This window comes from Cataglyphis hispanica, chromosome 13 (genome assembly GCF_021464435.1).
Source record: "Cataglyphis hispanica isolate Lineage 1 chromosome 13, ULB_Chis1_1.0, whole genome shotgun sequence".
Lineage (NCBI taxonomy): Eukaryota > Metazoa > Arthropoda > Insecta > Hymenoptera > Formicidae > Cataglyphis > Cataglyphis hispanica.
Genome location: NC_065966.1, coordinates 3,692,916 through 4,672,605, shown reverse-complemented (window position 1 = coordinate 4,672,605; position 979,690 = coordinate 3,692,916). Strand labels below are relative to the sequence as shown.

Sequence of the window (979,690 nt, the reverse complement as noted above, 5' to 3'; positions counted from 1 at the left end):
GCTCCATTTTCATTCAAATGGATATTTTTTTACTTACAATAAAGATATAATAGGAACAATCTATGCTTTCTATGTTTTCAGCCTCGTAAGACATGGCATACTTACCATCCTTGCTGATAAGTGAGATCTTGAACAAAGCTAAAATATAGATAAAGACATTCAAAATTTATAAATATAGCAAGTAGAATTTATAAAAAGAAAATATCAAATCTTTAAATTTACCGAGCCAACGATCTTTGTAATAACGAAAAAACTGCGAATTAATACAAAGATGATCTCTCTTAAACTATAAGATTTATAAACGTGTATGTTTCCACGTATCAAAAATATCACTTTAGAAATCAAAGATAAAGAAGCGAAAACTAGGACTTTTAAAGATAGAGTCTTACACGTTCGAAGATCTCTATAATACAGAAATGATAAAAATCGTGAAAACTTTTCGGATTTCACGATTGACAATATATCAAAAATCAAAATTGCAAGTAACAGCAAGTCAATCGAGGTTTTCAAGATGAGTCGGAGGAAGCAGAGGGAGAGAGTGGCAGTACCGCATTTGAGGAAAGAACACTAAGAGCTAACACTTTGCAGTCGGGGACGACGAGGCGAGTGGTTGCACGTGACGGGACAATATCGCTCGCGTCCTTGCCTCTTGTGCCTCGCCTCAAGACGTGTACACAGTAGGTAAGAGACTATGCTGTTTTACACGTCGTTCCAAGCTACTCGTCCCACTCATCATCCCCCAACGACCGAAAGAGAAGCTGGTCCTCTCCATCTTCGCTATCACAGCAACTCCGATGCGACCCTCCAACGGCTCCCTTCTATCGTCCTCTCGACACGTCGTCCTCCCTCTTTTTTTTCCCGCGATATCACCGGTAATTTTCGTAAGCGGACAGCATGATCGCGTTATGCGATTGAAATTGGTGATTAGATGTGGATTTATTAATCTATGGAAGGATGAACTCGTATACTTTAAAATTTATTGATTATAATAATTGATGAGAAAAGAATGTCTCAAGAATCTGTTCAGAGAAAGACTCTGCTTTTTCATCTGAAATAAAATCTTATACGACTTTCATATATTTGATAATACATATATATATATATATATATATATATATATATATATGTATGTATGTATGTATGTATGTATGTACACGAGATTATGTATTGCTTATATCTAAAGGCGATGGAAACGCGTGCCCGAAGTATCAATATATGCATCGTAATTGCTTTCGCGAGGAGCCGAAAGCTGTGTCAGGAAGAGGCGCTCCGAAGAAGGGTGATAGAAGGGGGTGGTTTCGGGGGTTGTCCGCGGATGGACCAAGCAACGAGACGAGACGGGCAAGCTGTCCGCGTGACTAACCCGTCGCTACAGCTGGTCGCGTATTATCGATTCGCGAAAATTTCTCTTCACTCATGGTCATGCGCAACTTCCATTCCCACCTTGAGAATACAGGTCGCGCACGCAACGTGGCCATCGACAAGATGCGACGGCGCGCCGGTCTTCACGTGTATATGTATGTGTGTGCTGTGTACATGTACATACACAACGTGTCAGAGCTGCACGGAAAAAGGGAGGCTCGACATCGGTGCGTGCGCAGGGTGTCCCGAGGCGGAAAACGCGCTGCTTCTCTCTCTCTCTCTCTGTCAGGGGTGTACTCCCCGGGGGTGGCGGCACCTTCCGTCAAATGGTTTGAGAGAGTCAAAGTTTTAAGCATATTAACACCAAAATACACTCGCTCGGAGACGAGCAACATGTTCACCGATGATTCCAACTGGGATTTGGAAGAGCTTCTTCGCGCATGTATGTGATCTTGTTATGAATAATTTATGATTTTGTTGATATGATTGTTGTTCTGTACTTTCTTGATGTACTCGAGAGACTTGTCCGTATAATAAATAATAAATATGATAATAATGAGGTAAAATAATTTTTAGAGACAAAACATGATAATAGAGAAAATGTTATTTAAATACATGACGATATCCTTTGTCAATTTCTTAATACAGCACGAAAGAGTGAATTTAATGCTGTTTCGAAAGTTGCCTTAGAGTTTTGCTTGCTGAGTGTAGAAAGGATTTTTCTTAAATGCACGTTTGATATTGATTTATTATTTATTTTTATCTGCTAAAGTTGCTGTCTCTCTCTTTCCGAAGAATTCCAAGAATGAAAAAGTTGCCTTAGAGTTTTCACTCTTTTTCTCATTTAAATGATGATTTTATAATATGTTTGTATACTAATAACTAAAATTTTTTAATCTAATAATTAACAGCTAATAATTGTTTAAGATTATTTTTTTTGAGCCATAAAATGTTATAAGATTTTGTTAAAGTCACATTTAATAATTAATTTAGAAAAATGTCATAAAAGATAAAGATCATTATAGATATTCACATAAGATTTCAAATTCTCAGTTGACGGCGTGGAGGTTTTCCTCCTAATCATTCAATTGCTAACCAAATTTAATCAGCTCAGAAATCAGAAATGCTATTAAATATTGATATTATTAGGCAGGATTATTATGGATTAGAGATAATAAGAGACGGCACTGCGAGCGCGTACGGGATTTCGTTTAAATCCTGACTCGTGCAACATATCAGCATAGCACTTCTCCCGTTTTCTCTTTCTATCTCTTTCCTTCTCTCAGCTGGTCCGGATTTTAAATAGCCGGATAGAGCAGCTGTTTTCGCAAAAGAATATGCACGTAAAGACAATTTTTCCGTATGCGTGGATCTGATTTCGCTTTTTTTTTAATGATACAAGAAATATTGTAAATGCAAGTCTAGACTCGAAAGAGTTTTAATATCTTTTTTTATTTATTCCGCTATACGCACTTGTAAATTGAAATAATTTATTTATATAAATAAATTAATAAAAGTAAGTGCATGTTCTCTCTCTATTCATTGTAGGAAAGATCGGGTTAACTAATATAACCAATGTTTGCAGAAAGTTGCCTCAATATGTGATGAAAAGGATACTTATCATTTTACGCTTGCAATAACAAGAAAGTTAATAAAGTCGTTAAATTATCGAGAATTGCAAAGAGCTCTACATGAAACTTTAACCATATTATTAACAGGAATATTTTGTGTCTTGATGTATTATTATTATAATACTTTTATTATTATTTTATTATTATACTTATTATTATACTTTTATTATTATATTTTTTTTTCAGAATTGGCCATTTTATATTACGATAAAAATGATTCTAAATAGAGATATATGCGTAGATATGTAAAAAATCAATTATTATCCTTGATCGATCTTTATACATAATAGCCTCTATTATTTTTTGTAATTCCATAGCAATTAAATATCGCAAATTTTTGCGAGCCGCGATACTTGATGAAATTATGTTAAGAGGATCGCCATTTCGACGATGCTTCTTCGTGGATAAGCGTTATCGCGTGCGCCTCCGTAAGAATTCTATAGTCTAAGGAGAAGCATTCTCCAGAGCGTAAAGAGGTAGTCCATATCGTTCGAGGATGCCGCGAAGAAAGGTGGTGCATTCTACCGGTCGTCGTAATCGGAAGTCGAGTCGAGACGAATGCAAAGTCAGTCCCAGGTTGCGCGCGGTCCGATCTCTTGTTCACTCTCTCTCTCTCTCGCTCTTTCTCTCACCCACCCTCTCGGATTCGGCTCGGCCTCTCGACCTCGTCGACGCCGATCGAAGTCGAAGCGCATATAACGCGCGGCGCGGCCGTGGCCGCCGCCGCCGATATATTCGGGTCGCTCGAATCTCGGAACGAGCACAAATCCATACTGCGCCGCGCGCACCAGAGAGTCGAGGATCGTACTTGGGCCGGTTTCTCTCCTCTTTTTTTTCGGCGAACACCGCGTTCGTCGGCACTGGGAGGGCGGATCGGCCAGTTGGCAGCGAGCAGGGGAAGGTAACGAAAGAGATGAGGAAAAGGAAGGGATGAGGGGGTAACTACGGAGAAGAAGACAGAGGCTGGCGAAGAATCCTCCGCGGGGGCTGGATTCGGATGTTAGAGGAAGGAGAGGGTAGAAAAGTTGGAAGGCGATCTCGTGTGTAGTGCCGTATGCGCCGAGGGTAGGTTGGAGGGGGAAAACACAGGGAAAGGAGCGAAAGGGGTTAGCGCGATTCTTAGGGTATGAGGGAGAGAGAAATCGGAGAAAGAGAGAAAGGACAAGGGGATGAAGAAAGATAGGAAAAAGGCGAGTGAAAGGGGGTGAGCGAGGAGAGTAACGCCGAGTGGACGGAGGGGATGACGAAGGGTACAGGATGTGAAGGGGAAGAGTCGCATGGAGAAGGGGGTTGGAAGCGCTCGAAGCCGCCGTCCCCGGATGGGGAGCGGCGCAAGAACGAAGATGGCGACCTATGCTCGATGACGTCCATCGTCGTCGTGGTCGTCGTAGTAGTCGTCGTCGTCATTGAAATACGCAAACGAGAAATGTAAAATTCTGAATGCCAGATGATGTTGCGACGATGATCACGATGACGGGAGACTTCATTGTTCAAGCGTATCCTGTTGGTACTCCTCTTTTGGAATCGCGTTATGAAAAGGGAGAGGGGCGGGATGCAAGGACGAGAACGCAGGTGGCGCAATTTTCGCGAGGAGAAAGAATCCGCCCTGCAAATCTCTTCCCGCGGGGGTGAGAGTGATAGGGCGAGGGAAAGAGAGATGGATAAAAGGGGTTGATGGAAAGGGAGAAGATGCTGAGCGCGTGCACGAGAGAGAAAGGGATATTAGGAGCAGACAAACAAGTGAGAGAGAGACGTGGGCAGAGAACGGGATGCAGGGTGGAGGATGGAAATAGTGGGTACCAAGAGAGGATGATCAGGGGAGGGTGATGAAAGAAGGGAGACGGACGATGCGTGGTGCGCGCGCGCGAGACACGGTGAGATGCGGGAAAGAGAGAGATAGAGCGAGGGTGCTCTCCCCCGAAGTTTTACGACGAGTCTCTCCAAGAGGGATCCTCGTCCGTGTAGTACGGGAGCTAGCCGATAACGAGCTGGCGCGCAGTGCCTGATGTCGGCGCGGGTCGCGCTTCTCGCGGTGTTTCTTCTTTCCTCTTCTTCTTCGTAACGTCGTCGTATCGATACGTGCGCGCGCGCGCGCTCGATCGCAAAGCAAGCAAGCAAGAGTGGTGTGTTGTACATGTTGTGTGTGTGTGCTCTACTAGTAGCCTGGTGCGCTCACCCGCTGTGCTCCCTGTCGTCCCTTCTTCCATCGCCGGGCCCGTCTCGACGTACGACTGTTGTCGTCGTCGTAGCTACTGTCGCTGTCGCCGCTGCCGCCGCCGTTGTCATCGCCGTTGCCGTCCTTTAGAACCGATATATAGGGGATATAGGGGATAGGATAGAGGGTGAAAAAGAGAAAGAGCGCTTGCTATTATCTCGGGGGAGGGGTAACATCCGGATACATCGGATCCGTGTCGCCGCGCAATCCGACGCGGGTCCTATCCTCCCCCGTTCGGGGGGGCGCGAACAGAGTGGATTCGCCGTAACCCTCTCGAAGCTTTCGTTCGTGTCGCGCGAACAACATCCCCTCCTTTCACCCTCATTCCCCCCTTCCCTCATCCACCCGCGATCGACGCACTCGATACCCGCGCGATCGTGCCCGACGATCGTCGAGCGCCTCTTACATACCAAGTGCACGATAATAAATCATTGACGTCAAAGAGCAGCGCGAGAGGATTCTGATACTGCGAGAGTTTGCGCGCGACGAGACGAATATATCAATTATCAATACAAATCGGTAATCTCGTCGCTGATCGCGGGGCCGAGAGGAACATGCTTGCGCGTGCATAAATGGAACATTGTCTTATCCTTATCGCGTGCGCGTGCTAGGCTGTCGCACGTGTGACCCCTAATGATCATAGATGCGTTGAGGAAAAATAAAAAGAGATAGAAAAAGAAAAGGAGGGAAAATCAGGGAATATCTTTTTGCGAACTATTACAAGGAGAACGGAATCAAGGTGGAAAAAATATCAACGCGCAGGATAAATCTTCGTAGTGTTCACCGAGAATATTGGACTTATTCGACAAGTGGATGTGTTCTCATTAATTCACCGACCCATCATCGTTGCTACATTGCAAGCATCATTTACTCTACTACGATCATCCGTCCGGAGCATTATTTTCTGGTGGCTCGTGCCGCCGTTTATCGCCGAGCGACGAGAGTGGAATCGTCGGGCGCGCCGCGACAAGGCTGCACACACGGAGGTGACAATGCGCCGATGCGACGACGGTGGTGCCAGCATCAGCATCAGCATCAGCAGTACCAGTAGCAGGGTTCCGAGTATCACGGAGTGACCTCCAGCGCGTACATCCAGCGTCGCGAACGTCTCGTCGACCCTCGCTACGATGACGATGACGACGTCCTCTTAACAATGCCCCTTCCTATGCCTCATCTTCGGTCGCGAGATATCCGCTAGTGTCAACCGATTGTCGTCTTCGCCGTGATATCATCGTCTTCTTTCTGCGTGCGATCTTCGGTTCGCGTGCGGGTTTCATCATTTTGTAGCAGTTAGTTAATCGGTCATCCCGTTCTCTCGGGTGTGTAGGCAAGCGCGAGAGAGAGTGGCGGTGGCGGTGGTGGTACGAGTGATGAAACGCCATAACCTCACTATTTCTCCCTCCCTCGTCCAGCACCACCGAAGAATCATCGAGACATCATCGCCGTGACCAAAGCTCGCCGTGTGTTCATTTATCATTGTCATGTTCCCAACTCGGTTCGAGTGAGCGCGGATCTTAATTCGCTTCTCCGTGGCTGACGTTCGCGTCGGGTTGTTGGATCGGTTGTTATCGACGCGTAGTGCCCCGGGATATGTCAATGAAGTCTCGGGTGCGGCGATTCGACAGACTACCGCCCTTCTTTGTGTCATCGCCGTCGTTGTCGTCGTCGTCGTCGTCGTCGTCGTCGTCATCGCCGTCGTCGTCGTCGTCGTCGTCGTCGTCGTCGTCGTCGTCGTCATCGTGGTGGTGCGTGCTGTCGTGCCGCCACCGGCCGTGATCATCGGCAACGACAAGCAGCAGCAGGGGGTGCTAGGAGAAGGAAGAAGAGGAGGAGGAGGAGGGTACGTAGCCGGGCGTTCAGGATGCAGCATGAACCTCGGTGCCCCGCACTGGGAGCTCGCGAGCCTCGGCAGGGGGACTACGACGACGACGAAGCGGGTGTTGTTCAGGTGCTTTCGCATCAGGTCGTCCTCGATACACGCAACGTCGTCGCGCGCGTCGAGAGCTGCCGCCGCCGCCGGCGTCGTCGCGCTCACTCGGAAGTGGCGCACAACACCTGGCACAGCGTGGACAGCAGCAACAGGGGGAGGAGAGACCGCGAGGCCGGCGAGCGACACGAGGTGGTGGTGCAGGAGAAGGTGCAGGTGGCGCGGCAGGAAGAAGAGGCGGAAGCGGAGGTGGTGGACTACGATTACTACGGGCGCGTTGCGTTGCCGTTGCTGCTGTCGCCGTCGAGGGAACACCTCGCGGCGGCGGCCGGTGTCGTCGTCGTCGCCGCCGCAACCACCGCAGCAGCCGCGACTATCGCTGTCTCGGTCGGCCGTGGTACGTTGGTCCAGGGGAACTTCTAAGGGCCCCGCCAACCCGGACCGCTCAGGCAGGTACCTGGGCAACTGGTCCGGGATACGCACGAGCGGGGCTGACATCATCGAACAGCGGGAATACCTCGGTGAACGGACGCTCGCCGACAAAGGCACGAGGACGCGAGTTTCCGTGGCGCGAATTCGTTCACTGTCACAGAGACGAGAAACGCAAAGGGCAAAAGAAACGGCGAGAGAAAAAACGAAGCGTCTTTCCGATCGGAGAGACGTCGAGACTCGATTACCCGTCCAGGAAGGTGTCGACGCGTGCCGCTGCGCGGTGGAGAAGAAAAACGACAAGGATTTGGCGCGAATTATCGAGTGGCGTAAAGATATCTCTTCCAAGATATCTCCGCGGAATCACTCGGAAACGAAATCGTCTCGGAATCGGTCACGCTGCACGAGAGAATCGTGTTTCAGCGGAAGTAACGGTAGCATCAGCGTCGCAGGCCGCGTCGCGAGCGGCGTCCCGGAAGCACGAGGAATCGAGAATCGGGGAACGGAGAGCGTGCCGAGAGGCGGGCCTCAGCCTTGGTGGCAGCGATGCGGGGCCTCCTGCAGCAGCCCGGCCGCAATACGGATCATCCACGCCGCGAGTCCACCGCGAGCCCGCGTCACCACCATCATCATCGTCGTCGTCGTCGGCTGGCGTGCGCGACATCGACAAGCAGGAGTCGGCAGCGACAAGATCGGTCATTGGTGGAGAAAGGCGAAGCACGTTGCACGCCGAGGTGCGTCGACGGGGAGGAGCGCGACGACAGGACGTCGGGGACGTTATTAACGTCCCCGATCATCTTCTCGCGCCCATGCGGCTCGATCCGTTTGGACTCACGGGACCACCCACGTCGAAAAAACGGAGAAGAGAGAAGAGGAGAGAGGAAAAGAAGGAGCAGCAGCAGCAATTGTGGTCATCGTCGTCGTCGTCATCGGCCTCGTTCGTCGAGTGCATACGGTTCGTTCGCGCCGCGTCGACTAGATCGTTTTCCGGATCGATTCGCGATCACGTTAAGGCCCGACACCACGACGGGCCCGATAACGAAGAAGCCGGAACTGCCACTGCCTTTCGCGTCCCTCGTGATTCCGCTTCGCGCGGCGTGGTGCGCGCACGCGCGCGCGATTGCCACGAGGATCACGAGGACGAGAATGATTACGACGGCGACGCCGACCTCGGCGTCGTCCTTGCCGGCGCGCCGCCCGCGCGAACGCGCATTCTCTGTGTCGATCGTCCGTCGCCGCAACGACGGGCCCCGCGTTTCGCTCGAGGAGCAAGAGGAAGGGCACGGAGGAGACGGGAGAGAGGAGCGATCCCCGAGAAAAGGTCCGACGTGGCTGCCTCGGTTGTTCCTTTCGTCGACGTGCTTGCTTACACTGCCTATAGCGATGACAGAGACGACGATGACGACGACTACGGTGACGACGAGGGACGAGCGCGTTACAAGCGAAAGAGGATTCACGATGGACCCAAAGAAGACCATGACAAGCATACCGAAAATGGAAACGACGACGCACGTGTTAGTGTTCCGGGTAACGAACATGAACGTAGAGACGCGAAAGAAAACGCGTCTCGCGAGGACTACATCCGCGCCGAGGTGGATGCAATTAATTGTGGTGTGTCTAAGAGTGATCATCAGTGGGCATTGTCATCTTCATCGATGGCCGAGAGAAAGGATCGTTGTTGCGAACGCATTGATAATTACGATTGCGAGCACCCGACAGTGGACGAGGAGTTTGACAGGCAAGAACGAAGAAAGGGAGAAGAACAGAGACGTAGCGATAACACTGCCTGGTTCCAAAAGCCAATTACTAGAAGGAGAGGAGGAGGAACAGGGGAGAAGCCGCATACACGCAGAAGTTATTACAGGCTGCTGCTATTTATGCTATATCTTCTGGCATGGCCCCTGCTGTGCTCGACCAGTCCCTCGGGTCACTTTACCTCGACCTTCACGCAGAATCCGACCCTCGCGCACATCAAGAATCCCGCGCAGCGAGGGAACGTCTCGCCGCCAGATGCATTGTATTCGTCGTCGACAGTCATCATGCAACACCAGCAACCGCAACAATACGTTCAGAATAGCGATTATAATACCGATAACGAGCGTCATCGTCATCACCAACAGCAGCAGCAACAGAGGAAAGAAAAGCGAGAGGATTCGGATCGAGAAGTGGAGCCTCAGTCATGGTTTCCCGACAGAACAATGTACACCTGGGACGTGAACCAGTTGAATCCTTGGCTGTCGGCCTGCGATCTGGCGGGACCAGCGCCGGCCGATCTTCAGGGTAGCTGCGGTCCACCGGAAGTGCCCAAGTATTGTCCGATGCCGTGCGAGAATGAAAACGAGATGATCGACAGAGCGGGAATCAACAGCGCGAGGACGACGACGACGACGAGAATGGGGGTCGAGGAGAAAAAGAAGGAGGAGGGCGTACGGACTGCCCGGGAACAGTGCCTTTTATATCTCGAGGAGTCGCACAAGGGGAAGATCTGTGGGGACGATTCTGGTCGGAGTAGTACGCCAAATTTTTTGAGAAGGGATCGATATCGGTTCATGAGCAGGCTGCGTCTGCGGCATTGCTGTGAGCAAACGGTGGTCAACGCCCTGGCGCCGGGCAAGGACAGCCCGCTCGAGGACGTGCTAAATGGCGGTCAGAAATGCGTCGATGTCCTGGACAAGTTGTTGATCGTCGATGCCCTGGCCGCGAGGCTGCATTGCGAGTTCGAGGAGGTACTGGCGCGCTACGATTGCGCCCAGCCGTACTCCGTCATCCACAACTGCACCCATTGCAAGGTAAGAGGTTCAATTTCTATATCTTTCGTAATATAGGAAAGCTCTTATTGTTTACTATTATTATATATATATTCGAGCGTGATTCACTCGCACTCGTTGCTTTGTCAATTTGAAAGATATTGCTCGCTGCTTTAAATGAAAATAAAACGATATATATAGCATAAAATTCAATATTTTTATTTCTTGATAAATTTAAATAAAGTATTCTTCACATATCTTGATAATTGAAAAATATATTAATTTCGTAAATGATCTGAGAATTTATATTAAATTTATTTGTAACACATTTAAGTAAATCTTGGCATTATTTTTATTTAATTTTTTTTAACGAAAAGCACTATATATTGTAATATATATTACAAAAAGGTATAAATAATTTGCAATGTGTGTTATGGTATTATAAAAATCTATGCCTGTTTTTTAATTTGGAAAATCAACAGGAAAAAAATACAATTAGGAAAGGATAGGAATAATAATTAAGATATTAATCTTTTTCGCGATTTTTGGCGATTTGATAAATATATAAAATTCATCATTGTTTTCGTTGTAATCATGAAACTAATCTAACATCCCATTGTAATCTGCATTAATACACAGTATCTTTATGTAGAAATTTCTGTAAATATATTCCAAATCTATGTCATTTCTCTCTCTCTAAAATTTTGCTTGAATACATTGCGCCAATTTATAGTAGTGCTTCGCTGAAATTTATAATGTTCCGAAATTGTTTCTATGCTTAGCTGAAGAAAGGGCTCGTACGCAATTATTCGTGGAACAATTAAGCGATTAAGGTGCGCGTAAAATCGCTCGTTGATTGGAACGCGAAAGAGTTTCGCGCATCGCAACGCAGCCTTCGGCGCGGGCGAAGTTGTTGGAAATTCTCATGAATTCTCGTTACCGAGAGTTTCATGCTTGCCGCTAGTATAGGATATAGAGAATTTACTCTCTGCATCTCTCCACAAGCCGGATTTCTTGTCGGCTTCGAGGGAACGAGAGAGAGAAAATGAGAGAGAGAGAGAGAGAGAGAGGGAGCTGAATTATTCGCCGTTTAGCGAGCGTGTAAATTATGCGAAGCGTGTTACGTATTATAATATGTAAGATGCAGATTACAATAATATTATATAGAAAATACGTTCTTCGAGTCTCGGGGTTCGAATACCCAAGGAAGATTCCTCAGACTCCTTGGGTATCGGGAGCTTCCGCTGCGCGAACATCTCTAAACGCGTATATATAGATCTTTCTCTTTTCCTTCCTATATCTTTAGACGCATAAATTCCGAAATACGCCAAGTCGCGCAGTTTTAACTCTTGGATGTCTATAACCGTAACTAACCACTAGTAGTCGACTATGTTTGGAGGAGACACCCTCGTGTCTTCATATAGACAAATCCGAGAGGTACAAGATAGGGAAGATTCAAGATATAGCTTCTCTCCTTAGGTTCTTCTGTGTATGTAGATAACGGCGATATATAATAATCCGCGGGCGGTCAATTGCAGCGAGACGAATTATTCGATTCGCGTGTTGGCTATCGACGTCCTGGTGTTTACGACAGACGCGACTAATTGATGGACAGAATGGTAAATCGTGTATATGTCTTGGAAAGTGAGCATTTTGTCGTCATCGTCGAATGAGTTAACGAACGCAAATGTTTCTTTCTCTCGTTTGACAGATAACGCCGATGCATAAATTGTCGCTTAGTGATCGAGATCCGGCTCTCATTCAACGATCGTTAAAACTAATGCTAGGACCGCGACAATACGTCTGTCTTTCTTCGCTTTGTTTCGCATTATCGTCGTCCTCGTCGTCGCCGATGGATGGTAAGAGAGCACGGTAAAGTTTGCACGCGACAATTCACAATGAGCGATATTATGTCTCCGCGACGCGAAAATTATGTCCCCGGTGACGATGCATCGGCAAGCCTTGTTCCTCTTGTTTCCGTATCATCGAATTTGTACCGCGCGCGATGTCAATCGTGAAAAAAAGATACTAATGGATAAAATTACGCAAGAATAAATTGTCTGCGTTATTTTTTTCGAGATCGATTATTCGCTAGGTATTTTGTACGATTTATTAGCTACATAAATTTATCCTTTTACATTCCAATATCATTTTTTTTTTCCACGAAAATATATCAAAAGCGCTTCCGGTTCTGGTAAATCAATCCACGTTCGTTTAATTTAGTTCGTTTGTTACGTGAGATCGAGACGCGGATTGATTTCCTCGTCGGTTTCGAGAGGTTACCGCATTGCTATTGGCAAACTACAACGCGACGTGTGTGGAATGCATCCTATAGCGAATGAATCCCCTTACAATCGTCATTAATGAGCGTTTCCACCGGTAAAGTAATGCCCTTAAAAGCAAGATTTAATTTATCGTCGGCGCTCCTTGTTGCCTTGTCCCGTTTCCTCTTTTCCGAGAGCGAGATGATCTTATTTCCTGCGAGCGGCGCTTTCGAGTAAATTTGTCCAAATTTACCTGCTGACGTTTCTACAAAACACAGCACGGCTAACGAGGAGAATTCCATCTCGTTGATTGTTTATTGTTTTATTTTTAACGTGAATAAAGAAAACATCTGCTACAACCGCGGGAATTACATTGTACTTTGCTATACAGGGTGCCGTAAAATTGGCAGAAAATAGATACGATTATTCCTCACGAAATATGTAGTCCATTTTTTCGGACAATGTTATATTTCATATTTTTTTTTTAATTTTATCTTTTAGCCTTAAATTTATTATCTTTTGTTATTCGTGTTCTATACAAGACCTTCTATAATTTTACATAATCATAATAGTGTTTTAATTTTATACATGTATATTCTGTAGAAATTAAAATCGAAAATTATATAATATGATAATATTTAAATCATAATAATTTCTGAATTATAAATGTAATTAAAATTGATTTATGAATTAATATCGAATATAACTCAAATATTCAAACCAATAATATGTATAATCTGTTATCTACTATTTTACAGCATAAGTGATATTGTTTTTTCTGCTCATTGTCAATTGATTACGTCTTTTGTAATTTTTTATCGTAAGATGCTAGCTATAGTAATCAGTTGATATTAATTAATAATAGTTTTTACTTCTATTTAGACACATTTATTATTACTATTTAATTATTTTTTTTTTAAATAAAAATCTAAATATACTTTTTAGGAAATTTTATTCTATCTTCGAAATTTTCATATTAATATTTCCGACTCTCATTAATTTTTAAATATGTTATTAATATATTATATGATTACAAAACACTCTCTATATATTTTATATAATTAATATATAAATAATATTATACATCTACATAATATCGAGAAATTTTTTTTACTTTATTTTTTATATTTTTTTTGTAATAAATTATTGCGCACATATATACAAAATGTGTTAACATATAAATTTTTCTCTCATCTTTTTTTGACAGTAAATTAGTCTCATAGACGAGCAAAGATAATAAAAACAGCCATTTGTTATGTTCTTTTTTTAAAAATGAAATAAATTCAAAATTATTTGAGTGAATAAATTACAACTCAATAATTATTTATAATAAAAATCCATCGATTTCAATTTAAAAATGCGAGGAGTAGAATATATTCAACATTTCTGCTGATCTGCCGATGCTTATCTTATAACGTTAATATAACGCAAGATATTACTGTGTCTCTTAATATTATTACATATTTCATTAAAATGGCGATGGTGGCAAAATATCAACATATTGAGGTATGTTGGCGCGCGCCGAAGTATAAGCATACCGAGGAATGCGCGCGGCCTTGGTATTGTTGTTTTGACGGCGTGACGTAGGTGCGTGTTTTTTGACCCGGTGTAGGATACACGGTCGCGTTCTATTATCATTCGTAATCGAGTCGGTGACAATGCCGGTAGGTCGGCAGAGATCGGCAAGCTACGACGTTTTACGCTTCTTTGCATTATCTTTCGAAACGCGATTATATTCCGGAACAAGTAGAGATTATCAGTGCGTGTGCGTGATATTAATCGACTCTCTCGAGATTATTGATACGACTCGTAAGCGCACTGAGAGGGTAGCTATTTATCGAAGCACGATTATTTCGCTCGGCTAATACGTTTCATATAGAAATTGAAATAACAAACTGGAAACTTTTATATTTTTGTTTTGTTCTACAGCGTTTATTGATGGTAATTATCTTTTTAATGACGTTCTTGGATTCGGATATATCGCGCTCTTGAAATTTTTCGTCAATTTAAATCTAATTTGTTTGCCAACGTCAACGTATGAAAACGCGAAGTACACGGATCGCCGCACCGAATGATTTAAGTAATGAATAGTAACGCGATATATCGGTTTTGTTAATAGTGCGCAAATTTCGCGGGATTTGCGCGTTGAAAATCAATTACGCGTGAAATACTGTATTTTAATTATATATTTTTGGACGATCCATCGCGTCTTAATTGGCCATTAACTCGATTCGTGGAGCGGTTTCCGAATGAATTTGTCGATTTTTCCGATTTATTCGATCAGTGATAAAACGTAGTAGATGTGAAACGAAGTCGACTTTGAGGGCGGACGTCGCGACGCATTTATTAATAAATATAATGATTAACTTCGCATTTCGTTAATTACGTAGCACAAATTTGGCTAAAATTTGTATATCAATATATATTTGTTGAAATTTGGATTTATTCCATTGAAATCTATTGGCAAAACGACGGCGGATTATATTCTGTGAATAATTATCTCTAATTCCAACTCGTATATTTATTTGCATATATCATAATACGAAATAGTAAAACTATTTCAAAACGCCAGCTATATATTAGCAATATCAATTTTTAAATGATGTGTGAATTTGGCCGAACGATTTTCGTAGCTTCGTATTCATAGCTTCGCTCTTTTCTGCTGTTTTTATAATATAATAAAGTTATTGAGAGTGTCATTCTGATGATTAATGCGCGCAATTGTAATTAATCGTCTTTTCGCGAGTGCGAATCACGTGAATGTCATGAAGAACGAACAAGAGTGGAGGAGGAGGCCCCGGGGAGGCATCAGGCAACGGCGGAGCAACGTAAGGTAAGCAAAATTTATAATTTATTTAATTTATTAATTGTTATATATAAAATTATATGCTGGTTTATTACTTACTTGTCTATATATGTATATATGTTTTTTTATTAAATTAAACATTTATTTAAACGCAATAATTATTCTCTACAATGTTAAATAAATCAAACATTTTTCTTTAATTTGGATATTTGTATTTTACAGATTAATAATGCATTTTTTGCTACAACTCCGCTGCTGCGCATCGTGCTGGTGAGTACTAGAAACTAGATTATTTTTTTTTTTTAATGTGGAGGTAATGGATTTGTGAAAATTATATTTTATGTACATTCATACGCATATGTATGAGATGTATGATTATACATTAGATAACGAATAATAAAAATATAAATGAAAAAATAAAATTATTTTCTAATAATTAGTGACATAAAAATTTTAATGCCCTTTTCTTATTTCCCTAAAAATAAATTTAAAATTTTGTTTTAAATTTTATTTTAGTTTTTGATAGCTTATTCATTCATATTTCTTTTAATAACTTTCTATCCTTATATTGATAATATTAAATTACTTAAAAAAAATAATTGATTTGACAAAATCTGTCCGATAAATATTTCACCGCGGAACAGAGAAGATTTTTTCTATATAAATTATTTCAAAGTTAATAAATTATATCAATTATACATATTTAATATACTTGAATAATAGAAAAATATTGAAATAATAGAAGTTACGTATAGGTTTTACTAACAATCAATATTATGAAAAATTAATTTTAAGTGATTATTGAGAGACAATTTATTCAGGATTTAAATTGCCGTGAATTTATCATCGCGCTTTAAAGAAAATAATTTTGAGAAAATAGTTCATTATCAAAATTTGATAAAAGAAAGAGGGAAAAAAATTGTATCACACACTATTATATGCTGAATTTATTTCGAAAAACAGAGAAGAACAGAAAAAGGAAAAATTTCTCTATATAATTTGTAATATGTAAAATATGTATAAATCGTATGTCATATCTTACCGATCATATTTTTATCTTGATTTTGCTATATATATTTATTTTTTTTTTTTAGTACGAATAATAAAGATCCCGCGTTAAAATTAATATCATTAACGCGCTCGTTCATTAATCACATCGCGTTCAATTCTATGCACATGGAAAAATGATAAAATTGTTTACAGACGATTGTACTTTCGTATATTATACTCGGAAAAGTGCTCGCACGATAGCATTAATAAAGCTCATCTCTCATACGCTCTCGCTTCTCTCTCCCCGTTTCTCTTCTACCCTCTTTCATCCTCATTCTCGTTTTGTAGGGACTATTGGCGGTATATAGTAGAGATTCGTAGTAGTATCCTTCCCTCGAGCAGAAATCCTATTATGACCTGATTCTACCCGCGCTGCCATCTTAAAAGATGAAAAAATTATGATATAAAAGCGGTATGGTATTGGCATCGCGGAAAGAGGATATTACATGTGGCTTACGCGCCGAGTACGGTGGTCATATTTATCACTTATTGAATCGATGGGGTGACCAGAAATACCCTTATAATCCTGTCGTCCGGTATGTGTAGGCTACTGTCAATTCGTAAAAGATTACCAACCTCGACAATTTCAGTTAGTATTTTAATATCATTTGATAGAACGATATATATTTCAATCAATTTTCTCTCCCTTTTCTGGAGCATACATACATATATCTTAAATTGAATTATTTTTTCTATTTAGGTTTTTAGACTTTTATAATAAATTAAATTTCACGGACAAGCTTACCATGCTCGTAATCGTGCAAAATTATTTTGCAAAAATATGAGAATTTCTATGAGACGCGAAATGCGATTTTTATTAGAAAAGCTTTCGCGTAGATAAATAAATACCGCACTTCCCCGAGATACAGACAAAGTCCATTCGAGATAAGTTTATGCGCGTATTAAGTAACCAAAGTTTCTGTCGGCAGCATACTCTAAATGCATATAAACGTTCAATTTTTACGTCGCGTCGTGAAGTTTCGACGAGCTGATTTAAGTACTTTTATTGTTTCGCGCGCGACAGGTTCGCGACTGTATGATCGTCGGGGTGAAAGATTTTATTGTGACAAAGTTCAATTATGAGGCAGGTTTAATTGCGAGAAAGGCATCTTTTTTATCAACACTTACGATAATTTTAATCCCCTTGCTTTTAACATCAGCAAAAAACTTGAGCTACATTTTACAAGTGATTTTTATCTCGTAACCGAAATAGCGGCAGAAATATTACTCGCGAAGAAGATAGTTATATTGTCTACATTTTTATTAATTAAACAATACGCGTTGTATTTCCGAAAATTTCCGGGACATGCGTCCTGATGAGTACACGCAGATCAGATTCGTGGTCCAGATAATTCTGCGAGAGGCTTTTTCGACTAAGTTAAAATACGATTGCATGATTGCGAGTGGAAAAGGTCAAGCGCGTGTCCGCCCAATTCTGTACACGCACACGTATGTGCATTTTTAAAGTAATCCGCCGTATCCGAGAACGTGATATATGGACCGGGGCATTCTTAGACTATCTTGAGAAGTAGGAGAATGACGGCTAAATCTCCGTGCACAATCCTCCCTCCTTCCATCAGCGGAATGTAAAAATACACGAGGATTCTGCAATCAAATCCCAAGTGGGAAAATAATGGTTGCGAATCGATTTTCGCCGAGTTTATTTCTAAATCTATTTTAGTGTCTCTTGTCTTCCCGCATTAGCCGTTAAATCCTGGCCTCAAAAGGGCCACGCAGGAGCCTTAAAATGAATCGTATAGTTATAAATCGTATAGCGAAATTTTAAATTAGAATATCGCTAATTTTGTTGTACATAAATATTATCGAATTAATAGAGAATATAACGAGATTTAACGAAAGAGATTAATGCTTATCACGTGCGCGATAGCATTTTACAATTAATTTGAGCTACATTAACAATTTATGATCAACACATACATTATCATATTTGCCCGTTCTCAATTTAACATCGAAAACAAGCAAGTTTTTTCTTGCTCACAGATTTTTGTATCGACTAATCGCGAATTTTCTAACACGTGAATATTGACGTATTGTTTATGGATATTGCGATAACACGAATGGCACGTTGTCTGTGTCGGATACATTGAAACGTGGAAATTGGCCAGGAACTTTGATGGAGCTGTTTGCATGACGATTTTAGCGCACTAAGATCGCACTTTATGTTTTTGCGACGTTTTTTTTTTTCCCATCAAAGACCTCGTATGAAAAGATTTTTTCGCAATATTGCGCAGCTATTTTCGCACGATCTATTTTTATTCGGTTTAATTGACTATATAATTTGACGAGAGCGTCACGGTATTTCGCGCGTATTAATGGAATTCCTAATATATTATTGATTTTTTTTTTCTCAGTTATCGATCGCAGTGAAATGACTCTCTTTTTTTCTTTGTTACGGTAGCAACTGATAACAATTTCTATGTATAATTGATTAGAACAATATAAAACAGTAAACAATGAAAACCGATAATATTTTTTTATAGGAGAGATTAAACGTTACGTACATAGTTGAATAACGTTGCACGTATCGTATAAATCATATAGCTTAGAGTAGCATTGAAATTAATTTTTTTTTTATGTAATATTTTTTAAAATATATATTACATGCTTTAGATTATATATTTGTATAGATATGTTTACAAAATTAATTATTATTTATATAATAATTATTTATTATTTTATAAATTTCAAATATACAAGGTGTTTCAAGTCAGATTAGAGAAACTTCAGGATCTTATAGGAAATTGAATTTGGAACAAAAAAGTTCCTATAAACATAGATCCGGAAACGCTTCGTAAAATAGTTATAACTAATAAACGTCAAAAAATCATATTTATTTGATAATTTTTAAAAATAATCTTTAATTTATTTGAAAAAAAGTAATGAAATAAATCTGATAGGTAATTAAATAACAAACTAAATTACATCATTTTCATTTATGTAATTCTGATAAGGCGTTCAAAAGAAAATAAGCTTAAAACAACGAAAAAAAAAAACAGTGAAAACTGTGAAACTGTGAAAACAAACTTTCGAACGTCTTTATGTAAACACTACATACATTTATAGCGTTTGTAGCTCACATTGGCACTTTTGTTTACATTTCTAACATGAACATTCAGAATCGGAATTGTTCAAAATGATGTCCCTGTTATTAGTTATAACTTTTTAACGAAGCGTTTCCGGATCTATGTTTAGGAACTTTTTTGTTCCAAACATTTTTTCTAAGATGCTGAAGTTTCTCTAACCCGACCTGAAACACTTTGTATAATTTGTTAGTTTATTGGATTATTAATATTTTTATACATTTAGGCTGCCAAATTTTCACTTCAACGGTTATCAGCACAGTCGAAAAGAGAAAATTTCAATTTTTTTTTAGTAGAATACTTTCTTAAACCATGCAATGTGCGATAGTTTGTTCCATATCAAAGGCTCGCTTTTGGAGTTTTACTATAGTTGCAAACTACTTCGTTATAACGTCGAGATTATAGCTCGCCGCATTCATATAATTTTCTCGAAATGCCTCTTCTCGCGCGGCTTATCGCTTTCATTTCATCGCGATTCATTATTATTGTCGTGAAAATTCAGATTTTCAACATTTTCTCTTGAAAGCTTTCTTATTTTTTTCTCTCTCTCTCTTTTGACGTGGATAAAAAACGCTTTTGCAATTTCTGCGACAGCGAATACGCTTGTTGATTGTTCGGATTATAAGTTTGCTCAGTTTACTATCCTATTCAAAAGATAGACAAAAGTTGCCGGTTTATTTAATGAAGCTCGTTGCCGCCCGTACATAGCTTTCGGCTGTTTCAAGAAGAAGAGCGAAAAAAGGTAGGAAAAAGCGCGATCTTAACGGGACTTTTAGTTAGAAGAGACTGGGAAGTCTCGGAATAAAACCTCGCGAATACATACAAATCTCTTTTTCTCTTTTCCTCTCGCGCAGAGTTACATCTTTTTTTCAAAAGCTCGCTCTGATTTTGTAGAGAATTTATCACTCATCGCGGATTATTTTTGCAATATAGGACGACTGCGGTAAAATGTGTCACCGCAAGTGCAAAATTTTCTACAAATAGTACAATGCTTTAAATGAAAAAAATAATAATAAAAAATAGGAAAGAAATTTGAAAATGACTATTTTCTTACGTGGTTGTACATAAAAGTTTTAAACTATTTTAAAAGGAATTATTACTTTGGTACATTTTTTGTAAGAGTACTCAATAATTATACTGCACAATATAATTGATATCGTGATGTATCCAGTAGACTGTGTAAGTGGATCGACAGACAAGTTAGGCCGCGGTGTCCTTAATTGAGATCATCTTATCGCAAATAATTGCATCTATCTTCGGTATTGATCCGACAACGCAGTCTGATACCCGTCGAAAGGACAGATGTATCTTTCGTAGATACCATTAATGTCGAGGCTCCTCTCTTGTAACTGTCATGCAAATAGTAGAACAGATGCGTTGCAATCGTCTCATCGGTAATCGATTGTTGCATCTGTGTCTGCAGTTTGATAAGCTTTAATCAAGTAGCATGCAAAATGTTCTCTCAAATGGCCTTGTACAGTTACGAGTAGATAAATGTTTGATAATTTTCGATTGAATTATTAAATAATTCTTGATGACAGGCATAAACTATTAGACTAATAAGATAAAAATGTATACAAATAAATTGAAATTATTATTATCTTATTAATAGTTAATAATTTATTTTAAATTTAATCATCATTAATTATATATAAATTTGATTTTGGAATAGCTATTATGATCATTTTAGCAATAATAATAAATAACATTATTTTTTATTACTACAATGTTACTAAAATTTCATGTACACAAATAAATAATAAAAAACTCATAACTTTATACATTCTTTTTCTTCGTGCGCCATCCACGTGGAACGAAAATTCTCGACCTTGCGATGCTTTCGATAATCATGATGATATTAGATCAAGCAGTAAACACAATTCATTGAATTTATCGTACAATTTGTCTCTCTCTCTCTCTTTCTGGCTGCATCGCGATAGTTATCAACCTTTCTTTTCATGGCACATGATGGTCGCATCCGCTAAATTAATTTTACCAGGCTCGTGCGTCGGACGTCGTAATTTTTATGGCGGTGTATCGATTAAGTTAATTCAGCTATAACGGAGGGCCGGGTATAATTCAGACGTCGTACGAACAGAAAGGAGTTTTATCACGATCGGCGGAGCGTAAGTATAATATGAGACAAGCCATGTACGAGACGTGATTTCTTCCGAGCTCTATCAAAATAATTCGCCTTATTAAAAAACTTGCTCTCATCGATAACGATGACAATTTACTTGAAATGTACTGCTACTTTTTTTGGATTACATTTGTTTGATTTTAATTTATCGTTTTACATAGAATATAACAAATAACGTACATTCTATTCTCGTTTTAACAAACTTAATAATAATAACGAATTATATCTAAGATTCAAATTTGATTTTATTGCAGTTAAAATATTTTAGAAACTGAAAAAGATATTGTTATTATAGGAGAAATAATTACATATATCTTTTGCACGATCTTACATTTTAAAGGGAAACGATGTCGCGTATTGATTGCCAGTTTGGACACACGAAAAGGAAATATAAATATATTTATAGGCTATTCGCGAGCTAATTGCGACATATATCGCTAAGAGATCAAAGCAAGAGAGAGTTCGTCAACCTCTCATCTAATCAACGATAGGCGCGCGAGCGATTGTTTGTTAGTCGGGATTCTCGCCTGATTGCCCGATCTAGTTAGAGACACAGAGCGGACGAAGGATGTCTCTCGGTTAAATCGTGGGATGCGCCTTCATTTGCGGATGCAACGTTGTTACGAGCGGCCGACCGCGCATCAGGAGGAGACCCGGAATCTCTTCAATCTCGGGAGAATTACGCGAGATTCTCGACTAACGCCGCTTTAACCCGGCTGTTTATGAGCATCCACTCTTCCCTCGTATCCTCTCGCTCCACTTTTCCGTCCATGACGATTCAAAGCATGCGAGATAATTCGTTTCGTTAGCCCGAGAGCTTATAAAAATTCTTTTTTTGCCTTTTTCTTTTAAGCTACAACGTAAATCTCGTTGTGATATTTAATAAGGCCGGCGAGCGAGCGATAGATAATCTATACAGGAGATTAAGGCTTGACGTTAATTTTGAGCGATATAAAATATATATCGAGTATATGTTTATATATGAAATGGGAAGCCTCTTAGTTTGAAAAGAAAATCTTATTTAATATAAAATTTATAGCACATAAATATTGTATATAACACGAGTATATATAGTATATAGATTGCAGCCAATTAAAATGAGTGATAATTACAACAATTTATGTCTTGATATATTTTTGAAAATGATGATTATAAATATATATTATTATTATATTATTATTATACGTGTAAAGTCTATATAAAAAGCGTCTTTTACCGCGATTTATTATATAAATTGACTCTTGAAACACGGAAATGCGCGAGGAACATTTCGATTAACAGCTCTACTCAGATTCTATCAATGTTCTGTTCGGCGATAATCTGGGATTAATGATATAAACAGACCATTCGAGAATCATAAAGGCGACGTTAATCTCGCGAGCCGCCGCTAAGTCAATGTAGTACGGCGAGCTAAATTCTGGTTAACCGCGTGACGGATTAAGATCCAGATCGTAGACTTGACGACGAGGATGACAGCGGCGAGGATGTCGTGGTCGAGCGAGAAGCGCGAATTTACAAGCGATTTTGTTCGTTCCAAAAACCGCATCGTGTCCTCTCTAATATCGAGGAGGGTGGCAAGGGTTGAGGGAAGGAGGGAAAAGCGGTAATGGACTCGAGTGTAAAATAATTGAATCCAGAAGCTGGGCGCGCGAAATGCTAACGCGTCATCCTAAATTACCGCGTTAATTTACCCACAGTTACATAATTCTTTTCTCACCACCGAGTATATTGTGAATTTTATTCCATCATATATTTATTTAAAGAAACACACGATTTTTGGAAATTTAAACAAAATTATATGTCTGTGTGCGTCTATGTAGGAGAGAGAAGTACAATAACTTTTATATAAAATAAATTTAAACATTTTTTTTTGCGGACACGTGATTACAAATTTTTCCAATGCCATTCTATCTGTCAATTGTATTTTACAATTATTTTCGATTTCGATTGTGCACGAGTTCTTCGACGAAATTGAACGCGTATCGACGACGTATATTTCCGACGTATTGGACGTCGTTATCAGGTCGCAGTTATCCAGCGCTTTATCGGCGAGACTTTTCCCACGTTTCCCACGATGCATCCCACATGCAGTCAAATAGAGGTTTACGGGATGGGATTTTATTTTAACATCGCGTACGCGCGCGAGACTTTGACTAACGGGATTTCGTCACGGGATAACGCGTTATCATTTACGGCGTCGTCGTTACTACCGATTTTTCTCAATATGATTGAACATGTGCCACCCGATCGGATTTCCGCGTCGAAAAGACATTAAGCGAGCGTATATTACGATCGTCTGATGGTAATATATGATTTTTATGGGATTCGCGATATCTCGAATGCGACGTCTGTTCTTTAATATCTCGGTAAAGTCAGTCAATAATGGAACTATGATCGCTGATATCGAAGATCTTGGAATGAATATACTCTCGTTATTAATTTTATCACAGTGAAACGGATGAGATAAATCCTTGAATTTTTCGTGGATGAATATTTTTCTTCAGTTATGATAAAATTGTTAAAACGAATGAATTTAAAAAAATTATCCAGGATATCTCTATATCTTTTGGCCTTCCATGGAATATTTTGGGAAGAATCTCTCTCTCTAAAACCAATTTTCAACAAAACAGAAAACAGATTTCGCATTCGAACAATGAATCCGATCGCAATCGCGATTTTCAGCGGCAATTTCGTGGTCTCTTTGATCGCGAGATCGCTTTCTGCAGTGTAAATCGCCATTTCAGCGGAATAAATCCGCGAGCGAAAGTTTTCCGCGCGCCGGCGGAAGTTCTCTCGTGCGGAAATTGCCGCCGCGCCATTTACGTACGGAAATCGATTCATGGCAGGATAAACCGCGATAAAGGATCCCCATCTTTTCTTTTTTTTGGGATTTCGTCCTGTCGCGGAAAATATATATTTTTAATTTCACGGACTCTAATTTAGTTGTTTCAGAAAAACTGTATCCATGGTGCGACAAACTTTTGACTTTGAATACAATAAATCTCTTGTCGTTGATAACTGAATAATTGAGAAAAAGACGTTGGGATACAGATACCATCAATTTATACGAATTGTCTATAATGTAATTGAGAGGAAAACTGTCGCGAGTTTAAAGTGATATAACTGATATATTTTCGGATCAAAAAATGACATCGATATGAGAGCGTAAAAAATGTACGAGGTACACGATTCGTATTGTAACGTGGCGAATGATACCATTTATCTCGACCAGCTGACGATCGCAGCTATTGTAGGTGTCATCGGATATTGACGTTTTTAACAATTTTGCGTGGTATAAAAACTTTATACATTCAGAAGAGACACAGTTTTGCTGAGCAATATTACAATTTTTGAAAGATTGCTATATATATATATATATTTTTTGAGTTTAACAATATATTTATAGCTAGAACTTCTTCTTTTATAAAAATAAAGTAATATTTTACGTATTAAAGTAACATATATCTAGCTATCTTTAATTGATGGCAATATCTTTTTACTCGACTCTCTGACAAGTTTGACAATCACAATGTTTTTCCGAACAAGGCTTCGATTATCGAGGATAACGTTCAATTTACGCTGCACTTTTCTCTTTTACTTCGTACATTCGTTTCTATCCGTTAGCCATTCATAGTTCATTTGCGCGTCATCGGGAAAAAATGAAGTGAAAAAAGATGACGGCTCGAAACGATGGGACGATCGATCGCGAATCTCGACACGCGTCGATTATTATTATGATTACATATTATCTCGATGATTATCGCCGCGTACATCCCTTTGCGCTGGCCCATGCACGTATACCAGTTATGAGAACCATCGTTGCGTAATTGCAGCTTCGGTCTGTCCCATGCAGGCGGTCACTACTTTTTTTTCTTTCGCGCGCGCAGCAATCGCATATGTGTGTATCGCTTAACATTTTATTGTTCGATATAGTAACCGTGGAATTTCTCCGTCCGTTCTTTCTTTCTTTGCGATTTATAAATGTAGATTGCCTGTTTGGTTGCGATACGCAAGTGAACGCATTTTTATTACTTGCAGAGCTAAGTCCAAACGTTTTATTTTGATTCCTGAAAATTTTTTTCTCCTCTATATAACGTTTAAAAAAAATATAAGTCTAAATATAAGTCTTACATTTTACATAAAAAATTTTCAAATTCATAGATTCCTAATCCATAGATATATCAACAAATTTGTAATTTTTTAATTCAAATTACGAATTTTTTTAAGTGTATAAACATTTTTAATTCATCTCTTTTAGTATTTGGATCTTCTAAGATATATCGATCTTTTAAAATATATCGATATTCTTTGAGCTCTGTAAACCGACAGATCTGTGTATCGAGATAATTATGGATTGTATTCACGTATTGTTTATTCGTATATAGCTCCATAGATGTATAAATTATCTATGGTTCGCGGATTTTCGGATTCTCGAATCTCATTCATCACGCTTTGCACTCATTCAACGATTTTTCGCCCCTCTTTCTCGCGGCGGAAACTGCCACGTTTTCAGCGACGATGACGAGGGTGCTCTCGTTGAAAAATGCGGAAAATGCGCGTTACATATCTCGGAGCGAGCGGAGCCGTATTATTCATTCGAATATGTCACAGGAATTGATATTGTCATCATTTTGCATACCGTCGAATTACCATCGAGAACGATGCGTATGGAGAGTTGCAGCCTGTCGTATGCAGATACCAACCACTTCTCTTTCGCGTATATATGTGCGCGTTATGGGTAATGATGGTTTCACACGTTTATGTATGTATATGCATACATGCAAACATGCAAATGCCACACACTCTCTCTCTCTCTCTCTCTCTCTCTCTCTCTCTCCTCCGTCGTATAAGCTTGTATAACGATTCAATGTCAGGTGTAGTCGGTTTTAATCGCGGATATCGTCATTATTCAGCTCGCAACAAACGTCTCTCTTTACGGATAATAAATTAGCAGCGATGCAAAGCTTTATCCGAACGACAACACGATAATCCTGAAATCATTCTGCGATTTCAGCAAATATCGATCAACAACTATATAACACATAGACGTAATTAATTAAAATATCATTTTTGTGAAACAAGTTTTTATCATTACATTAGATTTATCTTTTCTCTTCTTACGAAGCGGATTGTATTCGAGAATATATTGTTGCTATGTGGAAATTTCTATTTTCGGTTTGATGACAATATGAAGATCGCGAGTTGAAAGCTCACGCACACATAAAAGCCGCGCTGTAAATTCTTGTCGTCGCAAATCCGGGCGAAATTCACTTCTCGTGCGAGATTACACGTGTCGCAATGTGCAAAAGAAAAAGCCTTTCGGAAGATATAATAATCATCGGCGTCGTCTGACGCCGTTAGTTTCAGGATTTGATGCATGTGTAGTAGGTATCGCCGATGCATATGTATATGCAGTTGCGGTCTGTCGCCCGCAGACGACGAGCCACTCCTCATCCTCGTGTACAGTCGTGTATGTGCGCACGTATTTATGCGCGCGCGCTTGTCGAGAGTGTCGACGTCGCCCATTCCTCATCCGGGCTGATCCCCCCTCGAGGAGGAAGAGGACACTTCAGATATTTGGCAACGAGCCGCGGCCACGGATGTGACCCCGGTGTGTCGTCGTTATTACCTCGATAAACCCGATGTTCTCTCAGGGCCGACTCGTGAGCACGGCATCATAGCACGTGTTGTCACATCGTAAATACAGATCTGTATCCGAGAGAGGAGTGAAAAGACGGGTACGCGAGAACTAACTTCCTCTAGGAAAGATCCGCGCGAGCGTCGAGAATCGCGTTTGGAAGGAATTACAATTCGATGAAATATCGCGTCGAATATTAATTATTTTATTAAATCGCGTGTGTACTCGTTGAAAGATACACAAAAAAATTATTAAATATAAAATAAATATACACCAATTTTCCCGTATCTTTTTATTAAAAAGGATTAAAGTTCGACAAAAGCTCCGAATTATTTATTGAAACGCTTAATCTCTCCTCGACGCTGTTATCGCTGTTATTAATGTTCTCCGAGAGTGTCCCATATAAAGTTCATTCACGAAACGCGTTTGACGGTATATCCTCGTTGCCGCCTCGTTGTATTCCGCCGATGTGATCCTCTTCCTCTTCCTCCTCGTTGCTTCAAGTTTCCCCGGGAGATATCATGCATGCAATCAATTAGTCATCTTTAATGCGGTTCCGCTTAGAGTTAAGTAGTTCTTTATTAAGTGCACCTCGTACAAAGTCGTCTCTTTATTATTTTTTTTTTTCGCATTTCTTCTCTTTTATTTATACCGCGAAATCTCTCGCACGGATCTTTCGATCATGCACATCCGGTACGATAATAAAAACAGACGGATTGCGCACTATCGAACACGCGACAGAAGTAATGTGGTTTAATATCATGCTTTTTATCTCGTCGTCTTTAGATTTATGGGCCGAGGAGTGGTGTGTAATCGTTACATTTATAGCGATGGGGAAATGCATTTCGATAAGAACACGTGTGGCTTTCGCCCTTGAAAAGCGCAATCGCAAATAAAAACACTTTTGTTTCCGAGAGAAAAGTGAGTCTTTTATTGCCGATATAATTTAATTAACAATTCGCAAATAATGTATTTTCTTGAATTCACAGAATTTTTTTACTTAAAAATCCCCTCACCAAAATTATTGCTCTACTTTATTTCACGTTCTTATCTTTCCGTTGATTTTTGTCCGTGTCATTTATTTTCCATTTTTCGCCTCTACTTAGGTCCAATTATTAAATTCCATGAATGTGTCCCATCTTGTAATTTCATTCACGAATCTATCTAGGTCCCGTGGAGTCAAAGAGGAGCCAGGTGTCCCGCGCGGGGCTTTACAAAAAGCCGCAATTTATACCGTGCATTTAGGAAACGGTCTTTCAGCGGATCGGAATGACAGCCGCTCGTTGGCGATATTAATGCGTAATTAGCGCGCCATTTGTCAATCGTCTCGTCGTCGCGGAAAGCGCGACAACGTCGGCCGGCTGTAAATTGTTCGCCGATCTGGCGTTTTCCTGTCGATGCCAATTGCGAAACGCGAACGTACGCGATAAGCATAACGTCAAAAGTCGTCGGGATGATGCTTTCTGAATGATTTACTTTGCAAATATCGAAAGGAATCGGTATCCACAAGTTTCGTACAGTTGGAGATCGGGTAGCTTTGTTCTAAATTTGGTACAGCCGATTTAACCGTTCGATTATATAAGTATTTTTACATAGATTTATGATTAGAAGATAAAAAAAAACAAGATATATAACAAACTTTATCACGAAAAAGGTCAAGATTATCTATCTGGCATGCAGGATATTGAGAAATTGTTGGAATAAGTTAAAAATTTGATGTCATATAAATTTCAATTTTAATTTTTAAATATAATGAGTACGACACTAGAATCACGACATCTTGCATTTATATTTGAGCATTGTTATCATGGCTGTGCAAAGAAATATTATGATACTATCTTTGCTAATAGAGAGAAAGAGAGAGAATATATCTCAGAAATAATCAACTTTGCGATTTGATTTTTCAATTTAGATTTTTAATTATTGACTAGTAGTCGATCAATTCTTTATTTTTTTTTATCACACAACGAGAAAAATATTTTTTTCTATTCTATGAATTATATATATTATTATTTCTATAATAGTTTTTTGTACAATAATCAGAATAGGCCGAATTTATGCCGGTTGCGAGAAATCGTAAGTCTTGTTAGCGATGTCACTAGTTCTTTTCTCTTCTCTCGAATACGAATCTCTCGTAAATCTCACTTTACTCTGCGGTCCCATCGTGCTCTGTCTTGCCGCTACCCTTGGCACATCTCCGCGCTTCGACGCTCATAAATCAAGGATGAGTCGAGGGTAAAGTTAATAGGGACAAAGTTTGACACGAATCCAACTCGACTGTAACCAGAACGAAAGTTGCAACGAAAACGGCAAGGGACTCTCGCGAAAGCGTATCCCGCGCGCATATCGCGAACGCGATTGATAAGCTTTTGTCGGTGAATTTACTCGAAAAACGTAGAATGTCAAGAATTGACGAATTGATTGATTTTTCACGGCACACACCAAGATTTATGCGATTTCTGTCGAGAAAATAAGAAATTGCCACGCCGACAAATAATGAAATCGTTATATAAAAAATAAAAGAAACGGAATAACATAAAATATAATTAGAGAAAAATCAAATAAATAAAGATAAAATTAAAAATACAAAAAGATGATATAAGTAAAGAGAGAAGAGACTTTTTTATTTTGATCACTACATCAGATATAAGTATTGTGTACGTTTAAATCTTTTCCTTAATTTCTCTTCCGAGAAGATTCCGCAACAAAGCGAGGCATCAATTTTGGTCAATTTTTTTCCGTTTAAAAATGGATTGCCGATCAAAATTAATTGACAATTGAATCGATGGGAATTTAGACGGTGGCATTTCTTCTGCGCGCAACTGAAACCTCGATATCGAGTGCGATAAAGTGAGCGTCATAAAACGTGTCGTCGACAAAATACGGTCGAGGGACGGTATAAAAAAAAAAAAATCTATATACGGAAAACAAATTGTCCCGCTCCGATACATCAGTGGCACGTACGCTTCGAAGTGGAGCGGGCCGAACCTCGGGAAGATCAATCGAAAAACGGCCATCGATTACACCGGCTTTCGTAATTTCCGAGCTTTCTTCCGGAGTTCCTCCCCTACGGTCCCTCCCCAAATATCTCTTCGAGAGAATCGGCACGGGGGACACATCCTCTACCTTTACACTCTTCTGAAATTGATGGATATTGGCTTTTGTCATTTGAACGAAACGGAGAACGATCATCATTACGATTGTGACCAATAAACTCCTTACATCATTGACACATTTATAAAATATATTCTTTGCGTATGATAAGATTCCTTGATTTTTTTTTTTTTTTTTTCTATATTTAACAGATCTATTTTTAAGATTCTATCTTTAATATAATGAAATATTGTCGATTTGTGGGTAAATAAACAAAACATCATTATTATTAGATAATCTCAAGCGATGTTTGAACAGAATCTTAATTTAGAAATTTTATATCATTGAATTATTCAATTGTCAAAAACAATTGGGAAGGCACATCGCGTACAATCGAAATATCGTTAGAGTCCCGAAAGAGATGGGAGATAGATTTCCGGCGGGGCGTGCGCAGGGCGATTTGTACGGGATCCCATTAATGGATCGATTCTGTAAATTACCGCGTTTCCGTTGGGATCTCATAATGCAGATCGAATTAAGCGCCCGGCGACGAGATAGAGAGCGGGCTTGCGATCATGGATCGGTTAATGGAATTGGACGAAATTCCGGGATACGATGTCGAGCACACGACTTTGGACGGACCTATTTACTTGGCGCCAATGTTACAGAGATAAAGAGAGAGAGAGAGAGAGAGAGAGAGAGAGGGGGGGGGAGAAGGGAGGAGAGAAGGGGGATAAAGGAGAAGGCGGTGTCCTTATCGGTCCTAAGGTAAGCAAGACATTAAGGCGTTTCCCTTCGGCCCCTGTATATCCGACGAAGGGGAGGACGAGGGAGAGTATCGATCCTCGTGGAAGACAAGGAGAGGACAACGTCGTTTCTAGAGCCCGGGAGAGGAAACCACGGGAAGGAAGAGCTTGCGATCGAACCTGTTACCACACCGTGTTCGTAATGAAATTATATGATTTCGGTTTAATTTGGCAGGCGAGCAAATCGAGGCAATCAGCCACACGGGCTGATCATCTACGCATAGTTCCACATAAAACGCTCTGTTATATATAATTATATAAAAAGCGCCGTAACGATTTATGTTTTTTCGACAAATTGGAAATTATTTTCGGAAACCTTATGTTATCGCTTTTTGGCTTAAATAGAATCTCCATCCAAAATCGAGGGGAAAGTAGATTATTATACGAAGAATATATATATATATATATATATATATATATATATATATATATATATGTATATATATATATATCATGCGCCGTTGTCTCTCTCATTGACGTATTTTATATGTGTATCTTTTCGACATGATTCCATTGATGATTTTGAAAGAGATGAATTTTATGTTGATGTCTGTTTTGCGCCGATAATAATAATTCTGATATCACAGGCGGATTCCATTCGCCTGTAAAGCGTTGTACAGTTTTTCGCGCGACAAATATATTTAGCATACGTGAAAAAGAAAGAAGAGTATACGCGCCTAAGAACGATCTTTTTCCTTCGGAAAATCTTAAAAATTGCCAAGGATGATTTTAACGATACTGAATTTGGAAAGCAAATCGATGAGTGTATCTAATTATGAATTAAATATACTTTGAGTCTAATATGTGATGTACATATACTGCGAGCTTTTCGGAAAAAAATTAGTGCTAATCAAGTCAAATATACTTAAGAACTACAGCTGCTATTTACTCTGCGATGATTTACGATTTCATGAATTGTTGATTTTTTCATTTAGGTAATAAGAATCTTTTAGCAAAAGAGATTTATTTGATTTACGCATACATTTATTTTATATCTTAAATATCGTAAATATATCGTAAACAACAAAATGTGCTGTTACAAAAAATGACCAATAACAACAACGCTATTGCTACTATCTTCGTGTAAATTGTATAATTTTAAACTTATAACTATAAACTTTTTCCTCAATATTTTATATCCTACGTGACCGAAGTATGTCTACGCTTTACGTGTCTGCCTTATTTGGATCACAGTTCGCGTGCATCAATGCTCGAATGTCGCAGCGGCAACCCCTATACCATGCCACCCGAAATGCTCTAATAGAGACGAATTAATTAACGAGATTGATGTCGAAGAGAGTGAGTGAGTGAGAGAGAGAGAGAGGGGGGGGGGAAGAGGGGGAGAGAGAGAGAGAGAGAGAAAGAGAGAGGACCGCAATGAGAACGGGAGCTATCCCAGGTACCGGGCTGTCGCGATATCCTACCAAAAATAGGCACCGTTATTTCGAGAGGGGTCGCGCGAAAGGAGGGGGGTGGACGAGAGACAGGGAGGGGGCGGCTGGATGCTGGTGGCGGATTGAAAGGACGATGGAATTGGGGTGGCCGGGGTAGAGTGGCGGCAGGGTGAAATAGGTTGGGATGGTGGGTGGGGGGGTTGGTTGGGGAGGCGACGTGGGGGTCGGTCGGGTAGGATGCAAGGTGCAATCAATAGCGAGATTGCCCTCGCTCGGTCGCTACTCGACGCCAATATAGAAGCGTTATAGTCTACATATACATACACATGTAGAGCCGTTACGATTGCAAATCTACGCGAGTAATGCTACACGCGCGAGTGAAACACAGCCTCTTCTTTCTCTCCCCAAGGAGGGTGGGAGGGAGGGAGGGAGAGAGGAGCAGCAGCAGTTGGTAGGATGACGAGACGGTTACGACCACGGGCTTATAAACTGCACTATCGCGTGCATAAGGCGTTCTGAAAAGTTTCCAGCTTCCGCGACGTGAATCGGCGGGATGATAACTGGAGCGCGGGTATCTCTGAACTCTCGATCGCAGCTCTTTCTCTCTCTCTCTCTCTCTCTTTGCTTTTTTCAGAGACGGAGAGCTGGTAGATTTTTATGTGCCGTTTCTTTCGATCTCAATATCGCGCCGCTTGAGATCTCCGCGTATTTTACTCTCTCAATTCGGTGTTATGGCGATAGTTCTGCGGAATATATAGACTACAAGGTGTCTCATATAGATATTATCATATTGCTTGTCAAAAAATAAACATCTGTTTGTCAAAATTTTTGAAAATATTAGCCTCATAATAATATTCGCATTAAATAATATTTTCCGTTTATCTGCCGCGCATTTTAAGTCTGATTTTTAATTGTACCATAAGATCATAATTTTCGATCCTTGATTCGAATCGCTTTCTCTCTCTCTCTCTCTCTCTCTCTCTCTCTTTTATAAGGGTGCTCCATTATCCATGTCACCGATCCGATGTACGCTAACCGCCGATCGAGTATGCTTCCGTATGTTTACATGCGTTTATGCGCGCTTGTGTACGCGTGCGGTTAACGCGAATACCTGTCTACCTGGGGAAACGCACGAGGTGTCGAGATACCATGAATACTTCATCCTCGTATTAGCGATATACCGTCGCTTTCCCCGCTTTAAGCCGCCGAGTATATTATCAGGATCGTTTATCTCAGGGTGATCAAAGTACATACGTTTTCTTTGTCTTACACAAGATTTAATCGAGAAAAATCGAGAAAAGAATGATTCTTGTCAAGAGGGTTTAAATAAAAAATCAGAAATTATAAAAAGATTTCAACATAGCCTTGGATAATCAAATATAGTATCAGTCGCATCTTTTTAAGGAATGCCAGTTGCAATAAATTTTATCTTGGTTGCTATTAATTCTTCTGATAATACGCAAGTACTAATTACTCGAAAAAAAAATATTTTAAAAGATATTTGCCAAACACACAGTTACAACGAGAGATTCACAGTTACAACTTGTTCTGCATGTCGAAAATAATAACATGCTTCGATAATTTTTATTTTGGCAAAGAATCCAAGGCTATAAGAGAATTGGGATAACTCGGGAATTTATTATCGAACTTCTGCCAAATCGGAGCGATTTATTCTTTTTGCATTCGCTTGTACGCGGAATTTTTCAGACTACGTCAAGAAATCAAATTGGATAATGTGTTGAATAAAGTCATTAACGTTAAGAGTCGCATATTCGCGCGAGATTACGATTTCTAAATTCGAATCGAAATAGCTTAAACAGATTCAAAGAGGAATAATAATTAAAACGATAATTAACTGTCGGCGCATTTAGATCACCACTTTGGTCGATTATGCGTATATCTAAACACACTGTATCTTATTTGAGATCGATTTGTAAACCGGATATAGCCGGCCGTGTTTCGCAAGCGGCTCTATTTAAAATAGATACGTATTTAGATTGACTTGATTTTGCACATGCAAACAGTGCGAAATCTCTTCCTCGTTATAGTCACTATGCCGTTTTTATATCGGTACAAGTTTTTCGCTTGATTTTTCAATTAGTTTTTGGTCGAATCCATATAAATTGTTCTAGAATTACAACCTATTTAATTTTTTTATACATCAAAATAAATAATTCTCTTAATCAAGAAATTATTATTATTAATAATTTATATTGCATGACATAATGGCTACTATTTTAAATTATTTAACTTATTTGTAATTAAAAGAAAGTTAAAAAAACGATAATTATAAACTGACTGAAAAGATAGAGCAATCGTTCTGTATCGTTTATCATATTCATCAAAGCAAGTGCAACTGTTTTTAAATTGAAACAATTCAATACATACATATACAATATGTTGATTCGATATATGTTTGCAAATCTTGCGAACAAATTAAAGCTCGCGGACAAAAAGCTTGTTAGATGTCAGACAGAAATTAATGGCGCTTCATTTACGAACGATTGAATATTCATTATGTATAATAAAAAGAAGGGTTCATCTTTCTCTCTCAAGAATCAGAAACATTCCATTCAATTATTCATAAGCGTGACCGTAATTCGCACAATTATGCAACATTTTTAGCGGGAGGTCTGAAAAAGTCTCGCATTTGTAACGGTAGTTAGGGGAAAAAGTAGTGCAGCAAATAAAAAAAAAAAAGAAAGCGGGAGCTCTAAAACTAAAGACGTGCTCGACGTCGAGCTCGACTGATTGCAGCTGCAACGCCGTAAGGCGATGCACGCAGTTGCAAGCTCGAACGTGTCGGGCAGGCTATTCGAAACTTGAGACAAGTGGAAAAAGTTGCCGCCTTGCACGCGGCGAGAAAGTGAGGGAAACAAGCGTCGAACGAAAAAAACTAGCAATAATCTTTTTTTTTTTTCCGTCAACCTTTTGTTTTCACGCTGGAACGCGAGGTATGGATTTTCTAACCAGTGCCTCTTTACATTTGCATGTGTTGCGTACGTCCAAGTATCATATAGTCCGCAAATTGTTTAGTCATTTTTCGTCATTAATAGCACGATACAATCCCGGATAAACATATCTAGTAAAATATTCTCTGTTGAATTTTACAAGACTATTTTCCTTCGGCGATATTTGCATTGAAAAGACAATTTTTAACATTAATTATCTTGATGAGACATTAATATTTAAATAAAAATCTTAATAATTTGAAGTCAACGTAAAGAAGATAGCAAATCAATTTGCAAGTCAAATAGCAATGGCGTAATCTACGAGATTTGAAAAGCGATTGTCGGATTTTCCAACGCGTTTGTCATAGAAAATCGACGGTGTGCTGCGAGCTTCCGTTTCTCTTCTATCTCGTTATGTCGTTAAATTATTGGCCACCCTAGAGGAAAGGGAATGAATGAGAAGTAGAATGAATAGGAAGAATCTCTTTTCGTCAAAGACGCCAGATAGGACGGGAGGCCGAAAGAGTTTGGACCAGAAGCAGAGCGAGCTCCTCTGCTCCTGATATTGATCCGTATTCCATTCGCGCGGAACTAGTCCTCTCTCCAAAGCAGCTTTTCTCCTACTCTCTCTCTCTCTCTCTCTCTCTCTCTCTCTCTCTCTCTGTTTCTTGCTCTGTCTTCCCATAGGCTTTTCCTCACTCATCCCGGCCTTTATCTCAAGCTTCTTCTTTCTTATTCTCTTTCTCTTTTTCCCCTCTTTCTTCTCTCTCGAGGAGTAGCAATCTCTCCTTGAGCCTAGGAAAGGAGACAACTAACGCGATGCTCCCGTTTTGCTGTTATCCTCTTGCGTCCTAGAGGAAAGTAAGAGAGCGTAGAAAGTTGGCCTCTGGTGGCTATGGGCTCGCATAGAAACGAGGCGAGGGCGCGAGAAAGAAAAGATCGAAAAGAGAGATGCGAATCTGTGTAAGACAAGCGGAAAAAGTTTTTGTTGCGCGCAGCATCAGCGTCTCACGCCCGTTTGAAAAAAATAATCTTTTCAATCAGCTACTCTTTTTCATCTTTTCTTTTTCGTTTATATGTGCGTTTTATGTGTCTTCCCTTAATAAATTTAATATTGTTCTATTACGAATATATTGTATGGATACGTAAAAAAAAAAAATCGTTTCCCTAAGAGATCGCTTCGTAAAAGTACCCGCAGCTCCCTAAGAGTTCCGTCATTTATCGAGAGCGCGATTGCTGTCGGCTTTGTGGAAAGCAATCGTGGTCGACGGCATATTGGCCGTTTGTCACCTCTTCCCGCTATTAACTCCGAGGTAAAAAAAAAAAAGCGTTCGCGCGCTCTGTGGAAGCTGCGGTTTTATAAGCGCCTCGTGTACAGAGGAGAATCATTGTGGCATTCTCCTTTTGCTTTCTTTCTTTCTTTATCTTTTTTTTTTCTCTCTCTCTGTGACAATCCCTCTGTCTGGCACGAAGCCAGGGGTGCATCACGCAATTTCTTTTTTTTTTTTTCTTTATCACCAACGAGTAATCCGCGCCAAGAGATTTTTACGATCACACGAGAGAAAGTAAACTTTTAGCTACAGTAAAAGTAGACGAGTCATCGCGCCAGAGTCATCGTTGTATCGGGTAAAGTCAGAATTTTCAAGGTAAATTTCCCAACGCATTATTTCGACGGTCGTTGTCTCTTTTAGTTGACATCTTCTAAACACACAAGCGTGAGTGTGTAAATAATATGCTACAATATAATCTGATATAAGCGAAAAAAAGAGAGACGCGCGCGATATATTCTAAATTTTGTTTAAGTGCTAAACTGAATTCCCACAAAAAAAAAAAAAACAAGATTTATATTTGATTTTTCTAAGGTTATATTATATTATAAATAATTGTAAAATATATGAATACATACGTGCTGTGCAAAAAATATTATATAAAATATCACACTTTTATAAATAATATATAAGTCGCTCATAAAACTCAAGCTCAAAAATTTCTGGGGTCTTAATCCAGAGAGAAAAGTTTGGCAAGATTACTGTCAAGATTTGTTGGAACACTCTGTATGAAAACGCGATACGCTGAAAACTCCGTCTGTGTAATCCGCGTGCGGGAAATATTCTTTCCGCAATGAACAAGCGACAAGTCTCGAAATTACTCCGTCAGGAATCCGACGATTCGAAATGTCGTCGCTGCGAGAGCGTCGTCGCGAACGCGCTAATTCAATCATTCCGACGACGTCGACGGGGCGTTTTCGCCTCGTCTCTCGACCGGCTGAGACCGTACGTGTCGTAGCTACTTAGCTTAATTCACTCGTCTACGGGGAAGAAAAAAAATCTGTCGAAGGAGAGAAGAAACGTCTGTGACCGTAATTCCGACATAGAGCCAGCTCGCTGTTCCGCGCACGAGCGTAAAAACAATGTCGGCGCGTTCGGTGTGTTGCGGGTGTGCAGGAGAATTTCGTCGATCAATACAGTATAAGACGAAATGAAGTATGGACGGAGGAAAACTTTTAATGCGATATATATCTATATGGCGCGCCTTTTTTGATGCCTTTGAAATTTCTTCTTTGCAATCCCGATCATCGACTCGAACTCTGATAAAATGATTCGTCACGCTATTTTTCCTTCGAATAGATCATGATGTATTTATATAGTTACATATTTTTATGAAGATATTCATTTTTAATTATATTATATATTTTAACATATATTTTGTTTAATGAAAGTAATATTAATATAAAGATAGAACATAATCAAAAAAAGTTTTTGCTTTTCGGATAATTTTATCGAGTTCCTTTGCAAATAACAGTTCGTTCTTCTTATTTATGGAGGGATAAGATGCAATTACGATAGAGCGACATCGTCGAGTTGCTTTTTTGGGGGGAAATACTTTTGCAGGAGATTGAGAAAATGATCGTTGAGCGATGAAAGGGAGGACAGCTCCGCCGCTGAGGAAACGAATGGTAAAGGCAAAGGCGGACGCAAGGTCCTGATCGACGACTGGACGTGGTTGGAATTTGAAATTTACAGCGAATAACGAATCTGACATCGCGTCTCAACGTTTCGATACCCGAGACTTGACGCAAAGTCACGACAGCAATATCAATCAAACGTCCATTGTCCAGCGTCGTCTACATTCGATTTTCCGACACGCATAATAATATGAAATAGTATTAGAGAGATAGATAGGGACAGACGATTTTTATATAGAGCGAATTCTTAATGATTATCTACAAGATTAAAAAAAATATATTGCCAATGATTTAGTCAATATGTCTTAGATTAAGCAAAATAATAGCCATTATAAAAAAATGATAAATTAATTATTCTGGCAGTCTAACTGTAAAAGAGAAGAAGCAAGAGAAAAAAAAACAAATAATAATAAAATATTACGGTGAAATTAATTAAATTAAATTTATTTTTGACATCCCGTATATGTCGCTCATATTGGCATGTAAATTGTCTTTGGTTAAATAGAGATATTACGGGAGGGGAAACGCGCGGATATGTGCAAGTTCCGAAATAATTGAATATCATCTGAGAAGCTCCGTAAGTTTCCGCGAGTTGAACAAGTTTGTCATGAAGGGAAATCACGGTTCACCCAAGTGCGGCAAGCACTCGCAAGAAAACGACGACAGTGGTTGGAAGCCATTGGAAAGTCATCAGAGCCATCGTGGAAAACTTGCCGAAAGATTTACATCTCTATAGAAATCTCGTTGAGACACGGTGTAGTGATTTTCGTACTTTTTTTTTTGTAGCAGCTGACTTTAAAAATCAATTTGCGTATTAACATGTAATGTCCATTATAAAATAACTATATATTATCCATTATTAATTTTATTTTATTTTAAATACGACACATTTTTGCAAAGAATTAGATAATTTTTCGCTTTTTAAGAAAGAAATAATATTTATAACTCAAAGAATGTGATTGATAAAAAAAAAAAAAAATGAACTATAAAATTTGATGCAGTAGATTTGCGATAATAAAATTGCACTTGACACATGTTAAATCGAGAAACGTGCCCAAAGGTCGATGTGAATCAGAGGACCTTGCACTTCTTCACCCGTTCAGGAACATCTGTGTTGCTCGATAAGCGTTATCGCGGCACCTCGCGATGAGAGAACAAAAGAGGCTGTTTGTGAGAATGACTGCCGTGAGAAACGTTGCGGCGAATCGTTACGGAAATTAAGGACGCATTTGTATGTGAATGCGCTTGCATTGTCATTGCAACGTCTCGTATAAGTGTGAATCGTTTATGCGCCGGAAATAGCTGCGAGAAATTTGAAACATTAGCTTAAAAAAGAAATAGACAAACGAATAAAAGATACCGTCAAATGAGATGTACAAAATTAATATCGAAAAGTAATAAAAAATGAAATTATTTTTTTTAAATTTTTATTATAATAGCAGTAAACATTAAATTCATTTTTCAGTATTTGTTACGAAAAATTTTAGAATCATTTATTAGAAATATGGTTATTTACTTTATTTATTAAAAATATTAAAATCATTTATTAAAAGTATGATTACGGTTTATTAGAAGTTACAATTACAAAGTCAGTTAAAATTTTTCCTTTATGTTAATACAGCGTTTCTTATCAATTACCAATATCCTTGTTTGGAATATTAATCACGAGTTTCATAGTTCACGATGTCAGTTGGGGAACAAAACAATATCGGAACTCGTACTTGTCACCCGACTGACGCTTCGTCACTTTTTATCGCTCCTCGAATTGCACGCGGTCAGATCCAGTAGTATAACTCGACGTCTTGCGAGACAGGCGGCGTTTGTGACGCGGCGGACGTGCTTGTTGTTTGCCGGCTCCTACGACAGTTACGGGGGTGTAGGGGAAAAATGTCTTGGGAGCAGTGAACGAATCTTATACGGCTTTTCATCCTTATACGGCGTTACGTGTTGCAATAAAAATTAGAAACTTTCGTCCCCGAGTCGCGCAGGACGTCGCGCGAAAAATTCTCTCGGCCGAGAAATAACGTCTATTTCTACTTCGATCTGATACTCCGCGAGAATATCTTCGGTAGCAGTTGCTGTCCCGTGGGAATAGTATGAACAACTCTGGAATCGATTCGCGCCGACTTCGAAGATTGCGGCGACTAGCTGCCGCAATCTGTCCGCAAGAGCATTGAACACATCGTCACGATTGCGTGTACCAGATTAATTGTTCAAAGCGAAAAATATAACGCGCAAGATATCTACTTATTTTTTATTCAATCTTATATACGGATTTCAGCAGAATTTTTACTTTTAATCTCGTTTACAAAGATAAATCGAAAATCGAATTAGGAAAGGTTGCGAAGAAAGATTACGTTCGAAAAAAAATTTCGGCTCACGAAATATAAATTTAAAATTTCAAAGTCAAAGAATATAGGGAAATAAAGAAGGAGGGAGGAGGATGCATGGAGAATATCTGGTATATATTTCGTGGAATATAATAGAAGTAATTTTTTATATAAGAGGGAGTGCAGGTATATACGATATATATCGTGTGTCTATGCGGCGAGACAAAATTGCGGTGTAAAATTGCGATACATCGTGGACGACGGTCTATCGATACAGCATCCGACGCGAAAGGATGGTCTTTCTTGAAGCTGACACTGATACGTTTTCCAGCGGACGGAAGGAGACATGCTGAGGTCGGCTAGGGTCGCTTGTTTCGTGTCTATCACTTCTTCTATATATAGATATACAAGCTGGCGTACTTTTATTGATAGGGCCTTACATGTCTGATACCTTGCTCCGGCAAATTTTAATTTCTTACAACATGCCGTTGCAATTTTGCAACGATATTTGTCCGTTATTATTTTTTTTTAAATTTACTGAGTTGTTGCCTAGATATATATATTTAATGCAGAAGGGAATAATCCTTACATTATACCAAAAATTTTTATTTTTTTGATTTATAATTTAAAATATTGCTATATACAATTTATATATTTATTAACAATAATGATTGTCATTAAAATTAAAAAAAATATATACTTATCTCTACGTAGTTTATTTAAAATATTATAGCATAAATATTATTAATATTACAAATTTTAATATTATTAATATAACATCCTAAATATCTATATATGCGGAGCGATTATTTTATAATTCCATTATTTTCAACGATGTTATCGCGATAAAATAATGAGATCAGATAAGGATTTGATATTTGGCAGGCACTAAAATGCTTGGTTGCCGTGCCACTAACTCTAGCTAGAGATGTAAAATGCACGTAGGTTCAAGTTGCTGCTCACGTTCGCGCGATCACATTCCAGACGGTGATAATGCGGAGAATTCGCGAGTGAATCGCTGATACTAACTTAATATCCTTTTGGCGACGAGCCAAGAATCGCTGGTGTCCCGTTGATCATCCTGCCTGAACAGCGCTGTACACTCATTCGCGTCGACATGTCGGCCAAGTTAAACGTTTCGGCGTACATACACACGGGCACACGCACGTGGCATTTTCTCTTTGCCGACACTTCCGCCTACAAATTCCCGGTCGATCGATTCTCCCCCCTCCGGCTTGTGTATTTACACACACAATGGGCGACCAGAGCCGGGCACACGCATCATTCCGCCCCTGTTATACGTTGCGTTGAACGATTTACATGTCACGAGTTGGATTTTAAACGATGCCCGATGGGACAAAGGGCCCCTCGAGCCTCGTCCGAAGGTGTCAAAACGTATCTCGGAGCCGATTTGACTTGGTTTTCTTGGCGCTTTATTTTTTCTCTCGGAGGGATTAAGTGCGGATAAACCGCAAATAAAGAGAAAGAGGGAGAAATAATTTATTTAAACTATTTTACTGGTTTAACGACATCCGGGGATAGCGTGTGAGACTATAAAACCGCTTTTAACGAAGGGAAAATGAATATGCCTTTTGGGAATGAAAGAGATATGTACTGTGTTTATAGTGGCTAAAAGTTATTGCTTATAAATTTTAACGGAACGGTAATTATACTGCGAATTAATAACGCGCGTTGATTTCTCTTATCATCTACGTAGTCTCATTTTAACGAATATTGTCGCTTCGCTAAATTGACACGGCTATGTCCTATCGAGAAACGATAAGGAAATTTGTATATTTTAATTTTTCAGGAAAGAAACCATGTAATTATTCAATACGTAAATATATATATATATAATGTTTGTATAATATTCAACTTGAACGTGACATTTTGCGGAATATCGAACAGTTAATTTCGCCCGGCGTTAATAGAAGCAAGACAGTGGGAATCTTTGAAACGCCGCGCCGGTCACGTTGCGCGTCACACAAAGTCGCCCCTCCCGCGCGACTTGGTCGCTACGCAATTTTCCCATTATAAAGGGTTAATTACGTGCGGAACGAAACGCGACACAAAGGATCCGTGTTCGTTACGTGGACATCGCCGCCGGGTATATTATAAACGCACCGCGTTGCCTCTCGCTTCGATTGTGCGCGCACTTTTTAGGGAACGGTGCCCTCTTAAATTCGTCTAATGTAACTCATGTAGCGTTATTATTACGTTAACTTGCGTATATATATATATATATATATATATACACGCTTCTTCTTTCGATTATCGATTCTTTACGTGAGAGAGAGAGAGACTAATAGTCACCCTTCCTTATCATTGTTGCCGCCAACATGACGGCGAGTAAGCCACCCCTGTTGTAAGCTACTTCGCTTGTCGCGCCGGCGGCGACAGAACAACCGCCGGTTATTTCGAAGAGTCCTTTGCTCTTCTCTCTTTCGCCGCGAATTTTATTCCACGTGTGCGATTGTAAAAAAAAGTACGTATTTTATTCGCCGTCGTATTATTAAAAATAAATAAATTTCAAGGCGCTAAAATTTTTTGCGCGATTCCTTTTCAACAATGTGGAAATTTTCGTAAAATAAAATTTCTCTCTATATTACGATGTATATAAATCTCTACGAACGGGGGAATGTTATGTATGCATGTAATATTTACGTATTAATGTCAAAAATATTTATTTCAAAAAACTATAATTTTTTCTCTCGATAAAGAGAAGAGATAAATCTACACATTTTACAGATCAAATATTTTATATTTAGTGTCGAGTCAAATATTTCGATTATGCAAACTGCTTTACGAGCACAGCGAACGTACATTTCAATCTTTAGATCTTTTAAATCATCGAATGAGCGTCAAAGGAGTGTTTCCGATTCAATGCTGATCTTACCTCTCTGGTAAATCATAAGCGAATGATATATCGCGCGTTTCTCCTCGCATTTTCGCGAGGAGTATAAGTCCCATGGGTGTCCTTCGTGGAAGAGCTGCAAGCCACTCGACTAGACGCTCGTTTTGAGATACAAGAAGCTCATGACAATCCTTTAACTCTCCCGCGAGTCACATCCTCTCGCGTTCGTCTTCTGTCAGCCAAACAAATATTTTTCGTCTCTTCCTGTAATCGGTGCAATTTTTATTTTACAATCGGTTATTCGCTTCGATGTTTTATTATTTAGCTTCTCTGCCCTTCTATGATTAATTGCAATTTCAAGAAAAAAAGATCGAAAAGACGCCTACTCAATTCGACTTCATTTGCGAAAGTAACTTCGCTAAGCTTTTTGTTCGCCGAAATTGCGTAATTAGCATGAGTGCGTCTCGATTGTACTCTTCTGCCTGGAATTATCGAGCCGCGCTAATTGGACTCCATCGATATTAGCGCGTTAACAGGCGGTCGCAAAATTTCATTTAATTGGGATGAACGACAATGGTGAGAAAGACGCGAATTTAATACAGGAAAATAGACGTCGAGATGGCGTCTTATAAGAACGAAAAAGTCTCGGCGCTCTCGCGTTTATTATGTCCTGGCAATCAACGTTGACAGACACTTTATTCCGTCGTTTCCTCGCTTGCTTCTCACTTTTTTTTTTTGTGCATATTTTTCGCAAATTTCTCCAATTATCTGGGATTCACGCTGACGACGCAATTGTACGAGATTCCTAATTGTAATTTGTCAGGCATCCTAAATATGAAGATTTATATGAACAAAAGTGCAACGTATATAAAATATATGTTCCATAAGAGTAATTTATTATCAGTAATTTATTATCCTATGTAGACACGCTATCCGCTATATAAACGCAGGTAGTGGCTATATAAACGCAGCTATCATGAATAATTTGACACTCCTGCCAATTCACGGATCGTTTAACGTTACCCTAACGTCAATTTCATACGTCTTTCAAGCATATTGACATATATAAAGAGCTGTTATACATACATACTCTGTATATATTGCACATATATGTTCTCAATCTTTTTTTATACTATTTATCTTTTGCATTTTTTACTTGATTTCTTAATTTGTATAAAAACTGTATTATTAAAACTATATTAATAAAATTGCATTAAAAAGTTATATATTTTTATGTTAACACATAAATTAAATTTGTATATAAAATGGGAAAGAAAAAATTTTTAATCATGATTATTTGCATATGAGGGACATAAAAAATTTATACAAATATGTGTCCTATTAAATATATTTGATGTATTTTGTAAAGTGTGTTACAGCTGAATTATAATTTTATACTTTAATAATATGTAGCTGTTTCCTTTTAAAGAGTGCTCGAAATGATGCGATCGAATGCTATTTTTGATTTGAATGCAAACTTGCAATCGCATTATAGAGTTTCTCAATCTTTCAAAATTATATTTACTCATTGAGCCAGTATTGAAATATCTCAATATATAGGAATAGAAATTTTCGCAAATAGAAACTTTTGAAAGTTTGACAAACTCTACTGCAGGTTTGCATTCAGGCTATTTCAAATATTTTCTAAAGGTAAACAGCTGCACATTACTGAAGTATATAATTAACTATAACTCGAAAACAAGATTAAATATGTGTATATATGTTTAAACTGTATTTGTCCTCCGTTTACCGTTGAAATAAATCCCACATATTACGAAACATCCTGTATAAGTGAATATTTGTGTTAATTTAAGTTTAAACGCTTTAATTTTCTATTCTATTTTATTTTTTATTTATTTATTATTACATTACTATATTATATTATATTTTATTTATTATTATTCTTTGATTATTACTCTCTTCGGACAGTTTATAAAAATAAATTTCCACGTTTTAGTCCGTTTTCGTTCCGCATAATTACAAATATAAGTATGTAATGCAAAGTGCGAATTTATCATCTCGAAAGAGACGACTTATTTTTCCGCGGAATATCTTCTCGTCTTTGCGATGATACGGACGGGGGAGTCCTGATTTATGTATAAAGAGCGAGTGAGAGTTGCAGCGGTGAAAAATCCGTCCGGCATTTTGTGAAGGACGTGTATAGCTTCGTCGAATAAATGGAGAAGATATATCAAGTTCGAACATTGATCCCGTTCGCCGACGATGATGAAATTCGTTACGGTTCAATTTCAACGTAGCGAGCGAGCGTGAGCGTTTACAAGCGGATACGCGGGCTCGCTTGTAATACAGCGCGATCACTGCGCAAACGAGGTCAAACCAGGTTACCAGAAATCTCTCCAAGTTTTGCCGCGATATACAACACGTAAACGCGCTTTACTCTCTCCATTTTTTCTTTTTCACGTTGTCTTGCTCTTTTTTTTTTTTTTAAGAAACTGTAAAATCGTTCCTGTTGCTATTTTTTTTTTCGGAACGATGTATGTAATCGTATATTCCCCATGATAACAACAAGAAGACCGTTTATATTTGTAACCCTTTGAGGTATCGGCTTTTGAACTTTTGACGTTTGAACGCCGCGCGGACGTCACAAAGCATCGATTTTGTCTCGAATCACTGCGTATAAATAGTTTTATAGCTGGCCGTCGATTCTTCGCGAGATCAGTTTTTAGTTTACGGACCGCGTAGTGAAATTGTCACGCTTTATCTGCATTGATTAAATGATAGTTTATCGGTTAAAAAAATTTGCAAGGAGGTAGAAATACAATGTAATTTTTTCCTCTACTTTTCTGATATATTTAATATATTTAAATTAATATAATTAAATATAACACATACACATTCTTTTCTTCATATTATTTAAAAAAGTTTATATGCCTAACGTCTCTTTCTCTCTACATAAAAGACATAATAACAAAATTTCCCTAGCTAACAACACGTGTTTAAAAGACGTCTTGAAGACGTAAGAAGTCTTCAAGACATTTTTAAAATGATTCTCTGGGTTTATTTGCAATATACTTAAGATATTACAAGAAAAATATTTTTTTATGTAGTAATATTTTTATTAAATACATGGAAGAATGGTGGGAATAATTATTTATTTGTCAGAATTTTATTTCACATTATCTTTTTGCACACATATACATGGATACATGAAATTTAACATATGTAATATTTATCAATATTTGTTGCGTTTAATAGAACGATAACCGCAGTAGATTCGCACATGTACGTTTACGATAAACGCGCCAATTAGCGTGGGACATCCCGCGAACGAACAGCAGAACAATAATTACCGTCACCTCAATGCGTTATTTTGATAATTATGAATCTTTTAATAATACCGATACAATATCATTTTAATTCAATTCAACTCGGCCGAGAGAATGTATTGTAAATGTACTCTCGGCCATGTACATACATGTGTGTAAATATTTCATTCGATTTAAATTAATTACTCGCGTTTCGTTTTACTGCGCCCGCGGTGTCGATGAGCTAAATTTGATAACTCCTTTTTTTTTATTCTGCGTATCCCGAACATCTGCTTCCAGCGCAGTTTATCGAGATACACTTCCTGTAACACACAATTGCGTATTTTATTATTAGATACGTTAATCTTTAAAATGTCATGTTACATATTATAGAAGTTTTTAGCAAGAAAGGAGGAAAGAGAACATTTTATGTACGCTTTGCATACACAAAGAGAAAAATATAAACGCCTCGAGAAATGCGGGCATCTAAGGATTTTTAGAACTTAGAATTTTGACGTTTGAAATCACTATAATGTTGGCCTAATAGTACACTCAGCTGACACACTTTTATTAAGATCGTAACCCATCAACTTCAATTTTTGCCCATCGTAACTTTAGTACAACGGAATGTTTTCAGCTCATCGCTTCACTCCATGCTATTCGCTTCATTCGATGTGAAGCTTTGATCCGCTGGAAATTTGTTCGCGGTCCGCGTTTATTACGCTCGACACACGAGCTCGATAGTGGCGGTCGCGGCTTTTACAGTCGTGGTGTATCAATTCATTTGGCATGACCAGGCGTTGCATCTAATAGCCGCCTGCCGATGCAGATAGCGTATCAGCCTCGAAAGAGAGAGAGGAGGAAGGAGAAAGAATACGTAGAAGGGATGAATGCATTTTATGGTAATTAATCGGGAAACATCATGCATATTGATGAATTTCGATTTTAGAGGGAAAGGGGGACAGAGAGTACGCGATATGACTGGATCGAAATCCGATCTGCCCGCGCGTTTGTCCGAGGTTTCACGCAAACTGTTGCGTTGCGCGCGTATACGCCATTCGGTTGGAAAACGCGAGCAATCTCCTCTGCAGTCGCCAAATATATCGGCGATTCTGCTTTCAAGATATTTCGCATCGAAGATGATTTCTTATAATATATTTCGTATAATATATTTTTTTTTATATAAGAGATTATTTGGTATTTTTTTTTTAAATATTTTTTAGATAATATTTATTATTAATTTTTCTAAAGATACTTGTTTTTTGTAGAACATGGTAATATCAATTTGTATCTTATGTACAACACGCTTTGTGTATTTTTACGACACGATACGCGGAGAAAATAATTTTTATTTTACATGAAAAATCATGCTGGAGGGAAATTCTTTCACATTTAAATTTGACACAATGCGTGACGTTTAAATCGCACAAAAGTTTGCGTTCTTAAATCCGACGACAGCGTTTGACAAGCGTTCCCCGAAGCGAAAAGCTTGGGACCATCATTCATCGCACGCCATTCATCCATACATCCTAATCCCCGTGTAGATATTCGCCCAACGGGGGTGTCGAGGGCGGTTACATCGGCGTTAGCCGCTGGTAGTGACATCCTCTTTCCCTTTGCCTGCGCCGCGGACATATTTGCATTTTCAATTCGTTCGTCGTCTCGTCTCGTCGACATCGCGGTCCGCGCCGCTTTGAACCTGCACGTTCTAGTCAGAAATTATTCCCTTCGCGACACGACCGTTTATCATCTCTTTTGGCGGAATAGCTTGTCTACATTTCGGTTCATCCCAGTATAATATCCCGATTTTTTTACTCACACTTTCTTCTTCTCGATGAAATAAAAATTATTTTTTGCACACATGTGTGTGTGTGTGTGTGTGGTAAATGTAATCTTTTTTTGTTTTTTATAAAAAAAATATATGCAGTAGAGCTCAAATGATAATGATACTGAGATAATTCGTATTCCTGCGTATCTTGTGCGCGAAAATATCCTACATCCTCGAGTAGGATTTTATAAAAGTTCAGCTGGCTTTAGTAGGACCGTTTGTCAGTGTGTTATTGCAGTCGCAGGTGTAAGAGGCGGCGAGCTGTAAAGCTTCAAGTCCCAAGTTTGGTGCAATCAAAATGAGCTCGGTATTCGGCCGCCAAGTTGGCTCGCAATATCCAATAATCGATGTAATACCTTGTCGGGACGCGAAAACCGGAATTTCCCGCTGAAGCCTATTATACGGTCGAAAATACAGATAATGTAATTATACGGCTTTGCCGGAAACGACGCCGGGGATTTCGACGCCGTAGGCTGAGAAAGACCGCCTCGTACACAGAGTGCTCGCCTGTATATAAAATATATTAAGAAAATAAAAATAAAAATCAGCATTCTACAAAGATTAGCAATAATTCGTATTTTTCATTGGTTCGATTTTTGTTGAAATATATATTAATAATTTATAAACTACATTTTTTTAAAATTATGAATTATATATTTTACGCCAAATTTTAGTTGATCATAAATCTTTTGAGATTAATTTTATTTAATATACACGAAGCATTTCACACATCTTAAATTTTTTTTCTGACATTAATTAACGTAAAATTTCTATGTAAGATAACATCATTAGTCCTATTCACACGTGATGTTTGCATGAGCAAAAAAAATTACTCCGTTCTATTCTCGCGAACAAACTGAAAGTACACATATTGTTCCTTGCTCGTTTAATTTCCGGCGCATGATTTTTCATCGCGCGTTCGTCATTTTTAACTCGCTAAAGAGGATAGGAAAAACTGCGGCGCGACCAGAAAGTAAAGAAAAAAGTTTTTTTTACGGTCATTGTTCCGTGGACTTGACTCGTTATGAGATCTCATTAGCATTGTCTCGAGAATCGCGCTATGAAAATACTCCGTCGAAGAAATCGATAATCCTTTTAATTGACAACTTTTTATTTGTGTGCGGGCACGTGTTTATAATTAATTTAATGATGATCAAGCGTTATTAAAAGGCAATGCTAGAAAGCTATTCCCTTTTAATTAACGCGAATTGTTCAGTTAAATTAGAGCGAGGAAACGTCTTCGTGAAAATATAAAGTTTAGACTGATTTATCTTAGTGGAATATAATGATATATATGTACATTGCTTATTATATTATTCAGAGTGAAAAGAGGGAACTTTCATTGCATAACAAGTAGTAGCTCGAATTTTCGAATTTTCATATTTGCATAATATTGGATAACTAATATTAATGTAACAACTCGCGCTGTCTCCGTAATGTTTATATTATACACCGTGAAGACGACATCTTAATTTCTTAATTCTATCTCTCACGTTATTTTAATTATAATTTTTTCAATCAGGATAATTTTATCTACGCTAATTTTATAGAAGAAATTTATACACATGAATTAACAATTTAGAATGTAATTTAAGGGATTAGAATCTCCAAATTATTTCCGAATTATTAAGGTACGAGTCGTTTGTTCGGCGGAAACGATGTGAATTCCTGATGCAAGGCGCGTTAAAAGGGCGACGAAGCGTAAAAGGCTCCTCTTTGTCTCGCGTGCCCACTCCGCTTTGTGTGTACATAAAAGTGACACTTGCCAGCGACCATCTTCCAGGCAATTGTCTTGCCAACAACCGCGGTGGCTCTATCGAGCTGCAAGTGAGCTGTCACACGTCGGCCTGCGTTTCGCGTCACTCCGCAAAGCGAAAAGGGCTCTCTCTTCTTTAAATCGCGCCACGACCTCACGATCTTTTTTCTCGTGCAGACTGTGTTTAAAGAGATAAAAAGAGAGGAAGGAATTCATTATGCTCTTTCTCTTTCTTTATCTGAAGAAAATTTCTTAGAGTTAGATGAGAGGATAAGAAGCTAACAGAGAGATTAATTTAACTTATACGTCTCTTACTTTAATTATATTTCAACGTTAATTAATAAGATAACGAAAAAAACTCTGGCTAGAATTATTTCAACTTGTTTTCTTATTTTAATCTAATATTTGATGATATTTTATGGATTTAATACTTTGCAGAAATTATGAGGAGATGAACGAGTCGAGTTTAATTTGATTTTTTTTTTTTTTATCGTTTACTGGTTTCAATTTCGCCTGGTCGGACCGTAGCGTCAAATTTCCGGGCAGTGACTTCGATTTTTCAGTAACGGTCGAATTGTGAGCGGCGCGAATATTAAAACCGTTCGGTATTGAATCCCTAAACCCTTTCGCTTTTCCGCATTTTTTCGGCCATCTCTTCCCCTTTTCTCGAACGAATTATTGCATGCACGGTCACATTGCATTCCGGCCACGACATAAGCGTAAGCGGACACACAGAACACCGGAAGTAATGGCGGATCTGCGAGATGAAATGTTTTTCCGTTAATATACCCTGGCGTTGCGGAAAATATTTGCCGACCTAAAATTCGAGCTCATCATTTGGAGCGCAAGTAATTGGCGACTGGTGGCAGCGATATTAGAATTTCGATGCTTGCAAGTTCGTCCTACTCTGTTGTGGATTTATTATACATCATACAGTTCAGAAAGTTTGGACATTGATGAGAGATCATCACTCGGGCATACAATCTCCGATTCCCCGATATAGATTCTTGACCTTAATTTTAACAATAAATTTTGTAAAAAATTCGAGTTAGCAGCTTCTATCATTATTAACGTTGTCACTAATTCTAGTAGAGTCATAAAATTGGAATTCCAAAATCCTAACAAAAACAGAAAGGTAAAAATATATTTAAATAAATTAATTAATTGATTGTATATTTTGCGAAATATTGAAATAAGCGTAAAATTCAAAATATAAATTTACAGTTAAACAAATTTAATCAGACGCGTCCTTGTTTATTTACTCATGTGTATGAGATAAGTAGGCACGCCGGTGATAAGTAATCGGATGGACAGAGAATATTCATTCGTTTATTTTCGATAAAATAACACGATCGCATCGATCCACTGAGCGTAATTTACGGGCTGTCGAATCGCTATCGCGCACGCGACGCTTGACTCTCGACTCTCGACTCGTGATAAGGGTATATTGGGTAGATATTAGCGGGCCGTGTACACATATGCAATTAGCGTGATACGCCGCTCGAGCCACGCCAATATGCTTGTTAGTAATTATACGTCGCGCTGCGCGAACGATCCTGGGAGGCTTCTGAGCGCGTCACGCATAAATTTAACGTCCCGGAGAGAGGCCGCGCGCTCCCTTCGTAAGGAGGAGATGTGAATTAAAAGCAAAAAAAAAAAAAAGAGAGAGAGAGAGAGAGAGAGAGAGAGAGAGAGAGAGAGAGGAAACAACGACGCCGGTGGCCGGCAAATGAGTGACTCGAAGCGGTGTGGAATTTAATCCAATTATACCACCAGTATTTGGATGGTCTTTTTTTCCCCTCGTCGCGGATCGAGTTCCCGGATTAATTGTGCAATTTTTTTTTTCTTTCTCTCTCTCTCCCTTCTTTATCTTTTTCTCATTCCCGTGCAGTTCGTTAAAATCGTTACTGTGGAATGCTTTTTACGAGAAAGTAGTTGGAGCTATTGTTTATTAAACCGGTTTAGCCTACGAGAGTGTCATTTGTTGTATTCAGCCTTGAAATAAATTGGAATTACTGTTCATGATATTATCAGTTGCTTGTACAAACGTTAGGAAAAATAAATATAGATAAATTTATAGACAAATAATTTATGTATATCTGGTAACATAAAAAAGAAATCTCTCTTATGTAAAAGTTTTATATATTTGATAAAACTCTCATTAAAAGATATAAGGTTCCAACTTAAACGTGTATTTTTTGTTTCTGAAACAAACTAGCAGTTAATTATAAACGTTCTATCTCGTGTTAAGATTCACCCCCTTGCGTAACGAGCGCGAAACGAGCTTTAAAAGAAATCTTATGATTCTTTGAGGTAAAAATCTGGCGTCTTGAATTTTTCATAATTTCCACGGCGAACATTACTTTCGTAAATTAAAAATAAAGTAAAATCTGACAAAAGATTCGCGAGCACGGAATAAAATAAACGGGCTTTCCACTTTCGTTCCGGTGATCAACCATCCGTGCTCGGTCAGAGGTTTCGCACGATACAAGCGGATTTCCCCTTCGAGTCGATGGTTGCCGGGCTCCATTATCTCGTTCGTAAATCACTACGTAATGAGTCCAACTTTCCGCGAGCGACAAAGCTGCCTTCAGAGTCGGCCAGGAGGGATGGAAAAAAAGAGGAGCAAGGGAAAACAAGAGTTGCGACGATGGTCGGATTTTGCTGGTGGTGAGGGGAGAGGAGGGGGGGGGGGGATGGAAGGCACGCGAGCGCATATAATAATAGTTTTACCCAGTTGCGTCCTGCGACTGGGAGATTTCAAGGGAGGATTGCAGCGAGAGACAAAGAGAGGTAAGAGGAAGAGAGAAATAAAAGAAGAAAACAGATGCCTCCGGGGAAGGACGTTGACGACGACGATGACTACGAAGGGAAGGGTGAGTCGGAAGGGATGGTGGCGAGCAAGCGCGTGGATTTTGGGTTGGCGGGAAAGAAAGAGGAGGAAAGGGGGATAAATATAGGCCAGGTAACTGGGTCACCCTGACTGAGGGCATTGCTTTTGCCGCGCGACCACCCCCTTTTCCATCCGGTCACCCCCTCGTACCGCATTACAACCCCCCTTGGTATCCCGATCCGATGCGTCGACCACGACGACGCGTCCCTCTGCTCGCAGCTTCGACAGGCGATCAGGCACCGTTCTCTTATTTACATTACGTCACGTTGTGCATCACGCTGCCTCGCCTCTCGTGGATGGGTTCCTTTCTTCCGTGCATAGTTAAGGGTTTCTCCTCTCTCTGATGCTTGCGCTCTCTGACTTTTCCTTTCTCATGCCTGCCGATCCCTCCTCGAGGTCTCGTTTACCCTTTACAAGCTCTCCGTATATTCCGGAACGTATCTATCGATGACGATGATTATTCTTAAAGAGTGGATAATGACCTGTCTTTAAAAATAGCGATTTGATCGCAATTCTTGTAAAGGAAAAAAACTGCGACAATCAATTTGAGAAATCCGTTTTCTGAACGTACATCGTGTTTTAAGGAACTCATATAATAATTCTCGAATGGAATGTATTTTTAACTGCGAGATTTTTCTTGAGTTAGAGAGAATATGACTTATAACCCGTTTCTCAGAAATTCACAAAGCGAGATAGAATGCGGAGGAAAGAAAAATGGAAGACAGCGGAGGGTCCCCGTTTTTGGGATCTCTCGAGAAAAGATGTTGAAAAAGGACTAATAAGAGCCATTTTTTCACTGTTTTTTTTGCCTTGCATGTGTATTTTCCACACGCGACACGCTTCTTTTCAACATTTGTGTGCACACCGCGAAATAATTTTATGCAGCAAACGTGCGTTTGCAACAATGACTACATCGCCGAATTGAAAATTCAACACACTTTATTTATATGCGTACAAAAGCGATGATAAAACACGGACGAAAAAGTCGCATTTATTTCGCGAAATATGTTAATAACGTAGCGTAAAAGTGACACTGCTCTATAATTACGGCCCACGTTGCGTGATTTTCCAGGAAAGTCAACGAAACTGCAGCAATCATTTTTTTCTCCCCTTCTTTGTGTATGATTTTCCATTCTTTTATTTAATCTTTTTGGTCGCGATTAAGGCCGTTAAACAGCTGTTTTAATTTTTAATCTCGCTTGAGAGCAAACGGGTCGTTATCGATTAGACAAGACCACACGGTCCGCCGTCAGATTACGCGATAACGATTGGTCCTGACTGCGGGGGATGACCGGGGGAGGAGGGAACACTCGCTCGACCTTTCTTTTACTGGGGCGCTGGGATTTTCCCGCGTCGATTGCGTTGTCATTTCGTTACCCATTGTGTCGGAGGCCTTTCGCAGGGAATTTCTTTTTGTTCGAAAGTTCATCCTCTTTTGCTCTGTGACACTCGAAATCACGAATTTCGGTCTCCAATACTTTCGCAATTCATCTTTCGAATTTTTTAGAAATGTACATAAAGCATACAGAAATAAAAAAATTTTAGAAATTTATTTGATGTCAAAAAATGTTGCACGTGATGATGAAATGTATGATTACAATTTTTAATCGACGGAATTAATGATCTTTAATGCGTGTATTAAATTAATTAAAAGATGAAACTTTTAATTATTCTTGCTGTTTAATTCGCTGTTTCAAAGTTATTTAATTGTAATGTAACACAATCACAATGATAGTTCGCGAATACGTTTTAATGCAGCCTACGATATGTCAGTAAACATCCCATTTCTCTTGTCAAATGCCAGTTTAAAAATAGATAAAATTCGATAAATGAAATAAATTTAACGCTAATAGATTTACAGAAAATTAAGCAGTAATAGTCCAATATTTTTGTAATTATTATTGAACAATACTTGAAAAGAATGGAGAGAGAGAGAGAGAGAGAGAGAGAGAGAGAGAGAGAGAGAGAGAGAGAGAGAGAGAGAGAGAGAGAGAGAGAGAGAGAGAAAATCAAACAACGCGAAACGTACGTCGGACAAAGAAAGAGAGATCAGGATTAAAGGGTGCGGGGAGATGAGTGGGTTAAAGAGAGGAGGGAGAAGTATTGCATCTGCCTGGTTCGTACCAACGTTGGATAGTCGAAGGGTAGAAGAGAGAATTGGGTCAGCCGGCTTGGAGGACACTTCAGGTGTAGGTACCTATCTTCCTGCCTAGTGGGGCCATCTTGTCATATTCTCTCTCTTTCTCTTTCCTCCCTCCTTTTCTGTTCATTCGAGAGGAGCTGCAGCGTCGAAGGTAAAACCTATGACAAACTATCGGCCGCATTAAAGTGGAGAGCAGAATGAAGGAGACGTATGTTCGTTGCGGCAATCGCACTCTCCATCCGCGCGAGAACCAATCATGTGGAAGATTTCAAGATATCTTTTGTGTTTGCCGTTTGGAAAGGAGAAAAACCAGAGGGAAGAACCATCTTACGCTGCATATATGAAAGATCGTTGTGAATATATGTAAATTTTCTTTAAAAGAGATACTATCACAAAATGATGACATTGCTAGAATATACGATATTATCTTTATGCTATTTTTTTTTGTGGCTATTGAATATTGAGAATATAGGTGTTAATACATTTCAGAATATTGGAACTTTTATTATAATTTATGTAATTTATATAATTTATATATTATTGTTGAATAACATTCATTTTCTCATCCTCTCGTTCTCGTATCCTTTCGCGTATCCTCTATTATGTCGTTTGTCCATTTCCGCATCTATCATCCCCGATTATTCCCCCCGCTGTCTTACCAACCCTCTTGATCATCCCCGCTGTCACATCGTGTCATTACCGACAAATATTCTAGCAGCAATATGACAGAAGGGTCGGAAATGAATCTCCGCTATATACCGCGAAAATATTTCTTGTTTAACTATTGCGAAGGGGTCGATCATTTTAACCAATCTGGAGATATGTCTTCGATATCATCTTTGTAAAAAAAAAAAAGCAAAAAAACGGATCGATCCTTTTTGATGCAATCTCGATGAAAAAAATCTCCGCACAAATTGGAGATTATTCGCAGACTAAGAGCTACGACGCATTTTTAATTTAAATTGCAAGATATCTAATAAATATAAAAAAATTGAATACCAAAAAATTTCAAAGATACACCGTCCGAATTTCAATCTAATTAATTAATTCCAATTTAGTTGTGATAAAATATTCGTGTTATTTATATTTCTTGCAACACGTAGAATATCTTTAAATTTACGGCGAATCGAGAATTCGCGCTCATTATTCGCTACAGCCGAAGAATTGCATCTCGAACGCATTTTCACCGAAGCATACATACAATGTACTCGATAAGTCCAATGTGTGCATCGTCCCGTTGAATATCTCTCAAGAACAGCCATCAATGTTCTTTGTTATGTCGACTGTTCGGGCGATGCTTTCGAGTTTTCAATTGATTTTTCTCGATCGAATCTTCAACAATACGCTCGCAAACGATATCGTTGCATAATTGGATCCGCGTTGCTCTCGCGAAATATCACGGGAATATCCGTTTACGGACGGGAGGTACATAATACTCGATTAGCGCACGATTTTAACATACATTTTTTAAGTATTCTTCGCTGCTTTCAGAAGCGCAAACCTTTGAATATCTCACTCTTACATTAAATGCGTTTTAAGTGATACCTCCAATGAGATAAATTCCGTATAATCCGGAAATGAAGTAAAGTGAAATATTAAAAAAATTGAATTACTTATTATACTAGCTTTCAAAATCGTGCAGAAGACATCTTCTCTCTCAATATATATAATGCTTTGATAATCGTTAATTATTTATTGTAATCATTATTTGTAAATGTGTTTTAAAGGATGTTTGCGACGAAGAGAATTAAAATTCCATATCTAATGCAACGAGGAAGCGAAATAAAATATTTAAAACGTTAGATATATATATTTGGACATATTATTTATATAAGTCAGTTCTCAAAATGCCTGAGAGACATTCCTTTGGGAAGGGGCGAGGATGGGGGAGAAACATAGATGGAACGAGCTTTAAGCCTATACTAAGGTTATTGTATTTATATATAAATCTGAATCTGTGTGTATGTATGTGACCCGGAACATTGCTTATTCTTACTACAATACAACTTCGTTTCTGTCTCGGTGGAGTTCACAATGCGAAACGTTTTCCCAGCAGAGAGGAGCGACGTTCCAACAGCCTCTCGCGATGCTTTTGACATCTACTCTCTTTTTTTTTTTTTTTCTCGAGCGCGCTACAATTTAATAAACCTCTCTCGAGAAGCGGCGCAAAAGGGTCCGAGTCTATCTACCGGATGTTTCGAGCGACGATATCTCTATCTCCGCGCATAATCTTCTCATTTATTTGCGCTTGCCGTAGTAGGGAAAAAGTAATTGCGCCAATTAATGGTGCGCTATTAGGCTCGTTTTTGGCGGGTAAAGGGCTCATCCGATGATTAATTGTTTACGGCTCGTTGAAAATCAGAAGATCCCGATAAATACGGATACGGATGATTAAATTCGCGCCAACGATATATTTTATCGTGGTTTAACTTTTCTCTGCCTGGTATGCAGATCCATTCGATACAGGATATTTCTCTCTCTTTTTTTTACATATATATCCCTCGAATTGGAAAATATAAAGAAAGACTTTAGAAATGGATAGCTTTGCAAGACAAGCATATTATGTAAAGAGAGATTTTTTTTTCAAAGCTATTTTTTTTCGCTATTTTTGAAGCTAGAAGGCTATTAATTGAGATACTTGTTTCTTACTCAATTAAACAATTATACATGGATTTAATTTTTGATTAGCATCCACTTCCGAATGCCTATTTGCATCTTCGAATCTCCAGAGTAGTTAAATTGCTTTACATTTAACGATGCTGGGAATTGCGGCTTGTAAGACATCCGGTAGATATTAGGGACGATCCGATGAGAAAAGATGACGTGGAATTGATATGTAATTATAATATACTTTTGAAAGGATGCAACTATTGTGTTTTAAAGATGGCTCCATGTAGGTCAGACACTGACCTGCCTTATTGCCTTATTCGACCTTACCGGATTGACCCCGGAGATTTCTTGATATTTGACAAGTAGTGTTTGAAAAGCCTGAGACGCTCGTAAACCGCTTGTCTGTCCCGCAGGAAACGGCTAATTTAGACGGATAGATCAGCATCGACGTCTTGTTCCCTCTCTTTCCCTTGTCTTTCGCCGTCAGCTTTTAAAAACGGATCTGACCTATATATCCGTGTCTGATCGGGAACGACGCGATGGAATTATCTTTGCACTGATTTTTATTCAAGCAGCACGATCCTCAAGTCTCGCCGCGACATTACATTTTCGATGAAGCTCGCGATTTTTATCTCGATACTTATGTGCTTAAAAAATATTCTTAAATTTGATTATAATAGATAGTTATTCTTCACGTATAATTCTTTTTAATAAATTTTAATAAATAATTTTTAATTTAAGTTTAATAAATAATTTTTAATTTAATTTTAATTTAATTAATAATTAATATATAAAATTTTGCTTTGCACGTAAAAATTTACATAGGAACAGCTACAAATTTAAAATTAACTCATACATGACGTTTATTAATTACACAACATTTTATAATTATAATATATAAGAAGTCAGGAATATATAAGAAATGTATTAATTAATATTTTAGTTTTGCTATTGCCAGTTTGATAAAAATTTACATTTGATTATAAAAAAAATGTTACAGTATATATATTTATTAAATAATAAGAATAAAGTTGATTCAACTTTTGGCTTCTTTTTTTCTCGTGAGATTTCATTAATAACTAATTTAAATATACATGGCGAAAAACTGTAGGAAATTTTGCTAATCAAGACACGACGATTTTGATTGCAGGAGGCGTATAGGAAATGGGTGTGCAGCTCCCTGGTGCCTTACTTTGCTCACGGGGGACCGATGGACGCGGAAACCCCGGGGGGCAGCCGGACCGGCACCAGACTAAGGCCCTGCCGATCCTTCTGCCAGTCCGTGGAGCAACGTTGCCCCTACTTACTTCCGGGCGATCGTGCCCCCGCGTACCCCACGCAATACGCCGGCGAACCCACCTTTCTTTGCGGAGGTAAAGGAAAAAAAGGAAAAGGAAAGAAAACAAAGCTAATTGAAAAGAAAAGAACACAATCGTTGTCGCGAAGTTATCGTGTTTAATTCAATTTAATTCAGTTCTCTTTCCTTTGACGAATCGTCTTCTTGAAGAAAGGGTAAAACTATTCGTTGGCACCCTACTTGCTTCGCACATATTTGCAAAGTGACGCGAGACGCACTTATCAATATCCGTTATGTCGAGTCAGTTCTGTCTTTTCGTTCGCGCGATTACGTTAATTTTACTTAATTAAGGAATATAAATTTGCATGATGCTGCGCATAAATAACCGCCGCGCCTGGTGAAAGCTCCGCAAAACAATGCGAGGCTGAAGGAATTTATACGCGTTTGCGCCCATTTAAATTGTTATTGTCGCACACTTTAATGTGATCAATGATATTTCAAGCTTGCGTAATTTCCCATAAATAACGGCTAATATATGAATTTTTTCCATCTTTATTCACTCCTTCGCGCTCGTGTCTCTGTCTGACATTTCTCTGTCTAGCATGACGCGCTTCACTGTCAATCTCGTTGATTCGGTAATCTCGATTCTTTGCGGATTCAAAATATGATAAATAAAGAAAGATATTTAAAATACATCTTTTTACAAATTAACAATATTATTTAGATATATATATACATGTAATAACATGATAATTATTAATTATTATTGAAGAAGAAAGATACGCGTGTAATGCAACAATTTACGGGCATGTCTTCCTTTCTGCAAGGGAAATTGATCGTGTAATTTTATACGATGTCGGAAGAATTCCCTTTCTATTTATATCGTCGTGTGGAGCGTAAAGGGTTGATATTGCTAAGCACACGGGCTATGTTCGTATATCTCGCCATCGTCTCTTTTTTTTTTTTCTTCTCATCGCGGGTATCGTAAACGGCGGAGGAGCGCCGCGTCACTTTTGGGTATAAACCGCGTTAAATGGGACGCGTGTCGCGCGGTTATTGGAAGACCGGACGCTTTATCGAGCATTCCTTTTGTCCCTTTACACCTGCTCGCCCACCAGCACTCCAAGATCGTCCGATGTAATCCCGACTCGAACGCAATTCAACTCTTCACTACTCGCTCTCGCATTTCCGTAATGAAATCTCGGAAAAATCTTTCTTCCTCTCGTCATTTATGCCATCTCTTCGCAACTCGACGGATTTAGAACGCGGAATTTAAGGTGGTATAAATGCCTAGCCGCGAGAGAAGTAATTATAAATATGAAAAAGTGTATACTTTAAAAGGAAAAGGGAAATGTGAAAGTACAAAATGAAACAGAATAGAGAATGAATAAAGTTTGGTCCATTAAATATTTTTTTTTTTTCGTTAAATATTTGCAATCGTATTGGATTTAATTTATTTAAATATAATAAATTAATAATTTAATGATATTTCTAAGGATTAATAATTTATTTTAATAGTATATTTTTGTAAGGATTGTGTGTCAATTGAATGCTAATGAAAACTGTTCTTGAAAATTTTGCTCTTCAATTAATTAATATTAAATTTGTCTTTACAGAAAATCTAATGAATTAAATTAGTAATTACGTGCTGACTAATTTGTCTTTAATCAACTAGACTCGAATTTTCTTATTTCAAGAAAGACTTTGCATTGCAAGTAATCTAATGCACTGACATACAGAGAAACCGTTGAACTTTACGGAAGTGCATCTATTATGCGAAAGAATTTACGATCTTTTGATTTCACGATGCAAACCCTTTTCCCTTGAAAGAAAGTATCGAGAAATGAATACAATTTTCGAAGCTTTATGAATTTTCTCCGAAAAACGGTACGCTTTGCTCTTTGTTTTCCCTTATTCCGTCAAATTTTTTTTGATCAAAAAGCGACGATCGTCCACGTTTGACTATCCATGCACGAGATCGTTGGAAAACGCAATGATTTCAGATCCGAACATCCCCGAGACCGGCGAGCAGGCCGCGAGGGCGTTGCACAACAGCAATGACAGCGAATGCTGTTTCCACATGTGCGCCGAGGACGCACCAATATCGGGTATCTGTGCCAATTGTGAAGAACCGTGGAAACATGGCAGGTTGAACGACCCCTCGACAGCTCCCCAGTGCGACACTGCCGCCCCTCAGTCTGGTCCTACCGGTAAGTTCGATGAGTCTCATCTTGACGATTAAAATTAATGTTTGATAAAAAATTTGACATAATAAAGGATCTTAATAAAGCAAAATTTTTGTTTCGAGAAAAATAAAATTTGAGATGCTTTATAACGTTTTTATTTTATTTATACAAACCGTGGAAATATTTAAATTCACGAATATATTTTTCATTAAAAATTTGCGCGAAAAAAATCTTTTTTTTTTTTTTGTATAATATAATTAGAACGCTGTTGTAAACTTGACATCTGAGAAGATTGGAGAACGCGAGTTTTTCTTCTATTTTTAATTGATCCTTGGGTTGATCCATCGTCTTAATTGGCGATCGATATTTTTCTGGCCGCAGGTCAGCAGTATCCGGGCTCGCAAGCGGGCCAACCGGAAGCGGCCACGGATCGCGAGCCCGGCGACGACGGCCAGGAAACAAGCACCGCATCTTCCTCGTCCAGCACCCCGGCATCTTTATCGACCACCACCACCGACAAACAGGAGACGTTGTTTTGTGGCAGCGGCCGCATCGGCTCGATACCAAGCGCGTCCTCGCCCGGTCGATCAAGCCCGTCGATCGTCCTCCAGCTCTTCTGGCTTTGCTCGGTCTTAATTTCCCTCCCCGCGAACGCGCTGCAATACAATCTCGCGACCTCCTGGAGCCCCTTCGGCTTTTTTCGGTTGATCGGTTCCGGCCTGCCGGGCGCGTTCCTCCTGAGAAGGACACTCAACGATCTTCGCGCTTCCGCTTTCGATCCACGCTCGACCGGAATCTACCGACACGCCGTCGTGCGGTGCCTCCTGTTCATCCTCTGGATGCCCAGGCGGGCGGTGACGAAATGCCGTCGTCGCGGATGGTGGTGGTGGAGGTCCTGGAGGAGATCCAGCAGCCGGCACTTTCGCTGGAAATTTCCTCGTCGCGCCGGCGGCGTCGCGTCCTGGCGATCGGTCCCGCGCGATGCGTCGACTTCGTCGATCCTCGTGCTGTTCCTCAAGTTTGCGTGGAAGTGTCGGTGTCGCGATTGGTGGTGGTTGTGGCGCCGGTGGCGGAAGTGCGGGTCGACGGATGGACAAGACGTGGGACTCGTTCGGAGAAAACGTTCTACGACGATTCACGGGACGCGTCGTCGAGGACACCGGCGGCGAGGAAGCGATCCCGACGGAGTTTTCGGGACGGACGTCGCGTGTTCGGCCAAAGCGACGTCCAGGAAGGACCCGCCATAGAGAGGCGAAGTTCGCTTTCCTGGATACGCAGGATCGTACGGGTTTTTTTCTATTTTCGGCATCTCCGTGAGAGTCTTCCCTCGCGGAATATGCCAGTACTCGAGAAGTACACAGGGTCGATCGAAGCGAGATTCGATCGAGAACAGACCGATGTAAACGGAACGTCGCGTCGAACGCAACGCAAAAAGATACGAAGGATTAGAGGATGTTTTTTAAAGATGCACGGGTAGAAAGAACACCAACACCGCGAGGAGTATAGCGAGAGGGCGAAAAGGAGGATCAAGCGGAGGAGCGCGGGACAATTCGGTTCCGCAGATTGGAGCAAAAGGGGGAGCAAAGGGAGAACAACATAGAACAACAACAACATCAACTATAAAAATAACAAGAACAACCGAGAATGAAGGAAACGTAACGTCTAGCGCTAATAATAATGATAATAATACAATAATAATGAATAAAACAAAATAAAATAATAAATAATGAATAATAATAGTTAATAATAATGATAATGATGAAATAATATAATGAAGATTAAATAATGAAGTATAAACGATATAAATATATAAATATATTATATATAAAGAGAAAAACGATTGAAAAGAGTAACGTTAAAGTAAACGATAGAATAATAACGATACGATTATTATTACACATTAAATTACGTTACACACAGAGTGCAAGAATGAGCGTGAGAATGTGAGAAAGAGGGAGAGAGAGAGAGAGAGAGTGAGAGAAAAAGGGAGAACAAGAGAGAGTGAGAAAGAGAGAGTGAAAGAGGATGACAAAAAGAGAAGAGAGAAAAGATGACAGATGTAAAAATTGACAAAGATAGACATACAGGTACACAAAATAACACATATACATATACAGAGGAGCATAAGTCGTTAAATTTTAACGAGGTAGCATTAAAAAGAAAAAAAAAACTGTAGGTAGATAGTTTCTTCGCGGCGAAAGAATGGTCGAGGGAGGTTTTTCGAACGCGCTAAGTAGGAGGCTGACGTATTCTTCTATAGTCGGTGTGAAGGGCCTGCTCGAGGAAGGGGGGAGTAAAAATGCGTGGCACGGGATGATAAATAAGCACGGCGTTATCGAGATATAATATGTGTTCGTTTAGACATTACCGTAAATAATAATCATAAATATAAAACATAGAGAATTCTAATGAGAGAATTGAGAGTCGATGTGGAGAGGGTGTATACGAGTGAGTGTGTGCGAATGACAGGAGAAGAAAGGGAGAGAGAGAGAGAGAGAGAGAGAGAGAGAGAGAGAGAGAGAGAGAGAATGATGAAAGAAAAAAACGTGAGGATGAGAACATGTTGGACGACGCGTTTCACGAGAGTCACGTGGGTGATTTACCGAGATGGAAATCGAGATTCGGGAGGGAGGAAGAATTTTTAGAATTTCGAATTTTTTCTCTTCGTCGTGTCGGGTGAGCGCGAAAACGCGAGATTCCGAGATAATCCCTTGGCTCACATTCCGCATTACGATCACGGACGCGACACGATGCGTTCGATTATCGAGATCGACCATGTGGAAGGCAAGTGTCGTGGTCGGTCGCGTTGAAATCACGTTGGTGGATTTCGTTTCGAGCCGGTGAAAGTGTCAGGACTTCGAGTCTTTCTAGGCTTGCCATGATTGTTAAGCGTCATCCTGCCTCGGTTCTTTCCTTCGGATTTTACGCGACTAGTTCATTAAGTTTCGAGTTTGTATCGATTTGCGCTTTTTCCCTTTACCTGTTACGCTCCTTTCTCCATTTCATTCTATTCATTTTTCCGTTATTGGTTTTCTCTGATTTTCGCATCCTTTTTTTTTTTTATTATTGGGGAAATCTTTTTGTGGAAGATTGCGCGCGCTTTCATTCGTAGCTTCGGAGATCTTTTGCAATGGTATATCTTGTGCAGATAAAAGATCGAAGTCGATTGCGAGTCGATTTTGGGATAGAGACAATAAGAATTTTAATTACATTAGTGGAAATTCTAAATAAATGCGAAATGAAAGTCAGGAGTGCGAAGGTTTAGCTACTTTTTAGCAATATACGAAAGAATAAAATCCTACGAATCCTCCATCAAACGGAAGATGCGAACAAAGAAGCGCGGGGAAATAAAAGTACGCGGAGTTAAAGCTATGCAAACAAAGGAAAAAGGCATCGCAGAGATACGACAGATGAATCGACAAAAGAACGACGCGCGAATAACGGCAGGGTATATTAACCAAAGGAAATTTTGAATCTCAAGGGGAGCGGTTCTCGTTTTGTGTAATAAAAGACTTGGTATAACCGAATTTTCCGAAAACAGGAAAAAAAAAACAACGCACGCACACACATACACACACACATACATATACAGATTCGTGCGCGCGACCACTATCATCGATAAAAAAATAAAAAGCAGGGCAAGAGAGAATGTCCTCGATCATGTAAAATAAACCGCGGAGCAAGAAGAAGGTGTTTTTTGATCACGTGAAATAAGAACAAAGTCTTCGATCACGTCAAGTTTAATGCAGAAGTAGAAGAGGAAACGAAGAGGGATGAAGACGGCAGGGAGTAATATATAGGAGGAAGAGAAGATCACACGATACGCACAAATTCGCCCACCGCCTAAAGAAATCGTGCTGTTACTTGTTTGTGTTGTTTCTCGTTGTTGAACCGAGTGATGCCACGCGAGGGTGGAACACTGACAGAAAAGAGAAAAAAAAAAGACAGCCTCTTATAAGAAATGTATCTAATATATAATATCTATCTGCCATCGCACACATACACGGAAGAAAAGCGGGGTGCGGCGGTTCGATTTAGCGGCTCGTCGTAGTCCCGATCTCTTAGAAAGACACACGCACACACACACACACAAACACACGTCCACACGAACAGACTGTTCACGCGCAAGTCATTCCCGTTAGCGCGATTGCATTGCGCGAAAGGCGACGGTGAAGGAAAATCGTATCTTGCGCGAAATCGTACACCTGTTCCAGTCGGTGCGACCAGGTGATTCGACTCGAGAAATAACGTCGCGACGCCGACGCCTCTTTCTGGTACGACAAGAGGGAGGCAACCACCTCGGCTCGCTTCTTTCCCTCTTTTTTTCTCTGTTGGATTTTTCGTCGTATTTCCTCTCTCTCTTCTTTGATCGTAATTTTGCGGAGATCAGCGAAAATTGGTCGAGTTTCTTTTAATTTCACGCTGAAAAATGTGTGATCTAATATACATTAAAAAATATGCTTATGTAAATATATCTGCTACATTTGTATAATTATAAATAAATTATATTAGATGTAGCGCTATAAAATTATTATCAGAATTAATTATAGCATATTTTATCAGACGTGTCATGTCTGTTATTTTCTTAAGAATTTCATTTCGAAGTCAAAATTGAAAAGCTTCTCGTTGCGATTGTTGTTTAATACCACTCGGGTTGAGAAGTTGAACGAAAAGTTTAACTTTGAGATGAACGAACGGACGTTTCGCAATCTCGCGTTAATAATTAATACCGGCGAAATTGTCCGACGCAGATGTAAACGCGGCCTAATTACGCCGAAGGGGGCGAAGCTCCGGAGAGCATAATTTTGCAATCAAGTTCGATGGATGCGAAAGGAACGCCGCGAGGGTCGAGGGGAGTGGAGGAGGGGAAAGAAAAACGGGCGCCCCCGTGCTGAGTCAGAAGTGCGCGCGAGTCGCGCTTTGATTAATCGTCGCCGAATCCGTTTATAATCTGTTACGCCGCGTCGCGGAGAGACGTCCATTATCGGTCCAAAACAACGCCCGCTCGCGCGGCGATCTTAATTCGCCGAATAATTGGACGAAAGACATTGGAGTCGAGTCCGACTAACGAGATGAGAAAATCGAATCCTTAGCCCTAAACTTGGCAATTGCGAGATGCATCCTCCCTTGTTTACTCGACTCGAGCAATTTCTAACTTTTGAAATTATTTTCTCGGAACTCGCGGAATCTTCTTGGCCTATTATAATTTCTTTATATACTCTCTTGTATGTATAATATATATTATAATTCTAAGATCATATTAAATTATATTAAATTTATTATTAATATTCTCTTTTATGATACATCATATGCAAATCTATTTTTTTTTAGCCAAATTTAAAAAACAATTACTCAAAACTTTTAATTTCTATTATCTCAAAAAAAAAAAAAAATGGAAAATCTAAATTGCAATTTGGAAATTCCGGGAACATAGCTGCGGCATCGGTATGTGTTTTATGCGCATCTATATTCATATAGACGTAAGTGCATCACGCGAGCGCGGGGGAAGAGAAGTTGTGGCAGGGTGAGTTACGATCGTCCATCTCGATCGACCGTTCGCTATTTACTCGGTCTAGCGGGAACGCTAAAGTGTTCTCGCTGGAATCTATCGCCGAGAAATTGTGAATAGATAACGCGCGTTGTGTAGGAGAAAAATATACATAGCGCGAATATAATTGAAAAATAAATGGATGCCTCGCGCAAATAAAGAAAATTGGAGACAATTTTTGCGAAAAAAATTGACAAACATAATTTAGTTATATGTGTCAAGCTTAGATTTTTTTTTTTGATAAAGCCTTCTTGTTTCAAAAAGGCTTTACAGTAGTACTTTATAGCAAAAATTGAAAAATGAAAAAACATTCTTTCCATTTCCTTGACATTAATCGTGATAGAAATTTCTCGAGTTAAGAAGCGCGTTTCGTCTAATCGATTACAATGTCTGACATCTGCGTGATAAGAACCGGGAAGGGAAACACGAGAAGAAAAAGCGACAATACACGAGAGGGTAAATAGCAAATAGAGGAAGGGCAGAGTCATCACTGCAGAAATATAAAAGGAAGAAGAGAGAGAGCGGTAGAGACAGGGGAATTAGCAGAGAAAGAGAAAAGGGAAAACGACCGTCGTCATCATTGTAATTGCAGAAAATCATGCAAAAGAATAGGGTGTGTTCGTTGCACATCACAGAGCAAAGAAACAAAGAGAGAGAGAGAGAGAGAGAGAGAGAACGAGAATGAGAAAAAAGAGAGAGACGTTTGGCTTCGCGCGTGTGTTAATTGTATTGTTAAACATTATCTAATATATGATTGTTACCAATTTACACTTATAAGATAGGAACATGAACATTACAGAGAGATTTAATCATAGAGCATCATCATCGAGAAAAAAAGAAAAAGAGGATATATAAATAATATAAATACAAGAAAAAATTAGGTATACTATGTATACATATATTACATATGCATATATATATATATATATATATATATATATATATATATATTTATATATGCATATATATAAAAATAGCATATGTAAGGACAAGCAGTTTCGAAGAACAAGATAGATAGAGAAATAGAAAGACGAGGAGAGACAGAGGGAAAGTTGTATATCGATCACGGATGATCGAGAGTTTTCCTTATCCTCGCAAGTTTCCCTTACCTTCGATTCTCTTTCGCGCGTGATTGCATGTAAATATATTATGTATTTACGCCTGTGATGGATATACGCGATTGTGTATGTGTGTGTATGCGTGTTATGTAAATTAAAAGAAGCGTGTTGCCGAGATGCAACGAGCGCGTATGCGTGCATATGTATATGCGCTGATGAACGAAATGGACGAAAAGAAAATTAGAGAACATTGCGCCTGTATGTGCGGGAATGCGAGGAGAACGATGCGGCCAGAAATCGACCAGAAAGTCCCCCGATTTACTCTGCGATCGTTCCGTTTCGTGTGTGAAAATCTCTCTCTCGTGATACATCGAGAGAAGTCGAGGAAATTACGTTTTGTAATTTTTACGATGGCACATTCGTTCCAGAATTCTTGACAAGTAACGGTGCCACGGTAGTCGAGGGTTAAATGGACAAGTTCCGAGAGCGGTCAGGGAAGATCGAGCACCTGGCAGCTCGTAGAAATTTACACAGTCTCTTCCTTTCCTATTTATCTCTGTCTCCGATCCTCTTCACGGACGGTTAGAGAAACACGTCGCTCGCGCGTCAATTTACCAATATATATATATATATATATATATATATATATATATATATATATATATATATATGTGGGAAATTCGCTCTTCTCTCTTTCTTTCTCATATCATCTGTCCCTTTTTCTTTTTACCCTACACTTCTTTCTCGCTTATGTTTTTCTAAATTCCATCGGCAAGAAGAACGTCGATCGCGCATCATTTTATACCTACACAGGTTCCTCTCTTCTACAATTTCTGTTATCTCGCTTTTATCCCTCGCTCTCGATCAACAGATCCATTTAAGGACATCGAGAAGCGTAGGAGGGAACGACGGCCTGCGGTCAGCTTTTGCAGCCGGGAATGCCGGTCGAACTGACAATTCTCGTTGCGCTGCAAAACCGCGTTGCATCGCCGTTCGCAGCTGGGGGTTAACGGCATTATAATGGATAAGATAATTTAGTATCAGATAATTCGACGCAGAGAGAGAGAGAGAGAGAGAGAAAGACAAGACTACCGTGGCCGAGCATGTTAGGTTTCCTTCTTTATCTCCCGTTTCCTCGATATTCTTGCACGGAACAATCCGCAATTTCCAGCAGCTCCTTTTACCGTCCGCGTTTTCATCAGTCACTTAATATAATTCAGACCTGAATGACCTGCGTTTGAGGTCTCTAAAGTCGAGGGCTGCTGCCTTCTAAACGAGCTCTTTTTTTTTATCATTCGGCCCGCTTTAAAACTTGAAAAGAGAAATTGAGTTATCTTCTAAATCAAGTAATTGAACGCTTCTCCCCGTCTTTGTTTCGATATTATTAACCGCGACTCGGGTCACGTTCATGGTACGAGCGTAAATGACGGTGCTGCCTCGACGGTCCTTAATTAATGGCAATTAACTGACTGCTAATGACACGGGGGAGTGATCGAAAAACGGAACGTCGTTGCTGCAAAAAGCGTGAAATATAGTATACGTGTTAAGTTTAAAAAAGAGATGCGCCTACCGTGTACGTGTGTATCTCGCGCGTGTATATAGAGTGCCTTATCTCGAGAGCTTCAACGTTGCGTTTATCATCAAAAGTCTTAACGCGCCTCGAACACGAGAGGCTTCTGAGTGAATATAATTTAAAGCTTACACGTGTCTGATGTTTAAGAGGAAAATAATGTATCGCTAAAAGTCTTCATCTAGAGAAAAAGAAAAAAATAGTAGATCGTATTCTTCAAAGCCGAAATCACAATCTCCTTCTTACTATCCTCTTTATATATTTCTGATACATCTCAAGATGTGTGCAACCCCGGAACTTGAGACACGGCACTATGTGTATACACATACACACATACACACCCTATATATAGAATATATTTTACATATATTATATATATGTATATGTACATATAGAGAGTGACGTGTAGGAGTACTTAAATGAGTCTTAAAAGGCCCTCGTAAGCACATGCGATTTAAGTAGAGCGAGAGGGAGAGGAGAAGCGGGTATGAAAGAGTGTATTACGTGAGAGAAAAAGATGATGGGTCCTCGAAGATCGTGTGAGGGGACGAGCCCCCCGATCGATACGGCGACACGTGGGCGGGAGAAGATTGTGCACAAGCGGATCGATGCTAATTAGTTTATTAATTATTTACTTGCGCGCGCGGAGCTTGCCGATGGCGCCAGATTAATCATCGGTCTTGCCGTCGCGGAAATTCACCGGGATTCCCTCTTATCGGTCCATTCGCGCGTGTAACGCAATTATTTACTTTGTCATACTATTAACATGCTAAACATTATTGATCGCACGATTCGTCTCGCGAGAATTTACTAGACGTTCCATTGACTTCAATCCGCGAGCGAGTCGCAGGATGAAGAGAAACACGAGACACATCGATATCTGCTTCTATGACAATTGCAACCTTATTAAAGCGAAAAGGTAATCTGTCTTAATCTGTTTCTTTTCGAAATACTCTCATACGAGAGCCGATATGGGAGTTTGCAAAATTCATTCCGCTTTAAAGCATGACGTAAGACATATTCGTGGAAAAATAATTGTGGGAAAAATAATTCTGTATATATCGCGAGAGACAGGATATTACATGGAATGCAACTTTATGTAAAAAGGAATAAATTCTTCTAACGTGAGTTTATCTCGCATTGCTAACTTAAATGAGCATTAATACCTCGCTTGTATTTCACAGATATCGATATGTCCTCAGATGAGTTTAGTGCCATCGAGAGCGACGCGTTTATCCATGAGAACTTTTGATTTTCATCCTAATTTGCGATCAGTATGGCAATATATCTCTTTATTATCGCTTTCTTACGTTGTCGATTGTCTCGGTCGATTTTCTCTTCACGTCGACGCGTCTAGAAGAAACTATCCGCGGATCGTTCACTTCTCGTCTTACGGAATTCACCTCTAAGAAATGATAAGCAATGTTTTTGGACCAGTCGATTAAAAAAAAAAGAAAAAAAAAAGAAAAAAAAAGTAGATAAAAATATATCTCGTGGGAGCGGAAGTAGCGACTCGATATATGCAAATATAGTACGGTTTTCCGCGCACGGTGAAAAATTTGCGACGAGGGAAAATCGAGATAGAGAAGAAGAAGGAGCGCAGGGGTATAAGAAAAGAGATCGAGAGGAAGAAGAACGAACGCAGACGGCGGAGGTGTGAGAAACTCGTTCCGCAGTCTTCTGCGTCGTTGGTTATGCGACAAGGAACGCGCCGACTATATTTACAGAATGCAGATTAAAGTCTTGTCTCGCGACATGCAACCGGACGAGCTCTCGTACTTTGTACACTTCGAGAGTATATGAGAGATACATAAAATACGTCAGGATCCCCGTCGATATTTCTTTGAGTAATCGTATCGCGGATAACGGAATCCTCATTATCTTATAGCTATACATGATCTATATAAATGATTGATACGAGATAGAAAAAAAAATAAATGAATTAGAGGAGCAACAAGCCGTTTCTTTAAACGACAATGCAGACACTTTGGATAGAATTCGTCAGGTAATTGTACTCTCGCATTGCGATTCTCCAACGTATTTCGCAATTAAAAAGCTGATATTAATTTTGTTCAATTTTATTTAATTATAAATATTTTTTTTTACGAGATGCATCACGCGAAATAGAAAATACCACAATGTGAGGCAACCACTCAACAAACTCCGGGCTCGAATCTATTTGTATTCCGATTCTCGCGCCGTGCTAACAATTAATATCCCCCCATTGTTCTCTCGCGAGCCTCTTTTCATCGAATACATCCTAATGCGCGCGATTCCTACAACTCGGCTCTTGAAATTTTAATTACGTCCAGCTATTATTCCGGCAGTCCGCTGCCACGATAAAAGCGTCGAAATATCGCGTATAAACCGTCTTTTCTCTCTCTTAGTCTCTTCTCGTTTACATTGCCTTGCCTGAACGTCGATTTGACTCTTTACGACGACGGTACGAGAGTGCGAGTCTTTATGGCGAGTCTTTATCTTATGGTACCGTCCGCGAATAGCACTATCTTACAAATATACAGTTTTTATGTAGGAGGAATCAAGCGCGGGTTTGAATTGAGCCGAAGACGTTTCGAAAAAATGAAATATGAATATAACGAGAAGCGAACGCGTTGTATATTCATAACAAGCAGGCAGCGAAGTTAATATAAACATAAATATTGTCGCATTGCGTAGTAAATATTGACGTGAAATATCGTCACGTTTTTTTCTAGACTGAAAAAGAGAGAGAAAGAGCTTTAGAAGCTTATTTCTCGATTTTATCGGAGAAACGGTTATATAAAATCCGCCGAAATCATTTATATATATATATTTTTTTTTCTTCAATTAATCTGCATAGTAAAAATGCAGCACTACGCTGAAATAAGAACAAAGTATCCATTATCCGCAAACTTCTTTAAATTATTCGGGTGCGCGAAGAATTTGCCATGGGCGCGACGTCAAAGTTTCTCGATGATCCTCCCTGCGTGTTTGGGAGTTCTTTCTAAAAATTAACGCCTTTATCTTTTTCTCTTATCTTCTTTAATTGCCTCGTAGCAATAATTACGGCGATGACGAAGATACAATTCGTGGAAAGCCGCGCCCGCAATTCGCGTTTTATAATCTTTTTCTTTTTTCTTTTTTTTTCCTCTTTGCTTTTCTGTTTATTCTGTTCTATTTATTTTGGCTATTCTATCAATTTTTTTTTTAATTATCCTCACGCTCTCTTAACTCGATACATGCAGTTAATTTTTTCTCATATTTATAATATTTTTTTGTAATATTTCTGACTAATTTTATCTTGTCCTTTACTTTTATTTTCCTTAATGAATTTTTTGTAGAATATAAAAAAAATTTTTCCTCTTATCGTTATTTAAGGCTTGGAATTTTATATTTATTTTTTTTAAATTTCAAATTATATAAATCTAATTTTTCTAGGGCAGAAAATGAATTACTATTTCGCTCGCCTTTTTCCTCCATGCTTACAATGTTCTTAATTTTTTAATTTCTCATAAATTCCCAGTTCTCGGTTTATCGCGAAAAATTTATCTCGCATAAACATGCATCGACAAACGCAGGTAGAAATGGTCATGAGCTCGTGCGTGTCGCGTGTTTGTGGTTTTAAAAAGCATTGCTCTTATTAAGGCGTGTCATTACCACGGAAATTTTCCGATAAAAGATTAGCGGGACATTTCATTGTTCTGTAAAGTAAAATATGGCGATATGAGATGAGATCGTCAGAGAGGAAATACTCGGTTCTTTATATACACGGTGTGCATATTTGCTAATAGGCGCGTCTCGCGCGAACCGGACAGTATTTCTCGTTGATATTTCCGGCTCGATTTCTCCTTGATTAAAATGTCAAGATATCAAGAATCGAGAGCCGCGTGTCTCGTCTTGAATTATACTGATATCGCGCTGTTGCATTATTCTCGCGCCCGACAGAGCTTATTTCTTATTTCTCGCCCATAAAGACACTCGGTCTCCTTCGCGTGCAATCTATTCGCATCCGCATTCGTTTCACTTTGAGATCGCCGAGGACGTCTACGTGTTATTGCACCTCGTTTGCGTTCGCTCTCGGCGATTATCCTGTTGAAAGCCTCTGTAAAAAAATCGCGTGCTTTTTTTTAAAAATCTTTGCTTTTTTATCATCGAGTATTGTCGAATGTATCGTAAACACGATTGATTCCAGCTCCATGGTCGAATGTAAAACTCGCGTCGTCGGGACGATCGCGCTATTTGTTCCGAGTGAATTCAAACGGCGCGACGCTAAAACCGCAGATTTTATCGACTAACGGCGTGAAACTTTAATGAATTGCCGGATCGATAGAGACGAAAATAGTCATGATGTCGAAGACGCGTAAGAGGAAGCGCGCAAATAAAGGTAGACCGTTTTAATAAAGTTGTTGTGACGAGAGAAGATAAAAGAAGATAGTAATGACGCGAGAGAAAGACACAGCGTTGTTAGATAATATCTATAGGCAATATTCGGTTAACGCTTATCAAAATACAAACGAATAATGCATCTTTGAAACTATTAAATATGAGCGCGATAATTGGCGAGTAATGAAAGGAAGAAAATGCAAGACGATCGCTTTAGAGGACTAGAGGTGCGAGGAAATTTGAGTCGGAGAGGCGAGGGAACGAAAAGAAGATACATTTTTCGGCGCCCGGAGGTTAAACGCTCTCGACATCTCCCGGAGACGGAGCCTGAAAAAAAACTCCTCGACCCCTGCGTCCGTCGAATCTACCATTTTTTCACCATCACCCTCCCCGCTCCCCTCCGGCATCCCCGAATTTTGCCCCTCTCGCACCTCCGTGCGTGCCTCGAAAATATCCCCCTGGCACCAGTCGAGTCGCCGAGTCTCAGATTGCTCTCTTTCATTCTTTCAGCCTGCTTCGGGTTCGCGGGGGGTGGACGGGAAAGGGGGTGCGTTTTACGACGCGTCACGTGCGAAACAAGCGAGCGAGCGAACCCTCTCGATGCGAATCATTCGCCGGGCGTTAAAATAATAACGGCAATAAATCCCTGGCTGGAAGGGAAGATTGTACGGAAGGGAAGAACGTATCGCGAGCAATGTGACGGGAGGGCGAAAAGGTAGTCGAGAGACGGCGAAGGAGAAGGCGGTGGCGGCTTAAGGGTGGCGGAGAGAACGCGGAGAAACGGCGGCGGCGACTGCGGAGAGAGGAGCGGGCTCGGCGAGGGTGAAAGAGTGGTGGAAGGTGGGTCGGAGGAACCAGGGTCGGGGAACCGGTCGGGTTTCGGTCGTGACGGGCTCCCTCTCGGGGGGTGCGAGAACGAGAGAGAGAGAGAGAGAGAGAGAGAGAGAGAGAGAGAGAGAGAGAGAGAGAGAGAGAGAGAGAGGGTTAGAGACTACGTATTGATCTCATACACACACACACACACACACACACATACACACAAGTCATCCGATACACAGCGTCCGCATAAAACAGGCCACCGACGCCGACGTCGTCCTCGACGACGCCGACGTCCATGTCTTTGTGGCCCCTCACTTTTGGCGGTTCCTACGACTTCGAACAGAGCTACGGGAGAGACAGAGATAGGCGAAGATGCGGGAAAGGGGAAAGGGGGGGGGGCAAAGTTTTCACCTCCCAATTGGTCAGCATCGGACCTCTTGAATCAATAAATTTGATTTAACTCTTAACTGCTCTTAACTGCTCTTAACTGTTTTTACGCTGACGATTCTGCGATCTTGCAAGCATCCCTTCCTCGCCTTTCTTTTACGCGCTCGTTCTTTCTCTAATAAATTCTTTCAGTATATTGCGAGGAAATTCGTATTTTTCTATGAGAGCTCGAGAAATTCGTATACAGATCCTTGTATCATTCAGGACGATTTTTTTAATGACAATTATAGATTGGTGTATGTAATGGATTGATATTGCCAATTAAGGATTAAATTTTAAATCTGAAATAATCAGAGAGTGATTACGAATTAATAATCATTATTCGCGTCAGGAGAGAATTTTAATCAATGTACGTATCACTATCTTCTCGTTAAATTAATCGACAGACTAATAGGTTTATTTGATTCCCATTAAATAGCGCGCTTTAAGCTGCTAAAAATTATTATAACTAATTAGACATTTCTCAGCAATCCTCACGTCTTCTCATCAATTTAGATAATTTTTTATAAACCTTTCACTCATTCCGTCCCCTGTTTTCTTCATTTTAGCTACAGTCGTCTTTGCTTTCGTAACTCCGTTATTCCGCGATATTACCGCGGCCGACCCAGTTGCGAAGGCTCGCAAAATGGAAGGTTGGCGAGAAAAAGGACCGGGAGGGAGGTAAAAGGGCAACAGAGCGGTCATCACCGTGTGGAATTTCGACGGAAACCGCAAAATTGCTTTAACGCGCGAAGAAGACGAAGACGAAGAAGAACAAACGAAACGTTTCGTAATTTCAAAGGCACCGGTAATTTCAGATTAAACGCCCGTATCCCCGCTTTACGTCTGCGACGAGGATGTGCGGAGGCGAGCGATGAAAAGGAGAGAGGTGGGCGGGAGGGGGAGGGGGGAGAGGGGAAAGAAGGGGGAAGGTTAACACCGGGGTGCCGCGAATATGAGCGCGCGTGGGGTTGAGTCGAGCGACCTGAAATTCAATTTCACGCACCGCGGCTTTCGTGACTGCCGTCGTCGGCGATGCACCGTCGTCTGCGGTCTTCCTCCGAAATTCTTCTCGGATGAACATTCCCGTGCGCGAGGATCCAAGTCGACAAGATCCCCCAAATTGGCAATGAAAGACACCGACGACGTCGCCGTAAATCGAGCCGTAAAATCGCGCGTCAATGATATTATAATTTTTCGAAATATAAATATCGTAATCTCTCTAAAAACAAATCTCTTGCTCTATTTCTAGTTTGTCCCGAGGTAAATAAGGATAATTATTATCATCGTAATAATTATTTTCACTCTTCTCTGTCTCTGAATCTTCACACGCACATACATTTAGGAGAGAAAAAATTTAAAAAATTTGAATTTTTTTTCGGCTCTTTCTTTTAACTAATTGGACGCAGTTATAAAAAGCGAGATTTTAATAAATGTCATGTGATTTCCATTTTATTAAAAAGTCTCATTCGGAGAAAAGAATATTTTAATTTTTGTGCGAGCGCTTCTTCGTGTAAAAATGATGATATATTTCGTTGAAATGAAATATTTATATTAAGAAGCTTCAATTCCGATTCTGAGAGCAATTTCATGTTCGAGGCAAAGTTTTGCGGCGCGAGTTTCCGTGTATCGAGGACGTCGGTAATGCAAATTCAACAGCAGCTTCATTGTCATCTTCAAATGGTTCATAATAGTCCGATTAATAATAGACTCTTATCTGACCAAGTCAGTCAAAAGCTGCGATAGCGCGTTATTAATCGCCAATTAATTTGTCAAAGCTCTAATTCTGCATAAAAATAAAATTTTAACTTTTCGTCTCTTCATTTTTATATTTCTTATGATTCGTATGGTTACTACATATTTTTTACAATAATTATTTTGAGAAAATTAATTCTTCGCTTCCAATATTCTCTTTTTCAAAAATCAACGAGAAGATTCGCGTTTCTCGGTCAAATTGACTTAATAGTCATTAAGATACAGAAGCGTTTTCGCTCTGTCGGACAGACTTCGATGACGAGCGAATCTCTCGTTTCGAGGGTGAAAACGAGAGGAGACACACTCGGTAAATACTCGTTGCGAGATAATAACAGCGCTATCTACGGATTTCGTAATACTCCTCGTTATTGCGAGAGGCGGCGCCCCGGCCTTATTATCCCGCTATTAAATAATATATCGCTATTAGATGTAATTACATATAATTACATAATAATCCTAACATCGTTCTCGCGATGCAATGGACAGCGCGGGATATATTCTCGCTCGAAGCAACTTATAATTTTTTTTTATACATGTGACTCGAAATATATAAAGATAAGACGCACAAAATTATCACTATATGTGAACAAAAATCAGGTTCGCGTATTCGATGAAGTGACCGTCTGATTCGCGTTATTTATCGCGATGATTAAGAGGAACAGACAAGCGTATTCGATGATAAATGAGAAACAAAAAAAAATAGAGGAATGTAATTGTCTGAAGCTTATTTGGAAGCCACATTTGTGGATGATTAATTGATAGAGAGAAATTCCCGTTAATTATTAGTTTCAGTAAATCTCCCCCGTCGAATTTTTATTACATCATTGCCGAGACTTTTTAATCTGATACGCTGTTTTTACGCTCAACTTCTTGCTAGCGATCTACTTCATTAATCATCGGATCTTTATTCATCTTTCTTTTATCAATCAGACAGAGATTACGTTCGACCGGCATAATGATCGTGAATCCTGCACTGAAATCTTTCGTTTTGGCGATATAATCATTTATCGTCTGTCTCTTTAAACTCTTAAAATCGACTCGCAATCATCAATAATGTGACCTCAACGTGAATATCGTGAGAAGATTGGAAAAATTGAATCAATTGAAATTTTGGGATGAACATTAGAAAGAACTTCGATACAAATTCTTTACGACGATTCTCCGAATAGCAGTATATGTGTATTCGTTCACCGACAAATCCGAGAAGAAGTCACGTTTATGCGCGAATTGAATTTTCCAACATCTATCGGAAGATCGTCGATCTACAAGCTCGTTGTCGAATGTATGTGCATGCCTGTGAATACGAAAGGATGAATGGAAAGATGTGAAAAATAGGAGCGAATGAGACAGAGAGAGAGAGAGAGAGAGAGAGAGAGAGAAAGGAAAAAAAGAGCCACTGCCTTAGCGACAGCAGGATCCGATACTAGCAACAAGGCCTTAGAAAGTAACAAACCAGAAACATAATTAGAATTAAGTAAGTCTGTTGTTGTTAACAAAAAGAAAAAAAAAAGAGATAGAGAGGAAGACGAGAAAGAGGAGGAGAAGGAAGAGGAGCGGGGAGAAAAGAAACGGTATTTAGTAATGAACCAGGCGGACAAAAATGTTGACGTATTGTAAAACTAATTAGCCGTTGTATTTAAGCGCGTAAAAAAAAACACGTATATATAATATGTATTATACCTTAACCCCTCATGTGTGCCCATTACAAGTAGGCCTCTTAAAACGTAGTTTAACGTAGTGTATTACATGCTTGTCGCAAAACTAGGTATGACTATGAGTAATATGCGAGCGAGAGAAAGAGAATGTGCGAGAGAAAGAGAAGAGGGAGAAAGACAGAGTGTGCGAAGAGAAGAGAGGACGAATTTTCGAAAGAAAATCGAGGACATAAATTAAAGGAGCGTCGAAGCGTTCGGAGAAACGACAACGCGCTTGGTCTTCCACATACAATTTATATTTTCTCCTTTTAATCTTTATTTATTGTTACTGTCATTTACTGGCTCTCTCAGTGTTAAATTTCCTGCTTCCTCGAGAGCATATTTTATTTTTGCGCTCATCATCAGTCTCGATTAATTGGCGCGATTACGGCTGTCAGGCGGCTAATACGATCTCGAGCAGAATGATTAAATTTGCAAGAAAAAAAAAAAATCAAATTTCTATTTCCATTTTGATGTAATATATAAACGCGGAAGCTGAATATCCGCAATGGTGCGATGAGCAAATTTTGTGCAGGCTTATACTGCGAATTTGCAAACGACTGTATTGTGTGAGCATAGTCGGTGGCGTAGTATAGTTGATTGTACTACTGTAATGAGAACGAAGTATATTCGATTACAAAAACACGGTTGAGGTCTCATTTAATAGCGCGAAACTCCAGCGCTGGAAATTCATTCCGACCGAGGGTCGGATGGCCGATTCTTAAAACAGGAATTGAATTCAACGCTTCGCACTTTTCGCGTAAATGGACTGACTTTTGCAAATGCCAAAGTGATTGCGATTTTTTTTTTATCCTCATGCCTCGTGCGTTTCATCGCAAAGTCAATTAAAGAGTATGTTGCGATTCGTTTATATTTGTTTTGCGTTTCTCGAATGTTTCGGTTATATCATCGGTGAATGACGAACTATACAGCGCGTTAAAAAATTCTTTAGGCATTTCGTTTGAACGAAACGGCTTGTCACAAATGCAGGATAACGCGCGATCAAAGTTGACTAATTTTATAATTGCGGAAAATATGTTTGCAGCTGTGTCGACGCTATTCAACACTATTATCCGTATAAAATTATAGACTCTGCGTTTCGCGACTTTATTGATAATTAATTGTGAGATGCAATAATCGCGCTTGATTGTTGAAACAGAATGAAAAAATTGTCGGGGAATCGAGTTTTGTAAACAGTCGCGATCGCGAGATCGGAATTGTTTATGCCGCTACATTTACTGACACAGATGATCGCTAATTAACCGCGTTATGGATTCGATCGAATTATCCACCAATCTCGCGTGCGTGGTCTGCTTGCGACAGATGCGCGTGCTGCGGACGCGTATACGCACGTGGGAGGACACGCGTGGCGATCACGTGCGCGCGTGACAGAACCGCTTTCCTCCATAAAATTCACCGACGAGAGATTGCGTGTCGTCGGTGAAAAAAGGAATGCAAAGAATTTTTATCAGAATATATAATTACCTTAAAAAAAGCTCGAAAATAAAAATTGAACAAAATTTTTGGCCAAACTCAAATATTTCTTTCGACAAAATATATGGCTAAAAATTTATCTCATATATAACATTATGATATCAAACGCATTTGAAAATATTACTGATTGAAACAGCCATTATTACTAATTGATTCTTTCAGTGAAATTTCATTGATTTGCAGTGCTACATTTATAACTATTCATTGCCTTTCATTGATAATACATTGGTTTCATTTCAGAAAGTAGAGATACAGAAATTTATATAATTCACAATCACACCGAATAAATCAATAATAGTGAGATTCGCTTTAAAATCATCAAGCCAGGAGAATCGAAGCTCGTTATTCAGATATCGGAAGACGATTTCTCAACGAGCACAATTGGCAGTCGACATTGTTCGCTCTGTGAGTTCGTTTCTCATAGAGAACGGCGCGGATCGTATCTGTTTAATTTATCCGATGAACCGAGTATTAAAGCCCGAGTAATAATACAATAAGCGACCGCCGCCGTGACTCGCGGTAAAAGCGCCACTCGCTCGTTCGGAAGCGAAGACGTTGGATGTTCAGAGCTCGTCTGAATGAATAGCTCGACGACGTCGGCGAGGAAGTTACGTTCTCATAGTTGTGTTATTAAAGTAAGCTCCCCGGACTTGCCGCGCGTTTCTCCCCCGTTCTCTTCCTGTATCTCCCCGAATTAATCCCGTTGCTTCGGAACGGCTCGAGGTCTCACAACTTGCTACGGTTTGTAAAATCGATAATATCAGCCACGATACGTTTTCGCGCTCCCTCCGCGCCTCGTACACGCTTACGTAATTGATACGCGCTTAATGATAAGACGACTAGATCTATCTACGTTGGAAGTGAAAGTTTAGTCGAAGAAATAGCAAGTTGCTTTAAATTTGTATAACAATAAATTTGCAAAACATTTAATATTCGATTTTCTTTTTGTGGAAATCAGTCTTTTATTTATTTAAATGAATAATATTAGTCTTATATTTTTTATAAGAGAGAAGACTGCCCTCTTAAAATTATTTGTAAAAATAATTTTATGGCAGACACACAAGCACGTATATTTTTGCAGTTTGTACATAAAATCATATGGACATTTTGGTAAATAAAATTAATTGTTCTTCCGATAAATTAGAAAGGGGAAAGATTCTTTGGAGATTGACAGAACTCCGGCAAAGTTACCGGGAGTAGAATAACTTCGCGTTTCCGAGGCAGAGTTCGGAGAATTTTGAATCGATCAAACGAGGCGAGATTTGTGGTCTGGCTGTGGAAATGGCGTGGGAAGGGTGAGAAAATTCCAAGGTTCGATCGGCCATCCTTCTAGACGTCACTCCTCCCGATTGGTTTATTTATTGAGAAGAAACTTGGCTACGACTCTCTGATCCATCGAAAAGTATATCGGCCTAAGGAAAGAAAATTGGGAGAGTTATTTCTCGTTTATTCATTAATATTAAATTAACCGCCACTTCCTCGCAGTTCGCGACAAATCAAAATCGGCAACTTGTTCCCGGTGGGATTGAACGCAGGTTAACGATGTCACGGAGAATGTCCTCGAACAATATCGAAAATGAGAGAATCGCGCGTCCGCTTTTTCTCGTATTTTTTTTCACAATGATCCTTTACTGTTCTTCCCCGCGTTTTGCTTTTAAACGCAATCTCAATTACATAAGAGAGGTTGAGAGAAGGGCAGCTGGGATTCGGTGGGACTCTTCCCAGATTGGATAGGATTTTCAGGAAAGCGAAAGCTTCCAGTGAGCTTTGTAACATTTCCTCTTCATTTGTCATTTTTTGCGCGTAATGCTTCTTCTTTTTTATTTATCCACGTTAATTCGTCAGATTGCGAAAGTGCATTTTAAGAAGATTACGTTAAACAGCAAAGTGCGCAATGAATCGCACGTGTCTCGTGTAATATAGCTCTCGGAAAATCGGACTATGAAGAAAAAAAAAAAAAAAAAGATGTCTTTTGATCCCCAGTCTGCATTGAGATAATATTGACGGAGATAAAAGGCACTTTGCACTCCGTTTGGCGCAAGATCAAGAGAGCCCACGGCTCTCTTTGAAAAGTTAAAACACCGGTGACACGCTCTCTTGACGTTGTCCATGTTCAACCAGTAGATATAGACCGATATTTCGCCTTCAGCGACTCCAAAGTGAGTAAGTTTAAGAGACGCTCGATTTTTTAAACGATGTACTTTCATAAGTGTCAACATAAACAGTTGAATACTAAAATAAGATAAAATTTAAGAAATTCCAACTTGATTTAAAAAAAAAATATTCCAGCTTTTTTTTTTCGTCTGTAACAAATATTTTCGATTATGTGTGAAGTGGAATATTTTGACTTGCATCTTGTCACACACATACGTACACACATCGAGAGCCTTGTTCCGTGTGCTCAGCGAGGAACACGGCGATTTTCCACGGAAGGAGCGATAAGGCTGTTGCGGAAACGGCCGTGGCACTTCGCCACGGCCGTTGAATCTGGCCGGAAGTCACATTAACGGCGGGTAAATGAGGCGTATACGTGGAGCACACGGACGATCGGTCTCTGGCCTATAACGAGCCAATTCGCTCGTGGCTCCTTTCAGACACTAAGCGAGATTATCGCCGCGATTTCACGGCTACGGGATTTCTCTCCAGAAGAATTCCATAATGGTTGAATCACGGTATCAGACATTTTAAAACCCCGGATCTCCGTATAATCCGATTTGTTAGCATCGGATACCAAGCCAATGATACCTCATTCGATCAACACTTAATCGCTACAGGGATCGCTTTAAATAATTAATGGTTTCGCGAAACGATAACGTCGCGATAAAAGATGCGAGCGATTCATTTCGAAAATGTTATGGCGAAATTTCTTTTTATCTTTGCGGATAAATATTCGACTGATTTGTTAACGATCAGATATGTTCTCGCGGATTGAATAATTAATTGTCGTTTTAAGCATCTGACAGCTGCAAATGTTGACGCGGAAAATCGATGAACGCTTATCCTGCATCTCGTTGCGGAATATCCCGATTTCATAAATGTCTCTCGATCGAAATATTAAATATTAAATGCGCAATTCTGTAATGCACTGAAATAATAACGCGATTGATAATTAAAATTAGCAAAACGCATAGCCAACGAAATAATTAATTATCGATTATTTCTGTATTAAATGGCGATTATCGCGTGATGTTATTTAAAAAAGAAGCTATTGTGAAAATATTTCTTTTGTCCCTTTCTCTCTCTCTCTCTCTCTCTCTCTCTCTGTCGCTTTGACCGCATTTAATACAGAAATTACAGGATAATTTTGATCACAACTTTCTCTATATTTTTTCCATAATAAATATGTAGATTTACGATAGATTTACAGAGGACGCTTCGTAGCTCTCTAGATCTTGACATTAACATATTTTTCGTGGAAAATTCTGAGGAAAAACGAGAGGAGAAACGAATCGGACCTCTTGCATTTTATGCTCTTCTTCTCCTTCTCCGATCTTCGATTTGCGGATCATTGAATCGATCGCATGCGATCGTACTCAAAGTCCCTTACAAATTGCCTGTCGTGAAGAATCCGCGTGACACGTGGCGATGACACGTGCGACATGATAGGTGAGAGAGAGAGAGAGAGAGAGAGAGAGAGAGAGAAAGCGCGAAATATTACAGGTAGTTTCAAATGTAGAAATGCGAAAATGCGCGACGGCACCTGTAATCGTGAATTGAGGACGAAGAATTTGTAGTGAGTCGTCGTCGTCATCGTCCTTTTTAACATGCGTCCTGATCGCGTAAGATATTGTTAGTCGAGCCGGCGATCGTCGACGATCGAGAGAAAGATATTTCTCTTCGGCCCTCGTCCGGATTCGCACGACGCTTCTCAAAAATCGTTCGCGTAATTGAAGACGAAGAGGATTCGCTTACGCGACGATAATCAACGCGTACGATCCGTAAAAAAAAAAAGTAGTGTGGTAGTTGGCGATAAAAATGTGGAAATTAGTAGCCGATTAGCCGGTTAGCCGGTATAGTTATCACTAATTATTAATCTCGAGTAAAAGAGAGAGAGAGAGAGAGAGAGAGAGAGAGAGAGAGAGAGAGAGAGAGAGAGAGAGAGAGAATATGAATTGTAGAAAGGATTGTACGCGAATGACAGCCACGCCAATCCGGGCGAGGGTTTCGTCCTAAATCGATGCATTCTAAATGAGGGGTCGCGTTTCGCAGTTGGCCTGCACTTTTGCCCCGATCTCCCGCGATTATTCATATCGCGGCGAGCAACATCGGTTTTCCCGGTGCGCGATCGTCGACGCTCCGACGTATAGTTTGTTGTAATAACGAAGAAAAAATTTAATTAGCGGATGTGTGCAGAGTTATGTGCGCGTACGTTTGTCCAATACCAGAAGAAAGAGAGAGAGAGAGAGAGAGAGAGAGAGAGAGAGAGAGAGAGAGAGAGAAAGAGATGTGTTGCATTTACCTTTCTCTCAATTGAATCTCGATGTCCACAATCGCCAATGATCCTTGAGCTATCAAATTCGTGGAGTCTGGAACTTTCATTGAACTCTCGAACCTTCAGAACCTTCTTGAATCTTTCGATTCTCGCGTTCTTGAATGCTTGGAGTCCAAATTTAATGCCAAGATTGGATCCTTTAAATCTTTGGATTCTAAAGTCTCGAGACACTTGGAAATTATACTTATTGTATCGATCGAATATCTCTTCTCTAGAATCTTGGGTTTTCCCGAAGAAGAGAGATTCATGGATGCCTCGATCTGACAAAATTTCAATTCTTCTTGAATCTGTGTATCGCGATTTTAGAATCCAAGGATCTACACTATTGGATGCTCTTAACTTTCTATTTCTTATCCTTAAATTCTAGATCTCGCGCGACCGTAATTTTACTCGCTAGAGAATATCGACGGTTCGGTTTGCACGAATTTGATTTCGCAAGGCATGGTTTTACGCCGCAATCGCGGTGATTACGGATCGAATTTTGCGAGGCGAGAACGAGCATGACCCTTGCCCTCGCGAGACGGGCAAGCGTCCAAAAGTTCGTGGTGTATTGTACGCGCTGGTATTTTTTTTCGGTGTTCCACGGCCATAGATTGTGTAAAATTAGAGAGACGAATAATAAAAAAGAAAAAAAAAAGATGAGGAGCCGCACAGCCGGTTTTTGTGCCGGTATACATAGAGATATTTACGTAAGCAAGGAGAAAAAAAGAGGCGTCGTTATAAAATAAAATGTATAGATAAAATAATTTTGGGAGCGCGACGCGAATGCCGAGTGATGACGAGGATGTTACTACTACTTGTATGAGACGAATAATAACACACGATTAATTATTATTAACGATTACAATTAAATATTGTCCTGATTATTATTAGAGAAGTGTGGAGATTTATTACTGCGACCACGAAGCTCGCAAAGAAGAAAAAAAAAAAAACTTTGATCTTTTATCGCAAGGGGGGGAGAGGACACACAACCAAATATATAAGCGTTTGTAAGGCACACATGAAAAAAAAACACAAACAAAAATAAGTTAATGAGAGAAAGATCGCGCGAAAGGAAGAGAGAAAGAGTGCGAGAAAGAGAGCGAACGAGAAAAAGAGAAAACGCGAGTGTAAATGCGTGAAAAAAAAAGAAAGAATTAAAAGAGTGCGTGTGAGAGAGATATTAGTTCCGTTTTTGAGTGTTGAGAATGTTCATTTGTAATTGTTTAAATCTAATGAGAAATGTACTGTAAAACTATAAGTACTATAGGCACTAAAAATATATCATTTGTTGACATGAAAAAATAAAAAAAAAACCGACTGTGTGAGTTCTATCCGCGCGCGTGGCGTATTGCGTATTTGCATTTTATTATATACGCGCGTAATTGCAATTGCAACGCATATTGCGTGCGAGTGCAAATTCTGTTTTTCTCTTTTTTTTTCTCTTTTCTCTCTCTCTCTCTCTCTTTCTATATACATACATACATATATATATATATACACGATACGAAGCCGCGGTTTATAAAATGATGAGATAGTGTTAGTGTTTTCCGCTGTTATGGGAGTGTACACACCATCGCGTGAGACGAGATCGCACATCTCAATTAAGCGTATGTCGAACGACGAGCTTCAGTTTAGCATTAAGCCACGCGGACATAGTGATATATACATATATATATATATATATATATATATATATATATATATATATATATATATATACAATATAGGCGACAAACATATTATCGATTTTTTGTAGCAAAAACAAGGGAGAAAGAGACGGATCTCCGTTATGCATCAGAGGTCTCCGATGATGATAAAGTACCATTAAATCGCAAATATGATAGAAGACCATTAAATGTTCGTCTTGTCAAGTTGATCGAAGTTTATTCCAGCGCTCGTGACTAACGTGGCGATCTACTTTTTCTTATTTTTCGTCGTTTACTCAAGAAACAAAGAGAGAGAGAGAGAGAGAGAGAGAGAGAGAGAGAGAGAGAGAGACAGAGTTATTCAGTTATCGAGTTGCATCGGGAATACGCCGCACTTAGGGAAATGATGCCTTGGAGATCCGCGGAGAGGAAGGTAAGTGACATTTCGATGAGACATTTACATGGAAAGTATCTTTTATACAACGTATGGGCACTCGATATTTATAGCCATCATTCGCAACCATAAAAAGTCGAAATGGCACGGTTGTTGATCAATAATATATTGCGCAAGAGGGATATGGTTGTATGGTTACACATAGCAAAATGCAAGAAGTTTTATCTAAAAAAGTATTTTAAATCTGCTCGGTGTTGAAATATTCATTTCTTTTTTTCTATTGATATCAAAAAAAAAAATAATGCAGTGTCCTTTCTCAGATATTTGCGCTTCATGAGATGTGTCTTGATCTTATAATTATTAAAAATTATCGCTCGGAATACAATCAAAAAGTATAATTATAAAAATTAATATATTTCATTTATATATTAGACATGTGTATAATTTTTATAAATATTAAATTCTCATTAAATTTATATGCATTATTACATTAAATTATAGGCGATGTTGAGATGAGAACAAGTTAAAATAGAAAAGTCATTAAATTAAAATAAAATGTAATTAACTTGTCTGCTCGGGGCTAATTAAGGGTTTATCAAACAAATACAAATATGATTGGAAGGTTCTTTGACGCATTTAGTAAAATCCACAAGAAAGACAGCGTCAACGTTATCACATAACACATTAACGTATTTATTAAATTATTATTATCAGCTATCGCTATTGCTGCTGCTGTTGTTGCTGCTGCTGTTGCGCGGAATTACTAATAGTTTCCATTTTCTCCTCGTTCCCCCGATTCGGTGAGTCCTGCTTCCTTTTTTCCTCGTCAGCATCCTTCGTCGGCGGCGCCAGCAATGCGTTCAGCAAGCCTTGTATTATCAATATTATTAATGTAACTTTACATGAAATACTTTATTACGCAAAGTATGTTACAGCTCAATTAATTATTATTTAATTATTGAAGTCAGTTTACTCACCGATCTTTTCTCCTTTGAATGAAGCTCCTAACAAAAAGAAATCTCGATTAAAATCATCACAGAAGTTCGATCCGAGATTTTCGTTAGAAAAAATTTGCGTTCGAAAATTTGATTGGCTACAAATCAACTACTTGCAAAAAAAAAAAAATTCGATTGATGTGAGATGACCTTTTTCCTTATCACTTTATCAGAAAAAGAACTATAGCTTCGTGCGCAGAGAATCGTCGATCCTTACTCACCGTTATCGCGGTACTTATTCAGCTGCTGATACACCTGCTTCATCCGCTCGATGTTGATGCGCGAGGTCTTGTTGTGATTCACCATCGGCAGAGAGTATTCCTTGCCGATGATACATTTGGCAGCGTGTTGTATGCTGAGCGGCGCGTTCCACGGTTCGTGGATGTACCGGGTCGGAAAGTTCTTCAGCACCGGCAGATAGCGTCTGATAGTGCAACAGTATAAGTAGAATTGATTTTATCGAGGGTGCTCTTCGTATTCTCGTAAAATATCAAATAACGTTATTTCGTAAAAGCATTAATAATCTGATAATCGGACATTGTCGTGGCCGATGATTTGCTACGATTAAGCTTTAATGGAACTAAGCTATTTAATGTTGCATTTATTTTGCGACTAAATTCTATTTCTCGCACGGATTCGCGCTCGATGCGTTAGAAATTAAGATCAATCAAGATTAAATTTTCCATTAGTCCGGCCATCGCGTGAACGTTAATAATCACTATTATCATATACATACACGATTGTTAGCGTAACACATTATTTTTTAACAAGAAATAAAAGAGATACATAAATGCGCTCGTTGAGATTTTTTTGAAATTAACAGTCGCTTTTTATAAAAAAAAAAAAAGTTAGAAAATATTTTAGAATCTTAATCGCGATTTATCACCTGATATAATCGCCATTCGGATCCGCCTTTCTGCCGAATCGCACGGGACAATAGCAGTGGAAAAATTGTTGAAAAAACGAGCTGCATGACAGCCACATCCACATGCCGGCGTTGACAGACCAATCGGCGTCCAAGAGCAGCTCATCAAACACCTTAAATTAAATCAAATAAGAATAATTAAAGTGAAATAATTAAAGTGTAAAGAATAATTAAAGTGAAATAATCAAACTCGGGATTATATTAGCGGATGCATTTCACGGATGTATTTTTGAGAAAAGAATCTCGCAACAATGTTTGAAGAAGAAGATTATATTAATAACAAGAGCAAACGGATAAAATGAACGCCGCGCGAGGCGATCGAAATGCCAGGCACACCGCGATATTTTACCTTCATTCCTTCCTCCCATGAGATCCAAAGGTCGCCCCTGGTCAAGAAGCAGGCAACCGCATGTCTGGCCAGATGATGTATCCAGCCCTCCTCGCGCAGTTGAGTCATGATCGCGTCGATCCACGGAAATCCCGTCTGACCCTGGCGTGAAAAAAAAAAATTTACTTTGGTACTCATTAAAGTCTTTGAAATCGTGCGTGGCAATTTTTTTCTTTTCGAATACGAAAGTCTATGAAAAGTCTACGTTAATACAAGCTGACATATTTTTTATGAATTATTTTAAAGATTTTTTACTTGATCGCGTTGAGAGAAAATTCATTATTCACGTTGCCCGAGAAAAATCGTGACGGAGTGGAGTCCACTCGCGTAGATGACTCGCGCAGTTTTCGTCCGTGATTATGTTCAGAATTCACTCACGTTCGCCCACTTTGCGAGCGCCTCGACGTTCTTGTCCCACGGTATCTGCACGCAAATTGGGTTACCCTGCATGCGGTCGAAATTAGGGTTCTTTGTCGCGGCGCAATAAAAGAACTCGCGCCAAAGCAACTGTCCGTGCAACGACAGTGGTGGCACAGCCTTCTTTATCTGAAACAGTATCAGTTGATAGGAAATTTTAAGGACTCATTCGCTTCTCAACGTAAAAGCTGAAATACGTAATGTCATTCAGATAAGAGCGACATCCTCGTTTTAAGAATGAGAAGGCGGAAATCAATAAAAAAATTTCCATTAACATGTAACATTAGTTAAGAAACTTTCGTAAAAATAAAAATCCCGCCTTGTAATTAATGCGCTTTCAAAGTTCCATTTAATTATTACCGAGGAGAGAGAGAAGCGAGGATCCTCGTGCCGGAAAAAAAAACTACCCCGATGCGCTCGATATCGCATATTGATGCATCGCTAGCGTGTTATCGACGAGTTATAGCGATCGGATTGCGGTCGTTTTGTACCTTTTTGTACAGATCAGTGAGCTGGTAGTAAAAGAGCCGCGTGCTGAGACACCCGAATCGCAGATAAGGCGAGAGCCCGGTTTGACTCGGCAATAAAGACTGCGGTGTCATTTTCGGCCTGCCGAAACTCGCCACCCACGCTTTCCTCTCGAGATGACGCTCGAGCCGTGCCAGGGCCTCGCTCTCGCCGCCGACCCATACGGGGGGTAGAAGACCTTCCGTGTCAAACCCTGTAATCACGGAGGAACAATCAGGGGGCATAAAAAAATAAGATATTGAGTTAGGGATAAAAATGACTAACGAGCCTATCACTAAAATTCGAGTCGTGGATATCTAAAACATACAATGTTAAGACAAAAATCTTATTTTTATTTGTTGAAGAATTGCAGGAAAAAGAATTGAGAGCCTTCGGGATATGCGTTGACATTTGATAAAAATGAGAGAGAAAAGAAGCGAAATGAGAGAGAACAACGAGCAACATTTAAAAGTAAGGATAATGCCGGAGGAGAACTTCAAGACGTTGGTGACATTTAATAATAAAAACAATAGTTAATAATCGATCGAATTTTCTTTCGCATCGCGGAATGAGTCGCAAAAAATAGTGCGAAACATCGATTGTAATAGGCGCTATTGGGGCGGAATGAATTCACGAGATAATACCTGATTGCTCCCTATACACGGCGCGCATTAATATTGTAGCGGCTAATCTGCCGCGAGTGAATTTTCCATGACAAGTACGATAAACTCGTGTTAATCCGTATAGCTGCCAAGCTTGGAATATCGAAAGCACATTACTGCCTAATTACAGCCGAAACTACGGTCGATTATTTTGATTAATTTGACATCTCTTTCGCGCTTCTAATTTTAATTTTAATTTAATTTTAAATTTTAGAGCAACGATATTCAAGATACTTGAGTTATAACTGATTTTATATCAATTTGAAACCAATCAATTTTTCAAAATAATTTTTAAGGATGTTAAAGAAGAGCCATAGTTAAAATTGTGACATTTCGAGGCTGTCTTCACGATTCGTAATTAACGATGAATTATAATTTCAATGATTTATAATATTATTGAACGAGATAAATTAATTTTGGAATAAGACTTTAACCTTAATACTTTTCGGACATATAGATTTTTTCTAACCGAGTTCCTCGAGGGTGGGCACGCCATAATGGTCATCGTGGTCGTCCTTAAGAGGAGTATAGGCACTACCGATGCAAGCGGCAGTTACCGTTGGTACTGGCGGTTCCGGTGGGTCCATGCCAGCGACGATGTTTTGAAATTGATGATAGGTCAACGGCGGTTTTCCATTATTTCTCTCTATGATCCTGAAACGCGCGACGGAGAGGGAAGCTTCAGTGGCAAAGTAACTTGAGGACAAAACATATATAATCCTCTAGTGGACATATGTATATGCTAAAAGGTTTCTCTTTCGATTTAGATTTCAGAAACGTTTCTTCTCTCTTCTCACATAAACGTCTTGTTAAATAATATCAATGGGAAAAAGGGTTGCAGGATATAATTCTTACAATTTTTAAATTAGATTTTAATTAAAATTTTTGATTGTGCTGAACGCGTTTTAATTAAACACAAATTTCTCTTATTTACTAACATTAATTAAATAATTTATTAATAATTCATCGCTAAATTGATCGGTATGGACAGATATTTTCGGACTCACTCGTCTAATTTGTAGAGAGTGTGCGAGACTTTCTGAACCACCGAGATACCAAGCTCTTTACAGAGTGCCGAGATATTGTGATCTCGCACGCGGCCGAATGGCTCCGGATCCTCCTCGAAGGTCAGATCTGTCGTGCCCCATTCCTTGAAGAGTTTGGGAAGCGCATCGGCTGGTTGGCCACGGATCACGAATAGACGGGAATTTAGCTTCCTTAAGGAACAGTCTAGATCCTCCAGACATTGCAGTAGGAACCTGCATCGCACGACAAAAGATTGACGTGCTTAAATGCGGATAATGCAATCGCTATCTGCTGATAGCCCTAATTTTATGAAAAGGAGATAGTGTTGTAATTTACATAACAAATTTTTGATAAATTATTTTTTTATTAATTTCAAGAAAAGAATATCAAAAAACTCGCTGAAATAAAGGCGTAAAATAATATTTTATAAAATGTCCGCGCGATGTTTAAGATTTGACTTTACATAGTAATCGAGATGTCATAAAAGCGTAACGTAAACGTGTCTCGTCGTTGTTGATTTATTTTTGCCCCACTAATGTCCCCTGAGTCAACCGTGATTCAGTAGGATTATCGACAGCATCTAACCGTACGATCGCTTAGGAAACGGTTACATAACGCTTAATCAACATGACAAATGATGGACTATGAGAGAGTAGTGCTTAAACGTTCGTCGCAGTAATGCAACGAGATTGTACGATGCAACGAAGATCTACTGCGCCGTTTGTGTTGAACACAACCTCGGCTGTCGCCATTACCGATGAATTAAACAGCCGTCATTCTCGACCGTCGTAACATTATATCCATTTAAATCCAAAGAAGCCGAATATAAAAAAAAAAATTCGGATCGTGTATCATCGCTATGTCATTCGCGTGACGTCATTATATTTAATGTTCCAATATCTAATTTTTTTTAGCATCGATTCGTAACGAGATAAAAGAGATTGAAATCGAGAATAAGGCTTGAAACCGAGAATAAATTTACATAGAAAGATTTTTATCTACTGTGTGTGTTTCGCAAGATGATATGCGCTTGATGTACGATCATATTTTCTCTCTCTTGCGAAAGCTATTGTATCGATCTCGCTCGACTCGGCGAAATATATTGGCGGTCGCTCACCTCCATTTATTGATACCGACGTTGGTGCTTCCGGCGAACCAGGGGTCCAGTACGAAGACGCACCGGAAAGTGGACGCCCCCGCCAGACCTTCCCTCAATGAAGGGTTGTCGTGTAGCCGGAGTCCCCTACGAAACCAATGAACCGTATGCTTCCTACCGTCGCCCAAGACACCCGATGTCACCCCCTGGCCCATTTCGTTGTTAGTACTTCCTGTCATTTTTTCTCAGCACACCCTTCGAGAAATGAACTTTCTTAATTAATTTATTCAACGCAATGCAAAAATTCCATTTGCGATGGATTATTGAGGTAAAATGACGGGATGTTTGTACAGGATGTTTTAGGTATCGCATATACAAATTTTTCTCATTCGCGGTCGAATTTCCCTCTTGCGATAATTTTTTTTTTAAACTCAATATTTTTCAATTATTTAAAATTCTCTTAAAAATGGTCCTATTCGATATTAACTGCAATGCTATAAATTTCTTTTAGAATTAATGATATCTCTTAAATTTGATCAGCCATTTATTTAGTACAATTTTTCTGTCTCAATAAGCTTTTATCACATATAAAAAAAATTTTTCAAAGATGTGTCCCTCTCTTTAGGGAACTTGAAATTTAAAAAAACGAATTCGGCTCTTTTGGTTACAAGATTTCTTTTCGATTATATGGCAGATCAGGGCGAAAAGCGCATATCTTGAATTCCCTCGCGCTATCATCATCTCGAGAAGAGTCTGACGCGACGTGTACTTTCTCGAAACCCAAAGGAAAGTACGACGCGGCGCGAATCAATCCCCGTGGGAGCCCTTACAACTGTATCTTCAATCGTTTTCTTTCGTCCGTAACGTGCGTTAAAGGGTCTGTCTTCCCTTTCGCTTGTGAGCCAAAAAAATAAGAGTCGGCTCGACCTTGCGGTCGAGAGCTTCCTGCTCGCGTCTGACGCGCGTCGTGCGGAAAATTCGATTTTCTCAGATGTCGCCGGATATACTTCTCTGTACGACACCCTCCAAGAGGCGACGTCTTGATTGACCTATACTGATTTGACATTTCGCCGTCCGCGGGGACGAGAACGATTGTTAGCGCTTTGAAAAGATTATTTTCATTCTCTTGATCTGTATCGGAGAATTTTCTATACTTGCTGGTCGATTTTTGCGTCACTATAATTGAAATACAGAGAATTTCCAATTATCATATTTAAAATTTTTCTTTTAGTTGTAGTGATTTTTTTTTTTTCAGATTAAAAGTTATTGACTTTTCGAATAATCGACAATAAATAAATTTCCTCTCGACAAATGAAAGAACGCAAACTTATTTTAATAATGATATGATTGATTAGGAATTTTTTTATCACTCATGAATTTTGATAATTTTCCAACAAATCGTTGACACATTATATTTTTGTACTCACAGTTTTGCATCCTACGCGCTATCGCGAAACTATCACAACAATGTGATTTTGTCGCAGCGCGATGATTCATGCGATGCCGCGAACTTTATTGTTGGCGAAATTAGCATATTCATTGTACACGAGCGCGTTACTTCGAGATTAAAATTTACTTAAGTCATGTAAAATTTGTTTTTTCGACAAATCTAGCTTTTTTCAATTACGCGTTGACCGCGAAAAATAACGGGAAACAAAGAAATTTATAAAGAAAATCACTGATTTGGGAAATCAAACGCTCAGTTTCACGGAAATGAATTCCTTTCGATCTATTTGGCTTTTGTGGAGACATAAAATGTTACATTTTGCCAATTGCATTTGCGCAGATTCTCTTTATCTTTCTCCAAATAAAGTCGATTTATTATTACACATATAAAGATTATTACATATATAAAAGATTATTCTTTCGCAAGACAAATGTAAACAGCTGTTGCTGTCTCGAGAAAAATCTCTGACTGCGCGGTCGCCGTATCTCGCGAGATCGTACGAAATCTCAGACGGGACCGCCTCCCCGCGGTACACGGTGGTCGCGGTTGATTTCCCTGGCAACCGAAGAGATAGAATGACACGGGTGCATTAATTTTATCCTGCGGGCACGTTTATATCCGTTGTGCCAGTAGCGTAACTAACGGACCAATATGAATAGAAATGTGCTCTCCATAAATGAAAGATGTTAACTTTATGTCTAGTGGTCTTGTGTCTCTCTCTCTCTCTCTCTCTTCATTTTTAGAAAAAAATAATTTATATAGAAAAGATTTTAATATATTTTTTTTCGTTATTAATTGTTAATTATTATTAATGACAGCACGTGTACAGAGGAAGAGAGAGACAAAGAGTTAAAGATAAAACAATTTATTATTACGGGGCAAACGCCGTCAGCGGAGCAAGATAATCAAGATCGATCCTTTGAAGTTTCCCCGTTGACGGGGGACGGGGAGGGGTGGGGAAAAGGGGTGACCTGAATGTTACGTTGGTTACGTTACTGCGCTGCATCCCATTGCGAGCTCCGCGTGAGTCTCTCTCGTTTTGCAGCAACGGCAGGGAAACCGCTCGAGAGATTAGCCCTCAGACGTACGAGGGCTATCTTTTGGCGCGTTATTCATGAGCCGGGGGGATCAACGCGCATTTTGCAGTAATTTATTGCGGAATTCATTCCGCCTGTGATACACACACACACACACACACATCTATACGGCGTATGTAGACCGCAAAAGGATTCGTACACGGTATGCGCATGTACGTATATCGACGTGCATCAATAGTATTTTAGGTTGGTGTCTTTAACAAATTACGGGCAGAGAAGGGCAGAAACTGAATTGAATTTACGTGAATTTTTCATTCGCTCTTGTAAAGCAAGCTTGCCGGAAAATAGCGACTGTACGCGTTTGAAAGCTTGATAACAAAATGTGACTCGTCTGTCTCGTTTCGTCTGTATCTACTGGATGACTGAAATGCAAGCCAGAACGATTCATTAGTAATTTATGGATTATTTTACGGACCGATTTGTTATGAACAATTTGACTTTTACCTCCTTATCACCGATTATCGAAATACATATCGACGTCCCGACTCGTCCATCTTAACTCTTCTTAAAGTCCGATATTGTATCATGACTACACGTTTCATCACGGGGCAATATAATCGAAATTTATCGTTCCTTGATGGAATTATCTTCTTGTTCTTCCGCCAACTTGCCCTGAGAAACTTCTAGCAATAAAACCGATACGCGATCATCGCTTGTCGCTTCGATCGTGTTTGCAGATGGTACGATCGCCGGGGGTCGCAATAGTTTCTCGACAAAATTCATTTTCGACGAGAAGCTACGCAGAAGAGAAACTTTGATCCCGATAAATGATTAGAATGTAGGAGATTCGTTTCACGACTGCGTCGTAGTCGATTAGCTTCAATTTTCCGAGAAGCAAGCGATTCTGGCCAAAAGTGCACACCGCGCTTTAGATATTTGTGTACGTTTCAATAAAATGAATTCAGGCACATAGAATTTTAAGAGAGAATAATCTTGGAATATATTCCGCTGCAAGGATAAATTTTATTGTGCCATTGCGTTGCGTTAATTATTCCAGACTCGGCGAGAATAACACAAAGATGTATCTTTTTATGATATTCTTGATGACTAAAACACGAAAACACATTTTGGCATTAAACATGCAGCTTTTTAGAGCCGAAAAAATTGAGTTTAACATCGCGACTTAATGATTGCGGATATGAGCAAGAGAAATAAAAAAACTGATAAATTCGTATAAATAAGGAAAAAGATAAGGAAGAACGCACGACATTAGGTCTGTCGTGATGCAAATGCGCTGACATAATCGTCCTTTCCTCGGTCTAATCTAAAGTATGATGTAAGCGGAACATACACGATAACATTGATAAAACAGCATCTGCAGTTTCCTTCTTGCTGACCGCAGCAGAAGATTTTGTACAGAAATTCGAGAGGACCGGATATGGACGCAATCTAGCCGCTGCAATGGCTGAGAGCATTTTACTTAAAAATATGGATTATTTTCAATTTTTGATATATTTTTCTAGAGTTCTAGAGTTCCTATTAAATGTGCCAGAAAAAGTTTGATCAAATGATATTTAAAAGTTTTGTGTGCCAAAGATATTTATTGAAGTATTTTTATTGTACGAAAATCAATAATAAATTTTTTATTTTATAATCGAGGTTAAATTTATAATCATAATATTTTTTAATAAATATTTCGAAGCATTTAAAAAAAATGTCAGATTTGTGAAAAACAAATTTTCATTTAATGGAAACTTGAAAGACCACTCGGAAATGCAATAGATTATTGGTTATTCTTTCTCAACCTGGATATATAAAACAATGAAAACATAATAGAGCGTTAGTGTTGCATAAGATCGTCATCGTCGAAGATATTTAATTATAGCAGCGATTAGCGTCGTATGTATGCAAATGTATCTGTCTCTAAACTACACAACAACTATGGATTAAATGCAATTCATAGCTTATTATTAGTCACTTCCTGGATATTCTTTCGGCGGAAAAAAAAGTTTTATCCCCAAATAAGCGCAAAGGATTTAAATATAGTCAGAATTTTTTGTACTATTTGTTACGTAAATTTTATCAACCACCTGTAGCGTCCTTTTCACGCTGTCACGTAATAAATAATTTTTTGTAAATGAACGCAAAATTTTACAATTCCTTTAGCCCCCTATTTATTTTAACGCGTCGCTTGTTGTCCTTTTTTATTTTTCCATTGATCTCGATTGATCATTCATTCTCCGCTGTCGATTATATTATATTCATGTTTTATTTCAACGAACAAAATCAGATTTTGACACGTGCGTTTTGCGAACGCGAAAACGTATTCTGCGAGTATTCGCGCTCATAAATTCGCTTATCTATTCAAAGATATAGATCGTTGGGTTCGCACGTTCGCAATAATGTCGTTCGTCGACATCGCTGGGAAGATGTTCGTCGAGTTATCGGATACGATGCTGAGAGAGGAAACTCGACACGACCGTCGTTTCTAGAGCTAAACTATCGTATCGTACTTTGATGGATCAGCGAGTTTAACCGCAACGACATGGCAGTGACTAAATATGCGTTCCGCATTTCGTTTCCCGTGACAAAACGCCGCTGGCGTATCACGACGAATTTCGGCAAATCTCTGTAAGTGTTAATTTATAAGGGTCGAGAGTGCCGGGGTCAAGTTGGGAACATTCATTCCGTCCGAAAGTATCCACTCGTCGAATAGACGAGTCAGTAAGTTAACCCTTGGGGAGACAGTCGAGCACCTGTTTCTGATTTCAAATCAATTCGCCGTGTGCGATAAATGTGCAGGAAGGAAGGAAGAGGGTGGATCTATAAAACAAAGTTTCCGCAATATCGATAAAATTAATCATTCTGAAATTAGTAAGTAATCGAGAATCTTCGTTAAATTCTTAATGACATTTCCGTGTGATACCTAGCGATGCAGATATTAATTTCGCGAATGACCATTAATGAATTACACGTGTACATTATATTCAACGGTCATTCTGTCAACGCTTTGCGGATTGACTAGTTCATCTTATTTGATTGTATCTTTAAACTGAAATTAAAGTATTTTTGAACATATATTGGTTGATATTAATTTTAAAATTGCAAATAAAAAATTTATAAAATTTTTTAAACTTTGGCTCTTAATTTTTTGCAGATAAAAAATTTTTTAATTTCAAACAATTAATACTCTTGGAAATCAAATTTAAAATTTGCTCTGTTTTATTTTGTTCAGAACCAGATTAAAATACAAACATAATATATATACACGTGTAAATATATGTACGTAGAAGACCTTTAAATTATGTTACGCGGAAAGGAAGGTCTTCACACAAAGTTTTTGATCGTTCAAATGCGGATTTCAAATCTATCGTGCTATATCGCATCGCGTGCATTACTTTCTCTCTTACTTTGATCGAAGTTGGTGAAAGCGTACTGGATTAGAAAGAGATCAGCTGACGTTGCAGTCCGTTGCAATAATCTGGAATCGCTGCGGAAAAAGCTCTCTTTCTCAGCCGGCAAAGTGCGGACAGCGAGTTCGCTGCAAAGCGTGCATTTTTTCCAGTTTAATTATCGCGCAAAGTCTCTCGCAATCAATTCCCGAATTAAGAATATATTGGAGAAATCGATCGAAGAATTAAATTGACGATGATACACATACGACATCAGCTGAGACCATCGTATTGATAACGCACATCATCGCGGTTCCAGATTACCGAATTGAAAATTCACTGCGTAGTTTTGCGAGATTTTAGTCTTCGATTCAACGACACTTCGTCGATCGCCAAAAAAGTCTCGATTGAATTAAATTAAACTAAATCAACGACGACAATTCACGACACTCGCTAATCTTTATGTCGATGAGCCATGTCTTAATCAATATCGCCAAATGCTCCTTGTGTCACTTAGAATCAAGGCACTAATTCTTTTAATTATAAAAATAACACAATGGAACGTTAACACTTCGCGTGCATAAGAGTTTCACTGGCACGCTCACGAATCACGCGACGTAGATCGCGATTTCCCGAAGCATCGTATAATGACACATAACTCATAATCGATCGTTCCACTGGCATGCGCGATTCCACCGATTTTGCATCTATTTTTTTTTTTAATTTCACGGCAACTACGAGAACAATTCCACCGATTTCGCATCTATCTTTTTTCTTTCTTCTTTTTTTTTTTTTAATTTCACGGCAACTACGAGAACGGACGAGGAACGGGCGCGAGGAAAAACCGCACTGCACCGTGCTAACAGTCGATCGCATATGTCGAACGCACTAGTCGAAGGAGGCAGATGGACGAGGGGGCAGCGTGCAGAGGCATGCAGAGGAGATCGAGCCACGCCGAGTGCAACGTGACCGTCGTATTCGCGCGAGTCACGTGGTACCGCGGTCACGTTGCAGCCGCCGTGGCTGTCGAGAGTGCAATCTCTCGCTCTCCTCGAGCGCTTTCCCCTATCCTATCTGTCCGAGGTCGTCGTTCGTTTTCTACTTTTCACTTTGCGTTCTTCTATTCAGAATTCTCGGAGATATATATTCGGGGGGTCTCTTTAAAGTGTTTCCCTTTCCGCCCCCTCGCTCTTTTATTCCCGCACGTACGGGAAAATAATTTAGAAACTATAAATTCTCTCTTTCTTTTTGGACGAATTTTTGAAAGATTTAATATTTTTTAATAGATCTCTTGTTCAGTAGATTTTTGACATTATAAAAACATTCACGAATTATTAATTTATTGATTATATTACTTATATAACAGCAGGATGCTAATAGGATATAATAGGATAGCAGATAAAATAGTCCAAACGTTACGCATTTCTTTGTCACGCACTTAATCTGCTCAACAAATAATTTATATATTTTGCGTAACTATTTTATATTTCGATTTAAAGCACCGTAGAACGTTATTGATTTGCAAAACCTCGCTTGCGTAACGAATTTGTGTTTGCCTTATTAAAATAGGCTTCGTATATTGAATGAGGCATGAATTTAACTATTCATAGCGCGACTCATCGATCCGGCAATTTATTGCACGATACATATGAAAATTTGCCATTCTGTTCTCTCTTGATTAAAGACGTAACAATAACGGTATACGCTTCTCTAAATTAATTATAATTAAAAAAAATAATAAAGTAATAAAAGTAAATAAAAGAATAATAGAAGTCTAAAAATATTCTGGATACTGTACCCTGTTATTGTTGTGTATCTTGAGTTAATTAAATCGTTAGTTCTGTATTTCTGTGTCTAATCAAAAATGTATATCATCAAGTGTATATTTAATCAAAAATATGTAAAAATAAAAAATTGTTCCGCGAGTCCAAATATGTACGCATCATTTTTCAATTATTCCATAGTTAAAAAATTTTCACTTATATTGATAAATATAAAGATAAAAGACATCATTATGATACGTGTACATTGAAATGTTACATATTAATTTTAAAGAAAACTATATTTAAAATATATATCTAAATATATAATTATATATCTTTAATAATATTATATATAAGTATACATCTTTTTTTTTCCTCTAAAAAACTGTATATCCACAAAAAATTTATTGATTCGCACAAGCTTTTCATTTTTGCATAATAAATTTTTCAAAATATATCCGCAATTAGTAATAGATTGATTACATGCGTAAAATAAAATTCAATGGCAATAAAAAGTGGCATATAACATGAATCAATGTGTCTGCTATTATATATATATATATATATATATATATATATATATATATATATGTATGTATATATATGTATATATTGTATTTTAGAAATAAATACGAAATGTCATTTCAAAGTAAACAAGTTAAGTAAGTCTCAAAATGGTCACATCACACAGATAAGATAATGATGAGCCCCGCGATGTAATCGCTCATTCGATAATCAGTGGGCGTGGAGGAACATAATCAAGTTACGAGAACAATAATAGACTCACGCAATTATTTTCAGAGTCTGCATAATCTCGCGCAAGATACCAGACACAATGAAGTTCATGGAAAAATAAGGTGGGACGGAAAGTATATATTAGTTTGCTATTTCGCGACGATGACGCAACGAGAGTTAGCGAGCTGTCGCAATTGTTGCTCTCGCCAGTGATTATGAGCAAGTTACATACTTTTCTGTTTCTTTTGGGCGATCCTATTTCATAACTTTTTTATTTCTTCATCGGTGGAATAGATAATGAAATTATCATTGCTACTAGATACGAATCAGACATGGATACAGAAGTCTTCTTCTTCTGTTTCTTTTTCTGATTTTATAATTACATGAAGATAAAGCCTCACATTATCAAAAGTTGCGAGATAATCCTTTCTAAAAAAATGTCATTTTTATAAGAAATATACGAGAAAAATATATCTCATTTATTTGGATTCATAAATTATCTCTATTATCAAAAATATATTTGATACCAAATCTATTTGTCATAAGTTTTATGTTTGAAGAAAGCGAGATAATATAATATTTTACTCTCACAAAAATTGAAATTTTAATGGGAAGTATTAATAACAAAAATAAGTATTGAATTTAAGAAAATATAATACCGCATAGTTGCCTCGAATATTGCGTAACTTGCAGAATGTCCGTATGCTTAATTTCAGTATTATGGATAGACAAAGATTCTCTTCATTGTTGCAACGCTATTGTTATAACTCGCTACGACTCATTGCATAAGAAAGGATTTACCTCAATGATATCCTTGACCGAATTATCATGCATAACAATTTTTTATCGTATACAAGACAAGCGAAAATTATATACATATATATAATCATAATTTTCGCAGAAACTCGAGTCAAATATGCTTTTAATTTTTTTCAAAGATAATATTAATGTAAAAAACCCTTTTCCGTTTTTTCACACTGTAATGAAAGATTATTAAATCTCTTGCTATCTTATAAGAAATTTTAATTTAAAAAAAGAAACACTATTAATAAATATATCCTATTTATAAACTTTTATTGCACTTATGTAAAGTTTTTTTAATTATTTAACGATTACTTTAGAAGATATGATAAGTCGTAATCGGTAATACTTTTCACTTTTTTTACAGAAGCGGAAGATCTTTCGGCATATCTTAAGTAGATACAAGAGAGAGGAAGAGAGATAACTCTTAGAGTAATTACAGTCCTCTATTTATTTGTTTTCACATATAAAACGTATCAAGAAGAACGGATGGTGCGATCGCGATTTCGCGAAAGCTGCCCGTTTCTCTTGTTACATCTTTTATCGCGAAACAATATATGTGTGGCATAATATAAAAATGACTCTTCCTAAAAATCCATAATGAGTATCTCCGTTTCGTTCGGAGTTATAGAATACGCTTGCTTTAATCTCTCGATGCTCTCTACTTATTTGTTATCAATACATAATAATATTCGACACTATCCTGTAGAAGTCGCTCTCTATAACTAAATATCTTTTCTATACATTCTCTATGCTTTAATTCCATATATAAATTCCATGCGCCTCTTTTTTACATTATATATTCTCGTTAGATTAGTTTATAATATAGTCCTGCGATTCTGTAACGATATCCACCGGCGTTACTACACCTCCTTCTCGCAATCATTCATATATGTATTATACACGTTAATTATTAAACATATTCATGCAAAATACGCTGTGCATATTTATAATTAAAATTTACATAGAGAAGAAAGAAATAATTGAGAGACTGTTTCTGGACAAGCAGAGAATAACGAACGTTTCGTGTACATTTTCTTTTTAACAACGAATACACATATTCCAATTAAATAAACTCACGAATAGAAAAGAATATATGGAAGGATGATGAGAGCGATAAAAATGCATCCTCTCACCGCAATCGTTTTATGCGTTCCCTTTGTTGCTCCCGGTTTATTCCGCGCTAACGAGGAAACTTTCGGAAGCCTCTTCGAGTTTCGCAAGCTCCGCGCGGATTTGTCATAGAGCAGCACGAAATAAAAGACCATTATCTCTTTTATTTTTTTTTTAACTGCTCTAGAAAAAAAAATATCCGCTAATTAAAACCATTTTGCTTTCGAGGTCTAAGATAATTAAAGAGATATCGAATAGCTTCCTCCTATCATCTGCGCTTGTTGTGTTGTCATCTTTACATAAAAATACTTATTATGATTTAAAAATCACGTTTAGCAAAAAATCTCTCTTTCATCGCGATAATTAAATAAAATTGTAAAAGATTTTGTCTAAATCGAATCATAATGTGTATAACAAATATTTTCGATTAATTTCGTTAGGAGAATTTTATAGAAATAATTTTGCAAATAAACATGTTCGTCGATGGAGAAAAACGAGACGCGCCCTCGAATATATGCATTAAATCACGGTTGTCGGAAGTAGTCACTCTTACGAGTGCAGGCTTTGCCGTTAAAATTATCATTAAAATTAAGAATGATTTTCGGATGTTGAATGCTGCTTATCACAAATAGTAGGAGGGCGAAAAAACGAGGATCCGCGAATTTATTATTCGATATATCAGCCAATGATTAAAAAAAAGTACATATGTATATATACTTAATATACACACATACAGTATAAATATATATAGTCATCAGGGCGATAATACGTATGGGCAAGAGAGAATTTTAGCCTATTGAAAACGGAACTCCGTTGAAGGAACTATATTTCTCGATAATTCTGCATCTGTCGACTCCTGACGCAAAATCCGTCCGCGAGCGAGATTTGCATAAATCTCTTAATATAACACTTAATATATAACAATTTATTCGATAATTGCGGTGATAATCAAGGCCGTCGAAACTAACAGTAGACAATTGCGATATCAAGCGCATCTTATCAAACATATATAATTCCTCTTTTAACGTTATACACAATTATATTCCGCTAGAATCTGCCTTTCTCGATGATGATATCGATATACAAATGTCATGTAACTAATGTTATACATTAATAAGAATAGTTTGCGTGAACGTTGGGTAAAAATAATTGAAATTGATTTAATTTCTCTCGTCCCCTTCGTTCTATAAAGAAAGAAATGTTGATTCAGTTGGACTTTAATTTATGTATCCACAGGAACGATAAATATAGGAATATATAAATATGTATTATCTCGTGATAAAGCAATTTCAATAGAAAGTTTTCATTATAAACCGCGTAATGATAAAAGCTAGCGCTCTATTTGCCTTCAATCGAGCGGTATACTTCGCGACGATTGTCATTCCATGATTTTGCCGGTTATTTTCTGCTAAAAACGAAGAAAATTACCAAGGAGCCAGATATCATCATATAATCGAACTTTCAAGAAAACAAGTTAATTAACTTGCTATATATCTATAATAATTATTATGGACTGTTGTAATGAATAGCGACTTAAGCCTAAATGGACAAGCTCTCTTAAAAAATAATTATAATCACTGTATAAAATTATACTTTCTCAATCTCATGCACATATCTCATCATCGTCGAAATTACGGACGTGCATTCCTCATTCTTCTCGCTCTCGTCACCAAATTTAACAATGTCTCGTTCACATATTGTCATTCTTCGTTTTGATTGTAATGTGTGGTATTTCATTTCGTCAAGAGAACTAATAAAAATATGTACGAGGCGCGTCCCAGAAGTTTCTGTGAATTTAATCTTAAAAGAATTCTTTTTCACAGAAGTATCCTATCGAACAAAACTTGTTAAAATTTTGATTAATTATTCCAGGAACGTATTGTATGTAAGTATTGTATAAGTCGCATTTTTTCTATTGTTATTTTAAAAACGTGCACGATTGATACATTAGGAACGAAAACGGCACGTAGACGCGTATTAACGTTCCATAGAGTGGACACCAAAAAACGACAATGTAACAATTTAAAGATTTATATTTATACGCTGCGCATTTATACTCTCGCATTGTTATCCAGGTACGCATTCGACATGACGCAAACGATCTCTCATTAAAAATACGTAAGACACTATACAAAGTCGCAAAAAGTTTTAATCGAACTCCATTTTCCTTTATATATGGCTTATAGGAACATCCAGCATGTGCGAAGGATTTTTGTGCGCGTATCAAGTTCGATTATCGCGCACTCGTCTCATCTTCTTGCGTGTCGGTCGCGATTTTCACGCGTTTCGATGGCCTGCCGCGTTTCCTCTTAACTACGGTACTCACGGCACAATCGACAGCTGATTTTCGTTTGACGTTCCTTTTGAAGACAGTCCCAGTCGCGTCAGTCTCGATGCTTCTCTCGTTCTCGGTAGTCTTCCTCGTACGTCTAGGACGCCCCGCTATTCGCTCCATCTCGTCGAACTGCGCCTGCAAGCGACGCGCCAATTCAAAATCCTCTTTCTCTTGCAGCAGCAATCGCTCGATCCGTTGCTGTTCCTCAATTGCTTCTTTGTCTGAGGGCAGCTCCTTGACGCAAGTTCCGACAACGTGGTTGCTCTCCGGAACGCACTCCTCCGTCTCGTCGGAAGACTCTGGTGGCGAGTCGTAGTTAAACCTACTGTTATTCTTGTTGCGCACTACGTTCGATAAGTGATCGCTCGACTTGGAGACCTTCGTCAAGTTTCGCGTAGACTTCCTCAAATTCACTTTACTCGCGTCTGAAGAAAACTCGATCCTCTCTAGATCCTCCGTATTACTCTGAGAAATCCTGCTGATTTTCCTTCGCTTCGTTCTCCTTGACCCAGTATGTTCGACTTCCGCGCTTTCTTCGATCGTCGAGAACAAAACGTGATTCGTCGCGGGACTCTCATCTCTCCTCTCAGATAATGTTTTCTTCTTCATTGTTGCTTTGCTTTTTTTAGATGTATTGGATTCAATTTCTCGTCTTGTTTCTTTTTCTATGTTTTCTTTCCTTCTTTTAATCCGCTCCGCTATATTTTCGACCGCTACATCATCGCGATCGCTGTCTTGCTCGTCGTTTTGCGGACTTACTTTGCCGAATGAATCCATCGGATCGTCCTCTTCCTCGTCTATCACATTCAAACTGAGTTCAGCTGCTCTCTTATTACTCCGCAGATTTCTATACCCCTTAGATTTCACTATCATACCATTTCTCACGCGCGTTCTCCAAGATTTACGAGTTTTTTTCGCGTCTGATTCGTCCAAGTTTTTGCTCGTTTTAAGGCCATTAATTATTTTGTTTGCATTTTTCGTATAATTTTTGTTGCTGTCGAATGACGATTCGGGCACAAAATCAAGTCGACGGATGACATCGTTTGTTTGAGGTTTTGTCATCGACTTATTTGAAATCATTTGAGAATGGTCGAGGGATGTCGATGGTTGCTGATCGATCAGCGTCTTCGTATCCTCTAGATTGTGCGGCGCTTGCTTTTCTTTTGCGTCCTGTTTTATTCTACCTGTAATAGAATTATTAAATGGTTAAATTAAAAAACCTATATTTATATATTCTAATTAAAAAACCTATATTTGTATATTGTGTCTTAATGAAGTAATTATTCAGCATAAATAACGTTTTACGCGTATAATGACTAATTTACCTCTAAAAGCGCTCCAAGAGCATCCAATTATACGTTTCATGTGCGTCGGTGATGGAGGTTTTGGCACTGCATTAGACGCTTTCTTTAAAACGGGGATCACTCTAATCAATTTTGGATCTATCTGTTTTCCATCTGAGAGCAAAACAAGATATTTTCTATATAAACATTTATCACATAAAAATATATAGATATTACATTAGTTCTCTCTTTCTTTCTCGTATAGATATATACCTGAAGAAACTTTTAATTTCGTTCTCGGAACCGTCTTGATCGGTTTGAAATGATGAATCTCCTGATTTATACTATCATGACTGCCCGAACTCTCGGCACTCCCTATTCTTTCATCATCATCAGCCAATGTCATACACACTTCTATCCCTAAACTCTTCTTTTTGCTGTTCACCACATCGCTTGGTATGCGCAACTCTTCTTTAGTCTCCGTCATATAAGCTTTGGATGTGGAACAGCCGGGATCCATGGAATAATTCGAAGTACAAGGTTGTGTGAATTTGGATACTGTTTTATGTTTTAACGTCTTTGTAACAGCATTGTACACAGGTATTTGTTTCTGACAACAATATTTAAGTGAAACTTTATGCATACTGGATGCATCTGTCTCATTAGAGCCATATATATTGGAACATATTGTCTCAATTTTAGATAGCAGTGTCGTATTCGTTTGTCTCGGCTTTGTGCTGTCGCTGACAGATTCGGCAAGACTCATCTGCCTGCCTTCTAAGTGTGCAGCTTCAGTTTGTGGCATTTCGACATTATTTACAAGCATAGTCTTAGTGTTAAACCTAGATGCATCAAGAACATAATTTGATACCGATGCGTTTAAACACTGATTATAACACTTTGTAGCTTCCTTGTGCTTCTTCACAACCTGCTGTTTTGCCAAGGTCTTAGCTAGCAATTGATCCTGTGCCAATTGAGCCAACAATAGCTGTTGCTCCTCTACCCGAATTTTCTGTATCAATGCTTCACTAGCTATCTGTTCAGCTTGTCTCTGACGACGCATTTCTTCCTCGGCCATTTGAAGTTGCGCCTCATATTCCCTATGTATCTCTCCAGCTGCGCTGAGTATTCTTTTTGTTGTATAATCTGTGTTAAAAGATATAAATACTCTTCCTTAATAACTTGTAAGAAAATCATCCTATTTGAAAAGCGCCATGTATTTTGCAATTATAATCACTTTATATTCAAATAACAAATAAGTAAAGAATAATTATAATCGTAAACGCTCTTATTAATGTTTTTATTAAACAAAATAAAGTTTAAAAAGGTTAAAAAAAATGACATTGCGCACAGACTGAGAATAATAAATAATAAAGCCAAAGGCTTAATCGAGAGCTTACATAATCCGTACGAATCATCTCAAAGAAGAATATATAGTATCCATAGAAAATACAAGCGAAACTTATCGCCGCTGCGACGATAGGTTATGTCATATTTGTTTATTGCTGTGACGCGCGCGTGTGTGTGTGTGTGTATAAGCGTGTGCGTCACTCACCAGCGTCCAAGCTGAGATCCCCCTCCTCACCATTATGCTTGTTCTCGATCTCCTTCGGGAACTTGGCTCTAATGAGCTCCCAGAGACCATGGTTCACCAAGGTCTCCGACTTGGTCGCGTTACGCAGCCACGAACCCACCCGGACCCGACACAGGGGACAGCTCAGACTGTTGTGCTCGAATGTACCCTTCAGACAGCGTAGACAGAGGTTATGTGTGCACGGCAGCGTCACTGGTTCGATTAATATCCCACGGCACACCGGGCACATAAGATCGCGTAGATGCACATCCGCGGTGGACCGCGACGACAGATCCAACAACTTGGACGTACGCTTCAAATACATCTTTCCATATCTTCTCCGCGATTACGGCTACTGCACTGGGAACTACACCGTCGTCACCGTCGTGACAACGATTTCGTCTTTGTGTGTGTGTATCAGTGTGTATGCGCGATTCCGGATTTCGCCGTTCCGCATGTCGCGAAACGCGTGGATCCGGACTGGTAAAATAGAGAGAGAGAGAGAAAAAAAGTGTCTGCATTCTTTCTCTTTTATGAAAAAAATAGTTATTGCATTTACATAAAGAATTAAAATTGGAAAATTTTGAATGATTTTTTGGATTAAATGAAATTTATATAAAATTTAATATTCATATAAAAACTTTACATTAAATTTTTCTTAGAAATATCACAAATTATATTAAATTTTTAATTAAATAAATAATATAATTATTATTATTATGTAACAAGATAATATAAATTCCAAAATATTAACTATATATTTTAACTAAATGCATTTTAAGGTATACACATGAATGGAAAAGTGTTTTTCTACATTTTTTTCTTTTCTGTTTTGTATAGTAATTTAAAAAAAATATAATCTTTTATCATGCAATATTAAAATAATAATAAGATTATTTGTCTTTATTAATATATATATATATATATATATATATATATATATATATATATATATTAAAAAATAGTCATAAAACTTGTATTTAAATGTAACAATATAATTCCATAATAGGATATGTATATTTCTATGACATGATTCTTATAAGACTTATGGTCCAGAAATTATTTCATACAACATTTCTATGTGTATTTTTTTCTTATAACTTATCACTAGTATAATAAATTTACTTCTATTCGATTATTTGCACGTTCTAGTTTAGAAATAATCCAGTACAACAGTAAGACCTATCCAAGTTTATCATCTAGATGGAGCTCAGGATTTGTTTTAACTTTTTTATTTCTTCTTTGTCTCATTCAGAAAGATGGAAAAGAAAATGAAACTCGAATCTAAAAACTTGGACAGGTCTATTCTAATCGATTAACTCTAAACTTATCAAAAAAGCAATGCACAAAGAAAATCTATCAAGAATTTTAAATAACAAAGATGAAATTGTAAAAATTTATCTTAATTAGTTTATAAATAGTACGCATTGATGTACTTAGAAAATACATAAACATGCAATGCGCATAAAAAGATAGTATACCAAAATATACATCAAGATTCTATGATTTTATGTGAATGTAACATTTATTCGTAATTCGTTTAAAAATGAAAACATTGTAAAGAAACTATTTGCGAGTAAAAAGAAAAAATATCCGCCTATCATAATATCACGCACACTTAATCTCTTTTAAATATTTAAAATTCACGTTTATATATTTATCGAGTACAAAGCCTAGTATCTCTACACTCTGCACGACATAATTTTAAATCGATAGCACTACGGAAGCTTCATTTCTGTATTACAAGAAACGATTGCATTTTTGTACATCATAGTCGAATATTTTGACATATTCATGACATACAAATGAATCAAATCTAATCAGCCTTGTCAGTGATACCTCGTTAATCCGCCTATTTTGCTTTGGCTGAAGGACGATTTCTTAGATTTTTCTTCGTCGCCTGATCTACCTCCGGAAGATCGTCATCTTCGGATAAAGCGGATTTCTTGCCTGTAAATGTACGCATGTTTTAATTCTAAAAATAAATTTTGACACTCCACATAGATAAAATTAATAATAAAGTATAAAATAACAATAAAGATTTAAATAAAATTAAATTTAAATAAAATGAAATCGTCCTCACCTTCTCGTTTTCTCAGCTTTTGTTTCGGCTTGGCTTTAACGACGACGGGCGCAGCATTCTCGCGCGCGCGCTTAACTTGCTTCGCGATGAAGTGATACAGAAGGTAAGCTTGGAAGAGCGAAATAATAGATACCGCCGAGAATTGTACGCCTGGAGTATTGAAATTGCCGGTGTCATAATCAAAATTGAACTCCTGCTTTCTCAAACCGTACAGAAATACAACAACCGTAAGCACGATGGTCGTAACGCGCGCGAACGCATACGTTGAATTAGCGACGAGGAATGATACTGTAAACATCATATAAATATATTCAGAGTTCTTGGTATAAACACAACAACTCAACTGTTGGCAAAGTTAACTTACATTTCGTTCTTTTCTCCTTTTGGCTAATAAAATGAACCAATCTGGCTCCATGTAACAAGGCATCTGCCATATAATGGAGAGTCAACAAGATTACTGCTAATTGTTGGAAGCTGCAGAAAATAAATATTTATTATAAACTGGGAAAAAATTTGAGAAGAAAGTATTTACAAGATATTATTATAATAATTACTTAAAGAAATAAGCCGCAGATGTATAGAATAATCCAATGGTTGCATGGAGAATGCGTTGCGGGATATCCTCTTTCTTGACTCGTTGAAAGTAGAGTTCGGGATAACAGTGTAACCAATAGGCAAGCTGGCCAATAAAGAATAATTTCAAGGAGAAAGACATTGGCGCTGGATATTCTTCCCACAGTGCCCATATATTCAAAAGCATATTTTCCCTAAAAAAAAAAAAACATTATACTTTTAATATATTTGTCTGAAAAATTATTCAAAATTAAAAATTATAAAATATAAAGATTTTTCTTTATAATTAAAATCTGTATTACCTGATGATGATATCAATGGCCCATAATGCAGATAATGTATAAAACACTATCAATTGGCCCGACTCATTAAATTTAGAGAGTTTGACTTTACTGAGATGGAGACGTTTGGATATTTTCTGCGAACAAAAATAAATTTTTTCAATAACAAACTTTAATATATTTTTAAAGTCAGTATATTTCATATTCGACAGGTATCTTATTATTACTTACATCAAATATATATTCCTGAAGCACTGCATGCATTATAATAGTTATCAAGAAGTAAAAGAATACTGCACAGGCATCTTTCCATCCTGTAGTATACTTTATTACTGCTGTTGGATCTTCAGTGGTATTAGTGACATTATGATGAATAGCAATAAACATATATGCCCATGGCGAAGTTACCTGAAAGAAAATAATACTTGATAAATTTGAAGTAACAAAAATAATAGGGAGAAACGCACAGCTGTAAGAATAAAACATATTTTACTGATAATTTATTTTCCCAAGAGAAATAATATAGAGACTTCAAAGTAATTTTGTCTAATAGCATAATACAGTTATTAATATAATATTAGATAATCTTTATATATATAAATATGTCATAATTTATATCTTTTTTATAATGATATTTAATGAATGATAAATTAGAATACTATTTAAGAGCACAAAATGTCTTCACAAATCTTATAAACAAGTATATGTCAAAGTATCTAGCAGTCCCAATTAACATCACAATCTAACATATGGTCATCCTACTTCTCAAACTTGCTGAATTTTGTCTAATATAATGCAAGATACAGAGAGACAAAGCTTGAATGTGAACGATTCATGCAAATACAGTTTTCCAAATCGTTTCATTCGAGCAAATCGGAGTAGCCAAGTAAACGTCCGAAGAAAATTGACAGATCAGAAACCGACCTGCACCATCAGACCGATCACGAAGACCATAGCCACGCAGGAAACGATGTCTGCATGGTTTTGTATGACAAACTCATGGCTCAGTATCGGTGGATTCTTGTTAGAGCTCTTGCGTCCCTTTACCGCGACCATCTTGGCCCAGACGAGCGTATGTTCACTGCACGGCGAATGCGGCACGACAAAACAGTCCTCGGTGGCTTCGCCGCGGAAACCGGGCCACGCAACGCCACGCCACGCCGCTTCACCGTGGAAACGTCACGCGCGCGGCGGCCAACACGCTGAGCAATGTGGCGCTCGTTTCTCTAACCTGTTGGCACCGCGCGAGTCACATTGTCGATCGTATGATCAGGATATATCCGAGGAAATTTATTCCTAGCCATTGCGCAAAAACGCGGAAATTGTATTTATTTCGACAAAATATATTGGAGTTGCAAAGACGAGACGGATAGATTTGTGGGAAAAAGGCAGGAATTATGATTACGATCTGGACACTCGCTTGACTTCTAGTGCGATGCACTACCCAGCGTACCTCGCGCGAATTCAAAGTGAAAGAAAATTTTGCGTGTACAATGATGGATTATCTCAATAGTTGCACAACATATTATTAGAATGTTATATGCGTGTGTGTATGTGTGCGTTATATAAAATATTACAAAATTTAGTTTTTATAAATAATAATAGATAAAAATAATTAAAAAATTGCGATATCTTTTGCAATATTGGTTTGAGCATAAAAATGTTAAAAGTTTCTTTTATATCGTGATGTGCTATCCAGATCGCTAACGCGACAAGGATAGAAAAATAATTTCATATAATTAATAATTAATTCTCTCTCTCTTTCTCTCTCTCCCTCTCTTTCTCTCCCCCTCCCACTCTGTCTCTTTCTCTCTAACAATTATTTCTTTAAAAATATTTAAAATTAAATTTATTTTGTCCAAAGCTTTATCGTTCGATTTTTCGATGATTTAAATATGATTCAAATTGAGAATGCGCAATAAAATAGTCGAAACGCAGATCCGAACAATTAACGATAAGATCTGTGATATATTAATCGTTAATTTAATAATTGATCTATAATTTAAAATTCCTAATCTACAGTCATGGTGCACAAATATCTAGATGTGCGAGTACGTTTCAAATATTTTCAATTTTGTGTAAGAAAACATGCAGGAGAAAAAACATGACCACAATGTATATACACACATTATATATATATAGAAAGAAATTATAATATATATAAATTGTATATAACATCCAATTAATATAGTATCTGAAATATTATATATATATACAGTTATGTAACAGCTAGGGAATTATGTTTCGCGTAATCGTGCGAAATTAGCCGCGGTCACGTGACTGAATTTCGAACCAAACCATTACTTGAAGTCGTGCGTCGCTGGTGTGCAGTCGAATCGCTCTGTCTTTTGATGTCTTTTTAATCCGTCCCGGACAAATTTCGTATCTGGACGAACGTGGAGGATGTCGATTTTAGTGACAGGTAATTATCTCAGCATTAATCGGCTTATGTGATCTCGCAATTAACTGCATTTAACCGCGTATCTCGATATGCGTGATCGATGCATTCCACATTCCGTCGAAGCAACGGCAACGGATTTCTAATATGCAGATATTTCGCGATGTACGTCAGTCCGATGAGCCGTGTCATTCGAGTTATTGAGAAGCATCGAGAAGCATCGAAAAGCATTGAAAGATTTCGTCGCCGCGGCGGATTGATATAACATCGCGCTTTGTCGGACGCGCCGATATTTGCGCGTCAAATATCGGCGCGTCCGCCATGCGTCATTTCGAATTTTTGCGCAGTGTCGCGCGCGATAAGTGTCAGGAATGCCGAGTGTATCTACGTTGATAATGTAATAATTGAATAATTTAATTTTCCAACATCGCATATAAAATTTAAGGTTCATTTAAAAAATATAATTTACCAGAGTTTAATTGGAAAACTATTTTTTGCGTAAATTAATTAAATTAATTATTTCTATTTTATATCAAATTTTTCTATTTCTAAAAGATATTTCTCTTTTTAAATTTGAGATTTTTTATAATTGCGGTATATTAAATAATATATGTGTTAAATAATATTGATATGTGTACACAATACTGTGTAATATTTTAATTTAAAAGAAGAAGAATTTAAATTACTATTGCTGCGACATGTTCGGCATCAATCTTTAAATATGCTATACATGTAATTTATAAACGCGAATGTTTAAAATAACAATAAAACTTAATTAACTTACGAAAGAGACATATATCAAGAATAATAGAAAATATTATATATTTCGTACATTTACAGAAAAATTAAGTATATAAATATTCTTAATAAACGGACTACAATACACTAGCGCGATTCACTTACTAAACTCAATTGGATCAATCTAATAGCATTTTTCCACATTGCAAATCTGTTACAACAAATTACATATATTTGCAACAAAATATTACTTTTAATCTTACAACGTTTTCTAACATGGAAGAATAATAAAAATAACTTCTGTGTTATATTCATTTCTCTATAGTAACAATATATTATGCGTATGTATTTTATATATATTTTTAAAAATGTATATAAATAGTTTTCTTTTCTTTTTACTATTAAAGATAATTAAGGATTATCACAATCAGTTTGGAAATCTTTTATATCTTATTAATATTTTAAAAGACAAATATTTATAAACTGTACGGGACGCATATTTCATCATAAATTTAATTTTCCTAAATTTTTCATTCGAGATCTATTACAATATTTCTAATACATTACTAAGTTCGTGGGTAATTCAATTTTATATTAATTTAAATCAATATAAAAGAAATTTTTCTCAAAAAAAGCTAAAACAACAGAAACTTTGTCGTTAAGATGTAAAAGTATGATCTTTTGTCATATGCTCATTATTTGTTAACACGCACTCGTCGCACCATAGGAACGTCATATACCAAATTGAAGAAAGCATTTGCTATATGAGCGAATGCTCTTGCCCACGCATTGATTTTATAATTAATTTCTTTTAACAACGGCAGCGCGTTTTCTATTGAAGGAGGTTTCTCCCTAAAAAATAAATATATGTTATAAAAAATAAAAGCACGACTTAAAAAATTTCGAATTAATTTAATTTTTTAAATTTATATAACAAATAAAATTTTATCTATTTTTTTAAAATATAACTAATATAAATAATACTAAAAATTGTTTTGTGTTAATATAAATAAATACTAAATAAATAAAAAAAAATTATATCAAAATGCATCCTTTTTAAATAAATATTAATATACGATTATAAAAGATTTATATAATATAAGTCATTTACCTGTCGCTTTCCAATTGCTTTTTCGTTTGATTGGTATAAGTATACATGTAGCACGCCGGATAGGAACTCGTAGTCTTTACACGATGAAATATTCCTGTTTTTACGGGAATCGATTTTTCTTTCGGCACAATAATTGTATTGACTAATTCTTCCTCACTATAAATTACTTCGCCTTCTAACACAGTCAGGGAAACGTTTGCAAAATCGATGGATATATAATTTTCCAAGTACATTCCCGGAAAATCGGCTACGAATAACACATCCGTATAATTCGACCAGGTGTATACGTGCTGCTGAATTTCCTCCAGTTTATATCTGACAATCATAAAGAAAATAATTATAATTTTTATTGACTTTTCTAGTTAAACAATAATTATTAATTTCATAATTAATTATTTATTAATAATTTTACAATTATTATTCTCTCTAAAATTAATTATCTTTTGCGATATGTTGGTGTTTGCGCGAAAATACATTATAATTAATTTTTTTAACTACTATAAAAATAAACATACCGATACGAATTATATCGCGTGAGTAATGGCATCAGGAATGAAACAGGTTTAAGAGGATGCCAATCGACCGTTAACATATCGACGTTTGGGTCAAATATTCTCTGTTGAAATCTACCGTTTAAGGAACACCAGACGTCCATATAAATGCTTAAATTCGTGGACAGTCTCATCCATTTTTCTTTATCCTCAAAACGGTAACGAGTACTCAATGTTTCCTCTCTTCGACGCATCAGATTATCCTAAAATTATATACAAAAGAAAAATATATTTAACAGTATTTTATTAATAAAATAAGTAGAACGTTTCATAAAAAAAAAAAAAACGGGATTCAAGAAAGTCGAAGATAATAGTTGAAAATATTAAATAATATTACAGATATTTATTACGACGCGTCAATACCTTTAAACATTGCGAATATTGAATCGCCATGTCCCCGTGTCTCACCCATCTATTTCCTTGAACCCATGCTTCAGGATCTAAATATCGAATCTCGTTATTTGCGTTATCGTGCACTTTGATCACAACTAGCATAGTATCCCAAGCATGGATCATCATATCCCAAGAATAACCGTACAAACCAGGCACCCAATTGTTGTAACCCTAAAATATAAAATATTTAACATAGTCGTTAAAATATAAAAATTTATTTAAAAATTTAGAAAAAAATGCAATACGAATTATTTTGTTTTGCGAAACTGATTCAATTATATAAAATATAATTTGAAAAAATTATATTTATTTTTTAAATTATCGTTATTTTTAAATAATGTCAATATAATAATATTGATATTAATAATTTTAATACCTTTGATATAAAATGCGAGTACGGCAAAAAAAACTGCAGCGCAATATGGCACAATAATAAAGACACCACAAACTTTTGTTTTCTTGTCGCTTTTCGTGATTGTTGACATCCCTGAAGTCTTTTAAGAATACTTGTTGCTTCCTTTTCATCCGACTCAATCAAATTTTTAGATAAATGTATATCGTTATCTTTTTTATCTACTTTCTTAGATTTTGATTTAATTAAATAAGTTTCATCTATTTCATTTTTCGTTTTTTTTTCTGAAAGAAAAAATATCTTAGATCTTATATTAAAATATGATTCTGAAAAAGATGATTATTTACCTTTATGCATCGTTTCATTATGTAAAATTTCATTCGAAGGCAACGCGGAACAATCGGAACTTAGAGATTCTTTTATTTGATTATCAGTCTCTTTCACGCTATCTGCGTCGATTAAATTTACATCAGTCACTAAGATCTCTCGTTTCCAGCTAAAGTAAAGTTCTAATCTACGCGGCCAATCCGCGCTACAAAATAACGACATTGTCGCTAGGCACACATACGGGAACATCCCTGGAAAAAATTTTTTTTTTTTGTATTTTATATAAGTAAAGCCAACAATGTCAGAAAAAGCTTTGATTATTCTAATCACATTTTATTAATATCTTATCAAGTATAAAAATAGTGATAGTTACCTATGCTGAATAGCCTCGAGTTCATTACGTGAAAAGCAGTGCAGAATATCATGGCCGGTATTCGTGTTTTTTCGAACAGCATCCAGAATCCAACAGACAGATCAAAGATAAAAGTGAACCAGTGGACGATTAAAAAGTCAATCTGTTCGGTTGTCAAAACTATTCTGAAAAAAATTGTTTTCTTTTCATCTAGACATATGTATATCTGTTAGTCAAAAAATAATCCCTTTATTTCTTATACGCTGTTCTTCTTGTTTGTTACAATGTTCGATATATTTTTTGATTGTGTATGTCACTCACTTGAACGGATGAAACACCCAGTGTCTGGACAGATTTGTCATAGCGTAACCTTCGAGCCATTCCCTGCCAGACTTTTTCAAGCCGGCCAAGAAGTAAAGAGCAAAAAATTGAAATTTTAGGATGAAGTAATTCCAGTATGGCACAAAATTATCGTTTCGTTTCGCGTTACTTGCATCAAATGCGCTACGAGGTATTAATACATTAATTTCCGATTAATTAATTCGTGATTAATATACGAAGATTAAAGAGATTCGACTTACAAATACTTGTTCGCTTCCGTTCCCCAGAACAAGGTCGCTACAATGCCGTAGAGATAAGTATGATTGTTCCAATAGTTTTTGTCCAACAGAAAGATATACCAGTAGGGCAACACAAAGCAAGCGCATGCGATTTTAAAGTGCAAACCGAGCGCGATTCCGAAGGCACCTATCCACATCACTGTGTATATTATTATCATCCATGGAAGCGACGGCGCTTTCATACCGTGGATCAATGGGAAATGACAGTCCCATGGATCGCCCCATTTTATGTCGATGTCTGCCAATCCTCTCTCCTCAACAATGTCTATTACCATGCATAATCCTGGCAAAAAATGTCATTAAATTTTCAGAATATAAAATAAACCAAAAAAGTTGAGATTTTTAATAAGATAATTTAATAAATTATTGTTATTACTTTTACATGTCGGATGATTTCATTTTTAGCGTTTAAAACTTGTTCAAATTTGATTATTCCAAATTATTAAATTAAAAACATTAATAATAAAATGCATTTTATGCAGGCAGTATATATAATCATGGTCATGTTTCTATTGGTTCGTATCTTATTAATCCTCATAACTGCTTTAATAGATTTAATTCCTACAATTCAAATTCTTCGCTTCATTTATAAAGTGTTGTAGTGAGATTAATAATATATTATTAATGTAATAAAATATAAATTATATCATGATTATAATTAAAATCGAGTAGTCCATTAATCATTATTTTTCAATTTTTTAATTATCATAATTATGGAGCTTTGGATAAAAGAAATATTTCATGAAAAATATTTCTTTTATCCAAAGCTCCATAATTATGATAATTAAAAAATTGAAAAATAATGATTAATGGACTACTCGATTTTAATTATAATCTACAATTTTGCAATATACATATGAAAAAAGCAAGAATGTAAGAAAAATATTTTACAGAATTTTGTCCTGCTTTTTATATAATTTATGATTTTTTTTTAGTCTATAAAATTAGAAAGAAGTTAGAAAGACAACAGGAGATAATTTTATTATTTTTGATATGTAAACTTACCAAACAAAGCTCTTGCCACTCCCAAACTAGATGGATCAGTCGGACGATAGAGGAATTGTGTGAACTTTTCAAAACTCGACGCATTGTTTGTTTCGAAATCGAATAGTCTCTCGAAGTTATTATTGAACGATTGTTTCAATGATGACCAACGTCCAGACAAGTAATTTGTAAAATTTTCTACGTACAGTCCATCGTTTGGCGATGTAGACGTCTTTCTCGTTGACTCGTCCTTCTTCCTCCACATACCACTTTCAATTCTGCAAGAAAATAATGTTTATTTAATTTTTAAGTAATCTCATCCTTATAATCTTATCTCAGAGAGTGTGTCTAAAAATTTCATAAATACAATAAAAAATTTAGAAATTCTACTTTTTTCTTACTATAATTTTCGTGAGACATATTATTTATAAAACGGAAAATCACTCTGTTTAATAGAACGTTTATTAATCAGCAAAAATAGTTTGCTATTTTCATAACTTGACATACTTCACAGCTTTATATATTATAGCAACATATGTAGAGGGAATTTTGGAGTTTTTTAATTTCGCAAATGATAGCGTGCAGAATTAAATTCCTTAGAGAGCAAGGCTTACTCAAGTAACAAATTTTTCTATGTTTAGTAAAACTTCTATTGTCATACAAACTCAAGGGTAAAGATCTTTGAACAAATCGATTTCTTCAGACAAAATCAAATGACTATATTTTTTAAAGCAAATTTTAAATATAATTTATTTGTTGCATAATAAATTTTTTAAATATAAAAAACAATTTTTATAATAAAAATTGTAATTTTCTCTATTTTATTTTTTGAGTTTTTTCTGCCAATTGCCAATTTACATATATTTTTTGGTATAACTATTTTAGTATGAAGCTGCTTTTTACGTTTTATGTCATTTAAAACTAATTAAAATTTTATAATATATTGTACGTGTAATAAATTACTATAAAATGTTTATATTTATTTTTTGTCATTTAAATAATTAAACATTCATGATTAAACGGCGTTCAAATATAATGGAGATTCTCTTGTACTTACTTATGTTAATCTACTACGGGAAATCACTCGTAATGTATGGTAATTGAACGAGTTGTTAACATTGCCAATGAGTAAATTGCATTTTTCAAAGTAAATTTACAGAATATTAAGTTTATTCGGCGTGTAAAGTAAAAGAATTGATTTTGTAGATAAAAATGCTTTGCGCACAATTATATAATTTATGAATATATTAACGCGGAGATTCACAAAGAATATATGTAAGTGAGACAAACAAAATTCTTAAAATTATATATTAATTGAGAACTTAAAAATGCAACCGATAACACAACTTATAATTACAATATATTCAAAAATATTATACTAGTTGTCAGCTCGTAATATATATAATTAATTAATATTAAAAAATTTGAATTTAACATAACATAAACATAACATAAAATTTAATACACACATTACGTTTAAATGCCGCGACACAGTTATGTTTTTAGATAACTTTGCGAACTACGAAGATAATTAAAATAAATCGCGATCTAATTGTCACATGATAGAATCTTTTACGCATGCAGAATAAATATTGCACATCTTGTCACGTGTTTCTCGCAAAAAGGTCGGCGCAATTTTAAATGCATAAAGATCTTTTAGTAAATAGAAAAGATCGAGTGCAAATCGCGTACCTGGTTAGTTTTCTTCGCGAACGGAGACGATACTGTAGGATGAGACACAGTCAACGAAGTCGGAAGACAAGATCTTTTTGCCTCTGATAGCGCCGTGTGGAGGACCGGACGGCTTCTGTCTGGAGTCTGGAACAGCTGGAGAAGGAAGAGGAGCACTTTGCGCCGGCTGTTTCAAAGCTTCAGAGTAGGAATACCGTCGCCAAGCAACGTGGCACGGATTATTGACCCGCGCCCGCGCAATAATTATATTTCACAGCATTTCTTTATCTTGCGTGCACTAGACTTTCGCCGATAGATATTATCGATCTCTTTTATTAATAGCGAAATCTCCGATCGGGAAATAACAGGGGTTGTCACATAATTATTATGTATAATAATAAAATTAAGCGCAACAGAAACGAGGCATCTTATATATTAAATGAGGATCACAAACACATAACAGATTATTTCCAATCATAATTTAAATTTTTATCTTTACATTTATAAATGCTATTTTAGTGACATGCACTAATATATTGTATAATAATTGATGAATAATTTAATTATTTTATTAATAAAATTAATAGAAAAAAGAAATTAAATAAAAAAAATTGAAATAAAAGCTAATACGATTGTTTTAAAATATTTATTAGCATTTAAAAAAAAAGTGATTTTTAAAAAATATTTTTGAACTAATGTAAAATATTTAATAAAGATTGAATCGATTGAATTACAGCATATATATGTTTATTATACTGTCTTCTATATATAACGTATATGATTCACGAGAACTCGTTTGCGGCGTCTAGATTACGCTCGCATGAGTTATATTTGGTTATATTACTTTATGTGTTATCTACTCCCAGCTCTTAAATGAGTATTATTGTTTCGCTAAATGAAATTGCATCATTGAATCGCTTTTTCTAATTCAAATTTGAAACATTCTTTATTAAAACAATTAACAAATAAATATCCTTCTTTTAATCTTTTTAGGAAGCTATTATTTCTAGAAAACTTATAAATATTAAATTATTTTAAATAAATTTGAGATAAAAACTAAAAGAGACATTAAGATTAATGTATTTCTTTTTTCTTCGCGATAAAAATACTCGGATCACAATTCAAGATAATTTTATCGTACAGATTTTCTCGCGAGATTAGTAATACATGATCGTCTATTATCATTAGCCAGCGATCACTGTTAAACTGCATTTCACGTCGTGCACAAGCAGAATTACAACTCGATTATTGGAACTCGGAATGTTTGCAATACTCATAAATTTACGATAATAATTTTGGAGTTGAGGAAAGGCAGCGAAAACAAACATCTCCTCTGTGAAGATGCTATCTATAAGAAGCTGTGTCAGAGTGCACAGACTCTCCGTTAAGAAGACATCTTCTGCTCGTGTCATGCGTGCTCAGATACGACGAATGTTATCTCTGCCCGTCAATTTGCTTTATATCACAGAACCTGGATTCTTAACTTAGCGATAAATGCTGCATACAACTCGGATTTAATGTTTGTCTGCAATATAAATATGACAATTGAAAATTTTGAACGTTAAATTCGAGATCCAAACTTTTTTTCCAAGTTGTTTTTTTTTTTTTTATTTAGCTTTATAATTACAGATTATATTTGATGAATGTTGGGAAATTTTGAGATGTCTATTGTAACTTTTCACATTATTTTTTGTTTTGAAATATTTAATTGCATCGTATTCTGTTTGCGAAACTCTAAGCGCAGCATTAAACACGATATGCTGTAATAAAATTTGCATATTGCACGCGATAACAATAAATATATCGTAAATAATGGCGTTGTCACACAATGCCCGAGATTATTTAATCGCACTGGCCGTACTCGTTGAATCAACACCGGGAGTCTTTTCGATCTCGCAGCTGGGGCGTTTTAATGAATGGACGTCGTTTCGCGTGCTGCATATATATGCATATATCCCCAACGGCCGTTTTAGGGCTGTAAAACAAAAGACTGATTTATTTCAGCACGCCCCTCAATCTGTCTCCGTGGACCACTTTTGATTAGTGCTGCCTCTTCAAGTTTCGACCTTTCAAAACCGCCAACGTCGTCTCGTGACGGATTTCGTTCTTCCTAAGTCATTTGTGTGAATGCACTTCAGGATCATATATTTTGTTCTATTATTTTTATATTAATATATTAAAATATAATTTTATCAATATGAACAATATTTTTATTAATATAAACAAATAATTAATAAAATAATTTATATATATATATATATATATATATATATATATATATAATAAATTTATACTTCATGTAAAAGTTATTATAATAAAAAATAAACTACTCTAAATAAAAATAAAAAATTTTAGAGAGTTTTGTTATATAATTATATTATATATTATTTTATTATAATAATATTTTGCAATCAGATAAAATAATAAGTAAGAGAATTATAGTATGACAAAAATTGATTATAGTCGGCTATTCAAAGCCAACATGTATCTCATTGACGCCTATCAAGTTTAATCAACTTTACGATGCTGTTAACTCCGCTAACTGCAAGCCGCTCAAAGGCGATAGATTATGTCGCAAGTGTATCTGTTTAAAAGAAGACGGTAATATATTTAACTCTTTTTTTTTCCACGTTTCAAAATAATTTTGTGTAATTCATTAAATAAGTTTTAATTTTGTGATATATAATCTTTGTTGATCTCGCTTATATATTTATCCGTAAATTTCTGCTTACTCGCAAATTTTTATTCATACACGAATAAGAGAAGTGCATTCTCGCAAATATTTTGCGCTCGCTTTCATTTTCAGGCGACGAATAGAGTATGGTGTTTTCGGCATGAGCGAGGAAATTAATAATACGATATTTGTTTATTCCGGCACGGGCCACCCCGATTATTTGCCGAGCGTATTTAGTTTGGAATTCGAGTCGGTCGCACCTGGAATCGAACGAAGGAGAGAGAAAAACCGAGACGAAGAGAGGAGCCGTGATCGAAGGCGCGTATTTGCTCAGCTATTTATCACGGTTTATTATTTCTCATTGTCGGCGAGAGTCGGGGCATTGTTGACGTACAAGAGAAGGGCCAAGGCGAATCTCTAAAACCGTGTCCGATCGAATTTGCATAGAGAATGCGGAGCGCACGCGCGCGGTGCATCCGATTACAGGCCCTATTAATTGCGGTCTCTCATTGTTCTCGCCAGGCCCGATTTGCCTGTTTCTCGAATTACCGACTGTATATTTTTTCAGGAGGGTTCAATCGATCTCCAAAGTGTAATACGAGATATTTATTTTATATATATATAATAATAAATATGCGTAGTAATTAACTTTATTATTGATTGAATTTTTCATACATGAAAATATTTTTACATTTGTATTTAAATTTGTAAAAGCCTTTGTGTGTATAAATTTTAATACTTGTAAAGTTAAGATAAGAATGTATGATTAGATTTAGTATATAAAAGAAATTTGATAACGCTATTTATAGTAACAGAGTTTTTAAAATATACACGGTATTTTCTAAAAAATTAAATAATATCAAAAGATCAAAATTATTTGCACATTTCACAATTTTTATTCCTGAAAAAGATTATGTGACGCTTATTTATTATTCTGCACTTCGAATCACGGACTCTCGTCGTGTAACAACATCAAGAGATGGTTGCAAAGGATGGTTGCGGGGAGGGGAGTTAGATGGAGTGGGCAAAAAATCGGGCATAAAATTAACAGTATACAGCCTGCAGAATGCAGTTTGTTGCTTGGCAGTAATATTTCACGAAGGTCTCCCCTGCGGGGCAGAGTGGATTCGTTCTCCAGGGGAGAGCGCAACAATAGAACCCTTTACCGAGCCCCCGGTGCCTAGAGCCAGCATCCATACATCATCATTCATACAGGAAAAAAAGCCGGGGGCACCTTTGCAAAGCGCGAAGGCTGGGGGGGACCGCGAAACTTTCGGGGTACCGAAAATTTCGCATCAAGTATTTCTCGTACGTATCGAGAGATCATGTCGCGTCTTGCCGGAAAGTGGTTTTCAGTTCAGGAACAGATTAGAGATTAAAATCGTTCCCTGTCATAGCTCGAAAGCAATTGAAATACTAATTTTAAATACTCAAGAATAAGATAAATTTTAAATTATGTTTTAACTTAACATAATCTGAATATATATATATATATATATATATATATATATATATATATATATTAAAATTAAAATTTTAAGTGTTATAGAGATATTTAAACATATAAATGATATTCAGATAAAATTTGTAGTTCTTAAATTGATCATTTGTCGCAAGTATTTTCTCGCATGCATTTCTGACTTCGTTACGTCAGTTTTTTATATTAAATTATGTGGCGAATATAATGTTTTGACACGCAGAAGGGATGCATCGTTTTTTTTTCCAAAAAAATCGCGGCGTCACTTTTGTGGTCACTGCGTTTTCAGAAATCAAACTTTACCCTTTCGCGAGACACGCCTTCTGAAAAAGGGGTCATTCTCGTAAACAATGACGGGCAAAAATTGTCAGGGCTATTCAAAAAACATACGAATTCGCGATCTAGAGAAAAGGGAAATCTTGATCATTGAAGAAAGATGCGCGATCAGTTTAACTCGAGCTAATCGATCACGCGAGAAATGGGCGAATCGTCGAGTTCATCGCCTTGGCGTGAAGTGAAAACTAAAAGGAGGAACAAGATACGAACGTAATCCGCTTTTCGAAACGAGGCAACCCCTTCGCAGACGACGACCCATCGGTCATGTCACAGCACGGGTGACTGATTGTAAAACCATAGAGTAACCCACAAAGGGTTGCAATGCTGAGTGAGCAAGAGAGAGAGGGCAGATTGCAGAAGGGAGAGGGTTTTAAAATTGCGTCTCGTAATCGACGTGTAATCCTCTACAACCGTGACAGTCCGAACATAATGCGCACAACGAGAGATGACCAGTTTGTTTTCTCTGGTAGATTATAGGTAAGCCGCTCTAAATGGTCGCATTCTATTTTTTTAACTCTTCCAAGAAAAAATATGATAATCGATATAAAAAATATCATAAAAGAAAATTTTTTTAGCTCTCGAGAGAAGGAATTAATATAAATGCTGTCGCTAAGCATAACGATATTTTAATTCTTTTTTTTTTTTAATTGAACTAATTTTCAATACTTTTTGTATTGTTAAGTCTCAAAAAATTTTGCTAAATATTTAATTAAATGATATAAAATTTTATCTCACGTCGCATTGTCATCAGTTTATTAAACGTTGTTTCTTTTTTATACATTGTCATGAATATATTATCTTGTTTATATCTAAGCGCTATTTACGCTTAGGCAGGTAAACACTTGATCAATATTCCGTTCGATTAGCATGACTTAAAGCAGTCTTCCAGAAATGTGATCACACTTCCTTCACGCTTCGGTCGTCGCAGCTGCCGCGTAGTCACAAACAGTACTCGTTTATTTTTTTCTACTAAAAATCGTAACAGTGTACAGGACGAGGTGTTTTGTCGTCGAAGGGTGTTTTCGCACCCAAGTTATCCTTTTTTTATTCAAAATCATAGCAAGTCAATAGCAAGTCTGTCATGCTTTCATAATCCATCAAATACATCTGATATTTATAAAAAAGCAGACATATGATGTGCAAATATATAATTCCCCATAAAAATTTTGAAAATAAAAAACACAAGGTAAATTTGAGATTCAAAAAATTGTCTTGATAATATATATAATTTTATTAATTAAATATTTTTTTAATTAAACAAAATACGGTGATGGTAAAAAAAAATCAAAAAGTATTATGAGGGATTAAAATTTATTTCGCTCCGACGCCGTTCGGATGACATACGCGTTGTTTATGCTCGCTCGTTAATTCGCTCGGACAACGTGTGCGACATGCGAACGAATTAGAATCTGATTAGCATTCGTCTTCGAACAGGCAGTTCATAATCGTCGGAGCGGGAGGATTGACGTGCTCGCATTATCGCGTACGAGGGATTTCCATTCTAGGCGCGCGTTCGTCCGGAAGGACGTTTTTAGGGCTCCGAAACTGCGGGGGTTACAGGTACCCCAGTTAGGAGACACCGTCTCGCTCCACGGACCGATTGTCACATAGGGGTTGACACGGAAAGTGGGGTTTTTCCCCTGCCTCGCTGAACCTTGTTTTCAGGAAAAATGTAGCGATTTTTATCGGTACTCCGTTTCTCCGCGGGGATCGGATCCTTTGGGAATCTATGTTTTCCTTTGACCCGACGACTTATGACGAAGGGGATGTAGAAGGGAAATAAAAAGAATGAGCTCATGGCCTGTGTTCGCGGTAAATAGATTTTAATTAAAACTTAATGTATTTTGTGCAAAATATTCAGAATAAAAATATTAAATTATAAATTACGGATATTGTAACTATTTATTAAAATTAATATGAATAAAAGTTTAACGTGTGAGAAAGAGAAAGAGAAAACGTTAAGATTATTTATAATAAAAGTTATCTCACGATTCACATTTGTTCGATCTGTTTCGATCTATTTCGACATACTTAAGCCCCTATTTCGGCTGCCGTAGTTTATCTTATAGCACGATATGGCGATAGAAGAGCAATGGCGCGTGCGGCCTTTTTTCTAGACGATATTATTTCATGGTAACTGTTTTACTTGTTCGCGGACCGAGCCACTTCGTTTTCAAGTGGTCGACCGACATCTGCGCGATGTTCACTATGCAATACATGTGTCCGTTTTTTTATAGACTCATTCGTGAAAAGATCGGTTTGAATGTTACAATGTGTAATGTGATGATTTTCTGTCGATCTTTTTTTTTTAATCGATAATTCTTCCACGTCTCACGAATTGATTGGCATCCCAGATATAATATAGTTTCGACTACTAATATATTTTGTAAAAGAAATAAAGCATAATATTTTTTTTTAATAGAAAAATTAAATTTAATTTAATATTAAGTTTTTAATTTGGAAAATATATGTGTCAAAAAATTATTTAGAAAAGATGCAAAAGATGAGAGAAGAGATATATCTTATTTTTGAAATCTATAAAGTTTGAAAGTCATATTTTTGAGTATAATATGTGTTTATAAATGACTCGGGCAATACTTTGCGGTAATATTGTAGCTATTATTAATAAAGCGAATAATTCCTGCGTTATTTGGCCCATATTTTTGGCTCTGAGTTCCTAAAGAGATAATGATCGCTCCTAGGAGGGCGACCGGTAATATAATACACGAAGAGAATCCCTCGGGATATAAAAGAGGAGATGGATTCTCGCGAACTACGCAAAGGGACAAAGACTCTCCCTTCATCGAGTATTCCCCAGAAACGAGTCCTGTCTCCCGAATCCGGTTCGACCGTCTCGGATTTTGCGATGCGATGAGTTGGTAAATCCTATTTTTATTGTAATCAATGACACGTCGAAAACTCAACGATAGTCTTCTCGTAACTCATTAAAGCAAAAGAAAATGTCGAACAAATTACTTTATGAAGGGCTAAAAGGCTGAAAACTTATCTCTTTTTTGCTTCTATAAAAATTTAAAATATTAAGAGATAAAGAGTTAAAATAAATATAATTATAAAAAACGATGTATATTGCTATATAATATCATGCTTATGTATGTAATTATATAAAATATTAATAAAATATTAATATAAAATATAATAAAATTATAAAAAATATTAATAAAATATGCAAATAATTTTCTCTCGATATTTATCGTTCAATTATCGATGAATCTCGATAAATCAGAGAAATTAAAGCTGGCAACGCGAATCCGTTAATATGAAAGATGGCCGCGTATCTTTTCTAACGACGCTCCGGCAAATATAAATGAAACAATGGGGTGATAGTACACGAATACAAACATGTTGGTAATGGTCGATGGTAAAACCGGGAACCAAGACGGGAGATTACGATCTGCTGGCCATTGTGCGTTTACGGTGCGTGGCGCGCAGGAGAGGTGGCTGGCGTTAACGTCAAAAGGCGTTACTCGCTCGAATTGGCTCACCTGGCGGCCACGGAAGGTATCTGATCGAAGGTACATCTCGACCTCGACGAGATCCGCAGTAGATTCTAATGTGATCACTTTGTCTCATCCCCTTTGAAACACGCATCGCCGGTGGGCGCCTTTCACATCCGCTAACGGAAATCGAATTTGCCGACCTCTAACTCTTAACCCGCATTTTTTCGGACGCAACCGGATCCCCCGAATTTTTTATCTTTACGGATAAATAGAAAATAATATAGAATTAATTTTATTACAGTATTGTAATATTAATTATTTTCTATATTTATAAAAAAAAGGAAAAAACGCGCGTAATTTATTACAATTGTAGAGATTCTCTCTTTTAGGGTGTAATTTTTGTTTTAATTTTTTTTATATCTCATGATATCGAGCGATGTAGATTCGATCGGCTTTTCTCTTTGAAGAGTCGCCGGACGTTTTATGTGTTTCATCATCGATTGAATACCATGAGTTCATTTGTATTCGTACGAAAAGAGAGAGAGAGAGAGAGAGAGAGAGAGAGAGAAAAGAGAGTCGTTATCTGAATCAGATTTAAGTGCGGGTGCCTATGATCATCCGCATGGGGGCCAAGGGGAGCTTTTGTGAGAAGACTAAGCACAAAACGATTGAAGCCTCATAGTTACGGCTAACGACAATGATGTTACGTCCCCGTATCACCTAGAATCGTTTTTTGTGTATTCTTTATATATTGTAATGCTTTTTGTTCCTCGTTTCATTTAGCTTCTGCTTACGCGAAATCATTGAGATCTATTTAAGTCGATCCAATAATGCTTCTACATATTAAATAACACAATTATTAATTCAAACTCTCTCTCTCTCTCTCTCTCTCTCTCTCTATTACTTTTCCCAATTTTACATGACACTCAAATGTTTTTATTAAAATTAATCAAAATAATTGTAGATAATTTTTATTGTATATTTTATCTTTTATCGAACATACATATTTTTGTTTAATTTTTAATTTTTGTAATTTAATTAATTGCGAATGTTTGCAGAGACTTGAAGCAAAAATTTTCTCTCCAATTTCTTTTCATACACGTATTTGTTGTTGTACTCGCCTAAATGACTGTGTAAATTTGCTTCAATAGATCGCGCGCGCTTTAATTGAACTCTTCTGCAAACTGCTACGGGCGCATCACGTGCTTCAAACATTTACGATGTGACAGACTGGTCCAATATCCTGCGGCTATTGCTGCCATGATACTATTCTATACAATTCGTTCAATTCATTCTATTGTACTTTATTTTTTTTTTTAAGTCTTAGGGCTTTTTTAAATCATCTATCTATTAATTTTGGAAATTTTAATTCATATTCCTTTACTCTCTTTCTTATTATTTTAAGTGTCTAAAATCCTTTCTAGAAGAAGATATATTTTTTTAACGCAAGCGTTAAAGTAATATTAAATTAAATCTGCAAGTAATTAATTATCCTTAAAGATATTCTGTTTAAATGCGCGTTGCATCTTATTTCGATTATTCCCATGCTAATTCCTCTAATCGACGCGCAAAGTGTCACAAATAACGAATTTGCCAGGCGAACGGGCAACACGTGGCGGCGCACGTGCGCGCAACCACGGTGCGAAACCGCCGAGATTAGCCGGGAATCTCTCGTTTGATTATGATATCTCAATTATGATCACTTTTACACGCTGCTCGTTTGGCACGTGTCGCGCCTGATCGCTGTCAGATTCGGGATCGGTGATACCGACACGTGGCGAAGGCGTTCGTTCACTCCTCCTCGTAGTCTTCATTCACATACAGAACGAGTCGCACGTGACCGTCGGCTGTCGTTCGGGTTAAATCCAAGATATCCGTTTAAAGAGAGAAGATCGATGGCGGACGCGATGACCCGACACGTGGATGATAACGGTGGGAAAAAACGAGAAAGGCGTGAAGAAGCGACGATTAATTGTGCCCATCGTTTATTCGAATATTCTCATCACCTCGTAGATCTGTATTTCTAATCAAATTAAAACAAATAATTTCAAATATGTTTAATCTTTTAATTTAACATTGCATTTTTTAATAATTATCATTTTTATTTAAAAAAAGTTATTTATTCTTATGTTTATAATTATAATAATAATATATAATAATTATAATAAATAATTATTTAGTTTTATAAATTGAGAGATATAGTTTTATACACATCTCTTTTAAATAAAAAGTATTTTTTGGTATCCTTTCATCAACATATGGATCATTGTTCGACGATCTAAGTGCTAAAATAACACCTGTTCTTTATATAATAATAATAATACAATATTTCATTGAAATGCTATTCTTTATTTCTTTTTTGATCGTTCTTTTTTTAAGCCACTCATGTCGCCACGTGACACTTTACAACAGATGAGCGGATTATTATTTTATCGCTGTCCCATTTTTTTATCGAGACACCCGTTATCTGCGAGCAATTCTTGGTAGGCTTGACACGCACTTTGTAGACAAATATACGCATAAGGATACGTCGTAACGACTCCGGTGCCGCGCACGTGGCTGACACGTGTCGCGTGCGATAGTTCGCAGCGCGTAGGTAAAGTGTGGCATGATTCCAGCCAATTGGCCGGAAAGGATTACCACAGGACAGTGTGCGTGTGGTTTGTCAAATTATTGCGTCAGATTTTTATCATTAGAAGAATATTCTTTATAATATAATGATATACAAATATTGATAACTGATACGAGTCGTGAACAATTTTAATATTATATCACATATATTAAATTTGATTTAAAAATAGTGTCCATATTTTTTATCTTTTCTTAATTTTATAAAAATAAAAATTATAAAGATATTGTATATATATATATATATATATATTTATTTTTTTTTTTTTTTAAGACAATAGTATCTCTTAATTATATAGATTAAAAAAAATAAAAAATGATTGAGGTAGATGTGTGTGCTAAAAATATATAAATTAATAAAATATGATAAATAAAAGATGATATTATATATATATATATATATATATATATATATATATATATATATAATATCATATTTTTTTATTGTTTGCTATCACTTTCTAAATTCTAAAGTAACTTTAAATCTTGACATTTCTCCAAAATAACTGTGGAATCATAAAGATATATGTCTAGTAATAAAAATGACCTAGTTTTTCCAGAGCCGAATAGGCAAGCGGGATGAAAATCTCGTTAAATGGCTTAATTACCTTGAAATTACACGTTCGGTGGTTCACAAAGGTGGCGAGCACCCCCGTACACCACATTCTAATCGATTCGCCATGGTCGTCGCGACTTCGATTTTCCTGCGCTGCTCTTCCCCCTCGTTTCGAACCGCCGTGGAAAATACATAACTTAGTCCTTGGTGTGGCAAATCCGTCTGCCTACTGCAAGCGCAGTTGTCCCACGCAAGCTTTTTTTCATATTCCGGAAGCGAGGCGCGATAAAAAAAATGAAATGTCGACCGTAATACCGATTTGTTTCTCGTCAGTCGCTTCCGGAATGAACACATATGTCGGAAGACGATCTAATAGGGAAACGTACATTTCTTTTTTACAAGAGTTTCTATAAAACAGATTGCTTTTTCTTGATAGATAATATCTTTTATGTGTGAAAGTGCGAAATTATGTATAAAGTTTGACGATTTTAATTCGATGAAACTACTTGCAGATGTGTTTTCCTGTAGTTCAAAATTTTTTATTTTAATATTATATTTCGTTTTTTCTTTTCCTTTCTTTAATGAATCTAATAAATTTAATGATGAATGACTCAATATTTCACAATAAATATCGAAGCTTTTTTTAAATCGATTTAGAAATCCTCCTAAGTAATCCTCCTAAGTAAACGGATTCCTTAAGCAAAGTGGCAGGTATATCCATTTCAATTTTTTTTGCTTAATCCTTTTAGATCGCACGATGACATAACGGGAACTTTCTATATCTATATTTTCCTTTCTTCATATTTTTCTTTGATAATTTACGGTTATCCGGATACGCTATCGATATCTAATATATTCCCACGAGGGGCGCACGACCGGAAAGAAAAATTAGGAAAAATCCACCCTCTAGGTCCTCCTCTTCTCATGCTCGATCTGGCGGATCGGCTACGTTCCAAGGATCAAAAGGACCCAGCTGAATCGATATTTCCAAAAGTTGGGTAAATCGAGAGTGTACATCGCGCCCGTCCAAGGATCTCTTTCGTCGAAAAGGGGAGAAATTGAAGACTCAAGAGCGCGAAAATCCTTTCTCGGTGGCTCGCCTCAGATCTTCGCCGCGAAGTGGTGGATTTCAAAGGACCGCGTCTCGGTCGGCTTCTTACGAAAGGACCGTGAAATAGAGCGCACGCTTCACCGGGGTTTCGGGGTGGCCCCGAAAGACGGTGGTCAGGAGCGCCCGTTTCATGAGGACGTTCGGTACGCGTGAGAAAGCCCTTTCGCGTGAAAGAAGAGATATATTCATAAGGTGTGTAATTTTTTTGATGTAGGAATAACTATGTTAAAGCGCAGATGGAAGAACGTAATCTTCTAAAATCTATTCTCTCTCTTTACTTAAGAAAGTTCTCGATAAAAAATGCATTTATCCCCGCAAATAGCTTTTGCTTTCTAAATATTTACACAAAGAAGCTTACTTTTTTTTTTGACAAGTTATAAATATATTAATATATACATTTTTAAAAAACATGTTTATATTTTAAAAGACCAATTGTTATAATCATTTAATATTGATTATCTAGTTTTTAATTGATGTAATATTATTATTTTTTTTTAATGTGTACTAATTATATAAGATTTGTATCTTGCATTAGAGAGAGTCTATAGAGATAGAAATGATGGCAGTGAACAGAATCGTGCAAGCGAGTAAAAGCTTTTTTGTGGATCCTTCAGTCGAGATGGACGATGTAATTAACTTCTTGCTCGTCCGTTGGACGAACGCGGATGAAATTTAAACTCTTTGACAGATGATTCAATAGACGAATGGACAACCGGACAAACCGGTGGACGATTGTCCATCTTCTCCTGTTACACGTACTTCAATGGAAATAATTAAAAAGTTAAAATGCTCGTAAGGCTTTCCCTTGGAGTACTATACGTTTTTTTTATAACTCGTCATCAAGTTTCATTATTAAATATTAAAGAAAAAATTAGCAACATTTTTACATTGCTATCTATAAATTTAAAAATCCTGAAAATAACTAAAGAGATATAATAGTGATAATAAAGTTATGATAAAATATTAATAGCGAAACGACAATCCATCATCACGCAAAAATTAATAGCGTACAACTAGATTTTCGTTATCGGCCATATTATGATCGCTTTTAACTCGCCGCTTGCTCGTAACAGACAGTTCCGGTGCACGGTGTGATTGTTATGAAATAATAATGTACTGGGTGACGCGCGTTGACTAGAGCGAGAAGGGGTGAGGTACGTTGCTGGGGTTGAACGATCGCAATCAAAGCTCGAGCCGGTGTATACCGAGAGAAGGACACGTCACTTCTACGTTTCCGGCGGTGCTCAATATCCGTGATAAGATGAATTTAAAGTGGACAATAATTAAATTTATATATATTTTTAATTTTTTAATTTTTATAATTTATATATGATTTATAATTAATAAGTGATGATTAAAAGCCTCGTGCCGGGAATCTCGAACATATATTGTATACGTTACATTAAAAAAAAAAAAAATACACAATCTTCAAATAACTTCTTCAGGACTAAATAAAAAAAAAATTTTCAATATTACAATATATTAATTGAATTTTTTCTAACGTAGTTATCAAGCCTGAGTGATAGTTTTCAAATAAAATCGCGCAATTAAATCGAAAATGTTCGCACCGACAAATTTAACTGATCGCTGTCGACCTCGTTAGGAGTTCCCTCGAAGATCGCCCACGCGGAGAACGAAATTTCGCCTTCTCATCCCGCCTGCATAACTCATCGCATGAAGTGCGCGAAGTGCATCAAAGTATAAGAACCACTGCCATTCGTACGTACGACACCAAAATAAGGACAGATGGCTCGTTCGATCCCTTTGCTGGTGATGGTGAACGCGCGCTAGTTGTGACGGTGTTGCTGATCGCTCACACATTAGCGTTGCCGTATACAGGGTGCTCGAAAATTCACCGGGTGTAACCCGGAAGCGCGATCGACGAGAGGAAAGCTCTGAAAAATTTTGTTTAGCCAAACGAGATCTTCAACTCACAGATCCTTGGATCTATAGAGACTTTTCACAGATCTTCCCTTCCAGATGTGCGTATTCTTATTTTTAACAAACGATCTTACGCTCTCATAGAGATCCTCTATTACTAACGTTTTTACTTGATATTTTCCTGCATCTACAAGTTTTCTTGAATCTCCTCGTTCTTTCCATCGCGCGGATTCGCGAAACGCGTATCATAAAGATCTCTTCGCCGACGAAAAATATTCTTTTCTTGTGTTATTAATTTTTTAAGCACCCCGTATACGCCACTTCGTGTGGGCGATGACGACGCACACACACGCGCGCTAAACAATAGTTAAATCAGAACGTAGGGCGACCAGGGGCGCTGTGGGTGTTTAATGAGCTGCCAGCGAGTGACTGAAGGGGGATGACGAGAGGGGTCCGCAGGGGTAGTGCCTGAATTCGGGATTTCGGAGTACCCGGCGCGACGGAGGGAGATCCGCACGGGGCACCACTTGACTGCTTACGGGACCGGCAGCCGTGTAAAGTGTAGGAATAACATTGAATATTTATAAAAGAATCCGCGCACGCAATACGCTTCCGTCAGACTTCAACTTCGGAAAAAGTTGACAACGACTTGTCATGCGTCATTTGATTAAGCTTGACAAGAGACATTAATACATAATTCAATAAATATAAAATAATCAGTATTATATTAATTATCTGTCTAAAAATAAAGAATAAAGTATATCGAATTTTTTATTAAAATTTTTCTATCCTGACAATTTTTTTAAAAGTATTTATATAGCTTTATATATGTTGGAGTATTAAGACTATTTTTTTATACGTCATTTCATTATGTCGGTCAGATTTTATGCTCAACTGACCGTCGATACTTAATGATTGCTCTATTCAAAAAAGCAACGTTTCCGTGAAAGAAGATTGTTCGTGAAGACACTTTCGTGAAAATAGCTTCTTCCCATTGAATTTCTTTCGTGAAAGAGCGTATGATATTAAATTACTAATTTTGTAACGGTAGTTAATGATTTCAAAACAAAGAGCTTTCTTACTATATTAAATTACTTTTAACAGACGATTTAAACAGTTACGAAAAATTGCTTGTTCAGTGATTCAATAATTCCGGCCAAAAGGAAACTCTATATCCATTATTTGTACAGGTAAATTTTTGGAAGGCGAACTCCAGATCAGACATAACGCTTAGGTAACCGCTACAGAAATGATGGGATCGATTTATATAAAATATATATAATGTTTATTTAAACATTTACAATTAATATAATAAGATAATATATTAAAAATAGATTTGATAATTATAAAAAAAATATATAAATTTATATCACATGTATGTATGTTATATTACTTTGAAAAATTTGAATTAAAATAAAAATATAAACGTCAGATAAGCATTAATTATTTATTGCTATTTTCAATTGTGCGCAATTATTTGATTAATATTGACATTTCAAATTAATAATGGAACATATAATGATTAAGTCAAGCGCAAACAGAGCAAATATACGTTTGCTTCAATGAGTCTACTAAGCCCTATTTTAGTAGGGTTTAAATGGACTGTCTTTTTTCAAACCCCTTCGACTCGAATAAAACTGAGGCAGATACGAGACGAGAGATCAAACATACTTTCAGCGCGTGTGTAATCCTGCATAATCTCGGCCCTACCAGTCTAATAAAATACGCACTCGGTGCATCGTGCGCGTCTCACAACGGAGGCAAATCAATGATTTGTACGATGGGGCTTTGGCACGCGGACTTAATCCCGGTTTTACATGTGATTAAAGTGCGGGACGTAAGTGTCAAGGCGGTTGATGCCATTACGAAAATGCATCGCTCGCATTAAATCCGAGCAATACTGTAAACAGCCAAATAATTCGAGATTTAATTTTATCGCGATATTTTTTATTTTAGCAACTGTCTATTCTTTTTCGCTTATTTTAGTTGAGAAAAAAATAGATTTACGTAATGAAAAAAATTTGTATACTTATTGAGTAGATATTGTATTGATTTAGATAAACTTGAGTTTGTCTTTATTATATATTAAGATTTTTTGTTTAAAATTTTGAAAACTATTCACACTAATTCGTTGAACGCCCACAGAAATCAATGTCATCATTGTGACAGATACGATTCGTCGCCGATATATGTTATAATGTCGAGGTTTATGGGTGGTAATCGGACTTGCGATCTGCGATCGATTCCTCGCGATCGAGAGCATTGCCGTTAAATCTAAAGCAGCAAACCCACGTCACTCCGGGATGAATGCCTGGCTGGGTCGGGCATTCTTCAAGTAAATTATAGTCTTGAATGGGTGGCGCGGCGGGGGGTTGGTTGGCACGCGCACCACTGGGGTACACCTGCCCCCCGTAGACATCTGTCCCCCTATGCGTCCAGAGCGCTGGAGTCAAACTACGGGGTACGTATGCGTATACGTACATGAATACGTTTGCTGTCTACGTGTACGTACGTGGCAATTCTCGTCAAGTCTCTGTCATCAACTAGACGGTTTTACGAAACCGTCAATTTTCGCGACACCAATAATTATAGGATCGCGACATAACGGCTGCTGAATTGTGAGTTATTCTCCATGCTCGTTTATTATGCAAATATAAAATTATATTTTGAATTATAAATATATTCAAATTTCAAAATTCGGAGAGCTTTATTATATTTTAGTTTTATTTTTGTTTTTATTTTTATTTTTATTTTTATTTTATTTTTATTTTTATTTTATTTTTATTTTTATTTTTATTTTTATTTTTATTTAATCCAAGCAAATATTCTCTTTAGAAGTATAATAAAATTTACTCTAAATTCATGTAATTAATAAATAATTCATAAGTCTTTTAATCGCTATTAATTTTTCTACTTAAGTAGAAATATTAATAGTATTATCTATAATCTTAATAACATCAATGCATAAATGCACAATATAATTTGTGCACGTCTCATTCTTCTGCAGATTTATCCGGCGAGGTATCATGCGAGGGTGTGCGCATTAATCCGCGGTCCATTCTAATTAATTTCATGAATCTCGGCACTGAGGGGAGGAGAGGAAAACACCGATCGGCCGCAACTCAAATAAGGCTTTCCATATTTTAGCGTGGACGAGTCATCGCGAATAGAGAAATCGTGGCGAGTTCTATGGTGTATCGGGGTTGGTTGGACGCGGTAGCGTAACCGTATTGTTCGTGGTTTACCACAAAGGCCTGCAAATGCCAACTTGCAATGAAAAGCCGTCTACCCTGCATCTAAACAGATGCGGAGATAGAGAGAAACATGATGCTTACCGAATTTTCCGTTAGCATACATCTAGACGTGTTTTACGAATAAATTTCAATTTAATTGATATAATAAAACTTTAATATTACTAATTAAATAATTTATTAATTTATTGATTAAAAAAAAATAAAAAAATTAAACATATTACTTTATTCTTTGCAAAATATTAAGACTGTCTCTATATTTTTGAATGATCGCGCTTATCGTCTACGACGGCGACATGAAATTTGTTAATCAAGGATAACGTGATTACTGATTCGTGAAGCGAATTAGACTTCCAGCAAGAGAACAAGTCGCGCTCGAAGAATTCTGGTCTGCCAAGGCCACGGCCATTAATCTTCGATTAAGTGCTCAACGATCGGTCAAGGTAATTTCACGAGTTTTCCTGAATTAGGAAAGACCGTCTCACCCTCCTGATGACCGTGCCCCCGATCCCGCCGTTCCCCTCGTGGCCGTGTCGGTCCCTCTCTCTACGGGGGGAATTACCGTCTCTCTGTCAGCCACCAGTATGTCACCGTACAGACCAGCGCGCCGGTACAATGAGGGCCGACTGCGGCGATCGATATGCGCACTCGACGGAAACGACCCGACGAGAGGTCGATCGAAGCAAAATCACTGTCTGTGATGCGCAAAAAAAATTGTACGTTCAAGAAATAATGAGAAGTCATTAAGCGCTTTATTTATGAACCCCGTTTCTATAGATTGTCATATTTTTTAAAAGGGAAAAATATCTTTTCCACGGAACGCGAAGTAAATAATCAATATTACATTGCTTTGCAATTAGAAATCAAACATTCTTTTTAATAATCGGATAATTGACTAAAATGTTATGATCATTATCGATAAAATAGTGGAAAAGATAAGAAATATGGAAAGAGAGAGAAATGCGTTTCATTCAGGCTTTAAAGAAAAAAATTAATTTCAAAGAAATGCATAGATAAAATTTCTGAACGCTATTGAAAACATTCTGCGATAAAAACGAGTGATAGAACTTTGTTGCGTCCGTTTACGCGTTATTATCTTTTTTTTTTACTACGTGGACGTAGTTACGGGGTGTAAGCCCTTAGCAAAAACTGATTGAATCCCCCAAAATCCAACACCTTTATAGATGCTGGCCGTCTGTCGCGCGCTGTGCACACATTGATATATCGTCCGCATAATGGCGCCATTGAGGCATTACTATTATTGGCGAGATTTGGGGAAACGATCGAGCGTACTAACGGATTCGTCGCAGCTTGCACGCTGTTTGCAAATAGATCTTGTATAGGAAATTATTGTTCACACAGTAGTCTTGATGGATCGATGCGTCTGAATTAACGATTTGTTAAATCATCTAAATTTGCGAATTTATTTCTAAAAATATTAATTTCTAAAATAAAATTGGCACAAGATAAACAATATTTAATTTTTTAATAAAATATTCTTTAACTAAAAGAATGATTAAAATTATCTCATTGTAATCACATCTCGGATTTACCTTAATAAGTAAATTCAAATTATAAAGAGTTATTATATTAAAATGGAGGAGCAAAAATAGACAATAAAAATCAAATAAAATAAATTTAATATGTGATATATTTTTAATTGAATATTATTTTCGCAATAATTATATAACCGTGGATCAATATTATCGCGAACGGGTGAAGAGAATGTATCTCGGAAGTGGAGTAAAATTTCCTCGAGGACCAGACAGAAAAATATTATCCTTCCATTTTGGACGCTCCGAACTGCTGTTTTGACAGATCCTCTCTCGCTCACTCTCCGTTTGATCGAGCGATCGAACTTTCCTATTTATTTTGCTAACACTTGGCCCTGATGTTATAACGAGGGGGTATCCACTTGCTCTCGTTATGCAAATCATATTCTTTGTCAAAATGCTTTTGCATAATAACAAGCGATTGTTCCTCGAGTGAGTTTTTCACGGAAAATTGTTATGAATAAATTTTCTCATCGCGTAGATATTTGAGAAAAGTTTACGTCAACGCGAGTTTAATTCTGAATTATTTATTTTTATATATTAAAATATAATGGTAAAAAAATGTTTTATTAATTATTATTAATTTTTATTATTAATATTTATGTATCAAATTATTATTATGCAGATTTGCTTAAAAAACTTCATATTGCCTTTAAGATTTCATGGCTGTCGCTAATCTTTAATTTTTGTCGCGATATTTGCGTATATAATTCATTAATCATTATGCATTTATAATCTTCGTAGTAAAACACATGATAATTGACGTTATACCATAATTGAAATCTAAAATTTGCATAAGAAATTTTTGACGAGAGAATAAAGAACGATTTGAGGACGACTGGAAAATTGATTATTTAACACTTACGTCGATTGGTCGTTTAGCAGTCATGTTTTATATGTAATCCCTCGGATTATATGGGTAGATGTAACTTCAGGCACGATTTGTGATACATCTGTCCTGAGGTGGCTTCAGTGCAGGACGCGTGTCCTGAGGTGGCCTCAATGCAGGACGCGTGTCCTGGCACGTGCTCGTCCATTCCATTCCTGTAAAGTGGATCAAAGCATTTCGTTGGAAGAATATAGCCAATAAAATATGGCTTCTAATCTAACTCTTGGATGTGTTTTTGATAAAATTCATAATATAATATTAAAATATCAATCATTAAAAATGTATTATAATATAAGTAACATATATTGTATAAATATGTATAAAATAAAAGTTATATAATAAAAGACGGCTAGATAGGCAAAATATGCTTTTATTGATAATTATGTACAATATATTTTCTTCCCATCGGCAATTCCGTATTACGATAAGAGCACTGGCGGACGTTATATATATATTGCTAGTTAACTTAAGTTTAATTTAAGATGCGTTAAACAAAAAATGAGATCGAGCGTTCGAGATCAGCTAAAAATATTGATGACTAGAATAAAAGGAACGCAAATAAGTACGGTATCTTAAAAATGTAAAAAAGTCCATCAATTATTAATTACATGTAATTAATTTTCAATGGTAAATCAGATATTCTTTCCGCACTGAACATTAGATTAAATTACTTCTAACATATTTATAAAATTAAAAAAAATGTACTTTATACAAGATAGCGTTGTACATCTCGATTATTTCCATTTTTTTTTTGATTGATGTACAAAAAAATACACTTATTGAAGATTAAAAGTAGAACTAAAAGAACTCCAACCACTGTAAGCATCGTAAACGCGATGCACGAGATATATTTCTCGAATAAAATACTCTCTTATAAAGTAGATAACGATATAATCATAGCACTGTCTTTTCTTTTTACATTCACGTTAGTTCTTTGGAAAAAAAAAAAAAAACACTCTTTAGCCATTCTTCAGATGCAATGATATTCAATTTTTTTCTTTAATCTCTAATTCTTCAGTAAAGTTATTCAAGAAATATCTGTCTTTTTATTTTTTTAAATATTGTAACACTGATTACGACGTAGATGAAAAAGCTAAACTGATTCATGAATAAAGATAAAGCAACGTTGAAGAAATCGGCTGTCTGAGCTATCAAATTAAACGTTGTGTACACTCCGTCGACATATCTAAAGACACTGATACATATTATTGTGATGAGGCATGTGATGATGAGGCGGCGGCAGTGGCAGCTGATGCTGAGGACGATGAACCTGGTACATCCTCTGATCGTAACAGGGCTGGTACTGCATCGGCGGACTTACGCTCTGATCGCTGTAGCAGTCGTACTCCTGCCATTCCGGTGCGACAAATCGCTCCTGAGGCGAGTACGGGAAGCCCGTGGTATGCTGGGGCCCGAGTCTCTTCTGGGCTGCCACCGCGCAGCTTCCGGTCGACGAGGTGATCATGTTGCCGTTCTCGCTGATGCTGACGGTGACGTTGCCGACGTTGACCGTGATCTCGCCACCCTCGGAATTGCCAAGGGTTTGCGACAGCGCCCAGATGTAATTGTGCGCGAAACGGAGCGTTTCTATCTTTGTCAATTTCGTGTCTTCGGGAAACGTCGGCAGGGCCATTCTCAGGCGTTCCAAAGCGTCATTTAAAGTGTGCATCCTGTGACGTTCGCGGTCGTTCGCCTTTATCCGCCGGTTTCTCTTCAGTCTCAGCACCTGTTCACGAAACGAAAACGGGATTTAATTAGTTTCAAAGAAGAGGTCAATTAAGAAAATAGATAAATATTTTAAGAAAATAGATAAATAAAATAAAGGCTTTAGAAAAGTAAGTAATAACATAAAGATCGTATAGAAACAAAATTGAAAGATATCTTGATTTTCTCAATTTTTTAAGAATCTCTCAGACATTAAAATTTTTATATCGCGCAAGAAAATTTTGGAGAAATTGTGTTGAGATAAAAATAAATTATAATTTATAATAAACTCATGAATATATATACCTGCGTGGGACTTTTGCAACGAGTGTTTCGCGTTTTTTTGCGCTTCTCTTCTTTAGTCGGAGGAAAGAGAGTGTCGGTTGGTACTTCATGTTTCGGTGATTCGAAACTCACGTCAAAACCGGAATCGGAGGAGCTCGAGAGTTCGTCGAAACCTCCCTCGCTACAGAAGGAGTACTCCGACGACATAGCCCCGACTTTAGCTTGCTGCAACGCGAAACGATCAAGTACATTTAATTCTAATTCTTTTATACGAATCAAAGTTCTGTTATTATATGATTATATACATATATTAAAAAGACCAATAGAATCTCCTTCTGTTTTACGATTATTAAATAAAATTACTTTACTTTACTACAATATTGACAAACATATTTTTACATTCTTTTATTAAATTTTATCCAAAAAATTATGCAAAAAGAATAGACTTTAACATACCATAATTCAATAACTTTAGACTCTAAATTTCGTCAAATATCTTGAACGTACCTTTAAACAATTCGGAGACAAAATAAAGTTCCCGAAATGGCACACAACACAAAGTAGAAGAACTGCACTTTTTTAAATGACAAGAAGAAACTTTATACGATTAATAAAAGTTCGTATCACGAGAGCGATTGATCGAAACGGGAAACGAGAAAATAAGAATTCACCGACGAACGGACTAGGCGGGGTACAATTTGGTACTGTGCATGTGGCAAGGGGCTCTTAGAACATATATACCGTCCCGGGGGTATTTCGCCCCCTCCACGCGAGCCCAGGGCCACCGTAAGGCTCTATGGGGCACCGAGTAGGTTCACCCCATAATCATCATAGAGGGGTACCTCTAGCGCTCTCCCCGCTCCTCTTCGTGTATGCATTAGACGCGTGCCATGGCGATGTAGCTGCCTTGTTAGAAGATTAGAGGTTTTTAGGACGATTACACCGCTTTCGGATTATCGTGTACAAGCAGCCCCCAAATTTACAATCAATTCTTGAATACGTTTTTACTGCAATTGCGTCGAAAAATTATATGTGCAATATCTAAGAAGAATCGAAGTTTTATAATAAAAATTTTGTTAATAAAAAGTCTTGAGTTTGAAATTCCTTTTTCTTATTAAATTTCTAAGAGATATAAATCATGTTTTTCTTATCTTTGAAAATTATTCACGAGCAAAAATCTTTTATAAAAATTAAAATTCCGTTTAACACGTATTTTTTTCTTACCAGTGTTGCAAAGAAAATATTAAATTAATATTGTTAATAATACATTATTATACTTTCTCTAAAGCTTTCTTGTGTACCGTCTACCTTTAAAGTACAACGGGTAAATCACATGCAGGCGTTTATCATCTTGCAAAATAAAAGAGAGCGTATAGTTATATTTGAATAAAAAATAATTTTTTTTATAAATAAATTATAATTTTTTTGTATATTAATAAATCACATATATAAACGTTTCAATATTTAATAGTTTCAATACTGCATTATTATTTGTAGAAGAAATATAATATGAAAAAAATTATAAAATAATATGCAATTACTTTTTTTACTTACAATTTATAATATTTTTTCGTAGTCATTTAACGATCGCGCACAATCTACGGCTGAAAATAAGTTGCAGATAATCTAATAAAATCAACGATGACCATATGTCGCACTTGCTAATCAGTTGATAATACACATCGCTATAGAAACCAACCATATTAAACCAACATAAATTAGAAAAAAAAATTTAACGAATAATATACGAGTAAAAATGTAGGAATCAATTTTTTATTGCAATCAATTCATTGTTTTATAAATTAGTCATTTTTTTCTTTATTTTAATTCAAATCTGTACATAATAAGTTATATAAGAATCGTAAAAATATAAGAATTCTAAAAAGAATTCTAAAAAAAAATATATTTTCATTACCATTATTTTATCAAAATTGTAAAATAAAAATCAGTTAAAAATATAATATAAAAAAAATTTTGATTGTGCAAATTTGCTAATCAATTAATTATTATTGTGCTGTAACGCAAAAGAAAATGTAAGATGTCCAACAAAATAAAGCTATCAGAATGTATCTTGTATACTTAACAGCACGACACGAAATATCAGTTTGTAAAGAGATCAGTGATATAAAGATAGGAGCACTAATCAACGATTTGTGCGGTGTATTAGTGTCCATCACAAGTCACAAAGTCATCAGTTTTTGATACGTGAAATTTTGGAATAATTTCAGATAACCCACATTTTTATATTACGTCTGTAAACGCCAGACAGGTATTGGTTTTCTATCGTGAATAAGATCGGCGCCTATATTGGGAACGAAAAATATCAAGAGCACGTGTTAGATGTTCGCACGGGGATTTGATTATCGAAGGATATTCATATATTCCGAGTGCACTGTCAATAATTTCTTTAACCGAAACAGATTTGTTCTGTTCGCCTTCCGGTGATGATTGCTTGAATCTTCGACTTCTGACATTCGCAGAAATCGCGTGCGAATAGAAGCAGTCGTCGCATATGTCATTGGGGGACTATTGTAAATATTTCTTGTCTATTTGCACAATTCACGAAAAATAGAAAATAGGACAAGAAAAATTCGAGATAGCAGAAACATAAGAGATAAACACCATCTAAATACTTTTTTCATTAGAATTATATTAACAGAGTTTTAAGATGTGTAGTTAAAGTGCAAATACAATACATATGTACCAAAATCTCTATACTTATTTTTCAATTAGAACAAACATATAATAATAAAATAATTAAATATACATTAAAAGTCTAGAATTCTCTTGCCTATTATATCGTTATCATTAGCTGATAATGCTTATCTTTTTTTTTTTTTTTTAAATAAGCAGTACTAAGCTATTAGACTGCTAAATTAATTCATAATATTGACTGATTATATTGTCAAATAAATCTTTGTTACACGAATGATGATGATTGCAAGATATATTTTCAGCATTAATTATCCTGAAATTATTTTCTCAGATACTTCGTTGTAATCTGCTAACGAGGAATATGTAAATTATGTGATTACTTTCATCGTGAGCCACCGGTTTTTGCGCTAAATTTCTCTTATACCGTAAACGCAAGGTGGAACGTTTAATGGGAAGAGATTACGGCACCGTTCGATCAATTTGCAACGCTCCTATGCAGCAATTTTCCGGACGTATCGTGCGAGTGTTTACGAGCATTGCATCTTGTATAGGTATAGATGACTGGCACAGACCCACCCTCAATGTATCTCACGATATTACGCTGGAACGCGTTCTTCCGAAGGCATTACAACGGTTAAATGTGCCACTATTTATATGCTATTTATATAAGAAAGAGATATGCTATTCTTTTTCTACTTTTTTATAAACTTGAAAATAAATAAAAGAACGTTGTAAATTATTAATATAGGCAAAAACAATTATATAACAATAAATAAAATAAAGCTACTCGATATTATGATAATTATTAAGATATTTAGTAGAAATTTGTATGTACATATATAAGAAAGAGCGATGGCGATTACAAAAATTTATTTCTGAGAGATATTTATTTCTGGCTGTCTTTATTTCCGGCATGAAACCGTGTAAAATGTAAAAGTTTGAGATTGTTACGACGAGATAAATAGCGCCGCAGAAAAACGCTTTACGTAATTTTTCCATGCATTGAAAACTGAAGGCAAATGGGATTTAACTGCGACAAGATTATACCATGAGAGCTTGAATAAAATCACTTTCTCTTATTGTTAGCAAAACTATGCTACTATATTTGACATTAAATGGCTTTGAATGCTCCCGTGGAGCCTATAATGAGGTGAGAAAAGAAATTAAACGACTGATTGTTGGATATATTTACAGGATAATGTTTGCTGATAGCTCGTTATAAATGATTTCCTCTATTGATGATTTTAATGACTCGGATTTATTACTTGGAAGAAATTAGTTTTTTTTTTATAATTTCACGCCATAGTCAAATTTTCAAGCGTGAATGCAAAGCGATTCTCTGTCACGCTTTCTTACAGTGGTCATTATATATTTCATGTGTCGTTCTTCACGATCGCCATTACTATCTTTTGAAAATATATCAACCTAACAGAATAATTTCAAAAGCTCCAAAAGAATCGCGTGCTCTAAAGTCTAAAGTAATGCTGTTTTATTCTTCTTTAACGGATGCAAATTTTAATTAAGAAAAAGTTTAATAAAATTTAGAGATTTTATAATATAAAATATTAATCATGTAATATTTTATAATATACCGATATATACAGATATTTTATAATTAAAAATATCTTGTAGATTAAATATAATTTTCATGTGGGTTTAGATATAAAAAAAAAATTATCACTCAAAAAAAATACGATCTGTCTGATATTCATGATATTTTCTAATATATATTTTTTGCAATACTATTCGCACATCTTTTAAAGAAAAGAAAGAGAGAAAGAACCCTAACCCTTTTCACACTTTGAAAATTCGTAGCGCGATAAAAGGTCGCCGTGAAATCGATACCGTCGCAGACACATGTTCGATCGGCCGGCGGAAATATTGGAAATTACACGAAAGATTTGTCCCAGAGGCGTGCAGAATCGAAAATCAAATAAAAAAGGGGCGTGTAGGTACAACGATCGCGTTCGTTGGTAGAACGAAACCGTCAAACCCGTAAAAGGGTTCGGTTGCGATAAAGGCGATTCGCTCTGATTGGATAATTTATTGACGAAGGGCAATCAATGAAAATGCGCCAACTGGTTTTCAAGGTATCCGTGAAATATTTCTACAAACTAGGGAAGAAACTTTCCGCGAAATTATTTTTATCCCTTTTTAGCTTTAGAAACAATATATTTTTTTTTAATTTAAAAAAGAATTTATCTTCAAATTTTTTTAAATTATAATTTAGAGTAAGCAATTTTTCCATTAAATGAAAAAAATATTCATATTTCTAATTTATTTTATATTAATACGATAATACAATTAGTGATGATATTTATAATATCAGATCAGTTACTATAGCGTAAAACAATTAGCATTTAAAATTAAATTATGATGCGAAGAAAATTAACGAGCAAATTTATTACAGCACTCATGATACTTCATAAATAAACAGAAAGCAGTTACGTGCAAACTACACGAATGCTTTATTCGAAACTACTTCCGGAAAGTAGATTTATGTATTTTGCAAAAATGATTAATTATTGTCGAGTTGTGTCAACTATATTTCATTAAAGTACCGAAATTTATCAAATAGTTATTTAGATAATTTATTTCAAAGATATAATCAGCTGAGTCATTAGCTCCATAAAAAAATTTTCCTGAAAAATGTTAGTGCTAGAATATAAAATAATTCAAAAAATCTACATTCTATGTAGGCGAAAAGTCGCATCTGAAATATATATCTTACGCATTACGGAATTATTTCATTTCTTTCGTCGAGTTGTTCAATTATTCACGCGTAGACCGAGTGAAAACGAATGCTCATTAAGCCACTTTCCGTTTTTCCTCGAAAGTGTTGCATCAATTCGACGAGGGAGGCCGGTTGACCGCACGAAACAGCGCAATCCTCCGCGCAATTGGCTCGCGATCGCGATAATTGCGCGAGGATAATCGCCTCACAGTCATGCCTCAAAAGGTCTCGTGATGTGAGCGGCGCGGGTACGCGTGAGAAGTGGGTTATCTAACTGACAACACCCCGCGTGCCTCATGTAGATCACGGGAGTTTTCCCATAGTCGTAACAGGATGCTCTCGTAACGAGCATCTATGAGCTGAGACAAAAAGAGAGAGAGAGAGAGAGAGAGACAATTGCATCAAGAGATGATGCTTGCGGACTCAATCTTTTCCATGCAGCTCATGATTTTACTATCGCGTGTAGTTTATTATCAACAAACGCTCTTGCGAATACGAGTTACGTGATTTCTGCAGACACGAGAGATTCGCTATCACGATCGAGGATTTAAAAGATGGAAATCATAAACGCCTTATTTTATTTTATTTTTTTTTTCGTTCTTTCTTGGTACATATTTCTCTAATTACATTTAATTATAAGTATAAGAATATAATTAGAATTGGATAATGTTTAAATAGTATACATGATAATTCAAAATTAATAAGCTATGTCAGACAATAATATTATAGCAATTAATTAATAAATTTATTAATCTAATATTCTAATATTTTTATTCTTATTTTTTTAATTGATCATGTTGTTTATTAAAATCTTATCAATTGCGTAATTCAATTCTAGAAAATCTGCATGGACCAAAAACTGATATGACTATCCGTTCACCAATATTGCTACGAATAAAGTAAAATGCGCGCGGGCACGATTGGAGGCCCAGAATCCGGTTCGGCCTGCTCTCCGACAGCTTGGATAGGTCTTGATCTAGTAAGTTAGTCCGGTCGTGTATATCGAGAGGAAAACAATCTCTGTCCGACTTTGGACGTCGGGATAGCTGATACTCTATCGTGGAAAGGTGGAGTCGCGCGTTCGCCGCGCGGCCTTTGCTAACTGTACAAATCCCCTTCTCGCTCCCGTAGCGAGGTCCTCCTCTTACCTGGTTGATTTTCTACCTTTCTCTCGGTTCCTCTCTCGTCATTCTTATTTCCCGCAATCGTGCCACGATTCACGGATACCCCTTTTCCGCGTCCTTTTTATCCCCACCGGCTATCAAAGAGCGAGAGAGAAAGGAGAAATGGGCGAGAGAACGGAGAGAGATGAAGGCACGCCGAGCCTTCGGCATTTTAACGTTGCTCTTTTATAGCCCGTACATCTTAAACGCTTTCGAGAGACCTTTTCAACCATCTCTCTGATGAGATGGACAAGAACGAGGAACTCGCGAGAGAGACTGCGGTGCAGATTGCGATATCGCGTCGAGTCGTGACTTTCAAAACGCCATTTAATTGCCAATGTGTTTATATTACATAAATCAATATATAATTTATGTTAATTAATATGTAATTTATGTTAATTGAAATAAATATGTTAATGCAATTAAATACTATAAAAATACTATATTGTTCTTTTAATAGCTTTAATTTTAAACGGCAATGTTTTGTTAATTGACTATTATAATTAAAATACTTTTAAAAGCTTAAAAGAGATAAAGAGAGATTTCTAAAGGAGATAAATGAATAATTTTTATAAAAGTAAACGCTTCATTGAATAAAAAAATGTTACTTTCTCTCTTATAAAGTTTTCTCTTTAAAGTACAATTATTGACTCATTTATTTTTTTCATTGCAACATTGTTTGTATGATGAAGACAGAATTATTTTTTTTTCTCGATATAGGTAAATTTGATTCGGGAATGACTTTTCTCTGATGGTATATTTGGAGATTAATTGAGAGAGCTATGACGAAAGGTTACAGCGTTTTCGAGATTGCTTCAAATGTCAAGAAAACTGATGATGCAATTCCATTCTCATGAACGACTCGCTTCTCATTATAGCCTCATTACAACTTTTATTATGCCTCATTATTGTCAAATTATATGTCAATTAAACAATTTACTACAATTGACTACAAACAGCAACAAAAAAATATCCAATAGCTAATCCAACCTGTTTGTTCATTGAAGATTAAGATAGAATTCATTTTGCATTATTAAAAATATTTGCAAGAAAAATTTAACATTAAAATATTTATCTCATAGAAAATTTCTCTTTTATGTATAAATATATATATATATATATATATATATATATATATATATATTTATATAAATCTATAGAAATATATTTAAAAAATAAAATCCATGTCACACAGAGAAGAGAAAGCTGAAATATCTCTGATTCTAATTCTATAATCGTGAAAATGTGATCCCTTAAAGATCTTTCGCGCAACCCTTTCACCGGCGGTTGAAGGTTAAATCAAACGAATTGGGAGGGTCATTCGACACCCCAGTAACGGAAGAGAAAAAAAAGCTTCGTCCCTCGGATTGTCGTCGTCCTCGAGCGGGTTTTACCGAGTACAGACTATAGACTCTCCTTACTCTGTGGCGCACGGCTCCTCTCTCTCCATACCTTCTACTCCCGTGGTGGAGGCCGCATACCTTCTTAGGATGCAGTGTAGACCTGTCCATTGGCTGGCAGACACCGGTCGGTTTTCTTTTCGGTTCAAGACGACGCCGATGTCCGATGAGACTGAGAGGGTAGAGAGACACGCTCGCGCCAGCTAGTCCTTTTAGTTATCCGTCCGCAGGTGCGTCATGAGGATTCGACGCGGTTTCGCCGATACGTTTAAGTGAACATATACGTAGAGCAGTGCTCAGGAATATAGCACGTGCGGTGTCGTGACACGATGAGGTGATAAACTGTGTGTTGTGCCAGTGCGCGCGATCTCGGAAGGGATTTTGGAAGGTAAGTTAATGAAGAAGCTCATGGGAATAGAATCTTTCGATTCGTTGTCCTCAATGAGCAGATGCTAATTGCCCCTAAAACGTTGACCCAGGTATTTACTTTTGGCTTGAAGAGTCTGTTCAAATAATGAAGCCTGCGTTGACTATGACGGAATAGCGCGCGTTTTTACAGTGTAGGTGTCAAAGAATGTTAAATGTCAATGTCAAATAATCGTTCGTTCACCCTAAAACAATATAAAAATTGTTGAGCTGGATTTATCATTTTTTAAAAAATTTTTATTGTCTTTACTATAATATGTCAAAAAAAAAGAATGTTTATTGCTTCTTTTAAGTTATCAAAATGATTTCTATATGATTTCCCATTCTTTTTTTTAAGTTTATTAGTCACGTTCTGGATAATTACTATTTTTATTTGAATATCAGAGATTATTTTACAAATTTATTGCATAATAAAAAAGATGATATACGGAAAAAGAAGGAATTAATATCGGGCACTAGGTTTGAATACGATGTAAATCGATGTTCATGCAAATCGAGGAATCGAGGTCGTCGATTGAGGATATCTTTTCATTCCAACGACGTTTTCTTGGTGCAACGGTATCACCGTTTTTGCTGGATATCCGTAGAACGGTGATACTACGACCAGATTAGAAGCTGTCAGGAATTATCAAGTTTTCACAGAATTGTGTTTAATAAAACGATAACTCCAATCAATAGATTAAAAAGGTTATCTTTTTATGTAATATTGTATCCATCATGCATCAAAATAACGCATAATGCATTAATTTAGTGATTATTGTATAGTTTTGTGTTAGCAAATTAGTTTGCGCTATGTTTAAATTTTTAAAACTTGATGGATGTATTGCTAAAATTTTTAATATATTGAAGGAGACAATTTAAAAAAAAAAGTTTGTCGCACACACACGTAAAATCTCGTCGAAATCCTGTCTTCTTTTTCGCCATTCCACGAGGAAACCAGTTCTAACCAGCGGAGTTTGCGGCCTACTAAATCTTGATTTCAAGGGACCAATATCAAGTTTATAAAAAGCTGCGTAGACATGGATTTTTTAACGGCAATTTCTTTGCATGACTTGCAATTACAAAATAAATAATTTCCGGGAACTATTAAATTATAAAAAATTATAAAATTAATATTAAAAAAAAATAAGCAATATTTCATTTCCGCAAGTAATCACATACTTTATTAACGAGAGAGTTTTTATTTCTTGATGTGGATTAATATTTTTCTGTAATTTTTGGAATTTTTTTTAAATAAATCAAAAGCTGTAATTTATGCTAAGTAAAAGCCTTGAATGTTTAAAGAACTAAAAATATTTATAATAATATCTCTTGCTGAGAAGCATACTTGATGAAAGTGAAGACCTATAAGAAGGTACACGCGTGCACGCAGCAGGATATTCCTTTTCTTCGTCATTCATCCTGACATCACCTGGTCACGCGGTGTCAAGATTCCAAGTGCGTAACGTAACGGAGACCAGAGGAAGAGGGGTGTAACGGTTTTTTTCTTCCTCTCTCATTCTTTACCTCTGCCTCTCTTTGTCTCACCTGCTACGTGTCCTATTTTTTCTCTCTTTGTTTCTCTCTTCCTTGTTTCTTTAAAATGGGTCTATTTAAATTTTATTACTTGCGTAATTTTGATTATAATTCCTATGTTATTGTTCGTATGTTTATGTGAACGAGAAACATAGAATGAATCAGATCCATTTTGTGACTTGCAAAAAATCATATAATTTATAATTGTAAATTAAAATAATTAATAATTGCAATATACATAAAATTGCACATATTTTTCTAAAAAAAACATCTTATTAAAAAAATTATTTATATTATCAAGAAAAAGAAAAATATTATACATAAAAAGATATTTATTCTACTAAAAGATATGTGCATTTTTTAATTTGTCAGACAGATCTGCTAAAACTATTTCAAAGAAATGATTAATACATTACACTTGCCATTCGTGGAAGTCTGCTTCTTGTAGAACGCTTATTAAAATACCTCCAGAAATTTCTCTGTGCTGAATAATCAACTTACAAGATTAACATTAATAAAATGATTACTAATATTTTCAAGAAATATAAATTCTTCTGAAAAAAGTATAAATAAAAATAAAGACATATGAATAATTGTAAATGTATGACAAGTTTGTTTGTCATAAAATTATAATTATAATATTATAAAAAGGCACAATTAAATGTAGGATAATTACGATATTATATTACGGCAGTTTTTTGCAAGCATTCATTTTTAAATACTTTGTAATATGCAAATCGCACATTGGTTTCTACTTCGCTGCACCTTGCTACTTGCGGTCGCAAAGCCATCATTCAATCTTTCGGTATCATTTTATACTTGACTGGCACTAACGGTCATTTCTGTTTAAGGTTCTCGACGTGTCGTAATTCGCGATGTATATTCGCGCTCTTATCACCGTCACGGAGTTTTCACACCTCTCAGCTTTACGAATTACTCCAAATACGATGTCGGAGAAACCGACGTTTGCTTTGAACTAATGCATAAAATCTCATTAACGTTGCATGTCATTCAAAGTCGCGATTACGCAATCTCGTGATCCTAAATTATAGAGGGACATAAGAAGTCTTGTTCGTTTGATAGATAAGTTCTACTTCATCGTTAATCTACATGAATTATTTTTTGCATTCAGCAATTAAAATCAATTGTCTTAGTATAGGAATCTCGATTATAGAATATGCTAATATCTGATTTCTACTTTCGTTACACGAGCTAACTACTATTACCTGATTTTCAATTTTATTCAACTTAAACCAGAGATTGCAATCTATCTAAGCACGACATGAAGCAACAATGAAAGCTAAATGCAATATGTTTTTACCAACATTATGACATCATTGAATAAATTATAAAAAGAAAATATATATTAAAAAAATTTTCAATCTAAAAAAGTATCCCGTCATTTATAATAATTATCGAATTTAAAATAATTGTCGAATTTAAAATTCATATTAACATCCGCGGGTTTCTAGAAGTCATACATATACACGTAATCATCGACACTACCGTATTCGTTTAAAGCTACTACTTTGTTCTATTATGAACTCGCTTCTGCACGTTGCTTCGTAACTTTTTTTTGCTGCGGAAGGTTGCTTTTTGCAACACGCGGTTCTTCTCGACCGGGGTATAAATAGGGATTTGCGAAGGAAGAGAGCCAAGTGCCGGCAACCGTAAATTTCCTTCATTTGGCTCGATTGATAATTACTTCTTCTGGAGACGATCCCTGACGGCGGCTGCGGCCGGCTGAACGCGGAAGTCGAGGTTTACTCTTGCACGCACGAAGGCGTCGAGGAAATGCAGAGCCATTACCCCACGTTGTATGTCATTGTTGCTCTTGCCAGCGTCATTTCTTCCTGGTGCCTAATGACATCGTGACGAGTCTTATCTGCCTACGCGATATTAATGATAAAACGCGTCTCGCTCCGATGTTGTTTCTTCGCGGATGCTGCGTGGAAGTATTAATTAAAAAGAAAGAGTATAATTATTATAATCAAGAAGAGCGGGCTTGCTTTATTAATATTAATATTAATCCTAAATTTGCAAATTTAGTTAATAATTTATTATGTGTATTATTTTTAAACATTTAGAATTTTTATTTGTGTAAGAAATTATTATAAGAACGTAATAATTTGTGTTATTACATTTTTATATTTCTTAAAGTTAAAGCTTTTATATTCTCTATAGACAATTTTCCTTCATAAAATAATATGCAAAAATAATTTTCTACGCGTTTTTTGGCTCTTCAACCAGATTTCTTTGAAAAATAAAAAACTGTGCTTTCCACCATACGACATAAATCTATTCAACTCGGTTTAATTACATCGTCGTCGAGTCGTTTTCATATATAGACCGGGAACACGACGGCTTCTGTGAATTTCTAAAATAGAATCTGATTTCTAACAGCGTTTCACCTCGTACGTGAAAAACGCATTCTGACGCGTTACATCGGCTGGGTTGCAATTGCAAAGATTGTCGGAAGTACATACCGGTCGCGGTTCGCCTGCACGCTGGACTTTTCTCTCTCGCAGAGCGACTAAAAGGAACGTAATAAATAGTCGCATTTAAATTGAGGCTGAAACACCTTTGGAACTTACATCCTACTCACGCGATTATCATTTCCGATCCGTATACACTCGTCTGTATGCACATGTTGTAACTTTTCGAGTAATAGTTCGACGAACCTCGATGATTTCATGGTATTTCCAATAAATTCTGCTCGGTTGGCATTTTATTATTTTAATTAAGATAGACATTGCGCTTTATATTTTATTTTTCTTATTTAAATAAGATAAAAAATAAAATAAAAATATGATTTTCTTGACATTTCGATTTATATTCGAATAGTTAATTTAAATTCGATATCTATTTTATAATTTTCCTATAATTTTTTATGTCCATTTAAAAAAAAAATTTAATTATTTTTGATTAATTTAAATTGATTTACTCTACTTGCAAATTGTTATTTTCATTATCATATCATAATTGTTAACTCTTCGATAAAGCACGAGTCGTTTGCAGGTGACGATGTGGACGATTTTGCTGTTATTAATCTCCACGTGGTCTTCGTCATGGAGTCAGGTGATAAACAGGGCGCCCCATTTCGTTCAAGGTGGGGACATGGCCAGACTGGCTGTGTCAGAAGGCACACCGCCTGGTGCTCCCGTTTATACTCTTCAGGGAGAGGATCCTGAAGAATCTAAATTGCATTACTCGATCAGCGGCGAGTATTTTACCGTGAACAGAGAAACCGGTGTCGTGATCCTGAGGAAAGCCTTGGATAGGGAAGCGCAAGATCTCATCGAAGTCATTATTAGTATAACAGGTAGAATGATATATATATATATATATATATATATATATATATATATATATGTAATTTGTTATATAATAATTGCCATTTTTATATATGCATTTCTTTTTCTTTCCGCGATTTTTCTATCAATATAAATAATCTTATAAAGCAAAGAAATTAATAAGATTTCAGGATCTTTTATCTCTTTTATCTATCTTGTTTTTCTATCTTGTTTTATCTATCTGTTTGTTTAAATATATATATATATATATATAATTAAAATTTCTTTAATATTAATTACATATTTAAATTATTAAAACGTGATTATTTATTTTATTGATCTGAAACAAGAGAGAAAATTAATTAAATTTAGATTTCGATCAATTTAGATTTAAATTAGGAGTAACTTGCCCTTTTTAGACGAAGGTGTCGCTGGATCGGAACCTAATACGGTGTCACTTCGTCGCGAAATAGCGGTGCTCGACGAAAACGATAATCCACCGGTGTATCATGACCGTCCGTACGCGGCCAGAGTGCCGGAAAGCGCGCACGTGGGTGGCCTGTTACTTCCTTCGAATACGATCATCATCACGGATCGAGACGGCGGTACCAATGCCGATGTTCACGTGAAGTGCGTCGCAGCATCGCGCGACGACGATGTCTGCGAGGTCTTCAATGTTTCTACAGAGAAGGTATAATTAATTTTTACGAGAGAATGTAAAAAATAAACTAAGCAAATTGCTAAGAAAATTAAATTATTTTAATAAAATTAAAGATAATTATACATACATATATTTAAATTTATATTTGTCATTTATATTTTATTTCTAAATAAATATTTTATTTTAAAGAGAAAAATTAATCGAATGTACCGGTGTATCGAGTACTATTTCAATGGCTTCTTTCAGCTCGCGGAGGGAAAATACGACGTGCAGATCACGCTAGCAAAACCGTTAGATTATGAGAGGAGGAACTCGTACTTGATTAATCTACTGGCTGTCGACGGAGCTAGCGATCCATCGAAAAGATTGCAGGCTAGAGCGACCGTTGCCGTTGACGTTCTCGACGTTCAGGTAAGTAGGTCTCGATCGTCACTGAAATAGCTAATACATAATTGGTCCTACATTGGATAATAACGTCGTTTGCAATAAAATTAGAAGAGAATCATCAACTAGTTATTCAATTTCTGCCTGTCAGCACGAATGCTGTCAAGTGGAGATTTAGGTCACACTTCGCGACTAACGTTTACAGCTTATTCGCGTTAAAGTAACACGTCTCTCAATTTTATTTCTGTGTCACAATCTTTGCACTATTGGATATATTTAATGTTTCAATCTTATTGACCTGCTTTTTATTAATTCCTAAATTAAAAAAAAATATGCTAAATTTGATTTATGGATATAAAAAATAATTATAAATAAAGTTTAATAAGTCAATTAATAATAGTACAAAATAAAACTTCAATTATTTCAACGATTATGATTTTATGTCAATTTCCAACGATATAATAATGATACTAAGTTGACAGGTGCTGTCAGATTTATAAAAACAAAATTTTCTCTTTGAAGCGTTATTATTATTCTTACTTACGACAAAATTTGTTGCGCAGGATCAGCCACCCGTTTTCCTGAATGCGCCTTATAGCGCGGCGCTTCCGGAGAACACCCCAGCTAGTCACACGGTTCTGATAGTGCGAGCTCGCGACGGCGACACGGGTCAATCTAGGAATTTGCTGTTGACGTTGGAAGACGACAATGCGGGTCACTTCAATCTCGAAATGTCCCGCGACGGTGATGTAACCGTTGGCAAGCTGGTAACGACCAACGTGACTCTCGATCGCGAGAATCCAAAGATCTTGCAGAACGGCGGCATTTACACCTTCCAAATCAGAGCCACCGAGCTAATCAACAATGAGGTACCAGCTGACACAGCGACGTCGATTGTCACCATCGTCGTCACGGACGTGGACGATCTCGTGCCTGTTTTCAATGAGGATTACTTCAGCATCAAGATCTCCGAGGACACCGAAAAAGACACTCCTCTACCAGGTCATTAAGTTGCCTGAAAATAGTGTTGGTCTAATTAATTATTTAACGTCAAATGCTTGAAAAGAATTGTCAATCCTTTTATGATATTTTTTCATTATTAATTTGTTACTTTTTTCATTTATTGTTTATAAGACAAAAAGATTTAATCAAAATAAGATTTGAGATCTTTATCATCTTTCTTCCTTCCTTCTTCGATTCAAGAAGATCTTTTGTTTGACAACATCATGATTAAGCAGGTCTGAATATGATCGTGAGCGATGGCGACGTGGGCGACAATGCAAAGTATTTCCTGGCGTTGCGAGATGTACCGAGGTATACTGGAATCAGCAAAGCATTCACTGTCAGTCCCGAAGAGGCTCAGGGTCGAGTACCGGTAGTAATCAAGGCTAAGGACGTCAATGTTCTCGACTACGATGTTGACGACCCCACAAAAAGGGAACTCGAGTTTGATGTTGTTGCGACTGTAGCGAGCGAAGTGGTTAGCATTTTGATTGTGATTTTTACAATTAAACTTTTCTATATAAGATAAAATATATACTTAATAAATTAATAATTAATATGAAAAGGTTATTAAAAAATAATTTTTAAATAAATATTATTTTTCCATTTTAACTGAAAATAATTAAAACAATATTATTTTGCAAAATTGTATAAAAAATATCTCGCCGATCATTTTGTTGAATACGGTTTTTACAATACGCTTTATGCTTTAGGTGGCAACTTCCAGAGTGCACATCCAGCTCTTAGACGCCAACGATCACAGCCCCGAGTTCTCTCAATCAGTCTACAAACTGTTAGTCTCGGAAGACGCGGAACCAGGCACTCATTTCGGTGATGTTTACGCGAAGGATTACGACAGCGGTTCCTTCGGCGAGTTAACATACACCCTGCGGGGTTTCGGCACGGACAAGTTCAGGACCGATCCACAGATGGGTGGGATATTTGTGACGAAAAAATTGGATTACGAGACACAAAAGTCCTATTCTTTGACGATGGAGGCGAAGGATGGCGGCGGTCGAGTATCCGCCGTCAATATTCTCATCGAGCTCGACGATGTTAACGACAACAAGCCAAAGTTCGAGCAGGCGGAGTATTCCAGAACAGTTCGCGAGGGTGCTACTAGTTTCGACCCGCAAATGTTTGTCCGAGCGACCGACGTCGACGGGCCGATGCAGGGCAACGGAAGAGTCCTGTACTCGATCAGCCGGCATAATAGTATGACAGACGAAGTCTTCCAGGTTCGTTATCAAAGTGTCTTTTCTCTGAAATCGATTTACAAATTTATAAATTTATTTTACAGTTTGAGTATTTAATAATAAAATTCTTTAAAATTTATTTAATTTTTTTTTCTTAAATGTTTATATTTTTTTTGACAATTTACAGATTAATTCAGACACGGGTGAAGTGACTATATCGAAACCGGTTCGTTCCGGTGACACCGAAAGGGGCATTTACGAATTAATAATACAAGCGACGGATGTCGGAGCACCGCCGTTGCATTCCGAGGCAAAGTTATTCGTTCGCGTTGGTGTTCCTGGCAACCAGAAACCCATTTTCCGAGGAAACTACAAGTCGAACCTACCAGGTCCCAGTACTTATCGAGCGAGGCTCTTGGAAAACGCGTCTCCTGGAACGGAAGTCATTCGGGTAGTCGCGAATGATCCCGATGGAAGAGACAACCTGTTGCAATATTACATCGCGTCCGGTTCTAAAGATAACTTTGTCATCGATTCTAGGTACGACATAAATTTAATTGGATAATCCAAGTATTACATAATGCTTATTCAATTTTCTTTTCCGCGCTTTTTCCGCTATCTTTTTCGCAAGATTCGAGAAAATACAATGAGATAAAGATCCATATTAGTAGCTAATAAAATTTTTACTTGCTACAGTTCTGGCATTATAACTGTGTCACCTGACGCTCGTTTGGATTTGGAAGCCGGTGGTGAAAAATATGAGGTCATTGTATACGCCGTTGATTCCGGTACACCTGTCAAGGAAACTGCCACTACTACTGTGACAGTAAACATCATAGATGTGAATAATAAACCACCGACGTTCAACGAATCGACGTATCTTGTTTACGTTTCAGAACGTGCAAGTATTGGTAAGTTATTAATATAATTAATGTTTATTAAACTTTTATTATTATTTATTTATTAAATAATAGCCGTTATAAATATCTAAGGCCTCATTAAAATTGAAACTGGAGATCTTGAAACATTCTGTACTTAATTATTAGAGTATATAAGAGTTTTTAAAAATAGGAATAGATTACACATTAATTTAATTTAAAATTCTGACATTTTACATATTTATTGCTTATGTTTACTTTCTTGTTTTATATAAAAAAAAAATATTTATATATAGGTGATCCCGTGCTAAAAATGATGGCTACTGATCCCGACACGGACGCAAATTTAAAATATTCTCTAGTGGAACCGATAAGGGCTGTTGATAAAACCGGCGTGGCCTTGAAGAGCACAATTTCTTATGATTACAAAACGGCATTTCGTATAAATTCCACTACCGGTTTAATAACCGTTAATCATATGTTAGATTATCAAGTGGCTGCCGTTGTGATTTTAACGGTGCAGGCGCGGGATCTAAACGCCGTCGTTAATAAAGACGAACAAGATGCAAAGGTGGAAGTAACCATCTACATTCAAGCTTATAGCGACGACAATCCGACCTTCACGAATCCTGGATGGTCGCCGAATAATCCGACAATAAAGATCACAGTTCCGGAGGAACAACCTCTAGGCACGACACTATTAATGTTATCAGCGAAAGAGCCAATGACCGGATACCCAGTTCAGAGATTCGAATTGGTAAGAGAGGACGATGACGAAGGTTACGTTAATGTGGGCGTTCAGAGTGGCAATGTTGTACTGAGCAAGAGGCTGGATTACGAAGCATTAAACCAGAAGGTGAGAAAGATTATAATTAAAATAATATTAATTATTTTACTAAATAAAGAAATTATAAAAAAGCGAGAAACTTTTTGTGATAAAAAATTCTGAAAATTGAAATAAATTACCAATAATTAAGATTAAAATTTTGATCTTGTTTCTAGTCTATTCGCTTCAAAGTACGAGCACTCGCTAGAGACTACGATATAACGCGAAAGATGTCGGAGGCCAATGTGATCGTCGAGATTCACGATACTAATGACAACAGTCCAGTTTTCGGTCAGAAGGATTATAAAATTTCTGTATTGGAATCGGTGAAGCCTTCAAAAATTGTGCTGAATGTAAAAGCGATGGATTTAGATAGCTCTAATACTGAACAGGAAATTCAAAGAGGATACGGGGAAGTCAGATATTCTTTGACAGGTGAAAATGCCAATCTTTTCGAGGTGGATCCCATAACGGGTAATATCCAGGTAAAAATCTTTAATAATTATTTAATTTAACTTCTATAACATAAAATATCAAAAAAAGTAAAATCTGAAAATATCCGAAAGGTATTCATTAAAAAATATTTTAATTTAAAAATTAGCACCTAAGATTTTTTTAAGAAAAAAATTAAAACATATTTAGAAGGCGTTTTAATTTGTTAGATATCTTTTAAATGAATTGTATTACGCGTTACTGAAATAACAAACAAAAAAGAAAAATAATTTATAGATCGCCGTGAACACGACTCTCGACAGAGAGAGACAATCGGTACTGCGTTTTTACGTCGTGGCATCGGACATGCCGCAAGGAGGAGCCGAGCAACGAAGTAGTCGAGCCTTGGTAACAATCGATGTTCTTGATGTAAATGATAACGCTCCTAGTTTCGAACAGGAATCATATACCGCGGTGATACCGGAAAATGCACCGGTGAAAATCAGCGTAGTGAACATCACGGCTACCGATCCGGATGAAGGCGAAGGCGGCATGATTTATTTCGAAATTATCGACGAAGGTGAAGCCAATGGTAAGATTAAATAAAAATACGCGCGATATTAATTTTAAAAAATATCTTCCAAAATATGTAAACAGATAAAATATATATGATTAGAAAAAACTATTTGAATAGTTTTTTCCTAATCATATATATTTTAATTAAGAGAAACACTTTTGTTATACAATGTAAAAAAATTAATCGTAAAATAATATCTTTCTGTGTATAAGAAATATTAAATACAATATATTAATATCTCTTATAAATTAAAAAAAAAAATACAAAGCAAGGTTTTTATAATTTGAAGAGAGATAAGACAGCTTTGGAATAATTCAAAATATTCATTGTGAATAATGTTGGTTATTTTCCAGGATTATTCAAGATAAATCACACGACTGGCGAGATTTATTCGGCGCGAGCATTGACAGGCAAAGGAAGGACCGAACCGTATAATATGCGAGTGCGAGCGCAGGATGGCGGAGATCCGGCTCTGTATTCGGACGTGAATCTCATTCTGTACATCGGTGACGTAGTGAGCAACGACGGCGTGCCGCTGTTTATCCGACCAACGTTAGAAGAGATAGCCTACATCGCGGAAAACTCCACGATTGGCAGTCCGGTTTTCCAAGTGGTGGCGTCCGATCCCGACGATCCCAATCTACCGAACGGCAGAATCACCTTCCGCTTTTTGGAAGACGGTAATTTCGGCAAAGACTCGAGCGCCTTTAAAATCAACAGCGATACCGGGCTCATCAGCACGCGGAAGCTGCTCGATCGAGAGACCAAAGACAGTTACACGCTTATCCTGGTCGCTCAAGATCTCGGCGAGCCACCGCAGCAGGCGACCAGAGTGCTTCAGGTGATCGTGAATGACATCGACGATCATAAGCCGCACTTCAAACGCAATCTTGATAGTCCGCCGATTGAGTTAAGCGTTCCAGAAGAGATGCCGGTGGGTACCAAGGTTGGCGTGATCGACGCGATCGATGAAGATATCGGTGAAAACGGAATGATCGATTACGAGATTGTATACGGGAACGAGGCAAGACTCTTTGTAGTGGAACGACTGGAGAATAACTCCGCCGTTATCAAATCGAACGGTCGTCTCGATCGAGAAACCGCTGAGTTTCATCTATTAACTGTCAAATGTTTCAAGTACTCTTCCAAAAAATTGGACGTAGTGCCGAAACCGTACAACAGACAGGATCCTTCGGAGAGACAGTTTATTATCAAAGTACTAGATGTCGATGATAATAAACCGCGTTTCAAGAAAGACAACGTGACCTTGGGAGTTCGCTTGAATGTGCCCATCGACACGAGTCTAATTACTCTGGAAGCCTACGACGCTGATTCCGGTGCATTGCCCGTCAATTATAACATGAGCAAGGTCTCCTTCACGTCTCTGGTCGATCCCGCCATGTCGCAAAAAGAGATTCCGTCGCAGTTATCCTTGAACCCGCGCACCGGCGAACTCAGGACGACGGGATCTATGGCGGGATACGCAGACGGCTTCATGGAGATGATCGTGTCAGCCAACAACTCGGTGACGCCAAAACGCGAGACCAACATCACCGTGCGAATCTTTCTGCTGCGCGACCGCGACATGTTGAAGTTCGTGTTCTCGAAGCCACCGGTCGAGGTCAGGAAAACGCTCGAGGACTTCGAAAGAGCGGTCCAGCAAGCTCTTTCGCTACCTATCAGCGTCAACGTCTACGATACGCAATTTTATTCGAAAGACGACAACTCCTTAGACTTCTCGTCGACCAGCTCGTGCTTCCAGATGGTCGGCAAGGAGTCTTACGACCTGGACGAGATGCGAACATTGCTGACCGATCCAAAGAACCAAGAATTAAAGAAGGTATACAAGGCTTATCACGTGGAGAAGGTACAGCATTGCGCCGCTATAGTGGCACGAGCTGATGCTTCCATGACTCAGATATGGGTCCTGGCAATCGCTGTCCTCGTCGGAATTGCGACCATAATCTCCAGCTGCACATTGTGCTGCATGCATTCAAAGTAAGTATTAGCGATAAAAAAATTTAAAATTATTAATAATAAAATTCATATATAATCACAGCAAGTCTCTAAATTAAAACTAAAATTTATTTATTTTTTGACAAAATTTATTTATTTTTAATGCATTTTGCTTTATAACTAATTTATTAATTTTTGATAAATTTAATTTTTATAATATTGCAATAATATGTTAACACTATATATATATATATATATATATATATATATATATATATATATATATATGTATTGGCAGTGTAATATTTATAACATAGAGAAGCTATATAAGATTTAAAAAAAAAAATTTATATTAAGCAATAATTTATCTTTATTTCTTTATTACTTAATATTCTCTGACATCTCAGAATAATTTATCGTCGGTTGAAATATAGTACTTGGTAAACACGTTAAGGTCGCCTACACACCATATTTTGTTACACACTTTAACGCAGTTTAGAAAGGAGGTCGCGGAACGAAAATGTCGCAATTCATGTTTCTCTTTCAGGTATAAGCGGCAAGTAAAACACGCACGTTTGCGCGATCAGCCGCGACCGCCTCTCAGTTACGTGTCTTCCGGGCCTGCCATGGTCAGTGCTGGGTCTCACACGACTTTGGGCCAGGGTACCATGGTCACGCTGGGCCCACACGAGGGCCCGTATGAATGGGGCGCCGACACAACGCTTTATCACCCGAGCACACTGGGTTCGAGAACATGAGAGATTCGGAGAAATTTAAATTACATCGACTTTTTTCTTAGGCAAAATTTTTTAAATTGTTTATTAATTTAAATTTTTTTTTCATTTTTTAAAATTATCCGTTAATAAATTTATTAATTAAACAATCAAGTTTTATATGCAAGAAACTAAATACATGTAATAGAAAATTATTTCATAATTAAGTCAACAATCAAAATTTTCATTTGTCGAGAAACATTAATTAGGGTACGCTTATTAAAATATCAAAAAAAAGGAAAATGTAAAATTTGAAATTATAGTAAAAAGTAAGTCAAAAGTTAAATGTGAAATTATTGCTAAGAAAAAATTGATTAAAAATGTTCTTAAAAGAGGTGGTTTTTAAATTTTTTTGTGATACAACGTGTATATAATCATAGTAGCTTTTGGAGATGATGATGATGAAAGATAAACTGTTAAAACAATATATAAATTATAAATTATATAAATTATAAATTTAAAATTAGTTGGGCAAACTGTTGAACAAGCAAATAAATTGATGGTGCTATATTTATAATGTAAAAAGTGAATGCGACTCAAGATGCATGTAACAAAGTATATAATTTGTAAAATGTGACAATGTTATTTTTATAAGTAATTTTAAGTAAAACTACTAACCCCGCGAGATTGTATATTTCATACTCAAGCGTCATACTTGTGGTGTTAAAAAACCGCGAGCATTCTCTCTCTGTTGTAATATAATATCATATTTAAGGTAAAATAAAATTGTACATTTTATCATATTTATAATTGACAATATATGCATTTTCAAATTTTTATAATTTAATTTTAATATTTTTCTGATCTTTAATGATTGATAAAAGAATACTTATCTATTTATACATATCTACAGTTATGACAAATAATATATAAATATGTCACACTTTTTTTTCAATCACATTTTTAATATATCGATCTTTTAAAATAAACATATATGTCAGATTAATTATGTTAAATCAATTAAAACTTCTTGAAGATTTGCCATAATGCAATTCACGTGCAAAATATCTTTTTAAATTATTTCGTATTACGACTAAAATTTTTCTGTTGTTTTGGCAATTTTGTACTCATAAACGTAAATCATATGTTTAGCATTGCAAGATCTATGAAGTAATCTTCTGTAAGCAACGAATATCTCTTAATCGTTCTTGCTAAAAATTATTAGAGATTTGATCTCGGAATGCCTTTAACGAAAATGTCAAGGCAAAGAAGCAGGTCAGATTCGAGCGGATTATAAACAGGATATTAAAATTTTTGTCCGGTTACGTGACAAGTACATTGACGTCATATTTTTCTCCGTAATGTTCAATAAAATAGGGACGAATTCTTGTTTCTATAATTAATGAACGTCTGTCACAATTTTATTGAATTATTATTGAATCTAGTCAAAATTTTCATTTTGACTTATAAGTGCTTGCTTGTAAATAGCTTCATTACAAGTTTATAATTTTTTGTCCTTTCTGGCGTCTGTGAAATATTCTCTAAATTAATAATATAGAACATATAACGTTCACGCAATGTTTTAAAATAAATATCGATAAAAATAATTAAGATTAAAAATTACAGTACAGAAATATTTCATCAAACAAGATACAAGAACAATTGCATTAAACATAAAAATTGTGAAACATTAAAATTCTTTGGTGGTATCTTTTGAAAAATCGATGCTTTTGTCCTCATTGACTCTCGAGCTGTCAATCACCGTTTCATTATCGCAATTCGCAAAATTCTTTTCCGTACTCATTATCATTTTCTGTGCATTTATTTCATATTTCTCCGTGCTGGCATAGTCCTCATCTAGACTTAATTTATGATTGGAAAACACAGTAGTATCCCCAACAATAGTATCATCGCTATCCAGATCTGAATAGATTTCTGAATCGTTATTTAACGCAAAATCTCCATTCTTTTCACGCTTATCATCTAGATTTATTTCGTGGTATCGCGTGATCGGCGTACTAGTCGTTTCTGAGTTTTGATTCTCCTCGAATTTCGATTCCTCGATCGCGGAATGATCGGTCAAATGTTTGGCAATCGATTCTAAAGGAGACATTATTTTCTTCGCGAATTGTTGTCGCTCCTGAGTTCCCATCAATTCCGATCGATGAATGATCTCGTGTCTAAAAATTAAATTCGCAATAATCGTGTATCTTTTTTTTTTCAATTTTTATGAGCTAAATATAGAAAATACACAAAGCGATTATTAATTTATAACTATCAATGATACAAGACAAATTAAAAATATCTATTTTACAAAGCAAACTCAATTGACAAGCGAGAATAAAATCGAAAAAAAATTAAATCGTTAAGAACGTATACCTGTTGAGCTTACTCTTCTTTCGAGGATACAGATTCAGATGAAATATCATCTGCTGCTTTTCTTCTTCCTCCGATAAAGTCGTAGGGCTGGGTATAGCTATGAGAGGAATCGGTTGCGGGGATGATACGTGAAATTTCGGCACACGATTATACTGAAGGGGTCTCCTAGAATCATAATCGTCCATAGATTCTTGCGGTCTTGTCCACGATGTCTTCTTATTCTGCTCCATGATATCAGTGATGGGATAAATGTCGAGCATCACACTAAACGGCTTTGGTTTTCGGCTCTTCGCGAAAGAGTTTGACGCGTAAGAACCGAGACTTTCGTACTGTGGTTCCGTCATGATCGGTTTATTGTAACTGAACATGGGTCGAGAGTATAAAGAATCGTAGTAAGGACTGTAACGATGTACTCCGATCGGTGAGAATCTAAAAGAGAATTATTCGATTATAATATACGTTCGATAAATAGACTTTTTATATTAATTAATAATTAATCTAATAATTTTTTATTTTTTAGAAAATGTATTTATAAATTTATATAATAAATATATAATGATATTATATATTTATATAATATTTTAGTTATATGTATCATAATTTTTTTTTTATATTGTAGACCAAAAGATAAGTTTAACGATTAATATCTAATAATTTTAACCATCTCTCTTTTCGCACATTTTAATTTTAAACACAATTACAAACCTCACGTTAGATGTGGCTAAGAGATTAACATCTGCCGGATGTTTCGGTTTGTACTGATAAAATGGATCATTATGGTGCTGCGATTTAATCGAATAAGATGACATCTCTTCACTTGATTTATCGTTATTGGACATCATTTCGCTCATGGTAGGCATCAGATCGTATTTTTTCGGATTCACATACACGCCAGTAAATTTGATGCCGCGATTCGGTAGCTCGGCGTTGTTTGTCAGGTACTTGATGATGTCCTGTATGTTCCTGGACGAGTGCGGGTATCGGTATTGCGTCAACTGCGGATATTTCGGACGTTTGAATGATGTCGGATGTGGCGTCTTGAATTCCCAGTGAAACGGTATCGGTCGAGTGTCCTCCGTGTTCATGTCCTCATCCAAATCTGGATGTTTATATCTAACGAAATGATAAGGAGCCATCATCTCATTCTAATCGAAAAAGATTATCTGAGATGTAAAATCCCGCGATACTATTAAGTTCCTTTTACACACCGTGATGAAATACAAACGTGATGTAAATTGATTTGGCATTATTAATTATGCATTAACTATGCAGTTTGGAAGAAGTGATTTATCACGCGCAATTACGTAATGTTACCTAATGTAGAAAGTATTCCTCGCGGGGAGATGAGAGAGAATGTCGATAGCATATCAAAGATCATCATTTTCGATAATATTGATGAAAGAAGAGATACGTCAATGAACGTATGCATGAGATGTATGTTAATTTTTCAAATGTCATAACATTGCATCAAATTGGCATTCATAATTTAAATCAGAAATACCTTTGGCTCTTTTGATATTTTTGTTTCTTTTGATAAATGATGATTGGAGAAATTGAATGTGCTATTTAAGATAATCAGCTGCCGATCATGTAATATGTGGTTTACCTTTGTCTCACTCGATAAACGATCGCATGATTGTCGAACAATTGTTTGGCCTCGGCTTCCTCGTTTTCCCTGGTATCTTCGACAGACTTCAGCACTCTCTTCCGGTGTTTAAAGTTATGCAGATTCTGCGCTCTCATCTCCGGCCCGCCCATAGTCTCGTCCATCATTACATCACTCGTCGCATTTTGCATGAAATCATCATACCTCTCATCATCCGAACGATCTTGCATATAAAGGGCGTTCGTTTGACGAGCCATAGCTTCGGACAGGCTCGTGGAATTCGCAGACTTTTTCATAAGATTAGGTGACTTTTTCAGAGCATTCTGTAGTATATATATATGCTTCGTTTCCTGATTGATTTTACTGTTTGATGTGGCGGACGTAAAATCGTACATAAATATCGCCACCTATAGTGGTATTAAAAATAATTTAAGCTGAATTACTTGTACGTAACACTTGATAATAAATAGCAAACTTAGCAAAAAAATTTTTAAATACGGTATTTAATAGATAATAAGGATGTTAACAAAATCAAAATTGTGGCTTTTTTATTATATTGAAAAAATATTATAAAGAAGATTGAGTAAACATTTTATAAATTTTCTATGATATTTTAATGCACCAGGAATTGACATTGTGCTACTTTCTAATGAGAATGCCATACAATGCCAACTCTTATTAATGAAGGCACGATATCCAGCTCGATCTAATCGAGGAAAATGAGGGAGCGCAAATAGCGATGAATCGAGAGATTGCGAGTAATAGATAGATTAATAGATTCGCGAGCGATGTTTGTCGAGCTTGTGAAGCAATAAATAGTAATTAACCGTCTTCCAAAATAGCGGATACTACTTTTAATCCGTACGCGAAACACGGTTAACGCTCTATATGCGAAGCACACAGAAATTCTTGTTCGCTTGGCTCGCCATGCATGTAAGGGATACTCAAAGATTTGCGGTGAAATTATAATTCTATACACGCCTCCGACATTAATCACCGGAGAAAACGTGCGAAATGTAATTATGTCTATTGTTTCTGACGCGTGTGGAAGAAACCAACAAAAAACTCCACTCCGTTTAATTATCATGTCTCTCTGAGATGTCTGTCTCTGAGATCTCTGTCTCGGTTACAACGAAATCGTGCGAAATAGAATGCAACATTTTGAAGACATTTTGCCGTGCAAGGTCATTGTTCGTGCACAATAGAATGTGTAAGAAAACGTTTGATCATCAGACGTACATAAAAATAAATAATGTTAGGTATTACATTATTTATTTAACTAAAATGTATTTTTTTTTATTCTTAATTTTGAAAGTCTAATGAGACTTTAGTAAATTATTTATAATACTGTCTCAATAGTTCTTCATCATGTAGAATCATTGTCATTAATTTGTCATGATTGTGATACATCTCATGTTCATGTTATGAGGAATAAAAAATATTCATTATTAAAATATGTAAGAAGATATCTAGTTAAACGTTCGTCATTTTAAGATTATTTGTTGTGAGATTATTATGACGTTTATATATAATTATTGACAGAATTGACTATTAAAAATTTAAACTTGTATAACATATAATTATATAATAAAATTAATACAATTATATAAATTAGATATTTAAAATAATGTTAATTTTATTTTTATTATATTTCTTTTTATTATAAATAGAAAAAATAACCACAATAAAATTATAGAATTGTTAAAAGAGAATAAACTATTAATAAATTATGCGTTCTCTATTTTTCTCAAATATTTGCAATCAGATTTATTATACAAACTAAATTAAGTAACTTAATTCTTGATAATATTAATTAATGATACATTTTAAAATATAAATAAATAATATTAGCATTTATATTAATAATTTTATTTTTAATTTACATCTTTCTTGTGTTCCCTTTAAAATATTAATTTTAACAATAAAATAAATGATATTAATTAATGATATTTGTAATTCGGTTTTCTCGATCACTCACCAGTATTACTGTTACCACTATCATAACTCCAATCGCAAATTTCCTTGCGATCAGGCCGTAACGATTCCTGTTGTACCGATCACTGCGATCAGAATAGAGCCCTAGCTCGGACGTACTTATGGCGGATCTCCTACTGGTTTCAAGCATCGCCTTCTGAGAAGTCTGGCGACTGGTGTCCTTTACGATTACACATTGACGATATTGGGTATCCTTAACTAAGCCAGCTTACCGTTGACATGCTCGACGAGCTTCGCTGAGATCCGTCGATTCGTTTCACTTTGTTATTGTCATCGGATATAATCGCGAATGATCGATGAGCGTTCTTTGGCAATGATTATTTTGACAAAGAAAAAGAAAAAGATTTACTCTTAGGTTGATGATAGTCTATTTATGGAGCACGTAAGGAGTTGCTGTCTCGGTGTGTCCCACACAACTAACGATCGTGCATTTCTCGGTTCGCAGTTTTCATTAGATTCCATCAGCAGCGTGAAGATTTCCTTTGTTCGTGGGGGAGGCTTGTTACAGTAAGTAAAAGGCAGGTGGTTATGGGCTACTTATTTCGAAGCCAGACTCGAGTACTAAGACATGGCACGACACGTGGGGAAAATCTCTCACCGTTCCGCTGCTTGACCCGCTAATTCTTCGCTTCTAAAACTCTAGTTTCATTCGCTCATACGTCAAAGCAACACTACGATTTCTTGTTCGTAATGTGCACTTTGTCACATCAAGTGCCTACACACATATCAAGATTAATAGAAAGCTGTTTGAAGAAAGGGATGTGAGATAACATGTGGAATTATTACAGAGCCGGTTATAGAGAAATCTACTGTTAACTATTGTAAGCTATACAAATAAAAATTAATACTCTTTCTTTATAGCTCTGACTTATCAAAATATTATTTCTTGTAAAGAATATAAGAACTTAAATGTGTGTGTTTGCTATATATTTAGAATAAATATATTTTTCTTAATTAATAAGATATGTTTTAAAAATTACTTACAGAATATTTTATATATGATTTTTTAAATAACAATTTATTTTCAATTTAAAAAACAAAATATAATTGCATTATTAAAAAAAAATATGTTTACTGTTATGAGGAACTGCTTCTAATTATGAAGTGCGAATAGTTTCCACTAATTAGCGCAGTTAAATCAATCCTGTATATAAACACGTTTTAATATATTAGATGCTTCACTGAATTTAATAATAAAAATGTATTAAGATGTATAATTACTAGAAATACTTTCGATTCCAACGTATGAATATATATATATATATAAGTATATATTAGCTTGATGCAATTAGTATGCAATGCTTATAATAAATAATAATATAAATATAACAAACTTAGCAAATATATTTGGACATATATTATATACTAAAGAATATTATTTATAAAAAGTAAAAAATACATTATAAAATATATATATATATATATATATATATATATATATATATATATATATTACTTATTATTTTGAAATAAAACTTTTTGGTTGTATTAGTTTTCATTATTTATTGAAAGAATATTTCGATACTTGAATTATCGATATAGCTTTATATGCATTTTATTCTTTTATATAATATACTGTAAAATTTTAAATATCTTTTATTTAAGGCAGGAAAATATTAATGGCATTTTTATAAAACCTTTTATTCTTTTTCATATTCATCACACACATATAAAAAGATGCACGCTGATCGGCTAAATCTTTGTCTAAAAAAAATCAATATAAGTAAAACAATCGATATAAAAAAGACAATATTTTACTATCCGGTGGCGACTCAACGTCACTATTAAATAGTAATAAACCATTAAATTTATAATTTTGTTATTAATATTAGCTTAATAGTAATATTACCATCAAATATTTTTCTTTTAAATTCATAGATTTCACTGATCAATAATGCACGTTAAATCACTCGCGTTATCAGCTTTCATCGTTTGCGGGTTTCAAAGGCAGGTCCTTTCGGGGGTAAGTATTCGTAACCTATGAAAGGTCTGGGCGGTGTGGGTGGCGGCAGCGTTGGTGGTGGAGCAATTGTTCCATCAATTGTCCTCGGGGGTGGCGTTCTGGGTGTAGTTTCATAAATGACCGGAGGGTACGGCGGCGGCGTAATAGTCACTGGGATGATTGGCGGTTGCGGTGGTGGAAGATACGTTCGTTCTTGCGGAGGCAGAGTCGTCGGCCTAGAGGTAGTTGTAGTTGTAGTTGGCTTACTAGTGGTGGAAGTGGTAGTAGATTGTGTAGTAGTAATCCTAGTAGGCGGTGGATAAGTAGTACTCGGTGTGGAAATTCTCCTTGTTGTTGTAGATGGACTATATCTGGTAGTCGAAGTTGTGGTTGTACTTATGATTTGAGTTGTGAGAGGCTTTGGGGTAGTAACACTTGGTGGAAGATAAGTAAATGACTGTGTAACCGGAGTATATTTCGAAGTGATAATTTGAGTTGTGCTGATGGGTCGCCGAGTAGTCGGTCGTGTAACTATAGGCAGTCGAGTGGTTGATCGTGTTGTAATTATAGGAGCTCGAGTAGTCAGCCGCGTTGTAATTATAGGTTGTCGAGTAGTCAATCGCGTTGTGACTATAGGTAATCGGGTAGTTACTCGGGTAGTCGGTTGGGTTACTATATGTGGTTTGAAAGTTGGTAATGTTACAATTGAAGATGATTGATTAGTTTGTTCTGGCGGCAGATAATAAGGTGGTCTAGTTGGAGGTGATGGTGGTACATAGGGTGGTCTAGTTGGAGATGGTGGTGGTACATAGGGTGGTCTAGTTGGAGGTGGTGGTACATAGGGTGGCCTAGTTGGAGGTGATGGTGGAGGTGGTGGTACATAGGGTGGCCTAGTTGGAGGTGGTGGTACATAGGGTGGCCTAGTTGGAGGTGATGGTGGAGGTGGTGGTACATAGGGTGGCCTAGTTGGAGGTGATGGTGAGGTGGTGGTACATAGGGTGGCCTAGTTGGAGGTGATGGTGGAGGTGGTGGTACATAGGGTGGCCTAGTTGGAGGTGGTGGTACATAGGGTGGCCTAGTTGGAGGTGATGGCGGAAGTGGTGGTACATAGGGTGGCCTAGTTGGAGGTGATGGTGGTACATAAGGTGGCCTAGTTGGAGGTGATGGCGGAGGTGGTGGTACATAGGGTGGCCTAGTTGGAGGTGATGGTGGTACATAAGGTGGCCTAGTTGGAGGTGATGGAGGAAGTGGTGGTACATAGGGTGGCCTAGTTGGAGGTGATGGTGGTACATAGGGTGGTCTGGTTGAAGATGGTGGTAGTGGTGGTCGTGTATAGGCTGGACTAGTTACAGATGGTAGTGGTGTATAGGGTGATCTAGTTGTAGATGGTGGTGGTACATAAGGTGGTCTGGTTGGAGGTGATGTTGGTAGAGTGAGTTTAATATCTGGAGTTGAATAAATATATGACTTTTGTGTTGTTGTTCCATAAGTATATATGTCTGGCTTTTTTGTTGTAGTCGATATTTGAATTTTTGGGGTTGAATAAGTATATGGCTTTCGTGTTGTCGTTGTAAAAGTGTAAATGTCTGGCTTTCTTGTTGTTGTCGATATTTGAATTTTTGGGGTTGAATAAGTATATGGTTTTTGTGTTGTCGTTGTATAAGTGTATATATCTGGCTTTCTTGTTGTAGTCGATATTTGAATTTTCGGAGTTGAATAAGTATATGGTTTTTGTGTTGTCGTTGTATAAGTGTATATATCGGGCTTTCTTGTTGTAGTCGATATTTGAATTTTCGGGGTTGAATAAGTATATGGCTTTTGTGTTGTATAAGTATATATATCCGGCTTTCTTGTTGATGTCGTAGTCGATATTCTAGTATCTGGGGTTACATAAGTATATCCGCCCGGTTTTTTTGTTGTAGTCGGTATTTTATTACTCGGAGTTGGATAAACATATTCATCTGTTTTTTTTGTTGTAGTGGATATTTGAATTTTCGGAGTTGAATAAGTATATGGTTTTTGTGTTGTCGTTGCATAAGTATATATATCCGGCTTTGTTGACGTTGTAGTTGATATTTTAATACTAGGAGTTGAATAGACATATCCATCCGGTTTTCTTGTTGAAGTTGTAGTTGATATTTTATTACTTGGAACTGGATAAAAATATCCATCCGATTCTTTTGGGGTTGAATAAGTATATCCCGTGAATGGTTGATTTTCTACATCCCTTGATGTTCTGTCAATAGAATTATAATTTACCAATATATATACAATAAAAAATTACTATTTATTATTACACAATTTGATTGATTGGGAATCATAATGTTTTCATCAATAAATTTAATCACATTGATGGCATTTAATAAGTATTCAAATTTTAAAATGCTAGATCGCACTTACAAAGGTGGTAGAAAATTCTGGTACGTATTCGAGTTAGACTCAATGGCACGTTTGCTTCTCTCACGATTTGCATTTGCATCACACGTAGTGAGCACGGCCACGATAACGGCCGCCCAAAGCAGCTTCCACTGTAACATAACTTTTATTATAACCTACTAAAAAAAATTCCAATTTATATTAGGATATAAAATATTCTCTTTATTTTACACGTTATTTTTTTCATTATATTTTACATCGTGTTTATAAAATCAGTGTTTAATATTATAATGATAAACATTATTAAAAATATTTTTTGCATTGAAGTTTTCTGGATAATTTTTAAGAAGAAACGTGTTAATATCATCGATTAAAATAATAAAATTTTTTTCTGTTTTTAATAGTTATCAGTAATAATTATCAGTTGAGTCATTCGCGTACAATCGTAATACATTAAAGATCATCTCCGTGGGATAATCTCACGCCTCACCCACGATAGTCTTACATAATGCATCTCTGCCATAAGGTATACAATTTATACAATATACTATCTATACATTATCTATTTACGTCGTGTATTATTTGGCGATAATTATGATAGATTCACGTAAAATGTAAAGTATCATTAGCAATTAATGTTTGATAATGCATAAATAGTGCTACTTATTATAATTTTATGCTTTAGGTTAATGAATAAATAAATTAAAAATTTATATTTGTTTTTAGTGGATTCGCGATTTGATTATTTGCTTAAAAATGATTAATGATAATTATTTATAGACATCAATATAAGCGAATTGTAATTATGTAAAAGGATTCTTATGAACAACTTTCTTGCAAAGCTTCTTGAAACTGCAAAACAACATTTTGTGAAAAATGACACCATGGTTTGCACAATATAATCCTCCCTTGTTGAATGCCAGAAGTTGCCTTTGACGGAATTTATGACAGGATTTATTTGCAAATCATTTATCACAACACATGAGTAATCGACATATGCTTGCAACTGTAGAATGTTCAAAAGATTACAAGAAAGAGAAAAAGAGCCATTTCTCAAGATACTTGTCAAAAAATCATTTAAATTTAAAATGAAACGCAGTAGAATATAAAAAAGTTAATTTCAAAATCTTGTTATATGAGTATCGCGCATATCACGTTAATTTATCGCGAACAATTATCTCGCTGCACTGATAAGTAGAGCATAATCAGAGCATAATAACTACAAACACTTGCTATTATGTATGGTATCCTGTTTATCCAGTAATGCCAAGAAACTAAAGATCCATGCGAATTAAATAAACAATCGATCATCCTTACGAAGTATCCCTAGACGTTTCATTTACATTTGGAGAAAGCGAGAGACCGCGAGAGATGCTGGCCGATAAGCGAGATGGACCTCGTTGGCCTTTTTCTCATTGGATCAACTGATGAATCGTGCAAGGTGCAAAATGCCTCTTGCGTAACGCAATCGAGCGTTGAAATTTCTAATCACGCGATTGTCGCTAATGGACAGGCGGAAGAGAGCCGACAAAGATTCAATCAAATCGCGAGGTAATCGCCAAAGATATAAAATTTCTTTTGTGTAGACCATCTCAAGAAAATTGCACACATATATAATTAAATAAAGAAATTCCATGAAAAATGTTGCAAACGCCGTTTTAGTGAAAGCAAATTTTATTATTATAATTGAAGATAATAAAGTATAACTAGGAACTTTCTATGTAATTCTAGAGTTTGTATCAGAAAAAGAAAATGTCAATTAATATAATACTACATAAAATATGTAATAAAATATTTTGTTGAGTTAGACTTATTAAATAGTATATACAATAATTTATAAATAATAATTAAATAATTTATAAATTATAATATAAAATATAATTAATATAAAGTAATTTCTATAAAACTTGGACATAATAAAAATCTTATAATATTTTTGCGATGCATTCAAATCTTGTCAAGGAGAATTGCATCTATAATTATTATCAGAGATAAGTGGATCTTAGAATATTAGTGCCGAATTTATTCAAATCCATATAATCTTTCCTATTAAAAATAAATGTCAAGGATTTCTCACAAAAAGTTGTCAATAGCTAAAGAGATTCGACGAATATTATCGAGATTTAATACGACGTTCACACACGAGATATGATAGTTCTAGGGTGATTTTGATAGCTTGAACATTTAGTTAGCAATTACATTACATGTTTTGTAAGCGATTCGTATTAGTATCTCTTATTAATAACCGCGTTACTCATACTTACATTGATTGAATATTAATTGTAAAAAGTAGAGAGGATTAAGAAGGATTAAACAAAGTTAACGACCATCTCGTAATTACACACACATGGCCACTTGTAACAGACGGTTTACAAAGTTGTATATCATTAGTATTCGTCTATCATGACATAAGTTATGAAAGTAGGTAACGCAGCAAATATGTGTGTATATGTGTATAGTAAAATAATAAAATAATAAAATATTTGAAAATAATTAATAAATTATCTTTTACAATTATTAGAAAAATCTTACAAAAATCAGGCAAAAAACAAATTAAAGCATGGATGATGACAAATGTGATTAAAATTTTACTTTGTTTCTTTTTCATTTAAAAAAAAAAAATTTATTTATTGTTACGTGATATTTTCATCATATTATATATTTTAGCAGAAGAAGATTATAAACTGTATATAAATGCATATAATGCAATACACGAGTACATTTATATAAACATATATTTTTATTTTGCAACATGACATAATGAACATACGGAGCAATGTGCGGTTCGGCAAGCATTTCGTAACATGCGATCCTCCACGCAGCGCATCCTTGACAGAAAAGAAACAGATGCCATAATTCGTGACATTCACATCAGTCGCGTACGAACCACGCCGTATTCGATGAACGTTAATCGTAGAGAAAGCAATTTGTCTGGTTCGGCTTAACGCGGTGGACGTTCTTAGCGAAACAGTCTTAATTGGCGTGGAGCGCGCGCGGGTTTTAATAGGTAAGCGTGCGACCAAGTCAACTGTATAAGGTGTAAATATAGTTTCTTGCATAACGCCCGCGAAGGCATCAACATGGATTACATCTTTGTTCACTAATAAAGTACGCGGCTAAGATCTTTGCACTTTCCAATTATCTCAGCCAACAAATATTTTGATCGGTTAGAGCGTAATCTTTGTCGATTATGTCATTATATTCCGAGAGTTAAAGCCACTCTACTAAATGATATGTTACAGCAAAATAAAAAATTTAAATTAACTTTATATAATATTATAAAACATAGAGTTTATAGTATATGTGTAAATTATTATATACTTCTTTTGAAATTGTCATTACTTTTTGAATTTAGGAAAATGAGGTCTACTCTAAATACTGATGACTCACATTTATTCAATTTAATTTAGCTCCACAAATTTGCAAAGAATTTTATTAATTACAACATTTCATCAAATCATATGATGCTGGCTTTTTAATTATCAACACATCTCATAATCCGTTAACAATAATAGAAGCTTTTAGAGTCCTTGCGTTTCAAATTCTTATCATTCAATTAATGCGGCAAGGAATAAAATAATATTTTGGATCAGCTGTCATCTATATAATACATTACAATAGTCATCTTTAAAAAAGAGAAACCTCTGTAGCAAAAATCGCTGGTGCTGTTTTGTCTGTGACTAGTATATACTTTCTATCGACGAAGTCACGTCTCTATCATCAAAGAATAATGCCTTTGACATGAGAAAGACTAAAGAGCAGTTGTCAACGGCCGACAAAAGTCTCGACCATGTTTTATACGGCGTTTTCGCTGTTTAACATGACAGAGGTTCTTTTTCGAGCCGAGTCGTACATGCGAACGGAAAACTCAAGCCTTTGCTTTTCAACCCTACGACATTTCACGATCCATTCAATCGATCGCGTGTTACATAGTAAGAAAGCTGCAGCTAACATGTTCATTTGCCGCATACATGTCATAAAAAGTGTCACTTTCCCCCTCGTATTAACCAGCATGTAAGCAATTATAAGCAATTCTTATTGCTGGATCTTTCGATAGCATTGCAGCAAAAATTTCGAATTGATGTAAAATAAAAAAGATTTAAATTTAATATATAAGAAGTCGTAACATCTCTATAAATTTTTTAATTAAATTAGAATTCAATCAAAATTAAATGCAAAGCTTGAAATATCATCAATCACATAGATATGATAAGATTTACTTAAAAGGATGTGATGTTATTTTTCAAGAATTTTTGAATTTATTAATTATTTTCTTAATTATTCTCTTGCTGTGCTGATACTGTTCCTATATCTTAAGTTATTTAAAATATTCTTTTAATTAATAATCTAGGCAACAGTAAGTAAGAACATGGTGGCAAGTTTGTATTTTATGAACTAGGATGTAGAATGTGGCGTGTATAATTAAAAAGAATTCGTCGCGAGACCGAATACTGTTGCCGAAAGGTAGAAGTTCGCGTCCCCGCCACGCTATAATCGTATTACGTAAACGAGAGCCGATGCGGTTGACCTCGGCAAGATCGGTCCCGTCTTGTCGCGGGGAGAAAAGCACGGGTGCAGGTGGGAGAAGAAAAAGGACAGCCAGGTATTTATCATTATTACGAAAGGACGGGAGACTCATCTTGAAATTTACTGACCAATTTGGCCCCGTAGCCGGCGTGCCATTGCGTAATCAAAATACCACGACGGGCGGCATCGTTGGCTGGTTAGCTGGCTGATTCGATTGATTGACACGAATACGGGAGATGAAGACGGTATTCGGCAAATGTAAATGACCGGCGTTCCGCGCATTTATGTTCGGTATTATATCTATACATGCAAGTGTGAATCACACCTTAGTCATATCGTGGGAATCTTAATCTCTTGTGTTTGAGTTCTATTGGCAAAGACGAGCGTTTTGATATTGATAGATAGCGATCGAATTGCGCTTCTTATTGATGGGTTCTGAGATATCTTGTATCGCTTTCTATATCGCGCAATACTACTTTGCATTTCTTTCGTAAGAGTAAGGGTCGTGTAGTTTGTTTTTAATTAAAAATACTATGTCACACGAATTTTGATAGCGAGTTTAAATATCTTCTTTTTAATTTAAGCCAAGATATAGTTAAAAATTATATCATCTAAATGATATTTTTGATATTACATTCATAAGGGTTTAAATTTCACAACATTTCGCATTATAAAAAAATCATAATAGAATAGAAATCATAATCAGTCAAAAAATAAGCTACACGTGCTCCGCAAGATGTTAATATCACTTTCATGGATGGAATTGTATACAGGTGAAGGCACTAAACTGAACATTAAGTTGAGTGAACAAGCAACAGTAGCAGAAAGCGAGAAATTGAAAGTTGCTTGCCACAGTGTGCACATCAATAGTCGCTATTGACCTTTGCCTGGCTTTTCCGACTGTCTTCCTGCCAAACGGTTGCACAATGTCCATAATCTTTTTACTTGAACGCGTATTTTGTTAGAGATAAAAGAATTTTGTATGAAAGAAATTAACGCTAAAAGAATCACGAATGCGATTTCAGTAAACATGTGGATGCTTTAAAAGTTGCAATAATTTCGAGAAAGATCAAACTTCTTCAATAGCGTTACCACTTAATTTAAAAGATCATTTCAATGATAATGTCGTGAAATTATCACCTGTTTTTCTGACAACCGTATACTAACGAAGATTTCTTTTGCATTGATACATGACATTTTACGTGAATTTATTCGACGAAACATTATATAATCGCGTTTATTTTCAGACGATCGTTGAAGTGAGAAATGTCCCAGTGACATCAAAAATTCTCCCGTTCCTTATTTGGCGAACTATTCAATATAATGTCAATTTCTATGTAAAACGCAACTCAGCGCTATCGAGAAATAATCTGATGATATAATAAAATTGTAAATTGGTTATGCATCAATTTTGAAATTATTCATGGTCAGATTTTAAGAATTTAATTAATTTTTATAATTATGAATCGCTAATTTGTTTACGTATATGCAGTTTAAATTTATATTGATTGCAATAAATATGTAAGATTATATCGATATTATCATTTTATAATATTAGTAATGTTATGATAAATATATTGTTGGCATTATAAAAATAACATTATATAAAAATAACACATATTTATATTATAATAAAAAAATACTGCATTTTATATATAATATTAATGTAAAATAAGTAAGCATTAATTATCAATTTTGTCATATTATTTAAATTCTCTCTACTGACCATGTGTGAGCATTGACGTCATTATAATATACTTAAACAATTTTTATTTTGAAAGAGAACAAGAAAAATAAATTTGCAGAATTAAATCAATTTCATAATTTTATATTAATCATGATATATTAGTCCTAAAAGATCGAATGCAAATCGTTTTACAGTAGTAAACATGACAATTGAACAGAGAGCTTCTACATAATAAGACGAATCATTAACCGCGATCAATTAATCATCCTGTCGCGGAACACTAATTTAAAAATTTAAAAAATTCACGAAGGATCGTGGCCCTTGTGATTTGTTTGCGTAATATAGCGTACATACATGCTTTGGTAATAATTACGACATTTTTGCTGGTCGTTAACGACGCACAGTCATTGACATTCAACCCGAACAAATGCTACGCGGCGAGTAAATCGGCGAAAGTTCTACGATTATAGTGCAAATCGTGTAATTAAGTGCTAATCAAATAATGCATTCAATAATATAATAATTTAATCATTTTAAGTATATTTTGATGTATTATATTTAATAGATATAATGTGTAACAAAATTGAAAAAAAAGTATCATAATTGATACAACTTTACAATCATTGTTTTGGTATTTCTTTATAATTGTAATTTTAATCGTTTATATTTTAGTATATATTTTTTCTAATATATCTTAAAATGTCTGTAATATTATAAAAAAGCGAAAGATATATTTATTCTTAATTTTATTACATTTATAATAAAAAATTGATAATACATGTATAATCATTGGGGAAGAAAAAGTAGCAATCCTAATATTTTTGGTAAAGTGAAAGCTTTCCAAGTAAGGTTCTTTCATTTATGCAGTTAATGATTGAGAGAATATGCATTTTCATTATTCCCTGCATTAAATGCTAATGAGCGTCGCCAGAATAAACGTGCAAGTTCTTGCATGGCATATAAAATTGTGCCAATGACGTAAAGATGTAAATAATCACTATTATGTATTTATGCCTCATTTGTATTATAGTTTCTATATGCAAATCTCATCTATATGCGATCGTAATATTATTTTATCGTCGAATCTGTCAGATCGTTTTATCGCGGAAGTAATTTTCGAAAATAAGCCTGTCATTATAAAAATGACATGAATGCAATATAACAATTTGTATTTTAACAAAATGTGTTTTGTATTGTAAAGAGATGCACATACTAATGTACATACTAAGTGACAACATTAATTAATTATACAAATAAGGCAAATTCTAATTACGCGCTTATCTTCAATACCTCTCTACACAATCGATTTAGGTAAGAATCTCGATTACATGTTTTGTTGATGCAAAACTATTGCATAATAATTTTGCTACTGTTCGATAATTACTTGTTAAATATCCAAGTTATATTTAATTAGGAAGAAATATATTACGCAAAGGTGTTAATTAGCTAATGATTTCGTTCTTCATAGAAAGTCATGCTGCATAACAACAAAATTTATTAACAACAATATTGCAGAATATATATAAAAATATTACAGAACTTTATTTCAATAACGGATTCTTTTATTGAATTCCTTAATATTTTTTTTGAAAATGCGTAAAATAATAATTACAGTATTAGCATTATGATACGCGTTAGTATTATGCTTTAATCGGCTATAGAAAAACATAAAAGTGTTCTCTGAGTACTCACATCAAAGAAGTGAGAGTTATTAAATTAAATTTAAATGTCAATATTGTAAAAGATTATTGTTGTATATTTCAAATTTGTCTAATTTGCATAAGGCATATTAAACCGCGAATAAGTGAGGATCTTATCCCGTAACTCGCTTTATCTGAAGCCGAACAGAGAGAGAAGGCGCGGCGTTATATTACGTCATGCGATTCTTTTAATGGAAGCTTCTAATGGTACATGAACCAGACAGTTTGGTGCATAATTTTTAAAGGAAAAAATTATGCGATTAACCTTTGCTGGTCGAAAAAAACTTTATTACATGATGTGGGGAGCGTTCCCATTTTAATTCAAGCATTAAGCAAGAATAGACATTAATTCGATAGGTAGAATTCGTAGAAATATGACGATTACATAATAAATTGCTAATAAGTAATCTTTTACACCTGTGATATTGTGTCTGCATCATTGATGCAAGATCGCTTTGAAATTAATTTACAAACTAGCTAACATTAAAGAATATATTTTACAGAAAAGGAGATGGATTTCAAAAGTATTTTTATAGGATAATTTTAACGCTTGCAAGGCAAAGAGAGGAGATGATAGACAGAAATAATTTCCATAGAAATAAATATGAAAAATTTGTGGAATCAGTGTTCTTTAAAAATTCATTATGCACTTAGTAAATTTGATATGTAACTTATTAATCAAAGATGCTATTTTATTTAAAAACATATAATCAAAATTGTACTTAAAAAACAAATTTATAAAATAAAAAAAAATCCTTCAAAAATTTCTTTCTCTAAATTTAATTTTTGCAAATAATTTTTTAATTTAATTTATAATTTAATAAGCAATTTAAGAATTTTTAATAAATATTTAAATTCCCAAAATTCCCCAAAAATTTGTAATTTACTAACATTTAATTTGCGGAGAAACAATAATAATATTTTGTCATTTAACTTTTAATTTTTCTCTTAAATTCTAAAATTTAATTGTCTGATTATTGTATTCTTCTTCCACTTAGACATAAAGGATAATTTTGTTAACCAAATATTTTTTTGTGATAAGAATAATTTTCTGGTGTAATAAGGCAATTTTGAAAAAATTTGTTAGGTGAGAAAAATTTCAAGTTAATAGATAATAATAACCCTTGACATTTGCAACTGCTGGAAAAGCAAGGTTTTTCGTCATTAATTCCCGAGAGAAGAACGTACATGTAAATTTATATATAAATACTAAATGATTTACTGAGAAAAGCAATATTTTGTAAAAAAAAAAAAAGTGCAAACTTCAAGAGACGAAAATAAAAGGCATGATAATATCCGAGCATTGTCGCGAGAATGTACGAAATAAATTATCACCGATGCATTGCCACCATTGCATCCGCTGCGCTCGATACTTTCTACTGCAAATTCTTTGCGCTATCACAGTACAACGGAATCGCGAGCTTAAAAGACACGTCTCATAAAAAATTTACAATGAAACTGTAAAGCGGAAGTATTTAAGAAATTTTTTCTTACGAAAATTAAGTAAGTTTAATATTAAAAATTAATAATATTTTTGAGACAAAATTTTGGATTAAATTTTAGCAAGTAAAGATATATAAGAAAACTTTATCTTGAAAATTTTAAATTTATAATTTAATTAATATATACATTAAAGAAAGCTTATTTATAATTTTTAATGTTTATATTTTATCAGAAATCTACAAATTTTATAAAACAATGTATAATGCAAATAATATATAATGACAAATACAAATCAAGAATATTATTATATAATTTATCTCTAAATTTATACATTTCCAACATTTCTTTTATTGTAAAATCAAAATCAATAATTTTTATCATTTTTCTAATTACAACAATACATGCAAAATTATCATTGTTTTTATTCTTTTGTTTTTAATCTTTGCATTTTCATTTGCAATATCAATTGCACATATATCTTTTGCATGAGAAAAAAAAACACGGACGCATAAGAATGTATAAAAATCTCAGAATATCGTAAAAGATCAATGAAGGTTACAAAGTTTAATATTCAATTTTAGATTATGAATAAATAATTCTCCACAAGTTCACTTTATCTCACTTTTCGACGGAAAGAGGATTCACAAATCTTTCAAGTTCACCGCCCAACCCCCTTATAATTGTCCTCTATTTTCTTTTATGTCACTTTACGTTCACGATTCGTAATGCACTGCTACTTACCATGATTCTAGCCGTGCTAATCACCGGAAGATTTTAAAAAAAATGGACACTTCAAAACGAATACATGCTTTACTCGAGAGAGCGTCGTGAGAGATGACTTCTTCGTCTGCGAGCAACCAAGAGCATTTATAGGATTTACCTGATCGGCTGGTGGGGAGGAACGTGCGGGTACAGGATTATTGCCAGCGCGAGATGTCCGCGGGAAGATGCTGTAATTCTGTTTCTTTCACGCATATGCACAGGTGGGGTTTGGAAAGGGGCGTTGGAAAGGAAAGGTAGAGGGAGATGAAAAGCCAGAGGAAGACAGAAATGAGCATAAAGAGAAAGAAAGAGAAAAAGAGAGAGAGAGAGAAAGTGAGATTAAACGTCTCGTGAGAAGGACGAAGCTATTCGCGATACTCTAATCCGGGATCCGACCGGATGCTAGACACTGAAAGGTGATAGGGATTCCGTCCCTGATCCCGGTGCGCGGCTGGCAAAGTGACCCAAAGATAATTTGTTCGTGAGACTCAAGGATACGCGAGCAATTGAAATAGAGAAATGTCGATATTGTCGCGTCCGAGTCGCAGAGGATGATGCACACGAGTTTCTCGCAAGCGTCAAAGTAACGCGGGTTCGGTAACGGCGTGATAAATAGCGTCTAGTTAAAACGAACTTTACGACAACGCCGTTATTCTAGTAGAATATGTAAAATGTGGTCGCGAGTGTCTTAAGAATTTATGTATCTTTTATGTAAGATTTATATTAATGTATATAAAGAGTCAAAGTTCAAAGAGTCTAACAATCTGATCAGTGGTCATAATAATATGTAATACAATATCGTATAGTAATTCAATCTTTTTAGTATATAATTTTATTAAAAAAATTACTATGCTACTAGATTTTTTCTATTGTTTAATTTAAAATTTAAAATTTGACATGCGACCCACAAATTCTCGGTCGTGAATATATACAATTAAAGATTATGAATGAATTTGCATTTAATTACATGATAACGCGTAATCTCTGATATAATATTTGCCAACCGCATTTTTTCTGTATATTTTGTATAAAAAAAAAAAAAAAAAACAAGAAACTTGTTCAATAAAATAAATTTGAGGAACGCACAGGTGGCAAAATATCAAAGACATTAAGTCTTATTTTATATTCAGATTTTGCTATTTAAGAAACGAAAGAGTATATATGTATAATTGATAATTACTATTCGATAGTTGATGCAAGGATAAACTTCGCGGTTGTGTTATATAACAGTTTTCCGCATGTTTTTAAGTGTTTCAAGACTAATTTCCGCATGTTTTTAAGTGTTTCAAGACTAATTTAAAGTATTTCAAAATAATGATAAAAATATCATTGAGTTTACGCACTCGTAAACAATTGATGGTTTAAAAGAGTTTAACATATCTCGTTATGACAAATGTCACTTATTATTCTACCATATGTACGATTGTCATGCGCTTTTATCGATCCTGTCAGTGTAAACGTAATACAGATTTCGGCAAATCCCATTGAATTTAATGATCGTCAATTTAAAAAGAGAAGATAATCCTGAAATGTGTATGTACTTATGACTTCTAATATTATTGACATTTGAATATTATGCAAAAGTATTAGACTGCGCGTGATGTAAGACTAAATCGATTTACTAATCGACCGCTGGGTCGATGAAAATTGTTAATAAAATTTTTATAGTCTTCTAATAATGGTCTTCTCTTTTCATAATCATGAAAATGTAAGAATCATAATTGTTTCTATAATCGTCGACTAAAAATTATTTAATACGTTTAGTTTGCGAACACAATACCACATATATTTTATATATGTATATATATTTTGTATATAATTTTTTCCGTCATTTCTCTCTGTACTTTTTTAATGTAATAAAGTTAGATAAATGAGATAAAATGCATGTATAACAGCAATGTAATAAAATTTTGTTAATGCAGAAGATTCTATTATATTTTGTCTCTCTTCATTAATATAATCTTTCTGATATTTTCTTTTCTTTTTTTTTTTCGCTTTATTCGATATTACGATTGTATCTGGAGATAGACGATGTGCGTTTTACGTGACGGCGATTTTTCACTTATGCGAGAAAAAATTGACAAATTCTTTATATTTTTATTGCGCAAGAAAGAGAGACTTAATGTCTTTTCTTCGGTCTTATAAACTTGCCGGGTCCGAGATGCTTAGACACAATGATACTCGATACGGGTCATCGCAAACATTTCGCTGATTTGCATTGCACGTGACTCTGCACCGACTACTGTAGGGTCCAATAAAAGTTTAGTGTCAGTGACGCAAGTACTTAGCGTAAATAACTGCTGCTTGCTAACTGTTGAACGAATAATAATCATGTAAAGAAGTCTTCAATTCTCGCGTATCTCGGGTGTCTTCAAGATAGAAATCAACTGCAATATTTCCAAAAATTAAAGATTACTGAATTGTTAAATATGATCTGTAATATATCTGTAATTTTTTGTGAAAAGAATCAACTCTTAAAACGTGTTAAACATATTAGATAAACTTCTTAGGAAATATACTTGGTATGCTTCATAAGTGTTTGTGAAATCGACTTCAGATACTTTAATAAAAGGAGAGAGGAGAAGAGAGAAAAAATATCCGATAAAGTTGAATTGAATGATTTAGTAACACTTATTAAATATTTGATTATTCATCGCATATTCATTTGATGACAGATGTCAAATATTTAATATTTATATATATATATATATATAATGTTACTAAATTATTAAATTAATTCTTTCAATTATGAACAAAATTCGTTTATACAATAGTTAAATCAATTGAATATTTAATAATTACGCGTGTTATTAAATAATGGTAATAATTAACAAATTCAATTGAAATCCACAACTTAAGTTGATAAATATTGTTAATCAGTTTTTCAGTATATGATATACATATCTAAGCAATATCTAAAACTCACAAAATTTTATATCACGTTAAAGATATCGGCCGTACATAAATTATATTTTCTTTTATTATTTTCTGATTTATAAATGGTGATTTAATTAAAAATGAACAACAAAGTTTTGAGTATTTCGACGACACAGTTAACACAAAATGTTAAATTCTTAATTATGTAGGAATGTAATTATTTTGGCCATGAAATATATATCTCTAAATTTTGTGTTGCATCTTCTTCCTTTTCTGAATCAATATAATTTATAACGTTTGCAACATCGATATATTCCTCGCGATAAAAAACAGATAGACTTTCCGTATCGCCAGATTTATCACCAGGATATTCCTTTCAAAAAAAAAGTGTTGCATCGAATATCGTAAAACATTTTTGACTTTTAATGTGTTTTTCAAGATTTTTGTTAAATAAAAACGCAATCATGTTAAAAATAAAGCAAAATATCAAAATAAATATTTTACCATATCTAAAGTATCAAGCATATCAGACAAATATGAAAAATTACAAAGTCTAATAAATTTTTAATGTAAACATATAAATAATCGGGATTAAAAAGGATCGTGCATTCTTTACCCGAAATTTCCCCGATCGCTAATTAATTATTTACGCATCATGACTTCAGAATCACGGATATTGCATATAAAAAGAAAGAGATTCTATTTCTGGATTTTCCTAAATTAAAAAAATGCACTGCTTGTTAATGACAATCACAATTTACTAATCAAAAAATGTCTTGATAAAGTATTTTGGAAACAATTCACCGCGCAGAAATGCAATTCTTCCTTTCGTTCTCATCGTATTTAGACGTTTTAGACGTATAATCATACAAAGGTCAAAATCATGTTTCACGTGACCTTAAATCGCCGCTGCCGGCTATCGTCAGGCCTAACTGAAACGATCTTCCTGATTAATACTTGTATATCGACATTTTTATATTCTTATCGATCTGACCGCAAACGGTAGATAACTCCCATGGCATTGTAATTACTCATGAATGAAGTTCGCTTCTCAGTGATATTAACCTTTCACTTAGTATTTGATTTTCCACTGAATGAAAGAACTCGGTACAATCGCAGAAAAGGTCATGACTGCTGCCCGCGTGAGCTTCGTCACTTTTATCGGGTGAATTATCAAAGAGACACCATCGATGAAAAAAATCGCACTGTACTATTTATTTAAAAAGAATATATTTTAGGATATATGCTGTAAATAAATATCTGTTTTTATAAAAATTTATTATATTTTTTAAGTAATCTTGATTTTTAGGCAACACGGGATTTTCTTGCGCAATCGGAATAAGCTTTTTTAATTACTATTGTCTGGTATAGCAAATGCAAGAAAAATTTACGATATGTCTCACATAGCGATAGACCGATCTTTTACAACTCATTATCATCGATTAACTTAGCTTGCGCTTCTAGACTACCGACTCTATTAAGGTCAACTATGGCAAGATCATGATTATTATATTGATCAACATGTGATTCTTGTCTTATTATTCGTTTTATAATAATAAGATTTAAATAATTCATACGAAAGATTACGTATGAATTATTTAAATTTTCATACACATATAAACGTATATTTGTGTAATGCTAAACTCTCTTTCATAATTTCATTTTTATAACAAAAAAATATATATATTTTTTAATAAAATATATATTTTTACTTGCATTTTATTTAAATTTTTAGATAATTTCTAAAAAGAATTTTTAATATAAATTTATTAAAAAGGTATCTAATATAAATTTTGATTAAAAAATATTTTATTTATAAACATCCATCTTTAGTCTCAAAATTTATTTTTTATTATGCGTGTGTTTTTTTACAAATCTACATTTCTTTACATTAAAATTAATTGCGGTGACCTCGATCTTTAGCATTAGAGTAACTAGTAACTTTAGTTCTCAACTTGCCTATGAACTATAGATTTTGTCAAATGATTTTATAGTCAGTTCAAAAATAAAGATTTTATAATTTTCTATGAATTTAGATACAAATTTAATTCTTATTAAGATATTTGCGATAAATGTTAACGTCTCGCATCTTAATCGAATATTATATTCTTAATTTTCACGAATCTGAAGACGCTTAAATTTTGAAACAACCAAATTATATGTATGCATATATATATAAATCTTTAGTTGTATAAATAAATAATAAATTTTTGCTCTATTAAAATTAAATTATATTAAAAAGAATAAGAATTAAAACGCTATAATTAAAATGTACTAATAATAATAATAATGTATATATATATATATATATATATATATATATATATATATATATATAATAATGTATGTATATATATTTAAAAATTATCATGCATATTTGTTTTTAAATTGTTTTAAATTTTACCTTCCACATTCCTGAATTCATAAAAAATTTGGAATTTCCAAAGGACAACCAGTTCGTTATCAATGCATTTTTTTGATGTGACGAAAAAATATGGCCTTCAACTATTTATATATCTGTATAATGAATTAATTAATTTTTTCAAGCTATGTGTGACGTCAGATTTTTATATTTTAGTTTTATTGTCTATCTAAAATATTTCTCTCTAAAATTTTATTTTTTTTAGTTCCTATTATTATGTACTTTATGTATATATGAGGTAGAATAATTTAATTATATACTAATTAAAATGTTAAATAAATAATGCTTCGATATATTGACAAAAAGAACAAAAACTTTCATTCTATCAAAATAATTCTAATGCACCCTCAACTTTTTTTTTATGACAAAAAAATTGCTAATTTGGTGGCAAAAATGCTTAAATGTTAATGGAAACTATGTAGATAAATGACTTGAGTCCTTGAGTGCTAAAAATATTTGGACTATCATTAATTATGTTGCCTATTTCAGAATATTGTATATATCACTACGATGCATTCCTTGCTGAACCTTTTTTTTCTAATTCATTTGAAATGTCCAAAAAATAGCATTTTATTGTTATTAGATTTTAGATATACTCAATTTGTCATTGAAAAATTATGTTTAAAAATTATAATGCATTAAAAATTTATGCCTATTTGTTACCTCTCTCTCTCTCTCTCTCTCTCTCTCTCCTTCTTTCTTTCTCTTTCTGTCTCTATTTATTCCTTCTAAATTTTATTTTTTTATTTAAGGAATATATGTATATGAATTCTTTCGATATATAATATTTGTATATTAAAGTTTAAATATATAGTCTTGATTTCCAGACTATATCACTCTGTCAAAAAATACATTTTATGTTAAAACAAGAAACTATAAAAAAAAAAAATAGTATTTTCACAAAAAAATTTTATTTTTTTCCGTGTTTGAACTCAGCGTTACCATTGGCCATCAAATAATATTTCTGTTATTAATAAATATTAATATCATTAATATTTAAGATTTGCACATTTTATTAATTGACAATGCTCATCAAATCATTTGCGTTATCAGGTCTCATCGTTTGCGGGTTTCGAAGACGGGTAGATATTCCTTGGGGGGTAGGTATTCGTAACCCCGTATCAACACAGGGTGCGTCGTGCTGCGCGGTGTGGTTGGTGTTGGTCCTGGTTTCTGATACGATTTAAATGGCCTGTAGGTAGTACTTAGTTTAATCGGTTCGTACTTGACTGATGGATATGGTATGAGCGTCGGCCTCACTGGTTCTCTTGTAGGTGCCGGTGGTGGAAGATATGTTCGCTTATACGGGGGCAGATAGGTCGGCTTAAGGGTAGTTGTAGTTGTTGTGGATGGTGTAGTTGTGGTGGTGGTTGTAGTCGATGGTGTAGTAGTAGTGGTGGTTGTAGTCGTCGATGGCGTAGTTGTAGTGGTTGTAGTCGTCGATGGTGTAGTCCTTGGCGGTAAATAAGAGTTTCCTGGCGTAAACCTAATAATAAAAGGTGTTGTTGTACTTACGATTCAAGTGGCAATCTCCTTGAATGATGATACTTAAGAAGCTAAATAAGTAAATTAATAACAGCGTTTCGAAGAGATAAATCATATTGTGACAATAAATAATCGATTGCATTGTCAATATAGATGATTAAATGATCGATCGGATTATCGTGATAATAGATGAATGGGACGCGATAATAGATGATTTTTACTTGATTATAGAGTGTATAAAATTTAAATATATTTAAATATTTAAATATTTAAATTTAAATATTTTAATATATAATTAAAATTATAAAATGTGCATAAAATATTCGCGAAAAAGGAAAATAGAATATAATGCTGCTGTTTAATAATTGTAATTAATAATGTAATATTTTTAAAATATATCCATACGGCTTTTTTGTTGTAGTTGTTGTAGTTGACGTTGGAGTCAATATTGTAACATTCGGAATTGCATAAACATATCCAATCGGTTTTGGGGTTGTATATTCGTATCCCGGAAAATTCGACTCAATCACTATGGCATCTTCTTGGCCTTTTCTGTTAACGAAATTATGGCTTACTAATACATAATGGTTGATAAAAAAAAATTATTATTTATTATTATTATAAATTAATCACAATTAGAAATAAAGATGTTTTTAAAAATAAATTTCATTAGACTGATAATATTATACAAAAGTATTCAAGTTTTAAGATGCTTGAACACACTTACAAAGAAGAATGAATCGGTGGCAATAAGTTCGGAATTTGATAATTATTCTTTATAGCACGTTTGTTTTTCTCATGATTTGCATTTGCATATGTGGTGAGCACGGCCACTAGAATGGCCACCCACAGCAATTTCCACTGTAACATAATTTTTATTATAATCAATCGAATAATTTATTGTGTTTTCACGCTACACATTTTTTTTTTAATTTTTAATTTATATTTATTATTTTATATTTTACTTAAATTTAATCATTGGAATGTGTAGAAATATGACGGTTATATAAATCTCTAATGAGTGATCTTTTCCGATTGTGGTAGTGTTTGCGTCATTGATGCAAGATTATTTTGAAATTAATTTACGAAACAGTCAACATCGTAAAATAAGTTTTACGCAAAAGGAGATTGATGATATTATTTTATTTGCATAAAATGATTTTGACATTCGTAAAAAATGGGATAAAAGACAAATTATTTTTACAAAAATAAAGGTAAATAAATTGGCAAATCAATTACGGAGAGATGCCGTTCTTTTTAAAAATTTTATTGTTGTACAAAAAAGATACCTCGTATTGCAAATTTTATCCGTTATCACAACAAAATTCTGAGCTTAAAATGTCCAATAAAAAAATAAACATAACAAAAGCGGCAGTATATTTATAAAACTTTTTATGGATCTTTTTATAAAAATTAATGAAATATTTAAAATAAAATATCAAAAATATTAAATATTAAATATTAAAAAGCAAAAAAATATTAAAACCTTATTTTATCTTTAAAAAATTTTAAATTATAGTTTAATTAATAAAAAAAATTTAAAATATTTATAAAAAAAAAATTGTGCCAATTAAGATTTTTGCAAAATAAAAATCAAAGATATTACTTTATCTTCATTTTGTTTAATTTTTCTTGGCAAACTTCTATAACACATTTATGATTGACATTATTCTTTTCACGCAATTGTCGTTGATTTTTATTACTTTCCAATTATTTATTAATTATTATATCGTCATTTTTCTTTTTAATTTCTGCATTAATTGCGGCAATATATTTTGCACAAGAAATATCTCTAAAAATCTCAGATCATCGATATAAAAAATCGACGAACGATAAAAAATAAATTTGTACAAGTTCCATATCTCGATTTTCAAATAGATTCTTTACAAGATCACTTATTTCACTCTTCAAGCACTTTCTCCTCATAGTAAAAGAACTCTTTCTTTTAGGTTTATCATCCATCCCCATGATTGTCCGTATCTATTTTTTCTCATGTCACTTTAAGTCCACGCATTGCTACTTACCATGTTTCTTTTGTCGCGAAAATTAGCAAAGAAAAAAATTAAAATAAACGGACACTTTAAAACGAGAATACACACCTCATTCAGGAACGCATCCCGAGAGGTAACTTCTTCATCTACGGATTATCCAGAGTATTTATAGGATCTTTTAACTTTAGTGGGGAGAACATTTGATAGTGACGATTATTGCCAAGAGCGGGAGATCCACGGGAGGATGCTAATAATTCTTCTTCTACATGTACATAAGTTAAGATTGCGAGAAAGAGAAATATAGAGAAAGAGTGAGAGAGTAAGAGTAAGCATTCCGTGAGATAGAATTCACGATAGTCCGATTAAACCAACCGAAGATGGATGCTAAATAGTGACAGTCGAAGGACTCCGTATTTGTCCCTGATCGTGGAGCGCCGTTGACAAATATTCGAAGACGAAAATTTCGCGACATTCAAGAATTCATACGTGATTTAAAAAGAGAATTTTGATTGCGTCGCTAGATGGTGCATATCAATTTTTTGTATTAAAAAAAAACAAATCCTAGATTAATGGTAGCATAATAAATAATGTGTTAATAATCTTACATTAATAATGTCATTCTGGTAGAATATTTTATAATTAAGAAAGTTAAAAAATATTTATAAGATTTATGCTATCGAGTTTGCAATATTATAATAATATCACAATAATATCACATTCATTTTCTTGACTAACTTTGTTGCAACATATAATTATGCAAGATTTTCTTTATATTGTCTGAAATATTATTTAAACTTTAATGTAAGAATTGCCGTTTCCTCTCTTTCTCTCTCTTTCTCTTCCTACTTAATAAATGATTTGATGAATAATTTTGATAATAATTTAATGCATGTAATTAATAATCAATAAATAATAAATAAATCAAACTTTATCAAGTGTCACATAATAACATAATCTATTACAATATTTTGCAACTACATTTTATTTCTGTTTTATACAAACTTGCATTGCAATTCGCAAAAAAAATTGATACATGCATATTAAAATGCCAAAGACAGACCTAGTTTTATAATTAACAAGTAGACTTAGACGTCGATAATTACTATATGATAATAAACTTTTCAATTACGTCGTACTCTCATCAAGTTTTACAAATGTAATTATACTATATAATAATACATCTGTATTAAAAATGTGCGTAGTTGTATTAAGCGAAATTAATTATTAAGTAAACTATTAAAATATTATGTTTATTTTTACTATTCTTAAAATATTAATTAAACAAATATATATGTATATATTATACAACTTAAAAAGCAGACAAAATATAAATATGATCGCGCATCTTCTCACAAGTGGAAAAATCTAATATAAAATTTTTTTCTCTCTTCTAAAAAATATTTTATTTATTGACATACGTTAGATATTTTCAAGGTTTATTTATACATCATATATTATACATTATATATTAGCTACATTTTTATATTAAAGTTAGCTGCGGTAACCTCGGTTTTTGAATTAGAAAAATTTACTTTTTACTCGTCCATGAACTATAGATTTTTTGGTGTCCATAGATTTTACGAGTTTCTAAGAATTTGAATACAGATTTGACTCTCATTAAGCCATATAAATGTTAACGTCTCGCATCTTGATCGAAAGTAATTCTCACGAACTTGAAAAACGCGCTAAACATTCGAGGATGCCAATAAAAAAAATGTATGTGCATACATACAAATACATATATATATATATATATATATATATATATATATATATATATATATATATATAATATAAATATAATATAAATATAAATATGCATAAATTATTTAAGATGCATTGACAATGTATTATACATTCATATATGTATTATATATGTATTTAAGTCATGCATTTGCATTGTTAGAATATTATTCTTCACATTCTTGTAGTCATTGGAATTCGGAAATTTCGAAGGACACAGTCAGTTCATTACCAATGCATTTTTGTTGGCATGACCAAAGATATGAGAGAAGACATTTAACTATTTATAGCCAAGTAATGAATTAATTAAATTTTTAATAAGATGTCAAATATTTGTGTCTTTACCCACCTAAAGAATGTCTAAAATTTTATTTTTATATCTTTTCGCTCGCATTAAGGTGCCAATACTATTGAAAAGATAATTATAATAGAATAAATCTCCGCGTTTTAAAAATCACAATTTTTTCATATGTCGTGTAAAGAGATAATCTCATACAATCAAGTTCCGACAAAGGTAAATTTTTCGGTTTTTTTTTAAATTCTGCGTAGCACCCTAAAAGAAACTTTTAACATTTTTATAATCCAATCAATATTGCAAGAAATAATTCGATTTTTCATTATATTTTGAAAAAACTGACAGCATACCTATCATCGGGATTGTATGAACATGAAAGTATTAATTAATGCTGTTAATGATGAAGACTTTTTTTAAAAATAAAAGGGTATGATCAAAATTATGGAAAAATTATAATAGAATAAACTTCTGTTTCTCAGAAATCGATTTTTTGTATCTCGTATTATATATCAAAATATTTTTAGGTCTTGAGGGAGGGATGAAAATAATTTGGAGTCCTTTTTCTCTATTCTTTTGCTTCTTTTATTTAAAAATATTCATATAATAAATGTATAATAATTAACGGTATCTCTTTTAGTCTGACTCTTTCCCTTTGACCTGTCCGGCATGAATGACTCTACTAGTAATTATTAACGTTTTCAAGAAGCAGATCGCTTTGAGCAATTAAATCCAATTTGCCACGAATATGTTTGACCAAAAATAAATTTTGTGTGAGAACATTTGATTAATATAAATATATATAATATATTAATAATAATATAAATAAATATATAATATTATAATTATTTATAGATATAATTTATAGATATAATTATAATTTATAGATACAGTTTAATAATTGATGCTACCAGTATCTAATATTCTCAATATAAGAAACTTGTAAAACTTTTATTACTTTATTATTACGATATACATTTGATAAAGATTCAAATAAATCGAAAATAAAAATGCTAAAAACTTATTTAGTGTTTGAATTACTTTTTTTGAATATTACAAATTATTAGATAACATTCACATTTGAATTTAAAATTATATAACTTATATAATACTGATTACATAATTTTGAAGAAGATAAAATTTTTAATTTACAAAGAATAAAATGTTAATATAATTTACAATATAAAATGTTAAATATCAAAGCCAATACATATTTTACATATAACAAAATACAATTTAAATGTATTTTATATATTTAAAGTACATTTTTACAGTTTTCAGAATTAAATTAAATTAAATTAAATTTTTGCCTATAATTTTTTTCATAATTGATTTGTCCAACTCTTCAATATTTTAATAGTCTTTTTTAGTATTTTTAAAATTTTGTAGTATTTTTTAAACTTTTTTAGAAATCTTAAGGAATTATATATGTTTAAAAAGTTAAATGACCATCTAAGTTAAGATAGTTCTAATAGTCCTAATAAAATAATCCTAACAATTCTATTTTTACTGGCTAAGCCAGCGAGAATCTGGGATCATAGAAATTTCCGAGAATTTCCTTATCTCGTGCTCGCGTGCCCTAATCGCGTACCCTACTCGCGTGTCCTACTCGCGTGCCCTACTCGCGTGCCCTACTCGCGTGCCCTACTCGCGTATCCTACTCGCATATCCTATTCGCGTGCCCTAGATATGAATAGAATACATCGTATGTTGCTTCGCCGTTGGGCCAGTTGGACCTACCTTTCGTTGATCCTGGCCATATATTCTGGCTACATCTAGCCAGATATGTAGCATCCATCTCTATCAGAGATCAATGAAGGAAAGAAATTCCTTCCGTTGCCGGCTAATTATTATCGCCGGGTACATGAGCGTAATTTCACGCTCGTTTATGGTCGTGAAACATTACGACCGTTTGTCATGCGTCGTTTTAATATAACTTCACTTTATCTAACATAATGCCAAGTTATCAGTCACTATTATTTGACTGAGAAATTCTTATAATAATATAATATTATTTATATATAATATTATATAATTTATATTAAAATAAAATTAATAAGACATTTATATTTTATATAATTTAATAGATTGATAATTTGGCTTTATATCAATTAAAGCAAAGCTTAATTGATATGATAATGTAGATGAATGGGCTATACAAAATTAGTATCAAATCAGCGCAATATAAAAATAAATTTTAACTATTTCATATAATTAATAAGATTACTAGCGCCTTTTTCATTAAATAAATAAAATAAAATTTATCAATTAAGAAAATATTTTACATTTTTTCTAAATTTTTACTTTAATTTATAATTTAAATTATACCTTATACGTTTTAATGCATATTAAAAAAATCTATTAAAAGTTATTTAATTTAATATATTCTAGCCCATCCATTTTGAGGCAGCGGATCTATTTACAATCTACATTTGCATCAATTAAAGCAAAGCTTACAATATCTACGAATCCGTTACCTCAAAGTATAATAAAATTCATTGCTCACCGGCACTGATGCGCAACAGCGGAGTTGTTAGGCTTGAGGCTACGTTGTCTGTAACAAACAAATATAATATCCACATTATAGCAGCGTCCAAAAATATAATTAATATTTCGTGCAGAAAATTTTATATCTGATGCATACAATACTGAGAAGCTTTATATAAGAGCGGAACAATTTTAAAAAGATTTTTTCCCACGTAAAAACTTTTATAGAATTTATGTAAAGGTTTTCTTTTTAATTTTTTTCTCGTTTAATTTCTTCATAAGAAATCAAATTAATGCGCGTACACGATTTTTAACAACTGATATAATAAATATAAATATAGAAATAATAAATACTCACCCTTGGGTTGCTCCGCCGGTGCAAGATGCCTCTCCTAGGCCTCCTCCTCCTCCTCCTCTCAGATTTATACACGCGATACTTTAAACGGCACTCCCGCACTTTCGAATTTCGGCACGATCGAATCTCGTTTCACACGAGAATCATACTACGAGTCGACAAGTCGGGAATTCACCGTTTACTCCGAGCAAAAGTTAAGCGAGCAAAGGAAGAAGACGAAATCGATTGATGGAATCGACGCTCAATTCTTGTCTGCGCTTGTCCTCATCGAGAGCCGACTCGAACTTCATTAGGAACGATCACGTACGAACCACCAAGTTTCTATCATACAGACTGAAACTGGCTTATCATAAGGCTGAGAGACGGGTCGAGAATGAAGATACCCATGTCCTAAGTGCTCACAATTTAGATCACTTAGAAAATAAGAGATCAGCTTCTCTAGCGAGCGAAAATCGAACCTAATAAAGCACAGCCAACTGTCCTCAATGCGATACAGTACAGCTGGTAGACGGTACAAGATAAGGGAACGACGATTCAAAAATCTATTCAAGCCGAACCATTCGTCGAAGCAGAGCGTGCCCCCAACAGCCAATTCTCAAACCGAAGTTCAAGATTAACCGCGCGATCATCGCATCTATACTACGCACGATCATACATTGCTACGCGGCCGGCATTCACTTCAGCTGCGATACTGAGGCGTTTTAACGTTGCTCTTCCATTAATATATTAAATTTATTAATACATAAATATTTATACAATATATATAACATTAATATAGTATTAAAGTTACCTAATATCATATAAAATTAATTATATTAATAGGGTATTAATATATTACTGATTGCAACGCTGAGAGACATCCCATTTAGCCGGCAACGAAGTACGATCCTCGAATCGTGAAAACGGGATAGAAGTTCAATGCGACGACGCGAGAACGCGACTACACGACCCATCATTGCTCGTACGACACGATGATAGCAACGAAGCAACGCACTAATGTCCTAACGTGCATGCCACATATGAGCTATTGTGCGACTCGTGGCAATGCTGTGTTGATACGCGACGCGACGCGAAAACTGTCCGCGGCACGATGACAGCACCAACGCCGCGATAAGCCGTCCGCGGCACGATGACAGCACCAACGATACGACGAGCCATCCGCGGCGCGATGACAGCGACGACGGTATATATATATATATATATATATATATATATATATATATATCATATTATTAAATTATATACGTATAGCATGAGATTATATTGAGAATAATAAATGTAGATAAAAATCATTAATTCTAATCTTTAATTTTTTAATAATCATATCGAATTTTGCTCTATTAGTGACGATCGCGTTTGGAGGAAGAATTCGACAAAATATGAAGCGTTTCAAAGCACTACCGCATTGTTTAAGTGTCGTCGTGCGAATGATAACAAGGCCGTAAGATGTAAACAATAACGCGCTCACGTCACCAAGGCCGAACATCAGTTATTATTATTGACGAAATACGTTGCCGAAATATTTCACGTACTCTTATGTATATATATATACGCGGAATATAAAATTACATAAATATTTTAAATTATAGATTAATTATTTATTAATCGATATATATGTATCACAAAGTCTTTCGTTAAGTTAATTATTCAATCCTGCGATTCGATTATTTAATTGCATGTTCTCAATCCGAATCATATTTAGATCGTTGAAAAGTCGAACGATAAAGCACCGGACAAAATATATATTTAACTTTAAATATTAAAGAAATAATTATTGTTTAAGGAAAATAACAACGAAACAATAATTTATTATATTTTGGATTTTTATCACTACATTTTTTATTAGATTAAAGAAATAAGTTACACAAAATACACGCTTCAAAATTATATTGTCGCAATTAATTACGTATGCTATAACGTATGTAAGATAATTAATTATTAATTATATTAATCATACCAAATTATTTTCCGACTTGACGCGATCGCATTTGGAAAAGTAATTTAACGGAGCGTTTTACACCAGACGACTTTCCTACTCGAATGTCGCCGCGCGAATGATAGAAGAATCAAGGCACGTAAACAATAATACTCTGATGTTTACGCTGCCAAGGCCGAATACCATGTTATCGATAATTCGATAATTATTTGCAATATTTTTAACTTAAAATATCATTAAAAAAATAATAAATGCTCGTGAAGTTTGCAACAAAACAATTTATAATGATTAATAATTAAAATTAATTTTTGTTATTTCGATTCTTATTTAATTAAATAAAGAAATCACGCAGGACACACATTTTTATCGAAACTTATAGCCACGATATAATTATGTTGATTATATAATAAATTATTTTCCGATATTTGTCGCAATCGCGTTTAATATAGAAATTCGATCCTCGCACACTGTTATTCTTGTTTGAGTGTCGCCGTGGGAATAATAACAGGTAGAAAAGGAATTTGATGAAGTGTCCCGCCATCTTACCCCACTACTATTCAAAGGTCGCCGAGCAAATAATAACAAGGCCGTAATACGTAAACAACATAGCTCGTTATATGTCATCAAGATTGAACACTATATTACTTAACAATTCGCTGCCAAAATATTTTATGTACTTTTATACACATTCAAGCAAATTTTATAAGTATTTTTAGTTATAAAATAATCATTTGTTAAATTATATTATACAGATTGATTATATTGCAATGCTTTTTGTTATGCTAATTACACGATCCTTCCATTTGATTATTTTATTGAACATTTTTAATACGAATTGTATTTATTTAGATTACCGAAAACTTGAAAACTTCTAAAATATCATTAGAGAAATAATGAATGTCTGTAAGGCTTGCAACAAAATAATATTTCATAAATTTGATTCTTGTAATTTTGATTCTTGATTAAATAAAGAAATTACGCAAAGTACGCGCCTCTTCTTTTTCTACTCTTAAATAATTTATTTAATTTAATTCTAATTCTTAAGTTTTTTCTTGTCTTGTTATTCACGTATTTATAATCTCACATTTAATTATTGAATTAATAAAATATTAAATATAAATTATTGACAAAGTCACAGTATGAATTTCTCTTAATTTACACCATAAATATTTTCTAATATTCCACAATGATTCACGTAAAACAAATTATGCAACAAAGCTTGCGATTTGTATTTTCCAAAAAATAACAGATACTGAAACATGTAGCCGCGGACGTCATGAAGCATTTTATGTCACGCAATCAGTTTTTGTCACAACTGTCGTAACTGTGATAATTCTTAAAGGAAGACGGGAAAGAGGAAAAAGAAAAGAAGACAAGTTGCTTGTAGAAAGTGACAGTAGACCTATAATAAAAGATAGACAAAGAGTTCTTTATATTGTACGTATCCTAAAATTAAGAGTCAAGGAAGAGTCACGATTTCAAATAAAAATTGCGTAGGTGAATGCGTATTCTTTCTTTTTGAGTACACTCAAAACAATTCATGATCAATCACACTTGTCATGCTTTGCATAATCGTTAGACATATATTTGTTTCTTTTTTTTTTTGAGGTTGACGAAGAAATTATTACTTTCCGCATTTTTCAAAGCAAAACAAAGAATAATTGAATTAAATTTTTATCAATTATTGAATGCATATTGAATAATTTATTAATTAATAATTTATTTTATCAACAGCATTAAAATAGTTATTATAATAATAATTAATTTTATTAACTATTTGTAATCATCATTATTGACAATAAAATTACATTCAATTTTCAGTAATGCACAATTTATTTTCTTTATATATTCACATTTTATAATAAAATTATATTTATGACAAGTACCTTATATAATATGTTATATGTGCGATTTTATAATTTCTTTAAAAGAAGCTTTGTACTTTTTCAATATTTTTTTCGCAGACGTATTAATATCTTGTATTAGTCTTGGCGTTCAATCAGACTTAGCGTTAAAAATATATAATAGAGAAAAAGCGACATAGATTTTTTCTGAACTAAACTCATTCTTCGGATGATGTTCCAGAGAATCCAGAAGAAAGTAATTTTATGTCCACCTTAATAATAGCCATAGTGACCGTAATGCCCGTAGCCGAACGGATATCCTAAATAACAATAAAAAAATATTTCAACATTTTTGTGTGAACGATTTCTTTATGGCAAATGTGCGTGTACATGTGCGTGTTTTGAACATAAACGATTTCTTTGTCACGAATGCACGTATAAGTTATTTTGTACAGTTTGCGTGATGTAAACTTGTGTAATAAAAAATTGTTGCACTGTTTCATACAAAACCTGAATAATATTGCATTGCTACACACAAGTCATTTATTTGTCCTACCACCAGCAGTATTATAAATTAAGTAAACTGCATACTGTTGTAAATAAATTATTACATATCTTTTACTATAAATTATTTAAAATAAATAAAAAATTATTATATTAAAAATATTATATTAAATTATTACAAAAAACAAAATACTAAGAATTAGAAACAATATAAAATAATTAATGAAAAGTATATATATATATATATAATTTGATAAAAAAATAACGATTCTGCGATGCAATTGCGATGATGTAAATTGTTGTATTGTAAATTGTATAGATTTTACCATAAATCATACCGTATCCATAATGACCATATCCATGTCCGTACCCATGGCCATAACCATGGCCATAGCCATGGCCATAGCCGTAGAATGGATATCTGTAACCGTATGCATACGGATACAAGCCATATCCGTAGCCTAAATATCCTGGTTTTGCAACTACCACACCGATTGCAACGGCCAATAGTAGAACAATATACTGCAATAGCAAAACAAGTAAAAAATCGGTTTATTAAGTAAATTTTAAAAAATTAATTTATGTATAACGCTTAAGTAATAGTCTAACAAATATTTTAACACCACAAGTAAAAAATAAAATATAGGTAATATGCTTATTTTTTATCTTCAATTAGATCAATACAAAAATATTAAATATTAATATTTATAAAAATATAAAGTTTAATTATGAAAATAAAATTATATTATAAAATATTCACATTATAATATAAACTTTAGTGTAAAATATTTCTCAATTAACAAAAGAGAGATTCGTGCCAGAATGAGTTAAGTGGAACCTATTTAATCTAAATGAATCTTGAATCAAATTTTCTTGCACTTACAATCTTCAGGCAAGCCATTCTTTCTCGCGGTTGCAAGTATAGTCCAGCTGAGACGTCTTGTTAACAATAGCACTTATTTTTTTCTCATCTGTTGTCGCCGAACACCACTGTCCATCGTTTCTGCGACATGAGTTCTTTTATAACAAAGGCGGAGTCCCTTCGCGAGGCAGTGGATCCCCCACGAACGGTACACTTTTCCGGACTTCGCATTGGCCTCCGCCCGTTGTGCTAATAGGAAACATTCATTGTTACCCTGAGATTATGCGAGTTGCGACTTTGCATTATGAAACAACAATGTGCAGTAACGCACGTGTGACGAAGTCACGTGAGTCCCCGCCCGATAAAACGCCTTGACATCCAAATTTCTTTCCCGACGCGATTGCTCGCGTGTGTCCGTAACCCTTTCATTAACGACAAAGAGAATCATACATTGCAATTGTCAATTATGATACTTAATGTTACTGCTGTAATCATTAATTGCTTATCGTCGACAGTAATGCCAGGGTCCGCCCAGAGTGCGTCTCAGCAGTAGACCGGAGTCTTACGGAAAAGAAAACGCTCTTCTCGAATATCGTAACCGAAATAGAAAGAAAGATGACACAGATACTGGGGAATCGCGATTGCGCAAACGAAGATTCTGTTACAAAATGTACAGTTGATGAAATTATGTTAATCGTGTTGATGTACTGCGCCCGTGCGCTTGACATATGCGTGTTCAATTTGCCAATTTCGTAATGACATTCTTAGTCCCCGTAATTTGCAAAAAAAAAAAAAAAATAATGAGTTAGAAAATTAGAAAAATTGAGATACGAAATCTTTGATTAAATACATTAAAAATGGATGTCGAGACAAAAATCGTGTTATTCGTAATTCTTTAAAGATAAGATGTATTTAAAATATAAGATGCTGTCAAATTATAATTATTTCTTAATCGTTGCGGGACATACCGACGAGACATACAAGCCAAATTTACCAATCAAACATAGAATTAATTAATTTGATAGAGTGTTCAATTCTTTCCATGGTCCTGCGGCGAATATTCCGGTTTGTTTTTATCAAATTTAATAGATACATTCTACGCTATTAATTACGTTTCAACATATATGTAAAGTATGGCTCGCATAATCCATAATAGAATTAACAGAAAATATATATTGTAGTATATATATTTTCTAGAATCATATTTTGTACAGAAAGTTATCTATAAATACTTTTAATATATATTCTCAAGGTTATTGATATTTTATATGTAGAGTGACAAGAGAAAATTACGAAATATTATATATATTAAAAGTTTTAAATATATATAATTTTTAAAACTTATTTTTTCCATCGATTTATTTAATTGATAACGTACAATATTTCTATTTTTTTATTTTTTATTTCTATTATATGTAACTTGCAAAAATATAATACTAACATAGTAACGATTATATTTTAATTGATTGAAATATCATTGATATATATTTCACAATTGCTTCTATTTTCATCTGTATATCTTTTTGTTTCCTTTACCTTCACAGTCGATTATATCCACATTTTCCATTAAATTGACTTATTTCCGCTACCAGTAAACGAGATCGAATCTACAATCGATATTTATATAATCAAGCGAAGAATTTTTTTGCCTGTTACATAAATTGATATGCATTTACCTTGAATTATGTGTCATAATAATTTATTTTATCATTTTTTAATCTCTTTTTATGGAGATCTTGAGAAACATTTTTGAAAAATTTTTTATTTAATAATTAATTTTCAAATAATTATTGTATAAAAATAATATATTAAAATAAAAATGCAATTTAAAATTATAGGATTTCTTCTGTCATATTTATTTTTATATAAATTAAATATTTTACAATATTTAAAATTTGTTAACAGCTTTCTTTCGAGAAAACAAATGCAAATAATTGTCTCTGCATATTAAATATTTTTAACTTTGCGTATCTTACATAATCGCGTCTTGTATTGTCATTGACGATACACAGTAAACTCAATGCGTATGCAGAATTGTTATGGAGGCCACGAAAATTACTGGACCATACACGCCCCATGCAATATTGTCGAGATAAAGAAGTAATTACATAGATAAAGGTCAGCAATAATCATGTGAATATTTTCTATATCATAATCGTGGGAAAACACCGTAATGAAAACTGATGATAAATATAAACGTGCGTGTCGCGTAGCGTGTCCGTATAATTAGTGCGCCCGTTAATTATCGACTTCTCTCTCCTACAACCAAATCATCTTTACAAAGCCGCAACAATAGCGAATGAAAGTCATAATATTTTTCTATCTGTGCCAATTTTAACGAGAGAGATATACGACAACAAGAAGTATATAAATCATACTTACCTGACAGAAGAGGAATAAAATATATAAAATAAAGACAAATTAAAAAATATATTTTTCTCAATTTATAACACTCCCAATCCTCTTTCTTTCTCATTTTCCTTTACGTTTTTAAGTTAAAAAGACGAGAAGTTTCCGCTTACAGTTAAAATTATATAATTTATATCTGTCTTTTAATTTATTATATTTTTTATTTATAAGCAATGTATTTTGTGACCAAGTTATCCTAACAAAAAAGAATAATAGTTCTTAATTTTTTATATATTATTTATATAATTTATATTATAATTTCTTTATATATTTTCCATTACAATATAATTTTATTTTGCTTCCGTTTATTAAGTTCAACGTTTTCCAGAGATTTACACCTTCGTGCTCTCAAAATTAAACAGGCTAATCTGTTTTAGCCCGTTCTGTTCTAATGTCTTGTATCGATTTGAGCTGGAAGCCGGCGCTATCTCTTCCTGATGATTGAATGCTGCAATGATCCGTTCGGGATTTTCATCTTCCGCAAGCTCTCCGGCTGGCGCTTCCGTTGACTCGTCGGATTCGCCAGAGTCGGAGGGTTTGCCCTTTGGTGGCAGATACTTCTTACCGTGGAAGATGTAAGGATGATGGAATGGAAAGCCAATCGGATAAGGACCGGCATATATGGGATAGCCAACGTGGCCAACCCCGACAGGCCCGCCCTTGAACACTCCGTGGAAGTGGTCGTAGGGCAACAGGTTGAAGGGGGACGGAAGGCCGTGAAGATGAAAAGCTCCCAGGAGCGGCTTGAACAAAGGAGGTCCATAAGGATGCGGGTAGCCATTTCTTGTCGAATTATTTTGATCGCCATTCTCGGCTGGTTCTTCGGTTTGTCTGTTATTATTATTCTTATTATTATTCTTATTATTATTATTATTATTATTACCATTGTTGTGGCCATTGTAGCCGTAATGAGGAGGCCCGTAGAAGTCGGGACCGTCGTAATAAGGCCCATAATGTTTGTTCCGCCCGTTATCGGAAGAATTATTTCCGTTTCTACCATAGGGCCCGTGAAAAGGACCGTGGTTACCGTATCCCCCGTAAGGAAACGGAGAATAGGGATGATAATCGTGGTTGCCGAAACTGTAGGGCTGACCGTAACCTCGGTGATCAGTTCCGTTGTTTTCCTCCGAGCTCGCCTCATCCGATGATGGTTCACCATATGGATGATGATGATGATGATGTCCATGAAAGTGTCCATAGGGCCCGGGCCCGAATCCGTGGAAGCCTGCGTAGGACTTAGCCAGGAAAGGTCCGTGGCCGAAAGCTGCTTTGTCAAAACCGGCAGCGTGATAAGACGAGTATAGATTGGTGGATGATTCTTCGATGTTGCCGAGCGATGGTTCGATATTTCCGGTATCAACAGGTTTTTGAGTCACTTCGAGATTGTCGTTCGCTGAGAGATCATACGGTCTGTAAAAATTCGGTCGCTCTTGACGCGGATAGGGCCCATCCCGTAGAGATCCTTCGAGTGATTCGTTCGTTTCGGAGTTTTCTTGGAGTCCTTCGGGAGAGTCCTCGTAGAGATTGTTGTAGGAATAAGACTGTGGTCCATAATACGCAGGTGCGTTTGACGTTTTGTCAATTATGTTATCCAGAATGGAAGGCCTGTCAAAATTATCGTTGTTTAAGCTGGTGGGTGACGTCAGACTGGATTTAAAAGACGATCTGTTGGTGCGGAATTGTATATCGCCCAATATCGCCGGCGACAATACAGAGGCTACATTCTTAGCGAAATTCGCTAGTATATCTGGGTCTGCATTGAAAAGAGAGCGATTAGTGAATAAAAATTGTGACAGAAATTGAAAAAAAAAAACATGAAGAATATATTTTCATATTTTCCGCCTTTCTTTAATCATTTTGAATATTCTTTGCAAAGGAATTTAACAGGAAGCACTTTTTATAAATTATAATGATCGGTAGTCATTATATTTGTGTTTCTTTACTCGAGTTTTGATATATGTACATAATGTTTATAAAAACACATATTTTTTTAAATAAATCTTGAAAAAGAATTATGCTTACTGACTGCGCTCCTTGCTGCTCTACCGCTGTTTATCGCGCACCAAAGTGCGATGCAATGCATCAGTATCTGTAACAAAAGAAAATATAGCATCCAAAGGAATTCTTAAACAATTGTTAAATTAATAAATTAATAAATATTTTAATAAAAATTTTTAATCTTTGCTTATAAGATGCACTTTCAGATATTTATCTCCTTTTCAATATCAATAAATATGACAATATATATATGTATCTTAAATATAAAATTAATGTTATAAAAATTATTGAAATAATATATATAATATTATTAAAACATGAAATATTGAAATAAAAAAAATAATTTTTAACTGTACACAGAAGCGTCCGATGACAGAGACTTTATGCAAAAGAACTTACGAACTGCGTAACGCATGATGACACGAGTAGCGTGACCGGTACGATTCCCTACAGCATTATGTTTTATTCGTTATTGCATAAAGGATGTATGCGTATAAATCCGACGATCAACGCATTGTTCCAGCAATGGGTGCAGCGGTTGTGTAAAATCTCAGCGAAAAGAAGTGCCGCACATATACAACCGCGCAAAATATCAGTCCTGGACACGCTTATTATCGTGACACATCATGCAGAACTCGATTCTTATAATAATAGAATCAAACCGGTATATGTGACGGTTACATCGATCGTATTTTCGCGAGGTATTGCGGAAATGCTGTTCACTACACATACGGAGCTTCTGATGAAGTGACTTTATGCAGGAATAACTTTGCCATATAATAAAGAGAAACTTTTCTCTAGTTGAAACTCCGAAAAAGCAATTCATGAATCTTAATTGCAACATTTTTTTTTAATTTCTATATACGTTTATAAAATTTCTTTAAAGAAAAAAAAAGAAACTGAACAACGGAACTTGTAATTGAAAATTTTTTTCTGATTTATGTAAGACTCTAAGAAAAGCCATATCGTTATGCATTTATATTATGTATGAATGTTTACTGCCTGTATTATCCTATACTTTATAAAATACAGTTATCAAGGGACAATTTGAAGACGCTTTTTAATGTGGGTATCTACGTAAAAGTGAATGCAACTTCCGACATACTATAATAGTAATATAAAAATATCAAATTTACTAAAGTACTCATTTATACTTTCTAATGTGCAAGTTATATTCTTTCTTAAGGTACTCTTTCTTTATATATTTCTGTAGAATTTAAAAAATGGAAATTTCAACAGATTAATAAAACATCTAAATCTATATAATCTATTTACAAAAGATAGAGAGAACTTAAAAATATAGAAAAAAGTTAGTAATATGTTTTTGCAATAAAATAATTACGCACATATGAAATAGAATGTTAGAAATTTGACAAAACGTAATTAATGAGCAATGTAAAAATAATTTGTCTGACTAAAACAGAATTAAATCCTTATTTATATATTATTATTTATATATTTATAATGTACATATTTATTCATAAAATCGATTTCCACGAATTTGTACACGCATATTACCATTTCTTTAGATAATCATGAACAATTTCCATGATCTGATATTAAACTAACGTTTCTATTTTTTATATTTTTCATATAAAATTATACATTGTAATAATACGTTTGATTATTAATTTTTTCTGTACAATTTATTTTTAAGTTTAGTATATTCATTTATCAGTTTCTTAAATTTGATCAAGACGAGAAGTCAGATTGCAAAACGTGCACGAACTACTAAGCTTAATGTGAAAGATGAAATTGCAGTTTTTTTCGCATTTTAAATAAGAAATCTGCATATTAGCTTACTCTTTTTATCTATGACCTAAATAAATTTACATACATGCAAATAAATTATTTTTGCATTGCTTACACGCAATAAATTATTTTTGACAGTGTTATGTGTGAACGATAAAGTTTGATTTGTAACTGCATTATTTTGCAACGATTAAAAATAAACACTACAAATTATACACTACAATATTAGAGATGAGTAATATCGAGAGAATAAAATAATAATATTTTATAATAAGATAATAATATATTCGCTATATTATGAATTGAATTGCAAAACGATCGTTTATCAAATCACGCTGATATTAACTTCCTCAATTTATAATTATATGTAAATAATTTAATCAAAAGATCGATGTGTATCTACATTTGGGAATTCTCGCAACACGTAGCAACACCGAAGCAAGGACTCGCGTATTCGGATAATGTAATAAAAGAATAATGTAAATCGTAAAATAAATATTCTGTAATTTGTAACACTTCACACATATCTATTCGAAAAAATCTGCCATTTACGATTTAACGCGTTACCGCGATCATAAATACGACGATTTTGTTACTTGTTCCCTGTACAACGAACGATTTTTACATGCGAGGATACTCACGTGCAACGCGTGATGCATCGTGCGTGCGGCTCGTGACTACTAAAAGACAGACGTCTTGTCCGATGTCATTTATACTTTCTCTCCTTAAATGTCTTTATACTCAATCATCAAGGGTGTCTTTACCCTTCATGCAAATATCAGAAATAAATTACAAAATTTTTTTTCTTTTTTTTTCTTGATAATCTGAATTGAAAAAGCTATAAATTTTATTAATTTTATAAGTAAATAATGTATTTACAGTTTTTTGACATTTATAATATAATTTATCGGTTACTTATCTTTAAAATTTACGGCTAATTAAGTTAATAATAATAATAATATAACATTTCAAAGACAAGTGTATATTTTCGTATTTTAGCACGTATAAATCTTATTATTATCTTATAATATTATAAATAATATGGCAATAAAAATGGTAGCATATAAATTTAAAATGATGTATATATACATAAAATATATGTCGCAATGAGTTTCATCTGCAACTAAAAAACTTAAAAAAATATATATTCTTAAATAATGAGTATTATTACAATAACGAATAATTTATCCGTCAAGTATATTAATAATAGTCCCTCGTAGATATTATTAAATCAGTAAAAAAAATTTTATTTTATAGTTATAATTGCGCTAATGGATAGTGTTGTAAGAATACAAGTTTATGACGGTAACCTTGAATGGTTCGACATGCGTTCTTCATTAAAAAAAATCGTGGCGAGAAGACGGAAGCTCGATCATCTGATTTATCTGTATGTATGTCCCATCGCGAGGTCGTTCCGAGATAGTTCCGGTGGACTAATAGCCAATTTGACTAATTGTGCCGACAATTCCGGGAGCGATGACTCCGGGAAGATTGTAGATTTGTACGGGGCGAGGTGAAATTCCCAGCAGCCGTGTAGCTCGGAGATTCGGCGTGATAATTATCGGCCGCTTGGTGTTACTCAAAATGTCCAATTGTCTGGCTTGAAACTGAGTGTTAAGCTGCCCGTATCCCGGATATTTCGCGAGCATGCCACTTACACTTCCGTATGGAATCCCACCTGTTGAATGATGTAATCGATACTCATTACATTAAATGACTTATTACTATCGCAGTTATAATGATGGTAAATAAAAAAAATTGCACAATGTAATTCTTTCATTTGCGCAAGTAATTTTTTTCATGCCCTGTTCTTTTCTTCTTTTGCATTCGTTTTATAATAATATTTATTTTTTATTTATTTATTATATTGTTATATTTATACACTTTGATTAAATATATGTTATAAATAATTAATCTTACAATTAAAATTTTAAAACTGTTATTATAATATAATTGTTACTATTAAATGCATATTTTATTTTCAAATCGTAATTTTGAATATATGTATAATGATATTGTAAATTAATTTGACATTACCAAATGCTTTAATTATAAATTATAAATCTTTACTGATTGCAAATCAAAGCTTCAAATTATAAATTTTTTAAACAGATCACCATTAAAAAAAAAAATTTTCATGTAAAGCTATCGTAATTCATAATTCAAAAAATTCTCAGAAATATGTAATTTATTCAATCTCAATCTGAAAAATGATTTACTTAGCTGAACTAATTTTGATGCAAATCAGATAAATAAATATATGTAAATTTCTGCTACAATTCGAAGAACAACGCGCAAAATGCCAATTATTATGTCATTCTAAAACAGCATATATTTTTAATAAATAACTAAGTAAATAAATTTACATAATTATTTAAATTATTTTATGTGTAACTGTATATCCAATATGTGTATACATTCTGCTCATTTTCTCAGGTGAAAGGTAAGACAGTTTAGTTACAAATGATTTGGTGCTGCTTTCTGTTGGGGTCTAATCAAAATTAAATTCAACAGCACAGAAATATATTTTACTTAATTTCATATGAGAAATTAAAGAAACATATTTAACAATATAATTATTAAAATACAAATTGTAAATGTCTCTAATAATTTATTTCCATTCTTTAGAGATGTTATCAATTTTAAAATATGTATAAATAATTTAATATATACGAATTATCTGAATATAGAATAATAATTTTTACAAATATAAAATTATAATGAAATAAATTTAATATTGATTAAACATTTTTATCTGCATACTTCTCTTAGATTTATTATAAAATCGGAAGTAGAAGCCTGACTTACCGTATGCCAATCCATTCTCCATTTCTACCATCCCTGCGCTATCCGGTACTGCTATCGATGATTTTATTAACGCTGCGAATCCAAATAGTAGGGTAATCTATGATGAGAAATACATAAGAATTTGATTGACTTTAACGATATCTTGATGCACTTTCATATGATAAATAATATAATAAATAATATAACAATCTTTGAGTTAACATTATTAATTTTTATGAAATAATTCGCATAAAATAAACCTACAGTAGATAAAATTAAATACATTTTTTATTAAATAAACTATATAATAAAAAAATCTGCTCACTTTTTTCACAGTAAATTATTTAATGAGAATTCACCGTATTCCACTCTTCTGTTATGCAATAATATAACTTTTGCAATAAAACATTGTTTACTTAATTTCTCGTTAATTAAAGATGTATCATTTACGTCATCGAGTATTTTAATAAGCGATTAACACGTTCACGCCGGCGCGGGCCACCGGTGGCCCGCACTAAACTGTCTCATCGGGCGGCGCGGGCCACCGGTGACCCGCACTAAACTGTCTCATCGGGCGGCGCGGGCCACCGGTGACCCGCACTAAACTGTCTCATCGGGCGGCGCGGGCCACCGGCGGTACGCATTCGATTGTGTTCTGAATTATTAGACTATTAGACCCTGAGAATTAAAATAATGAAAATTTAACGTTTATTCATTAAAAACATTTATTTTTAATAATAATTATAATCAATAATGTATCAGAAACATAAGTTTTGTTCAATAACATAAACATAATAATACAGTATTATACAAAAAATTCAAATACGGTTAAAATAACATAAAATCTAATATTGTTTTATTTATAACTTCATTATTTATTGTTTTTTGTGTAATTTGTTAAAACATTTCAAGCAAAGTACTGGCTGTCCCTCACAAAGCCCACAATACGTCTTAACTCTTTTAGTATTGTTAGTTGCACAAGCTCTGCCCTTTTTATTGGACATATTTTTATAGCATTCCTTGCAGCGTTTACGGGCGTCTCTTGCCGATGAAACTTGCACAATAAGATCTCACTGTACTGCAGAGCAACAAACAACGCGTATGCAGGTCTGAACAGGCAATAATCACGCGCCGCCAGATGAAGCGCGATATTAATTTGAGCGCCGCCTCATAGCAAAACAAATTAAAATCGGCCCCGGCGTGAACGTGTTAATAAACGAGATTGGTGTCACGTAGGCGTTCGACTTCGAATCCAGTTACATTAGTAATTTAAACAATCAAAAAAAAAAAAAAGATGTAATATACAGAAAGCGTGCTTTACATGCTAGTTTTTCGCATGTTTTAACGTGATAAATCCGCGGATAAATAATTGTTTAATGCTAGATTTTATATAACAAATAAAATAATACTGAATACGTTTAATTTGTTATCGAGAACATTACTAAATCTGAGATGTTATCATTACATACAATTATCAGAACCCTTTTGCTCATCTAGAACTAAGTACTCTCCCGAAATTACTAAATTTTGTTTCCGATTACAAATCATTTTTTCAACATTTTTCACGTACCTTAGCAGGAAACATATTGCCGTTTCTAGCAAGACACGACACGAGCTGAACACAAAGAGTGCAAAAGCAAAGATCGAATTATGTTGCGTGCTCTGGAATAGCACGCGTATTAACGTTGACCAAGCACAGACTCAGTGTTCCCTTTCGATCGCTTGCGTTTTATTCGTTCGTCTAGGATTTTATCAGAGCGCGCGCGCAAGAATATTATATCATCTTGGGACACCTTAACCTTGGGAGTTACCTCTCACATGCAGTGACTCTTATCCTGCACTCCAAGGACCGATTTTCTCGACGGGGCACCGATTTCTCTTTGTGCTCCGTTTGATTTGAACGAGGCTGATGCGATGAGTCCTCGCCAAATGACAACAATGTCTTTTTAAATTAAGATGCACTGAACTAATAAATTAAAACGTAAATTACTATCAATAACGCTCGCATTTTATTCGTGAGAGTTATTATCAATTTAATTAGCGGAGAATTGATACAATGACGGGTAGAGAAATAAATGGAATTAAGATGAGTAAGACGAATTATTGTTATTTTGAAAATTATAGAGACAAAATAGAATAAAAAAAAAAATATGTTTCATGGCAATTACATCAAGAAAGTTTTTACAAATATATGCGTATCATCTATTATTTAAATAACATCAAAGTAAAATTAATCGCGTCTAATTAGTCATGTGTGCATCACAAATTAATTTTATTTTTTTTCACACGAGGACGCTTGTTGTCATTGATTATTTAATGTAATGTTATTATTACAAAGCACAATGTATTTTTATAAAATAAACACATCTCTCTATGTTTAACAAGAAAAATTCTTAGAAAGGTATTTTACAGACGGAAGATTGCATCGCTATAACAATATAATTTGAATTAATTTAATAATTAACATTATCGATGATCTGTAAGAGAAGCATCTTGAGAAATATGCATTATATAAAAGAATCGAATAGTGTTATTTAATTCTACGTTCCTTTATACAGATTGCGTGGGGAATGATTTATGTCAAGGAACGTTATTTTTCTCGTCCTTAGAATTGTATTTGCATACAAGTTGGAATATAATCAGGAGATTCTCCTTTACAAATTTTTATTGATCACATAAATATTTAGATTAATACTGTTATCTATCATTGTCTGTATAATTGTCGCAACTCGGCCGTGAAAGAAAGAAGCGAAAAGAAGAAACACGAGCTAGAAATCTTGAACTACATTCGCGCGCGCATGTATGTAATTTATTTGACAACGACAGATTACTCATGATGGATATATATTCGTAATGCCTTTTTGAGCAGCTGATACCTCTTTTCTGTGGTCATCAATGAGACGCACGATCGATTCGCGCGCACCTTTCCTTTCCGGTATGGTATTCCATTATTGTAATGCGAGACAAAGTTTTCTTTCTCTTTGTACGCTTGGTTATAACTAATCACTTGCACACGTGATCAAGATAAAAATGGATCATTTAAGCGCCTCGGGTAATTTTACATGGTCGATGTGGCTTTCAGAGTACAGGATGTCTTGAGAGAAAATGCTGCATATATTATAAAATATTAATAACAGAAATCTATGTGAAAAAAAAAACAGTTTCTGGTTTGGAAAAAATATCTCACTATATTATCTCACTTCTTTGAAAATAATTTTTTAGATATATTAAGGGCGATTTATTCTTTTATAAATTGAAATCAAAAGATAGAAAAAAAATTATTAATTAATTCAATATATGATGATATACGATATCAAAATATCTTAATTTTTAATTTTTTTGCAAAGAAAGATGCAGAAAAGTAAAAATAAAGAGTAATGACCATTATTTTGTTCGACACATCTTATATACGCATGATCACATAATGAGGTAAATTGTATGCGATGAGATTTTGTTGCATCACAGATAATTGCTCTGCGTTTCTCTCATTAATTGCAATTCAATGCAAATGAATAGAGCAATTATTAGTAAATTGTTTATTAAAAAGCACAAAAAAATTATCGCACTTGTTTAACGAAAATTAGATCAAGGCTATCCACTCTTCAAAAACGAGCCGCGATTATGTAACAAGATCAATAATCTCGCAAATCACAATGATTGTTATGATAATATCTGCTGACCAAAATATTGCAGTTACAGAAGAGAGAGCGTTAAAAGATTATTAATTTAATGAAAATTGTGATTATATATTTAATTATTAATTATTAAATTATTAATTATTAAATAATAATTATAATTAAAAATAACTGATACAATTCGATTAAAAGTGTTTGTAACGAGAGAAAGCGCTTTTAAAAATTAGTTTTTAATAAAAGATATTAATAAGATATTAGTAAAAATATTATGCAAGATTTTTTCATTAAGATAAATTATAATATTTGAATATATAAAATAAATTATTGTATTTTTAAATTAAATTACACATTTTATACGTTAGTCGTTTTACAGAACAATTATTGCAAGCCATTAAGAGAAAATAAATCCCGTTAAATAATTTGCTTTCTCTTCTGCATAGAATATTACGTATTATAATCAATTACAGTTTAACAAAACAAAGTATTGTAACAAAATTGCAATATTCACGCTTATATCATCGAATAATTCCGTGAGAATGATTTCAGCGCCAAGATAAATCCAAGGTTTTATTTCGAAAGCGGATGAATTGTATCGCCAATCAGACTAAAAAAAAAATGGCAATTGTCGGTGCACTATGAATCGAATGAGCGAATAGAAAATTTTTCTTATCCCAAATGGCAGAAAATATAATTTCTCCAATGTTTCACACGATTTCTTAGTCTTGCCAACAAAAGAACTATACGACGATTTATGCAATCCTTCTGTAACGTTTGTTTATAACTAAGTAAGGTATTCTGTACTATATACATTGTAATTATATACTGATCCGAAAAAACTATTACAACACCTTCGTCTGAACTGAATTTAATCATCCATATCTAAAATGCGCTTTCTCTAGAGAATAGTGATTAATTAGTTTTAAAATTTACCATAGAATTTATCACAATCATAGTTATTAAAATATTTTGCGGTGAATGTAATGTATATGTAATTATTGCAAAAATTAAACATATTATATATATTAAAATAAAATTTTTTATTTTTTTATAAAAATTCTTTTGCGAAAATTTATAATAAATTCTGTTTTCTTAATAAATAATCAAAGCTTTGAAATAAATTTCAGACAATTTCTAATTTTTAAAAAATCTGATCAAGTTTACTTATATGTTATTGAATGAAATAAAAAAAGATAAAATTGATTATAAGTTTTAAATGTAAATAAATTTTGTATAATTATCTAAAACTATTTTAAGATTAGCTTCACATGTCACTATTTATTATATTTTATAATAAAATAAAATTAAAAATGTCTTTTTGTAAATTGCTTAGCTGTAGTTATTTACGTTCTACATAATAATATAGCCTGTGTTCCGGATCTTTTATAAACTTGGCTGGTAATAAGGATCTGTCTTCCGTGTCTTTTTCCCCTTTTTCCGTCTCATTGCCATGTTGCTCTTTCCATTCCTCATTTATTCTACTTGATTCATTCTCATCGGCTTGATTTCTTATTCGATTAAATGGAATATTTTGCAATAGATTGCTTACTGCGTAGGCCTAAAATCATAAAATTTAAATACGAATGAGTCATGTTATGATAAATGAATCTAAATTGTCTTGTAATGTGATGACAAACTTACCTCTGTCGACCAAAAGCTACCATTATCACTATGGTTTTTATCATTAATTCCATCGTAAATATTATAATCATTTATCTTTTCAGCTTCATCCTTCCTTATCTCAGAACTTTTGACAGAATCTTTATTATTGACGGAAGATTTTTCTGGTATTGCCGAACTTTTGATCTCATCTGTATTAACTATTTTAATACCATAATCTCTTTCCTCAGCTTTTTCTTCTATCAACTTTTCTTTATCATTTGAATTCTTATTATTATCTTTTCGTTTATTAATATTCTTTCTGCGTTTCGATTTGGTTTTTAATTTTTCCTTCGGTTCTTTTTGAGCGAATGTCACGTTTGCGGGATAAAAGCTCTCTGCTTCGTTCGGATAAGTGATCTTCGTGACGATTTTTTCTTTCGAAACTTTCGATCGATGTTCGACCGTTCGCGTTTTCGGAGTTGAAGTTTCAGCTTCGAGATTGTCAGTTTCTATCGTTTTAACCGTATTGCTCTTTTTGAAAGAATCCGACGTATTTGTCTTTGTAGACTCGTCTGCCTTGGAATATTTCCTTCGAACGGGTGTGAAAACTGACTTACTCGTGTCAAGGTCAACGCTCGGCGAAGGCGAAACTGACGCTTGATGTTTTAATGCCTGAGATTTTCTGCGTCGTTTTTTGACAGGTTCAAAAATAGGCTCGGCAGATGTGTTATTGAACGAAATCGTAGAATTATTCTTCGAGATTCTTTGTCGATTTTTCTTATGTGATTCAGTCGCAAAAGAAGGTTCTTTTGTGCTGTTGAACAACTGACTCGATGTCTTTGACTCTAAGTCGCCTACGTTACTTTTATTCAGCTTCTGATATTCCATCATTGAATTTTCTTCCTCTTCTTTACTAATGATCTCTGGGCTTTTTAATTTTTTCGAATCAAAGGACGAGTTATTCGATGTGTTCTTCTCTACTTGAGAGATTTTTCTTCGTCTACTTTTTTTTCTTGGCGGCTGCGTGATGTCTTCCGGTACGAGCATTCCTCTGGATGGTAATGATTTCCGTGCGGGTAAAGGAGAGCTGTCTACGCTTTTTTTCAAGGATTTCTCTTTGAATTTTTCATCTTCATCTTCCTCCAAAATTTTTTTAATGGACCGACTAATCTCTTTCGCGTTAAGGGATGGTTCTACTCTGTCACTGGAACTATATTTGCTGCTGAATTTCGCAAATGGCAATCTCTCGGTGGTAGATTCTTCGCTATCGTCGATATATTTGCGTGAAATATCGCGTCTACGCGTGTTCACGCGAGTCTTGGAGGGAACATCGTATCTCTCCCAAGGATAAATGGGTCTATCGTATCTCATAGATTCTTCTTCGTCTTCGTCGCCAAAAATCAACTCTCTAAGCCTATCCGCTTGTTTCCGTTTCCTTCGTCGCTCCCTTGCCAGTCTCTCTCTCTTTTCCCAAGGATATTCGTATCTGTCAAAGTTCTGTAACCACTTGCGCCTGTCTTTCTTATCTTTATCGGCGTGCCAAGGAAACACGTAATCATCATTCCTTTCCTCGCTCTCCTCTTCGGAATCATCTTCCTCACTTTTCTTTTTAAATTTTGACTTGTATCTTGAAAATGGAAATGGACGATAAAACGATTCTTTCTCGAAGTCTTTGTTATCCTTTTCTTTTTCAGCCGATGATGGTCGTTTCTTATACGAGAAAAATGTCTGATCCTTGTCAGAAGCTTCTTCTTCTTTCGAAGAAAGTTCCTTTGAATCGTCGTCTCGCACAAACGATTCCATCTTCATCGGCGTTTCGACTTGCTCTTCAATTTTCTCGGAGGAATCATCATCCCATGTATTCGCCACATTTTTTGGATAATCAATCTCTTCGTCTTCCTTTTTGTCGTTGTCTTCTAACTCATGATTTATGTCTGCATGATATTTGCTCGATAACGTCGTCGCTTCCTCGGAGAATGTTTCTGCATATCCTGGTGGATCAGATGCCAAGTATTTTTGTAGGTCGAGGACTTCCTTCGAGTTCGAAGAACTCGTCGATCTCTTCGTAGTTGTGGAACCATGCTCCTCAATGTCTTCGCGGACTTGATACGTGTTTGTCGTATTTTCTGTTTCATCCTCGACATTCTCCGCAGATTCAACATCGACGCTCTCTTTTCGCTCTGGATATTTATCGTTTCTGTAGATTATTTGATGCATAACAGATTCTTCTGCACGATACACTTCGGTCGTGCTACTTTCCCCACTTTCTGTTGGTATCGAAGTTATATTTTCAATTCCAAATGTGCTCTCGGTCGAATTCATTATCGTAGAATTGTTTCGCCAATCGTTGTCCAGCTTCTTCTTTCTTTTGGAATAATTATACCGAGGCTCTTTTCGCCTGCTGTCTTCATCCACCGTTTTTGAATTCGTTGTAAACTTACCGTATCTACCCACGTCCCATTTAGGTTTCGAGTATTTGACTCGATCTTTGATTGTGTAAATGATTTTGTGAGAAGGTTCGCTCGTCTCGTTATTCGCTGAGTTTCTTCGTCTCTTCTTATCGTCGATTTTCATATTCGTCAAATTTTGACCTTGTGTGTTAATTTGTCTACTCTCCTCGATATCCAAATCCATTTCAAGCATCAAGTTTGTTTTATTCATCGCTTCTTCTATCGATTTTACGACGGTATCATTTCCGACATTAATTTTTGCAGGTTTCATAGTTGTAGTCTTTTCATTTTTATTAATAGTACTTTCAGAGGAATTTTTTGCGTTATCATTCGTCGTGCTGCGCTTATTTATCTTAATGGTATGACGATGAGCGATAATACGAGGAACGTTCGAAGATCTCAGAAACACTCTTCTCTTATTCGGTGGTCTGTACTTTCTATAATTCGTTTTTCGCGGAGCTGAATACTTCGGAGGTGGCACTAGTCCTTTGATCTCCGACGATTTCGTGTTGCTCGTGACATCTGTAACGTCATCAATGTCAATATCATCAATGTCATCCAACGACGTACTGTTTTCCTCCGAAGAAGAATTCGGCAAAACGTTCGTAATCTTTAACGTTTTCTTACTATCGGCAGTCGCCAAGTTCTGTATAGTCGATGGCAAGGTGGTTATCTCGTAGACCTGATAAGCGTTCGCCATGTTTCTGATATTGCCCATCACATCCTCATATACCTGGTTTTGATAAGACGGAGTCTGATATGTTTTTAGCGACTGCGTAATGACGCTTTTGGACGTTTTTGGCTTCAATTTTCGATTCTTCGATCCGTGTACCGAATTAGGCGGCCTCGAGCCTCGCACGGTATGCAGATACGCGTTCCTGCCTCTTCCGGTTTGTGGGTCGTGCTTATAATTGATGTGTATCGACTCATGCGTCTCGTATGGTCGATTTCGCCACTGACGATCGCTGTATTCCGGCTTCTTCGAGACACGATGCACGATGTTCTCTTCGTTGTCTTTAGGTAGCACCATGATCCTCGAAGCAAATTTTGCTGGGTCCAATTCCGACGGCAGAGTCGGCTCTTCGATCAGCTCCTCGGCGAATAGCGGATTGTCGAGAGGATTCTCGTCGAAGTACTTAGCCTTGAAGCAGTCCAGCTTGTCTCCCAGACCACGAAGACGCGGTAGATTCTCTCGTGGACCTCGTTCGGGATCTGGCTCCTCTTTCTCGGGCAGCACTTCATCCACGTTAGATTCCACCTCGTCGCACTTCCTGTAAGCATTTCGAGAATCGTAGAATTCCATCCCGCGCGAGGTCTTTCTCGGTATTGTTCTGGGATCTACGACGTATTTCAAGGCGGACGTACTCGGCACGTCTTTGTTTTTGTAAAATGGATATTTCTTCGAATCTATAACGACTTCCGTTGTTGTGGAAGGTTCCACGAAACTGTCTTCAGCGAGCTCTTCGATGTAATCAAAGCTGGGAACTTCAGCTTCGATTTTTCCTTGCTCTTCGATCTTTGGCGAATTTTCATTGTTATCATTAAAACGCGCGGCGATTTCTTCATCGATAATCTTGCTATTAATTTTAGGAGATTCATTCAGCAGTTCTTCATGATTTTTTGTGTTTCTTCTTAATCGCGTTTTAACCAGTAAAAAATTTCTCTCTTTATTTCTCTTTTTTGTCGATCTCTCGATATTTAAATTATTTTCATATCCATCTCTTTTTATTGATTGAGTCAATATTGGATCTTTTTCATTTGACAAATTATGAATTATTTTCGCATCTTTAACGTTCTCGTTTTCATTATTAGCGATAGTAGTCTTTTTGTCTATTAAAGTCATGAATGTTCCGTTTTTGTTGTATCTCGATCTCGTGGGGGATGTTAGTCTCGTCGTATCTGGAACATCAATTATCGGCACGTCGATTATTCTACGATTCGCCGATTTTCCTTTCGATCTATCAATTATTCTATTGAATGTATCTTTATCTCGTTGCTCCGATTTATTGTCATTGGTCACACCATTGCTTGCCGTCGCTTTCACATCAACGATCGTATCGTTGCGAAACTCGGATCTCTTTCTCCTGGATCGTGTTCTCCAGCTCGCTTTGGAGACTAGCGGGAAATATTTGAACGCATCATCACGCTTTTGCTGCGGTTTACCGCCGGCGTGAGAAAGATAATTGTCATTCTGCCAATCGTTATGGTAATTGGCATAAATGCTCGTCAACGACAACGGCGGTGGCAACAGCTTCGTGGCTGGAAGCGGATTATTGCGATAGACCAGATGCACCGGTTGAAGGTATGCGAAAGGCTGAACGTTGGAACGCAATGGTAATTCAATCGGTCGAGAAGGAAATTGATCTTCTTGTAATAAGCTTCTCCAGTTAGTCTTCCGAGGCGTTTCACTTTCGAACACGCTTGAATGATGATCTATAACTGGAGGACGTTCGCTCGGAAAAATCGAATAAGTAGCCTGAAGTGTTGGCGGTCTCATCAGGGTAAGATCTTCTGGGAAAACGATCTTCTTTTTCGGAAGAGATTGAGTCTTTTGCTTACTTTTAATATAATTTAACATCTTGTTATACTTTGCATTTAACTCGTTTTGGATCTTCTTGTTCTCGTCTTCTTTCTTGGAGATGGATGATGGTAGAACTTGTTGATAAGGCGTTGAATGAACAATGGTTTTGATGGGTTTCTTCTCCAACTTTGGTCTTACCGCCACCTTATATTTGATCTTGTTTTTGGACACGAGAATCTTACTGTCATCGAGAACAGATCCGAGAAATGGATTCTCATGATAATCAGCTGTTTGAGAATAAGCTTCTTGAGTGATGTTGAGCGACATGACAGCCGGAGTGCTGCTGGATATTGTACTGTCAAGAAGATTTGTTGGAGATGAATGTTCCGTGTCTTCAGGATTCAACGACGGCAAGGATTGAAGCAGAAGGGGCTGCACACTGGTGTATGTCGCGACTGTGGATACCACGTTATTAACATAGTCGATATCATCTCTCTTCGTCATTAAAAGATACGAATCATGACTGTCGATGTTCGTCAGTGCAACAGGTGTCCGCTCTTCCGGTCGCGGATTCATGGTCGTCGAATTCGAAAAGAACACGGATGACTCGGTGGTCGATGGACCTTGTATTGCTTTAAAGTAGTTCCAGAAGAGCTGACTATAACTGATCGTCGTCGGTTGATCAGCAACTTGAAACGAAGTCGTCGCGGTCGGAGCGACGTAACGCAGGGTCGTTTGGTCGACGGAATACGCTCGCGAATTCAAGGGATTTGTTACAAAACCGTAGGAATTTGCGAGTATTTTACTATCATTTAAATGTGTTTTGTCAGATGGAACCGCGGTTGTCTCGTGAGTCTCACGATACAGATCCTTCTTCTTTTTTCGTTTTAGCCTGGATGATTGTTTCATTTCTTTATTTATAATATTGTCTTTTTTGTTCCACAACTTATATTTTTTCTCTTTTATCTTGTCAGTCTTATTCTCTTCATCTTCTAAATCATTTTCATCATGAGAATCTTTTGATTCCACATCATCAACTTCAATGTCATTGCGAAGCTTTGATTCCTGCTCGTCTTGATAGTTTTTCGAGCTTCTCTCGGTCTCTTCAACATCCTCTTCGATGTCTTTCTCCAGCTTCCGAATGCCATTCTCAGCAGCAAGTTTAGAATCTATTTCCGATCCCTCCCAAATGTTTCTATCATATTCTGTCAGATTATTTTCGTCATTCGAGACCTTTCCGTTCTCCTTAAAATCATCCTGATAATCCTCCTCATACTCCTTGAATTCATTAGGCACTAGGCTCCTATTCTTTTTCTTCTTTTTATTGCTCGAGGAATTAAGTTTATTATTCTTACGATCGTGAAGCTTACGCGCAAATCCTTCGTGAAAATCGGCATCCCGGATATGCCCCGCATGATCGTACGCTGAATCCTCGTATCCCTCTTCGGTGTAGACAGTGTTGATCTTCGAATTGGTAACGATCTCCCTCAATCGAGAAGCGTTTTGCTTCTCTTCGTCGGTTTTCGCGCTTTTAATCGCCTCTCGCTGAGGCAATCTCTTCACGGTATGAATTCCACGAACTTGAGCGTGCAGCTTCGTCGGCACAAAGTCCAAGGGAATATTTTTTTCCGGTGGCGGCTTCGCCCAGACACCCGGAGCGACATATTTGGGTCGAGTGGACACGTTTCTCGCCTCTTCGTGTTCCGAATACGGTATCGCGTAGTCTGGAGATTCCTTAGAATCATCGATTTTTTCGCTATATTCTTCTTGACGACGAGACGATCCCGCGTATCGATTCAAAGTATTCGTTTCTGCGGACTCGAGTATTTCTTTTGTTTGAATACTTGTTGAAACCGGTAAATCGGTTGTAAAATCTTGATAAATGGATGTTGTGGTATTCAAAGACTGTAACGATATATTATCGGTGAATCGACCATTGTCGATAGATTCGATCGTGGTGTAAAGATTCTGACTCGATGACACGGAATGGATGCTGACGGTTGTTAAAAGAATAGCGATGATTAGATTACAAACTTTCCGTTCTTGCTCCATTTTTCTTGATTGTTCTTCGCTTCATAGCATTATGAGAAAATATCACTCGATATGCGGCTAAAACCCAATAAATAGTTAAAGTTTTACTTGTATACACTCGAATTATTTTATTTACACCTATTAAACGGAATATTAATATTGGAATATTAAATATTGATATTTGAATACATATCACAAATTTATCGCAAACTTAATAGATTTTATATATTAATTATAATTAATTATTAATTTATAATCGATCGAAAATAGCAGGGATTAAATATTAAATTTATTGGATGCTTCTAATAAAACAATATAAATTTTTCACACTTTAAAAGAAGAAGACACTATTACGTTACTCAATTTCCGGAATCGCGTATTTCCAAAATAACAGATAACGTTTATAAATTTATATTGGTCGCGCGACAAAAGAGAGAAATTCACGATAAGTCGAATCACCTACGTGATTTCTAATCATCTTCGATCGATGTCCTTCGTCAAACTAACCGGTGATACGGCCGTGTGGTCTAATTTATATTTTCTAGCCATCTGAAAGACGAGGTAAGGGAGAAAAACGCTGAAACGTCTAGAGACCCCTGCTCCGCCAAGCGTGCAGATTCGATCGTTCAACGATTCTATCACTCTCGATTGGATTCGTTCGTCGGGCCGTTTCACCCACGACGCCTCTCTTCACCGGCTTGAATATTAGAAAAAAAACTTCGACATACGGTACCCTAATTACGTCGCGCTCGTATCCTTAATTGCGATGCGAGCCTCGTAAAAGACGCGCGGATGGAGGAGTGTGTCATTAATTAGACGAGATGCGCCGTTATATGGGCGCAAAGCAGAGAGAACGCTTAACGAGAGAGGGATACGTATGAGAAGGATACGAGAGATCCAACATGGAAATATCTAGCAAGGCGAGTGCAAAGCGTAGCGCGATTTATTTCGTTCAGTCAGGTGAATCGTTCGTTTCGCCAGCTGCGCTCCCACATCTTTCCGCGTTGATTCGCGAAGCGTATCGCTCGAGATCCAAGACTTTCTTCGCTCTGACGAATCCACCGAGAGGACTATCATAAAACAGAATTTCCATTTCCAGAGCAGCCTAAATAGATATGTAAATTTTTTTAAATATATAAAAATCCTGCTACTCTATACTTAATAAAGATGAAATAAGGTATCGAATTATTTGACACTAGAAAGTAAACTTTTTCTCATCATTTTTGTGGTAATTAGTTTACTTTCTTATTATATTTTATATTTTAAATATAACTCTTCCAAAAAATATATATTAATGTTACTTTTTTTACTAAATACGGAGATTTTCTCAATTGTTATAGCATTGCATTTCATTTTCAAACCGCTTATATTACGTTAATTGTAAATAAAAATTGTGCACATTGTTCAAAATATAATTTAGAATATATATAAGAAAAATAATAAATTTTTTTAATATAAAAAATTATGCAATATGATAAGATATAAGAACAAATAATTTATTTTATATGAATTTCAATTGCTGGTAATGGACTAGTAAAAATTGAACTGCAATAAGACAAACTCGACTCTTTCGTGTTTCTACTTTGTGTAAACTTAATGCGTATCTTCGAACAACGTGTTTGCAAAACATACAATTGTGAGAAGAGATTTAGCTTTCTCCATTTTCCCCGGTGCAAAGATAGTTTGACTACATTTCCTCTTAGTTTTGCATAAAATAAAAATCCCAATCTCTACAAATTGTTGCGAATCATTGGTCACTCACCCTTGCACGAAAAAAATCTGCACAGGAAGGAAGAAGTTTTTGACTTCCAAAACGTGAAACTGCATTCACAGATCGCTGATCGTAATAAGTTGCGGCAAGTAAATTGTGACCATGCATATTTTACGGTATCAACGATTGGCATTGCTTGTATTACGAATAAAATTTCGAACGCTTTCTCTTGCCGGCTATAGTGAAGTGCAGTATAATTGAATCAAGCCTACGTCAAACAATAAAGTGGACGTTGAGACAGAAAAACAATCTAAGAATACTTTATTGGTGATATAAAAAAAAAAACGAACATCATAAACCTTAAATATAATTTATAAATAATTCGTAGAAATAACGACTAATAAATATCAGGTCGAAACGAATTTGTTCAAGGAAAAAAAATTTTTTTCATTGCATCTGACCATTGTGGCCATTATATTCCACCAATCAAAAATTTACGAACATAACACGTCCTTTACTCTAATTCTTTTTTTTTTTCTTACTATATAAGGAATCGTTCGCGAAGATACGTCGTAAAAATTTATCATTGCCTATTAAACGATTTAACGATAAAAAGAAACTAATTAAAGATACAATATCTATTTAAATTTGTATACTAAGTACCCTATAAAATAAAGTCTGTTTATAGTCAAAATTTTTTACGCGACATTTTATACTTTAAATATTTATCTAACTGTGTTTCAAACTTTTTTATATTTCTCTTATTGATTTAAATTTTCTAAATTCAGAATAATCTCAAAGGTACATACAATAGTTATACCTATGGATATCCCATATTTCAGAGAGCATAATATATTCCTCTAACAAATAATACTCTCTCACGATCGCGTAGAGATTAACGTAAGAAACACGAACGTCGCGAAATACGTGATTTGGAATCTTCATTAAAGTAGGATGTCAGGTACTCCGAAGGAAGAACGCTAGGATCTAAGATATCATCGGCTTCCACGCGCTATTGTCGCTATGAATTGTCGCTGGCTGGACGGTGAGTTGCGGCTCCGCGGATTGCAGCATGGAAGCTTCCGGCTTAAAAAAGTCTATGATAGGGTGATAATTATAATTGATTCTCCTATGCGGCTCGTGATATTCTTCGTCGAAGCCTCCGTTCTGCAACCTCGACGTGGCATCTACGTCCTGATCGTACGGTTGACTGTATCTACATAAAGAAAGATTTATTGTAATATTTGCTTTACGTGAAAAATTCTAATATTTAATAATCTCGAGCAAAGCTATTTATTTGTGTGTAATTTTAATAAGACAAGACTGTATTGCTTAATCTTAGAATAAATTACTATAATATTAACTAACCAATTGTATATTCTGGAAGCTTGATCGATTTCAAGTATTTAATTAAGTAACTACTTAATTAAATAAATTTTGATATTATATTCACGTAGGAAGACGTTTAATAAATTAACTATACATATATAAAAGAAAGAAATATATTAATTTAAATTCTTATAATTAATTTTTCTATCAATTTAGATATCATCTGGCAAATTAATAAAAAAATAAAGAACACATGTACATAATTTTTTATTATAATAATAAATTGATAAATTATAGAAACGCTGCGTTACTTACCGGTTGATAGCCGAACTGTTACGGGAAGATTCCGTGTAATCTTCGTGAGAGGTGGACTCTCGCCTGAAAGGCGGCCTATTGGGTCGATTGGGTCTGATCTTAGTCAGCGGACCTTTGTAACCCGGTGCTCGCGTGTTGGGCGCGTGCTGCTGCGGTAATTTATCGTATGGCCTCGGGATCGACGCTGGTTTTTTCGATCTGTTTCTGTTCGGAATAGTGAAGGTGGGTCTGCTCGTCACGCTCACCTCTAGCACCGGCTTCTTATTGCTGGAGACTGAAAAAAAAAATCAATCGCGTTCACCGACGAGATCGTTCGACGGATGGACGATGACGAATAATTTCGAAATACAAGTACCGTGATTGGAGTCGTAATTAGAGGTGGAAGTATATTTAGTGATGTGATTAAGATTGTTCTGAAAATCGTCCTTGGGATCGTTAACCGTCACGAAGTCCGCACCCGGGAACATCTCCTTGGTGTTTGTTGGAGGATCCGTCTGATGCGGCGGAAAGATCTCAGAGTAGCCGTGTACGTGGCAGCTGCAGCAAGTCGGAACTTTGAATATATCCATGTGCAATCCTAATTTCTGATCCCAAGTCAATAATCTGTGATAGTTGTAAATTTGTACGCAGGAAGACCGGTAGTTTTCGGAGATGAACGAGCAACTCGAATGTGGATTACTGTGATAAGAGATATTAAATATTACTAAAATTTAATTACTTAAGTATTACTTAGTATTTAAAAATAGGAAAACTCATAATTTGAAAAATAAAATATCATTAAAAAGTATTATATATATATATATATATATATATATATATATATATATATATATATTAATAATATACATTTATCGTTGTTAAGAAAAAATGTTAATACTTCAACATTTTATTATTTTTAAGCTTTCTTTTTATTGTAAGTCATGTTCTGCACAAGCCAGAGTCTTATAACTGGCAGATATTTCATTATTCTGATCAGATATACTTCATTTAACTGCTTAATGAAATCATTACGTAAATTGATAATTAATGCCCAAATAAATTACCTTTCTTTCCTTAATACGTAACGTTGTCATACTTACGAGCACTTTTCCAGTCGTATCGTCTGGGTGTGTTCGCCTGTATTTATTATATACTTCCAGACTCCGGAAGCAGCTCTCGCCAATTGGGGGCGAGCATATTTGACAGTCGACGGGCAGGTGAAACCCTCCTCCACGTTGTCAAAGGGATTGTCGGATCTTCTGAAGCCAAAAATAAATAATAAAAAAAAACTCCATCACACAAATTATGAAAGAAAAAGATAGATGTAATGTAATTAAATATTTTTTTTCAATTCATTTTATTTACAAATACAAATTTATTAAAATATAAAATGCGCAGAAATATAACTTTATGTTACTTTAAAAGAGAGAAGAGAACAGATATGTTTTTATCGTTTACCTTTTAATCTCATTGCTCTCGTATCTATTCTCGTATTTATTCTCCAAAGATAAAGGACTCGGTAATTTTTCCTCCGCGCTTCCGTATTCTTGCGCCTTATAGTCGGTCAACAATGCCGCTACCATTTCTTTATTAGATCTCAAACTCCTCATAATCGCCTCGCTAGAAAGTTAAGGCAGTTATTAACAGTTTCTCGCGGAAACAAACAGTAGTTACATTTTCTCCAATGAAGAAAAATTTTTTACACATATTTACTTTTTATTCGAAAAGCTGAGAATGATGGACTCCAAAGATTTATGAAGCTTAGGAAAATTTAACAGAAACAAAATAGTATTGTAAATAAATGTATCCCTTATAAAAAAATTAATTATTGCAAGTTATTTATATTTGCAAAAGGAACGATATATATAATATCAAAAAAAAAAAAATTAAAAAATAATTATTGACAAAACTGTTTATATTGATTTTGCTTTCTAAATTCTACTAATTTAATTTTGCTCGATCGTTTATTTATCTCTAAAATTTGGTCATCTTTATTTTAATCATCTTGAGAAAGAGATACGCGGAAAGTGAAAACTCCGCGGGCTCGCCAATTAAGACGACCCGAGAGATTTTAATCTCGCCCGTATGCAAATTGCCGCGTAACAATGTTCATCATTAATTCAATGCCGAAACGAAAGTTCGGGGCAGACTCACTGCGGATAATCGTTCGCCTCGAGACACACCGTCTTCGTGAAGAAAGTGCATTCGTTTTCCGTGGGCCTTCTCTTCGGATCGTTCGGACGTTTAGACGGCCGTATGATGGGCGGCCTTGGTTGACCTGGAAATCGAATGAATCTGTCTCGACTGATGCATAATTTTATTCGCGATTTATGATTATCGTTGATCGTGGCGGAAAACTGACCTGCGTAAACGTTCCTTCTGTTCGGTCTCGCTGGCCGCAATGGTGTAATGTACACGGGTCGTCGTCGCTCTTGCGGTCTTATTAAGCGCAATTCTTGAGCCTGTAATTTGAAAGAATTTAGAAAAATTCTCAAAAAAAATATTGCTTTCACAAAAACTTAGTATATCGTTTTTACTCCGATTCAGGAAACTTCCTTGTAATTCGTGAAGTAAGATCTCCCTTTTTTAAAGTTAAAGCAGAAGAAATATTGTCTAGAATTTTAATTATATTCATTAATTGTAATCATGTGTACGCGATTATACGCGAAATTTATAATTACCGTTTAATGTGTGCGAATTTTTATTATATTCTTTGTAATTATCAGCATTCACAAGTATTGTCTGTACGCACTGACCTTAATGATCGTTTACTTATACTTAAGAAGAACATTGTTTAAACACATCAAGTGTAGTATTTTATATCCTGCATTAATTATATGTTTTATTAGCGATTCAAAATTTATCCATAACAGCTTCTTATATAGCCTATCGTTGTCAAGTCCACTTACGTCAAAACGTTGCCGCTTATCTATGCGTCCACGTGAGATAAATCTATATCCGCCTATATCCGTTCAAGTCGCTCGCTAATTAATGTCCGGAATGGAAAGTCGTTCTCTCTCGAGCGATATATCTGATACGGCGTATAGTAGCTGCGACGCCATTCACGAGATTCACGAGATGGTCCTTGGTCGAAGCGTCGCAATAAAATATGTCGAACGCGTGTGAAAGTATTCGCATAAAAGGTACCGTTTAAAATGCCGGCGCTACAAGTGAAACCGTACGATGTTATTTGTTCTAGATCCGAAAAGGCTATAATCTTAACGGCGGTCCATTTTTTGCGATGCAATTTTTAAAATAATAATTGCAAATAAGAATGACAGATGCATCGAATCTCTATAGTAAATATAATTAACGATTTTTCTATTAAATTTATGTGACCGATGCAAATGTGGATATTAACTTTAGAAATCGCCGTATAGATCTGGAATATTTATTACAGGTTTCATGTATAAAATTCAATCTTTACAAGCGTCCTTTGAGAAACTCGTATCTCTGCCAGGGAAAACACACATATATATTATAATTAACCGATGAGATAAATCTCGTTGAAATTTACGATGAGTAGACACGTCAAACTCGACTTTCTACCGTTCGCTCACCTGTGGTAGAAAAAAAGTCGGGACGCGAGATAGATCATTTATGCGCCAACGTGTGCCGCATAAATTTGCGTTACTTTTTACTTGCACATTTCAACTCACCTCCGGTAAAGCTTCGGGCATCTCGTCCTCTTCCTCCTCGTTGCTCTCGTCAGAATCCGAATCGTCGGATATGATCTTCGCTATATCCATGCTGATCGGTAGCATCAGTTCTCTGCTCGCGTTTTCTCGTCGATTTCCATCGCCTAGGAGGGATCGTGCCTCCTCGAGTGGCGGAAACCTCGTGTCGTTATTGGATATTTTCGTGGAAATTATCGTCGCCATTGCCAATTTTTGCGGCGAAGACATGCTACGCATTATCGGTATTACTTCGCCAATTTGTTCGCGCTTTTCTGGTATCTTCATCGCCTATAGAAAAAATCAAATATAATTTTCTTACAATTAATGAGGATACATATTCCAGAAATAACATATTTTTTTTTTTTAATTGACATGGATAATTTAATGTATAAATAGTGTTATATTTAAACTAATATTTATCTCTGTAAACAACATAATTATTTATTTGTGTATATGTCTATTCACTCCGTTTTAAATAAATCACATTTCGCGAGAAAAAAAAGAAGTAACATCAATGTCTAAACATTAGGTATCAATTGACTAGAAATGTATAGTTAATTCGAAAGTTTATCGAATCGATTGCAAATATGTTTACTCACGGATGCCACTACTTCTCGTACTTTGCTTGTTCTGTTTTTGCCGTTCTCGTCGACCAGCTTCAGTATCGTCGATATCTTCTCCTGAGCTTTCTCGTCATCCTTGATGTCGATATTGTCAGCATTTTTCTCGGCATAGATCGGGGACAGTAGCACGACTGTCTAGAGAATGAGACAAACAATCGTAAATGTCGCGGATTGTGATACATAATTTTTATATTTGTTGTAAATATCATAGATAAGCGAATCGAATGTCGTTAAGCATTAGCACAGCGTAATAGAATTAGATGATGCGTTACATCATCAATTGTCTAATCAATTACTAGAAATTGAAAATTAAGAATTTAATTAATTACTTGGTTCAGATTAACCGATTAAACAGAATTAATTAATTAATTAATTAATTAATTAATAAAACGTGTCATATCTTTAAATATTGCCAACAAGCTGTAATTAACTGTCAGCAAAGATTTGCTTGATGCAAGATATGCAGGATGTAGATGGACAAATTTTCATAATGTGAATTAATAATATGTTAATCAACTTTCGATACCGCTAATTAGTGGACGTCGCGCGTGAGATTTAAGGCAATGCGAGTGAAAACGGCGCGTGCGGTTGAGCGAAGGGACAATAAAATGCAACTTCCGCGGAGTAACAATCGTAACGAGCGTGCAACGCCACTGCACATAGTTGAGAATAAATCGCAAGGAAGCGTAAATTACGTTACACGCATCTCCTCTTGCTTGCCGGCGTGGACTCGATTATCGCGTAAGAGATCTTCCTTTACGAGGAGGAAACTCGTCTGGAGAAACGTCGGCATTTATGTTCGTTGCACCGGAAATGGAATGACTGTAATGCGACTTTACAGGGATCCGTGTTGCAAGTTTATGCAATCGTTAAAAAAAAAACAGATCCTTAAAATCGCGTTGCAAAATCATTATACGGATTTAATCTCGATGTATGCACGATATTTCACTTAATAACTTAAATATATAATTTATGTATGTATGATTTTGCAGAGAAAGACTTGAAATTAGTGAAAGTAAATAGCCGTAAGTTTTTTTAATTACTCTTGATAGTCAACAACCTGTAATTGAACTTGATAAGCGTTCTTCGATTTAATTATTTTAATTAAGCAAAGTAATTATTATGAGTGATGTATAATCATATTGAAAGCCAGTCTTCAACGTGAAAAATTAAATTTATGTTCATGAATTTAATGAATGGAGCTAACATATTATACTTATCGCTACTTATGTTTCATTAATGTTAGTAGATCTCAATATCCTTATAATTAATATTTATGAATTTTTTTATATGCTTCAATTTTTTATAAAATGAACCGTTTCAGCAGAAATACGAAATCTAAACTATTTCTTATAAATCCTCTAATAAAAGCAGTTAGTTTTGTTAAAAAAAAATCAAGTTCAAAACAGCAAATGCATGCATGCACGCATATGAGAGTGCATTGACCACAACGCATCACATGCAGCTTCAATTCTAATAAAGATAAATTATCAATTATTAAAAATATATATTTTTTTTTAATTTCACGCAACAAAGATTGCTCGAACTTATATTCTTATAAACAAACTTATAAAAATTATAATTAAATATTACAATAAGAAACAAGAAGGAAATACAAGCTTGGAGCAATCAAAAATAAAATCGATAATAATCTCTTAAGCTTTATTAAAAAAAAATTGACATATTTTTTGTGTTTATTAATTAAAAAAAGAAGATAACTGATTATAAAAATATAAATATAAAAATGCATTTTTGCAACATACGTGGCTTAATTTGTTTGTAGGGTTAAAGTCCTAAATTATTCGCATTTTTTCGATTGACATAACGACCCAATAATCATCGAGCTGAGCAGACAATTTCGCTGGTATTCAACGGATTCTTTAATAGACTGAACGAAATCGCATGACTAGCATTCGGGCATTTCGTGATGAATATTTCGGGTCGAGTACTTCGCGTTGAGAAAAAAAGAGTCTTTCGCGAATTCCCGCGCGAGAGTGAACTCGATATTCCAGCACGTGTACGGGACATTTATTACTTTTCCTCATTCCAGCGGATCAAGGTCGCAGTAAAGATTGTTCCACTTTGAACCTCGCAAATTGATGCAGGAAACATTATATGAAAACTGAGGGAATTGGAAATTCCGCCTACTTATCTCCAAAATTAGAAGAAACTTTTTATACGAGAAAATATTCTTTAAAAAATTAATTATTGAATAAAATCATTTACTACAGAAATAAATAATAGTTAAAATTCCCCCTTCAATGACTGGCGCGAGAATCACGCCATGTGGTTTTTTCTATCATCTTTTTTTTTTCCAATATTTTTAGGCGATAAAAGATAAGAGCGTAAAAAGCGTAAGAGTTTTACAGGAAAATTGACTTAACAGGAAAATAAAAAGTTAAAGGCAATTAGAAATATCTGCTATTTTTAATCAATTGCAAAACAAATCGAACTAATTATCGCCGAAAGAAAGATTATTCTTACCAGCAACACCCAACATGACCGTCTTATTCTCATCCTAACAAATCACTAAAACTCATCAACAGCTCCAATATCAATCGAACTATCACGGATCCCACTGTCACTACCACTGCAACTGTCTATCAATTTTTTGACACTATTATAAAAAACAATATCACTAAAATGATGATTTTCGCTTAAAGCGGAACAATTATCTTTCAACTCACGAACGTCACGTATTCGCGAAGGGTTGTGTTCGAAGCTTCCTCGAAAGATCTTTATTCCGGAGAAACCTCTCGATGCCGATGCTTGTTCGCCAAATCCACCAACAGACGATCTGCTGTTCGAACTGGCGCGAAACCTCAGGTGTTGGTAGGAGACGAGAAAAGCCTCCCCACGTGGTCCACGTGGGGATAATATAGAAACGCAGTCTCCCTCTCGTGCAGCCGTGACCGAGAAAACCGGATTGCCGTCAGGTTGGTGGATAAGCGTGTCGTACCGGAGAGAAGGAAGAAGTCGGCCACAAGTCGAGCTCCTTCTCTTCGTTCGACTCTCCGCAAGAGAGTCACGTCTTTACTCTCGGTCAACAAACTACACGCAGCATCGCACGCTTGTATTGCGGTATACAAGGTGCTCGAAGTTCATCATACTTTTTTTCGTGGTCTCAGTTATATTCTTGCGTCAATTTAAATATGTTTTCTAGAAAATATTAAAATTTGTGTTTTTAAATTTTTTATTTAAGTATTGATTATAAGAAAATTGGAAGCTGTAAAAAAATACTGCGTTTTATTTAAATTAATTAAGAGTCTCGTAGACAAAAGAAAATGAGAGAAACAATACATCTTTTATATTGCAGTTGTATTAATGTCGGGTTAACAGATGATATATCAATACGCAATTCTTTCTACGATTCCGGATCTAGTACTTTCGATGTGACACTCTATTGTGCCGAGAAAGTTTTTCCTCGCTATTGATCATCGTGATCTTTTTTCTCGCGTGCGTAAAACAGGTGACTCTACAGAATGTCTTCGACAATCTCTCATGTAATGATAGAAAGCCGAGATTTTTCCCCTTAAATATCGAACAATCTTTTCTTTCTCAACAAAAATAATGAACACATGTTCAAAATAAATATATAGTTAGAAAATTTATTGGAATATTTAATAAAAAATAATTACTTTAGAAACATAAATACTTTTATTATTCGGAGGCTATTGTCATGCATGATTCAATTTGAGATTTACGGGAAAACGCGTTTTTATCATAATAAAATATTACAGTTGACCAGCCGCAATTTAAATATTTGCATCGTTTTTATCGAGGAAAAAAATTAACCGACATGTGCGGTATCGACGAGTTATTTTCTCTATGATTGCCACATTATGTTTCTTACTTTCAATAACGCGATTAACAGTATAGGATTGTTTAGAGAAAGTCACCCAATTTCTTACGAAGTATTCTCCATATAATGGCACATTGATCATTGTACTCGATCAATCTCGACATAATTCATAGTAACAGCTTATAAAAATGATTTTCAGAAAATATATGTACGGCATGCGTGCGTAATACGTACATACGTATATATATATAATATGTGTGTGTGTGACTGAACGTGTACTAATTTAAGAATTACGTTAACTATACCGTTTGCCAAATTGGACAGCTCGGCAATTTAGAATTTTGAATTAACTTCTTAAAAATGTAGTTCAAGCGGTTTGAAAATGTCAAATATAAAATCAAGACGATCTTATTTAATATGTATAATTCATAAGAAAACTGTCAAGTAATTTAATTCAAAATTTCAAATCTTTATCATTTAAAGAGAAATATTGGTTACTAAAAATAAAAATAAAATAAAAATAAAAATAAAAATAAAAATAAAAATAAAAATAAAAATAAAAATAAAAATAAAAAAATAAAAATAAAAATAAAAATAAATTAGCTCTTCTAAAGAGTATCTTAAAAAAAGAATGCATTGCATAATATCACATACCTTTACTACACTAGAAACACCATGTAATTTCAGACTGCAATCGTAAACTTTCTCACCTTAGATTAATTCACCTGAGATTGCTTGGAAAGTATATTAAGCACAATAATATCTATGTAATATTTGTACAAAAATAACGGGGAAAGTGTTATTTTGCATATATAATGCTCATTTTGAAACATCAAAAGTGCGATAAAAACGCGCTAAGATATAGACACGAGACGCTTAAGAACACTTTCTCACGTTAATTAAATTTCGTATTCGTTATGATATTGTCGCGCTTAGAATAATATGAATTTCTTAATTCCCTCATTTTTGCGAAATCGCTTATACGCTTTGAAGAGAGAACTTAAAAATATATTACACGCATCTCTTTAATTAATGCGTGTCATTTAAGAGTCATTTACGATGCGCCTTTCTCTTTTACAAATCAACATTAACCAAAATTAATATATAATTTCTTGACATTATAGATATAATTCTCTTGTCTATTACAAATATTCTATATTTTTTGTAGCTTTGTAATTCACGTATTATATGCACATATCATGAACATTGTTTCGTCGCTTGGGAACGGGGATTCCTAAAAATCACGACGCACTTCTACTTTTGTTCGCGGCGAGTAATTCAGCGTTGAAATAACGGTAATTAACGTATACGACCTAAGACCTTTTGCGTCAGTGACTTTCTTTTTTCTTTTCACAAAAGTAAAGTACGCTGTATTCAAAATATACCGTAACTTTGCTCCACTTGAAATTTATTTCTTATCTTCTCTTCCGTCAAAGAGGGTATCCCGTTTCTAATATAACAGCTGCTTGAAGATGACAGAAGGGACGAAAGCGATGTTTTCCGCGTTACGCACGAATGGCGCGTTTTCGTTTCAATACTTAACTGTCTTCGATAGTGTTAGCGATACGCTAACACTATCTGCGCGATGTGTCACAATGAAGAAAATGTTGATTTGATATGCGGCCGAATTGTTTCGCAGAGAGGTCGCGAGTAAAACGCGCTGCCAATTCTGATATTAAGAATTACCATCAACCTACTTTCGTGAGAGGATGAGTATATCACGAAGTAAAGGACATTCGCGCTTTGGAAAATGAGGTCTTAGAGAGTGTCTTATAGTCAATCCTGAATAATGAAAATTGGAGATCGCTGTTGTGTTGTAACAATTAAACAGCTACACTTTCTCGAGAGAATTGAATTAATCAGATAAAAGAATGGTGATTAAATTTTTGTAAGATAAAATGCGATCTAGAAAGGAATCATATGGTTGACAATAAAATATTTTAAAACCTCAAAACACAAGATAAATCTCGTAATAATATAAATATCAAGTTAAATTTTTTCCGGCGTTTATTATAATACTATTTTAGAGTTCATTAAAAAGCATTCGTCTAAGTCTATGCCTTTGATAGCTTTGTCACTTTAGAAGGCGATTGATAGACAGCTGATTGATGTACGCCGCGAATCTCGTGTCGATTTGTAAATTCGCATTAAATCGCGAATTATATGAATCGGCAATGTCACCATCTACGAGCAGGATAAACGCTTTATATCATAAGAAATCGTAAGAAGAACGTAGTTACTATATAAGCCGAACATAGAAAGAGCAAATATTAAAATAAGATAGAATATTTATGAAAAAATTTCCATATCCTGATAATATAACTTAGAGAGAAATAGATATTATTTTTTTTTAAATTATTTGCACAGATTTATCTTGCTATAAATATCTAAAAAAAATAATTATTGCTTATTTACATATCTTTCATCTTTCTCCAATGAATATTGCCATTTATGCAGCAGAGATCAATGATTATCTAAACCACTCTCGCAACACTGGTCCCATTTTAAAAACAGGTTTATTCTTATTTTTCGTCGCTTCGATGAGAATCTTTTCAGAAGATGATTATCTCGTTCTTCCCTTTCCGGATTCACATTAGAAATAACTGACAGATAAAACCGGCTAAAATAGACAAGTCAGAAAATGTAGGTCGCACATCCTCGCGTTTATAAATTCATGAATTAGAACGAGTCGAGTAAATACTTATCATATTCTAGAAGTAATCATCTTAAATTTAGACAAAAATTGTTAGTAATAAAATATTAAAATATTATATAATCTAATTATATATTATATTTTTTGTAGAGAAGGATTTAATCGCACTGTCCTTTAATTTTTTAAACCTTTAAGATATTTCTTTACATAATATTTTTGGAAATTTAATATAAAATAAACTAAAGTGGAACAGATAAATGTGCTCATCTCCGTAATTTAATCTCGTACTCTGAATCTTTCAATATTCTAATGACTTGTAGTGAAAAAGGAGGAAATTATGAATCAGCACGCATAGAGGAAATAGCCATACTGCGTATGGCTTTCTTGACGCTCGATTTCTAAAAGGCTATGATGAGATAGACAGCTTTGAGTAAAAAAAAGAAATAAAAAAAATAAGATAAGAGAGTGGAGGATGTTGGGCGGCGTTATGAATGAAAGTGGAACGCGGGTTGTTCTCTTGGATCTTCTTTTGATCGCGCTTCGATTCTTAACTTCTGCAGATTAGAAAGGAGCGCACACACGAGGATTATTATTACTATGAAGCTCCGAGAAGATTCTGCGGCGAAAGTCTTTCGCTAAAGATAGCCGAACGTTGGCATTTCTATCGCCACCGCATGCATACATCGTGACCTTTATGAAATTAAACGTAATCACTGTGAAATGATTTATTATCACTCGAGATATAATTGTAAAAAATCAAGGATCAGAGATCAAAAATAAAGAAAGTTAGTATAAACGAAATACAAGTTTTTAATTAAGATGAATAATAGTGTAAGAAGTAGCAAAATAAATATAATTGTAAGAAAATCTAAATAAAAATGTAAAATGTGAAATAAAATACTTTAAATTGTTATAATTATTTCGTTTTGATACAAGACTCTCACTTTTCTTTTAAACTTCCGTTAAGTGATTAATGCAGAATTTCTCAATCTTCTTAAAATCATCATCATGTCATGTATAAAACACGAAAGAAAAATCTTATATGATTGTAATTTATATTTATTGCTATAATTCTAAAAGATCGATAGTTTTAATCACGTCGATCAATGCAAACTTCGTCTAATTGTACCTTTTAAAAGCAATTAGTTTCGCCATTTAGTAAACATCATCATAGGCTGATATTGATCGTAGAAATATATAAAAGTATCATCCAGAAAGGTGAGTGAGCTTTTGATCTCCCTTCCTTGATGTATAAGAAAGTGCAATGTGAAATTATTAGATTTTTTATTTTATTTTTATTTTTATTTGTTATTTATTTTATTCTTATTTATATATTTTATTGTATCATAATGTTTGTGTATGAATCCTTGTTTTTTTGCTATTGAAAATTTAGAGTTTGTACAAATTATATCTTTGGTTTAATGACTTAATTTTTCTATAAGTATATTGTAATAAAATAATAGACTTTCTATAAATAAATAAATTTGTCATCAATCGCTTTTTATGTTTTTCTCTTCTCTTTCTCTTCTCTCTCTTGATTGTATATTTTTATTTAATTATATTTTTTAATTTTTTGTTTCTTCTTGTTTAACACGTAAATAAAAATTTATTATGAAAATGCTATAAGATTTTTCAAAAAATGTCAAATTTGATTGAAGTTTAATATCGCATAAATAATGCGCGTCTTTGTCGCTACGTCAATATAAGGGAACTCGCCCTAAACAAGTCTGAGACGTTTTACGGTCATTCCGAGATTTCAGGAATGCGATCCAATTTACGGTAACGATCTGCAGTCTGGAATATACGCCGCACTCATTTTATGTCACAAGCTCCAAAGAGCAAAGACAACTGCATGGATAAGTGCGTTCACCATATGCTTTATCATGGAATACTGATGAACGTAAGTTGATATTTATAATTTCGAGGCATGCAATTTCGAGACTTGAGACGTTAGCTAATTACAATGTAAAATTTTCTTATTGTTGTTAAAATCCTGTTATATGCAATCTGTATTGTAATCGCATTTATATAAATATAATTAATAACGTGATTAATTACGTGCAAATACAAAAATGCTTCGAAAATGTGTATTATTCAAAATTTAAATTCTCGATTAATTCTATTAAACCGCCTTCTTAATTACTATCCCGATTAATATCCCGATCAAAAATTTAATTCCTTTGACCTTACCTCCCAAATGTGCAGTGGCATCTGTAAATCTCCATCGTCTTTTAGCTCGCGGACTTTGACAAAACACGACGGACGTATTTGCATACCGCGCCTTTATCTCGTCCGTCGTACATATAAATCCATATTCCCGTTACAATAAATCTGCGCCTGTCGCGGACACGCGATTTCATAAATCACGAGGACCAAAAGCAACTGCACAAAGCCTTCTAATTAAAAGAGAAAGAAGTACTTTTCTTGTGCGTCCGACTGTAACCGAAGATGATTTTGAGAGAAAATCCTGAACTAAAATTCTTTTCTTTATCCCAATGTTTTCCGAATTCGATATCTAAGTATAAAACTAAGTATATAACACTTTTCTTGAGAGTTCTTGAATTATTTATGATATAAAATTTAAAGATCACAAATCTCTTATATTGAAATAATTAACTTACGTATGCGCGATTTTGCCGTATTTTACGCCGTCATTTTTTGCAAATTTTCAAGGCTATTTATTTTAAACATTTTACAAAGGAAGGGATAGTCAGAAGATATATGCATACATGATGATTTATATCATGCCTTTGTCACGTTTTAAAAGACGAGCATCTTTACGTTATTATACGCTAAACTTCTATACAAATTTGATTTAATCAATGAAATATGTACGTGATTGAAATTTTCTCACAACGTTTACTGACAAAAGTTCTTAATACAATCGAGTCTACATACAGTGTTGTTGGTCGCAATCATTTTTTCGTGAGAGTTACGCTTGAAATACAATATACTCGAAAATGGTCTCGATAGTCTCGAGTAATAACGACAAGCGTTTCAAAAAGTAGAAACGACGTCATAGAAAAGAGACAGAAAAATAAAAATAGCTAATAAAATAATCAACTGACAGTGTTGGGGCTTTAATCGATTCTCTAAAGCGGCTGCAACATATTTTACAATATATCGCTGGTATAGTAATTTTTTGAGCGAATTCGCACCATTCATCGAAGCGGAGAATAAAAATAATGGCGTGCGATATAATCAATAACCAATCGCCGCCCCAGAACGCGTCGCGAAAGACTAGAATGATTAAGAATAAACGCGTCGGGCGCGATTGGAAACATAAGATATATATACCTTTAACAACGATTAATAGTGATAATTACTGTTACAGTGTTACAACGATATGTTGCGGTTCGACATCCTTTTTGATTTCCGGCAAATATATAATGCTTGTATTTATATATCTATGTAATACATATATATATATATATATATATATATATATATATATATATATATATATATAGCGCGAGGAATACAATATATACAAATGTTACGACGCAGAATTGAATCTTGTGTTTTCAATATGTAACGAGGAGAATTAAGTTTTTCTGTAAATTACATTTTTCTATTTCTATAAATGATCATGATTCGGAATAACAAATAATTATCAAGGCAGACATATATAAAAATAATATCCGCTATTATTTTACAAACAACATTCGAATTCTTTTCTCTATGATAGATAAGATTGGAAAATAATTTATATTGAATATTACGTAATAAAGCACCCTCTCCTTCAAAGTGTGAGTACATGTGTACACTGATTATTTCAATAGAACATGCTTTATAAATAAAATTAAGAAGACGCAAATATATTGAAGAATTGACAAATGGTGCGTCGTATAACTAATTAAGAATACTATTTACGCAATACTATACTAAATGAAATACTTACACACCTTGCGGTCTTTATAAACTCCCGTTACGCTTTAATATGTTAATTATGATTTTTTTTTATTTTCGTCATTTATCACAGCATCACGCATGTTACAGTTTTTGCGTTCTGCATCCTATTTGTGCTTCAGCCAGAGGAAAGTAGCATCGTTAATTATACGTGTACTTTAACGTTTCATAGAAGCATTTAACGAGAAAGATACATTTCTAAATACATAATATACCGTGCGTCGCACCATGACACTTTATAATTGCACAGCGACATCGAGACTCGTGCAATATACTGGACGAATTTAGAAATTTATGGACGGAATGCCATTCTTACGCGTATGTCGATGAATCATTCAATTTATAACTGATATTTTTCTCTCTATCGTTCCTCAACTAGCAATTTGAAAATTTCTTCTAAATGTATTTCAATTATTTCATGCACCTAATCATACGAATATATCTCGTACAAAATTTCGATTTTAGAAGTCAGAAATAAGACATTTCAGATTTCTTAGAATTTAGTTAATCTAACGTAGCCGACTTTTTCGCCTCCTTTCTTTCTCTCTTTCTCTTCCTCTCTCAGTCAGTGCATTCGGAAGCAAAACTCTCGAGGTCTACGTAGTGCCCGTTCATGTTGTCCTCCAGCAGCTGAGCGAGATCCCTGCGTAAAGTTTGGAATTCCGGCCTGCGGTCAGGATCGGCGTGCCAACATCGGGATATCACCCTGAAGAGCTCGCTTCGACAGTGCGAAGGCCTCTCCAGACGATAACCGTTGTGCACGTTCCGCATGACTTCCCGCGCCGTCATATCCGGGTACGGTGTTGAACCTGAAGAGAGAGCGCAAGATGGTGTGATCATTACGATGGGATATCAACATGATAGATCGCGCTAGGAAGTTACCATATCGGTTCATCGATTAAGCGCACATGTTTTAACAAGATACAAACTGTCCGTATATAGTGACATTGTTGTGCGCGTCAAATTTTTGATTACCATATCAATAGAAAAACGCGCTATAAAAATGTGTAACAATATTTTATATCTTATTTTATATCTTGGTGCGCGGCATACGCGCTTCTTAATATATTAATTTATATTAAAGAAAATATTTTATATTAAAGAAAATTAATAAAATAAATGTATGTAATTTAATAAATGTGTGTATATAATAAAATGAGTGTATATTTAATAAATAAAAAGACAATAATATAATAATTAAAAATGCATCGACTGTTGTTTTTAACATTACCTGTTTTGCAATATTTTTATGTTATTAGTATAAACATGTCTACGAACATGTATCTTTATTTTCATATCAAATAACAGTGAAATAACAAATGGATGTCAATAATATTTATTCCAGCAACAAGCTACCATATTCAGATACCACAAACAGACTACCTACCTAGAGTGACGATTTCCCACATCAGAATCCCAAAACTCCAGACATCGGTCTTCGTCGTAAAGAGAGAATAGATCAACGATTCGGGGGCCATCCAGCGAATCGGCAAGGCGTTCCTCCCGTGCCTAGTCTCGATTACCTCGCCGTCCTCGTTGGCAAACCTTGACATGCCGAAGTCGGCGATTTTGCACAGTTTGTTGTGATCCACGAGGACATTTCGAGCAGCGAGGTCACGATGGATGATCTGCGCACAGAAAATACAAAGTCATCGATAAACAATCGGCGCTCGAGAGATGCGTGTTCCATTGCGGGATTGCTTAAGATCTAATGAGAAATTACAGTGTGCTATATTACGAGTACTTGGATACGACATGTCGTTGAAGAAAAACTTAGCCTTGAATCCGAGCTCATGCGCGACAAGACGAGATTCGACGCAGTGAAACGATGTGTGCTTGCAAATATTATTTTATCGACGCAAGCCAGGTACTTGGACCTAATAAATCTAGCAATGTCAATCCGTCGATGTACATATATGCAAATACTACTGGAAAATAAGTAAGGATTTCTGAAAAGAATAAACACAAATATATATAAATTTCGTTGACAGATGGTCACGTGCGCGTAATGACAGCTGCGAGGAACATCTGCGTCTGCTTAGTCGTCAAATATAAGAAACAATTCAAATGCAAAATCGTTCAGGTACTTTGTAATTTAATCGTCAATTATAATATTTATGCATTTTGTGCCATGATTATGCATAGTCATGATTATTATTAATTATATATTAATTAACCATTATCTCTCCCGTGCACTTTTTTAGCCAAACAAATTTTTCGCTAAACAGCAAGACCATGAAGAAAGCCATGAAGAAAAAAGATCTAAATAATAATTATTATACGCAACAACTGAATGATGCAAATGCGATGTTACGAAACATCGAGCCGCATCAGCTGCGCCTGCCGTATTCAATTTGAATGCAGAGGCGCATCCAGAATGCATCCACGCACATCCGCAGCTGGTACGCGCACTATCATTTAGCCAGCGCATCTGTGTAATTGTCTATTAAAACCCGAGAGGCTAATTTTTGTTTTCTAGAAGTTATATACAACGGAAACTGGTAATTCAACATATAATCGAGCGTTTACGAGAGAAGTTTTGGTTCGTCTAATTGCCGTTAATCGTCAGGTATATTTTACTTAGAATTTTAAAATACGTGTTTTGCGCAGATTCCGTGCAAAATTTTCCTCTTCCTTTTTGTCATGTAAAAACCAACAAACTCTACAAAAGAATTTTGAGACAAACAAATATTTATTTCATTGTTCACGCGTTCAGATCTCAATTTAACTTATTTAATTTTATTTTAATATTTTAATTCTTTTTTAAGTCCACTCTAAATTCTCGACAAAATAAAGCAGATCGTGTAAAAAATAGATTGTTGAAATGTATCCTTGAGAGCCTTTTATTGCTCTCGAGTCGGATGAAGAAACTGAACAAATATTTCCAAACTCGTTCTTCATGAGAGATAAAACTCAATCTTTGCCTAGTGACACAAATCTCCAACCGGGAACGATCCTTCAACAAACGTCACGCTGGAAGTTTTACGACTGTGCGAAAATGTTTGAGATTAAACATCATTAACCGGTTATTTGTCAAACAGTCGATGCTCTCCATGATCTTCCACAGAAAATTAGATATCCTTGAAAAATCTCTACTCTCTTGTAAATTAAAAAAAAAAATCATGCTACGTTTTTTATATATAGATAAGAGATATAAAGAAAAATTTCAATTTCTCTCGCAAATCAAAATAGCCATTTGCTTCATAAAAATTGCGCTAAAGGTATTCTATTAAATTCCTCGAATCGCTAATATGTCATTATTCATCGTAAATGTATCGTGCATAATTATTTCTTCCGCTTCTCCTTTAATAGTAAGGAAGAAATAATAAGATTGTGCGCCGAGACGATCCAATTGCCGAGATGCTATAACTGTACATTATTACGTGCATCAATTCTTGCGATCGCATCAGTGCAACTGCAACTTCACTAATCACATTTCGATGTTCTATGCTCTTAACTGCGCAAAAATTATTCACCATAAATCACAAATGCGAATAAGATTATTAGTAATTGACCATAAAAGTTGCCAAGTATAAATAGCGATAGCATGTAGCGATCTCGTGATTTATGAAATTAACGTTCGTAATTTAAGAAATTACGGTACATTTTTTTTCTTAGAGGAAGCCTTGAATTATGAAAATATAAATATGAATGACGAAATTAATAATACGTAAACAAGTTCTGAACAAGGCATTTAATTACGACAATATTATTAAATGTATTAAAAATATATTTTATATGCATTAAATTAAAAAATAAAATCAAACTCGTTAAATTTTCCCGAATACATCAAAACTCAGATATTCAATATCTTCTCGTAAAGTAAATCTATCCGTAAATATATAGCCAAACTTATTCTTCGACGAGCATTAAGGTGATGTCGGAAAAATTAATCGGTCGCCCGACATCGCTTTTACGGCGGGCTCGTTAATCGCGTGGAGATTAACGAGGGGGCCCTCCATCTAAACACTTTAAACAACCGCAGTGCATCGATCCTCGAAGTGTCGCGCCAAAATTTATCGCGATTCCTTTCTCTTCGTGTTCAACAATCTCAGTCCCAATCCCGACCCGTCCTTTCGGTGGTATGTATCGAAGCGCACTCATGTCACCGAAAAGAAAGAAAGCAAGTGAATCGCGAGGATCGCCAAACGATCGTCAGCTCGGTCTTGAAGCAACTTTTTCTCCTGCATCAGGAGACAATTAGTTGCCTCGAGAATCTGGAGGTTCTTTGATCCATAAATAAGCCGTGCGTAATAAAGAAAAATTAATTAGCACCTCATTGACGATCCCGCGAGATTGAGGGTCGATGTAGTCATCAAGGACTGTTAGAATATAATCGGTGTAATAATTCGAGATTTTATTATTTTTGTATAATACGTTGTACGGTAAAGAAAATTTTTTTCTCCTCGAAATTTTTTTCTCCTCGATAGACGATAATTAGTTATGCCAAGATCTTGCGGATTTTTAGCTTATATGTAAACGTGTCGACTGTGCATAATGAAGAAAAAATAATTAATTATATTATGTCCTATCGATCTTGAATTATCGAGGGAAACAACATAACATCATCAAGGTCTATTACTGGTTCATCGGTGTGATAATCGATAAAACAGCATATTTTACGCTTAATTTATTCTTGTGTGACATCATTTTTACTAACAAAAAATGTCTTACAAAATTATTTATTAATTTTCTGAGAAATTAATTTATTAAGTTTCTTCTTACAAAAAAAATCAAACAATAAAAAAGCATAAAAAGAAAATATACGTAGAATTGTGCTTATGTTGAAAGCATCAATATCAAGCCGAGACTCCATTTATTTTATCGGGACTAAATATCGAGATTTATTACGACTCTTTCTTTCCGTGTTTGATTGAATTTTTTCTCGATAGCGTATTGTGCGTACAAGTCGATAAGAAACCAGAAAAAAAAAACAATATTATCTATTCCATGTAAACACATAAATGTGGGAAATAAGCTACCTCTATCCATAAATATGACATATAAATGTTACAATTTATCAGCAGTTCTCAGGACATTTACTTTGTAATTTCTCTTTGGAGAAACACAAAAAAATCAGTTACATAAACTTTAATGTTTATGGCAACTACCCTGAACATATAAAAAAAATTCAGTACCTTCTTTGACGCGAGATATTCCATGCCTCTAGCCACGCAATATCCGAAAACCGTGAGATCTCTGGATGTCAAGGCTGCTGAATCCTCGCTAAAGTTGTAAAAATACTGTCTCGTGCGGTGATCACGCAGATACGCGAGCAGTTTGCCGTACATGACGTACTCCAGTATGAGATAATGAGGCTCTGTAATCAGAAAGAAATCACGCGTTGTGTTTTTTATATTTATTCGTGGAATGACGCATTGGAGTTCCTGCGTTTCGAGTAAAGTAAACTCTCAATCAGCGAAGGATAAATCTCTCTCTACGTCATATAACTCGTTTCTAAAGAATATAAATCTTATTCATCACGCAACCTAGGGATTGAAATGAGGAATGCGAGCTTTAAAAAAGTAATGAGTACATGGATTGGCGTTTGAATGACATTGTATCTTGTATATATTATTGTTCATTTAAATAAAATTCCGAAATTTATATAAGAGAAGCATCATTTAAATTAGATTATATTTATATAGAATTTATTTAATTATAGAAATTAAATTTATACATGAGACATCAAATATAAATCAAGCAGCACATAAGTGATTACAAAACTGTATGGCGAGTTTGCGAAAAAAAATATTCAGCGTTCGAAGTAATTCAAATGATTTACTTGAAAGAATTCTCGCCCGAGTAATGTCAACTTGATTGTAACTTATGGATCCACTTTTGTCGGTGTATCGCCATTGCAACAACTCGTATTAGGTCAACATCGCTACCCTCTAATAATTCTTGTTCACCAAGAGGTACACGCTTCTCATGCCTGGATTAATTTCAGATGTTAATATGTTTTTCAGTATGAATTAAACATGACATAATGTTTGTAGTGCCGGTTTCGCATGCGTGTAAGTCGTGCGTTATTAACCGTTTATTAGTAATTTAATTTTGTAATATTATAGTGAAATAGCTATATCATATTATCACGTTATACTAAGTTCGCTAATATCAAATAATGCTGATGTAATAACTATTAATTATATCCGACGAAGAAGATCGCTTAGTCGCATCTGGTATTTCTGCACAAGATAATAATTTGTTCAAAAAAACAAAAAAATAATTATATATAAGATTACTATTAAAAAATTTTACAGAGTTTCTTACTGCGATTTTACGTTCATATTTGTGATCAATTTATAATAATTATCGTCTTTTAATAAAAAATATTATTTTTAATATTTATTATGCAATTTAAATGTTAATTTAGAAAATTAAAATTGAAAATAAAATTAAAAGATAATCGTATATGAAACAAAATAATTATTTCCTGAGAAAAAGTGTTCGAATATCCATTTTCTTCATTGACGTGTAATAAAAATCAAGAGTTCATTGTAATGTGCATGCATTAAATTCGTGTCAATTCTACACTAATTTTTTCATGCAAAAATCGCGGATCCACGCCTATGTCGATCGATATGGCACGCGTGTGATACAATAGCCGTGACGAATGCAAAGCAATACGAGTACGCGACGGTGATACGCGGGTTGGTATCGTTCTCGCTTTTATGTAAATCATATTTCGCGCATACAATAACGGTAGAAATGCGCAGAATGACATGCCAAACGGCGATAAAATCAAGAAGAAAATAAGACTATGCTTATATATTCGCCTGATGCTTTGGAAGGACGAAGAACGAGAATTGAGATGTCCTTTCGGATTAGAATCTTTTTTTCATCTTATGTACATCGTACGTAAATCATCTCGAGAAAGAGAGATGGCGGATTGTAAATAAAATTACAACGCGGTGGTATTGAAAGATCTTCATTTTAAATCGGATTTTAGAACTATAAGAGAATTATATAGAAACAATTAATTTTATCAAATTGTTAGGGCAACTTTGTTCGCTGAATAAGAGGCAGGATCAAGAATCCATTGAATAAGACGCGAAATATCGTCATAAAACGAAAAACGCTTAAGCTTGCAGAACGTTATCTGCATGAAAAATTTATGCCAAAAAAAATATCCCGCTCCCGAGCTCGCAGATTTTAAAGAATGCCGCTCCTTAATGTCGCTTCTATTTCATATGCTCGTACATTGCCTCATCTGTGAAAGCAGATAAATAAGCCGAAACTTTGTTAAGACAAAGAAAAAAAAACCAAGAATGGCCAATAAGAGAAAGCTATTATTTTTATTAGACGCGAATCATTTTTATTATGCCAACAGAGAACTTTTTTTACGAAAAAAAACAATTCATCAACGTAATTTCGCATTATTTAATGCATATAAAAAATGTTATTAATTAAATATTTATATTTTTCTACGAAATATAAGATTGCTTTTTAATACGTCAAAAATATAAAAATTTGTCAAATTTTAATTAGCGGTTCTCCAGCCACTAATAATTCTCTTAGTGGTCGAACTAACTGTTGAACGTGAGTTTTATTATCGTCCAAACGGCGGTCGTAAAATAATCAAAAGACTGGCTTTCTGACTTTGACGAACGTCACCGGGAAGAAATTCGAACATGACCGCAAACGATAACAGCAGTGGGGCCGAAATTTAAATGTCGTAAATTTTATGCGGTGGCCCGTCTCGTGTGGGCCGCCAAGAACTTTTCGCGTTCTATTGTGTGAAAGCAGAGCCGTGGAGGTGGAGAAGACCCTTTAAGAGGCCCACTCCTTGAGATGCGTCAGCGACGCCCGAAAGTTGCAAACACACCTCGAAAGATCTCGATTCGTCGCCGCAATCTTTATTGATGAATTTTAATCCTTATCGAAATTTTTTACTCCGTATAAATTAAAAAATTATTAGAAAAAGAAGCTTTTTTGTATATAATCTTCTGCTAAAAAAATATTTATTAAAACACAAAATAATTAAATTCTCAACAATACGTTTCTATTACTAATAGAAATAAAAGCATACATAATGATGCAATGTTACTTTATTAATCGAAATAAAGGATAATATGATCAAAAATTTAAATGAGAGTAGATCATGCAATCTCGATCGCAATAGTCGCTCGCTTTTTTATTTAGTCTCTTTTGATCCACGAATGGAACAATTGTTTCGCGGGGATACCGACTTAATAATAAACGTATTATACCGCGAAGAAGCGCGTCGCTGGGATGCGTATGGAAATTTATACGAAAGATGCGAACGACGATATCGAGCAGCGTGAAAGGAAAGATGTATAATGGCTCTGTCCCGTTTGTAGTCCGTCCCGACGCATGCGAGATTGTCCGAGCAAATTTTTGATGTCTCTACCATAAATTTGTTTGTAACGAGAAAATCGTACGAAATCAATTTCATCGATCTACGACGACGTATTTTTTATATTCATTGATATTCACAAACTTGGAAAATTAAAAAAGAATATATTATATATACAAAAGAGAAAGAAAGTTATTTTACAAAACTTAAAAAAAAAATTATATTATTAGCTTAAAAAAATTTAAATATTATATTATAATCAAAAAATAAAATTATTCTTTCTAAGTAAAAATATGGAATTAAATATAATGTTCGATAAAACTTTCAACATAGTTTAAATATAATATAAATTATTTCCTGTGCACAAAATGTTGTACCCTTCTTATATTATTATTAAAAGTTCTAAAAAAAAAACGTGATAAATTCCTTCTCGCATTTTTTCATGATCCTTAAAAGAGTAATTTTATTGATGCAATTATGCGCACGAAAATTACTTGCCAATTCGTTGCGCATTTGCTTTCAATAATGAAGGCGCGGTGCATCAAGAACCCTCGATCCTACGTTATGAAGCAGAATGCAGCAGTTTTTAATCAATCACGGTACGATGAAACAACAGGACCGTACGTCGATCGTACTTTTCTTTGCAAAATGATACAATCACGGATATTTTTACACAAGCTTATGCGCAACAAAAGGCAACTGTCATGTCATCAACAGAAAAATTAATTCCAAGAAAAGAACGTAAATTTATTTATCCACTTCTCGCACCTATGTGTATAAAGATTTTGATTCAGACAATTCTGATTTTTAATGTCAAAGACTTAGCAAGATGATTGCAAGAAAGATATATGAATTGTTTACGCGATTGTTTAATTCGTAGCTGTCAAGCTTGTGGAAGTTAACTATTACAGGGTAAATAATGGCTACACCAAAACGAATAAATCTTCCTGCGCCAAACAAAACATTCCCACGTAATTATCGCAAGAACTGTCTAATTCATCGTCTAAGCAAATAATCACAGTCAAGATAAACATTTTTATGCTTATAGTTTAATCGCGAAAACTGTGTTCTTACGTAACCATTTAAAATATATAAACAAATTATTCAACAATAAGACGCACAAAAGACATTTCGTCGATATAAATTACTAGTTTTTGACGTAAACAAGTGATTTAAAGAAGTGATAAAATTTTTTAAGAGATATTTACGATTTAGGCATGTAATAAAATATTACACCGAATGGAATCACGCGTATTTCGGACGAGAAGGTGATCAAAAATTATCGTTCCATTTCGATAGGAACGTTAACTACTGTGCGGAATGTTCGCGAAAATCTGAATAACTTATCCACATGAATTTCGATTAAAGCGCAAAAGACTAGGAGCATCACGAAACGCGTATCGCAACATCTCGATTGGAAGAGTCGCATTCGAACGCGGTTCTCCTCTCTCGTCTCGGACGGGGGCTTGATTACTTAATTACCATACACCGACGATCCGCGTATTCAGCGTCGAGAGAAGTGCCGGCAGTTAAAACGCCATCAGTTTTTATAAAGTTTACGCAGCCAAGGCTTCGGAGCGCGCGATAACCAAGGTCGAAGATAAGTGACGGTAATGAGGAGGATTCACCGAACAGCTGCAGGTGCAGCACCGATTACGCGCTGCCGATGCAAATCGAAATAAAGACGCTTGCGGATCTATTACCGCGACAAATCGCCGATTCGTGTCGCCCCCCGTCTGTTGTATCCAAAATTCTATATGATATATACATCTTTGCTTGTTGATTATACCGTAGGACGTAGGGGACTTCCTCCTCCCCACACACACACACACATTCATAATCAATAAAATCAAAGCAAAAATAATTTAATTAAAATATATAATATATTTTAATTAATAATGCGTACGCGTTTGATATATTTATTATTAAACTCACCCTCCTCGGTGCAGCAGCCCAAAAGTGTTACGACGTTCGGATGACTGCCTAATTGTTTCATAATTTCAAGTTCTCGATCCAAGTCTTCCTTCTCGCGATCAGAAGCACCTTCCTTGATGGTTTTCACCGCTACTAGTCGAGTCGTGCCCTGATGACCTGTCAAGTCATCAGCCTCGGCTTTCCACACCTAATATGTCAATATACACAGAGACATACACACACATATAATTACGTACACGTATGTATTTACAAACTAAAAAAATTTTTGTTTTGCTTTGAGAAATTATATCTAATTTAAAGTTAATTATTTTATAATGTTTTTACACCGCATATATTTAATTTAAATCCTTTAGCGATCAAAATAGTATGGGCTAATGTAATTTATCATAAATAAATTGGATATATTATTCCAAATGTGTGCGATATAATATTTATAATTGAAAAGTCAAAAAATATATAATCATCACGAAAACAGTACCAATCATCCGTCTTTTTATCGTTAATTCATTAGGAAAAAAAATCTACCATAACAAATTATATGTTCCCGAGTTTTTCCTCTGTTTCGTATAATAATTCGATTACACTGACATTACGCCACCTGTCTATTATCATGTCTCCCTAATGCAACGTAAAATCACATACGTCAAACGTTGCTATTACAAATAAACGCGAATTTCTTCTAACAGACGAACAAATAAAATCACTTCATAGGATAAATGCCGAAGGAAGAAGCTGCTAAACTTATCTCTGAGATTATATTGCCGCGTGAATCTACCTCAGATATTTCATAGGCTCCATCCGACAGTCACAAATTACAGGGTCATTTTTCATTTCATTGTTTATTTTCACGCCGGAATGTGCCGCAGAAAATAATATCACCTCACCTGACCGAAGTTTCCTTGTCCGAGAACTGTCTGTAACCTAAGCTTATCTCTAGGAAACTCCCATCTGGATTCTTGAGACGGCGGAGGCGGCGATTTCTCAGCTTCGTGACACTGCGCAAAGAATCGCGCGCAAAACGAGCATTAAACTGCAGTTTAAAATTGTTCAGAAATAGCTGCTAATTGATATGCACGAGAGCGAACATCCGACACGTCATTGGAAATTAACGTCTCGCGCCTATCATTGTCGTATTTCTTCTATGTCAGAGAAATAGACTGTCAGAATTTTCCACTGATATATTTCTACGCATAGTCATTCCTACACGCGAAATGTAAAAATTAAATCTATTATATGATATGCAAATATAACACATACAAATTATATAAAAAAATAAAAAAATAATACAATTAGATTAAAAGAATAAAAAATTAATAATTAAAATGTAATAAAATTAGATTAAAACCTCAGATTAAGGCAGAGACACAATTATAATTAAATAACGTAAATAAAATAATATCTAAGCATTGATATGTAAAAAATTATGTATGCCAATTTTTTAGACGATTTGTCAAACGAATCATTTTGCAGATAATTAAATGCGTCAGACAGGTTATTACACAAAGTAATCGCTGTCGTATTAAATATGCATGGATTAATTTCTCACCAAGTGCTGTATCCTCGGCAGCTTCGTGATCGCTTTCTCAATGGAGGTCTTGAAGTCGCCGTTTTCGAGATTAAGAGCGTCCTTCCTGCAGCTTATCTCCGATGACGTGTCCGACTCTTCGAGCACCTGCATAAGCAAATCAACGTCAGTGCACGCAGCAACACATGCCGTATGTAACGCGCCGCTAGCACGCGCGCGCGTGTTATTACGCACGAGATGGGGAGAGCCCGCTCGAATCGGTCATCACTCCCGTTTAATTAGGAATCGCAATGCCGCATAGCAATGAAGATCGGCCAGAAAGATCAAGGCGCCCCGAGTGTATTTTCTCAAGTAATATTACTGCAATAAAATTAGATGTATCTATTACGACTCTACGCGAAAATACTGATGTTGACTTTTTTTATGACGCCGATAAGATACATACAAAAACGATACAAATATAACCGCGTCTATCTACTATAATAAAGCTTTCGAGTCAACTATAATAATGTTGAAATATTTGCTAACTAAAAATAGGCACGGAAAGTATTTTATGTTATAGTATTTTATTATATAATATCATTTATTATATTAATATTTGTCTATAATATCTTCCTTTTAATTTATAGAAAAACAAAAAAAATATATAATTCATGTTCAATAATAATTAAAGTTATTAAAATTAGCCATACCTTTATAATAAAGTTATGTTCGACATTTCTTAAATTATAATATATCTTGTATTATTTTTTTTATAATTTTTTAATTCAATAAAAATAAAGCTCTTATATAATATTCAAAAAATCTTGAATCTATGTTCCTTTAATCGATATTAAATTAAAGAATCTGTTTTAATAGTTGGATAAATAACAATTCATTCAAAATTAAAAATTAAAATTGTTAATTGAAATCAAATATGTTGTCAAATTATTATTATCGACTTCGTAATATTATTCCTCGACATCGCTCGAGAATTATTGAAAGCGAGTGTTTGATTGTACAAGCTCGCTTTATTACCAAAAAACACAATTACCTCGTGCACGAAAAGACATTCAATGCGAATGAAATAAAACTCCGTATTATTTTTACTGCTAGATTTGCGCGAAGTATTATCTTGTATAAGTTGTTTCGAAGAAAGTCACTTACCAGAAAAGTTCGATCATATTATACGAGAATAATCAAGAAAACGGATCGGTTTGTTTGTCTACAATAAATTTTTCAATTTCGCGAAACATAGAACGCTCAAGTATGTTTTAGCATCAGACGAGTTTCAAAGCGGTCCTATTTATTTGTTCCTTGTACTCGTTCCTCGTCTCCCTTCTTTCGTTTACACGCTCCTTTTTTTATCGTCCATACAAGCCTTTGTATCGCCATTCAGATTTATTTCCATGACTGTCAGATTAAATTTAAATTTATGTTCACGTTATTATTTCGAACGTGAAAGCATTTCGCTTATGTCATTTCCGGATATTTTGCGTTATCCTTTTTGCTGTTAATTTTGATACTAACAAATGTTTTGTACTACATGCTATTCATTGAATAAAAAAAAAATTAAATGTCTGTAATTAAAAAATATATTAATAAATTATATATGTAAAAACACGATTCTTTAAAATTCTATGATAAAGAAAAGATAGGATTAGCTTTAAAAGATATGGATTCGTAAAATATCTTCGTGGAAGTGTATTATCGCGATGTAATCACTAATAATTACATTACACAAAGATTCTCATTTTCCGACGCGAAAGATTTTCGACCTTCGATACAATCTTCTTGTCGGCTACCCGCGGAAAATTCCATGCAAAAATAATCATTAAAGACAATGGAGCCGAACAATTTTTGCATTATCTAACGGCGCATTCATTTTCTCATTACTATAACGTGCCACGCTCCATCCGATGATTCCTCGCACGAAGACATCACAGGGATCCTCAAGATTTCTGCATACAATGAACTTGCAGTAATTGCTTGATGGGGGAAAAGGGGAGATCGCATTTTGTGAATCATCGCGGAGCTAGCCTTCGCGAAGGAATTACTCGATGACCGCGTTTGATATTCATTCGGGGCGAAGTCACGGTCGTGAAATTTTTCTGCGAGAAAATTACATTAAATCTATGAAGTCATAAAAATATCTATACCTGTACTTATTATCCTGAAAAATCTCGTCTTGCGTTTTCTCCGATTGATTTCGATAGTTCGTTTTTTTTATTAAAATAGTGCGACCGATTGAGACGATACTCTCTAATTGTGGACTTATCGCAGCGCATTCCGGATCAATTAATAATAACTAATGAACATAACTAATGACGTTTCAGCTATAACGACGATATTGTCGCATTGATCATCAAAACTTTAACTTTAATCCCGCGAGATAATAAAATATAATATGCAATGATAATCGAGACTGTATCGTATAATAGTACATAAGTATCACTATTATATTAATGACAAATTTTATGTCTGCGTAAAACAATTAAAAACGTTTCATTCGTCGATTATTCGATAATAAATTTCTAATTGCATTATATTAAAATAGAATATTATGCGTTATTTTTTCCAAAGAGATTAGATAATTTTTCTTTTTCTGACTTGTATATTTATCTCATCGGAAAGTTGTAATTTTATTTTTAATAAAAGCATTTTAATTTGTTTTTTTTTTTAATTTCGGGGAAAATCGTTATTCTCGTTATATCTTTTACTTACATATTAGAGATATATTGTTACATTAAATATCATAAAAAAATATAAAACTAAAATATCGAGTTTAAAGTTTAAATAGAATTAGGTATTAATGTCTCTATATATGTCAGAAAGTTTGAGCGCAAAAAGCTCTTCATTATAAATTAATAAACTGGTCATTAAAATTAAGAGAACAAGATTTCTACAACAGTTTATAAACATCTGATAATTACGTATTATTATTTTCACAATATTTTTCAGTCGAAATATCATATCTGTGATAAATTTGTCAATTTTCAAAATTTCTTTCCTTCAAGTGTCCCGCTAAATTCATATTCTTAACAATCACTGTTTTCGAAATATTACGATTAACAACGGAATCAGATCGCGCTCACGATTTCTCGATCACCGTGACGACTTCACCAGCGAACAGAAAGACGGAGATATCTAGACAGCGGTAATCTGCGCCGGACTTTCCAATCTAAACACGCGCTCAAACGACCTCAAAACCTCGAAATCACTTACCTTACGATTCCTAAGTATCAGTCTTCTGAGAATGAGCCCGAAACCGACGGCGATAGGAAAGACGACGAGGGTGGCCAGGATATAGCTGACCACGGCAACCGTCTCTTGAGTGGCGATCGCGTTGCCATCGTGCCGCTTCGATATCACGTCACTGATGTTCATCGGCTCCCGCGGGTTCACCGAGATCGGTCCACCGACTTCGAAGAACGTCTTGTTGAGCTCAGCGGGATGGTATATCGTGCCGTTGTATTCCGGCAGGATCGAGTGATGATAGGTGGGCCTGTACCTCGTCCTGTTGACCGCGAAGGAAGAGCCTCTAGACGTCACTGAAGGAACGGTAGTGTCCTGGGAGCCGCGATTCTCCTCGTGTTTATCTTTCCGGGAGCCCGTCGTACTTGCGGTAGGCTCTCTCAATTTCGGAACTGAAATGGTGGTCGAAGTACTTCCACTGATTTCCGTCGTGCTAGTGACAGTTGTAGTCGACGGACTCGTCTTCTCTATCGTTGTAGTCGTCGTCGTCCTCGCAGGATTCTTTTCGTCTTGCGGTTTAAGATCCACCGGAAGTACCACTCGCGTCCGTTCCGTACCGCGAACAAATCCGTCCACAGATCTGCTGCCGTTAAAAATGTCCGACGTGTTGTATAGATGCATGATCGGCAACACATCGTCCTTGTCCTTCGATTTGTCCGATAGATTACGCGCACGGACCTCCGGCGATCTCTCGCCTGACACGCGTTTTCCGTTGTCTGCGGGCGTCGACGACGTAGATAAGACCTCCGATTTTTTGCTTGGAGCATCGTCCACGGAACGAGTGTCATTCCGAATCGGCGAAACCATTGTCGTCGTCGATGTCGTCGCGTCTTTGGCCCGATATCTCTTCTGAATCTCCGAGGGGTCCAGATTACTCGCTTCCGGTGCCTTCGTTCCGGCGTCCAAAGCTTTCGGATCCACCGTGGTCCTCTCCCCTTCCGCTAATATCCTAGGCGTGACCGGGAAAATCGGTGCTGCCGGCGTCGTAGTTGTCGTCGTCGTCGTCGTCGTCGTTGTCGTCATCATCGTCGTCGTTTTCGCGATCGTTTCACCGATTCGCTCGGTCACTATCACGGTCGTCGCGACAACACTATCCGTCGTTACGTTCGCGTCACTGTCGCTGCTCTTGTTCGACATCACGACACTCTGATAGTCTTCACTCCCGATACTGTCTTCGTCGTTCACACTCGGCGTACTAACGACATCCCCAGCAAGAACATCAGATTTATCCGCTTCTGTCATCGCGATCGCGTCGACAAAAACGGACGGATCGGTCGCGTTCATCGTCTCATCGGTTGCGCTCGAATTTCGACTTAAATTGCCCATGACCGTGGCCTTTGGCGAGCTTCCGTCAACTGATACTTTGTTTACCTCGCCGGTGACACGCGTGATTTTTCGAGAAGAACCCAGCACCTCATCATTCGAATCGTTGCCGTGGCTCGTAATCGTTTCGTTCAGCGAGCCCACTGTTTCGTGTACCGTTAAGTCTTCTGTAGTACTTTTAATTTTCTCTTGATTACTGGAGTTTATCCTGCTATCATTTCTTGTAGGAGACAAGCCTTTTTCAGAAGCTGATATCCTACGACCCTTGCTCGTTACCAGGGATGAAGATTCTTCATTAACGGTCGATCTCTGATTTAACACCGCGCTCGCGCTCTTCCTCAAGAATCTTCGGTCGTTAGCACCCTCTTGCTCGCTAATGCGTGACTTGACCTGGTTCCATCTGACCGGTCCCCTACTCCCGGTGTCGAGTGACTTTATGGATCTCGTTGTCGAGATAACGCTATCGTTCGCAGCTGGATGCGGCGAGGACCAGATCGCTCGTTGACTGGACGCGCGTTGCTGCTGTTGCGGGATGACTTTCCTCGGTCGTTCCCCCACCAAACCATCGACAACAACACTGGGCGACGATTCAACAGCTGCGGCTGGCTCGATGGTCGCGCCGGTACTGAGTCCCACCGGCGTTCGCGCCAGTTCTATACTGGCAGCGCCGACACGAGGAAGCAGAAGAGGAGAAGACGGCGGCAGCGGCGGCGGCGGTTGCTGCTGCTGAGACGGTCCATCGCTCGTTATCTCGGCACCGCTACCAGGACGACCGGTGGCACCATCATCTTCCTCTTCCCCTCCTCCTCCTCCACGCCTCTCCTCACCGTTTAACCCGGGCCCGGTGTAGTTGCGCAACAATCGCGTCACATTCGTTATCGTGTAAGCGTACACGTGTTGCTGCTGCGGCTGCTGCCGACTCGAGTCGGCGACGATGACAGATGCGGACGGCTCCGTCGTCGACGATATCGAGGTCGTCGATGGCGTCGATTTCGAAGCGGTATCGTCATTGACCGACACGCGATCCGCGAGGACCGGTTGCGGTTTAACGGTATTTCGCTGGGCCCGCTCGCTCTCGATCGCGAAACTCGTGAGACCGAAGCTGTCATCCGGCACCACGATTCGCAGCGTCGACGATTCCATTCTTAGCGACGATGCCTCGATATTGTTGATGTCGCGAGATCTCGAATTCGTTCTCGTCAGCGACGGAGAAATTACTTTCTCGACGATATTCGTCAGTTTGTCCTCCGATTTCACGGCGCTTGTCGTTTCCATGTGTGCTTCGACGACTTTCTTCTCGTCGTCGTCCTTTGCGAAATCGTTCGTCGTTTTCTCGAGACTCGCGGGGATGACGCCGTTCGCTACCGTGACAGTTTCGTTCGAAAATTTCACATTGATTTCACTCTCCGCGACGCTCGCTTCGACGTCGTCATGACGTTGCCGCGGTATCTGGGTCGTCGTGCTCGCCTTGGCCACGTGGGTAGCGCCGTTTCCTCTCTCTCGCGGGACCCGAGCACCCGTATTAATGGACGGATCGCCACGGCGGAGCTTATCGTCCACCGTATTCATCTCGCTCCTCATATCCGATCCACTGTCTACCGGGCTCGACTCATTGCTCGAGATGACGTTGGACACAACATCCGCCGTGGGCCTCGGCTTCCGATAGTACAAGCCACTACCAGGATTCCTAAACATGTTCTTGATCCGTGAAACCTGATTTTTCTCAACCGTCCGACGTTCTAACGCGATATTCATCTCGTCGTTCATGATCTCCTCGATCGGCGCGGCTATCGTCGCGCTATATCTCTTCGAGGAGTATCTACGGCGAGATGAGATCGGTACCGTGGATGTCGTTTCTACAGAATTGTTGTTACTGTTGCTGGTGACGTTTTGCGCGTCCGGTTGAAGTTTCTGCCCAAAGTACAAGAACTGCGACATATCTTCCATCGGGATGTTACTCTCCACCGGCCGGAAGTGTTTGTACAGCGAGTCCGGCATTGATACAATATTCTTTTTACGCGTATCCGCGTCTCCTGATTTTTGATTAGTGGACATAGTCGACGTCGTAGCGATCGAAGACGATGTTGAAGAGGCGCTCTCGTACTTCTCGGTCGTCGACGTGGCCGGAGTTTCGCTCTTTGTCATCTTTGGCGTCTGCTGTTCGACTTCAAGTTCCATCGAATCGAGATCGATCGTGGAAGCAATTTTTTTCTCGCTGTTTTTCCTCGATGATTGCGGAGTCTTCTCATCCACTGACGCTTCGGTTTGCGCGCTAGTAACGTAAACGTTATGCTTGGTCTCCTGGCTTTCGAGAATATCCGGAGGATCTTTCGAGGTGGTATTGGGTCGCAGTGTACGATTTAAAAAAATCCGAGATGACTCATGTGAGCGTTGATTCAAGATCTGTCGCCTCCTGGCAGTCAGAATACTACGTAGCGCCTGCTCGCGTTTAGCTTTCGACGATAACAACTCCGCGTGTAAAGATGCGCGCCCTTGACGATAATCTGCAACCGATGCGTCTGTAAACAAAGAAAAAAATCGCTGTCTGATATCTAATAGTTGCCGGATTAGATAGAAAATAAATATGTAAAAATAAAATAAAAAGATTAAAAGTGTTATAAATTATAATTGTATATTAAAAAATTTTAAACTGACTTCTCTTGCTTAAAATTAAGAATTCTCTTCAGAGCTAAAAATAAAGCTGATCTTCGTGTACGTTATTTACAATAATTATACTCCTTTATTACGCCACGGCATGTATTATCACACCGAAGAAATATACATCTTAACGAAGTGTAAATAACACGCGGTTTCTAAATGCTAATTGATCGCAATGTGGAACAATAACACGGTGCGTAACAGAGGCGATTATAGTTCCTGTTCGTTTCGGTTCGGTTTCAACGCGACGGAGAGGAAAATTTTCCGCGATTAATATGAGAATCATCGTACGTCAGAATACTCCTCCGGTGAAAACCGGAAGAGCATCGACCGTCTAACGCCCACGCGTTAGACAACGACCAATGTAATTAAGTTCTCAATTATATTCGCCGCGTGTGTGCGAAACGAAAGAAATTCTCGTGGAAAAGAGTTCTTCGACTAACGGTAGTTCTCAGGATCGCGGATGACCGAGTGGGTTTCGGGATACGAGAGATTTCGTACCGTTACCTTTCTGTCCACCGATAATCAACCGTAACCGCGATCGAAAAACGATCCAAATTCGCGGATTTGTATGCAAATTCACTCAAAAAGATTTAAATATCGTGCTAATATTATATCAATCTTAATTATATAATCACAAGATTACAGAATTAGAAGATTTAATGTTAATTTGTTTAATTTTTAATATCAAAATTTCTAGTAATTAATTTTCCAAAAAAATCCATTAATCTTCATAAAAAATCTGAATAAATAAAAAATGTTAATGTATACAGTTATTAGAATATTCTTATTTCTTTTAGCTCTGAACGAACTCTTCTCTCATTCCCTATACTTGTACTCGAATGTTCCCCCTCGCGATTTTCCCATAGTACAATAATGCCCGCCGACAAGCCCCTATCGTGCAGATAATGGGCACTGCTCGATTCGCTTCGCTTCAGAAATTCGTTCGTATTGCAAATTACCGAAGAACGCGCACTATATAATCTCTGCTTACAAGCATGTTCCGCTGAAGGATCATTAAGAGCTCGTCTGCAAGGATCGTAAAGAGGATATGGGCTGTGCGTCATGAATTTATTCTCTTATTGTCCGATCCCCGACAAAAAAAAAAAAATCAAGATCGTTTATAGCTGCAACAAGTTGAATTTAAAAAGACATAAGAGTCCGATCTGTCGATCCAGGGATCGTTAAAGGGATCGATACGCTTTATTGCACGACGGCGAGAATTTCCAAGTGATTCTAATGCTCCATGAAAAGGCCTCGTGAATTCAAGGCTTAACGTGATATACGGATGGATAAAAAACACGAGTCTCACCTAACGCGCGAAAATTTATTCAATGTTAGAAAGTCTCTTATATGGCTTCAAAATTATGAACTTAAAGCTGATTCTGTGAATACAAAGTTTTCTACAAGGATTTACGAATATTTGTGACTATGGGTCCTTAGTATAGAATCAGATATGGTGTCTTGTGATAATATAATAGAAAAATTTTAAAGAAGATACTTTATGCTGAAAACTAATGGGACATTTTTAATAAACAAGCATCGCTCGAAAGGCATTCTTATCGCGTAGACGTATTCGCGTATCTTGTCATCATATATACGACAATCCAAGCTGTTGCTCAGACTCCAAAACCAATTCAACATCTTAGAGGTGCATTTCAACGAAGCAAATATTCCGGATGTGTAAATCGCGTCGTAGAACCCGCTCTACAAGTGGAAACCCGTTTATAAATATGCTCGAATGTCCCGACAACCCGAGTTTTGAATAATGCAGTCTACCTCAATCTAATCTTAACCGAAATCGCGGGAATTGTCGTCTAACTTTGAGCGGAATTTTTTCAAGGAGCCGCAAAATAGAGAATGTAAAAAAAAAAATAAAAGAGAAGGGAAAAAAGAATAATATGAAAAAACGGCTCACATTGTCATTGCTGCGCAGTAATTATCTCGGCCTTAATTTTTAATCAGCAAACAAATAGAAAAAGTATAAAAAAATATAATTATATGTTAGTATATCGACTTAAATTATTGAACACTAGAGATCGTCTCGGCCTCTCTATTGTCTCGGAATTAAAATGGACGATGACCGCAAAAATATTGCGTTGTAAAAGCGAGAGAAAGACGGACAGGACGCGAGTCCGCGATTATCGTCGCGAACGTGACCGCGTCGTAATATTTTATGTGGACACGTGTACGAGAGAGGAAGGTCAGTGCTGTTTCTGCTCTTGTTCCGCGCGGTTTCTCGGCCCCGTGTCTTGACGGCTGGCTGGCTGGCTGGCTGGCCGAGTGAACTACAATGCGGACGACGCGTGAGATGACTCCGAGATGTGTCACACACGCGGCTGGCCCGCAAGAACGGCTCCAGATTCGACGTGAGATGCGTGGATCCGGATCCCCGCGCGTGCCGTCACACTGTCCCACTTTCGGTACAGTTCGGCTATATTTGTTTCCTTTTTTATTGCCCATTTTATGATCGTCACGATGCGATTTTATTAGCTTCTACATAATGTATCTCACGCCGACGCGATAGCCTTTGTTTGGAAAAGAGAATTGTTGCGTATGCGACTCTATAAAGTTATCAAGTGTTCGCGATAATATTCGTGTCAAAACTCTTTGATTGCGCGAGCGATAAAATAACAGTAATTGCGTAGCGATTGTGATATTTTTTACAAACATGACTTTATTTTGCTTCCATTAATATTAATATTACCTTTTAGAACGATTAATTTTTTATAATTGAAATGCATCGTAATGTGCTGTACAGATTATTTCAATTTCTATTCGAGAAAACTATTTCAAGTCCAAATTTATTAAAAAATCGCGCTTCGCAGAAATGTTTATTATTATACTTTTCGCTTATTAGGTCTCTTGATTGACAAAAATTACCGTTACGCGCCCTGGACGTGTAATAAAGATGACAATTCAGATTTTAATAAGCGCAAAGATGAGAATACCCTGCGATGGAAATTAAATTTCCGGGTTTAGTCTTGTTAACAGACGTTAGAAAGTAAAGTGACAGTTGCTTATAATGACAATCTGTATGGCAAATATATGTCTCTATCACCAGCGTTATTACGTAACATTAAATGCGTTTCTAAGATACTCAACAACAGCGCAACTCGTCGCTTCCAAAACAATAATGTCGTTTAGCTAAGTGTAAATGCATGTAAATAAATATTTCATATATGTAGTCACCTTTATACATACACACATATATATATGCGTAATGCGATTCAAAGTAACTGCGTTTGTTCAGACACGTTAGAATCATCTTCGATAATTTTCCACAAATAATTATTTTTATATTCAATTTTAAGACACAATCTTTTTTCAAATGTGTTGTATCCAATACAAAAATTAATCTGAATTAATAAAACTATCGTATGCGTGCAATCTGATTACGCTTTTAAAAAATATACATTCACCTTATATACATATTCAAAAACTCTAAGGAGAGTCCTATATATTTTTGTCCCAGATTTTAATTATATTGTTTATATTTCTTCAAAAATATTAAAAAATACTTCTTAAGAAGCTTTTAACGTTTTTTTTTTCTTACATTTATCTCTCGGTGAACAAAGAACTCGTTTTAATGTTGTATTATTCCTCTTCGAGAAACGCGATTCTCCAATGCTCTCTGAGCCTTTACAATTTATATGTCCTGTTTCGAGGGGGTCGCTTTGCTGATCGGATTTTTAGAGTCTCACTAGTCCCTCGTGTCGAAGATAACCCTCCGGCTTGCTTCATATTATCTGCGAATATTATCTGCGGCTTTATTCACGGAGCCTTGGCTCCGGCAATGATCTCGATGTCACGAGAACTCGCGCAATGGCTCAATATTACGCTGCACCTGAGGGAGTATTTAGTCCCTCTCGGATTATATAAAAAAAAAAAGTCACGATCGGTTTTAGTGCCGCAATGTACTAATCAATCACGCTAATAAACAATAATGTAGTTAAAACTAACTTCTCAACTATCATGATTAAATTGTAATTGTATAATATAAAATTTAAATAATGTAAATTAAATTTAAATCAAAAGAGAGAGAGAGAGAGAGAGAGAGAAAGAAAAAAATAATTTAATTCTTATTATCTTAATATAAATAATATAAATAATTATTCATTTATTGTTACTTTTAAATAATTCGCAATAAAAATTATGGTTATAAATCGAACAGATGCAAAAGTCTATTTTTATATGCCTTATATTGCGCGATCTGATTAAAATGTGTCTAATTGAAAAACTCAATTGTGGCGAGATGTGCAAGGCATGTGGGGCATCGACATGTTTGTAAAAGCGTTACAGGAAACAGCAGTTACAAAAGTATCTCACGTAATACTAGCTTAATCTATGCTAGAATAATCTGCAACGAGCGTAACAGTATGCACGCTACCGATCTGCAAATCAGGAGAACTACAGCTGGGCAGAATGAAAGCGGAAATGAAAGTCAAAGAACTCATAAGATCCATCTTAATAAACATAGAATCCATAAACGATAGTGTGTACGTCCTCGTGAAATAAGATTTCTCTAAACTTATTTTTTTACTCTAAAAAATACTGCTTTTAGTATTTTAATACTTGATTTCTTTTCCTAACTTTATAAATAATATATATATATATATAAAAATATATTTTCTAATTATTATATAAAATATTATTATAAAAATGTATAATTATTTTAAGATAATAAAAAAATTAAATATATATTTTAGTTAGTGGCAGAAACATTTTATTTTATTTTTAAATTATTTAATTATTATTTTATTAAATTGTAATATGTGAGTGAAGGCAAATACTCTTGACAAATTTTCGTATATGTCAGACTTTGCCAGATATCTGGCGAAAAGGGATATATTTTTATGATAGGAAATTTCAATCGAAAAATTATGAATGAATTCTCAAATCGAATGCATGAAGTAGCTCGGAGTAAACACACTATACTGTTCGTAGTAGTCGCGCCATTCATCATAAACGATCGAGACATTCCTTCCTCAATCGCGCTCAATCTTACGTAACTGCTTTATGGCATCGCCTATCGTTCCGGCAATTTGACGCAATCAAGACTTGCGGGTTTAATGAATTCGCGGTAACAATCCGGAAAAAGCGCTGCGGTCTGTAAGCGGTCGGTCGGATCGCGTCTAAGATAGAAGCGGGAAGTTAAGCGATCGCGATCCCGCGTGCGTGTGTGTTCTCTTGTTGGATCGAGGAGAGCACGACTCGACAAAAAGGATCGTTTTCCACCTACGCTTCCGCTACCACGCGACGACAAATCCCCTTAATCCGGCGTGATCAATGATGTACACGGGGGCCGAGAGCGTCTTCCTGCATGCTTCGCATGCAGCTGCAAATTGCGACTCGTTGCACCCTCGCAACGGGTTATGAGGGCGATAGCGAGCAAGACGACAATTAGTCACCGCTCGGCAGGAGCCTCTCTCGTCCTCACAATGAATTGCCGATGCCTTGGCACTCTTGCGAATTGAAATTTATCTTCGAGCGGGCGAGGGCGGCGCAAATTGGTAGCGGTAACGAGTTTCATTTCCTCGCGATAACGCAAAATATTATACCATTTATTTTGGGCGAGCAATAATTTAAAAATTCAATATATTTTATAAGCGTGTCGTATATATTAAATATATCACAATAAGAAATATATGTGAAAGATAAATTAAAAATAATTACCGTTTAATAATTTTGTCTCTCAGATTAAATAATAAAGTTCTCCATAATCTCGCGATGTAATGAATGATAATAAAAAAATCTTTGAAGAATAAATAAAATAAGGAGAAATAAATATATGTTGATGAATATGTGCAGGAGATATTTTCCGCATCTTCCCTTTTATCTCTCAGTTACAATGTTTGTGCATATATTATTTTATATAAGGAGAAGTCGTTCATTTCTCTTCGGTATATACGTATTACTCGCACGAGAACCGAGAATGTAATATAACTGATTACGGGTTCACGACGTGGAACGTCGAACTCACTCGAACGCAGCAAGGTCCCATTATTTAAAGCTAGTCAGATATCATCTGTGGGGAGAGTCGTCTTTCGATCCGTGAAGAGGCGTACACAGTCACGGGGTGAACACAATACTTGCTCCTTCGATGCAAGACCGAAATAATTTTATCGACCGTCCCGTCTCGATCATCTGTCTCGGACATTTGTCTTGCTCCTAGCGACAATGCTTGTAATGATAATAATTACAAATTGTCGGTTTTGATCGACATAATGGACTGTTCATTAAATCTCCGACAACACGCGTAATGGATGTCGCGGCTATCTACGGTCCGAAATACGCTCGCTCATTCACCGCGAATTAAATGAGACGGAATCGGCACGAGAAAAACAATCGGTATAATCTATGACATTTGTCTGACGTATACCGTTTAGGCTATCTCTCTCATTATAACGATAATTATCTCTTGTAGATTTATTGACGTCATTACTGCAAATGACACTTCTCGTCCATTACAGTAATTACTGTGCCCATCGAGTATGAATAATTAAATAATAACGCCATTTTTCAAGAATCGATAATTACGCGATTCTAAAGAAGTTGCACAATAATGATGAAATTAACGAACATTGAACAGCCACATCCGGATCGAAATATATTGTTAGTTTTTAATGATCGTCCCCCGTGGGCTTGAACAAAGTGTCGATCTCGCGGCGATCGATAGCCTTTTAATGCGTCAATTAGCGAGCGAGAGAGAAGCAGCGGCTTTAATTTCTACGCGAACGTTCTTGTCTTTTTTTTTTTTTCAGGGCTCAATAACCTCTGGTCGTGAACCGTCCGAAACAGCGACTGAGAACGGCTGATTCATAGATTAATTTGATCGACGAGCCAACACAGCGATCGCGCAAAATTACCATCTGCGTCGCAAAACACGTGCTGGGCAGCTGCCTGTCAGTTCTTGCCTTCGTGGTCTCGTCTTACCGTAAGAAGGCAGACCCGTCTTGCTTGTTCTATGAAGAAGCCTAGCGAGATAGATGTGTGTTTGTGATAATACATTTTTTTTTTCCTTGATCCGTATCTCTTTTTTCCGCTCAATCTTTTCAATATTCACGTTGATTGATCATCAATTGAAATAATTTACCGCAATATCTGGATTAAAAGAATTTGTTTCTCCAGTGCCACAAATATTTTCAAATACATAAAATGCTATCATATTTAAGTTTCGCAATTAGTAAAAAAATAAACGCAATGGACAATGCTTCTATATATATTATAAGGAAAAAGTAAAGCAACGAGAGGAAAACTGTTGCATCCATTTATGCAACATGAATTTAAGACGCGATGATTCAATGCATTTTCTGCTGCGAGTTTCTGCAAAGTACAGAGATACGTGCGCGACTGTATGCGAGTCATTTGCCTCGTATTCGTCTTTCGTGAAGCGTACATCCGTTTCCGTCGACGATCCGCGACGGCACGGAGGACACTCCGGTCACTGAGCACGTATAGTCCCGCGGTAATTATGTAACGGATCATCATCTCGTCGATGATCATCGACCGCTCTTGGAATGTTTGACACGCACTCATTAAAAATTTATGTATATTCCGTCATCAAAAAAAAAAACGTATATAAACACTATAATTCTTGCAAGTTTTTCTTTCTTCAGGTATGCGAGTTTACACAGAGTGATGTAATTAATTCTAATTAACAGCTACGTCATTACACTCGAGCAAACAAAGCATTCAACTTGTGTTGAAAGATTGAAGCAGAATTTAAATACCGCTTATATTATAGATTACACATTTGATCGATCGTGAATACTTCCGAGTGTTACGTCAGATGGATCTTAACTCATAGTTAAAAGTCCACAGAAATCGCTTACGCAAACTGTGTAAAGAGAAACTTAGAAAAATAAATATTGTAACATTCGTATATCACATATCATAAATATTGAAACTAATACAAGTATTTTTATTGCACTCAATATGTTTTTAAATTCAGGTAGAAACAAATTTTGGGCAAAATAACAATTTTTTTTAACTGCATCTTCAGATATTAAAAATAATATAAACATTTCTACTTCTTTTTCTAATAAATATATCAGTATTATTCAGTACAATTATTATACTTCTTTAATTCAATGGTAATTTTCGATTATTCTATAATTGTATTAAAAAATGCTATATATATATACATAATATTTAAGCTATCGATGATCAAATTAATACTGCGATATGAAAAAATGAAAGCAAGAAATTGGCAAAATTCAAAGATGAAGAAAGCCAGAAACGCGCCGTTTCTTGGACTACGATCTCTGGTCCCGTTCGAGGGTCATGGTCACATCTCCGGTCTTTCGTTTCGTAAATCATTCTCGGCGCGAATATACACGAGCTATTGATCCAGGTAGCCACTCACACACATACATCGCGATTACGCGTACATCGAAGATAGTATCTGAGAGCGCGGCTGGTCGGTTACATAATGGTTGCCGTTGATGTTCCATTAAATCGTACGCGAATCCAGACACAAGTGCACTTTCGGAATCGCGATTACGAGAGTGCAAAGATTGCATACGAGACGAAATAATAAATCAAGCTTCCAAAACGAATTTGTGTCGCGATATCATTTAAATTTAATTAAATTATTAACAAATTCGAAAGTTTACGTAATTTTGCGCCAAACGATTTTCGCGAAATCTATGAGATCAATAGACGAAGATATATTTTTTTGCCCAATATTCTCGCAGGAATGATCGCGATGATGACATAAGAATTACAACGATTATGCTTGAGGAATGTTCCGGTATCAAACTCGCGCGTACGATTACGTGACGCTATCGTGCATCGAGTCGTTACATAAGACTTCCAGGGACGTACAATGGAGCTTCTCCATGTTCCATTAAATCGTATGCAGATCTCGGGACAACAATGGAACGCGGACGGTCGGATCGACATGCTAAAAAGTAGCCAGCCGCATCCCGATCGCTTCCTGGATCGAAATGCGATCGCGCGATGTGATGGGAAAAGAGGAATTAGCATGGCTTTGTACATGCGATGATATCGATCGTCCTGAGCATGTGAATATTAAAAACACTGAATATTCAAAGTATGTTTTTATCTGATATGACTTATATTATTTATCTGATAATGAAGTTGAATGTGAAAATTAGAATTATTACATCAGACGACTTATATGCAAACATTTTTTTTATAGAATAAATATTATTTCAAAAATAAGAAATAAAAGTACGAATCAGTTTTCATTAGAAAATGACTGCGCTTTTACTTTCATTATTTTTTAATTGCCGCGTGAAAACAAGCGAGGAGGTAAAGAACTTTCACAAATAATTGATTTGCCACTTTTCAGTTATGGTTCTTCTCTGGTTTTACACGTTCGTCATCCAACCCAATAGAATAGTATGCTTGTTACAGCTGTAAAATGAGATGGCTATAAAATATTGTCTACCACACAGCTTTGCGCGCCTTATGTGTTTTGCCTCGGCTCGATACTGACTCACAATGCTTAACGAATCGCTCGCGCGTGTAAGTAGCCGCGAATAATCCGCGCCGGCTTCGCGTGAAAAATTCGCGCGATAACGTACGAGCGCCCGAGGGCGCGGATGATTGAATATAAATCATATAAATTGCGACTATCCGGAATTAATATACACGGTCGTGATTTAAGTTCGTGTTGCATCTCTCTATCTAATTTCTCTCTCTCTCTCTCTCTCTCTCTCTCTCTTCCTCGCGGTCCCGTAATTGACGCGTTATTTCCGCATCCACCGTCCAACGCCGAGGCGAAAATTCATCTTCGCCGCTCGCAATTTATTCCGTGAGGATCTCAGTCGAGAGGAACATCTTCGATCCCACACCGTTCCCTCCCCTTCACCCGCGCGATCACGATCAAGATCGTTGACTTCGTTCCCGCGAATGTAAAACGACCCTTAAACGTCGACGCCCCGCTAAGATATCTTCCGTCCGGATATCACGCGGACACGGAGAAAAGCGCACGCTATTATCATAGTCGTGCATCAGCGGGACATCACGATTCACTGTATCGGCCTTACTCGTCCGGGGACAGGCATTCTTTTCTGCTGCTTACGTGAAGAGTTATAATAAACGATTTTGTGATAAGATGTGTCAATGTGCAATTTAGATTTTATTTATAGATTTTATTTATAGATAATTAACTTGAGATAGCAACATGATTATTTTATTGTGATGCAATAAAATAATAATTAAATAGTAATATAAAAAAAAACAATTGTAAATTTAAGGATGTAGTAAGTGTACGCAGTAAAATAAAGAAATGTTTATAAAAAATAATTAATATAAATTGCTATGTAATGCTTAGTAAATATAGTTAATATGTAAAATAATTGATAAGTCAATATCGTTGTAAATTAAGAAATAGAAAAGAGCCTTGACTGCAATTAATTTTCGCGCGCGAATGGGTAGGAAGATAATTTCCTTGAAACGCGAATGACATAAAGTAACATTTATGCGCAGATTAACGTTGGGATGTTGAGATGCGTTTCGAAATCGCATAAAGAGCGATTGCATGCATTTGACATGCAGCGAGCTCTAAATCATCTTCAGATGCTACGAAATCAGCTACTGTAAATCCATAAAGAAATTAAAATTCGAAAAAATTGCTCTCGTTCCTACTATATTTAATTCTATAAATAAATTAAATTAATATAAACGAAAATTCCCAAAGCGCGTAAGTGATCATTATATATCATGTAGCGTATTTAAATTATTAATACTATTAATATATACTATTTTTTTTTTATAATGTTGTTCCAATGAACGGTAGTGTTTTGCTTACATATTGCTGTTTTGCATACTCGAGTGATCCTCAACAAATACACGATGAGCGCGATCGACGGTATCGAGAAATAGCGCGGCATCGGCCTAGAGGGAAAGGAAGAATTATTTTGTACGCGGCATGTATACACACACATACGAATCGGTTATGCTAAAACACGCGCGTTCAAGGCTATCCACCAAGATCACGGTCGCGTCGTCCCGTACCGGACAATCGTCATCAGTCATCGAACGATTCTCCGGCATACGTATGTAACGTACGAAGAGTAATGGCGATAAAAAAACGGCGATACTGTACGCTTGCGATCCTTGCCGAACATACATCACTCGATAGCAGATTCGAAAGTAACGAAGGCTATATCTTATTCGCCGCGTCTCATTTACGGATGTCTCATGCTTGACCCCTTATGTCAACGCTACAATCGCAATGTTATGTTCCTTCAAATGTTTATCAGATATAAAATCATAAAAAATCTATGTATATCGTAACTATTTAATGCAATAAAATCATGTATATACATTTTCTTAGAGATCATCTTGTTGTTGTCAATTATTATTGTAAATATTATAAATATGTTAATTCAATTTGGAAAAAAAACACTGCGTATTGAAGTTCATTGCCGTTTACATCGCGCACCTAGTATCCCATTTATGGATTGAAGCAGGAATCACGAGAGAAAAAAGTGCATCTAAACCGCCTTTCAGGCACATATAAGCCAAAGAATGCACGGATATTCGAGATTCTTAATAACTATTCTAGAAATACGACACTTTTTTATTGACTGTTATGTTATTGATGTCACGCACGAGCAGACTAGCTGTCTGTAAGTATCCGAATTGATTAATGAATCATCGTCTTGTAGTCATCATTACGTAATAATACTTTCAAATATGAATATAAAAGTCGCTATTAAAATCTTTTTTCTTTATATAGAGATGTACATACATAAATAAATAATACACAATAATGCTATTATATTTCAGATAAATTAAATTTGATTTTATATATATATATATATATATGTATGTATATATCTGTATCTGTATAATTAATATCGAAATAAATAAAATTTAATTCAATTTATTTTAATTTAATTTATCTGAAATTAAATCTTGAACACTTCAATGGCAACATAATATGACTTACGAAAAGCTGCTGCGCGCAACGAATTAATTCAGAACGACTAGATCGATCGCACGGGAGATAAGTAATGACGGCTTATATCCGAGACAACTCTCGAAATAGAGATCGGGACGACGCGATACTTTCGCGAGAGATCCTTCGCAGGGTATTACCCGTTGCCTAAGCTCCAGAGGCAGAGGTTCTTTTGTATGCGTAATTCGGCCATGCAAATTGTAACCCGACTCCTGCGAGCGCTTATCGGAGGAAATTCATCGCGATCCTTTCGCAGGATGTCATCTCGGAGCGGCTCGACGTCGAGGGACTACGGCCGATAATCAGCGCCGAAGGCGATCTACGCCGTCACTCTCGCCGATGCAACAACAAGCTCCTGCTTGGACGTTGAACCTCGATTGCGCGGAGAAAGGTCGGCACTTTGCGTGTGATGTTGCGCGCTAACGAACTCCCAACTCGTTATTTCGACGTTCCCGCTTGTTAGTCGAACGAGCGCCCAGAAATAGCGTCAGGCGAATTTTTCGGAATCACTCTCGATCAATCATCTCGACATAATCGATCGGACAGAGATTCAGCAGACATCGCCCCGCAAGAATTAGAAAAACGAGCTTCTGGCTATTTAAAATAGTGCTATAAAAATATGTATACGTATAAAATTGTATTTTATTTTATATAAACATTTTTTTCTTTATATTTCAATATTACGAATATATCGAAGTTTATTTTAATATAGAATTAACAGTAAAGATATCTTTCAAATAAATATATATATATATATATATATATATATATATATATATATCCTTCTCAAACTAAAACAATTTATTATAATTGTACCGTTGATTAATTAATATTAATATAGTATATTAATTAAATGCTAATGAGGAATAAATTATATATGATAATTTTATATAATATAAAATATTGATTTAAAATTATATCGAATAATGATGTGCAGGCATATATTTATTCGTCACCCATCGCTTATTAAATCGTCAAACCGTTGGCAAAGGGACGGCATTGGTACCGCTACCTCGGTTGACCCCCGTGGAGCGGTGCCGCGCGACCTATCCCTTTAGTCGACCGATCGCAAACAGATCGTGCACACGCCGATAATTTACACGGCGATCGTCTTCCGGCAGGCAATGCCGCGGCTAATGAGCCCATGTGTCCCGACGCGCGCGTTACATAAAGGCGCGCGTGGATGATGCGCTCCGAGAGAGAACGATATACAAAGAATGTATATATGCGGGATGCATCGGTCTGGATCTTCAAAGTCACGACTCAAGACGAAGAGCAGCGCTCCCGCAAAGAGCAACGTGCCGATCGCGCAGTCTCAAATATGTCGATTAAATTGCGAGCGTGTGTAACGATGCTACCCTGTAGATTTATTGACGTTGTCGTTAACGACATCACAATCTATGAAAAGTCGTCTCGTTTCATAATAAGATCGACGCGAATCGTTCACTGTGTTTAAGTCTACGCGAAATCAACAATAAAAATAATTTGAAAAAGGTGGTGTAATTTGTTATTTTGACACATTGTACCGATTTTTAATATATATTAAATAAAGTAAGAAAAAAATTTATTATCTGACTTAATCTCTTGACGTTTGATTTCATCTTACCTTATATTGACTAATATATAATCGGAATGTTTTCGGTAAAGTTTAGTAAAGATGAAGAGGTATTATTTAGGCATAAATAATGTATTTGCGCAAGAGTAATCGAAACTCGCGAGAAAGAGCCATAGAAAGAGTAAGCTTAGAGAAAAAGGCCTTGAGGGACCTGAAAGGATCCATTGATGAATTCTGAAAGGCTCAAGGATCACCGCGTCGGACTATTTCAAGCGAGTATTAATACACGCAAATTTTTATTCCCGCCCTTCAGCTCTCCTCGCGTGAGACAAAGCCCTGCGAGAGGATAAGTATCGTTACATGTGCCAAGCCACGGGGATGGTCATAATGTAAGCATTGAACCGACGCGGCCGCGCTACGCCTCAACCGTCCATTGTATTCCGCGGTTGGAGTCGCACAGGTTCAGGCAGCCTTGAGGCACCGAACCTCCCAGCGCGACAAGATGATGCATTGTTACAATGCAGAGGCCTGTGCCTGAGTTGGCCCCTCGGGGTCATGCAGAAAATCGCGAAGGTTAAAAGGTATCAACGTGAAGGTATCTATGCGCACGGTGGCTTTCCGTAAAACACCGTGCTTGCTTTCAAATGAAACAAATCAGGTCCAAATTGGGTTTAAATCTAAAGAAACTCGAGATTAATTTATTACAGCAAAAACTGTAGAAACGATGCAATAAATGCGATAAAAAAGATTTTAAATATTTATTTACTATAATAGCATTATTATATAAGAGAAATATTAAAGAGACGAAGAAAGAAAGAGGAAGAGAGAAATTTTTCTATGTAAAATAAAATTCAATTTTTCTGTTATGTATAAAATAAAGAAAATAATACTTTTTTGTGATTTCGTATTTTTTTAGAATGATATTCATTTTTATGTGACATAGAGAAATTTTCGAATGCAATGTCGAGGCTACACTCCTTCATATAATGCTTATTTATTATCTATTCCCAGCCAGTTTTCGAGACTCGACCGAATTAGCCTGGAGAGGAATTTGACGTGCGAGTATAAATATATTATGGCCGAGGAGAGAAGAGTCAAGATTGGCCCCGATACTCTACCAAGGGCATTCTAAAATGATTCTACTGGTCTAGACATGCAGCCTCCAAATAAAAAAAAATGTTAATCGTCTAGGAAGGGACTATATAGGAAGTAACTTTTTTAAATTACCTGCCCGCGATGATATAATTCCAAGGGATCGTGTCTTCCTCCCTTTTCTTCCTTTTCTTTTCGGATCATCCCAAAAAAAACATGTCTCTCCGGGATGATCCGAGTGTTACATAACAATGACGCGAGCTTAGTCCTTTAGATTTCGGTATAATTAAGTATAATGCCTTTAGAGTATCTAGCGTTCTTTTCACTTTAATCGATCTTGAAATTAAAATTGTTTAAATATTATGACTGCTCAGATTACGCGCGCGTTATTTTATCTGTGTAAATAAAAAATAAAATTAAAGATGATTATATATATACTATCTCTTAATGTCATTCCTTCTTTCGATCGTTGGATTCTTAGATCCATTTAAAATCGATTTAAGAAAAATTTAATTGACAAAACTAGATCCAGCGACGAAGCTCGCGAATATCGATCTACCGCCGCCGGATTCGAACGCAATAATGGATATCGATAATGTCGGAGGAGACGTCGCTGTCCGCACGCATTCCGGCAGCCAGTTATAAATCACTGATCCGTATCTCGTTAGAGAGGGGTCCCCTTAACCAAATGGATGTTACTGTCGATTTGAATTACTACCCTCGACCGGCGAGAGTCATCGCCAACGAGAAACTCCAAACCGTTCAAACTCCTATGTAAACTCTACCGCCCACATTTTACATTCTCCTCTCGCCGGCCACCGGTGCTCTCCTCCGGTTGTGGTGATCAAACAGATCCTACACGTCTTCCTCGAGTAGTCTTAGAAGACATCTTAGAGGCGGTCTTGGTGTGACGGCAGCCAAAGAAAGATATCGGCATTAGAAGAAGAAAGTGAGAGAGAAATATCTCTCCATTTTTAGAGACATAAAGCTAACAGCACTTTCACAAGAGGGTCGTATTATTCAATGATTCTAAAATCGAGCTGTGAGAAAAGAGACGGCTTTTAAAAGTTCGTTGACCCTATTATGGATATATGATAATGCGTGTTAATAATTATGCATGATATGCGTATATTTCAACTGATACACGATATCGGTAAATAAGCAAAACCCGTTTCTGTATTTTGACTCTTCTCTATAAGATAGAGAACATTTAATATATTAAAGACGTAGTACTCTCTCTCTCTCTCTTTCTCTCTCTGAGAATTTCGACTTCAATTTTATAATATAATAAATTTGAAATTTTTTCCTTCCTTGGAAAAAATCTTACACACTCTCATTTGTCACATTTAATATTCAATATTTTTTATTATAACTCGTCTATCTTTTTCACGTAAATATTATTAGCTATAGAAATCTCCAATCAAGTGTTTTCAATTTTATTATAATCGATATTATTATTTTATATCCAGTGAGATTTAAACTATATTTACAGCAAGTAAAGATAATTGTCTAAATTTTTAACACACGAATTGCAGCGACAGGCAAAACGTATGAAATGCATTTTCATCCTCGACTCACGCCGTCTCGCACCTGACTCGCGCACGTGACAGAGACAGGCACACGTGAGAACGCTCGCGCCGCACGAGAGAGATCCCGCGTCCAGATGCGTATGCGTACGTACGCGCGAACGGCAAAGTACCCGAATAAAACGTTCGACACATTTACAAATGAGCCGGAGCGAGAGGCGAGGATTATTTTGAAGGCAATAAATAACGAAGATAAATAATCGTTGTCACGCCGGACTGCAAAAATTCACGCGTGCACCAGGGGTGAGGATGAATATTAGTCACCGTGACAGAGACGCGCCAAGTTAAATGCCTGCGATTATCGTCATTATCCGTCGAGATAATTACACGCGTATATACGAATGTATATACAGATTCGAATTACACGTTTGGCTCGAGATTACATATATTTCCCTGTAACTACTCGCGTGTAACACGCATTAGGTCTTTCGATATTCATCGCATCGACAAATACAATTTCTCTTATTTGGCCCACACATGATTGGCTTTCAAGTAAAAAAAAAAAAGAGATACAATCTGTTTACAAATGAAGAATACGAAATAAATTAAAGACTTCGTACTATCAATCAGAATCTTTGGAATTTTTGTTCCAATATCGCCATCTCAAGGCGAGATATTCGCGAATATTAATTATCATTATCAGTCCGAGCGGGAGCCGCGTCTGTTGCATTAGCAATAATACAAGGAGCGAGTCCTGAATAAACAATTGCGCGCGCGGCGCGGTATCTCGCGTCTGGGATCGAACGTGAATATCCTCGTGTATCGTTCACGACCGACATCTTCCTCCCGTACACGGCCGGGCAAGTGCAAGCTCTCTCCGGGGTGAATGCACGGCGGCGCCCGTTGCGCAACCGCCGATATATTAAATCGATCGGCGTATATATCGATAGAATCCGCCGCGCTTAACGGCGCGAGTGCATGGACCGAGCACATTGTTGGTATTCCAGACGCGAGGCAGAACACGCTCGCACCTCCGGTGCATCGTCCATAGGAATGCCATTCTGGATGGGAATAAATTTCGATCGCTTCTGCACGACCTTGCGTATATTTTTATTTGGGAAAACAGTAAAAATGTATCGCAATCGGAAATTCGATAAATATTAATATAAGATATAAATATTCGCGCGATAATGAAATATTTATGAGAGAAATTTCAGAATTTTCAAATACTAATAAAAATAAAAATGGGAAATGTCTGCGAGATAAATCAAATAGCTCGCGATATTTTAACGAGAGAGATGTGCATAGATTGTCCGCAAGAAGAAATCTCTGCCGATCGTGTCCTGCCTACGCTTCAGCGATTCAGCATTGTGCAGCATCGCGTGATATTAACCGCGATATATACGGGAGGCGACAAAGGAACCACGAGAGTGCAGCGGGCGGTGCATCGCACGGGACGAATGAATGATTCAGAGTCGGGCGATTCGAGACAGCCCGCGATGCCATGCCACTGCTTAATGCAGAAACGCGTTGCGTACGGTTGCATAAATAACAGCGCGATCGCACGTGTTCCTGTCTTCTCCATACACATAACTTGAAATGATATGACACGATATGATACTTTTTTTCGTTGCCTTGTCTTTGTAACGCGTGCTATATCATAAATATAATACGAGAAAAAAAATTTCTCGACACTTCGGTGATTTTATATGTATAACAGAATTATTCTAATATAATATCCGAAAAAATGCATCATAAAGTTGGAGATGAGTATGAATCTACTGATAGCCGCATTTTTTTTTTATTTGTTTTATGTTTGCTAAATTAAGTATTAATCTTATCAAAGATACATTCTTCTTTTGTTGAAAGAATGCAATATCATCGAATCATCAACAAGTTTTTTAAATATATATAAAAAATTAAATTGAGAGCACTATTTCCTGTAAAGTTTTATACGAGAGAATAACATCGCGTTAAACTTGACGCAAACATCGAGAATCAAGAAACAAGCGCAGCATGTATTTCTCTCGTATCGTAGCAATACCGGTTTCCGGTGTTGCTGGAAAACAGCAATAAACTTTCAACAGAGGGAAATCAACGGTTTCAGAATGTATCGCAGTCCTCCCATGGAGGAAGCCTGAACGAGGAAAAAGTCAGGTCGCTTGATATACCGGCAGTTCCGCCTGCTGGAATCGCAAGACGGTGCAAACTGGAAAGGAACGAAAGAGAAGAGAATCGCAGGAAAAAGAGAGAAAAAGAACGAGACATAGAAAATACTAAACGAAGAAATACTGGTGCTGAGTACGCCGTTCTTCTCTTCAGGAGCGGATCATCATCTTTCGAAGCATGAACCTAATCGCTTTTAAGCTCAATAAAAAATTAGCAAGAAAATGTTAATAAAAAATGAAGAATATATCTTGAATTTTTTCAATTTACAAGTTTTTTAAACTAAATATCTTTTAAAATTAAAATAATTTTTATTTTCGTATTTTGATCTCCATTTAAAATTTTTTTTTCATCCATATCTTCTTAGATTTTTTTCTATTCCTTAGAAATCTGCTGGAAAAATATAGTTAAATTTCTAGATTTTATTAATTTCGGGCACGGATTCAGATCCGCTCCTGCGTTTCTCTCACTCTCTCTAGCCTCTTCGGTACTCACATCAGAGAGGTGGCCTCTCCCGCTACGATTATAGCGCTCGAGGAATCATAGACGAACGTGCAATGACTGCACTCGCTTCGTGAGTTGAAGTCGGCAAAGCACGTCGGAGATTACACAAGTCGTCCCGGCTTCGTTTACTCCTTAACGGCTACTTCTAAGGCGGCTTCTAAGACTGAACAGAATTTTAACATAATCGATATCTACAGCTAAGATGTACCGCTGATTTCCGTACGCGTATTTAAATAAGAAAAGAGATATATATGTTGTTGTATCTGAATTAAGATGATATTGTTTTATTTTAATTTAAAACGCAAATTTTGCATGTATTTAAAGTAGGATTTATTCTTGAATAGTTGGGAGATCTTTCATAGATCCTTAAAAAATTATATCTCTCCTAAGCGTGATCATAGAATCATCGAGATCTGTATCTCGAACTAGAAAGTATTCGCACGTATACAAGGACGGTGCGGTGTCACAAATTGTTCGTCGATTTTATCGAAGCAGAACAAGAGAACTCGGACGTTCATTTTATCGTATCGAAGTAGAGTGATCTTGGAAGAGAGGAAAGCACGATGGTGCGCAACGAGATTCCCTTCATCAAAGAGAGACACATCTCGAGTTTCGTCTTGTACAAGGGAGAAACCTTGCTTGCGCGCGCGATTATCCTCGCACGGATAATCGATTGTACCGTTTTATCGCGAGCACGCTGTGTTCCGGACAATGAAACGAGTCCCAGCCATTCAAGAGTAAAGTCTCCGCGCGATGTACCCAATCACCTGGGAACACTCCCTTTGAAATTGCTTCTTGCGAAAGAAATCGCGAAAAACAGAATCAGATGTCCTTCTGACGTGCGATTCTTCAATGTAATTAGTAGTAGACCTAATAAGGGGAAGATATGACACAAAATCTAGTGATAGTAAATTATCAAAATAGTGACAGTTAAAAGATTTATAAGACCGATTTATTTTAATTATTCTTTACTATCTAATTTTTTTCGTAAATTTTTGTCAATAGTTAACATTTTTTTTAATTTATAATAAATTTTATAATTTATTATAAATAAAATCAGAATAATATATTTATATTTATAATTATATCTCAACAAAAATAAAATTTCTTTGCAACCGATTGGCATTCTCTCAGCTCGGTTAAAGACCTGAGCGACGTAACCTAGCCTAACGTAGAGCCCTTCCTATACCTTATTACGTGCCGCGACACATTGACGCATATCGATATATGTGCGTGCACGCACATATGGTATACATATATGTACATATATATATATATATATATATATATATATATATATATATATATATATACATCCGTAGCGACAGACGAGGAAGAGCACGAATGGTCATTTTGTTATATAACTCGCGAGAAAAGAGCCTCCTTTGCTAGAAGCAAGAAAAAGACTGAGACAATGCCGCATTGCGGCTTCGATCGTATAAGGACTGTTTCTAGGATGCAACGACCCTTCGCCCATAGGTTCTTTGTTCTCGTCCCGAGTTACGAATAATGACGAAAGACGAAAGTTGTGCTCCCGCTCTCCACGAGATAGATTCTAGCTCCTTCTCTTGTTGTCACCTGTTGGACTTATTAACATAATATGTAATAATAATATATTACAAAGAATATATAATATACTTTAAATTTTAAAATAAAATAGAATATTTTATAAAATTTTAAAATAAAATAGAATAAGATAGAATTTTATATGTTTAACTAAAAATTTTTATTTCGTTTAAAATAGCTTGTCACGTACAAAAAAAAAAGAAAAAAAAATATTGATGATGGCGACTAATTAAAAAATTTCATTAAAAAATCATCCAAATTCTTCTTCGCCAAAAATCCTGCTCGAAGGATTTCTCGCATCACCGAAACGAAAAGGGAGATTTATCCTCGTGAAACAAACAAGAAATTGCGGGATGAATTTGCGAACATGGGGAAAGTGAAGAGAAAAGTGATCTTTTGCGAAGGAGTGAAGGATACAAGCATGGTAATCGAATAGATATCCCAAAGGCTACCCATATCGTCCTGGTATCCGAGCTGACCATTGTCAGCCATTTTTCCCTTTTGGGCAAACTATTCCACGGAGCCCGGAAAAGGCATTCCAAGAAAGGGCAGCTCGCATTCCACACAAAGGAAAAAACGATGAAATAAAGAATCTAAAATTCGATAATTGTACAATATTTTCCAAGCTGCTGTCATTTTGTAAAAAAAACGAAAATTTGAGAAATGATATTTTTATAAACTTTATTGCATTTTTTTTAATTATTTTAATTCCCCGGATTTAAATTAGATATAATTTATTTTATATAAGAATTATCTGTCTCATCTCGTTAACCGTAATAGATTCGAAAAAATAATGCAATAGCTTAATGTCAAATCTTTCCGAAGAATCGATATCTATGTCATCGTCGCGATTCGTTATTCACGCAGACATGAATAGCCTTGGGATAAACGTCGCAGGTCCTTGCACCGCGTGATGCATAATACTAGTCGGCTGGAACTGAATCACGCGTAGAAAATGTCAGAAAAAAAAGTTCGTCAAGGATTACCCGTTCTGAATCATCCCCGCCAATGCATTGTACGTCAATCTTCCTATCTCTCTCTCTCTCTCTCTCTCTCTCTCTCTCTCTCTCTCTCTCTCTCTCTCTCTCTCTCTCTCTCTCTCTCTCTCTCTCTCTCTTTCTTTGCGGTAACCACCCTTTGGCCGACCAAGATGATAAATGGGCGTGATTCTCAAATGCACTTACGCGAAGCGAAAGAGTAACCGTCAACGCCCGATACTTTATTTCTGTCGATACGTGCTTTTTATTTAAAACGAGTTTCTGCACTTTACAACGCATGCATTTTCGATAACAATCCTAAAAGCTCATTGGAAGATAAATGTTTCTAGTAAATCAAGAAATTGATTTCTTATACATGTACATCGTGCATTATACATTTTTGTTAAAAAATATATTTCAACAAAATTATAATGTATAGTAGATTATGTATATATTAATAAAGTTGAAAATATATCAAATGACAGAAATAAAAAATTGCAAATATTATGTGAGAGGACAAATTAAAAAAGACACATGGATTTTTGTGATTGCAGAAAATATAGATCACATTCTTCTAGAATATTGCACCTTTATCCTATTATATAACGCTCATATTTATGTTTAACGAGGGGACTCGATCAGTATAAAAAAACAAGTATCAGAAGTAAGTACGCGTATCTGCCTCGCCGTCGTTGCGTACGAGGGAGCCGTGCGTATATGCAGCTCGTTTTTACTAAAGCCCCCACCTTTTCCTCGCGAATGCCCTTCGGCCTTCGGCGCACCGCGAATCTGCATGCGGTAATGACTTCCTGTCGTAAAACGGCAAATAATAAAAGTGAACGGCCGAGTTACGAGACGAAGACGCGTGTGTAGAGGGAAGTAGATATAGGTATAGGTAGATGCACATGCTGTAACAAGAAGTTCGTTCCTGAACGAAATGCACAACGTTCGATGCATCTTTTAACACAACGCAGTTGCGGCGATGCATCGTGTAGTTTGCTTCGAAAAGTCGAAGATAATTGTCTAATGTATATGTATATGAAACGAAATGATGTGGTCGTTTAAAAAAAAAATAATAATAAATCAAAGTAAAGATAGATAAAATTTAATGATAATCTTTAATATCTTTAATTTTTAATGATAATAATCATATTTGATCCTTTTTATAAACATTATTAAATAAAAATAATATTTAATCATCATATATAATTAAATAATAATTAAATAAAAATAATATACTTTGAAAGATTTAATCATCGAGCGACCGTCAACGTCGCGTGTCGATAATTAAATTCGATTTTTCCGCAGCAACGTAACTCACCGTCTGTCAACGGTGCTACCTGTGGAGGGAGCACTTATCTAGAGTAGCTCGGTATGACTTGATGACTTTCCGCACCGCATGACGTATTCGCATTAATGCACTCGAACTGCGTCTCGCTGCGAGATACCTCTGATTGAGAGAGTGCGGAAAATAATAAGCGCCCGCGAATAATAAGAACCATTCAACAAATTTCCCATAATTCGATATTGCCTTAATATCGACGTTTAATCGTGCGTATACGCGCGCGCGTGTATCTCCATCCATAGGTCATAACAATCACACGCGCCGCTATAAAATACGCTTCGAGCTACATATCTTGCGTAATGCTTTCCACTAGTCGATTTCGTAGATTTTAATAAAGATCCTCGCGATTTTAATAAAGATTTCGATTGTCGACATCTTGTTCCTCAAATTGTAAATCAAAGTAAAGTTTCTGCAATTTGTCTCTTTTTCTAATAATAAAAACAGCATTTATTTAAATGCTACCGGCGAAGATTGTTACATTGTTTACATACTTCTACTCACGTAAGCGCAATTATGTAAATTACATCTTCAGACTATCGCGATATGTAAAATACACGCGTAAGTAATAACGTCAATGCATGATGAGATACATCAGATGTTTATAAAAATTGAAAAGTTAAAAAATAATATATTTTTTTTACTAACTTCTTTGACTGATGTATTAATATGAAATAATTTTCTTTTTTTCACTACCTCTCCTTGATTTTTTACAAACTTGATTGTATTGTTCAATATTCAGAAGTCAATCCTTATAATAAAAAAAATGCAGCCATATTCATTTAGTTTCTTTTATAATTAATATGTATCTCCTCGCAATAATTAATGCAGTTCTTTTGACGTAAGAAGTAAGAAAAAAACTTCATCGAGATTTTTCCAATCAACTGTATTCAGTCATTCCACACTCACGATCTTTCCTTAGGTTTTTCCGACGACTTTGTACCGTCGTACTTCCGCGACCCTCCTCCCCCACCCTCTAACAAGCTTATAATTTTCTTTCCGCGTGAGATTTCCCACTCGTCCCACGCCAATCATTTCTTTTACGTTTTTCCTCTTTTCCATGTTCATTATTTTTTTCATTATCGATAAAAATGTGGCAAATTAAGGAAAAATAGAAATTTTCCACTTTTCAGACAAAGTCTGCGCCGTTCGCTTGTGAAACTCTCTTCCTGAGAAAATGCTTTGTTACGACGAGGGATAATAATGGGCACCGTCCTATCTCTCATCCTCGAAAGAAAACGCATGGATATAAATCTGCGAGATAAATTACAGGTTTTAAGTTGTACGATGAAGTCTAGCATGCGGATAATTTGTTTGGAAAATCGCTCGGAAAATGACGCGAGCTTCCCTGCACGCGCGGTTCAGGATTCTCTCTCTTTTTCTCTTTCTCTCTTACGAGAGCTCCTCAGCGGGTAGCCTACGTTGACGGATGATGAGTTATGTCTCTCTGGAAAAATCAACGAGCTACTAATTATCGCGGCTAGTGAACCGTGCCTACCGCTCGGCGCGGGCATTTTTTTAGCGCCCCGACGCTATGTATACCTTGGCCTTCGTTGACCGTTCAAGGCTGCGCCGCAAGACGATGCACTCGAGTGCATAGTTAGACGTAGCGTCACGAGCACGTGTAATATGATTGACGCGGGAAATGTTTTTTCTCGTTTAAAATTAGTTCCTCGCATAAAACGTATGTCAATATTCTTCAGAGAACAGCGATATTTTCGTAATAAATAACTTGAATGATCACATTGAGAAATCAGCTGACAATGAAATATTACTCTTCAATTTATGGACTTATATCGGGAATTTAAATGCCAATGACAATTATATTAATTGGGATAATTAGGATAATTAAGTGAAAATTGCGCTTTCAAAATCATTCTATTTCATCTGATAATTTATCTCTTCGTAAATCTTTATGTGTCTTCAAGGCACAAAGGAAATTGCGTCCTGCATCGTAAAGGAGCTTCAAGTGAGAAGTTTCAGAAGTGTGTATATTAATTCTCGGTTAAATCACGTTTCGCCATGGATCGCATATCACTCATTGAGAACCCGGCAGCCGGGTTAATATCTACCGTACGGCTCGGTTTCTGTAAAAAACTAAACGTTTACGACGATGCGCATACATCCGCGTATATTCCGAGACACGTTGCAAGTGTAATCGCGCGATGCATCCCGTGACGCTTCGTAGGGAACAAATACGAGACCTGCCTTCGAAGACAATGTTTTTCTCCGAATTCTAAGTTCGCTTGAAAGATGAGCAAGCTTCGTCACAGAGTAATAATGACAAAGATCGCCTCGCGCATATACAAATTGCAATACGACTTCTCAATCAAGGAGCTTTAAAATATATTCTTTTATCTCTTTTCTGCTTATTTTAATATTCAAAAATATAAATAATTCGCTGTATTATAAAATAATTAGACAAACAAGAATTTCGCGATCAAATCCTCTTTGCCTATAATTTCTATCTCCAATTCCGGATAAATTTCGCGTTATTTTAAAGCACGACTGCATTAAAAAAAAACACCTATACTCTTATATTATTCTCAGAGGATCAGCAGTTACGAGAGCGAAGGATTCCTGTTCGAGCTGTGAAATTGCTACTTTATGTTGCGAATAAAAGCTGTCGCGCGGAAAATCGGCAGATTTGTAATCGATACGGCGTATTCGGGGCGCTCGTATCTCGCTGTCGAAAGGGCCCCATCTCTCAGCTTCATGTATATTTAAATGACACTTCGTGAGGCGGAATCACACCTGCGATGATTCGACGCTTGTCATCAGGCGCGACGTGCCAGCCATTCGCTATCCCTGACGCGATCATCGTCGTCATAGTATGCTGCAACCGGCCGAAATAATGACATGATATTTATGTCCGAGTGATCGCGAGAGGGATCCAGAATCCGCGGGCCCTTCATCAGTATTCCGCGCGTGCAGCTTCTTCCCATAGCCGACGATTCTAACGGCGTTCACACGCGCATGAAATCGCGAAGCCGAATCGATTCCGCGAAGGGAGGAGATAATTTCATCATTGAAAGCGTGATGTCTGTTTCAAAGAAAAGACGCGATTGATTTCCGATTCGTTATTATCGAAGGATAATATCATTCTTAATTAAAATTTGCACTCTCATCCCTCTCCTTAAAAATATATATCCGTCTCTTTTTCCCCTCAACATTGTTCCAGATTTTCTGCCCATTACGATCCTCGAATAAGCTTGATATTTGTGAAGGCAAAGACCACCGCTATCCGATCATATAATAATAATCGCAGATATACGTCTGACGGGAGATGCTGGCGAGCATTCTTCAGCCAGTTAAGCGTTACTGCGGTCGGCGGACACGTCTTCAAATGTCGCGGATTCCCGCGGCGTCTCCTTCTCTATGCCTCCTCTCGTCAGGATATGTTGCCATATGTTGCCGCAAAGAAGGTTAACGACACTCCTGGCATTGACTTCTGACGCTGCTGCGCGGTCGCTCGGACGCACGACACGCGGCCAGATCTTTCAAGCTTTTTGCTCGGCGGCGACTGCCTCCTGGAAATTGCGTCCATTCGCGAACACAAACGGCCGCGCGGCTCGGTTGATCCTCCGTGACTGATCTAAGAAACGCGGCAATGAACGTTTCTTTTTCGTGCAAGCGAAAAAAAAGTGCGACTAGGAACGGACTAATCTCTTTAGACGCTTCGAAGTGCCTCAGTAGCAAAAAGATATTAATCTCAAAACAAGAAATCTAATTACTTTCTCAAAAATAGTATTCTCCATAATACTCTATGTAATAATGTTAAAATACAAATTTTTAATTTTAAATTCAAAGAAAAATAAAATTTGACTTAATTATTTTTAAAACTTTACGATGTTCCATTCAATTCTGATTATTCTTTACTTGAATAATACGGGACACGAACAATATTAGAAAGCGGAAAACAGAAGAATTCTTTAAATGAAAAGTACTTGATGATGAAGAAGAGGCAGAAGAAGACGACGAAGAAGAAGAGTCCGACTCAAGGAGAACGAGAAGAAGAATGATCCAAGGAGAACAGCGCCGGAGAGAATGACTCGCGAGGAACGACGACGAGCGTCTTAGGGACGCAGAAGAGAGGATGACTAGCGCGGAATAACGAACCAAGAAGAGTACGACCCCCCGAGGGGAACCGACGACACTGCTCGTCTTTTGCCGTTCGAAGAAGCGTCAGGTGACGAGGTATAACGTCGACCTGACCGCTGCTCCAAAGGGTGACAAGAAAAGCGGCGAACGCGTTTATTTTAATTGAAGCCTCTGTGCTTGGGGAGGCGAAAAGGCAGAGAATTCGCAAGGACGCTCTTCTTCTTCTTCCTCCTTCTTCTCCTCCTCTTCTTCTTCTTCTTCTTCATCCCGGTTGGATAATTTAAGGATTCACTGCAAGTGCGATGCCTGAGATGAATGACTTTCCCTCGTCATCATCGTCGCCAAACGCCGAGTTAATGCATCGCGTTAAAAGTATTATGGGAAGATTCGACGAATTTTTTTTTTCCAGATTTATGGCTGCTTTCGTCAAATTTTTCGAGATCAACAAATATTTGTTAAATAATATTAAAAAAAAGCGATGATTTCTATCTTCTCTGACCTGGTTATATATTTACGAGCCATTATTGTTTTAAAAAATTATTTCAATTTCAAGATATCATCAATCATCTAATGAAAGATTGAGAATCGTACTGTTAAAGTTCTATAAATAAATTGACATAACATAATTGATACACCTTTAAATATATCCAAATTTAAATGAAGTTCATAAATATCATGCTAAAAAAGGAGCATGTTGCTCTTAATATCATCGCAAGATTGTTTCGAGATATAACAACTGCATGATCGATTAATCTTTTTCAGCGACAGAATTTGCATGTACATATCGGAGGCGTGAAATCGCAAAACAGAAGTGCGATCTTTTTCGAGCAAGTATTCAATCTTCACGCATGTCTACAACGGAATGAAAGACATTTAAGTAAATTATTGCTGAAAATGACCAGAGTTATTACTGTTAGAGCGAAACTTTGATAATAAGAGCGCTACGAGTCGTTAACGAGAAACGCACGCGCACATTTCATTTTAATTGGAGCCAAGTGCAGCGCGCGCGCGCGCGCGCAAGGACGTGCAGTTTCTTCGCTGGCAAAGAATAACTTTAAGGATTCAGTGTGTGTGACGGATAATCCTCGACATCCCTGAGTGAAAAGGCGCCAAGTAGCCTGAACAGTATCGCGCAGCAATCCGCATATTTCTTTCATCCTTTCATTCATCTTTTATCCTTATATAATTAGTAACAACATTAATATATCTTTTTTCTAATTAAATAATTTCTTTTTTTTGTAAGTCAAAACAATAATTATGTCATTGACATATCTGCGCATATCACGGATATATTTCTGTATTTTATTATTGAATAAAAAATCGCATGACATATAATTAAATTTTATTATAATATATTTTAAGAGATTCTTTCTTCGCTCTCTGATGATAATTTAAGTATTTTTGCACAGATAATTTATTAATGATATCTAAACGCGCTTATAAAGGATCGATTAAATCAAGCGATGAACCTGCACCTGTCCTTTTGACGGCGGCGCAGTCTCTCGCGCTCTCATAAAACGCATCCATTAATGCAGCCGGCGCTCATCGCGTCGCGACTAGAATGGCATCCTGCCCGGCAGAAGCGGCTATTAAAGTGATTACTGGTGGCAATTATTATGGGGTTGAATTTACATTTATTCATCGCGTTCCTGGCAGGACGGGATGTTCATGTATAGTAGCTAGAATCCAAGATGTTTTTACGGGGCTATTACATATAAGGTTTCCTCGATGTTTCTTTAAAAGGATTAGACATTTCTTTACAGCTGTAAACTGATAAGAAAAACTTAACTTTGCTTTAACGTTTGACATCAAAGTAGGTTCACATAAAAAAAATCCTTGCTAATAGACGATTGATCTCCGGATAAACCCAGATACCGCGAGATTGATCAAATCTCGTCGTGATCGATACAATAGCCAATGCTGTCAAATTACCGTATACACGATAGTAACTGCGAAATTAAACGACTATTATTATCTGCGAACGAGCGTGAATAATATCCGTGAGAAGCGGCGGATATCCAAGTATTCCAAGATATCCATCGCAATCGATGAGTAACCAGCAGCCGCGGCTAAATCTATCAATTGATTTGTATTCAATTATCTTAATACTAGCAATATTTATCAGCAAGCTTATATCATTTTAACATTACCTTTATTATTAATTTTTTTTCAATTATTTATTTTCAAAGTAAAGTCACACTCAATTTCCTCTTTAGTTTCAAGAGTCACATAATTAATATTTTAAAAATATAAAAATTTAGTTGAATTAATAAATAATTAATAAACATATAAATCTGTTGCCTATAAATGGTTTGATGCTATATCCTAGTAAATATTCTATACTTTTTTCATTATTCGTCAATGTATAAAATTTTAAAGAGCGATTCAATTGAAAAGAAATACACACACACACACAAATCGTTGTTTACTCATTCCAAGTTCACCATCCTCTTATCATCGATTTTGCCGCTACTTGAGTAAAGTGCTTTGCTGGTCACACGAATAAATTATGAGAAACACAAGAAAACGGTTAAATTAAGAGATTCCGATCACGCGAAAATCGATGCATGGCCTTCGGTCGGTTCGTTAAACCGGCAAGCACTGCGGGATGAAACGCGGTAGACTGCACCGGCCTGTCACCGGTCGTTGCATCTAAAAGTGCATCGCGCTCGTCCATCATCGGCGACGTAATGCGGGTTACGATAAACAGTGAAAGTCTAATGGGCCGTTCTTACATCGCAACAAAAACACACATATTACTTGCGTCACTTTTAACTTAAGCATAAACTGTTTCAACAGCAGCCTGCATTTTGCAATTTTTTTCTACACGAATAATTCTTTATATGTAATAAAATATGAACATTTAAGAGTAATTATTGTATGTCAAATAAATAATGCTTGGTTTTTAATCGTTGCTGTAAAAACTTTTATAGTTTTATATACATATATTAAATATGATTATAAATTTAATATTGTAGCTTCTAATATTTTAAGTTCTAAAAAAAAATTCCATATATAAAAATTTATATTCTTTCTAAGAAATTTATCTTAAAATTCCATTGCTTTAATCACTTTCATCAATCACTATTAATTTTATATTCATATTAATATCATGAAGTTTTTTTTTTGCTTGAAATTCTACCTTTTGTGAAAAAATCAAAAATTTTATTGATTTTATTTTGCAGAGCAAAAAAAATATTGTAAAATATCTGTATCGCGCTTCGCATATGCATGTCACGCATATCGTTTATGCAAATTTACTTTGACGAATGCCGCCATGCGACATTCCTCCCGGAAGAAGAAAGTTTCCGGCGCTTTCGATACATGAAACGGTTGCATGTAACTCGCTATCAAATGCAGATGCGACAGCGCAATGCGCGATAGCTGCAATCTGGTGAAAGCCGCGAAGGAGTTTAATGGTCAGAGAAATCGCGTGTCATACTGGCGTAATCTCACGAGTGTCGCGCTAGAATAACACCCGGAGAAATTAATACGACATAATAAAATAATCGTTAATATAATCGTACTTCTATCTAGAACGCAATTATCCTTCGTTGCGTAATTTTACGATCGCAATTGATACTTGAACTTTGTACTGGTTTCGATAAAGTCTTGAATTTTTCTGCGGCATTTTAATTTGATGAGTAACATTTTTTCAATAATGTTTATAAATTGGCCTTGCATCCCGCTTGTCTATAATAGAAGATCTAAGAGTCTAATACTCGTTTATCGAGATTGTGAGAGAGGATCGTTGTTAGAATAATCCATCATCATCGAAGATGATAGCGCGATTTCCCAAGCGATCGTTACTCTTCGCGAGACCAAAAGGGGCGTCGTCGACGAAAATCCTTCGTCATTAGGGATCGCCTCCAACGATTAAAGGAAGAGGATAATGTCTACCCTCGCAATAACGGGAAACGAGCCACCTCCTTTTGCGACACTCCAAGTCGCACGAAACGCTTAATTATGAACACTCGACGCTTAGGCAGTCTGTTGCCTAATGAAATAATGAGATAATTCGGTTACGAATGACGTCGACAACCACGAGATTCTGTCGCAACTAGATGCAAGGCCAACGCGTCGCATTTTCACCTGCGACTTGTCGCGGTAAAAAAAAAAATCAGTCGTCGAAATGCGACTGGTGTTTATAACAATGTCCACTAACGTTGCTTGATTAAAGAGCGATTAATCGCAATCGAGATGTCATCGACGAGCTCTTCAAAATTCGTATAATGCGGATACGTGAAGAATGAACAAAGAAGAAAAATATATCGCGATGTCCAATGTCGCAATGTCATTGCCATAATTTTAGCATTCTAAAAATTTTGTTTTAATTTTACGTTAAAAAAATTTAAATTTCCTATATATCTAAATACAATAGATAAATATATTTATCTCGAAATACGATCAGAAATAGTGTTGCAATGTGCCTTTTGCACGTACAAAAAATGTGTATATATCATAAAATTCGTAATGACATTAATAAATGAAAGTACCCCTCTTTCTTTTGACATCCAAAGAATTAATTCCGATTCAGTTAATCGAAAGAACGATCAAAGAACCAAGAGAAGTTAATAAAACCAAAAAGAGACGAGAGCAATTATGCATAATAAGATGCAGAAAGGATCAATTAATCCGCCCGATTTATATCAAATTTTTAAAAGAAACTTGCTTTTGCAATAGGAATAAAAGTATATATTAATGCTACGTCACCTTTTAAAAGATTTTATCGCCTTTTAAAAGATTTTATCTCTAATAAAACAAAAGTTGTGTTAAAAACATTCAAAAATCAAAATCTAATTAATAAAATTTGAATTAAGAAAAATATTAATAATAATAGAGACGAGGAACCACAATTCTTTTATTTTTGACACGATCTGATTATTACGCAGTCCACGCGTATTTAATTTTTTATAATTCATAAAATAATATTTTCTGTAAAGCCTAGTAAAGTTCATAATTCCTTGTCTGAAAACTAAGCATGCTTCAATAATTATTTATCTATCTATTGTAACAAAAATCAAGACGATTAAACTCGTTAATGGGCAGTAGATTTGAATGTTTCGAGGTGCGCGAGAAATGCTAAACGCATCATACCATATTTCCGGCGATCCTCGATCTTCTCACGCTTCCGACGTCGTTTTGCGCCGCGCGCGGCAACATTTGTGGTCAACGTACCTGTAAAAAAAAAAAAAGAGACTTTAATTAGAGCGAGGCGTTTCACAGGCATAATCGCACGTATCGTCGTCGTCGAGCGATCTACATCTTCGCGAAAAAAAATCGTGTTAGTGTGTTAAGGACAATGATTTCGCGGCTAGCCGAACGCAAGCGGCGTGTCCTTACGTAGGATCGACCGAGCAAGTACTGACCGCCGGATGAAGTCGCTACTTAACGTTACGCGGAAAATGCGCGTCGTGAATTTATGATGCCGTGGCACGCTCGCTCACAAGCCATTACGCCAGTCTGACGTTCCTCTTATTATCGGGAGGGAAAGAGGGAAGAGGGGAGGGGAGGGGAGGGGCAATCTGACTGGGGTGATAACGCGCTCCTCAATCTGGATTCCATATTTTTTTCTTTTACGTTCGCCGACCCGATGTGAAGCAACCCGTGCGTCTTTTTGGAGCGAACTTTAATAGCCATTGCGGTTCTCGCGGTCGCTTTTGCTCGCCGCCTGCATAATGCATGCATTATCTAATGCGTCGCCTCGTTGCTCATGGTATATTCTTTGTCCGGCCAGGAAATTGTGTCGTGTAATTGGATCGATTATATGGAAAGGAGCATGATGGTTACGGTAATCGAATTTTTGATCGATCTTCTATCGAGATTGATATGCTTTGAAATTTTCGCGTATAAAAACTAAGGAATATGTAATATAAATGTTAATGTAGTATAAAATAATTTAAATCTTTTAACTAATTAATTTATCTAATATAGTTTATGTAAAAAGTTGGTGTAATTATTTTTTTTTCGATACAATATATTCAAGTTGGAAAATTGTTTTTAATAAAGAAAATCTTAATGTGCGCAAAATGCACCATTTATAATTCTCGAGTGCGTTTCTTCTTGGGAAAGCGCCCACGGCGGTTGCGAGAAACCCTTCGTCCATCGCTGATGATACATTCGCGTGAGCAACGCATAGAATACCAGGTGCATCGTCAGCATCCTGGCGCATCACTTACTAATCATGCAAATTCCAGTGATGCCGATGCCGTCAATGTCGGATCGTACCTTAGAGAAACCTGCGTCGAACGCGCAGATTACATGTACGTTCCCAGGGAGAATTAAGGATTCTTTTCGGAAACTTAGTCCTTAAAACTTTTATTATTTTCATATAATAACACAGTGAGAAAAGTTTGAAAAAGTCTATCAAAAAATGCAAATTTTTGTTAGCAATTTAATTATCGAACAAAACAGTAATCATTTAATCGAATAAATTTTAATACGGAAAGTCATGAATTATAAATCTCTTTATAAGCATTACATACTTGATCTGAAAAAAAAATCTAAAATCAAACATTTCTTTGTTCATTTCACTGTAAAATTTACGGCTCTTTTTGCCTGCACGATTCGATCACGTTTACCTAATTTCTACATAAATGCATTAATTCCGTGATGCAAGACATTTAGGAATATGTGTGCATCGAGCGATGGCACGAAGTGCATTCTGCAATGTAGCTATACGCACACGTCCGGGATGCAACAGGTTCACCGTTCTTACATATACATGTATGCGACCGGCAAGTGCATTCACGTGCGTGCCACTGCATGGAATTCTCTCTCTCTCTCTCTCTCTCCTATTTTCTCCCTTCACGCTTTGCTCATCATTACATTTTCTTCTCTCGCGATCCCAAGAACTAGTTGTCATATCGATGTTTCGCGCGCTACCGTATTTTTTGTGAGACTGACAGTACGCGTCCCAGCGGGAGCAGGTTCAAGATTCAAGCTCGGACGGGAAAAAAATCGCAGACTATTCTCCTCGTTTATTGCACGGATCGTCGACTGACAGACAGGAACGCTGGGAGAACCTGATTTCTAACATATACACGCAATGAAAGACGCGAAGGAATATATCCACGTGCGAAAACGTACTCACAACAGCACGAAAAATTTTTCATAAAATGTAGAAAATAGTATAAAAACAAACATCTTTCTATATAGTTTTATTTATATTTATAACGCGAGATTATAATAGAAATAATTAGACAAATCTAATTAAAATTCCACATTTTATGAACATTACAAGCTGGAAATTAATTATGACTGATTAACAAAGTCACTTTATATAACACTTAAATTATACGCCTATCAATTTCTTTTACAATTAGTTTTAGAGTCGTGTGTAAAACACACAAAAAAAAATTGTAATACGTTTATTCTAACACCAACATTTAATTAAATCTGGTCTTAGTACTACGCTGAGATTTTTCGCATTCTTTATCGGTAATTAAGCGTGAAAGTAAATTCACGACCGTGAGAAATAATTATATAAAAGTCGCAATGGTTTTTATTATTGTTTTTAAGAAAAATAATTTTAACCTTAACAACAATTTAAAGAGATAAATAAATTTTTCTATTTAAATTTTAAACAATATTTTTCACTTTTTAAATACAAGACAATAATCATCTCCTGTTTTAAAATGCGCAAAAATTTCGTGAAAAAAAAGAATTACATCAAACTGTCGTCTTTAGCTCATCAATTCTGCACATTTATCTTGACAAAACTAAAAGTGTTTACGAATTCGGCGAATGATTGATTTCTAGGAAGTTCTCGTGATAAGAAATCGGACTTTCCAAACGATGTTTTACTCGCTTTGTTCGCGCTCTTGTCCACATGATAAATGCAATGCGATATCTGAATATAAAATACTTTCCTTGAAAGCATCAAGTGGCAGATCCGCGATTAAACGAAGAACCGACTTTCACGCTAATGACAATGGCGCTGTTTTCCATCGAATCGATATGCCGTTGTTTTGCACGTCATCGAGAGACATGTTCGCACGAGATTGAATTCGCATGTACCTGAAACTAATAGGCCGATAAACGCATCGTCTGAGAGATCGCAGGATTGCAATTTTCTCTTTTCCGCCAACGGAATAATAATCTAGTGCTTCTCATTCCTCTCGTTTTCCTCGCAACGCGAGGAATAATGCCAGGAAAGGCGCGGCACTTTTGTCGCCGGATAATAACCACCGTGCATCCTTTACGCAACATTTGCGTAACACCATCGTAATAGTCGTCCGGTAACACTCGGTTGTTACGATAAATGTGGAAATTAAATGTGCAAAGCAGTGTAAAGGAATGTAATTAATGTACAGAATTTTTATTTACTCCGAATAAAAGTTAATTAAAAGTAAATAGAAAATTGTACATATATTTATACATAATAATATTTTTCTTATCAAACTTAAAGCAAAGCGAATATTTATTATTTCATTCCATATATAAATTTAGAATTACAATATTTTTTTTCATATTTAGTTTACTCTTTAAACAATCCCGTGCCATTAATTTATTAGAAGAACTTTACAAGGATATATATTAACACGCACGTCCATTGAAGTGTGGCTCGAAAGTGCGAGCAAGAAATGTCGCTCCAATCAAGCAAACTCATTTCACGGTTCTCACCTAACCGTTACCGGTCCATGCGTCCTTTGAGGTCCTCGACCACCCAGGGACAACCGGGTATAAATGCGAAAAATTCAACGCATGAAACCACGAGATAACAATTACGCGCTGTTACGTAAATCTGTCGAGAGTGTTTATTGTTTCTTGTTTCGCACGGCAATGTTGTTGTCCTTACGTAAGGACAACACTCTTCCCGAAGCTTAACGGCATCATCAAAACATTATAACATCTAATATTTTTGCGTATCTAAATATTCCAAAAAAATTAATTTTTCTTTCAAATCTAAATCGCGATATAAATCCACTGGAATATTATATGCTAATTAAATACATATATATATATATATATATATATATATATATATATATAATTAATAAAAAAATAAATATAATTAAGTATTAATATATAATTGAATATATATAATTAAGAAAAAAAAATATAATTGATTACAAGAGAAAATGATTCACGACTAATTAAGCCGAATAATTAAAAGTTCTATATTACATATTCGAATATTACATGCTACTACACAAACAAAAGACTTTCCAGTGCATGTTAAATTAACTTAATTAAGCGTTGCTGAATCATTGTATCCAGCACGAATAATAGCATACTTATTTCAGACGATTAATTATAATGACAGAATTGAACAAACTTGTAATGTATCTCGGGAGACAGATTTCCCTTCGACAGATTGTCTCGTAATAATAATCCTAAAGACAATTATACATTACAACATCGAGGAATGAGTCTACATCGCATAATTTCATAATTAATGAATAAATGTTTCATAGTTTCTCGCTTTGCATTCTAATGACAAATTTCGAATAATCTCAAGAACTCAAAAATTGTACCTCTTCATTAAATATACTTTCTGCTCAATAATTCTAATAATTTTTTATTCAACTATTTGATAATATTGTTTAATTGAAATTACAATTATGATAAATTTAATATAATAATCATACACACACACACACATCTCGCGAGCTGTCAGAAGGGGCTCCGGTTCTCCCCTCCGCTCCCCGTTCACTAGCAGACAATCCAGCATCCGACAAACCCCCAATTACATTTTGATGCGCCGGGATTTAAAGGTTAAAGGTCGGCGCGGCTCGCAATAAGCGGAATCTGAAACAATTTTCAAGTGCGCGGGCTCCCATCTCGTGGCAGCATCTCAGACAGTGTTGAGAACGAGCGGACATGATCTGCGGCCGTGCAACGATTTATGATACATAGCAAGATTATTGATACATCGATCTCCGTCAAATGAGAATCGATGATATTTTATCAGGAGGCGGAATACATCGTTCAATTTGATATCCAAATATTTGTTGAGTAATCAAGTATAATCGTAGAAATAATTAGTATCTTATAATTTTGCGCTTTTAAATATAATTTTAATATTTATGGATTAAGATTGCCATTCAACTTTTTTGCATGAATTGATTGATAAATTGATTGACATTTTGCTCTAGTAGTGGTTACGAAATAATTTTAAAAAATATCATTATAGCCTGAGAAAGTAATTTATTATATTAATGCTGTTGAAAGTAATTATTATAGTGATGCGGTTTTGTTCCTATCGATGGTAAGGCTAAAGAAGAGAGATTCTTCTGAAAATTGTTTATCCGTGCATTTCTCGAAAGTCAATTACAGTATGAGTTATCTTGGTGCGTAATTAACGTATGAATGATACGAGGTTTGTCATGTATTTTATCTCGGAAATTATGCGCCACGCGATTGAGCGTGCCATCCGCGAATAATTAACGCTCCGCGTTTCAATTACCGGCGAACAAATTTTTTTCTCTTCCCGGCTAATAGTCAAAGGTGAAGAGGTAAAGGGCAGGGGGGAAGAGAGCGGACCGGTCGACACTGATTTTTCCGCGAGTCAATTATCATGGTAATCGACAGCCGTCTGAAAAGTGGCACGAGGTTGCTGACTTCGTCTCGCGCGACGAGAGACGAGAAACAACACAAGGAGTGCTAAATGCATGCATTTGCACCTAACAAAATGAATCGTGACAATTTCGTGGCAATTCAAAAATTAGCTTATTGTTAAAAAAAAAAAAAAAAAACTTGTGCATTATTTTAAGAAACACTTTGCCTTAATTAAATCTTAGTTTGAAACGCAGTAATTTCTATTTCTCTCGTTATTTTTGAGAATAAGATTTTGTCATCATTTTGCATTGCGCGTTCGACAAATGTTTAAATTTCAAAAAAATTGCGATCTTTAACAATTCCCTTAATTGTTTTAAATTCGCGTCGATAAAGAACATAATTAATAATAAAAACATAACTAATAATCCATATGTATTTTTTACTATACGTTAGCCCTCGAGATGCATCTCTGCTTTATTCTATATTATTACAAAAACAATGCACCCAATGCAACGACACGAAACGCTCGATATATCGTTAGAAACAGCAGCTGAGATAATCGAGAGTTTGAATCACGAAGCTTTCCTTCGCCGAATGCAAAGCAATGGGGCTTTCCTTAAAATTCCCCCCCGAATAAATAACGACTCGATCTAATCAATACGATTTGTTTCACGGTTGCTTCTGTATAAACGATAAGGGAGCTCTGAACCGATGAGCAAGCGTCTGTCTCTCTTTCTTTCTCTTTCTCTGGTCGCTGCATTACAACGAGTTTCTCCTCTGCTTCCTTTCTTCTTGCAGTCTTAATTAATTTCACACTTTGCCCTCAGCAATACTTTACTTACTATATGTTAATGTCGCTACTACAAATGCGGATCTAAATAATTTATACGTCCTATCGTTCATTGATATCATTTCAATTTCATTAGCGGATTACTTACTTTTTTCAATTTTATGTGTTACGATAATATAAAATATAATTCATCAAATTTCAGCTTATTATGTAACGGCGTATCAATTAAGCCCTGCCATGTTATCGAGTCGATTATTATCAAAATTAGTGTTTATTTCCTTGAAGGCGACGCTTTTTGTGAGCTCGTATGTTTCGCGGGACCATCGATGATCGCGAGAACGCGGGTCCCTTTTTATGTGTACGAATGGGCGAATCGGCCCGAATAATCGGCTTAAAACGGCCCTCGAGAAATCTTGCCGAACAGGATTCGAAAAAACGAGGAGGAACTACCACCGGGAAGAGTCGGAGCAGCCAGGAACCGTTATGCGACTCAGGTCAACCGGGCATCTACACCACACACACACACACACACACACAACATATATAACCATGTGAGATTGCAGTCGCAGCCAGTAGCTGCATCGTAAAACTGCATTTTTCGCGACGCGCAACGCCGTGGTCATTACGTGTTGCTATAAATGTGATAGAAAATCTTAGAAATATGTACATATTTAAGAAAAATTTCCTACAATCTTTACCGTAATAAGTAGAATTTATGTCGCAGAGATTTTAATATTGATAAAAAATACAAATTAAATAAATTAAATAGCGATAATCATATACATATATTTCTGTTGAAAATAATATTCCTCTTTTTACTGAGTTTCTATAAATTATATATATAAAATGCATTATCATATATATTTTTAGCAATCAAATAAATTTATTTAAAAATATATATGTTTAACAATATATTTGACGAAAGAGAGTTGCCATTAGATCTTAATTACCTCGTTCGATTATCGCAATCTGTGAATATTGTAATCAGCTTTAAAACCAATCGTCGTACTCGATGATTATAGCAATTTGCGTGCATGTAAATTTATTAGGTGCGTATACCTCGCTCGCATACATACATAAGCGGTATTCGATCACGTGGAGCGATCTTCAAACGCGAGTTATGCCTCGCGCGTACGCGCACGAGATGCACAATGTTGTTACGAAGATAGATAAGTCCTGTCGGACGCGTGCATGTTGCGTGTGTAAGTTCCGTGGCAGGATTAACTATGCGAGAGCCGATAGGCTTGTCCAAATTAAACGAATGCAATTATTTTGAACATCGAACATTTAATAGGCATGCAAATATTCATATTTACATAATTATATAGCATGTTACATAATTATGGCATAATCACGAAAAAAACTTGCCAAAAATTTTCGAAAAAAACAGCATGTGATAAACAGCACATATTTCATACAAGATTAATCAAAAATAATATCCTGTATAATTATTATTATATCAAAAAGCATTTATCAACTATTTGATCGTTAAAAAAAATATTATTTTAAACATTATAGAGTATATTTAATTAAATATAAATACTAAAGTACTTTATATAAACTTATATTCTAAAGTAATTCTAAACTTACGTATAATAAGGATTTATTTACTGAAAAATTTTTTTTTCATTGCATTTTTCTCGCAGGAACTTGATTTAATTTTTATCCCTGTGTCAATGACTATAAACCTGGCTCATAATGTTGTGGATGCATATATTATGCATTGACAGTCATCGCGCAAGAATTTCTGTTGCGGAAGAGCGTTTTAACGTATGAGAATATTGCACGCTGCAAATAATGTGTGCGCGAAGTTTATGGGCGCAATTAAAACCTAGAGTTATAATTTGATGCTAATAATTAATGGCGATCCTCTATCCTACAGCCGGTTCTACGACTATCGCGGCAAATATTGCTCCTACAACAAACGGCATGTTTTCCGTTTAAATCGAATTTATTGAACGAATTGTCAGACAGGATCTAAATTTTTGACGTAAAAATTAAAAATTAACGTGTTCTTCCGTATGCGTTAGCGGTGGATTCTTTTATTTAAGAGTGTATTAATTTAAAAGAATTACAACTGCGACTTTTTTTATTTTATTTAATATTAACACAATGTGCTAATAATAAATGATAACAGCAACAACATAAATATGCGAAGTATCTAAGGTAGAATCGCACGTTGTTCAAGTCCCTTTTCGTTATATAAGACGAGTGAGCTGGATGGATACGAGGTATGAACCGCGTAGATAAGCAACGTATATTACGCCTACAAAGTTGCGCGCAACTATTGTAATGCATAAGAAATGCATGTCGAGTGTAACTGATACGCGCCACTTGCGGCGATATTGGTCGACGTTTTTCACTGCACGTGCTGCAATAATATACTTGTCAAGCCATAACAGTAAATGTTTCTAGCAAGTCTGAATCTTTTATGATTAGTTTGTTTTATGTACGTTTACACACATTTTATATTATATACATCACATAACATGATATATAAATTTAGATTATATATATATATATATATATATATATATATATATATATATATATGATAATTTAACATCTATAAAAAATATTGATACATATAATTTATATTGTATAAAATACTTGATATATAGAAATTTATTATAAATTAAAAAAAAAATAGAAATAAATTTTTATACTCGAATATGTATTGACTTGCTTTGTGAAAGAAAAATTTCAACATCGAATTTTCTACTGCGTTTCGAAGGAAACACGTGCAAAAACCGCAGCTAGGGCGTGGGTTTTTTTTCGACACGCATTTTCTAGATATCGGCTTACACTTCTGCCGGGGGGTGCGATCATGCGTAACGATTTCTGGATCGTTGATCGTACTACGCCGTGGGCACATGGACGATGCAAAATTGCAGCTACACAGCGGGCGGCGGCCGCTACAACCGATTAGCATAATGCGGCAGAAATGTTGCGGCCGAATGTTATTGCGCGCGGACAGAACGGAAAAGTCGCTATCACTTTATCTCGCTTAGAGCGTCTTTCGCTTTTCTTTCATCTTCTTTCTTTTTTTCTGTCTCGCGACCTCGAAATGCTTGTTCACCGCGCAATTTTTTTACCGCACGACTATGGAACTTATTGCGGAGATATCGTTCTTGTCTCGGTGGCGGTATTTAAATCGTCGATCTTTCAACGCCACGGATATAAATTTATGTTTGTGCGCACTCATATACACATGTTGAACATACGTGTATGGTGCACAGTGTCAAGAGCACCTTTCGTGCGACGAGGCGATGCTCAGCAATGTTGCACGCGATAATATTGCGCAGCTGCGCACTTCACCTTTCCACATTTCTTGCACTTCACCCACGCGTAATAAGTACGTCGATTAATAGCGGGATTGTTACGCCATTAGTTTCGTAACTTTTATAAGCAGTATATATAATACTCTTCAATCATTACTTCATCGCGCGATGATCAAGTTATAAATATAAACGATCAAATTATATCACGAGCGAAGCTTGTATGGGAAGTGCTTCGATTCAATTAAATATATTAGTCTGAAGAATTCTTTCTGTATAAAACATAAATAAATGGAAACATTTATAAGACACAATTAATTATAAAAATATTTGCAATAATTCCTATATAAAAAAGGTCAAAGTTTCTATATCTGATTTTTATATCCTCTTATTTTACTTAAAAAATAAATACGTAATAATTTTCCATTACATTTTCAATTTAAACCATAAGTGAGATTACGTATGACTATTATCGTTATATATTTAGGGAGATAGAAACAATCAAGCATATGTCAGAAACAATTTCCATCTCTCTTTGATCGTATGTACTTCGTAAATTGAAAGCATCAATTATGGCATTATTACACATGATTGCGCACAAATTTCACGTCTATCAAAGCGCAAGCAAAAGCGGCGGCATGTAAGTTCGTGCACGTTTCCAGAATTGCATCGCCGCACCAAGTACATCCGCGTACGTGCAATATCGTAACGCACCAGCATGTCGCCTGTGACATTAACGTCCGTAATAATGAAAAGATTACCGTCATTTTACGGGATTACATATATATAAAGAGTACATTCTATATTATTTTCCAATTTAAATTCCTTTTTTGGCGATAACTTTATTGTAGTCAAATGCATGTAATGATGTTTATAAACATTAACTCTACAAATTTACGTTGAAAAATTAAAATAAGTAAAGTTTTAATTAAAAATGCAGACAACAAATTAAAAAAAGCAGAAATGCAGCATACATTTTTGAAATTAGAATTATTATAATTTTACGAACACCAAGAGTTTTCGAGGTTACACATTCATGGACATATAACGCACGTGACGGTAAAATAAGAATATGCTAGTAGGTAAGTAAGACTATATTAATAATAGGTAACCATAACTTATGCAAAATCTGCTTATCTCACGGCAAATATCAAGGAATAATTAACATCTTGCAAACTGTGAATAAATCAACATTGATTATTATCGACCTTTATTTATATCGTCAGTTATAATTTCCTGCATCAAATTTTTATACTTGTCTTGAAAAGCAAAGTGCATATTTTTCCAGGAATGCACTCACCTTGTACGCGTCCCCGGAGGTCAGATATTATCATAAAAACGATCTTGGATTATTGATACTGCAAAGTATATATTCTTCTATAATATTTAAAGCATGTAAATCTTGTCCATCAGTCTTAATTTAATAATCAAAAAAATGCATAAAAAACAGCCATTATATTAATCATCATATTAATATTTAAATACATGTTAGATCATTCAAATATTTTTATATAATATTTAACAATTATTTAATATTTAAAGAGTATTCAATAAAAATATATCAAGCATACTAAGGAACGTTATTTCACCCGTTATTTCTTGAAATATCTGATATTATTCAAAATTTTTCTTGATACAATAATATTGAAAATAACCATCGCGCAAACCATCATCTCAATACCAATGATATCAAGATAATTTAGCAATAAAATTGTGCGGTCAAATCACATTCGTATGATATAAAAGTGCACAGTTTCTCCGGCGACCGCGAAAAGCCAAGACGCGATTTCATTTGCCCCTGAACGCGCATTGTTACGCGCAATCATGCGCGACGATCAAGAACGTGGATCGATCATTCCTTGAGAAAATCGGTGTCAAACGATCCGTTACAACTTACAAGCGTTCAATAATTTTTTCCTAAAAATATTCAATACAACATTTTAATAGCATAGCTTTTGCACTATCAAAAATTACTTTTTATTATCACGTTATATTCACACACAGTAAAGACAATATTCGATCTGACACATAATTCTTTGATTTCATCAGATCTTTTATTAGGATAGACTATTTATAAAAATTATTAAAATTATGAACTTTTCTCTATCTCTTTCTCATGTGAAATCCATCCTTGCTAAGGAATCGTCTCTTCGCCAGTAATAAATATGTATACATATCTAATATAATTCACGAAAATACTATCCCGTAATGCTCTTCGAAACTGCATGTGCACTTACTAAACGCGCTTCTATGGTCCTATACGTCCGCCATTTATTGGCGTTCAATAATCGTAAAACGCGACGAAAATGGGCGACATGCGAGACACGAACACGAAGAGAACAACAGAACTACCTCACCGTGTAACCGACCACCGACCTTACGATGTTCCTCGGATTTCGCGGAGCTTATGGCGAGCATCGTCCTCGGACTTGGTTCGGACGTACAACTCATTATCAAGTATTGCGCGCTCCCTTCGAACTTTTTATCTCTGTTAAGTTTTATGTTTAAGTCATTAATTAATTATTTTAATTTAAAGCCAACTCTCTTAAAGAACTCAAAACTCTCTGAATAAAAAACAAGAGCTCGTTATCCAATCAAAAGCTTAATTAAGATGGATATTTAGATTTTCAAATATTTATTAGTACATTCTTGTCAAAAAAATCTCGTATTGTTTGAGAGATAAAAAATATTCTGAATAACATGTGTTTATGTCAAATCAATTTACCGCAAAGTTTTTTTTATTTTAAGACTCTTAGTATAAATGTGCATACCTTGATTTCACGATAAAATGGTGCAGCACGATACTGCACCAAACGCGAGCGATTATCGTAACGCATTTCGTTGCACGCAGTAAATACGCATATATATGACAACGATAAAAATTCATAGCATCTCGTTCGAATAACGATCGTATACAGTAATTCAGTGATACATCCGCATTTGTGTTCGGGATTGCCGACGCAACTGCAAACGCATTCTCGAGGTGGTGTATTCGATGCACATATGCACGCGCTTTCAGGGCGGCCATAAATTCGCGATTGTTTTCGAACAATATTTTAAACCTTTGAACCTGTAAAACGTCAAAAAAAAATACGTCGACATTAATTTTTCATTAATTATAAGAAAGCTTTAAGTTTATTAAGAAAGATGAAAGCGAAAAAAATTATTAATTATTCTGATTATTTAGGGAAATATTGTTTTTATTTCAAGACCAAAAATTGAAAAAAAAAAAAACGAAAGATAGCCCTATTTTAAAGATAAGAAATGGCCACATTACGTTTCTCGTTTCTTCACTTAAATAAGTGAATCATTAAAGTGGTGAAAAAATGGGATGGTTGCATAATGACATATCTTACGTGGCGTGCTTGTAGAAAGCCCTTAACTGCCATTAATATATCATACCTGGACCGTCATTTGTCTGCCTAAATTACATTTTCGGCACTTACATCCTCTTAAAGGTTAAACCATCCGGCTAAAATAAAATACGCCACATTGGAACATAAATCGCGTCGTGTTAGGCTCTTAATGGCAACGATTGGTAAGATTACTTCTCCGCCCGCGTGATACGTGGGTGTGGAAAGGTGAAAAAAAAAGAAGGAACGCGGAGGATCGATAACGAAGCGCATGTACCTTCCCGAATCTTTGGACCTCCCTTACCTTCGCATCCTTCAAAAAGATTCGTCTTCCAGCGTTTTTTAAAAATGAACCCTTCATTAAATATAATTGTACACTCTTTAGCTCATATAATCTTCACTTTAAAAAATTATCGGTTTGAAATAAATAGAACGCGAGATTTGGATTTTCAATAATTTAGAATACGTCAAAACACAGTATTATAAAAGTTTTCTTTTCTCTACATGTGTATCTTCTTTAAAAAAAATCTATTTTATATCTTCAGGATTTTTATATCTGAATATTTCTATTTTCTTTTTTTTTTTTTTAAATTATTTCAAAGTAAAGGAAAGATCAAAGGGATATCAATCATCAAGTTTGTTAAACAAACTATTCAATCATAAATCTATATAAATTTTCAAATTCAATCACTCTTTATATTATTCCTTCGACCTTATTTCAATTTTATTGTGTTCACGATGATTAATGAGAAGCATAATACGCGCGTCTAAAAAAGCACAAGCCATTAATCAATAATAATGGATGTCACCAGTCTGTGAATCTTTTCATTCAATTGCCGATTCTGAGCGATACTTGTACTTTGAGAAGATACATAGTTTGATACGTCTCTCTTTAAATCTCATCGTAACGAAAAAAAAAAAAAACCGTAAGCAATACAGATGTGTTTATAAAGCTAGCGAAATCTCTCTCCGTTTAAGGCGAGAAATATTGTAAAGATTGCTATTGTGATCGTGCAAGCTACATTGCAAAGTTGAGAACTAACAAATGTCTACCGCAGACCGTCCGACAGTACCCTCGACGCAGATAAATGCGTATGAATGGCTTCGATCTATTCGCGTTGTAGCGCTCACGCTGACGTAAATTTGACAGATATTGTTATCGAAGATATTGGAAAGCGTGCGAGATTGCCGTAAGCTATCTCTAGAATGCAAAAAGTTCTTTAAACTCATACAGAAAAGAAACCTACTCTATTATTTTCATTTCAATAAAAATTCTCCTTCTTTTCTCCAAATAACATGTTAATAAATATTAATGTGATAATAAATATTAATTAATAATAATTTTGAATTATGTATCATTATTAATTATCCAAGATATCCTTTATCAAAAATCAAAGTAACGTCTATGTAATAATAATTTAGTTCAAAAAATTCACTCAACGTTTCGCAAGCAACAAAGAATGATAGTCTATGTTCCGTAATCTTTCGTTTCATTCATAATTTAAACAAGATTGACATCGAAACAAGCTACCGTCGAGCTCCCGCCGAGAACGTCACCATAAATTCCGCGCGCTGGTGAAACCACGCGGATCCAAAGGCTTTCCAGAGCCGTCGGCACGCCCCGGAGAAAAGGGTCCGACGATGTCTGTGCGATGCCGATGCATCCATCGCCGGGCGCGCTGCGTTCGCGGGGCCGGGGGCGCGCGCTTAATCACCGGGGGTCTCGCGCGGGCTGGGCTCGTTGTTGAAATTAATAAGCGCCAAATAAACGAACCCGCCCGAGACAAATGGCGGCGCATTGTGCACGGACGAGTGCATTCGCGGCCGGTTTATTTATTTCGCCGCACAAGGAGGGGAGGAAAGAGACAAGAGGGAGGGAGAAAACGCGGGCCCCTTGAGGCCGAACACGGCCTCGGCGTGATTAAGGAGATGAACGGATACCGCGGTGGAGATTTTTTTCCACTCCATTTTTTTCGGGATGTACCATCCGATCCATTCGCTCCGTTTCGCTCATCTGCGCGGCGTATACAAGGTGTTTCCCCGATCATAATTTGAAAATGTCATCCTTGTAACATTGTTACAAAAAAATATCTCCGGTCGATTATCTGATTCACGGTTATAATAATTTTTTATTAGCCAATAATTATTCAAGCAATAATCGCGAATTATTCTCAAAATCGTATTACTTATTAATATAATTATTCAACTAATTATTAGAGTATTTTGAATTAACGAGAAATATCGGAAATAAGAATAAAATTAAACAAAATATAAGATAATTATTTAGATAGACATCATTTTATTCACGCAACATTCTGTCATTCGAATAAATCTTATTTCGATAAAAGATTTATTCGGTAGAAGAAAGATATGATGACACCCTGTATAAATACGAAGAAGACCAGTGGCCTCTCTTCCGACGTCCGTGAGATGGGTAATGGACGATACGAACAAAAAGCCGCGCATGCTATAAATCAAGTATTGAGAGAGCTAGAGAGATTGCAGTCAGTCAGATGAGAACGAGTACTTCACGTCTGATTGACTTTGCAGCTGATCGTCGTTCAACACTGTTAACTCGCTATACGAAGAACTTAACCGAGAGATTTTTCAATTGCTCTTATTTTTATCGAAAAGAGAATATTTATGAATCCATCCTCGATGGAAGATGAAAAAAAAAAACATAACAATATACAAATTTACGGCAAACAAAAAGATCAAGACTTTATTTTCTAGTTATTTTCTAATAGTCGCGGAAAATCACATAAATCAACGAAAAAAATCGTAAATATTTTAAATTAATTGACTGAAAAAAAAATGTTGATAAAAAAATATAAAATATTTTAACGTACAATTTTCATCGATTGATTATTAAAAATCTGAAAAGTACCAAAAAAAAAAAATTTCTTCATTGTTTAGCCTCTCCAATTAATATATGTAAAAATTCGACTTGTGTTTCTTTGTGAACAAGATTTAATGATATCATTTAAAATAAGAAAATAACAGCCCGACATATTAAACAGAATTTATTGCCTCACTTAATTTATCAAATCGTCTCCCATTTCACGATGTCAATAATCATCGCTCACCACGACCGAAGCAAGTATCACCGGATGCCGATTGCGATCGCGTACGTCCAAGTCGGTTACAAATTTTTCTGCGGATATAAATTTTAATCGCATCATTAATGATCTTAATGCGAGTTACGCCAAACGACATGAAGAAAACCGGTGGCTCCCGCGAACAACGACGGAGCAATCTCTTTCTCCAGAGAGAGAGAGAGAGAGAGAGAGAGAGAGAGTCTTCCTCTCGCGGCGTTATTTTTTGCTCTCATTTGGCCAACATGTAGCGTCCGGTATGCGCGCCGTGTTATACATCGGAATCACTCAACGACGGCAATTTCGCCGGCTCGTTGCAAAAGCCGTCGTTGCAACGGCAGTGAAACGACCGGTTATAAATCACGCCGAGAGTTAGGATCACGCAGAGCGCGCATTAATCCGATATCGTCGCTCGACGAATCCGAAACGTCTAGTAATCACGTTACTCTGAAGAAAAAATCGAAAAAATGCGTGTTGATTAAGCTCCTGGTCATAGTAAATAAAATTTATGCAGTTCCGTTATGTAATCTCTTTCCTTCGAATATGGTTTCTAATTTAATCTAATACGATATTATCGCGAAGAAAATGTTATGTCGTAATAAGTACATATCTAATATTATATTTAATAAATTGTGAAAGAATGACGCCGGTAGTATAAAATTTCTACTCTACTTATTTCTTTATCTTCTTTTTTTATCTTTGTTGAGAATATTATATTTAAAATAATAAAATTAAAAAGAAAAAAAAATATATACCCATCATAAAATATGTAAAGTTTAATACTTTGCTATCTATTGCACGTTTTCATTTTTCGCACAGTTTCTCTCATACCCTCATTTAGAAACGCTGTTCTACATTATGCACCACTAATTGAAAAAAAAAAAAAAAAATTATTCAGGGCACGCTGCAAAAACAAGTTAGGGCGTTCCTAATCACCGCGCACGAATTAGCCGCTAATTAATTCGCTCGGCCTTCGCGACTGGTTAGCAGTTAGATCGTCCGCGTTACGAAAGCACGAGAACTAGATCGCCGGCTCTCTCGAAGGAGGCTTTACCATTCATTGTCATCGATGACAAGTTACGTGATGCATAATGGGAGGTCGCCAGCAATTATCTTAATAATAGTCTTGTCATACTTAGTAAATCCAAGGAACATTCGTGTTGAAGCGCATTTAACTGGCAAAGAGCGCAATAAATTGAATAAGCCGAATTAATAAAATGTTAAATTAAATTACAGTTTAATTATGTTTGGTCATCTCCTATTCGATAAAAAAATTTTCATAAAAATGATAATTATTTTTCGCGTATCACAAAAATTAATTCTTCATTCAATGGCATTTGCAGCTGTTACATCAAGTCTTCGTGATGTAAGAAACTTCGAAATTAACTTCCATGTAACGTTATCGCGCAATACTTGCACTTATCACACCGATATGTGTACACGTAGGTATTGCAACGCTCATTGAATTACTCGTGTTTGAATTACATTGAATAAGCGGGCTCACCTACTTCTCGCAACTCTTTCTCTCTACCCGTTTCTCTCTCATTGCCGATCGTCTGTCGATTTATACGCGTTCCTAATGGGATCGCTTCTCGACGCGTCGAGCTCTATCGGCAGGTTGGATCGCGCTCTATCTCGCCGGTGTAACCAAGTCGAGTCGATTTCCGTCCGGCGATTGTAGGCAATTAGAAGCCTCTTGGTGGATAATGGTGCACGATAATGAGTCTCCGCTCGGTAATTCCGGGATCGGAAATACTGATTTTAGGTGAACAGATAGAAAGAAAGAAGAACGAGAAGGAAGACTAAGATTCGATTAAGTTTTTACGTTTATCAATAGAAATTTCACATATTTCTGAATCCGGACAATACGATTAAATATGTTCGAAAGAAAATATTATTTTTAATTATTAAAAGTTTTTAATTAAAAAATTATTAATTATTAAAAGAATGCTGAATTTATTCGTTGGCTAATTTTGATGATTTTTACTCAACATTCTGAATTTAAACTATTTATTTTATCGAGATAAACGGAAATAGAAGCTCGTGAGCTTGTGAGCAAAAAATTACAACGAGCGAAAAGAATCTAGTTTGAAGTTCGAGATAATAATCGAGATTCGGTTTTTTAAATTCAACTGGTTAGAGGAGTCGTAGATCTTCCGCTAGTACATCTACGCTCCATTAGAAGCACATAAACCCGTCGGAAAAGAGGAAGAATCAACCGTCTCGGGCGGCATAAAAGGCAAGCGGTAAAATCGAAACATGGAGCGATTTCATGTGCGGTACCTAACCGCGATTTTTTGTTTCCCCTGCAAGGGAAGAAGCAGGATCCTCGTTCCAACAGACGCGAGTGTCTTCGTGATTCACGTGATGCCGCACGTTGTTGCGGCCTGCAATTTTCGCATGCAAGTTTGCGGTATAAAAGCAGTTTGGGAGCAAAGTTGGTTTCAATAGGTTTCGAGTTTCTCGGAGCGTAGGGGGAATAATAATCTTTCCCCTTTTAATATATAATAAACAATGTAAAAGTAGAGGGAAGCAAATGCAAAAGATTTTCTTTTATTAAAAATTTCAGCGCCATTTTTTTATATGTAATAATTTCGAAATATTCCCAAATTATGATCCTCAAATTATAATCTTACAAATGCCATAGTAATTTCATTCATTATACTTTCACAGTATGGAGTTTCACTAAACCGGGTTAAGAATGTCACGTAGTGAACACGGTTGCGTATTCATAAATAACATTTCGTAAACCGGGTCAATCGCAACAGAATCGCACGTCAAACTCCAAACGCAACGTGTCGCTCGCTAAGCACTGTTTCATGTTAGATTTCGCGCACCGCTGAGAAATGTCAGACAAGAATTTGACATGCATTAAATAACCAGGAAGCTGGGAGCAAATGGATTGTCAGATCAATATTCTGAAAATAAGTCGAGAGAAATCCTCATGACATTAATTCTTCGCGCATCAAATACGTTTTCGTTTTTAATCCGTATTTTTTTCTCGTTCTATAAAAAATTATTCAAAGATAATGAATAAAATATAGCTCATTAAGAAACATATGTTTGATTGGCTATGAAGACTGGACATTCCACAAACGTATTACTATCCTTAACGAAACAACCCCTCGTACGTGGACTCTTATTATCACTCAAGGGATAAACCGGCGTTTAATTTTGTAATCGCACGTCATTCTTTCCCGTAGAAACCTCGGCGCGCGCGATAATTGCGCGAATTTATCTCGCGGAATGAGATTCGTTCGTTCATTTACAAATTTCTTCGGGAAAATCGATGTCGCGTTGACGCGAGCCGAAGGCTGATTATTTCCAAGGATGCGTCGGTTGATACGCCGCGTTCTTTCGTATCTCTTTTTTGTGTCTCTCTTTGCTTGGCTTGCGCTAAGTCTCCATGGTCCCGGAGAGGCCTTCGATCCAACCTCTCGACACCGGGAGAGGCGGTACAAAAGACTATAAAAAAGAACGACTCCGAAGAAGATTCACCGCGCGCGTGCGGCGCCGTCTCTCCCTTTGATTCGATAATAATTATTGGCCTTGTGGCGAAAAAAAAGAGACCCCCAGGAATACTAATCAGCGAAACAATGCAACCGAGAACGGCAGTCGCGTACTCCTTCTTGTCTCTCTTCTTCTTCAATGTTCGTCAATAGCGTATTATCGGGAATTTCTCCTGGCGAGAAGATATGCGCACGGCTCATTGCAGAAGATTCTTAAAAGAAATTCGCGTCGCTTTTGTGGCGAAATGACGAGGGAGAAAATAATTGTGCGTGTGGAAAATACGTGTTCTCTAGAGAGACGTAAATGCAAAATTGACGCCGCATTTGGTAAATGAGTATACTTGTAACAAGAAATGCAATTACGCCATCGTAGATTTTTCCTTCAATGACGCCTTCGAGGCCGACAAAATTATAAACAGCGCGATAATATTCGTGCAATAATTTCACGTTTATTATAATGTAGAAACAAAAATCTCGCGTTGCCAGCACTAGTGACATTTATATTCGCGTACGAATATGAATCATGACAGATGTAAAAATCTTATAGAAATCTTATTGAGGCTACTAATGTCATATCGTCGTGATAATTAACTTGGTGTCGCGTAAAAATGTGAATCGCGTTCTTAAACAAATGAGAAAACGCATTACTATCACCGCAATATCGTTACGCTGACATGACACTTCATGTCACGTGCGACGTAATTTGTAAAGAGCTGCAAAAATCCGCCAACGATCTGGCCTTTTACGAAAAGAGCATTCCTTATCAGTAAAATAGACATTAATTTTAAGATAATTGCGAATGTCAGCGAATCTCGATCCTTCTCGTCCGCTCGCTCGTTAACCCGATTACGGTAAATCATAATTAGTGTGCTCCTTCGATTATATTATCCCGCCATCTTCGTAAACGTTAACTAGTCTTAGAATATGGGAATGTATTTACGTTTGCAATGCTAAAGGAATTAGATCAGCCGGATTAAGCGCGTCATTTGCTTCTCGGCGCAAATTATTGTACCGAGAGATTTTTAAAATTGACAATTACGAGATGACGTTTTCACTTCACGGCCTTTTTTTCACCGTGAGGAATTCTCAGACGATTCGCCATATCGTCACGTAAATTTTAATTAGCGTCCGCTATTTGCGATATTTTTGATGAGCGTGTAATCTCGACGCACTGACACGATATTACGCGTTACGAGAGTATACTCTTAAATAAACGCGAGATATTCTCTTTCGCGCGTCTTTAAAGTCACCATTATCACGCACGAGATGTGATAGAGTATCAAGGTTGCGAATAAAGATCAACTTAATTGCAACGCTGCAATTGCATGACTACGTCACGCTGCAGTTTTCGCGTCAAAGAAAACGATATATCAAATTTGAATGACCTGCCTGGTGTTGCAATTTCTAAGAGGTAACATACTAAACTACTGATAATATTAAAGGCATGAAAATAATGAAAGGAAAGGTAACAAAAATACACACACATTTAAGATTGGAAAGAAACAATAACTTCATGTTTTAACACGAAGACTGAAGGATAGAGGACTAGTAATAAAGTTTTGATATCGGCGAGCGACATCGGTAAAGGTGTTATTAAGAGCCGAACTAAGGGAGCGCAAACGTGCATACAAGGTGTTGCAAAAGGCGCAATGCGACCACTGATGATTTTATCGAAGGAACAAGGGAACCTGTTAGAAGAAGTATTATTGCGATGAACCGCTATATCTTATATGCATGATCGCAAATAAAATTCAACAACTCTCTATTATACAAGCTCCTAACCTTTCCTTCTCTCTCTCTCTCTCTCTCTCTCTCTCTCTTTCTCTTTTCCCATTCACCGCTTGTCAATTTATATTTATGATTTTTTCCATAGCAGATCCGATTTTCTTTTTCGGCGGGTGTTTCTCTTAAAACCGCATCTTGATCGAATTCGCGAGCGTATTTAAAAAAAAATGAGTCTATCGGCAAACACATAAATCGCCCGTCTCCGTTTCGCTTCTACGAAAACAATTACGAGAGCGACGAGAGCATGTCGGTTCCTTCGAAGGATGCGCGAGACAATAAGTGCTTAGCATAATATCGACGTTGAGGAAGGACGTCTAGCCCGCCCACGTGTTTATCGACAATCATTATTCATAGTCGGCGACTAGACATAAATTCGTATTTTGCATTGCTATAATTCTGCATTTACAATGCCCGGTGACAGTTACCTCATCACTAAACGTTATCCTAATTTAAATATCTACGATACATAAGGATAATCTGTTGTAAGGAATAATTTATACGGTGTGATTTAAACGATATATGATGCAACTAAATCTTTTCGTACTCTCAAGAGTGTGTGTGTGTGTGTGTGTCATGAAATTAATAGAAATTTCAAAATCAAAATAAGAATAAAAATTTTTTAAAGAACTCACGATAAACGTTTCGTGAATTAAATAAAGATTCTTTCTTCTTTTTATTTATTTTTTTTTATATTTATATTTCTATTATTATCACTCTACAATGACACTTAATTATGTAATTACCTCTAATTATTATCACTATTTCAGCGAGAGAAAATCTCGACTATCCTCGCTCGACTATCCTTTGTTTTTTTTTTTCGTGCGAGGACAAAATTGCTAAAATTTATAACGCATAAGAGGCCACCAACGTTGATTTATCCGTCTCTGCTTTGTAAGTCGCAAGGATTTCTCTCATGCTCGCGCTAATTAATCGTTGCGCCGCGGGGACGCGAATTAATGCGCGGAGACATATTTATGAAGACGTCGGGGAATTATTTGATCACCGAGATGCGCCGATAAGGAGACGAACAAACGGACCCGATCGAGGGCGTGGGAGGCGGCGGATGAAGAAACGGTCGAGAGATCGCGAGTTCGTGTCGATATGATTTGTTGCTCGCCTCCCGCCCGATCGGCTGATGCCAGCACTGAACAAAAGCCGAACCTACACTTTCTAGCCCCGAGTATAATACGCGCGTATGCGGTGGATGAAGAAGGGCTCGTCTAAGCACAGCCGCTTAGTAATCCTCGTGGAATAGCCCCGTCGTTCGTCTAGCCGGCGGTTATCTGCGATTTCTACACGAGCGAAATTGATTGTCCTTCCGAGAGATAACAACGAGAAAAGTGTACGGATGAAAATGAAAGAGGCAGAATCCCTGATTGAAATATAATATGTTACTTGGAAACACACACGCATACGATCATCCATTTAGATATCGAAGATTATTCATTATTTATTGCTCGCATGGAATGAAGGTAATCAATATAATGATAACATCTACTCTAGGAAGATTATCACATAATTAACACCGGCAGAAAAATCTTAAAAAATAATATTTTTATACGAGCTTATTGTATACTTTTTTTTTAAGCAAGTTCGCCCATTTTCATTCCGTCGAAAAAAGCAGTACCGCCAGAACAAGATTCCGCGCCTCATTAAAAATGACGGACAGATTCATCAAGCCACGTCTAAGCAAACGTGGCTCGGAGTACCGTAAACATCGGCGAAATTGATAAAAGCAGGTTTTAGTGGTGAATCCGCCGCTCTTCTCTCTGGACGTCGTTTTATAACTCGCGAACAGCATGTACAGTTACTTGGCCTGACTGTTTCTCTCGCTGCGAGTGTGTATATCAACGCACACGCGAATGTCCACCGATTTATACACATTTATACGCATCTGAACGCCCGCCAGCCGCTTCGTATCGCTGATTGTACTGACTTCTACAAAGCATTCGGGTTTTAACGCCTTAACAGAAGCGCGAATAGTGAAGTAAATTTATGTGATCCAAATAGAATTCTCTTTCAATGGAAATTCTCTGTCGTTCAGGAATTAAATATACAATTCAAAGGAAAAATTTGTATAATTTTTTTTATAATTTCAATATATTTTAATGATATTATATTAAATTAAAAATATAAAATAATTAAAATTGATTTTTCCTTTTCTTTAATATAACTTAAAATTTTATAATATTTTATAATAAATTATATAAAATTAATTTATTGAAAGAAGAGAGAAATAAGCATATACTTCGAATTATGTAGTTTCAAAAATTCATCTACGATACTATCGTAATTATTCCTCTCTAACGCGAGATGCAATAGTCAGCTGTTATCTTCGATAACTATCTTCTGCTGCTCGCACTTTGTACGCAACTTCAATTTGTATCTTCAATAGTCATTTCCATCATAATCTATCTATCTATCATCAATGTACAATTATCTCGACTTAGCCTTGATCCATTATAATTTCGTGATTTATACAATAATATAAGTGTATAACACATCCGATAATTTTTAAAATTATTTTTCCTAACAAATAAAATCCGCACATAAAATACATTTATTCCGCAATTTAGAATTCATTTTGCTCAAAGAATTATCTCTTTATTTATATCGCATTTTTACGATCAATCAACTTACATAGAAACCAACATAGGAACCAACAATCGCAAAGTTTAATCACTTTGTTGCATGCTTTTTCGTGGGCGAGACGCGCACGAGGATGCGCGAGGAGAGCCCTGGACCCTTCTCGCGATACACAATTACCAGGACAAGATGCGAGACGATGTGGGCGTCAATACAGCTTCGAGCCGCGCGCGATTGTCGATAATGCTTTCACTCACTCGAAATTTGTCAATATCCCTCACGCAATATACGCAATATCGCATTTAATTCCCTCGCCACGGGCGATTAGAGCTGTAACCAGAATACACCTGCAACGCGCGATGCAGATAAAAGAGAGAAGATATTGTCATCGATTAATCTCTCTCTCTCTCTTCTTTACGAAGCATTAATCATTTAAAGTCTGTGTTCTGTTAAAAAATGAGAATTTTATGATTTTGACAACTATGCGAGAAAGACTTTTACCCTGAATTTATAAAGTTCTGTCTATAATTATAATGCAAATATGTGAAAATATTTTAGAAAATACAGGTCAAAATATAATGGAAAATACATAATACAAAGAACGATAAAATTACAACCGATCATCAATGGTCTTTCACATTTTACGAGTTTCGTCACCTCTTTCGCATAATTAGTTGTTATTCGCGCCTGCAATTACCGTGACATTCCGCCGTGACATTGCGATACATATCGTATACTAACGATATAGACGCACTAACGACATCGCGGCGCCGATAATCGACCGAGTGTCAGTTAATTAGTTTGACGGCGGGCAAATTCGTGGGCGACGCGTATTTGCCCGCGCGAAAATACAAGCCGAAGAGAAAGGTACACGCGACGTTTCTGACGAACCGTTTGCCCCGCGGGGGAATCGAAAATATATTTCTCGCCAAACACTACACGAGCAGCCGATAAAATATGAGAGCTGGCGCAGCGGGAAAAGGAAACGGACGGACTCTCCTCCTCTACGTATACCTTCCGACTAAAACTTATAATGCTTGTAAACTACCCGAATGAACATTCGCGGTGCGCACGCGAGGGTAGGAAACATGCACTTTACAATAATAGTAAAAATAACGGCGACGCAGCATGCGAACTTCTTGCATGCAAATGGATTGCGGGAAAGGCCGGTGGTGCATCTCACGAATGGTGTGTGGTGTATCTCGCTCTTCTTGGGACTGTTTGCAGCAACGCGCAATATATATGACTCACGGTGGCCGCGAATGTACTTCACGGGAAGCTACCTAACTCTATAGTAATGCCCCTCGAGCTAATACCCGCGAGTTCCTCTCTCTCACGCGAACAGGGACATCAATGATACCGCGTCTTCTCGTCCATATTATCGTATATTCCGTGAAAATTCAGATTTCAAGTAATAATAAGAGCGATAAGAGCGGAAGAGAGGGTGATTAGCAGAATAATGGATATAATGAAAAAGTGAATAAAATATTATTTTAAAAAATTGATAAAAAAATTTGTATAAAAAATTTATATATAAAAAAGATTGTAGTCTAAAATATTATTAAAAATAAATAAATTTTTAAATATATTTTTTCGTTTATTTATGTCTATTATGGTTTTTCTCTAATAAGCGCGTTCGATATTTCACGCAAGGATGTTGATGCCATCACCGACGACGATTCCACGTCTCGCACCATGGAGAACAATTGCGACGGTTACGGCTGTTTACGCGCCGATAAAAGAAATAATCGTAGCGTAATGACATAATCATCGTTGCGCAAGTAGAAAATCACGAGAAGCGACAAAGAGCGTCGACGATAGCCTGTCGCCGCATCGGGAGAGAACCGGGGGCGAAACTTTATGCGCGATATGCTAGATAATCATCGTCCGGCGATAATTATCGCGACTTATTGTATCCCCGCGAGTGCATTAAGGAGCGCTCTTGCGAAAGGATAAAAACGTCGTCCGAGAAAACGGCCGGACGTTATTAGCGGCGAATTAATCTCGCGGCCAACTATTAGGGTTCACGCTGCGCGTAATCATAAGAATCGATTTAAGAATCGCCGGTCGGAGTGTTGCGAGCATGCGATATATCGAGTTGTTTACGAAGAATGTCGGATCGGCCTAAGAAGGGATATCCCTCGGCTTCCTTGAGAGCAGCGGGCAAATATCCGCTCGATATTTTATAGATAGGATCCTAAAGTATGCGCGTTGCGTAAATAACGCCACGAGTACGCGTGCGTTCGCCGCGTACGAGATGCTTTTCTATCGCCACCGTATGCCGTCGAATATTTTATGCACCGATACGAGACAGTCTCGACACGAGGATACTCGCGTTCTATACAGAAACGTACGAAGTCATGTGAATCGAAAGATCAAGAAATTAAAAAATATAATTCATATAATAGCAAATAATAAAGTGTTGCTTTATATAAATATTTTAAAGCGTTGTGAAATTAAACGGATAATGCAACGGGAGAGAAATATATTTTTTTCTTCGGTATTATTTCTTGATCCTTTTTTAGAAGACGCGACTGAATCATTTTAAGCAATATTTTATACCACGTAATTACTTGTAAGAGTAGCAATTATCGTTGCGTGTTTCTTGCAAAATTTCTGCGTGCAAAACAACGCCATTGAAGATGTTTAAGTTCGTATGAAATTAACATCGCGCAACCTTCCGTGCGTCAGCGAAAATCCTTTCACGCAGTGAATTAAAGCGTGCACAGTTTACGTGCGAGGGTGAAAAAAAAAGAATTCAATAAAGTAATATCGCGCACGGATTCGCGAGAAACCTCGCGAATGAAGAGAAGAAGAAAATAAACGACAATAAATATAATCGAAAAAAATCTCATTATGGAACATTGATGATCCTACGCGCGTAATTGCCACCTTTGCTCCGCGCGTTACATCGATGCCAGTAAAGTTCGATCCGTTCGATATTTTACGATCGTTCGCCCCTAGAACGAGGCGCGCGGAAAAGCGATGAAAAATCCTTGGAATTCGCAAACGAGCGTAATCGAGCCACCGTTTCGCGCCGGTTCCTCCGTAAAGGATCGCGAAGATTCCTTTAACGGCCTGCGACACCTGTCCGAGTACCCTAATGGGAAAAATTCGCGACGACGGCAAGTCAAAGTCTTGTTAAGGATGCTTCTAGCGAAGATCACCAATTAACAAGTCGCGACTTTAACGATTATCGCAACTAAGACGCTTCATTATCAAACAACAATTTTAAAAATTATATAAAATCTTCGCTAAAGAACCCGCTTTGAAAAGAAAGAGTCACGCTCTTCGTCATTAACGCGTTATGAAAAATGCGAATGTGATATTTGCAAATAAAGAGTCAAGGCTGAGCAAATTATCGCGAAATTATCGTCCCTGACGGACATCAATTAATTTTAATTCTTTATAATTTTTTTGCACGTTTTAATGGAAATGTGCTGCATTAATATCGCGATTTGCTATGAGACGCTTGCTTTAGCAGTATTTTCACCGGAAAAACAACGGGATTTACGTTGGCCGTTTCTCGGAGACTTAATCGGGAAAGAAAAACAAGCGAGGAATTTTCAAGATTCACGAGACGTCTCTACTATGCGATCGTTGGCCATCACCTGCGCGCGAACCTGTGCACCTGAGCACTTGCAGTATGCGTTTACTGCTTCTAATAAAATTTACTATCTTATGGAGCTCTCTTCCTTGATTATAACTAACGCATTAAATTTATATTCTCAGAATAAAATATATCTCTTATTATTAAATATTTTATATACATGATCTAGTATTATATTTTACTAATATATTAAATCATATATATAAAATATTTAATAATAAGAAATAATATTTTGAAATAATATTAGGCAAAAATCTATATTAAAATCTATCACAATTTACATTATAAATCTGTATTGCAGACACTCTTTTAAAAAATTTATATTTTCATAACATTAATTAAATTAAATGTATTACATCCTAAAATTAAAAATATTCTTTTTCCTAATTTTTTTCTATGTTTTCTTTCGCATTGAGAAAATAGGTATGAATGGGATCGTAAACTCCACGGACTCATGCGAGGATTCTATGCTATATCTAATCTCGCTACGGTAGCTATGAGTTTCGATTGCCGGCGAATTGTCGAGGTAACGATTTTACAACCTTGCACCCGATCCGGAACTTCCGGATGCAAGCTGCATCCCAGTCCGGACTTTCACCGCGCCTCGAAAGATCCCGCATGGTCCACAACCTGCTTCAACGACACGGATATAAAGTCTCGTGACGGCAATTTTATTCGCGGCCGCAGTATCTCCTTTTGTCGGAGAAAATTATTATTCCTTGTTTAATCATGATCTCATTAATTATGACATTTTAATTTATTTTAATTTTAATTTTAATTTTAATTCTGATTTTAATTTTAATTATACCTAAAATATTTTATTAAGAAGAAATTGTTTCGGAAAAAGTAAATATAATCATAACTCCAAACTCTAATAATTTTTTATAATCAATAAAAAGTATATAATTATTATAACCATTATGACAGAATATTTAAGAATTATTTAAGTGGACATATATTTATGATTCGTTAACCAAATAAAACATGATATAAATTGATTGTCCGTTAATAACAACTTCGGGAGAAAAATTACTCGGGAGAAAAAAAACAAGGGGAAAGAGGATAATTGATGTGTAGATTTCGCTTTTCCCTAGCGTGCGAGACCTTTCTTCCCTCCCTGTAAATATCGCCATGGGAACCGTTAGGTGAAAGGGAATCGTAAGCACGCGCTCATGTCGGAGCGAAGCGAAGAAACGCCGCTTTTGCGAGCGGTCATGCCTGCCGCGGAGGATTGTCTCTCGCAATTCACCTAGGTAGGTAGGTAGGTAGGTAGATAGGTAGGTGGGTATATAACACACCTTCGTTAGAAACCAACGGCCATAATTTATGACGGGCGTTCGCGCCGTTCGTCGAAATCGCTAGATCGGCGTAAGGAAAATCCTCAACGTCCTTTCCGATCTCCTTTCCCCTTTTAAGCGACTCTCGCGAATCTCGATTCCATGCTCGGACTAAGAGTGCCGCAATAATCGTGACACTTAAAGCTGAAAGTAAAACGCGTAACGCACAGAAAAAAGACGCGCACGATTCGATAATTTATTACGGGCGACGACTCGTCGCAATAGACCATTCGATTACACGGGATACGCATTAATCATTTGTGCATCGTGTGTAACCCACATATGTGTATATTGTATTTGCCTGCAACGACACACACGCTCATTGATAAAGGCAGGTTGCGTTGTTACGACATCAACGCGGCGTGTTCATAACGTCGACATGTTGCCGCGTGTCTAGCGACTGGATAATAGCAGTTACATCGATCAAACGCTATTCATGAACGCGTAGTATGAATATTTATACGGCATTTTAGTATCCCGATGTTATTACTATTTTTGTTTTTCACAACATTTCTTGGCATTATTATTTAAATTAACAATTCGGTATAACTTTATAATTTCTTGAGAGTGTCAAACATATATTTGTCTAAATCTTCAATTAAAATCCACGTGAGAGATGATTCGAATAAAAGTACAATCGGTAAACAAAATTTCTCTGACATGTTATACGATTTTTGCAGCGAGAAATAATTTGAATATATGTACATGGGTACATTGGGACTCGACCCAATAACGAGAGGCCCGGGAGAGAAAAAATAATGACGCGACAGAGAAAAGAAATAAGAGAGAAAGAGAGAGAAAGAGAGAGAGAGAGAGAGAGAGAGAGAAGAGAAAAAGCTGCCGATACAGGATCGTTGCTCACCCAGCACGTCCGAGAAAGGCGAAAGGAATTTATGTATACGTCGCCCCCTCCCTCCCACTGCAATGATCATTCACCACGCCGGCAACAATAATTAATCCCAATAGCGATATTTAATAACTTTAATTGATATGGCCCACCGTGCGCGCGCGGCCTCACATGCACGCGACATACGAGCGGTCTGCAAAAGTGTTCCGGATAATGGAAACGAGGCGAAGCGACAGTTTCGCTCGAGATATATACGAGCTTACTCTCTGGGAATAATTAGAGCTCAATCATTTTGTGCAAAAAGTGATATCGTAAAGGAATAAGAACCGAGTCTTCGTTCTTATTTAACGGGTCATTAAAACTTAACGCAATCGTTCGACCATAAAATTTTTGTTGATAGATGCGTAATGTAGTAAAATAAAATGTAAAAAATAAATTAATTAAAACTTAAAATAAACTATGAAGGGAAAGCTACGATTTATTTCTTCGCGATGGCATTTAATTAGTGCACGATTTTCTTATTCTGACTGGCAACTACGAGACGTGAGATATTTTAACTACATTCTCTATCAACGTCATATCGAGATCCGATCCATTAGAAAGCAATTATAAGATATATTCCACGTTAACTTATCGGACATTGGATGGCAGAAACGTGACTCATCATTGCATCGTAAACGAGTAACGTCTCGTGCATTAAGCAGTTTTTCGCTACGCGAAAGCTTATTTTGCATTATTTTGACCGCGATAAAACAGGAGGGTTTGCGTATCAGAAAAAGGAAGAAGACCGTCGATTTTCAAGGGACGCAAACTGCCGAGACGAGATGAACCATAATAATTGCAGGCAAAAATCTCGACGCCAAAGTGAAACCTTATTTATCGTCACTAAATTTCGCGGCACGACAGCGCGCGATATATCACGCCTCGCATTAACACATACACATGTAATTGTTGTTTAACGCATATATGGACGGTAACAGGGACAACTTTATTATACACAGGCTAAATAGAGTTCTGCCATATCTCACTCAAATACAATCTGAGTAAAACTATATTTATACAATTTTCCATCTCATTTTTTGCCCGCAATATTACTTAAATAAGTTAAATATATATTTACTCGTTCTCTTTAAAGAATTTTTAACATAAATCTAAAAAAATAGTTAAGCAAAAAATTTTTTTAACTACTTCTTAAAGACCTAATTTTATCAAATTTCAAAATTGATTAAATCGCATGTACATTTAATACTGCCTTATTAATTTGCTAAATTTCATCTATGTATGGCATACAGATATCCTTAGACAGTTGTGCGTGAAATTTGCATACCTAGAGTCCATAAAAGAGCGATCGCAGTTACAATCGAGAAAACAAGTCGTCATGTCCGATTAAAAGGATGGAAATCGAGGTGCGGTTAGTATACTATGAAAATCCGGCGTTGGAATTCGCACTGGCGAAATGAATTGCGTGCACGCCTCTCGCAATCATTCACACGGCACCTTATTAAGCAAGACCGACTCGCTATCATAAACAATATTTTCTAGAACGACGGTTCTCCAATTGCGATTAAAACTTAATCATTTTTCCAAGGACAGTCATTAAACCGCAATTTTTTTTCTATATAATGATATGTAAAAAAAAAAAAAAACAGTAGAAAAGTTTTTACGCTTTTTTGTAATTAATTTAAACAATAATTAAAAAATAAATAATGATTAATTCTTGATGTACATGCATATATTTTAATGGGGAAAATATTCGCGAGAAAATTTCAGATTCGCGTGATTGAGTTCCTTAATGTCGAGTTGCATTAGCAGTGTTATCTAATAATGCGAACTAATTGTACGTTCTTATCTACCATCGAATGCAAACGACGATTCGACGGCATGTTAGTTTTTCGTTAAATCTCAGTATTGTGCCAAATACTACGTAACGTAGCATAAGAACTTTCTCACGTGCATTTTCACGCCGCGACACTAACAAAAAGCGACAGATCTTCTCTTGCCAAATAACTTGCCATGCGGAATTTCAATTATCATTGCTATCATTGCGTGGGAAAGGATTTTCTTTTTCCGAGGCGCGATATAATTCGCGTGATTCTACGATAATAAAGTTTTTATTCAAATAAATCGTATAATCCGCGTTGTCTATCGGACTATAATTATAGTATTTGTGCTATAATTTCATCTTGACATACACTGTACTTTCGCGTAAATTATAGTATATGTGAATTCTAAATTATATAGTTTCCCAAATTGCCATTTTTCCAAGTCAAAAGATCAATTTCTACTGGATCTAGATTTTCCATCAAAGAAATAAATAACAATCTATTTTATTTTTAATTATTTCCATCGTACAATATTTATGCTCTCTATTGTTCACATACATTATGAATACTTTCTTTTAATCGTCTAATATTTTTATTTTTTGAAAGCAAAGCGTATGAATGTGAAAAATGTAATAATTTATCATAATTGTATAAAAATGCCATTTTAAAAAATGGAGGACATTATACCCGCATGAAGAAATCTCGGAACATTCTCTCGAAAGGTGTTGAATGTAATAGGATTATCACAGAGCTAATCGTGCAACTTATGTAACTGCATTTGCGCGTAAATACCTGTGGCAAGAGATCTCGCACGATCTCGATTATCGTCAACGATCTTCTCAGCCTTCTTCGCGAAAGTATAGAATGTCGAATATATCACGCAATCGTCTAGATAGATATATTTTTTCTGAATTTCTTTACAAGAATTTTAATAAATAAAATAATTCACACCCAGAAATATTTTCAACTCATTAGAATAATTATAAATACATTTACCACATATTTTAAATCTTGCGAAAAGTATTATGTTCGTAAAATTATATATTACTTTTAAAAATTATATAATATTTTTAAAAATATGTGATAAATATAATAATTATCTCATCTTTTAAAAATTAAAAATTCTACTCAACTTTTCAATTGTTGAATGAATTAATGAAATTAAATGTTGCCGTTGTGACAGTCATATATAAAGGACTTCCGTTAATTTATTTAACGTCGAGCACTCTTGGCACACAAAAATCGCCGGTTCTGTAGCGCTTCGGTAATTCGCCTCTTACACTCGAACCATACATCTTTCTCACCTCTCGGGCGGAAGTTATAATTTTCTAGAAAGAGAAACGTATATAGGAGAGAACCCGGTTCTTTAAACGGTTCGTTCACACATTGAGTATTCCTCGCGTTGGAATTTCCTCGCTCCGGCACCACCAAACGTAAATTGCTTCGGACTAACCGCACTGCCCGGTTACGGCGGAGCTTACGTAAGGAATCGTGGTAGCCGATGGTAGAGAGAAGTCCGAAAGAAAGAATTGCAAGGAAGCAAAGAAAAGGAAATACAAAAAGAGAGAGACAGAGAGAAAGAGGGAAGCTCTCGATGCTCGACGAGAATTACACAAAGTTCTCGCGAAACAATGGCGATGGCGAAGATCTACGAACCTGGTCAACACGACTGAATTATCGGCATGTTTAAGCTCTCGGAAATAGCATTAGTCTACAGCAACACACATACACAGCGTTCTCTGCGAGAACGCATTCACGCGGCTCATTGGCGAGAACCAAGCGACCGATTACCTCATCGAAAGAATTCCTATCGCAATAACAATCACAATGATGAGTAAACTGCCACATCTGACAATTCGAATATAAGCGCTATATTGCGAATCGGATAATCATCCTGAGCGCGCCCTGACACGCATAGATATACGCGAATCCGAGGATAATGCACGTAGATAGCTCAAGGGATTCGCGAGATTAGTTTCGTAGAGACTAACGCGTTTAACGTGTCGGCTATTGTGACGATACATGTCATCGGGGTCATCGCGCATTTCATGTAGCGATGAAAATCTCGGAGAAGACTCATTACTAGGAGTTATTTATGCGATTTAAGAGATATGTGATTTATGAATAGATTGCTCGCTTCTTGTATCTAATCGGTTTTTTTCCCTCTGCACGAAATTACGCGGTGATTCAAAGAAAGCGAACTATCATCGCGTCATCGATAACAGTGGCGAGCCATAGTGCGATTCGTATCGAGGATGATTGAAAATTGTGAATGATTAGGCGATGATTACTGGTCGATCGATATCCGCGCAGATAATGTTTGTCTCACGATCGGGAAAGGCGGAAGTAACGGGAACATCTTCGCGATGGTCACCGCGATAATTTTGAGATATGGTCCGATCCGTCGAAATTAATGATATCCGCTGCCTTGTTTGTGCGATTCATCCATGTTATTACAGAATACATTATACTCCGGGTTGTCGAACTCGAAAATCGTAAAAGTTTTAATGACCATCGTAGGAAGAACCGCTACCTACGAGCTAGACTTATACTATCCTTTATAATCCGCTAAAAACAGTAGTGTCTGTAGATAAATGCGATCGTAAGAAAATGTAAAAGCTTTCATAAAAAAAGAATACAGCGCTTATATTGCGAATTTAAATTATAAATATAATGTAAAGAAAATGTGAAAGTTTTTTAATCATTGGTCATTAAATGAAATCATTTGTATTTCCAAAATGTGTTGAAAATCAATTAAGAAATTTAAATCCTCGAGAGCTATATTAATAAAATAATAATAAAATAAGTAAATAAAAAATAAGCGATTCTAAAGTTATTCCAATTTATTCGAACAGCTGATAAAATAGCCTCTATCATGAATTCTCGATTTAATAACGATGAATTAATTTCCTTGCCAAATCATAACATTCATCGCTTTCTTCGATCTTCCATCGACTTTGCGTGTGTCGATTACAGAAGTCCGATCGAACGGACGGATTATTCGTATTCCTTCGCACGGGAATCCTTTCCGCGTGGCTTCCCGGCGAAACAAAATACCACACGTGCTCGCGATCGATGGGGATTCGTACCGGTGAAATCGAGATAGCCGTGAGGGCGGTCTAATCTCGGCGCATCTATCAGCCACCTCGTGACCTCTCGGCGATTCATCTGTGCCGTGTCGAACGTGCCTACACCTTCTAATACGCCTCAGCCTGAGCGACTCTCTCGGCTCGTATCTTCCATGTGCCATTCTCCTCCTGCCGGGCATCGCCCGTTCGCGTCGCCGGGCTTTCATTATTCCGCGAGAGCCCCGTCGACGAGAGGAAAGGCGTGTGGGTGGACGAAGAGGGAAATCGGCGATCGAACCACCGTGAGAAGATGCTTTCGACGCATCTCGGCTACCATGATTCCTCGGAGCCCTCAGGGCCCTCACGCTCGGCGGACGCGACTATACAACGAGAATAAGCGCACGCCAAAGTCTCGGAATATCCTCCTCTCTTGACGTAGAACGCCCCGGGCGCGGTACGCTAATAGCGCGGAGAAACCGTGCGGAATGCGCGCGATTTTCGCTCGGCGAGCGAAAACGCCACGGGTCGTCGAGGATCGTACCGGGAATTTGCCCGTCTCTTTGGTAAAAGTATCGGGTGAAATGGAGATCGTCGAGAAAGTGTGATCTTAAACGGTATCTTGGTATCCCGATTTTATTCTATATCGTTTTCTTCGCCAGTTTGCGAAGAAAACGATATAGAATAAAATCGGATAGAAATAAAATTGCAGAAAAATTGTAACATACAATCATTTCAATAAATTTTATCTCTTTAGAAATCCGCGACAGACTTTTGTATGTATTTATATATTATATATTAGAATTTTCCACAAGTCGCAAAAAAAGTTAGCAATGTGTTTTAGAAAGATATATGACTGATAATTTAAAAAAAAAAAGAGATATCTGTTTAATGATCTATAATTTCTGTCGAAATTTAATGAAGAGACTTTCAATCGCGCTTTCCATAAACTTGATACCGACGGATTCCGAAACAATATTTCTGTCGTGATATCGTACATACGCATTCCGTTACCCTTTTATGAACGCAACGCGATGTAGCGGAAAGCATGAATCTTTACGACGCGCAGCTGCACTTTTCCGCGCATCGACGCTTTTGCGGTGTTTCAACCAGTGGGAATCCAACTCGTCCTCGTGGCAAGAATAGAGAAAATGGAGGATAAAAGAATCGAACAACGCGTAATTCACGTAGCGATGTGCCTTTGCAGTTCGTTCTACGAAGATTTCATGGCGATTCGTAACGATGCCCATAAAGGTTGACACGCTTGGAAGAAGCTACGCTCTCCTCTCTTTCTCCCTCTCTTTCTTCCGCGAGACAATCGCCAAAAAATGAGATGCGAGCAAAAGATCTCGTGATTTACGATATCGACGATCTCGATGCAAGAGATCGGAATCACGTGTACGTTATCAATGAACACTACAGGTTAAATTTACAACGAAGGAATTATTATCCTGATCTATCGAGTGGATCTGATTCAATTTGCATTATGCACTCAAAATATAGCTAACTCTCCAAATGTACGAACATTTGATTTTTCACGATTCTCAAACCGCGCGATTTATTCGGTTATTTACTCGGAAACTGGTTATTGCTGAAAGCTACTTATATAAGAAATTGCAGAATCTATGACTGCATGCAAAAAAATTCTTCGCTTTTGTACGAGTAATGGCTCGTAATATTCAATGAACCATTACAATCTTTTAGACGGCGCTGTTGTGAATAATTGAAAAGTCCGACCGTTTCACGGTAATAAAGAGATTATCGGATAAGAAAAAACGAGCGTAGAAACTTGTGGTATACGCTATACTGTGACTAATTTAAGATGGACCATATCGAAGGTTTTAAAATTATCCGATCGAGACGCGTTAAATTTTCGCAATGGAAGATCGTAACTTGTTACTCATGTAAAAAATGCATTTTCTTCTTACAGATAATTAGAAATGATAAAAATGTAATTTTTTTATGACAAACAACATTGATATCACTGCAATAAAAATAGAATTGATAACTTCTACTTTTGTAATAAAGCTATGTTCGATGAAATATAAATGTTCACAGAGATAATAAAAAACAAATCTAGGTCGACAAACTCTAATCAACCGACACTGTCTTAGGCGTCTTATCAGTTATGCTGATCATTATTTACATTATCACGAAACAAACGTCATAAATGGTAAACTCACGCGACTACTTAATAGCGATACGCTCGCCGGATGCGTGAGTCGCTCGCTTTTTCGCAACCTGGCGTGAGAGAAGGCCATAACTCACGCTAGGCGAATATCAGCTGGAGTTCGGGAAGGATGGGTGGGGTGGGAAGGGATCCTCGTGCGAGTATCGATGGATCTACAGAGATAATTCTTAATACCGTGTTAATTATCCGAGCCGAGGCCTAAGCAATTTCAACTCCCTGATGTATACTTTATGGAAACGTATCGCGCGAACCATAACGACGATCGAGCTCTAAATCGAACTCGGGTACTCGGTGGGAAAGATGAAAGGAGAATCAAAGGGAGCAGCGGCGAATTTCGATAGTCATTAATCGTAAATCATGCTTTCTTATATCGAATAGATACGATCGGCAAACTGCACATTCCTTCGTGCTCGTAGCTTTAAACAAACCGGATTGAGCAATATGCCAAAGATGTGAGAAAAAATAAAAATTTTCACAACACAAAATTCGAAAATTTACGGCAAATTGATGCAATTGATTTCTGATTTTCTTATTCACATTATTTTAATATATAGGAAATTCGCGTTTACTCAAAATTAAAAATTATTATTTCCACACCAAACAAGATTTTCAACAAGGCAAAGATAGATTCGAATGAAAAAAATATATGCAATAATGAAAACGATTGTATAATGAATCTCATTTTCTATTTAGGCACTCGTGATTGCTCAGGTTCGTAATTCTTCTGAATTATTTGCGAAGAATGATTTTTGATCGACGCACCGTTCGATTGGCATCGATTCGTCGGGCACGAATCTTATTAAAGTATCAACTTACTCCGGCGAATACGGAACGAATACGCGTATAATAAGAAAACGAGCGTAAATGGCCTATTGCGATTGATATCCCGATGATGCAAATCGAACAGCTTTACAGTTACATCGGAATTTGCGGTGAGAGCACTCGCGAAGATCGAAGGCGAGGATGTTTCGATTTTTTGCATTCGGCGAAACCTCCATTATGAGCGTACGAAATACAAAAGCGAACAATATATGCGAAAAATATTTCCCTTTTTATGATACAATCATGTATTTTTTTTTTATTAGTATGTAAGAGTTAATGTTAAAAATAGGGCATGTGTTTAATTAATACATATTTTAAATCAATCAAGAAATTTAATATGTACACCAACGCACTCAGCATTCGATAAAGTTTAAGCGGATTATTGAATTGCAATTATACCTACTAAGAAACACTTGATTTACAAAAAAAATGACAATTTATTTCTAGCTTTTCCCTTTAACACGATTGCAGTTATTACAGCGCGAAATCAGCGGAATCTGTACGATTGTGCGACGATGACCGTTAAATTTGCCCGACGATACCAAAGAACCTATAATTCGCAATTAAAGCCTACCGCCAATTGGCACACTCGTCCCGTTATTACGTTATTACGATCAGATAATCCGAGCGTAACGCTGTATTCGAGCAGGTGGGCGTTTCAAGGCCGCCACATAATTTCTGATGCACCAAGCGATGCACTCGATGATACATTTTCACTTTCGTTCAAGTTCGAAATCGCAAAGAATAATCCGAAATGCTTGATAAGCGTGCTATCACTTTCGAGGCTATCGGTTACTTTCATATGTCAATCAATGCATGCGTTATCTGGAAAGTAGTTGCAACTACTTGTTGCAACGTCACGCATCGCTTCGTAATTACACGCTCTATCAATGTTCGAAAAAAAAAAAAATACGATTTGTATACGAAGCAATCGACAAACTAGAAAGCAAATTGTGAAAACTCTGTTGGCCTGTCAATCAATAATTTTCTATTGTTTCATAAATGTATTTATATAGTATAATTTTATATTCACATTTAAAAATAAAAAAGTTAAGAGAGTTTTAATTTATTATTTTAATAATAATATTTAATATTATAATAATATTAAAAAATTTCAGTATATTCAAAATTCTATATTAATATTAAAAAAAAGTTAAAAAATTTAAATATATTTTTTTTAATTTTCATATATTTTATCAAAAAAATTAAATTAAATAAAAAGTTTTCTAAAACTTTTCTTATTTAATGCTAATTCTTCTTTTCTTAATAATGTAAAATTTGTATAATGGAAAAAAGTTTATAAAAATAATATTATGGCATAATGACAACGAAATCTTTTAACAATATGTTTATATCAAAGTAGATTAGCCAGATAACCGAAACGGATGCGTTCGTCATGGCCGGTTAAGAAATGAGAGATGCGGTTTGCCTTTTGGTCATAAAGATCCCCGGCGTCATTTATTTTGCGTGCGGTGCACTTGTCGAGGAATCTCTATCAGTATATATGGTGAACAGTATGCACAATCGCCGCGCCTTTTCTCCAGAGAGCTCCAAGTATCCCATAATTATAAGCCCGATCGCGCAAAAATGCCCGTAGATTTACGGGTATCGTCCCGCGCACGTGTCTATAAATAATGGAGATGCGAGAATATTCGGCGATAAACATTTTTCGGTATCACTCGCCGCGCCGCAGGCCGCGATTGTCCTTCGAGAATGCAATCTCTATATCTCTATATAGGATGTCCTACGTTTTCCAGACTTCACTTTGCTTACGAAATCTTCAATTCTGAGTTAGCTTCTTTCAAAATCATCCGAGGATCGTTAATTATTAAATCATATACTATTACAAATCTAAAAGATCTCACAAATTTAGTTTTAGAAAGACAGAATAAAAAAAATTGATAAAAATATTTATTTTTTATTTAATTTCAAATTAATTATATTTGAATTAATTCAATTTTAACAAGAAAAATATGGAAGAAAATAGGACATAATTGATTCTTCATTGAGAAAAAAATCAATTAAATTATTCGAGGAATCCGTAGACAAAGAGACGTGCAACAAATCTAGAACACCCCATATATATATATCGGGGAATAGTTTAAAAAAGCGTGCACTGTGCCTTACGCTGCGAGGAATTCGAGCGTCGTTTATCAAGCGTCGTACGCTTATCAACACGAAGTACCTTTTCTCGCCCCTTTTCGCCTGCACCTAACCTACAATTATATTCTCATACCCGTGGAAAAATCCCCATATTCTTGCTCGCGCGCTATATAAATAATACGCTTGGAAATATCGGCCTTTTCGAGGTCACGCGCCCGCAAGGCAATATAGAAAGAAATTTCAATATATGTAGTTCCGATCGACGAATAGCTAATATATTGTATATATATTTCAGAGTTAAATATTTGCGCTAATTTGTCTTATTTTTAGAATATTCATTTAAGAAATAATGGATCTATAAGATTTATTATTTATATAATTCCTACATTGCACTCTTAATGACATGATAATGTAAAATGAATTATGCTCGCAAATAAACAAGCAATTAATTTCACGTAATAATAAATATAATACATTAAATTAAGTTATTAATTACTCACTTCATGGTTGCTTAGCCATCGCCCGATGCCTTCCTCTTACTCCTCTTACTCCTCTTTTCTTGTCCATCGCTTCATGGTACTCACAAAATTTCTCTCGCGAAAACACGATTAATTAAACACGATTGCGTACAAGCTAACAACAAACTACGGTCGCGCGACACTTGGTATGGTACTCTTAACGTTATCATACACGACTGTGCTATGACGAAATGAAACTATGACACGCTCACGTATACGTGCGCAGATATTATGGTGGCATGTAGAGGAGTTTACGTCGTAAGCTATTACCTGCTCGCTAGATTGTCGCCGTACGACTGACACAAGGCCGCGGAATGTAAACAACAATATGGTAACATGGCAAGAGCGTCAAGGACATACGGCAATTATTTTGTTGTTAAGATATCAAAACTACGAAATATTCAATACAAAATAAAGATAAAATGCTCGCTAAATAGTCCGTCCTATTTAAATTTCTAAATAATCATTAATATATAATTAATGTATCACGGATTTCTCTTTTCCCATTATTTTAATTACTCGATCCCATCACACGTGTATTAAATGTGTGTGATGATTAATTTCTGTTGTCACAAAATATTTAATTTATTATAAAATAATTACACGTGTCAAAAATATGTATTCTATGTAATATGTATCTCTTGCGTAGTAAATTAATTTCGACAAATAAGCTACTTGTTGACCGGTTTTTTTTCTGAAATGTATTAATAAATTTCTGGCGACTTAACGTGCAGAGAAATTATTATCTTGCATAATTTATGTAAAATTTTCATATAATTTTTTATTAATTTATATAATTAATTCATTATAATTAATTGTATGAGTAATTTTACATCATTCTTGTTCCGAGATAACATCGGATATTTCCATACAATTTTATTATAAAAATTATATTTATATAGAAATTATATAGTATTTACGTAAAGTATGATGATCGATCATTTATTTATCACGTCACGTATCATACGCTTTACATTCTTTCAAATATTCCCTTCGATTATCCTTTCAAATGGTAATGTCCAAATTTAATTACGATTCGAGAACGGCGCCCTGCCGTTTCGCGTGCACAACGTGCACATTTCAGATCGGCTTGATTGATAATTAAAATACCAGACAGTTTCTTGCGGAACGGCCGACAATGGCTGCTGCTCTGCGAATCATAATTACATCAGATCGACCGCCGCGGTATGATAATAGTCCTTGCGATTTCGCACACCGGGATTGCCGTCAATTGATCGATCGATCGATCGCGACCCGCCGAGATTGATCGGGCATCGAACTGATCGGACGCTTATGTAAACGCCGGATGGGCTCGTTTTGCAAGCGATTTCGAAAAGATTCTCTCTAATTAGGAGACTTGCAACAAGAGACGCTTCTTGAATATCAGAACGATGATGTGTCTGGTAAAAATACGATAATAAGTGCAGCGCAATTGAAGCGCGCACGCATAGCGCTTGCATCCCATAGCACTAATTAAACGGTTGGCTTCGATCTCAAGAGGCTTTTACGTCCTTCTGATAATTCAACAAAAACTCGTCTAAGAAATCCATGAAAAACTTGCATCTCAGATTTTATGGACGGAGGTGATTAGAGCAGCGACGGCTCCATCGAATGTTAATTGAGAAAAACAGCAATAAGGTCGGCTGAGACTACCACTCGCGCATTAACGTGGAATTATACGGCGATAAGAATGCTTAATGCTATGGGGTTAAACTGGTTAAAGATAAGACGGAGATATGAGCTGCAATCATCTGATTTTTTCCTCAAATAATCAAGGCAAATATTTCTCAAATACTAAAGGTCTCAATTCCTCGTTTTCGTCTTCAATTTTCGCTTAATGCAATATCAATTATTATATTCTTATTATAAAATTATAAGCAAAAATAAGATTGCGATAAGTTCATAAAATCTTTTGCACACAGCAACATGTCTTTAAAAAATATATTATAATTAGTTCTTCTTTTTAAAATTTTAAAATATTAAGAAATTTATTTTTAAATTATATATATATATTTTTTAAAAAGATATTTAAAAATTGTTACGTGTATTTAACTCTGTATAATTATAATTATATTCGCACAGTAGCATTAAGGTTTTGTCTAATGTGTTCAGCAGCTTAAAAAAAAATATGGAATTTATGAGAGACAGCCTTATTTGACAATGCGATAAAAAAAAATTAAAACCAGTCTTACTACGAAGTAATTCGAATTATTCGCGTTCGTCTTAATCTTCATCTGAGAATATAAATCTTACGATTTATAATCGCAAGTGCATTCCCAAGCGTTCTCATTAACACTGCGCTTAGGCGACTTGTAGGAGCGATCAAAATGAACGATCAAATCGTATATATCGATATATCGTGCGCGACGGAATCGGGAAAGGAGCGCTCTAAAAGGTTTTTACGGCGACTTGTAAAGTTCAATAGCATAGTCGGAGCAAGCAAGGTTCGCTGCCATTTATTTTATAGACGTGCTCCACTTGCTAAGCGACCGCGAGGGAGAGGTTGATCGATCCGTTCACCGACGAAGACGAGGAAAGATCGAAAGACTGATGGAGACAGAAAGGATGATCAAGATACAGAGTGAGAGATATCAAAATTATGACACTGTACTTTATAATAGTTTTTGCGTGCCACCGTGCGCAAAAAAATTGTTTATTCTACCGAATGCAACGTGCCCTATTTACGACAAGTTTACGCAGTAGTATACCTCACTTCGAAGGTATGAATTGACGTGGGTTTGCAATTTGGATTCTGGGTCGCCGAGAACGAGAGTACCGTTTCTCGAGAACGACTTTCGCGACTATTCGCTTATCGGATACTTCCCGTAATGGCGAGAGCATGAATTGCAAAACGATGAAAAGATATTCCGCACGTGACGACAGCTCGAAAGAAAACGTGTATCTCGTATAAATTGCTAATTTGAAAAATAATCTATAATATTTGGAAGATATATAGATAAATAATAGATTAATAAAAAAGATCGAGTCTATCAAATACAATTGTTTGTATATCCTTCAATTACATTCAGTTGGAAAACATGGTATTTCCTAGTACTTTGATTGTAAGAAAAATGCTGAATACAATGATGAATTCGCTTAATACAAAAGTAACGAGTTAAAGAGAAGAAATGTGCAGCAGAAAGTTCTCAAGGCGCATTTCAATTCGTCGTTGCATAATCCAATAATGATCGGAGAGAAGCACAATCATAGTAAAATAAGTATAATAGAAATCGTAAACAGCGCGCGGCAAACACATTAGAAAGAGAAAGAGAAAAAGAGAGAGAGAGAGAGAGAGAGAGAGAGAGAGAGAGAGAAAAGAGCGGAAAAAAGAATGAAATAATATAGTACAAATACGCGCGCATACACACAAATGAGAATTTCGCACAATCGTAAATGAACACCCGCATCGATTCGTATCGCGATTCGCCTAAGTCGTAACACACGCCCCCGCTAAGTAAGCGATTTACTGGAGAGCGTGAAACGCCTTTAATTTACACATAACACGTAATACGCGCATTTATGACATATACATATAACAAGCGTGAGAAAATTGCTCGCGATTACGCGACGCGCTGACAGGATTCGATTAAATATGATAAATAATGATAATGCGTGAATATTGTTTCCTCCGCCGATATTCGGTCGGTATGTCAACATGCAAACCTTGCCCCCCTTTTCCTTCAATAATTGATACTTTCTCGTTAGCGTCAAAGAGACACCTTTTGACCCTTATTGAGGCCGCCGCGTCATCCTCCGGTCGTGGGACCATTTGATGTCATTTAAACGCTCTCACCAGCCGTAGATCGCCTTAGGAAACAGCTTCTAATTTCAATTATCGTAATAATACTGTGGTCATTATGCACCATCTCGCGCGGTTACAGTTGACTATCTTACGACACAACATAATAAATGGAAACCGATTATCTGCGAGAACGGAGGCCATCTCTTTTCACGTGCGTACTGTAGATATTGATTTCAGTATTATATTCGAGAATAATATTCTTTAATCTTTAACAAAGAATTTAATTAACTTAAGAACGAATCTAAAGTGTGATTAAAAGATACAAAAGTCTCAGTGCAAAAAATTGAGATCATCGTATATAAATACTTTAAAGAGGACTCAAGTATATCAGTGACTTTAAGTTTTAATTATACTTGGCAAAAATAGAAAAATTTAATTTTCAAATATCTGGTTGATGAAAGGAATGACTCTAATTATATTTAACGATTATGCACAATGCGAAATATACAACGTAATTGCCTAGTCGCAATTGGCAATTCGGGCAAGACATATTAATTTCAAATACCGCCTTCATTACCAGCAACCAGTACCTACTCTCGTATCAGCTAACAAGATGTCCCAAGGTTAAGTACGCCGTTTATCATTCGCGACAGGATTAATTATCTCGTTCGGATATTCAAAAACGATATCCTAGCGATGAGGTAACGATCGGTCGGTTAGCGTGTCTTCCACAAGACAAATAAATAAGTAATAATACGCGAGATTTTTTTCTATTATACGCACGCAAAACGCATGCATAATGCATTGGGTTACGATCGTTAACATATTGATTGCATAAGCTAAATATAACAACTCGTTTAGTAAAATTAATTCTTGCATCTGTCGACTTAATTTTCGCGAATATACTATAATAAGTATACTATAAGAAAATGCGAAGGTGAGATTCATGAAGTTAAAGTACCACGTGTTCGATAAACTAACTTGTCTTAAATAAAAATTTTTACATGTTGTAACAGCAAGATAATTAAAAAGTAAAATGCCTTTTCTCAAAATTTATGTCAATAAAAAAAAATTTTCCATGCCAATCATTTTATGTATTTTTTGAGAAACTTTAATTCGCGCACGTTTTATTATCATAAAATAATTTTGAAACATTTCATCTATAAATCGTATCTATAAAACGTGCAAATAAAGATGTCGAAGGTATCCCAAGAACTGAATTAATTTCTTAATAAAGCTACGCGGAAGAAATTCCAGGCTAAACATAAAACGAAACGAGAGATATCGTCGAAATAAACAAGATCACAAATCGAATATAGAAATGGCTTCGCGTTTAGCGGCAACATTGGAATCGGGCCGCGAATCTAAGCGGAAAATGCCTTTACGATTCTACACGGCGCCGAATAGGTCGAAAAGGTCTCTTATTAAAGTCCCACAAAATGACCGGAATAGTCTTTGAGCCCCGAGAGCCGCTGTCAGCTTATTGTATGCTGCGCGAGCACATGCTGCTATCCGTTTATTAGCCTCCCATCAAGATAACAAGACTCTCTCCTTTTCCCCCTTTTTTCATCCTCCAGAGATTCCAAGCTCACGAGTGAGGATGCTGTGAGAGACAAAACCCTTCATTATAATCATGTCCGTAATTAGCTTTATACGACGAAAAATGTATCTCTTTTCGTTCATTGCCTGACAATTAGTTTTTATATAGTATTATTATCCCGTCAAAATCCAAAAAGATATATTTAAAAAAAACAGTTGATACGTTCAGGTAATCTTTATATAATATTTAATTTCAAACTGTGAAAGAGAAAGAGAGAGAGAGAGAGAGAGAGAGAGAGAGAGAAGCTTAATAACGTGATATTTAAAATATCTATTAAGTTATCTATTAATTCGACTTTAACTCTTCATTACACTTCATTCGCGCATTGTTACTAAAGATTTACGCACCTTCGAGACGATAAAATATCCCGTGCCGCAATTTCTTGGTACTTAAATCGATTCGCCACCTTACGAATGGCCGTATGTGTATTTTATATATATATATATATATATATATATATATATATATATATATATATGTACACGATGCACATGGAGGATTAACATGTTTCCTATATAATGCCGCGCAACCCTGACCGAAGACATCGTCCTTCGTGCTCGTTTAAGTCGACACTGACGTCGTTATCCGCCGTGATATGCGCTTCAAGACTCACTCGATTCGGCTAAGGTATTTCAATATGATGGATAATGATGCATTACAATCATATGACATTCATTGATGATCGAGAGAGCGCAGTCGATGTTCTCGACGCATGGGATTAGCAATAGGAATAGAAGTCAAAGGTGCCAACGAGGTTTCAAGATCAACTAAGCGATCTCGAGATTGTCATACAATAAAAAATATAAAATCGATTTGATAAAATTAATAATGTCAAATTAAATTAAAACCAAAAAAAAAATTAATTAATTAATTAAACAAGCGTTTAATTTTTTGAAACAAATAATATATACTCGTATGTCTTATTATATTTTATAATGACTGTGTATCTCTCTCTCTCTTCCTTCTAAAAAAAAATTATATATTCGAAATCTCTCTACAATATATTGCAATATATTAAATATTAAATAAATCCAAACAAAATGACATGAAAATTTTAACGAATGCACGACTGCACGTAATACGTATATAAATGCAATATTTTTGCTAACAATACATCTCATAAACACTCTTAAATACATCTCTTAACACGATGCGTTTTCGTCTTACGTGATTGCGATCGCGTGCGTCGCAAGCATGAACAACAGCATTAACATACTGAATAATCAATAGGAATGCCAACGTGAGCGACGCTATTAAGATTTCCATCAACCTACCGTGAAAATCACGCCGTTATTAAACGAGGAAACATTTTCACCTCACGCGCGCACGATATCTGCGTTTATCTTCCACGACAATATAATCGCATACGCATAAACGATTTTCCGAGCTGCATATTGCAGTGGTATGCGACGTATTGCGGTATTATATTGTTGTTACGTCGACGTGCACAGTTAATAGGAATAACGCGTGACTAACGCGTCTCGTAAAGTACGGGCTAGCAGGTGAGCGTATATACGGATCTCGTTACATAATGCAATCGGCCGCGGATACACGCGTGCACGCGTGTTGCAACTGCCTGCACCACGCACTGCGTAAAGATCGTTGCATGATCCATAATTCGTGACATTTGTAATTCTCTAATTTTAATGCGCGCGGTTCGTGTAAAAAATATTTTGTATTATTTTAATTTATTTATTTATCTTTTCTTTATCTTTATTTTATTATGTCTTATAACATTAAAAAATATTTTCTATTTTTTTTATGAAAAATTCTTATAGATATAAACATAACTATTTAATTTCTAATTTTTATGTGAAATTCTCAGCTGATATAAAACGCAGATTTTTTATCCACAATATTTTGTTTCTAAAATTAACGATAAAATTTAGTCATAGCGTTTTTAGTAAGTTTCAAATTAATAAAACAAATTTAAAGTATATATACATATACATACGACGTTAACATTCAACCAGTGTGAAAAAATGCGTTTCGCCATCAGCCACATTTCATCTTCTCCGAGTCGGCTGCGAAAAATGAGCGCGCGCAATCTCGTAAAGTTTAATAAATAAGCTGCTATCTGCACACGCATCTCTCGAACTTTTCCACTGGGCTTTTCGCGACGCGCGGCCGCGGCGTCATTTTTCACGACTCCTACGCGCCCCATTGCCTACATATCGAATTATCTTTTAATCGGTATGCCGAGGATGCGTGCGTATATATAATTTCGCAAAATGTCTTTCTCGGTATTATGTTATTTTTTTATTTGTTTATTCTTCTCAAACACCGCATTTTCTGCTCGCACATATAAGTTATTACTGGTGGAATGTAAGTTATCGAAAATTTTGAAAAATCTATATACATATACATATATACATATATATATATATATATATATATATATTTTTTCTGTATATAAGATCCATATATGTATATAAAAGTGAAATCTCATACAAATTAGGAGTGAATTTATAATATAATTAAATTTATATCCATTCTCGCGGAAAAAATTTCGACAAGCAATATAATTATATCGCTCGATAAATAAAAAACTAGTATAAATTTTTTATAAATTTTAAATCAGATCAAACTATAATTTATTATTTATCGATAATACAAGTTTGATTTCTCGCGATCGAAGGATCTCGGCTCATCGCGAATGCATCTCGTATCGCACCTTCCACGATGCACACAATGCCATTTTCGGAGCGACAAACATACAAACGAAGAAATAAGCAATTGTGTTACCGTTCAACGAGTCGCATAGTCGCAGCCTTGCGCCTTTATACGGTTAGACGAAGAGAACTAGATCGAAGAGAGATGAAGTTAACGTGCTACGAATTGAGAGTAAATCATGGCCTCGTTCGCGCCTAGAGGCAAATTCCGATCGCGGTATTCCGGTCGCCGCGTAGGCATACAAGTTTGGAAACGACACAATTATCGCCACCTGGGGTCCGCGTTACGCTACAGTTACGTTACTTTCCGTGTCGATACCAGAATAACGATCAAAGATCGATTTTCCGTCTCGCTCTCTCCCGAAGAACGATGCCTATGAATTAGAATGCAAGTTTTTTTTTCTCCTTTCTATATCAAATATTTTTCGTAACGGCATATTTTATTTTGTTCTTGGATTAAAAAATACTTTTAATATACATATATGCTAGTATCGATGATATTTGATATCAAATAAGAATCGTTATTTCTTAACGGAACGAAGCATGTTTTATATTCTGGAGTTGTCGATTCTGTCATTGGCCACGTGCTGTAACCTGATTGCGGCAACACGTGCGAGAGTGAGATTACAAATGTGCATTTAATCAAAACTGAAATCGAACGCACACATTGATGTGTAGGTATCGTTGATTATTGAAGCGAGGTCGCCTCAATCGATGTTACAATTCCCCGCTTCTCCTCTCGTAAGCGATGCTACTCATTAATGTCGATATTATGCATAATAATGTTCACGATTAACGATTCTCGTGATCTGCTTTACAAGATCGAGAACGATCGACAAGAATTGCAGTGGAAAAAGTTTTCTCTTCGAAAATGATTTGCGTTAAGAATCAATATTTTTTCAAAGTCTACTAAATAAAAATCCAAACAATAGTTGTGTTGAAACCTTCTATATAAAAGAAAATTTCGAATCAATGAAAAAGTTTTTAAAATTTTTTTAAAACTTGCCATAAAAATTTTTATTTTTATAGATTGTTTATAATCTTCAAACTTATATTTTCTATAAATTTTCTAAATATTTTATCGAAGCGTATAAAGTATATTTTTTATGCTATCGAGATATATAAATTTATTAAGATTTGTCAAATATAAATTTCACATCTATTGCTATTATTAATATATATAAATATATAATATATATAAATTATATATAATATATATAAATTAATCAAATTTTTCCCAAATAAAAATATGTAATCGCTTGAAGCAATCGGCAATTTTGCAATTTTTCCACAATTCTCATTCGACTGCAATTTTGTATTTTTTTTAAAAAACTTTTCAACATATCTCGTATTTTTTCAGCATACCTCGTGAATTCTTTTTAAAATGCAACTTCCAGCATTCGCAACGAATGTGAAATGCAATTCCTGCGATCGAGCGTAAATCTTGCCGCAAAGGATTAAACACGATACCAGTGCGCTTCGAGTTGCACTCGTAGCTTCGGGCGAATCGTCGTCGTGGGGAATCAACGTAGCGAGAGTCCTTCTTACCTGCAACAGAAAACATTTTCCCATTAGACCACATCCTCCCATCCATAATTTGCATCTCGCGTCCTCCTCCATCTCGGCCTGTTTCCCAAGGCTCCCCGTCCCGCCGATTGCATAACATAACAGAGCGAGAGCGCGCGGGTAAAGGATTTGCTTGAATAGCGCGTATGTGAAACGCAGCCGATCGTCGAGATTGTTGTGAGATTCCATAACTTAAAATTTTTTGAATAATAGTAGTTTTATTTTTTTCATTTCAAAATAAATGTTTCTTAAATATCTAAGTTTCTAAAACACTTAGAAAATTTAATTTTTTTGGAAACAAAAAAATCTCTCTTGTCATAAAGTTGAAATCCTTCTTTCGAGTACAGAATTTTTTTGAGGACTGAAAAGAAGAGAGAGAGAGAAAATATTTTATATTTGATTCCATTATCTACGTTCTAACAACAACGGCTTTGTGTAAATCCTTATCCTCCGAGCCTGCGGCAGAAAGATGAATGCACGCCTGTAAAGTATTTAGTTACGGAAACGCCGGCCAACATTCTTGGCAAATTAATTCGCCACCTCGCGCCAAGATAATGGACGATGAGTTTCGCGCTTCTCCCGCAGAGACTCTTGTGTGTTACGTCGGACATTGTGCAAAATTGTGTTGCGCGTCGCTTGTTAAACGCCGCGGGATAACCGCAGCGCGAATGGAACGAGAGAAACAAGCCGCACGAAAATACATATCCTTTTCCAGGATTCTTTCTCGTAAATTAGCCTCTATTTCGGCTACTTCGCTTTGAGACATCGACGAAAAGACGCGTTAAAACGACGATTTGCAAATCGTCTACTATTTCCTAGAGAAAAAATCTCGTGCATAAATCTTTTCCGGAAAGGATAAAGTACTGCGTAGACGGAAGTGGAAAAGATAATGCGCGTTACACGTTTGCATAAAATCAGTAAATGTCGGCAAACAACATACAAAGTGATTTATATAATGGATAGGCTATTAAGCATACATCTATAATATATAAATATATATCATGCTCTGCGACGAATCCTGAGAAAAGAGGTTCTTTGAGACGATCCTCTCCGAGAACAAGGCCTTGGCTCAATCAAGGCCTTACCACGCAATAAACTGTAGAGAATTCGATAGACGTGCGACCCACCCAACTTTTCAGAAAGTATTTTCGCCCCGTGTTGCAGAGGATCATCTGAGGTCAGCTGATCAATCGTGTCTGTATCCAGGGATCAACCGTGTTTCGTGTAGGTGTTTAAAAATATGATCGAAGGCGTGGTTAGAACAATGGGATGCTGTCGATTAACATGATAAAACGACGATACATGCGCAACAAACCGTGTAAAAAATCATACATTATAAGATTGTTTTAAATATATAAAAAATGATAAAATTAATCGCATCCTTTTCTGAATACATATATCATTATTATAATGTACATTTTAAATCAGGCAATGTGTCAAGCAAATTTAACTTATTAAAATGAGAAAATACACAAGAAATACTCATTTAATCTAATAATTAAATTAATATAAAAATTAAAAATAATTAAATTAATAGTAGAAAAAATAAAAATTAATAATTAAATTAATATCTGTATGGAAAAAGCTTTTCCTCTTCTACTTTATAATTTTTCCTTTTACAAAACAGAGATTTCTGGTATTTTCAAGGAGAAGTTCTTGCAGAATAATCTTAACCAAAGCTGCGTCGCTGGAAATAATCATTAGCGATACCGTAATAACCATTCTAGGACTCTAATACAGGAACATGGCCGGGCAATCCTAGAATGACTATTACTGCACTCACGAGAGGAATGCGATGTGCTTGTCTAGACAATTCCGAATGGCTATAGCTCCTTAAACTGCCACATACGCACGTCGGCGTTTTACGAGCAACTAAGCCTGTCAGAATACTGACATTTATGACGACCGGTATCATCTTCATGTTCATTGTTCCAACCACGCCTTCTCGGATCGGCGAAAAAATATATTTTGCTGCGGCAAATATGTCGATCAATCAAATTGCGAATATAATTTCAACGATGCGATCCATTAAATCAGGCGAAAAGAGTCGAAATTATCAAATAGACAGCCTTTAAAAAAAAAACTAACTTTACGAAATATCATGAAATACGATCATCTAAAATCGACGTATCGTAATATCTATTTGATAAAAAAGATGGCTTTTTTGTGATTTTTTTTTCTTTGTACAAATGAATTATTTTGATATGGATTAATGAGTTAAACTCATTCAAACCTCAACTCGCCGGGTCAATCATCGCAAAACCTGATAAATTGAGTTATTACAAATACTATTTCTAATTCGTTACGCCATATGATTGGCACGTTTAATAATGACACAGATGTCTTAATTTAGATTTTTTTATCTCACATATCATTATGATGAGGACTATTAGTTATATCTTGCCGGAAGGAAAAGATCAAACATGCGTGAAATGCATGGCTTTGCGCAAAACGTCGATCTGCAAAAAATCCGCGCGGCTCGGGCAGCTCATTGTTAATCTACCCGCTCGAGTGCGTAGATACGAGTGAGATCATTCACGCTAATAAATCAAGAGACGATAGAACGAGAGTGCACCACGCACAAGCTCCCGTTCTGCGGCACGAGTCAACCACGTTCATGACACAGTTTCATTATTCAAGTCAATCAATGATCTAAGCCGGACAGAAACGAGAGCAGTGAAACTTCGATTATTCAGCATTTTAATTCAAGACTTGAAATAATTAATGCAAAAAAAAAACTCGATGCTTCTTGGGATATGTAATTAAATATAATGACCAAAAAAATAAAATAAATAAAATTCAAGAAAATTAAAATAAAAAAACTACTGTAAAATATACAAACTTTTCGGATATGTAAAATAAAGCACACGGTATATTAAAACTTGTCTGTAATCAACAATACAAAATGTAAAAGTGAAATAATAAAATTAAAAAAAAGCATTTGCCATCATTTATCCATTCAACGCATCAATCTAGATCGTGCGCAGCAGAATTGATGCGCCGCGCAAACATCCTCGCGCCGTTTCATTAAACACTAAGGCACGTAGCAGCGCGACATATCGAGGACTTCCATCAAAACTCCGACGATGCACACGCGATCTCTGGATGTTTTATATCCTTCAACACGACGGACGGTTCTCCGGGCGCGGATGCGCGTGCGACAGGTTATCGCGATTTCGTGACGTGACGACGATGAAGAGCCGATACGGCAAGGATGCAACAGAATTGAGGAACCTTCTTTCCCGCCCCTCACCCGAAGAAGACGACGGTAGCGAGGCCGGCCGTGGATAAGATTGTTTTTCAATTCGTCGTAATGTCGGCGACACACTTACGAGACATTGGCCTCCACCAATCGGTCCGCGTGTGTAAACACGAGGAATATCTTCATTTGCGTGTTTGTGGGCGGCAAGCGAGAGCGAGAAAGCAAGCAGTCGCCAACGATCCAGAGAGCAACGAACTATACGGCGCACATGCAATCGGAATAAGTAAGGCAGCCTCGAATCCCTATGTAGGTAACCCGGTCCCAGAAACCCGTTTCGCCCTTCCGCGGATCCTTCCGCAGTCCTTTAAACGTACCAGGAAGTAAACGAGCAATATATTATCACTGATAATGAGATTCTCTCTCTCGCTCTTTCTTTTTCCCCCCTTTTTTTTTTTTCAAGCGGTTCAAAATGACTTGTGATGCCTCTGATTCCACGAACAAAATTAAGATAAATTAAGATTAAGATAAATTTCGAGATAAAGTTTGTAATTTTGATCCTCGAGCGTATATAGTAAGCACTTTCGGCGTTTTGGAAGATGAAGAGAAAGCAAGAAATAATGCGAATACGTGTCCGTGACGAAGAAAAGGAAAATGAGGTCGAATGACCGACATTTCGAATAACAGCGTTTTTTTGTTGACTGACTACGTTAATATGCACAGCTTCTATAAACGTTTAGCAAAAACGGTAATTTATGAAATAAAAACGCAGTCATACGTGACAAAACATTGTCTCTTGATAACTTAATAAATATTATAAAATTAAAAAGCTTGCAAAGAAAGATTAAAATTTAATCGACAGAAACTGCATATAAAGTAGCTTGTGTAATGTTTTTATAAACCAATTCACATTATTCTTTATCATAAATGAATCAATATTTCGTACATTCGACGTACATGATTACAATTGTTTTTCGTGCTGACTAACGTGACAAAAATCTATGCGGTAAGAGAAAGTTAAAATATGCTTGTCAAACATTGCATGCGCGATGTTATTCTGAGGGATTTCCTTATGCGCCGGTTCTTACATAAAACACGTTAACGCTTCTGGGAAGCGCCTTGACGAAGAAAGCTTCAGACGTAAGACTATGTATAAGAAACAATGCTGATTAATCTGACGGTAAGCAGATATTTAAAGTGCGTCGGGCTAAAACGAGCCGATCGAAGACCAAGGAAGTACGTGACTAAAATAAATTTTGTTGACTCTTCCACCCGTTCATCCGCTTTAAAAAAAAAAAAAATGTTAATTACTAAAACATTATTTTTTTCTATTAATTTTTAATTCTCAAATAAAAGAGCTTTTAATTTTACATGATAAGGGATAGTGTTGTAAATAAAATTTTATTCTGATTATTAAAAATCAAGATCTCCAAAGCAAAGACATTTCCCTACATTTTTCCATTTTTGTACACGTTGCATAACGCCTTCACGCTTCGTAGATAATCAAAAGAAGGCTACACAAATTATCACGTCCAAATTATCGTTGTGCCAACTCACATTTTATCAGGCGTATTAACATTAACAAAAAACGTCCTCCTCGTTGAATCTTTAGTTCGTGTAACCATGACAAAGCACCGACGTTTATTCATTGCTAGCTGGCATCTAATGTTAAAGAGGCTCGCACGGTGAAGAGGTCGAAATATCCTCATTGTGTAGTCATTTGTAAGAAATAGATACGAAGACCACGGAGTAATCGATTCTATGCGGATAAACGCACCGACCCGAGAGTTCGTTTTTTCGACACACGATCAAGTTCTAAATGGAAGCTTGTAAGACGCGTAGACGACAGGTGCGATAACAGATACAACATAGCTTGTATAGAAACGGTCCTGTTGCGCTTGTGTGCACGCTTATTCATCTTATGAAAGATTGCTCCTATGACGTAAGAGAACATGTTTGTCTAAAGAAGGCATTGAAGAGAGATTAAGTTTATCCTTTTTAAAATTAAATTAATGATTGCACTCATCTCGCATTATTCTTTTGTTAGTCGATGTATAATTCTTGTGATTCTCTATATCAATTAACTCAGTAATTAAATTAGATATTAAATATTAAATTTATAAGCCTTTTCTATTAGGTCTTTAAAGTTTTAATGTTTTAACAATTAAACGTTTAATGTTTTGTTTTATGTTTTATGTTTTATGTTTTATGTTTTGTTTTATGATTTATGATTTATGTTTTGTTTTTTTTTTATTTTATGTTTCATGATTTATGTTTTAACTTTAAAGTGTATAAATTTTTAGGTATAAATTTTATATTTTAGAATTTTTAAAGTTTAAAGTTTAAAATATAAAGAACGAGTTGAAGAAAAGCTGTCACATTTTCGTTAAAAAGATATTGCAGCAACAACAAGATTACGTTAAATATTTGCATGGTACACCCGGTATATTAAAAGGTTCTAGCGTTCCGTTGTCGTCCGTGGCCATTTTTCGGCATACTTCATCTACATACGGACGTTAATGTCCCGTTCGCGAAATAAATCCCGGCGTGTTACGACCTCGCGCGATTTTTTTCTTTGTGCCTCGCGACGCTCTAAGGAACCTTGGTTTTATAACTGCCTTTTCAGGGAATCGGCCCTCTCGAAGGGCACCTATCCGATCGCGCCACCGAAAGAATTATGTGAAGAACACAAGCTGCGCAAACCGATGAAGATGTGGCGAACCGCGCGCCGAAGAACTCTCGCATCTTTCAACTTTATGATTTATTACATCGAATTTTTTAAATGAGGTGCTATCTCTTCCCGTTCGCCAACTCATATCCATTTTTGGTAATATAAAAATTCGAAAAGAGGCAAATCGAAAAATTCGAAAGAGATAAATCCTGATTGCGCATTTGCTCGACCAATCTTTATTTGCAAAATTAAAAATTTTTGGTAATATAAAAATTCAAAAAAATAAAATCCTGACTACATATTTGCTCGACCAATTTTTACCTGCAAAATTAAAAACGCCAAAAAGACGATTCAATGTATAATATATATATTTTTTTAAAGTATACAAATTATTTCTCGACTCTATATCCAGCAATTGGAGAAAATAATTGGCGACAAAATAATTGCAATACAAAGAGATAACGCCGAAATAATTTCACGTCGCGAATGCAAAACAAGAGAGGCATTTATGAAGAAATGCGATTATTTTGTCGATGATTGAAGATTGTAGATCATCGATTCTCGGCGCCGCACGTTTGCGTCTGTAATCCTCGCTTAAGGCAAAACAGATGATGCTGCTCTATTAACCAAATTTATAGACACCGCGGATAGAATCGGGAGATGCACCTCTTGAAAAAAATAATAGTTCCAGTAGAGCCAGATATGAATACGTCGAAGGGAATTTCGATGCATAGGGACGATAAGGTGAAAGGAAAAAGGAAGAAAGACGCAGGGAACAAGACAGAACGAAAGAGAGAACTTGCATCGGAGCGCTTCTAGGAAGGGTCGTGCTGGCGCATCTTCATTATCCAACTCGAACGAGCCCTACGGGCATTCCGTTGCAACTACGCTTGGACCTGATCAATTAGCGTACACAAGCTTCGTGATCTTGTGAGCCGAAACGAGCAAAGGCTGCAGATGCACGTGCCGCGATGCTTTCTGCTTATGAAAGTAAGACAAGAGCATGTCGTCGTCGCGGGTCGTCTCCTTTTTCCGAACGCCGCAGAACAAGATTCATGGAAATTTATTCATTTATATTGTATATCTGATAATTTTAGAACATCGCATAGACTTAACTGTAAATGATACTTCTAGAAATATAATTAGATTTCTATTTTTTTTTTTCACAGACTAGAATAAAAATATTTTATTTATAGATTCTTGTCATGTTAAAAAAGTTATATTATATTAATTTATTAAAAAAAAAGATGTATTTTATTTGAAGTTTTTTCATATAAAAATTTTATTTCTTTATTCCTTTAATTATTTAACTTTTGTTAATTATGTTAATATTATTAAATATATTGCGGGAAAATAAAATCGTCGATAGGAAAATCCGCGCGATTACCGATTTATATTTATAGGCCACAATTTAATGAAGTGAATCAGGATTCTTTGAAGTATTATATGAAGTATACATACTTCACCCACACGGACGACACGTATTGTAATGCGAATCATGCACCGCACCGCACGCTGGTGACAAGAGGCAGTCATAAAGAACGTCCTCGTGCCACATACTTCAAAGAGAAAACGTATTTTCATTTGCGATAATCTCTGCGGCGAGACACGCAAAGGTTCATTATTAACGAGATTCTGTATTCTTTAATAAATAAATACGAAGCTCATTCAATTCCTAAAATTCTCGCCCCGGAGTAACGAGTTTTATTACTTAATCAGGTATCCTGTTGATAAGAAGAACATGGTTAAGAACATGAAAACAGAAACGTACAAATACTCACATCCGTGGAAGATATCACGACGCGTTATCTAATCAATTCGAGCTAAAAAAAAAAAAAATTCTCGTGACGCATCGGTTGGCACTTTTCTCTCATCAACAACTAAAACTACGTTTGTGAAAGTTCCAACGTACCATCAAACGTACACGTCACTGTCACGAGAATATAATTCGACTATCAATGAGCCCGGCTAGTTTCTCGATGCCTCGCGGGGTCATTCACACGTCACGGAGAATAATTATACGTATATCCACGAAGGATGCGTTAAATACTAGGATAAGCGCAATACCTGAGAGGGAAATAAGTTTGTCTAAATTATTATTTCTTATAAATAACATGGATTAAAATTAAATAAATTTATGATCATATACATACATTGAATAAAGAATAAAATCTTAATATAATTTCGTGACAGGATTCAATTTAATTTTCCAGCAAAGAGTGAGGATGAAGATGATGTTTCATATTCAGCGTCTTCTATCCGCGTTATTTCTTAATCAGTTTAGTCGCGCGGTTTTTATGCCACTCACGTGATTTTAATTATTTTCACGGTGTGCAGGGGGTCAACGAGTGATCCGATCGCGCGTGCAAGAAAGGCAACCTCGTTGTTCGGCCGTTTCTGCCTGTTCACGGTCACGTTTCTCGTCTCAGCTCACGCACGCCCTATTCGCCCGATAATTTTATGGTGCGCGCGATTCTGCAGCCTGTAGACAAATAACAGAGCCCAACCGCGTCGTGCGAGCCTCGGATCAACCGCGAGAGATGTACTCGCGGGGATTTCATCGTAGGAGGAGCAGGACGAGGGCAGCTCGCGATAGAGATGCTTTCGTTCCATCTCATCCTCCTCCTCCTTCTTCTTTTCTTTCTTCCGACGCATAACACAACACAGCCGCTGCAAAATGCTCTCTCAGCCGCCTTCCTGCCATTGTACCCGGCCACGTTACCAGATGTCGGATTCGCAATACTTTGCAAGCGCAACGCGTGTCATGTTGCATAAAGCGACGTTACTCAAAGGCGCATCGGCTTCGATCGAGCCTCGTAGTTAACACTCAAATTTAAAATGCCCGACTGTTACATAGAATATTATTAATAAAAAAAAGCTTTAATAGCGCGTTTCGTTGAAGTAAAAGAAATATATAAAATATATTAAAGAGTCGAATCACGCGCGTGTATTATTATTATCGGGGTAGATAAGAGATAATACTATTTTAACTTTTAATATTTTCAGCTGTTATTTAGATCGAGATCTAAAAATCGATTAAGATGATTGTAGAGATACAAGCTTTAATAGAGTTTCGATGAGAATGCATAGATTTCCGCTCTAACTATCGATAACGTCGTAATTTAGTCGTGACTTTCTCTCTCATAACATATGTCACGCATTATTTGCGTCGCTCCAGGATCGAGGTAGACCGTTATAGAAAAAAATCAACGCGGTTCGATCAACGGGTTAACGATTCCATTGAACGATAAAGGATTCGATCGTATGTTTGGCGAGAAACAGATACACAGGATTTCTTCGTCCGGCACGCGCAAACACGCGAGTGATAGTGAAGAACGGTGCGGCGCCGCAGCCATTGTTTAGTTACGTGCAGCATTGCACCGCTAAGCGGTTTCACAATCAAGCGTGTGGAATCATGACGACATTATATTCATAAGACCGCAGCGGCTCGCACGAAAGTGCACGCGTATTCCCATGGAAAAACATCGCAGAGAAAGAAAAGCATCGCGTATTAGGACACGTGGCTAATTATTGCTCGTTCGAGCCTTTAATCAACTTCGATCAAAATATACGAAGATAATTTAAAAAATACTTTGAGGTCTCTCTAGATTGAGAGAGAATGTTAGCGAAGAATTGCTTATTAAATTTGCACCTTTCACGTCCATAACTACATTACATTGCGAAAGAAAATGAATAGAAATATGAATAGAGTAATAACTTTAAAGTTTTTATGCAAGTGATTTAGTAAATAAGTAACATTTAATTCTATTCAATCGTATTGTGAATCGAAATTAAAAATTTAAAAATATTTAATGTTTCATTGAAGGAAACACTTTTGTTTAAGATATCTAAAGAGAAAATTCTATAATTGAGCAACTTTCAATTATATCAAAAATATAAAAGAAATCGAATTATACGAAAAACATGTTTCTTAAGAAATATTTATATGTGTCGTAAATTAATTTAAATAAATATAAAAATCAAATGTTTAAATCCGTTGAATGTAAACGAGAATGTAAGCTGTCACTTGCTTAATTACGGAAATACCTTTATAGCGATTGCCTAGAATTCTGAAAGAAAGGAATGACTCATAGGTTTGCACTTTAATTTCACAGAAGACCATTTAATTTTACTTCATGAATTCAAATGAAATAAAAATGAAATCGTAAATTACAAGAAAAGTGTTCAGTCTTAATTTCCGTTCGACGACGAATATTAAGACGCTAATCTCGTTTCTGCGAGTGATTCTCGTGCTTAACAACCGATCATTACTCAAAGAGAAAACAAAACAGAATTAAAAAGAGAAAATGGATAATAAAATTTCGGAAGATTAACCGGGTTTATGATCCCTAAATGACCGGGACGTGCGCTTTCCCAGAATCATTCGCTTCACGCTGCTTGATTTTAATAAAACAAAAAAATGGATTAAAAGAACGAATAAAACGCAAATTCTGCTTTTATATCATATAGACTAAGAATTCGCTGCATTTGATGCAGCTCGATCAATGTCTGCAGATTTTTACTGCTTTTTGCTCGTCATAATTGCGTAAGCTTAAGTGCACTTTCATCGTGTGTCGATTTTCTACGAAATTTATATATACCTTAACAAAGGATTTTTCGAAAAAGGATGAGGCGGCTTTGTACGGCAATAGATGTATCGATGAGCACGCGATGTCGTCCAACAGCATGTAATACTCGCATCGCGCTTATCTATCGGGACGACAAAGCGCACTTACGAGAAAGACCACCTATGCTTTACAATCTAAGGTCCCTCTCGTTAATCCACCGTCGCCCGAGGTCGATCAGATCGTGCCTTACGGTACCGAGGTCAATGCACGCATATCGTCGAGGCGTGTCGAAGTCTGGTCGAAGAAGACGCGATGAAACAATCGGTAAGAATCGTTAAATCATGTGCGGAAATATTAAAAATATTGTGCTTTAACGAATTAAGATAATATCAATAATTTAATTTTAATTTTGTGCTTAATTGCTATAAAAATATTATCCGATAATCTATGTTTTTTCTAAAATATTGTCCAAAAAATCTATCGCATGTTATCTTTCTAGATGTCTCAAAATTAAAATTAAAATTAAAATTTTCAATTTTAAAATATCATTAACTTATATAAAAAAAAAAAACATTGCTAGCATTGACAGTTCATACCGCTAAGACGCGCCGAATTTTAAAGCCATCGCCATATGATATCTGTCAAACGGAACCTCTCGCGTACTTATCTTGATTACGAGTCTAAGTGTCGTATCCCGCAGTTCTGACGCGTATTTCATAGCGCGCGATAAGAAGGTCCGTAGTAGAAATAGACCACCTTTGCGCGACGGTACCGAGACCTCTTGTTACGCGGTCCGACGCCGCAGGACGATCTGATGCCAGGTCCAACTTCCTGCGCACTGAGACATCCTCTTTTTCTCTCTCAACTTCCCTCCTTCTTCTATGCTTCTCCTTCGATCTCCTTCCTGACACTTTTGCGAGGACTTAGCTTCTCGCCTCGTCTTTCTACTTCTACTATCTCCATTCTTCTCGCGGTTACATCCGCGCTGCATCGCGCGGTGATCTCGTGTTTCATATTTATATTCTCATCTGCATATTACGAGCGGGGTGTGCCTTAGAAGTGGCGGGGCTTGCTATCTTCGCGCTGTTCCCGGACGCTTCGGTTGGAATGTGCTGGATTAAATTGCCAACGGCGATGGTCGCATACCTGTCGTCCGTCTAAAGTCTGTGTTTTCTCTTGCATTGTGACAGCGAGCTTTCAAAGCCCGAAACGAAAGCGAGAAACCATCCCGAAATGATGAGAACATATGTAAATGTGTCGACTCCGCTGGTATGCGAATTTGATAAAGCGGAACGAAAAAGGTTTCTTTTACGAAGAATATCCTTGTCAAATGTCGAGCACTAATAATACTCTTGGCATGCTAAGCTTAGAGGTCGGCATTTATTAATGTTTTGTTATTATTGTTTTTCTACCGTATGTTTATATTTCATGCCTTACATTTGTATATTAGTTATTTCCACATGTGGATTTTTATTTTTATTTATTTTGCAAAAAAAGATATTTTATCGTTTTATTTTGAATTAGCTTATAACATTATCAACCTATATGTCATATTAATATCTTATGCTGTATTACGTGGCTTTTATGTTTAAAATTTGGCATTTATATAAAAATATTTTCAATACAACACGAAGTAATTCTTTACACGAACATTACAGAAAATTAAGTTAGATCCGTATATCAAGTATACGTCCATATACCTATTTTGTGAAAATCTTATTTAGTGGCGGTCGAATAAAGGCGTGTGTTACCGGACGGATTACGTATTCGTTTGTAGCTCTCGCGTGGCGATCATTATCTTAAATGAACTCCGCGTCCCGGTGATTCCGACTGTAGGCGTGCATTAAAATTAACCCGTTTACCATTGCCATCGTGAAATGGCGTGTGGCGTTTCCAATTAATGAAGACTAAAGAGAGACGTTCTTGTGTTGCCGTCGCGCAACTCGATAGACACCTCGAGCTAGAAAGGAAATGCACACAGAGTCGAGAATCTGCGCTCTGCCTGATTTAACGCAAACTCGCGTGTAATTACATATCGCGATTTATCGCGACGATTGCAACCGCATCTCCGCTGCCTTTATCCGGACAATTCATTTTCCAAACGCAAACAGATAACGGAATTATTTTCTTCTCGCATTTTTTTTTGAAGAATAAAAAGACATTAAGACAGAACTTTTTACACAATTAAAAAATTATTTTAAACGAAAATTTGAATTAAAAGTTAATAAAAAAATTCAAGTTAGATTGAAAATTAATTGCAAGATAAAAGAAGAAGTATTTAATAGGGAAAGAGAAAGCCACACCGAATAAGGATCAGACTTCAGAAAATCGAATATAGATGTAGATATTTCAAAGATTTTGTAATATCGGCGATTAAGAATTCTAAGAATTGCGCAGGGCAAAAACCTTTCATACTTTTGTAATCTCAATGAAAATCCAATTTTCTACGCAACAAATACATCCAAGTTATGTTTCGCGCGGGAAACAGCTGCATTTCTCGACATACGCGGCTTCCGCGCTTACGAAAACACTATGCAAAAACGTCGATCGAATTCTGCCGCTGACGCAACGCGCCATTTCAAGAGGCAAGATTGCTTTCGGAAGAATTATAAGAATATCACGGCGAGCATTGCGTAGACCGCAAATTATTTTTCCGACGAACTCGTTGAGCCAGAATGAAACGTTAACTCCTCCCGAGCGGCCGATCTATAGGAGTAGTGTTACTTAAAAAACACGTGCTTTGTGCATATATAAATTGCCGCAAAAATTCTCACCGCTGAAAAGAGTCTCCGCAACGAGCTACAAGTTGGCCAGTGACTCGATCTGCGGAAAAGGAATCGCGGTTCGCCAACGTACATATGTTGCTTCTGCTCGTAACTTTAGCCTTAGTCGGCAACACGCGAGAGTTGCGATCGTTGACAATGTCCTCGTTCATCGGTTTTAATCTATCTAATCTATCTAAAGTTTCATCCTTGCAATACTAGAATTAGAAATTGTAATGTGTCGTTGTAGTCGTTTAATTACATATATTTTCTATGTTTTAAAATTTTGCATTTAGATATTTTATTATGTTAAAATTGTGATCATTTTCCAGTGTGTTTTAAAATGCTCCTATAAAATCAAATACGCTAAGAGAATAGTTTATTTTAATATGTGCGTTGCACTGCATTAAAAATAAATTATTTTATAATTTTTTTAAGATTGTTTCGAAGATTCTACAACATACTCTATAATTAAATTTCACTTATTTTAGAAAATAATCACCTCAAAAATTAGTCAGCATTTAAAAATGTGTCTTCCTTTCCCCGCCCGAATAAAAATGCAACGTGAATGTACTTGCGGTCGTATATTGCAATATAATCACCCTGCAAGTGAGAGATCGAGAGAAAGGAATCAAATTGTTGTCCCAATGCAATTTGAGAATCATTCCATTTCCCCGTGTATATTGTCGCCGGTAAAAATGTTCTCTTATTATTCCCGAAACAGCTATAATTACGCAGGAAATTCTCGAAGGAAGAGATCAAGAGAGGCTGATTGTCTCGCGGATTTATCTATAATACGCTGCTGTGATCTATCGAAAGTAAACGTGTCCTTTCTCTTCGGAAATTAAAAGAATAAAACAGACTTTGCTTTGTATAGCCGGGATTCCTCTGTTTTAAGAATTTCAAATATACATTATTTTATATTATAGTATCAAATATACATTTAATTATATTAAAGCGATAAAAAAACTGCTCTCTTTTTATTTGCGAATAAGAATCAGATTAATCGCTCGAAATTGATCCACTCGCTCGTGCTCAACGAAACAATTCGTGACTTCTTTCCCGATACTTTCATCGAGAGACCGATGGATTCACTATTCATTAATTACTCGAAATTAACGGGCAAGCTTGAGAGATAGCATCGAGCCAATCTTCTAGAATTGCCCTCGTCTCTTGAAAGTGGCACCTCTCGAACTTTAATAAACGAGAGATCGGCTCGTCTTGATATCCACGAAAGTGCCGGTTGCAGCCATGAAGAAAAGATGTAAGAAAAGAGGGAATAAAAAAAAAGTGCAAAAAAGTTTAGGAGAATGTGAAACCCCCTTAATTCTCTTAACCGGTGAAGGGACGATGAAATCGCCCGCAGATTTAAATACTTGTTCTTCGATAGTAAAGCTAGATATACATATACAACGAAAATTAGGGATAAAGTTAAAATTATTTATTAATTATAAGATTGATTGTGCGTTGCAAATTTTTGAATACTCGTTTTAATCATATATTAAATTGTATTTTCCTTCCATTCTTTCATTCAACTTAAGAAAAAAATGTTCAAACTCTAAAAATATTTTATCTCCAACGTTAAAAATAATACATATTTAATTTAAAAAATAGTGATACAGATAATGCGCGCAATTTTTTTATTCAAAGATGTATTAATTTGAAAAAATGGCAGGTAAAATAATTGCCCCTACCTGGATGTTAAACAGACCCCCTTACTACTGGTACCAACACTCCATCGGCTTATTCATACGTATGTGTATCGCGGAGCTTCGCGAAGAGCGAGCCAAGACGCGCGTGTTTATCAAGGCGCACTTCTTTGCCGGCCAAGAACAAGCATACAAGTGTCCCGGCGTGCAGCTAACGACGGTATCATTAATATAACTTTGCCCGAGCTTAGGACATACGCAACCGCGTACGCAAGTCGCGCTGCAACGGCAGAGTGATGCATAGCACGATGCGAGTCTCTTCCCGAGAGTATTCACAATGCACCCCGGCGGATGGGGACATTAATCCTTTGCCTTTGCTTTAACGTCCGCTTTCTACAAGGGCGGTAGGCGGTAGCGACGCGAACTGCCTTCGGGAGTCCTCGCGCTGGAAGGATTCCTCTCGTCGTAAGAGGATACTCGGCAGGACGGCCCGTTGCCGGACGAACATGGCTCAAAAGAGCTGCTATTACTCACAGAGAGGTCCTCATTAAGTTCACGGGCTTGCACCATATAAGTATTTGATTTCATCGCCGGATATAATCCGTCTGAGTGTTTCTAACTCTTCAAGATACAGTTAATTACGCTGCAAAAATACGCGTTAACGACGCGGCGCTAAAAACAAAAAGTCGATAATTTCAAAGTGCAAAATAATTTTTTCTTAACATATCTGTAGTTTTTTAAAGCTATAAAAAAATTAAATAAAATTAATTTTGTATTTTTTATTATATATTTTTAACAATAAAAGTATTTTTTAAAAAATAATCATTCGCAATAATTACTCAAGAAGTAATATCTCCTTAAAAATCAATTATATGATGCATGACGCTAAAAATTGGACAGGCATTATATTAAAAAGACCGTATTGATCGTAATCTCACATTTAGCCTCCTTCACAAATTCATGTATCGCCTCACAAATCAAAGTAGACTGTGTTATTCGCGAAGACGAGATATTATTTTAAATTTAAATCGATGGATTACAACGCTCCGAAATTATCCGATTATGTCCGAATATTTATTTCGTCCATGAGTGAATTAATCCTCAATAATGAAACGCGAATAGCTACATTCAAGGGGGAAAAGACACTCGACACCGGAATTTAGAAAAGAGAGTCACTTGTGAGATATAAACTTTGTCAATCTATCGGGACGACGTCGAGCGTGAAATGGGGAGTTGCATCTTCTTCCGAAGATGCACTTAAAAGAAATTTTGACAGCGTCCGTCGTTCGACTCGAATGTTACATGCAAAAAACAAGTAGTTCAATCGAGAGCGGTCCCTTTTAGAAGACACTTTAGAAAACACGCAAAAAAAAATAATAAAAAAATGCAGTCTAATCGATGTCAAGCTCTGACGTCAGTTCCTGCTTTCGCCGGATTTCATCCTTCGTTTCTCTCAAGTGTCGCATAAGCTCTAAGAGATTTGCATGGAGTTCCTCGGCACCATTAGCATTCGAACGCGATGTTTTAAGATTGATTCTTTATTCTCTTCACTAGAAATTGTATATCATAAGAAGGCTTTTGCGCTCTAAAAACATCGCAGAATTTAATCGCACGTGCGCACTGTTATATATTCGAAAACTCATTTATCATATAGAAAATTATAATTGCAAATAATATTTTCTCTGCCTTTAAAAAATCTCTTTCTCTCAAATTTTATTCATATAATTATATGTATATCTAAATAAAAATTTAAAAAAAAAAAACCCAAAAATTAATGAAAACTAACTTATTATTTGATATCAAACACTTGAATAAACGCAAATAATAAATAAACATTTTTTTCAATGTTACCTCTGCATTGCTTATTACGAGAACGTTACTAACTATCCGTAAGACTGTTCAAAGGAAGAGCAGAGGACTATGACCCTCTATTAGCGGCCAAGACACGCGGGAAGGCGGTTATCTACTGCATCTAACCCAGGATGATCGAGTTCATTGTTGGGCCTAACCCTCGATAGAGTCTTTGTCCTTCTCTACTCCTCGCGTCCCGCCACGCTCGCGGCTATTGTTCGAAGGCACGATAATTAGCGGACCTTGGGATAACGTGCTAGCGATTCGTGTCTTATACTGAACCGCGAAATGTTCAAGAACTTCATATGCGAGATTAGCGAGATTCTACCTTCGATCGGTTGAATATAAATCGAACAATGCATTTGCGAAAGATTGGTCAATGCCGAAGATGTGCATTAAATCGAAATTTTTCTCTTATCCTTATGGCAAATTTAGCAATTCATTAGTTCATAACATTAACACAATTTATTACGTTATTTAAAATAGTATAATACAATAAACTGAGTATAAATAAAGCATAAAATCTTAAGCTTTATTTATTCAATTATATTGGCTTAAATTATAATTATAACATTAATTATAATATTAATTCTAATAAAATCCCATTAAATAATATAAATTATAACTAAGTTTTACAGACCGAACATTCGGAAAAGTAACAATATTTTTTATAAAATACTTCATATAAAAAAATTAAAATTTTTGTCTCAAATTTCACGATTGACAGTAAATATAATTTTTTTTATCGGTAATATAATAATTTCAGATCACGCACACAATAATATACAAAAATGTCAAAAATAATCCAATTCGAAAGAATAATTCAGAGAAGACTAATAGAGAAATGGAGCCGTTTACCTTTCAAAGGTTACGATTATATCTTAGGAGACGGAAGGCTAACCTGAAAGAAATTAACCTGACAGGAGGAAGTATGCCTAAGCGCGAAACGTGACCACCCAAAGCAATCCCGGGACAGCGCAAAAGCTTCTGCATGATCGAGAACGCGGCGGTTACCAACGAACGTCTATTGTATACCATAGATTACATGCGCGCTCACGCATGTACATATCCCGAAACGAAGCGCATCTTCATAATAATTCGTTTCTCGGAAGAGACGAGCAACTTTGCAATTAGACCCTACCTTGAAGCCGGACGATACCCAGTTTGGTAATTTGCCGGCAGTATCACGCCGACACAAAGTCATCACACGCGCACGAGCAGTGTAATTACGAAAATTGCCAAAATTTCCTGGAGGAACCATTATCGCGTCAACGTAAAAAAAAAAAGGGAATTTCACGTGTAGACTTTAATACATTAGCGATCGATTACGAAATATAATGTCGTAAAACACCATTTAAAAATCATCGATTTCCATCTTAATCATCGTCGCAGGAGAGAAATTGATTTAGCAACTATGAGAATTCCGCGAAAATATCACAAATTAAACACGAGAGAAATATTACTTGTTAAAGATAATCTCAATATACAGAATGTTGCAGTTTAAATTACAAGATCGTTCATCAAAGAGAAATCTTAAGCTACAAAAAATATATAAAAAAAAAAATAAAAAATAAAACTATTTAAAATAAGAATTAATTCAATCGTGGTAAGAAATATGTACTTTTACCTACGTCATGTTCTTCGCGATTGATTTTGTAATTTAAGATGAAACACTCTGTATCAAGTGGAGAACCAGCGACGCGGCTGGTCCAAATAAAGTTCGAGCTGTCAAGGAAATTATAGAGGCCCAACTTCAACGCCAGTTTTTCACATTGATTAATTCACAAAATTTGTTTACTCGTCCGAATCGCTCGCCGTTCGTACCGAAAATAAATGGCGAACGATAATGACGGGTCTTTGCATATGTGCGGGCGATGCCGCGTTGCGCGATTTATTACAATGTCCCGTGGCAAGTGCATCATCGCCGGTGGGGCAACACGCAATACTCTTGATTGGTTAATCGAAATGGCGCCGCATCCTTTCGCGAGGGCACAAAGAAAGCGCGACTGTACACGTCACTGGTCATTAATCAACCCCAGGAAGGCGATATCCTGAGCATATCGCTGATTGCCGCGCGGATAAGCTTATCCTCTCCGCTCTAAGAAGAAAAGCGAAGAAAAGCCTTAATAGACAAGCGATTTTGATGAACTCTCATGAAAAGCTATCGGAGAACGTTATTTGCCATAATTACATGTAATATGTTCTAAAAAAAATCATCAACTTTCCTGTATATGCATACTTGTAAATAATATAACAATTTTTTATAATTATAACTATACAAGTATTATTGCAAAAACATATAATATAAAATTATATTTTTTATGAAAATTTATATTAAGTTCTGTTTTTCTAATCTAATTTTTTTATCCAGTATGCTATTAATTTGAAGTAATTTATTAATAATTATATTAATTTAAAATATAATCTTGAATTAATTTTATTTCTAGTCAAAAAGAAAAGTTTAAAAAAAAACTTGATGCTCGTTGATGAATGTCTGTAACGGTTTCGCATAGTTGTGGAAATCAGAAAAACGAATCGCGTCTGAGTTAACGGACTTCGTTGCACGCCATTCGATTTTCACAAGCGACTCGGCGAAAGGATGAATTCCTATCGTACACGGTGAGCTTAGAATGCCTCGCAACGCATTCTATTAGTGCAACGAATACAAATCGCACCGTGCGCCTTCGTAATCGCCTATGCAACGTATAAGTGCTCTTTAGTATTGGCGCACATGTCGTCGAATATTTCTCAGCTCATTAATGAATGAAACGTAAAAGCCACAAAGAGTGAGCCAATAAGAGCTCGCGGAAGTACTTGCTTTGTCTATTATTGTTTCACTTGCCTAATAGAATATCCCGAGCTAACAGATCATCATTATGTGCATGCGCGTTAATTTACATAGTTACATTTTACATTGCACGTACGATACTATCGAGTAATTTAACACGAGCAAGATAACATGCAAATCATTATTCCATGAATACATATTGTAAATGCATACAAAAAAACAAGTGATTTTTTCGCGAAAGATCTTATGGGTGACAACTCTTAAATTAATTCTCACGCTACAGAAAATATTACGATTAATTAATTATTATATCAAAGATTCTTCTATGTTCGCGTTATTATTAACTCTACTATTAATAATAATTAAATAGAATCGAAATTGAGAGAATGAGAAGAATCTTTTCTATATATTTCTACATAATAAGAAATCTAATATTTCTCTTTTTCTCTTTTGTAAGAGAAAAAATCTCATCTCTGTGCTCACTATAATTATAATTATAATAGACGAGAGCTTATTTCTTTCCCACGACGAATACCGATTACACGATACAAGGATCACAGTAGATTCGTTACTGACGCTAATGGGTTCTTTATTATTAATAATTTTCATCCCGGGCTCTCTCGCTCCCACGAGACGGGCTTGCGCGCTCATCTGGGGATCGCGATAAAGCGTATGTACAAGCGTACCGCGCACTGAATCAGATTGAATTGTTTCTGGATCATTAATTGCCGCTTTGATATAAGTGCGTATATTAGTAACGAGAGGGGTCAGGGAAATTATTATTGCATCACCGCTCGCGCAACACTCGCAGGAATACCAACGTGACGATCGAGTTTGACATCGATCAAATTGTTGAATTAAATATTTGAATCTCGAACGCGCTTTTAAAACCGGCTTCGCGACGATCAAATCGCGTTTTGCCTGAAACAATCGCAAAAGAAAAAAGACATTTAACTTTAATTTATATTAAATAATATTTATAATGTACATTAAATAAAATTTAATAAAATTATATTAAATAAAATTAAATAACATTATTTATAAAATAAAATTTTTACTTGCAACAGATTGAAGAATTTGCAAAATTGTCGATACATTCATTATTTATCTTATTAAAAAAAATCTCAAGTAAAAATAATCAAATGGGCAGGAAACCAATGAAGTGCATCGACAGGATGCACTCGAGTTTAACATTTTCTCTGAATAAAATGTGACGTGTCGCGACTGACGTGCCTCGCTGATTAAGCAAACGTGATGTCATCCAGTCTCCACCGATTGCTATCGGGGCAAGAAAATCATGATACTGTAATGAAAACTACAATTTTCCGTATAATGTACACTGTTCGTATTATAACTATTAAATGTCAAGAAAATTATTAATCTTCCTTTCCTCCAATCTACGTGTCGATATTTACTATACCTGCTTATTTCAATCGTTTATTGCATCTTCTGCAGAGCTACCGATTTACGAGTTACATGAAAGTTAAACTATTTTTTATCCCAGCAATGGGGTTGAATTGTTGCAAAACTAGGCTTTCTCTCGATAAGACCGGCTACTGACTACAGATTACAGAAATCACCTCTTTAATCTGAGAAGGATATTGTTACGAGCCCCGTGACTAGATAAACAGCTGGTCTTATCGCTTATCGCAGCCTATTTGTTAAGAATAATGGCAAGAGAAAGAGGAAGAAAGCGTGAGAGAGAGGCGATCCGTATATCATTCCCAACCGTAAAAATTTGACAAATGGAAGCACTGAGAAAAAAATTAATCATGACGTGAGTTAATCTCAGGACTTATCAGATGGACGAAGATGAATCAAAATTCAACGACGAATTTACGGTTCACGGAATTGATTCTGTATGAAAAATATATATTCTACAACTAGAAATATATATATATATGGTGTAAAATAAATAAATGAATTGATCCGTTTATTTGATAAAATATTCTATTAAATTAAAAATATTTATTATACAATTATATTTATTTTCATAAATCCTTTAATTCTTTTATGCAAAAATTTTTCTGTAACAAATTATAATTATTTTTTATTTATATCCCTCATAGACGTATATTTATATTCGCTATTATTTCAAAAATATTTACTGATTTTTCTCACGAAACAAGTGTAAACTATTAGATGAGTAAGGACTTGTATACCGTGAGGCGAAATGTATGTATAGAGACACGTCCTCGCTCTCATTTTTCTCGCATTTGCATAATTTGCATATCTCAAGCAATTTTGTTAGGTAATCCGCGGAGGTGGATGCGTTATCACAGCCAGTTTAGAACAAAAGTTTACTGACGCCACGCGTTCGCTTGAACAAGCGAAAAATTTCGCCGTTATCGCGATGCAGAGAGGCGGAGGGAGTCGCGTTGCTGGAAAGAGCGGGTTTCTCGAAACGGGGACAACGACACAATGGATCACGGGGAGGCACGCTTTCGGCTGCATTGTGAACGACGATGAAAGCAGTTTTGCCGGATATGGGTGCCGCTTCCCTTTCCCATCCGGGACGCGTTTCCAAAGACGAGGTCACTAGAAGTCGGCGACGCGTGTGAGAAGTCGTTCTTTTGCGAAATAAAAAGCGATTAATCCTAATAACTTTCTCCCTTCACCTCAATTATTTTTTTCTCCTACGGTAAAATTATCAAAAAAGATTTTAAACACGTGTATCCAAAATCTATGTAATAATTATCGTAATATAATAGTGATTAATGTAATTAATTATATTAATCTGTATTGAATTATTATTTATTACATTTATATATATGTTGATGAAAAGTCTTGTAAAACGATTCAGTACTTATACTATCATTGCAGATCACGTCAGCAGCGAATAATCAAAGTTTAATTTCGAGAAAGCATTTCCGTGAAAATCAATTAACCTATCATTACATTGTAATAACATCCGCATTTAGACGATTCCGACAAATAGATGATTATCAAAAATATCGACAATCATCAATTTTATTATCCGTAACGGACTAAATTATATAATCGACAAATATATTCAGCAAGTACACATTACACGCAATGCATAAAAAGCACCTCGGACCTTGGACCATCTGTAATTCAAACCAGTCTGAAAATTGTTTACCGGATATGGATACCGGATACGATGGGCGCGACTTCCCGTTCATGCAATTCGTCAAAATCAAAAATTTTCGGTCTCAATGCGCGGTAGGTATCGTCGCACAATTTAATAAAAAAAATTCAAAAGACGTTTATCGCTGAACAAAACGGAATAATAGCGGTCTCGTAGAAACGGCGGACACGAGGACGAGACAGAATGTAAAAGGTAACGCGAGAAATTACAGAAGTCTCCATAGTTTTCGACTCGCCGTCGCAATTACATCGGACCCCGCGCATCGTTCGGCTCAATATGAGTAATAAGTCGGTAATATCACGGGTAATGAGCACTCTTGGTTTAACAAGCTACCCCGACTGTCTCGCAAGACATCGCAATTTGTATCTATTTCGCCTCACCTCCTGGAGCGCGAGAGCGATTAGAGTAAATCCATTTGTCCCGCACGTATGCATTGATTGCCCATCGCGGCGTAAATTATTGCCATACGTTTTATTTACAATTCTACGCTCACGTGTCACGAAAGCTCGGGTGAATAATACTGACGATGATTCGCGTGATAAGTAAATGGAGGTCGGATTCTCTCCGCAGCGAAATTTTGCATTTAAAAATACGCCAAGGCGCGAACAAAGTTTATGATTTCGCGCGCGAAATCAACGTGAGAATATTCGTAGAATCGCTCGTAAGTTATGATAGTTGATTAGGTTGGATATTTGATCGTAGAACAAATTCTTCACAAGTATTAAAGACGCACGGTACAAGTGACGAAAGCGATTGTTGGTAAAGGAAATCAAGCCGTAATGAATAAATTATATCGCGTTTAATAAAAATTAAATGCGGAGTATTACAAAATCTCCGATATTAATTCTAAAGAATTGCTCTTTAATCTATTCGTGCATAGAATCTATTAAAATAAACATTAATTATTAAAATTAAAATTAACTCAAATACCTTTTAGCTTAAAATCATAATATCGATATAAATTGAGATACATCGCTTTCATATATTTTTATGCAATTAAATTATAGATATCATTGCAAGTTTGCGATATTTGTCAAGCCATCATTCATATCGCAAGAAATGCCGGATGTTTTTCAAGGGATATTACAGAGAATAGAAGATATAATATTGATACAAGAAGACTTAGAACCAGTTTGCGCGATTGTGTGTACATGCTTGCATGCAGAATATCCGGTAAGGTGCTATTCATAATATTCCATCACCTGGAAATGCCTCATCTATTCCCGTCTTCCCTCGGGCGTCTCCATTATCCTTAATTATCCGTACCTAGCGACCGTGCAACAAAAGTCTGAGAATACCGAGTGTTGCTTTTCCGAGCTCTTCTCCCGTTCTCTCTCTCTCTCTCTCAAGCTCTCAAGCATGTTAACGTTAGTTCTCTAATCGCCGATAAATCCTAAGGCGAGAGCCGGACACGCTCGTTCCTTACTGCTTATCGATTTTCTAACTCGCGACGTGGCAATCCTAGTCGTATTTCCGTCGCCATAATTACAATTCTCTCCTCCCGGACATGTAATTAGAAGGTTTTCTCCTCTGGTACAATACAATCTCGTAAAGTCGCGGGTAACTCCAATATATTTAGTTTATTGTATTCTTCCGCGTATACTTCGAGTCGTTCAGAAAATATATGCATGATTAGATGCGCGCGATAAGTATCTTTGGTACTGCATGTTCTCCACTCGCGAAAATTTAACTACTAAACCTATTATACTCTATCTTTAAATTATCATGTATTAATCTTTATGATGTTACTTTTGCAATATTGTATTATTTAAAATTAATAACGCACGATAATTGCTAAAGTGACGGTCATTACACAGCCAGCAAATGATTACTTCAATAAATAATCACTTTAATTTATAACCATATAATAGTTACAAACTTTCTTTCTCTCCGTGATAGTATCAAGTCTATTATCAAGTTTCAAACGCTCTAGAAATATCTATTATTTCTCACAATATAATTTTATTACAATTACGAAGAAAAAGGCGCAGTAGTAGCCCTTCACGTCGGGTCATTCACCGGTGCACTTAGGTATCGTATCGCGCGCTTTTCCTCTCAACCACGGCATGCAGCATCGTGCGTCCCGAGCGAGTTACCATTAGTTTTCCGAAGGCCAATAAATCTAAATGCGGGATCAAGTAAGGGCGAGAGTGCGGCGGCCGTACGTACGTACGTACGTACGTTCGTTCCTTCGTTCGTTCGCTCGCGGCAGTTCCTTATTCTCCACGGCGCGATATCTCTCTCTTTCCTCCTCCCTTCCGCTCTCTCGCACCGTAACGAGCTCCCATGTACCAACACGTCGCTTATTTTCTAGGAGCGGCCATCCGTTTCCACCGCGCGGCCACGAGCCGCGCCGCGAATTACAGCGCGAAACCGAGCGCGATGTGTCCGGCCGCGTAAGACAAGGCCCGACATCGCTCGCCGGTCAAAGGTGGAGCGAGCATACACAGTGCACGTTGCACTGTGTTTACTTGTAACACCGCATCAAATTTTTGCTCAGCGGATTTTTGTATAAACGCAAAATTCTTCTTTTAATAACTCGTTGTAGAGAGATATATAGTCACAATTTTGCGGCCTCGCGCCACATACCAAAAATTTTCTACATTAGATGTTAAACTCGTATGCATCTAATTATATAAAATTCTTCTCAGAAATTGCAATGAGTTTAAGAAAAAATTAAATGACTCTATAATTTCTTCTCCTCCCATTTACTTCCATTTTATTATTTAAAAATCCTGAAAATAATTAGAACCTTCCGTAGCTTTCCGTTTTAATTTGTGCATGGATTTATTCCTGAACACATTATAGATAAAATTTGCTGACGGATTGATAGATTTGTACCGAAGGCTTAACATAAACTGCATGAATACGAATGTCTCGCGAAAGAAATGACTTTTGTCCATTGAGTCGCGTGCACCAGCTGATTTACTGGAGCTCTCGATGTGTAGAATGTAGCACGAGAATATTATCGTGAAAGTTAATGCGTGACACGTGTGTTAACATGTGTTAACGTGTATTATAGTGAGGCGATAGGTTATAATACGCGGTAGCTGATAATAATTAACGAGAGAAGGAAGGAGAACGTGTAATTGCCGTCTTCCTTGCCCGACCGAAAACTTTCACGTAAATTCCGATTAAAGAGATCTCTCTACGTAACAGATACTCGTAAAAAAAAAATCCCGACTTGCTTTTTATTGATCCCTATATATCTCCGATTATTGCTCTAATAATTGCAACTAACACTTTAGCACAAAAGAATTACTCGAGTCGTTAATACTATGCTTACGAAAAGAAGAAATGCATAAAAATATGATATAAATACATACTTCCGATATACATTTCCTTAATTTTTTATACTTGAATTTCTGAAGCAATATATATAATTTCATCCGTTAGACATTCATGTAATATTCTAATCTCGAATTACACGTAAGGCGGTATCTTCCCTTCGTCCTCCGGCACCGTGAGTCTCGAGTAAAGGAAAAAATTACCCTGATGATGGCGAAGTCACGCGCGAAGGGCCGATCGGCCAGCGGAAAAGATGACAACATCCGGTGGCGAGACACAGATAAGAGAACGGAACGAGAAAGGGGATAACGATACCGCTTCACCGGGCACCACCACCAACGTCGTAGCTATCAGTACGACGGATGCGCATAGCCCTCCGGTATTACCATATTCACGAGGCTTCCATCTCGAAGTCAATGTCACGGTCTGGCGATGAGGCCCGGGGGAGGGCGCCTGGGTTCCCGGAGGGGACCTTGAAGGATGTCAGTGTCAGGGTCCGCGGTCAGGCCGCGGGCGACAACGAAACCAGTTCGCATTCACGTGGGACACATGGCCGGCTACGGCCCCCGTATGTTTTGAAACAATATTAATGGTCGCGGAACGTATTAAACAGGCTGACTGGAGAGTCGGAGATCGGCGAACCTGCGATTCCAGGCGCGCTTGAACCTGCTACCGTGAAATACCCGCAATCGACGCATGCTAATGGGCGCGATCGTTATGATAAATTTCGTGACATCGGAATATACTAAAAATTGATGATACTGTACTACGATGCTGTAAGAAATTGTTTAACATTCTTTAAAATTAAAAATAAAATTTTATATGGTAAAATATTTCCTTCTTAGCTTTGTCAAGTTTCTTGCCTAAGATTTATCACGCGTGTAATGCGAAAGGATATATTAAATTTTTTATTAATTTGAATATAAATATAGTATTAAAATTCCATACGTATTTATTCTTTTGTGTATAGCTTCTGAGAGATTATTGTAGATATAATAGGTGAAAGGCGAGATCCCACGTTTGGGTGGGCCAGATTCGAATACCGACGCCTTTAGATCTTCCTAGGTGATATATGTGTCACATGCTTGATAATACTTAACACATTCAATGTCACATCATAGATCTTATAGGCGCAACTAAAACTGTAGATTTTATATATTCGATATTATGCACATATATTAATATTAGTATTAATATAAAACATTATGATTATATTAATTAATTAAACTTTTTATCCAGATATATATTTAATCAAATTTTTTCGCTCTTTAATACTTTGAAATATAATATATAATATAAACCATCTATTCTAAATATCGTTCTTTATTTCCGCGCTAATGATCGAAAGACAACGAAGACGAAGTGGCAGGAGGGACAAAGGCACAAAGGTGCGGTACATTGAAAAATGAGATAATGGCGCGATATAGCAACGTCATACGCACGCGAGAGCGATGCTAATCGCCATCGGGCGTGTTAACCGTCGTCGACCTCTCGCGCGAACGACATCGCGAGGAACGAGCCTGTCGGCCTGTCCGCGGCGCAGATAAGACGAGCCAAGTGGCCTGCAGCCACCAAAGTGCGAGCGAGCGCAATCTCTCAAAGTTAAATCGACCTTGGTACGAAATTGCCGGGAGAATATCCGCGGTAATCGTGGCAGGAGGGATCGGACAGACGATAATCGTGCAGGGAATAAAACGCTATCACATGTCACGTCTACAATTTTAGAGACGATCTCGTACAGTTCCGAGAAGAATGTACATTTTATTTTATTTTATTTTATTTTTACGACAAAGAGAGAAAGAAGATCCGCTGATAAGCATCCCCGTTCAATTTTTTGATATGCATTTTTTTTTGTAGACCATATAAAAATTATCTTAAATATTTCTCGAAAATCTTGTGTAGATAAAAGAGAGTGCTTCTCGCAATATTTTTGGTAACTTCATAATTATAGTAAAAAAATGTTTAAAAAATGAAAAAGATTTTATTTGTGATAATTTCTAATCGAAATAATAGAACGCATACAATTCAAAATGATTTTGATGCCTAGGGGTTCGTATATTTGTAAAAATAAAATATATAAAGATTTCTTTTTTCTTTACTCTGCCAAGTTTCATCAAGCTCAAAGAGAGAAAGTATTCTGCGCGCGTATTCTCTTTCTGAGCTCGTTATGAATGAAGAGTCTTCTAGACATCGGATACATTGAGAATCCGGTTTGTCTGTTCAAACAGATACATAAATACGCTCGAAATGGGGTTCGGTGGACAACACTTTCGTACAAAAGATATTCGTAATGATTTTCTTCAAAGACGGGAATGCAAATTGAGGATTACACTGACGCCACACGCGGAGAACAAGGCTTAGTTAAAGTACATATCGATTCGTCCTTGCATGATTTGATCGCGTCTAGCAGAAGTCGCTTGTCTCTCTCTCTGCTCTTAATAACAAAAAATATTCCTAAATATCGGACAAGTTTGAATCCAAGGTTAAGATATTCATTATCGCGATGCTCCGTATTATTAATATAAACTTGAATCTGATTTAAATTCACAAAAATCATTTAAATATTCTGACAGTTTCGCTTTGCGTCATTATTAATTTACATTATGCATCACATACCGGTCTTCAATGCGAAACATATGTTTACCTCTTTAATGTAGGCAAATATAATGCATCGCATAAATCGCAAGAAACTAAAATAATGCAATCGGACGTAAATAAGGTCGAGACAAATAAATCATTAAGACACCTCGCGACAACAACAATGTGCATTCCCAGAATCGGTGCGTCTACAGAAAATAGATACCCGATTAAATCACGCATAATCGAAAATAGTACTCGATAAGCAATTGAAATCCCTGAAGAAATCAACAATCTAAGCCGCTTAATTAGCGACGCTCGTGCTTCGTCGATGTGCGGAGATCGCTAATAGAAAACCACCAAGGGCTTTCACTTGTGTCGTCTTTTGCCGCGTATCAACCCGAGTTCTATGCGGGTCGTGCGTGAGCATGTATACCGCACGCACTGTATGCGGTGATTCTTTATTTTTCTACCCGCACGATGCACAATATACTTATATATTGTTAGCGACTACTCTCAAACTCGAAGGCTATTAAACATGAAACACTGCATAGGTCTCGTCTCGAAATTTCCTTTCACATGCCTTCGAAATGAGAAACGGTATCTCGCGTGTCATTCGACGAAAAGTGGAAGCTCCCTTGAGGACTTGATTACCAATGCTGTAACAGCTGACGTGTTATTTTTTTGCAAAAACTTGAATTAAGACTATTTATCTTGAGAAATTGACATATATAAATTTTTGAAGAATATTCTCTCTCTAAATATTTAATGAATCTATTATATTGTTTAATCAAATAAAAATTTGGAGACTGCCCTGTCACTTACTTGAAAGCGAGGCTATTATTTATCTCAAACTGTGGATTAGTTTAACTTTTAACTTGTCACAAGTCGTTGAAAGAGCTTCGTTATAAAAATTGAATTTAGCGAAACTTTGCGAAACACTTAAACTCGTCAGATTTCCCTCTTAAGATACGTCATTGCAACGCGTTCGTCGACTCCGCGTATGCGTTTCTCACACGCACGTCGAGCGAGCGAAAAGCGTCCACCAAGTGCATCCTACTTTCGCCGAGCTCTCGTGTGTCGCTCCTACGTACTTACGTACAACTTTTGCGTGGGATATCAACGTCATGCGAGTTGTAAAAGCGACTCACCATGAGATACACGCCTCTCCGAACGGAGCTTCGGAGAAGAGATTCGCGTTTAGCTATTCAGAATCTGGCGAAGATTGAAACATTCCAATTTGAATATCTTGAATGGCCAATATAGTTGGAAATGACTATATTTGTGCGTCATGCCACACACAAAAGCATTCATCCGTGACTCGAATATTCAGCGATATTTAATAAAAATAATATGCAAAAATGCAAAGGTAATTAAATTACTGTAAACTTATGGAAAGAGATTTTGTACTTGTGATAAGTACGCCGAATGTTTTAATAAAATAGATGAAATTTCAAGAATAAAGCAATTATTTATGCACGTCACCTATCAAAACAGATACCAAAATTTAACAATATCATTATTTGATGAATGCATTTTAGAAGAATAATGAATTTGTTATCACAACTAATTTATTAACAAGTTAATTTCTGTCTGACAACTTAGTGATGATTTTCAACTTCTCGATTCATAAAAATGAAACAGATAACATCGCAGCGTCGGAAATCTCGCGTTTCATCATCGTGATTAAGATTCTTTAGGTAAATATACAATGTGTTTCGTAAGATTTACATTAAACTTGAAAAATTAATTTTTCCAAAAAATTGAATTTGTTCTCTTTTTCGTAAAAATTGTATATAAAATGTTATTTAAAATTATAAATTAAAAATTACAAATTATAAATTGCAAAAATCCTATTTTTTTAATCAAGAATCATAATTTATAAATTGCAAAAATCCTATTTTTTAATCAAAAAATTTCACAAACTTTACTTAAAAATTTAATTAATAAATATCAGAAGTCGCATATTAAAAATTCGTAGCTTCTAATCTGAACCTATAAAATATTTTCGCATTTAACAAAATTATTTCGCATCAAAATTCATTAAAAAATATAATCGTGAAGCTTCACGCGTATCTTACGAAACACCACGTATATCGGGTAGTAATGTACGCGAGATATACCCAGCGTGAGATCTTGCTGTAGACTTTCACGCGCGCGGAGATGCACGCGCTGAGAAAAAGATGCGCCGCTCGGTCTCGCTGTGGAAAAAAAGAAGCGGCCGCAATATCAGCGTCCAAAATCTTCCCCGCGCGTTTGTTTACCTGTCGTTAGCCCGAGAGAAGAGGGTAAGGCAAGAGATCGAAGGCGCACGCTTGGCGGTTCTCTCGGCGGCCGAGAAAGGGAACGCCCACGCTCGGACTCGATTATCAATTGCGAGATTAGAGGCAGCCGATGCGTTTTACGATCTCCACGACGCTATCTACGATTGTCGCCAAGTGCAACTGCGGAATCGCGATTTCCAGGAAAGCGTGTCTTTAAGGAGCAAAAAACTTTTTGCATATATCTACCGCATATATATATATATATATACCGAGTCGTATTTATTAGAATGAGAATATCTTAATTATGTGCTAATCTATTAAATTATCTCGCTTTCCTTCCGCGATTTAATTTCTTTTTTTTTTTCTAGCATAGATATCGAGCTTCTCGAATTCAAGTTTCTATAAATTCCGGATTATATAGCGTTTCATACGCTCGGGCGATAATTCCGGAAGCTATGGTTCTGTGCACTCAAGCAATAAAACGTTCCTATCGAAGAATGTATCGTTATCTAGTAGATAATGACGGAAAGAAAACCTCATCCCCGTCTTAGTGTCTGAAATCTGTGTAAGGCGATAATAGACGGTAATCCCGATGGAAGAAGCACTCGGTTTCTCGGACCCCGCCTTAAGCGCGAATTCCTGTTTCGCAAACTAACACAAGCCGAAGGCGATGCAATTTCGCGAACCACAAGAATCACGGGCGACAGACTGCGGTAGCCCTGAATTCTGCTTCAATGTTAGGATGTTAGAAAAAGATGTATTCGATTCTAGATTTAGATGCAAGGCTCGCGAAAGCGCCAAATTAAAAGCAAGTTTAGAAAAAAGGGTGTCTTAATCAAAAGATTTTTATAATAAATTATTTTTAACAAAGCAGAATTTCGTGTAATATTTTTAAACAATATTAATTAAATAAAATTATATAAATATTTTTTACTATTGTACACGTGATAAAAATTGAATCGCTGGAGATAAGTGCTAGGATGCTGTTTTACTTAAATTAATCTCCGGACTGCACTGGATGCATGAGGTAGAGAGCGAGAGAGGTATCTCCCTTCGTCTTCTCCGGTTTCTTTTTACGACTCGCGAGAGTACACCGAGTTGAAAATCTCCGAGAAACTTGAAGGTAGCGCGCAACTGGCTCGCCAATTCTGTAGAAGCACGGACTTGGCTTTACTCATTAAGACTAGATTCCTGCACGGAGCACGCCGGCAAAACTAGATCTCAAGGCGGGATAGCCGCGATTCTCTCCCGTCGAGTCCTGCAAGGGCGAGGGGAAACGACGGTATCATCGTCTTGAGAGTTGTGCGCGGAATCGAGTTTCTTCCCGCAAAAAGAAGCGGAGGCACGCGAGTTCCGTGAGCGACCTCGATTGCTATGACGCGGAAAAACGGCTCGACTCGCGAAGGAAACCTATCCGCTCGTGTCGATCGAGAGATTTATGGCGCGATGATGTCGGCGAATGCCTCGGGGATCATAGAAATTTAATCCGAGCCACTTTAATTCCAACAGAAACAAAAAGTGGCTACAATATACGCAATTATTTATATTTTTTAATGAATTACACGCTATAATTTTCATTCGTATTTTATAAATTTACTTATAGTCTAAATCTAATTTTATTTGTTTGATTAGAAATTAATAACTAGGCGCAATCTCCTTCAATATCAAAATAAAAAAAAATTTTTAATGAATAATAATTAGATTATTTCTTATTCTAAAAATGGAAATTATATAACTCGGTCCTGTCAGAATTAAAATTTCTAGGAGAAATTATTTATTTCATGTCAATAACAACCTAATAAAAAATGAGTAGTTTAACGTAAATGAGGACAATGACTTAAATGTTAATAGCGCATACAATGTTTAGCACTAGAGATAATAATTGCTGACATGGATGACTAGTAAATCTGATACATCATTTCAATATGCTTTCACCAAGACTGATGGTAACGCATTTATATCTCATTTAACGATGTATTTACGCTGCTACTTTTCAAAATTTTACCCGTGTATCTATACGTATAATGCATTGAATTAACGCCGCAAAAATCAGAAATTAATGTAATTATATTATATTAGTATAATTATATTTGCTTTTATTATTTACAATTTCCGGATACAGAAATAAAAAACTAATCTCAATGAGAAAAATATAAAATCGATATATTTTAAAACCTAAGTTGCAAATTCTTATGCAGCAGAGAGTTCAGGATTATTTACTATTCCCAAGTCGCGCTACAATCCCGCCTCGACTATTCCACCATAAGAAGCAAGAAAGACGATGGGTTCTGCCTATTTGAATTAAATTCTGTTTGCGTGCACGATCGGCAAAAAGTCACGAACATCGGTGAAAAGCAACTCGGCGCCGCAAAACATCCAAGTTGCATCCCGCGGTGGCAAAGCAAACCACGACAACCTAGATAATGGCGGTCGAAGGGTAAAACTGAAGGGTACCCTTCGAACAGAGAATAAAATCGGGCCCACCGAGCGCGCTCGGCTTCGTCGCACACTTGCGTTTGTATCTTTCGGATTCACTCAACTAGATCACCGTGGCAGGATATCTCGGATCGTACAAATAAAAGTCCTAAGAAATTGTCCTAAGAAATTGTTGAAACAATATTGTCCAAGTTAAAATTGAGAGATTTTTCGCGTGACGACAGAAATTACACGCCGTCGTAAACGACCTGGATTATTGCACCGAATGACTAGATTTCCATAGAAAAAGTTGTACTACGATATCGAGCCCAGGTGATACTTTAGCTCGTAAAAATATGTGATAGTAAGATAATATTATAGAAATCGACGAGCAAGAGAGTCTAATAAATTAAACATTAATTGTCTCAATAAATTCTACTCTACCTGTCATTTAATTCAAATTTTAAATCTGCTTACTACAGGTTGAGAAATTTATACAAACTTGTCTTCGAACTTTGTAATTTCGCGAAAATCAACAAACATAAATAAATTCTAACAATTGAAAAAGATTATCGGAAAGCAGCATAAATGCATTAAAATAAAGTTTACGAATTGGCTTATAATTTTAAAAAAATGTTTAGCAAAATTAATTACACTTTCCGTTTATTTACGTGATTTTGATAAATTCTTATCGATATATCGTAATATATTGATTTCTTGTAATGATGGGGCTGCGAGATACGTCGGACGAGTACAATGATAAATAACGGATCTGCACAATAGCTAGGTAGCTTAATCGTGTTTCCTATCGCAAGTGAAAGGACACGCAAGGAAAAGCGAGACACGACGGACGTCGTGTTATTGGGAAATAATGGCTATGCTGCAATTTCGCAGAAAGTTCCACCAGTTATTATATATGTGAGATCCAGAGCCACTAATTTATGTCGTTTCATTAACTCGACAGTAAATACGCCTATAAATGAATTTATGAAAGCGAGAAACAATTATGCGTCAAGAACGGAGACGCTATAAATGCTGTCGCACTCAATATTTATTTCGCCTAAAGAATTGTTAATATTTTTAAATATCTATTTTTTAAACCTTTGTTTTTTACACACATTAGTATAAATTTTATACAAGTGTAAGAGAACATTTAAATGGCGCGCGGAAAAGAGCAAAAAAGTGCAAACATTCTTAGTAGAATATTATTTTAATCTAATCACAAATGTGAATTCAGAGATGTGCCACGAGATAAGAGCTGGTATGCAATCCACATTCGTGGATTCAAGCGGAATATCTTAATTTCCATAGTTTCCGGAGCACATGCTGACTTAAGCTAATTTTAAGATCATTAAAAATACTTGTCTTCATGCTATCTATAATGCACCTGCAAAGAGCCGGATGGCAACCTGTTCCCGCTAATAAAGTTATATTTCTCCCTCTAACTTCTGCGATAAGACTCGATAGTTGATATTCCAGCAAGAAATGCAAATGCTGCTGATTTCTATGTAGCATATCAATATATCGTCAACAGGAAAATCTTTTATATTTTTCGCTTATCTTGATGAAATTATAATCAACGCTGTTCCAAAGAAGAAAAAAATATTGCTGATAAAAATTAAATCTGTTAATCAATATTTACGCCGATGAGAGAAAAGAGCAAATTATTTTCAATAAAAAAAAAAATAAAGATATAGCCAATATGCAAAACTATAAAATATATTGACTCTATCTTTTTCTACCTTTTTATTTTGTTTTCAAAGTTGAATTAGAAAATTCACTTTTTTTTTGGAATGCTTCGATGTTAGAAATGCATGAGAAAATAAATTTATCTCATCGTAGATTTATCAGATATTATTCCACGATAGGGATATTCACGTCGCAATCGATTAAATGGCCGATGTCTCGTGTATTTTATCGCACATGCGTTAAAAACGTGCCAATTTGCAATCATGTCTGACATATATTAATGTACTCAACATTCCCCCGCCTCCTCATCGTCGGCGCGACGCATATTAATTGCGTGTCTCGAAGGTCGTAGTTTTAATTGCGAAGATGCAAGTCGGGCAAAGAAGATGATCATCGTCGGCATCTAAATGCGATCGTCTACGAGTTTTAATGAGTGGCCGAAGCTATCGACTAAGAGTACGGTCTTAATTACCTACGAAAAATTACGATCGTTGGATTACAAAGCTTCTTATCGGGACGCATCATCTCAATTCAAGGGTTCGCTTTCCTAACTGAAGGGCTCGGTTTTATGAAACATCAAAAGACTTTAGATATTCTCTAAACTTCTTTCTGAAGTCGAAGGAAAATAGAGCCATAATATATTTCAAAAAATACGAGTGTTTAATTAAAAGTCTTTAGATACCGCTTTTAGAGATCGTAAAAATATTTTAGAGATCTTTACTTTATTGAATTGGCCTACTCTATATCGTTTTCATCCATAACGGCATTCCGCAGGACCCGTTGCGCTTGATTCGCACTACGTGGGTCGGGACAGCTTTCTCTGATCTCGAAACCAGGCCATTCTTCTTCTTCTTCTCGACTTTCGATGGAACCAGTCGAGGAAGGTTCGTACTACTTCTCATGGATTAACGGCACGCAGCACGAGTTTTGATATGAGGCAAAAGACTCGGATTTAGTGCAAAACAAGAGCCGTTAGATTTACGCATTTAACATGCAAAATGTAATCCGTGATTCAAAACCAGCGTGATCACGATGACTTGATGAGTTATAAATACTCCGCAATTTTTAACACGCGTTTCCAATTATTATAAAATTAATTTAATTACTTAAAAAAAATCCATATCATTAAATTGCATTGTAGAAGGATATAAACCACAATATAAAATGGTTGATATACAAGAGCATAAACTCACATTGAGTCGATCTCGGATCTGGTAAGAGGAATCTTTTCGCGCGAACTACTTTAAATGCAGAGCGTGCTTTCATTCGGATGTAAGACGGCGCATATCTCGGTTATGTCACGTCGCCGCAAGTGGGACATGTCTTTTTTTATTTTAACGCTTAGTCGAAACATGCGTTGCACATGTATTCGTACATGATATACATCATTCTTTCTCTTTAAACTTGAATATTTTTTTTAGAAGAAATTTTGATGAAAAATATATCTATTCGTTATAAAAAATTTATTTTTAACGGTCAAAAATATATTTGAAAAAAATCTTGCAATTAAAAAAAATTTATAATTAAAAAAAGATTCGCAATATTCCAAAATTCTTAAAATATTTCTAGTCACGTAAAAACAATTTTTTTCTGTTAAATCAAAAAGAGAAAAAAAAAAGAGACTTAATACTGAGAATAGATTAATGCCGAACTTTTATCTCGAAACAATTACAATTTTTATGTTTGAAATTTCTGAACACGTCACACATGACTATGTCAAAAATTTTCTTGCAAGTCGCGGTGTCACGATTCGTTTATAATGGCGTTCTGAGGGTCGTAGGTCGCAAACGAAATGAGATAATGAGGATGAGATTACAGGGCAAGAAAGTATAAAGATGATTGGCGTTACATGAGACACGATGTTATCAGATTTGCACTTGAATAAAATGTAGCGTGACAAGGTCGAGAATTTCAAAATCGAGAGTCAAGTCGACGAGATATTTGAAATAGATATTTTTTTTTATTTTAATTCTTTTGTTATTAAAAAAAGAAAAAGATAAAACTTTAATTCCTAGATTATTTTATCGATCAAATGTCTAGATTGAGGAAAGGTCAATACATCTTCTTCTTTATACCGTTTATTTTCCTAGATGTGATAACTAGCAGTTCATTAAAGAGTTATTTCGTTCTAACAAGTCAAACATGTTTATGTATGTAACGGGCCAATCGGTTATTCGATGATGACACAACAAAGATTAATTGATTACCGCGATAGAGATGAGAGCTCTCGATGCGTTCTCAGTAATGCCCTTTCTCTGTCCCAACTCCCAACTGCCTCTCTCTGTTTGGTTACCCAGCCTTATCTCCGGAGATCCCGCACCGTCGGCATTATTACTGTACAAACGGACGATCATCTACAGGCATGCATCGGCTCGAATTACAATGTGATAGACGTAACCCGTGACCCAAAAGTTTAACGAGAAAACTCTGAGAGAAAAAAGAAACGTGCGTTTTAGATGTTAATTGTCTTCTCGTTGTACTTTGTAAATTGGATTCGATTATCGATTTTCAGATATGATACAGATCGACAAAATACATACACTCTACACTCAGGTATATCTCTTAAAGATCATTACGTTATTTAAATATTATTAAACTAACAATAAATTATTAAAATAAAAATTAATTTTTCGCAGATAGAAAAAACAAATGGAGATGGCGAACAGCATTTTTTATTTGAAAATCGACGTAAATATCTTGATGATATTTAAAAAATATTATTTTATCTCTTTCTTCTATATTATTTATTTTCTAAAAATTATTTCTTAAGTATATATTTTCAAGAATATTCTTTTTAATCTTGCAATAAGAATAATTGGTAATTATTATTTACTTGAGAAGACGCGTATTTAAAAAATACGTTATATAAGTTATTATTATCTGTATAAATAATAATGAGAATGAGATGAAACGAGATGAAATTAATGAGATTAGAAAGAATTAATATTTTGAAGAATAATCCTTTTCAACGCTTTTCAATTACTTCCCACAGTCGAGTAATTAACGATCATTACACAGTTTATAATTATGTAAATAACTAACGTCCTCGAAATACTAAGTATCTGCATACAAATTGCTATCTACGACAATTTAAATTATGCGCTTTTATATCTCCATCGGGGTCTCGTTTTAATCTCCGACGAAAAGAATCTATCGCGAATCTTTTTCGCACGCGATTCAACTACAACCGAGTAATAGGACTCCGTTTCTATTTTACCGCAACATTCGTATGTAATGTAATAGTTGATAATGTACTTAATGTATCAAGTATTTGATACAGGTTTACGGTACGCCTATACAAATAAAACAAAACTACGTATATTAAGAATCAGTCGTCGGTATTTTTGCAATTTATGCTTGCACCACAAATCGTGAGATAATAAAAATATATAAAGTAATATTAATCCTTGTTTATTCGAAACGGTTGTTAATACTATCTAATTAGACGGTATTAGAACTGATTTGAATCGCGATATCGTATCTCGTTTGCGCATCTCCACGGAGAAATCACTTTATGAGACACCTCATAAAACGTGAATAATTGTTTTCAGCTTCAAGCAAGAAAAAATTAGTTTTCCGCTACTTGATTAACACTAAGAATGCATAGATGGAATTTTAACATTAAAATAAATTATGTGCGTGCTGCTATTACGTCGCATCTATTGTCTGAGAGTTTAATTAATAGAACAATTATTGTAAATTTTTCTATCACGAAACGATACATTGACTAGCTTCATTGAGCTGCGAATGGCGCGCCTGATTGTAATCCCGCAGTAATTTCTGCGCGCGAACAATGCGACAGCGCACACGTGGGTTACGATGGGTTGATGAAAGATGAGGCCCAGAAGAAGAAACAGTAATTTCGGGCTCCCCATGTCGTCTGCGCGCCGTTACATCGCCATTTCGCGTTCTGCCGAGCCGCGCTATAAATCAAAAGCAGGGCGCAGCCCTGAAACACACCTTCCATCCATCCGTCTGCCATCCATACGTCCGCGCAAAGATAAATCCAATTTAAGTTCTAATTATCGCCAACTATGCCAGTCCGAATAACGCATAACGAGGATCAAGCGGAAGAAAGAGAAAGAGAAATAGAGAGAAGAAGAGAAAAGAAGAAGAGAAATGTAATAAATACATACAAATTGTAAGAAATTAAATAAAATATGACATATAGATTTAAATATGTATTTATACAAATTAATATTTGTTCTATAAATATTCATAAATCTCTCGATAAATTTTTTCTGTTGTATATAAAAAATATTTTTTCTAAAAATAAAGACTTGTATATAAATTCTATTTTTCTCTACATTAAATATGCAAATAATTTCTTGTCATCGCGCTTTAAAATCAGTAGTTTTTTAAGTCTGCATCGTGACATGAAATTTCATATGTGTGTGTGTGTGTGTGTCCGTCTGCGTTTTCGCCCGCTTAGACCACACGTCGTGACCCGACTAAATGCATACAAAGCAGCGCAGGAAGTCGGCAGATGAGTTGTGCAACGCGAATGGAAGGATAAAGCGATTTCCCACGAGACGACTCTCGGCAGAGGAGACTCACAGAGGCTGTCCCAGAGCATTCGTCGAACCCTCTTACCAAGAGAAGTAAGAGCTACGTACATATACGTGTATACGGTAACGCGCGCGCGCGTAGACGATCAATCTCGAGAACGTAGCGCAAGAAGTGGTGGAACCAGGCTGCACTCTTCAAAGAGCTTGCTAGACTAGTCTAACGAGATGTTATCCTCTCCTCTCCTAGCATTTTCCACTGTCTTCCTCTTACGACTCTCTACGATCTGATCGCTGCTCACCACCCGACTAGAGAATCTTTCTCCGTCTCTCTTCCTCTCCTCTCTGCTCTACTCTTCCTTGTTCTTTCCTGCTTTACCTTTTTCAAGCCTTCCTTCCTTCCTTCGTGAGAGGCCAGGAACATGCTCTAGATCCCGCTGGCTCGATATCTCGGACCAGCGCGGACAAGAACTCGCGCGAATAAAGAGGAAACCGATACTGGAAGCCGAAGCGCGTTTAATGAATGCAATCAAATGGGACGCCCACGAAATGATCGCCACGAATCCGATTCAACGATGGACAATATCCGGTAGGCAGTGAGATCAGATCACATTGACGGAGACCGTGAATCGTACACGGAACAGCCCGATAAATCATCTTGAAGAATGAATGCCGATATCGCGGTTGTTCTTTTATCTCTTTCTCGACACAGCTGACGCTCGCAAGCGAGATCATCGACTCTCTCGAGTTATCGCGTTAAATATTGATACATCGAGTATTCGTAAAAGAAGCATCTTGGTAATTTGAATCGGAATGGAGGGAAGACGAAATGAAAATTTTTCGACTCGCTATGATCGATGGCATTATTGCAATGAGTAAGCGTAATTAATTATACTTTCAAAGCGATACTTCATTCGTGACACGTCAATGTTTCAAGGTGCGCCTATTTTTCCGCCTACTTTAAGCGAGCCGCAATCGCCAGTCGACAGGCCGGTAAGAAGAGACCCTTTGTCTCCTCTGCGTCCACGAGACGTTAACCGCACACAACTCGTCCGTCCGTAGAACCGCTTAATAATTCTCGCTTTATGACTGCCGAGCTGCATCCTAGATGCCCCCGCGCGCCCCAATCCCGCTCGAATAAACTGGCTTTTCACGTCGGGGGACAATTCCATCTCGCGCGGCCGCGCTCGTACAACATGCATCATATCGTAGGGAAGTGTTGTAACACACACTAAAGGTAATTGTACAACACTCGCGCAAAGCGCAAAATCGCTCGTTTCGGAGCGTGCACGTTTCTGCGGGACTGACCGATGCAATATACTGTCGTGCATAACTGCGGCCACGATTATGTGCGGTGGAAAGATTCAGCACGAAGAAACGCTTTGTACATCCTTCGGTGCGACCAGCGTGCGCTAACCTTTCCGTTCAAAGAGAGAAAGAAGAAGAGAGAGAAAGAGACAGAACAATCGGCCGTTCACGCCATTAAAATATCAACCGCGACATTATCGCGAAAGCCGGTCCACTGCACCACGTCGTTCGCGATTTGCAGTCTCATTGCTCATACCGCTGCAAGTTTAACCTTTCTAAAGTTATACCGTAATGCTTTTTTAAGTATATTAAGATAACTGATAGAGTTTTCTCCTCTCCAAAGAATCTTAAAATTCATGATAAAAAAAAAAGTTAAATTTATGTTAAATTTTTGTTAGAATTTCGTTGAAATTTTTAAAAGGAAATATTAAAATAAAAATTAAAAATTTAACTAAAAATTAATATTAAAAAATATTAAGAATAATATTTTGTTAAATTTTTTGTAAGGCAAAGTAAACTCCGATTTTTAAGACACCTCGCAGAAGGGCAGATCTGGAACACGTGTACGTATATTTGCATGTTCGCTTCGAAAGGAAACGGAGAGATCAACTCGAGGAAGAAATGAGATAGAGAAATGGTCCAGAAGATCCTAAAGGAGTGGCATGCGTGACGGCGCGCGTGGGTGGTTCGACGCATAATTACGTAAGGGGCTATTAAACGGGAAATCGTTAATGGCTATTTAATGGGGGTGCTGGCCTCGTGTCGTTGCACGCTGCACGTGTGGTCGACCGTGATCGGCTTCGTTCAAACACCTTGACGATTTCTTATTTTAAAAACCGACGCGGAGCTACACGAAGCAAAATAATTTATGCAGTAAAAAATTAATATTTTATATAATGCTGTCAAGAAATATATACAATTTTCAGACTTTTATTAATTATTTTAATTATTTTATTACGTAAGAATGTAAAACGATTCTTATAAAAAATGTTTTTAACACAACAACATATATAATATAATATAATAATGATATAAGATAGCAACTATATATATTCCACTTTCATTCTAATTAAGAAATATATTCGCCTGATCAAACATTTATCATGCCTTCTATTTAAGATAACATTTCCATCGTCCATCGAGAACCGAAGCAACCACACGTGCGTGCATGCGTAGCGAAAAAAGGTAAGATGACGAGATGCACGCACGCGGTTGCGAAGCGAAGCGCACGTTATCTGAAACGAACGGACGTTACAAGACCGTGAGAGAGCGGTGCGTAGCGATCGGTTTAGATGAGTCCGCGAGCTTTTTGCTCGTCTGGCTGCGGATCCGGTTGATGGATGGTCCGCGTGGTCGTAATATAGTCGGCATGCGAATCGGTTCGATGATTCCCTAGCCCTCGATCTCCCCCCTCGAATTCGCGCATACACGCATCGGCGACCTCCCCGATCGCGAAATAACAGCTGATAAAAAAATTAAGATCATTTTTTTCGCCTTATCAAATTTCTTCCACATGCGTATCTTTTACTTTCTCTTCATTTCTAATCGCGTTGATTTATTCATATTACTGTAGAGAAAAAATTTTTAATTTACGAGAGAGAAAAGAAATCTACTTATTATTATCTTTTAATTTTATGAGTGAAATTTTCCAGTTTTTCAAAAGAGCAATAGCTTTGAAAAATATTTCGCAAATTCGTCGGTTTGCGGTGAAAGTGTAAAAAGATGCTTTCGCGATAAGAGTTAGTTTCTATTTCAAGTTTAAGTTCGATTCACGCTCGAAATCATTTTTTCAGCCAAGTTTTCTGTTTCTCAGAAAATTACTAATCGATATTCCGATTATACGAGGATACGACCAAAACAATTTTTTTGCTAAACGATTTGTTATTTTTTTTATTCTTGTATATTGTTCACGTGTAATATAATTTTTATAATATAACGTCAAATATTTTGTCAAAATCACAAAGTGAAGAATACGAGAATGTTTTGATGCGAAAATATGACAGATAGATAGATTGATGAATATAAATAAGTTTTATTTCCATCTGACATAACTAAGATTCGCGCGCAAAATATTTATATGATGTGAAACAAAGTATGAAGAATTTAAATGGCAATTATATAAGAACAAAATTATACAAAAAGTAATGCATCTATATAAATTAATAAAAACTGCTAATAAAATTAAATAACATTAAAAAATTCGAGAAAATCCGGTGCGTTGAATTTTTAGTTACAGCTTTCTCCTTCCTAAAGGAAGTATCAATGCGCAGTCGTCAACTTAAATTTGACGATAAATATTAGAAAGTAGACAACCGACGTTTCAGGTAATTTCAAGTACGCGATTTATAACATCATTATGGAATAGCATCATATGTCTAGCAGATTGCATGATGGGAAAAAAAGAATGCACACTGATAATTGCCTATCTGCTATTCATTTTGTCTGACAGTTTCATCAGTATTCCGTCAAGATGGACGTAGAAAGAACGATAATTTCTCGCTCGCAGCCGTATCACAGAGAATTGCGATCGCGAATAATATTTCCTGGCGCATCCATGATGCACTCTAAACTTTCCCTTTCGCGCGATTCTACAGAACTATCGATCGAAAGAGGATCAGGAAATTCTTCGACCTATGGTACAGCAAAAAGTTCGCGAAAAAGCTTTCACCTGGGCAATAAAACGTCCATCGAAATGATCTCTAATTATCTCCCGATGTAATCGACGTGATTATCGGTATCATCAATATCACCAATACAATCATCTCGCTCGATAACGAAAAATACAGAGAAAAATACTATTGAAAAGATTTTAATATTTCATGTTCATTGCAAAAAGGATCCATTTTTATACTGGATGTTTGATATTCGAAATCTACAATATTCATATAAAAAATATAGATTCCAAAGAAAGGAAAAAAAAATAATTCTCTTTATCATAAACATAATTACTTCTAATTTAAATGATATGCAATTGTTATTTCCTAATATTGGGATTGTATAAATCAATTCGTATTAATAATATATAAAAGCTCAGATCTTAATTTATAATTGTAGTACTAATAATAAGTTTACTCGCGTTTCCAACTGTTTTAGAGTTCCTCTACGGATAGGCATTTTATTCTTTTTTAAAGATGATTAAAAAATCACGCACACAGCTGGCTGATAAAGCCAGGGCGCGATGCGTCGAGATAATCTCGGGCAAAATAACACGTTACAAGCTCGACGAGAGCCCTAAACCAACCGCATTACAGGTACTATCGCGTGAATCCGCGCGGCGCGATCGGCCAGGATTTTACACGATGAATCCCCCTCCGTCCAAAGCTATTTCTCGCCGTTGTCCAACGGCGTAATGACGGATAATGACATAGAGCCGCGAAACAAGACACATGCATACATAGAGGAAGAAAGAGAGAGAAGCGGCTAACTCCTATAATATAAAATAGCGGGAGCGCCGCGTTCATTCACCGCTCGCTCGTTCGCTTCACCTGTCCATGCTGCGTCGTGTTACATATGCGAAACACATTGCATCGTATCTCTATGAGCTCTTAGAACAGCGCGTTCTCGTTAGCCGATATCGTCATACGCGTGCTATCATACGTCGAAATAAATATAATGGAAAAATATTATTAAAATTGTTAATTGTAAATATTTTTTTTAAATATTGCAGACTATAATTCGCGAACTGTTTGATTCTTGATAAAAAAATTTTGTTAGCAATGAAAGAAATTCTACAATATTATACAGCTTACTGTATATGATAAAAATAATTACTATTATTTTTAAACAAATAAAAAAAAAATATATATATATAACGTATTAATGGACTATTCTAATAGTTAATAACTTGTGTAATTATATATATTTATAATTAATATTATATCATCACAGAGTATAACCGTTAGATCGCTAAATAAACGAAATTAATATATATAATAAGATAATCTCCGTTAACATGTAGCTGATATAAATTTTATAATATTGGGACCCAAAATAGATAAGAGACTTTTTCATAAAAAGATTCGCGGATCCTTATTCGAAATCCTAGCAAAAACCTCCGCTTTAAAGAGCCGACTTGAAATTGTAGAAAGAGAGAGAAAGAAAAAGAAAGAAGAGTACTATTTCCATCTCCCTCTTTCTCCCTCTCCAATCCGTAACTATTTAACGTGCTGCGGGTTACATTCACCTGCATGGTTGATTGCCAACCGATAATTACCCCACTATACTCCACGCATTCTTTTTTAATTAGTGCGTACGCTCGTCCCTATTACATTTGTCATGCAGAAGCCTCGCTTACGATTCTAATGAAAATAATTGAAGGGTTATATGAATAACGGTCTGTTCATCATTCTTCTCAGAACAAGTGTTTTTCTCGATTTTTTTCTCTCTTTATAAATTATACGCATAAACTAATCATGCAATTATTTAAAAAATATTAAGAGAAGTATCTATATTATTTTCTATAATATATTATTAAAATATTATAATCGCTCTTTATTGTCGATTTCACAGAAGAAAAAAAATATAAACAAAGACTGCACAAAGAGCTCACTAAAAGCTTTGATTAAAAACCAAAAACTGATTTTTTTTTTTTAAAAAAAAGTTAAAATTAATCTAATTGGGATTCCAAAAGTAATAAATAAATATATGATTTATTCAAAGTTGCAACAAAATTTCACTGTGTGTTGACAAACATACCGAAGAATTTTCGCACCTCGAAACGTCAATTAGTCTCCCAGCAACAAGTTCGTTGTTGAAAAAAAAAAAAACAATGCAAAAAAATATCCCCCTCTTTACTAGAGCGGGAGCAAATCCAGTTCCGTTTGAGAGTTCGATGTCTCGGCGAACACGCGATTTTCCCTTCCCGCTAATATCCTTTTAAACGCCGAATGCGAGAATGCGTTTTTTTTATTGCCACCGGTTACGCGCCATTGTACCGCCGATGGAATGCCGCCGACACTTTTGACGGCGTGCGAAGTAACGAGCGTTATTTAGAGGCCCGGTTGAAATTGAGTGTGTCTAAAAAAACACGCGTTCCAGGTAGCGGCGGACGTCGCGAACAAACGGAAGAATTGCGAGACGGTATAATTATCGCGGCGAGAGAGATGACGCATTACAAAAGCGTTGATAAACGGCGGGCCGCGATCTTTTTCCCTGCTAATGGCCGCGACGTCGAAATCCCGCGATTACGACGAGAGAGAATAAGGCCTTATTCACCATTCGCATGATCGAAACAATCGTTTCCGCGGTCGGCGATAAGTATCTGAAAGATTGGCGCGAGCGATTTAGACTGCTCTGTAGTTTGGATATTAACGGATTTCAAATCCTACTATATAATCCTTACTAATTTCGTTCGCTTAAAATAAAAAGACAGCTCTTACTTTCGCTTAATTATCCATTCAGAGGATTAAAACTTTCAGATCTTTCACGAAAATCACAAAACAGATTTGATCTCGCAATTGTAACGTGATTTACAATCGTGAATGATGTCGGTCTCATGGATTTCTTTTGTAACAGTCTTGCTAATTGTCTCTTCAATTTGTTTTTACTTTATCGTCGTAAAAGTAAAAAATATAAAGATAAAATATAGATAATAACTCATACTAGAAAGTTTTACTGCGGCAAAATTTCATCTCGAGACTACATGAGATCCTGCAGCAGATTTAAGTAAATTTGAACATTCGTTCTAAAAAACGCAATCATAAAAAGCTGTTATTTGCCGTTTGCGTAATCGAAACAACAGTATTCTCGACTGCCACGTGTTTCACGTCGGAATTTGCTTCATTTCTTTGGCATTACCTCGTAATAACTGACTGAAAGCGCATAAATCTTGACTTGGCAAAAATAAATTATCGATATTACACAGAGTTATAGCTGCAAAATTCTTTGCATATAAGTCGAAAAAAACAAACAACCTTATTAAATTGATTTACTTTATAATAACAATTATACAGAAAGTAGCAACAAGAATAAATTAAGATAAATTTAATAATAAATTAAGATAAATGCAAATTCTCTTTATTCTTGCTCTATATTTATATTGGTCAAGAAATTCTATACCGAACAAGTACAATGCATTACGATACATTTCGACGCTAAATAATAAAGAGAAGGTAGAAAAAGAGGAAGCGCGCGAGAATTTCCTTCCATAAAATCTACTGACAGTTGACTCGCTTGCTGAGGAGACTTTTTCGGCTCTCGAGCGGTAGTAAAGAGATTTTAATTATTCATTGTTCTGGTATAATAATAGGAGTGAAATGACCGCGCGTCGCTAAAAGAGAAGAAAACGCTTGCATGGAACGCACGAGCAAAGGATCCTAAGCAAGTTAATGTCTCTAATTATAACCGGTTATAAAATTACACCCTTCGCACCGGGTAGAGGAATGACCGAACGCGTTCTGGTCGGTTCATAAATTTTCTCTAAAAACGAAGAGAGAAACGGAGAAGGGAGAGAGAACCAGCATCGTCGCCGACAGAATTTCAAGTACATTTTGCATCGAGCGCGAACACATTATCAGTCTTTAAATCTCTCCAGAGCGAATCGCCTAACGTAAATCAAGTCGCGAATTTTCGTCGCGGTTCCTCCTCGAAACGTACGTCCTTGAAAAATGTTGCGCGAATACCGAGCGTCAGCAGTAAACATTGCGCAAATTACGAAAGAGGCAGCGCTGACACGGACTTGAAAGAAAAGTAAGCCTTATATCTCTGAGCGTAATATAATTTTGCAATGTTGCTGCAAATTGCGGTAAAAGTAGGTTTAAAAAATGTTTACTGGTAAATTGTATAGTTAAAGAAATCTTAATTTTTTTTTGTCTCGGATTATATCTAGTCTAATACGAAGCTTTAATTGTGTGTTTTATTATTTTTGATATTAAATGTCTTACTTATTAATTCTATATAATATAATTTTTAATCAAAATTTATTTTCTTTCTAAAAATTGGTTTATTTTTATCACAATTTAATCAGTCGTGTAAATTTATTTTTTACGTTTAAGAAATTAACATTATGAATAAGTTCCTTTCATTATTATTTTTTCACATGTGATATTTTCGAAAATGACTTAATGCAAAATCGTAAAGGGTAAATAAATATTATAAATTGGTACATAATTTCGCGGCCATAGGATGGATCGAACAAACTGTCGAGAGAGCAATTTAATCTTAATTAAATCTCCCACGGTTATCTAACGTTGCGTGTACGCTGAGTATCCTGAATCTTCTTAGAAAATTGCATCCTATTGCAATCTATTCTTCGCGGCGATCCTGGCAAGGCACGCGAGTAAATACTGCCGCGCTAGTCCTGATAAGGCTCGCATCGACTGTATCTCATAATATAAATCCTGTTATCGAAAGCCGTGAAAGAAAACTACGCGTTGCACTTGCAGCTCGAAATGTAACATTTTCTATCCGCGATAAATTAAATTCTCGCATTTATATAATCATCTCGTGATACTTTGTACGCATTATTAATTAAACTTTATAAAATCTATAAGTCTTTATTGATTTTCTAATAAAATTATCCTTGAAAAGGATTTTAAAATAAAAAGCAAGAAGTATATATATATATGATAAGATTAAATAAATATATAATATATGAAATGTTGCATCCCACAATTTTTAATTATTCTAAAGTATAATAAAAGGATTTTAATTATATAAATTAAATATATATACTTTTATTTAAAAAAAGAGCAATCACGGAGCAATCACGGAGCACAAATTAAATTTAAATTTCGCGAACGAACAGAATCGGGTTGCACACAATTAGTATGGCGTGATCCATTAGGTTTTACCTCTTACGAATTGTAAATAACACTAAACTATGCAGTTGTTAAATAAACGCCAGCGAACGGTTATCCGTAGGCCATGTTCACACGACGTTCCTCCTCTTCACAACAACCTCGACACGTACATACTATTCGCATCAAGGTTGGAAGAGGGATTTTACATAGTGCCCGATGCCAGAAACGTTTTCCACGCGCATCCCTCCAGTGCATGCATATGCATTCGCCGTACTTACGCATTGTCGCACGTTGAAGAACGATCTGCCATCGATTCGCGGAAAGTTATTCGCTGTCGACGATCTTTCGGGAATACTAAATTTTTCCTCTATTTCACTTATTTCAATGTTTAAACAAAATAATTCAAGTATATACAAAAAAATCAATCGTAATCTAATAATTTAATGTAAAAAATCATTCATTAAAAATATTTTTAAATTTATTAAACGATCTATTGCGAAAATATTTCCATCATCATGCACATGTATTTGAAAATAATGAACATTTAAATCATTGTCAGTGAAACTTGGTCGTAGAGATTAATCAGATTATTATTAATGCATCGTGCATTGAAGTCAATGAGTTATAAAGAAGTTGATCTTTCTCACCATCTCAGTTGCTTTCTCTTTAATAAATATCAATCGCGTCTAAAAAGCTGTAACGCGTGCGAAAATGTCTAAACCGTCATTTGTCGTTTCAGGGAGTCGCAGTCCATTAATTCCAAGTGACAGCCTCGATATTTTCCTAACGCCGCGGCGCGTCAAAGCGTGCTAAAACGTCATTGACGATGATCTAACGCGAAACGCAATCATCGCGGAAAAAAGTCCGGCATGCAGGCCGTGTCAAAATTTATTTGTTGCACTTATATCACGTTCGGCTGTGCCAATAGAAAGCGCGATCGCGCGAATAATTTGTACTCACAAAGGAGACCCTCAGGGTGAGAGGATTCATCAAGCTTTGCCGTCGACACGCGCCTGCGACGACGTGCTTCCGCCTTTCTAAGTGCATGCAAATTAATCGATTTGAGATCGGGGCGACAGATGCGACTCGACAATGAGCGCCGCGCATTCTTAAACGCCATGGGAAACCGATCCGACTCTATTATCGGACTGAATTTAATTGTGACACTGTACACGCATCGCGAACGCGGAATGAATCATAGGTAAGTTTTGAAAACTATGCGGCGATACGAGTGAAATCAGTTAATTATTATTTAATTCGAATAGTAAGATTAAAAGTAAAGAATGCCCGAAAGCATTCATCAATAAATTTGTATGAAAAGATAATGGAAATACATATATAAAAAAGTGAAATATTAAAAATGAATTTTTTTTCAATGCATATATACAACGACATAATATCACATAATTGAATATTGTAATATAACTAAGCAGAAAATCAATATAACAAATCTTCGATATCTTTTATGAAAGTACGCTCTATACATATATATATATATATATATATTGATAATCATCATAAGTATGAGCCATTTTTAATGTAAATATAATTATTTTTAACATAAATAAATAGAATTAAGAGGCTCGTTCTTTTGGAAATATTTGACGAATTTTGCAATCTTTGCAATTTACAGAGAATTCTATGGAGTATTTTGCCACGATGCGATGGAAGATGAGCGAGCGTACTTTCACAGAAGCAAGCGAGTGCAAAGGTCGTTCTTCATCGGCAAAGCCGAGACGAGCAACAAAGTTCAGGCATTCACCGTCATTGCAATAATCGCCATAGAGTGTGGTCCTCATGCGAGAATGAAAGGGAGAAAAGTCGATAGATAAGGATATAATGACGGTGAAATGTCTTGGCTATGCTCCTCTCCCTTTTCTATATTATTCCCCCCTCTATATTATTATATTCTTATATAGAAGCATTTTTTTATAAAACGTATGCTATAAAAAAGATATAACTAACTATACTACGCATTGTTGAAGAACGATCCGCCGTCGACTCGCGGAAAATTATTCGCTCTCGGTGATCTTTCAGGAGTATCAAATTTTCCTTCTATTTCAGTTATTTCAATTTTTAACAAAATAACTCAAGTATATATAAGAAGATCTATAACCGTAATCTAATAGTTTAATGAGAAAAATCACTAGAGATAATATTCTTACGATTATATTTTCATTACTTTGATAAAAAAATAAAATAATAAATAAATATATCATTCTTCTATACAAATATAATATTGTTTTATTATCAATTTAATATTTAAATGGTTTACCATTGTATATTTAATTTAATTACTTTGCATAGTTTGAATATGTTTTACTTTTTTATTGTTTCTTCTACATTTAATATCATAAATAAATTTTTATTTAATTTATTAATGTTCGAATTATTAGACACATCAAATTTAATTAAATCTAATATAATATTGGTGTATTAAATTATTATGTGAGTAAAGTGATTAAAAGATTATAAATACATAAACGCTCACAAAATTAAATTAAGAATCAATTATACGTAATAAAGAACTGTCTTTGTGTTTTTATTCTTCTTTTGATATCGTAATTTAAATTAAAATATTATTTTTTCATAGAAATAATTGAAGTTTAATAAAATGTTTTGATCAACCGAAAGCGAATTAAAAAAACAAAATAAAATATCAAAACTCATCGACTAACCTGTATCAAGACGCGGCCGCTCGTTGGACACCGAAAGGGATTCCAGGTCGTCCTCCAAGGTCGCGTCATCCTCGGCGCGCACCAACACCACTAGCACCGCGGAAGTCAGTAGCAACGACGTCAGTAGCACTGTCCTCACCGATGTCCATCCGATGAGCGTCATTTTTCAAAACAAACACTTTTCCGCACTCGAGCCCGGTCGTCGCGCCGCGGTCACCGCCGTGCCGTGTCGCGATCACATTTTTTTTTCGATTCGCGAGTCCGATATATCCAATTACACTACGCGCGTGTACTTTATCCGAAAAACTCGCGACTGGATGCGAACGCACTCCCGGACGAAATGACTTCGAAACGATGACGATTTCGAAATGCGAACGTCGATGTCGTTCGGCGTCGGTGCTCCATGTGAACTTCGCCGCCGGTCGGATGATCGCGAACGCGTTATTTGTAATCGGCACTGTTGTATTTCGAACGCGCGAACGACAGTGGCAAGGGCAGGAAAGATTGACGGGAAGGGAAGGGAATTGCCGTCGCCGTCAGCCGGTAGCCCGTGCTACTTGTTTTGTGAGAAGTGTGCACCCACCGCACCAGTCCATGCCGCACTGCTACGCCGCCGTCAGGTGTTTGAAGCCAGCCGCCGTCGCGCGATCAAATCGCGACATCTTTCGGACGCTCGCTGAAGTAACCACGCGCACGGTCGACTGTCACGTGAACCGTGCACTCACTACGCTCACCTCCTACTCTCTCGCGCCGCGCGACACGCGATCCTCCATCACTGCGATTCATTCATGGAGACACACGCTTTTCACTCGGCTCCCCGCTCCCTCTTCCCGCTCCCCACTCATACATGCGTCTGCGCCTCGTCGTCTGATCATCACATACCGATACATCGCACGTGTTATTGTTTTGGTTTCAATATATGACGCGTGAATGACTTTGAAATATATACGAAGAGTTAGACGGAAATAAAATAAATAAATCTAAAGATATTTATGAGATCTCGATATATACGGGATGAAAGAGTAATTTTATTTCCAGTACAATCTTTAGTCATGACGTATTATAGCTATATGACGATCGTAATCATATTCGCATTTAACATATAATAGATAAAAAATTATAATTCAAGAAAAGACCAGAGACAAATTAAAAAAATAATTTATATTCTATATTAATTGAGACAATAGATTTAAAAACTTTGCTTTAGAGTCGATTCGAGACTTGCTTCAGAAATCAGGCCACGTTATATCTCGATCGATACGACTTGAAATGTGAGGCTCTAAAAAATCCACCATATTGCAAACTGCTGCCAATTTCATTTCATTAATATTTTAATATTTTCATAATATTTATATAAATAATAGTAAAAATAGAACACATTATGTATAGATCATAACGCGCACGTTATATTATTAGATAATCGAATAATTAAAAATTGAAAACTAATTTTGAGTCTTAATCAATATGTTGAAAGCGTGAGACTTTACCTTTTCGCGTTTCTTCGATGCGGCGGCGAACGGGATTCGCAACAACTTCGATGCATCTCTCTCAAGAAACTTGCAAACATGTACCTGCCTAGTATTTAATTAAGCCCTGTTATTTGAGAAAAAGAGCCGTTGATGCAGGAAGCGCGACGAGTTTGGATTACGCGAGCGATTCGTACTTCAAACTCCGTTACGTGGGACAACGTAATGACGTAGGTATGGGATATGGGTCGATCGGCGCTCTCTCCATCGACTTGAAGGGTGGTGCTCTAAAAAAATGCGGGACCGCCATATTGCAAGCTGCTGCCAATTTCGCTTTATTATTAATATTTTAATATTTTCATATTTGTATGAATAATAATATAAAGATAGCATATTATATGGTAGAGCATTGCACGCATTTAGATGAGCCAAATAATTAAAAATTAAAAACTAGTTCTGAATTTTAATCAATGTGTTGAAAACATGAGAATTTATCTTTTTGCCTCTCTTCGACGCTATGGCGAACGGGATTCGCAGCAACTTCGATGCATCTCTCTCGGCGCGGGAGACTTGCAAGCATGTACCTGTCTGGTATTTAATTAAGCCTGATCGTTCGGGACAAAAAAGCCGTTGGTGCAGGAAGCGCGATGGGTTTGGATTACGCGAGCAGCGAACCGTACTTCGAACTCCGTTACGCGGGACAACGTAATGACGTAGGTACGGATCGATCTCGATACAACTTGAAGTATAATGTTTTAAAAAAGGCGGGATAGTCATGTTACAGGCTGCTGCCAATTTCGCTTTGCTACTAATTTTTAAATATTTTCACAATTCACCGTTGGCGATAATATATTGCTTTACTCCAAAAAAGTCAGAGATAACTGAAAATAAATGAGATAAAATGTTTTTATACAGTTCTATGATAATAAAATACACGTCTCTCTCCCATAGGATTCTCCAAGTATACCGTGGACTGTACAAACCTGAAAAATTCTCGACACGCATCATAAATGTAATGAACGGACCGGTATATCTCGTCCGTCTTATCGGCTTCCCTTTCTTCCTCTTCCCTTCTCGTTCTCCCTGCCTTCGTCCTCTCCGTCGACCGCGAACGGACAAGTAGTGGCCTGCGGTTTTTCATCCCGAGGAAGAAACGCGCGGTCGATGCACCTGAAATCGCGGATCGATCGACTATGCGCGTGATATTTGTCGCGAATCGTCCTCATTCGAATTATGGTGAATTCGCAACGAAGGTCCTTAATCTTTGGTGATTTTTGTGCGGATTTGTCATTATGCAGGAACATATTTTTTAACCAGGATTTACGTACTAGATTGATTTATAAATCTTGACTAAATTATTTCTCTTGCCTTCGTTTCAAAATAAATTATTAATATTATTATTGTCTGTTATAATGTTAAAAAATGATAGATACGAATATAATAGAAAAAAAGAATGATATGTGTTATTAAGAAATAAAGGAAATATATATGTAAATAATAAATAGATATAATATAATATAAAAAAATGATATTGAGAAATAAAAGAATGTATTTTAATTTACTTCTAATTGATGGAAAATTTAATTTTTTATACTTGACCAAATACTTAGAAAAATATTTATTCATCTTTTATCAGCCTTTGGAAAATATTTTTGAATAATATCTGACACACATCTGCGCAGTAAAATTCTTTTATTTTTAATTTATATCAACGCAGATAGCATTATTATTATACACAATTATCTATTTCTATATAAATAAATGCGTATAAATATAATAATAAATTCTATATAATAAATGCAATTTTCCTATTTTTATTTTATTTGGTTATAGAAATGGCTTGTAAAAACGCTAGCCGCCTTCTTCTATTTTCGACATCTTTAATAAGATACCGCGCTATCGAGAATCAGCGACATTGATCTGATAGCTTAGAATGGCTATCGTTAGAATGGCGATCTCTTAATTCCGTCGTGAATGTTTTCGTAATTTATGCAAAGCCTTTCGAAAAGAGTACATCGTGTGATCGTCGAATACTCGTAAATATATTCGGCGGCATGTTTCACGCCACGCCAGCCCGAAGAAAACAACATCGTCTATGTTACGCATCTCCTTCTGCTTCGTCGGCTGATCTGTGACAACGTAGAACTCGTACATATTCAAGATATCGCATGAGAGAATCTGCCGTAATATCTAAACGCATGTACGATACGCACACGAGTGAGACTCCCGCAGCTAAGGGACACGCAAATACTCGTAAATTACGACTAGAGTTCTTTATCCGCGTTTATTGTTAGTTGAGTATTCTTTCAGAATGTCAGTTCGATTAAATTCGAGCGGCCCGAAAACTCTCAATTATTTGAAGTTGATCGGATAGTCCTGATTGATACGATTTTGTTGCAAAAAATAAAAAATTTGTTTTGCGTTTGTTTTAAAATAGTTTTACAAACACAGTTTGTTTAGATTGCCTGTGTATTTGATTCTCCTTTCTACTCTGACTTCCTTTCTTTTTTTCAAACACGATACCGAAGAATGGATTCTCACGAAAGCTGGTTTTACTGGTTTTTTAATTAGATTCAGAGACAATTATCTCGTTGGCATGAGGATTTGACACTTTCATTGATTGTCATCACCGCATTACTTTCATGATTACAGATTCGCTTGCCGATTCGGAGATTAGAAATCCTGAAAGAAAATCTATCGTCAGAACGTGATGTTAATGATCATACATAAAAAATCAATTGATGAGTAAACGAATATCAAAATCGCAGAACAATTTCTTTTTGCGCTTCCTATCCTTTCTCTTATTGTGATATATGAAACGAACCGTCAATGATCATCCGGTGGAAGTACGGTCAACGAAGGAAGCACCGCATTTCCGTCGCCGATTCGCCTTCCACGAATAAATGAAAGGGCATTAGCGGCTCTCACATATTACCGGTTACCGCGTTTTCTCGTCCGAAGAGGACGAAATTTATTGCATCAAATTGGTTACAAAATATGCCATAAGTCTCCCTCAATTTACGACCATACCGGCGATGCAAGTCCTCTGTACATGGGGTGTTTCAAATTCACCATCTTCTCCTCCAACTAAAAAATATATTAGAAGTAATAGCGCATGATTAATAATATCAGACATCGATAACTGCACAATTATAAGCGCAGCTAAAACTTAAAATAAGAACTAATAAAATATTGTTTCTTGATTTCAAATATGAAATAAATATATTACATCTATCAAATATATTACATATTTTTCAATTAATTTTAATTATGCGTGTAAATAAAAAATTTAAGATTGTATAAAAAAGAAATTTCAAAAAAGATTACTGCAATTGTTAAGATTGTCGCAAAGGATAAATATATTTCGTATTCATCCAGAGAGGGAAGGACACCTGGACCACTCTGTAGATACGCACGGAATATACGAGGGCGCATCGAGACGCATCTAAATATTCATATGCGATGCATCATGCGTTGTGTGCTGCGCAGCATGCAGAGATACGAAAATTTAACGCAACAAACATTTATTCCCACGACGGGTGGAGGCTTAATTAAAAATCGAGTTTGCTGGAATACCGCGGAGAGGTGGAATAAATTTAAAATACATGAGCCATTAATTAGAGCGCTATCTCCGCAACAAGTATTTTCGTGTTTTGCATTTAAGATCAAAATGAGCCCTTTGAGAAAGGAATCATGGAAAATATCATTATGCATCATGTGGTCGAATCTAAAACATAAAGAAATCTAAAAAATATAGAATTCTCTTGCTTGATTATATTTTGATAAAGTTATATAATTATTCGAAAGTCTTTATATAAATGAAGGAAAAAAATGTTAGATGTTCTGGCAAACAAATTCCACGTCGGTGTTAACACATCTATCCATAGAAATTGCTGAACTTCTATGGCTGAAAGAAATGCATACGCAATGTGCGTTTTACAACACGATCGAGATCAGACGTTGGAAAAAGACCATTTCTTGGGGTTCCACAGCCGAGTTTTATAATGGCATCCTCGAGTATTCTCCGCACGCAATATCTCAGCGGTACGATCTGGCGTATATTGTGCGTGCGTAGAAAAGTTCTCTTAAGCGTGCACGGCATTGTTTCACTCGCCTCGCCTGATTTTATGTACGCGAAAAACTATGATTTATGCAGCAGCGCGTTTAGAATGCCACATTTTTAAGGGTCGCCAGAAGTCAAAGCTTGCTCATTTCAATGTTTATATACTGACAGAGTAACATATTTATATACAGACAATGTAACATTTTTTTAAAGTTTTTTACATATGTTCGTATTTGAAATTTAATTTCAGAGAAAAGATGAAAATATTCTCTGTGTGTTAATAAAAAATTATGTATCTATAAGTAAGCGTATTATAATAAACTAATATATATATAATATGTGTAATATATGTATATACTGTATGTAAAGAGAGATATTATTTCGAATAAAAAATAAGTGACGACCTTTACTATTATTTAATCCGACCAAACGAGCGTTTTGCAGCAGAGGAAGTCTTCAATTACTTGAGGATCTTTGTCGAACTCGTAATTTCCTGTGACTTGAAAATGTGATTCCGCAAGGCCACATCGATATTTAGCAATGATATTACCAAAGACCGTCCTCTCCATGGTCCTCAGAATCGTAAAAAAATATCGGTTACCTGTTCATGTTATCAATTATAGTGCTTAATTATGGTTATTTTTTCTCGCCGTCGTGCGCAAAACGTCTTCCTGTATTGCATTCATTCGATGCGCAATTCCCTCTAATGCAATTTAATAAAAGTGTAACATATAGCAAACTTATAATTCCACGTTCCACATATTGTTGGCAATCTTTCAAAATCTAGCATCAATCCTTTTCGTATTCTTTTGTAATGCGATATTACGCATAGCAATCAAAGAGAGTAAATTCGTATAAAAGAAAAGATTATCTATCTTTTACGCAGCTAAAAATGATCAAATGGATACTATTTTCAATTATATTAATGGTTTTTAATATATTTTTTTAATATATTATATTATCTAAAAGATAAATATTGCATATAATTAGGTTCGTTATCATATAAAAATATTTGTTATATATATTCATTCATATTATATATAAAATCAAAAATAAAATAATATTGCAAAAAAACTCTTATCTTTTAAAGTTTAAAGAAAGAAAAAAAATTATAATTGTAATATTATAAATGTAATGTTATAATATAAATGTAATGTTATAAATGTAATATTTTTATAATTTTTTAATAAAAAAAAATAAAAGGCATTTATCTGAAAATAAAAACAGCGCTGAATAATATTGCTTATAAAAAATTTAACAAAATTATTTTTTATGTAGAATTATGTTTAATTAAATAGAAATAGAAAATAAATTAAATTGTTACCTTAATTAATTTGCCAATTCGATACAAATGCACTTAAGCAATACGCTGCATAAAGCCCAACAAAAATACCTGCCACGATCTCACGCAAAATAGATATTGCAAATGTTACCAATGCCTAGTGAATGTTGAGAAACACTATTTAATTCTTAATAATATCCTTAGCAATAATTGCTTTGGTCACGAAGAAGAAAGTATTGTTTCCAATAAATCGTTGCATTCATTGAATCGGTTAATCTTTTTGCCTGGATGTCATTCCGCAATTGCGCTTCTACACAAAGTGCTTGATACTCGAGCATTAAATAACGACGACAGGAAGCTTAAATGGAGCAGTTATTATAAAATACAGCAGTTTAATAAAATAACTTTAATAATTTAAGCACGTTTTCTCTGTAAATAATTCGTCATAACATACACAAAATAAATTAATTTTATAATAAAATAAACTTAGAAAAAATACAACTTCATAAAAAACATAATATATTTATACTCTCTTTGTTCAATTATTTAAATAATAATCAATCAGTTTAAATTAATAATCAGTTCAATGCACAGACTATATTACAGTATATGGCAATGGCAAGCGAAACACCCAGTAGGTACGTAAGTTTTCATAAATGGATGTGGTGGCTGCGCTGGGTCCAAGTTCAAAGAGTCTTCGCTTTCATCACTTAACTCTCCAATACTGAACGTATCTGTAAGATCTTGTTTGTGCTTTGAGGGATCCTTCGATTTCGCAGGAAAGAGAGTCAGTTCATCCTCACTATAATCGTACATATTCAAATAAAATGCATTAATTAAATTTTATTACATGTTCTTCACATGTTTAGAAAAACAATTTTTAAATATAATAATTGTATCAATGTCATCTGATAATTCTTTGTGTACATAATTATTTAATACCTTTCACTTTCACTATGCCAGTATTCAACTAGAGGAAGATGCTCTTTATTCTTATGTGGTATAGGCAATCTTTGGATTGATATCAATCCAGCAGAACTGGTACTACTTGTATTTTCATTGTCATATTTTGGAAGCTTTATGTAATCTGAGTTGCGTTGAATTCGTTTTGCCTGTTCAATGCGTGTCTCTGCAGAAAAAAACATTACTTATGTAAATATGTATATAATTACAAAACAACAAAAATTATACAAATTGCATTAATTATACAAGCACTCTTGCAATAAAATATGTAAGGCTAGAAGACTGTTTCAGTACCAAGTTTTTTTTGCAACTGTTTGGTTGTATTCCGCTGAGAAGCTTGTGTGTGATTGCTGCTGCAACTGCTATCACTGCCCTATAAAAAATTAAAACATTCTTGCACCACTAAATGTTTTGTTTCGCACATATCATTATTTACATATAATATCATATATTCCATATGATGTAAAACTAATAACGTTCATCAGTCAATATGTTTATCGAGATGAACATTTACCAAAAAGAGTCTTTCATCTTCCACATGATTAACAGCTTTAGGATCACTATCAATACCGCTATCTTCCATTCTTTAAGGCATTTATAAAGAAAATTAGCTTCTTAACTCATCTAAAATAGAGAAAAACATTATTAATTTTGCCTTTCCACTAATCAAACATGAAAGGATTATGTAAAAATTGATACAGTTGATACAGAATATGTAGACATGTATTGCAACTAATAACTCTTATAATTATAATAAATCTTGATATTTAAATATCAATGTGTGTAGAGGTTGTGTAAATGTGTCAGTACTCATCCACTCAAAATTTCATATATATTACTTTAGAATTTACAAAATCTAATAATATATATTTGTTGTTATGAGAATTGAATAAAACAATATGTTTTATGTATTTCAACCAATGATATCTGCACGATTCTATACAATAATTGCCCTGCAACTTGTTGGAATGCTCACATTATCATGGTATAGTCCATTATTGATTTTCTCTGTGCCAAATATCCACAAAAAGATATAACCGTGTTTGTCTCGACGGTATAAAGAAAAAGTAATGACAACAATTAAAATATCATGTCCTAAAGATTATGTAAATTTTAAATATTTTATACATTCTCACAAGTTTACAAAACATATGATTTTCACATATATTTATTTCGTTATATAAAAAAATAAAAATATTAAATAAACTGTAAAATAACTGTAAATTTATTCATACTTTTAATAAAATATTATATTTAAACATATATTAAAATGTGGAAATACATTGCTTCAAACTAATATCATGTATCATACACATTCTACAGATTGACATTTGACATCAATCAACCGTATCCAAGGAAACCGTAACAGACTTTTCAGTATTGCATGATACGTAGACAAAGGATATTTGGAGTTTTTATCTATTATACTCTTTATACATTATCATATTATATTTTTAAAAATCATTGAAGAATAATATTGTTGATCTATAAAATAGATTTGATCAAATTATTGTGCACATTGCAGGATTAAGCTTTTACTTTCTCTTACCACTAAATAGTAAGTTATACTGCACAGATATCAGAGAGAGAATACACATATTACATATAATATGTCCTTAATAACAGCATATATTGGATATAATATCTCCTTAATAACAGTACATGAAGGAGTTATTTAATATCAGCTGATTATTTGCTTAAACTGTTGCACAATTACATTGATATAACTTTACAACATACAAAGGAAACAATGGCACCAACAATACCAAAAAAGATATCCCCCAAACTGATGGAGATAAGTAAAGAAGTACATATCTTTTGTCATCATGACAATATTATAATATAATAAAATAATAAAAAATAAATAAAATAATAAGAAATAAATCTTGTATCTTATAAGAATAAGATCATATATATATATATATATATATATATATATATATATATGTATATATATGTATATATATATATAATGTATATATGTATATATATATATATATATATATATATATATGTATATATATATATATATATATATAATGTATATATATATATATATATAAATTTTATGTATATAATTTTTACAGTTTAAAAAATAATATATACATTATATATATATATATATATATATATATATATATATATAGAGAGAGAGAGAGAGAGAGAGAGAGAGAATTATATCTAAAAAATCACATTTGATAATTTTGCAGCCTGTAACTTTAGGAAAAAATATGCATATATCACGACAAGACTTGGGTGCTGGTGATATGGACTGGATGCGAGGAAAGGTTTTGCTAAAACCAGATGATCAATTGCAATTAACAGAAGCAGTATGTTTAATTTCTTTTTTGATCTCTTAAATATTATCAAATATTTCTATATCTGTATATAATATAGGAATTACAAGAGGAAATTGCCAAAGTATTAACTATACACAATACAAGAGTACCAGACTCCTTAGTCGAATGGTCATGGAAATTGGGTGAATTTGTAAGATTACCTCCTCCACCGCATTTATTAACTCTACTAAATATAACTGGCACTATACTACACAAAGACTCTGAAGAGGCCAAAGTGCAATTGGCAGGAGGAATTATTGGTAATGCCCTTCGTTTAATGATGTAATAATCAATGCACTAAATAAAATAATCTCATTATATAGCTGATCATCAAGAGGAGGCAGCAGACGAGAAATTGAAACCTGATGAAGCTGAAGAAGAAGCAGAATATAAAGAAGAGGAAGAAGGTAGACACAGGAAAGATATCAATTATGTATAGTTATTTAATAAATTATGTATAATTCTTGTGTATTTTTTAAATATATATATATATATATATATATATATATATATATATATATATATATATATTACACAAGAACAGCAGAGGAAGTGGATAAACCCGTAGAAGCGGTAGTCGAAACTGAACGCGAAATAGAAGCTGAGCCAGAACCTGAGGAAGATGAAATAGAAAAAGCAAAACCTAAGAAAATACCTAATCAATTCAATTTCTGTGAGAGGGCAGCATTGACATATGATAATCCTATGAGGGTATATACACTGTATCTCCTATTTGTATGAAATAGCAATGTGGATATTATAAACTCTGTTTCTTTCTGAAAAGCAAAAGTACTGAAAATAATATGTACAGAATAAAATCAAATATTTTTTACAGGATACAAGCACACAAACGATACCTCCACCTACTGCAACCTTCAATATTAGTGTCTTTCAGTGGACTATTTTTGACGAGTATCAGGTACAAGTACCTTCTGTCCTGATTAGAGATCATTTTATATTCGGTAGAACATACAATATATTTTTATATTATGCTACTTTCTATTAAATAAATATGTAATTAACGAAGAAAGTAACATTATTTTTATCTGAAACATATAAATAGAAATATTATTTACAAATTTTGATATTTTTATTATTGTTGATAGGAAGACTATGCTCAACAACAACGTGAGAAAGAAAAGGAGAAAAAAGCGCCAATAACTCAATTAAAAAAGGAGGATATAAAGAAGAAAGCACAAATGGAATCTTTAGCAATGACAAACAGAATGCTACAAGCAGCAAAAACATTGGAACGAATGGTGAATCAAAACATTTTCGACGATGTATCTCAAGGTAGGCGCTCTTTTGCAATTTCAATAAAACTTTGTATATCTCGAGTACACATTATTTTTTTCTATTCAATTATTATTTAGATTACAGATATTGGGACGATCCAAGCGATGAATTCAAAGAGGGCGAAGGCTCTTTATTACCTTTGTGGAAATTTTCTTATGAAAAAACTAAGAAACACGATGTCACGGACATATGCTTCAACAGCAGATATTACGATCTCTTTGCAGTCGCTTTTGGAACACGTTAGTAGAATACGTTATCGGTATTCGTGTTTTCCTCGCAATGTTTATAAACTGTAAATGAAAATTTATATATTACAGTGTCATTTAATAGTTCGATAACAAATGGCACAGTATGCTTATTCAGCTTGAAGAATCCATCATATCCAGAATGGATCTGTCCAACAGAAACTCCTGTGATGTGCCTAGATTTCAATGCCCAACATCCATATCTTTTAGTTATCGGTGTGTAATATAATATCATGTATTAAACATTTATTTTATCCGTCACATGTATTTATTAAATGATATAAATGATGATTTTACTAAAAGTATTTTTTCAAAGAGATATTTGAATTAAATAAAATTTGCAATCTGCAAGTTTCCACAAAGACTTTTGTAATATTATTGTAACACTGTATTGCTATATATATGCTAACATTAATTAATTAATAACATTAAGGTACTATGGACGGAGCGGTAGCGGTTTATAACATAATGTTACCACCGTCTATGCCACAGTATAAAAGCAACGACGTTGTGCAAAAACATGGAGGGTTAGTATGGGAGGTCTGTTGAATCTTTTAACTCCAACATTTCGACATACAATTCAGAAATATTTCCGTAAAAATTAGAAAAGAAATTCTAATTAGAAAAGAAATTATACTGACTATATATAGATTCGTTGGGCGCCCGATACAGAAGAGGGAAATCTAGCGTTCTTCAGCGTCAGTATCGACGGCAAAATAAATCACTGGGTGTTAAATCAGAACAATCTCGGTCTCAATACCGTTATAACGTTGTTTCTGGACCGACCGCCTATTCCGGGACCGGATGGCACATTGATTACACTCAAAGGTAATGGCAAATAATAATAAAAGACAAGTAGAAATTTCTTTAAACGTGATGATTATATGACCTTTGAATTCAGGATGCGGAACGTGCATTGCATTTCATCCTGCCGATCAGAATGTTTTTCTGGTAGGCACAGAAGAGGGTACCATGTACAAGTGCAATACGGCGTACAGCAGTATTTACATGAGGACGTATCACGAGGCGCACACTATGCCGGTATATCGAATAGTCTTCAACAAGTTCAATTCCAGTATCTTTGCCAGTTGTTCGGGCGATTGGCGAATCAAAATCTGGGAAGATGAAAGACCGTAAATTAAATCTTCAATGTCCGCATATAAATTTAATTATGACGATATATTACATTACATAATGTTTATGTATGTATATAAATAGGGAACCTTTATTCATGTTTGATCTGGGTGTTCCAATTGGTGACGTTCAATGGGCTCCGTACAGCTCAACAGTGCTCGCTTGTGTATCAAACGATGGCAAAGTTACAGTGTTCGATTTAAATGTTAACAAGTACAGACCAATCTGCAGTCAGCAGATTGTCAGTAAACGAAGAAACAAATTAACCCGATTAGCTTTTAATAACGCGTTGCCGTTTATAATAGTCGGCGATGATAAGTAAGTGATTCTTTTCATATTATCTGTTTAAATTAATTTTTTTATTTAATAGATATATATCTTATATGATTTGTAATGTTTATTTATATTTAATATCTAATTTTATACAGAGGTACTGTGAATACACTAAAACTATCCCCAAATTTACGGATAAAAGTAAAACCAACAAAGAAGCAATTACATTTGTCACAAACAGAGTTAGAATCGATGAAATTGGAAAAGTTGCTCAGTTTTGTACGAGAGCCTCCAGTTTTGATTCCACCTAAAGATGTAAGAATAGTCAGCTAAAACTGATACATCAAATATGAAACAGATTATAACTTTTTGTAAACAACAGTACTTTATTAATATTTGCTATAACAGATGGATATATATATATATATATATATATATATATATATATATACATACATACATACATACATATATATATATATATATATATATATATATATATTATATTTTTACAAATAAATTGGCACTAATTATGCAATAGATGTCAAATAGTTCTACAAAGTAATTTATGTACTTGAATTTATATATACTGCTTGAAAATATCATTATATAATAATACAACAATTCCCAGTAGCCACTACTTAATATGATAAAACTAAATAAATTGATTTAAATTAATCCAATTAAAATATGTTATTTACATAATTTTCCAAATGTAAAACAACGCAATTTTTATTCTTGAAACTTCTCCTTATTTTCTCTTAAAATTACGAGTTTTAATTGAGCAGAACTGGAACAATCAAATTTCTACAATATATAAATATTTACGAAATATTTCTAATCTTGTAGAACTGTTCAATATATATTATTTTAAAAAATGCTTTTTCCCATACCAAATAAAATATTTTTAAAATATTATGAAATTTTAAATCTGTTTTTAAAATCGTTAATATTAAATATTTATAAATCTCTCTAATATGGACTATATTAGTATCTACTAATGAATCAATAGTAAATCTAGTTCAAAGTTAGTATTCTTAATGGAAGTGTATCGAAAAATCTCAACATCTATATCGATCAGATTTAATAAAAAATACTAAGTTTATTTGGCACAATATTAACAGTTCAATTCATGCAAGAAGAAAGTTTGTGAATTTCACTATTCTAAGCTGAATTATTCAGAGATGTTTAGATAAAATTTGATAACAATTATTTGTCATTATTCCTTATTGAAGTAGGGTTCGAATAAGGCAAATAGAAATGCATTTACGAGTCATTCCTTTAGAAGAGAGACATTGCACGAATGTCGAATTACAATCTTCAGATCTTAATATCTTCATGCATAAATAATTCCTAGTATCATTAGATACATGCATAATCGGTATAATTATCAATTCGATAGCAACAATAAATGCGACTTAGCCGCAACAAGTACCAATTTCTTAATCAAATGAGACAACAAATATTGCCATAGACTCCCGCTAATAATTCGCACAATTATTCAAAATCGAATTAATTAAAAACAAATTTACCTGGTAATTCTGGATTCTCTATCACACCTTTGTAATATTTAAGCTCTAAAAAGTCCCTAATGTTATTTGGGCATGGCACTTGTCTACCGACGAACTCGATACTCGACATCGGATGGAGAAAGTGTTCCGGAAAGTCCCGATTCTTCAGGAACCATGCATCCTTCGTCATGGATCCGTTGCGCGCGTAGAATGGCAGCAGGTTCACGTGCAAACGATTAACTCTGGAGTATTGTACCTTGAAGAACTCGCCCTCCGTCGCCTTCTCCCAGATAAAACCGTCATCATCAACAACCGGTTTATTCTTAGCTCTGACCAGCCACGGCGATCTCGCCAAATCGTCGCGGTTCAGTCCAATTTGTACTTCGTGATCCCATGGCAAAATATCGCCGTGTCTCATTCCTCCCAATAACGATTGACCCTCCAACCAGAATCGTATGCCAACTTCCTCCAATTTATCAATAACGTGATGGGCAACTTTTCTCAGTCCAGCCAAACAACAAGGTGGCGTATATCGATGCAGATAGAGATACGATGGTATGCCATTTATCACCGAACCAAAGCACCTCGCAGTTTCCCGTGAACAACCATACCATTCCACAGAACCGGAAGCTCTTGTGATTTTCTTTATTCCCAATTTCTCAAACATCAATCGCTCCCGCGTACGATGCAATTGCTGCATCTTAGATTGTGCTTGTTGATTTCTATATAATGGTTTTCCCTCGTTGAATTGATAGCTTTTCAATATATGTATCTAATAACACAAATCACATCATCATAAGCATTTGTTCAGTGAACACAAATGCTAAAATAAAATAATAGGGTTTTTCCTAGTAAAAAATATAAAAAAAAAATATTAATAATTTTCCATGTTTTTAAAAGAAAATACACAATGTATGAAAAATACTTACCACATAAATAAAATAGTTTTAAACACAAATTTGTGTACTAATAATCACTGACACAAGAACACAAGACAAAATGTTCATGAAATATATATTATAGATATAAATGTTTGCATTTCAATTTTGATTGCATAAATCCAATTAGATTTAAGTAATCATGAAACTATGACACATATGGATAAATCAATAAATTTGTCATAAAATAAATAAAGCAAAAAACAATAAATAATTTTTTTAAATTAATAAAAATGGATTGCAAACCTTTACACCAATAGCTGCCATCTGGATGTACAAGGCATCGGTGAAGGGTAGCAGAAATGGATCCGATAATCTCCTTAAAATTTTTGTTTCCAGCACAGTTACATGCTTGCCCGTTACACTATCACATTCTGTCCCTGTAATCCGCGTTATCCTCAAGCTCCATTCTTTCACTCTTAAATCTAATTCAAGACAATGCAAGGCAATCTTTCCTACTGGTACAGTAACTACTCCTAAATTTGACACTTGCGAGACAGTCTCCTGTAAAATATGCATTAAAAAAAATAATGAGTTGTATTCTTTCTTTTAAAATATTTCTTTGTGTATCGTAATAAATGTATATTTATGATAGTACCTGCATGATTTGCTTGGTCGACAATCTTGTTGCATCAGGCATAAATAGGACAAACTTGGTGCGTATGTAAAAGAGTGGATTTCTCTCGTCAAAAGACTTATTGAACTCGGGCCGTAAACTAATCAACTTGACATTCTTCATACTCTCGTTAGCGAAGTCTAGCTCCAACGGCGGATACGGCACTTCATCGCATACTATCAGGACGGGTATCTCCGGGAAGGAATTCAAAACTGACTCCACCATGGATGCTACATCGTTTTCGAAACTCTCAAATTGTCTGATGACAATAGTGACTAGACGGGCCAAGCGTCGATGAAGTTTCTGCGGGGTTTCGTTGGTCCCGACATTCGGTGTTAATAGGCCCAGAGTGTTTTGTGCCGCGAACAAGCGCCATATCCTATGCCAGACGATGATGTTACCCAACAACGCAAGCACCAGGACCGCCCTGACGAATCTGAGCCGCATTATTATTACGGCACGCAATGCAATATCATCTTATGTCATCGATGAGAACAAATATCTACATCACTCCGGTGTCAAGTTTCGGCGAACGTTTGACAGTTTGAGTTATTTTTGCCATGCTGAGACAATTCTCAATTGAACTTATGCAAAGGTCATTTCGTTTGATCCAATAAAATCTCGCGCGGTTACGAGGTTAACAAGCTTTTAAATGAAGCTTTATTTCTCGGTGTAGGTGAACGCCTATGAAGCGTTCCGATCGATTTTAAAGGTTAGGTATGCTAGCTTGGTTAGTCCGATTAAATTTAATTTGTCTTTTTTTCCATCGTGTACGCTGTAACATAACGTGTAACATACATTAACAAAATTTTTCAACGGATATTCATCTTTAAGCATATAATACTATTTAATTTGAGATACAAAAATTTGCAAAAATAGTATTTAAAAAATTTTGCAAAATTACCAAAGTGCTTACTGATCATTCGAAGATTTTTTTTAAATTAAAAATGCTATTTGACTGTAATTGTAGAAGAATATACATTCGTTGACTAAATGCATCATGTGATCTCATACTGAAAATTAGCATAATTGCGCTTCGTTAAAAAAAACAATCCTTGACCTCTTTTCTTTGCGCATTTAATACCAGCATTTGAATAAGCTTACGTTTAGTGATTTTACATATCAAATGTCGTACAATGTCGTACACCATAGACATAGTACAATGTAAAAATATAGACTGTGTAAATCGATTAGATCGAATTAAGACAAAAGGAACTAAGATTTCTTTGTCTTGATTGGTCAATTCAATGCTGCTCTATCCCACGAATAATATTTTCGAACGCACCTTAAATGGGCACTTTAAATTTTCTAGGAACAACTTTCAGAATTCCTAGCAGATCGCGATTGCCAGACCTGATCACTGCCGTCATTTCGCGTCAAACGTCAAACGTCAAATTCTAGCGGTGCGTCGCTTTTTCGCGCGTTTGCTCGTTGGCGAAAGTAATACACTTGACGAGCATGCCACTTCACCGGTACACGCACGCAATCCTGTGTAGGATCCCGTTGTCGCTGCGCACGCGAGGCGAGGTGACATTAGACGAAGCTAGGACGCAACACATGGCCCTGGCGCAACTCCTGCGTGAGCTCGATGTTGACGTCGTCGAGATGCCGCCTGATGAAAACTCGCCGCTCTGCGTTTTCGTCGAGGATATCGCTGTCGTCTGTAACGGCATCGCCTTGATCGCTCGGCCGAGCGAACCATCGCGTCTGAAAGAAGTATATATTTTATCATTTAGATCCTTTATTATATATTATATATATATATATATATATATATATATATATATATATATATATGTATATATATGTATATGTATATAAGATTTTCGAATTGGAACCCCATTGATAATTGAAGCATTAATAACTATGAATATCGAAAAAAATAAGTGAAATATATTGTGTTGTTAATAATAATGATGTTAATAATGATAATCATATATTTTGAATTAAAGTTGAATTAATTATTGTTTCTGTCTGAATTGTAATTATTTTTCAGCTTGATATCATCAGAGCTGTTTTGAAGAAAGAATTAGAAATACCACTTATAGAAATAAGTGATAAGAATGCTCGCTTAGATGGAGGAGATGTTCTTTTCACTGGTAAATTCTTAATCTCTTTATCTTAAATATATGACTAAATACTTATACTTGACTTGTAAATATTGAAAGTATTTTAAAGTTTTTTTATTTGCTAATGTATAAATAAGTGTTTTATTATAGGTAGAGAATTTTTTGTTGGGCTTTCTCATTTTACAAATGAAGCGGGAGCACGAGCAGTTGCTGCAGCATTTCCAGAATATCCATGTGTACCCATTAAGGTCAGTAATACAATTCTGTAAAGCTTACAAATTAATACATGTACATTACATTATTTTAGACATTTGAAGATTACTAATATTTTATATATTTTATTTATAATTTTACATAAAACAGTTACAAGTTTTTCCCATAATTTTCTAAACTGCATGTATCATTATATCATTAGATTGTCTTGAACAATCAATGTTAGAGTCGTGTATATAATGTATGTATCACTTTCTATGATAAAAACGTGTAAGTATAAAAGATTTACAAGTAAAATATCTTTTGTGAAAAGATATTTTATTTGTAAATCTTTTATATTTTTATTTTTTCATGCAGTATTAATTTATAAGATTCATCAAATCTACATTTGATATTATTTCATAATATAATTTCTGTTTCCATTTTTGAAAGCATTTATATCTTGTATCTTCATTACATTATACATATATGTGTATATGTGGAATCATTTCATGATTATTATAAACTGTTTTAAAAATTAAAAATTAGAAAGTATTGAAACACAGTTATTATATTTACTAATCAACTTTTTCTTTCCTTATCTTTCAGTATTAGATTTATTGTTAAAGTAGATTTCACTTAGAATGAAACATCCTGTATTAACAATATATATAGATGCATGTTCTAATAGTAACAATAATTTTATGTGTCTTTTTATAGCATATTATGTTTTGTTTTTATACAACGTATAACAATATGCTTTTTAGACTGCTTTGAATCTCAATATAGAAAATATCATATTCACTCACCTATTTTTCTAATGTTCATTTAAGGTGGGTGATGGTGGTGAAGAGGTGATAGTGGAGAGTCTTACTTCAGCTCCTCTTCAGGTTTGGGTGCACTAAACTGTGACTTTTAATATTTTATTAATTATAAAAAAGAAAAAGAAAAAAGTGGATAACTTCACAAACTATAAATGCAAACATGCACTTATTTTTAAAAAAAACATTCTTTTTATATGAAATTATTTCAAAGTTTTATAAATTGCTTTAGGAATAAGACAGGTTACACAGATTCTAGCTTAGCACTTGAGCTGTGCACTTGAACGATATTGCAAACTTATTCACTCACCTTAGCATGTATACAATTTCATTTAACTTTAAATGAAATATTTAAGGACATTTTTCATTTTATTTCTACATCGTTGTATAAATGTTATATAATTGAGTATAAGTGTATGCAATTTTTAGATTATAACATTTGCATTTCTTATTACATAAAACACTGCATAATTTGCGGATACATTAAGAGTCATTTATACTACAATAATGCATTAAGAAAATTATGTCACATATAAAATATTTAGAGTTTAATAAAAAATTGCATAAAAAAAAAATTAATTCATAAAATAGTTTATAGTTTATAAAACTGAATATAATAATAATTTTCAATTTATTCAGATGATATTGACAATGCTTAAGATTATGTAATATATGAAATATGATAAAATTACACATTTATTATGCAGTACATTGCAGTACCTTAATGGTTATCTTCCATCATAATTTTTGAGATAGTAACTTACTGGTGATCTTTTGCTTAGGTGGCTGAATCCAAACGATTGAAATCGCTGGTTACAATGGCTGGTCCAGATGTTATATGTGTAGGAGCTGGAAAGGAATCTCAAGAAGTTCTCAAGGTAAATTTTTATATTAATATAATAAGTTAATAAATCATTTTACACAAAGGATATTGTCCCAAAACTTTTAAATTCATATAATAAATATACTCTTTCTACACATTTGGAACAAAATCCTTTCTGAAACTAATGATTCAATGTATAAAAAAATTACGATGCTTATCTCTTTTAATTCATAATATAGAGAATCGAACGGGAGGCAACATACAGTTACCAAACGTTGACTGTGCCCGAGGACGCAGCCGCTAATGTGCTTTACGTGAACGGCACGCTCATTCATCGATCGGAAGACGAGATCCCGCAATCGAGTAAGGTCTTCGCTGAGAAAGTAGAGTTCCCGACTAGATCGCTGCGTTTGTCTGAATTGGCAAAGGTTAGTTCCGGATTGTCCTCCTGTTGTTTATTAGTGCGCAGACCGCGACATATTCGTAGCATTTAAACGGAAAAATAAAATGAGATTGCGCGGTTTCTAATCGCAAGTTACACACATCGCCAGTGATATACGTATATGCGAAATGTAATACCAAATTCTCTTTTCTTGTCGAGTCAAAACACGATGCAATGCATGACATATAATGACGATACGTCATCCCAACATTCTGATAAGTATTTTTTAACTAATTTAAAGAGTTATTGTATCATTTTTAGTATTTCTTATCAGAGAAAAAGAAGTAATATTTGAAGAGATTAATATATATACACACATATATATATATATATATATATACATAATTTTTATATATTTAGAGTAGAAATGTAATATATTCAGATTTTATATTAAGTTATATTTTATATCTATGCTTTTTACAAAAAACTCTACACTTGCCATTTATTTAAATTTTTTGTTTTTTTATACACATTTTTTTTTCTCTAAGTGCAGCTATAGATCTTTTCTTCAATGATTTTCTAAGTATTTTTTACTCTATTTTATTGTTTGTTTCGTGCAGCTTTTTTTTCTGATATCCTAAAAAGTATGCTATAATACATTTATATCTCATAGTCCTTGATATTAATACAAGTATGGCACATACTATAATATGGCACAAATCCAATTTTATATATAGAAGTGGAGAAGTTGGAATATTGATTCTTATTATAACACAGAATTAAATCGAAATTAATGATAGATCATTTATAATATGAAAAATTTATATAATTAGAAAGGATATCGTAAATTATCAGTATTCTGACTCCTGCAACACATCTACAACTAGTCTGAAACGTGTTCACATTAAAACATTCAAATAAATATATATATATATATATCTATCACCTAATAATATATCGCAAAGTTATCGATATGTAAAAACATGATAATTGTTACAGTGGAATCATATTTATCAAAGTTACATAATTAAAAGTTTAAGCACAAAAATCGATATATGAAATTTCTGTTTAAAATTTAATACACATTTGAGACACTACGCAATATACTTGAACTATTCTTAAATCGCGATATCACCGATATTATCGTAATAGTTAAAAAAATATGAAATGTTTGCTATGACAAGTTATAGTATTTTGTACCCAATAATACGAGATTAGGTGATCTTATAAGTGCTTTTACAATTTGTGTATGCATTCATTCTGTGTTTAAAGGAAATAAACATCGGCATTTATTTTTTATATTATTTATCATGATAGAATATATAGTTTTAAAATATTATCAAGATTATAAAACAACACATATAAAAATAGGTAAATCTTTTAATCCAGTCAATTGTATGGTATTTACAGAATCTATTATAATTTGTATTCTGTATTATATATAAAGATTGTCAAAGATCTATAAGTTCACATATATTATACATAGGGATATAAAAGTTTTTACAAAAATTATTTGAGTTTTCTGAATATATAGAATATAGACTATAATAAAATGCAATTTTTTAAAATTACTAATAAATTATCAGTTACAAAACATGTTCCCCTTAAAAACTTTTTTAAAAAATACTCATATTTCAGAAATTTAAGTTATTTAAGATAAGGCGCACATAGAAAGATTGCATGACAATTAAATAATATTACAAATTATATTTGTCACATTTTTATCATCTTTTAGTTTGACTATTTATAAAGCATAAATCTCTTTACAATCAGACTTTATCGAAATTTTTTGGAAATAAAAAAAATATCCCAATAATTTAAAAATGTGACGTTTATATCTATGAGAGATTATTTATGATAGGCACATATTTTGCAATAGTAGTTCATTTGCATTTTCTCACAATAATGATAAAAGCAATAATAAACTAAAGCATGTATCATTAGCATTATGTATGTATCACTTTCAATTTCTGCGATAATCAAATCAATTTTCTCTCATATGATACAGATGATTAAGTCTTTTTTTTCGCTTATAATACTGCGATTGTCACCAGTTGCGAAATCGTATTTTTACATGTAAATCTTTCGTCAATTATTATGAGTAAAATGTTAAAACTGATGTGTGGTTACCCCGTACTAATAAGAATGGTGGCATATCACGCGTCAGTGTCTCTAGCCATGCCATGTAAAGAGGCGCTGATACAGCACCTTTCCTAGGCATTGGAAGTGTCCTACACAAATACAATACAAATATTAATTAAAACCTATCCACGTATAACAAAGTATGCAATATAAATACTCACATAACGACTAAGTTTGCTTCCATGGAATTTTCAAATAATAATTCACGCAAACGTAGATGTCTATTAGTTTTTTCTTTCATTGCCATAAGTTCCGAATCTTTAATAACATCTGAAACGAAAAGATTGTGGTTAATATATAGCCAGTATTTATAGAATTGTTATTTATAGAATGAACTCATAAAGAAAGAAACGACTCAATACCGTCATCCGAATTTTTCGAATCAGTTGATTCTTGAAAGCTAGCTATTAATGAATCGAAGAATGTTTTTGTACTGGTTTGTGCAGGTTTTGAAATATCTGGTATGACCTTCAATGCGGAATAGTCTATCCGAAATTTTGATAGGAGACTCGCCATGCTGCGAAAAAAATGGATATTAATTATCGAAAATATTATTTCCGTCAAAACTATCGTTGAAAAAAATACTTACTTTCTTTGCTCATATTCCAATTCAGAATTTTTATTGGCAAGCGCAAATACCCTTAATTTACTATTAGACCAATTACGCCTCGTGCTAATAATGTAGGGCAAGAGAAGCGTCAAGCCACCGTCATCGTATAGCCACCACACGTCGATAGTACCCTTCTTATGCTTCCGTTGGAACTTCGTTACTACATTAAGTATATTCGTGATTGGCATTATATTTGATCGATTTTCGCGCTGCTCCTCGGAGGACGGATTGGGATATTCGTTAATCGTTTTTGAACGTCTTGGCGTAGGACTACCAGGAATTGATATATCAGATACACTACTAGCTGCAATAATTATCATTTAATTATCATTTCTTAAAAAAAAAGGAAAACTATTAAAAAGATAAAATATGTAATTTTTTAAGAACCTTGGCTAAGCTGTGAGAAACTTTGATTGCCTGGTATCGATGTAGGCAATGTGAGTCTCTTTTGCTCCTCGATATCTCCGACCACGCTACAATCTAAACCTTCCTGAAGCCGAAGAAGCGCTACTGCTATGTGCATATCCAGAGCTTTACTGTAAAATACAAACAGAGAAAATAAGAATGTAACATAGTATATACTTTGTCGGAGGACTAGGAAAAAAAAGATTATCAAAACTAGAGCTTCTACGAAATTAGATTGATTAAGATATGACAGAAGACGAAAACACAGCGACTTACTGCATAATGTTGAAATACATATTCAATTTATCTTGAGAACAGGTGGCCCAATCTTGCTTATAGCCCATTAGCAAAATATTAGGCCTCATTTTCCCGAGTCCGGCAGCTTGCAGAAGCGAGGTAGCACCATCTTGGAAACTCGCGCCATCCACTAAAGAATAAAACGCCTTGATTTTGTTCGCTCTGAGCCAGGAAGAACAATTCTGCACCATACTGTTGCGTGTCTTGTATGATATGGGTGTCTAAAGCACACGAACATAAATTTATGACACACGTTCTATCGCTTGGATAATTTAAATCAAATAGAAGCCAACGATGGATACCTCGACAATATGGCCACAAATAAATAAACTCTGATGTTTAGTGATATGATGAGCGAAATCGACGAGCGAAGCTCTCATGTTTGGCGCGCCAGTGAGAACCAAGAGTTGTGGTCTATAATTTTTCACATGTTCCTCCACTCGATCCAATTGTTGCACAGCGGTCAACGCATTGTTGTAAGTCTGGGCTTGTGTGGTTGAGCCCCAATTTACATCTGTAATATATATTCGTTGAGAAAAACGTACGTCACACAATAAAAAAAAATTATACAATCTTTTTTATTTTTTAATCAACACTAAAGTAAAAATAAATTTCTATTGAAATTACCAGGCTTTCTATATGAAACTATTAAATATAGTGCTAAAACTACACATAATGTTATTAAAGCCGTCCACCATGAGATCAGGAACATCACAGAAACGCAAAGAATAGCGCCAGCAAGACTAAGCCACATGTTGTAATACTAGAAAATAAAAAAAATTATTATCAAATAGAAATAACGCGAAAAGATACAAATTATATAAAAATAAAATAACATCGCGGAAGAATATACATTTTTGATATTATACCTTGAAAGTTGGCCGCCATCCGATCGGCTTAGCAAGAGAAGCGTGAAAAGTACTGAAATTAATGAGAGTATAAGCAGCCAAAAAGAAGTTTGAGATAAGCGGCGCAATCATGTTCAATTCACCTGAAAAGAATTACACATATTTTTGAAACAAATCTCTCATTCTTAAATTATAGAATTTTTTTAAATTATAGGATCATTTACCGATCAAGATGAAACCGACAGCAATGATAAAAGTGAGTAAATAACCGCGAATCGGTTCTTTGTCTTTTTCTCCACTAAACCACGCAATTCCCGGATACAGCTTATCCAGACAAAGCGCTTGGAATACTTTCGGTGCTGAGACTAGCGATGCTAAGGCACTTGAAATTGTAGCCGCGAAGCAACCGGCATAGATGATAGGGCCGAAAACGGAAACTAGTTGAATCACCTGTAATACATCAGTTATTTAAATTTTTACATTCAATTTTATTTTTCGGTAATTGATAATTGCTATTCATAAATTTTTAAATATCAATAATAAATTCTTAATTTAACTAATATCTTAATAAATAACTTTCATACTTTGATGTAATTAAGATCTTCAAAGAATTAATTTCATTCGAATTTCATTAATAATTATTGTATAAACACCTCGAAACTGTTATGAGTGCCGTAACTGCATCCTCCTGTACAGTTAAAAGCCGTTTGGTATTTACTCCAAGTGCGATTAACATACTCAATTGTAGTATTTTCGATCGCAGTGCTATTGTTTGCGCCGAGTATTGACAGCGCCGAAAAAGAATTATACGTCGACCATAAATCAGTAACATTGCCGGATGCATCTCGCATAACGGTACTCCCAACCATGATCGCCATCATTAAGTATGATAGCGATGTCAATATGATCGCTAGTAGAGTGCCTTTTGGTATCGCCGTTTGCGGATCCTGTCGAATACAAAATAAAATTCCGAAGTTACGTGGAAGTTTCGCGTCACGTGTAAGATTCTCGTTGATTTCTGCGATTAATTGCGACGATAAAGAAATACAGCGCAAGTTTCTTCATCGCTCTTTTCTTCAAGAATAATCAAATAGACAATAATCACATCGAGAATTGATGATATTTGAATATCTTACATATTGATGATAGAATTAAGTTACCTTTAAGTCACCAGATATATTTGCACCTGCCAGGATACCTGTTGCTGCTGGGAAGAAAATGGCTAAGACTGAAAAAAAATTATGTTTCACGCCTTCGTTGTCTCTATAATCCGGATATAAATTCTCCTTAAATAGTTCGGCTGCAAATCACAAATAAAAATTTTAAATGGATATTCTTATAATCTCATGCTTGATATTATGATTATGAGGCATATATAAAAACATCGAGGGAAAGTACTATAAGGAATATTAATGGGATGTTACCGTTATATCCGATGAATCCTTTAGCTCTTTCTTCTTCGCTTTTGGGACCGACGAACGTGCCGATCATAAAATCACCGATAGCCAAAAGGAGGATTACTAGCAAGAATACTTGTGCCTTTGCTTCCCATTCCAAACCGATTATCACGATTATTAGAAGTATAACTATTGTTATACAGCCTGAAAATATATATATTATATATACATACATACATACATACATATATATATATATATATATATATATATATATATATATATATACGCGAATGTTATTTGCATCGTGCTTGATATGATTATGATTAAAAACAGGATAATTAAAATATAAATTCTATGTCAAACTTTTAAAGCGCGCTTACAAACCTATAATCCTAATATCTGTGGTTGCACAGTCAACTATACAGAGGCCGTAGGAATCAAGACAATCCACTAAACTCTCACAAAATCCGACCACATACATGGAACAAGCGACAGCATTCGCCAAAGAAAATATGAGACCTATGGAGCCTCCAAATTCGGGTCCTAATGATCTGGAAATCATGTAGTATGTTCCACCTAAAAAAAAAAAAAACAATAAAAAGTGATGTGCAAGCTCCGATCAATCATGCTTAATTATCGTCGTATCGATCCATAATAATTTATTGAAACAGTACATATGTGCAAACAATTATGAAAGTATTAATTAGCTCGGAAGATATTATATTATCGATCGTATAAAGGAATTGATAAGAGGATGATCATCGGCTTTAATAATCTTTCATTTTTCTTATACATTCTTGGAAAACTTATATTCAAGAGTCCGATTTTGTTGATATATGAATAGTAAAATATTATAGAAATATAAAAAAAATATAATTTAGTAAAATGATATTTTTATATGTATCATTTCTTTTGCGCGTAATTATTACGATATGAAATGATATCGCAATAATAAATTGATTTAATTGTCTCAGTTCAGAATTAATTATAATAAAATTATAAACATCTTATTAGTTTATTTTCTTTCTATTTTCTATATCCTCGATATTTGTATTGTATATTGCATTACCTCCTTTGATGAGACCGTTCGTGCTGATTGCTGACATCGACAAGGATGTGATTGTCGTGACTACTGTCGTCGTGAGAATCAATAAAATACCTTGACCTGGAATGACACAGGCGATGTTAAAATTTCAAGAATTCAATTAATCGAAGAATAATTCGACGACGGAGCACCCACCTATTCCGGTCTGCGCTATGACCCAGGAGAGTCGCAGGAAAAGCATTACTCCCCAGATGTTGAGAAGACATCGCATAAGCACTCCTTGAATCCATCCAAATTTCACTCCGGTCGCGGATTTTATTTGCGGAACAGTTAATGTGTGCGATCCTGGGCCCTGAAATAATCGTTTCGATAAGCTAACTCGTTGAGGAACAATTTCATTCCAAAAATCGTTAAAAAATTGTAGCAAGGTGATAAGATTGGCGCTTCGAAAGAAATGTAGTAATTTTTACACTAAAAAAAGATTATAGTAAATATGAATTATTATTTTTTTTTTTATAGATAATTATTTATTTCGAAACATAAATATTCATACATTTTCTTATCATAATATATAATTTCATGAATAGTATATAGAATTTTACAGTAATATTGTATATGACTCCGTGATATGTATATCCTTCATTCAATTTAACTTTAATTTTTATTTAATTGTAATTCAATTTTCATATTTAAATCTCAATTACATTTTTATTTAATTCTTTTTCCCCGATTTTCTTTAATTTCATTTTCATTTAATTTCAAGAAAATGACATTTACTGCATTCTTGTACGACGCCGTGTCTGCAATTAGTTGCATTCTGTATTCCTGCATCGTCAGCAGCTTACAGATTATCACACGTGTGCATCACAAGGACGTGTAACTATGCGAGATTTTAACTTGAGATGAAAACAAAAAGAGAGAAGGCAAGAGAGAGATTGATGGAATCTCTTCAGGAAGTCTCGACATTTTCTCAAAATGCCGCAATCTCGTATGCCATCGAGAATTGACTGTTCTTTCATGCAAATCGCGTAATCGCGCCCATAAAGATTATGGACACGGTCTCGTAATTACGCGAGAAATTATGCTCCACCGTGTCGTCGGGATGTCTTCATCAATCCGATGGGTAATTGACGTACGGAGAGGCTTCAAGGTCAGCGCTCTGAACGGATCAAAACGATTTCTCGCAGATGACAAGACGGCGACGTTTAGATATCACCTAATGGACCGCGCGCGTTTACGCGATCTCGCGCGTCATCCGTCATCTCGCGATTAGCAAGATTAATATGATCGCGTATTGAGATTTAGAGATGATTATCGAAGGCATTAAAGATGATTCTGGAGATCTCTATAGGAAGGGTCGCCGCCACTCGGCCAATGAAGTCTTAACGATTTACGTAACCAAGTCTCACATCCGCTATGACACCACCCGAGGAACTTTTTGCTAATCATATACGTGAGCGACGATCGTTTGATAAAAAAAAAAGGAAACATTCTAATATAATAATGTTTGAAAAATATGAATTTTTAAGTCTGTATATATTTTCTCGAAAAATATTGTCTTATGACAATATTTGAGGGATATTGACATATCACAATGATTAATTATTTCCGGATGACTTTGTTGAAATATTTATGGAAGTGTTTAAAAAGAAAGAACAATTGAATCGAAGCTTTTAAAATGTCAATGCGAGCAAATTGAAATAAATGCAACCAAGAAATATTTAAGTATAATTTACATCAGGAGATGAGTAATTATTTAATAACGATAATTAAATGTTTGATCAATTGTTTTCAATTTGATTTTGATTGGATTGTAAGCCTTCTCGAACATTTTATCTCTTTCAGACGATTATTTCATCCTGCGATTTTTCCTTACATATTTGAATATTATACTTTACTTTATATTTTACTTTATGTCTGAATTCTAATGCAAAACTTCTTTTGCAAAATTATCCTTGCACATTTTCTCAAAAATAATTTCGTGATAATTTGTTTTCTGTATTCAATGCGCTAAATCTTATAATTTTTTATTATAATATGATGAATCCTTTCTTTAATTAGACTCTATATATTACGTTATAAAGTTAACAAATAATCAATAATATACGATCTTTTTTCCTTCTATAAAAAAATCTTATAAAAAAAATAAAAAGAAATATGATACTGAATCAAACTTTTCGCACTTATATATGTATGTACAAACGCGCATATCATACAAGGAGCGTAAAATGGGTTACGACGTGTGATATAAGAAAGAATAAAGACCTTCTATATAAATAAATTTCCTTTCACATATTCTCTCTCATATGTGTTCGTATCCTTCACTACGAATAAATACAAATAATACACGCCTATCTTTCAGGGACCCGTGATTTATTCGGGGCACGCGTTTTACTGACCGCATTGATACCGTCATATTGTGCAATTGAAACAGTCGTTCGCAAAATCATGTAGGTTGCAGGCAAGTAACAGAAAAAACTAGGTATACTTTTTTCGACACGATAACGTAATTATTATATATTTATATTCTTATTTTAATTCTATATTTTTGCATACAAGATTCCTACAAGATTCCTTACGTGTGTAACAAATATCCAAAAATAAGAATAATATAATTATTTTTTTTATATTATTTTGTATTAAAGAAATCTCTCATGCGTGAATGGAAAACATATGTGCGCTTTCTTTCTATTTTGGAAATGAGGATTCTGTCTCCATGTCCTTCATGTAATTAATTCAGATCGGTAATCGATCGCGATCATGCATGCGAAACGTAATCATTGAAACTTTTAATGTTCGCTTATTCATCAACATAATTATATGCGCAAATCCGGAAACTAATGAAGAGTATCGCGGGATTCGATTAGATATTTTTTTTACGACACGCACAATCAATATGCATATCACGATATCGTATTAAGAACTATATTAAGAATCAATCTCTCTGTGCAAATAGCGATGAATGATATTCAAATAAAGGCAAAACTATTATATTGTATTTTTTTATGTCAAATGTGGAATATAATAATCGATATCGATCAAAGCGAGACAATAGAAACAGGGCGAATTATAAAAATCATAATTTGCAACTCATAATTTCAAACTCTTCATTTGATTTAATTTACATCAGATCAAAGAATCGTTCCTTTATGCAAATGCTCGCAAATAAACTTTTTTTCGGATCTGTTAAATTCATTCCATTACTTCTGAAAGCAATCAATATTTGAGATCGATGTAATAATCTACTTGACGTATGATTGACTTTTTTATTTATATTGCACAGCTTATAATGTAAAAAAAGAGAGACTCATTAATTAAAGTCTATTAACGGCATCAACGTGACCCCAAAAAAGTAGCGTCATATGATGATATCACATGTAAGAGAAATATCAATTATCAACAATTTAGTTACGATTGTAGAACTTGTGACGTATATTCAATTTGCTTAATTATCACAATATCTATCAACGTAGCACGGGACCATGTGAATGGATCCATGTGATCTCCCAAGTGTCACATTTCTGGAAGAGGATTGATTTCTCGGATAAGAACTATGAACTCCCGTCTTAACGACGCGTATAAGCTGATGAGATCCTTCTGGGGGTATTTGTCATCATTTCAAACGACGGACTTTAATTGCCCGCGTGAACGTGAGGGTCTTCACTTTGACCCAACAGTTACCGCGGCAGGTCGCGTGATTTCATATCATATGAGTATATATTGCGTATAATCCTTCTCTAAAAAAAATTTCTTCGTTCGCATTAATGAAGCATGACTAACGGCGCAACATCTGTTGCATAGATAATTCGGTTTAACGCGTTGAACGCTTTCTGTATCTCGCATTATGTCACAAGTGTATTATGATATGTACAACTTATCTTTCTTATCTATTATTTACATTGTAGTATATTCGAAATTTCTCTTTGCTCTTTTCCAATTACATTATATATTTTTATTACAATATATATTTTTTATTCATTATTCTTACCATGATAATTACACAACCAGAATTTTTAATATTTTTCAAATATAATTAAAATATATTTTTTGTTAAAAAAAAAATGTTTAGATCTTCCATAGAATTTGAGATATTTTGTAATATGTCAGTTTTGCACTGTTAATGTTTTGATTGATTTCGTAACTTATTTATACGAAGCGTCTCGATATCTATACAGGATGCGCGTGAATGGTTAACGTGACGCTTTTTTTAAATTTATTTAAATGTATATGAATTCTTTCTCTCCGTGACCCGATCGTGTCATTCCTTCACGTGTAAGCGGCCACCGCCCCGGCTGTACAATTTTATCCCCTTCTCTTTAGCCGTGAGAGGGAGTCTCTTTTCATACGAGCTATCTAAATTCTCTTATGATGTATCATATAAAATTTACAAAGTTTTAGAACAAGTACTTTTTCGTCGCTTTTCTATCCGATTAAAATTTTCGCATCGAGCCATCTCGTTTTCTATGAATCGTGCAAAATTACATTCTTGCAAAAGTGTATTTTAACTATCTTAAGAGATAAGAAAAGAGATAAAAATATAGTTTTTTGTATATATGTGTGCAGCCGAACTAGTAGAAGTATGAATATTTATAAATGTCAAGTAGAGTTTCATTAGTCTTTTTCGATTTTTGCAAGAAGAGAGTTTTAGTTGCTGAGCAAACAAAAATTTTTACGAATGTATTGCACAATGAAAACGAAATCGAGCATTACAGAAAAACTCGACGAAACCTTCGCATCTGAAGTATATCCAAGGACATCCACGTCTGGATAATGCATATATAAATGCTTATAAAAAAAAATCTCAAGCGTAATAATAACTGATTAAAAAAAATAATTATATACGTAATTTATTAAAATAAATTTATTTAAATTTAGTTATCATTGGCCAATTAATGCAATATCAGTGTGTTATGTCTGTACTTAAAACAATATTATTAAAAATACAAACATGAGCGCAAAATTAATCATTGCAAATATTTAACGTCACGTTGCACCAGTGTTACGCCGTTTGATAACGGTACCACATTATGTCGTAAAGTTGTGTCGCCGTGAACGGATTGTCACATAAGGCAATAAAAATTCCAACGGTTCTGTATTTACACTCTCACGGCATCGTGTTTGCAACTCCCTTGTTGTGAACGAAAAGATAGATATGTATAAGCCGAAAAGTTTTCCTCTACCAGCTTGTGAACGAGGGCGACGTCACCGCAAGACAAAACCTCGGCGCCAAGTTTACGTTCAAGCGCGGGTTAATTGCACAATTAACAATCTCGTAATCGTGCCATGATTTATGAGTCGTTCGCGCGAGCGTAATTAATACCGTATGCCGCATTGGAAATGCTGGAAAAAGAAGAGGCTCGTGCTGCATTATTTATATGTTATATACGTTATGATCAAAAAAAAAAAGGAAACGAAAAATATGTATCAGTGAATCACGAAGAAAGAAAGTTTCATGGTATAATTTTAATCACGATCATAAATAAAAAAATGAAATTATTTTATACGAAGAAGGAAAAAGGCAATCAAGAGCTAGCCAATTAAAATTATTTTATTTGAAGAAGTTATATATTTGAGCAATTAATAAAAATATATATACATATGTTTATTTTATATTTAATTTTTTTTTATTTCTCTTTCGAATTTAAATAACTTTACAATAAAGCGGATTAAGTTTTCTGAAAAAAAATCACATGTAAAGAATTTGTGTGAAAAATTCTTTGCTGCTATTAGTATTGCTACGCTTTTCTGAATCATTTTTTTAGAGCACGTGTCTATTCCAGAAACTTTCACGGCATGTACTAGATTACAGCCCGCACATACGGGATCGGTTAATTTTAGATACTAATTCTACCAGACAAAAAAAAAGAGAGAACGAGACTGGACAGATAATGAATGAAAAATTCGAAAAGTCGGTGAATGTCAGCATACGCGCAATGTGTCTGACACGTGTAAGAGTACATATCATGTAGTATCATTAAGGATACATCCGGCGTATATTGATAAATTTACATTTATCTGATACTTATATACATATACATATATGTATATACATACATTTGCCTTTTATACGTGTCATTTTTCTAAACTTATGGTTTTCTTATATTTCTTGTTTCGTAATTGTGAACGATCCTTCCAAGAAATTCATTATGCAATTCGATACCTACATCTCTATCATTGTGAATTTTATTTCTCGCATTATGAAATATTTATATCTAAAAAAATATCGAATTTACACGAATTAATAACCGAACAAAGATAGATGTGGTATATCGTCTGCGGATTTTCCTCATAATGTGTTCTTTATTAATATAGAGTTTGAGTTTATCGCTTCATTATAATATAATCACGTAAAATATTAATATTTCACATCACATATGTAAACTTTGTTACGATATGCTTGGATTATCATATAAAATATTTTATCAGAGAATTACGAGACGGTATAAATAAAATTCTCCGATGTCGTTATCATCTTACGCTGTCTTATATGACACTCGCAAATTTTTTTCTTCTTCTTCTTCGTGTAGAAATAAACTTAATCTATCGTAAGTTCAATTTTAACCACTAGCACTATTTCATTATATAGTATTTAAACTACGTATTTTTCCCCTTTCAATTTTAGAAAAAATGATAAGTCTAATTTTAAATTTCCAAATGCAATCGCGCAGAATTATTTTAATAAAATTGAAAAATTATATTTGTGAGTTATGAATTTAACGTAGCTAAAAAATATATTAATTTTATCTCAAATTTTATTTTAACCAAAGACTTTCGCCAAGCATATTCAAACATATTTTATTAACTATGATGGAAAGTTGTTTAACTCGCGGACGATATCGCCTTCAGAGAAGTCATAAAAAGCTTACCTTGTTGAGAAGAGTGGGATTGTGCAACTCGTCCAACGAAGGCCTGTGAGCCGCCTGGATGCTCATGATGTTCCTGTAATTGTCTAGTCTGGGCAAGGCCTCCCTGGTCATGTGCCTGAGGGATTTCTTGGTCTCTTGCTCGCCAAGGAGACTGGCCCGACCTTCGAGACTATCGACCCGATTCACGTGAAATCTGGTTCTCCTCATAGGATTTAGCTCCATTGTCTCCGAATCGGTATCACCACCATTTATTCCGTTTTCGTGTGCCATATTAATTTCGTCTTCTTAACGTGTTTTTGTACTGCTTCCTTTCCTTCTGATGTGATTGAAAAATGCACTGCGATTCAATGGTTCGAATGATCGTACGTACAATGCCGTTCAAACAGCAATCTAATTTCTCTGCGGTTTCCTCTTCGGGAATTTATTGATTCGTCAAGGCGGTTGCTCGATAACACCGGTCGTGATCACCTGTCGACAATCGTTATTTCAATGTTACATTTAACCCTTCCTTTTTTTAGATTTTTCTAAATCTAGACACATTTTCTAACAAAATAATTTTAAAAAATATTTAAAATACATTTTACTTTACTTTAAAAATATACATCATATACTAGCTCTTTTTTTAGCATTTTTATATTACTTAAAAAACATTCTAAATTTTATGGTTTTTGTATTCTTATAACTTTGAAACAATTACTTTACAGTATGTATTTTAAATATTAATTAAATATTCATTAATTGAAAATATTCTATCTATTAATTATAAAATAATATAGTTGTATATCATGTTCATATATTGTTGTAAATTAATATGTCAAGTTTGTTTCCAGATGTAATTGCAAAGATTAAAATGAAAATTAAAAATAGAACGCTATGCCACTTCTGCTAAAGATTAAAGCTGGCAATTTATTCGATTTGACGTAATGTTTTGATTAGACTTAATCAAATATCCTTTGTAAACTCACGGAATGTTTATATCTTTGTTATTTATATTATGTCTATAATTGCGCATCTATGTTTGAAAATCAACCGAAATATCTTGGTATGAGAAATAATGAAAACATGGAGATTTCGACAATGATAACGAATGAGGAATTTCTGACAAGATATTGAATTATCAATTTTAGTCCCGATAATTGAACGTAAAAATCAATTAAAAAATCACAATAATAATATTATCAATTCTTTAACAATATATATATTTTAAATAATAATTAATTTATTATTGATGGAAATTTTTTTTTTTTTAAACTCGTTTAAGGTTCGAGACGTAAAGTCTCAAAGGTGAAAAGCCACAAAGCGGACCTCTTCGCGTTGACCTTGTCCACTTCACGACAATTAAATAACAAGCATCGTGTGGGTGTGCCAATTATAAAATTACTCTCGCCATTTAACATCGCAAACTCTACACGATTATTTCTGGTCCCTAGTGGGTTAATGCACGAGTTTATCTAATTACCGCAAACCGCGCCTTTTAACGTTTTCCGTATCCGTGACACATCGCCTCTTATTTCCACGTGGAAACACGCGCGTGACAGCGATTTCCGGCCCTCAGTTGAGTTGGAGTTAGAATTTTATCGAATCATTGTTACTATAATTACGACAAATTACTGTAAGTCAGTAATTTGTCGTCACAGCAAAAGGATCTACGGTTTATGCACTCTCTGCGTAAACACGGAATGTTATTACTAAACGATATATATAAATTATTTTGAGCGAATCCTGATAGATCTTCATTCTTGAAGCAATAATTATGATTCTTGAAGCATTGTTAATTATGCTATTATTAGTCATTTTTTTGTGGCAGTTTTAGCAACTTTTCTATATCTTATATATTTATATCTTCTATATCTTTTCAAAATAATATGTATACTATATTCGCGATTTCTTATTATTCGCTATAAATTTCAGCGCTACGAAATTTGCTGAAGATATCGATTAACGTAATACAAACGATAATATACCACATGTGTCAATCGGTGATTATGCACGAGTGTATCTAATTAATTCGACAGACTGCCGATGTAACACCTCAATTTAAATCGCTTAAATTTCAAAAAAAACTGACGCGATGTCAATGTAATCTCTTTCATCATGACGACCGCGTGATTATTCGCATCGCGCTAGCGATGAATGCCAATATGTTAATTAGCAGCTAAACAAACGGTATGGTTTTTAAAACGTACATATGCAAGATCGAAGTGTTTGCTTTCGTCGATGGCGCCTCTTTATTGGCGACCGCCGTGTTGAACAAGCGGATGCGGAATATTGCTGGGAGAGGCTTTTTTAAGACTATCGCGGCGCCCGCAAGACGCAAGCGACGAGATAAATCGTCGACAGTTAGGCGATTTATTCGGCGTATTGCATCAATTGTAACATTGCGATGCACCGTGCAAAGATGAACTTCGATGAGGATGAAGAGAAAAACGCGAATCTATAATTTATATCTAACTATCTGAGACCGATACGAAAAATGAAAACTGAAATTTTGTGACTGAAACTGAGTCCGAAAAAAATTAATAATTTTTCTCTCTTTTGGAAAATAAATTCTTATATTGGATATCGAAGGAATGCGTTCGAAGAATCATTGAAAAAAAAAAAATAATCCAATCTTTTTCTAATACAGTACATAACTTAAAATGTCGTTCAATTGATTTTAGTTTCTATTAATCTTTAATTTCTATATTACAGCTTCAAAGTAAAACATGATATGCAAAAATAAAATGGTCTTATAAAAAATTTCAGACACGGATGATCATCCAAAAACGAATTAACGAATTAAAAAAATAATTCTCTCGCGAAACGCAGACCTGACAAAATTATATCAGCGTATTCTCACGATCCCGAACAATCAACGATAAAATATGCCAATCACCGTCGTAATAACCGTCCGAATACATTATGAAACGCATCCGTGATTTTCAAATAACGACGTGATTTCAAATCATCGCCATCGTCTTAAAATTGATAATGCGCCAAGAATATCTAATACCTTCAGATTTTTTAGTAACGAGTTAATCAGAAAGACGTTCAGCAATATAAGTTTCATAGATAATTTGGCAATATCCTGGAAAAGATTTAATCGAACAAACATATGTCGTTAATTTTTAAAAAAGAATTAAGTAATTAATAATATATAATCGTATTGCTTCTGACATTATTTTCCTAATCTTATAATTAGTTTAGTATACTTTCCTAACCGAAAAAATATTATTTAATAATATACGTTGATAATCGTTTATCGTCGAATTCTTCTGGTAGATGTGTGTGAAAAATTTTAAATACAAATATGCTAAAGAGTAGTTTAAACCAGTTTACATTTGGTTTCAAATCCATACTTAATTGATGGGAATCTTTATTAAACCGTTTGGAATCATACACTCTCGTTTTGAATTCGTCATCGCACCCGTTACGAATTTGAATAAACCGGTTTGAAACGAGCTCAAACTGAACGCGTCTATATTATACAATGTTAAGCCATATAAAATATATCGACTTCTCTGAACTGGAATTTTAAGATAATATTCATAGAGACGTGATGATTTTCTGAGAATTGCTTTTTACCTAAATTGTAAAGAGCAATTCTCAGAAAAAGATCTATAAAATAAAGTGCATCAATTTGCAATTATTCGATAATTTTATGTTAATCACATTAGCATAATTTAACCAATCGCTATTTAGACAATTTGTACACAAATTTTTAGCATATCTTGCGATAATACTAATTTTATATCTTTCTCAAGAAAGATGATAACGTAACGCACGCTGTACTATCCTATTCTTAGCCATGACCTGCAAATAAAGTAATCATTTATAGTGCAATTGAAATTATAAACTTTCATGCAACTTGAATACAATCTCTCGATAACAGCTACGTAGCTCATCATTAGATGCACGTCTATCTGCACTTTTTTTACGAAAAAAAAAGATGTTTACTCATTGCGATCAGCGAAGCGTTGCGAACGTCATCCGGGAGACTTGACCGTCATCAAAATCAAGGGAGACATTTTTATTGACCAATTTATTTCTATCTGCCTTTTATATGGTCTGCCATAAAATACGTTCGACAATATTGCGATTTATTAATTATATTATATACAGACTATAATCTATTAATGTTAAAACACAAGGTGTAGAATATTTTAATTTTTAATACAAGAAATTATTACATCGTAAAATCATTAAGCATTGTACGCTATAAATTTTCAAAATAATTTGAAAAGGAAATAATATTTTTAAATATATAGTAAAAATTGCTTTATTTATTATAATTTAATGTGATTGAGTGTCTAAATCGAGTATGCAAAATCAACATGCAATTTTATTGATAAAAGCTAATCTCGAGATTTAACTGCACCGGTGATATATAATCGGCTTCGGAAATTCTTAAGACTTGAAGGAAATACCAAGATTATTTTCTGGGAGAAGAGAGAGATAGAAAGAGGAAAAAAATATAAACGTTCTCTAAGGAACTCGAGGGAATCATCCGTTCTATTCGCGGATGCCGCTTTTTACGCTTCCTTCCTTCGCATCAGCTGATCGAGTTCCTATCGTAAAATATCTATATGAAATTTATGTGTGCATATTTAAAATATTCTGGAATAATTTTAATAATTTAAAAATGTCCTTTTATTATAATCGAAATTAACTTGCATAAATTTCTATTTAAAAATTCTATGTAAAATTTATCTTCTATGATCCTTCTCTTTTAAATTTATGCTAACATATAGTAAAAAAAAGTTGTGACAAATTTTAGTAATCTGTTAAGATCATGACTAATCGATTAGTAATAACGCATCGTATTTCCATAAATAAATATAATGAAGAAAATGTACGCCGAACATGAATTACGCTGAAGGTGGTAATAAAACATCATAAAACATAAATTTGCCATTGGCAGTCAATTCATTGTCAGAGTAGTCATATTTAGTTCGTGCGATGCTAATCCGAGGATGCGTATAGGTATATGGGCATGAAAGATGACGTGTCATTAAGATGAAACTGTATAGCAATCTATCGATCCGAGTTTATCCTCACCATTCGTTTCGCCGAATCTTAAATGTTGCCTCTACAATAAAAGATAGTATACTAAAGAATAAGAAAGATCCTAGAATACTAAAGAATAAGAAAGATCCTATTCTACGTAGTAATTTTACCTTTCGCTCGGCTCAGGCAATTCCGCCTTATAAAAGAAGGTCGAATGCATATTTTATTTCATCAAGCGATTTGACAAGCTTTCGTTTTGCTCCTCAGATTTGGCCTTTTTACTCGAAGGTCATATTTGAAATGACTTTGCTCTTTCTTTATCATTTTTTTTTTTTATTTTTTAATTTGTTCTGAAGGCGCGAAGCGCCGATTGAAATTTACGAAGACAGTTTCGTGGAACAAGACAATAGATCTCTTCTGTAACATCAGAATAATCTACGGGAAAAACAATCAGAGAGAATATCGTTTCTCGGAATTGTTGAATCTGCTTAAAAAAAGCGAATTAGCACCTCTACTGCATCAATATCTTATTTCATTTTATCTCGGAATATCTTATATTTTACTCTTTTACATTTCTTCTCAATATATTCTAAATGGAAATTGATGATGATAAGATAAAATATACAGTGCAAAAAGGCTCTCCTCGTTGAGAGAAAGAAAAGACATTGATATTTTTCTTAAAATCGTGTCAAATAAAAATCGAAAGAGGCAAGATGTTAGAGACGAAGAATCACTGTGCGAAATCATCTCACGGAACGGAGAATGCAAAAGAGAGGACGAATGAACCTTTAAAAACTGTCGGCTTAGCAACGCCGACCGATCGCGAACGGTGCCGCGGCCTTTATTGCGAATGCGAACATTTCCATGCAGGGCCGGTGCAAGGCTGAAATCCATCGGTATTTTTTTTTTATTTTTCGTCAGATAACACGCGGGCAATAATTTAAAAAAATATATACCCGAGAGAGCATTTTTTTCAGTCGTTTAAAATTCGATACAAGATACTTTCTTTTGTTAAGAGAACTTTTACATTGCAAATTATGTCATTTATTAGCACCATTATTCTATTAATTTCAAAAAAGATGGAATGAATATGTATACATATGTAAGCGATGATTTTTTGCACGTCTAGAAACTGATAAGAAATGATAAACCTAATCATGGAACAAATTATCTACCGCGATTAAGAGAAAAATGGAAAATTGATTAAAATGTAAAGCGAGAACTACAGAAATTTGTCGTATGTGAAAGACGTCCGTAAGATGCTTTTAAACCCGTCCCTGCTCTCGCACGCGACCGGCTCGTTTGGCCGCAGACAACGCGCCCACCCCGGCGAAGTCGAGGAGACCGCATTCTCGAAGCCGCTGTCGAAGACCGGTCGTCGTTCTCGTCCTCTTCGTCGTCCGCGAACTTGATGATTCTCGCGCGAAAATTCGTGAAGAGAAAGAACAAAGAAAACAACTCTGATACTCCTGTCGCATGTTTATAAAATAAGAACCGGAGGTTGAACATTGGACGTTAAACAAGCGGTGGAAAAAAAACTCACGTGCTTTTGACTGTCGACCTTTTCGTTCGTTAAACTCACGTCCTGTAAGCGCGTAAAAAATCCAAATGAGATTAAAGTCTTGATTTTCCCATAACCTCTCGCACCATAGATCTGTCTCGCTGTCGCACGTGTTGTACTTTATTCTGGCAACGAATCTTGAAAGACCCAACTTCTTAATAGAACCATTATCGCGTCGAAATGATAAGAAACACGAACTGACAAATTCTTTTTCACGAATTTTTTCTGTTCCTCTAGTGATAGACACGTGTTGAGTGTATCTTTGTACGTCAAACGTCGCGAACACGTGCTACTGGTATCGCGTACTATGACTGCGAGATTGAAGCACGCTTCGGAATAGCACGTCTAAACCGCACGAAATCCCGATTCCTACTGACGACTGACGACCGTTGCACAAATCCCCTTTTACTTACGCGACGCGTCTCGCACACGCTCGACCCGCTTCGAAATGTGAGCGCGCGTGGACCGGCAACCGGCATACGCACCAACGCAACGCAGTGTTGTATCATCTATATGTTGCACCCCTTGCAATTGAAATTGTTTCATTCCTTCCCTTTTTTTAATACGAAAATAGATCTTGCCTTGAAAATTGATTTATGCCATCTAGATATAATAACTTAATACTAAATAGATTTATATAATTGACACGTTGACAAACGTATAATACGAAATCATGATACGAGCCTCTTAAGGCAAACTGATCATTCCACTTTTTGTAAATTTTATTTTTCCTTGACACCAATATTAAATCTTATTAAAGTTTATATAAAAGGCTTATATATAAATAAAATTAAAGAGCTATTGTATAAAATATGTGACTAGAATAGAGGAAAGAAAATAGGAAAGAAAAAGAAGGAAATTCTAAGACATTCAGATTTTTCTTTTAAAATTATCGATTATTCGTTAAAATGCATCGTAGAATATTTTAATTTAAAAAAAAATTAATATTATATATTTTTTGCTAGAGAAGGAATTGTTCTACACATTTTTAACTGCAAATATCGTCTCAATTATATTGAATGTACTTATTGAATATTATATATATTTTCTTCAAAAATATGTTCATTCACAAATAATTTTTCTAACAAATCCTTCTTTATGTTTATGTAAAATTTACTTCAATCGCCGATAAAAATTAATTAAATTCGTTTTCTATAATTAAACTATATAAATCCTATAGAGGTAACTACGATTATTTTATGAATATTATTAATTTACAAATAATTATTACTAATAGCTCTTAAAGATTAAAATTATATGTTCTTCTATATCTAACTATTCTTAAATCTTGTGTAAACAATCAGATAAATCTTAATCTAAAGCCTCTTAAAGACACTTAAGACTTTAAAGACACTCGAACGATGATACATGAATGATACTTGCATATCCACGCGCAATTATATCGCGACTCATTTGATTTCGCATTAATGCATACATCACTGCTAACATGCGTGACGCATTTATTCTGAGAATTTTTGGCACATACTGAAATGTCATTTCACATGGCTTATACATGTGTTGAAAATCTTCTATTACAAATTCTGTCTTATATTCCACACATTTCCTTTTTAAATAAAATTTATATATATATATATATATATATATATATATATATATATATATATATAATATACAGAAACGGGGAATATATTGACATTCTACAAAATTAGTTAATATTTTAAAAAATTATCGCGACATTATTATTAGAAATCTTATTAAATTGTGTGTGTGGGTTTTATACGTCGATTATTTTTCAAATCATTATGTTAAACTTCCACTAAATTTCTTATTACACACGCGTCTTTGTATGTTATGTAAAACTGGTTCGTATATAGGCGCATTAAAAAGAATTGAAAGAGATAAGATAGCAATAGTGATTAGAATTTAAAACTATGGCATATATGACATAGGTCACTTATATTATAACTGCATATTAGCACGTATAATATAGGAGAAAAAAATTTGTAAAAATCAATATTTTGTTTAAACAAAACAAGATATAAAATTATCAAAAATATAATTGATACATAATATTAACATAGAGTTTACAATTTTATTTAATATGATAAATAATATTGATCTTTCCACATATTATAAATTTTTTTTACAAAAAATGTTGAGTACATTGTATTTAGATCTGAAAAATTAAAATAACCTTTAAACAAACTTTTGAAAGATAAAAGTTTCATAGACTCACCTATATCAACGAAATCAGTAGATAATGAATGATATATATACAATCTCATAAAAAAATTATATAAAAGACAAAGCTTTCCTCAAGCAATAATTTTCATATTTGCATACGTGTTTTGACACTTTATATATATATATATATATATATATATATATATATATATATATATATATATATACACAGTTTAATTGATTCACACTATATGAATAACAAGGAGTATTGCAGATATCTATAATGAGATATCTAAGTATTTTAAGACACTTTCTATTTATACAAAGTGTAATCACTTACATGTTCCATCTCATTGTTGTTGTTGCCCATTAATTATCATTGAAACCGCTAAATACGAGTTCAATCGCCGCTTGCACATCACCGTTGGTAAACTGTAATGCCTGAATGTTTACCGTATCATCTTGGAGACCCATCTCGTGCATTTGCGCCAACTGCCGCTGCAAGTCGGTGACCGGCGGTGAAAATGACATCGGTGGCAAAGGAGCCACCGGAGATGCGGTTGTCTGCTGCGAATTTGGATTGGTCGCGATCGCGGCTTGTCTCATCGCTTCCATAAACATTTGAGATGTAATCACGCCAGTACTCTGATTGCCAGTCAGGGATTGATTGACGATACCGGATGTGGAGGATAGCGGATTGTCTGGCCGTTGTGATGTCTGCGAATTGGCGGCCGCTGATATATTGGGGAAGCGCAAGTTGTTGTCGTTTACAGGATGCGTAGCGAAAAAGTGTGCGATGTCACGTGCCATTTCCTCTTCGAGGCTCATGTTATCCACGCTGTAAGAACGAGCGGTCGTAGGTTGCAAACTGGATACCGAACTGCTGGAGGAGCCGCTGGAGGCTGTGTTTTGTGCTTCCTCGTGCACAGCAGCTGCGATATTCTGCGCCGCCTCGATCAATACCGGATGCAACTGTGCGATTCTGATGTATGAAAAAAATTTGAGTCCATCGCGTAAATTTTACGTTAATAAAATATGAGGTAATATTTTTCTATTAATATAACAATTTTTGCATAAAATCGTCGAATATGTTAACTGATGCAAATTAAAATCATATATCTAATTACCTTTTGACAGTATCAACATCTGTGAAATGTGCCATTAAATCTGGATCCTGTAGCATAGCTATAGCGACAGAATCTTCATGCAATCCAGGAGAGGAAGATATAATATTGTCTATCACCTCCGGTCTTTTACTTAAACGCTGAAATATATAAAAATGTTTACATATAGTTTCTGTATATTTGATGAATATATAAAGAATGATTCTTTGATATGATTTATGTTCATGATTCAATTTATAAAGAAATGAAAAGCATAACTAAACAGATAAAAGGTAGTACAAAATTAATTTAAATAATACTTACATGCAGAGCGCTTCTAAATGTAGGCATCTCATTGAAAGACTTAAATGCTGATGCTAATTGTAAGATAGAGTCTTCTGATATATATCTAATTGGCGCTGCTGATTCTGGTTCCTTCTTCTTCAGTGCATGCACCATCGATCCATTTTTCAATCCTATAGATTCTACTGTTGCATCATCTTCAAGTATAAGTCCACAATAAATAAATTCTGAAGAAAAAGGAAGAGAAAGAGAAATAAGTATTACTATTATTTAATATTAGATTTATATTAACCAAACATTTACATAAAAAATTCTATCTTCAAGTTCATTAGAAATTCTTATCAGAAAAAAAAAACATAAAACAAGATTCTGTCATTTTTTTTCTAAAATCTTTTAATTACTTTATACATAGAATAATTTTAAGAGATATATCTTAAATATAATAGATCCAAAAAACTTGTCATGTTGAAGAGTCAAGATTGTACGAACGACAAAGATTATAAATATTCTATGACAAAGACCAATCTTCAAATATTACAAAATCATTTTACCTAATGAATTCTTAGACAAATTCCATCTTCCCGCGGCTTCTCGCTTCAGTTCCTCCACTTTCGTTTTCAGATTTATGCCACTTAGTGTGATCGGCATAATCATCTCTGAATTTATTTGTATTCTAAATAATAATTCTATGGTCATCATAATTAAATGAATTCTGATTTACAATATGTGGCTATACTCGATTATGTACTCGATCGTTTTTTATATATGCTACGATTTCTTTAATATTTTATTTAACAATTTTTTAGTTGAATTGCGTAATCATCCGCTGGATTTTCTTCTTGTTCAACGTTTTCTCGTTCGATCTTAACAAATCAACATACGAAAGTGCAAATTCACGTGCGCGCAAGTTTATTGACAGCCACGATGAGTCATAGATCAAATATCGAATAAAGTTGTGAGTACTACTTCAAATTTTTCGAATGATTTCCTAGGAAATTTCGCAATGTTGGGTTACTTGTCTTTTCTTCTCTAGCAAGGGAATTAAGGGAAATAGCAGGGAATTTCTTACGAAATGGTTGGAAGACATGACGTAAATAAACGAGAGGAAAAAAATCAGATACAAGCTTATTCGAGATTTTCTGTTATTTCATATGACGTATATAAATGCAAAAATACTTTTGAGATAATATAGGACTTATAACATCAAGAATTTCATCAATTTTTATTGATAACGCGTTCGAAAACGCAATATGTGACAAGACTGACGGCGGTTGTCATGTTACTTATACACGTATACACCATCCAATATCGCATCGGACTGCTATGCTATGCGAGATCAACGTTATGACCGGCGTGATTTCTGACAGCTGACAGCGAAATAATACAGAATAATATTCCGACGATGCCAGGCGACGCGCCATCCTGACTCTCGCAAACTGCAGGTTGAATTCGAGCAGAGATGCAAGGAATTTGCGAGAATATTCGCACGGCGATCGAACACGGACGTACTGATATTATCAGATCGCTCTTGGACGCGTGTATGTATCACAAACGTATCGATGTCGAAGTGTTTACGATGCGAATAGATCGCACGAAAGTTCCGTTGTATTGGTGTTTGGATTATCGATCTTTCTATTATTTTTCGCTGTTTACATCATCGACCTTTCTGTTACAGGTGATAATGGTAATGCAACAGAAGGCATCACAAAAGATAAGATATTAAATCAACCGGTTTTGGAAGAAGGAACTTTTCTATCATATGCTTCAAAGGTTTGTAATATATTTCACCAGTTTTTTTTTTTAATTTTCCAATTAAATTATATTTTTTTTATTCTTAGACCAATCAAGCAGACATTGTACGAACACTTTTAAATTGTGGTGCTGATCCAGCTGTACAGAATGCAAACGGACATAATGCAATGGATGTTGCTTCAAGTGATGCAATACGACGTATTTATATAGAGGAATTATTAAGGGCAACAGCTGCTTCTGAGTATGTAAATACTTATTACAATTAATTTGTTAATTTGAAAATGTTTTTTTTTCTCTTAAATAAAAGATATAGTTCTCTACATTAATTAGAACATCAAATAGCCATGTATTTTTTTTATAGGGTAGATAGAGTGGTGCAATTGCTAGATGCTGGATTAGATGTTAATTCATGGGACTCGCAAGGTAGTAAGAACACACCGTTACATTGGGCAGCATGTTATGGAAATAAAGAAATTATCACGTGTTTGCTTGGTAATATACAATTAATCAGATACGATAGCTCTGTGGCTCAATAACGTTTTTTATTATATTAGCATTTTTATATAGATAAAGGAGCAGATGTAAATGCCGAGAATGGTTGTGGCGCGACACCGTTACATGACGCGGTGAATCGCGGCGATGTTGCTATCTGTCAAGAACTATTACAGGCTGGTGCAAATCCTCATATACGAGCTACTAAAGGGTATGCAGAGAAGATTAATCATATGAATATGTCTTTTTCATATATTTGCAAAGGAAATGTTTTTTCAGAACGTTTACGGGGAAAACGCCGTATGACCTTTCCAGGAAGAAGCAATCTCTACATTGTTTCTTTCAGAGATTTATATCAAATTTTTTGAACGAAAACGAAACGATTCACAGTCCTACATCATTCACAGAGACAAACTTTTGCCAAAAAAGTCTCTCGAGCAATATGAGCCAACTGTCAGTCGAATCTAACAAGTCTTCGGATCCAGTGTACGATGTGCCTTCGCGTGACACGGGCACAGATAGTCCTAGCAAATCTAACGCCGATAAAGGAAGCATATATAACTTGTTGTGGCCGCAGCCAAAAGCTGTGATTGAACTGAAAAACTTTACGGCTCCATTTATCGCCGGAAAGGAGCTTTTTATATCGATAATACAAGTAAGAAAAGATATATACATTTCTTTTTTTCGAAATTTCAATCTTCTCAATCTTTATTTTATTGGAATATTCTGCAATTTTATTTTATATTTAATTTCTTATTGCGCGTACAATTTATTTCCTAGGGAAGTGAGTCTGTACATAAAATATTAGATGTGTGGGAAGTCAGTAGAACTCATTTACTCGAACTGGGTCACGATGTAAAGATTGGCGAGGTGCAACCTAGTTGTGGCAAACTGCTCAACGACAATACAATAGAATGCATTGTGAATAACAATCTATTTAATATTACGGACAGCTATCAATTGCATATTACACAAAATTTCATTAAAGTGAGCGCCGGAAGTTTAGTGGGGCTGCATTACGCGGTCTGCACATTTGTGCAGATTCTACGCCTGAGTAAGAATCGGAATAGGTCGGAGCTGTGCGAAATAGAGCCAGTCTTTATAAAAGACGAGCCGAGATTCACACACCGCGGTATACTGTTGGACATCTCGCCCAGAGGACGTATACCGACCCTAGAATACCTTCTGCACATTATTGATCTACTGTCGTCGTTCAAAATCTCACATTTGCACCTCTATTCCAGACTTATACCGAATTGTGACTGGCAATTCTGTTACTCCAAGTCTGAGATGGTAACGCTGGATAGATACTGCAGGTACATATTTGTTAAAAAAATCATAAGATTATTCTCAAATAGATCCTAATCTTTTATGTAAACTTAATTATTGGAATTATTATTATTTTTTCTTTTAATTTTATGAATCTATGTTTAATAATTCTTCTCTATAACTATCTTCTATATATTTTCAATTATTGTCTATTGTGTCATTATTTTTCTAAATATTTATTTTTTAACTCTTAACAATTTTTTGCACAGCGATTACATAAAAATTAAAATTAAAATTATGTATGATAATTGAACCCACATTAATTTTCACATAATTTCTCAGGGATCGACATTTAGATATAGTGCCCACGTTGGATGTCGATTCTAACGTCGGCCAACACCACTTGACACAGATGTGGCCTATCTTTCAAGAATTACTTGCGGTATTTCCCAGTTTGAGTTACGTTCACGTCGGACCGCGATTAGCGAGCTTATTAGTGCAAGCTGACAATTTCGACTTGAACGCGTCTGTTAACGATACGATCGAAACGGATATGTCGGAAGTATTCAAGTCCTATTCGTGCCTTCAAGAACTCTGGCATATTCTTAATTTAAGCGCGAACACAACTCTACTATTATGCTCCAATGGCCTACATTCTAAACCCGAATTCCACAATATTCCCACTAATATTATACTCGTTGAATACGGATTTCAGGTAATAATAAATTTCCTTTCGTGATTTTCAATTTTAGATTAGCAGCAACATTTATAAAACTTATGTGACATTTACTAAATATTTGTGTTACAGGCTGATTATGATTTCTCCGAATGGACAGAAGCGTTCAGAGTAGCAGGCGGTAATGTTTTACCAAGTTCTGGCACGGCTAGTTACAATAGTTTAGCGGGATGTCCGGCATCAACATATGCTAACACGAGGAATGCGATAAAAACTTCTCTAGAGCAGAATTCGATCGGTATCGTTGTCGCACATTGGTCTGGTAGTCATCATCTTACGCCGCATCCTTTCGCATGGATCGGCTATTTAGTGGCGGCTGGTTTAGCTTGGAACCCAATGACGGAAATAGATTTGGGTCCTGATGATAATTACGACATGCCTGAATTATCTTCATCAATTAGGTAACAATCGCCATAAAAGTTGTAATTATACATCATTATCAAATACATTATCGCTGATTGTGTTTAATAAAATAATTATGTCACTTTACAGGGAAAAATGTATCACGAATTTATTAGACATACACGTGTTTCAAGACTCGGAGTTTAAAATCGGTAGCGCAATATTGGAATTAGGACGTTTAGACACCTTGGTATTAACATTAAGCAAAAATCAAGCAATTAAAGATCTGCAACAAATACCAGATAATCGCGGTTCCACATTATATAGATTATTAACTGATCCAGATAATGTGAACCTAGAATATCTCTCAACCGATCTATTCGCTGTAAGTAGCTCGTTTAAATAAATGTTAATATTTTAAGAATGAATAACATGAGATAAAATAATTGCGAGCAAATTACTGTTTACAGAAAATGACAAAGCAAATTAAACGAATATCCCATTCCCTGTACGAGGCGAACTTGTCCTCCAAATTCGCATCAATGGAAATACAGGAATTGCAACTGACCTCAGATTTGATGCTAACGGCCTGCAAGATCGGCAGAACTTTGATTGGAGTCGGTGTAAATCCGAATAGTAACATGGGGCTTGCAGTCATCAATCTAGGAGTATCTAATTTACCGCCTACTTTTAGAACTGATATAGCAAACAAGATGTTGGCTCATATAGAGCAATACAAAGGCTCTTGGCTGCAAAGACATTTGCCACAAGGCCTTCAGAGCTCTTTGCTGGTTTTAACTAGTGCACTGCATAGATTTGTGCCAGAGACGTAAACTTTTTCTTTTTCTAAGAACATAATATTTTTTATTTGCATCGAGCATTTTAAAGAATACAAATATTTGTTTTTAGAGCAATTTTCGTTTAAAATGTTAATCAATAAAAGATGCAATGTAAAAATATACACATGGTAAATGAAACATTTTAAGATAAACTCGAAAATTGATTACATTGTACAAGAGCAATATGTATTTGAACCTTTATGTATTATCATAGTATTGTACTTTCATTATGTAATTGTTTCCTGATATCTGATTCGTTATATTTATTGTTTGAAGAAAATAATAGTTTTTTGTTAAGAAAGCAATTCTATTTGTCAAAAAAATTTCAAAAAAGTTTTTATTTTAATAAATATACATTTAATAATTTTAATAATAATCTTGTAAGAGCCATGGTTAATATAATTAAAACGGCAAATTATTATATATTTGATGGCTATATCATTTATTTCCACATGGACATATGTGCAAATGCGAAGTTTGAATTATTTTGCAATGAGATATATTTTTTATAATACTAACACATTTGATACAATTATAATATATCTTATAAGAAATATATATATACATATAACTCATGCAATAAATAATATTAATTCATAATAGTTAATTATTTTTTAGAAGAGAGAAAACTTTTCCTATCATTAATATATATACATATATATACATATATATATATATATATGTATATGTATGTATGTATGTAGATGTATGTGTGTGTGTATATATACAGTTATATATTGATAGTATTTAATTAAAATTAATTTGAGTTTAAATCACTTTCTCTTAACTTTTATGTATTGCACATATTGTAATTCTTTAATTTTTTGTCTCAGCCTAAATATATTTTCATAACTGTTACTTTATATTAATTAGAAATTGCTTTAATATTGTATAGAAAAATAGCAGGGAAATTTATACAAGCATTTTAGTACAATTTGCAAATTTGCTAGTGAATCTTGAATATATGGAACAACAAATTTCATATTTTTTCCATCTCTTTTTCTTTCTTTGTTAAGAAAGATTATACAATGATATTTTTATACTTCTAAACAGGGAATTTATGATACATATTTTATTTTAAATTCTTAACAAGTAAATTTTTTAATATAAAATTTATATACATAACATTATTAATTATGTTCATTTGACAATACAATATCATTATTTATAAGATTATTTCTCTTTTTATCGTTCCATCCACCCATTTCTAAGTCCTGCTTATAAAACATTTCTCTTTCAAGCGCTTGTAATCTATAAAATTCATTGATCTCAAACTGATATTTGGGTGCTGTTATGCCAAAGAAGTTGGCTAGACATTCACCGACATAATCGCAACCATCTAACATTTTTGAACTGATCCATGTGGTTTGATGCCATGCCCATGGTAACCAATTCATATTTTTCTACAAAAAATATGTGTATAATATATTATTTTATATTTTTGTTGTAAAACCAATTTTACTTTGTGTAAAATTTTTATATAATTACAGTATCTATCTGTGACATAATTTTACTATTTTCTGGCATGTCAACTTCATCTTCCGACGAATATTCCTCCATTACACCATCCGAAAACTGCAGTACTCTTTTTGGTTTCTTGCTTAATTTATGTATGCACTGCACGTTAATATATTTATTAAAATAAAAATTTAAAGTCTATTATAGTTGTATTTATATAATTCTCTTATAAAAAAGATCAATTATAAAATTCAATTCTAAGAAATGGTAATATATTTCAAATTAATATTTAAAATAAAATCCTTAAATATTTTGCTTCATACAGAAAATACGGAAATATTCAACATTATTAAGACAACTGTATAAACTTTCTATTGTTATCTTATTTCATTACTGTTCCTATGCAAATCAATATAATATCTCATATATGTATCTATACAGATTATGATAAAAACCTATTTCTGATATCTAAAGCCTTTCTGTTAATCCTTAAAACTTTTCCTATCTGACATTAATCATACCAAAGCTTGAAAAGAGAAATGGAAGCTAGGTTAAGCGACATACAACAATGACTTATCAATGAACCGCATATACCTGCGTTTCGATATCTGAATTCTCTTGCAAGATAACGTCGCTCAAATCGCAGGCATCATCCTTTTCTGATGTCATCGTCGTATCTTGCGATTGTATCTTATAATAAACAAAACTTTTCGACCTGCGTCGCGCCTTGACAATTCTTGATAGCACATCGAGTAAACTTTCTCTCTCCCTTTGTTTACTACCATGAGTCATATGCAACGAATGACGTCGAAAAATAGTGAACGCTCGTGATCGAAATCCCATTGGTAGTTTTTTTGTTATGTCGATCGATGATATTCTCATTATAATATGTTTTGCAATGCACCCTGTTGTACATTCAAAAATGTTATTCTGCGATCGACTTTTACAAATCTTTTTTTCTTTTTAATAATTCATCCATGGCTGCATCGTGCATGCGCAGCTGCATATGGTATGCATTGCTATGAACAAAGTTAAAAATCTATTAAAAAAAGTAACGTTTACTTTATAATCATATGTGATTATTAATAAAGAAAATTGATTATTAAAAAAGAAATTGCCATTTAACTCTTAATAGAAAAATTGTTGTTATTAATATAATCATCCTTTTGTAACTCTTGTCTTTTAGTATAAAAACATCCAATTTTGCATCTGACATAAAACAAAATAAGTAAAAATATATAATATATATAAATTTAAATATAAGAAAGAAGAAAAGTTGTGTGTGTGTGGAAGAAATATATGAAGCTAATATAATGAAGCTGATAAATCAAAAGATTCCAATATAAAATAACATTTATCATATGACGTTTCCATGTAAAATCGATATTTCACGTCATTTTTATTCCATAGCATAGCTGCATTCGTATCTCGCAGAATGTCACAGAATTTCGATTGGATGCGGTCGAAAGAATTTTTGAACGTTTAATTGACCAATCGGGATAAAAAAATCTTTGGTTCTTTTTGTTCTGATTGGTCAATTAAACGTTACTTTACCCCTGGGTAAAGAATTTTCGAACACGTCCATTGATGGATATAATAGAGCGAAGGAATTCTCGATTCTCGAGCCCTTCGAGAAATTGAATTCGACTCGATCACTCGACGTCGAATGGCGACATGACGGACGGTGGACGGTAGGTAACAGAAGCTTGAACTTCTGATTGCATATCTCACCGAGTCTAAACGGAACGTACTCTAGACTAGGATGAGCCGTAGCTCTTGCAGATCTTGAGGTGCGGCGGCTTCCCCGGAAGTCGATCGTGGAATCGAACGCAGCCTCTTCAAGTACCTTGTAGATCACGGCAGAACGTGAACGACGGCGCGATTGTGCGTTAATTATGTGAGTGCGGTATCGAGAGGTTTCTCCGAGCGATAAAGTGTGCGGGGACATCTTTTATCGTGTCATGTTCTATCACGAGTACGAGAAACGGCTGGTGAAGCCGGTGGTAGTCGGCGATGGCTCGTCGCCGACGACGGGTACGACGCTGTTACCCAGTCCTGTCGCCACCTATTCACCCATCTATTTTTCACCTACGAAGACGTCGGCCTGCAACAACAGCTATGATCGTTTCATACCCACTCGTTCAGGTAACAACTGGCAGACTACGTTCTCCATGATTAGCGAGAACGGCCGAGGCGGCCTAGTGGCAAAGAAGACACGGGAGAACGGTGAGGGCAGTCGCGATGGAATCGCGTACTCTTGCCTGCTCAAGAACGAGTTACTAGGAGCGAGCATAGAAGATGTCAAAGGCCAATGCGAGGAGCGCAGAGTGCTATCGCCGTTGGTGACCAAGAATCTCTTCAAGTATACCACACCCACGAAGGATCGGACGCTATTGGATCAGAGTTCGCCTTACTCTCTGTCGCCTCTTAGTGCTAAAAGTCAGAAGCTACTGAGGTCACCTAGGAAAGCAACCAGGAAGATTTCGAGAATACCTTTCAAGGTACTGGATGCTCCAGAATTACAGGACGACTTTTATCTCAATCTGGTCGATTGGTCCTCTCAAAATGTTCTCAGTGTTGGTCTAGGAAGCTGTGTATATCTATGGTCAGCGTGCACCAGTCAGGTGACGAGACTGTGTGATCTATCTAGCGATGGCAACAGTGTTACCTCCGTCGCCTGGAACGAGCGAGGCAATTTGGTGGCGGTAGGTACACATATGGGCTACATACAAGTGTGGGATGTAGCGGTGAATAAGCAGGTGAGCAAGCTGCAGGGTCACAGTGCTCGAGTTGGAGCTTTAGCGTGGAACGGAGAGGTTCTTTCGTCCGGTAGCAGGGATCGGTTGATACTGCAGAGGGACGTCAGGACTCCGTGCGTTGTTGGCGAACGACGACTCGGTGCTCATCGACAGGAGGTGTGCGGTCTTAAATGGTCACCGGACAATCAATACCTAGCGTCTGGTGGCAATGACAACCGGCTCTACGTGTGGAATCTTCACTCCTTGTCACCCATTCAGACGTACACCGAACACTTGGCAGCGGTTAAAGCGATCGCCTGGTCGCCCCATCATCATGGTCTGTTGGCGTCCGGCGGTGGCACCGCAGATCGTTGCATCCGCTTCTGGAACACGTTGACCGGTCAGCCGATGCAGTGCGTCGACACTGGCTCGCAGGTCTGCAACTTGGCATGGAGTAAGCACAGCTCCGAGCTGGTCAGCACGCACGGTTACTCGCAGAATCAGATCCTCGTGTGGAAGTATCCGAGTCTCACACAAGTGGCTAAACTCACCGGTCACTCGTACCGAGTGCTATATCTGGCGATGTCGCCGGACGGTGAGGCGATCGTCACCGGTGCGGGCGACGAGACTTTACGTTTCTGGAATGTCTTTAGTAAAGCGCGCAGTCAGAAGGAGAACAAATCCGTGTTGAATCTATTCACGAGCATCCGGTAAATTGTAGTCGGACGATGACCATCGTAACGAAGTATTGCCAATTGACGTCGTCTTATGTATTTTGTACATATACATACATAACATATATACATAACATACACGCACACATGAATAAATATGTAATATTCTCTATAAAAGAATTATATACATATATATATCTAGGAATATATATATAATGACGTTAATATTAGACAGAGGATAAAGAGAGATTGGAGAGACCTATATAAAAATAAGAATTACGCGGTGTTCCCAACGTATAAGATAAGTTTGCGGATTCTTCGTGCAGCTTACAATATGCGTTGAATACTTGTGTGCAATACCCGTCGTTATTCTCCGGTAGAGGATGTATAAATTGTATGCCTTCACAAAGAAAAAAAAAATGTATCCATTCCGGAGATTATCGTTACGAGACGCTTCATATTTTTTATGCACTTTATATACACTTATTTTTATACTATCGCTACATTATAGAATTGTGAATATATTTGTGCACAGAGCATCCTGGAAAGTGTAATTTTAATTAGGACAAATCTGATGTCGATTTTTTTTGTTAACCGGATTAAAATATTTTAAAATTGTAAGAATATTTTATAATTGAGCTCTCTCTTACTATTTAATATAACAAAGTAATTTTTTTATTTTTGTTATTCTAACTCTGATTTTATATATTATTTTATTTAGAGAGAGATATACTCAAATTTTGATTTTGTTTTTTTGCTTAACGAGGCAGTTAATCACAATCAGGAAACTTTCTTTAATAAAAATCGATTTCAAATTCGTCATCAAATTTAATCAAGTCATTCTAGGACACTCTGTTTAAGTTTGGGTATATTCTATATGTCCTAAAAAAGATGGATCCAAACTACAATGAACTATGAATAGAAATGTGTGCTGTTTTCTCGCACTATTCGGACACGTAATTAAAAATTAAAATAATGAATTATTTTATTTACTAAAGAGAATGAGATAAGATATATAAGACCGTAGATATCATTTCTATTATATATAAAATCGTATACGAAAATAGATTATACATAGGAGAAACATTGTAAATTGTAAGTTGTCATTATCTATGTAAAAATGTACCTGAATGTGTATAAGGGGCATAATATTTCGTGAAATTTATAATATATATTACAATAAGACAAAAAAAAGAGGTAAAAGAAGAGAAATCAACTTGCGCGCTATTAATATAATACGAATCAAAGTCCACTAGTCAAATCTTTTTCGGACTCGATATAAATTTATTGATATATTTTCTTTAAATAATTATTTACAGATGAAATTCCCTTTTATACGCGCAACATCATTCTCTAAGTTATAAGATTATTTTTTTTCCAAAATCAACACATGTTTAAACATATCAAAGTGTATTAAATCTTTTCATTTATATATATTTTCAAATAGCAATATTTTATCTATCAATCAATTCTTATTGTAATTACACATATCTGATAGAAATGATATTGTTTGCGGTCTTAGCAAATGTGAGAATTATTTAAATGTTTGATAAAGAAGCATTTTGTGTTTCAAAAAGATATACTTTCTTTTTGTGCAAAATGTGTGAACTCTAGTATGTATTGATGTCCAGACATGGAAATTTATTAAATCTATGATGTATTATTATAAATGCAGTTGTGCATGCATCAAGATCTAATAAATAAAAAAAAAATCAGATATTTATAGAAAATGTATAGAAAAGATATATAAAGTAGAATATATATTGCTTTCGGCAAATTATATGCATAAATATCTATTATTGTACAATATTGGTTTCTGATTCATTGAGTGCAATGTGTTCTTATAGAAAACATTTTATCATTTCTTATTCTGCAAGTCACAGAAATGCAATCGTGCTAATTATGCTAATCGTGCTATAAAAATATTTCTTACATTTATAGGCTTATATTCTAATGCAAGATATTTAGCTGGTTAGAGAGTTTTGTAAATCTATCATTAATTCTTAATGACACAGTTACAAGCGAAATCTATCGTATATATAATAATCACACTTGTGTACAATCTAATTATAATTCTTTTCAGAAAAATATAAAATTGCGAAATAAAGTATATATATACAATTAATATATATACAAAACATAATTATACTTTCAAAGTTATTGCGTAACTATTGTATAATTGCTTGCAAGTCAGATAAATAAATGTTAGAATAAAGTATTCAATAGACTTTCATAGATATATTTGAATATAAGATATATTTGAATATAGGATAAAATAAAGTGATTCTGTTATAAAAACCTTTTAGTCTAATGAAAAGTGAGCATGTGAAAAATTAAAATTATATGATAATTAAATATAAATAGAAATATATATTATATTAAACAAAACAGCTAATCTTAGAATTTCAAGCTAATTTAATTTTATAGTTATAAACTTTGCATATTTTATCATTCATTTACAAAAAATTATCTATTTTAAATTTTCTAAGAAGAATGTATATAAAAATTATATTTATATGCATTAATGTATTTATTAAAATTATATAATATTTTACATAAAACAATTTTTTAATATATATGGGAAATACATATATAGATCAAGTCTATTATTCTGCTTGAATTTTATTTCATTTATTATTTTACAAAGCAACTGTCAAGAAAAATATTAAAAATTTTTTTTTAAGTAAGCAGGTTGAACAAATATTTTATTCATCTTCCAACTTTTTCTTTTTGTCTTTCTTCCTTTTCTTCTTTTTTTGTCCTGTAAGTAGAAATTTATATCATACGTTTTTATTTAATATTATTAATATGTATTATGATTTGCAGATTAATATGCATTATGATTTTTTGTATAATTTATACAAATCAGAGCTAGTTTGTCATAAGTTGCGTAAGTAAAAGAATTTTATGTTAGCATGTGTTTCATTATAAATGCAAAAATATGTATTGAAAATCTATTTTGAAAAAACTGCAAAAAATGCAGTTATTGTTATCTATTAATGGAAAATTTTTAAAAATGTTAAATATTTTTGAAAACTTTACAATTGTTTTTAGTAAAATCATATTTAAATCATCTAGTAGCAAAATTAGAATATTTAACAGAAAAATATTATATACATGTATCTAAAATACGATTATTCAATTCTCATTTTACCAAATTTTTGCGCTTACCTTCATTATTTTCAGAAGGTTCAACTTTGATTGAAATGTCTGTTTCTATAGTTTCTTCAGTTTTTATAGGTGCTGCTTCTACTGTTTCGACTGATTTCTGCATCTTTTTCTTCTTCTTTTTCTTTGATACATTTAATGTATCCGCTTCAATTTGTACTTCTTGTATACCAGAAGATTCACCTACATCTTCTGTTTTGATCTGTTTGGAATCTGTACTATGTTTTTTCTTTTTTTTCGGTGGACTATGAAGCTCTTCATCATCTTCCAGTTCAAATTCTGCACTAGGTTTTTTCTTTTTTTTCGATGACGCATCCATTTCCGTTTTTATTTCTACCTCTTTTTGCATATTAGAGGCTTCTTCTGTTTCTTCTGTTATGGACTCTAAACTATTTTTCTTTTTCTTCTTTTTCTTGGGTTCTTCTTCGCTCTCCTTTGTATCAATCTCTTCAATCAATGGCCTCTTATTCGGTAGAGTCGAATCGACGGATGCTGAGTACTGCATATATTCATTTTTGCTGTGATACTTCTCAAACTTTGCCTTCGCTTTAGCAGTGCCGCTGATTCGGCGTATATTACCAGCCTCGAGTTGTTTTAATCGTGCCTCTAGATTTGCTTTGTGTTGTGCGCCGAGATCATTCCAATATTCATTTTGGTCATTAGGGTTTACTGTTAGAAATGCATCGAATCTGGTTGCTAAGGCAGCTTTCGCAGCTAACATTCTAGATATTTTGCCTTTATTCTTATTTGACGATTGTCCGACGAGTTGTGAATGATAAATCAAGCCATATTTAGGAGTATTTTTTTTCGATTTGAGTGCACGGAATAGCGCTTTCTCCGCACCGAGAATCTGCAAAGTGGACGCCGGATGTTTGGCGAGACTCGTCAAAGAGCCGGCTTTCGATATTAGACGTGCGCCGACCAGTTCGCCGACGAGAATAGACAGGTTCGGCGCCAACGCATTCATCCTGGCAGTCAGATAGTCACTCAAACTGGCTCGATACTGGTGGAGTTCAATTATCTCTTTGCATAAGTATTGCATATGTTCGGCGTCGTATTCTGAAATCTCTGAGCCCATCGAGGTCTCTGCAGCTTTTTTCACCTCCTTTTCAATCTCTTCTGGTAGGATATCCGACAAATCAGTCGAGATGGCGTTCTCCCGTTGGCCAATGGTCCGCATTGTTTGCACATACAACATGTTGTCAGTTACAATTTTGCCCAGCTCGGGAAAATGCCAACCGTACCATTCGCGTGCTCGCATTATATAATTATTAAGTTCCTTGTCCAGATCGTCGAGCAAGCATACTGCCTGTATTACCATAGTGTCGATCTTATCAGGTGAAAACTTTAGTTTGTACCTGGAAAGACTGTGTGCTAAGCCCAATGCCATGGCCGACATTTCCCTCCTGGTTACTCCAGTGATCAAACTGTCCATCTGATTTCTGATACATCTCATCAACTCTTGTATTGCTGTATTACTGACGCAAGACAATTGTAGTTTGTCCCTAATAACACAGCCCAGTTTTGCATCGGAAACTGCCAATTGTTCATGGACTTCAGTGCAGCTGAATTTTAGCGTTTTCTTTAGAGACTTAGATAATTTACTTTCCACAAGCGCTGTTGTAGCAGCTAGCGCTTCAGTAGTATCTTCAAATTTGTGAAAGTGTTTTAATTTTATTCTGTAAAATGTAAAAAATGAAGACATTTAAATTAAGACATCCAGCAAAGTAATTATTTTGTCAAAAAAGTTGATAAATAGTTACATTTTACTGGCATCTTCAGGAGTTTCAAAGTCTTTATAAAGATTTTCTGATTCGGTGAGTTTATTTTCATCCAGCAGCTATAACAGAAATAGTGAATTAAAAACTTTATGAAACATCAAATAATTTTGCCACAAAGTACATATACAATCAAACTCAAAAGAAATGTTAGTATGAGCCATATATACATATAATACTAATATATTATAATCTAAGTTAAATATTTATTTATACAAGAATACATGAAAGCATTTTTGACTCTGCTTTATCTTCTTCAAGTAAATTTATATATGTTTATAACTTCAAATAAAAACAACTTAAAGCAAGATTGTCAAAAGATTTCATGTATTTTTCGTAGGAGATTCGCATTTAACGCGTGCTATTTGGTTTGTTCTATTTTTAATTAATGGAATTTTGAAAAATCTATAAGGCGTGAGTAACGGTAACAAATTACCTTTATAAAATATCTACAACTATTAAAACCGATCAAATAAACCGGTTAAATTAAGCGATTTTATAAAATAATTTCCCAAGAGAATTTCCTAGAGATCTATAGAGAATATCCAGGATTGAAAAGTAAAACAGTGAAACATGACTGCCACGTGCATTGTTTAGGTTAGAAGCGCGTTCACGCTTTTTAACAAAGATGATTTACCTTGAAGATCGCGTACCCCGCCGGGGTCTCGAATAGCACCAACATGATCGTTATTGTGACTCGTTTTTTTTTTTATACAATTAACGATCTAATCGACTTTAATTAAATCATTTAATTAAATCAATTCTAATTCTAATTGATAGATTTCCATTTTCCACTCAGGCGGGATGAAGACACGAGAGAAAAATCTTCCTGGCTTGAACTTCGAATTAGAAATGAATGGAGAATGGAAACTATGGAAAGATGAACTGATGAGCCTTTAAGGCCATTGCACATTAAAAAATTTTAGTCGTAATCTTAAAGCCGTAAGTAAATCAACCAATCACAGATTTATTATATTTTAAAATGTTTGATTGTGATTGGTCAATTTTCTTACGGCCTTATGATTACGACTAAAATTTTTAACGTGCAATGGCCTTTATAGATATAAAATACATAGACGGAAGTGTTCCGAAGTTCCTTTTTTCGCGCATGCGCAACACATGTAATGTTAGTTAGTCTGTCTATGTCTGTCTGCCTATTGACCATTCGCTTGATTGACCAATCAATACGAAAAAAGAAAAAAAGATATACTTGCCTCTCTAAGTTATCTTTATTAAACATGGTACAAGCCTAACTGGTGTTAAAGAGATTTAAAGCAGTTGCTTTTTAAAAGGTAATTATGTAATTTGAATAAATACTTATCACGTTTATATATATGATAATAAATACTTTTTCGTAATGTAATATTACGATATATTTTTTTATTTTTGATATATTTCTGCTGATTTGCAAAATCAACAGTGTTGCAAAAATTAACCTCTGTATTATAAAGAAAAAACATATGTAATTAAAAATAAAATATAATCATTGAAAATTGTACATACTATGAAGTATTAAATTATCATTAGAATTTTTTATTAGTAAACACATGATATCAATCATGTTTAGCATAATCCTTATTAATCAAATAAAAGAAAGAACTTAATAAATAGTCAATAATTCTTTATAGTATTTATAATATATATAAAATGAGATATGGACACATATTTTCTGCAGATGGGAGGTCACAAGGGCCAACCGTATCAAATACCGAGTCCCGATGTTTATAAAATAGAGGATGTACCAGAATTAAAACGTGTTCAAGAAGAGTTAGCCAAGAGGGGTCTGAAGGATCCTTGGTTGAGAAATCATGTGTGGCGCTACCAAAGTACTCAATCACCATTTATGCGTGGTCTAGTATGTTTAACTAGAGGTTGGAAACTTGGTGTACCAGCATTTCTGATAACCATAGCTGTTGAACAATATTTGGGGATTGACTACTCAGGTCATGGACATCATCATGATGATGGTCATCATTAATATTCAGTTTCTATATTAATGTGATATGGAATAGTAGAAATATCATTGTAAAGGTATGTTAGAGCTATGCAAATAAATCGTGAAAATAATATTAAACATGTGCTAGCTGATATTTGTTTGAATAAGCAATATTGTTTATATAATCTTTATGATTACATTAAGAATCTTTTATCTAGTAATGATTTGTTGCACAAATTTCTCTTAACATTACATCTGATAACTATCAGGAATAGTTGCGATACAAGAACTGTCGTTATACAGGCAAAACTGTAAGAATTATACATTGCCAAAAAGAAGGCAAATACAGTAATCTCGAATGTTGCCAGTAGCCATTCGTTTCCATAAAGTATCACTTTGTTGAAAGAATAATTGTTATCTGCAATAAAATTATCTTTGAAAATAATAATTATATTTATTTTTTTATTATCAGGAACTGTGATAATTTGTATTACCAATATAGAAAACGGATTTATCTTTGGCATTCACGAAAAGAATGTCACATAGTTTCTCTAGTATATGTTGTTCTTTGATTATATAATCCTCATTTTTCGAATAATGATCAAGAAATTGCATTAGGAATAATCTTACTTTTGACCTCGTTTCCGATAATTCTTTCCAACTTTTAGAAGGTGAATTACTTCCTTTTAAAGTTCCTATGCTTCCCTGTGAAAAAATTTTAATATGTATTAAATGTATACTAATTATTTGCAAACTGCATAACGTTCTTGCTTTAAAAATATAACGACATAAAAATTTTTAAATCGTTAATTTTGTTATATCTTTTTTTTTTTGTAATAGTACATTGTATAACGATTTCGTACATTATCCTTTTGTTTCATGAGTTGATCGTACAAAGATTTAAATGACTGGGTCAACGATATTATAAAAGTCTGATCGGTTGTACCCGGTACCAGACCTCTGTGTGCACACAAGTTATCTTCCTCCTTTTTTAGATTGCTTATCAGAGTAGGAAGATCAGTGTCCGCGTATCCATGTACTGATCTATCATAAAGTAATAAATATTTATTATATCTTTCATCATGTTTCATTTTGCAAAACGTCATTTTCTTTAAATTACCTTCCATGGATGTAAAAACCGTAATAATTGTGCGCCAAGACGAACACGCTAATGTTTGCGACCGAACATAGATCTACAAACTTTTGCAGTCTGTTTTTGATATATCTTTCGTAAAACGTAACGCGGATTAACCATTGTGCGAAATATGCGAATGCGTACACAAATGTGCAAATGGCATATTGTAAGATAAAATTATTGTCCGCTTCGGAAGATTTATTCACGACGGTCAACTCCGGTACCGCCAGCATCCACGATTCCAAGTCGAATATCTAAAATAATACATGAATACATCAATCCTCGAATCTTTTATATGACAAATGTTGTTTTACGTTTATATTTCAGACCTGTAAAATACACAGGGTATAAATCGATTGCAACGCCACATTTATTTTTCTTCTGGTTTGCAATTTGCACCATTCGTTCGCGACGAAATATGTTCTCCAAACGCTGATCGGAAAATTATGTAAATAACTGTGCTCGGTTGTCTCCTGCAAGGGAGATCGCGCGAATGAGCAGACGGAAGAGAAATCCGGTGTGTATTTCTCAATCGAAGAAGACTTGGATATCTTATTCGGGCTTGTGTTTTTGTTCGTTTTATGCGATCTTCTCTTTCGCTTGGACGCGATTATATCTGACGTTATTCTCAAGGATTTGTCTTCGTTCCTCGGAAATCTGTTAGAGTACAATTTCCGTAAAGAGGTATGCGGAGAATCATACTTTGATTCATTGTGTATTGTTCTCGGTTGCTCCCAATCGATGAAAAATATGCTTAAACCCCAATGTTGATAAACAAATCCCATCATTTCTATAATCTAAGTTTAAAAAAAAATCGCGGATTAATATTATAAAAATATTATTATAAACATTTTATTAAACTCTTTATTTCTATGCATATGTAGAATAGCAGAATGTTATTTTCTTTATCAATTTCACATATATAAAGTATCGCGTTACTTACTTTAAAACTGAACGCTATAGTAATGTATGTTTGGATTTTTTTCTCACTATCTTCATCGGGGAGTAGAATATACGGTACAGTTTGGCCTTTATAAAAGACAAATAGATACACGCACACGCTGATACATACGAAAGTAATCATATTTCCAATCGCGCCCATAGCGTAGATCAAGAACCATAATAAAACTGCTATACTGAGATTGCCATTATAATTCCACTTATAATAATTCCACGCTCTGATACTGGAAAATATCAAAGCTATTCCTGTCAGCACTCCAACAGCTATCTAAAAATATATATATATATATATATATATATATATATATATATTTTTAATATGAAAAGGGAGAACAAGATATAAAACAATGCATGTAATATTTCTGTAACAGCTGTAATTTTTTTATACCTCAACATTATAGTCTATATCGTTATCTTTTAATATAAATGTAACTTTGTAATCTATTGTAACATCGAAGTTGTTGAGGAGATCTCGATGTGTTAACTCATCATATTCCACGATCAAAAAAGGCGCAAAGATTTTGCCATGGTCTTTTTCATTTTGAACGTTCACTCTGAAAATAGAATTTTTGTTATTTTTTGATTGTTTGTAGAAAGCATTTTCTGTAAAAATCACTTACAAAATAGTCAGAGATTTCATGTATCGAAGCACGGAAAGCTCTGACGCTTTCGTGAATCTACTGTTCATAAATATTGGTACAGCTTTGAAACCGCTTACATTGTCGACTAAAAAAAACTTTCGCACCAACTGCTGGCGTAAAACTTCCTTAATATTCTGCAAATATAAAACCTTTGATTATTATAATAATTACATATACCTACTCGTATAATGTAATGCACATAATGTTACCTGATCCGCCGATTTAACGGTCACAGGCAATGCATGTATAAAAGATTTATTGTCCTCTCTAAATATCAAATAAGGAGACAGAAATTCTATTTGTGCGTTTAATAATTCAGCAGCGGTGGTCTTGCATTTCTTCTTGAAATTTACACCAAATCTCACGTTTCTCAAAAATTGACACGGCAGAGTCGGCCTGCCCATAGATAAGAATTCGCCATTCAACGCAAATCTTGCAATTGCGAAATCCAGGATACTGCTCTACAAATGTACAATAAAATTCAAGATATATATACATCGTAAAATATATGCACATATTCTTTGCACATATCCTACATTATCTCCTTTTCTGAGGCTGTATCTCTCGGATATTTTCGTGTTGTTCATTATGGCTATAGTGTTCTGTTTACTATAAAACAACCATACAGGCGCCATAGGTGTATGCATAAAAAATATGCAAGCTATACCGTCACTGTAAAGAGTCAAGGCGCATATATTTGACAAGTGTTCACATGCCCTTTTATCCTTTTTCTTACAAAAAAAAAAAATTATTAATATTAAATATTATAAAATTATATATATTATTATTGTAAATATAATATTTTAATTATGTTCAATATAATCATTATTATCATTTTAATATTTTTAAAAAAGACTTTGAATCTCTTATATATGGTGTATATCGTGTACCTTGCAGAGGTGCACTGCTATTTGCAATTCGCGTCTTAAATAGTAACTATCTACGCTTTCACTTCGAAATTTCATCAAGTATGTGCTTCGGATATCTGGCCAGTCAGCGACGTCATCCTTATGTAGACAATAATTTCGTAATCTCACGTGTGTTGCGCTTGGACATACGCAATTAATGTGACCGTTATATTCGCGGCTGTCGCACGGCAAACATTTGGAACAGTCGGGAGATGGATACGTACCTTTGACGCATGTTACACAAAGTACAGTATCCAGCAGCACGCCGTTAATATTTCTGTCCACTGCAAATAATAGGAGAAAAAGTATAAAATTCATTTGATAGGTGAATAAATAATAATATAGCAATTAGAAAAAACGTTAAAATTGTTAAAATTACATTTTATTTGATTCGAAGAACAGTTGCATGTTGCATTTGCACGCAGAATGCAGTCTCCCCCATCGGTGATCACGGTCATGTTAGGACCGCAGGTGGTGCAAAGAGGGTTGCCGTTCTCTCTCTCGAAACCGATCGTTTTGCTGGACTTGTCGCACACACATCGCAAGCCTAATAGAAAAAAAAACGCGCGTGGAAATTAAATGATAAATATATAATAACCACGAGAAAATTAATGAACTTACGATTCGCGGCTGGTTCGAGATTCTTGCCGGGGTCGCATCGCGAGCAGGATAAGGAAACAGTATCGAAATACTCGTCGTACTTACACGAACTCGGTTCCCAGTACTCGAGTACCTCATTATTCGCATTGAAAGCATTCGCGAACGTCGAGAAAACGATCGCAAATAACGTCAGATGACGATTAAGGCTACTACGTTGGGTGAAATTCATATTTGTTTGCCATGTGGTCACCATGCCGACGTATCGGTCACCCGTTATGCGTCGGTTCCCTACCGGGGAACTCTTCAGCTACACGGCCGCAAATCCGAATTACTACCAGGAGAATAGAGGTAAGTAGGGAGAGCCGCAGAGAGAGAGAGAGAGAGAGAGTGGGAAATAATTTGAACGTCTCAACGGAGATGTGGGAGTCGCGCCGCTACTTTCGAGGAAACAACATCCTGAGGGATAACACCGTGACGATCGTTTTAGGTAAGGGCGTCCCGATTTTCGCGCCGCGATTTTCGCCTCGAGGAAAAGAAATCCGTTATCAATCGTCGATCGCGTACGAATGTACGCGATGTATCATGTGCACAGATTGCTGATAGTGCGCGACACAGATCCCATTGCGAAGATCTGTCGCAAATATCTGCACGTATTACAGTGTATTGCATCGATAAAACACATATTAGGACGATTTTTCTATGTGGATCTTCTCTCTCTTTTACATATTTTTATCTCGTATTATTAAAAATTAGTGTAAATTTTTGAAATTAAAATATAATTTTTTTTGAAAATGATTTTTTTGTGAGGCAATTTTACATATGATTTAATTTATTGAATATAAATTATATTTTAGATAGAGAACAGAGTTCTCTCTTACACAATCATGATGCAATGATCTATGACTCGCATAGTGAACGAACTTAACAGCATTTATTATATGCCATTGTTTGCGTTCTTAATCAGCTGGCATCGTTAATAGAGTGCTAAAAGACATCATCTATCATAATTAAGATTATAATCATGTGATTAGGATGCTCTGCAATTATATATATTTAATCGCGTACATGTATATAAAAAACTTGCTCTTTTCTTTAATAATCGATTAAACAAAATATATGTAATTCTCGCGTAAATATAATCAAGTTAATCAACTTTTAATTACTATTTTGCAAATCTCATTAACATTTCCTACTTTTTTAAAATATTAAAATGCATTTTTTTCATAATTTTAAAATGCTCGTGTGTTTTCTCGTGTATAAACGATATATTTATAATTCCACAGAATATAACTAATTTAATAATTAATTCAAATAATAATAATAAATTAAAAACACGATATTATTATTATGCGTGTGACTAGTATTAACACTAATAATATAAAATTTAAGACATCAATAATTAAATTAAAAGTAACATTCTTTTTAAAAGTGTAGTGTTTTATTATCGAAACTATATATGCCGATTATACGCAGGGATTATTTGGTAATCGATATCACCGTTTTTAAGTGCCGTCTGTAGTAGCTAAATTTGGCAGACTTACGCAACGAGACAGAACTAACGCGGTCTGACACCATGAATGCCTTTTCTACTGGTTAAAAATTCGATTTTGTATAATCTTTCGCAAAACGTGTATAAAAAAATTTATATAAATATTAGGGAATTATTAACACACACATACACATTGTAAAATAATTAATACAATAATAAACATATCTTTTATATGTGTACAGTATTATATTAATAATTCTTTATTAGTTAATTGCCATTATTTAATTTGTAGATTATTAATTAAGATATTTACGCACTCATATACACTCATTTTCGTATAACAATAATATTATTAAATTAATAACATAAAATATTTATTACAAAATGTTACACATGTTTACAGTATTCTTTGTTTCTCGCAGCTTTAAATTAATATTGGGTTTATAATATATTTTTTATTAAAAATTATTTTTGAGACTATTAAATTCTTATTGCATTAAATTTTTAATGCAGTCTTCTGTTTCTCTATGAGATATATATTTACGGACATTCGATACCTTACGCAAATTGATACAAGAAGGCGGCGCAATCGGTGACGATATATTTAAGTCTACTGGTCTAAGCGAAAATTCAAAAATTATAAAAATAATTGGAGATCTAGCGGTTGCTGAGTCAGAATTTAAAACAGTTGGCATTATATCCGCCGTGATAACTCATAACCGCATTTGCGTGTCCGACCTGTCGTTGATCCGTTTCACTGCCGTCGACGCTTTCTACACGGTATCGCATAAAACAAGTTTTATTGTTAGTGAATCCCGGGATAATTCATCGCTCGCTCCCACTAATAGCGCGAGCTAAATATTTCATGTATTGTCGTAGTTGTAATAGCGTCGTAATTTTATTATTACTATTTGCATGATCGTAATTTTTAATTGAAAATGCCAAGAGTCTTTAATAAACTGCAACAAACTAAGTTATTCAATGTGATTTCACAAATTAAAAAATATTAATTATATATATTATATTACTTAAATATAACAAAGTAAGTATCTCGATATATTAATTTAATATAAAAAATTATTTAGTTTTGCACATTTTTTTATATTGAGTTATATACCTAAATATTGTAACTAAATTTGATTTGAGTTTTAATGAAGCCTAAGAATTTACTATCAATTTGTTCTCATGGTTTAATTGATTTGTTTTTATTTATATATCTATGCATATATTGTCGTTTGCAATACTAATCGCGCATTTTATTTATATTTATTTAATTTTATTATCATTATACTTATTATTTTTAATCTTATTTTTAAATCAACGATAAATTTTTTTCTTGAATATATAGATGTTACTTTTACATACTACGTGATTTCTGAATGATCGTACGACTTGGAATGTTTAAACACATCGCGTATAATAAGATACCGAGGATATATGAACGAACGATTGAATAATGAGCCGATATGTACTAAATCATAGCTGCTAACGTACGGATGCCAGATCACACGTACAAGCCAATTAAGCCGAGCTAACAATCTAATTGAAAGAAGCCGGCTATAGTTTGTCATCTTTTGGCACGTGCAATTCGACAGAAAAACATATTCCACCGAGGAAGAATATATCAGCGCAGATATCATTTTCACTATTTATTCCAAGCTGCGAATTTATTTTTGACGTATCGCGCGAGACGTAATGTTTATTTCGAACGATCGTTATTATTGGATATATTTGTGTCGATGATCCGTGATATTCATGACTTAGCAATAATACGCATCCCCTTGTGTTATCATTTGTCAAAAGAGTTTCATCATCGTCGCATTTTTATCATGTCACGTTATGAAGATGCTAAACTAAAAAGTTGAAAATTTTTGCGGATTGATTCTAATAAAACTAGCCAGCATTCAATGTAAAAATCATGTAAATTTTATACTTATAGTTAGATAATGTTTTCATTCATTAAACTTGGATCTTTTTCTGAAATCTACGAATTAATCTTAATTAATTATAACTAAGAACTTGACATTAAATATCTTTGTTTAGCATAATTGTTTTTTTAAGATTGCAAAAATTTTAAGCTCTTTGCTCAAGCGAGTAGAAAAATGTGCACTATTAATTTATTTACCGTTAAATCTAAGAAATTCTCTGCTTAATATAGTTCCTCGATAATTTAAGTCAACAAAAATAAATCGACCGACTCATTAGCCTACATTCGCGATAATGTATTTCTTGCTCCAATAAGGCTGCAACCACACGATTTAAAAATAATTTTGAAACAAAAACTCTGAGCGGAAGTGGTTAAGAAACATAAATCTTCAATTGAAAACTTAGAACATGACGTTATTGTATCTGTTTTAATTAAAAATCGACTTAATCAAAAACAACTGTAAATAGCTCGTGGATTTTGCGTCTGAACTGTAATTTCAGAAATAGAGCTAAATGCAATAATCACACTTTGAGTCATCATGTCTGTAATTTTTTTTTTACCGCGAACACAGACACAAAAGTCGGCCCTGAAGAAGAAAAGAGTGGGCGCTCAGGGATTCGCGCCTCGTATTCAGGGAGGCTGTGTTAGCCCGGGCCTCATGTACGCCGTGCCAGTTCAGTTCACGGGCACCAAATTAGACACGGGCTATTTTCGATCGGCGGTACAGTCGCTCGCTCCAGTTTGCCGACGATGACGAGTTAAATCATTAGGAGAGAATTCACCAAACTTTTGTTACACGCGGTATAGACCGCGTCTCTTGGAAGCCACGTGGAGAACGACGAGAGGAAAAAGAGGTTCTCGAGTCCTCACGTGTCTTACTCTAGTGCAGTTTGATTTTCAGTATTATTTACTTCCACGTGGGTGTGGAATAAGTGAAACATTCGTTCATATGTTAGAATTACAAGTTTTATATTAATAATAATTCTATCATAAAAAATCTCAATGTCAAGTCGATATTAAATCAACAGATTATATGTATCATTGTATATATAAAGTTTATATGACTAAATATAATGTTTGCATATGTGACATAATAAAAAATCATTTGATACATAATTAATTATAGTATTTTATAAATAATTGGTTTAGAAAAAATAAGTAAAAAATATTTTATAAAAATATTTGATAAAAATACGATAAAGCATATAAAAAAATATTAATTTATATATTTTTATAGAGTATTGAATACTATTTTGTTGGACAAAAACAAAAAAACACATATACATATCATTTTTCTTGTAAAAACAATCTGCACCTTACATTCTTAATATAACTTCTAATAATATAATTTCATTATATAGTAATTAAAAATAATAAAATAAAATTTAACGTGTTAATTTTTTATCGTCGACGATTATTACATGCAATTATTTCATATTATTTCTTTTCTGTTTGCTATAAGATATGATTTAGCTTTAAAAAATTATTAACTGGAATTCAAATTGTTTTGAAGACATCATATATATTCTTCCCCCTTCCTCCTATATCTTATTCCCTTTCCCCCCATAAATTCATATACAAAAAAGATCACAGTGCAGCGTGTATCTAATTTGCAGATAACAGACAGACAGCCTAATCGAGATGTCGAGGCCAATCCTTAGCAGGCCGCGCACGTTCATCTACGGCAGCAACTATGACAAGGGCGAGTCCTATTACAAGCCCATGGTCGACCATCTAGACCGGAAGTATAGCGCGCGGCCGTTGTTCCCGGAGCCGAGAAACTCTCTAGCCGACGAGATCGCGGCGCGCCGTAGCGACATCGGTAACCTGTTCAGTCGTTTTCCGAAGTGGTTTTAAAGGAGTGTTGCAAAAAAGACTCGCCAGATCCTCCTCGAGAGATTGTCGATGAGGCTCGCGCTAAATAGATATTCGCTATGCAAATCAAATACTTGAGAGAAAAACTCTTATCCCTTCCTCCCCTCCTGCCCTCTCTCGTTCCGACTTCCACGACTCGCATGATCGATCTACTTTGCGGCGAGGTATTGTCAATTGTGATTACTCTCCTCGATCATCCTCGATCAATTTTTTGATCAGAGGAATCGTGATGCAGAGCTTGAAATTAGGATGTGAATAGAGAATCGTTGCCCAGGATGTTATCATTAAATGAGATCTATATTAATAAAAAGAGATACAATATAGAAAAAAAAATTATTTTATCGAATTTTCCCAGATAAATATCCAAAGAGAGAGCAAAGTATTTATCATCATTTAATCCTAGCAGAATTTTGTTTAAATTTGTGTAACATATATTTATTATATATTCACAACACAATACATTAAAAATAAAATAAAAAAACTGAATCCAATATGGATCAAGCATTATTTCTGCATTAATAACTAATCTATTAGAGATTAGAAGAAAATTATAGATAAATTAAAATAGATTATGAAGAAAAATTATAGCGAGAGATATAATTTAATAAAATAAATAATTAGATATTTCTTAGATGCAGTCTCTTCTTGAGTATTATTAAGATTAAAACTTGCTGTCCTGGTAATCAGCGAACGAGGTTTTCACATTCTAACGATTTGACTAAATTTTGATGTCATCCTTTTGCGTGCATCAATCTTTATTGTCTTGCCTGCTGTCTATAGTTAGTCTTTTGATCTTGATGTATCATCTTGTTTGAATAAACGTTTTGTTTCCTAAATACACGTGTCTTTGCGCGAAAAATTTTAATGTGATTATTGTACATACGTTTCGCTTGCTGCGACGATCGTCTACAAGATCAACTGGCTGCAATGCGCCAGCTTCTCGAGAATCGAATCGCGATTCAGATTCTGACATCGTGATCTTCGCCGTTAATTTACACGCATGCATATAATTACATATACTTATGTCTCACATCAACACAGACACAATGAGGCGATTTATGAAAGACATTTCACGTGTCCTCTTTAGAGTAATACATCTGCAATAAAATTGGCAGTTATCGTTCAATTATCGATGAATAAATTTATGTCTCTACATAGCTGTACAGGCTCTACATGTCTCTACAAAAATCAGTAATCATGAATTATCAGTTGCGAGAAATAGCAGACTTCCTGAGTCTCGATTTTAAAAGATGTTCCAGAAAAAATGAAAAAGAATATATCAGTATTTTATTATCAAAAATAAATTGTCTTTTCCTTTAATCAAAATTAATTCGTGATTGATTTGTACTTTTTTTTTATTTTGCATTAAAAATTGTTTAAAAATTAAAAATATCAAAAGAAATTCTTCTATATATCTAAAAAATTATTATAATTAATATTATTTAAAGATAGCAAGATAAAAGATCTAAGTATTTGATAATTTTACAAAATTTAAATAATTAAACGATATCTCTAATTTTTCTGCCGAGAGAAAACGCGGATATAATGTTACTTGCCACGACTATTTATTTATTTGGGACACCCTCTATGTTCCTAATAGTCACAAATGTATAACGCGGAGGATGAGGATGAGTGTTGTGCTTGACGTTAGGACAACTTAGTTTATTAGCATAGTCAGGCACACATTAATGGGATTTTGTAGATGTGCCAGATTGTTAATGCGATGCGCATCCGAATTTATTTTTGATCAAACGACGCTAAAAATACGTGCAACCCGCGGTATAAAATTTACTTGGCCAAAGACGAATCGTTGTAAGCAGAGAAGTATTGCAATATAATTGATACAAAGACGGTGCTGGTTTCTTATGAAATTTCACGAATCAATAATTTCACAGATAATAGTAATGTAATTTCAATTTTATACAATATCTGCGTACTTTTTAAAATTAAATAGGTAAAATTATTTTCTAGTGCATAATTTTTTTATTACACATAGTATATGATAACATATAGATTTCCTTTTTCTTATATATATTTTAAATATATATTTTTTACATATTTTATATAATTTAAAACATAGTAATTTGTCTTTTTAGTAATTTTTATGTCACTGCAAATTTTTATTACGATTAACGCATTTTCGTTGTTGTTGCATCTAATGTCAAGTAATATTTTTATTAGAGTTCTAAGTTGAATTATAACCAGTGCTGGAAATAAAATCTTTAATTTTGCAGAAGAAGAAAATTGAATTAAGTCACACGATTTATATCTCGATATTTATCTATTCTATATAAAAAATGTGAAACATTTATTAATAATATTTTAAATAAAGACATTTCAAATGAAATATTGTTTTATCTACACCTTCCCTCAGTACCATCACTGGTTATAATTCATTATATCTTAAGAGCACATATATAAAAAAAAATAAATTTTATAATATATCTTGATGATACATAGAGACATATTTATTAATATATTTTTAGATTGCGCAATTTATAGCTGACTCGATTGAATTGCAATCTTGCGAGATTTTCCATCTTTTCCTCCTCTATCTATCATTATCTCTTATCGACTTTCACCATTTTCCATCTGAAATCGTTGACGCTATTTCGATCGTTTGATATTGCTTCACGGCGACATGCTCATCATCGCTCATCGTCCATCATCGCTCATTATCGCCCATCTCCACTCGCACAAGTCAACGCTCTTTTCTGATATCGGTTTTTGCAGGCACGCGTGACCTCTCCGGTCCTCGCACCGGTTCCCTCGGCCGCGACCCCGACCTCGATCTCGACCCCCGTAACCGAGCCTCCCAACTACCATCCTTGACCGACCCTCTACTAGCCCCCGATGATGAGGCCACCGTCTACGACAGCCGTGGACAGCGTATACCGGCGCGACATAGGATGGGCGACGATTTCGTGGACGAAATCTCGGCAACGACCCGCCGTTTTCGAGCTCGATTGGCGGCGATGAACGTCGAAGATGAGCTCGAGGCCTCGACCAGCGCGAATCAAGCTAGAAGAAGCGCCAGCGATCTTCTGGAGAACGCGATAACCGCAAGAAAGGGCATCAAATCGGCAATCGAGGATGCCGAAAGCAGTTTTAAAAAGCGCTCGAAGCTTTTCGACGAGATCGATCGCGCCGACGAGGGTAAGCCTGCATTCGCCAGGTGGACTAAGCTGATCAACGAGGACGACGATTTAATACCGGCCAGCGCAGCTGCCAGCCGAGCCAAGCAGACGAAGGCGCGTCTCCACGATCTCCAGTCAGAGATGGAGGAGATCGCCGATAGACAAGCCAAGAGAGAACGCAGAGCGGCGGCTCTCAGAGCGTTGGTCAACGAAACAGTGTCCGATACCGATGCCGTTCAACAGTCGATGTCGAGTGTCAGTAAGAAGATATCAGTACGCAGTGCCGAAAAGGCAGAAAAGCACGTCAGTTTCTAGACGAGGAGAAATTTGCGATCTATTTTAGTTTTCACGACGGTGTTTTACAGGTGTACAGATATATTGTATCCTGAAGATTTCCGTTTTGTGATCCGTGGAAGAGAGAAAAATTTTAATATAAAGTTGGTCACAGTTACTGTGCGTAGAGATCGCTAATTTTTTGGAAAATGTAACTGAAACAAAAGCAATTTTTTTCGATCTATTATATGTTCTCATTTTAATCTAAAATATGCAAGAATACAATTTTAGTGTTTCTTAAATTGTTCTTTAAATAACTATCAAACGTGTAAATCATACGTGTCAAATAAAATTTTTAAATTATTTGATTATTATAATATGCACATATATATTGCATATAATATTCTTAACTTAATTGAATTTTTTGACTATCTCATTTGTAATGCAATATTACGATTGCAACTTGATTTGTTATAAAACATACACATTATTGTATACTTTAATATACAATTTTATAAAATTTTTCCAATATATATGCCACTAAACAACGATTGCATTTGCGTTCTTGGCAATGACATGGAATTACAATGTCGTTAATTTGTTCGTGAAAGAAACGTACGACAACTATATTAATGATATTTAATCGACACTAATGTATTTTGGCGCTTATATTTCCATGATATATATATATGTACGTTCGTTTCATGTAGCTCTATAATTATAAATGTATTAATATGCGAGGCACATCTTTTGGAAATATATTTAATCTGTAATTTTTTTATTCAATTAAATAATTTTATAATTTAAAGTAAAAAATGTATATGAGATTTTAATCATCACAAATTAAATTGATTTTTCTTCACTATTACGGAAATTATTTTTTTAATTATAATTGAGATTTGCTAGTTTTATTTTTATTAAAATTACTTTATTCTAAATTATGATTTTAAAATTGATAAATGAAATAGTTGATATTGCGTCAACTATTTCTCAAGATTTAATATGTATATATTTTTGGGCGATATCCCTCGCATCGTGATAATTTTTTGCTTTTCTGCTCCTCGATCTGTGATTCGAGAGAGCTTAAGTGTTGATTGTTCCTAATGAAAGAGAAATACATTTTAGAAAATCTGGAAAAAAATATTGTCATATATAATATTAAATATACTTAATATAAACATAATAATCGTACTGTCATAACTGCTCCGAAACATTGTCGTTTTCAGAGAATTTTTTTTTCTTTTATTATTTGGGAAGCATTCACTCTGTGTAATAATGCAAATTTTTAAATATTCAGTTTTCAAAAGAAGCGCGACATAATCTACACTAACTTTTCAGATTCAATATATACATATATGTACACTTCATCTTTCTTATTTATGAATAAATTTCGTTTGAAAATCTTTTTCAAAAAGCATTAGTATATACCTATAACTGAATGACACGTGTGTGTATTACAAATTTTTCCATGTATTTCCTTTGTACATTGTGTATCTTGTTGTTTACCTTTCTTTTCCGCATGTAGACCTTTCACTAGCTGCATAGAAACTGCAGGTAAGAATTTATTTTATGAAACAGGTAAAATTGATAAATATAATTCTTGAAAATTATATAACGATAAATTAATATGAATCCATTTAACTTTATTAAAATTTCCATATATCGTAGTATATAACTGTGTATATGTATGTAATACTCCAAGTACTAATTTTATTCATATAAATGATGATTATTATAAATAAATCATATATTTATTATTTATTTTTAAATTAATGATTTGCAATAAAAAACAGGAGATTAGTATTAATACCTTAACACAAGTCCACTACCATTTTAGGTTCTCGTAATCTATCAGGAAATCGTGATGATTTTTACGATGAACTGGACTTTCTAGTCGACGGATATGGTCGACCTATTCAAGAAGATCCTTATGAGAATGATTTCGTGATGAGTCATCGACGTTTTAAGGAACGCGCAGCAGCCGCATTCGAGGAAGATATGGCGGAATTGAGACGCAAGAAAAGGGATATGCAGGTTGAATTAAACGAAATAATATATGAATAATTTGCAATTAACAATTAAATTTAAAAAGTGGCTGCAGTGTATAATTGTATTTCTATACAATTATACATCAACCAATGAAATATAAATATATATACTTTACTTTATGAGGATTTTTAATATATCTGGAGAACTTACTTTCTTACAGGATCGCATCTTTGACGTGATCGATCTAAACGCTGAGATCGAAAAGGCCAAGAACACGCTGGAGGCAGCCGATATAATGTTTCAGCGACACGCGACGAAATTCAATAATCAAGATAACGATGAACAAGAGATGTCACTGACCCAAAAGCTTGACAAAACGCGCAAGATCGCCAATATGGAGCTGGTACCGGAACAACCTAAGAAGACTTTCCTGATGAAGTGGCCCAAAATACCGGTTGAGGAACCAGAAGCTGGCCAAAAAGGCAGACAGCGCAGGATCAACTCGCTAATTGATACCAGCGAAATTGGCAATCCACTGGAAACTCTCGTGATGCAGCCGATGAAACGGAAATTGTTAAAGAGAAAGAAAAGTGTTTCGTTTTAAGAGCTAAGTGTGCTCTTTATTAAGTATTATATATGTCTAAAATTTATCAAAAAAGATTTTAGAGGAAAGTTTTTTTTGGAATTTGAAGCATTTTTTTCAACATATATATTAGATATACTGAAATATTAATATAAATATATTATAGATACATCCTGATAAAAGTTTTAAAATATAACAGAGAAGATAATGTACATTTTTTGTTGCGACAAAAATTTGTCATATTGTCAAAACAATATTCTGTAAAAACAATTTGTTATAATCCTTGATAGACCCACAAATATTTAATATTAAATATATTTGCTAAATATAAAACTATGAGAAGAAATATTTGGGGATTTTAATTTTAATTCTAATGATAAGTGAAAAATACAAACGTCCTACGTGATTTTATCTAGAAACTTCAGCTAGAAGAAATAAAATTGATTACATCAAATATCAGCTAAATAGAAAGATACAATATATTTTTTTTAATTACAATACATTACTGTCAATATTATTTTATAGAAAGCATCTAATAAAAATTGTGGAATCGCAAAAATACGATATATAATAAAAGCAATTATATTAATGTATATATCCAATTCAATTATAAGACATATATTAAAACAAAAATATTAATAAATAGATGCTTCCTTTGATAGATATATATGTATGAATATGTTTAAATGATTTCTTGATTACTTTTTTCGCTTTTAATAGAGTAGGAAATAAATTTCCTTACAAGATCTTCTGATATTTAAGGCTATAATAAGCGCGAGTATGATAACTATAATGTCTAGACGTGAGTTCCATATTTGTGATGTACTTCATATCAGCCGAACGTTTGAAGCTCTTATCTTTATTTTTCTGATCGTACGTTCTCAGGGTTCTTTCTGCCCATTCCTGGGCCCTAGGTGGCTCGCGAAATATGCCCTTCTGCCTTTGATTTAGGTAGTCGATCACGTCGTCATAATAATTCTTCCTATTAAATAAAGAAGATCGTTCCAAGAGGGAAAGATCGAGTATTAAAAATTAATTAATCGATCGTCAATGCAATTTAAAAATTTTACAAGTTTAATCTTTGGTATATGTGACAATTATATATATGTATATAAATATTTTTTATAATTTTTAAAATTATAAATCTTTTTTTAAGCAAAGTTTTACTTAAACTATTTAATTTTACCAAGTAACAAAAAATTTTCTTTGCAAAAAATCACGTTTCTAATTTAATTTATTAATCTTTGTTTTGATATTAAGGGATGATCGGCTCACCTATAATCATAAAGATAGGCATAGTTAAGGAACAATGGTCGAACCCAATGATGATTGTAATGGGGTGGTTCAATCTTTTCCAATTTTAGAACCGGCTTCTCAGGAGCGGCTCCTTCAGCTGGCGCACCTTCCGCTGCACCTTCGACAGCTGCATCGGGAGCGGTTTCTTCCAAATCCCATGGCGCAGGTTCGTCGTCCCACATGATAATTTCGACAAATTCACTTCAATATCGAGATGCCCCTGCAAATATTAGTAAACGAGAGACTAAACTTGTTAAATAAGTAAAATTAATCATCCTCAAATTATTATAATCTCTCAATTGACTTAATAAATAATCAAAAATCACTTCTTTGATAATCTTTTTCTGGTTCTTTATAACAATTACGTTTTAAATTTTAATTTGTTTCAGATTTGTTAAATATTTATAATGATGTTTTTTATTTTCTATTTATTGTCATTTGAAAGTAAAAATCTGATCAAATGATTCGATCAATTCATTTTTCAATAGGATATATTTATAGTCGATTGTGGATATATATGTGTGTAAAGAAATAGGTCATCGTAAGATACAAACAAACCGTTTGGCTAAAGTATCAATTGTTATTTATGGCGAAACTAAATGTCGTACCGATCTTCGAATTGCGCTCAAACATCTTGAGTAATACCAAACATTTTGAAGTAATACGCATAAGTCACTCTCTCTCTTTTTCTCAATTATAATTCTCTTTTATCATAAACAAATTAGATAAAATAATGATAATTTACAAAATATAAATTCTATATAAAATATAAATATCTAGTTGTCATTAAGACACTTTATAATATCTCCTACGTGAATCAAAATCTTAATTCTTTAGAAGAGAGAAAAGACAAACTTTATAGCAAAAATATGATTGATACGAAAGATCCAATAATTTTTTCTACAGAAGGTTTCTTTTATAGTCAAAGTATATGTGCGTGTGTCAAAAGTAGGAAAATCTTAAAGTGAATGATTTAAAAATGATCGCACAAAAAGTTCCGTAAAAATAACGACGAAAGGTAATCTCACTGTATAAAAACTATTATTCACTTTGGGTTTTCTTCACGATACAGTCGAGGATTTTCCGAGAGGATTTTCTTGGGATACTGGGGATATGGGTTCTTGCGATATACTTGCTTTTCGATGGACTCGCACGTACTGCAAAAAAGTCACCCTTCTGCGCGCCACGGGCTCGCCGTTCTCGTGGGCCTAACGTTGTTTCGCTTTTATTTTAGCACCTCGAAATCTTTTGCGCCCCCTTTCGTACCTTCGAAAATGCGTATCCCTATTTCGTCAGAGGGGGGGTAATTTGGCACGCGATCCGCAACAATCATTGGCGTGCCGCTCCTTCTTCTCCACGTGTTCATACGCACATTTGTGTCGACAATTAGCCCGCGATTAGCCTGCGTTTCGTCCTTGCGTAACTTCATGGACACGTTGACATTGAAAAGTCAATAGTTAATTCCTTGGCTAGAAAAACTGATGTAGACGTTAAAATCAAGGACGAAATAGTTATAATTTTCTTTAATAAGTGAATTTAAATTTTCTTTAATAAGTGAATTTAAATTTTCTGTGTTTAAGTATTGGATATTGTTGGTGATTATTTTTTGACACGTTATAATTTCAAATAACTTTTTTCATTTTATAGGACTTTTTATATAGTGAAAAAATATGAAAAATATATCTAATATTATCTATAAAAATAAATATTGGAATTTAGCATTAAAATAAAATAAATGTCAAAATAAATTACACATACAATATAATTTAATTAATATCTTTCATAATTTAAAATTTCTTATTCTCGTTTTCGTTTTCTTATGTTCTTAATAATTTGTATAATAATATCATAAAATTTTTATGCATGCAATATATGTATAAGATACTTTATTGCTTGACACACGGGAACAATTATTACTATTTATAGATCAATTGCTGTGGTCTAACTTTAAAGATTTGTGTATATGAAATGATTTCGCAACAATATCATTGACATCGTACCCTGGTTTAGTTACTATTTATGTGTAATAAATAAAATTAATTGGCTTGTAACAGTTAAAATTTGCTATCAATTTGGTATCATATCAATCGATTGCTATAAAATGTATTTAGTATCTGCATATAAAAAATAAAAATGATAAATTTAATACAAATTTATTATTGATAGTAATTTTTTAATATTACACACATAGATTATTTAATTATTAGCCTTAATATAAACATTTAAATTTAGCTGACTTAATCGATTAATCATTTCACTTGAAAAGAATTAATAAATGTAGCTTTAAAATTAAATTTTTTAAGAATAATAAAGTTAATTTTAGTTTCATACCAGTAAGATGAAAATTACATATATAATTTATTATTTTTTCTTTTAAATTTTTATTTTTTTAAGACAAATTTGCATTATATGATAAATCAATAAGATAGATCACTCAAGATCTTAATTTTTCAATATCATTTGAGAAAAATGATACTAGTACAATAGAAGAAAGAGTACGGACAGTGTCAAAACGAGATAAGTGCATGAAAAAGAATCGCGCGTCTGCTTAAAGCAGATGTGTCCAGATTGATCGAACGCACGTGCAATCGTGTAGCAGTGTGCCTACTTAAAGTAGATATGCTCTTCATTGAGCGCGCGCGCGCGGATATCGTATAACCGCGTATGCTCTGCTTAAAGCAGACATGCTCTTCATTAAGCGCGCACGCGCAATATCGTATAGTCTAGCGTCTAGCGCACGTGCTTGCTTAAAGCAGATAATACGCTATTCATGTAGTACAGATATGCACCGAACGATGATTTTACCGGTAGTGCTGAAAAGCGAATGTGACTAAATAGTTTCAATTCTCAAAAGAGGATGGAGTTGTTGTACACTCTTGAGGGATTTAATCATGGTCGCTCTCAGGCTTCTCCTGGTAGCACGCGTGGTTGCAATTTTAACCTTAAAATATTATACCACAAATATTAAACTAATAATTTGCACGTGAAGCGTAATACGAAATACATATTCGAAATCAGCATGTCAGTATGTTTTCATCAGTAACAATGCTTCAACGGGCCCTGCTCGATAAAACAATATACAGTTTGTCCCGCTTGTTATCCTTAAGCCGGGTTAATAAATTTTCTGATTCCGTTTCTGCGAAAAAAGATGATAGCTCGTCTAATACGGACAAATCGCAAAATAAATCTACGAGCGACATCGAGATTCCCACGGGTGAGGAGAATGTTGCTTGTCTTTTGAAAGAAGCTGCCACTTATAGTGATGCTAAAGACACAAGTTGGGCGACGAGTCCTTATCCCGCCGATGCTCCAACCTCTATTGAGGAAGAAAAAGTCGTACAACCAAAAATTGATCCTTTGGATACTTCCATTGTGCTTTTTCCTGGACAAGGAACTATCAAAGTTGGCACAGTACAGAAGTACTTGCGTTTTCCGCAAGCAAGAGAGCTGTTTGAAATAGCCAATGAGATTCTGGACTTTGATCTACTGAAGCTATGTCTGAATGGTCCCCAGGAGAAGTTGAATCAGACACGCTTCAATCAGCCAGCCACAGTATTAACTTCTTTGGCTGCATTAGAGCAACTCCGCGAGGAGAGACCTAGAGTGTTTGAAACTTGTGTAGCAACTGCAGGTTACAGCTTAGGAGAACTGACTGCTCTGATTTTCTCAGGTGCTTTAAGCTTCGAGGATGGTATCAGACTGGTCTCTGTCAGGGGTAATGCTATGCAATATGCCTCTGAGAAAACATCACAGGGAATGCTATCGGTCTATTGTAAAGCAGATGCTAAATTATCAGAGGCATGCAAAAATGCTCAAAAGTGGGCATTAGATAACGGTGTAGAGACACCAGTTTGCCAGTAAGAATTATTATATGCATTTATAAATTATACTTCTATTCCATTATGGAAATTATATATACGTACTTGAGTTATTACAAATCTTAATGTATATTTAAAATTTGTAGTAATTTATAAACAGTTGATAACTATAACATTATTATATTCATTATTATTATATTGTATTGATGTTATATTACAGAGTGGCAATATATTTGTATACACAATCAAAGATATTGGCTGGAAATATTAAAGCCCTGGAATATATAGAAAAGAATGCTGACAAATATAAACTTAGTAAGTTAACCAGGCTGCCTGTATCGGGTGCATTTCACACAAAACTGATGGAACCTGCGCTCAAGTCCTTCGGCAAGATGCTCTACACAGTGCAATTTGATAATCCTAGGTGTCAAGTTTATTCAAATTACAAAGCACATCCTTATAGCAATCCAAAGATGATTAAGAATTATTTGTTGAAACAAATTGTATCACCTGTAAAATGGGAACAGTGTATGCAATTACTGTATAACAGACCTCCGGGAACAGCTTTCCCACGAACGTTTGATGTAGGATCGGGAGGAAGAATGGCAACGATTTTAAAGCTAATTAACGCAAAGGCGCACGATCACTGCATATCCGTCTAAGTTCTTTTCTGATTATAATATAAGAAAAACCATCAGTACGCATTATTATTTTGTATATACTTCGCGAACTTTATTCTAGTATCATTTCAATTGCTTTTTACATGTAAGAAATAAAAGAGAAATTAGAATTTTATATGTATATATATATATATATATATATATATATATATAAATTTTACATTGTTTAAATATATAATTTGACGAAAATCTCAACAAACATTTTTTCCCATTATTCTCATATAGATCCTATTATTTTATATTAAAAAATTTATAGTAAATTTTTAATTTTATTTTAATTAATAAAGAAGGAATATTTCTCTTAATAATATAATTATAATATTTTATATCATTTTTATAGAGTACTATTTATGCAAATATATAAAAAGAATGGATAATTTATGAAAAATAAATAGCTTATTTTTGAGATGATGCGTGGTTTACTGCCATCTATGACGAGAAAACGTTCAAATTTATTCGGCTCCTCCATTTAAATTCATTGATCAAAAGTGCCGGGTGCGGGCAACGAGTGTCTGTAATTAATATTACACTAGCCTTATCATGAAGCTAGTGAGGTATGTAAAACACATCAAAAAATGCGAAATTAAAGAAAATCTTATAAGAGAATTAAATTACTCAAGCACATAATGATTTATCTGTGAAAAACACAAGTTTTTCTGTACAACATAACCTAAACACATCCAACACTTTCGTGCAAAAACATTATCAAAGAATTAATGTTTTTGTGCTTTTTTCAGATTTTTGATGAAACTCAGTCACGAGACTGTGACAATAGAACTGAAAAATGGAACTCAAGTCACCGGTACAATTACAGGTACGTCAATAAAGAATTTGTTATTATTGCTTTGAATATTATGTTAGATTAGGACTTATAAGATTAATGTGTAATAATTTAATCTATAATTATGAAACTTTAATACATATGAAGTAGGATTATTGTTATTAGAAAAGTTTATTAATCGTAAATTAAATTTTATTCTATTGCAGGTGTAGATGTGGCAATGAACACGCATTTAAAAACAGTGAAAATGACGATAAAGAACCGCGATCCGATACAATTGGAAACTTTAAGTCTGCGAGGAAATAATATTAGGTATTATATTCTGCCGGATTCTCTTCCCTTGGAAACATTGCTGATTGACGACACACCGAAAGCTAAGGCTAAGAAGAAAGAAGCTGCAAGAGGTATATAAAATATATATGTACCGAGCATAAAACATTAATTAACAAGTATAACTTTATATATTATCTGATGTATTTGTTAAGAGATTTTTTACAACCGTAAACATTTTCTCAATTTTTTTTAAGTTATTAATTATTTTTACTTGTACTTGCAGGTGCGGCACGTGGTAGAGGACGTGGCGCTAGGGGTGGTAGAGGTGGCAGAGGTGGCCGAGGTAGAGGGAGAGGCAGACGATAATAATTTAAAATATATCCTTCACAAGATTACACACAATCACATTTTGTATCTTAAGAAGAGAAAACCAAATTTTTCTACTTTAAGGTATATTGCAGTCATTATCCACCTAATTTTATAAAAAAAAGATGTATCTATAAAAAAATTATCCATTGATGTAGATAAATTGATGCTAAATTTCAAGATATAATGTGAATATTTATTTACTCACAGATTTAAGTATAATATACATTGACACAGGCATTCCAATATCTTATTCGATTTTAGAAAGTATATATTCAAAATGAATATATGAAAAAATGATGACAATATGAAAAAATGACGATAATATGGAAAAATGTATAAAACTGGTTTCTTCTTCAAACAATAAAATCGAACTTCTATTACTTACTGTAAAAATTAAGTTAGTTTTCAATCATGATTTATTTAATATAATTCCAATCTCTATTAATTTGTGTTAATCCAATATACTGTAACAATAAATAGCATTAATTGTGCAAGTTTTCATGAAAAAAGTAAAATCACAAATTATGGTCATGATTATACATGACATAAAATCACGATGGTACAAATTACACTTATTTCATATTGAGATTGTTAATGACGATAGCGTTACAATCTACTTGATTAAACTAGATAATAAAAATTTTTCTGTACGAATTAAGTATTATGAAGACTTTCTGAATAAAAAATATTGATAAAAACAATCAATGTTCCATTAATTATTGCATTTAAAAGCGATTGTACATTATAGTAAACTGGTTTAAGAGATCGCTTTTGTTACCCGCGTGACGAACTTCAACGTAAACTTGTGCTTAACCATTTCTGTCAATATTAACGTGAGGCGAAATCACGACAATTCATGACAATGTAACCCATACCTCGTGATGATCCATCCAACAAAATGTTCGCGTATGATTATGTGGAGGTCATCAAAAAAACTGATCATCGATTGCGTACAATTTGTCATTAGATGTGGTCGCAATAACCACGATATCGAAGACTTGGATGATATACCAGATTACGATGTCCAGGATGTTCCTAGTAATGTAGCGTTATAAGCGTAATACAGTAGTCTTTGCGCTGCGGTTTCGAGAAATGCATTCTCCTAAATCGTAATTTGACAGTAGCAAAAAAGGAGGTCATTGTACCGCGTAGTAAAAGGAGATTGACAGCGCAAAGTGATCATTTAATTAATTTTTTATATATAATTTAAAAGAATATACATACACAAAATTACTTTTGTAGACATAATTTGAAAAAATATAATCATAGAATAAGAATATAATCCTAGAATATTTTGAGAGATAAATTACTGTGTCAAGACATTGCCGAGCTATACTTATCATAGTGCACAACGTTCTAAAATGTATCGTGACATTACGAAATGAGGTTTCGCGGTCGATTATTTCTTTTAAACAATACGAACCATCATTGACCGACTTTGCTCGTTCTCGGTTCCGCGGCGCAATCCGGGGCGGAATCGATCGATATCACAACCCCTTGGCATAGCTTAAAGTTAAACCGAGATATAGATCATTTAAACAGATAGTTCAACGTCCTCACAGTTCATTTCCAGCCGCGAACGTTTGGGCTACCGTGGCAACCGTGGCACAACGATCTCCAGCATCGACCGGATGCACCGGGCACGAGGAGGACTTCGCCGCCGGAAGTGGTTACCAAAATGTTGCGAGCCCTAGAGGAAATGGGCGAGCCAGTGGGACCGTTGGCGGTTGAGAAAATGCGCGGGGATGCGGCCAAGCCCCTGAAATAAACAGTCGCTGCATCTAGGAACGACGAGGACGAGTCCTTGAGCCGTGTAGCTTCAGCGACATCGGGTCTATTGAACCTGGATTCTCTAGAATTCATTAATACTTTGGACTTCTCGTATTTGTGGATTCTCGATAGAAGTGAACGATTTATCTATGTAAAATATTCGACGTTTCGTTTTATAATCTTACTTTTCCTCTTTTTCCTTATTGGGATATTTAAGTTACGTCCTAGTTGTGTAATAATTGTGTTTGCATATAGAAATAAACTGACGTACGATGCTTGAAAGATCCAGAAATTTGTAGTTTGGAATTATTAAAAATAATTGACTAAATTTTTAATATACGTGCTTTGCGTATGGTTATATTATATTGCCGAATTTTTACTTTATCGGAAAATATATTAGCGATAAAAACTATAAAACAATAAAATCTCGTTTTGCGAAAAAACGGTCCAATTTCCGAGTTGAATTTTTATTTTTTTTTTTTTTTTCAATTCTTGATTGACCATTGACCATATACGATAGCAATGGTTTTATTTTTCAGATTTCTCAAATTTCATTGAAAAATTCGGACCATGTAATTTATTTAGAGAAAGGTTAAATAAGAATATATGTATGTATTCGATATACACTCCCGGTTATATATTTATAATTTATTGACCGATACAAATGAATGTAATTAAATTAATAGCGAACAAAATGGCAGTAGACGATATTTCTTTTAGTTAATTGAATGTGTATTAAAATGCACTAGTACACTCACAAACTTATACATAAATTTAGCTAACAAGAAACAATATGGAAAAATAAAATATACATATAATAATTTATTTTAAAAGATTTTCGATATCTGAAATATAAAAAGAAATAGTTTAATAAAAATGTTTAAACATTTATAGAATAATAATAAAGAAAATAGCATCCAGTTAAATTTTGAGAGCAAAAAAGAGATTTTAATTTTCAATAAGAAATATATCGTCTCGTTCACTATACAAGTACATTATTCGAAGATGCTGCGTATTACGCAGTATCATTTTACGTAAATTTTAAGTACGACAGCCTTTAATGAACAATGCATGCAATAATCAAGTTTGATTATGCATTGTTTAAAAAAGTCCCTTTACAAAAATCCGATGACACCGCAAGCAACGCGGGCACCCGCTGACCCGGTCTTGAGACTCTCCTCGGTACCGCCGCGACCGAGATCGTCGGGTTTCTCGTGGATCACCAGAGCTCTACCGATCGCCCCACGAACACCCACTAGGCTCAAGTAGTGATCTATGCCATTGATATGCGCCACTCCATCCTGTCCGACCTCGATATTACCGAGATCGCCGACGTGACGCAATGGATCGCTCGGTGCTCCGTGATTCACCTGAAACGTATGGCTCTTCGTTTACCGTAATGAAATGGAGAGAGTTATAATACGTTATCGCGGCGAGAAAATCGCGACGACTTAATCTGCGTAGTGCGAGGCTATTAATTTTGCGCTAATCGCGTTGCATTTGCATCTTGAAGTCTTCGATGCAAGGACGAGATAATTTAATTTTTTTTTTTTTTTTTTCAAGTATTTGAGAAAATTTATATCGGTAAATTTTATATCCTCGACATTTTCAAATTAATTTCTCTTCTTAAGAAAGTAGGTCAGCCATTCTCATGCAACCCTTCGTTTACAAATGCAAATCTCATCCTGTTACCGCATATTGCTGTAAAAGCGGTAACTGAGGAAGAAAATAATCCGAATGAATTTTTCATGATGCTACGCTGGAAATATTTCGCACAATTTGCAAAATTTAAAAGCGCACAATTAAAATTGAGATACTGTTACCATGTACGGATTGAAATGCGGTCCGGCCGAATTGCAACCCTTCGTCAGATCTCCTTTCTCGTGCACGTGAAATCCGTGCAAGCCCGGATTTAATCCCGTGATTGTGCCCGTGACCTTGACCCCTTCCGGATGCTGTTCTAACATTAGAATCCCTCGGGGTCCATTTACTGGCGTACCATCCTCACTGAGAGCTTTCAGCTCCACCACGGCCTTCAGACCGATTGCCTTCAGACACATTTTAAAGAAGCATCGCATTTATTTTGCACATCGTTTTGATATATAAAGTCAATATAAATATATCTCGATTTTATTAACTGGAATTATATTTAGACATGCAATATCAAAGACAGAGATAGATAAGGAATATAACAAAATTTATAAACGTTTCTATACGGAGTATATAAGTTTTTTCAAATATTTCTTTGTCGATCTCAACGATTCGATTTTTTGATCAATCTCAAGAGCCATCGAGAATCCATGGACTCGCAAGTTAGCGGAACAAAAAAAAATCTACGCAACAGGATCTACGGAAGCAATTTGTTACAGCTCGATTAATCCATGAATGCAGCGAGCGAAGTTTTCCTGCAGGAACACGTAGAGCGGAAATTGATAATAACACGTCCGCGTATCGAGTGATATACTATAAAGTACTCGCATCAACTTCCCGTCTAATTTAATCTATCTCCTGAATCGCATTAGTCGCGCCGCGACTTCGCCTCGCGCGACTTCCATGGACGCGTTTTTATTAATTTTTTTGTTTCTTTTTGGACGAAGTTGTACGGTTCATGGGTGAAGCAATTACTGTGCGCAGCTACAGGGTATAATCTACACGATGAAACGGCTAGTAGAAACTACGCGCAAGGTCGGACCGAAGGGAATCGCCGTGCGACTTTGTTAGAATTGCACGAACGGTCGCAGTGAAAGCATCGACGGGGCAATCCGCGTTACTCGACGTCCTCGACGCGATGTTTAAATAACTTAATGGCTAATTATGGAAATTTCCGTGTATTAATGCGCTATGTAATTAATGACTAATAATAGAAGGCGCGCGCGAGATGGATATGTATGGATCGATGAATTGTATCGCCACGTTCGTCTCGGTGTCCTAGAGAAGTCACGCGCGTAGAAATGTTTACATTACAGGTACACGAAGAGAGTAAATAGATAAGATAATTACACGATGATAAGTACACGAAAAGAATAATGTAGAATAGTTTAAAACAATGTATCGACTTGGCAAGATTGAAAGAAATCATGTATTTTTTTATCAATTAATATTCACAAAGGTGTCTATAAAAATAATACAATGATAGAATGTGCATAATCTTGTTTGATTTCGAATTGATCGTTTGCATTTTTTTTTATCATTAATTTGTGAGTAAAATAAAAATACATATACATCTGATAGCATATATATCTAGTTGTAAATAGTATATAAATGATGCAACTCTGTGATACAAATGTCTGCATGTTATAGATATTAATAATAAATTAGATATAATTTTGATATCTTGCAAGTAATGTTCAATTACTACTTCAATGACATTCGAAGAGATGATGCTTGTAACGGTTATTATATCATTAACACGCAAGGCTATAAGTGTGACGCGATATCGATTACTGAAATAACAATAAATAGTAATACTACACAAAAAATTGTATACATACTGAATCTAAAATAAAATTTAGAATTAAAAATCGATAATTTATATTAATATCGATAAGCAGGAAAATACGAAACAATTTAAGCATATAACTTTGCTAAAAAGGAAGAAGTGAAAGGATGAGAATTGAACATTTTCGTTGAAATCTGACGAGATTACATAATTCATTTCAGGTCATGAAAAGATTCGCGTGAGACTCGGAATGATGTAAGGTGAAAAGATGGATCGGCAATTATCCGATTGCAATCAAGAACTTTAATGTATGATTAAGACTCTAGAGATTGATTGCCTAAGACTTTCTTTTAAAAGTAAAAAAATAAAAACTACAAATATATAAATTTTTTTATAGCTTTATAATAGCATTGTCCTCCCAAAGACATTACAATTATATTTTTTCATTGTAATTTTCTATATATAGATACAAATTATATCTATTATAGATTCATAAAATTTCGATGATAAAAAAAATAACGATTAAAATATCGAATTCTTCTATATTTTCAATAATTATATAAAAATAGTAAATTCATATAATTAAATATAAAATACATCATCGGAAACGATATCGATTTTCAGTAATTAATATCGGAATATCAAGTGATTGAATAATAACAAAAAATAAATAAATACGTACAAAATAATACGGTTCCATGTAAACCTCGTAAAGATCGCTTCTGGTCCCAGGATCACCGGGTAGACTTCTGATGAATAATGTTCTGTCGTTCATCGAGACCATCATCCTGTCGTACGGTCCAGCCTTCGCGATCGCAATCATACCGATCACTATCGACAGCCGCCACATCTCGCGAGCTTAGGATAGCGTGTCGAACGAATTAGCAGCGATTTGGTCCTTGTAAGGAATTCTCCAAGTCGATCGGAGGATAAAGCGGGTCTGAGGATAGAACTCGATGGCGTCTTCGAGACTTGCCGCAGTTTCTCCTTCTCTCTTACCTGCTGCGCTATCTCCTCCTCCTCCTCCTGCTCCTTCTCCTCTTCTTCGTTGACTAGATCGCAACGAGATCTGACAGCTTGAGATTCATGCACTTTCCGCGATAACGATCTTCGCGCCGTACTGATCAGGGAGCTGCCTCGAGACCACCGCTTTTCAAAGACTGCCCTCCTCGGAGGAGAAGAAGAGGAAGAAGAAGAAGTGGTAGAAGCCACCGGTTCGATTCTCCCGTGGCGTGTATTTATGCGTTACGTCATCGGCGAGTCACGAGGTAGATTGGCTCTTGAGTAGCAAGCTCAAGAGACAAGCCGAAACACCGGGGGGTCTCGATCGCGAAAACAAGTGGTATCGAATTCAACGAGACACTATCTCGCGGAATGCCAACTGCCACCAAAGCCGCGGATGCGAAATATACGTACTGGTTTGTGTTCACCTTCTTCTTCAACGCCTCAGACCGGTGCATCGATTGGACGTGCGTGCACTTCCATGCACGTGGCAAGAGACCAGCTGGGTGAAAGCGAGATGTACCCGCGGGCGCCTACACTATGGACTGACGGGTCGCTTAAATGCCGTTGATACTGCCGTAGATTAATCTGGCCAGTCATTTACGTGAGCGTTAAAAACTGCGAAAACCAGGACGCGCAATTTTCGCGGTTATCCAACCGGAATAGTGATGGTTGTTGCGCGAATTGCTCGCTGTCATGGAGGATGGTAATTGACCTGAATGATACGTTATTTTTGAAGAGGATGTAAGTTACAGAATATTATTAATAACTGTGAAAATAAATTATCGTGTTAATTCTATTAATATTTCATACGCTATGATTTATGCTAAATCTTTCCCTAAAAATAAGAAGCTTTATTTATACTCAAAAGAACGTAATAATTATATTATCTCATAAGAATGTCAAAATAAATGTAAATACAGCAAATAATCACTTAATCGTAGATTCTTTTTAATTATACACTTTTAATCTTGAGTAAATACACACTCGAGCAAAGGAATAAAAATTTAAAGTTTATATAAAATAAAAATTACTCAAGATATCTTATACGATTCTGTGTGTGAAAAAACAAAAATGCTATCAGTGGTAATACGGAACTACGAAAAAAATGTCAATAATGCTCGATTTAAATATCAAAAGGCTAATAAAATTAATCTCATCAAAATTCATCATGAATATTAAACAGTTCTTTTTCGTTAGCGTTGATATTGGCAAATTTTACTGAATTGTTTGATGGATTGTAAGACACGTTCAAATTTTCATTTTCCCCAAGGATTCTAAACACAGTATATATGAGTTTTATCTGCATAATCACGGTAATTCACATACGCGAACGTGAACGAAAACCGGACATTGAAGATCGCAATGATTTATTGACCGCGCTAACGATTCACGTGAAGTGTCCTTTAATTCTGACGATGCCATAATTCGATGTCATTCTCGGGAATACGCGATGCAATGTATTGGATTTTTCATTGCATTAAAATGACGATTTACGATTACGCGCGACTATAAAATTCTCTCATGGAAAACAATGAGTAATAGCTCGGTGAGAGAGAGAGAGAGAGAGAGAGAGAGAGAGAGAGAGAGAGAGAATGAGGCACAGGCTGTAGAATCCCCCCAGTATCTGAGTGTAGATAGGTAGGTCAAGCACGGCTGGATAATACCACTTCAAGGTGGTTGTACTAGTTTGACAGTCTCGAGAGTACAATTCTAAACGAGAATGAGAAAGTTTCGAATATATTACCTGGCGAAATTCGACTTATAGACGAACGGCCTTAGCACCTGTCAATAGAGTGCGAATACCAAGAAATCCGTGATTAATTCGGAAGAAGATGATGCTATTATAGATATTTAACCGATACTTAACCAGTAATGCTAATGGAATTTGTTTTGCACCTTGGTGCTAATGGATGAAAAATGATGTCTGCAAGGTTATTCGAATATTTCCAGTTTGATACATTTGCTATGTATGTAGTTAATCTGTAGTTAATCTTACCATTAGTAAAGCGGTTACTAAGCAATATATCGTTAATATATAAAGTGCATTTTATCTGAAAATAATATAAATAAAAGAAACTTGATAAAAAATAATATAAATAATATAAATAAAAGAAATTTGATATAAAAATATGACTTTAATATTATACTTAAGAATATGATTATAATGAAAAATTAAGAAATAAATATATTAAAAATATAAGTCTATATTTTTGATGATAAATCTCGAGATAGATTCTACCTATATGTAAATTATGGGATGCAAATTTTTCTATAACGCGAGAAATTAATGCAATCGCTCATAATTGTGTCACGATTGGATCAAATTGGCACAAATATAGATTTCTCTCATGTTAGATTTATTGATAATAATAGGTAATCATAATTTTTTTCCCTCTATGGAAGATGTAATAGAGTCTCTCTTTACGATGAGAGATGATACTTATCTCTGTTTAAATCACATAGCGTAAACATCTGAAATTTATCTTCAGAAATATTCGCTACAATCTCGATGTGCTTTTCGAAGCTGAAGACTTGCATCTCGGAACGTTCAAGAAATTCTTTATCTTGCAGCAAAAAGAAGTGTTCCTTTACTTAGACAGGGTCAAGGAGACTAACCGCTGAGATGCGTCGTAATTCCATCGTTTCACGACAAAGAGAAATGTCTACGCCATTGCCACTTTACCATGCGTAGCCGTAGCATAGTATCGTGTATATGTGTGTGTGTGTGTTTGTGTCAATGAAAGCAGTCAACAGTTTACATTTTGTATTGATCGACAGGAATTTTTACGCAAGAGAACCTTGTCAATCATCGCATTAGTTATTGGCGGTGTTTTATTATCTTCGTCATTTGAATCGATCGAACTGTCCGATTTAATTCTTTTGAAGCGCTGAATCCATATCCGCCGAGAAAAAATCTCTTGTTTTTTTATATATGAATTGATTTTTTATGATTATAAATATTTCAAAAATTTTTTAACATTAGCATTCAATAAAAAAATTATTAAAAAAATTACGTAATCAAAAAATACCATAGAAATATATAGAATTGAAACATTTTTTGAATTCTTTTCGTGATAGGAAAATGATGAATTGTTATCTGAATATATAAAGTATTATCTTTTTATCAATTTACAATTTACGAAATTTATTTTTGTGGTAAAATTACTTTTTCTTTAATTCTAGTTTTTAAGTGGAATCTAGGCGAAGTATTATAGAGCGACGTCATTCGATCGGAATATAGCTTGGGTATAAACTGATGCACAAGGCTTATGAAACCTTGATACATAACTAAGAAGAGGGGAGATAAGAGACACACGATATACGCGTAGGTATGTGCAATACGAACGGTCCGCAATTGTCTAAGGAAGGCAAGTGTCGCAGGTGTTTTCCATAGGTTTCAGTTTCTTCTAACTAGTGTTACCGTCGACGTGTACGTTTGTTATACTTTTTTCTGTTTGTGTCGTTTCTAGCTCCTTAATAATTTATCATTGACGCATCTAATATAAAAAAATTTTCAACTGTATGTTTATCGCGTCAAGTACTACTTATTCGCTTAGCAATTAAAATCTGCAACACTTTCCTATGTCAGAAAGATAATGAAAAATCCCAAACGTTAGTCTCTTGATTCAAGAAAAGAAATTTTTTTTCTCAAGATATTGAAAAAAAAAAACAATTTAATTATAGACTTATCTCACGTAATGCGTGATTAAAATGTAACTTTTATAATCGGTTTCTTATTAAAATTCACACTTGTTTTTCTTTTCATTCTTGTCGCGCGAGAGAAGTAACAGATAAGAATAAGAACCTTGAATACTATTACCGAGAAGGATATTTCCATTTCGTTTGCGGCTGTGTCGTCAAAAAGATAACGCGCAACACATTTACTTACTGTGCTGTCGTTTTCTAGGCAGTTTGTCAGATCACGGTTGGAAGATATCCGCGAAACATTTTTCGTGAGTGGCATCGTCGTTGCTAGTGAAGATCGTGGATCCATCAGAATCCTAAGAGGGGATCCTCGGGTTCGACGACCGATCAGGTATACGCAGGGCCGGCACACCTTTGAAAAAAAAAAAGAATAATTGACATAAAGTCGCGTAATCTCGATAAAGGTTGTAGCAGCGAGAGAGCGGTTCTCCTCTCTCATCTCTTTCCCTTTCTCTTTTTCGAGCTCGATTCTTCATATTTCCTCATCGTAAAACGCAGTCAATGCTCAACAGTTTCAACTGCGCGGTCCACGTGAGTGTGCATCAATAACGTGTGTCGCAGAGTGAGGCAATATTGAGTAAAAAGTAGTGTCACGCTTGCAGTTCGTGGTAGACGAGTCTTAATTACGTGAAAAATATAGCAGAATCTTCGTAAGGTAAGAAAAAAATATTTTTTCGAAATTCAAAATGTATAGTCTGTGTAAGTGTAAATTAGAAAAAAAAAACTTAAAAAAAAGAGAGATGATTGACTACTCCAATAAGTATATCAGAGAGAAAAAATAATAATGCTAAATTAATTATGATTATATTGATTAATTAATTCTTTAAATTTTAAATATTTTTTGTACCTAAAATCTGTTTAATATTTTAATACAAAAAATATATTTTTTTAAACAAACATTAACATCTGACTCATTCGTAAAAAGTTTGATTAACATTCTTTCTATCTAATAATTCATATAATTAAGCTAATCAGAAAAACGTTTTATTCCATAATGCTGTAGAATTTTTCACAAGCAATCGAACGAGATCAGTTACTTTTGGAGCATACAAAAAGCGTCTGATAATTTTTCCAAACACTTATTTTTCTGCGGATAAAGAAATATCAAGAATGTTAAGACCGAATGAGCATTAATGCATCGTTATGCAGTCACTCTTATTGCATTCACATTAACATGTGCATTTTCATAAATACATTGTCTCGATTTGTTGCGATCAAATAAAATATTTCAATTATATGTCTTCAGATTCTTCGCATGAATTTTTGTAATATTGAAACATAATATTGAAACAGTTGCATACAAACAGCATTTAACAACCATCTGTTTTTAATTTTCATGATAATTAGACTTATGACGTAAGATAAGAATAAATATGCAGATAAGACACAGCATCGAGTGAAATTTAGCATAGTTGAATCTTAATTAAATAATTAAATAATTAAATAAACATGCAAATTTCCGTTCTAATATTTTTATCTTCTTATATTATTATACGTTTTTTCCTGTTTTTATTTTACAACAATAAATTTAACCATTTATTCAAATTTCTCTAATTTTATTTCATATCGATATTGATATATATTTTTTGTCAGATAATTTAATATATTTTATTTAAATAATATTTGAATGTTCCCCGCAAAATTCCGCATAAAATCTCTTTGTAGCATTGTTTATTAACTTGTGAAATTTCTCAATATATTTCTTATTCAATTATCTATGCATATTTGATTTACAAGAGGTAAGTTGTGAGTCATAGAATGAAGCGCATGTGCAAAGGGACGGCGATTATCTTGGTGACTTATTTATTATGTGAAACGCTCATTGTTAAATGGCATTGGACATAACGTGTTATACTGATCGTTCAAAATGATAAAAAACACTTCGTGTATTTTAATGAAGTTACGTATGCCCGATTTAATATTTTTCGAAACACGTGTTGAACACAATCTTTTTCTTTAAGAAATAATAATAAAATATTTTGTCAAGTTGCGATATAAATGTCGTGTCATGACATGTCTTTTGTTTGCATTTTTATACATCTTTTTGATAATTTTGAAAAAGTGTTCGATAACTTAAATATATTTATAATATAAAATAAAATCTATGGAATTGGCTGGCAAAAAATTATTCGTTCTACGAATATAAAAATTGCGTTGCAATTTTTTTTTCCTTAAAAATATTTCAAACATATTTTCGATCATATTTTCACGATTCCAAACTCGCTGGAGGTTAAAGTATAGCTGTTCGGAATACTGTTTCGGGGGCGCATGAAATTAAATGAGGCATCGCAATACTTGGGCAAAGAATTCTTCTCGTCATTCGTGAAATAAAAATCCTATCATAATCTTCGCGCGCGTGTCGAGTGTGATTCGTTTCTCCTCTTTTCTTCTTATTTTTTGATCTACAGCTTGTCTAACGCCGTACCTGTGAGCGACAGTTACATTAACATTCGACGCCAACGTCATTTTACAGTAGCGTGCTTTTTTATTTTGTGGCATATCACGTCACGCGCAATCGAAGAGCATATCCTTATATTCGCTCTTCCAAGATTAAACTGGTTGTAATTGTTGAACGATTACGTGTGAATATGCACGTGCATAATTTCCCATCAATTTTGCCAGACATTATATCACATCAATCATAATGCTCCGGGGATAAGTGTCCCATAATAGCGCAAAGATCGGAGCAGATCTTTTAAACTTTTCGAGATTATATAAAATCGAAAAGCATATATTTTTTCCCTGTCAAAAATTATTGGATATATAATTTAGATATATATTTATCGTACTCGCATATATGAATTAGTGATATTTTCGTTCTCTTATCACTCAGTTTCATATTCAAATCTAAGTAGAGCAATATTTCCCAACTTTTACTTTACAGGAAGCATTGTTAATTTCCCATCTATGTATATATATAAGCAGGAAACAATAATTACAAAGTTGCAATTGTGCGAAACGTTACTGCGTAGTCTAGCTGCCAATCAGAGCTCTGCAAATGCAATATCCGGTTTCCTTTATAAAGAGAATCTAAGCACACAAAGGACACTTCAATCCGAAGTATAATTATCCCCACTTCGCCAGGATGCACTATAAACGTCCATCAATCTTGTTCGATTCACTCGAAAATATATCACGATCGCTCGGCTTTTTGTCGATGCGATAACAGCAAAATTTGTGACGATCACCGAAGCATGCTGATCGATCATTCTTCAATAATTCGGATTTTATATAGGAATATAATTTAAGATTCAATTGTGATAAAATTCTGACTGTGAGAAATGACTTTTAAAAACTATGATGGAACAAAATTAAAAGAAAAAAATTATAATTAAAATTTTTCTAACGTCTCTGTTGCACTTTTTCATTTCTTGTAATGTCAATTATTTTATAAAATTCAATTTATATCTTTAAAAATAAAAATATCACCTTATGACGAAATAAATGTTTACATTTTTCTCATTATAAAGGATGTAAACTCCATGCAAATATGCATTTGTGTTTGTGTGATTATGTATATTCGTATATTTATAAAATTGTATAAGACAAGAAATCTCTCATCTATAAGTTTCACATGATTAGGATATTATATTGAAAAATTCATAGAACGCGAGACGGAAAAATCTTAAAAAATAATAACATCGATAAAAATAGAAGCAGCTCAATATTACATGATAATAGTACATCGTGCGATTAATCGCGATAGGAAAGATATTACGCCGAAGAGAGTTGTATCAGTTATAATAGATTTCGTGAAGAAAAAAAAAAAAGACATGAGACGGCGAATTATTTCTGATAACAAACTCGTGAATCATACGTTCATTTTTAACGCGATAATTATGCGATAACTAACGTTAGTCTATGTTATCGCTTACGTACATTTTTGCAGTTTCACTGAATTATGAAACGAAACATTAATCAATAAATTATGTAAATTAAGCCTCGAATTCTAAAACACTTTTATAGTGTTGCTACTATAATTGATAATTCGCGGATATATTTTCTTCGTTTTATGAATGAGGTCGACACATTGCCGAGTCCAAGTCCATCGATCTAATGCGCGAAAAGATTTAAAGTTGGCTGTTTCTTCGCGAGCGTTAATATATCGCTAACAATGCTAATCTCGCGTTTACGACGTCGATAAGTTCGTGTACATTCGTCGGCGACATACTTACTGCAGGTGATTACTTCAACGGATTCGTTGAGCAGTCGTTCGTGAATATCTAATATCCTTCACTATTATCCTATTAATTTAAATGGCACATTTGTGCCGCGTGTGGCACATTGCTGCCTTCCTTGTAATAGTCAGCTTCAATCAAAAGTGAGCTTGTAACACTCAAGTCAGTAAATACATTCAAATCTACGTCATGCGATTTTGCGCGATCTTTAATTAAAGCAATCATCTTCACGAATTTATACATAAAGTTTTACATATCTATTTTTATTATAAAATATAAATTATACTATAAATATACTCTGATGGCCATGGTTTTAGAAATATTTTAAAAATTTGCAATATCTCCGTATCATTTTTCAATTCTGACAACGTGTTAGCATAAACATACATTATGCAATATTAAAATTGCAATACATAAATTGCTATGTTTAAGAAAGCATACTATGTTTGAGAAAATCAATCTTTATTTTTTCAATAAGGATATAAGATAATAAAAAATAATGTTACACATTCTATTAAGGTTAAGTCATTGTGCGTTTAAATTAAATTAAGATTAATGTGCTAATCGCCGAAAGCGATAATAGAGTTGTCATTTTTTGAATTTACTTACATTATAAAACCATTAAAAAACCTTAGAAACACGTTAAATTATTTTAAAATAGTGATAGTTTTACGTGTTTTTAAAAGTTATTATTATATTCTTTAATATATTTTAAATTATTATGTGAATCCCACATATTTGTGATCGTACGGAAAGAGACGACGTGCGAGATTGGTTGAAAGATTCGGAATCTTCCGTCATCTTCAATGATCGTCCGGTGGAGCATAATCGTTTACGAGATACTTCGTGGCTGATTTGTCTGTGAGTTGCGGGTGGGAGATCAACATTGAGATCCCGTGCCAATATAAGAGGAACATGAATCCAGCAACTGCAGTCAGTCAGTCAGTCAATCAGTCAGACAATCAGTCAGTCAGTTTGTTAATCGGTCATTCAGTGTTCGGTAAAATCGTGTCCGCGCCCGGTAGGTCTCCTTTCACTTTTCGTGTGCATGCTCCTTTCGCCGATCAGTCGCCGATCTTTTATCGCGAAATTCCGTATCTGCCACGTTAAATGATTCGTTATACAATGCGATTTATCTAGTCGTGGCGTATCATCACGTAAGATATTTTTCTTTTTTTTTTTTTCTTTGTCACAGATCGCTATTTTATCTTCATCTAGTTTTATTTTTGAGTTTTTTTCTTATCGAGAAATCTTCAAAGTTTCATAACTTCATATGTTGTTGAATAAATTATTTAGAATTGCTTGGTATTATTCGTTTTCTTCAAACAAATTCAGAAAATTTGAAAATTCGTATAGATATATATTTAATTTTTAAAGACAGAGAGAAACAAATTGTAGTTATATATTATTATATTCAAATATAATAATATATATAATATAAATATAATAATAATATCGCGCGCGATAATGATATGAATCGATATTTGCATTGCGTAAAACAGACTTGATACACATATACATATATAAATAAAGTATAAAAAATGAATAAATAATCACCAATATTGGTGTATAAAGGATTTTTCAGAAAAAAATTACGATTTGCTATAGAAAAAAAATCTTGTTATAGAAAAAAAATCTAGTTACTAAATATAATACATTGTTGTGTCGGAAAATGCAATGGAAAACTACATTGGAAAGCCGGCTTGTACATTACACAGGAATAGGAATGCTCTACGAGCATGATACATTAATCCATAATGTCGATGTACTATACACTATCATATCATGGCATAGATACGCTAATGTTAAATTCAATAATTACGTGGTCAATTGCGCAGTTTATTGGGGTTTAACGTTAGAAATAACTCTCAAATTGAAGATTGCATTAGCTTTCCACAGTAACACTTTTAATTGTAAATCATGCAATTAATTACGAAAAAATACGATTATATAAACATCCATATTATTTCTTGCAAAACATTATCCCTTCACATTAATAATATAGAAATTGTACCGCGTAGAAGAATTGAATTATGCTTTACTTAAGAAATTCTTTGAAAAGTGAATTTATTGAATTAATATAGTATAATATATATGTGATATATATTATCTCTAACTTTTGTGTGTTTCAATCGTATATTATATATACAAGTCTGTTTCAACATCATCTAAATACTTTGTAAATTTTTTTCAAGTCAGTGCTGAGAAATATGGGAACGTAATAAGACATATAATAGAACGTATAATAAGACATTCTCCTGATTAATCTAGAGATAATATGGGGGGGATAATCAATGAATATGTTCGAGTAATGTACGTAATGTATGTAAAGTCGTTTCCGAGGTGGGAATGAAAATATGCTGTTGTGCTACGTGCTTGTCAGGTGTCCGCGAAACACGACATCAATTCGCGCCGCGCTTATACATTAAAACGCATGAATAAAGTTGATCGATGAAGTCGCGCAGGTGTTGTGGATGAACCCTTTGGCGTGGATCGATATTTCCCGGGAGCTATTTCATTCGCAAGCTCTTTGTTCGTGTGTTTGCCGTGTTTAAATCGATGCTTCTACTCACCTTTTACAGTATCTGGTCCGCGTAGAAAAATTCCGCAATGTTTTACTTTTGAAATGATTCGCGAGTCCGCTATTTCCTGGATCGTAAACTTCTCAACAATCCTTCGCACGTATTCTGCAAAGCGCCGACAAACTGTAACAATAATAAAATAATATATATGATAATAATAATATATAATAATAATAATATAATTATATAGCAGTAATTTTAAAGCAACTAAAAAAGAGAAATATATTTAAAAAAATTTATATAATAAACTCTGAGATATATCTATATAAATCGATAATAAATTGCTTACAAAGAATATCACAATATTATATATTAATAATATCCAGAAATTGACTCTTCAAGAAATGTACTTGCAGTAACGAAATGAGATAATAAAAGAGGCAAGTACGACGATAAGAGAATCCAGAGTGTCTGTAATATATAAGATGCGAGCAAGATAATAGTAATATGAATATTTATATCGACATAAAGTATATCAAGACTGATAAGAATCTTTTCAATACATATACTTTCGCATTTTATAAAAGCGAGATAAGAAGAGAACGCACAAATTGGCAGCAATTTGGAATGCTTGGAATTTTATAACGTTAATTAGAATTATATTGAAAGCAAGTTAAGGAAAAAGTCTTTATGTATTACAAGTATGCAAAAAAAAAAAAAAAAAAAATTATGAAAATAATAATATATTGAGCAAGACGTAATAAACTTAATAACAAGTTGAAACATCAAAATATTCAACTCTATTTTTATCTCAACATGATATCATTCGTTGTCACTGTTTTATATAAAATTACATAATCCTACTAATTAATTGTAAAAAAATTTTCATGTGCGCCATAGCTTGTTACATAATTCGAAGGTCATCTGACAACTGACGAATGACCAACAATAAGAGATTATAAATCTAATAGAATAAAGGAAAATATAAACGACACGATATATGATTGACTGATTGTAATATCATTCGATAATATAAAGTGATATGAAAGTGACTTTTTCTTTCCCGTTGATATAATATCAAATTTTTATCTACGCGTATTTTTTTTGTACGAACTATATAAATGACCGTTTACGAATCGTGCTTCAAAAACTGCGTCACGAGAATATATCGATTAATTCTTTTCCGGTCGAGTTTACCTCCCGACGAGCAACGTATAACAAAGTCATTGATTCAACGTTAATAGATTCGTCTGATCTAGATGCGCACTGATTAAATTACACTTGTACACGTGAGGCACGTGCAAATCGATCTAGATCCAGATCTAGAAATTCCTAATCGTTTTTTAATAGACAAACGCGGTAAAATCTTTCGGAATAAACTTAATTTAGAATCAATTACTATCCAACTGCAATTTTCGATCAAAATATTATTCGAATTTCTCGTATCTTCTATCACAAAAAAATGAAATTATATAATAAAATATTTTATTTGTTATCAAAATTACACTTGCCATAGGAATTTAAAAGTGTAAAATTATTTCTCACAGTACACATTTTTATATTCTCTGACAAAAGAAAAAATTATTTGCTTGAAAGCAATAAATGATTATTATGGCAGCGAGTAATCGTGATTATTACGTACACAGCAATCACATTCGAAAAAATACAGAAAATTATTATAAATATAGTTTTACACATGACGTGGTTTAGTTTTTTGTCATTCTATTTACAGTTCACACGATGAGTCGAATGGTCGCATTATTACTATTGGCAGCTGTAACTGTCGTTACAGCCGAGGTATGTCAATCCAAATATTATGCATACTAATCCATTCCCCCGATAATGAATAAATCATCAATCGATTTTTCAATATGACATAATGCATGACAAATTATTATTGCAACAATCATTGATTGTAATACATGACATTCCATAAATTGGAATAGTCATGAATTTTGTCCCCGATAATACACAAATGTCAGAGAAGAGATAATGTAGTTAATCAATTTTTTAGAAGAACAGAAACTAGGAAATAATTAACTTTATCTTTTTCGCTTCGATAGTACTTTTTGTTATTCTTAACTCTTAAAAGGAAAGGAAATTAAAAATCCATGAAATTGACACGCAATTAACTTCCTATTGAGAGAAACTTCGCTCACGATTTGGACGAAGTCTTTTGCTGTTCTTCGAAAAAAAACGTTAGGGATTGCCGTTGATAATCGTACTGATCGCATCGAATCGGCTCGATTAGGAGATGGTGGCGGTCGTTCGCCTAACTCCGCACGACGTTAAGGGAAAAAATGTCACGGGTAACTTGAAGATCGTTCAGTCCATTCCGAATGGGCCCGTGACCATTACGGGCACGATCTATGGTCTTACCGAGGGGCTTCATGGCTTTCACGTACATGAGAAGGGAGATCTGAGCGACGGTTGCACATCCGCCGGAGCGCACTTCAATCCTGAGAATGTGAGCTCTCGATCAACTTGCCTTTTAATCTTTCTATATAATAATTAATCTCATTACTGTATTTCTTCATATAAAAAAATTTTCTTTTTTCACATAAAATAGTTGTCACAATTGTTTCTATCTTATACTAAAAATTCAATGATTCAATATGTTTCTTTAATAATCTCATTGATTATGTTCTTCAAAATATGCTCACATTATTAATTCATTAGACGACTCACGGTGGACCGGATGACACTGTGAGACATGTCGGCGATTTGGGAAATGTCCAAGCCAATTCTGAGGGAGAAGCAATGGTAAATATCACTGACAAGATTATTTCATTGAGCGGACCGAACAATATCCTAGGACGAGCCATAGTTGTTCATTCTGGCGAGGACGATCTTGGCAAGGGTAACCATACTCTCTCCTCGACAACTGGAAATGCCGGAGACCGTTGGGCCTGTGGTGTCGTCGGTGTCCAGTAGGTTATCCCTTCATTCTTTTCCCATTTTCTCTCTATTTTTTAAGCAATTTCTTCGTTTTTATATTTTCAGAGTATAAAATTTATATCTCTTTTTGTAACATAGATGTCATTTATAATTAATAATTATAAGTAGTAAGTTTTAAATTTTCAGTGAAATAATGGAATTGAGTTCTTTTAGTTTCATTACTTTAATGCTTATTTATCACTAAACATTCATTGCAAATTTGCTATGTAAGTGCTATAATAGATCGATAGAAAATTACAGAAAATTACAGCAATAATATATCTTCGTTTAATGTTTTTCTAATTTTTTGTCTATATACATACAGTTTTTTGTTTATCGTTCATTATATTTTGTGTATAATATTAATGTTATAATATAACTAATAATATTTAATATTATTATCAAATTATGACATTAATACTATTTATGAAAATTCAATGTTGCTCGTATTTTTGCACAAAGATTGCCACGCCTCATTGTATTCTACACATTACAGAAAAATCTGAAATACTTCGAAGGGAAATGTCAGCGGTCAATGGGACGAGAGAGAAGGATCGATATTCATCGCTCCGTAGATCTGATTAGAATTGAACCGATATTGTTGAAACGTTGCTCATTTATAAGATGCTTCTTCTATAAAATACTATGTCTTATGTATGTGTCCTATGTGTTTTTTGTAAGAAGAAACATGTCGTTTGTCTAATAAATTGAATCGTAGAGTTAGTATAGGAGCGACGTTTTATGCGATAGAAATCTAATGTAATTCTCTCCCTTGACTGTGTTACTGTACGACGTCTGTCCGCCTTTTATATGTAAACTTGATGATACTTTAACACATAGTGTGTATTGTTTTGTCCTTCTATGTATATTCCCCGGTGCATCTCTCCCTCTCTGTTTCACATCTGTGCTGTCTCTTTGTTTGTCCGATAGCTTTTCTGTGATGATGTCGTAAGAAAGTATATAACATTTTAAAGAGAAAAAGGATATATTGTAATGTCAGAATACTACCTCTATAACTTATTTCATGGTCACGTACATTTAGATCCAAACGATACGCGCATTATATGTGTAAATTAAGAGAGAAGCCGGTTAATCTGCTTTTTTTTTTTTTTTTGTTTGGGTTGTATTTTAACGCTAATAAAGCAGTATAGTGATAATACTTTGATAATTTACGAGCTTCCTCAATGAGATAATATACAAATAAAGTTTAAGGTTGATATATCCCCGCTATTATTTCTCTAGCAATATTATTCAAAAATAACGTCAAAAAGTTATATCACATCACATTAATTGCAAAAGTTGTTAATGTGTTATCGATGTGATAAGAATTGTTAAAAAGAAATATTAAAAGAGAATATATTTTCCAAAAAATATAATAAATTGAAAAATATTTTAACAAGTTTTCTTGCACGTCACAGTGTTTACATTAAGAGAGAAGCACACTGTGTCTTATTTGTATCAATAATATTTGTTCCGCATTTCATACATTTCTCTTCTTATTTATTATTGACCGTGTATTCGTTATTCGAGCAATAAACACAAATACACACGCGCATTAATGTTTTCGAAAATATTTGCAATATTTATCCACTTATGACTAATGCAGTATACTCGCGTTACAATTTGTTTGCAATTCATATTTACAATGTGTTAAAATATATAACGCATTAGAGCGCAATTGAATAAATAGAAATCTTACGTATCACTATGCATTAATATGCATCAATATGCATTACCAATGTTTTTACGTAATTAGACTCGCGGCAAGCGAGTATAATACAGTTTGCGGCGCAAAATGTTATTTCATTGTCGATTTCCGGAAATCTCAATGCATACAAATGCGTAATAAGATGCGCAATTCAGTCAAGAATGTAATTATCGATCTCTTCAATATTACTGCTTTCAGATCGCCGACAGGCAGTTGGAATTCCAGTTCATTTACCACGCCAAATATATCGACTCTTTTGATATTCTTCCTCGTTGTGGCTTATCAACATTTCAAGTTCTAATTATCCCGCGGAAGCTCGAAATCATTTCTTATACGAGGATAAATAAATCAGCTAGAATTGTGTGCGCGTGCAACTCAAAGGGAACAGCATGAGTTCTATGATCATCGATTATTCGTCAATATATATCAGCAGTGAAGAATAACAAAATTTTTTAACGACAAGCGAGATGTGTGTATGTTACTGAGTAAGATGTTATTTTGATTGTTGTCGTAACGTAAACGTGATTTAAAAGCACTAGCCGATTATATTATAAATCTCATTGTGATAAATCGGCGAGAAATGCAACGCAGTAATTGCATTTACTATGTACCTGCGAATTACTTACACTGCTCAAGTTAATGCATCGAAGAATATTTTGTCATATTTAAATCAATTAAATAATGAATTTTTTTATATTTGTATTTAATATTATGCAATTTCAACATTATCTAGAAACATTTAATTTGCGCATTCGCGCACCTTACATTGAGCAAAAAAATGACTTTTACTTGAAACTATATGCGCAAAATATTTATATATTGTAATTTGCAATATTTTTATCTACTTAATTAATTTACGAAAGATGTGCAATATAATTTAGCAATATATATAAGTGTTACTTATCATAGGATAGCCAGTTTCGTTAGCGGCATTATTCATATACTTAAATACAGTATAATATTACACTCTTCATATTTGTTATTCGTAATGTGTACTTTTGCAAGCTGCAAACTTTCTTCTCTATACATCTCTTTTAGCTGAGTCTCATTATTGTTAATATTACTTGTTAATAAGAAAGAAATTTGCTAAAATAAAATTCTTAATTGATGTAAATGTTATCTTATTTTCTATTATTAGTGCTTCTATCTAACACATATGTACAAGCTTAATTATTATAAAATTATTCATTAGTATATTAATGTAGTTGAAAAAATACCCTTATTAATATTAACGTATAAATGTGATGAATTATACAAAGGGTAGACTGGAAAAAAATGTTTGTGGCGGTGAACTTTAAATCGTGGCGTGTTATGATTATGCATATACTGATATGTATTACGTAGGTATAAGGTACAGCTACCTGAGGAATGAAACAATTATATTTATCGCGCTCTCATTAACCCATATACGTGTTCACAGCACGAAAGGGTGGATTTACCTGCGAATTTCGTCTGCATGCGAAACAAGCCGCTAAAACTTTTCCAGAAGTTTCTCGAAAGAAAGCTACTGCTACTGTATTGTAGAGAGCCTATTACGGGCATCGAATCACGAAAACAAAAACGTGCTCGCAAATCGCTAATGACCCACTTTGTATTGTATACATACAAGCGGACATATAGATAATGTGACATTATTGAACCGCCGAGAGTGATGATCGCGTTTAACGCGATGTGCTGCTCATAATCTGCCTGATCTCCGATAAAATTGTAGTAGTTACGTTCGCATCCATGCATCGGGCTGTCGCTTCGCCGCAATACAGTGCATAGTAATGCGTTTACAGTTAATTAAAGTGCCCGTTGAAACAGCATTCTGTCATTTTACAAATTGATAAAATAACATGTGTGTCTATATCGTGTGTCAGTTATTATGTTAAAACTGATATTGCCAAAAAATTGTATTACTAAATAGAACAAATATTAAAACGGAGTTAAATAAATGTGAACAAAATTAATTTATTCATAAATTAATAAATTCTGTGTATAAATTATAAGAAAAAAATAATATTGCATAATTCTATTTTTTTAGCATTTTATTATCTCTGTTTTAATATATTATTTCAGACTAATAAACACAGCAACATATTGATTTTGAGTTATTTCCTCGCATGCGAATTGATCAATATTTTTATTGCTTCATCTACGAAAATATGTAATTATTATTAATCTAAACATTTCAAATGACATATCATGTCAAGACTTAAAAAAACTTATAGAAAAAGCATCACATTTAAACTCTTTAAATGTATGAAGAATCAACAGGAATCAATCAACATTTAACGTCTCACCGACATGCGATATGTAATCAACGAAAGAATTTTCGTGATTTCGCACGTTGATGTCCTTCGGATCGATGACTTGGACTAAGCGCAAGTCAAAGAGGACATCGAACCCAAAGCCGGGGGGGGATTCACTTGGCAAAGTGTGCTTTTACGTTGGCAAATACCGGGTGCCCTCTTTTCTTTTTTTTTTCTCCTTTTCCCCGGAGAGAACCAGGGTTGGCCCGGGTTAGAGGTGAGTAAGGTGACCATGGTTACCATCGGTGACCACTAATAATATCTTCTGCCCGGGATCGCCAACCAATGATAGGCTGCTAACGCGACAGTCGCGGCAGGACCTCGTGCAACGCCCTGAACGACCAATGAGGCCGTTTGCATGTCATACTGGTGGCCTCGAGGCCGAGGATTTCGATCGAAGCCCTTCGTCGCCTAGACTCATACTAAGGGACATCACCTAGATCGCTCCCACTAACTGTACGACCGTCGCACGGAACACAAGTCGGTCGATTATGCGTCTGGTCTTTTGAACCCCGCGAAGTGTCGTGAGGTCCAAATTAGAGTAATAAGGTCGAGATAATAAGATCAATTTTCTCGCGAAACAAATTGCTACCATGGAGTCCTGCGGGATGAATATTATCAAATACATCCTCTTCATCTTTAATCTGGTCTTCGCGGTGAGTAGAACGTGACGGCAAGAGCAATCTTTTTAAGAATAATCTCGATAGCAAATGTTATTTCAAAATGATTTAAGAAGCATCTTCTTTTTATTTCTTTATGCTAATTTTTATGTGAGGTTTTGAGGATTTATCCAATTTTTATTGATTTTTGGGTAATACATCATACACAAGATACCTTTAGATATCTGTCTTGCGTAAAAAGATTCGATGATTTGTGATATATGTTTCTTAAGACGTGTAATAGTTTTTTCGAGGATTGTGTTTCAATTAATGTAGAGAATATAATTTCGTTCATTCCTTGCTTAAATATTATAAATTATAACAAATATCATTTTTAGAAAACAATTTCAGTAAGAGATACTTATATAAAAACATATATATTTTTCATTTTTTAAATTTCTGAAAAAGAATGGGACTTTCAGAGACAAAGAAAAATGCGCACAATTGTTAAAATCAATTTTTCCAGATATCCGGTATAGGTATCATCGCGGCCGGTGCGTGTGTGTTAGCGGATGTTGGTGAATTCAATCACTTTGTAGAAGGAAGAATAATGGCACCGCCTATAGTACTCATAGTTGCGGGAGCCATCGTTTTCATTATAGCTTTTCTAGGATGTTATGGAGCGATTAAGGAGCATTACCATATGTTAATCGCCGTAAGTTAAAAAGTCAATTATACCACATAAAATAGAGCTCAAAGAGACTTTATCTACATTAAATAATTATTGAAATAATAAAATTTTAAAATAATTTAAAAATGTAAAAATTTGTTTCATAAAAGCTATTTATGTCTGTAGTGTCTACATAATATGAAAAAAAATTAATTCTAATCATAAATTCTACGACTTTCTTTCATTCGATTTTGAAGATCGAAAAATTTACACACATGCCTATCTTTATCTGTATTTTATATATCTTTAAATTTGATTCAAATACTTTTTGCAAGAAAGCAAAAAAATATTGTTAAATAATATTTTTAATGTAATAAAAAAAATTAAGTAAATAAACGTAATGTCAAATATAATTTATAGTTTGCGGCAGCGCTATTAATAATTTTCGTGATCGAGCTCGCGGTGGGAATAGCGGCGGCAGTGTTTAAAAACGATTTCAGCATGGCAATGAAAGACACCCTGAAGGAATCGATGAAGAATTATTCGGAAGCTGACAGGATGGCCTGGGACAACATACATAAAAAGGTCAGTACACTGAATCTGGAACGCAGCGCGTTAATGGATTTGTCAATACAAAGGCGAGATGATAGAATCAATATACTTTCTGTGTCATGGAGAAAACAATGATAAACCGGCAACTCCCATAATGATGGGATAGGTTACTTGAAACGATCATCGCGTGCAAATAGGCAGCGAAAAATTAAAGTCATTTTGTTATTGCGAATGTAATCACTAATGTATTCACAATGTGCTCTACTTTGTAGCTTTGCTACATTAATAGTATTTTAAATTACTTTTTACTTTTAAATTACTATTTTTTTTGGTATTCCTGTAACTCAAATATCTTTTCTTTACTTCGGGGACGAAAATAAAAATATGCAATATACAGTACACTATAAAAATAATTAATTATCAATTAAATTATATTAAATTATTTTTTAAATAATTATTTAATTAAATTCCCATTAATTTGTCAATCCTGCCTGGTTATACGATAGCTGGAATGTTGCGGCGTGGATGGTCCTAATGATTGGAGCCCGGCTAATGGATTTACGTCAGGTTTTCCGTCCTCTTGTTGCAAGCAAGACATGAATATGATTTGTCAGATTAATAATGAAGCATTGGTGTATCAGGAGGGTTGCTTTAACAAGCTGGAAATGCGAGTCCACAAGGGCGCTACGGTTTTGATTGGCGTTGGTATCGGAATAGCTTTTGTGGAGGCAAGTAAATTTTTTGTTTTACTTATTGCATAAGATATATTAATTAAATATGTCAAGCCGATACCGTATCAGCATTTTGTCGCTCTTATTAAAATCAAACTAAACAAGTTTTAAGTAAGAACGCAATAAAAAAAGATAAATAAATATCTGGATCTTTTGGCGCAAAAATGATATATATTTTTGAAAAACATTATTCAATTAAAGAATTATATACTAATATTTACTATAATTAAAATAAAAAATGTGTTCATAATTAGCAACAATTATATTTTAAATCTTGATATAAAAATACATTTTTTTTCAGATCGCCGGTATCATCCTTGCCTGTTGTCTCGCGGCAATCATAAAAAGGGAAACCGATCATAAATGAAACGAGGTGTATTAATTTCATTTTATATCGCGTCAAGCAACCGCAAAATCTGCTATCTCATCGAATTAAAAGTTTCAATAGTAATAAAAAATTTACATTTAATTTTGATCTCATATCGATGATAAATCAAGAGATCGACACATTCTTCATAAAACTAAGTATTATGAATTTCATTTATAATATAATATAATATCGCGCATTGTGACTTTCCGCCCGTTCTTTGCGCTCATCTCTTACAATTAGCAGCACAATAATGAATCGAAACCTCAGACTTTACTCAATATATTTATTACATTTTGTAACTATGCCGTGCTTCTGCTTTTATATACGCAATAAATATTCGTTCCCGAGAAAACTAGAGAGATATATTTCTAGAATAGATAGAGACATTATATACATATATTCTCTTTTAAATTTACATATATAAAAAAAATGCTTTTAATTGAAAGTTATATCGCTAATTATTAGTTTATAATTATAATATATTTTATAACAAATGCCACAATATAGAATAATTGTGGATCTATTTGGTGTGCTGTTAATATTTGTCATATATTATATATTAAATATTGTATCATTATATATATATATATTATATAGACTGATATTTTGCTTATTAAAGAATCAATCTTTTGCGTGATTTTATAAATGTGTGCCTAATACAAATGTAGATTGTATAAGGGTGTGTTTTTTTATGTGCTATTTATATCTGTATATTCCTACAATGTATATATTCCTACTATTTTGTTTTTAAGTATATTTAGCAAAATAATTTTTGTATATTGTTTTATTTTCCTATCTATAATAATAATAATTACAGATATTTTAATTTGACATATTTATTGCTTAATTTATTATATTTTATATTTTTTACATAAATTGCAAGGTAGTGATTTTCTGCACAAATAAATTATCTCTTATGTATGTATATGTCATGTAGATTATATATAAAAGTTTTATATTACAGACATTCTGATACATTTACATGGTATTAACTTACTAAACTTCTTAAATTTTCTAAGTTAATCCTAGCTAAACTCAAAATAATGAGATAATAGAATATATCATTTTCAAATAAAAGAGATTGATATTAAAAAAAATCACGCACGTGATACAATATAAAATTTTCATTAAAAAATTAAATTGGTGGAACAATTTAATAAGATTGATTATTTTAAGACTATATATATATATATATATATATATATATATATATATATATGTATATATATATGTGTGTGTGTGTGTATGTGTGTGTAGTGTGTGTAGTGTGTAGTATGTAATGTGTAGTAAGAATGCTTCGAAATTTTTATTAAACGTAAAGAATTTTGTAGGATTATGTGTAGATAAAAGCCAAAATATTTAATACATAATTATGATTTGGAAGAATATATTAACAAAAAAAGATCCTCCCCGGCGGGGAATCGAACCCCGGTCTCCCGCGTGACAGGCGGGGATACTGACCACTATACTACCGAGGATCTTGACATAGAGGTAGCTTATCAAATATTATAAATGACAATCAAATTTCAAAGCACTTAATTATAAAAAAATACAGATTTTAAATATAGATTTTATATGTAATAATTATATTATTATTTGTTTAAATATATCTACAATGTATCATACAAAATATCTCCGATAAATTTTTGTATTATCGATAAAGTCGGGATTACTAATACCAGTCACTGATTCAATGTTCACAGTTATAGTATTAATCTAATTTCATTCAAAATCGTAATATATTAATATTTATTAATTTAGATAATTTGGATAAAAACGGCAATTTAAATAAATTATTATAGATATCCAGCATTCATGTCTTAATAATAAATAATATTAGATATAATTATGATTGGGGTATAATATCCATATGATTATGCTTGTCGTAGAGACATAAACTATAATAATCCGGCTAATAACACAACCCATTTCATAAAAATAAATTATAATTTTTGATATTTTATAATATTTTTGTATAAAATATAAAAGAAAGTATTTTATAATATAAACGTTAGAAATTGAAATTGGTTTTTAATAACAATGTTGTAACAAAATGTTATATAATAAAACATTAATATTATAACTCATAAAATTTATTATTACATTATTATTATTATATGTTGATATTTTGTGATAATATTCTACTAAAAATAACGATTTGTATAGTTAACATATTATATTTTAGGAAAATATAGTACTGTTTTTTGATAATTAAAATAAATTTTTGAATGTATTCTTCCATATATGTAAAGATGATTTGTTGAATCGAATAAAATTAAAGCATCTCATGAATACGCAAATGTTTCGATCAATTAATTTTGCCAATATGCAATTTTAACGTTGGTCAATTTGGATGGTTGTAAATCGTGCATGCAGAGAGTGACAGAATGCATTCGAAATTATAAACGCAATGTGTTGCATATAATATTGCGTCAGAAGATGATTTAACGAGCCTACAGCGAATACCGATTTATAGCAATTTCGGACAATCGATTACTATTAATACAATCAAACAAGAAACCATTGACATTTATTCTCTAATAATGATCGAATAAATATAAAAAATTTTATAATTTAAATTGTAATATCTAATTTATATTATTATATCTCAAATAATATAAAAAATAATAAATATGATATAAAAAATTATATTTAAATATAAAATAAGAGAGTAAAATAAAAAGAGAAATATATTAAAAATATATTACTTAGTATCAAAATATCTGAATTCTCAAAAATACATAAACTAGAAGAAACATAAAAATCTAATACACATATGTATAAAATTTGAAAAATAAATCTCGTTTATTTTTTATATATACATGTGTGGATTACAGTTGCCCTCTGTATAACATGAAGCAAAGTTATATAATTTATCGACAGCAAGTACAAATAATATGTAAATAAATGTCTGAAATGATTTTATAACTCGTATATACAAAAATGATTACAAACTCATATATAATAATATTTTTATAAAGTTTTTAGTATTAAGTAATGCAATAATTTGAAAATAAAAACTATATATAGATGTGTGCTAGTATTCACCGTCACTATGATGAACCTAAGTCATCAAGGTTCCGTGGTGTAGCGGTTATCACGTCTGCTTTACACGCAGAAGGTCGCCAGTTCGATCCCGGCCGGAACCACTTACTTTTTTGCAATTAATATTAATGTAAAATTTATTGTTAAAGCTACACAATCACCGATAGATGTAGACTCCATAAATGTCGTTGCGTATGTTTTTTGATATGTTAAAATACGTGACATTTACAAAACCTACAGTTAATAGTAGCCGTGTACCGAATAGCGATCTTAATGATGTTGATTAACAAATATAAAAGTTAGAAAGCAAAGACAATAGAAAAAAAGACAAAAAATGTATTTATTTTTTTGTCTTAAAATATAAAAACAAGAGATTGAGATACTATAATTTTTGCATATGTGCAATTCTTTTTTATGGGCGCGTTTAATTAAAATATAATATCTCTTTAAGAATTATAATTTATTAATAAAATATATAGAAATTAGTTTTTATAATAAAGTCTTTATAAAAAAGTCATTATAAGAGAGAGCTGTAAGCAGAAATCTTCTTAATTTTTTGTCTTATATTCTTTTGTTTTAAAAATCAAAAGGAAGAAAGATCAAAGGAAATTTTTTTTAAGCTTGACAAGATAAGAATCGCTGTAATATTGCGGTATTGGACGTCATCTCCGACAAAGGCTTGGATTATTATGACCCTCATTTAACTCGTATAAGATTGTATCAACGTGATACTTATGTTCACGCAAAAAAGAGAGCAATACATACATAGCTAATGATTAATTATTATTTCATCAGTAAGTATGTATACATTAAGTGTTACCGTATGTTTCAGATTAAATGTTATATAATTTGCAAAAAAAAAAAAAAAATCAAATTGTAATTCATATATTTTATAAATGAACGAAAAGTTCACAATTATTATGTCACGATTTTCTGTTTTAACGCACGCATAAAAGTTTCGACAATTTGGGTTTAAAAAAATTATTCACAAGATAATTTCATCATGTGAAACATTTATGCAAATCTGCAACTATTTTGTATATCTGTTCTTGTGAAAATTTCAATGAGAAAAAATTTGCTCGACTCACACACTTGGGTCTTCGATTATTTGAAATGCGAAATTTTGGTCCGTATGCGCGGAACGAAAAAGACAATTCGCGGGACTTTAAACGCATCGATATTATCGCGCTCGCTATATCTCGTCGTCAAGAAACAAGACACTGAAAGACGCCCAGAATGAAAAAACCGGACCTGCTCTGGTTGCAATGGCAAAGAAACAGTTGGCTGAGCGCAGGTGGAAGACCAGATGGTACGGGTCCAGGGAGATAGTGAATGAAAGACCAGAATGTTTTCTTTTTCTCTCTCTATCTCTTTCTCTCTCGGAGTTGAATATAAAGAATGTGACAAGATGAATGCAAGTGCATGAGCTGAATATCAATTTACGGTTTCCTGTCGCGGTCTGCAATGCCACCGATTGACCCTTTTCCCGCGACATTAAACTATGCAAATATGATTGATTGAGACATATAAGTTGAATTAAGATTCATTCAATATGATCTAATTTTAAATTTATTATAACATTTTAGTATAAAAATATAATACTGAAATAGCAATTTTTTTTCAAACGCGCGTCAAAATATTTAGATATAAATAAAATTTTTAATTTTATGTCAAATAAAATGACTGTTTATTAAGAAGATAGAGAAAAAGAATTTTTCTCTATGTAAAAGTTTTCAAAAATATCAACTTCTTTCTAATTGGATTCTCATATCAGTGAAAAAAAAATTTATTAGAAACGACAATCTCAGAAGATAAAAATTTATTTTAATTTGGATTGAATCTATTTGTGATCTACGTAAGAGATCCCGCTGTGTTTAACTTAAAAGTTTTATTATCTGAGAGCAACTCTCGTAGAAGTCTCTGATGAGCACAAATAGGGCATGAAACTTTCAATAGCTGCTCACTTGAAAGTTTTGCTCTTTGAAAGTCTCTTTCAATAATAAAGCGATCGAGTATGAACATCGTCTTACAGATAAGATTAGTTATTCTTTAATATATAGAATACCAAAGTGACATTATATAACAGTATTAATAACAGTTCAGAAAAAAATAACAATTTTATTTAAAAAAATTAAAAAAAATAAGAAAAAGGAAAAAATAAATTTTTTGTATTAAATTTTACTTGAAAATAAATAAAACGTATCACGTGTATGTGTACACAGAAAATCAAAATCTATAATTGTAATTTTATACATATCAAGATATCTTGTGTTTTTTATCTAAAAATATATATTAAATTTTTCAAGTCAAAAGAATACACACGTTTAAATCAGGTGATTATTTTCTTTTCCAAATATTATTAGTTTTCTCGAAAAATTATTGAACTTCGATATTATACACATTGTATATTTGAAAGCTAAGAAACGCGCGCGGAACGATTAATAATTATGATTTTGCGATATTATTTCGAGGCCACAGATGGGCTGTGAGAAACGATAACGCGCGGCGTGATCGTTCAGAATAAGTAGATGCTCGCTCATGAATAAAACGCAATTAGTGATATACCACCCGCGTTGAGCGATCAGTTTCAATGACGGGTTCACAACCGAGCACTCGATACCTTCGATTTTTTCCACCCTTACCACTCGCACATGTCCTGCGGGGATTACCTGTTCGAAGAACCGTGAAATCTCGAGAAACCAGTCCTACTACAACGTTAACATTGTCGGCGACGTTCACCTGCAGCTTCTTTCATTCGGTTCATCATTCATGACGATTAAACTTGACCCCGAATTCTTTGATCTTGCCCCGATGAGAAATGATCTTCTCTCTTTTCCCGTGATTTTTCGTAATGCGTGTTCACGATAAAAAATTTGTTCCACAATGTATGCATAATATTAAAAATAATACAGTAATCAATTAAATTCCTTACGATAAAATTCATGTCTTGCTAAATTTACACGAAAATTTATCTTTTATCTCACATTATATATATATATATATATATATATATATATATATATATATATATATAAAAGTTCTCACAAAATTATTTTAATTATTAAACTCCTTTCTGTAGAAAATTGTATATATCCGTCTTAAGTTTATTATATTAAATTTCGTATTAAAATCCCACAAAAATTTATAAATTCCAAATTAAAACTAATATAGATTTAAGGGCTAAACTTTTCCAATATTTTCAATAAAAATTTCCTTTTTTAGGTAACCTTTCAGGTCACAAAACTCATCTGATCAATGAGCAAAAGTAAAATAATAAATAATACAAGTTTTTTTTTTATTTTTAATATTCTTTTCTCTTCAAAATATCTTTTATGTCAGAGATAGTACTCAAAAAGGCAATATTTCTTCTTGGCAACATTCTCGAAAGAGAATTTTAACTCTTTCGTTTGACGGAGGATGCGGAACGGAAGGAGCGGAGAAGAAGTGAAAGAGGAAAAGACGTTGGCAAAGAGATGCATCCGCAGGCGGAGCTGCATCTTACCGGCGCAGCGAACGAGAGAAAAATCGATTGCATCCGCGCCGAGAACCCGCTCAGCTGTGCGCGGCCGCTTGGGAATTTGGCCGTGTCCCGAGAATGCGAATCCGGAACGATATTGAAACAATTGGCACAAACGATTAACCGTCCCGACGTCGATTACATTTCCGGATACAAATTTAGACACACATAAACTAAATCTCATTTGAATTTAAAAATACGCTCTCATTCGCGGCGAAATATCTCGGAAAACTTGTCACGTACCTTCATGCATACATATTTGCATTAAGAAACGACTGCATTCTCTCACTGTCGTCGAAATTGGACTAGTTATCATATCGAAGCAAAACTTTGAAACATTTATTTTTAATTAAACGTTTTTCATTGCAATTATTCTAAATATGCTTTTAATAAAAAAAGGAAAAAAATAGAATTTTTTGTTATATAATATATGATTATTACTCTAATATTATAGCTTATCTTTTATGATAATAATCCATTATATTTTATGATTAATAATCCATTTATAAAAATTTGCACACGAATAGATATTCAAGATTAAATGCGGGGCACGCTTCCCTACACATTTCTACCTGGTTATTGCAGTAGTTAAATTGTACTGTATACATTAAATATATATTTACTTTAGCCCAGCATTTGCGCACGGTTTCACTGCTCTGTTTCGAATGAATGCTGTGAAGAGGTAAAACACATGGATTTGCATAGGCACGTATGTAAGCATGTGCATATGCATGGCGTAGACAGATGTTAAATGTCCGGCACAAACGCCGCCAATGCAACGCGGTGCGCATCTAAATTAATTTTGCTCTCCATGATAAATGCTTGCTATAAGTATATATAATAAGTTGCTATCCGACAAATTGCACGCACAGAATCATCCTCAAAGAAGCGGCAACTCGCAATTACGCGCACTCTCATTGAACCACGTCAATCTCGTAGATATTTCAAGGAAATCTTTTTATAGCCGGTTCAACATATCGTAATTGCATGTGCATACAAGGTTCCGCTATATAATTTATCCATAATTAATAATAATATGATCGTATTAACTGTATAAATCACACTTTGTGATTCAAAAGAGAAATATTTATCATTGGGCATTGTACTCTACTATCTTTTCTAAGATTAATTCAGTGATCAATTCAGTGGCATATCTTTTATGCGGTTTCGTGAAGGAGCTTTGACCAGATAATTCTGATTAATACAAACATGACATACATTAGTTATCTTATCTTATCGCAAGTCGTTTTTCGCGATGTTATTCAATTATATTATAGCATGAGAGAAAATCGTTGCATACTTTTATGAAATTTCCATACACTACCAAATATAATTATATAAATATATCATAAACAAACAGAAAGACCTGTATGCATTTTATACCGTTATCGCATAACGACGCGCCTAATTCTATTTATTGATAAAATTTCATAACAATATGATAATGTTTAAAATAATGATTGCTTAAAATAATAATTCCTCAAGGAAGTAATTATTTCCGTCAAGTTGCCGATTGATTATTTGTGTTAGAAATTTATATTTTTTTGCTATTTAAATGTATAACTTTTTTAAAGAGCTATAATCTTTTCTATCAATAAAGTCATTATATCTGCTTTAAAACCGCGACATTTAAATACAATAATTGTAAAAATATTTTGCAATAAAATAAACTTTCTTAAGCATTCTTTAAATAATAAAATTTATTATATATATATATATATATATATATATATATATATATATATATATATATAATATATATTTTTTAATGCATCAATAAAAATCTTTTGCAATAAAATAAATTCCTTAAAATTCCTTAAAATAATAATCTTTTAAGCAAATAATTATTTTCATTTATATATATTTTATGCAAATTTAATGTACAACTTTTTTAAGAGTCACATAACTGGTGAAGTAACTATCTTTGCAACATTTTAAAACCGCGATATTTAAATGCATCAAAAACCATTTGCGATAAGATAACGTAGCTGAAGCATCTTACCTTGCGACTTCCAAAAAAATGTGCCGTTGCATCTCGGAAGCGTTCGGTGTCGATGTTTCAACCTGAATCCATGTCCATGTTCAGGATCGTGTTTTGCATCGTCATGCATCAGGTAGATTAACACAGAATTTCCTATAAATGCATAAATGATGCATTAGAGCTCTCTATACTTGTATACTAGGGTTTATTTATGTTTTAGTAATTAGTATTTTTATATATATTACTAGGCATTATTGCTCGGACTCTTCGTATCTAGATATATTCGTATTTCATGACTGTCCGTTAGATAATAATATTAAAAAAAAATTATAATTTTTTTATATTAATAATATATTTTAATATCTTAAATGAGTTATTTTATTTTTGAATCTTGTGTCTGTATGTGTGTGTGTGTCTTTCGTGTATATCGAGCATCTTATAAATGATCTTAACTTTGTCGGAATTCTGAATTACGATGCAATATCGACATAATTACTAATTTATGAGAATTAATTTGCGCGATGGATTTTCAGTAATAGGATAATAATGAAAAAGAAAAAAAAAAAGAAAAAGGGAAAGACAGAAAGATTTTCTGTTACATCTGTGAAAATATATATCGATAAGCTTTTAAAGTACTTTATAACACGAATATTCATATCTAAGCAATTGTATTGTACACGCGAAAGTCTAAAAATATTTACTAGTTAATAAGTACATACTTCTTTCCATTGCGTGTCATTATCTAATAGTTCGTAAACTTCCATACCATTGAACTCGAGAACTACGCGGTAATCAAAACAAATGTTGCAAGTTAATAACTTGCAATAAAACAAAAATGCGTAACCGAGCATCACTGGATTCACTTGCCGAAGTATTTCTCGAAATTCGTTTGCCTCGCGAAAGTGCAACTGCCTAGGACGAGCAGTGCAGGCAACTTACAATTAGCTGTTCGGTGTTGTTCGAAAATTGACATAATGCGGTCGATCGAAAATGCCTAGTGATTTTAGATATCACGAATGCTAATCCATTTTTAATAATTCATAATATATGTCGCGTATTTCGATATTTGTAAAAAAACATGAGTAATAATTATATTATTACCCGCATACCTACGATAATATAAAAATAGAAACGCAGAATCCAGTGAATCCTTAAATATCGCGTGCAATGCTATAATCGATTTCAAACTTGAGTTGTATATACGCTTACTAATTTATGAGAATTAACTTGCAGTTTTTTGGTAATATTCAAGAAGAAAAAGATAAAGGAAAGAGAGAGAGAGAGAGAGAGAGAGAGAGAGAGAGAGAAAGATTTACTTTTCTGTTATATTTTTGGCGAAAATATATGCATAAGAAAGCATCGACAATGTTTCAAAGTGTTTTATAACACAAGTGTTCGTATTTAGCAATTATATTTTCTACATGCAAAAATCTAAAAATTTAGTAGTTTATTACAAGTATATAGTTTACGTACTTTTTGCCTTCACTCAATGTTAATCTAATTGCTCGTAAACTTCCACATCATTGAACTCGAGGCACGCGTTAGCCAAAACAAATATCGGGCAAGACAATACGGCTTCAAAACATCAACAAAAATGCGTAACCGGGTATCACTTACCGAAGTATTTCTCGGAATTTGCTCGGTTCGCGAAGGCGCAGCTGCCTAGGACGCGCAGTGGGGGCAACTTAGCCGGCCGGTAGCGGGGAAGAGCTCGCGGTGCGCGCGACGAAGAGAGGGGATAGCGGGATACGCATGTCTCTGTCTCTCGCTACGGAGCAGCTCAGTCAGTCCGAGTTCGGCGCGCAACTGGTACGTACGTCGCGTCGTTCTGTGCGTGCGCGCGAGCGCGAGTTTCAACACATCTCTCCGCCGATGCGTTCTCCATTCGATATAACAACATATCGTATTGGCGTCGCACCGTTCCTCCGTTTTCCGTTGTCCGTTCGTCCGTACATCGCGCGGAATCGCGGTCACCGGGTCGAATTTCGAGAACCGGGTCTCGTCGCGCGGCGGGACACGTCCGTCCCGTGCCCGCAACGGAGGTAACGAGATGCGTAGGAAGCCGCCAGCATCAGGATCGTCGATTGCGTCGCGCATCCCGTGAGGTTCGTGAAACCGGAAGCTGTCCTTGGAATCGGAACCGGCGAAATGAGGTGAGTAATCCGATCGATATTCTCTTCGTCCGCCATGTCCGTTGCGCGCTCTAATTTTTCCAAGCGATTTCGAAAATCACCTGACTTGACGTCATTGACGAGACGGGAGCGAAAAGGGCGAATCGCGTCGGATTTCAAGCGATTCGGAGCGCGCGAATATCCGCGGATATCTTCTTCCGAATGTGAGGAAGGCGAACGTCGATGTTCTAGTTTCGAACTTTCCGCACGCGATTATTGATCGTCCCGTGATCCTGGGAGCCGTCGTTCTCCGAGATGGGAGCGCGATTTTGAATTGACAATTCGATTTTTTTCAATTGCGGACGACCGATTAGTTATCATTAGAAATTTCATCATGGCATCGTTATTTTTCGCACTTATTAACGAGCGCAAAGCGCGAGCTTTATTATTGTCGATTGATATGTGCTGGAATATGAAAGAGATTACTACGAAATATAATTTTCGCTGATTAACATGCGATATTAATTATTCCGACATAAATCAAGCGTCAAATTGTGCTGTTGCTTCGCAGCATTTCTACGATTATATTCGAGATGAAGCTCGTGCTACTTGAACATAGATGCAATCGCGCAGTTAATACGTGTTAACGAACAAGCGGAGCTACCGTTTAATATGCACGCATCGTACATGCTTCGAAGTATATAACGCGAATATTCAAGCGATACATTGTTCGAAATGATAAAGTGCATAAGAGGAGCAAGTGAAACACTATAATTACGAAGACATCTTTTTCGATATAAGCAGGTGCGTTGCAATATTCGTGAATATTTGCATAGTTAATTGGTAGCCATTTTGAATATTGATTTATTTGAATACGTTAGCAGTCTAATATTATATGATAATGATATAGTATCTAATTTTTACATACAATATGCAATTGTTTAAAAATATATTTTAATGAATTATTAATTATGTAAAATTATACATATATTTAGTGAGTTTTAATATTAATAAATTGTTTAAAATAGATTTTCCAAATAAAATATTGCTTTTAAATAATGAATGAATATTTCAGATTTTTCTTTCGGTTAAAAAACATAGAAAGCTTATTCTAAAAATATCTTTTTATAAATTCATGAAATCATTAAAGAAAAATTAACTCTGATTTGATCGTTGTCTAATAATTATTGATGAATTAATTTACCGAGCTAAAAATAAACATGATTTGCATATTGCTTCTATTAGAAATTTGTAAAATATTTATATAAAATATATTTTAATTATTTTTATTATTAACAAAATATGTTCTTTATAAAGATGTTGATATCAATTTTTAAATAATTTCATATTTAATCTGTTTCTACAATTAAATACGAATAATTGAGATACATTGTCCGCGTATAAGTGTATTTTGCTACAAAGGCGGTTAAAATTATAACAATATTCAGCGATAGCTATTAATGTTACCGTGATTCTCTTTTAATTTCTCATCTCTCGGCAAAATGATTATAATCATGTCATTCGTGTTCGTGCATCATGAAGGTACGCTGTAATATTCATTGTCAATATAATTTACATGTTTATAATTTACATGTGCACGCACACAACTATTAAAATATTGACCGATTTATTCATTTATACGTTATACGCGGCCACGGTTAGGTCGAAAATAACCTTTGAGCATGGATTATGCAATTTTACGGCAATTGGATGTTCAGCCGCATTGATCGTGATTGCTTTGCAACCAATAATCTCAGAAAGCAGATTAAGGCCATTCTAATACAAGCCTAAACATCATTTCCTATCCCGCCATTCCCGAGAATCGGAAATCAATGATTACATTGCTTTCGTATTTGCAAAACACACGATTACGTTCGTTTAATTTTCGTCGGGAGAATTAAAATTTCATTTTCTATCTATAACCGATATTGATCGATCGAATGTTAATATATTTGACAATGGACATCGTAATGTTTGACATCGTAAAATTTGAGTGAATGCAGATATATTTGTCTACATTCTGCAGAAATTTAATATCATATAATTTTGTTAAATGTCATTCTTTTTTAAAATTTTATTTGAGAGATAATCTTTCGACGATCTAACGATAAAAAATTTCGAGGTAATTAAGAAGCTACTTAATTAAAATTTAATTAAATTCTTTTGAAGAATGTAGCATGCAATTAAGGCACTTCATTAAATACAGTTTCTTTTAGCATTTATTAAAATATTTACTTATTGTATGCATGGAATTTTCTGCATAATAAGATAATAGCATTTTTTTACAATTTACATAAGGTAAATGAACTAATAGAGCTAACAACTTAAAATAAGAACATCGCTGTTATTCTCCGTTCAGAAAAAAGCACGATGCAGTTTTTTATCATAAAAGCGAGACCAATTTTCCTCGGTAGCCAACAAAAGGCGCACGTTCCCTTAAAACGCCCCTGTCGATTAATTATCGTCTTAATTAGAGGGACGTGATTTATTATTCGTTCTTTAATCAACGAATTCCTCATGAAACGCGAGAATTTTTGATTTTATTTATCGGCGTTTAATTAAAGCAACGATTTAAAATGACTTTTGATAAAAGCGCTTTGTACGTGCGATTTTGAGCAAGCGTTCGAGATATCGACCAAGTCTGTGCCTCCCGACGACGATGATGACGTGACGCTCTCTCGAAGGGCGATAAATTATTCCGCGACCCCGGAAGCAGGATAAACATTTGTCGAGCGGCGTGCTTTATTATTTATGCGATCTTTTGTGAATGGTAAATAGAATCTTCGCGATCGTGTTGCATTACGTACATGAATTTACAGTCGTGTCGCATAAAATGACGCAACACGGCGCTGCAGCGCGATGAGAAAAAAAGAAATGGATTGTCGTTTGTGTAAAGTTTAATGTAAACTGTATATTTAACGGTTGTATGCGGAATTGTTGTTACTTGTTAGCAAACTTCCGCCAACGGAATAATACATAAAGTATCGGAATTTATTTTCTGCGCGCGAGAAACAATATTGTTCCTTATTTACATATACGTCCTACGTAATATCATTTTAAATTGAAAAATTTTTTTTTTTTTATATTTTGACGATTTTATATTTTGAGTTTACGCATGATAAATTTTATAAGAATTTAATTAATGGACATTTTTATAGTTTTTTAAAGCACTGATTGAGACACACACATATACATTCTGTATGAGTCTTAAAATATTTAAATTTTTCAAGAATGTGCTTGCAACATTTCACATAAGTCTTTTTTAATAATTTCTTAAAAAAACATCTGTATAATAAATAAAACAATTCCTCTCCCAATATAGATTTTATTATATATATGTAAATTTTTTCTCTGATAAATTTGTTAGCCGATTTTATAAAAAACTATATTAGAACAATTTTTAATTTAGTTATTTAAAATATTTAACGCGTTAAAATTAGAAAATTATAATTAATTATAACACAGTTTTCTTTTTTTGAAAAAGACTTGCTATTAATAATATATTTTAATTATTTCGTACATTTCAATTCTGCATTAATTTTAGGTGTCATTGCTATTGTTCTGTTTTCAGGTGTCCGGTAAATAAGGACGCTCAATAACGATGATAAAAAGTTGAAAATCGCGGAGAGCGATTTGTATTGTGATCGAAAGTGATTTCGCGAAGAGATTAAACGACGACCTATTTAACGAGTATCTATTTAACCGATAAACGCCGATTGTCGCGGAATCGATCAAACTTGGCGACGTAATAAACCAGAGAGCGCGCAAAAAAAAGAACTTTTTCGTCCGGGAGAGATCATGGTGTGACTCGTGTGCGATCGACATAGAGATCTCCCGGGAGATCGACGCGAGATTATCCGGTGATAGTGATTCGGTAGTGATCGGTTGTGGTACTGGTGCTTGATACGTAGCTGCAAGTCGGAGATCCGTTAGCGCTTGAGCCTCATCCTCATCGGTTTACTCATGCTGGGAGTGCTGAAGCGGCGCTGGAAGCCATCGAAAAGGTAAATAAATACAATTACGGCCTGTCGCCGATTTATTATATCACGTTGTATCGAACAGGTTTGTGAACAAATTCTCTATTTACATCGAGTAATTAAAAGAGACCTTGATTTTGACAAATATATTTATAAGAAATGTTGCATGTGAGTGTAACACAATATTGATTCGTTGATTATAATATATATCAAAAAGATACACCGAATTCAGATGTACATAATTAATGCAAGTTTTACAAATATTCTCTAAATGTTCAACGATTGCACGACTTTTTTGATTATTTGATTTAAATGAAAAATTTGATCAGATGATAAACCTGTTCTTTTTTATGTACATTTTTTTCTTATTTTAACTTTTTAATTATTGGTAATTACATATTAATATTGATAATTGAATTACGCTTTCTCTCTCTCTCTCTCTCTCTCTCTGTATTAGATTATTAAAAATAAAAATATATTTTTTAACGAGCGAGAGAGAAGAAAGAGACTGGAAAATAAGAAACAATATTTGAGATTGAGAATATATACAGACTTTTACAAAGAAAGATTAATAATTTTTCTCTCATAATCAGAAATTCTTTCGACCTGAAGAATCGCGAAGTAAATTCGATATTTAATTTCTCTTGGAGTTTTCCTTAATTAATATATTAAAGAATTAATGTAAAAATCCAGCAGCATTCTTATGTAAAGCGTTATTTAGCGGATCTATTTTTCATATAGTCGATACAATTTATTTAAAAAACAAAAAGCATTTACTTTACTTGCAAGAAATTTTTTTATTTCTTTTGTGTATACCTCTAACGGTAGTTAATCAGGAAGGTAATATATTAAAAGATGATAGTGCGGAAAATTGCATTAGTCCAGATGGCTAAGCTAGTACACGATACTAGTACACTTCTACTTGAAATAATTTATTCATTTTTCAGAGATAGGAATTAATGGATCAATTTTAAAATCGATGTTGATTATTTTTTAATCATTGTTTGACTCTTAAACGTGTTGACGCTTTGTATGTCGCGATTCAATGAAAATGAGATAAACTGTGATAGTATTTCACAATTCGCACATAGATTTGTTCGCTTGTTAAAGCGTAGAGTGTACTCGATATTATTTTTAACGCACCTTTTAATGACATCCCTTTAACGATGATTCGAAATGCCAGTATAACCATTAATCATTTCCCATTTTATCGTAATTAAAAATATCTCCACATGGATGCTCCATGCCAAAGTTTTATTTTTGCATAATATTGCGAGCATATATATTTTTTGCAATATTATTTTTTATTTAATTTATTTATGTTATAATTTGTGAATTTAAATATGCAATATGATTTTTTTTTGATCTAGCCGATATATGAGCCTCTTGGAAGCTAAATTGATCAATTCAACCGTTTGTATTGTTTAATTTTAATACGTTAATTAAGGCGCTCTAGTACTAAAATTAAAAAATTTACAAAAAGCAGCTGATCAGTTTGATTTCTGAGAGACTCATATAGGATAGTGTTATTCTTTTTCTGCGATATTAAATGTGTGACTAGAATATAGAAGATATTAATACGCCTTGACATTTAAACGAGATAATTTATTAGTTTCCCATTTTCTCTTATGATATGATATATACATATACACTTGTCGAGACAATTCAAAATACATAACCGTGACGCGTAGAATTGCTCGTCGACATCGCCACAAGACGAGTGAATCAAACGGCTGTTGCAGGCCATATCGACAATGCTTCAACATTGCAATTGACATTGCAATTCCGCAACCACCAGAGTTTAAATCGCTTCTCGGGGGATTAATATGTCATGTAGCATCTTAAAAAAAAAGCAATAACCGCAATTAACGCGCATCCTTATTTATACATGATAAATTATGCTAACGGTTGATGTCACCGCGCATATGCATGCTCGAGTAACATTATTGACAGTTGGATAAATAATTCCGTGCGAGGGACGAAATGACGCGACGCACGCCGCGGCACATGTGATTACGTATCGCCGCGTATTGCATAGCTTAGCATAATGAGTCTCGTCGAGGCCAATTCGTAGGAATTATTACAACACCTGCTGCGCGCCGGGCCCTTAATTAATGCCGGTCTGAGGTCCCCGTCGCGCGGAGCGAGACGTCAACGTGGAAAAAGCGGTAATACCGGAGGCGCCGCGATAACGCGGAGAGCAACACGAGAAACTGTGTATGACACGTTGGATATAAATTTTCTCATGAACATCGCACGCAGCTCGCGATTAAGACTTCCATCTCTCGCTCGCGAGTTATTGATGATATTTCCGTGGATTATAATCGCATCCGTTAATTGATAACCCAGAGCAGATACATCACGGCTTTATTAAACGCCGTTGCAATCTCCGTGGAAGTTATTTACGCGATGGATAGATAGAATATCTATGTTTTATTTTCTTTACATCGTTGTAACATATTTTTAATACTCTTTTTCGGAAATCATATCAAATCGGTAATAAAATAATCCAATTCTACTTATTAGAAACAGTGAAATGTTAGAAATATCGTCAAAAAGAATTAAACATATTAGTTAAAAATTATATTTTAATAAAAATATGATATGTATGAAATAGCAAAATATAATAGGACTTACATGATAGAAAATTTTATTTTATTTTTTTATAAATATAACAATTAGAACATATAACGAAAAATAAAACTGTATTTGTAACGATAAACAAAAATTTTTATGAAAACGATTTTATTTTTCTTATTATATTATTATCAAGATTTCACATAAAATCGGACATCGAAGTTTCGCGTTCTAAGAATGACATTTTATATTTCTAATCCAAACTAATACTCGTACCTCGCACAAATATATCCAACATATATACGCGAAATCATTATCGAGCCGCCATGCTCCGAGCGCCGAGATAGAGTAGAAACATGCCGGGAAAACAGCGGGTAGCCGGAAATTTATGGCACCGAGCGGGATTAGTTACACGAAGTGCGCTTTTCAAGGCAGCTTTTCTGAAGCTCGACGGCAATTAATTCGCGCGCGGTTTCGAGTCCACGTCGGCACGCAGGAATTTACGCGCATGACATTCGCGCACAGAGAGAGGAAGTTATACGCGGCGGCGGTGGCGAGCTAATTTTAGAAGTATCACCGCGACCGATCTTTTCTTTGCGAGAGCATAACCGCTTAACTGCTAGAATCTACCAAGCGCTTGTGATCTTGTCCTTTCGTATTCCGCGTAAAGAGAATTGCGGAGGAATGCATTTCACAACTTATTGCGGTATCATTTGAACATGCAATGTATTGCTACGTGGTATTAGGATGTTTCTAAAGTAATCGATGCACTCGAGTTGAAACGTTTGTCGGAAATAGTCGCTAATTAACATTTACATATTGCGTATAATGTTGAAAGGTTATATACATATAATCAAGAAATATATACGAGAAATATGTTATATATATTTTTTAAGTTGCAAATTATTTCTATAAGGATTTTTATAGCATTATGCATGGAAAGTTCACATTTTTTTTTTATATTATTAAAAAGCTTAAAATCTTTTTCTTTCTTTTTTTCTTTTTTGAAATGCATTTTTAAAAATATTTTTTTAGAATCTAAATATTTTTATAAAGTTTTTCGCGTAGTGGAAAATATATACCAATTTCCTGAAAAAATACAGCTCTGAAATTTTAGAGAGAACTTCTGTGAAACATTTTGTATAAATATTATTTACAATGTAAATATATCGTGGCGCAGACTAAAAATTGATACTGTAAATTGCATTGGATATGTTGATAACACCGATTAGCGAGCCAGAGTTAAATGCAATTTCTACAAACAGGCTTTTTATCGTCGAATTGTGGGGAATGCGTGGAAAATAGAAGGCAAGGCGTAGAAAGTTCTGAGTACTAATGAAATTACATACGTTTGTTGGATGCTCGGGGGCCCATTAGCACTTAAGATTTTACCAGAGTAGTCACGGGTTAAATCGAGACTGCTTTAAACACGAAACCAATGCTCGAATAGGCAGTAGACGAAGTGGAAAACTCCGTGTTTTCAAGTGATTTAACTCTTTGCAGTTCCATGTCGAGGTGTGCTTGATACATCCTGGTTCATTCGTACCGATATTTTTTTGCAACATATATTTGAAACTAGAGCTTTCTATTTTTGACGTACTTGAACTTTGATGCTATAAACAGACAAAAATGATTTATATATTTATGCTGACAATGCTAATTCGCAAATTGATATAAAGTTAATTAGTATCTCGAGAGAGTTCAATTAATTGAGATTTTATTAGTCTTTTAATCTCTGTTGAAATGAATAATCATTGTTTTGCATAATATAATTTTTAATCTTTTATAAAGCAGATGACAAGTGAAATTATAAAAAACAGGATACTAAATATCGAATAATTTTTCGAAATGTCCTTCGATTATAAAGGATTGAAAAGCTTTACCTTTTTTCCGTTCTTGTTTTGAAACCGCGTTCCATGCGTCCCGAGTTTGACACGTGTTTATACAGTGAGACACCGATGTTCGTTCGGGCCATCGCTCGTGAAAGTCGTGCTATGCATATGTTTCGAGCTGCGTTTTGTTTTCGAACCACGTATGCATCCCAATGCACTGCAATTTATCAAGCACGTGTGTTAACTGAACGCTGCCATCAGGGTTTATTAAAAAATTTTTATGCATTCTACGTGAATAGTTACGCTGTTAAATTTTGTTTACTTTAATATCGAAATTTCCTTAATATAGATTCGAAAACGTGCACATTGTAAAAATAATTTAAAGATATTTTTCTTGTAATTCAGGATAGCTCAATATTCATGAAAATTTTTTACATTGTATTTTTTTATTTGTAAAAATTATAAATTTATTTTCAAAACTATATTAATGACATTATTACATTATTTGTATTTTGCTTAACATAATCGCGAACGCATGTGTGTCTATAAATTGAAATAGTAGTCTTGTATAAAATAATTATTTTTATAAATAATTATTTCTATAAATTAATTCTTTTGGAAATGACAAGTTATGTCATCAAGGAAGTATATTAGCATTTTTGGAGAGGGCAATGACAGGACCAGTTGGTGACCAGTAGGGTCAATGCGCTTCCTGATGCTGGAAACAGGTGGAGTGGCATTTTTTCAAAGGATGATGGTGATTTTTTTGTAAAATGCATCTGCTGAGAGACGTTGTACAACATTTTAATATATTTTCGATAATATTACATGTGAGTTACGAAGAAATAAAGAAAGTTGAATTGGTTGCTTTTTATTAATCTTTAATGTTTTTTTAATAATGATTAACTATGTATATTTAAAAAATGCAGGCGCAAGAAGTATCTTACTGTTAAATTGGAGAATTAATTTTACTTTATTATATTTTAATAATAAGTTTTGATCAATATATGAGTTATCAGAATTTGTTTAATCCATCTAGAGATTTCAAATTTAATAGAAATTGTGCCATAAATTGTATCAAATTGACCCGCATACTGGCTATGGCAATCAGTGTATAAGTAACATTAATCAAATCAATAATTAATACACTTAAATCAATAGTTATGTAATTAAATTTCTATCAATATTCCGAATGTATGCATTGATTTACGTTCTTCAGAGCGGCATGAAATTAGTAATTACGTTTGAAAATGAACGATGTATAAGTGTACATTTTAAAATCATTTGCGAAATGCTAACTTCGCGTCATAATTGATCATCGGGCGATCAAAGGTCTTATGCGAACTTTATGAAATATCATGTTCCGTATGCTTGAATTGCTATCGTTATTCGCGCAATAATTGCTCTGTAAGAACGGAACAGTTTGATGCCAAAAACTATTAAATCTGTCTAGTTCTAGAAAAAATAATAAGAAGAAATGTAAGCAGAAAACGTAATTACATGAAAATAAATCTTTCTAAAATGTTTAATTTTACTTAAATTTTAATAATTATGAATTTATTTTAATGAAATTTTAATTCTATTTAAATATGAATAAGTCCAAAGATATTTATATTCTTTATGTCTTTCCGATTTTTGTAATATTTGGATATTATTATGAAAAAGAACGTTTATTAATACAATTTTAATCTATTTTATAATAACAAAACGTCAGTATTTAATTTTTTCGTGTCAGAATATAATACATTTTAATTTTAATTTTTCTCGGGTTCGCGATATTTTTTTCTGACAGCGAGTCTTCTCAATTAGTATCCCGAACGAAAATTAAACGATGATCGCGGCACCACGAACCAACAGCACGAGGACGACGAAAATCGCAGAGCTGACCGACTACGAGAATAGTTTTTGGCGTGCGATAGAGGGTGGATATATAGGTTGCGGAAAATGTAAATCATGCGGGACATGCAGGAGATGCGCCACAAGCGTGCGATGTCTCAACGAGACACGAGCACACATTTCTCCATCTCATCGTCGCTCTTGCTCGTCGGAAGTTTCTAGAGACATGTAATATGCTCGCGATGACACGGCCATAGTAAACGAATTTGGCGGCGTAAACGCTCTTTACGTCTGCGAAACATGCCCGGTTATTAACACAAATGTCGCGTTACGAGCAAAACACAAAATTAGTCTGTAAAACACTCATTTTCATAATCGTTGAGCGGACAAGAAATTTCTTAAAATTATTTTTGTCATTCTAATTATAATAGTAATCCATCTATATAAATTTCATAAGTGCAAATAAAACTTTTTAATGCTTAGAATTAAATGAAGATCTATTTAATGAAATGGACTAGAAATTTTTATCTATCAGAAATTATTTTTTTAGATCATTATTTTATTCGAATAAATTTTAACACATATTTTCTTTCTCTTTTCTTCGACGCGATTTCATAGTATTAACACGTAGAATCCGGTATTTCTTTTTAAAAATACACGAGGTAGAGCGACACTCTGTTGAATTCGTCAAGATCATCGGAATTAAATGGAGCGTCACCGCCCGAATTGGAATTCGCGACTCGCGCGGATAAAGCGTGGGTGTTATGCATCGACTAATTCGCTAATTGGAGGGCGCAGGGACGTGAAGCGAATTGGACTAATACAGAGTAAACGGTGCCTATAAATACCGGCATCGCGCGAGTCGCGCACCACCATCTTCTTCGACGGCTTTCCGGGGGTCCGGGCCGCGTTCTCCGCGTTAATGTATGTGGTGTTCCGGAATTTATAGCGCCGATTATACCGACGGCTAATGAATACACGAGCGTCCGGCACGTTTAGAACTTTTTGATTGAACCATGAATCCGTGAGCATGCCGGCGGATTTACGAGCTCGTCGTCCCTGTACGAGATGCACTCTATCCCATCAATTTGTTAACGCCAGCTCGAGCCGGTAGCCCTTATATCAGATGGACGATCATATCTCCGTGAAACATTTTATTTTCTACAAAAATTAGATAAAAACTTTTGATTACATATTTGGAATTTAATATGTTTGTTTCGTTAATATCTTTGTAAGTTGTATATTATACAACTTTTACAAAAAAGTGAAGGAGTAAATATTCAATGTCTCAAATTTGTTGCGTGACTGTAACAACGATGATGATGACTCATACTTTGACGATGGTAACACGCGATGCTTTTATCGTAAATTCTCGTTGCAAGTAATAATTTTTGCACTGTTAAAAACCGATGACTAATATTTCGTAATCGTTATTCGAATCTATTTGAGGTAAAAAAGGGGACATTTTTCCAGCGGAAACGCGAATTGTTTTCGCTCGGAAACCGTTTCCGTGTTCTCGCTCGAAGGCTCGGAGATTAACGGGGGCGATATGTTTGAACGTGCCACCGTGTATATAACGGTTCGAGGGGGGACTCGAAGGCAGAACGCGGCAGAAACCCGCTATGTACATACTCACCCTCGAGATAATACCGGGTGGCGCGCACGCGGGCGCGCTCCTATAAAAAGTTTTTTAACGACCTTTCTAAATGCATTCGGTGCCTCGTCGCGACTGTCATCATGCGACAAGAGCATCCATTAGACCGGCCTTACGCGTTCCGTCGTGTCGAAGTGCGACAAAGGCGGCTCGATACGCCAAGAGTGTTCTTTAATAACTAATTTTTTTCAACACAGTCATCGTTTTCCTTATCAGTAGATAATTAAAATGAGATCATTACTTGCATTAATTATTGTATATAGTTTACAATTCTATTAACGTAGAACCGTAAATATGCCTTCAGCTTATAATTTTTCTTTAAATTAATCACAAAAAAAAATAATTTATTAATTAGATTAAAACAACTTCTCTTATTTTATTTTTTTTTTTTAAACGTGTTTTTTCAATTGTATCGTAAATATGTAATAGCTTGATAAATTAAGATCGTAGGATAATTAATTATTTTTTGGCATGACAAGATAAATGAGGATACAGTAGGATGTATGAGATATTAGAAATAGCTAGTGTGATGAAATAGTTAAATACGGAGCCATATATTTGACTCCGACGTAACAGTTCTATAATCACCTTTCTTCGCTCTCTATACAAAATTAGTGTCCGATTCAACGACGCAGGTAAAATCGAGTGTTCTTTCGTCGCGTCGGGTAGATGAAAGGTCGAGGCTTTTCTCGCACGCCTGTTGAAAAAGGTAATGACTTGTTTCGAGCTGAGATCGATGATTGCGACATGGCAGAGTGGGAAAGAGAGAAGGCTCTGCGACACGCTGCTCATTCTCAAACTCTCGCCATTCAGAGACAAGCAAGAAATGTCGCAATCCATTACGCGCGGTTCATTCATGAAAATGTGGCCGGCGCACCTTCTGCGTTTCGACCATCCTTCCAGCGACATAAATGGAAATGATTCCGAAGAAACTGATTTTTGTTGGGAAAGATTTATTTATATGTTGCATTTTTTAAAATTATTTTTTAAAGCTTTAATTATATTATCGATATTTTTTTGAAAATGAAAGACACAATCAATCAAGTTCGATTAATCGAAATAAATTATTTGATTTTTGAACTTTCAGATTTATCTCGTAAAAGAAAATAAAAGATTCGGAAAATAAAAGTTTGGAATAGATTTCCGCATAAACTGACAGAGTTTCGTATTTAGTCACGATTTATTTGGTCGGCTGTAAATGAAATAGTCATATGTGAGAAAATTTCTTATCTGACGAGAATATGAGGATCTGATATGTTAGAACGCGAGCAGCTCGTGCGAAATTTCGCGGACGATTCTATTTACGGTTCACGCGCATTATCGACTAAACAAAGGCGTCTCAGGCGTCTGTTCCCATTGACCTTTCGACTCGATCCGCGATAGCAAATCCGCGTGCCGGCAGCAGAGGGAAAAAGGTGAAAAGACCAGGCATATAAGTTCATCTGCGTCTAAAGACGGCACACAATCGCGTTGTCGCGAATATTTAAATCTAACTGTCTGTATTCGTGCGCGACGCGAGAATGCAAATTCTGTCGGACGATTTTAATCGAGCACGATACGACGTTGATCGCCCTTTTGCATGCGAGCACATACGCGCGAGATAAGTATTTAAATTTTTGCGTATTTGAATATGTAGAGGGGGGAAATTTGATCGGAATCGAAGAATCCGTTATGAAGAACGTTATTACTTATGATTTATTTGCGATATTTGACATTAAAAAATTGAAATAGATATTGTGTATATATATATATATATATATATATATATATATATATATATATATATGAGTTATATTAAAATATATTAATTCCTGGAATTAAAATGATTTTATTCTCGATTTTAATATAAAATTTGATTATTTCATTATATATATATATATATATATATATATATATATATATTTTAGATTTGCAGTTTAGATTTAAACTTTGCTTTTTAGTATGATTTATGGAAATAATAGTTTCATTTCACAGAAATGTCTATATTTTTAGATTGGATATTTTTTCTGATTTATTACACAATGCGAGTGTTGATTGATTATAATGTTAAAATGTTATTGAGCTATACTCATCTTGGATTTAAGCCATCAAGATTTTTGAATGTCATTGCGCTGTATTTCATTGTAGACGTCATAAATTTACGTCAAAATATTTTGCAATGTACTTATAATTATTTTGAAAATAATTCTCTAGATTGATTTTATTAATATCAAAGATAAATTAAATACAAAATATGCAAAATAATATTTTATGATATATTAAATGCGATAGTTAAATAATTATTTAAAACTCAATGAACTAATAAACTAATAAACTACTATTGAAAAAGGAAACTCTCGTAGCTCGTGCAAAAATTTGTTACGCGTTTCTTCGTGTTTTCCGCTACTTTCCAGGTCAGCAGACATCTCTTCCGTTTTCTTGCATAAGCTCATAAACATGTTTTCTTTCGTTCGTCGGAGTAATTGCACGTCTCGCTGAAGTATTCAGCAGACACCCGGACGTCGTGATCATTTCTTTCTAGCGTGAGTACGCCGGGGGATGTTCCCCGGAAAACGCATGGCAGAACAGTATATGCACGCCTGGCTGCATCTGCATGCCCGCTCATTTCCACTGTCCGTGTTTTTCCCGCGGCGGAACTAACAACCCCTAAATGACTCGTTCGAGCCTTCTACAGCAGTGTTTCTCGATTTAAGAGGAAAAGATTTACAATTTTTATACGATCCAATTTTATTTTAATTGTATATTTCCTGTATTTTTTTCTCACAAGGAAGTATAAAGAATTTTTACGCAATATTTTATTTATCTGATTCTGCAATATCTGTTCTTTACCTTCTACTTCTATCGTCTAATTAGATTTTATTTAAAAAATTTATGTATTATTTATTACAAAATTATTTTTATTTTATAAAAAATTTAAATAAAATTATGTTACACGATCAAAATTAATTTGTGATATTAATATTAATGTTCGTATGTATTTGTAGTTTTTTTCCTAAATGAAAAATAGGAAGAACGCTTGATGAAAAATGTATTTGAGAAACACTGCTTTACAGCATTGTACGAAACCCTCGCCTGAGGGTGCCGCGAAATTACATGTTGCGCCAGAAAATTGAGCCGAACGCGGGGAGACGACTTAGACCGGCAGACTATCCACGGTTTGTTATAACGCGCGATAATATGTCGCGATTTTATAATCGCGACATACAATATCAACGAACTGTTCTTTGACGATCTGTTCTTTGAGCTTCGCAATGCGTGAGAATTCAACCCGCTCGTGTAACACGAGCTTAACTTCGCTCATTTGCAACATAAAGTAACTCGTTCATGCGAGACGATTGTTTGCGCAATAAATATCCCGGGGCAATTTTTGAGAATGGTCTTTTATGGGGATTGAGTCCCCTATGTTTTTTAAACGATGCAATGTAATTGGATGAACATGATATATGCATAATAAAATGTTGCGATAATAGAGTGATATCATTTTTGGAAAGTTGGACAAACATGATAGGAAAATATTATATAGAAAAAATATTTATTATTTTAATTAAGGATGGGAGGGAGGTTTGAAAAATTGTTAAGATATTTTTCTTGCGATGAAAAGAAGATACAAAAGGTTTGATATAAATCTGAATTATGAATATAGTTCCGGGATATATGATTATATTTCATTACAACTTTCACTTTTTATTTTCTTTTCCACGATTTTCTTTGCTTATGCGATTTGATAGGAATATAGCGCATTACATTGCAGCATTATTTAAAGTTTCGTGTCGTTTAGGATTACATGGACGCAATGTGTTTTGTGAAACAACGACTCGTATTTCCGCTCAAAGATACGTCTGGTTCTCAGGTTGTCTCCCATCGAACTCAAGTGGTATTTTAAAGCCCATTCTGCCGGAAGTGGTCGGATACCGAAACCACTTCCGAGTGCCGGTGACAATCGCTTCTCTGAGAGCAAGTCTCTCCCCTGCATTTTAAGAGCAGTCTACCGATGAAAATTGAACGCGGGAAGCTGTAGGGACGCGATATCGATTTCTTTTTATTGAGCTCATCTAACGATAAGCTTATTTTAATATGGGAAAAATTTCACGCTTTTAGCAGTTTATACATTTGTACAATAATTTAGTAATTTACAATTGTATTTATATTCTCTTTTTATATTATATTAAATCAAAATATTAAAGATGAAGATTAATAGATTAAAATATCTATAAATATCTATAAAAAGCAAGATTATTTTAAATGATTTCAAATTAATAATACTCGGATACAGAAATTTAGCAATAAAATATACATTACGAATGTTTATCTATAGAATATTTATCATATTAGTATAAAAGCTATAAATATAAATTAACTTATACTATCTTTAATTGCAAAAATTTCAGAAGTTAAGATTCTTGTTCTTTTTCATAGCTGATTCTAATTGATTGTAAAATAAAAATTTCTCAATTGTTGCCAATAAATATTTTGTAATTAACGCAGATGTCTTTTTCTCCCTTTGCGATATTAATGCAATATATTTTCGCGGATATTACCTGACGCATATGCCATATCGATTGTGTCGTCAGTATTTCGTGTCTCTGCGTGAGCTTTGATCCGATTATGCGAATCGAAGTATAGAAGTCAAGACTACTAACTCAGGTCTTCTTAAACGCTGATTAGCGCCGTATGCAAACTTTCCGGTGCCGATCAGGTACATCACTATTATCCATGGAACCACCATGCAACACATCCTGAGGGGTTATAGGACGGTACTTTATGAATGACGCGATAAATCTCGTGTGTTATAGCGGGGTGTTGTACGTGTGCCGGCATTAAATGCACGCTTAATGCTCAAAGCGATTTATTACGAGGTTATTATGCCGCATTGACCCGTTCTTCTCATCGCGGTACAATAACCATTTCATAGGAGGGGAAAAACAATCGACCGGCGGCGTGCTTTCCCTCTTCGCGGAGAAGGAACTTTCCCGAGATTGTTATCTCGTGGATGTTCGTCGGCGTAGCCTTCGGTGATTCTGCTCGAGATTCTATTCGAATAACGATTGCCAGATTTTAATATAAATTGAAATAATTGACAACTTGTTGCGAGAGAAATGGATTCTTGTATAGATAGATTATACAAACGAATGTAAATTATTTATCACTTTTTTATAAATAAATTTTTGGAAAAAAACTCTTTAAAAGTTTTAATTGAGATATTTATAGACTTCTTTAGATGCGGAAGCTTTAATTAAGTAAAGTTTTCAGAGATTTAATATAATCTGAATTATATATATTTGAAAGATGTATTCCGCGTTTTTTTTTGGATAAGGGAAAGAAATGAAAAGTCACAAGAACACAGCGTAATAATAAACAGTCACGATTTGCTGGGCGAATAATTTATGTGAGACCTTTTCGCGAGAAGAAGTGAACGAGTTTCTTTTGGTGAAAATAACCTTGGCATTTCGCCGCACGGTACAGAAAAGAATATATTTCTTTTAATTTTCTTTTTTTAATCTTGTACGCTTAAAAGTAATAAAAATATCGAATATAATAAACAATACATTAACTTTTTCAGTATTTATGTGCTATAATTAATCATGCATGATTATTTAATAAAATATACAGGGTTTCGTGTATTATGGATTTTTAAAATATCGATATGCAAGTTTGTTTTATTTTATTCGATAATAAAATTATAAATTTTATAACAGTATTGGAAATATATTTACAAAAGAAATATTCATCTTTCTTTGATTTTTTTCGCTTGTTTCTATTTAATACCAAAAAAATTAAATAAAATATTTAGATATGTAGTTAAATGAAATTGTAAATAAATGAACAAAAGGATAATTTTATAACAATTTTCTCTTCGATAATTGGAGCGGTGAAAGCAGTGTATGTATACAACGAGAGTCAATGCAATTTAACTATTTGTTACGTGATTAATTCATTTTGTCGTTAATTAATCCATGAATTGCGTCGGATAAAAGGAAAGATCGTAAATCTCAATCGCGCCGGTTAATGACCTAGATCGATACGTTTTGCCAGCATCAAACGTTTCATTACATAATAATATCGCGAGTGAGATTTCTATTCGCGAACTTGATTGTATCGATATTGTTCTTAAATGACAGTTTTTATAAACGTTTTCAACAGAATAGACGCTTCCAGATTTGACACATTCGATTATCTTTAAATGCTCCGGCTATCTATCAACCCCATTTTTATCGCTGACAGTTTCTCGAAGACTATTACGCGCTCTCTCTTATGAGGCACAATATGTATTGTGTATGTCGTGAGATGAAAACTCATGGCCATTTTCAGAGATGCATCCCAAAGCGAAAGAGATGGAGGAAGCAGTTATTTGACTTGTAATATTTTTTATCTGTAAACATCGCGAAATTTTTCAGTTTGATGGATCACGTTAAAGCGAAGAAGCTCTCAGATCGGAGCTTGTAAGAAAGAGCACGTTCTTCGCCAATTTTGTTCTGTGAAATATGGTTGCTGCATTATTGATTCCTAAGGACTTTGTTCGTACATGTAGAAAATTGCATGTCATATAAAATTTTCTATCTTCGAAAAATTACATGACATAGAAAATTTTTTATATTCAATCTTTTGATCATGTAATGGCGTTGATCGTTTTTATCGCAAGATACTCTCTTTTTGGAATGATATAAATTTTATATTTTGTTGTCAAAAAACATTTTCTTTTTTTTACATTTATTTATTTACGTATGTATATTATTTATTAAATTTATAAAACAAGATTTTAGAAATAGAACTTATAAAATTTTTAACATTTGTTTAATTTGTGTCGAATGCAAAATGGAATTAAATGTTATTTATTTGACAGTTCTTTGATATGTTATTATATTTGATTATATTAAAATTTGTTAATTCATGCGTAATTATGTCGCGCAGTGTGAAAAATTTAAAAATTAGAATCGAAGCAAGAGATCGTGTTATACAGTAATTTATATTAAAATTCTGCGCTATTATGATGTCACGCCATGCGTTTGTGGCCTAAAAATATTATTTGTAAAAATTTTATTTGTAGAATTTTATTATTTTCACAATCTTGTGTCTCATTCCCATTGACCCATTATATTAAAACTCAAATTAATACGTTTATTTATATCGATGACCTAAAAATTACAGTTTTTCGAAAACTGTGAACTGTCAATATCAATATTATATCATTGTCATCGTTATGATCATTTCAGAGAATGTCTAACCGGTACTCCAAATCGGATCAATGAATCTCGATCTAATAAATTCGGTTGCTCGCGTAAATTTGAGTTGGTTTGGTACTCAAATTCGTGCTCTGAATTATTCGAGCGCGAGGGTAATATCATAAATGGAGATTGGACTCTTTTGTCGGAACAGCATTGTCGTGCGTCAATGGCTCTCCTCACGAGGAAGATGCGAAAGCGGATTGATTCGGACGGCGAGCTCTTTCTCTCTCTCTTTCTTTCTCGGCAAAAGAGGAAGCGAAATAGTTTGTCGTTCTCGCGTATTTGCCATTTTCCAAGCAAGTAAAAGAGCGAGCGAGAGGTCGCCGAACTCACCCGCCATACACGATGAGCGTGCAAACCGTGTTCTCGCCTCGACACGCTGGATAAACACTCTTGTACCTATCGGGCTGCGTTCGTACAGGGTGTCCCAATAGTCGCGCACTTTCTCTCATGCGTAGATGCGCGATGCGACCAATATAACATCCTTTCATAATATGAAGAAGTGATAAGATATTCGGACTGTCAATAAAACCGAAGTGCTTTACTTTACTTTAAGAATTAAAAAGTGCCTGTGCATTTCTGATGTGATGACAAACAGATTTTACAGCTTTTTTATGATAAAAATAAATTGTATTATACTTTTCTAATAAATATTATTACTCTGATATAATAAATCCGATCTAATCACATCTAACCTACGAGTAGATCTCTCTACTTTTTTATAATTTTATTTTAAAAAGTATTTATATCATGACATTTGTGATAAATAATAATAAAATTTAAAAAATCAAGCGAGAAAGTGATATTTAATAATAATAATATATATAATGATATATCAAAATATAAATTCGCTGAAAAATTATAATTGGAAAAAAAGCGTTACACTTCTTCATGTCACTCTGTATATCGAATAAATAAATGATTTCTCCTCGTGTCTTGTACCTCTTCGGTGACTTTTCTAAGCGGTCTATTATTGACATAACATCATCGAGTCGTGAAAAATTGACACAATAAGGGACATCTCGAAGGGCATGTTGTGAAACTCTGAATCTGTAAAAATTCATATTTTATTTTCGCGTCAAGCAACATTGAATTCGATTTAGGATATTTTATATTTTTATCTCTGCGAATAATTTAATTAGTTTAATAATAATTTATGCATTTTTCGAATAAAAAAATTAATACCTACTTATGTATTACGGCTATATATTATTCGAAAAATTGTGTATCATATGCTTAAAGTTCTCGATAAATTTCAACGTTATAGCAGTCGGTTATAATATATAAATATGCTAAAGTAAATTTAAGCTTTTAATAAAACGCGATTCCGTATTTCTCTTATGAAAATCTGTGTAAACATAAAAGCGGAATGTTCTGTAAATTTCGCAAAAAGTAGATGTTTATTTTTGAAAGAAGCTGCTTTAATTATAATATTCATTCTAATGATAGTAGTTAAATAAATTTCAAAAGGTAATTTAAAATTATAGGATATAATAATAAAGTAATAAGGTATAATCTATTTTTTAATATGTTTCATAGAATTGAAAGAAAGTTCACATATAAATGAGTTATTTTGGATCACGATATCATATTTTTCACGTTTCTTAAGAGATCGAATTTATTAAAAGAGATGCAAAAATATTATTAGACGTATCTTTCTTAAATATTGATGTGAATTAATTCGCACTTTTATTTAAAAATAATTGTGCACGTGTACTTTTATTTCTCTTTCAACGTACGCGTTTTGTTTTTTTAATTATTTTTTTTTTAACTCGATATACATATACATTTGTATAGCGACTACAAACTAGATTTTTGTTAAGATAAAATTTAATTGCAAGTAATTAACATATTGAAGAGAACACAATTCTGCTATTCTTAAATTGTACCTTTAAAATCAATTTTATTGTAGCTATAACTGAGTTTTCTTTCTAACTAAAGCGTAACTTGGTAATTGTTTTCATGGATTAATTAGTTTTATGAATTTTATTGGAGCATACAAAGGGATCTTATCCTTTCATGGTTTTACACGAGAAGAAGAAAATTTATTTAAAGTACCAATTTTTTTATTGATTTATCTAACAAAATAATATAACAACTATAAAATTTAGAATAAATTTTAAATTGATTAAACAATGTCAAGTAAAAATGGAATTTAAATAGAGAGATATCACTTGTACGGTATATTTTCTGAAAAATAAATTCAAGTTTTTTAATTATACATTTATACTTGTCTTGAGACTTCGTATGCGATCTCTTGAGAAAACTGGTGCACATAGTCGGTGCTTGGAATTTTCCAGAGCCCGCGCACGTTCGCGGGACTACCCGTGACCGAGTCTGAATGTCGCCGGGTGGAGGTTTATTGATTGGGCTAACTCTCGGGTGCCCCACCCGTCGCACCGTCGCCCGCGAATATAGTTCAGCTGCTCGCCCTCGACATTACTGACCTACTACCACATAGCGGCCCTTACCGAAGAGCTTACGGTGTTGCTCTCGTAGCGGGATTTCGTGTGGGGAAATTGAGAGTCATCGGTCGTTATCGGATCTTTTGCCGAGCAACTGCTCGAAATTAAGTTTAAATTCGAGTTCTCTGTTCGCGAGAGCTAATTAGCAATTCAAAAACTACAGTTGATTTATTTCAGTTTCTTCCTTAACTGGAAATGAATTATTTTCAGATAAAGCAAGAAAAATTACAGAACGGAATAATGTAGTCGTAGGGCAGGCACTCCTTGGAACTCTCTCTAAACGTTGATTATTAATTTGCTACTGATTATTTTTATTTTTTAATTAAAAAAAGAAGGATAGAATAGAGAATTTTTAATATACGAAATTAATTGTAATAAAATATAGATAGATAATATTTTTAAAGATATTGAAATTATTTTAGCATTATAAAAAATGCATTATAAAAAATACAATTGATATAAATCTGTTTAACTTAATCGTATGAAAAATACAATATAACACATTGTCGGTGTAAAATTTGCAGTATACACTTAGGTCTATATGCATATATTTCTTGAACTATATGAGAACGGATTATATTCACCTATAATTTCTCTTAATTAATTACTCGGTGCGCGAAATAATACAGCTGTATTATAGATTATGAAAGAGAATACACTTTAAGCATTACGTAAGCGATAGATACGTCTTCCATAATCTACGCTTTTAGGCTTATCAGGTGGTGTAATACATGCTTGTGTCGTAAATTAATGATAATGAAGACCGAAAGCGTGTAGACGCGCGAGTTTTGTCAGGTGTGCGAGCACATTTAGGCCATAATAAAATAATTCAGTATTACGAGACGGGCCTCTCGTAAGACTCGCGCGTTTACCTGTCATTCCCGCTATATTTTAAGCGAAACTATTTGCGCATAGCCTAACGATCGTTTATCACACTTTAAATAGCCAATATGTTACGATTATTTATATTTCTGTCAGATTCTTCTCTCTTCGCGCGCAACCACACAACTGCATTTATTATAATAATGAATACATATGTATTCCTCTCTCGCGAGAGAACTTCGTGCAGCACGTAATGGAGAGTCCAGTAATAATATCCAACATTCGTGCGTGAAATTCTAACGTTTCCATCTAGTCTAATTATACTTAGATACAACATCGTAAATATCTAGCAAATATTGTATTAAATAATTATATTATTTCAATGTTGTATTACCTTCATATTTTTTTTTCTATTACATCTGAACGGGTAGAAATGGAAGTATTTATCTCACAGTTCTTTTTATTTTTATAGAACGTTAATATAAGTTTATTTTACAAATATTTTTACACGCAAATGTTCTACATAAGAAAATATGGACAATCTCGAATGGAACTCTGTATATGCAGATGTGATGGCTGTCAAATAAGAAAAGATTCCATATTAATTACTCTTCCAGATCTCTCTCTATCGGTTGAATTTTTTAAAATTATCATATTTCTCCCTCATAGCGTTAGTTTTTCAGTCGACACGATGATTTCAAGACCTCGAGAGAAACCGAGAATCTCGAGGGAATGCAATAGAGGACCCTTTGTTCGTTTCTTATACACGATAGTCTTCGCGACAGTCTTCGTGTTTTACTCGTTGTTCGATAATCTCGACCTCGCGGCAATAACAATACGCGTTCGTAATCACATCGCGCTCGTTTGATGATGCATTATTTCACAGGCCGCTAATTATCCGCACGATGCACACACTGTTATGGGTCACTCGGGCAATGATCTATCGTTCGCCGTTAATTACGATAATCCTTTTCGAGTGCGTTGACCTCCCTTGACATTGCTGAATGCGCAAGCCCGGAGAGATTCTCTCTCTCTCTTAGAAGGAAGAATTTAATTTGATTAGCTAACTTCTTGACAAACATATTGCATTTAATTAGCGCTGTTATGTACGCAGACACGATTATTGATTTAATAATTATTTAATAAAATTATATTACTTAGTGAATTTTCATGAAAGAATTGAAATTAATTTTTTAGATTCAAAGAATTATTATTTTAAGTTACACATATTTTTTTTGTAAAGTATAAGGTTTTAAGTTTCTATTGCTTTTAAAATGCAACTGTTATATATCTTTTTTTAGTTCTTTTTGATTAAATTCCGTAGCTTTAAATATCTTAGATACTTTGCTTACTTTGCATACTTTATTTAGTTAAATCAAGCTTTCGTATATTGATCATTCATATACGAACATTGACGTAATGGCGCGCAAATATTTGATAGGCACGCATCGAGCCGATGAAATATTCGAGCAATAAAATACACGTGCTCTCTTCCGCAAAGTAATTGAGCTGTCAGAAAACGCTGGAAGGTGATTTTCGGGTTGTTGGGTGATATTTCCTACTCTGCAATATGCTGAGTTTCAAGGATTGCCTGGAGCGATCCTCGTTCTACGCTTTAACGAAAGGATCGTTGAAAATTCAGAGCGCCGTATGTGAACTTGTATCATGAAAGAGCGAATCCGAGGGCTGGTGGGCTATACTGGTGCATTTTACAAAGCAATTATTTTCCGCAAATGCCAGATAGCAACCCCGACTTGCGTCATTCGGTGTAATTTAAACTGACTGCCCCAAAGCGCAAACGCAATTGATTTTGCGAAATGCAGTTAGAGAATATTCGTCAATTTATTTTACGTTTGCGCTACAGATAATTAGTGATAAATGAACGAAAATTAATTTATCGTATCAATTAAATAAATCCAGATATGATTTTTTAAATATAATTTTATTATAAAGCCGAAAATGTATTACTTCTTTATTTAATATTTTGATATTTTCACAGGAAGAAACTTGATGATCAGAAATTGGTAATTCGGAATATTTTGATTCTCATGAACCTAAATATTCTACACTCGGGAATCATATAGAATTACTATTTAATTTGATTAAATAGTAATACGAAATACCTAATCAAACATTTATTCATGAATTTCTATCAGGTCTGTTAGATAATTATGAGAAATTGTGCAACCGCGCATATCAGATAATTTCTATTATATGCGAGAGTAATCATATCTTTCTCACATTATTAAATTTAATTCAATGTTACTATTTAATATATAATAATTAATTGATTTATCTCTTATATTAATTTGCTCCCAATTACTAATTACTTTATTGATTGATTTCACATTTTTGTAATCGCGTTTAATGAGAGCATCCTTGCAATCATATCGAACGAGAGAGACCTTGGACGCGCACATATTATAAAAGTGTCCTTCTATAATAAAAGCATGACGCTCGTGTCATTTATTGCTGCTCAATGAGTTTATACGTATATATACATATATTCGCATACATTTACTTTATACTTGACAATCTCAGCTCTCGAATAGGAATCACAAGTTGCGTTCATTGCGTTGAATTTCTCAGGAACATTTTTCAGAATTTATAAGACGTATTCAATTTACTTATAAATTGTCTTCGAAGCAACAAGACATTTTATCCGATTTTGGGATTCTCTCTTGCCTCCTCTTCTTTTCATTGCAAGTTATTAAATGCTTTCTCTCCCGATGGCACGACGTCCGCGTTCTATCCTTTTGAAATAATTTTATTACGCTCGTAAAAGCATCGTCGGGCGGAGAATAATTGGCACACAAGTAGCTTCTCTTCGGCTTTACGATAAAATTAGAGTCATCTCTTCTTGTATCTTAAGAGCGAAGACACGGATTAATTTTCGCAAAGTTATTATTAAAAATGTAATGCTGAATATAATGATGCGAGTTATCTTGCAAAACTCTATCTTATCAGCATAATAACACTAAATGTCACATATAACGTTCGATGTAGCTCTCTTCAGTAACGGATGAGAGATTTTCCGAGACTCTTAAACAAATTAATTAATTACGCTAATGCACTCGGTAAACTGTAAGCAAAGTCCTGTTTTAGTGGCATTGTTTAATTAAATTAACGTACCTGTCATTAAAATGTCGACAAAAGGCGTGTAACGTTTTTTAAAGCTATTTGTCAGTAGTAAACTCATATTCCGTATTAAAGTTAATGTCATTTCCTCTTAATTGGAGACCGTAATTTGTAAAAAAATTCACCTTAAAACCTCGATACGTTTATTAAATAATCGCTAATGCAGACAAGACAGTTACTCAGCTACTTGTTTTATTAACGCAAAATAATAAAATTAAAATATCGGGTATTAAATATAGAACGATAAATATTAGATTAAAATAGATAAAATATTCTTCTTCTTGACATTCTAAAGTTGGATTTAGATCTGTCAAAATTTTGATATATCAGGACATTTCAAACACACCTTAGGACATTTGCACTGACATTTGTACACTCAAAGAGTTAAATAAACGTCGTGACGAAGATAAGCTCGCACTCTCACGAGTCCTCGGCGGTTCTTCGCAGCAATACTTTCAGCGTGGTTGACGTTTACACGACATAACATTACATAATTCACACTACCCCGGGGACCACTTCCGTCATTCCCACGCGTTCTCGTCCTTCATAATACAGTGAAATCGATGATTAAACTGCACGGCTGTCTGGCCGCTTTTAAAACTGTGCTTAAAAGTGAACGGTCCAGAGGCGCGAGTACGAGCGACCTAAAAAAAAATGATGATAATAGCAGGAGAACCCACTTAACGTGTCGCATTAGTCTTTGATTTCGTGCGAACGTATCGTATTATATTTTATCACCTTGTCGTATCGCGCATAACGTTTCATGCACTCTGTTTCTTTTCTTCTATCAGACACTTAAATTAATAATTATAAATTAAATTATAATTTATTAATATTAATATAAAGAATAAATTCAATTATTAATTCGCAGTTTTTTAAGAATATAAATACGTGTAGATGATACTATTGAACATTTATATATTTACAATTGATCAATGTGAATTATTAGACACTGTTATTTTTCATGAACAAAGACGTATGTGATTAATGATAAAAAAAACGAGTGGAAACGTTTGCTTGATAATTCTCGCGATTAATCAAGGTTTACCCTGTTTGAGTAATGCACTACTTCCTCGTTAATATTGGCGCGGAGATAATTCAACGTGCGTCTTCGATTTGCTCATCTAGTCGCACGTACGCGCAAATCCGGCTTTCTTCGAAAGCTCCATTAAGCTCCGCGCAGCTCTAAAATCACGATTCCAGATTGAGAAAGTGCGGCACGAATGATTGCAACACGGTAAAGAGATTGAAAAGAGAGAAAGGGAGAATATCAATCGTGCGACTAAAACTGAATCTGCACGGTTCATTTGGAATGATTATTCCGGATGAATCATGCGAGGAAAAGTGAATGCGTAAATATTGTTTTTGCAGAAAAAGATGTGTAGTTATTTTTCTACTTTCATTCATAATAGATGGATCATTTTGAATGAAATGTGTTTTATTTTAAATGACTGATAAAAGAAGGTGTTCTATAGTGAGGAGAATGTTTGCATAGAAATGATTTATACATCTACTTTGATTACTATACGGCTTGTGGCAGTGGAATGAAAGCTCATATGTTCGATGCATTCACTTCGGATGATTCATTGATGGTCGACTGTATAAATTGGCCTTAAGCTTGGAGGCGTCGATCGAACCCGGCAATCTCGCCAATTGCACATTCGAAGAAACGAAGGCGATTCCGCATGTAGGCTGATAAATATCATCCACGCGAGCACTCTCTCATTGCGCAATCCAAATAATCATCATTATTATCGGCATCGTCCTCGTTGCACGGTGGTACAACATAAGTGTAATGCCAATTATTTTCTCTTTATGATCGATAATCGTTGGAGAAGTTATTGACTGTCTAATAATTGTCACGCCGATACTTGTAATTAATCAAGAACAAAAATAGGAAAGAGAAAATCTGAAACTACATACATAAATCAGATTTTCATGATATTTACATAAAAATACGATAAAACTGATAAAAATAATAATTTTGTAACGAGAATAATAATATGCAATATAAAATTACAAAACAATTTTTTATTGATTTATGAAGAATAAAATAAATGCACATAAAATGCGAGAGGTTTTTTATGTGAAAAGATAACAGAACATAGTATATAGTTTCGTATAAATATTTAAAAATTAAATAAATTTGTTTAAAAAAAAGAAGTGCAAACATATATCAAAAATTTTGCCCCTAATTATCAATACAAGAAAAAAGAATTTATATATACATATATATATATATATATAAATTTTTTTTCTGCAAGCGCCCAAAAAATTTTGCAAAAATTTCCGTGGTGGCGAGGTTTTCGCGGTCGGAAATCGATGCAATTTGCAGACTCGATACATGTACCCCGGGAGAGCATCCGTCATCAAACCACAGCGTGTACAATGAAATGCAATACCGATGTTTGCGCATTGTCGAAGGGACGGAAAGTTCGGCTGACTTTCCAATCACGTCTCTGGGTTTTATTGAATTTCTCGATGCGATACGCCAATCACTGTTATGAAATAGAAAACGAGAGAAGTGTCTCGACTTGCGTAACGTCTCGCCGTTGATGAACCGAGATACATCTCGGCGTTCTGACATTACGTAAGAAAAATGTGGATGTGGAAGAGAATCTCTTGTCATGTAGACCAACGTTAAATGCGACAGAAAATATAATGTATGATTTCTGATATATAATAACGAATAAAAGATTTTTTTGAGCAAAGAAATTACGAAATCGAAAATTGATCAATACTTGAAAAAAAAAAAAAAAAATTAAGATCAGTCTTTTCTCAAATATATTAATATTTTCCTTTATGTCAAAGAAAGCTAGATTTTTTGTTTTTCGGAATTGGACAAATGCTTTTTTGCCAGTGGCATCTGATGAATAATGGGCTACGCGTATCACATCCGACTTGGAACAACTGGAGAGTCGCGCGCGCGCGGTAACGAGACCGACGAGCAAATTGGCAAAGCGCAGCGATCGGTATCTGCAATCTCGCCGATTGCACTCGGAGCGGAATTGAAATGCAATGTCGTTCTCTGCGCGGCAGAGCCGTGTACTCGCTGAAAATCACGATGAATCGTCCATGTCGTCGCATACTCATGAATTTTTCAAAATTCCTCACTAGCTTTCATTTAACTATTGATGAATTTTTCAATCACGAGAGATATATTATTGTAAACGTTTATCATTCAATTTTTCGACGTTTATTCGCATCGCTATCGTTCGATTAGTTGATAGATTTCTTCAAAATTCACTCGTGTTCATATCTCGGTTCAGTGCTATTAATTTCTCAAAATTTACATACGACAGGAATTGTTTTGCATAATAACATCTGAATGAATGCAACGATACAAAAGCAGTTGATAGAAATAAAAAATGAATTTTAGACAAGTATCGCATCTGTTCACCGTTATTCTTTCATGACGCGATAGCCTCATTTATTTCGCGTAGAATCGGTTTTCGCGATGACGGCGTTTCGCGATGAAAAATGAGTATCCGCACGAGACGAGAACCGATCGAAACAGCCGCCGCCATGCCGTCGAGAAATCGGAAGCGATGAATCAATGACAGTCGCCGTACTCGGGTGGTCGATCTCTTTTCGTGCCACCTGGAACGCGGCTCGTCAATTTACGATCGGTTTGATTAAGACTTGGATAATGTTGGCGATGCTCGTGAAGGGGAAGAAGGAAAGGAAGGGAGAGGGACGACCTTTTGTGTTTCCTTGCCAACACGTGACGCCGGCACGCATTTATAATCGCGGCTGTTCTTTCAAAAGCATCGCCATTAATCCTGCGCCTATCTGATATATCGGAATTTCTGAAACAATATTGGCGATCCGGATAAATGGCCGTAACGGCGGTGCACCTTCGCGCAATATTAAGGTTACATAAATCACTATTGCCTAAGCGGCGATACAGTGTACTGCGCGAACCGTGTGCACCGGCATAATTTTGCCGATGATCGATCGTCTTCCTGTTTCACTTATTTTTGAAAATGCCGTTCCCAAGGAAGCGGGTGGTCGATGATTTATGGAGCTATTTAGAATTTTTACGTCAACAGCTTTCGGCAAATTGGTCACAAGATCTAGCAGCTTAGATCTAACTATGCAATGGAAAATTAACGTGGAAACAGCCTTTTGCGACAAGAAATATACATTTTGGATAATAATAAGAAAGTTAAAAATAAAAAAAATGTCTATATTATAAATATAAACATAAAGTTTGTGATAATGCAAATAACAAAATTAAGAAAAGTTTGTCTTACGAAAATTTAATTTATTAAAATATTTAATATTTAAACTAAAATTATTATAAATTTTAATTCTCTTGAAATCAAATGTCTCTTGGTCTGTGATTTTTATCGTATTGACCTTTTGCATCTTGCATAATCATCACGTTGAGCATATAACTTTTTCCAAGAAAAGAAATTCTATCTTATGCTCGTACAATGATGCAAACGTTTCTAATCGTGAGTATATCGACACTCGACCGGGCATTCGTCGACATCTGCACAATGACGTCTCGTGGTTTCCTGGTCGGTCGTGGCTGAACATATGCTGAACGCGACTACCAAGGCGAAACCGAGGTTGGGCGAGGTGAACGAGGAGAGATGAAGCGAAAGATGCTGAAGAGGAAGGCGAAGAAGAGAGAAACCGAACGAGCTGTTGGACTGCACAGACTGGTTGGCGTCCTCTCGTCTCCTTCGTGAACCGCATTTCAATCGGACCTTGTGTTAAAGCAACCCGCGCGTATACATTCTTTGACCTTCGCTGATGCAGCGATAGATCGCTGCGTGCACATGCAATGCCGTAATCAGGGGAAGTGGAAATAAAAATAATTATACGAAATATTCACATTAAAAATATTACAAATGTATTATATATAATTTATTCATAATATTATATTACACAAAATGTGACGAAATCAAATATCGTAAAGTAATGCATGATTTAATACTTAAATTAAAATAGCTTAAAAATTTCCAGACTTTATTTTTTAAAAGCTTTCATCATACATTTATCTTTATCAAAGTATCAATAAGAAACTATACTTCGTTTGGGGCATTGGAATATTTTTGACGAATTTCTTTCAAAGAATATTCGAATTTCTGAATTTGAATAATAACCTACCGCGGCGTTTTTCCAATTATATAAAAAAATCGAGATACTGCGGTGAAAGATTTATGTTCCTTACGCCACTGGATGCAATGTAAAAGGAAGTCAGGTAAATGTGAATCGATGGCGAGTCCTATTGAAAGCAGAAGCTCCGTCGAGTAAGAACGGGCAGAACGTGTTCTTTTACGTCATTCCGGAGTCAACGCACTGCTTTTTCCGACAATGTGACAGCGAAGCACCTGCGTGCACACACGCGGTGGAAGAATGACGAAATGAATTACCGATCGTCACAGTCGTGTGCGCGTAATTATTTTAATTACATGCTTGCGATAATTATCGCAGCGATAATTATGATATGCTTGTTACAATGGCACACAGGCAAAAACTTTCCGGAAACTAATTAATGAGAATCGGTTACGCAAATAATTAGTCCGCAAAAGTACAGAGAGTATTTTGAAATTAGTAATGTGAAATTATTAATGCTTTTACTCAGCATTACCAGTTTATCGTTATTTTTTATTTAATATTTAACGAGATGTCTGGCTAAAATATTTATGCTAAGAAATTATCGAAGCGCCGAAACATTGCCAATAAAATTTAATATTTTTGGGCGATTAGAATATAATATTCTTTATATTGTAAAGTCTCATTATATAACAATTACAAAACAAAAACAGCAATATACACATAATATCTACGATTTGTATAGAGGTATATTATTACAGTAGCATATTTTTATTAGTGAAAATTTATTGGCCTCTGATTAATGTGGGAATAAAATAGTATACGCAATTTAATATGCCGGGCAACCACCATTTATTAATACGCGGCTGGAGTAGTGCGTAACTACTTGATAATTGCTGTCAGAAGTTCGCACGGCATAACCTGTCTCCTTTCTCCGCAGTTTATACCAGGACAGAACAAAATTAATTGGGTTAGGGAATCGGCTGAGCGCTAATGCCGCGATAATTAACGGGATATTACGAAAATTATAAATAAATGTCGTCGCTCGAATGATTCATAGCGCGTGAGCGCCAAGTTAAATACAATATCCGCCGATGAAAATAATTCGACGTGATAAAAATATGGAAACGAGATATTTTATCGTCGCCGCAACCTTTTCTCCATGTGTAATACAATTCGCAAGCGTGCGTGAATTGCTAGTAATTTTTGAACGTTATTGTTCCTTCGATTATGCGCTCGCGTAAAGTATGTCACTTTCCTCAAGTGATTTAAAGATTCTAGAGAAAGCTATTATATTCGCCACCTTAAAACTACTTTCGGAAACTATAAAATAATTCCATATTAGCGATCTTTATATCTATGGAGTCGTTTCAGCATTTCTCTTCATAGTAGTAATACAATTTACACATAAACCAATCTCAAATAATATGACGGGCGATAAAAGCTTTTTATATTTTTAATTATACTTTATACATCTATTTTGCTTACAACGCATGATACACACAAAATCCCTAATATAAATATAAATAACGATTATGGCATCTAGATGTAAGTATTAAAGATCGTTGAATTTTTTTTTTTGCGTTATCTGAAATTTATATAATCCAAGCATAGAATTATGAGAAAGCAGCAGGCGCAGGTGTTACGTGGAGAAAATTCACAAGTATTATGAAAGCAGTAAACTATATCGTTAAAACTCGTAATATATTTTATCAAGCGAAAAATACATTATTTTGTGTTGTTTACAAAACGCGAGCGACAATTTACTTAGACAATCGCGCGATGAATCGTATCTCGATTACGGATATTCGCAACAGGTGGACAATTTTGGCAAATTTTTGCTTGTCGCGCGCGAAAAAGGAGGCAGATGACACGCATGCAATTTTATAAGCAGAATTTCGAAGCACCGGCGAAACACGATGTGTTTCGTCGCCGTGTGGCATGTAGATAAGGATCGTATTACCATCGGGGGGAGCCTTTGTGAACGCAGCACGTTAATATGCCTATCTCCGTATGCTCTTATTCGGTATACACAAGCAGGTGTGCACATTCGCATTCTGCAGTTGCACCGGTTCCGTGGCACGTACTCGACTCATCGCTATTACGAAACGACCATGTAACGATGCAATTTTCACTGAGAAAGACTATGACGTAGATTGACAGTTAAAAATATTCACATCTCATTTTTTTATACGATTTAAATGCCAAGTCTTTTTTTTACATCTTGCCCGAGTTTTTTGACGTAAAAATATATTTCTTTCCCTTAATTTAAAATGTTTTACGCATGAAAAATTAACTGTTTAATGATTGTTTTTATGTGTATTGTTTATTACATATTTTTTTTTTTCACCATTTATATATATACAATTTTACTTAAAGCACGTGCAGCGTAATTTAAAATCACGGCTATCTTTCGGCAGCTAATTTGCCGTAATAAAGTGAAAATTCTTTGCGTGAATTAACGTGACGTTTTTGGCGAGAAACGAGAGGTCTTTGCTTGAATCATTGCGGGTCCAGTTAACGCTAATTGAACCATATTACGGCATAGTCTGTTCGTTCGTCGTGTGTGGGCTGTATAGACCTTCGACGGGACCACTCCTTCACCTTTGCTTTTGAACAAAATTACCTCGCGTCGATTCTGCACGCGCTCAAGGTCAATGCATTCTCCGCTCGACAAGGTTCTTCCTATATGAGTCTCATGAATGTTGAGATAACCACGCGTGAAATATTTTGTATCCTGTCAATTTAGTTCTACGCCTAACTCATTTACATCCTGATTACAATCACGACTCGTTTGAGAAACGTTTTGTAATATCTGCGATTTATATGATATTATATGATAGAGTATTAAACATATTTTATTACAAATTTATTATACACGTTTTTAATTATATTTTTTTATAAACTTTTATAAAAATATAAGTATTGTATATGTGTACAATGACTTTCCTTTTTATTTATTAAGCTGTTTTTGAAAGTAAATTGGTATACACATAAGAATATACAATCTTAGAATTAATAAAAAAAATTATGCAATATTTAAAAAAAAAATTCAATCATCTCTCTCTTTCATACTAAACAATTTGTTTCAAATAAGTTTATATGTTTATTAATGTACATTATTTATTTATGTTTTCAGGTAAATGATTGCAGGCGACGCTCTTGTAATTTTATGTTATCTTATGTCCACCATCGAAACTTGCGCAGTGAGTAACAACAAATTATTCTATATCATTTATACGAGCAATATTAATTTTGATTCGTTATTAGCTTATTAACGCCGTCATATATGTGCGTCAATTTTAATAATTGATTAATAATGAGATTTAGATTTTGTTGAGATTCTAAATTTTAATTAGATTCCATTTATTGAAATTTACAACTTGTGATGAATCTAAATTATCAATTGATCAAACCCGACTGGCTACTTGATGAAAAAAATATACATTTTTATTTTTATCATCATTCTGCCACTATCTATTCACGTCACGCACAGTAAATATCCATGCATGCAGAACAGCCGGATCGCCGTTAGTGGGTTAAAAAAAAAAAACCAAAAAAAAAAAACGGCGGTTCGCGAAAACCAGTAGCACGCGAGCGAGCAGCGCGTTGCATTACGAATGGATCGAGATTAATCGCTTCGCGCGCCTTTCGGTTAATCGGCCGGTGGTGTTGCTGCACTTGCACGCATTGCGATTCGGCGTTCTCTGAGTCACGAGAGCGAACTGTGTTAGAAAATGGAGCGCGACTTCCGAGTAAACGACATGTTGGTCCTCCCCCTCTCGCCTTTCTCTCTTCTGCATTCCACGGTCTACGTTTTCGTATTAGCAATTAGCGGCGCGCGTCGGAAGCGTAACGGGTGGCGCGGAACTACCGCACTTAGTGCTCGACCGATGACGCGAAGTATCCTTCATTGTATGCAACCGTTCAGGGTACGAAGTGTCTTCACGGCAATATATCTCATTTGAGAAGAAATTTATCGAGTTATTAATATAAAGATATAAAATCTTTATTATTACGATATTAGCAGTCTTCAATTTGGCTTTTACTCTTCAAGGTAGAAATATGTGACATTGTATACACACACACACACACACGCAGACATATATATGCATATAAGTTTTCAGCATTAATAGAAATTTGAAACATAAGCGAGTGTATATACGGTGCTGTTTTTAAACCGGATGGTTTATTATACGCGAGGGATTGGGCGTGATTTTTTGCGCCACAGGATGGTGCTCGTGTCGAGGAGGGGACTCGAGAACGATAAGAAAAAAGGGCGGCAGGGGAGAAAGAGCGGCGAACGAGAGAGAAGTCGTTCTCTCAAGTATTTATACATCCTCGCGTTCGCGGCTGCGGGAGACAGGCGCTTTTCCTAGTAGACCCGGAATAGATGCAGAAGAGAGAAGGAGACACGCAACACGAGGGAAGACGAGAGAGAAAGAGGTAAGAATGCTCGTGTTTCGGCGGCCCTTCGACCACCGCATTGTTAATTACAATTTGTTTTCTTTTCGCTCGCCAAACGTGCGAGCACCTGTGCCTATATCGGCGTTCCTGGAAAAGTCACCATGGAAATTGCCGACAGTCCCTTTAACGACGATTGTCGTTTATTCTCGCTACGTGTGTTGCGGCTTACGAACTTGTTCGCGGAAACTTTGTCCAAACGCGGATTCTAAATACTGATTCCCCTTCAGTAACGTTCGAAGTTAAACTGGATCGAACTTTGTGGTTCTCTTACGAGCTGAAATTGTGGCTTTCAATTAGATAGCTTTTATGTAACGGATAAAAGCTCTTTTCTTAAATTAAAGAATATTAAAGATAATTAAAAAACGAGTTTTCTAAAGTTTTCTTAATAATAAAATATTACAATATATATATATTATGTGATAGAAATAATTTATAAAATAATAATATATAAACTTTGATGCATTTAACAAAGCAGTCTTGAATATAAATATGAAATATAAAAGAATGTATGAATGTAAATTAAAATGTTAATAGATTATATCGACAGTCGTCTCTCGCTTAAAATAACAAGGGAGAATAATAAGAAGAATAATAGCAATACTTTTTAACGGAGATGGTTTATCCGCTCGGTCGAAAAAAGAGCTTGGAAAAAAAAAAGCTAAATATCCAATTCCCACAGAAACAGAATCACGAGAGAGAAAGACCGTATTCAGTTTCGTACGAATAATTATCTTATCTGCACGCGTATCGCATTATACTGCAATCTGGCGCGTGCATTATTTGTTTGCAAAGTTAGCGCACAGAAGGTAATCCGATTACTTAATTGCACCGGTGAGCTTCTCTGTGCAAATTTAATTGTGGACGTAATGACGTTTCGTTGCTCCGTATCAAACGGTTTTACATATCAATAGATTTCCTCGACAATACGCATAAACACATATACACAGAGAGAGAGTAAGGTAATAAAAACTACATGAACAGAAACTAATCTGTTTATTGCATTTGTGTTCGACATTGCGATAATAATAATTCGCGTATTATTAGCGACAAAATTATATACTCGTTACAATTTGCATTCGTGTATTCAATGTATATAATTTATCGCGAGTGCGCTTATTTTCAATCTCGTATTACGCGCAATCGATTATAATAAACGTTGAAATATAATGATTGACAAATTTAAAGAATCAACTATGCCTTTTATTAATATTTGCATGAATATTTTCTTTTTAATATTGCCGAGGGTTCCAGAAGACTTTTCAAAAATCAGCCAAACATTTTTTTTTTATCGCTAGACTTTTCGTGTAAAAATCTTCATTATCCGCGATGCAAAATTAAACTCGGTACAATTCCTCTATTCGTGAAATCGAAACGGGAGGGCGTCCTATTTTTTGTGATCGCGGTAGCAATTAACTAATTACCGGACGACATCTCGACACATCGGCGCGATTGTAAGGTCCAATTTTCTCTGATTACAAAAGGGCACCGAGCAAGAACGTTGCTTTGTTTTCCACGTTGGCTTAGCCCGGGAGAGAGACACGTATACCATCTACGGATCAATAAACTGCAGGAAAACGGAGTATACTCCCTCGTATGAAAAACACGGAGCATGCTCGAGCCAAGATTTCTCGGCTGAATCGAAGAATCGTTAATTGTAAAGAAGCTAATCTCCTACATTAACGTACATAACAAATAGACATAGAAAAGATGAAATTTATAATTGAATATTTTTATAATTTAAAATATTTACATATATTTTCAGTTATAATAGTGTAGGTAATGCTAATATAACAATTTTAAGAATACGTTTCATTTAATCATATCTTGTTTCCATTAATTTTATTAATTGCAATAATTTAACTGATTGTGAGAACACATCATCAGATATATCTTATATTTCCGGTCCGAAGACACATATTTAGGACAGAATTAACATTTGTCAACCACCTTTTCTGCTCTGATCTTTAAAGAAAGATTCTCGTTGAAATAATTCAACACACTAGTTTTTTCGGCAACGTGAAACTTGAAACATTCTACATTTCATTCTACGAACGGAATAAATCTCTACCTAGCCGTTTCTTTTTCCCCTTGCAAGAATAGAGGCGCCTTCTCTCTTTCTCGGGAGGCCGGATAAGAGAGTTAAGGAGAGACGGTCCGAGAGTCGCGGGAACGTTGAATGATAGAGAGAGCGTGGCGGCGAGCCGAGTGGAACCGAGCGGAATGAACGGACTGGTGAACGCGCCTTCCTCACCGCGTCTCGGGATCGCGAAGAGAGGAGTAAAGAGAGTAGTTACCGAACGGATGAGTCACTCACTGCCGCGATTGCTGCCGATACTCGGCGGCGTGTAACCGGCTGGCAGCAGACCGCGATAGGTCGGCGCACCTTGCCTCTCGTTCCTCTTCGTTTCCGAAGAGGCTTCCCCCGTTTGCTTTAACTCTAAACTTGACAAACCTAAGTTAAATTTATGTCGTGCTGAAAGATTGAGATTACGAAAGTCGAGATTCGAAATTTAAGTTGATACATCAATTGTTTTTGATTTTTTTTTTTTTTTTTTGTTTTTCATTGCAGGCATACCACTTGTATTAATTTTATTGATCGCATAACTTTCAAATGTATTTTTATCTATGGAATATTGAATTTTACTCGATGATTATCTCGACCGAGCTTTCTTATGTTTTGGTTCAAGATCGAGTTTTCGCTTTGCTAGTCGTGAAGTTTGAGCGAAGGTTCGGACAAAAGACGCAACGCGTCACTGAGAATGCAGCGGAGGGTAAAATTGGATCTACGTTCGTGGAAGAATGATTCGCGTCATTGATTATGAATTCGATGGGAATTCGCGCTCTGAGAAAGACTGAAAAAGGAGAAAAATCCTACATTTATCTCCGTTTACCGAAACATACATATAATAATTTCTTTTTCAAATATTTTCCCGACGAATCGTAAATTATATATATATTCATCAAGAATAATTTTTCGTTATTGAAATGTATGTTATGTAAATAAATATCGCGAGAGAAAATTAATTTCCTGAATAATATTCCATTAATTTTCAGAAATAATATTCCATTAAATTCAAAAGTTTATTATTCGTAAAACTTATTTGAAATACTTATGAATTTTTTATAAATTCTCTGTTTTATTCTTGCCAGAAGCCTTTGCATTAATTATTCATCTTGAAAAGTACTGAGGAAAATGCAGTGGCTTAAAAATTAACAAGAGACGCGATGCAGTTCGCTACTGAAATATATCTTTGAACAAAATGAAATACAGAGCTTTCTGGTCTTATAATGATTAGAAAAATCACCGAGATGATTAGTGAAGGCATTTGCAAGGAAGAGAGAAAGATCTCTCCATATATTTCAAAGGGGCGTTTTCGCGCACTTTGTCGGTTTTAATATACCGACCTGTCTGTTTCTTCCGGCCGCGTCGCGCATCTTCATCTCTCTTGAATTCCTCGTCATCGCGCGTGTCACGAGTTCAAACGCCACCAGGCGTTATTACGAGGCCTATATACCTCTCCGACGACCTCAATTGCGCGAGGTTTTATTGCAAATGCAGCGCGAGGTTTTTCTACGAAAAGTCTGACGACAAAGTTTGCGTAATTATTTTCACCTAAAATATATCTGAGAAAGAATTCTTAAAATTTTTCATTCAATTCTTTATTATTTATTTCTCCCAATTTATTATATTTATATACGGTTATTATAACATTCTCTAGTTATAATTTTGAAAACATTTCTTTTTATCAATATTATACATCTAAAAAAAATTATAACTATATTTTCTAAGATATTAATATGTAATGACATATCATACGTCTTTTTCCATATAAATATTTTATTCTTAATCATATTGTCTTCCTCGAGACTGTAGAAAAGATGCGCATAAATATCGGCGTTATGTTATCAATGGAGCGTCGCTCTTGTCACTTAAGTGAGGGAATGCATGATTATTTTTAAAACTAGGTAGGAGGCAGGATTCACTCTAGAGCGATGATCTTGCGCATAGCCTGGTCTATGGTTAGAAGTGACGAAGAGTCTCTCATTCGGCTCTCTCCGACGTTATTTTCATCTGCACTTGTTTTTCAACGCGCGTTTTTCTCTTCTACTGTAGAATTTCCTGACGAGAAACTCACGCGGCTCGCTCGATCGGCGTTCCTGAGGAGATTGCTCTACGTTCTCGATCGTATTCGTGCGATGAATAAATCATTCTACAGATCTCGACTTTAATAAAAAAAAAAGAGAAAATCGTCTTTTCTTATATTTTCACTTCTTCATTATATCTTTTTGATCTATGACATTCTATGATACGTGGATTATGGCGACAACAGAAATATGAGCTCGGGATATAAATGTATTACGTAAACTCTCTAGGATAGGATATAATAAATAGAGATAATATCACGTTATTCTTAAAGATATCCGCGAGATACTGGTATGACGTAAAGAACTCTCGGGTTAGCTTTGTCGCGGATAAAAGCGGCGCAATTTGTGCTAGTGAAACGGAATGACATTAATCATAGGGGGTCTCGTATTAAAGTCTTCATTTAGTCCCACATCTCGGGCGGCGGCACTAAACGAAGATGTTTTTTGTCGCTTAGTGCGTGGGCTCGACTGGATTTCATACTACGTAGTAAGCGCGTAGCACTTTTGTGTGCATGCGTGCGTGCGTGCGTGCGTGCGTCCGTCCGTTCGTTGCCTGCGTAATCGCACGCAAATAAGCAGTAATTCTCCGACTCGATCCAGGAGCGGCTTGAGAGAAATGTCGGTGCGATGCGCGCGAAGATATTTATAGTCCTCAAGTGTATGCATTTTACACCGTCATATTGAATAATGACCAGGTAAAATTCCTTTATAACGATGTACAAGTCCACAGACGCGACATTCATATTCCATTGGGACAGAAATAAGCGATAAAATATTAACATGATTTTAATTTAAATCTCCAAGAAAATATTTTGCGCTTTTATTGAATATCCGGAAGAAGATTCGATCATTTGACTAGACTGAAGTATAAATGCATTCCGACGAGAGAAATTTATATTACAACGCTTTTCCAGGATTTTAATCTGATGTTGAGATGGATAATAAGCCAGTCTGACGGCTGGTGTATTTCCGGCGATATCGTGCTCACAGTTGGTTACTTTTTTTTTTTCCACGTGGCATTAATCGCTTCCGTCGGGATATCGATTATCGGAATCGACGCGACGTATCGTGAAATATAACGAGAGGGATCTGGGGGGAAGCCTTCACACACGAGACACATCGAGATACACTCGCGTTTCGTTACACCGCGTGTCTTTGCGATTTAACTTCTTGCGCGATAAGATCTCAAGAGATTCGAGCGGATCGATACTGTGACAAAGATCTGACCCGATTTCCGCGATTTCGCATTGTATTATGTATGTCGACCCTCCGCTTCCGCCTTTGCTCCTCGAGTCTTTTCCCCTTCTCCCTTGGGAGTATTGTCGACGAAGTGAATTAGCATTTTATCAGGAAATACGTAGCTCGTCCTTGCACATTACCGTAGTTCCTGCCTGCAACTGTCCGAACCGTTCAAGCTGATATCCTAATCAGCGGGTGAGATTAGCCGCGTCGGACGAATTAATCAAAAGCTTATCGGTTCTAATTCCGTGGAGCGAACGTGAGATTGAAATGCATACCTCGATAGATCTTTTATAAAGGAAATGAGATACCTCTATCTTTCTTTGTATTTGAAAATTTTCGTGTTCTGCGCGCTTTATTATATTAAGAGATTGATCACAAGCTATATATAAACTCGGGCTTCTCTGTTATATTATATACTATATCTGATAAAATTCTATCACAGATATCCGATGATTTATATCTGAGGAAGTCTAGTTCAGTTTCTAGTTTATCATAGATAAAGATAAAATCATAATCTTGTAGAGTCGATATTGTTATGAAAGGAAATTGATTTTTGTAATTTTATTGTCTGTACCAGAGTTATATTGAAAATAAAATAAACTAGAAAAATATAAATGAAGAGCATATAAATGTACTTGTAAGGAGAAGAGTAAATTCGATTCTCATATGATTTCTACTTGAGCATTACATTTAACTAGAAAGAAAATTCGCATTTCTCGAGCTCCGATGATCTCTCTTCGATATCACGATTGTATTTGAAGATGCCAATTATATCGGCTTTAAGTGCGCAATATCTCGAATATACCTATCTCTTGTCTTACAAGATAACATTTTTTAATTCAGTCTTCATCGATGTGGTCTAAGACGATATATATAGCTACAATTCGAGGCATTGTCTTTTTTAATAGTATGAAAAAAAAATGTTGCAAAATCTTTTGCTTATAATATATATCTTTATATAATAACTATTCTTATTAAAATAAAAATCTCATTTATCAATAATTACATTAAATATATACGTGAAATTATGAAATAGCTTTATAATGTTAAGAAGCTGATTTTAATTATACGTTAAGCAAGATCGTTAAATGTTCGCTTTGCTTAGATCGAACATAAAAGAACGTCGCGAATTTGTAAGAATCTGCATATAATTCGCATTAAAAGGACAGATGTACGGCCGCATGGCGCAGCTCGTGTGCACTTAACGTCGATTAAATCGACGTTTATTATAAACGCCGGTGTCTAATAAGCGACCGTATGTGCTCATTAACGATCTTAAAGCATGAGGAATATCGAGCAAGGGAGAACGCGATATCGAGGAGGCGATTTTCGTTCCGCTATCGGGGCGCGTCTTATCGTAAAAATTGATCGGCCGCGGAATTAATTTTTTAACGACGTCGTAATATACGATCAGCGTTGCGCAACGATCTCTCTTGTCTTACATCCACAACTCTTGCTCGCATATAGACGAATCCTCCGTCTCTCTCTCTCTCTCTCTCTCTTCCTCTTTTATCCGAATAATGCATGAATAGTGCGTCTCTATTTTTCTCTGTGACATTTCTCTTTTATGTGTGAAACACTTGAATCTCGAGGCGGCGCAAAAGATCGAGGTGTAGGTGTTATTATGTAGATCGCGTTACCTCCGGTATAGAAATTACGTAAGTTTTTATGCAGCTAGCTGCACTAATGAGAACCTGTTCTCCGAACGCACGTATCACGGTTATATGGCTCTGTAATAGAATCGGAAGATATCATTCCCCTCCTCCCTCCCCCTCTTCCTCCCCTTCGATGATGATCTCAGCTCGCAATGCGAGCGACGCGTTTCTGTTAATTCATCCGAGTTCTCATCTCCGATAATGACTTTCACGTCTACGCGTTCGCTATTGCCCTTTGTGCAGCGGAGCTCGCTCGAAATTGCGCATTTTTCATTAAGTCTGCGGTTTCATCCCTTTGGCTTGTCTCTCCCCTCCTCCTCCCCGCCCTCCTCCCCTCGAACGAACGGTGCGCGAAATGACGTCGGGATGTACGGTTCAATCGTCGATACGTGACGCCGTCGGATTTTCCGCGGTTACGCGATAATAAGTATTCAATTTTCGCCCGCGGACGACGACGGAACACGACGGAGAGGGGAAGGAGGGGGGGGGGGATCATAGCGCTTTATGGATGCGACGTACGTTATTACCGCGGGGCTTAATTGCTTTTCGCAGAGATAACATTAGCGCGCTAATTTCCCTTTGCGGTGCGCAAAGCGACTCTCGAGATAAACTTGTCCTCCTCCCCTCCCTCCTCCTGTTTACCTACGTTCATTAGACTCTCTCGTCTACACTTTATATTATCTCTATCTCTTCCTCCCGCGGTACGTTGCATCTGAATGACGCCCGATCTAATAGGCGGTTCGCATTACACGGCCTAACTATTCTTCTCCGTGATATTTCAGCGGGTGGTAAGGATATTAATACCCGAAAGTATAATATAATCCGATCAGCCCAGAAACACTTGAGACGTCGAACAAATAAATTGATACAACAATTATGACAATAAGCTGGGTTTATAATTAATCCCGCTAATGGCGATGATTTGTATTAATATGTGAATGCTTGATATTAAAAGCTGTAGAATAGATCGAAATTTTGAATATTGAATTTTGAATATTAAATTTTGAATATTATATATTTTAATTATTATTATTAATCATATTTTAAAATAAATACATTAAATATTTAGTCTATGAATAATTTATTGCTCGTATCTCTCTTCCCGTTTATCATTTTGAACATTTTATCAATTTTGCTTCGTTTTGTCGCTACTGAAGTACGTTTTGCTTCTTAAATATTTTGCGCGCGTAGATGATATCGTATATTCATATTGTCACTTAAATTATATAGCTTTATCCTAATTATACGCGCAGCCTTCCGCAGGAAACATCTGCATAAATCAGTAGTACGTAGTAGAAAGCGAGCACGCGAAACGGTTTCGGTGCAAGTCGTGCGCGAACCCTTTGGAGATCTTCCCCTCCCATTATCTCGCTCCCCTCTCTCTCTCTCTCTCTCTCTCGCACCGCACCCGCAACACGTCCTGTCTTCGGGCGTCGCTTCCGCGCACATAATGCAACCCCGTGGATGCGCCTGGGCTAATGCAAATTAAGCCGCGCATGCATATTAACTACATGTTGTTCGCGGCGTGGCGGATGCGTCGTGCGATATAATCTAGCTGTATGTAACACACATTTGCGAGTCCGCAGCTACGACTACGGCTAAATTATTCGCGGACCCGTCCATGGAGAGAACGGTACTTCAGGATTACGACGCGGTCGTACCCTGTAGTTTTAATGCAACTAACGAGGGGAGCCGAGGCGTCGCGTCGCGTTGTTGGACCGAACGGACGATTACTCGCCTCCTACTGATCCTTGTTTCTATTAAGAGAATTGCAGGGAGGGAGAGGGAGAAATAACAACACGATGATTAAGGATATTTAATTAATCCTCTCGAATGCGAATGCCAACTGCGATGATTTATATATTTTTAACATACTAACTCTTGCGGTCGTACTTGCGCGTTGCGTTTTGAAGCAGCTAACGAGTTCAAGCGTCTTGAGGTTTATAGAGACAGTTATAAATCATGACAGGTAGCTCGAGTGAAAAATCAGTGTCGGCAACTTCTTTTTTCTTTAATATTTTTTTTTCTTTTTTATTATTCTCTAAATCTTTCTTTGAACCGTGTAATCATCATGTAATTTTGGGTAATGTAAAAATTTATGCTTTTAAAGCTCAAAGGGAAATAATGGAACGCGGTCTCTGTGTGTAATAATAAAGTATCTTAATTCATGCCGTGTCTCTTGTTCGTTTCTATAAAAAGAACTGCAGAAGAACGGTAATTCGGCCTCTGACATTTCCGACTTCGTCTCGTATCATTGTATACATACAATACTAGTCGTAGGATTTAGCGATTAGGCAGAATGCAACGGGTTCGCAGATTCCTATCGTCTCTGCAACGCGACAAATGGCAGAAGGCTCGATGCCAAACGCGCTCGATACTCGCTTGGCGCGGATGAAAACGTGTCTTTGGGATATAACCGTCTCGCATCGCGCAAGTTGGCGCAATTAATAGCGGCGTATACTAACTCGCGGTGACGCCTGTCATTTACGCGCCGTAATTCTTGATACATCTGGGAATTTCCTGATTCAGGGCACGTCCCCGTTACGTGTCTCGCGAGTTAATTGTCGGGCGTGCGACACTTTACGTTGCGAGTAATGACAACTTTTGCAACTCTGGGAAGATGGAAAATATTTTAGATTTCTAAGAAATTCATCCCAGAAATTCTCTAGATATATCTTTTTAGTTAAAATAGTCATTGATTCTATTAATAGTTATAATTGATTATATTTTTATTCATTATTTAGAATTTTACAATATAGTTTATGATATTATAGAGTTTTTCTAGAAATTTTATTTTTATCTATATTCAAATAAATTTTATTGAAAATTTTGATTTCGTCGAGAGATTTCATTTATTAAAAAAATATTCAATACTAATTATATTGTGAAAAGTAATAAAAGATACTTTTGTCGCAATCGAAATTAATATCGAAGATTAAAGCACATTAAATCAATCTAATCGGTGATTTAATCGCTTACGGAACGTAATCTCTCCTATCATCATATTTATACAAACAGGATCAATGCTCGCAGCTTAGCGATCTCATATATCAAGCGATACGAATGGGATCGGAAATTACCTTTATAATCGGGCGACTTGTCAAATTAGCATCTCAGCTAACGATCAAGCGGAGTCTAACAAACGGCGGCAACGAAAGCTCGGTAAGAATTCACCACGGGACACCGCAACCAACCATCAGATATCAGCCGACCGTGTTACGAGATGGCGTAACGCTATCTCCACGATCAAAGAACGAGTCTGTAGCGAGCGGCTGATCCTGTCGGTGCGCGGTAGTATAGCCATGGTCAAGGAAATTGTAACTGTGTATGTACGTGTACGCTACCTGCTAAATTTCATCCACCGACCGATAAGAACCTTGGTGCACTGGGGTTTCCACGAATCGCACTTGTACCACGTGAACGTGACTCAGGCGTGTTTTTTCGAACGTCATATCATCGGATATGCGATAGCTTTGATTGCGAAAGCGAAAACATCGGGCGCACATAGTTAGCTGGCTAGGTCACACTGCAAGCGTTGCACCGGAAATTCCCTTACAATTATCAGCGTCGCGTTCGCGATTCTATATAGGAAGGGCGTGTTTGACAAGTATGACACTTGATTCTGTTTCGAGGGACTGACGTTAAAATGAAAGAATAAGTTTTAAGAATAAGATTACGTGACCGGCTCTCTTTAGAGCGGATGTTTTTTAACCTTTAAGATGAAGTAAAATTGAGCGTGACGACAGGAAATGTGTCATCGTTCTCTACCGCACGCGAGTGCGGTAACACGCGACGATTTGACGTTTCTCGAGAAGAAAGGAAGAAACACGCGTGTCTTTCGTAGATCCGACTGTCAATCGCGCGCGTGTTCCCCGAGATCGATACTGTTTCCGCTTCAATTTCGTCGTTCCTGTCACCTTTCTGGCCCCTTTAAACAAGGCGTATTTCTTCGGATCACGTTTTACGACCGTTGCGGGAGATCCCGTTTGTAAATCTTACGAGCGATTCTTATAAATTTCTTTCCCGTCTTGGCGTGCGGATGTCGATGGACGTCGTCGTTTCTCATTCGTCTCTCCCGCCCATCCGGACGAAGACGTAAATATTTTCGGGATGCCGGGGCACGCGAAGCACATCCCGACTGTGTAAAGCATACGACGGAGTCAAGGACGCGCGATGCAACCGGAGTGCGCATCTAAAAGAGTACGCGTCTGGTCGTGCATCAGAATCCTTGTATTCGTATACAGATCTTTTTCGTGGCGCGGTTCAAACTGGGGTCAGCAACGCAACAAGACCACACGCGTGTCTGAAAAAAAGACCTCCATTCGCGAATCTCAGAAGAAGTTTACATACTGCATTCCGCGCGAGATATCCGTACAAAATCTCCTTCGATTCTCTCTTACGCCAGATCGATATCGAGAGATAATATCGTCTATTGTCGTAACGGGAGCATAAAGCATCGCTCTGGTAAGATGCTTAACACATGAGCGCGTTTTATTGTTCGACGAATGGGGCGATATGGGACGCCCGGAAGTTTCGTGAGGGATACGCGGGAGGTCGCGTGATCATTTCGAAAGTTGTTTTATGTAGGTGCGGCGTTATATATATAGGCTCGTGCCTTTATTGCCTCTTTAATTAAGTAGAGATGTCAAGGATCGTGCGCGCTTTCTTTTTATCGCCTCAGGAGAGATTCTTGTGTGACGGTTACATGGTACTATCGATGTTATATGTTTGATTAAATCTTGTATTCCGCCAATGTTTCTGTCGCAATGAACTTATTATTGTTGGGAACTTTACCGCGAATCTGTTTTATATTTTAAGAATCGAAGAAACTATACTCGGGATATTTATTACAGATATGTTTGCGCAATCAATTCAATGTAAAACAATACTACTTGTTTACTTGTATTGAAATTTGCGTGAAATTCACGCATCACGGGCATTCCAATATTTTCATGTCACAATAAAACGTGGCGAATCGATTTCCGCGGTGGGTATCTCGTGGAATATTCCGTACATACCGCGGCATACACTCGGTAGGAGAATATGTACGTCGTTTAAATGGCGTGTGATAAATCTGTCGGAGTACATTCGCTCGAGAGAGAGAAGGGAGAATGGTAAGAAAGGATTTACAGTGTCCTCGCGAAGGTTTAACCAAGTGTCGGCGGACCTTCGCCCCTCGCAGCGCATTCAATCTCGCTCGTCGTTAATGCAAATATCATTTATGGTCGATCGTCAACAACGCTTGCGTGCGAAATGTTAAACATGCGTTTTTATAATCGCATAATACTCGATGCAACACCCGATATACAATACAGGATGTAGGATTTGCGTCACGGAGAAGAGGTCAGAAAATATTTCTTGGCTAATTTGAAGAGCTGTTTTCTTTGCGAATATTAAAGATAATCTCATAAGATATATATATATATATATATATATATAATTTGATGTATAAAATTAAAATAAAATAATATAATAATAATAATTAATAATAATAATATTAATATATTAAAATAATATAATATATAAAACAAAGTGCAGTGAGTTGTATATTTTTTGTATAAGTTTAGAAAGATATTTTTCAAGTTTTTTGCGGATGTGATAAGAGATAAGGCAGGAGTAAAAAAAATTGGCATCTTTTTTTTTATCCGCTATATTATTGCTCATACGCTACTTTCATCGACGGAAATTAATATGCGGAAAAATCATGTCCTCAATTCGCCTTGCGACATTGCTACATCACACAGGCAATCTCTCGTGCATTTATCGCTCGGCTTATGCGCATAATGAGATAACGTAAGAGGAGCGAACGTTATTGATTGACAAAGGAGGAAAACGTCTGAAATCTGAGGAGAAGCGGACGCTCGTCGACGGCATTATTAACGCAAAAAGAATGATTGCGTTACAAAGAGAGTCACGAAATTAGATCCGACGAAATCGTTCGATGCTAGATTTTTATCTCGAGCGTCATCGTTGATCTCTTTATCTCCCGCTACCTCAAGATTAGATGTATACTTGTGAGAATTTTGTTATCGAAAAATCTGGGACGGTAAAACTCGAGTGTGCTATGCGGGCATCGATCGAATGGAAATAAGCGCTTTAAATCTTAATCTCAACCATAAAACGGATAAAAAACGCCTGTGTAAAGATCTGATATATAATCATAGTGAAATATTTTATGTGTGTGTGTATGTGAATCAAAATATTACATATTATATAATTATTTACTACGCGATATAATATATACGAGACAGTATACAATTTTGTTATTCATATAAAATAAGAACAGATTGAATGACTAATCATTGGTGCATATCCATTTTATTAGAGTTACTTTCTAAGAATAAAGGTCGTAGACTCGCGTAATCTGTTGAGAGATCTACGATGGGATGATCTCGCATATAGATCCCAGCGCGATCTTTATCTCGCGTTTCGTCCGAAAGGGTAAATTCCTCGTTTTTTTCTTCGAAAAAAATATGAGACCCGCTCACTCTTGCTGCAGGACAAAGCCGTCAAAAGTCGAGCAAGAGGAAGACGCGCGATCGTATCGGTCGAATTTATTCCAATTTCTTTACGCCTCGCTGGGAATGATCACCGTTCCCATGTTAACCTGCTCTCGTTGCATCTCTCGTTTCATCTACTTACAGAAAAAAAGGGACGATAATCGCGTCTTTCTCACATTCCACTCGTTCGTCACGACAAATGCCATAAAACGCAAAGAAAGAACAGATATTTTTACGGATAAAAAAAAATTCTAGAATTATACGAGGGGATTTCGAATATATATCGGAAATTAAGTACGTGATCTCTATGTAAAAATAGAATAACATAAAAAATATATACAATAATAAAAAAAATATGAAAAATTATATTAAGATTGTTTTTCAATAAATTTTATTTAAATTTTAATTGAGAATTTAATTATTTATTTATTTAATGTTACGATGCAGAGAACAGCTGATCCGAGTTAATATTTCTTCAGAAAAAAATTCGAAACGGAACCATAATCTCACGGGAGGCTTTTTTTACGAGAAAAAAAAACACCTTTCGAAAAAATCCCTGTAACAGGTATCCCAAGAAACACACGCGTATCGGACAGTTGTAAGGATCTTTTTGACAAACGTGCATTTCGTAACGAAAGGTTGAAATTCGAAAGAAAGAGAATTCGGGGGGTGTCTACGGGGAGTACAAAATAAATTGCCGGCCCAAACTAATCCGGCATTTGAATCGGCATGGATCGTCGCTGCGCGTATTGCACTAACGAGCAAACACACGCACACGGACACGTATCGTGGCAAGGTGAGATCAGATGCTAATCCCGCTAATCCCATTAGGGAACAAAGTCCGAAACCAGTTTACTGAAAGAGGGACAGGTCGAAAAGCTGTAGACAGCGCAGGAGATATTTCTCAGCGCGTCCGTCCGGCTTGCCATAGATGAGGAATTGAGATAGCAGGCCGTAGCTCTCGGGAAAGCCTAGAGCGCACGGGCTGTTCCCGAACCGTAAATTTATTCCACCGATAAAATACCGTAAATATTGTGCCAAGAATCACGACACAGCACAATTATCGCGCGCCGCTGCAACGTCGACGAAATCGAACTGTGAAATTGCCTGCTGCAATTAGAAAGTTTTGAAAAAAGTATTAAATACTAGAAGCACTTCATCAAATAGATTATTTCATCAAGTTGTAGTTTTGAACTTTATTTTTTAACTTGAAATGGAAAAATATCCAACGATCTAAAATCTTTGACATCGCTTTCACAATATATTCGCTTTATTATTATCTACATTGACTATATTATTTTATAGCAATTCTCTCATTATTTATAAAAATGCGATTTACTTGCGAAAATTAGCATAATGTAAGAGGTAATGCAAAAGCGAAAGTTTAGATGGGAAGAAAACAGACGACTCTGTTCCAAAGTAATTCTGTAGATTATCAAGATTAATTATCATTAATTATATATATTTGTCACTCTCCCAAGTAATTTCAAAGCATTAAAACGGCGAAATCTATGGAATTTCTCTTTTTACGGTTTTATATTTTTCCGCGAATACATTTTCCTTTATAAAAATTTACGCTCTCTAGTGTTTGTGTGAAATCTATACTTTTGCGTTATTCTATTTTAAACTGCATGTAAGCACGTTTGATAAATTAAATATGCATTAAAATAAATAATATTTTTAACGCGTTTCTTTTGAGCATAGAAAAAATTCAGGTTGTATAATATGTATTTTGCATTGTATTTGCGTAACCTCAGTTATTCGAGATACCTTGGTCTTTCATGGTACACAAAAAATGAATCGTGGCATACGTAATAAGAAAAGAAATAAATCATTTACACGCGTGCGCGATTCTCCGCAGGCGAGTCTCGTATAGCGAAGGGGTGAACGTCCGCCCGATGTGGGTAACGGGTCAGGATTTTCCGCGAATCTTTCGTAATAAGTTCCCTGGAAGAAATACCACGGCGAGAGTCCCGAGCTCTCTCCGGTGCACTACCAAAGGAAAACCGGTAGTCGTAATTCCAGTATATCCAGCGAGCATCACACAGCGGCCGAGCCTTAACGTCTAGACGCGCTCGAGAATACGACTTCTTGCTCGGAGCTAAAAGTCCGACAAGAGCGAGAGAACAATGGCAATGAAAGAACCGCGATGACAGTTTACGTGCATTTTACGAGCCAGGCTAATTAATCGAACGGTATGTAAGACGGAAATGCATGCGATTTACGAGTGTAATGGGATGTGAAAAATATCGACTATTATAAATCGCTCTTGTTTTTTTGATCGCGCACGTGAATTAAAAGAGATGAATACTTTTAAATTTATACGAATGAAAGATATGTTTGATACACGAAATTTATGACATTTAGTATGGCATTGTATTAATTATATATAATTATATATACTATCTTTTATTTTATTTCTATTATTTTTATTTATTATTTATTATTTTTAATTTATCATTATGTGCTAAAATGCATAATATATATATATTTTTTTTGTTAAGAATTCAAGATTATTAGTCATAAAGTGTTATAAAAATACGATATATATTTATATCATCGCGAGAATATAATCGGCATTTTTTTTTTTTTTTTGTTTGAAAATATTACGAACAGTAGACGCTTAATTAATATGGTTTGTAATAGGTTCGCCGCGAAACAATTTTATTCGTCGTCTATTTTCCTAGGCCTCCAGCGGTAGAAAGTTTATTTAATGGTACGTCGTCGGTCATTAGGCATAAATTGGTCTTACGATTAACGTTTCCTTCTTATTAAATAGTAAACGAAGCAGGTTCGCGCGAGCATGATTTGCTCGCCAGATAAGATTTTATTCGCTTTTAGTCGCTACTAACAATAAGCATAGGAATAATTTCGAAGCGTGATTTATTCTTCGATACATACACAACACGTGAGTTTCTACGTGAGTGTATAATCGGCAAAATTATTTCGTAGTTATATATTGCGAGAGAAAAAATAGTCCATATAAAAATTTCAAAAGCAAATTCCTAAAGTGCATTATAGGACGTGACATCTTATAGAGTCGGGTAGAAATCATCGGAAATTTTGATTTTTTTTTTTTCTCGATAAATCACGTCGCGATACCCGACGGGGTTATGACTTTCCCATAATTCATTTTCACAGTTATCGGTTTGCGTCCCCGGAGACGTATCTAGCATTAAGCTACCGGTGAGTTTCATCATTTTTTCGACTATGGGTTACGCGGCTTAGCGGGACAGTGCTTTTTCTCACCAGGAAACTTTTATACCGTCGTAATTATTTACATGACAGCCGTATAGAGAGAGGATCTCTGACTGCGGTAAGCGGTGGCAGGTAGAGGCAGGAAGTATAAATCACGATGAGGAATGGACGACATATTCAATAACCTCGCAATAAAGTGGGACGAAACTTTATTAGGAGACGCGTATATGGCGCGGTGAAAGAGGACGGGGGCGGGGAGGAGGTGGTAGAATCATGAATTTTGTCCCTTTCGGTACTGTGTCGTCCTCTATAAATCGTCAGATTAATATCGCCCGTGTGGGAATCGAGAGAGATCGGCTCGGCTGTGAAAATCGCGTGATTTAGGAAATCGGATACGATTTCCCAGAATTACGATCGCAATATTCGCATGAGAGAGCGCGCGCGAGATAGTCTGCCGATGCTTCCGTATAGTCACGAATCAAACGTGAAACTGTCATTCGAAGAGAAAGAATAATGGACGATTTATATACGTTTATCTTCTATATTTTTGAAATAAAAAAATTGCGATAATAAGAACTTTGCAACTCAATCACATGATATTCTGAAGTAATGATATCGACGATATTTTTATGGGACATAAATAGATGTTTCAGAAAATCACCGAGCTCAATTTTTACGATGCATTCTTTGATCAATTTGAAAGGAATATCCCTTAAGAATAGAGATTGATATCAAAAAAAATTTGATTTCAAATTATGGTATCCCCGCTAATTTTTCATTCGATCGCAACTCGACTGCGCGCGTACGTGTATGTATTGTGACGCTTCGTCCTTGGACGCGATGTTGTTGCTTGACAAACAAGGTAAGGTACGACGTCTCGGTCCCCCGATAGTTACACTTCGATCCCTTCGGAACGGCAATCATCGTCGAGGTCGAGACTCGCGAGACGATGGAGACTCGTGCACTTGGCTCACGCTGCATTATTCCCGAGTGCAATCGTGGGAGAGTTTCCGGGCGGCGAGAGAGCGGCGATTTGTCCGCCTGTCAGGCGGGAGGAAACACGCCGTGTCTCGAAAAGGGAGGAACACCCGAGAGAAGTTACTCGGGGGTAATAACCGGCTGAATTGCCTCGGACCGAACGAGCAAGCAGGCAACCGGAGGCGGATCTGGTGTCACGTCACGTTCCCGTATATCCCGCGCCGGGATGGATGCATCGCGTGTCTTCTGGACCACTCTATTTCGCGCGAGGGCAAACTTGTCGAAGGCGAGCGGCGGTTTCCTCTCGATATATCGGTTGGATTTTCGCTCTTCTTACCGAGCTTGTACAAACGGCTATCTTGACAAAAACTTGATAAAAATTGATAAACTTTGATTAGTTTAGAAAAATTTCTTATTTGGTAAAAGTTAGAATATATTTATCTTAATTCTGTTTCTTAAACTTTAAATATGATAATCTAATCTAAAATCAATATTCGATTTAACTTTTTCGATTTACTCTATCTTATTATATGACGACTTTGTTGAGAATATTTCAAAATTAAAAAAGAAAGTGCGTTTATAATATAGGAAGATCTCAAATTTCATGCACATCTAAAAAAATATGAAAAAATATATCGTAAAATATATCATATATATGAATAAAATATTATATCGATAGGATATTATGACAGGAAAAAGATCGAGTGCCGCAGGCACTTAATAATAACCACACGCGTGCCGATAATCTTTGTACCACATGCACACATACAACACACACACAAAAGCGTATTGGCATCGACCGCGAAACGGTGTTTTAAAGGGAAAAGCAGTTTAGTTGCTTTGAACGCGTGCTGTCGGCGGAAAATCGCGCGAATTCCGCGACGGTCGCCGAATTAGCCTAATCGTCGGTCCTCTTTGATTTCAATTCGTTTGCGCGGTTGCATCCTGAATGAGCCATTAGCGCCGAGGCACGTGCGCTTCACAGACAGTATGACGCTTTTGCCGCTATCGTCGTTGCCGGCCTGCGATGTGTGAGCTTTGGCGATCTCCCGAAATAACTCTCATCCCCCATACATGCAGAATGCACTTCTCGGCAGGTGCAGTCTCGCGGTGATGCGCTCACGCAATCGAAATGCGCTCGCGCATTTTCGCGGAAAACACGCCCGGTGTTCAAAGCTGTTTTTCCGCATGTTTTGCTTCTAATTATGCCAACTATTAAATTTGATGAGATTCTCAAAGAGTGAACGTCGTGTTGTATTAAAAATATGCGAGAAAAGAAAATTTTATGAAAATTTAATCGATTTTTCGATATAAGTATTTTTATGCGAGACAAGGATATATATAATTTATTAATTTAGATGTATGTTTGAGCGCCCCGTTAACGTGAAATAATTCATTACTTCTTCAAATGGAAAATAGAAACGTATTTTCTAGCATACATTGCCAAGTTTAATTATGTCGTATGTACGTGAATGTTTATTGGTATCGCGAAGTATGAATGTCGTAGTTGCATTTGTGAATTAATCCGGAAATTCGAAAGAGGAAGGAGGTTTCGACGAATGCTCGGATCACTTCGCGATAAATAAGGAGATCCGACAGTCGAGACGACGCGACGCATCGCCTCGCGAATCAAGACACTACGCAGCTGCATAAAATTCAGTTTGCGTGCCAAGAAGATAAATTTAAGACGCGTTAAATTTTAGCTGTATCAAAGTATGGAATCTTATTTTTTGTTTAGCATATCGGGGAGTAAAACATGAGATTAACAATAACATGAAATATTAATTTTTTAATTTTTTTCCGCCTATTTAAGTATACTCTATAGTCTTAATTAACTCCCAGCAATTATTATACATGTATATATTATATTTATTAATTAATTATTATGACTTATAACTTATGATTTTTAAGATAGAATTTTCATCTATTATTAATTACTTACTTATTTCATTTAAAATATTGTACAAGGGTTACGCGACACCTTATAAATTTGGTATGTATATTTTATATATATATATATATATATATATATATATATATATATTGCCAAGAAGCTTTTTCTATATTCTGCTTTTCCTATAATTTTTATAAATTTAATATAAGAATTGCTTTTTATTATTTCTATCATCTTTTCAATTATATCGACCTTTGATGAAGTGAATTTTAATTAACAATAAGTAACAAAGATAATCGAAAAGAGCTATTTGTATTATTTTCTAAATGTTTATTTTTCTCAATAAATTCGCGGCAATTTATATATATATATAATATCAATGAATTAAATTATCAAAAATTATCACAAATATAATTTCATACAATTACATTGTGATCACTTATATATGAAACTTTTATTATCGATACGGAGAGAAAAGAGAGAATATTTGATGTATATTTATTTTATATGTTAAATATTTTGTCAAGGACTCTCTCTCCCTCTCTCTCTTCATAATCAGCGCTAGCAGTATGCGGCGACGTAAACACGCGCTATTGTTGACACGCGGCCGCTTTGTTGTCAGTCGCACGGCGAGGCTGGAAGGACTAGCAGCGGTACGAAACGCTCGTCGTAGTATACGCATACGTTTCGTGATCGTACAAATTATAGAGAGACATCAAATGCGATCGAGTAATTGAAGTAATAAAAAAGTGTGACATATCGATTCCTTATTAATACATACGTGTACTTTTATATAAAGATATATTTTATATACATATGATATTCTGTATATACGAAATCTACGCGTTTAGAGTACATTACGGATACAATACAGAACTTTGTTGGCATATTTTTGGACATTTTAATAATTAAGATTCGCGTGATATCATTAAAACAAAGTTGTCATTTCGAATTTCCATTACTAACAAAACACATGGCATATATACATATATGTATATAGAACAAGTCGAAACGACAACGCGACATGTTTTTTAATAAATATAATAATAATTAACTTAGCATTTTGTTAATTGCGTTGAAAAAATTTGTTTATCTATATTTTGTTTGTACATCGGTGATTAGTTAAAACACGTGTTTTGCAAAATTTATTCGATCGAAATTTATCACGCGAGCAATAACTTCGTGTCATCGTTCTTTTTCGTCGCAATATAATCAAGTGCATATCGCGTACGGTTATCATCGGGAAAGCAATTTGCAGTGCGATCGTCGTGTCCTGTTGATGATAGTGCGCGCGCGATCGTAATTAACGTGTCTCCGTGAATGAGAATCGTGTGAGTATCGTGTAAAGGAGCAGCAAAGGACGAAGACAAGAAAGGAGGAGGAGATCTGAAAAGACATCTGTCAACGGCGGAATAACCGTCGGGTGAGTAATTTACAAGTGATTGTTAGATGGTAATTTATTCACGAATATTAAATTGTAAATGTGAATTCATCAGCGCAAAAAAAAAAACATTAAGAAAATAATACACTATCAAAGTATTCGATAATAAAGAAGTGGTAGAAATAACGTATGTATGTAATCGTACACAATAAATTTGTTCTTTTTAGTTGAAATAGAAGGAAATAAAATTTAATATATCTTTAAAAGTTGGAGGAAAGGAGAGAAAAAACGAACAAAGTGCAAGAAGTTTAGCTGAAAAGAATAAATCTAATGTTGAATTCTTATTTGAATGTTGACTTTCTCTCATATGTTGAATATTTGTTCCATATTGTATTTATTTTAAAATATATAGGACGAAGTGTGTGAAAAGTGATATATGTATATGTAATATATGCGTATAAATTAATAATATTTAAAACACACACTTAAATTAAATTTTCGTTGGTTTGAATATTCCGATATCTCTCTTTTAATGATGGTAGCAGCGTGGAATATTTCAATCGAATCGAAATATTTCGTCGATATTTCAATTTCGTAAACGTATTAATTTTTTGTCGGCTAAAGTCTCGTTTAATAGAATCGCTTCTGTCGCAATGACGAAAAATATCGAAGGGCTTCTTGGAATAAAGGGAGAGTGGCCACGGGGAATGACCGGTTTCACAATAGTGTCGTAACAAAACTAACAATGGCCAACAATACCGCGTCGTCGAGCACGTATTCTAGTTCGCAGAGGGTCCTCTTACTCGAATTAGGGTGACAATTCCTTTCAGCTGGGGTCGAGAACGTACAATGAACTCTCGTGTAATTCATCATCCTGATAATATTAAAATTGATCTCATAGTAAATTTAATAATCCTGCTTGCTATTATGTCAGAGAGATATACGTGTAAAACCGTGATAGCGGACAAAAGTTCTTACATATTGCGTAAGATTTAAATTTTTTGAAAGGATTTTTAAAAGCAAAAATTAGAAAAAATTACAAAATATAAATCTCATTAATTTAGGAATTTTTTGTGCGCGCGAGAAGAAAGGAGATATGTCACGCACATTTTGTTATTTTACGCATACGTACATAATCACTTATGCTAATTAAATTTTAATTAAGTTTAACGTAAGTTTAAAGTAAAGCTTAAATTTTCATGACAATATTATGACAATATATATAGCTTTTAAGTAACAAGTTTTTTAATTCTGTCTAATGATCACTTTCAAAGTTTGCGATATTGTGCATTTTGATTATTCGAGACATTTTCACAATGTGAATCATCGATATATTGTTCGTTATCATCTTGAATCATGACACAATGCGTCGTGCATATATGATGCATCATATGATGCCAGACATTCGTAGTGTTTGCTCCCGCAAACAATGAAGAAACGTTTGACGTTAATATGATGTGCTAGCAAAAGACTAGTCTTGCAAAAGGCAAGTCAGAGAGTCCGATAAAACGCGTCGGCCGTCATGTCATATTCAATCAATCAAATACCCTTTCTATATGAAATTTTTTACTGATTTATATATCGATTTTGCTTGAATAAAAATATAGTAAATTTTTCTGAAATATTTCTACGCGTTAATTTGCATTATAAAAGATTTCGAGAAAAAGATTCTGATAAACTAATACAGGAATATTATTTATGTGTACGTAAGATAAATATCTCTTTTCTATATCGCAAATCTGTATTTACGCACATATATTCTGCTATTAAATCGAACATAGCGGCTCGCGGTCCAGACATCGAGTGTCTCTAAAGTGGTTTGTACGTACTGCGGTGACTCAGCCGTGGAATGTTGCACGCGCGCCCTGCCTTGATTGTCTATCAGACCTTACAGTCTCTGGCATTCTATAAATAATACGACACACGTACGCGTCGTTTATGAAGAAAGGTGTCGACGCAGCGGTAACGAAATGACCGTTAATTAATGCCGATCGTGATCCGGAGTCGCGTCACGCGATGCCCTTTCGTCTTCGCGGAGTTATCGAAAAATCAAGAGTGAAATGTGCATCTTATTTGGACGGACTTTACTTACTTACGAGACATCATCAATTTTGGGATACCCCAAATCTTAATATTTTTATTTTTTTAATAATATAGGAGAATAAACATGAAAAATTGAACGAAACATATTAAGTCGTTAAAATATCTATCACTAAATTATTTTTTTAAATTATTTTTTGGCAAGTTTATGATAGAAATTTATATTTAGTCTGTATTTTTTTTTGTATTTTTGTGCAAGCTTTTAATTTTTTCCTTTTTCTCAATATTCACCAACTTTCTGAAATATTACTTAAATTAATAATGTCTCTTAGTGATTGATTAATTATTTTTATGAAAACTCTGTTCATATAATTTCGTATATTTTAATAATTTTTGTATTTTTTTAAATACAAATTTTTATAATTTGATAAGTTTTTCTTTGTGTTTTTTTCTCTCTTCTATAGAAATAATAATCAAAAATATATGTTTCTTTTCTTAAAGTCATGTTTGTGTTGAAATTATATGTTATTCACTCTTTTAAAGAAGTGAACTTTATGAACTTGATCCTAAATTGGCCATCGACGATTGCGCGTTCTGATCGCGTGCTTCACCTGTACATTTTAACGTTTGCTTTTATTGTTCTAGAATTGTAATAATATCTTATAAGGTACATCGGGAGAGAGGGATAATTGTTCTTTATTCATGGTCTGAACCGGAATGAGCTTATTGCTTATCGAATGTATGGATCGAGTTATCGAATATACGAAGTATAACGGTTGAATCGAAAGTTGCTTAACTGCTTTAAGAGTTTAAAGCTTTTTTCGGAGTTATATCACCATATATAGCACGTGCATAATTCTTTTCAATGGTGTTTGCGCGTCTTGCTTTCTCTCTACCAAGTATGTTTCTTTCAATTCATAATTATTTTAAATTTCTCCGACAAACATCGTGTTTGGTGTGTAAACTGTGTATTTTTTTTCTTAATATTTGATTTTAAATATCTTTAATCAGCCTGGAAATTGTCTAAAATTAAAGTTTGAATTATTTAAATTTTGAACAGCAATTTTTGTGTGTAAAAAATAAAAAAAAAATACCATTCCGTTATGACGTGCTCTGTAGCAACGACTGATCCAATAGTGCATGCACAACTATAAATTCGCGCCGCTTATTCATTTGATCTCTTAAAGGCACAGTCGTAAAATAAATGTCTCTCTCGTACAAAAGCTCGAAAGCTCATACGATTCAGACGGCGACGTCTCGCATTTGTTCGTTTTTAGTGTCGCACATTGATCGAGCGCGAATTTGGATGCGAGATTCGATTCCGCGACTACTTGGATTACTTTAGTCTCCTATCGTCTTTACATAGTTTGCCAAACGTGATCTTTTACGATCAATTTGGATCCCGTCGCAGTCGAAGCGTTTCGGTATCGACCTCCTAAAATTGAGATAAAACCGAAATCGCTTTCGCATCGGTAATATAACGTATGCTCTGCATTAAAAAATTATTTGTGCGATTACGGGCAATTTTCTCCAGCAGTTTAAGATCCAAAATATTTGGTTTTAGATTTTGCTGGATCAATATCTTCGGAAAATTTTAGAATCGTCATAAAATTTTCGAGTGAATATTGCAACTGTTTTAACATTCTGTTTACATATTTGAGCGATATTTCTATTTAATATTATGCGAATAAAAAAATAAGTGGAAGAAGTGATTAGTTTTTGAAAATTTTTTTGTCAATGATCATCGAGAATAGATGAATTAATCGTGGATGCAAGACGCTTCGTATATCCCCGGAGATGGGATGACGTAGATGCGGTCGCATAAACCCGCGCATACGGTCATCGTTCGGCGACGATTTAAATGCAATGGGAGGTCGCATCGATAAAAGAGGAGCGAGTCGTGACGTTGCACGAGAAGTCGCACAGGACGCGATACCCACGCAATGCTTTTCATGTTTATTATGTCGAGAGAAAGAGAGAGAGAAATCTCATTCATGCTTCGAATGGCTTGCTTGGCTGGTGATTTCGTTCGAAATTGTCGATCTAGCGCAATCGTCTCGCTGTGAGTATGGAACAAATAAACGGATATGATAGTTTGATTTGTTGTTTTCGAACATCAACTATATACACGCTCGAAAAACATATTTTTCCTCGGATGGATACTTATGGCTATAATAAAAGTTTCAAGAAAACTTTTATACAGTAATAACGTGATGATATCTTGTTTTTTATTTATTTTTCTAATTTTATTTTTTTAATTTTATTTTTCTGTTTTATTTTTCTAATTAAATTAAAATCATAGGAATATAAAATTATAAAACTGATTATGGGTTTTTAAATAATATTTTTTTACAAATTCATGTTATATATTAATCCATATCTTAATCCATGTTACACTTTATAAAAACAATTAATTAATGCAAAGAACATAATAAGAATATTAGTTGAACCTTTTCTCCCAATGGCCACTTGAATACGATAAGCCTAAGATTTGAGATCCACTCGTCTACATAACTTCCTTTTGCGCGCTCGCACCATTACTGAATAATCTCATTCCAACGACCATTTCGGTCAAATGGTGCCGGAGAGCGACAACGGTGTGCTCTTTTTCGGAATAGCAGCCGCACCCTAAAAATCGAGTGCCCCTTTTCTGCATCGAAATAGTGAGGATGATCCGTCGAGATATCTACGGTCGCCATAAAATTTGGGTTAAACGTGATTCGATTTAAATAAAAATCTACGGTAAAAAAAATCTTTTAATGCAACATTCCGTCATAGTTTTATTCGTATCTGTTTATCGTAAATCGTAAAATTTTCGGATAACTTGTAATGGACAAATTAAGAAGAAATATAAATTATCAAGGTATCCTTGAATATCTTTTTGCTCATTAATATCGCAAGCACCAAATTTATGTTTCCATAAAAATTATTTTGTATTCGAAAAAGAAATCAAATTAAGAATATTTTTATTCAAACTTAATTTATTTGAATCTTTTAAAAAAGCAAATCTTTTAACTCTTTAAATTTTTATTGACCTTTGTATATATAAAAGAGCACAGAGAGTTTGAGCGATACGATACTCGCCATTTATTCACAATCTCCCGTAAACGCACGATCATGACAGCCTATCTGTCATCGCGTTCTCTCTTTCTGTCATCACGATCGAGCGATATATTGGACCGGCAAGGTCTTGTCCTTTGCATCGAAATTGACGCGGATAAGCCGATACGCGCGGAGGAGTAAAGAGTAAATTATCCATTGACGGCGAAGGTGGTAGAGGGGGAGAGGGGTGGTCTTCCTCGTCCGGTCATTTATTCCGAATGAGGCCCTAAAGGCACTCCCGAAACGAGTTTCGGTCTCCTTTCTCCACGCTCAAAGTCGAAAGGAGTGCCGATATCGGGGGCTCTTCTTTTCCGTTCTCTTGCTTGATCGGATCCGGTTAAAGCCAAACGATCATCGTTGCTCTCTGTCATTAACTGTCACTAACATTGATCTTAACAATATTAGAACTTTCTTTAGAGATGTAAATTTTAATTATTTCGTGCCTCCTGTAAAATGTCGCATGATTTTATATTAAATTTTATTTTCTAATAAAATTTTTTAATAATATCGCTAAATTTTCGTTATATATGTTAAATGATAATTACGATCAATAAGAGTAAAGGCGCGTATGACAGTTCGTAATAATTAAATGTTTTTTCACGCATGTTAAGCGCATAGTAAATTTTCAGATTTATCTTGAAGAGAATTTTATTATGCTAGAATATAAAGACGTATCAAAATTTTGTGATAAACCATCATGATATACCCGACTGCTTTTGTTCGCGCGGACGCTTTGTTGCGTGTGCGAAATTGCGTTCGCCGGTTTGATTGTTCTTTCTTTTATTTACTCCACGTCGATCCGGTATCTACGGCTCATAAAGCGACACGTCGAGTGCGAAAGCGATGGACGATTGCCTGACGCGTGATGGAGCTGTGTTTAATGATCCGTGCGCAGTTTAAGATCGCTATTGATTTCGAGCTTCGGTTGGTCCGATAAAATTAAAGGCTCTCTCGTAATAAATTGCATTTCCAAATGTATCGCTATGTGTCAATCGAGAAATAAATCGCGTATATATATATATGTACATGTGTTAAAAAATTAGCACATTATATTACGTACGATGACGCATAAGATATTATTATGCCGAGATTGAAATGCTCATTGAATCTGAATGAGTGCCGTTAATTATGATAATTTTTTCGACAAATGGATTTTTGAAGAGACCTTTTTTTTAACAAGCGTTTTTTCGTGAGTAAAATTCTGCTTATATCGTTTTCAAAATAAATCAAACGGCATTAGAATTTGAAGTAAAAACGTTTCTGGGTGGTTGCAATTAAACAAAATCAGCAAGTAGAAAAATCAGACTCAGAAATAACAATCTACTTCTCGCTTGTATTAATCATTTTCTATCGTATGTATATAAATAATTTGCTTTTAGCGTAAGAATAATAAAGCTTAAAGAATAAAAAACATTTTTCTTATGGAAATGTTTTTGATAAAATTTTTCGAGCACGTAAATTAAATTCTTCTTTATCACCGTCTCGGAAACGTAAAAAATCACATTTTCATTATCGCGAATGAAGAACATTGCAGATGAATGAAGAATAAGGATAAAAAAAAAATGTTTCACTAAAGAGATTATTTGCTTGCGAGCTATTTGATTCTACACGATGAAGCAGCACCATGTATATAAACCGCATCGGAGTTATTAGTTTCTTGCCGGGCCACCACAAATTCTGCATATTACGCGGAACGGCCGGTGTTTTTGCGCGAGTCGCTCGCGGGTGCGATTAACGCTTTTTCACGGCGACGCCGGGTCCAAGTTACAGCGAGCAGTCGCGACTGCAATTTCGCGGTGACGCGTAAATCGAGCCGTTTTCCCGGGTTTCTCGAGGGTAAGATTGAACAATTTAAGGAACGCGCGAACGTTCATATCGTCGACCGCGAAGGTGATGTAAATCCTCATCCTGCGCTTTCCTCTTAATGCCGGTTATGTCGTCGACTTGCGGGCAGATGCACATCGTGAGCGCATCGTGAATGCGTGCGTGCATTCATATACAAGGTTTACGGAGACCATGACTAATTAGATAGATTAGAAGAAAGCAGATTAAATGGAAGTTTCTTTTTAATATATAATTGAAATAATTTTTAGACTTTCTCTTTAGATTTACTTCTTTGTGATTTTTGTAGTTTTGCATTGTGTGCAAGTTTTGAAAAATATGAAAATGAAAATTATAACACGCGAGAAATGTTTAAAGTCGCGCGAAATCGTTTTTTAATAATGGAGTATTGCTGTTTGTAAGGGCGACAATTTAGTCTGCAAGCGATACAGATCTTATTTTGCACTCCAGTTTCAAAGTAACGAACTCACGTTATCATTCATCGCGAATAACGTGGGGATATCGCGGTCCAATCGCAACCCATTCTGCGACGATGCATTTTTTAAATATTGCATCTGAAAATTGATGGACCGCTTTTATAGCGCAACGCGCGCTACGTTTTTACAGCGTGTTTACGATGTCCTCGCGCGGAATCGGCCGAGATAAAAATAATCTACTCAAGAACTGTCGTAAAAACAGCGTGCTCAATCTCGTCTGATCAAAGTGTCGATATTGTACTCTATCCTGTCGGTCTCTCGCCGTCATAATGCGGCGCCAGTCCTCCAGGAGCAGCCACCATTAATCCCCGATCTGAGACGGTCTACTATAGTATTTCACGAGCTAAGTACGCGATTGCGCAAGGCATTGACATAACTGCTGATAACAACGCTGACTCAGAGATTGACGTCTGAAAGCACGGGCGATGGAGAGCGCGACCGACCTTAATTAAAATGAATGCTTTTATCGAACCAGTTTCGCTACGTATCTCGTAATCTGTCGTCGCCTTAATTTACGATCGATCTGTCTGGAAAAATTTTTCTCATGCCGAAGTCATACATCGTGTATAAAGTCTATGGAAAAAATGAAAAAAAAAAGTGTTGAATACGATTTCGAACGATTTCCATATACAATATTGAGAGACAGACGTTCATTTATCCTACCATATTCCTAGGAAAGATGAGATTTACGGATAATATTACACGTGCAATTTTTATTATCGAATATTCGATGCTTTTACGTCATGGCAAGATTCTTATGCATGCTTGTTATTTTTAAATGTGATAATTAACTTTCACCTATGCACTCTCTTTCGCAATTAGATTATGCTAGCTAATTTCTATACATTCGTATAACTTCTAGAAACATCGACTTGATCATATTTTCGTTTTACGTTATTGACATATTTCTTAATTACTTTTTCTGTTATTGAGAAATTATATTCGCGGGATAGACAGCATAATTACATAATCTTAACAGAATAATAAGTTCTTGTATTCAATATAATAATGTTTTTACAAAGTGGAGAAACTGAAAGGGACACGAGAGAATAAAGCTAACGATCAAACGGATTTTAGATTGTAATTAAACTCTTAATTGTTCTTTAATGAAAACGTTCTTTCCACACGGTCGTCGGATTTTCGCGTGATCGACCGTGTCCGATGTTTCCCTCGTCGAGCAGCGCGTTAATCGACCGTATTACAATTACACGAAACAGTTTTTCTTTTCGAAGGCATGGGTCGCAGCTGATGCAGCTCGTGATATCGAATTTGCGCACGCGGCTAACATATCGAATCGCACGAGGCACGCGATGCTTTGGCGATGCCCTTTGATCAGGACCCTTTGGTCCTGATTTGCACGCCCAAGGAATGTCATTTGCAGGAAACCGATCTCTTGACCCATGATATACAATGTCCCATAATATGCAATCTAAGATCTTTGATTTTTACTTTAGATAATTAATTATATTTCATTTCGAGAAAATAAAAATTCCTTTATTCACGATCAAAATTTGAGCGTTTTTTTGCGTTTTTACATTCGACGTATCAGTGTTTTTTTTTAGATTCTTTAATGCAAGATTATTTTTCTGGAAAGTAATTTTAACAGCCGTTTCTCTAAAAGCAATAAGAAATGCGGAGACAGAAATGAATTTGTATTTAGTAGGAAAAACTTGAGAAACTGCGGTACCGCACACTGCACGTATATTCGTAAGGCGCTTATATGAAGTTACGACGGAGCGGCGAATAAACTTGCGGATGCACCGATCGCGGTATAATAAAGTAAGAAGCTTCCTGCGTGTGCAGGCGAAAGCGTCAGAGTCGCGGATAACCGCTAAGTTCTAAACGAACGGTTTAGTGGGTGGCGCGTGACTGGTGTATAAATCGCTGTGTCTACATCACGATTATTGCTTTACATGACACGAACCGCATTTTGTACAGCGTCACATTGCGATACATTGCGCTCGATTTTACATCTTGATTATCGGGAAGATCTGTTTAGGCGTTTGAATATTGCAAGATAAATGTTTAAAAGTTTGTATTTTAAAATTAAAGTTTATATCTTCAATAGTTTTCATAAATTTTTAATCGTCCAAATCGTGCTGATTCGAATGTCTTATTTAATTTGCAATGTCTCGATTTTATGTATTCATTGAATCTGTATTATACGGGCTGAGAATTTTCACAATTTCAGTATTTCCTTGCCTCGTGGGAAAGTATCAGCTTCCTCTATCGCGGTTTTGTTCGCGCATATTCTTGCTTTCCACCCCTAAAGAGGGGAACATGGTTCCCACTGTTTGGAAACCGCTACCGTAACAGAGAGTAAACATATGCAAAAGCAACATCCTGACTTTTTATTTGCATAGTATACTAGTCACGGAATAAATACATTTACATATTATGATGAACAGAGATATCAAAATCCTTGCTCGTTAAACATGAAATTTAAAATCGCATTTTAATCTTCGGAAAAGATTAAAATTCCACTCTCTGTTTCACAGAGATAATTAAAAGTTTAATATTGTAAAGCAAGATGAAATTCACGAAATAAAGCTGGACCGAAGTAATCTCTCCCACGAGGTGGTAAGCTTCCTTTACATATGCTCTTGTGCTCGTTATTAAAGCTAAAAAATGATTGGCCTCGATTACTCGCGTTATTATTCGTCGCGAGTTCAGCAACGGCATATTAATCCCGCGAATGAACATTCGTACCTAATAGCTCGTTTCGTGCGCGCATGGAATTGCCGTCGCGTGCGATTTCGGGCGAGTAGTAAGAAGGAAAGGTTTACAGAATTAACGGAGCTCGCTACTGCCCGCCCCGCCTGTCCCGCTCTACTCTCATGAATCGTAATTACTAATTAGACACGGACCGGCGAGCTTGCGGCAACGGTGGCGCAAACGGCAAATCCGTCGGGACATTGCTCGTCGAATGAAGTTACGCGAGAGCATCTCCGCGGAAATTCCATCCTCTGTTCGATATCGAAACAGAGAGAAAGAGAGATGTAGATATATATATATATATATATATATATATATATATATATATGAGAGAGAGAGAGAGAGAGAGAGAGAGAGAGTATATATTCTTATTATCTATCTCGCGTTTCCCGTCTCGGAATCTTCCTCGAAAATGATAACGAGCCCGACATCCGTCCCGCGTTAATGCAAACTACGTGCAATCCAGTAATTGAGGGGTAAATCGAGAGTACTTGTTATATGCTCCGAGTAATATTTAGACATAAAATATTCATCTCACGGGTAACAGAGAAATATTTCACAGAAAGTAAAAATTGGATAATGATAAATTTAAAAAATTAAAAATTAAAAATACTAATTTTATGATATGAGAGAGTTTTTTAATTTTACGAGGCCGTAATTTTTCGGATACCGATTTTTAATGTTTGAGATATGCATGATAATTAAATATATGAAAGCATCATTTATGATATTCGTCACATTGATACACGGAGAAGCAAATATAAAAATTAAAAGTTATATTTAATATAGTATATTATTTCAAGTATATAACCGTCATCCGTTGTATTGGTATATTGCAATCGTTAATTTGTGTTGAACACATGTAAGAAAATAGTTTAATACGCTCCGGAGAGATTCTGGGAGGATTGTACATAATCGAGGTTTATAATCCGTCCCGCGAGAGGAGATCGTTATGAGGCGTTAATGGCATCGCGAAGTTTCGTCCAAATAATCTCGCGATAAAGTTTATGTTTAGTCTATAGTTATTACACTATCTCGAAATCCCGCGATTAAAGTTAGGATTCAACGTTGGGCCAATAAACTGACAAAATTAATCATATATGCGCTCAATTAAACATACATATTGCGCGGCAGCTTGCGTGGTTAAAATATAGTCGTAATGAATCCAGTAACAATTGCCGGATATGAAATTAATATCGCGCCACAAACACATTACGAGATAATCGCGCATTGCATGCGTTATACATTCGCTGTATTGTTATCGCAATTATCTCTATTCTACGTTCTTCTGCAAAGAGCTCGAGTAAGAGTAAAATCGCGGTGCGGAACGTCAAACTACATTGCCGTCCCTTATAACGCCGGGGATTATCCTCGCAACGGGTGAGGCTCGAGGGGCACTCACGAGAGCGTAGTTTTGCTTAATTTGGCGAGTCGCCGTGGATTATCTTGATAACAATACTCGCGCGATTTTGACGCACGTGGGGCAAAAGAAAAACGACGGTGGTCGTCATCGTTGTCATCATCATCGCTTATCCGCGAGCGGCAGTTAGCAGGGGGAAAGAGAAAAAGAGAGAGAGAGAGAGAGAGAGAAGACGAGAAGAAGAAAGAGAACGGGGGAAGAAGGAGCAGGTTGGCCGTCTCTCTGTAATTTGTAACGTCGGCCATTCGAGCATGTAACTCTGTAATGACGAGTAACGACCGCGCCGATTGCGTGGCGCAGCTGCACGAAGCGCTCAGGCTAGTCCGCGCTTGGGTACCTCAGGGCGATCAGGTATGCGTATGTATACCCGCGCGATTGTTTGTCGGGAGGGAAGGACGAGAGGGTGCCCTTGATCCTGACTATCCTCGGATTATTCTCGGGAAAGAAATCTGACGTCGCGGCCTCTCTGAAACTGTAGCTAGATGGATGGCTCTCGATGGGGAAATTTATTCTCGTAGGCTGTTAAATTCCCCTGTGAATAATTAGGAAAATATATTGGAGTGGAGTGGTCATTATTAGATAATTAGTAGCAATAACGTGACGATGATTTTCTTTTTTTTTTTTTTTTAATTCGTTTGGCGGTTATAACGCAGCGCTTTGATCGCTCGAAATTTAGCGAGTGATTTGGATAAAAAATTTAAGTGAAAGAGCGAATCAAGCCATTAGCGAAAAATCGGGGATGTTCGGTGAGTGTCATATAACTGAATGAGTGCTCGAAATGCTCGAATTCGTTATATTAAGTGTTGCATTATTTTCATCTGCCGATTGTGCCACGTTTTCCTTGTGTAATATCTTATAATGGACGGATATTACATGCGGTTGACACACTATTGTATTACGATCGTAACACTTAATGGAGATAATGAGATGCGCTGGGACTCGTTACATAATCCAATCGCGTTTAGGCTCAGCTGCAGTTACATTAACAAATTTCGACTGAAGCGATGCTCTTTTTTCCTCCTCCCTCCATCTTCTCTCTCTAGGTAGAAATCATCTCTATAATCCGATTTATAATATACAGAGAGAAAATTCAATTAATCAACCTACAGCCTGCTCTCCTCTTTAATGTACTATAATAGTATTAACGGCGCTAAATTGAATTTTCCTTCGCATCGTCATCGCTAAAATCATGATCCCGAGAGTATTATTAATCTGCTGTCAATGCTATCATGCCATCAAAATTAATACAGAATAGATTTTCTTTTATATATATATATATATATATAATGTTATATTACATACATTTATATACAATTAAAAGAAAGTATATAAATTATAAATTGGAGAATATATTTATATATGCCTCATAAAGATATGCGAAAATATGATATAAATAATTATATCTATATATCTTAATCAACAAAAGCAAAACTTTTATGACCAGATTGAGAGAGATGCTTTTTAGCCGAGTGAAAAATACGACTTAGGACATCATATTCCCTATCTTTTTGTTGCCTCAGAATATATAGTCTATTTTCAACATGAGCATCATTGACTATAGTACCAATGGTCTCTATAACCATTGAGGACACCGGCTCATTGTACTAAAACTAGTCCGCCTGGTCAACCAAAGTGTCATTGGTGGGGACCGACCACACGGTACGCTTGACTAACATGAACACCAAGAGCATACTCGCGGGCATTTTTTCAGTTTGAAAGGCTTATCGAGTCGCATACGACGAACGCGACCAGTTTTTGAAGCACGTATAAGTGCCTTGTTTTTTTTTTTCAGTTCGAATATTCTCCTTCGATCGTCGTTCGCGTCGTCGGCGCGACTCGGATAAATATTCAAACGGAGCAGTTGGCCCGGTGCGTGCGTGGGAGATCACCCACGCGGCTCTCACGCATTCGTAATGTCTAGTGGACGTACGTATACGCGACTTTTGTATCTGCGTGCGCACGGGCATAAGCGCGATCGAATAGCGAGCGTGGAAAATTGTACTCGATAAATTCGCCCCCGGCCTGGGCGATCGGTACGGCCGTGTTGTTGTTGCAACGGACTGCTCGTCGAATATTTTTCTCCGCGAACGACGGCGAGGGAAGATCCGGAACAAGCTACGTTCTCGTGTACCACGGAAATATTTGACGGCGTGCGTAAAAATCCGAATCGTCACCATCCCACGTTCGATAAATCCGCGCGCTGTTCTGTCAATTTTCTTTTTTCTTTTCAGACGCGTATTGAGTCTCTCTCTTTCTCTTTCTGCCTCGTAATCTTCTATCGGTGAATTTATTGCTATCCGGAGAATAGAGTGGCGCGGAAGTGAGGCTGTTTCCGCCGAATTTAAGTTTTTCATGGAGAGAATGATTTTTTTTAAAGATGATATATAAAAGATGTGTGTATATATAAGTTTCGATATATTCTAATTTTTTTGTTTTTAAAAGTATTAAATCTCTCTCTCGAATATGTAAATAATTATGAATTCTGATATAAATTATATGTGACAGGAAGAAAGCATACTTGTTTGATAATAAATGCTACTTAACATCATGGAGAAATAATAATTTAATAAAATCAATGAAAAGTTTTGTTTTATGAAATTATTTCCTTAAAAAATTGAAAAAAACTTTTAACCATATTTCCCATAGATAATTTTTTTTTCTTCAGAATAAAAAGAGATTGGACAAAAAACTATTATTAAACGATATAAATGATAGTTTATAAAAATATAATAAAAATAATTTCGCTTTTTATTTATTTTATTACGCTCAGCAAGCGAGGGCATGAAAACGAAATGACAAAAATCAAAACGTAATAAAGATCGGTGCGCGAATTTAATCTCATCTCATGCTAATGTCATAGTGCTCCGGGATGCAAAAGTTATAATTATCTCCAGTGGCAAAAAAAAAAATTCAACTCGTAGTCCGCGGGAGAGCTATCGGGAGAGTTTGTCGCGTGAATTGGCACGTGCACACCGGCCGGGCATACACGATAATAGCTTCGTACATTATGCATAGCTTTCCGGATAGCATATGCGGGGCGTACACGCGCTTAGAGCGATGAGGAGGGGACCGTCGGTTTAGCGTTATCGGAAGACCGCGAGAATGGCTGGAATATTGCCCCGTCACGGAAGCTGTTCGCAGTTACAAATCTGATTTTCATTACCGACGAGATGAGAACTCACCGCGCATAAATCTTATGCTATAATCGACCGCGAAACTATGAATAGCTGCAACGCAGTGCCTATGCATTTGCCTCATGAACAGCCTGCGTTTATGCGATTACTTATTCCATTACGGGACGCATGGAAGAAATATTTGTTTGTTTTACTTGGACCCTGAAATTTGACAGAATAATGGCCGCAATAAATGTCTTATTATAGGATCTTGTTAATGAAAATAAAGTCATAAAACGATGCTCTTTTTCTCTCTTTTCTCTCTTTATGAAACTGAATGATTGAAATAGATCTTCAAAACACTTATAAAATGCAAAACGTAAAGCTAGAAATTGGCAATCTGTGTAAAATGATTATTTGAACAATTATATTGTTCGTCGAGAGTGATTTTTTTTCAACAACATACACATATTTCATTACAACGAGTAATAGCGGTGCACGTGCACAATTACGACCTACCTGTCATGCGTTACACTTTTGCGCTTAATTGCGGGGTCACACTTAATTATGGCTCAAGAGACGATTAACCCGATTGCTAACGTCGTTCCTGCCGTACGATGTAACGCCTTGGAATTCACTGCTTGCCGAGTGCACGCGGCTTAATTCGGTGCACGCGGTTTCGTTAGATCTTGTGGAGAAAACGCAGAGAGGAAGAAAAAAGAGAGAGAGAGAGGGAGAGAGAGTTCTCGAAGAGAGGGTGAATTTATAACTGGCCTGGATAGAGGAGCCGCCGTGAGAGGCGGACTCTGTCAACGACGCAATGACTCACGGACTTGAGCCAAGTCGACTCGCAATCCTATCGGCTTCGCTTAGAATTATAGCTGGTTATACCGAGCACTCACATATGATTCAGCTGGTAATTACGTTTCGCGATGCGCGTCCCAGCTCCGAAATAGATTTTCCGGAACGCGGAGGAACGCGCTGCGCTCTCATCTGCTGATGGTGCGTCTTGAGCGCACGGTGAAATCTTGGAAAAATCTCATCAACGTTGAATGAGAAAAACGAAGAAAAGAAAAAGTATCGATATTTTGAGATGAGAGAAAAATTTACACACTTCTAAAATTAATTCAGATATGTCGATATCGCGTTTTAATTCATTTACACAATGCGCTACATGTCGCGCCACGTCAACTTATCATTGTCATTTTTAACATAAATTAACTTCGCAAAAGCACCGGTGATTATCGATAATCATTCGTTGATGTATGATTCTTCGAAATGCGCGGCCGCCAGTGCCGCTCTAACGGATGTCTACGTCTCGAGACCTGTTTGACCTCCCATAGTTCATTCACGACGAAGCCGGTTGCGCAATTTCCGTACGATGCGGAAGACGACGATGCGAACTAAATCCATTCGCGCTGTCCAATACATCATGTAAACTCGCGGCGTTTAAATATAGTACGGATAAATTGATAAGTGTTGAATATAATGTGGGAAATAACGCATATATTAAAATATAATAACTTAATTAAAAATAAAATATATCAAATATAATAATAATAATAATAAACAATATTAATAAAATTATTAAAAAATATATTTACATCATAAATATATAATTAAAATATGAAGAATATGAGTAATATTTTTTTTTTTGTTTAATCGCGCCATAGATATAAAACAGACTAATTATTTTTTCAAGTAATTTATAATTGTAAAAATGTTATAACAAGTGGAAAAATTTCGATCACTTTTGATTGAGACACTCACGTTTTTCGATCACGAGAGTTTGAAATTAGCACGACGATAGGTTCCGAGAGAATATCCATGATGCAGTTTCAATATTTTATTCAAACATTCCGCCCTCGAGTCTCTTGATTAGTCACGTCATTCATCCAGAGCGCGTACTAAAACTGTCGATTCATCCGATCTGATCGGAGTCGCGCTTATCAAGGTAAAATTGAAAGTCACGAAAAAGAAAGAAGGACGGGGTGAGTTACAGTAAGATGATTCGCCTGCCCTTCATTTCGCACCCCACCCCACGCAACGGACGAGAGGTGTTATTCGTGAACGGCACATCCGGTCGGAAATCGTTTGGAGATTGGACAGAGTAATTTTTAGTAGAGTATTTTTTCAAACGTACCGCTTCCCTTCGCGCGAGTCATATTATGTGACTTGTCATCGCTGCCCTTTTTTTTCTCTTCCTCCCTTCCGAAGCTCGTTAAGATCGGAGACTGATGTGTCTCCGTGGCCTTTGCTTTTCCGTGCCCTGTCTGTTGACTCGGTTGTCCAGCATGATGGCAAGGAACGTAGGAATTTGAGTGCAACAAGTTAAGATAAGTGGGCTGTTAAAATAAACGTTGCATATATGCATGTTACAAATATTATAAAATTATTATTTTTATTATTATGTGGAAAGTTTTAATCATTTTATTTAAATATTTATCACATTACTTGTATTTATAATATATTTTAATTATTTAAATATTGGATTATAAAAATTAAATTATTGTTCTAAAAAATACCTTGATTTAAGATGTAATATTCTTTAAAAAATATTTCAAAGTTTTTATTAATTCTAATCTCTTAATACATCTGTTTTTTTTCTTTTACATATTATAAATTAAAATTTTATATATTATAATTGTAACACAAATTTCTTATTAAATATCTATATTTTTTATTATGAAAGAGAGAGAGAGAATATTTGTTCTCCAAAATATTTTTGATTCTTGTTCGATTCAAAATATATGTATATGCGACATCTCCATTTCGATTTTTCTACATTTATTTCTTTACCTGGAGATCGAGTTGACCGCGAGAAATAAATATTATGCACCTGCATTGGCACGTTATTGTTCCCACCGACAGAGAATTTCGTTCTCACGAAACGGCCCATTCCCCTCGGCTTCCTCGGTCTCGTCGTCTTGGTGTAGCAGCGAGACTTTTGACCCAGAACGAGAAGGAACAGCCGAGCACGAGGAAGCGATAAATATAACGTTGTTTCAGCGGCGCGTGAAGTGTCCGCGGTGCGGGCGTCGTACACGATCAGAAATAGTGGCAGAGTTGTGCATTGCAGGTGTGCATTCTGTGAGCGAGATACGCCTGTTTACGCGGCTTCGCCTCATTTTCTCGTTGCGTTCGTATTGCCGAGGCGATGCAAATTTTCGCGCCGAGACCACGTGTTATTTTGAGCCATTAAATCTAAGCGATATACAATCAACGCGGTCAGTCATTTTTAATTTTCAAAGTATAATTAATATAATCGAGAAACACAGAGGCAGAAAAAGAGTAAATTTTGATTCGAAATTCGCACAGAAAGCTTTGTAAAAATTGCAAAAAGCAATTGAATTGCATGAATAAATTTAATATGCATATTATTAAATTTTTATAATGAGTACTATGATACAGGTGAAAAATTTTCTCGCATAACCGTTATACAAGTTATATAATTATATCAGAGTTGTGTAATTATATTAAATGTTATAATTTAATTTAATGATCTTTTTTCCCATTTTCTCTCTAACTGTTTTTTTTTACAAGTACAGGTTAATTATACATATGTACATACATACATACACGTACGCACACATAATTCATTGTAAGTTATGTAATTGTAAGCTATAAATTGGATGAGAATTTAAAGTGTCGCAATTTAACTTAATCGAAATTTTAATCGAAATATAAAATTTGAAAGCACTCTCTCTTTTCCTCACCAAACACAAAGAGCTTTCTATCTCAATCTCTTTCGGAGATATTTTACCTTTCAAAAAAAAAGGCTTGCCCGAACTCATCTGTATAACTTGGCGCACTATAATTTCCATAATTCGCGCGTTTCCCTGAATCGCAGGTGTCGCGCCTCGCTTGTCGATTTTATCGAGGCATCGAAGGCGATGAAAAAGGGAGTTTCGTTGAGCGGATAAGAGTGGGAAGGGGAAAGAGGGAAAGGGGATAGGGTAGGGAACAGTGAATATTGTTCCCTTTATAACGGAGAGCGAAAATCGTAGGATGTTTTTTAACATTTCGCGTTTTATCGCGCGATCCGCGCTCGCAAAGCATCTCCTTCCCTCGAAACGCGGATTCGCACAAAATGTGCATTAAGGGCGCTGTCTCCCCTTTCCTGCCTCACTGTTCTGTACTCACGGTCGTCTATCCCGGTTCCTCGGTTGATAAACCTACGAATATCACACGCACTGAGAGGGGAGATGCGGATTTTAATAAACGAAATGGAAGTGCTCTTGGTAAAGATCGTTCCTCGAGTTTACACATTTTTTTTATTAAAGCCAAGTATATAGACTTGAAAGTATCACTTTCACGTACTTATCACGAGACGATGTTGGCTATAATAATCGTTTAACGATTGCTCATGGCGCGCAGGAATTATTAAGCATACCCTAATTTTCATAACATCATCGAATTAGAAAATATTTAATCGAGAATATTTATATATATATAATATTTAACAGAGAAATGAATTTATCTCTTATATTTTATATTGAATGCAGAATTAATATATTAAAAATAAATGTGCAATGATAGATTTAATCTAAAAACAAAATTGATGTGTTGAATAAAGCTCACTCGATAACTTTTGCATATTAAAAAATTCCACATATTATTGAGGAAAAAGGAAGATCTATATATTTTTTATTTTAATATTAAAATTAAATATTTTTAACGAAACACTCATGGAGAGAGCTGATGCTTTTTCATGTCAATCCGCGTGAATCATCGCACGGAATAATGTACGCACATTCGAGGATTAAAAAGGGGGAAGTACGTTTTTTTTTTTACATTTTTTTTTTTAACATTCGTCGTCTGCGCCAGAGGTCAAAAGATTCTCGCTCATATAAGCCGATCATTTCATTTTTCGCGACTGGCTGAATGAGATGTCGTCGTCGCCGACGAGGTATTCCGTCAGCCTTCTATGAAATATTTCGAAGCCGTTAAGATCGCGTCTCATGGGAGACGCGATCGTGGGGTTGTCGTATGGGATTTCATGGGGTGCACACAGTCCCTGAATGCGAAACCCCGTTCGACGGCCATTCGACATTCCGGCTTACGGCTCTCATTCATAAGTTATCGCGTACAAATGGACGGCGAAAGGACAAAATCCGATTTTTCCGAATGCGGGAATTTAATAATTCCCGAGGTTTTACACGAGATGTGGCAAATTGCGGCGATGCCTGAGGCATGTCTGCGCCATGTTGTCTCTCGTTAAAATCTTTTGATATACACAATAGTTTGATAATTCACGGGCTCGAAAAAGTAAAAGTAAAGTTCTTGTCATGTATAAATGAGCAATTTTACGATGACGTTTTATAAAAAAATATTTTTTTACACCATGCTAATATTTGACGATAATTTTTGGATAAAGTCTTCTCTATCTAAAAATATTAATTGCATTGAGAAGTTCACCGTTTTATTACAATTTTTTCGACATTATGAACAGTTTGCTTAGAATTTGAGACAAATGTCATTTTTACATATACATAGATATATCATTAGTCCTCGAGACGCTCTTTGACAAGAAGTCTGATGAAATCAGAGCAACGGAGAAACTTTAATGACGTTTTCTTGCTTTCAAATTAACAATATACTTCTTTCGCAAAGACATGAGAGACACACGGTAACGTAATTCACGTGCTGAGAAGTATCGCGAATCCTTCCGGCGTTCTCGTTAGTGCACGAGCTGCACGAGCTGCAGCATCTCGACATGCTATATTCCTCTCTCTTTATGTCTCTGTCTCTCTCTCTCTCTCTCTCTCTCTCTCTTCTACGCAGAGAGAAATATAGTGTTACATCGCAAAGACGAAAGAGACCTGACGCCCGCTAATGCACGTGCACATCCGACACCGGCATCGTTCGAGGAATATTCGCGCGACGAGTGTACCGTTACCGGGCTGCGGACACTCCGCTGTACCTCGGTTATCGGGGATTACGTTGCGCGAAGGAGTGCGCTACGATTTCTTCAGTAAATCGCCGTCACCTTGTCACTCGAATCTCCACAGACATCGAAAATTTACGATCGACCCCTGCGCTCCTAAAACCGAGTCGCGATAAAGAATCGTTTCCTTAATTTCTCGACAGTAATTATTGCTTAAACGAGACTTGATTATCTCTTAAATTATTTTTCTTTGTAGAAATATATTTCATTATATCTTGTTATATGTGCAAGAGAAAAAACAGGTTCTTTATTTAAAAGATATTTAATTTTTTTTTAAAAGAGAAAGAAGTAGGATTTTAAATTGTACAGTTTATTTTATAATATATATATATATATATATATATATATATATATATATATATATATATCAAATGAGCAGGTTAAGCAACTCGTTTTGATATAATTATGAATCGCGTTGGGCAGGTTTTTCGCGACGACTATGCGATACCGTCATTACGCAGCCAACATTTTTGCCGACGATAATCTTATTTTTCCGTCAACTCTTCAAAGGCGTCCGCTTCTTCCGTCGTTTTTACTCCCGTTGTAGAATGTCAGGCACGACGAGCGCGAAATAACTCGCTCTCGGTCGTCGCGTTTCCCGACGGTCGGAAGACGTTACGTTGCAATTTTTACGACACGCACGTAAAGGCGATTCCCGCTCGACAAATTAGGTTTCTCGAGCACACGAGGAACGTTTTCATGCTCGATGACGATGTGGACCAAGTGTCGAGTTGTATTTTAATCCATAAGGCGCGAATCCGAGACTGCTCGATCCTACGCTAATTTTCGGAGCATTCCTCCCTCTCTTTTTCTCCGTCCTTTTTTATTTTACGACTTAACGATCTAGCAATTGTGCGAAGTTATAAAAGAGCAAAGTGCGACGCTGAAAAAGAGGATAAACGGCGTGGCTAAGTGCCGTTGCACGTTTCGCGCAGAGTTGCCTCTCAGATGCATTCGCGCGGCTTTTATTGCGAGAGGAAAGGTCGAGAAACATTTGTGAAGAGATTTTTTAAATGTCTGATTTTTTCTTGCAATGAGTAACGCATTAACGCAATGCACTCTCTCGTACGAAAACAGCATTTTTTCCCGCTATCGTATGCTGTATTTCATGTTGTTGGATCTTTTATACAAAAATATTTTTGAAGCGAAACTTTAGATGCTGTTACATTTTGTAAATACGACTAGCTCTCTTTCCCCTTCTTTCTTTCAAGAAAAGAATAAGATATAAAAAAAACTTCTTCCTGTTTTTGCTCCGAGTTGATAAAATGGATCCGGAAAATAGTCACGATCTTAAGATACTGAAAATATATATAAAAGAGAGAGAGAGAGAGAGAGAGAGAGAGGAGGGGAGAAAGAGTCCAAAAATAAGACAAGATGATTTAAATATTGAACCGCAAACTATTACTTATCTGATGCGCGGCGGGAAAGAAAATTAATTGCGCCGGACTTGCATTATTTTCTTTTGCTCAGTCTTGTTGAAAGAAAAGAGGATTCCATCGAACATCAACAAATCGGTAAATCACGGTCGACGCACTTTTAGATAGCCTGCCAACGTGTACCAACGGGTGCAACGATCACCGCAGAAGCGCGGTCGAGATCTGGCGTTGGACACAGAAATACCGTGGCGGTGCATGATTCTAAGTGCTCCGTAATAGACTTTTGGGAAACAGGCGCTTTTAGAATTTCAGCGAGGGTGATTCACTCGCTCCTCTTCCCTCTTCTTCTTTCCCCTCTCTGTCATTCCGCGTGAGAATGCGAGGAAGAAGAGGGTCAGCGAGATTTCGCCGCGCTCCCATATGGACGCAGCTGTCGCGCGACGGATATGCGTGCGTTCAATCTCTATACCGGGTGTAACCTACGATCGAAGCGATCGTATGAATCTTATATTAAAAAGGTCGATGTAAATAGTACGACTCTTTTGATTTGATTAAAAATCTCCTCTTGTTTTTTTATAATTTTACCGTGCTCGTATATGAACTCTTGGAAGAAATTATTTCCGCGAATTTGTGTGTTGATACTCGACACCCGGTATCGCGACATCTCACACATCGGGACTTCCTGGTTCCCAGAGCGTTATGCATACACGCATTCGCCGGCGGGCGTAAACACGCATGCACGCAAGAGAGCTCGGCCGCGCTATTGGCGCATCCCCGTCGTCGTTTCGTTCGCGCGCCGTGAAAGATCAAAGTCATCCGTGCTAGATATTTCATCGCGGGCGTCTGAGCGGCTGCCAAGAGCTCCAAATGCGGCGGTCCGAGAGGGTTTGCGAACGGAAGTGAGAGACTGCGGAAAGAGCGAAAACATCGTCGTCGGACGCGGATCGAGGTTGCAGGGTGACGAGGATCACGCTATGCGAGTAGTTTCCTGCGAGAAATCCGCCGCATTTTTTTTATTACAACTAAATTAATGCATAAAATAGAGAACCTCGACATTTTTAACTTTATAGGGAATAAAATTTTAGAGAATATGAGAATTTTGCTCTCATATTTTTTTAATATTTTTTTACTTTTTTTTTCCTAAAAAAGTGCGCAGAGCAATTCTGTCTGCGTATTTAAATTTTATTCGCATTTGATATCTAATTTTATTCGTCGCAGTTGCAGCATATTTAGCGTTTCGTAATATATTTTTTTCGATATCGAGTTATTATTCCATCGAATTTTGCGATTATGAATTATTCGTCTGACTCTGGCCAGTTTGTCAAGTGTTGGACGCCAGAATTACCGGTCGATATCAAACGATTGGGTTTGATGAAATATGAATATTGAAGTCGTAATGCACAAACGAAATTATTGCAGCTTTTACACAACGCGCGGAATGACATTTTCCGAGCCTCGAGCCTTTTCATCGCGAACGTTCCTCGCGATACTCTCTAAAGGCGCAGTTTCTCGGATTTGCGGATGAAAGTGCATCTCGATCGTGACTCCCGCATCTCGGGGCGAAATTTATGCGCCAGTCTCTCTAATGATTCTCTCTCTCTAATCGTTTATCGGGCGCCATAAATTCACGCGCGAATGTTAAATCGGGGCTCGTTTGCTTTCAATCGCAAAGTCGTGATTACGTTGTAGATCGAAATGGAAAGTGCAAGAAATATGGATGGTGTTTCTCTGAGCGGTTATTAAGGGATAGTCGAGATTTCTAATCTGTAAGCATCGATTAATTAATGATCTATTATGATCTTTTTATAATCATGTTGGAAACGTATGGAAAAATACACATAAAAAATTTAAATTTGTTTTAGACAAGCTTTTCTGTCTTTAGGTTTTTGAATAATAATCATTATATAATAATTAAGGATATGTTCAACTATCTTGTAATTATATTTACATTATCACATTTATTCAACTTTGATTTTTTGTCAATCAATCTTAGAGGACATTGAACCATGATGGACACAAGATAAACTTAGGTAAACCATTGATTTCCTATTGTTAATTTAACTAATGATAATTCCGTTTACTTTTCAGGGCTTCCAGCGGCCGCGGACCCGACTCACCCCTCAGCTCGGATCTGGCGCTTGACAAGCCTCGTCCCATACCATCCCCCCGGTAAGTCAATTGATATTTTAACACAATTATGTAATACGTTAATTGATATAAAATTTGTAGTAAAGTAATTTAAAAAAGCAATTACGATATTGCTATATATTTATGAGAATAACACAATTGATTTAAACATATTTATAACATATTAATTATTCTTATGTTTAATTTTAAAATGTCGCCAGTAGATAAATTAATAGACGAGTGTTTATACGACCAAACTGGCAATTTATTGTTTGATTATTCTATCATAACGTTTCGATCATATGATTTTGGTCCTTATCAAATGAACTAAAATAACAATATTACAAATAATGATAGTCACGTTACAAAAGTAAAAAGTAGAAAGAGAAAAATCGAAATGTCAAACTGACATTGTGTCAACCACTATGTTTGGGATACTGAGAACGACTAAACGACCTTTATTAATTTATCGTATATGTTGTTTAAATTCTCTGTGTCTGTTTGAGAGTTAATAGTGTTGTCAAATTTTTTAATAAAAAACATTTCAGCTATTTCTCTCTTTCTTACATCCCAAACATAGTGGTTGACACAATGTCAGTTTGACATTTCGATTTTTCTCTTTCTACTTTTTAACTATAACGCAGGTACATAATTCCGTTTATTTCATTTGTAACGTGACTATCATTATTTATAATATTGTTATTTTAGTTCACTTGATAAGGACCAAAACCATATGGTCGATACATTTCTATTTATTTTTGATCGATTACGTTAATATAAATATTTGTTTTTTCTTAAAAAAAAATCGCGATTGACTGCATTGGTGCTTTTTTAAATTTGTAAATTATAAAAGATACGATATTTATTTTGACATAAGGACATATTGAATGTTCTCTCGTCTTTTTTTTTTTTTCAAACTTGACAGTTTTACTGTTAAATGTTGATATACTTCCATGTCTTTATTGATTCTGCATTTTTGTCGCCTCGCGATGAAAGCTGCACGGAGAAAAAGAGACGGGCATAGATTTGCATAGATATTTACGCATTTGCATACGCGTCGCGCAAAGAGTCTTAAGGCTAGGTGGATTTAAAAGGTTTGTGAGAGAATAAGCGTCGAAAGTAGAACGGTTCCTATTCTGTAATCTTATCACGCAACGTCACGCTCCTTGAGATTATTGACATTGATACGTAAATGCATCTGTCCATGCAATATCATTCATCGCGTCTGCACACTTGAACGCCGTGCAATGCTAACATTACGAAGAGAATCGTGCAAGGAATAATGCTTTTGTCAGTGCACTTAAAGTCGGTCATTCTCTTCCGCTTGCAAAATAAGACTCGGTCGTGCTAGAATGCACGCGTGTCGATGTGGAGCTATTGTTCACTATTGGTACGAATTAATTGCGAATAATTAAATATAAAGTATTTTTATTCACATTAAAAAAAGTTATATCGAATATTGAACATTTGTTATATTGCAATATATATATAGAATAATATATTTATAATATTAATATTTATATATGTCATATATAAATCAAATATGTGTAATTTTTAAAATAAGATATTATAATATCAATAATTAAATATTACAATTAAATATACAATAATAATACTCTACAACATTATCTCCAATTTAATATTGTAATATTACATATTTAATAATACAGTATTAAATTAAAAATAATATTTGAAACGAAATATTAGAAAATAAATTTGATGAATTAAATCTGAAGTTGAAGTTTTGAAGAAATCAAACAATCGATAAAAATTTAACTTTGAATAATGTTTGATATCTTTTAAATAAATAAAATAAATTATAAATTAATATATTTTATATATAAAAACAAGAAAAATTTGCACTGTCTTTAAAAGATGGATGATTATCTGGAGCACCATCTGCTGTTATCGAAGCGTTCTTCAATCGAGCCTTTATCCTCTGTTGCAGACAAATCCACCCCTTATACGGGGAAAAGGCCGGGCTTTTGGGTTACTGCGACACGGTCGGTAATACGGAGAATTTTCCACCAGCCCCCAATATCGTCGTGGAGGGTGGTAGAATCGAGTTTGTGCGCCCTTCGCAAGATGGCACGACGACACCCCGGAGAAACACCATGTCCAGAGCTTCGCAGACCTTCAACGAGCAACCAGAGGAGAAGTCCGATCCCGCCAAGGTAAGAAACGACCATTGAAAATATATATTTTTGCTACTTTTTATTACCTAGTAATGATTCTTTGACAGAGAGAGAAATAGAGTCAATCGTAATAAAATTTAATTTATAATAATAATAATATAATATTATCTAAAAGTATTTCTATACTGCATCTAAATTATTGGAGTGTAACTTTGTTACTTTCATAATTTTCTTATTAATTATATGCGATTTTAAGACTTTGTCTTTCATGGAGCGAAGATCGAAAGCTTCTATAGGAACGAAAAGTTTTCGGACCCTAATCACGAGCGTCGAGTGGGGAGTATCGTAATGAGATTTGTCAGCGATGATTTTCGCGTCCTGACAAATCAGATCTGTCCGGTCTGGAAATTCCTTTCTCGCATCCAATCTCGTTGTTCGATCTCGTGTCATTCAAACGCTTACCGTTCGCGGAGATTCGCGGCTAACCCTTTATACCCTTCATGTTGTATTCATTCGACGTAATTGATTTTCTCGATAGGGGAAAGGGCGACCGTAGGATTTCCATAGTAAATTGGATCGCGCTTTCTCTCTCACTTTCGTCGTTAGAGCGAAAAGAAGAGGATATTATTGGTCGCATGCGCGAATACGGCGATTACTTGGAAATTAACGATGTTGCGTAATGTTGACGTCGACGACGACGGCAAATCTAATGAGTTAATGAAATTTATTCGACCCTCCGCTCGGGCGCGAAGGGCGATTTTATAAGGGATCGCGTCAGGCATTCAACTCCTTTGCGTCACGTGCAATTGCATTTGCATGCGTTTAATCGAGCTTCTTTTCAATCAAGAACGTTTACGCGGCTGCGATGATTTATTCGCGGCAATTGAATTCGAACTGAAATGAAGGACTAAATTTTACCGAATAAACTTCTCGATTGGCTGCACAGAAAAAGTAGCGCCGGTACTCTTATCAATTTTTTTAATTTGTGTCATGAATGATATAACCTGGATTAATTTATACGCCGAATTTTAAATGATTGCGAATCAGTGAAATGAATTTTACTTGCGGGCGCATTAAACAAATTGGCGCAGAGTTAACTTGCGCCGTATTTTATTGCATATAAAGTTTCGTTCTCTCTGATTCAATCGCTGCGAAATGCAATTTTGCGTCCGGAATGAACGTATCCCAAAAAAGTCACTACATGTAACAATTTTATTCGCAATTCAATTTGTTCAACTTGTATAACTTTTCAACAAAGTTTTGATGGAATGTAAATATTGCAAACTCATCAGATGATCAGACTCGTTCTGATTGAGTTTAGGTTAAATTAAATGTTTAACAATTCTCTGATACACATTTCGCATTAACGATTGAAATTTAAAGCTGAGTGGTAGCTAGAAAATTTTATGCTCTTTTTTTTTGCCATGAAAGTATCTTACACATCTCGCGATAACATCGGATAAGCCTTAAGAAAATCGCTTCGATTAATGATCTTGCCGGATAACCTAAGTCGGGTCGGTCACGTATAGTTGTAATAGCTTTTATCTTGAGATATTTTATGCTTTTTTTAAGATAAGAACATTGATCTATAGTTATTTAAAAAATCTAGATATATCTTGATTTACTTTAGGATAGTCACAGTTTTTATCGTGATCATGTTTCTACATTAATTTCATTCAGTAAAAAATTTAATTTATTTTTAATCTAATTTTATTCTGTATTTAATATAATCTCATTTTTTAATTTTAATTTATTCATATCTTAACTTAATTAATATCGTATTATATTTATATTTTAATGAGATTCATTAACAGTGGCTAACCACCGTATCAGGTATAATTTAATTGAGACTAAATAATTAAATATCTTTTTATTTCATATAAAATTTTGAACACATTTATAAAGATATTTTTAGAAATTTCTCTCCTTTTTCGATAGATCTTTACTTAAAATTACATTACTTCGTGATCAGTGCAAGAATGCAAAAAATTCAACGTTCGATTAATGTCACGAGACATGTAGCCTCGTGATATGAAGAGCCTTTGCTCTCATTTTGCTCACCTCATATTAATTATTGCTTTAAACGTCTGCGGAACTCGTTTCGTCAATTTTATATCGCGTTAATAATAACGGGGCGACTCGTAATGTTTTCCGACAGGCGCACAAAGGCAGACGCATTATTCATTCGGATAGCCGTGGAGGATTTCCGACAATGCCGACGGCCTTGAAGAAGCGCTTGTCTCGAAAGAAGTTGTAGAAGCGATCAGTTATATTACGTCCGTTTCACGTTTCCGACTATGAGCGCAACCAGAAAGTTATAGTTCGCTAACTTTTTCCTCGGTCACATCGATCTCGCCGCGCGAATTCTTTTCACTCTTGAGGGATTGATTTCGCTGAATTATCGATAAGTGTTTTCCACCAGATTTATTTGTATTATCAAGCTCGTAAAGGCACTTTATAAACCACAAAATTTATAATATAATATTTTACTTTCTTTCGATTATACTTCTTTCACCCTAAATCGACACATTGACCTTTCTCACAACAGAGAAAAATTAATTAGATTAACGATGATATCTACCCTTGAAATGCAGCGATTTAATTATTTAAATTTATGCGAACGTGGCTTCAAATTGAATTTCGAATATACGGATTTGCGAGGCGTCTCGTTACCTTTTGCCATATTATCATTGCGAGCAAAAATGTTAGCTTTCAATTTGCATCATAATAACGTTTGAAACAGGTTCGAATAATGAGCGAGGCATCATCCGGTAAAGGGATAGAAAAATCGCGACTTTGGTTGCGCGAGCGGGGCTCAGCACCGGGAGGTTCGCGTACTCAAGTTAATATGCTAATTGCTACATTCAAAGAGCGGAACTAATTGAATTAAACGATGCAAAAAGTTTTCGAAATTAGCATGAATTAGCGAAGCCGCGCTAGCCTCTTATTGTGATGGATAGCCATTCAGAACGCGTCTCTGCCGCGCCCGGAAGTTATTTCGCCGTTAAAAAAAAATGATTGCTTTCCTTCACCTTTGCTATTTGTAAGAACAGCATCGTGTATTTTTTTCTATGCTTTAAATCCGAATATCAAGGTTTTTTTTTTTTTTTACTCGGAGAGAATAAAGAGTTTCAGATTGAAACCATCTTTAAAGAATGAATTTTATTACTGAGATAAATTAAGCTGCTTACTTTGACACATGAACAATTCTTTTAGTCCCTTAAAATATAAATGTCATTCAATCGGCTTATCTTTTCTTCACGCATTCTTTCCCTTGTCGAGTATACTCGAGAATTTCTCGTCGTCGCGCGCGAATCGACGAGAGATTCAGCGACGTTTCGTCGACGTTTCTTCGATATAGCTAAATATGACGCTCGTGACAAGCAGTACGATGGATAAGACGGATAAAAGCGTATATCCTCCCTTCTCCCTCTCGTATTTTATTTCGGTACACAATACAAATAGTAGTACGCGGGATCGGCGCGAAAAAAGCCGCTAGAGACGCGTCCGTATTCGGTTCTCTCAGTAAGGATGACGGCGGGATTGGCAGGTCGGATCGACTCGACGCGGCGTCCCGTGAAACGAGAGGGACACCACGGGACGGTGAAGCGTCGTATCGTGTCGTGTCGGTACACGCGTTCTCTCCCTCTCGAATACGCTCGCGATTTTCCATGATGTCGTGACGGACAGTCCTATATTGTATATCCGTGGACGCGTGCTTTGAACGACAGCGGTGATAGTATATGTAGGCGAGAGAGAGAGAGAGAGAGAGAGACGACGTCGGCTCTCGTTTCGAGCCGACGAGCTCGTCGAATAAAGGCCGGAATTTCGGCTGACGAGCACCGGTCGTAACTACTGGGCAGAAACGCAACTACCGTGCGTTCGCAAACTATGTGAGCTACAAGGGAATTGTATCTCTTTTCTTCAGTGAAGAGATTGAGGAAGAAATTACAAGAAAAAGAAAGAAGGATGTTTCGGATTTCTTACAATTTTATTTTTAATATTATTGAAATGATCGAGAAGATGTCTTTATAAAAGATATCTCTTACCAAAAACAGAAAATAGAAAAAAGACACGATTATAAAATAATATTGTGTCCCTTACATATAGTCGTTTTATGCAAAATTTGACGATTAAAATTTTCCTCTTCCAACACATTCGAGTGACACAAGATAACAGATCGTAATTCAGTCTTCACAAAGATGTATCTCGCGTATGCGGTAGGCTTTGTGTAAAAGATGATTTCGCGAAAATTGTAGCTGCAATATTCCTCGCTGCAACTGCAGTACGCGCGTTCACGCGAATGCACGCGTGGCATAGTCGGCTTTATCACACTGCGGGCAGTTGCTATTGTTTCGTTTGCCGCGTCGCGCGATCATCGTTGCAAAAATATGACGCCCGCCGCCGTCGTTTTGTCGCTATACGGTCGCCCATGACATGCCGAGGGGATGGATTAGTCCTTCGACACACTCGGGGTTTCATAACGCGTCGAGGGAGCCGCGTTTCCAGTCTGCTAATATTGCGTTAAAAATTTCAGAGGGTTAAAATGTTTGGTGTGTTTTTTATAATAATTGAATTAGTTAAAAAAAAATATATATAGCATTTATATGGATCATATATTAGATCAGAATTAGATTCGAATAAAAATAATCGTAATTTGTTATATTAAAATAAATATAATTCCATATAATCTCCGATTGTCTCGCGATTCGTATATTATCGTAAAACATTTCCGGACCGACACAAATCTCGTGGCAATTCCGCATCGTTTTCATGGATCATAAATATTGCACAATCACATGGCGCATTAGTCATAATACTACTCTTACGCGTGACGTCTTCAAAAAACGGAAGCATGCTCGACCGTGTAATGCATCATTAATATCTCTTTGCAGAAATCGCGGTCTTACGCAATTACAGTGCACGAACGCAATTAGAAATCTCTGCAAATCATACGATTTGTTATGTACGCGTGCTTCAAGGATTTGTGCATAATTAATTTATAAGTGGGCATTTAAGTGGCGCCCTGGTGCGCCGCGTAATTAAACATACATATGCTTGTCATATGGAAGTCTTGAAATACTTTCTGCAATCATTTTCAAAAAAAAAAAAAACATGAGTCGAGTTAGTAGTTTACAAAAATAAAAAGATATTTGAGAAAGAGAGAGACAGAGAGATAGGTTTCGTTGAAATTGGAAATATTGATGACTATCAGACTTGGCGACACTAATAGTGCCATATGTCATTTTTATGATAAAGCGATTGCTGGAACGTTTTGGAGAATAAAAAGCTTCTCTACATATTCGCTCTCTCTCTCTCTCTCTCTCTCTCTCTCTCTCTCTCTCTCTCTGTAAAATCACGTTATTAGATTAGATAAAATCTTAAATCCCTTTTACTAAACACCCAAGATATATCACTGTCACTACGCTATGATAGATGATACCGCATTAAAGTAATATATGTATAATCTATACGCTTTTAATTAATTATGCAAGATATCATCCCATGTTCCTAAAAAATCTTGAAACAATTTTCATTTATATGTTGATAAATTTAGAAGCGACTTTTACATATAAATTTTACATATAATGAAAAACTTATTATTTGCAGCGCGAAAATATTTTCTTTTCTAGCATTATCTTGGCAGTTTGTTTAAAAGAAAAGTTTTGTAATCTGCTCATCGCAATCATGGATTTCATTTCTCGGTAAATTTTCAATCATTTGTAAGCGTCAAAGATTATTGATATCTCATCCCTACGAAAGGCGGAGGCTTGATTTTTATATCTTTAGAGAGGAAGCCAGAAAATTTCCAGACATCTCATACACGCGACGAATCGGTTTGAATTGCCGTCATGTTTCACACGGGGGAGAACGAATTAATTATTACAGAAATTAGCGAATGGATAGGATGGAGAGGGAGAGACTTGGCGATGAGAGGTAAATCTTATCTCGGCTCGGTTTCCAATTAACGCGCGGCCGAAAATTTTCGATTAATCAAAGTACGGTAAAGTATACGCGAGGCGTATTTTTTCGCGCTCCCTCGCTAAGGCCATTGTTCCCCTTAATTAGTACGCGTTGCATAATTGCCGAGAGTTTATTCACGACTAATTATAAAGCCCTAATTAGCCGAGCCGCTAGACGTACTCTCATTGACGGCGAACGGTGTGTAATCGCGCGACGATTCTCCGGTGTTAACATGGGTACGGTATCGCGATAATATCAAAGGCCAAACCGACACCTCGTTTTTCCTTAACGATAAATTTGATTCGATTCGAAAATACGTACGAGTAGAAATTTGTTCAAGGATGTTTGAGGTGAAGCGAGTTTTCAAAAATGCTGCCAATATGAAGATAAAATTTGTAATAATTAATTAATTAATTAAAGTTCTGGCTTTATTTTTAATAATTCTTAGTTTTTAATAATTTTAACTTAATAGTTTTGATAATGATTTATATTATGAAGAATTAAAATAAAGCCAGCATTCTCAATCATTTATGAGTTTGTATGAAATGTCACATATACACCAACTTTACACACACTATTCCGTCTCATTTGTTCGAATAAAAATATGGCTGTATCAACTTGTTTGGTAGCTTGGTAGATTGAATCAATTTGTAACGAGCTGAGAAGTGTCATCCGAATGCTGAAGGACGGCGGCGCGCGCTGAAATATCAGCTTTAAAACGGACATTTACACGATACGCGTATGTGCCGTGCGCGAACTCGCCATCATCGTTGTCGTCGTCTTTGTCGCCGTCTTTGTCGCGATGTCCCGTCGTAATACATGTTATGCCTATATTTATAATCCTTTAACCACCTGCCGGATCCGCGACGAGAGAACGTCAAAGCGTTCCGCGTCGATGAATCCGAAAATTCCTCTTCACGAGAGGATAATTTGTGCGCCGCTCACGCCGTTACTCTCGCGCGTAATGTTCATTAAATGCGACTCCGCTAGTATCAGCGTGCTTATCTAATTAGCGATGCAGTTAGCAATTTTGTATCGCTGCGCAGAATGCCCCAACTACTAGGGGGAAAAGAGTTAACGATGCCCGACGCCAAGCTAGTTCAGTGAAGCAACCGGCCCTTACAACGTGAACTATAATTAACCTAAGCGGTAGGAGCGCTGGTTTTAGAAATGAACAACTTTGTCGATCTGGAAAGATTATTATCAGGATTATTATCGGAGCTATCAGGATTAACATCTTTCTGCTTTTTATTCATGATTATTTTCTCAACAATTATTTTCCAAGCCGTTAATTATTCGAAAAGAAATAATATACTTTATATACGCGTGTATTTTATTAAAATAAAATATGAAATTATCACAAAATTACAATTTGCTTCCACGAATAATTGTACCATTGTTATCACTGTATTGAAGTAAAATGTGGAAACTCAATATGAATTGAATCTAGTTGATCTTCCCGAATGAATAGAGTCGTCTCATGTCATGTCGGCGATTGGGAAATTTTTTTCAGACAGCGATTTTAATTATGATGATGTAACGCGATGCGAATCGGAGAAGGCGTTGCTTGAATTTCCATTGCGATCAGAAATCACAGTGCAAAGTAATGAGTAGAGAACCGTACGAGATAATCAGACCGTTTATGAAAGCGTGGAAAACATATTCCGAGGAACGAATTTAATTACCCATTGTATAACGGGAAAGCTAAAAATAGCATTGCACGTTGGCATAAATTTTTCACACAGGATCTATTCCACGATACTGTTTTGTGTATCACGTGTAGATTTCATAACATTATTATATCGCGAATATTTTGCAATTAAATTAAATGCGATATGGTCTGTTTAGTAATTCGGAGCCAAAATATCTTTTTAATCGAATCTGTTTTCATGATCAGAACAGCGGAGGAAGAGAGAGAGAGGAACATTATCCCCGTTCGAGTCGATTATTTCTATTTGAACGTTAATGACACTACAGCGTGTGTATAATGTTATTATCAGATTTAGTAAACAAGGCGTCACACGCGCAGACGTCGCTGATACCGGGGATTTTGCAATTAAATCGCGGACGCAAACGTAATCGGCGACGGACGGTCGTTGGATCGATTAAAAACAACAGCGCGGAGAATTATCTTCAATTATTTTGGCCCGGTCAAAATAACAGCGTTACGCGAACGCGTCGCGTCGAATTTTATAGATGGAATTGCATCGATACAATTGCACATTCATCACTGCACATTCGAGCGTCTCCAATTTCAATGCATTTCCTGTCTAGGATTTACCGTGTGTGGCTTAATACGCTAATTAATAATCGCTGTTTTTACTCACACCCTAGATACGGAATAACAAATGTCGATATTATACACCGGAAATATCGGTAGTTTATCATACATACAATACCGGTAATCGGTATTCTTAATTAAGAATACAGAGAACCGCGGCAATGGTGACTCGACAATAATAATAATATATAATGCGTCTATAATTAATGTAAAAATATATGCGAGGTGTTTTAAAATTTTTTTTTCTCTATAACTCTTTTCCGGATTGTATTTCTAATTATTAAATAACCAATACAAAAGGTTTTAATAACTAAAAGCCCGGATGCAGCGATTATATTGATGAAACTTGTAATCTCAGGGGTGCATGAACGTCCGACTGACGAAACGCCATTTATCATACTTAGTGCAACGGCTTACGATCCGGGCTAATATCCCGTGAAAAGCAGCCGCTCGAATGAAAGTTCGAAAATTAATTGCGGTTGAAAGGACGAGCTTCATAGGCGGAAATCGGTTACGGAAATAGATTAGATAGAAACCGAAATGATGTAATTATTCTGTTATTATTATGCACTCTTCATAAATATAATATACGTCATGAAAAAAATAATATTTTTTATTTATTTTTCACGTTAAGATGCATTTCGTAAAATAATTTGACATTACGATATTCTTAAGAATTATATTATTATTCGATACTTTGATTATTAATTATAATAATATAAATATCATAGAGTAATCAATTGCGATATAAATCAATATACACATAGCGTTGTTTAATAAAAATTTATATTACATTTTTATAAAAAAGGTCATAAATTAACATTTACCTTTGTATAAAAAAATAAAAAAGTGGTCATATATATGAGATATATTTTCTTCGTCTCTCTTTAATTTGATATAGAGTTACATTAAATATACTTCATATCTTACGAAGGATATTAACAGTTTCGCTCAGTACACGATACACTTTACGGCAGCATACGTGCGAATGGCGGTTGTTAATTAGCCACCATCTCGTTTCCTGGAAACCGGTATCACGTAGATAGCCGATCGCGCGGATGAAGAGCGGAGGGTGCCGTTGCGGGATCGATACGGCCCTGGGGAGGGGGGCGGCGAGCCAAGACGTATATAGCCGATTGTGAGAGAGCAACTGCCTCGGGTCGTACAGGTGGTCGGCTAATAATAGCTTATACATATATACATACGTGTATCAGCGAACTCTAGTACGGCTAGACTGACGTCGTGTCTCTACGGAACGCGCGAGCGAGATTTCGCTCGGCGAATGTTAATGCACGCAGTTAACGCGAACAGCCCGTAGAAATTTCCATTATCTATTAATGGCGTCATTAGTTAATCAGTCCGGAAAGTGCTATCGTGCCTAGAGAAGCCGCTGTGAGCGGAATAGAGATATAATTCACGAGCAGAGTAAAAACATGAATTCTTTCACGCTTATCATCTCGCAATGGACGAAAATTTTAGATATAAATATAAAAAACTCGACAATATTTATTACTGTCGCTTTGACAACTGTGACCGGATAAATTAAAATTTATTTATTAAATTTTACTGAATCTCTCGTTAGTCATTCTAATTCGATTTTTTATAGATATTTCTTTTTTTTTTCCAAGATTTTTTAATTTTCTTTTTTGGGTCATAAAAAAAGGAAAAATTTGAGTTTATTAATAAATTTCTTGTACCGAAAAACGAAATAAAAAAAATACACGAAGATAAATAGCCATGCTGATCAATTTTTGACCGCCCTTTTCGCAATTACTGGACGGAATGCGTTTCGAGCACTTTGGTGCCCACTCGAATATAACGACCGGTATATAGTTTGGCAGCAACAGACGTAATTACTCGACCCTTTGAGGTTTCGGACCCCTTGCCGAAGAGGCCGATATTAGTAGGATCGTAAACCCGAATTGAAGCCCCGCGTATAGCCCTCGCGCTCTCTTCGGTCCTTGTACGTTATTCGTATAACCGATGCAAACGGGGCTGCGTTTTCGGCTGTTTGTCAAAAATTCCCGTCGGGAAACTCTGTAGCCGCTATTAACGCAACCGGGGCGTCACGGTATAGTATCGCGTGTCGCTGCAAAATTTCCGAGCGTGAGATTCACGGAAAACGCCGGCCGCTCGTGACACGACCTATCAGCGGTATTACACGATAATTGCGATTATTACGGTGGTTTGTATTGTTAGTCGTTGACCCCAAACTCCATAATTACGGAAACAAGTGCTTGGCGTAACCGCGTCGGTAGAAATAAAGCGGTACTGATCCGCGGGGATAATTTACAGGAAGTTTCTCAATGTATAATAGATGAGATATCCTGAGAATTATTCATTGAATATTTTACGCGATGGAATATTAATGAAGAAATAAAAAAAAAAATTTTTAATTGATGCAAAGTAAATAGAAAGTTTAATTTAATACGGGAGAGACTTTTAACACACTTTGATATTTTTAAATATTTTATTAAGAGAGAGATTTGGTTATTTCTCTTCTTCTCTCTTTCTTTCTCTCTGAAAAATTAATTTATATGGATTATTTATATTTTTTTATGCTTTTTTGCTTTTTAATTATTTTATATGCTCGTTTTCTATTAACTCACAATCATAAAAGTTTATAAAGCATGAAATTTCTCGAAGCATATGACATAAAGTCTACCTAATCTAGTTCATTAGTTGCCTTTCGGAATGTCCATTCAGTTAATCACAAGTGCTTTCTTGAAACGCGAAAATAGCTTTGAAAGTCGTCTCTTCAAATGGCAAGACAGGTGATGCAGGAAAGTAGCATAAGTCCTCCTTTTTCACGGGCAATCAGTGGAAGACTGGTTTTCAGGCGCGTGACATGTGTATACATAGTGTCTAAGAGTAAACGTGGCACTATTAATTTATCAATTTTATCAATATTTTCCTTTCAAGAAAAATTGTGATTATGAATACCTAACATACTTTTCACTTTTTCATCAACTTAATGTCAAACATCAATCTGCTGTTACACACATGGAAATTAAAATACACTTATAAGTAAACAAAAACAAGTTTTTGTTATATATAATAGCTGAGAAATTTAATTAATATAAATTGTTTTTAGTAATTTCATCAATTATTAACATTTTGAGAATTTTGTTGGGAAATAATCGGTTTTTTTTTTTAAATTAATCGAAGAGTCCGCGAGTGAAAGCAATGCCGTTAAGTGCCGCGATACTCGTTAAGTGCAGGAAGCACTGGGAACCTGTTGCAGGCCGCACTTAACACCTATTTTCAATGGAGTTCTCGAATTACCGCATGCCGATCGTAATCGATTGTGCGCTCGACTCGCGAGTCTCGCGATTGATCATTCGATCGATTCGCGAAACGAACGACCTCGCGTTATAAAATGACCATTATCCGCGATTAGTCATAGTCGTAGAAGTACGCCCATTATTTTATTGCAATCGTTGAAACTATGCGAGATAATCATCACTTAAATTAACTTTGTTAGTAGCCCGACGCGCTATTAAACGTGAATGTGAAATTTAGTAAAAATTTATTTCGGCATAAATGTTGAATAAAAAAAATATAAATTGACGTAACAACGATACGTCATTCATATCACCAGACTTTGAAATTAATTATCTTAAAATATAAATGGATTTTATTCATTTATTTCTTCAAACATTGTAATGTATAATATATTAAAATTAACGAAATAACATCCCGGAATTCAATGTCACATGATAATTTTAACCGAACGAAAGCGTGACATCTCATTTTGCGCGATATAATTGAAATATGTAAAGCAACACGCGGCTCACGCGCGAAAGAGACGGGAACGGCAGAGCGAGATATGTATGTTCCGCCGTATTCAGGTCCCGCTGAATCGTCCACATCTGCCGGACAATATTTCCTCGTTAGGTGTCTCCCCGGTGACGTGTAAAAAGCAGCAGATATCCGCTGGTTATACTATAGGGCGTCCTGCAATCCTTTAGGATGTTTAGCAGGGTGAGGGCGCGCGGCGTAATTATTGTTAATTAACATTTATGGGGACACGTACAGGCTTTTTAGTATCTCTCGGTGATAGACGGACGAGCCGCCATCGCGATCCATCGCGAAGCCGCCAGCTCTATCTGTTAACGATAAAAAGCAGCTATAAATGATGTAAAGTCTGCGTTGCTACTTTACGTTTTTTGATATTTTTTATTCGCCGATTAATGCAAATATACATAATTAATCATGTATATCGAGACAGCGGGGCTAATTATATGCATCGTCTGCTAGAAGATATAACCATCAAGCTCGAATAAAATTACCGTCTCAAAGATAAACACCATGAAACGTTTGAAGTAGCTTCGGTAGCTGCAAAAATCACGGTACCGTAGTAAAGTATAAGCATCGACAAGTATACGCCTTGGGGAAGCGATCTTAATTACCGGCCTCTCGCTTTATCACGATCCGTTATCTCGCGACTTGCTACTACTTCCATAGCACTACGATTTTGTTGAAAACAAGCCCTATCGCGGCTTGTTTTTGAGAAGAGCAACTCGCTCTTCTCGTAAACAACGCGCCGTCTCTTTGATCTTTCTCTCTCTCCTCCGTCGTTTCGCTTAAAACCAAACGGAGATAATCTCAATCGAGGTGTGTAGTCGACGGAGAACAATAGTCCCGGCTTGTTCGCGCGGTGACGACCTCCATCCTTCTTTACAGAGAGATCAAAGATCGGCCTCAGCCTCATACCTAGTGGATGTTTTTTGCCGGGAAGGGGAGAACGGGGGGATGGAAAAACCTTTTCTACCGACAAGAGAGCCATGGCGCTTTCTTTTAACCGGGCCATCGAATTTCCATAAATCTACCCTCGCACGCAGTCCCTTTAACACCCCGTTTCCAATCCTCGTTGTTCTCCTGATGGAGGAGCGTCGAATTGGCGAGGAAAGATTTAAGTTAATACGCGACGACACGATCCAGGCTAGACTCTCCCTCCTTGTGCGAAAGAAAGACATCGATCCCGTCTGACGCGTCGTGCGTCGAAGCTAGAATATTCATTTCACAGTTGTTTAAGCTGTCAAATTAATTTAATATCTGATATGAATCTTGATTGAATGAAATATAAAAAAATAGGGTGTAGGGTGGAGAACCAGCGTAAAATAAAAAATATTTATTTTACTTTTTAAATCATATTTTTACAATTACTATTTATAATTGTTACATTTTTTATTTTTAATATTTTTCCATTAATATATCGGATCTCATTAGACGTTATAAAGTTTTTTCCAAGGATTTCAAATTTTGATCTTACTTTAATTTTACATCGTAATTATCGAAGATAGAAAGGGCTAATTGCTGCGGAATCGCGTTGATCTCTCATTGCCATGACAAGCAATCAAACGTCGATATTGATACGATCGCCTTTGATCTCCGATCGATGCTTTTAAAAATTTCGCTTCACTCAAACGGCAGCAGTATTACCGATATCTTGTAAAGGGCTTTGGACGGGCAGACAGGAAGGCATCGATCCCGTCTGTCGGGTGCATCGTACACTAGGAATCCCGATGCCTCGACTTTCTCGTCCCCGCCATCGTTTCACTCCCCTTGCTCTTCCACCCCTTGTCGCTCGCGTTCTCTTCGACGTCTCATCGTTTGCGCTGCAAACCAGAGGGGATTTACATCCCGACGCCCTCTGCCAGAATTCATTAGCCCGTTCCCCATGTGGCGTACTACTAAAAAAGATGGCAAAGAGATTTTAATTGGCTACTTGAGCCATGGCGATGGGTGTCGCGACGTCGAAAGCGCAACTGCGTTGCGAAAAATTGCTCGGCGATGTGTTATTATATATGTGTTATTTTCTTTAACTCTGTAAGACAATGCTTTCGCGCTTGATAATAATTTGATTCTTGTATAATAAGGAGAAAGTTATTTTAGACAAAATTTTATTTATTTTTTTATATTTAACTATTTTTTTCGTTAAAATTATAATCATTTCGTCTTTGAAAAGATTACATATCTTATAATGTAATATTTATTTTACGTATTATATTATGTTTTGTGAAAAGGAATGGCACCTCTCGTGCAGAGAATTATGTCAAAATTCTATTTTCTGTCGAAATTTATTTTGACCACATCGTCTTTAATTAGAAATTAAATTTCCCTGCTTTAGACTTTTTATAAAAATGACGAGAGGTACACTATCTTATCATCTACCCGTATTACGATCGAAGCGAAAGTTAAACGTCAAGGTATCGAGCGGAGAGCGGGAAGGGATGGAAAATGCAGTCGCAGCAGCGATGCAGCGGTTGGCATTTTGCAACGCGTCGTCGTCGTCGGAGTATTTTGTGTATCGTGAGAGAGAAAGAAAGAGAGAGAGAGAGAGAGGAATGTTATCAGACGCCGTCGACGACAACGATGATGATGTCATGCCTTGTCTCTCCTCCGTGCGTCTCCCTCCCCTCATCCTTATTCCCGTCATCCTCGTCACCCTCTCTGGACTTTCGACCGCAGTCACCCCCGCTGTCTTCCGTCGCAGCCCAGTCACGCGCGACCACCGAGATAAGGTTCGCCATCATCGTCGACGACAAGGTCGAACAATGCCGCACGCCCCGCGTCACGAAAAGCGAGAGAACAGAAGAGAAAGGGGACAAGATTCCATCCCGGGATAAGGTTGCCACGTGATGCGTCGTGCTAATAGTGCATTTCGAGCTTCCCGTCTTCCCTCGCGATTAGAACATGATTTCCACTTCGGTGATTCTGCTGATTCAGACGTTTCCCTTTGATTGAGAAAGAGTATTCAGTGTAATAGTGGTTTATTTTTTCTTACTTTTCTAAAATCTCGATAAAATTAATGTTAAAGTTGAAACAATGTTATTATAATGTTATTAAAACAATGTTATATGCTATTGTTGCATCGAATCCTTTAATTATAAAACTATACGAAATTTCCACGCAATGAATCAATTTGATAAAATGGAATATTTATAGATCGCACGAAAATTCTAGGATTTATATTTTAAAAGAAATTTGTCGATTTTTTTAAATTAAAAATTCGAAGAGAGCATATATAAATGTCAAAGATTTTAAAATCCAAAAAATTTTGATATGAAAAATTCAAAACTGTCAAATTCTCTTACAAAACAATTCAAGATATATATGAGTTGTCAAACTTATTGTCATCATACTACCATAACATTTGAACACTCGATGACTTTAGCAGGAAATTTATTAGGTTTTCTGAATCCCTGAATCTCTTGTTGAATTGCCGTAACCTCGGTGACAGTTTGTAGAATGCGAAGGATGATCCATACGTAGATTAAGCAAGTGTAGACGAAAAATTATGAAATATCCAAGGGTTCACGTTCACGAACCGAGATTACGACCGACAAAAAGAGGTACCTAGGGATAAGAGCTCTCTTCGGAGGGAAATTCGTGCTCTCGACATTGTAATCCCTCCGATTCCATTAAGGATACCGCACTCTCGTCGGTTTCGACGGCGCTTTTCTTCTCCCTCGGCGCGGTATCGAAATATAGCGCGATTTGTCAGGGCGACAGTAACTCTTTTTTTTTTTCGAAGGCTTTCAACATGTCGCAGCTTTTGTCCTTTGAGTCCTCCGGGACTCTTTCCAGAACCTGCATACCTGCCAAATCGTTCTAATAATTCACAGCTTGGCGTTTCGAAAGTTCTATTATTCACTTAAGAATAATTTTCATGAAATATACATGTGCCTTGATATGTTTCTATATATTTTTAAACAATTTTTCCTAATCTTATTATGCAATAATATTGTCATCGTATATATTGATTCGCAGGATGTTTATTATGAGATGATTACTTTCTACACAATTTTTTTTTTATTATAATTTATTATATTTTAGCTGCATTAACTTGGCAGATATTACTTTTTTAAATTATCATCGCGATATTTATGTATCTTCTTTAATATACATGATATTAATATCTGCTTTTCTTTTTATGTTTCAGGTATGTGACAACATCAAGTACTTGTTTTTATGAATGCTGTAATACGTGAGTAAAAATATGCAAATATTTTTTAACATAAATATCTTCACAAATTATTAATATTAAAATAGAAGCAACATAATTTTTCTGCGAAATTGTAACGCCGAGTTTCAAAAAAAAAAAAATATTTTTATTTCCAAGTGAATAATAATTTGTTTTTTTTTTATATAATCGAGATTGTATGTTTTATTTATGTATATGTAGATACGCAATATGTGTTTTATTGAAAAATTTAACTGTCCCATGTCATGTTTGACGCAAGAATGTCAACAGTAATTTACATTTCTGATGAACCAGCAATCAGGAAATTCTGCGTTACAGTTTCTCATTGTTGCAAATTTCGACAAGCGAAGTGCTGCAGTTTACAGTGTCTAGACTGAACTATCGATTTCCGTTAATACCGATCGTCCGAATACATAGAGACGGCTTGAGGCGATTGACGCATTTGCATCTACATCGGTTGCTAGATAAAAAAAAAATTTCGATTAAAAAGTATCGCTACATAAACTACGATTTTATGGGATAATATGTCTTAATACCTAGAGTATATAAATTTAATCTTACGCTCTTTTGAATTATAATACAATTATATAATATTAGCATTTTTAATAATTTTTTAACATTTCTATAATAATACTATAAAATGACATATAATAATAATAATAATAATAATAATTGAATTTTACAAATGCAATAATATTACCATTAATTTACGCTCAAAGTTTCATGAATGGTAGCAATATACAAGCCTGTATAAAAAAGAGGGTGCGATTTATTTGACGCAATCGAGAGGATACTGCAACATAACAATCGTTGCCGCAATTCGATATCGCATTAACAACCGTTGCGTCTAAAGGGGCCTTTATTCGGACACGTGGACGACGTGACGGGGACCATCCACCGCACGCCGGTCGACGCGATAAATTCGCGTCGTCGATCGTCGACAGTTTGCGTACTCGGAATCGCCGATAACGCTCGGCCGCGGCGTGATTGACATACCGGGTAGAGAGCAGGTGGAGCGACGGGCCGGCGGATAAGTTATCGATTTCGCTCTCGATTGTATTGTATGATACAACTTCTCCCCTACATCGGACGGTTTTGTATCGCTCTCTCTCTCTCTCTCTCCTCCTCTTTTCCCTTACGAACCCCCCCTTACACCCCTAGACGTCTCGCTCCTCTACATTATCGAAACCGCGTTCGCCATAACGTTGCTACCACGGCGGGTATTTTCCTAATGAATTTCCTGGCGACGATTGGCAGTCCACCGCGGCAGATGGCATGCGTCGATTATACCGCAGGAGAGAGAGAAAAAACACCAGCGCGAAATTAGCTTTGGCCTCCCCGAAGGGAATGTCGAACAATCTGCAGCGGCATTTTAATTCGCGACCGTGATTTTTTATCGTAACTGCGCGCGCAGGTGGAACTCGTTAATTAAAGGATGTAGTAATTGCTAGTACGCGCGCGTCTAGGTGTAAAAAGTGCTGACATCATTTTTGATATCCGCAAAATATGCGATGGACAATTTTAATTTTGCACGTCTCAAAAGAATTATCGATTATTAAATTTCTTTCTTCGCAATTTTTAAAATTATATGACGAGTTTTCTGCTGAATTATTTAAGCAGTTTCTTTACTTTTAAAGAAATGAAGATGTTAAGCTATGCGTGTTAAATTAATCAGTAATTAAAATTAGGTTAATTGGGAGAATTTTTTGTACAGACTCCAAAATTAGTCTAGTTTAACAACTTTTATTGATATAAGATACGGTGACCCATAATCCTAATTTCTTAGAAAGCGTGAAGATTACTCGAAAACTTACAAAAATAATTCGATCTCAAGCCGCGCGGATTTGCATCGTTGACGAGCGAGCGCGTTAGACCATTATAGAAGATTAATCGTGTCTAGGAGATTAATCAAGAATTATTCTTCGATTAGGCAACGCTCGTCCTGTTAATCTTGGCATGAAAATGCGCTACTGGCGTGCCGTGCAATAATCAGTTCGATTGAAACAGTCGAGAGATTAATGACTGTCTCGATGGACGAGCGAGCTACCGACGGCAATAACTTCGACAGAATATTTCAGTCGATTTTTATGAACGAATTATTGAAATCGATATAATTTTTATGAATTCAATATTTCACGCTGTAGATACGGAGAACGATTTTACCAGAGTCCTTTAAATATATTTCAATACTTTATTATATTTATCTAACAATTAGTGATGTGATATAAAATACACAGTATTTTATTTGCATTTATTTCACTTATATGTTTCCATAATTAATTTAAAACACAAAATTCTTTTGTTGCGAAAAAAGAGATCCGGAGGAATGTGTACGGCTCGAGACGCACAAAGTTATCCCGATTTCGTATTTTTATCTGCTCTGTCTCCTCTCATGCATATATTCATTTAATTCATCGAAAGCGAATTAAACGAATTCGCGTGTCTGTGGAGCAAATTTGCGGATCCATATCGGCGATTCGTTGCCGCGCACGCGTCATTTGTCACTGTTAGCTCGCTGCCCGCTTCATTATCTCGCTAAACCTGGCCCGTCGAATCTCGGACGGACGGAATGAAGGATCATCGTCGCGGAGCGAGTTTGCCCGGAACTGACAACGAGACGGAGCGACGTCTGAAATACAGTACTCACCCTCGCAAACGAGCGGATTTCGTGATCGCGCGCGATGGCTCAACGATCTCGTATACATTGAAACACTCATTTCGTCAGAATAATGAAAGTAACTTCCGTCAGCGTTGCGAAGGAGTTAGACGGAGGAAAAAGCGGAGCGAAATACATTCTTATCGCGATGAATTATATTTAGACATTTTTGTTTTAAAATCGATTGCTTCGAAATTTTCTTACTGACAACCAGAATGATAAGTACAGGATTTAATAAAGTTATCTCATTATATTTTCTAATATTTTTTTTATGTGCACAAGCAGAGAAAAATTCATTTGTTTTTTTTTTTTTATTTAAAATTATTTAAGAGAGCTATGAGAGAGATTTCATTTATCTCTACGGTAGCCCTCCTATAAATCAATATACTTGGCTATCGCAGTTTAATACGCACAGTTTATACTATAGTTAGTAGCAATACCTTTCCCGAAGAGAGCTGTATGGTATTTTGTGTGAACTCACGGAAGAGCCGTTAAGGCAACATTAAAGCGACATTTCGAAGACTGCGAGATTGCCCGCAGTTTCCAAGACCGCATCCTCTCTCTCTCTCTCTCTCTCTCTCTCTCTCTCTCTCTCTCTTCTCCTCGATCTCTCTTGCCCGCGATACGCGCGTAATATCGATTCTCCTAGGCAATCATTAAGGGACTTTACGACGCCGTAAAGTTCCAGATACTATTCGCCAACTGACCTTTTCTAAATGGGCAACGCTTATTCGCCTAGCTACCCTCTTCGATGAGACAGATGAGTACTTCATAATATTAAAAAAATCTGCGTCGAAGTATAGTTGCAAAATTTCTATTTTTTTATCTTTATCAGTTTATCTTGTATCTGTATCAGCTTATAAATACTATTCCTCTTCTGGAATATTGCAGTATTTTTAAAGAAAAAGTTTCTTCGTATCTTTGCGTTTATCTTCACTCACTAATATTATTTATTTTATTATTTTTGATTTATTAAAATATTACTGTGTATTAAGGAATCAGTAACTTTCACGTGTGTCGCACTATTGATTAGAAAATTTTGTCTTCAAACGCAATATCTCATTTTCATATCATAATTTATCAAATTGTACATATAGGCTGATAATACACCTATCATGGTTATCGAACCATGTTTGTTTTAACCCTTAGCTTTGCCTTCTCGGAGGGTTTGAGAGGGTTTCCTTTGTACTCCCTTAGGAAACTGGAGGATTAATTATTTCATTGTTTGCTCAAGGACTTGATACATTATTAGTAGTCTATTTGCATAACTTAGTCGTGATTCAACATTTCACTTTTATCATTATCATCTCTTCAATCTAGGAATTCATATTCGATAATTTCGAGATAACAAGAAAATATATTTTTTAAATAAATAACTTGTTATCTAATGTTCATCAAATAAAAGTTTACTTTATTACACGATTTAGTCAATTTACGAATCGGAAGTTTCACTATTAGAAGTCATCTTTTTTCGAACGCAATCAGCTTTACGTGTTAACTTCGTTCCGTGATCTTCACACTCCGCGTGAAATCTCGTTTCGCACGTTTGACGAAACGAGGCCGTCATTTAATTACGCAGTTACTGATTGCGCCGGTCATTGTCGTTTTCTCTCTCTCTCTCGAGAAAGTTTCGGTTTCCTCCTTCCGTCTCTTTTATGTATTTTCAGCGATCCCGCGTTAATGAGAATTGGAAGCGAGAAAACTCGTCCCGTCGCGCATCGCGGCGTTAAAGTAACTAACGAGGCCCGAGTCGCGCCACGCACAAAGGACATTATATTCGCCGATGAATTCCAGCGGATCGGACCCACGAATCCCAATACGGGGTAGCTTTCCCTTCGTCACAAGGTCCCGTGTCTACACCGCCTTTCGCCCTCCTGTCTATCGCCCCTACCTTCTTCACTCTTTCCCTCTATCGTGCCGCTCGTGTGTACCTTGCAGTATTTCACTCGGCCAATTTAAACTGGTTATTTCACCGGCGACACACCGGCACCTGGTACCACGGGTATGCCAAAAACCAGCTGCGCCGAATCGTCGGGATACGACGTGTCGGCGATGCACACGGATTACGGGTTTTTTTTTTCGCGGGGATCCTTAATGACACCGGTGACGGCTGGATGATGCATCGCGTGATGTATGTAAGCGCGTGCACATCGCAAAATTTCATGATTGAGAGCGCGGCGAATCGCGATCGCGATAGCGCTGATTGCGATATCAAAAGATTTATCTCTTTTTGTCTCGACGTAAGGGATCGTTAATTATTTTTAACGATTTTGTAATTGTTAGACTTTTTGTCACATTGTACGCAGTTAGCTTTGGATTCCGTATATTAAGATGAAACGATAACGATAAGAATCACCGAGAAAAAAGTTTTAGTGTAGAATTTGTATGGAAAAAAAATTATGTCTTTTTATTAATTTTTGCTTTATTTAGCTCTTCAAATTTTATGTCAAGGAAATGAGGATCATTAAATAGGACTCTTGCGAACGAATTATGTATATGTTCCCTTAGCAATCCCCCGTAAATTGTCAGAAACGACGTCGTCGCGCTTCGTTTACACTCGAGTCGCACTCTCGACTCTTTTCCGATCTCTTGAACAAAGCCCTCGCGAGGATTTATCGAGGCGGAAAAGTGACTTGGCCGGTACGATGCGCGATTAACGCGGCTTGCGAACACTCGCGAAAAAGGCGGAAATGAGCGTCGGCCTATTCAGAGCGCCTCGCTCGTAACGCGAAAATAAATAATGATCTCTTCTCATGCGACGCAACGAGGAACACCGATCGCCGCGATACCGGATGCTTTATGACGTTACGTGCAATTGCGAAATCGGCGACGGAGTACGCGAACGTTCATGCAATCAAAAGGAAAAAAAAAAACAAGAAGTGGAGTGGGCGAATCTCAAACAGTAAAATATAATAATTCGCAGATAAAACTCTCTTTGCAATTTATTTCTTTTAGCAAACTTTCTCGAATTGCTAAATAATATACATAATAACGAATACATCGTGTGATGACAAAAAAATCATGTGTTTTAACAAATATGTGTTTTCGACAAAAAAAAAAAAAATATGAAGATACACCAAAAATAATTTTATTCTTTCAATATTTCAATGATTTATTCCATCACATGATAATTTTGATATTATTAATTTATATTATATCATAATTTATATTAATCATTTGACTAGTGAAAATTTTTACTTTAACAGTAGAAAAATTTCATGCATTTATTGTTAATGCATTAATATACACTAAGGCAGCATTAACAAACAGTGAAAAAAGTTTGCGTGTAATAATACATTCGTCAAATTCGATCCTGCTACGGGCAACGAACGGTTTTTCAACAATGCGGAAAAGGGCGGAAGAAGATACTTTCTTCCACCCGCATTTTGGGGCGGACAACATTACAGGGGTTTAGGAGTATAATGGCCGACCAGCCCTTCGTTCTGCTTGTGGCAGGATGCGTAAATAATGACCGGCGTACCGCACAGGAGCACATCCTTGCGTCATGATTTATTGAGTCGTAAAAAATCGCGTGGCTACCTCTTGATATTTCGCCGGGTCTCGAAATCGAAACATTTTCCTTATTAATAATGTCATGTACAAGCAATAGTTTCAGGACAAATTGAGGCTTCATACATTTTCTGAAATATATATTAAAGAAAAAAGCTCTAATTTTTAATTATTTTTCTCATGAAAATTATTTATAACTATGTATTTTTGTCTACAAATTTTTGTATTATTTAATGACTTTTGATGATATTTTTTAAGCGCTAAAAAAGTTTAAAAAATTTTTTTGATTGTTAAAAAATTCTTATGCAAAAGAGAAAAAGTTATATTTGTATTTTCTTGTCATCCTAATATAAAAGAAATAATAGAAAATAATAATAAAACAACAGTTTCATTAAATTGCAAAATATACAAAAATTTGCTGCGCGTTGTTAGTTTTATCTACATACTTAACTTATCGCACCGTGTCAAAAACAGAAAGAGAAGAATGAATGATGCTTAAATTTCGCTTGACAGGACCGTCGCCTTATTCCACAGTAGATGCTCCTTGCGATTAAGCTCGTACACGATCAGGATCCCAAGAGGTTCTCGTTACGCGGTTATAAGACGCCGTTTTACGGAAAGCTCGTCGGAATGGCGGCGAAGATGAGAGGATTTCGTTAAGTCCTTTGCGCACGAGATAGGTCGGTTATCCTTTTCACTCCGGCCTTTATTCTTTCAGTCAGGCTTGGCGTAGAAGCGATTCCGCCACGTGCTTCTTCCGAAAGAGCTTCTCCGCGTTTTTGTCTGCCATTTGCGGAGAAGAAAGTTAATCTGCGATTATATCAGAGACTCGCAAAAGCATGCCGAATAGAAGAAAGAGAAGTAATTATAGAGAACGTGAAATGGGGTCATTGTATATATACCTTTCTCATTTTAGAATATTTATTTATTTCGATAAGAATAGATTAATTAAATTAATAATAATATATAAAGGAAAAAATATATATAAATATGATAAAAAATATATTTTATACAAATATAGAAAATATTTAATTTGATGAAGCATCTAAAAATATCTATCTATGCGTATATAATTTATAATTTAATACCGCATAATTGTAAAAAGAATAATTTAAAAAAAGAAAGCATCCCGAGGAAGGTTTTTCGATACATTCCGCATCCAGTTTCTTGTCGCGCGCGAAACTTTCTTGCTGATTTTTATAGGACCTCGATTTCAGGCGTCAATTAAACAGCGGGCGGTCCCGTCGTAAGCTTCCTTTCATACGATCTCCGGCATCGCTCGTATTTCAGCCATAATTTTCGACAATATACGCTATCGAGTGTCACAATATTGCCATGTTATATTATGGAAAAGTTGATTTATAATCTTCATTTATGTTCAATAATAAATTAACATATAAATAAATCATTATGTTTCTATTGCGAGTGTTTAGGTATTTATATTTTAGTAATAATTCAAAATTATATATAATATGTATATATTATCGATGTGACGTTTTTCACTCAAAATTAGCTCCATAATCGGCCAAGTGTTTCCACCAGGGATTGCATGCGCGTACATATTAATGACGTAATAATTCGTATACGCGGCGGCAAATCTCGACGGCGGTGGCGGCTGATTCGGGAACGAGGCAATTAATCGCGCCGCCGTGGCGCAGTTGTATCGCGACGTGCTCGATCGAGCAATTAATTAACTGTTTAATTTAGATCCTATCGGCGGAGATCGTTCCGTTTGGCCGGCAGCCTTTCGATCGCCTTCTTTATCTTCCCGATGCCGAGAGAATTATCCTCGTGAAGAGAAAGAGAGAGAGAGAGAGAGAGAGAAGGGGAACGAAATGAAAAAGGCAAGCAAAGGAAGGAAGAGGAGAGATCGAGAGAAAACGGTCTGCTCTCTTCGTTCGTCTTCCTCTTTGTTTCGATATCTTCCCTTTTTCTTTTGTCTCCTTCCCTCCTTTCTTTCTTGCTCTCTGTCTCTCTGTCGACAGAATGTTAATTACCGCTCGCATGAGTCTCGTACTCTTGCGGTTCAACTTCTCTCAAAAATCCTCTCCTCCCCCCTATTTACGGCGCCTTCGTGGCTGCTCATTTTTTCAGCGACAAGTTTAATTATGCCCGCCGGGCACTCTGTTTATTCCCCTCCTCTCCCGGTTTCTTTGAGATGAGCATAACGGCGTCACGACGATCTTCGATCTTTTCCCCGATGGTGATCGCGCCGTTATTACACGAGAACGCACCCAACTTCAATTCAATATAATGTTTCTGAAGTAAAACTTTGAGACTATCTCATTAAATTCAATATTAAATAAAATTCCATTTAAGGATCATTTAAAAGGAACGGATTGGAGTTTTGCGTGACTTAAAAATTTTTAATACGTTTTTAAATGTTGCTTTTTTGCAAATTTGCTTTATTGGAATTAAAAATTTCTTCTTTTGACACAAGATTATTTTAGTCCGGAATATTCCGATGGTCAGTAAAGTAAATACTGAACTGAATTGAAAGGATGCAAAATGTGTGCTCCTTATTTCATAATTACTCGATAGATTACGGCATGTTGCGTGCGACTTGCGATCCTCGGCTCGAGTAGCCATTTCAGGATCGCACGACAGAAATCGAGGCGATCCATTGTGCGCGTAATGACGCTCGGACGAAGCTTTAATTGAAGCTGATTCCATGTAATTGCGGAACGGGCTCTCTCGGCTCTCAATATCGCCGATACCATATCGATCGAACGACATTCTCATTTTTTTCGGTAGCCACCGGATACTCTGTTTTATGACGGATTATAAGAAAACGGGATGAGAGAAACATTTTCTCTATCTATATATTCGCAATCTATGAATAGAATAAAATGAAAATTATATTTTATATATTTAAAAGAATACATGATATAAAAAATGAGGACTGAATTATTTCGATTATTTCAGAAATGATAATTATATTTAATTTATAATTGCAGTAATTATTGGAAAGATGCGTCTATAAACTTCAGGATTAAACATATCTAGAAATATGATAGACATTGATGATAACAGAACATAGGTTCGCGTTCACCCTTCTCAATACTCTATCTATTCGAGCATCAAAGCTTTCATGGTTAAGACACATGGCGTAATCGATCACCTAATGATTGTGCGATTGACACTGCAAGGTCATCAAACAGAACCACGACGGAGGGAATCTCGGTTTCACCCTCGATTAATCGACACATTCGTCTCCAAAGATTTGATCTGCCGTGGTCATTGACGCGTGATCGACTTCGCCGCCATCTGATTCATCAATCATCGCGAGTTTTCGTTTAAGAAATTATTCGTGATAAAATTGTGGAAAAGTCATCATCGCATAAATTTTTTCTCCATTTGCACTGTGATAATATGAGAATTAGAGTTATTTAATTATAAAGTTTTAAATTAAATTAATAATAATTTAGATAGTAAACGCGAATTTATTAAATTTGGAAAAACATTTTTTCAATATTCCGTATGAATTGAAGGAATTTCAGTTCTGCGATTAATAGAATTTCACGATGGAGTAAAATCGAAAACTTTTTCATTGCGTACAAAGATAATGAAAGATTTCTCGCGAATTAAATTCACATTTAAGTTCTATTCTTTTTTTTTTTCCCTCTCTCGCAATTCGTCGAGCAGAGAATTTTCTTACACCCTCCTCGAGAAGCACTTTTCTCCCTCGGGATTGACCCGCGTCGGCGATTACTAACTCGCGACAAGTCCGAAGCGATTCGTCCAATGATTCGCCCGCATTTTCGCAAATCCCAAACGATCTTTCATCGAGTGACCGCCGAGATTTAACTCCGACTATTAGGACGTGCACCGGTAAATGCTGCCATTATTTCTGAGTCGTTCTTAGGTCGTAGAACTTTTGTTCTCCGCCATTGATTCCGCTTCTTGCCACTCGAGATAGAGAGAATGAGAAGGAGCGAGAGAATTCCATCTCGTCGCCGGAATGAGATGCTATAGCAACGCGATAAGCGACGATGATTCCTGTTCGTGCGGTAAGATATAATTCCTCCCGATCACGTAAAGCATCCTTTATTTGCTTGCTCCGCTCTCACGGAAAAGTAAGGAGATTAATTACGAGCTCGCGATATGACATGTGGAGATGAATGAAGTGCGCGATCTTCTCAATCTGTTCATTAGTGGATGTGAGGAATTTCATTGATGTGAAGAATTTATTAATACAGAGATAAATATGTTAAAGTACGAAAATTTGAAAAAGTATATTATTGCCCATACATTAACAGTAATTAATTGTTATTGCCTTTATATATAAAAAAATTAACAATAAATTAATAAATTTTACTTAACTATAAATTAAATACGTAAATCTTATTTAGCTATTTATAGCAAATATATATATATATGTATAATATTAGAGGGAGAATACACATACAGAGCAAACAATTTAAAATGCCAGTCTTAATTAAAATTCTAGCATTCTCGCTTATCTAAATTTCTTAAAAGAGAGAAAAAGAGAGAGAAGGCAATATTTCATTATACCTTCTTCTAGTCATTTTACACTCTATCTACTGAGTATGACTACAATTTAAATCCATTAACTGCTCGCGTAAACACATACTTCATCGCGAAGTCGTGCAGGAAACTGACGCGCACATCGATCCGATCTTAAACATCAACGTCCATCATTCCGCATAAATCCTCGACGAACAGATTCTACGCAATCGATAATTCGCTAATAACATCCGGGAATCTTTATTGCCATCTCGTCTCGTTTCTACTAAATATAACCGGGACGTCGGAATTCCGTGCTAAGCTCATGAGAAATTTCTCTCTGATAACCATAAATCGGGCGCCCTGTCAGGCCGGTACAAGTATGCGGCCGCTGGTAGGACGGGTTAATATTGGCGAGCAAGCAACGGCAGTATGACTCCTCGGATATTCAGGAACGAGAACGATCTCGCAGGGCGAGAGCCGGAAAACTGAGAACCGTCTCTTACTTAGACGAGGAATGATTATCGTAAATAAGACACGCGGGCTATCTGGTTCGTGGGTGTGTTCCAGTAGCGGATTTTTCCAGATCTCGATTGACAAACTAATCCGTTTTTAATTTTAATTTGGAAAAAAGAATCTCGGCTGATTATCTTTTTATTTGAGATACGTATTCTTAAATCTCTCTCTCTCTTTCTTTCTCTTTTAAAAATATGTCTTATATATTTTTTTATCGTCTCGTGCCAGATACTGGCGTGAAAATTTTTGAAAAAGAGGTGAATCTCACATGGCACGAATGCAGACGCATCGAACGAGCGATAAAAACGCAAAATAAATCGGGCTGTTTGTCGTATATATTTTAATGCATCGAAATGCATACGCGTTCTGAAAACGCACTCGGAATTTTGCGGTTGCGCACCGTCCTCGATAATGCGGTCGCGATCGATGTCCAGCGGGATGTTGATGCTAACCAAGCCTAACGATTTTCGTCACATTACGCAAACGAGCGGGTTTGCAGTCATCACCCGGTGCGCGATAATTAAAAGCACAGCGGTGCATCCGCAGAAAAACGAGCGATGGAATTATCCAGCCGCGGAATCATCTCGAAATTTTAGAAATCGAATTTATTATATTTAAATCTGTATTTTTAAATCGTAGACTAATTAATCAATATTAATTTTGAAATCATGCGTTCGAAGTCCAATTAAATTCTATTATCTTAATTTTAATTATTATGAGAACTAAAGAGAGGGAGAATCTTAGTAACATTTTGTATCACTGTGAATCGATTAAAAGATTATCGATGGCGACTTTCACTGCCGGCAAAAACGAGCATAAATCTCCACTCCAAACACCATTACCGATCATTTCAGATTCTTCTCTCGCGCCGAAGATATTTCTCTCGGCTTCTGCCTATCTTATAACTCGCGAAATAACCGCGAGCTATTTAACGCCGTTACCTTTTATGGGAAACAATTAAGCGCGATATATCTCATGAGCCGCCGACTTGCATATGTTCGGGTAAATATCGTACATATACGCAATATACGCGTGTATGCGTCCGCGAGATTTTCAACGAGCCAAGTCATTAATCGCGTTATGGGCGCCGCCAAAGCCAAGGTCATTGCCACCTGGCAAGGTGGCTGTGCAACGTCCTTCTTGTCTTTCCTTTCTTCCACCCTTTGTTCTTCTCCTCGTACTTAAACCTTCTGGTCGCGATGACATTTAATCCCGAGAACGTGCAAGGCCCTCGATTGCCGGCCCTTTTAATCCTGCGATTATTCGCGAAAGGGAACAATAGGTTAAAACAACTCTTTATTAATCATCAAATATTTTATCTTTTTTTTTTTTTTTATTTTTAAGTAGCTGCGTTTGTAACTTCCATAGTCCCTGTAAATGCGTATAAAAATTCAACCGTAAAAATTCATATTGAAGATAAAAAATTCTATTGTGAATTATGAAATTTTGCTATACGTATAGAGTGACACTTTGTAATTTATATACGACAAATAACTTAAGCAACTCATCGCCAACTATAACACTCAATGCAAGAATCCTATAATCGCGCTATCTATTCATCTATCTATCTACCTGCGTCTCATCTCGTCGGACGTGCACGAGTACGCGGATATAACCGCAGACTGAAGGAATGCCTAATGAGCCAGACATCTCACGTGAGAGCAATCATTTCCATAGGGACCGCTTATAAGGACTGCCGCCGCGCCGGGCGGGGGACGGTCGCGCGGAGAGAAAATGGGTGAGAAGAGGGTGGGGGGGGGAGGGGGATAGAAAGAGCGGGTGGATAGAAAGAGAATCGTAATTCAGAGAGACGAGCGGAAGTTCTCGCGCGTGATCCAGCCTGAGAGACCCGAGATTCGAATGTAAAGCGGGCCGAATGGGCGGCGATCAAGCCGCCGCCGAATTAACTTCGTCTCGCTAAATCCTTGGCGAAAGCCGTGTGCTGCGTTTGTGCATGTGTGCGTATGCGTCTGTGTGTTTGCATGCCCATCCACAGCCAGCGTTCTCCGCCTGCCACGCGAACGATAATGTCCGGCATAAACGTGGAATTTTAGATTTCGTCCATAATACCGTCTGGCGAATGCACCGCTCTCTCTCTCTCGCCGATATTTATTTATAATATTTGCGGGAAGAGGAATTGTGTATTATTTAGATTGTACAATTGTTTGATATAAAACGGTTAAATTCACAGTGGAAATATAAATGATACTACCCTTGTAGTAATTACTTCTGCAGTTTAATTATTGATTAAATCGTTTACCAAGTTTATTCAATGGAAATAACAATTTAATAACATTTATTAAATTCAAACAATAATTTTTTCAATGAGGGTGTAGCAAATACTATTTTGTGTGGTTTAAAAAGATTTATATATATATATATTTCTTGACTACGTGGTTGAATCAGAAGTGTGCTTTGCGTTTGTCCGGTGAATTCAGAAAACGAGTTGGTACCGATATACTCTATCGATGTCTACCACGCGATAAGATCTCAACGTGAACAGTTATTTTAATGATTACATTGCGAACCTTTGGAAGATATCGCCGAATTTAGCGTTAGAAAATTTTAAGCCATTTTTGTATCATTTTTTTTTGCTACAGAAATTTACGAGAAATAATATTTTTCTTCGGACAGAGAAAATTTTCTCAGAATATTCGTGATGAATAATTCAAAATAACAATACACTTGAATCAGCTCTTGAAACATTTCAAGAAAGGATAAGAATAAAAATTTGAAACATTTTTTATTATGTAGCGCATATATAAAAGTATATTCTTGAAGTAACGTTATCATATACATAATATATTCTCGACCTCAATCTTCCCGACGATTCTTTCAACCGGTCGAATCAAAGTATGTCGCGATTTGTAATTGACATAACGCGTGTTGTGCAATTTCAACTTTTATCGGAAGGGATGTTCTGCAAAGTTTTACGGACGAAATCTTTACGAGTCGTTCCGGTTAACTTAATCGATTACCGGCAAACTATATCGCCGCCAATCTACCATTGATCGATCGACTGATCGCTAAAGGCGTACCGCCTCAGGATGCGACGGTTGTTGGGTTGGGCACCGGAAATCTTTGTTGGAGAAAGGGCTTGTTCGGAAATCGTAGGAGTGGATCATTCTCGCGCATCATTCGCTTCTTCGAAATATTTTCAATTACGCTTCTCGATCGCGTGATGATGCAGGATTATAGATGACAAAGATTTCGTGTACACTCCAAATAAAATTATTCTAACTTTGGAATCTAATTTATCTTCTTAATCTGAAGGCGTATTCTCGCGGAGATATTTCTTTGTCCGCGATCACATAAACAGCTCGATGTTGAGCGTGGTATGCAAACGACGGGACTTATTAAAGCGCGACGACAGGCATCGTCGAGCGCGCTTTATCTCGCGTCTCTCCTTAATTTGCGTTGCTGTTGCGGTTGCACTTGTGCGCCCGTCTCCAATACCTGCTTGCATCTCGAGAGAGTTGGCGCGGCCGGCGGCTTACGTCAAATACCATTTTGGCACTCGAATCAATTGAGCGGCGAGAAAAAGCGGCGCGCGGAGCGCAAACAGCCTCCGGCGGTTTCGCTTTCGTTGCTGGCGTTGGCGTTGTTGGTGGTTGCCGTATTTGCCGGCGGCATCAATTTGCACGACGCGGTTGCATGCATTGCCAATTACAAACCGCGACGTACTTCGACTTGACCGATCGATCGGTCGAGAGAATCGTCGAGAGGAGCGAGGTCGAGAATAATTTTCGAGAAGGGGAGAAGGAGGGAGAGAACTCTCTTAGTCGAGTACCACCGAGTGATGCATATTCACGAGCAGTTCGCGGAACCTCTTCTTGCACCTCTTATGCACCGAGAATCGACTCGCAAAATATTCCGATAAACTTGTAATAAAGGGAGATTCTCTTCAAATGAATGAAACATGCGAATCTTTGATACTGAAAATTTCATGATTATTCCGGAGCAACCGTGCGATCAAAAAAGAGCAAGAAATATTTGGAAAAAGTTGTGTTAATGCTGAAATATTAATTTGATAATAAACACCAATACTGATAAATAATATCCTGGACGAGAGATTATTTTTGCGCGTTATCTTCTAGACGTCCAAGAAAATCGCCGAATTATTCCAACGCCGAAGTATTCGAAATGCGAACGATACTCTGCGAACTTGCGACGAGGTCTGCATTGGCGTCCAGAAGATATTCCCAGGCTGCCTCCGGTAATCTCTTAATAACCGATCGTGGTACTCGACGGTCTATTATCCGTTCGTTAGGCCGAGTCCAAGTTTCGCATCTCTTCGAGACGAGATATCCGGATCGCCGCGAGCCGGTTAAGCGAGCGAACGAGGAGACTGTCGGGGCAATTACGAAGCGCGGGGCTTCGTTACATCGAGATGAAGAGATCATCGAAGACCGCGGCGAGGGATGTTGTGTACCGAGGTCAAGAACAGAATCGAATCCTCGAAGAAGTCTCGAATAGATTGGCAAGAATGCTTCGAGCCATAACCTGTCGTGAAAATGAAACACGAAACTTGAAGCATCGCGCGAATGGGAGGAAAAATGACGAGGAGAAAAACAGGAAGAGAAAGGGGAGAAGAAAAGGCGAGAAAGGAAAAAGGAGAGAAAAGTAAGAAGATACGAGAGGATGGATACATGAATGGACTGGGCAGTCAACATTCAAGAGATTGAGAGATAATAGAGAATAGCGTGTTCCTGTTTAGCGCCGAGAAGGCTTCAGCTTAAGAGGATTCGCGTTTTATGCAAACTAGGGAATTACGTCCTTTACGTTTGTCTGGATGATATCTAAATGAAGTTGCTATCACGTAAAACAAGTAATATAAATTGTATGAGAAACGAATAAGAGTTTCTTATACCGAACGTAGATGAAGATATTTTCATTCAGTAAACATTTCCGTCAAGCATTTTTCGATCTATTATTTTTTGATATATTTGCTTCGGAAAAGAAAGAGGGAATTTTTATAATATGTGCCTCCACGGCTTTGCCTGCATAGATTTACATATACGAAAGAATAGTTTCCTTTATCCGTAAAGACTTGCAGGTTCATAAGACGATGTTATCGTTAGCTATTTGTTTGCTTTTTCCCCTGCAGTTCGATTATCGATAATTTACGCGTCGCGTGGAGCAAATAGTCGTCCTGGCATAGGATAGAAAAACATCCACCCACCGAAATAACGCTCGCAGCCGGACATTATCGTTGTAGACCGTTATCCTCAGCCTGGTCTTTTTGCTCCTCCTCCTCCTCCTCTTCTCATTTCCCTGGTTTACTCTCGTCTCTATCTACTCCTTCTTTATCTTTTTCACGTGGTAGAGACCACCGTAGCGTAATTTCACGTTCGATCGGCCCTCAAGGATAAAAAGGGAGCAACGAGACCTACACGCATAGATCGTGGAACATGCTTCCCTCTCCAAGTTTTCTCGAGGAAAAGCAGGATGGTACGAAACATTCATTGGCGAGATGGCTTAGCACGCGAATCGTTTTCTTACCTTCTCCGACAAAAGCAAAGCGAATAGAAACGGCTGTTGGGCATTTTGAGAAGCAAACGCTGCCTTTTATTCCGTTTGATTCTCGTTAAAACGGAAAAATATATCCCGTGATAAGATCTACACATTTTAAGTTTGTATTTAAATTAAGCTCGAATTTTTAAAAATGCTAGAAATGTGAGGAATTTAAAAAATCGAAGAAACTGATAAATCTAAGAAATTTATAATTATCCATTTAAATATTCTTATATATTAGTAGTCAAAAATGTTTACATTTACATAAATATAATAATAAAAAAAGACTTATTAAGGCATTTATTACAATAATAGAAAAATAAGAAATTTCTTTAGAATCTATATATAATAGGAAAATAATAGGAAAGTAAACAAAAATAAAAAAATGTTTATGTCGAATGACCACAGACCACTCGTTATAAAATAATTAACCATTTGAATTCTGTACTGGAGATAGAAAGGCATGACGTTTGCGCGAATGGACCGATAATGAGAGATTCTCTCGTTCCTCTTATGCGAGAGCGGCGTATGATTTACCTTCTCTCGTGCGGCCACACACTCGATTATCAACGAACAATCCTATCGCGGCGGCTCGCGCGTGATTCATCGCGCTTGGTAGCAAGCCACAGGTCATCGGCTTGTGAGATTTCCCTAGCCGGTGGTCGAGGGTCGATTATATCGTTTTGCCGATACACCGCACTCCTAAGAGCATAAATAGCCATCGATTCCAGTTCATACGTTGCTATGAATGTGCCTTCTTAATATTCGTAAATTATTATACGAGGGCATTTTTCGTGCGTTTAATGTTATCCTCCAGCCCGGCTTTCCGAAATCTTTTCGAACGATAATGTTCTCGGTATTTCATACATAGGAATATACTTTTTTGCATAGCAGAAACGATAAACTATGATTTATCATAAATTTTTTACTTTTAATGTTGGATGCGATTTAACTTTTATATTAAATTCTTTTATAAGGAGGAATAAAATATATAAAAAAATAAATATATAAAATAAATAATAAATAATAAAATATATAAAAATATAACTCGCCGACATTAATTTTATTAATATAACTAAAAAATAGGAGAAAATTCGAGAAATTGAAAAGGCAGCAGCTAAAGATCTCAGCAGCAAACATTTTCACTAGCGCGGAAAATTCTGAGCGTGCGCAAGTCAGCCCATCCAATATTCCGTGTACGTAAAGATTCAGCTATAATAAATGCAATTCGACTAGAAATCGACTGCTTTGGTCGCGCGCGTGTCAGTCGATGCGAAAAATAACGTCGTGGAACGCGGACGCACAAAGAAAGGAGGGGGAGGTACGGAGTAGGAAATTTGCTTCGCAGACAGGCTCGATCGGGAGAGGGACTTAAAACGAGGTTCTTTGTCTAGAGAGAGACTGGAGTGAGTCTCGGATACTTTATAAACATAGGCTTTACCGAGCCCGCGGGATTACCGGCTTTACCAATTTTCAAGCCGAACGGTAAGTTGCAAGACAAACACGCTAGAAAAACAGATGTGGTTTTGCCGCAAGTGACTGCGTCCGTTTAAATCCTTACGTCAAATAGCTAAAAAGTACTTTCTAATGTCGCCCTCTGGCCAGAATGTCGCGTTTAATATACTTATCGTTGTAGCCAAAATTTAATAAAAGTTTATGAAAAAGTTCATTATAAGAGTTAATATTTATATTTTTTTTAATTAATAATTTTTTTTCACATTTTATTAAATCCTCGAAGTGATTAAAATCATAATAAACACGCCTATAATGAAGCTCCTTTTTACTCTTACACAAAATATTTTATTAAATTAAAAATCTTTTCTTTTACTTATTAAAGATTTGCTGGAACAGGAGATAGAAATATATTATTTTATCCAATCGTGCGATGTCATGTGCGAACGAAGTTTTGTCGTTACAAAAAGAGTCCACGAGACTACCGTGATACGAGATCGCGGCGAAATTTCTCGTTTTCGCGCCGACCGCCGTAAATTTCGCGAACAACGTCGATACGATAAGGACGAAAAACGTGCGAGCGGGGGGTCCTGGCCAGTGCCGAGCCCCGGGAGCCACGAAGGGATTCATCATGAAGCGCGATGCTGCTACAGCGAACCCATAGGAGCAGCGAGCAAGCCGAATCGATCTGTTAGCCGATAATTGAAATTCTCCTTGCGCGGGCTTTCATTTTCCATCCGGGGTTGGATGCCCTTTGTGTGCGCCCCGCATCGAGGCTAAATCGCATCGATAAGCTGGCGGCGCAAGGTCGCTGCCCTTACTAGCCTAACATCGTCGTGTAATCAATCCTTTGTCTACTCCCGCCGTGCATCGACATTTGGCTTGGCATGCGTATCTTTAGACGTGCATCGACCTGCATACGATCTATAGGCATAACCGTGTATCGCCGTGTATCTCCGATAGAAAAGGAAGTTGCGAGAGAGAGAGAGAGAGAGAGAGAGAAAATTATATTATATTACAGTTATACATTTTAAGGGAAGAGATTTGTATATATTTAAGGAATATCTATCTTTTTGTTCTTTCTTGTTTATTTTGAGAAAAACATTAATAGCGCTAGATCGAAAGAGAGAATGATAACAAATGGAAGGAACAAACTAGAAGGTAATAGAGTTCGTAGAGTGATGCCAGACTGCAATTATCTGTAATTGTGAACGGATTAATCTGATTAAATGGTTCACGATGGTATCCTCGTCTTGTCGGGTAATAGATTAGAACAACTATATATACGATCTACACCAATGAATCGTGCGTGTGCTGCGTAATTTCATTTCCTTTTTACCAGAGACTTATCTAATTTTATCTTCGAGAGACAGCAATAATCCTTTATACTTCAAATCAATTTCAAGAAAATATAATTGGATATTTGCAGTACGAAGGACTTTTAGGAAAATATGATTGGATGATACAGTCGCTTACGTCAAAAATCCATTTTCTTACATAAATTTTATTCAATTTTTAATGACTCAAAGACACCTACAAAGAAGTTAATTTTTTTTTTTTTTTTGGTGACAAAATAAAATACATATTTTTATGCATTGAAAAATATTCGGTAGATTTTTACGATGTTAATCTTCGAGTCTCTGTAATCTTTCCATCGTATTCATCATTTTGACAGATAAGAAAATGATGCTCGAAACGATCGTACGATCGACGGCAGCGTGCGTATTTATCGGCAGCAATATAAATAGCGCGACACGCGTGCATGCATGCAAGTAGGTGCATCACCCATCTGCGTGCAGGACGCACGTGTACCGAGAGTGTTTCACCTCCCGCTGTGCGTGGCCGCTCATTGTGCTCGCGGTTATCATGTCGTTGCAATTAATCGAGCCTGATTGCGAGACGGCGATACCATCAGTGGTGGTTCACCATCCGACTTGTTATCGCGTAGCTACGTCCGTGTAGAAATTAGAAAGAGCAACGCATAATCGCGCTAATTTCTCGATGCGGCTTATTCCGGTCGCGTTGCTTTTATAGAAGCTACGAGAGAGAAAATTACCTCGCCGGAAATTCATTAGCGGTCTCTTGATTTAAAAAATTTCACGCCGCTTCAGAGCATTGCGAACGGTCTAGATATAAAGGTGGAATGATAGTTAAACTTTTAATTTTATTCTTTAATAACAGGTTAAGAATCTCGATTCTATCTTGTTAACAATTACCTTAATTAAATATTAATTAAATGAGAATTAATACAATGCGTTCTCTAGATTTTTTCAGCTTCAACGTATAATTTAATTATAAGTTTTCTCTTTTCTTGTATATGATATTTAATTTATTTTACAAACACCTCATGATTCCCTCAAAAGTTACTTTACAGGTATATTTACGCACGTAAATTTACAGGTATATTAATTGCGCTATTTTAATCTAAAGCGAGCATGCTTGCCGACAAGGACGCTAAAGACCGGATTCTTACTTATACGCACTTCTGTCTAAAACCGCACACGCGTACCTCGTAATACGATACGCCGCTATATCATCGCTAACGAACGGTCGCATAAATTCTCCTCTCTTCCCGTGTCCAAAAGCATCCCGAAGCGTCGAGAATATTTGCGCAACGCGAGAGGCGCGAATCGCGCTCTTACAGATGCAAATGTAATTCGATTTACAAACGCATCTGATTATTTATGACGTACCCTCTCGTAGAGCTCGAACGGATCCCGCATTCGATATTACCATAATAAGTGTAGGAATTTAATCGCGCGCTTTCTCATCTTAAATTACACGTAATATGCAGGAAAAATAAATTTTCCTACGCAATCTTACGAATCGAAGATCTATCGGCCTGCATTGAATTCCATCCAAGTGTATCGTATATAAGATGCTATGGAAGTACATTCCCAAATAGCGCGTGTTCCTCGTTCGTTTAGGATCACCGGTGATCTATTCGCACCTGTTAAGGTATGATATCTCGCGCCTTCTCGGAAAGCAGGAAGGATCCGAGATGCCCGCGCATTAATCGCGTTATCTACTTATCCGCCTATCTTTCTCTCTCTCTCTCTCTCTCTCTCTCTCTCTCTCTCTCCTTTCCCTTCCCGTTCGTCTCTCTGTCTTTCGCTTTCACGGCTCAACGACGACGGTAATTCACTTTGCACCCGCCACCTTGAAGAGGCATCGACGACCCTTTCGCAGCCGCTCGAGCACTTTCACGAGCGCAGGAACCATTATCCGGACCGACCGTTCCGTTTTAAACATAAGCCAGAACACTGAATCGTGCGCGCCGTTAACCCTTGCGAGCGCCGGCAAATCTGGTGTTCGTCTTGTATAAGTAACGCTACAATAAGAAGAAAAATAATTTCGTTTTTCATTGGTGTACTGCGATAAATAATATCGATATAAAATCGATATAAAAATATATTAAAACGTAATTTTAATATATTTTTAGAGAGCGTATTATATTTATAAATTTTATATTATATATTTTATTATCGGACAATATTATCCTTATAGAAAAAAAATGAAATGTTGCAAATTTTAGAAAAAATATTTGAAGTTTTGACAAGAGCAATCATAATTAATAAAATGCTCTTATTCGGGAAGAGATTCTCGATTTACACAAATTTTTTTCTTTTAATCTTCTAAATTATTTTTAGGAAAATCCAATTATCGTAACAGCCGATTAAGAAAAAAATCGTGCGAGACTGTAACCGCTTCAAGATAAGCGGCGCAAAACATCGCGCGGTTTCTGAACGAGCGGTGAATTTACGAGTCGCCGTTTAGTCGCGAGATTGTAGAAGCGGTTAATGTTATTAGTTTGTTTTTCTACTGCAGGTGGTCACACGTTTTGCGCTGGATATCTTTACGAGTAATAATGAGTCAGCCGGAGAGAAATTTCGCGCGCGAAAACTCGCCGTAATTTATTTCTCGAAATACTTTTCGCGTTCGCACTATGTTTCCGCTACGAATAGTTGCACCCAAATGGTAGATCGAATCGTGAAACACAGAATTTCGCTCTGCTAATATATGTATAAAATGCTATTTTATCTTCCTGCGTCCCATAAACTGTCAACCTGAGTCTCGCGAAACACAGAAATTCTCTTACAACATTCTATCATGTATGTAAAATACGCTACTGTTTTATTTTTCCATATCTCGTAAATTATTACTTCTATTTTCTTACGTTTCGCAATGTTAATTCGAAAAATCAACTGCGTCGAATAACTTGAGTTGAAATTATGAATAATTTTTAAATTTCACATATATTTTTATTTTTACATTTTGTGTGTTTTGTATAATTATTATTTCTCAATAAATATGTACATATAAATTATATGGAAGAATGAAATTCAAAAGCTTTGAATCAAATTTGTCATAGTAATTTCGCTTAGAGATCTCGGAAACTCATTAGAGCTCTGCAGAAGCTTATCATGAACGGACGTAATTATTATTCTCCCCTTTAACAGAACGATAAACGAGCTATGACGTGAAACATGCGTGAGCAGCGTCGTAGCTGCCGTCCCGCAAAAATTAGATTGCATGTTCGACGAAAAGACGAATATAGATGCGAGCCTTTTCGCAAAACGACTTCGTAACGACTTCGAGGCCTCGTTTCGCGCTCCTGATTCGCGCGGGCTAATAAAATCAGCTGAGCCGCTCCGCGCAACGACAACGTCGACGACGACGATTAACACGAGGATAATTGAGAACAACGCTTTTAAACGAAGTTGTCGTCCCGAGAGGCGCGCGTTCACGCGATTACGCGACTGCCTGGGGTCGTTTCTCCCGAATCGTTCCTTCTCCCTCTCTTTCAGCGCACAGAGAAACAGGTGGAAAGGGTTACTTTACCCTGGACTCCCTCTAATTATTTTGTTTCCGTAACTGTGGCGACAAATGACGAGGGCCACCGGGTATGTAGGGTCGCGGGATAGTCGGCAGGCTCGTGTCTTAATTCAACAATTCGTAGGTAAAGCTCTCTTTCTTGAAAACGATTTTGACTCCCCTCGTATTTCTTACATATATATGTATATATATATACACTCTTTAGTTATAAATAGGTTGGCTGAGCGGAGTAATATCGTTGTAGATGAAGAGACTGAGAAAACCAGTTCATTAATAAGAAGCAAATAAACTCTCTTGGTTGTTTATTGTATAATTTAAATTATTTGCAAGAATTCACGCGTTTAAAGTTTAATTTCGCGATATCAGCGGTGTGAATGATTCCCTCCTCGATGGCGAGACGGATGGATAGGTGATATGAACACCGTGTACAAAGGCACGAAGGCCTTTAAAAGTCCGTGGAGAGAGCAGCGAGACTACCCGCGGAGAAAAATCGCAGTAACTTTTGACGGCGTGTAGCGCATCGAAAGGCGCGAGACGCGTTTCGCGACGCGAAAAAACGAACGAGATGGAGAAAAAGAGAATGCCGTAAACAGGAACGCAAATGGCGTTCTGACATACGTCGCGGCTTGAAGCTCTTTTTATCAAAAAACGTACGGTGTCGGGATCACTTTATGATTCGCGACAGGTTCATAAAATCTTCTCGGCCCTTACGTCAGAGCCGCATCGAAACGGGGTTCGGCTCTTTATAATTTACCACGAGGCCCATTCTAAGCGAATATAATGTAATTTTAATTACTTTTGTTTATTTCCATTTTCTAAAATACTTTATAAGTTCATGTCGAATGGTACGAAAGAATCAGTGCTTAGTCAGAGAAATTTTTTGTTAAATGTTATAAGAAAAGAAAGAAATATGATACGAGAGAGAGTTTTTATTTCTCTTAATTTATTAACTAAAATATGTGTAAAAATAAATTTTTCAGTGATCGTATTTAATTTTTCCTTATGTTAGCAACATATATCTTTTGATAAGAACTCTAATAACACAATAATTATCTAAATACACATGTTGGAATTAAAACGTGATTCCGGAACATCATATTTTATTTTCTGATCAGCAGCTGATTGTTTCGGCCGAATAAATTCGAGATAAAGCGGCTCGTTTCGCATAATTCAGCCGCGAAGAAATCACGCCATAATCCAGCGACGCAATCATCGCGCTTGATGTCGACGTGTATCAGTCCGTGATGTGACGAGGGGAAAATCGCGCGGAATGACTTCTTCTTTATCTCCTCTTCTCCCTTTTCAAGATGCGCACCTGAGCCGAGATGTCACCGAATATGCGGCGAGGCGGTTTTTAACGAATAGACCACCACGAGAGAAAGACAAGCGTGACCGATTATTACGGTTGTTTAAAAAACGCGAGAACGAGACGAAAAGATTAAAAAAAAAAAAAAAACCGCTCGAGAAAACTCGTAATAATTCTCTAACTCGGAAGAGATTCTCCCGTTATTTTTAAGAAAATTTGAGAATGAATTAATTTTCAGTTTTAGAGTAAGTATTTGCGACTTTTTATTTAATTATTTAATTATTTTCTTGAAATATGTTAGCGTTAATATCATATTTTACGACCAATTTGAAATCAATATTTGCTTTTACTAGAAAAACGTCGGAGTAATTTGATGGAATAATTACATATTTTGATACTTGTTAAATAATATGTACAATAATTGACACGATAATTATTATGAAGAATAATTAACACAATCAACGCAATCGAGGGTGCAACCGTTAATTATTTGCGGTTGATGATGTTTAGATTTCTAATTATTAATACCGCCTTTTGACGTTGATTGGTATCAAAATAATTGCGATATAATTTAATTGCGTGCACGACGTAATCGATTAGTATCGCGAGCGAAGGTGAAGAACATACAGCGGCTCTACGCTTTGCGGATTAATTTATGAGCCTCGGAATCGATGAGAGGCGGCCGCAATCTCACGACTCCCACGTGAGAGCGATGTCGCGAGTGCTAATCTGCGGAAGATGCAATAGACGAACGAGGCGTTGGGGGTTTCTTGAAGGCAAAGACCTAGGGAAGGTATAGTGGATTAGCAGTCTCTACATATGACTTGGCCAAACAAGAGATCGGATATATGCATATTATATTCGATTTTTGCATTAACGTAGAAAAGACGCGTTATAATATTTATTTTATTTAGCTATAATATTTTTTAAATAATAATTGTGCGTGGATAACATATTCGGATTTTTTTAGAAAAGTTTTTGGTTAATATTAATTATTTTTTTCTTGACGTTTTGAAGATATGCATAGTTTCATCTCTGACATTTATTATATATTTTTATGAATAGTCATAATTTTTATGAAATATAAATATCTTATGAAATATATTAACATTTAAAAAAAAAATAAATAGTATTGTTTTATATACACATTTTGTTTTTATTGTGAAAGTATTTTGCCGGAATATTAAGATCCGATTAAAAAGATAAATATCACAAAATTTGATGGTCGCAAAAAAGACTACGTCGCCAGTTGTCCTGCTATTTTTTATGGTATTATTATATATAATTATGGTAATATCTCGGTGTGTTATTAAAACAATTTTAATCAAGGTAAACTTTTCACAATGTGCCTCGTCGATGTCGCCCGCATGCTCATCTCTTTGTTCCACCGAAAGACAAAGGGTTCGACGTTTAAAATTATCTTGTCCTGCCTTTATTCTATTACGAGCGAGAGACATATGTTACGAGCTTTTGAATATTAAGAGATATTTTCTTTTGTGCAGAATGTGCTATGTGAAATTTGTAGAAAGTAAAATAATATAAAAGTTAGGAAAGAAAATATTAAAAAAGAATTGCAGATAGTCGAATATAACGTATTTGTATTTTTTGTGATATTAGGATTTTACAAATTTCTGTCAGACTTCTTTCAGATCGTTTTCGAGATCATTGTCTTTCGGAGAAAGCGAGAAGTACCTTTTCACGGGTTTTCTCATTCGCGTTTCATCCTTGATCGAAAATGCCGTTCTTACTCTCCTTCCCCAATCTCTTGTTCTCTTTATCAACGCCTTTCCTTACACCGAGCTCCTTTCAAGACAACCTTCGACCTATCCTCTTGACATCATCTCGAGTCTTTTCGTACTCTTGGCTGCTGGTCTCTTCACGGCGGCTTTAGACTTTCATCGAATTATCTTTGGTAATTATTTAAGATACTCGAATCCAAAGCGGGCTCTCCCTTTTAACGGGCAGCAAAAATCCATGTGACGTGCTGTTATGAGTGCTGTACTTTCCAAGGCCCTTTAAGACTTGAAAGGGCACGAGATTTAATCAAGCGCGTATTAAGTTTAAATTGCCGCCATTACGAAGCTTCTCTGAGTAAAATCGATGAAATAAAGCAAAGCATTATTGTGGAAATTATATTATTTTATTATTAAATTAAAATTTATAAAGCGATCTGTATTTAATATCCTCTTTTGATAAAAAATCAAAAATTTAACCAATTTTAAAATCTTATTGCATTTTATTAGAGTTCTGGATTTTGAAATTTACCTGAAAATTTTGTCTCACGATAAATTAGTTGCTCAACGATGTTGTCAACAAGTTATTCAAAGCTCGCCGCGAGGGAGCCGCATAAATTGCGTCGTGATCCTTTAGACTATCGATTAGAGCTGAGAGAGAAAGAGAGAGAGAGAGAGAGAGCTGTGTTACGATGTCCGCTGTGTCCGGTCGTGATTTTGCCGAACAACGATGTTTAAAATTAATGTACCGTAACAGATTCCGGCGACGTGCTCGCACTGAATGGACATTCACGAATTTCCCTTTACGACTATTGGGTCGAGCCTGGGCGGAGAAGTGGAGGAAGGGATTAAAGACGACTCTAACAATTTACGGGAGATGTAATTTGCGAATTCAATTCGCGCCTCTCTCATACGACCATTGTCGCACGTGGCAGCGGACCGGATGACGACGCTGATTTATGCGTCGATAAATCGTCTTAGGATTGAACGAATATTGCTGTGTTTCGTCGTGCGTGTTAAAGCGTCTGTCTTTGCGCGGAATCTCGAAGTTTGAACTGTCATTTGGAAAAAATCATGGAAACTATCGCGTTCTATCAACAAAATGTATAAAAATACCGTGGATCAAAGTTACTTGACAAAAAAAAAACATTTTGTCAAATAACTTTGGATCAGAGTAGATGTTTCTTATAGATTTTTAATGACTGAAAAATTATTGATTTTTCTTAAAATTCAAAATAACTTTAACACCTGACGTAATGGAGCAATTTGGACAGCGTTGTTTTTTGTGGCGGAAAATCTATAAAAAGATATCTACTCTAATTAGTTACTTTACAAAATTTTTTTTTATTGGCCTATGTTATTATTCGTGAAATGATTTTGAATGAGATAAAATTTATGAGTACAATTAATAATAACTGTACTCTTGATAATCTTCCAAGTAAATTTTATATCAATTCAATTAATGACTTAAAAATATGAAAAAATCAGAAAGACGCTGTTTAAATAATGCGCTTTTCAATTTTCATCTTGTCTAAAGCTCGTGATCGCCATTAGTGACGGTGCATCTCGCGACAGTCATGACACAAGAGTACGCAGTCACGCTTTGCTTATTCGTCCCACGCGTTGCAATATCCAACACGGATACGCGATATTGCGATCAATGCCATTGGCTTATCTGGAATAAGATCCGAGTGTCGGGGAGGACGTGTGAGAATCTCGGCCGCGAGATCGATTACAGTATGTCCATGCTCGTTCTGTTTGAGCGAGAGAAACCGCTTTATCATTCGCGCGACAGCATCGCGAGAGGAATATGCACACATGTACAACCATGCGTCGCGGGAATATTTAATTTTATCCACGGGATTAATTTCTCGCCGGGTGGATATTTTTTTTCCTCTCCGTTACTACGAGGGCAAATGCCGTCGCGAATGGGATTTAAATAAAAAAGCAATTTTCCATGTGCCGCGTGATTATTTTCCTCCTATTCATTTCACGAGTACAGAATGATTTATTTAAATATATCTTCGTAAAGGTAAAACAAGAATCAATTTGTTATTAAATGGAAAAGTGAGACTGCACACACAATTCGCACGCAATAACTACCATATATATAATTTTTCATCTATTATCCATTATACCATAATTTTTTGTTAAAATGATTCGAGGAATATTATTGAACCACGATTGCTTACGTTTATTATATCCCTATATTTTTTGCTTTTTTATATATAGAATAATTATAAATTTCTTAAAGTTTAATCTGCGGGAATATAAATTTGGATTTACCCTTATCAAATCTTTCCGGTTATTTGCGTTTCATTTTCGCTTAAATCGCGTTCATGCACAACCGTAAAAAAATATTGCCGCGCACGACTATATTTTTGGCACCTAATCTGCGTATAAACAGCCGCGGTGGCCGACTTATCTCTCCCGCGACACGAAATATATATATATGCCCACTTAAGAAGGATTAAGGATTTCCTTTTCGAGAACGATAACGCGACTTGCCAGAATCTGGATGCAGTCAAGTGCAAACAGACATGCTCGCTCAAGCGATTAGTAGCGTTAGATAACTGTCATTGTTTTTTTCGTTTATATCGTTTTTTCACTTTATGATGTTTGATAAGATAATAATTATTACTTTTAAATTTAATAATTGGTTAATCTTTTTTTTTATAGAAATAGATTAATTTCATAATTTTAATAACCGATTTCAGCAGATTTATATGATTTTAATATTCTTTCAAAAATACCGTTAATATATGTTAAGTGCCAGCGAAAGCCGGCAGATTAAAGGGCTAATAAATCTTTAATTTCACAAATTAGAAAAATAATCGCCGCGCTCCTGAGATTCTCTTCCGCTTTCGAGCAATAATCGTGGAATCCTTGCGAGCAAAAATCTCGCTCGTCCCGTCTTGGATAAATATATCGGCTGATTGAGGAATGTACACTCATTTCTTATTCGTTCGCTTCGTCCCATCCCCTGTTTTTCACCCCGTCGGGCTTTCGGGGATTTAAGGGTATTTCTTATTTCAAATACCGCGCATACCGTCGTGTCGGGATCTCCTCGTTCATCGAACGACGATCTCTCGCATTTCATAGCCTCGTAAGATTCCTCTCACAACCGTATACAGATTATTGGGACGTAGTTGAATTATCATCTTTCACCCTTGTTCACAGGAATCGCTCATAGCGATTTATTCCGTGCCACTGAGTATATTATATTCGATTGATACACGGAAAATGATTAATAAGATTTATTTGTAAAAAATTATTATATAATATAATTATTTATACAATTATTATGTTTTATAATTATTATGATAAGAATTTATTTATTTTTTCGATTTTATTATAAACTTTAATATCTACAAAACTTTTTCGGGGAATCGAAAAAAAGGAACAGAATTACATACTGCAAGTCGAACGACATCGATTCGATATTATATATATTGATTGTCAGAGTTCTTTTTCCCCCTCTCTCTCTCTCTCACTTTTTTTTTACATTACGATCTTTCATCAATAGCACCTGTACGGCTTTGTTCCTCGACGACAGACGGGCCCTTCGTTTCTATTAGCCACCCTTCGAGCTCTCTCGAAGCCACCCTTTCCCTTCTACGTTTCTCGTTCACGAGTAAGCTTGAGCACCCATCCCTCTTCTTCTGCCGTCCCTGAAGCGACCTCGCACCCCTTTATCCAGCCCCCCATTGTTCTTCGTCCTCCGACGCCGCGGCAGCAGTTGCATCTTAAAGGTGCACCATCCATCGAATTTCGCCAACATCTAACTTCCTTTTTACGTGACGCGCAACGACTGCCAGGACGCGGACTACAGAAAACGGCGAGATAGCTCGAGGGGTTGAGCGAGAGATCAATGTCCTCGATAAAACGTCGTCTTCGCAGCTAACTTTTCGTAGTCGTTTCTCGGTTCACTCAAGGGAGACGGGAATTACGTCCGCATTTCGCATTAATTCTTTTTCTGGAATTTTATTTCGAGATGCGGAATCCTTGTTATTAAACATATTTTATTGTTAATATTATCAATATTTTTTTATAAAAAATATAATAAAATTTAAATAAGAAAATGATTAATAGAAAATTATTGCGAAAAATACATAATATTTTATTACAAATATGAAATATTAAAATTTCATTGTGTAAAAAAAATATGAAATTGTCGATATCTTGTTTCGGACAAGCAAACGAAATAATTGATTTTTGCCGGATTGAATAATATTTTTCTTAAATTAAAACTGATATCGATCATTCTGAATATATATAATATGAAAATGTACTTTATAAATAATAGTCGATGACTTGCAATAATCTCAGACAGACGAAAAAAAAATAAATAAATTCCGATAACGTTTCCCATACATCGATCATACGACGTTATTTGATTAATTCATCGGGTTTCACTCGAAAGAAAACGCGTTTTCTCTCTTTAACTTGCAAGTAGCACGCGTTTTAATTGCGTTCCACGACACGAATGAATGAACCGAGTCGCGATTTCGGCAAAAAATCACTCGCGACGCAACGAACTGGATGCGCGATTTGGAGGAGATAGCGCGGAGATTTCTTTTATCTTTCTCGTTCATAAAAGATGTCTTCATCTCTCATTCTTCGAGTACGACAATATGAGAATCCGATGATACGGCGAGAGAAATCTTCCTCAGCCACGTGGAAACGGAATTCGACGGCGCGATATCATAATATAGGGACCGTAAATTAAAATGTCTCCGTTCAACGAAGGTATAAAAGCACATCGGAAGGGAAGAAGGCCTTTCCTCCTCGCTGCTCTCTTTCCCTCCCGATGTCCTAATCTTTAGTGCCTCTGCTTCTTTTACTACTCCCCTCGCCCCTCATCATCCCTTTCGCTCTCATCTTTCGGAGGGAATCAATTCTCTCGAGCGCGCTTTCGAAATACTCCCGCAACTTCTTTATAAAGGCCGCGGTAAGGGGCCGAAAACGGGCACAAACGCAGCAAGCTTATACACGTGGAGTTGATGGCGTGATAGAGCGACGACTAGAGAGATCCAATCCCGAGGGAATTTGGCGTTACCGGAAATTCCGTCTGATCCATTTACGATGCGATAAATTCGCGAATGTGAACTAAATTATACGCAAATTAACTGAAACGAATATCTCGGTAGTTAAAATCCCAACGAAATATGGGACCTATTTTTTTCTTTGTTTAAAACAAAATTGTAATTTTATATTACGTACAGTGATATAAATTTATTTAGAGAAAGAGGGAGAATATTTAGACTTATGACGAGCTATGTTTAGGCAAAATATGAAAACGCAAATCTTTAAAACATAGGGAGAAAAGAATTTGATCCAAATAGTTCGTATCGTTAGACGATTAATCTATTTTCCTCGCGACCCAGATTAAATCCCAACGATGCGATTTCTCGATCGGCATTCGCTCTCGCGCGTTATTGTTGCCCGATAAATATGTAGACGTGCAATCGTGCGGAGTGGCCGTTAAAACGACGATGCGGGGCGCACGGCAGAGCTCCACGGGACAAGTTCGTAAATATCTGAAATGAAATCTAGACGCGCGCGAGTAAATAAAGATAACAATGTGTCGATAAAGCTTATATACCGCACAGAAAGGAAACGTCATAAGACTTTCGTCTATAAATTCTGTTACTCTATTACTCCTGTATAGAGTATATGCCATCCGCACGCCACGGTAATAAAATGCGATATAATGCATTCTCGAAGCGATTTCTATGGTGAGAATGTAGTCGATATCTCGTCTACTACAGGTTGTCTCAGAATATGCGAGAAGCAACGACAATTGCTTGAATGAATTATCAACTGAAGCATGGAACAATGTGATGAGAAATAAAGTATGGAAAGTACTTTTGGAAAAGACCAAAATTTAGAGTTTGTAGATTTTTCTGTAATTTATATAATACGTTGATTTTTATTATGATTTTAATTTTTCATAGATATAATATAATATTATTAAAAATTTTGAATTTTTACTTTTGTGTTGGAAATATTAATTGATCACTATTTATTATTGTGTATGTCTATTTATTTTTTAGAATATAAAAGAAGAATGCAAAAGCACACTAGTTACATTCAGAATGAATAATAATAAGCATTTTACATATTTTAAGATAATACTCGTATTAAATAGATAAAAGTAACCATAATTCTCGAAATGCGCATTCATCTTTGATTTAATTATTTTTGACGTTAGTTATGTAATCATATCTTGAAACTTGTGATTTTGTCGCGGCCTATAGAGAAGCCGGCAAACGGCGTGTATTTTTCTATCGACGCCGGTCGTCGCCGTCGCGGCGCCGATGATTTACATGGCGATAAACTAACGCCTTGGTACGGCGGCCAAAAAAAACGCGTTTGATTTATCCGCGCACTTTCGCGAAGTACTGGACTTTTGCCAGCCCGGAAGGTCCATCTCGCCGGAAATCACGATCATAATTCAGTGTTCATCCTGCGAAAGAGGGAGGGAGAAAGGTACATCCGTACCGTAAAAACTCGGAAGAAAGTCCGTCTTGTCTGAATTTACAAAAAGGACGCGCGTTCTCGCAAAATCGATTCGCACTTAATATATGTATATAATTTCTTTCCCCCAAATGTTGCCTCGAAGATTTTTGCGACTTTTTGCACTCAATATGTAGTTTAATTCTTTTAATCTTAATGTCAATTAATCTCTCAAATTTTTATTCTTTTATTCGCAATTCACATTCCGGTGATTAAATTCGAGTCGATTGACACTCGAGAATAAATTGATTTACAATTGAATGTCTTTTTATTTACTTTCGACGGTGAAAATCAAGGCGCAGTTAATGGTGGAAATTAAGGTCGGGACGATTTTTCCGTTCACGTTTTTGCTCGCTTGAAAAGGAGGCCGCAAGACACAGAACGCTGCCGCTTTCGTTCAGGAGTCAGTCGGGTGGTCTGATTACACGTCGGTGAGGCAGAGCAATACCTTAACCCTCCCGTGTCAGGATCCACCCTTTCCCCGGGATGCTCGGGAGACGGAGGGGTGGGGGGGGGAAGGAGGGGGAAACGGGCGTTTGCAATTTAACGGAATCTCTGCATATAGAGTGGATTCATCGCGGGTCCGCACTTTAAATGACGTCCCGGAAGTCCCCGTGCTAATTCTACGGGTCCTCGGACGTGTATACCGCCGGTGTGCTCTCTCGACCCTCTATACCGTCGGGTCCGCGCCCTAATGCAGGGCAGAACTGATTATGCAACGTCGGCGCTCGTTATAATTGCGGTCCACGACTAGGGAGAGAGATAAGAGCGTTTTACTAAACGGCCGTGGAACACTTGCGTGCAACATCGTTTGTCAAGCCATTGATATTTATTCCCGCCGTGTATATATAATATATCGCGAATTAAATATATTTATTATTCCGACGAGCGGGCGAATAATGTTTGCAACGCGATATCGACACGTGATATCAGTTACAGCTTGCTGATATTATCTCTCGGCTTTTGTGTTTTGTCGTACAAATAATTTAATATAATTAAATCGTTTTTGCCGAGTGAGCAAATAATAACAATGATACAGATATTTGAGAAATATAATATTCTACGGTATTTATTTCAAACACATATAATATCATTTAAATATAAATCATTTGACATTTAAATTATTTTACTACGACGTGCAAAGTTTATGGAGGCGAGCAATGTTATGGTTTACGAGAGATTGATTTTATGGAGGAATCTCTCATTGAATTTCATTTGCATTATTATTCTATTCTTTTAATAGTTTATAATTGATAGCCCTGTGTATAATCTTTTATTCCGAATTCTCATCAATTCACTTCACATCGCTAGTATCATATTTAAAATGTCATATCGTTTAATCCTGTTTAATCAATATCAGTACACGTTTCATAAATTTGCTTATCATTTGTAACGACTCGGCAGAAAATTTTTAATTTAAATAAATAAACATTCGTACTTCAGTTTCATGTGTAGAGAAATATCGCATACCGATCTAGCAACCTGCAACATTTTCCTTCGATACAAAGAATGACTATGGGTCACGAAAGTCTTTACACCTTTCCACCACGCAGTTTTGTAATTATTCGCGACGTGATATATTCTACAATAGACTATATATAATCTACTTGATGATTTTCTTTTTTCATTATTAATTATGCTGAATTTTTTCATCAATAATAGAAAAATGTAAAATTATATAGTATATGTTATTTATTTATTTTTTTTTAATTACGATATTATATTTATTTCATATAGATATAATATGACGTAATATAATATTGCATATATGCTTGTGTGTTTTATTCTTTACAAAAATATTTTCAAAAATAATAATTTTTGACTTAAAATTATAGCGTGTATATAAAAAAAAATTTTTGAATATACATTTGGAATTCTATCGCCGAAGAGAGATTTTTTATAAAAAGATAATTCGCGTACGCGAGATACAAATGTATAACCATTTTCGGAAGTGCAGCCGGGACGAGAATAATTCCCGATAATTCGCTCTGCGCGAACGCTCTCGCGCGTTACTGCGGATGGATTTAAAAGTAAGTAAGGGCGCTCGCGGAAACGCGCTGTCTGTTCTTGTGTGCGGGATACGAGAGCCGCTGGTGGCAAACAATGAACGCGCGTTGTGTGGTGTGGCCGAGGGATCGAGAAGGGTGAATTGCGACTACGTGCCCCCGCATACGAATCCGTTTACGGATGTACGGGACGAAATTGAGTGGGGGGGAGGGGGAGGGGGGAAAGAGGGGACGGGCACCCTCGACGCCGCGTCGGCGTCTCTTTGAATCTAATAGATCGCGCCCAATACTTATGGTCAAATCGCGATCAACAGCCCCCGGAGACTAGGCAAGGTTCATTACCATTCCGTCCCGGCGCCGGGGCTTCTCTCCAATAACCATTGTTGATAATCAGAAATGCCTCGCGAAGATTGTAAATCAATTCGAAGGACGGCTGCCATGACATTGCCAAGCAAATTGTTCGGTTCTGTGTGCTCGCTTGGAGTAAGTTCCAATTCGATATTGGTATAAAAAAAAATTAATATCTCATTAATTAAAGTCTTCAAAATATTAATCTAAATTTTGAATATTTTTCAAATAGTAATATTAATTATTTTTTGTTGACACAAGTAATAAATAAATAATATTCTTTTATTTGAATGATTAATTTTTATTTGTAAATTAAATTCAAATCTTAAGTGCGTTTTATTTTGTAGAGAGTATGATCGAGATTATATTATTTCTAAATTAAATTATTTAAATTAAAGTGAAACTTGTCGCTGGTTTTATCTTGTGGCTACTTTGGGATTATTTAAGAATATCGATGTCTTTCTCGGCGAACCGCAAGCAGACAAGAATCGACCGGACCGACAAGGTTTCTCGCTTTCAGGAATCCGATTCTCCGACGTGCATCGGCGCGGTAATCTTCAAATATACGAGAGGAGAGTGTGATATCTCTCTCTCCTTAAAGTTTAAGCTCCTGTTAAGGCAGCTTAAAACTCAGGTAACGGGAATTCAGCCGAGAATATCCCGTTGAATGTTACGGACGGATTTCGGAATTGCATCGCTCGAGACGAGAAGTTAATTGGAAATCAGTGTAATGGCATTTTCGGTCGACATATGAGTTGCATACGAAATTTTGCATTCGAGTTTTTTTCCGAGTACAAATATAATCCCAAAATTTAGATACCAACTGCAATTAATCTTGCGCTACTTATGTATGCAACGTATGGAAAATTTGTCCGCACACAATGATAAATGCATAAACATGCGTAATTCTGTCACCCCTTGCCGTTTCACATTTCACATTTTGTGCATAATTCTTTGTCGTCTGTTACAGGAAAGCTTGGAGGAGCGAGTGCAAGAACTGGAACAAGCGTTGCTGGCGGAACGTATCGCGGCTCAACGAGATCGAGCGACGATCACAAAGTTGCAGCGGCAAATTAACAAGGTATGTCGTCTCTTCAAAACCATAAACTCGTCTCTCAGTGAAAGCGAAAAATTGAGATAAAAATAAGTGACTTAATTGAAGTAAAAGTATTAATGTTTATCTCACTCTTTGAGATTTCGAAAGAAAAAAGTTATTTCTAGCATGATTAAAATTAAATTGATCACATGAGAAATTTATAATACAATGATCGAATACGCGACTATTACGATTTTAAACTCACAATATTAAATTATTGAATTTTAATAATGAAATTTGAGAAATTTGAATAGAACAGAAAAATAAATATATATAAATAGATATCCCCAAAAAAATTATTTTCCGAAAAAGATTTACATATCGCATTTAAAGTTGTTATATAAATTTTTATTTTATCCTGCCACTGTTTACATCGAGAGGAGACTTAAAGTGGCGGTAAGATACTTTAATATCGGTTCGAAACCGCGCGCAGTAGCAGCAGCCAACTCGATCAAACTTCGGAACTTAATTCTATCCGTTCGATCGGTCCAAGCATCTGAAAACTATGGTCTCCGTCTTGCACGGAGTCGCCGATCCGTTAACTTGCACCCGCTCTCTCCGGAACGAGATTGCAATTGCGAGGACGGCGGTTCAAGTGGTGTGGTGTAGTCTCGATCTGGTCGAGACTTGCACGCGCGGCTGACTGCGCCAGGATGCGGTGGCATTCGGCGCCGCGTTCGCCGTATCAGATAACGGCGACCCTCGTAAACCAGACCCCGCAGACTGCAGAAATACCCTGGGTCCCTCCGAGATAGGGAGCGAGTGCGAGAGAGCGTCCCTCGCCGTAATCACGTTTCTCTCCTTTCGCGCAGTTTATTCGCGTTATGTCACTTCCAGGGAGAACGTCTTAACGCCCGGCGCCCCGTATAATCGCCGCCGACTGATTTATTCCGTTGCCATTGATAATCTCACGACGCCCGGATCGTTTGATACGTTATTGCCGATCGGCAGCGCTGATTATAAATGCGAAATTATCATCCGGAAGGGTATATTGCGATTTAATTATCAATGACGTTATGGTGATCAGATTAATTTGTTTAAATTCTAATATAGTATAGTCTTGTTAATAACGGTGGCGATAATTAATTAACATAATTTTATATTTTTATAAAATGACGTAACTAATTGCAATAATGTTATATGATTTTGTTTTATGTTTAGAATTTTTAAAATGCTGATTTTTAATTTTATTAAATTTATTAAATATAAAAATCTCTATCGTATAAATGAGGCATAAAAAAATCTTTTTATGTGTGTGTAGCAGGATCTTTTTTAAATTGAAACTTCTCAAAGTCAGATATAATTTTATGCTAAAAGGATCACTATGTAACGCGTATAACGTACGATATTGTAAAACGAATAATAAAATTTATACATTTGCATTACGTTAAATGAAGAAATTCTGCGTTTTTATACAACATTTCACATTACGTGATATTTCATTATTGCGTACAAACGAGACATATGTACTTATACCACATTTCATTTCCCGTCGCGCAATTTCCAGCGTAAAGCATTCGCGATTACCTCGACGTTTCCATCGAGATGAAAAGATTGCACGCATGTATACCGAGCGGCGTAATAATTCCGAACTCGTTTCGCATTTTAATCCATTTTACCTTTCCCGGTTGAATCGACGACAGAGAGAGAGAGAGAAAAGAGAAGGAGAGCATCCCGAAATGCTTGTTGTCGTAAGACGGACCTTCCGGATAGAATGAGGATGACGTGCGGTGTGCTTTTGACGTGCCCTTTTCCGCGCCCCTTTTGCAAGTCTATAAAATATCACGACAAAAACAAGCACGGACGAAGGCGGTGGCGGCGGTATCCCTCTCGGATCGGCGTAATCTCGCGTGATTTACGCGTTTTTCACGAATGAATTTTCGCGGGTCCGAATTATTTATCGCGCCTATCCGCAATCGTAAGATGAAGTTGAAAGACTGCATCGTCGATTTTCCTCAAATCATCCTCGCTGCTGTTGCAAGATCACGAACGACTACGCACGTATAACAATGCGATCGAGAAGGACGTTAGTACTTCTTGTGGCCCGTTATGTTCCTTTGTGTTGCTTTGATATATGACGAGCAATGGACTTGATAAATGTCGCGCATATATGTATATGAGATTGCACATAATTACATATAATAATATACATATTGCGCTTTTATAAACTGCATTTAAACATTAATATTTATACCAACGGTATTGGAATATTGGGAAAAGAATTGTTAATACTAAGAGGAATAATTAAATAAGTAACAACAATTATTTTCTAAATCCTCTTCTTTCATAGCAGGAAAAATATTTTCGCGATGCGGGATGATTAGAATCGTGGGAACCAGCATGTCGGAGGGCAGATAAAATTAATTATGTTGCGCGGAAGAGCGAATACGTCCTTTTTTTTTCTCGAGACGCAAGCTAATTATTCACCGGACAAGCGTATAAGTAATTGTAGCAGGATATACTACAAATCCACCGAGTATTTTTCTAGTCACGAACGTTGTCGGTATATAAGTCGCAATAAATCTCAGCTGCGCTGTGTGGATTGGATCTTTATCTAATTTCTGTCGAAATTAAGTCGCGCGACAATCCAAGAATTAAGAAAACTAGCCGGTGATCTTGCAAGATGAAATGCATTTGAATCGAGGGCCGGTCGAGCTACTTGCCTTCTTATCTCGTCTTTGTTAACTTCATTTATTCTGGCATCTTTCTAGGCGTGTAATTTAGATGCAGTTTCTGATAGTTGCCGATCTCATTAATCTTACGTGTACGCCGCCGCCGCCGTTAGTTTATATTTACCGAAGATATAATTATTTCACCTTGCATAGACTGCATATGGGAAATAATTATAATTTAAATAATACGCAGCGTTAAAATATGCATATAATATAGATATATTTAATGATGAATAGATGAAAGATCGAAATAATATCTCCTTCGACAAAGGTAAAAATTAATTACACGTTTTAATAATCGAATGTACAATAGTATTAATATTAATAATATATACAATAAAAAACAAATTACTTGAGAAAAAAAGTAAAAATGTAAAAAAAAAAGTTACGATTTTAAAAAATTGTATGAAAGACAAAAATACATATATTAATCTCAAAATTATAAAACATTTTACATGATACGCGCGTAAACTGAAATAATAATATAATTTATTAAAAGGCACCTCTCTTTCTCTTATACTCGACATACGTCTGCGGAATTATTGGATCATCTGTCATTTTGTCGTGAAGGAGATATTGTATTTACAAAAGTCCCGGGAGGAAAATCTAATATACTCCGGAAAATGTGCCCGCGATAGACACGAGGTGGAATCGGGTGGATTGGTGTGAGGGAAAGAAGGGAAAAGGGGGAAGAAGGGGGATAAAGAGGTTCCACGTGGTTCGATGGTGAGACGCGCGGACCCCCAACCCCCCTCGAGTAAATTACATTCCCGGCAAGCCGTATCGGATTATCCTCGCGCCTCGGCGAGGATTCGTCCAGACCGTAGGAACTTCGCCATATCGCTGTTCTCGCGCGTCGAGGATACGAAACTTTAAAATCTCAGGAAGAGGAAGGGAGAAAAGGGCGGAAGAGCTCCCCGGGTTTGGCGCATTTCATCGTCGGATTATACCAGGAGTGAGTTATTCTCGTGCCAATCCTACGACCATTCTTCGTAGAACCGATAGAATTGCAACGCGAGTCGCAATAGAGACGCGGTGGAGATGGCCTCTTCTTTTTTTTTTGCACGCGCGAACTTTATACGGAGGTGTTATCGATCGAAGGCGACGGATGGCGGTCGTATATGCCACAAGTCAAACGATATGAGAAAAATAATCGCGCGTTCAAATGCTCGCGCTTCTTTTTTCGAATTTATTTTTATGAATGACATTTAATATCAATTGTAGATTTTCCGTACGTTTCTACGTCGAAAAATCATTTTTTAATTACAATTAGTTTATTAATATGCATCGTAAACTACAGAGGATGAATACTTGAATTATTATAGAGATATTAAATTATATGAGAGATATATATATACTATATATATAAAGCTACGAGAGAAGCATTTTTCGCATTTTCGGCGGAGTGTGCAAAATTTTTTGCTCATCCGCCGACGACGTCATCACGATGGCTCGCTAAAGGGCGATAATTCGCGCGTTCTACCGCGACAAAAAGCAGGAATTAGTCCTCCCTCGAGAGACTGCCGTCGTTAAGACCGCACTTATTGCGATGTAATAAGCATCGTTTTTCCCGTCCCGACACTGGACGGAATTACTTCTGCGCGGTGCGGCTCGTTTTTCATTATTCAAAAGTAAGATGAAACTGCGATCCGCTGCGTGCTTCTGGCGCGCCTTTTTCTCGCCGACTCATCGCTCGAACAAGGAACAAAGGATATTTCTGGGGGATGGATTAATGATGCGTGAAAGCGAATTTAAATGAGATGACGATGCCTAATCCGTAATATGAGTAGATGCAGCTTCACAAGCAGAAAACGCAACGGTGCACCATCTCTCGAATGCGTTGCACCGAGAATTTTCTTCGATCGTAATAATAATCGTTCCGCAAAAATATCTCATTCGCTCGTTATCGCACTCGAGATGATTGCTGACTGCATTTTCATTTGTCCGCACATTGCGCCGCGCTCGACGATGCATTTTTATATCTCTTAGATATTTCCGATATTTCTGACTACGATTATAAGGGAATTGCAACGCGATATTGAAAAGACAACAATTGTTAATATAAATATATATAGACGAGCGTTTATACGACCAAACTGGCAATTTATTGTTTGATTGTTCTATCACGATGTTTCGACCATATGGTTTTGGTCCTTATCAAGTGAACTAAAATAACAATATTATAAATAATGATAGTCACGTTACAAATGAAATAAACGGAATTATGTACCTGCGTTATAGTTAAAAAGTAGAAAGAGAAAAATCGAAATGTCAAACTGACATTGTGTCAACCACTATGTTTGGGATGTAAGAAAGAGAGAAATAGCTGAAATGTTTTTTATTAAAAGATTTGACAACACTATTAACTCTCAAACAGACACAGAGAATTTAAACAACATATACGATAGATTAATAAAGGTCGTTTAGTCGTTCTCAGTATCCCAAACATAGTGGTTGACACAATGTCAGTTTGACATTTCGATTTTTCTCTTTCTACTTTTTACTTTTGTAACGTGACTATCATTATTTATAATATTGTTATTTTAGTTCACTTGATAAGGACCAAAACCATATGATCGAAACGTCTTGATAAAACAATCAAACAATAAATTGCCAATTTGGTCGTATAAACACTCGTCTATTAATTTATCTACTGGCGACATTTTAAAATTAAACATAAGAATAAATATAAATATGTTTAAATATTTTTAACTCTTTATTTGAGAAAATGATTTTGTCATCTAATAACAATTATCATTTTGAAAAGTCTATTTAATTATTGGAAAGTTAATAGAAAAGTTGAAATTGGATTTCAACTTTCTTAACATATATATCTTTATTAAAGTAGGTTTATTTTAATACGTTACTTAAATTAAATTGCCACGTGCGTAGAGAATATAATGATAGAAAATTAGTTACTTATTAAATCACTTTCTAAAAATATGTTTAAGCATGTTTCGGTCGTTTGGTAGGATATATTTCTAAGATTCTTCGTTAACGCAAAGATTTAATCAAAAGGAGTTTTGATTACATGTCGCAATCTTCTCGCATGTGCGAGTTTCATCTCTCTGCATAAATAACGTTCCTATGAACTACGGACATAATCAGTATTAGTTAGCTGCGCCATTAGGCGAATTAATGACGCGCGCGCGCCTCGCGCTCTTCGCTATCATAACGGGAGACTTAGAGGTTCATGTTTATCTTGGCAATAGCCGTTTACTCGATCATGAAAAGCCTCTAATCACTGCTTTCCTCCTTGATCAGTGAACACCGGTGCCGTTTATGCATCGAGATTGCAAATTATTATCACAATTAACGAGCGAACCTCGGATCCGAATGTAATTGATATTACTCCGTTAGCGTTAAACCAATGAAACATTACCTTCGTTTAGAACATCAATTTGAATTGCATTCATATTCTCGAAATGTGATTTGCTTGCGATAAGCACAGAAATTTACGTAAAGTTGTTTATAACGTATTGATGATCATACAAATTATAGTTATATAATAATTATAATATAAATTATATATATATATTTATTAATTATAATATATATTTATTATTTTTCGATTTTCTATCTCTAAAAATTTATTATTCTCGCTATTATTATTATTGATCTTGTTTCTCTCTCCGCGACGCATTATTCGGGATTCAGAATTTTAAATGCTCTCTTATAGATCGCGAGCTTCGTACAAATATCGTGAAAAAGCCGCGCGCATTCGCGGATTTAGGGGCGCGATGAAAGGAATGCTTGTAAACGATCCTGTCTCGACGTCGTCGTCGTCGTCGACGACAACGGTGGGAAAGGAACGCGCGATGCACTTCGCATAGGAAATCCGATCCCTGGACGCCGCGGCATGCAAAACAGCACAATAAGCAGGCAATAACAGAGGATCTTTTATTCCGGCATGACAGCGCACTGACTGCGTGTCTCCTCTCGTTGTTCCGAAAGAGACTCGGAAGGAGAAGTGAGAGGAGTTTAAAAGTTATTTTGCATACCAACGTATTCTAGTTTTACTTCCCAAAGTTCCATTGCATTTTCTTGTACGATTATATTCCAGTTATAAAGAGAAGAAAAATGTGTCTTGAAGCGGAAAATATTACGTGATCACAATATTATTTTATTACTGGCTAATGACATTCAAATCGAAAAAAAAAATAATAGAGGAATATTTAAACTGTCAAATTTAAATTCTTTCCGATTGTTTTTCTCGCGCTATCAATAAATCCAATTACATTCCTCTATCTTATCGAATAAATTACGCAAATCCAACGATGCCGCTACGTTAAGCGATTCTTCTTTTCGAGAAAAATTCGCCGTAACTTTGGATTTACTCGCGGCTGAATGAACTCTTTCGGTTACCCCCCCCGGATACTCTTAAATATCGATATGCTCGACGAAGCATCGAGTTCTGCAGTCGGGAAACGGTCCCGAAACTTCCTGCCGTTTGCGGGGATGCGCGTTCTGTTAACTTAACCAGCCAGAACGAGCGGAACGTAACCGGAGGAGGGGTGAGTTTTAAGAGCCGGCGTCGCCCCGGCCGACTTATGCGCTGGCTCTACTACTTGCTCAATATCTGGCGCCGAGTAAACGAACGGTTGCTTCCTCCGGCCGCGCCGAGTCCGGGAGTGCCAGGAATCCGCATGAAGGGTCGAACAAGAATATTATTACGTTTCCGTTACGACGCCCTTGTTTGGACAGGCCTGCTCCCGACCGGATCCGGATCTCGGAACGTTCACGTTTCAGTATTAACAAATAATGCGAGTATAGCCGGATTTATATTATATAGCAACATATCCTTCGATTCCGTTGAAACCGCCAATCTTGCGGTGTTAGAGAACTGACTGAGATAAAAATTGACGGCACGTGTACATTGTAGTTTTAGACTTTGATATCAAAAGTAATAAAATTGCAAGAGCAGCGCTATATGAAATAGAAACACGCAATATCTCTTAGTCGTTTTCTAATATTATTAGTAATTTTATAATAAAGTATTGAGAAAAATTTTATTAATTTTTTCCCGGAGTTGAAAATGTTTCGAGATCGCAGTAATTGAAACTAAATTCCTCGGGATCGTTAAAATTGAAAGCGAATTGTTCGAAATTGCTAAAGGCGAAACTTTTTCGACATTATTGAAACTGATATTGATTGAAGCGGTGCGTAGGCAGTGCGAAAGCGAGTACCTCTTTTTTTTCCCCCTCCCCCCTGCCGTCAAACTTTGATATAGTGGATATCGGTGGAACAAAGTTTCCATTGCGGTGTAATTTCATTGAATACTCGCTCGCGGTGTCTGCGCCACTACATGGCAACCCGATGCAACGAAGTTTTGACAGCGCTGACTCAATTTTAAGCTCCGATGCAATTCGATGCAATGACGCAACAATCGTTTTTTGTAGATACAAAAGATTTTTGATTGATGAAACTTTAAATTTCTCTCTCTCTCTCTTTCCTATATACTAATCCCATACGGATTACATTTATTTTTTAATGTATATTAATATTAATAATTTAATTACAACATATATATATATATACATATATATATATATATATATATATATATATATATATATATATTTAAGAGAAAACATACGCGTGCAAATCAATTTCTTGATTATATATTAAATTTATGTATTAAATATTAAATATTAAATATACATTATTTTTATATTAAATATTATGGCACATTATATATTCAGTTTTAATTAATAGATCTTTTGCGACAAGTGTTATGTGTCTGCGATACAAGATATTGAAATTTTACGATCTACATTTCGCTGTTTTTCGTAATTTTCCAAATTAACTTTCCACACGAGTGTGAAATAACTTGCACTCCATATCTCGACTGGGACTGAAATCATTGTGACGCTCCGAGGCGTAAAACGCGTATCTAAGGGCGCACGCATGATTCCTTTAAGTGCGACATCACTATCGCGGCTCCGGCCTGTCGAAGATCCGCGACGTAAACATGGTAGAGAAGTGGGTCGAACGAACATAGTCACGTTATCCGGGAAGACCAGATCGCTTTTAAAGCGACTTTACGACCCGCACTGGAAATTTGGCTCTTCGATGGTCCTTTTACGGGACGACATCCTGGCGAGATGAACTCTCAGGCGATACAGCGAGAGATAGTGAGAATCCTCGCATAAGAGATAAGCCACATATATAACCGTTTATGCGCCGTAAGATCTTTTCCGTATGTACGGTATATGTTATCTCCCTTTCCTTCTCTTTAACTCGATTTTTTTATCCTCGGCAAAATTAGAATATATTATTTCAAAAAAGTTCACTATCTACTTTATATGATTTTACTTTATATGTAGTTTCTTATTTTTATATAAAAATCCGAATTACTAAATTTTCGAGGACCAAGTGGTATTGCTTAATGCTTTTATCTCTTCTCTTCGACGATATTTACTTCCTTTCCCGTTCGCGAGTTGCCTAGAGCGTTAGACGTTAAAAGTCTGGTTTGTTGAAAAAAGAAAAAAGCTTCCTTAACTTTGCGTGAAAAATCGAGAAAGAAAACTGAAGGCAACATTTTTCACACGGCTAGAAGTATCTTTCTTAGAAGTAAAAGTGCTTCGTCGCGAAAGCTTCTCGCGCTCAGTCAGAGGTAGATGTACGTGTTTCTCGAACTTTGAGGCATTTATTTAATCTCGGAGCGAAAAGAATCCCGCCGCTAGATACACGAGCAAGTACAGCGGGATAGATAGTCGGATAAATAGACAAGCATAGCGGCTTACTTACTTTAATCGAATTTTAGATCGCGCTTTCGCTCGCGATTTTCCCAAACTTCGAGAAAAATACATCGAGATGAAATCTCCCTCGCTCGCAATTTTATTAACTTAATAGCGCACCATATTTCCTCGCAATTTTTATTCTCGTAACGAGATTTTTGCGGTACACTTTCCCCCTTTTACCCTTCTTCGTACCCACCCCTTTAGGCACTCGTTGGTGATGTTAGGGGTTAATAAACGGGAAATTAATTCTCGAGGTTATACGAGTTTCGCGATTCAGGACCGTGGCTGTGTCGCAGCCAGATATAAATCTAATTAATCCCCGACCTTACGTCTCTCGTTACGGTCGAGGAGAGGATGTCGGATAAGCGGCGACTCGGTGCGCGGAATAAGCGCGTTATTACGACACGTCGTTACGTTTGGCGACGAGTATCGCTTGACGGTGCGACAACAAAGAGGCCCCCGTACGGTGCAGACCGATGGGGCCCCGTGTACTGGCGTGTGCGGGCGTGTGGATGTCGACCCTCGGCGAAAGAGCCGGAGATAAACTTAATTGAATGGGGCGCGGTCGCCAACACGAACTGCCGTTTCGTCGTTCTCGTCGTCGTCCGCATTTCTCGTCCTAGAATAGCACCGTTTCTCCTTTGCGTTAGCCTGCGTGACATACCGTCCGGCGATCAAGGCCACTAAATACCTCGGATCACGTATGTCATTACGCGAAGGCGGCGTAGGGAAACAGCCGCCGGGTCTAATAACGAGACTGCGAATTTTCATTAGACGTGCTAATGAACGAAAGGATTATATTTGCATTTTGACGGAGAAAGGAATTAAGAGAATGTTTAATCATGGAATTTAAGATTACCATGTGCGAGAGGCGAGAATACATTTTTTCGCAGAATTTCAAAAAATTAGCAATGATTCGTGTGTAAATTATATGATTCGAAAAACAAACGTAGAATTTTGATCGATTAATATTGCCGTCGTATTTTTGTAATTAGGATGTTACCAGATTAGAATGATAACATTTTTTAAACATATGAATAAATTAAAGGAAAACGTGAATAATTGTAACATGAATAATATATTAAATGTCTTATTATAAAAATTGCACAAGCATATAAACAATTTTTGTTTAAAAAAATATCCTTATAGAAATTGAAGATAAATTGTTCTTAAACATATCTACGGTTAATAATTTAAAGTGAAAAATGACGAATATCGAAATCTGAAAAATAAATTTCTAGTGAAAGATATGATTTGGTCCATTAAAAAAGATATCGAGAATGTCAAGTTTCAACTGCGATTCGACGAGAACTTGTCTACTTATTCGCCATAAATACGGCGCCATGTCGACGATTGCAAAAAAGCACGAGAAAAGTTGAAAGATGAATAGCGGGGAAAAATGGCCAAATACGCAAGGAAGCGTGAAATGTGCGAAAAACGCTTTTAGTTAGTTGATGCGCGCTCGATAAAGTTCGGCGGAGAATAACATACCGGGAATTTGTTGCTCTAACCCGCAACGAAATACGCAAGAAATTATGATGTAAGCAATATAAATTTAAAAACAAATATAATTTCTATATATAATTTTTTTTGCATTTTTTTTTATATTTTTATACGTAAATTTATTTTATATAAATTATATGCTGTACAAAAAAAATGATATAATTTTTAATTTAAAATGATACAAGTTGCATTAGCAACAAACATTAGCGTTTGAAATTTTCTGACACTCAAATATGCATTTAAATAAATAAATAAATTGAAAGCTTTCATAATTCGAGACACGATTAATTATTAATATTCATAAATGATGTAATTCAAAATTGTATACCTAATCAAGTCGCTTACATTCTTCGATTTTTTTTTTTTGTTCTGTTGTACCAATCATTCCTATCATCGAATTGATATTGCCACAATATCGCGCGCCAGTTTGGCTCGACTCGATAATATTGGCCGACTGATAGTTCGTAAAATAACTATACGAAGCAAAATGCTTCGGATAGAGCATGTACTCGATGGCGAATCAGTAGGTGAAGGATGACTGTGCGAATCGTAACAATAAGCGCACGAAAATGTATCGGGATTCGCGCGCGAAGATTGTCAATGCGGGTGTATATGGCCGCATGGCGCCGTCGCGACGGGCATTTCCATCCCGTGAGAGGAGAAACGAAGGGAGGACGACACATCGATATTAACCCGTAGCCTTCGGCGGTGGCAAAAACGAGGCTTCTCGTTTAAAGCCGCGAATGCACCGTCTCTCGATAAAACGAAAGGCGAAACACGTGTTTGTCGACGGCGCACAATAGTCGGCGACTACGAGGATCTTAACGCGCGTATCACGTCCAATATAGCTTCCATCTGGATGTAGCTTTTTGTCGAATAAAAGAGAAAGAATAACAGAAATGGAAAGGAAATCAGACAGCGCGAAAGTACATATTACTTTTATTTCTGTATAGCTGTCTCCGGATATAGTTCTTTTATAATTTATAACTATTTCAATCATTTTAAAATAATATTAGCTTTTTAAAATAATATGAGCTTTTCGCGCACTTTGCGCACGTTTATATGCAATGCATATTTTTTTATATATTTCGAATGAAAATATATAAATGTCAAGATATTTTTTTTCTCACTTAAAATATATTTTTTTAAATCTTTGAAAGAATTTGCGCAATAAAAATAAATTTAGGTCCGCCATTTGTGCCATTATGATTCGGCAATTTCTAGCATTTCCCCCCGAAAAGTTACGGGAATAATTTCGTGGCACATTTGCGCGTTACCATGACAGCCGTCAATTATCCGGCTGCATAATGACGCGAGCGGACAATAATGAGCAACGAGCCGCTCCTACGGCGTTGACGTATCGTTGACATTTGCATACTGCCGCAATTTATCTCGGACGTCGCCGTAAAGTGAATCTTAGAATTGCCATGCCGCCAAATCCCGCTTCCACGCGGCGGCGAGAGAGAAAGGGACAGATCCTCATCAGTCATTCATTCCCGCGGGAATCACCCCCGTTCAGCCGGAGAGAAGGAGCTTTCCACGGGAAAGCCTCTTCTCTCGCGAGACGCGGGCACGATTATCGATTAAGCATCTTACTCGGACGAGTCTGCCAACAGCCTGTCGAGAAAACTTTGTCAGATCGCTGAAGATCTGTCGAGCGAAGAAAATTATCGAAAGATAGTGACGAAAATGATGATACAGAGATAATCTTATAAATTCTTCTTATAAAATCTTCAAAATATTTCAACGATAAATTCTATTATAAAAATTAATAATAATTTAATTTTTTAATAGATATAAAATAAACAAATTTAGTATTCTAATATTTTTTATTACTCTCTGGTTTTTTTTATGAATCTTTTTTATTTTTTTTTAAATTCTAATAAAATAAATTAATCATATGTGACAAATATAATGATACTACATATATTATTAATACTACTTTGATTAGCTTTTTCAACTAAAATTTATACATTCCTGTATGAAAATTGCATTCTGAAAATTTTAGGATTTTCAATTCTTGATGGCTTTCTTTTGAAGAGAAATACACCAAATTGCTCAAAGAATCTTATAGATGAAACGAAGTGCGAACAACCGGAAGCATGAAAGAACATAATAACGACAAGCAACATTCGTTTCGCGAATTCCTTTGATCCATGACAGATTCACGAATGCAGAAATCTCCAAAGAAAACGAAGCGAATCTGAAGAAATATTTCCACCGACGAATTCTCAAAGGAATCGAACCAAGGGCTCGTGTTTTTAATTCGACGTTCGTAGGATGCCTTCGTTATATTTTTCCTTCTCTTCGATGACGACGACGATCGCTTCCATCGAAGTTTCTCGGAAATTTTCATCGGGACGAGGGTCGGTCCGAACAGAGTCGAAAAAGCTTCCGAACAAACGCTTTCTCCGGGTCGTTACTTTCTCCGAATAGGGCACGACCAGAGGAAGGTCGCAGCCCCGGATCGCGGACCGGAATAAACGAAAGGACAATCCCGCGCGTACACGCCGCAGGACTCCCGCTTAATCGCGCTAATATCCTTTGTTTCCCATTTCGCAACTTCTTATTCGTCTCCCTTTCCTCCGCGGAAAAGCACACCGACCGTGAAGGGAAATGCTACGAGGGGAAAAGGATGCAAGGGGTGGATTAAAATTTCGCGCTACGATAATTCTCGCGGAACTTTCACCCTCGCCTTTCATTCTCGAAGCAGTCTCCAAGCCAAACTCTCTTTTCCTCCGCATACGCATTCAACCCTTAAATATCCGAGTCTTCATATTGCAAAATGTTATATGATAGTCAATGAAACGACGGACGCAAATCCGAAAGATATAAAAGAGATAATGGTAAAATATAAACGTTATAAGATCCTTCAAGAAGAAGTAGAAAGGAAAATTTTGAATATTTATCTTTTTTTTCTTTTCTATTTGAAAAGTCAAAGAAGAATATATCGTACATGAATTTTAAATTTATGTCAAAAAAAACTTATAAAACAAAATGATTCATGAAGTTAATTGTGTATGTTCCATAAATTTTACACATTTTGCAAATGCGAGAAACCTTACACAAGTTAGAGAGAAGATGCGCGCAGTTTTCTTCGCAGAATGCAAATCGCTGCTATCGCACGATTTTCGGTAAAATACTTTTTAATAAAAGAGACCTCAAAGGGAGGCTGTCATGGCGGCGCCGATTTCGCCGCATCTTCCATGGAAAAACTTAAAATTTATAGTCGAGTTCTTTCTCTCTCTCTCTTTCTTTCCTCGAAAAAAAAAAGAGAAGAAAGGCGATTTCCGCTTGCATAATATTCAATTACGCTGTCGGCCTTCTGGAAATCGTAATTGCTTTCGAAACTACTCGGACTACTGGCGCTTTACTCGTCGGGACGCGCCAGAATATACTAAAGGTCCCGAAGGAAGAAAGTGATCTCGCTGGCTCTTCCCGGGAGCTACTTCATCGCTCCTTCGTCGTTTCAAAATCTCGCGAAAGTTATAATGAAGAGATTTTTGCGTCGAGCGTTACCGGCGCCGCGAGCGTTTAATTAACATCGTGTTTGCACCTGAAAAGCCAAGTGCGCGCATTTACCTACGGCCTATGGTAATTATTAATGTCAATCTTGATCAGAATCAACGATCCGGTAAATAATCGCGGCGAATCGCTTTAGCTTCAGACTTATATTGAAAATTAATTACAGTGCGATACACGTGAAAATTGTGGATACATTAGATATCTTTCAACGAATACACAAAACGCAGAATTTAGGGATGGAAATTTTTTTGCAATTATCTTTTTACCAGTGGTTTTTAATAGACATAAAAATTTTGTAAAAACTAAGAATATACGCGCGCAAAAATATAAAATGCCGAAATAAAATTATATATTATATATATTACCTTTACGTTATTTTTATCAATATTTTTTGCTACTATTAGATCGCAAACTTTGTAAATTATTATCTCAAAGAGTCAGAGCGGATAAAGCTTCGTCTCGGATCAGAGGAAAACGCCACGTGTTTCGAAGACGATCGGGGCGAAAGGAAACTTAAGCGGGAACCTGGCGCGCAACTTGTTAGCAATTCCCTTCTCCGGCGAAATGTATTTCTATGGAAGTTAGACAAGCGTCGTTTACCCGTCGGCGCACAAGGGAGGGATGATGGCGAGACAGACGGGAAATTCCGTTTCCGAGGAGAAAAGCCACGTAACGTAGAACATAGACGCAGAATAAATTAACGCCGTTACAGTTTCGTCGAAAGGTATTCGTGACGTATTATGTGCCAGTACATTGATCTTTAAACGTGACCAGCAGATTTGACGTTTCGAAAAAATTTACAAAAATATTTCCAAAGTTTGTACGATTAAAAATAAATTTAAATTTGCATACAAAATTCTAAAGTAAATTGAAAATCAAATGGGGAATTTTTATTATTAATGAAGAACTCTCGTAAAAAATAATCGCGTAAGTCGAGTAAGAGATGCAGCTGGGAAAAATTATCGCGAAAGCGCAAGTATAAAAGAAAGATGAAGGAAGATAGGTCGACGGAGAACCAAGTTTGACGTCGAGGAGACGACGTCGACGCTGAGTGCGATGACGGCGAGTGTGGCGGAAAAGGTTAAAGGAAGAAGGAGGAGGACTACGGGAGGGTGGGCCCGACCGCTTCTCTCGAACAAAGTTGAGGGCTGCGAGTGATGATGACTAATGTACGTGCGAGCAATTTACATCCCACTTTCCTCCTGTATCCAGAGCCCACCCGTTTCAAGGCGATTCTCCTTCGTCCCGTAAGTTCTCGTCAGCGTATCATCGACCTTCCTTCTTCACCCTACACTCCCCACTCGCCCTTCTCAAAACCCTGAACTTCGAAGTACTGAACGGCGACGTAATCCTCGTGTCGAGACTGTCTGCGGGAAAGCACACCGTGCAACCATTCAAGTCGACGTTTTGGCAAATTGCTTCTGTTTTTATCATGTGGGAATATTGCCGCGGCCGACAACCGGCAAGGAAATATACACGGATGACCGAGACGACTTTCGCGGGATTAGATCGTTACGGGTTCTTTTAGTCTAATACCGTTTGCTGTAAAACCTCGCGTAAGAAACGTATTTGACTGCTCTCGTATAATTTTTACCAAAACTACCCTAGCTACGCTAGGAATAATAATATATTTTTATTTCCGGATCTCAAAGTAATAGAAAATATATTTGCTAACATTAATATTAGATATATAACGTAGAAATGAGATATAATTAAAAATTGAAAAAATAAATATCAGCTCTTTCTCTCTCTTTTTCTTTAGTAAAAGCATTAGAGACAACAAATAAAAAATATATCCTATTAAAGTCTTTCCCCAAGATAACTTTTATATATAATAAATTAAAGCTTATAATTTTTAGAGCGCAGCAAGATATATTTATAAAATTAACAACTAATGTAATCAATTATTACATTATTTTCTTAAACATTACTTCTCTCGTGACTAATTTTATATATCGATGGCATGGTAATAAAAAAAAAGTTATTCCTCTTTTTCATTATACGCTACATGCAGATATGACATTGTATGCAATGTGTCGCTGTGAAAGGTTCCCCGCGCCGCTTTAATTCACGCGGTTGCACATCACAGGGTTTGCGGTCACTTTCAGCTGCGTGTGTGCATTGTGTCTCGCGAACAAAAGTGCAAACGACGTCGACATGCGGACGGCTGTTCGGAATATCTCTCCGGCGCGGAATATCTTTGCGCGTCCCGTTAATCGAGTTCCCGTTGCGAATTTGTGTCTCAAAGGAAGCCTAACGATGTTACTCGGGTCCCGAAAAACGTTGACGTAAAAGCCGGCGATTAGTTATGCAGATTCGTATCACACGCGCCGTTAGCATCGATTCATCGACGAGCGCTATAGAGTAATCGCCGAGACAACAAAGGACCTCCTTGCCTCTCGTGTAACGCTATCAAAACGCAGCGTGTATATAAGGGTGGTCCTCTTTCTCCTTCTCTCTCTCTCTCTCTCTCTCTCTCTCTCTCTCTCACGCGCGTACGCGATTTACATTCTAATCGAGCAGTGCTCGCACATGCGGATTCTACGGTCTTCGTGCTGTTTGTATTCTAATGTCTCTCATAAATTATATCGTAGTCGCGACAATAGCGAATCATAAATAATCATTACATATTAATATAATAATTAAAAATATATTTATTATACACAAATGGAAAATTAAGAAAAATTACGAAAAATAATAAAATATTATTTAATATCATGACGTTAAAAAAATAATTTATTTGAAAATTTAAATTTTTCATAATATTTTATATCTCAATATAAATTATTGACAACTATATCTTGAGAAAAATGTCATTACTTTTTATTTCGACAATTTCCAAATGAGATCTTTTAAATTAATGTAATATTAGGTTCTCTACAATAAGATTTAAAATCATCGCGTATTAAAAGGATAGAATAAATATAAATCCTTTTCCAATTTTGAGAACATATGTACTCGGTAAGATCATCCCCGTCTTCATTTCCTTGATGTAAAAGAATATAATATCGAGTTACAAGATACGATAACGACTCTGTCTCGAAATCGCGGAGGACTGCACGACAATCAATAATCGGTCTCGAGAGTGGAAATCCGATACGACTCGAAACTATTCCTTTCGCGAGCTAGCGTTCGCACTCTTCCGAATCGGTCGCGAAACATTGATCAACGCGATTCCGAGGTATAATGCGAATCCGAGGGCGACGATACATCAATACGCCGAGACAAAAAAAAAAAAGAGACGAGAGAGAGCGGGAGAGAGCCCTCGGGGGCGGACGAAGTAAATTCGAAGGCGTCAGGGATGAATGATAGAGGATGAGAGCCGGAGGGTGCGCGAAGGACCGAGGAGTGAAAGGGTGAGGAGAAGGGAAAATTCTCTCTCTACCCTCCGGATCTTACGGCGCCGCGATGCGTCGCGTCGCGACGCGACGTCGCAAACAACCTGGGCGGTACAGTGTCGTCGCGAGACGCGTACGGTGACATCGATCATTAATGTCAGGAAAAACAATCGCGAACGAGACTATCGGAATTTTGAATCTCCCTTTGACTACAAGGAGTTTTATTTCGGAGAAATTTATTATACTGGGTGTCTCGGAATCGATGTAAAATAGTTCGAAAATTACGTCGCTAAAAAATCGCTAGTACTGAAATATTTATTAACTATATATTTGTCACAGATTCTCTGTAAATACAATCTTTTTCAAAGACTTTAGATTTTTTTTATAAAAGACAGACCTGTAGATTTTCATAAAAAAAATACTGATTTGATAAAAAAATCTATAACACATGTAAATAAATTAAGTATTGATAACTTTTGATTCAATAAATTTGATGTTTGCTCTTTTTGAATTTACGTTTCCTGTTATTTATATAAATTAATGTACGAAGAAAGCTCTGAATTTATTTAATCCAAAAGCAGAGAATTTACTGTTTGCGAGGAAATGTTTTTTGACCGCGTACACGCGTGTGACATTTTTGTACAATTTTTCTAGCAAAATTTTCTTATTTTTATAGCGCATGTATTTTTTTTCCAGGAGAGAAATGGCTTTTAAAAAACGCAAGCAGTTGTTTTATTTTCGTTTTTAAATCCCCGGCTTTGTGCCGTGCACAAAGCCGGTTTCATTGTTCCCGCGGGGGCTATCCTTCCGAATCACTCGCTAAGGCTAATTCACGTCGGAAGGTAATCTCTGTTTACGGTGCGCGATTAATCTCCTATCGCTCACGCATATTTATTACAGCGACACGGCGTGCTGTTCGCGCGCGCGCGCATGTGTTTGTGCACGGGATACCCCGCACGGATGCCCGACACGCGGTTGCGGCCGCGAGATAGAATATGATCGGAAGGGTGGAAAAACACAGTGGCCGCGGTATTTTGCAGAAGGGTTGAATCATGCGGGGGCGGAGAGTATGGATGCATAGGCTTGGCCACCGCACACACCCCGTGTTTCATAAATTGCGGCTCAACTCGCGCGTAGGGGAAACCGGGATGCTCCCCCATTCTTTACAATAACCCGGGTGAAAATTTGTGACGGATTCTTCACGAAAGGGAATGCGTTCAATACTTAATTAAAATCTATGTATTTAGAACCATTTAGTAAATTACAGATGAGGAATATTTTATGTATTTGGAATTTTTTATTTAATATCCACCAGAGACATCAGAGTGTGCTTTATAGTATCGTGGTGTATCTAATAAATATATTTGGATATAAAATATTTTTGATTTGTTACGTAGGCAAATAGTGGAAATTATATAGAAAAATAATTTGGGTGTGCGCTAAAAATATTTTGATCGAGTAAAATATTTTGGAAAAAGTCCGGTTAATATTTGACTTGTCCACATATTTAAATAGACAAAATTAATGGATAAGAACATATATATATATATATATATATATATATATATATATATATTGATAAAATAAAAATAAAATTGATTTAAAAATATTTTTTGATCGAGATGGAAAAAGAGAGTTTTGTAAGACTTTGCTCGAGATTTCCCGACATGACTCTCTCACGTCAATAAGCGAGTAACGTGTTACCCGGTATATTCGACAATGTCCGCACAAAGCCCTTTAATGGATTTCTACTATTTCACTTGTAGCGGCCGGACTGATATTTAGCATGGGCCACGCGTATCCGATAATCGGGTGAAATTCATGCTCGTTGAATACTGTACAGACTACGGTGTCGGTTTCAGCTATAATTCCTCGTTACGAAGCGCGGTCGTCAGCTCATAACGGTGGAGAGACGAGATAGGGCGAGGGAGAAAGAGAAAGAACACGCCGACATCCCTCGCCATTCTACTTTCAAATACCGCGAGAAACTTGCCAGCTGCGCGAATTTTATTCCGCTCGACTCGCGTCTTTTATAAAACGCAACGAGTGCTCATAAATTTTCATCGATATAGAGCTTCAGCGTTTAACGCGCCTGTTTTTCATATTTATCAAACTCATCACATGATACATGCAATTAATTATCTCGTCCAGTATTTGTAATCTCAAGTTTATGAATAATTCGGATTATAATTTTTTTTTTTTATAAATTTTACCAAGTTTTTTAAGGTACTTAACAAACACATGTTACTGTCATTGAAATTAATCTGAAAAAAGTAAAATTAATTTAATATAAAAATAATGGGAAAAATTTAAATGAAATATAAATATTGTAGATTATTTTTTATTACATCTTTAAATTCCTTAATTTTCTACATAGATATTTTTGTTATTAAGTTATTTATTAATTTAGGTGTTTTTTTTTTTTTTTGGAACAAACTGCTTTATAGAATTAAATATGAAGATTTTTTATCAATTTATTTTGCAACAAAAATTTATATTAAGTTAAATTAAATTAAATTATGAAAGTTGCAAAATCACGCTGAAACAAGATAGAAAAAAACTGACAATTCGGCGAAACGATTTCGAAGTGCAGACGATGTTCGGTCTCTCCCTCATATTAGTGCCCACAATTTTGCTCCCGTTGCAGTTGCAATTGCGCTATTGTATCTGTCCGATCCGTTCTTCGAGCCGAATGGCAATCTATTAATCACGGTTGCAGTACGCAAGGGCAAATCGTTATTGGCCATTGGTAGTAGCCGGTCCCAGATCAAAGGACGCTGTTGCGCAGCGAGCGAGGTCGACTGGGCGATACGTGAGCGCTTCACGTCTCGGCGACTCCTCCGGGCGACGATTAGCCGCGGATCGTCATGCGTTCATTACCGGAGATCTCGTCCCGTACGCACGAGTAACGCGCTTGTCCGTTACAGAGCCAACGCGCGATGGAGCGCGCACGCAATTTGCCCGAACTTCACGTGCGGATCTGTCATCCACATATAGGGTGTCACTGAAATCCTCGGAGGAACAAGGAAAACGTGTTTTACGACACGTCAGTTTTGTACGTGGCGATAGTTTTCTTGAATCGATCTTTGAGACTGAGAGCATAAATAAATGGCAAAACCAAATGTATTTTCTGTATTTAATTTCAAGCAGAATTATTAAAAATTTTTTATTTGATCAATGTAAATATGTAAGCGAGTGCTGTTGACGTTCGGATAATTGCGACAAATGAGAATTAACGGCGAAACATCCGTTGATTCTCACTAAGATATTAAGTAGGAGCGAGTTACATAGCTCGGCAAACAAAAGCCCCGCAAGATAGTAAATCTTGTACCCTAGTAACCCATTCTGATCGCGCCAATGAGACTAGAGACCTGAACAATGACTAATGACTGAACCAGATTAGGGCAAGGTTGCGCGATATGTTTGCGGTTTACGACAAGACCAGCTGATCGCTACACAACTTTGCACTCCGACTCGTGGCCGTCATTTCGACAATGGACCATCTTGCATAATGAAATGACTATTTGCAAGATAATTTCTTGTTCCCTCTAGCACTATACGCTCTTTGCAAGAGACATTAAAGGGACAAGAAGTTACGCGGGGGTCGTGGAATTAAACTATTATTTCTGGTTAAGAGGAAGACAAGAATATATAAAATATTCACTTGCATTTGCATTTCAATGAAATGATGTATCATTTAGACGTCATAATTTCACATATATAATAATAATAATAATTCTTCTAAATAATAATTCTAAATCTAACTTTTAAGTTATATTTCATTTCTTCATCTTTTATCCATTAAAATTTGATTGAAATGTCACCGAAAAGATAGTTTGATATTTACAGACACAAGGAATATTTTTTAATATATACTTTTCGAAAAATATTTAAAAATATATAGATATTTACAAATTAAATTTCTAAATAAATTTGAGTGCATATAAATTTTTGCCATATTATTACTATGTAAAATTATTTTCTCTATTTTTTATGTTCATATAATAATTAAATTTATAACAATTCGGTGTATCTTGCCATCGCGTGATACGATCCTCGGTCATGTCGCTCCGATTCGAGGGCGTGAGAGTGCAACTCTAATTATGATTTAAACAATCCTGATGCGCCGTCGAATCGCAGAATTCCGGGGAATAAATGCCCATCCTGCTCTTGCCCTTCCCTCTAATGTCCGGATTGCCATAATGACGCGCGTTATACCTCGAGATTTCAAGCAAAGCCGCGCAATATCTCCGCCACACTCGGCCCCACGATATTCCGGCTATCTCTCCGGGGCCGCACCCCGCGTTGCCCCCATCCTCCCTCTCCCCCCAGGGGCTTTATATTACGCGATGGAAAGGTTTTTATCGGAGGGCCGCACTCCGCGCCTCTCGGTCCCTTTAATTAATGGCGAAACGCACGCTCGCAAAAATGCGCGCCGTTTCCGCCCGGTGAATTAATCGACGAGAGAGAGAGAAAGAGAAAGAGAAATTCTCGCGTGGGTTAGAAACAAAGGACAAAAGGGTCGCTCTGGCCTCACTGACCCACCGAAGGACACGAATCCCGTATCCACGATTGATCATTACTCTTCCACAGTAGGTGTCAACCAGCGCGATAAAATCAAAACGAGACTGAGAGATTAGGCGCGATTATGCTTTACGTGTTGGCAGCTGACGCGAAACGCCACGTGAACATTATTATTCCAGGAAGAAATAAGAAGGAGGCCTTGATATGCAAATTATGTAGGTCTGGTATAAAAAAAATCAATATTTAAAAAAAGAACGCGCTAAAGGCTGATGAATATTTAAAACATTTTTAAAAAGTAAAAACAGAGCTTAACAAGTTCTTTCAATTAATTGAAATAATGACGAATAATAATTGTGTTTTAAATAAGTGTGAATATAAATATTAAAAATTCCTATATTAATAACCAACTCGATTCCAATGGCTTCTCCCGAGTTTAGTTAGTTGTTAGTTAGCTTGATTACAAGTTTGTTAATTATCGCGACTTCTCCTGCCGTTCGCTTAAGTATAATGCGAGAAAGGTAACGGAAAGCTCTTCAACGTTATCATCACGTGCCATTCTTGTTCATATTCCGGTAGACGCTGAAAAGCTCGCGTCGAGCGTGTAAAAGCACTCGACGAAGAGTACTTCATGCGGAATATCAAATCAAGATTCCGCCTCCTTCGTCTCCCCTTTCTTCCTCTCCTTCTCCTTCTCCTCCTCCTGCCATTCCTACCGTTCATCTTCTGCTAAACTCCGTATCTTCGCTCCGTACTCCGTTTCCGCGAGACGTGAAAGCCCCCGACGTCTTTGACATCGAAATACATACCGCGGCGTGCTTGATATTTGACACGCAAACTTACTAAGCTTTATACGGCTTTGCCAAAAATCAAACTTAATAAACCTTATACGGCTTTGCGAAAAATCAACACGAGATGATATTACAAATTAAACATTAATTTTCAAATCTCTATCTTTCATACATCATTCGACTCAAATATTGCTGAAATTAGATTCAAATCATTGTCGAGGAAAAAATACTTTACTCTTTAGTTAATTACGTGATAAATGATATAATATATATTAATAGACCCAATACTATATTTTATAAAAAAATGTAAAATGTTTTTGAATTATCATGAAGTAACGTGTATAATTTAAGAGCTGCGAATATTCCACTCTTAAAAAAGACATGTTAAATCGATACACGGTATTGTTGCTTCTTTTCCGCGAAAAGCTGATTATCTCGACATTTCTTAATTAAATTCTTAACTTTTACTTTTATTCTTTTTACGCTCTTATCGATATTGCAGGAGGTATCTTGATTTTTTGTATGACATTTTGCGAAAACCCGATAGTATACTTATTATGATCATATGAACGTGAAAGAACTTTTAATTATTAATTATATTAATCGTATCAAACTATTTTCCGACTTGTCGCGATCGTGTTTAGAAGAGGAATGTAACGGAGCGTCTCGCCCGACAACTTTCCTATTCGAGCCGCGCGAATGATAACAGAGTCAAGACACGTAAACAATGGCACGTTAATGTCAACGCCGCCAAGGCCAAATACCACGTTGATAAATCGTCGAAATATTTTGCGTATTATGACATATATTTGTGTGAGTATGTGTGTGTGTGTGTGTGTATGTGTGTGTATGTGTGTGTATGTATGTGTGTGTGTGTGTGTATAATATTAAATGTTATATATGTATACAAGTATTTTAAATATAAATTTTTAATATTTTAAAAGTCAATTTATTTAAAAAAAATTTTTTTTCGTAAGAATTCTGATAAGCATCCTACAAGATATAAAAGAAACTCTGAATTTTTATGCTCAAGCTAATGCTGCAAGAAATATCGTGATTTTGTTATTATTTTTATCAATTATTTACAAAAACTAAATGACGCCTTTTATAATATTTTATACAACAGACATTTGCAATATTCTAATAATATGCGCAGCTTTCATTGAAATTTTTACTTTTAAAAAGGTATATTCATACAAGCAAAAATAGATATTAGTAAGTATTGTTACGTCGACTTTTCGATTATTAATTTTCTCTGTAATTGATTTGTTAAAAGTTTGTAATATGTTATTCAGACGATAATATCATTTTAATAAGTAATATATATATATATATATATATGATAGGATCTTTCCAATTAAATGCTATTCGTGGAATATTGTTTATTCTGCATATGGTGAATGCCATTTAATTATCAGAAATCGGCGTGATACTATTGCAGCCTTCGTCGGGCGCATCGCGATTTCCCGAATCGACGATAAATCCGTTATCCAACTCGAATCGTTATTAAACGGCGGTTATGGCCGATACGGTCCATCGATTTTTTCCGGGAAACAAATAAAGCCACTCGTGTCCAGTCCTCCCCCACCCGACCCCCGCGGGAGAGGCAAATTATTCAAAGGGCCTCTGCCGCTCTCCTCTCCCGCGAGCGCCATAATGCGAGTGCCCGCCGCTTGTATACGGGGTTGTATGCGGAGAGGGGTTTTGCGTCAGACGGTACCATAAGCACACTACTGCATATGGGTATCGGAAATGCGCGTAGATCACGCAGGATTATTCGGACACCCTCGGTGATCCCTAAGCTCTGTTGGATGCATGCTAATTGCCATGAGGGCACACATCCATGTACGTCGCGTGCATATATAGGGTGTCCCAGTCGTAATTTTAATTGCCGATCTCCCTTGCGTCTTTTAGAATCGATTTTGTCTACATTAGAAAAAAAATATCGAGATATTGATGATATATTATTTGTAAACGATTTAAAATAACGAGCTGTTTGGAAAGTTCTTAACTGAGAAATTCTTGCATTGTATAATAAAATGCTATTTTTTATTTAAATTCAAATAGGTGCTTTGGTTGTTCGAAGTTTTATTTCGACATTTAATGCCGAGATGGTTTATGTATACACTGAATATTAAAAGAATTTTAACAAGTAGTGAGCTGCTTCAAAATTTTTCCAAAGAAATCCCGATTTTAAATTTGCCTAAGAATACACGCAAACTTAATTAAATATTTATATTCTTGAAAATTAAGTATGTTGATTTTGAAACACCGTATACACATGTGTATATATATTCTTGCATCTATGTATAAGGATGACATGGTCGGCATACATGAATGTGTGTGTGTGTGTAAAAAGGAAAGGGCGGTTAATAGGGGATGGCACCCCTATACACATCCTTTCGAGAGCAGCACGAAAATAGTGTAGTCCATAAACAGACACGCAACAAGGAAGGCGATACGGTCAGGCAAAGGATCACAGGCAGGATTAATCTTGTAGATCACTTTCTCTAAGGGTGCAAGTTTTTCCAATTTCAGTTTCTCACATTTCAGTGAAAATGTTTCTTGAAAAATATCTCGTGCACTGAGAAAAAAAAGTTGTCGATTTGACTAAATGTGTTCAACTGATTACTTATTATTTCTTTAATTGAAATATTTAAATATTTCAATTAAATACGACATATTAAATTTAACAAATTTGACCTATTTGACTTAAATACTTAAATTTTTCAATTAAAAAAATAATAATCAGTTGAACACATTTAGTGAAATCAACAACTTTTTTTTCTCAGTGTGTGAAAATAACTTTATGGAGGATTAAATTTTTGTCGCGTTCTTTTTTTTCGTGTCAGATATTCGTTAAAAATTACAGAACTAATTAAAAATTAATATAAACTAATTTAGAAATTTTAATATAAATTAATAGAATTAATTAAAACTATCTTCACGGACGATTCAGTCAACGAGAAAAATACATCGATTACTCCACACATTATTAATATAATCCCCTTTGTGTATCGTATCATTTCTACGCATTAAAGAAATAATCTCTCATGTTTATGTATGTCGGGGGTTCTCTCGCATCCTTTTAATGCGCGCTATGAATTTTTTTTCAAAGCGCACCAGGCGACGGCGGTCGAATATTTTTCGCATTACGTTAAAAATGAAAGTACGGTCCTCGAAGGCGGACCTTGCCGCGGATAAATCACCACGTGGGGTCGACTCGGTCGTGGAGGAAGGCGGCGGAAACAGCAGACAGGGAACGGGGACGGGCGTCTCGCGTAAAATCAGCTTAAGGGAATTTTCAGACGTCGAATTCCCGCAACGCGCCAAAGTTCTGAAAGAGAAGCCTTCTTCGCCGTCTCTCCGCCATACTCGCGCCGACCCTAATCACTTTTAAAACGCCGTAAAGCGGATTAGCCGTAAGGAATATTACGGGCCAATCGAAGTTATGAATTCATTAGGCGGGGACGCATGGAGGTAAAACGAGATTACCAAGTCATGATCGAAGTTGCGGCTAGCTGTAATCGTTCTAATTCCTTATAATGTCGTTCTAATCGCGATCTTTATTGCCTGATACAATTGATGCTTGAAATTTGCATAAGTAAAATTGTCGCGAACACTTAAAGCGCAATTTAAATATTTAACGATCATTTCGTGCGTTAAAATAATTTGAAATACTTATAAAAGAATGTATGATAAAAAGAGATTATGTTTTTATAATTCTCGAAATATCAAAGTCAAAATCGAAATTAAACATCACCTTCTCTTATGTACCTTATTTTTAGCGTGGCCGGTCTTGTCGTAATTATAGAGTCAATCAAACTTAAACCGATGCTTGCTGTGGACCCGGCCGTAACCGTAGCTCGTATGGAACAGGACGCGGGGGTGCGATTTAATTAATTAGGGAAAGTTGCTCGACGACAAAGGGGGTTAGTCCTCGTCGGAAGCTTGTATCGCGCTATCGATTTTTTTATTACTACTTTTGTGCACCTGTTCCTACTGATTTCTACAGTTTCGCAAAAAAATATGTTTCGAAAAATTAAGACGTTCAATATATTCTAGATTTATCTACTTTTTGTTCTTTTTTGCACAAACATTCCAAAAGAATGCATAAGAAAATTTTTTTCTAACATATATTTATAAAAAAATTAAAAAAAAAATTATTTATAAAAGAAAAATCATTCTATGATTTTATAGATTTTGAGGAAGAAAAGTAAACGTTTAAATATATAACTTTGATTTCTAAACCAGAATGCAGCATTAGATCGTTCAATTTCCGCAATATTTCATATAAAACGTCCGAATTAATAGCCATCGTGACTCGCTATCGTGAGACTTCACATTTTCGCTCGTCCATTCCGCCTTGAGTTTCCGCGAGTCATTCTGTAAAGTGTATTAACAGGTTGCCAATATCGCGAAGGGTCGTAATCGATAAAAGGGGTCGACGCGGTTGGCGGTCGACATTGTGAGGCGAACAATTTAATATGCCGGGACGAGATCCTCTCCGTAGCGTAGGCAGATCCTTAGGCGACGACGACCCCTCCCGTCGGCATACCTTATCTGTCTTCTGGCAGTCACAAAGCCGAGATCTCTCCCGTTTATTGGAAAGCTCTGCCATCGACTAACCTTAGGCGCGCGGGATAAAAGGAGAACCCCGCGAGCTCTCTCGCGGTATTATCGATACCGTCGCACCGCCAGAGACCTACCAGTATGTCGTCTGAATGTTGATGCTTCCCGGGGCAATTTGGGAGAAGTCTGGAATTTGCATGACATTCCGTTTTGAGCGATCGCTCCGAACGAGGATTTCTCTCGACGACCTGAATAATTGAGGAAACTTCCCCCGAAAAAGGAATATATAAAAGGAGAAGAATGGATGTCAGATTTACGAGATATAATGCTGCGATGCGAAAGGAATGCTTTGAAAAATAAGAAGGGACAGAGCGAGAAAGAGAGAGCTACTACATTAATCTATAACATGTAACATTTAATATAACGATTTTAATATATGAATATATTTTTATTATTTATATTTCAATGTCATTATATATTTTTTGCTGCATATGTATATATTATTTTTATATGTATATAGCATTTTTATTATTTTATTATTTATAGTATTTCAATATCATTATCAATATTTTTCGCTGCATATATTTACTGCTTTTATATGTATATAGTATGCTATTTTTTTTTTTTTAAAGAAAATGGATGTGAGATGCACACGCGCATATCTCTATAGTTTCTCCATCTCTAATTTTTGCATTATTTTCTAAGATTTTCACGGTTTTCGCGAGGCTATAAAAATCTCACTTTCCGACTATTTCGTCCACGTTCTACGTCCTCGTCAACCGACCGCGCGCTCAACGCGAGAATTTTGCAAACCAAACACGTCCAACTCGGCATGACGACGATGCGACTCAGCGTGCAAACGTGCAACCGGAAGTTCTCGTCGGCCGCACGCGGCCACACGTACGCGCGCGTATATGAAGGTTGTAAAGCGGGGTACACGGGTTGTGGGCATGCGCAAAATCGTGCTCACGAGGGTTGCAAATAGTGAGTCAGAGTCGACGAAGGGATCGAGGAGGGAGGCAGGAAGATCGCGCCGCCGCCAGCCCCGCCACACCGGCCGGTTAATCGACAACGGCGACGGGTTCGTCAGTCGGTCGGAAAGCGTCGTGGCGCGACGTGGCTCTTCGTGGCTTCTCTTCACAACGACGACGACGACGATTACGACGTGGATAGGTCGCTGTTGGCCGGTGTACTCGACGACGAACACGAGGATGCAAGTCGGCGCCGCGCGTTTCGGATGACAAAGGCGAAGGAGACGGAAGGAATATGTCCGGTGGCGAAGTGCGGAGCGGCAGTTGACGGAGATGAGAAGGTCGAGAGAAAGTGACAGGCACTTTTGAGAACGACGGTTGAGAATGTCCTTTGGTTCGCGGAGATGACCGACCGCTTGGCTCGACGTCGACGCTGAAGAGAGTGCGTGACGGTGTAGTTTAAAAACGTCTCTCCCTAAGCGGAGAATTTTAATCGACGGGAAGCGTTGCCTTAGTCCTGCGGGGACGCGGGCCACAAAATCCTCTACCTCGAAAATCCGTGATATATCTTTTGTACGTATCTTCTAAGGGTTGCTTCTCTCAAGAGACCTAGATGTAAACGCGATCTATTGGATTAGCTTTTGCAAGCTTGAGGGAATCGGCTTGAGTGATTGAGCAAGCTTAGGCTTAACAAGGCAAGTCAACTTGATGCAACGAAACAGGCAACAAGCTTAAGCAAGCGTAGGAAAACTCACTCGAGAATATTTTTAATCGCAGAAGGTTTTATTCTGTGGGAAGTTTTTCAATTTTCCCGCGAGTTTAAGATACTATTAAAACACAGCTGCGACGATTTATTAAACAGCTGCGACAATATCGCTTTAAGGGGTAGCTCAGATAGATTGTCGAACAGTTCGCATTGTCGTCCGACGTGTCGGAGTCGGCGAAGGAAGACGCGGGGGTGGCGGAGGCGAGGGAAGGCGGTGGTACGTTTGTCGTAGTCGATGGTAGTCGTGCCGGTCGAGAGAGCAGCTGCGGTGGCAATAATCGTAATACTAACGGCAACTGTAGTAGTGGTAGTACAAGCAGCGACAGTGGTGTTTGCGTCAGTGGTAGTGACATCGACATAGGTGCTGGTGGTGGTAGTGGTAGTGGTGTTGCCGGTGGAGGACTGTCGTGCAGGGGTGGCTCGTTGCGACTCGCAATAAAGAGACCGGTGGAGGGCCCGGTGAGTAGCAGCGACAGCAGGGTGGCCGCGCGAGTGCACCCGAGTTGGGGAACGGGCGCGAGAGGGGTGGGCCCCTCTGCAGCCTCAAGACGGGGGGGATGTCCCGCGGTCGACGACGTGCCCGGTCGCAACGTCGCCGTCGGCGCCACGACGCGCAATCGTTTGCCGATGGGCACCAATCTCACTAAGCAGAGCAGGGTGAGTTTTTCTCCTCGGGGATCGGCACGGGCGGACGGCTTTTGAAATGAGTCTTTTCGTCGACGCGTGCACCGTGAGATGCAATCTACGGGGGGAGACTAATGTTGCCTTCCGAGGGATTGTAGAAAAGATTTTTAAGATATGACATATAATTTTTGAATGAATAAAGAATTAAGCCTTATTAGTTTTTATATTTTTGGATTATCTTTATTATTCTTTGATATTCCTTAAAGTGATTAATTTTTTCGGAATATATATGCAGCAAAAAATATATATTTTATATGAAAAAATTATTTAAAAATTTATTAAATAATAAATATGAATATATATAATATATCCATATATAAATATGATTAATAAAAATATTTTATGTTAAATCTTAATATAATTATTAAAAGAAAATAAACGTATAATGTTTAATTTCCGATATCTATAACAAACATAATACATATCGATAATAAAATAACTATAATAAAAGAAAATATTTATAAATTGCAGAAACATTTAAAAATTGCAATTTGAATAGAAACGATATGTGTTAGAGGCTGAATGAATGGTACTGTGATAAACACGTGGTTGCGAAAAAAAGTAAACGAGAATATTCTCGGGTCATTAAAACGCTCGCAGGTATCTACCCGTAGATATCTGCGCTCATGAGAGACAGCCATTCACAGGGATCTTTCGGCCACCGATGAATGAAGCATTCACGCATTCGTACCAGCACTGGAAGCGCACTTTCATCCACATTCGTGACCTTTGCAATTTTGTCGATTGGTAGCCACAAATCATCAAAGTCTCGAATTCGCGAATGTTATTACAATTATTGATATAAAATAAAAATATCCACGAGCTTTCTTAATTAACATACTGATACAAACAGATGGAAAATTTTTATAAAGGAAAATTGAAGAATTTAAAAGCCTTATAAATAGATAGAACTCGATAATCTAATTAGATGGGCAATAAATAGGCAATCTAATTATTACAAGAATTTATCACGATACTATCAGTTTATTATTCTTTAAACTGACTTTAATAATATTTCGCTAAGATAAAATAAATATCGAAAGCAAATTGCAAAACAAATTGATTTCGACAGTATTTGCGCCACACGAGCGTTTCATTTTGAAATAAAACGGATTTCGGCTAAATGCAAGAAAAAAGAATCACGATTCACATTCTACGATATGTATACGCAATTGGCTATGCAATCTCTGCGACGTACGTTTAGCATATTAGGTAACTGTCAAAATTTCCCAGTACGTATCGGATAACAAATGTCCATACATCTGTTTATTCGTGTCGTTCAATATATCGAGCGAATGTGAGCTTTTATTCAAACGCTTTATTGATGTGCGTAGCGCATTATTATTGCGCGATATAAAACATCGGTGTTACGGGCACTGATAACGACCAGCTCCACGTGAGAGGCTCCGGTGTCGTTGCTCCCGAAACGTGCTCGTTATCAATAAAACTGCTAACGTTAAATCACAGCGATAGCGGCGCTAAAAATCAAGTTAAATCAATTTTTTATTATACATTCAAAAACTCGATTTGATGCTGAAACGCGAGATTTTTTTTTTATTTCGACTGATACAAATTTATAATATATCGTGCTGAAAGTGAAAAAAGAATTATATCACGAATAACTGTTATTTTTAGCATTTTATTTTTATTTCTCCCGCGATAAAATTTGTTTGTCATATAAACCGCAATCTTTTAACTAAAACGAAATTTTAATAACGCGCACGCGAGATACTTCGTATTTTGGTCTGGAAAGAAATTATTTTATCGTTTACAATCGTATATTATTACTTTCAGAGCGACGGAAAAATCAATAGTAAAATGCAGAGAATTTTATTGCAAGGAAATTTCTAACAGTCGTAAACAGACTCTGCGGTAAAACCGTTGCGGGTGAATAACGACTGCTACGACTACTGTCTTGAACGAACGAGAACGCGAGGGATGTCTTATTGTATACTGCGCTTTCTTCCCCCCTCTCTCCTCTCCTCTCCTCTCTCCCTCCCCATTCTCACGATCCTTCTGCGTTATTCCCTCGTAACTTCTCGCGGGCGAAGGAGAACCGTGCGATTCTCGGCGATATCCGGAGGTGCGAAAGCAAGCCGGCCTGAAAGATTTATCGCCGTACTCGCGGAGAGCATCGAGGATCACAGACACGTGACCTAGCTATCAATCCGGCGGAGAAGCGAAAGATGGTACACTCTCCTCTGGCAGTGACTCGTCTCTTCATACTTCCGTCTTTATTCTTCTCTCTTTCTCTCTCTCTCGACACTTCGCTGTTCGTCGAAAAGCGATGGATCGACGAATCACACGAGCCCGGAGAATTATTTCACTCGCGATGAATTATTAACGTGCGCTTTCCGCGATCGGACGGTCTCCCATGGAGAATTCTGCCGCTCATTAATAATTTGCCGGTCTTCGATGATGCAGGTCTCCCTTCGGCGCGTTGATTAGGCGACTTCCTCGCGCATCTTTCTGCAACCTTCCGCACGTGCCCCGAATGAAACTGCGGGCACACGTGCGCACCGTTTCATGATGGAAGAAGGGAAGGAAGAGAGGAGGAGGGGGATTATTCGAACGCGGGTACATTTCTCCGTGGGGTGTCTTTGAGGATTAGATCAGCTTTCTCGCACGAAACTCGATTCGGTATATCCGATGAAACCGAGAGCTTGTTATCACATGGAATACAATAAAGTCGTTATAAATTTTAGTAAATTGCGTCGATTGTTATTACAATAAGATCAAATTATAACGCCTTTAATAATTAGCCTTATAATGTATATTAATTGAATAATAATCATAATAGATAAATAATATATTTACGTATTTCTATAAAAAAATAATCTTTCAATTTTTATTTTCGATCATATATTAGACAAATTCATCTCAACTCTTTTCGATATTCTACAAATACAAAAGTTTCTCCCTTTTTGATTTCACGATAACGGAAGGAATATTTGTCATAAAGTCACGGCTTTCTCTTCTCGTAGAATTCGATAAAAAAGTCACTAGTGATCGCGATTCGTGCCGTAAAATCTTCGCGATTTTTCCGAGACGACCGAAATCGCACTCACTCCAAGTGGAAGTAACCTCACGAATACATTTTCGATAGAAGACAGTCTCGAGGAGGGAGAGAGAATTTCGTCGAGGAAACCCCCCCTAGGAAAGAGCGTTCGTTAGGATTTAAGGTTGCCATAAATCCGCTCTGGCCATTTCTTAAACCCTTCGGTGCGCGCGAGTGGCGGCCAGTCTGGCTTTTACCAGATTGTATTCCTCGATATCTTCCCTTTGTACCCCACATCCTCGAATTCACTCGCGTCCTTTCTTTGGCGGACTTTCCCCTGATCGCAACGGTATCCGCCAACATCGGCAGAATTTTTACGAACTCGATTGTAAATGCGGCGGACCGCGAAAAATCGACTTTTGAAACATCATATGTGCAAATATAAAGAGCGAGATGGTGAACGTCATATAATTACGAAAATTTTGGGTAAAGTTACAGAGACATTGTATTGTGCTTTACAATTTTTTTTAATATGCATTATCTAATATGTAATAATCTATTGATTTTCTATTCTCTCAAGAGTTCTTTTTATAAAAAAAAAAATTAATTGGAATTAAAACGTTATCAATATAAACGGTATATTACATTGAGAATAAGAAAACGGCATTTTGGCATTTTTATTAATAACAATTAATGACAATATTATATTGATAATTGATTAAAATTAGATTAAAAATTATCTTTTTTAAAATTGCTTAAAAAATTATAAAAATATTTTTGTTGATATTATTATTTCGCTCTCCTTTAATTTCCGCAGTTATTCCCAACTCGTCCAGACGTTTATCCGCTTATCCTCTAATAAGTCTTAGGAGACTCGTGTCCCCAGAATCCACATAAATCTGACCGTTCATTCGTCTTTCTCCCAAAGCCGTTCGCTGCTATTGCAAATCTGAGAGCATTATTATCTCGCGCCGCATCCGAAACTTCGTCCTTCCCAGCTTCCTCCAGCCAGGGACAAACGACAATTTACGGCCGGACCCCGAGATAGCCGCGGTTACCGGCGGGTTAAATCGCGTGAAATACTGCTTTCGGCACATTGGTCCGGCACAATTATTGATGGCACTTGGTGAGAGCGCGCGCACGGATAGAGGAGTCCGGGCGGACCCCACAGCCATCGCCACGCGATCCGGAAGGGCGCAATCAATGTAGCGTGCGGTGCTTCGATTTAAATTCATGAATAATTCCCTCCCGCGCACTGTCTGCCTGCCGGTGCGACGCGACGCGGCGATCCGAAGATCGACGAGTTTTTCGGCCGTCGTCGTCTCGCGCGTTTTCTCTCGGTCTACTTGCGGCCATCGATCCATCGGATTCCGCGAGGATCGAGTTGTCGGTAAATTTCGCCAAGTTCAGATTACCAGATTTGGGCGTTATTCTAGAAAGAATTGCGTGAACTCACTGTTCCCATTTGAATAATTTATTCGCGGACGACGGTTACTCGTTATTTACGTCATTAATCTATTCAATTAGTTATTTATAAATTGATAATGATATCAGTTATTTATTTTAATTGCTAATGATGTTAGTTATTTATAAATTAATAATGATAAAATTATACACAAGTGATATCTTTCTAATTTATTTTGTATAATGAACAGTCGCTATTCGAATAATTTATTTTTCAGTACATTTTAATAAAATAAAAAATAATTCTACACTTGTCATTTATATGTGAAATCGTATTTATAATTTTGATATAGAAAAAAATGATTTTTTTATTTTCATATTTGTGGAATATACCTGTATTTTTTCTATATCACCGAAAATTTGACTCGTTGAAATTCGGTTTCAATCTGCTGCGAAAAGTTCCGCTGATTGTCCGCCAACAATTTCGATCGCTTTCCACCGCGATCGGGGGAAAATGAAAAGCGAACCAACGATCCAACAGTGATTTATTAATCACGCCGCTCGTCGCACGTTACCACGAATAAATTATGACGAGTGCGCGCTGATTAATTACAAGTCAATTAACGTCCATCCTGCCCCTGCATCGGCGAAACGAATAACACGACAACGCACTGGCGTGTCCATCGTGCGACACTACGAACACTTTATTAAATCCGCCATTAATTAATCACACTCGTGCCGACGATACCTTTTCACGACGCGCAATTGCTCGTATCGACGTCATTATTGCCGATTCATTATTTACGACATTATCGCAACGATGCCCTTTTTTCTTCTTTTTTTGTTTTTTTTTTTCGTGCCCGACGCACGTCGCTGAATTTTGCATCGCCGTCGTTCCATCGTCGCGTTAATTACCAATTCCCCTTCCTCTTTCCATTCAGCCCTCACCCTTTTATTATTTTTTTTCGTCTACCTGTCCGCCATTAATAAATGTCAACGTTTGGATTGTCGCAGAGGGAGGCCACGCAACGAGATGTGGAACGAGAACGCCGGCAACGAATGGAGGCCGAAGCTCGGGTACGCGAAGCTACGGCTGAAGCTGAAAGAACACGCTCGAGAGTTCATCATCTTCAGAGAGAGCTGGCCAGGTGAGAGATTTCAAAGTCTAGCGCTTTCCAAAAAGAAATACGATAGAGAAGTGCGAACATTGTTAAAGCAAAAATCTCGTTAAATAATTTCGCTTTAGAAAATTATTCTTTTTTTATCTAGAAAAGTTGATCATCTAATCTAATAATATTTGTACTTTTTAATTATAATATCTTGCATTTTTTAGATTATATTCTGGTGGCTAAATTTTCGAGCAAATATTTGTTTTATAACATAGATACATTTCTTTCTTTCTTTCTTCAGTAAAAAAAATGTAATATAAATTTCAAATTTAGAAGATATAATAAATTAAATAAATGCAATAAATAAAATCACATAAATAATTTAAAATATAATTTTTTTATTTTAAAGATGCCTTAGCCATTTTCTGGATGTAAATAAAAGTTTTTTATTTAGACATTCCCGATTTTTAACGCAAACAGGAAGCGAAAAGGGACTGAATTAACAGTGATTATGAAACTTTGACCAACAATTCGAGGTCTTCGTGTAATACGACGTGAAATCGATTTCCTTCCATTTTTTCGCGTTTTCTCCATAATCGTAGTATCAGGAAAATCGCTTATTTCATCGGATGCCGCGCAGAGGACGGTACTTTATTTCCTTCGTGCAGACCGCGCGCGCGATACATAAATATAAAAGTACCGATGTAACGTATAAATAATGAGACCGCGCGCGTTTCCCACGCAATAACCAGCGGATCCAATGGTAAGTCTTCGATATTGGCTCTCGTCCAGCAACATACTGCAACCCACCCTAAATGATAAAACCTCCCTTTGCCTTCTCTTCGTCCCTCTCTTCTCCCGCTCCGATTTATTATTGCGAATATCGAACACCGTCGCGAGATATCACGCGATAAAAAATTCGATAGCATTGGTTAATTAAATCGTTTTCCTGTTTGGGAAAGAGAAGAAAATAATGTTTGATGCTAAAAATTGTATCAATGATATGAAAATATATTACTACCTCTGTTTTGTATTTTGAAGATATAGTTTCAGATTTTTCAGAAAGAGAGAAACTTTTTTTCTTTCTCTCTCTATGTTCGTCGGTCTTATTCTGTTAGTTATTTTAATAAATGCGTAAATGCTAATACAATTCAAGAGAGATAAGTTTGGATATGAAATAAAATATTGCAGATATTTTTAGAAATTATTTTAAATTTTTATATATAATATATATATATATATATATATATATATATATATATATTATCTATATATATTTTATTCATGTTTATAATATAAACATAATTTACATTAAAACATCTCTAGTATCGTTTTGTGTGTATGTTCAGTATTTTTCCAAATATACTTTTATTAATCGACTTTTTACTTATACGATAATCGATTTTGCGGTATCATTCTGGAGAAATGTTATTAGCGAACTTAAATGGATTTCTTTATCGATACTATATACGCGGATTATTTGACCAATTATTCGGTAGATTAGCGCAGTTGTTCCCGAAGGAGAGCTCTCGTATATATTATTTCTGTCAAAACCAGCGATACGTCTCGCCAAGTCCACGCTCGGAGAGCTTTTCAAACGCGGTCCTTTGATTCGGAACCATCGAGTAGACAGAAAAAAAAAAGAAAAATCTTCTGACATTTTTTCCCAGGGATCAATAACATGCCGTAGAAATTAAAGCGGCGACCCGACGACCGGACTTATCGCTCTCGACTGGCAATAGAAATCGCAGACCATGTACCATCCCAATGTAGGATATGGTAAAATAACATACGCGGTGGTTCGGAGTCGAATGATTGAACCAAAATAATCGATAGTGCTTTCGTTCAAAACGATATTGTCGTTGAAAAATTAATGGCTCGCATACAGTCATATCAATTTTGATAGATTCTTGTATGAAATATTTTTTGAGACTCTATTACTTGCCCTTGATATCTTTTTTTCCCAGAATTTTAGGATCTTTTTCCGCAAACTGTCAGACAAAAAAAAATAAACTTCAGGATTAAATGTAGGATCAATGAGTGGAGTAAATGTAAAATTATCGTGACACACGAAATTTTCGTAGGTCTTGGCGTGATCTATACGGATTCTTATTCGTTCTATAGACGCGGTTCCCGGAAAGAATGGCCCGTCCAACCGTCATACACCACGTAACACGCATGAATGATGCGTGTACAGCAAATTGATATCTCTGTTTTACAGCGTGCAACGTGACATGATGCATTACAACCAGCCGGATACGTCGGCGTGACGGTACTTTCCGTCGCCGTGAATGAATAATGACGTGTGTATTCATCTCGGCCCTTATCCCTGTGTCCCTTACATCATTCCTCGCGCCCTCTTATGCTTATTCGCGATTTTTAATTCCGACGACAAATTAAAAGTTGCGACGCTGTCGAATTTCAATCTTTCGGAGACGCGAACGTGTCTCACATTTAAACTCGCGATACTATTTTCATTTCTGCTGTATGTGTTGAAAATATATAAAATGACAAAATTTTTAAGTATAATAAAGTGAATAAGAGTATTAATTCTATGTAAATTTGTTATTATATTAATCAACATATGTTAAGTCTAATATAATTTCATATAAATTCTGAACATATATCATGTGATTGCTTTTATAAATTATAAGTTTAAGCTATTTCCTTTTTAAATAAATATAATCTGTTAAAATCATCCTTGCGTTAACAAAAGCTTCTATTAAAAATTATTGATAGTGATAAATATAAGCACGATACATTCTCCCGGAACAGCAAATCTTCTGTGTATACACTTTTACCGTTTTTTCCCCATCGTCGACATAAATCAGGACTCGAGTGTTCGCTCTAAAGTAGTTCGTCGAAAATATTTCATGATAACAGCGCGGTTTTATAAAGGACCGACCGGGCCTTAGACGATACTTAAAATTCCAAGTTTCGGGGACTGTGCGCTCACCGTCCGCACAATTAAACGTGATCTTTTGTTCCCACGGCAGTGGAATCTAGTCGCGTGATCGCGAGGCGAATTAAAAATGCGGCCCTCGTACTCGAGGCGGCTTTTTTACGAGCGAGGCCTCCGCGTGAGAGAGAAAACGCGCGGCATTATTTTTACGCGGCCAGACACGAAATTGAATTTTCCAAGCCCTTTCGCTGGCGCGCCACTTGTAGAGAGGGTCCTATTAACCACATGTAGAAACAATGCAACCTAAATAGCTGTACGAGCAGGCGCTGGAAAAAGAGAATGTGGAAGGTAAGAGGATTTCGCTTCTCAGAAATTCCTCTCGCATAGAGACATTTCGAAAATACATTTATTGATCGGCATAAATAATCCAAGCATTTAATGAAACAATTTATATATCGAGTAAATGATAAATTCAGCAATAATTAAATATCAAATCTATATTGATTGGGTATTAAAAAAATTAACAAAATTCTAAAGTTATTACTAAAAATACTAATTAAACAAATTTGTGTGAAAAAATTTAGAAATAAATTTTATAGTGTATTCTTTAATTACAATAATGATCGAATATCGATTAAAAATTTATGATTACAATGTAATGGATACGAAGCCCAACTATGAAAGCCATTGTATTCGCGATGCGCGTTAGTTATTTCGCGCGAATGCGAATGCAAACCGAGCGTTTTCGAAACGTTTCGCCGGAAATTAATCTCGCACAATCGGGTCGCCGAATCCATTCTACCGGCGTCGATGAGATCGTTACAGAGTAATTTTGAGGCACGTACCCCGTGTACATGAATACGAACGTGGCAGTACGAGCGTTAATTCACGACCGATGAAGTTTCGACGTGTCGTGACGGCGTATTAAACAGACAGACGGCGGGTCCCTTGCGTGTCGACGCAGAATCGTGTCCCAGCAGGACGCGCGTATAAAGCTAGCGGGCGTAACAATTTCCATATGATAATGACACCGACGACGCACAAACGACCACGCATCGCGATAACACGCCGTGCGACTCAACGGTGCGTTTGCGCCAATATCTGTTTGTTCTGGCAAGTCTAAGTTTGCTAAGCTCACGCGTGCGTGTGCGTCGAGACGTGCGTGTCGCTATCACTCACGCGACTATCGACGTGTAAACAGTAATCATAATAAGCGCGACTGAAAATCTAACGTCACCCTAACATCACAGATTTCTTCTCGGAAATGGCGAACATAAACTTTATGTGTGAAACTTTGGCTCTTTTTAAATAGAGATATTCTAAATAAATTGTCGTAATAAATTGAGAATAAATTAAGAAATTCATACTAAATTAAATAAAGAAGATGGAAAGACATCAAATGTAAATTTAAATCAAATAAGCAAGCATGCATATATAATTAAATAAATATATAACAAAATAAAAAAAAAAAACATAAATTGTAACAGTATCTTCAGAACAAATCAATCTACTTAGATCTTCTTGAATGGCTACGTACGAAATTAACCAGCGTTTTTTTGTATGCAATTCGAACGCGGTACCTCGGAATCATCGTAATCGAATTTGCCGAGCAACAGTTGTAAATCATGAGGACCGGCTTGCTCGTGCCATGTGTTCCGAGCGAAAACAGAGAGAAGTAGAAAAGCGGACAAGAGAGGGAGAGGTCGAGGGAACAGCGTTGCTTGGGGGAGCTACACCCTCTGCTTTAAGGGTGCAGCAATTGCGAGCGTTACTTCGACGATCGATCGCGCTCTCTCGTACTTCACCTAACTTAAAAAATGTAAAAACGACAAATGGCGAAATACATTCGGTATTGTTTATAAAACTTTCTGAGCAAGTGTTTTAAAAATATTTAACGTAATTAATTTATAATAATGATAACGTTATTAATTAATTAATAAGGATTATAATAACTGTGATAATCAGAAAGAAAGTTTAGAGTATTGACAACTGATAATTTTATAATTTTACCGAGTAATTAGAAAATATTTTTTAATATAGTTTCTTCAAGAATATACATTTTTAAATTTTGACAGTGATAAAAATCCACGATAATATATTTCACTTTATAAATATTTGTACAGATGTGATCAAGTTTATTTTTAATTTAGTAAAACATAGATATCTGAGTTCTAGTCAAGATAATAATCACGTTAGAATACATATCGAAGATTTTAAATAAGTGAAATATATTATAGCAATCCTTATAAATTCTTTATATTTAGCCATCCAATTAGTGAGCGAAAGACAATTTTCCAACGCCAGTTGTGAATTTATCCTTATTAAATGTCAACGCGGAGCACAATCGAATTGAAACTCTCTCGCATAACTGACTCGAAAGTTACTTCGCCAAGGACATAAGCAAGGATATCTGTCCTGTGGGGATCCCCGATGGGAAGACGGAGGGTGTTGCCAGGCGCTGCGTCAACCTCTCGCTCGGTCTCCCTTCAAAAGCTTAAATCGGCTTCATATCTCAGCCGCTCCCTCGCATCTCTAATCAGATCATTAACCTCGCGGTGTGCATGAGGAGGTTTGCTACACAAAAATTTTGATCTTTCGATTTACTTCTTCGTGAATAATGCGCCAAAAGAAGAGCGGGTTTGTTACCAAGGAAATGAGAATATTGGATAAAAGATACAAAATGTATTCGGGAATAAAAAGTAATAAGGTTTAAGTTTTGAATTTCACGATTAACAAAAATTTTAATTCAGAAAAAGCAATCGATTTTTTTTATGAGTGACTAAGCTTTTTTTTTTTTTTTAAAAAAAAGAGAAAAACAAAAGATAAATATACTTAATCCACAATTTTTAATATTTTATTTGTTCGAAAAGAAATTGTAGATTTATAGAGAAGAATGTGGCATTTATAATTATAATTTAATTTTTATATAGTAAAAAGCAAGATAAAAATAGAGTCCGAAAGGAAAAAAGAAAGATACTTCTTTCGCGCGAGTTTATCTCGCAAGAGGAAAATCCTTCTCGTCGAAAGTGAAGCTCTTCGGGACCAAAGCGAGGTCGGCGAGAGAGCAAATAAATTTCCCGACAGTACAATAGAAAGCTACCGAGGAGGCTACCAGAATGGTCTCAATGGCTCATTCAATTAGGATCTTTTCAACAGGGATTAAAACCCGGGAGCTTTCTCATGTAGACGCATCTGATTTGTTGTTGCAGGATGGAGGAGTCGTCGCGGAGCTTGCTGCAACAAAAGCACCGGGCCGAACAGCTGAAGCAGGAGAAAACGGCACTCACACTTTCCTACGAGGTAAATAAAATTGTCTCTCGTCTAAAATCCTCTCTCATGTGGAAGTTAAATAATTTGCTATCTCTTCGATTGTTTAACTATTCTTTATTTGTAATTTTTATCATATATTTATTATCATCATAAGAAAAATTAAGAATTTTATTAAGCGTTATTATTTATCAGTATAAGAAAAATTAAGAATTTTATTGTAACGTTTAATCTATGATTATTGATTAAATATGAATGCATCGCAATTTATGAAACGTATGATTTAGACTTTTTTATAAACTTGATCTGTAATGCGATGCTGCATCGAACTTATCTCCGGGATATCATCCCGTCTTTGTCAATTAAATAACGTGACATTACACGCGAGACAAACGATGTATGATAATCGCTGTTGATACTCAATCAGACGACAATCGTGTATTTAGGGAAGCGCGTATGTTTTCGTGGGAGTTCGGTTCACGGTGGAAGCCGTGGTATGTCGCGCGCGATGACAGTTCCGTAAAAGGTTTCCCCTTATCCAATAATACTATTCTCCTTCACGGCAACGTGCCCTTATTGTATTTCACCGCATGAGCACTCGGTCTGGATTGTCCCAGGCATTGTTACAAACGCGAATTTAGCTCGGTTCTCATTATTAAACGTCAAGTAGCATACCCTGTCGCGGCAGCTTTTGTTCTCGTTTCGCGCACATCGCTTCGTCGTATTATAAGGGTCGAGTGGTCTAATTTCTCTATCTCAGCCGCTTTTGTCAAAGATTTATATAATTCTTTTTTCCTTTTGTTGAAAAAAAGTTTGTTTCATTATGTTTCCTTTTCGAAAGAATAATTAAGTTCTAAATGTGCGATTTTTAAGAAAAATTCAAGCAAAATGAAAAATATAATTGTCTAAAATAAATTATTTTATGAATATACATCTTTATACCTTCAATATCTAAATTTATAAATTGCTATATTTAAAATTAAAATATATTTTTCCAAACTTGTATAAATTCCATTTACATTATATATTCTCTTGTCAAATTTATTATTATAATTATCAATATGACAATTTTATAAAAAATGTACATCTTCCTGATAAATAATATCTAAAGGACATTTCTCTCTCTTTTTCTAGTATTTTTTTTATATTCTTATCAATATTAAGGCAACTTCCTTAGATTGATCAAACTTAAGAATTAATATGGTAATCGCTGCAATATACACGATTCGCGAAACAGAACTATTCTAGAATCGATGCCGCTATTCCAAGAAAAATAAAATCGATCAAACAAATGCGAAAAAACTTTCCGCGCACTCTCGCTTTTCGTTTCCGCAATTTGCGAGTCTCGTAAAGCTCTCACGGGCAATGATTTTCGGCGTAAAACGCGTATGCGAAGGCATAGGCAATAAAGGGAGGGAACAGTAAACGCGGACGTTTATACTGCCGATCCTTACGGCACGCGCGCTATCTCGTTCACGGACGGTTTGCCCCTAAAAGAGTCGTACCGTACCGAGGGTATTCTCTCTCAACGCCTCTCTCCCCCGCTTCCGTGATAACAGCAGTAGCAGTAAGGGAAACGAGCAAGAGAGAAAAAGGAGAAAAGAGAGAGAGAGAGAGAATATCGCCGTTCCCCACGAAATAACGTTTAATATCGATCGTCACTCGATCCCTGGGTTTAATGTCGACCCGCCACCGCCTGTCAATGACAAGCCGCGCAATCCCTACGGGAAGCGATGTATAACGTTATGTCTGAATGTACGAGTGTACGTACTTCTATCGTTGCACGCGAATCAGTGACAATCTGCAAAAAATAGCCGAGTCGAATCGACTGACAGGTGAAATCCAATAATGGAGACGCTGAGAATTGGGAAATTAATTTATGAATGCAGAGAAAAATTGAGGAAACAATTAATCGTCAATTATAACATCCAGTATGAAGATTGTATAAAATATTGCAATAAAGTTAAATATTATAAACAAATTTCTTTCTCTCTTTATAAATTTAAAGAAATCTGTTGAGGAGGAAATTTAATCTTCATTAATGAAGTCCAAATCAGTTGATTTTTCATCGCACAAAAAAATAGATTCAAAATTAACTCATTTTCCGGATTTTAGATTATTTCATCAAATAGAACGTACATGAGAATTTCGAGACATTCTGTATCGAGAAGTAACGCACGTCGACGAAAATTTGCAGAGGGCAGACGGTCTGCATTTTTACTCCCCCTTAGGTCGGAGAACGACAGAAAATCGTTGATTTCCTCGGTGCGACGCGGAGGTGTGTTAGCGAGGGCCGACTGTTATAAATCAGACACACGCACCCTCTATTAGCACCCCTGTCCCCGACAGAGGTCTCCGCAGCCCTAATTTAACGTTAAACGCCTTTCTGCTAATAACGGCCGGTTATTATTACCGCGCTCGAGAATCGCGAACGGTTGGTCGTCATCGTCGTCGTCGTCATCGTCGTCATCGGTAAACAATGTACTTGATCATTTGTCGAAACTTTTCCGCGAGACTTGTTTCCGCCGTTTAAAAACTCAAGTCCTGATTCGAGACAAAAAGTAATAAGAGAAGCGAACGATCACGAGCCGCACCGAACGTAATTACTTCCATTCGAGGGTGGAAGGAGACTTGGTGTGTAGAGGCAGTGACGGGTTAAAGTTTTTAGAAGTCCCAGGTGCAAACTAAAACTCCTTATCTCTGATGATACTAAAAGTTGTTAAACATTAAAGGCATCTTAAAAAGAGCGTATGAGCAATAATAGTGTTTCAAAAAAAAAAAAAGATTTTTAAAAATATTCCACAAAATATAGCAGCATTTTTCAAGAATAAAGTTGAAAACTCATATATTTCAAATGCCGATAAGGCCGATAAGTTAAAAAATATTTATAAAATATAATTTTTAATAATTAATTAAATTAAAAGAAAAAATAAAAAGCCGAATTCCAAAATGCACTTAACGCATTTGAAGTTGTTATTATTCACGTGTACTTTCACGAACGGATAATTTAAGAAGCAAATGGCAATCGTCACGAATGCCATGGCATAATTACATCCATTTAAGAATAGAAGTAAGAAGATACACTCGCAAATGTCCCAGGTATTTTAAGAATGGATAATTTAAGAACGGGTTCCCCGCGTTCTGTAATGAGACCGTTTGCCGAGATAATTGCGGAAACAGCCGTTTTACTCTGAACGAAGTATTTAAATCTCCGCGATCCGACCGGTCAATTTTTCTTCCTTACAGTGACCGAGTTAAAAACACGAACACGATCTTTAACACCCAGGAGCCAAGGAGCGACCACGACAAGTGAGTCACTCAGGCTTGATAGGATCGGAACAATCCATTAGCGCTTAATTTTAACGACTGTCGGGAATTGAGCTCTAACGCGTGCTATAACGCGTGGGATATTTATGGAGCACTTCTGGCCTTCGTTGGCTCGCAATTTTTTACTTTCACGCCGAGATTATGATCGTGAATGTGCTTTAAATAGGATAGAACTGCCGAATGTACACTTAAAGTGTGTTCACCGAATAATATAATTGATGTCTTAAATTCATATAGATCAAGAAATCTATAAAATCTTGTTTTAAAAATTAAAACATCCGGATGACGAATTTAAAATCACCTTTTATATTATATAATTTTGATATCTATAATAAAATGCAATATATAGAAAATAATTGTAATATAAGTTTGAAAAAATGTATTTTTATAAGCCAATCTCTAAACTTTATTTTTATGTTTTTTTTCTCGATAATTTAACTTAATATTTATTTTAGCAAAATACCCAAAACTTTATCATTAAAATGTTTAATATTTCAAGGTAAAACTTTATGTATATTTCATGTTCTAAAAGTACGAACAAGAATAACAATTATTATATTCAATATTAATTAATTAAACAATAATCACGATGATGTTGTATTAATGAACTTAATAATAACAATATTTTAATAAAATCCCCACATTACATATTAATATACTGTTATATTGTGTTAATAAAATGTTAACTGCAGAACATAATCCTCTCACTGTTATAATAAATTCCACGTTATACTAATCATTGTAGATATTATTATTACATTGCGTTAGTAAAGTATATTTTTAGTTATAATTATCCTACGTTGTAACCTTTCGTATAATTGGAGATACCGATCGGATACGAGTACAATAATAATTTTCGCGTGTCGCACGCTTGCTTTGCAGGCACGCGTGCACCAGTACCAGGCGCAGATATCGAAGCTACAGCTAGAGAACGAGTCGATGCGAGGTCAGCTGCGCGGTCTCGAGGCAGCATGCGCCGGTGAAGTGCATGCCGCGCTCGTGGCACGTCTGGCGACCCTGGAGACGGAACACGCGGCCCTGGCGCGGGACGCCGACGCCCAGCGTCGGCAATACGAGCGGTGCCTGGACGACGTCGCCAACCAGGTGGTCCGCGCTCTCCTATCCCAAAAGGTTCATCGCTTTGCTCACGTTACCACATCTCCTCTCTCTCTTTTTCTCTCTTTCTGTTTTCATCCTTTCCGAATAGCCCGCATTCGCTACTACGTAAAGACACGTGCTTATGAAGATTATTACACATACATGGGATGCGGAAGAAATATGTCTTTAAATTTTGAGATTGTCTAGAAAATTTTGAAGAGAAATTTCTGTAAATATGAATTCGGAAAGACTTTTCTTTTGCATTTTTGTTGAAAAAATACGACTTTAAATTTTGATTTTCACAGAAGAGAGAAAAGAATTTTTTTACTTTCAATTCCATATTTTACTTAAATGAACTTTGACGTCTAATTAACTTTTTGTAGTTTTTTAGCATGTTATAATATTTAATTTCTTATTTGTAGAAAAACGCGCTAATATCGTTCGAAAATATTAATTTTTTGACTCAGATAATAGTGGCAAAAAATAATGCTTCATTAATATTGTATGTTATTTAAAAAAAAATTAATAATTTTAAAAAAGTACATAGTTGATATATATCTTTACAAGTATAGTAAGCATTTTTGATACAAATTTATTAAATTAAATGATTGATATGTTTATTAATATTAAAACACATATTTAAATTTTACTATAATATACGGAGACTAACTAGTCTGCTATGTTACTTCCTTTTATTTAAATTGATTAAGCATATATTTATTTTTATCAGTTTCACTTAAGAATACCGTCTTAAAAGGATTAATCTGCCGCTAACATGCTTCTCCTTACCTGCTAATATGCTTCTTGAACGATATTGCCAACAAATGTATCTGATAAGAATGCTAACGGTAAGTTGATTATCTTTTCAGGGTCTCAGGGAGGAAATAGGCGCATTGCAAAGACGTATACGAGAGCTTGAGGCTCAGAATCGAGCATTGTCGGGACTCCTGGCGCAGGCTGCCAGTCCTGGAAGTCCCACCGAACTGATCCAAGGAATTCTTGAGGCCGGTCCGGCCGCGCTAGTGGCCGCTTTGGGCCTGGATCCTTCTTGGGTACCTCTGTCGAGGCCGCGTTCCCTCAACTTACAGATACCCGTGATGGCGGCTACTAAGTGCCGACGGAACAGACCTCTTGGTATTAATCTTTCATTATGATTAACATTTTATATCGTAAAAAGTTAAGTGTATTTAAGATAGATATCATTTAAACTTTAGATAGATCGTTTTGAAAATTTTGTTTATCAATTTATTGATGGATTGAATGTAATCTATATATATCAAAAAATGAAATTTAATGTTTGCAAATAAAAATTAAATAAAATTGCAATTGCAAATTTCATAAAAATCCTCTGTCAATCCAGCTTTATATTTTCTTTTGTGATTTCGTTTTTCGATTCAATATATTTTTCAGAATAAATTGCACTTTGCAATCGTGGGTACTTTATATTCTATAAATTGTAGATCACATTATTACAAATGTCACATATTCCTAATTCATACGCATCCAAATTGTTATGTAAGAAATTGAGAAATTAAATAAATCTATCCATAGTGGACTCTTTATTTTAATAATTTCTCTCTCCTCAAGTTTCTCGCTCTTGAAATATCGATATTCTACTATGCTTTAGATGATGTTGAACATCAATAATGAAATACAATGCAACGCGATAAGATAAAATCGCGACATGCCTATTCGGAATTCTCTAAATTTTGGGGACTACTTGACCGAAACGTTCGCAGCGCAAAAACCCTCGGAGGAGGAGGGCAGCGAGAGTCCGGAGAGCGGTAATCGCGACGAGGGTTACTCAACCATGTCGAGCGATGTTCAGGGCGAGGGCACGCGTCAGGAACCGTCCGCGCGAGGTCTCGAGGATCTGAAGGAGGCCACCGACGAGACTGAGGCCGATGTATCGCCGGATGCACGTCTCGTCGCCCTCGACGCTGGCGATCCGGACGTTCTCTTCCTACCTCTGAATCTCACGGTGGGCATCAATCCGCGCCACAGTTATCCGCCGACCAAGGATCTGCTGCCATATCAGCACGTGATGCGCAGCTTCTCCGACAGCCACCTCTGCCTCAAGCTCACCACTACCGCGAATTTCACGCCATATAAGCTACCCAGTCCCATGGGCTCGTCCTCCCTTCTACTGGTGGAGGAGGAGGGCTGGGACGCCGAGTACGTTCAACAGTGGCTCAGGTTTGTTCGCGTATAATTGCTAGATTATGGTTTGATTAAGAAAATGATGGGATTAAATAGAGAATATAAATCTCCTTTGATATAAATTTTCAGTTCTTTTTAGTGTTATTCGATTATAATGCAACTATATTGCTTCATGTGTCATTGATAAGTTTAGCATATTAATAAAAAAATCGCAAAAATATTTCGAAGATACATGCAAATTATTTTCAGGTATTTATTTATAAAATTTACGTTTTATATATATATATATATATATATATATATATATATATATATATATAATACGTATATTTTACGAAACCAATCCAGTAGAAAGAAATCGTATTCTCTTTTCTGGAGTCGGTAGATTATAGACACTCGAGTGAAACTAATTAGATCTCTACGCGGATTTCAGGCTCGATGACAGTAGAAGCGCGCAACAGCATCGGGACCTACTCGAATTGGAGTACGACAGAGCGGAGCTGGAAGATTGGAGCTTCTCCCTGTCCACGGAGGACCTCGCACAAAATGAATCTGCAATGTGGAAGGAGCAACCGGCTGCTACAAATACGCCCGCTCTGCCGGCAATCAAGGAGCATAATCTCCTGGAATTGGAGGAGGACGCGAATGAGTGCCTGTGGAACGGTGCAAGCTATCTCGCCGATAGAACCGGAGGAGAATTGGTACGTTTATCGATTGCACGCTATATCAATAGAGAGTAGTGTGACGCGTTCGCTCAGTTACCAAAATAATATTATTTATGCGGAAATTTTAGTTCACCAGAATTTAATTAATTATATAAATAATAATATAAATGTACATACATTGTTTCACAAATTAAATGTTTATTATTATAATTTTTACAACTAATATTTAATTTTGAAAATATTTTCTCAATTATTAATTGAATAATTATTTTTATTTGCTTATTATTTTTCACATTTTTAAATTTTGAAATTGTAAGGTGGTTTTTTTTTTGGAAAAAATAATTATAGTATAACAAAATATTTTGATTTGAATTATAATTATAAAATTTATTTGATGTTAAGTTTTTTTCGAGATATACTCTTTGCAAATAAAAAAAAAACTTAAATGATAATTTTTTATTTCCCATCCTAGGTCGCGCTTTTAATGGACGCGAGAGCGACCGGACCCTGGCCATATGCTTCGAGTCCTGGTGCATCCTGGAGCAGCGAGGAAGGGGTCTTGGAAAATTCGAGCAAGCGTTCATCAGCGGCACTGTCCGGCTGCAGCGACGATCCCGATACTCCATCAATTGGCACCGATTTTACCAGAGACTTTTATCGGCTAGTAAAGTTCGAGAGCACCAAGAGCTTGGCTAGCACATCGTCCAGGAGTGGCAGACCGCCGCCGGATAGAGAACAAGCACTTCAAAGCGTCCTGTCCTTTATTGCCGAGCAACAGATGTACCTCGCGGAATTACCGAACAATCCCGTGGAACCGCATAACATTATGTCTCACTCGGCCGAAGGTAGGTTGATTAGTAATATAACTAGTCGTATCTACTATTAAATTTTAAAACCGCATTATTTATTTCCCACCCAAATTATTATCGATATAATTATAATAAGAAAAGATTTAAAAAATTAAAAAATATTTTTTAACAAAGCGATAAAAGATTGCGAAATGTGTGAAAAATATTTAAAGACATTTTGAACAGTAGTTACAGAAGTGGGCACTAACAAAAGTGATTCCGCGGGAGAGGCAATGGTCACGGAAATGGAAGGATCGTGCGTTCAAGAAAGTAGAGATAATACCGGAAAAGCTATCGAAACGAGCAGCAACGATGAGCTACTCGATCAGATACAGGTACCACCATTAGCACCTGAGGAAAGGATTGTAAGTGCCGTCTCGTGTAATGGCGGCATCTCGTATACAACGGTAGCGCCGTCGGAATTGGGAGCCGTTCCCGAGGAAGATGAAGAGATCGCGACTTCCTCTACGCCCAGTACGGTTGTAAGTTCTTCAAATACGCGAGTTTACGAAAAAAAAATTTTCAAAAAATAATTTGTGCAATTATTTATATTTTTTTCTCCTGTTGAAATAATTTATTCGCCTATACGAAAAATTTGCTTAAATCTTGCTGGTATTTATTTTGATTATTTTAATATATATATATATATATATTATTTTATTATATTATTTTAATATGTTGTCAATATAATATTTAATAATGCTGTGATAATATCAGATTAATATTAATTTATATTTCTGTATTTATAAATAAAATCAGTATTTTACTTTCTAGTAAAATGCCCTGCTGCAACGATTGTATAATGTTCGCACAGGTAAGCCCGGCACGAGCAACTCTTTTCGTGGAGGGTAGGGATCGAACATTGAGTTTTCACGAGCGCGCCACGTCCAAAGACGTTATAGACGAACTGAATCGCATGATTCGTAAGGGCGAGGATCACACTACCACTATCACTAACAATGAATCGCAGGTAGTGCTAGAGAAACTGGATCTCGCTTGCTGCTGTCCAACAGGATGGGTTCACGTTGAACGCGATATTGACTTCACCGACCCTAAAGTAAGTTACTCGTCGAAATATGAAATTCTTTTTCATAAATAAATTTCAAACAAGATAACTATATATATAATAATGCATTCGATAAAATAACCATTTGTTCTAATATTGTGCCAATTTATGGATATAAAAATTCACATTATTGTTCACTAGAAACTATCTATTTAATGAAATAATAATTTTTGAATTAAAACAAAAGATTTTAGAATAAATTGCTTCACGCTTTATTATTGCCATGTTTTTTCACATGAAAACGCAATTATACTTCCGTTTAGGCCAGAGCCAATCTCTTAGATGTGATGTTAGCAAGCAGCGAAAGTTCCTCGGCGACATCAAGCAGTGGTTCGGCGGGCAGTGATTCGGGGGATGAACCACCTGATTACCGCCACTTGCATAGATTACATCGATACCGACGACAAAAGAAAGGTATTTGTCCCTGGGTGGTATCTATTCTTAAGTAAACACTTTTATCGTGCCGTTTCCGCACATCACCATTCACTACCTTTTCGCAAAACTCATAATTTTTAACCTTACACGATTTTTATCAATGTCTATGTCTATATAACGCTTTCTATCAATAATCATTCTCATTTACGCTTTTCTCTTGAAATTTTCAAGAAATTTACGAATCGTAAGCGAGCTGAAAGTTTGAAATTAAAGTATTATTCAATTAACAAAAATCTAGCGTATATATTATCTATATACATATAGAATATCTAAGTCATCATTTTATACGCAATTCAATTTGATGGATAAGATAAAAATTGCTATATTGATTTTACATCAAACAGATTTTAGTTTCCATGTATAAGAGCTAATATTTTAATTCTTAATAAATTTCGCATTATTCTTATATTCTTACATGTTCTAAACTTTATTCGAAAAAAAAACTATTTTATCATTATTAAATTCCAAAAAAAGTCATGATAAATTAGATATTCTGATATGTATAGTCATATATTGTTAAAAAAAAAACAAGTTTAATATGACTTTAGAAAATTCTATGGGTGGTGTGTGAATAGCGCTTGCTTTCCTAAGCTTAAGATGGCAATACGTCTACACTATTACACCATCTCATCACAATTGACACACATTCGAAACTGACGTCGCACCGTCACACATCGTGTCATGCACTCATTCTGAGGCTTTATTCTTGTCTTATTCGACTAACAATCAACACGGTACAATCACAGTACAATTCACGCTCGCGCCTAGTAGCCCTTTCGCTGTACATAGCCTTTTCCATATTTTCTGTTCAGATGGTAGCTCCTACGCGGTGTGCTTTGATTGTCACAAGAAAAGCTACGTAGTTCGGCTTAGTGACGATCAATTTCTATAAAAGCGACATGACCAATTGGAAGGAATACATTGCCGCGCCGGGGAGCCTATTTCGGCCTGAACTGAACCAGAGTGTACGCCCACAACGGACTTATATGATTGATTTATATAGAATTATTAACCAGAAAATGTTCCTGGCATAGTGCCTTCACGCAATTCCAACTCTCTTCATCTCGCTTACGTATATTTGCGTGACCTATTTGGCACATACATTACCGTCCAAAAGTCTTGTGGACAAAATACAAGGTATTAAGTATAAAAGACTATTGATTATATATATATATATATATATAAATATATATATATATAATATATATATATATATATATATATATATATATATATATATATATATAGAATCAAATAAAGAGACATATAAATCAAATGACATAGAAGATTATTGTGTGTAATCAAATGTAGTGCAATTATTTAAATGTACTAGTTTTATGGATAATCAAAGAGAGATGTGTATATCTTTCTAGAAAAGTGCAAATATAATACTATTTAAAAAATATCCAAAGACTTTTAGACGAGAATGAAAGTTAGTGTGCAAATGTCTTTCCAAAGTAAAAAAATGCGTGTACAGAGCAACGGCGCAATATATAAGATAGATATAAACATTATGTGTACTCTGTATTATAAAATGGAACAGTTTATCACACGTGGAATTGCGTCAGGGTAAATCGAGAATATTTACTTTCTCTCTCATTGTATTGCGAGCGAATCGATTTTCAAATCTTATTGGCATGTGCAAGACCGTTTCAGCAATTTCATCTTCCTTTCTGACCGCTTTATTTCATTTATACGCCTGCCTATATTTCATGATTAATTTCACCGCATTGACGATCATGTTTAATTTAGCAGCGTGTGATTAATCTATTCTATTTGGATGGATTCTTTTTTCCTGACTTTGTAACACATAACATGTTTCATTACATATATGCGATTTTAATTAATTTATCATTTTCGAGCGAATCATAATCATATCATAAAGTAAATTGGACAAATAGCGTGCAACAATTTAACACAAAAAATTTGTCATAAATTAATTACATACAAAATTTGGAACTTTAATTCTCCAAATTGATTTTTTTATAAATATAAAAAATATGTACATAATTGTTATATTTTAGTTTTTATTGATTATTGGACAAAGATATTAATTGCCACGTTTCAACTTGTATTAAAAAATTTGTGACAATTTAAAGCTTAGAATTAAAATAAAAAGAAATTTTTAGAAATATTTTCATGACTTTTGTCTATTATAATATATCGTACGCGCACACGATTTGTTCGATTTACATCATCCATTCGGTCGTGCACCCGCCAAATGCCTAAATTTCGAATAAAAAAAGTCCACGGAAGAAAGAGGTGTAACCGGTGCGGTGAAGCGACGGTGGAAAGCGGAGAAACGATAGGCGATATATGCGAACGAATAGAGGAGACGTGAAAAAGAAAGAAGGAAGGAAAAAAAGGGAGAAAGGGTGAGAGAGAGAGAAAGAGAGAGAGAGAAAGACGTGAATACGTGAGAGTGCTAAGCCGAGCTACTCTGTGTCTGCTAGAGCCGGTATAGAGAGAAGAGAGAAAGAGAAAGAGCGCAAAATCGAGTCGATCGAGTGAAGTCTGAGAGCAGCTGTGTGCCCTTGGTTTCTTCAGCGTCGGCGGCCCAGGCGCACCGCGTCCTCCGATTGCCGTCTACCTGGGGCTCGTCGCGGCCATCGATCATCGGTCGCGGTGACGACTTCTTCGTACGTTATGGGGACAAGGAACGCGAGGCGGTGGCCTCTTTCGACTTCCTCGACGAGTTCGTTGCAGCAACGATGGCGGCCTCCTCCTCCTTGCTCGGTTCGGATGGCAGCCCCCTCGACTTGGATGATGACCTGGCGCCGTGTGTCGACCTCAACAGTGACATCATGAAGCTTTCACCACTTTAGGAATGAAATACCGGGCCGAGAGCGCGCGCAAGTCTTTCCCAAGTAAATAAATTAGGCCAAGTGTCTTTTGGATACCGGAAAATCTAGTTTTTAATTTTTTCTTTGACGAAATTTTTTTTTATTTCAAATGTTTAAATTCTCTATTTTTATTTTTAACATATGTATAGAAATGAGAAAACTATAATTTCAAATTACATTTTTTCAAAATTTGAAAAAGAATATTGCACGGTAAAGGCTCGCGAATCTACTAAATGCAGCATCATTGTTTGCTTCATGATCATGCCAATTATAACGAATCAAAATGACGAGCTACTTGATGGTGGTTTGATCCTATTTAATGCAGTGAAAGATAAAACAATAAGTAACTATTTGCCACCGATGTTATAATATATTCTTTCATCATCGACGAAGATCGATTATTTTGAAATATTAGGCCAATATCGTTCATCACGCTATTCGTTTACGATGAATAAGAAATATTATTCTATAATGTTTTCGACACCGCGCGTTTCGAGTCTTGAAATTTCGTATAATTGTGTGAATTTTCTCCTATCACATGAAATAATTGGAAAACTTAAAAACGTCGCGTGTCAAGATAAATTAACGATTTAAGACAAATATTTATCTTGTCTTTTTTTTCTGCGAGCTTCCTCTTATTCGAGATACAAATAACCCACTATAGTACAGTCGAATGTAAAACAGAAAAGTGAGAAATCAATGAGAGTAAGTAATTTAACAATAAGCTAGATCCAAGATGGATTCAGGTTCCTAACTAGATTCAGGCTGATCCTTGATTGGAATCCAGTCTGCAAATCGAGTTAAATAGGACAACATCTCTATTATCACTATCTCTAATATCCGATTTCAGTATGCAGTCAAAATACATAAATTTTGTGTTATATTCGCGCTGTGCTTTGGTGCGCTAAATAAAAAGGATCTACTAATGGGTATGTGCGGATAAATATTAGTCAAAGACTTAGCGATAAGGATATGTAAGTTGTAGTCGACCTGTGACATTAAAATAGCATATACGGCGAGCACAAATCGCCACGATTGGAAGGCCCTCGAAAAAATGAACGCACACTAGCGTCATAGATATAGCTGCAATCTTTTTACAAATATTTCGGATACTGTATATCACGATTGTTACAAAGAACAGGATCTTTCTACTAACTTAAAAAAAGATTAAACAACAAAATTCTTTTATAAATATTGGATTCGTCAGGAAATATATTATGCATAATAGTTGAATTTCTTCTCGCAACGAATTAAGACGTATCATAATGAATTAATACGTATCATAATAAAACAAAGATTCAATGTTTGAAAATGAAGATTTTTTTGTAAATGAGAATTTAACAATTCGATAAACTCCGCGAACTTAATATTTATGAAAAAAAAACTATGGAGAAATTATTTAAATGGCTCTAAACTGTCAGAGATCTTGATTGTGATTGAAAGAAACGTCGTTTCCATCGAGGATGGTGCATTTTAAACGACACAAGCTGTCATTGAATCATTGTGATGACTTCCGGGGAAATATATGTCACAGCGCGGTCACCTTCCAAAGTGAGCTTAGAGAGTGTAGACTAAGAGGTAGTTGTATCGATTTTCTATGAATTGTTAGATATTTTATACTCCTTTACTCCCTCCTCCTACCTTCCCGTCAATCGTCGAATGAGCGTCGAAAGATTCGCGAAGATCGTTATACGATAATTCGATCTATGCGCGACGAACTATTTTCTTCTGTCCTTAGAGATATAAGAACGTAAACGAGCCTGTAAATTTCGCTTCCAAACTTTGTAATATAGTAGATTGTGAGAAAGAGCGAAAGAGAGATAGAAAAAGGTAATCTTGCGTAGAGAAAAAAAATTGACAAAATAACGCGATTATTTTGTCGGGCGGACGAAAGGGGCACTTCGGTGTAATTTGTACGAAAATTGTCACTCCGAGGCGATTTTTGAGTAATGTTTGGTCGAATTATAGACATAATATCATTAGTGTATACGTAACTTTAAGATAATGATAGAGATCAAGATTATTTTACATGTAGTTGTATACCTGTATGACAAGAGTATGAGGATCAATATTTAAGATGGAGAGGAGGCTGCATGGACGTTGAAAGTTGTCCTATATATACTCGCGTTGCTACTGTTCTAGTCAAGCAAGTGAGATCATCAATTAATCTTAACAATCTTGTCAATACATTAATTAATCTTAACAATTTTATCAATACACTACATTGTATAGTGTATTGATAAAAATGTATCTCCTCGTTCATGAACAAACATTGAGATATAAAAAGATATTTGAATAATTTGAAATAAAATTTAACCCATAGACGATCTCATCTGAACTCTGTAATACATTTCATCTTCTTTCAGATAATATTTTGCAAATCTTTAAAAAAATAACTTAGGGGCTATAATATTTAAATTAATCCTTGTAATACATTAATAATACCTTATACAATCATGATCATATATACATATATTACTGTTATTTATTAAATAAAAATAAAAATACGAATCTATTAAATGATGAAAATTTCATTGACAAATATATGAAAAAGAATGTATTTTCTAATGTATGCCAATTAATCAGTGCTAATTAACGGCTATCTTAATACGCAAGATTACTTCCGTTAAAATACGCTGTTGCTATGTTAATTTAAATCAAAAAAAAAATATCGTAATTTATTTTAGTCATTATATTTTAATATTAATAAAATGCAAAACTGGTTGTAGAAAAGAAAAATTTAATTTCTAAGGAAACAACTTTCGTCCTGCAGCCTGAAAATAATAGACTAACGACATAGCTTTAAGATGTTTGTAAGTTTTACCTGGGGACCGTACGGCCCCATCTTTATTCCCGGTCGCAGTAGCAGCAAAGTCAAATGATAATCGCGAAATGGAGATAGACTTTTGCTGAACGACATGATGTACATAGTATGTATTATAGCTCAAAACGCAGATGTAAGCAATCCTCTCTTGAACTTAATAAATAATGACAATATATGAACGTAAAAAAACTGGTCATTTGAATTGTTGTCATTTATATTTATTTATTGATGTGCAAAATTGAACATGCAGTTTTATTGCGCAGCAATAGTAATTGCATGTACATTATATATCAAAAACGACGAAAAAAATTAATCAAAACCACGATATGCACAAAACAACAGTTCAATATTATGTAAAGATTTTAATTTCAATTCAATATAGCGAAATTGTTATTATCATCAAAAGATAATATTCAATTGACGTTGATTAAAAATAAAGAGCTTTGAGCTTTTAAAAAAGAATATATTCCCAGGAAAAATATTCTTTCTATATGATAATGCAAAAATAATAATCAAAGTAATTTAAAACTCTAAAATTAAAATAATTAGTCGAAGAATTAAAAATATGATTATGCGATTAAATATAGCACAGTTATTTGGTCTATATAATACTGATTGATTTAATCTCAAAACGTTGAATTAATTTTTGATATAAATTTGGGCGTGTCGATTTTAAATTCGTATGATAAATTAACTTGTACGCGTGCGAGATAAGGAAATTCAAAAAGTTGACCTTGACTTGCAAATTAAAAAAGGTAACAAAATTTCGGCCGTTTACGCGGCAAATGTTCCCGCCAAAAAAAAAAAAGCGCGGGAATACTAACATCGATATTACGACACTGTTGCATTGCATATCGATTTTTTCGAATACTCACCGTGAGATGATAATAAATGCTAAATAACATTTATTAGCAATAGTAACAGAAAAATGAGTACAAAAAAGACACATTGATTTTATTTTTCGCATTTCTCAATCATTAGTTCTAAATTTGATAGTCGTAAAAACGAGGAATTATTCACGCGTAAATCGTGGATCGTATTTAATGAACTATCTAATGACGCGATATCGAATTGAATTGAATTTAACGCGATAACGATTGACAAAGCGATTCAATGACTCGTAAATGTAAAAAATTATATCCGATATATCAATTTCTTAATGTAACAGCATTTGTCGTTAAAAGGAGATATGGATATGGCGTCGTTATTGCAGACGCGGAGAGATTTATTCATTTATTAATAGGTAAAAATTAAAGGAAAGGATTTACTTGATTACTGTTATTTTGCATCCCATCCTGATTCTTGATTCGGTAGTTCAGTGGACATGAGAAGAAACACACACACAGTGTTTGCTTGAAAAATAAATCACACGGCCACTTTGTTCACGATATGTGATGCGATGGACGGTTCGAGTTTAACTGACTTCAAATTCAAGGGGGCGTCTCGGTTCCAAGGGCGCCACTCACAAGTATGAAGATAGCCGAGGGAGCAGGCAGACAACATAGAAGTGAGAAAAATGATCGAAGGATGCCATTTTAGATGAGGAGAATTCACCTAAAATGAAAAAGGATAACATAATTGGCTATTCAATATTGTCATCACTTTTTTGATTTGAATAAAAATCGTGTTCGGGATATCTAGCAGTATGTTGTCATCCTTATTCATCGCATATTAGCAGTTAATTTCGGAACACAATCAAAATGAGATACTTCAACTTAAAGTTGTACAAGCAACATATATGTGTATATATATACAAAGATATGTATTTTAAAACCAAATACTTAATACGCTGCTTTTTTGAATGTAAAAATATAAACGATATAAAAAACAAAGCCCTAATAATCATAAATATGTACTTCAGAGCATTATTCTCATATTTGTCAAAAACTCGCACAAATACATTTTCTCATTCAGTTACTTTTAAATGCTTAAATTCTAAATAAAATTGAAAATTATGAAAAAAATATCAGTAGAGATTTTTAATACGTGAAAGTACGCTAAATCAAACTATTTTTTGCTGATGTAAAAAAGAAAAATCAATCGCGTGAGTCCTTATCCTTTTTCTATGTTTATTTAATTAATGTACAAAACTGGGCACATAGTTTGACTCGCAATAAAAGTGATAGTAATCGCTGGTACGTTTATATATTATATCGAAAACGGCGAAATATATAATCGAATATAATACGCGTTATGTAATAATTTGACGATGTAAGATAATCTATATCTATGAGAATTTTACAACTTCATTTGAACAATTATTTCTATAGTATGCCCAGCTTTTATATGCGATTTATCGTCGCGCCTATTGATAAAATATTTATACAAATGTCCCTTCATTTGTTTATTTGTTTGTTAAGCACGGCGATGGGATTTCTTAAAGTAGTTTTTATTACAAGAGAAAAATACATATAGATTTATATAGATAATAGCCATACTGTGTGCTGTACAAACAAAGTGAATTTTATGTAAAAACATATATGAAAACTCCGTGTTTTAATAGCGGTTAATCTTTTCTTACAGGTACAATCTTGTAATCTATTATGAAAAAATCTTTATAACGTTAACTTTGTAAAATACTATCGCTCTTCCGTAATAAGTATACCAAGTATTTTGTTCGAACTCGAACTAATTATTCGGAACGATATATGTTCAATAATTACACAACAGATATTTTATTTTGTTTCATGTTTTTCTAATTGTTATCGAGGTATAAATGTGAGTCAAAGCAATACCGTATCAAAATATATAACCGTATAATCGTATTAAAAAAAATAATTATATATAAGTAATTTTAGAATATAATGATTTACGGTAACATTCATTGCCAGTTAGTGCGTCGAGTTCTACATTAGATTCTTAATGTAGAATTTAAGTTCCTAAAGTTAGCAAATAAGAAAATATTTTATCGAAAATATATTATCTTTATGCTTTTTTTAATCACGATTGGCAATGCGCAAAGAGACTCGAAAATATAAAGAGGCACTTTGCTCTATATTTTTCTGCTTGAAAAAAAGAAAAAATAATTTAATTTAACCTATTGTGTACGTAAAGCGTCAATATTTTATCACATGTCTTAGGCGAATATACGCAAAAGATAGATAAAAACGTTGTTGTGTATGAAGAAGCTTCCCGTCCAAAACGGTGTTCTTCACGTAGTTCCATTTTTATACACTATAGCCTCTGCGTTCGGCGTTCTTTATGGAATTCGCCAGACATAGCGCGAAGATGATGCCAATCAGCTGAGAAAAAATTGAATAACATACATACATTAATTGCAAAATATTTATACGCGAGAGAAAAACGAAAAAACTGAAGAGAGCAAAAAGTTATATTTGTTTGAATACTTGAATGATAAGAAACTTTTTCGAGCTCAGATAGATTAAAATTATTATCTTTTATCGCATCTCTTCCAGTTATCGTATGTCTTCGATATATATAAGATAATTTTCCAGTTTTATTTAACCTCTTTACAAGTTTGCGTTTATGGAGCTTATTTACCTCGATTGCAGCGATACCCAGAGCGATGCCACCTAATGCCGCGCATGCAGATTTAAAGAGATCTTTTAGCGCGACTACACAACCCTCCTCGTAAGCTTCTTGTTGGGAACATGTTAAAGCTACATTGGTTGGATCTTTACCGCAGCAGCTTCCCGGAATAGATATATTAAGAGTTTTGAAATCTTTATAACTTTCAACGCCACAGCATTCCAACTGCAAAAATTCATTTTACATAGAAATATTCATTATTTATAAATCCAAACACATATCTATTCATTTAAACTATTTTCAATGTTACATGCAGTTATTACATTCAAGATCTCTAATAGTATTTCACTCAACTACGACTTAGAGAGAAAATTCGAATAATAACGCAACATAATATAATAATATAATTATTTTATATGCAAAAAAGATTATTATTTCAAAAGGCCATCTTACTTCCTGCTGTATTAAATCTACAAGTTCCTTCTGTGACTCTCTTTTAGTATAATAGTTGAAGACGTTCATTGCGTATTCATTCTTAAAATCGATTTCATCGGCATTCTTCAGTACGACAAATGCGTAAATCGCAACAGCCACTTGTATGATCAGGATCGTTAAAAGTAAAGTTGCAAACTGCGTAGAAAACATATCAGATAAAATTGTCATGTGTAAAATGGTTGTGCTGTTTGATTGATTTAATAATTGTAAATATGTAATGTAATTGTTTAAGAAATACACTGTTAACAATGCAATAATCACACAAATATATTCGTTGAAAAAATGGATAAATAAGGCAAAAATTGAATATAAAACACAAATCAGTAAATTTAATAAATTTGTCTTCACGCTCGTTTCAATTCTTCGTGTTTAATTTTATAAATAAGTTTGTTACAGTTCTATAATATTTTCAAATTTATAAATGTATTAAATTTTTTTTTTCATTTATGTTTAAAATTTAAGTTAAAATACACTCAATGCACCGATAAGTGTGCGTAATGTAAAAACAAATCAAGATTGAAATTTGCTGAAAAGATTTACCGTGACAATCATGCAATGACTCTCGCGAATCGCACCACAGCATCCGAAGAAAGCGATCACAAAGATGATGCTGCCGATGACGATCAATGTTATCGATGGGAACGCAAGATCACCAGTGATGGTTTTCATTTCTTCGGCATATTTTTGATCTCCTATGCGCACTAAAACGCCCACGACCAAGATAGCTAAACCGCATAGCTGCAATAAGAGATTTCGTATTTACATATCATCATACGCACACATATCATCATCATATATCTCTAATACCTTTCTGTTTTATATAATTTATCTATTCTGTTTTCTATAACATTTTTTTCTGGTATTATTAACATAATTTCATAATATACTTTATTTTGTTAATAAAGCTTATAATTCTCGTCATATAAGATGAAGATGATTATTTCACGAGTTTCTTTCTTATATGGAAATGAATAATGATCACAACGTATATATAAAAATTATGATGGAGTATGTCATGTGTTTACATTAAAAATATGTAACAGTGTAAATTATGACAGATATCATATAAAAATTACAATAATGTATCACAAAATCATAATATATTATAAATATAAAGTTGGAGATCAATATACATATATTCACAAATAAAACTTTTTTCTAAGCAATTTCCAATATAGTTGCATACATTTATGTAGTATTTTTTATGTAATATTCTCGTTACTACTTCAATATGTAATCATCAATAAAAAACCAATATATCAGTCAAATCACGTATGATATATTTTACGAGTTGGCACGGGTACGTTTGGCCATTCGATTGCTAAGAAGTTGTTGCCAAGTATGCGTTAAATATTGTTGATCAATAATATAGAATAGAAATAGATAGAATATAAATAAACGTATATTTACTAACATTTATGTTTAACGTCCTCGATATCTGGAAATCGTCCTTGAAACATTGCCTATCCGTTATTTTTATATGTTGCTATGCTATATAATGCGGTCGATCTTGAGATCGTCGCAGGTGGACTAATGCACTTATTCAAGGCGTAAGTAAAACACAGACGACGAAGTGCGTTTGTCCGATCGATCAATTCAACATCTTTAATAATTTCCGTCCTAGTTCCACACACACACACACACACAGAATAATCAGAACTGCATTGTAAAGTACGTCGTGCGTAAAATGACGCATAAAAAAGCACAGCTCAAGAAAAAAGGAGAACAATTCTCAGAATAGAGATGTTAACTGAGATTTTATTAGTGATCAACTAAAAGAAGTGATAATAATGGTCAATAATTAATCGTTTTCGTTAATTTTGATTTTATTTCAGGACTCACAGAGTACGACAAGACATTTGGTTGGGAATATCGCTGCAGAGAATACGATCTTTATTGCCGCAAGGTATCGAAATTATGTGCATCAGTGTGAGTGGCAACATGTGTGTATATGTCATACGCACATGGCGCCGAGATGACATCATCATATTCTCGGAGAATCAACTTCCTCCAAGATTACGCCTGCTTGGTGACACTGGCGTCTTCGTTTTCTGTTGAAAACAATTTGTATTTCCGTATTTTTTTTGCAACTGTCCCAATTTTGAGATGATCGTTCAATTAAGCATGAAATCTCAGTTAAAAGTAGTGTTTTTAGATAAATTCTTATTGGCCATTTTTGCAATATTGAATATATGCAATCGAGGTTTCAAGAAGAATTGAGACGGATTTTTCATACAGTTACTATATGATGATCGATAAGATAAGTATCGATCGAACAGCCAGGATGACTGTTCAAGGTCTAAATTAAATATTTACTCACGTTCAGAAAGAGATCGAAAACGCATGATTCACCTTGTTGTAATATGCGGGAACGCAACATATAGATTTTTCGATGTAAAAAGATATAATATATAATAATACAAAAAGTTCACGCTCTTCTTTGATAGAAATAATATTAATTTTAAAATTATTTGACACATCATATATAGATAATACGATAAATAATCTATTATCAAATATAAACTTGTTTTATATCATTTGTAAAATTAACAAGAATGATTAATAATATCTGAAATACATGTATCTCATAAAATTCTCTGTAGCTTCGCAGATAATTTCAGATAACAAACATGAATAACAATTAATCATCGCCGATAACTAATCGGGGAGCTTAATTTCGGAATCAGGTTTCGCAGAATTAAATCGCGCTTTGAAACTATGACAAAATCAACGGATGAGTTTTACTGTAAATATAATAATAATAATAAATAAAATATTTATAAATATAGGGCTTTCAAAAAAACATACATATGACAATAAAATTATTCGCATAAAATAATATTGTATTATTTTTTTTTTTGTTTTTGCATTCATATACTGCCTCATTCCTCTTTCATAAAATTTCAGAAAATTTAAAAACAGGGAACTGAGGCTCATAACAATGCAAGTTTTTTTTTTAATCTGCCAAAACAATATAAAGAAAAAAAATTTGCGCATCGAGAAATATAATCGCGAGTATGCAGACATGTGTAATGTTATAATTACGGAAAATGATACACTGGGAAATCACCTCCCCCTCCCCCCATTAGCCTGACATTAGGAAACCTGACGGAGAACGGAAATTACAAATTACAATGTTATGAAATGCGCGTAATATATGTACAGAAAACTCACGCGCAGAGTTATATGGAAACCATGAGGAAGATATCTTTTATTGTAAAAATAAAAACTGAGCGTAGATAATTCTTGAGCAGGAGTGACGAGCTAGAATAATCATTAAAAATATTCAAAAAAGATAATTCTTTTTTTTGACAACGGAGAGATTAAATAAATTTTCTCTAATCTGATAATAAGAGAAATTGTGATTTTTCTAATTATTTTCATTCAGGTCCACTATTGATTAAGTCATGATTTAATAGATGTAATGTATTAATTTGCGAGAAATAATATTTCAATAAACAAATTGGAAAAGTTAGTTTAATTTCCTATAAATAGGATTATCTGATTCTCAAAGGCTAGCAAACTGTAATCTTATATCCTTTTCTCGGAATATAATCGCGTTGACGGTAAACGTTTAGATAACATTTCGCTATAATTAAATATCAATAATAATCAGAAACAAACATGTCACGAAAATAATCGATAAGACGATATATGATATTCATGCTACGTGTAAAAAAAAATATTATATAGACATTCAAAAAAAGATTAGATTAAGATGTCAGAATTTTAATTGCACAAAATTTAAAATAATTTTTTTATTGCAAATTATATTCGCATCATTTATTAATCCCATTTATTATTTCCACTGTACATTATTCCGTAAAAATTATCTATTATTCCAAGAAATTTTGTGTTGCAAATTATTTTGAAAATAAGATTTGTTACTCATGTATTCGGAAAATTTCGTCAATTTTTATCTGAGAGAAACGTTGGCTGTATTAAGCAATTTAATAATTTGCCTTCAATGTTAAGTTTTTCTAGTATCTATTCTCAGATAAAACATTTACCCTCGCAAATTGTTTCGGAAAACAAGATTGTCGAATATATCAGTTTTCTTGAAAATACCCAATATGCATGTTGCACAAGTTTGTATAATTAAAATCGGGAAATTGCAAGATAAATAGTAGCGGAAATGGTATCTTGGTTGTGTGCTGGCTTTTGATAAAATAATACGCAAAAATGACAATTATGCAACTGGAAACGTATGCATGAGAATGAGTAACATTGAATATAATTTTTTTGTAATTTGTATCAAGAACACAAAAGAACTCGTACAATTAAGCGTTGTTACGAATTTATGCACGCGTAATTTTTATTAAATACGTTAAGAAAGAGAAATTAAAACATTGTCATAGTAAATTAATTCATTAACAAAAATACGTTATGTTTTATATCGAAGTATTGAATAATGTTTTCTGTTTTGTGTAACAGCAATTCTTATCTAAATATGATAGCTATTTTTCTAAATTAATACAGTTATTTAATTCAATTAATAATAATGACTTAGCAACACGATGTGTTTTTCCCGCATAAATTATGCAAATAATTCCTAGTTGCATTATCCATATTTGAACAATTAAAATAATGTTATTATTAAATAAACAATTAAAGCATAAAATAGGGAGAAAGTTGAACAAAAACCTGATCCTGATAATAAAAAAATCGAAATAAATAACATTCATATGCTCATTATGTGATAAAAAAAATCTAACGAAGTTACATCATTCACATTTACAAACAGTTCGATAAATATTCATCGATTTCATTCATGAATAAACGTCGATGATCAATTCCAACAAAATATTCTCTTTGCCTCATCAAGACAGGTCCGAGACAATTTTGCCTGAAGCTATAAACAAAAAATTTACATATACAATGATATTTTTCATATCTACTGCATGACTGTTTATCTCTCGGCAAGTAACTACAATTAATGAGACTAAACAACGATGTAAAGAAAATAAATTGTATGCACTCCGAAAAATTAATTTGCGAAAACGAGTCAGAGAAAACGTACCATAAAAAATGGACAAAATCATTCTCGAAAAAGCAATTATCTTTCTCTTGCAATTATCTGACTTTTTCGTGACGATTCAAATTCTCTCATAAGCGAATTCATGGATGTCAAAACATGTGTTATTGTATACAAATCTTATCAATCGTGATTTTTTTCAAAAACAAAAGGCGCAGAAAACGAAAATACAGTGGAGATTAAGATTTTTCCGAAAGAATATTATATATATCGAACGAGCTTTATTTCTCCAATTGCAGATAATAAATATTGAAAATGAAAAAGCATTTAAAATATCTTGAAAACTTCTGATCAAAAGTAAGATTCCCGGCAAAATACAAAATGGATAAATATTTGATTTTTAGACGAGAGTATATAACAATTCGATATAAATAATTAAATCTCATTTCGATTAAAAATTTCAAATTTATTTCGATAGAATGATCGTAATGCATAATATCAATAAATATTACACCGGCAATTAATAGCGATAATAGATTAATCTTGATACTTCACAATTTCAATCCTCATTAATTTATGGAAAATTTCTTATGATCGATATAATCATGACCTTTTTTTGGCACGATATCTCGCGGCAAGAAAAAGATGTTTTTCTTCGCTGCTGCTAAAGTTTGCATATCATTGCATAGCCAAGCAACAAGATCATGTCTGCTAATTTTAGCCACTCTGTATATAGGTGTCTGTTTACTTCTACAAAATAAATCTATCATCGAGAACAGATGGATAAATAAATGCAAACGAGGTGATATTAAATTGATAATAAATCTCAGCGAACAAGAACATTAATAAGCAAATATAATAAGTTATTGCAAATCAATTAGTCAATTTAATAGATTTTTTTTTGTTATTATTATAAAAATTTATTTAATAACAAGTGTAAGATGCGAATAATTATGCTAGCATTATAATCAAACAATTATCTATTTACATCGAATGTATTTTAATTGAACTAAAATTAAATATCGCACCAACTTTTAAAATAATGATCTAGAAGTGATATTTTTTTCTTCGATGTGTATATTAAATCATATCTTAAATTTACGACCATAGGTTCTAGACTAGAAAAGGGAAAAAATATTTAGCAATACCGATAATATATAAAACGGAAGATTTTATGACGCTCTGCATACAATTAGACAGATATTTCTAGATTTCTCTTGAGATGCATCTTTTTATCAAGTTGCACTTTTACGATACTCCAAAACAGTAATTTCAGCGTTCACTTGTTCCATCATGTATCATGTATCGACTTTCGACGAAGGGAGAAGATAAGATGAGAGAGAGATGCCAGAGTTTCTCTTACACAACACGATCCTTTGTTCTCCAACAGTACAAAAGAATGAGTTTCGCGGACAAAATTCAATATGCGACGACGACTACGACTATGCGAGAAGGGAGAGAACGAAGGGGGAGACCTTGGGAGCAGCAAGAAACTATTGTGACCAGGCCACGGTAAGCAAACCGAGCGGAAAGGAAGATCGTAAATGAGTCCACCCGACTGTCCTCGTGACGTTCTCAGAAATGTATCGAATGAAAATATTCCAATTACGTCATCGAGGATATTATCTGCTAAGGAAAATATAATACATTCGTCTTTATTCCCCTGAATTAAGATGAATTAATTTTTTTCACAAAGGAAATGTTGCGCAATTTGTGAGTTTTGAAAGCAATTACGTGACTTCAAGTATCACCAATGATACTTGGATGAAACGAGATATACGTGTCTCTTTTCTTTTTATCTTTCTAAACATACCGCATGACTTATCGTTTCTTTGTTAGAGGTGTGTTGTTGTTTTTACTGCCGAGAGCTCGCTCAACGAAACTTCTTCATTCGTGTTTTCATTTTAATAATTATTTTTGCACACAATGGGATTTTTAAAAGCTAGAAAGATGAAAGAAAACTATGACTGCTACTGTTAATAGGATTAATAGCGATAATAATGAATGCAATGATTGGTTGACTTTATCTATCGATAAATGAGCATGACAACAATGACAACAACGTTTTAGTCGTTTTAGATAGAGAGTAAGAAAAAGTATGAATTATATAATTTTTGTAACAGCAATAAAAATCCAAATAAATGTTATTCATAACGTACAAAGATGAATCGATATTCGCGATCGAAAAATTATGACAGATACCAGCGAAAAGCTAGGTAACACGTTAATTTACATGACTGTTGATTGTCGTTAACCTTGGGTTTTTCTTATCGTTATGAGTCAGTTACGTTTACGCGAGGACAATATTATATACTAAAAGTTGACTCATGTGATCATATCTCTCTCTCTCTCTCTCTCTCTCTCTCTCTCTGTCTTTCTCTCGTCTCAAAATCAATTTACACGATACATTTAATGATTAATATTTAGACGCTAATTAATGGATTAGATGTTCTACTATTACAAGACATTACAATTTTAGATATTTTAAAATATACACATGCAAGAATGATCAATCATATGATATTTCATGGATCATATACTAACAAGTTGCTTTTGGACTGTCAATATAATTATAAACGACAAAATAGCGGATTAAGTGGATTATAATCTTTATTTAAAGAGATCCTTTATTCAATGAAAAAAAAAAGGCATTTTTACGATATCAAATAAACATTCAATATTTTTTTTTATGAAATTACATTTCTTGCAAAATTCAGAAAATGTCGATGTAATAATAATCTCTTTACTATTCTACCACAAATAATCTTGCGATCTTTCCTCTTTCGTGAATGTACGCAGGAAGTATATAAAAATTTAGAATGGTCCTATCAATAGCGTGACAAATGTAACGGTCACGTATACGGGCAGAACACGCGTTTCAAGGTCAAGGACACGCGAGATTGAGCAACAAAGCAGCATCATCGAATTCGTGGAAAAAGTGGGTAAAGAAATTTTACTAGAGAAACTTGTTATATTTATATACAAAAAGTATCTTTTGCATACTTTTACATACGTATTTTACGTATCACGTACTTTCGCACGCGCGAAATTTATAGCAGTAGATGCACCATCGATTTCTCAATTTCGATCGTTGTTGATTATATTCGAACGTGATCTTCGGAGAAATAAAGCGTTGAAAGCGAAGGAAAACACGGAGATATTTCGACAGCTTATTTATGATCCGCTTTTACAGAGCTAAAAGTAGTCTCTGTGACTCGCGTAACCGAATCTCGAAGAACCTAAACTCAGGCGGTACAAACGAATGAATGGGACTTACGGCGACTTTGCAATCGTTAAAGAGACGAAGATAAAGGGCCTCTAATGTAACTATTATTTTACTTTCACGCGATAACATGTAATCCTCGAGTTAGACATTTTTATACGGATGGTTATCGCTAAAGGCGGGACATAAATATAGAACGTTTTGTCTCTGTAAGGTTATGACGCCACACAATGGTTTTCCCTCTCTTTCTCTTTTTCTCTGATACTTACCACAAAGATGAAATTAAATATAAAGAGCAGATACTTGATCATTCCCATTCCGCACCCCATCTTGATCGTTGATTCTCTAATTCAATGGCCAAAAATGGAGTTTTGCGAGGACGATAAATCGGAATTCCGATCGGCGGCGGGACGGACTCGCTCGCGATTCGCGACACGCTACAAACGCGATCGACGGTTCGAATTTAACTGAATTCTCTCAAAGGCTGCTTCGCGCGGTACCGTCACAACGATGACGCACGAATTTATCCGAAGTTAACCGAAAGCATGATGTACGATAAAAAAGCGCGCCAGATTACGCTAGATATCGTGGAATTAATTTTCAACGAACGCATCGATAGGGTATTATCCAATTCATATTATCTTGAAGTGGTAAAATGCGAGATGTTGTATTTAGAGGAATACAATAATTTTCATATATCTCTAATTAATGAGACTGGAAATAATTGGGAATTCTGGCACATCCGGTAATTAAATAACAATATTACAATATATTATGCAGAAATGATAAGATTTAGTAGGTGAAAGAAATACAATTTTAAATTAATATAAGTTAATGCTAATATTTTAAATAATTAGAAATATCTGAAACCTGAACAAGAAATTAAATAGAAGTGTAATAAAATTATTTTATATCAATTAAGAATTTGATGAAACACACACAGAAATATTTATTATAACTGTATTTTAGATCAGAAAGATATTGATATTCGAAATTTTTCTTGAGTTAATTTTAAATAGCACAATATTGTCTCAATCTAATCTATTACAATTTCATTTGCCAAAAGTAGATGCTAAATTGTAATCATCAAGAATTTATTTAGATCGAAGTTTCGGATTTATTTGATATATTATATAAATTAAATTTTTAATTATACTTTTATAATTATAAAAAAAAGAATAATTAGCATTAAAATTTTTTCTACATCTTGTAAAAGTTTTAAATTAAATGTATATAAATATACAGAAGAAATAATATCTTTATAAGTTTTTAAAGATGGATAAATCAAAATAGATATGACGTGATTGACGGAAATTTAGTCATCAGTATCAGACATACTAAATGATGTCACTGCAAAAATATGTGGTTGAACTTTATTTTTCGTTGTGCGAAATCTTTCTTTAAGTGAAATGAAATATGAGCAATTTGTTGAAATAGAACACTAAGAAAATTATCTCAATGAAATTTGTTCTGTCAGATATTCTAATTTCCTCTTTATTTTTTATGAATTATTTTTTAATATATAAATCATAACTTTAGTTGTAAGGATAAGGAAAGATAATGGGTATAAAGTCATTTAATATCAACATCTTACTCAAACACATTTTTCTTAAGAAAGATTATACATTCACGCGTTCTTAGTATAAAATAATTTCTATTTTCAGATATCATACATGTTACATTCTCTACAAAAATAAAACAAATTTGCATTTAGTATTGAGAACTTGATGCAAGGAATTCGAAAAGGAATGAACAAAAAACATAAATAAAAAAGTATAAGATATATAAATAAAAATAAAAGAAAAAGCTGCATTTGCTAGTTTTCCGATTATTCCGACTTATCTCTTCTGATTGCATTTCGTTAGTTTATCTAAAGTCAAGTGTTTTCACAATCAGATATTGTAAGATATACGAGAATGATGCATATATACCGGGTGTCTATGTTACTCTATTTTTATTCGTGTCGTTGATTGTATAAAGCATTGCACTGTGTACTTTGATTGCCTATGTAATGACTTTTGCATTAAAAGATATCTTAAGTACAAAAACTAATCTAAAAAACGCAGACTTTGATATTATGCTCATTATATATATAAGTTAGGATAATGGGATGTTATATTTCTTGAACAAAAGCATAATATTCGCAGTGGATTGATATTGCTAAATAAAATAAAAAATTAAAAAAATATAAAACCAAATTTTAAAAAGTCGATATGTTGATCTACCATTAAAATATAACAGCAATAATGATAGTAAACAATAACTTGCTATTTTTCAATTGCGAATATTTCAGTGTTCTAAACCATAATAAATTGGCGAGATATTTATTCAAGAAATTGAAAAAAGGCAGTAAGAATAAGATGAAAAGGGTTAGCACCATTCGAAATTCTTCCTTCATACAGAGAGTCCAAGAGAGAAAAATATTTTAGAAATAATTCATAAATAAATTAAAAAATTTCTTTTTTTTTTGTTTGGGTTTAACAAAAATTTTAATCGAGATTTATTTATAAAAAGAAAATAAAGATTGAATGCAATGAATAACGCGACCCTCGATATTCTTCAAAAAATAAAATATTTGCTAAAATATTTCTTGACAGATCTGGAATACTCTGTATGATATCAATATCACCTGTATACCTGTACACTGTAGATAGTAGTAGTTTGTCACAATGCGAAATATCATTTCGCATATCACAGTGACGCAACATCCGTAAATGACACACACCTTCGTCCTTCACGGTTCGTGGCGTTGGCTAGGAATTGTCAGAATTGTGCAAATATTTTGATCGATTTGTTAGAAGAACGTCCTTAGTATCCGACTCTTGCAAAGACAAGCGCTTGGCTATTTCCGATGCTTTTCTTCTATCCATCTTATCTTTGTAGATCCTGGCGTAGCAAGTCGTACACGCTATGAAAGAAACCTAGAATGGACACATCAATTGCATGATATATCGATTCGTAAAGGGAATTCCGAGAACGAGATTACGCACTTGTAACAGCACTGAACACAACGTAAGCAGAAAAACGTGAAGAAGGATCGATCTTGTCCGATTTAACACCACGTGTTGACATCCCCGCTTGTAAATAGTAGTGCAAACGCCTTCAGTGCCGTTGTCGTTTTCCAGGCTCGTCGTATTGCAACAAGACCAAGGAATCGCATCTGTACCACGATAATCGGAAGGTCCGTCTATTCCGCAACAATGTAACTGAAATTAAATTTAATTAAATTTATTACATCTTATTTTAATTTCTCTCATCTCGTTTTATTTCGTTAAAATTGTTTTATTACATTATGTTTATCAAATATGTCTGTAAAAACAAATCTTTATAAAAAAAAAAAATGCAATTTCGGATCACGAAATATTACAAATCTGTGTGCGTGTTTATTAAATATCGTACTCGTAATAAAAAAATATTTAAATATGTGAACATTTATAATTATTATTATTTAAATATGTGAAAAAATGCAATTTTTACTGTGGATTGCATATGATCCCAGGTTGATTTCTCATCCGTGATTGCGAGGGCAAAGATCTCGTCGTGTTGCGCGGACGGTAAGGTCTCTACTTGTTCGTGTCGTACCAAGGCCCAAATTCCGACACTGGTTTCAATCAGAGCGATAATCGACAATGCTATGGCAAACTGAATACATGAAAAAAAAATTAATATATTCATATTTTTTCACCTAGAATTTAATTTCTAATTTTTTTTTCTTTTTTAGTGAACATCAAAGAAAGAAAGAGAGAAATCAGTTTACAATGATGACTTGGCCTCTGTTGGAAAAATTGAGGAATTGCCAGACGAACCAACCGATGCCGCAAGTGATAACACCCATGGCCAGCAAGGTGGCGGATGAGCCACACACGTTATCAGGTGTGAGTGGCGCATATTCATGCAGCTGATAGATGAAGTAACCGGCGAATACGCTCACGATCGCGCCGGAAATCTGTGAAAAAAAATTAAAGACTCGTTGTAAATAATAATAATTCTTGATATTCATATTTTATACAGTATCTTTTATTAAAATATATATAATAATGACTCGTAAAAAATATTTCTCGAAATAATACGTTTTAATCAATATTTGTCAATCATGCCACATGCGTGTATAAAAATATAGTCTTCAAGATAAAAAACGATCTTTCGAAATGCTCACGTCGTTCTCTTCCGCGAAATAGTAAAGTAACTCACGTCGATGATGTAAGCTGTTATAATAGGAGTTACTGATAAAGAGAAAAGACAAAGTCTTATCTAGAGAGGCGGGGTATATATAGTTTGATTAAAGTAAACTGTGTCACATATGTCGCGACACTATATCTACGTTAATATTACGACGATTGCTATCTTGAAAAATAGGTACATTGTTGATAGATACCGATTAACTGAACTAGAGATTTATCAAATAAATTTTAATGTTGAGAAACGTGTATTTCAAATGAATGCATAAGAAATATTTAAGTAATGCAAATTAAAATTTATAAAAAAAAAAATCGATTATATTATTATTATTATCGTGAAAATTATCGCTTTGTTTCGGCAATATTTTTACAATCACGATGGAATATAGTGTTAATTAAGATAGTTCTGCAATTGTTACAGTGTCTCCTTCAACTCTTATTGACTTTTATTAATCAGTACATATGTAGAATTAAAAGTCCATTTTTAATTGAGAAATATCAAATGATGAAAGAATCATTTTAAAAGCCAAAATTAACTTGATATTATTTGAAAGCCCCGAGTATTTTACAAATTATAATTTCGGATCGATAAAGATAAAAAAATTTACAATATCTTTCTTTTTTAATAATAATGTAATTATATATTCATTAATTTTATATACTGTACATATGTGTGTAAGTTCTGTATTTCGAAAATGATAATTATAGTTTGAGGTTTAAATAAAAAATTGAGATTTAATTCAACAAGATATCTACATAAAATTCTTTTCGTATTCTTTCTTTAACGAAGAACAAAGAATTTGCACTGTTTTAAAAATAAACAACTGGCTTATATAACAATTCCCATCAGAACGCTTAATAATTTAAATCCTCTCTTTTCACATTCGTCCCAATAATACATATATTTACTCGGTTACTCCCCAAACATACACTCATACACGCATGCATGCACAATGCACTGATACCACCACCAAATTATGAATTGGCGCCGAGCACAAAAGCCACCAATTACGCACGATCTCGGAACAGCTGCAGCTGCGCGATCGATCATAATAATAGAAAATCCGATACTAAATCCCGATCAGCTGATCGACATAACACGGTGGACAGCGACAACTGCACGACGGGAACTGTTTCGTCCGATGACCCGATCGGGATCCGATCTTCTTCACACACGATCGTCACTCGTGAGAAATCGTGAGAAGACAAAAATAACTAACAACGCTAAACAATGACGGATTCGATGAGACTTACGCCGAGAAGAATTGCACCGGCGATTAGGCAGTAGCGGAAGCAGACGAACGCCCGTTCGCCCATCGTATTTATAAATAGTGCAACGCGACAGGGCTGCTATTCACACGCGAGCGTCCAACGTTGTTGCGTGTCCGTCGTCGCCACGGTGATCGGACGTTAAGTGACCCTCGTTGGCACGCGGCAACGTGCGTGCAACGCGCGCTAAAAAGCGACGCGCGTTAACCAATCAACCGGCCGCTTTTCCGGAAGCAGATGTACCCACTATTTCCGGAAAAGCGGGAAAGTTGATTAGTTGCATTGCATCTTGTATAAAAAAAAGTGCCGATGAATTTATATCATTATTTATTAATTCTTCCTTAAATAGACTTTTATTAAGAGAAATCATATTCTGAACTCTCTCTCGAAATTATATTACATATTGCTTTTTCACACTTTTTTATATTATTTTGTTATGCTATTTTGTGTATACAATTATTATTATTTCTATCTATCTAGAGAGACTTCTATCTATCTGTCTAGAGAGAGAAAGAGATGAGTTATTTCTCTCTTAATAAGTAAATAATTACTTTTGATTCATTTCTTTACCTTAGTTACTTATCTTTTTATTGTGGCAAGTGAAGTTTTTTTATCAGGGTGGCTCTTTTTATTTAGGAATTAAAATAATTTTAACAATATATTAAATATTATGGGCATGCAATATGTAAACAAAATGATATTAGATATGAATATAGAAATACTAAAAAGATAGATTAATCATGCTATTCAAGTACAATTTAACTTTTGACTTTTGATTGCAGATATTAATGACCTTACTTGTATCTTATTATCAAGATTTTGTTCATGATCACAGATGTAAAAATAAAATAAAATCAGCTGTGCCGCAAAAGAATGTTGTCACAAAAGGAGTATCGATATTTATATATCGCAACATCGATATATCGATAACATCGGTCTATCGATACTATTATACCACAAGTATTTATATATACATGTGTGTGTTCCTAACCGTAAATATAGTAAACTGACATAAACCAGCGAACAATAATAATATTAATAATTGTTATTATTTTAGCATGCTAAGTTGATCAGTGTATTGTAATTAGCACATTTGTTTTAAAAAGTACAATTAATCGACATCCAGTTAGTATATATATATATATATATATATATATTATTTGTAATAATTATATTGACAACTAATGACAACTCAGTATTCTTCGATGTCTTTAATTTTATTCAATGTGTTAAAAAATTTAGAGACGTAAATGTGCTGAAAAAATATTTTGTAGAACTGAAAATAGTTTCAACAAAAAAAAAAAACATATTTGTTTGAAGATGTGTTTATTACAATACGTTTCTAATAAATTAATATATTATGATATCTAACGATCTTTTTCTTTTATTTACATCTTTAAGGTCACTTTTCTGTTGTATTTAACATATAATAAAATATATTATTTATCGCGTTAAGCATACAGTTCTGATATAATAAAATGAATCTTCTGAAAATTTACTATGCATTAGCATTAATAATCTGTATTATTATAATTATCAATGGCATTATCATTGGCAGATATATTTGGCAATATGGCTGGACCTTCTTCTGAACAGAGTGGCATTGCTCAGAAGACGTGGGAATTATCGAATAATGTTGAGACTATCAGCACCATGGATGAGATTTACAGATACGACAGAAAAGAACAACATGATATATTAACTGCCAAACCGTGGGAGAAAGAGTAAGAATATTAGTGACTTGAATGCAAAAAAATTGAAAGCATTGACTATTCTCTACTTTTCCTTCTTGTTTATAGTCCCCATTTCTTCAAAGACATAAAAATATCTGCATTAGCTTTATTAAAAATGGTTATGCATGCACGATCTGGTGGAACATTGGAAGTAATGGGCCTTTTACTTGGTAAAGTAGCAGCCAACACCATGATTGTAATGGACTCTTTTGCATTGCCAGTCGAGGGTACAGAAACTAGAGTGAACGCTCAAGCTCAAGCTTACGAATATATGACAGCTTATATAGAAGCAGCTAAACAAGTATGTATGACTATTTTTGTAATGAAAAAATACTTTTAAAAAATTTAAAAATGAATCTAGTCTGTATAATTTATCATTCAGGTTGGTAGACAAGAAAATGCGATTGGTTGGTATCATAGTCATCCTGGATATGGATGCTGGTTATCCGGTATCGATGTATCCACCCAGATGCTCAATCAAAATTTTCAAGAGCCGTTTGTCGCTATTGTCATTGATCCCGTGAGAACTATTTCCGCCGGCAAGGTTTGCCTGGGCGCATTCAGAACTTATCCAAAGGTACATATAAAGCTTTAATGTTTCAAAATTAGAATCCATCCTTCTAAAAGAAAAAAAAGATGCTCTATCTCTATCACGTTTCTAGAATTATTTGAGTTCATGTATGCTTTGCAGCGAGAAAACATTATAAATTATTTTCGTATGTATTTGTGCAGGGATATAAACCCGCAAACGAGGAGCCGTCAGAATATCAGACAATACCGCTGAATAAAATCGAGGACTTTGGTGTTCATTGCAAGCAATACTATTCTTTGGAAGTCTCCTATTTCAAGTCCTCACTAGATAGACGTCTACTCGATTCATTATGGAATAAGTATTGGGTGAACACTCTGAGCTCTTCCAGCTTATTGACAAACGCGGATTATACCACTGGACAGATATTCGACTTGTCGGATAAATTGGAACAGTCGGAGTCGGCTTTGGGTAGAGGATTCGTCCTCGGTGGCACGGATCCACACGATCGTAGCACAGTGGAAAAACTCATAAAAGCGACCAGAGACAGTTGTAAAACTACTATCGAAGTTATTCATGGTTTAATGGCACAAATAATTAAAGATCGATTATTTAATCAAGTTGGCAGTAATGCAACTTGTGATCCTCAGCAGAAGCAATAAGGTGTATTCTATGTGATAATCTGCTAGAGGATATGTATTTGTAATAAAGATATGTACCCTCTTTTATAATCGAAATTTTTTGAAAATTACTTCGCAAGATATTCGATTAAGATTTTTTGGCTCCTAGAATCATCTCTTTTTGAGAAATTGATAAAACTAAGATATAATGATAATGTTAGCATCAAATATTTTCCTTTACGAAAATATGCTTCAAGTGCATGAATGTCTTGTCAATAACATAATGGAATAAAAATACATTTTATTTTCACACCTTGATTCGCTAGAAAGTATATATACAGCATTTTTATCATTAATCAATATCCTCGTGTATGTATATATATTATATATATGTAATATAAATATATATGTTATATATATTTATATATTATATATATATAAAAGTAATATATAATATATTCAGAACAAGTAGGCAGAGCAAAACCCCCACTGAAGGGCTGACGCACTGTGTCACAGACTTTAAGGACAAGGCCACTCAGAAACGCACACCCACCTGTTCTATCTTATATACTCTTATATCTTCCACGCACTCGCATCTCTCATAACATATAAGGGACGGAGCTAAATGCATATAGTTATGTCAATCAATCAATCGTAAACCTAATCGAGAAGTTATACAAAAGATATCCCAGTTGAAAAATCAAAAGATATACGCGATCGGAAAGAAAAATGCCAGAACGATATTCTTAATAAGAGATGAACTTTGTGATATATACATACACATCTACACTTATATAATATTACGCACTATAATGTTTTGTCATCTCAGAGCGAATTAAATAATTAAGTACAACAGCATGTTTTAACCTATTTCGTAGGAAAGTCTAGAGAAAATAGATATCTGGAAATCTGGCCTGCCAACTCTATTGCTCCCGACGTACTATATATTCTTCTGTCTAAATTGTATATATCTATTACAGAGAACTCGCATACATATTTGTCGCACATCATACGCGTGAAAATTCAACAAAGTAAGTATAAAATCGTACGAACATTATATTAAATGAGCGAGTTTTTTATCCGTACACTTCTTTTTTTCTCTCTTCGACACATATATTATATGTATGTACAAGCGATATCTATGGCTGTAAATAATTCCAGTCGAGTAAAATTAGTATTCGCAAAATTAAAAAATAATAAAAACCAATAGAAATACATACATCGATCGTTATACTTGACTGTTAATTTTGTTATTTCATACTGCAAAAAATATTTAAAAAACAAACTATTGTCAAAATATATATGTATGTATAATTCTTTAACTTCACATTCTAACTTTCTTAAAAACAACATACAACTATACGATAATTAGACTACAGTTTACGGACGTGAACAAAATCAATCTCGAAGCATCAGCTTTTATTTTGTATTTTGTAATAATTTTTAAGCCATGATATACTCTCCAAAACTTTATAATTCCTCTCGCGTTTATACCATAATTTTCATTAGAATTAATTTAATAGAATTATATAAAATGCAACGAAACACTGATAGAGATACTTCGTGAGAATTAATATTATTCAAACACGATAAAGAGGATTAATTGGGCGATAATGAATTTCCGATCTTCCATGATTGGATGCAACGTTTAACATACATACGCGAGACACATAATGACAATCAGAATTCAGCCCTCCAATGTTACTCTGTATTCTGAATATGAATTTGAAATTGTAATCGCGTTACACACTCGTGCACTGTGGGCGTCATATGTATGTATGGTTCAATAGTATGTGTGTACATGTATATGTGTGTATGCACCATTTTTCCCGGTCCTCCAAATGATATTTCTCGAAGACGAAAACATGGATATTATCGTATTTGTTATTGAGTTAACAGCTCTATTGTGTACACATATTATAAAGAATCCCGTTTCGTGCTTTTTTTTCTTATTTTCCCATCACGTAAAAGAATTTCTATGTTTCTTTATATGTCACCGCAATTATATTTACAAAACGATTGCGCGAGTCTCATTCGCAATGTCTTACTTATAAATGTAGCAGTAGAAAAGATTGATTTGTTACAGTGAAAGTTACGTTTTTCCTTGTTTTTGTTTTTTGTTTTTTGGGGGCAACGACAGCACTTTCGGTGACGGAACTTCCTCTGAACCTATCTACTTATCTATCTTTTCCTCCCTCCCTTCTTCTCCCTTTCACGTTTCGCTTCCTGGTGATGCATCTGACGTGTGTATCTATTGTGTTTTTTACTTTTCCTATATTTCCGTTTTCTAATTCATTTAATCTATGTAAGAAATTACGTGCTAAATTAGTAGCCGTAAAACAGCGGGAATGCAAACAACCGGAGCACAATATTTTCCTCAACTCTCTCCGCATCTGTTTCAGTTAGAAAAAATATTTACATCTTTTGTTTTGTTTTTTTCACACACTTTTACAGCATGTTGCGAGAGCAAAGTACGTTCGCTCGTTATAATGAAGCGGAAACGATAATGATATACATAACGTAATTTTGAAAGACTTTAAATGTTAGCATCACATTATTCGCGACTGGAAATTTCTGGAACTCGCCCGAGCACAAATTCATGACTATTTTAATATATATGCGGCAAGAGAATTAATACTTTTCGAAAAATTTTTCGTTGCGAATGAACACATCGTACAATCGCATACGAAATTAAAAAATATGTTTTCAAATCCAAAGTTTAGATCATGTTTTATCCATGCCACATAAGGAAGAATTTAGTTGTTGAATTGTGTTGTTATGTATTAGATATATTCATTTGCCAACTCGTATGTTTTCGCTGTTTCTAACGGAGATGAAACTTGTGTTCCTTTTTTCTTTTTCTTCCCAGTCCGTCTTCAAGAATCGATTAATTATTTTTAGGCAGGCATATGTACAAATGTTGTTTGTATTATATCTTGTCACTGTGATGTCGAGGCGGGAAAGTTATTAACTTCTGTCTGTTCCAAAACTGGTCCAGCTGGACCTGTATATGATATACGCAGTCTCATCCTTAGTACTGCCTAAAGAATACAAAAAAAATAATCGATTAGAATTGAAAATTCAAAAGAATTTTTTTAGTATTGGCAATAAGTATTAACTGACCCTATTCATATTTGTGATTCTCAACACTTGAGTTACTTGACCATATGGTGGAATGGCAGTACCCGATGGCGATAGCATTTGTAGTTGGAATGTCTGAAAGTGGAAAATGTTAAACAAATATATTAAACTTTTTTATAGATGATATATGTAAATTCATATAGATGTCTAACCCTAGGAACTGCTGCTTGAAACAGAAAATCAGTTAAAACAGTGCTTCCAGAATTCTGAGCCGACATGTTTATAACTAACAGATCGGGGATATCTGGCAGTCTTTCTAATTTGAACGTTATCTTGAGCCCCGATTTGTCCAAAACAACCATACTAGGTAGTTCTGCAATAAGAATCATGATTATAACAAATTTACAATGCAAAATAAACTCACAATATTCTTTTAGAATTCCATGACAAACCATTTTGAACTGAGGAAGTACTGAGCAATCCATCCACTAAGAAGTTACTGGTATTAGTGGGATTAAACATCGGTGCGGATGATGTCTGCGGTTGTAATGGTAACGTAGGAGTGACGGTAGACGTAGGCGTATTCAAATCCAAACTTCCGAGTAAATCCAGCAGATCGTTATTATGCGCTGCCGCAGTCGAACTAGGTAAAGCATTTTTATTTGTGATCGTTGCCGCCGGCATCGTCACTCCCACATCCGTAGTTCCAAGTAGATCTAGAAGTGCACTCTGCAAAATTGCAAAAAAAGAAAGGAAATGTCGGCGATATATTTCAATATACATTCTCGATACATTTTTCATTATTTAAAACTTTCTACCGAATGCATTTATTTTAATATTTTAATATTTCATTAATATAGTTAGAAATTTTGTATATTATATACTATTTTTTTGGTTTTTTTCACATGTATATCGAAAACAAGAAAGAGAATATAATTGAGAATATTGAGAATATTAGATATTAAATATAAATAATTTTGTGTATGTGCATGTGTAAGAAATATATTAATATTAATAATGCTTACTGAATCGGATGTAGTCGTGGTTGATTCTAAAAGCGTGGAGGATTTCTCGTCTTCTGGTTCTGGTTCACCGTTTACCATGCCAATGATGCCATTAGCCTGTGGTCGAGCAGTCTCCATGGGCGGCATCCTCTCGAGCAACGCCGGCCGCAGATGATCGTACTTTCGGAATAACTGCGAGAACTCGATACCTCTCTGTTGTAATTCGATATGCAAATTGCTGCCAAACGTATCTATGATCTGACAAATTTTCCTGTAATAACAAAATATTATGATTATATGTTTTTAAAGTAGATCTTTTATATAGATAATCGCGCACGCAAATTCGTGTGATACTCACTCGTGACCTTTCTGAAATCTCGTACTTAATTTGGTAAGAGACAATAAGGTATATTGTTTCGTAACCACAGTGTTCTGAGGATTCCAGAGTAATCTCTGGTATACATCGATAATTTCATCCTCTGTCAACTAATAATAAAAAATTTTAAAAATTATTACGAGAGATCGCATAATCATACATATAACAAAATTTTTAAGTAAGATGTGATCAATGGCAAAAAGTAATAGTTTAAACATTCCATCAACAATATTAAGTATTGTTATGTGTAGAATACCATCATTGTTATAATCGAACTTACATTGATTGGAGTTTCGACATCCTCCGATGGCGGACTATACAACAATAGATCACCATACTCGCCGATACACCATGTGGCAACTTGTGCCAAAGGCTGCTTGTCTGACGTATCTTTTTCTAACGCATGCCATAACGCGCTAACAGCGTAATTCTGTTGAGACTGTGTTTCGGATATTAATTGTATCGTGCACGCCACCACATCGTCACGTACATAATTACCAGCCTAGAAGATTAGAAAAAGATTCAATAACTATGATTATTTCGCGCGTTTGAATTCTATTTTACGATATAATACATACAGCGACAAGCACTTTAAATAGAGTTTCTAGATGCCAACGTTTGTTCGGAGCGAATCTTTCCGCGGACATTACGATATTGCTGCTGCATTGAGCTTTGAATTCCGGATCGGCCCGTTCCAAAAACAAGAGCAATTCCTTCATCATGTTTCTGATATTATTAGAATTTACGAGCGCGAAACTTAATTCCATTGCACGTCTTCTAATTGACACGTCCGGATCCTTTAGACATTCCTGTAATGAACGTCAAAGATATTAATTACAATAAATCATTTTATTTTCATCGCAAAAAAAAAACGATTATATGTAATTTACGATTTACGATTATATAAATATTTTACCAGAATTGTCGATCGATGCCTCTGCACGGCGCTCGTGTCCACGTAAACTGTCTTCAGCAACGTGTTCAAGGCTACGTATCTGATATTCTTGTCGTTATTCAGTAAAAATCTGCCCAGTATATTGACTGCTAAAACTCGGAGTCCGCTCTCCGACTTGATATCCATGATGGACAGAACTGTCTCATATAATATAGTGTTACCAACATTCTTGCTGGTTTCCGTATTGGTGGCGACTTGAGCAAGGATATCGTTCATGGCTTCAGACGCGTCGACGTCATTGCGTCCCAGAATACGAAGAAGACGCAGTATTTTTACTTGCAGGAAGGGATCCGACACTCCGGATACATCATGCTCAGGCGAATATCCGGCTAGGATCAAATTCTTCAGGATTCTTACCAAATTTGGCACAATCTGCAATAAGACCTCTATTTAATTCCAAAGACATTACAAATTTTTACTTAATGCAATTATTTACATCAAATATCAAACATAAGAAATAATAGAACAAACCATTATGGAATAATGGTTACATACAATACACTGTCATGTAACATATATCAAAATAAAATAATGTAAGCACAATCGACTTAAATAATATTCAAAAGATTTGATTTTAAAACTGTATTTAAGAATGATTGCTTGGATGCAAATGATATATATATATATATATATATATATATATATATATATATATATATTCATTAAATATTCATATTATATTGCTACAAGTTGTTTAATTAAATATACAATAAAAGAAATAAAGAGTTCGACTTATAAATAAGCTAAGATAAACATGCAACTAATACCATCACCTAACAAAATATCATCATGCCAATTATAGATATTAGAATTATGACTATAATATCTTTGAATATATAACTACTTTTTCAAATAAAAAATTCATATAGAGTAGAATGTACATATATAGTATATGTAAGTGTAGTTTAATATATATTTAATAATTAAAAAAAATAATACAGCAAAAAAAGCAGAAACAAAATATTGATTTTATGATTTTTGGTAATTCACATTTACAACATTTACTTTATATAAAATAAAAGAAAAGAATGAAGTCTGAACAATAAGCATACATGCAAAAATACAGAGAACTTTTATATGCATATTACCTCACGGTGGCCGCATTCCTAAGAAAGACAAAATCAATGCTTATATTATGTATACTCAAATAATAATTTAAAAGAATCAAATTTTGCGTTAACTTTCATAAGAAATTCTCTATACAATTGTCCTATAATAAGATGACTTCCCCAAAAAAAAAAAGAATAGAAGAACTCGCGCAGATCTTTGTGCAAATATAAATAAAGTTGCTATATAATCTATTCAGAGCATAAGGAGCATGTATCACAAATACAAAATAAAGGAGAATATGTTCAAAGTTTTGATGTTATATTAACATAACATGATAACGATTTCTTTTTCCTCCTACTGCATATAAATTCGCCAAGAGAATATAATTTATGATATATTAATATCTATAACTCTCTCTTTTTCTCTCTAGCGTCAATAAAATCTTCTTCTGAACAACTATTTCGCAACTATCTATGCTAAAAGTTAAGACTACATTCTTTTCCATCATTATCACGCGAAGAGACTATAATTATCTAACAAACGATATTCCACTTCCTAAATTATCTAATAAATAATTCCACTACTAATACGCACTCTAGATACTCTTTCAGCAGGTTCTCTACTGTTATCTATCTTTGATATCGGCCACACTAGATAGATCAAACTATATAGTCATGATAATTGATCAATTAAATGATGCAATAAAACTGTGACTCGACGAGCGAGATCATATTTACGATATCAAATTGCATGAATCTACAAAAACCTGTTCTAAGACTAATAAATGTGCGTCGAAAGCAAGTATTTTTTTGAATATACCTTTTTAAAATGATTCAGCGTGTCGATGCTGTTTTCGCACATCTCCGTAATAAGAGTGACACCTGTGATAAGCACTCCGTGATTCTTCTCAGTGATCAAGCTACGAGTTGCCGGCAGGAACATCTCCATCAGCTCCGGCACACGTCTAATGATCCGAAAGGCGCAAAGCGCCGCTTTCTTCCGGATGTACGCGTTCGGCGATTTCATCAGTCTTTCAACCTCGGATGCCAGATCTCTTGCCATTTCTGGCGACGCGATTGCACCGAGGGTGCACAATGCTAGACCGATAACGAACTGCGTTGAACTGTTCAAGTCACTGTCAACAGACAAGAAAAACAAAATTTAACTTTCTTTCAAAAATATATATTAAAAAATGTTAATGACCGATAAAAATCCGAAACAATATTACTTTTTTAAACAATTTGTGATCAAGAGATGCACGTCTTGCCGCTCGTCCAGCAACAGCATAGCGCCGAGATAACCGATTCGTTTATCTGTGAATCTCGGAGAAGCGATGAGCTTTAAACATTCCAATTGACCGAAATGCGCCGGGTATCTAAAATGGGTATTTAAAAAATAATATTTTTGTGATAATATCACAGTTGGCGATATTGGCCATTATCTTGGTACAAACCCTAGCATATGTATATACAGCAACTTGGCGATGTTACGACATCTCCAGACACTGTCCTCTTCTCTAAACGTTGAACGTATGTATGCGCACTCCTTGTTCACGACTGTTCTCTCTTCCGCTGCCGTTCGTGCGGCTCGAATTTGTCTAATCAGATCCCTCAACCGTGTCGGAGCAGGCATTCTAACTGTTGAGACTTTTAAAGCGTGAAAAAGTCATCAGTACAAATTATCACTATCTTTGGCAACCGCTGATTCCGCTTGCAAATAACTTTGTAAATCAAGTAAAATAAAAATGCAACAATGAACAATTCCTGAGAATCTTACTGTTTAAATATATTATATAAAAACTCACAACTTTTAAAACGGTTTAATCTGAGTAACTTTTAAAATATGAAAGAATACAGAGAAGATGCAAGTATAACAAACAGACAGAATCAGATGTTCCAATGATTAGTCATTACAGTCATTGTAAGTCAATTATATTAACAATACACCTACCTCTCTCCACAGCCTCATTGAAAGCTTGCTTTATGGAGGCCATGTTAAAGGCTGGGTTAAACCTGAAAAAATACACACCCATGCTGTTTTATTAACATCAATATTCCTACTTGTTAGATCTACTAATCGTGCAATGACACTTGTTTATTTAACAACTTAATTTTATTGCAGTTGCTCTGATGTTTCATATTCTTGCAAAATATAAAATATAATAATGTAACAGAATAAAAATACTATAGTTCATTTTCTCTCACTATCATTTCTATCACAATACAAGATTAATCTAAATACATATGTGAGATTGTATAATTATGCATTACCCATGTTCTGAGGCATTCATTGTTTCTCAACTTGAGTTTTGAATCTATGCCACAAGCTTCACAAAAAAAAAAAACCAAGTGCAGACGAGTACAAAACACGAACTCTGCTATCCTCCTAGTGGACACAGGACAATGACAATATTATAAAGTATGTTAATATATCAATTATCATATATTAATATATCAATAGATTACATTAATGAAGACTCTTATCAAAACAATTAAAAGTATCCAGAGAAAAATAATTCAGTCTTCTGTGCCAATAATACAACAAAATTATAGCTTAGATTTTATATATATAAATTTTTCATAAATGTGTACATCTAATGCTCTGTCCTAGTCCACAAAGTGACTTTGCAGTTTTCAATTGTTGCACATTTTACTTATAGAATAATGTTATATGTATAGCAATATTATAGCCACATTTAGAAGACTTCTCTTCATTGCAAAATGATTTTTATATACACTGTCAAAATTAACATGTAAGCATATGATTATAATTGTATTTTGTTACTAATGTTTTCGCATAGAAGAGAAATATGAAAAATTGTTATATAAAATCTAACATTCTCTATTAAAAGTAATCTAAATATATATACAGTTATTGACCACTCCTGAAAATCTAGTCTCTAATCTATCGCAACTTTGAGAGAGAAAAGAGACACAAGCACCTTGAGATTACCTTAATTAGAAGCTTATATATCCAAGAGACCATTAGCTACATATAGTGACTGTACACTTGACACAGAAGACGGAATGCAAGAGAGAAAAAATTTAAAGCGTTTTCCGAAATAGGACAGTAGACATACGGATGTGTTACATATTGTCTCGCGATGTGTCTCGCGGTAGGAGCGTGAGGGACGTACCGGGATGCATCGTCGATCGCGACAGAAAAAGGGGCACAATAGCAATACCAATCAACTATGACGAATGATGTCACTGCGATTTCACGTGCCAGAATCCCGCGGCGCTCAACTCGGCCACGACAGCATATATCGTGCAAAAACACGAGGGGGGACTTGCATAAGAAGGAATCGTGACTGTAAGTCGAGGGTTAGCCTGCAGCTGTCATGCATCGTTCTCGTCGCGATCGACGCGAAACAGTCCGGATCATTTCTCGAAGAGGAGAGGCCAGCAACTTCCTGCGTGACGTGTTATCGCACGCGAGAATACATACGCGATGACAAGCCGACCCAAGTACTCGCCTGCCGCAGGATCGGCGTGGCAATGTCGCGATTAGCTCCAAGTGGTCCCGCTCTGTGTTTACATCACGGACGAGATTGTAACTTTAAGAATCGAATCTGATCCGAGGCGAAGTCGTCGCCGAATGAATCCATCGTAAGAATCGCGGAAGACGCGAGCTGCGCCCTCACACTCCTGCGATCGCGAGTACGTATGTATATATTCGGAGTACTCGGAACGCTACCGGTGTCCCACCCCTTCTACCCCGAGAGTTAGAAGATCTTTCGATTAGGGGAGCGCGACGACAACGTGGATACGTACCGTGCGGCGCCGTCGAGTCCCGTAAAGACGGAGGCTAGTCTCTAGTCAGCAGAGACCCAAGAACATAGCTTCGAAATCCCTACCTATCACGGTCGTCGACCACACGGATCACACATATACACACACATACACACACAAAACACTGCACTCTAGCGGTCCGCCCGCACAAAAGACGTGCACACCCGATGTTTCTTCCCCTTTATTGCTCTTTCTACCTTGCACTCTTTCACTCTATCGTCTCTCCCTCTCTCTTTCTCCACCCTGTCTGTCTCGTCGACGACAGGTCGCGCGGAATTTCGCGTGTCCGTGCGTGAGGACGGGAGGACTCAAAGATGGCCGATCACCTGTCGTCGACGTTGTCATTGACGTCGTCAGGGACTTTCCATGGAGAAGTGCGATGCGAGGGAAGGAGTATGTCTTTCGTCGTGAATTATAACCTCGTGTGTCTTCGCACTCGATTCGCGCGAGGATGACGACGACCTCGAAGAGGAGGAAACACGCGGGAAGCGCCGTGCGTCACGCAAACTCCACTTATGTGCATAGGAAATAACGTCGCGGATATATATGTGTGGCACCATTGCGCGCACACATAGGCGCGAAATTCGGATATCGCGAAAGCAGTGAATCCAAGGTAATCCAACAATAAGATTTACGGGAAAAAAATTACATGTCGATAATTGCGTTTTTACAACTACTATATGAATATACATCTTTCCATATAAAAATTTTAACTTGCTAGGATTATATCTATTTTCGATTTAAGAAAAGTGGAAGCAATCTTTTTTTCTCTGCTTTGTGATAAGATATCGGAATTTTATTATATTTGACATTGTAAATCGTAAAGACTTTTTTAACAAGTTTCATTGCACGATATATACATACACACTGATAATATGCTGACATTATTTTTTTTTCCAGATACATACAAAGCGTGTAAGAAATATGGGATTGGAATAATGCAAAGTTTTGTTCTTGATAAAGCATGAAAGATGCTTATATTAGAATTTATGTATCTATTTTCATATACCATACGAAAAATGAAATGTTTTCATATGAAAACTTTCAACAGCCATATTTAGTACTTCATATATGAATATATATAGCAAAAACGAGTTGACTGACTAAATTTTTCTTTCTGCCTCTTTGATGCCTCTCAAAATATTGCTCAGGATAATGTTAATCTTCAAGAAGAGAGGGATTAAAGACTAGTAGCTCGTATTATATACACTTGAAAGTAAAAAAAGCCTTCCATCTGCTACATAAATCGAATAAATCACCTTCTGTTGAGTTCCGGTGGCAAGACGCTCCAATCCTCGGTTTCGTAGTAAGGCCACATGGTGTATGATAATGTTAAACAAATAAAGAGATTCAATCCAAAGAATATAGCAATGTAGCACAAAAAATCACAATCTATATATCAAACAGCGTACAGCTGTATGTTAAATTTTGTACGCTCTTTATCACTAACATAATAGAGCAACGGGACAAGGTGCGGGCATTATCTGATCTCTTATCTCTCTGACTACCTCGATATCACGCACATTATCATTCATCTTATATCATTCTCATTCACAATACTGGAATTTAAGATCTAATAGTTTTTTCTTTAATCATCTTACAATTATATTTTAGACAATAATATTGTAAAAAATTATAAATAATTTTACACATGCAATATCTCATATGCAAACATAACATATATACATATATTTGTTTAAATAAAGGCCGATGAAAGAATGCATGTTAAAAAAAATTCTTTACTTGTAGAAACACTGTACATACATGATACAAATATATACAGTGCATCAATAGTAATATATATAAATTATAAAACAGGAATGTATTACACACACATACAACTACGATAAAGAATTGTCGTCTTGATTGCGAGGCGGTCGTACATCACTGTTTCTCTTGACACAATCTACTAACCAGTGTATGCCTTCGTCTACACCATCCCTTTTTCGAAATAAGAGCCATTATATCACATATTAAATGTAGAAAGCATGATTCATGAAATCTTATGTAGCATAAAAAGATATTTTATTTCTCAAAATTCTATATATTATGCAAATCAACAAGATGAAAAGCTAGTTTTACTCACCCATTAAGTGCCGATACAGGCATTACCATGCAATCTCTCCGACCAATTAAATGCGCGCTTTGATTGAATATTGGTTTTACTTCTCTGACACCCATACAATCAGGTACATCCTGTTTATTTGCTAGCACCAATAAGGGTACTCCTGTTAGATGCTCGGACGATATCACTTTATCTAAAATTATTTAAATTATGTTGCATGTATTATTCATGTCTCATTAAAGTATGCAAGAAAATAAAGGAAATTTTTAATCTCAAATCAAAATATTTAAAATTTTGTTAAAATATACATTTTTAAGTATATTAAGAAATATGTTTTACACACTATTGTTTTACATACAATCTCATAACTTGTTTAATTTATCAAATATTATTAGAGAAAGTATTTTACCAAAAGCTTCTTTGGAATCTGGTATTCTATCACGGTCGGACGAATCGACAATATAAATCACAGCATGAGATTCTGCGTAATACTAAAAATGAAAAAAATATACTCTTAAAATGCTATCAATGCAAAGTATTATTCATATAATTTCTCCATAAAAATAAGTTACAGAGATAATGCACAGAGAGAAAAGACAAGAATAGAAATACACAATGTACAATACATTAATTTCATTATTAATTACTTTATCCCACAAAGATTGTAGCTCCTCTTGGCCACCGAGATCCCAGAAATTGAAGGAAACGCCGGCAATGTCGATCTTACCGATATTCAAGCCTACGGTAGTCGTGATCTTGCTCGGATTCATTCCCTTATAATTCTTCGTGAATTTCGTTTTCGCCGCTTCCAGGTAAGTCTAAAAGAAACATATAAAGTTTTCCGTAACCTCTAAAATAACCATGACTTCTAAAATTGCAATATCCTAAAGTAAGTACCGTCTTTCCTGCATTATCAAGGCCCAAAATTAATATGAAATACTCGTCCTTTTGCACTAGATACTTGTACAAACCGTGCAGCAACGTGTACATCTCAATTACCCGTTGTTGCGCTCGCTAATATGATTTACATGTCGTATTGTTTTCATTTTGCATCTGCATTTCTCGAAAGTTAGGTCGCTTTTAGCGGTCGCCATTAATGAGACAAGTGTATGCATACATCTATACGTGTATGCATATTCATGCATGTATATACATTGGTATATATATTTCATTCAAAATCTACTCGTTTAGTAGAATTGCGTTTAATTGATCAATCAAAAAAAAAAAAAAACCATCAATTCAATCAAACGCTATTTTATATGCGAAATGACCCATTATATATGAATTAAAGTGTCAATAAAAATCATTACCCCAATATTCTAACTCATTTGAAGAATTCTCTACCAGAAAGACGAAAATACTGTATTACTCCCATCATTAGTCATGTATATATACACGCGACATGAAATAACATATATCAATATCTTATATTTAATACAAATTGTAAATCGAATAACTATATATATTACTTAAATTGTTTCAAAATTGTCAATCATTTCTCATTCAGATGTGATTTCGATAAAAGAAAAATACAAAAAAGATTAAAAAATTTCAAGGATGAACGGAGAAATGTAGCATTAGGAAAAAGTCGGAAGAGATATTTTGGAAATGTTCCATTTTTTATTGTTTAGAATGTCGATTTTGCCTAGTCGCAATAAATGTACTTATATAATCCAAAAGTAGTATTACTACTTTGTTTTATATACAGTGCTTTATTCAATTATGTTTATATGTTTTCTTTAAACTCTTTTTGCCCCCTTTCCACTTTTGCCTCATTATTTCACATTCAGTCTTGCCACAATAGAGTACTTATGAAGCAGCACATGCAGAATTCTTGTTAAACTCTAAAATTCCATTTGTTTTTTTTGTACAAACATTAGAGATCTCCCTTTATATCCTCACATTATCTTTTAGATAAAACTTTTCAAAAGTAACAATGGTTGTAAAAATACAGTACTTTCCATTAAATCCATTGTTAAAATCAGTGCTTCTCTATCATATAAGCAATACAGTACATATTTATTTTCTTTTGAAGACTATCACTTACATTAAATAGAATAATTTATCCAGGAAACAGTTTCTGTAAAATTTGTTTAAATAACGGGAGTTGAGCTATCATTTTGAGATTATGTTTTATTTTATTTAACATTAGCTAATGATTTTTTACATTTAGAAGATTGCACTGTTTGTAATATCTAAGTTGCACGTTTATTCCAAATTAAGTGAAGCACAAACTTTAAATCGACTTAGTGGAAGCGCGTGCTCCTTCATACTATTCCTCGTACGCTCACGCACGCATACTTAGGGCTATATAAACAACTGCTATTATTTCACAGTACATTTAATAAAAAGAATTCGAATACGAACGTAATGAAAACACAAAAATATCGATGTATGTATAAAGGCGACGTATAAAGGCATATCGCATTATAGTAAAAATTAAAGTCAGGAAAATAATTATTTTTAAGAAAAAAAAATATATATATATAAGGAAAACTTCGTGTTATAACCTATATTGTTGGTGAAGCAATTGATCCAGCGCGAATATCTACGTTTTAATGTCATATATATCGAAAACAAATTTCTTTTTTATTCTCATTCCATGTTATAAAATGTTTATGGAAAATCAAATAATTATCGTTTTCTCTCTCTGCTAATCAAAAATGTAATAGCAGAGCGCAGATATAATGCAGATCTCATACGACTTATCTACATTAATTCATTCCTATCGTAGAGTATATCGTCTTTTTGAAACAGAGTATGTTGCTTCGGAATTATCACTCATTCTCGATTATCGATTCAAACCGCTTTGCGATGCATATCGATATCGCATTTTTCCCTCCCCTTTTTTAATATTGCCCTTCCTTTCCCGCAAATAGACGAAATAATTTTATAAACATATAAACTTTTCCTTTTCTTAATCGTGTCACAGCCCTCATGGCTATAGAACACAAAACGTACAACTACATAAATTTTTAATAAGATAATCGATTCCATTAACGGAAAATTGCATAAAAAATGAATTTAACAATTAAAAAAAAAAAGAAAAAAAATCTTACGAAACTTCTTACATACTAAGATAACCGCGGGACTGACTTCGTCTGCGGCCGACAAGGTATGCGATTAGTACAACTACCACCAAACCCGCCAATGCACAACCCACTGTTATAGGAACGATGTCGGGCGTATCAAACGAACAATCCTTGGCTAAAAAAAAAAATATATATGTATATATAATCTCACAATTAAATAAACAAATTAGTAAGCGATATCAATACAAGAATGTATATAGCAGAAAATTGATATTATAAAATAAAAACTTATAATACCTACCTAAGCCAAAAGTAGTGGTATTATCATTTCTAAAAGCTTGGAACTGTAGTTTGGATATTTTCAGTTCTCCTACAGTTTTATTTTCACCTTTAAAAATTAAATTCAATGATTGTTCCTTCAAACATCTATAAGAGTTGTTCAATCCAGTGCTGAATTGTGGTGCCATAGTCATTACTGTCACTGTTTTATCTGAAATGGCATAAAAGTTTGTCTTAGAAAAAAATGTGTAAGAGAGCAAAGTGCAACTTTATTTACATTAGATGAACACTTACTTGACTTATCAGTCGGGGTTTTTTCCACTGCCAAAGAGATTTCAAAGTGATGAAGAGAATACAGTTTATCCGGCTCGTTCTTTACAAAATGTAATGTGAAATTATTTTGAGCAGTTAGTGTAGAATTATTCTTTGATCCCCATGATAATGTCAGAGTTTGTTCAGTTTGTTCACTACAATTTCCTGTTGCGTTACTATTAGTGGGTATATCCATTGCTTTGTGGAATGACTATGAAAAGAAAGTACAGAAATAACATTGATACTATATATACTTGCACATTAATGTAATCTTAATACTAATTTCACTTACACTTATATTAAATTTTGATATATACATATATATTACAATTTAGTATACTTACAATAGTAGCATTGTTGTAAGAAACATTGAATTGGGCAGCCATTTGGATCATAATACACAACTTATTGTCCTGTCGAATTTGCCATGTTCCAGTACTTGGAGGTGGAAGTGGTGTTGTCGGCACTGGTATGGTTGTACTAGGTATAGGTGTTGTAGTCGGTATAGGTGTAGATGTTGTTGGCTTAGATGTAGATGTTGTAGTTGGCTTAGATGTAGATGTTGTAGTTGGCTTAGATGTAGATGTAGTTGATATTGATTTAGTTTCAATTGTTGATGTGGTTGTTGAATTTATTGTAGATAGAGCAGTCATAGAATCATTTGAAGATATATTTTCATTAGAAGTCTCTAAAGTAACTGGCTTATTTGACTCGGATAAAACAGATGGCATATGTGCATCTTCTTTGATCAGAGAGAGTTTACTGGTTTCCAATGGCAATTCAGAATTTGTAGCTACATTGTCGCCAACCAAGTTACCAGGAACACTTGTGTTACTGATGTCATTCTTGTAAATGCCAGCTGTTAAAATCATGTGCACAATTACATTTCTGTATTACCAGGCCATTTTCAATTTTCAAGGTCATATATAAATAAAAGTCTTTAAAATAAGAAATGATATAAGAAAAATGATTTCTAAAACCAGATTAATTATAAACCTGTTTTTGAAATAAAGATATTTTTCAATGTTTTCTTCAATTTCTAATTTTAAAGATATGCAAATTAAAAATGTGATGTAGATAATATTAAAAATTTTATATATCCACACAATATCTCTATATTATTTTAAATGTATTAATTTTTTTCTAGAATTAAGTTGTTCATATTGCTTATTCATTAATGATAAATTACGTGAAAAAAAAACTGTCAACTGTGGTAAATAAAAAAGAGCAAAGTTCAAAATAAAAAAAAGAAAGAGATAAACTTCAATACTATAGACGGAAACATTATGCAAATTTAGCAAATTAAAATCATTTTGAATTCACAATGATAGATTTAATGAGAGAGGCGTCATCTGTAGCCGATTAAATCTGTAATATATATTCTTCCCAGAAAACCGATAGTCCTTATCATAAAATTACATACAATATACAAGCGAGATGCGAGATCTGGTTTCCTCCTTCCTGGAAGAACTCGTCACAATGTCATCTCACGCGTATGCCGAATGATCGTTTTATTTTTAAGCATTAATCATCATGCATTGAATCATGCGAGTGCTACTGTACTTTCCCGTTTAACAATATTCTTGTTCAAAAAAGCCGAACAGTAGATAGATACGATCGCCTCATCATGGCGTCTCGAAAAACAGTTGAAGGCGCAATTATTAATTTCGTGCTCGGTATAGTTATTGCGACGCAAAAATACAATTTTAGAAAAGCAATGTAATGTTTCTTTCTCCTTTTTTTATTTGCCAAGAATCGTAAAAAGCGACAACGATGACGGGGGCAACGACGACAATGAGAATCGTCCAACGGCATCGAATACATGTCGGAGTACATCTTTTCGCGAACACCAGCTGTCGTTGTCACACGACGATAATGAAATCGCAAACTTCGCCGCAAATTTGTTTACCTGACACGATCGTCGCGGCCCAACACAAAAGCAGCAGGGATCTCAGCATGTCGTTAGACGTTCGGACAATTTGGACAAATCGAGTCGGAAGCTACTACGGTACGGTACGTATGTCACAATCTGCTCGGTCCAGGAAAATGAAAAATCCATCGAAGAGTCGCAAGCATTCGAGAACAGCGTTCGCACTGCCATCTGTCCCGACCCAGTATGGTAAGAATATAATGGCGGTTTGTACGAATCGAAAACGATATAATCCCGTGATAAAATACGTTGAATTTTTTTCCTTGTCATAGCTAGGTGAAAATGACAAGAAAAACGCGACAATTAAGATATTCAGTTTGCCAACTAATAATTGAAATCACACATATATCTATAATTTTTATTAAAATAACGAAGATAAAATCTTTAGTGTATAACATACTAAATATCATGTTGAACAAAATTCTCAAAGAATAGTATACCCATTAAAACTAATTAGGATAAATAAAAATATCAGCTATTTATTTTACAAGAACTTTACAAGACAGTGAAATTATATATGTGAGAAATCAAGAAATGTTTCAACATTAATTAACTCATAAATTAATATCATATAAAATTCGCAATTTTATGTATATAATCATACATATTATCTATCATCACATATTATACATTTAATGTGGAAGAATATCTCATAGAGCAAAATCCGCTTATTGCTTTCAATATGTGATTTGCAATATATTCATTTTGATAATCTCACAGATAAAACTCTGTTATAGCAATAAACATATATTCAGATATATAAACATATAATACCCACATGCGAGTATATCGTCTTAAGCAATGCAAGATATTATTTACAAATACTTTACAATAAAAGCAGAGAATTTAAGGCACAAAAATGTAGTGTGATACATCGTTAGTGTCTTCCATAACCTTTGATTGAAGTAGCTTGATTTCAAGTCTGAGCTTCTCTCTCTCCATCTCTTGTTTCCTTATTTCATTTGAGTAGCAATTGATCTGTAACTTCAATTTGTCCTTTTTCAGTTTCAACACTTCAGTTTCATGATACAATTTTCCCTTTTCAGCGCGCAATACCGCCAATTGTTCCTGAAGTAATTGGTGACTCGTTTCATCAGACAATACTACCTCTGGTGTCTCTATATCACACTTCACTATAGGGATCGACTTAGTCGTCGTATTCGTCTCGCTTTCAGGTCCGCTTTCTGCTTCCGTTTCCATGGAAGTATTTTCTTTCATGATCCAAATTCTCGAATCTGCTTCGTGGAAGCTACCAGGTGATTTCGGTGACTGTTGCAACGTCAAAGGATCAGCTTGCGATTTGTGATTAGGCGAAGCAGATGTTTCGTTTGTGACTTTTTCGATGGTGGTAGTCGGAGCGATGGTTTCTATATCTAAAACTAATATGCGTGGTCTCTTCTTATTTATTCACATATATTCTAATTTATTCATATATTTCTACTGTATGTAATCATTATAAAGAAAAAATCAATTTACCACGCGACTTCGGCGATTGGCTATCATCTACTGTGTGCGATAAAGGATCATTGCAATAGCTGTTGAATTCTCTTTCATCAACGAAAACAGAACCGTCCGCGTTAACGATAGATTCAACTATCACTGAAGGATCGCCATTTTCCATTACCAATTCACCCACTATTTCTCCATCGGCTGCTATTATGTCACCTTCGTTATCCGTTCTTAATAATTTGCTTTCATTTGTATCGATATCATCAACTACTTCTTCTTGCGTCAATTGACCATAAGAATCTTCACCATCGTTGCCCTCACTTACTTCTAACTCTGTCGATAATCCCTAGGGATAAGGAAACAAAATTTTTTTATTTATATAATCATTCTTATACATACATGAAAAAGACAAATGTAAAATAAATATAGTTATGTCTCACATCTTGACCCCAGGCAGATTCCTGTTCCTTTTTCATTCTTTTTATGGTTTGAGCTATCTCATCTTCAGATCCAGGATACATTTTTCTATTGCTATTTCTGGCCTGCATCTTTTCAATATCATGAATCTTCTTAAATAATTGATATGCTCGCTCCGGTGTGATATCTCTCTTCTGCTTATTAGCTGCTGCTATATTGAATAGATCTTTGGATCGCAATACCTTGTTAGTACGCAATCGCACATACTCTCTCAATCTTTTACGATCAATGTGCAATTGCAGGAGATCTTGAACTTCTTGTCTGATTTCACCACAAAGCTTTCTCTCTTGTGGAAGATTCTTAAAAAGTTCCTATTAGATAAAATATTTTTTTTATAAAAATCTAACAAATATATAACATTGCATAATATTAAAAATCATAAGATCTCTAAAGCTAAGTTTTTGATTTATTTTGCTGTCCAGAATCACTTTTTTTTTATTCAGAATACTATCATTCATTACAAAATTCCTCTCATATATAAGATAATAAAATAAATTGTTCAAATCTGTACCTCTGAGATTTCATGATTATGTTCATTATTGACACTTGTCACTTCCAACTTTGTGCCATCTTTAGATGCCCTGAGCATAATGTGAGCAGGACAGTTTGTTCGTATAGATCTATATAACATATATCAGTAAGAACAATGATATATTGAAATTATAGACAAATAATGATATTTATATATATTATCGATATATATTATCGATACATATCCATTAATAGGAGACTAACTGAGATTGTCTTCTGCCAGCACCACGTGGTAAGAATTTCTGGCCACCATAAATGCAAGCATATTTGACGGAATAATATTTTAATCGTTCGCTGATGGGTCGTGCAGTCTTCATATGAGCTCCACTTACAGTTCTACTATCTCGCCTCCAGTAATGTACTAGACTGTGTTTTGAAAATCTGTCCAGCTTCTGTTCCAGTTCTTCGTAACTGTCAAACATTTCCCCCAAACGGAAAGACACATCATCATTATTGCCAGTGTTCACATCCATCATAAGAACAGCAGTCAATCTGTGCAACAAAAATCAAAGAGAAAATTAGCCAAATATCTTCATAGAAATTCATGAGTTTCTTTCGTCAACGTGGACAAAACTTTTACCATCATTATCGTGTAATCTCCGTGTCTTTTCGAAGAAACTACAATTCAAGTCGCGGATTTCTTGAACAAACTTGAAGCTCGAATTCACGATAGAAAGGAGGTTAACATGACAGATGCAAACAAGCGTGATCAGGATATTCGACTCGAGAATCGCGAAAATATCGTCGTCGACGTCATTATCGTCGCTCGATCGAAATTTGAATCGACGACGATCGAGCGCGATACGAACGACGACATCGTTCACTGGGAGTTGGTTCGGCCAAGGAGAACGAGAGGAGAGGTTATATTATGCGCTGTGTCGATTTGACAATTGGCGTGGCAGAAGCCGCATCAGGAACCGTGAACACAGACAGACCGAGTTTCAAATGGAGAACCGGGCGAGCAGGCGACCGGGCATCTTCGATTCTTAGCGGCCCGGAATGTGAGATTGAATTTACTGTGGCGCGTGTGGTGCGAGAAATTACAGTGATTTTGCTGTAAAGAAAAAGCTGTACATACCGACGCTCACGTTGCAATATTCTCGCGAAGGACGCGAGCGAGTGACGACATCCGTTGGATTCTTTTTCACGGCTTCCGCTCGCGGCACGACAGTTTTCGAAAAGGAAGATCGTCGTACTTGGTGGAACGTCTGGGAGAACTCTTTCTTAGAACTGGTGGAAAGAACGTTTTGATTTTGAATTAGTGCAGAATTTCGCTTTCGAGAAGTTTTCGGGATGCACAGTGCGATTTGTGAAAATACTACGTACGTTTTTGGTTCGTTGTTTCCAATTATAACACATAAACATTCAAACATATATATATATATATATATATATATATATATATATATATAGATTATAGCAATATTGCAAATTACAGTCGTAGAGATGTTGAATTTTAAGCAAGATTGTAAGTATAAGAATTCAGATATAATAAGAGAAATAAGAAATATATTAAGTAAAGATTTGTAAACAATTAAGATTATATTGAAAATTGAAATATGATCAATCAGGATAAAAGAATTTATTAAATTTCTTTTGTTCTAATTATCAAATTCCAATCTTTAATTTCCAATGTGTAATCTGATATGAGCTCTTAATTTTTTTATATTTTTTATGCTCATTTCTACATTCCTTGCTCCTTTTATTCAAACCCTAAAATTATACAGCAATATATTTTAATTTATAAAAAATATATCAAAATGTGAATGTAAATATATACAAATATATATATAACAAAATAAAACATTGCATATCTCATATTTGCAATATTGCAGTCTTGCAATAAAAAATATTTCTGCAATACTTTAGAAGCTTTTTGATATTTAAATTCGTGTTTTGTCCGGAATAAAAAAAAAATAGCTGGAGGAAATCAAAAGGAAAGAAATGAAAATGTACTTGACATTATTTTTGAAGCATCTGAAAAACAACATGGCGTGACTAATCATGTTTCATCTGATCTTTTTCAAAAATTTTCCAAAAATTTATAATTCTCTCATCCAGTTATTTCTCGTTACATTTTCTAAAATTTTGTCGCGTGCTTGTGCAGGAGCCACAAAAGAGAGCGATCGATAAAATATGTCATATCACCGAACGAACTTCGCACAAATACAGCATCCAGCTTCTAATATCGACAGCAGCAGCAGCGACAAGACTTTGCCAGAGCCAGACTCGCCCGACTTTGATCTGTCGGTCCCCTCGCGAATCGGTCCCGAGTCATCTCAATTACTTCTCGTTGGGTGGCTTATCTGTGAAGCTACGACCGCGATAATCGTGTCGTCCTCCGGAAAATGAGTCTCAGGGAAATCTCTGGAAAAAACTCAGTATGTTCTTCAGTATCTTCTCGAAGATAATCAGTAGTTAAATACTTCGATGCCCGCGACAGCAACGATAGCCGACGAAGACGACGTACGGTGCTACGCGGAAGATCGCATCTTGCCGCAATCGAAAAACCCTCGCGAGAACTTTAACGGAATTGACGACGAAGGTGACGTTGTCGAGTACTCTCGGGTTATCCACGAGATCTCTTCTATGTACCTCTACCACGTGGACGTTGCACCACGTTGTTTCAAAATATTTGGGACTGCCGCGTGCTGCCCCGTCAATCATGGATGTTGACTGTCCGATCGTAAGCCTGAAGCGATCCAGCAGCGCGCCGATGATTAACGAGATTAGCAGTGCGACCATGTCCGTCACCACACCGTCTACATCATCATCGAGGTACGTCTGTAGATTCTTTTTGTCCAAGAGAATACTCTAATTGTGAAAGAATACCCTGACTATAGCATGACTGTTTGTTCCTGATTCAGGACAATGATACAAGAATCATTTGAGGTCTTTGAGATCCAATCTTAAAATCTAGACATGTACCATGTAATTGTAATTATAATAATGTTTTTTATTATTTTTATCAGGAATTATTATTTATGATTCTTATGAGCGAATAATCGACATATTGCTCGCTCAAATTGCTTGACTCTAAAAGTATCAGTGTTGCATGGAAAATGAGCAATTTATTTTTCAGATGTATGTTCAAATAGTAAGACAGTTCCATATATGTGTTAATATACATAAATATATTTATATAAAATTATATAATACTAAATTATTTCCCTCACTGGAAGTAAAATTGAAAGATAGAAACATTAGTTGTATAAAAATGTATAAACATACATAAGCGTTATTCTTATTTTAAGAGTTTTTAGAAATATATAAAAATGTAAGAAATTATATTATAAAAAATATATATTTTTTTTATTATGATTATTGGTAACATTTTGCAATTATTTTAAATATTGTTGTAAAATATGTAAAATATATAAATTTTTTTTTGTTATATTTAATAAACTTTAATTTATACTATAAAATTGCACAACCTATAATATTTGGATGTATAATATTTGGAGTAAATTAATCAAGATTTTAATTCTGCCCATATTTTCAAACATTTGTCATAATTAATGAGAAAATTCTTCATACAATATGTCAACAATCCTATTTGTGCAAATTTGCACTAAATTATCTTTAAATATTTCTTATATATTATTTGCAGGGATGCTGTGTCCAGCTACAATATATTTTCTAATTCTACGCGTTCACGACGCTTCAGCACCAGCGTAAGATCATGTTACTTGCGTGCTCTCTTATTTTTCATTAGTCGACAATTATTTGATACTGATCAGGTATTATCTATATTTTTCTTGTTACTCCAATAAATGTATCATTTATTTTCTGTTTTAAATTTAAATTGACATTGTGATTATAATAAGGAAAACCTGATCAATAACAAATATAATATTTATTTCACAATATTATACATTATCTAATTTTAAAGAAACTATTGATATAACTTTTTTTATTTCAATATTTTTTCATTTTTTTTATTTTTAGAGTCCTGGTAATGTTCCTAGATTGACTCCACGTGTGAGTCAATTAAGACAGGAAGAATGCGTAGACGTCGCTGGCCGGGAAGCTGCACATGAGAAGGAAATTCACAGTGCCATGCAAATATCACAATCATGGGAAGATCTCACCTTGGAGGCAGAAGGACTATCGTTCAAAGACTCAGAGCCTTCTACACAGCTTAACAAAATGGAACGCCCAAAGAGGCTGTTAGATCCTCTAAGTCTAAATCTTTCCATTATTGGCTCATCGCAGTGTTCTTCACCTTCACCCACAAGATCGGGTTTCAATCAAAGACAGTGTTATTCTCCCGGTATTCATATTTGGAAGAACAATTTGTCTCCTAGTCCTACAAGAAAAGCATTTGCTACAAGGTAGATTATATTTTGAGCATTGCAAGTGCATTCATTTAAAATTATTGTTACTAGAAGGTTACATAAGATTACTGTTGATTTTATCCTTAAAAAAAGAATTTAATTATTATAATTTATATTTTATTTTTTTATATTTACATTATTTTTTATGGATATTATATGAAATAACAGGCGCAGCTTAAGTCCTATCGCAATAAGGCCAAGCTGCTTGGGTCCAGTCAAAAGAAAGTTTGAATTAGACGAGGCGGGAATGGATCATAACTTGCAGCCACCTGCAAAACGTACTCCTGGTTTATTGACCTCAGTTGCATCCAGGTACACTTTTACACTAATCCTTTTTGTATTTTTCCTAAAATCACAATGAGATTAGTTAATTATATTTTTTTTTATAATAAAATTTTTTAAATATTTCAAAGATTTGTACGAGTTAAAAGTTAAGTAGAAAGAAGGAAATTAATTTGTTAAAATTAACTTGCCAAGATCTTAACTTAATTAATTTACTGCACTGAACATTTCTAGATTTTTAAATATTGAGTCAAATTATCGAAGAAACGATCGTTTTCTAAACGTCATAGAATGAGTACTTATTTGATGATTTTATAATATAACTTATCAAATTCTTTAATCATTTTTCCTCCAGGCTGGATGCACTATCCAGTCCACTTCCAGGGACTATTAGTTCCGTCGGCACACCCGAGTCGTTATCGAGCGCGGATTCACCTAGTTTTTCCTTCCGGCCAGTGGACAGTCCGTCGCCGGTTCGCGCAGTTCCAAACAGTGACAGCGATTCTCTATCAGATGCGAGTAATCAAAGTAAACCGACAGATCACATTCGTGTCGATCAGATTAATCAAGATAATCACAGATGAATACGAGAAACTATTGTCGGATGTTGTCAGACTGTTGTGTGAGAGCTTAGAGATTTGATGTGTCATATTGGTTATTTTTGGCATATTGATGTAGGAAATATGATATCTGCATATTGAATGCAAAGCTCGGTGTATCCTTCTCGTCGATCTTGTTCAAAATGATAAAAGACAGTGTTCTCATAATGGGACATGGATTGATTGGAACTTTAGTGCAAGTGTGATGTATCTTAGAGGACTTTAGAGAAGTACCTCTAATACATTCTTCTTTTGATGTATGAGTAAGCATAGCACCAAGAGTGTTCTCCTCCCTTTATTATGCTACTTATATACATATCGACGGGAAGACGCTTCATGTCCCGTAATCGTATCGTTCTGATAGATTTATTCCAGAGTGAAGCATGTTCGTACTATAAAATGATTAATTCTTTATTTTTTTTTTGATATACAAATTCTGTATGTATGCGATAATTTCTTTCTCCCTTTTATCATCCTCTTTTTCATTCTTTGTTTATCCATCCCTACTCAATTTTAGCTTTTGTTATCTATTTGTAATGTTTGATAAATCATGTTTTGAATATCGGATAATTTTCTATCTAATGGGTCCCAACGAGCATAATTTTTGTAATTTAAACTGTATTTGTTACATAGATGATCAAAGTTGCATCTCGCGTTTAATCACAATGGCTCTGTAATATTGTATAAACATAATTTAATCATATACAGATGTTGATGCCTTTAATCTCTTTCTTATTATATTATTTCATTGATATCAGTGGGACTTGAGTTTTGTTTGCATTTAGCATTGAATACGATAATTTTGAATCTGTTTTTAGAAAAATATGTTGAAAGCGATGAAAATATGTAAGAATTAAAAATATATCTGAGAGCCAAGTTTAAAAGATTAGAATGTCTTTTGAAAATTTATCTCGCTTTTTGGATGTTGTCTGATCTTTTTAGAAAAAGATATGTATTTATACCCTGCAAAGAAACATCTTTTCGAAGATCAATAGTAACATTGAAAGAAAATTTGTGAATACCTCTCGTTTTTCTTAGTTCTAACTATCAATTTGTCAGAAGATCGATCAAATGTGAAATTCGAGTCCCAATGTGTATCGGATATTGTAATGTATGTACATACGTACATACAATGCCCTTATATTTCATGAGATAATGATCTTGTTCTACATATAAATAATAACAATAATATATAGAAGCGCGTTTGTATTCTAGATTTCTCCGAATAATATACGAATAACTCTTTTCTCTTTGATGCTTTTTTACGAATAATGATATCACATAGATATTCCGCAGAATGTTTTTTTTTACTTAAAAACCAAAGCATAAGTATTAAGTTTATTATATTATAATTAGTACTCCCCCTCGCGCTCCCTTTCACTATTGCTCTTTCGTTTTCGAAATGCGTGATTTCACGTCGACTTTCGTGAAATCGATCAAATCAATTTTATCTTTATATTTCTGAAAAAGTATAATCTCTCAGAAATCTCATAATGCAATATATTGTGCATGATTTTTAGATCAAACGGAGCATTCCATACAATTTCAATTGGAGGCATTACTTTTGGAATATATATTTGTATAAATATATATAAATGAAAAATCAAGAGATATTATATTTATATATATTTATGTAAAGTTATATTTCAAAAGTAGCTTGACTGATAATGCTATGAGAATTTGACTGTGCCAGAAAATAATAGTAATATGCGCAGGAAGAATTGTATAGATCTTGTATGCGTTCTAGAATGTATACTTTGAACTTCCTCTCGCCTGTTAATAAACTGATAATAGATCATATATTATTTATAATTTTAAGCAGTGTAGCGTTAAAGATTTTTATTAAAAGTCTGCATTTAGATTCATACATGCTTTGATATAAAATGTCCCAATTGACTTTTGAAGATTTTGACCATCACTTTTCAGGTTTTTGATTCCTCGTTAGAATACAGCTATCATGAGTAGGACGATAATTATGTAGGATGCATATTTTTAATAGAAAATAAATTATCTGGAAATATGAATGTAAAATGTCGTCTTTGTGCATATAATGATTATTTTATAGATTTTTCGATATTTAATATAACTCGCAATCAGTTTAGTATAGTTATATAGTGTAAATCTCTAATGAAAAAAAAGTGAATTTTCCAAAACATACATATGCTTCCTACATCTGAGACTGAACTAATTTATATAGAGTGTACATACACACACACACACACACACACACATATAAAAGTCTCTCAAATATAATAATATATATTTTGGATTCACATGATTATGTTTCTTGAATATCTTTTATAATGATATATTTATGTGAAAGAAAAATTAAAGCGTCCTAATTTATGATAAACAACTTTTTTATGCAACAGTAATCTTTTATTGTTTAAATATCTGTTTCGAACAAAAATTGGTAATAAAAAGTTATTTACATATTATTTAATTATGAAAATGAAAAATTACGAAATATTTATTAATTGTGCAAGCGTTGTAAGTTCTATGTAAAATCTTGTTATGTTTTCTAATTTCATAATATTACAAACGAAATCTTTTGTAGAAAAAAAAAATAAATTGTTTATAGTAAAATTTGTTTTTTTTCCTTTTTTTAAATTTTTGTAGTAATATTTTACTTTTAACTTTAAATTAATAGATATTGATTAATTAAACTAGTTTTATTCCAGAAACAATTATAAACTTCGGGACAAGAATGTGGAAAGCTAAATTTCAATTTCGCGCTATGAAAATGCACTTCGTACATATCAGCTGATTTTAGAACATGTCCATTTACTTGTCAAACGTAACCTGAATTGTCCATCGAGAGATATGCAAAAGTGGCTTTTAAATTTTGTATTTCGATCATTAATTTATTGTTGAATTTTCAAATTTTTTGTTGTAAATTGTGCACACATCGCAATTAAATGTATTGAATATTTATGCGTATTGAGACAGTGATTCATGCAGTTTCATGTAAAAAACAAACCAAAGTAGTATGTATATTTTTCCTTTAGATTGTTTATTTTAAAGCAAAATTGATAAGAATATTATAAAAAAGAAGTACAAAGAAGAGAAAATGTAGAAATATTTACATACTGTATAATATTATATTAATATATAATATTTATATAATACAATCGATATTTTCAGTTTCTATTCAATTTTTAAATTATATTTCTATATATGTAATGTATAACCTTTTTTAAATATATATATTTTTATTTAATTGTGATATTAACATAATATAATATTGCTCTTTTCTTCCATGAATTAAACGTCTTAAAACTGATTTAAGTAGTTAAAAGCAATAAAAGTTGTCATGAAATGCTTATCACATTAATAAATGTGATGATATGGAAAGAGTTTTATTTTCGTAAGGAAATATAGCACACATCTTTATTTGTTTCTTCTTGATATGTCTCTTGTAGAAAATGGTAGATATAAGAAGTAATTCTTCTATCATTGGAGAAAATGATTCACATTACGAGTCAAGAATACGAGCGAATAGTTCTGGTACAGGAACGTCGACACCATCATCTTCTTCTGACTACTTGACAGGAGAAGCAGATGATAGCTCTGACAGCAAGGGAACTATTCCGATCAGCTTAAAATCAGTGGAGACCACACTCTCATTATCCAAAGTATACAAAATAATATTTGAATAAAATCCAATCTTTAATTGATAAGTTAATGTATATAAAAAGAGGTAAAATTTATTAAATCTGTTTTAATTATATATCAGTATATATCTATTGATTAAAAAATAAGTAAATTTAATTGATATTATTTTGTTCCGAAAAATGAAGGAACTAACATAAATTATCTTCTCATTTAGGATGCCTCTGAAGAGGATCTTAAAGAAATGGTACACAAGTGTAAGTTGATGGTGCTGGAGAGCGCCGAGTGTTCAGATGAGCGTAAATGGCTTGTCCGACGGCTAATCGAGTTACGTTTACGCGCGCAGGAGTTGCGCGAGACCTCGGACGAAAATCTTTTCGAAACTCGTGTCATTCTCGGGCATCACTTTGTGCCACAGAAATACTATATCACTACATCTGGTCCGGTTTACTGCGATCACTGCAGCGGAGCAATTTGGGCGATGTTGCAATCGTGGTATATGTGCAGCGGTAACTGTTAAATAATTTAGCATGCCTTCATCATGTTGATTAATGAACACTAATATCTATATACATATATCAGTGTAGATATTGAGTTAATAGAATTAATAAATAACTGCAAATCTTATATAATGATTATAAAAATGCGATATTTTTTATTTTAGATTGCAAATTTAGTTGTCACTGGAAGTGTCTGAACAACGTGTGTCGTGTTTGTGTGCATGTAATCGCCAGCGAGGCTGGCGGTTACACCCATACGAAGGATATCTGTCCAGAGCAAGGCCTTTCGAAACAGAGCTATCGTTGTGCGGAATGCAAAGTGAGAATAACATTCAGTAAGTATTTGATGACTTTAGATTATAAGAGAGATCAATGTTTTGCTAATAATAGATAGATAACATAAACAGATTTTCTACTTGTTGCTTAATTTATAAGTTTGCATATTACTTCGTTCATACTTTGATAATTGCGCGCAAGATATTCCGTGAGATAATAATAGTAAGTACATTGTTATCTTCTTGCAAGCTTTCTCGAAAGGATTATCACTATCTTGCTTCGGCAGTTCCTTTAAACATACAGGTATTTGAGATATTAATATCTTTACATTAACAACGTTATCACATGTGCATTATCACTTTGTTGCAAATTTTTATGACTCTGTTTTCATATTTTGCTTTAATCTCTTATCAGATACGATTATATTAGGAAAATTTTTGTAAAATTTATAGATATATGATAATAAGAGAATTTTCCATTGAATCAATAATACATCAAATATTTACAATTCCCATAAACATATTTTTGTTGAATTGCATATATTTATGATTATGTACTGTTTGCTAACAAAGAAATAACGGTTATAGAGTCAGCGTGGGTGGAGCCGCGACTTTGTGACTATAGCGGTCTGTATTACTGTCAAAGATGCCATTGGAATACAGCCATGGTTATTCCTGCGAGAGTAATCAGAAACTGGGATATGGAACCGCGTCTGGTGTCCCGCGCCGCAGCGCAACTTCTTATACTTTTGGAAGATCGTTCAGTATTGCCGTTGGAAGAATTAAACCCGAAACTTTTCACTCTGGTCCCGGATCTGTCGCTTGTGAAGGTGAGATCCACAGTTGCATCATTATGTATGTACAATATATATCTGAAATATATATATATATATATATATATATATATATATATATATATTTAGATTAATAGACGAAAGACTTCAAAGTTACTAATTTTAAGTAAAATATATCTTTTTTATTGAAATAAAATTCTGAAGGATTTAAATGATGTAGCTGCAATATTTCATGATTATAATTATGATTATATTTTATGAAAATATATCAAACTATTGGTTATAGTGTTATAGTACTTTTCTGTATGATATAATTTTAATTTGAGAATATTCGTGTTTCAGTTAATGTAATGAGAGAGCTGCGGGGAAAGAATTAATAAATTGATAATATCTATATGTATATTCAGATGCAAAGATTAAATCAAATTTAATTTATTAAATTGTAGCGAATGCGAGGGGAAATGCAAATGATGAAGAGATACTTGGTTCTGTGCTTAGACGCTTGTGCTCAAGGATTACCGTGGAAAATCGGACTGCGCACACACATGATCGAGAATTCAGGTAACTATTCCATTAAGGATCTCATCGATCTTCAGAGTGGCATTCTTCTGGATGAGCTTCGGACTGCATATGATACGATGCATGCGCATATAACGCAGCAATGCCAGCTCTGTAAAGCAAGGTGAGCATTCAAGTGAAAAGGATACATTCCTTTCATATCAATGCAATTTTTTTTTTTTAATGTTAAATTTATATTAAGATCTTTGTCGCTAATTGTTTTTGAATTTAATGTATGTGCAATAAGCCTTGTGGAATTTTTCTTTTTATCTTATATTGGTATTTTAAAACGTCTGTATTTTCTGGTATTCTAAAAATTTTAATTTTAATTACTATCTATAAAAATATATTCATGACCTCGACATAACTCAATCTTTGTAGCAAATTCATTTGTTAAGACTTAGAACTATTGGAATAATACATGTAGAATTTCTTACACAAAGTGTGTTCTAAAATCTGCTTTCATAGTAATGTTGATTTCAATTATAACAATTATTTCAATTATTTTCTCTTTATATGTTCTTCGATATTCAGTGCTTTTTATCATTAAATTATGCATAGGTATAACATATGTATAACATATATATATATTTAATTTAACAATTAGAATTTATAGAAAAACAAAGATATTACAATGTAAAGATATTACAATGTTTCTTAGGGGACACTTATGCGAGATATGCGGCAACGATGAGATCATTTATCCGTGGGATGCGAGCTCGATTATCTGTCCGCAGTGTTCGGCGGTGCATCATCGCGTTTGCTGGGCCAAACGCAATCATTGCTGTCCACGTTGCGCGCGTTTGCAAAAACGTCACGCTTTACGAGGACAAGATATTGCCGAAGACTGTGATACAGACGAAACCGCGAAAGACTCTTGAATGAGAGTGTCATGAAATGCTGCAAAGCATTGTAGAATATTATTCGTACAATCGTGTAATGATTTATATACTTTGTACCTGTTATTTTTTTAAGCAGATCAAAGCAATTTTAGCCTGTCATTTTTATATATATCCATCACTACATATATTAAAGATTGTGTAACATCTACTTGCGCTAATAAGTGATTTTGTAATGCTAGTTTAATTATTGAGTTTATCAAGTAAATGTATTTATTTTTACCATATTTCTTAATAATCGATATATATCCGGTCGCATTTTTTATTAGTTAAATGTGCGAAGTATCAAAAATATATTTTATGTACACAAATAATATAGTTGTTTATAAACGCTGCAGGTTAACGATTAATTGATGTTATATTTCTATTTTTCGCACAGAGAAGATAGCTGATAATAAATCATCCGGCGTATTATACAAATGTGTAATGCGTACCATTTTATCGTATAATGATCTAAAAATAAACAAAGAAAAAGAAAGATAAATGTGAAGTCCACGTTAAATTTACCAATTAACGATATGCATCGTTTTTACGTACTCGAGCCTTTATACTTTTGCTACTTGTACATTTGTTTAGATAATGCGGCATGATATATATGCTAATAAAATTTTTTTGAGAGTATTCTTGACATTTGCACAAGTGTTAAACGACAATATTCTATTTATTGCAACGAACTCTATATGCGAGTGGTTTCGTTTGGTAGATGTACCGGCGGTATTTAAATGAAGTGTCAAGTTGCTGGAATTAGTTCTTGTCATCGCTTAGTTGTAGCGAGGTAAGCGAACGCGTCTGCTACTACAATGTGCAAATTTTCGCAAATAGATTAATAAATATCGAAACGATACTCTTCACGACTTCGTCTTTTTAGGACGAGTTTCGAAGAATCTTTCTAAAACTTATTAATTTATTTGATGGATAATTCATTATATTTAGATAAATTTCGCCATATAATACTTTCTTCATTATTTGTTTTGTTTTATTTATTTATTTATTTATTTTTGTTTATTAAAGCGTTTTGATACAAGATTGATATATTTTATATTATCTATTTTCTTCAAATTTTTTTATATTATATATTTTTTCTGTTTTATTTTGCGTTAATATAGCTTCTATATTAAGTTCGTTTTTATAATTGTATTAATTGCTAAATAATAATTTATTAATAATTATAATATATAATTATGATAAATTATTAGCTATTTATATCTTATATATGAAAAAAAATCATTTTTCCGCTTCTCGTAATGGAAACACTACGTCGAATATCATTTACTTACATTTAAAACATCGTGATAACGTCTTCACATCTTGTTAACGTGTATTATTTGTTTTCAATAAATAATCTTTCTTATAAAAAATTAAAAGAGTACTATATATATATATATATATATATATATATATATATATATATATATATTAAAATACGGCTTATCTCATTTGTATTGTAATGTCTAAGAGATAACAAGAAACATTAATAATCATTTTATTTTAAATTCACTTTCTTTCATTTGTTAGTCACATGCAATTATATAGCAACGTATACATTGCGTTTATATAGAAGATACTATCTATTGTTATTAATTTTAGGTGAATAGATAGCACAATGTCACGTATCTGCCTATTTGCACTTTTCCTCATTCTCAGCATTATTGTACGATTCGGTGATTGCGAAAATAACGCCATTAATGAAGATGATAACACAAATACAGACTGCGTAAAGAATGCACCTGGGTCCGACGAAACTCATCTAACACCTATTGAAAAAATACTAAAAGACTTAAAATTGCCTATAGATTCTATCAATGAGAGAAAGCATACCAATGGCCCTATTTTACCAGGTAATTCAATTATTGCATAATACAAAAAAATTTGCAGAAAAGACGGCAAATACTAAAAGTGAATATTTTAGAAGAAAAAATCTTTTTTCTCTCACAGAGCATATTTTATTGAAAGTAAAGAATATTTTATTAAATATCTATACATATAAATATATGTTAATTATGTTATGTTAAGAATATCTGTTTTCAATATTTCTATCTCTTTTACAAAAACAATATTGCCATTTCTTTTACAAAAAGAATATTTTTTGAATTTATTTTACGTATTAAAAATATTCTTATACACAGTAAAAGTTTTTATGATGCTATCAATCAGACAGAGTTTTTTAAATGAAAGAATATTAATTGAAAATATGACGATTTCACGATCTTGTTCGTGTAGAATCTTTAGTTCCGATTTTTATTTCTATTTTTATTAGTAGATTAGAAATGAAAGAAGAAAATTTTAAACTATTTGTCGCAAATACGTACGAACAGATATTTAGTTATTGAAATTGTATAATATATGAATATTATTAAATGAATATTTTGTATAATAATTAAATTCATGTAAAGATCATGGATATTAAAATTAATTAATCGTTAATCGTTTTGTGATACGATCACGCGTGAAATTGACCTTGAATTTGTTTAATTAAGCCGTATTGCTATTTCCACAGGAAATTTTATTATATAACATTGTACTGCTTATTATCATTTTGTTACAGTACAACACATGCTAATTGATTGACAATTTAAAGTTTATTTACGCGAATAATTCCGAGATAATTATCCTTTAACGACTTGCAGAATATAAAATGCAAATTCTTTTATCATATTTATTATTACTGGCTTATTATCCTCTGATTGCTAGGAAAATGTAATCAACTGTAATCAATGTAAAAGTATATTTATGTGTTTAATTAGTTTGGAAAAATGAATTGTGACGAAAGACAGAAAGAAAGAGGCAAATGCTCATATTTCGTAATTTGCAAATGAATATACCACATCTAGTATTTTAATAGTTTGTTAATTTTGGAGGAATGAGAGATAATCGTGTAATTATCTTATTCGCGCTAAAATGCGAATTTTTATCGAGAATTGAAAATATTTATAAAATATAAAAATATTAGAATTAAATTTTACATTCTAAATAAAATAGTAATACTAATTTAAAATAATTTTTATACACATGTGGATTTTAATATATTTATTAAATAGAATAAATATTTATTAGATAGAATAAATATTCATTTATTACTATATTACTATATTAATTTATTACTATAAATAAAGAAGTAAAAGAAATATAAATAATTTTAAGAGATACAATACGTTTTGATCGTTGCACACATTGAAAAAGGTTTTATTTGCAAAAACTAGTCAGAAAATTTCACGATAAAAACAAAAAAGTTGGATAGAATAATCGGTTGCTGATATGTATGATGTATATTCAAGGATTTTTCCCTAATAAATCTTTTTCCTATTTTGTATGCAATCAGATATTGGCGTAAATAAAACCAAACATGTGTAAAGTCGAAACATACAATTTTTGCAAATTATTTTTTTATGTAAAGAAATGTTTGCGTTAAATGCAATTAAATATTTTAAATTGCAATTAAATATTTTAAAATCTTTTTCTTATTGCTACATTGATTTAGGAATTTATAGATACCTCTTACAAAATTTAAGATAGATAAATTATAAAACGAATATTAATATAATACGAATATAAAAAGAATATTACAAAACTTATTTCTTTTTATCAGTTACATATATTTATTGTTGAAGTGATCATTTGATTACTATTTTATTGACTACTTTCTTGCTCTTGCATTAGAAATTTATTATTAAAATATACTATTAAAAACATAAAATAAAATGCACATGTATTTTTGAATGTGTTGAACGATACAATTTGTTAAAAGAAGAATCAATTATGTTATTAATGATTAGAATTTTTTTTTCTTTGTTTTTTTTAATTTTGCAATGATGATACTTGTGTTAGGAACACTCTGGTGTGGTGATGGAGATCGCGCCAAAAATGATAACGACCTCGGCCATTTCAATGGTACAGATGCCTGTTGCAGGGCGCACGATTTGTGTCGGAACGATATCTTGGCTGGTGACACAAAAGTCAATCTCAAGAATAATGGTATCTTCACGAGGTAATTGAACGAAGGAGATAACTCGAATATTACTTTCAACACTTGTATTGAACATTCATATTTAGTATTATCTGAAAGAAATGTTACTTTATGTATGACATGTATAAAACATGTGTAAATTTACTAGTATGTAAGTTTTATTATATCAAATTATATATATTTTACATATCATCATTATTTGCGAAATAGATCTGTTTGATTATGATTGTAACATTAGTTTTAGTAATTTTTTTACTAATTTCTTTTTTGTTAAATTTTTGCAATTTTTTGGCAATAGATCAGCTTGCACTTGCGATGCTGAGTTCTACAACTGCCTGAAGAATGTTAACAGCCTAATTGCTAAAAATATCGGAAAGACATATTTCAATATATTGCAACCACAATGCTTCATATGTGTGTGCCCGACAGATGATTGCAAGTAAGACAAATTTAAAAGATAAATAATAATAATAATAATAATAATAATAATAATAATAATGAAAATAATCTCATGTAGAATATACTTACGAAGCTTATTTCAATATTTTTTTTAAAAGTTTGCATTAGACATCTTGAAATATAATATAAATTTAAAACAAATTTTATATAAAAAAAAATCAATTTTTCAGCCCACGAGAGGAGGCAGAATGTAATAATCAATGTGATAAGTATCAATGGGTTGACAATGCCAAGTTTTAATTAATCATAAAACAGGCGATTTGAAGTTGGCAAAGTAAATAAAAAAGAAATTCTTATATCCTATATATTAACCGCATGTAAGATTTTAAAGAATGTAATCACGCTTTTACTCTTGACATATAGTCATATAACAGTTCGTATTTTAATCGTTATTTTAATCATTATTTAAAACTGGTTAAAATTAAAACTGATTAAAACTGATATTCATTTAAAGAATTATAAATTTTTGAAAATATAATATACAATGGTAATAGATTTCATACATAAAAAAATCTCTTAAAAGGAAAACTTGCGACTGTTTTATATTATATTTTCAAAAATTTATAATTTTTTAAATAAATATCAGTTTTAATCTTAATCAGTTTTAAATAACGATTAAAATTAACAAACAAAAGTTGATTAATCTAATTTGTTTGAGAGGCTATTACTGTGCACGCTTTACTTTAGATTTATGTTGTACGATATAGTACAGTAGTATAGCGTATATTACACAAATATATAATATGCACAAATATATAATGTGAATGCAACAGAACTTTGTGATTGTAAACAATTATTTCTATTCTTTATATCCCACTTTTAAATTAAATTTTTTATTAATGATGCTAATCATATTCTTAATTTAAGATTGCTATATGGTTTATAATAATTGTATAATGATATTATTACAGATTATGAAATATTATTTATTCTATTATTACACAATATAATTTATATATTGATGATAACAATTTAATAATCAAGAACTAATATGTCAATATTCAATATATCAAATTATGTTAATATAAAAATCTTTAGATAATATTGGATGAATATCGCTTAACAGATTTCGACTGCATTTCTCGGTGGTACGCCTCTTTTAATTACATGCGGAATAGTTTTTGGAACCATACTGAAAAAATTAAAGAACATACAAATAAAAAAATAATACAAATAAACTGAAAAATAAAACTGAAATAAAAAATAAAGTATAAAGACAGATTATAACTTTATTATAATTTTATTATATTTGAAACTTACGTGATACAATCAATGATCGGACATACGGACAAACAAAGTGTACATCCGGTGCAATCGTCCGTCACTTTGGGGATGTGGGTGTCAGCATCGAAGATGATCGCCTGATATCCGGAATCTGCACAAGCCATGTAACACTTACCGCAATTTATGCACATATCCTGAAAAAGAGAGCAATTATGTAGATGTGTAATAGATCCTAATATTAGGAGAATGATTACAATTTATTATTTTACATACATCATCAATCAAAGCAATTACTTGCTTCTTGTTATCCAATTCTCTGTAGCTGCCAATGTGTTCTAACGCTTTGCCAATTATGTCTTTGACAGTAGGTATCGGTGTGATTGGTCTTGGAGTCGATTTTGTTACCGTAACGATTTCATCCAAAGGATTCGAATTAGCTTTCAACTCGGCTATCTTTTGTTCGCGCAGTTTTTGGTATTCGCCAAAATACGGTATATTCTAATATAAAAAATTTTAGACTTGGGTAAGGTAAAAGTATTGAAAGATATAGAAGTTTGATAAATACATAATAATAAAAAAAGTATGTGCTATCATAATTAAAATTTTTTAATATAAATTATTAATTTTATTATTACATACATATAAAATATAATTTATTAATTTATTAATTTCATATTAAAATTATTTTGAAAATAAAAAGAGATATAACTATTTCTTCAAAACTTTATATTTAAAATTTAGTATCTGTAGCTTTTTAATTTATCTTTGATTAAATTTGTTTATGTTAAAATTTACCGAAAATTTGATGAGTGATTGATAATACTTACTTTGCCAAGAGCATGTTGCAAAGAAACAGGTTTGCCTTTTTGATGTTTGAGTGTTGGTGGGCTCTGCCCATCCCAGTTCTTTACGTGTGGCAAACTCTTTAAATATAATAACGCTTTTAAGCCGGTTATATAATCATCTATTACAGTAAAATCTTGATTCTGGATGGCACTGCAAATCTATTAAATATTTTATTACAAAATCGCATAATGTAATGTTTAAAGCAAAAAATTTACATTTTAGTGTTATTTCTTTCTGGCGAATAGTATTTAATATTTAATTTAACCGAGAGCTCTTTCGACATTTAAATTTACAATTTGAATTTAGTTTGAAATTTGTATCGAATTTTTCTCGGGTACTTTTTACATCAAAATATATTCTCCCAATAATTTTGACGAATTATCATGTTAGTCGATAAGAACATCAAAAAGAAAAAAGTTTATTGGTGAATTTTTTATTATATTTTTTTATTCTACCATTTATTTTTAATTAATTTTTTGTTTTGCGTTGTTCTGATTATTTTGTGCATTAATTATTCTATAAGATAAGATAAGAAAGTAGTGGAAGACAATGAATAAAATGAAGGGAAAAAAAATTGGAAACACGCTATACCTGGATGACCGACGCACCGCAATGCAAAAACTGCAAAGCAACGTCGGCCGAGTCGACACCGCCGGCGCCGAGTATTGGAAAACCCGGAAGATGCTTCGAAATTGTTGAGATAGCCCTTAGAGCTTGGGGTCTAGTAGCATTTCCCGATACTCCGCCGTACGTTGTGGATTTATTGAGACCTACCGCTGGCCATGGAGTCGCATCAGCGTGAAGTCCCATTAATCCTGATACCGTATTAATGGCGGTAACGCCATCGGCTTTACCTACGTCAAATGTTAATTATTACCAGAATTAATTATTAAATTTTGAATATATATATAAATTTTTATAAACATTTTACCACATTCAAAGTTTTGTAATTATATAAAGCTACTTTAAATATTTGATATTATTTTAAGAAAATAAAATATTTGTATAATTGTAACATAATTCTTGTTTCTGCAACGCTATATTTTTTTTGCATAGTGTACATATAAAGATATAATTTAATATAAATTTCAGAATAATTTGAATTACCCTCGTAAGCTGCTTTGGCGATGGAAAGAATGTCTGTGATGTTGGGTGTCAATTTTATGAAGAACGGTATCTTGACGGCTTCGCGAACCCATCTGGAGATATTTCTAACTATTTCAGGATCCTAAAAAAAAAATCAGTTCTATTTTTTATCCGTTTTACACTTCAAGTTTGAATATAAAGCAAATATACACAAACCTGTCCACAGGCCAGGCCCATACCAGATTCGCCCATACCATGAGGACATGATAGATTTAATTCCAATCCGTCAGAACCTGCTGCTTCCGCTTTTCTCGCCAGTTCTGTCCAATCGGCTCTATTATACGTGCACATAATGCTCGCGATAATGATCTATAAAAATATGTAATTAAATCTGATAAATAAGAAGTTTGTAAAACATCAATAATTTAATTAAAATTATTTTAATTTTATTATCATATTTTTATTAAAAATTGAAATCATTAATTTATCGAACAGCTGATAGCGTTAACAGTGTATACCTTCGAAGGAAAATCTTGTTTCAGTTCCGCGACACTACGGCACCAGTAATCGGCAGTTTTCTCGGATATCAGTTCGATATTCAAGAAACTACCCTGCTCGGGTCCATAATGATGACGGGAGGTTGTACCTTTGATGATGCGTGGGGACACGTTGGTAACGAGATCCTGGGAAAAAATATTAAAAATACAAAGTTAGAATTAAAATATACATGTCATTTGTAACTTGTTTATTGTTTGATGAAATACTTTATCCAAGGAGAAGGTTTTTGTGACAGCGAAGGCCCAGCCCGCTTCGAAAGCACGTCGGATCATCGCGCTGGTGGTACAAGGTGGAGCAGAAGCCAGACCAAAAGGATTCTCGAATTTTAGCCCACACATTTCGATGCTTAAATCAACATCATCGATAGCGGTATGGAATTTTGGCAATTGCGGAGTTTCCGGCACCGTCAAGCCGTAAGAATCCTGGAATCATGGAAAAGCAGTCAAATCCAGAACATAAATCGCGATTTTTCAAAAAATATAAAATAAAAATTTAGGCAAATAAAATTTTATTACATTTTTTATAAATTTATCGAAAAAGGATAATATTTGTGAAATAATTGTAAATTTATTTTTATTATTTTAAATTATTGTTATATTATTACATTAATAATAATAATAGAGTTTATTTATTCAGAACTTAACAAAAAAACTTCATGCTTTTACACGATATTTTTCATGATATTTCTTAAAGAGTTAAAACTTTATAATTTATGGAGAGAGACTGTATTAGCTAATGATGTACCTGTATGTATTTGTGAATATACCACGCGGCTGTTTTTCCATCATTCACGGATTCCACGGTTGTTTGAGCGACACCACCAAGATCTCCTCCGCAAAACACACCTGATACCGAGGTCATCATCGTGCTCTCGTCAACTTCCGGTAAATTCCACCTGTTCATCTTAATCGGCGCCATGGCATTCTTTACTGTTCTTATCATAAAGATTTTTTTTTTTAATTGCTACAATTTTCTCTTGCTTTTCTTTGTTTATTTAATTTGTAATACTGACATTATTATTATTTTTATACATTAAGAAGCAGAGATTTTTATAATATCAAATTAATATTCTAGCCGAACATAACATTATCACTCACCAGTAGGATTGTACAATCCTGATCCAAAAGCCGAAATTACAAAATCTGCTTTTAATACAAACTTTTGTTCTTCATCTTCTATCCATTCGCCTCTCTCATTTTGTTCGGTTCTGCAAAATTCGATTGCGAAAATTCTTCCATTACGAAGAATGGCTCGTTTCGGCGATTGGAAAGGTATAAATTCGCACTTCTCTTCCTTTGCCAGATTCATCTGAAAACAATTTTAAAGTCTCAAATTTTGCTAAATATATTTGCTAAATATATTTGCCAAATATATGTGTGTGTTCTAAAGTTTAAATTCTTAAAAAATAAAGATGTCTAAATTACAATTTTTGCATTTTTAGATTAAAGTTTAAATAGCGATTACCTCTTCTGGAACAGCTCGTACGTTAGTGAAGCCTTTCCGAAAAACGACAAAAACCTTTCTGGCTCCACACCGGAGAGCGGAAGTGGCGCAATCGAAAGCGGTATCTCCCGCACCGAGGACAATTACGTTGCCGCGAAGAGACGGAAGTTCCTGATTGCTCTTGCAAGCACACATTCCTGGCTTGCTACCTTTTGCGACGGCGGGCAGGAAGCTCTTCGAAGTGAAAAAGCCCATTTCCAGCGTGAGATTTTCGAAGATTGGTATACTTTTTGGTTCGGGTAACCCGATTCCTAAAAAAATTGCTTTATATCCGGCATTTTGAAGAGTCTGAAACATTTTTAAATTTATTTATAATTGAATTGTTAATGAGCAGATTGCAGACTTTTAGAATAATATTTTTCAAAATTTAAAACTAGGGGATTATATTAGCAAGGATTTAAAAAATATAGATAGATAACAAATTTTATAAATTTTCAAATTAATTTTACCTGTATTGTCAAATCATCTTCGGATAGCGATCTTCCTAATTCGATCTTCACTCCTAGATCTTTAACAAGATCCACTTCGAAATTAACAACGTCATATGGAAGTCTATATTGCGGTATTTCGGAAGAACTTAATCCACCTATATATTTTTCTTTCTCAAAGATCGTAATATCATCGTAACCGAGTCGGGCGAGAAATGTCGCGCATGAGAGAGAAGCTGGTCCACAACCGAGCAGAGCGATTTTCGTATTTGCATGAGGTACTGTTTGATTGGGTATTCTGATTTGAGAAATATTCATCTGCTTGAAAACCTGAAAGAATGTATGAACGTATAAGCTTAAATTACATTTATTATTTATTTAATCATGTCACATAAAGCATATTATATACACATAAAGCTAATTATATATTATTTAAAATATATATAAAAACTTAATATGACACATAAATTCACAGATATTTATAGATTCATAGATTTATAAATTCTATTATTATATATCTTAAATAAAAAATTAGAAAAATATTTAATCAAATTTCCATAGTACAGAATAATTTTGCAGAATCTAAAATTTAGAAATTTTATATGCAAAATGCAAGATATTTATTTGTTATATTTTAATGTTATTTTAAAATGTTATAAGTATTAATAAATTATTTTTATGTTTTATTGCTATTTTACATCACAAGTTATCGAATTAAATATTGCAGCTAAATAATATTGCATACATCCACAGCGAAGTGTTGAAGACCGCCAATGTTGATGGGTCCTTCCTCGGTTGCATAAAGGTTGCATCCGCCCACGCAAAGGTCGCTGGTCGGACAAACCATACCGCAGGTAAGACCAAGAGGATTGTCCGACAGGATTGCCTTGGCCGCACCATAGTAATTCTTGTTGGAGATGGAAATGATGAAAGACTTGATGTCTAATTGCGTGGGACAAGATTTTTGACAAGGTGCATCAGCGCATTTCAAACAACGCGCAGCTTCCCTCAATGCTCCGCGCTCGCTCAAGGTAGTATGCTTGATATCATCGAAATTCTTTGTCAAAGGCACGCAACTCTGAGGAAGGGAGAGAAAAACTAAGATAAAGAAATCAAGAAAAAAGAGAAATTAAAATAAAAAATATCAATAAAATATTTTAAATATATTTAAAATTAAGATAAGAAAAGCAAGAAAAAAGAGAAATTAAAATAAAAGAAATCAATAAAATATTTTTAAAATATTCCTTAGTTTATATATATTGTTATATACATATTGCAATCTTATCAATGAATTATTGTGGTGGATCTTCAGAATATAATTACATAACATTTGATAATATTGCTATAAATTACTTGCATAAAACATTATCGAAATCAACTCTGTTTTTTAATATAACATAATATCTAATAGAATAATAAAAGATTTATAAAATACTAATTAGATTTTTATATATATTTGTACATTATATAATAAACTCAATTTTTTATCTAATCTAGATATTTTTTAAATTATTTTATTATAATATACAGAAAGTATTAAAATATACATATTTTATATAATTATATTTTACAATATAAATCATAGATTATAACGATATAATGTACAATATAAATTATATACATATAGATATATGTACAATTTACTTAAAACGAGTTACGAGAATAATTTTTTAACAATTTTATCAAAGTAATTGATTCAATTTAAATAACTTACATCACATTTCTCGTGGATATTTCTTTTCCAGTGCTGCTTGTTCTGCTTGGTCAACGCCGACGGCAAGAGATTTGCATGATATTTGGACTTTGGATTGATGCTTAGGATATTCTAAAAGATTAATGCCCTTAGGATTATAAAAGATAATTTGCCTTTAGCCAATCATAGAAACAAGGTACCAGAAACGTGTTAGCATTAGTTTCCGTCAATATAGTATATATTGTCAATAGTATCAATATTATTAATATAGTATAGTTTTAATTTAAGAAATAAATAAAAGTTGATGAATGAAAGATATCTTTACTTTGGAGCTAAAAATAATAATTATAAAACATCATATTATAAAACATCAAATATCATATTTACAAAGATAAAAGATCTTTGTAATTACTTTCTGTAATTACAAAAAAATATATAAAAGAAAAGTACTTAAAAATATAGAAAAAAGATAAACTAAAAGAAAATGAAAATAAAAATATAAAAATTTGAGAACAAAATAGAAAATTATACATTCTAATTGATAATATCCATGAATATAAAAAATAAGAATAAGATAAAAATTATATAATTTATTTATAGAAAAAAAAATATTTTTAAAACTAAATTTTTTTTTCTTGGGGCCCAAAAGAAAATCGTTCCGACATTGATCTGATAACATTCTAATCATTCAGAGTTTCATATATCTTCCCGATTTTCTCAAGTCTCAGATTTTCTCTCGTTTTATGGGAAATTTTAAACTTTAGAAATAATTATAAATCATTAGGAAATGACATCATCATTACTTACGTCGAAAATTAGTACTTACTTCAATATCAGGGACATCTTTGCTCAACATGATCGACGATAGCAATGCCATTTTTCAGATCGTATACAAAGTTGTAGAATTTTATGCAACAACCTTATGCAGCGGTTCGATAGTGGAAAAACCGGTATAAGGAGTTAAATTGCGATAAGTTTGCAAAGTGACAGGTAACTGAAGCAACTTGCCTCGATTTTACCTGCTACTAGATCGAGATTCACGTGACAGTTCACTTCGATATTTGCGTTTATACTAACAAGCTGACGAGCTGTGTTGAATGCTGAGTCCGAGTAGCCACCTCTCTCACTATATGATCGATTACAGCTCGAGATAATCTTTATAAAAGTATCTAAGAGATCCGCGCTTAATTGTTGACATCGTAGAATATAATTATTTACCTTATATTTTATGTTATAATATTTCCAACATTGTTTATTATATCTAGAATTTTTATGTCTGTATTTAGAATCATAAAAAACTAAATTTTTCGTGGAAAAACCCAAACACATTATGCGTTCTATTCATTCGTATATCTATATTAAAGCAATTTATTTTAAAAACAATGTTAAAATTAAATTGAAATTTTGTTTAAAAAAAATTATATTTATTAGATTTGTGCTTTATTTATTTAAAAATTTTTGGATGATTTAAAAATAGTTATATTATTATTGGTATTGAATTATCTTTTTCTTATCACATAACTGTCACAATATCGCACAATAGATCACTACGAGGAAATACTGTTTGCTTTGCATTATCTTATTCCGTAAAATTACAAAGGGACTTATTGTTATACATTAGATAGATTGCTTTCGTAATTGCGTATAATAACTCTGATAAGCCTTATGATTTACAAATAGCATGCGTGCATGATGAAAGTGGGACGTCACGATTGATTATAAAGCCAGCGTTACATCATACTATAATTTGCATCATGGAATTTCAAATTAGAGGATTTCGCTTGTTTCTCTTAGATTAAAGGATTCCGTTTACTATTAGAAGAGCTTCCCAATTTGATTGATTCGAAGGTATTGTGGATTTTCGATGGCTATCGTATGCCTCATCTTTGTCTCATTGTCAGTGAATTATTACGAACGTTAAGCAATTTTCTTAAACATAAAAAATATGTAACATAAGATTATATAAATATAAATTACTCAAGCACGATTTTTTAAGCAATTAATATTCTACTTTTAATTAATTTGTAAATTATAAAATGTTTTTAATTTAATAACAAAATTAATTTGAAATTAATATGCGGATGCAGAATTTCTGTCAAAATGTCACATGTTTTGATTAAAATTATTCAATATAAAAAATCAAATTAAATTAAATTAAATTAACGGTTAAGTGATTGTGTGTGTGTGTGTGTGTGAGTATAAGAAATATAAAAAAACGATATATACAGAATAAATTTATGTTCGTGAAAGTTAGTAAACAAAAATTGCCATCAAATTAAATTGTAGGTGACTTCATGACTTTTTGTTGTCCAATTAAAAAATGACAAAAGAACGAGGAACAATTGAACCGAATTTTCACTTGAAAGTGAGCCTATCGATCATCTATTTTTTGGGAACTTGGCCGCCATATATGAACAAATACCGGATTTTATATCTACTCTATACCGTCTGTAGCTTTACTTTCCTTTTGGGTATATTGCTTTCCTCCGAAATAGCAAATGTAATCGCCAACTGGGGAGATATGTCAAAAATCATCGCATTTGCGACCATACTAATGACGAATTCTATTCACGCTTCCAAGGTCAATGCGATTATTTTTAATTAATTTTCATTGATTTCAATTAATTTTCATATATGTCTAGTAAGATCCTAAAACTATAAAAGATTCAATCACATACACATATACACGTAGATTCATTGTCAGCAATAAATCTACACTTTCTTTTTCTTACATCTTTATCCCTTTTTATACAAGAAAGAAATAATTAATTTTTGCGCGCGTTGTTTTTTTCAGAAAAAGAGTGTGTGTGTAAAGTTTTTGTGACAGGCATGTGGACATTCAATATATAATTATTTATATTTTTTTAAATGATAAGTAAGAGAAACAATATAATCTTTGTATTTTTCTATTTATATTATCTTAAATATATGATGTATCTTTCACTATCATTGTCTTAATTACATTTTGATTATATGTATAAAATATCTTTTTTCATGGTTTTTTTATTTGTTTATGTTATGAAATGATAATAATTGTGAATTATAATTTTCCAATTTTTCTATATTTAAAAACTAATTATTTTAATCAATTTTAAATACATATCTAGTACTAAATTTAGAACAACATCAAGGTGCGATGGTGGTGTAATGGTTAGCATAGTTGCCTTCCAAGCAGTTGATCCGGGTTCGATTCCCGGCCATCGCACACCTCTATTTTTGTATTCTTTTTAATATCTTTGTATATGATGATTATGATACATCATTCTTAAATGTATTTATTTCTTTCTATTAATTTTACGAATTAAACATTCTCCTATCATTATACAAATAATATTCTTGTTCTTGTAACTTATAATTATAATTTTATTAGTGTAATTATAAATTTTATTAGTAATAGTTATAAAAATGTTTATAAACGTTTTTAAATTCTTTATTTAATTTAGTTTCTATTGATTTATAATATTTTTAGGTGATTATTATTCTTTGTCGTCAAAAACGAATACAAGCTCTCCTGGACATAGCCAATAGTCCCGCATTCAATCGTTATGATAAAAAGAATCAGGACCTGCTCATGAGCTATACGTGGAAAGGCATCTTTCACCACGCGGTTTATCAGAGCTTTGGCGCGATAGCGGTCTTCTGTTGGGGCATCACTCCAATTACCGATCTGATTGCCGGTCGCTCACGTCGATTGCCCATGGAAGGATGGTATCCTTACAATGTAACAAGAACGCCAGCGTTCGAGATTACCGCAGGGCATCAGGGCGTCGCAATCATAATCGCTTGCTTCCACAATGTAGCATTAGACACACTAGTCACGGGTTTAATCACGGTCGCCTGTTGTCAGTTGGCAATCTTAGAACGAAATATTATCTCGATAAATAAGGAAAAAAGCATGCAGAATAATGACAAATCGTTTCTTATCGAAGAGAACGTCATGTCTTATCAGCAACTTAAACGATGCATTATACATAACAATAAGATATTCCTGTAAGTTAAAATATAAAAAAAAAAATGGGAAAATATCATTATAAAATTTAACATATGGATAAATTTTTGAAATGAATTGTGCAATTAATTAAATTGTGCAAAGAGATATGCACGATAAGAGATTAAAAAATTATAACTTATTGTTGTTTTATTATTATGTAACTATTGTATTTTGTAAAATACTTAATATTAAAATCGAATAGTTTATTACAAACTCAATGATTATAAATTTTAATTAATTATCGAAAATAAAAGAATCAATTAAATTAGTTATTCCTTTGAGCAATTTGAAGTTTCTTCTAAATAAATTAATTACATTTTTTTTATTTGCAGTTTCACGAGAGAGATTCAAGACATTTTTAGTACCGTCATCTTTTTTCAATTGCTCTCAAATTGTATTATCATTTGTTTGATTGCTTTCAACTTATCACAGGTTTAATTCAAATTTAATTTGTTTTGATTGGCCTGTGTATTCTCAGTCTCAATGTGATCCATTGTGTTACAGATGAAAGTTTATATCCCAGCAGTGTTAATCGGCTTGGTGACATACATGTGTTGCATGACGTATCAGATATTCATTTTCTGCTGGCATGGTAATGAACTACATCTCCATGTGAGTATTTAAATCGATTTTTGCGATTAAGTGTAAAAGAAACACACACGATTTCTAGAGTATACGTATAGTAACGGCCGCATATTCGAGCAACTGGTTCTCCAATACTAAAGGATTTAAACGCAGCCTGCAAATCATAATGATGAGGGCTCATCGTCCATTTACTTTGACCGCCGGCAATATTATGTTACTGTCATTGGATACTTTTGTAGAGGTGCGTGATTTGTTAAAGATCTTTGTAAAATATTTAAAATAATATTCAATCAAGAAAATCTACTAAAAATATTAAGACTTTACATTCTCTTTTTTTTTTAGAATGTGTAAAGTGTAAAGCATAAACGTAAATTAATCTTTAATTGATTCAGAATCTTTAATATGATTCAGAAGTTAATATCTTAATAGTAAAACACATGCACATTAAAATTTTTTTGATTGATTTTACATGTTATTCAAAACCTATATCAATAAAATCTGATTTTGAGATTGCTTTAAATTTTAAAGTAACATTTCTAATTTTCATAACAAAATAAATAAATAATTTTCATGTATTTTAGATATTACGGATGTCCTATTCGATTTTTACTGTACTTCAAAGTTCTACTATCTAATGACGAGTTCATTATTAACAAGTTTTATAGTTATATTATTTCCTTGAGATTACACAAGTTTCAAAAGAATTATTAATATCTTAGTTTTATTTAACATTATAGCACTCTGTATGTACAAAAGTATGTAAAATTTTATATATAAAAATATTTTTTATGATCTGTTTGTATATATGTCACTACTGTAAAACGATAAAAAATTATTAATCTTGTTTGTTTAGTATTGATAAACTTTCCTACATATTATTTTTTTATTATTTCGTGGTATATTCCGTTTATTCCGTTTTCCGTTTATTTCTGTAATTTAACGTTATTAAACGTCTCGAAAAAATATAGTAGATCAACCTTTTCAGTTGATTATAGCGCTTCTACCATCACAGCAATGCCTTGACCGCCACCAATACAAGCTGAACCAATAGCAAACTTTCCAGCATTTCGTCTTCTGCAAAAAATATAGATAAAAAAATATTCATATTAACAAAAATTTACACAGCTTATGAATATACCTAAGTTCATGAACTAAATGAGCAGTGATTCTGCTACCCGAAGCCGCCAATGGATGTCCCACAGCAATAGCACCACCGTCCACATTCAATTTATTCAAATCAAGATTAAGATCTTTTGCACAGGCCAAAGTCTGTGCTCCAAATGCCTCATTGATCTGAAAAAAAGGATCTAATTAATATAAGAAAAATAAATATGAATCTTAATGTATTATATTATTCATTATTTTTCACATTATTTATTTTTGCACTTTCATGTTAAAAATATTATTTAATGGACAAAATTAAAATTAAAGATTTCACCTCAACCAGTTCTATGTCATCGAGTGTTTTGCCTGTAAGTTTAAGCAAGTTCTTGATTGCTGGTGCGGGACCAATTCCCATTATACTTGGTTCTACGCCGACAATGCTGTATCCAACCAAACGCGCCAATGGTTTTAAACCTTCTGTCTTGACAGCTTCTTCGCTTGCTAAAATAACAACGCCAGCACCATCGCAAATACCCTAAAAAAAATAAGAATATAATTAAATTAATTAAAAATGGAAAGACAATATAGTATGCACTATACAGTATAGCACAAATATTGCTCTATATATGAATTAAAAGAAAATGCAATATACCGATGCGGAACCAGCTGTGACTAATCCATCTTTTTGAAAAACTGGTTTTAGTTTAGTAAGACTTTCTATTGTCGTTTGCGGTCGCGGGTGTTCATCCACATTGACAATTGTATCCTGCTTCTTAATTTTCACTTGCACAGGCGCTATTTCTTCATTAAAACGACCCGCATCGTTGGCTGTAATATATTTTTTTTTTTATTAAACATCCTTAAGTTAGAGAAACTGTAGAATTTTTTTAAATCTATTTAAAAAAAAACTGTTTTGATAATGAATTAGAGATTTCATTCCATTTATTTACTTTTTGGTAAATATAATAAATAAAATTTTATATTAAATAGGAGACTATATTTACCAGCTTTCCAACGCTGTTGACTACTTAAAGCAAACTGATCAACCTCCTCCCTCTTTAAATTGTATTGAGCACCAAGTTTCTCCGCAGTCAAACCCATTGGCAAATTGCAATAAGTATCGAGTAATCCAAGCCAGAGTGAGTCTTCAAAATCCAATTTCTGACCCAAAAAAGTTCCATAACGAATGTTTCTCACAACAAAAGGAGCTTGGCTCATGTTTTCTGCACCACCCGTTAAGACAATCTTTGACTCTCCTGTTAAAATATTCTGTAAAAAATTATATGCTGCTGTAATAACATTAATTTCCATACTATTTTCTCACATTCATATATGTATTTATAGTTAATATTTATATCTGCAATCTTTATTTTATATATTATATATTATATATTTTAATATATATTATAATTTTTCTGTAAAATTTTATATTATACTGATATTCTCTTTTATTTTTAAATATTTTTTAAAAATTATGTATTATTATTATTATTATAATCCTTAACCAACCTGAGCTCCGTTAACAATTGATTGAAAACCAGATCCGCATAATCTATTTACAGCAAATGCTGGTCTTTGCAATGGAATTCCTGATTTCAATAAAACATGCCTTGCTAGAAAACCTCCATCGGAAGATGATGACTATGAAATAAAAGTTAGAAACATATCAATTCATAAGAATTGCAACATAATTGTTCGATTCAATTGTTGTAACATGCATAATACTTACTACCATGACATGTCCAAATATAACACTGTCTATCTTCTCTGGTTTTAGACCTGCTGCTTGAATTGCAGCAGTTGATGCAACAATTGACAAATCAGTTGCGCTTTTATTTACAAACATGCCACCCATTGTACCAAATGGAGTGCGCTTTGCAGCAACAATAAAAACACCTTTAAAAAATTTTAATATCCTATGAAATAAAAAGATAGCAAAACAGTCTACATACATATCTTAGTTTTCTTTTTAAAAAGTCAGGGAGTGCAATTAAAATAAACATACATATTCTCTATCTAAAACATGATTATTCACTTATCTTTTTAAATACAGAGTGTTAACAAAACACGGTTTTAAAAGATAGTTTTATTTTTAAATTGCGAATGTTAAATCTCGCGATTGTCTGTGAGGAGACCCTTTCATGTTATCAATAATATATGTTATAAAATAAAATAAAAAACATTCTCTTCTCTTCATATATGTATATATATTATACCTTTCGTTACGATGGACATCGTGGCAAGACAATTCTTATTCTTTTTTATGGATCTCTAAGGACGCAGTACGGTATATAAAACACTTTTGGAGCTATTTTAGCCGGAATCTGATGAAAACGATGGTATATATTATTCTTATATATATATATATATATATTTATCTGTGACAGGATCAAAGTCCGTTTAAGTAATTAATAATCAGCTAGTGCTTTCGAAGTATATGTGCTCAATATGCTGCATCATGGATGGATTGGGAGAGGGGACAAATTGCCGTGTAATTCTTAACTTTTACATCTCTCTCTCTCTCTCACTTATCATATACGATCTCGTAAACATGTATACATATTTCATCCGCATGTAATTATAGAATTATGTTTATTTATAATAGTAATAGTAATTGTTTAATAAATTATAATATAATCAAATGTACAGTTACATATGTGCTATTTTTATGTCGAAAATTATTCTTTAAAAAACCATGAAAATAAATTATCTATTCTTTCTTACTTAATTTTTTTAAATACGAAATATTGCCTTCTTTCCATTATATAATTAGAGACTTTGTACTTTATATATATAATGATATATGATTAAATGGCAGCTCTTTTTTGCTACATTTATCTATTTTCTGTTATCTCTTAACAGCTTAATATATAAAATTTATATATATATATATATATATATATATATATATATATATATATATAAACTAATTGTGAAAATAATACACATTACTTACCTGATAAACAAATACAGAATTTTTAGAAGAAATACTTTAATCAAATATTTTACATTGTATATTATATATATTATATACTACATTATAGTAATGTTCATTTGACAATTTCTATTTCAGTCCAAAAAAGATTTTACATCTTATTACTAGATATAAGGTCTTAATATTTACAATAACCATTAATTTTAGTGATGCAATAATTTTGTAATCTAATCAAATATAAACATTGAGATTTTTGTGACTTAATGTGATCATTATAATCAATTAGTAAGAAATAATTCGTGTGCTATTATCTTACTATGAGCATTCAATATATATTTGTTGCCAATACAATTTTCAAACAGATTATTTAAAAATAGATTATTTAAAAACAGATTATTTAAAAATATATACTTTTAATATAATTACTGAGTTTTAATATAGGTCAATATAATTGTTTTCATTACGAAAGTGTTTGGTTTTGGCACATTTCATTAAAAAAAAAAAAAAAAACAAAAATGAAATGATGACTCATAAAGATTCTTATAGATTAATACAAAAAATAAACAAACGTGATGTTGAATCTTTTCTATTTTCTATATTATAAATAAGAATTTTTCTATAGCACACATAAATTTTTACAACGGGAGCTTGCACTTTTTCACATGCGTATACAGATAATTATTGTACTTGTCAAACTCATGTCTTGATTCTAAAAAGAAAAAAAAAGAGAAAGAAGAAGCTACATGTAAAACTCTAGCATGTGTATTTTCCCTTACTTATTGTTATAACTTAAAAGGAACGACAAGAAACAGTACGCTATATTTATACTATAATAGGAAGATAGTGTGAAGTATGTATAATAACAGTGTGTCAACTATCAACTATTTATATTAGCTTAAGATCCTAAATCTTCTTCTTGATACTCGACAACACCGACTTGCTTCGCGCTATCCACTCCCTGCGAAGTAGTATATCATTTTGTATTTTCTATACATTTTCAATCTTAACATATGCATCTTAACATAATGCATATGGAAATCTTTTTATTAAACTTTACTTACATCTTCGAAAAACGTATGTATCTCTTGCGCTGCTTGCGCCGACGAAAAGACTGCTTTTAGAACTCTTCTCACTGGAGGTTCTAAAGCGAAATCGATCCCGCTCCAAATGCATTCTTTACCTTCCACCTTTGTGATAACATAAGAATAATAAGTAAAAAGATATGATAATACACATTGATAATACAACAAAAAAATACATATAATTTTATTGATAATTTAATTTTATTGATAATTTATATTAAAACAATGCATTCAAATCTAGAAAAATACGAAATATAAAAATCTTCGGATATATAAAGTAAACCAAATAGAGCTCACATATTTTTTCGAAAAAGTTATTCATAAATCGCGTTTATTTTCAATTTTCAAAAATATTTTGAATCTCTCTTTTTCTATATTATCACTGGAGAAAAAAAATTCACTTAGAAATTACAGCTTAGAAATGTAATAACATTGTTCAAATCGATTGCTGCTGACTTTTTCATATAAAATAAGCAAAAGAAAAATCAATTTTGCAACATATTACTCGTTTGTAAATATTGTAAATATTATTACCTGCATCACCGAATCCATACTGATGATAGTGTTACTGGCATATTCCTCCGAATCGTCAAGTTTCAGTGCAATTCTTTCCGCGTAGATGTCGGAGTCGTAATGGATCGCCAGATTTCCCAAGCCTACGACATCCCACTCAGTTTCGTTCGGCCATCTCGCGAATACAGTGGCACGTTTCTCAATAATGGGAATCATTTCCTGATCATCTTCGTCGTCTTCCTCTTCATTTTCGTCATCTTCCTCTTCGTCGTCTTCCTCCTCATTCACATCATTATTTTGATTACGTTCTTCGCTGTCCTCCACACCGCTGGCACATCTCTCATCTATGCAGATATAAATCAACATTAAAAAAAGCTATTTATATAAATTTATACAAATATTTTTAAAACATATATATTAAATTTAAATAAAAAGTATATATACATCTCATTGAAAAGCAAACAATCATGTTAAAAGGAAATACTAAGAGACAATTAAAAGCATTTAACGTATAATAGAAAAATCATAGTTATTACCTTGAGTATTTTTCTTTTCCTGCAATTCTTGTTGAATCTTATCGATGTGCGCCTTAAATTGACGGGCCACATCGGGTGATTTAAATTTAACCGCTAATTGCTCGGCACAGGCTTCCTGTTCGATATAATTCATGCCGGCCCACATCCAAGCTTGATCCGATGTGGAGAGTGGACGGAACTCTACGTCGGGATTGAGAAGAAAGTTGCAAACGATCTTGTGAACTTGCTCGCGGCGTAGCAATAGCCGGTAGCTGCCGTGTCCCGCGTGATACAGAATCTTCATCTCACCGACACCGCGCTCCTTCCACTCCTTAGTAGCGTTATCGTATCTGTATAACTTAGCTCTATGAGCAAATACTGCAAACCAAAGAATTCAAATAATATATATCTCGGAATAAATAACGATATTCTAATCTTGTCGTTGTAAATAACACTCTTAAGCAAATATAGTTTTATTATTACCATATTATTATTAGTTAATTATATCAAGCCCTATAATTAACGTATTTATTTTTTAAATAATTTTTCATGTTAAATAAAAGAAAAAATAATCATTTATTTTATTTAACATAAAAAATTTAGTTTACTTAAAAAATAAATATATATAAAAATAAATAAATAAATATATATATGCTATATATAATATGGATTACAAATAACTTTGATTCGATGATAATATATTTAATAAATCATATGGCTTGATAATTATTTTATCAATATAAATTTTTTCAAATAATATATATAATATTATTTAAAAAATATGTTTAACAACCTTTTTCTTCATCTTCTTCGCCGGTTCGAACTTCAATGGCATCTGGTAAAGGTATAATGGGTTCAAACTGAGGATCGTGCTCCTGTTCGTTATCTGCTTCACCGTCATCCTCTTCATTATCCTCTTTTTGTACGGAATCTTCATGCGATTTATTCTGACCAGTTACCGAGCTGTTCAGCGATGATGATGCGACAGATTTCGAACCAAACACTGTTGATCCCGCACCGGCAAATGTAAAGTTGGGATCTAAAAGAAATACCAGTACAAAATTTTTATTATAACAAATTTGACGTTATACAATCGAATATATAAAGAGAATAGAAGTAATATTGATAACGTTTTTGATGAAATAGAAGCAAGAAGTTCTCATTAATAGATAATTTTAATTACTTTATTAATCTGAATATCGATCTATTTGAATAGTAATAGAATTAATAAATAGTCTTGTTTGCGTGATTTTGTAACGTACCAACTTTGAAGGCTTCCGGTTGCACTGCTACCGAAGCGAGTGCTGAGAACGATACGTTGTTCGTCGAGAAAAAATTGGGGCTGCCCTCATTCTTCTGGACATTGTCTGACGATTTTGTTCCGAAAACGTTCGATGTCGTCGTCGTGAGTGTTGCGCCAAAGATATTTGTCGTTGCCGATGTCGTACTGAAAATACTTGTCGTCGTTACCGGTGCTGTAGTGAAAATATTTGTCGTTATCGGTGCCGTACTGAAAATGTTTAACGTCGTCGTTGCCGGTGTGGTACTAAAAATATTTGTCGTAGAATTATCGAATGACGAAGTACCGAATGTTAGTTTGGAAAAGGGCGTAACGTTAGTGTTAAACACTGAGTTATTCGACTGATTAACTGTTGACGTGACGACAATAGTGTCGTTGACTTTGGAAGTTGGTTGCGCGACTGCCGAGCCAAACAAAAACGAAGAACTACTTCCCATGGTAGTAGTTACGGTCGGCAAAAATGTTTTCGAAGTGGAATTCGTCGTAGTGATGGCAGTGGAAGTTGTCTTCGTGATGTTGAAGGAGTTGCCATCGCCGTTCCCTCCGAACATAGACGTTTTCGGCGAAGTCGCGTTCGTGGTCTTGGAGGCGCCGCCAAAAATATTCTTGCCAGCATCAAAAGGAAAAGACGTTTTAAATATGGATGTGATTGATGTCGGTTGGCCAAATATCGATTGTACAGTTGTGTCAGCTGTACTAGAAGTAGTTTGCACGGTTTCAGCATTGGAAGGACTGCAGATCTTGATATTTTCAAGCGAGGTACTCGTCGTCGTTTCGTTGCTGCTGAACTGCGGGTTCATGCCAAACGAGAAAGTTGTAGTCTTCTTATCGTTGAACAGCTTCAAATCGCCGATACCAAAGCTCATCGTGGAACTATCGAAAATGTTCGATGTGGCCGAAGATGACACGAACGTCGTTGGAGTAAGCGTCGTGAAAGAGAATCCATTTTTCACAGACGTAGGCTGCGTTACGTTTTGAGCAGTATCGATATTTTTAGGCTCGTTCGACGTAGTCACATTCGAAGCGAGTTTCGATAAAGTTGCCGTTTTCTCTTCTGGTATGGACTTCCATTTCGTTGAGTCTTGTGCAGCGATATCCGGATATAATACTATGCTCGGTTTTCTACAGCCTATGCAACCGGGACAATCTTCCTTTTGTTTATAAGCGTAGAAATTCTCCGGTAATTGTAATTTTAAGGCAGCCGCCTTCTCTTCTGGAGTGACTTTCGTCTCGTAGATGATTTCAATTTCTTCTACCGGTGAGCCGTTCGTCCGTGTCGGTGTTTTTGTTGTTGCGGATTTGTCCACTTTCTCGTTACTGCTGCTAATAAAATTTTTTCTGGCGTCATCAACTGCTTTTTTGAAATCCGTTGCGATCTCAGATGTTTTAAAGCGGCAGGCAAATTGCATATACTCGATCTCGCCGTCGCTATAATCCCCCGTGGCCCACAACCATGTTTTTTCATCCTTCCGTGTGAATTCTAGCTCATCGGACAAATGATGATTCAAGCACAGCTTCAACACGTGCTCCCGTCGCATAATCAATCGTAGTTTATCAGTCTCCTTGTGGCGCAGCAACTTGATATCACCCAATCCACGTTCTTTCCACTCCTTCGTCGCGGTGTCAAATCTAAACAACTTCGCTCGATGACTGTAAAGCACTTCCTCATCCTCTTCGCCAGTCTTTACCTCGATCTTGTCCGGCAATGGTATAACCGGCGAGAAGTGAACGTCTTCACTTTCCACCACTTCATCCTCGCTGGTCTCGCCGCCGGCACCGCCAGGTGATTTAGCTGGTGACTTGGCTGCAAAATTAAAACCGAACGACTTGGTGGGAGAACCAAAAGTAAACGGTGAGTCTCCCGAGTTAGCGGTAGTTTTCACTGGGATACCAAACACGAAGTTGGAGCTTGTAGTCTCCTCGGATTTAGATAAAGTCGTTTTCACACCATCAGCACTTTTATCTTCTGTCTTCGGCATTCGGAAACTAAAACCAGTACTGGCAGTCTCCTTGGCTGTGTCTTTAGGAATGCCGAAAGAGAACGTAGTCATCGGTGGCGTTGCGATGGAAGAGGATAACTGGAAAAAGTTAGTTTGCTGTGGTTTGGGTGGTTGTGACGGATCCTTAGGTTTGTCACAGGCGACGCAGTAGATGTTTGTATTGGAATTGGTGACATAGCAGTCCGGACAAGACCAGGAACCGGCGGGTAATTTGAACAATTCCGACAATGGCGGTTTGTCAGAATCAATAGGCTTGTTATTAGTGACGACAGAGCTGCTCTGATGACTCGTCAAAAACGGCGACGGAGTCTCGCAAGCCTTGCATTTCACATCTGTAGCATTGTTTCTAGTATAACAACTGCTGCATTCCCAGGAACCGGTTGGTGGCTTAAATAATTCCGATAATGGCAGTTTGTCGGAATCGATAGGCTTGTTATTAGCGACAACGGAGTTGCTCTGATGACTCGCTGTCAAAAACGGTGATGAAGCCTCGCAAGCTATGCATTTCATATCTGTAGCGTTGTTTCTAGTATAACAACTACTGCATTCCCAGGAACCGGTTGGTGATTTGAATAGTTCCGACAATGGTGGGGGTTGAGATTTCGCTTGTGCATTTTGGCCCTTGTTATCGCTTGATGACGCCTTCTTCTCAAACTCTTTTGCGACTTCACTTGGGCTGCAACCTTTGGCTAGCTTTTGCTGGCAGCTCGATACAACATTATAGAATTTTGAGGCTAATTCCGAAGTTTTAAAAGTCGCGGCATGTAACGACCAAGTTTTACCGGGTTCCTTGGCATCTCCCGGAACGGTCCAATTGACAACTGTAGCGCCGCTCTTATACGTAAACGCCATGTCCAGAGGTATTCCGTGACCATAAAGGATGGAGCTTTTGTCGTCCATCAATAACAAACGAATCTTACCAGATTTTGTGTCCAATAATAGCATTATCAGTCCTGTACCTTTATTTTTCCACTTAGCATTGGTGTTGCTGCTGTGCTGACATTGAAGACTTGCCGTTCCATTAAATAATTTCCATTCGCTTTCAGATTGTGGTTGTGTTTCCTCCTTGAATGCCGATTTCATAGCACCGGGTGGCGGCAAACGAGGTCTCCTCAATCCCGTGGAATTTTGGGCGGGTGCTGGAGATGAGGTAAATATCGGTGATATGTTCGGCGTTGCACTTAAATCAGATGGCTGCGAAATCGTTACCGCAGTCGAAGAGAAAAGAAATTTTGCCGATTGCGTGGAGGTGCTCGTTGCGGTAGTCGTACTTTTCGCATCTTCAGATTTACTCTGCGATTTGAACGTAAATCCGCTGAACGGACTGACTTTCGAAGTTTCCTCGGTTTTCTTAGAACCATTCGCCTCGACATCTTTAACTTCTTGGATGATAGGTTTTGAACTGAAAGAAAATCCTCCTAGCGTCGTTGTGCCCGGTTTCGATTTATCCGATAAAACTGCTTCTGTTGTTGAACTTATCTTGGCTTGTTGCGTCGGCTGTGCTTTTTGAATCTTGGGCGCATCACTGGAAGGAGTGGAAATTTTATCAGCGGTCTTTTCCGAAGATGTTTCGATTAGACTTAGTCTTGCCTGATCAAAAGCCTCCTTGAACGCTACTGCTTCCTCAGCAGTCTTGAATCTGATGCAAAATTTCTCCAGTTTCACTTCCTCGTCAGCAAAGTCGTTAGCGACCCAAAACAAGGCCTTGTTATTGTTTGCCATTGGGGTCAATTCCATATCTGATCTTAGCATGTGATTTGCACAGATCTTTAGAGTTTGATCGCGACGCATCAGCAAGCGTATCTTACCCTCCATATTACGCAGCAGTTTCACATAACCGACACCGCGCTCTTTCCATTCTTTATCGACAAAACGAAACAGCTTAGCTCGGTTACAATACAGAGTATCCTCGTCTTCTTCACCGGTGGTAACTTTCACTTTCGCGGGCAAAGGTATGACTGGCACGAAATCTGGTATCGGATCGTGTTCCTGTTCACATATTTCCGTGGAAGTGTTTGGTGATTCAATCGGTTCATAGATAGGCTTAGCGATATTATCTGCTTTATCAAGTGTCTTAATATTAGTACCATTATTCTGAGCATTTAATAGAGTATTGCTGGGAGTTGTATGGGTGATCGTAATTGTAGATGGTGTACTGGGCGTTGTAAAATTGGCGTAGATTGGTGGTACGTTGATGTTAGTTGGTGTTACATAAATTGTAGTCGGCGGTAAATTGACAGTGGTCGGTATAGTGGCCTGCGAAGGCATAGCAATCTGGTAACAATGTGGTGCGTTCGATGACGATGATGATTTTGTCGTCATTGTTGTTGACGCTGTAGCTATTGTCGCTGTTGTTGCTGTTGTTACAGGCGTAGAGAAAGTGACAACCGCTCCTCCTCCCAATCGATATTGCGGTGGTATGGTGACACTCAAGGTCGGTTGAATAGACGGCACTGTGGTTGGTAATGTATCGGATGTCGTGATAACCACATTCACGGGTGGCGTCTTGTTTACTGGTGCGTCTTTGATGATCGTCGTAGTTGTCATCATAGTCTCAGGTTTTGTTCGCGGTGTCTCGATTTTCTGTTGCAGCGGTATCTGCAACGACGGATTCGCCGCTGCTGCCGGCATGAGATCGGGCAATTGCGAGGAAAGCGTCGATTGGAAAAGACCCTGCTGTAACGGATTATCTGGCACTTTTGATTGATTAGGATACAGTACTGGCATTGGATAAACAGTATGTGGATATAAAGATGATATAGCCGCTTGAGCATTTGGATCGGTAAATGGTATTCCACTCTGATAATAGCCTTGGAAGGCGGCGGCGGCCGCCGCGGGAGGATATACCAGTGACGAATAAGCATGCCGAGCATGCTGAGATGCGAATATATTACCAGAGATGGAAGATGCCGGTCCAGTTGGTTGATTTTGGTAACTCAAATCGGCGTACTCATCGTCGTCAAGAACATAGAAATCGTTGGGATCGACGGCAGGATTGACGTTCTGTTGCTGTTGTACACGCTGCTGCTGTTGCTTCTGATTCTCTTTACGCGATTCCACCACCTCCTTCGTCAGAGTATCCATTTTCTCATTCAACGTTTTTATCTGTATCGCCATGTTCTTCATCTGTTCCATCAGCTCCTGCATCTCGTTGTCCCGGGATTGCATGATTTGACGTATCTGGGCATCGAGACGCTCCGGACTTGGGCGCGCTTCCGTACGATTCTTCGATAGATTCAAATAATCCTGATATTGCAGTCTGCATGGCGTGCTGGCATGACGCGGCGTACGATGAGCATTCCTTTGAGGAGTGCTCAGCATGTTTGAATTATTACCAGTTAATGTATTCAGCAATGTCGGATTTGTGACTGCATGATCTACAGCGCTATGAGTGGGAGAATAACTCTCATCGGATATATTATCGATGTCATTTCTACTTAAATCACCTCTGCCAAGATCCGGATCTATCCTTTTTAATTCGTTCTCGATGTCAGTAATATGAGTACCCAGTTCGGCATTCAGTGGGTGCTTGGGATTCGTGCCGGGACTACGAAGGCGGTCCAATGTAAGGTAAAAGCAGTTTCTTGCCTTCGTCAACATTATGACGTGCTGCGATCGCATCTCTGATGTCAGACTTTCGCGAGGCGTGGAATTTACTATCTCATCTGCGAACATTTTATAGATTTGCGCTTGCTGGAACGACGCCTCTGGGCACTTCAGTGCCTGAAGAGCGTCAATTGCCTGCTCATACTGCTTATCGCGTACGAGCCGCTGCGCCAATAACAACTTGCCTTCTTCAAGGGCATTTGTTAACTCGAAGTTATTCATCTCCTTGCCCTGATAGTTAAATAGCTTTGACGATGACATACGTAAAGTTTGATTATTCTGCAGTCTCTCCAACAGCGGTATAGCGGCGGTCCAGTACAACTCGGAACGTGCCTCCCATCTCGGAATGTAGGCGTTCTCTGCATCTTTCTCTTTCGTTATCTTCGCGCGATAATGGAACATGCGCGCTAGATGCACCAACAATACTGGATGCATACCATGATTGCCGATGCAGCGAACGATTTCCAAACCTTGCTGCAACTCCTGCCGCAGTTCGCCGATATCGCTGTCTACTTCTTGTCGCTTAGAGCACATTTTATATGCCGCGGACCACCATTTTTCTTGATTGACGGTAGATAACGTCGCGGTTAAATCGACCGGCAGTGTCGGCAATTTTTCGGGATTGATGAAGCTACCGAGTTGTTGTTCCTCCAGAATGGCAGACGAGCAGAGTATCGCTGCGTTGAGAAATGCGTCAATATCGAGGAGACATAGTGTGTCTGGCGCTGCTTGGTTTGTATTGAATACCGAAAATTGCAACTCTGTTATATTCGCGAATACACGCGAATATTGATCTGGATATGGAGCGTCTTTATGCTGAGGTCGATTCTCCATTCCGAACCAGATTTGATGATGCAAAGAAGCAGGCCACACTTCTTGTGCAACTGCAAATAATCATACTTATTGAGTGTCATTTTAAGATTGTTATCGTTTAATGATTTAAATTATTGCAATTATAATAAAGTAGCCTTTAAAATTATAACTCTCTTTAGATACAATTCTTTATTATTAATAAAAATTTTAAAACAAGTATAATATAATGTTTATGTGTATGCATCATTATTCTCATATATATGTTGTGTGTAAAATAATAAATATATTACAGAACAAATTTAATTATTAAAATTCTTGCATATTTAAAAGATTATTATACATACTTTGACTGTAATGTCTTAGTTGACTTGCAGTGCAAAAACGTAGAGGTGGATCAGAAGCTGAATAATTGCAAAAACATGAACTCTGCATATGATCAAGATGTATTCTGGTTACAAAAATTCTCTAAAACAATGCAAATGTATATTTAAGATAGTAATATATCTAAAATTTGAAAATTTGCATAAAATTAATTAGATTTATACCTGATAGATACGTTCTCTCCAGAGTCCTGTGCAAAATTTATCAATTTTATCCAATAGTTTTTTTGTATCATCCCTGGCATAGTTTTGAAGAATGTAACCTAAAAAAAGGGGTACTATGAATAAAAATATTTAAAGTTTATAAAATTTGTGAGATGTCTCTTGCATACCAGCTTGACAGCATCGATACGCAGCCTCTTTAATCCATACATTTAATAGATTTTTAGATGCATCATCTTTTAGATGTATGCCTGTACGAGCTTCCAATGGAGTCATATGTAAAGCGACTAATAATAAAGGCGCGCATAGTCTTCCCGCTTCGCTCCAGCTACCTTGTTCGCGTTTTGTTTTGCGCAGTAATAAACATGCCAAATGGAAGTGCAACTGACCCCACATGTGTGTAAGCAAGTGTTCCATAAAGGGATGCTGCTTAGAAAAGTTTTTTAACTCCATCTCATATAAGTTTTGGTCAAAACTAAAACATAATTTCGTTTTATGCATAAACAAATATATAAAAAGAGTACACATTATTTATATAATTTGCATAATTTGCTAAAAGTTATATTATCTATAAGCTTCAATTTCATTATTATTCTACAGCTTCTAAAGTTGCATCATGAAAAGTTTAATTTAAATAAGTATTCAATGTACATACTTGAATACTGCTTGTGTTGCTTCTGAAATGCTTTTCTTTATTTCATTGCCTTGTTCCTTAAGACACAATGCTGCATATCTATCCGATACAGATATATAGAAAAACCAGAAGGACCAATCAGAAGATTTAGTGTCTTTACACTTTGTTAATAACTCATATAGTATTTGATACCACATAATGCTGTTTCTATGACGAACATCAGCCTCCACACTAGCAGCATATTCATAAGCTTTAATGTATTTGCGCTCTGATATATAATGATTTAATAATTTGAAGGGAAGTTGAACATCATTTGGTCTAGCAGTCATTTCAGCTGAAAAATTATTTACATATATATTAATTCTTGATATTCTCTTTATAATCACTCTTTATTATTCAAGTAAATGATATTTACTTACATTTGATAAGTTTCTCATAATCTTCATTGTTATTGTTTGGTCTTTTTATAGTCAACAACTTCTCTTTTAATTGAAAAACTACTGGGTGATGTGGAAATTGTCTATCAGCTCTATCTATCCAATATTCTACTTTATTGATATCCATTCCTAAATCCATGTCAGCCAATAATTCACATACTACAGAATTAAAAAAAAAAAAACATTATATAATAAACTCATCATATACTATTGCAAAAATATTTAGAATATAAGAGACTATACATACAGATGTTAATTTTTTACCTTTTAAGACAAGATCATCTTGTCTACCTTCAAGTTCAAGAGAAATTTTGTACTCATTGAAAGCTGCTTCCTTTTGACCAAGAGCTTCATATGTCTGGCCCAACAACTTATGTGCGCTAGCTGAACCATCTCGTACTGCTAAATAATTCGATACATATCTTTTTGCGGATTCATAATCACCTACTTGATAATACAATTTGGCAACATTGTAACAACGAAGATCTTTCTGTAAAGAAAATTAGAGATTAGATTTTAATTCAAATTTGAAAATAAATTAAAAGTTCAAGGATAATTAAAACATTATTTATTAATTTTATAATAGATTATTTTATAATCGATATATATATATATATATATATATATATATATATATATATATATATATGTATATATAAAGATATCTTATTTTCTTTCTCTCTTACATATATTTTTTCCATAATTTTATCTTAATAAAAATTAGTATTAAATAAATTAATAAAATAATAAAAACTTTAAATAAAAAATAAATTCATTTACTAATTAATTTCCTGAAAGAAGATAAAAATCTTGCATGAAAAAATTCAGGATTTCGAAATTAATATATTTTCATCGTGAATCTGAATCCAGTTTAAAAGATCATCATAATCGCGCACATATCGACTAACGACATATCTTGATCATAAGATGTCTAATGTGTATTAAACAAATATAAATACGATACTTGTCATTTCAATCATAAAAAATTCGAGATTCATGACTTTATTCCGAATAAATCTACTATAAAATATAACGAAAGGACGATTGTTATCGTGACGATAGTTTCCCGCGAAAATTCGCCATCATCGGTTTGCGTGTCTAGTCTCGTCGGGTTTTGATGAGATTCAAGGTCTCCGGTGTGTCATACCTGTCGAAACGATAATCGCGTGAAGTAGGATACCGAATATGCATTTATTCGTGATCGACATCGTCGTTGTTGCCGAGTAAAAATGATGTGGAACACTCGTTCGGCCGTTAACCGCTCGAAGAGAGAAAGAGGAAAAAAAAAAACACAATATTTTCGCACCGACGAAGTAACCTCACCTCGTTCTCGTTCCGTAGTTTGCTGAAGACATTTTGAACATGACGATCGACATCCTTCTTCGAGCGAAACATGCTGTCAGCTGGATGGGTATCGGCCTGTCCGTGCCTTCACTCTTTCGTCACACTATTAATGATAAGCACTAATCTCGTTCGTTCGGCGAATTGTACATTCCAACCACAGCGGTCATCACGCGAATTTGCAACGCACGTCTCTTTCAAACGGCTTCGTTGTATTCAATGCCGCCAATCGTGATGATCAATGATGCGAATAAACCCTAGGAATTTCGAGAGAAAAATGAATCTGTTCTTTTATAGATAAATTGGATTAGCTAAATAGAATTAATGAGGAAAAAAATTATTTGAAATAGAGGAAATTATCGCTCTCGATAAAGTTTAAATAATTAAAATGAAATTGTATTGTAATTTAATATTTCTTTGTTTTTGAACATTTTGCATACACTCTTCAATTATTCTTCTCTTATCAGGTTTTAATGGCATATTTGTAAAAATGTAACGTCAACGGACATATCTCAACCAAGTACAATAAGTTCAGCTATAAAGAATTGACATCAGTTGCAATCAGAAAGACGCTAGAAATTCTTCTAAGCGTTTGATTGACCAATAAAGATAAAGAGAGCAAAGATTTCTTTATTCTGATTGGTTAATGCAATACTTTGAAACATTTCTAGCGTCTTCTTGATCGCAGCGCTAAAAGAAGGATCTGTAATTTATTGAATTGATTATGTGTTTATATCGTATATGTTTTGCTATAAATGCTATAATATAGGTACTGTTTGTTGTTATTTTTTATCGTAATCTATTTTCTATTATCGAAGATTAGAAATACGATGGTAGAAGAGGTCATTAATCCTAGCAATAAACCGAAAGTAAGAATATCTATACTGACAATGAGATACCTAGCTGTTGTTAAACCTTTCGCATATGTAAGATAGAAAATTTTCTTCAATACAAATTATCATATTACAGAACAAAACAGCTCGACCTCGTCCGGTATACTTGTGGAATGTACTAGATGTGCAAAAGTGGTTGAGGCGACATTGCAGTGATTATTATCAGCTGTACCATGAAAAGTTTTTACATGTGAGCATTTCTTTTTGTGAAATCTTTGCTCTTTCGATCTGTTTTTCCAAATTTTACGTTATTTTTTCCTTTAATAAATGCATTTGTTTTTATAAGATATTAAGATCGAGACAAGATTGCTAATTTTGCAATAATTTCTTATTAAAAGACAATACATTTAATGGAGAATAAAAACAATTTCTATCTCTCTTTTTAAGCATGATATTACAGGAAGGGTATTGTTAAGAATAAACGAAAATATTTTGCTTCGGCTCGGTGTTGACAATGAGCAGCACAGGATGGATATATGGAGAGAAATTATGAAACTGCATCTCAAAACAGACATGCTAGAAATTAGAGATATAGAGCGACGCAATAATATAAACTTTGATTAAACTTATATAAGGTGTTTATATATTTTACAGTTATATTTTTATATGTAATATGCAATATATATTTGATATGATTTACAAAAATAAAAAAGATTGCATCTCTAATATGTATTTATTTTTTAATATAATACAATTTGTCTTATGAACACAGAGAATTTGTGGACCTTGATTAAAGATTGATCATAGAGAAAATAAAATCTTTTAATAAAATTGAAGATGTAAAAATATACACATGTAAAATATGTTGTTGTGTGGAAAAAAAATCAATACTATGTTTCAATTTTTGAGGAAAACAATTACTCTATTTTAGAAGAAATAAACAAATGTTTACCAATTATTGTAAGTTGAATAAGCTGTATAACATTTTATGTATTTGAAAATATGTTTATAGTAATGTTTAAACTAATATTACTTGATTCATATTTCTAGATTTTTCCAACAGTTAATTTGCCTTCCAATATATTATTTTAGAAATTATTTATTGATAAAGTAAGTTCTGTTCTGTTAATTTGATTTTAATCAGTACAAATTCTATAAGTAAAAAGTATTATACATAATATATATTTTAATTTTATAATTTTATATATATATATATATATATATATATATATATGAATATTAATAAAAAAAATTGTCTTCGTTTTTTGAGATTAGATAGTCGATAAAAAATATCTAGTTATCCCATGTTTGTAGACATATAAAAATAAATGTCATAAATTTCGTGTCAAATTCAACCGGAAATGCAATAGTTCGATTCCATTAAATTTCATAAAATTAATAGCGTCTTTTTCGAATGGACAGGTTAATCCAACTCGGATACATTAATCACTATATTTTACTATGAATTCAAGCTTTTTATTGGCAGAGACAATGCAATGACGTCATTAATCACTCTCAGAGCGATTGAACCTACTATATTTGAAAACGTCATAAGAGAGTTGCGCTTCTATATTACTTTATGATTATAGTAGGTTTCCGGTTTTGAACCTCTCTTTCTATGTAGTTCTCGATACGCAACGTGGTGTTTTTACCATTAGTGGACAGAAATTGACGGAAAATTGAAAAGAAAAAAAGCAGGAAGAAAATTTGCTCTACAAAATGGTAATTTATGTTGATTATCGTTGTTAATTTTTTTAAATTGGTACCTCGGGTATTTCGTATTTTCGAAATATCTTCGAGTGTGGAATAGAATCAAATGCAGAACGTATTTTGGAAATGTATAAATTTTACGAGAAATTAATATTCTTTTGTGTTAAAACTGTGTTTAATGTAAAGCAACCACGTGGCTGCTGCTAATTATTGCAGTAATATTTTGCAATCTATATAGCATACTTTGAGTATTCCAATTATAGTTAATTTTTATTACATACAAATTAATTATATATTTGTAATTTATTGCAAAATTAATACATCTTAATACATTTTACAAGTGCATTAGTACATATTTGATTTAATTTTGTATGTTTTTTACAGACTTGCAAACGTAGGAATGGTGGACGTGCCAAGCATGGCCGTGGTCATGTCAATCCAGTTCGCTGTACCAACTGTGCTCGTTGCGTCCCTAAGGACAAAGCAATTAAAAAATTTGTAATCAGAAATATCGTCGAAGCTGCTGCTGTTAGAGATATAACAGAGGCCAGCTTTTACCAGTCCTATCAGTTGCCGAAGTTATATGCCAAGCTTCACTATTGTGTCTCTTGTGCCATTCACTCTAAAGTAGTACGCAACAGGTCAAAGGCTGATCGTCGTATCAGAACACCTCCCGTTCGCAATTTTCCTAGGGTAATTATAAATATAAATAATTATTAATATAATTTGAATAAAATAAATTTGTATGTTATTAATAATTTGGAATAAGAAATAAGAATATCAATGATTGAAATATAATTTTTGCTTTATAAATTTTTGTATTTTAATTTAAGAGTATATAATAAAAGAAAATTAAAGTTTGAGATTAATTGTTATATACATATACAATTATTAAATCCACAATTTATTACATATATGCAATATTTTTGTTTCCAGGATTTGCGTCAAGGCCAACAGAACAGGAAATAATTTTATTATGTAAAATTGAAACTGCAATAAAAATTCATAAAACTATAATATTTAAGACTTTATTTCATTTAATAATTACAGAGCATTATTGCTTTTATTATTTTAAGAAAGAGATAAATTACATGTATTATTTTATCAAGAATTAATGTAATATCATGTAATCCATTATATGAAAAAAAAAACAAGTCAGATTTTTCAGAATATATAAATTTTAAGATTGTGTAAATATAAATATAGATTTATTATACATAATGTGCATAGAGATAATAGTTTATAGACTATCTAATATCCCCTAGATCTTGAAGTAAAATTTTAAATTTGAATTCTATTAATGAATTAATTACATTTCATAAAAATACATGTATTTAATTTTAGCATGAATAAATTTTTAGTATTTATGTGAAATTAATGTACAAGTAATAATTCACGAATATACCTATATATGTATATATATTTAGATATAAATGGCAATGAAAAAAATCATTTGTTTGCTTCTTCCATTGCCTTCTTCAGCGTTTTTTCAAATATTTTTTTCGAATCGCAGAATCCTTGCTTTGTTTTGCCGAATGAATTTGGCCCAGCTGATGTAGGTGTTTCACGACCGATATTTCGCATCCTCATCCTTGCTTCCGCCGGCATCTCCTCTGGTTCATCATCTTCATCCGTATTAAACACAGAGGCCACTGTTGGTTTTTGTACTGTTGTTGCTTTTGGAGCTGGTTTCTGATTTAAAAAAAAGAAAACTTTGCAAAACAAAAAACGAGATAAATTTTTAAGAAAAAAAAGATTTTGCAAAAAACGAAATATATGGATATAGAGTTATAGAGTGTTGATCTGCGAAAATAGTTCACTTACAGAAGCAGAACCTAATTTAATTTGAATTCCTTTCTTCTGTTCATTGCCAGTCTTCTTTCCGAAGCCAAATGTTAACTTTTGTTTCTTAGTGTCGGATTGATTGCAGTCATCTGAATCACAATGCTCCTCGGATCTAATCGGCGAACGGTCCCTATCCCTGTCATCCCCTCTTCTGTCCTCGGCTCTGTAGACACTTGACCCTGATAACGTCAAACACTGGCAAAGTTCAGATCAAGTTAAACAAAGTTGATTTTTTAACCGGAAATCTTTAAGCGAGTTATGCTTAGTACAATATTCATCTCCTATAAAAATTCAATTAGAAATTAGTTTTATAATCATAGTCATTTAATTTTCTGCAAAATAATTATGTTATTCGCAGGAGATTTTAAAATCAGAAAATAGAAAATATTCTGTAAAATATAATGTATTTAATATATTTAATACAATATATGTAATACAATATATTTTTTAATATAGATATGCATAAAAAACTAGAAATTAAACATTTCATTTTATTGTTTAAAGAAAAGCAATAATGATCGTATTTTTGATATAAAATACACTCCTAATGAAATGTTAACTAAAGTAGACAAGATAAATAAGATAATATATTCAATAATTAAAATGTGCCTATCTTTCTTGAGAGTATCAAATTAAAATTAATTTTCGAACGAAATTAAATTTCTACAATTAATATTTCATACAAGATTGTATATTAATTGTCCTAAATATCCTCGTCAAGATATTCGCGATATAACAAATGTTATTTAGATTGAATATAACGTGTAATAGATAAAATGAACAAAACCTTTTCTATAATCGTCCCCGGGATTCCTCCTGGACATCTTGTTGACAGTTAATATCTTGTGGACCTGTAGACGTAGCTTGAAATAGGTTTATCCTGAGTAGTTTATCCGGAGTCCGGAGTATCGAAATAACCTTCAAAAATCGTTACTTAAGTTATCCTTCCGATTATCTCGGCTGTCATTGCTACCAACCTACGAGATTTGTGAATAACCAGATGCCATAGACATTAGACATCATATAGATAGATTCAGCATAACAAGTATTTTTTTGCCAATCCAAATAAGTCAGTATCGCACATGAGATATCAGCCTTTAAGTATGAAGGATATAACGTTGTTTTTTTCTTGTGAAATAATCTCCGAAATGATTTAATGTTATACAACAAAATTATTTATTCCTGTATATATTGCTTGTGATAAATTCATACGAATAATTACTAATTTCTAACAAGTAAGTTTAATTGATTACATATTAATGTTAATATCAACTTCTTGATATTAACATTAATATTCTTTATTTTTCATTGCTTGTTATAAATAAATGTACATATAAATCACTATAAGTAATTAAATTCTCAATGTTTAGAGTTTTTAATTAATATTACAAAGAATTTGCAGTACGTTTAAAATTTTGAATTATTGAAATTAGGTTAGTAAATATTTTCTAATTGAGCTTTTTTCTTTTTTATAAAGATCTTCTTTACATATAGTTATATTATTTTTGCTTATCTAAGATATGAGAAATAATTAAAAGATCCATATAATTGCATTAATACATATTAATTTTCTTTTACAGCAAAAATGAATGTTGGTTTAATTCTTAGATCAGTGCATCAAACAATTAATTCTATTGTTCCAAAAATTTTAACAACTGGAATTGTTCAAAATGTATTAGTTCATAGAATCCATTACATATGCGACAGGCAGAAATATTCATTGAACAGTGATTTCAGTCCTGATACATCCTCTTTTCTGCAACCAGTGTTACCTATATATAACTCAGTCTGTGGCTTAAAAACAAAAGGTCGCTTACAACTTCGTTGCAAGGACTGTTATTTTGTATGCAGACAAGAAAGATGGTATGTAATGTGTAAAACACATCCAAGGCATAAACAAGTAAAGATGAAAAAAAGAGATTACAAAACATGGATTCTAACATCAGTTTCGCAAAAACCAATTCGAGGATGGTAGTGATAGATGTATAGATTGTAAATCTTGAAATATAAAATATCAATATACAGAATAAATAAAATATTAATATTTCCAATATACAGCACATGAATTGTTAATGTATTTGTTAACCCAAAATTATAATATTGTCCATAATTTTAATTTTCTATACTCATGTATAAAAAATTTATAATTTTTTATTTTATTACAATTTTTAATAATAATATAAATAATATAAATTTTTTAAGATACGTTTTATTAATAAAATTATTTTATTATTATTTAATGCTAGAAGAATTATGATAGAACAAATTTTATATGACATTTGTATTAAGCTGAGGAATTTGTACAATAGATGTATTTCCAGTATATTTGAATGCAGAAAGATTATCCTAATTTTACTTTTTAAAAGTGTAGCACACAATACATATAATAAGCATTGACAGTCTTATGAGTTACATGTGATATAATAAATTTATATCATGCTATTCTTTTAGGAAATAATGTGGACGTAGAAATAATTACTCAATATAGATGATATTATTAGATAAATTATGGAAAATATATATATAAAAAATATAAAACAATATTAATAAAAATAATACAATCAGAAATATAATCATAACATAAAACATGGAAAGAAAGTGCATTAAATCATGGACATTGTTCTATAATTATTGATTTTTTCAAAAATGTTATTATATAATCAGTAGTTATAGTTACATAAATTATTATTATAGTTAAATAAATTTTATAATAAAAATTAAAAATGGATATCTCAGTCATAACAATAATTAGAAAAATACAATATCAAGTTTCGTGCAAATTATTATAAAATAAAAATGCAAATTTATTATAAGTATCAACAGAATAACTAATAAAAGGCATTAACATCACAAATATTTATGAAACAATATAATTATATATATGCAAATATAAACATCATTATTGAAAATTTTTAATATTAATATATAAAAATTAATATTAATAAAATATTAATATTAATATTAATATTAAAAGTACAAATATTAAAATTAATATTTAAAATTTATATAAATTTTACTTAACATTTACAAAATATTAATTTTAAAATATAATATTTGTATATGTTATCTTCATAAAATGTGATAGTAAATTAAAAATATTAAAATTAATACATTTTTAAGATATTATTCTATTATTTTTATATTTTTAATATTATTATGGATAATATTAAAAATATTAAAAGTAATTAAAATATTAAAGAATAAACAAGAATTAATACCAAGAATTATTACCAAGTTGTATTTAATAATTACTAATAACATAAAAATATAAATAATATACAAACACGATATTAATAATTAAATAAATTTTAAATAAAACATATATAAGCGTTCCAATTATCATTTTTTATTAATTATAAAACATTATGTATGAGTTGTTTGATTGGTCCCTGATTTTCTCCATTTTTTGTAAACTACGGAGATAATTCATCTGATGTTTGATTTCAGACTGGCGTAATTCTATTTTGCGTTGAACACTCGGATTTAGTTGTTGCATATTTTTACTCACGAATCTACTTATCTAGAACAAATTATTCGACATATATTGATAAAAAATAACTTATCGCGTCATAAAGGATATAACATTCATTATAATATTTTTAATTTCTATAGCAATATAATTCTTTTTTATATATACATTATAATATAAATAGATATAGAACAAGATATGTTTAAAATATATACGGCATATATATGTAATGATAAGTCAATTTGATTAAATTAAGTTAATAAATAAATATAAATTATTTAAATTTATATAATTTACCTTGCTGAAATGTTCTTTAGAATTTACATGATTAATAATATACGTTAATACTGCAACTGTACTGATTTTCCTATACAAATAAAACAGCAGAATTATAATTAGTATATGTAATAAACTTTCATATAATTATGAATAATGTATTTACGAAGAGAAACATCATTACCTTGGTTTAACTTTTTTTAACGATTTTAATATTTCGTCTAATACTTCGTTCTTTCTTGCATGCTTTGCAATAATAAAAAAATAAGTATTAATACGGTCTCTGAGATGTAAATTTAAAACACTACTTTCCCTTCCTATCAGTGTAAGAAACACCTGGATCGTTCTAAATTCGTCAGAGCAAGTTAAAGATTTTAAAATTATATCATCACGTGTCTCTTGCCAAAAATGTAACATATCTGTCCAAGTTGAGTCGCTTGCTTTCTTCAAGCCGTTACAATATGTCCATTCCTTCCACCACGGCAAAATTCTGATATTTAGAAACAAGGAAAGAAAATGTTACAAAAATTTAAAATCTGATACATCTCGGTCAAATAAAATATATAAAATATTGCGCGAAATACACAAAACGTAATTATAAGAAAGCTGAGAAAAATTACTTGTGCTGCTTAGGATATTTCAGATGTTGTACCAATGCCTCCTTGGCCATGTGTATACATTCGCGAACATCGAGAATACATGCCCATTTGGCGATCTCCTCCTTTAAAGATTTCGTATGATTACTATCGTGAAGATCATCGTATTCTACATCCAAAAGAATATCATCCAGCATGGGCAATATTTTTCTCTAAAATCGTTAAATAATATGAAATTTTTATATTAGTTTGTGTCGTTGCTTATTAAAGGCACGATATATGCGTATGAGATATACATATAATTTTTTTTGAAATTAATACACAATCGTTGATATAAAATTTATGTTTTATATTCAACAACTTATGGCATATTTCTTATTGACAAAGAAATCCGTCACTATTTACCGTGATTCGTTCAGTTCTTTCTTCCGGAAGCGAAAAAATACTCGATATGCGTTCAAAAGCTTTGATCATAGGATACCATGCAATGTAATCTTTTTCTTTCCATAGATAGTTTGTGAGTTTCCAGAATATGCTAGGAGGAAGTTGTTTTTTTACCATAAAATGAAATGCATCATCGATAATTTGAGCACGATTGAGAACATGTATTTCCGTATATTTTGGAGACTTCAGATAATCCGCAATTTTATTCCAATTTTTAGAATCATAATTAACGCGATAATATCCTGTGAAATAAATTTTTCTGCATTTTCTTTTTGTTTTATATTTAAAGATCACAAAAAGTTGAACAGAAGCTGTGCGTCTCATAAAAAAATGTTTATTTCCTCTATTATGTGCTATCATAAAAAAGATTATAATTTTGTATATAATTATTTATAAAATTATTGTGATACTTGAATGCTGCTCCGGAGAACAGAATTACGTAGAATTTTGTAGAAAATTAAATTGATTTTTTTTTCCAAAAAGTAATAATTGAATTATATGCAAGAATAATTTATGTTAAATTAAACATGACACATTTTATATTTTTACAAAAGATAACACAAATGCACAAAAAAAACATTTACAAATATAATTGTTGGACGTCAAAATGACGTGCACTTGTTATCTGGGATAATAGTAATTAATGTACTTATCAGTTCATATTTACCAGCTTGTTGTAAGTTGGCTATTATCCAACCGTTTTCTTCGTACGGCAAGAAAAATTCGCAATACATAAGATTCTGCGATTTTATCCATTGGCCGTGAGGTAAAAAATTTTGGGAAAAATTGGATTTAGTCTGCGTAGTAATAGTTACAGGTATCCACCAATCCTCATTCTTTATATCAAATTTTTCTAGCCATACTATCACATGTTTAGGATTATCTTGTTCTACTTTTACTACAGGATAATATGTTGTTTTTAACCAAGCAGCCATTTTCCGTGATACATTAAATGTATATTCTTTAAATGGTGACTTATCTAATGCAGTTTGCATAGCGGTCCAAAGATCATTGGGAGTTGCCGATTCAAACATACTAAATTTATAAAAATTAACATTATTAATAGTTAAACACTGGAATAGAAATTGCATTAGAAAAAATAACATTACCACTAATAATTTATTAATGCATTAATTTATGTGATATAATTTATATATATGTAATCAGAAATATAATTTTATTTTGTATTTAGTATACTCTGCACTTATTACGCTTAATTCTCTAATATTTTAATCAGTTGGACAAGCAGCAGGTAATGTATACAAGGGACTCCGGAAATAATGCGTCTAGCAGTACTCGGGGGTGCCTTTCCATACAAAACACCATGGATTAAAGAGGTGTTTTTTTAGCGAATGCGAGTCCCACATAGTCCTGCCGGACAGCTGACGGGATGACATAATGCACTTTCCCCCATACGCAAAAAAAAAACGTTCTGACGTGTAGGTATATATAATTATTATATTAAAATTATTACTTACTGATTATTAAAATATATATTGAGACCTTCTTGAAACACATCAATGGTAAGTATATGTTGCAACATGCGCAATATTGCAGGTACTACAATAATTCATATCATAAATATGTTTAAAATTTATTTTAGCGTCCAAAATTCATGATTTGATAGAGAAAAATTAACTTCATAGAAATTTTATATTTTTTTTTATTTCTTTATAAAACAAACTATGTTCTACTATGTTGTAAATAAATTTATTTAACACTAGTTTCTCCTATTCTTTTAGTCTTCTCTATTCTACAGTTACATTCACGGTTTATAGCTTCGTATGATTATATATTTTTTAGTCTTACCTTTAATGTAACGTGAAAAAGAATTAATTTTGGAAGGACTGTTAATCTGTGATATAAGTGGCTTCATAATTAAATGAGTATCTAAATGGAGAGATTCATGTTGAACTTGGACTACGAACAAATCCAATATCCGAGAATTTGGCAAAATCTGGAAATGAAAGCTTTGATGTTTAATCATATGAATACTCAATCAGAAAAGATGTTTGCATTAGCATTATTATATGAAATTATTATATAATTTATATGTATATATTATGGTATAATTAAATGAAAATTTCTAGTTTAAGATTGAATTAGAAAATTAGATAAGATTAAGATTAAATATTAATTTATATTAAAGAGATTTAATCAGAAAACTCGCTTTAATCTCTTTTTAATAATTTATTAAAAATTGAAAAAAATCTAATGAGAGAGAAATTAGTATTTTGATATCTTTATTTTGATATATTTAATATAACTGATATTATATATGTTGGTTGGCAATTTTAATTTTAACAGATTATATACAAATAATTGAAAATTTTAATATCAAAAAAACCTTATCAATAGCATCTATTCCGAGCAACGTAGCAATACCATCGTTCAGCCAAAGGTAAGACCACCAAGATGGGCTGACCAGATTACCAAACCATTGATGTGCCATTTTACGTGCTACTAAGGAAGCCACTTCTATTTTGCGAGCGAGAGTATCTATTTTTTCACTATACATAATATCTGTTTCTCTAAAAATTATTTATAAGCAATAATAATATAAATATGTACATAAAATCTTTATTAAAAGCACGCAGTTTAAAATATTTTCACTATTTATATAATTATTAATTATATTTTATGTATATTTAATCGAAAATATTAACAAACATAAATATATAAATTAATTCTGCCTTTGAATAAATTAACATTCTTATTAGTTATTTTCATATTACCTATAAAAAATGAGCCCCCAATTTTCCATACCATCGTCTTGGAAACCCGGAATTACAATATGCTTCACTATTAAATTTTTTTTCGAGCTCTTCAATTCAAACGTAGAGTTAAAATGCTGTTTGATATCCTTAGCAACATTTCGTGCAAATTTCATATACTGTCCCGACAGTTGCCTGCACCATATGTTGGCGATTTTTTTTATATATTTATTTGCATACGGATTGCCATTGTAATCGGAAATCATAACTGCTACAAGATAAGTTGGCATTGCAGGAGTAATACGGAAAACCGACCTTATCATGTGATTTTTAGTTTCAAGTCGCTTTTGTAGCGGCATATTCGATTGAGCTATGTAGTTCTTATGATGAAATATTGTAATGCGAAAGACAGCTCTGAATTTCGGCTCATCCCAACATGGAAACATTCGTCGAGCCCCAATTGCTTTGAAATGTGATACAACCAACCATCTAAAATATTTTAATAGCAATCTATCTAAATTGTTCGATACTTTATTTATTATACGCGTAGATTTTATCATCAAAATGTAATTTTATAATTTATGTTTTGTTTCGGAGAGCTCAATATTTTTATTTAATTTTAAGAAGATTTTATTTTGTTCAATAAAATTGTAAAATACAATAAAATTAACTTTTTTTTTGTTTAAGATATTAATGTATTATTACTGCAAAAAAATGTATATAATGTAATGTACTTGTTAGATTCTTTAAGAAATTATTATTTGTTACATTGAAGAGCTATAATTTAAATAATGTTTTATTAAGTCATATTAAGTCATTGTAATATGTGATTTAAAATTTTTGGTGTTATGGAAATCATATTATTGATAATAGTTTGTAAATAATGGTAATGATCAATTTTTACAACATTGTATAAAGATGTTACTATTTTTAACATATTAATATTCGCTCACCCTTTATCTTCTTTTTCATTTATATAAGATGTTTTGTAGAAGACTTCTTCATTATTTGAAATACTTTCAAATTTTATATCTAAAATGTAATTTTCTCTTGATAATATACAATCGAAATAAAAGGTCAAAATGTTCGTTTTGTCATGATATTCGTATTTTATTGGTATGTAGACGGTTTTTGTATTGATTTTTTTTATCAACATAGTTTGACGTATTATTACGTAGGAATGTGCATGCAAACGTATGTTTTGCGTTGGATGAAGAATTTTTATCTTGGTTTTAATTCTGCCGGAGAAATTAAAGATATTTCCATTATCGTCTTGGGTACTTATTGCCAGGCGGACATTATAAAATATTGGTATTACATAGTCCGACAAACGATAATTAACTTCAACGCTGGAATCTTCTTTCCAGTTTGCATTGACAACATAAATGTTGACGAATAATAAGCCGCTGCTCAATAATAGTATTAAAAATCCCATGCCAGTTTTAGGTACCTACCAAAGAACATTTTTTTTAATTAGAAAAAGGTACAAATTTAAATCGTAAAATAGAATATATGGTAGAATTTTTTTTCATCATGATTTTTATATAAGAAAAATAAGAAAAATTTTTTTATCGAAAGGATATACATAATCTACTTAGAAGAAAAATTTAATAATTTATTACACACGATACAATATATTAACGTTACTTTATTTTAATCTGATTATATAATCATATTTAATTATATTGACATTCGCAGTATCATCTATTTCGCGATTACATGCTGACCTAGCGAAATTTTACTAGACTTCTTATAATAGCTTTCTTTGCAACTTATAATAATTATATAATTGAAACATTATATTATGACGAGTCATTAAATCAAAAATAAATATTTACAAAATTGCTATCTTACCATTTCCAGAGAGTATCGAAAACTGTTGATGTTGTTGATGATGTTTCACATTATAACAGATCCGTAATCTCTCGCAATTCTATGTAACAATAACAAGGTCGACGAAGGTTTTATAGATGTTTTGCTGGCAATAAACATAAATCGGAGACAAAACATCACTAGGAGACAACTAACATTACTATTAAATTTATAATACTTTTTTTTTTCAAAACGCACATATATACATAGACCATAAAAATAATTTTTTTTTTTTATAAAGTATTATTTCTCGTCGTTTGTGTCGTAACTTATATTTGTATATTTTGTGTAAAATTAATAGAGAATTTAAATTTAATTAATTTTTTTTATACTTTAATGGATACACAGATGCTTATAAATTTATTGTACAATAGAAAAAAGAATGCAGATTTATTACAAGAGTTTTATATATATAATTATTAAGAATATTAACATAAATATAAAATTAAGCCTAATATATGTAATTATATATATATATATATATATATATATATATATATATAATTATTTAAAATATTAACATAATATAAATATAAAGACAAACCTAATATATGTATGTGAATACACAGATTGAAATTTTTTTTATATTAATAAAAACATCTTATAATAATATTCTTATTATTATATCAATTCTAATATTATAACATATTACTATAATTTACATAAAAATTAAATTTGACAGATATATTTACACACATAACATAACATGTATGTTATAAATATCTAAAAAGAAAATTTCGGTAAAGGAAAGGTAAAAGGTACCATGACTGATTCGTTAATATTTATATCATCTTGTTTATAATCTAATTCAATAGTTTTTTCTTTCCATAAATCTTCATGTATAGAAGACATAGCGCCCATCCAATTCTGAGTAAATAATATAATAAAATTTAATTATCGAAATCACATCAAATTATAATAAAAATTAAATTATACCTGTTGACAATGATTTGCCCATGTATAAATCATTTTGTTATCTACCTTCATAGATAATTTCTTTGTTCGTTGTAGCATATTTACTGCAGCACTTTTTCGCGATTGGATCATATAATAATAAGCTTTCATCAACATATATCTGCAAACATTTTGACATCATAATTACTCCATTAAAAAAAAAGGGAATTAAAATTATAACATTTTTAAAACATAATTTAAAATATTGTATTTTCAAAATATTATTTAAAAGTTTAATATTTGAAATTATGTTGTATATGTGTAATACAGCTTTATAAAGAAAAGTTTATTTTCTTAATTTAATTAAATGCAAATAGATAAAATAGAAAAATTATTTAATAGCTTTTTTAATACCTGGGAATCGCAATTTTTACAATCTTTACCATATTTTGGATATATTTAAATATATTTTTAATTTCCATCATTGTGTTTACCGCGTTGATGTTTCTATTAGTAACTTCCCGCACTGCAAATTTGTAACTTTATTTTGATGACATCAAAATATTGCGTAACGATTGAGCATTCTTATATTTTTTTTTTTTATTACCGTACAAAAGTAGCAGTCCCTCGAGTTTCTTCAAAGCCGTAATCGTAGCCGCCACTTTGTGCTCGTCCACCATACTCTCGGCTGTCACGTTCCTGCTGTTCCAAACAATCATAGCTTCCCACTGCTCTGTTCTAATACTCCTTATATTAATATTTATATATATTAGAATCTCAAGAGCTTTAATTTTAATAAACCTAATAATAATAATTTATTTTTTGATTAATCTTACTTATAATTCGCAAAATAAAGGTTCTCGTATTTACCAGAGCCACATGGAGGTAAAATACCGTCTTTCCGCTTCGGGATCGCGCAGACTGATTATGGACTCCCCTTCTTGAAGATAATATTGTTCGCAATTTTGAAATGAGAGGATTGTAATGCCTGTGTCGAGTTGTATATCAGCGCAAATAGCGTAGTACCATGTGCGGCTCGATTTTTCCAAGTCGTTTTTCGACGCGAATTCTAATATATTAAATTTTTCAATATGTTTTTGTATGCAATTAACGTATATTTAGTCGGTTATATAATTTATTGTATTTGATAGATTCCATTTGTTAATAACTGTTTATTTTGAGCAATTGTGATGACTGAGCTCACCCAATTCTCTCAGCAAAACTACGACTTCTGAATGACGGCGTGAAAGCATAAGCAAGTGCGCTAATCTCGGTAGTATAAGCGTTTTAAGAAATATGGAATCCATGGTTTGCGCCATTCTCGTTACGATAAAGCCGATTCTGATCGCTCTGTTAATCTCTCCTCTCAACCATCGCGAGAAAAATACTCCGGCATAAACTTCAGCGATGCCTTTGAGCTCTTGGAGCTCGAGGAAGTCTCCTTTTTTCGCACATATATCGAGAACCTGTTTTTCCAAATAAGGAATAACTGACCGGCTAAAAAATATTAAAATAATTTAATTATTGTTTTAATAGAAAAAAATATGAGATTTAATAACGCTATAAATCGTAATGGTTTTCTGATATCTGCGGCGGTTATCAATCCGCTAATTTTATGAAATTAAAATGGACTAATTATTTTATCTATAATTATTTAATTATTTTATTTGCCAAGGTACCTTTTTTGATAGACGTGAGCAATAAGCATCATGTTCGTAAACGAAGTGCAAAGCGTGAGAAAATCTCTCGACGACTCTAACGCAGCATTCAAGCTCCATATAGCTGCTAATCTTGCATGTTTTTTCATTCCTTTTGTTCCCTGCAAATATTCATTGATAAGTATAATTTTATCAAATCTCATAAAATTTGATGTAAAATAAGTTTTAGTATTGTAAGAATAATAAGAATGATAAATATGTAAAGCAACAATAATTTGTTTTTTTACAAAAAATAATCTATAACTCTATTAACTCGAATATATCTTTACGAAGCAAAACAATGATTTTTACTCTAAAAACTTCAAACATTTGTGCTAAGCATGTAGCCAATTGCTCGATATAATTTATAGTGAGCTCATCGACAATATCGATTCTCCAAGGCTTCGGACAAATCAGTTTCCATCTTAACAACTCGAGTTGAATTGTCGACTTCAAATTAATTGAAAAGTTGTGTTCTGGAAAATAATAACCCAGACTGTTCATTGCATCGTTCAGTTTTTTGTTCGCTTCGGAAAGCAAACCACTTTCTAGATGGCATCTACCTTGAAGAGTTTGGATTTTTGCGTTGATATAAGACAAGAATATCGATTCTTCTTTGTGAGTTTCAAATATCTGTCATTAAGAATCATTTTTATTCTTTTTTATTTTATTGTTTTTATTCTAGATTTTATTTTTATTATTACTTGTTGAAGCACAACTTCAGCATCATCCAAAAGTCTACGAGCTTGAGGTACATTGTTGTCTGCCAAACAAATCTCCACAAATTCTAGAATTGCCATCAAGATCATGTCTGGCTTTCCTAATAAAAACAAGCAGTTAAATTTATATAAAATAAATAAAAAAGTATGTAATTAAAAAATAAGAAAAATATCTCTCTCTCTTTTTTTCTCTTTCTCTTTCTCCGTTATATTGACTCACCGATTCCTTGACAATGATCCAATATTTGCGCATAGACGGTTGTCAATATAAGATGGCATTGGCAATTGGTAAAATCAACGTTAGAGAAGGTTTTGATTGGCTTCCTGATTTTTCGGAAAATATAGGCACAAAGCGGTGATTTTTCTTCTCCCATGTCTTGTGCAGACAATAAATTTATATATTATTAGAACATAACTAACTCTTTATCATTACAAGATCATTACATGATTTTAAAATCTTTGTAAATTTTAAGATTTTTACATTATAAAATCAGATTCAATCTAGATTCAGAGTTAGTTCAGACTAATTCTATATATAATACCTTTGTCTGCATCTTCTCTCTTGAGAGTGTAAGTCACTTTTTCAAGTTGATACGTTTTAGGAAGCTCAATAGTTGCTCTTCTCCTTTTTATTTCTTGGGCGACTGATTTGCCTAATAATTTTTCAAATTGTAACTCGCCACATGCCATACATCGTCTGACATGTCTTTGAAGAAATTTTAATGCTTTGCTATGTAATTCTATTTTCTGATTTTCTGTGAGTGATCTTCATATATAAAAAAGTAAAATATAATTTTATTAATGTTTAGTTTTAGTATTATTAGATTTTAAGTATTACATATTTAATAAAATTTAAGAAGGACAATTTAAGATATCTCAATATTGATCATTAATTATAATTATATGGCAATAATAAAATTGTCAATACCTGTAAGTAGTCTCGCGAAACATTGACATTTTGAAATGGATCAAACCGCAAGATGCGTATCGCGGCAAGTCAATTAGTTCATCTGGATAAATTTTACTTTCATCATTATAAAGAATTTTAACAAGGCACATGATCTTTTTATACAAACTTTTTTAAAAATATATACCTTGTATTATGAGGCCTATACAATCGCATTCAATTTCTGTATTTCTGCTAATTTTTTTTATATTTCTGTAAAATACCAGTGGCCTACCACTCGTAGTGAAATCACCCCCCGCGCATCCAAAAATTCGAATTTCGAAGAGTTTCTGGATGGCTGCGATAAAAATAGATATTATTTTAAACAGTTTTCTTTTTGTTTTCTTTTAATCATATATACGTCCGTAGTTAAACCGCGTAATTATTAATAAAAAAAAAAAAAAAATGATATATGATCTATACTTCACTTCGATTTAGAAGATTATTATGTAAATTTGCATTTTCTTGATCTGTTTACCAAGTCCAATTTCTCTAATAGATTTGTCTGCCATTAGATACCGTAGCATATCTCTATTAACAATTTCTCCCAACACTGATGCACATTTTAGTAATAGTTGATCCAATGGTGTTAACGAGTCGAAGAGTTTCAAGATCATTACTGGCATCATAAAACATACAATTGTATTATAATCAATTGTAATTGTTTTATATAGACGAATAGATATCCAATGTGTCTATAAAATAGTAAAACTATATATATTATATATATATATATATATATATATATATATATATAATTATTTATATAAATAAAGAAAAAAATTATATTATAAAAATATATTGTTAAAAATTTTAGAATTTCATGCGTCAATTAATAAATAAGTAATAATTAATAATTTTTTACCGTCCATTGTCATCTCAGCATCTGTCTCTTCTGGTACATAATCTTTCGCAAATTTGCAAACGGCAATTTTTTCTTCATTATCAATTGCATCTGATTTGTGAATCTCGACCCGTTGCAAATGTAACGCTATTGGACCATTCTAAAATTAAAATAATATTATTATTATACTTATTAACCACTTGTTAATTACTTGTTATAGAATTATTGAGAAAAAATTCCTCTGTTTCTCGAAAACTTGTCCGATACATCTGCCATCTATCTGAACGATCTTCTTCGTTATCACCGTTTTTTTTCACGATGTCCTCTGAAACAAATCTAAACAATTTTTGATTGGCATACATTTGAAATAATTTTATACTCAAACTATTAATTTAATATATTAATATTATATTTGCAATTAACTATTTCTCCCGTATTATTAAATTTAAAATTTGGCTTTTATGTAGTTCTACACTATATTAAAATAAAAAATTTTTATTTTATTTGAAAAAGTATTATCGAATAAATTAAAATCTGAAATTAAAATTTAACCTTTTTAGCATATTAATGGGAGGGAGTACATAACCCATTTCTTCGGCTATCGTTTTGCGTATATGCACTATCAAAATGCTGCCAGATTGCGTAAGGCTTACCAGATAACTCTCTATCCATCCTGGATTACCGAAACTTTTTTCTTGAATCAATCTAGAGAAACAAGAAAACATATACACAGATGCACAAAAAAAGCAGATAATGATCCATATATCTTCTATTCTTTTTGACAAATATTATTTGCGTATTTAAAATGACTAACTTTTCAAGTTCAGGAGGAATTCCGTACACCTGAAGGAACTGACATGCTAGTGCTGCATGATACCACTTATCTATATAACTCAATTCAACAATCTGTTAATAAAAAGACAATTTATGTGTACGTTTTTTTTTTACTAAATCATAAAACATAAAGAAAAAATATATATATTATGTTAAAAAACAGATTTTAAATGTAATTGCTATTTTTTATCATATGAATCATTTTTTTTATCCAAATATAAACCAAATTTTTCACAATACATGGAATATAAAATAATAAAAAATAATATTCATATAAACAGTTAAGAAAATATAATACTTTTAAGTAAAATAGTTTATTTTATTTTATTTTTTAATTGATATTCATACTTGTGCTTTTTTTAAAATGCCAGGATGCATTTCATATTCTTCGCCGAACTTGTGTCCAATACTAAGAACAAAGAAGATGTTCCGCCTGGTCAGCGTAGGAAATAATAACATGGATTCATTATCTCCGTACTGAATGTCATCAATGATCATCACCCATAGTTCCTTGAAGCAATTTTTCAGCAGCTTCAGCAGAAACTTTTTCAACATTTTGCGCTTTTGCTGCATGGATAGAGCCGTGTAATGTTGACTCATCGCGAAATGAACGTTGAAGGGCTGATTGAGAACGCAGAGAAACTCGGGTTCGCGTATTTGGCCTAGTTCTGACATCAATCTTTCCTCACGTTCTCTCGGGCTAGTAGTGATGTGGAAATTCAGTGGCTTAGAGAAGATCATGTGGATCAAATTATAAGAAGCCTGTGTTAAGAGAGAAACTATTGATTTTCATCTAGTTTAGCATCAATCTTTAAAGTTTGATTTGAAGAATTAATGACATAAATATTAAATAAATAAATAGTTATATTAACAAGATTTTTAACCAGAATATAAAAAAAAAAAATTATTTTTACGTGTGCTTCTGAAATCATAAATTAAATTAAATAAAAGCAAAAAAATTTTGTCAACCTTAGCATCGTTCGTCATCAGAGAGATATAATTGTATGATATATCTGTGGGGATATCCTGTGCTATTTCATCCAATAATCTTGTTTTGCCGATTCTCGGCTCGCCTCTGATAATTAAGAATTTTTTTAGCATTATTAAAAATATTTAATACTTATGAAAATTAAAAATATTTATATAAATATTAATAAGAAGATTAAATTAAAATTTACTTTATAATTAATTTATTATAATCAAGCTTTAACTGCTGCATTTTGCGCTTCCTAATAAAATATTCTATCATATTCGTTAACATTTCTTGAAAAACTTTGATCTCTGCTTCTCGACCGAGCAAAGGATAATTACTCCATGTTACAGGTGCAGTAAATCTGCAACAATGCAACTTGTCGCATTAATGAGAAATTCTACAAAAATAATAATAATTACTTTATCTGTTCCTGAAACTCATACACAGGGCCAACGTTCGTGATTCCTTTCAGATGTCTCGGCTCTTGCAATATAAAATGCTTCGCTTCGAGACGAGAATGAAGAAAGCTCTCACGATCGCACACCACCTAAAAAAATAAAGATTACGTTAGTCTAAAAGAACTAAATCGTGTGTTTATGTTACTTTTAAACGTTACTTTTAAATGTTAAAACTTGTTCTGCTAAAAAATAATCTATACCAATTCTAATTTTTAATTTAATTTTTAATTATAACTAAAAATTTATCTACTTAGCATAATGTAATTAAGATATATGCATACAATTAAAATAAAAACGGAGAGCAAATTATCTTATTATATTTCTCTAATTCAGTTACTTTGTTATTGTATGCGACCATCAAACGTGCCGCTTTATTCACTGACATTCCGATCACGGTATATTCCCTTCGTAATACGTGACCGATCACACCGCAATATGTCATTCCAGTGGTAACGGCAATTGTTACGGATTTTATATTGCTCATCGCTAAAAGATCCTGCCGCAGTCTGCTGGCGCATCTCAATCCGATCTGCGATTCCAACTCATGTTTGTCGCCTCGTAATCCGAATACGCAAAGGAATAGCAGGTCCTTGTCAAAGAGAGATGTCTTGTTGACGCATCCGTGCATTTCGTTGACTAGCCTTGATAAAAAATATTGTTAATTATGCACGTTTAAAACATAACTACCGGAAAATCTTTCAAATTATTTTTATTCAACAAATTGTTATAATAAATAAAATTAATACACTAATATAATGAATAAATTTATTCGCAGCTTGACGCATATATATGTGAACAAAACTGTGTAATAATAAATATAGCTGCTTTTAATATAATTATAAATAATTAAAAAAAATAGAAAGTAATGATTTTGTAATTGCGCTTACTCGCAGACTAATCTATAAGTCTTGTTCACAAGCGAAATCAATCTTTCCTTATATACATTCGCCGTAATGACGTTGATGAAAAGTATGACTACTTGTCTCATTTCTGTAAGATGCTCTAATGGCTCGTCCAATTCCACGGATCGTATCACTGGTCTGGGGATGTAGCTTCTCAATGCATCTTTCAATCGTGCTTTAGCTGCCTTGATGACTTTGGGCCTCACTGCACAATTCGTAATTGTCGGATATAATCTTCATATCAAAATGATGTAAAGGAGAATATTACGATGAGGATGTTGTACATTTTTATTCTCTATAACTCACGACTATAATCGACTTGTTCAAAATCATGTTCCTTAAAATTATCGTCTATCTGATCCGTTAAAGTTATACTACTCGGTTCGGCATCAAATAAAGTATAATCTCGATCTAAATCTTCGTTTTCTAATGATTGAAATTATGCGCATTATTATTTGAAAAATTTAATATTTTTCTTCTTTAATGAATATGAAATTACGTGCCATCTTCAATATCATTTTGTATATCTTGCGTTTTAGACTGATACCACATTGCCGAGCAGGCTATGATCAGGGTGTGTTTACCATCCGGTAAACTTTCGTAGATATATTCATTGGGATTCGCCCATTGCCAGCTACTAGATACCACGAGAATATCGCCTCCCCTAGATAAAAGTTGTAATATTAATTTGGCATTTTTTTATCATTATTTCTATAAAAAACAATAAAGTGTAATAGATAAATTAAAAGAATATTATTGACATACAATGATTCTCACATATAAATTTAAAAATACAGATATAAAAGTAAGTAAATAATTTTTATTTTTTGACAATGTATGAGAAATTAAAAGTTTGTAATATTACCGACATAAACCTTCGGCAAATTTTACATCCCAAACAGGCTTCCCAGTGATAACATAATATGACAATGTTTCTGGATCACCAATAGACGTGAAATACGTTTTTCCAGAAGCAATGGCAAGTTTTACTATGAAAAATATAATAAAAACTTAATAATTTATAATGAATCTTTAGAAATTGTCAGTTTTTATACTTATATAAAAAGAATATAAATTTTTCAATTACTAAATTTTAATATAATTTAATTCATAATTTTTATAATGTCAAGCTTTTAAAATGCTAAAATTCGACACTTTTGCCGAATTTTTAGCGCATTTGAACCTTTGAGAGTTACGCCAACGTCGGTTTCATAAGTTCCAAAATGTTTTTGTATGACACACGCGGTTTGCATTGCCTCTGTCGCGATATCGCGCATAAGTATTCCTTTTTGAAGCTTCCACATTACTATGAACGCGTCGCCGGAAAATTTCACCACGTCTCCGTTATGCGAGAGAATTTCCTGCACCATCGCACCGATGTAGCTGTTCAAGGTTTCCGATAATTTGGATGGACCGCCGACACCGGTTTTCGTATATTTTTCCGTGAGATCTGTAAAGCCTGCCCGCGTAGAATTAAAATTACGCCTGATAATATGATAATGATATTAATTGTGCACAAGTAATATATAAAAATCGGACAAAGGGCTGGATGATCCCCAACCTGAAATGTCACCGAGCAACAACGTCGTTTGATATTCCCTGGTTTCATAAGTATCATAATGATCAAGGATCTCATCGGGACACATAGATGCGAATATTTTAGTATGTTGCTCCAATCGAAAACGCGAGACTCGATCTGCATTATAGATTGTCAATTAAGCACATCTCAATTTTTATTATAATAAATTATAAATTAAATATCTTGTTCATGACATTATTGATATATACATGTTCAATATATTTTATATTGTGCTACTGTATATTCAGCACGATCTTTATAATTTTATATTACATCGAAATCGGTAATCAAATTAAAAAATAATTGATAAACTATGTTTCTATGCAAAATGTAAATTAGGTTACATTTTAATTCAAACGTAATTTTTTTGGTATTAATCAACTTACTTTTTATTCCTAAAGAATTCATATTTATTTTTATGTATCCGTCATTTCTTGTTTTCTACTATATAATAAAATCTAAAGTTCTTAAATTATTACATTAATTAGATAATTAATTATAAATGCTATTAATTTCTATATATCTATGTATTTGCAATTAAAATAAAAGAAATTCTGTTCAGATGTAAGCTTGGAAGAAAACTTCAGATATATGTTATAATTTCATTGTTCACATACAAAATTTACGAATCCTAGAATATTATAAACGCGCGCGCTATTTATGTGTATGTGTATGTGTATATAATTACTTACATATTAATTCTAATTTTCTACTTTTTCAAAATAAATTAAATAAAAATTACACACCAACTTAATATTTAAACTATCAAATGTGTCGCTCAGTTATGACAAGCTTTTGATATAAAGTAATATTTAGCACAATATTATGCAATATTATGCATCATCGAGATAATCAATCAAGGCACGCGGTTAGAACGTGCGTTTAAGACACGCGTTTAGGGCTCGCTGCTAGGGATACATTCTCCAAATTTTTGTTGGTTTAGCCAGCAACTAAAATTAGGGCCATTAAAGAAGAAGCTAAAAAAAGATTAAAATATATAATAATAATATCTAGCTTAAATTTTATTTTCAGAAAAATTTTTAAATATAAACCACAATGATATTATAAAACATTACAATATAATTATAGCAAATTATTTCTCAATTCTTTTAAAAATAATTTTCTTTCTCGAGCATTTCTGTTGTCATCAATTATACTTATTATTTCTTTTATACTTATTATTTTGACCGTTATATTTTCTGAAAGAAATCATCGTTAGCATTACTTTTGTCGGTGATATATAATTTAACTAGATATGTTCAGGAATAAAAATAGTGAGGAATTAATAAATAAAAATTAGTCTTTTTCCTGTGAGATATTTATTCAATTCAGTATCGGTTTGCTCAGAGGCTTGCAGAAGGGAACGATCAGCGTCAACAATAAATACACTCGTCGGACAATAGACAATATGTGTTTATTTAATAGTTTTGCTATATATAGATACTTATATATACCACTTGTCCGCTCTAACAGATCGCTGCCTACAACGTGACGGCCGAATTTTATTGTGCCTGGCCCTACTAGTCCTTATTGTGCTTGAATCTATAATGGGTCGACGTCATCTCATTTGGTTTACTTGCATAGTTACTTAGTAATCCTTCTTTTTTTTTTGCCTCAAACCATTTTATCGCCAACTAAGAGCGAGAGGATTATACTCGCTATTGTAAGACATCGCGTTACACGAACGTTTCGTGCTGTTACGGTGATCCGTTGCTACGTGACGAATTGCCACTATTCATAAAAATGTACCAAACACAAAATATGTTTTTATATTTTTAACTTGGTCAAAGCGTGAAATAATTTGACAAAAAAGAAACGAGTTATAAAAATTAAAGGAGCATCTCATCGGTATTTACTTACATCATAAGATATAATAACACTACTCAGTATCTGCTGCGAATTTTATGTTAAAAACGACAGACGAGGCAATTACATAAAACTATCGATTATCAAAAGAATACAACTATTATAATAACAACATCGATAAATTTTCTACACAACACTATATGCAATAACAAAACGACTCTTTCTATAGCGCGCAATAAATTATTAGTGTTAACAGATATTATATGTATATATGTACGTATATAATATATTTATATCTATACAAGAAAATATGCGATTCAACGATTTATCGTAATCGCCACGTCAATCGAAGTACCGAGGAGGATATTCGCAGAATGCATTTTTTAAAACAAAATTCTTGTCTTTTTCGACAATCGTTTCGCCGTCGTAGAAACGGATCGTCGCACCAAACTCCGTCTTGAATTTCATTTTTTTTAGGACTTCTTTCATTCATAGACCGTGAAGAAGAACGCAAAAATACGAAGCGCATCGTGCACGTGCTTGCGCATTATTGACGTACATTAATTACGATATTTATTAATTACAATGCGCCTCGGTTGTATCACGCTATTTAATGTGCACGTCGATCCGCGCAAGCAAATGCACAATGAATATCGCGAGCTCGAGCGAATTCGTTCGCGATATCTACTGCCAGAAATTTACTCCGTTGTCCTTCGACTTTCCAGTGAGTGTGATGAATTTTATCCGTAAATTATCTATGTTTTATATATATATATAGTATGTATTTAAAAAAGGTACATTTTTCTTCGTTACGTTTTACTAATATATATAACATATATAAACTCTATCACTTTTTTTTCTGGATTTATTATTTACTAAAATTGTCATTTCGATAAATTATATGATAAATGTTGCATTATATCAAGAGGAATTTAAGGCGAGGACAACGGTGTAAATCCAGCGATTTTGAAGCGGTATAACTAAAAAATTTCAGACGAAAATGCGCACACAATTATTTCGCTTCATTAATCTTCTTTTTTTTTGTTTCTTTTTACTTTTTACGACAAACGTGACTCGTTATATAATGGCACACAGCATGGCAGTTGCAACAATGTACTTTAATAAACTGTTACTTTAATTAGCTTATTTCTTATAACTTACTTCGATAAATCTTATTTTTAGGTTCGTCGCACTCTTCACCATAATTTGCCAATATCTTTCTCTCTCTCTCTCTCTCGTTTATAATCATGAACTCTATTGCCCGTGACCGAAAATCACCGAAGCGCGAGATAAAATCATAAAAAATGAACGTGAGAACAATTTCTTGGAGCGATTTTCGGCGATTTTCGGCGGATTAAGCGCAACACTCGCTCCATATACGCGACGGTTAATTAATTGGCGTCGCAAGGATTCTCGCTCTAGACAAAACAGAATCTATCTCATTCGTATTCTTGCTTTTTTTCCCACGTTCTCTCCCTCTCTTTCACTCTCTGCTCAATGCACACTTTTATTACACACTTTCGCGACATTATACTTCCGCGTTGTCGCATATTATTATCATCTTAGATATATACACGCGATCAAAAGTTGTATTGCGTCGACTTTTTTCCGAGATTATTAACGATAAACATTACACAATAATTTAATCAAAGCGTTCTCCCTCGTGCGTTTCTTCTCCGTTAAATTTGTTATCAATTGTTTACTTAGCGATTAAACACGTAGAAATTGGAGAATAGAAAAGGAGTGGTTTGGTCGTACCGATATCGAATCTTATTAGATGCATTAGATGCTGATCCATTCTTCTCAGTGAGGAAATTTTTTTTTTAATTCACCGATTATCAGCATAATGGAGAAAAGTGATAATAAAGATAAAAAGCTTCGATATTTGTTATAGTCGATTTAAAAAAAAATTAAATATTTTAATATTTGATAATTATCTTTTGATTTATCTCACAAAATCTCGATTTCTATTAAAGCATGATGTGTTTAGAGTCTTATTTTTTTTTTATCTTGAAACAGCATCCAATAAGGATTGCGATTACGTCGGTACGGTTTTCTTTACAATATTCACATAAAAATCGTGCTTTTTTTGGTATTTTCTTATCGCGGACACGATACATAATCACGAGAAAAAAATAATTTCAGGACCGCTTTTCTTTCACTCAACCTCTCACTCTCGTCTCACTCTGCAGTCTCGCTTTAGGATTACTTTGAGTGCCAAACGGTGAGATTCGACGGGAGGAGGACTTGGATAATAGCCGATGGATGATTTACACAGCGAAAGATTTATCATAATTTATGCGGTTCTAGTATTTTCGAGTGATTTTGAAAAACGATTTTAGAAATGAGAGAGCATTTAAAGAAAGTAAGTAATTAATGATGTTTGTCCGAACAATTCACATTTTATTTAAGGATATAATTCGTTGACGGAAATGACAGTGCGATGTTTCTAGATTGTGGACGAGAGGATCAAGTGACGACGATTGTAAAAGTAAAATCGGCCTAAAGTTTAATGGGTGCTTATAATACTATCGATTATTACGCTTCTAACGATTTTAGGCGCGATCTGTTGCAAAAATCAATCGCATCCTCCCTCTCGTTCGTTCTCTCACCCGAGCCATTTTCATCCTTCGGATGCGGACGACATTGATTCTATGACATCGAAAAAAACTCGTGGAGTGTGTATGTGATCGGATAATACATTACTATTATATTATATTACGTTAGTATAGAATCTAATAAGTCAACAAGAAATTCGATCCGATACTTTGTCTGTGTCTGTCATTCTTTCGTTCGTGCATATATCCACGCATTTATCATGATTTTTTGCAAATAAAAATCGCAAAATTTAGATTATTATGTTTATATTAATGTCTACATCTATATTAAAGAATGAATACCTTAAATTCAATATTCACACGCAACATTAATCAAAATTAAATAAAACTTGAAAATTTGAGAAATATCCGATATACACTATCATAAAAATAAAATATAAATATTTGAATTATTGCAATTTCCAAGAATAAAAAAATTTCACGTTTTAAGAAAGAATTCTTAATTTCTTTTTTTAAATTGAAATTTTTATTAGGTGCGCGTAACACATTCATGCATCAAACATTCACTCCGTGTTAACAATTGTGTCAATTAACGATAATATTAATTTTTCTGCTTAGTTAGCTATATATGATGTAACACGATGATATAGGCTTGATATGACGGTGGCACACATTAACTAATTGTTTCTTTTTATTTTTCTCCCATCTTTCTTCCTCTCCACCTCACCTTCGATCTCTCGATTCACTTGATACAAAGAAGATATTTAACAATCATATTACGTTCTCTTCTCAGCAATAATCGCAATTCAATTAAAAAATTACAAAATGTAAACAGTTTGAGGTGGCAATAATTAAATAGCGCTATTTTTTGTAAAAATTAACTGTTTAATAATATCTTGCATGTCGCTAATAAAATTTTACTATTTCTAACATTTTTATAAAAATATAAAAAATTTCAGATAAATAATATTTAGATGGTCCAAACAATTATTAATATGTCAATTATTAGATTGTCTGTATATTTGATTCTTTTGTAGAATATTCACAAATTTAACATAAATATATTTCTTTCACGAGGTTCTTACTTTACTTTCCTCATTGCTCTAGTGATATAGAGATTATTTCATCTGTACGTGTATCTATTTGAGATTAGAGGTCAGAAGTAAGAGAGGAAGTTATTTCAATCGCGGCGACGTATGCCATCCCTTGGACATAAATTGCAGCCAAGTATCGCCAAGTATATAATAAATATATAAATATTTATTTTAAATTAAATTTTTTTAGAAAAATTAAGCATTATATTTTATGAATGAAATATTTAATTGCGTAAAAATGATGAAAAATTAATAAATATTTTTATATATAGTTATTCATTCAAGAAATATTGATAAAATAAAAGAATAATAATACATTTTTATACGATTTTTTAAGTACATTTTATAGCTCGCGACACTTTGCTTCAATAAATATCTATGTCGTGCACAACACGCACTTTGATTCCAGCTTATAGATGCCCTAACGTTTAAATATATATTAAAGTCGAGTTAATAAGTCTTTTTTTTGGATCTAGTGGTTCGTAGACATTTCGTCGAGATGCACAGAGGAATTAAACTAATGAACAGGAAATGGGTAAACTAGCAACGAGAGAAGTGCTGTCGTATATTCGCGGAATTCACACAAGAGGTATCCTCAAGTATTAACGATAAAATTTTACACTTTCAACATTTCGTAATTAACTCACCGCAATGGCAGACGCGACGATATTAGCGAAATCGAACGATCATGGAACGTGTCATTCAACGGAATTTTACTCCGTTTTTAATCGTTCCTATTTTGCGATATCGCGTTCGAGTTTCCGCAAAAAAGCAATTATTTATTCAATACTCGAAAATGTTGTATCTATTCAGATCGCTCGCCAACTTGTCTTCAAACATTTCTAGTTCTTTAAAACATCTCATTTGTATGTATCAAGTTTTGACGGTAATCAATTGATTACCCGCATAAAGAGAAAAAAGAAAATGTAATAAAATATCGCATTCTGCATGTTATGTCATCAAATTCATAAGCGATCGATACCACATCATTACTTCTTAAATGCATTTTGTCGTAGATATATATACGATCTATGATGTCATATCTTGCTTTAAATTTAATGTAAAAGGAGCAACGCTTATCATTAAATAATTTACACCATCACAAGTTTCTATTAACACTTTTTTTAACAGATTATCTATTTAAGAATCTATTCATTTAAGATCGAGATGTAGACGATCAATTTTTTTCTGCGATATCTTATTACGATCTGTTATCCTCGTACGATACACACATATGCATATAGTAATCGTACACTTTTGAATATTCGAACAATCTCAAGTACAAGCAAATTTCGTTCAATCAGATATGCATGTACATGAGGTACCTATGCTACAGCAGTGTATTCTGGGAGCGGATATAAATCTTTAAATGGGAATTCAAGAGGAATAGTTCTTGACGATCAGGACAATCATCGCACACATGAAAGGAGAAACATTAGTATTATTTACAACAGACTTTTTAGTCTCGTGCCTCGACCACGTTCTCTTGGCTCCTTGCAATCTTTTCTTGCGAAATACATTTCGATCCTGCAAATTGCTGTAATATTTACAGCGACGTATCTTTTTGTGTATTTTTATTTTTTTGCGATTGATGACGGTTGGAATAATTTAATGTAATACTTTAGAAAATGTATTCAAAAATATATTTAAAAAAATGTTTAATCTTTTAAATATTAATTTTTCAAAATCTCGAATTAGGAATGATTCTAAAATTAATTATATACTTTCTAATTAATTCTCTAGAAAATTAAAATAAATAAATAAAACTGAAAAGAATATGAAGTAAAAATGGAGCTAATTTCTAATTAGGAATGATATAAATTCTTATTAACTTTTTCTTATAATTTTTGTTAGGATCAAAATAATTAAACGAAATATGTAATTTTATTTATAAACTGATGCCGATGAGTATGTAAATACTGTATCTGTTCCAGCGAATCCTTTTATGTATCCATGATAAATATCTAGATATAAAAAAATAAACGATATTTAAAAATATCAAGATCCAAAAAATATAGAATCGTAATTTATGCGAATTTTTTATTGTTTTTTTCTATCATTAATTTAATTTATTTCTTTGCAGCGCTCTAATTTAATTATATACTCACTTAAGATTATAAAAATGGATATGGAGAAATAAATATAAAACAAACTCTTCTAACGTTAATTTTTTCAACGATATTATGTTGCGCTGCAAAGAATTGTATAATAAACAACAAGTCGCACAAATACGTTTTAATACATTATTGTAACAATAATAAATTATGACGTCTACGACGATCTAGACACCGCTGAAACTGTTTAAAAGAGAAAAGATAAACGCTTACAGCACATCTTCAAGCTAATCCATCCAAAATCATCGTACGTCATTTGTTATTATCTCTTTTATACATTGTAAACCATCGAATGTTAATCAATTTGAGTTACCAGCAGTTTGAAGAAGCTTCCGGCTTCTTGATCTTGCTAATTCCTTCAAGCACAATGTGCTACGTGGACGATGAAATATCGATTAATGATGAATGATGACAAAGAAGATGATGATGATGATGATGAGTAATGAGCGACAGTACAGGCAGGCGTGTTGGTTGTTGCTGTAGTTGTTATCATAGATGGTATATTGTAGTTTTGTTGGTGTATAGTTGTTGTTCGTTTCGGTTTCTTTTCCACTATATTTCTAAGGATGCTCTATAGACTGTCTCTACGTTTGCGAATGTGTGTGCGTATGACAACATTGAGGTAACGAAGAAACTGATACTTGGAAATACCGTAGAAAAAACCTCGAGTACTTATCTGGCATCCTGTTGATGAACTTGCGAGTTATCTTCTTCGTCTCTTATATTGAAAACCATCGATGTCTTTGTTCTGTAAAATGTCGCGGTTCTTTGATCAATTAAATATCTGATATAAATCTTTGGAATATGCACACACAAGTGCAATAATCATTTATTATAATACTTTTTATTATAATATTTATAATACTTTTTATTTTTATGTTTCAAATTGTTGAATAAAAATTTTTGTATATATAATAATTTTCGTAAATTATATAAAAATAACAATTAATAATATATGGATATTATAAATTGGAATAAAATTCATAATGTATTATCATCATATGTTGCTCCTCTCAATAAATTATTTAAAATATATATTAATTACATATATTAATTTTGTAATATTATTTTCTTTGTTTCTCTCTAATACTTTAATTATCTCGGGAAACTTTCGACTTTGATTATTTAGTCACATAATTTTGCGAACTTTTAATTTAAAAAATTATTGGCAACTTACGAATGCTCGCAACTCGCAGTAGCTGATATCGACGAGCTGTCGCCATTCATAGTAGTTGGGCTGGATAAATTGATCTTGCTGAGACGATCAAAGGAATTATTATTATTGTTATCGTTGTCATCGGAAATTTTCTCAATTAATTGCGGTACTGTTTCTAATTTCAAATCCGAATTGATACTTTTTTCATCCTAAAAATATTATTATCAACAATTAATATCAGTGATATTAAGAGTACAAAGGATTTGTTATATTTCCAAATCACCTCCTCTCTTAGTTTATCGAGTAGTATCTTCTTATCAGCTTTTAGTTTATTTGCCTGATCCGCTTGCGTCAGAGTTTTAATACCTGAATGTTCCAGCAGAGCTAAATGAGCGTCTTTTTCGGAAAGGGCAAGTTTTAAAGCTTCGCGATCTCTGTCGAGATCAGACTGTTGACCTGAATTAACTTGAAAAACGCACTTTGTCTGATGCAGCTCTTGCAGCTGATCGGTCTTTTCCTGGTTCGATTGGAGAAGTTTCTCTTCGGTTTTAAATATTTTGTAAAGAAGCGGTTTACACGTGATGCATTTCACGGCTGAGGCAGCATGCATAACTGCGATCTTCTTCTCCAAATCGGCGATCTAAATAACAGAAAATTTTTTGAACAACATTCTATAGGTGCGTTATAAATAATTAATTAGAAATTAAAAAAATAAATTCAATTATAATTTATATTATTAATATTTCCTAGCAGATAAATTTTATTTAATAGATAGATTTTATTTAATAGATATTATTTTATTTTATAAAATGTTTTCTCAACTCACTCTTTGATCTGCCTCCTTCCTAAGCTTCTTTTCGTATTTGAATTTTCTCTCCGTCTCGTCCGTAATTGTAATACTCTGACGAAGAGCCGTATCCAATTCTTCTATTTTGCGCTCTTTGTTCGCGAGATCTTCCTTCAATCGAACTTCTATCTTCTCCTTTTCTTTTAGAACCGCAATCAGCTCTTCGATTGCGACGTCGATCCTTTCGCCAAGCGAAGTCTCCAGAGAATTGACCTCCATCTCCAGCTCTTGTACCCTCTCGTTTTTCATCCTAATCGCCTCCTTTAATGCATCGATGTCTTCTATCATGTACAACTCCTTTTCCAACTCAGCCATTTCTTTCTCCATTTTCAGAAGCTTGTTCTGTTGTTCGACGATCTGCTGCTCGTATTTCTGTATTTTGTTATCCTTCTCTGAAATGTCGTATTCCATTTCTTTCATCTTTTGCTCTTTCTCTCGCAGCTCTATTTTTAGGTTCTTATCTTGCTGCTCGACAATCTGCAACTCGCATTCTTGGATTTTTTTATTTTCTTTAAAAATAATATGCGTTATATCTTTCATTTTTTGTTCTTCTTCCAGCTCCCAGGCCATTTTATTGTTGTTTTTTTTCGATGTACTTCCGTCTAAGAATAACGAAAGAATAAAAAGTAATATACATAGTTAAAAATTAGAAAAAAAAAATGATAAAATTTTACTTACTTGATTGATTTTCCTCGAATCTTGACAGCTTCTTATTCAGGTCAATGATCTGGTTTTCTAACTGATCGATCCTGCACTCCCGATCCTGCAGCTTCCGCTTAAAACCATCGATGTCATGCTCTCTAACATAATTCTCCAAGCTCGTAACCATCTCTTCTAGCTCTATGATCCTTGTTTTGTCGATCCCCGCATTTGTGAGACTGTATTTGTGGATACATCTTTCCAGCGCCACGATATGCTCTTTATCGAGCGATATTTGATAACGCAGATCGCGCATTTCTTTTACGTCCTCCTTGAGAAAGCCCTCGAGCTCCTTTACGGCATCCTCTAACTCCTCGATCAATCTGGATTTTCCGTCCATTATTTTTTCGAGATCACGCAATATCTGTACGTCCACGTTCTCCCGCAGTAGATTTTCCAGCAATGTCATTTCCTGTTCCAGTTCGACGATGCGTCGATTCTTCATCTCTATTTCCTGCTTCCAGGTCTCTTCGGTTTTCTCGTTCATCTTACTATCGTTATCCTTCTCAAAAGATTCTGTCGTTTTCCTCGCGTGATTTTTCAAAGAATTACTCAAGGCTATCACCTGCCGCTTCAGCGCAATGATTCGTCGATTCTTCGTATCCGGATTACAAAAATTCTTGTACGTTTCCGTCTGCGTCTCGACGTTTTTGCTCGTTTTGTCGTCCTTTAGGTTTTCGCAGCGTTCCAATTGCTGTTCCAGCTGGACAATACGTTGATTCTTCTCCTCTACCTCTTTTTTCCAGGATTCATTATCGCTTGAGTCATTCAACAAATCCTTACACCTGTCGTAATCCTGCTGGAGGCTCTTTATTTTCTTTTCTAGTTTGGATATGGTATGATTCTTCGTCTCTAGTGCTTCTTGCCAAGTGTAGGACTCATCCTTGTTACTCTGGGACTAGCATGCGGTATGTGTGCCGAAGCGACATTTGTTGACAAAGTGACAAAATGACGAAATATATATACAGAATGGAGATAACAAAAATAAAGAATAAGAAAACACATAGGAGAAAATAGAGGAAGGTGAATGCGTGAAATTTTAATTCAGGCTTTTGTGTGTATGTGATGTGTGTACATCGATCGGTGCGAAGGATGCGTCTTCAAATAATTTCATGAATCTTCGATTCTCATTATCAATCTGTTTATTTTACGAGAGTCTCAATATATTTAATTATTATTATTATCCACTGAATTGTCCTTCTTTTTTTGTTGGTTTTTTCTTTCTCTTCGCGTCTGCCGTTTGCCATCTGATTTTCTTTTCCTCTCTTTCTCTCTCGTTCTTTCTCTCTCTCTCTCTCTCTCTCTCTCTCTCTCTCTTGAATATTTAAACTCGTATTTATATTTATATTTACGTGTGTGGATACATATATACACCTACATACGTATAATTTTTCGCGGCCGTGTAGGTAATAGTATTTGTATATACAGGTAAATGCGCGTGTGTCCGTATTTCTTGTGTGTACGCATATGTATGTATATATATATATATATACTTCGGTCTTTCTTCGATATAATAATAATTAATTAACGTTATTGTTGCCGTTGTCTTCTCTCGCGTCGTCTTGTTAATATTTATATTTATAATTTATCCTCTGTATATTTATACCTGTATTTATATTTATATCTTCAATATTTATATTTATATTTATATGTCAAGTTATTGTTGTGTTATTATCGTTATTATCCTTTCGCTATAATTATTAAATATGTTAACAATGGTCGCAGCATTTTACGTAAAATAATTATATGTCTCGACGTGGGTTTTGTCCATCGGCGGATCTACGTCGATCCTTCGTTTAAGTCTCTCGTATATCTATACTCGTATAGTCTTGCTTAATAATATGCAAATTGTACTAAAAAGAACGGAGGAGAGGCGTCTCCAACAAAAATCGACCTTAGAACAAGCTTTTTAGGAAACCGGCGGGTCCCGCCTATTCGCGATGTTTCCAAAAACGCAACATATTTTTGTTTTGTTGTTTATTATGTTGTTAATATTGAAGGAAAGTCGAATGGAAATAAAGAACGCATCGGAAATAAGCAACGATGTACATACAGCGTGTGCGATTGTCGTGTATGCATCCGAAAGCAGCGTGGAAAATATTAGAAGACAAATAGTTAGTAAATTAGTAGGTAGAAAAAGGGAATATGTTATAATATAAAAATTATAATTAATTTATATTTATTTTTTTAACATATATTATTGAATAAATAAATATAAAATATACTGACCTCTTGCTGTGCAGTTGTAGCTTGTTTCAACTTGGCTTGTGCGGTTTTGAGTGCACTGCGATAGAGAAATCAAGAGCATTAATAATGTGAGATAATAAATTATTATTTTTTTCTCTTGAAATAAATATAATTTAAATTAATAAAAAGTTTTACATATATCTCTCTCTTTTATAAGTATATTATACGTTAAACATGAGCACATTTTAATGAGAAAAAACATAAAATATTGTGCATTTTAAAATACATCGTTATTGTTTTATGTTTGTAATATATTGATATGTTTAAAAGTGAAATATTAGTATTGTAAAAAATAATTATTCGGAACGTATTTATATTGCATTATATTTTAGATAGCACTTACTCTTGAAGTTCTCTGATCTGTTTCTCCTTGGAGTTTTGTTCCTCCTGAGTCATCTGCACGAGCTGCAGTAGCCTTTCGGTTTCGGCAGAGCTTCTGCTCGATTCTTCCTTCGCTTTTTCCAATTCCCTCTCGGCAGCTTCGAGAGCCTTTTGCATTTCCGCTAATCTCTTGTCTGGCGCTCCACCACTCTGTGCATGTCAAAACAAACTTATCGTGTCAGTGAGAAACTGTCTAAGAATAAAATAAATCATAACAAAGTTTATAAGAAATTTCATTAGATTTTATCTGAGAAATCTACATTATTTTAGTAATAATTATATATATTAATAAAAATTTCTCTTATTTATTAACATTTGAATTTCATATTTTCTCAAATCTGAAAACATTTTGTATTATAACTTAAATTATCATTTTTGTGCTAATAGCTTTTGTGAATTTTATTTCAAAATTATTCGAAATTATTTATTAAACTAATTGCATATTTATATACAACTATGTTAAAACGCTGTGACAAGAATGTAATCACCTTCTGTAGTTGCTGCTCCAGTTGGTCCATTCTCGCCTTTCTCTTCTTCAGATCCTGGTCGAGATTTTGGAGCATCCTCTCCTTTTCCTCTATCGTTCTAGCTTTCTGATCTATGGACTTCGCCCGTTCCTCTGTCTGTCTTCTCTGCTCTTCCAATTGTCGTCTTTGTTCCTCCAGCTGTTTCCTCTCTTGGACTGTATCGGCGCCAGCTTTCGCGGCGCCAGCTTGGAGTTTCTTGTTCGCCTCGTGCAAGTCCACCTGCATTTATAAAGAGATCGCCTGTAGCGTACTCCTCGCACTTTTGTCGCATGCACATTTTATTCTTTTTTTTTTTTTAATTAGCAGAAAATCAACTGCGAGACAAAGAGAGAAAGACAAGCTGATGTGCGCCGTAATGATAATGACCATTCCAAAATGCAAAATCGACGACCGTCTACTTGCACTTTGGTTTAATGTGCTTTCCTATAAATATCTCATTTGTGTAAATTTCAATTTCCAAAGTGCAATTAGATCGCAAAAGGCTATAAGTCACAACTCTCGATCTTCTCGCTTTCGCAAAATAAAAATTGATTGATACTTTATTTTTTCAAGTAATTCATATTTCAGATTATTATAAAGATGTGAGATAATTAAGAGAATAAATTTTTAGAGAATATCGAGAGTGTTGCGTTCTGTCGGCCAAATGATCGTAACAAAATTATGAATGCATGATAGATGAATTATAATAATAATAACAACAATAATAATAATAATAATAATAATAATAATAATAATAAAACAAATCAAACGCGACATTACACACAGAGACTCTTCCGTATCTAATGATTACAGCAAGATGTATACATACACAAAGATATATCGTGATAAAAAACATGGCGAATATAAGATAACGTATATCTAAGATGAGAGATATATTAACATGAGCAAAAATGCCCAAAGTGTGCACGAATCAAAGAGAGGAGATACAGTTCACTTTAAAATTAATTAAATTTAAAATATCGTTATCTGACATCGTTAATTTCTTACATAAAAAATACGTATATACGAAAATTTAAAAGTCGACAAAAAAATCTCGAAAGTGAAGCGGTATTTCCCCATTTCATCGATGCAGTGCATGCTATCCAACATAAAAGTATTTCATGATTACTTTTTGCTGTCATATTTAATACGCGACATAAACGCGCAGTAATAGTAAGTTGATTAAATATAATAATAATAATAATAATTGAGAAAAAGCGAGCGGTTAATAATCAGTACTCTCATTTTATTTTAATTTTTAATTAAAAACTGCATTACTTAAATTTTTTTTATTCAATTTTATCAATTTCTTTTTATATATATTTCTATCACTTCTATTTTTCATTTCCTCACGCGCTCGCTTTCTTCAGCGTATAAGAATAAAAATTACAGTGCCGATGCGGGCAATCAAAAAATACAACCATAACGATAATAATAGTTAATAATAATAATAATAATAATGTATTAATACCGAGAGAATAATAATGACAATAACAATAACAATGACATAACAACAAAGAGGATAATATAATTATAACAATGAAAATTTCGAACATATTCCGTTAGCAATGAGCGACAAATAGCGGTGCTTGGAAGAAAGGAATAATCTTTTCGTCGAGAAAAAGGAATTAAGAAAGGAAAAATTGTTATTGGAATAAGGATCGACGAACTCCTTAGCAAAGGGACATTGCGCTGTGCTGGCATCGTTGTCAATAATGTAAGATAAGAGATGTGCACACGTGAATGGTGCATAGTGCAGCGTATCCGGTTGTCTCTCAACGTACGAGTTACGCATATATTTACACACATATATATCTATTTATTATATGTATATATATATAAATATATTTTTTTTGTCAACGTGTATGAAAGTCCATGAAGCGTGTCTGTCTTCGGAGAAGAGGGGAAGAAAAAAGAGAAGAGGCGAGACGTTTTTCTCTTCGCTCTTTCGACGAAACGATTGACTCGATTGCATTGGAGTGATCTTTTTTTTTTTTTACAGAAATGCGGGCGGAATGCGCGGGATAATGATGATGATGGTTCAGGTACTGATGGAGATAGTGATAGTGCTTATATAGTGATGGTATGGATGGCGAGTGATGTGGACTATCGCCAGCAGCGCGAGCGAGCGCGGCGTGAGATCGGCACCGCTGCTGCCGCTAACCTGATTCTTCTCCAGTTCCTGACACAGCATCTCGAGCTGCGCCTGGAACCGCTCGCGTTCCACTGTCGCCTGCTTAATCTCCTCGCGCGCGCGATCCAGCTCCTTCTTCAGCCTGGCAATCTCCTGGCCGTTCTGTTGCGAAGGCTGCTGCTGCTGCTGCTGCTGTTGGAGCTGCTGCTGCTGTTGTTGCATGGTGACCTGCATCTGTTGGATCTGCTGCTGATGCGCGTGCAGCTGTCGCTCCGTCGTCTGTATCCGCTTCTGCAGCTCGCTGGCCTCGCGCTCAGCCGTGTCCGCTCGCTGTCGTTCAGTCTCGCAGAGTTTCCGCCACTGTTCAAGCTGGGCCACGTCGGACTGCGTCGTCTCGCCGCGCGACGTCAACTGCTTCTGCAGCTCCTGTACTCGCTTCTCCGCCTGCTCGGCACGTTGTCGTTCCTTCTGCTGCGCCTGTTGAAGGTTCTGCACTTGTTGCTGCAGTCGTTGTACCTCGCGCATCTGTGCATCGAGCGCCTCCTTGGCAGCGCGATCGGGCGTCTGCGCTTGGGCCCGCTGCTGAAGACGACGGGCTTCCTCGCGCTGACGCTCGAGCTCGGCCTCGTTCGCGCTCAATTCCTGCTGGAAGTTCACCAACATCTCCTGCGACTTTTCTAGTTGTATCACCAACTGATCGCGCTCAACCTGCAGCTGCTTCGCGTCCGCTTCTAGCTTCTCCTTCAACTTTTCCGAATGCTTCTCCCGGTTCTCCAGGATCGCTGCCATCTTGTCGCGCTCGCGCTGCGCCAATTGTAGTTCGTACTGAAGTCGGGCGAGCTCTTCGTTTCCGGCAAGCTGCTGTTGCTGTTGTTGCTGCTGCTGCTGTTGTTGCACGCGACGCAGCTCTTGGCGTAACGCCTCGCGTTCCTCTCGCAGCAGCTGAACGTCCGCGGCAAGACGTTCGAGCTCTTTCTTGGTAGCTTCGGCAGCTTCCTGATACTTGGTGGTCTGTAGATGCGCCTTTTCAAGTTCCTTGGCTAGTCTACCAGCCTCTAGCTCGACTTGATCGCGTGCCACGATAGCCTTGTCCAGGCTGGCGCGCAGGCGTTCTACCTCAATGCTAGCGCTCTCCGATCTCGTCTTACCTTCGGTCTGCATCAGTCGCTCCAGCCGTATAATCTCAACGCGCAGCTTCTCGTTGTCTGCTTCGAGAGCCTCCGCCCGCGACTTTATCTTATCGTGCCGATCACGAATCTTCTCAGCCTCGATCCTCGCGCGCTCAATCTCCGATCGATTACGCTCCTGCTGCGCCGAAGCCTTGCCAGTTTCGTCGCGCGCCCGCTCGAGTTGAAGCTGCGTCTCGTGCAGCTTCGTCTCGAGCTCGGCATTGCTCGACTGTGTCCTCTTTAGCTCGGCCTCGCGGCTTTCTAGCCGCTCGCGCAGCTTATTCACCTCCTGCTGTAGCCTATTACCTTCGCTTTGCCATTTTTCCTGCTCGTACTGGTATTTACCTCGTACGCCCTCCGCACGCTCCAGATCGGCGCGCAGCCTCGAGGCGTCCTGTTCAGCTTTCCGTGCGCGCTCGAGTTCCGCCAGCGCCTTCTCCAGACGGTCACGTAGTCGTTCCACCTCCAGCTTCGCCCACTCGTGCTCTTCCTTCTGCCGCTCCTGGCTCTCCTGGTACTTGCCGAAACGGGTCGCGTATCTCTCGCATTCCTCGCGAGCGCTCTCCGCTTCGGCGCGCAGCCGTTCCGCCTCGGCCTGCGCCTTTCTCACCTCGGCCTGCTGACGATCGTGCTTCTCGTACATCTTCTCGATCTCTAGCTGCATACGCGCGAGCTCCTCCTGCGTCTTCTCCGTGGCCGCCTGCGCCTTGTTGAGCTGCGAATGAGCGCGCTCCAGCTCGAAGCTGAGACGCTCGTTGTCAGCCACCACCTTTTCACGCTCGTTCTGCAAGCGCCGTAGCTCGATCTGCGACTTCTCGTAACGCTCGCGCACCATCTCCAGATCGACGCTGAGCCGATCGATGGTCTCCTTCGACTTCTCCTCGTGCTCCTTGGTACGGCCGAGCTGCAGAGCCGCGCGGTCGTACATCTCCTGCACCCGGGCCAGTTCCTCCTGAGCCTTGCGCGCCTCCTCGCGCGATTTGGCCGCCAGCATCTGCTGCTTCTCCGCCTCCAGCTCCAGCCGGTCCTTGTCCGCCTCCATCACGTCGATGCGGTTCTGCAGACGGTACACCTCGCTCTGCCCCCTGCCACATCGCCGTGAGATATTTAGCCTCGGAATAGCCTCTGCCTTTTTCGCTACGATCTACCTAATTTTCTACATTTGCGAAAATTCTATCAGTGATGCATAAAATTAAGATGTGTGCATAAAATTATTTGGAGTATTTTTTTTCTGTACGATAATATTAAGTCAAATAAAAAGTATCGCTACGTTTACTGAACGTAACACTCGTTGGGACACTCGAAACGATTGAGTCCTTTCGATGCAGATATCCGCTAGACGTATTACCTATCATATTTCTCCAGCATCTTCTCGAATTCCTTTGTGGTGTTCTCCCGTTCCTCGTGAGCTTTATTCAGAGAGTATTGAGCCTTCTCCAGTTTCTCCTTCAAGATCTGGATTTCAGTCAAAGCGTCATCTCGCTCCAACTATTTCGCCGCAATTCCAAAAAAAGTTATTAATTCTATTTTTTTCTTTTATCGTATTTTTTTTTTTTGCAAAGTAATATTGTACCTACATTAGTCCATAAAACGAAGCATGCTTTATTATGTAATATAGAAACATATATATATAATATGTTTCTTAACACATTATGAATAAGGAGACTAAGAGATATAAAAAGATAGTGCACTATAGCAAGAATAGCAAAAAATTAATTATTTTTACCGTCAATTTTTGATGAGTGTTGTGCGCCTTCTCCCATCTCTCCTTGACCAGATCGAGTTCCGACAGTATGTTTTCCTTTTCACGTTGCATCTTGCCAATCTGATTCTGCTGCAGTTCTATCCTCTCGTGCATCTTCTCCATTTCCTCTTGGAAGCTGTCCCTCTCCTTCTGCAGTCGTTGCATTATGACCTGAAGAAATGATCATAATACGAATCAAATCATTATTGACAATCAATTTATAAATATAAATTATGGTTTATTATATTTTTGATTTATTGTACTCACTTGAGCCTTCTCGTATTTGTCTTGTAGTCGATCGACCTCGAGTTGAATTGCCTCTCGCTCTTTTTGCATTCTCGTCGACTGTCCTAACGCCTTGTCAAGTTGACTCTGTAGATTCTCGAAGTCGTAATTCTGTTTCTCTCTCTCCATTTGCATCTACAATAATTATTGCATATTTAATTAAATCAATAAATAAGATATATACATAGTTTAATAAAAATATTAATAATTTTTGATATACAGAGAATTAAAGATGATATAAAATGATAAATTATTTTTTATTTATTCGCAATTACTTACTCTACGAATTTCCGTTTGCGTCTTATCGAGTTTTTCCTGCAGCGTATCAACCTCGCTCTGCGTCTTATCCAAAAGATTCTGTAACTTGTCCTGCTGAAGTTGTGCCTTGCCTAGAGTAGCCTGCGTACGTTCGAGCTCCTCTTGTGATTTTTCGAGCTCAGCGATCGCCTTATCTCTTTCGGCGTGAAGACGAGCCACGGACGCTTGTGCTCGATCGTATTCTTCCCGTAGACTCTCTTGTTCCCCTTGAGCGTTCTCCAGCCTGGCTTTGAGCCTGTACACCTCGCCCTGACTTTTCTCCACCTTGAACGATGAAAAAAAAAAAGATTTTGCTTTTTGCCTCGCATGTCTAATCACAGAATTAGGAAAACAATCTTTGAGCAAATTTGAATGCTCTTTCGCAAATTAATCATATTATGCGCGCGCCTATCCGGTATTTTTAAAAATTTAAAAATTTTGTAATTTGTTTAAGAATCTTTAATGTATAAAAAAATCACATAAAAAAAAGAAATTAAATTTTTTTTAATATGAAAATTTATGCGTACTTTTAACATTGTTGAGAAATGTGTGTGTCTCTTTCACGTACCTATACTCTTTAAATAGCGGTGAAAGAGTTCCTCTTACAAAGAATTACGACGAAATTATTTGAAACACGAGAGCGACTTTTCACTTTTAGAAAGATTAATGTTATCCATTCTTGTAACACTTTTTATTCTCCGTCATTAACTGGTATCTTGGCGCGCAAGAATCGCGCGGCAAACTCAACAGCAAGCCGAGCAAAATGTGGATTTAAGCACACCGTTTAACCGTGTACCTTCCATGTTCCAAGCGGGTGATATGGTAATGCGCGCAAGCAATTTTCCAGTCACTTAAGCGACGGAATCGTTACTCTGCTGTCGATTGCAGGTCGGAGGCGTGATTGGAAATTGGATCCCATTGGAAGGATGAAGATAGCATAGCGAGGAAAGGAAGAACGAAAATTTTCAAGTAGATGTTAAAGAACGTGTTTGAATGGACCCGTAATTAAAACTGACTGTAAATACGCGACCGATACGGACTAAGTCCTCGAGGAAAATGCTCGTCGAAATGGAACTACCGTGTCGTGATCCAAAGCGAACCTTTAGTCGTCCATTAATAGACCACCGTGTGGCGACGTGTGCTCCAGCAAAGTAGTTCAAGTTACTTCTGTGTCGATCAATCGCTAAGCATTGTAATTGGTGTATAAATAGCGCTTTCTTGCAGAAATCGAGATATTTCAGGCTTTTAAACGAGATTAAAATGCTGCGAAAGAGAGCTTCGTCTTGTTCGCGATTTTTAGGACGAGAGATATTTTCATATTCCCCATTTCTTACTGGTAATGTATAGTTTATTGATAACGTATGGATCAACAATGTTAAAGTATAGCAAAATATAGCCTTGATGAAAAGCATGGAAGGCACTTTTAATAAATTACGACAAACTAATTTTGTAAAGAAACTACAAAATTTTTCAATTTTCGAATTTATTTAATATATGTTTTATATATGTTAATGTATGTTATTTAATTAATTTAATATTATATAATTTATTTAATATAAAAATTCATATATCATATCGTGTTATAAAGACAATGTACCGTACGATAATAAAATAAAAAGAAACATAATTACCTTCTCTTGCAAGGTCGCGGCCTCGGCACGCGCTCTCTCGTTGTCCGCTTGCGTTACCCTCAGCTCCGCCTGAGCTCTCCTTAATTCGGCGGCCGCTTTGTCGGCCCGTTCTTGAATGCGTTCCATTTCCTGGGACGAATTCAGCGTGCCCCTGCCGTATCCCTGCGATCGTTCCATATCGTGCCGCAGCCTCTCGTTCTCGAGCTCCAGCCTGGCTAACCGCTGCTTCGCAGCTTCCCAGTCCGCGCCACTGCGTCCGACCTCGGACGCGGCCTTGTCCAGCTCGGCCTTGCTCTTGCCTAGCTCGGATTGCGAGCTTTCAAGTTTCGCCTCCAGCCGATCCTTTTCCGCCTGTGCTCGTTCTAATCGCGCGCCCAATTTCTCGACCTAGTGATGAACACGTGAACAACTATTAGTGACAATATATTCTCTTAAATAATGCATTATTTTTTATGTTTCCATAATTTATGAAGTATAAATGTAAACGTGCGACAAAGATATAAAATTAATTGTATATATATTGCAAAATATTATTATAAAAATTAAATTAAGCTATATAAATTTAGAGAAGAGTTTTATCTCACGATCTTTTTCGCATCTTATAAATATTCTTGTTGGCTTTATTTATACATCGCGATAATCTTAATTTAGCTTTTTCCTTTTAAGCAAATAATTTTACTTATAAAAAATTTATCACAAATTTTTCCCGTTTACCTTTCCGTTTAATTTTACCTCAGACTCCAAAGTATGTATCTTCATTTTATACTCGGCCAACTCTCTTTCATGCAATTCCCTTTCTTCCTGCTTCTCCTGCTCGGCTCGGTCTCTTTGCTCGCGTAATTGTGCCATTTGCTTCTCTTTATCTCCGATCGCCTCCTCGAGGCTGCTAAGTGCACCCTCGCTACTGCAATGATGCGCCTGCATCGCTGTCAGCCTGGCCCTGGCCATGTCGACCTGATTATCTTTCTCCTTCAGCAGGTCCTCCAGATTCTCGATCTAAAGTCAACAACGAACTCAGTACTCGTAAGACGAGGAGTGTGCCATCTTATTCAATTTGTTAGCATAAATAATAATGTTAATTTGATCTTTATAGAAATAATATTATCCTTTGGTAATTCAAATAATTTGATTTCAAAGTCATCATATTTCAACGTTATGGAAAATTTTATAATTTTATTTATTATATTTCAAATGTCACGTTTGTGTATATGTTAGTATAGTTAATTATTACATATATTTTGTGAAAAGAAAGGATAAAAAGGCGTGGAAAAACAAATTGATACATCGCGCTTATATTACATCTAGAAAATTAAATTCAGGATGATCTTCATGTGAATCATAAGTTCAACGCGTTATCGGTTAATCGCTACGTGTAACTAATGAAGTCCCGTGAGATATCAATGAAGTTGTTAATTAACGTAAAATCACCTCATCACCTACCTGCCAACGCACTTTCGTCGGTCTTCTTTTATTCACATAATCATATTCAGACATCATCGTAACGACAGGCACGCTAATATAAAAATAAATACAGTGCTCGTGTCAAAGCAAATAATAGATTCTATGAATAGCATACAAAACATAAATATATATATATATATATATATATATATATATATATATATATATAATTATATGATTACGATAAACAATAACCACAGAGACAATTAAATAAATAAAATATATAAATTACAAAGTAACTCATATATATATATATATATATATATATATATATATATATATATATATAAAAGCGCATGTGATATATTGTAAATTATACAATAACATTAAATAAAATAATTAACTTATTATTATCTATTAATCAAATAATAAAATAATTAAGAATGAAAGGAAGGGATCTAGGATATTTTATATTTTTTTTCAATGAATATAATGTCTCTTCTTTTTTACACATAACAATATCAATGCAAAATAATCGCAAATAATTGTCATTAACAACATAAATTTCGTATTTGCGTACAAATAAATTCATCAATCAAAAATGGCAGAACATAATGCAAACTTATACTAAATCGCAGAACGAGTTTACTGTTCTTCTATAAATCTACTGTCGCCCTTCTATGGATATAATTTCTCGCTATCAATCGCAAAAAAAAAAAAAATTCTAGAAAGCAAACGATAAGAAATAAGAAGGAAACTTAGTTCTGCAAAAATAATAACTTATAATAAGTGATCTTAAAATAATATTTTATCGTCTATGAAACGCAACAAAAAGGGATGGTGCGAATTAATACAGAAACGAGGTGTGACGGAAAACACATGCGGGCGCAAGTACAGTGCAAACGCAACGCAACGTTCTCGCAAACTGCATTTGCGCCCGCGATTACTGTATATCGACTAGCAAAAACATTGCAAGAAACGTCACATAAACGCGCGCGCGCGCACATCACATGCCATCCGAATCGACGGCCGAATCTCCGACACTCATGCGCATTCTCTCTCTTTCTCTCTATCGCATTGCAACATCACGAAGGAGATGGTACATATTAACATTGAGCACACGTTTCGCTCCTTCTCAGTTGACAATTAGTATTCTCGGTATTTTACGTGAGTACACGGTGCGCGCCCCTAATTTATAAAGCTGATAAAGCGATAATTAAAAGCGAAGAAAGCTCTGTCAAAGCAGGTTCAAAATCACTTTCATACAAAGCACTAGAGATAACTGCAGCCTATATTTTTGTTGTAGCATTTATTACAGGCAATTAAAACAGAATTTTATAGAACTTATTGATTTTGCGCTTTGAGAATGACTAGAATTGTAATATTAATTATAATGCATGATTCTGATACATCATTTTCATTCTCTATTCGATACAATATTTTTTACACACTTTTTTATATAGATTATTAATAATATTTTTAAATATACTTTCGAATTTTGTTTAGAATTTGGCGTTAGAGATGCGAAATATTTGTTTTCACGACGGGACATACGCGAAAGTTCTCTCATCTTACTATATTTTTGTCGTCGCACATGCGATCGATACCGATGCTGAATTACGTTACCTAGTGTCAGTACACGTACGTCATCCCTCGTGGGATTAGCTCCTGGAATTTCCTCAAAGAACCGATTGCAATTCACGAGGCGATTGATTGAATTCATACTTGTACTCATGCGCATTCCGTTTCTTCGCTGTGTGGGAGACACTGTGTAGGATGCGAAGTGTACTCTCGTCGATCTTTACAACCCTTTCGTCCCGAATTATTTTGACATTAAAACAAATTTCCTACCTCATTTTGAGGTAAAAAATATAATAAAAAATATTAATTATTAATTATTTTTATTTCATTAAAATCTAAATCATATTTTATCTTTATTATTATTGATATAATATATTGAGACAAAAGAGTTTGCCAACATGATGTGGATTATACTTGCTGTTATATATATAGATTGTGTAAATTTCTTTTAGCAACTATAGTTTTCTAAAATAAATAAATACTTTCCTAAATAATCTTTTTTTGTGATAATTAGAAGATACACGGAGCTATTCTATTATTTAATTTCTCGTTTGAAGCACCGGCTTTTTCATTCACATGCAAAAATTAAGCAAACATGATACTATCTATTATGCAAGAGCACATTGCAAGTATGATAAAGTTTCTATAGTTCACAGGAGAGATAATGAAGGAAAAAATATACGATAATTAAAAATCTTCATAGTTCTTTCTGCAATGTTTTCTTCTAAAATAATGAACCATTATTCTATTGACTCGCAATCTGCTCCCTGCTCAAGATAAATATTTTCCTAAGCTAATTGGCTCCCGTGTGATAAGAAAATACAGTTTACCGGACTCGTCCGCTTTTGCATTTGTATCTCTCTTTAGACACCGCCGTGTGCGCGATAAGGAAATTCGTTTCGCGAAAGTTGTCTGCTTCGTGCCGGCAATCCTCTCGCATAATGCTCCCGTTCCGAGAGTTATGAATCGCGATGAAGCGCGGTAGTGTTCTTGATGAATATAAAAGTACGAGGACGAGTCCGTGCGAGAATACTCGTATTGTGAAAAGCGGATGAAAGTGAACGAAAGCGATATGAAAATAGACGATAAAGCCCTTGGAAGATTGCGACAATAAGGAAGTGCAAGCGACATAAGGGCGAGAAAGAAGAATTTTACCTTGCGCTGCAGAACGTTGATCTTGCGATCCTTGATGTCCATGTGATCCTTGATCTCGGTCAACTCGGTGTTCATGCGATTGCGCTCCTGTTGCGCCTGCATCGCCGCCTGCGTCTTCTTCTCAATCATCCGGTTTTTCTCCTCGAGCCGCTGTCGCATCTCCTCGACCTGCGAAACGCGCACATTTTTCAATTTCCAGGATTGACGGTAAAAGACGGTTTTTGTCGAGGGCCTGGTACGAGAAGGAAAGTCTTTAGGCGAGTCCAATCCGGAATATTCAACGCGCAATACGTACGACGCACGTACACGCGACGCGACGCGAAGCGCCGCGACGTCGAGGTCGAGGGTGGAGAGGCGAGAAGAGAGAAGCTCGACCCAGTTTTCCGCGACGGCTTGGCCTTCCTCTTGCCGTTGGTGGCCTCTCCCGGACACATAATTTGCTGCAGCTTTAACTTGACTTCCGACTCGTCGGACCGATTTGTCAAACAGCTGATCGAAATCACGTGCCGATTATACTTAAGTCCTTTTGAAAGTTCTTCTTTGGCTTACAAAGGCTTTTTCAAAGGTTTAGGATGTTTGTTTACTTTTCTCTCTTCTCTTGAATTTGTCTTGCGAGATTAATCGAAAGAGATTTTCTTGACATCTTGGTCTGTTTGGTGAATGATTCCAAAGTAAAATTTAGGCAGAGATAAATAATCACTTTCAATTTTTTTATTGTTAAGTATTTTTTAGTTATCATAAACTTTCAATATATTAATTCATTATATTAATTTTATAAAATAAAAGATTCAAAATTCTTATATCTTGCAGAATATTGAAAAATGAAAAAAATCTCTTTTCGAATTGAGCACAAAGATAAATAAATTTGCATTGAGAATTCTTTCCGCATCGATAATCGTTCTGAAATTTACAAGATATACATGAATTGAGTCAACATTTTTTATCACCTCGTTCAAATTCGATTTCGCAGCTTTGTCCTAGTTTTATTCTTCATGTTAGATTATCGACAGAATTTTTCAAACCTCCGCATTCGTCCCGGCTTTTATCGACTTTTCTAAAAGAATTCGTAAAGGCTCATATGAAGGCTTGTGAAAGCTGAAAAAATTGACCCAACTTCTTCTTTTAGAACAGCAATCTCGTATGTAAATATTTAAGTAATATCAGGATACAGTATTTTACTGTTCTGACATAATAGAAAATGTATTCGACAGATGTCTGAATTTCGGAGGTGCCGTTAGAAATTTGGTATCGATTGCGGTCGCGTTCTAGTTTGGAATCGGTGCGATAGAAAACAATAAAATCGGTGGTAAACTTGTTTACCGAAAACATATTTGGCAAAAATCCTCGTAAATTCCTTGCATGTAAAAACTTTCGTAGTTTTGAAGAATTGTCCTCTTCGAAGATTGAAAAAAAAGAAAAAAAATTATGAGAAACGATCAACGAGATAATGGCAAACTTACTTTTAAGCTCAAACTCCTTAAATATAAGATACAAAATAAAAAATTATATAAATAATTGTAATACAAAAAATATTTCTACAGCTCTTAAAAAATCATTTTTTTTTTTTAGTAAGAGATTTAGAAATTATTTTTTATATGTATATCTTTTAAAGTCTATCTTATAACTTGATACTACAATATTTTTTCTCTGATTGATAAAATTCAAAAATATAATTTTGCAATTTTATCTGTCAATGTAAAAATTAAAAAGATTAAGCTTATACTTACATCGGCCTGCAGCATATTATAATGTTCCTCCTTGGCGCAGAGAGACTCCTTGAGCACGGCGATGTGCCTCTGGTAATCTTGATGTTGCTCCTCCAGCGTTTTCATCTTGGCCGACATCGCCAGCAGTTCTTGGTCCCGTCGCTGTACCTCCGTCCGGAGCTCGTCCAGCTGCGAAAAGATTCGTCGTCCAGGAGAGGATCAGTCCATGTGCCCCGACCGTCTTGGCGACGACGACGACGACGACAACAGACGGTGTAACGACGACGAGCGACAGAGGCATTGAAACTGCCTGCCGGCTCTCCGCCATGCGACCGAGTACGACGACGGCGATAACAGTTTTATAAAAACTCAAGTGACAAGTACATTTTATCGTCAACGATATTTTTTCACGCAAAATCGTAGCGGTGGGTTTGTTTAGGAAATGGAGCAATCGATAGCGGAAAAATAAAAATTTTCAAGATTGATTGAAGATATTAGAACTTATCGTAGTCACAAAAAAAATTAATATTTTTAATTCTTTAAATTTTTAAATAACATCACAATAATGTCACGATAGAAAATATTTTCTTGTATGTTTTTATATAATTACTTTCTTGCGTCTGCATCGCAGCGCATATCTTAAAACATTCCTGGTCCAAATTGCGTGCGAAATTGGTTTCCGAGGGAACAATCTTGCGGGATATAACTGCGAACTTACTTAATTGCCGTTGGACTTTGACACGAGCCGTTCTTGAGAGAAAGATCGAGATTACTTTAATTAAAATCACGTCGACGTAGCGCAAGAAGATCGATCTGGTGAGAAGTTTCCGTGTCGTAGATTAAAAATTAAATCGAATTGTTGCATCCTGTTTCGACCCCACCGCTAGTTTTTGTTTGCTTATACTTTCTTGATTCTTGATCGAATTAAAGCTGCTATATGAGCTATTATAATTGTGACCTAATTATAAAGTCAAGCAAGAAGCTACGTAAGCGAGCATCCCAGTTTCGATATTCAGATCTGAATTCAAGAATTGCTCTCGATTCTTTGAACCTTAAATTCTCACGTGCACAGAGAAATTTATTAATACATTAAATTTTTAATTATTTCTTTTCTTTCTCGCATATCTTTGCGATTAATCATGGTTAACTAACTTTTATCTACAATGGCTAAAACTATAATCTAGAAAGAGACGAAATCTTTTTTTAAATTAGTTAACCTGTCAAAGTTGATCGACTTAATTGACCGAACTGGTAGCCCTAATTATAGACAAATTTATATAATAGAAAGGCAAAGAAAAAATAAGAAAAAGAAAAAGACATCGTCGTCGTACTCGGATAGGATTTGTACGAAGCATGCAGCGTAATCGATGCAAACGATACAAAATCACGAACAGTGTTTTTTTTGAGAGTGTAAAAAATATACATATATATTTTATATATACATGAAATTATATATATATATATATATATATATATATATATTTATATATAAGTATATATGTATATGCACACGTGTTTAGAGCGAAGTATGATGGAGACAAAATAACACATAGGGGGGAAACAGGAAAGATAATCTTTCGAAGGTACACAGATGTTCAGGATATGTCATGTCAATGTCTCTTATTTTCGTGTACGTACCTACGCTCGTCTCTACACTGATGTTGTCGACAGGCCGTGTGAACAGAGCTCGTCGCGACATAACGCCGTTTGCGAAATCTCGCGACGATCTCGAAGCAGAGTCGTAACATACGTAACAGCTACTACTTAATAAGTTAAGCTAATCTCTATCTAAATAAAGAGATCCTCTTTGAACATAATAGTGTTGCAGGAATTAATTTTAACTTTAAAATTGAGAGAAATGTTAACTTAATTAAAAGATAATAATTAAAGTTAAACAATTTAAGCTTGCTTTCTGGCAATTGATTCGAAAGTAAATAGTAGTCAATAATAAATTTGAATAATATTTAATATATAAGTAAATAAATCTTATTTTCCAAAAGTATATTTTGAAATTTTTATTTTTATAATAAATAATATATTTTGTAATTTTCAGTCAAATATATTTTGGCCAAATGTTGCTCAGAATTTTTTCGTCTGTATTTTTTACTGTATAATAAAATAATTTTTTTTTTATTTTTTACAAAATAAAAAATGTGCCTTTGAATGCCAGAAAATATTTTAATTAAATGCGAAAATTATTGATACAAACATGATAAAGATAGAGGACCTCTGTCATGCGTTTTGTACTACATTTAGAAGAGAAACGAGCGATCAATATTTCTTTTCTCAAACATGAGAATATTCGAGAAATATGCAATTCTGCATATATCCATTTAAGAAGAGAAATTGAGCTCGCTCTCGACTAGCATCCTGCTATCGATTAATCGACAGCGGCTATTACGGCGAGAATATCGCCTCGCGTTCATCTTCAAAATCATCGGCGAAGTGACGAAAATCGATGACTTTGTCACTACGACGACAATGACGTCTACGTGATTATCTAAGGTGTCATTAAGCCGCACACACACACACACACGCACGCACGCACACGCACATGACGATATTGGAATGATAAGCGGAGGTGAACGAAAGTCTTTTGTTCCTTTCGCTCTTCCGGCAAGGGATTGACGATTGATCTTATGAATTTGACGATGAGTCTGGGAGTGTGACGGTCTTTCTCTAAGAAACCACATCGAGATTTATCTAGAGACCGATGTGTAGTTTTTACATGAGATGCGTGAAATATAATGATTGCGACACACAATCGGTCAACGATTCACGCCAGTAGAAAGACAGAGAGTTTGAGACAGAGACAGAGAAAGAGATATACAGAGTAACAAGTACAGTGACTACGTTATACATCGAGACACTCCGTTACGTAATACGGTCATGTAGATGGAAACGGAAGGGGAACAAGGGTGGCTCGGAAGAGCTTCTTGGGCGGTTGAAGAATTTCCTTACCTCCTCAGAAAGCTAGAATATTGGGGCACCACGTTTAATAATGCTTCACTCACCACGAAGGCCGCCCAACTCCGCTATCCCTCTTTCGGATGAAACATCCGTTCGTTATATGTCCATAAGGACATATCCTCAGATGTCCAGAATTTTTTATCTTAATTATTATAATAGATTTTTTTGACAAATTTGGAGTTAATTTTTCATTCAAAAAATTTTTAAAAAAATTTATATATATATATATATATTTTTTTTTATATATTACCAATTTTTAAAATATTCCAATAATAATCCAATCTTTAATTATATAAAATGTTGAAAAAATTTACTGGAATAAGATATAACAATAAGATTATATAAGCTTATGTAATTTTGCAAGAAATTCTTTTTAATTATCAATATGATGTTTTAATTAGGAAAATATAATATGATATGATATTTTAATTAAGAAAAAATTAACTCTAAATTAATCAACAAATCTAGTTGTTAAAATTAAGATTAGAAAATTTGGAGCATACTTATATAATTTAACACGCACCGCTTAATTAAAGATTATTAGTTGTCATTAGTTGTTTCACTAATTTATATTTCATCGGATTCTTAAATATTTTTCATATTTTATTATTTTTAAAATGTTACTATAAAATTTATCATTAATTTATCCGATTGTAAGAAGGATTCTGCGGAATTGGGGACTGCCATTTAGTACTGACTTATCGCTAACTTAGCTTTATCTTAAATGCTAGTTATACCTTAAGGTCTATCGGGCAAAAGGTAACATTTGGTTCATCTACGAGTCGTGTTTGTTAAACTTGTCATCGTAAAAATTTTGACATCTCACTTTTTATTTTGACATTTCAATTTTTTGTTCAATCTTCTCCAATTAATAACGTAAATATAGAAAAATTATTATTGCAAAATGAGAGAAAATAATCCTCATAAAATAATTTTTGTAGAGCTTAACTTAATAAGTAAATACACTTAAAACTCGTAAATAATTATCGTTATCTTGATTTTAGTGTCAAGTTCTTTTTTTCTTTCATTTCTTTAAAAATCAATTTAAAAACTTTATGTTTAATTTTTTTATTTTTAAAATGTATTTTTTATTATAATATATTTCAAGTTTCGCGCATAAAATACGTTTTAAAGATAGGCTCTAAGAAATGTCCGCAAACACAAACTAGGACATTGCTTAGTTACAGATAACCGAGACTAAAAAATGTAGTTTTCTACGCGATCAAAGAAATTATCCTGACGCGACGAGACGCATAGACAAACTGAATGATCCTTTCCGTCTTTTACAGACGGACTGCCGAATTAGCAGGGCTCTCCGACGTTCGTGGACGATGATCGTCGTCCCGACACACGTATATGCGCTCGTGCGTCTTATTCGTCGACAGAGCTACATGGCGAATGCATTCTCTGCTTGCGCGTGCAGCATGCATAGAGCGCCTCGAGAGCGAGGTCGGTGGGGATGTATCAAAGGGAATCGAGGCATGCGTCTCGCTAATTACGACACCAAGGTCTCTACGATAAAAGAAATGGGAGAGACAATTCAAGAAATGGGAGTACGAAACGATGACGGTGGGCTTGCTTTGTATATACTTGCCCGATGACGAGTCGCGTGGTCGCTTGCGCTTAAAGCGACGTGTTTTTCTCGACGATGATCCTCGATGATCGAAAGGATAACGACACCGCGAGCGAATGGATAAGAAGCGATACTCGCTTGATGACGCGATCTCGCCGAGAGAGTGCACGATAGCTCGAGGCTGAACGAGTGAGTTCGCGGCAATTCCTCGCGATTAATCCTCTCGTAATATAATATAACGAACTTTTTAGATTCTTTTACAATTATTTTTTACTATAATTTAGATTCTGGATTATAAAATATTTTTACAACGCACATATAATTTTGATTATAAAATTTTTCATAATTTATAATAAAGATTAATTAAAATAATTGGTCTTTGATTCGAAAGGACGAAGAGGCTCGACGTATTATCTCGACGATTATCGATGAAAAAGATAACGACGATAACGATGTGAATGAGTGGCTGCTGCGCGATGATATACACTACATCCACGTAGACTCCTAACGACGCATGCAACATGCTGGACCTAAGTTCCCATGCGAGTTGCACGATCGAAGAAAGACGATAATGATCATCATGAGAGCTATCTATCGATCTATATGTTGTGCGATGATTTTCGCAATGTATATTTTCCATATATATTTATTAACTACTTTGCGACTTGATGATTATGACGAGATGAGAGCACGAATCCGATTAGAGAGAAGATGAAGAGATGAGAATGATTCCATGGCGGCGCAAGGATTGGCATCGAATCTGAATCCAGATCTAATGATGCGAAGCTGATAAAATTATCGATGATTATAATGCTTTCATACAGTGACATCGATTATCGTGATTAAAGATTATGACTATTGAAGTTTGATACACAATAAGATGATGAGATGAGACAGAGAATATGAAGTGCGTGGCGCGATGATCTTGATCCTTGATCGATCATTTTTGCGTGTCGCATGGCGAGTATTGTATCGATGCTTGTGAGTCGATGTGAATTGGGTGCGTTCTTCTTTTAAATGGGACAGGAAATTAGTGAGCAAGGAAAGGATAGAGAAAAGAACGTGAAGAATATACATGAATGTGACGTGAGACAGCATAGGAACGTAATTTCCTTTTTTTTTCTCTCTTCTTTCTTTTTCTTTTATCACGGTTGTCATGATAATATGGTGTAGAAGATTGTATATTATCTTCGTTATTGTTGATTGTATTCTTGATTGGTTGAGAAAAAAAAAAAAATTTTGAGATAATCTGAATGTCCGGTAACTTCGTTGACATGATTTAATCGGCTGGATGATATCATTAAAATTAAAATATATAAATTTTCGATGAAAGTGTTTTACCAATACTCGACTTGCATGTTGGGATTTTTGCGTTTGGAATGCAAAATGCAGTTGTCTCATCCGCGAGTACTCGACCTGCGCAAACAAATTTACATCCACTATTTAACTTTTTTATGGATTTATTTTATTATTTTTTTGTCCGAGACGAAATGTATAAGGAAAGAAAATATATTCTACAATTAACGCGCAAAGCCTTTGTGTCATAATTCCATCTTTAAATTGTAACTTTGGAATTATGATATTATTAGCAATATGAAGCTTTAGTCAAAATAAGAATTACATAATTTTTATTACAAAATTATGTTTCAAAATAAATATCAATAAAATATTTACTTATTTAGAAACACACAAATATATATAGTAATTTAAATTTTTTTTAAGAGAAAAAATGACGTTTTTCCAAGAGAATTTTATATGACATTAATTATAGCATATTATTGATTATAAATTTTAAATAAAAAAACCGCGGTTGAGAATGAAATGAGCTGCAATGGATGTGTCGTTGCGATGTACAGCCAAAGAAATAAATAAATAAAAAGAAATCAATGATCTCTCTTCTCCTTTACGCGTGATCCATCACGGTGGTTCCTCCGTAGCATCCGCCAGGGTCTTGAACCTGCTGAGGATCTTAAGAAGGATCAGTTTCCGCAAAAAATCGCGTAAAAATTAGCGGAAACAAGAGGTTGATAAACGCGCGAAAACAAACTCGCCTCCTTGCGTTTTTTTCTTCATCACATTATTATTATCATCATCAGTATGGTGACATAACAGTTTTCATAATTATAGTGCCGGTTTTCATTATCGCGAGAGCGTATAACGCTCGTCTCCCATCCAGGAGGCGCAAATTCCGAAGAGGACCGTTTATTTTTAAGCTTTAAAGATGAGGCTGACCTTGCGAGCGTGTAAAGCAGTCGTCCCCAGGACGGTGTTTTGTCTTTCGCACGAGTGAGATCGTGGAACGTCGGCCGAGGCGGAGGAAAATATCGGAGATAGGAAGAAATCGATCTTTCCCTCCTTAGGGAAATCGTCTTCCCGGATCCCGATCGTCGCGGTTCCATCCTCGAGACGATGTGGGAATTTCATGGAGCGGAGAGAGTGGAAAACGGATCGGTCAGGGTATACCCAGCTCGACCATTGCAACCACATATTGCGAACGTTGCAATCCGGATGAGATTAATCGTGCCAATTAGTCGACGTCCAGCTTGCAACGTACGCGCGCGAGAGAAATGATCATTGCGTGGTCTTCGGAGATCTTCGTGTTACATAATCGAATGTATTCACCGATACGACGCTTTACGATCTTATACGATTACACGGTAGAAAAATAAGGATTGTCACAACCTCGGAACGGCCTCGGCTGTCCGCCTCGGCGAGCGGGAACATTTTGAGCGTGATATGTTTGGAACAGAACGTGCGTCATCTCGAGAATCATCGATGTTAGAAATTCCACTCGATTAATGTATCATTTGTTCATATTAAGCCAGGTATAGCCCGTAACACGTATACTATTTAGTTGGGTTTGATGAGGAAAAGGGTTTAGGGAGGAAGCTGGATGCAGAGTTAGATAAATCGCTGTGAGCTATGAAAATATACCGGCTGAAGCTTTAGATAAATTTTTTTTTCTTACCTACCTATACACGCATCGTACACGCACACGCATCTCTTCACATATGGTACATGTATATATATATATATTTTTTTTATAGAAATATGTGTGTGTGTGTATGTGTATATAAATATATATATATATATATATATATATATATATATATATATATATATTTATATATAGGTGTAATTCTCTGCGCGTTTCATTCAAATAATTTCTCTCTTCCTCTCTGGTAATCTCAATTTTCACCATCTGCAGTTTCTCGCCGCGCATCCACAAACAACATCAACATTCATATAATAGACATCTCTTCAACAACGTTCTCGTTATCTAAGGCCTAAGGATTTTAGATACGCATGGTTTTCTAACCGCGTTGCAATGTAGCAGCTACCGAATTATATGTATATATGACTTTCTCGTTGACTTTCTCACCGCGGGATCTCATCCGGAATCCTCGCGTACCAAATCTCCCTCTTATCTCGCGCCTCTTCGACGACACTTCCTGATACAGTATCGATGTCCAATGCATGTTTTTTTTTTTTAATAATTCTGAATATTTAATTTTTCCTCGACATTTGTATAAATATCTAAAATATCTTTGTCAAATTCATCAGATATTCTGAATATAATATCGCTAGAAACTTATCTAGTTTATTTCTAGAAGCTTATTATAAGTTAATTTTTATTATTTTGTATATAAAAAATATATTTATATAAAAATAATTTTAGATAATTCGTGTAACGTCAAACATATTATTTGTGTAAGAAAATTCTATTAAAATAAATATAAAAAAATGCATTAAATACTATTTAATTTATTAATAACAATTTTATAATTTTATTAAAAAAAATATAATAACTAAAAATATTTAACATATTAATAAAAAAGAAAAATCCTATTAATAAAAAAGATATCGACTAATTTCTCGATATTCAAGAATAGCCATTGGACGTCTGACTGCATCGGTCTTATTCCACTTTATCCGGGTGACGGAAGCGGATAGCCTTTCTCTCTTGCCGTCTGGAGGATCGTTACCAGAAGTGAACGAAAGATGAAAGATCGTTCGAAGCCTTATCGCGTTACACATAAATAGAGGGATTCTCCGAGCCTCGGCGTACTTGCGGAGTACAATCTGAAAGTTCCTCGCGTTGGAAATGATCACGTATTACGCGGGCGCAGCAGAGCTCGCTTGCTGAGGAAGTAAAAACTTTCGATCTGACATGCACGTTTATCAGATTGCCGTTATTTCTTCGGTAAAGCTATTTAAATTTTCAAGAAAATTTCTGACGTTTAATATAGCTATTCTATGACTTACAGAATTATTATCCCGTCGTAAAATATCTACGTCTCAATATTGTGCGTAATACAAATAAATTTTCTCGAGGTATATTAAATTGAGCTTGTTACTTCTTGGAAGTTCTCAAATTATTTAAGAAGCCTTGTAAAATATAAAATTTTTTATAAAATATTATTACAACGTATTTATATAAACTGGCTTTTTTTAAGAATTTTCTATTTTTTACGTTATAAGTTTATGTTTTAATTCGCGATTTGATATGATAGCTAATTAATTATTAAAAATTTTGTTTCCGCCAAGATCATGTATTTCGTCCACGAATGCGCGTACTTTTCCATCGCGAGATGTTTCATTTAACGCCCTGCACTCCATATATCCTATATAGTTTAGGAATCACCCTGTAAACCTACGACGTCTAAATATAATTCGAGTCAAAAAATAGAGAACTCTGCGTTTCGGGATGTCGCGTGACGAGAAAAAGGATATCGAGAGGTAAAGAAAACAGGTACGCGTTAAAATGTATGTGTGTGTGTGTATGTATGTATGTATGTGTGTGTGTGTGTGTGTGTGTGTTTATGTGTGACGGACGCGGTCGACGAGAGTCGATGAGAAGTAAAACGACATTCGTTCCACGGATCGACTCTATGAATACACTTATGGCGATATTATTTATGTTAATCTAATTCCAAAATGGCTAAAATGGCTCTTCTAAAGCTCTTCTAAAAAGGAAGACGGGAAAATTAGCGACGCAGCGGAGATAACGCGACGTCGGAAATAACGCTAGGCCAATCACTCGCGATGAAATACACATTTTCGCCCATGTAGATAATAACTTGTTCGCGTCGAGTCACTCGTATCGAGCGAAATGTAATTTGCGAAGTTTGCAAGTTTTAATTAACATATACTTGATGTGTTTTTCGAGTTTGTGTATTCGTATTCAAGAGCGACATATACTTGGGAGCAGCACGCTACGTTGTTTAGGGAACATTCGTGCGATAGATTTTATCTAACGATCTCTCTATTTACAGCTTACGGATTCTATTTGCGATTAAATATTCGCGCTTCCGTCTCATATTCTATAATTTAGATGCTAGATATGCAAGTATTCGGCTTGGTACTGAATATTCAGCCTTTAACTAGATTTAAAATTAGGTTTAGAATTTGTTCCACATTATCACAATACAAATAATTTCGCGAAAGATATTTCTTTCTTCGCTTATCACTTCGTTATGTTTAATTATCGTCTTCCAATTTTTGATTCTTTTTTTTTATTTTTATTTTAGATAGAACCTATTTCTTCCTTTTTGTTTTGTATAATGATTTATACGAAATAGAAAATAATTTATGGAAAAATAAGTATTAGTACCAAGTATCTTTTTCCGAAGACTTTTCAAACTAATCGTATCAATTGCTGATGAATTATTAACAGGGCTCTGTTTCGTAAAATTGCAATATTTGTTATTAGATATATAAAATGCCATTAAGTTATTTCTGAGATTTAATTTGAAATAAATTAAAAACTGTTAATTATAAATAGCGCTTTTGAGTATGCTAATAATATTGATTTAAGAGATCAATTTCATTTCTTAAAAAATACGTTTAAATGTACAGAAGATTGAATAGGCTATTTTATCAAAAATTTGATTATCATATTATCTTACCGATTAAATAATTGCTAAATGTCTTAGTTATTTAACGAAGTAGAAACTCGCGTAATGATACTCACAGACACATTTCTTAATCATCATATTAAAAGTCTAATTTTACGAAACGCAGCTCTGACTTAGAGTCAGGGATGTGTCGTAGTGCGTAGCCCGAGATCGATCAGATTCTCGTCGACCGCGTCGTCGTTTTATTTCTCACAGATTCCTAATCGCTTTACACGCGCGTAATACGTTCTAGAGAAGAAGACGAGGGAAATCGAAAGATTCTCGCGCGCGAAAGTCGCCGTCTCGGCGATCCGTTCTTGCATCAACTCTTCGGCTTCCTCTCCCCTCAAACGGAAAAATCGTCCTACATATCATGTACGCCCGCCCTTCTCTTCGACCTTCTGTCACCTCGATTCTTTTCTTCGCGGCGATCTAGCCTCTTCACCGAAGACGCTCATTTTCCTTGCTTTCGGATAATCATCCTCGATAAAAACAACACATTTTTCTCTCTACTTTTTTTTTTCCGAATTGCCCTCATTTCAATCCAGTCCTTCGATTTAAATGGCTCTGGAAACTAGCCGACGAGGATTACGATGACTACGACGACGACGACGACGACGACGATGACAACGACGAAGAGGACGATGATGAAGACAACGACGACGACGACCAAGACGAAGACGACGACGCAATTGTAATCCTCCTGTGTACCTGTGTACTGGAGAAGAAACTCTCGACCTCCCGCGCCGTCCCAGCTGTCACCCTAGACGGCGTCGTTCTTTTCGATGCGCACGTTGTTGATGAAGAAACTTACTTGACGTTTGAAGTTCAGGTCGTGCTTGTTGAAGGTGTGAGCGTGCAGCGCGAGGGCGCCTGCCGCCGCCGGCTCTATTTGTTTCAAGTGTTGTTGCATTTGTTGCTGCTGCTGTTGCAGCTGCAACTGATGCTGCTGCTGCTGCTGATGCAAATGATGATGATGGTGATGTTGATGATGGTGCATCTGATGGGGATGAGGGTGGTCGGTGGCGTAGCGATCGGTATACGGATTGACTACGCCAGTAGTTGTGCCCGATGAAATACCGGCCAGGCACGAGGACCCACCACCGACCCCGACACCACCGCCCATGCCCAGCCCGCCGCCGCTTCCGGTGGTCCCACCTGTCGAACCGGCAAGTAACGAACTGGTTAGTGGCGCGGACGACGCTTGGCCACCGTACGGTACCAGCGAGGTCATCATGGACGGTCCCCTGACCAGGGCCAACGTGCCGGGCTGTTGCTGACCACCCAGGCCGGTTGGCTGCTGCTGCTGCTGTTGTACACCGCTGCTCGGCACAGCGGTAGCTTTGAGCAATTGCTCCCGTAGTTTACCGCCGCACTCCTTAATACGCTGCAACTCAGCCTCCAGTAAAGCCACCTCCTTTTCCAGGGTCGCTATCCGCGCGTCTTTCGTCTCCATGATAGCGGTCAGGGTGGTGCTACCGGGCACGCCGCCTGGAACCGCCACGCTACCTCCGAGGACGGTACCGCCGCTCCCTGCACCTGCACCCCCCGATACGCTACCTAGTCCGATGATGCCGGACCCTGCGAATCCGCCTAAGCTGCCACCGCCGGCCACTGGCTGTCCCGAAGACGCAGTTGAGGCATACGCGAGCTCCAGCTGCGTCTGCAGGCTCTTCAGGCTCTCGTTGGTCGCTTTGAGCTCCTGATATAACAGAAGCAACAAACGGAGAAGACGGTTACAGGTCGTCGATTCTTTCTCGCAGACTTTCTCTGTCGTGTCTCTTTCTTTATATTTATGTTTGTTTGATGATGTAGTTGAGATGTTGTCTGATTTCTTTGATTTTACTTTCTTGAATGTGAAGTATGCGGTGGTACGGTTCAGAGATGACTACGGTGGTTATGGTTGAGTGCAGCTTCGCTAACACATGAGACTGCCCCTATGTTTGTCGTTTCTTTCGAAATTTGTTGACAAAGTTTTATTTCGTTTTGTTTTGTATGCTGTCAGTGATATTATCCAATGTTTTTTCCATTTCTTTCTTTTTCTTTCTGTCGCGTAAATATTAAAATTTATTTAATAAAATAAATAATTGAATCATTTGGAAATCTCTGTTACATAAAATGTAAATAGCATTTTTGCTCATTTTACACATTCTTCTCTTCTTCTGATATATTTTTTTAGTCAACGAAAATTTTTTTAGTCAATGATAATATTTCTTACAAAGAATATGACAATCAAATTGCATTTGTTGATTTTGAAAAATATTGTGACATAAAATGGTAAATAAAAATATTTATTTTATCTCAGTTTCATAGGCATATTTATAAAATATCAGAATAATAGCGATAAAATGTTGATAATTTTTGCGCTAATTTTTCATCTGTTTATTAATAAATTGGCGGTTTTTTTATTAGAATTTCCATCTCTTTATAAATAAATATTAAAATTCGAAAAAACATTTCTCTTCACTACGCATGCTGACAGCGAGTGGCACAATTTTTGTGCAATTTTTATCCTCCAATCTCTCCGTTCACGGGACAGTCTCGAGGAAGCAGAAGTGGCACCGGCAACGTCCCGGTTGACGAAAGAAAAGCGACGTACCGCCGAGCTTCCTTCTTCCAAAATAATCTTCCTCGTTTTCTTCTCTGATATAAGAACATTTTCGTCACTCCGAATAAAAAAAAAATGCAATCGAAAAGTCAATCGATTCTCTTCGTCGATCAAAATTGCAAGAATCTCTTCATCCATTCATTTCATTCATTCTTCGTTTTCCCTTTCTCTCTCTCCCTCTCTCGAAATCAGATTTTCATTAATTTCAAATTTGTCTTTTTTCTCTGCGATTTTTTGTTCTAAGATTCGATTGACACCACACTGATCACAGGCGATGATCGACAACGCCACGTTAGGTCTTTTTGACGATCTCACGGTCGCAAGGTCGCACGCTCTAACATTCCAATGTATTTGTGTGTGCTTGATTTCTTTTTTTTTTTCCTCTAAATTTTTTTTTCACAGTGATCCTCTTCCGGACGCCGGGCGCCGCCGCAGTTCTTTCGCCCACCGCGACGTACGGCCGACATCGTTGTCCATTTTTCTGCGCGCGGCGTTTCGATGATTTCTCATCATCGTATGCCGTTAATATATTCCTTACGTCTTTTATGATTTATTATTTCTTTTCCCCAAAGAACCCGTTGCGATTATGGGGCTTATTCTATATAAGAATACGCGAGAATCCATCATAGTATCGACGCACAAGACGGCGATTTCATAGTAATTGCTAATTCGAAACGCGGCCACGTCGCATGGACAAGATCTCTTTTGGATGCATGTGCTGATGCGTATCGGCGTCCCACGATCCTGCGTAAAGAGGATTTGAGTTTTATTGATTTAATGTAAAAAAAAAAAAATTATTATTATTGGCCAACGAGTCAGTGGAGGGAAAAGTCCACTATTCATCGAGCAGTCGCACGCGGATACGCATCTTGATGAGTTCGTATGTGATGAGTCACCGGGGGGGTGTGAGCAGATCATACTTTCCAGAATGAAACGTTATTAATATAATATACAATAAGCAAATTTCAATTTTAGAGAAAATATATAAATATATAAAATATGAAATAATAATATATAAAATAAAGAAAAGTTGTAAAAATAAAAGATGACACAGACAAATAAAAATATAAAGGATTACGCAATTAAAATTCCTTTCGAGTCAGATTTTTAATTAGGTATATTATCAATATTATCGATAATATTACGGTATGCTGGAAAATATCGATCTGCCGAAACTCCCGACACTCGGCGAGTGGTGTTATGGTAGAGAGGATAAGACAGTAAGATTACGCGAGGAGAACGACGTCGTGTTATCGCGTCTCGCATCAGGTCGGTGCCAAACAGTCGCAAAGTCCTCCCTTGGGCCTGGGATCGGCTCGCCTTGATGCGACTTGACGACTTTCGGACCGTCCCGCTGCTTGTGCATCGATAACGACGGTTGGCGATGAGAGCGGTAAGTCGTGATGGGCAAGAACGTGTCTGAGGCGTACAAGAACGAGAAGAGAGAGTATATATATATATATATATATATATATATATATATATATATATATATAACTGGGCGTTACATTCACAGTGAATCACAGCCGAGATGGTATGGTGAACATAAATATAAAAGGTGTATGAGAATATAAATAATGTAATATATATGGATTTTTATACATATGTACATACATACGCCAAAAATGCGCTCGTATGTGTGTGTGTGTGTGTACGTAAGTATATAATGTGAGGCGGTGCATATATATATACATATAAAGAGTCAAGACATTCCATATGTATAGAAATATACACGTGATAGAATGAGGGAGTGAACGGCATATATAGCGGTATAGATATATCAATGTGTAGCTGATATAGTGTGTATGTAAATATATCGAAAAAAGAGAAGATTATAAAGTGTAATATATATATATATATATATATATAAATATAAAAATTATTCTCTTACAGAGGATGAATCAAAAGTCTCGTACAGCCTGACGTCAATTCTTTCGTATGGTGTATCCATCCTCCTGATTGTCAAAACTTGGCCGAATGTCGTTTAAAGTACGAATACGTCGTTGTTTGTCACATTTTTTTTTCTCTCTTTCTTTCTATCGCGTGTGTACACGCCAGAAGAACGTCAATCTCTTTTTTTGTCTCTGCTACTCTCCGGAATACTTTACGCTTCCAGATTCATCGCGCAATGTCACGAAAGATTTTAACGGCGTGATGCGTATTCTCGAGAGTTTCGCTGTCCGGAATCGATAGGCAACGTGAAAATTCTCTGGACATGTGACTGCGAACGATCGCTCACTGTCACTGAATGTTTCGACTCGAGAAATTTATTTCTTGAAATTTTTTTTTTTTTTTGATAGTTTCAAACGTAGGAAGAATCAGATTTGATTGGTTACATCGGTAAATTGATGGAATATTGTTGACCCAGAAAAAGATATTTGGATCATCAATACCAGAGAGGGATTATAATTAATATTTATTTTATACAAAACTAATTTCTCTGATTAGAAAGTTGCTTACTTAGAAAATTGCTGCAGATAACTCAATCGTTATTGAATGATCATATTAATTAAAAATTAGATTGAGACTAATAACTAGAAATTAATATTGTGCTGCAACAATAGTCAAGTATATTGATTTTATTTTTAAGATTTAAAAAGCTTATAATATAATAATTAGTTTGTATTTAATTTAATAATATATTCGTCGATAAATATGAACTAATTGCAACAATATTCGAATAAATATTTTAAACACAACGATAAATTTCATAAATACGGATCATTAATTATGTGAATGCCAATTCTTTCAAATAAATTTATTATTTACAAATCAATTAAGTCTTTATAGAAATCTGTAAATATTGTTTAATATGATTTAATAATGCAATGTTGCATATATTTTTTTTATTGATACGAGAATTCATTTCACAAATTATGTATATATCATACACAGTTAATATATTTGTCTATAAAATAAAATTGCATTTTTGTACAATATTCGTATTTTTTTTTTCTGTTATAATTCGTAAATAATTTATACAAAATTCATAAATATTACATAATAAAATTTTTGTTAACAGCGTATCAATTCAAATACGTAACCAATTAAATCGATCTTCCTTATGCTTATCATTCCTAACACACTTGAATCGTGTAACGTATTAACGATGACTTACGCGAATGTATCACTGATCGCGAGAGCCACTGTACGATACGCGCATTTATATCTACACAGACATACGCAGAAAACGTAATGTCCGATAATGAGTCTTGGCGAGGATTTTAGACAATGATAAGATGAAGACATGATGAGCGTGATGATTTATCTTAATATGCATAAGAAGAAAAAAGATCAGTCGGATTATTCTCGCGATGGAGTTTAATTTGGTTTTCAATTCAGCATGCATGTAATTCGCGACGAATAATAACGGCAAACTTAGGATTATGTACGATTATGATACTTTATTTTAACGGAATAATTTTAGTCTCATATAATAAATTAAATTTTAAAGTAAATCATATATGCAATCTTTTTTTCATGTCTCTGTCCTTTTCCTGTCTCTCTCTCTCTCTCTCTCTCTCTGTTTCTTTCTCTCTCTCTCTCTTTCTCTTTGTACCTTATAAAATTTTCACAGTACGATTAATTTCAATTTTTTTACGGATAAGAATTGGAAGGCCATTTTTGCATACAGTGGCTCTCTCAAAGGCAAATTATTTACACAAAGCATAGATTATACGTACATATTTACATGTATACGTGCAATATATTCTATTAGACACGTGTTCAATTATTCTATTAGACGCGTTTAATTATTCAATTACTATCTCTATAAAATATTTTATTAAATTATTTATATAAAATGATTTCAAATAAATTTCTTTCTAAAGAAAAAAGAAATTTAAGTCAAAATATTTTATTTTTTACGAAATAAGTTTTGCAAAATTAATTTTAACTATTTGCTTCTGTATCTAGATTGCGTCCAAGTAGCATTAATGTGTGTGATTTAGTGTACCTGTTAGGTCTTCCGTGGCGGAGCCTGGCGGGAGAAGAGGTCACGTGCGTGTCGCCAATCCCTAATTTCGAGCTACGTAATGGTGTTGTGCATGTAGTAGTAATAATTGTTGTAGTCGATGATGGGGTGACTCGCAGTGACCGTGACGATGATGGTGAATGGTGATGGTTGATCATGTAGCAATTGTATTTGTGATTAAAGGGAGATGAGTAACGTGATGGACGGATATGCGGGCGTGATTTATTTCCCCGCGTAAATGAGGACAGAGTGGCTCTAACTTTATTCTTATCGCCTACACATCCAAAGCAGCTCATTCCACGCATTCCAATCGCAGCTGTTATTATTTTTGAATCTCGTAATTAAGTCTTGAATTTAATCATGCCGCTTGTTTGCTCGCTTCCTACGATCGACCGTTTTTTATTGTCTTATTCTTATCGTCGATCGTGTTCGATTAGCGGTAGCGGCACGATTCCTCCGATGACTCGTTGATTCGATGACGTGTCGTATAACTGGATGATTCATCTAACATTTGATCTATCAAATTAGGTTAATGGGACAAATCGCGTAATTTAGGTATCACGTCACTTTATTACGCACCGTGAATCCAAGTTTTCATTTTTCAAGATAGACTTTTGTATATGTGAATTTATAATATTGTTTATGGGGAGCTGATTGTTAGATAAATTATCTTGTTTGTCGAGGTCATCGAATAAAGAGATCGTGGACGAATCGTTCTTGAATTATTCGACATGTATGGTGCAAAAAATAGAAAGACATAAAAGAACATGTGGCTTTGCATACGGGATTGTGATTTGTATGAATTATTGAGGATTACGTGTTCTACTTTTTGTTTAATGTTTAAATATTTTTCAAAAACTTGTTTTAATAAGTATTTCAATAGGACTAATTACCTTCTTTCCATAACTTTTGGTTTCTGTTTCACGATTTAAAAAATTTAGATAATAGCGAGGAATATGTAATTATATGAAATTATATAAATTTCATAAATTAGTGAATTACATTATTGTTTATGCAGTTTTAATTGCATAAAAATATAAAGTATTCTCAAAAAGATTTTTTTGTTAAATAGACATGTATGTATAACATAAAGGGACAAAAATAAATTTGTTAACATATCCAGTAACTTTAGATTTTTAAAGATTTAAAAAAATATAGAGAGATTTATATTCTAATAATTTTCTTCCTTTTTAATTTAAGAAATTATTTTCTCGAAAGATATTTAAAATACATTTTGAAGACTTTGCTTGAATTACGGCAATTAATTACGCGCAACGAGATTGCAGCTATTAATTGCACTCGCGCGCATTTACCGAGAGATCGGATTATGCCCGGAGAAATTCGCAGTGAAAAGAGAGGAAATTGGACCGAGTAGGCATCCTCTTGGCATCAAATGTGTGCCCGCTTCCTCGAGCTAATCAGAACGTCTTCTGCACGTTTGAGTCGCGCTATTCATATGCGCGCTATTTCATTTATCTCTCAACGGGGAATTTAGAATATTCTTATTCTAGACAATTTGCTCGCTTGAATTTCATTAGCATAAGCAGCTAATTACGAGATTTAAATCAATTAAAATTTTGCTATAATTTCGATGAATTTGCTTCATCGATGCTACGAACACTGCGGAAAAGTACAATTATTATTGTCGTGTTTCCATTGTCTGTAGCATCAAGTTTCAAATTCTTGTTGAGATTATATCGATTTTAATCTCAGCGTAGAACACGAAGGACTTGTCGAAGGATTTCGAGGGATTTCGGTTGAGATGAAATAGGACTAAGGTACAGTGATGATAACATGATACAACGCTCGTGCTACTAAGTTGTTGACACAATGAACAACGAGACAGGCCTTGATGCTGGTGCTGGAATTGTTCGCGCAAGAGAGTTTGCTCGAAGATCGCAAAATATATTTTCAGGAAGAGAAAAGAGAGGATGAGCCAGGGTTAATATTGTGCGCGAAAGTATTTCAGTGATGGAATGACAGAAAAAAATGAACAAAAAGGAAGATTTTTATTATGCTATTAATGACTCTAACATAATGTTGACGTGCTCCAATTCGTGTTTGAAATTGCACTCGGAAAAAATGAAAACGGATCTGTCAGTTTTTTTTTTGTTGAATCGCTCCCGAGTGCCACTCAAGCTCATATAGATTCCGTCTAAGTCCTAAGTCTAACAGGCATGAATATGAGAGTGCAAGGAGACCGAGCGAAATAGCGAATGCGATGTTGTTCGTAAAAAAACATTAATTATGCAATTGATCACAATAGATTAATTTATAAAAATTAATTTTTTGATATATATCTTATATTTATTTTATAAAAATTTTAATTAAATAAAATGTTAATTTGTATTTTTTGTTCTCTTAACGTTAAAATTTATCAGAAAGTTACAGAGAAAGAAAAGAAAACTTACAAAAATAAAATTTAATACATAAAAAATTGAATGGTTTAATTAAATATAATGCAAATAATGTAAATCTTTTTCTCGGATCGGAATTTTATTCATTAATATCATAAAATTTTATTCATTAATCTTTTTCTCAGATCGAAATTTGATTCATTAATATTTTGGACACTTTGATGAATTACAGAAAAACTATACGAATATAAATTTTGCAAAAAAGTATGCGAAAGCAACACTCGTAAAGAAATCATCTCAATCATATTAAACGTGAGCCGAAAATGGGTAAAAATGCGCGAAAGAAGAGAGCCTCTAAGCAAAATAATAGTGAGTTTCTCGAACGACCTCGCATCCGTATATCAAGACGAACTATAAACGAAGGTAGGGCGCTATAAACGTGAGAATGTATCTCGGGAATGTATACGAACTACGTCTGCTCTAAAGACCATCTAAAGACACGAATTGCGTGAAGAGCAGAGCAAAACATATGACGGTGATGACAGTGACGGTGCTGAGAGAAACTTTTTTACGACGTTAACAGTCAGAACAAATGCGCTCGTTTCGCTATGTGACGATACAGCGGAGCAGCGACAGTTGCTGAGTGAGAGTAAGCGATATGGGGAATTTATATATCCACGCTTCAAAAATTCACGTTGACGGATTTCTGTACCATTCCTGCGGAAGTGTCGGATTCAACGCGAGGACTTTTCCCTGCGATCTTGTCGACGAATATCACTGAGACGTAAATGCAAATTTTCAAATCAACCAAATAGCACTCGTTTAAAATATCTATCATGTAGAGATGATCGAAATTTTGTAATATAATTCCATGTAATTTTTGTTAAACTGCGACTTCTTTTCGCGACAATTCTGATTGTGATTAAGCTAAGTTTACAGCTACTATTTACGACGTCATCTGTGAAATCAGTAACGGAGATTTTCCTCGACTTTTTATATTGTTTCACGTTTTTTATTTTTACTATATAAGTTTATGGGATGTCAGGACACGCGTACATGCGGCGTTATAAGATATCGAGTATTCTATAAAACTAAACGAGACGATAAAGCAACAGCCGCAATAAAGCGAGCGCCTCTGGGAAATGAGGCGAATTCTTTTTCGAGTTATTTTTCAGAGATTTCTACAATCTTCGTTTGCAATGAAAATAGGAATAGTACATCACGGCGTTTACTGGCGTGAATTTTTGAAAATCCTTGCGACAGTGACATGAAGAGAAAAGTGCATGTTCAAAACATTCGTGAGAAAGTAAACCTGTGATTACGTGCTGAACGCGAACGAGGGTGCGAGTATGTATTGCGAGTGTGTGTCGAAAGACGGGGGATGTATGTATGTATTTATGTGTGTATGCCTTGCGTGTGTCTGTATACATATATACGCGCGCGTATGTATAATACATGTGTAAGATTGTTGAATAGTGGCGCAAAACCCGTCGATTTTTCAGTCCCTCTTTGATTCAATTTTCTTTCTCTTTCAGGGAGAAAAATGTTAACAATTTCAAAATAAACAGAACATTGCGACCTGGCTCAAGAAATAGTCATCGAAATAGTTTGATCTCGAAAAACGAGCTGCGTTGAATAAAATTACGTTACGAAAAGAGATATTTTTCCCTGTTTTTGCCTTGCACAGCCTGTGTCTTTTAAAGTAAATTTTTAAATTATTATAGAGAAAGAGAAATTGCAAACAATAAATCGTATTTAATTAAATTTCAATATAAATGTTACCTCAGTCCTAACTGTAACATAATCGAAATAGAAATACTTTTTTCTCGAGATTTAAGACAATTTGAAACGATTGGTTAGATTTTTAGCATCTATATATATTACATGATGTCAAAGTTTCATCATCATGAAAAATGTCCTTGATTCCTAGAATTTTTGAATGTAGATTTTTTTAAACTATCATAATTATTGGATATTTTATGGGGTTTTGTCCGCAAACTTTAAGATCCACGAACGTTTTCTCCGCTCGCGAATCTTCGGAACCCTCGAATCTTCACATGTTCATCTGATAATCAGATTTTTGGGTCATGACATTTTGAATCGAATTTTCAATCTGAGAATTTCCTATGTCCGTTGACCGAGGCGTTGCGTTAGTAGCTTCAATCGTCTCTGCCTATCACCGGCCCCCGATCTAGCATGTATACCGTACCTTAATCTCGCCCCTATTGCGAAACACAGAACGGAGAACCCTTCCGCTCACGAGAACCCGATCGATTTCGGGGGCAACGATCGAGTCGAGTCGCACGAGACGGACGGAGAGGCTCGCAAAACCCTGTTGTGGTCCCCTGAATCGAGAGTGAGCCGTCCGTATTAAGGATAAGGGCTACTCCACTCACTCCCTGGCGCTCGCTTGTTCGTTTTCGCTTTTGTTCCGATTTTTTTTTGTCCCTTTCTCTTCTTTTTTATTTTCTCAGATCAGATGACACAGAAGTTCAAGCGTGAGCACGATAACACGGGGCGAAAAGTAAAGCCACTGGCAGTGCATAACTGTAAACTACTTGCAAGCAAACTACTCATACAGAATAATGAATAGCGATTAATGTTAACGCATACGTATATATACATATATATATATATACACATATATGTATATGATAGTATAGACAAATTTCGAGAAATAATTAATATAGATAAATATATATACATATATATATATATATATATATATATATATATATATATATATATATACATATGCGCGCCGAAAATGCGTAATGAGCGTTGATCGAAATGTGAGTGATACACACAGATATATATACATATATATGTATGCGATGCATAATGTATATATACATATATATATATATATATATATATATATATATATATATATACATTTAAATTTATAATTATGAATATATGTATGGCGACACGGATAGAAATAGCTTAAGGACCTGCTTCTGGGCCATCGACTGCATTTGCTGGAACATGATCCTTTCCTCCTCTTTTCCTAAAACAGCAGAAAGTAACGAGGAACTCTTGGGGGAACTGTTTGGTTCCAGGTTCACGGATCATCGATAGTAGTCATGGATGTGTGTGTGTGTGTGTGTGTGTGTGTGTGTGTGTGTGTGTGTGTGTGTGTGTGTGTGTGTGTGTGTGTGTGTGTGTGTGTGCGCGCGCGTGTATGAATAGATCTAATAATTATCGCATTAATTTGCTCAAGTGCAATCCTTTTTAATTTTACTTCTACATATTATGATTACTCTTGTATAATAATTAGAATTATACAGTTCAATTAATAGAATGTATATATAATTAATTATAGTTGTTTTGTAATTATAATACAATAAAAAATAGAATAATATTATATTAAAGATAATATATATTTAATAGAACGATATTATAATAAAAATGTTTCTTTTTTAATATTAATTACTTCTATCCGTTTATAAAAATAGATAAAATAGAAAAAAAAGTTTTGATATATTAGTTCAGCATTTGGGATACTCGCGTATGCCAAATGTAATATGATATATTATTTTGATAATAATAATTGTGTCGTGAATATGGAAAGTTTTGTTTATGATATGATTTTTCTCAACTTTCCCAGTTGTTTTTCAAGTATTTTTATATCTCTTCGTAGAATTATTTTGCGAGATTAGTATTGTCTCGCGAGTGGTTCTAGTTTGCCTTCTAGTTTACGCGCTGTTATAGCGAGTTTATATGGATCACAATAATGCTCTCAAAGGGAACAGATTTGTTCGCTTAGACGAGTTATGGTTCGCGAATTTAACGAGATAATTCGATCCACCTTTATGGTGCCTCGTCGAGGCTAACGACAGTATTTACGCGAAAAATTCGTTACAGAAAATTAGGTTCTCTTCGTTGGAAAGGGATTCCCGGTAAAATATCAGGTGATGTTCATTTGTAAATCAATTTGACTTCACAAAGTTTATTCAAATTATAGTAAATTTGATTAAATTATGCATATTATAATGTGTCGATTTTTTAGGTATTATAAGTAAATCTAAATATGTCTATTTTCCATTTAATTCATCTAATTTTTCGATTCCTCTTATGATTCAATCGGTCTTACAGTCATATATGAATATTTCTCGATATTATGAGATAATGAGAAAAATGATTAATTAAGGTAGTTTAAAGAAATTGCAAGCAATGTCTCACCCATCCCCTTGTTCTGGAGCATCTCGAGGAGCTTCTTGATACTCTCATCGCGAGCTTGCAGCGTTTGTTTTTGCGTTTCTATTCTTAATTCCAATTCCTACAACAGAGAAAAATCAATAATTAATGATAAACAAATTATAATAATTAAAAGTAATTTTTTTCACGATTTGTCGCTTTTATTAATAATCATACTAATTCAAAAAGATTTTTGTTTTTAAAAAATTGTTATTTTATTATATATGCATCGATAATTTCTAATTAAGTATATATCGCATAAAGGAATTTTTATATAAGTTACGTCAATCAGTGTCAATTTAGATACTTCCAAAATTTATTTGATTTTGTCATATAAATAATAATATATATACATTTATTAAACAATAGAACCACATGTATGTGTGTGATTGTGTATGTACGATCTCGATGCTTTCAAAATGTTTATGAATCCATTATTTTAAATCTACAAGGCAGGTTGGCAAAAGTTACATCAAATGCAAACTTTGACAGGTCGGATAAAAGATAATTTACTACTATCATATATGGTCGGCGCTCTAAAAAAAAGATTAACATTTCAAACCATATAATAAAAATCTGTTTTACAGCGAAGGACAAAGAACGCTGTTTTTATAAGATTTCGTGTTCGTGTACTTTGTACGGTTATTTGTGTAAAAATCGATAATGTGTCTCTATAAGCTTTTCATACGCCCGATTCGCGCTTGCACAAGAGAATAGAAATATCTTGACACATCTTGAATTTATTAATATCGAAGCATATGCGTTTTTCATATTTGCTCCGATATGTTCATATGCAAAAACATTTCTCTTCCTGTGTGTAAGTCAACAGCGAATAATGCCACCCGCTTGGCGCCCACGTAACAAATTTAGCGCGTCTCTTTGACGGCAGGAAAGTAATTAGTCTGGAATTAGACGCCCGCTGCTGGCCTTCTGCCGGTATTTTCCCGCTGTGCGAGAGGAACATTCGCGTACGATATTATCTGAAAGCTTGGACGATAGCGCACGCTGTGAAAATTCTACGGCCGAGACATCAAGTGTCACCTGATAATTAATTCAATTAAACTTCTTAACGGAAATCTTTAGAAATCTTTGTACAATGATATATAGATATGCGTCTCGAATAAATAGTATTTCAAAAAAAGCATATTATCTAATGGCAGTAAATAGTCCATTTAATCTCGAAGTACTATTACGGATATTGTTGACAAAAAACTATATAGTAATCTTGCAAGAATAAAATTATAAGTCTAAAGTTATATAGTGAATTGAAGTTATAGAGTGGTGAAATGAAAACAATTAGAATTGCACTGTGTAATTAATTTCCAACATTTCAATTTTCAAAGACTTCGTAATAACGGTAAACTCGGTCATTGGTTTTATGATGATGAGAATTTACGGAAAGACGAGAAATCAAGTGCATAAACTGGCAAATGGCCAAAGACGACTAGTTGCTTCCCTACTCTCTAATGTTGCTTCTGTATATTTGACCTGTCTGCGACATTTCGGTCGACACAATTTATGTTTACGGACAAATATCTCCATTCTTTTCCAAAATAAACTATTTTCTGAAGGAATGCCTCAGTCAATTCAATATCCCTTTAAATTATCGTATCCAGACAAATTGCATACAGATACACGCACTTAGTACAAATTGTTTTTATCTTGCAATAAAAATAAAATATTTTTATACAAACTGATCTAATTTTATGATATATTAAATGTAAAAATTATTAATAAATATTATGTATTAAAAATTATTTTTAAATAAAAAAAAAAGAAGAAAAAAATATTTCTACAATACTCTTTCTCTCTCTCTCTCTCTCTCTCTCTCTTAAAATGATGTACTTTAAGTACTAGATAACACAAAAATAGCTGCGTTAAACAACTCGTACTGATTTATATAAATGTCCTAATATAAATATCCTTATTTATAGTTATATTTAAAAAAAAAACAAAAGTCAATATTTATATCTTTTCTAAAAATATTAAAAATGTTCACATACTTTAATAAGTATGGAATGTGGTGCTCTGATTTTGAGATGTCTGTGCTACAATTTGACATTAAGTGTATCAACGCCGCTGTTCCCTGCCGTCATAGATGATGGACTTAATGAATTTATCACGGGATACTGATATTCGCGTTGCCAACATTTCCAGAAGCATTCTGGTCGTGATCAGACAATTCTGTTCGCGCAGACAATCGGTCGTTTACCTCGCACACGATCTAAACCCTTCGTCTATTTCGGTTCGAGCAGGCCCGCATGGTATACGAGAAGTGTCAATAAACCACGGGCACATATCACCAGACAAATTATTTCGCGAAGGATTTCATTTCGCGCATCACACGCATTCACCAATAGATACCGTGAATGGGCTTTAAATAAATCGAGGAGATATTTTTTTAAATAGAATCAGTATTATCACTTGTAAACAATGACTTCAGTTATAAATATAGCATTGCAAACAGTGAAAGACTTTTACTGAGAAAAATCAGTTAGTGATAATGGTTAAATTTTTTAATGACATTTTACTGCTATTATTAATAAAAAAAATCGTACCGAGAAAAAAATTTATCAAAACTATAAAAATCAAGATCGCATTGCCACAACTATTGCTTTGAAAAATAATTTATCAAATATAGTTTTCCCGCGTACGATTATTCAAAACAAAAGAGAGATATCCATTATATAAAAAATACATTAAAATTTGTCAAATAGATGAAACAAAATATGTGTAATTAAAGTTTTAAAAATATTCGTGAGAAAGATATCGAACGGATCCGAACTATTTCTCCTAAGAGGAGCGCAAAAATATTCACAAACGTCGGGAATATTTTCAGAACTGTCGACGAGAGAGGAAAAACAAAAATAAGAAAAAGGAGATGATTTGCGATGTTCTCAAATTTGCGCAAGAAAATCTACGCTTCTTCTTTGCTTTCATTTTACATCCCTTTTATTTCCGAATTATAATGGAATTCTTCTTCTCGCAAACGCGGGAAACATTCGCGATAGCATGCGCCATTCTATTTCGAGCCCATGACTATATTATTTTTGACGTAAGACGCGGAAAACTGACCTACGGTCACGCAGGCTAAAATTAATCTCGCAAACGCGCGGCCGGATATTAATTTTCCCTCGGAAAAATTCGACCAGAAGTAAAAATATAAGATCATAACGCCGTTATTTTACAGAGATAATCTTACATTGCAATAAAAAGAGAGAATTAATTTAAATCCCTTTTATAGCTCGGAGAAAAAGTAATCTTGTAATAATCTAGATGTTAATGTTTATCATGACTTACCTTTATTGTATCACGAAGTATGGCGATTTCGCGAGTCAGATGCTCGTTCTCATTGTACAAAACTTCCATTTGCTGCTGTATCTCAACGTTCGGCCCGCGCATTCTCATTCTGAGCTCCTCTTCCAGTTGACGGACCATCATGCTTTGTTTCTGCAACAAAAAATATCCATAATTATCATAATTTATAAATGATAATCTACGTTATTAACGACATACTATAAAAGAAAATTAAATATCAAAAACTTTGTTGCATTCTTCATTGTCAAAATCTTTTATCTTTTAAGTTTTTAAATTGTTTTAAATTTTATTGGGATTAATAAAAGTAGAGGAAATTTTTTTTTTTAAATAAAAGCATCCATAAAGGTATTAGAATAAATAGAATAAATATTAATAGAAATATTAATAGAAGCTGGAATGATCGTAATAACACAAATGTTATAAAATGTGACATATGTTATTTTTAGATTTAAAATTATTCCACTTCTATACCAAAGACTATAAAAGCGTGAACTTTTGAATTTTTAAAATGTCAAAGCGATAAAGCTTGTTAGAATTTAATTTTTTTATGCATTATTCGCACGATGTATTAGCTTGAAATATTAGCAAGAAACAAAAAATTTAATTGTGCTATTGCACCGACAATTGTATTACACGGCGGAAACATTGCTGTTTGTCCCGGTCGTATAAATCTTTTATTCTTTTACACTCTTACTATAAATGTGTGGTAGACTCTCGAGTGGTATTGTTCCATCAAGATTCTCTGGTCTCGGCTCCTTAGACATCGTTAATGATGCCGGCGACATAAGCGCGTGGGTGGACAAAAGTCGCGTCGCAAGAAAAAAAAAAAAAAAGATTTCCGCCTGTACTTCTGGTGTAGCAGATTAACAAACGTTTGTGTTGCACACCGACGTGTTGATGAAACGCTTTGCGCATGCAACGCACGTCTTGTCACGTTGATTTAACAACGAGTGTTTTAATTTAATCTAGATTCAGAGAGTCTTTGTCTTTGTCTGGGGAAAAATAATATATTTCTCTGTATATGTTGTATGTTTCTAAAAAGAAAATATATATGTGAATGCGTGAATGTTTCTTTATGCGCTTTATTGTAAAACATTCCTTTAGTTTTAATACAAGGATTATTTTTAAAACAATGAGAAATGCAGAAAAAGTTTAGTTGATTAGACAATATGTTTAAATGAGAAATAAATTAATTATAATTGTTAATTTCAGAATTTATGAAGATCCTTAATTATGCCTTTTCCGTTATGTAACAATATGTTTAAATCGGGGAAAAAATTAATTAATTTTCAGTTCCAGAGTTTATAAAGATTTTCGCTCATACACATCTTTCGTTTTGTAGCAGTAATATGTTGGCCGAATATAATATCTCAATAAGAGACAATGAATTTAATCCTGAATAGAGAGATTGTATCAATTATTACATTTATCGTAATATTCAGCATATAATAACGAGATTTAAAATAAAAATACAATAAAACATTTTGTGGTATAAAGAAAGACATCGCTTTATTGTAGAAAATATCTGTATGTGTATAAAAGTTTCTTTTGTCAAATGTTTTCGATTACGGGAAGATCACGCGCTACAACGAACATCTACGAATGAATATTCCTACACGGAAGCCAATATGTTCAATATTACCGATTGACCTGATTTGACGTGCGTGGCATCAGTGCTATGCGATGTAATGCAGGATGAGATGCGAAGGCAGGGAATTGCATTCTAGCATGCGCAACGTCATTTTCCCCTTAATCATCCATGGTCATCATGGTCTCTGCGTGGTCCGCTCGCCCTATGTTCAAATTCTTGCTTACAAACTCCGCGGGTGGTATATGCAGAAGTCTCTTATATTTTATTATTATCTTGATATTTATTATTTTATATTGCTATTTATTAATAATTATAATGTAGATTTTATTTTGTTACTAGAAATTGTATCTTATTTATTTATCGTATTTATTTACTTTTTGACGTTAAGTTGATAACTATATTTTAAAAATTAAATTTTATTTAAAATAAATTTTTTTTTCGATTATTAAGGTTGCTTGTCTATTTGCTTGTCTAAATATTTAAAATTTTATTCGTCAAAATCCTTAAATTTTTGTTAAATTAAAAACCTTGACGTTCGACTGCAACTTCAATCAAATTCTTATCAAAGAGCGATGAAATGCTACAAATTTTTTATAAATGTTTTGGAGATATTACATTCATTTTTTAGTAGAATTTACAGGACATTTATGTGACATAAAATATCACGAATAAAACACGATGAAAGAATTTGCAATATTGTTGAGTGCGCGTATACGTTTGATGCATATTCAGAGAACATAAAAATCGAACAAAGAGAGTTAAGTGCTCGTAACTTCAAGAACAAAACGTCGTTTAACATTTATTGTTAGCATGTCGTTTGGTGAAAATACAAATAAAATTTACAACCAATGCTTGAGAATTTTTCTATCAATATTATTAACAGACGAATAAGAAAAGATTATGGTATATTCAACGACGTTCAATATTGAAATATTCAAGAAATGTGCCGCACTAAATGTTATGTTTATGATTATGACGCGACAATAACTGTGCAATCGGAGTTTGCTATAAATGTTATGTAAATATTTTAGCAAGATAAGACGCGAGCGAAAGGTTGAAAATTGAAGAAGGAAAAAGAAAGATGTAAGTTTGAAGTTTAACCGAAGCCCCTCTTAAGACGAGATCCTATTAATGTTCTAGTCAACTCTGTCCCTTGCAACACACATTTCCGACATGAAAAACTGGTCTATCTTGCATCTGATAGATACTGATAACCACTACAACCCAATTATAATTGCAATATCAATCAAAAAACTCGCAAATATTTATTGAGAGGAACAATAACGTTTGACGTTGATGATGTTTTAGAATTTTTGTTGTGCATGTGTATACATCTAATTAAAAAGAAAAATTATAGCAATTTTTTTTATATGTATAATACATGATTTAATTTTTATGCAATTAATAATAATAATTAATTTTAATTAATAAAACTAATATAATAACAATTTCTTAATCTGTAAAATTAAAAAATTTTTTGTTTTAATTTCTAAAAGAGTATATCGTGTTGTGGCTAATATAATTTTTATTTTTAGTGTCTTTAAATAAATAATGCTTAATTATATATATATATTAATGTTGAATATATATAAATAATATTTTTAAAAATTCTTTTAAAACTATTATTAAAAAAAATATGTTTGTTATTATCGGGTTATTTGCGTATTTTTCATCAACTCAACCAGCTGTCTAAATATATACTATTATTGTTGACCCCAGCAAATCTAAAAACAGCATTAGTAGATTTTATCAGGGATTGAAATCACTATCGACGGGCAGTGGTTCTGATGAACAATGTTCAACTGGTCAAAGAAACACAATTTTCGTGATCTGATTTTAATCAGCAAACGCAAGTATAGAGTCGCTCTGTGTTCGATATCGATTTTCCGGTATTCACAGAAATATATACAGATTCATATATTATATTGTGTCTATTTATTCATACTGTGTACGAATCAAAAGGATCTTGGAAATAAAAGAGATAATATATATATATATATATATATATATATATATATATATATATATCGCAAAATTTTGCAAAATTGCTAAATATTTGTGGCTCTAATTCTTTAGTATTATTTTTTTTTTTAATCAGAGCTCCAATATTATTTTATTTTATATTGTACTTGAAAATTTATATTCTTATCTATAATTCTATTAAAGCTACAATGAGGAGTTCAAAAGTATTCGTGGCCGTGAAATTAGAACGATAAAAAAATCTGCAATCAATACTCGAGTAGACGTTATGTAAAGCCTCCGATCGCAAGAACTACATAATCGTAATTATATATCTTGAGGTCGTTGTACTCGCAGATCGATCTCGACCAAGAAACGAGGTAGAGGCACGCGGTCAGTTTTCTTGAGAAAATAACGATCATGCTATCATAACTTCAATTCTTTATACATCCTTCGGGACAATTAATATTCAAGATTCTTACCCGCAATCTTCGTTCGTCTTTAGCGAAAAAATAGAGTACACGCACATATACACAAAGTACGTATACATTGATGTACGCATGTATATAAGAAAAATAGATGTATGTACATGCATGCGAGAAAGCCGGATCGATCTTGCTTGACGGGATGGAAACTCGAAGATGCTGCTATCCTAGAGGCAATGTGTTTAATCCAGAGATAGTCATAGTTTCCAAGTATGGAAAAATGATCACTCAATTTTTGACAGCGGCCACGAACAACGAATAGCTTGACATTTAAAATGTTTGCATTATAGTGAGTGATCTCGATATTTTTACTGTTTGAGGAAAAATACTATTTTTCCAACTGTCAAGGAAATATCAATCGAGATGCTTTTTTAAAAAATATTAATATAATAATAAAATGTTTACTGTATTTAAATAATAAAATACGAGTTAAACAAGTTAAAAAATCATCATAAACATTAAGCTAATCAAGGAAAAAAGGCAAAAAAATATAAATATAATGCTTATATTTATTCAGAGAGTATGGGTAGCTCGGATTTTCGATAAGAAAATCTTTTTTGCGCGTTTCAAATCGGGCACTTTTGATGATGCACCCCAACAAATCGTTAGACGATTGCAGCTTGTGCAACTCTAGCGTAGAAAGTCTTTCATCGAAGAGAGCCTCGTCTCGATCTTCTACTCGCTTGACTGCTTTCCGGACGAGCTTCTCAACAAGGTTGTTATCGATTGATCGTACGGTCCTTTGTCGTTTGCGTATCCTGTAAAATCCACCTTGGCGTAATCACCGAGTAAATGTAGCAAAGCGGTGGATGCAATCGCGCGCGTCGCGATTAATAACGCAACGCTGTAAGTGCGCTTTTATGGCAGTTGTTTCGAATCGATTCTGACGGATGGTGAAATTAATTTCTGGATTTATCGGATTAACATAAAATGCAGCGGATTGTAGAAAAATACTATGATGATGTTTTTATCAAGCACTACAAATTTAAATGTCAATAATCAAGTAATACAAATAATAGCTTTGTTTTATCAAATTTAGATCTACTTTAAAAATTTTCATCTGTAGAAAATGTGCAATTCTTTTGTGTATGTGGTTTTAAGTTAAATCAAATTAGATTATATTTAAGAAGTATTATTTTTATTAAATTGATATTTTTTTAATTTTATAAAGCGATCTAAAGGGTCTTTTTAATTAATGGAAGAAATTTTATATTTTATATTTTCGTTGGAAACTCATTGCATTTACACGGATTCCGTTTACACAGGCAGTTATTCTACTTGATATTATATATATATTCAGCAGTGACATTATACATTATATTCATTTATCGAAAAAAGAGCTTTTCTCTTGTAGGCTTTTTTTAAGGCTTCAAATTTAAAAAATATGTATTAAATTCCGAAAAAGCACGTCGCATGAGAGAATGGGGACGAAACGGCGGATGATGGCGGAGGCAGAAGCATTATCGAGCGGTACCGACTCACCCCCTCCATCCTTCTCTTGAACTTTCGTTCTCTCTCCCTCTCCTTCTCTCTCGCTATGTGTCAAGGGTGGTATGCTCTTTATTGCCCTCTCTTTGTCTCGCCCACGTTTATCGCCCACTCTTGGCCTCGCATATTACACCAGCGAAAAAAAAAAGTCAGAGTACATCGGCCGGGGGCTTTCTAGCTGATTTTCCTGACCGATCATCCTATGGCCACCCTCATCATCGCTCGTGTATCATCGACAGCTAAATGGAACGAAGCGTCCTAAACACGAGCAATGTTACATGAGACAGCGGTTCGTTCGCGCTGAGAGAACGTGAAGGATCGAAATTTGTGATTCCAAAAGACTGCGAACTATGTGAGAGCATCCCAGTCCTAAATATTCCCCGAAACAGCATTTTTATGTTCAAAACAAAAAAGTGAATAATATATTTTTTAACTATTAAGTTTATATGATGTCAGATTTTTGACATAAATTATTAAACATCTTTTTAAATGTTTGAAAATGATATATTCTAAATAATTACATATTTCAGAATGAAGAATGTAATTTTAGAATCTTTTTAATAATAAAAAATATCTTTTTGTATTAAATTATTTGATACAGATTGAATTTATAAATTCAATAGATTTATGCTACAACTCACACATTGTTTATATAGCAAATATTATTAAAAAAGTTTTGTCACACGAAAGTATATACATGGGGAGTAAAACGATAAATTACGCGCGTGTTAAATTGCATACCGCATTATGTTGGAGAAAGTGACGTAACAAATCAATATTAATAATTTAAGAAGTTTCATTGAAAATTGCTTTTGGCTGGCAAATAGAGCAGCTCATGAAATTTTCAAATGTTTTGCTAAGGTACCTTTGTCGTTCTTTCCTTCCTCGTGACTCGTTTTCTTTTGAAATGAAGATTTGAGATCTAATATATAAATATGTTGTTATTGCAAAAGAATATCTCAATCACAAAAAGATATTGGAAATTATTTATAATCGCCTTCTCCAAAGAAAAATCCATAAAAATATTAGAATTTGCAAAACTTTTCGCTCATAAAATATCGTGGATTTTATTTAATACTACTTTCTTTATTTAATATTACTATGACGTTAATTATAAAGTTGTCAATATTTTAATGTATTATATAAATACATAATTATATTATACATGAACAATAAATATACAGAATAATATAAAAACATATTTTCTTTTTAATGTAACTTTTTCCATTTGTCATTAAAAAAATGCTGTAATCATGATCTGTAAGAAGCTTTAAATACAAAAAAATTAAAATTAACTTTTAATATCATATATGTTGCACTTTGTAGGAAATTTTCATACACGTAATTTTTATTCGTCGAAAATAAAATTATTTTTAAATATTCTAGGTTTCTCGATAAAATTTTTCTTGAGAATAACTAAAGATCTTGCAAAGCATAACAGAATAAAATTCTTCTGACAAACTCTCTCGGTAATACTTTGAAATATTGTTAAATATTTTCAACAGATATGCAAAACACGGTAGATATCCGTTTAGTCGATCTTTTTGTTTATATTTCTTATGTATACTATTCCTTTCTCTCGTGTGCCGAAGTATAATTTATCTTTTGTAAAGAGACGCTGGGTATTCAAACGATTACGTCATGAAGCTTCAAATAGTTTTGGTTAAATTTTGTATCTCAAAGAGAAAAGTTCGATTATTATCTCGCCTATTTTCTGCACGTTTAATGTGCAATCTGGAATTTTTAACCGGCGTCACATCATGATGAAATTACAACGATATACACATGTCGACCCGTACACTAATTACGTCAGTACATGGAAAATAAATCCGGAGTGATATCGTTGCAATGGATCAAATACTGAGGAAAAAAATTGCCGCGCGTTCGTGCGGATCAATAATGTATCGCTCGTGATACGAAAAAGTCGACATATTTTATCATGATATTTTTCATATTGCAAATGTTAACTAAAATGTTAACTAAAAATATTTATCAAATTGATTAAAAATTAATTAGAGAGACAAAATTAAGAAGAACACATTTTGTGTCCAATAAGTCGAGAGAGATAATGACAGTATTGACATTACAAAAAATTAGGAATCAAATGTCAATATTATTTAATTATGAAATATTCTGTAAAAATTATAAAATATTTTAAAATATTCTTTTAGATGGTAAGTTCCATGAAATTAACATACGTTCAAGAATTTTAATTTCTGCCACAGAGAACATTTTTTCTAGATTTATTTTTTTTCTGTAAAAAAATCAAATCACATCGATTAAATCGCAGTTAAGCTATTTTTGTTCACCGCGCAAGAACGATCTCGCGAATCTCGACGTCTATTGGCAGCTTTGTTCTCTCTCTTTCTTCGTGTCTCCGCAAATCTATTTCAATCTGTGTTGCAAACTGAAACAAATCGTTCGCGTGCGCATCCATTCGCCGGCGAATGTCAAGAGACAATTGATTTCTCTCCCTTCCGTGTGCCAGGTGCATCAATTGCTACAGTTCGCATAACGGCGGTGTATAGACGCGATGTGATGTCGCCGACAAGTGTTTCGACAATTTTGCCGGTCGTTACAATTCATCGCTATTTTTATTGTCAAACACATCTCCTTTACGAGCAATAATCTATAATAAAGTGTATATGAAATATTATCAGGAACCGTGTAAAGTGTAATCGATGTAGAACGATGCTGCATCTGTCACGTGTTTTGTTAAGCTTTGTTAGCTTCTTATTGCAGACACATATAATAAAGAATTAGATGCATAATGTAATTTTGAAAAAAATTATATTAATTATATACCTTGTTGTATATTGCAAATAATTTTTCATGTCTCGTAAAATTTTGTCGTTACACGAATATGGTAAACACAAGATTATTTAAAGCATACTTTTTAAAAGTACAAAAAATACTTTCTAATAGATAAAAATATAAGAATCTGTTTATCTTAAAAAAAACGCAACTTTAATTATATATTTTAATTTCCAGCTTAATTTTTTAGTATATCAAGGAAAATTGTAGCAATAATATAATAATTTTACATGAGATGGTCATCCAACACAATACGCTAATAAAAATATGTGTAAAATTATTTTGTCAATGAAAATTATGGAAGTATGGGATAAATTTATAGAGCGTTAGGTCGGCATTTTTGTACTCGATTAAACCGAGCAGCGCGCATAGTGATGGATTTTTGTTGCGATTAGAGAATACGGATCGCACATATGTGGAAAAGTAAACGTTTTCCTTGATAACGTGCGAGTGAAGCCATCGATCGTAAATGTCAAATAAAAGTAGAGTTTAATGGATGTCTCCAATATAAGCCAGATGTTCTAGCATTCGACCTAGATAGAAAGGCGAGCTTTCCAATAAAATACATTTCTCTCACAACACTCCAACATATCTCTGATTTGTTGATAATGCAGCTTATCTAATTAAAAAATAATGTAGAGAAGCATTATGCATTAAATGAGCGCGTAAAATTGAATATAGTTTGCAGATTTTGTAATTTAGAAACAAATAAAATCACTTTTACTTTTATTTTGTTTTATAGTTACTTATTGTAATATGTATTATTGTTACTTAAGAATTTTTTCTAAATTATTACTCAAATTTTCTCTAAACTATAATTAAAATTGATACTTGAGTCTACAAAATAATTTTTTATTATCCGCAATTAAAAGTAATAAGTTTTGTATATTCTACAAGTGTTTAAATTTTCGCGTTATTAAATATAATTGCATTGAAGCTTGGATACGATAACAAAGAATATTAATTTTTTTTATTCCGCGCAAAAACCGGAATTTTTGAAATAAAATCTCGAATTATTGGAAACAATATTTTCCTTTTTATTGCATGAAATAATGTTTCCGGTTATGAGAGCTATCTCAAAACAGGCATAATAAAAATCGATAATTTACAATAATATCTATAGGAAATAATTTATTTTTACCAGAGACAATTTAGACGCTAAAAATATTGTGTATATATATTTTTGCAAAACCCGTATACATAACTTTTTTCAGCTTTTTTTAGTAAAATTTATTAACATACACAAACTTCAATATCTTGATTGGAAATACTATACACCTGCATTTTATAAATTCGGTAATTTTTCTTGTAAAAAAAATTTTGTTCAGTAATGATCATGTATGTATATGTCAGAATTATAGTGTTTTATATTCTATGTCAAGGCAAGGATTAGTAATTTTATCAAATAGAATATTTTGTACTAGCTTTTTCTCTCTCTAATTAATAAAATGTTTCTCACATTACTTTCTTGTGCTACTTATTATTTCACACGTTTATCCAAACAAATAAAAAAAAAAAATTACGAATAAAAGTGAGCGTAATGATTATTTATTAGTTGTTAAAATTTAGATTTACTTTTTCTAAATATGTTTTAAAGATATTTAATTTAAAATTTTAATAATTTAGGATATAACTTTCAAATTCTTATTAAAAATTATTTTCTCATAGTAGAAAAAGATATAACAATATATTACATTTCTCATTAAAAAAATGTTAATGTCTCTCTACAATCGTTAGAAGATTTTTATATTTGACATAATTGATTTGTTAGCCTCGATGGTCATTTGAACTTCTTATAGAATTCATATAAAATATTCTATTCTCTCTTTGGTATTCGCGTTTATCTAGAGCTCAATTTATCAGTAAAGTCAGCGAAGTTTTTTCCGTCCTCACAAATCCGCTCGATATCGATTGCGTCCGAGGCTGGGCTTAGAAATTGTATTTTCCATGCCTCAAAGTTGTTACATAATCGATTATAATTTGCAGCTAGAAAATCTTTTTTCAAATTTTGACAAACACATTTTTTTTTATATATAAATGAAATTATATATAAATTTTTGTTCAAATTAAATAGATGTAATGCAATAGAAGTAATTTAAAAAAATGCAACTTATAAAAGAGCCAAGCTTGTGCCGCCTACTGACATATTGAAAAAGTTATTTTCTTATTAGGTAGACGCAGCAAGAGAGTATATATTTATATGAATTTATGACACACGCACAATAGGTCATATGGCATATAGCTTATACGGTACTAACATCCTGTAATTTGCATTTGCATGACATAATATATTATGTAGGTGCATAAATAGCTTCTATAACAAAAATTATTTATATCAAGTAATCCTTCGCGTTTTTTATAATTTACTATATAATTATCTGCGAATTATACTATTAGACATATAATGAATATATTATGTGTCACATGAATAAAATAGAAAATTACAGTAAATGCGGATATGTTGCACATTAAAGTTGATATGACATTAATAGCGTAATACTTGGCATAGCGTTTCCATTATGTTAAAAATTAATATAATTTTAACCTCATAACTGCTGAATAAAGGTCTTTCAGCCAAACTGCCAGTATGTCAACAAATCGAAATAAACAACTAAACATTCTATAATTAAATGAACCAGAAATAATGTAATAAATAAAAGTTTCTAAAATATCTACTGAGATCGTTACGTATCGTGTGTCGCTTGTATATTAGCATTTCATAATGAATGTATTATATATATATATATATGTATATATATATATATATATGTATATTTCTAAGTTTATATACTCTCTCTTGACAAAATAATTGGCAGATTTATTCGCGCTATTATTTTAGCCGCCACCCCAATGGATAGTGAAATTTTCTCATTGACCACGCTCTCACACATGCTGTAGATTGTCGTCGTGTAGAGAAAGAGAGAGATGCACATACGATATATCCGTATATATCGATCGGCCTAAATATAACGGAGGCGGATTAACGAGACCCTATGTCATATAGCGTAAGTATGGTGCGACCGCATTATTTCGAGTTTACAGCGACTAAATCCGCGCGATTTACCCTTGGAAACGTTTCCAACGTCTCAAGGATATTTTTCACCGTTGATCGCCGCGTCCTTCGACATTCCGACATTTATTAATCATTCATCGGCGCCTAGAATAAACAGCAGCCCGATCAATAGGTACGACGGGTGTAAATACGGGCATCTAAGGTAACATTAACGGACAGAAGGAAGAATAATAAAACAAACATCGCTATTAAACTTTCATGAATAATCCAAAGTATGAATAAAGTCAATGAAAGTTTAAAAAATTTTTCTTCAAGTAAACTTCGAAAGAGAGAGTTCTTTTAACGCATACATCGCTCTCGTTCTTTGTATTATAATGTGACATCGGTAGACAAGTTTGGTAAAGAAACAGGGAGAGAAGGAGAATATCGGAAAGAGAAAAAGGAGCTTATTTGTAACCAGACGACAAGAATCCCGACCCGGTTGTAAACGAGCAGATGTAAGAAAAGAGATGAAAACTACGAATTCGACAAGATCGAACGAATACGAAAATAGAAAAGGTCACTGGGTGACTCGGTAGCAATTAAGCGAAACGAGAATCTTATTTTGCCATCTGGAAGAGATGCAACACGTGAGATTCTGTATTCGCCAAATTAATGGCGGTATCCTTCAATTGAAGAAAAATAAATTTATTCCAGCTACTCATCGGGAATAATGTTTTATCAGCTATTATTTGCTGATGACAATTCTTTTGAAATTTAATGAATAGCAATTTCATGTAATATTCATTAAAAGATCAACCTATTTTACTTCGATTTTTCTTTCAATGTAACATTTGAATATTCAATGAATTTATATTAAATATCTCGATTGCTTCCTACAACATTATGAGTACTACAGTATCACGCGTTATTACAGCACAGGAAATGAACAATAAAATAATTAAGAATGCCGGATACAAGTGCTGCATTATGCTGCATTTTTCTTTCAGTGACAGCACAATAGCTGTCGTCCCTAAGGACGTCGGCCGTCTTCGTATAGACGCGGCCCTGGATGACAGCTGCAACTCCAAATGAATTACAGTGGCGTGTGAACATTCATGAGATGAGGGACTGTATTGTCGGCACTTAAACACGAACAGATTCACATTCTATAACTATGGCATCTATATGTATATGTACGTACAACGTAAGCTTCACAACCAAAGAAATGACATAAGATAACAGATACAGCTCGCTCATTATTTGCTATTCATCTCGTTCATTCACATTTATTTTTATCACTTTCACTTGAACGAAACAAATCAAGATTGTTCGTAAATAAATTAGATTTTCTGTCATACAGAGATTTATTTACTCATTTACGCGTCTTGTTATAAAATATGATTTAATGTATTATTTATGTCAGATATGTTTAATCTAAAAATACTTTTGTAATTACAATAAAAATATATTAAAAATACAAAATTTATAAAATTATGTATAGAAGTTAACATATACATTTTGAGTAAACATTCAATATAAAATCCAAAATATCATCACTTAATGAAATTATTGAATACAAAAAAAATTTTTTTTAAATTTTGCAATTATATATTCTAACATATAATATTGTAAAAAATCATGATAAAAAGAGAAAAAAGGAAGAGACAAAACATTTCCAACATTTTCAACATGTTTTACACACACATATAATATTTGATTTATTGTTGCTGTTATTGCAACAATTCCTCACAAAACATAATTTTTACGCTATTGCAAGAGATATTAATCAAAAAGGTTTAGTTAATAAAAGTATTATAAAATTGTAAAATCAAATCATCTTTGCACATGCACATCGTGCATTAATACCGAGCCACCTTGAGATGGAAGAACTAATTTCGCGCTCTTTTCGCCGTTTCTTTTCACCCCCGTCGCTGAGAGTTTAATGCATTTTTTGCACGTTCCGTTCTCAGATTCCTGTTGTTAATGGAAGAAAGAGGAAGGGCGTAGGAAGAGTCTGCCGGAGGCTGTGCGGATCGATCGAAGACTTCCACTCGAGACGAGAGAGAAACGAATGGGGATTATTTCTTTCGACGTTTCTTTCTCGTCCGTGTTACTCCTCTTCTTCTCACGATGCGACAAAGCAATATTAGCTTGCTCAGCATGTTCCGCTGACTTTTCCGGAAAATTACACGCGATTTTTTAGTCCTTCGCGATGACAGGTCGAAGAGATTCAAAAAGAATATTAAAGTAAATAAAATTGCACGAGATTAATGTTGTTAATGTTTGCAAAGCAGAAATTAAAATAAAACTTTAATAATATTTCCTAGCAGAGAGCCAAGTACCTACCTCATATGAGATTATTAATATGAACATCACTGGGAATATTTTACGACGAAGATTCCGCATTTAATTAAAAACACTTTTAATTGCGTGAGATTTTAGAATCAAAATAGGATAAACGCAGGCATTTTAATTTTGATATGCAAAAATTATGATATTGCGCAAGAGATATATGCTTCACGCGCTAATCTTTAAATTATGTTAACATATTTTTTTATAATTTAATATAATTATTTAATTATAATTATTATAGAAAGATTATTATTATTTTTATATATTTTACATAATAATATAGTATAATTTAAATACATATTTTTTCAACAAGAGGAGTGCTCCGATTATTGATTAGTACAGGAATCGTATAAAAACGTTGTTGATATAATTTGCAGTATCCACTTGTCCATGATTGCGAATTTCGTACGAGCACAATGTCGAGAACAATGGATTGTAATGGATGGATGTAAATCCGGTAAGCATCCGAATACATACGTCACAAGAGAAATGTCTAACTGCGCGCGCATTTACTTTGACACAGGAGTAAAGGTAAAGGGAGATAGTGGCATGAACGTGGGCAACCGGCCAGAGAAATCTAACTCTGTGAAATTCTTTCACTCGCGGGGGCAATGACTCATTCGATGCCATAGTACACGCGAAACGCGTGTATATACGTTGACGAGAAAATGGGATGCATGTACGCACGTGTATGATGAAATCACACGCTTCGTAAAACTTCGAATGTAAATTTCATTGATCTCGTCGAAAAAAAAAAAAAATGTCAAGTAAGAGATACATTATTTTTATTCGCGATTACAAGCCACGGCGTATCTTATGTGAAGATTGATGTAATTTTTTGTCAACAGCACTTATCAAATTTTGAGTTTATAAGAATATTAAATACGTACTATGTCTGCAAAATCACAAAAAAAAGATAACTTAAACAAATTTTTATTTTTGATAATATTTAATGGATTACGTAAAAATAATGTAGTATAATTATTGTCATAAATTCTGTTATTACACTGTCATAAAGTTTGACAGAGCTTGCACTTGATTTAATTAGTCAATGTATCAAATAATAAGTATCTCAAATAAATAAATATAAAAACAAATTATGATGTGAAAATATGTATGTATATATATGTATATATATATGTGTGTGTGTGTGTGTGTGTGTGTGTGTGTGTGTGTGTGTGTGTGTGTGTGTGCGTGCGTGTGTGTGTTGTGTGCAAAATGTATTTGTGTGAAACTTGTTGCTGTGCCTATTATAAATGATTGATTCGACATTCACTCAATACGCTATACTCCGTACATTAATTGATATGAAATTTGGTAAATGCTCATTACCGTAATGATTTAATTACTACAAAAGCCTCAGTGATTTCACTAATGATTATGCGACGTTCTCGGCAAAATCGGCATAAAGGTGGCTCCCCCTTCGTGTTGCATTTTTAGTAAATCGATAATAAGTCTCTGCAATAGTACATTACTGCAGAATAAACTACCGCTATTTTAATTCGAGTAATATATTATGAAAGGTTTTGATCGTCTAGTGTCGCGGATTCTTCTTGACGTCATAAAACTGTAAAAGAACGTGACTATGTGTGTTTCAATTTTTAAGATTAAAATTCTCCGCAAAATGTGGAAGATACGTATTTCTTTTTGTAAAATGAATGTAAAACATATGTTTCGGCGGAGAAAATAATTCAACGCTCTTGTAAAAATACGCTGTTTCGTCAAAGGGTTTCTCCTCAAAAGAGGTTTAACCCATTTCCGCGCGACTTATACTTTAATATATCTTTTTTTATATGTAATCTTTTTAGTTTCTTCAGCTGGATATTGTTTTAAAAAAGATGTCATATAATTATGTCATAATTCAATAATTTTGGGGAGGGAGGAGAAAGGCAAATAATGATCTAATTCTATCATTTTTCTGAAAATTCATCGCACTTCTTTCATCTCGAGCTTAACTCATTTTTTATTTCCTTAATGTTGCATATTTTTTTTACGTAATCTTTCTCATTTATTTACCTGTATATATAACTCAATAGTTACAATAAATATGTAACACAATTTCTGGAAAATAACAATTTCTCCTAAAAACATTAACCCACTTTCTGCTTATTATTACGCCTCGTTACATGCGCTTTCTTTTTGACCATACTGGTTAAAGATAATTAAGTCAAATAAACGTGTTAAAGTACGCAACCCCGCGGTTACGAAAGGGATTATCGTGGAGCATAGTGGATCTCGCGACCTGATTTTGAGAGGACGGCCTCGGCGCAAGGACGCGCGTGACGTGATAGCCGCGACGATCTCGGTCAGGATGACGTTCCGCGCATTATCGCGGTTTTCCGAGATAGACACTTCGCGACATTTCAACCGCAACGGCTCTTCGAGGATTAATATATGTAGCTTGTATCCATGCAAGACCAACGGAATCCGATAATCAAACGCATACAGAGAGAGAGAGAGAGAGAGAGAGAGAGAGAGAGAGAGAGAGAGAGACGATACACGCACTCGCAAAGCTAAAACCGCGCGGATCGACCGATTCGCAGATTAGAATTAACAGAATCTCGACTGACCTGATTTTCCGAATTAAGCAGCTTGAGTTGCTCGTTGATGAGACTGTACTTGGTGCTCTCCTCTTTGCGCAGCGCTCGTTCCTTCTTCAATTCCGGGCTCCAAAACGTCTTGATGCTGTGCATCGAGCTGCCAAGTTTCTGGTTCGTCAGCTCGAGTTCCTTCTTCAGGTTGCCAAGCTCCCGTTGCAGATCGTTATTCTGATGTTGAAGCTCGCCGATGTAACCGCCGCTGTCACGTAGCATGTGCGGATTCGGGCTCTGGCGGGCCGACCTGGAGCCGTAGAGCTCATCCTCGAGGTACAAGCCGCGATCGCGACTACGCTCGCGGCTCGGCTCGCGTATCGGCACGAATTCGCGATCATGATCGAGTACACCGGCGGAAGCACGGTCGAGGCTGGTGTAACGCGCTACCATGCCCGCCGAGCTGGACATGGCGGGTCTCGAGGCGCTTCTGGATCGGTGATGTCCGCCCCCACCGCCCCCGGTCGACATACTCCTACCCCTCTCCTCGAGCATCACGGGACTGCCGAGGTCCTCGTCGCGGGAGTAGTACGGGCTGCCCAGCTGATGGTGATGGTAGCTGCCAAAGCCGAGATGCTCAGGCGAGTTGTTGCCGCTGCGTGTACCCCGTTGCTTGCGACCCCCAAGAGGACTACCACGACCGCTCGCATAACTACGCGATGGACTACGGTCGACGGTCGGCAGTTCGCCTACACGACGACCGCTGCGTGGTGAGCGTGTGCCACCACCGGGACCTACCACGCCACTGCTCGAATATGGGTCCCGTGACATTATACGAGAAACCCGTAATGCGCGAACCCGTTCTCCTTCTCTTTCTCGTTGCTGTCACCGCAAGATCGTCCCGAGTCAGTGTCGTCTCGTCAGTGTCTCGTATGGCCACTTCTTTCTTTCTTTCTTTTTTTCCTTCGTCTCGATCTTTCCTTCCGTTATCCGCGATCGCTTTGTGCGATTAAATTATACCTTATCCGTCTCTTTTTTTTTTCTTCCTCGGCAATTTCCCCGAGAGAATCCGATTATTAATGGACCCCCTAATATCTCGTGCTCTCTTCGTCACGCTTTGCGTTCATTTCCCTCGTCTTTCTCGCGCGTTTTCACATTCATATCAGCCCGCAATGAGTGATCTGGTCAATGAGCCCAGTTCCATGGGACGTCTGTCTATCCGAGGATGCAGTTAGGGTAATAATCGGAGAATGAAAACGTGCGGCTCCAATTTCGACGATCGCCTCCTTTCGGAAGACTCGATCTTCGCTTCGTTTCCAGCTTTGTGCTGCAGCATCCGGTTATGGCCGATGACGACGTCGATGCGTTTTTGGTTCCTCGGCGTCTTCTTCGTGATCTTCGACGCCAAGACGTGGATACGACAATGATGTGTCCCGGGGTGACACGCGAGGATGTTTCTATTCTACATGCGATAGTGCGTTCGCGAACGACGAGCATTGACGAGGTGGACGTGATCGGTCCTCAGTCCTCGTCTTTATTCACGTCGCGAGACACGTCTTTTTTTCTCGTCGAAAATCGGCCGCACGTATCGCCGATGTCAACGAAGGCCGTGAGTACGGTCTCTTCTTTGCTGGTCGATCGACCTCATCTTCGCGTCGCGACGATGATTCCTCCGCCCGATCGATCTTCTCTCCACCCACGCCACCGCCACCACCTCTTTTTCACCTCCTCTCCTCAACGAGTACACAACTTCCGCGTTTCTGACCGGCGTACTACTACTAGCGAATAGTACTACTACGCGCGTGGATCACTTCGTACTCGGCGGCGGCGTACGACGAGGTCACGACCCTCGTCGACCCGAGGATCGATCTTTGACCTTCTTTCGATGGCGTAGCCCATCGAGCGAGGGCGAATAGAGATCGAGGGGGAGAGAGAGAGAAAGAGAGGCAGTCGATTCCCTCTTCCTCCGTCTACCTGTTTTCCTGAGCCGACGCAATGCAAACGAACGAACGAACGAGCCCTCTCTCGCGTATCCTCTCTTGTACCCTCTTCCGGTCTCTCTCGCTCTCTCCCTCGGCCTCCGGTCACGGCGCTCCGAATCCAAGAACCGCCCTTTCGCGAGCGAAGCAAGTCGACGAACCGAGCCGATTACGTTCCCTTTCTCGCGGATCTCGTTCCACCCTCGTGTACGAGGCACCGCGCCTGCGTGCGTACTACACGCGCGTATGTCGTTTCCGTACGTCGCGTGCGTTCGTCGTCGGCGCACCGCACACTCACACTCTTTCACAGGAGAATATATATGTATATATATATATTGTCCTCTGTCTCGTCTTCTCTCTTTCTATGCGTCGCGCACCGGCGTTCCCGTTTTGCGAAACCAGCGCCTAAGGTCCCTTCTTATCGATTTCATTCTCTCGCTTCTTTCTTCCTCTCTCTCCTTCTCTCCCTTTTCCGGTTCCGTCGTCGTCGTCGTCTCGCCGCTCGCGCCTCGTGGACGATGCCCGACGTGGCTCAACTCGATTCCAAATGAGACGCGACGGCGACGCGAGACGAACGGCAAATCAACCCCCCGCGACCGATCTACTGACCCATCGACCGACCGACTAACCGATCCAACCGACCAACCGCACTACACTATCCACCGTCCACTACCGGAGCACAGCCACTTCCGTGCACTGACGCCGCCACCGACACCGCCGTCGTTACCGCCACCGGCGTTCGCCACCCTCGCGTCTACTCACCCTCTCTATGTCTTTTTCCCTCTCTCTCTCTCAATCCCTCTATCGTTCGCGCAGTCGAACACGGGCCAGCCACCCCACATGTATACACACACATATACGCTCGCGATTGCGCGAGCCCACGATTACTCCCCCGTTGGCCGACGCGTTTGTATATGTATATATGTCACCGGCTACCACCAAAGTCACGGAAGAGACGAGGAGGAGCTTCGGCACGACGCGCGACAGATACGCGCGCACTGAGAGAGTACTCTAATACCAGCCGGCGATTGTACAAGAGAGGCCACCCTTTACCTACCACCACCATCAGCATCATCACCATCGCCAACCACCGCCACCATCATTACAACTACCCCACCATCAGCATGACTGCCGGCGCCACCTTCGTAGAAACGTCACCGTGAGCCATGTCCCTACCCCGCTATGTTCTACGTATAACGTCACTATCATCATCGTACTAGACATACATACGTACGCATATGTGTGTATGTATACACACACATACATACATCAGGGGATCAAGGTAAAAGCGCTGGCAGCACCACCGATCGACGTCATGGACGTCACCGCAACAGCTATCACGCCGAGGCATATCACCCGCTCATTTTTTTTTTCTATAATTTCCCCCTTCCCCTTCTCCAATTGTACCCCCTCATACCGTTGATCATCCCTGATCTACCCTACCGATGGCGCGATGCTCTCTATGGTGGTTGCCCCACCTTCGGGATGTTTCTCCAACGCGCAGATGCACGCGTGGATTCGTGTGTAGTCGAGAATGCAGGATATCATGCAATTGAACGACTGGGTGGCAAACTTTGCAAAGAAATTTTCGAGTTTTAAGAATTTTCATACGCGTTAAGGGAAAATAATATATTAAATTAAAATAGGAGCATTTAAAATAATTTGATCAATATTTCGAAAAAAATTTGTGCGGCTTTACATTTTTAGCAAAATCATTTAATGTTTAAGATAAATTGACAATTGATAACAAATCTTTTTAAATCAATAATTAAAAAAACAACACTAGCAATGCGTGGATTATTAATTTTTATGAAAAATGTTTTGTTTTTTTCTATGACAAATTATGTAAAAATGATCAATTATTAATGAAATGTTCTCTCTCTCTCTCTCTCTCTCTCTCTCTCTCTCTCTTTCTTTTTCTCTGAGTTTTAAACCTTTTTTCTTCAAAAATTAGTATTTTTAACTATAAGCACGATAGAAGATTTTTGATCGTATAGTCAAAGTTTAGTCCTTACATATGCATTCTTTATACATATGTATTATTTTATATATACATTCCAGATACATTTCACACACAACATGATTTTTAATATAATTGAGTTTTTTTAGATATTTTTTATATATTGTTATTATTATGTTTTATAAAGTTTTTAATTTAAGAAATATTTATCAGATATATTTCAGAAAATACATGAAAGTTTGCGGATTTCTATTAAAGTAATTTTAATCGGACTTGACTGTTATTGCTTGTTGCTGCGGTAGTTTCTAACGAAAATAGTTTTACGTATAAAAAGTTAGCGAGAGTCTTCCTGGGGCGCTCTGATCCCATACTCCAACCCTGAATGCACGTTCATTTGGATTTTCCTTTCCTTTCGCCCCCTGACAACCATGGGCTTGGAGTACGAGAGTCGCAATCAATGAAGCTACGATTCACCGAGCAGTAGCGTATCATGACAAAATTAAATTAAGGCGGTCTCTCTGACATAATAAAAGTAGTAGTAGAGTATAGAATTATGACGCAAGTTGTTTCTATTCAGAAAAAAAATTTACAACGTATTGTGCAGTCAATTAACACTTGTCTTTGATTACTCATTAGCATGCGTCATGCTGTTAATTTATAATCTTTTATTATGTGCCAACTGCATGATATAAAACATTTATTAAAAAATATAATAAATTTTCTTTATAGATTTAAAGATAAAGAAGTTTAATAAAGTATATATGTTTATAAAATTTAATATATATATGTTCTTCTAGCAATTTCTAATTCATTAATATAAATTGTATGCTCTATCAGTTAAAGTATTTTATTTTATTTTATTTTATTTTCTTTGCGTCTTTACTTTAAAAAAACAGCAAAATTCTGAAACAAATTGATAAATTTAGAGAATTGGCTTGTAAATGGATTTATTGCAAAAATTACAGATAAACACATATTCAATAAATATAATTAAAATTTATAATGTTAATGACATGACGTTATAATTGTCATATTAAAATGTTCTGTACATCCTCAAGTACTTAATAAATTTTATATTGTGTGCGTTTTGTCTTAAACGTGATTGTTTTCGCAATCGTATCATTATAATTATTTTACCTATAGAATTTTTTATTTTTATCGCATCTCAACAAAAAAAATCAATTGATCCGATTAATAAAACATATAAATTAATTAAATATAAATATAAAGTTAAATAGTAGCCGTAATTTTTAAATTTTGTTATTTTTTAAAAAATATTTTGTTTACTACTCCCATTTTACTTTTATTATTGAATTTAATTGCGGCTAATCCATCAAATTGATTTGCATTTTCTAACTACGAAACGTTATGTGAAGAACACGATTATTAAAACATTTTTGTATAATGCTTCCTCAAAAATATATCGAGAAGCTTGAAACAATTCAAAATAATTTTATCTGTCCGATATAATATTAAATAAAAAAATTTAACAATTAGTAAAACTATCATGTATATTATCGAATAATTGATCGCTATACCATAATAATAATAATTCGTCGACGTCGATGCCGGAGCAATCGAGAGACCATTGACCTTTGCACTCATCTGTTTGTAGCTTTCTGTTAAATCTTTCGATAGTAACACAGTTGTGATAAAGCTTCTTGTCCACAAGATGTATAATATCATTTGTAAATAATATACAATCGATAAATTAAATTTTTTTACAGATGAAGAGTTTTGTGGGCAAAACAAATTTTATCGCTTTTGTTATATGTGTTGTATATTTGTTATATATTTTTTTTTAATAAATAAGTTTAAAAAAATATGCTTTTTATTATATCATTATCGATAAAAATATAAAACATATTATCAATATATATACACATTTAGAGATAATTAATTGATCTTTCATATCTAAATAAAAAATATGATAAAAGATTGGACAAACAGAATTCAAGGCTAAAGATTTTTAAAGATTAAGCTTTTTAAGTGTTTAATATTGTATGTCGTAGTAATTTAAAAATGTTTTTAATAATACTTAATTATATAATTTGATTGTGTTATTATCTTCTTAATGATAATAAAAAATATCAATAAAAATCTTGACAAATTTGTTAACATTTTTAAAAATATTATGTAATTTTTATTTGACATAAAAATAGATTTAACGTATATGCGTGAGCGTAATATAAATAAGAACAAAATATCAATTTCAGAATTAATCAATATTTGATAGCTTTCTAGTGCAATTTTATCCATAGTAAAATCTATTTTAATCTTATTAATAAATAAATACATATATCATGTATTTATTTATTAATAATAAATACTTAAAAATAAAAAAGTATATAAATGAAATCTATTTTTATCTGACTGATATTCATAGCATAATCAAATATTAATAATACAAATATGTCGAAAGTATTGCAAAATAAAAATATATAAAAGAATCAAAAATTTAAATTTTTTTATTTTTTTCTTCAAAAATTAAGAAAAATTAAGATCATCAAGTAATCAGTAATTGGCACATTCTCAGATGTTCATATGTGTATACGACAAGATTTTTCAAAAATGAGCAGCCAAAGATTTAAGGATAAACAGATACTGCGGCGAGATTACACGAGGACTGGTTATTCCCACTTGACCATGAAGCTCTCTCGGGGACAAAAGTGATAAAACTTAAGTAGCGCAGGCTAAGGTCGTTACCACTATCATGCATACGTGCGTACGGTTCTGCAGCATCCTGCGATCGTCAGTAGACGATGACCATTCGGTGGCGTCACATCGTTCCTCGATCGTATACATAAATTGCTTTCCCTGACGCGAGACAGACATGTGGAATCGCGCGTTTATTCTAATCCTGGTGACCGCTGCGCCCTGGGTGGCCTGCTTGTGGCATGCGGACGCGGGTCCATGGTTTGAAGCCACAAAGGGCGAAGTCTGGCCCATGCCAAATTCGCGTGTGGTTAAAGAAGACTTTTATCTGTTGCGACCATCTAACTTTGATATCCGAGTGAGTCTTATTTTTTTTTTATTTTTAATATACTTTATCTCTTATTCAATGCAGAAAATAAACTCATATAATCAATTCAGATCTTTCTACATCTATCGTAAAATTAGAAGAAAATTTTAATGGAACAGCGATTGATTTGTAGTGATCATTTTATAGATTTTATAATAGTAATTATTTTGGCTTTTATGATTTGTCTTTCCGCTTTATTTATTTTATTTCTTCAACATTGGATATATTTTTTATTAAAGATTATTATCATATATGTATTTTAAAGTAATGTAAATTAAAAAATCTATAGAGTTATTCTGTTATTTTGACTTTGTGTCTCTCCTTTAAAAAAATATTATTATTTGCAAAGGTAAACGGCGAGACATGTGATATAGTAACCGAGGCGATAGAACGGTATATGAGAATTATTTTGACGGAAGCAAGGATAGCGAGGTTAGTCACGGAAGGGCCAAGAACATACGTTCGGGATGATTCCCACTTCAAAGGCACTCTTGAAGCTCTAAGCATACGACTTTTACAACCTTGCGAACAGAATGGTGATCATTGGCCGCACTTGTATATGAATGAATCTTGTAAGTCTCTATATTATATAAAATTATGCTACTTAATACAGATGTGATAATCTTTTAATTTTATTAATTTGTATAATAAATAATTATATTTGTTAAATTATGGAAAATGCTTAATAATTTAGATGCATTTTAAAAAGATAAATTTTACTTAATTGTTGAGTAAATAGAAGAAATCTACACCTTTTGTATCAATTAATTAAATCATGATTCGCATGAATTCGTTCCGTGTGCAACGATCAGTGAGGTTGCTCGCTTTGCATGTGCAACGTGCATTACAAAGTAATAGTGCACCAACAAATTAATTGAATGATGCCAGTGAGCAGTTCGTAGCTCTGACCTAACATTTGCTGACTTACATCGATAACGGGCTTGCGTGTGCGCAAATTAATTTTTTCCGGCTTTTATAATAATGTCTTTTCTTATCAACGTAATGTTAAACCAGTTTAACATTGATATGATAGTTCTTGAAGGTCTGTATACATTAAACGATACGTTACTTGATAAACAATGAATAGTAACGAGTAAACGATAAAAAATTATTAAACACAAACTCTGGTTGTATTATTAATTCCGTCCATATATTCTTCTGACAGAGATAGAAATTATATATTTATCTTTTTTATTGACTATAATTCTTTAGTTGATTATATGCTTAATTATTATTTGTTTTATATATTTTACAATAAATAAGTTTTAATTATTTTTTTTTTATATTTTAAATAGTTACAGAAAATATTTCTGTATATTGGGAGAGAATGAATATTCATTTTTATATCCAAAAATTACGAATATATGAATTTATGTTTTTATATTTATGTGCGTAGAGTTTGTAACAATTAATAAATAACAATTTAAAATTAATAGTTTTCTTAATTTATTTCTTGTGCTATGTAATTATATTTAAAGTTTTCAAAACTTTGTCATTTTAATTTTTAAAACTGATGGAGAGAAAATTATATTTAATTTAATTTAATTAAACTAAAGCGATTCCGGATGGCGCAAAAACATGTAAGAATTTCCAGCGCATTACGCAAAATAGTACAATCAGCAAAACGATTGCAACAAGGACGGATAATAAGATAATTTTAAATCGCTTCCTACTTAAATCGCTTTCTTATCGCGTGAAACTAAACGACGTAAAGTCATGACCGGTGATTAATGAGCAAGAATTGTACGATTTTATCCGTATTTTTCTTCATGCAGTTTAACACGTTTTTTGCAGATAAACTCGAGATAAATGAAACGTCATCCGTCGCCGTTCTCCGTGCCGAATCCGTCTGGGGAATCCTTCGAGGCCTCGAGACTTTTTCGCAGATATTGGCACCGTCCGGGGACGGCCCGAGCGTAAATATTTAAATATTTATCATTCATTACCATAAACAAAACATTCTAAACTCGATTTCGATAAATATGCATGTTCTTCAAGTTATTTGTTAAAAAAAATAATTTTTAGAATGCAGCACTTATAAATTTTTTATATCAATTCTCTCTCTTTCTTTTTCTTTCTGCACAAATATTATAATTCTCGTTTGCACGATCAAATCAGTTTAAATAAAAATCATGAATTTAATCGTGTGTTATAGTTGAAAGTAAAATGCCAGACTATCGTGGATGAGCCGAAATTACCGCACCGCGGTCTTTTACTGGATACCTCTCGCCATTATCTACCTCTGTCTGACATCCTGTTGACACTGGATGCTATGTCATACAACAAGCTGAACGTTCTTCATTGGCACATCGTCGACGATAACAGCTTCCCATACCAAAGCACCAGGTATCCCGATCTATCCGCTAAAGGCGCTTACCATCACTCGATGATCTATACGCCTAACAACGTGCAAAAGGTTGTTGATTACGCGAGATTACGAGGAATTCGAGTGATGCCCGAATTCGACACACCTGGACATACTAGATCGTGGGGTCTCGCCCATCCGGAATTACTAACCGTATGTTATGGTAAATAAAACAAAATAATTTACATTAATCAATTATGTTATTTTTATAAAAATCTGTTGACAGACATATAAATAATAATTTAGATGCACAAAAATGTACACGTATTTCTATTTTATACTTTTCTCTAAATGTTATTTTATCATATTGGACGTCATTGAATAAGATAGATTAAAGAATCAGCCGTTAAATCTATAATATCATCTTTAATAAATTAAATAAATTAATTTGTTTGTATATTCATTAGACTCTTCCGGGAAGCCGAACGGTAAATTAGGTCCGATGAATCCGACGAAGCCGGCGCTTTACGATTTTATACGAAACTTGTTCTCCGAGATCGTGCAAGTGTTCCCGGATCAATATCTCCACTTGGGTGGTGACGAAGTACCCTTCGATTGCTGGGGCAGCAATCCGGAAATTGGCGAGTACATGAAATCGCACAATATGTCCAAGAGATACGAGCTGCTCGAAAACCAATACATAGCCAAGATACTCGCGATCAGTAAGTCGCTAGATGCCAATGCTATAGTATGGCAAGAAGTGAGTGTGCTTTTTTTGCAATCTTTCTTAATTTTTTTTTTTTTTTTACAATTAATAGTTGACATGTCTGTATAATTATTATGGAATAATATTGCCATTTGTAAATTATTTTGTTATATGTGCAAATTACATGACTTATAGGTTTTCGATAATGGCGTCGTCCTACCCACAACTACCGTGGTGCATGTTTGGAAATTACCGAGTTGGCAAAAGGAACTCGAGAGAGCGACAATCGCGGAGCATCCGGTCTTGTTATCCTCTTGTTGGTATCTGGATCATCTCGCGAGCGGCGGCGATTGGGAGAAGTTTTATAATTGCGATCCCTTCGACTTTGCCAATGCGGCCAATGCTACTCATTTAATGCTCGGCGGCGAAACCTGCATGTGGACAGAATTTGTTGATAAGTGAGTATTAACTTTCTATTTTTTTAACGACGCTTGTATACAAAAATCTGTAGACAGGTTTTATAAACAAGTAATTAATTGGAGGAGAATAGCGTAAATGATATTGTATTTTACTTTCAATTGTAACACGCGATTAAAATTAAAGATTTTCAGATAAAATAACAAGAATTAAATTGACAAGAATAAAGATCTAACTGTCAAGAATTAAAGTAGAATTTTATGATAAATTTGCCATCATTAATTCTGTAATAATATCACTTTTTATGTGAAAAAGATTTACGACAAGTACTAAGCAATAGAATGGAGTTTAGATAATAGTTTATTTGATCTTTGAGATGGGAGGGAATGTACGTCGAGTTTTTTCCTCTAGCAACTGTCTATTTTTAGAAATAACGTACACTCGAGGATCTGGCCACGTGCGAGCGCAGCAGCCGAACGTTTGTGGAGTTTTAACAAGCAAGAAAATAAAGTTGCGGCTACACGTCTGGAAGAGCATGCTTGCCGTATGAATAGACGCGGTGTCCCCGCCCAGCCGCCGAATGGATCAGGATTCTGCGTGACATAGTCAGTTTCCTGTCAATTTAATGCCCTGTTTAATTCGTGTAATATATTATATGCTCGCGTTGCGAGACGAATTGTCTTTTTGCGTTCATTCATTCATCGGTATTCATATGTTTCTTAATAAATAAGTTGATATATGTATGTAAGTTTGTACTTTTTTCACGTATAAAATTAAATAAATTCAGCAGCAATATTCACAATCATGTATTAATAATAATTAAGAATGCTATAAATAAATAAGCGCCGAAACTTTGAAAGATAATTACGTGTGTATACTATATACACACGTAGACATAAATTATTATATAATTATAATAAACTATAAATTCAAAACATGCAGTTGTATTCGATATAAAATTATTTTGCCTATTTTTAGATTATAGATATTATTATTTGATTTTAGATATTATTAAATAAAATTTGCTTTAATTATTTTAGTTCTTGATGTAACAATGTCGAAATATTTAAATCACATCTATGTTATCTTTCGTTTGCATTACATCTATTTATTATTCCAGCCTAGCAATGTCAAAATCATTATCTATTATTGAATGCAGATATTGCGACAAAGATACGATGTTGCTTTTGTTGCAAGCCTTTTAGTCGAGCTCGTGAACCATTACTGGAATGTATCACCTGAATGTATATCGAAGGCATTGTTGAATGTGGACATGCAGTGACAGTTGCATTCCCTACAAAAGAAATCCCTTTGTCTAAAATCAAACAGTTGCGAGGAAATTGATTTCCGCTGACGGTTAAAGTCCGTTTAGACTGAATACTTTTTCGTCAATAGTATGCAAATATTGTTTATTAAGTAATCAGATCTGAATGCAGCTAACATCGTGTTTTTACTCATGTTTAATAAATTAACATAACGCGTTTATAAATTATGGAAATTAACTGACTAGAGAGAGTCTGTCTAATATATTTTAACATGACTGCTTATTAAATTGTCAGTTATTTTTTACATTTACATTAATTTTAATATTTTATTTATATAAATTTTGAACTGATTTTACCTTAGAAAAGATCCCATTTATCGCAAATTTAAATATTTAATATTAAATATTTCTTGATAATTAAATTTCCAATCATATTAATATAAATTATAAAATCTTATTATTTATTAGCAATGTTAAATGCTTGTAATTCGTACAAATCTTTATCAATATTTAAACAGCGAACTAGAGACTAGTCCAAGAGCTCTTGCTCGACTAATAACATTATTATATATAATTACATCTATTATAAAGATAGTAATCCGCTATCTTTATTTTATTTATATCCGCTACGCCTTGTATATTTTGAAATGAGGAAAAAACGACTGTGGTTATTTATATCTCGTAATTCATTCCATGAAAATCGATCTATCATTTTACGTCACCAAGGTTACTGTTAAATAATCTCTAGCCAATTCATGATTATGAGAGATTGACTTAAAAAATTTCGAAGTATCTCTGGGCAGCAACCAACAAAATTCCAAGTAACTTTGAATAATTTTCACGACAATAAGTATGATTGCCTTTTGATGAATAAGAGGATCAATTCAGATTTTTCAAAATTCTGAACAAATATATTATCAACTATTAATATTATTCAGAATATATTCTTAGGGAATCATGGCGAGGTAAACTTTAATAAAACATTGTTATTCTAATATTATTTAATCAGAAAGATACTAATGCAATTTCAAACATTTACGCTAATATTTTGCTAGCATTATTATCATATTAAATTTTCAGTATATTTTTTTGTATAAATAATTTCGTTTATAATCAATTTTTTAGATAGCAAAAGACGGAAATGAGTGAATATTTGAGAAATTTTTTAAGAAAAGTTTCACACACATAAATCATATTTTAATCAATTTTCTTCTAAATTTAATAAATATGTGATATACTTCAAAATATGCGCAATGTTGATCAAATAACTTTTGTTTATTAATTTGTAATAATTTAATTTGTAATAATTATCTTTGATTTTTCAATAATATGCAATAACGTGTATATATTAAATTCCAGAAATAACAACAATTCATGTGCTCCTCAACTACCATGCTGTCTACCAGCGTGTTCGATCCGATGTCCCCCATGCCCTGTAGTTTGTTGCACTCCACCTGTAAGCTATCCCTGCATGCCTTACGTGCCCCGTGTCCAATGTAGGATAGCTTGTCCGCCTTGTCCACCGAAACCTACTAAAGCGGTGGTATGTTTATTATGCGAAATATTAATTCCTATCTTTTTACAATTTTTTCTTGAATAAGAATACTGTATGTGCACATTATAATAATACAAAAAAATTATCAGCATGGCATTTTTATTAAATATTATATATTAAATATTTATATTGTTCATGCGGAATTGTACTTGTGTAATCTTGTGATAAGATAAAATTTATTTGTAACAGATATTATGAGATATCACAGAATATCTCATATTACTTTTTAATTTATCTATTGTATTTTAATTTCGAGTAAATTTTTGTTATTATTTTGTGTACATTGAGATATAACATATACACACTCATATGTGATAATATTTTGTCTTATAAATAAATAAATAAATATATATATATATGTAACATGCAAATTTTTAATTATTTTTTTAAAATTTAGATAAACAATTATTTTTTACTTATCCTTATTATTCTTTTGAATTAAAAGATAATTAAAAAAGAATTTTGTAAAAGGTTTATCTGCCACCCTGTCCAACCTGCCCCTGTCCAACAAGTCCACCGAAACTAGAACTGACATATTGCCCGCCTCCACCACCGTGCTATTATGTTTGCAAGACGGATTGTGTTCCCTGTATTCCACCTTGCCCAAAGCCAGTCATATGCCCCTCACCTTGCAAAATGATTTGCCGTAAATTTATTATCATATTTCTCTTTAGAAGAATTTATTGTTGATATTAATATAAGTTTCTCTCTTCGCAGCACCTTGTCCTCCCTGTTAGAATAAACTGTTCTAATTGGCAAGTCAATGATAATTATGTAACTGCATGCAAAGATGCGTCATGAGCTTATGTAAGAGCAAAAAATACGAGCTTGTTAAACGATATGCTCCAGTAAGAAAATTTAAAATTATGGAATATTGTATTGTAATATACTTTGTAATTTCTGATAAATTCAAATTAATTGTATACTCACATTTTTTTCTGGTGTATTATAAATTATGATAATTTCTATGTATATACATGTTGTTTTACAATGTGTATTATAAATTGTAAAAACGGTTAATATAATTGTTACTAAAAATATACTCTATATTATTAAATATAGTCTACACTAATGAAAATATACTTTTATGTTATATTTACACAAATTTTGATGTATTTTATTATATATGCTCATCATAATTCCTCTGAATAAAAAAAATAAATATTTTTTATATCTTTTGATCTTTTCTACAATTTAGTGTTATCCTTGCTAGTCAGCCGTTCTCTTGTACAATTTTTCAAATAAAATTAAATATAAACAAAATTAATTTTACACACTAATATATTTTTTTTAATTATTTTTAATATATTTTAATTATTTTTAATTATAAACAAAAAACCCTCTCTTTTTCTTTCTCTCTTGTTAATATAGTTATATATTTATAAAAATTTAACTCATAATTTATATATATATTGTACACAAACATATATTTACACTATATATAATTCATGTATACTTTATATATATATATATATATATATATATATATATATATACATATACATATATTATATGCTATGATATACAATACACAAAACATATATATCCATGGTAACTAGTCACGCACTTGTCCCTCTTTTCTTCACGTCAAAACTCGCGATTTTCTTTCGGCGGTAATGCAAAATCCGATCTGAGAATTTTCTTCATCAAGTTTAAACAATGATTTTTTGACAGCAAGTATCGCATTACCCAATGAGCAAAATTAACGATAATGAAAAGAGGTAAAAATATTTTTAATATGTTTATGTTAAATTAATAAATTCAGAAGATTCCCTAATTTAACAAATTTTTTTTCAGGAAAGTTTCAATTGAGAAGAATTCTGGTTATAAAGAATTGTCTGCACATCCAAGCGTGACAAATTTACGAGCTATCGATATAAACTATCAGGAAAATTCGCGATCTATAAAATCGCCGTCTGTACAGAACTTGGATAAATCGCATTCATTAAATAATTTCGCGAAGTTAGAAAACGATCAAAAAAGAATGCTACCGGATGAGATGAAACCTCCAAAAACTAGATTTAGTTCTCGAGATAGATCAAAGGAGACACATTTAACTTCCTCGCCACGACTCAAAAGTTTCCCTGCCGAAAAGCTCAAGAAATTAGACAATCAGCCAATGTTTTTGCCTGAACCAAACGGCGCTTTAATCGTACAAAACCCACAAGAAACAGACACTTTCTTCACGAATTCTTCTATCAGAAGTAACAATGGTCATGGTGATGCGGTACCTGTTATAATATCATCAAATCAACAATCAAAAGTAAATTTTAAAGAAATTTTTTTTCTTGATTTTAAATTAATTTATACAACAATTTTAATTGGTATTTAAAATGATATAATTTAGAAAAAATAAAAAAAAATATAAATATACCAAATTACTTAACAATATGTATATCAAAAAATATTTACATATATCTTAATATATGTTTGTGTGTTTAATATGTAGAAAGATAGAATAAATCATTTTTTATTAATGCAATTATGTTTTTTTAACGGCAGGGTGCATCCAATATGGATCAGATTGTAGATAACCATCAACGACCCATTGCGGCTCCCGAAAAACATCTTTTCGAATCAAATGTGTCCCAAGAAAGAGTCGCCTGCGATCAATCATTTCAAAACCAATCCGCGACGATTAATCAGCCGGTAATAATTGCAACTCCGACTCAAGTCACAGTGTCGCAAATGCAACAATCTTCGAATAATTCGCAAGCAATTATTGATCAAAATCACAATGAAACATCCGCTTTTGTTAATGGATGCGAAAGACAATTGATGGTCGATCAAAACGCAGTTAATCATAAACAAATGTTTATGCAACCGAAGCAAGCAGCGGTACAGAACGCAAACGCGCCGCTAAGTGATCGATGTGATGGTAACTGTCAAAATGCCTATCATACTCATGATTCATTTCAGCAAAATTCTCAACAAATAAACGAGCAAACGCAACACAACGCGTATCATCAGCAAATGTTGCCGCAAGCTCTCAATCAAATGCAACCACCAATACTTAATCCACGACAACATTTACATAATAATTCAGGATTCTATGGTCATTATAATCAACAATTATCTGCTACACAAGCTTCTGGATTTGGAATGACTTCGCCACAAGACATGTCAGTTAATCAGATGAAATTGATGCAATATAATTCGCCTATCCATAATCATAATCTTAGATATTCTGCCAATTTTCAACCGGCATGGCCGCAAAATGATCGATGGATACAATCGTCAAATCAGCAGCATCAACAATCCCCGCAACAATGGCAGTATTATCATCAAGATGCTAATTTCAATCAAAAAGATTCTAAAAGCCAAGGTCAATCTAATCCATTACAGAACCATAAATCTACTAATCAACAATCGATCGTGGAAGCTCACAGTCAACAAAATGATAGGAAAAAGAAGCTGCAATTCACACCTGATATGATACGCGATCAAGAGCTGCTAGTTTCCACCATGAGGCAACAAGGTATACCTGATGAGATCATGCGCCGTCAATTTGACGCACTGCTGAACGAACAACAAAAGCATTTAGTTTATCTCTCGCAATTTCAACAACGCAAAGATAGTTCGGATATACAAAAAATGCGACTTGTGCAAAGAAGAATAGAGAAAGAAGAAAAACCAGAATGGATGATACACATTACGCCACCACGAATATCTTACAACGAGATTGAAAGATTGACGGCACAGCAAAGAGATCAAAAGAAACAATATCGAACAAATGGTCAAATGCCGGAAGAAGGTAATAGAACAGTGAGTGCTCAACAACAAGATTATGGCCATCAGAAAAAGCAAGAAGCAAACAATCAAGCTAGTTTGCCTCAACAGATGTACGTTCAAATGAATCCTCATCAATGGCAGCAACAGATGATTAATTGGCCATATAAAAATCATCAAACTTATACAGCCAGTTATCCTTATAATAATCAACAAAATGCATTAAATAATATATATCATCAAACAAATCCAAATTTTAATAAATACATACCGTACAATACGCATTATAATCCATATTACTCGTATTCTGAGCAACAAAAAATTGAAAAGCAAAACAAAGAACATAATCCAACTTCATCGAATTCAATTGATAATCAGAGACTGTCAATGGATTTTGCACGTTTTGAGCAGAACAGAAAACCTACCGAACCTTCTAGCTTGCTAAAGATACGGATGTACAAAGAAATAATTCGTCCTCAGAAGCGCAATAACGGTTTACAGGATCCAAACACTGTACAGAAGGTGCTGGAAACGCTGAGGAATCCGTCGAGTAAAAAAGGTCTCGAATATCTGGCAAATATTACCAAGAAAAAACCCATCATTAGATTAAATGGTGCTCAAGATTCTAACGAGATTCCGGAAGATATGCAACCGCGATCATTCGTAGAAATGTCCCCGTATCCTCAAAAAAATATTTCGGCGAACGGTTTGGCGAACACAAGAAATCCTAATAATCCTCTGCCATGTATTATGCGACCTAAGAGAGCCGATGAGCCTCGGATAAGAGAATATCCGCGACAGAAGCAAAATGCAAGAATTTGTTACAGTATGCAAGCCGAAAAGGAAAACGGCGCGGTAGCGATTAATGGCGACCAACAGCGATGGCAACCGCGAGACCACGCAGTTTCCTATATGCAGAATGCGAGAGCGATTCCTTACGATCGACAGAATGTACCTGTAACGCAGGTACAAGGACGTCACGGTGACAATATCCCGGCCTTCCAATACGCGGGTTCTCCTCCTCAACATTATTATCAGTTGCAGCAGTACTATCTAAACGGACAGAATTTGGCCGGTCACAGTGGCCAGGGCGACGTTGTGTGCATGCAACCGCCCGATGCACCGGGCGCGATGAGAATCGATCGCGCCGGCGGTGATACCGGTGAGAAATCGAATGCCGAAGGGACGATGAAGCGCGTAGATATGCAACCTATACAGCGAACGAACGCTTATGGCCAACCGGAAATCCACGAGACAAGGACCATCGGAGGTATCACGTACCTCGCGAGGAAGCCCGAATACGTCCCCAACAATCTCACCATTTCACCAAATAAATTAATCGCGAGTAGACATTTGCAACCACCGAGAATATTTTAATTTGGCTGCCGAATCTTATCTTACCAAAATTGAATTTAATTTTTAACTCTATGTGCGTTAGAATTACGAAAGATAATTGTGCATCTCGTTATGACGTTGAATCTGCACAAATTTCTGAAATTATTTTTTATGTCTCTTATTTTATACGAACGTATTTTATGCATATTTTATTACGCTTTTTATCTAATAGCGAATTTGATAAATAACAAAAGTGCAAAGTTAAGTCGTCAAACATTCTAACGCAGGAGAGTTAAATATGATTTTTAAATTTATATATATATATATATATATATATATATATATATATATAATTTTACTTCTATATTTAAATTATTTAGTTAAAACAAAGTTATTATGTGAGGATATAGCAAATTTATCATACGATAAAATATTTATAAATAAGTGTGCTATTTTTTATGTTGTATTTATTTTTTATATCATGTTTATTTTTTATATCATGTTTATTTTTTATGTCAATATTGCAAAAATGTACCTAGCAATTTGACATTTAATTTTTGAAATTTTATTTATTATATATATTTTATGTGCGTGGACATTCTAATTTTTGATATATTGTGTTATGTATATTTCAAACGTAAAATACTATTGAGAAATGTTCACAATTTTTGAAAATGTAATAAATAAATATCTAAAATGTCAAAACTAACAATTTATTGCAATATAGTAAATTTGTTACTGTCTCTTTCTTTCTCTTTAATATCATATAATGTAATAAATTTAACAAAATAAGTAATTTTGTTCATGGAACAAAATCGATAAATAGAATTTATATGTTAATATTAGACAAATAATAATGCGAAGTAAGCGATACAATACGAAATCGATTATTAAGTGACAGAAGAAAATTTGTCAACACCCATCTCTCAAGTTTCGGTGCATAAAATTTACCGGTATTGAAATTTATACAAAATTTAACAAGTATATTTAACATGAATAAACAGAGACGAGATTTTATGAATGAAATGTATAATATTATATGCGAAATAGAAAGCTTGTAAGTATATATGTATATATTTGCAACTTTTATTTATATAAATTTTGTTGAAATTAATAAAACGTCTAATCAAATAAAATTTTTGAATAAATATGTATAAAGTAGACAGACATTCACAGAATGTTCGCTCCCTTTTGTTTGCTAGAAAACCCGAACCCGAAGAGTGCAACGTGAGCTGTCCTCCTTTAGGATGCCCCCTAGGACCCTGTCCGGGGATGTGCTGTACAAAAGGAATCTGCGATCCTTGCTGCTTGTCAAAGATGCCAAACAATTCTTTTCATTGCAACAAGCCGTGTTTAAAAAATTTTGCGAATAATGGAAATCGTTCATCTCATCCCTATAATTCTTCATCGATATACATAAATCGACTGAATTCTTGTCCACCTTATAATTTTAAGCCGATTGTATCGCCTTGTTACATATGGAATCGATAATTTAGAATGTGTAATTGAAAAATGGAAATAAAATCTTTTAATTATAATATAACCTAATTAGAATATAATATAATTAAATATAATAGAGAAAAAAATATTTCTCATTTTATTAAATAAATTAAAATAAAGAATCCAGATTGTGCTTAATGTAAATTATATTATTTTCTATTTTTCGTTGTTACGAGGCTTTTATATAATTTTTTAAATTATTTTTAATTTATTTTATATATTTATAATTTTTTAACATAATTACGTTATTTTATTACATCTCTTTTACATTTATTTGATATTACTATTAAAAATATTTATATATTTCATATAAATTCATATGAAAGAAAAGTCATATGTATGTTTCGGTCATAGACGTATATAGTATGTCTATGGTCTATTTCGATACATTTGTATTTCTTAAAATACCTTATTTTTTTCAATCTTATAAATAACAAGATAATCAAATCGATAAATCGATTATCAATTTTAGATATCAGATGCAATAGTATATTCTACTATTTTCAGTGTGTCATCAATAATATCTTGATTAATAATATAACCGATTATTTTAATTACAATTAGTAATAAATAAAATCTTTATTCAGAGAAAAGAAAGAGAGAGGTAATAAACAAACTGAATATAACATCTTCATAGAATATTACTATAAAGAATGGACGAGAAGAAGAAAAATCTGACTACATGTTACCCAATCATACATAATTCTGCGAAAATATTCATGGCTTTAACCGATATAAAATACGATCAGAGAGAACAAGAAGTTAGTTTTAAATAAGAATAGTTTATATATAGAGTGAGTCTCATATCTGTAATGTTTATCAATTTCATTAATGTTCTTGCAGTACGACATAATTCCCTCGGAATACATCAAACAGATGTTGATGTGTGCTCAAGAGAGGATCGATTATTTACTAAAACCAGGTCGCAGTATAAACATACGGTCTTTATACGACAACTGCGAAAGCCAATGCTTCAAGGCTACACCCAGCATTGTTCTCTTCCAACAATTCGTTCCTGGCAATATATACAATATGATGCTCACAATTCGAAACGTGACAAAAGTAAAAGTCTCTTTTACTCTAAAATTTTAATACACAATACACAATTCAGATCATGTGTTATGCTTCAAGTTATACAATATTCACGAGTTTAACCCCGAATCCCCTTTTTTAAATGTCACATCGCAGATGTCGCGACACCTAAAAATCTCGCTCAACTCCGATCCCTTCTTTTCCGTGGAATATCATGGGTCGAATTATAGCAGTCTGATAGCGCCAGGACTCGTTCACGTTTATAATGTCAGATTCAACCCGGTAGAAAAACGAGACTACGAATATCGCATCGAGTTTGTCAATGATTGCGAAATCTTTGCAGTGCCGGTAATCGGTGAGAAAATAAATTACGCTTATTATATATATAATTATTATGCATACAATGCAATTATTGAACATACGATCACGTAACGCGGAATAATGCAGGTCAAATTAATACTATTTTAGCTATCGGTCCGAGACCTATTCTAGATATTCCCGATCGGATCGAAATACCAGCCACCGCGGTGAAAATTCCCTCGTCGAAAACTATTTTAGTACGCAACGTAGGAAATATGCCGGCAATCTTCAATTTTAACTCAGATAAGTATGTTATATTTGGTTAAATAATTTTATAATGAAGTTTTATATGCTTGAGTTTATATAAATCGTAATATATAAAATAAAGAGATTTTTAATAATATCTCATACTTTTTTAAATACCTTTAAAAAAATGAATATTTACACGGAAGAACAATTTATATATGTGATCTATATTTGAAAATCTATATATTTAATATAATTTATGAATGTACTACGTTTTAGTCCAAGTTTCTTCGTCGAACCATCACAAGGCATATTAGAGGAAGAAGAAACGATGCAACTTACTGCAAACTTTTTATCTGAGAAATCTGGCGAATTTAAAGCAAATCTTTTACTTGAGTATGAATCAGGTATTGACAAACAATTAACTGTATAAAATAGAGAGAAAATTAAACTTTACAATATTTATTTTACGTGTTAATAAGATTAACTTTTTCATCAGAAAACAAGAATTTATAATAACACATATATAAATTATTACAGGGGAGAAACTTTGCTTAACATTACAAAGCTTAGCAATAAACTGCACGATTCGAATTGATAGAGGTAGTGTCAGAATGGAAGACACTTATATAGGTTTGTCTAGAAGTAAACTCTTGACGATTCACAATAGAAGTGACTATATCGTGAAATTCCAATGGATGCGTTTTAAAGACAAGAATGCCGATATACAACGAAAGGAAGAGTAAGCATTATTTTTTTGTTTAAAGCTTTTTATATCTATTTTTGCAATTTTTGCGATTTTTTGTGGCAGATACAAAACGTTATTTCAACTGGTGCAAAATATGGAGATGGTGCGTTGTGTCAGTCTCATTCATTACAATATTTGTCTGCCAGATATTCATGAGCTTATCTGCCAGCGGATTTACGCGGACGAGATCGCTTCCTTGATGAAGGAGAATTTCTATTATAATCATATGTCTTTTCTTCTTATGCCTGAGGTAATCTTTTGTGATAATTTTTGCAGCTCTTACAATTTAATTACGTCGTATGTCTTAATTATATAATAATTTTCTTTTTTATTTTTTTGTTTACATATTGTTATCAATTATACTAATTATATTACCATTGAAAGTATATGCTAAAAATATTTCTTAAATTAAAAATTTCTCTTTCTTATTTATTAAACATAATTTAAATTATCTTTAGTTGAAAAAATGATGTATCATATTTTTTTTTAATATTTTTAACTAACATTTATTATGAAATACATATTTAAACAGAAAAAATATTTAAATAAATATTAAGATTTTATAGAAAATATTATAATTTTGAATTTATATTTAATATCACACCTGATTTTAATATCCTTTTTAATGTTCTAATGTTTTTTAGCAAGGCGAAATTTGGCCTCAATCTACCGCAGATATTACAGTGTTTTTTCGAGCCATGGAAGTAGGCGAGATATCGAGCGTTGCTTATCTTGAAGTAACAGGTCGCGAGGACAGAATAGCCCTGAGGTTACAAAAAAAAAAAAAACTAATATAACATTATTATTTTCAGAAAATTTCTTTTGCCTCAGAATTTTTTCATTAATTTTTCGTTTTAATGGTAGTCTCCATGGAATAGGCAAGGGACCAGTTTTCCATCTCAATGTGATCACTATCGATGTTCAGAATATTTTCCTGTGTTCCGTGCACAATTACGAGGTAATCCAATAAATTTATTTACATAAAAAAAATTTGCAAAAATTGATGAAAACTTTATAAAAAAAATGTATTTTTATTGAATTTTTAAAATGTTATGTTTGACATTAGAATTATCTGGCAAATTTATTTATCAAAAATTTATACTATTAAAAATTATTTTTTTTTATTTGTAAAAATCCACATAAATACATTGCATAGTAGATTATATAAACTTGAATTATTTATGTTCAGATTGTAGCGGCAAATAAAGGGCACATTTGTGGTACGTTAATTTATAAAGCAAAACCGACAGATTTTGGTGGCACAATTAAAATTACTCCGTGTGCTCTAATATTAAAACCAGACGAGTATAAATCATTTAATTTATCATTTTCTTCAAATCGAAAAGGAGACTTTGTAGAACGAATCGACTTTGTCGTTAAAGAGAGTTTGGAAATATTATCTTTGCATATCAAGTACGATATAGTATTTACATTGGACAATTGTTATGCAAATTTTATATAAATATTAATATATGATTTTTTTTTATTTATAGAGGATGCATTATATGTCCAACATTACATTTTGACAAGAGTAGTATTGATTTCGGCGCAACTGCCTTAGGTATACTTGTCATAATTAATGTAGTTCAATTAAAAACAATTTTACATACACATTTGCAGGGTTTAGCAAAAAACAAGAAGTAAAACTTCGTAATTTATCCTTGGTTCCGGTTTCGTTTAGCGTAACAATAATGGAAACTGGAGATCAGACACCTCTGACTTACGAAGAGTTTGCCGTATCTGAAGTGAAACCTAGTTTTCCAACTAATCCTCGCGAGTTTACAATAACTCCACAAAAAGGAATAGTGCAGGCTCACAGTTCGCTTAAACTAAAAGTAAAATATATAACATCTTCAAACATGTAGCTTATAATGATTTGCAAGAATGAAAGTCTAATTTTCATTTTATAATTTTAAATATATAACTTGTAGCAATTTACATAAGCAACAAAAAATTAATCAATACTATCTTGATTATTTTTTCTTTCTAAATTAAATAATTAACATAGAGTATTTTATGATTTTATATTAAAATATAGGTGACATATACAGCGAATATAGTTCGAAGTGGATGTATAAATATTCGAGTCGACATGTGGGATTCGGATTCGGATCCAGTAATACTACCGATCTTGTTTCATGGTGCTATTCCCTCTCTATCGATTAAACCCACGGAAATATCTATTAGATTTTCTTTCATCAACTTCCCTTACGCTCGTTCTATTAACGTAGAGAATAACTCTGACTTGGATGGATATTTCTGTTTAATACCGCAGGCGGTAACTGTTAAACTAATTTCGAAAGATAAACTTAGCAGCAGCACATTGCTTTGTTTACTATACAAAGAACATGTTAGTAAATAATGTAGCTACTGTAAGCTAATTCTGTTCTTTAGATATCCGAAAATATACCTATAGTATATTCACTGTCGTTCTATCAAGGTTTTTTGAAAGCACGACAATCGAAAACAATTGATACTACTATCATCACCAAAGTTCTGGGCAAACAAACAACTACATTAAAGTACAATAATCAATATAATAATCTTTAAAATAAAAGTTAGACAAAATAATCTTTTAATTCAAAAAAATAAGAAAAATAATTCTTAATTTTTTTACACGTTTATATACTGTTATTTTTTATTTAAAAACTTTATTGCATTTTTTTTTATTTCAGTATGTTGACAATGGGCGAAGAGGCTCCAGTTACATCTTGCACAATTATATGTAGTGGTCAGGGACCAGTAGTATCCATACAACCTACTTCTCTCAATTTTGGGGAGATACAAGTGCTTCAACATAAAATCATGAATTTTTGCATAATTAACGACTCGCCAATACCAGCGCAATTCAAATTAACATCAGTAAATATATTTTTTAAATAAATTGCTTTAAACAATGAGTTTATACAGAATATACAAAAAATACGAGAAAAATTACATTTCAAAGTTATCTTATTATTATTTCTTAGCGTAAAAAAAAACCACTATGGCTTGCCGAGCCAACCTCTGGCGAAATTGAACCGAACAGATCTACAGAGATTGAAGTTAAAATATTTTTAAGTGACATTGGTAAATACATTGATAATATAATCGTGCATATCATGAATAGTCGCTCGATTTCCGTTAGTGTGATTGCGACTGGAATCGGTTGTAGTGTCGTTTTTGAGCCGCAGATATTTCCAATATTTGACATGGGTTTTCTTTTTAGGTAAAGAATATTGAGAGTATGTTAATTCATTTCAATGATTAAATAGTAGCAAGAATTATTTTTTAATATTCATTGCTTTAATATAAAGTGTATTATATTTTTGACTCAAAATTTTAACAGTCATCAAAACCAGAGTCTGCCAATAACGATGAAAAATTTTGGCACCCGTCATTGTCAAATAATATGGTCAAATACTCCAGAAGTGCGCATTCAAAGAAACCACGAATGGTCAAAGTAATCATATAATCTTTATTGCAATTCACAATTTAAATTTTGTCAAGATGCTAATAATTGTATTTTCAGTAAAAAGTTTCAAATTGAACCACTCACCCTAGAAATTCCAGCGAGTGGTTCTAATGTAGTCCAATGCAAAATATGCTGGGACATGTAAGTTTCAATTAAAGACTTTATATATAAAAATATATAAATTGATTATACAATAAATTTAATTAAAATTTGCTCAGCTTTCTTAAAGACGTAACTTCATGTCAAAAAAATTTTTTTATATAGTGTTTTTGCAATTTTATAATCATTATTTTTTAAATATTAAAATTGTAAAAAAATTATTTTTATATTAAATTTTTATTTTTAAGCAATGAGATTTTGACAGAAGATTGGTACGTATTCTGTCAGATTTCTGGACAAGGAAAGCGAGAATTAATTGGAATTTCGGTATTTAAAGCCACTTTTACGGAACCACGAATCGCATTCAACAAAAGAGAATTAACATTTTACATTAATATATGTCCCGAGGAAGAAGAATTGCAACAGACAGGTAGAAAATTGTAATTTAGTGTACTGTATATTCAAAACTATTTTGACGACATGATTTATACGGAAGAATTATGCAATTTAGTGTTTCATATTCATAGAGGATCTATAAAGATGTTAGTTTTGATATTAGAGTTTGTTTCATGTAATAATTAAAATTTTTATATTATTTAAATTAAGATATAATTTTATATGTATAAGATTTTTTTTATGTTAAGCAAAATAATAATGGTTTTTAATTTGCTGATTTTTTTAGACGAACTAATCGTTACAAATCAATCGCAATTAAATTTAAACGTTCTATTATATGTTGAAGCTCCATTTTATTTAATCGATAAAAAAAAATTTGTACAAAAAAGAAAAATTATTCTAATGGATGGAAGCATCACGTCAATTCCGGTAAAGTTTTCACCAAATATAAATTACGACAATCCTTATTCGCGCAATTATAGCAGTACACTTTGGTTCGAATATGACGAACATCCTAATAAGGTATGTTGTAAGATCCTCATTGCTAATATATAAATACATAAATCAGTTTTATGCACTTAATTATTTATTTTTTAGGACAAAATTAAATGTAAAGGTGCTGTAAATTTCCCAAATATTAAGTTTCTTCATAAAGATTTGATTATCAATTGCATTTTGGGTACACGAGCTGAAGAAAAATTGAGAATAGTTAATAATGGACCAGTCCCTATAGTGTATAAGTTTCTATGGGCTGGAGAAAGCATTGAAATTCAACGAAAGGTATGTAACATTAATGTAATTTTTTATTAAATTTTAATTATTTATATACATATAATTGTATATAATATATATGTATAAAATAATAAAATGTATATAAATAATTATAATTTAATAAAAAATTACATTAATGTTACATACCTTTCGTTGAATTTCAATGCTTATATATATGTGTGTATATATATATATATATATATATATATATATATATATATATACATATATATATCCTTAATAGATTCTTACAAATCGTTCAGAATTGGAAATTATTGTGCAAAGCAATTTTAATCAAATCTATGAGATAAAAAAGAATTTGGAAACCCAGAAAAATGGATGTGAATCTACAAATACATCGGATTTATCAACATCATACGGTACGTATTATATACATGTCAAAAATCATCACTCTTTAACATCATATAAAATTGTTAGAGCACATTGATCTACATTTTTACGTTATCTAATTCATCATTCATCATTCATCAGAAACAAAATCACATAGCAAATAGCACATTTGATGCAAATCTTTTTCGAATGTCGTACAGACTTTGATTAGGCACTTTTTACGGCACATGTTGCTTATTGCAAGAGTTAATTAATTGCGCAGATTGATAATTGTAATTATATAAAAATTAATAACTATAAAAGATAATCACATTTATAAAAAGTTATAACCATACATGAAAAGTCTTGCATCACTTTATTAATGAGACGATTTATAAAAGTTCTTGCAAATTTTTATATTTGCTATGTAAATATGTATTACCTTTCCTGTATATTTTTATATCAGAGTTGCAAAAATTGGAATCGGAAAATTTGCTAACGAAAGATCATTCTGAAACGCTAGACGAAAAACTCAAAAAATTAAGAAATATTTTTACGACGACAGATATGTGTTGTTTACCGTGCATAGATGATCCAAAGATTCTTACTCTGATAGATTCCAGTGTCGAACTTCCCTGCCACGAGTTATCCCCCTCCCTCGACGATGTTTGTTCCTTTCTTATCAGTAAAATTTATTTTTCAATTATAATTTTCATTTCATGAATATTATATATATTCTTGCTAAATCATTAATATGTTAAAGTGAGTTAATTTTGCAAAACAATGTTATCCAGATACTTGATATCGTCCCGCACGAAAGCACTCTTGTTCCATACTCTTCGCGATATGTGCGCTTTATCTTTCGCGGCAGTCAGCCTATGCAGGTCAAAGTTGTTGCGCTTTGTGATGTTCTTCGGGGTCCTACCGAAATAGTTAAAGTGTTTGCCAATGCAGATATCGTTAAATATGCTGTTGATAAACAGATCATCGACTTCGGTCAACAGGTGAATCGTCTTTCAATATCATCATTTGTAATTGTTTTTAAATAATATCTGCATATCCCATTATTAATAATGTATATATGAAAATGTAATTATAAGTTTAAAATTTCAAAAAATTAAATGAATTTATGTTTAATTAAATTTAATAAATTTTATATTTGACTAATTAATTTTATTATTTGGTTATAGTTTAATATTCATTTGTAGTTTAGTAATATTGAATCTGTTAATCCATACCACAGTTATTTGGTGAACTGTGTCGATCGAGTTTCACTTTGGAAAATCAGAGCTTAATATTCCTGGATTATGAGATAAATAAGAAGAATTTAATATCCATCGGAGAAAAGATCGACCATACAATCGACACATTAACAATCAAGCCGAATAAAGGATCTATAGATTCTCTGTCGTCAATAAATATTGCGATAGAATTTCAACCGATGCTACTTGGTGCTTTCAATATAGAATTTGAATTGCAAGTGTGTTATTATACAGAATATTCTTATCAAACTTTATGTTTACAAATTTTTGTTATTGCGTTAATATTGTTATTTAGGTGGCTCATCTGGATCCATTGATAATTACTGCGAAAGGTGTTACAAGTTATCCACAAATTTATCTCTGCACGTCACGTGAAGTTTTTAAACGACACTCTGTAAAATTTGGATATTGGGCGATTCAATTACTAACTCCGGATTATATTGAAATGGTATGAAATTTTGACTATATATAAAAAAGTGAAATTTTAATATTTATACGTTGCAGAAAAAACAAGAAATAAAAACGCAATGTAATGATACGAATAAAGATAAATCAAAAAATCAAGTGCCTGAATGGGATGAGAGAATCTTATTAAGTAAGTCTGAACATGATTAAATCCTTGATTATGAGATAATAACGAAATATATAAAGTATAAAATTGATTCATTTAATAAAAGCATCTTAATTATTACTAATTATTTTAAAGATGACAGATGGGACTTGATTTCATATGATGAAATATTTCCTAGTATTATTGACATCGAGATGGCAATTGATAGATTTTTGGCAACTCAATTTATTAAAGAGAATACTTCCTCTTTGATAACACATTTTACTTCGCGTAAGAAGGCTGTTATTCCTTTTCTTTATACCCCTGAATATATCATAGGTACATTTACGAAAAATATTAATCTCGTAAATTAATTATTCTTAATTATTTCCAAATTAACTACAATTTAATCTATAATTACGAGACAAACTTTGCAACGTTCAAAATGAGGTAATTAATGATATAACTAATATTTCCAGACATGGGTTATGTTGCGATCGATCTTCAAACGTGTTACTCAATAACGATTATTAATTATGGGCCTTGGAATGTAGAAGTTAGAATAAAAAAATTAGAAAAGAAGCAACTTGAATATTCTGGCATTCTTGTGCAATTTGAGAAGACTATGTTAATAGTTGGAAAAACTACATCTTTAACTATTACATGGCAGCCAACTTCGGTAAAATATACTAAAAGAAGCACGGAAGAACAGCATTCAATTTATTTAGAAGTAAAATTAATTTTATTTTGCTATTTAAATAAAATATAAACACATAAGTTTAATACTTTTTCTACAGCGATATATTTCAACAATAATTTAATAATAAAAGTAATATTAAATTTAATATATTACATAAATTTAATATGAAATAAATACCCTCTATATTTAAATAATTAAATATTATAACATATAATTTAAAATAAAATTTCTTGTAACTTTTTTTAGATATCTCGTGGTTCTACAATTTCTGTAATTATAAAAGGCATCATTACGTATCCATTTGTGAATGTCGACACAAAATTATTAGATTTTCAAAATGTTATTGTGGGAGAATGTTTGATGATGAACATTTTACTAAAAAACGAGTAATATATTCTTGTTTATATATATTTAAAGTTTTATTAAAAGACAGAAATAAACATTATACAATACAGATTATGTTTTATGATGTTTTAATTACTTTCAGTGGTTTCGTCGATTGCTGCTGGGAAGCAAAAATATTGACCACTCGTAAGAAACAAGAAGAGTGTCCTTTTCAGCTCAATCATAAATCTAATTTTCTTTCATCTGGTTGTTCAGAAATCATCAATGTTTATTTTAAACCACGTAAAACGGTACTAAATACAAATATGATTAGTATGATGTAAATATAAACGAATTATTCATCATTTACAGTGTCGCGTAGAGGCGAGTCTAAAAATCTATGTCAAAATGGGATTAGAAACGCAAACAGTAACATTACTTGGCCGCGGAGTCGAGCATAAATTACGAATAAGCGACCTCGATATTAATTTTCCACCCACAATACTTTTTACTAAAGTGCAGGAAAAAATATTTACGATCGAAAATGCTTGCGATTATCCCGTAGAATTTTTCTGGCATCATCTCGATAGGTAATTGATGTTAGACAAATATAAATCAGACAACAGATTATAAACAAAAGCGAAATAAAGGAAACCCTAAAAAACAATAGAAAAGATTCTATGTATTTATGGGATTTGTCATAAATAAAAATATCTATGACTATTTTTTTATTTTGCGATTAACATAAAAGCAAAGTTAATAAATGAAATGGCGTGGAATGTACTTTACTAAATAAATCGATGCGTCTCACAGTCTTTTTCTAGAAGAGGAACGACTTGCCGAGGCATTAACTCGTTACTACGGAGTTGAAGAAATCTTATTACCACCTCGAAAACTCGGAGAGAGAATACCATTGCTTTTAATGGAATTTTATAATAATCTCATGAGTGAGATGTCGTACGCTTTGTCAACGGAAGCAATTGAAGAAAAAAGTATCACCGCGTCGAATGGTATATATAATATTAGATATTAAAAGTCTTCGGAAAAAATTTTTTTTCTGAAGATCACCTTTAACTACTTACTGTAATTACAATAAAAAGATCTCAAAAATTAATTATTTTATTTTTTTAACAAGCAATATTTGTCTAAAAAAATTTTTTAAATTAGATTATGACGCAATGTATAATAATGACAATGTATTTGAATAGACAATGATGAACTGTCAGAACATATGACTAAAACACAAGTAACAAAAAAGTCATCTAATATATTAAAATTATCTGATCAGTCCTCTCGGCAAAAATCAAAGTCAGATCTACAAAAAGAATCTAACATCGATAAAGAGAAAAAATCTATCAATCATTCATCTACTTCTATAGATAACATAAAAAAAGATTGTCCACCTATGTCAGTTCTCAGTGAACAAGATTTTCCTCGCGAACCACTCATATTGCCAACAATCGATCCCGAAGAACTTCAAAATCTACTTCTCTGTGAGTTATTTTATTAAAAAAATAAAAAAATATATAAAATAATATAAAAAAATAAAAGTTTTTATAATGTAATTTTTATTTAATTTTAATTATTTGTTAAAACAATTATTATAGCCTTTATGTTTTCTTTTTTAAGGTTACATAGAAACTTTACGTAAAGATCCCAGTTTCTATAAAAGAATAAAAAATCCCGTAAAAGATTTATTCGATAGTCTAGAAACAAAGACAATTCCAGAACTCGAAATAATGGATCCTTCGCAACCGGTCAAGAAAATTTGCATTATCTTTCACGGTGCACCGTTTACTGGTAATTTTGTATACGGTAAAGACATACATAAGTGATATTTACCAAATTGCTCTATTTTTAGAATATCAAGAAACTGCTTGCAGAAGTGCTACAATATTGCAAGTACCGCTATTATGTATAGACAGTGTCATTATCGAAGGGATAGCACTCAGTAATAGTTGGGCCTCTATTAAACTACGACAGATTATTGATGAAGCTCATCAGAAATATTTATTAGCACTCGAAAAATACAAGTAACTATAAAAAATTATTAAAAAAATTAATTTTTAATAAATTATTTTGTATAAATTATATAATGTGTTTAGAAAAAGATTTTTATTTTCTTATTAAAAATAAAAATAAAAGAAATTTGAAATTTTTCATCAGAGATGTTTTGAAAACTGAACTGTCAGCAAAAGAAGAAATCGAAAACGCGGAACATAAACAAAAAATAATTTCAAAGAAAGAATTATCTAAACAAACAAAATTATCAAAAGCAACTAAACCTGAATCAGAAGCGACGACAGAAATTAATAAACATATCGAGAACAACGCTCGGGAATTAATTATTTTATTGGAGACAGAACTTGCAAAGATTCCAAGAGAAGAGGATTTGAAATATTTGGATCCTGTGAGTCTTTACGAATGTAAGATTCAAACTATTTTGCTACTACAAAAAATTCTTTCACATAACGCGGCGACAGTTGAATCAAAAATAAACGAGAAAAATCAGAATAACACTTTTCTCGGAATTGAAATTGGCTTGCTTATCGAAATTCTTCGAGAAAGGTAATATTTGACATATATTAATTTTTAAATAAATATTAATTTAAATAATTTATGGAAGTATTGCATCTTTCCATTTATGTATAGATTTAAGTAAATATATCACAAATATTTATAATATATATTTATATAAATATATATATTTATATATTTATATAAATTTATATAATATGTGCAAAAAATGTTTATGTTATATCTTACATTTAATTAATTATGCCAATATTTTTTATTAATTGTAAATATTAATTAATAAATATATTAATTCTTTAAATATTTATTTTGATTATAATGTTCTGCATATATTTTAAACTATATATTATTTTAATTAATATATATTTTAATCCTTTTTTTATCTAGTAATCTATTACTATTTTTAACAAATAGATTATCATCATCAGATTTCAAGAGTGGTTTTGTACTGCAAACTTTAAACAATATCTTTTTCGAAAGTGATGTTATGACGCTAATCGTATTGCTGAATATAGTTGGACACATAGAATATTTGTTGTTTGTAACTTTTCTGAATTCAATGGATAAATATATTCGAAAGATAGAGGAATTACAAGAATTAAAAGGTAAATTGTAATATATTAAATTAAATTTTAAAAATGATTAAACTCATACATTGATTATTTAAATAGCACAAAAATTAGCTGACGAAATTGCTAAGAAAATTCAAGAAATTGATGAAATGTCATTATCTGAATATGAACTACTTGCGGAAGAGGAGAAGGAATTCTATTTGGAATCGACTTTACCAAAAAAGAAACAAGAAGCGCTACAAAGACAAATGCAATTTATACAACGGATGACGGAACTAAAAAAAAAAGAAGTATTGACTTCACGATTTAACTTTAGAAAGATCTAAATCCTCGGATTTCTCTATTTTCTTTGAAAATTAGTGTGTAGAATATGTATAACTATTAAAAATATTTCTATTTTATTCTTTATTGCCAATAACAATGTCGTAATTCTATATTCAATATTAATATAAATTTAATTCATTGATGCTCATGTTTTTCTTTGCCATCAATGCATATTCCACAGACATTATCTCAACAAGTATCTAATAATACACGCATTATTAAAAATAAAAAAATAAAAAATGGAAAAACTAACAATCAAGAGGAAAAGTCTCAAATTTCTAAAACTCCCGTCAACGAAAAAGAAATTTGGGATCTCAAAGACTCAAAAAATAAAGGCGATTTTAACTCAAGTAATAATAAATTTACACAAATAATTACAATAAATTTATTTATTAAAGAAAATAAAAAATTATAAAATTTAACTTGTGGTTTGCAATATTATATGATATTTAGAAAAGCAAGAAGAATTAGAGAATATTGCTAATGCCATGAATGATTACTATAGTAGCCTTTGGGCCATAGAAAACATCATCAAAAATTGGGATCCTTTTAAAAAAGTAAATATCCAAAAATATTTTACAAAACTTAATTGTTTTTCTCCAATATTTAAAAATTATTTATATGTAGTATTATTTTTCCATCTATTATATAGGATCCACTGTTTACGGCGAAGAGCAAAATATTGAAACTTGATAAGGCAAAAGATAAGAATTCTGATATCAATAAAGAGGTAAGATATAATTTTAGTTTTAATTCAATAGAACTTATAAATTTGTGTAAAAAATTTTATTAAAAATTTAATAATTATATTTAGAATATAATAAAATATTATTGTAGCATATATATATATATATATATATATATATATATATATAGAGTATCCTAAAGTCACTGCACCATCTATTAATGACAGATTTTTGGTAATGATTCTGCAGCAAAAATGTCAAAATATCAATAATTTCTAAGTCATAAGTAGTTTGAAAAGAAAAATTTTCCGTAAACTAAACTTTATAAAAAAAGAAATAAAATTAGAAGATTATCAAAATTACATTTTTCAGTTAATTTCAGGTAGAAGTTACTTTAATAGAGAGAAAGAAGAAGAATTTTCATTTAAGACTTATAAAGATATACAATGGCAAAAATTGAAAATTTGCGAAACATGATAAACCTTTCTCGATATTTTTGCAGAAGAAAAGCGTAATAATCTGTCATTACTAAATGATAAAGGCATTTATATATATATACTCGTACAATTTAATTATTTTTACAGACTTATACAAATGAACATATAAAAGAATATATTCATATTTGGTATGTAAATGCTACAGATCCATGGGATCAAGTGATGTATGACGTGATAGTTAATCAAATGAACGAAAATAGCCTGATTAAGAAAGCTCTCTGTAAGAAATATAATTATTTTTTAAACAAATATTTGTGTATTATATAAAAAAAATTATTGTGTAATAATATTTAATATTAGCTCTTGAAATTGCACCGAAACCGGATCTTGAGCCAAAAAAATACTATATTCTTAAGCCACGAAACATAAGAAAACGAGACATTAAAGGAAATGGTAAGTATCTTGTCAACGTAATTTATGATAATTGTCCATCTGTAATATATTCATCGAAAAAAGACGTAATTATAATTTTATGTTATTAATTAGGAGTTTATCGAATCGTTTCGTTATCCTCAATAATGACGTTTAACTCCATAACGGCGAGCAATTCTTCATATGTTAGCTTAAATAATAAACAAGAAAATCATGCAGAAAATTCAAAACGTAAGAAGCGTATTATCGACAATACTGAAGAACCATCATTGATATCATTAAATACATCGATAATACAGAATAAAGATGCATCTAATACAAATGCAGTCTTCGAAGCGGTGCTAAAATCACGATGGATTTTGCAACCCAATGAGAGTCAGAGATTCAAGATCCGATATCAACCCGAAGAAATGGGAACTCATCAACAAACGTACACGTTATCTATCATCGATGGCAAAGACATCAGTTATGATATTAATATTCATGGCATCGCCGATATTCCGCGACTAGATATGAATCCTAACACTATTTTTTCAAAGGTATAGCAATGTTTTTTTAGACTTACAGATGTACAAAAACGCAATTATTATTAATTAAAATAATATTAAATGCTCATAAATTACGTATGTAATTTTTATTAAAAGATCGCGAATAAATGTTTTAAAAAAAGTTTTAAAAGTAATAAAAGATGATTTTTAGGTCCAAAAAACAAAAGTAAATAATATAATTGTCCCTACATATTTTTCTGACACTGGTACCTACGACTTTGGATCCTTATTAGTATTTCGAAAGGATAAGAGGTTTCAATCAAACAATATTATTATATCCAACGATATATTAAATTATTAATGAAATAAATTACGTATGCATAATTTGTGAACAGTGCCCATCGTCGCGAAGGGGAATTAAAGTTCTGCAATATATCTCAAGTTGATGCAAAAGTGTCTTTCTTTCTGCAAGAAAATAATCCAGATATTTTTATTATGGAACCAGAGGAACTTTATATTGAGGTGTTATTCTTTTATATTTTATTTTATAATGTGTAATGTATTTAATTTCTTATAATTTAATACATATGTATATACAAAATATTAAATTATCTTTTATTATTTAATTTGTAGACTGGACAATGTGGATTGTTAAAAATATCTGCAGGTGTTACAAAACTGGATTCATTTACTGATAAGTTGCATATATGTATTGCCAATAATCCACATATTGATATAATCGAGGTATAAGAAAAATGTTTTTCAATTTAAAAATAGCTAAAAAACAATTGTCTAAAAATTTTCAACAATTGTTTTAATTATTTTCATGTTTAAAAATTATACTTAATTAGGATTAAGTGTTATTATTATTGTTTAAAATATGAAAAATTATCAAGAAACCCATAATGTTTTAGCTTCGATGTAATGGTTCAAAATTGGACATTGAACTTGACAGTAAAAAATTGTCCTTTGGTCAAGTACTTTTGTATAGAAGAAATTTTCTTACTTGTTTTATCCGGAATAAATCTCCAGTTGAAATTTTCTGGCATTTGAATGCTGATGAACCCTTAGATCCTCAAATATCATTTACACCGATCAAAGGAGTTGTTAAACCCCAGAGTGATCAAAAAATTGAATTTTATTATCACGCAAGCAAAGTAAAAAATTCAATTAAACTTTTGTTAAATTATATTAGCTAATTATATTAGCTTATATCAGTATTTAGTATTAAAAAATTTAATACCTGTATTTTATTTAATTAAATTTAAATCTTACGAATTATTTTAATACACAAAAATAAATTAAAAGAAAAAAAATTAAAAGAAATAATTTTTTTCTGTTTCAAATATTTTTAAATTGAAAGTGTATGTAAAACTTTTTTTTCAAAATATGAGTTTTGACTTAGATTGGAACGATCGAAGGAAGTTTAACTTTCAACGCTTTCTTTCACGAAAATGATGTGGAATCTATTTTTGTGGAAACTCTCACTTTATCTGGTGAAACGTACGATGTTGCTATCGACATTAATCATGCAAATCCGATTGATTTAAAATGCGTAAAAGTTGGCATTCCTACAAGTGCAAATTTTACAATAACTAATCGGGGACATTACGAAGTTAAATATGCGTAAGTAGAAAAATATATTTAGTTAGTTCATATATTTATATCGAAATTAATATTCTTTTATAATTTTTTTTCAATAATAAATTTATGATATATTATTAATACGTATGTTATGTATTAATTAAATTAATAATTATAATTAGCATTCTTTTGGAAGAACAAAACAAATTGGCTAAGATTTCATCGAGTTTGCCTTTAAAATTAAAAGAAGGCATTGAAATTAATCCTATTGCCGGTTCTATTGAACCTAAAAAGGAAGTTACAGTACAGGTATATTTTTTCAAAACAATTCTTTTTTATTTCTTATATAAAGAAATAAAAAAATAAAAAAGAATTTTTATATTTATATACTTATTATTTTTTAATTGTTTTATTTTACAATTGTTTTATATTTTTAAAATAAAACTATTAAATTATATTAGTGATAAAAAATTATAAACAAATTCAATTTTATCAAGATAATAAATAAAATAATAAGAAAGATACAAGTTTTAAAATCAAACTAAAATGTAACTTTATTTTTTAATTGCAGATAACTTTCCTACCGAAGAATGAAATTATTCTAAAAGAATGCCCAATACTTCGATGTCATCTTCTCGATATGAATAAAGAGACTGCAGTGATTGCGGAATTTCCTTTAAAAGTTTCCGTAGTTGCATATTATATTAGGTAGAATATTTTATCTGAATTTAATTAATATTTAATTTAAACATTTAAAGGCAATTCTTTTTAACAATTTTTAAAAATTTTTTCTTAAGATCTTAATTTTTGTTATATTATATATATGTTAAATTATACATATGCATGAAATTGTATTGATTATTTTTTTTCAAATATAGATTTCGCATTTCTCCTTATCCTGAGATAAATTTTGGTTCACTCGGTATATGTACCAAAAAAACGATGTATCTTAATGTGGAGAATACTGGAGAATATTTGCTTCATTATTCTATTGAAATAGCACCTATTAAACATCCATCTATTCCCTATATGACAGAACTTAAGCTAGAAGATGCTACAAAAGCTGATCTTGACAAAACATCGGATATGCTAATGAAAAAAGATAAATTGCGGATTGATAAGTAAATTTTTAAAAATCTTATTAATTAAATTTAATTAATAATTCTAAGAATAAGTGTTTGTTTTAAGAGTAATAATAATGAAAACATTTGTTTTGATATGCTAAGATTTTATTATTTTATTATTTTTATAGGAAAACGCCGGAATCTACATTTATGTTAAAAATGGGTCCTTTTACTATAATGAAAACTGGAGGAAACATTCAACCAGGAGAAATCGATACTATAACAATCGAATGCCATCCAGAATGTGTAGGTTTTCTTGAAGAAAAAATAATAATTCTAGTCCCCGATAGCTCTCCCGAAGACAGAAATAACAAATTCATACAATTATCCGTTAATTGTTGCATACCCAGCATCGATTTGCAGAATCTTGACGATATGTTCCACGAAAATCACATTGTGGATTGCATTGAAGATTTTATTTGCTCGAAAGAGGTACCTCATTTTTCCAATCATCTATTTCGTATCCAAAATTAAAATAAAAACTATTTTCTTTTATTGTATATTAGATCGGTGCACACACCATATTCGTGCGTCAAGAGAAATGCCTGTATTTTCGTCACGTTAGCGTATCACACACTCACACGGCATATGTCGTGCTTTACAACCGAAACACGATACCTGCTGATGTAGAACTGATCTTACTCCCAGAATCATTTATACCAAAAACTGTAAAATCCGACATTTTTGTGCTGACACCCAAGAAAGAACGCATTCTGCCGATGAGTCATAAAAGATTTGCAATTTCGTTTAATCCGACGTTTATACAGGTAACATTTTTGTTTTATAAATTCAAATGTCAAGAATTATATTGTATTTAATGTTATATTTATAATTACAGACATGCTATGCAAGCTTCGAGATTGCAGTTGAGCTTCCCCCGTACTTAAGGGATGAAAAGTTTATCATAAAATTAGTAGGACAAGCTTGCGTACCGCAAGTGACAATTATAGAACCACCGAACGGAAAGCGAGAACGAATTGTTCTAAACTTTGGTCGTACGCTTGTGAATGATTCTAACGAAAAGAAATTTACTTTTGAGAATGTCGGTGTGATTCCAGCTAAAGTTATTGTCGAGATTTATGAGAATTCAAATTTTCTTTTTATTCTCAGTACTTGTGACAGTACAAGAAACTACTTGTCAAGTAGTTGGGACTATGGAGTCGATAGTTAGTTTTGTTTTTATGTCCGTATATTAATTAGTAGTAATTTAAGAAAGAAATAAATCTTTTGCAAAACTAATTTTATGAGAATTTAGGCTTAAAAATCTCGCAGACTTCTAATTAAACAAATTATATTTTTGTATTTTTATATTTTTTTATATAATTTCTTCAATTATAATTATTTAAAATTATTTCCAAGCTTATTCCAATAAAAAATAACTTTAAAAAATTTAACACATTTATTTTTTTAATCTTAAAAATTTATTAAACTTTTGATTATTCTTTAAAAGAATCCAGTTTCTAAAGAGAGTAAAAAATACATGTACAATATAATATAAAAATATTTCAATAGTCCAAAAATGTTAAATAACTTTTATGTAACACGTATAAATTATTAAATTACAGTGTCAAACGATCGATGCGTTGTAGTTCGTTTAATGCCCAAAGAAAAGACTTCGTTCAAAGTAAAATTTATTCCACAAGAGATCGGCAAGTATGAAGGTCAAGTGCGACTATTCATCACCGATAATCCCTACGAGAATCTGATAATCGATTTAAAGGGCGAAGCATACGTAGAATCAATTGTGTTAGAGGGGTTAGAGCTCACAAATATAAAATTTGATTCTACCAATGAAAAACGCGAGCTTAATATTAAATCGCGAAAATCATCAAAGACAAATAGTTCAGTGGGAGGTAATGAAATTAAACAAAAACAATAGATAAGAGCACAGTTATAGAAAATATCTTTATTTTATTTTAAGTTTTATCCCTCTTGTCTATTATTTAATTTTTTAATAAATTTTTGTCAGGAATATTTATTAATGATTATTCATTTTCAATTAATCCTAATTTTATAATACTTTTATTATTCATAATTGCAACCTTATCAAATATTATAACTTTAACCAAAAAAATATTTATTCATCATATTTTTTATTAATCTCTTTTCAAAATTCTATTTTAAGTGCAATTTTTTATTGTTCGGTTTTGTTTGTGATTTATATCTTACAGCTTTGACACCGCGTACATTCCCAGTGTCATTGGCTTATAAACTGGATTATGGATATTGCTTTGTCAATAAGATATACAAGAAGAGCTTCAAAATTGTTAATAAATCAATAAATCAGTACTCACGATTTCAATGGAACGCACATCCTAATGTTGTATTTACTCCATCCATTGGTCATCTCCAACCCATGACTTGCAAGGAAATCGTTGCGACATTTCTTTCTTCGGAGCCAGTGAATTATATCGACGTAAAATTAACAAGTTTAACTTCTGTCAACTACCACTCAATATATCAATACTTTCAATTTGCATTTAATAATATTTATTATTTGTATTTTTTCAGTTTATATATTTCCTAGAAACTCTTTTTTTAAAAATAGATTTAGAATAAAAGTAAAATATTTTCAAAATTTTATTACAAAATCATATTTTACATCTCTATATTAAGTATAGTGGCAGTTACAGTTTTCTTTATTTAGTATTGTTGCATATAAAATATGTATATAAACTAATTATTTCCAACGATAATTTACGATATACAGACGTGCATCGATTGCACGATCTACGCGATTGATCTCGCCGATCCTTCGAAAGAATCGTCTTGGGACGATCGAGAGACAGAAGTGCGATGGATAGCGATAAATTTTAACGATAATGAAGAAGGAATAAACGCAGAAACATTAGCTAGGAAAGTAGTCGAACCTGTTAATGAGCCAAGCCATGAAATTATACCTGGTACGACAAAATGCATTCAAGTATTACTAAATGCAATTGTGGCATTCTCCAAGTACTCTTGTCCCGTTAAGGAGATCAATTTTAAGGATTCGTTAATGTTTCAGGTAAACTACAATAATATATTAGGCTTATATCATTTATCTTGCATCGAATTTAGATTACGATTATTTCAATATAATTAAATTTTTATGACTATATATCGCGCGAGTATATATTTTGATAGATTTTAAAATAATATAAAATATATTTATTAATTCATAAATTTTTCTTGATAAAAATTTATTATATATATACATATATATATATATATATATATATATATATATATATATATATACATATATATATATTTTTTAAATATTTCTTTAAAATATATTGCTCTGTATATAACAAATTTTATTTTGATAGACATATAAAAATTTTCCTCTTAATATTTATAAAAGTTTATAAAAAGTATCACAATATTAAAATTTAATTTAATCATCAATAGCAATCTTTTTATATTATATAATTCTAGTTTAATTATTAGTTATTATTAAATTATTATATCCTCTATGATTAAAATTCACACATAATTATTTAATTCAAATACAGAATAAAAATTATAAATAATTTTGCAATTGACCATTTGTATCGAGTTTATTCACGAAATATTTATTCACAATAACATGAGATTTTCTGAATTGGCATGTCCGCGAACAGACGGTATAAATGTCACGGAATTCTAGCGATAAAATGCAGACCAGATCACTGTTAGTTTTATATCAAATTCAATTCCGGGTGTTGTTTACGCGTAAAAAAAATATATCCACTTGTCGGTAGTGAGTTATTCTGTTATTCTATCATTTTTCGATTGAAATATGAATCTTTTATATACATGAGTAAAATTTGATTTTCTTTTATTTGATTGATCACATTTTTAATATTTTCTCTTTAAATTATATATAAGTTATATATGTATATGTAGAATGTATTTATTTCAATGAGATGATTTTAAAAAATATATAAAAAAATCTATTTTATCTATGCCAGAACATAAATCTTATTATATTATTTATATTATGTAATATCATATATTAATATTTATAAATTAATCGACAGAAAAAGAAACATTATTAATAATGCAACAATACCAAACTATTATAAATATATAAAAAACAATTATTGCAAATAACAGATACCGCAATATCATTTAATAACTGACATTTTTTCTGGTTATTTTAAAATAATTTTTATTAGAAACTAATAAATTTATAGAAAAATACGTTAAATTATTTTTTGATTAATTTTTATTTTACTTAAATAATTTTTAATGCTTTTCTATATATATTTTTTTATGCATAATATTTATTAGACACTTTATTTATCAAAAAAATGTCAGTCATTACAATTCAAATATTTCAATAAAATCACTCACCGATCATGATCATCTGCTTACAAGCCAGCTTTTGTCCGCTTACTGCCACACAAGTCCTGTAAAAATTATATAATTTTAATATAATTTGTTTATATAATTTTCTCTACAAAAAAATTGAGGTAGGCATATTATGAATATATGCAGTGTCAAAATAGGTTCTAATTTTTATTTAAATTTTTGTAAATAATTCATCAAGATAAATTAAATCTTCCATTTTCATATGGTTTTATTGTAAATAGATAAATAATTTCTTATTTTGCAAAATAATAAATTAATTCATTATAAGTTTATATATTAGAGTAAATAAATTTCTAAAAATTAATTTACTCACCAGAGATCATGAAACTTAATCCCCTCTATAAAGGAATCGTCTCGGAACTGTGCAGTTTCGAATCCACGATGAATACTCGCTTTCTCACACGTCAAATAAAAATACAATTAATTATTATCGCGCACAACAATCGACACCGCACGATTATTGCGCGACACTTTATTCGGCACTCCCGATAACGGATTTTCCGTTATGCGCGCATTACGCTTTGAGAAAAAAAAATGCGATTTTACATTACCTTGACGCGCCGCGACTTCCACGAGATAAATGCCGCGTCGCAGTTTAATAAAATTTCAACGTTACATATTCATGATTTGCACTAAATTCAACGATGTCACGTTTAAAAATTCCTATGTTCTGCACTATTTTATTCGATGTTAATTTATACGCGACTCATCTTTAACGGTTGCCCGCCGCGAAATAGCGAAGACAATTGACTTTATTTTGATACGCAAAGCTTAAACACAATAATAACAATCAGCATGACGTAGTATTACATTCCAAACGATGTGTCCATCAACATCACGAATGTTGTTATTATGATATTATTAGAACAATAAATGAGATATATTTATTTATATAATGTGTATTTAAATGTACGCGAGCGCTGAAAATAATCATTATACATGCGCAGCCAACTTCGAACCTCTAAGATTATAGCAACTGGTCTAATCGCGGATCGAATATTGCAAAAGAACAATCAATTATTTGATACGCGCGCTTTATCATTATCGCTTGATAGTTTATTTAATATTTATTTAATTTAGATGGTTATTTATACGTAAAACTTACTTTTGAAGAATGAATAATGTGAAAATTGCGGAGCGATTTCGATCGCGCTTCGACTAGTACTTCGGAACGTTCGACTATGCTCGGTTCCGCTCGGCTTGCTTCGGTTATCCGCGCTGCTATCCTACGTTACAGCGGTCGGCCACTACGCATGCGCAGCCAACTTTACTCCGAATCTCGAAAAGCAAGAATAGTCTGGTCGCGGATCAAATATCGCAGAGAAACGATTAATTATTTGACACGCGCGCTCTATAATTATCATTTGACAGTTTATTTGCCATTTTGGGTGTTTATTTATACGCGAAATTTACTTTTGAAGGATGAATAATTTGTGAAAATTACGGAGCGACTTTGATCCTTCTTCGACTCGTAGTCCGAAACGTTCGACTATGTTCGGTTCCGCTCGGCTTGCCTCGGTTACCCCACCTCACTATGCCACGCATAGCGATCGGCATACGGCCACCACGCATACGCAGCCAACTTTACTTCGAGCCTCGAAAGGCTGTAGCAATTAATCTGGATCAAATATTGCAGAAAAACAACTAATTATTTGACACGTTCTGCTTTATAATTATCGCTTAACATTTTTAATGTTTATTTATACACAAAAACTTATTTTTGAAGGATGAATAATGTGAAAGTTACGGAGCAACTTTGACCGTGCTTCGACTTGTAGGAGCGCTTGGAACGTTCGACTATGTTCGATTCCGCTCGGTTTGTTTTGGTTATTCTCTCTATTATTCTCTGGACGCGTTTTTTACTTGACGTTTGTAACGCTCGCAAAATATTTTTTTTATATTGTTTATCAAAAATTAAAACAGATAATACTTGCGAATCTAGCCGAATGGAAAATATTATAAGGAAAATATTAAGGTATTCTATATTATACAGTATTATAGTGCTCAGCATATTACCACACATATACGTAGCTAATTTATAAATGTATGAGGTAATATCATATTAATATATGATTAATTGCTTATAATTATTCGATTATAATTTAATTTTTCAATTTATGCGATTGACATACAAGAAAATGCAATTAATAATTTTCTGTTGACAGACGCGCGAACACATATTTACTTTTTCGAATACTGGCACCGTCGATGTGGAGTATACATGGCAAATAAATATGGACGAACAGTATCCGAAGAGATTGGTTGCCAATTATTCGCGATCTACGCCAAGATCACGAGGAAATATTCGATCTAGAGTTAACTCATCAATATATACGTTTCACGAACGACGTCAGCGACATAATCCAAGTTACACGATGACAGAAATTGCCGAAAACGTAAAATTAAATCGTCCACAGGTTCTATTGTCTCAAGGTTTTAATTTTCAAAAGATTTTAATTTGATTGAATTAAGATAAAGAAATTTTATTAATTTAAATAAAAAAAAAATATTTACAGAGAGTATTATTGAAGTGAAGCCAACTACTTGTCGATCCAATCTCTTCAGTAGCAGCGCCGGGTTGACAGAACGAAGTAGTGATAGCTGGTTAGAGAGTGATGATTTGCCATTTGGAATTCATCCTGAAAAGGGAATTTTATCACCGGGTGAATCTATGGAATGTATTTTGCGATTTTCTCCCAAGGATGTGTTCGATTATAAAGCTCATCTTACATGCAAGTATGATTACACGCTCTTACAATTGTTATTCATTTATTTAATATATCGTTTAATTTAATTTAATTTAATTACTATGTATTTTTATATAAATTATATAATATATATCAAATATTTTATACAAAATTAATTATTTATTTATAATATAAATAATTTATTTAACGTAAATTGAAAGAGGATAGGCGCCATTAATTCTCACATATTCTTGTTTATAAAACATTATTTTAAAAAATAAAAATACTAAAAATCAGAATAAAATTTATCTAAAAATAATTTGCTAATAGAATCATAATATATTTGTTTCATCAGATTTATTATATATATAAATCCTTAATATTATCTGTATATATGCATTTTTATTTATCCGATGAACAGAATAGAGAATCTCGATCCAGAGCTGTCAGAATTGATTATTTCCATTGCGGGAAGAAGTTTGTTACCGTATTGCCATTTTGACATACCGGAAAGCGACTATCTATCCGGCAATAGACGTGACGCCAAACTGCCAGGACCAATCGATTATCAATCGATCGATGGATCTCTTCCGCAAGATACGAGAGTAATTGAAATGAACGTAGTCGGGATCGGTGACACTCACGTAAAGTGAGCAATAAATTTAAACAAATATATATACAAATATATAAATTGTACATATATGTTGTGCATATAAATATTACATTTATTATCACAAATTTCAGAAAATTTCGGATGATAAATCCAACATCAGACGACTATCACTTTATCTGGAAAGATCAAACTCATCATTTTGAAAACGAGATATCGAATTTCTATTGCGTATTTCCGGAAGGAATCGCTGAGCGAGGAAAGCAAGTCGATTTTGTTTTTACATTTCTTGCAGAGAATATTGGCACTTTTGAATCCTTCTGGTTATTTTCCATCGAAAAATACAACTTGGAATATCTCTTTCTGTTTGTCGCGATTGTCAGAGAACCATCTGTTTGTTGTCCGCTTGTCCATCTGAAGATGAAACCAACCGTATTAGGTATAAAAGATTAGTAGAACAATTTATAAGTATTACATAAAAATTTATAAATATTATATACAATTTTTTATATATTTATTTTTTTCGTTCTCTATAGGCATTAATGTACGAGAACCGATAAGCATAATCAACAACGAGGAATTTCAGCTTTCCTTTCAGATCGCACGAGACTCTTTGTATTCTGAAGGACGTGTTCAGAGCTTGAAGATAACGCCTATGAATGGTATTTTAAATCCAAAGGACGAACAAGTTTTTTGGTAAGTGAGAATACTTTTAAATAATAAGAATTTTTTGTTTAAATAACATTTTTTATGATGCAGGATCGAATATCAGCCTACATTTGTGGGCGAATTTCAATTTTGTATAAAATGCATTGTAAAAAAGTTGAAGACACCGTTGACTATATTTGTTACGACAATGACATATGATATTATTGTTTCGGTTACATATGTGGATCAGAATGGTCAAGTCGTGCGATTAAATCAAAATGAAGAAAATATCATTGACTGCGGAAAAGTGCATAATAAACTATTTTGACTAAAACTAAAAAAGTGATTTTAAGGATAATATACATTTTTTTTTAACTTTTAGATAATGTTAAAAATGCCCTTTACTATCACATTTGAAATAACAAACTCAAGCAAGATGACACTTTATTATTCTTGGGACTTTGGCATGACACCAGAAATAATTAGCAGAAATATGTATACAATTACGATGCAACAAAAACAGAATTGCGTTGTTAGTGAATCGCGGTCTAATTGTTGTCTCATCATTACGGCGTTACAAAAAACAATAATAAAAAATCATCCTATTCTTTTAAAGGTATTACTCTTATTTAAATATTCAATACAGTGCATTTTTGTAAAAAATGCGAAAGAGAAGATATATATATAAAATTATTTTTTATATTCAGATTTCTAGAGGACCAACATATCGATTAATCTTGCGAGCAACTGCGAATAAACCCAGTTTGGAATTCAGTTTTAATCATTACGATTTTGGACCGTGCTACATACAAGATATCACTACAGCTGGATATCACGTCGATTTACGTATTACAAATTTAGACGATGTTCCATATATGTAAGTTGTTTTATAAGCTGTTTCGCGTAAAAAGAAAATTAAAGTTAATAAATAAAGCAATTTTTTCTCAGATTAGAGTGCAAATTCGAAGAGAAACCACATATCTCTGTGAATCTTGACGCTCTTTCAGAAGCAATAACTTCTCGATCGAGTATCATTATTCCGATAAAATTTCGTCCTTTAGAACAGCTGCATTATCGCGACAATTTACACTTTATAATTAATTCTACGATTGAGAAAAAGATTATTATAACTGGCGAAGGAATTACATATAAAGTATGTTGTCATATATACAAAATATGTATTAGAAATTAATTTAATTTTATTATTCTATTATTCGCAGATTCGTTTAGTAAATCCGCGCGACAAATTAATAGATCTTGGCAATTTATCGATCAACAAAGCAATCATCAGGAAAGTGCCAGTGATCAATGATGGTCGTGCTCCGCTCGAGTTGAAGTTCAATCTCATAAAGAATCTACCGGGATATGAACAATTTTGCGAACGAATTCAAGAGCATCCAAGGAACACCTATAATGAAAATTCCAAAATGGATCGAACTCGAGCATCAATTAGTGAAACAAAACGTTCAGATACGTTTGACGTGAGTCTTCAGACTATCGATCCCATTTTGTCCGAAGTTCTCGAGATCGAACCGGCAGAATCGATCGTACTTCAATCGGGAAAGATTATTAATATTATCTTGAAATATAAATCTATGCAAAGAATGCATCCTTTTGTTGCTAAAGTGGCTTTCCAAACCAATTCCACGATTCAGACATTATTTATTCTGCGCGGAAGTTGTATAGGAGCCGAATTTCGTCTAAGTAGAACTTGTGTTTGTTTCGGTGTAATCGTTCAAGGTTGCCTCAGCGAAACCAAAGTAGTATTATTGAATACAGGAGACATTGGTGCTAGGTTGGTGTTATTATAATTAATTATTGTTAATTAAATTAAGAAAGCAAAACTAATTAAAAATTATAATAATATAGAACTTTTTATTCATTTTAAAAATTAGAAAATTAATTTTTTAAATTTTGGTTCTTCTTTTTTTTTCTTCTTATATATGTTTAAAAGTTTTTGGGTAGTTTTTTAGCGAATGATTTAATAATCTTTTACTTTTCATATGGTTTTTATTTGTATATATTATAAGTAATTTTCATATTTTTATTATTAATCTAACGCGTAATAGAAATATTAATTATTCGAACTTATTATATATTTGTCACATAATGATTTATTAATTTAGATTCAAGTGGAATACATCGAAATTACCACGAGATTTTAGCATCGTTCCTGCGACTGGCTATTGCTCTCCCGGTATGAACATCAACTTCATTGTCAGTTTCCGACCTACTCAGCATAACAATTTGATCGAAGGCGATGTGAGCACACATATAACTTCCAGTCTTCTGTACTTATATATACAAATATTTATATATACAAATATTTGATTTACTAGATTTGATTAGATACATATTTTTTGTATAATATACGTCAAACAAAATTAGTTTATTATAAATCACATTATTTTTTTTATTTTTCTGAAGCATGTTTAATTTTTCAAATTAACTTTTCTTTTTAAGATTCAAGAATTTTGGAATTTCTCGTATATGTACTTGATATAAATGACTCAAAACTTTATTATGTTTTAATAAATTAATTCAAAAATAATTTAATATTTATTTTAATTAATGTAAATGTAAATATTAGTTTAAAAAAGATTATTTTATTATTTCAAAGATACATAATTATATTTTACATTAAATAATTTAATATTTTATAAAACATATATACATATTTTAATTATAATTTATATTAAAATATGTATATGCAAAATACATACAATAGAAAAATACCAAAACTGAAGAATTTTGTAGCAAAATTTAGATATTTTTATAATAAGATATAGTTTCTTAATAAAGAGAAAATTTTACATTATTTTTAGACATTGCTTGAAATTGAGAAATATAAAGTTCTTGGCCTAAAAGTTACCGGAGGTTGCTGCAAACTACCTGATCCAATTGACACCTTATTTTTTTCGTGTCACGTTCGTGAGAAACTAATGAAATCTATAAATGTTGAGAACGATACTGCAATTCCTTGGAAATTAAAGCCAGAAGTTTTCGGTGATTATTTCTTTGTCAACGAGGTCTTACACGTTCCTTCAAAAAGTTTTGCTACTTGTACAATTACCTACGCCCCTTTGATTATGAACAGCGAGAACAATCCTCACAAAGTAATTAGAAAGAGAGGAAGATACTTGACAAATTTTTCTTATAAAATTTTGATGATTTTATAGTAACATAGAAGATTTTCTTATATAATTCTGGATATGAGCAATTTCTATGTACGAATCAATAAACGTGATATTTCCATAAACTGTCTCAGGGCACATTGCTTTTGAAGCTACTGGATGACAAAGCACCTTTAGTATATTCTCTTCAAGGGTTGAGTCTAGCTCCACAAGTTCTCCAAAAGATTACACGTCAGTTCCCTGCAAAGACAAAGTATACAGAATTATTACCTGTCTATAACTGGATGAGTAAGCGGCAACGATTCGAATGCAAGATTGAAGATTTAGAGAATAAAGCTTTTGTCAAGGTTTAGAAACTAATTTTGAGCGATTTATAATGTTGTAATAATTATAAACATTTTAATGTTTTTTTGTAATTTCTTTACTTCTTTAGGGTGTTAAAGTGTATAGTTTGGTTGGTAACAGTAAAATAGATGTCCCATCGAATAGTCAGCGAGACTATCGCGTAGAGTTTTACTCGTATAAAGAATCGGAATGTAATTTCAAGGTAAATAATTAATTATTAATTTTTTAAAAATGTAAATAAATTATCATTAAAAAGAAAATTTTCAATATACAAATAGAATAAAATTCTTTAAGTTTTTCTAAATATATGTGATATTTTTATTCAGATAACGTTCATTAATGAAGACGGTGAATATCAATTTTATGAGCTTCAGTACAATGTTACAAAACCTGAAGAAATCCAGTCGATCAAATTAATTACTGCGGTGCGAACTTCGGCGTGCTACACTTTAAGACTCGATAATCCACTTAAAGAGCAACATATAATGTACATGGCAAAATGTCAGCATCCCTGTATCACGATCTACGATGCACCAAAATTTGTGGCACCTTTATCCAGCGTTGGTTTTATAAAGATTTTTTTACTAACAAAAGAATATAACTAATATAACAATTGACATAAATGCAACAGGAAACCATCTGTATTGAATATCACCCTATACATCCCAGTGAGGAGTCTGCGATAAACTTGGATGTTTATTGCGAAGAACTTGGGCTGTTTCCCTACGAATTGCGATTGCGAGCAATGCCAGCACCTGCAGAAAAAACGATGCGCATCGACGCTATGCTCGGTGCTTCTGTCACTTTTTCTTTGACCATAAGAAATTACGCCAAAGAAAATGCAACATTTGTAATCAAGGTAAATATAAAAAATACTTCTATCATAATGATCAAAATATGAAAGGTTTGTCCTCTAATTCCAGGTGAATAATGATTGTTTTACAACTCCGAAAGACTTGATTGAAGTGCCGGCGTTGAACAGTACCTCATTCGATGTGATTTACGAACCTTACGACATCGATAATGTCTCCGCTACTTTATCTGCCACGTCCGAGATCGCTGGGGAATTTATGTATAATAATTTGCAACTAAATTATTTATGTTTATTGTTGTTGATTGTTTCATTATTAAATGTATAGTTAAAATATAATAAGTTAAATATGTATGCAGGTATGTATATATGTAATATAATTATTTTATTTAAATTATTTACAGATTTCCTCTCGTTGGTACATATTCACTACCAAAACCACAAGGACCGTATATAGTTACTCCTAACACATCAATTTTTATACCATTTAAGAATATATTTAGGGAAACTAAAACTTTTGAACTTATCTTGGACAATCCTGAAACTTTTGCGACGACGACATCGTTGGAAAAAATTAAACAGAAACAGGTAATTTATAAATGTATATATTTTTAAAGTATCATTTTAAATTCACCTATTTTTGAAAATGGAATTATATCAAATATAAATATAAATGTGCGAGATCTCTATCACGTAATATATATATATATATATATATATATATATATATATATATATATATGTATATATGTATACTCAAACTTTATATAAATTAATATTGCAAGATAATCGATATCGTCGTTCGCCTGAAAGATGTATCAAATGAAAAGAGGGAATTAGAAAAGGACAGCTATCCAATAACTGGAAAACTCCTGGTATATTGTACAGATCCTAAGATTTCTCACATCAACTGGACTTATTATTTAAAAGGTGTATATGATTGATACAATTAAGAAATATATCAATACATAATATATAATGATATTATTATAACTTTGTCGCGTACATTGAATTATTTAAAATACAATATAAAATTTTATGATTAATTAATGATTGTGTAGTGTAATTATATTATTGTAAATAATTATTCACTTATTATCATTATTTGATATTCTATGTTACAATATAGACTGTCAATATTGACAGTGTACTAAAAAAGTCATTCATGTACGTATAATACGTATATTTCATTTATTCATATATAATACACACGCAAGAATCATATGCTTTCATAGTTTTTGCACTGAGTTATGTTCCAAAATTGACTTGAAGTAAAATAGCGTTTAATTGACAAAAAATTTTTTTATTCTGATTGATCAATCAAACGCTACTCTATTCCAAAGAACAAATGTTGGAGCGTAACTTTGGCGAGGAGTATCGTATCTAGATATTCGTATAGTATGATTGTGATAGCCACAATCAGCTGTAACAGTGACGTATCGCGCACGCGTAGACAGTATTGTGCTGTGGTGTGGTGCTTCACTAAAATCACCAAAAGAAAAAGAAAAAAGTACTAACTACATCCATGATTTGCAATATTGCAATTTGCAATCTTTATGATAACGAATCTTCGTGTTGTAAACATAAAACATAAAAATATAATTAAAAATTATTCTTGCTAGACAGCTGTTTGTATCGTATATCACATGTAAATTCCACGAAATCGCGCCTTTCGAATTAGGTAAGGCGATGGTTCTGAAAATCTAATCTTTAACGAAGGTTTTTAAGGCCGCTGATTTTATATAATTTACCAAACTCTTTATAAAAAATATTTTTTTCTCAGATTCAAATTAAACTTTCCTTTCTTTCCGAGTGAATAATTAATAATTATTGAACACAATTACGAAAGTAAATCCAGTGAGTTTCGTTGAATGAAATTTGAAGAAACGGACTGTATTAGTTGATTTGATAAGATTAGGCATGCACTTGGTGCATGTTACACTGCCACTTATAGGCGATTTTCTTTGGATGAATAATCGTTATCCTGCATTGCGTCATCATGAGTGAAGAATTCAGGAAAATAGTAACAAGATTTCATCCTATCCATGGTGAGAATATTCTCTTGTGTGAGGACAGCACAGTGGCGATACGCACTACGAGTTTTGCCAACTCAGTGGCCTTCAGCGAGAAGCCGTTGCAGCCAGGAGAGATCTTTCTCGTGGAAATTGAAAAGACAGAGAGAGGTTGGAGTGGACACATGCGATTAGGGCTTACATTAATTGATCCTGCCTCAGTCAACAACAATCTACCCCAGTATGCGATGCCTAATTTAGTTAGATTAGGTAACACATGGATCCTCGCTATAACTAGGAATCAGACTATCTGGGATAACTTTGATGGTGGTCTATCATCTACATATACTTCCCTTACTGGTTAATATCTATTAATCTAAAATTATTATTTGTATATTTTTTTATTGCATGCATTTAACGTATTCTGTTCTATTAGAATTATTGTATATATAGTGTATATTTTATTAAATATTGTGTCTTTATTTATAATTAAAGGTATACCACCAGGAATACCAGCCAGAGAAAAGAAATTAGTCACAGATGGGGTCAATGTGCAGACATCGCGTGGTATCATTCCATTCAATGCTTTGAAGCCAAACATAGATGGTTCCTCTCAGTGCATCTTGCCCACAGATGTTGGTAGTCGAATCGGTATCATGTATGTGCCACAAGCTGGTTGCCCTGATAAAGCAGAGATGCATTTCATTATTAATGGTGAAGATCAAGGTGTATGTGGAAAGGATATTCCTTATAAGGCTGGACCTTTGCGTGCAGTGGTGGATGTCTATGGTACCACGAAACAAGTTCGAATAATTCAGCTATATGGAGGTGAGTATTTATATTAAATCTTTCTTTTTTTGCTTTATCAGTTTCTTTATTGTTTCGATATGTTTCAACAGTATCGACACTACAGAGTGCGTGCCGTGATGCTATATTGCAATATACTAAGAGGAATGCAGTTAATTTGCTTCCACTACCAAGACTATTAAAGGACTATCTGTTGTATCAGTCACAGTGAGAATCAGCTCACATTCCACTTATACATACATTTTTATACATGTTTACAAAACATTTCTCATTAATTTCTTTTTGTTCCCAGTGATATCATATAACATATCTCCATGTTTAATATGTATATGCTTTATATATATATATACATGTATATATACATGTTCTAAGTCTTAAGTATGAAAGATTATCTCGATTTATACAAAATCTTGAATTTATCTAGACAATATTTGTATATGTTTTATTCACATTGGAAATGATTTTGTCTGTGTCGTAATGTAAATTATACTCTCAGTTTTCAAAATTTTTTTTTTAATATGGACTTTTAAATTATTGTGTGTACATAATGTAATGTACGAAATGTTTATCGCTGCATCGAGAATACCAGCGAAATTGTATTGAAAGTTTAATTGTAAGTATCATTTGGACATGACTATGTTCATGAAATATAATGTAATGCTATACTTAAAATATGTAAAATTTAACATATTTTTTGGACAGTTACCTTTTACTTACTTTATTTTGCTTGTTGTGAGATTCAGATATATAATATGGAGTTAAATCATAACTTTCACATTGTTGAACAAAATTGGAAATGAACGATATTAACATAAGTATCTAAAGCAAACTTGATTTTACAAAATAAATATTTATAAGGAATAAAGAAAATCATATGCATCTTGCAAGCCATGATTGTGAATCCATCTGATATACTTGTTTTATACATTTTTATTATATGAGAAATAATTATGCTACTTAACAAAATATAAAAAAAAACATTTCTTTAATAAACAATTATAATATTCAAACATATATAATTAGGCTGTACATTAAGACCTTATTGTATCACAGTATAATATGTAGGAAAGCACGTGCTTAGCAGTACGATATAGGCGAGGAGCACGCTTAGAAATGCAAACCATCCTACAAGTACTATGACATATCTCCATGGCGATTTCTTGTTACTTGATTGTACAAGATCAGTATTGTCGTCTGCGTCAATTTCTATTTTTGCCGTTACGGCTGGATCTAGAATGCTGACTAAAAGAATCTGTCCAATTCGACTGCGCAATATGGATGTCGTGCCGACTGAGATCCATGTGGGCGGTTCGGTGGTCAATTTTTGCAAGTGTCTCAGGATACTGGTAAGGATGAGAGTAAACGATGCTATCGCGAAAGAGCTCTCGTAAAAGATGACTAAAATAAAGATATATTTATAAGAGAGTTATTCTTTTTTTTATAACGAAACTGACAAATAAATTAAAAATTAATTAATTATTAAAAACTATATGATTGAAATTTGCAGGATTTTATAAATTAATTAAAAAATTATATTGAAATATTCTTCACACTATGAATAGTGTTAACAGAATTTGATTTCAGGAGATTTAATTATTAAAATATTATTTATTGTTGAAAATTAAGATTAATATAAATGCAAATAGTAAATAATTTTTATTGTTATCTATACTTAGTTTAGGAACGTTGGAGCCACTTTTCGGCACTTCCCAATGTACGTCTTGTATACATAATAAGTGACAAATGAAACTGAGAATAGCAATCATCATCCGCTCGAAAGATTTCGGTTCTAGCCACAATGCTGTCAGAGTTGTCACCATTAGCACTGTGAACATTGTGTAAAATTTCAGATATCAGGATCAATGAAAGAAGCACATTGAAAATTTTATTTATTTATCAACATTAAATTAAAATTATTTTAAAAAATGTAGTTATACATATTTATATATATTATATTGATTTATATTTATATTATAAATGATATTGATTAATATTATTAGAAGATAACGCAATTTGCGCAATACATACCTATAGTAGGCGATATATATGCAATGTTTATGATGCCCCAATGCCTTCTTAGAATAAAATGATAAGAAAGCATTTTAGCTGTGGAACCTGAATTATATTTATATCTGCTTTCCCATTTTGTTACGTACATTTTCAATAAATCCCACTCAACATCTTCGGAATTTAATTGTAATGACTGTAAACATCAATTTAATTTATAAAAAAGAAATTTATAAAGAAAAGATAAGTAGAAGAATATTAATCAAAGATTATTTTATATATCACGCAGATATTATTGATCGAGATATGAAATTGATAGAAACAGATAAATCCTATACCATGTTTTGTAAAGGAACAAGTTCGATCTCGTCACCGGAATGCGACCACGATCCGATTTGTATGGTGCAGTTCATGGTGTTATATGGCCACCACGTATTATCTGCGAAACAATATGTAGTATATTTTGCTGGCATTAACGATTGAATTGTTCCGTCTTTCTTGATCGAACATTTCATCTGAGTATAACCCAATGAGCTTTCTCCAATTCGTCTAAATATGCAAATAATTCGATAAATATCTTGGAACTAACAATAAGTCAAGTAATATTGTTCTGGACATAAAAATAATATTGTTCTTGGACATAAAAAGAAAGCAAAATCAAATTTTTTTTATATTTTAATCTCAGAATGTTTTAATTTTAAAATATATATATGATTCTTATCACACTTGTGACGAAACATATATATTTAATTAAGATGAAGAAAAAGATAGTAATTGAAATTTTTAATTTGAATCTTTATTTGAATTATATATAGTTTGATTTAATTATAATGAAATAATCTATGTTTTTTAATAAGTTTATTGATAAATTTAAAGTATAATAAAAACTGTTGATAAGTTTAGATTAGCACATTCTTAATTACTAAGATACGAGAATATATTTTGCTTACTCGTTATGTATTAAAATGTCCGGAACCCAAATTTGATCGGCTGATACAGATATCGACTGAATATTATCGTTTTTTTCAGGATCCCATGTTAAATGTGAATCATGCCATTTCTGTCTCAACAAGATATTAATATATACAAGTAAAACATGTGTTTAGAAATTCACAAAGAAACATAATCCATCATTCGAACAACTAAATTAATATATGTGCGTATTATTTTTCTATTGTTTAAACTTATATGGATATAAAATATATATACAAATATGTAAACTTACCATTGCTATCCATGCATGTAGCTCGAAGAGTTCTTCTTCATTATTCTAAATCAATAATTTATAGCTTTAATTAATGTGATCATATAATTTTTGATTTTGTAAATTGTGTATTCTTGCCCTACAGTTTACAGTTTAAAGTTGCAAAGAACTTATAACAACATTATAATACAGAAAAGATTAGTTTTGATTGTCAAAATATTGACTTCTATAGAAAATACGAAAATATTTTTTTTTTATTTATTATAAAAATGATTTTCATGGATACTTACATAGCGAAGAAAGTGCGGTATCATTCGGAACGTCACCTGCGTCATATTATTGTTGGTCTGAACCGGCCTTACGTCGAAGTCGTATTCGCAGAGGAGATACCTCTTCAGTTGCAACATAGTTGATTTGCTCTCAACATCGTTGCAACTCTTACTTGCTGTCACATCATTATATATAATATCGAGAATAAATAGTAGGACAGAAAAAAAACCACTTCTGCTCATCTTGGATATATGATGAACGATGGACGAATCTAAAACGACTGAATCATTTAGCGAGAACAGAACTGATGATGATAATCATACGCCCAGTGAAACATAAAACCGCAGATCTCGAAGACCGCCCCTTCAACAACAAACTCTTATCGCTTTCAATATTTGGGACATTTCTCATCCAATAAATAAAAATATAAAATAATAAAATAATTTATCGATGAAAATATAAAATAGTTTTCATTATTTGTTTTTTAAGACTCTCTAAATTATATTTAATATATATACATATATGTATAACATATAGTGACAATTTTTAAAATTATTAAATTAAAAACTAACATAATAATAATTGTTATTTAATATTTATACGAATCATAGATAATTTTTAAGCTGGTAAAAAAATAATAGAAATGAGAATATTTATATATAGTTCATTTTATATAAATTTATTTATTTTTACTGATTTTTTATTATATGTGATGTTTACATTTATCATATATTTCAATCTCCCGAAATATATTCTTTCTTATAGATACAAATGTAATTATTAAAGTGTTGCATCTTATTTTCATATTATAGAAATTACTAACATAGAGAAGGAGTTATTAATAAGATTTTATGTAGATGGAAGAAATGAAAAATGCCGTATACTTCAATTAAAAATAACATATATTAATACATGATTATTATTTATTTTAATCGGTTACAAAAGCAGGAACAAGATTATTTAAAAGACTTAAAGAGATGTTTTATTTTTGATTAACCTGTAGGTACAAGAGTAATTAAGATAATGGCGTAAGTGAGAATAACGCAAAAGAATGACAACCATTCGACGATAGCGGCAAAATTTCTCCAGGATTCTTTCATTTCGGATTTTGGAAGGTCCGAGCTGTCTTCAATTATTATGCTTTCACTTGCTATCTTAGACTCCTTATCATTTAGGATTAGAAAACGACCAGCTTTATTGCTCAAGACATACATTGTCGTGGATGAAATCCAATTTGGCATATCTGTACTCATATCTTGCAGTTTGCGCAACAAGATCGTCAAGATTAATGCGAAAGTAGCCAATGCCAAGGAATCGCGATAGAATAGCACTGCGGAATGTGTGAATATAAAAAAAAATTATTATTTGATTAAAGTTTCATACATTTCAAATGTTTTAATTTAATTCTGAATGTTTTGATGCATTCTAATTTTTTATTTGTTCTAATACATGTAATGAAAAAAATTTCATATATGTCTCGAAAGTTCAATTGTTCTTTAGTTCTGTAATTATTTTTCTTTACAGTTCTGGTACTCACTTATGTTAGGAGGATTTATACCACTATATGGCATTTGCCAGTGCAAGTCGTATAGGCAGAACAGATGGCAAATGAAATTTACGCTTGCAACCGCTGTTCGTTCAACCGATCTCGAGTCCAACCAAAGCACTGTCAAAGTGAGCAGAATCAAAGCTGAAAAAAGCATGTAGTTGGTTCAAGTGTATCTTGCATTTTTGCTTTTATGAGAAATTACCTACCGATTGCTGGTGTGATAACAGTTTTGTGATTTATACCGTAATGCCGAGTTAATAAAAATGTATAATCGATCTTTGGGAAAGTGTCATTCGGACAACATTTATATTTGTTAACATGTTTCACTGCGTCTACAAATTTCAAGTCGTATAATGTATTATTTTCATAACTGTCCATGGAAATCTGAAATAAATATAGCCAAACGCTATTATTTTTCAAATCATATAATGAAATATAAAAATTTATTTATAAATAGAATAAAAAGATATTATAGATATGATAATCAAATAGTGTAAGGAGACTCTCTTTCGCAATAATTGCAGATATATATTACGTTAAAAAAAAACAGAAAGAAGGATATTAATGAAAAAAGAAAACTATAAATTATAATAAATACGATAGTTCACATACTCCGTTTTCGTCCAGATGAAAATCTATTTCTTCCCCAGTAAATGACCATGAGCCAAGTACAATACGACATATTTGCTGATCATAAGGCCAATAAGTATAATCGACATCGCATTTGGACATGTATTTTACAGCCGGCACGCAAACGACCGAACCTGTATTGAAGACTAGACAATCCGTTGTATCCAGCCCAAGTAGATCGTTCGACATGTCACCACTGAAAGAATTATAAAATTATAATTACCATTTTTTTTATGTCATATAATTAATACATAGATAAAAATTGAGAAGTTTGATAGACAATTCATCTTAAAACCGGAAAAATGTTTTAAATCTTCTTAATATTAACATAATGTGCTATGTATTAATAATAATAATATAATGCTAACTTACGAGTTGTATACGCTTATATCGGGCACCCAGAGTTCATAGGACTTTACGTGAATATAATTAACGCCATCAAAATTGTTTGGTGTCCAAGTAAGATGCGTGTCTGTCCAAGACTGTTAATTAAATATCTGATAATTAAAAGGAAAATGTGCTATAAAAAACAAAATATTCTGCAACTTACAAATGACATCCAGCTGTGGAGTGTTAATATACCCTTATCCCCGGGCTGTGTAAGTAAAAATTAATTAATTTTTTTTATTTGTAACTATATTTTATTTATAATAATCGTAAAGATGAAAAATTGCGCATGAAACTTATAGTTTGAATAATATAGCGTTTTTAATTAAATTGTTATGTCAAAAAATAAAAATATATAAGACAAAACCGTTAAAAAAAAATTATAATATGAACATTGTTTCCAAAAATATTACGATTTTCTAAAATTTTATATATAGAGAACGATGTTTAACACATACACACACATGCACATGAAACATTTTTTCAAAATTTTTTTAAATCTTTGTATATCTCTAATTCTGTTTATAGTACGCAAGATTGTAATGATTTCTTTTACACTTACGAATTCCATCATCTTCGGTATCAATCTTAGAGTGACATTGGTAACCGTTTTAGGATTATTTGGACGGACGGTACTATCATAATTGCAGAAAAGATATTTTTTAAGATGCAGTAATGGCGTTTTATCTTCAAGTTTTTTACACCCTCGTGTCACAACATTTTCTTGCAGTTTTAAGGCATTAATAATGTTAATGTCGGGAAAAATAAGAGAGGAGGAACCTAAATATTTAAAAATCAATTTGTTAATTGATATATCTAATTGTTATAAATTATTTTTAATGATTTCTTCTTATAACGTTACACTCATAATGAAATTTTTTTTTTGTACGGAAGATGATCACGAAATAGAATTCTCTTATATTATTACATTTAAGAAATATGAAATAATACATAATTATTATTATTTAATTAAGATATGCAATTGTTATACGTACCAATATAACTCTGCCAGAGAATAATGAAAAATCCGAATATCTGTAATATTCTCATTTTGATCAGTATGAGCCAATGGCTCTGAGTCGACTAATTTTCTTCGTTATAATAGCTGAACAATTTTATCAGATACCTCATGAAATTCTACACTGTTGATATATTAGACGCCCCTAAAGTATCGATTTTGATTTGAGAGTTTTATGATCAACAATAAATATTAACTGTATAAATATAAAAACAATCGTGTGCATGGCTCGAAATGAAAATATATCTTAATCAAAGTTTGCTACTTCTTGAGATTTTGTTTTTGTAAATTTTTATTGTCTTTATTTGTAGAATGCTTTAAATTGATGTCATAAAAAAATCTTGTAGCAAAATATATATTTGTGATATTCTTTTGAAAATAATTTATATTTAAAAAAATATCAAGATAAGACAAAATTTGAAACTAAATTAAAGATTAGATTAAAAATTAAAAATTCCAGTTTTTTTATATTACTATATTAAGTATATTGAGTTTAATTATTAATATATCTATTAATATATTCATTTTTTAAATCTGCATAAAAATAGCTCTTTTATTTTGGATAAGATGTCAATATTAGCAAAATGGTGAAAAATATCAGATCTAAATTTTTATTTAATTAATATTTTTTATTATTTATATATATTTTAATTAGGAACATACTAAGTTTTTAAAAAATAAATACATAAAAAAAAAGAAAAATAATTGGGAATCATTTAAAAATTTTTTAGTTATATTTTATTTTTTTTTTTACTTCAATGAAAGAAATGGAGTTTATTTACATATTTTGTATATGCAGAATAATTACACATTAATAGAAATTGTCATTACAGATCTTATATTCGCGTTTTATCGTCTTTAAAAAAAAATATATAAACCAATGTATCGCTAAAATAATAACTATATTAAAGAAATTGAAGAACACATCTTTATTTTACATATTTTAAGAAGGACTTTATTATTATTATTATCACTTACAATTATTAATTGATTTAAATTATTTGACTTAAGTAATTAAAATGATAAACGAGATTTACGCAGAAAAATGATGATACTTTAAAAAATTTCAAAAATACCAAGAGAATAAATTTTGTAAAACAATAGTAAAAGTGTTAAAAGATATATTCTGATAATATTTTTAAATTAACCAATGGGTATAAAAATTATCAGTATGATGATATAAGTAAAGATCACACAGATAAAAGACAACCAATCGATAATAGTAGTAAAATGCTTCCAAGATAGTTTCTTCATTTCCACTTCAGATTTTGGAACATTCGAGTTTCCTTCAGTCATTATATCTTTATCTATCTTAATTTTATCATCTTTCAAGATCAAAAAACGACTAGTCTTGTTCAAAACAAACATTGTCGTGGATGAGATCCAATTTGGCATTTCCGTGTTCATAACTTCCAATTTGCGTAACAAGACCGTTATAATAATGACAAAGACAGCCAAAGCAATGGATTCACCATAAAATATAACTGTAGGTAATGAAAGTAATTTATTATATTAAAAAAAAAAATTAATTGTATACTTAATAAATTTGATTTTAACAATAATTGATATTTTTTTGTTTGCAAACTCTTAAACTTTATTTTAATTTTAATTTATATATCTTCTATTTTGTATTTTAAAACAAATGAAACCAAAAAAATCTTTTTAGTTATAGTTTTATCTTATTAATATTTTAATAAGCTTTTAACACTTTAAAATAATTTATTTTATAATTAATAATTTAATTAAAATTAAAAATGAATAAACATTACATGTAAGCTAAAGCTGTTAATTATGATAGATTTCTTGAGATTATATAAATTAGAATAATTTTTTTTCGAAATTTATAATATTCTTTGATTTTAATTTTTTACATTTATATTCTTTATAAATCTAATTACTTACTTATTTTAGGCATAATAGAGCTGTTGTGAGGTAATTGCCAATACACATTGTATAAGCAGAGCAGATGACAAATAAAATTGACGTTTGCCAACACAACTCGCTCCACCGATTTTGGAGCCAAACAAAGCACCGTTACAGTAAAAAATATCAAAGCTGGAAGGAACATCAGTACTTAATTTTTTCTTATTTGATTCTGCTCTCCCTAATTGTATTACTCACCGATGGCAGGTATAACGATAGTTATGTGTCTTGTGCCGTGATACCGTGTCAATAAAAAGTTGTAATCAATTGTTGGAAAAGTATCATTCGGACAACATTTATGTGTTTTTATCTCTTTTACTGCATTTATAAATTTGAAGTCCCATTTTGTGTCATTCTCGTAACCGCTCATACTAATCTGTCAAAAAAAATTTTGATTTTACAATAAGAAATACTTACAGTCAAATAAATATCTTTAGATGTTTAGATTCTAATGTCTCGAAATTAAATTATAGGTAATTCTTATTATAACTTTTATTTATAAACAATCATATAAATTGCATTATTTAATAATTAAATACGTAATAAAAAAATATTTTATTTTCTAGATTAATTTTAGATGCATTTACTTAATTTTACAATGCAAAAGTTTGATTAAAAAAGTAATATTTATATGCAGGGAGAATATATTCTACGTAAGAAAAATTGATGATTAATATTCTATAACTACTTATAGATTAAATAACTACAAACGTAAGTAATTTTCAATAAACTTGACTTTGCAAACACATACTCCTTCTCCATTTAGCTGATAATCGACTTCCAATCCTGTATGCCTCCACGAACCAAACGTGATACGACATTGATATTTATCGTAAGGATAATAGATGTAATCGGGATCACATTTGACAACAAATTTGACAGGCGGCACGCAAGTAACGGAGCCTTCGTTATATAACAAACATTCTGTCGTAGGTAATTCAAGTTGATCATCCGATATATCACCACTAAAAGAATCGAAAAAATAATCATTTATATACATAATTTTTATTATGTAATTATGCGAAAAATATGAGAAAGTTAGCACACAAAAGACAATTTATCTTAAAATAAAGAGTAAAAGATAAATTTTCTTCAATTATTAAAAAAAGTCAACTTACGAGTTGAAGACACTTAAATTGGGTGTCCAGATCTCCCAACTCTTTACACGAATAAAATTGATCCCGTCATAATCGCTCGGTGTCCAAGTAAGGTGAGGGTCAGACCAAGTCTATTAACGAAATACTTGATTAAAGCAAGGTTGAAGTATAACATGCTTTCTTTTTTACTTACAAGCGATACCCAACTATGCAGTGATAATATAGGATAATTGTTTTCCTGTAAATAAAATAATTTAATTCTTTTTGTGCGTGCTATGTGTGATATATATGTGCGATATATTTTATTTAATAATAATATGGTAAAAAAAATAATGTAAAAATTAATAATGGTAGAAATCTTTATTTTATTAAAACACATGTTACATCAAAAAATAAAAAATTAAGTTTATGAAGAAATTTATAAATTTTATTTATAAATTTTTTTTGGAAAATGATGCTTGACTCGTTATAGCTTGTTGCTTCATAATTGATTATAATCGAATTACATAATTCAAAATATTTTTATAATTATATATATATATTATGATTATCTTACTAATTCTATTAACTTCGGCATCAGCCATAAAGAGACGACAGTGACATTGGTCTTGAAATTTGGATGAAGCCAGGTATCATATTTACAAAGGAGCTGCCTCTTAAGACGCAATTGCGGTAATGTTATATCATCCAAATTTTTACATTTTTCTGCCACACTATATAAATCTGAATTTTTGGCGGCAATAAAAGTGCCTGTAAAAAATTTCAAGAAAATTTTATATTAAATTTTAATTGATAAATCAAACACATATATAAAATGTTTTACTAATATTAATTAATATTAATATTAATATTGATTAATATTATTTAACTTTAAATATTATTTTTTATTAAAATATATAATTCTCGTAAGATAATACAATTTTAATATTAATATTATTTTGAGATTTATGTGAATATCTGGAATGTTACTAAACTTAAAAAAATGTAATATCACAATTAATTTTATTTTGTCACAGACAATCGTTTCACGTACTGGATTGCCAGAAAATAACGAAAAATCCAAACACCTGTAGTATCCTCATTTTGATCGGTACGTATCAATGGTTCTGATTCGACTAATTCTCATCATTATTGTACCAGAATAACTGTCAAACCATTTATGATATTCGACGCTATTGATATACCAGACGCCCCCAAGATATATCGACCGATTTGAAAACATTATAATATCCAACAGTAAAAACATCCATAATTACAGAATAATAATTAATCAGGTCCAATAATTTTTTAGAGACTTTAATAATCTTGCGTTATTATTTTATAAAATATATTAAATTAATAAATTTTACAACGAAATACTGGCAATATTTTCGACAATTTTAAAATGGGATCAAAAATAAATAAATATAAAAACACATGACAATTATCGTTTTAATAATTAAATTATAAAAAGAAAATAAAATTAGAAACAAAGCAACATAAATATATCGAGATAACGAAATCGAAAATGAATGAAACAGCATGGTGTCAAAAATTTCGATTTTTGTATTTATCACTAAATAATATATTAAGCAAGCAGATAAAGTTGCAAATTAAAATTTAAAACTGAGAAAATAAGAATTTCCACTTTTATACATGATACTTTATTAATAGATTTACTTACCTTTAATATCGAAATATGTTTTTCTCGCGTTATTATAATTAACAATAATTTAGTAAAAGACTGTGGAAATATTACATATGAGAAATGTTTATTTCTATGTTGTGTACACGCGGTAATTTCACAAAACATTAACATATCACAGAAATTAACAAATACACAGTGCGTTTAATTCTTAGTGCATCGATTTTTGTGCAAATCTCGAAATATTATTCCAGATTAGATATAAATTAGCAGGGTTGTAAAAATATGATAAGATCTAATTTTTAACTGACAATATTTTAAATAATTTGTACAATATTCCAATCGGGAACACAGAGAGTTCCTTTTGAAATTTCATAATTAATATATAATGAATAGTAAAGTAATAGAAGCGAGAGTTATTGAGGCAGAGTTAATATTCGAAATGACTATAGTTTAATGCGATTGGACGGAAAACATATTTACATATTTTGTGCAAGTAATCTACACATATACAAAAATAGCGATTAAAGCAATTATATTTGCTTTTCCGTCCTTCCGCGTTTTAAAGAAAAAAATATTATACATAATCATAAGAAACGAATTGACACGTTAATTGTCATTTATTTTTGAAGTTTTTAAATTGTTGGATCATGATCATTATCGTTTATGATTATTTGATGAATGAAAATTACACATGAAATATTTGCAGACATTATCACGGGAATAATATGCAACACATAATAAAAAAGTTAAAAAAAAATATTTATATAAGCAAGTGAAGGTAAAAATATAGCATTTAACGTATCAAAACGTCTTATTTTATGAAACATGTCATGCTGATACAATGTTCTCAGCTGTAAAATAGTAGTGATCTTTATTGCGCAACCATACGTAATAATTACAACATAAATTTCACAGATTCGCTCTGTTATCGATATACTCGTCATCGTCGTCTGCGAATTTGATGCCGTCCTCGTTCTCCCGGATCAGATCGTAGAAGGAGTCGTGTGGTTCTACCTTTATATCGCTTTCGACCCCGTAATCCGGACTCTGAATCTCCTTCTTGGACAAACCAATGTTGAGATTATCCGTCGTCAGTCTTCGAGCTGTCGCTGGCGAGTTTAATCGCGGCCCCGAGAATTCAATCATCGGAATATTAGTGCAATCTGACAATTTATTAGTCTCTCGAGGTTGCGTAAACTGCATAAAATCTCGGTATTTGCACTGACCACCTGTTACGTTTAGATTCGTCAAAAGGATATCCGATCTGGAACCGTCTTTGGCATTCTGAAGATCCTTCTCTCTGCCGTCCATGCATCCTTGTGTCTTTGAACTCGATTTATCGGATAATTTACTGGACGTGTTCTCATTCTTAAAATATCGATTCTTCTTATCCTCTTGGGAAACATCCTTCGTCTTTTGATTTATATACGACTTCGAAGTAGCGTGATGAAGTATTGCGTCTTCGGCATGCCTCTTCGAAGTTTGCTTTGATTTCTCCGCTTTATCTTCCGATTTTGCAACGTTATCGGTGATATTTACATAACTACCTTGCCGACTTTTCGATGAAACATCTTGTTCCTGGCAGAGATCGAATTTAGTGGCTTGAAGGCGATTAGGAATGATGCATTGCGTCCTGTCAGTTGCGAGCTGACTGCACAAGGATTCTTCACTCACCCGGGTCCTGGAATCCTCCAGGATCCGATGGATCGGCAACAGGCGCTCGTTCAGCCTGACAGCTCTGCTTTCGCTGCTGATGCTGTCCTCGGACAAGGCGCTACCGCCTGACGATGAGTCGTTCTTCGATGATGAGGATGATGATGTCGAGTCTTGACGTTTCTGCTCGAAGCTGTTCAGTCTGGTCTCCTCGATATTAGAGGCGAGCTTTTGTCGCATTCGCCGATACTCGGCCGGAGTCAAAGTCGCGCCCTCGGTCATCTCCTCCGGCAGTCGAAACAGTGCCGGGCTCGCCATCGTGCCTTGAAAACAATCCGGTTGATCCGCAGATGGACCTTCAGAATCCTCAGACATCGACAACGGGGGAATCCATAGGAGAAAAGCTGGATCCATACCTAAGTACGAGCCCGGCGCCGCGCCAGCATTCGCTACGTTGTAATCGTAATAGTCCAGTTCCATATCCGTCTCCGGATTAGTCAGACTAAACTCCGAGCCCGGTCCTTGAAGCAGTCGCTCGCGATTTCGACGATCCTTTGTCTCTTTACCGCTGCGTAACGTAGAAACGCCTGACTGTGGACTGCTCGTCGACGAATCCTGATAACAATTTTACGGCTTTTTCAGAAGACGACATAATTCTTTAATTTTTTTCTCAATTTCTTCGAAATTATATTATCTGGTTGTATATTTACATAAATTGTCTTAAATTTCCCATCGTGTGCAAATTGTTTTATTATTGCAATAAAATATTGTTATGTTATCAAAATTATATAAAATACATAGTTTTACATCTTATTTTTAATTGTATGCGCTAACTTTTGCTTTGTCATTTCAGATAAAATACACATATAATCGGATTAAACTTTCTTTACCTTGGATTGCAAAGCATTGAACGAGCGATGAAGTCTTGCAATATGAGGGCTATTGGTGATGCTTGCTGTGCTTTGACATTTCGTATCGTCCGACATCGGTTTGTCCGCTGCCGGGCTGTTTGATCCCAAAGTGCGTAATCTGCAATATGTGAGTAACATACAAACTATTATTCTTATAACTGTGTCAGAGATATTCGAAAATACATACAAGCTAAGAGAAATATATTATTTGACATATTTTATCTCTAACAAAAATTTATATTTTGTATACAATATTATTTTATATAACAATTGTTTATTGCATAAATTGTGACTCAAAATTTGTTAATTTATTAAATATTTTGCTATTTATATTACCTTATGTGTTTTACATAGATATTATATAGAATAACATCCCTATACAAAGCGTGATAAATTACTTATATTATTTTATTATATTGTTAATTATATTATTAATTATATTATTAATTATAAATAAATTTATACATAAATATATATTATAATTACTTGACTGGTTGGGCATATTTTACTTCTGGCTGACCAACTGCCATAATAGCCGATACTATCGACGGTGTTTCATCTATATGCAGTTTGTTTGGTATTATACTTGTCTCCATAGAACTTTCTTCGTTATCTTTTAGTTTCAAAGTAGTAGAACTCAAGCTGGTTTCATCCTCATATCTATTACACATACACAAAAGATATACATAGAACGCGATAATATAATTGCGATAAAATATTTATCGAGTTGATAACATATAAAATAAATAAAGCATAATATCATGTAATATTTAGATATTTTTTCTATTGTAAACATTAATATATTAATTACAATATATTAATCACACAAAATTATTATTTACTCTGCTAATGTTTCTGAACTATCGTAGCCATCCTCTACCGCACAAGGAGCCAATTTACGTTTTGAAAATCGTGGTGTACATTTTCTTGGCAATCCCACTAGAGATGCGACTTCCGAAATTAATGTCGTAGAAGACATCGATTTTGCTCGACCCATCGTATCGCTACATTCTGACAATTAGTAATTCACATATTTTTAGTAATTCTAATCTTTATGCTTATAATATATTTGTTGTAATTGTAATTAATTCAATTTAATTTTAATTATGTTTATTTTTTAAGTTTGTAATACGCAGTGATTTTTACCATGTCAACTATTTGTTTTGTTATTGTAAATATTTACCGGAATGTTCGCTCAGAGTATCCAAATCTTCCGCGATATGATACTTTCTATATTTCAGTGCAAATTGCAATGCTAGAAAAATAGATATAAAGAATATGAGTATCAAAAAAGATGCTGTCGCCAAATGCGCGGGTCCCCAGAAGATCCATCGCTCGACAGTAGGAGTGGAACTTGTTTGCGAGGGAAGTGACGTCTTATTCTTTTCGTAAAGTTTCTCTGAAAATTAATTAATGTAAATTACAAAAGCATATCAAATAATTGCAATTACGATTATTTGCTTTTGTAATTTATGTTACAAATTAAAGAATATAATAATTTAATATAATTAATAATTCTACTAATTTATTTAATATTATAAGATTTATTGTCGAAAACGCATTACTATTAAAATTTTACTTTGTTTACTGTAATTTAATGTTAATTCATAAGGCTTACGAAACATGCTGGCATGTCCTAGAAAACCACCCACGCAGGAGTCTCCTGATGCAGTCGACTCATCACTAAAGAACTCCAACAGCAAGTTTTGACCCGAAGAGAATATCGTTCTTGTTGCGGGCCCGCTCTTGTCAAACGCGATATCTGTCAATAATTCCGCGCTCCGCGAATCACCGTCGCGGGCGCGAAAATATTGTCCTGGACAGGGAAACTGCGTTTGGTCCAAGTGCAGTCGGATCACGTTGTCTGATTTTGCCTACGCAAATTGAAATTGACCGATAGATATTTCGTCTTTTATGTTATACTCATCTTTTGCGATTAAAAGCATTTAAAAAAATTATATTCCAAATATAAAAATGATATACTATATCTATACAGAAAAATAATTTACCTGTAGCAGCCAGAAGGATCGACCGGGACAGGCTTGTGTATTCGCCGCTAGGATCTTATTCAAGATTTGATCATGGAAATTTATAATACAACCGCATCGACATTGAAGGCCGACCTGAGCTGTAACTTCCGGTCTTGTGGCCGCTAATGTCGTTCCGTGTCGACACTCCCATCCCTCAGTATTCCACGCTTCCTGAAAATCGATTCTGCCGGTGCCGCCACACGATTCTGTCTCGACCGCTTTTCCCTGTTTCAGAACAAGTGTATTATTAGCCTGATTGCGATTTTCATTAATCGATTATATCGTCAAATTTACCTGACAAAATTTCGCCCCATATTTCGGGGGTGGTGTATCGCAGAATCGATATCGATTACGCGTTCCACCCACGCAGGAGCTGCTACAAGGACTCCACGCGCTCCAAGGACCCCAACCGGCCGCGTCGTTTTCTACGTTAATAGTTAATATAAGAAAAAAGGAAAATATTTATATTATGAAGAGATAAGTCTCAGAGATCGAGCATTTTTGTCTCTCAAAAATTGCTTAAAAAATTTGACTTTGAGAGAGTGGGACATGTTTTATAATCTTTTATATTATTTTTAGTCCATTGAAATTTAATTATCTTAGATTATTTAACTTGATCCAATTATCCATGATTCAAAAAGTTATAAATATCAAACCTATAATTTAGGTTTGATATTTATAACTTGGGAAAATTAATTAAACATAACAATACAATATACTAATCAAATTAACTTGTGTTTTAGATTAAATTCATCGGAAATTGTATTTCCGATCCTATCGTCTCTTTTAACCTAGATCAAATAACAAACGATCGTGAGACTCGTTAAGAAAATCAAATTTACGTGTCTCACGATCTTAACGGCAACTAAATAAGAAGCGATAAATCTGTGGAGAACAGAGGCTTTTAAACGAGCGCATTTGCATGTCGCTTACCTAAAAGCGGGAAGGTGGGTATGCACGCGAGCTTTACTTCCGCCATCGCGCCGGTGATCGCCTGGCTCACGTAAACGAAACAGTACTCGATGAACTTCTCGGTGAAAATATCGCAATCGAAGTTCAACGAGTGCTTGCCCGGCGCCGCCTTCAATTCCGCAATATAATGCAACGCGGACGGCGGTGCCAGGGAACTGACGTCTGCCCGGAGGCGGCCATAGACACGCACGCGATCGCCCTGAAGACGACACGCTGGATACTGGAAGAGGACCGATATACCCGCTGATCCCTCGCAAGGGTAAATCGATCTTGCGTGAACGTTGAAGTTGAACTCGTCAGACCATTCCACCTGCGTGCAAAAGAGGAAAGAATTGCGATTTGATAGATGTTTTTTCCAATTAATTTACCTAAAGTGCAACAAGCGCGCATATTATACATTAAATATTAGCTATCTTGTAATAATCACTTTTTTAATTAGTCCTCCGATGATAATTCCTCCGATAATAAATGTTTTAATTATTTAGAGTGAAGAGCTCAATTACCTTTATGTATGCGCTTGTCGTTGGCGCGGAAGGATTAATGTCCGAGGCCTTTAATCTAAGTGCGTAATTTCCGGCTAGACCGAAAAAATCGCACTTTAGTTCGATGACCTTTGGCGAGGTGAAACCGTTTATCTCTTCGTAATAAAGCATCTAGAAAAATTTAAATATATGAGAGAGAAGATTACGAGGAATTTTATCATTTGACAAACGCAAAATTCTTGCATACACTTTTTTGCATACATAATTTACATATATGATTTATTACTTTTATATATGTAGCACTTACTTGCATGCGGCTGTTATTTTGTGGATCGCAGGCGGCGGGGGTGGTGCCGCAATATATGAGCTGCAAACTATAAGCCGCTACGGGAATGCCATTGGCAGGCACACATGAGATTCCATTGTACTTTATAGTCGCTATTAGCGGTTGACTAGGATATGTACCGAAGTGTTGGGATTCCAGGAGCAGAGAAGGGATTGGCCACTTTACATCTAAGGCACTGCTCATCTGAATTTCATTTTAATTGAATAAATTCTCCAAACATTATGTCACATATGTAACATTTAGTAACAATTGTCTTCGAAAAGAAAATATGTAAAATCAGAACGTAAGTTTAAATCTTGATTTTTTATGTATACATTTTATTGGAATTATATATTTATAATTTTTAAGCTTTTTAATATTATCTAATGTGCTCACCTCAATTTCAGGCAGCCCAGCAATGGCAGTGTTGTGTCTGGCAGCCACGGTTGAGAACTTGTACTGAAGTCGTAGTGTATAAATTCCGCCACGCGAGAAGACACCACAAGGTATTATCACAGAAATATTTTCACCCTTATGCGGTAAGGTATCAAGAGGAAAATCACCAATCAATTCTGACGTGAGGCCATCGACATATAGTACTCTGGAAACAATAGGCGAACAAAACGCACAAAATATATAAATACAATCTTTAATCTTATCGTTTTAGTCATAATTAATTTTTCTCATATTCGTGAAATTTTATATAGAAAAATTGTAATTATTATTTTATCATTATTTTATGCCTCAAAGAAAACGTTAGGAAATATCTGCAAAAATTATCTCACGACTCTTTGCAGTGTATTTGCAAATGTGATCACTTCATTCTATCGGTGTGCTTTTTTATTTTAATGCTTGTTATCGCACTTATTTAAGGGTATGTGTAAATTACGGAATATTTCAGGACACCGGCGCCGTGCGTGTTCGTTAAATTGTTTTATGGCTTTCTTACATACCTAAGCACGAGCGGTTCGTGACTCCCATTAATTTCGTTTCTCTCCGGATCGATTTTATCTTTCTCATCTTTCTTCGTGCCATTTGTGTCGTTGGTGACCACGGTATTGGTGGATATCGTGGAAGATTCCGTTTCTGCCGAATCTAGGATAAAAACTGTCACGTCGCCGGACAAGGCTATATGGGACGGAGGAGCGACAACTTTTAACAAAATCGGCTCCCTCGCATCTACTATCGATCTTGTGATACCTGAAACCCGAATAACCACGAGTCTAAAGACATGAGTATTCCCTTTATCAATAGAAATATTGTTAGTTAATAATTAATTAATTAAATTTAAAAATGTAAGCGCAACACGTTATCTAAAATTAGACTTAACTTAATAGAAACCTAATATAAACAAATAATGATATTTTAACTGCAAATTTAATATTTTATACATATATTATTACTTTTCGAATCTTTCATATTAAATAGTTTTAGTACAATTTTTTACGATATAGCATTTTTTATATATCCGCAAATACCAAAATTTAATAATTATTACCGCATTTTAGAAGAAGGATGATTAATAATCTTAATGATGTCCGTTCGGATGTCCAATTCATGTCCGGCTCTTCATTGATGACTGCCAGGGCTTAACCGAGATATTTCGGTGCCCCGGACAAGATAATAATTCTGCGTCCCTATTCTGCTAAGAATAATGAAAAAAATAACATTGAAAATTTTGACAAAGTTAAATTAATATTCAAAGTTCACAGGTAATTATTATAGCTTAATTAAGCTAATGTAATTCTGACACAAATTTCAAATAAAGTAGGACGTATTGGATTATGTTTAAAAAATATAAGCCAGCGTAACCCAGATTATGTCACGGTAAGCCAGAATAATGGATATTCCTATAAAATCTGAAATATTTTTAACTACGGCGATAACTATCGTGCACACCATGCGATTATATGTGAAGCAGTACGTGTTCTTAGAAAAATGCCACATTTTGGTTTAGCGTTTTTTAATAATATTAAAGAACTCTATATCATTTAATGATATTTTCAATTTTATTTTTAAAAACACAAGTGATTCTTGTATATATTAATGCAAGATATATACGCTGCTAACTCTTAGATGCAAAGGCAGTATCTCTTATATGCAAATAAGCTAGTGCTGGTAGCAGAATAATTTCGCTTTGGGCCAACGATCAAAGTCACCGAACGACCTGAGTGCGTGCGTTTTGCACCCCCGTGTTTCGCTTCTGAAAATCTGCAGCCTTGTATAATTGCACGTGTTGCACCCTTAGGGCGACCCCGCAGTCGCTTCTCGGAGGGAAATCGAAATCGGGCATCGTCCTTTCGCGTTCGTATCGATCGACCGCGTCCCTATACTATACACCGTTTCAGAAAACGCATGTACGCATATATCCATGTCGACCGCATTAAAGAACACGATTTTTAATCCAGATAATATTTATAAATTTGGCGATTAATATATTTAACATAAAATTTTGCATTTTTAATGCACAATAGTATATGATATAAACTGTGGTAGCTATGAAAAAATATAGACCAGAATATTTTGTATTATTTATAGAAATCTCCATGTATGTGTTTATCTTTTACAAATTTATTTTAAGAACATTCTTCCCTTTTAGCAGTAAATTATTTAATTTTCTTTTATTTTAAGTTATATTTTAAACTATATATATGTGCGTGTTTATCTAAATTATTTTTTAATGTATACAGATGTTCAAAAAATATTTGCACATATCTGTGAAAAACGTAACTGGTCTCCGCGGGGTGTCTCGAACCCTCTGAGGATTCTTTTCACTATGACGTAAAAATGGACCCTTTCATAAATGTGCTTGTTAAAATCGGGATTTCTCGCTGCCTGCATTTCTCTGTTAATTTACGAGAAACCACGATTTGTGCATGAAAATCTAACTACTTAAAATATGATTATTAAAGAACTAGAAAAAAAATATTTATACATATATAGTATCACTATTAATTAAAGTAAGAAAATTATATTGAATTGAATAAGAAACTGCGCAGAACATTACCACTTTTTATATTACCTTTATTATAAATTGTTTTTTTTTTTTTTTTATTAGGAAAAAGTAAAATTTTATTGTATTATTGTATTAGTTTATTATTTAATTTAATTAATTAAAAAAAATATTATGTAAAATAAATAGTTTGTTTTAGCATTCTGTTTAATATTAATGTTAAGAATTTGCAATGATTAATGTTAAGATGATAAATAATGTCTATTGTAGACAGTCTACGTCCACATTCCGACAGTCGGAATGATATTTGGCTCGATTATGCAATTGGAATAATGAGTTTGATGCCGCGTGCGAAAGGGAATATCGACTGCACGCAGACAGACATACATTGCTTATCGCTGTAGACATGCATGGTGGTGATTAACATTGATATATTGAGATAAACATCGCCCCTCCATCGAAGAGGCGCCATGGGGGTAACGTCGAGTGCTTTAAAAATGACAGTCACAAAACATGCAGAAAATATATCTACAACTTGCAGCGAAAATAAATTATATCATCTTTTAACGGTATTTATGTAAATTATATTTATTATTTATATCATATATTTATATCATATGTTTCTCTGTGTTTAACTGAAAATTTCTCTTGATTAAAATCTGCTCTATGATTATATTTTCTAACGCAAAAGAAAGATTTGAATGAAATATTGACTTAAAATTAAGTCTGCTTATTTTTCTGCATATATTTTAAATATTTTTTACTTAAAAGATTTTATTTTCATCATCTGTGTCTCAACTATAAAATTTATCCAGGATTCATTTAATCTCCAAACATTTTAACATACTTCTCAATATAAAAGTAAAAGATATTTTTTAATATTTTCAACATATTAAATAATTACTATTTTTTATTTTTAATACAATATTTTTAAATATTTTTTTAATTTATTTGTTTTTTTCTGAATGTCAACATACTTTGTTCACGTAGTGGCCTTAGCCGGGTTCATTCCTCATCTTCCCCAACGCGGTTTGGTCGCATGGGATCAAAGCACAGTAGATGAGCTCGATCGCCAGCTCCGATCCGATCGATCGATCTTGCCTCTCATCGATTCCGCGCGCAACGATGCGTCGACAAGCACGTCTTGCTGTCTTGCCGTCAACCGAAGGACGGACCGAGGGTGCGCGACTACTTCGGCGGCGACGACCTTCCGGAATCGATATCGAGAGCCCGGCCACCGCACGCGAAATTACCGATTCGCCTATCCACGCCGTACAAACACCCTCGCGCGCATCCCTCGCGCGTTCCGAGGGTCAACCCTCCACGGACACGAAATTATCCTCCCGCCGAAAGGGAGAACGCCGACAGTGTTTACGAGATGCTAAGAAACTAACACTACTTTTATTTTTCTTTTTATTTTCCCTCCTTTTTTAATAAATAAGGACTGTAATGGGTTTTAATTTTTTTCTGATAATTATTTTATTACAGATTAGGACTCTGAAGATCTCTCTTGAGAAATAAAGCATCCATAGCAGCAATGTTTGAACTTAACACAAAGAAAAATAAATATTCTTCGCCATATTCTTCGATTGTTCCTTTGAGACAATGCTGTCAACACTATAATGATGATGACACCGTGGAAGTTATATCACCTGAGATCGAGACTAGATCTAAGAATTCAATGTGTAGCTTATTTTTCACAACTTTCTTTAATCGAATTGTTTTATCATCACTGTCACTCTTTCATCATGTTCGATTATTTCGAAAATTTAAGGAAATCTAATAAGATTCTCGCTCGACGACCGAGGGGTCCCGTGGAAACGCGAAACGGGGAGCAACTGCGCCGGGACGACGCGCACATCGCGACTAAAGCCGGGGTCGCCGGCCACCCCTCTCTTTCTTTATCGCAGAGACGGGGTCGAATTGCCGCCACCACCGCCGCCCGCACCCCCGTTTATCGTTCGGGGTGCGCCTCGAGGGTGAGCATTATGACAGAAGGTTGGCTTCTATGAATGAATGCCCGATCTATACAAGGCGCGCCACGCCGTTGCGTGTTTTCGGAGCCGGAAAGGCAAGACTGATTCTGTCGGGAATGATGATTCGATCTTGCCTTCCTAAGGAACGATGAAGAGACGATTGTAAAGGCGCCAGAGTCGGGGGTGACTTTGAGCAATATTGGCGCTTCGTAAAAAGCGAAGGGATGATGTCGGTAACGTCAGACGAGAACGACTGATGTAATATTTACGTTCGAAAGTAGAAGGAAGAAAATTATTTATATGCTGGATATATATGATTTTTTGACGATATTTTGACTCTCATTTATAATATTAAAATTGTTCTCTAAAATCTAGATTATTATGTAATATAGATACATGTATTATCTAATATTATATATCGTATATTGTTTCCATTGAAATTATATTATTGACAATATTAAATTATTAAATTAAATATGGATCAAAATATATATCTCAATTTTATTCGTCTATATAATGATTAATAAATATATGTGATTAATAAGTATTGCACAAATTACAAAAAGTTATTACATATTTCTATAAACTTGTATTGCAAAGACACTAATTTATTTTTATCTTTTTTTTTGTGGATAAAAATATAGCAAAGAAATTAGAAAAAGAAATTTACACAACGCACAAAAAAAGATTTTGCTGTTCAGAATGCCGTATTTTTTTATTCCTCGATAAATCGTCAGATAACGAGACGCAGCGATAATTATCGCGAATAATGTGTTCTCAAACCAGTGAGGGTTTGAGTACTTAACTTCCCGGGGTGCGAGCCACTTACTTCCGTGCAGCCCTTCGTGGTGCAAATCCAAAGAGAATGGAGGGTTGCTACAGAGGGAGGCATACCCAGCCAATTAACAAGCGGAGTACTCATTTAAAGCTTTCTTTTTTTCTTCCTCGTCGAATTTTTCCTATTTATTATCTATCTATTCGACAGAGAACAAAGGGTGGCATTCTTTTCGTCTCGACACTTCTTCTTAGGCCATGACGATAGTGTGTACAGCTTGAATAATCGATACTTCCACCGTTTCTCCGTCGTTGCACACGCAGACTGTTGTCTGCGAAACCTAATTGCGCGGTGTTCTGAGAACAAAGAAATTGGTGGTTCTTTATGATGAACGATAACTACAACAATGGAATGAATGTCCCTTGTCAATGCAAACCCTTGTTTTTCGGATTGTAGATCCAAATTGATAAATGAAAAGAAAATATTAGCTAATGAAAGAAAAAACTCGAAGTTTATATATAAACATAGAAATAAAAAATTCTGAATTAAATATAATATAAATTACGTACATATAAAAGTTAATTTTTATAAAAAGCAATTGAGCAAAGATTGTAAATTCATACAATATGGAAATGCATTCTTTATATTTATATAATTGTTAATAACAAATAAAAGTATGATCTCATAAGAGCATGTGTAACATTTAAAGCAGTTTTATTAAATTTAAACAGAAATGTACATAACATCGAAAAAACAAAAATAAACAGATAAGAACAATAAAAACAGATTAAATAATATAATATTACAAATCCATACAGTTTATATATTTTCTTTTTACAATTTTATCGAATTGTAATATTACACGTGTGATCCAAGATATTATAACAATCACATATATAAATATAATCAAGGAAATTTAATTAAAACTCAGAGATATATATTACGTGTAAAATGTTGAATAAAATTAATGTACTGTTTTGATCACTCGTCACATTTAATCACTTTAAAATAATAAAGAAATATATTATAAAATATTTTTTGAATTTTTGCAGCCTTATCATATACAATGGAGATTAGATTCAATGCTAGAAAATAATGTTGAATTCGTGTTAAAATCTTATTAATGAAATCTACAGATTATGATATATGAGCACAAGCAATATGTTATTACAAATTGAAATATGAAATGGAAACAACGATCCATGATTCTAAATTATATTTAATGTGAGTAAGAAATGTGCCTACATTAAATATTCCTTCCATTAAAGTTTTCCTTAATCCGCCACCAAGCTATATATACATCAAAGCGTGAGAAATTATGGCAAATTAAATCACGATAAAAATATTATACATTTCTGTATAAAAGATTGAGTGACTTCCATTTTATTATCACATTCGAAGTTACTACTATTCTATTCTGTATTTGTAGTAACTTGTAACAAGTTTCATAAAGTATGGATTAATATTTTTTGAAAGATATATTTCTGGTAATTGTTGAGTATTGTCGACTATACGTGAGAATATCTTTATATATAAACATATATAATTACTTTAATAATTCGTGAATATAAAAACGCGAAATATATAATAAAAGTAATAATCAAGGAAAAAATCAAAAGAGTTCACGTATAAACTTTTCTCGTTATCGAAAGATATAGTCGGAATGTGAGAAATATAAATATATGAAATATTTCAATTTCGAAAAGATTATACAAACATATTAATTTCATGTAAATGCGTTTTTTTTCGATAATTAATCTTTTTTAAAATTTCTTAAGATTCAAAAATAAATTACTTTATATAAAACATTCTCTACAAAATTATGTAACAAAATCTAATTATCATTGATATAGTACTGCAACTAATTGCTGACTCGTGCTGACATAAAAAAACGAGAGAGATCTATTGTTTTATAATTCCTTAAATAACGGTAACTTTCATCTTCGATAAAGCTGCGAGAAATTCCTCTAGATAAAGAAAATACAATATATTACAATCGCAATATAGTCATATATCATATCATTCTTTAATATTGCCACTATCTTTTTAATTTTATCATAAATTGCAAATGGATTCATGTTATCTAACTGAGCAAATCCATAATATCTTGTGTAGATGAATTAGATATGTTCGTATTGGTTTGTATATTAGTTGATGACATTAATGGTTGTAATACTCCAGGAAAGTTTGGTTTAATTTCTGGCTGTGTTGTAAAATTCATATTATTCTGGGGAGTGGTAGCGTTCCACATCGATGTGGATTGTTGTAAATTCCAATTTATAGAAGCGTTTGTACCATTAGAATTCCAATTCATTGGTCTATTCATTGGAATGTTTTTTGATGTTATTTGCATTGGGGATGTTAAAAATTGTGATTGCGTAAAATTATTTTCATTATACTTGTATGTAGTATTTTTAGAATAATCTGTCTGCGATATAGATTTTGACATGGATAGATTTAATTCATCTAAATTGTTTTTCAGTAAAGTGGCGGTTAAATCCTTTGGTTGTGGTTTTACAGGTTGTGACACAGTCTTAGGAGTCAATATAGATTGAGATTGCAATCTTTGATGCGCTTCCTGCTGCTGAATTAACCTGAAAAAAATTGTCAAAATATTTAATATTACAATTATTAATACGAGATAAATATGTAAAATATATAGAATCTTTAATATTTTGTTAAGACAAACCTGAGCTTATCTTCCATGGTTAATCCATTTTCAACATTTACAGATTTGGGACTAGTGTTCAAGGATGGAATTTCGGGTGTCAAATTAATGTCATTCAGACTATTGTTTTGCATAAAAGTGGGCGACGTTACTTGAGAAAGTGCTTGATCGAATTGTTGTGTCTCGCGACGTACCGCATCCAATTGCCGTAACGCTTCTCGATGTTCGTTAGTTACTCGATTTATCATATCAACAACTAATGTAGAAAGAGTTTCATACTGTGACATACTAAGATTTTGCTCTATGCAAAGAGGCAACAGGAACGGTAGTACTTTTGTCGCCAATATTTCTTTACCCATACCTAATTTACTATGAGTGAGTAGCATTCTGTAAATACCTGGTAACATTAGAGAAAAATTTTAAAAAAATAATATTCTACATTAAAGTTGAATTAAATGTACACAATAAGATGTAATTTAAAAAATTTTTGTTTTTCACAAAAAAAGAAGGAACGATTAATGTGTTTACACATGCACAAAATGAATATTACCTATAATAGCCATTAAAATGGCTGGTTCGCCAGAATGAGGAACTTCTTGTAGAAACGGTAATATCTGATCGAATACCAGCCAGCGATCAAAATTCGGCAACATTTTCGCGAGACACAGTAAACAGTTAACGCGTACTCCGAGACTAGTAGACTTCTTTCCTGGCGACAAACAAATCTTTTTCATTCGCGGCAGTATAGCGTTTTTAATAACTGGTCCCTCGATCATCGTCACTATGTTCGGCAACGCCGATAAACAGAGCTCTTGGAGCTGTTCCCATTCGGATTCCAATGCACGCAGTAGCATAGGCACTATATCGGTCTTAATGACTCCCGTAGGGCACAATTTCAATAATAAATTTATATTCTGCATGAGGACTAAACTGATCTATAAAAGATATATTAATACATACATTTTATATATCATTGTATAAAAATTATATAAATATTTATTTTGATATCGTTATTGTTTATTTTTGTTTGGTATCTATTGCACATTTTATTATTTCATTTTTTTTTGCATAATTGTGAAAGAATGTACTTACTTGTGGCGGATCTTCCAAAGCAAGAACAGGTTTCAAATTAGGAAGAATATGTTCTCGAAATTCCTCTATCTCAGTAACTTCCATAACCTGTAGTATACTTGGCAATACAAACGGTATCATAGGTGGATTAACCAATTCTTTATAAAGTGCAGGTAATACTCTATGAAGAGCAACCCTATGTGGCAATTGTTTCAACAGCTGTGGAAGACCTTTGTAAAATTGCGATTTTTGAAGATTGTCCCATTGGAATAATTTGTCCAAATAATTTAACGTTTTAACACCAATATCAGTAAAATATTCAATCTGCAATAATGAAAACAATACAATAGATATTATCAATTATATTTTAAGTATCTAATTTAATCAATTATTTTAAAAAATTCAAAATTTTCGATGTGTCGTAAAAAAAAAAAACACGAAAGATTTCTCAAAATATATTATTTCAGGAAAATGCTACCTTGATGAATTGATGAGCATCTAATCTCAATTCAGGACTATGACTTAACATAAGTTTTACAGTATCTCTCAGAGTCTCGGGAATTGGAAGCAACTTTACCGAGACATTGGATCCCTTAAAATTTTCTAGAAAACGTCGACATTTGCCCAATTCATTGTGTGATTCGTAAAGCGGTTGATGTTGCGAAGAATGTACTGTATATATCAGCATGCCTAAGGCAAAAATATCGCTCGCTGGTCCGTTACTACTCGCTAATATGCATTCGGGTGCCTGATAATTTAATTGAGGTTGCACAACTGCTGGAAGTGTTGGATCGTATTCCTGATACAACCATGATGGCTGTAATAAAAAAGTACAACTTTATTGAATTAGATCATTTATTAATAATTAAAATTATATAATTGCTTGTTGTGTAATTTTAATTTATAAAATATAATGATTGAATATAATTTATATATTTTTCTTAATAACTATAATTAGCTTCTAATTATATTAAAGTGCATTAATATAAATAGAATTTATCATATTGATAATTTTTTTACCTGTTTGCTGTCTGGATTTTGATTTAAGGCACAGAAGTCAAAGCCAAATATCTTCCAAGCTCCATGGATATTAATAACAATTGATTCTGGACACAAATTCCTATGCAACAGTTTTACATCACTATGTAAAAATGCCAGACCTTCTCCCAATTGTAACAATCCATAGCGTATTTCTATATCATGTAGCTTGTAATCTTTCAAATTTGTTGGAGTTGGTTGAGGTATGTTCTCATAATTACCTAAAATATATTTTATATGTAAATATTATGCATATTAAAAACTAAAACAGACTATTGCTTCCAATGTAATTAATTTCTTTAGTAATATAGAATCTAAAGTATATTTAAAGAAAGATTTGTTTACCTAATACATTAGCAAGACTAGCAAATACTGGTTCAGTTGCAAACGCAAGACTGTCCCTCGATTCTTCCAGTGGATGTTGCACAGTCAAAACTTGCGGATGTCTCAGTTTCGTCAACTGCATCACACCTCGTTTCAGAGTCTCCAATACAAGTTCACGATCTGCTTTGGCGGACCATTTATCCAGCATGCGTTTCTCAAAGACAAAAATCGCGGCTTCCTGCTTAGTAGACTTTTTGTAGCCGCTGTAAATCTTCCACAATAATCCCGGTCCAGCACTCGCCACATGAGCGGTTGCTTCAAACTCCCTGGTAACAGGATTGCCAGGTAAAACGCTAGACAGCTGTGACAAACCATACGCCGTATTTTGGACGGTATTGCTGATAGTATTGCTGACTGTGTTTCGAAGTTTGTTAAGGACATCCATCCTGGTGCTGTCACTTATTACTTGATAACGATGTCTCCATAAAAAAACGCAAAAAGTATCAGTATAATAAAAGATTTTTCGAATTAAATCAAAGTAATTATATGTATGCTCAAAGAGATCGTATTTCTCTAAATATAAAATTGTTTTAACAATTTCTCAAGCTCCGCAAATCACTGCTGTCAGTATATCACCATGAATCATCGCATCATCGGAGCATGAAATTCGTACGAGGTTCTGAAAGATCGTTTCTTTACACACTGCGATGGATTTTTTTATTTTAACTGCTAGCAACATGACAGACAGAAAATACTAAATTTCAACAAACTTTATTCAGAACATGTCCAAAATTTTGATATGTGGAATCAGCCTAACGTATCTATTAAAAAATTTTTGTTTCAGGATTCCAAATATTGCTAGTTATAATCACTAGAAAAGAAGCTCTTCTATTGGATATCAGACATTGCATATCGAATATTGTAGTATGAATATTACATTATGAATTACGAATGATTACGAAGAAGAGTTGCCGTCTTGTAAAATCGTTGCCGTTGCCCATTATCGGCGACCTGAAGATTAACGATGAGTTAACCTCGGTCTTGGCGAGACTGGCATCTACAATTCATGGAGAGATATCTTAAACCGTGCCGTGAAATTTCTTTGATTTGGAGCACAAATTTACATGGCATTGCGTAGGGAAGAAAATTTAACTGTGACGTCGCGGTTTCCTCGGTAACGTGACGGCGATACATGGTGGTTGACAAAACCTCGTAAATGTCTTCGAGTATCTTCCAATATGCATCCGTTTCCACGAATCGTTATGACCTGTACGCGGTCCTAAATAGATTAAGCAATTAACATCTATATCTATCCTTTAACTGATAGCAGTTTACACTGCTATCACTGTTATCACAGTGTACATTGCGTGTATATTCACATCACTGTCTTAATCTTGTGCCGAAGATTGTATATCGTGAAAGCGAGCACAATGTCTGAAGTAACGAATTTACGTAAAATAAATTGCGTAAATGATCTCGTACAAATCGCCAAGATTAATTTTACGGGAAAGGAGCCACATAATATATATGCAAGGCTTCCCGCTATGCGACAGAAATCTGAAGCAGCGAGGAAGGAGGGAGATGATGAGACTGCATACATTTTTTTAAAAAGATGGTTGAATTCGGTTGAATGGATAAAAAAAACTCGGGATTATAAAGCTGGTAAATCAATTTATTCCACGAATATGACTGTTGATCAGGTAGGAAGCTATATAGCATATATTGCTAGGACTTATATATCATGTATGTCATATAACATATGAATGTTTATATTCTAGATAAATGAAGCGAAAAACATACTTGCAGACTTGAAACAAAAATTAGAGATACGCTATGAGCGTAATTCCAAGAAGCATAATAATACAATGGAAAAAATGGAGATTGAAACAGATGGAATAGAAGTATCAGAGATCTATGCACCAAACAGTGACATAGGCTTAAAATTACCTGAAACACCAACTGATGATCCTTTACATGGTGATAGTGATGAATTTATATCATGCAATCAATTATATTATTTGTTACAAAAAGGAGGTTTAGCAAATAGCAGATATTTGATCATTGATACTAGGCAGAAGATTAGTTATGACAAATCTAGAATATTGTCTGACAAATGCATTAACATTCCACAATCTGAAATTACAACAGAGTAAATAAATCTTCCTTCTATATCGAATTTTATTTTTTTAAAATTCATATTTGAACTTTAAAATATTTTTCATAATGAATTTGTTTTCAGAAAAGTGGCTTTTCATTTTTTGAAATATTTATGTAAAGATAAGCATGCACATGATTTATTTAAGCATCGATCAGCACAGTATGTGGATATTATAATCTTGCTGGACTGGAATACTACACAAGAATCTCTGACATCCACTACTCATCTATATATATTAAAGAATAGTTTAGAGCTTTGGGATCCTGGTACAAAATATAACAAAATTAAGATTCTAAATGGTGGATATCAAGAGTGGCTGCAGAGATACCCAGCATTTGTGACAAACCCCAATATAGATAATCAAATAACTGAATCTAAAAATATTGAGAACGAGATTTTAGAGACGATCGAGTATCCTGAATGGGTGAACGAGAACGAAGTCGAGATCACAAAGAGCAAATTTAATAATATAAAAGCCTCTAACATTGATGTCGACGAGGAAATGGATAAAGGTGACAAGTCGGCAGTACCCAAACATACCAGATCGAGTAATAACGATGTTATTTCTTCAATCAAATCCAAGAATTTTACTAGTCAAGTAACGATATCAATTGACGGCAAACGACCGTCTTTGAGAGTGGGCGATAGTGCGAATGCACAACGATTAGAGAGTCCAGATGCATTAGTTCCTCAGCATAAAATATCATCGAATAAAGTGCCACAAAATGAGACGAACGCAAAGCCAGTCATCGATCGCAGCAGCAAACCAACCGCTTTGAAGACGTATGATCCGCGATGTAAAGAAATATTAAAGTTAAAGAAAGAGCTAAATGAATTGGCAAAATCAAAGTTGAAGCTGGCTGAGGAACTGTTAAATCAGGAATGTGAGCTCTATTCTCAACGTGATGACAAGTACAGTGCTAGTGACGAAAATTATTTACGCAACGAAATAAAATCTCTAAAAGTTAAACTAGAGGACATGGTATTTACTTATTTAACAGTTTATTTCAGTTTTAATTTTCTCACATTATACAGCCATAAATATTAAATAAATTGTAATCAATTTTTATAAATATATTACATTTTTATCAATATTTACATTGCAGCACAAAATGTACCTCAAAATCGAAAATGAGTTTAATATGTATGCAAACGAAGCAGATACAATTAAATTTAATCCTAGTGACGACAAAGAGAAGAACAATCTTGAATTCAATCTTTCTCTTTTGAAAAACAAAATTAAAGAAAATGAAAGCAAACGAAAAAAGTTACATGAGTAAGTATATATTCAATTAAAAAATATTATATAGAAATTGTATTGCATGATATATTTTAATAAAATAACAAAAAACATAGGTCAGTACAAAATTAAAAACAATGCCAATGATCATTCACTTTTTTTATATATTAATTATTTTAAGCAATTATGAGAAGTTGTTGAGTGATATTTTAAATAAATAATGTCTTCTTTATTGTATTAAAATTAGATTTTATAAATAGCAAGTTTATTTTTTGATTTTTATTGAATTGTGTTATATTGTATGATTATAGAGATTTTTTGGAAAGAGAGCACAGGGAAATAACAATGAGGCAAAATGATAGTGATATCCACAAAGAACCTTTAAAAATGGATGGTTCATCTGTTAACACTGGCTTGGAGCGCTCTTATTCAAGTCCAAATTTACTGCAGGTATGAATAATTTTGCAATACATTCTTACAATCAGTTTGTTCTCTTTTGTTTATCTATTTAAAATAGAAATCGCATAATTACACACGAACATTTCTGCGTTAAATTCCATTAGTTGGGAGATCGTAAAGCACCTCAGGTAGATAGAACTTCTAAGCCCTATATATCGCCTCGCAAACAGAATGGATCTATTGGGAATGAAAACGTCAAAGTGTCTCCTCTTAATTGGGGGAATCGGGAGGAACGAATGACTCCTATTCACGGCAGTGTTGTAAGTACTTATCCGGACAAGAATATGCGCGGGTGCTTTCCGGCAAAATTGTGCTAATACGGTCTTACAGACATTATCGTAGCTTTTGCTTTCATTAACGCATTGGGGCATTGAGAATAAATATTCGACTTTCGATACAATATAACAAAACTAATTATAGTAGTTCTCAGTCTTCCATTTCATATAATGCTTTGCATAATATTGTATGTATGATACTGAATGATATACTGCCATAATAATAACAGTACATGATCCAAAAATACTGTTTATATAGACATTAAAATATCAATTAATGTCACTATCAGATTTTAATTTAAAGATGTTTTGAAATTTTCTTACATTATTCCAACAATTTGAAAATTTGGTTCATGTAATATAGTTTAAAATTTTAAAAGGAAATATATACACTTTAAAAAGCTGCTCTCAACAAAAATAATGTAAATATGTAAGAAAGAGAGAGAAAAAAAATTTTCAGGTTTATAATAGTTTGATGAAGAATTATTCTATTTCAAAAATTATTTTAAAAGCAAATATAAGATAGTAAACAGCAGTATGAGAGGAAAAGATAATAGTAAAAGTAGAGAAAAGAAGCAAAGGGCCGACATGTAACATATACCTACATAGCTGGTCATTAAAGTTCTATTTAACAAGTATTACAATTTTAATGGCCAGCAATATATTTATTCGTATCATCGGAGTATAATTTATTCGTATATAATCATAGGAATATAATTAATAGGAGTTTGAAGATACTGATACATACGCGAACCTGTACAAGAACACGTATTTAATGAGTATGAAGTTGCAAAATCAAAAATTTTGCGATTCGTGGAACACGTGTTCCACAGTCACGTGCTATATAACACGATGAATATATGAGCACGTGTACACGCACACATTTTAACACAAGGATGGGGTTTCTTAATCCAATCTGTAGACGACTTTCTATGATTAGCACTGTGCACACGCACATGTGCCAGTGTCCGAGCAATATTAATCAGATTCAGGATCATTTGTCAAAGGCGCTGTCTTCCGAAAGTATTCGCAATATTTACGTTATAAAGAGACATTTTCTACAATTATTAAAATTCATTATAAAATTGATTATAAAAATTAATAATATCCTAAAAAACCATTAAATGAATAAATATCTCAAATAAATATATATAAGTGTACTGGCTAATTTAATTGCTCATTAATTTAATAGAACGGTATAATGTTTAATTATAATCTAATGCACAATAATTCAATCAAGCATATGTATGGATATAGTGCTTATTATCTTATGATCAAATAATTTCTAATTTGAATGTGATGGAAAATGTTAAACAATGGTGTATCTTCACAAAAAATTTACTCCACTACAATTGCTTAATTATTTTAAAAAGGTAGTGATTAGTAAAAAAGCAAAATGTGTGCTTTATGTAGTTTACATTAATGTTGAAATAATTTATCTAACAGAGAGATATATGATTAAAAAATTAGTCACTTCGTATAATGCGGCATCCGGGATACTTCAGTGCTTTTAAAAATTGTATCTGTAATATTGTGCGAATATATTTTTTTTAGTAATTCTGTTATATAATTATTTTATTATTTATTTTGTGAAACTAATTAACTTAATGACTTTTTAACTTATAAGAATTCTCATACACTTTTGTCCATCTCATACACTGTTATCCATTTATATTGAAAAAAAATAGTGTTATTTGTTAAAAAGTAACAAATGGCAAATCATCTATTTATAAATATGTCAAAATAAATACATTATAAGATTCGATTGACCATCGCATGTTGTAAATTAATCGATAAATCTCGTACTCTCTTATATGCTGGAATATAGATCGCGTATTTTTTATTCTACAATTACAAATTTCTAATTTTGTGAAGGATTAATTATTATAGTTATTCTTTTATTATATCTGAAAATTACAAAAATCTGAAAATTATAAAAAATGAATATTTGAGACGTTTTCTGTAATCATAAATATTATGAAAAGTTGATGAAAGTTTGTTTAAAAGTTTAAATTTAAGTATGTCTGGAATAGGTATCTAATATTAAAATGGAGTGTTATGTATAAGAGACGAGTGGTAAAATTAAACTGTATTTTCCGACGGAAAGATCTTTTTAATACACTATCTCTTGTCATAACATGAAAGGTGTATGGTATGCGTGTGTATTTATGATACAGTGATAGAGTTGATAATGTGTTTTATCAGTAAAAGTAATTTTCTTATATTTACAGCATCCAGGCACAACTGGCTTGAAGAACTTGGGCAATTCTTGTTACATGAACAGTATCATTCAATGTCTGAGTAACACAACGAATTTGGCGAAATACTTCACCGACAATTCATACGCCGACGATCTCTATACAAGTAACGATAATATGACACAAGGCCAAGTCGTAGAGGAAGTAGCTCAAGTAATTAAAGCACTATGGAGAGGCCAATACAAAAGTATATCTCCTCATGATTTAAAGGTACTTTAGTTATGACTTTTAAAATTTTAATTTTAATCTTGTCTTACTTTCAAGCATCAAGCAAATTCTGAATCGCTCTATTTTCTATTTTTTAAATTTACACTTGCATTTGAATTATATTTTAGTTTTTTATATTGACTTTTATATATGTCAATGTAATTTTTATCTCAATTCTATTATTACTAGGTCGCGGTCGGGCAATATAAATTACAATTTGAAAGTTACGAACAACAAGATTCTCATGAGTTTCTCACATTTCTCTTAGATTGGATGCATAATGATCTCAAAAAGGTAATAAGTCTATGATTTAAAGCGATAATGATAAATTAATGACTAACCGACATAATTAGTGTGAAAACTAATTACAAAGAAATACCAGAATTGTCTTTTATTTATAGGAGGCGAAAATGCCGATTGAAATGACTAATGCGGAGAAAGAATGGGACAAAGCGATGAATTCTCAAAGATCCATAATATCGGATTTATTCTTTGGACAACTGAGATCTACTATTACATGTTCATTTTGCAAACAAGCGAGTACTACATATGAGACATTTAATAGTTTAACAATGTCTTTACCTCAGTCTAATCGGTGTACTTTAAATGTGAGTATTTTATCAAATCGTATAATTATTTGAATTAAATATTAATCTTCTTGCTTTGTATTGATAATAAATAATTCAATCGATTAAATTATTTACCAAAGAGAAAAAATATATTGCGTTTTATTGTGGGAATTATATGTTTCATGTGTAAAAACGCTTCGCTTTTTTATGTTAGGATTGCATGGAGAAGTTCGTAACGGGACAAAAGGTGAGTGGATGGAAATGTCCCAAGTGCCAAACACCTCGCGACGCGACAAAGAAATTTGATTTTGTCAAACTTGCGCCCATTGTTGTGATTCACTTAAACCGTTTCGCCGAGAGCGGTGGATGGTTGGAAAAGCGCAACACCGCCGTTGATTTTCCCCTCACAGGATTCAACTTAAAGCCTTATCTCGTTATGGAAAATACGAAGACGATCATGACGAATAATATCCGCAATTACAATTATACTCTTTATGCAATGTCCAATCACTATGGAACGATGGATGGCGGTCATTACACAGCATTTTGCAAAAATGCTACTCAGAATAAGTATGTATGACAAAGTTGAAAAATTTGCGTAAATTATTAAAAATAAAGTGTAAAATTTAATGTCAATTTTTTTTTTTTTTTTTTATAAGTTTTGTTATTAGAGAGATAATCTTTTATAAAACGTACCATTTTTCGCTAAATTTATTTTATATTTCTAGATATTTTGGGCTTTAATGATGATAATCTGTTACATAATGACATTTGTTAATGTATATATATTTATATGTAATAAATAATATTTACAGATGGTACAAGTATGATGATCAAACTGTCACGGAGGTATCGCCGAGTCAAGTGAAATCTCAAAACACGAGTGCCTATTTATTGTTCTATACTTCGTTTCCGAATACGATAATGTAGTATGAAGATGTGACTGCGCATGCGATTAACACTCGAATATGACTAAAGTCTTAATAGTTTTAATATAGTGCTGTACAATCTTTCTCTTAAGTATAATATTGCGCTAAATCTTGATCTTACGAGGAAGATTATACAGTAATGTGATTGACACACTGTAGATATAAAACGGTATATTTTGTATTATAAATTCTGTGCGTGAGCAAAAAGAAAAAAATGTATAGGGGCTGTGACGGTATTAAAAGCTTTATTGGTGCTGGCATTCATTAAGAATATGTAAATATATAGAACGGTGGCAATTCCTTTCTGTATTTCCAGTCTTGCAATCTTTCGCCTTAGAGAAAAAGTGAAATATAGTTCGAGAATATTTTAATACTATTAATGTATGTACAGCTTCATATATATATTTATATTTAGATATATTAGTCAGATTATGTTCGATTCAGATATAAATATATATTGTATTCATTAGCAGTTTCATCTCATATGTATTAATATGTATAGCAGAGTATTTTGTTTTTTTGCCATTGTTTTCTTTTTGTTTGCTTTTGTATTGAAACAAAATGATATGGGCCACATAATTCTTTATTTTATCGAGCAGTTTAGATAAAATTTTTGTAGGCGAGAAATTTATTTTAATTAAAAATCATTGTATATTTAATTGTATTTTCTATGGATGGTCTCGACGATCATCAAAAAAATGTTAATTGACGTAAATAATAGATAAAACGTATATATCACATACAATTTAGATTGGCAGCATTAACTGCCTTCTTGCTGCGCTGCCAGTATTGTTGCAATGCGACCATTTTGTACTTGAAACGCTTTATTGAAAGTTAGAAACTAAGTTTGAAAACTTAAATGTAATTAAGTTTCTTAATGGCTTATATGTAACGAGAGAAAAAAAAATTTATTTAAATAATATTCCGTTATGTATGAGTCATTATAAGCTCATCTAAGAATGGGTTAGAACAGCCCAAAGAAATTATGTTTGACTAATCAAATGTAACATCAGGATAGATTATTGTTTCAATGGATATATAAACAATAAACCAAATATCCAGATATTACGTTTATGTACATATATATATATATATATATATATATATATATATATATGTGTGTGTGTGTGTGTGTGAGATTTACGCAGAATTTTATAAATCTAGCCATTATAATAGCAAAGATTAAATTAAAAGAATTTAGCGCAAAACTCAACAGTTCATCATGCAACTCGCGTTGTTGCCATATATAATTATACTTTATCTATGAGATGCATAATATATATTTAAGACCATAATGTTGTCGAAAATTTCAATAACATTACTACAACTATGTCTAATATATCTTTTTGCTTTATTTGCTCCCTCTTTTCAACAACAATTGTAGTTAGGTATATACAACTTTTCATATTTTTATTTATCTTGTACACGTTCTATCTCTGAATCTTTGATTGTTTAAAAGTGTGTTGCTAATTTATGCTAAATGCACAATTCAAGGTTTCTTTATGAATTTTTGCAGATATATATGCTTGCAAAGCGAAAAAAATTTGCGCGATTCTTATCTACAACCTATAACATGATTCTGAAAATTAATTTCGCAGATATACGTTTAATGAATCGATACTTAATAAATATGGAAAAAGATATTTTAAATATTTCTTTAATTCTATTAATTGGGAACTGTTTTGATTTTTACACGAATCTCTTAATATCAGTTTATCTACATGAGAATATTAACAAAAATTTGCTCTCTCATTGGATTAATATTCTTTTTTATGATCGGACAACTTATGCGTCTGTATTACAATTTAAATGCATTGCCTGATTTAGGACTTTAAATTATGTAATATTTTTGAACATTTATATTTATATAGAAAATAAGAGTAAACCCTTAATAATGTTTTACTTTTTCAATTATAAATACTTTAGTATTTTCTTTCAGACTCCATGCATACATTTGAAAAATATGAAATTTCAAAAACATATTAATAAGACAAATCAATTTTTGATACGTTAAAAGAAAATAATAAAATTAATATGTTATTTAAATATATATCACATAAAAAAACGATAAATTTTTTTTAAGTTTAATTTTGCAATACTTTATAATACAAGCTTATATCTTTATCAAGTCTAATTTATAATTATATTATTGTGACAAATATGTTGTTGGCGAAGTGCCTCGACTCTTTTACATTTTATAAATCATATATAAAGGCGTTCGCATATTCGTTTATTTGTACCAAATGCACGATGTACAACCGGTCATTAGAATTAACATCGGGGTAGGAGGATTCAAATGTCGCGGCCCCCCTTCACAAAACTGCCGAACTTCAGCGCGTCGTTAATAATTCTCGCGCAATCTGTAGCTCAATACACGTTCGCGCGCTCCGAGCCTTAATCGGAAACTTCTCGCTATTTTTCTCGGCCGCCACCCTCGTTAAGACAATTTATATTCTTTTATCCTTTAATGCGACTCTCGGAGTGCACCCTCTCGCACCCCTCCCAAAACGCTCCGTCGACGGACGCGCGCGCGTAACACTTGGCCCCCTTCTTCTTCACAACTTTTTCCATATTCCAATTAGGGATATTTCCCATTGATTTAAGGCCCGGTCGTCGGGAGGCGAGCGAATATTAACGGCTTAACACCGCGATAAATTTACAGTGCCGATATGCCGCGGGCATATCTTCTCCCTCGTGGCACATACCCCTCCTCCCCCTCCCCCTCGCGCCGTTCTAAGAGCAGGAAAAAAAAATTCCCCGGAGTAGCGTGGAGAGCGTCGTCAGGACTGCGCGCTTACGCGTACGCCAAGTACTTTACGAGTCGCAAAAACTCTCGT

General features: G+C 34.5%; 65 protein-coding genes, 3 long non-coding RNA genes, 3 other non-coding genes and 1 pseudogene across 144 annotated transcripts; 31 read left to right on the top strand and 41 right to left on the bottom strand.

Moving 5' to 3' along the window:
- The first annotated feature begins 8,373 nt into the window (after positions 1–8,373).
- LOC126854009 (uncharacterized) lies at positions 8,374–67,170 on the top strand. Its single transcript, XM_050600322.1, has 4 exons — positions 8,374–10,353; positions 59,350–59,572; positions 61,500–61,706; positions 62,064–67,170. The coding sequence occupies exons 1-4, from the start codon at positions 8,374–8,376 to the stop codon at positions 62,927–62,929; spliced, it is 3,276 nt and encodes a 1,091-aa protein (XP_050456279.1). The 3' UTR covers positions 62,930–67,170.
- Positions 15,270–16,729, top strand: LOC126854024 (uncharacterized). Its single transcript, XR_007688057.1, has 3 exons — positions 15,270–15,408; positions 15,604–15,645; positions 16,720–16,729. It is a non-coding gene; the product is annotated as an uncharacterized LOC126854024 (long non-coding RNA).
- Positions 67,171–87,557: 20,387 nt separating the features above from the next.
- LOC126854016 (cryptochrome-1-like) lies at positions 87,558–99,796 on the bottom strand. Of its 2 annotated transcripts, none has more exons than XM_050600339.1 (11): positions 98,833–99,796; positions 92,960–93,193; positions 91,824–92,075; positions 91,286–91,470; positions 90,139–90,368; positions 89,609–89,776; positions 89,192–89,332; positions 88,804–88,955; positions 88,139–88,341; positions 87,900–87,926; positions 87,558–87,791 (listed from the first exon to the last, which is right to left on the bottom strand). In XM_050600339.1, the coding sequence occupies exons 2-11, from the start codon at positions 93,175–93,177 to the stop codon at positions 87,643–87,645; spliced, it is 1,725 nt and encodes a 574-aa protein (XP_050456296.1). In that variant the 5' UTR covers positions 93,178–93,193; positions 98,833–99,796; the 3' UTR covers positions 87,558–87,642. The 2 variants fall into 2 exon arrangements, with proteins under 2 accessions (XP_050456296.1, XP_050456297.1); XM_050600340.1 differs by lacking the exon at positions 98,833–99,796 and adding an exon at positions 95,927–96,118.
- Positions 99,797–101,969: 2,173 nt separating this feature from the next.
- On the bottom strand, positions 101,970–108,850 carry LOC126854012 (uncharacterized). Of its 2 annotated transcripts, none has more exons than XM_050600332.1 (4): positions 108,245–108,348; positions 107,118–107,990; positions 106,887–107,018; positions 101,970–106,745 (listed from the first exon to the last, which is right to left on the bottom strand). In XM_050600332.1, exons 2-4 carry the CDS (start codon positions 107,920–107,922, stop codon positions 105,460–105,462), a joined length of 2,223 nt encoding a protein of 740 aa, XP_050456289.1. In that variant the 5' UTR covers positions 107,923–107,990; positions 108,245–108,348; the 3' UTR covers positions 101,970–105,459. The 2 variants fall into 2 exon arrangements, with proteins under 2 accessions (XP_050456289.1, XP_050456288.1); XM_050600331.1 differs by lacking the exon at positions 108,245–108,348 and adding an exon at positions 108,400–108,850 and having other exon boundaries at positions 101,971–106,745.
- Positions 108,851–109,391: 541 nt separating this feature from the next.
- Positions 109,392–112,551, bottom strand: LOC126854020 (translocating chain-associated membrane protein 1). Its single transcript, XM_050600345.1, has 7 exons — positions 112,279–112,551; positions 111,586–111,762; positions 111,376–111,491; positions 111,055–111,267; positions 110,865–110,974; positions 110,501–110,788; positions 109,392–110,367 (listed from the first exon to the last, which is right to left on the bottom strand). Exons 1-7 carry the CDS (start codon positions 112,408–112,410, stop codon positions 110,270–110,272), a joined length of 1,134 nt encoding a protein of 377 aa, XP_050456302.1. The 5' UTR covers positions 112,411–112,551; the 3' UTR covers positions 109,392–110,269.
- Positions 112,552–114,541: 1,990 nt separating this feature from the next.
- LOC126854013 (vitamin K-dependent gamma-carboxylase) lies at positions 114,542–121,005 on the bottom strand. The gene is made up of 11 exons (XM_050600333.1): positions 120,873–121,005; positions 119,202–119,458; positions 118,158–118,479; positions 117,898–118,080; positions 117,598–117,761; positions 117,245–117,475; positions 116,922–117,181; positions 116,516–116,716; positions 116,117–116,355; positions 115,602–115,916; positions 114,542–115,342 (listed from the first exon to the last, which is right to left on the bottom strand). Exons 2-11 carry the CDS (start codon positions 119,443–119,445, stop codon positions 115,186–115,188), a joined length of 2,316 nt encoding a protein of 771 aa, XP_050456290.1. The 5' UTR covers positions 119,446–119,458; positions 120,873–121,005; the 3' UTR covers positions 114,542–115,185.
- Positions 121,006–141,824: 20,819 nt separating this feature from the next.
- Positions 141,825–142,864, bottom strand: LOC126854075 (basic helix-loop-helix neural transcription factor TAP). Its single transcript, XM_050600477.1, has 2 exons — positions 142,676–142,864; positions 141,825–142,391 (listed from the first exon to the last, which is right to left on the bottom strand). The coding sequence occupies exons 1-2, from the start codon at positions 142,859–142,861 to the stop codon at positions 141,852–141,854; spliced, it is 726 nt and encodes a 241-aa protein (XP_050456434.1). The 5' UTR covers positions 142,862–142,864; the 3' UTR covers positions 141,825–141,851.
- A 7,816-nt stretch (positions 142,865–150,680) lies between these two features.
- LOC126853823 (cadherin-23) lies at positions 150,681–165,268 on the top strand. The gene is made up of 14 exons (XM_050599866.1): positions 150,681–150,994; positions 155,566–155,869; positions 156,260–156,531; positions 156,748–156,912; positions 157,449–157,887; positions 158,124–158,365; positions 158,601–159,125; positions 159,271–159,623; positions 159,780–159,994; positions 160,258–160,817; positions 160,964–161,272; positions 161,517–161,811; positions 162,150–163,794; positions 164,300–165,268. The coding sequence occupies exons 2-14, from the start codon at positions 155,572–155,574 to the stop codon at positions 164,508–164,510; spliced, it is 5,529 nt and encodes a 1,842-aa protein (XP_050455823.1). The 5' UTR covers positions 150,681–150,994; positions 155,566–155,571; the 3' UTR covers positions 164,511–165,268.
- Positions 165,269–165,441: 173 nt separating this feature from the next.
- Positions 165,442–170,887, bottom strand: LOC126853832 (uncharacterized). 2 transcript variants are annotated; one of them, XM_050599883.1, is made up of 6 exons: positions 170,658–170,887; positions 170,429–170,605; positions 168,451–168,857; positions 167,550–167,957; positions 166,845–167,273; positions 165,442–166,645 (listed from the first exon to the last, which is right to left on the bottom strand). In XM_050599883.1, the coding sequence occupies exons 1-6, from the start codon at positions 170,664–170,666 to the stop codon at positions 166,156–166,158; spliced, it is 1,920 nt and encodes a 639-aa protein (XP_050455840.1). In that variant the 5' UTR covers positions 170,667–170,887; the 3' UTR covers positions 165,442–166,155. The 2 variants fall into 2 exon arrangements, with proteins under 2 accessions (XP_050455840.1, XP_050455841.1); XM_050599884.1 differs by having other exon boundaries at positions 170,429–170,597.
- A 1,178-nt stretch (positions 170,888–172,065) lies between these two features.
- On the bottom strand, positions 172,066–184,962 carry LOC126853830 (uncharacterized). The gene is given in 4 exon segments (XM_050599881.1): positions 172,066–173,369; positions 173,372–174,623; positions 174,788–174,915; positions 184,862–184,962. Coding segments are annotated over 4 exon segments (2,382 nt in total). The 5' UTR covers positions 184,865–184,962; the 3' UTR covers positions 172,066–172,370.
- Positions 184,963–191,107: 6,145 nt separating this feature from the next.
- LOC126853845 (adipocyte plasma membrane-associated protein Hemomucin-like) lies at positions 191,108–193,782 on the bottom strand. The gene is made up of 4 exons (XM_050599905.1): positions 193,691–193,782; positions 192,394–192,527; positions 192,072–192,218; positions 191,108–191,667 (listed from the first exon to the last, which is right to left on the bottom strand). The coding sequence occupies exons 1-4, from the start codon at positions 193,691–193,693 to the stop codon at positions 191,238–191,240; spliced, it is 714 nt and encodes a 237-aa protein (XP_050455862.1). The 5' UTR covers positions 193,694–193,782; the 3' UTR covers positions 191,108–191,237.
- Positions 193,783–202,301: 8,519 nt separating this feature from the next.
- Positions 202,302–203,815, bottom strand: LOC126853853 (prisilkin-39-like). 2 transcript variants are annotated; one of them, XM_050599926.1, is made up of 3 exons: positions 203,702–203,815; positions 203,145–203,340; positions 202,302–202,634 (listed from the first exon to the last, which is right to left on the bottom strand). In XM_050599926.1, the coding sequence occupies exons 1-3, from the start codon at positions 203,717–203,719 to the stop codon at positions 202,588–202,590; spliced, it is 261 nt and encodes an 86-aa protein (XP_050455883.1). In that variant the 5' UTR covers positions 203,720–203,815; the 3' UTR covers positions 202,302–202,587. The 2 variants fall into 2 exon arrangements, with proteins under 2 accessions (XP_050455883.1, XP_050455884.1); XM_050599927.1 differs by having other exon boundaries at positions 203,157–203,340.
- Positions 203,816–206,270: 2,455 nt separating this feature from the next.
- LOC126853836 (probable serine/threonine-protein kinase clkA) lies at positions 206,271–210,498 on the bottom strand. The gene is made up of 3 exons (XM_050599889.1): positions 210,481–210,498; positions 208,112–208,178; positions 206,271–207,842 (listed from the first exon to the last, which is right to left on the bottom strand). Exons 1-3 carry the CDS (start codon positions 210,496–210,498, stop codon positions 206,422–206,424), a joined length of 1,506 nt encoding a protein of 501 aa, XP_050455846.1. The 3' UTR covers positions 206,271–206,421.
- A 332-nt stretch (positions 210,499–210,830) lies between these two features.
- LOC126853851 (uncharacterized) lies at positions 210,831–214,337 on the bottom strand. Its single transcript, XM_050599923.1, has 3 exons — positions 214,197–214,337; positions 212,648–212,744; positions 210,831–211,517 (listed from the first exon to the last, which is right to left on the bottom strand). Exons 1-3 carry the CDS (start codon positions 214,209–214,211, stop codon positions 211,273–211,275), a joined length of 357 nt encoding a protein of 118 aa, XP_050455880.1. The 5' UTR covers positions 214,212–214,337; the 3' UTR covers positions 210,831–211,272.
- A 2,072-nt stretch (positions 214,338–216,409) lies between these two features.
- On the bottom strand, positions 216,410–221,732 carry LOC126853825 (ankyrin repeat domain-containing protein 11-like). The gene is made up of 2 exons (XM_050599869.1): positions 217,900–221,732; positions 216,410–217,816 (listed from the first exon to the last, which is right to left on the bottom strand). Exons 1-2 carry the CDS (start codon positions 221,611–221,613, stop codon positions 217,598–217,600), a joined length of 3,933 nt encoding a protein of 1,310 aa, XP_050455826.1. The 5' UTR covers positions 221,614–221,732; the 3' UTR covers positions 216,410–217,597.
- A 5,163-nt stretch (positions 221,733–226,895) lies between these two features.
- LOC126853833 (uncharacterized) lies at positions 226,896–235,305 on the bottom strand. 2 transcript variants are annotated; one of them, XM_050599886.1, is made up of 10 exons: positions 234,981–235,305; positions 232,473–232,631; positions 231,856–232,161; positions 230,559–230,658; positions 230,351–230,474; positions 229,655–229,816; positions 229,297–229,455; positions 228,573–228,895; positions 228,218–228,491; positions 226,896–227,789 (listed from the first exon to the last, which is right to left on the bottom strand). In XM_050599886.1, exons 1-10 carry the CDS (start codon positions 235,011–235,013, stop codon positions 227,561–227,563), a joined length of 1,869 nt encoding a protein of 622 aa, XP_050455843.1. In that variant the 5' UTR covers positions 235,014–235,305; the 3' UTR covers positions 226,896–227,560. The 2 variants fall into 2 exon arrangements, with proteins under 2 accessions (XP_050455843.1, XP_050455844.1); XM_050599887.1 differs by having other exon boundaries at positions 229,297–229,452.
- A 6,485-nt stretch (positions 235,306–241,790) lies between these two features.
- Positions 241,791–395,170, bottom strand: LOC126853824 (serine-rich adhesin for platelets-like). Its single transcript, XM_050599867.1, has 8 exons — positions 394,478–395,170; positions 257,845–261,716; positions 254,662–254,787; positions 254,000–254,110; positions 253,116–253,302; positions 247,999–248,180; positions 244,248–244,488; positions 241,791–243,669 (listed from the first exon to the last, which is right to left on the bottom strand). Exons 1-8 carry the CDS (start codon positions 394,638–394,640, stop codon positions 243,422–243,424), a joined length of 5,130 nt encoding a protein of 1,709 aa, XP_050455824.1. The 5' UTR covers positions 394,641–395,170; the 3' UTR covers positions 241,791–243,421.
- LOC126853854 (uncharacterized) lies at positions 244,496–247,598 on the top strand. The gene is made up of 3 exons (XR_007688032.1): positions 244,496–244,727; positions 244,852–244,943; positions 245,065–247,598. It is a non-coding gene; the product is annotated as an uncharacterized LOC126853854 (long non-coding RNA).
- On the top strand, positions 273,691–479,218 carry LOC126853850 (probable small nuclear ribonucleoprotein Sm D1). Of its 4 annotated transcripts, none has more exons than XM_050599922.1 (5): positions 273,691–273,694; positions 477,618–477,648; positions 477,832–477,908; positions 478,082–478,279; positions 478,432–479,218. In XM_050599922.1, the coding sequence occupies exons 2-5, from the start codon at positions 477,635–477,637 to the stop codon at positions 478,512–478,514; spliced, it is 372 nt and encodes a 123-aa protein (XP_050455879.1). In that variant the 5' UTR covers positions 273,691–273,694; positions 477,618–477,634; the 3' UTR covers positions 478,515–479,218. The 4 variants fall into 4 exon arrangements, 3 of the variants coding, with proteins under 3 accessions (XP_050455879.1, XP_050455878.1, XP_050455877.1); XM_050599921.1 differs by lacking the exon at positions 273,691–273,694 and adding an exon at positions 344,986–344,989; XM_050599920.1 differs by lacking the exon at positions 273,691–273,694 and adding an exon at positions 474,371–474,374.
- Positions 401,791–409,172, bottom strand: LOC126853848 (uncharacterized). 5 transcript variants are annotated; one of them, XM_050599913.1, is made up of 5 exons: positions 409,071–409,172; positions 402,766–402,875; positions 402,546–402,624; positions 402,231–402,417; positions 401,791–402,090 (listed from the first exon to the last, which is right to left on the bottom strand). In XM_050599913.1, the coding sequence occupies exons 2-5, from the start codon at positions 402,832–402,834 to the stop codon at positions 401,889–401,891; spliced, it is 537 nt and encodes a 178-aa protein (XP_050455870.1). In that variant the 5' UTR covers positions 402,835–402,875; positions 409,071–409,172; the 3' UTR covers positions 401,791–401,888. The 5 variants fall into 5 exon arrangements, with proteins under 5 accessions (XP_050455870.1, XP_050455866.1, XP_050455868.1 ...); XM_050599909.1 differs by lacking the exon at positions 409,071–409,172 and adding an exon at positions 405,246–405,363; XM_050599911.1 differs by lacking the exon at positions 409,071–409,172 and adding an exon at positions 403,801–403,944.
- LOC126853831 (dynein intermediate chain 2, ciliary) lies at positions 403,955–407,923 on the top strand. Its single transcript, XM_050599882.1, has 14 exons — positions 403,955–404,058; positions 404,462–404,581; positions 404,649–404,850; positions 404,914–404,997; positions 405,135–405,301; positions 405,426–405,509; positions 405,697–405,883; positions 405,964–406,125; positions 406,204–406,347; positions 406,565–406,671; positions 406,782–406,959; positions 407,033–407,264; positions 407,350–407,583; positions 407,694–407,923. Exons 1-14 carry the CDS (start codon positions 404,002–404,004, stop codon positions 407,869–407,871), a joined length of 2,136 nt encoding a protein of 711 aa, XP_050455839.1. The 5' UTR covers positions 403,955–404,001; the 3' UTR covers positions 407,872–407,923.
- On the bottom strand, positions 408,067–411,714 carry LOC126853837 (ribitol 5-phosphate transferase FKRP). Its single transcript, XM_050599890.1, has 4 exons — positions 411,520–411,714; positions 410,586–411,378; positions 410,234–410,491; positions 408,067–409,821 (listed from the first exon to the last, which is right to left on the bottom strand). The coding sequence occupies exons 2-4, from the start codon at positions 411,048–411,050 to the stop codon at positions 409,051–409,053; spliced, it is 1,494 nt and encodes a 497-aa protein (XP_050455847.1). The 5' UTR covers positions 411,051–411,378; positions 411,520–411,714; the 3' UTR covers positions 408,067–409,050.
- Positions 411,949–417,248, top strand: LOC126853842 (N(G),N(G)-dimethylarginine dimethylaminohydrolase 1). 2 transcript variants are annotated; one of them, XM_050599897.1, is made up of 6 exons: positions 411,949–412,319; positions 412,600–412,702; positions 412,823–412,920; positions 413,698–413,754; positions 414,468–414,563; positions 414,748–417,248. In XM_050599897.1, exons 1-6 carry the CDS (start codon positions 412,062–412,064, stop codon positions 415,000–415,002), a joined length of 867 nt encoding a protein of 288 aa, XP_050455854.1. In that variant the 5' UTR covers positions 411,949–412,061; the 3' UTR covers positions 415,003–417,248. The 2 variants fall into 2 exon arrangements, with proteins under 2 accessions (XP_050455854.1, XP_050455856.1); XM_050599899.1 differs by lacking the exon at positions 413,698–413,754 and having other exon boundaries at positions 411,950–412,319.
- On the bottom strand, positions 416,973–435,612 carry LOC126853827 (bumetanide-sensitive sodium-(potassium)-chloride cotransporter). The gene is made up of 18 exons (XM_050599878.1): positions 435,033–435,612; positions 428,504–428,971; positions 421,833–421,989; positions 421,662–421,757; positions 420,977–421,168; positions 420,617–420,793; positions 420,353–420,492; positions 419,846–420,139; positions 419,417–419,642; positions 419,214–419,335; positions 418,972–419,107; positions 418,647–418,858; positions 418,324–418,565; positions 418,030–418,178; positions 417,622–417,946; positions 417,395–417,549; positions 417,194–417,302; positions 416,973–417,121 (listed from the first exon to the last, which is right to left on the bottom strand). The coding sequence occupies exons 2-18, from the start codon at positions 428,771–428,773 to the stop codon at positions 416,986–416,988; spliced, it is 3,138 nt and encodes a 1,045-aa protein (XP_050455835.1). The 5' UTR covers positions 428,774–428,971; positions 435,033–435,612; the 3' UTR covers positions 416,973–416,985.
- Positions 437,565–439,255, bottom strand: LOC126854095 (ubiquitin-like protein 7). Its single transcript, XM_050600489.1, has 4 exons — positions 439,153–439,255; positions 438,623–438,828; positions 438,323–438,459; positions 437,565–438,177 (listed from the first exon to the last, which is right to left on the bottom strand). The coding sequence occupies exons 1-4, from the start codon at positions 439,253–439,255 to the stop codon at positions 437,565–437,567; spliced, it is 1,059 nt and encodes a 352-aa protein (XP_050456446.1).
- LOC126853829 (uncharacterized) lies at positions 439,689–444,585 on the top strand. Its single transcript, XM_050599880.1, has 11 exons — positions 439,689–440,139; positions 440,277–440,371; positions 440,440–440,594; positions 440,715–440,845; positions 440,921–441,056; positions 441,125–441,500; positions 441,626–442,161; positions 442,457–442,829; positions 442,923–443,251; positions 443,343–443,577; positions 443,663–444,585. Exons 1-11 carry the CDS (start codon positions 440,061–440,063, stop codon positions 444,023–444,025), a joined length of 2,808 nt encoding a protein of 935 aa, XP_050455837.1. The 5' UTR covers positions 439,689–440,060; the 3' UTR covers positions 444,026–444,585.
- LOC126854094 (protein FAM177A1-like) lies at positions 444,722–447,074 on the bottom strand. The gene is made up of 4 exons (XM_050600488.1): positions 447,044–447,074; positions 446,084–446,448; positions 445,520–445,648; positions 444,722–445,434 (listed from the first exon to the last, which is right to left on the bottom strand). Exons 1-4 carry the CDS (start codon positions 447,072–447,074, stop codon positions 445,162–445,164), a joined length of 798 nt encoding a protein of 265 aa, XP_050456445.1. The 3' UTR covers positions 444,722–445,161.
- LOC126853838 (fizzy-related protein homolog) lies at positions 447,159–451,270 on the top strand. The gene has a single exon (XM_050599891.1). It carries the CDS (start codon positions 447,451–447,453, stop codon positions 448,939–448,941), a length of 1,491 nt encoding a protein of 496 aa, XP_050455848.1. The 5' UTR covers positions 447,159–447,450; the 3' UTR covers positions 448,942–451,270.
- Positions 451,508–454,694, bottom strand: LOC126853835 (nucleolar protein 58). The gene is made up of 4 exons (XM_050599888.1): positions 454,485–454,694; positions 453,833–453,909; positions 452,073–453,748; positions 451,508–451,662 (listed from the first exon to the last, which is right to left on the bottom strand). Exons 1-4 carry the CDS (start codon positions 454,527–454,529, stop codon positions 451,607–451,609), a joined length of 1,854 nt encoding a protein of 617 aa, XP_050455845.1. The 5' UTR covers positions 454,530–454,694; the 3' UTR covers positions 451,508–451,606.
- LOC126853852 (NADH dehydrogenase [ubiquinone] 1 beta subcomplex subunit 3) lies at positions 455,004–456,231 on the top strand. Of its 2 annotated transcripts, XR_007688031.1 has the most exons (3): positions 455,004–455,139; positions 455,523–455,878; positions 456,053–456,231. XR_007688031.1 is itself a non-coding variant. In XM_050599924.1 (2 exons), exon 2 carries the CDS (start codon positions 455,523–455,525, stop codon positions 455,823–455,825), a length of 303 nt encoding a protein of 100 aa, XP_050455881.1. In that variant the 5' UTR covers positions 455,004–455,139; the 3' UTR covers positions 455,826–455,921. The 2 variants fall into 2 exon arrangements, 1 of the variants encoding a protein (XP_050455881.1); XM_050599924.1 differs by lacking the exon at positions 456,053–456,231 and having other exon boundaries at positions 455,523–455,921.
- On the bottom strand, positions 455,952–460,356 carry LOC126853828 (meckelin). The gene is made up of 13 exons (XM_050599879.1): positions 460,049–460,356; positions 459,807–459,974; positions 459,410–459,711; positions 459,056–459,250; positions 458,729–458,980; positions 458,499–458,653; positions 458,267–458,432; positions 457,862–458,146; positions 457,248–457,715; positions 456,904–457,172; positions 456,647–456,827; positions 456,278–456,488; positions 455,952–456,201 (listed from the first exon to the last, which is right to left on the bottom strand). Exons 1-13 carry the CDS (start codon positions 460,278–460,280, stop codon positions 455,978–455,980), a joined length of 3,108 nt encoding a protein of 1,035 aa, XP_050455836.1. The 5' UTR covers positions 460,281–460,356; the 3' UTR covers positions 455,952–455,977.
- LOC126853840 (uncharacterized) lies at positions 460,394–471,572 on the top strand. Of its 4 annotated transcripts, XM_050599895.1 has the most exons (4): positions 462,191–462,296; positions 465,060–465,265; positions 470,566–470,762; positions 470,938–471,481. In XM_050599895.1, exons 2-4 carry the CDS (start codon positions 465,085–465,087, stop codon positions 471,319–471,321), a joined length of 762 nt encoding a protein of 253 aa, XP_050455852.1. In that variant the 5' UTR covers positions 462,191–462,296; positions 465,060–465,084; the 3' UTR covers positions 471,322–471,481. The 4 variants fall into 4 exon arrangements, with proteins under 4 accessions (XP_050455850.1, XP_050455852.1, XP_050455851.1 ...); XM_050599893.1 differs by lacking the exons at positions 462,191–462,296; positions 470,566–470,762; positions 470,938–471,481 and adding exons at positions 460,394–460,514; positions 468,052–470,133; XM_050599894.1 differs by lacking the exons at positions 470,566–470,762; positions 470,938–471,481 and adding an exon at positions 468,052–470,133 and having other exon boundaries at positions 462,206–462,296.
- LOC126853849 (flightin) lies at positions 471,931–474,006 on the bottom strand. Of its 5 annotated transcripts, none has more exons than XM_050599915.1 (3): positions 473,646–474,006; positions 472,576–472,816; positions 471,931–472,282 (listed from the first exon to the last, which is right to left on the bottom strand). In XM_050599915.1, exons 2-3 carry the CDS (start codon positions 472,776–472,778, stop codon positions 472,039–472,041), a joined length of 447 nt encoding a protein of 148 aa, XP_050455872.1. In that variant the 5' UTR covers positions 472,779–472,816; positions 473,646–474,006; the 3' UTR covers positions 471,931–472,038. The 5 variants fall into 5 exon arrangements, with proteins under 5 accessions (XP_050455872.1, XP_050455874.1, XP_050455871.1 ...); XM_050599917.1 differs by having other exon boundaries at positions 473,729–474,006; XM_050599914.1 differs by having other exon boundaries at positions 473,733–474,006.
- LOC126853839 (probable malonyl-CoA-acyl carrier protein transacylase, mitochondrial) lies at positions 475,473–477,268 on the top strand. Its single transcript, XM_050599892.1, has 2 exons — positions 475,473–476,453; positions 476,635–477,268. Exons 1-2 carry the CDS (start codon positions 475,624–475,626, stop codon positions 477,074–477,076), a joined length of 1,272 nt encoding a protein of 423 aa, XP_050455849.1. The 5' UTR covers positions 475,473–475,623; the 3' UTR covers positions 477,077–477,268.
- A 1,686-nt stretch (positions 479,219–480,904) lies between the features above and the next one.
- LOC126853847 (superoxide dismutase [Cu-Zn]-like) lies at positions 480,905–485,414 on the bottom strand. The gene is made up of 3 exons (XM_050599908.1): positions 484,409–485,414; positions 482,111–482,335; positions 480,905–481,657 (listed from the first exon to the last, which is right to left on the bottom strand). Exons 1-3 carry the CDS (start codon positions 484,574–484,576, stop codon positions 481,403–481,405), a joined length of 648 nt encoding a protein of 215 aa, XP_050455865.1. The 5' UTR covers positions 484,577–485,414; the 3' UTR covers positions 480,905–481,402.
- Positions 485,415–488,647: 3,233 nt separating this feature from the next.
- LOC126853843 (uncharacterized) lies at positions 488,648–500,895 on the top strand. 4 transcript variants are annotated; one of them, XM_050599903.1, is made up of 6 exons: positions 488,648–488,767; positions 488,949–489,091; positions 496,869–496,933; positions 497,388–497,603; positions 497,816–498,066; positions 499,980–500,895. In XM_050599903.1, the coding sequence occupies exons 3-6, from the start codon at positions 496,877–496,879 to the stop codon at positions 500,080–500,082; spliced, it is 627 nt and encodes a 208-aa protein (XP_050455860.1). In that variant the 5' UTR covers positions 488,648–488,767; positions 488,949–489,091; positions 496,869–496,876; the 3' UTR covers positions 500,083–500,895. The 4 variants fall into 4 exon arrangements, with proteins under 4 accessions (XP_050455860.1, XP_050455859.1, XP_050455857.1 ...); XM_050599902.1 differs by lacking the exon at positions 488,648–488,767 and having other exon boundaries at positions 488,934–489,091; XM_050599900.1 differs by lacking the exons at positions 488,648–488,767; positions 488,949–489,091 and adding an exon at positions 493,473–493,635.
- Positions 500,896–502,012: 1,117 nt separating this feature from the next.
- Positions 502,013–505,588, top strand: LOC126853846 (CD63 antigen). Its single transcript, XM_050599906.1, has 5 exons — positions 502,013–502,731; positions 503,201–503,389; positions 503,765–503,929; positions 504,403–504,624; positions 504,929–505,588. Exons 1-5 carry the CDS (start codon positions 502,669–502,671, stop codon positions 504,992–504,994), a joined length of 705 nt encoding a protein of 234 aa, XP_050455863.1. The 5' UTR covers positions 502,013–502,668; the 3' UTR covers positions 504,995–505,588.
- Positions 505,589–506,403: 815 nt separating this feature from the next.
- Trnad-guc (transfer RNA aspartic acid (anticodon GUC)) lies at positions 506,404–506,475 on the bottom strand. The gene has a single exon. It is a non-coding gene; the product is annotated as a tRNA-Asp (tRNA).
- A 1,598-nt stretch (positions 506,476–508,073) lies between these two features.
- On the top strand, positions 508,074–508,146 carry Trnav-uac (transfer RNA valine (anticodon UAC)). The gene has a single exon. It is a non-coding gene; the product is annotated as a tRNA-Val (tRNA).
- Positions 508,147–515,342: 7,196 nt separating this feature from the next.
- Positions 515,343–710,003, top strand: LOC126853826 (uncharacterized). Of its 7 annotated transcripts, none has more exons than XM_050599872.1 (16): positions 515,343–515,693; positions 519,223–519,655; positions 595,826–595,906; positions 597,813–598,038; positions 650,068–650,178; positions 685,696–685,829; positions 691,902–691,992; positions 696,169–696,390; positions 697,254–697,518; positions 698,124–698,580; positions 698,978–699,245; positions 699,682–700,054; positions 700,244–700,539; positions 700,872–701,114; positions 701,387–701,537; positions 704,106–710,003. In XM_050599872.1, the coding sequence occupies exons 2-16, from the start codon at positions 519,615–519,617 to the stop codon at positions 704,381–704,383; spliced, it is 3,237 nt and encodes a 1,078-aa protein (XP_050455829.1). In that variant the 5' UTR covers positions 515,343–515,693; positions 519,223–519,614; the 3' UTR covers positions 704,384–710,003. The 7 variants fall into 7 exon arrangements, with proteins under 7 accessions (XP_050455829.1, XP_050455828.1, XP_050455827.1 ...); XM_050599871.1 differs by having other exon boundaries at positions 696,169–696,417; positions 700,247–700,539; XM_050599870.1 differs by having other exon boundaries at positions 696,169–696,417.
- On the bottom strand, positions 709,278–719,879 carry LOC126853844 (CD63 antigen-like). Its single transcript, XM_050599904.1, has 5 exons — positions 719,677–719,879; positions 711,750–711,947; positions 711,168–711,344; positions 710,727–710,939; positions 709,278–710,467 (listed from the first exon to the last, which is right to left on the bottom strand). Exons 1-5 carry the CDS (start codon positions 719,734–719,736, stop codon positions 710,393–710,395), a joined length of 723 nt encoding a protein of 240 aa, XP_050455861.1. The 5' UTR covers positions 719,737–719,879; the 3' UTR covers positions 709,278–710,392.
- Positions 719,880–720,997: 1,118 nt separating this feature from the next.
- On the bottom strand, positions 720,998–725,019 carry LOC126854051 (tetraspanin-3-like). 2 transcript variants are annotated; one of them, XM_050600428.1, is made up of 5 exons: positions 724,840–725,019; positions 723,165–723,353; positions 722,885–723,049; positions 722,398–722,613; positions 720,998–722,328 (listed from the first exon to the last, which is right to left on the bottom strand). In XM_050600428.1, the coding sequence occupies exons 1-5, from the start codon at positions 724,900–724,902 to the stop codon at positions 722,161–722,163; spliced, it is 801 nt and encodes a 266-aa protein (XP_050456385.1). In that variant the 5' UTR covers positions 724,903–725,019; the 3' UTR covers positions 720,998–722,160. The 2 variants fall into 2 exon arrangements, with proteins under 2 accessions (XP_050456385.1, XP_050456386.1); XM_050600429.1 differs by lacking the exon at positions 724,840–725,019 and adding an exon at positions 724,516–724,608.
- LOC126854054 (uncharacterized) lies at positions 722,291–723,035 on the top strand. Its single transcript, XR_007688059.1, has 3 exons — positions 722,291–722,419; positions 722,533–722,609; positions 722,907–723,035. It is a non-coding gene; the product is annotated as an uncharacterized LOC126854054 (long non-coding RNA).
- On the top strand, positions 724,656–728,054 carry LOC126854045 (COP9 signalosome complex subunit 5). 7 transcript variants are annotated; one of them, XM_050600412.1, is made up of 5 exons: positions 724,656–724,782; positions 726,413–726,578; positions 726,654–726,888; positions 726,970–727,164; positions 727,320–728,054. In XM_050600412.1, the coding sequence occupies exons 1-5, from the start codon at positions 724,728–724,730 to the stop codon at positions 727,776–727,778; spliced, it is 1,110 nt and encodes a 369-aa protein (XP_050456369.1). In that variant the 5' UTR covers positions 724,656–724,727; the 3' UTR covers positions 727,779–728,054. The 7 variants fall into 7 exon arrangements, with proteins under 7 accessions (XP_050456369.1, XP_050456368.1, XP_050456374.1 ...); XM_050600411.1 differs by lacking the exon at positions 724,656–724,782 and adding an exon at positions 725,637–725,814; XM_050600417.1 differs by lacking the exon at positions 724,656–724,782 and adding an exon at positions 725,812–725,830.
- Positions 728,055–729,833: 1,779 nt separating this feature from the next.
- Positions 729,834–739,559, bottom strand: LOC126854041 (AP-1 complex subunit gamma-1). Of its 16 annotated transcripts, none has more exons than XM_050600395.1 (16): positions 737,976–738,584; positions 736,473–736,587; positions 736,153–736,214; positions 735,656–735,848; positions 735,431–735,577; positions 735,022–735,337; positions 734,241–734,258; positions 733,114–733,524; positions 732,776–733,006; positions 732,478–732,699; positions 732,180–732,307; positions 731,843–732,092; positions 731,270–731,546; positions 731,030–731,190; positions 730,860–730,952; positions 729,834–730,777 (listed from the first exon to the last, which is right to left on the bottom strand). In XM_050600395.1, the coding sequence occupies exons 2-16, from the start codon at positions 736,490–736,492 to the stop codon at positions 730,676–730,678; spliced, it is 2,631 nt and encodes an 876-aa protein (XP_050456352.1). In that variant the 5' UTR covers positions 736,493–736,587; positions 737,976–738,584; the 3' UTR covers positions 729,834–730,675. The 16 variants fall into 16 exon arrangements, with proteins under 16 accessions (XP_050456352.1, XP_050456353.1, XP_050456348.1 ...); XM_050600396.1 differs by having other exon boundaries at positions 735,656–735,839; XM_050600391.1 differs by lacking the exons at positions 736,473–736,587; positions 737,976–738,584 and adding an exon at positions 739,253–739,559.
- A 153-nt stretch (positions 739,560–739,712) lies between these two features.
- LOC126854052 (ADP-ribosylation factor-related protein 1) lies at positions 739,713–741,171 on the bottom strand. Its single transcript, XM_050600430.1, has 5 exons — positions 740,956–741,171; positions 740,706–740,876; positions 740,468–740,549; positions 740,080–740,251; positions 739,713–739,934 (listed from the first exon to the last, which is right to left on the bottom strand). The coding sequence occupies exons 1-5, from the start codon at positions 741,046–741,048 to the stop codon at positions 739,835–739,837; spliced, it is 618 nt and encodes a 205-aa protein (XP_050456387.1). The 5' UTR covers positions 741,049–741,171; the 3' UTR covers positions 739,713–739,834.
- Positions 741,172–741,656: 485 nt separating this feature from the next.
- Positions 741,657–745,757, bottom strand: LOC126854048 (lysosome-associated membrane glycoprotein 1-like). The gene is made up of 5 exons (XM_050600422.1): positions 745,591–745,757; positions 744,026–744,540; positions 743,664–743,892; positions 743,392–743,580; positions 741,657–743,265 (listed from the first exon to the last, which is right to left on the bottom strand). The coding sequence occupies exons 1-5, from the start codon at positions 745,637–745,639 to the stop codon at positions 743,126–743,128; spliced, it is 1,122 nt and encodes a 373-aa protein (XP_050456379.1). The 5' UTR covers positions 745,640–745,757; the 3' UTR covers positions 741,657–743,125.
- Positions 745,674–755,317, top strand: LOC126854050 (P2R1A-PPP2R2A-interacting phosphatase regulator 1). Of its 4 annotated transcripts, none has more exons than XM_050600426.1 (6): positions 745,674–745,800; positions 750,176–750,846; positions 751,679–751,742; positions 752,017–752,402; positions 752,574–752,717; positions 753,043–755,317. In XM_050600426.1, the coding sequence occupies exons 2-6, from the start codon at positions 750,734–750,736 to the stop codon at positions 753,269–753,271; spliced, it is 936 nt and encodes a 311-aa protein (XP_050456383.1). In that variant the 5' UTR covers positions 745,674–745,800; positions 750,176–750,733; the 3' UTR covers positions 753,272–755,317. The 4 variants fall into 4 exon arrangements, with proteins under 4 accessions (XP_050456383.1, XP_050456381.1, XP_050456380.1 ...); XM_050600424.1 differs by lacking the exon at positions 745,674–745,800 and adding an exon at positions 749,024–749,390; XM_050600423.1 differs by lacking the exon at positions 745,674–745,800 and adding an exon at positions 749,024–749,401.
- On the bottom strand, positions 746,072–748,957 carry LOC126854042 (uncharacterized). Its single transcript, XM_050600408.1, has 6 exons — positions 748,649–748,957; positions 748,273–748,560; positions 748,049–748,157; positions 747,501–747,848; positions 747,088–747,406; positions 746,072–746,990 (listed from the first exon to the last, which is right to left on the bottom strand). The coding sequence occupies exons 2-6, from the start codon at positions 748,542–748,544 to the stop codon at positions 746,458–746,460; spliced, it is 1,581 nt and encodes a 526-aa protein (XP_050456365.1). The 5' UTR covers positions 748,545–748,560; positions 748,649–748,957; the 3' UTR covers positions 746,072–746,457.
- A 742-nt stretch (positions 755,318–756,059) lies between the features above and the next one.
- Positions 756,060–760,545, top strand: LOC126854044 (differentially expressed in FDCP 8 homolog). 2 transcript variants are annotated; one of them, XM_050600409.1, is made up of 8 exons: positions 756,060–756,273; positions 756,709–756,921; positions 757,116–757,407; positions 757,563–757,733; positions 757,924–757,977; positions 758,262–758,503; positions 758,914–759,149; positions 759,687–760,545. In XM_050600409.1, exons 1-8 carry the CDS (start codon positions 756,220–756,222, stop codon positions 759,904–759,906), a joined length of 1,482 nt encoding a protein of 493 aa, XP_050456366.1. In that variant the 5' UTR covers positions 756,060–756,219; the 3' UTR covers positions 759,907–760,545. The 2 variants fall into 2 exon arrangements, with proteins under 2 accessions (XP_050456366.1, XP_050456367.1); XM_050600410.1 differs by lacking the exon at positions 757,924–757,977 and having other exon boundaries at positions 756,061–756,273.
- A 26-nt stretch (positions 760,546–760,571) lies between these two features.
- On the top strand, positions 760,572–765,122 carry LOC126854053 (phospholipase A2-like). The gene is made up of 5 exons (XM_050600431.1): positions 760,572–760,699; positions 761,512–761,762; positions 763,750–763,909; positions 764,187–764,327; positions 764,518–765,122. Exons 2-5 carry the CDS (start codon positions 761,528–761,530, stop codon positions 764,585–764,587), a joined length of 606 nt encoding a protein of 201 aa, XP_050456388.1. The 5' UTR covers positions 760,572–760,699; positions 761,512–761,527; the 3' UTR covers positions 764,588–765,122.
- Positions 765,123–765,249: 127 nt separating this feature from the next.
- LOC126854040 (dihydropyrimidine dehydrogenase [NADP(+)]) lies at positions 765,250–772,819 on the bottom strand. Its single transcript, XM_050600390.1, has 16 exons — positions 772,512–772,819; positions 771,707–771,817; positions 770,738–771,070; positions 770,014–770,322; positions 769,526–769,852; positions 769,159–769,369; positions 768,806–768,990; positions 768,268–768,483; positions 768,022–768,186; positions 767,720–767,872; positions 767,525–767,645; positions 767,009–767,271; positions 766,399–766,575; positions 765,845–766,069; positions 765,608–765,765; positions 765,250–765,479 (listed from the first exon to the last, which is right to left on the bottom strand). The coding sequence occupies exons 1-16, from the start codon at positions 772,560–772,562 to the stop codon at positions 765,407–765,409; spliced, it is 3,078 nt and encodes a 1,025-aa protein (XP_050456347.1). The 5' UTR covers positions 772,563–772,819; the 3' UTR covers positions 765,250–765,406.
- A 1,162-nt stretch (positions 772,820–773,981) lies between these two features.
- On the top strand, positions 773,982–776,991 carry LOC126854047 (odorant receptor Or1-like). 3 transcript variants are annotated; one of them, XR_007688058.1, is made up of 6 exons: positions 773,982–774,266; positions 775,155–775,675; positions 776,009–776,108; positions 776,181–776,268; positions 776,347–776,502; positions 776,843–776,991. XR_007688058.1 is itself a non-coding variant. In XM_050600420.1 (6 exons), the coding sequence occupies exons 1-6, from the start codon at positions 774,006–774,008 to the stop codon at positions 776,894–776,896; spliced, it is 1,200 nt and encodes a 399-aa protein (XP_050456377.1). In that variant the 5' UTR covers positions 773,982–774,005; the 3' UTR covers positions 776,897–776,991. The 3 variants fall into 3 exon arrangements, 2 of the variants coding, with proteins under 2 accessions (XP_050456377.1, XP_050456378.1); XM_050600420.1 differs by having other exon boundaries at positions 776,181–776,288; XM_050600421.1 differs by lacking the exon at positions 776,843–776,991 and having other exon boundaries at positions 776,347–776,528.
- Trnag-ucc (transfer RNA glycine (anticodon UCC)) lies at positions 774,819–774,890 on the top strand. The gene has a single exon. It is a non-coding gene; the product is annotated as a tRNA-Gly (tRNA).
- Positions 776,966–779,819, bottom strand: LOC126854046 (3-ketoacyl-CoA thiolase, mitochondrial). Its single transcript, XM_050600419.1, has 8 exons — positions 779,582–779,819; positions 779,095–779,261; positions 778,875–779,006; positions 778,370–778,634; positions 778,018–778,193; positions 777,700–777,900; positions 777,400–777,554; positions 776,966–777,335 (listed from the first exon to the last, which is right to left on the bottom strand). Exons 1-8 carry the CDS (start codon positions 779,598–779,600, stop codon positions 777,251–777,253), a joined length of 1,200 nt encoding a protein of 399 aa, XP_050456376.1. The 5' UTR covers positions 779,601–779,819; the 3' UTR covers positions 776,966–777,250.
- A 537-nt stretch (positions 779,820–780,356) lies between these two features.
- On the bottom strand, positions 780,357–793,298 carry LOC126854124 (E3 SUMO-protein ligase RanBP2). Its single transcript, XM_050600519.1, has 13 exons — positions 793,066–793,298; positions 792,007–792,232; positions 791,725–791,901; positions 791,327–791,639; positions 790,842–791,146; positions 790,675–790,772; positions 790,474–790,594; positions 783,673–790,200; positions 783,204–783,449; positions 782,432–782,788; positions 781,917–782,239; positions 781,362–781,487; positions 780,357–781,258 (listed from the first exon to the last, which is right to left on the bottom strand). Exons 1-13 carry the CDS (start codon positions 793,135–793,137, stop codon positions 781,196–781,198), a joined length of 8,955 nt encoding a protein of 2,984 aa, XP_050456476.1. The 5' UTR covers positions 793,138–793,298; the 3' UTR covers positions 780,357–781,195.
- A 341-nt stretch (positions 793,299–793,639) lies between these two features.
- On the top strand, positions 793,640–794,642 carry LOC126854074 (protein aveugle). Its single transcript, XM_050600476.1, has 3 exons — positions 793,640–793,952; positions 794,053–794,166; positions 794,364–794,642. The coding sequence occupies exons 1-3, from the start codon at positions 793,914–793,916 to the stop codon at positions 794,538–794,540; spliced, it is 330 nt and encodes a 109-aa protein (XP_050456433.1). The 5' UTR covers positions 793,640–793,913; the 3' UTR covers positions 794,541–794,642.
- An 862-nt stretch (positions 794,643–795,504) lies between these two features.
- Positions 795,505–796,643, top strand: LOC126854296 (40S ribosomal protein S26-like). The gene is made up of 3 exons (XM_050600880.1): positions 795,505–795,638; positions 796,011–796,319; positions 796,563–796,643. The coding sequence occupies exons 1-3, from the start codon at positions 795,636–795,638 to the stop codon at positions 796,593–796,595; spliced, it is 345 nt and encodes a 114-aa protein (XP_050456837.1). The 5' UTR covers positions 795,505–795,635; the 3' UTR covers positions 796,596–796,643.
- A 135-nt stretch (positions 796,644–796,778) lies between these two features.
- On the bottom strand, positions 796,779–798,434 carry LOC126854295 (PEST proteolytic signal-containing nuclear protein-like). The gene is made up of 3 exons (XM_050600879.1): positions 798,259–798,434; positions 797,451–797,650; positions 796,779–797,318 (listed from the first exon to the last, which is right to left on the bottom strand). Exons 1-3 carry the CDS (start codon positions 798,293–798,295, stop codon positions 797,076–797,078), a joined length of 480 nt encoding a protein of 159 aa, XP_050456836.1. The 5' UTR covers positions 798,296–798,434; the 3' UTR covers positions 796,779–797,075.
- Positions 798,435–800,698: 2,264 nt separating this feature from the next.
- Positions 800,699–806,878, bottom strand: LOC126854069 (aminopeptidase N-like). 2 transcript variants are annotated; one of them, XM_050600468.1, is made up of 12 exons: positions 806,825–806,878; positions 805,924–806,420; positions 804,992–805,459; positions 804,604–804,787; positions 804,066–804,213; positions 803,735–803,816; positions 802,924–803,291; positions 802,218–802,498; positions 801,837–802,024; positions 801,401–801,706; positions 801,238–801,307; positions 800,699–800,991 (listed from the first exon to the last, which is right to left on the bottom strand). In XM_050600468.1, exons 1-12 carry the CDS (start codon positions 806,825–806,827, stop codon positions 800,821–800,823), a joined length of 2,766 nt encoding a protein of 921 aa, XP_050456425.1. In that variant the 5' UTR covers positions 806,828–806,878; the 3' UTR covers positions 800,699–800,820. The 2 variants fall into 2 exon arrangements, with proteins under 2 accessions (XP_050456425.1, XP_050456426.1); XM_050600469.1 differs by lacking the exon at positions 806,825–806,878 and having other exon boundaries at positions 805,924–806,208; positions 806,289–806,421.
- Positions 806,879–807,565: 687 nt separating this feature from the next.
- On the bottom strand, positions 807,566–817,096 carry LOC126854093 (adenylate cyclase type 10-like). Its single transcript, XM_050600487.1, has 29 exons — positions 817,075–817,096; positions 816,671–816,805; positions 816,293–816,568; positions 815,975–816,098; positions 815,613–815,773; positions 815,416–815,535; positions 815,095–815,314; positions 814,545–814,848; positions 814,169–814,296; positions 813,955–814,086; positions 813,746–813,851; positions 813,125–813,538; positions 812,757–812,848; positions 812,524–812,647; positions 811,964–812,102; positions 811,577–811,717; positions 811,247–811,396; positions 811,081–811,162; positions 810,695–810,918; positions 810,373–810,528; positions 810,138–810,253; positions 809,746–810,066; positions 809,416–809,555; positions 808,941–809,233; positions 808,607–808,805; positions 808,344–808,537; positions 808,151–808,262; positions 807,779–807,917; positions 807,566–807,709 (listed from the first exon to the last, which is right to left on the bottom strand). Exons 1-29 carry the CDS (start codon positions 817,094–817,096, stop codon positions 807,566–807,568), a joined length of 4,908 nt encoding a protein of 1,635 aa, XP_050456444.1.
- A 987-nt stretch (positions 817,097–818,083) lies between these two features.
- LOC126853911 (ELKS/Rab6-interacting/CAST family member 1) lies at positions 818,084–929,986 on the bottom strand. 12 transcript variants are annotated; one of them, XM_050600075.1, is made up of 25 exons: positions 929,920–929,986; positions 929,128–929,206; positions 928,797–928,852; positions 926,771–926,866; positions 870,078–870,227; positions 866,763–866,859; positions 865,532–865,587; positions 849,084–849,158; positions 843,221–843,388; positions 841,494–841,661; positions 838,089–838,352; positions 837,357–837,743; positions 835,708–836,010; positions 835,411–835,563; positions 835,126–835,314; positions 834,748–834,887; positions 832,261–834,484; positions 830,079–830,336; positions 829,553–829,740; positions 829,192–829,246; positions 826,942–827,860; positions 826,243–826,865; positions 825,700–826,056; positions 825,438–825,625; positions 824,122–825,008 (listed from the first exon to the last, which is right to left on the bottom strand). In XM_050600075.1, exons 5-25 carry the CDS (start codon positions 870,216–870,218, stop codon positions 824,933–824,935), a joined length of 7,029 nt encoding a protein of 2,342 aa, XP_050456032.1. In that variant the 5' UTR covers positions 870,219–870,227; positions 926,771–926,866; positions 928,797–928,852; positions 929,128–929,206; positions 929,920–929,986; the 3' UTR covers positions 824,122–824,932. The 12 variants fall into 12 exon arrangements, 11 of the variants coding, with proteins under 11 accessions (XP_050456038.1, XP_050456032.1, XP_050456031.1 ...); XM_050600074.1 differs by having other exon boundaries at positions 929,128–929,210; positions 929,920–929,978; XM_050600076.1 differs by lacking the exon at positions 926,771–926,866 and having other exon boundaries at positions 929,128–929,210; positions 929,920–929,978.
- On the top strand, positions 892,981–897,636 carry LOC126853941 (beta-hexosaminidase subunit beta-like). The gene is made up of 7 exons (XM_050600159.1): positions 892,981–893,262; positions 893,621–893,843; positions 895,066–895,187; positions 895,427–895,799; positions 896,044–896,336; positions 896,478–896,740; positions 897,128–897,636. The coding sequence occupies exons 1-7, from the start codon at positions 893,083–893,085 to the stop codon at positions 897,303–897,305; spliced, it is 1,632 nt and encodes a 543-aa protein (XP_050456116.1). The 5' UTR covers positions 892,981–893,082; the 3' UTR covers positions 897,306–897,636.
- Positions 898,921–900,349, top strand: LOC126854091 (putative small proline-rich protein 5). The gene is made up of 3 exons (XM_050600486.1): positions 898,921–898,928; positions 899,266–899,506; positions 899,990–900,349. Exons 1-3 carry the CDS (start codon positions 898,921–898,923, stop codon positions 900,206–900,208), a joined length of 468 nt encoding a protein of 155 aa, XP_050456443.1. The 3' UTR covers positions 900,209–900,349.
- Positions 906,736–938,046, top strand: LOC126854090 (hydrocephalus-inducing protein-like). The gene is made up of 76 exons (XM_050600485.1): positions 906,736–906,843; positions 906,926–907,144; positions 907,271–907,469; positions 907,583–907,721; positions 907,940–908,067; positions 908,201–908,402; positions 908,472–908,658; positions 909,053–909,177; positions 909,273–909,366; positions 909,598–909,821; positions 909,902–909,969; positions 910,029–910,243; positions 910,447–910,686; positions 910,803–910,930; positions 911,084–911,270; positions 911,378–911,616; positions 911,737–911,850; positions 911,920–912,003; positions 912,210–912,391; positions 912,644–912,879; positions 912,955–913,137; positions 914,253–914,462; positions 914,702–914,938; positions 915,016–915,168; positions 915,225–915,315; positions 915,427–915,609; positions 915,750–915,949; positions 916,217–916,356; positions 916,458–916,605; positions 916,667–916,884; positions 917,108–917,304; positions 917,503–917,787; positions 917,924–918,094; positions 918,156–918,319; positions 918,654–918,862; positions 919,244–919,434; positions 919,501–919,691; positions 919,907–920,075; positions 920,179–920,282; positions 920,378–920,455; positions 920,996–921,128; positions 921,209–921,301; positions 921,395–921,819; positions 921,980–922,080; positions 922,164–922,290; positions 922,402–922,512; positions 922,683–922,916; positions 923,174–923,394; positions 923,535–923,661; positions 923,924–924,060; positions 924,231–924,440; positions 924,605–924,908; positions 924,983–925,243; positions 925,315–925,642; positions 926,042–926,329; positions 926,648–926,892; positions 927,187–927,483; positions 930,980–931,247; positions 931,331–931,550; positions 931,923–932,150; positions 932,246–932,550; positions 932,648–932,807; positions 932,871–933,066; positions 933,142–933,375; positions 933,467–933,636; positions 933,708–933,912; positions 933,980–934,554; positions 934,886–935,021; positions 935,585–935,875; positions 936,028–936,240; positions 936,327–936,440; positions 936,565–936,798; positions 936,870–937,097; positions 937,162–937,310; positions 937,454–937,637; positions 937,835–938,046. The coding sequence occupies exons 1-76, from the start codon at positions 906,736–906,738 to the stop codon at positions 937,991–937,993; spliced, it is 14,751 nt and encodes a 4,916-aa protein (XP_050456442.1). The 3' UTR covers positions 937,994–938,046.
- Positions 938,047–938,523: 477 nt separating this feature from the next.
- On the top strand, positions 938,524–940,540 carry LOC126853973 (neuralized-like protein 2). Its single transcript, XM_050600277.1, has 4 exons — positions 938,524–938,730; positions 938,833–939,421; positions 939,557–939,889; positions 939,961–940,540. The coding sequence occupies exons 2-4, from the start codon at positions 939,049–939,051 to the stop codon at positions 940,077–940,079; spliced, it is 825 nt and encodes a 274-aa protein (XP_050456234.1). The 5' UTR covers positions 938,524–938,730; positions 938,833–939,048; the 3' UTR covers positions 940,080–940,540.
- A 240-nt stretch (positions 940,541–940,780) lies between these two features.
- Positions 940,781–943,765, bottom strand: LOC126853956 (neuronal acetylcholine receptor subunit beta-3-like). Its single transcript, XM_050600219.1, has 7 exons — positions 943,370–943,765; positions 943,101–943,145; positions 942,826–942,935; positions 942,214–942,424; positions 941,897–942,071; positions 941,541–941,693; positions 940,781–941,266 (listed from the first exon to the last, which is right to left on the bottom strand). The coding sequence occupies exons 1-7, from the start codon at positions 943,589–943,591 to the stop codon at positions 940,908–940,910; spliced, it is 1,275 nt and encodes a 424-aa protein (XP_050456176.1). The 5' UTR covers positions 943,592–943,765; the 3' UTR covers positions 940,781–940,907.
- Positions 943,766–944,233: 468 nt separating this feature from the next.
- LOC126854089 (uncharacterized) lies at positions 944,234–951,068 on the bottom strand. Its single transcript, XM_050600484.1, has 16 exons — positions 950,987–951,068; positions 950,510–950,703; positions 950,147–950,191; positions 949,975–950,084; positions 949,608–949,821; positions 949,055–949,232; positions 948,836–948,988; positions 948,080–948,417; positions 946,911–946,998; positions 946,478–946,695; positions 946,079–946,123; positions 945,901–946,010; positions 945,511–945,724; positions 945,105–945,282; positions 944,887–945,039; positions 944,234–944,679 (listed from the first exon to the last, which is right to left on the bottom strand). Exons 1-16 carry the CDS (start codon positions 951,033–951,035, stop codon positions 944,342–944,344), a joined length of 2,625 nt encoding a protein of 874 aa, XP_050456441.1. The 5' UTR covers positions 951,036–951,068; the 3' UTR covers positions 944,234–944,341.
- Positions 951,069–951,735: 667 nt separating this feature from the next.
- On the bottom strand, positions 951,736–962,745 carry LOC126853916 (uncharacterized). 3 transcript variants are annotated; one of them, XM_050600098.1, is made up of 16 exons: positions 961,884–962,745; positions 959,452–959,598; positions 958,907–959,153; positions 958,350–958,554; positions 957,936–958,157; positions 957,650–957,799; positions 957,108–957,456; positions 956,469–956,599; positions 956,154–956,399; positions 955,763–956,018; positions 955,328–955,543; positions 954,987–955,155; positions 954,631–954,804; positions 954,124–954,262; positions 953,650–953,848; positions 951,736–953,556 (listed from the first exon to the last, which is right to left on the bottom strand). In XM_050600098.1, the coding sequence occupies exons 2-16, from the start codon at positions 959,510–959,512 to the stop codon at positions 952,490–952,492; spliced, it is 3,831 nt and encodes a 1,276-aa protein (XP_050456055.1). In that variant the 5' UTR covers positions 959,513–959,598; positions 961,884–962,745; the 3' UTR covers positions 951,736–952,489. The 3 variants fall into 3 exon arrangements, with proteins under 3 accessions (XP_050456055.1, XP_050456052.1, XP_050456053.1); XM_050600095.1 differs by having other exon boundaries at positions 951,736–953,848; XM_050600096.1 differs by having other exon boundaries at positions 951,736–953,848; positions 959,452–959,595.
- Positions 962,746–963,001: 256 nt separating this feature from the next.
- LOC126854088 (uncharacterized) lies at positions 963,002–964,155 on the top strand (annotated as a pseudogene).
- A 199-nt stretch (positions 964,156–964,354) lies between these two features.
- On the bottom strand, positions 964,355–969,469 carry LOC126853923 (SCY1-like protein 2). Its single transcript, XM_050600113.1, has 7 exons — positions 968,780–969,469; positions 968,417–968,655; positions 967,875–968,213; positions 967,418–967,720; positions 966,876–967,260; positions 966,347–966,722; positions 964,355–966,251 (listed from the first exon to the last, which is right to left on the bottom strand). Exons 1-7 carry the CDS (start codon positions 969,201–969,203, stop codon positions 965,741–965,743), a joined length of 2,577 nt encoding a protein of 858 aa, XP_050456070.1. The 5' UTR covers positions 969,204–969,469; the 3' UTR covers positions 964,355–965,740.
- Positions 969,470–969,730: 261 nt separating this feature from the next.
- On the top strand, positions 969,731–978,192 carry LOC126853921 (ubiquitin carboxyl-terminal hydrolase 8-like). 2 transcript variants are annotated; one of them, XM_050600109.1, is made up of 11 exons: positions 969,733–970,458; positions 970,537–970,907; positions 970,998–971,898; positions 972,023–972,192; positions 972,468–972,606; positions 972,720–972,875; positions 975,122–975,358; positions 975,545–975,649; positions 975,757–975,963; positions 976,139–976,494; positions 976,740–978,192. In XM_050600109.1, exons 1-11 carry the CDS (start codon positions 970,189–970,191, stop codon positions 976,852–976,854), a joined length of 3,027 nt encoding a protein of 1,008 aa, XP_050456066.1. In that variant the 5' UTR covers positions 969,733–970,188; the 3' UTR covers positions 976,855–978,192. The 2 variants fall into 2 exon arrangements, with proteins under 2 accessions (XP_050456067.1, XP_050456066.1); XM_050600110.1 differs by lacking the exon at positions 972,720–972,875 and having other exon boundaries at positions 969,731–970,458.
- Positions 978,193–979,690: the final 1,498 nt, after the last annotated feature.

Bases quoted from the DNA above. Each gene is read 5' to 3' on its own strand.
- LOC126854009 (XM_050600322.1), top strand. From the start codon at position 8,374: ATGCGGCTCGATCCGTTTGGACTCACGGGACCACCCACGTCGAAAAAA. The intron at 10,354-59,349 runs GTAAGAGGTTCA...TTTTGATTGCAG, and splicing joins ACAACTGCACCCATTGCAAG to GAGGCGTATAGGAAATGGGT. The intron at 61,707-62,063 runs GTAAGTTCGATG...TTCTGGCCGCAG, and splicing joins CCCTCAGTCTGGTCCTACCG to GTCAGCAGTATCCGGGCTCG.
- LOC126854016 (XM_050600339.1), bottom strand. From the start codon at position 93,177: ATGACAGGAAGTACTAACAACGAAATGGGCCAGGGGGTGACATCGGGT. The intron at 88,956-89,191 runs GTAAAATATCGC...ATTTAATTTAAG, and splicing joins CATGGGAGGAAGGAATGAAG to GTGTTTGATGAGCTGCTCTT. The intron at 87,792-87,899 runs GTGAGTAAACTG...TGATAATACAAG, and splicing joins ATTCAAAGGAGAAAAGATCG to GCTTGCTGAACGCATTGCTG.
- LOC126854012 (XM_050600331.1), bottom strand. From the start codon at position 108,742: ATGTATTTGAAGCGTACGTCCAAGTTGTTGGATCTGTCGTCGCGGTCC. The intron at 107,991-108,399 runs GTGAGTGACGCA...CTTTTAACACAG, and splicing joins GGATCTCAGCTTGGACGCTG to ATTATACAACAAAAAGAATA. The intron at 106,746-106,886 runs GTAAATTAGTCA...ATTCTATTACAG, and splicing joins CTCTTGGAGCGCTTTTAGAG to GTAGAATAAAACAGGACGCA.
- LOC126854020 (XM_050600345.1), bottom strand. From the start codon at position 112,410: ATGGTCGCGGTAAAGGGACGCAAGAGCTCTAACAAGAATCCACCGATA. The intron at 111,268-111,375 runs GTAATACAGATT...TTTTTTTTTTAG, and splicing joins GCCATTGATATCATCATCAG to GGAAAATATGCTTTTGAATA. The intron at 110,975-111,054 runs GTAATTATTATA...TATTTTCTGCAG, and splicing joins TCTGCGGCTTATTTCTTTAA to CTTCCAACAATTAGCAGTAA.
- LOC126854013 (XM_050600333.1), bottom strand. From the start codon at position 119,445: ATGTGGAGGAAGAAGGACGAGTCAACGAGAAAGACGTCTACATCGCCA. The intron at 117,476-117,597 runs GTAACTATCACT...AATTTTTTCCAG, and splicing joins CTCGAGGCTATTCAGCATAG to GGATGTTCCCGTATGTGTGC. The intron at 115,917-116,116 runs GTATGTTTATTT...TATGATTGTCAG, and splicing joins ACGCGATATAATTCGTATCG to ATATAAACTGGAGGAAATTC.
- LOC126854075 (XM_050600477.1), bottom strand. From the start codon at position 142,861: ATGTCGTCGGAGTACTCCTTCTGTAGCGAGGGAGGTTTCGACGAACTC. The intron at 142,392-142,675 runs GTATATATATTC...TTTCGTGAACAG, and splicing joins GTTGCAAAAGTCCCACGCAG to GTGCTGAGACTGAAGAGAAA.
- LOC126853823 (XM_050599866.1), top strand. From the start codon at position 155,572: ATGTGGACGATTTTGCTGTTATTAATCTCCACGTGGTCTTCGTCATGG. The intron at 155,870-156,259 runs GTAGAATGATAT...TGCCCTTTTTAG, and splicing joins AGTCATTATTAGTATAACAG to ACGAAGGTGTCGCTGGATCG. The intron at 163,795-164,299 runs GTAAGTATTAGC...TTTCTCTTTCAG, and splicing joins TTGTGCTGCATGCATTCAAA to GTATAAGCGGCAAGTAAAAC.
- LOC126853832 (XM_050599883.1), bottom strand. The intron at 168,858-170,428 runs GTGAGTGATCGA...ATACCACTATAG, and splicing joins TAGTGGTAACAGTAATACTG to GTGGCGATATTTATGTACGA. The intron at 167,958-168,450 runs GTAAACCACATA...TCATTTCGTTAG, and splicing joins GTTTATCGAGTGAGACAAAG to ATATAAACATCCAGATTTGG.
- LOC126853845 (XM_050599905.1), bottom strand. The intron at 192,219-192,393 runs GTAAGTGTGTTC...TTTCGTTAACAG, and splicing joins CCACCGATTCATTCTTCTTT to AAAAGGCCAAGAAGATGCCA. The intron at 191,668-192,071 runs GTATGGATATAT...TTTTATTATTAG, and splicing joins ACAACTACAACAAAAAAGCC to GTTTACGCCAGGAAACTCTT.
- LOC126853853 (XM_050599926.1), bottom strand. The intron at 202,635-203,144 runs GTAAAATCTATA...ATTGTTATTTAG, and splicing joins TGGATACGGTATGATTTATG to GATATCCGTTCGGCTACGGG.
- LOC126853836 (XM_050599889.1), bottom strand. The intron at 207,843-208,111 runs GTAAGCATAATT...TTTTCAATGCAG, and splicing joins AGCAGCAAGGAGCGCAGTCA to ACCCAGATATACTAGCGAAT.
- LOC126853851 (XM_050599923.1), bottom strand. The intron at 211,518-212,647 runs GTAAGTCAGGCT...ATCATTCAACAG, and splicing joins GGAGAATGGATTGGCATACG to GTGGGATTCCATACGGAAGT.
- LOC126853825 (XM_050599869.1), bottom strand. From the start codon at position 221,613: ATGGAATTCTACGATTCTCGAAATGCTTACAGGAAGTGCGACGAGGTG. The intron at 217,817-217,899 runs GTAAGTTTGTCA...TTATGATTTTAG, and splicing joins GTAGCTTTTGGTCGACAGAG to GCCTACGCAGTAAGCAATCT.
- LOC126853833 (XM_050599886.1), bottom strand. From the start codon at position 235,013: ATGAGAATAAGACGGTCATGTTGGGTGTTGCTG. The intron at 232,632-234,980 runs GTAAGAATAATC...CTCATTCTCTAG, and splicing joins GGTCATGTTGGGTGTTGCTG to ACAGTCGTGCTACTGTCCCC. The intron at 229,456-229,654 runs GTAAACGATAAA...TTTTGGCTTCAG, and splicing joins GAGAGCAATGAGATTAAAAG to AAGATCCGACAATCCCTTTG.
- LOC126853824 (XM_050599867.1), bottom strand. From the start codon at position 394,640: ATGACGCTCATCGGATGGACATCGGTGAGGACAGTGCTACTGACGTCG. The intron at 261,717-394,477 runs GTTAGTCGATGA...CTTTGTTTACAG, and splicing joins GCGGCCGCGTCTTGATACAG to ACGCATCGGTTGCAGATTAT. The intron at 248,181-253,115 runs GTGAGTTTAATA...TTCTGATTACAG, and splicing joins GGGCTGCTGCACCGAGGAGG to AGCCTCATTATCTCATACTG.
- LOC126853848 (XM_050599913.1), bottom strand. From the start codon at position 402,834: ATGGAAGATAGCGGTATTGATAGTGATCCTAAAGCTGTTAATCATGTG. The intron at 402,625-402,765 runs GTAAATGTTCAT...AATTTTTTATAG, and splicing joins AAGATGAAAGACTCTTTTTG to GGCAGTGATAGCAGTTGCAG. The intron at 402,091-402,230 runs GTATTAAATAAT...GTACGATTATAG, and splicing joins TGGCATAGTGAAAGTGAAAG to TGAGGATGAACTGACTCTCT.
- LOC126853831 (XM_050599882.1), top strand. From the start codon at position 404,002: ATGGCACCAACAATACCAAAAAAGATATCCCCCAAACTGATGGAGATA. The intron at 407,265-407,349 runs GTAAATTAAATC...GTATATAAATAG, and splicing joins ATCTGGGAAGATGAAAGACC to GGAACCTTTATTCATGTTTG. The intron at 407,584-407,693 runs GTAAGTGATTCT...AATTTTATACAG, and splicing joins ATAATAGTCGGCGATGATAA to AGGTACTGTGAATACACTAA.
- LOC126853837 (XM_050599890.1), bottom strand. From the start codon at position 411,050: ATGCGGCTCAGATTCGTCAGGGCGGTCCTGGTGCTTGCGTTGTTGGGT. The intron at 410,492-410,585 runs GTACTATCATAA...CATATTTTACAG, and splicing joins CGACCAAGCAAATCATGCAG to GAGACTGTCTCGCAAGTGTC. The intron at 409,822-410,233 runs GTTTGCAATCCA...TTGTGTTATTAG, and splicing joins TGGCAGCTATTGGTGTAAAG to ATACATATATTGAAAAGCTA.
- LOC126853842 (XM_050599897.1), top strand. From the start codon at position 412,062: ATGCCACTTCACCGGTACACGCACGCAATCCTGTGTAGGATCCCGTTG. The intron at 412,320-412,599 runs GTATATATTTTA...ATTATTTTTCAG, and splicing joins AACCATCGCGTCTGAAAGAA to CTTGATATCATCAGAGCTGT. The intron at 412,703-412,822 runs GTAAATTCTTAA...GTTTTATTATAG, and splicing joins AGGAGATGTTCTTTTCACTG to GTAGAGAATTTTTTGTTGGG.
- LOC126853827 (XM_050599878.1), bottom strand. From the start codon at position 428,773: ATGGCACACGAAAACGGAATAAATGGTGGTGATACCGATTCGGAGACA. The intron at 418,179-418,323 runs GTAAGTCGCTGT...TGTATTTTACAG, and splicing joins ATGTATTTCAACATTATGCA to TAAAGCTCTGGATATGCACA. The intron at 417,947-418,029 runs GTTCTTAAAAAA...TAATTATTGCAG, and splicing joins TTTCTCACAGCTTAGCCAAG to CTAGTAGTGTATCTGATATA.
- LOC126854095 (XM_050600489.1), bottom strand. From the start codon at position 439,255: ATGATTATGCCGATCACACTAAGTGGCATAAATCTGAAAACGAAAGTG. The intron at 438,829-439,152 runs GTAAAATGATTT...CTTTTTCTTCAG, and splicing joins TTTGTCTAAGAATTCATTAG to AATTTATTTATTGTGGACTT. The intron at 438,460-438,622 runs GTAAGTATTATT...TATATATTTCAG, and splicing joins CATTTAGAAGCGCTCTGCAT to CGTTTAAGTAAAAGACCGGA.
- LOC126853829 (XM_050599880.1), top strand. From the start codon at position 440,061: ATGCAAGGAATTTGCGAGAATATTCGCACGGCGATCGAACACGGACGT. The intron at 440,140-440,276 runs GTATGTATCACA...TTTCTGTTACAG, and splicing joins CAGATCGCTCTTGGACGCGT to GTGATAATGGTAATGCAACA. The intron at 443,578-443,662 runs GTAAGTAGCTCG...TACTGTTTACAG, and splicing joins TCTCAACCGATCTATTCGCT to AAAATGACAAAGCAAATTAA.
- LOC126854094 (XM_050600488.1), bottom strand. From the start codon at position 447,074: ATGGACGTGTTCGAAAATTCTTTACCCAGGG. The intron at 446,449-447,043 runs GTAAAGTAACGT...ATTATTAAAAAG, and splicing joins CGAAAATTCTTTACCCAGGG to AAAAAAAGATTTGTAAAAGT. The intron at 445,649-446,083 runs GTATATGCGGTT...ATTAACGTGCAG, and splicing joins ATTCAGATATCGAAACGCAG to TGCATACATAAATTAAGCAA.
- LOC126853838 (XM_050599891.1), top strand. From the start codon at position 447,451: ATGTTCTATCACGAGTACGAGAAACGGCTGGTGAAGCCGGTGGTAGTC.
- LOC126853835 (XM_050599888.1), bottom strand. From the start codon at position 454,529: ATGTTGGTGCTATTCGAGACCCCGGCGGGGTACGCGATCTTCAAG. The intron at 453,910-454,484 runs GTAAATCATCTT...TTTCTGTTATAG, and splicing joins CGGGGTACGCGATCTTCAAG to CTGCTGGATGAAAATAAACT. The intron at 453,749-453,832 runs GTAACTATTTAT...TACATTTTACAG, and splicing joins CCTGAAGATGCCAGTAAAAT to AATAAAATTAAAACACTTTC.
- LOC126853852 (XM_050599924.1), top strand. From the start codon at position 455,523: ATGGGAGGTCACAAGGGCCAACCGTATCAAATACCGAGTCCCGATGTT.
- LOC126853828 (XM_050599879.1), bottom strand. From the start codon at position 460,280: ATGGTGACCACATGGCAAACAAATATGAATTTCACCCAACGTAGTAGC. The intron at 459,251-459,409 runs GTACACGATATA...TTTTTTTGTAAG, and splicing joins TAGCAGTGCACCTCTGCAAG to AAAAAGGATAAAAGGGCATG. The intron at 457,173-457,247 runs GTCTGAAATATA...GTATTATTTTAG, and splicing joins ATACCCTGTGTATTTTACAG to ATATTCGACTTGGAATCGTG.
- LOC126853840 (XM_050599893.1), top strand. From the start codon at position 465,085: ATGTCGAGGCCAATCCTTAGCAGGCCGCGCACGTTCATCTACGGCAGC. The intron at 465,266-468,051 runs GTAACCTGTTCA...CGGTTTTTGCAG, and splicing joins GGCGCGCCGTAGCGACATCG to GCACGCGTGACCTCTCCGGT.
- LOC126853849 (XM_050599915.1), bottom strand. From the start codon at position 472,778: ATGTGGGACGACGAACCTGCGCCATGGGATTTGGAAGAAACCGCTCCC. The intron at 472,283-472,575 runs GTGAGCCGATCA...TTTATTTAATAG, and splicing joins GCCTATCTTTATGATTATAG to GAAGAATTATTATGACGACG.
- LOC126853839 (XM_050599892.1), top strand. From the start codon at position 475,624: ATGTTTTCATCAGTAACAATGCTTCAACGGGCCCTGCTCGATAAAACA. The intron at 476,454-476,634 runs GTAAGAATTATT...GTTATATTACAG, and splicing joins GTAGAGACACCAGTTTGCCA to AGTGGCAATATATTTGTATA.
- LOC126853850 (XM_050599922.1), top strand. The intron at 477,909-478,081 runs GTACGTCAATAA...ATTCTATTGCAG, and splicing joins AGTCACCGGTACAATTACAG to GTGTAGATGTGGCAATGAAC. The intron at 478,280-478,431 runs GTATATAAAATA...TTGTACTTGCAG, and splicing joins GAAGAAAGAAGCTGCAAGAG to GTGCGGCACGTGGTAGAGGA.
- LOC126853847 (XM_050599908.1), bottom strand. From the start codon at position 484,576: ATGTGGCGGCTGTCGATAGTGATCGGTATGATTGCGATCGCGAAGGCT. The intron at 482,336-484,408 runs GTACGTATTTAT...ATGTGTCTGAAG, and splicing joins ACATGGAACCGTATTATTTT to GCAATCGGTCTGAAGGCCGT. The intron at 481,658-482,110 runs GTAACAGTATCT...CATACGTTTCAG, and splicing joins CGCATTTCAATCCGTACATG to GTGAATCACGGAGCACCGAG.
- LOC126853843 (XM_050599900.1), top strand. From the start codon at position 493,530: ATGAATCCAGCAACTGCAGTCAGTCAGTCAGTCAATCAGTCAGACAAT. The intron at 493,636-496,868 runs GTAGGTCTCCTT...TTCTATTTACAG, and splicing joins TAAAATCGTGTCCGCGCCCG to TTCACACGATGAGTCGAATG. The intron at 498,067-499,979 runs GTAGGTTATCCC...TACTGCTTTCAG, and splicing joins TGTGGTGTCGTCGGTGTCCA to ATCGCCGACAGGCAGTTGGA.
- LOC126853846 (XM_050599906.1), top strand. From the start codon at position 502,669: ATGGAGTCCTGCGGGATGAATATTATCAAATACATCCTCTTCATCTTT. The intron at 502,732-503,200 runs GTGAGTAGAACG...CAATTTTTCCAG, and splicing joins TCTTTAATCTGGTCTTCGCG to ATATCCGGTATAGGTATCAT. The intron at 504,625-504,928 runs GCAAGTAAATTT...ATTTTTTTTCAG, and splicing joins TCGGAATAGCTTTTGTGGAG to ATCGCCGGTATCATCCTTGC.
- LOC126853826 (XM_050599870.1), top strand. From the start codon at position 519,615: ATGCTGGGAGTGCTGAAGCGGCGCTGGAAGCCATCGAAAAG. The intron at 519,656-595,825 runs GTAAATAAATAC...TTTACTTTTCAG, and splicing joins CGCTGGAAGCCATCGAAAAG to GGCTTCCAGCGGCCGCGGAC. The intron at 700,540-700,871 runs GTAAGTTCTTCA...ATGTTCGCACAG, and splicing joins CCTCTACGCCCAGTACGGTT to GTAAGCCCGGCACGAGCAAC.
- LOC126853844 (XM_050599904.1), bottom strand. From the start codon at position 719,736: ATGGGGTGCGGAATGGGAATGATCAAGTATCTGCTCTTTATATTTAAT. The intron at 710,940-711,167 runs GTAAGATGGCCT...GAATTTTTGCAG, and splicing joins TAGATTTAATACAGCAGGAA to TTGGAATGCTGTGGCGTTGA. The intron at 710,468-710,726 runs GTAAATAAGCTC...ATTTTTTCTCAG, and splicing joins TGGGTATCGCTGCAATCGAG to CTGATTGGCATCATCTTCGC.
- LOC126854051 (XM_050600428.1), bottom strand. From the start codon at position 724,902: ATGGGCGAACGGGCGTTCGTCTGCTTCCGCTACTGCCTAATCGCCGGT. The intron at 723,354-724,839 runs GTAAGTCTCATC...TTTTTTTCACAG, and splicing joins CCGGTGCAATTCTTCTCGGC to ATTTCCGGCGCGATCGTGAG. The intron at 723,050-723,164 runs GTAAACTGATTT...TCATGTATTCAG, and splicing joins ACAGAGGCCAAGTCATCATT to TTTGCCATAGCATTGTCGAT.
- LOC126854045 (XM_050600411.1), top strand. From the start codon at position 725,643: ATGACCTTACTTGTATCTTATTATCAAGATTTTGTTCATGATCACAGA. The intron at 725,815-726,412 runs GTATTTATATAT...TATCATTGGCAG, and splicing joins TCGATACTATTATACCACAA to ATATATTTGGCAATATGGCT. The intron at 726,889-726,969 runs GTATGTATGACT...TTTATCATTCAG, and splicing joins ATATAGAAGCAGCTAAACAA to GTTGGTAGACAAGAAAATGC.
- LOC126854041 (XM_050600391.1), bottom strand. From the start codon at position 739,311: ATGTGGCCTTACTACGAAACCGAGGATTGGAGCGTCTTGCCACCGGAA. The intron at 733,007-733,113 runs GTAAAATATTTA...CGTTCATTACAG, and splicing joins GGCATCGATCGACAATTCTG to GAATGTCTAAAGGATCCGGA. The intron at 731,547-731,842 runs GTAAGCATTATT...GCAATTTTGCAG, and splicing joins CCACGACTACATCCGATTCA to AGTGCACTTCTAGATCTACT.
- LOC126854052 (XM_050600430.1), bottom strand. From the start codon at position 741,048: ATGTACACGTTGCTGCACGGTTTGTACAAGTATCTAGTGCAAAAGGAC. The intron at 740,252-740,467 runs GTAAAATACTTT...AAATAATTTTAG, and splicing joins AGATTCCAAAGAAGCTTTTG to ATAAAGTGATATCGTCCGAG. The intron at 739,935-740,079 runs GTGAGTAAAACT...ATTTCGAAAAAG, and splicing joins CCTGTATCGGCACTTAATGG to GGATGGTGTAGACGAAGGCA.
- LOC126854048 (XM_050600422.1), bottom strand. From the start codon at position 745,639: ATGCTGAGATCCCTGCTGCTTTTGTGTTGGGCCGCGACGATCGTGTCA. The intron at 743,581-743,663 runs GTAAGTGTTCAT...ATGCCATTTCAG, and splicing joins AACCCCGACTGATAAGTCAA to ATAAAACAGTGACAGTAATG. The intron at 743,266-743,391 runs GTAGGTATTATA...TTTTTTTTTTAG, and splicing joins TACCACTACTTTTGGCTTAG to CCAAGGATTGTTCGTTTGAT.
- LOC126854042 (XM_050600408.1), bottom strand. From the start codon at position 748,544: ATGATGGATGTGAACACTGGCAATAATGATGATGTGTCTTTCCGTTTG. The intron at 747,407-747,500 runs GTGAGACATAAC...CCTTATCCCTAG, and splicing joins AATCTGCCTGGGGTCAAGAT to GGATTATCGACAGAGTTAGA. The intron at 746,991-747,087 runs GTAAATTGATTT...CACGCATATTAG, and splicing joins CCAATCGCCGAAGTCGCGTG to TTTTAGATATAGAAACCATC.
- LOC126854050 (XM_050600426.1), top strand. From the start codon at position 750,734: ATGGATGTTGACTGTCCGATCGTAAGCCTGAAGCGATCCAGCAGCGCG. The intron at 750,847-751,678 runs GTACGTCTGTAG...TATTATTTGCAG, and splicing joins CCGTCTACATCATCATCGAG to GGATGCTGTGTCCAGCTACA. The intron at 751,743-752,016 runs GTAAGATCATGT...TTTTATTTTTAG, and splicing joins CACGACGCTTCAGCACCAGC to AGTCCTGGTAATGTTCCTAG.
- LOC126854044 (XM_050600409.1), top strand. From the start codon at position 756,220: ATGCGTATTGAGACAGTGATTCATGCAGTTTCATGTAAAAAACAAACC. The intron at 756,274-756,708 runs GTATGTATATTT...TGTCTCTTGTAG, and splicing joins GTAAAAAACAAACCAAAGTA to AAAATGGTAGATATAAGAAG. The intron at 757,978-758,261 runs GTATTTGAGATA...TAACGGTTATAG, and splicing joins CAGTTCCTTTAAACATACAG to AGTCAGCGTGGGTGGAGCCG.
- LOC126854053 (XM_050600431.1), top strand. From the start codon at position 761,528: ATGTCACGTATCTGCCTATTTGCACTTTTCCTCATTCTCAGCATTATT. The intron at 761,763-763,749 runs GTAATTCAATTA...TACTTGTGTTAG, and splicing joins CAATGGCCCTATTTTACCAG to GAACACTCTGGTGTGGTGAT. The intron at 764,328-764,517 runs GTAAGACAAATT...TCAATTTTTCAG, and splicing joins TGCCCGACAGATGATTGCAA to CCCACGAGAGGAGGCAGAAT.
- LOC126854040 (XM_050600390.1), bottom strand. From the start codon at position 772,562: ATGGCATTGCTATCGTCGATCATGTTGAGCAAAGATGTCCCTGATATT. The intron at 770,323-770,737 runs GTATGCAATATT...ACATTCTTTCAG, and splicing joins TTCAACACTTCGCTGTGGAT to GTTTTCAAGCAGATGAATAT. The intron at 767,646-767,719 runs GTTTGTGTATAT...TTTTTTTTTTAG, and splicing joins TGGGCCTGGCCTGTGGACAG to GATCCTGAAATAGTTAGAAA.
- LOC126854047 (XM_050600420.1), top strand. From the start codon at position 774,006: ATGACAAAAGAACGAGGAACAATTGAACCGAATTTTCACTTGAAAGTG. The intron at 774,267-775,154 runs GTCAATGCGATT...TAATATTTTTAG, and splicing joins ATTCTATTCACGCTTCCAAG to GTGATTATTATTCTTTGTCG. The intron at 775,676-776,008 runs GTAAGTTAAAAT...TTTTATTTGCAG, and splicing joins CATAACAATAAGATATTCCT to TTTCACGAGAGAGATTCAAG.
- LOC126854046 (XM_050600419.1), bottom strand. The intron at 779,007-779,094 runs GTAAGTATTATG...TTTATTTCATAG, and splicing joins TATTTGGACATGTCATGGTA to TCATCATCTTCCGATGGAGG. The intron at 777,336-777,399 runs GTATATTCATAA...TATTTTTTGCAG, and splicing joins CATTTAGTTCATGAACTTAG to AAGACGAAATGCTGGAAAGT.
- LOC126854124 (XM_050600519.1), bottom strand. From the start codon at position 793,137: ATGTTTCGCTCGAAGAAGGATGTCGATCGTCATGTTCAAAATGTCTTC. The intron at 792,233-793,065 runs GTGAGGTTACTT...TTTTCTTTACAG, and splicing joins AACTACGGAACGAGAACGAG to AAAGATCTTCGTTGTTACAA. The intron at 783,450-783,672 runs GTACGTTACAAA...TATTTCTTTTAG, and splicing joins ACCGGAAGCCTTCAAAGTTG to ATCCCAACTTTACATTTGCC.
- LOC126854074 (XM_050600476.1), top strand. From the start codon at position 793,914: ATGGTAGAAGAGGTCATTAATCCTAGCAATAAACCGAAA. The intron at 793,953-794,052 runs GTAAGAATATCT...ATCATATTACAG, and splicing joins ATCCTAGCAATAAACCGAAA to AACAAAACAGCTCGACCTCG. The intron at 794,167-794,363 runs GTGAGCATTTCT...TCTCTTTTTAAG, and splicing joins ACCATGAAAAGTTTTTACAT to CATGATATTACAGGAAGGGT.
- LOC126854296 (XM_050600880.1), top strand. The intron at 796,320-796,562 runs GTAATTATAAAT...TTTTGTTTCCAG, and splicing joins CCGTTCGCAATTTTCCTAGG to GATTTGCGTCAAGGCCAACA.
- LOC126854295 (XM_050600879.1), bottom strand. From the start codon at position 798,295: ATGTCCAGGAGGAATCCCGGGGACGATTATAGAAAAG. The intron at 797,651-798,258 runs GTTTTGTTCATT...TGACGTTATCAG, and splicing joins CGGGGACGATTATAGAAAAG to GGTCAAGTGTCTACAGAGCC. The intron at 797,319-797,450 runs GTAAGTGAACTA...TTTTTAAATCAG, and splicing joins TTAAATTAGGTTCTGCTTCT to AAACCAGCTCCAAAAGCAAC.
- LOC126854069 (XM_050600468.1), bottom strand. The intron at 803,292-803,734 runs GTAAGTAATAAT...TTATAAATTTAG, and splicing joins AATATATATTTTAATAATCA to TATGTTTGAATCGGCAACTC. The intron at 800,992-801,237 runs GTAAATTATATA...AATTTGTTCTAG, and splicing joins CTAAAGAACATTTCAGCAAG to ATAAGTAGATTCGTGAGTAA.
- LOC126854093 (XM_050600487.1), bottom strand. From the start codon at position 817,096: ATGAATTCTTTAGGAATAAAAA. The intron at 811,163-811,246 runs GTATATATTTTT...AAATTTATCCAG, and splicing joins TATAGGCCTCATAATACAAG to ATGAACTAATTGACTTGCCG. The intron at 808,263-808,343 runs GTAATAAAAAAA...ACAAATTTGCAG, and splicing joins GGGACTGCTACTTTTGTACG to TGCGGGAAGTTACTAATAGA.
- LOC126853911 (XM_050600071.1), bottom strand. From the start codon at position 887,141: ATGTCACGGGACCCATATTCGAGCAGTGGCGTGGTAGGTCCCGGTGGT. The intron at 843,389-849,083 runs GTAAAACACTTT...ATCTTTTCGCAG, and splicing joins AACATGCAAGTCGAGTATTG to CTGGACGAGCTCCGGACGGA. The intron at 841,662-843,220 runs GTAAGTATAAGC...CGCGTTTCGCAG, and splicing joins ATAATATGCTGCAGGCCGAT to GTCGAGGAGATGCGACAGCG.
- LOC126853941 (XM_050600159.1), top strand. From the start codon at position 893,083: ATGTGGAATCGCGCGTTTATTCTAATCCTGGTGACCGCTGCGCCCTGG. The intron at 893,844-895,065 runs GTAAGTCTCTAT...CGTTTTTTGCAG, and splicing joins CTTGTATATGAATGAATCTT to ATAAACTCGAGATAAATGAA. The intron at 896,741-897,127 runs GTGAGTATTAAC...GTCTATTTTTAG, and splicing joins TGGACAGAATTTGTTGATAA to AAATAACGTACACTCGAGGA.
- LOC126854091 (XM_050600486.1), top strand. The intron at 899,507-899,989 runs GTATGTTTATTA...ATTTTGTAAAAG, and splicing joins CGAAACCTACTAAAGCGGTG to GTTTATCTGCCACCCTGTCC.
- LOC126854090 (XM_050600485.1), top strand. From the start codon at position 906,736: ATGGACGAGAAGAAGAAAAATCTGACTACATGTTACCCAATCATACAT. The intron at 911,271-911,377 runs GTAAATATATTT...ATTATTTCTTAG, and splicing joins CGCAATTCAAATTAACATCA to CGTAAAAAAAAACCACTATG. The intron at 920,283-920,377 runs GTAAATATCCAA...TCTATTATATAG, and splicing joins ATTGGGATCCTTTTAAAAAA to GATCCACTGTTTACGGCGAA.
- LOC126853973 (XM_050600277.1), top strand. From the start codon at position 939,049: ATGAGTGAAGAATTCAGGAAAATAGTAACAAGATTTCATCCTATCCAT. The intron at 939,422-939,556 runs GTTAATATCTAT...TTATAATTAAAG, and splicing joins TACATATACTTCCCTTACTG to GTATACCACCAGGAATACCA. The intron at 939,890-939,960 runs GTGAGTATTTAT...ATGTTTCAACAG, and splicing joins AATAATTCAGCTATATGGAG to TATCGACACTACAGAGTGCG.
- LOC126853956 (XM_050600219.1), bottom strand. From the start codon at position 943,591: ATGAGCAGAAGTGGTTTTTTTTCTGTCCTACTATTTATTCTCGATATT. The intron at 943,146-943,369 runs GTAAGTATCCAT...TTATTGATTTAG, and splicing joins TACCGCACTTTCTTCGCTAT to AATAATGAAGAAGAACTCTT. The intron at 942,072-942,213 runs GTATAGGATTTA...TGATGTTTACAG, and splicing joins TTGTTCCTTTACAAAACATG to TCATTACAATTAAATTCCGA.
- LOC126854089 (XM_050600484.1), bottom strand. From the start codon at position 951,035: ATGAGGATACTACAGGTGTTTGGATTTTTCGTTATTTTCTGGCAATCC. The intron at 950,192-950,509 runs GTAAGATAATCA...TTTTATTTACAG, and splicing joins TGCCGAAGTTAATAGAATTA to GAAAACAATTATCCTATATT. The intron at 946,011-946,078 runs GTAAGTTGCAGA...TTTAATTAACAG, and splicing joins TCCACAGCTGGATGTCATTT to TCTTGGACAGACACGCATCT.
- LOC126853916 (XM_050600095.1), bottom strand. From the start codon at position 959,512: ATGAATTGGACATCCGAACGGACATCATTAAGATTATTAATCATCCTT. The intron at 956,600-957,107 runs GTAAGCGACATG...CTATTAACGTAG, and splicing joins ACCCACCTTCCCGCTTTTAG to AAAACGACGCGGCCGGTTGG. The intron at 954,805-954,986 runs GTAAATAATAAT...TATGTGTAATAG, and splicing joins AGTTCAGAAACATTAGCAGA to ATATGAGGATGAAACCAGCT.
- LOC126853923 (XM_050600113.1), bottom strand. From the start codon at position 969,203: ATGGATGTCCTTAACAAACTTCGAAACACAGTCAGCAATACTATCAGC. The intron at 968,656-968,779 runs GTAAACAAATCT...AATATATTTTAG, and splicing joins TAGTCTTGCTAATGTATTAG to GTAATTATGAGAACATACCT. The intron at 967,721-967,874 runs GTAGCATTTTCC...TCATTATTGCAG, and splicing joins ATGCTCATCAATTCATCAAG to ATTGAATATTTTACTGATAT.
- LOC126853921 (XM_050600109.1), top strand. From the start codon at position 970,189: ATGTCTGAAGTAACGAATTTACGTAAAATAAATTGCGTAAATGATCTC. The intron at 971,899-972,022 runs GTATTTACTTAT...TTTACATTGCAG, and splicing joins AAGTTAAACTAGAGGACATG to CACAAAATGTACCTCAAAAT. The intron at 972,193-972,467 runs GTAAGTATATAT...GTATGATTATAG, and splicing joins AAACGAAAAAAGTTACATGA to AGATTTTTTGGAAAGAGAGC.